Source organism: Lampetra fluviatilis, chromosome 16 (genome assembly GCF_964198595.1).
Source record: "Lampetra fluviatilis chromosome 16, kcLamFluv1.1, whole genome shotgun sequence".
Classification (NCBI taxonomy): Eukaryota; Metazoa; Chordata; class Hyperoartia; order Petromyzontiformes; family Petromyzontidae; genus Lampetra; species Lampetra fluviatilis.
This window is the reverse complement of record NC_136290.1, coordinates 4,654,485-5,807,917: the sequence shown is the minus strand read 5'-3', so window position 1 is coordinate 5,807,917 and position 1,153,433 is coordinate 4,654,485. Positions and strand designations below refer to the sequence as shown.

Sequence of the window (1,153,433 nt, the reverse complement as noted above, 5' to 3'; positions counted from 1 at the left end):
ATGTAGAAAAGTGTTAATAATGTATTGTGAATGCATATATTTATATTGCAGCCAACTGCTTGTGGACTCCTCTTTAACTTAATTCATAACTTCGCCCCACCTGTCCGTTCAACCCAGCGCTTGAATCAATCTCAACACTCAATCCCTTTAAACTAGCTCTCCTGTTTCAAGTTTCATTCATTAGGTATAGCCCTGTGAACCATGCGACTCTTCAGTCGGGTGCAACTGCAACAAACAAAATATGAATAGAGAACATCTTAAAGCGATGACGCGCATCGGAAACATCCTGGATAAACCAGCAAATCTTCCAGAAAAAAACCCACCATATTACAACGCTGTGTGCAAAAATCCCAGTGTGATGCAAATCAAACAATAACAACCATAACACAATTTAGATTAAAGTTATCAGGCCAACTCCGCACTTCCGCAAGAAACATTGCTTAACCGAATGTTTTCGAAATCACCAAAATAAAGCTATAAAAACAGTGTAACAACAGTAATCATAGGAACTGTGATTCAAATTTAACAATAAACGATATACATAACATGTACGACAAAACTTGCAGCTATAGCTGGCAGCATGACACTCCCACGCCATCACGGCCTCCTCCCCACCATCACGGCCTCCTCCCCGCCATCACGGCCTCTTCCACGCCATCACGACCTCCTCCACATCATCACGGCCTCCTCCACTCCATCACGGCCTCCTCCCCACCACCACGGCCTCCTCCACGCCATCACGGCCTCCTCCACGTCATCACGGCCTCCTCCACGCCATCACGGCCTCCTCCCCGCCATCACGGCCTCCTCCACGCTATTACAGCCTTCTCCACGCCATCACAGCCTCCTCCACACAATCACGGCCTCCTCCCCGCCATCACGGCCTCCTCCCCGCCATCACGGCCTCCTCCACGCTATTACAGCCTCCTCCACGCCATCACGGCCTCCTCCACGCCATCACGGCCTCCTCCACGCCATCACGGCCTCCTCCCCGCTATCACGACCTCCTCCACGCCATCACGGCCTCCTCCACGCCATCACGGCCTCCTCCCTGCCATCACGGCCTGTGTTAACCCCCCCTCACCCACCACCTGTCTGTCACTCTGTTACATCAAACGGATCTATGGCCGTATTTGGTAGGCCCCATAATTCTTCCAACGGGCGGCTCCCCGACCCCCTGCGATTGTGGCACGTGCCTCTTTCAAAAGCATCGCTTCGCTTTACCCCCTTTTACTCCACTCCGCCATCGCTTGTCCTGGACGCCTCTGCATTCAGTGAGCCCATGCCCCTCAGCCTATGCCTCTGCCCGACTCGCTGGCAGGTGATCCCACAAGTGGTCACCCCTCGTTTATCACAGGGGCCAGGTACGCTCCCCAACCCCCTTGCGCGTCCGACTCCAGCTGCTGCCGCTCTTTGCCCTGAGGAAAGCCTTGAGTGAGGCATCTCTCTCTAGGTTGCTGTGGGAGACATTTCGGGGCTGGAGAGGTCAGGCGCCTGGGGCTGAGTTAGGACAGTCCGGCAATTGGCACCTGTGTTCAGGTGGCAGGTATTGATTTGTCACTGAGTTGAACTTCATTCCAGTAAAATGCACAGTGTTGATAGACAAAATGTTGCATGAGAAATGTGTTCGGGCAGGGACGGTTTCTTCATTAGGGCGATTGGGCGACGCACCACCAATGTCATTCAACCACAGAGTCACGCTAGCCGTCACTGTGCCTCTGGATATAGTCCAATCAGCGTCATGCTACGTTCTGTGGAGTACCACCTCTTTTTGGGCGATTTCCCTCCGGCTGAGAATCGCCCCGAGTGGTCCCATAGACTTACATTCAAAGATGTTTTTTTTCGAATGGGGGGCACTGCAATGCATTCTCTATGGCTTCCGGGAGGGTTCGCACTAACGTGCTTATGTCATCATACGTACGCACGTTTCATCCAACAAAATTATTTGTCGCCACCTAGTGGAATCTTTAATAAAAGAAACATGAGTGGATTGTATTAATAGTGAGTATAGAAACAAACAAGATGTATTGTAAGAGTCACTTTATTTTTCATTAATATTAAAGAAGTGAAGTTGCCTTTACATGCTTAAGCTGTTAATTTATCCTTTGCATGGGTGGACCTTATCCTTATCGATCATCCAGACATTTGCCCCCCCTGAGAGATTTTGCAGGAGCCGCCACTGTGTTCGGGTATGATCTGTGGGAAAAGGTGGCAACCTTATTTCAACGCTCGGCTTGAATTTGCGGGTAATAAGTACATTTCGGAGAACACTTTTTTTTAAACCTTAATAATTGAGTTATTAGTTTCTAGGACTTTGTCAATCCACTGTTGAAAGAAGACTTCCCCCCCCAGCTGCGTCGATCCTGACCATTCTTCACCGCGCTGATCAGTGTGGGTTCGCGAAGTGCGGGCACAGTCAGGACGACTTTTGATATCACGCCGCTGATGATAGCCATGGATGAGCATTACCCTCAGGTTGCTTGTGAAGTCCAAGTGGGTTGATTACCACCCATTAAGCCACCACAATAACTTGCGATTTTACACTGTAATACTCTTATAATCACATCTGTTCAGCTTTTTTTGTCCAATTTACATGATTCTAGATCGTTAATATGAATATATAAATCATGTGGGAATGTATCCTCATCGCTGCCCTTTAACTAATGTACAATGTTCACTGCCGTTTCCAAGTCTCCCTTGTAAATCGCAAATAAAACTCCACATATAGATGGACTCTTATCTGTTTAAATCAGGAATGTCGTTTGCATACATAATACATAGTGCGACATTTTCCTTCGTGGGCGTGCAGTCTGTGACTCTTCGTAGGAAAACAAATATGAGTTGAAAGGAGGGCGTTCACTGTGTGAAAAGTCGAACAATGTATATTCTGATAAAACCCCCAGGCATGAGACAGATTTTCTGTTTGGTGATTATACTTACTTTACATAGACAGGTAAATGATACCCTAACCCAGGGGTCGGCAACCTACGGCTCCGGAGCCGCATGCGGCTCTTTACGGGCTGCTTCTTGACGATATGTACGTATGTACATAGATGCATTGCGGCTCTTGAAATACTGAATTTTGTACCGAATTGGAAAGAAATGGCTCTTCTTGTTGTTTTGGTTGCCGACCCCTGCCCTAACCCATAAGTAATGTTGCAGTGCACTGAAGTGAAAGAGTACAGTATTGCCTTTCGCATTACATACCCTCACTGCCGAACGTATTGACGACGGGTTACATTATTACCACATACATACTGCGAGGAATATGTTGTATTCTTGCTTATTCATTCGGCCCATGGGCCAGAACTCACAGGGATGACGCTTCTCTCGAAGATTGACTTCAAGCCGTGTCCTTCACAAAAGTGCCTTCAATTCCTTCCAGCTGTTTCCCCCCTTTCTCAATTTGTTTCCGTTTGAAAAAAAAAGTAGTTAATACTCCTTTTGTTTATTCTGGTGACTGAGCCACTTAAGTGAGCCGATATTTTGGCACTCCTCGTGTAGTGCACAAGTGCCACGTAATTATCACAAGTGCACAAACTCGTGCCACGCAGAGGGGGGAGTGAAGCCAAATGTATTTTTTTAAAATGCAAATGTTAATGAAACTGCACCTCTCAAAGTTGATTGGTCCCATTGTGATGTTGTTTAAGGAGAGGTATGCATGCCTTTTAGACTGGAAATGTAATGTTAGAAGTCTTAGGTGTATAGTATTACGTGAGCACTGGGATGGCATTGGCAAGAGGTTTGGTTCAAATAGGACAGTCACCTGCATTTAAATTCAGTTGTCAAGTCGAGCGATTCTATGGTCTCAACAATGATGACTGTACAGAAAAAAAACATCACCAATTTGGTTTGTTCATTTGATGAAGCATTATTCTTGCTCTGAGGATTAAGAAATGTTTGGTCTGGGATCAATGGACATCTCTATTAGCTCGGTACTCTAGATACGAGGAAATTTGAAGGAATCTCAGAATAATCTCTATGAGCGCTATCCCCTCAAATCGGTAATTTTTTGTTCTGAGGGCAATCTGGTTTCCTACTACACGCCAAAAAAACAGAATTGGCCAAACATCCCCTGCTGAAAAGGTGTCTGAAGACTCGGCGGAACTTTTCTGCATATATAATGTAAAGGCCGTTACAGTATTCACAAGTCACAGTATGCCAGGAGCGCGTCACAAAGCCTGCATCTCAGCACTCCATTCAGCCAAATGTGTGTGCGTGTGTTTTAAATGTGTGCGTGTGTTTTAAACGCGGTTTCTTAGCACAGGCCCAAAGGACCAGAACAGCAAGCATTATTTACACGTGTCTTGAATTGAGCAAGGTTAATAGTATTTGTATTATAAGGGTGCGGAAAAAGGAAATGAGAGGGAATTCCAAAGTGGAGCAGTGTGAGGGAAGAAACAGTAAGAGAAGTGTCTGACCTGCAGTGTGGTGAGTTGGTGGGTGAGTCGGTGAGTGGGCGAGTTGGTGAGTGGGCGAGTTGGTGAGGGGGCGAGTCGGTGAGTGGGCGAGTCGGTGAGTGGGCGAGTGAGTGAGTGGGCGAGTTGGTGAGTGGCCGAATTGGTGAGTGGCGAGTTGGTGAGTGGGCGAGTGAGTGAGTGGGCGAGTTGGTGAGTGAGTGAGAGGGCGAGTTGGGGAGTGTGTTGCTGTGACCTACACTGTGGTGCTAGAACACAGTCTGGATAATTCTGCTAGACTGAGTCCACAAGGTGGAAGGAAAAATGAATGAGTAAAGTTCATGGCACGGTCATATTGGGCAGGCGCAAGTCATTAAACGTACCCGATTGTGGTTAGAACCGAAGTGACATTGATAAAAAAAAAACCCAACACATTCGCCAAAAACTCTGCTTTAAAAGATAAAAAGTATAAAATAGGCGATTCTTTGGGCGTTGGCCTTTTCACACAGCACATAGAGAGGTCAGAGAGGTCGAATGACCTTGACGAGGCTGTGTTCAATACGCTGATGGAGTTTTTTGTCGGTGAACATGCCGGGTCCGTCGCATTTTGCACATCCGAGAATCTTTCCTGAGCTTGGCAACCCACAGGGTGTTTGTTCCGCTGGAATTCCATCAGGGTTGGCAAAAATGCTCTGTCACATCCATTCGGCTCCTCTAAGCCACCCAGATACAACGTTAATTTGTGTGTGTTTTGTCCTGCCAACTGGTATTGTTACTCGCCGAGCGGCCAAGGGGCCTCCGCGCGTTTGCCATTGACGGTGGCAGATTGCAACGGCTCAGAAGGTCAAATGCCACCGAGTGGGGCGAGAGCAAAGCTCGCCGCGTGCGCGGCGCCAAAGCGAGGATCGCCAAAGTGACACTTTGTGCTGTGTGGGAGCGACACAGGCAAACATCTCCCCCACCCCCCCACGTGTAGCTCACGCGGGCCGTTCGGGTAAGTGCTGTCAAGGCCGGGCACGGCACACCAGGTAGTCGTGTTGTGACCACCCACCACACCCAGTCTCCTGGACGCTGACGTTTGCGCACTGCACCGTGAACTCGTTTTAGGCCGAATTGATCTAGGAGATGCCCAGGAGCGGTTCGCATATTCGCCACTGATGTTGGCTGGGAACGGCAAATTTAATTCAGGTTGCTGATTGCGTAGCTCACAGGCTAACCACGACACTCACGGTGCGTGTGTCTGCGTGTGTCTGCGTGTGTGTTGGATGGTAGTGCGGTGGTCAGCGCACTGCGCTACGATCTTGGCTTCCCGAGTTCGACTCCTGCTCATGGCCAACTTCGGTGACAAACATAAGAACTGGTCTTGGGCCTCCTCTAGGTAGACTCAGCCTTACATGAATGTCCGACGTGGTGTGTAAACATTAGCAGTGGGAAGACAAAGGCGGCCAAGCGTGATGCTGGTCACCCACTCCCCATGTGCAATGCCAACCGTGATAGGTGTTCGCTGACAGCACTTGCCCCAACAGCTTGTTCTGGCTATACGGGGGAATCTTTGTTTTTTGGGGCACAACAGATACACACACACATCGGGTCGTGTTTTACCACCTTTCTTTTTGTGAGTGGGCGGAGAGATGAAAGATGTCCTTGCTTCTGTGTTGCAGTACATCACAGAAATGGCAACGCGGGGTGAATAGTGGCAAAAAATAGCCCGATTGTTGGAGTTGGTGAATGCCACGCGTATTGCTCCAGTCACTCGGCTCGTGTCGTTTTATTTTGGGTATTAATACAACGGAGCAATGCCACCCACGCCTCTCGATGGGACTCCCCGAAGTCCGCAACTCTGCAAGGAAACGCCTCAGGCGGGGAAAGTTGGGCAGCAATAAGGGCCGGGAAATTTTTGAGAAGTTGAAAATTTTAACCGAGTTTGTAGATTTGCCACGTTTTTCAGAATTCATATTGTTTTTTTTTCATTCCCACATGAGTGAAAGTGACCTGATTGAGAGTTTACATCGTGGGCTGGGGATACATCTTCTTCAGAATCATAATATTCATTTATACTTTAGGAGTCATCAGAATCTTGCACTAATATCACCCATCAACAGCAGTTTAATAATACTAACAAAGCCCTTTTCTTACTCGGGATACCTCACTCAGTCTCAAGGCTCTTCTTCAGGAGGGTTCTACCAATGTGTGTTTGGCATGTGAGAGGAAACTGGAGATTCCCGGATAAAACCCACGCGTACGAGATGGGAACATCAAAAGTTCAGCACCGTTTTATTAAAGGCATCCGTTACTGTGCAACCATCTTCTGGCCCATTTAAACATGCCGAACATGAAAACAAAGACTCGGACCCATTGCTGTGTTTTATTCATAGGCTCACAGCAGGTGTGAGTAATGTGGCCCCTGAAGATTAGGTGTTTGTGTGTATATATATGCAGGGTGGCCCAAAGGCCAGGACACACACGGCTATTTTATTTATTTTAACGCTGGCAGAAAAAAAAATGTTCTTGCTTATTTCCTCAAATCCATATTTTATCTATTACCATGATTAATATCAAATTTTATTTGTTCCTGTTGAGACAACAAAGCATAACTGATGCATGTTCATATATTACACCTGTAATATGAAAGTCCCCAATACATTTTCAAATATATTTTATGCATGCATTGATTTCAATGGAACTCACTTTTCACACACACACTTATTAAATAAATGAAATAACCCTGTGTGATTTGTTAAAATAAATATAATCCCACCACCTGTCCTGACTTTTGGGCCACCGTCCATACATATTAAAACGCACAGTAGTAATGTATGTGAACGTTCGATTAGCATTGCCACTCGGTGGACAATATTAGAATGCCTTCCCCGCTGACAAATATAGCCACGGTGCAGCATTTGCAGTGGCGTGTTGCGCGTGGTTGAAACCACCGATTTATACCACTCGTTGGACCGGAGGAAAATGATCTTCATTAGTGAATTCGCATTCACGTACAATTCCAAGAGTGCAATGATTCATTGTTCGTTCCAATTTTATCGATGCCGCATATTGTGCGCCGTAATTCGTCGCACAAGTTATGCGCGCCGAGTTCAAGTTTCATTTTCATCCGAGTGGGTCCTCAATACAGAGGGAGGATGCAGTCGTGGTCTCAGCAGGAGATTTGTTGTTGTGTTTTTATAATCCACAAGTTACGGAACGGTTAATTCCGGAAGGTCGATAACACGGGTGGGTGTTACCACACCCCTTAATGTATTGTTCACAGCAAACACAAGGAAGTTCACTTTCTTCAGTCTTAATTCCCAGCTCTCATTCAGTTGAGCACACCTCGGCGGAAACTACCCCTGACCAATTCTCTTTTCAAGCCGCTCCTTTAATTTAATACGCTGCTGCTCGGGGCGTTCCAAGCAACCGCAGCGTACGGCTTGCAGCACAGTGACAATACAAAGCTAAAATGGTCAGGATCCTTTGCGCGTGGGGCTAGAAGACGGACGGTTCCCTCGAAGTTGTCTCTCCGCAAGGAACCCGCTTTGTTTGCCTCCAATGCATTCATGTCCGTACGAATTGCTGAACTTCTTTCGCACCGTACGTTCGCCAAACCCGTGCTAATCGGACGTGCGCGGAAGGAATGCATTTGAGAAGGCAGCGAGCAATTGCTTCGGCAACAACAGCCCCAATTTCGCTCCCTCGCTTGTTAGTTCATTCCCCCATATCCCCACCCCACCATCCCCGCCCCTGTCCAGAATATCGATACATGTCTCCGTACGCAGGCGCGATCGTTTATACGGGAGGCTGATGTCGAGTCCCGAGAGGGAACACGACTGGAGAGCGCGCTTTCGCAGCATTACAAAAGACATTTTTCACCGGCGAGCAATTTGCCACCGCGCGTCCGTCCACTCGCCATCCAATGGTCTCGGATAAATGCCCCGTACGTACCATCCCCCACCCCCCGCCGTTATTATGGCCGGTGTTTAGCCGGCTCATTGTGTGTCCAAAGTGGCGTGGTTCTGCCCAACGAGGCTCCGCCACTCTCGTTGATGCATCGCGCTGAGATTTCCTTTTTTGTGTTTTGCTTTGCCCAATGTAAGCCCTCGGTATTTTAAGGCAAAACGTTGTTTTAACTGCAAGCCAAATGCACACCTCTCCATGCTTTCAGATACAGCTTTGTGTTGCTCTGAATGTAGACCCGGTGTAGGTTAAGGCTCAGCAACTTTATTCCAGGGTTTTTATTTTTTGTTGCAGCATCTCTCGCCATTAAGCCGGCACATATCCAGAGTCCTGTGGTTTGAATAATCACACTTTTGAAAGTGAAAATTACTTCGGACGAGGTAAGTATAGCTCAACGTTATGGTTTATTCACAGATGATGCGCAAAACACATAGAGACCATACTTATAGAGGCTTCACTCCAGAAAGCGCAAAGGGGTTTCTCTCTTTCTCGGGCCCTTTATATATCCTATTCCCCCCTTTCTAGAAGGTTCTCGTTTCCTCCAATCTCCTTTTTCAATGGTTATTAATCGTCCCTTATTTAGTTTAACACGTAGGATTTCGCGACCAATATCATCCATAATAGAAGGTGTTTTTGGTTAGATCGCGTAAATATATAAATGTGTCGTTAAAACCCGCCACCACCCGACACAGCCAATTAATAAGGGTTGTCACGTAAACAGAACATACCAATTCGTCACTAGAATTCATTAATTTCATCTTCCCGCCCCTTCCCTTTGCCCCAATCTGATTTGAATACTCCGATGCCTTTCAATCTGATTGGTGTGGTGGCGTCATCGACCAAGTCGGTTGTCAGTCGATCTGTTACGTTTAAACTTTGCCTGCCTGGGAGGTCGTTAAGACTTCTGGCAGACTACCCCACACACAGACATGGGGTTGGCCGCCAGGCGTAACCCTAACAAAAGTAACACCGTGTAGGCTCAATCTAGATCTTAAGTTTTGTGACTGCAATGATCCATACTCTTTAGTTCTTTTGGTAAAGTCACGTAGGTATAAAATAAAATAATTTAAACATTAAAAACAAAATCAAAATAAATCAAATCACGACGTTTCGGAAGCAACACAAGCTTCCGTCATCAGGTGGGACAGCCACAGCAATAAATAAATTGCTGTAGTGGGCAAAAAGAGCGGCTTGTGACAAGAAACGTCGTGATTTGATTTATTAAGATTTATTTATTTATTTATTATTTATTTTATTTTAAATTTATTTTATTTTATAGCTACGTGACTTTACCGGAAGAACTAAGGAGTACCGTGTAGGCTGTTTTTTATTTGTTTATTACCAACCTAACGATCACTAACGATTTGTTAGCACGAGCTATCGTGGTGTTGGTGTATTCGTCCAAATTCAGAGTTTGACCCCGCAATTATAAACACTACGCTTACGTTTTTACGATCTTGTGGCAGGCATGGTAATGCAAGCTTGTAATTCAGCACTTCTGAGACAATGGTCCGTGGATTGTATAGATTTTTGATACTCCAAAACGCACTGGGCTGTGATAATGTTGCAGTAAATCAAGTTGGTTCATTAATGTCTTTCCAGACCCTTTTAGTGTAATGCTCCACACATTTGTGGGCGTTTCTAGATATTCCCGTGCCTGCTTCTGCAAGCAAAATATTCTGTCAAAGGGAATGAACCAAATATTTCAAAGCGTGACCCATCTGAAAAATTGCAATTGTTCAGTTAGGCTTTGTTGAATAAACAGACATTGCATAGATCGGTAACATCAAACTCAAAGGTTGGAAAACTGAACACCACATAGTATGCATTCAACAGTGCTTGTATGTGGGGTGACTGGCCTGCAACACAGAAATGTGGAATTTCCATCACTGTTCCAAGACCATGCATTGCTCCTTTGAGAATGTGGATGGAGACTGTGCTTCCCAGAGTGCTGTCCTTGGATGATTTCACAATCAGACAAATTGTTAAAAGGCAATTGATCGGCATGACAATCACAGGATCAATCAATCAAACCCTGCACACCTCAGTACAAGTCTGCTGAGATTTTTTTTTTCCTGGGAGACCCAGAGCACTGGAATTCTCGGCACTGTTTGCCGAGGCAGAGGCAGCAAATATGCGAGCACATGAAAAACAAATTCAGCTTTTAAATTTGATTAAAATAAATAAAGCAACGTATTTGATGACAAATGACCATTGCCCAAAACGTCTCGCCGAATGTTTTTTTTTTACTTTGACAGCCGCAGTGTTATGGATGAACGTCTTGCACTTATGTTTTAAACAAATTAAGTATCACAATGGAACGCAGAGAGCAACTTGCGGAGGATTCCAAAGGGAATGCTTTGTTTTACTGATATGAGGATTATCATTATTAGCAGAGAGAAAATACATTCTAAATCTCCTGTGTACCGAGGCTTTCATGCTATTGGGAATCAAATAAAGTTGAAGTGGGTCTCACCGACAGCACATTTGTTGGGAGCTCATCGCGAGCTATTTAATTGCATGCTCTAAAAATAGTGCATGCTATTATTTGGAATAATTTTCATCATCATCATGATGATAATTTGTGTTCTCTTTATTGCAGTCAATTTTCCCATTGCAAGAAAGCGAAAGTAATTTAAAGCGCCGTTATGTCAACTGAGTTAACATACGTGCGGAGTCAGAGGTGGTCGAATTATGTGTTTTATGGGGACAGGCGGGAGGGGTGTCCACTGCAGACCGCATGGCTTCCTAGCCCAAACGTAAAATACGCAGCCAGTGACAACTAATCGACTAAAATCGATTCTTACGCACGTCATACACCCATCATCGGGTTCGTACATGGAAGAGTCAAGTTTCCGTTTGAACGCGTTGCAATATGTTCACATGACCCCTTGCAGCTGTAACATGAGCTAAATTCACCATCATCAACAGTCATTATCTATTCACTGCTGGATGAAGGCCTCCCAAAGGCGCCTAAATCCCTCACGGTCACGTGATGCAACTATCCTGCCAGCCTCTGCACACAAGCCCATCCCATGCCCTCCATCTCCACGGTGGACGTCCTCTCGCGCATATTCCCTTCTTTGGCCGCCATTCCCTCCACAGTCGTGCCCATCGGCTATCTTACCTTTTATTGATCATCGGCCATCATCTGTCCACTGCTGGATGAACCCTATCGGTTGCCATCCCACACGATTCTGTGACGATTCTTACCACCCGTCACCATTTCGCCTTCTCCAGTCAATGCCATGGCTAGACTGGGGCTGTGGTTTCAGCGTGTTGGTCATGGGGGTTGTTTGACCATACTTCACCATTTTGGTCAATGCAGGTTGGTGAAGGGCGCAGATTTGTCGTGTCTTTCATTGAAATATCTGACTGGTATGGATGCTCCTATCCAGTAAGGCTACTCAAGTCTTCAAGGATATCAAGATTCTTTGTCACGTTAAGGCACTAAGAACATTATCATCATTACGATTGAGTTTGTAATGTTTCAATTGATCTATTCACCACTTTTAACTCAAATATATCAAGTGCCAGTGCATGTAGGTTTTCCACCACACTAACTGTCCTGAACACACCAGAGTGACATCTTAGCTTGGGAATGTGGTGTTCAATTTGTGAAATATTTCAGATGATGAGCTAGGGTTTGTTAAGCGATACCGTTATAAACCGGGAACTATTTTCACAATCGGTAACCGGCTGGCAAAGTCGGTAACCTGGAAGCATTTGCAGTGGATTGTTAGTGACAGATGCACTCATTGGCATGTGCGAACGTTACATAAAGTCACCACGTGGTGCATTTGCCTGTGTTTCTCAGTTAAAACCCAAAGGTGCAGCGCTGCAATCGCTTGGTCACGCCACCTCTGGCAGAAGGGTCTCCAATAGAGGGAGCTCGATTAGAGAATATTTGTATGGTGCCTTCCCTAAGACGTCTTGGAAGAGGTAGGGGCACTCACGTATGTATGTATAGTATGTTGAACTTCTTTCGCACCGTGCGTGGCCAACCGTGTTAATCGGAGGTGCGGTGGAAGGTCAGCAATCTAAGCACAAAAACGCAGTTTCAATTTATGTATTTACCACTTTTAACCCCAATATTATCAAGTCACAGTGCATGTGGGGTTTCCACCACAGTAAGTGTAGACATGTATGCTACTGGGTGGACAGAGGAGGCGGGGTGAGATTTAAAAAGCTTTCCCCGTTGTTTAACTGCCACGCCCAGGGGATGGGAATCGAACCGATGCCCTCCGGTGATAATTTTACGACCACTGCTCAACTTTTCTAAATGTGTGGCAAACCAGTAAATCAAACATTTTTACTGGGTTTTCGTTCATGGTGTTTTCTTGAAGTTTCGTTTAAAAAAAAACGCCCACTGATTTTACAACCCCATGATGATGAACCAGGGGGAACGTCTGCCACGTCTGCATTGGGTCTGGCTTGTCCTGACGCTAGGTGGCGGCACTGCACGCTGTTTTGTGAAAGCCGTGTTCAGTTCAAACATCGTCCAATACAAATACACGTTGCGGGCTTTCAGAGCCAAACTCGGTGAAATGAAGTGCAACATTAAACTTTAATAGATGAGTTTTATTTCTTAGTGGGCCGTCATCATCGACTGGGCTGAAACCACCAACTGACTGCACGCAAGAACCTGGCGTAATGTCAGCTGACATGAGAACTTTAGATATGATCACACAACGTCATCGGATTCTGGCGGAATTATTTTAGTCTCTTGCGCCACCCAACTAAATCTCGGTATATAATAAAAATGTGTTTTTTTTTTAAAACGTATCAGTTTAACTGCGTACGGATGAACTCATCGCGCTCTGATTTTGCGTGTTCTCCTTGTGGTCGTGTGGATTTTTCCCAGGTACTCCGGGTTTCCCTCCACGTTAAGAAACATGCGTTGAGAGTTTTTCGCTGTTATACATTTTCACAGGATAAGCCACTTCGTTGAGCTATCATTTGTGGCCAGGTCGGTTCTGAAAAAGAGCTATTTATAGCTCAGTAGTGGGCCTTAACTGGTAAAAGAAAACGTAGTTTTATTAATTTAATTTCTTTATGTGGCCAACAATAGTGAATTATGTGAAAACCATTCGAAACGAGTGGGGTTATCAGATAACTCACTCGTATTAGCCATATATATACATTGATTAGTACGACTAAAGTTGTTGCTAACTTAGGGGCCGTCCATAAATCACGTCATGCGATTTTTATCGATTTTTGACCCCCCCCCTTCGTCACATGGCGTCACAAAAAGTCAGACCCCCCCTCAAATATGACGTCACAAAGTTCTGCTCCCTCCCCCCAAAAAAGAAAACATGCTTCAAATCGCTTTAAACTATTGTCATTGTAGTGCGTATTTAATGTGGCGCTGCACTCTGATGTTGTAGGAGGAAACATTTATTAAAAAGTCTATTTAATTCATTAGAACGTGTTGTCTATATTTATTTAAAGTTGCCAATTTTGATTTGGTCACATTTCTCAACCCCCCCCTCTCGTCACACATCGTCACAAATGTCTGACCCCCCCCCCCCCTAAGTGCATGACGTCATTTATGGACGGCCCTTTAGGCGGTACCGATTTCTGCCCTGGCCCACGCACTAAACGCGGTACTTTCAGTGTGAAGTTGTGAAACGGGCAGAGGTCATTGCGCGATGCTCACGTGCATGGCAGCGAGACTGATTTGGCCTGTGGCCACGTCTGCGGCGTTACACTTTTTTTTTGCCTCCGGCAACTTGTTTGATTCTTCGATTTCATTTCCTTAAATCGACAGGGAAGTCCATGGTTGGGGGTTCCTCCCCCACCGCACCCTCTTCTTTAGGCCCCACCCCTTCCTTCAAACTAAACACATTTTTTATTTTACCAGGTAAGACCTGGCCACAGATGATCGCTCAACAAAGTGGCTTATAACGTGAAAATGTATAGCAACCAAAATACTCTCAACGCGTGATATTGATTCTAAATTCAGATTGTAAATGTTGTGGCTTGGCTCTCCAACACACCGGCGTTCTGTACTAGTGACGCATTGGCATGTTCTGTTTACGTGACAACCCTTACTAGTGGGTTTTGTCGGGTGGTGGCTGGTCTAACAACACATTTATATATTTACGCGATCTAACCCCAAAAAAACCTTTATTATGGATGGTATTAGTCGCGAAAGCCTTCGTGTTAAATTGATTCTAAATGTGGAGATAAAAACAGGAGGACCCGGAGAAAAATCCTCGCGACCCCGGGGAAACAAAGAGAGAGAGAGAGAGACACGCAGACTCCAAATATGCATCAGGCATCGTCAGGGTCGGGATCGAACCCACGAAACCTCCTGTATACCAGGCGAGGTAGTGAACATCTCCTAGCCACCGTGGCGGCACGCCTGCTCCCATCTTTACGGTCGGGCCGAGCTTCATCGCGCGGTCTCCCCTCGGCCCCCACCGCCGGTAGTGCCCCACACCCACGCACGGCGACAAGGGGTTGTGAGGTGGCGGTGGGAGGCGGAAGGGATGAGTGGAGGGGGGCTGAGTGGGTGGGGGGCTGAGTCTGGGGCCGGGGGGGGGGTTACGAGCGGTGAAAATCAAATAGCGGCAGGGTGGCCCGCGAGTGAATAATAGAGAGGTGCGCAATGAAGTGGCCGCCTTTGCAGCCAAGTGGTTGAACTGTGGAGCGGCTACATGGAAAATAAAGGGCTGATTTACATGCGTGTATTTCGAATTCACATTTGTCGTTTTTTTGGTGTGTGTCGACATGTAAGTTGAACTTCTTTCGCATCGTACGTAGCCAGCCGTGCTAATCGGAGGTACTGATCCGTGCCTTCTTCCGTCTCGGGACATCGTGGTTCTTACACGGTTCTGCGCGGAGCAGTAATTCTGATGTTATCTCGCGTCTCAGCGGTGGGAAAACATCGCCGCAAATCAGAACCGCTCAGTGCACGCGTGGTGGAGAAGACCAGAGGGAGCCCGCGACAAGAACCAAAGCCCCGCACTGGTGAATGATTTTGTGGTACTGATGCATTGGCAGTGGTGCACGAGCACAGGGAACACACCAACTCAGGCTCAACATTTGTGTGATCCGCCAACTCTCACCTCCACAGTGCTGGACTACAGGCCAGGTGCATCAGTCAGAGATGTATTCCTATATTGACTCTGGCTGTCGCCTGATGATGCTGGTTTTAATTGCCGGCGAAACGTCGCACTCGAATTGTAAATGTCGTGGGTTTACTCTCCGACACACCGGTGTGCTGAATAAGTGACGATTTGGCATGTTCTGTTTACGTGACGAACCTTACTAATTGGCTGCGTCGGGTGGTGGCGGGTTTAACGACACATTTATATATTTACGCGATCTAACCCCCCGTCCCCCACCTCTATTATGGATGCTGTAATATTGGTCGCGAAAGCCTACGCGTTAAAATGACTATATTCACGTGTTCGCTTACAGATGGATTTTAAATTGCTGTGGGGTTTATTTATTTATTTGACACCCAATGCAGCGATTTGGGCGCACATGGCAGTGAGGTTTGAGTTCATCAGTGTACATCAGCCGCTTCATGACAAAAAAAAAGAATACCCTACGATGTTATCTCGACAGGAGTTATTTTTCCTTTCACGTGCCGACGCATTCCTACGATCCAGCGCTTTGGAGATGAGGGCCGGTGGATCACGCAGTTTTTGTGAACCCGCTGGCATTTGAGATGGCCAGGAGATGGCCAGTACAGCAAGTTGTGCTTTTAACCCATCAGTGCAGATATTTGAGTGCTAGTTAGCACATCATAAGTGTTCCGTTTTACTTCTGTGCGCTTTCATTTCCTTCCACGTGAAGACTCGCTCATGGAACTGGTCAAACATTCCAATGCAGGACCCTGTTTGAGAAAGTGTCTCGAGAGACTCTTTCATATGTTTTATTACTAGCTTTACTACCCCGGCTTCGCCCGAGACTTAATTCACCACGCCCGGCTGCCTTTGTCTCCCCAGTGGCGATGTTCACACACCACACGAGTTAATTGTTTGAGGCTGAGTGGACCTAGGAGAGGCCCAGGATCGGTTCAAATAATCGTCAGCGGTGGTGGCCGTGAGCGGGAATCGAACTCGGATCGCCAGGTTCGTAGCGCAGCGCGCTAACCACTACACTACAATGCGTTACGCTTCCACATGCGCGGGTCACGTGACAGATTTGACGTCACAGCTCATTTGCTGTGCAAAAAATATATGCATTATTGAGCCCCCCCCCCCTCCAAAAAAAGACAAAAGTGTCTTTTTTATAATTTTTCATGGTGTACAGTCTGGAAAGTACGCACATGGCAAATTTCCAGTTTTTTGCATGTCGGGAAGTACGCTAAACATTTCGAACAGACACACATATTCACAACTTTGCATTTTATATATTTTATTATTCGGACATTCGATTCCTTTGAGTCCGGCCGGATAGCTACGTGGTTAGAGCACATTTTTCACAATGGGTCATGCTTCTAAATCCACAAATCCAAACACACAACTTTGTGACCAGTCAAGAGTAATTTTCCTGCACAGAGACCGGGACCCTTTCATGGGAACGTGGAATGTCTGCTCCACTCGCAATGCAACGCGGATTGATTTGGCATCATCTAAATGCGATCGCATTTTAAGATGCTGCACAGAAACAGCCGGGGCATGTTTTATATTGTACAGCGAGGCAGTCAGTCATAGGCAGAGGATGCAAGGAAGGTCTTGAGCCTTGATTTGGATAACGGAGCTGACATCGCAGACGGCTGGGGGTGTCAAACTATGTATGAGTGTTGCACTGCAGAACACGTGACCTCCCACTGAGTGAAGCTGGTCCTGTAGGAAGCCTTGTGGTTGTTGGAGCGGAAAGTTGGTTTTATTATAATCGGAACGCCCTGACATTAAAATGTTTCATCTGCTCAGTCATCTAATGGAAACTGCATCTTAAATGAGTATGGACAAGTTAGCAGGCATGAAACCGTTAATCAATTCACTGATTAAGATATCTGCTTATGCGCAAGATGCCGTGCATGCATCAAGTTGCGTGCATAACAATAAATCACGTACGATTTATTAAAATTGTACGTGCAGGTTTATGGAACAAACGGGACATAAAAAAAACAAGACTGACAACACAATTGAGACAGCACAAACAAAACGAAATGATTCTCAAAATGTGACCTTGAAATCTAGCAATTTGTTGAATCACGGAGGGGTATTTTGTTTCCACTTGCGAATCCAAGCGATGAAGGGGGTGCTGGAAGGGGCATGGGGCTGATCGCTCCCCCCTATCCCCTCCTCCTTGAGACCATGAACATAATTTTAGTTTAGGTATTTACCAGTGACAAGACATCGGTGGTGTTTTTGTTGTTATATTGGGGTAGATTAAAGAGAAAGATTGCAATTTTGGAACCATTCTCCCCTGCTGTGCATTTTCTAGATGCGCCTCTAATTGCTGCACGACCGTACAGCAGAGCGCATCTGGGTTGTACATTTCTCGATCAAAAACGTGGCCCACTGTGAGAGTCTAATGATGAAGTCCTGTAAACCATGAGAACTACTCTATAACTGCAGTGTTTGCCTGGCGGGGGAGGGACAGGAGCCCCCTGTGTTCGTACGAGGGCCGTTCATGGCATATTTTAGTCAGTGGTTTTTCATTAGGAGGAAGTAAAGGAAAGGCAGTAGCAAGCCACACGCCGCAATATATGTTTCTGCCAGTCTCCCTGTAGACAGCAGAAGGGGGCTTTGAGTGGCAGGTGAAATGTGGCACGCTGGCAGTAGGATGGAAGTTGATGGGGTGTATGATGTGCAGCTTAAGACATTTTTATTTTTTTGTTATCATCCTGATGGGTAGTCCCCTGAGGATCAGCTATTGTTCTTGGGGTTTGTATCTAGTTTTAAAGACATTCCGTGTGAAAATGTTCTACGTAACAGCAGACAAAGCAGGGTATTGGCTCGATATAAGGGACAGGAATATAAACGTAAAGCAAGGGGGATTTGTGATATATGAAGCAGTGAAATTGGTGAACAATAGACCGCGATGGGAGGGAAGCCATTCAAACCCTTCGTCGTTGCTGAGTAGATGGACGGGACCTTCAAGAACAAGACACTTGTGCAGCGTAATACAAACTCTAGACGACATGAATCATAAACTGTACATTCTTTGGAGTTTTCATTCAGGGATGCAGTGTGTGTGTGGCTCAGTCGCACGGGAATCAACAAATGAGATGGAACCACGAGTTGGGAAAGTGGAGCAAAGAATCTTGCTTGGAATTATCTTTCGTCACAGGTAGAAGAGCCCACGGATCAGGGATGTACGGATTGCTAAGTGGGGTTTGGGCGTGACATGTCGCTGGCAGGGGATGATGACTGACGGACGAGGCTGCTAGCACCAACGGCAGCGGAAGGAGAACGTTGCTTGTGTAATGACGACTTGACACACTTCTCTTGAGATGGGTTCTTTATTGGAGAGACACATTCACGCGAACAGGCGGAGACCCCACTGCAACAACCCCGAGTCTCCACAAGTCCCTTCGTATTGCATGCTTACTCCCCTGTCATTACCTCCCGTGGCCACTAGTCCATTCGCACTGCAGGCTGACTCCCCTGTCATTACCGACCATGGACACTAATCCATTCGTACTGTAGGCTTACTCCAATGTCAAATTTTGACTTTAAACTTTCGTGACTGCAGGAATTCATATTCTTTGGTTCTTTCGGTAAAGTCACGTAGATAGAAAAATACTAAAACATTTTTTTAATAAAAGTAAAAATAATAAAAGAAAATACAAACAATAGAAAACAAAAAAACACTAATGTAGACTGTAGCCTGGTTCTTAATCGAAGTGAGTGTACTGGCAGTCTATACTGTAGACAGTAATCTGGTTATTAACCTCGGTGAATGTACTGGCAGCCTATAATGTAGACTGTCGCCTGGTGCTTAACCTCCGTGACTGTACTGGCAGTTTATAATGTAGACTGTAGCCTGGGTTTAAGCTGGTGAGCGTATTGGCAGTGTATGATGTAGACTGTAGCAATGGTTATTAAACTGATGTGAGCGTACTGGCAGTCTGCAATGTAGACTGTAGCCTGGTTCTTAACCTGAGTGAGCCTCTAAAGACAAACTGATTTTAAAGGTTCAGAGATGGGCGTAGCCTAAGTGTGTCAGCAGAATGGGTGGGGCAGCTAATGTTAATATAGGAAAAAGCAACGCCAACAAAGTGGGTCTACACCAATCAAAGGGCCGCCAGGCAATCATTGCACCTCGCTCCACATACCTACACTGCTGACGGTGTAGGTTGACAAGAAAACACAAATCAAGTCATGACCCAAAGTGATTGATGACTTCTTTCCAATGATTGCCGAGTTTATAACCATCCTCTCGGTTGAAATTGTGTCTGTGTCTATATATATGGATGGCTTCATGAACAAATATTTGTTCATAGCCAGTAGGTTTGCAAAGTACCATCGTCTTAGAAAAATCAATTTCATGTGAACCAGCCGCATTAAAATAATGATCAGCCACGGCAGTAGTATTGGCCCTACCGTGTTTCAAATCTGCTTATGCTCCCAAACACGGTCCGAGACATGTCGTTTGGTTTCCCCAATGTAACTGTTGCCGCAGATACAGCTTAGTTTGTAGACGCCGGGATATTGCATGTCAGGAATCTTGTCCTTCACAGATGGAATCAGATCACGAATTTTATGCACTGTGTTAAATCGGACCTGGATCTTGTGTTTGTTCATGATTTTAGAAATATTTTGGTTACCCCTGTATGTATGGCAAGGTGATGGTTTTGAATGGATCCTCAGATGGTTCTTTCCTCATGTTGGGATGATGGCTTTGCGAATTGTGTAGTCAGAATATTAATTTGCCTTGAGAGCTTGGTGTATGTGATTGAGTTCACTGGTGAGGTGTTCATGGTTGGAGATACATTGAGCTCTGTGGTGTAGCGTTTTGATGAGGGAATTCTTCTGGGATGGATGGTTTTGGGAATCAGGTTTTAGGTAGGCGTCAGTATGGGTTACTTTCCTGTAGACAGAATGGCTCATTGAGCCATCTGGTCTCTTTTTGATTAGGACATCCAAGAAAGGTAGCATGCCATCTTTTTCAACCTCCATGGTAAATTTGATGGCTGAGTGTATGGAATTGATGTGATTTAAGAATTGGTTCAGAGCCAGTTGGCCATGTGGCCAGATGACAAACGTGTCATCCACATACCTCTTCTAGAAGGACTGGCGTAGAGTGGATGCCTGGATGGCGTCCATCTCAAAATTTTCCGTAAAAATATTGGCTACAACCGGAGATAAAGGAGAACCCATTGGGGTGCATTCAGTTTGTTTGTAGAATGTTCCATTCCAGGTGAAGTATGTATTGGTGAGGCAGTGTCGAAGATTTGGTCCAACAAGGATTGAATGCTGATGTCCCGGCCCTGGTGGGTCACAAGACATCTGGACCACCCTGCATTACTGCTCCACTTGTTACCAGGCAATTGCCAATTCTCATCGATCTGCACAATATTTGGCAGATATGTTCAGACCATCAGATACCCCCCCCAAAAAAAAAAACCTGTGACGCGTGTATGATTGTTGACAATTCCTATATATCCTATACAATTCGGGTTAACCGCGTTGTCTGTAGCTGCTCCGAGGTTATGGAACAACGCGGTACCTTCTAACTTGATTTGGAGCTTTCGTGACCGCAGGAATTACTCTTTGGTTCTTTCGGTAAAGTCACGTAGAAAGAAAATGTATTATTTAATTCATTTTTCTTTCTGCGGTACCTTCTGTTGGGATCTCCTCTCTGCCAACTCTTTACCATCCTTGAACAGACCCTCTTGAGATCACAAAGAATCAAGTGTGATTGTAGATTATAGTGGAAATGTTTATGTTTAAGAGAATATCGTTAAAATTAACTCTTTAAAAGGCAACTACCGTGTTTTCTCGTTATTCACGAACTTGCTATCCGCAAATCGCATCTGGAACTCTATACGACTGCATCGAGAGAGAGAGAAAGAAAGTGATGAGATGAAGTATTGAGAGAGAAAGTGATGGGGGAGATACACGATTTTCATGGATTTAATAGCTTGTTTATGTATTCATTTATTTAAGTTAATTGATTCTCAAAGATAATATTTTTATTGGCCAATATCATCCGCTAAATTTGCTATTCACGAGCATCTCAGGAACCTATCCTTCGTAGATAGGGAGGGAACACCGTATCACGATCTGAATAAAATGTTCGGGTACGGTTAACATCAGTGACGACCGGAGCCTGAACTGGTCCTGCACAGAGCCGCTATGTATTCACCAACAGGCACAGAGCCGCGTTGTGACGTACGGTCTAACAACCCCCAGGACTGTCACGGTGTGCACGAGCAGAATTCTCATCCAGCGGTGGATCGACATCGTGCTGACATTTAATTTAGAAGTTAATATAATTGCAGCGTATCGTTTAATAAATGTCACGTGATTTTTTTTAAAAATGCTCATTTTGATAATTCCAAATGTCTGTAAATCCAAATCAACCTCTAAACATCGACATAAAAATGCGCACCATCACCACCTTCCCGTCTCAAATCGAGACGCCCGTTTGGGTCACACACCGGTCCACCGCACACCGTGACAGTACTGGGGGGGTTGTTGGACCCTACATCACCACCACTACGCTGCTCCGTGCCCACCGTATGGTGCGAGACGCGGTAGGTGAGGGAGGGACAGTGGTGCCCCAAGCAAGGAGCTGGCGGCTCAAGACCCGGCGACTGAACAGCCTCTGGTGTCTCTCTGCTGCTCCCAACGAGAATGGGAACCGCACCTCAACCGCGTCCCAACAACAACAAACAACAACAATCACGCATGTAAGAAGGTGTGAGGATCTTCTTGGTTCTTTCGGTAAAGTCACGTAGAATGGAAAAAATAAAATAAAATAAATAAAAAATATAACATAATAAAATAAAACATAATAAAATGAAATAATTCTCACGACGTTTCGGCTACAACGCAAGCAGCCGTCCTCAGGTGAAGAACAGGTCTGTCGATAAGACAGAGTCTGAATGACACGTCCTAGGCTTGGAGCGTCTATTTAAGCTGGGAGGGAGGAGGAAGAGCGCCTTGACAAAATAATTTGCATATCAAGAGGAATTTTAGCATATTTATGGGAAATGCAGATATGCGACTAGTACTACTTGTGAAATGCGTAGGAGGTTTGGCGGGGGGTTTAAAGTCATGTTTTGCCCGTGCATTATGCAGGACCAGCAGCATCAAAGGGAGGGGATAGGGGGAAGCTTTAAATCGAAATTTAAGGTGTGAGGATATTTCTTTCATAAACGGAACGATCGCGGCCTCGCCGAAACTGCAAATGCGGTGAGGTGCAAACCATCAGGTGTTTATTACTGGCGGCTGTCCAATACGACACGCGTATTGTCGTGGAACAAGCGGACTCCACTCGACTACCACCCCGGGATGACGTGGATTGGCTTACAACATTAAACAAACAATTGTAGCCATGCTGTTGCTGCTGATGATTTTTTTTTCCAAATGCCTTGTGAAAGAAGAACGACAATTCTTGTTGATTAGTTCAACACGATAAGCGCCGGACGGTTCATTGACATTAAGATGTGTTAAACACAGTGTTGCTTTATCATTGACAATGAGTGTGCAATATTTATGCCAGTGGATGTGTGGTGATTGCACAACTCGCTTCTGAAGTTCAACACACAATTACCCGTTACCCGCACTGGCCAAGCAATTTATTAACACACCATGTCAGTGAATGAGTAGTTAATGTGGGTGCGTGGCTTGTGAACAGCAAGAACTGTTGCATTATACAGTACTCATTTCGCAAGCTCGTCAGAGACGATAACCGGCACGCTAATGAACACGGACAACGGTCAAGAATCACACTGAAACGTAAGGAAGTTAAACCTGTCTGTTCTCTAGCTCACGTACATGTCACCGTGAGTCTATTTTACTCCACACATTGCTGCCCTTCAAATGCTTTGCTAAGAAGGCCATCCGGCTATATTTTTGATTTCGGATAATTAATTTTCCGCTTCGGTACTTCACAGGGCTTCCGAAGCGCTAAACACGAGTCCCTTGTGAGATTAATTATTTTGTAAAGTCTGACTGTGACTTATCTTAACACTGAAATAATGTTACTTATTCTGTGGCTCTTTCGGTAAAGTCACGTAGATAGAAAATAAAATAAAAATAAGAGTGCAATCCAAAGGACATGGGAGTCAGCAGCCTTCAAGTACCTTCAAGATTTCTTCCCTCAGCTGTCTGCGGCAACGGTAAAAGCCGATGTCTTCATTGGACCACATATAAAGAAGATTCTGGAATGCAATGAATTCTGCAAGAAGCTCACTAGTAAGCTTGGAACAGCTTTGTCGCAGTGGTTCGTGGCTTCCTGGGAAATCACAAGGTCGAAAACTACGTGGAGCTGGTTGAGACTGGTGAAGAACTACGGCACAATGGGTTGTAGGATGTCCCTCAAAGTTCATATCCTTGATGCTCATCTTGATAAATTCAAGGAGTACATAGGAGCATACTCAGAGGAGCAAGGCGAGAACTTCCACCAGGATATACTGGACTTTGAACGCCGCTACCATGGACAGTATAATGAGAACAAGATTGGAGACTACATTTGGGGGCTGATTCGTGAAAGCGATTTACAGTATAATCGTAAATCTCGAAAAACTACTCACTTTTACATCTTTTGGAGTCATTTTTTTATTATTTTAGTATAAATACATTTACATTTTTATTCATATGTTGTTGTTTTTCTGAATTTATGTTAACGAAAATACACAATTTTCCCCGTTTTCTTATTGAAAATAGGTACATTTCAAAATATCACTGTCCTGGTCACAAAAGCAAAGTTTGTAGGGAATAAAAGCATATACTATACTTTTCAGGCATAAGCAATTACTAAATAACAATTACTACGCAGGAACAAAAATTGTGTTACATAGTGTAATATATGCATTGTGTTTGAAACGGATTGGCCTACAAACATCCCCGCGATGTAGAATATTTATCTATCTACTCCTTCTGTATGGCCTTGTCTCACGAGTCTTAGGCCAGAGAACGCCAAAAGGCGAACAGTACAAAGACAATACAAGTATCAGAGCATTTCTAGCTTGGGTCGAGCAGTTTGCCAGAAAGAATAAAACCTATTTTTATTTTTCATCATTTGTGCTACAACTGCCTGCAACCTAGGTTCGATTTCTGCTTATTCATACTTGGTGCAAGTGGCATCTGAAAATGGCCTGGCCCTCACCTATAACGTATTTTACCTATTTTTATTTTACCAGGTGAGGCCCACTGAGCTAAATAGCTCTATTTCAGAAGCTACCTGGCAATAAATGATCGCTCAACCGAGTGGCTCATCACGTGGAAATTCATAGCAGCCAAATACTCTAAACGCGTGTTTCTAAATGTGGATGGAAAAGCAGGATGACACAGAGAAAAATCCACGCGACCACAGGGAGAGAGACATGCAACCTCCAAATATATGTGTCAGGGTTGGGATCGAACTCGCGACCTCCTGCATACCAGGCGAGGTAGTTGCCATCTCACCACCTTGGTGCCCCACTCAGATTATATTTATAGGACTGGCCCCAGCAACCGAGAATAATATTTGTGAATGTTTTCACTTTGTAAAAAAAAATACAAACATCCTCGCGATGTCGAGTATTTATCTATCTACTCCGTTAAATTATCCGGCATCTCACAATAAAAATCTCATTATGTTTATATTTTTGAAATGTCCTACAAGGCACCGTAGGAAACGCTCTCCCGCAGGGTTTGTTTATGGCCAGAGCGGAATGCTGAGGGCTTCACGGGCTCTAAGCGCTGATCAAGTCACATTCGTTTTGCGCACCAGCATCCGTGATCTCTGTGGAAAGTGGGCAAGCCTGGCATCCACCCATCTGCTATTTCCACCGCCGGAAAGATTCATGTGGCCGCTGCTACTGCCGTGCGACGATTGCAGTGCATAGCACTGCTGGGAAAACACGCTCATCGGTTTAGTCCGGTGAGCGAGTTAATGCACAGCCAATAGCGACTGTGGCCTAAAATAATCATACCTTGACCCAAGCTGTATATTTGACTCATGCTGTATATTTGGAGTTTGCATGTTCTCTCTCCCCGTGGTCGTGTAGATTTTTCCCTGGGACCTCCGGTGTTTTCCCTCCACATTTAAAAAACATGCGTTTAGGATATTGGCTGTGATACATTTCCACATGATAAGCCACTTCGTTGAGCTTTCATTTGTGGCCTAGTCGCTTTTGAAAAGAGCTACATAGCTCAGTGAGCCCTACCTGGTAATATAAAAATAGTTTAGTTTTAGTTTAATAATAAATACAACGCTGAACATAACATTAATATGTTTAAATCACGGTTACTGAGCACAGGCCCAAAAGTCTATAATGCCCAGTGGCGAACGTAGCACAATTGAAGTTGTAATTGATACGTAAGAGTTTACACGTTTCTTGACTGGAGCAAGGTTATTTAACAAAAACAAACTTTATGAAGAGGAACGATGAGAGGGAATTCCACAGCCGAGAAGTATGTTGATCCTATAAGTAGGGTGGCTGAGCACAGTGTTTCTTATAACAAACACAGTTGAACCTTTTTATTGAAAAGTTTGCGAAGGAAATACCCGTTTTTTCTTAATGTATACACATATCTCTTTTCTTGCCAGGCAATTATTACCAATTCCTCCTTTCCAGCTTTATCCTGTAATAATATTCCCGACCTCACTTTTCTACCCTCACTAAAAATCAATATTCAGCAAAATAGATCAATACATATATACACTCCTTTGGGGAGACTGACCCCTTTCGAGATGAGCTCTGATCCATTGCTGGTTTGGAGCATGAAGATACTCTGTCTATTAAGCGTAGTTATGACACAAAAGTCAATCGTGTTCCTGTTGAAGATGGTATTTTTTTACACCAATTTTCTTTGTTTGCCGTTGATGCTGCCATCCACCGGTAGTCGTGGATTACGAAGCTACTAAGAAACAAAACCTCATTTTTTATCACGAAGCGCCATTCGTAGCGACGACAGTAACCTTGCCAGGGATTTCAAATGTGCTAAACACATTGTTGCGATTGCTGTTATCAGCAACGTTACACAAACCTAGTAAATGCTCTTATCTCAGGGGGAATAACACTCATGTGCTGCTGTACATTGCAATACATATTCTATTTTCCGAATGTTTTTTTCAGAGTTCTGCAAATTATATATTTTATTTGCAAATTTTGATCCCTTTTTATCCCTTTTCCTATTTCCTATTTTCCTTATTAATCGTCATTATCACTTTTGTTTTCCTCCACTTTCAGTTTAGTCCATAAACAAACTTTAGTTACCTCATAATTTATCGTGGTGACGAGAACTATTATTTCTTTGCAACCATGGTTTAATCCGCAGCCGGGATAATCTGCTCATGGATAATAATTGGCAGTTAACTTTACTCACATACATGCAGTACACACATATTCACCGCTTTTTATGCAGCTGTGCGCCTAAATGTAAAGTCTGTGCAAGGGAGGCAGTGGCTCTCATTGACAATTCAGGCGACGGAAAACTTCAGTCTTATCGTGGGACCCAAAACAAGGTCATGAACCAAAGGATCTTCCTCATTAGAGAATCATGTGATAACACGAAATCTTAATTTTATATATTCTCATTTTCACAGGGAAAAACTTCACTGCCACTTCATCATCACGAACCATACACGAGATCTGACTGCTCGCGTCTGTACATCTTGCACTTTGCGCTGATCTCGCTTCAAAGGCGGGATCGAATGCAAAACTCTGGAAGCCTCGTCTTAAAGTGTGCACATACGAACACGTACGCGTTATTCTACCTCCGCAATTTCCTTTGATATGCCCACGTAGCCACCCACGGCTGGCTGCCGTGACCTCCTTTTTCGCAGCGGTGCTAGACAGCCGGGACACAGATAAGGTTATTAATTTTTCACGTCGCCGCTCGCCCAACGAAAATAGATGGTGTGCATTTGGAGGGGCTGGCGCATGCGGAGTTATGTAAGGGACGAGAGATGCCGTTTCTTCTGCCCCGAGCGCGCAGTTTGAGCTCCTCTGTGACGGCTTGCGGCGGAATTGACACGAGTTGTCTCTGGCAGCGTGCGCTGTACCGTCGGGGTTTGTGCTATGTGCTCGTATATGGAGAGATCGCCTCTTTGCTAAGCATCATTAATGTCATTAGCGTCACTGTCACCGCCGCCGCTGCTGCCGCCTCGGTGGAAATTGGGTGTCGCTATCGTGGGCTTTGCCATGAACGTCATCGTTGTAGTTATTATTATTATTGTTTATTTCATTTCTACCCGGTGCATCCGTGGCGGCTCAACAAATTTGACTTCGGGTTGGCAGATGCGAGGGTGAAATCGTGGAAAAACCCACCCGCATGTCAATGACGTGCTTGTAGGAGGCATAGTTTGACAGTTCTCTTGATTTTTATCGCCAGCATGCCAATTTCCTCGGGGAGGTCTCGGGGCGCCTGTGAAGGCGTCCGAGTGAGAGACTTCCCTTCATTCAGTGCGATTAGTAGCTTCGCATTTTCGCCACGGCGTTTGAGACCCATTCAGGGCGGTGAAAAAGGCACCCATGGCTGTAATGAGACGATGTCACAACGCGAGGTTGCAATGTGCAAATATAGCAGCTCACGGCTTTTGTCAGTGTCAAAGGGGTTGTGTCGTGTGGACTTGACGGTCATGGGGACAGCATTTGAGTGCTTTGTTGTTTTGTTTCGCTTTGTTTATCAATGTCTACCGTTGGTAGACAAGACAGTAATATCATGACTTAAAGCTTTCGTGACTGCAGGAATTCCTATTATTTGGGTCTTTCGGTAACCTATCTACGTGACTTTACCGAAAGACCCAAGAATACAGTTATATCACTTTCACGGGAAGGCCAATAACATGACGAGGGATTTTTTTATTAGAACACAATTTTTCAGAGGTCACTCACAACAGCCCCACCTCGTGGAAATGTCAAGAGCCGCCACTGGTAGCAGCGGTTTCTAATATGAACAACTTAACATGTCATCTTCATGAGGCAATTCACGTTGAAAAAATCATTATATGTATTTAAAAAATCACACGCAACAAAACAATTGATAGAAAAGTATTTTTTTGAAGAAAAATCTTTTCTCATTTCCAGCTGCTTGGTGGGGTGGCACCCCAACGCCCCTAGTGGACGAACCGCGCCTGACCACATTGAATGTTAAAGAAACAAAGTGGGCTTGCGCAGGACACGTCGATAGAAGAGTGGGGCACCCAAGGGAGGGAGCACGAGATTTCCTCGCTCCAGATGGACTGTGGCATTCCGCGACCGTGTGGGTTGGCAACGGCGCTGTCTTGGCGCACCGTGGGTAAGATGTGAATATGTAGACAAGGACACGCGTGAAGAAGTAGAACAAGGCGTATTGATCGCTGAAATTGAATAACATTTACGTGCACAAGGCTCATTGTTTAACGCAGGTAAATGTTATTTTATTTCGGCAATCAAATGGACGTTTTCCCTGTTTGTTCATTACGCGTGTGCACCACCAAGACAGTAGACAATGATTGAGTGTGAGTCATGAGTTATATTATCAGTGAAGAGTGGTAAAACATTTCCCCTGACCAAATCAGAATCAGAATATCTACTTATACTGAAGGAGTCCGATGAGCTATGAAGCTCTTTTTCACAGATGTTCAGTGGGGGCGGATCAGAGCACCAAACAATACAAAAACACGTTAGGAGTACAAAGTATAGGAAAGGTAAACAGATCACTTACATTTTTTTTGCAAATAAAACTAAACTATGTTTATCTCACCAGGTAAAGCCTACTGAACTATTCGTTTATTTTACAGAAGCGACCTGCCCACAAATGATAGCTCAACAACGTGGCTTATCGTGTGGAAATTTATAGGAGCAAAATTGTCTAAATAATCTAAATCACCCTGAATGTGCCCAATATCCCCAGATCTTAAATGCTAAGGAAAGTTCAGCCTGGTCAGTGCATGTCAGGTGTTGTGGGCATATTGTTGCAACGGTTATAATATTCCAGCACATGGCAGTAGAGCAATGGATGCAGTCCACAATAGATTTGATCCACTCACGGGGTTTGTTAATGAAAATACAGCTGTGTGGAGAATTGTGAGTGCTATCCTCATATGAGTAACTTTTCTCCAGGCACTCTGGTGTTCCTCCCACATGCCAAGTACTTCATGGAATTGGCCAAATATCTCAATGTATGACCCTTGTGAAAATATCATTGAGACTGAGTGATGCTTCCGTTTGTAAACAATTGGCATAAAAACATGTCATTGCAGAGGGCTGGTACGCCCAGTTGACTCGGGAACAGCGTCGTGTGCTTGGCGATCGTGTGATGCGATATCCCGTTTTCGATTGGTGAGAGTGAATCAAAATATTATCAAGCGATAGGTGTGCCGAACATATTAATTGCTGAAACGTACGATTGTGGACAGTGGTGGACAGGAGAGTGAATTGTGAGCCTGTGGCAGTGAAAAGTCGTGCGGTTGCATGTAACCCAAGGCAAAGAGGGGCAAGAGTTGCTGAGAATTCGCTGAGAAGTACATGCAGATGGGGAAGGGCATGTGTTTTTATTTTTAGATTTGTCAAAGTGACGTCCTGCCCCAATTAGCATCAGGGCAGTGCTCATTTCCTTTTTACAGCCTTGAGCAGGGGTGGAAATTCCTACTTCCGAAGGCACGGGAGAGTCTCTCCAAAGCACACTGTTGACTTCCCCATGACGTGGACCTCATTTTACGGATACCAGAAGGATGATGGGCTAAGTTGAACTTTTTTCGCACCGTATGTAGCCAACTGTGCATGGTAATCGTGCTATTTAGAGATGAGAGGGGAAGGACAACAAACTAAACACAACAAACAATTTTATAGAAATACGTTTCCAATCTATATTTAAAAGTGCATAGCTGCAGTGGTTTTCTAATTTTGGAAGGAAAAGTCAACCCTCATCTGGGATGTGAACTCGCAACCCTACGATTGCGAGCCGCTCGGACTATTGCTGAACCGCATGGCCATTCCACCCACGAGTAGCTATTATGTAACTCACATTTACAAATGAGAATGCCATTAAAATATTGAATAGTCTGATAATCAAGAATCTGCGATGTATGTTTTGGGGGTTGTGCCGCGTGTTGCTTGGCACGATGCCCGATGTTTGCCTACAACACTTGGGAGACCTCCCAGCAGCTCCCAGCAGCACATGTAAGTTCTTGACACATGGTAGTGAAACGTTAGACCATCGTGCAGAACGACACGCGGCACAACCGCGAAAACCTAAGCAGCAATGTTGATGTAACGGTTCTCCATTAACGGTCTCTCCAGCACCAGCATTCCCTACCCCGCTGACGTCAGTCCCTGTACCTACGTGACGGGGAGTAACCCCGCGGGGTGGCAATCTGTGATCTGAGATGAGGAGACGTGGTCCGAGGTGTGACGGTATGCGATTGGCGGCTGGGAATGAGGTGACAGGGATGAGGGGAGGGAGAGGAAATGGAAGAGGGGACCGTGGGGATATAGAGGAGCACGTCGGAGGAGGTACGAGCGGAGAGAGCTGTGGATGAAGGAGGGAGCTGTGTGTGTGACAGAGGTGGATTAAACGGACTGTCGCCCCGACCTGTCTCTGCTACATAATCACGATGTGGCTATGGCAGCGACGTCGTCTCCAGGCGAAGTTTGTTGGAGCCGCTCATCGTAAAGACTCACACAGGGAGGTGCCTCCGTCTCACGGCGTAACGACCATGAGCACAACTGGGAGTGCAATTGGGTACCTTAAATAAATAAACAAACATTTCACACAGTACTGATGACGGTACCCATGAGACGAGTTAGCGCGTGGCAGCGCTAAAAATCCTTTGCTCTTCAGCCCTCACCGAGCCCCCTGGGGGGTTTGTGCACATTTCTCAGAACAAGTTCACGGCACCGCCAAGGGGGTTAGGCGGTGGGGGGGGTTGGAGGAGGATGGGGGTGTGGGGATTGACAGAATAGTGTCGGCACTGAAAATAAACATCCAGATCCAGGCCTGGGTTCCTCCGCTTATAACGGCTGGATGAGCATCACTTAGCCAATTACAGTTATGGTTATTTTTCTCGACGTGCGTAAAAGGTAACGGCGCAGCCCTTCAATTGCTTGCTCATTCCACTGTTGGCAGAAGGGCATCTAATAGAGGGAGCTCTGGAGAGTCCCTCGATTGAGTGGATATTTTTGACCTACTCTTCCATATTGGCCAAACATCTTGCAAGAGGAGGGACTACCAATAATTTTAACCCACTAAATGTGGCAATCGACTAACTGTGGTCTACTCATTTTATACTGCGGGACGGACAGAGGTGGGGGCATCTCCATAATAGAGGTTTTTTGGGTTAGATCACGTAAATATATAAATGTGTCGTTTAAACCCGCCACCACCCGACACAGCCAACTAGTAAGGGTTGTCACGTAAACAGAATATGCCAAATTCGTCACTAGTACAGCACATCGGTGTGTTAGAGAGCCAAGCCACAACATTTACAGAAATCTGGCTGTTGCCTGATGAAGCTAGTTGTAATTACTGGCGAAACGTCGTACTCAGACTGTAAATGTTGTGGCTTGGCTCTCCAACACACCGGTGTGCTGTACTAGTGACGAATTGGCATGTTCTGTTTACGTGACAACCCTTACTAGTTGGCTGTGTCGGGTGGTGGCGGGTTTTAACGACACATTTATATATTTACGCGATCTAACCCAAAAAACACTCTATTATGGATGATATTGGTCACGAAAGCCTACGAGTTAAAGTGGAGGTATCTATTATAAAAGCCCGGCGTTCCGTTTGTCCATCAACTAATTGATGAGAGCCTTTCAGAAGGCCTGAATCAAAACGTTATATAAAGTGGACCCCCCCAGATGTGGGGGTAAAAAGTTGATCCGACAGGGTTCCAACAATTGTCGATCCCCCACAAAAATGTTTTCACTTTACTCCACCCCTCCCCCCCCATCAAATAAATGTCTTTTGTAGGTATATATGCTTACACTCCCTACATACAATGGAATCCAGATTATTTTTGTAGGCATATATGCTTACCCTACATACAATGGCTCTTGCTGTTATTATTGGTTGCCGACCCCTGGGATAGCTGGATTGTCCACTCGGATGCATCGGTTGTCTCCAATGTGCTCTGGTTTTCTCTCACATGGATCAAGACTGACTGGCTACAAGCATCTTAATATATAGAGAAATGCAGAGCAATTGCTGGCTCCGACTCACTGCCTGACAGCCTTTCAGCTTGTCGGTGGTTCCTCAGCGATCGTGCGATTAAATTTGCATGAACAACTGCCCACGCACTCTCTCCGTCTGCCCACGCACTCTCTCTGTCTGCCCACGCACTCTCTCCGTCTGCCCACGCACTCTCTCCGTCTGCCCACGCACTCTCTCCGTCTGCCCACGCACTCTCTCTGTCTGCCCACGCACTCTCTCTGTCTGCCCACGCACTCTCTCTGTCTGCCCACGCACTCTCTCCGTCTGCCCACGCACTCACTCCGTCTGCCCACGCACTCTCTCCGTCTGCCCACGCACTCTCTCGGTCTGCCCACGCACTCTCTCTGTCTGCCCACGCACTCTATCCGTCTGCCCACGCACTCTCTCTGTCTGCCCACGCACTCACTCCGTCTGCCCACGCACTCACTCCGTCTGCCCACGCACTCTCTCCGTCTGCCCACGTACTCTCTCCGTCTGCCCACGCACTCTCTCCGTCTGCCCACGCACTCTCTCCGTCTGCCCACGCACTCACTCCGTCTGCCCACGCACTCACTCCGTCTGCCCACGCACTCACTCCGTCTGCCCACGCACTCACTCCGTCTGCCCACGCACTCACTCCGTCTGCCCACGCACTCTCTCCGTCTGCCCACGCACTCTCTCCGTCTGCCCACGCACTCACTCCGTCTGCCCACGCACTCTCTCCGTCTGCCCACGCACTCTCTCCGTCTGCCCACGCACTCTCTCCGTCTGCCCACGCACTCTCTCCGTCTTTCCACGCACTCTCTCCGTCTGCCCACGCACTCTCTCCGTCTGCCCACGCACTCTCTACGTCTGCCCACGCACTCACTCCGTCTTTCCACGCACTCACTCCGTCTGCCCACGCACTCTCTCCGTCTGCCCACGCACTCTCTCCGTCTGCCCACGCACTCACTCCGTCTGTCCACGCACTATCTCCGTCTGCCCACGCACTCGCTCCTCCAATTGCGCACTTCAGGGACGTGGGCCGTTGTTGCACTCCTGGATGCACGATGTTGCTGCAATTTGTTGTTTATAACAGCCATCATCTCTTTGTAATCAATGTGTGGCCTTAAATCTGTAAACATTGTGTGAACACCAATACCGCGGACCAAATGATGCACAGCAGAGTTACCGGACAGACTTTACATTGTTTATCAAAACGGCGCAGCCAACTCAATCAATGTGAACAATGGGAAGATTTTATTTCAGGTTGAACTCAAAAGCGCCCGCCTACTCAAGCGAGCACTAACGTGAGCGCTTAAACGACATCGGTGACCATGAACCAGTCAGTAGTGGAGATTCCACACGACCATGAAGATGATGACCCCTGGAGACTTCCCACAATCTGGTTACTTTTTGTTCCTATCGTATTCCGGAGGGATAATGGGGGTGAGTGTACCCTCAACTGGTTAGTTCAATTGATCCCAGATAAGCAATTGCGCAAAGATTTTTTTTAATCTTCTGTGTAATGTTCTCAGACTAATTAGTTGTCTTGCCTTTTCTGATGCTCAGTGCTTGATGCATGCTTTTGTAACATCCACATCTTCTTGCTTCTGGATTGCACCGCTTGCCGGTATTTCTGATGACTGTGCATGTAAGGGTCCGGCCATTCAAATGCTGCTGGCTGTGCACTAACATCTCGGTGACGAGATGTTAACTACCTCGCCTGGTATACAGGAGGTCGTGGGTTTGATCCTGACCCCGACACGTGTATATATTTGGAGTTTGCATGTTCTTTCAGTGGTTGCGTGGATTTTTCTCCAGGTCCTCCCGTTATTCCCTCCACATATAAACGTGCGTTTAGAGTATTTGGCTGCTATACATTTCCACGTGACAAGCCACCTCGTTGAGCTATCATTTGTGGCCAAGTCACTTCTGAAAAAGAGTTATATAGCCCAGTGGGCCTTACTTGGTAAAATAAAATAAAAATAGTTTAGTTTAGTTTAAAATCAGCATTCACATGTTTTGAAAGCTGCCTGTTTGTTGCAAAATCAATTTCAAGGTTTCTTTATTGATTTTGAAGGCCTAAAATTGCTTGGCACCTTTTAATATTTCAGAACTGCTATTTGATAACTTTGTTTCACAGATGCCAGACTGGGGTCTGGAGGGAACAAGTGGCTGGCTGTGGTTATGAACCTCAACGATGGAACCCATGACCAAAACTGGTCATGGACATTTAGTCCATTCCATAAAAGTTTTGTTTTTAATGTGTTTTTTTGGTAAAGATTTGTTTTAAACGTAAATGTTTGATTTAAACGTACAGATGTTCCACATTTAAATGCTTTGATTAAATTTATGAACAATTTTCGTCTCAACAGTTTGTTAACCTTTTGACGTTCCAGAGTTCCTTCTCCAACCGGTTATAAAAACCGCTAAACTGTTCCAGCTCGAATGAGTATTTATAGTGATAATGATAAGACATAACGATGCATTATTTAACGTGTTAAACACGTAGAGATAACATTATATTGTAATACAGTACAAATATATGTTTTTATTTATTTAATCAAATATTCCCAGTAGATTTAAATACAAAATGTTACGAGGGTTCTGCGTTGCCTATTTGGAAGGCCTCCCCCTCTCCCCCCCCCCCGATTCTTATGGTTTTGGTCTTCTTTCCAGAATCTTATTCATGCTATTGCTGCCATGCCTTGAGAGGAAAACCATAACAAAAATCCCACTTCATGCGCCACACGTCATAGAACAATTGCGAAGGGATTTTTCCAGGAATATTTTAATAAATAAAAAACATTGAGAGTGTTTTTTTTGTATCCATTATCCAGGCGAGGCCAAGCTTTCAGCACACTCTGATATGAAATTGTGATGTGAGAGTAGAAAAAACTGATATTTGTATTTATTTTACGAGCTGGAAATTAGCTTAAATGCAAAAATTGTATTTAGTATTTCCCCCCCCCCCAATGTTATCTCAGTTGTGCTATAAGCATCGTGTCGTGAGACAAAGAATCCATTCAGAACAAAGAATGGCCCTCAGAAGTAGACATCACAGAAATGCTTCTGAAGTATCAAGGGACCTCGTATCCACATTATGGACCAGCACTTTCCCACCCGCGCTGCTAGCAAGATAAATGTTCATCGAATTAAGTCAACGCCATATTCTTCATATTCAGAGCTGCAATTGCACCAAATGATGTGCAGAACCAACTGTACTGTAATGGGGTTTTTGGTGCAGTTGGTCGTGAACCAGGCTGAGACATGTACTAACTCCACTTGCGAACCTGCTTTGTTATTCATAGGTGGCTGAGACCTACATTTGAACCCAGGTTCCGAGAGGTGCCGGCTCAGTGCTGAGCTACCCAACCATCTTGATATTTGGTTATTTTGTGGGAGGAAAATGCAGAACTCAGAGAAAAACAATACATATGAGGAGATAACACTCATAAACTCATTCATTTATCCAGCAACCTACACTCTATACTTTCATGCACCTCCGATTAGCATGGTTGATTACGCAAGGTCTGAAAGCAGTTCAACATACTGTACATACATACATTTCTTGAGTTTCCTGCCCAGGAGTTGAGGCTCCTTGTATCCGATCCCAAGAACCCCTTTTCACCTTTTAGACACCACTTTCCACGCTAGAATGTTTGAGCCCTTGACTGCTAAAGGAAAGTTGAAAGTTTTCAGCTTTACTTTGTTTAACCACATGAGAACTCAAGATACAAGAATATCCGATTTTGTAAGAGTGACCTGGGTCACTAATTTGACAAAAATTGGGTCACCTAGTTACCAACCATGAGTGGTGCTCAGAGCTTGGGGCTCAGTTCTTGTTCAGGTGACAACATGATCAGACGTAGTTCCCACGATGATGTCATCCGCTTGACCGATGTCATCGAGTGGATGACATGACATAGGTCGAGCGACTCGGCATGATCCACCACTGTCCCGGCCGCAAAGATTGCGACGTTACTCTTGCGAGGTTTCAAACACCACCAGAACGCCACCTGAAGCTTCACAATACCGAAAAAAAAAATCAACAACGGGGAATAAACAAATCATCTTCAATTTTGAGATGTTTTACAAAAAAATTACTTTTTTATTTTTTTATCTTTCATTTGCACATAATTCTGTAGCCTTCTTTGAGTGTCTCTCTCTGCCGGATCCACTCAGTGTGCTGCTGGGGGGTTGACATTTTGCAGACGGTGGCGTTGTCAGGGATATCTGTACAGAGGCACAGTGGCGGCTCCTTTCCTGAAATTACCCGCTTCGTTTGAGACGAGTTGCGGGACAGGCGGGATTTTATTTTCATTCTTATTTTTACGACCCTAATGGATTGGGGGGGGCTTTCACAGAGCATGGCGGGGGCAGAGTTTCACGGATCACTTTCGTCTTCAACGGGTGAGTAGGATTCCAGCAGCAACAACAACAACAACAAAAATCTGTTTATTTTTTTACGGGAAACCTTTATTTGAAATTCCTGACTGTGGCCATTCGCCACTGTCAGCGCAACAATGCTCATCGCAAGTGTTTTGTTGTTGTTTGCTTCACAGTCCTTGGGCCAGAGCACAAATTGGTACCACCTAAGGTGCACATATTTATATACATACGGCTGATAAGGTTGAATTACTCGCTAACCCTATTAATTAAAAATTGTTATGACGTAATTAAATTTTGCTGGTCATACAAAAACATTGAAAACACTCATATTATGCCACCTCATGTGTTACCTACAAGTGGTCTGGGCTCATGGACTACATCATCAGAAATGAGTGCTATCGTTTTCTTCCTCAGCTGCAGCCATATCAGCATTATTCGTATTATTATTCATATTCACATTATTCCTATATATTTAGCGATTCGCCCTCACCTCGTGGTGATCTCATCACTTTGATTCTGCTATCGATCATTTATCAACATTGCAGAGGCTGTACCACCTCTCAGATTTTCTCAATCCATTTGAGTCGATGGTCTTAAAGGACAAATTGGCCACAAATTCAGTTATCTTGAGCTGGTGGTCTGGATAATGCTGCTTTAGAGCGTGCTAAAAGGACAAATTGGCCACACATTCAGTTATTTTGAGCTGGTGGTCTGGATAAGGCTGCTTTTGAGCTTGAAATGCACACCTCTATGTGTTGTTAAATCTGCTTGTATCACCTCTACCGACTCCAGCGATCACATAAACACACGAATACGAGATACACGAATAAAAAATAATTGATCCTCACACGCGTGATGTTATGCATGTATCTTTAGAGTAAGAATCGATTGTTAATAATTTAATACATGCATCGGCACAAGCCTGGTCATCATCAGCAGCATCATTGCTTTCGTTAAGCACGAAGACAATTCCCAGCATAGGAGGAGCCATCTATCATATAAAACTCAACACATTCATCAATTACACGGCAGCCTGAAAAGGAAAACATATTTAAAAGGCGGTGTTTTGGAAAATGGCCCTTAATAGCACGTTAAAAAAGGTTCATTGTCCGAACATCAACTGTTATATTTGTCCTTCTTATGGTACAGTGTTATTGACGAATGTATTGGCGTTCATGTTATTTGTGCTCATGGACCACCGTCAATGAAATAGCGTTACCAAATAATTTGTTTCGTCCTTTAGTAAGGGTTACGAAGGAGGAAGGAATGTCATTCCACTGACTGACTTAGAATTTCAACTCTTAGGGATGCTAATTTTTTTTGGAAATTAGCTGAGTGAACAGAGTAATAATAGGAACTACAACAATAATACTGTAGTGCCGTAAATGGGCCGCACTTACCGGCAGTGGTAGACGAGGCCCATCTGCAGGGGGAGGGGCTGCAGTACCAGCCCAAGAGGGGAGGGGCTGCTGGAGGCTCAGGATCCCAGACAGTTCAGCCCCTCGGCGCTACCAACGGGGGGGGGGCTGCGAGGGATCTAGGATCCCACGCAACCCCACCCCTCGATGGGCAAGGAGCATATAAGGGCACCTTCCCAGCCGATCGGGACCAGTTGAAGACCGAATCCGAAGAGCAGCTAGATAGGACCCTGAGACCCTGAGCCCCACTGTCCTTATTAGGGCCGGGACTCTGTGCAGCTCAGTGGTGAGACCCTGGGAACCCCTGGCCCGACGTCCTTGTATAAGGGCCGGGTCCAGTGGGTCAGTGGTCGGAACTCGCACCCTGGCTAGGGCGAGTTAGAATAGCCTCCCCCTAGGCACCCATAGCCGGAAGACCCTGAGTGTAGTCTTGTGTCAGGGCAAGTTAGCCCGGAGGCAGTACCTCCCCAGACAGGGGAGTTAGCCCCGAGTGTTCTGGGACTGTACTGCAGAGTGTGGTGTAATAAATAGTGTTGCCTCCAAGAACTGTCTCCGGCGTCTCCTGAATCCACAACACTACAATACTGTACATATTTAAGCATACAACACAGTACACCTTAGGTTTACGTAGCATCTAAATGTTACTGCATCTGAAGATGTTGTATTCATTTGAGAGAAAGATAGAAGCAGCGAGTCATAGGTCTAGGGAAAAAAGGACGGTCTTGAACCTGGACTTTGGAGATGGAGTTGAGAGCACTGATCGATGGGGGAAAGCGAGTTCCAAACTATGGGGCAGCAGCGGGGAACTAGCGATCTGTCACCGAGTGAAAGCTGACTTTGGCAGCTTCGGTTGGTGGAGCAGGTGATGCGTGGAGGAGAGTAGTAGACAGAGATGAGAGGAGAGAGGTAGACTGGAGCAAAGTCCACGGAGGTTCATGGTGATGGTGGGTGCAATCTTGAAATCGACCTCAGAATTAATTGAGAGACACTTGCGGGGATTGGACATATTGGGGGTGGTGTGCTTAAAGTTACGGGTGCGCGTGTGACAAGTCTAAAACTTTCTGGGTGATATCGAGTTTGATGAACAAGGAGTTGCGGAGGCCAGAGTGGAGAGCGTTTATAGTGGAGTCACGGTGCGATTTGAGCACAGATAAAGGTCTCAGGGTAGAATAAATTATCCTGAGATCAGGATAGTATTTGGACTATGGTCTGAAACAATATTCTGGAAATATTTTTTTATTGTATTTTTCTTTTGTCAGCACAATCCCTGAAGTTTAATTTGAGCAAACATTAAATGGCAGCATTGGATGAGCACGAATGAGAGAAAGTCAATGAATGATAATATAAAAAAACATACTTCAAGACCTTTGAAGAATGAGTCCTGTTTAGATTCATTTCTGAAATAGATTATTAAGTGTTAATATTGTGAGACCGATGATAAACATCACAAGTGAAGGTAGCTGCATGCTAAACTAATAACTAACAAAATATTTGATCGCAGTTTATTCTCAAGCATTATAAGTCATAAGTCATTAAAACATCGATTCAAATTCAATGTGCCAAAAATATTTTCCATGCCGGCCTTGGCACCTGCCATCTTTAAATTAACATTCCGTTGACGTGATCACAATTGACGTGATCACAATGCGTATTTTAGCAGGCAAAAAGAGCCCTCATGCTCGAACGCTACCACTTTTGATGTTGCACAAGAAATAAATACGGGGGGGGGGGGGGGGGGCTTTAATCGAGATGAATAATTACACCAAATAAATAAACGAGCAATCAATGAATGCCCTATAAATAAGCAGCACAACAAATAAGCAGCACATCCGAAATCTGAGCCTCATCAACGTAAATTGTCAAAGTAAAAAGTGCAATTTGAATGGCAAGCAAGCAAACGCACGCAGGTGCCGTTTCTCGTCCTGCCGGGACGATGGGACAGGTTCCAGTAAATATTTTGTCTCCCCGACTCAAACTCAAGGCTCGCGAGAGAGGCCGGCAATTACATCGCCACACGATAGTCTGCCGGCAATTGCCCTCCAGCTGTCCGCAAGCTTATCCTTTCGCGTCTGAGCTGCGCGAGCATGCCGTTTAACCCATCGTGCTGCAGGCCATCGTGACTCTTGTAACGTTGGTCTCGTTTAAATAGCACCGCTGTCACTCCGCGTGAGGGGGAAAGACGATGCAAATGTGTATCGGGGCAGCATTATGAAATGTCAGAACGTAGGTTATTATACTGCGTCGATATATTTATCCGCAGCTTTACCGCACACTGAAGGCACGAAAAGGCATTTCATTTTGGGTAAGAAGTTTGGGGAGTTCAATTCGGTGAATGTTCCACAGTGCACGAGATGTTTTTTATCAACAGGTATTTCTCCGGTAGAATATTTTTGTGATCCCTTGCTGACCGGGCCTTCCTTGGGCCTTACTCAAGAAATAAACCTCTGATTATGATTATGACACATGTGTAATGAGCGACTTCCACGACACGTCATATAGAGGGTACTTCTTCTTTATTACTCACACTGGGCACAACACAGGCCAACGCTGGTTCTTCCTCCCACTGAATATACTCTAGGCAATAACACCTCTACCGGCTACACGTACAGCCAATCACTCGGCGTGGTCCCCTCGCCCTCACTCGTCTCGGCCGCTGGCTGGCAGCGTGACGACGACGGCGATGGAACCCACGCAGGAGATCTTCCACATGGCCGGACGACGGAGAGAGATTTCGGTGAACAGCGACACGCCAGGACCCCACACACAAGCCCCGAGCTCCGGGTCCGCTCCCTCTTATATCCCCCCAGGTGTGGCTAGGTCCCGCCTCCAGCCATGCCCTCTCGTGGAACCTTCGAGCAGGTTCCCGGAGTTTCTCGGCTAGCCCCACCTATTACCTTTGTCCTAGATACACCTCCTTCTCTGATTGGTTGTTACGTCTGTGGCTGTACCAATGAGTCCCTTTCCAGGCCAGCAGGTGTCACCCTGTCATGTCAGCAGTTGTCACCCTGTCATTACACATGTACCAGGTTATTATACCCAGCCCCCAACATTTCCTTTAAGATACGCGGAAAAGAGTGCATCATCATCTGGAGAATACGGTACATTCCAGTTGTGTGTTCTTCCACTGTTGGCAGCTGCATTTTACGGCTTATTTGCCTGACTCATTGTACCTTTGTTATTCACATTTAATGATGTGGCTTGCTTTAGAGCAACAGAGTCTGATTTTCAGTAAACGTCTTTGTGTACTTTATATATTGTTTGGGACAGACTAGATAAATTAAATGTGTGTTGTACACCCTCCTCCATTGGACACCCAATTAATAAATATTCACAACCATCATATGTGCAAGGACACAGATGGTTAGGTGAGTGGGTAGTGGTGTACATTTGTAATGCGGGCGAAAACGACCTTCCGGAAGTGACGTCATGGGGGGAGGAGTTACGTCACGTGGGGGAGAGGGTAAGGGTCTATAAGGGGGGTAACCGGAAGCAGTCGGGAGTGATCGGGGACTAGGAGAAGAGAGAGGCCACGCAGGGCGAAGGGTGAGAGAGAGGGGCGAGGTCGCCACACACCCAAGCCAGGAGGATCGGCACCGTCGGCCAACGGTGAGCGGCCCGGGGGCAGGAGGAGCAGCGAGGAGGCTGCAGAGAGCAGCGGGTCTGCAAGGGAGGAGTCGGCAGCAGGGGTCTGCACGGCGCGACCGCGGCCTGGGGCTGCAGAGTGTGGGCTACGGGAGCGACAGCAGCCTGGGGCTGCAGGGTGGAGAGTATATAGGGGAGTACCCCGAGGGAAAGAGATCGAACCCAAATAAAGGACACAGGACAGAGAGAAGCGTCCGAGTCTTTTATTACACTGGTGTCAAAGTGTAATGGTATGGCTAAACAATTGAGATAAAAGAATATTCCGTCTCCGGCATCGGCTTCATCTTCCGACGACGATGACCTTCCTCCTGCGGTGGATCCGACTCTGGCAGAGGAGGAGATCCGTGCTGGGACGAGTGCGGGTCCAGGGGTCCAAGATGTCGCCGCGTCGGCGGACCAGTCTGCACCAAAGGACGCGGATTTGAGATGGAGTCAGATGGCGGAGCAACTTGAGACTCTCAAGAACGTGCTTGCACAGTTGTGTGCGCTTGTTACGCTGAGGACGGCGTCGGAAGGCGATGTTGGTGGTCCGCAGGAGCCCCGGTTGTCTTCAATGTCGACGCCATCAGCCACGCGGCATGAAGATGCCATCTTGGGCGTGGCGCACGACGAAAGGCGGGAAGCCGCCATTTTGGGCCCTCCGCGACGGAAGGCCGCCATCTTGTCGACACCACGCTGCGACGACATGTTGAACATGCCACCGGAAGAGTCAGCGGCTGGAGGGAACGCGCCAAGGCGTCGCAGTCATCACCTAACGACTGTCAAGGAATTCTCCATCGGGGGTGATTGGAGTGCGTTCGCCTGCAGATTTTTGGCAGCGGTGCGCTCGGCGGGGTGGACTGACGCCGAGGCATTAGAGGTTCTTCCGACTCTCCTTGATGATGAGTCCGTTAGATTCTTTCGCTCTATAAAAGCCGCAAAGAAGAAAACATTGCGTGGTGTGTTCGACGAAATGGCTGACGCTTACGAGCCGCCGGATGACGCTCATCGCCGGTTTGCGCAACGACAACGCGCACCCGAGGAGTCTCCGGTGGCGTATAGGGGCGCGGTACTGGAGCTGGCAATGGCCGCATACCCGGAGATGGAGCCTGACCTGTTGGAACCTCTCATCCTGGGGAAGATGTTGGAGTTGTCCCGGGATCTCGGCATTCCCATGCCGGTGTGCGGTCACGAGAAGATCACATCCCGGGCTGCGGCTAAGTGTCTGGACGCCCAGTTCAACCTGCGCCGGTGGAAGCAGGTCACGGCGTGGACGGGTGGGCCCATCGTCGAAGGGGGAGCCGTGGGTTGGGACCCCAAGAATGCGGTTTATGTGCCGGACGACAGGAGCCCGCAGGAGCTGTCGGCTGCCGCTGCTCCGTGGCCGGAGCCGCGGGCTGCGCCGCAGACACGGCCGCGTCGGGACGGGGCGCCCGCAGCAAGGCGCAATAACATCGACTGCTTTCGCTGCGGGCATAAGGGCCATTATGCCAGGGTCTGCTGGGCCCGCGTCCCGGGTCCGCCCCAGCAGGATGCCTCGACAGCGGCCGCTCCAAGGAAGGATCCGCCAGCACAGGCAAGTCGGTGCGCACCAGACACCCGGCAAGGCTTGACACCTCACTCATCACCGTTGTCATGCGATCCGGGTGTTTTTAATAACGGGAGACCATTGACTGTGCCTTGTTGTTCGGTAACGCAGTGGCGTAAGTTGGCTCGGCGGGTCGTCGCGGCCGCTACCGGTTCGTCCACCGTACCTGGGTCGATACAAGGGGTGGACGTACGGATTTTGGTAGATTCCGGGGCGTCCACGACCATTATTTCGGATGTAATATTCCATCTCTTGAACATCCCACCAGGGGCCGTGAGTCCGGCTTACGCTTCCTGCGTCGCCGCGAACGGGGGTAGCATGGGCATTGTGGGCCAGGTGTATGCTACAATTGCTATCGGGGGAGTGTCGCCTCGGGTATTGTGTTAATTTCGAGGTCTCTTGCGGTTCCTTGTTTATTAGGGACCGATTTTCTGGCCAAAATGCCCATTTTAATTAGAATTAATGAGAACTGCATTCAATTACCGGAAGGCCGTAAAATTGCCTTTTTGCCGTCGCCCTGGGGGCGACCTGCTCCTGTCGCCCAGGTGCAGGCGTTGTCCGAAGTGTCTGTGGATATTCCACCTGGCTCACAGATTCTCATTCCTTTGCGTTATCGGAAGCCTGTACCTGGTCGTCAAGGAGCGATTGGGGTTTTGTTGTCACCGTCCGCCACCATCACGGGTGGATCGGCGCTCGTTGGGGCACAAACTATTGTTAGGCCAGACCAGCAGCCGTTTTTGCAGGTGCTTAACGCGAGTGCCGAAAGCGTGTGTGTGCCGGCGGGTACCGTGGTGGCACATGCCACTACTGCGTTTACAGCTCATGATGATCTGTCCGGCCGGGGGGTTGTTGGAGGTGTTTCGGGGCCCGGAGCTGTGGATGACCGCTGGATTGCTGAATTGTGTGGGGAGAATTCAGCTCTTTCTGGGGAACAGCGTTGTGCGATTCGTAAATTGTTATCGAGCTATTCTGATGTGTTTAGTTCCGATGATTTGGACTTAGGACGCACCTCCTTGCTTTACCATCATATTGACACAGGGAACGCTGCCCCTATTCGGTTGAACTCGCATCGGATGAGTCCGGCTGAGCGAGAGCATGTTCGAGGGGCAGTGGATGACATGTTGGCTGCGGACATAATATCTCCGTCTAACAGCCCATGGGGCGCACCTGTTGTTTTGGTCAAGAAGAAAGATGGCAAATTGCGATTTTGTGTAGACTTTCGTAAATTAAATAAGGTGTCGGTGGCGGATGCGTATCCCCTGCCGCGTATGGACGACTCTCTCGATGCCTTGTCGGGGGCGAAGTTCTTTTCAACGCTAGATCTCTCTTCGGGCTTCTGGCAGCTTCCCCTCGACGAGTCCTCGCGGGAAAAGACTGCTTTCCGTACGCCGCAGGGGTTATTTCAATTTAACTGTCTTCCGATGGGGCTGAATGCGGCCCCTGCCACTTTTCAGAGGTTGATGGAGTTGGTGTTAACGGGGTTGCAGTGGGAGACATGTCTTATATATTTGGACGATATTATCGTTTTCAGCCGCACTTTTGACGAGCATTTATCGCGGTTGGAGGCAGTGTTCACCAGGATGCGTTCTGCTAATTTGAAATTTAAGCCCAAGAAATGTCACCTGCTGCAACACTCCGTGCGTTATTTGGGCCACATCGTCAGTGCGGACGGGGTGGCCACGGATCCGGACAAAACTGCGTGCGTCCGTGACTGGCCAACCCTTGCCACGGTGGGGGATGTGCGTCGGTTTTTGGGGTTCGCCTCATACTATCGGAGGTTTGTTCCAAATTTTGCTACGATCGCGAGGCCTTTGCATCTCCTGACGGGTAAAGGACACAAGTTCGCTTGGGGACCCCCGGAGGAGGCGGCGTTTCGAGGCCTACGCGATCTATTGGCTACGGCACCGACGTTGGATTATCCGGATTTTGCGCATCCCTTCATTCTGGACACGGACGCGAGTGACACGGGTATTGGGGCGGTGTTATCTCAGTCCAAAGATGGTGTAGAACGCGTGGTCGCGTATGGTAGCCGGGTTTTGTTTCCCGCTGAAACCCGCTACTGTGTCACTCGCAGGGAACTTTTGGCTATTGTTTTTTTTCTCCGCCAATTTCGACCGTATCTGTACGGTCGTTCGTTTATTGTTCGCACGGATCATGCGGCCTTGCAGTATGCTCTTAAAATGGACCAACCATCCGGCCAGCTGGCGCGATGGTTGGACACGCTGCAAGAATTTTCCTTCCAAATTCAGCATCGGAAGGGAGTGCGTCACGCTAATGCGGACGCACTTTCCAGGCTGCCGCAGCGATCCCCTTGCGCATGTGCGTCGGGGACGCACAGGTGTGGCCCGATTCAGCACCCCCCTCCGCCTGTCGCGCTGGCAGTCGAGGTGCCGGAAGCTCCACTTGAGCCGGGGCCGGCTGATGGGGGACCGGCTGATGGCATTCTACATCTCCCGAGGTCTGTGTGGATTCGGGAACAGATGTTGGATGATTCCTTGGTAACGTTACGTAAGCGGCCTGTCAAGGGGAGTGGGCGACTCGGTGCGGGCGGCGTGCCGGAAACCGCTCTCCGTGATGGCTTGTTGATGTGGAGGGAAGGGATGCAGGAACGCTGGCACCTGGTTGTGCCGGCATCATTGCGGTACGAATTGATTAGGACTCTGCATTGTGACACGCTTTTACATCTGGGGGTGCAGAAGACGCTATTGACGCTGCAGCGAGACTACTATTGGCACAGCATGACGACGGATGTCGTCGGGCACGTTCGCGCGTGTCCCGATTGTGCCCGCCGTAAGCCGCCTAAACATCCATATGTACCGCCGATACAATCCATCCAGGTATCTCGAGTTAATGAGTTGGTGGCGTTAGATATTTTGGGACCCTTTCCGCCATCCGCTAGGGGAAATCAATATTTGCTGGTAGGGGTGGAGTACCTCTCCCGCTGGCCGGTGGCCTGGCCTTTGCCTGACCAGTCAGCGGCGTCTATCACGGACGCCTTTCTTTTTGGGTATGTTATGGACAAAGGGGCGCCGGAGAGGCTCCTTACAGACCAAGGCCGAAATTTTTCCTCCAAATTGTTGGGGGAAGTGTGTGCGGCGCTGGGTACAAAAAAAATACGGACATCTCCCTACCACCCACAAACGGATGGTATGGTGGAACGGCTTAATCGGACCCTGTCCGCCATGTTGTGCCATACGGTTAGTGAAAAACAATCGGATTGGGATTTGCATATCCCTGGGGTGCTTTCAGCGTACCGGATGACGCCGCATGTGGCTACAGGATATTCGCCGTTTTTTCTAATGTACGGTCGTGAAAACGTACCGCCGATTAATGAACAGTTGGGAACCGAGGCGAGGGGACCTGTCAAGCCTCTTCCTGATTACATTCAGGACACCGTTCGCCGAGTCACTGAAGCGCGGGTGGAGGCTCGCATGGCTACGGCCAAAGCCCAGGCTCGGAACGAGCGGTGTGCGCGACGTTCAAAAGGGGAATGCCCTTGGAAAACGGGGGACCTGGCCTGGCTCCATTGTCCACAGGTGCGGCCAGGTACCTCTCCTAAATTACATAAGCCATGGCAAGGGCCGGTTCGCCTCATCGAGGTTCCCAACCCACAGTCGGCGCGTGTTCGATTTGGTTCTCGGCGTTGGTTCGTCCATACATCTCGGTTGAAACCATACGTGGCCCCTCGACCGGATGCGTCATCTCCTGAGGTTGCCTTGCCGGGGTCTGTTGCTGCCGACTCGCCCTTGCCTGTGCCTGCTGACTTTGCTAGAGCGCCTGTCGTGCCTTTCACAGACGAGCCGGCCGTGACGCGACAGGGGAAAGCGGACCCAGCTCGGGGTGCGCCTGCCACGGCTGCGGAACCTTTGAGGCCCGCAGCCCTTCCTACCCTGCCGCGGACACGATTGCGGGACGCCTCTGGTGCTGCGCCTTCAAAAACAGGGGACCGGGACGTTGCCAGGCCTCCAATAGCGACAGGTGAACTTCAGCCTGTCGCTCTTAAAACCCTGCCACGTTCCCGCTCGGCGGGAGGGCCACCGACCGTCCGGGACGGCCCGGCGACCCGCACCCACTCGAAATCCCTCACATTTCGTTAATTATTGTGTTGTGTTCTTGTTCTTTCCGTATATTATCGTGTGTTCTGTGTTCTTTTACGTATTCGGTCGTGTTCGCTCGCATTGCGTATTGGAGTTGTGTTCAGCTGAGGTCGGCTGAATTTTCTCTACGGGGGAGGGTGGTGTAATGCGGGCGAAAACGACCTTCCGGAAGTGACGTCATGGGGGGAGGAGTTACGTCACGTGGGGGAGAGGGTAAGGGTCTATAAGGGGGGTAACCGGAAGCAGTCGGGAGTGATCGGGGACTAGGAGAAGAGAGAGGCCACGCAGGGCGAAGGGTGAGAGAGAGGGGCGAGGTCGCCACACACCCAAGCCAGGAGGATCGGCACCGTCGGCCAACGGTGAGCGGCCCGTGGGCAGGAGGAGCAGCGAGGAGGCTGCAGAGAGCAGCGGGTCTGCAAGGGAGGAGTCGGCAGCAGGGGTCTGCACGGCGCGACAGCGGCCTGGGGCTGCAGAGTGTGGGCTACGGGAGCGACAGCAGCCTGGGGCTGCAGGGTGGAGAGTATATAGGGGAGTACCGTGAGGGAAAGAGATCGAACCCAAATAAAGGACACAGGACAGAGAGAAGCGTCCGAGTCTTTTATTACACATTCACAACTCATTTGGCAGCTTGGCTTCGAGCCCACCTGTGCTGCCAATGCGATACGGAGAATGATGACATTACACACCATCTGCTCTCATTTAAAAGCAAGGCCGCTCTTCTCTAGTCGTTACACCTCGAGGCTGTGTGCACACCAGGCTGTTCTACAAGAGTTGGAAGCTTTGTTAATTAGTAAAAAAAAATGGAATTTGAAAGTACCGTTCGGGCGTTCCATCATAACACTTTAGTGACCTGGCTGCATTTACGTATTAAAAATGATTCGAGGGACGTCACGAGACATCCATGAAAGACGATCTTAAACAATAATTCAAATTGGATGGACCTTTCGTCTAAATGTAACCACATCTCGACGTGTTTGCTGTAAACTATCTTCTTTTTTTTCTGAAAAGAAGTTTCATGCGCATGTTGGGACCTACCTAGGACACACAGCCCAGCTTTGATTTACAAGTGTAGCGGAGTCAAATACGCAGTGCACACAGTTAACCGAGGGCAACTGAGGGCAAACAGGTGCACGTCTGCAACGTGAGGGTTGCACGGGCAGACCGCCAGTTGCTAAGGGGCGAAGCAGGTGCAAACAGGATCCACCGGTTGTGCACGTTGAGACCGGAGGTGTTGCCAGGGAGACGGGAGACAAGGGTTGACTGATGGGCCGACAGGCGCCGGCCTGGCGAGAGCTTAAAGAGAAACAGGAGAGGTCTCGGATAATTAGCAGAGGGATATAAGGGTGTGTGCGGGAGGGGTAGTTGTTGCGGGGAACCAAGAATTAAGACATCTTGCCGCTGCCACTCACGCTGTCGCCGGCTAAGGGCAGCGGCGGAGATGGGGAGTTACTGTGTGTGAAGCTGCTGTGTGCGGAGACGCTGTGTACGGAGTCGCTGTGTGCGGAGTCGCTGAGAGCAGAGCTGCTGAGTGCAGGATAAGCGAGGTGAAAGGTAGATAAGAGTGGGGAGAAGTTAAACACAAGTGACCATATAGATAGTTATCGGGGTGCCTACAACTGGTGCAAGAATAGGTGAATAAAGTGTAAGCAGGTGACTTGTTACAACGTGTCGGTGTGAGTAATTTTTGAAGACACTACACAAGTTAACATCCGTTTCTTTTTCAGGTCGCATCCTGTGGCATCATTCGCAGGAGTAGGTTATCGTGTGCCTAGTGTAACAACCTGAAAGTAACAATACCCTTAAATGTAGACCTCGTTGGTGGAAACAACAATGGTCTGTGCTCGTTTACCAAGGTAACGGTGCCTTACTGTTTCGATTTAAAGCTTTCGTGACTGCAGGGATTCATCTTCTTGGTTCTTTCGGTAAAGTCACGTAGAATGGAAATAATAAAATAATAAAAATAAAACATAATAAAATAATTCTCACGACGTTTCAGCCACAACGCGAGCAGCCGTCCTCAGGTGGAGAACAGGTCTGTCGAGAAGACAGAGTCTGAATGACACACCCCAGGCTTGGAGCGACTATTTAAGCTGGGATGGAGGGGGGGAGAGCGCCTTGACAAAAGCATTTGCATATCAAGAGAAATTTATCATATTTATGGGAAATGCAGATATGTGATTAGTACTACTTGTGAAATGCGTAGGAGGTTTGGCGGGGGGTTGAAAGTCATTATGCCCGTGCATTATGCAGGATTAGCAGCATCAAAGGGAGGGGATAGGGGTAACATTAATAAAGGGAAGGAATGTTAATAGTATGTAGCTGCAGTAACTAAACCACCACGTAAACAACTAAAGTATAAACTATATAGTATCATCAGTATACTAAATATACTCTCCAATAAGCTGAGCTACTAACAGTAAGTAATACATTACAATTCTATGTCGCAATAAATATAATATGCTTCCAGCTAAACTTTATTCTCTTATATCACACGAGTCTACACCATACTATATACTGCCATAGACAAACCCAACATTAAATTATATACTGTATTACTATACACCACCTTATACATTGTAATATTACACTATGTATTATTCTACCCACCCTAATGTATATCACACTGCTGTATATTCACTATACAATTACGATACTATATATTACTTTGTACATTGTATTAAACATTACAATTTTATACTATTTATTATTATACAATCTGCTATACACTGTACCATTGACCGTCGCGCGAAAGATAGTAAGAGGAAGCAACGAAATATGTCAATGGGAGAGTGGTGGTATGAGGCTTGCAGCGGAGCAAAGAATCCATTCCCTGCGGAGAATACAAGATATATAGTCAATGCCAGTGAGTGGAACGTGGTCTGAAAGTTACCGTAAACGTGAACACAATCAGTTAAGATCCGAAATGGTTTATTACGTATATAGTATGGTGTAGACTCGTGTGATATAAGAGAATAAAGTTTAGCTGGAAGCATATTATATTTTTTGCGACATAGAATTGTAATGTATTACTTACTGTTAGTAGCTCAGCTTATTGGAGAATATATTTAGTATACTGATCATACTATGTAGTTTAAACTTTAGTTGTTTACGTGGTGGTTTAGTTACTGCAGCTACATACTATTAACATTCCTTCCCTTTATTAATGTTACCCCTATCCCCTCCCTTTGATGCTGCTAATCCTGCATAATGCACGGGCATAATGACTTTAAACCCCCCGCCAAACCTCCTACGCATTTCACAAGTAGTACTAATCGCATATCTGCATTTCCCATAAATATGTTAAATTCCTCTTGATATGCAAATTCTTTTGTCAAGGCGCTCTCCCCCCCCTCCATCCCAGCTTAAATAGTCGCTCCAAGCCTGGGGTGTGTCATTCAGACTCTGTCTTCTCGACAGACCTGTTCTCCACCTGAGGACGGCTGCTTGCGTTGTGGCCGAAACGTCGTGAGAATTATTTAATTATGTTTAATTTTTATTATTTTATTATTTCCCCTCTATGTGACTTTACCGAAAGAACCAAGAAGAAGGGTGCCTTACTGTTTTAATTCAAATAGTTCTCCTTCAGACAAAACAACACAATGCACAGATAGTCAGTGCGCAGATGAATGAGTGTACACAATTAACATAGATATGGCACATAAAACATAATTTGAGATACTTCTAGTTAAAATTCATGAAGGCTTTCATGTGCTAGCTACAAAAACAAACATGAATTATTAATTGAAAAAGAAGCGTATAACCAAATAGTGGGCACACTTCCACAGACCGTTTTACCAGTGTCGTCATGGGAAGAAGCAGGGAATAAATAGTCTTCGGAAGAGATTACATAAGTGTGCCCGCTGAGCTTACAAATGTTCCGACGGTTGTGAATGGTAACAGCCTATGTCTGAATGAATGGTAACAGCCTATGTCACGGTGGCGAGATGTTAACGACCTCGCCTCGTATACAAGAGGTCGTGGGGTTGATCCCGACCCTGATGCCTGTTGCTGTATATTTGGAGTTTGCCTGTCTCTCTCCCCGTCGTCACGTGGATTTTTCTCCGGGTCCTCCGGGTTTTCCCCTCCACATTTAGAAACGTGCTTTTAGAATATGTGTCTGCTATGAATTCCCACATGATAAGCCACTTCGTTGAGGTATCATTTGTGGCCAAGTCGCTTCTGAAAAAGAGCTACATAGCTCAGTGGGCCTTACCTGCTAAAATAAGAATAGTAAAATAGTCAATATCCAAAGTGTGAGGAGGTCCTGGCAATAAAATGGGATGTCCACGACAGCCCTGGCTATGCACATTTATGAGTTAACACAGCCATCCGATTCACAACCATCGCGAAGTTAAATGTGTATTTTTTGTTATGGGAATTAAAGCCGTGATTATAACAGAGCCGATAGAGCCAAGTCAGAGTCAAAGAAGCATCTCCCCTGCTCAAAAGAGCTTTTGTGATAGGGCTTGTGCACAATGAAAACATTTGAGGCTATATTGATGTGTTGGCGTATGCTTCTTGTCTTTCCACAATCGCTGAGGCGATTTCTTTTGCCATTTTGGTCAAGATGTGACTTTGGTCCAATATTCGAAAGCAGGTTTTTAAATCCTTTATATTAAGTTCATTTGCTTGCTTGCTTGCGTGCTTGCGTGCTTGCTTGCTTGCTTACGACCGTGCAAATCTTTCGGTCGTTTTTTAACCCACTTCCCGTAATCCAATCGAGCTGACATTTTGCACACAGACTCGTTGTGCGTGACAATTAATTTTCGTGAAAAATGTTTTCCAAAATTTTACACTGTTTAGGGAATTTTTTTAAAATATTTAATTACCAATTGCTTAATGGTGGCAGACAATCATCTGACCCATAGGTGGCAGCCATCTCAAGCCAGAGGACGAGAGGACTCTAGCCGCCACGCATATAAAGGATTTATAGTGAAAAACTTTGTTTTTACGGGTTAGGGTTATTGTAAAATCTCATCTGAAAGTGGTTTCATGTTTATGATTACGAATGTTGAACTTTTTTTAAATCCTTTATATTAAGTTCGCTTGCTTGCTTGCGTGCTTGCGTGCTTGCTTGCTTGCGTGCTTGCTTGCTTGCTTACGACTGTGCAAATCTTTCGGTCGTTTTTTAACCCACTTCCCGTGATCCAATCGAGCTGACATTTTCCACACAGACTCGTTGTGCGAGACAATTAATGTTCGTGAAAAAAAATTGCCAAAATTTTACACTTTTTAGGCAAAAAAAAAATATTTTACATATATTCAAATAGAACTCATTCATGGCTTTGGCTAAACGTCACAGTATAAGAGCCCAGAGCGTAACCCCTCCACAGGCCGTGGCAGAGTAGCGCAGTTGGTAGCGCCCTTGCTTCCCATGCCAAAGGTCGCGGGATCGATCCCCGCGTCCTCAACAGGCGAATATATTTTTAAATCCTTTATATTAAGTTCGCTGCCACGCATATAAAGGATTTATAGTGAAAAACTTTGTTTATTACACCGTAAGTAGCCAACCGTGCTAATCGGAGGTACGGGGGAAGGACAACTAAACATAAAAAGCAGTTCTAAAAGAAATGAGTTTTCAATCTAGATTTAAAAGTGCATAGCTCCAGTAGCTTCCTAATATCAGACAGCTGCAGAAGCGCATCTGAAAAGCAATGCGGTGACCGTCTTTGTCCCAAGGTCGTGGTGTTGTAACCGTCGCATGAAAATTCTACGAGCGATGGAAACAAATCGCAGACACTAGGAGAATAAAACCGCGTCAAAGGTCTCGAATATAGGTCATTTGACAATGCGTGCGCCACGTTTGTGTTTTGTATAGAAAGGGCCATTAATAATGGCAAGGAGGAAAAATGAAATGTGTTGTGTGAGAGCGCCTTTGGAAAAAGGACCATTGTGGAATTTTGTCGGGATTCATTACGAGGCTCCAATGCATTCGTTGAAAGGCTCACAGAAAAATGTAACGATGACCACATGTATAAAAAAAAATGATGACCACATGGTACATCTATGCCAAGTGGAAAGCTGCTGGGATTTGTCTTATATCTCGAGGGTGTTTTTTATTGTATCATCCAGAGAATGTATCACAGATTGCTGTGTTAAGGGCATTTTAGTCATGCATGCATTTGGGTCATACCTGGGCCAGATGTCCATGCCTGAGAATATTAGATTGTATTGCAAAAAATAACCAGAGATGCATACCTCGGAAATGCTAACACAGACAAAATTACAGGTTCCTGCGACAATCGTTGGGCCGATATATGGCCCTTGAACCATTGATTGGATTTATGATCACGAAATATTCAACACGTGACGAAAGCTCTAATTTCTAAATCACACATTCTAATAACGCCAAAGCTTTAAATGAGAATTGCATACTGGTTATTTTTAGACTGATATTTTCTGAATTTAGCTAACTCTGTTATTAACCGATATGTTAAATGACAAAAAGCTAGAAAATAAATTTAACCAACGTTTTTGTATGTTTTGTTTTTATATATGCACCGCATGATAACAAGTCTACCGTTTACCATGTGGAATTGGTCACTTTCAATGGCTTTATGAAAACACTGTGCCCTTTTGGACTCTTCCTTTTGTCCAAAAATAGTCACCGTGGAGAAAATTGCTAAAACTGTTACGGAAGTTTATGAGTCCTCTGCAATAAAAAAAAGACCGCATTCCTCAACCGCTTCGCTATCTGTACATTATTTTGATTATGCAACTTTATTTACCAGTTAAGAGAACACTATTTAGATTATACCGTTGTATGACACCGAGCCGACGTTATCATTGGCACATGGATTTTTTAAAATAATTCATTAGCGAATGAATTGTTGTATTTTAATACGTTTTGCTATTTAATTTAGGGATGTAATAACTGGACCTTGTATAACCTACCCCCCTTCATTAATGGGAGTTGACTGCGGGCCAAGATATTTTGAAAATTGGGTTTTGCAATCATTATTTTGTGGCTGCATGCAACTATTATTCGATTACTTGGATTGTGTTTTCTCGGAGGGAGTTGGTATCACGCTGAGGTAATTAACGGCTATAATTGAAGAACAGGTCCTTCAAGAATGTTCTATTGACTCATCAGAGGTTTTTTGTGGGAAGAAACTGTCGAGAGAGGAAATTAATCATTCGCCCATATAACCACCCGGATAACCGTGTTTACAGGCTTAAATTGTTCTAATCATAGACTGTGTTTTAATAAAAATTGTAATTTTGACTTCATTGTGGAATTGGAATGACTTAAAACTAAATATGAAAATTAATGCGTAAACAACCCACCAAATAATTTGTAACTCCTCCTAGTGGATATAAAATGTAAAAACGCAAACCAAGTTATCTTAAAGCATTGAGGGTATGTTAAACAATAAGATACAGTGCATGCAAAGGGTGTCAAATGCCGAGAATGCACAGAACTCTGTAAAAACCCATAAGGAGACAAGTATAAAAATACATTATAGAAGATTGCAAATGTGATCGAAAGCAACAAAAAGGAAGTTGACTGGTAAATTGCGTACAACATGATGGAGATAAAATCATAAAACGAGTGCGTAAATTATATGCAGAAGTAGTGTATTACAATTCCTAGTGTTGACAAGCACGTCTACAATCCCCTACACATGATGAGCATAGACATGTACCATGGGTAAGACCACTGCGATCAGAACGCCGTATCTGCAGAACGCTGAATCCCTAACTCGAGTGGATGAATTGGTGCCCAGTGATCCGGTCAAATGGATTTCGGTAAAATTGTCTTCATTAATGTATTTTATGCCGCCTGTTTTGCTTGCCCTGCATTCTTGTTTACTTGAATCTGGCTTTAAAGGGGGTTTCATATGATCGTGTTGTATTTCTCTGTCCATTATCCTTTTCTCATACCGATACCGATTTCGCCCGACTACATCTGCCACACCGCGCACACACGCACACGCTTTTGCCGTTCATTGTGAGCACAGAAAAAAAATGTAACCTGTGATACTGCGTTGTGAAAGATAAGCAAATTGTTGTGGCGATGCTGCATTGGCAGTGGTGCACAAGGACAATGAACAAAACGACCCAACGATTTGCTGTGAAGAAGGACCATTGCCTGAAACGTTCTTCATAAATATTGTTGTTCACGCGAGTACGTTGAGTTGTTCTGCGTTCTGAAAGGGCCGTTGCTTTTGAGCATTTGTGTGAAACATAAATGGGTGTATTGCGTTTGCAGCAAATGAGACGGGATTGCCTTTTGCAAACGTGGTTTTATCTCGCAATCTTTGTTTTTTCGGGAATAAAAATGCTGTCGGCTGTTATGAAAAGTTGTACGACGATCACAAGAGTGCACGCTCGTCGCTTAAAGGTTGTATGGATATTGCGTGGGCACTTTAGCGTCGTATTGGCTGACGCGATAATAAAATAAACGCTCTGGAAGAGGCTCATTGTGCGCAAAGAACGAGGCGTTTCATCTTCCAGTGGACATTTTCCTTACACGTTACGCACGGGCGAGACGCTTTTGTAAAAGGTTACGAGATGCATTACAATAATACAGCCGCACTTTATCCCACCGTAGAATTGTTTACTACTCGATTGCGGGCTCGCGTTTTTTTTTTATTGCGGAGACCCAGAAGCAATGGTGGTTGCTTACTATTAAAAGCGCACGTTTTTGTTATATTTACGTAAAACACATTAGCGTGCGTGCCAGATGCATGACGAATGTTGTATATTGGATCGCACACACGTTCTGTCATGTGTATGGAACGCTCAAACTGCAGAGCTGTAAAACGTCTGGTAGGTGCCAGGGCAGCAAGTAAGATGTTCACGTATCTGTACAAATAGTTTAAACTACGTTATCACATCAAACACTTGAGGGTTTTCCTCCCAGGTGCTCCACTTTGTTCTTTCTTGAAAGATTGCTCTTTAAGGAATTAGCTTAACTTCGCGATGCAAGATTAATTTGGAAAGAGTCTTGAGGCTCAGGTGAGAGCCCCAGTAGGTGAGATCCGGGACAGGTGAAAGGCTGAATCAGGTGAGAAACTGAACGGGTGAGAACCTGGAGGGGTGAGAGTCTGAATGGGTGAGATCCTGGACAGGTAAGAACTTGGACCGGTCAGAGCCTGCACAGGTGAGGGCCTGCACAGGTCAGAGCTTGAATGGGTGAGAGCCTGAACGGCTAAGAACATGGACAGGTGAGAGCCTGATTGGGTGAGAACCTGGACAGGTGAGGTCTTAGATCGGTGAGAGCTGGAACGGATGAGAGCTTGAACGGGTAAGAACCTGGACAAATGAAAAGCTGGACAGGCAAGAGCCTGAATGGCTGAGAACCTGGACCGGTGAGAGCCTGGACAGGTGAGAGCCTGAACCAGGTGAGAACCTACGCCTTGAGTTTCTGCTTGAAAGTGGATTTGTGCTTGGATGCTGTATATGTGCAATTGGAGAGAGAGATACATATCACAAATTCAACTCCTATTTAGCCTATTGAAGGGGAGATGTTTGGAGTGAAAGGAAGAATGTTTTCTCAGTTCTATGACAAAGAACCTTCCAGTTTGTCAGATTTTGTCCAAATGTATGGTTGGCTACGTCTTCCTCCTTCTTCTGGGATCCCTCGTCGAGTATGATTTCCCTCCAGGTGTCACTTGTCTGTGTTGTGAGGTGGACCTAGCTGTCCAAGTGTCGTCATTATCCTTTACGCCAGCATTCTTCATTGCAAGGCCCGTGGGCCACTGGTGGCCTTTAGTGCGGCCCCTGACGTGCGCCCCCCCCCCCGACAATACACAAGAAACGTGAAAACACCCCCATCATGCTGTCAAACCCCACGGTTTCAAATGTGTGGCGGCCCTCACACTGATGTCTTATCAGTCAAAGTGCCCCAACCCCCCCTCTGAAGATTACACGGTGGGGGTGGTGGCACAGATTTCCACGCGCTCTGAAATGAGATTGTTGTATGACAGTGAAATGTTTTTTTTGCATTTAGTGCAAATCCAAATTAGCATTTTACATGTAGGCATTTACGACCAATATTATGACTCATAATTAGTTGCTATTGGGGTTAGATCATGTATATATAAAATGTTATGCTATCACCCTCGACCATCCGACAGAGCCAATCAAATCAAATTGTCAGGTCATGGACACATGTCTATTCATTTGATTTTTCAGCAAACGGGAATGTTGAAAAGCAAGCAAAACATTATTTTTCCACATGACTTGATTTGATGATTGACGGTCAGGTGGTGGAGCATTCTAGTAAAAACTATGTTATACCTACACAACACCATAACCAAAAATAAACTAATTAAGAATCGCAACCATACTTAACGATGTATTTTTGCACAGTTAAGGCTAACCATGCTAAGACCATGAACGCACTACGCTTGAGAAACCAATTTCATCACGTGTGGCTGTCCATATTGAAAAACAGGATCTCGTCAGTGCTGCTGGCTCCGTGCCCTGAACTCTTGGCCATAGGCATGTCTAACAAGCACTTGTTCTAGGGGACACCTTCACCTCGGGAGGATGATGGCTTACGTCGCGAGATGGGTGCCACGGTGAATCACAGTGACCCTGAGGGATGGTGAGGGTTTGGGGGGGGGGGAGACCTACGTTCAGCAGTGGATTGATCATGTCTGATAAAGCTGATGATAACCATCAACACTTGTAATGATTTGTACATGAGGCCCTGATGAGATCTTTTCACTTGTAATCACGCGGGTGCTCCGGTGGTGAGATGTTAACTCCCTCGCCTGGAAAACAGGATCCCGACCCCGACGCCTGTATACAGTATTCGGAGTTTGCATGTTTTCCCGTAGTCGCGTGATTTTTCTCCGGGTCCTCCGGTTTTTCCCTCCACATTTATAATCAACGTGCGTTTAGGGTATTTGGCTGCTAGACATTTCCCCGTGATAAGCCACTTCGTTGAGCTGTCATTTGTCGCCAAGTTGATTCTGCTAAAATTTAAATTGTTTAGTTTAGTTGAAGTGTTAATCATGTTATGCTTTGGGAAGAGTGTTTCACCACGTGTTAGTCCTCCGATATATGATATATTTAAAACTTTAATTAAAACATATTTTTAAAGATATTTTTTGAGTGGGAATCGGTCTGGTTTCATAGCGAGCATCTGCAGTATTAGCTCACTTGCTATGGCATTGCTTTAATAAACCCCGTGGGAAAGAGAGAAAGACTCGCAACACCAAGGCGACCTATCATGTTGTATTTAACCCCTCTGCAAAACATGACTTAGTACTTGGTGGCAAAACCCTTGTTGGCAATCACAGAGGTCAGATGTTTCTTGTAGTTGGCCACCAGGTTTGAACACATGTCAGGATGGATTTTGTCCCACTCCTCTTTGCAGATCTTCTCCAAGTCATTAAGGTTTCGAGGCTGACGTTTGGCAACTCGAACCTTTAGCTCTCTCCACAGATTTTCTATGGGATTAAGGTCTGGAGACTGGCTAGGCCACTCCAGGACCTTAATGTTCTTCTTGAGCCACTCCTTTGTTGCCTTGGCCGTGTGTTTTGGGTCATTGTCATGCTAGAATACCCATCCACGACCCATTTCCAATGCCCTGGCTAAGGGAAGGAGGTTCTCACCCAAGATTTGACGGTACATGGCCCCGTCCATCGTCCCTTTGATGCGGTGAAGTTGTCCTGTCCCCATAGCAGAAAAACACCCCCAAAGCATAATGTTTCAACCTCTATGTTAGACGGTGGGGTTGGTGTTCTTGGGGTCATAGGCAGCATTCCTCCTCCTCCAAACACGGCGAGTTGAGTTTATGCCAAAGAGCTCCATTTTGGTTTCATCTGACCACAACACTTTCACCCAGTTGTCCTCTGAATTATTCAGAAGTTCATTGGCAAGCTTCAGACGGGCATGTATATGTGCTTTTTTGAGCAGGGGGACCTTGCGGGCGCTGCAGGATTTCGGTCTTTCACGACATAGTGTGTTACCAACTGTTTTCTTGGTGACTATGGTCCCAGCTGCCTTGAGATCATTGACAATATCCTCCCGTGTAGTTCTGGGCTGATTCCTCATCGTTCTCATGATCATTGCAACTCCACGAGGTGAGATATTGCATGGAGCCCCAGGCCGAGGGAGATTGACAACTGTTGTCACCTTCTCACCAAGCTGCTTGGCGATGGTCTTGTAGCCCATTCCAGCCTTGTGTAGGTCTACAATCTTGTCCCTGACATCCTTGGAGAGCTCTTTGGTTTTGGCCATGGTGGAGAGTTTGGAATCTGATTGATTGCTTCTGTGAACAGGTGTCTTTTATACAGGTAACAAGCTGAGATTAGGAGCACTCCCTTTAAGAGTGTGCTCCTAATCTCAGCTCGTTACCTGTATAAAAGACACCTGGGAGCCAAAAATGTTTCTGATTGAGAGGGGGTCAAATACTTATTTCCCTCATTAAAATGCAAATCAATTTATAACATTTTTGACATGCGTTTTTCTGGATTTTTGTTGTTATTCTGTCTCTCACTGTTCAAATAAACCTACCATTAAAATTATAGACTGATCATTTCTTTGTCAGTGGGCAAACGTACAAAATCAGCAGAGGATCAAATATTTTTTTCCCTCTGTATATACTCTGCACGGCCGAAATAATTTACGACATTTCTGTCATCACTTAGAAAGCTTTAATGTTCAATAAAAAAACTTCGCACAAACGTTACACAATAATAAGCATTCATCCATAAGTCACACGCAATCACAGGTGACAGCACATTTGGCAAACAGCTGCCTATTAAGGCAGAAATATACATGAAAATTACATACCTTAGAATCATCACCGCTTTTCCAGTAAAGAGTATGGCTAAAGCTTGGCACATTACATTCCCAGGATGGGTTAAATTTTCCCGTGGCTTTGCTAAGCATAGAACAGGCTGTCTTTGTCTGCTTCATCATAAGAAATCCATTAGAAAGTGTGCATTCGATTATCTGAGACAATTCAGTTAAGTTGAACGGTTGAGGGTTGGCATGTATACTGGTAATAGTCTACTGAATTGACAGCTAAGAAATATATGTTTTCTGCTGCCTCCATCCATAGCTGTGGGTGGAAATAAAATGCATTTTTCTTTTTCAGTACACTTGAGAGTTTGGCTAAATACAGATTCTACACAGACATTGTGCATGGTTCTTGTCCTTCAAGTTCACAGATAGACGAGGGGGTTCATTAACTCTTTGCTAAATGATACCCGAGTAAGCTATGGTCCAAAGGGATGCAGCCCTGCAATTGCTGATGAAACGACCTCCGCTGGAGGGACCTCTAGAGAACCCCTCTAGACGATAATTTGCCCGACTCTTCCACACTGGCCAAGCATCTTGAAACAAGTGGGAGCACCCAAACTTTACCCCACACACACGGCCTGCCAATTAACTAACTGTGGTGCACCCCATTTATACTGCTGGGTGGACAGTTGTGGGCGATTTATTGAAACGTTGCTTCAACTGCCGTGCCAGGAGATAAATTCGAACCGGTGACCTCTGGATTGCAATTGCAGTGTGATAACCATTAATCCACAGCAGCTACTAGTGGTCCATCGGGACAGTGATGATTCAGACGCAGGTAACCATCAAATTTAAGTTCACCACAATGGTCTACGTTTTACGAATGCCGGTCGTAGGCTGCTTAACATCTAATCTTCGGTGAATGACACACACTTTGGTATTGCTTACAGGAATTAGTGGACTAAACTGCGTGCCAACTGGCCAATGGTGAATGCACTGATCTCTCGGGAAATTTGATACGAGGACGTGAATATTTACAAATATAAAAAAACATTCAAAACATAGGCGACGTTTTGGGCAATGGGCCTTCTTCATACCACATGAATGAAGAAGGGCCTTTGGACAAAACGTCACCCGCTATAGAGTCTTCACTTTAAGGCCACAGTGTTATTGACGAATGTGTTGTGTCAATTGTGGTTATTCACCACTGCCAACGTAGGCTCACAAAATAGTGTCATTTTTAATAAGGTGTCTGCCTGGATTGAAACCAGATAATTATATGTGTACGTTTAATAATCTCTGCTTTAAAAAAGTGGACATCCTTCACATTTATATATGTAATGCTGTGACTATTTAAATTTAAAGGTCTGATTTGTGCAGCTCAAAATAAAAAGTAGTGAATTCTTCAAAATAATATTTTATATTTCGAATCTAATAATTACTAATATTCACAAAATAACAAAATAATACTTATTATGATTTCCTTTGCACCCAAGTGATATGCCAACTCTGCTATCGGTTATGTGTCATAAATGCAGCAATTTCCATTGACAATTCTTGCAGATAGTAGTGCATCATCCCGTTTAAGAGAATGGCAATGAAATATGGCATCACAGCTACTTCTGAAGGTACATTGACAGGCCGCTGTTGTATGCTTTGTAAAGAGTGTTGATCACATGCCAATCGAACCAGCTTTAATTTTCAGAGTTTAAATAAGCGAAAGTATGTAAAAAAACAAATTTAACGTGCCTTTTTGCATTGGTTGCTGCACTTGAGATCCCGATTTATCCAGAGGTGTCTGCCTGGGTCGAAACCAGAATGTCAGCAATGCTGACTCATTGCTACAACATGGTCAAGCATAATTATAAAGTCCACTGGAACACAACAATCTCAAGATATCATTTACGCCGCATTTGCTATACCCACGGTATGTTTTTTTTTTGTTCGTAAGGACAGGTCAACTTTAGGTTTATCTTAAATAACTCATTTCCAATTTTATATATATTTAAGCCCTTCTGTTGACCGAGTGAAGTGCTTGACATTAAACGACAAGGAGCGTGTGTCATCATACGTACGAGGCCCTTTAAAAAAAGACTACGTGCTTAAGTGTGATGCCGCCGTGAAGGTGAGCTGTCGGCAGGCGGCCATTGGATGCTGAGCAGTTTGGGCACGCGCAGACAAGTTTCAGTTTCATTTATACTGGTAGGAACCACCTGGTCCCCCCAGCCCACAGGGGATTATTGTGTCCGTCTGTCCGTCGTGCATCCAAAAATGGGAGGGGTGGGGCTGGGTGGAGAGGGGAGGGTGGGGAGGGGCTGGGTGGGGAGGGTGGGGAGGGGCTGGGTGGGGAGGGGAGGGTGGGGAGGTGCTGGTCACCCCGTGGTGCCCTTATAAAACTCAACGTTTAACCTACTCACGTCGGCCATATTTAGGGAATACACCACGCCGCTGTTGACCCTGGTCATTGACAAGGCAACCCAACGTTCCTACCAGCTCCCTCCGCAGGAATGTGTTTTGGTATAGCCCTGTGAGCCGTTCGACTCTTGAATCGGGTGCAACCGCAAAAAAAACATCTTAAAGTGACTATGCGCAAACACAAGGAAGAGAGACGGCATGTGGCTGGCTACTAGAAGCCACCTGGGGCTCTAGTTTGTAAGAGTGGCAAATGCCTATAATGGGTGTTCAAAGTATATCATTCGTGAAACTTGTGCAGGAAAACTAGTCTGATGATATCTCTATAATATACGGTGAGTAGTGAATTGTTATATGTTCACTCATCGCCATGAGTCACCGCTTGCATGAGCACCAGCCATACTCTTTGGGGTATGGCTGGCATTTTGAAGTTTTTCCCGTGATGCGTCATCGCGTGTGTTAAATGTGAAAGTGCCCTTTCACAGCCACTGGCGGATAGCCCTAGTTTTCAAACAACTGGTGTAGGGAGTTTGCTTAACCTGTGCTAGACAATCCTTCTTAGCCCTCGAGCTATTAGTCCCAAATGACTTATTGGGACTCACGAGTGTTACACATTCTATCAATCCATAAAAAGTACAAAACACATTCCTGCGGAAGGAGCTGGTAGGAACGTTGGGTTGCTCGGTCGATGGCCAGGGTCAACGGCGGCGTCGTGTATTCCGCAAATATGCTCGACTGTGAGGGCGGGCACAAGCCGGCGTGAGTAGGTTAAACATTGAGTTTTATAAGGGCACCACGGGGTGACCAGCCCCTCCCCACCCAGCCCCACCTCTCCCACCCCGCACCCAGCCCCTCCCCATCCCTCCCCACCCAGCCCCTCCCCACCCTCCCCACCCAGCGCCTCCCCACCCTCCCCTCCTCACCCAGCCCCTCCCTCCCCACCCAGCCCCTCCCTGCTCGACGGACACAATAATCCCCTGTGGGCTGGTGTAACCAGGAGGTTCCTACCAGTAAAATATTTTAATCTCACAAATATGCAAGGTAGGAAGGTGATTGTGGTCCCTGCTTCCGAGAACGTTTTGTCAAATAAGAGTATTGGGCCGTGCATAAATGACGTCACGCGATTTTGGCAGATTTTTGATCCCCCCTCCCCCCCTCGTCACACGGCGTCACAAAAAGTCAGACCCCCCTCAAATATGACGTCACAAATGTCTGCCCCCCCAAACCATATTTCCGTTTTGTAAAATAAAACATGCTTCAAATCACTTTAAACTATTGTCATTGTAGTGCGCATTTAATGTGGCTCTGCACTCTGATGTTGTTGGAGAAAACATGTATTAAAAAGGCGTTGGAAAGCTGAAATTTTGCATCAAATTCACTTGAAAATATTAAACCTCTAACTAAAACTGCAAATGTTCAGAATAGTATATTTCAATTATCTTATAATTATAAAATATTAAAAAATTAAAGGTGACCTTAGTAAATTTAAATAATCAAATAGTTAATAATGAAAATTTATCACAAAAAAATACTTGAAACTTTGTAGTAGAACGAAGCAAAATGGAGAGTACAATTATAACAATCACATATTCATTCCAAATAAGGAAAAGCCCTGTTAGAATCATTAAAATCAAAATGTTTAATAACAATCATTCAAAAAATTTACAAAATGGAGAAGCAAAATGCTCCTTCATGGAATAAATAAAAGGTGACCTTAGTAAATTTAAACAATAAAATGGTTAATAATGAAAATGTATCAAAATTAGTGTTGTTATAACAATTCTATTTAATTAATATTTATTTAAAGTTGCGCATATTTACGTGACGTCATATTTTTCAACCCTCCCCCCTCGTCACACATCGTCACAAATGTCTGACCCCCCTTCCCCCAACCCTCGGTGCGTGACGTCATTTATGGACGGCCTCTATCGTACGTTTGACGGAGATCATCATTTTGGGGAAAACATTTTTTCACGTGTTATGAAAACTCTCTACGGAGTATGAAAATACGTATGAAGTGTGTCTACAAATCAGACAGCATTGACGCGAAGGTTTCTGCTGATGGTCGATAATTGTCCATTGCTGGACACTGCCCGTGGTGGATACTGGTAGCACGTGACCAATCCGCAGGTTGTTACCAAGCAACCCCTTGGCTCAAGGACTAGCGAGAGGCCCGACCTTACTGTTATACACGCGGCATGATCTGATTGTGCTCCCCATTGTCTCATAAATAAGATATGTTTACTTCTAAGATGAATGGAGTTTCATGGCTATAATAAGAATGTATTTTATTCATCAGGTAAGGCCCACTGAGCTGATTATCTATTTTTCAGAAGCGATCTGGCCACACATGATAGCTCGACGAAGTGGCTTATTTATGTCGATATTCATAGCACCACCCTGTTGGATTTCAAAACACAACCGCTACGTAAATCAAACTCATCCTTAATATCCAGACGTATATAAAATGTGCAGACAAATTAGAGTTTTAATTGCGAATAATCGATTCAGCAACCAATGTCCTATTCTGTGATGGAGAGGATTTAACTAAACTCAACAAATTTTTATTTTACCAGGTAAGGCCCACTGAGATATACAGCTCTTTTTCAGAAGCGACCTGGCGAAGTGGCTTATCGAGTGGAAATGTATAGCAGGTACATACTCTAAACGCATGTTTATAAATGTGGAGGGAAAACCGGAGGACCCGAAGAAAAATCCACGCGACCACGGGGAGAACATGCAAACTCCAAATAAACAAGCGTCGGAGTCGGGATCGAACCCACAAATTCCTTACAAAGCCAGAGAGATAACATCTCGCCAGCATGGGTCCCTATCATTACTGTGATGACATTAAACAATATAATTTAGAGGGGGAGGTGATACGTTCACGTTCACGTCGTGTAAAGTTTGTGGTGATTACGTATGTGTCGTAATAGCGCTGGATGTCAACATGCTGTGGGTGTAGTACCGGCCCTAGAGGGGCATGGGGTGCGCTGAATAATAGCACTGGATGGCACCACGCTTGAAGTGCAGTTCCGACCCTACAGGACAGGGTGTGTGGGTGCTGTCCTAAGGATAGGGTTGTGTGAGGCCATGGCACTCTGGTTGACCCGGGAGGACACGTGACCGGTTAAGTTGACAAAGGGGCCCCAAGAGGGGGTTATGGGGGGTCACGTGATTGGGACCCAGATTCTTCCCGAGGATTCTGGAAGGTGGGCGTGGCCAAGGGCGGAGCCGGCCACGCCGCAGAGAATATAAGCCGGGTCCTGAGAGAAACCCTTCGTCTACGATCTCCGTTCAAAGAGTCTCCAACACGTGGACCCGGGTCGAAGTCGTTGGTCCCGGTCCGTAGTAGCAGTTACGTAGTAACTAGTGTAGTTAGCCGGGTGGTCACCACCTTAGGTTGTTATTCTGTAAGGGGAAGTTACCCCGTGTGTTGGAACTGAATAAATGTTTTGCCTCCAAAGTCTATGTCTGCGACTCAGTTGAACCCATTATACATGGAAGGCATACCATTATCAACTTTAGTGGCAGCAGCTATTATTTGAGGTTCATGCAAGAACAATAGAAAAACATGAATTTGCCATGTAGCTGAGATCACACTAGCTGAACGGTATGCACAGTTTAAATGTGTTGCTTACCTGATGTTTTTGACAAAACACAATTTGTCATACCGATTTAAGGTATATCACCTATTAATGCAATGCATTTGTATACTCCGTTCCCCCAATGTTATTCCAATTAGATTGTCAGGATCATGCAATTAGTTGAAGAATCAATTTTGAAAATATTACAGAGCGCTGCGCTGCATCCACCCCGTGTCAGAGAATGGCCCGCGGAAACAGATGTGATAGAACTAATTCTGAAGTATGTAGTGAATTGACCTCTTATTCATACTAAGGGGCAAAAGCTTCCCAACCTCATGGAATGAATTCTCAAGAGATGGAATTCAACCAAATAAAATGCAGAACCAAATTTAACGTGATGGCTTTTTGTGTGTGTGTGACCGTGCTGAGACGGTCAACTCTCTAACATTGAGGGACGCGGCTGAGTCACGGACGGTGCCTAGATTTAAACCCAGGATCTCAGCGTTGCCAGTTTGGCGCTCTGAGCTTACTCTGAACTTACTCTGAGCTACCTGGCCACGTGGGCTGCGTCTCTCGCGGGCTGTCTGACACGAGTTTAACGGATTCGTTAATGAGACAAAAAAAATAGTTAAAGAAAAAAGACGTCAAGGGCATTATTATAGCAGTCTGGTATTGTCATCGTCACATATTTCTGATTACGCTGATACGTTGATTACAGTAAAGCAGCTCTCATATGTGTTTTCAGGTTGCACTGCGTGTGGTTCGGTGCGGTGTCTGACGTTTCACTCTGCATTCTGCGGGGCATCTTCATTCGTGAATTCATTTTGCAAGAAAGCCTCCGGCAAGCGGAGCAAAAACGCCAGACACCGTGCCAAACGACGCGCAGTTCAACCCGACAAACGCATCGGAGGGCTGTTACAGCACAACCGCGAAAAACGATAACACTGGAGCGTTATGTAGGAACACCGGATAACGATAAAAAAACCTTTTAAATCACCACGCATCAAATCAATGTCGGACATCCTGGGAAAACGCAGCCGAGGTTTGGCTGCATCTTCCTTGAACACAAAGCCTTGAAAAGGTAAAGAATTGCCACCAAAACAGGGTGAACATATATCAGCATTGGCGAGCAAGCTTTTGACTCCGTGTTATCCACGGGGAGGTCACTATCAGGGTCATAACGGGCAAACGCCCTTCTCTTATCGTGAACGCAGCTTTTGGAATTATTCTGCCGGCACTTGCTAAAAGTCTGCAGGGTGTGGTTGGCCTGACCTTCAAAGACGGAGCCTCATTTCACAATTTGTACTCGACAAACACTGGGCTAACCATCACCACCACCACGCCTCGGATGTGTGCAGAGAGGAGGCGACGGGATGATGTGTGTGTGCTCACTCCCACAAAGAGTCGAAGAGTGCTGACCGAGGAGCGGGCGAAGATGGACGGCATTTTAAACTTAGACGGTGTCGAAATTATAATCAAGCACCGCATTAAGTTCGATATAGCTTTCATAGACTTTTGCTTGAGTACTTTTTAAAATTGAGTAATGCTTTGCTTGTTTTTGCGGTTCACCCAAACTGTCCACTGGTGCGCAACACTTCTGTAATCCACTTGGTTCACAAGCAAGAGTCAGTCGGTGGACGGCATCGTTTCGTGAAACTTTAAAATGTACCACATTGTGCGGAGGCCAGCAGATGGCTGAATGCCAGGTTGGGGTTCACAAACCCGTCCGCGCAGACTTTTCAATTGTTGTCCCCTCGCATTTGTGGTGTGTTTTCTCCGGGTACACTGGCTTTCTCCCACGTGCTAAATGACTTCCTTAAAGTAGCATTGGCCTAGCGTCACAATGCGTAACCCTCCTGAATAAAATAATAAAGAATAAATACATGACGTTGCTGTTGTTATCACTTGCGTCGCTCGTGTTTCAATGTGACTTAACACAAACAAATCGTGCGTTTTTTTAAATATTTGAAACAGTCATTGAGTACGGGCTCAGAGGCCCAAATTATCAAGCAGCCAGCGAACAAAGAACACTGAAGCAGACCGTGCGTTGTATTATCACGCTCATTCGCACCCACAGTAATAATCGGTGTCGTCGCTAGATTCGAACCACGAATCTCTACAGCAGGGGCGGTTTCTTCATTAGGGCGATTGGGCGACGCACCACCAATGTCATTCAACCACAGAGTCACGCTAGCCGTCACTGTCAGCCTCTGGATATAGTCCAATCAGCGTCATGTCACGTTCTGTGGAGTACCGCCTCTTTTTGGGCGATTTCACTACGGCTGAGAATCGCCCCGAGTGGCCCCATAGACTTACATTCAAAGATGTTTTTTTTCGAACGGGGGCGCTGCAATGCATTCTCTATGGCTTCCGGGAGGGCATGCACTAACGTGCTTACGTCATCATACGTGCTAACGTCATCATACGTAAGCACGTTTCATCCAACAATATAATGTATCGCCACCTAGTGGAATCTTTAATAAAAAAAACTTGAGTGGTTTGTTTTAATAGTGAGTATATAAACAAACAAGATGTATTGTAAGAGTCACTTATTTTTCATTAATATTAAAGAAGTGAAGTTGCCTTTACATGCTTAAGCTGTTAATTTATTCATTGCATGGGTGGACCTTATCCTTATCGATCATCCAGACATTTGCCCCCCCTGAGAGATTTTGCAGGAGCCGCCACTGCTCTACAGGTAGTCTGCAAACGCGTGCTACCGCTAGGCCACGCGACTGCTGACGAGCACGGTTTGGCTACGTAGGGTGGTTAAAGATGTTCACCATACACACGCACTTATGTGTTACACGCCACCAACCCTCTGGAAAAAAAGATCGGCACTAAAAAACTCGTATCGTCGCTCGTCAAGTGCTCCGAGATGCCCTCGCGTAATGGGCGCGATATCAAAAACGAATGGGCGCTTATTATTATCGTCCAAATTAACTGCATTCTAGACTTGACTAACAACATGAGTGTGTGTGGGGGTGCAATGGAGCAGTGTTTAATCGTTTTATATTTCACATCTCGTATGTAACGGGCTCATGTGTCCCCTAGCAGCCACTAGTGGGCATCACATTTCACCGCAGTGCAAATAAATACACTTTTAGCGCTGAATCGAATTGCAACTCTGAATTGCAATAATTTCTCGAATTACGGAGAAATGTTTTTTGGTTTATTGGGGTAGACAGGGAGGGAGATTATATATGAATCGTTACACCTCTGGTATATATTACACCAACAGAGCACCCATTACAGATTTGATAAGTTCATGCATATGGTATGTGCGCAGCTATTTTGCCCATGAATCGAAGCAGGGTCTGGGGAAACGAAACGACATGTCTCGGACCGTGTTCGCGAATACAAGGCAGATTTGTAACACGGCAGAACCAATACCTCTGCCGTGGCTGATCATTGTTATAACGCAGTGGGCCCGCACGATATTGTTTTTTCCGAGACCAAGGTACTCTGCAAACTTTCGGGCTACCATAAAAGATTTGTCCATGAAGCCGTCCAGATATTTAAACACAGAGACAATTTCAACCGAGAATATGGGTATAAGCTGAGCAATCATTGGAAGGACGTTATTAACCAAGCAAAGTCGTAACTTGCTGTGGTGCTTCCATCCTTCCTGCCGTTTGGCTGTTATCTCCGACTCTCTGAGTTGCATTGCCCTGTTGGGTGCCTCTGCATTAACGGGCTGGGTCTCACTAACATGGCCACCTCTGCTTCCTTAGCCTCGATGTATCGATGGTTCTGGCTGCGTGATGGGCTGTGTGTCTCACTGGCGCGACCACCATTGCGGTGGTTCTCTTGCGTTGACGCGCTTGCCTCTCAGAGCGCAGTTGGCAGCGCCGCAGCTTGTGTTACACACATACATGACATTAACTTGCTAATCTCCCTAATCTCTCTGCCTAATCTTTCCCATCAACATAATGCTAGTCTATCATTAACACTGCTGTTGTGCGCATATGCGGGGATGATACTCTTATGCGGCGACGGAAGCTAATTTCATGCTAATCTCTCTCCCTAATCTCCCCTATTAACACAACTGACGTGCTTGCGTACGGGGATGGAATTCCTTTCCAGTGCAGACCCCGCCTGCTTGCCCTTCTCCAACATATATAACGTCTTGTTGTAACAGCTCTTTCGCTGTGTTCTTCCTGGTTCAGCAGTTCCACTGCTGGATTATTTTTTCCGCCTGAGGACGACTGCTTGCGTTGCGATCGAAACGTTGTAATATATATTTTTTCTAACTAAGTGACTTTACCTAAAGAACCAAAGAGTATGGATTTCTGCAGTCACAAAAGCTTCAAATAAAAACATGTCACTGATTAATACTACTTTTCTGGCGATTATATAATTTGAAATATTTGCCCATTACGTATGTTCCAGTGTTAACGTGTGGTCAAACAATCCCCCATGATCAGCATGGGCGTTGGGGAGGCCTTCATCCAGCAGTGGATTGACAAAAAGCTGCACATTTTCCATTGTTATTTATTAACTAGAATTACACATCATCCAAGATAGATTGGCAATCGTACCGGGCTATCAGTCACCTGGTCCTTGGCTGCTTGTCTTCCATACACGGTGCACACATGCCTGAGTGTACCGTCACTGCGGACACAGAGCGATGAAGTGAGCTTCTTGATGGATTGTGATATTGCAGGACCATGAGAGATGTCGTAAGCTCGCAGAGGCTTTTATCCAGCAGTGGATTCATTCCGGCTCATAACGATGACGACGATGATGACTCAATTCCAGCAGTGAAAATACGCATTTCCTATTGCCTGTTTAGAGCAAGGAAACTCTTTGAACTTTCCACTTAGTTTACTGAACGACCCAGTGCGTGCGTCCAGCTCGTTCCATATTCCAGATGAGCGTTTGTGCATTTGTAAGGATAGTACGTGGCCTAGTAGCCGCAAATAATGATTGCAGCGTTGAGGACAGGTATGGTCAAGTAAGGTAACTGGGTGAGGAGTCAACGTGGGGGCGGGGGGGTGGAACCCACGAGGTTTGAGTGAGGCTAGGAAAATCTCCGACAGAAGAGAGTTCGGGAAAATGGGCGTGGCGGAGCCAAAGTGAGATAAAAGGCAGCGCGGAGCGGGGCACGAGGCAGCCGTGTGAGAGTCGGGGTCCGGACCGTCGTCGCTGTCATCCGTGTGGATCGCCCTCATTGTCTTGGAAGACTAGTGAAGGGAGTTATGCACCTATGCCGTGGCTACCTACATCGACGGCTCCTATATAGTCAATCAGCTATGTAGTGGACGTTGTGTAGTGGCTACACAGAGTCACCCAGTTGTAATATAGTCAACCTGCGTCCATCTGATGGCATGTCATCGAGTGGGGTGGACTGTATTGTATAATAAATATATATAACTTAAGGAAGACAGCGTCTCTGAGTGCTACATTACACATTCATTGCGCGTTGCGAAGCACCGCCAGAAATCAATGAGGGAAAGTGGATTCTCCCCGCCAGCAGTAGTTGGCTGTGACTTTTGAGGAAGACGCATAGTGCCGCGGCTTACCGTCGTTCTCCGTGTCTCCGTAGGGAGATGCTCGCGAGCGCGGGATGTGCGGTGCGGCTGCGATGAGCCACGGGGCAAATGCTTCGTTTGCAGGGCAACGCCCGTGCCCTCTCGGCTAAGAGAATTCGAATGCAATTGAAGTGGGACTGGTTTTTTTAGAAGCAAAACAACGACCACAAAATGTCCTTGAATTCGAGCAAATTAAAGTGAACTCTTTGAAAAAGTTTCACAGGTTTTAGTTGTTGTTGTTGTTGCTTATATGTACATTGGCTGGAAGGCCAAATAAAACGAAGGGAAATTCTTTACCAAACATTGTTGACCAGGTGAGACTCATGTGTAGATGTGTCCAACTCTGCCCTCCACTGATGTGTGGAATTCTAGAGCTGAGACAAAGGCAGCTGCTAATGATGATAACGATGATAATTATGAAGATGTTCAATATAATGATGATGATGATGCTGGTGATGAAGATCTCGACGTTGGTATTATGTTATCGATGAGGACGCCAATGGCAGGTGATGACGGTGAATATTACCGTTATATTGTTAAAGGATCGCGAACGTCAATTGTTAAGGTGAAGGCTGTGATGGAGAAGACAATGACATTGCGAGTGGTGATGGACAAGGGTTACGGAAACTCTCCCCATTCTCCTGGCGATCTCATTATTTTACAGAAACATTCCGTAAAATTATAATTGTTTACGTTAAATACCATTACAATCTCTGCACGTTTTATGAGAATGATGTTGTAAAATTTGCCAGGACTAAATTCAAAGAATGATAATGATGTTTAAAATGATGAGAATAATTATGATGATCATAACAATAATGGTTGATGATGCCAACGGCAAAAGTGGTTATGAAAATGAAACATTATGCTGATGATACATTATGATAATTACGTTCATAATGACAATGCTGCTGATAATCCACCAACACACACCAACCTATTTGCTGTAGCGATCCACCAACCCTCGTCTTCAGAGCACTGGATTAGAATAATACTTGAATAGAAATTTCAACTCGTAATGGACCGTACAGTTTTCGCTCACTCCCGAAAAGAACAAACTACGAGGCAGAAAAAAATGCAGACAAGCAGGAAAGGCCGCAGCCAGACAGTCAGCTGGAACTAAGTCCGCCCCCCTTAAGCTCACGTATGCGAGGGGGCAACACTGTATCCCATGCAGATAGAAAGATGGAGACTTGTCCACATATTCTGTACCGCGTTCCCCTGGCGAGCCAAGATATGGCACCTCCTCGGCGCCCACGGGAAGGGAGTTCACAACAACGTCTGTTGGGATTCACCAACCCTCGCTGCCTCCAAAGTGCTGCTGGATTACACGCCACGTGTGTAGCCACCACCGCCCTTGGCTGTGCACCGGCGCAGATTGTGCTTCTGTGCTTGGCCGATGCGATCAACCACAATGGGTTCGCCCAATTCCGTTCACCGGTTAAATACAAGACTTCAGATTCGCCAGTGCACACATATGTAATGCGAGCAAGGACAGGGTCACGTGAGTGTGGGCGGAGTCAGGGTCACGTGAGGAGGAGGAGGAGTCAGGGTCACGTGAGGGGGAGGATATAAAGGGAGAACCGGAAGGGGATCGGGAGTGGAGACAGGATAGAGAAGGGAGAGGCCACACGGAGTGCTGGCGAGGAGTGGCGCGATTGCCACGAGGCTGGAGTCATGGCACCGTCGGCCAGCGGTGTTCGTGGGGCAGCGGGGGTGTCTGCAGAGTGTGCGGGAGCACACGGAGCAGCAGAGTGGCTGCTGGGTGTGTGGAGTCACACGGAGCAGCAGGGGGGCTGCGGAGTGTGCGGAGCACACGGGCAGCGGGGCGGCTGCAGAGAGAGAGAGCGGGAGCGGAGGACTCAGATGACGTGCAGAGGCACGAGGCGGAGAAGGTGCGGGTCCGAGCGGAGACATCACGGGGTGCGAGCAAGAACCCAATAAAGGACACGGAGAACAACATCGCCTGAGAGTCCTTTATTACACATACTTGGAGCGGCGCTGCTGGCTAACCCCACGCCCACTTTGCCCCGTGCGACCATAGCCATGACGCCATTCATCGCGCGTGCCCACTGGAGATGCCATGCGGACCCCCCAGAGGTAATGCTTTTGCCACAGGTTGGCAGCCACCGCTTTCTAGCGCGCCTTGGGCAAATTCCACACTCGCGGCATGAGCACGAGCAGTGCGTGCGCGTGTTCTTGCATGGAATCGGCCGCATGTGAATTGCTACATGCGGAATGGTTGCACGTGAAAATGGCCATGATTCTGGTAATTTTTGGCGGAATGATGGCCGGAATAGCGACATGAATGGGACCCTTGATTGGGCATATGGAACATAATGACCCGTGCGCGTTATTTATTTATTTAGTCAATGCTCATTAGTTCTGAGCAGTTTGTGCTGGCATACACTGGACAAAAACATCAGGTATCCACTGCATGCCAAACTGCACTTTATGTCATTACGCCAAACAAAGCACCCTGGTATGGAATTGGCATCCAAAACAAAACTGTCCACTCCGTTCACTGCCACGAGTAAAGCTTATCACAGAGGCAATGATTCACCCCCTTGAGATATTACGAGTTGTTATGCTTCGAGGTCATTATTTGTTTCAGAAATTGCTTTAAAAACAACGTTGTGGTTTGTTGTTACGCCTATTGTGACTGCAAGGGTCAAGAGAACGAATTACAACAAAAACAAATGGTCAACAAATTGTCACATCCCATAGTTTACCCGTATATTTAATCGTCACAGCCATGCATTTGACAAACACCCCTTGCCTCCCTTCGACTGATAATGCTGGATTATTTTTTCTTTCATATACAGGGTGGCACAAAAGTCAGGGCACACTGTTTTAATACTGGGATTAAAACATTGTAGTTGTATATGTTTTAAGTCCATATTTTATATATTATCATTACTAATATCTATATTACCCTTCATTTTCAGATGACATTTAAAATGGAAAAATAACCCTTTGTCGTCTGTAAAAATAAATATCGCCCTGTGTCCTGACTTTTGGGCTACCCTGTATATATTTTTCTGCCCCCAACATACTTTCATTGTACTATTGACATTAGCTTTCTGAGAAATGCATTTCCATGAGGGACTGTTTCGTGCGAGCAGTGTGTCATAGAACAGCCACGGAAGATGACGTAACAGAGCTACCTCACGGAGTCATTTCAGTAGGCCTTGTTATCCACACGAATGACACGCTGTTAATATGACCGGCAAGATTGTAAAAATGCAACTTCTTAAACGTTTCGAGCTTAAATTAGCCGAATTAAGTAAACAAAAATCGTTAAGTGGTCATGTGGCCCATAGGTCAAAGCGATGAACTAGGACTGCTGACATCCAGCTAAGATTAAACTGGGTTCTCGAATTTCGTGAGTTGATGGTCTGAACCTGGTCACCAAATACCAGACAAAAACGATATCTCTTTAAATTTGGTTTCGCAATTAGTTTAGAGAAAAAATCCAGCAAAGAGACTTAAACATGTATTTGTTTTACTGTCATGCCAAAAACAATCTCATTACAAAGTGTATGGGAAAGTGTGACTCATCTTGTCTAAGGAATAAGGATGGGACTTCAAAATCAAAATCAGAATATGTATTTACGCTCGAGGAATCCGATGAGCTACAAAGCCCTTTATTACAAATGTCCAGACTTGAAGGACTTCTGAGCAGAAGTCCTGTTAAATGTCTCTTCTGCAATCAATCTCTGGCACATTGGGGGCCCACAACCGTGAGAAGTTGATTCTCCATTTAATGACGTAATGCTGATACCATCACTGGAATACATTGGGAAAAGATGAATATAAAGTATTGTTTGTGCAACCACCGCTGACCTGGTTGAAGACCATCAACTCGCTACACTTGAGAATGCATTCAAATGAGGGGCCGATGAAAATAACGACGAAAGCCGCATCGCGTGCTTTCAGATATACTCCTGCGGCCGTCTGGAACGCTCTTCCTTCCGATATAAGGAAGGCACTGGAGCTGAGCACTTTTGAATCATCTAGATTGAAAACTCATTTCTTGGGAACTGCTTTTTGTGTTCAGTTTGTTCTTCTCCCTGCACCTCCGATGAGCACGGTTGGCTATGTACAGTGCTAAATAAGTTCAACATACATACATACAGTCCCCTGATGGCTTTTTTTTACGTGAATGTCGACTTCACTCGGCTTGCACGTACTAACAGAGTGGCACATTCTTTGTAATGATGAGTATCTGCTCGTAAAGTTTCCTGGACCTAGTTTTACGACGGACGTGATATCTAAACTTGGCATTGTTATTATTACTGCAGCACGGTGTTCGTTTTATGAAGAACCTGCAATTACATGAGGCAAAGGTCTGCTTTGCTCTCTATGCTCATTTCATGACAGATGGAGGACTTCTCTCCTAATCCATGTATGGGAGGGCTTTTAGCCAATTCATACACACTACTGGCCAGATGGCTTGCAATAGGCGGCAGAGACCTACTTATGACCCCATGCTCTCCAGCTTGATGGTGGCAGTTGAAACAATGGGGAAGTCTCGAAACCTCTGCCCCCTCTCCCCCTAATCTCTATTCACCCAGCAGTATAAACGGCTTACGCCACAGTTAGTCGATCGGCAGGTCACGCGTGGTGGATTAAGTGAGGATATTTCCACCTCTTCCAAGAATCCTGTCCAGCGTGGAAGAGTAGGCCAAATACCCCCTAGAGAAGATCTCCAGAGGTCTCCCTAGTGGAGGCCCTTCCACCGACCGTGGTGTCACTGCAGGGCTGTTTTTGTTCACTCTGATTTGTCCTCAAGGCAGTGCACTTCTAATGGTGGTTGGCATGCGGAATCATTTCGGTCGAGGTTGTATTTTTACTTAGGTCAAAGGTCACAGGTCATACATAGCTCATCATGAATATTCAATGTACCTGTTTTTTCCTGTATATGTACGTATGTATGTTGAACTTTTTTCGCACGTAGCCAACCGAGCTAATCGGAGATGCGGGGTAAGGGCAACAAACTAAACACAAAAACAGCTCTAAAGAAATGGGGTTTCAATCTGGATTTATTATTATAATTCGTCCTTTAATTGACTTCGTGACAACTTTTACTCGAGTGAGTGCTGTGAATTATTACTGAAGGAAAGTAGTGATTCTCGATTGCGAAAAGATCAGCACAAGGTCAAACGTCAGCATGCGGAAGTGGAGCAACTCCAATGCCACGTGACACGGGTGGCTGCGGTGAAACGGAAACCATGGAGCATCTAACAGCCCGTCAGCTCTTCCAGGAGTCATGTACCATTGGGGACCTCGCCAGGGCTCGAGATCGGGCCACATTATCATCACGGGCCTAATACTGGATAAATGTACAACAGCGGCAACACACGAGAAGAAGACTCGCCAATTCGTTTGTATAACGCTTGGAACATTTGGTATGCAGTTGCCCACTTTTGCCTCTTGAAAGTGATCATGTTCTCTCCCCAGATGTCTATCGGCTCTGTCTATCAGGTTTCGATTTACAGCGGTGGTTGACATGGACTCGCATTACGTGAGGCAGCCTGCCACAGACAGCTTATCGTCAAACGTCATCAACCAACACCGGCTAGCCCAGCCTTGGTCTGGAGATTTACCTGCTATTTGAATATTGTCGTTGCTTTGAGCCCAGGGCCATTTGGTCAGACACATAGGCAATGGAAAATATGTTTATATGTGTATACATTATGCAAAAGAAAAAATTATGACATTTCCCCCCACTCCTCGTCCTGGAATTATCCTGGATTTATCCAGGATAAATAAAGATTCTGATTCTGCAGTAACAGCGCTGGACTTTATGACAATATGTTTATTGCCTGCCCCTTTCATTCTCTTCTGTGACCTGCTATCATGCGCACAATGTGTTTGTCGTGTGCGTCTGTGTGCTGTACCTGTTTCTGCATTCATTCGAATGCTGCCTAACGTTGTCATGGCAAACAACAACAACAAAAACCCCACGAGCGACGGGAATTGTGTCTTGCATGACGCTTGCACAAAGAGGGTGCAGCTGCCTCTTGTCATCATCGAGCAGTCTTTAGTCTCCTCGTGGTTGTCGGTGGTCCGCACGGTGGCTGTGGCGTTGACTATCATGTGGTAGCAAGTGTGTGTGTTCGGCGGAGTTGCCTCAGAGATTAAAGGTGGTGCGGGCAGAGCCAGTGTCGAACCCCGGACCTTCTTCTGAATAAATATAACCACAAATGCTCGACTATGAAGACATAGCTCATCTTCTTCTTCTTTCGCACGGCTGATGGAGATGCAGAGCAACAAGAACAATTTCACATTCAGGCGGTCAAGCCAGATAACTTCGCACGGGAGGTTCCCTCAGTGCTCAGTTGGAGGAGCCTTGTCCCAGGACCTACATCTGGCGCGTTGTTCGGCCCTGAAGAGGGCCGTTGGCGTGGCTCGTGTTGCTGTGGTTGCTCTGGAGGCCGGGAGATCGATGATCGATGTTCGGTCGCCGCGTTGACGGAGTGGGCCGCGCGAAGGGCTGCCATCTTCTACTCCACCGCGGCCCTTTTAAATGCAGCATTCGTGCTCCAGCGGAGGAGAGTGGTGGGGACATTGCCCCTCACCTTGCAACCACCTCCCCCAGCTCTCCGCTTGATCGATGTGAGGCAGCAGAGGTGTCTTTCCTACCGCCCCCACGTGGCTGTGATTGCATGGACCCCGACAGAATAAATTAGGGTGCCCACCCCCCCCGGCTGACATCTGTCTTAGTTACTGTAAGCTATAGTAGGTCATCGTCATTGTCAATGTTGACTTATCATTATCAACCGGTCAATTTTCTATCACGCGATTGGAGCAGTCAATAAAATATGAAATCAAACACTCGAGCATCTGCACCGGCCTTGGCTTCGTGACATTGTCTCTGAAATGTAGTTCTGGATAAAACAAATGTGGATATTATTAGTATTATCATCTAATCATAATCCAATCATCAACATCATCAAATAATTATTCAATCATCATCCAATCAATCTTCAATCACCGTCAACATCCAATTATATTTATTCATCACCGTTAAAATAAATAATGATCGAAATCCAATCAAGTGATCATCATCATGAGTGCTGCATCAAACATCATCGTCATCATTTACTCATTGTCTATTCACTGCTAGACAACATCGTCCCCAAGCCATCACAATTCTTCATTGTTTTGCGATGCCACAATCCGACTCACCTATTAATATTTTAATCGAGATCATTGCTCCATTTCCACGGTGATCGTCCTCTTGGGTTTGTTCTCTTCTTCGGCTGCGAATTATGTCACCAGTCGTGGCCATAGGATATCATCCCTTCTCGTGATATGGCCTGCCGACCTTTCTGAAAAGTAAAAATGATGTCTCGTTTCTATTAAAAAAAAAATTGACCCCCAAACTCCTCAGTGCGATTCCAAGCATTCACCTATCCGTGCGTTTTAAACATTTGCTTACTTTTATTCGTCTGCGTCCCATGTCTGCCCACCCGTATGTTAACGTCGGTAGTTTGCTATGACTTGAAAACGACGTGCTTTGGGTACATTGAACGTCGCCTTTCATGATCAAGTTCGGTTTTCCAAAAGCACTCCGACCTGCGTTCGTGTGCCTCATTACTGGTTTTAATACGTTTGATTCAGGTCCGCCTTCAGTAGCTCCTTGTTACACATATTCTGCTGTTTCCCACCTGCGTCCCTACGACAGATTTCTCCATGGCGAGGTTAGCGTTGGGTTGTGGGGCGAATCGCTAAACCCTCAGCTAATACTGCTTTGTCAATGGCAATGTTGGGATCACGGTGCTGTGGTATTGTCGTATCTTCAGGTGTCTGGCTCCGGCAATGTGTGCACTGCAGCCACTTGAACTAACAGTCCACACCGGAAGCTTCGAGCCCCGTGTTAATTGTGCCATTGTGTGCAATAATAATGAATTAAATTACGTCTTAAACACCATGGGAAAATATTTCTGGATATGGAGGCTTAAGACAAATCCCCACGAAACAGCAGTCACTGCATTTCATCTTGATAATAGGGGTGCCAAGCACACTCTGAAAGTGACCTGTGATAACACTGTGTGACACGACCCCACTCCAACCTATCTCGGAGTGAAGCTGAACAGCGCGCCAACTTTACACGACCATCTGAAAAAGGTAACCGCCAAGACCAAAACAAGGTTCAACCTTGACTAAAGCTTTCGTGCCTGCAGGAATTCATATTCTTGGGTCTTTCGGTAAAGTCACGTAGATCGGTTAAAAAAAAATAACCAAAAATATAAAAAAAAACTACGACGTTTCGATCGCAACACAAGCGGTCGTCTTCAGGAAAGGAAGTCGACCGCTTGTGTTGCGATCGAAACGTCGTAGTTTTTTGTTATTTTTGGTTTCGATCGCAACACAAGCGGTCGTCTTCAGGAAAGGAAGACGACCGCTTGTGTTGCAATCGAAACGTCGTAGTTTTTTTGTTATTTTTGGTTATTTTCTTTGAACCGATCTACGTGACTTTACCGAAAGACCCAAGAATAAGGTTAAACCTGGCAAGAAACTAGCAAGCACAAGCTGGAGAGCATCAGCACCGTTGCTACGGATAACAACGATGGCGCTTGTGCCCTCTGTGGCCGAGTAATGTGTACAGCACTAGTATGGACCAGAATTAGTCACACTCAACTTAGTTGATATCCAACTGAACACTGCAATGCGGTTTATTACTGGAACTCTCAAGTCGACCCCAACACCTTGGGCTGCCCGTGCTGTCCCACATCTCTCCCCCATCCATCCGCTGCGATGCTGCAACCCTCCGGGAAGTCTTGCGAATCAAGGAAAACAGTCGCCTACTCATTCATCACGACCTCAATAACGTCTCTCGTCATCGCTTGAAGTCACGCAAGTCATTTTTGACCCATGAAATAATGCAAGTTCATCTCTGATGAAGCTTGGAAAGTTTAATGGAATTGAAAAGTACTCATAAAACAAACACCTTGTGAAATACACAACGCAGAAGATCCCTGGTTTTGATCTTCCACGAAAATCATGGTCCACCCCAAATTTCATCCGCACAAACCATGGCAGATGCGGATACCTGATGCACAAATGGAACATTAAACACTCTTCAATGTGCGACTGTGGTCATCCAGAACAGAACGTACAACGTATAACGACGCAATTCCCGATCCACAAATATGGAGGAGACATCACAGCGATACACTATGCTGCTCCTGACACGGTTGTCTGGCTTGAATACCTGGATGAAAAATGTATGGTGTTGCTCAGCATGTACATCAGCCATACGAAAGAAGAAGGTGATCGACGTCTTTATAGTCGAGCATTTGTGGTTATATTTATTCATCTGATTTCCAGCACCAGGAGACTTGCTGATAAATGACAGCGTGTGATTTTAGTTTTCTTATGATTATGAGAATGGTTGTAATGTAATTTTTAATGGGTTAATATGACAATGCATTCAGGTCCTTTGTGAAGTAAGCCTATTTTTTTTTATGTAATGGCAAATTGTTTTAGTAAAGAAAAAAATAAAGCTCATCACATAGCCCATTGCAAGATACTCAGAGGGAACCAATTTACAGAAAAAGAAAAACTGAGATTGGTTTATGGACAACTTTTGTTATTATCAGTACCATTGTTCACATTCATTCGTATATATGTATTTCATGATATTTTGACTTAAAGCTTTCGTGACTGCAGGAATTCATATTTTTTGGGCCTTTCGGGAAAGCCACGTAGATAGAAAATATAATAAAATCAAAATCACGACGTTTCGATCGCAACACAAGCAATCGTCTTCTGGTGAAAAAGAGGGGAAAATCTGCTGAGGCAGGCTGCTTATAAAGGTTTAGAGCTGGGCGGGGCAGCTAATGCCAATGTAGGAGCGAGTAGGAGAGATCAATTTGAGGAGCGAGTAGGAGAGATACATTTGAGGAGCGAGTATGAGAGATCAATTTGAGGAGCGAGTAGGAGAGATACATTTGAGGAGCGAGTAGGAGAGAGAAATTTGCTTGTAAATGTAAACTAGGCGAGGGCCAGGACGATGTAGTGGCAAGCCGCCATTCTTATTTATTTTTATTTTAACGCGGTGGGCACACATGAAATAGATTTTGCCAAGACGAAAGTCATCTGCAAACCCACTGGCTATCAGCAAAGATTCGTTCATTTACTAACACAGCTAACGGTGGCTGTGTTGGTGAATGTAACTCAGCGAGTCCAAAATAACTGCTAACATAGGTAGGTAGGATAGGAACATCAAAACCAGTTATGACCTAAACTGGTTAATAACGTCCTTCCAGTGATTGCTCAGTTTGTACCCATATTCTCAGTTGAAATTGTGTCTGTGTTCACATATCTGGATGGCTTCATGAACGAATCTTTCTGATAGCCAGTGGGTTTGCAGAGTACCTTCGTCTTGGCAAAATCAATTTCATGTGTTCTCACCGCGATCTTTGTTCGATGACTAGCCACAAAACCTTGCTGACGAGATCAGCAAGGTTTTGTGGTTCATTTGTGGCAAGAACTTTGTTTGAAATGAGTGCGACCTTATAATCTATACGTTTGGCAACCATAAGCCAAGCAGCTCGGCGAACACTATTTGCTTATTTAAGCAAATACGTACTTTTTACCTCCGCCATTGAAACATAAGAGATGCTTTTACTCTGAATTGTATGCCAGAACAAAGGAAATTGCAGTGCTTTGCTGTTGTTTTTTTATTTACAAGTGTAGTAAGTATTCAGGAGGCTTTGACGACGGGGTCGGAGGCACACTTATTTATTAACACCAACTTGTGCACAGTAACGGGTACACACAGTACTTAAGGGGGTATCGTCCCCTTTACTCGGCTAACAGGGAGACACAACATCTAACCCCGCTAACCTAAGCCCAAGTTCTCCACTACGGAGCTAGGGGAGGCTACCTATCCCAGCCCTGGTCAAGCTGGGATCCCGGCACCCTGAGTCTCCAGACCGGCTCTTATAAGAACGTCAGTCTGGGCTCTCGGGGCCACGCCACCGGCTTGCCCTGGTCGGCCCTGACAAGGACAGCGAGCCAGGGGAGCTCCGGGGCCTATTCTAGCTGGTCTTCAGTCTTCGCTGGTTTAAGCTGATACTCGACCTCGAGCCCTCCGGCCCACCCCCTTTTATAGTACTCGGCCCCCGGGAGGGGCCCGTGAGGGATGCAGGTGCGGACGTCGGTGTGAGCACCTCCTCTGTGTACGGCCCTAACCACGCCCCTTGTGTTTGTTAGGCATCCGCGCCCATACACAATTACACCTCTACACAAGTGTAGTAACATCGGGGATGTCACTGTATGGTGCTGGCCGGGGAGGGTCGTGGCGTGCGATGTTCCTGCAGCGCGGACAGCACTGGGTGGGTTGCTGTGTGAGGCCGGCTTTACTATAGCACGGCGTGCGATGCACCGTCATCACGTACACCCCATAGATGAGTGTAGTACCAGCCCTAGCGGGGTTTGGTGAGCACTAGGATAGCGTGTAGTGCGGGCTCCCACAAGGGGGAGCGGGAGAGTGTCAGCCCAGGGACAGGGTTGCCCCGGGCCATGGCACTCTGGTTGACCCCGTAGACACGTGATCTGGAGTGTCCACAGAGAGCACCGCAGGTGAGGAGGCGACCCTCCGGGAGGCGCATGGTTGCCTCGCGGAACTCCTCCATGCTGCAGCTTCGCTCCTCGCGGAGATCAGTCCCACGGTCTCACCGGTGAAGGAGGGAGCGGCAATGCCGCTCAGGGACGACAACTCCGCCGCCATTCCGCAGCAGGCGGGAAACTCAGTGGCGCAGCCCACGCTTGCGGCCGCCATTTTGTCGCCGGCTTGGAGCGCGCAGCCCGCCAAAATTAAAGACGCGCTGTCGACGCCAATAGACATCCCAGCTCTCCGACAACGCCTTCCCTTTATTACAGAGTTCGCGGCTACCAGTGGCGACTGGGTGGCCAACTGAACACTCGCTTATCGGATCACGGTTGTTCGTACCGTTTATAGCTGCAGCTATCACAGGTTCCGACATTGTTTGTGTCACCAAAGAGAAAATGTATGTCATCTTGCTCTCACCGGGTAGAACAAAGGGTGGGAAATCCATTATATTATAAGGGAAGGAATTTAAATGTGAAGTGTGTGTTTCACGCAGGCCGTTCAAGTCCCATGCAATTCGCATGCGTCTTCGTATAACAGTAGCAATGGGTTTAGCATATTTGAGAATATATACTTTATTTCTGTAACGAACGAAGGGATTTCAACCTCCAAAACCTCTGCAGCTCTGGCCTTAACGCTACAACAGACGACAAACACAACACACTCCTTCCTTCACCAGTTGCCTCTCTCGCACCATTGCTCGATAGTCTCACACCACATTGCCACCCTTGTAACTGGAGACCTCTGCCCTACTTGTTGCTCCGCATAGTGGGATGTCAAGATGCACTTACGACATGAATGGCTGTAACCAGCGCAATGAATGCCAAATGAGCGTACACCCGGTGCGCAATATAAATTATTATTTTTCGCTATAATTATTTCTTTTCCTGCAATTCGCAATCCCGGTCAGAAAATTTTGCGTGGCGGTGGTGCGTCAAAATCAGTTCTTGTGATGTCGAAGCAGTCGGAAGATGAATGTTATGAGCAGATTAACACAAAGCTTCACAGTCTTTTGCAGTATAGCAGCACCCAGTCTGATGACGATTGGCTGCTCCGTGTTCCAAAAGGCAGATTTGATTTGTGTCCTAGATTTAGTCGAACAGTTCCTCGTTTCATTTCAGGAATCATTTCTTGGCGGACGGTGGCATCAAAACATTATGACTCGTGGTGTCACCGCACGTTAAAGTGGGAAAGCAGCTGCTGAATCGAAGGCAACTTCTAATTGAGAGTCTGCAGCTCACTCAAGGGCAACAGCGACATCGACAAGACTGTTTTATGAGGACCGGTGGGTTATGCTGCACCGGTGTACCGCCAATACGTCCAAATGCCAGAGGGTGACTTTTATTTACCCGCTCGCCCATAGCGGGGCTAATTGGGAAAAATGCTTATTTTGAAATGGTTCCATTTGTTGGTCTGGGTGGTAGTAATGAGCCGGCCTGCATTTCGAAGAGCGCCCATGTCATGAAGCGGCCGGTGGAGCTTAATTGAACGAATGATGAGATTTAAATGCAATTCACTTTGGTTCTGTTGGGAAACTCCTGATGAGCGCTTTTTGGAAACGATGCAGCGCATATACAAACAGCGATTGATTCTGGTAGTACATCGCTGTTGGTGTCACTAGATATGACAGCAGAATTTGACACAATAAACCATTGAAAGATAATTTACAGATTGTCAGCAGAGCGGGTCAGCACTAACATGGTTAGAGTCGTATCTTCATGGCCGAACTCAGATTGTTAAAGTCGGTGAAACATCTGGCACCACCAGCATCTTTACCACTTCAGTTACTCAGGGCTTGGTGCTCTGCTGTTTGCTACATATGCCTCAACCATCAGTCACCTTTATAGCGATTCGCAGAATCTAGAACCACAAATATACTGATGATACGTTTATATGTTTAACTTCTTTTGCACCGTACGTAGCCAACTGCACTAATCGGAGGTGCGGGATAAGGACAACAAACTAAACACAAAAAAACAGTCTTAAATACAACCCTATATTTAGATATAACGCTATATTTTAAATTAGAGCCTCATACCACATTGATTGTTAACATTGACTTCAATCAATACACAGATGCATTGTGAACATGGTTTTTGCAAAATGACGTGCGGTTGAATGCAAGCAAATCAGAGGCCATCGTTGTCGGCATGCCTGTGTAAGGCAAAAGACCAAAAAACCTTCGGTTTCTGCCCCTGGCGCACTGGCGTCTTCCCCCTAGTCTGAGCGTGTAAATATAATTTGAGTAATCTGTGATAAACGTCTCAATTTCAAACCACCCTGTCACAAACATCTGCCGTGATTGCAACCACTTCCGGGCACTCCGTCATAATAGACCGGTTTTGGACAAAGCGCCTGCGAGCACGCTCGTTAGCGGTACTGTGAACACACGATCTATATTACTGCAATTCACCAATAACCTCGGCAGGCTAGGGTGCGTTCAAAACAACCCCGCTCGTGTCGTCTGCCAGGTATTACGTCGTGAGAGTTCCACCACACTTCTCGTGGGTCTTCATTGAAAACGCATCGAGTACAAGATTGCATCCATCTGACAGAACAGTCGCCCATATATTTGTTTGAACAGCTGACAGTTCGCAACGCGATCAGAGGTCTGCGATCGGCCAGCAAATCATTCCTCGTGATTTCGCCGACCAGAACTGCAATGGCTCGCAGAGCATTTCGAGTCGCCTCTCCATCGGTCTGCAACGCTCGGCCAAATGACCGTCTATGAATCCAATCTGACGAAATGTAAAAAAACATGAACAAACATAATCGTTTCGTGTACCCTTTGGGAGTAAGACTGAACATCACCGGCGCCTCAACGCTTCAGCATCGCCACAGGCCTCGGCCTCATGACATTATCGCTGAAATATGGCTCGAGACAAATCATTGTGCTCTTTATTTTTTATTAAACTGTACAGGTATAAACGTTGTCAGAGAACACCTACTGAAGGCTGCAAGGCACACGAGGAGGTGGCTTGGCCACCACCGTGCGTGTGCGGCGCCACGGTGGCGAGATATTAACTAACTTGCCTGGTATACAGGAGGTCATGGGTGCGATCCCGACCCTGACGCCTGTATATTTATATTTTACATGTTCTCCCCGTAGTCGCGTGGATTTTTCTCTGGGTCCTCCAGGTATCCCTCCACATGTAGACACATGCGTTTACAGTAATTGACACATGATAAGGCACTTTGTTGAGCTATCATTTGTGGCCAGGCCGCTTCTGATAAAGATATATATAGCTCAGTGGGCCTTACTTGGTAAACATAAAATAAATGAATACAGGTAGGAACAATGTTCCACACTGCCCACCAGGGATTTATTGTCTGTCTGTCTGTCTGACTGTCTGTCGTGCATAAAACACGTTCCTTCGGAGTGGGCAGGTAGGAACTTGGTTGGACAGCGCATTCGTGCACGACAGACAGACAAATAATCCCTAGTGGGGAGTGTGGAACCTGTTGTTCCTACCTGTATAAAAGATAACTTGACTTGAGGTAGCCAGGCAGCCAGCTAGGTAGCCAGCCCCCTTAACTATCGGCCCCTCCCCCTTGCTTAGGCACCTCCCATTACCCCCCTCCCTTAGGCCCCTCCCCTGACCAACCCCCCATATCCTTAGCCCCCCCCCCTCCCTTAGGCCCCTCCTCTGAACCCCCCCCTCAGGCCCCTTTCATGACTCCCCCCTTCCTTAGGCCCCTCCCCTGACCCTCCTCCCTTAGGCACCTCCCCTCTCCGTACCCGGCAGTAGGTCTCCACCAATCAAAGAGCTGTCTGTAAGGTCTCCACCAATCAAAGATCTGTGTGTATTATATATTTATTTATGCACGACAGACAGTCAGACAGACAGACAATAAATCCCTGGTGGGCAGTGTGGAACATTGTTCCTACCTGTATAAATATATAATACACACAGATCTTTGATTGGTGGAGACCTTACAAACAGCTCTTTGATTGGTGGAGACCTACTGCCGGGTACGGAGAGGGGAGGTGCCTAAGGGAGGAGGGTCAGGGGAGGGGCCTAAGGAAGGGGGGAGTCATGAAAGGGGCCTGAGGGGGGGGGGGGGTTCAGAGGAGGGGCCTAAGGGAGGGGGGGGAGGGGCCTAAGGATATGGGGGGTTGGTCAGGGGAGGGGCCTAAGGGAGGGGGGTAATGGGAGGTGCCTAAGCAAGGGGGAGGGGCCGATAGTTAAGGGGGCTGGCTACCTAGCTGGCTGCCTGGCTACCTCAAGTCAAGTTATCTTTTCTTTCTTATATATAAAAGTCTCCGCGCGCTCGCGCTTGTGGGGGATTTGGCTCTCGGACGGTGGCCTTCACGTAGAAAAAAAATTGCCGGGCGACACGCACTAAGCCCCATGGTGGGAATAGGCTATTCCGTTTTCCCATCCGTAAACTTTAAAGTAGTTTCATGAACACTTTTGTGCCGTTTCTATTATTATTTATTTAATTATTGCACGACATCGACCATACCAACTGACGCCACATGCGTGGGGGTGTCGGACCCTGCCAAGTGATGCGCGTTCGCTCGAGCTCACGGGGGACATTTCCTTTTACGCGTTTTACAGGCAACACATACACACATAACGCTGCGGACATTTCTTCACAGTGCAATGTCCTCTTCGCCCCCCCCCCCCCAACACGATACGTCCAGTTTATACTACAGACTCTGTAGATAATAATATTTTACTGCTTACATAGCATCATTCTTGCACGGGCAGGGGATGTTGGGGGGGGGGTAGCGGCCCAGCCCCGAGCCTGGCAACGTGCCAACTCCGCCGAGCCTCGCCAATGTAGGCCAGGACGGGGGCTACGCATGGCACAAGGCCTCAACACGCCTATGCTAAGTACAAATTTCCTTGCTTCTTACGCGTACAACTCAAGTCCATTGTTTACTATTGTTAAACACATTAGTTGACAAACATTACAATAATAATGTTTGTGTGCAGATAAAAACTCAGCTTCATTGTTTACCATTATGAAAAAGTTGACATGTTACAATAATTATGTTCGTGTACACAAAACTCTTTTTGGATTTTTGGGTTGCTCAATTTCCCCTTTTTAGCTGCGCTTTTATGACGCTGCCACGGTCTACTGCCAGTCTGTGATTTTTGCTTATTTCTTCAATGCATTTCTATTGTTTCCATCGCTCACGTCACGCTATTTACTCATACGTAGTACTGCGAAACTGATAGCTGTGCCATCATCGCGGATTGCTGTGCCCGTCGATGTGTGTGTGTGAGTCCATGTGTGTGTCTTTGAGTCCATATGTGTGTGCGTGTAGAGCCATACGTGTCTTTAACTCCATGTGGGTGTCTGTCTTTTTCGAACGGACAACGCCCCATGTGTGTGTGCACGTCAAAGTGTTTATGTGTGTGTGTTAGTCCATGTGTGTGTGTCAGTCGGTCTGTGCGCGTGTACGTCGATGTGTATGTGTGTGTCAGTCCATATGTGTGTGTGTGTTTTAGTCCACATTTGTGTGTAAGTCTATACATGTGTGTGTCACTCGATGTGTGTGTGTAAGTCAATGTGTCTGTGTGTATCTAAAGTAGATGTCTGTGTGTCACAGTCCATATGTGTTTGTGTGTAGGGCTATGTGTGTGTCAGTCTATGTATGTGTAAGTTCATGTGTGTGTGTCTTAGTCCATATGTGTGTATGTAAGTACATATGTGTGTTTACGTCAATGTGTGTTTGAGTCCACGTATTGCTGTGTGAGTCGGTGTGTGTGTGAGTCGTTGTATGTGTGTACGTCCATATATGTGTGTGCAACTCCATGTGTGTATATCTCAAGTGGATGTCTGTGTGACAGTCCACATGTGTATGTGTGTGTACGGCAATGTGTGTGTCACTCTATGTATGTGTGTGAGTCGCTGTATGTGTGTACGTCGATATGTGTGTGTAACTCCATGTGTGCGTACCTCAAGTGCATGTCTATGTGTCTGTCAGTCCATATGTGTGTGTGTGTGTCTCAGTCCATATGCGTGTGTGTTAGTCGCTGTGTGTGCAAGCCTCCATGTTAGTCAGTATAACTTCATTTTTTTGCGTGTTTGTAGGTCCATGTGTGCGTCTTAGTCCATGCGTGTGTTTTATTGACCTGCTCAAGGCCTATGATACCATCAGTAGGCCTGCCCTCTGGGTTGTTCTTCGTGCTTTCCGACTCCCTGACCCACTGCTCACCATCCTTAAGGACCTTCATGATGGTGAGCGGCACCTCGTCAAACTATGTGGCCGTGAGTCAGAGCCATTCCCTAGACACATTGGGGTGCAACAGGGATGTCCTCTGGTTCCCACATTATTTTACATATATTTCGACCACGTAGTTCGTGAAGCCTTCAATGGCTGTACCGATAGAATTCCCATCTCGTACAGACACAATGGGAGGCTGATCGATGTCCGGTTGCGGTCAAGGGATGGCTCCCTATTGCTCAACCACGATATGTATGCCGATGATCTGCTAATTGCTGCTCACTCGGAGGAAGAGTTCGAGGTGCTACTGCTGAACCTGGAGTTTGCCACCAAAAGGTGGGGCCTTACCATCAGCCCCACCAAAACTAAGCACCTGCCTGCCTATGTTGTACCATTGGAAACACCACCCCCACAACTCCCAATTGGTAATGGGGCAGTTGTGGAGACAGTGGAGAGTTTCCCATACCTTGCCAGTGTGCTAATGACCGGCTCCGGTTTAACAGCAGAGGTCTCACTCCAAATCAGTCGAGCCGCATTATCTTTTCATTGGCTGCGTAACGCTGTGTGGAAGCTACCTGGTCTATCACTCTGCACGAAGCTTCAGGTCTTCTCGGCCACGATCATTCCCTCCCTTCTCTACGCTTGCGAAACTTGGACCCCCCTAATGGAACATCTTCGCCGGTTAGAAACATTTAGGATGGCCTGCCTACGATCCATCCTGAGTTTAACCAGGCTGCATTGTGTGAGGAGCTCACAAATCCTTTAAATATGTGGTATAAAGTCCCATTGGTGACCTCCTCCGGCAGGCAAGGCTGCGTTGCCTGTGTCATGTAGCCCGCATGGACAGCCACCGCATGCCTAAACAGCTTTTGTTCGGCTGGATCGAGGGGGCTAAACGGGCGCAGCACGGGCTGGAGAAGACATGGAGTAATGTGGTACAGGAGGACTTTGAGCTGAGTCCAATTGCGGATGACTGGTACCAGCCATGTCAAGATCGGCCTCTGTGGAAAAGGCTCCTGAAGGACGTTACTGGGCAGTTGGAGGCAGTCGCCCTCCAACAACAACGGAGGGCGACGCTCACAACAACGAGCGGAGCGCCGGGTGGCTAAAGCACAGCAAGCTGGCACAGTAGGGGCCACATGTGGTGCATCAGCCAGTCGTTTCAGTCAGTCGACCTCTGCCATCTGGGTTTGCCCCGGGACCTCCTGCCAGCGGGCGTTCAACACTTCACGTGGCCTCAAGGTGCACATAACCTGGCACAAGCGTTGTTGTGACATCACCGCCACTTAGTAGCCAATGGCGGTTGTTGTTGTTCAGTCTATGTATGTATGTGCGAGTCCATGTGTGTGTAACTACATGTGTGTCTGCCTTTTTTGCCCGGGCAACGCCGGGCACTAACCGCTAGTCTTTTATACAGGTAGGAACAACAGGTTCCACACTCCCCACTAGGGATTATTTGTCTGTCTGTTGTGCACGAATGCGCTGTCCAACCAAGTTCCTACCTGCCCACTCCGAAGGAACGTGTTAGGCTACCTTTGTCTACCCAGTGTTGATGTTTACATGCTGCATTAGGTGATTTTTTAAAGGCTGAATTGACCTGGGATAGAGTCACAACAGGTTCAGATACCATTTACCATTAATGGACATGACCTGGGATCGAACCCGTGTGAGAAAACTAAGTATAGTGGCATTAAACTCGCCACAACGTTTGTGCCAGGCTAGGTACACTTCGAGGCAAAACTTTGCCTGCCGAGGACCCTGTGACAGGTATCATAGAACACCTCCACTGGTTATGGGTTAACTGGCAGATGCATTACCTGCGCTCCCCACTGCTCCGTCTTGCCTTGTTTTAGCTGCCCGGCACTCTGCTTACTGTTGTGAGCGTCACTCCTCCACTACACCACACCGTCCTTCGTGTCTGGAGGGTGGCTGTCGCCAATTGACCAGTGCAGTCTTTTACAAGCCCCCTTTCATAGAAGCCGACCTTGACATCGCTGGTATCAGTTTCTGGCAAGTCCACTCAGCCCAAAGTCACACAGTCTAGCTCTTCTCTGACCAATCTTAAGCCCAGTTTAACCCCATCTATTTATCCAAAGCAGAAGCTGCTCGGGGATGTGGTGGTTGGGGATGCAGGCGACATGACCCAGCTAATCCATCTTCGCCAAATTTTAACAGTTAAGAAAGCATGTGAGTTTAGTACTGGAATCAGACGTGCCTCAACGATGACACCTACTCCTGCGTTGTAGTCCATATCTCGGGCAGACTCAGGTGTGGGTAGCTGAGCATGTGGGTCTAATCGACTGACAGAAGTTATACCAGGAATGAATTTGGTTGGGCTTTAATTATTATGTGCACTGTCTGAGGCTGGGAACTGCTGTTTCCAGAGCCTGTATAATAGTCTATTATCATTTAACACCAGGGTCTGAACCATGGCCCCCTGCCAGTGAGCTTTCATCGCCTGAATCTGTCTCAAAGGTCTCCTCACTTGCAAAGTAAACAAACACCATGGAGATGTCACCACTACTTAGTGGTGAATAAAAGTTATCGTTGTTGTCACTACAAATTGAAAAAAGTTTAAAGGTCAAGGGACTCTTAGCAGTGGTGCATAAGCGCACATCAAAACAATGCACCACATTAGTAATTACCACTATGTAAATAGAAAGTTGGTAATTTCTCACTTCTACATCTGTGTAGCTTTTTTAATTTTTCAATTATCTTTAACTTATAGTGGTTTGAGAGCCTTAATGTTGACTGGGTACTTTTTAATCCTAATATATGTGGGGTTTTTTTCGATAAGACAAAAAATTACACTCTTTTACAATTACTGCCAGCTCTCCCTCGACGCCAGAAATAGTTGCTACAATTAAAATGTTTCAAAAGTTAGGAATAAGGGGCGAGTGTCGATATTAAATGAACGCATTACAGATTTGCCATTGCTTCCTCTCATCTATTTAATCCACCTCATTACCACCGTTAAATTTATTGTACTATTGTTAATTATGTGTAAAGCGCCTTGGATAAGGCACTATAGAAATTATTTTAAGATAAGATGAGTCCACAGTCAGCTGGCAGATGAAGGTAATGAGACAATTTAAAAAAAAGTATATCCATAAGAATTCACATTTTCTGATAGGGGTGCTTATATTTGTAACAGTAACATTTCAGAGCAACTTACGTAACAACAAAAACATGGAAATATAGAAATATTACCGGTGGGTGGGATGGGAAGGGGGGAGGTGATATAGAAAGGGGAAAAGACAAAAATATACACCTAGACCGAGTGAGCCACGTCGCACACAATTTGTGTCAAATTCACTTAATGTTAGTTGCTCCAAAGTTTTGTAACCACTACATATTGTCTCTTGGCATCCCCCTTCTCTCATCTCTGTGCTCACCTAAACTGACTCCATTAAGGTCACAAAAGTGAACGTGTGAATATAATTGTTCAACTGTGTTGCTTTTATTGTGTGTGGGGCCGTCCATAAATGACGTCACGCGATTTTAGACGATTTTGACCCCCCCCCCTCGTCACACGGCGTCACAAAAAGTCAGACCCCCCCTCAAATATGACGTCACAAAATATAAAACATGCTTCAAATCGCTTTAAACTATTGTCATTGTAGTGCGTATTTAATGTGGCACTGCACTCTGATGTTGCAGAAGAAAACATGTATTAAAAGTATATTTAATTAAGTAGAACGTGTTGTCTATATTTATTTAAAGTTGCGCATTTTGATGGGAGGTAAGGGGAGGGACAGACGAAGAAGCCCACATGAAGAAATTCAAAATTAAACCGGTTTTGATTTAAAAGGTAAACCCCAGAGACGTATCTGTCCCTTAACAAATTCTACACAGAAGCGATCACGTGCAGATGCGATGCCAGTTCGACTTCAACAGAGCCAAAGAGAGCCAAACAGATTGAATAAAAAAAACGCAATGCATATAAATAATTTAAGCCAACAGATTCAATAGACTAACTCTTAAACAAAGGGTTCGCATACCTAGATGAGCACAATATTTGAATTGACACATTTGTGGATCATAAGGGTATTTTTTTTGTAACCATACTCCACCATGCTGGTCAGTGTGATGTAGATGTGGTGAGGGCAGTGAGCATATACAATTGGAGCATAGAAGTACGCTCTAGAAATGGATTTTGCTGCACTGCCCTCTGCTGCCCACAACTTAGGCCCACAGCAGGCTGCGCCACGTGGTTTTTTTTTATGCACGGTGGTCATTCACATCAAAGCACTCCTCCAGGCAAAAAAATCCCTGCTTAGCTTCTGCTATTCGATGACATCGGGTGCATTCCAGCTGATTTGGTCATAAGCAAACAAAGCCTTACACAGACAGACTCATTGAATGTGTGTCAGATTTACGCCTACACAGCCATCACTAGAGGCAGACTTGATGAAGGGAGATGCGTTCCCTATTGATGCTGTTGGTGTTGGTTGAAGTCGCGGCTTATTTAGGTCAGTGAGCATGAAATAGGACAATGTATATGGCTCAAGCCACTCCATTTTTCCAAGGCCAGAGATCACATGTACACGCACAGCTCCTAATCTTTACAGCCCCAAGAATGCTGTCAACACAGATTGCATTTTATTTTAAGGGATAAATGAGCCGGAGGCTTGGGTTATGGGATGCACCACCATTAGCTGGCGCGCTTTTGCCACGTTTTGGCACAACCATTATTTCTGCCGGTGTGTGTGTAGTCTCAGAGGAGTTTATTAGACAGAAAATAACCTGGCAAATATAAATAATGCATGAATAACAAAATATGTAAACACGTTCAAATAGCAGAAGCCTCATTCCTCTGAGGTAAAATATGCCAGCTGTGATTACACCAGGATTCTAAAATGTGGAGACTTGGGGGGTTTTGGTCGATCATCAATACCTCCATGATAAAGATATATTTTATAATAAAAAAATTGTATCTCCCCCAGCTTCAAGATAGTTCATTCTTAAAGGCTAACCATATATAAATACTGCTTATGAACCAATTAAGTTGGTATGAAACACTTTATGAAACATGAAGAAGCCCTGGTTCGTGTTGGGCACAGAAGCCGATTAAAGTGATTCCAGAGGCAATTTTTTAAGTTAACTGTCACAGCCATTCCCTGACACCCGAGCGATTCACTTCTGACTGAGTGAGTTACTAAAAGGGCTTTTATTCACCTCATGGCTTGACTACTTCTGACTGAGTTGCAAAAAGGGCTTTTATTCACCTCATAGCTTGACTACTTCTGACCGAGTGAGTTACAAAAAGGGATTTTATTCCCCTCATGGCTTGACCACAAAAGCACACCGTGAATGTGGTTGGTCATTTGAAACAGTCAGAAATATTGAATAATCACGTACAATTTTAGAGGCAGTAACAATATAAGAAGCCATTGCAAAATGCAATACATTTTACCAAGAAACAACAATAACATTGCAGCTCTCCCATGCGTTTTTCGAGTCGCACAGCGTGTGTTTTTTGTTGTTGTCGTAATATTGGACGTTTCGGAAGCTTCTTCAGTTCTGAATTGAGTTCCTGAAGAAGCCCCTAAGCCGCAGTGAGGGTGGGGTGGGTGGTGTAACGTTGGATATTGCGGCAAACACAGCATGCGGCAACAACAACCAGAAAACTCGTTGCTAAGCTGCACAGCCCTCAGTTTGTGAAACCCTACGCAGTGGTCGTAGCTGGTGACGTGGTTAAACAAAAGCAACAACAGAAATTGCGATCAAGTTTTCCAATCAACGTCGATGAACGATAGTGCAAAGAAATTCGATAGAAATTAAGGACAGCTTTTTTTGGGGCAGTGGGTTGCATGGATCGCAAGCATTATCGCAGGATCGCTTTACCCGTAGTATCATTATTCTTATTTTACACCCATGTAATGCGTCGTTTACGTATTTTTCACACAATTAACATCGTAATAGCTTTTTATTGCTATCTATTCTGGTTGACTCGATGTGTTACAATCACCTCGGTGATGTCTACAGGCTGCCGTGTGGCGGTGCCTGTTGTTTGTCATTCATGCCCCTTGCGAAGTTAAACTACGTCTAAAAATAAACAGCCCCCATAAATGCTTTGTTTAATTGGTGGAATTGAAAGTGACATTTTCTCCCTTGGTTAACGGGACATTTGCGTACAAACGTTAACAACCCTATAACAGAGTTTTTTTTGGCGTTTGATCGAGTACATTTAATTGTGTCGTTAAACCCGCCACCACCCGACGCAGCCAATTAGTAAGGTTTGTCACGTGAACAAAAGTGCCAATTAGTAGATATTTGTTCAGCACACCGGTGTGTTGGAGAGTAAACCTGCAACATTTACAATTCGAGTGCGACGTTTCGCCGGTAATTTCAACCAGCCCTGCAGCCTTTGTACGAGACGTGGCAATCTCGGACCAGTGGTAATCGAGTCATCGCCAGCAAGCTTGTAACCAGTTTAACTAACTGCATGTCAACAATGAAAAGTTAAAGTCACTTCCAGTTCAAACAGCAGCAACAGCAACGAAAAACTCAACACGTTTATCAACAACACTGTGGTTTTTCAATGAACTGAGAGCAACAATTGACGGTTCAGGCAATGGGCCTTCTGCACAGCACATGACATAAGCAGTGTGCTGCTCTGCCAGGGGCACAACCACACCGTTGGTACCTGGGGATATCCAACTCGCAAACGCTTCCCAGTGGTTATTGGTTCCATTGAAGATAGGATCCACTGAGTTCACCCCCTCACCCCCATTCCCAACCCCCCACCTCTATTGAATGACTGGCTACTGATTCAATACTCAGCTGCTGTTCATGTGGCCCGGTATATTTAAAGATTATGTCTAACTAGAGGTACGACGTCACCTTGTTGAAGGGAGAAATTTGCACACTCAAATTACGGCTCATGATTTTTGGCACAATATGTTGTGGGGTGTGTCTTGGCCACGTCTAAACACCCACGTGGCTTCCACCTTGATATTCTGCCTATGCGAGTGAAGGAAAATTCCACATTCCTATGGCACGGGGGGAATGATCCACAGGGCAAACGACTCTGGTGTAGAAATAAAACGCTGGAGTTGTGACTTGCCACCTTTCGACTGTGAGTTGTCGGCTCTAAGCACCGCACATATGGCCAGATACAATAACAGTTGATGTATAGATATACTCCACAGCCGTATGGCTCTAATGGTAGCATTGTAAAACATATATAAATTATATGATTTGTGATATAAAATTGAATATTTACCGTGCCGTAATGTAATGCTGCCTTCACATGTATCATTCTGGCACAGGTGGTGTGCTGATATAATACATGTATTTGTGCATTTAAGAAGGGCTGGTTTCCGAAGAGAGCTGAGATGTTTCGCTTCCCCAGGGGGCGTCTTTGCCACAGTGACTTCAACAAAACATGCGACTGCAAATGTGCGCTTGCCCTGGAAATTGGCCCTGCAATGAGGGTGCAAAGAGGTAGCTCTAATTGGTGAAAACACATCCCTCGCAAGACAATTGACTCCAATTTTCAGTGTGGCCCGCAGATTCGTTAAGTGTGACACACAATAGTTCCTGGCGGCCGTGATGCACCACCTGGGCCATCTTCGATATCCTCCACGGATTCGCCCCCACCTGCCTCTCCCCTCTCATTTCCCTCATCTACTACCCTCCGCACACTCTCCGACTTCTCCCATCGCATCTCACTCTGCTTCCCTCCACGCACTCTAGTACATCTTCCCCTCTCATCTCACTCTACTCCCCTCCACGCACTCTCCTGCATCTCCCCTCTCATCTCACTCTACTTCCCTCCACGCACTCTCCTACCGCTCCCATCACATCTCACTCTGCTCCCACAAGGCTCTTTTTCGTTGAGACCTCAATCAATCTTAGCTTAGTAGGAGGTCACTGCTTCTCCTCAGCTGCCCCTGCAGTCTAGAACTCCCTTCCCCCATCCATCCGTGCTGTTGACTGCTGGCCTCTGCTCAAGCCCAGGCTCAAGACGTTTTTTTCCACTTGTTTTATTTCTGGATTAAATTAACAAACCTCCTTTTTGCAGGATAACCATTTCACACTTTTTGAACACCTTGTTGATGTTGTGCCACATTGAGACGTGGTTGCTAGGTAGGCGTTATATACTGTCATTCCAACTAGTATTGTTCTGGGGATGCAGCCATTGTGCAATGGTTAGCGCACTGGAATTGCAATCCATAGGTCACTGGTTAAATCTCTTCGGCGTGGCAGTTGAAATCATGGGCTATTTTCTTAAATCTCTCGACCTCTGTCCACCCAGCAGTAGAATGGGTTCACCAAAGTCAGTCGATTGGCAAGTCGCACGTGGTGGGGTAAGGTGTGGGTGCCTCCACTGCTTTCAATATACCTTGCTCGTGTAGAAATTTAGTCCAAATACCTTCTATAGGGGCTGTCTATAGCGGAGGCCCTTCCGCCAACATTGTGCCCGTAGACCCACTGATTCTTATATCTGTAGTGGTGATACGTGCTGGCAGGGGGGATCGCGGTCCGCAAGTGGGTGCTCACATCGCGGTCCGCATAGGCTCCGCCCCCTCGGGAGCGGAGGGCTATGTAAGGCGATGCGCGCGGGCACTCGGGGAGTTGGTAACCGGTGAAGACAGAAGACGGAGGAAGAGATAGGCCCTGGGACCCCTAGCCCCGCTGCCCTTGTAAGGGCCGGGGCTCTGTGAGGCTCAGAGGCGAGGCCTTGGGATTCACGGTCCGACGCCCTTGTAAGGGCTCGGGCTGTGTAACCCAGTGGTCGAGACCCGTGGCCTGACAAGGCGGGTCTGATAGCTCCCCGTGGGGAGAGCGTAGCCAGAGAGCCTGAGTCGAGGCAGAGATAGGCACGCGTACCCTACGGGAGAGACTGAGTGCGGCCCGAGCCGGATGCGCGTAGGGGTCTGATAGCTCCCCGTGGGGAGAGCGTAGCCGGAGAGCCTGAGTCGAGGCAGAGTTAGGTGCGCATACCCCACGGGGAAGACGGAGTGCGTGGCCGAGTCAGGCACGTGTGACACAGGTGTTATCTCGGTTGGGACTGTTACGTGTGCAACCGTTGTGAATAAACAGTGCTGCCCCGTCAACTCGTCTCCCGCCATTATTGAAGATATTACATATCCATGTGGTGAGCCCACAGGAGGACGGGGGATGTGTAAAATGTGACTTCACCGTTCAAATTTAGAAGCAGTAATGTGGAGTTCAGAAAATGCATGCAATTGTGCACTTGCATGTGACCGTGGGAATTGTGTGGGTGCTGCGGTTCTCTCATTTCACTTGCGAGGACCAGGGTTTAATTCCCTGATGTGGATAATGTCAGTGGCAAGTGGGATCTGATGTTGCCTTGGGCCTCGCACAGATCAACTCAGCCTTAAATGAGGACTCGGTGTTGCAGTGACCTTCAACAACGTGGAGACAATTGTGATCAGGGAAATTGTGCTGTGCCAACACCAATAGGTGCTCACTAGCACTTCCCTCTACAGTTTAAGAAAGCTAAATGAGCTGTATGTCTTTCATATTCATATGTGTGTGTTTGATAAATGTGCTTACAACCACAGTGACCTGGGTTAAATCCCTAACCTTGCATCACATTTGTGCCAATTGATATACGTGCATGACAAATGTCTTCTTTAGGTTAACGCAGCATAAAATAATGATTGGAGTTTCAAGTCGGGTTGTTAAATCATGATGATTAAAAAAGCGAGTAGGATTGTTGTAAACTGAGTGAAAGCTATCATGCCACGTATACATTTTTTTATTTTTTTAAACAAAGTTGTAATTACGAAATAACATATATTTTGAATATTGATCAAAACTAAAGATGCTTAGGTTTTGCTTGCAAATTATATATTGTCTACAATTGATTCTACTTAGTTACATCTCTTAAATGACAAGGAATTTAATGAAAGCATCCATTTTTTTCTTTTCTAATTTCCCATGGGCCGTGTGGTAAAACAAATGTGGGGTGAAAGAGTGCGCACTTTATGTTTCTATTATAATTGACTAGCTTTACAACCCGGCTTCGCCCGGGACTTGGATTCTTGTCTTGGATTAATACACGGCCTACGCGGAGGGTGGGGGGGGGCGTGACGTCAGCAGGCACTCTGCGTAACGCTGCCGCGTGCGGGTGACATCACAGATGTGACGAAACCCCTCACTTGCGTGCAAAATATATCCATTATTGCGCCGCTCCCCCCCCCCCAAAATACAAATATCTTTTTCTACTTTTTCCAGTGTACAGTCTGGAAACTACCCACATGCCAAATCTCAAGTGTGTTGCATGTCGGGAAGTATGCTAAACATTTCGAAAAGACACACATATTCACAAATTCCCTTTTATATCTTTTATAATTTATGAATGTCTTACCTTTCTTTTGCAAATTGGTTGCCATCAAAGATTGCGTGCTTACACTAGTTTAGTGTGCATAGAGATCAATCGCATTAACATGCAAATGGATAACGGTGGTAGCTACTTACTAGAAGTGCATCGAAGTTTGGTTGAGTTTAAAGACAGATGCGAAAACAGTTAAGGTCATTTGTTCGACGTTTTGTCTTTGGACAGGTGTAGTTTTAAAGCAAACCATAGATTGTAATTTTATCACACAGCTCCAAATCATTATTATTCTTAACAAATGCCCACGAACGTAGATAAGGTCGAATATTATTGACTGTAATTAGCTGGACAAGATGAACGGTGTAATCCTTACATTTGAACACATTTGGGGCTCACAAGCGAATACCGCAGTTCTGGCAAAAACGCCGCCGCAGAACTCGTTTTCTTTTTTCACTGAATACGAAAACAATCTACTCGTGGCAGTGCCACGGACGGAGACAGCGTTTAGAATTCACAGCCCAATATTTCTGGAAGCGAAGCGATTGCCATTGTAACTGGCAGCTTGTGCGTCTGCTCCCTTAATTGATTGCAAGTTTTGGCCGTGAGCCCTCTAACGAAGCGACACTGGGGAAGGGGGGGGTATCGACCACCGCCAACCTTAGTGCTCAGCAAAATTTGGCAGAGCCAGGCACTCCTTCAGCATTACTCCGAAAATAGTACGTGCTTTTTTTGGTGCTTGGCTCTGCTGGCAGACTTGGCGAATACATTTGTAACTGTGTATGCATGCACACGCTAATCATTCATGTCCATTGTAAAGCCAAATCCCAATACACCGCGTGTGAGGATAATAGTAATATTGACATGACTGGTTTTGTAATGTGTGTGATTTTAATTGGACACGGTTTTTTGCTGTTGTATTTTACATGTGATATTGCGTGTATGAGGACATTTTACCCAGTCATAGATTACCGCAGTAAGAGTGCTGGACTCTCAAATAGAGGTACGGTATTCCCTCGTTATTCGCGATGAGGGATGTTCCGGAGATGCTCGTGAATAGCACATTTCGCAGTTAATGATATTGGGCTACGAAAACCTATCTTTTGAATGAATTACCTAAAGTAAATATGTAAATTAGCTCTTAAACACATGCAAATTATAATTAAAAAATGTGGTTATAAGAAACTTAAAGCAAATAAAATAGAAACATTAAACTATTAAATAATAGTTCATAAATGAACTTACCTTAAATTATGATGATGCTGTATCACATCTCATCACTTTATCTCATCACTTTCTTTCTCTCTCTCTCTCTCAATGCAGTCGTGTAGACTTCCCAATGCGATTCGCAGACAACCAAAAGCGCGGATAGCAAGTTCGTGAAGAATGAGGAAATACTGTACATTAAATTCACAAGATTCCATTGGTGCACAAACATGAATGATATTTGTTTTCTTCAAAATCAGATGGATGCGAGTTTAAATCGCAGTTATGGGTCAATTCAGTGTGGCGTCTGTCTGGCAGTCTCAGCGGTTGATAAAATTATCGTTGATAATATTGGTGCAATGTTGCGGGAAGTCGAATCAGCCGCCTATGAGAACCAGCTTTCAAAGTGAGAGCAATCCGTTCTAAATCAGAGTACATGATCCCAGTGGCAGGTGTGACGGGGCAGCAATTTCGCTTTGGCAAACAATTTCGCGACTCAAACTTTTTTTGAATGAAAACGGGGCAATTCTTATTTTAAAATCGTTGATATCTGTCTCCTTCTGCATAAATGGAATCAATCCAGTGTCCCACATCATATCCTAGTTCAAAAATATCAGCTCGGTTGCAAAAACGTGTCATCCTTGTTCCCGTGATGAAATTCACATTAGACATCTTTAAAGAGAGCGGGATAATGCAACTGCGCAGCGATGGTATTCCAATGCTATTTTAGTCACAACGTTTGCACATCGCGAGCACTTAAAAATGACATTCACGTTGACTCGAGGCACACTGAGCTGTTATTTTTTTTTTCTTCCACAAAAACATTTTAAATGAACATCTCATTTTAGCATTGTGGTCACCACGCTGTGTGACGCCAACCATACATTAATCTGTTACAAACTCCCGGGCACCATTCACATTCAGTGCCAGAGTTCATTAGAGGGGAAGCTCAATTAAATTAACATAATGCATTTATATCAGTTGAGGCTCTCTTGCAGTGGAGATGAATTGTAATTGATAATTTTCCAGGTGAGGGCTCATTGGGATTCGGTATATTGTTTGCAGGCAAGATCTTGGCAATCTTACTCACAATTGAATCGTCTTTTCGATTGTCTGAACTTTAGCACATCTTTGGCATTGATTATGACACCCGTGAACAAGGCTCTCGCTGACATGTCAGGTAACAGAGCGTTTAATATCCAGTGGACAGAAGAACACAACACGTTGTTTGAATACTCCCATTGATATTTCTGCCAGTGGCTACGAACTGGGCTGCGATTCGTGTGCCAGGTTGCCCAGCTTGAACACGCTGAGCCTTAGAATTCCCAGCCGCACAGGAGGAAACAAAAAAAACCCAAACAAAAAAATAGTGTCTGTGCACTCTCCTAATGCCGGGATGCTATTATGCATTCCCAAAAACAAACACCATACTTTGTAACCAATATTTGTTTTACACTCAACCATTACAGCTTCACCGTGAGAGCACTGTTTGATTCGTACATTGAAATATTTTTAATGAGACAACTCCATCAATATATGTTGCATGGTTTTGGGTAATTTCTGCCAACCGTAGATTCGGGGCTTCTGAGAATGTGGCCCAGAGCCCACGTGGTGCCACTGTCTCCATGTCTCCCATACAACTACAAAAGAAAGTCGCTCTCTCACAATTACAAGCTCATGGAAATAAAATGTGTTGTTGTTATTGCCTGGCCCAGGTAAAACATTTACTTTAAACCATCCCTGGGCTGCATTGCAGTGCACTTGCATCGCAGGAAAAATTTGAGGGAGCAAATGAGCCTTTATTTTAAGATAGTATCAGAACACAAGGCTGCATATGCATACAGAAGCGTGTTTTCCACCAAGGCAGCATGTTCATGATTTGCTGCCCATTATCACGTGCTCAGACTCCTCTCTTTGCCAAATGCCTCTTTAGGTTTATCGATTTGCCTTGAGTAATGAGCTCTACCCTTAATAGGTTTTTTTTCTCCTGCTGTGTGTGCAAGGCAACGTTTGCTGAAATAATTTGTTTTGCATACACTTGCTTTATAAATTGGTACACCTCAGTCAATCAATTAACGGGTCGCGTATGGTGGGGTCGAAGTGTGGGTAACCACGGCCTCTTCCAAGTCGTCTGGCCAGCGTGGAAGAGTAGACCAACAAAACTCTCCAGGGGGGCCCTCCAAGGCTGTCTCTGGTGGAGGCTCTTCCACCACCAGTGCCACGAAGAAGACATTACAGGGTGATGTATTTTATGTTTTTTTGTATGATCATTTTAGCCTATATATGAAAGAAAATCATCATTGAGAAGCACAGTAAAAATCAAAGGGCCTGATTGACAGAGCATGTTTTGTTTAGATGCTTTTGCAGAATGTCCTCATCCGCTGCAATTTCCGTGAAAGGCTTTCAACTTCACTGTTACGCAACACGGCCAGCACGTCGCCAGACACAAATACACTCTACGCTGTCCCGAGACTGACTTAGGGCCCCATGGGGGCCACGTAAGTGGCTTTGCATGATGCCGACTTTCGCCGCAGTGTTTTGGGCTCTTGTCATTGTCACTCGCGTCAATGCCGCTAATGAGCCGAATCAGTCGCAGAGAAAAGCTGGGAAGGGAGGGGGGGTTAGTGACCATGGGTCTTCTCGCTCCAGCGCTCAGTGGCTCCATCTCACACGGTGGCGGTGGGCGAGACATTAATTCCTGCCCACAGAGCGTCTTTAGCCTAATTCACTTGAAATAAGCATTATTTGTTTCATGGGCTCGTTAGTTAATTATGCACTGTCTTTCTCCAGCTGGGAATTGTGTGTTTTTGTGCCGAAATGCAACTGATTGTTGAGTCAAGTGAACCTGTCTCCCATCTTAAATGATTCATTAGTGCGGTGCTCGTGTCAGTCAATGGCGCTGAGCCAGCGCTTGAAAATCCACATTCACAAATCAAGGGCCAGACTCCCCAAAGGACAACTACTGTTCACTTATTACAAAAGGCTACTTTTTACATCAAGCGAAAGATTGAAGGATGAGGTGCTCAGTGGGACCATGACCAGGAGTTGAACCTCGAGGCATTTATATTGCGAGTCAAGTGCTCTGACCACAGCGCCAACTTATCAGGTATAAGATAATAAAACACATCCTCACGCCACTGCTGGTGGTACAACATTCACTACTCTAGAGAAGCCCTTTAGAGGAAAATTTTGAGGAAATGTTGGCCTATTCATCCACGCTAAACAGACGTCTTGGGATAGGTGAGAATACCCACGCTTTACCCCACCACAGGCGATCTGCCGATCGTCTGTGGTGTACCCATTTATGTAGCTGGCTGGATAGAGGTTGGGGGGGGGGTTAAAATAAATCTGCCCCTTGTTTCAAATGCCACGTCAGGAGATAGAACCTGCGACCTCTGAATTGTAAGTCAGTGTGCTAACCATTACGCCATGACGGCATTCCCTGACCATAAGTAATGTTGTTGCTTTATAGGGGAGAACGTTTAACTAAGGGCGAGATAACCATCCACACGGGTTAGATAACCACACGATCCATAGAGCCCCTTGGCGCCACCGGTCATTACGCATCCTCAGCCGCAGATGGAATGAGTGATGCTTACCGGCCCATTGCAATTTACGAGTGCAATCAATTCCTATTCATGTCCTATAACGGGCAGCTTTATCTTCGTTCTTCCCTTAATTAAAGTGGCAATATTTGCACCGTATCTAGACACCTACTAACATGTTGCTGTGCATATGCATGCGCTGTGCACTGTGCAGTACAGATAAAGCCGCACACTCGCCGTGTCGACGTAAGGGGGAGAATCACACTGTGAGTCAATCTTTTACTTTACACGGGCGAGACTCCCATTGGGAAGACAAACTAAATACGTCTCTCTTTTAAAGGAAATCCGTTTGAAACTGTAAAAAATATATATATTTTCTATTTTACCAGGTGAGGCCCACTGAGCTACTGTACCTAGCTTTTTTTCAGAAGCGACCTGGCCACGAATGATACAAAGTCAACAACAAAGTAAAGTAGAAACGATGCAAGCAAAACCAAATTAATTTACATATGATAACAAATGAGGTGTAATTCCAAAGTACTCAGTCACATTTGCTGAGTGGTGAATCCAGTTTCCAATTAAAATGGATATGGCAGGAAGGGCCTTCGTAATGATATTAATAAAACCCTTTACTTATCCAGAAAAGCCTCAGTGAGACTCAAAACTCTTTTACAAGGGAGTAATTTTGAAGGATGTTTGGCCAATTTCATTGATTAGTATTTGGCATGTCAGGAAAAACTGGAGTACCTGGAGAAAAGCCATACATATGAGGTGATACTACTCTATGCGCTACGTGGATGTATTCAATAATACAATGTTACATTGCCACCTCCTGACAGCCCCACAGCCTAAGCCTACAACACCTGGTTTACCCTGTCTCCCATCCAAGGATTAATCCGACTCAAGTTTTGCTTTGCTTTTGAGATCTGATGAGGCCAGGCAAATATGTGATTTGATTTATGGAGATGCGGTCATATAGAGCAGATGCAATATTGTTCCACCTATGGGGACCATTAAAGGTTAAAAAAAAGTTAACATATTTCGTATGAATTTTAATAACATGATGTACAACTTTTTTTGGCCTGTCTTAAATTACAAGGGTTGGCTTGCATGTTTCGGAAACTAGGCAAGCCTGGTGGTTATTTGTACGTACGTACTTTGAACTTATTTTACACCGTACGTAAAGGTATCAAATATAAATTAGGTCAATACATATTCCTCTTCTTTGACAGTGGTTATTAACCAATACTATTATAGAGATCACAAAGTTTAGGGCAATATTTATGGTTGGCGCACTGCGCTATGATCCCAGCGACACAAGTTCGATTCCTGGCCATGATGAACACCAATGGTGGTGACGGACATCTGAACTGATCCTGGGTCCATGCCCTCTCCCCCCTCCTTTTTCATACATTGACCAGTGTGGTGAAGTATGGACAGAGAACCTCATGACTGACATGGCATAGGGAAGCTCTAATGCAGCAGTGGATTGACAAAGGGCTGTAAACAATTATTGATCAATTATTGCTATTAAATTAGAGGAAACAAGTTGGTGATGAGTAATTATAGGTATTTTTTTATATACTGTATATATAAAGTTTTCCTGTAAAATAACCCTAATTAGATAATTTGGCCAAGGTTCATACCGTTTTATATGTTGTTTGAAGTTCAAAATATAGTGTATCCAGTTGCCAAAATGCGTAGAATAAACAGGTCAGATAATTTTGATCCAACAGCTGGGGTTCTGCTTCTTTGATGATGCCCACAGTTACTCATTCCTTTCCCAAGAGCTTTTCCTTTGTTAATACGTCTTCAAATGTGACACGTGGAACAGACATTTTATCTGAAAGATGATTTGCTTCAATGGGGTATGTGATTTGTTCTATTGCTCTACATATTTGCATATAATTAATCCACTAGTTGTTTTTTCCCCGGTCATTATGGTTCGCTCCATTCTGCTCAACAATGGTTGTTATTTGCAATTTACCCATCATCCACTCTCTTTTTTTTGTTCTTTTCATGCTCCCATTGCTTGTCACAACATTTTCAATCATTTTTCGTCTGTGTGTTCATTCTTACATTCATTTCCTTATTCTATTCGTGATGGTATTGAAGAGTTCCGTATAGTCTAAGCTTTGTTTGGAATTTTCATCCCAATTATCTTTTGCCTCTCCCCCCCCTCCCCCCCCAATTTCAGTGCACTGTCCATTACAAGGTGATGATGTAGATGCTCACCCCGAGCCCTCATTACTTTGATAGTGTATTGTCTTTGAGCTGTACGCCTTTTGGCGTCCTCTGGTCGAGCACCAATTGGGTCGAGGCTCAAAAGAAAGCCGTCCCTTGTTGTGGACCAATCCGTTTCAAGGACAATGCATATATTATCATAGTGTGTTTTTTGTTTGCATTTTGACTGCAAGTATTGTGGTTAATGCAGACATGAATCCTCGTAAAAAGGTTTCAGTTTTGTTGCCAGAAAAAAGGGAAAAACCCTATTATTAATGTATGTCAATGTCAACAATAGTGATTTGATTTCATTATAATTTTCATTATAATTTAAGATGCGGGAGAGTTTACTCTGATTTTAATTAGAGTAATCTCTCCCGCATCTTGAATGAGGTTTTTGATTGTCTTCCAATTAAATTAATGATCGGGTTCATCAATAACTTTTGTTAGATCAATAAAGACAACTGAGCATATTTAGATGACCATAACCAGTGATGGGGTAAGGAGGCCAGATCCAGATGGACCATAAATGTCACACTGCACTGATGAGTCATATTAGCATTCATCATTAAATTCCTCCTTTGTATATTGAGTCAATCTAATCTAATCCAATTTATATTTGCAGAGCACCTTCACTTAGGGCGCTTGACATTGTTTATAAAACGGTGACAGAATATAATTATTTTAGATGGTAGTACGGGCGTACACGGATTGAGGAACGAGTGACCGCGATCGCACTTAGGGACTATGAAAGGGTAGGGGAGGGACGAAAAGGAGTGGAGGGGCGAAGGGAGGGAAGAGGAAGAGAATGCGGCAATAGAGAAGAAGCGAGGATTCAAGACAGGAACGGAATGAGGTTAAGGAGGGGGACTGCTCAAACCATTTGTGATTATACCAAGGAAAATATCTCCCACTTGTCCATTATAGACTGTTGGGACATGTCCTATTATTCCTCGTGTATTAAGGCTGGTGCAGGCCACGAGAGGGTGATGTGGCTAGCACATCATTTAACCACCCATTCTAATGTTTATACATCGTAATGGTTACTAATCTTAAGGCTGAGTTGATGTAGGGGAGATTCAGCACATTCTCACAATTTACCAACTATGATATCAAGGGTCAGGAACAAAACCAGGTCTCTGGTTTTATTTTTATCAGAGTATGATTATCCATATATCATGACTCTCCATTGTACATGGGGTGGAGCGGTGGCGCAGTGGCTAGCACGCTGCGCTGTGAACCCGGTGACTTGATTTCAATTCCAGGCTATGGCTGACATCAGTTGCAAGCAGAGGTCGCAAACGGGTTTTGATTCCTTACCCGTACCCGGCTGCACCAGGGTCGCAAACGGGTACCTGTACCCATACCCGATACCTGGCCGGGTACGGGTAGCCGGGTATCGGGTAGGGTACGGGTATCGGGTACCCGATTGCGACCTCTGGGATGAAGCCATGTTGCAGGCGCGGGTGGGTTGATTCTAGGAACTTGAATTGGGAAATGAGTGACAAACGGTTACTCACCAGTGACTCACGGCCTACCCGTACCCGTACCCGGCCGCACCAGGGTCGTAAACGGGTACCCGTACCCGGCCGGGTACGGGTAGCCGGGTATCGGGTAGGGTACGCGGTATCGGGTACCCGATTGTGACCTCTGGTTGCAAGTGATACTTGAATTGGTCCAGGACCTCCTCCCCACCTCTTCCACTTAAACAATCTACACTGACCGACAGGGTGAAGTATGGTCCATCAACCCCGATGATCAACGTGGCATTGGGAGACCTTTGTCCCACAGTGTATTGAAAAGGGATGTGACCTTTCATCACGTGCATATTGCTCTTTATCCAACAATATCTATGCTTAATAACAACTTCCTGTTAAACACGGTGCTAGGATTCGGTAAGAGAGATTTATTGTGCTATATCTGTTGTGCTGCAGATATCAGGTTTGTCTGTGGCACGTATTAGATTTGGGATGAATTTGTACTTGCCACGCAGAACACCTTGACAACGTGTCACCTGCTGCGAAGGTGATTTCTGGAAATGGAGATGGATCATTCACAGCGTGGGCAAGTGCAGTCCCCAGTGCGGAGTGATGACAAGGTCACGCAACTCGTGGCAAGGATCAGGGACGCGCGCCTCCAGTTGCACTGTTTGCGAACGTGTGATCCGGTGCAGACGAACGTTAATAAAGCCCAGGTTGTGCAAGTGGTGGCTGGCTTGGCTGGCTCATGAAGTTAATACTGTGTCAGAGTGCCGAGCAGGCACCGGTGAGATGCAGCGTTTGATGTCGTTTGAAGTTGTCCGTACCAAGAGCTTGAACGCACTTTACCCCAAAGACATCAGAAGAAGAGAATAAGACTTTACCCATTTGATTCGCAAAAGCACTCGTATGCGAGAGGTAGAATGTCAAGTGATATGGAGTCTGCCAATTATACCAGTAGGGTTGTTTGCTTTTGTAAAAAAAAGAAAGTGGGTTCCTGTTGAATTGGCCAGAATGCCAACTAGATATCTCTTAGTGCCGTCACAGATACATTACAAATGAAAGCATTTCTCCCGTGAGAAAGGGTGAAGAAGATGTTGTGTATGGATATGACACGTCTGGAAACAGAAAGGAACCACCTGGTAACCCTGGGTCACATTGCCACTATGATATGATGACTGTCAGACCAGTTACACATGACAGTGGTTTAAATGTGTCTGCCAGACCGTTGCAATCTTCTTCACCGAGGGGAGATGAGACCATTTATTGCCTTTTCATCTCGTAACTTCTCTACATGCCTTTTAGGACTGAGTCTTTGCACTACAGTGAACCAAATATTATGCCGATTAGATATACTAACGTTTGATATGGCTATTGTTCACAATTGCACCCAAGAAAAAAAAGACCTAAAGTGGTGAATGTCAAGAGAAAGTTTGAAGGGAAGACCCTGAAGCTTCTCGAGGAGCCGGTGATGAGAGATGGATGTGAGACTTTTTAGATGGAGGGGATGGGGGGGGTCTTATTTGCACAAAGGTTGTGCTCCAGGGCCAATGATCACGATCAGGGAAGAATTTAGAACATTTTGTAGGAAAATGTAAAAGCTCACGGCTATCAGATTATCCTTGTTGCGGATGGGAAAGAACATGCGATTAAAAGGTGCCCTTAGATGTTGCCACATCACGACCGATAGCTGTGATGTGAATTGAAGACGGTCGCCTAAACACAATCTACCTATCAAGATGTTTTTGTTACTACTCTCCTACTCTCCTCACTTGAGGGGCCATGATGAGCCCTTAATGTCCAGGCATCTTGATGGGAATCAACAATTCTACAACAGACTGGCTCAACTGAGAAGCAATGCACCTGGGTAAATGGGCCCTACGTCCATAAGTGTTTTCCCAGGTTGTTTTGAGGTTCAAACAACCATAGGTTGACTGGTTCACCTCGTAAACTACATAGGGATTGTAAGGGCATGAGTGAATGGATGCCAGAACCTGCCCTTGGGGCCATGAACTGGTACAATGTTTCCACCCTTTCCGTTGATCTCCAAGGTACTGGATAAATTATATCAGAATGGACGAAAGGCAATCATCACTCACAGATGAGCCAGGAGATCATAGTTTCCACGTCTCCTGGCCCCTTCCCCTTGGTGCAGACATTCGCCATCAGAGGGCGGTTTGTGTCAGGGAATTCAAACGCTGGGTTTGACAGCCTGAAAGGGCACAGTTCAAATGAATCGGGCTGGACCAGGTGTAGGAACTGCATTTAAAATCACAGAGGCCCTTCACGGGGTGAATTTACAGCAGCCACTACAATGGTTTCATTTGTTGGTGTGCAGTGAGGCACGTAGAGCCAGGTTTGTGCAGCGTTACAGCGCTGGCAAATTTCTTAGTAGAAGGTTTTCAATGGGGTCTGTAATTTGCTGTCTGGCAGATGAGGGCTTTGACTTGCTCAGCTATCCAGCTAAGACGATTTGCTTTCAGATCTCCATAGATACTGGGCAGGCTCTTAATGGCAGTTAAATAGGAAACACCATTGATATGACGACACTGTTGTGTGATTGCGATGATTCTCTTCAGGCAGCCTGTGTATGTTTTAATTTTAGATTTTTGCATAGGGGCACCAGATGACATTTGGCTCTTCTTGAAGAGTATGCCGATGGCCACATAAGAAAACCGGGCTTAATGGAAGTGCGAAAGACCTGTGCAGTTCAAATTCTGAGGATAATAAAACATTCTGTTTGTCATGCGATGAACATCTCCCATGTTAGAGACACTGAGAAGAGGAAGTGCGTTTCGTGTGTATACGAGTTCACTTGAAGGGATTTCAAAAACACTTCTGTGGTATAACCTTCAAGAGGCCGTTCCCTACTATGGATGTTACACCGCTCTCTGAGAGTTTCTGATTAAATGTCTTCGGCATGACAGCAATAGCACAATTGGAAAAAAAACACATTGGTAAGAGGAAAATAGCGCAAGTTAATAAAACTGGGATTACAGGGAGCCCATGTCACTATAGTTTAATTGATACAGGTTGCCATTTCGGCCTACACCTTGCTAATTCCTATTCCCCTGTTAAACTCAAGTGCTGTACATGAAAGCAACGGTAACCCACCCCCAGAGAACAGTCCACGGGAAGTGAATACCACAGAGCATGCACACGCACACAAAAATACACACATGCAAACGTAAACAAAAATCCCTGCATTGCTTACACAGGCTGTTGGGGCAATTTCTGTTCGTGAACACTTTCACACATACACACACAATCCACCTCTGCACGCACAAAAATAAACACATGCACACACACAAGTATCCCCCATATAGCCTTAACAGAATGTTGGGGCAAGTGCTCTTTACGAGCACCGATGAAGGCCGGCAGGGCACGCGAGGGGGTGAGTGGTCAGCACCACGCCCAACCACTTTTGTCTCCCCAGTGGCGATGTTTACACACCACACCAGGTACTCATTTGAGGCTGAGTCGACCTAGGGGAGGCCCAGGACCGGTTCAGATAATCGTCACTGATGATGGCCGTGAGCTGGAATCGAACTTGAGTCACTGGGTTTATAGCTTAGTGCACTAACCGCTACACTACCGCACACACACACACACAACATAACGCACTTGCGCGCACACGAGAATACTCGCAAAAAACCGTACACGTGTACACACAAAAACGTACACAGCTTTCACGTGCACACATTAAAAATCGGTGCCCCTTCGGCGTTAGGCAGTGCCCCCTTGGTGCTCACCTATTTACTGCGCCGCTGAATTTCCACGGTGTGTTGGGTGACAGTGACCTATTGAATTATCCCTCAAAAGAGAGTCTCTGTATGGTCAAACAGAGCAGTTCTATCAAAACGCGCTGCACCAGCGATGCCTGCCACGGTGGTAAATCGCATGTCAACCACTCTCAGGTGGCAAGATCTCGCGGCTGAAAATAAAAGGTGCCCCCGAATAATTGTGTGTTCGCGGCGGAGTGAGGTTAGGTCACGACACACCGGGTGGTCGTAGGCAGGAAAGCAAAGAACAAAAAATTACTCCAGCGTTCGCAATCTGCAGAAATTAATTTCAAAGTAGGTCACATCACACGGGCGCAATGACGTCAGAGCAGAAGGCGTGATGTGACGGCAGAGTCGGCAATTACACGCTGGGGGGTGGCACGAGATAGAGAGCGCGCTGGCGGGGGGGCCGGGGAGGTGGGGGTGAGGGGGGGGGGCATATTGCAGCTACGGGGGGAGGGAGAGGTGGGAGGATGCTGTTAGAGGCACAGGGGCAGCACGTTTTAATAAGGGACATCGCTCTACCCTGATCAAGAGTCCCTGCAACCAACATTGTACCGGCGACCCGGGTCTCTGGATGGTGTCATTTACGCGCCTCAGCAGCCCAAGTCGTGTAGATTTAAACCGGTTTGCTGAATGCTTTTCTGTCGTTCTTCTTTCACCCTTGTTCGTCTGTCTGATGTTGTTGATGTTGTTGGACAGCACCAACTATAATTTTACATTGAGGTGATTGAGCCAGAGCGGCAGAGTGTATCGCTCTGATGATGATTCCTTCGTATTCACGAATCGCGTATTGAGTCGTTATATGTCTCCATGGTCTGTTCTGCATGCATTGACCGCAGTCTCCGCACACTGGCCGGAGAGAGTTTTTACATTTCCATTTGTGCACCAAATATCCACGTCTGCCATGGTTTCTGCAGATGCGCTCAAGGGGCTGCTTGTGAGCTCCGTGAAAAAATTGAAGCCAGGGAAATTCTGCGTCGGGTCTTTCACGAGATGTATGTATCTGCAATTAATGGTCAAAACTGCTTTTTTTTAACTATAGAACCTTAAATTTCGATTTCAAGCTTTCGTGACTGCAGGGATTCATATTCGTGGTTCTTTCGGTAAAGTCACGTTGAAGGAAAATAATAAAAACAAAACAATAACATTTTCAAACATTTCTTGCTGTGGTTTTCACACCTGATGATGGTTGCGTGCGTTGCAATCGAAACGTCGTGAGAATGTTATCGTTTTATTTTTATTATTTTATTATTTCCCTTCTACGTGACTTTACCTATAGAACCTTGTATAAAGCATTCGTGAGATTCTGCGAATAAAATATTGTATTAATACATTTCTACCCACAATTCCTCACTGGAACTGAATAATAATAATGTCAGTTACGTCACAATTAAGTATGTGGATAAATAATGTGTGCATGCATCGCCAGCACAATTGTGCTCCTGTTCGGCATCCATCATAAATCCACTCGTGTGCCAATGCCATGCGCTCTCTCCCGTACTTTGGAGCGTGCTGTGTGTAATCATTCCCATAAGGAAAAAAATAAATAGCGGGTAGCGTTTGTGTAAGTATCATTTGTTAGACGAGTGGCGTCGTCGTTCGCGCCTTCCGAACGCGGAGGCGGCCACGAGTGGTGGAGCCGCTATCCGAGCAGAAAGCAACACACTATTAGGAAACAAAACGTACAAATATACGAGTGGATAAAAGTGTTTGCCCGAACGCATTCTACAGCCACTCCCTCTGAAGTTCCCGGTGTTTCACCCACGGCGCACTGAGCCTGCCTACGCGTGTCACCCCGGCACTGATAGTGATTTGTGGCTTTTAAGGCAAGAGAGAGTAGGTGATGCGTGGTGAGTGCGTTTGTGTGGCGTGTGGACCTGTTATGTTTGTCAGGCTGGAATGATTGTAAAGAAAGGAAACGTTTCCACTGTATGTAGTTTAAGAGAGTGCCTTGCCAGTCTGCGTATCACCTCGATGCATTGCTGTTGTCGTTGTTGTCCTCATCATTATTGTCAGTTCATCTAATTATGGTCATGATTCAGTGACCTCGTAATAATGGCTTGCCAGGTTACGGCGCTATAGACGTTGCCATTATTATTACTGTTATCAATTTCACCGTGATTTTTGCTTTAAAACATTTATCATTCTCAACAATCGTCATCACCGACATCATCTTTGCCATCCATGATGAGCGCTCATGAAGGAATTGGCGAAACATCCCAATGGAGGGCCCAGAATAACAATATCTTTACACTCGAAGAGACGATGTGGAAAAATAACATATATTTCGAATTATTACGATAACTTTTTCAGAATAAAAAAAAAACATATTTGAAATCATTAGTTGTAGCCACCATCATTATCATCATTATCATCATTATTATAAATCAGTGGTCGGCAACCAAAACAATAAAAGGCATTTTTTTCAAATTCGGTAAAAAAACGCCCCTCAATATTTCAAGAGCCACGATGCGTGTGGTGAATACGAGACGGTGGTGGTCCTTAATAAATAACGGTCACGAAGCAGTCCCTCAAGAGCCACATGCGGCTCCGGAGCTGCAGGATGCCGACCACTGTGATAAATTGTTCTCAACGTCACTTGCCACCAAGCCTGAAACTAGAACAGCCACATATCTGGCACTCCGCTGCATGATTTTCCGCGGTCACTCTTTTATAGCCGCTCGTTCTTATGGTTCATCAATGGCCTGGTTCGAAGACAAAGGGACTTTCTGTGAGATTCTGTGAGCTACCTTCCACCTCTTCCTTGTGCTCTTTCATTTGGCGTGGCAGCATCTCAAGGAGCAATTGGAGCTTTGTAGAACTTCACGCGGTCGGCTTGAGCGGTGAGTCGGTGCTGTGCCTACCCTCTCATACCCACTCAGCGCTCCACTGGAGAGGATGGCAATTACAGCGGCGATGTTGAGCTTGTGAACATGGTAATTGCGAGCAGATTGCCCCGAGTCAATTTCCGAAGTGGCAGAGGCAACTGACAGCGTTGCGCTAGACTCAGAGCAGCGTCGTTTTGTGCGGCATTTTTTCATTGTTGCTTTTGTTTCCGGAATGTTGCTGCTGGTTAGGATGTAATTCGGCACGCGACTATAATACGCAAAGGGTAACGGTGCAGCCCTGAACATGCATACTCTTAAGCTATGTCATGTGGAGGGAGCTCAAAGGGTTCATTCTCTTCCTGCTCATTGACTATGGTGTGTACTCGTTTCATACTGCTGGGTTGGACAATGGAGCAGGGGTTTAAGATAAATACCGATTGTACCGCGGTGGAGAGATGTGATCTCTCTCGCCTGGTTGGCAGGAGGTCATGGGTTTTGATCTCGACCCTGACACCTGTTTATTTGGAGTTTGCGTGTCTCTCTCCCCGTGGTTGCGTGGATTTTGCTTTGGGTCCTCCGGTTTTCCCCTCCACATTTATAATCATGCGTTTAGAGTATTTGGCTGCTCTAATTGTACACTTGATAAGCCACTTCGTTGAGGTATCGTTTGTGGCCAGGTCGCTTCTGAAAAAGAGCCATATAGCTCAGTGGGCCTGAGCTATAGTTTAAGTTTAAATAGTTTTAGATGCATAAAATCCTTTGTTTGGATTAGATCGTGTAAATATACATTTGTCGTTTAAGCCGCCACCACCCAGAGAGTAAACCCACAGCATGGCACACCTTACTCATTGTCTGTGTCGGGTGGCGGCGGGCTTAACGACACATTTATATTTACACGATCTAACCCGACAAAACATATTATGGATAATATTGGTCGCGGAAGCCTACTACGTGTTCAACGTTGGTTTTAGTGTCAACCGCTGCCCCGGGAAATCAAACAGAATTGTCGACCTCTGGATTGCCAGGTGAGTGTGTGATCACCGTCACATCACGGGAGCATCCCGACTGTGATACGCACGTACACAAAAGTCCCAACGCACTTCGCCTGCCCAATCAGTGAAACAAAAACAATCACTTCATCCCCTTTGGGGAGCACTTACATTCCCGGTGAGAATTTTTTAATTCGATAGTGCTTCAATTAACGTTGAAGAGTTAAATGTAGAACATCCTGCGATGTCGCTGACAGAGAACAAAGTGTTATAATTCGTCGCTATATATAAGAACACAAAACAAAGTGGCGCGCTTTCACTCGAATGTAGAATACTGGTGAGTCATCGCTTACCGTGAATGGAACTCGGTTTGAAAATAATAAACACGAGTAAAATAACTTAACCTCATTCGTACGAATGGGGACATTTTTGAATGCGGCTACTTGTATGTTGTGTGATATGTTTTGTCTTTAAAATAATAATATTCACGTAATTTGTGAGAACACGACGCTCAACTAGCCATTGAATTATCGTGCTGTAATGTGAACAACAAATGTCAATGGCAATTGTCTTATACACGGAGAATGTTGTTAATTTCTTGTTATAAACAAATAAAGACAAAGATCCCCCGTGTAGCCTCAACAGACTGTTAGGGCAAGTGCTGTTAGTGAGCACCTATGAAGGCCGACACGGCACACGAGGGGGTGGGTGGCCAGCACCACGCCCAGCCGCCTTTGTCTCCTCAGTGGTGATGTTTACACACCGCACCAAGTACTCATTTGAGGCTGAGTCCACCTAGGGGAGGCCCATGACCGGTTCATATAATCGTCACTGGTGTTGGTCGTGAGCGGGAATCACCGGGTTCATAGCGCAGCGTGATAACCACTACACTACATTCAACATGAATGTTTCCCTCAACATTATTCAGTATCTTGTCCTATTCACAGTCCCATATCGTTCTTTTCATCACAACGTTAGTATGGAGGTGGAAATCATTTAGATGGAGGACGTCTAGAATGTAAGCAAATGGATGCTGATAATAACAGCTATTTTAACATTTCAACCCTGATTGGTTTAGTGTGCAATCAAATGACAGGTATTTTAGTGTGCAAGGAGCTCATAGCACAACAGCCTACCCCAGTACCATCATTACGCAATCCAGCTCCAGTCAATCAATGCATGGAGATGCCACACTATGGCAGTTTAGTGACTTAGTGGCAGCGCTTGGGAAAATTATTAATAATAACCTATAATCTCTTTTTTTCCAGGACACCAAATGAAAATGCATACCTTGTAACAGTGACTCTCAACGTCTTTAGACAATGGCAATATTGAATGGCTAGTTGGCTTGCGGCAACATCTGTGGCATTCCATTTTTGCTGCCTGCTCTATTGATGTGAATCTATGCTTTCATTTCCTGAAATGAACAGGCAAGGTTGAAGCTCTATACGTGCAATTGGGTTATTTTTTTTAAGTCGCTGTCATTTTTTGAGAGTGCGGACGTGCGTTTTTTGGTGGCTTGCTGTTTTAATCTGATGTTGCTTATTAACCGGGTGGTGGTGGCCATGCACGTGGTCTTTAACCCAGCACTATGGAAGTGAGGGTTGGTGGAACAAATAAATGTTGCAAAACTCCTTTCGAGCATGCGCCGAGGAGGTGCCATGCCCTGGCTCTCCAGAAGGCAGTACAGCTAGCAGACTAATCAGCATCTGTTTTCATCTATACGGAGATAGAGTGTTGCACCCTCGTGTGTGTGGGTGTTCTCCAGGTGCTGTGGTTTCCTCTCACTCGTATAAACACGCAATAATTGGCTGAAAACACATTAACATTATAACTCAGTACAACAGGACCCTGCTGAACAAGCCCTGTGACTCACGATTGGCTATGTACGGTGTGAAAGAAGTTCAACATACATACAGCGCGGCTTTCCTGGATAAATATATATTTAAGCGTCCTATTTAGGCCCTGCACCTTCCTCTGTAGGCTCCACCCCCTTGATTAGACCCTGCCTCTTCCCCTGTACACCCCGCCCCTTTCAACTTTAAGATCCACCCCTTTCCTCTTTAGGATCCACTGCTTGCTCCAGACACAGGCTGTATATATATTTTAAAAGCAAGTGCTGCTATTTAACCCATGAGACTTGGCAACTCTGGGCTAAAGCCGAGTTGTTTTTTCAGTGAAACGCGGCGTGAGTGGGCAGTGGTGTAGGTTGTGGATGGATGGTGGGGTGCGGGGGCGGGAGTGCACAGCAGTGGTCGTGGCGGACGGTGAGAGTTGAGGGTAGGATCGCGTTGCGGCTTCACAACTGATGGTGACCAAAATTCCTCGTAGAGCAGCAATATGCGGAAACGTAGAAGTGTTGTTAAAATTATACGACTGCAATTTTCTTCAGATCATCAGCTGAAGATTGTATGTGTTTATCTTTTATTCAGATTATTTGGCTGCTATAAATGTCCAGATGACGATAAGCCACTTTGTTGAGCTATCATTTGTGGTCAGGTTGCTGCTGAAAAAGAGCTGTATAGCTCAGTTTGCTTTACCTGGTAACATCAATATAGTTATTTTAGTGATTTGCTTACCTTTCCTATACTTTGCACTCCTAGTGTTTTGTATAGTTTGTTGTTGTTACTTTCTGACCTGCCCATACTGGATATCTGTCAAAAGGAGCTTTAGAGCTCATCGGATTCCTCCAGTATAAACAACATTCTGATTCTAAGCTCCCGGTGTCATTCTGTCTCCAAGTGCACGTACGTGTGATTCAAAGCACATGGATCTACAACCACCAACAACCAATCACGGTACAAAAAAATAGACGTGCAGAATAAATGATAAACAATGAAACAAATACACATGTTGTTATTGTTTCCTAATGCAATGCATATGAGTCATTGTTCGTAGGTGTTTTATAAAATAGTTGGTCCCATAGTGGTGGATGCAAGGAGTGGGCATGTGAGGGGGGTGGGGGAACTGCCCACCATTTGAGACCAAGAAAATCGTTATTGTATATTTAAAAAAATGACCAGAGAATATAAAACAAATGTTATTCCTTGTTTGGAAAGTGTTTAGACCTGCCTCCGCTCTTGGATCTGTTTTTTTTATTGAACCGAGCTCTTCGATGGAGAAGTTCAGCAGTGTCGGGATCGAGAGGGTGCACAAAATAAGTCAAGCGCCGCGAGTTGATGCTACAATGCTCTTCGCTCACGTCGAATAAACGACAAACTGTCCCTTAAATAGTAATGACAAGTCACCCCACGCACACTCACGCATGCAACGTCCTTCAGTGACCCAATTAGCTGGAGTATCCATGGTGAATGGCGATAAAGGTTCGGCATAAATTCTCATTATCGCCACAGTGGCCAGATGTTAACCACCTCACCTGGTATACAGGAGGTCGTGGGTTCGATCACAACCCGGATGCCTGCTGTATATTTGGAGTTTGCTTGTCTCTCTTCCCGTGGTCGAGTGGATTTTTCTCTGGGTCCTACGGTTTTTCCCTCCACATTTAGAATCATGCGTTTAGAGTATTTGGTGGCTATACATTTCCACATGATAAGCCACTTCGTTGAGTTATTATTCGTAGCCATGTCTCTTCTGAAAAAAAGCTACATAGCTCAGTGGGCCTTTCCTATTAAAATATAAAAAATGGTTTAGTTTATGACTAATCAGCACACGTATCTCGTGAATTCACTTCAAATGCATCGCCATTCGCCACATTGAGACGACCCCTGCATGAAATTGGGAAAGCTAAAGATACAATGGCTAATGACTTGCCCGAAGGTAGACTGAACAAAGGCTTGCGATATTTATGAGTGAGCACTGATTGGAACTGAAAATGCATTTATATTAATTGGGCATATATTAAAACTGGAATGGTTAGCCTGTTCGTACCATGGCCGACACCCGGATGAGTAAAGGTCCTGGTTTTTCCAAAAGCGTCCTCTTTTTCAGGTAGCCTGGGAAATATTTAAGTCATCTTAAGACGTGAAATCTTTTCATTTATTTGCAAATTAATAAATACTCAACACTATGCGTTTACATATTGTCCCCTTTTCCAGTTTTGTCCGATATTTGCGATATATTCTTCTTCCCATGATATGTCTCCATTTCAGAGGTGGCCATTTATTTGCCCGGTGCCCATTGTTCTTTTTCCGCTACAAATTACGTTTAAAATTGCATCTTCTGTGAACGTCAAACAAATTGAATCGTAACATGATGTACATGCATTTTGTTTGCGACAATTATCATTGTTTCGGTTCACCAGTCACAGTCAAATTTATATACACCGACGTTTCGCTTGAAAATACTTCAAGCGTCTTCAGGACAAGATCCAGGAAGCCAAAATTAAATCCAGGAAGTCAGAATACTGTGGATGATGACTGCAACAAAGTAGGTACTCAGTTAAGGATGAGTTGATTTAGAGGAGATCCAGGATTAGTTAATTTACCATTTGCACATCAGACAGGTATTATATTCGGTAGCTGAAATTGGAGTATAGTAGTATCCTTTTCATACGACACGCAACAACAACAGCAACTGCCATTCACCACTAAGCAGCGGTAACGTCACCACGGCACTTGTACCATGCTCGGTGCACTTAGAGGCGACGTGGAGTGTCGAAGGCCCACTAGCAGGAGGTCACGGAACAGACCCAGGTACTAGGGGTTGACTGACTGAGATGACTGGCAGATGCACCAACTGTGCTCCCCATCGTGCCGACCTTTTACGTCCACCACTCTTCCTGCGACCATCACTCTTCCTGCGACCACCACTCGTCCTTGCAGGCTCAGCACGGCTCTCCGGTAAGCCTGCTTGTTCTTGGACATGGGATGTTGCAGACGATGAAAGTGGGCCTCCTCCACTAGTCAGGGTTTCTGGGGAGGGCTACATTGTCTACCCAATGCAGCCAACGCTACGCAGACACGTGATTTTTTATTCTATAACTCTATGTGCATCGAACAGTAAAGCTGTATTTTTTTCACGATTTTAATAATGTTTTACAGTGACAAGCCAGCTGTCCGTTTAATCTTCAATATTGTGAAGCAAAATGCTAATTGCTATTTTGCATGAAATGTCCGATGCAAAATCACCTTTGCAGCCACCTATGGGAATGTTCCGATGGTTTTTGGTGGGAAGTGAGATGACTCAGTGTAGATTTGAAATTTTCGTGACTGCAGGGATCCATAATCTTTGCAAACCTTCGGGCTACTATTAAAGGTTTGTTCATGAAGCCATCCAGATATAGAAACATAGACATAACTTAAACAGAGAAGATGGATACATATTGAGCAATCATTGGAAGGATGTTATTGTAATAAAGGACTCTTAAGCGATGTTGGTCTCCGTCTGCCCTTTATTGGGTTCTTGTCTCGCACCCCGCGATGTCCCCTGTCGGACCCGCACCTCTTCCGTCGCATGCCCTCCGCACGCCGTTCGAGTCCTCCGCTCTCTCTCTGCAGCCACACCGCTGCTCGTGTGCCGCGCACACTCTGCAGCCACACCGCTGCTCCGTGTGCCCCGCACACTCTGCAGCCACTCTGCTGCTCCACGTACACCGCTGGCCGACGGTGCCGTGACTCCGACCGCGTGGAAATTCGTGCCACTCCTCCGCCGGCACCCCAAGTGGCTTCTCCTATCTTCACTCTCTCTCGACTCCCGATTCCCTTCCGGTTCTCACCCTATATCCTCCTCCTCACGTGACTCTGACTCCTCCTCCTCACGTGACCCTGACTCCACCCCCACTCACCCCGACGACCAGGCTCCACCTCCCCTAATACTCCGGCCCGCGTGAGTGGTGCGGAGGCAGCGTCCACCCTGTCCTTGCTCGCATTACATTATTAACCAGGTAAAATATTATCAACCAGGTAATAACATCATATTTGCCGGGTACTGGTCTATTTTGCCGAGTTAATTGCATCCCCAGCGTTTGGCATTGCTGCTGCATTGGCATTTCTGGCTTCATTGGCATTGTTGCTGCAGCGGCGTTGTTGTTGCACCCCCCCCCCCGCGCATCCCCAGCTCTCTCAGCCTCCCACTTCCAGCCCCGCCCACTTCCCCCCTCCCCCCCTGTCCAGCTTCACGTCCCTCTCTTCGCGTCCACGCAACGCTCCCCTCCCCCTACCCCCCTCCCTTGCCCCTCCCCCCTTTCTTACCTATGTAATATCTTCAATAATGTCGGGAGACGAGTTGACGGGGCAGCACTTATTTATTCACAATGGTTGCACAATGACAGGCACAACCTAATTAACGCCTATGCTACGCGTGCCTGGCTCGGCCACGCACACAGTCTCTCCCGTAGGGTACGCGTGCCTAACTCTGCCTTGCACTCAGGCTCTCCGGCTACGCTCTCCCCACGGGAACCTATCAGACCCCTACACGTGCCCAACTCGGCCTTGCACTCACTCTCTCCCGTAGGGTACGCGTACCTAACTCTGCCTTGCACTCAGGCTCTCGGCTACGCTCTCCCCACGGGAAGCTATCAGACCCGCCCTGCCCGGCCACAGGTCTCGACCACTGAGTTACACAGCCCGACCCTTACGAGGCGTCGGGCCGTGAATCCCAAGGCCTCGCCTCTGAGCCTCACAGAGCCCCGGCCCTTACAAGGGCAGCGGGGCTAGGGGTCCCAGAGCCTATCTCTTCCTCCGTCTTCTGTCTTCGCCGGTTACCAACTCCCCGAGCGCCTCCGCGCATCGCCTTACATAGCCCTCCGCTCCAGGGGGCGGGGCCTATGCGGACCGCGATGTGAGCACCCGCCTGTGGACCGCGATGTAGCCAATCACCACGCGCTGTCTCACGATCCTCCCTGCCAGCACGTATCCCCACTTCATCACCCCTACACCTATATTACCTCTTACCACGGCATCTCTCTCCCACTTCAGCAAAAAAAAAATTATTGCTGTGGTTTTCCCACCTGATGATAATTGATTGTGTTGCAATCGAAACGTCGTGATTTAATTTATTTTATTTTGTACCTACGTGTTTTTACCGAAAGAACCAAAGAGTATGACTTAGTGTGTTTAGAATTGGGAAACTGAAGGGCGGACGTTGGTAGTTACAGCAAGACACGAACTGCGGGTAAACACTTTAGCAGTGGCGGCTCCTGCAAAATCTCTCAGGGGGGGCAAATGTCTGGATGATTGATAAGGATAAGGTCCACCCATGCAATGGATAGATTAACAGCTTAAGCATGTAAAGGCAACTTCACTTCTTTAATATTAATGAAAAATAAAGTGACTCTTACAATACATCTTGTTTGTTTCTATACTCACTATTAATACAATCCACTCAAGTTTATTTTATTAAAGATTCCACTAGGTGGCGACAAATTATATTGTTGGATGAAACGTGCTTACGTATGATGACGTCAGCACGTTAGGGCGAGCCCTCCCGGAAGCCATAGAGAATGCATTGGAGCGCCCCCTGTTCGAAAAAAAACATCTTTGAATGTAAGTCTATGGGGCCACTCGGGGCGATTCTCAGCCGGAGTGAAATCGCCCAAAAAGAGGCGGTACTCCACAGAACGTGACATGACGCTGATTGGACTATATCCAGAGGCACAGTGACGGCTAGCGTGACTCTGTGGTTGAATGACATTGGTGGTGCGTCGCCCAATCGCCCTAATGAAGAAACTGCCCCTGCACTTTAGTATTAAAAACAATTTGTTCAAGTCAATGAGACGTCGCGAAGGTGGATGTACAATGTGTGGGCATGCGGGAGCATCGCACACATTCGATTGCATCGCTGATTCGCAGAAGCTGGCATAGTGTGGCGCAATGTGGCGCCTGATGAATGGACACGTGCTGCACGTCGCCATTCGGAGTTCCCATCGTTTAAATTAATCTCCTGCTTATGCCGCGTTAAACAAGGCCCCAGGGAGCTTTGGATAAGTAACTGCATGGACGGTGTTGATGACTCCTATGTGCTATTTCAATACATGCAGATGTGATATAAAGTGATGTAGGGAGGAGAGCACGTGGCTGGGAGGGTTAATAAGGACAATGATTTTCGAGCATCAGAGCAGCGAACCAGGGTTTGATTCCAGACTCATGCCTGGTTCTCATGTGTGGTGACTTTTATGGTCTCAGCCTAGTAACGCAATAACCACGTACACAATGGATGATTCCACAAGGTATCGGAGGTTATTTTTTGTTTCTATCCTGACGTTAACCATAATCTAGGAATGTATGTCGTTGTCATATGACTGATATTACAGTTTGGGAGTAATCGGTGGTGTAAAAAAACAAACGTAGGGTTAGAATATAATCTGATCTCATAGTCTATTGTCAACATAACCATATTAATTGGTACTGCTGCTGCTGCTTTGGAAGTTTTGCACCAGTACGAAAACCAAAAAAGTTCAACACAAACGTCAGTAAGATTGCTCTAAAATGGAACAATATATAATAGGTGATGTGTGAGCTGATATGAGGGCCATTGCCGGATACATCGCATCATATATAAGATTTCCTCTTTCGGGGAGTGTTATTCACAAATGTGGCCTTGAAAATAAACAAATAATCGCTGATATTTTGGGCAATGATCCATCTTCTGTGTGCTGTGCTGTGGAGAAGGGTGATTGGCCGGAACGTCACCTTTTATATATTATTAATTTTAAGGCCACAGTGTTATTGATTAATCTATTGTTGCAATATAGGTTTATATGACTGGTGTCGCTTTGGTTATGATGCTTTGATTTCATAAGAAGAGTCAGAAGAAGTGAAATCCCGGTCAAGAGTCAACTCAGCTTTATCATCTCTCTGTGGCCAATCAAACGAGTGCCACTTGGTGGAAATTCAACAATGCTCATCGTATAGAGAGACTGGGAAATATCACCACGGCAATGTGGAATTTTCACAATGGGCTCAAGGCTTTTGTATCACACTCTCCAACCCTTCTTATAGGTTATGTTAAAGCCCAGAATGCACAACGCTGTATTGACGGTCACAGTTAAGACAATAGATAGTGCTCCGCTTTCATATCGATTTCATTAGCAAATTGCACAATGGTTATCGCTCGTTCGTATATATATTTTCTATACAACAGAAAAAATTTCGGGGTGTCCTTTAGTTGTCTCTGTGTATCTTTATATTCATGTCTCATGAGCTCTGTTTGAACGACCTTACTAATCAACAGCATCACCAAGGCACCGTCATGGATCTGTAAAAGGGCTTCTGCAAATTGATGATTACGGCCCATCTATCTCTCTGTTGACTCAATCAAAACCAAAGTACTGTAGATGTATACTTGCTTTTTATTCAAGCGACTGTCATTTAATATCTGACATTTTACATACGACAAAACTAAATCTTTAATTTACATGAAAACAAGAACAGCGCAATCAAAGTAGCAACAGTCACAATGTTGCTGTTACCATCATTGCAGTGATCTTGGCACCATCATTGCCGGTCTCATGAGTACATTTTTACCGATGAAATCACAAAATAAATTGCTGCCTTAAAATGACCACATTTTGCAGTTGCGTTCACATCAGGGGTCGCCAAAAACATCCAGGCACGGCATGGTTCCGGCCAAATCATCTCCTTGTGTGTTTTTTTAATGATTACCTCAATATATGCTCGTCGACAATCGTTGCCCCAACGTTCCACAAGGAGAAGCTTGCGTTCCTGGTCCGTGTGTGCGCGCGTTACGCCACTCCACGCGGGTACAGATTATTTACAGTTTGATGATTATTTTACTTCCCAGTGTTCCTGATTCTCATTTTCTGACAGTCTTCCTCCCATTGGCTATGCACATTCCATTTCACGCGGACAAACCCCGTGCGACCTGACACTTGGCCGAAAATAAAGCCGACGACAAAAGGACGCATCCGATGCCTGCTGCAGCTTAATGGGCTATGCAGATGATCACAAGGCTGCGATGTGAAGGGAGAGAAAGAGAAAAGAAACCAACAAAAAACCGGAACTGCTCTCAAAAAACATCATTACAAAGGCACCTTCGCATGTGCTGTGAAGAAGGACCGTTGTCTGAAACGTCGCCTGCTATATATATCCTTTTGAGGGACCAGTGCTATTTACGAATGTGTTCTTTGAGTGAACGTGTGCTTGTGTCAACGCAACTTGCAATGCCAATGGCGTCCGCCTCATTATATTTTCAGATGAAGAGGTGCTTCTGGGTAGCTGGACTGTAGTAGCGCCGGGCCAGAGGGATTTCGGGCGAGGGACAAGGTGGGTGGGTAGTTGAGGGGGGGTCTGTCGGGCGAGGGACGAGGTGAACGAGTGGTGGGGGGGAACGGAGGTGGTATGTCTACACACGAGCAGCGGGGACTGAAGGAAATGAGTGGGCGTTGATGCGAAGGAAATTAATTCAAATCGCAGAGAAATGCCCGTTGCTCCGCGGGTTCAAGCGCAATGAGTCACATTTATGAGATCAAACATTTCTAATGCATTCTAAGGTGAAATTTCGGGAAATAATGATTGTGTAGACTCAGCGCGTGCATATGTATGCATAATGATTAAATGAGAAAAGATTTTTTATTCTCATTAGTCATCAACATGACAAAAAAGACGAAGTTGATATTCATAGTAACGCATATTTAATTAGCTGGTGTTCATACAAAACATATGTTTACATTTGGTTTCATATTTATTTTAATAGACGCAAGGTGGGAACAATTAGCGCGATATATTGTTTATATCTGAACACGTGACTTATTTGGTTGTTGCACTCTTACAAACTAGCCAAAGATCCCCATTTCAGGCACATAGAATTTGTGGGTGTAAGTTCTCTTAGCGAGCTTCTATTAAGGCTGGCATGGGCACACAATTGTATGTTGTGGTATGTCCAAAATCATGCATGCACAACTGTCCTTGTTTCCGAAGTGATGTTGTTAACCATAACCCTTCAGGTGCATTATTTTAGGCTGAGTTAACCTAGAAGTTGCACGGCCCAAGTTTCATATTCTAATTGGTAATTACTGTATGTTGTTGTGCATAGCTAGGCGTTGAACACAGGTAGCCGGGAGTGTCGTGCTGGGAATAAACTGCTCTACAGTAATACAAATAAAAGACAAATATGGCCCATTTAGTCCGATAGACCATATATGCAAATACTGATAGCACCTGCCACAAAGAGAAGCAGGTTATTGGGATTTATAGCAGAGTGCAACAACAGCAACAACAACCGCCATTAAGTGGCGGTGACGTCACCACGGGGCTTGTGCCAGGCTATGCGCACGTTAAGGCCACGTGAAGTGTCGAAATGCCCACACAGGCACACACCACATTCATGTACACATACACGAAATATGTGCATGTGTTTTTTAGGACATTGGTTGATGGTTTAGTGATCTTCCAAAAATCATACCATGTGAGTTTCACTCTCTCTCCATCGTGGAAACCGATCTGACATTGCTCTTATACGTGGGTAATGGATTCAGGCTGGGACTTTATCCGGCAGATTGTATTAGCGCTCGCTGAGCCTTGCCCTGAGACTTAACTCCATGAGGCTCAGTGTCAAACGCACAACCTCCCTCCCCTAGCCCTACTTTAAAGCGGCCACCCATCACTTTAACATATTTTATAAAAAAAATCCACTGTCGAAACTAGAAATGGCGATACTAAATATATTTACAGTCTCTGTGTGTGTGTAATGGAGCGTAAGTCTCACAGTGGCAACCTTGGTTCAATTTTCGTGCACGGATAACAGCTGTTGCACACTCGAAATGAAGGACGTGGGCAGGTGCTCCAAATCGAGAGCAGACACATTTATTGTGGTTAATAGTAATCTTGTGAAGAACAGCACCGTCACTCTGTAAAATGCAACAGCACGTGTGTTACAAACAGTAATTATTCCGAGTCGCCATTAACCATGTGACTGGTTTACACGTGCGGTTATTCATTAACAGTTTTCTCTTAAACCCAATTCTACTACTGATAAACCATCTTTGACAATTACATTTGCACATCACTATTCGAATATTCCTTTAATCCTAAGCTGTATGTCTATCTATACCATTCACTTATATCGGTATCTTACACCCATTTCAAGGTTGATTTTATTCTACTGCAGCTCTGCGGCTAACTTTTCGCAGGGTCAATTTGTTTGTTTACTGGCAGAACATAAATCAAAGCTGGCACCACCACAAATTTTATTCATACGAGCATTTCTTTCACATTATTCTACACAAAAAAATTAAATTACTGCATAAAACAAGCACACGTGCGTATGAAAATTTACAAGGGTAAACCTAGTGTTTTAGTAACCCTTTATGGTCTATGGCTGTTTTAATGTGTACGGTATTGTAAAACGAATACAGCTTTATTGTGCTATAATGGATGAACGAAGAACCTTATATGTATATTGCAGAAAGCAACTGGTATATTTTTATTGTCCAATTGAAACTATACAGTGACATTCAGAACTATAATTCATCCTCTGGCGTACGGTAATATATGAATACAAATCGGAGACAGAAAATTATGAATTTAAGATGGATTCTAAATGTATTGCCAACCAAACTCATCCCTCACTGCTTACCGATCCTGGCCTCGTTCCATTACCAGTTTCGTCAATGCCTGACATCTAATCTGGAACCAGTCCCGCAGCTCTCAAGAATGCTGCTGCTGTCATTCTCACACTGGACCTCAACATCTCTGCAGATTCCCTCCCAACTCAAACTTCCTTTTGCCTGGTAAAGCCCTAGAAAGGGTTATCTTCTCTCATCTCTCCAAACAAGTCTCCCTCCATGTACGATTGTTGTTTCCTGAAAGGCCATTCTGCTGAAACTGCTCTCCTACATCTGTTAAACGGCCTTCTTAGCGGTTCCATCTTGATTTGAAGCTTTTGTAACTGCAGGAATTTATCCTCGTTGGTTCTTTTGGTAAAGTCACCTAGATAGAAAAATAAATAATAGATCACAACGTTTCGATTGCAACACAAGCAATCGTTTTCAGGTGGATAAATACAGCAGGCGGACTGCTGAGGCAGGAAGAAATGTAGCGAGAGAGCTACTGCAACCAAAGGTTATATAGGTTTGAGATGGGTACAACCCAAAGGTAAGTGGGCGGGGCTAGAGATGGAATTTACAAGTAAATGTTGAACCGCCTCTCCGGGGAGGATTTCCACACAAATCAGACATGACTTCAACCGAGAAAATGGATGCAAATTCAACCGAGAAGATGGATGCAATCTTTGGAAGAACGTTGATCAACCTGGTAAAGTGTTAACTGTTGTGTACATTTCTAAGTTTGCTAAGTTTTATATTTTTTCTTTTTCTCTCTCTCACCTTGTTCCCTCCCCCTCTCCTCCCTCCCCCCTCGGATTAGCCGAGGTATGCCTAGCTCTGCGATCTTACATTTACTTGCAAATTCCATCTCTAGCCCCGCCCACTTACCCTTAGGTTGTACCCACCTCAAATGTATGTAACCTTTGGTTGCAGTAGCTCTCTCGCTACATTTATTCCTGCCTCAACAGTCCGCCTGCTGTATTTTTCCACCTGAAGACGATTGCTTGTGTTGCGATCGAAACGTCGTAATCTATTATTTATTTTTCTATCTACGTTAATTTACCGAAATAATCAAGAGTATGAATTCCTGCAGCCACGAAAGCTTCAAATCAAGATTAAACAAAAGTTGCTTGGGCATACAGTGGCTGGGCATGTGAGCTACATGACCAATCCAGTGCAGCCTTGCCCACCAGAGGAGCTCACTGATGGGAATGTCAAGATCTTTCAAGTATTTGTGAGCTCCTCACACAATCCAGCCATTTTAAACAAGCAAAGAGAAGGGAGGGCATGACTGGCTGAGAATATATGGAGCTTCATGTGGAGCGACAGACCAAGTAGCTTCCACATAGTATTATGCAGCTGACGAAATGATAATTCCGCTTGGCTGATTCAGAGTGAGATCTCTCCTGCCAAACCGGAGTTGGGCATAAGCACACTAGGTATGGAAACTTCTCCACTCTATCCATAACTGCCCCATCACTCATGTGGAGTTGAGGGGGTGGAATATTGGATGATAAAAATACCCAGGCAGGTGCTTAGTTTTTGTGGGGCTGATGGTAAGGCCCCCGCCTCTTAGTGCCACGTTCCAGGTTCAGGGCAGAACCTCCAACTCCTTTTCAGAGTGAGCAGCAACCAGCAGATCATCAGCATACATAACATGGTTGACCTGTAGGGAGCATCAATCAGCCTCCCATTGTATCGATACCAGATAAAAATGTCACTTGTACAGCCATGGAAGGCTTCTCGAACTACGTGGTCGAAGATTATGTTCAATAATGCATACCATACAAGGACAAACGCTTACATAGAGAGTGGCATACACTGTATATACAGTATTACATACAGTATAAAACATTTAACCTCAACTGCCCCACCAAAGCCACTTGCCTAGTCCCATCACATCCATGTTTATTGCCTCACCCCTCTGCCTGGGGTTCAAAAATGAATGCCTGATATTAGATCCCAAATAAATTTAAAGGGGTCTAATGTCACTTGTTAATCCAGATCTTAGTGTTAACACCCTGCCTCTTGGGTCGCATCTGCTCAATGTGGAACAGAGGGTCAGAGAAGGTCGGATGCACCTTATGAACGATGGCATTAACAGTGAACCCTGATGATATTCCACTGCCTGCCTGCCTGTGATGCCACTCCGAAGCACATCTCTTTGACACATGCTGCATTGTCTCCCAGGGTGCGCTGAGCTTGATTGGTTGCTTTCAATCGCTTGCGAATCACCAGGCAGGGCACATCATAACGGAGCCACCCAACCTCGTTTCATTGGCTCATTTCCAGAGCCGTTAGATTTCCTCCGTGTTTATTTATCTCAGATAGTGATTGCGGCAGTGCAATTTTATAACCGCATGTGTTTTGTGGAATTACTTGAATCGGCGTGCTATACGAAGAGGGTTCACGACAAATGTTATGTCTCTGTGGTGCATTTGTGTGTGTGAAGTCATCTTGGAGGCATTCATTTGTGAAATATACCGATACATTTGTATTGCAGCATCTGCAAACAACACGGAAAACATTGCTTGTGTTTATTAATTTGGGCCATCGCCCTCGAACCTAATAAGAAATGTATCTTCATGTAGAGGGCCTTGTTGTTTATCTATTTGAATTTTTCTGCAGTTCGAGCACTCAACTCACATTCAGAAGGTTGTGAGCTCAAATCCAGGTCAAAGTTTTACTCAGTCTTTCATTCCTCCAAGTACAATACAAACGAGTATAACTTTGTGGAAAGTCAATAGTTGCTGTTCTCTGGATAATATGACCCTCACCATATCAGTGTGGAATGTTCAACGCTTTCTCAAGGTCACCAATGCAGATGAGTGCCGCTTCACACACTTGTTTGAGCGGGAACACTTTTGGTTTTGAATAAAAAGTAATAATTACGTTCGTATTTTCTCAAATTTTATTCAAATACATTAGTGCTATCGGAATGTGTTGAGAAAAAAATACATCCATTTGAAAGTATTTCAGAGGAGTATATCACCTCATGTGGCAGGGAACGGCCATGGAAGGAGATATGAGAGGACGACTCACGTGATCTTTTTGTTCATCCATTCGGGGGCGATGTCGTTTTCCGCGTCTGAGGCTACAAAGAAATGTCTGGCACATGGCAGTCAATATAATAATTTACGTCTCAGAGCTGGAATTTAGCCTAGGCTGAGAATTATCCTAGAATTTTGAAAAAGTTAGTGGATGTATCTTATATACTTTTAAGATGTATCTTGTATCCTTTTATTGATATCAGGCACACGTTTTGAGTGCGTAATACTTTCCAGGGTGTCTTATAGTGTGGCAAATATTATACTTAGAATGGAATGACATGAAATGGAGGGAAGCAAGCACACAAAGGGGTATTGGAGCAATGGAACCATTGAGGGTTATGGTCAGGGTTAGTCTGGAAGCTTGGAACCCTGGCTGTATGGATGGGCAGTGTTCACATCCAGCAGTCAGTTGAAAATGGTCAACGGTTTTGTTACGTATACTTTGGTTCTTTCGGTAAAGTCACGTAGATAGAAAAAAATGAAAGTAAATAAAATAAAACTACGATCACAACACAAGCGATCGTCTTCAGAAGGAAAAAGGGGTTTTATTACGGCTGTTTTACGGGTGACAAGCAAATCCACAATAGCCCAATCTCACTTAACATCAGGTGCTTTCATGTTAACCCAAATTAGAGGGGCACTCTGAGTGGCCGGTGAACCATAGTCATCCATGAAGAAGTGACCCGGAGCAACTGAATACCCCCGCTGCAGAAATAAGTGCAGTGGCGAAGGTTCGTTAAACCATTGGCGAGGCCGGGATTTTCCATTTGTGCTGCAATGTAATTAACGTATGGCAAGGCGCTAGCAACGCTTATTCCACGCACAGGGCACACAGAACGTGTCCTTGTCCTCCGGGTTTGGCGAGAGTGCAGCGCTTGGCTTGGCTGCCTCCGCCCTAAGTGATCTTGGTCCTTATCACAGCCACCCTTGCGGACGTTTACAATCGATTTAGCTTGGCTCTGGTGGCCCAGCGTGGTGCTCCCAGGGGTCAGCTTAGTCTGAGATTAGCACCTGGTGCTGTTTTGGAAATAAGCAACCAAACAAATAAATAAATAAAGTGGTGGCTCAAGGGGTTGCGGGGAGGGCTCATGGTGCCAAAAAGAAGTGCACTGAGCCAGCACGGATGATAATCTATGTTAGAGTGCCAAGATCAATCCAGGTTCTCACGTTTAGGCAGATTGCCATACCTTTGTGCCTGTATAGTCCTGTGATGGCTGCAGCTCGCTCACGTGACCACTGTTTGTTTAACACGTAGGCTTCCGCGACCAATATTATTCACAATAGAGGTTTTTGGGTTAGATCGCATTATTTATAAATGTGTCGTAACCTTCCACCACCCGACACGGCCAGACAGTAAAAAATGTGTCACGTTTACAAAGGACACAATAATTAACTTCTTTAGCCCACCGGTGTGTTGAAGAGCGAATCAATATCATTTAAAATTTGAGTACGACGTTTCGCTGGTAATTACATCCAGCATCATCGGGCGATTTGCCAGAATGATGAGGCTCTCCTCTTGCTCCCGGTCTTAAATAGAGCAGTAGCCGGGTGACGTCATCATTTACTTCAATTTCTTGACTGACTTTTCTCAATTGTGAAGGCAATTGTTTTAACTCACTATAATTTTACACGCTACGTTGTCTCCTTGTAGCATATTGTTGACAACATGACGAAATTAGTTCAGCGCGAGGACATAATCTGAAATGTTACGATCGAAGGTGGTATTGACTACATTTAAGGATTAAACTCTAAAAACCTTATGAGGCAGACACTCCCGTAGCTAATAAGTTCGGTGAGGGAATGCCGATGGAAATTGAGGCTGCTCGTTGGCACGCTCGCTCTTCCGACGAACCCAGGAGACCAGCTCCATTCATCCGAGGTGCAGAATGCAGAGCTACGCCAAAGGCAGCTGAGCGCGACTGAGAAACAATGACGACGACGACAATGATGGAGACGATGCCGAATGTGATAACGACAAAAAAAAGACGACAGCGATGGTGATTGGTGAACGCCTCTGCATGTCACGTCGGTCATCGGCACTGTTTTACCATTCTTTATCATGCTAGTTAGTGTAGGTTGGTGAAAGGGCAGCCAAGGCCCAGTTTAGATACCACTCGCCACTGACATTAGCTGTGGTGTGGAATCGATAACCGGGGCTCGAAGCGCATCTTCGTCCACAGCCATCATCGTGTAAAAACAATCTACAGGCCTTCCGCAGGGCTCGGTTAACCATATAAACCCCTATTGACTTTTGCACAAAGTTTTCACATTTTATTAGTTCTCGAGGGAAGACGAGCGCATTTAATTGACGCCAGAGAGATAATGAGGTGACCTCTGACTGTGATTTTGAACTCTCGATCTTTAGATGGAAAAAAATTGTGCTAGACCCACTTGACCAGACTACCAGTATCCACGCAACACATTCACCTACATGGGTTCTTACCTTTACAATCTTCCACTAGTCCTAGATCTGTTGATTAAAGGGAGATAATTCATATTTTACATTTTAAATAGTCTTGTTTGCTCATCGGGTCATTGCTAATACAGAACTGTTTATGCACCAACATTAAATTAAAAGTGTGTTAATTTTCGAGGCACCAAATTGTCAAATGTTTGCCTTCAGCTTTGTATAAGTCACACAATTATACATTCCTTCTCTATTAATAAGAAGGCTGTTGCCTGAAATATTCAATTATGTACACATTTTTCAGTTATAAGGCGACATTTATTATTGATGACGGTACAACATTGATGAAGTACATTTAACAGTGCTTCAATTAATCAATAACAATTCTTACATAGGGCGCGAGATGGGAAGGATGGTGGAGCGGTCGGGATGGGGGGAGGTGGGGGGGGACAGGTGAGGCAGTAAGCCAGGCTTCAGATTTTTGGGGGCCTCAGAAAGGGCCAAGTGAGTCTCAGAGGGGCCCCCATCTGGAATATTGCCTCAGGCCTCCAAAAGCCTTTCCTTGGCCTTTGTTATGCTCATGATATATAAAATGGTGAAACAGGTTATATATTTACATTCATGCAAATTGTATACTTATGTTGCATTTTGGCAAATGGTGAAACAGGTTATATATTTACATTCATGAAAATTGCATACTTATGTTGCATTTTGGAAAATGGTGAAAAATTGGGTGTACAAACTAGAGAAAGAAAGATACATAATTGCTAATGACATGGCAAAAACAATAAAAAAAATTGTATCAAATGATGCCCCTGTAACGTGAGAATTCATTAAATTATCCGGAATGTGAATCATTGCATGCCTAACATTGACCATGTGTGTATACAACAGAATGGAGGAGTTAGCCAAACACCCCCTGTAGGGATTCTAGAGATATCTACAGTGAATGCCCTTCTGTCAGCAGTGGCATGAACAAGATATTGCAGGGGTACACCTTTGTGTAGCCCTGCAATATCCCCCACGGTGGCAAGATGCTGACTACCTCGCCTGCTATGAAGGAGGTTGTGGGTTCGATCCCAACCCTTACCAATGATCGCTGTATATATTTGGAGTTTGCATGTTCTCCCCGTGGTCGTGTGGATTTTTCTCCCGGTCCTTCGAGTTGTCCCTTCACATCTCTAAACGTGCGTTTAGAGTATTTGATTGCTATAAAATTCCACGCGTTTAAGTCATTCCGTTGAGCTGTCATTTCTTGGCCAGTTCGCTTCTAAAAAAGAGCTGTGTATTTACGTTTTTTAGTTGACCCTTACATTTGATTTTCTGTAAAATAACACTTTACCATTTTTTAATACTGCTTGCCAGTTTGGCAAGATGCATAAGATACATCGGATCCAATTTAATAAGACTGGAAAACTTCTCCATTGTGCAACTTGCCAGGACATTAGCAGAACCATTATTTCCCCCAGCAGATGACTTAATGCACCTATTTATGACCTCTTATTAATGATTGTTTTCAACTATAATATGTCATCTCAGCTCCCTGCGACTTGCTGTTATGGGTTAAGAGCGGGCCTCATATAAGAGCAGTACACTAAAAACGACATGAATTTATAGCCCGTATTTCGGGTATAGATGAGTGTACTATACATACAGCTGTATATATTTACACATACACAAGACGTAATTCATATATAATGCTCTCACATATATCTTTCATGCTCCATGCTGTTGTAATAAATGCACGTGGGACAGCACTTTACAAGTGAAATTCATCAGCAGGTGGGAGAGAAAATAGGATTCTGACCCACTTAAGGTTGAGTTTGATTGCTCTGGGTTTTTCTCTCTCTCACAAAAAAATACAATTTTGATTTCTAAAGCGGATAAATGCGACTCGCATCTCGAGATGCTATACAAAATTGGGGCACCACACGCGTGCCTAGAGAGCTTAATAAATAGGGAGGGTTTTTTTCCAGCAGAGATATAGGAGTGGAATGATCTAGACCAGAGAGGTATAGTTGAAATAACATTTTTGTGAAAGTGCACGTGGAGACAATTAATAGTGAGACCATCATAGGAACAGGATAAAAGGGAGAGTCTCGAGCCTGGAGTTGAGCACGGGAAGCGTTTCAGCAATCCGGATGGCCAGAGGAATGGAATTCCAGACAATGTGACAGAAGCGGAGAACAGTCTCCCCATTGAGTGACTCGAGTGAGGGTTTCGATAACAGACTCAAAATAGGATTTGGCCAAACAACGCAAAGCCGGGTACCTCTTGACACAGAGACTTGAGACTCCAGCGGGTCTTTGTTGGATAATTCTGGAACCTTCACCATGAACACAGGAATGGTTATCAAACACCTAAATGTCAAATTTCGGTATTACCCCACATCATAGTTTTGCTGCGGCCCTATCTCTCTCTGATTTTGCAGCACGCCCACGGCACACTCTCTAACACGCCTGCTGTCACACACAGGAAGTCTCCAGAGGATGGCGATGAACCACGATGGTGCATGATTATTCACACGTCAGAATGCTCGTGCTGTACAATTTTGTGATCTGCCACCTGGTGACCATTTTCCTGATATTCTTCTGTGGGAGGATCAGGTGTGGTGGTCGCAGACTCCAGGATTCAGTTTTCTACCCATCGAAAGAGCCTCGGCACCATACTCGACCAGAGTTTGTCGTTTGAGCACCACGTGCAAGTTCTGAAATTTTCATATCAGGGCTCTATGACACCCTCGACTCCTATTGAGTAGTGACAGCCAACACAGTGGCGTGTAGTATAGTATCGACAAGGCTCGACTAATCCAACTCACTGCTCTTACCTGATATCTGGCACACAAAAACATTACCAAGCTGCAGCATGTACAACATTCTCTGGTACGTGTCCTGATGGGTTCGGCAAAATTATTGTTGGAAGCCCACCACCTGTACCATCATTACCCACTACTACCATCACCTATAGCAGCAACCTCCACCGTTAACAGTGTGAGTGTGTAACGCGAGGTGAAATGATTACCTGGCAGCCCTTTAATTTGTGGAAACCCACCACCAGCGCCATTGTTGCCCACTACTACCATCACTTACATTAACATTAGCGGCCCGCCCATGCTGCTACACCTGAGCTACACCCATGTTAAACCTTTACCTGGCAGTCCTTTAATTGGTGGAAACCCACGACCAGCGCCGTCCTTGCCCATTACTTACATTAACATCAGCTGCCCATGCTGCTAACACTTGGGCTACGCCCATTTTAAACCTTTATAAACAGTTTGCCTTTAGAGGCTAACCCCGTTTCCTGATGTTGACCGCTTGTGTTGCGATCGAAAAGTCGTGGTTTTTACTTTTATTTTATAATTTTTATTTTTATTTACTTCATTATTATTTTTCTATCTACGTGACTTTACCGAAAGAAGCAAAAAAATATGCACTGTACTGCTATGCTCCCGTGTCAGAGCTCTCTATATTCACCAGCCTGCCAAACCCAGCAAGTATGGGCAGCTAACCCCCTGCGACCCGCATAATGCAGGGAGAAACCTCATCCACCAGTGGATTGATGAACGGTTGTACACGTGCACGAATTCACAGCTTGCTCACTGTCTGGATTGTTGTTGTGTGGTCGCTGCGCGGTGAATGGACACCGAAGAGAAATATACTTTCTGACGTGAACCGCCAAGGCTGAAGCTTCGCTCCCAAGAGGATGAAGGAGGAGGAGGAGTAGAGAGACGCAGCCAGCTGTGATGCTGCCAGCGAGCCCCGGTGTGACCTGTGCAGCCGGGCTCAGCGCTCAGGTAATGATGTGGGCAGATGCCAACCACTCCACTTACCAGTTCCTTGTGGGTCTCATGCCAGCGATGTTGGGCTTATACTCCTTGCCAAAAATGTGAGCACTCCAGGAACAGCACCATAAATAGAATGTATGTTTTTGTATCTGTATATGTGTAGTGTCTTGAAATTACAGTACTCGCACAGACACTGAGTAACAGGTCACCCGTTTACACTTTATTAATCCTACTCTCGCACCCATTGTAGGCACTCCTATGACTGTCACCACACACTTTGCTTCTCCTACTACCTGCTGATCATCTGGGTCTGCGTCTCCAGCATCGTGATCAACAGCACGAGGGATGCTCTGACTAGATATATAGTTATCCTGGGTAGGAAGGAGAGGTGTATTTAGCCTCGTTCGAAGTGAGTTCGGCATTTTCGTCCCGTGTGTAACGGTGTAGCATTGTGTAAATAAAAGTCGTTGCCTCCAACAAGTGTGTCTGTAAATGATAACACTACACAAGTATGAGCTGCCACGGCCCATTAATCAAATAAAATGATACAATACTGTAAAAACAATATGGAAATATGGCATATTGGAAATTGCGTCATAACAACCACGGGCTCTACTTGACTGGCAGTAAAATAGCTTTGAGTGATAGCCTGTGACTCAGCCCAGCATCCCTTCCAGCTGATGGAATGGGTGCTACTTTATGCAAAGTGAGCAACAAGACTGGCTGACGAGGGAGATGAGAGAAAACACCCGCTGACTTGTTTGAGCACAGAGAGACGACATAGATGACCTCTGTTCCGCATCCAATGGAAAAGACTCAACAGGAAGAGACATACGACCTAATTTAGGAATGTGGTTATGCTAATGGCAGAGTGGCAAGCCAAGGGAGGAGACGTTCCACTCCAGAGAATACGTCCGCCGTGGAGATGGAGCAGTGAAATGAGCTCTTGTGCAAGTGTCAAGTCGAATGTTACACGTCACAAGGGATGACGATGGCTTTTGGAAGTCTTCATCCAGCAGTGGATTGATCGTGGGTGATGATGACGATGGTATATTGGATACATAACGTTATTAACTAAGATGTACCTCTTTAACGCAGTGCGAAGGGTGCGAGAAACAGTCAGCAGCATTCTCTGAATCCCCACAAAGCAACATTTGAGTAAATTCAAGATCACATGAAGATACCCAGCTACACTCGAGCACACGTCCTTAAACTCGCCGCTCCAAGGCAATCAGCTAACACATAATGAGTGCATTTGTCCAAGTCACTTATTAGCTCCAATACCGTATTTCAATTGTGCCCATACAATTAGTGCTGACGAAAGCACAGAAGACACTATGCTTTCCACAGAGAAATTAATTTCCACAGCATGTAGGCAACATCAAAAGCGATGCTGCTTATAAACTTAAAATGGAATTGATCGTATTGAATTTGCCTGGTCCATCCTGTGTGATGACTCGTGCTACTGCGTTATTTGCGAGGTACAATGCACCCTTTATCCTGTTCAGTGAACTGACACTGTTAAGATGTGGCAGTAGATTGCCCTGCTTGCAGTGGATTATTAAGATTTACCTTCGAACTGTTAGGCACCCTATAATCCGCACGGTTGCAGGTCCATATGTAAAAGACAAAAGGGCAAAGGGGCGGCCCCACAATGTCTCGCTCATGCCGCTGCTGCCAGAAGGCCTTCATTAAAGGGAGCTATGGAAGGCTCCCTTAGGGGGTATTTTTGGCCTACTCTCCCACGCTGACCACACGCCTCGGAAAAAGTGCCCCCGCGCATGCTGCTTGCCTGCCAACTGTCTTAACCGTGGTATATCCATTTATGCTGCTGCGTGGGCAGAGGTGGGGTGAGTTAAGAATCCTCACCGTTCTTTCAATTGCCTCACCATGAGATTAAAGCCACGACCCCTGGTCTACTAACCATTACACCAGGGCAGCATCCCATCCACATGTGCTGTCCTGTATGCGTTCCCCTACATGAATGATAGTGATTTCAAATTGTAATGCGCAGAGTATTCGCTCACTCTCGAAGCCAGAGATCCACCCAGAGGCGCGAGGAACCTCAGACAAGCAGGAAGGCAACCAAGTGGTCAGCCGGCACGACTAACAATTGCCCAAGCTCTGAGGTCCTCTATATATTGAGACATTTTAAACCAATTAATGTGTGCTTATACGTGTGGGAGGAAACTGGAACACCCTGGGAAAACCCACACGTGTGAGACAGCAACACTATACCATGTAGTGGTACAGCTGGAGTCCATATATTTGATGTACTGCCTTCTGGCAAGCCTGGGTATTGCACCTCGATGTCCATGGGAAAGGAGTTTCACAACATTTGTGCCATCCACCAACCGTCGCCTCCACATTGCTGGATTTATAGGCCCACGCCACCACCGCGTGGATAAGTTAATAAAGGGGCAATGCTCATCTCCATTGGTAGCCCATATATAATTATGGGAATTCCACATTCTCATGGCAAGGATAAGTTTCTAGTTTGGGGAAATATGGACTATAGGTGGAGACCGAGACAGTCACATCGAGAGACACGGAGCAACACAAACAGAAGCAGACATAGATGTGGGGATCTCCTGTGTGCATGACCATATGGCAAATGTGGAAATATGACGCTGCATTTTAAGTGAAGTGGTGCATGCCTATAATTTAGCAACTTGGAGGTAAGGTTGTGCAGTCTGAATGTGTTGTTCCTGTATGCTTTGGTTCTCTCTGGTTTTTGCCCACACACAGAAGTATAAGACGAATAAAATGGCCAAAACTCAGAGCAAAATATTACTCGTAGAATTCTGAGATTAAGTGAGAATTTCTTCGTGGGAAAGTGAATTAATATATTTCATTATCGACAATGAAAACACCGCGAATAGGCAGGCAAAAAAAACCAAGACAAATGTGCCGTGCTTGTGTATTTAGTTGCCAATATGTGTGCGTATGTGTGCGTTAGAGCGCACATGTGTATATGCGTGGAGAGCGGTAGTGTAGTGGGTTAATGTACTGCCCTACAAACCCAACCACCTGAGTTGGATTTTCAACCACGGCTAACACCGTGGTGATAATTATCACCCAGCCCCGCCTCAAATGATTAATTATAATTTGAGGCAGGGCCGGGCCTTGTCTAGATCGACGGGGCAATACATAATTACATGGTGTCATGTGTTAACATTAGCACTGGGGAGACAAAGGCGTCCGGCCACATCACCTCCTTATGTACAGCAACGGCCTTCATCGGTGCTCGCTAACAGCACTGAGTGTGGGGAGTGGTAGTGTAGCAGTTAGAGCACTGCGCTACAAATCCGGCGACCCGAGTTTGATTCCCGCTCACGGCCAACACCAGTGACAATTATCTGAACCAGTCCTGGGCCTCCTTTATGTCCACTCAGCCTCAATTGAGTATCTGGTGTGATGTGTAAACATCGCCACTGGGAAGACAAAGGCGGCCGGGCGAGGTTCTGGCTACCCACCTACCCACCTACCCACCTCCTCGTGTGCCGTGCCGGCCTTCATAGGTGCTCGCAAACAGCACTCGCCTCAACAGTCTGTTAAAGGCTATACGGGGGATATTTGTCTTTGTATGTGAGCGTGTGTACGTGTATTTCAGTGTACAAGTCCATGCATGTTGCTGCGTGTGTATTTGTCAGTGTGTGTGTGTTCCTGTGTACGTATCACAGTGTGTGTCTGTGTGTTCATTTTCAGGTGTTTTCTTGTGAAAACATTGCCGATTGAGCACTGCGCACGAAACTATCCCTTGGTCTTTCCCCAAGAGATAACATCGCTGACTTTCCTGACACCGCTTCATCATGATCGTGTGAAATCCAAACCGCACGGAGAAAAATCGGCGTATAAATTCCACAGGAGCCTATAGTGAAACATATTCCACAGCAATGCCGTAGGACTCCGATAGGGATCTTCTTTTCTTTTTGCCTCATATTGTTCCTATTGGGATTTCATGTTCCTTGTGGATCATATATTCTGCATGACGGGCCGAAGCAGGAACTATATATACACTACATGCTCTGTGTTTTTTTTTTATTGAAATGACATCTCCTCTGTGCGTGCAGTGCACTGCGAGGACGTAGGTCGCTTAGTGGAGATTGTCCTGCGTGGAAATAAACGGCGCACATGGCATGAACAGCATCGTCAGGTGACCCGCCAGAGTGTTGAGTATGTCCTGGTGGTCACCTGACGATACTGGGTGTAATTTCCAGTGACAAGTCATACCCAGTAGTACAATTTTGCATGGATTGCCTTTCAACAATACCGGTTTGCGGAAAACCATATCGCTTGGATTGTTTGGTCCAAGTGACAACTGGATTTGTTTGGCTGTCAGTGAAGGAGGGTGGAAAATACAATTTGGCTGTATAGTTAGATGATATGAAAAAAACCCAACAATTATTCACACAGTTGGATTCTAGAATACATTTCTATCTCCTGGCTGCCTTACAGGCCAAGCCTACAACACTTAGTATTCCCATTGAAATGCTATCCAGGCTCAAAAGCCTGCTGCTTAGATTTGTGAATATGGGTGCATTCAGAGTGAATTGGTCATATGTGGTTGCCTCCAATGTTGTGAACGGCCATGAATTGAACCCAGGTGACAGGAATCAAGGGGCAATGGACTCATCATGATACCACTCCATCCATTACAGGGAAGGCCAAACCAGGTTAACATACCAATCGTTGCTTCATGTACGCAAGCCAATAATAACACTGTGTAACAAAAAATAGTTTTTTTGGTCCCTGGATAGTAATTGGTGTTTCCTAATTGCTTATGCCTCAAAAGTACATTAAATGGCTATTATTCCCCACAAACTTTGCTGTTGTGAACAGGACATTGATATTTTGAAAATTACCTATTTTCAATGAGAAAATGTGTGCTTTTTGTCTTTCGTTCGCATAAAGTCCTGGTCACAAAAACAAAGTTTGTGGGGAATAATAGCCATTTTCTATACTTTGTAGGCATAAGCAATAAAAAAAATAACACTTAGTACCCAGGAATAAAAATTGTGTTACATCATGTAATAATAGCAGATGCTATTTAGCAGTACGTGGTGGTGCTGGCAGGAGATTGCAGTGCAGACCAAAGTATTATGATATAACAGACCACCTGTTTCATCCACATGGTGAACTTCTCATTGCTGTGAGAGAACGGGCGTGAAGACAAGGTCAAAGATGCCCCATGTAGGCTATGCAGATTGTTGGGGCAAGTGACCTGAGCCTTTAATAAAGCCAGCGTGGCGCACGAGGGATTAATGTGGCCAGTACCACGCCCGACCGCCTTTGTCTCCCCAGTAGCGATATTTTTACACAACGCACCAGGTAATCATTTGAGGCTGAGTCGGCCTAGGGAAGGAGGCCCAGGACCGGTTCAGATAATCGTCACCGATGTTGGTCGTGAGCGGGAATCGAACTTGAGTCACCGGGGTTCGTAACTCAGTGCGCTCACTGCTACGCTACTGCTACCCACCCCACACACGCATGCCCACTCACACATACCCACTAGGCCTAGCGCTCATTGAAATAAACGTGGATAGGAGCTCATCTCCTTAAAGGGGCCGTAGGATAGTGGAGAAAATTCCTTATTCCTGTGGTGGAGTGGGGGTTTCCAGAGGGCACGTGTCATCCACTGGTTGATGTTCAACGAGTGCTGTTATTTTCTGTCGGCGAGGGTCTATTTTAATCAGCACACTGTGGTTGACGTGGTGACTTGCAGCTGGCCTGGCGGGAGGTCCTCATCTCTGCAGTATTGGTTCCGTCAACATTTCAGCAGTGGTTCCCATGTTGTCACCTGTGACAGCTGCGGTCATGAAATCTGCACATTCTCATAACCGGATGCATACCAATGCCACTACCGCTAACAGTGCTCGTAATGCACTGCTTGTAATGTACTGCTTGTAACGCGAGTACGGGAATATTTGCATAACTGCGAATGATTGAATCATGTCTTGGTTTTTATTTCTATAAAATTATTTTATTATTATCATGTTCGGAGGTGAGACGGATTGTGGCATGCAGGGCCTTGAGAAATGGCGATGGTGTGGGGTGGCCTTCATCCAGTGATTGATAGTTTCAAGTTCAAGTTTATTTGTCTAACCAGATAAGAACCCAAGAGACCAAGATAGTCTAATTTGCAAGAGAGACCTGGGGAATTCGTCTGCCAGTAGGAGGTGATGATTGCTACGTATGATCTCAACTGAGAAATTTGCGTGTGATATAACGATTTCGTACATTTTGATGCTGACAATGGCACACAATGGCCTACTCCTGTGAATGACCTCAGCGAACTTTAAAGTTCACTGCGAACCAGACGGTGAGTTGTGTTATTATGGTTATTATATGAGCCGTAATAACCAGGGTGGCCTCTGGATTCGAAACGTGAACCTCTGCAAAAAGTGGCGAATGCGCTACCACTCGGCCATGATATACACTGAACTGTTGATGATGATGAAGATGCTATTTAAGGTATCACATAGCGTAATTCTGTCTCTTTGCCTTTGATCTCTTTCTCTGCTCTGTAGGAGCAGTGCCTGAACATTGGCCTATTACGTATGTACTGTGCATGTTGTATGCACATTGAACTTCTTTCGCACCACACGTAGCCAACCATGCTAATTGGAGGTGCCATATTTAACAGTCGCATGGCAGTGCTCTGTGTCTGTACTTCGATTGTCAGCCACAGTTATCATTAGCAGCGAGTGATATCATAACTAGTTCTGCCGACCCCTCCTTCACCAGTCTGCACACTGACCAGTGTGATGAAGTATGCCAAAAAATCCCCGTGACCGACATGGCATGGGGAGACCTTCATCCATCGGTGGATTAAGAATGGCTGGTATTTACTTGATATAAATAAGCATCCGTGCTGTAGAACAGAGGAGTGGTAGGGTATTTTAAAATATATATTTTTTGCTGGAATAAAATTCACATTTTACTATTACCTTACTAAAAAAATTAGTTCAGGTTTATGTCATTTTGAGCACGTTCACGCTAATTTTAATTTATTTCAGAAGATTCAATGCAAAATGTATTTCCTCACGTATACTTAAAAAGTCTGTGGACACTTTGAGCACTATAATGCTTAATTAAAAAAAAATTCATCCGGATGTGTCTTCTAAGACATTACACCTCACAGAGGAGCTGAGCCTCCAATAGAGTAGATCAGATGTACATTTGAAAGTTCACCGTTGAAGGTCGAATTTAAATCGGGCAATTCCTGGCACATCATGACCTACTCTTTTTAATGATGTGAAAGGATCCACACTTTCCATTTAACAGCAGACGCCGTGCTTTGGTAATGTGACGCAGCATTACTTATGAACTGCGAAATGTCTTCAAACGTACCTCCACAAGCCCGGGTGCTTCGGAATCCTTTCGCTAAACATCACAGTCGATGTAGCTTCACGTCCTTACAATTTATCGTAATTTTATGAATGACTTATTTCGCTTGTTAACGCAGGAAAACCTCGCTGAGTCTCAACTCTTTTTTCGGAGGATCCTGCCAATTTTTTGTTGTTGCAGGAGATGGCGATGTTGCTGCATGCAATCCCAAATTAGTAATTTCAGTCAACATTTGTTAGGATTGAGATGGTTAGGCCAATACCAATTACATAGTTTTTTTGCTTTTGGAGGAAACTAGAAAACCTGGAGCAACCTCCAAACAGAAAGGCTCCCTAGTCAGGAATCGAACCCAGAAGTATTTTGCTGTGATGCACAAGTGTTACCACGACACCACCCTGCCACCACAAAACGATATTCATTTGACAAGGTATTCACTTGTAAGTAACTCTATACACTACATTATATGTGAGGCATGTCCAAGTCACTTTTTAAAGAGGAAGTTTTAAGCAAAATGCGATTTTATTCATTTTGATTTCTCGTGAGGGTAATAAAAATGGAAAGAAAAGCAAAAGCAAATTAAACACCACTTTCATAGTACAGTAATATTAGACAGCTACGGAGATATTAAAATAAGGAAAGTCCACACGGACTTATCCTGATGCCCTTCTAGTAATTTGTGTCTCTGTTTTCCCTCCAAAGGGTGCCGAGTGGCGGGGCATTGATTGCGTTTGAGAAAAAAAACTACCGCGCCTCAGGAGATCATGGGGGGGGGGGGGGGGCACATTGCATTAAAATGTTTCATAAAAAGGCGCTTTGCAAAGACACTCTTTCGCATCTCTGCACTCACCCCTCCTGCCAAGCCTTTGTCCGAAGGACCTTTGAAAACTTCCACCCGGTTCATACAATTGTTTCCTATTGTTTGCTTCACACCTAAATAATCACATTGTTCAAAAGCAAAATTCTATTTAACTTCTCTTTGTTATTGGCAGAAGGTTGATTGTTTCTGAAATGTCGTCTATACGTGGGAGTTGTTCTTTGAATGACTAACATTTGCAAAAGATGTTGAGGGCGGTTTTTTTGAGAATTCACTGCAGTGGCTGGAATAAATAATCACAAAGTGAAACTTTCTCACCTAATAATTGCCCGGAGTAGCTTCAGGAATATATCGATATCCCTGTCATCAGTGCGAGCATTTACAAAGCTTGTTATAATTTCATACGCATTGATGCAACATAAACATCAGTAATAACGATGAGATTAACCATGGGGCAGTGATGTTCTCCATCAACAGCCCCTGAACCGGTGTTGCATATTCCACATACCCGATAGCAGTGAGCCCTTACATCACATACCGACTGATTAACTTCCCACAACGTGGTAGTTAATTTGTGGACCCCCAGATTTAAGTTACGAGGGGGCTTCACTTTGACGCGTGGCCACGATCTGAACTCACAATCTTCCGATTGCAAACCAAGCGCCCTTCACCCCCAGCACATTGCAAGTGATAATGAGCTTGAGGACTTTAAATTATCCTTTGTGGTTCTGTTCCATTTGTCCACTGTACAAATAGAGTCGGAATCTCATTTGAATCCATTGCCTTCCACGATAATGCGCATATTATATTGTTGTCAACCCAGCTGGTAACTTCTAACGACGAAGGTCTCTTCTGTTTCCCTTTATTTCTTACCCTAAGTTCATTCTGTAACGGCTCGCATCGTCAGCTTTTCAGACGCAAAAGTACCCCCTCCACACACGTTTCTGCGTTATGCCATTTTGTTTATAAACTACAGTATATAAAACACACGACTGACAATTACCTATCCCTGTATTTTAACGACTTAGACTGCAGTCTCTTAGCGATGATTTATTCGCGTGTAATTCGTATACGGTATTTTGTCGACATGGTTGTAGAAGATTCATCTGAATAACCCATGACATTTAAAGCTGTTAGCAGAGGCTTTAAAAAAGGCCGTGATTTAATGGATCCATTTTAATTACGAAGGAAGCGTGCTAAAAAAAAACCCGTTGCACGATTAATTCACAATTCCTCCCCGCATTATGAGCGGAATCCCCTTTGACATTTGCTGTCACTGGGTTCCGTCGATCAAACGAATGCACATCGTATGCCATCGCAAGTGATTTTTCCTTAAAGCAGAGGTTCTTAACCTTTACTAAAACCTTGTACCCCTTTGGATCTCAATCTAATTTAAAAAAATATATAATTTGAATAAACACATCGCTTTGATGAAACAAAGTAGATGTACTTATGTGCCCGTGCTTAATTTGTCTGGCATTTCTCGCACCCCCAGAGAGGGAATTTCGTACCCCCGGTTAAGAACCACTGCTTTCAAAGCATATACGTTAAATGGAGAATATATCAACCGTCTGAGGACACGCGTCATTGTAACAACCAATGCAAATGGATGGCAGGAAATGATTGAAGAATTGAATACAGATTTGGTGCAAAGTTGGGCTGCTCGAAAAAATTAATGAGCAAGCATAAAAGTCACATCGCATTTATTTTCAACAATTTTGCTAAGCAAATGATGACTCTCTTTGTTGGAGAAATTCGATTGTAAAATACAATAGTATATGTACAGTGCCGAGAGCAATTATTGAAGCCAGACTGGGGTTATAACGATGACATGAGGAGGTTATTGAGAGCTAGTTGGAGTGTTTTTTGAAGAAATGAAACTTGACAATGAAAACAAACATATCTATGCACCTGTAATAACAGCCATAGAGGGTTCACGTGGGGATTGGCTTGCCGGTCCTGCTTGTAGCCAATAAGGGTTGAGATAGGGACCATGGCCCATGCGTCATCACGACAGGTCATCAGGAGTGATTGGCCTAGCCATTCGGGGCCCCAGCCAATGGGGAGCCGGATGAGGGGCGTGGTCCCGGGATTGACAGGGAACCATCGAGAATGGTCGAAGCTGTCCATGTACGATTGGCTGGGGGAACCACGTGACGAAGGGATTAAGAGCGAGTGGAGGGGAACGATCGGGAGCAGACTGGAACTGACGAGAGCAGGGTCACGCACGGACGGGGGCTGGGGCTGCCACGTGCGCGGTGGGGACTTAGTGCGTGGTCTGTCCTCTCTCCGTTGTCTGCCAGCAACGGAGAGTGAGTGAGCAAAGTGTATTGTGGAGTGGAAATAAAAGGACCGATTCCGAAGCCGTCTCTGGAAGGATTATTACACACCCACAGAAGAAAGTTGGCCCACCTGTTATGACGTTTGGATCACAAACACGGACACTGGAAGGGAAGAATGCTGGCGGTCAAGACTGATGGTGGAGTGGCAGCCAAAGGAGGAGACACACGAGTGGACGATTGTAATGGAGATGGAGTGATGAGATCAGCCCGTGTGGGAACTGGGTGTATCGTTACATTGTGAAACCATAAGGGATGGTGGCAGCTTGTGGAGGCTTTCATCCAGGAGTAGATACATCATGGTTAATGATGATGGTTTAACCACGAGCTTGGGCGCCACGGTGGCGAGATGTTAACTACCTCACCTGGTATACAGGAGGTGGTGGGTTCGATCCCGACCCTGACGATGCCCGCTGGAAATATGGAGTTTGCATGTTCTCCCTGTTGTCGCGTGGATTTTTCTCCGGGTCCCCCGGTTTTCCCCTCCATATTTAGAAACATGCGATTTGAGTATTTGACTGCTATAAATGTCCACATGTTAAGCCACTTCGTTGAGCTATCATTTGTGGCCAGGTCCGCTCCTGATAAAGATTAATATGGATGGTTCAGTTGCACCTAACCTGGTCAAATGAAAAATGGTAAAGAGTTGTCTGCTTGGGAAATCAGCAAATACAGCGATTTACTCTCACCTTACCGAGCGTTACTGCCTATGCATTTAGCATGAACCTATTAAGGTTTTTGTAGAACACACCTGACCGTGTTTGTCTTCTCGTCACTCGATATTGAGCTCGCCACCACACCAGGCAACTCCTGCTATGGCCGTGTCATCCTGGGGGATGTTTCATCCCAGGCCATATCGTATGTGCCATACCCCAACGGTGTGTGCACGACGCTGAAATCGAATCGGGGTCGATGGAATTGTTGTGCTCCAAACCGTTATCCCGCCTTTCCACAGCATATGACACATTCACCTGCCCACGAGTAGGACATTGCTCACACTGCATTGAATAGACTGATAAAGTGGTGCGTCTGTGAATGCATACATATTTAAAACATGACCGTACAGGCTGACTTCCGTGTATGTGTGGAGTGCATGATTTACACGTGAAGGCGCTGATTATTCTCCATGAGGACATTCTGTACGCTCATATGCGAAGGTGAATAAATTTGGCTAAAATGAGACGAATGATTCTACCAAAAGTACATTAGCAACATACAAAACTGTGCACACGCTTATTCATCTTCATGGTATACTTCACCATCCGTGGGGACAACAGCTGAATAAGTGATGCAGTTGCAATGACATATTGAACAACCAAGCAAACTCAACATGTTCGTCAATAGCACTGTGTTAGTCGTCCAAAGAAAACAGACGACGTTCTGGTCAATGGCCCTTCTTCAGAGCAAGTAAATACAGAGGTCGGAGATACAGCGCCAAATAAAATGTGGAAACTTCACTTTACACAATAGGGCCTGATGAGAAGTACATCTGTATTTCGATGACCAGTTTCCCAGTTTTTAAATAATCTATTTAACAGGCAGTCAACAAATATTCCCTGTTAACCCTTATAAACTATTGGGTAAAGTACTGTTCGTCGGCACCTACTAAGTCCAGCATGAAGATGGGCCTGTAAAGAGTGCATCACCATACGTGCCCCATATTCTTTGTATCCCCAGTTCTAACACAAATATTGCCGTATCGAGCACAGTACTCATTTGAGGCTGAGTCAACCTTGGGGAGACTAGTCAGGTGCAGGTATTGAAAGTAGTATGCAAAACAAAACAAAAAATAACTCTATTACCTTCCAGATATGTACCAAAAGATGTCTACCCCAGGGCTGGCTAACACGAGTCTTAAGATTTGTAAATGAGCAAACAGCATCTGAAGTCAGAGGTACTTCAAGTGTCTACCGTTTAAATGGTGCTGAAGTGATATGAATAGCACAGAAGAAAAACTACATGTGAACACGAGATGAAACAAAGGTTGAATAGAATGCAAAAAAAGCGTGGGGAGATGTATGTGTGGAACTGCATTGCGAGAAAGGAGCACGTGGACTAGAGAACACGCACATAATAATTGATCATATTGACTTGTTTAGTTGACATTGGTAGGGCATGTCTCTTGAAAGGATGATGGCTGGTGGTCGTGACTCATTACGGAGTGGCAGCCAGAGGTGAGAAAAAAGTGCATTTAGATTTAGAGTTTAATGTGGATACGTGTATTCTAACAATAATAATTATTTTATATGGTGTTGTCCATACAAATTGACATCTCACGATCGCTGATGAACTACAGACAAGCTAGAAGGCAGCCAGATGGTGAACCGGTGCCAACAATTGCCAAATCTCTGTAGTCCTCTATATATAGTACTATCCTAGAGCCCGTCCAATGATGGGTGTAATGCAGTTAAGGGGCCATCCATTTAGTATGTACGCAAAAATCTGTCAAAACTTGACTCCTCCCCCCTCCCTGTACGCAAGTGTACTTTTAACACCCCCCCTCACCTGCGTACGTATGCTTAACGCACCCCCCCCTCCCTCCGAATCCTATAGAACGGCCGATATTTAATCCACGCAGAAACGATCAAGGATTAATAATGTTAACGTATTTAAGCAAACAGATAGTCCACCGCCGGCTGCATTATTATCGAGGCTTTACCCCCCGCCCCCGTTTCCTATGCGTACGTACATTGTCAGCAGAGCCACCATACGCAAGCGAACGCATTTGGGTTAAACCCTCCCATCCCCCCTCCATGCGTACGTACTAAATGGATGGCCCCTAATCTGAAATATTCTATTGAAAATAATGACCCACTCATGATTATTAATGAGGGGGTGGGGGCGGGGTCCACGTGAGTGACGGCATCAGCTCATGATTATTGATGACGGGGGAAGCTGAATGTGCAGTGACGTCATCCGTTTATGATTATTGATGAGGGGGGAGGTGCCTCACGTCATCCGCTCATGATTATTAATGAGGGGGTTGGTCAACGTGGTGTGACGTCACGCACTTTACACACATTGTCTTGCCTCACGGCAGATGTGGAGCGTGCGTTCACAGGAAGTTCCTGTTTTTTGATGCTAATGTTGGTCACATGACCAGGAAGTGACGATGTTAGATTTCCACTGTACCACGCGGGCGTCAGCCATTACACAGATAAGTCAAGATGGCGGCACGCATCGCATCTCAGTGAGACCACAGCCGCACTTGTCCATTGTGGGAGCTTAAGAAGCATTATCTGTAAGTTGTTTATATTCCTATAATATTGGAAATGCTGTTGTAATGTTGGAATGACCGTTATAGCAATGTAAATGCCTTTATGGTGCCGTTAAGTTGTTGTAGTAAATACGAGGCCTAGTTAGTAACGAAGCCTGTGACTTTCCTTATTGTGGATGTTACTTGTGATTTAGTAGGTCGAGTCAGACTTGTGCCTATGTTGCGATCCTGAGAGTGATGACGAAGTATCTCATCCACAGTTTAGTGTTAAGTGTAATGCTGTACATTTGGGTGGCAGTGGGATGAATACACTATGTGCCTGTATGCAACGCACCAGCTTGTGCCTTTGTCTAGTTGTTCTGGGGTAATGTGGGGGCCTGGTCCTTCCAGGATCTATTGTTATCTGAGACAATGTTCTGATGCTGTGGTGTTCATTGTGTTGGTGTTTCCGAATTATAACAGATGCTGTATCTGTGTTTTCTCACCAGTTTTACCTGTTACAATCAATAAATGACGATCGGAGTTGGACGTCATCCTGGCTCCGAGGGTTTATTGAACACATGGTTATCTACTCGACTAGCGGTGCAACGCAGCGCACGGCGAGGCCGAGATAGTAAATAGATATTCTTCCTGAAGCTCCCAACCAGTGCTGCAGCCAGCTCTCTGCAGCAAAGTAAAAATATATTCTTCCTGAAGCTCCCAACCAGTGCTGCAGCCAGCTCTCTGCAGCAAAGTAAAAAGATATTCTTCCTGAAGCTCCCAACCAGTGCTGCAGCCAGCTCTCTGCAGCAAAGTAAAAAGATAGTCTTCTTGAAGCTCCCAACCCGTGCTGCAGCCAGCTCTCTGCAGCCAAGTAAAAAGATATTCTTCCTGAAGCTCCCAACCAGTGCTGCAGCCAGCTCTCTGCAGCAAAGTAAAAAGATATTCATCTTGAAGCTCCCAACCTGCAGCAAGCAGAGGCGCTCTCAAGCAGTCAGCCTGCAGCAAGCAGAGGCACTCTCAAGCAGTCAGCCTGCAGCAAGCAGAGGCACTCTCAAGCAGTCAGCCTGCAGCAAGCAGAGGCGCTCTCAAGCAGTCAGCCTGCAGCAAGCAAAGGAGCTCTCAAGCAGTCAGCCTGCAGCAACCAAAGGTGCTCTCAAGCAGTCAGCCTGCAGCAAGCAAAGGCGCTCTCACGCAGTCAGCCTGCAGCAAGCAGAGGCGCTCTCAAGCAGTCAGCCTGCAGCAAGCAGAGGCGCTCTCAAGCAGTCAGCCTGCAGCAAGCAGAGGCGCTCTCAAGCAGTCAGCCTGCAGCAAGCAGAGGCGCTCTCAAGCAGTCAGCCTGCAGCAAGCAACCAGCTCAGCAAGAGTCTACATTAAAATCGTGTTGCAAGCATCGCAGCATGGACAGCCACAGTCCAGCAGGGAGAGATACTGAAGAAGGTGATTTAAGCAATCCAGGACCTCCCATCCTGCCTCAAGAGGACCAAGGGAGTTCAAGGCCCCAAAGAGAGGTCAGGTTGACGCAACGGGCCTTGGAAAGCTATGAGGCTGAGAAACAGGACCTGGATGCCAGGATACAACGGGCATGGAACCGGGTTGAAGCAGATTTATCTGAAGCTTCAAATGCCTCAGACACAGTGGCCTCAATTCAGCGGGCCATCCAGCGAGTGAATGTGAGCAGCTCAAGCTACAAGCTCCTGGCAAATAGATACATCTCCCTCCTGATGAAGGTGAAAACAGATGAGGGCATTGAGGGAGTGCGCAGACAAGAGCACTTCCTCGAACTGCTCAATGATAATGTGCAGGCAGTGATACAAGATGCAATGGACCGTGTGGAGGGCTTAAGAGAGACACAATCTCAGCAATCTGTCTCATCCAGGTCCACCACAAGATCTAAAGCCTCAGCACACTCAAAGACATCATCTACTAGTATGGCAGCAGCTCAGGCATGCGCAGCAGCAGAAGCAGCAAACGCCCGTATTGCCTACATGGCTGAAGAGGAAGCCATGCTAGTTGAAAAGGCTCGCATACAAGAAGAAGAGAGTACATTAGCAGCTACTGCCGCACGGAAGAAAGCAGAGCTTGAAGAGCAAGAGAGTACATTAGCAGCTACTACTGCACGGAAGAAAGCAGAGCTTGAAGAGCAAGAGCATATATTAGTGGCTACTGCCACACGGAAGAAAATTGAGCTGGATGCTAAGTTAAGAACCCTACAACTCAAAAGGGAAGCAGCTGCTGCAAGGGCCCAGGCAGAGGTGCTCGAAGCAGCAGCCAACCTGGATAAGGAAGAGAATTGGAGTGAGTTTGGCACGCAGATACCTGTCAAGGACCGTGATCAACTCACCAGAAAAAATATTTTGGACTGGTCTGAACAATGCATCAATGCTCCTCCACCAAACCATACTGAACAAATGGTGGACGTTCAGGCTTCGCCATCTCCACACCGAATGAACATGAATGCTGACTACGGGAATGGTGGAAATGCATATCCTGCCCTGAGAGTTAGTCGCCGACTCAGCGTCGCGCATATGGGGTCAGACGTGGATGCACCAAGTCAGACCCACATTCCAGACAGTCACATAAGGGGAGCCAACGAACGTGATCGAAACCCTTTGAGCCCACAGTCCAACGCCATCGCAAATGACGGCATGCAAGGCAATGCAGCAAATAATAGCACCTCACAAGCGCCAATATGGACACACTCTGGTTCAGCAGGACTAGGGGACTTTGCTAGGTACCTGGCTCACCGCGAACTAATCAACACAGGACTCGTTAAGTTTGATGACCACTCTGAGAACTATCGAGCCTGGAGATCTACCTTCAGGAATGCAATCCGAAATGCAGACATCTCTGCAAGTGAAGAACTCGACCTGTTGGTGAAATGGTTAGGAAATGAATCTGCAGAGTACGCAAAGAGGATCCGGTCAGCAAACATTGACGACCCCGCCTCAAGCCTGCATGCGGTGTGGGAGAGGCTCGAGGAGTGCTATGGAAGCCCAGACACCATTGAGAAGGCTCTCTTCAAGAAGTTGCAGAACTTTCCAAAAATCTCTGGTCGAGACAATAAAAGCTTACGGGAGCTTGGAGATCTTTTGATGGAGCTTGAATCAGCCCAGGTTGATCCCTACTTACCAGGTCTCATTTTCTTGAATATCTACCATGGCGTGAACCCCATCGTAGAGAAATTGCCATTTGACGTGCAGGAAAAATGGAGAACAGCGGGTTCAAGATACAAGTCAGAGCATCAGGTTGCATTTCCCCCATTCTCTTTTTTCTCAAAGTTTATCCGCAACCTGGCTAAGACTAGAAATTACCCGAGTTTCATGTTTGGCACCACGGGGATTTCCAGTCCAGATCTCCCAAAAATGGAAAGGACAACGGCGAAACGAGGAACAGCGAGAGTGCCAATCTCCGTACACAAGACTGAGGTCTCTCCTGCGACATTCGCAAACTCCGTCCAGGCAACCACCACAAAGAAAAAGATAGAGGATCCAGAGAAGCAATGCCCATTGCATGATAAACCTCACTCCCTTCAGAAATGCCGTGAGTTCAGGAGGAAGCCATTGGAAGAGCGGAAGAACATGCTGAAAGAATTTGGAGTGTGCTTCAAATGCTGTGCTTCTACTAACCACCTTGCAAGGAATTGCAAGGCAGATATCAAGTGCGAGGAATGTGGCAGCGACAAACACGCAACTGCTCTGCACACATTTTACTCGAAACCCAGCAGCACTAAGGCTTCCGATCACGAAGCAGAGCACGGCGGGGAGCAAGGCGAGACCGCCGCACTCACTTCGTCAATCACAACCAAATGCACAGAAGTCTGTGGAGAAGGCTTCAAAGGAAGATCTTGCTCAAAGATATGCCTCGTCCGAGTCTATCCCAAAGGACATCCTGAAAGGGCAGTAAGAATGTACGCCATAATGGACGACCAGAGCAACAGGTCTTTGGCAAGGTCAGAGTTCTTTGATCAGCTAAGTGTAGGTGGGAATTCCTTTCCATACACGCTCAGAACATGCTCAGGACTGATAGAGACAGCGGGAAGAAGAGCGAGCGGCCTCATGGTGGAAACCATAGATAGCACCATGAAGCTAGCCCTTCCTACGGTGACAGAGTGCAACGAGATACCGGACGACAGGAGTGAGATTCCCACGCCCGAAGTTGCACGTCACCACCCACACCTGAAACCCATAGCAGAGTTCATCCCGCCATTGGATCACGCGGCACAGATTTTACTTCTGCTCGGCAGGGATATGCTGAGAGTCCACAAGGTTCGTAACCAACGCAATGGACCTCACGACGCTCCCTATGCCCAGAGACTCGACCTAGGATGGGTCATCGTAGGTGACGTTTGTCTGAAGGGAATACACAAACCAGACCACATTAGCACATTCAGAACGAGTGTGCTCACGAATGGACGCACGTCGCTCTTCAAACCGTGCCCCAACCACTTCACGCTGAAAGAGGAACTCGGCGAGAGAAGTCAAGGCTGTACCGTGCAGACTTACGAAGAAACCACCATGACTTCGCTTGTGCATCCACCGTCTTCGTTGGAGTTTGTTCCTCCACGTTTCTCCAAGCCAGTCCTGACTGACGGGAAGAAGACTAAGGTGAAGCCGCTGCTCGTCGCTCTGCTGGTGGTCGTGGCGGTGGTCGCTGTGACCGTGGCCTCTCCGTTCCTCGACTCTGAGCTATCGTCCGAGTGGGAATTCTGGAAGGAGTTCCACGGCAAGGCCCCACAACCGGAACATACCATCTCAAGGCTCGAGCTGTGTGGAGCCATTCTTGCTACAGAGGTGGCGGAACTGATCTTAGACGAATTTGACGTCAAACTGGACGCGGTCAAGTTCTACACGGACAGTAAGGTCGTACTAGGCTACATAAACAACCAAACCAGAAGGTTCTACACCAACATCAGCAACCGGGTGGAGCGCATCAGGAGATCGACGCAGCCGGAGCAATGGAATTACGTTCCAACTTAATTTTAGAACTTTCGTGACTGCAGGAATTATTATTTGGTTCTTTCGGTTAAGTCACGTCTAAACATAAAATAATAAATTAAATTAAATAATAGAATACGACGTTTCGATTGCAACACAAGCAATCATCATCAGGTATAATTAAATAGCGACATAATATCTAACCAGAAAACTATAGACAGACATATTAGCAGACAGATATCACAAGATACATACATAGCGAGAGCAACACAGGTGACAGAGAGGGGTGATCGTCTCTGTGGGGTGGCCTTAAATAGACAGAGGGGGGGCGGAGGCAGAGAGACGTGACTTAACCGAAAGAACCAAATAATAATTCCTGCAGTCACGAAAGTTCTAAAATTAAGATTGAACCACTTCTACGGGGAAGTTTTAAGCTTATCTTTTTTCTCTCTCTCTGGCGACTTGTTTTCTCTGCCTGTGTCCTCTTTAGAATGTTCACACTTAAATTCTAACTTAGCAATCTTTGAAATACGTAATCAACCAGGCTATGCGTTAATTGTGTGTTGACCGACCCTCTGTGTTGTATTACATTACATTTCGATATTTTACTAGGTTATTTAATTTTAGTGTGTCTTTCTCCTGATTTTCAGGCTTGCTTGCTGTGCCATCGTACTCGCAGCACCACGTTTTCTTTTGGACCACTCATTGATATGCTAATTTTTTCTAACCCCCCTCCCTCTCTCTGCCTCCGCCCCCCCTCTGTCTATTTAAGGCCACCCCACAGAGACGATCACCCCTCTCTGTCACCTGTGTTGCTCTCGCTATGTATGTATCTTGTGATATCTGTCTGCTAATATGTCTGTCTATAGTTTTCTGGTTAGATATTATGTCGCTATTTAATTATACCTGATGATGATTGCTTGTGTTGCAATCGAAACGTCGTATTCTATTATTTAATTTAATTTATTATTTTATCTTTAGACGTGACTTAACCGAAAGAACCAAATAATACGTTCCAACTGACCAGAATCCAGCAGATCTCGCAACTGGGTCCGTCCCTGCATCTCTGCTGAATCAAACCATCTGGCTGACGGGTCCAGCGTTCCTGTTACGACGTGACGTTGGCCCATGTACTACCAAGGAGACCTTTGGACTCTTAGAGCCCGAGTCCGACAAGGAGATTCGTCCTCTAGTGACAACTTTCGTAACAAATGTGCGACCAAGAAGTCCACTGAGTCCACACCATTTTGAACATTTCTCGAAATGGACGACGCTCGTGCGAGCGATAGCACATTTAACGCATATCGCAGACTGCTTCCATCGCCCGATGAGAGGCACCACTGGTAGCTGCAATGGATGGCATCACTGCACAGTGCCACGCACTGAAGACGAGCTTTCCAGAGCAAGGAAATCAATCTTCCGCTGCGTGCAACAGGCAGCTTATGCAAGTGAGATCAAGGCCATCAACAAGGGAGAAGACCTTCCTAGGGTCAGCACCCTCAGGAAGCTAAACCCCGGGATGGACAAAGACGACTTGCTCAGGATCGGTGGTCGGCTAGGGAATGCAAAATTAGATGAGAATGAACGAAACCCCCTCATAATCCCAAGCCAGAGCCACATCGCAATCTTACTCGTGCGCCACTACCACGAGAAGGTCAAGCACCAAGGTCGGTACTTCACAGAAGGAGCAATCCGATCTGCAGGGCTGTGGATCGTTGGAGCAAAGAGGTGCATCGCCAGCACAATCCACAAGTGTATCCGGTGTTGCAGGCTATGTGGAAAACAGAAAGAACAGAAAATGGCAGACCTCCCAGCCGATCGACTCAGTGTGGAACCTCCCTTCACCTCTGTAGGGATTGACGTGTTCGGACCGTGGACAGTCATCTCCCGCCGCACCAGAGGAGGGCTCGCGAACAACAAACGTTGGGCAGTGCTGTTCACCTGTATGAGTACACGAGCAGTGCACATCGAAGTCATCGAGTCCATGGACTCTTCGAGCTTTATAAATGCACTCCGGAGGTTCTTCGCCATCAGAGGGCCAGCCAAGCAACTCCGTTCTGATTGTGGAACCAGTTTCATAGGAGCATGTAAAGAGCTTAAGATCAATACGGAGAATGTCGAAGATTATTCTGTCAGGAAATACCTTAGTGACCAAGGCTGCACATGGATCTTCAATCCTCCCCACTCTTCGCACATGGGTAGAGCCTGGGAACGCATGATCGGGATTGCTCGACGCATTCTCGACTCCATGCTATGTGATGTCGGGTCCACACGGCTCTCTCACGAGGTCTTGACCACTCTCATGGCCGAGGTCTCAGCCATAATTAACTCAAGACCCCTGATCCCCATCTCAACCGACCCGGAGTCACCATTCATCTTGACTCCTGCTACACTTCTTACCCAGAAGACAGATGTGCTCACAGCACCTACCGAGGAGGCCAGCACTGCAGACCTCTACAGACGTCAATGGAGACAAGTGCAGAGCTTCGCGAACACGTTCGGGCGTCGCTGGAAAAACGAGTACCTTACGACACTCCAAGTGCGCAACAAGTGGCAGTCTAATAGACCAGACATCCAAGAAGGCGACCTCGTCTTACTGAAGGACAACCAAGCCAAACGGAATGAGTGGCCAATGGGCCGCATCCTCAAGTCGATTCCAAGTGCCGATGGAAAAGTTCGAAAGGTCGAGGTTATGATTGCGAAGCAAGGTGTCGCAAGAACTTTCATCAGGCCCATAGTCGAGATAGTACTACTTCTCTCTCGCAAAGATATGGACAAATAAGTCGACCCGTTGAAGTTGTTATACACTTGTTTATGAGATAGGAAATAAATGGTGGTATCTCCTAGATACCAGATGGGGAGTGTCTTGCCTCACGGCAGATGTGGAGCGTGCGTTCACAGGAAGTTCCCGTTTTTTGATGCTAATGTTGGTCACGTGACCAGGAAGTGACGATGTTAGATTTCCACTGTACCACGCGGGCGTCAGCCATTACACAGATAAGTCAATATGGCGGCACGCATCGCATCTCAGTGAGACCACAGCCGCACTTGTCCATTGTGGGAGCTTAAGAAGCATTATCTGTAAGTTGTTTATATTCCTATAATATTGGAAATGCTGTTGTAATGTTGGAATGACCGTTATAGCAATGTAAATGCCTTTATGGTGCCGTTAAGTTGTTGTAGTAAATACGAGGCCTAGTTAGTAACGAAGCCTGTGACTTTCCTTATTGTGGATGTTACTTGTGATTTAGTAGGTCGAGTCAGACTTGTGCCTATGTTGCGATCCTGAGAGTGATGACGAAGTATCTCATCCACAGTTTAGTGTTAAGTGTAATGCTGTACATTTGGGGTGCAGTGGGATGAATACACTATGTGCCTGTATGCAACGCACCAGCTTGTGCCTTTGTCTAGTTGTTCAGGGGTAATGTGGGGGCCTGGTCCTTCCAGGATCTATTGTTATCTGAGACAATGTTCTGATGCTGTGGTGTTCATTGTGTGGGTGTTTCCGAATTATAACAGATGCTGTATCTGTGTTTTCTCACCAGTTTTACCTGTTACAATTAATAAATGACGATCGGAGTAGGACGGTCATCCTGGCTCCGAGGGTTTATTGAACACATGGTTATCTACTCGACTAGCGGTGTAACGCAGCGCACGGCGAGGCCGAGATACACATTCTTGGCTCATTATATAGTAAATAGCCGCCGCCCTGCCCAGCCCAACCTCATTTCACAATTTGTTTTATCCAAAAATACCAAAGGAGTGTGCATGTTATTTTTTTTATTGAAGTATTAAAAACTAATTTACTTTGTTATATTTAGCATCTTCATGCGTAAAAAGCTGTTCATTTCAGGTTCTCTCGAGTGCATAGTCAAAATATAATTGCGGTGAAGCATTTATGGGAAGAGCTGCACTGAATTACGTTCACATTTGACCACGTTCATGCCAGCGTGAGCAAACATATTGACCGTTTGGTATAATCATTCATGGATACTGGTGTCGAAGGCCGTCTTGGACCTTTAGGGGCTGTCCATAAATTACGTCACGCACCTGGGGGGGGGGGGGGGGTTAGACATTTGTGACGATGTGTGACGAAGGGGAGGGGGGGTTTGAGAAACGTGACGTCACATCAAAATGCTTAGCAACAATTGTTGTTAAATAAATATAGACAACACATATTCTTGGTTCTTTCGGTAAAGTTACATAGAAGGGAAACAATAAAATGATAAAAAATATAAAACAATAAAATTCTCACGACATTTCGATTGCAACATAAACAATCATCATCAGGTGTGAAAACTACAGCAAAAACATTTGAAAAAAGTGGCGGTTTTTCCTAACGTCAGCACCACGGACAGCGATTTGGCAGTTGTTCAGATGGACGAGTCCATCTATGTTCGGAAAAGAGGAGGGGGGAGAGGAAGAGAATGGAATGCGGTCTGAAAGTCACCGTAAGCGTGAACACAATCAATTAAGACCCGAAATGGTTTTTCAAATCCTTCCAATGATTGCTAAGCCAAAATCCATTCTCGGTTGATATCGTCTCTGTGTTTGTATATGTGGATAGCCTCATGAACGAATCTCTCATGGTAGCCAGATGGCTTGCAGAGAACCTCTGTCTTGGAGAAGTCATGTGAGCCCACTGAATTATAACAGTGATCTGCCACGGCCGAGGTGTTGGTCCTACTGTGTTTTAGGTCTGCTTTGTGTTCACGGATGCAGTCGTTTGGTTTGTCCAATGTAACTACTACTACAGAGGCAACTCAGTTTGTAGACGCCAGGGTACTTTATTTTACAGACGGGACCAGATCACAGATTTTATGTAATGTGTTGAATCGGACCTGGATCTTGTTTATTCAAGATTTTGTAGATATTTTTTGTGATCCCCGCAACGTAGGGTAAGGTGATGGTTTTGAATGGCTCCTCAAGAGGGTCCTTCTTCATGGTTGGAGTGATAGCTTTGCGGATTGTGTAGTCGGAGTAACCATTAGACTACAACATCAGAGTGCAGCGCCACATTAAATACGCACTACAATGACAATAGTTTAAAGCGAGTTGAAGCATGTTTTGGGGGGGGGCGGGGCAGAGCTTTGTGACGTCATATTTGAGAGGGGGGGGTGGTCTGACTTTTTGTGACACCGTGTGACGACGGGGGGGGGGGGGGGGTCAAAAATCGTCCAAAATCGCGTGGCGTCATTAATGGACGGCCCCTTACACAGACTGACTCGGCACAAAATAAATACCTGGTGCTGTGTGTTGTGTGAGCACGACCAAGTAGGGGGAGGCAAAAACAGCTGAGCATAGGTGGTATCGGCCACACGACTCCTTCCATTGCTATCCCTGTCTCAATGGGTGCTCGCTAACAACACGTATGCCTCTGTTAGCAAGGGTTAATGCTTTAAGAACCTTGGATATTTGATGCCCGCACAGCGTTTATAGTTGGATTCACACAGCTACTCTACTCTATAATTTCACGTCTTCTTTGATGTGATAAATTGCACGTAAACTGGTGAAAGTAAATAGATAATCTTCCTTGCAGTTACTCCCTTTGCTAAAGAGACAGTGTAGCGGTTCTTTGTCACCCGTTCTAATAGTGGAAAAAAATCCAAGGATTGATTGAAACCGATTGAGTTCACTCATTGTGGCGTTTTAATTGATGACACTAATAGTCGATCGTCCAGCTTTGATTTTAAAAACTAAACAGGCACAAGGGAAGAGTGCAGGTTACGCACATTGTGCTCAAACTGCTACGTGCAAACATTCCTAATTTGGGGGACACTTATACCGCCACCGTCGTCTGTTTGCGGCTGCGCCTGCTTCACCCTCACCCAAACATTGGCCCAGATCAACTTCGCGCAGCTTTGCTCCCATTACAGCGCCGGGTGAACAGGTGCTGGTTACCGCCAAAGTGTCTCTCAGCATCATTAAAAAAAAATTCGCCTCGATTTCTGAGGCTTCGCTCTGATCCCCGGAGTCCCGTGGGCGAGGAGCTGCTGGGAATCCTCTGATCCAGACGGCCATTATTTCCTGTGCTCATCACAGGCCTCACAGGCATTTTGTCCCTGGCCCCCTTAGAGGAGGTGTAACATTTGATCCTTATGGCGGTACCCCGGGGCACCAAATAATACAAAATGGCCGAGGCTATTAAATATTTTATTTCTGGGACACTATTTTTTCCAGGGGTGTACTTAACTCCGCGACTGGGGTACCAATCAATCCTAAATCAGTGCTACTCCACGATGTCGAAATGCCAAACATTAGCATGAAAAATCCTTTATAAAAAAATTCAACTTTGAATAGTGCATCGTGTACAGCTCGTCGAGATGAGTCGATTGCCGTATCGCCGACCATCAACAGACTAAAAATTAGTGCATCACGGACGTTATGTGAGAGCTGGGGTTCTATGATGCCCGGGGCACTGCCATAAGGTTCATTTGTGGAGGGGTAACATTCAGGGTTCATTTATCGGTGGTCATCTCTTTGGCTGCACTAGGGGAACTGCGATTTCTGTAGAGCCTTTAAACTAAAAATACACTTTTATTTTTTTTATTTTACAGGCAAGACCCACTGAGCTATATGGCTCTTTTTCAGAAGCGACCTGGCCACAAATGGTGGCTCATACTCTAAACGCATGTTGATTCTAAATGTGGAGGGAAAAAACTGGAGTACCCGGACAAAAATCCACGTGACCACGGGAAGAAAATGAAAACTCCAAATATACAGGCATCATCAGGGTCGGGATCGAACCCATGCCCTCCTGCATACCACGTGAGGGATTTAACATCTCAACACTGCGGCAGCCGTTGCGCCCGTGTGTGGGCATTCTTGCCGAGGAATAGTTGCTGAAATGTGCCACAGTGCCTCGAATAAAAAGGCAAGGGTTTCATGTAAACGTCCTTTAAAGTAAAATGAGCAGTACACGTTTAAAAAGGCACTTCACATCTTTCAATAAATGTGTAAAACGATTAATGGTGTGTATTGAATTGAAATTATTAATCTTAAGCCAGGAGAGCAATTTCTATATTCCCTTCTAGTTCTGTGTAGTTGTAGTAGTAATAATAGCAATCATTAGGGTATTACCTTTTTTTGACAAGAGGTTTTTGTTCAAATTAAACAAACACAAAGGATGTGTCAATTATTGTTGCAAACACAAATAGTGTATTGCAGTCTTTTTTTATTCCATTTGCAGTCAATTATGGTTGCAGCCTGGCCTCGCAAGAAAAGTACAACAATTATATTTTATTTTAGTCCTTAAATTAGCCTGCATAGTAACTTTAAAAAATATATATATATTTTTTTTATATCTATCTTGATTCTTGTAATGGGAACATAATCAAACATTTCAGGCATATATGTACGTCCATACTTGCCAGAAAATACATTTCAAAAGCATTCCGTTTGGAAAATTTCACATTTCTCCAATGTCCCCCTGTTGTTAAAAACGAATGTCCTCAATTATAAAAAAAAATGTTTAATTACACATTTATTCTCTTGTCATTTTCATCTGAGCGCAGAAATATATCACAACAGCCTGCAGTTAAAAGAGAGAGAAGAAAAAAAACGGCACATAATTACCTAGGTGAACAGTTTAATTGGCGACGTCCATGCATGCATGAGTTCTCTTTTGAATAGAACACCATTTTAAATGAAGCGTCTAACAAATGAAATCACAGTTATGCTGTCAACGATGCATTTGGAAATTAGCATTCCATGGCAGCTTGGTTGGGGGGTTACAGAGTGCGGGGACAACAATGGGCAATGAGAAGACGGGAGACATTTATTCGTCTATTTTAAGGCTCCTCCTGAACCCTCCACTCTCAACTGTCAACCAATTTTAAACACAGTATGCAAATTTCGGAGTATGTGATTCATTACCGTAATCTCTTTGCGCGGTTAATGGTTGTTAAAAAAATACCAGTACGGAAGCGGAGCCCAAAGATTTTAGCAAACAAATTCCATTCACTGAGTCGGTGAATTTGTGGATATACTGACCTCGAGAATCACTTCTAATCATCTGAATATCTCCAGAGACATTTATTTCAACTATTGAATCAATCTTACTGTCGGTAATTCTTTCGCTGCCTTTTCGAGAGACTGAAACAGCCAGGGACGTTTATGTTAGGTAGGAAGACTCAGATCACATTTTCAGGATAAGTAGGTTAAAGCTGAAACCTTCACCATTCCATGCTCAAATAAATTGGACACATCTCGAAGCTATTTTAAGCCCCCTTGGGGTCTTAAAAGTCACACAATCAACACAGTTCTCTGCTATGTTTAGGTAAGGTGCGTCATCATCAATTATTATAAATCATTTTCTATTCGCAGAGCAAAGGCGCTGCTGCTAATGACCTGAGTCTTATTTAACAGCTGTCACGGGCTGGTGGTGACACAGGGCACGTTGCTCTTGAGGAAACATGATAGAACTGTATAATGTCCCAAGAATCCATTACTCAGAAATAGTGTCTGCGCTGTCAGCTCTAGCAATGACATTGCCTTTGTGTTTGTTGCGGAGAAAATTGTGAATTTTAAATCAGACCTCGAGTAAACAAAAGTTGCACGCGTGATACAGTAATTTTGGGTTATGCAAATAGCTTCGTGACACCACCCGTAAAATTGCGTGAAGTGGATGCGTCTGTCATACCAGGCAGGTGTTTGTGTGTTGTTTGTCCGAGACATGGTTCGAGACAAAACAAAAACCCCCACAAAATAAAATAATAATTTGGCATGATAATCACCACAAATAATCACAATAGATGGACTAACACAGGAATAGAATGTTAACCAAAGAGGATCTACTACCACAGATGGCCAACTGTAGTATAATGGTTACCGCATAACGAAAATGCCAGCTGCGGTATATAAATGTGTTTTGCATTCATAAGAGAGTTAAGAAGCTGGGCACATTTTCATAGACGATCAATCTGGCCTGAGTTCAGATTCTGGACAGAGCTAACACCAGCGGTTGAGTGATATCAGAAGCAGTTCTGGACCCCCCCACCTCCATCTTACCAACCAACCATGACCCACGTGGTGAAGTATCGTCAAATAACCCCATGACCAAAATAACATGGGGGTGGCCTTTAATTAATGTTAGTTTAACAAAGGGCTAAATATAGTTAAATAATTCTGATTAAATCTACATAATGCCACCAGTCAGGGTATGGAAAGCAGATTGGCATGGAAAAAAACGCAAAAATGTCAGCACTGCATTCGAAAAACACTGTTATGAAGTACAAGATTTATAACTCCGTTTAGTGTTTAGTAAAATCGTGTGCCCTGTGTTCTTTGACCTGTGAACGACAATGTGCAGTGGGACATCCGAAAGCTGCTGGGGGTTCCCATTTAAATTGCGTATGGTGGTGTTACGCACACAAGTAGTGCTTGTAAATACAATTACACACAGGTACGCACGCATGACGTGCATTAGTGTAATAAAGGACTCTCTCTCAGATGTCGATCTCCGTTGTCCTTTATTGGGTTCGTAGAATCTCCGTACCACGGCGTCTCGCTCAGGCCCGCGTCCCGCTCGACGACCTCTCCACAGCCTTCGGCTGCTCCGTTGTGCAGTCTCCCTGCTGCTCCAATATGCAGTCTCACTGCTGCCCCGTCAGGCAATCCTTGCAGCCACACCACTGCCCCGCTATCTAGCGTCACTGCTGCCCCTTTCGCAGCTAGCCTGTCACTGCCCCGTTAGCTCTATTCGTCTGACACCGATGGCCATCGGTGTCGACGTCTCCCACCGCGCCACACTCTCCGTCTTGCCCAGCGTGGCCTCCTCGTCTTTCATTCCGTCTCAACCCCCTTTCCCCTTCCGGTTCTCTCCTTAAATCCTCTCCCCCCACGTGACCCTAACTCCACCCACTCCCCACGTGACCCAGACTCCACCCCCCCTCAATCCTTGCTCGCATTACATTAGTGCTGGTGAAGTATTGGAAAATGACGGCAGGAAACTCCTTGACGGGAACACACTTCTTTTATTAAATCTTGACTTGTAACAATACAACGCGTGGCCTCTCTTCTTCACAATGCGCTTCTCTTGACTCTGGATTCTGTGCTGCCGGCTCTCTGTGCCTCGTGTAGACTCCGCGCCTCGGCTACACTCCTCTCTCGCCTCGTGTAGACTCTGCGCCTCTGCTACACTCTCCACTCGCCTCGTGTAGACTTTGCATCTCTCTCTCTGGCTACACCGTATGCATACTCGGCTCGTGTAGACCTTCCTCTCTCGCTGGCTACACCGTATGCATACTCGGCTCGTGTAGACCGTTCTCTCTCGCTGGCTACACACTATACATTACTCAACTCGTGTAGACCGTTCTCTCTCGCTGGCTACACACTATACATTACTCAACTCGTGTAGACCGTTCTCTCTCTCGCTGGCTACACACTACACATTACTCAGCTCGTGTAGACCGTTCTATCTCGCTGGCTACACACTATACATTACTCAGCTCGTGTAGACCGTTCTCTCTCGCTGGCTACACACTTATACATTACTCAGCTCGTGTAGACCGTTCTCTCTCGCTGGCTACACACTTATACCTTACTCTCCTCTACTCTCCATTACTCTCCTCTCCGGGCTCTATCTCTGCACCTTCGTCTTCATTCTTAGATGGTTCCACTTCCGCCCCTGCTCCTCTGTGCATCACCTTATATACCCCTTCTTCCCGGGAGACGGAGCGGATGCGGACCTCAACGTCGGCACCGCTCCTCAGTTACCCAATCCCCACGCGCTATCCCTACGATCCGGTTCCGCTCAGCGCGTGTTTCCACTCCCCGACCAATCACACCGCGCTGCTACCCGATCACTCCCTCTGGGCGCGTCACCGGCACACAGCCAATCAGCAGCACTACCCCCACCCGCGCACTGACGCCTGCTCCTCCCCGTCAGCGCGCGTCACCACACACACACCCGTACATACGCGCTGGCACACGACATATACACCCAGCGCGTATCACCACTACATCACCCCCTCCCACATAGCTCGCAGCCGGCCCGGCTGCTAACAACAACCAACCGCGACGATAAAACGACAACCAACAAAAAAAAACCCCGTAACCCCCCGAGTGTGCCCCGTAACATAACACAACAACAACAACAACAAGAATAACTATGTACAGATTGACAATGAACCCGAAAAGTCAACAATAACACGATACGAGCAAATTCGAAACGAACGCGCCCCACGTCCCTGCGACTACACGCAGTGACGAGGCGCTCCAACTGCCCCGACTCCTCACGAGGCAGGTCATGCAAAGTAGCACGACCTGGCGCGAGTCCGTCTGGCTGGTCCATCGTATGGGGCGGGACACTGACGACCGTCCGGCGGTTCCGGCTGCTCCAGACGGCGCGGAACGGGCCTGAAAGGGCCGGCCCCGCCGCGGGGATCCGGCCGCCGGTGATCGGCAGCTGTCAGTTCCGAGACACCTGGGAGCAGATCAGGCGAAAATACGTGTGGATCAGGCAGAGACATTTCCCCCTCTGGGTCGCCGGTCACGTCACACGCCCGGCCATCACGACACAAGGGGAGGCCATATGGAGGCGAGAACGGTTTCAGTCGGGAGGGGTGAACGTACCACCGGCGCTTTCCCCACTTTATCTGAACGCACTGGGGCCGTGCAACGCGCACGACCTCCACGGGTCCCCTCCACGGTTTCAACAATTTAGGCGACGTAGCCAAGGGTGCCTGAGGGCAATGCAGCCAGGCCCTGTCACCTGGTTTCCATTCGTGCATGGACACCTTCCGTGCCCGCAACCGTTCATTAGCAATTTGGCGAGCCCGCGAATTAAGCCGCGCGGCCTCCCTCGCCTCTGTCAGCTTGTGAATATTAAACTTAATATGTTCTGCCAAATTAGAATTAGTTCGTGGAGCGGACAGGCCAAGTTGCGTTTCTATTGGCGGGTCAGCTTCCCGACCGTACATCAAATAGAATGGGGAAAACCCCGTAGCTGCATGGGGGGCCATTCTATACGCGGCAAGGACTCCCGGGACCTGCAGGTCCCAATCTACATGTGCCTCGCACACCTGCTGGCACAGCATGGAAGTCAAGGTTTTGTGGAGTCTCTCCACCATCCCGTCAGTCTGCGGGTGGTACGGGGAGGTACGCACCTTCTTGGTACCCAACAGATCGCACACCTCTTGCAACAATTTACTCGAAAAATTTTTACCCTGGTCGGTCAGCAGGCGTTCGGGAGCCCCCTTGTCCAGGACATAGCCCTGGACGAAGGCATCCGTCACAGCCGCTGCCGACTGGTTAGCGAGAGGCCACGCCATAGGCCATCGGGTAAAGTATTCGACCCCCACTAACAAATATTTATTCCCTCTCGGCGTGACTGGGAAGGGCCCCAAAATATCGAGTGCAACGAGCTCGTTGGTACGCGAGACCTGAATAGATTGCAGCGGTGGATTAGCTGCCACGGCCGGTGGTTTACGCCTGGCGCACTCAACGCACCCCTTCAGAATATGCACCACATCACTTCCCATTCCCGGCCAGTAATAGTCACGCTGAAGCAGGGCAAGCGTCTTGTTAACTCCCAAGTGCAAGAGGCGTTCGTGTGCCGCCAAGACAACCCTCCCCCTCACAGCGGAAGGCACCACGAGTGCGTTCCGCCGGGACAAACTGTCCCATTTCAATAACACGCCCCGCTCAAGTACATAGGAGCCGGTACGCTCCTGGTCCCCCTCGGGACCCCCAACCTTGCGGCGCAATGCTAGCAGCGAGCTGTCCGCCATCTGGAGGCGGCCCCATTCGCTGAGCGACAGCGAGAGCAGCGAGTCCCGACCCTGAGAGGCAGTGGAATCATCCCCGATCGGTGCGCCCGCTGTCGCAGCCAGTGCCCCCATCTCCCCCGCAAGCGTCGGTTTACAGCGCGCCGATCCCGACAAACACGCGCATTCATCACAAGGCAACAACCGCGACAAGCAATCGGCATTCGTGTGTCGCAACCCCTTACGGTACGTAGTCGTAAACTGATAGTCCTGGAGGACTTCCAACCAACGCGACAACTGGCCCGAGGGCTGGGCGACCCTCAATGAATACTGTAGCGCCGCGTGGTCCGTTCGGACTGTAAAGTGACGACCATAAAGATATGGCCTAAACTGCTGCACAAAAAAAACAATGGCAAGCAGCTCGCGACGGGTGACACAGTAGCGCTGCTCCGCCGGAGACAACACCCTACTACCGTAGGCGACAACTCTTTCGACACCCCCAACGACTTGGGATAGCACCCCCCCAATGCCCGTGTTGCTAGCATCCGTGTCCAGCAAAAAGGGACTGGCAAAATCGGGATAACACAAGGGTGGGGCACCCACCAAGGCGTCCCGGAGGGAGCGAAACGCGGCCTCCTCCTCCGGTCCCCATTTGAACTTCACTCCCTTCGCCGTTAGAGCGTGCAAGGGTTTTGCAATAGTGGCGAAGTGCTCAACGAACCGCCGATAATAAGAAGCAAACCCGATGAAACTACGCACGTCGGAAACGGACGTAGGTGTCGGCCACGAACCGACACAATCCGTCTTCGCGGGATCGGTGGAGATCCCCGAAGAATCGACAATGTGACCCAAGTATCTAACGGACCTACGAAGGAGGTGACATTTGGCCGGTTTAAATTTCAACTTAGCCGATCGCATTCGCAAGAACACCCCTCTCAATCGCCAGAGGTGTTCCTCAAACGTTTTACTGAAAACAATGACATCGTCCATATAAATCAAGCATGTATCCCACTGCAAGCCCGACAAAACCAGCTCCATAAGTCGCTGAAACGTCGCTGGAGAGGAGTGAAGTCCCATGGGTAACCGGTTAAACTGGAACAGCCCCCCTGGAGTCCGAAATGCTGTCTTAGGTTTCGACTCTTCGTCGAGCGGCAACTGCCAAAACCCCGATAACAAATCAAGAGTCGAAAAATATCGCGCACCAGACAATGCATCGAGGGACTCATCCATCCTGGGGAGCGGATACGCGTCAGCCACAGAGATCTTATTCAGGCGACGGAAATCAACGCAGAATCGCAGGGACCCGTCCTGCTTCTTAACCAGCACAATAGGCGCTCCCCACGGGCTAGAGGAGGGCGAAATAATATCGGCTTCTAGCATATCGTTAACAGCCGACTGAACATGTTCCTTCTCCACGGGACTCAGTCGGAAGGGATTTAGCCTGACCGGCGCCGCATCGCCCGTTTCAATGTGATGGTGCACCAAATCCGTGCACCCAATGTCATACTTATGTTTACTGAATACATCAGAGAATTCAATGAGCAACTCGCGCAGCGCACCCAACTGCGCCGCCGACAAATCGTCCGAGGCGGCACATAACGAATGGACCCACTCAAGGTCTTCCCTTGGCTCAACGTTCCGCGCGGGGCTCGAGCCCACCTGCGCAACCAACCCATCATCCCCAGGGACCTGCGCCGCGTGAGCCAGCACGGTGCCCTGCGGAATGACAGCTGGTCGCGACCCCGCGTTCAAAACCATCACAAACGGATCCCTGTCAGCCCGCACCAAAGTGTGAGCCACCGATAAATCAAGACCCCCGACAGCCTTGTTAGAAGGACCCAAAAGCATACTCTGTCCCGAAGCCTCCCTCACCCATGGTTTCCGCAACCGGAGGGGAATCAACATCTGTGAACCCGGGGGCACTTGCACTGTCTGCGTCGCCACCGCTTGTATCGTAGCGCACGCCGTCCGAATGTCAGTAGGGCCCGTCAAAAATGAAATCCGGCGACCCGATGGCAGTTCAATGCATCGTTGATCGATAAGAATTTTAATGGGCATTTTAGCCAAAAAGTCAGTGCCCAAAAGACACGGAACGGCCAAAGAAGATGAAACGAAAACGGGCCCCGACAATTTGATATCTCCAATGCAAATGGACGCCCTAACCTGACCGATAATGCCCAACGATCCCCCATTAGCGGCGTAAAATGGCACATCCACTGGAAGCAGCGGACGACATTGGACTGGAAGAATATTATAAATGAGGTCCGATATAATAGTCGCCGATGCCCCCGTGTCCACTAACACCCTAATCTCAACCCCATCAATAGATCCCGTAACAACGGACGAACCCGCCGAAGCAGCCACAATTCTATGCCCCAATTCCGCCCATTCAATGTCTCCCTGGTCCCGGCCGAACCCCCCTCGCCGAACCGAATCCCCGAACCTTAACCGGCCCTCCTCCGCCGCAACGCGGCGTCCCATGTGTGCCGAATAAACAGGCCGAGCGTGTGAGGTGCCGCGACTTGCCGGGGATTGTAGAGATGACTTGGGCTCTCGGTCGTCGTCCAGCCGAGCTCCCATGGCGCGCTGCCGCGGAGCGCGGCACCCGGACGCCACGTGGCCCCGGAGGCCGCAGTTATAGCACGTGACGAGGGTCGGAGTAGATCTTGGTTGCTCCGACTTTCGGCCCGATCGCAGAGGCGACCGGGCCCCCGGCCTCCAGTCCCCTGGTCGTCCCGTGGCGAACGCCTCCTCTCGTGGGCTGACGACCTGGGGTTCGGCGACCACCAAACCCGGGGCTGCGACGACAGCAGCGTTGCAACCAACGCCTTGCTTCCGTTGTAGGGCCTCGTGCGCTTGAATACTCGTGGCGACTCTCAAAGAAGAAATATCAATCTCGTCAGCTGTGTTGATAGGGACCCCCAGGTCCTGCGCCAACTTGAGCAGCTGCTCCAAAACCATCGCGTCTTGGCCCTCCTCGTCCATCCGAGGGAACGCAGCATCAGCAAGAGCCAGCAACGCCGTGCGATAGGCCAGCGCGGTCTCCGTGGCCGCTTTCCGTCTTGCGTAGAACTGATGGCGGCATGTAGAGGGAGGCCCGTAGACCCTGGCCAACAAACCCAGCGCATCCTTCAGCGTGGAGCGGTCCGACTTCCGTGCAGCCCTGAAGGCCGCGAGCGCATCGTCGTCCAGCATGGCGGGCAATGCCCGCAGCGCCGTAGCATCGGACCACGCTGACATCTCTTGATGCGCCAAAAACCTTCGCTGAAATTGGCCCCAGTCTCCGCCTTCCGCCTTGAAGGCTGACAACGTGGGCAGGCGCTGCTGAAAAATGAAGTCATCCGCCTCGTGGTTCCTCTCCGCCTGTCCGTCGGTGTCTAAGATGGCGGCTCCAGCAGCAGACGTAAGATGGCGGACCCCCTCGCGCGCTGATGACGTCGATGCGCGCGCTTGGGAACCCACCACCACGTGGCGCTCGCCGTTGCCGCCAAAAGTAGGCCCAGGCGCAATGGCGGGAATCCCCCATTCGTTTTGGCGGGAATCTGCGGGGCGACCTTGTAAAATGTCCCCCACCATCCCCGCTCCTCCCGACGAGCTGATCTCCGCCAAGATGGACGCGGCGGCGAGCAGCAGCTCCGCCAGTCGGGAGTGCGCCTCACGAAGCCCGGCGTCTGTCCCCGGTCGCTCGGCCGGCGCCGTCGACGGACCCTGCAGCGTGGGCAAGTCCTCTTCCTCACCCCCCGCCACCAGCGGCCCCGAGTCGTCCAGGTCTTCCTCGCGGTCAATCCCGTGGGTCCTACGGGTCTTCCTCGTCTCCATACTTGGAAGCCCGTTTCACTTCTGACGCCAGATGAAGTATTGGAAAATGACGGCAGGAAACTCCTTGACGGGAACACACTTCTTTTATTAAATCTTGACTTGTAACAATACAACGCGTGGCCTCTCTTCTTCACAATGCGCTTCTCTTGACTCTGGATTCTGTGCTGCCGGCTCTCTGTGCCTCGTGTAGACTCCGCGCCTCGGCTACACTCCTCTCTCGCCTCGTGTAGACTCTGCGCCTCTGCTACACTCTCCACTCGCCTCGTGTAGACTTTGCATCTCTCTCTCTGGCTACACCGTATGCATACTCGGCTCGTGTAGACCTTCCTCTCTCGCTGGCTACACCGTATGCATACTCGGCTCGTGTAGACCGTTCTCTCTCGCTGGCTACACACTATACATTACTCAACTCGTGTAGACCGTTCTCTCTCGCTGGCTACACACTATACATTACTCAACTCGTGTAGACCGTTCTCTCTCTCGCTGGCTACACACTACACATTACTCAGCTCGTGTAGACCGTTCTATCTCGCTGGCTACACACTATACATTACTCAGCTCGTGTAGACCGTTCTCTCTCGCTGGCTACACACTTATACATTACTCAGCTCGTGTAGACCGTTCTCTCTCGCTGGCTACACACTTATACCTTACTCTCCTCTACTCTCCATTACTCTCCTCTCCGGGCTCTATCTCTGCACCTTCGTCTTCATTCTTAGATGGTTCCACTTCCGCCCCTGCTCCTCTGTGCATCACCTTATATACCCCTTCTTCCCGGGAGACGGAGCGGATGCGGACCTCAACGTCGGCACCGCTCCTCAGTTACCCAATCCCCACGCGCTATCCCTACGATCCGGTTCCGCTCAGCGCGTGTTTCCACTCCCCGACCAATCACACCGCGCTGCTACCCGATCACTCCCTCTGGGCGCGTCACCGGCACACAGCCAATCAGCAGCACTACCCCCACCCGCGCACTGACGCCTGCTCCTCCCCGTCAGCGCGCGTCACCACACACACACCCGTACATACGCGCTGGCACACGACATATACACCCAGCGCGTATCACCACTACACTGGGAGACACACGCGACAATGCACCAGCGATACTGGCATCCAGTGTAAACGTGCTATCAACTCTGCCATGTCATCGCCCAATATGCGACTTGGTGGGGACCCAGTGAAGTATAATAAACTGTAAAACATTATTCAAGATGGACCAGTATTGAACGCATATACTGTACGAGGGGGTGGGTTACAGCACCACGCCCGGCCGCCTTTGTCTCCCCAGTGGCCATGTTCACACACCACATCAGTTACTCGTTTGAGGCTGAGTCGACCTAAGGGAGGCCCAGGAGCGGTTGAAATAATCGTCACCGGTGGTGGCCGTGAGCGGGAATCGAACTCGGGTGGCCGGATTCGTAGTACAGCACGCTAACCACTACACTGCAATGCGTTACACTTCCACATGCGCGGGTCACATGACAGATTTGACGTCACAGCTCATTTGCCGTGCAAAAAAATACATGCATTATCCAGCTTCCCCCTCCCCAAAAAACACAAAAGTGTATTTTTTTTAAATCATTTTTGCATAGTGTACAGTCTGGAAAGTAACCACATGGCAAATTTCAAGTTTGTTGCATGTCGGGAAGTACGCTAAACATTTTGAACAAACACACAATCACAACTTTGCCTTTTATATATATGAAGATGTACTAGTTGTGCCTGTATAGTGGTGTTATTTCACACGGACAACTTATTTTTCTCCTGTGTCACTTTATTCGTACAGAACTCCTTGTGTTCAACACCACGTATCTCTGTCGCAACTCTTTCTCTTGTACTGCTCGTCTGCTCCGCTCGCTCTCTCTCGCTCCGCTAGCCTGCTATGTTGCACTCTGCTAGCTTCTCTATTGCTAGCCTCTTACTATACACTCTGCTAGCTTCTCTACTGCTAGCCTCTTACTATACACTCCGCTAGTCTCGCTACTGCTAGCCTGTCTCACACTCACACTTAGGATTTCGCTAGCCTCTCTACTGCTAGCCTGTCTACCCTCACTCCTCAAACCTCACCCTTGCATCCAGCAGGGGATCAGCCAACACCGCTGGAGAGGACGTGGTGTGGAGAGCGGGGTCCCGGACTTCTCTTGAAATCACTCTTATCTTCATTCCAACCAACCCAGCACCCATTTGCCCGCACATCTGCTTATATCCTCTCACTCATTAATTGCCCTCAGATGGTCCTCATTTAGCCGGCGTCCTCCTCATGCCTCACGCACGTGTTCTCCCCCTTATCGCCACTATCTCTCGCCTCTGTGGCGCCTACTCCGAGTCTGCGTTTGCAGCCAGCCAATCACCGCTATGCATCTTAATTGGTCGCCCCTTCCTGGTTGCTCTCCTCTCTGCACCTTTCGCCCTGGCGTGAACTCACTGTCCGCAGCTCACAAATGCGTGCACACTGTTTGCAAACCCCCGCGTGCGTTACTCCACTACACCTGTATAGATTTGTATCTCAACGGAGCTTGAAATATACAAGTACAACTAGCACTGTACAGTGAGGGAAAAAGTATTTGATCCCCTGCTGATTTTGTACGTTTGCCCACTGACAAAGAAATGATCAGTCTATAATTTTAATGGTAGGTTTATTTGAACAGTGAGAGACAGTATAACAACAAAATCCAGAAAAACGCATGTCAATAATGTTATAAATTGATTTGAATTTTAATGAGGGAAATAAGTATTTGACCCCCTTTCAATCAGAAAGATTTCTGGCTCCCAGGTGTCTTTTATACAGGTAACGAGCTGAGATTAGGAGCACACTCTTAAAGGGAGTGCTCCTAATCTCAACTTGTTACCTGTATAAAAGACACCTGTTCACAGAAGCAATCAATCAATCAGATTCCAAACTCTCCACCATGGCCAAGACCAAAGAGCTCTCCAAGGATGTCAGGGACAAGATTGTAGACCTGCACAAGGCTGGAATGGGCTACAAGACCATCGCCAAGCAGCTTGGTGAGAAGGTGACAACAGTTGGTGCGATTATTCGCAAATGGAAGAAACACAAAAGAACTGTCAATCTCCCTCGGCCTGGGGCTCCATGCAAGATCTCACCTCGTGGAGTTGCAATGATCATGAGAACGGTGAGGAATCAGCCCAGAACTACACGGGAGGATCTTGTCAATGATCTCAAGGCAGCTGGGACCATAGTCACTATCTCGGCCTCGCTGTGCGCTGCGTTGCACCGCTAGTCGAGTAGATAACCATGTGTTCAATAAACCCTCGGAGCCAGGATGATCGTCCAACTCCGATCGTCATTTATTGATTGTAACAGGTAAAACTGGTGAGAAAACACAGATACAGCATCTGTTATAATTCGGAAACACCCACACCATGAACACCACAGCATCAGAACATTGTCTCAGATAACAATAGATCCTGGAAGGACCAGGCCCCCACATTACCCCTGAACAACTAGACAAAGGCACAAGCTGGTGCGTTGCATACAGGCACATAGTGTATTTATCCCACTGCACCCCAAATGTACAGCATTACACTTAACACTAAACTGTGGATGAGATACTTCGTCATCACTCTCAGGATCGCAACATAGGCACAAGTCTGACTCGACCTACTAAATCACAAGTAACATCCACAATAAGGAAAGTCACAGGCTTCGTTACTAACTAGGCCTCGTATTTACTACAACAACTTAACGGCACCATAAAGGCATTTACATTGCTATAACGGTCATTCCAACATTACAACAGCATTTCCAATATTATAGGAATATAAACAACTTACAGATAATGCTTCTTAAGCTCCCACAATGGACAAGTGCGGCTGTGGTCTCACTGAGATGCGATGCGTGCCGCCATCTTGACTTATCTGTGTAATGGCTGATGCCCGCGTGGTACAGTGGAAATCTAACATCGTCACTTCCTGGTCACGTGACCAACATTAGCATCAAAAAACAGGAACTTCCTGTGAACGCACGCTCCACATCTGCCGTGAGGCAATACACTCCCCGTCTGGTATCTAGGAGATACCACCATTTATTTCCTATCTCATAAACAAGTGTAAAACAACTTCAACGGGTCGACTTATTTGTCCATATCTTTGCGAGAGAGAAGTAGTACTATCTCGACTATGGACCTGATGAAAGTTCTTGCGACACCTTGCTTCGCAATCATAACCTCGACCTTTCGAACTTTTCCATCAGCACTTGGAATCGACTTGAGGATGCGGCCCATTGGCCACTCATTCCGTTTGGCTTGGTTGTCCTTCAGTAGGACGAGGTCGCCTTCTTGGATGTCTGGTCTATTAGACTGCCACTTGTTGCGCACTTGGAGTGTCGTAAGGTACTCGTTTTTCCAGCGACGCCAGAACGTGTTCGCGAAGCTCTGCACTTGTCTCCATTGACGTCTGTAGAGGTCTGCAGTGCTGGCCTCCTCGGTAGGTGCTGTCTGTCTTCTGGGTAAGAAGTGTAGCAGGAGTCAAGATGAATGGTGACTCCGGGTCGGTTGAGACGGGGATCAGGGGTCTTGAGTTAATTATGGCTGAGACCTCGGCCATGAGAGTGGTCAAGACCTCGTGAGAGAGCCGTGTGGACCCGACATCACATAGCATGGAGTCGAGAATGCGTCGAGCAATCCCGATCATGCGTTCCCAGGCTCCACCCATGTGCGAAGAGTGGGGAGGATTGAAGATCCATGTGCAGCCTTGGTCACTAAGGTATTTCCTGACAGAATAATCTTCGACATTCTCCGTATTGATCTTAAGCTCTTTACATGCTCCTATGAAATTGGTTCCACAATCAGAACGGAGTTGTTTGGCTGGCCCTCTGATGGCGAAGAACCCCCGGAGTGCATTTATAAAGCTCGAAGAGTCCATGGACTCGATGACTTCGATGTGCACTGCTCGTGTACTCATACAGGTGAACAGCACTGCCCAACGTTTGCTGTTCGCGAGCCCTCCTCTGGTGCGGCGGGAGATGACTGTCCACGGTCCGAACACGTCAATCCCTACAGAGGTGAAGGGAGGTTCCACACTGAGTCGATCGGCTGGGAGGTCTGCCATTTTCTGTTCTTCCTGTTTTCCACGTAGCTTGCGACACCGGATACACTTGTGGATTGTGCTGGCGATGCACCTCTTTGCTCCAACGATCCACAGCCCTGCAGATCGGATTGCTCCTTCTGTGAAGTGCCGAACTTGGTGCTTGACCTTCTCGTGGTAGTGGCGCACGAGTAAGATTGTGATGTGGCTCTGGCCTGGGATTATGAGGGGGTTTCGTTCCTTCTCATCTAATTTTGCATTCCCTAGCCGACCACCGGTCCTGAGCAAGTCGTCTTTGTCCATCCCGGGGTTTAGCTTCCTGAGGGTGCTGACCCTAGGAAGGTCTTCTCCCTTGTTGATGGCCTTGATCTCACTTGCATAAGCTGCCTGTTGCACACAGCGGAAGATTGATTTCCTTGCTCTGGAAAGCTCGTCTTCAGTGCGTGGCACTGTGCAGTAATGCCATCCATTGCAGCTACCAGTGGTGCCTCTCATCGGGCGATGGAAGCAGTCTGCGATATGCGTTAAATGTGCTATCGCTCGCACGAACGTCGTCCATTTCGAGAAATGTTCAAAATGGTGTGGACTCAGTGGACTTCTCGGTCGCACATTTGTTACGAAAGTTGTCACTAGAGGACGAATCTCCTTGTCGGACTCGGGCTCTAAGAGTCCAAAGGTCTCCTTGGTAGTACATGGGCCAACGTCACGTCGTAACAGGAACGCTGGACCCGTCAGCCAGATGGTTTGATTCAGCAGAGATGCAGGGACGGACCTAGTTGCGAGATCTGCTGGATTCTGGTCAGTTGGAACGTAATTCCATTGCTCCGGCTGCGTCGATCTCCTGATGCGCTCCACCCGGTTGCTGATGTAGGTGTAGAACCTTCTGGTTTGGTTGTTTATGTAGCCTAGTACGACCTTACTGTCCATGTAGAACTTGACCGCGTCCAGTTTGACGTCAAATTCGTCTAAGATCAGTTCTGCCACCTCTGTAGCAAGAATGGCTCCACACAGCTCGAGCCTTGAGATGGTATGTTCCGGTTGTGGGGCCTTGCCGTGGAACTCCTTCCAGAATTCCCACTCGGACGATAGCTCCGAGTCGAGGAACGGAGAGGCCACGGTCACAGCGACCACCGCCACGACCACCAGCAGAGCGACGAGCAGCGGCTTCACCTTAGTCTTCTTCCCGTCAGTCAGAACTGGCTTGGAGAAACGTGGAGGAACAAACTCCAACGAAGACAGTGGATGCACAAGCGAAGTCCTGGTGGTTTCTTCGTAAGTCTGCACGGTACAGCCTTGACTTCTCTCGCCGAGTTCCTCTTTCAGCGTGAAGTGGTTGGGGCACGGTTTGAAGAGCGACGTGCGTCCATTCGTGAGCACACTCGTTCTGAATGTGCTAATGTGGTCTGGTTTGTGTATTTCCTTCAGACAAACGTCACCTACGATGACCCATCCTAGGTCGAGTCTCTGGGCATAGGGAGCGTCGTGAGGTCCATTGCGTTGGTCGCGAACCTTGTGGACTCTCAGCATGTCCCTGCCGAGCAGAAGTAAAATATGTGCCGCGTGATCCAATGGCGGGATGAACTCTGCTATGGGTTTCAGGTGTGGGTGGTGACGTGCAACTTCGGGCGTGGGAATCTCACTCCTGTCGTCCGGTATCTCGTTGCACTCTGTCACCGTAGGAAGGGCTAGCTTCATGGTGCTATCTATGGTTTCCACCATGAGGCCGCTCGCTCTTCTTCCCGCTGTCTCCATCAGTCCTGAGCATGTTCTGAGCGTGTATGGAAAGGAATTCCCACCTACACTTAGCTGATCAAAGAACTCTGACCTTGCCAAAGACCTGTTGCTCTGGTCGTCCATTATGGCGTACATCCTTACCGCCCTTTCAGGATGTCCTTTGGGATAGACTCGGACGAGGCATATCTTTGAGCAAGATCTTCCTTTGAAGCCTTCTCCACAGACTTCTGTGCATTTGGTTGTGATTGACGAAGTGAGTGCGGCGGTCTCGCCTTGCTCCCCGCCGTGCTCTGCTTCGGGATCGGAAGCTTTAGTGCTACTGGGTTTCGAGTAAAATGTGTGCAGAGCAGTTGCGTGTTTGTCGCTGCCACATTCCTCGCACTTGATATCTGCCTTGCATTTCTTTGCAATGTGGTTAGTAGAAGCACAGCATTTGAAGCACACTCCAAATTCTTTCAGCATGTTCTTCCGCTCTTCCAATGGCTTCCTCCTGAACTCACGGCATTTCTGAAGGGAGTGAGGTTTATCATGCAATGGGCATTGCTTCTCTGGATCCTCTATCTTTTTCTTTGTGGTGGTTGCCTGGACGGAGTTTGCGAATGTCGCAGGAGAGACCTCAGTCTTGTGTACGGAAATTGGCACTCTCGCTGTTCCTCGTTTCGCCGTTGTCCTTTCATTTTTGGGAGATCTGGACTGGAAATCCCTGTGGTGCCAAACATGAAACTCGGGTCATTTCTAGTCTTAGCCAGGTAGCGGATAAACTTTGAGAAAAAAGAGAATGGGGGGAATGCAACCTGATGCTCTGACTTGTATCTTGAACCCGCTGTTCTCCATTTTTCCTGCACGTCAAATGGCAATTTCTCTACGATGGGGTTCACGCCATGGTAGGTATTCAAGAAAATGAGACCTGGTAAGTAGGGATCAGCCTGGGCTGATTCAAGCTCCATCAAAAGATCTCCAAGCTCCCGTAACCTTTTATTGTCTCGACCAGAGATTTTTGGAAAGTTCTGCAACTTCTTGAAGAGAGCCTTCTCAATGGTTTCTGGGCTTCCATAGCACTCCTCGAGCCTCTCCCACACCGCATGCAGGCTTGAGGCGGGGTCGTCAATGTTTGCTGACCGGATCCTCTTTGCGTCCTCTGCAGATTCATTTCCTAACCATTTCACCAACAGGTCGAGTTCTTCACTTGCAGAGATGTCTGCATTTCGGATTGCATTCCTGAAGGTAGATCTCCAGGCTCGATAGTTCTCAGAGTGGTCATCAAACTTAACGAGTCCTGTGTTGATTAGTTCGCGGTGAGCCAGGTACCTAGCAAAGTCTCCTAGTCCTGCTGATCCAGGGTGTGTCCATACTGGCGCTTGTAAGGCGGCATTATTGGCTGTATTGCCTAGCATGCCGTCATTTGCGATGGCGTTGGACTGTGGGCCCAAATGGTTTCGATCACGTTGGTTGGATCCCCTTATGTGACTGTCTGGAATGTGGGTCTGACTTGGTGCATCCACGTCTGACCCCATATGCGCGACGCTGAGTCGGCGACTAACTCTCAGGGCAGGATATGCATTTCCACCATTCCCGTAGTCAGCATTCATGTTCATTCGGTGTGGAGATGGCGAAGCCTGAACGTCCACCATTTGTTCAGTATGGTTTGGTGGAGGAGCATTGATGCATTGTTCAGACCAGTCCAAAATATTTTTTCTGGTGAGTTGATCACGGTCCTTGACAGGTATCTGCGTGCCTAACTCACTCCAATTCTCTTCCTTATCCAGGTTGGCTGCTGCTTCGAGCACCTCTGCCTGGGCCCTTGCAGCAGCTGCTTCCCTTTTGAGTTGTAGGGTGCTTAACTTAGCATCCAGCTCAATTTTCTTCCGTGTGGCAGTAGCCACTAATATACGCTCTTGCTCTTCAAGCTCTGCTTTCTTCCGTGCGGCAGCAGTTGCTAATAGACTTTCTTGCTCTGCGAGCTCTGCTTTCCTCCGTGCTGCGGCAGTTGCTATGCTTGCTTCTTCTTGTATGCGAGCCTTTTCAATTAGCATGGCTTCCTCTTCAGCCATGTAGGCAATACGGGCGTTTGCTGCTTCTGCTGCTGCGCGTGCCTGAGCTGCTACCATACTAGTAGATGATGTCTTTGAGTGTGCTGAGGCTTTAGATCTTGTGGTGGACCTGGATGAGACAGATTGCTGAGATCGTGTCTCTCTTAAGCCCTCCACACGGTCCATTGCATCTTGTATCACTGCCTGCACATTATCATCGAGCAGTTCGAGGAAGTGCTCTTGCGTGCGCACTCCCTCAATGCCCTCATCTGTTTTCATCTTCGTCAGGAGGGATATGTATTTATTTGCCAGGAGCTTGTAGCTTGAGCTGCTCACCTTCACTCGCTGGATGGCCCGCTGAATTGAGACCACTGTGTCTGAGGCGTTTGAAGCTTCAGATAAATCTGCTTTGACCCGGTCCCATGCCCGTTGTATCCTGGTATCCAGGTCCTGTTTCTCAGCCTCATAGCTTTCCAAGGCCCGTTGCGTCAACCTGACCTCCCTCTGGGGCCTTGAACTCCCTTGGTCCTCTTGAGGCAGGATGGGAGATCCTGGATTGCTTGGTTCACCTTCTTCAGCATCTCTCCCTGCTGAACTGTGGCTTTCCATGCTGCGATGTTTGCAGCACGATTTTAATGTAGACTCGTTGCAGAGCTCCTTGCTTGTTGCAGGCTGACTGCAGGGCTGGCTGCAGAGCTGACTGCAGGGCTGGCTGCAGAGCTGGCTGCAGGGCTGGCTGCAGAGCTGGCTGCAGAGCTGGCTGCAGAGCTGGCTGCAGAGCTGGCTGCAGAGCTGGCTGCAGGGCTGGCTGCAGAGCTGGCTGCAGAGCTGACTGCAGAGCTGGCTGCAGGCCTGGCTGCAGGGCTGGCTGCAGAGCTGATTGCAGAGCTGGCTGCAGAGCTGGCTGCAGGGCTGGCTGCAGAGCTGGCTGCAGAGCTGACTACAGGGCTGGCTGCAGGGCTGGCTGCAGAGCTGGCTGCAGGGCTGGCTGCAGGGCTGACTGCAGAGCTGGCTGCAGAGCTGGCTGCAGAGCTGGCTGCAGAGCTTCTTGGGAGCTTTAAGAAGAGTATCTTTTTACTATCTCGGCCTCGCTGTGATCTGCGTTGCACCGCTAGTCGAGTAGATAACCATGTGTTCAATAAACCCTCGGAGCCAGGATGACCGTCCAACTCCGATCGTCATTTATTGATTGTAACAGGTAAAACTGGTGAGAAAACACAGATACAGCATCTGTTATAATTCGGAAACACCCACACCATGAACACCACAGCATCAGAACATTGTCTCAGATAACAATAGATCCTGGAAGGACCAGGCCCCCACATTACCCCTCAACAACTAGACAAAGGCACAAGCTGGTGCGTTGCATACAGGCACATAGTGTATTCATCCCACTGCACCCCAAATGTACAGCATTACACTTAACACTAAACTGTGGATGAGATACTTCGTCATCACTCTCAGGATCGCAACATAGGCACAAGTCTGACTCGACCTAATAAATCACAAGTAACATCCACAATAAGGAAAGTCACAGGCTTCGTTACTAACTAGGCCTCGTATTTACTACAACAACTTAACGGCACCATAAAGGCATTTACATTGCTATAACGGTCATTCCAACATTACAACAGCATTTCCAATATTATAGGAATATAAACAACTTACAGATAATGCTTCTTAAGCTCCCACAATGGACAAGTGCGGCTGTGGTCTCACTGAGATGCGATGCGTGCCGCCATCTTGACTTATCTGTGTAATGGCTGACGCCCGCGTGGTACAGTGGAAATCTAACATCGTCACTTCCTGGTCACGTGACCAACATTAGCATAAAAAAACAGGAACTTCCTGTGAACGCACGCTCCACATCTGCCGTGAGGCAAGACAGTCACCAAGAAAACAGTTGGTAACACACTACGCCATCAAGGACTGAAATCCTGCAGCGCCCGGAAGGTCCCCCTGCTCAAGAAAGCACATATACATGCCCGTCTGAAGTTTGCCAATGAACATCTGAATGATTCAGAGGACAACGGGGTGAAAGTGTTGTGGTCAGATGAGACCAAAATGGAGCTCTTTGGCATCAACTCAACTCGTCGTGTTTGGAGGAGGAGGAATGCTGCCTATGACCCCAAGAACACCATCCCCACCGTCAAACATGGAGGTGGAAACATTATGCTTTGGAGGTGTTTTTCTGCTAAGGGGACAGGACAACTTCACCGCATTAAAGGGACGATGTACCGTCAAATCTTGGGTGAGAACCTCCTTCCCTCAGCCAGGGCATTGAAAATGGGTCGTGGATGGGTATTCCAGCATGACAGTGACCCAAAACACACGACCAAGGCAACAAAGGAGTGGATCAAGAAGAAGCACATTAAGGTCCTGGAGTGGCCTAGCCAGTCTCCAGACCTTAATCCCATAGAACATCTGTGAAGGGAGCTGAAGGTTCGAGTTGACAAACCTCAGCCTCGAAACCTTAATGACTTGGAGAAGATCTGCAAAGAGGAGTGGAACAAAATCACTCCTGAGATGTGTGCAAACCTGGTGGCCAACTACAAGAAACGTCTGACCTCTGTGATTGCCAACAAGGGTTTTGCCACCAAGTACTAAGTCATGTTTTGCACAGGGGTCAAATACTTATTTCCCTCATTAAAATGCAAATCAATTTATAACATTTTTGACATGCGTTTTTCTGGATTTTGTTGTTGTTATTCTGTCTCTCACTGTGCAAATAAACCTACCATTAAAATTATAGACTGATCATTTCTTTGTCAGTGGGCAAACGTACAAAATCAGCAGGGGATCAAATATTTTTTTCCCTCACTGTATGTACTAGTTGTACTGTATGTACTAGTTGTGCTTTCCAGTATTTAATTGTTCGTAAATGAAGGTTTTCAGTACGGAAGAATCTCCACCATATGGATTTTCCCATTAGTAACATCTAGGTAAAATCTATACACTTAACTGCACAGCTTAAATCATTGCGATATAGATTACGCGCAGACATGTTAGAAACAGCGATACACCACGGAGAGATAGAAGATAAAATTAATAAGCATACGCACGCAGATACAATAACGCAAGCATGTGCACGCCCATTCTCATCCGAGGAGTCCTGGTTGAGCCAAACTTCCTCTCCATGGCCAGGGGCCACACCACAAATTGTTTTGGGCAGTTGAGACACCTGCGGTGGAGTGCACTTGATTGTAAATCTGACGTATGCCATTAGCGGTAATCCTGTCTCTGAGTTGGCTCCCATACTAACATGCTGTAAAAATGTTTCATACTATTGGCAGCAACAATCACCAACTTCATTATTAATTGTGCTACCTAAACGCAAAGTATACGATAGCATATTTAACACGTAGGCTTTCCCCACCAATATAATCCATAATAGTGTTTTTTGGGTAAGATCGCGTAAATATATAAATGTGTCATTAAAACCCGCCACCACCCAACACAGCCAACTAGTAAGGGTTGTCACGTAAACAGAACATGCCAATTCGTGACTAGTACAGCACACCGTTGTGTTAGAGAGCTAAATCTGGCTGTCGCCTGATGAAGCTAGTTGTAATTACTGGCAAAACGTCGTACTCAGATTGTAAATGTTGTGGCTTGGCTCTCCAACACACCGGTTTGCTGTACTAGTGTAGTGGGTTCAAATTAGGTGCACACACACAGCTTGGAGGCAACACTATTTATTAGAACAGTATATAATATAACACTGTACATAAGGTGATGACCACCTTCCTCAACTCACTAACCCTCTGGAACACTATACAGCGTGACAGAGGCAGGCAATGGACTGCCTGGTCCCGGACGATGACCCGGGGACTTGAGGACCGATGATGGCGTCTTCACGTCGGGATTGAACAGCCCCGCTCTGCGTTCACACCCCGCTTATAACCGCTCCGGCGTGGCCGGCTCCGCCCAGGCCAAGCCTCTCTTCCAGAACCTCCCTGAAGGTCCAGATCCTCCATCACGCGACCCTCCCAGGCTCCCCCCTGGGGCCATTAAGCCTCGTACGCGCCGACACAGTAGTGACGTCCTATGTCACTACACTAGTGACGAATTGGCCAGTTCTGTTTACGTGACAACCCTTACTAGTTGGCTGTATCGGGTGGTGGTGGGTTTTAACGACACATTTATATATTTACACGATCTAACCCAAGAACCTCTATAATGATAGGATTTTTATTTGGGCAACGGGCCTTGCATAGCAGAGGGGCCATCAGATTAGCTCTAAGAACGAGCCATTGCCTGAAACGTTAGCCTGCTAATGTGCACCATAAATGTATCCGGTTGTACTGAAATGTTTAAAGGGAAACTTGGTCAGCACTTTCTAATTTGCGCTTGCACATCCACGGCCCAATGCACAGCATTATATTTCGTAAATCATGCACAGTGTATGCAGAAATGTTTAATGGCCTATTGGTGTTAATATATTGAAGTAAAAACAAATTCCATGGAGTATAACTTCTTGCTTTATAGCTTTTTTTTCCTAGGTGGTATTTTTATTTATAATAGCCCATTATACTCTACTTGTGAAATGTCGCTTCGCCTACTCCATTCACACTTCCATTCGTCCCTGCCAAAGTAATGCATTTCTATCATTATTATAACAAATGGAACATAGCGACATTGCAAGTTATTTTATTTGAAATTGTATTCGATGAGAAGATGAATGTTAATAAAAGTCATCAGTAATTATAACAACTAATGGGAATGAACTACAGAAAATATTAGGGGGGGGGGAAATGAAAATAAATAAAAAGCTGCAGCGTTTGGCTGGTGATAAATAAATGTGAACAAAAATAAAAGGTTTGCCAAACAATTGAGGATGGACTGGAGATAAAAAATGATTAAATGAAGCAGCAGGCAAGAACAGGTTGGGAAGGCTTTTCGTAGACTGAACTTTGAAAGGGGAGTGACGTACCACTGTGCCCACAGAGGCACGTTATCAATCAGTGCATATTGCCTGTTGTGATATATGGATTGGAAACATGGACACAAACAAACAAAAGGAACACATACTTGAAAGGACACAAAGCAGCATGGATAGATGCATGCCGGGAATTGCAATGATAGACAGAAAGAGTAATGAATGGACAAGCAATTCGTATTTACTATGATAAAAAAAAGTAAGTGGGCCATGAGTAGGACATGTCGCTACTAGTGACGGTGGTCTATGAACTCAACTGGTGATGGATTGGCAGCCAAAGAGGGAACACGCATGAGAGGATGACCACCACGGGGAAATGGAACAATAGGATGGGCTCATGTGCAAGGCGTGAGATGGATTGTTATCCCATCAACTTATTATTCTTCGACCAATGTTTTCCAGCAGCATTTGTCTGAGTAGGCAAATGAACACTGGTGAGTGACTTGGGCAAACGTGTTTTAGAAAATGACACATCGTGACTACATTGTTACCCTATTGAAACAAGCACACCGCTTCGCTGACAATGAACTGTATTCAGCTTTACTGACCCCCCTCGTAAATATGGATGGGCAGCAAATACAACAAATAAATACAGTCCAATAACAATAACGGGATATGCATGCCAACCATCACTACACGGTGGTGCTGTCACTGTGGCAGTATCTGTGCCAGGATCAGTTTGCCCGCAAAACGCTGGGGCACACACGCGCACACGGCCACACATCTGCAATCCATGGCTGAATATGAAGCCACCCCAACATCACAAGGTGTTGAATGCAATAACTCACGAACTGGAGTGCACAAAAAGTTACAGTGTCCCTTTCAATATGCCCCATTTTGACACAGTGGTGCACGCTTAGCGCCGCGCTTATGCAATTCTCCTATAAACGTGATCATTATGCCCGTTCGCTTAGCGTCCTAGAGCCACTGTCCGTAATTCATCAGACCCAGTGGGGTTCTACCTCCAGCCCTGAGACTTCACTTGTGATGCCTTCAGCATACGCTTGCTTTGTTGTCTCCTCTCTCATCAATAATATAACACACAGGTGCCTTTGTCTTTCCTTATGTTCACGAACACAGTCCGAGACATGTCGCTTAGTTTCCCTAATGTAACTACTGCCGCAGACACAGCTTAGTTTGTAGACGCCGGGGTATTGCATGTACATAAAATGCGTGATCTGATCCCATCTGTGCGATCGAAACGTCGTAGTTTTCTGTTATTTTTTATCCTTTTTTTTAACCTATCTACGTGATTTGAAGCTTTCATGACTGCAGTAATCCATACTCTTTGGTTCTTTCGGTAAAGTCACGTAGAAAAAAAAATATATATCACGACGTTTCGATCGCAACACAAGCAGTCGTCCTCAGGCGGAAAAAAACACTGGCGCGACCACCGTTGCGGTGGTTCCCTTGCGTGGACGCGATTGCCTCTCACAGCGTAGTTGCAGCTCCGCAGCTTGTGTTACACGTAGACATAACATTAACCTGCTAATCCTCCTAATCTCTCTGCCTAATCTCTCCCATCAACATAGTGATAATCTCCCATTAATACTGCTGTTGTGCGCATATGCGGGGGCGATACTCTTATTCGGCGACGGAAGCTCATTTCATGCTAATTTATCTCCCTAATCTCCGCCATTAACATAATTGACGTGCTTGCGTGCGGGGATGGAATTCCTTTCCAGCTCAGAGCCCGCCTGCTTGCCCTTCGCCACATATATAACGTCTTGTTGTAACAGCTCTCTCGCTGTGTTTCTTCCTGGTTCAGCAGTTCCACTGCTGGATTTTTTTTCCCGCCTGAGGACGACTGCTTGTGTTGCGATCGAAACGCCATGATATATTATTCTTTATTTTATTTTATTTTTCTACCTACGTGACTTTACCGAAAGAACCAAGAATATAGTTTTTTAAACTGCATACGTACATACATTTTTCAAGACAAAGAATGGACGATGATCACCAAAACTTTGATACATAATTTAATAAGCATTACCATTTCAATAGGCTCACACCTAGTTAAAAATAAAAGTCCCAAATAATTGGCACGTGTCATGATCATTGCAAATGTAATGATTATGAGCAAATAAGGATTTATTTAGTTGCATAGATATCAGCATAAATGAACTCCCAGCTGATATTGTGACTAAGTGCACGAAAAAGTGGTGTATTACTTGATTGTGTGCATGTTGGAGGTCAGGAGTAAATTTAGGGATCAGCTGTCAACTAAACCTATGCATCTGAGAATGCATTAAGTTTCTGAACTGGAAGGAATGAAATTGGCAACACTAATACGACTGCAATGTTCTATCACTATTCCCGGCTACACTTTGTGATGCGCTCCACACTCTCAAAATCAGCCATTCATTATATTTAAAAAAACTCGTCGTGAAAAAAACACTTTGTTGCAATGTCACGTCAACCTGGGACATGATTCCTTATACCGTATTCTCCCGATTAAAATACATATTTAAAGCAAAAATTGGAGATGCGTCTTACTTTCTGTGGGCGGTAATCATAGTTAATTCATTGCACTGTCTGCAATGCGTGACATAATTTAATCCACGACAGATTTACAAGTAATATTTTACAATAAAAAAAACTAGACACGTGAGTGTTCTGGAACAAACTAACCGTTCTAAAATTATAAGTTTCATCATCTTTCATCAACGGATCTCAAACTGCTTATATATATTAAAACATTCATGAATTCGCTGAAAACATCTTGATTTGTAGAGGACCACAGAGCTTGTGTAATTGTTGGTAGTGCTGACTCTCCGCCTATTTGCTGCCTTCAGCTTGTCTGTGTTTTCCCCGTGCCTCCGAATCGTTCTCTCTCTTCTCGAGAGTGAGTGAATACTGTGTGGCATCTTACAAAGATACATTATTACATTATTATGAAAGTACCAAATAGTATTTGAAATTGTGGTACTAAGCCACCCAAGCGAAGAATGTCATGTAAGTACGCAAGTCGTTTACTGCATAAGCAACATGCCCTGGCTGTTTAGTAGAGTTTTAGCCACACCGTGAAGTGCTATTCACAAATAGAAATCCATGAGTTCCCAGTAGCGCAAGAGCAACGTTGTCCAGTTGGAGTTAGTTCGCATGTAACGAGTCACTTCATTGGCCGTTAAAGACATACAACTTGTTTGCAACTTGTCTGCACACTAATTAACACATTAGTGCTGAGGCGTTTGAGAAACTCAAGTTTTTTTTTTGTTGCATGAATGTAAACTGAGCCAGCACCACTGAGATTCAGGGTTTGATCCCGGGGTGATAGCCAAGGTAAACCAGGCTCCCCCTAAAGGCATCTCCACTTGCAAGCGTTACCCGTTGTCAAGAACATTCCATGAATTTCACATGAAGCTGGCTCTGACGTCATTGCACTGACATTTGAAGCCCTGTGTTCAATTCCTGTGATGTAACTGGTTTTAGTTTTTACATGTAGTGAGTTGATGGTCTCAAATTACATCTGGTTTTGCACTTAATATTGATGAATTCCATCTCTGAGACTTAAACACTTTCGATTTGATTTCCACACTTACATACGTTACTGTACTCTCATTTGGCAGAGCAGGTGGAAAGGTTCTGCCCTCTACTGTGTGGATCAGGTCACCTGCAAGGATCCCAAATGTAGTTCCATGATATCTGCTTCCTCGAGCCCTTCTTTAACATGAAGGGTTGCGTTTCTCTTCGCGATATCTGGATTAATAAATCACCTCTTGATGGGACACCAATAATAGCACAATCGAGATTAAATCATGAAGGTGGGGGGGGGGTCATGTAAATGAGTAATTAGACCACACATCACGTGAAGGTCATCTCAGGCGTATTTGTGTTAATACATTCTCAAGGGTTGTAAAACTCCACAGGTGAGATGTCTTGCACCTACGCCTCAATTTGCAGTTGATGTTAAGCACCGGGCATTTCACCCGTATAATAAGCACGACTTGCGAAAGCTACCATTTTGAACGCGAATCAATTCAGCATGATCACAATCAATTTTGAGCCCATTTTAGCTGATTTTAATTACAACGCAGAAGTAAGGATTCGCACGCACATCTGCACTCATAAAGAATAGGAGCTGAATGTTTGTCAAAATCAATCATGCAAATCCATTTGGAATGGTTCAGTAGCTCTTGCAATTAATTATAATTTAAACCACAAAATGAAACGACCCTTAGTTTATTCGACTATTGAGAGTATTTTGTGCAATTTGTTAAAGCACATAGTATCTGCTGAACAAAAATACATATATTCTCTAAGCACCAAGTGATACACCCCTGCAATTCTATGAATTTTCCTTAATTTGGGATCACGATTAGACTCAAGCATTGACTTTTTTTTCGTTTGTGCTACTTCACTTCTCCTCTCCTGGTCATTCCATTTACATGTAAATGGATGCTATTCTGTAACGTAACTTTTAGTCACTCATGGAGCGTTTTGAGAGATGGCACAGAGGATGAATGCTGTTCTAAATTTGAAAATTCATTTATTTAAAACGACTTTGTTGTCCTTTCCACGCACGTCCAATTATCACTGTTCGGCTACATACGGTGTGAAAGAAGTTCAACATACATACAGATCACTGACCCCTAACATACACGATTCTTAGTTAAACACCCGTACAGCAATGCATTTATTGATGTTCACTTCTTGATGATGCTTATATAAGAAGTAAATGTGCAACAATTACTCACTCACGCCACTGCTGGCAGAAGGGTCTCCCCTAAAGGGAGTTTAAGAGGGCCCCTCTAGAGAATATTAGGCCTCCTATTTCATGCTGGCCAGACATCTTGGAAGAGGTTGGAGTACCACACTTTACCCTTCTACACGTGAGCTCCTGATGAACCAAATTATACTTCTGGGTAGACAAATGTGAGGGGCATTTGAGAAACGTACACTATTGTTTCAACTACCATCCGGGAAATCTAACCAGCAACCATTAGATTGCAAAATCAGTGTGCTAAACATTCCATCAATGTATTAATACATATTAAAGTATGTAACTGATGGTTGTGAACAATATATTAGTTGTTAATAAGTGGACACATTCGCATGGCAGCATGTATTGTAATAATGTAGCTAAACATTTCTCTCAAGGAGACAATGTTGTGGTGTTGATGTTCATTTTTCAAAGTGCATTTGGCCTCTTGAGCACACCACAAATTGGGTGTAAACATCATTCATTAGGTCACTAAAATCCTTTATAGGATATTGTTCGTAAAACAATATTTTCATTTAAACGAGAATAACATTTTCATTATGCTTTTTTCCTTTAATGTAACAGCTGTGTTTACATATCTTCACCAATTATAGTGGAACCTACACAAAAAGCGACACAATTTCCCCACACCCTCGATCTCCTTCCAGCAGAGAGGGCCACAAATCACTCTGGGAAATATTCAGACAATTAATAATACTCTGATTTAATTTATGCTGGAAACCTTCACTGATGAGCCACACGACTATTTTTTTCAGGAGATTCCTGCATTTGGAAAACTCTACGGTCAATTGCATTTTTACATTTCCCTTCCCTTGCATGTAACTTTTGAAGAATTTGTCTGTTACTAAATATCTACGAATGGGTGACTTCATATATGCTCAGTTTGAAACATTTTTACAATATATTTCTATCTGGGTCCCATGCTGTAGATGGTGAATCGTGCAGTTTCCAACTATTATTTACTTAACCTATCTGACCTCTCTATCGGTCTGCTATAAAGAAGGGCCATTGCCCGAAATATCAGCTATTATGCCCCCACCCCCTACTTCATGCTATTTTAAGCAGTGTTTAACATCTTGTGTGACCAGAGTACTTGGGAATAACTCAATAAATTGAGGAAATAACATTCAGTGGTTCCATACAGATGGGTTATGATAAAACCCTTTTTTTATTTTAATATCCTAGTCACCATCCAGCCTGGCGCATAAGGGAGTTTCACCAATCTGCTTGATCAAAATTCTGGATTAGCATGTTTGGCTATGTACGATGTGAAAGAAGTTCCACATAATGTCCTCAGCATTTATCTGTCAAACAAGTCCTCACAGTTGAACTTAAGCAGGTGTAAGTACCAAATATTTATCATGGGTTTTCATCTGAGTGTGTTCATTAAACTGCTTTATAAGACCATGCCAAATTGGTTTCATCCTGATTTGAGGCTTGAACTAGAACCCAGGAATCTAGCTGGACCAGGGCTCTGATATATGATTAGCATGTCAGTCTCTCTGCTCTTCCTCTACTCTGAAGAAAGACCATGCACTTACACGCCAGCCGCTTATATACATATATTATTTTATGTTATAAAGCGGTATTAATCACAACTATGGTCAGTTTTTTTTTATTAGATTTGTGCTTGTGCAGCCCTACAAATGCGTTTCCTTCATTTAATGATTGTTTATTATTACTAATATACATTACGCTTATAAAGCAATTTTGGTACACAAAGACTTTTACGTGCAGGGAAGTGTTGGGGTGTAGTCTTATTTTGGCTTAAATGCACCTGAGATTGCTGGACCGTACTAAGTTCCCCACGGCCGCAAAAACGCTTTTTGACTCAAAAATAGCCCTGAACCCAAGACTCGACAAGACTGCACTGACTTGGTCAAAGCCTCTGTCGTTCTTAACTCCTTTATAGAGATATCAGTTGTGGAAGTGTGATTGTTCCAGGGCTGAGTACCTCTGATTAAACGCCAATTTCAGCATGGAATTTATTCCACCCATTGCGACTATTGCTTTTCCAAAACTATATAATGTACGACTATGGCAGAATACAATTAATTGGTGGATTAGATGTTGGGCTATGTAAAAAATAAGTGGGCTATGTAAAAACGGAGCTTGCTTGGCTAATCAAGTTGGCCATTTGGAGAATTTGGCAGGCATTGCCTCTGCCTTTGTCATCTACAATCTGTTACTTTTGTGTTGTTCGTTAAATATGTATCTGGACCTCGATGTGTGAATTGCCTTCCATGTTATTTTGGCAAAAACATTTTTCTTTGAAGTACTGTATGAGGCGATAGGTTTTGTTTGATCAAATGTATTACATGGTATCAATATAACTGTGCATTAGTAGGGTAAAGGGCACAAATGGATGCACACACTTTTGATCGATGTTTTTAAATATTATTTTTATGGAATCTTGTCCCCATGTTTAAATTCACCGATCCCTTGCTTCTTCTGTATATGTGCATGGTGGGAGGCCAAGACACAGTGTGAGAACCGATATGTCACACTGACTTAATGCTGAACATATTTGAAGCTCCTCTTTCACGATTTATTACATTTGGCCAAAATGGTTCAGTGAGTCAATTGCACACCATTGAAAGTTCTTACAATATTGAAACGGCATAGCGTTTGCACATACAATTCAACTGGTATTCCGCAATTCATATTACAACAGAAGGCTAAATTGGAACGATACCTTTGCATATAAGAGTGAGCACGTAAGACGTGTATTGTTGTCATGAACTCAATCACTGAACATAAATATAAATTATCACTTATCTCGATCTCCTCTTGGGCTTGCTTGGGATATATTTAACTTGAACTTTGTTGAACTTCTTTCACACCGTACATGGCCAACTGTGCTAATCGGAGGTGCGGGTTCGTCAGAGTGAGTGTGACATTAAGTGAGTGAGTGGGTGAGTATATATTGTATTTTGAACTTTTTTCGCACCTTCCATAGCCAACTGTGTCTTATATATAAATATATATGTAAAACAACACATTGGCATGAACGAAGCACTGCTGGCTTCACATACCGCATGTACCAGGTATGATTCCTGGTCAATGCGGGGAGAGGTGGGGGGATTCAATGGTAATTTTTTCTTTTCAGATACTGCCCTCTTGTCACTCACTGTTGCAACTGGTCGACAGTATTGGGTTGATTGGCAAACTGCTTGTGGTGAGGTAAATTGAGAGGTAAATTGCGAGGTAAAGTGTGAGGTAAATTGCAAGGTAAATTGTGAGGTCAATTTCGAGGCAAATTGTGAGATAAATTTTGAGGTACATTTTGAGGTAAATTGCGAGGTAAATTGCAAGGTAAATTGTGAGGTAAATTGCAAGGTACATTGTGAGGTAGATTGTAAGGTCGATTTCAAGGTAAATAGCGAGGTAAATTGGGAGGTAAATTGTGAGATATATGTTGAAGTACATTGTGAGGTCGATTTCGAGGTGATTTGTGAGATAAATTGGGAGGTAAATTGCGAGGTAAATTGGGAGGTGAATGTTGAGGTCGATTTCGAGGTAAATTGTGAGGTAAATTGCGAGGTGAATTGGGAGGTAAATTGTGAGATATATTTTGAAGTACATTGTGAGGTAGATTGTGAGGCAAATTGCCAGGCAAATTGGGAGGTAAATTGCAAGGTAAATTACCAGGTAAACTGTAAAGTAAATTGTGAGATAAATTGTGAGGTAAATCGTGAGGTAAATTGCGATGTAAATTGTGAAGTAAAATGCGCGGTAAATTGCGAGGTAAGTTGAGGTAAATTGTGATGTAAATATCGAGGTAAATTTTGAGGTAAATTGCGAGGTAGATTCTGAGTACTGCCAGCTCTTCAGACTTGTCGTACCTTTGATTTCACGGCTGGCTACATATAAGTTCAACATAGATACATTGTCTGGCCAGTTTGGAAGAGGAGACCCGAAATGGACCTCCTTTGAGGAGGCTTTGAGTAAAACTTTGTCTCCCCAGTAATGATGCTTATACAATGGCATCCCCCTGTTTATTCTGCCTTTTTGCTGCCACCCCACATGACTGTCTCCTCCATACAGAGTGTGGAAGTCACTTGGAAAGTTTACAATTATCCCGAGGGCCAAATAATCTCAATTAACTGTTAGGGGATTTTTTATTATTATTTTATTAATTGAAGTAACTATGCGCTCTGTTTAGCAATGAGCGTTGGCTGTATATAGTTGCATTATACAATGATTGACTCACATTTTCTCACGTGATATTTTTTCCTAAAAGTAGGGAATTATCTGAATTGGGTACAAACAATTTGCTCAACATCTCACTTTATGGAGCCATGCACGAAGGCCATGTAAAAAAAATCAGCAGCTTTTAATAAAAAATACATTTTAAAAGTGTTCTCGAGAAACAATCTAGATCATATACAATTCAAAAACAAATCACTGCTGGTTTTAAAAACTCACAAAGGATAGCAATCGGGTACCACAGCTGACTCAATAAAAATGGCACGCAAGAAGGTTTGATGGCGCAGCAATTTTATTGGAAAACTGCACTTTGAGATAATGCACCACAATACAGAGCAGGAAAGAAAAGTTTACTCAAAAGATGGAAACGTTTATTTAATTTTGAAATACAATTTCAGGTGGATTTCAGTTCCTGGAATAAGGCATTCTTTTCAATTGAGCGTTTCGTCAGGATTGTGGCATTTATTTTTTAACGCTTGCAATGATTTTCTAATCTTTTCCACGGGTTCTGTGGTGCAACGCTAAGTGTGCCCTCGCACACTTCCTTGTTTGAGTTGAAATGCGGCAGCATGTGTTGTCAGTTACTTGAGTGCTTTTCTTGCGTTCATCGAGGCTGTAAATGTAGCAGCAAGCAAGCCAAGCTGGCTCTCCCTTGCTCAAAAGATCGTTCACTCGTTTCCAACTGTGCATGTAATGCAAGTGATGCGTTTCTTTACACGTAGTGAGGAGCGGTGGTCTAGTGGTTAGCACAATGTGCTATGAACCTGGCAACCCGAGTTCAATTCCTGCTCACGACCAATAACACCGGCGAATATTTTAAATAGTCATGGGGCCTCCTCTACGTCGACTCAGCCTTAAATGAGTACTTGGTGTGGTGTTTTAAGCATGGTGTTGGCCACCTCATCCCCTCGTGTGCGGTGTCAGAGGTGCTCGCGAACAGCACTTGCATCAACAGTGTAATAAATGCTATCTTTGTCTTTGTTTACATGTAGAGATGCATTAATATAATCTGTAGCATCATGGGAAGCCATGCTTTAGAATGAGTTAATGAACATGATGTATTGCAGGCATCAGTCGTTAAAATGTTTTTCAGCTCTCTATCAATCTGCTTCTGAATGAAGACTTCCCCATGTCACGTTGGTTATTGGGGTTGTTTGATATTTTACTCCACTGCTCATCAGTGCATTGTAGGTTGGTAAAAGAATGGGAGTGGTTAAGGCCCAGGTACTCATTTAGAAATAAATTGCCATTGGTGTTAACTGTGGCCAGGAATTTAACTCAGGATACAGGGTTCATGCTGTAGTAGGCTAACCATTGTGCCACCACTCTACTCAGTCGTTGGCATAGTCAATACTAACGAGTGTGATACCAGGGGATATATATCTGGGGGCTTGAGCCTTTAGTTAAAAATTTTAGGAATTAAGGAAAAACACGCCGGCCTGTGGGCCCACCATCCGCAGGACAAATGGTGAGGGGCGGGTGACATACAAGTATGGCAGGGAGAGGGATGGTCTCAGACGGCCTGGACCTTTGTGATGGACACTCGCTATTGGGATATGGAATGTCACGTCACTGGGGGGGAACGAGCCAGAGCTGGTTGAGGAGGTAGAAAGCTACCGATTCTAGTCGGTCTCACCTCCACACACAGCATTGGCACTAGAACCAAACTTCTCGATCGGGGTGGTCTCTCTCCTATTCTGGAGTAATCCCTGGTGAGAGGCCCCGGGCGGGTGTGGGGATACTTACAAGCCCCCGGCTGGGTGCTGTACAGTTAGAGTCTGTCCCAGTGGATGAGAAGGTCGGTTCCATGAGACTTCAGGTCTCAGAAAGGAAAACTCTAACTGTTGTTTGTGCTTATGCACCAAACAGCAGTTCAGAGTATTCAGCCTTCTTGGAGACAGTGGGTGCAGTGCTCGACAGTGCCACCTACTGACTCCATAGTCTTAGAGGCCGACTTTAATGCTCACGTGGAAAAAGATGGAGATACCTGGAGAGGCGTGATTGGGAGGAATGCCCCCTGATCTGAACCTGTAAGGTGATATATTATTGGAATTTTGAGATAGTCACGGAATGGCAATAACAAACACCATGTTCAAACACAAGGATGCTCATAAGCGTTCTTGGCACCAGAGCACCTTGGGCCGAAGGTCAATGATTGATTTTTTATTCGGGTCATCAGACCGAAGGCCGTATGTTCTGGACACTCGGGTGAACAGAGGGGCAGAGCTGTCAATTGATCACCACCTGGTGGTAAGTTGGATCCGACTCTTGGGTCACCAACCAGCTATAGTTGGAAGGCCCCAACGAATAGTGCAGGTTTTCTGGGAACGTCTGGTGGAAGACCCAGTGCAGAAATATTCAACTTCCATCTCCGGAAAAACTTCTCCTGCACTGGTGGACATTGAGACCGAGTGGACGATATTCAGGACCTCGATTGTGGATGCAGCTGCAAAAAGCTGTGCCCTGAAGGCAGTTGGTGCCAGTCATGGCAGCAACCCTAGGACCCGCTGTTGGACACCAGTGATGACGGAAGCTGTCAAAAGTTGAAGAAGGAGGCTTTCCGAGCTATGCTCGGAAAAGGTCTCCTGACTCAATTGAGAGATGCCGGCTTGCCAAGAGGGCGGCAGCTGTAGCAGTCGCTAAAGTGAAAGCCTGGGCATGGGAGGAATTTGGAGAGGCCATGGAGAGGGGCTACCAGGCAGCTTAAAAGGTTTTCTTGCAAACCAGCCTGGGCCATGTCGACGGGACGTGGCCCAGGCTGTTTTCAGTAAGGGTGGTGTAACATTGACCTCAACTAAGGAGATAGTCGAGAGGTGGAAGGAACACTTTGAGGAGCTCTTCAACCCGGTGGCCATGCCCTCCTCTCAGGAGGCAGCCTGAAAACAGCTGGGTAGGTCAATTTCAAGGACAGTGCATACATTATCAGAGTTGTGTTTTTTGTTTGCATTCCGACTGCAGGTATTGTGGTCAATGCAGTTTTGTTGCCAGATAAAAAGGTAAAAAACAATTATTAGTTGGATATATGTGTAGTGTTTTATTTCATGCGGACAACTTCTTCTTTTTCTCCTGTGTCACTTTTTATTGAACAAAACTCCTTGCGATAAACACCCCGTAACTCCGTCGTAACTCTCCCGCTTACACTGCTTCACTCCGCTCGCCTCGCTCGCTCCGCTCTCTCTGCCTCTCCACTGCTTGCCTGCTTTCCCTCTCACTCTCATAGCCTCTCTACTGCTAGCCTGCTCTCTCTCTCACTCTCCTAGCCCCTCTACTGCTAGCCTGCTCTCTCTCTCACTCTCCTAGCCTCTCTACTGATAGCCTGCTCTCTCTCACTCTCCTAGCCTCTCTACTGCTAGCCGCTCTACTGCGGGCCTGCTCTCTCTCACTCTCCTAGCCTTTCTACTGCTAGCCTGCCTGCCACGCTCAGCTCACTTCACTCTCTCCGCTGCTGGCCTACCACTACACACTCTACTAGCTTCTCCACTGCTAGCCTTCCACTATATACTCTGCTAGCTTCTCCACTGCTAGCCTTCCACTATATATTCTGCTAGTTTCTCCACTGCTAGCCTTCTGCGATATACTCTGCTAGCTTCTCTACTGCTATCCTTCCGCTATATACTCTGCTAGCTTCTCTACTGCTAGCCTTCCACTATATAATCTGCTAGCTTCTCCACTGCTAGCCTTCCGTGATACTATTCTTAGGTTTTGTCGGTAAAGTCACATAGGTAAAAAAATAAAAATTAATAAAAAAATAAAAATAAAATAAAAATCACGACGTTTCGGAGGCAACACAAGCCTCCGTCTTCAGGTGGAACCGTCAAAGCACGCTTGCTGTAATCAAGTAAATGAGAGATTCCAAGGGATACTACCCCGTATATATACTGGTTTAGGGGAGGGGGATGGGCCAGGACCGGCCCCCTTTTATTATTATGGTAAGGTGCGGCTTGAGACTACGGCTAGTCTACATAACAAAGGACTGAGCCTTTATTATGGTAAGGTGCGGCTTGACATTCCGCGATACTCTCTGCTAGCTTCTCTACTGCTAGCCTTCCGCTATACTCTGCTAGCTTCTCCACTGCTAGCCTTCCACTATATACTCTGCTAGCTTCTCCACTGCTAGCCTTCCACTATATATTCTACTAGCTTCTCCACTGCTAGCCTTCTACTATATACTCTGCTAGCTTATCTACTGCTAGCCTTCCGCGATACTCTGCTAGCTTCTCTACTGCTAGCCTTCGTACACTCACACTTAGGATTATGCTAGCTTCTCTACTGCTAGTCTTTGCACACTCACGCTTAGGATTCCTCTAGCTTCTCTACTGCTAGCCTTTCTACCCTCGCCTCTCCAACCTCGCCCTTGCCTCCAGTGGGGGTTAAGCCATCACCGCTGGAGAGGGCGAGGTGTGGAAAGCGGGGCCTTGGACTTCTCTCGTCTTTCCTCTTGTCTTCACTCCGACCAACTCAACTCTCTCCTCACACGCTCCCGTATTTATCCTTCTCCTCATTAACTCCTCTATAATTAAGCTGACGACCTCCCGTCGCCTCACGCCCGTGGCCGCTATCGCCTCAATCTCCCGTCAACCTGGCGCCTGTTCCATGCCTGCATTTGCAGCCAGCCAATCACTGCTATGCATCTTAATTGGCCGTCTCCTTTCCGTTGCTTTCTCTCGCGGCACCTGTTCGCCCTGATGCGACCTCACTGTCCGTAACTTAAATTTTGATTTAAAGCTTTCGTGACTGCAGGGATTCATCTTCTTGGTTCTTTCGGTATTTTTATTTTATTGTCTTATTTTTATTATTTTATTACTTCCCTTCTACGTGTCCGTAACTTGCACATGCATGCACGCCGTTTGCAAACCCCCGCGCGCGTTATTCCACGACATATGTACTGTGTATATGTGTAATGCGGGCGTAAACGGCTTCGCGGATATGACGTCATGGGGGGAGGAGTTAGGTCACGTGGGAGAGAGGGGTGAGGTCTTAAGGGAGAGATACCGGAAGAGACGGGGGAGTGTGGGAGACAGAGTTAGAGTGAGGCCACGCAGGGCGGAGGTCGAGGAGTGGCGAGATCGCCACATACACGGAGGGTAAGACTTGGCACCGTCGGCCAGCGGTGACCAAGCACGGAGGAACGACGGGCAGCGGTGGAGCTGCAGTGAGGGCAGCGATGGAGCTGCAGTGAGGGCAGCCGGAGGACTGCACAGGGGGTCTGCAGCGGAGCTGCAGAGGTGTGGAGGCTACGGGAGCGAGGGCAGCTACGGAGCTGCCAAGGGGAGAGCTCTGAGCGAGGGCCGTGCGGGAAAAGTGTAAGAACCCGAATAAAGGACGACGGAGACAGAACCAGGATCGAGTCCCTTATTACATATGTATAAACATATTGTTCTTCCCTTAAAGGATAGCGTAAGTATATATTAGTTTCAAGAGAGGAGGTGGAGTGATAAAATTAAGCTTTGAGTGGGGGTGAAAAAGATTGCAGGGTACACATAACTGCAGGTCATGGAGGAAGCTATATTCGTTTATGGACTCGATTGGATGATGAATGAATGCCTCCACCTCTGAATTGAGAAAAAAAATAACACTGCACAATCCCGTGTGGTGTAAAAATGTTACCCATGACGGAGTGAATCATGTAAAGAAAAGATAGCGATGTTTCAATAACGTGTAGGAAAGGTTTTGTCAATGGACAAATGCAAGCACTCGGTGTATAAATGTTCCTCACCGTGATCCTTATTAATTAAATGTCCATTATGTTCCATATTCCCCTGGCCTCTTGACGCATTGGTATACATGCCCCTTAATACACCATTTTCTTAATATGTTTTTTCCTTGCTCGTCAGTTGTGTTCACAGTTAAAACTATGGCTGTATGCCTCAAGGTGAACGGGATATGCCTTCAGTGAAATATTTTTATGCAAATAAAAAACAGGCAAGCATCTTGTCTTGGAGTTATTTGTTTAGTTCTGCCAGCACTTAAATTGGCATTAATCACCGATGGCGTCGGTGATACGCTTTGGAATGCTAATTGGTCGAACCTAGTTTCTTTAGAGAAAACGGAAGCTTATTAATTATGCACGCAGAATGCGAAGGATGTTTTTTCTCTCCAAATGGGTCAGCACAAAACTCTGTATATATGTAGTGGTGGTGTTGACGCGCGCCGACAGTGAGAGATCACGGGGCGGCGCGGGGTGCGTGGTTGTGCGCGCTGACACAAGGTGGGAAATAGGATTGTGGGCAGCGCGCAGTGATTGGTCAACTGGGGTGGGTGCTCTCAGCGACGTCTGCATGAGGGACTATAAAGGGGGACGCGCGGGAGCACTCGGGGAGTTGTTAACCAGTTGAAGATCGAAGACGGAGTTGAAGAGGTAGGGCCCTGAGACCCCTAGTCCCGCTGTCCTTGTAAGGGCCGGGACCCTGTGTGGCTCGGAGGCGAGACTGTGGGACCCGTGGTCTGACGTCCATGTGGGACGAGGCTGTGGGACCCAGAGTCGAGACGGACACCCCAGCCGGGTGGGTTCCGAGAAGCTACGGGGCGTAAGAGCCCGTGTGGGTGTAGCCAGGGGAACCCCGTGGGTTAGGCTGCAGTTAGCCACCCGTGTAATATGAGTTGGTGTTAATAAAGAGTGTGCTACCCGTAAGGTCGTCTCCCGTCAAGTTACTACATTACATATACATAAAACTCAACTTGCAATTTTATTTAAATCACACAGTTCAAATGCAGATGATTCGTATAGAGTGATAAATACTTTATATTTACAAACACTGGTACTTATTAAAATGCCTGTAAAATTAAATTACACGTGAAATACATTTATATAGTAACTAATAAGAATTTAAAGAAGCCAATTGCAGGCCTCTTGTATTTAAAATGCATACAAGGCCAGATGGCTCAGGATATCACAAGGCCTATTGCGTAGGCCGCTGCTGAGAGCCACGGGTTCAAGTCCTTAGTTTCCAATTGGTAGAATTTCATATTGTGAAGACAGATATACTGGAGCACATGATTGCTGTACTGCTTCCGAAAAGGCACCTCACTACACCGAGAGTTGGGCATTTCATGCACATGATCTCTGTTTAATCCATAAAGCCCAGTTCAAAGTTGCCAGGTTACAGATGTGTATAACCACACCTTGTTCACCTCTACACCTGGCTTTCTGGCAACAAAATATCGTGGACACATGTACTGTAGTAACAAGGTAGTTTCTGTTTTGTAGATAATCCTTCAAGCTTCACACTCGAAGGGTACCCACTGAAAAATGTAGCCTGCTTTGGCAATTTTATGGTTCATTGGGCACTTCAGATTTCCACTTAACCCTGCCAAACGCTCCATCGATAGCACCTTAGTGAACTCAAACACCTTTGCAATGGAGCATTGGTAACTGTAAAATGTTTCCCCCCATCTTCCATGGTTATTCAGACTCAGAGCTATTCCCATTTTTGTAAGTGCTCATGGCCGAGAAACTCTAGAACCAAGCGATGCGTGCACCATGATGAAATGTTCAATGAGACTCTTAATCATCACTGGCACTGGTTTGAAGAACTGTCGAGTAGAATCGACAGAGTATGACTCGCGTCCAATCCATTTGACTAAACTTTAACAAATGTACTGACGGAATCGACCTATGGAACGCCACAGCATATCCCACCAAATGTGCTTTATTGATTCCACCATGTTAGATTACACTGTGGTTTAGCTAGTTGGACATGTATTCTATATTAGATGTGACTGTTGAACTAAAATGACCACAAAGTGTGATTCAAAATTGAATGAATCTTGGTCGAATTGACCACGTTTGATTACATGGTGGCAATTTTTGTTCAACAATCAAATATAATACACGTTAACTGACTGGCTAAATTGATATAAATAGACCAGATTAGGATAGACTGTGGGCAAAAAATATTTAAATAACATACACACAGAAATGTTATCTTAAGGTGTTTTGTGCCACCAAGCATGGGGCATCAAAAGACTCGAAATCTTAGACTGCCTAAAGGCTAGTCAATGAGTTGAGTCAATGGTCTATGTGACTAAATGAGTGTTTATTTAATCACATAGCAGAAATATTCTACACGCTGCCATAAATGCTATTTAGACACTCACAGCTAACCAGCTTCATTTTATGTTTGGGTGGGAGAAAGGGTGTTTAACATATGGTGTTAAGGATGAGAAACACAGTAGCCTTATGTAAGAATACTTTGAGCTAAAGTTGTGAATTGGTGCTTGACTTATCAGGGATCTCAAGTTTCATACTTTCAGTGTGAAACACATGGTTCCATGGGGGCTTTGTTATGGTCTCATACTGATACAGGCAAATTGCACACATATCCAGAATGGGCAGACCACTCAAAAATAAATTGGGAATGTGCTAATTTCTCATGTGGCACGATCTAAAAATGCATAATAATGTAGCCGACGAATGCTTTGGCAACTGACAGCACGTGTTCATAAAACTACGATCACACCCAGTGGATACCCAGACCGTGCATAAAATATAGTAATATAATTTGTATTTATTTAGCGCTTCAATGCAACCGCATATTTCACTTTCCAATTGGATCTCAAATGAGCCGTGATTACACGACTGCACTCACGAGTTGTCTGGAAGGGCTATGGAAGCTCACCGGGGTGTAGTGTCAACACCTGCTTAGCCGTCGGACCAGGCCATGCCCACATCCACCTGGCAGGCCCTCGCGGAGGGCAGGTCCTGTGTCTAGGCTGGCAGGACCGTTTGGCGTTACGTTACCAATGTAAGCAAGCCGAGGGCATGGCTCTGGAAGGTCTGCTGAATGTAAGAAAATAATGTCGCGATTGATGTTGGTGCAGTTGTTGTCGGTGTGGGTGAATGGGGTTATCCAAAACTCAGGATGTTAATCCGACATCGTGGCTAAGTTTGTTTCAAATGTACATTTTTTTCGTCAATTTCGCGATGATTTAATTATCTACAGCACAGGGCAATTCAAATCTAAGCAAGATACAACAAATACAGTAAATATTACAAGATAAGAACGACAAAATAATGAACATATCAATAACATAGCAACACAATATGAAATTTAACACAGTCTCTATAATATCATGAGAAGGAAATTGGCACTATTTGGACACATATGTAGGATGGACAGCAATAGGTACATTAAACTGTGTTGTTGTTATTCTTGGTCCTTTCGGTAAAGTCACGTAGAAGGGAAATAATAAAATAATAAAAATACAAAACAATACACATTCTCACGACGTTTCGACTGCAACACAAGCAATCATCATCAGGTGTGAAATCCACAGCAATTTTTTTTTCTTCAAATTTTCTTGCTGTGGATTTCACACCTGATGATGATTGCTTGTGTTGCAGTCGAAACGTCGTGAGAATTTGGATTGTTTTAGTTTTATTATTGTATTATTTCCCTCTTACGTGACTTTACCGAAAGAACCAAGAATATGAATCCCTGTAGTCACGAAAGCTTTAAATCAAAATTTGTGTTGTTGTTTGGGGAAAATGTAAGGAACCTGAAAGAAAGGAAAACCTAACAGAGAATGGCTTCACGACAGAAGACATTGGTTCCAGAAAGATATGCACTGCTTGAGCATATTGGTACAAGACAGAGGAACGTGGAAACAAATTATTAAAATGTGCAGTGGACACCCTTACAGGCTATCTACCCATGGATCGTGATGATAACATGAGAAATGCACCTAAAAAAATGCAACGAATACCAAAAATATAAAAAAATGCAACGAATACCAAAAACAATCTATGGCAATCAATTAGAGCGCTATGGTGCCTTGCATTACTTAGCAACCTCCCAGTATAAATGATTGGCAGTGTAGACAAGACTTGTGCAGGCAGGGTGAGTCCGTTTATCGGCCTGGTTTTATCAGCTCGGACACTCGTGGGTAGTGTAAACATGGCTATGGAGAATGGCTAATGTCATACTTCCCCGTCTCACCCCACGCCTCCCCTTTGGAAATCTCACAAATTCAAAATCAGAAACATTATTCACACTCCAAGAATTCTATGAGATATAACGCTTTTTTCACATGTGTCCAGTAGGGGCTGGTCAACAAGTAGAGCATTACGGTCATCTCAAGATCCAATCATGTCCATCCGGTGCTCGCCGAGCTGCATTGGCTTCCGGTTGCTGAAACATTATAAGGTCGTGCTCATTACATACAAAATGATTGCCACAAATGAACCACAATACCTTGCTGATCTCGTCAAGGAGCATAAACCATCACGCTAACTCCGATCTTCTTCGTAGCGGCTTTTGGCTGACCATCAAACTGAGACGGTCACTGCATCGCGTGCATTCAGATGCGCTTTTGTGGCTGTCTGGAACGCTCTTCCTTCCGATATCAAAAATCCACTGGAGCTATGTATTTTAAATATAAATTGAAAACGCATTTCTTTACCACTGCTTTTTGTGTTTAGTTTGTTGCCCTTTGCCAACACATCTGATTAACAAAGTTCGCTACATATCGTGCGAAAGAAGTTCAACATACATACAGCTAAGTGATGTGGGATCTCAGAGGTGCTGGCTCAGTATTCACATTCAGGTCTTCGGTCCCCGAACTGCCGTGGCAATCTAATGAACTCTTATTTGACATAAGAGCCCACAAATGTAATTAACTTTGTGGATATAATGCGTAGTGGTGTCCCATGTGCAAGTCGATTGGTCACTGTTAGAGCATAAGATTCCTGTCCGTTCTTGAATAGTTCAGGGTTTTAACGCTGCGCCAGTGATCAAATCACTATTAACATGATTACTTTTTAACTGTTACTTGCTTTGTTTTTTCATTTCAGCCTGCGATCAGAGGTTATGATCCAAAATGCTCTTTTCAGTGAGATTATACATCGATGCTGAGTTATATTCTGGAAAATTATAATAAATAACTTCCCCCACGACTGTCCACCCAGCAGTATAAATAACTACACCAGAGTCAATTGGCAGGTCTTGTGTGGTGTGGTAAAGTGTGGGTACTCCCACCTATTCCAAGACATCTGGCCAGTGTGAAAGACTAGATCAAAGTACACTTCAGAAGGGCTCGCTCGAGCTCCCTCAAGTGTGAGGCTCTTATTATCAGCAGTGGCATGAACAAGTAATTGCAGGGCTGCACCTTTAACTTAACCACCAACAGGGTTGTCCATTTGGTATGAATAAGGAATATAAATTGTTTTTCCAGAATCAACTGTGATGGACATTTCACAGCATACAGGTGAAGTACCGGTAAGTACGCTGGACAAGCAAGTACCCAACATTCCATACACTGTTAACAATTCCAAGCAAAGCTCCATACGGTCTGTACCTTGGCAACAATGACGATCAAAGTTTCTTACAGTTACACGTGGCAATCACGAGCGAAACTCCATACAGTATACACAATAACAACGGCGATTTCGCAACAAAACGATGTAACAACACGAGTCATTAACACGGCAACATACAGGATATCAACGGAGCTCGGGACACCAACACGAATTAATCATTAACTACACCCAGAAGATACCGATCTCGACGCCGTAATTAACAGCAACACTTGTTACAAGCAGAAACCCCCATGGTCGCCGCGTCAATTTATCACGCACACAACCGGACGAACACGCTCCGCAACCCAGCGAGTTAAAAAAAAACACACGCGATCGCAACCCGGCGCACGTAAGATGGGTGAAGATTATTATTATTTTTTTCTTGGGGCCGGGTGCTTGTCATGTCACGACTCGCCTGGCAAACTGTGAATAGTGGAGGGCGGCAAGGTGGAGCACTGGGACACCCCGAAGAATCTTGCATGGTGAACACAGCCTGCTCTTGCGAACCCATCCACCTCTCGCACTCGAGCAGAAGGCTGGAACTCCCCCTCTGCAGGCGTTGATGTCGGCGGGAGCGGCATTTCGGCAGCAGGAGCGGCGTTTTGGCGGGAACCGCGCCCCGACCAGCCCTCGAGTTGGCGGGAACCGCGCCCCGACCAGCCCTCGAGTTGGCGGGAACCGCGCCCCGACCAGCCCTCGAGTTGGCGGGAACCGCGCCCCGACCAGCCCTCGAGTTGGCGGGAACCGCGCCCCGACCAGCCCTCGAGTTGGCGGGAACCGCGCCCCGACCAGCCCTCGAGTTGGCGGGAACCGCGCCCCGACCAGCCCTCGAGTTGGCGGGAGCAGCGTTTTGGCGGGAACCGTGCCCCGACCAGCCGCCGAAATGGCGGGAGCGGCGCTTTGGCGGGAACCGCGCCCCGACCAGCCGCCGAAATGGCGGGAACCCCGTGGCCCGCATGGCCGGGCCTCCCCTGCCAGCCCCCGCAGCGACGATGGTGTCCTCTCCCCGCGGCTCCGTCGCTCCATTCCCGATGGCGGCGAAGCAGCAGTGTGGTGACAGTCCCGCCGCTCCGCGTGCAGCGCCATCTCTCTCTCTCTGTCACCGGGGCTGCCATCCCCGGGGCTGTCAGAAGGATGGTCGTCACACCGTCCCCGTTGTACGAAGGCGTCCAGGTGAGTTTTATATTTGTTTTTCATGTGCCCATTTTACTTCCCTAGGATAACACCTAGCAATATTTATTTACCCCACTTCTGACACCAGATGTAGTACCGGTAAGTACGCTGGACACCCAGGTTGAGGCACACGTATCTTTATTACAAGTTGTCGGTACAGGACAGCACTAGAGGGGGTAGCGGCCCCCTCACCCGGATAACTGGGGATACACCCTAGCTAATCCTGACCTAACCCCAAGTCCTCCACTAACAGGCTAGGGGAGGCTAACTGGCCCGACACTGGTGAGTCGGGCTACGGTCTCCGGAGTCCCAGGGTACTGACCCTGGTTCACGGAACCACGCCTCTGGCTCGATCCTCCGCAGCCCTTACAAGGGCGGCGTCGAGGGGAGTCCAGGGCTTCTAACTAGCAGATCTTCCTTCTTCCTCCTTCGTTCCCAGACTCAGCCTTCGTACGGGCCGACACAGTAGTGACCTTTCTCTGTCACTACACAGGTGAACCATAGGCGTGAGACACACTGTGTGCAGTTTGGCTGCTTCGATGTTGAGACTGACTTTGACCACATCTTGTGAATGTGCTCTTCTGAGATAAATGAAGAAATACATTGAAGCACGGCAGGCATTACATGTACAGTGAACAAACTGGATGTCACTTTTCCACAGATGCTGCCCGTAATTGACATGCTTTGTTCAATTACCCAGCGGTTTGGCAATCTCATTTGTCAATGTCTGCAGGTTTCTCCGTATTGGATATAATTAATTGAGGCTCTTTTTTAAACTGTGTATGAATTATTAATCCAAAACTGCATGTCTATCATGCGCTTGGGCAGAGAAGGATCAGCAGTCATTTACTTATTTCGCGTTGGCCTTGTGTATATTATCTGGCTCATTAACATTGTGGTTTGAAGAGGGTAACTCTTGGCCCAAAGGTTCAAAGTTCAAATCCATATTAACAGAACGACTCATCTCGTCATAGTTCCAGGGTTGATACAAGATGTATCCGTGGAATGTGGATAGTACCCACCAGAGGAAAGCAGGATTTCAAATTAAAAGTTAATAAAAGTAATAACGGAAATAACATTTTATTTCCATTATTACATTTATTAACTTTTAATTTGAATAAAATAAAATTTTATTTTATTTCCATTATTACTTTTATTAACTTTTAATTGTATTTTTTACCTACGTGACTTTACCGAAAGAACTTAAGAGTATGAATCCTTGCAGTCACGAAAGCTTCAAATCTAGAAGGATTTCAGACGTTTACTCAGGGGGGCCTGCAGAGATAAGCAGTGGTGGTACCAGTTCATTAGGGGGCTCTAAATGCAGATATTATTTTATGGGTATTTTCAAGTCATAAACTCCTTGTAATATGATAAATAATTGTGGACGAGAGACATAATAAATGTAGACAACAGACATCTAGTCAAATGAGATGTGGACAAGAAATATAGATGTTGAGGTGAAAGGCATAGAAATGAAGTCAGATACGAGAGATGTGGTCAAGACAGAGATGTATAAACGAGAGAAGAGTGATGCAAACAACATAGGTGTGTTCGACAGAGATATGTTAGATGGCGATGTGATAGGAAAAGGTGCGATTAGCTGCATTATGATGTACTCAGCACATATTTTTCACATGTACCCCCCCCTAAACTCCAGGACCCTTGCACTACTTGGGGCCATATGCTTTTTTGATCTGCTTATGACTCTTGCCACCAAATCCATTGCTCATTTGAGCAATACATGGAGACATCTGGGAAACAATTCATATAGTGTTTCCACACTCTCGTGGAATTTCAGACAGCCAGATATCACGGGTCCTAGACATCATGTGAGGTGAACGGGTTTCTCCTATAATGTAAGATGGACCATGCCGGGGGCGGGGGTAATGGTTAACGATGATTGGAAAGCGGTAGCTGGACTTCCACAATGTGTTTAGCTGAAAGGCACAATTACCCCATTGACTGAGTAGAATTACCAATAAGGTTAAAGACAGGTGCATATGGTTGGACTAATTACGTGTACGCAATGGTGTGATTCTTTCTTCGAGCTCAGAGCTTACTTGCACATCTACATAACCTTTTCTGGCACCTCTTGCTCTCATATTATATTTGCACAGTGTGTTTGTGTTTTGTGTATGACTGCTAAATACCTTGTTGTTAGTTGTGCAGTATTCCTTAAGGTCCCCGCACTTGTTATCTGCTATATCGATGTTTTTGTCTTTGCTTCGTTGTTGTTGTGCTCACGCACCACGGATCGTCACTGTAAAATAGCCAGGCAACTGGCTAAAGGGGATCCTCCGTGTAACAAATAACTCTTGTATGAGTGACATTGCCAGTAAGGCTGAGAGCAGGTCCATATGGTTAGACTAGTGGTGTGTGTCCATTGGCCAGTTGATCTCATGGAGGGACTATACAAAAGGAGAGCCACACAAATGCAGAACAGAGGAGATTCAGGAGTACCACTGTACTCGGCAAAGGGACTGCTCGGGTGCCTACCTCGATTTATGAAGCCATAGCGGTAATGTGATGGTGGAAATGGCGGTCGCAGGCGACAGGCTTTGGCTAAATGCATGCTGGTGCTGGTAACGTTGCCAGGGGATGAATGAAGGTTCTGTGGAGGATGGCAGCATTCCACCTCTATTTTGCAAGCCTATGAGGAGCAATTTGGCTTGCGTCAGGATTAAGCAATGGGTGTCGAGGTGCGTGATTATGGACGGAATATCTGTTCCACACCTACCTTTCTTGGCCAATTGGTTGCACAAACGTGGTGGTAAAGCTGTGAAGTGGGCAGCACAATAAGTAAGAATATACTCTCTCCACCGCCGAAAGATGTTTATCAGTGCTTGGCTTGTTTTGTCCCACACCCCGCAGCGGCCGCCACCCCACCACTCCTCCCCAGGTGCACTGTCGTCTCGGCTGGCCGAGTTATCTTATAGTGGAGCGGGCGATAAAGTCAAAGTGCCACGCCAGATATTTCGCAAAATTAATGCGCAATGTTTCGGCCGAAAATCCTCACGCGGAATCAGCAGAACCCCATTCCAAATAAAACCATGGAGGCCAAATGAATACCCATTGAAGACTCGGAGCCATGCTTGCTGATGTCGGCACGCTGGCCCTGCCGAAGCATTGTTTGTGTTTTTATTGCCCTAGGTGTCTCCCTATTTTAGTTTTGTTCTCATTGCTTTACCTCATTGCCGTACTTTCTTTTCACCTTTTCCATATTTGTGACCCACACTCGCGAATGACTGTCTTGGTCTCTTGAGCTCTTACTTGGTGAACTAAAATAAACTTGATTTTAACTTGGACTTGGTATATATATTCAGTGAATGTTAAAACGTCTCAACATTACATTGTTTCCTAGAGGTGTTGAACAGATGTCTATTTAACTTACCGCTCAAATTAAACTATTTGCTGCTCTTTTAAAATAACTTCGGTTTGTTATATTCCTAAACAGGAGTGATATTTATTCAATGGGCTCTTGGACCATCTCAGATCAATGAATTGCACTCGCATTTGTTTAAACTTGGACAGATGTTTGCATCATCTTGTCCTTCAATTATTTCAGCTTCAACTGAGTCAGAACTATGTACTTTTGTTGGCCAATGGCCCATCCGTAGAGTTACTTCACTTCCATAACGAGGCCGAAACTCCCCCATAACTTTAAGGTAAAGATTACAGAATGTGCGTGTCTTATTCTGTTCCAAGGAAAGCAAATGAATCCTCTCATTACCCCCTTACATTGTCACAGTTTTTTTTTAAGATATCCAACTTCGCGTACATGTTCATGGTTTCAAATCATCTTCCGAGGTGGCACTAAAATTACATATCACATTTATTAGTCATCGCCAGATCTTAAGTATTGCACTCCACATTGCTCATGGAATGCTTCTGCCAGTAACCAATAACATTACTTCAGCATTGTTGATGAGACACAATGTTCAGCATTGTTGATGAGACAACCAAGTTGAACCTTGTCAATGGCTGCGTTACCAAAACAAACAATGCTCTTTGAAAATAATAGTTTGGAAATTGCATGGGCTCTTGAATTGATTACATTTTTGGCAATTAAAGACCTCAGTTTAACACGTAGGCTTTGGAAACCAATATAATCCATAATAGAGGTTTTTTGGGTTAGATCGCGTAAATATATAAATGTGTCGTTAAAACCTGCCACCACCCGACACAGCCAACTAGTAAGGGTTGTCACGTGAACAGAACGTGGCCAATTCGTCACCAGCAAAGCACACCGGTGTGTTGGACAGCCAAGCCACAACATTTGCAATCTGAGTACGACGTTTCGCCAGTAATTAGAACTAGCTTCATCAGGCGACAGCCAGATTTGTGGAGAAGTCCACCTGTTTCGTTCCTTATATAGAGGCGTAGATGTGGTGACCATGCTTCTGAGCTCTTGCGCCACGTGGGGGGGGGGGGGGGGTTACTGAGGCAACGTACATTATGCGAGCCCTTTGAACTTTTAATTCCTGTCTATTGTGGGTATTAAAACAGCCGTACCAACGGTAATCCCTCTTGAAGTATGCTGCCCTTTGTAGGCATGCATTTAAATAATGTACTATTTGATGATTCGCTTCCACGCAGCACTAAGGCGGTAGCTATCCGAACGGTTAAAGTTATTTTAATTTATTTCAATTTCAATAGATTTTCTCGTTAGTCTTGGCCAGTAGTAGCTACTACTTCTTCTTCTTCTTCAAATTATTCAATTAATTCAACATTTAATTTAAGAGCAATGCACCTCAGAGTTCTTCACAAATTAGATTTTTTTTGGTATAAAAACCACACAACCACAGTGCATACGGTTCGTGGCATTGATACGTTCACGGAAGGCACTGCCATATTCATTTCTGTGTCATCATGACTGCCTGTTCTTGCTCGTTGTCAGAACACCGCACTAACATTTACGTTTAGCTGCCACGTCCTCAAAACCATTGGCTTTTCCACAACTGTCATCTTCCCTCCCTGTTGAGAGGACTTAAGTGGTCACTTCATACCATTTTTTTCCCACAAGTGTATCTGCAGCACAATCAACATTTTTTTCTCGCGAAATCGCAGACAATTACTTTATAATTTATAAAAGTCATTTTTTTAGCTTGAGAACATTGTGTTCAGCAGGTACTCACATTGTGCATAATACTTATACTATCTGGATTATATGAAGTCTCAAACTACAGAATTAACTGAAGATGCTACCCAACATAACCGTATAAACAATGCATAGAACACATATAAACACAATACAAATTAAAACAAGTGTTGGGAGAGATTGATTTAGCAGTGTGATAACCCCACATAGAAACACAGCAATCCTAAACTAATTATGAATTTACAAACAATTGAAGTTGAACAAAAGTACATATTGATTCATCAATATTGCTGTGCAGTGAGTCGAGACAGAACGCTACGATAATTCACAGAAATACAACAGACATGAAAGTGTAAAGCACAGGTTTCGCAAATGTAAGGTTACGAGTTAAAATCCAAGCTAGGGACAATGTAGCCTCGTCAAATACAGTTGCATCACCTTTGGCGGTAAGTCCATAATGGCTGCCCTTGGGCAGGACTGCTCCCCATAACAAAAGGAATGTGGAACTTCCATCGTCGGTAACAGAAACGAGCGTGACCCAATGATGGTGTAACTACAGAATATTCGTTTTCTACCAACACGTGAATTCGGCCCTTTGACTATTTTTCCAACAGGACATGTGTAACTCAATTCACCCCTCTATCTCCCATTGAGTTGTCCCATACGAAAGATCGTATTTCCATGTCTTTTGTCTGCCGCTGCTCGTCATACACGGCGCAGGATGCGTGATTTAAATGTCATACGCGCTCGCACTTTTTATTTAACGAGCAATCGACAAATCGCACATTTTTAATTTGCACGCACGTTTATAACAACAGGCGTCTCTGCGAGTAAAGTGTGCCACGGCTGTCGCTGTCCCGTGAGACACAAAGACACGATTTGAAAGTCGCGAGATGATTGCACCATTTGTTGGTAAGACGTATATATTCACGTGTAAATCTGCCTCCTTACATTTTCTGCACGACAGTATATTGTGACCGTTTCTGGCGCTTCCGATCAATACCTTGTTGCGCTCTCAATTGCCGGCTAAAGTAAGCCATTATCACCTGGCTGTTAACGCCTGTCAACGTTTATGCGGCTTATCGAATCTTCTGCAATATAAAGGTTTAAAGCATAATGCTTCGCATATCCGGGGCACAGCGTTCGCTGGTGTCTTCTCGGGTAGCGTTGTTCGTAGTTCCCCTCGGCCGCAGGTAGGGAACCTGCCACGATTCTTTGGAACCCATTTGTGATGTTTTTGTTTATGCAATGTGCTGCGGGTTTAACGACACAAACCCTCTATTATCGACACATTTATATTTACACGATCTAATCCTCCCCCCCTCCCCAACCCCCCCCCCCCCCTGTATTAGCGAGAAAAGAACCAAGCGCCGATGTCTGGCAACACGGGACGCCCATCCAAGATGTGCACGCGCACATCCGGACGGGCGATCGCGCACGTGCAGGGGTCAACACCATTTTCTGGTTCGCCTACAAAAAGGGGGCACATTGTTTCCCTGAATGCGGCTAGCAGGTGTGACTAATTGAATAATGCCAAAGTGACGCCGATTTTGGCATTCTGTGCGTAGTACGGCACAGCGGGTTTTTTGTATATTACACGCCGGTGGCAATGGCAATTTGTGAACTTGACAAACAGCAAAATGGGGAGTCGGAGTTGGGACGCAAGAGACGCTCTTGGAAAGCCGGCAACAGCAGCTTTAGGTCTGAAAGTAAGCCAAGAAGGATACGTGTCGCAGTACACAAAGCAAAGTTAGCCATGGGTAGGGCGAGAGCTGTGATGCAGAGGTTGCTTATTTAAGGACAATAGGGGAAGAGCAGTGAAGGATGCAGGCTCGGTTGAAACACAGGAAGGCTATCTGAGTTAGGCTGGTACAGGATAGAACTGCGGTACTTATTGGCGTAAGCAAGCATTGAAGATGGAATATGCTTAGGGACCGTCCATAAATGACATCATGCACCTAGGGGGGGGGGGCAGACATTTGTGACGATGTGTGACGAGGGGGGGGGGTGAGAAATGTGACGTCACATCAACATGCGCAACTTTAAATAAATATAGACACGTTCTACTTAATTAAATATACTTTTTAATAAATGTTTTCTCCTACAACATCAGAGTGCAGCGCCACATAAAATACGCACTACAATAACAATAGTTTAAAGCGATTTGAAGCATGTTTTATTTTCAAAATGAAAATATGGTTTCGGGGGGGGGGGGGGTGGCAGGGTTTTGTGACGTCATATTTGAGAGGGGGTTTGACTTTCTGTGACGCCGTGTGACGAGGGGGGGGGGCTCAAAAATCGTCCAAAATCGCATGACGTCATTTATGGACGGCCCCTTACAGGAAGAGCGTAGGCAAGAAGTTAGTGTTGACGGTCAATGGATTGTGTGGTTAAGAAGATGTGGTAAGAATATAGGACTTGAGCTTTTTAGCTGTAGCGGTGGGGTAGCATACTCTGAGGAGGATCAACTGCTCGAGGTAAGGCAGATATGGTTAACCACATTTTTAATTATAAGAAACCTATAGATTTCGCGGAATCCCGAGGGAACATGACGCAGCAGAAATAAGTTTGAAATGCTGAAAGAAGGGAAGCGCCATCATGGCTTGGAGGGGTTGTACAAGGTTATTAAGGCAGCTTGGAAAAGGAAACATCTGGCACAGGAATTGATTAAGGCAAATCATCATACCACGGCATGAGTAGTGTAATATGAAGTGGTGCAGTAGCTCTAGAGGGTATGTCTTTTGAGCATTCCAGGTGAGAAATTTAACATAATAGTGTTATGATAAAATTAGATGGGGAAACTTGCGGGAAAAAAACAGTGTGGACTTAGATGAGTGAGGAGCTGTAGTCGTCAGATCTTCACGTTCACACAGCTGATAGAAAAGGAGTTGAGCATTTTTGTATTCACTTTGCAAAATTTAAGTGAAGCCTCTGACTGTCGGGGGAGGGGGCCCGTCGGAGCTGCAAACCTGTTTTGGCATCCCTGGTAAGATAAGTCGACCACTTAATCACTTGTATCACGGGTCTCAGGCCCATGTAAGAATTGAACGTGAGCCATTATAATTGAACGTCAGGGTTATTACTTTATCTTCCACACTGTTTAATGTTGCATTTTAATATTGACTGTATTCGCAAATCCCAAGAATGTGGTTCCAACAATTATCCAAAAATACGAAATCTGCAATAATCCATAACATATTCTTTGGGTCTTTCGGTAAAGTCATGTAGATAGGTTCAAAGAAAATAACCAAAAAAATACAAAAAACTATGAAGTTTCGATCGCAACACAAGCGTTCGTCATCAGGAAGAAAAAAAGAGGGGGAAAGCTGCTGAGGCAGGCGGTTTTAAAGGTTTCAAATGGGTGTAGACCAAGGGTCATAAACGAAGTGGGCGGGGCTAGTCATGTGGGCGGGGCTAGTGATGTTAATGAGATATTAGCATGTTAATGTAAGATTGGAGGGTGACGTCCACGACGAGGGCACGGAGGTGGCTATGTTAATGTGAGAGATTAGCATGTTAATGTAAGATCGCAGAGCAGCAACGTCGAGCTCGGTGAGTGAGGTGGCTGTGTTAGTGTGGGAAATTTAACCTGTTAATGTAAAATCAGAGATCCGAAAATAGCAACTAACATCGGAAGGTGATAGGATGGGAACATCACAGATAGTTATGACTTAAACTGGTTAATAACATCCTTCCAATTATTACACAGTTTATACCCATCTTCTCGATTGAAGCTGTGTCTGTGTCTGTATATGTGGATGGTTTCATGAACGAATCTTTGTTGATAGCCAGTGGATTTGCAAAGTACCTTCGTCTTAGAGAAATCAATTTTGTGTGAGCCCACCGCATTAAAACAATGATCAGCCACGGCCGAGGTATTGGTCCTACCGTGTTTCAGATTTGCCTTATGTTCACGAACACGATCCGAGACATGTTGCCTAGTTTCCCCAATGTAACTGCTGCCACAGACACAGCTTAGTTTGTAGACCCCGGGGTCTTGCATGTCAGGGATCCTACCCTTCACAGATGGGATCAGATCATTAATTTTATGTATTGTGTTAAATCGAACCTGGATCTTGTGTTTGCTAATGATTTTGGGGATCTTTTTGGTGACCCCTGCTATGTATGAAAAGGTGATGGTTTTGATTGGGTCCTCAGATGGTTCTTTCCCAACGGTTGGGGTGATAGCTTTACGGATTGTGTAGTCTGAATATCCATTTGTCTTGAGAGCTTGGTGTACGTGTTTCAGTTCACTGGCTAGGTGATGATGGTCGGAAATACATCGAGCTCTATGGAGTTTTGATGAGGCAATTCTTCTGGGAAGGATGGTGATGGGAGTCAGGTTTTAGATATGCATCCAAATGGGTGGATTTTCTGTAGACAGTGCCCCATTGAGCCATCTCGTCTCTTTTCGATTAAAACATCCAAGAATGGTAACTTGCCATCCTTTTCCACCTTCATGGTGAATTTGATGGCTGGGTGTATGGAATTGATGTGGTTGAGGAATTGGTTCAGAGTTGGTCGGCCAATTGTCATCTACGTACCTCTTCCACAAGGACGGACATAGAGTGGATGCCTGGATGGCATCTGTCTCAAAATTTCCCATGGAAACATTGGCTACAACTGGAGATAAGGGTACCTTCAACTTGTTTGTAGAAAGTTCCATTCCAGGTGAAGTAAGTGTTGGTGAGGCAGTGTCTCACCAGGGCCGGTACATCAGCATTCAGTCCTTGTTGGACCAAGTCTTCAATGATTGCAATGGTGTCAGGCACAGGAACTTTGGTAAACAAAGAGACTACATCGAAACTAACGAGCAAATCACCTGGAGATAGTGAGATGTCCTTAATTAATGATACCAAGTGAGCTGAGTTAAGTACAGCTGAGATGGTCTTACCAGTGAATGGTTGTAAGGTCTCAGATAGAAATCGGGCCAGTTTGTAGGTGGGTGAGTCAATACTGGAGACAATAGGACGAAGGGGTGTACCCTCTTTATGGATTTTTGGTAAGCCATACAATCTGGGTGGTCTAGCAGCAGAGGGTTTTAAGGAAAACTGCTTGGTTAGTTCGATTAAAGATGTCGAATCGGTGATGATATTGTCGGTTTTCGTAACGAGGCTGTTGGTGGGATCTCTTTTAATTTTTGTATAGCTACCATCATTAAGTAGGTCCTGAATTGTGTTATTGTATGTGGTTTTGTCCATGATGACTGTGGCATTGCCCTTGTCGGCTTAGCGGATGACGATGTCATCTCTCACGAATCTGAAACTAATCCCCCAACATATATATCGCATTTCATGATATTCTGCACGAGATGAAATTGTGGTCACGGTTCTCCACGCACGGTCGTGTAGAGCATAAGTCACCGCGGACTGCCTCAATGAATTAGAATGCACTCCATGCCGTGATTAGTCTGCCACTATTTTCTTTATGCAAGCGAAAGCGCCTCTTGTATTCTGCGCACGGTTAAACTCGCTCATAGCGGGGAGTGGGGTGAATCTCTCGATTTAAACAGCCCCGACGGCATCATGAAGGCTGAATTTGCCGCGGTCATCATCCACTCACCATGGACAGAATCTCCCCAAGGTGCTCATGACGCCGCTGGACAGTGTGAATTAGAATTACCGACGGAGCTAAAGCTAGAGCCCTTGTTCGCAACTGAATTTTTAATCACTCGCGTAAATTCAGGGCGTTAAATGTATCTGCAATCGGCGCTGTTTATAGCGCCTCCCCCTCCCACCCACCCCTTCCTTTATTAAAAAAATATATCTGAAGTGAGAACAGGGTCATTTGGGGTACAGTTAGGGAATTTTTAATTCCCCTGGGTTGATGTAAACAAAAGAACATCTGTTGATTACAGGCTTGCTGCTGTTGCAAAAACGACAAGTGTAAAAATAAACACATGTCATTATAGAATGTTCTATTGACTGTTAATTTGTAAGTGCTTAACATTTATCACCGAGGTAGCCAGGTGGTTCTGGTGGTCTCTTCATATGTCGGTACCATAAGCAAGCACCAGTGATTGTGGGTTTGAGCCTCTGATGGCCACTAAAGATGAAACCAGGTTCTCAAGTGCGGTCGATAACATTAAAACGACAGAGGGAGCATGGTTTCCCACATATGTGCGTTTGATGGTATCAATGTAGTCTCCATTAATTGCAAAAATCCAATATTGGTATGTCAATTTAATCTTGGTTCATCCCAAATTTAATACATTGGTTTGTATACACACTGCAAACCACTCCTCTAGACAATTGCCATGTGGTGGTGTTGATGATAAAAAGGGGCAATTCTGATATTATTATTCCTATGGATGGCCAAATGAAGGCGAGTAACAATTTCCATATTTATGTCCAGGTTATGTATCCGTGTGATGGTATTTCCGGTAGCAGAATGTATTTCAGTTGCTCCTCCATTAAACTATCTTACAGGGCATCGATGAAGGATGCGAGGCATGGTTTGGATCGTGCAGTGTCAGTGCTATTTTTTATTGTTCATTTATGCATGAGGTGGGCGCATCTGCCATGCGATGCGCGAATGTGATCGATCATCGACCATTGTTTCCTGATGGGGGTTGTAATTGCGGGATCTGGCACGATGTGTTCGTTGTGGATGTCGACTTCTGCCCACTCCGAACGGCAGTGGGCATGACGCGGGACCTCTCTAGTGCCTTCACGCGGCATCAAAACGGTATCCGTAACTTCAGGCGGCGGTGGCAAACAAAAAACATCATTCACGATCTGACGGTGGGAGTACCGGGATTCTCTCTTCCACGACCACTATGGACCACGCTGAACCGTGCTCGAACCCAGCACGGCAGATGCGCGTACACGTTCCATAAATGGAAGATCAAACAATCACCCAACTGTGACTGTGGAGAAGACCAAACCATCCAAGCACATTACCGATGAATGCTCCATCCATGCACATCCTGGCGGTGTCACTGAAATCCACACTGCATCAACCACATCATTGAAATGGATGAGGAACCTTTGCATTCAATTATGACGACCATTAAGAAAAACGAAAACTGTTGCTTTTCACAATGTCATAGGAAAGAAGAAGGACTTTTGATGGTATCCGCGAGTACTCTTTGAGGATCCGAACGTCCCTTCGGATATATGTGGTGATGTCACGTGTGAGAAAGGCCCGAAGCCATTGTGTAGGCGTTGATTTTAGAGTGCTTATTATTATCCCAGTAGGCTGGATTAGCTGGGTGTCCGCGAGCTCCGTGTGCAAGCTCCACACCCAGGCTGGGTGAGCACTACTCCGTTTCCGAGTCCACCAGCGGCAGTGTCGATGTGGGCAGTGTTTGAGTGTTCGCCCCCTAACTTGCGCTAGCTCGTTTTCGAATGAGGCCAACCCTGGTTTACATTTGTTTCTTTTTTCCTGCTGTCCTTCATTAAGTGGTTGTTGAAGGATCAGGCCTTGGTGCAGATTGCGATGAGATTTGGTGAATTGGGCCTAAGTCTTCACTACTGAAAGTACTATTTGAGAATCCACAAGTCACTGGAAGGGACTTTAAATTACACTCGAGGATTATATCACATCCTTAAGATGAAACACTGAATGTGTGTTTTAACAGTGGGTTGATAAAACTAAACTTTTAGCATGATTCAAATCAGCTCTCAAGCTTCTTAGGATGATGGTTCTATTTTCCATTTTATAATTTAGTATTATGGATGGAGCTTTGTTTTGTAATTTGATCTTCGCTTTAAAATATTTGTTGGCTTTCTTTGGTAGTATTTTCTTTCGTCACACTGGTGTCTTCTGAAAATAACGAAATGGAAATACAGAAAATAAGACCCATCCTAAGTACAGACATTGTTTCTTTTCATCTCCGATTTATTCTGCAAACATATTGCTTGGTGTAACGCTTGATGTAAATGTAATAAAATTAACGTTATTCTTTTCTCCCAGTGGTCTCAAACACAATACACCACAGAATAAAAAAGGCCTGCGTGAAGTTTCGTATTGTCAAACCTCTGGTGAAATACTCACATTTGTCAACAATGCTGCAGCCTTAAAAAAGAAGAAATAAATATATATATAATAAGGCGACATTTGGGTAATGGCATTTATTCATATCACTGTTAAAGCAACCATTCAGTTTTTATCCTCGGAAATATCTGGATATGGACTGAAAACAGTCCTGGAATCGCACACCCTAATGCGTTTCCTCATGCCTCATTCAATTACAGTTTATCTTATCCATGCCATAGTATTCAGTTTAGCTGTGCAGGATATTTAAAATTTCACTTGTGATGCAGCTGCATATCCTAGTCGTAATCATTGTTGCCACTGAGCCAATTTGCATGGAATCAGAGGTTCAGTTTCTGCAAATGTCTTGTAATTTGCTGGGAGGAATTGCCAACAGATGTCAAATGCTCCCAGGTGGATATAAATAGTCCAGCTTGATCTACAAGGCTCTCCACTGGGTTAGTCCCACAATATGTGCAGGAACTGATCAATCTTCTTTCTCCAACGAGGTCCCTAAGATACATATTTGGATCGCCTTCTTCTACGTACTCGGCGGTCAAGGCCTCTGTTCCTGGGGTAATCGGGCTTTTGCCAGTGCAGCTTCCACACTATGGCAATAAGACGGGGTCATTAAGAGCTGTTTAAGTCCGTCTTGAAAGCTCCCCTATCTTCAAATTGGCCTTCATGCCCGATTGCTGGCCGTTTACCCTTGTTCTGTTTATTCCCTGATTTCCATACACGGCGCATTGGGATTTACGCATGAAAAACACCTAACAAATGTAAATTATTAAATAGTTTCCATCCAAATGTACCTAATTTGGAAGTTAAAAGTGTTTGTATATCTGTGGACAATCGAGGTGTTTTTAAAAAGAGGTCTGAAATCTCACCGGTTATGTCCAGCATACATTGTTAATGGAAATCTTGCCCCTGACTTATTTTGCATGTGTATTTGAATGCAATTGCAAACAAAATGTTATATGAAGGTGTTTCAATAAAAAATATATAAACAAAAGTTATTTTCACGGAATTTGTTGGCATCAGCATGATAACAAACACATTATGGATTGATTCAGGAGTAGATCGTTGCATATTTCAAACGCTGTCACTGGGCATTGATTTCCCGGTGTGATGAGCAATGCAAACTATTCTGGAATAAAAACAGTGCAATTGAGGAATTTCTGTACGGAACTTTCTTTGCTGTACATGGTGGTCCAGACGTCTTGTGACCCCCCCCCCCCAACCAATGAATTTACCCCTAATATTTTTTCCTTTGCATATTAATTTCTGATCAAACCTTACTTTAAAAAATAAAAAACCGCGGGTGAGGGGGGGGTCACAAGACACCTGGTTAATCCTGTGCATTTGTTTTACCTTTGTTACACTCGTGACCCAGGTCGCACTTGCAAATGCCTGATCATGGTCTCTCGAGTTATTATCAGTCGATTTACGTTCGGAGATGGAGAGAAGTGGGCAGTCTGAAGTGTGGACTTGAACAGGGGGAAGAGAATCCGAAAATGCAGATGGCCAGGGGAGATTCCACATTGAAGGACTATAATGTGTGAAAATAATCTCGTGTACAAATTTGAAAGTCTACTGGAGTATGTTAGCATTAGCCTCCAGACTCCACATGCTGCATGTGGGGTGATGAATTACAGGCGTTTAACAAGCTCCAGCTCGTGTGTGGCCAGTGTAAGGAACTGAAGGGCCGTTGGTTGCTCTGTGTTAATTTACCCCTCACGACCGCACCTGCTGGCGGGGGGAACTTTTAATCAGCAATAGATCACTATGCTTATTATAATTTGCAAATTACATATCGGTGGAAGGTGCATTGTTGGGTTAGAATTGATTCGATCGAACCCGATCCAATCACACCTTGAATATGATAACAAATTGATTGTTTGAATATATCAACAAAAAAACAGAACACGAAACTTCGGGACTGGTTTGCATTGGGTGCACATGTGCAAATCAAAGTGAATATCATAACAGTCAAGTTCTTCCACTCGAGATTGTAACAATTCACCACCGCTTTCCCCTTGATGCAGTCTTATATTGATTCATATTCATAGTTTACATGGGTTTGTGCATTTATCTTTGAGGGTTTTTTTACTGCTCAAAACCTCTTGCTGAAGAATTCTCTACAATCAATAAATATATTTAATTGCTTTAAAGTGTTTAGGGCAGCTACGATGTAATTCAGTTGGAGGCCGTAAAGTGTGACAAATACGCTCCTTCTCAAAATAATTGGTTGTAAAATGTAAATATTACATTTACTGCCAAAGCTAAATGTACATTCTACATTTGGACAGTCTCTAAACTGTAATCATGAAAAAAAACTCACACTCGCCATTCAATAACACTGGCCTTAAAATAAAAAAGTATATAATAGGTGATGTTTCAGGCAATGCCCCCTCTTTATAGCACATTTAATGGATTGTGATGTATTGGTTTTATAATATTTATTTAAATTGTAACAAGCTGTACAATTTTTCATTTTGACTGCGATGGACTGTCGTGAATGTGCGCTGTCAAATTGACAGAAACATAATTGATAATGAAAGATAATGACAGTATTTACTGCAGTGCTTTGGTTGTTGTAATTGTGATCATCATTGCTATGATGAGCTGTGCAGAGCTGTAGTGGTTGATTTTTAGAGTCACTGCGGTTTTAGTTTGTTTTGCTTTTGGAGTTAGTTTTTGCATTCATAATTACAGCAATGAACTGTAGTTGTAGTCAGTGGTGGCTGTCAAATGAAGGGGCTTGGCCCTTTCATTGCCCAGATATAAAGTGGATTTTTTTCTCCAGATCCACTAGTTTTTCCCTCCGCACTGAGAAAAATGCGTTTAGAATATACATCTCCACGTGATAATCCACTTCGTTTAGCTATCATTTGTGGCGAAGTCGCTTCTGAAAAAGAGCTGCATAGCTCTTTGGGCCTTACCTGGCAAATAGAAAAAAAAAGTTAATAAAGTGCATTCGCTGATTGTCTGTAATCTGCTGTCTTAACTGATATCAGTGTAATCACTTCACAGCAGTTGGTAAGGGCTGGGCCAAAAGCAGCAACCTTGCACAATCACTCGCAAGCATTTAACAGCAAAATTTCTACTCTGGCCGATATAAAACGTTATAAAATACAGTGTCAAAGTATAATTTTCACATTAGTTGGTGATGCTGCTGAGTTAGCGGTGGTGCACAAGTAACACAAAAATAAATCCCGTGTGTGCGGCCTTAAAAATGATAGGGGACGTTTTGGGCAAAGGCCTTCTTTCACATCACATAGGCCACAAAAGTAGAGTATCAACACTATGTACTCTTTACCATTTAAGATACATTACAGCATTTGCTTCATTGGATTGAGCTGGTAATAATCAAATACTGTTTGAAGCCTTCTTTAAAGTTGATTGATTCCATACACGTGTAGTGTAATAACGCTGGATAGTGGACAGCAGCGGCAACTGTGGTGGACAGACAGTACACACCCCAGTGAGGGCGTGCACGGGGTGTGGGCAGAGGGGAGGAACTAGGGTAAGGGTCATGGAGGACCCCATCTGGAGGCCCCTGAAGGGAAGCGCGGTCAGGGCGGAGCCAGGCCGCACTGGGAGCATAAAAGGAGCCGAGAGCGGGGGCTTGAGGCTGCCGGTTCTGGGAATGGACTCGTCTCGTCATTGCTGTCGTCTCGTGGCCATTGTCGCTTAACGTCTCCGCTAGATATTGCGCTACGTAGGATAGTAGTTGGCTATCTCAGTCAGCGAGGTCAGTGTTAGACGGCTAGTGTTGTGTACAGGCTGGGCTAAGCTACTGTGGAGAGTGTGCGGACGAGACCGTGAAAGTTGTTAACAAAGAAAGTGCCTCCTAGAAACTCTGTCTCTGAATCGTTGACACTACATAGTACGAAAGTACAGGGTGGTCCGGAGGTCCTGTGAACCCACAATTAATTGACTCCAACTATGTTTTTCCTTTGCATATTGATTTATGTTGTCAATAAAATGTTTTTTTTTTATATTCAGTTTTAGAGAGTTAAATATGGGTCACAAGACATCTGGACCCCCTGTATGTTGAACTTATTGTGCACCATACGTAGCCAGCCGTGCTAATTGGAGGTGCTGGGGGGCAACAAACTAATTTTAAAAACACTTCTAAATAAATGAGATCCAAATGGTTGGATCACTTTACGCAATCCAATTGTTCACCCCGACATATAGCTATATATTTATACCCCTAATATACGTATATTTAGCCATGTATTTAGTGGTACAGGCTGATACTGAAGTATTGACAATAATATGCTAAAAACTAGTAGATGGTGGCAAAGATATGTTCTTATTATCTGTGATAGAACTATTGAACGTGTTTTGTTATGAACAGTTCATGTGAATGGCAAAGGATAAAGTATCGAACAGTAGTAGCACACTCCTACTCGGTGACCTCTGCATGAGTTATGAATCGTGAAAGTATACCGTCATTATGTTTTTCCTGCACTGCCAAAAATAATTTATTTATTTTTACATCGTGAACCTTAATCAAGTAGATATATAGCGCAAAAGCTATTTTGTTCCAGTCAATTGGCCAGTTCATACACGGATGATACAAAGCAGATGCCAACTTGCTGTAGTGGGCAGGAATCAATTTCTGAATACATTTTCAAGATGTTTTAGTTTTGAGTGGAAAACGGGCCAATGTGCTCACGGCTGTCTATCAGTGCCCTAAATGTTCAGTTTGCCTTGAGATTAAAATTTACAACTTAAAAATGTCAGCGAGGGCAGGGAGATTGCTTATCATTGCCAAAGCTGCACTTTGCCACGGATGTTTCTTTGTCGGGGCGAGTTATATTGACACATTACCATGAGCAAAGAGGTGAATACACTAAAGGAAGCCCTGGTTAAATTCCTGATGTATACAAATAATGAATGGGTGCGATAAAAATGTACCGTATCTGACAATGTGTGCATAGTGGATAGGTGAATCGTCTTTGTGTAGTAAGGCTAGCTCTTGTTGGTGGGGAGCTTTTCATGACTGGAATGTTAAAAAGTCAAGCAACCTTTTGGCATTTTTAGACATTTTTTCATTGGAGTTTACAGCCAGGGTCATTAGTTGTAAACAAATCTCATCTCTCGCTCTCTCACAGAGAAGTCAGCTTGCTTTTGAACATTCCGTTTTGCTGAAAAAACAAATCAATTGGAATATTTGCCCACGTGACAACTTGATTTGATTGATAATAGAGGTTTTTGGGTTAGATCACGTATAAATGTTTCGTTAAAACCCGCCACTAACCGACACAGCCAACGAGTAAGGTTGTCACATAAACAGAACATGCCAATTCGTCACTAGTACAGCACACCGGTGTGTTGGAGAACAAGTCACATTTACAAACGGAGTACGACGTTTCGCCAGTAATTACAAGTAGCTTTAAGCCTACGTGTTAAATTGATTGACTCTGTTGGGCAGTGGAGGGTTATCGTAAAACAAATATATGAGACCTACAAGATCTAACCCCAACTAAACTAATTGTGCAAAATATTTTAGAATAGTTACAATTCACCTGAAATGGTACATTCTACAAACAAAATGAGGGTACCCCAATGGGTTCTCCCTTATCGCCAGTGGTAGCGAATATTTTCATGGATAAATTTGAGACAGATGCCATCCAGACATCCACCCTATGTCTTTGCCTGTGGAAGAGATACATAGATGACACGTTCATCATCTGGCCACATGGCCTGCCAGCACTGAATCAATTTCTCAACCACATCAATTCTATACACCCATCTATCAAATTCACCATGGAAGTGGAAAAGAATGGCAAGCTACCATTCCTGGATGATTTGATCGAGAAGAGACCTGATGGCTCGTTGGGACACTGTCTACAGGAAAGCCACCCACACGGATGCCTATCTAAAGCCTGACTCCCACCACCATCCAGCCCAGAAGAATTCCCTCATCAAAACACTACACCATAGGGCCCGTTGCATTTCCGACCAGGACCACCTAGCCAGTGAGTTGGAGCACGTACACCAAGCCCTCAGAATAAATGGATAATCTGACCATACAAACTGCAATGCTGTCTCCCCAGCCATGGGGAGACAACCTTCTGAGGATCCATCCAAAACCATCACTTTACCATACATAGCAAGGGTTACCAAAAAGATTTCCAAAATATTAAACAAACACAAGATCCAGGTTCGTTTCAACACAGCACACACAATGAGTGATTTGATCCCATCTGTAAAGGATGCGATTCCTGACATGCAATACCCTGGTGTCTACAAACTGAGTAGTGGTTGCGGCAGCAGTTACATTGGGAAAACGAGACGACATGTCTCGGACCGCGTTCATGAACACAAGGCAGATCTGAAACACGATAGGACCAATACCTCTGCCGTTGCTGATCATTGTTTTAACGCTGTGGGGCCACACGAAAAGATTTTTCCATGACGAAGGTACTCTGCAAACCCACCGGCTACCTTCAGAGATTTGTTCATGAAGCCATCCAGATATATAAACACAGACACAACTTCAACCGAGAAGATGGGTACAAACTAAGCAATCATTGGAAGGACGTTATTAATCAGGTAAAGTCTTAACTGACTGTGATGTTTCCATACTACCTGCCTATGTCAGCTGTTATTTTTGACTCTCTGTGTGTGTGTCTCTCTCTTTGCCTCTCTCTCATCATGTGTACCTCTTGCTCTTAGGGTTTTGTTATTTGCACACCTGCGGTGGCTGGGCCTTCTCACATTGATATGCTAATTTCCACCAGTGTCTTATGCAGCTCCACAACCCCATTTTCTGCCCCGCCCCTTCTCCCCTCCACCCTTGCTCCCCCCCTACCGCCGATCTCTCAGATCTCTCCCACAGTGTCTCACGTCGAGCTACACAGCCCCACTTTTTACCCCGCCCACCCTCTCTCTCCCCCTTCTCTCTCCCCTCTACCGCCAATACCGATATAACCTCGTGTCACGACAGCTCTCTCGCCTGCTTCAGCAGCTTTCTTGCTGTAGTTGTCTCACCTAATGACGATTGCTTTGTGTTGCGATCGAAATGTCGTGATCTATTTTTTTTTCTACCTACGTGACTTTACCGAAATAACCACAGAGTATGGATTCCTTCAGTCATGAAAGCTTCAAATCAAGATTCTTACAGAAACTCTTACAGCCATGAGAGTGTCGCTTCCATTTATGGAATGGTCCTGGACTACGATTTTACACAACTACAGTATTTTTTTTAATCCCTTAAATCTGTCTCGTTCAGTCAACACCAGCCAGATATGTGTCATGCTCTATTAATAATGTTTGCACTGTGTCAATAATCCAATTTGTTACATCTTTTAAATTATTTTTTTCTTCATAGCTGCATTGGAAAAAAATTGCATTTGACCACATGACTCCCAAATGCATTTCCATCAGATTTTAGACGTTCAATGGAATTAAGCCTAGTTCGCATTTGGAGGGAAGACTACCTAGGAATGCCAGGTGTTGTAGACTTGGGTTGTGAATTGGCCAGGAAATAACAGTATAGCATTTGATTCCCTTACCGTATGTCTATTTAAGTATGCGGCTTTGAGAGTTTTACCATCTCACATGAGTGGGCGTTCGAGGTAATTAACTTTCCTCAAACATACCAGGGCAATTATTTGTAGAGGGTTCACTGAGAGACACACACTAACTCAGGAGGCAACACGTTTATTATATGTGTAATATTGTAAATTACGGCGGGAGACCACTTGACGGGTAGCACACTTTATTAACACTTTTCCTTGCCACAATAACACGTGTGGTCACTACAGCTCACGCTACACGTTCTACCCGGCTACACACACACACACGGGCTCTCCAGCCCCGTAGCTTCCAGGGGAACTTACAGACCCACCCCAGCTTGGGTATGGATCATGACCACTGGGTCCCGCAGCCCGGCCCTCACACGGACGTCCGGCCGCGGGTCCCAAGGTCCCGCCTCTGAGCCACACAGGGTCCCGGCCCTTACAAGGACAGCGGGACTAGGGGTCTCAGGGCCCTATCTCTTCCTCCTCCGTCTTCCGTCTTCACTGGTTACCAACTCTGAGCGCCCGCGCGCATCGCCTTTTATAGTCCTCCGCTCCTGAGGGGACGGAGCCTATGCGGACCGCGATGTGAGCACCCACTCTAGTTGACCAATCACCACACGCTGCCACACGATCCCTTTTTCCCAGCGCGTGTCACCACCACATAACCAATCACCCCACGCTGCCACACGATCCCTCACTGCCAGCGCGCGTCACCAATACACAGCCAATCACCACGCGCTGCCACACAATCCCTACTGCCAGCGCGTATCACCACTACATCACCTTCTCCCACATAGCTTGCAGCCGGCCCGGCTGCCAAAAAAAAAACCCCACTCCCCAAGTGTGCCCCGTAACCATAATGCAACACAACAAAACACCGAACGTTAACCAGCAACAACAACGAACTATGTACAAACCGACGAGTAACAGAATAAAAGTTATTTTGAAAACACCGACGTGTCCAGTGTCTCCTCGACTCCCGATCCCCCTCCCGCTTGCTCCTTGAACGGAACGATAGAGCGGTCAAACGGACGGGGAATGCCGTGACGAGACGAGCCGGCCGACTCGCACCGCACCTCCACCTCATTTATTGGGTCAGGAAAAGTGGCGCGATCTAGCGCGAGTCCGCCTGGCCGGTCCGTCGTACGGGACGGGACGCTGTCGACCGTCCGGTGGCTCCGGCAGCCCAGGAAGGCACGGTTCGGGCCTGGAAGGAATGTCCGTGTCGCGGGGATCCGGTCGTCGGTGGTCGGCAGCCGTCAGTTCCGAGACACGTGGGAGCGGATCAGGCGAAAACATGTGAGGATCAGGCGGAGACATTTCCCTCCCCGGGTCGTCGGTCACATCACATGCTCGGTCCTCACGACATAAAGGAAGGCCATATGGTGGCGAGAACGGTTTCAGCCGGGAGGGGTGAACGTACCAATGGCGCTTTCCCCATTTTATCTGAACACACTGGGGGCGTGCAACCCGCACGACCTCCACGGGTCCCTGCCATGGCCTCAATAGTTTAGGCGACGTAGCCAATGGTGCATGAGGGCAGTGCAGCCAGGCCCTATCGCCCGGTTCCCAATTGTGCACGGACACCTTCCGTGAACGCAAGCGCTCGTTGGCGATTTGGCGAGACCTTGAATTTAGCCGTGCGGCCTCCCGTGCCTCGGCCAGTTTTGCAATGTTAAATTTAATATGGTCGGCCAACTTGGAATTAGGCCGTGGCACGGAAAGCCCCAGCTGAGTCTCCATGGGCGGATCGGCCTCCCGACCGTACATCAGATAAAATGGGGAAAATCCCGTAGCTGCATGGGGGGGCCATCCTGTACGCGGCGAGGACCCCTGGGACCTGCAAGTCCCAGTCAACCTGTGCTTCGCACACCTGCTGGCACAACATGGAAGTTAAAGTTCTGTGGAGTCGCTCCACCATCCCGTCAGTCTGTGGGTGGTACGGGGAGGTACGCACCTTTTTTGTACCCAAAAGGTCGCACACCTCATGCAGCAATTTGCTCGAAAAATTCTTCCCCTGGTCGGTCAGCAAGCGTTCGGGAGCCCCCTTGTCCAGGACGTAGCCCTGGACAAAGGCGTCCGCCACGGCCGCCGCCGACTGGTTGGCGAGTGGCCACGCCATAGGCCACCGAGTAAAGTATTCCACACCAACCAACAGGCACTTGTTACCCCTAGGCGTGACAGGAAAAGGCTCCAAAATATCCAGCACAACGAGCTCGTTAGTGCGCGAGACCTGAATGGACTGCAACGGTGGATTTGGCGCAACGGGCGGCGGTTTCCGTTTCGCGCAATCCACACACCCCTTCAGTATATTGACCACATCGCTCTCCATCCCCGGCCAATAATAGTCACGCTGGATCAGAGCGAGTGTTTTGTTTACTCCAAGATGCAAGAGGCGTTCGTGTGCGGCCAGAACAACTTTGCCCCGCATAGCGGAAGGCACGACGAGTGCGTGCCGCCGGGACATATTGTCCCATCTCATCAGCAGGCCCTGCTTAAGCAGCCAGGAGCCAGCTCGCTTCTGACCTTCTTCGGGACCCCCCGCCCTGCGACGCAAGGCGAGCAGGGAGCTGTCAGCCATCTGGAGCTGGCCCCACTCAACGAGAGACAGTGAGAGTAGCGAGTCTCCGCGCGCAGGAGTAGCGGGAACGTCAACCAACAGTGCATTCGCAGCCACAACCAACTCACCCTCGGGTACAGCACCATGCGGCTTACAGCGCACCGACCCCTCTCGATGTCCGTCGACGTTCTCCCTCCTCCAGACGTGGTGATCTCCGCTAGGATGGACGCTGCGGCGAGTAGCAGCTCTGCCAGGCGGGAGTGCGCGTCGCGGAGTCCAACATCGGACCCCAGCTGCTCGTTGGGCGCCCATGAGGGGTCCTGTGGCGCCGGCATCTCCTCCTCTTCTCCCCCCGATGCCTGCTGGCCCGAGTCGTCGTGGTTTTCCTCCCGGTCACGCTCGTGAGTCCGATGAGTCTTCCTGGTATCCATGGCTGGAAGACTGTTTCACTTCTGACGCCAGTTGTAATATTGTAAATTACGGCGGGAGACCACTTGACGGGTAGCACACTTTATTAACACTTTTCCTTGCCACAATAACACGTGTGGTCACTACAGCTCACGCTACACGTTCCACCCGGCTACACACACACGGGCTCTCCAGCCCCGTAGCTTCCAGGGGAACTTACAGACCCACCCCAGCTTGGGAATGGACCACGACCACTGGGTCCCGCAGCCCGGCCCTCACACGGTTGTCCGGCCGCGGGTCCCAAGGTCCCGCCTCTGAGCCACACAGGGTCCCGGCCCTTACAAGGACAGCGGGACTAGGGGTCTCAGGGCCCTATCTCTTCCTCCTCCGTCTTCCGTCTTCACTGGTTACCAACTCCCCGAGCGCATCGCCTTTTATAGTCCTCCGCTCCCGGGGAGACGGAGCCTATGCGGACCGCGATGTGAGCACCCACTCTAGTTGACCAATCACCACGCGCTGCCACACGATCCCTTTTTCCCAGCGCGTGTCACCACCACATAACCAATCACCCCGCGCTGCCACACGATCCCTCACTGTCAGCGCGCGTCACCAATACACAGCCAATCACCACGCGCTGCCGCACGATCCCTACTGCCAGCGCATATCACCACTACATATGGACCACAACGGGATAACTACATAAACCGGGTCAGCACAGTCGGCACAATGCCTGACCCACTATGCCGAGCATGAAAACCGAAGACCCAGGGGAAGACATAGCACAGAGGACTCCATTCCAGCAGACAGCCCCGACTCAGCCTCGGGACCTCCCTTTTATGTCCCCCAGTGTGGCCTGGCTCCGCCCTTGGCCACACCCCCTTCTGGGCCATACCCCACGTGTCACTTCTGTTCTGTCACCTTTGGCCCACATCCTTACCCTGGCCTATCACATGCCCTTGCCATCCAACCGGGCTGCTACGTCCTCAGATGCTCCCTCTCTGCCAGCCACCAGCACTACAGACCCTAGGGACCCATTCCATGACATTGCATGTCCTACTGGCAGAGAGGGCTACTACACTCCCAGTTCCCCTCTATCAGTAACTGGTGCTAGGCACCGTAGCGACCCATTATATCTCACTATATATTCATAGAACTGGTCAAACATCTCAATGCAGGACTCAACTAAAAATGAGCTTTGAGATTCGGTAAAGTCTTCCTGGGAAAATAGTTTTTCAGTGGACAGTTTTTTTTACAGGCACCGTATCGTAATTGGTGAGCCAGGTGACGGTTGTAAAATACGGTACACTCTGAGAACTCTGTTCAATTTCTGATAGTCTAAGAGCCCAGGCCAGATATTTTCCTTGTCAGTACCACCTCAGGTGACATCACTTTAGCAGTTCCAATCGATTTAAACAAAACATTTTTTTCTTTAATCAGGTAAGGCCCACTGAGCTATGCAGCTCTTTTTCAGAAGCAACTTGGTCACAAATGATAGCTCAATGAAGTGGCTTATCATGTGGAAATGTATAGCAGCCAAATACTCTAAACACATATTTCTAAATGTGGCGGGAAAAACCGAAGGACTCGGAAAAATATATGCGACCATGGGGAAAACCTGAAGACTTCAAATATACAGGCATCAGGGTCAGGATTGAACCCACTACCTCCTGCATGCCAGGCAAGGTAGTTAACATATCGCCACTGCGGCGAGTGGAAGGTAAGAGTTTATGTCCTAACCATTTGAGATGAATGGGTTATTACGTGATTCATTCTCATTCATCATATCAATAAATCGGCACATTTAAGTTTTTTTTACCGACGGTGGCACCAATTTCTGCTCTGGCTCATGGGCTATAGAAGCCGCCTTGATTCAAACTCGAGGTCTCAATGGTTCCTTCTTATTGCTCTAACATGGCCATTATGAAGCCTTTCTGAATTACCCAACTTCAAATTTACAAAGATTTGTAGTATTAAAAGTAATATAGAATAAATGTATAATCTTCCATGTGTAATAAACGACTTCCACGATGACTCACACGGGTGCGCTCCGCCCCGTGTCGCCCAGCAGGAGCAGCGGTCCCCGCAGCCAATGCACCACGTGGCTCACTGGACTGGAAATGGCGGGCTCCGACCGCGCCTCAGCCGCACCGCCCAAGATGGTGGCGTCCTGCTGCGTGGTCTCCGCAGCGCACGTAATGGCGACGCCTCCCCAGCGCCCGCGATGGCGTCCGTTGTTTCCGCAGGGGGGCCCTCCGAGGCTCCAATCTGGAGCCTCTGCACGTCACCCCTCGGCAGTACTTCCTGCGGGCGCCCCGACGACGTGGACGAGGCGACGAGCGATACCAGCTGGAGAAGCACCGTCCGCAGCGACTCCAGCTGTTCCTCCATCCTCCTCCAGCTGTCTTTCACCTGCCGTGGCGAAGAAGCTGCAGCTGCGCCGCCTTCTTCTGGCGCGGCGACTTCACCAGCCGCGGTACCTGTAATCTGGACCATGGATCCCAGGGTCGGTAGGTCCTGGGTCACCGCCTCGTCGTCGTCAGAAGACGCAACAGGTGGGTTCTTCTTCTTGAGATGCTTGGACATTTCTATTTCCGTGTTTCTGTCTCCAGAAGAACCACTTCTGACTCCAATGTAATAAACGACTTCCACGACGACTCTGGACTGGTATCTTTTATTTAACAGAATGTCTGCACAGCTCCGCGCTCTCTCTCTCTGGGTAGTTATCTTGCTTCCTCGTCGGCTGCCGCAGTACGTCTCCCTCTCTCTCTCTCCGTCCATGCCGCTGGCTGGCGGCGGGCCCGGAGGAGAGACGGCTTTGCTGGAGGTTCGCCACATGGTCGTTGGCAAGGAGAGGTAGAGCGGCGATGCAGTCCGGACTCGAGGCTTCCCACACCGATCTCGAATTCTCTCCTGCCTCCGCTTATATGCCCCCCGGCGGAGCTGAGCTCCGCCTACGGCCACGCCACCTCCGATTTAGCACGGTTGGTTAAGTACGTTCCACATAATACGTACATGAAGTGAAGCTGATGGGGCAGAGCCAGAGAGGAGAACAGGAGAGCACAATGTGGGAGAAGCGTGAATAATGTTGGAATCCCAAAACACAAGTATGTGCGGTTTAACACGTAGGCTTTTGCGACCAATATCATACATAATAGAGTTTTTTTTTAGGAGAATTGAATGTTTCTCTGATGTTCTTTTAGTCTCGTGCTGATTATTCGTTCTGTTTGCCCAACATAACATTTACCACACATGCAGTTAATCCTGTACACACCTTCTGTTGTGTACATGATTAAGCTAGTTGTAATTATTGGCAAAACGTCGTACTCATATTGTAAATGTGGCTTGTCTCTCCAACACACCAGTGTGCTGTACTAGTGACGAATTGGCATGTTCTGTTTACGTGACAACCCTTACTAGTTGGCTGTGTCGGGTGGTGGCGGGTTTTAATGACACAATTATATATTTACGCGATCTAACCAAAAAAAATCTCTATTATGGACAAGTATGTGCCTCAAATAACTCAAGCTACACCACCACTCGTTGCAGGTACAATACATTTCTCAGGCTCGGGACTAGGTTGCCATGCACCCTTGGTTTTTGCCAAGATAGTCTTCTCGTTGAGCCATCTGCCTTCCTGGGAAATCTGTAAGTCTTCTGTGGAGATTAAAAGTCCAAGTTATTTGTCGGTTGCGTGATCTCAACATTCAGCGGGGCGAGGTGTTACATCCGATTCTGAAATGTTCCGAGCACTCCTCTTGCTTGTAGCGTATAATACACTTTTTCTGCCCCATGGCAAGTATGGGGGTGTTGATTACACAGAAATTTCCTGATATGGTGTTGAGTTTGGTCACGTGACTTAGGAAGTTACGATTAAAAATTATCTAAGCCTTGAGGCAGGGTGTCAGCCATTACACAGAGTGCAAAATATAGGCATAATTAGCGTCTCAGTGAAGACAGGTGCATCTGTTCATTGTGGGACTTTTAGAAGCATTGTCTGTAAGTTATTTTATGTTCTTATAATACTGGGAATGCTGTTATAATGTTATGATTGCCGTTATAATTCTGTGAATGCCTTTATAATGCTATTAAATTGTTATGATAAATATGAGGCCTAGTTAACAACGAAGCCTGCCACTTAGTTGTTGGATAAGTGGAGCCAGACTTGTACCCATGTAACTTTAATGCGATCTTGAGAGCAAGTATGAAGAAGTATCTCATCCACAGTTCAGTGTTATGTGCAGCGCTGTACTTTAAGGTTGCAGTATGGTGATTACACGAAGTGACCTTATTTAACACAGTAGCTTATTCTCTTGTATAGCTATTCAGTGATAATTTAGGTGTCTGGTCCATCCAGGACCTATTGTTGATTTTGAAGACAATTGTTGAAGACAATGTTACAATGCTGCAGTGTTCATTCATTGTATTGATATTGCAAGTATTAACAGATGCTGCATTTTGTGGTGTGTTTTTCCATCAGTTTTACCTCGTTCAATTAATGAAATAGGTCGGAGTCGGATGTTCACCCTGGCTCTGAAAGTTTATTGAACGCGAGGTTAACTACTCGGATAGTGGTGCAACGCAGCACACAGTGAGGCCGAGACAACTCTTGTTTGATAAAATCTTGCTTTTAATTAACTGCATGGTGTGAATCATTTATAAAGAACGCCTGAAGTAAAATGTCCCCTTAATGGGTAAGTTAAAGCAGTGCAAGTGAGAGGACGTGTTGTATGTGTGAACTTTTTCTCACAATACGTAGCCAACCGTGCTAATCGGAGGTGCGGGAGGACAACAAACTAAACACACGAGGCTGCTGGCCTTTCGACCGATAAGGCAAGTGCTGTTAGTGAGCACATACAGTGAGGGGAAAGAGTATTTGATCCCCTGCTGATTTTGTACGTTTGCCCACTGACAAAGAAATGATCAGTCTATAATTTTAATGGTAGGTATATTTGAACAATGAGAGACAGAATAACAACAACAAAATCCAGAAAACCGCATGTTAAAAATGTTATAAATTGATTTGCATTTTAATGAGGGAAATAAGTATTTGACCCCTCTGCAAAACATGACTTAGTACTTGGTGGCAAAACCCTTGTTGGCAATCACAGAGGTCAGACGTTTCTTGTAGTTGGCCACCAGGTTTGCACACATCTCAGAAGGGATTTTGTCCCACTCCTCTTTGCAGATCTTCTCCAAGTCATTAAGGTTTCGAGGCTGACGTTTGGCAACTCGAACCTTCAGCTCCTTCCACAGATTTTCTATGGGATTAAGGTCTGGAGACTGGCTAGGCCACTCCAGGACCTTCATGTACTTCTTCTTGAGCCACTCCTTTGTTGCCTTGGCCGTGTGTTTTGGGTCATTGTCATGCTGGAATACCCATCCACGACCCATTTTCAATGCCCTGGCTGAGGGAAGGAGGTTCTCACCCAAGATTTGACGGTACATGGCCCCGTCCATCGTCCCTTTGATGCGGTGAAGTTGTCCTGTTCTCTTAGCAGAAAAACACCCCTAAAGCATAATGTTTCCACCTCCATGTTTGACGGTGGGGATGGTGTTCTTGGGGTCATAGGCAGAATTCCTTCTCCTCCAAACACGGCGAGTTGAGTTGATGCCAAAGAGCTCCATTTTTGTCTCATCTGACCACAACACTTTCACCCAGTTGTCCTCTGAATCATTCAGATGTTCATTGGCGAACTTCAGACGGGCATGTATATGTGCTTTCTTGAGCAGGGGGACCTTGCAGGCGCTGCAGGATTTCAGTCCTTCACAGCGTAGTGTGTTACCAACTGTTTTCTTGGTGACTATGGTCCCAGCTGCCTTGAGATCATTGACAAGATCCTCCCGTGTATTTCTGGGCTGATTCCTCACCGTTCTCATGATCATTGCAACTCCACGAGGTGAGATCTTGCATGGAGCCCCAGGCCGAGGGAGATTGACAGTTCTTTTGTGTTTCTTCCATTTGCGAATAATCGCACCAACTGTTGTCACCTTCTCACCAAGCTGCTTGGCGATGGTCTTGTAGCCCATTCCAGCCTTGTGTAGGTCTACAATCTTGTCCCTGACATCCTTGGATAGCTCTTTGGTCTTGGCCATGGTGGAGAGTTTGGATTCTGATTGATTGATTGCTTCTGTGAACAGGTGTCTTTTATACAGGTAACAAGCTGATATTTGGAGCACTCCCTATAACAGTGTGCTCCTAATCTCAGCTCGTTACCTGTATAAAAGACACCGGGGAGCCAGAAATCTTTCTGATTGAGAGGGGGTCAAATAATTTTTTCCCTCATTAAAATGCAAATCAATTTATACAATTTTTGACATGCGTTTTTCTGGATTTGTTTGTTGTTATTCTGTCTCTCACTGTTCAAATAAACCTACCATTAAAATTATAGACTGATCATTTATTTGTCAGTTGGCAAACGTACAAAATCAGGGGGGATCAAATACTTTTTTCCCTCACTGTATATAAAAAAGGACACAGCACACAGAGCCAGTGACAATGTTCACACACAACACTAGATTCAATATTTTTAATGGAACTCTGCTAGTGGTAATTGCGCAGTTCATTAACCACTATGATAGTGCCATTCACTTGCAAAGGCGATAGAAAAAACAAGAGTAATTTCCAGCTTTAATGTGGTTGTGCGTGTCTATTTATCGCGCTAAGCCGGGTGCGGTGGTGGATATTCCACACTACTATGGCAGAAAATACGTTTTGAACAGTGGAATACATGGGTACAAAAATCGAGTATATAAATATATTTTAGGGTGGAGGTAACCCAGTGGCTCCAAAGGTCAATGCTGAGCCAGCACTGCTCACACATCCTGGGTTTAAATCCAGGCAGTCGCCTGTGATTAAACCAGGTTCTCAAGTAAAGCAAGTTAATGGTCTCAGCCTAGTCACCGATGACTGCACAGAAAATCCATTACGTCAAATGGAGTCTTACACTCGACCTGGCAAATTTCTAGCTCTGAGAATCAAGTATTGCGTTGATTGTTATACGATTTAAAATTGCTTTCATATGCAGAGCGAGTGAAAAAACGATTCCTTCTCACGGCATGGGCTATAAGTTTTCTCGGAGGTAGCTCTGTGATATCCATTTTTGTGGGTCGTTTTCTAACACGAAGGGATGTATTGCTTTGAGAGATGCAGCTGCAAACTTCGTCAAATGACTGATTGCTAATAGCACAGGGTAAATATATAGGTAGAGATGGTGATACCTGTAGGGGAATCCTCAGCAGCGCTCTAGGTGTGTCGAGTGTAAATACTCACACCACCCAGACACTTCTATCTGGGGGACGATGTGTTGTGGACAGTGCTAAATAATCAATTACACTCAGCATTGATCAGCTTGCAATTAGAGTGTCGTTAAGCGTAATGAGTGTCGACTGTTTTCCCAGTTTATGGGTACTCTCTGCATGCTTTAGCATGCATAGCGTAAGTATGATGGGATGTAGCTGGCTCATATAATGGACTAATTTAAATTTTCCGATATTTTTATTTGGATTCTAAATGTTCGCCTTTTTCTGCTCTTGTTTATTCATGGCTTAGCTAAGAAAAATCACCAGGGGTAAGTAATGTGTGTGCATTAGTGAGCGCAGATAAATATATTGTACGCTACATTTCAAACTCTAGCTTCCACTTGCTGGGATAAAAGCATCTGCACACCATCGCAGTCCTGTGATGCCCCAACCGGTCTCGCTTCTGTTCATGAAGAATTATCATTATTCGAGTTCCACTTTGGTCATCCGTTTGGACGTCTTCTCTCTTTTGGCTACCTTTTCATCGTCCGTCTTCGTCCGTCCATCTGCTACGATCTCTTTTTTGTAGAGATGTTTCCACCAACTTTTCTTCAGTCAACAGTGATACCTCCTAATTAGTAATTTGGTTCGCGTGTTTTTTTCTGTTTCCCATCGTGTACTCTCACGTACTCCCCATGCTGTGCACGTCTTTGTCACAGCAACACTTGATACGAGACTACATTTTCCTAAAGGTGCACTGGGGAAATAAAGTCCTTACAATAATTGTTGAAATAATTAACAATCTCACATTCGCATTGCAAAACTCATTAACACAAGGGAGAGCTAAACAAGGAAGACTGCACACTAGTGTTAAAGACATGGGATGAGCAGAACAAAGTCATGCACCGCAGAAACAATGGATAAAAATTACATTATTTGGGGGACACAACTATAAAACTCTCCCTTTTGGGATTGGATGATGTTTATAGTCGTGCCTGTACCTGTGCTTCCTGTTTCCAACCAGTAGATGTCACTATGTGATTACATCACCTACCCCCCCCCCCCCCCCCCTAATAAAAAAAAGTAGCCGTCCCAGCTAATATTACATTAACATGTAAGAGCATGTATGCGCAGGAAAGGAACAAAACGCAACAACTCTTAGGCACTCTGACATTCCCGAGCAATCCCATAGCAAGGATCAACGGAACCGCAAGCATTTGGACCGAGTCCGCGATGCTGGTCTGTCAACGGGGAAGGCCTCCTGCTCCCGCTCGGGCGGCGAGCCAACCACCGGATCGTCCGGAGACGGAAACACAGTAGGCACAGGAGCGGTGGGCTCGGCAGCAGCAGGGACATCCTTGATCCCGGCAAGATCCCAAGCCCTGTCCACGGTCACAGGCTCGGATGCTGTGGACGGCACGACACAGTCTTTCTGATGCACGCCCTCTGAACGCACCATCCCCGGCCCGTTGGACACATCAGACACACTGCAGGCCAATCGTTGGAGATGAAGAGGCAATCCATGGAGGGACAAATGGCTTCAACCGAGAAGGATGGACGAACCAACGGCGACGGCCCACCCGGATACGCACACATTGTGGCCGTTTAACGTTGACCACTTCCACGGGTCCTTGCCAGGGCTTGTGTAACTTAGAGGATGTACCAACCGGCGCCTGGGGGCAATGTAGCCATGCTTTGTCACTGAGGAACCACGGCAGCACGTGATCCCTGCATTACATTCATTGCACGCTTGTGCTTTGGCGGTATTAACTCTGGCCTCCTCTCAAGCCGTGGAAATGCGTTATAGGGAAATTTGCACATGCTCAGGCGATCTGGACTTCACTTTATCCATTGATGACCCCAATTGGGCATTTATAGGGGGCACATTCTCCCTCCCATACATGAAAAAAATGGCGAAAACCCCGTGGAAGTATGAGGGGCCATCCTCTATATGACGAGTACACTCAACACATGCAAATCCCAATCCGTTCGCCCGGCGTCAACCGTTTGACAAAGCATGGAGGTCAAAGTTCTAATCAGGCGCTCCACCATCCCATCCGTCTGTGGGTGGTATGACGACGTCTAATTTCCCTAGTATCCAAAGTGTCGCAAACCTGACGCACCAGTTTAGACGAGAAATTGCACCCCTGGTCAGTGAGCAACTGCTCAGGGGCTCCCTTTTCCATCCCATAACTGTACAAATACATCTCCGCAATAGAGGCCGCCGAGTGGTCAGGCAGCGGCCAAGCCATAGGCCATCAGGAAAAATATTGAACCCCCACTAAAATAAATGTATTCCCTCTTGGAATGGCTGGAAAGGGCCCAAGGATATCGAGCGCCACCAATTCATTGATACGTGAAACTGAAATGGATTGCAGCGGCAGATGGGACTTTCGCTAAGGCGGTTTCCTGCGCGCACATTGAACACATCCTTGGACACACCTGGAAACATCGGCTGCCATCTCCGGCCAATAATAATGATGCTGTAATGTCAATAAGGACTTCTGGACATCGAGGTGCAACAGCTTATCCTCGTGCAGCGCACGAACCAGGTCACCCCAGAGAGCAGTGGAGATGACAACCCGCCAGTGATCCAACATATCTTCTCTCCACATCAAAAGGCCGTCATGAAGGATCAATCGGGGCCCATCAACCGATGCGGGAGTTTCCCGTGCATTTTTTGCACGATGCCGCAAGACCCGTAAGGAATCGTCATTCAGCTGCTCGTGCACCCAAGCAGAGCGTGCAAGCTGCAACACGCTATCAACCAGCGCAACTGGACCAGCGAGTTCTGAACCAGAAACTGCAGACAGAATGGTAGCCGGTTGCAACACAGAGGGTCTACAACGGCCCGCCTCCGACGAACATGGACAACGAGTCGATTGAGGCAACTGGGACGAGGCATCTGCATTACAATGTTGAACACCCTTCCGATATATCACGCGGAACGAGAATTCCTGTAAGATTTCAAGCCATCACGAAAGTTGGCGAGAAGGTTGTTCGACCTTCAGGGAATACTGGAGGGCTGCATGATCCATACGAACAACGAACTCCCTGCCGTAGAGGTAAGGCCTGTATTGTCGGATGAAATAAATCATGGCCAATAATTCCCACCGAGTGACACAATAACGACGTTCTGCGGGGGAGAGGACACGGCTGCCGTACACGACCATCTTCTCAACCCTGTTCTTAACTTGAGACAAAATGGCGCCTATGCCCGTGTCACTAGCGTCAGTGCCCAGGATAAATGGCAGGGAGAATTTGGGATACTCGAGGGTGGGCGCGTTAGACAGCTGTTCACGAAGGGCTAGAAATGCAGCCCCTTCCTCCGGTCCCCCACCGGAACCTTTGGTTCTTATCAGTCAAGGCATGCAAGGGTTTAGCGACCATAGCAAATTGCTGCACGAACCTACGGTAGTATGACGCAAACCCGATGAAACTGCGCACATCACCCACACACTTGGGGCTCAGCCAATTGCGAACACAGGCCGTTTTCTCCGGATCCGTGGCAATTCCCTTAGCACTAACAATGTGACCCAAATAGCGTACTGAATTTTGCAACAAATGCCATTTCGCCAGCTTAAATTTCAGATTGACTGAGCACATCCTAGCAAAAACGGAACGCAGACGTCAGAGATATTCGTCAAAAGTGCGGCTGAAAACAATGACATCGTCCAAATAAATGAGACAAGAGTCCCACTGCAGGCCAGTCAAGACGAGTTCCATGAGTCACTGAAAGGTGACCGGAGCTGGATTCAAGCCCATTGGAAGGCAATTAAACTGAAAGAGTCCCTGGGGCATGAGGAACACGGTTTTAGGCTTTGACGATTTGTCAAGGGGAAGTTGCAAAAACCCCGAAGACAAATCGAGAGTGGAGAAAAACGGCGCGCCGGAAAAGGCATCCATGGAGTTGTCCATGCGTGGGAGCACAAAACCTAAGACTACCGTCCTTCTTCTTAACAAGCTCCCCAAGGACTATTAGATGGAGAAATAATATCGGCGGCCAACATGTCGTCGACCGCCCGTTGCACACGTTCTTTATCCACTGGGCTCAAATGGTACGAGTTCTGACGATTAGGGCCAGCCTCCCATGTCGATACGGTGATGCAACAAGCAGGTCTGACCGAAATAAAATTCACTCTTGCTGAAAACGTCGGAGAATTCACACAAGAGCGAACGCAAGTTGTTCCGTTGATCGGGAGACAACTGCGAATTCTCCCGACACAGTGCTTTAGCCCATATCTCATCCACGACCCCAATGCGGTCAATAGCACCCACAACACTCTGCGGCGCACCGGCATCATGTTCACAAAACGCGGTGGTGGCGTGAGCCAACACCGTACCAGCTTGAACCACAACCGCATCCGGGCCCACGTTAAGCACTTGCAAGAATGGGGCCTGGTCGGAGCGAAGGGTTATCTGTGCGCCAACTAGCGCCAGTCCACCAGTCGCCATATTAGACGGGGTTAACACTTTTAATTTCCTTTCGATAGCGTAGCGGTACAAGCATCTAAGATCCCGGAGGGGCCTCCACCGCAACGTCAACAAGGGCTTGTACCGTGACGCATGCTGCCGAACGTAGGTGCGACCACAGCAAAAAAAACAATTTGCGCCCCGACGGCATTTCCAAACAACCCAGATCAATGAGGATTTTAATAGGCATCCTTATAAGAGAATCGGTACCCAAAAGGCAGGGAACAGCTGGCGACTTCAGGATCAGGACAGGCCTAAGCACAGCTACTTCGCCAATTTCGATGCAGAAATCCACTTGACCAATGATGCCCATGCTCCCATCATTTGCCGCAACATAGGCATTAATAACAGGTCATATTTGACGAGCAGGGATCGACAACAATTGAAAAATAACATCCGAAACAATGGTAGCCGAGTATCCCGTGTCCACCAAGAAACACACCTCCACACCTTGCACTGAACCAGATACCCCCGAGGAACTTGCAGCCACCGTGACCACGCGACGCGCCAATTTTCTCCACTTTGTGCTCGAGCTAGGCCACCCATGCACAACCGAATCCTGTTGCCTGGTGTCAACATGTGTGTTATGCTGAAAGCGAGTGAACCCTGAGTCATCCGACGTCTGCGATTACAAAATGGGCCGGGTGGGATTGAGGTTGAGCCGTCGGAGGGGCAGCGGGCGCTGGAGCAGCCGTTGGTATCCGAGCGTGATTCTGGCATCCCCTCGCGAAGTGCCCCAGCTAGCCGCAGCAGAAACAGGCCCAAGCTGGCCTCTGCGCCACCCAATCCTCGCGTTGACGCGGTCTCCAGCTCCATCGATGGTGCGCAGCGTCTCCCCGTCTCCGATTCCATGGTGGAACCACAGCATGGACGTCCCCTTCCGAAGACTCATCACTGGCCGGAATCCCCACAACTTTTCTCGGCGACCATCCCTTTGGTTCCCCGTCATGACTGGGGTTCCCCGTCATGACTGGGGTTCCCCGTTTATGCCACCATCTGAGACCAACGCTGTAGATTTTCGTGGACCTGAAGAGACCTGGCGGCCCATCGGGACGTTTGAATGTCTTCATCACACACAGGTAAGACCACCCCCATTTTTCTAGCCAGTCCCAACATTCGTTCCATGACGAGCAAGTCGAGGGTCTCCGGATTCACGCCAGGGTAAGCTGCTCCTGCTAACACCAACAGCGTGCTGCGATAGGCGAGAGGCTTTTCGGCTTACCCTCATCTACGTTGAAGAAATTTATGTCGCGTGTCTGAAGGTAGTTCGTACACGTCCGCCATCTCAGCATAAGCACTTTGAAGTGCGGACTTGTTCTCAGCAGGAATAGCTCTGAAGACCGCAATTGTGTCGTCGTCCAAAACAGTTGGCAGCGCGACCAGCGCCTCCTCCTCCATCCAATGTATTGAACGGAAAGCCGCCTCGAATCGCCAAGTGAAGGCGCTCCAGTTGCCGCCTGCCACGATGAATTCTTTAACTTGAGGAAGTCTGCGAGTACGATCAGTCCCACTCCGCATGTCCTTAGCGGCGGCCGCCGCACCTTGCGCACCATGCGGACTCGGTCTGCGCCTCTCCCGCGCCACCTGAAATGGCAGCGTCCAACTGCGCGTTCCCCTCAGCACGCGTAATGCCGGCCGTTGCACCTGCAGACGAACCCGCCGAAACTTCAACCCCGGACTCCTGGTCGCTACCTCCCGCCGATGTTTGCGTTGAGCGCCCCGCCACCATAGATGCCGTGACCAGCGACACCAGCTGCACAACCACCGCTCGCAACAAGTCCAGCTGCTCCGACACCTTCCTCCAGCCGTAAACGGGCTGCTGGTGCGGAGATGTTGCGTCCGCGCCGACCGTCTCCGGCGCAGCGACCTCTCCCACCATGGTTTCCATAACCGAGACCACGGCTCCTGGGGTCAGGAGGTCTTGGGTTCCATTTTCATCATCATCGGAAGACGCCACCGGTGGGTTACGCTTCTTCTGATGTTTGGACATCTTCTGTTAACTTGTATTTCTTGTTAAACCACTTCTGACTCCAATGTAATGAGCCACTTCCGCGACACGTCCTACAGAGGGTACTCTCTTCTTTATTCACATTCAGGCACACCAGAGGCCAATCTTATCCTCCTCCTTCTCCGAGTATACATGTAGATATTAGTATCCCTCCAGGCTACATGTGGTCGATCCCACAGGGTGGTTCCGTCCGCGTGTTGGCGAGGGTGGTGGAACTTCGCAGGAGATCTGCCACGTGGCCGAACGACGGAGAGAGATGACGGCGAGCAGTGACGCAGTCCGGACCCAAGGCTCCCCATACCGACCACGAGCCCTCCTCTGCCTCTGCTTATATTGCCACAGGTGCAGCTAGGCTCCGCCTCCAGCCATGCCCACTCGTGGAACCTTCTAGCCGATTCCCGGAGGAACTCGGCCAGCCCCGCCCCTTTACCTTTGGCCCAGATACCTCTCCGTTTTGGGATTGGATGATGTTTATAGTGGCGCCTGTACCCGTGCTTCCCTTTTCCAACCCTTAGATGTCACTATGTCATTACATAAGTATGATCCAGAAGCCGCTTACAAGTTGCTTATGAGACAAGAACTACAACCTAATTGTGCTATGATCAGCCTAAATGTATGACCTGTATGTATGTTGAACTTCTTACGCACTCGAGGTTGCTACATTGAGGTGCTGGGGAAGGACAACAAACTAAGTACACAAAGCGATTCTAAACCAATTAGTTTTCAATTGCCAATAAAATATCTGTCCGAGCCAGCTTACGTTACTCAAAATGCATTACAGGATTTAACGTTGATGTATGTTTGTACAAAATTAAAACATATTAATGTAACATGGTTGTTTTTGTTTGTTCTGTTTTGCTTCATTCGCTGTACTGTACTTGATTTTTAATAATCAGTTTTTTGTGGCCCAGATCACTTTTGTGAATAAAACTCATCCTGGTCTTTCGAGTGATAATATCACCTGGTCAAAAAGATAAACTTGACTTACCTCGATCATCACATATTTTGTTTTTCTTAAGCAATTTTAATGTTCAGTCTTCACTTCCAATACCTTACTTGTAATTGAAATACCGCCCATTACTGTTACTTCTACTAGGCATCAGACTCGGGTAAAAACAAATGTATTCGTCTAAAAACCAGAATTATATCCAGGTCTCTGGATGTTCATCCATCTAATTAAACCCGAGCGTTTAGTAAATTGCACAGGTTGCAGACGATGAAAAGCACTTATCTGAATTCCCAATGCTAAATACTTTCACTTTAAGTGCCGAGGCCTTTGTAGGTTATAGACAACGGAGCCTATTTATGAAATGAGATGTGAAAGGTGAGATGCCAAATATCAGAAAGAGTGGAGGAATCATGACAACCACGTACTACCCTGTATTGTGTGTATATAAAATGTCAGTGTGGGTTTTTTTTTTATTAACTAGAGGGTGCTAACTCGGTTCATCTCTCTTAAAGGCCACACGAATACAGTTTAAAAAACCCCATATCACTTCAATCATCAATACTACCCTGCCACGTAAACGCACATACTGTAGCTGGCTAACTTTTTTCTTAAATATTCAGATTTCTGCTCTCGGGAAGGCTTATTGCCTGAAACGTTAGCCTATTGAATGTTTCACTCGTGTGTAGTGATTGTCCCAAACGACCCCTGGGACAGAGTGATCAAAAAGGCGGGAGAAAACACTCCACACTCTAATTGGTTAGGGCACGGGGAGCAAGAGGATTGGCCGGAACGTTCAAAAGGGAAAAGAGCTGGAGGGGTTGGAGTGAGCATCAGGTGGGACGGTTCGGCCAGGTGAGGGTAAGAGAGGATGACGAGTGATGGAGACTGAGTGCGACGAGGGGCGGAGCCAGGAAGAGGTTAAAAGAGGGAGCGGGAGGCGGAGTTCGGGGGTTGCGGGAGAGAGCGAGGATGAATGTGTGGACCCGTGCCGTGAAATAAAGACCTTACCTTGTGGATAAAGATAAGGGCCCAGAGTCTTCTTTGATGTGTATTTTGAACTTATTTTGCACTGTACGTAGCCAACCGTGCTAATCGGAAGTAGGTGCAGGGGGAGGACAACAAACTAAAACACAACAAGAACTTGCTGATCACGCAGTGCGTGTTCAGTATTGTGCTGCCAATGCAACGAGGCGCTTATACACCGATGCATGTTGTTACGTGCAAGAAATATGCAATTAAAATAAGTGACGTGGCTTAGCAGTAGGGCGTCCGCCACTCGCTTGCGGAGGTTTACAGCTCCAGTCCAGCAGCCGCCCTGGTTATTGCTGTGGGTGCATTAACCGTAAAGATACTCTGCGCCGTCTGCTTCACAGTTGGGTGTTAAAGATCCACTGATGTCATTCACAAGAGTAGATCAAATTACGTGCCGGTGTCATGATGCTGGTTTGGAAAATGACCCGTGAAATTGTTAAATTGGAATATACATAGCAATCATCACTCCTGCCCACCCACATCCACTGCAAAAAACTTGACAAGACCCTCCGAACAAGAATCGTGATACTCGGTGAGGCTTTCCTGGGTAAGCAAGCATGTGTAATAAAATGAGGGTGGAAGACAAGGTTTGAACCTACGTTCCCAACAAGAGTGTTAAATTATTATTACAGTCTCCATTATAGAGTGGATGGATGGAATCGTTTTCGCCACACGATTGTAGTTACTACAGCATTACAGCCCCATGTATTCATACTTAATATGCAGTGGAGGTATCAAGTAGATGAATCAGTAAAAAAAACTGTTATGTTTGAGCAGCGTTAATCATTATGATGGGTGGAATGTATCGTAGTTTGTCCTTTATATTCAGCCTTGAAGCCACGTGTCCTAGTCATGTACCCCGAATATGGCGATGACTGCAGTGACGACGGGATATTTGATTGGCAGGCTAATTTCTAAATGAATTTACTACTTGAGGCTCTTACCACTTCGTCTTGCCGCTAATTGGAATTCTTCCCATGCTAAAAGTTTTAGTGTGTTTATTTAAATGCTTTATTTAGTGTGGTACGCCTATTTGAGGGACATTAACATCCGGTTTACACGAAGTTTATTGGTACTTTTGTAGTGGTTTCACTGGAGGCACACACTTGACTTGGAGGCAACACGTTTATTTCTCGACCCCAACAGGGCACTTACATAAACCACAACGGGGCAACTAGACTACAACGGGGTAACTACATAACCGGGTCAGTCAGTATCATACTGCCTGACCCACGAGGCTGAACGTGACGATCGAAGACCGAAGAGCAAAGCAGTGTAGCACGGCGGGTCCCATTCCTGCAGACGGCCGCGATTGCCCTCCTTGACCCCTTTTTATCCCCTGAGCAGGGCGTCCCTCCGCCCTCGGCCCCGCTCCCTTCGAGATCTTTCTAGAAGGTTCTGGGGCCCTCACACCACCTGTCCTTCTCGTCACCTGTCGGTTCCCCTCAATATCCTCTCCTCATCACGTGCCCACCCAGGTTCCTCTCCACGGTTACGTCCTAGGCTGTCTTCTCCCTGACAGCCACCCGCGACCCTGCCCCCTAGAGTCCCCTTCCATGCCATAGCATACACTGAGAGAAACTCTCACACACACAATTCCACTCTTCTGTCTCGCGCTAGACGCCGTAGTGACCCAATATACGTTTCTCCACTTTGATAAAATAAATAGGTACCGTATGTAACGTAAACGGCGAATGGAAAGTACTGTAGTTTACTTTTAGACACATTGCTTAATTTGTTTTCAGTGGCTAAGTTGTCAGGGAATCTGAATGGGAGAAAATGCTCCGATTAGCACAGTTGGCTACATACGGTTCAAAAGAAGTTCAACATGCATCGTAGAACTACACCAACAAGGTTAGTTCAGTTGAGTTGAGTTCATTGATTCTGTCTTGCACTGGGACCATTGGCAGGTGGCATACAACAACAATGTATACAGGACAGATGTGTCACACGTTATCGCAGGTCGGACTTATTCTAAATAGCTTCGTTTTTAAATATGCTGACGTCGGTTGGAAATGTATCGAAAGAGGACGCACGAATTGACAGACACGTGCAAATCAATGGCATCAGAATGGATGTCGAGTGAGTGCAGGGCTTGGGCCAGGACACATCACTCACCAGAAAGGGGTGAGGCCCAACGAACGAGGCTAGTGATGGAATGAGAGTCAAAGGAGAGAAGGAGACCTGAGAATGATTGAGATCCACTCGTGTGCGAGAAGTGAGATGGATCGTGGCGTCGAAGCCTCACGGGTATCGCAGGATCATGAGGGATGCTGATCGCATAGAGAGGTCTTCATCCAGCAGTGGATAGACAATGGCTTATTGTTCATTGTTTAAAAACACGCACGCATTTCGAAAGGTTTGTGCTATATTACCAGCTGAAAATCATTTCTTGAGTACACAAAATCCAGATGTATGTCAGTGTGCGTTTCATATTCGTATCGGACAACACAAATTGACAATATACTGCAGAATTGTATGCCCTTCTGTATGAATCAAACTGTCAACTCCATGCAACCTGACTGAAAGGAAACGTGTTTACGGTCAGGTTATCCCATCATGTATATCTATGGGGAGCGGTAGTGTAGTTGTATAGAGTACTGCGCTACGAATCTGGCGACCCTAGTTCCCGCTCGTGACGATTATCTGAACCAGGCAATGCCCCTCCCCTAGGTCTGCTCAGCCTCAAATTACTACCTGGTGTGTGTAAACATCGCCATTTGGGAGACAAAGGTGGTCGGGCGTCGTGTTGACCACCCACCACCTCGTGTACCGCTAACAGCACTTGCCCCAACAGTCTGTTATAAGCTATACGGGGGACCTTTGCCTTATATATACACAAACACACACACAGTATATAGTGAGTAGGTGCACGTGCATGGCCGTATATACGTGTGTAAAGGTCATCCTTGTTATTCTACGTTCAGCGCATCAGACTCGTGTCTCTATCAAAACAACAAGCACGGGAGACGCGAGCTCACCCTCTCGCACGCTTCTCCATTATTGATGTGGCATTTCTCTGCTCGCACCCGGCAGCGTCCCCACAATGATTCTCCCCGCGGCTCAACCCACAACTCCCCAGCGCTCGGGGGTGTCTGTCGGTGCGCTAATGCTCACAAATGGGAGACAATCAAGGGGGTGGGGAATGATGGTTTTCCTCGCGTGCGTGGCCCTAGTGCGAGATGTTTGCGCTTCACTCTTTTGGCCAGATGGTGCCTCCTGACGTAATTATTATACGCTCGGTTGAAGCTGAGCAACTTCAAGACGTGATTACCTTTTGTTAGTGGGATCAGACACGGGAGGCAAATTGAGGCTATTCCTTGTTTTGTCTGCTTCGCTGAGTATCGATGGTCTCCTGCATGCATTTATACAGGTTAGTTGTATTCCCATTGTATTTGATTATCGTATGAGATCGGTGCTGAAATGTCGGTGAAAAAAATGTACGGTGTAGTGAAAGGGATTTAGCTCTTAATCACCAAGCACAGTGAAAATGATAATAATAATAATAATCGGGTTTAGACAGCAAAGGCAAGACATACGGCGTGAAACAATATAAATGCTTTACAATAATTCGTTCAGTATCTGCGATCCAAGTGATATTACATACAATGCACACAAAGGCATATTAATAGATCCACTATGGTATAACGCGCACACACACACATACTACGCACAATACAAGTACAAAAATAGCAATGCATAACAGGATCTGTATCGTGGAAAAATTACCACCTCTTGTGACACAATGAGCAAAGCGTGTTTTGCAACATAGAGCAATACAGGAATACTGGAACATCTAAATGATATTCATTTTCCGAAACTGCAGAATTTTCACGAGTCACATTTTTGTTTTAACCATGTAATGGATGCAGTCTTTACAATTACTTTAGATCACTAAATTAAACCTTTAATGATAATGACAATACTTTCTCTGTTTTCTCTCCTGGATGAAAAAAACACCTCTCTGTGGATCCTGCATTGCCACAAGGCACAAGGCAATGCAGATGAACAATTCATAAGTGGGATAGAATAACAACTCTTATGTTAATTATGATCATTATGCGCTTCGATCAAATAGATTAAAATCAAACGAACGGGTTAAGTCGAACCTTTCCCAATTAGTTGAACGATGGCAAATGTAAAAAGCCTGGCATGGGCTCCATTACGCAGCACAGCGTGCCCATCGGGTGATAAACATCAATGCCACCTGGTATCCCTTGTGTGTGTCATCTGCCAGTGCCGATGGTGAAAACGCTGGCCTGCAGGAGTTCCTTCCCAGACAGAGGTTGGAGGGGTGAGTCACTGATTAAGCCACGAGTGGGAGCCTGCCAGCCACACGGCTACAGGTGCGTGTCTGCCTGTGGGGAGTGGTGGTGTAGCGGCTAGCGCGCTGCACTACGAACCCGGAGACCCGAGTTCGATTCCCGCTCACAGCCAACACCAGTGACGATTATCTGAACCGGTCCTGGGGCTCTCCTATGTCGATTCAACCTCAAATTAGTACCTGGTGCGGTGTGTAAACATCGCCACTGGGGAAACAAAGGCGGTCTGGCGTGGTGTTGGCCACCCACCCAATCGTGTGCCTTGCCTGCTGTTGTAGATGCTCACTAACATCACTTGCTCCAACAGGAGTAAATGCTTAAATGAGTATGTAAACATTCGCATAGGGGAGGGAGACAAAGGTGGCTGGGGGTGGTGCTGACCACAACGCCCACTCATGTACCATGCTGACTTTAATAGATGGTCGTTAACAGCACAACCCAAGGAGTCTGTTTGGACAATGCATAGGACATTTTTCTTTATATGTGTGGAATGTACTATTACTTTATTCTTGTTATACAGTGTTATGGAGGTTTGAGATGTGTTTGCCAATGTCTGTTATGAAAGCCACCAAAGTGAAAATTCCATGCAGAAAATAATCTCGTATTTATAGTTAAATAATAAATTGGACTGACAGAACAATTCACCATTCATAACGGAGTACATTTGTTGAGTAGTTCCGACGGACGTACTCGGAGACGGAGGTGATTTAGGGGCTTCCGCTAGGGTTTATTAACACGTATCACTATCCCTGGTTCCCTCTTCACCCCTTCTACTATCCCCGTTCCTCCAGTGACCCCGCTTACGTCACGGGGTCTCCCTTAAATACCCTAGGAGGGGTGACGTCACGTGCACTGCTCAGCGCGTGCGACCCCACGTCCCGTGATGTCACCGCACCGGACAGCGCACACGACGCCACCACTCTCCTCTACTCCTCTACACATTGATTCATTGTACATTTTGCAGAGAATTCGATGACCTGCCTGACTGAGGTTTGAATTATTCTATTTTTCAACTTGCTACTCTGGTTGTTATTGCATGACTGTCCATGCAGCATTAGCTGGAATTGTTGGTCAACATGTTGGCTAAAAACAATAATCTTATTGAATTATTCATACCGTCATTTTATGCAAGAAAATGCTTGATTGGGTTTTTAGAAAATTCGATCACAATTGGTGGGAATTGCTGGAATGCACATTATAACAGTGGTGGCGCATTGCTCAGTGCATGGATCTATGTAACCAGTGATCTGAGGTTGATTCCTGGCCATGGCTAACATCAATGCTGAATGACATCTGAACCAATCCTGGGTCCCCCCCCCCCGTTCCCACTCCCTTCACTTGATCTTTAATTCCCATGACTCACATGGCATCCACTGCCTTAATCCAGCAGTGGATGTAGAAGGCTTGTAAATTATACATTATTTTTTTCAAAACACCATACTGAGTCTTAAGTCGTCTTCTGTTTTCAGGAGAGAACTACGTCGGCATGCCCAGCGTATTCAATCGATGAAATAGTATTGCTCATAGGTTTGACTTGTAAACACGCGTGGCCTTGTGATGGTAACGATGTTTTGTAATGTTTCCCATTGCTCGTTGAATCTCGAGACCGAACCGTAATGGACGTCGGCTCGTATGGAAGGGCAGAGCCGTCCCCTCGGGTGCACGGCGAATCGGGGCGACCGCCCTGGGCCCCGCGCTTCGACGACACGGTGTCAGATGTAATACCTCCAGTTTGGTTTGAAGGCGTTGGGGGGGGGGTGCGTGGTGTGGGGCGTGACCCGGTCCCTGCACCCCCCTATGTTACGGCCTTGACAAGGGGACATAACCCGTCAACACAGATTCCATTTACCTGTTCGTTATTATTCTAAAACCGTGCAGAGAAATGCATAATAGCAGTCTATCCTTCAGATAAATTTGCTCCCCGTTCATATTTGAATATTTTTTAAACGCATCCCTCTGAATCGCAATGAGATATGGTGCTATTTAATTAGATGCAAGCGCTCCAAATATGCAGTTATTTGCTATTCTTATTGGAGAATTTCACATGGAAGTAATTAGCTATGATTATATTCCCATTGTGAACATGTCCGTTAATGACATAGCAATGCGCGTATAAAGTTAGCGAACGAGATAGGATGCACTATGCCCTGAAGCTTCCTCGGTGTCAATACAGAAACCAGATCCACAACGCTCACCTCCAGTGACAGCTACCCTGAAACGAATATAAAAGTGTGCAACGTACACTCAAGCCACATACAAGCCACACATTCACCCGACAATAACACACCCAGAGCCGTCTGAAGTACACTACATTTTCCTTCAACCGTCATAGTTATGTCCACTTTGCGTTTTCAACAATTCTTGGTGGCAAAGCTTTATGCAATATCCGGATTTACGACTGAATGCGTGTGTATGTGGTGAGGATCGATGGAGTGATGTCTCCTCGAGGAGAGTTATAAAAAATAAACGGAGATGATAATCAAAATAAAGGTTCACGTTTATTAATTTGATGAATACACCTTAACATATATAGAAGACTGCAGAGCTTGTTGGTAGTGCGGGCTCACAGCCTGGCTGCCATACAACTTTTCTAAGATTTCTCGGCGACTGAATGAGAGATGTAATTTGCATGAACGATAATAAAAAATGTAAAGAAAAACAAAATATACAATTAACAGGTAGAAAATGCAGAACGTTGTACAATAACGAGGAGACGAATGAGAGATTACATCACAGAATATAACACAACACATTTATTAAAGACTAGCGGGAAGTACCCGGCGTTGCCCGGGCGAAAAATATATTTAAAAACTTATCTTTAAAACATTACATATACATACACAGATACTAAGCTATTGTGAAAGCCCGGTGGGCTTTTGGCCATTTCTCCACCAACAAATTTATAAGAGGCTTGTAGAAGTCCTAAAAGTTATAGAAAGTGGGGAGTAAATAGTTTATATAAAAGGTTTCTGAAAATTTTCGACCCCCCCCCCCCCCCCTGAAAATTTGTTTTTGTCCCCGCGTAGGTATATATATACCTACATACCCTAAATACAACAGAGTAAGTAGTATCTATTGACTCTGTAGTTGTATCTACTGACTGTACAGTAGTATCTACTGAGCCAGTAGTAGCTACTGACTGTATAGTAGTATTTACTGACTGTAGTAACTTATGACCGTAGTAGTATCTACTGGCCCTACAGTAGGCCTCGGCAAGGTAAGGTAAAAGTTAAAATGTAAGAAAAACAAGCCTACCTTTACCTTACATTTTACCTTACCACAATACAATCACTCTACCCTACCTTTTACCCTTTAGCAGGTAAGGTAAAAAGCAACGAGCCTACCTTCACCCTACCTTTTACCCTTATCCCATAAAAAATTACCCGATTACAGGGTAATTACTGGGGTACTACACATGAAAAAGGTTTATAACGGTATATGCTAGGTAGTGCGCTTAATTCGTATAGAATACTCTCGATGATTCCAATTTTACACGCTTTCTTTGAACTCACTCTGTCTGTTGTTGTTGTCGTTGTCCTATCCTCAAATCTTGTAACTCAATTTTAACCCACTTCCCAATGTGGTATCGACTGCAAACTTGGTATACTATTGTCATACTGATGACAATACTATATTCTATCATAAAAAATAGATGTTTTTAAACATTCTCTTTATATGTTATGTTTCAGCTTGGGTCTAATTGTCCACGCTCAACTGACGTTGGCTGTAATTGGCCACGGCCCCTTACGTTATGGCAAGCTTCGGGGCCACTTCCTGGAGTTGTGGAGTTCTGCCATTACTCGTACATTTGATAAAAGCGTGTTTAAAAAAAGTTTTTTTTAAATATTACTTATTAAATGGAGGCCACGGACTGCGCCGCGGAGCTTTTAGCGGTAAACAAGATACCGTATTTACCGCGGTACCTTTACCCTACTTTTTACCTTACCCCTTGGCATGTTGACACCTTTACCCTTTACCTTAACCTTTTTATCTGGTAAAAAGGGTAAATTACCTTACCTTGCCGAGGCCCACCCTACAGTAGTATCTACCAACTTTATAGTAGTGTAGTGACATCGCGGGATGTCACTGTGCAGTGCCGGCCCGAGAGAGGCACGGCGTGCAGTGTAATGACATTGCGGATACCACAAGTGTGTGGGTGTAGTACCGGCCCTAGAGGGGCTTGCTGAGCGCTGATCGATAGCGCTGGATGGCACCACACTTGGCGTGCAGTGCCAACCCTACAGGACAGGGTGTGGGAGTGCCAGCCATGGAAATAGGGTTACTAAAGGCTGTGGCAGTCTGGTTAACCCCAGAGGACACGTGACCGGTTAAGTCTACACAGGGGCCCCAAGTGGGGGCTAGAGGGGTCACGTGGTTGGGATCCAGATCCATCCCGAGGATTCTGGAAGGTGGTCGTGGCCAAGGGCGGAGCCAGCCACGCTGAAGAAAATATAAGCCGGGTCCTGAGAGAAACCCTGTGACTCCACAACATGTAAAAAAGTTTTAGTACGACGTTTCGCTGGTAATTACATCCAGCATAATCGGGCAATTTACCAGAATACAACACATTTATTAAAGACTAGTGGGAAGTACCCGGCATTGCCCGGGCGAAAAATATATTCTGGCAAATTGCCCAATGATGCTGGATGTAATTACCAGAGAAACGTCATACTCAAAAATTGTAAATGTTGTGGATTCACTCTTCAACACACCAGTGGGCTAAAGTAGTGAACTATTTGTCTTTTCTCAACGTGACACATTTTTTACTGATTGGCCATGTCGGGTGGTGGAGGGTTGCGACACATTTATAAATAACGCAAACTAACCCAAAAACCTTTATTATGAATAATATTGGTTGCGAAAGCCTACGTGGTAAACTCACTACAGTAGTAACTACTAACTCTATAATAGTGTTAAGTAGTTGTTGCTGTTGTAGACGGAGGTACTCGGAGACGGAGGTGAGTTAGGGGCTTCCGCCAGGGTTTATTAACAAGTATCACTATAAGGGTTCCCTCTTCACCCCTTCCACTATCCCCGTTCCTCCAGTGACCCCGCTTACGTCACGGGGTCTCCCTTAAATACCCTCTGAGGCGAGACGTCACGTGCACTGCCCGGCGCGTGCGACCCCACGTCCCGTGATGTCACCGCACCGGACAGCGCACGCGACGCCACCACTCTCCTCTACTCCTCTACATCACCCCCCCCCGTGAAAAAAAACAGCCGACCCGGCTGCAAGCACCCCGCAAGCGGGGCCCCACACCGGACCGAAGACCGAATATTCACGAGTTCGTGTGCCTGAAGGTATAACCGGCTGCTAGAAACTAAACCTTAGGGCAGCACGGTCCCTCAAGCAGAACAGCAACAACAAAAAACAAAACAAATAGACCCCGAAGGCCTCATCCGCCGGATAGCGCCGAACGGGCGCCAGGGGCTGGGCCCGCTGAACGGCCATCAGGGCCGTCACCGGAGCCGCATCCCCCTCGAGCGGGTATGCGCTGCTGGCCCGCTCCCCCGTATGATGTCCGCCTCCCGTGCAGGTGGCCCGTCAGCGGGCAACAGGCCCACCGCCGTGGCCTCCGGTGACCGGGGGGTCTCTGTCGGCCTCACTCGGGAGGGGCCTGGGGGCACAGACACAGGTCGGACGTCACCTCCATCAACGAGACCCGGCCGGTCAGGCACGCCGGACACATCATCAGCCGGCCGCTCCGGAATTGGGGGTGGATCCCCCAGGGTAGATGGAACATAACGTTTGAGCCGGGACGGGTGCACTATCCACTGCCGGCGACCGAACCGAATCCGGACGCATTGCGGCCGGCGGACCTCCACAACCTCCACGGGGCCCTGCCAAGGGCGATGCAATTTGGCCGATGTGCCAACGGGGACCTGGGGACAATGCAGCCACGCTTTTTGACCCGCTATCCACGGGAGGCCAGCTGCCTGGTGTTTGGGCAGCCGCTCATTAGCCGCCTGCCGGCTTGCGGAATTCTCGGCAGCGGCCTGTCGCGCCTCGCGCAGCCGGTCAAGCGCGACCTTCAAAGGGGTCGGCACCGCCGACCCCTTCTTGGAGGAGCCAACGTCCATCTGGAGGTGCACCGGGGGCTCCGGTTCCCTACCGTACATCAAATAAAAAGGCGAAAATCCCGTGGAGGCATGAGGGGCCAACCGATACGCCGCCAAGACCCCCGGGACGAACAGGTCCCAGTCTGACTGGGACGTGTTCACCTGGTGGCACAGCATGGACGTAAGGGTGCGGTTCAAGCGCTCTACCATCCCGTCTGACTGGGGGTGGTAGGGCGAGGTGCGGATTTTCTTGGTGCCAAGGAGGTCACACACCTCCTTGAGCAACCTAGACAAGAAATTCCGCCCCTGGTCAGTCAACAATTGTTCCGGCGCGCCCTTGTCAAACACGTACCCCTGGACGAAGGCCTCGGTGATAGAAGAGGCCAACTGATCGACCAAAGGCCATGCCATGGACCAACGTGTGAGGTACTCAACGCCCACCAAGAGGTATTTGTGGCCCCGTTGGGATGCAGGGAATGGCCCCAAAATGTCGAGCGCCACGAGCTCATTAACGCGAGAAACCCGGATGGACTGCAGCGGGGCCCGGTCCCGGACAACTGGGGCCTTCCTCCGCGCGCAGTCATGGCAACCCTTTAAAATCAGTGCCACGTCACCCTCAACACCCGGCCAGTAATAGTCCCGCTTAAGGGTCAATAAGGTCTTGTGGTAGCCAAGGTGCATAAGCTTCTCGTGAATGGCTCGGGTTAATTTACCACGCAGGCTAGTGGGCACAACCACACAATAGCGTTCCAATTGGGCATCCCAACGCATGAGTAGTCCGTCATGCACGGCGATCTCTGGGGCAGCCGACGAAGCTGAGCTCCGGGCCTTATATCCGACACGGCGCCGTAGCTTCAGCAGAGAGGAATCCTCCATCTGCAAGCCGGACCATACCTCCCGGGGAAGTCCAAGGCCGAAATCCGCGGGCGACGCCGCACCTGGAGGGGTGTCCGCCTCGGCCGACGCGACCAACTGGGCCGCGGCGTCCCCTGGGGCCTTGCAACGGCTAGAGCCCAGGGCGCAAGCACACCCACCGCCTGCCGGCAATCGGGATAAACCGTCCGCATTTCCATGCTGTGTCCCCTTCCTGTGGATTACATCAAAGGGGTAATCCTGGAGCACTTCGAGCCAGCGAGACAGCTGACTCGAGGGCTGACTAATCTTCAGCGAATATTGCAGGGCCGCGTGGTTGGTTCGGACCGTAAACAGCCTACCGTACAAATATGGTCTATACAACTGAACAAAATAAACTATGGCCAAAAGTTCCCTCCGGGTCACACAATATCGCTGTTCCGTCGAGGACAGAACGCGACTGCCATAGGCTACCACCCTCTCAACCCCGTCGACCACCTGGGCCAGGACAGCCCCAATTCCCGTGTCGCTGGCATCGGTATCGAGCAGGAAGGGTTTCGTAAAATCCGGGTACCCCAAGGGCGGCGCATCCGCCAAGGCCGTGCGAAGCGCCGCAAAAGCCGCCTCCTCCTCCACACCCCAGTGAAACCTTTGGCCTTTGGCGGAAAGGGCGTGCAGTGGCTTTGCAATGGTCGCAAAATCGCGGACAAACCGGCGATAGTACAATGCGAAGCCAACGAAGCTACGCACCTCCGCGACAGATGTGGGAGTCGGCCACGTCCGGACACAAGCCGTTTTATCCGGGTCCGTGGCGACACCTGACGTGCTAACAATGTGTCCCAAATACCTCACCGATGGTTGTAGCAAGTGGCATTTCTGGGGTTTGAATTTCAAGCCAGCAGCACGCACTTTGACGAACACCGCCTCAAGGCGTTGCAAGTGCTCGCCAAACGTACGGCCAAAAACAATAACGTCATCCAAGTAGATTAGACAAGACTCCCACTGCAGCCCCGCCAAGACCATCTCCATGAGACGCTGGAAGGTGGCCGGGGCCGAATGGAGACCCATAGGAAGCCGATTGAACTCGAACAACCCCTGGGGTGTGCAGAACGCTGTTTTTGGTCTAGAAGCCTCATCCAGTGGCAATTGCCAGAAGCCGGAGAGCAAATCTAAAGTCGAAAAGAACCGCGCGCCCGAGAGGACGTCCAGGGAATCATCCATGCGAGGCAATGGATATGCATCAGCCACCGAGATCTTGTTCAATCTACGAAAATCGACGCAGAACTGGAGACTCCCATCCCGTTTCTTGACTAGCACAATGGGGGCACTCCAAGGGCTAGTAGATGGGGAGATGATGTCCGCCGCCAACATTTCCTCGACAGCCGAGCGGACATGATCTTTTTCCGCTGGGCTAAAGCGGTGGGAATTAAGTCGAATAGGGGTCGCGTCGCCCGTGTCTATGTGGTGGTCCAAAAGAGTAGTGCGACCCAGATCAAACTTACTTTGGCTGAATACATCGGTGAACCGCTCGATGAGGTCGCGGAGTTGCCGACGTTCCCCAGAGGACAACGAGGCATTCTCGTCGCACAACGTGGCGATCCATGATGCGTCGGGGTCCCCCGTGCGCATCACGCCCGCCACGACCCCTCCATCCGGGGCAGCGCTCTCGGGTGGAGGAGCCGGGGTCGCGTGTGCCAGGACGGCGCCGGCCAGGACTACGACCGGCAAGGGTCCCGAATTGAGGACCTGCAAAAAAAGGTCCTGGCCCCCCGACACGGCTGTCAAGGCGCCCACCAACCCCTTCGTCCTTGAAAAGTAGCTTGATGGGGACAGGAGGATACCCGTCTCCGTGGAGCCCATTTTGAGCGGTTTGCGCAACCTAAGGGGTATCAGGATTTGTGACGCCGGTGGTACGGTCACCGGCACTTTATTCAAGGCCCGTACACCGGCGACCAAGGGAGACAGGACGGTAGGCGATTGTAGGAATTTCAGCCGCCTCCCTGACGGCATTTCCACACAGCCCTGGTCAACGAGAATTCGGATGGGCATCCTAGACAAAAAGTCGGTCCCCAAGAGGCATGGCACTGCCAAGGTCCTGGAGACCAAAATCGGCCCGGCCAACTCAATCTCGTCAACCCGAACCGACGCTACAACGTGGCCCAAGATGCCCAAACTGCCGCCGTTCGCGGCGACACAAGCCCCGCGAACCGGCCTTAACGGACCCACGCTGCGGGGTAGCAGCCCAAAAATGGCCTCAGAAATAATGGTGGCCGATGCCCCCGTATCCACCAGGAGGCGAACGTGCACCCCTTGCACATATCCTGCCACCGCTGAGGAGCCAGCAGCTGCCGCCACCATCCTATGCGCAAGCGCATCCCAGTGGCGGGTCTGTCTGGGCCATTGAGGGGGTGATGACGATGGTGCACCCGACCCTTCGAGGACAACCCCATGACGATGGGCCCTAGCCCCGCTAGATGCATGAGGTGAAGGGAGCGGCCGCGCAGATGATGCGTCGCGACTCGCCTGGGGCCCCGGACCCGATGTCAAGGAGGGTCTGGGAGAAGGTGGAGTCCCTTTTCCAAAGGCCCCCGGGGCATTCCGGCAGCCCCGCTCAATGTGGCCCCGCTGACCACAGCGGAAGCAGGCCACCGTGTCCGCCTCCTGTGGACGGGAAGGTCCCGGCCGCCCCCGCTGCTCCGGACGGCAACCACCCGCCCCCCTTCCTCGACGATCGGGCATCGCCAGGGCCGCGAGGGTGTCCACCCCCTGAGAGGTGACCCCCCCGTCCGGCGCCGGGACCCCCACACACGCCGCCATCTGAGGCCGTTGGCGGAGGGAGAGGTGCGCCTGAATGTTTTCGGCGACCGCCAAGGATGTGATCTGCCGATCATTGTTGATTGACAGAGCAATTCCTAGCTCCCTTGCCAGGTCAAGCAGCTTCCCCAAGGCCATAGAATCAAGTGCCCTGCCGTACAGGTCAGGGTATGCAGCCTGTGCCAGGGCCAGGAGCGAGCAGCGGAAGGCCAGCGGCAGTTCCCCCTCCTCCCGCCGCCGCAATGAAAACTTTAGCTGCGCGGTGGACGGCGGCTCAAAAACGTTGGCCATTTGGATATAGGCCGCCGGGAGTGTAGCCCGATTGGCCGGATGGATGGACTTGAAGGCCTGCAGAGCCCTTTCGTCCAAGCAGCTCGGAAGCGCCGGCAAGGCCTCCTCCATGGACCAGCCGACCGACATGTATGCCGCGTCGAACCGGTCCTGGAAGGCCGACCAGTCGCCCCCTTGCGCGACAAACGGCGCAACTTCGGGTAACCGGCGCTGCCATTGGCCGCGCGGCGCCGCGAGGTGTGGAAGCCAAGCGGCACCTGCGGGCCACCCGGCGGACGCGACGTGGTGCGGCGGTGGCAGCATTGCGGCTCCCGCGGGCCATGCCGAAGACGCGGAAAGGTGCGGTGGTGCTGCGGCCCCCATGAGCCACGCTGTAGGCGCAGCGAAGTGTGGCTGAGTTGCGGCCCCCATGGGCCACGCCGTAGACGCAGCTAAGTGCGGCTGAGTTGCGGCCCCCATGGGCCACGCCGTAGACGCAGCGAAGTGCGGCTGAGTTGCGGCCCCCATGGGCCACGCCGTAGATGCAGCGAGGTGTGAAGGCACCTGCGCTTTCGCGACCCACCTGTCAGCGGCGGCGTACGAAGCCACGGCATCGTCCCGCGACGCGGCGAGGGACCACGGCGTTGCCGAAGACGCGGCGGTATAAATCGGGCCTGCAGCGGCCCCCGCGGCCCACCCCGCCGGCGCAGCGAGGTGCGGGACAGCGGCCGTAGCCGCGGCAACCTCTCGCGACGCAGCGAGGCACCACGGAGTTGCGGCCTCCCCGGGCCACGCCGAAGACGCGGCGGTATAACACGGAGCTGCGGCGGCCCCCGCGGCCCACCCCGCCGGCGCAGCGAGGTGCGGGACAGCGGCCACAGCCGCCGCAACCTCTCGCGACGCGGCGAGGCACCACGGCGTTGCAGCCTCCATGGGCCACGCCGAAGATGCGGCGGTATAACACGGAGCCGCGGCGTCATCCATGACAAGGGACGCATCGCCGGTGGCCGGCCCCGTGAGCGCGGCGACAGGTGGAGCCGCGGCAGCACCCGCGGCCCATTCCGGCGGCACGGCGATGTACGGGGCAGCGGCAGTCGCCGCTGCCCACCCCGGCGGCCCGGCGAGGACGGCACGCGCGTACTTACCCGGGGCCCCCCCAGCGGGCGCAGCTTGATGTATAGCCGCGTCGTCGCCGGCGGCTGGTCCCGCAGGAGCGGCGTGCCGAGAAACCCCGGCCGCGTCGGTGGAGAGACGCGGCGTCGCGGTCGCCATGGCAGCCATGTCCGCCGGCCGCTGCGTCGCAGCCGTAGTAGCGGCCGCATACGGCTCCCGAGCCAACATGGCCACCGCGGATTGCGTCGCAGCCAACATGACGGCCATTTCCAGTGGAGTGGTCGCTGGGAAAACGGCGGCGCTTTCAACGTTGGCAGTTGACAGTTGCTCCCGTCTCGAGTGCGGGGCGGTTTGCTGCGTCCGTGCGTCTACCTCGGCCAACCTGACGGTCAGCTGCCCCACCGCCTGCAGGAGCTGGTGCAGCAGAGCTGCGGGGACGCTCTCCGTCTCTGGCGGCGGCGGTGAGCTGGCACTCCCCGCAGCCGAATCCTCCCGCTCCGGCCCGCTCGTCTCCATGGGGACCGTCACCGGGGTCCCGGGCTCCGGGGTCACTGCTGGAGCCTCCTCTCCGCCTTCGGCACCCTCCAAGTCATGTGCCGGTGGGTTCTTACGCCGTGCGCCCGCTTTTGACATGTTGGCGACGGTGTAAACTTTTGACACCAGTTGTTAAGTAGTTGTTGCTGTTGTAGACGGAGGTACTCGGAGACGGAGGTGAGTTAGGGGCTTCCGCCAGGGTTTATTAACAAGTATCACTATAAGGGTTCCCTCTTCACCCCTTCACACTATCCCCGGTCCTCCAGTGACCCCGCTTACGTCACGGGGTCTCCCTTGTTGGATCTATGCCCTGTTTTCCATTATTAATATTAAGAATAATTAAAAAAAAAAACGATTTCTCTTTTTATTATATCTATATATACCTTTTAATTAAATATTGAAAACAACCCACTACAAACACACCAGAAATCTGTGAAACGGCCATTAAACTGGTAAGAAGTCGGTGACAGAGAGGTCATAGACATCCAGATGGACAAAGATGTATGGACTAACCTCCCAAAGACATCTGGAGATGTACAGATAAGGTGCAGAGCAAACAACGGTTGAAACTCGCGTTTTCTTAACGTTTTCCTTACCGAAAAGTAGAAACTTAACATAGATAATTAACCAACAAACAATAATTTTTTATTAGTAATCCCCTTATATTCACCGCATACATATTATTTAGAAGTATATGTTTCCTATCTACACGACCTTCCGAAAAACTAAAGAGTACGAATTCCAGAAAGCTTAAGTGCATAGTACATTTAACCTCAGAACATAAAAAAAAAAATAATAACTCAGAATAAAAACACCAATCTCTGCAGAACTAAACTTGGCGAAGCCCAAAATAATAATGTGACGAGGATCATGACGAATATTCATTAAGCATAGACGAATGATAACCCCGATACCAAGACCGAAGGAACTCATAAAATATAATTCAAGAATAAATGTAACACACAGCACCACATAAATGTATTGCAAACATCTCCTCAGCCACCTTTGTCTTCCAGCAGGGCCTGACAAGCAAAGAGTAAAAAGGTCACAAGGGGCGGGGGGGGGGGGGTTTGTGCTGACATGGTTTGTTTTCTCTCGCAAGGGTCGCGGGGGTGTCTGCTTTTTCTCGCTCTGTTTGTGTTTTGTTGCCCGCTCGCAAGGAATGCACAGAAGGGAGTCACGTTTTGAGTTAGGCACGGGCGCACACAGCGAACAGGCAGTCTGGGTTGAGTCGTGCTCAGTCTCGCAACTCGGCGTGCGACGCGGTGTTGCGACGGGGCTCGCAAGAGAGCGGAGGCGCGTCGTGCCTCGAGGAGAGATGGAACGACGAGACATCGTTAAAGTGACAGTCTGAGAGCAGTCTGTCCGAGTCGCGCTCAGTCTCACAACTCGGCTTGCGACGCGGTGTTGCGACGGGGCTCGCAAGAGAGCTGGGGCGGTTGTGCCTCGAGAAGTGATGGAACGAGGAGGGGTCGTTCGAGTCGCAGAAGTCTGAGTTCAACCTGGGTCAGGGCTGGGTTTCAGCCGTGCTCCAGCTGGCGGAGCGTCGTGAGGACATGAAACACCGATGCCGATAGCAGGTGTCGCTTCTCGCAGAACGAAGTTAAGTGCGAGTGAAGCTGGCAGCTGCCCGAACAAGGGAAGCACGGAGCAGAGAGAGTGACGAGCGACGACAAGCAATCAACCTGTAAAAGGGCGGAGATCGCCAAGCGTCGACCAAGCGAGCAAAGCAGAGAGCGCGAAGCAGTGGAGAAAGCCTGGTCAAACGGCTGTGAGGAGGAGGACAGCGCTATTGAATGCGCCGTGTGTCTAATACACACCCAGATCAACCAGCATCAACCAAAACCGACTCGTCATCCCGCAGTGGAGAAAGAGAGTCAAAGTCTTCCGAGCGCCACCGAGCGCCACCGAGCGCCACCGTATGTCACCGGGCGTCACCGAGCGTCGTGCCAACTCATCATCTAGCAGTAGAGGGAGAGAGAGCGCAAGAGCAGCACGACTCGGACGCCACCGGGCGTCACCGAGCGTCGTGCCAACTCGTCATCCAGCAGTGGAGGGAGAGAGAGCGCACAAGCAGAGACACGCAGGGGCTCGCGGCGGCCACGCCCAACCCAGAGAAAACTTCTGGCCGCTGTTTGTATCCTCCTACACCACACAAGCTAACGACACAATTAATATTACGAGGGGACAACGCACACACAGCACGCACACGAATAAGAAAAAAAAAATTATCTTTGCGTTTCAAAAAGGGTTGCCATTTCGAGGTGGTGCGTTCAATATCAACTGATCGTGCAAAGCAGTTGCTGTCGTCGAGTTACATGAAAAAGAAATGTTTTAGTCATTCATTTTCGTTAACTACATAATCACGCCAATGAAGAAGTATTTTTAGTCATTCATTTTCGTTACTGCATAATCTTGTCCATGAATTTATTGACGTATACTTGCTTTCGCATACTAGAGTGTCATGTGCTTGTTTAGAATTAAAATTGCTTAACACCAACTGTTCGAGTGCTTCTTTCCAAGTCCATGCAAAACTATCTTATTCTTGATAACTGTATCCTGTGATGAGATCTGAAACTGGAGACCTAAAATAATATAAACACACTAAGATAATCAGTAAATGTTTAATCGACGATAATCGTGTTATCCTGATTGATATAACTCTGGATAAACGAAGCTAAGCCTAATTATCACAACTGCACACATTAACATAACCGCAAGCATCCGCATAAATTACTACGCTTATCTCCGCGATTATCATAATTTATGCATATAATTACACACATTATCATAATTTATGCATGTTAATACACACATTAACATAATTAACGCGATTTGCGCATTTTTCGGAAAATTATTAATTTTTATAATTTTTATCAAAATTTCATAACCCGACACATACAACATAATGGGGGCTCGTCCGGGATCTCTCACAGACAGTGTTTTGCATGGATGATGGAATGAACCACTACGTGTTAACCAGAATATCGGGATCAAACATTGCATTGTGATTGTAAACGGGCGGAAAACAAAAAAAAAAACGCCCTCTGAGGTTAAAACCCAGAATAGCAGGTTAAAAAAAAAAAAGACAGTGGAATTAAGATAATACCGTATCAAACCGATTGCATCCTGTGATAAATGGTGTTAGAGGTACGCACTCTGAATCGGAAAAGTACAGAATAGCTCGATTCAAACTGACTACCCTCTGTGAGATAATTGTTTTATATGCACTCTAAAAAGGAAATGTCAAAGTAACTCTTGCCATACCTAAGATGCTAGGATTAAGAATAATTTTTGAATGGGTTACGGGATACTGCGAGCTCGTATTAAAACGTACCGACCAATCTGTTATAAAGCAGTACAGTCAGAGAGACATATGGGAAGGGAGCTGTATCGATAACACGAACACACCTCGAGGGAAACTAAGTGACTGGATAAAATGTAACAAAGGCGAACACGATGCAAAAACTGCAGAGAAGGCAGGACAGGACTCATGCCTTCTCACACAGGCATACAGACAGGGATTGTGGAATGAGGAAAAATTTGGAAAGGAAACGGGAGAGAAATCGTCTCTAATAAACGAGGAAAAATGTCCTCACACCATCGTAAGGGAGGAGAAATCAGGGCTCGCGACACCAGCGAAACTCACAGACGTTGATCCACAGAATAAATATGGAAGTAACATTAAATCACACTCTTGGGTACGTGGACAGAGTCCAGGAACTGATCGCACAAAAGTTAAAGTAAAATCGCCAGGACATGGTACACTAAGGTCAGAGGCAAAAACTGAAGAGAAATGGCAACACGAGCGACACAGCACTGGGCGCGCACACAGAAAATGCACACCGCCCGACACAGTACAGATCAAAGTGACAGATTGCCTGATGATAACTTGTTTGATGATGACGCTGTCGGCGATCAACTTTCGGAATACTTATTCAACAGTAAAACCCTTAAATTGATGGACAAGGCTCTAGTCAGAATTCCCGATTTTGACCCCCACAATAAGACTATGGATATCCACACACATATCGCAACAGTAGAAGAGGAGGCAATGATTAGAGGGCTGAGGAGACGGGATGAAAAAGCGAGTTTGTTGAAACGAAGCTTACATAAAGATTCTATCCCATGGGTAAAGTCACTACCACACAAGGTTAGAAATGATTTTAAACAATTGAGCCTGGCAGTGATTCGGAAGTTTGGAGAATATTCGACACTCACTGAAGGGTTTTATGCTGTAAAATCGATGACCCAGGGCATGGACCAAGACCCACGTGACTACCTCGTACAATTTAAAAGAGCGTATTACGCAGGCGATGTGAATCAATACCACGAAGGAGATAAAATGTTCAAAATTATGTTTTTTGAATCCTTGAGCCCAGAGATTACAGAAAGGGTGAGAATGGTTTTGAATCCAGAAACCGCATCCTTACGCCGCATAGAGAGCAAGGCGTACATGGCATGGTTATACAGAGCTAAGAATCATAATTCGGATCCAGAACACAGGGAGAGGGATAAGGAACCCAGCCTCTCAGAGAGGAATAAAAATCACCGAGCAGTCCCACAATGCAGGACGGAGCAAACACGCACGCACACATGGCAAAATAACCCAGAGAGAGGTTGGCACGAGAATGAGAGCGGCACAAAGCCGAACATTCAGAGGAATCGCAGGAGGGGGAGGTTCAGAACAGAACCATATCAACACCCCATGCCACGACACACGCAATGTCAAAATTACCCACAAAAATGGCAGAGTAACAATCCAGGAAAAATTTGGCACCCAAATGGGAGAAACACTGGGCCAAAAATGTACGAGAATCGCAGGAGGGAGAGGTTCAGAGCAGAATCATATCAACACACCATCCCACGACACACGCAAGGTTCAAATTACGCACAGAGATGGCAAGATAACCACCTAGCGGGAAGGTGTTACACAGACCGCGGAGGTATGGATGCGAACATTCAGGAGAATCGCAGGATGGGAGGTCAAACACAATCGATCCAATTCCGACCAATTCCTCCACCGGCTGTACCAGGAGGGAATAGAGGAATAACACAGAATGCGGTCCAAATACATGATGAACTACCCACAGTGAGCGCGAGCGAGCGGCCAACACGCGCCCCACCCGCCGAGGTGTTAAACCCTGAGCTCAATGGGAAATACAAACAGGCTGCAAGTGACAGGGCGGGCAAAAACGCGGACAGTGCTCCCGTAAATGACGCGCGGATCGAATACAAGGACAGGGTTGCATTGAAGCGTGATCGAACAGTAGATAACAGACAGCAGAGACAGAGAGAGCACACAGGGAAAACAGTGCCACGCGTCGCAAAAGAGAGCGATAATAGTGCAGGGAGAGGGAGCACAGAGACCCACCCTGGGAAATACAGGCGTGAGCCTCTGAATGTAAAATATCCAAATGAAACAAAAATTAATGTGGATCGGAGTGCTGAAATGGAGACGAATGTTCATGACATATCGGGAATGGTGTTGGAATCTAACACACTCATAAAAACAAAGAGGGCAACATTACGAGACACAGAATTAAATCGACACACTGACTCGGCAAATGTGCATGTAATCGCAGAGAGAGCGAATGCCACAAACCAAGTGTCAAAGTGGGTCGTGTGCGCGAATTCTGGTTATGTGCAGCACAATTTTTCACCACACACTCCCACGACGCGAGAGAGTGAGAAAGGAAACTACAAAAACGAACCCGAAAGCCGTGATCGAATTATCAAAGTGATAAGTGGAAAACCAGGCAACATGAGGAAGGTAACGCATAAATGCGTTCGAAACCGCTACCTAGCGTTTCCCAGGATTTAACAAAAACAAAAATGAATATTCGTCGGAGTTATGATGTATGAGAACCATGTAACTGGTGATATCGATGTTGAACGTGTTGTTATTTTCTTTGCTTAATTCAAATGTAATCATGTTAAGCAAAGACAAAAATGAATATTCGTCAAAGTTATGATGTATGAGAACCGATGTAACGCGATATCGATGTTTAACGTGTTGTTATTTTCTTTGCTTATTTCAAATGTAACTATGTTAAGCAAAAACAAAAATGAATATTCGTCGGAGTTATGATGTATGAGAACCGATGTAACGCAATATCGATGTTTAACGTTTGTTTAATTTTCTTTGCTCAATTCAAATGTAACCATGTTAAGCAAAAACAAAAATGAATATTCGTCGGAGTTATGATGTATGAGAACCGATGTAACGCAATATCGATGTTTAACGTTTGTTTAATTTTCTTTGCTCAATTCAAATGTAACCATATCAAGACTGTAATACGTGCACGCGCGTCGTAAGAAATAACCGCCGAGAGTGAGGGCGGCTGATGGATTTATAACGAAAAAACAGGGCATTTACTTTGTTTAAAAATTCGCCAGTGGCCGAATCGACCACTGAAAATTTTTAAAAGGGCGGATTGTTGGATCTATGCCCTGTTTTCCGTTATTAATATTAAGAATAAAAAAAACGATTTCTCTTTTTATTATATCTATATATACCTTTTAATTAAATAATGAAAACAACCCACTACAAACACACCAGGAATCTGTGAAACGGCCATTAAACTGGTAAGAAGTCGGTGACGGAGAGGTCATAGACATCCAGATGGACAAAGATGTATGGACTAACCTCCCAAAGACATCTGGAGATGTACAGATAAGGTGCAGAGCAAACAACGGTTGAAACTCGCGTTTTCTTAACGTTTTCCTTACCGAAAAGTAGAAACTTAACATAGATAATTAACCAACAAACAATAATTTTTTATTAGTAATCCCCTTATATTCACCGCATACATATTATTTAGAAGTATATGTTTCCTATCTACACGACCTTCCGAAAAACTAAAGAGTACGAATTCCAGAAAGCTTAAGTGCATAGTACATTTAACCTCAGGACATTAAAAAAAAATAATAACTCTGAATAAAAACACCAATCTCTGCAGAACTAAACTTGGCGAAGCCCAAAATAATAATGTGACGAGGATCATGACGAATATTCATTAAACATAAACGAATGATAACCCCGATACCAAGACCGAAGGAACTCATAAAATATAATTCAAGAATAAATGTAACACACAGCACCACATAAATGTATTGCAAACATCTTCTCAGCCACCTTTGTCTTCCAGCAGGGCCTGACAAGCAAAGAGGGAGTAAAAAGGTCACAAGGGGCGGGGGGGGGGGTTTGTGCTGACATGGTTTGTTTTCTCTCGCAAGGGTCGCGGGGGTGTCTGCTTTTTCTCGCTCTGTTTGTGTTTTGTTGCCCGCTCGCAAGGAATGCACAGAAGGGAGTCACGTTTTGAGTTAGGCACGGGCGCACACAGCGAACAGGCAGTCTGGGTTGAGTCGTGCTCAGTCTCGCAACTCGGCGTGCGACGCGGTGTTGCGACGGGGCTCGCAAGAGAGCGGAGGCGCGTCGTGCCTCGAGGAGAGATGGAACGACGAGACATCGTTAAAGTGACAGTCTGAGAGCAGTCTCTCCGAGTCGCGCTCAGTCTCACAACTCGGTTTGCGACGCGGTGTTGCGACGGGGCTCGCAAGAGAGCTGGGGCGGTTGTGCCTCGAGAAGTGATGGAACGAGGAGGGGTCGTTCGAGTCGCAGAAGTCTGAGTTCAACCTGGGTCAGGGCTGGGTTTCAGCCGTGCTCCAGCTGGCGGAGCGTCGTGAGGACACGAAACACCGATGCCGATAGCAGGTGTCGCTTCTCGCAGAACGAAGTTAAGTGCGAGTGAAGCTGGCAGCTGCCCGAACAAGGGAAGCACGGAGCAGAGAGAGTGACGAGCGACGACAAGCAATCAACCTGTAAAAGGGCGGAGATCGCCAAGCGTCGACCAAGCGAGCAAAGCAGAGAGCGCGAAGCAGTGGAGAAAGCCTGGTCAAACGGCTGTGAGGAGGAGGACAGCGCTATTGAATGCGCCGTGTGTCTAATACACACCCAGATCAACCAGCATCAACCAAAACCGACTCGTCATCCCGCAGTGGAGAAAGAGAGTCAAAGTCTTCCGAGCGCCACCGAGCGCCACCGTACGTCACCGGGCGTCACCGAGCGTCGTGCCAACTCGTCATCTAGCAGTAGAGGGAGAGAGAGCGCAAGAGCAGCACGACTCGGACGTCACCGGGCGTCACCGAGCGTCGTGCCAACTCGTCATCCAGCAGTGGAGGGAGAGAGAGCGCACAAGCAGAGACACGCAGGGGCTCGCGGCGGCCACGCCCAACCCAGAGAAAACTTCTGGCCGCTGTTTGTATCCTCCTACACCACACAAGCTAACGACACAATTAATATTACGAGGGGACAACGCACACACAGCACGCACACGAATAAGAAAAAAAAAAATATCTTTGCGTTTCAAAAAGGGTTGCCATTTCGAGGTGGTGCGTTCAATATCAACTGATCGTGCAAAGCAGTTGCTGTCGTCGAGTTACATGAAAAAGAAATGTTTTAGTCATTCATTTTCGTTAACTACATAATCACGCCAATGAAGAAGTATTTTTAGTCATTCATTTTCGTTACTGCATAATCTTGTCCATGAATTTATTGATGTATACTTGCTTTCGCATACTAGAGTGTCATGTGCTTGTTTAGAATTAAAATTGCTTAACACCAACTGTTCGAGTGCTTCTTTCCAAGTCCATGCAAAACTATCTTATTCTTGATAACTGTATCCTGTGATGAGATCTGAAACTGTAGACCTAAAATAATATAAACACACTAAGATAATCAGTAAATGTTTAATCGACGATAATCGTGTTATCCTGATTGATATAACTCTGGATAAACGAAGCTAAGCCTAATTATCACAACTGCACACATTAACATAACCGCAAGCATCCGCATAAATTACTACGCTTATCTCCGCGATTATCATAATTTATGCATATAATTACACACATTATCATAATTTATGCATGTTAATACACACATTAACATAATTAATGCGATTTGCGCATTTTTCGGAAAATTATTAATTTTTATAATTTTTATCAAAATTTCATAACCCGACACATACAACACCCTTAAATACCCTCTGAGGCGAGACGTCACGTGCACTGCCCGGCGCGTGCGACCCCACGTCCCGTGATGTCACCGCACCGGACAGCGCACGCGACGCCACCACTCTCCTCTACTCCTCTACAATAGTATCTGCTGACTCTTTAGTAGTATCCACTGACCATAGTAGTAACTACTAACACTATAGCAGTATCTACTAAGTCTATAGTAGTATCTACTGACTCTATAGCAGTAGCTACTGACCGTAGTAGTGTCTACTGACTGTTTAAGTATCTACTAACTCTATAGTAGTATCTACCAACTCGATAGCAGTATCTCCTATCACTACAGCAGTTTATACTGACTGTGGTGGTACGTGCTATGACTACAGCAGTGCATACCGACTGTGGTGGTACCTGCTTTCACTACAGCAGTGCATACGGACTGTGGTGGTATCCTGCTATGACTACATCAGTGCATACTGACTGTGGTGGTACCTGCGATGACTACAGCAGAGCATCCTGACTTTGGTGGTACCTGCTTTAACTACAGCAGTGCATAATGACTGTGGTTGTACCTGCTGTGATTACAGCAGTGCATATTGACTGTGGTGGTACCTGCTATCACCACAGTAGTACATTCTGACTCTATATACGTATATATCGACTCTATAGCACAAACTACTAACTTGGCAGAGTGCCGTCGTGAGGCCTACTCCTGTGCAGAGCCCCCGGCCTCGCCTAGATTGCCTAGCCAGCCGAGGTGGCACCTTGGCAGGCTGGGGGCTGTGCTGCTACCCCCTACCTCACCATCCCCCCGCCATAATATTAGTATCTAGCGACCCTATAGTAGTAAGTGCACACATTGGGGTGGGGGCGGAGAAGACACGTGAAGAATTTACCTCAGCGTTGTGTTTATTATTTTTGCATTTTTAACGTGAAAGATAATTCCCCCCCCCCTCCCAACGAACGCGTGTGCGTTGCTAGGGGCAACCCCGGTCAGCTTTGTCGCGCATGTGCAAATGCGTGCTTTGGCGCTCACTGTGCGGCGTAAAGAAATAAATAATAATAAATAGTACTAAATTGTTAATTTAACTGCTTTAAAGTTGACGGATGCGAAAATAGAATAGCGCTGGCTCACCACTGGGCTCATGGCGTGGTACCTAGGTACTTTTTAAAAACTTAAACCCCACAGTTTGCGAGCCAAATCCTTTGCAAGTTTCGTACGCAGACAGACACATAGAGACATACAGACACAAAGAGACAAAAATATGTTTATAGGTAAAAAGATAAGATATCGGTGAACAATGGGAGCATGAAGGCAGCAGATCACTACAAGAATATAATAAGTATTTTCTAGGAATCTAACCATTTTTGAGATGAAAAGGAGGAAGTTACAGATGTTACACTTGCCAGAATTAATTTACTGCCCTTCGTAGCATGAACAAATGAGAGGGCCTGAATTGGATGAGAAATTGCACGGTAAGACTGTGGGAAAAAAGGGGTGACTTAGGGAGGCCTTCAATCAGCAGTGGATAGTTCATGATGATGGCTGATGATGATAACTCCAGCGTGTCGGCGCCAGCATTTAGGGAGACAATGGAAGCTGATTACATTACACCACACTTAATAGGCACTCGCTAACAGCACTTGCCCAGAAAATATATAATATTTTAAGAAGGAATCTTTGTTTCATTTCCATCATTGCGATAACATTCTGCGACTGATGCTACCTGTCCCTTTCATAGTTTAATAAAAACATATTGCAAAGATCTTAACGTTGCACTCATCATCAATACGGTATTATCAAAGTAAGTGTCAGCAGCGGTGACATTTACAGATAAAGCAGACCGTCAATATTACTAATCCATATACCAACTTTCACCTCCACAAGCGTGTTTCGCACTGAAGCCCTGTTTGCTAAAGCAGACACGGTGCATTGCCCCGCTCAATATTACGGTCACGATTTCGACATCACTTAAAAATCACACCCGCATCCTGAACGGCATCAGCATGATACCTGTCATCGGCTCAGAATTTGGGAAACGTGTGTTTTGCCAGAGCATCGCATTACCGAAATATCATGATCAACATCGTCGTCATAAATCCGGCGATATTATTAAGGCGTACGCCGCAAAATTATTTTTAACAGCTGGAGCTTCGTCCCCCTTTATCTCGCAAACCGTGCGGGTGTCTGTTTTGATAATAACCCAAAGCAACGATGAGATTCAATCAGACAAGTTCGGTGTGACTTTGTGAACACATTCTCTCGCGTGGTTTCACACGTTTTTGCCACGGCAGTTTCATAAAATGGCGTGAGAGAGCGTGGCACAAGGTGAATGAATATCGTTAGCGTCGGCCGACCACCTGCTCGACGTAAAATAATTAAAGAGTCCGCAACAACAGAAAACACGATTTGTATATTCTACGCCGTTGGCGAGGTTTGGGTGTGACCGGCAAACCACATCTATTTTGTGCCTCATCAGCTATTCATTTAAACATCTTAGCAGTGTTGTCCACTGTACAGAAATAATACTTTGTTTCTTTTTCTGATTTTGTTTTTAAATGAGGCAGTGTGATTTTTTGATTTTACAAACATAAAATGTACCCGTGTTAGGGTACGGTATATTTGTGTTTTGATATCATCTAGGGTGTTCTTTTTACATCATCCAAAACTGCCAATAAAGACTAATTTCCTTCGAACTGCTTTTTGTTTTTAGTTTGTTATCCTTACCGCACACCTCCGTTTTAGCATGGCACGTACGGTGCAAAATAAGTTCAACATACACACACAAGGGGATGATTGCACGACGGTCAGGAATAATAACGGAATGACAGTCAAAATTACGTGTACCCGAGGAGCTGGAGTGGTGAAATCCGTTCATGTGCGGGAGTTAGGATGTGTCAGCTGCTTGATGAAGGTCTCAATCCAGCAGTGGATTGATCATGAATTGTAAAAACAACTGCACTAACGCTTGTCGTAATAGCAACACCGCCTGGATGAGTGTTTAGAGTAATTTGGCTGCTATAAATTTCCACGTTATAAGCCACTTCATTGAGCTATGATTTGTGGCCAGGTCGCTTCTGAAAAAGAGCTATACTGCTCCGTGGGCCTTACCTGGTAAAATTAAAAATAGTATATAGTTTTATAGTTTGGTGTTTATTTTAAAACGCATTGGCTTTCACAGCTTTCACGACTGAGACCGTGACTCAAACATCTTAAAATGCCTCGTCGTTAATATTACAGTCTTCAAGATAATAAGTTGCATAACTTTAGAGCTTAAATGCAATTTCATATCAAAGCGCTTTACATATTGTACAAAAATAACAGCAACAATATCAACAGGTCAATGGTGAGATGAGAGTTGGGGGTTCGGGGGGACATGGAATAAACGACACAAGGGCACCCCCCCTGGCAGTAAATAAAATACAATGTAGACGGTGTTTTCCACACGCAAAAAAAACATCTGGGCACAAGAATCACAGAGTCTCAAGTTCCGATTGGGCCTCATTCACGTAGCCCATTTGGCTGCGATTCCACCGCTTTCTGGCAGAATTATGTGAGTTTAACACGTAGGCTTGAATGATGATGTAGTCTGTTGTTTTGCATAAAAACGGCCCCATTCTGCAACGTGCAATTCACACACCTATTCCGCCATTACTCATGCCACAATTGTGGAATGGTCAAAATTAGGACAGGGTTAGGACAGCGGTAAGAGAAATTCTACAAATGTGCAGAAACTCTCAGTCATTCTTGATTTGAAGCTTTCGTGACTGCAGGAATCCATACTTTCGGGTTCTTTCGGTAAAGTCACGTACATAGAAAAAATAACAAAAGAAAACACGACGTTTCGGACGCAACACAAGCGTCCGTCTTCAGGTGAGAAAAATGATCTGCTGTTGTGGCTTTATATAAGCACGGGAGCGGGGGAAAGGGGGGGGAGGAGTTTGTCGAGATGTGGCTACAGGAGTTCACAGTGGAGAGGGGGAGGGTTTGTGGCGTGCAGGGACGAGTGGGGCTGGAGAAATTAGCATGTCAATGAACTTGAATTAGTAACCGGAAACCAAGACGGACGGGTGGGTGAGTGAAAATCATAGCAGTTAAAACTTGACGTGGTTAATCACGTCCTTCCAATGATTGCTTAATCTGAATCCATCTTCCCGATTATTGTTGCAGAATTGTGCCAATCCACGTTTTGCCTTGTGCTGGAAGTTCCGAGATAGTGGCCCATTGCCAGGAAATTGATGGCCCATTGAAGTGCCGCTGCCAGAAAATCCATGTACGTGTTTGGTGCCTTCATTCCACATTTATTTATTTCGCATTTATATGTACAATATTAGAGCAGGGTTGTCATGCCCGTGTGATGGATGGAATTCTGAGAAAGCTTGAAAACTCTGCATTCTCATTGTGCCTCAGGTCCCCAGGAAAAGTCTAGTACACAAATGGAAATAAAGGCAGTCCCATTGCAACGTTCAAAGTGGGCCAATAGCCGTGTACATTACAACATCTCTCTAGATAAGAAAAAAACAAGTTGCTACTTTTGAATTGTATTCTTGCAATGTCGAGGGGACCTGCACAGGCTCGCGTCAGCAAACTCATCGCTGTCGCAGCGTGTGCGGCGTCAAGGGTTCGAGTCTGGGGACAGCCCTTTGGAAATTTATTTTGGCAAATGACAACGCATGGTGCCTACTGTGAACTCGTCGTGTGGTCGCCATTCCCTCTTGTTCTCCCACGAAACTCCACATTGCTGCGTGGCCCTGCTTCTCGATGTGCCACTCCCGTCCCAGGTTTGGTGTTTTAAGACTTTGGATTCTTGAAGCCCCAAGGCCATTAGGGGGACTTCGCAGACTTCTCAATTCTCACATTTAAAATATTTTACCCCCACTTCCTGATACATACTTCACAATCCTGGACCTCTCCGAAGGTAACTAAGGTGCAACCAATAACGGCTGATATTGCATATGTGCCACAGGGTGTCATGTAGGGGTCTTAAACAAGTCATCCACCCCATCATTCGCATCCAGGACGTCATTAATTATTTCCCAAGTCTTAATTTTGGAGCTTTCGTGACTGCAGGAATTATTCTTTGGTTCTTTCGGTTAATATTTCCCAAGTCTATATGGTTGGTCAGGACTAAGTACATACGGTAAGTACAGGGTGGTCGAGATGTTTTGTGACACTCCATAAATTGACCCCCCCCCCAAACATATTTTTCCTTTGCATATTAATTTCTGTTTTAAATAAACCTAACTTAAATAAAACATATTTATTACATTTTAGAGAATTAAACGGGGGGGGGGGGGGGTCACAAGACCACCTGGACCACCCTGTACACAAGCAGTGTCACCACAGAGGCTTCGCACACCCGTCACGCGTGCACGTCATAGGGTGTCCCCACCTGAGTTAGCTGGAACCAGTCAGTGCCAGTTGAGAGTCGCGAAGGACAGAGACGCAGGCTTCTTGCACAAGGTGGACTTGCGAGGCCTCTTTGTGTGATGCTTCTTGGGGGCCGTCCATAAATGACGTCACGCGATTTTGGACGATTTTTGACCCCCCCCCCCTTCGTCACACGACGTCACAAAAATTCAGACCCCCCCTCAAATATGACGTCACAAAGCTCTGCCCCCCTCCCCCCCCCAATTTTTTTTTTAAACATGCTTCCAATCTTACTAATAGGGTTTTTTCCCTTTTTTGTACGGTCAAAGGAGGTCCCATGATGCTTCCAATCGCTTTAAACTATTGTCATTGTAGTGCGTATCTAATGTGGCGCTGCACTGTAATGTTGTAGGAGAAAACATTTATTAAAAGTACATTTAATTAAGTAGAACGTGTTGTCTATATTTATACTGGTAGGAACCTCCTGGTTACACCAGCCCACAAGGGATTATTGTGTCCGTCCGTCCGTCGTGCATCCAAAAATGGGAGGGGTGGGGCTGGGTGGAGAGGGAAGGGTGGGGAGGGGCTGGGTGGGGAGGGGCTGGGTAGGGAGGGTGGGGCTGGATGGGGAGGTGCTGGTCACCCCATGGTGCCCTTATAAAACTCAACGCTTAACCTACTCACGCCGGCTTGTGCCCGCCCTCACAGTGGGTCATATTTGTGGAATACACCACGCCGCCGTTGACCTTGGCCATTGACCGAGCAACCCAACGTTCATACCAGCTCCCTCCGCAGGAATGTGTTTTAAAGTTGCGCATTTTGATGCGACGTCACATTTCTCAACCCCTCCCCCCTCGTCACACATCGTCACAAATGTCTGACCCCCCCCCCCCCCCGGTGCGTGACGTCATTTATGGACGGCCCCTTGTGCACAGTTACGTGACATTAAGTCACCGGTAGTGTGTATTAGGTATCACTTAGGGGGCGGTAGTGTAGCGGGTTATCACTACGATGAGATTCAACCGAGTTGGATTCCCCCCCGCTCACAGCCAACACCAGTGGCGATTATCTGAACCGGTCTTGGGCGTCCCCTAGGTCGACTCAGCCTCAAGTGAGTAACTGGTGCGGTGTGCAAACATCGTCACTAGGGAGACAAAGCTGGTCGACGTTTTGTTGGCCACCCACCCCCTTCGTGTGCCGTTTCGGCCTTCATATGTGTTCGCTTACAGCACTTGCCCCAACAGTCTGTTCAGGCTACACGGAGGGGTCTTTGTAGGGATCAGTGGAATGCAATTTTAACGTGTCTTAGCAATATGGTGGCTGTAGTGTTTTTGTGATCTAAAACACATATGGTCGTTAATAATGGTTTAATAAACGTAAATATATTACATGTAATGTGCTGTTAATGCTGCAAACCATTACTGTAAGTTATAGTGGTTACACAGTTACACAGTAACAGTATAAAATAATATTAGAAATCAGACCTACCAATTTGTTTTTAAATTTGTATTTTGTTGCATATAATATTACTAATGCCCTAATGTACCTGGCTATTTATGAATAATAAATGCAATTATATTTATTTGTAAGTAATGACCCATTAAGGCTGGAAACTATAATTAAGCAGTACAATGATTCAACAATTACCGTATACAGTGACAATATAGAGTATACCATTATGATGAAGAAATTAGACCACACATGAAAGTGTGTTGAATATGTTTATTCTGTTAAATATGACTCTTATTAATTTGTAAAATGAATGGGCCAAGAACAGCAATACTACAGCATGTTTGCTAAATATAATGGGCCATGCTACTGCATTTGTTTCATATCGTTTAGCTGATGGGTACATCAATAGTTAATGGTAAAGAGTTTATTTAATCCATTATGGTGGTTACGATTGTGAGCTTTTGTTATGAGAGGCAATATGTTAAATCCATGAATACTGTCTAATGTTGTATCTATTTTTATTAACCAGTCGGCACCAGTTGGGATCAGGGCCGGATCATGGTCCCGTGAGCCCCCTGGGCACAGGTCTTTTGGAGCCCCCCCCCCCCCCCGCTTTCCTATATTGATGTTTTTCTTGCCTTCCTCCTCGCAAAATCATCCACTATTTTTTTCTGCCTAAAAGGGAAAATGTCCTCTCACCCTGGCAATTTGTCACTGGCAAAGTTAGAAAAATCCGAAGTACCACGAAAACATTGGGGAACACTGACTGCAGACAAAGTGCCTGCAACATCTCAAGCAATTTAGATGGGCACTTCTCACCCTCAGAGTCAGACATGAAAGACTTGAATTGGATGAGTTCGTTGGCAAAGTTCATGTCCAGGTCTGATGGATATGCAGCGGAGAGTGCATTTTCCTTTTCCACTATGACATAACTGTTAGACACCTGATCTGACATAAACAGAACTCCAAAGAGACTGGTCAAATGCTTGTACGCGTCCAAGCGATGTTCAAGGCATGCCACTAGCTTATCAATGACCACATAAAATGTTTCTATCTTGAACTTCTCCCTCCCCTCAAGTGTCACACCTGGCTCTGAGCTCTCATCTGCAAATGTTTTGCGTTTCCTCGTTCGCTGAAGATCGTGCTTATATGACTGAGAAACACCTGCCACATTTAAGGCTGGCCTTTAAAAAGCCTCAAACTTGTCTCACTGTCCCACCACAAATGCCCTCAACGAAGACAAAAGCTGTGCTGCTACAGAGATGTCAATATCACTTTTCTGTAGGTGCATGCAATTATGACGTCCCAGAAATGGGCCATGAACACCATCTCTAAGGTGTCCAAATTAGCACATAGTCCAGCTGCCTCAATTCGAGTATCTCTTTTCTCATTATCATCATTGCACATACCACCGAAGGCCTCTCTAATGTGAGTGCCTTGGTTGACTCTGCAAAAGCACTCCACCGAGTACTGGACAACGATTTTAATGTCAGTCTGACATCTGTCTTCCGAAAGACTTTCCCCCATCTGTGTTGTGGATGAAGAGCAAAATGTGTACAGTGACTGCAACATATTAAAACACTTGTCAGCCTCTGGGCTACCGCCGTCTAAGGTGTTAACACCAACTAAGTTAAGTGAATGCGCTGCGCAAGGCACATATTCTATCAGATTTTTTTTTGTTTCAGGTGGATTTTCCTGACATGTTGCTTGCATTGTCATATGACTGACCTCTACAGTTTGAGAGGTCCAACCCAAGGCCCTCCACCATCAAAGTCACACAGTCTGCTCAACTTTTACCAGTGTGGCTCTCAATTGGCTCAAAGCCCAGGAATCGCTCCACCACATTCCTGCTGCTAACAAACCGAAATATGAACGTCAATTGGTCCACATGTGACAGGTTTGGGGTGGCATTTCGAATCTCATCTGCTATTGTTTGGCGAGTTTTCTGACCCATTAGCTCAATGACTTCTTCACATATTGTCGATGACAAATAGGACACTGTGCCTCTACCTTTTCCACCAAACTTTTTAATATGTTCAGCTAAGAATGGGTGAAATTGTGATAGCAATTCTAGGATGCCAATGAAATTACCGTTATGGGTTGACCCAAACCATTGATCATCTCCCCTAAACGCAAGTCCTCTTTCACCCAAGAACTTGATCACTGCTACAACTCTTTTCAAAATGTCCCTCCAGTATTTACGTTCCCCATCAATTTGCTGTATGAGATCTGCATCTATAGCACTGTCCTTTGTCCGCTGGTGCAAGGCAAGCATGCATGATCTGTGTTCTGCACTCTTTTCGTGTCCATTTGGAAGACGTCACCTCTTCATGATTAGTAATGAGGGGGGCTGTTTGATGTGGAGTGATGTCACCTGCTCATGATTATTAATGAGGGGGGGAGGTGCTACATGCGGAGTGACGTCAACCGTACTTGATTATTAATGAGGGGGGCCGGTCGACGTGCAGAGATGTCACGCACGTTACACACAAACATTCTTGGCTCATTATAGTAGTTAATATTGGATTGAGTCTCTTATATGTGCGTTAGTGTATAAAAAAATTGAGCTTTTGGCATGTTTTTTAATGTTTCATAAAACCGCAGTGTATTTTTTATAATTATTTTTTTAACGTCTAACCAAGCTCTCAACAAACGATGCGCCCTCGGTCTCACTAGCTAGCTTTTTAGTGCAGCTAATTTGCTTGTCAGGACAGCTAGCTGGCAAAAATGGCAGCTAGCTAACTAATTTCTGTTAACAAGCTGAATCATATGGGCAGCTAGCGAGGGAAAATGGGCAGCTAGCTAAAATAAAGGGATAGCTAGTTACGGGAAGTCAAATAACGAACGGCTTGCCATAATATGACGCCCTTCAAACTGTCCTGTTATGCAGAATAAACTGACTTGTTGGTGAATATTGTATAATGTCACAGCATATTGTAGCGTGCCAAACAAGTGCCTCAGTTGTACAGAAGCACTGTACTCTCCGAAAGGCTCTCGTTTTAAGCATGCACTGTATGTACCAAGGGGCCCAGGTGTTACGCTCGATGTATGTGTAGTGAGTTCAACTGAGTCGCAAACGTACTCTTTGGAGGCAACATATTTATTAACACCAACACACGGGGTAACTGCCCCTTAAGAGATTAACAACCTATGGTGGTGACCACCAGGATAACTACACTAATTACACCGTAACTAGCTACTACGGATTGGACCCCAGCCTGGGGACCAGTCCACGTGTTGGAGACTCTTGTAGGACGTAAAACGTAGAATTATTCAGGATGAACAACAGCGCCGGTTCCTCTGGGGGACCCGGCTTATATCCTCTGCGGCGTGGCTGGCTCCGCCCTTGGCCATGATCACCTTTGAGAATTCTCGAGCAGGATCTCGACCTGACACATATGACCACCCCTAGCCCCCACTTGGGGGCCCCTGTGTCGACTTAACTGGTCACGTGTCCTCTGGGGTTAACCAGAGTGCCATGGCCTTTAGTAACCCTATTTCCATGGCCGGCACTCCCACACCCTGTCCTGTAGGGTTGGTACTGCACGCCGAGTGTGGTGCCATCCAGCGCTATCGATCAGCGCTCACCGAGCCCCTCTAGGGCCGGTACTGCATCCACATGTAAATGGTGTCCGCGATGATAATACATCGCACGCCGTGCCTCTCTAGGGCCGGCATTACACAGTGATATCCTGCAATATCACTACATATGCACCGAGGGGCCTGGGGGCCCTAGTGGTCTCACACTTTATGCACCCAGGGCCCCTTGGCCCTAGTGGTCAGCTCATGCTTTAAGCACCGAGGGGCCTCACATTGTAAGCGCTGCGGGGCCCGGGGTCCCTAGTGGTCAGCTCATGCTTTAAGCACGGAGGGGGCCAGGGACCATCACACTGTAGGTGCCGAGGGGCCCAGGGGCCCTCGTGGTCAGATCACGCTTCAAGCCCCAGGGGCCTAGGGGCCCTAGTGGTCAGCTCACGTTCTAAACACCAAGGGGTCTGGGGAGCCCTCACATTGTAAGCACTGAGGGGGTCTGGGGGGCCCTAGTGGTGAGCTCACATTTTAAACACCAAGGGGCCCAGGCACTCTCATATTGTAAGTGATGTCGGGACTGGGGGGCCCTAGTGGTTAGTTCACGCTATAAGCACCCAGGGGCCTCGTGGTCAGCTTGCGCTGTACGCACTGAGGGCCCTGGCATTTAACTTCCTTCGGAAGACGTGGGCCACGCACTGCGTGCGGCCTAAGGCTTGGAGGCCCCCTGGCAGTCCGAGGCCCTGGGGCACTGGACCCATTGGCCCGGTCCATAGTCCAGCCTTGGTTGGGATCCATAAAGATGCATGCATCTGCACCACGTAGATGTAAGTGAGCTAGTGTGACGCTTTTTGTGTACAGGGACTCCTCTACTTGCGAACATTCGACTTACGAACTTTCATAGATACGAACAAACATGTCCATCTGTCCACTTGCCTGTTCGGACCGAGAGTCATAAGTTCAACCGCCATGCAATACATGGCGGTGGTAGCATCTACATCTGCAGAACATGAAGAACTGGTGACATCTACATCTACAGGCGATTATACAACTTTACCCGTATTTAGTGTACATACCGTGCAACACGTTTGGAATCGACAGGAGTAAAGTTGGACTTACGAACAAATCGACTTACAAACAGACCTCTGGAACCTAACTCGTCCATAAGTCGAGGAGACCATGTAGAGGCTTCGCTTTGGATTTTGATAATAAAGTGCAACCTGCCTTGGAAGAAGTCTCCACGTCCATTGTCGTGTGAATGCCCAACTTTTGGCCCCACCCGGCAAACTATCTTTTAAAACAATTCCGTGTGCAAGCAATCGCACTGGACGTTAAGCTCTGCAGTTCAGTAGCGCTACAGACATAGACCATCACTTCACCCGTTTGTGTTTTACGAGGATCGACTAGTTCTTGACCGCTATCGTGTCCACCGTTTGACCACCGAATCTTGTCCGCGTGAGAAGTGCCTGCAACTGACGCTTCACAATCGAAAATCGCATCTGTCACTGCCCCCCTTTCTTCGGTATGGATGGAAAAAGTCGGACTTTACCCCTCTTTTCAGATGTCTCTAAAAAGAAGATGTTACGGAGTGTTGGGTCATGTGCACACCACTGCGATGCAGTGGCAATTAAATTCTGTATTACCTTTTGGATTCATATCCTCCCGAGTGTTGGGGCTGTGAAAATATTCTGTCGCACTGGTATAGTGTGCGTCTCCCAATGTGCAGGCCTTGACATTTCTTTCCGTATGCCTGCGTGCATGCAAATGTATTTCGCAGTGTTACACGAGTAACCTCCGACTATGCTCAAAAAGGGGTCGTCTTCGATTTGCAGACGAGGGCCTCCCCGTGGCATTAAATAAATAGGGGAGGTTTTCCTGTACAGAGTAATGGTTTATACAGTGTAATGTTTTTATTTTATTTTTTTATTAGGAAGCCACTGGAGGCATGCACTTTTAAATCTAAATTGAAAACGAATTTCTTTAGAACTAATTTTTGTGCTGAGTTTGTTGTCCTTTCCCCGCACCTCCGATTAGTACGGTTAGCTACGTGCGGTGAAAAATAAGTTCAACGGACATACACACTGCATTGTCGTTTGTAGATGCACAAGCAATGCCAATCTTGGGTTTTGACGCGTATCATTATATACGAGGCTTCATTTCAGCTGGTTCTGTCTGGATCGAAAGACCAGATAATATTTTGTCACCAAGTACACCATATTAATTATACATCTCGCTATGGCTGCGACTACTAGTCGCGTGCCTACTCCAGTCTACCAACAGTCCCAGAAACGAATTAGAAATCAAGCTCTGATTATAGAGGAAATGTGGCACAGATTGCCACGAAAGGAGCACAGTACATTGTGGCCACAACCTGTTTCATCGTATATCTAATATCTTATTATTTCAGATCTGTCTTGCTATTTAGACCAACGGAACAATGAAGACGTTACAACTCATTCAATCTGCTTCTAAATCCGCAGCCCTTGATTGATCATCAAACTCCCGTCTCACTCTTCACTTCAGAATACACTGCTTCCTTATGCACTCCCTTTTCCGTTAATTTCTGACTGATCGGTGGGCATCCCGTGCTCCTCTTGCTCTCTCAATGCCGAGCCACAGATTATATTTCCTTCTATTTGGCTGCTACTCTGTTATCTAAAAAGTCAAAGTGATTTCCGGCTCAAATGAGCAACGAGGGACGGTGCTTGTCTCCGATTTACAGCCCTGAGCCAGTGGTGCACATTTACATTTTCTACGGCAGGGATGAGTCTATCCATAGAACGACCACTGCTGATATCCCCACCACAAAATGGTATCTATTGTATCGATCCCAGACGGATGGATGGGCTGAGTCAACCCCCGGCTAGGGTTTGAACTCGCAACCATGCAGGTGCGCGCCGTTCACTCTACTGCTGAGCCACCTGGCCTGTGAAGCAGAAGATTAGTGCAAATGTGATTTGTAACTGTGATCATTACCCCTGCGTCGATAGTTCAGTGTTAACGTGACATTATATTGAGGGACTACTGCTGTGTGGTGTTATCTTGGTGTGGTCTGGGACTGTTTTGTTATTTTTGCTGCCTTGCCCAATCTTGATACATCGGACATATGCAATGAATGTGTATATTATTGATTTATATTTAGTGACTTGCTTACCATGTTTTCTATTTTGCACTCCGATCGTTGTTTTTTATTGTTTGTTGTTGTAACTCGTTGACTCACCCATACCGGACCTCTGTGAAAAGAGCTTCATAGCTCATCGGATTCCTCCTGCAGTCCAAATATTCGGATGATTCTGATTACCTGGATGCTGTTTAAGTCTGCTTGGGCGGACCATGCAATCGTCGTGTCTAGTCGACTCCGAGCTGCAGGGGGAGTAAAGCACATGGAGGAAGGAGTGCAGAAAGTAGATGCTGTTATCTTGGGCGTCACGGTGGTGAGATGGTAACAACCTCGCCTGGTATACAGGAGGTCGTGGGGTTGATCCCGACCCTGACGCCTGCTGTGTATTTGGAGTTTGCGTGTCTCTCTCCCCGTGGTCGCGTGAATTTTTCTCAGGGTGCTCCAGTTTTTCTCTCCACATTTAGAAACATGCGTTCAGAGTATTTGGCTGCTGTAACATTCCACGTGACGATAAGCTACTTTTGTTGAGCTATCATTTGTAAACAGGTCGCTTCTGAAAAAGAGCTATACAGCTCAGTGAGCCTTACCTGGTAAAATAAAAAATATATATAGTTTAGTTTTGAAATTATTTGTTAGGATTATTGCCTCATGCGTCACTTTTCTCGAGGTACTCAAGTTTCATTGCATATACAAAATGTTACAAATGTTAAGGATGAGTGAATGTAATTGTTAAGGTTGTGCACTGAGCATGATTCACTCATCCTCCGGTCTTCGAAGCCCACCGTGGTATGCCTTTTCATGTTTACCAGTTTTCTTTCAATATTAATCGACGAAGTCATTTACACACTGCACGAGCCTGATAATTGATAAACATTCTACATGACGTCGAGGAAGCTGATTCGAGTTAAGATTTGAGATCCTTACTCATCCTCGTTGGTTCTTTCGGTAAAGTCACGTAGGTATAAAATAAAATAAATCACTGTTTTAAACAGTCTGCCTCAGCAGCAGACCATGCTTTCCCACCTGATGACGGACTCTCGTGTTTCGCCTGAAACGTCGTGACTTATTTTATTTTATACCTACGTGACTTTACCGAAAGAACCAAAGAGTACGGATTCCTGCAGTCACGAAAGCTTCAAATCAACATTTGAGATCCTGTGTGGTATGAGCGATATGTTTACCAATCATCAGGCATATGCAGCATATAAACGTTTTACATTTGAAATGAGATTTATGAATGTGAAAATGTGTACCGTGGTGGATGGCATTGACTGGAGTCTAGAAGGCTTTGACATTAATGTCATTAACAGTTTATTTCGTATACTCTACTCAGTTTATTTAAACCTGATCTCACCTCTCCTGGTTTTTGCTATCAATGTTATTAATTTACAGACAGCACTCCATTTGGGTGTATGTGTACATTTCTGTTAATTCCTAAACTTACTGCCATTGCATGCACCTTGTCCCGAATGTAGAGTGTAGCCATGTGTAACAGACGAGGGATTTTTCCATGCGCGAACTCAGTCTATTAATCGGCTCCACATAAACCAAAAACTAAACTTTTTTTTTATTTTACCAGGTAAGGCCCACTGAGCTCTATAGCTCTTTATTCAGAAGCGACCTGGCCACAAATGATCGCTCAATAAAGTGGCTTATCACGTGGAATGCTATAGCAGCCAAATACTCTAAACGCATGTTTCTAAATGTGGAGAGAAAACTCGGAGTACCCGGAGAAACATCCACGCGACCAAGGGGAGAGTGAACATGCAAACTCCAAATATACAGGCGTCAGGGGTCTGGATCGGAATCGGGATCGAACCCACGTCCTTCTGTATACCAGGCGAGCGAGTTAACATCTCGCCACCGTGGCGCCTAATATAAACACAGCTGGAATGCGCTGACTTGGCTCTTTAAGGCAGGTGTCTCCAGGATACAGAGGGACCTTTTGGATTTTAAAAGCAACCAGCCTAATACATTATAAAATCTTTGTAAGCCGTGGCTTGCCTATGACCAAATCACCCGGAATGCACTCGAATTCATGAGACCTCGGAAGCTAAGCAGGCTTTTAAGCGACCGCTATTAGTAAGACAGACGAGTGTCGCTGGCTGCTCTGAGGCTACGTGGTGAGCAACAGAGGGCATTGCAGCAAAGTTCGTTGTTGTTACTGTGACTGTGATCGACTGTGTAAAACTCTCCGTCTTCAGCAAGCAGCAATAATTAGCGTGGTGAAATACGGTAAAATCAAACCCACCAGTTGCATGGTGAGGATAGGGCCCTCATCCAGCAGTGGATGTACAAAGGTGCTGCACACGTACACGCGTTGGCTTTGCGCCCCGTGTCGTGTAAGTGTTATGTCAGCATTTCGGACTTTAATGCAGTGCTATAATTCAGAGGTGCAAAGTGCTCTAAAGAAAGTAAACACAGCCCCTTTCTTGAATACGTCCTTTCCACGACCTCGTTTCGGAGTAGATCTCAGATCAAACTGGTAAAACCTGAAACTGGACTAGAGTTGGGAAGTCAGATTCGTATCGGTCACGAGCTCTTATCAGTTGCCTGGCAAGCATTTTGTTAGTGGAAAGCTTTACTTCGTTGGAAATAACACATGTAGATGAATACACAGGGCGGTCTTATCCTTCCCTCCACTTATTATTTACCAATTAAAACCTGACTGAGTCTCATGACTTATTTTTAGGAGGATCCTGCCAAGTTTCCACAGTCTGGGGCGGCAATTGCTATGTTATCATCCCAATGAGTCTATTTTTGCGTATTGATTTTTATTTGGCAAATTTGGACCATGACGCCACCACACAATGGCCCAACGTGACCTCACGATCAAAGGAAATGAGTAAAATCTTAGGTGTGCAAAACTGATTGCATATAATGATGATCATGTTCTTAAAATATATAATTTAATAATGATAATAATACAATACGTTAAGTCATTTGTCGATACGCTACTGGATGGAGGCCTACCCAAGCCGTGTCGAACATAGTAGTTATTGACCATACTTCACCATCTTTGGCTAGTAGGTGTTATTGTGGCTGGTAATCCGATGTTAAATCATCGGGTTCATCGTACAGTTTGCTAACCGCTGCACCACCGCTCCACTCCATTCTTTGAAATATGACGTTGGATGATGCATAGGCTTCATATAGAGTTTGGTCCGAAATATTATCGTCTGCCTTACATGCGTGTGTGTGTGAAGCAGTTTGGCAGTGGTTTGTGAACTGCTCCACAATCCTAGCAAACTGAATTCGATTAATGACCAAGCACGTCAGCAGCAACACGCGGTGTCCAACGCTGTCACTGGCTTCCCCCTGGGTCAATTAACTCAAATTAGTAGTTGGTGTGTTCTGTGAACATCAGCATGGGAGATACAGCGGCGGCAGTGTATGGTGCAACGGACACCGGATACTTTTGTGTCGTGCTAGTCTTAATAGTTCCCTGCTGACTGCACTATCCCCTATAGTCTATAAGGCTAAATGGAGGACTTTTGCTTGCACTGTTTGCCAACATTGACATATTGATTAACGGTCAAACTGCTTGCGTCCTGTTTGGATTCCAATGTTTGTGTACAGGTACTAAAATCACATATCCATGCGTTTAAAGAGGGAACGAATACCCATGAGAATTTAATACAACAAATATAGTGGATGCATACATTGAATGTAAACATAACAATACGATCCTATGCTATTCCCTATTAATTCCCGCATCATGTGGTTTCAATTCATCTCAACATCGTATGGATTTTGTTTTCTTTCAAAAAAGGAAATGAGAATCGCGTAAATCATTCTGTCACATGGATCACTCACGCCTCGATCAAATTCTCACTGTGGGGGCTCTACATCAATGACATTTGAATAGGATCTCCCAGAGGATGCAGAATTGTCCAATTGCTATGACATAGGCTTAACATGTAGGCTTTCGGAGCAAATATGATTTATAATCAGTGCCGGATTATCCTCGTAGCAAAAGTAGCATATGCTACGGGCCCCGCACTTTCAAGAGCCCCGCGCTAAATGCTTTCAAGCTATCAAGTAATTCTGTACTTGCTATCTATATATATAAAATCGCAAATCTGTCTGTCTGTGTGTGTGTCTGTGTGTCGCCGGACCATACGCAGTTTCATTGGACGGCGGTTGCCCCTGGCAACGGGTAGCGACGCATTCCCTGCCGGGTGGACGCCATTTTTAATTCCCGTAAAAAATATGCGCACGCATTTGTGGTATAAACTCGATATACCCAGCGTTGCCCGGGGGGAAAATACATTTAAAATCTTATGAAAACTTTCAAACATTACATACCAATGAAAAAACAACTGTGTAATTACTTTTAAACTCGACGCGCCAAGAATCGATTCTCTGAATCGCGCAAAGGAATCGAAGGTTGTAGATTCCTTTAGATTCGGACGATCCCAGTTTACTATACGTTGCTTAAAGTCGATATAAACTGCTACGAACGGGAAATATCCGGCGTTGACCGGGGCAAAAATGTAATTAAAAACTCCTTAAAAAATAAAAAAATAAAATAACAATGAAAATGAAACTCTATCATTCAAAATGTAAACCCCCAACATGCCAGGAATCGATTCTTTGAATCGCACAAAGGACTAATCGAAGGTTGTAAATTACTTTAGGATCTTAATATAAGTTGCTTATAGAGTTGATATAAACTGCTACGAATGGGAAATATCCGGCGTTGACTGGGGCAAAAATATAATGGTGAGGGCGGTTGTGAGTGGCGATTGTGAGTGGTGATTAGTGAGTGGTGAGGGGAGGTTGAGTGGTGAGGGTGAGTGGTGAGGGTGAGTGGTGAGGGTGAGTGTTGAGGGTGAGTGGTGAGTGTTGAGGGTGAGTGGTGAGTGGTGATTGGTGAGGGTGTGATTGGTGAGGATGAGTGGTGAGGGAGAGTGGTGAGGGAGAGTGGTGAGGGTGAATGGTGAGGGTGAGTGGTGAGTGGTGATGGTGTGTATATATGTAAGGTTATTAAGAAATATATTTTTCACCCGGGCAACGCTGGGTACTTATGCTAGTATTACTATAGTACTATACCGCCTTCAACTTTTATGAACGACTGGGTGTTTAAGGTTAGCGATTTGTCGTATTATCTGGCTGGATAGCAAATGAAAAAAATACAATGACTTTACTATGCAAGTAAAAAAATTAGTGTTTTAATATTTGTGTTTTATTTATAGGACCCCTTTATAACATATGCTACAGGCCCCGGACTAGCTTAATCCAGCACTGTTTATAATACATTTTTGGGTTAGGTCAACTTAACGATCTCACCAAATTATGTGTCGTGAAACCCTCCACCAATCTGACACAGCCAAACAAATAACACTGTCATGTGTACAAGTGTTTCGCTGGTAATTACCAGCGAAACGTCGTACTCAAATTGTTTTAATGTTGTGGATTCACTCTTCAACACACTGGTGGGCTAAAGTAGTAAACTATTTGTCTTTTGTCAACGTGACACTTTTTACTGATTGGCCGTGTCGGGTGGTGGAGGGTTACGACACATTTATTAATAACGAGATCTAACCCAAAAACGTTATTACGAATAATATTGGTCGCGAAAGCCTACGTGTTAAACTGTTTTAACGTGCCGATCTTTTTTTGGCTCGCAGGCAAGTCGATGGGAATTTCTCACAATTGCTCAATTTTGTTGTTAGAATTTCTCTACTTCCCAGTGAGCTGAAACAATAACATGTGACGCGTTAAAACGGTTGCACACGTGACAATTAAATTTGTTTGGTTGTGTCAGGTTTTACGTTTTGAACATACCACAGATTTGTTCAGATCATTCCGTGGTCTAAACCAAATACACTTTTTAGCATTTAAAATCAGATGCTCAGCATAGACAGTCGGACTACAATCTGGTGAGATAAACATGGATTTCCACTTCACCATTCAAATTGCATGAGAGTGACAGCTTAGGTAAAGGTGCAGCACTACAATTACTTGTTTATGTCCCTGCTGCCAACAAAAGCCATCCACTAGAGGGAGCTCTACTCTTTCATACTGTGCAGACGTCTTGGATGAGGTGAAAGCACCCACAGTTTACCCCACCACACACCTTATCGATAAACTTCAGTGTGGCACAGTGGTTTGCACACTGCACGATGAACCCGGGAAACTTATACCACAGATTACATCATTTGCGAGCCATTATCTGATACAGTTTTGGCGCTGCAATCCACGAACCCCACAGTGACCTGCGTTGGGAAGTATGTTTAAACAACCCCCAAAAATAAACATTTTGTGTGGAAAGCCTTCATAATTCAGCAGTGAGGTTGACCCCAGGGCAGTAAAAGTATATGACGGATTCAAGACCCATCAATTGTTGCGAAATCCAATGAGCCCCCCACCCTCCTCCCCCTTCGCTATCCATCGCTGATCAAGTGAAATCTCACATCTACTTCAGCACACCATGCAAGAGGGGCGTGGGGGGGGGGCACGGGCCAATCGTGGGAGTGGCGTTCAGCAAGCAACCCGGGCAGCGGGCGGGGGGGGGGAGAGGTGGGCGGTGACTTTTGGGCAGTGTGGGTGGCTGAATCGGTGGGTGGATGATCTGTAAGAGAGGGTTGGGCCAGGGCGTGGAAGGGGGGGGGGCGTGGAAGGGGGGCGTGCGGGCGGGGGGGGGAGAGGGGGGGGGCTTTTCGGAGTCGGCATTCCACGCTGGGGTTGCCACGGTGACGACGACCCAAGCTCTTGGGGTCCCTCTGTCCAATCGTGTTGGAGCGGCAAAGCGCGATCCACTCCAGCCCGAAAGGGAAGAAAACGGCGGTGAATAGCGCTTCGCGGACAGACAGACATCGCAGCCGCCGCTCATCTCGTGAGTCTTCTCCCCGGCGTTTGTGGCTACGGTGGGAGCTGAGCTCCGCTGGTTGGCACTGCCAACTCTTTCTCTCCCGACCAGCGGCGCGCAAACAAATTTCACTCCGGCGGATTGCGGAGCCTCGGATAAAAAACCCTCCTTCGTTCCTTCCTCCTCCTCCGCAACAAAAAAAATTGCCGATTCGTCCGATCGGAGCAGCCACCAAGCTCACCGGCAGCGCAGTGAAAGGTGAGTTTAAAAACAACGTGATTTGCCCCCCTCCCTCCCACCCTAGCAACCTCCCTGCCTTGCGGAGTTTCCAGAGAAGCACGGGTGTTTGTCTGTGATATGCCCCGAGTGGTTCTATGAGCCGAGCGCTGAGCATGATGATGATGAGAATGCAGCGCGGTGTGGTTGGGAAGCTGCGCGCGTCCGTGCGCGTTTGGAGCGCCGAGCGCGGTTTGCGGACTTAAAAGTCGCGGTGTAAAATGTGGCGTCTGTATGGTACACGCCTTGCACTGAATGGGGCATTGCTGGTGTTTTGACATACGCAAGTGTATATAACAGCATTATTATTATTACTTGCATATCAAGTTCAACATGTCGGGAATTTTCCTGGACTGTAGCATTTAGCTGAAATGCAAAGGATCTGGAATGAAAGGTGGTCAAAAGCTTAACGAATTCTTGAAATCATATTGGCTCGAAGTTTATCGTGGCAATCTGTGGTTGTTTAAAAAAGGGACACATGTTTTTTTCTAGAAGCTGCCCTACTGTGTTACAACCAGTTGCTGCAGTATTCACCGTCGTTAAGGAACGATCACTTCCAATGGCGCCCTCTGGAATGCGTCGCAGCTAAATTCATTTGCGTTTCGACAACGCGCAAGACGCGCACAACCCACGCAATCTGGAATAAGAAACTTAATTTTGTTAAAAGGGCCCAAGAATTCATCACTCGCGGTCCTGTTGGTCTTCGGTGAAAGCTAAAATGCAGCCACGCTGACGGCAAAACTGAGTTGCTAACCTTAAACTGTTGTTTATTTGGCTGATGGTCTGTTTCAGTGCGCTCGTCTGAAGGGGTCATTACCTGCCAATATGAGTGGCAGGGAATAATGCCTTCGTTCAAGTGGACCCACTCCTAGGCATGCCAGAGCAGTCTTTGTGGTACCACCTCCTGGTAGCATACTGTTCATTTTGTTGCGATTTTGTGCACAGAACGACTCAAAAGCTGTTCGTCAGTGATGTGGTGTCGCGTGGACGTTTCGAATTTGCTTAACGTGTTTTATTTTTATTTTCAATCATTGTTAGAATTTCTTTAAAAGTTACTCTGACACAACATTAAATGCCGTCTAACAGTTTGCAAAATCCATAATACAGTTTTTTTTTGGGTTAGATCGCGTGAATATAAATGTGTCGTTAAACCCGCCACCACCCGACGCAGCCAATTAGTAAGGTTTGATACGTAAACAAAACATGGCAATGCGTTACTAGTACAGTACACCGGTATGTTGCAGAATAAAGCAAAAACATTTACAATCGGGCAACAGCCTGATGAGGCTAGTTGTAATTACTGGCGAAAAGTCGTACTCAGATTGTAAATGTTGTGGCTTTGCTCTCCAACACACCGGTTAGTGCTGTACTAGTAACGAATTGGCACGTTCTGTTTACGTGGCAAACCCCTTACTAATTGGCTGTGTCGGGTGGTGGCGGGTTTAACGACACATTTATATATTTATGCGATCTAACCCACAAAAACACCAGTATTATGGATGATATTGGTCGCGAAAGCCGACGTGTTAAACCAGTTTGCAGAATGCTTGGAAGAACTCAACTGACCTCAAGCCTTTAAATTTAGAGGCTGATCCATTTATAGACACCCCACTAAATAATAGGGGATAGGGGTGAGTTCCGATATAAACATTTGGGGTTATGGATTTTTAAGGAATATTTATTTAGATTTTTTGATTTTCAGATTATTTCCACGATGCATGAATGTAAAATATATTGGTGCTTGCACTAGCGACGTCACCCGATGCCACGTCCCACCACTATTGCCAGGAAAAGCACATCCATTCCATCATACTCGTGAGATCACTTCCAGTTTTCGGATCGGACTAAAACAAACAAAAACATCATCGGATTGTACAAATGTTCTCACGTAGTATGTCGGAATTTTAGATATATTTGCTGAATCATAAAATTTGGAGCACATCTATTCATAGGGAGACGGAGAAAACAGTTTTGTTTTGAAGCACCTCCATAATCTCCCACCAATCTCAAATCACTTTTAATTTTTTCTAAAAACTCTCCCCCCGAGGACATTCAAACATCGCTTTCCCAATATGGAAGTGATGGTTTTCAATATTGGACCCAGTAAGAGGTTCATTAGGAATCGGTGGGGGTGTTTATAAATGAATCGCCCAGCATTGTTCCACCATTGATGTGGATTTGCATGGCTTTAAACAGAGGGCTCTGTAGGGCTTTTCGCGTGAGTGCCACCCACTGGTGAACAGTGGGTCACTCATGTTTGCTGTCGGATGTTTTAGTCGGCAGCTAGCACCTGCACAGAATTAATTCGACAAATCACAATTAGCATTGGCTGTGTGAGAAATGCGTGCTAATGGACTAGGTGACATCCTCACTTAATTTTCTTTTACAGCAGAAGACGATCACAGCACGAATGTAGAGAACATACATATATGCCCTGGTCTGTTTGCTCAGAATCCCCAACCTTTATTGTTGCGTGTGAAAAAAATGTGGTGCACATGCATTGCTGCCACTCGCTGATAAATATACTTCAAATGAGAAGAAAATTTTAAATGCAATTGTTGTCTAGTAGCATCCTTTACAGATTGCATTGGCAATTTCAGTGATTTTTTTCTCGTGTGCATGGCGTGATAGGGTTTTGCATTATGTATTTATCCAACCGCTGAATTTATTTCAGTTTCTTTATGCACCGGGGTGCCTTGAATTGAATTATGAGCAATGTCTGCCGTGTTTAGCTGCACAAATTTATGCAGTCATAGTTTCCAAATGTATTTTACGTACGCTATATTAATTAGCAGCCCTTTATCAATACGCCACTGGATGAAAGCCGAATGGCGTGTAGGTTAAGGTAGAGAGAGCCCTGTAATTTCTTACCAGCAGTGGCATGAGCAAAAGGGCTTCCACGGATTAGCACGGTTGGCTACATGCAGTGCTAAAGAAGTTCAACATACATAAACCAGAGGGTACTCTAGAGAGCCCTTGTGGAGGGTGTTTTGGCCTACTTTCCCATGCTGATGTATGTATGTTGAACTTCTTTCGCACCGTATGTAGCCAACCTTGCTAATCAGAGGTGCGGTGGAAAGGACAATAAACTAAACACAGTGTGCTGACCATTACATCATGGCAGCATTGTCGTATATACTTTGGTATAATGTTTATATTTTAATTCCCGAGGCGGATTTACTTTATTCATGAATCAAATCAAAGTGTCTTCTTGCTCAAACCGCATTTGGGGTAGATCGCGGTATAAATTCCGCATTTACTCTGGCGAAGGCCGATCTCTCCAAAGGACAGCCACTGCCTGGGTTTCAATTCCTAATACACGTGTTCTTTATATGCGTTGTTACCTTGGTGCAATGTGGACGTTTTCAGTCGATGGGTGTACAACATCGCCATCGTAGTCCGCAGAACGTGCGGTTCTGTGAATCGTACTCGGTCAGGTGACTTGAGTCCACAAGCGTCGTCATCGATGATGCTGGTGGACTCAGTGTCCACATGTCAACGTGCTGTACAGTCCTCCTGCAATGTCCGGCCAGTGTTACGGCATCTGTCGATCATACGAGTCCCTTGGACGGCAGACTGGGCTATTTATGAATGTGATTTTGCCACAGTCAAAATGCAATGATATGGCGCCTTACTTGTCAGCGGCACTATACGTATTCATACTTTTAGACGTAAAATCTAAGGGCCTTTGCTTCAGTCTGGCACGTAGCCCTTGGCTCTTTTGCATCTGACGAGAAAACCCCATCTTGATCGATTAAAAGTGTGGGCCAGAAAATCATACGTTTCAAACAACACCGCAGCGAAGACGCATGTACAGAGCACACACAGGCTCTGTGCATTACGCAAAAATATGTCATCCTTTTGTCGTAGGTTACCATCACATATGTGGTTTTCAATGGCAGACTTTGCAGCAGTCTTCATCTTCATATGGCTGATGTATATTGAGAGCAACAACTACAATTCCACAATCAGGTGGTCAAGCCAGATAAATGCGTCACGAACAGCGGAGTGTATCATCGCTGTGATGTCTCCTTCGTATTTGTGGATCGGACATTGCGTCATTATATGTTGTACGGTCTGTTCGGGATGACTACAGTCGCACACTGGAGAGTTTTTATGTTCCTATTTGTGCATCAAGTATATGCATCTGCCATGGTTTGTGCAGTGGATGTGGTTTATGGTGGACCTTGAGCTTCATGGCAGATAAAACCCAGGGATCTTCTACGTTGGGTCAATGCTCACTGCATCGCTCCCTTTTTACTGCAGCAGTGAGCATTGACTGTATTGCACTGGTGAGTTCTAATAAGAATTAAACCGGTGTGCAGTTGTCTCTGTATCACTGCTCCCTGTCAGCCCCTGATTGCAGAACCACCGCTAGCCGGCTCTGTGAGCTGGCTGGGGGAGCGATGCCCATTCCCGCCGGCGATGCACGCCTCGAATATAATGCTGCGCTACAATTGCTGGAGTTTGCAGAATGTTGCAAAGATCCTCATGCGTACGACACGCTCACCGGCAATGGAGCAAGAGAGCCTGTAGGGTGGTAGTAAGCGAGTAGGTATGCTGAGCTGTTATAGAATTCGAGCGTTATCATCAGTCTTGATCAATTCACTGCCAGATGAAGGTCTGCCCAAGCTGCCACCATCGCTCACAGCTCTGCGGTGTAACGATCCACGTAGCACCTTTTTCATTGCTCAATCTCCTTGGTAGACGTCCTCTCGGGCACGTTCCTCATACCCATGGGCTATTTCTGATTTACTGCGGTGTTCTCTAGCATTCAAAACTTTCTCTGTTTCGGTAACTAGCCAAACACCTCAATGCAGGACCCTCCTCATAGGGAGTCTTGTCCCTCGGTAAATACTGTACCTGCACTAGATAAATACATCCACGTGTCTGGAGAATTCCTGCACTACTGCTGTGCAAATTTAAATAAATTAGGTTTAATTTGAATGCCTATGGTATGATGGTTTATGTGGACAAGGTTGAAGTAATGAAATAATTTGACCTTTGCTCAAAAATTTGGCTTAGCAGTCCTGGTGCTAATAATCTGCTTTACAATTAAAATAGCCCAGTGTGTGATGCAGACTCAATTTAAATTATGGTACCATGAAGTCTCCATGGGCTTCCCACGGTATTGTACAAACTGGTGAGTGGTGGGGATCAGGTGATGCTATGACTGGTGAATGGTGAGTGTCCGGTTGTCATCTCGCGTCAGGTGTCGTGTGACCGTCATATCACCTCGCCCGTCCGCAGGATGGGCTGCCTTCGAGTGTGATGGCCGATGGTCAACAACAGTGACAGAGTGACCGACCAAGGAACTTGAATGCTTCCGAGGAGATGGAGAGATTGAATCATTTCGTTGCGGAGGTGCTATTGGTGGATTACTACATCACAGAAGTCGTGAGAGATGCCAACGGCTTGGTGGGGGTGGGGATTGATCATGGCTGTTGACGATGATGACGATGACTGCGAAAACGGTATCGCCTAATGCGTGGGAAGTTTAAGCTGTGGTGGGAGAGTTTGGGGCTCTGCCAATCCCCGCTCGTGCCAACGACTGCGCCCGCCCGCTCGCCAATGGTACGCTTGCTCCCTCACTTGCTTTATTAACTATTTTACTAAACAGTTTTTTTAAAATCTATTTTATCAGGCAAGGCCCACTGAGCTGTTTAGCTATTTTTCAAACGTGACCTTGCCACAAATGATGATAGCTCAACGAAGTGGCTGATCACGTTTAAATTTATAGCAGCTTAATCATCTAAATACATGTTTCACCTTGTGGGGAAATGGTTGAAATTTCAGAGGTGACTATTTTTACATTGATTTCAATGTATTGTGATGCTAAGACCAATAGAAAGCAAGGAAATTCCACTACCAATTACTCATATATTGAGCATATCCCCATTTATGGTTATAAAATTGTGGGAAATCAAATGTCAGATGAACTGAACCCTGCCATGGAAATGTGGAATTGCAATTCAGATTTGTGAAAAAATGCGATCTTTGTGGTAAAAACTAAAAAAACATTCGTATAAACATTATATGGAACAAACTGGAGATTGTATATTCAATAATGGCCAAATTCATCATCAACCATTATCAATCCATTGTAGATGAAGCTGATATGGAATTCTTTAATTTATTTAGCTTTTTTCTTCTTCTTTATACCACTTCCTTCATGTGACTTTGTTCTTTTAATTTGGGAAAAAACCGCCGAAATTTCAGACTTGACGCTATTTTGACATTGCAAGACTGGTGACTGAGCGGCAGCCACGGAATGGATCGTGTCCTCCAGGGGACGTCCACCTGGCAGGCGGGGCAATTAAATCGGCTCGTTTGCAAACGTGGTAGTCGGATTTTTATATCGCGGAACCGTAAGGGATGGCGAGGGCTTCAGAAAATCTTTGATGGTTAATACCTTCACCATTTATCTTCATTATTTTTTTGTCTCCTCTACATTGGTATCATTTTACGTGGTCATTGGTAGAAACGATTTAAAATCTAGCTTTGCTTTTGTGGTTGATTGGCCTCGAAATTGGCAATTTCTTGATCTTCATGAATAGGTTATACACGTGTGTTAAGAGACCTGTGGTTATGAAATTCAAATCAGCTTTGCCTCCCCTTTTGAACACACTAATGATTGAGGCGTCGTGTAAACATTCAGTTAGTGTTCCGACCATCCAACAGGTTGTCCCAGTTATTTAATGATGCTCAAGGTTATTTTCTACGGTTATAGGAAGCTTTTCATTGTTCATATTGGGACACGGAAAATCATTCTCTTCGTCTGCAAAGTTTTTTTTGCCATATATGATGATTTTTTGCTGGAAATATCCACGTGTAATTGCTCCATAAGCTTTATGATTTCTTCTCTATCATTCTTTCTTCAGGCCCTAGACGAGCTCCTTGTTTTTGTTTTAAATTCTAATCGACGTGCACTACTGCAAACGTATATAATAAAGACAGGTAATTTCTATTCTCATAAGGAAGCAAAGTATGAATTATTAAATAATATAACATGGGCAAAAGGCGCATTAGGAATATTTGTTCTTTGACTGGAGCGAGAGTGCAGTATTTGAAAAATTATGCAAAATAAACAGACTGCTACAGCCGACGGCAGCTGTTTGTTAATGGCTTCCTGCGCAAGCCATCATTTAACTGTTATGAATGTATATAAAGCTCATGGTGGAGGAAAATACACGACATAATTATTATATGTCCAAGCATGAAAATTGCTCTGGAATTATAATAATTACATTTATAAATGTTTTTTTTTAAATATAACACAACATTTTAATGACCATAATTGATAACGGGTGAACAAAAATGAAATTTGATCTATTGATATTTCTCCCGCCACCTGCTATTGAGATGGAGTAAGTTGGTTAATGATTGCCACACAATGATCTGTTTGTTCAATTTAACTTCAAAACGGCGGAGCCGCGCCACATTTATATGCCGGGAAAACCGTGCCATGTGACAGAGCCCCGCAATGTCGCTCTGTCACAAGCCCGCGGCCCCCCTGCTGTTACCGACTCTATTTCTGCGACGGTAGATACAATAAGGAGAAGAAGAAAAAAGACACGCTCAGAACATTTTTAAATTGTGTGCGACGTTCGCACGGGGAAGCTGAAGCTTCCAGAGCTTCTGCGAGAGTGATATCTCTGACGCCTGCTTTATTTTTTTTATTTGAGACAGCAGGATTGGTGTTTGCTGCTGTTGGTATCGTTGGGAATAACAACATTGCGAGTAGAGCCTGCGGGGCCGCACATGTGTTGTTCAAACTCGTGGACTCGCGAAAAAATGAAGAGGTCATCACGGCCACAGTTATTCATGCTCTCTCTTCGCACCGGTCTCTTAGAAATAAAAACCTCGGTAAATATCTGCCATCTGCGGCAATGTGAAAAGTTTTTCCTCTCATTTTATTTTCGCGACCCAAAAAAACGTTTTCCTCCATACAGAGCGCTACTTATTTTGTTTACCTCTGGGGGACGAATGGCTGAGTAGACATCTGACGAAGGGGTAATCACGTGAATGCAGGGGTAATCACGTTAATATTTAAAAGCGGAAGAAAAAAAATGAAGTAACGATTGAAAATTTTCGAGCGAAATTCGCCGCATCCGTACGTTTCCGCTCACCCTTTTGCGATGTGCCAATACGGGCATTCCGTGTGAAGGTATTGTTATTTTTTTTTTAAAGTGGCTTGAAACCCTGTTCTGGCATACTTCCATAACACGGGAAGAGACATCACAGCGGGCAACAAATGCATTTTTTACATCTTTTGTATAGAAATGCACAAACTGCGTAGGCAAACCACGTCACGTGGCAAATGTAAAACAAGTGGATGGAAGATGATGTACCTGATAAATAAATGTGTTCATTTGAATGCCTAAAGAAAACCTTACATATATTATAAATGTCTGTTTTTCACGTGACACATTTTTCAATTTCATGAAAATAATCATTGGGATGCTACAACATTCTAGAATAAAAAACTGAAGCTTTTGTTTGTTTAACACAATGTAAATCTTTTATTGCTGGCACTGCTATCATTTGGTCTTTTCAACAACTGACAGACTAAAAAAATATAATTGTCGCCCTTACCAAAGGAAATGCACATTCTCTCATTTGGTTATTTTAATCGTGGCATTTGCTAATGCCTTTTAAAAAATTGCCAGACGATTATACTTACAGAGTACAGTAGTCAGAATCATACTGTCAGTGCAGACTTTGCTGCGATGTGCACATACCCAAACAAACACCCCTGGCAGGTGTTAAATAACGCTTCAAGAACTGCCACCAGTGTGGGTGTATTGTCACAATTTGAAAGTTTAAGATGTAAGAATTTTGTTGTTTTGCTTTCAGAAGCTTATGCTTCATGACCAACACGTGCTGAAGATCTTCTTAGTTCTTTCGGTAAAGTCACGTAGAAGGGAAGTAATAAAATAAAAAAAGACAAAACATAATAAAATTAATCTCACGACGTTTCGGCTACAACGCAAGCAGCCATCTTCAGGTGAAGAATGAGACACTGCCAAGCTTGGAGCTTATATATAAGCTGGGTTGGAGGTGGAAGAAGAGCGCCTTAACAAAAGAATGTGCATATCAAGAGGAATTTAGCATATTCATGGGAAATGCGTAGGAGGTGGGCGGGGGGGGGGTTTCAAAGTCATATTATGCCCATGCATTATGCAGGATCAGCAGCACCAAAGGGAGGGGGCAGGGGGTAGCATTAACAAAGGGAGGGAATGTTAATAGTATGTACAAGCAATGAAACATGTCAATGGGAGAGCGGTGGAAGGAGACCCGCAGCGGAGCAAATAATGCATTCCCTGTGGAGAACACAAGATACACAGTTAATGCCAGTGAGTGGACTGCGGTCTGAAAGTCACCGTAAACGTGAACAACAATCAGTTAAGATCCAAAATGGTTTATTACGTCCTTCCAATGATTGCTGAGCCAGAATCCATCTTCTCGGTTGAAATAGTCTGTGTGTTTGTATATGTGGATCGCCTCATGAACAATTGACAACTAGACAGATGGTACAGTAGTTTGTGTAACTCTTACAGTATGTCAAAGGGCACCATGGTGGCGAGATGTTAACACTCTCACCTGGTTTGCAAGAGTTCGTGGGTTAGATCCAGACACCTGTATATTTGGAGTTTGCATGTTCTTCCCGTGGTCGCATGGATTTTTCTCCGGGTCCTCCGGTTTAAACCTCCACATTTATAAACATGCATTCAGAGTATTTGGCTGCTATAAATTTTCACGTGATGAGCCACTTCGTTGAGGTATAATTTGTGGCCAGGTCATTTCTGAAAACGAGCTATATAGCTCAGTGGGTCTTACCTGGTTAAATAAAAATAGTTTAATGGTTTCGTTTTAAAAGGACAAGCACAAAGTGTCTCCAGGCGCAAAGGAATGTGAGCGGGGCTCGCCTTTAGCAGCTCTGATTCAGTGTGGAAAATTCCACGTTTCTATGACAGGGGCCAGATTATCCCGATATGCCAGTCAAACGATGCAGAGATATAATGTAGCGTGGCCCGTTGAGATGTTTTGCTCAATGGACCCTATCCTGTGGACATAAATAAATAAAAACTACACCACCAGAGATGTCCATCTATTTTGCTCATTAAGTTGCTTTTTCAATTGAGGATGCATAAGCAGATTAACTTCCACAGTTTTTCAAAAGAGCGGTTCATGAGCAATTTCAAACATTTAAATATGCAAAATTGGATGAAGGATCAATAAATTGGTGAGCGATGTTTCGTATGAACAAAATTGCATTGCAGTAATTTCCTCAGCTATAATTTAATTACAACCTTAAAAAAACGTCACATTATTTTCTAAAATCAATCTTAGCGCAATATGTTGCATTTGATTAATTGTAATCGCTATTTCCTCATGACTAATAATTTAGCCTGTTCGCTATTACCTCAATTTATCGAGTCTCCGCAGACATTTTCGTTTCAACAATTCAAGCTGAGTTGGTTGAGAGCTTCCATTTGGCCGGAATTCTAAATTAGAATACAATCTCTTGGAATCGTCCGCAGTGTTTATAATGCGAGCGTTCCATTTTGCAGGATTTGCGATGCAAAGCTGTTGTAACTTGTGGAACACTCAAGCATTTTCATTGGGTTCACCGGTTGAGCCAGTGGGACGTATGAGGTCTGACTTCACAACTCATTCATGCAAGTGCTGTATTTACAGACAACAAATCCTAATCCGTGACACACTCATCCATTATCCATCGTATTCGTTACACCTCCAAAAGGTGTGTTTGTTGCTCGCGTTTGGGGCCTTTAGGCCTGTGATGCAGCAAGCATAATAAAAAAAAACATAAATCCAAACACCTCTGCCCCCATTTAAATGTCAATGGATTTGTTTGTATTCTTCGTTGCCACGATTAAGGTTCATTCAATTGAGATAACGAAATGTATCGTGTTATTTTCCATCTCGTTTGTATTGCTTCTCAAATGTTTCCCTCGTCTAAATCCTTAACAATAACAGTGGATTATAATTTGTAAGTCATCTGCATAATTTTAAAATAATCAATTTGCGTGCAAATTACGGTGAGCATAAAGATCGATTTTAGTTGATGAAAAGGGTACATTGTTACGCGTGGCTTTCTGGATTCGTGTCCATTTCTGTGTCTATGTCTAAACCGGTATAATCAGATTTGTTTTCACATTAAACAAACATGGATTTTTAACGTATATGTTTTTGTGCAGTCAAAGTGTCTATACTACTCATATGCTGGTTTTGCTAAGTTAATGGGAAAACATCCACATTCATATGACTGGAACCAGTCATTTGAATGTTGTTAAGTAAAAATATGTTTTATATCGTATAAAGAATTGAAAAAAAATACTGTGTTCTTTTACAAAAAGTTTTTTGTAACATTACTCAACAGTCTTTTAAATGTCAATGCTTTCTATGTGTGCGATGTGTTGTGGAGATAAGCTGTCAGAGAATTGAGTTAAATTTGAATCCAGACAGCCAAAGTGTGATTAAACCACAATCTCAAGCGTAGTTACATAACGGTCTCTGCCCAGTCACCAATAATTGTACCTAAAAACAATGCTTCTGAAATTTGCTTAATCACTTATTGTTCCTTTTCTAAAATCTGCAAATGTAACACTTTAGGTTTTTATCGACATTTGAGTCAAAAACAGTGTGTGCTTGGAATAGATATGTTGTGCTCATTGAAGTGACTTCAGAAGTAGTTCTGTGACCATCATTTTCCTGGGCCATTCTCTGACACAAGGGTAGTGGCACTGCTCGTTGAGAGAGTTCTGTTGTGAAATTGTCTTTGTCTAGGGGTACAACACGACAAAGCACGATTGGGGTATAATTGGGGGGCATAAGAATATTTTTAAAATAAGAAAAAGAAAAAGGAAAAAAGCTACCTAACCGTCTGTGAGACAATTTGAAAATCCATGCTTATCTTTTCAGAATATTATATTTACTCTGACAAATAGACACATGTAAATTGACTAGATTCATATCATAAGTACCCATACTTCCCTTTGTTGACTCTCAGTGCGATACAATTATTGAATGTGTTAAGCTCATGTAATTTTAAGGATTTTTTATTTTTTTCTAGAAAAAAAAAACCCATGACGTATGAGGCATTTCGTCACGTGTGAAATGTGATAGCACGCTTTTTATTATTACCTTACCGATTTAATGGCTGTTAGTTCAAATCTCAGTATCAATTCGGTGAAATGAGCACCACGACCTGATGCGTGATGTGTGTGCTGGGTCTTCGGAGACACTGAGCTCCCAGCTTTGGTAACTTTGAGGTTTCACAATGAGTTCAGGATCGCGATCCTGCCGTGGTGTAACGTATTTGAGTATTTGACTGTGAAACATGTCCACATGATAAGCCGCTACATTGAGCTAACATTTGTGGCCAGGTCACTTCTGAAAAAGAGCTACACAGCTGGAGGTTACCTGGTAAAATAAAAATAAAATACGGTTAGCACACCGGGTTTACGATCCAGAGGTTGCTTCTTCAGTTAATTCTCATGGTGATGCAGTTGAAACGATGGTGCAGGTTACCGAAACCTCCCCACCTCTGACCTACCAGCAATATCAATGTGTACAGCACAGTTGATCGGTAGGTCACATGTGGTGAGGTAAGGTTTGGATACTCTGCAGACATTTAGCCAATGTGGTAGAGAAAGCAATATACCCGCTTGGAGGGGCTCTCTGGAACGCCCTCTTATGCTCGCTGAGCTCCATTGGCTTCCGGTTGCCGAACGGATACATTATAAGGTTGCACTCATTACACACAAAATGCTCGCCACAAATGAACCACAATACCTTACTAATCTCGTCAAGGAGCATAAACCATCGCGTGAACTCCGGTCATCCTCGCAGAGGCTTTTGGCTGGCCATCAAACAAAGACGGTCACCGCATCGCGCGCTTTCAGATGTGCTTCTGCAGCCACCTGGAACGCTCTCCCTTCTAATATTAGGAAGCCACTGGAGCTATGCACTTTTGAATATAGATACAAAGCTCATTTCTCAAGAACTGCTTTTTTATGTTTAGTTTGTGCGTCCTTCACTCCCAACCTCCGATCAGCACGGTTGGCTATGTACGCTGAAAAAGAAGTTCAACATACACACAGACATAATGGAGACCTCTGCCAGCATTGGCGTGTGCAAGCGATTGCAGGGCTGCACCATCACCACGTGTTTATCACAGGATCACCAAAAGAAATGAGCACTGTCCAGCGTTGATGAGAATATACGCATCTTGACTGTGTACAGAGAGCCTTGATCTGCATCAAACAAGCTTGTCCGCAAATACTGTTTGGGGCTGTTGATCTTTGCCGTGGCTTTCACTGTGATTTACCAGCACAGGTACTTCATTGTGCGGCCCTCTTCGGACCACTTGGCTCAAAAGGGACACGGGCGCTGACTTGGCAAGCGCTTAAGATGCCCTAGAGTGGTGCGTGCGTGTCTGTTACATCCGCCACTGTTGACAGATGGCACCGAGTATTGATCTCAGCACTCCCGTGTTACAAGCCCTTCTCGTGCATGTCTTTACAGCATTAACTTACTGTGAAGCAAAGTTAATATCGGCATCCATTGCCTACTTAACCAGCTGTGACAAAACTGAAGGGATTCTGAGTGTGCAGGCCACTACGAGCGTGTCGGCTATAATTAAGCGCACTGAGGCAAGAGAGGTATTTTGTTACTTGATTGAAACTGAAAGTCGTGGCGTTGGTCCATTTATTTTTTTCTTGAATGATTTTAATGTGCAGCGTCTTTGAGGATGCCGCATGTATAACATTGCCATGCACGGGAGCGATCAACAGATGGGGGGGTGGGGGGGGATGCGCGGTGCGTTCACGTTTGAATGCTCGTTTTTGCGTGTAAATACTAGGCTTCCTGAAATATCGTGTAATTACGCCCACGCCTCTGCTATTTTAATGCCTGGAATGACATTGAGTGGTTTTGCAATTATTAACTTTCACACTTGTTTGAACATTGAATGAACGCTTGCAAAATGTATATTGGTGTATGGTTGCAAACGTGTATCAGGAAATATTTATATATATATATTCCCCTTTGAAAAGCTAAGTTGTTGAAGATTATGGTCGATGACTTTATTATGTTATGCGACACATCCAAAAATTAGTGTGGGGATGATTTGGGTTGGGGTTATGGAAATTATGTTAATCTCGAATTCATTATAATCACATAATCTCTCATTTAATGTATTTGTCATCATCACGATCCATTGGCAAATAGCCCCATAGGTGTCCACTGCGCATTTCGTCATTTGTTTCCACTTTCCTCTGTCTTGTGCCAATATACTGAAGTAGTGCCACATCTCTCTGGCACCAATCTCTTATGATGTCGTTGTCAAGCCATTCTCTGTTAGGTCTTCCTCTCTTTCTGGTTCCTTCCACTTTGAATGTTTCTGTTGTTGTCCATTCTACAAATGTGTCTAAACAGTGCCAGTTTCCTTCTCATCACTGCCTGCATCATCAGGTTGTCTTCTTCTGTGCACAACCTTTATATTACTTCTACGTTGGCCACTCTTTTGGTCCAGCTTAGATGCAGTATCCTTCTTCAGCAATACATTTCGAGTGCCAATATCTTATATTTGCCAGTGATGAGAGACAAAGTCATGAGAGATACAGCTATTTTAGATAATGTGATGCAAGATAGTGATGAGATAAAGTGATGAGAGAAAGTGGTGAGATAAAGAGGTGTGTTATTATATTTTTCACGTTGTTAATACCTTATTTATGTATTTATTTCAGGTAAATTCGTAGGTCGATGTCATAAACCGCAAAATTTTCTATTCTCAAGCGTCTCCGGAAAGTATCCCTCGCGCATAACGAGGGAATGGGTTTATCGCAGTTAGTCAATCGGCAGGTGGTCGCGTGTGGCGGTGGAGGGTTTGGGTACTCATGCCTCTTCTAAGATGTCCGGACCAGTGTGGAAGAGGAGGCCATATCACCCTCTCAAGAAGGGGGCACTCTCCAGGGCTCTCTCTCTCTCTCGTGCAGGCCCTTGCAGAAGCAGTGGGATGAACAAGACATTTCACGGCTGCACCTTTGCCTTTGCTGATTCGTATAATTGTGCCAGGTGGCACCAGGAAGGACACTGGACTCACGGTGAGAAGGTTGTGAGTTCAAAGCTTGGTTGGGGGGAGGGGGGGGTGGTCAACACAGCCGGTCATATCTTTAGTGTTGATAAAATGAGGCCCGCTCTGTGGGAAGTGGTCACCCTGTGGAGGGACTGGTCCGTGCCAGAGGCACGCGATTTACGGCCACGGGTGGAAGAAGATCACCGAGCCATACGCATTTGAGGATGGGAACCACGTTCACATGAATTTTGCCCTTATTTATTATAAACACATCACAATATGTTCTCTCTGTGTATGAAAAAAAATATCCAAAGAGTTTAACACCAACATAATGTTTTTTTTTATGATAGCATTTAAATAAAATAACATAACCATGCACGTTGCTGATAGGGAGGCTGTTTGAAAAAAATAGCTGGAGTGAATGCGAGCCATTTGAACTATTCCTGTCTTATCTCTTCTTAATGGATACCACTATCCCTGCAACGTGTGTAACATTTCAATTGCAATCTTGCGGGCTGCCTGCGTTGCCATCAGTTGTAGACGCAAAGCCTCCGAAACATTATTTGACAACTTGTCATGAGCAAATGGTGACTTTTTTGAAAACTGAAAATAAAGCTAACATTTGCTTGGGCAATGGCCATTAGAAAAATGGGCCACTAAAGAGAAATGCAAACACGGAGAGTATTTGTTTTCTGATTTAAGAATTTTTTTGTTTACATGAATGTTTTTGCTGTTGTTGATAAAGTATGATTGTGCCAATGAAGCCTCTCTGTAGGAATTGTTCTCTTGGGATTCGTATTAGGTGTCGTACATGGCGGATTCACTGCCACAGTCAGTGGTTTCCGTTATATTCGCCGCAGTTTAACAAGAGTAATCGTATTCGATCAAATCGCGACCGTGCATCGCAAAATGTATCGATTCATCAGGGCAATGAATCGTTACATCTCGAGTAAAGGGTAAAGGTGCGACCCCGTAATTGCTTACTCAACGACACCGCTGGTGCAATGGCCTCTGCTATAGAGTGAACTATTGAATACATTTTGGTCTACTCTTCCATGTTGACCAGACGTGTTGGAAGAGCTGAACCCCCTTAGTATACGGTGTTTATATATGATACGTAAGTAATTTGAACAATTGCATGCAAATAGCAGTATCTAATGCAACGTTTAATGAGTAATGTCTTGGACCAGGGGTTGGCAACCAAAATAACAACGGCCATTTTTGTTCGAATTCGGTGCAAGCTGCAATGCACGTGCTGAATACGAGACCCTGTTCCTTACTAAATGACGTCCTTGAAGAGCCGCACGCGCAGTTCTGGAGCCACAGGTTGCCAACCCCTGTCTTGGATGGAGCTAAATGGAAGGCCATGATCGATTTGAGAAAGGACATGGCACACACAGAGAGAGAGAAATATGAACGTGTAAATGTAGCGATCGAATACACTAATGTATAAGATGCATCTTCACGATCCATGCTCTATCCACTTCTGGATGAAGGCGACCCCCAAGCTGCCGCCATCGCCCACGCCCACGCCATGGAACGTTCCACCTAAGCTTCTGCACATGAGCTGATGTTATTGCTCCATATCCGCTGTGGACGTCCCATCGGGGATGTTCTCTGCGTAGGCTGCCATGCCAGCGTTTGTCTTGATCCTCCGACGCATCATCCATTCCAGCGGCGTCTCCTGCCCAATCCCACTTGACCTTTTTTTAAAACACTGTCTCCGAATTGGGTAGGGTACTATAAAATGCGTGCATTCCTCTTTAGAAACGTGGACATTTGACAAAGAAAATGGAACAAAAGCAGTAAAGTGCACAAAGAAACCCAGAGAGGTGCACGCGTGGAATAACTCCGAGAGCTTGGTGGTAGAATACACGAGATACGTTACGTTTATTCCTGCTATTTATTTGGCTAAGCAAGCAAACGTGTATCGTGAAGGTGATGTGGCTTTATTGGTCCGCGATGCGTCTACGGGCTACTTTGAGTTGTTCGGCAACATGTCGGACGTTTCGCTCTCCCACATGCCGGCAGCTTCTTCTGGGAATTGGACAAGCTGGCAGCGCACGGTACAACCGGAAAACGAACGTCAGAGAGCTGTGCGGCATGTCCGTGAAACACTCTGTCGTGCGGTATAGCCTTGTGATTACTTCAACAAAGGCGTTGGACCATACCCATGAGAGAGAAAATAAAACTAAGACACCCGTCAACAACTCTGCCTGAAAATAAAACAAATATATGTCATTGGTGACATTTCGGACTTTAGGTATTATTTATGTTAATTGTGCTTCTGCGCTGCTGCCAATGCAACAGCATCATCAAATAATGTATCCACGATAGGATTGTTGTGTTACTGTTCTCTTCTTGCGTATGGCAATATGTTCAAGAGTTAGATGCCACTGTCGAGGTCGGCTAGCCATGGCTAGAGAGGGCTTCGGGAGAGAATTGGTGTAGTTTTTGCCTTTCCTACAATGAAGGAGCGCAGGCTGTGGAGATTTACGGTCGATAGGTTGAATTGCATGACCACAGTCGCACGACCCTGGCTTGTCTACTAAGTATCTCTGTGTATATGGGCCTCTTCCGGTTTACTATATGGCCCCCTAGTTTGGGTTGTTGCATGGCCACAGTGTTACTGTGGGAAGGGCACAGCAAGTGCATTCACTGGCTCCTTGCCCCCTCCTCCTCCCCCTCACACCCCACCCCTCACGGCTGTTGTTGGTTCACTCCTGACCCCCCCCCCCCTGCTGTATTAGCAGCTAAATTAGACCACAGACGTGGCCGGGAACAGATGGCTAATTTGCCAGCGTACCCCTTTTGTCATTGATGCCATTGCAGGCAGGGCTCTGCTGTCGCGTTCATTAATGTGGGGACTTTATTTCATTATTGTGCTTTGGGGTGTATGTGTGCTTAATAAGCAACAAACATACGTGTTATAATACATTTTAAATATATAATGTCTATTTTTTAAAGTTTCGTTGTTTGCGATTTGTCTTCGAGGGGTGTGTCATGCAATGGGTTCATCATCAATGTGTTTTTTTAATGCAGATCGCCGTTTGAGTAAAATTTGTGTCATATACCCTCCTCCACCCGACGCAGCCAATAGATAACGTTGTCACGTGATGAACACACGTGCCAATTTATGACTGCTTCAGCAGCAACACCGCTGTGTTGGAAAGCGATCCACGCAACATTTAAGAATTTGGGTACGATGTAATCTGCCCCCCCCCCAAAGAAAAATCTGCGATTAACCATAATATTTGTCGCGCAAGCCTACGTGTTAAAATTTAAGGCTGGGTTCATCCAAGGTCTCAACATTAGTGCGGTGACATTCGACAACGAATTACATCTGGGGCTATCAAAAATAACCAAAGCTGTTTCACAAAAATAACGGAGTAAAAGTGCAAACGTGAGGGGGGGGGGGCGGAAGATGTTCATCCCAGCTCAGGATCATCATTTGGCAGAACCACAGTGTCTTAGGGCAGTCACCAGAGATGTGTTGAGTGATGGGTCTAATATAGTGTGTGTGTGGTGGTGGGAGGATGTCCTTGGAGGCCACGACAGTGCGTCTGTCTTTCAGCCGCATTATCTCTAATCACTCAGGGGGGCCAGGGCTGGCCCCAGACCTTGCAGTGTTCACCTTATCAAGGCCATGGCTACCCAGCATCACAAAAACGTCGAGCTTATGCCCCCCCAACCTCCAGATCATTCGGCTCGTTTGAAATCTAGTGACACGCCAACATTTAAAATGGCCGCATTGGTTTTTATTTTAATTGTGCTTTTATCTATGCACTATATTTGCTTAATAATGGTTGAGGCTTGCAAGGGATTGTGGTCATTTCCCGTGGGTGCCGTTACGCCTGTGAACGTCGTTCACATTCGCGTGAGTTGTTTGAGGAAAACAGGCAACAAAAATGAAAGGATAGCTGTAAATCTGCATGTGTGTCACGCATAGATAATGTTTCGGGGGTGTTGGCATTAATGCAGAGCTGTAGATGAAAAGTTACACTGGTCGTGGATTTCATGCAAGGCTAACACGCCGGCTGCTGCTGCTGTCGCATTGACACGTGCATATTTAACAGGTACACACTGCAAATTGACACACATTGTACGCAATGCATTGACACACGTGCATATTTAACAAGTACACAATGCAAATTGACACACATTGTACGCAATGCATTGACACACGCGCATATTTAACAGGTATACAATGCAAATTGACACGTTGTGCAATGAATAAACCTTTTCCTTTGTGAAGGACATGCTGAAATGGCAAGATATATATCGGCAGTTAGGCTATGCAAATTTACTCAAACCTACCTCATGCATTTTTTTAAATAAAATCAAATGAAATGCATGTACTTATGCCTTTTTAAAGGTCTCGTTGTCTTTAATTTTTGAAATCTGTGCAGTTCACATACAAGACCACCCCGTTTGCCCGTTCACTGTGCAAACACCATTCACACAGGTGGTACATTTTTCTAAACAATGTTGTCGTAAAGTGGCTGGGAAGGGTCTTATACCTCCCCGCGGTAGCATTGCCATGGCGTTTCACAACTGGTAAAAAAGAAAACCCAAAAACCAGCCCAGCGGCTCTACAGCGGAGGGTGAGTACCGTAGTTCATAATCATATGGTGCGAGGTTCAATTCCTGGTTCGGGAGGGGGGGGTCAACTGGGCCTGTTTATCCATCTGGGCTCAAGAAGACGAGCTACTGTGCCGCTTTGTGGAGAAATCAAAAGCAGTTGGGTCCTATGGAGAAAGGCTTGTCATGGGAATGAGGACATTCCCACGACTGGTTCAGGGCTGTAAGCGAGAGATAAGCGTTGCCCCGGTGCTCATTTAAGTGATGTCCTATCCCTTGTAAATGTGGTCCGTCTCATTAATTCCTCCACCCACCCATGTTGATGACTCACCGTCTACTAGGCTGGTTGTTTTGCCTCAACCGTACCGCGTTCAAGCACCGCACTGCCTGTCTAAACACTTCTTAATCCTGCTTCTCTCCTCACACAGTTCCACTTATCCGAGCTCCTATACCACTTTACAATTCAAGGTATTATTTGTTTATCTGTTACAGCTTCAACCGTGCTGTTTATTTCTGGCCACTTCGCATTTCCTTTGCTTCTGTGCTCGGAAAGGGTCTCTTTTTTTTGCTGAAAGCTACTTCAGTTAAATTTTCCATGCAATACTATTCATCAATTAATTCACCAAACAACTCCCATGAAAAGTCATTGCACTCAATGAAGCTTCCTAGGATTAATGAAGGGCCCCTGTTATAAATAATACATGAACACATAATTTATAGTCATTTGTAAAGCCACTACTGGATGGGAACTTCCTCATGCCATGTTGCTCAAGGGAGTTGTTTGAACATATTTCACCACCACGGCCAACATTGGTAATGTTGGCCATTGCTGGGAATCGAACCCAGGCCACCGGGTAGTACACTAACCAATATGCTATTTGGGTGTTGATTGACCATGCTTCACCACACTGGTCAGTGTGGATTTGGTTGAAAGGGTTGGTCCAGAACTGGCTCAGATATCACTCACCACGGGTGTTAGCTACGGACAGGTAATCAAACCCAGATAATCAGACTTATTGAGCAGTGCGCTGACAACTTAATAGTAGTACGGTATGAAGGGTCAGGTGCAGCCCTGCAATCACTTGCTCACACCACTGCTGGCAGAAGGGCCTCCACGAAAGGGAGCCCTCAAAAGCCTCTCCAAAGTGCACATTTATGAGGTGTCATAGTGGCCTTGGCCAGGATATTAACCCAGCACCTCTGAAATCCTGGGATCAAACCTGATGATGGTTTATTGGATGAAAGGTTTTCATGCACAGTGACATTCTAATCATAGTCACGGAGGATGTCACAACATCACAGTTTTGATTTAAAGCTTTCATGCATGTGTAGTGGTGTTATTGACGTGCGCCGACTGTGACAGTGATGGATCACGGGGCGGCGCGGGGTGCGGGGTTGGGCACGCGTTGTGGGCGTGGTGTGGACGCGCGCGCCGAGAGTGAGAGATGACGGGGCGGCGCGGCGTGAGTGGTGAGGCACGATGAGATGTGGGAAAAGAGGATCGTAGCCAGCGCCCGGCGATTGGTCGAATAAGTGGGTGCTCGCAGCGACGTCCGCAGGTGGGGTATAAAGGGGGACGCGCGAGAGCACTCGGGGAGAGTTACCCAGTTGAAGACCCGAAGACGGAGCTGAAGACCTAGTGCTCCGAGTAGCTAAGTGGATGTTGGTCATCCGAGTAGCTCAGTGGCGTTAGTCGCCGAGTAGCTAAGTGGATGTTGGTCATCCGAGTAGCTCAGTGGCGTTAGTCGCCGAGTAGCTAAGTGGATGTTGGTCATCCGAGTAGCTCAGTGGGCGTTAGTCGCCAAGTAGCTAAGTGGGTGGTTGTCACCCGAGTACTAAGTGGATGTTGGTCATCCGAGTAGCCCAGTGGCGTTAGTCGCCGAGTAGCTAAGTGGATGTTGGTCATCCGAGTAGCTCAGTGGGCGTTAGTCGCCAAGTAGCTAAGTGGGTGTTTGTCACCCGAGTACTAAGTGGATGTTGGTCATCCGAGTAGCTCAGTGGCGTTAGTCGCCGAGTAGCTAAGTGGATGTTGGTCATCCGAGTAGCTCAGTGGGCGTTAGTCGCCAAGTAGCTAAGTGGGTGTTCGTCACCCGAGATACAAAGTAGGTGTTAGTCACCTGTAACCAAGTTTGATAAAATAAAGAGTGTGTTACCCGTGAAGTCGTCTCCCGTGGAGTTACTACATTACAACTGGCGTCAGAAGTAAACCTGTCTTCAAGAAGTATGGACACAAGGAAGACTACCCATACCCACGAGCGAGGTCGGGATGACGACGGCGTACCGGGGACACCAACCTCGGGAGGAGAGGACGAGGAGTGGCCGCCGATGCAGCACCTCGCGGTGATGGCCGACGCTCTGCTTGCCTCCGACACCAGCCTCCAAGACGCACACTCCCGGTTGGCGGAGTTGCTGCTCGCCGCCGCTGCAATCTTGGCCGAGATCTCCGTTCCAGCGGGCGGGAAAACGGCTGCGGGGTTGGAGGAAGGAGCGAGGCTGGCGGGATCCCGCCAAAAGTCTGGAAGTTCCCGCCGTTTTTGAGGGGCCGCCATTGATTGGCGGGAAAGACGGACGCCACGTGGCCGGACACCTCCGCGCAGCGCAGCCCACGTCATCAGCGCGCGCCGGAGCCCTCCATTTTGCGCCTGACAACCGAGCCGACATTTTACACAACTCCAGCGGAGCGCGGGAAAATCTCTCCGACGTCGACGACGATCGGGTCCTCCAGCAAAGATTGCCCGCGCTGTCGGCGTTCAAGGCGGATGGGGGCGACTGGGGAGCCTTCCAACGAAGGTTGCTCGCTCATCAGGAGATGTCGGGGTTGTCCGACACCACTGCCCTGCGTGCGTTGCCAGCGATGCTTGACGACGACGCGCTTGCAGCCTTCACATCTGCTGCAAGGTCGTCCCGCTCTACGCTCCAGGCCGCACTACACCTGATGGCGAAGGTGTTCGGGCCGCCCTCCACGTGTCGCCACCAGTTCTACGATCGGCGGAAGGTGGCTGGGGAAACGACGCTAGCCTACCGCACGGCACTACTCGCCTTGGCGGACGCAGCTTTTCCCCGCATGGATAAGGAGGGGAAGGACGCCATGGTGACGGAGCAGCTGCTGGGGTTGGCCCACGAGTTGGGGGTCCCCATCAACGTGGCAGACGAGATGGAGATCTGCTCCCTGGCGATCGCCACGAGCATTCACGCGTACGAGGTCCTCAAACGCAAGCCGGGGGTCGTCTGCAAATGGCCGGGGAACGCGGCACTGGCCGCCACGATCGCCGAACCTCAGCCAGCTGCGGTGCAGGAGCAGGCCTTCGCTGCATCGCGTCCGGGGGAGTGGAGAACGGGAGGTCGTTCGCCCACACGTTCGCCCCGCAAGCTGGAGCAACCGAAACCTACGACGTCCGTCGTCTGCTACAACTGCGGCCTTCGGGGTCACGTCGCAGCCGGGTGCCGGGCCCCGCGTCAGCGCGCCGCAGGACCACGTCGGGACGACGACCAGGGCCACAAGTCATCCCAACAAAACCCGGCAAGTCGCGGCACCTCACACGTTCGGTCCACAAACACGGCACATTCGGGTCGCCGCTTCGCGGTGGGGGGTTCGCGGCTGGGTGCCGGGGGTTCAATTCGGCGAGGGGGGTCCGTACGCGGCCCGCAAGCAGTCGAGTGGTCCGAATTGGCCCACAGGATCGTGGCTGCGTCGGCCGGGTCGTCCGTGGTAACGGGGTTCATTGACGGGGTTGAGGTCCGGGTGCTTGTTGACACGGGTGCGTCGGCCACCATCATCTCGGACCTTATTTATAACATTCTTCCCGTCCAAAGTAGACCCCTTCTGCCGGTAGACGTGCCATTTTATGCGGCGAATGGGGGATCCCTGGGGATCATCGGCCAGATTCGGGCGACTATTTGCATTGGTGACATTAAATTAGCGGGCCCTATTTTTGTATCATCATCGCTGGCCGTTCCCTGTTTGCTAGGTACGGACTTTTTGTCAAAAATGCCCATCAAAATTCTTATAGATCAGGCCTGCATAGAGCTTCCGTCAGGTCGGCGGGTTGCCTTCTTGTCGAGCCCTACCAAAGTGCGCACGGTTTGTGCGACGGTGCAGGCGCTGGCGACTCACACTGTACGGGTGCCCCCGGGATCGCAAATGTTAGTACCCCTTCGGTTCAGGAAGCCACTCGAGGTGGGTGCGGAGGCACAGGGGGTGCTGTTGGGGCCGTCAAACAGAGCCAGTAAGGGCCTCGACTTAGCGGTTGCTCAAACCATGGTGAGAGGGGACAGTGAGCCGTTCGTAATGGTCCTGAATACGGGGTCGCGGCCGGCCGTAATTGCGCAGGGAACGGTGCTGGCTCACGCCGCGCCGCTACCCGTTGAGGAACGGCACGTGGCTCAAGCAGATTTCACTGTCGAGTCGCATCCTCGAAGTGATGAGGGGACTGAGTGGTTGGACTCGCTGTGTGCGGGTTCAGATAACTTGTCCGGGGTGCAATTGGGAGCATTGAGGGGTTTGCTCATCGAGTTTGCTGACGTGTTCAGCAAACATAAGTACGATATCGGCTGCACTGACCTGTTGCGCCACCACATAGCTACAGGGGACGCGGCCCCTATTCGTCAGAATCCCTTCCGGCTCAGCCCGGCCGAGAAGGAACATGTGCAATCGGCGGTTAATGATATGTTGGCGGCAGATATCATTTCGCCCTCTTCTAGTCCGTGGGGTGCTCCTATTGTCCTAGTAAAGAAACAGGACGGGTCCTTGCGGTTTTGTGTCGATTTCCGCCGCTTAAACAAAATCTCGATGGCGGATGCGTATCCGCTCCCCAGGATGGATGAGTCGCTGGATGCCTTGGCGGGAGCGCAGTTTTTTTCCACACTCGATCTGCTTTCTGGATTTTGGCAATTGCCACTCGATAACGAGTCTAAACCTAAAACTGCTTTCCGAACACCTGGGGGCCTATTTGAATTCAACCGTTTGCCCATGGGCTTACATTCCGCTCCCGCCACGTTCCAGAGACTCATGGAATTGGTTTTGTCGGGGCTCCAATGGGATACCTGTTTGATTTATCTTGACGATATTATCGTCTTTAGTCGGACTTTCGAGGAGCACCTCCAGCGACTGAGAGCGGTGTTCCTCAGGATGCGTTCCGCTAAGCTTAAATTTAAACCGGCTAAATGTTTTCTGCTTCGGGAATCGGTCAGGTATTTGGGCCATATCGTGAGTCGTTCAGGGATCTCGACGGACCCTGCTAAGACGCATTGCGTCAGCTCATGGCCAACGCCAACCTCGGTCACGGAGGTTCGTAGTTTCATTGGTTTTGCCTCCTATTACCGTCGTTTTGTCAAGCAATTTGCCACCATAGCCAAGCCCCTGCACGCTTTGACGGCTAAGGGTGTGAGGTTTCACTGGGGGGCGGAAGAGGAGGCTGCGTTCTGCTCCCTCCGTGACGCTTTGGTGCAGGCTCCCCCCTTGTGTTACCCCGATTTCACACAACCGTTTTTGCTTGACACGGACGCCAGCAATACGGGTATCGGGGGGGTGCTCTCACAGGTGGTCGGGGGGGTTGAACGGGTGGTCGCCTACGGTAGTAGGGTTCTTTCCCCCGCAGAACAACGCTATTGCGTAACTCGTCGTGAATTGTTAGCCATTGTGTTTTTTACACAGCAATTCAGGCCGTATCTTTACGGCCGTCATTTTACGGTCCGGACGGACCATGCGGCTCTACAATACGCTATGCGCGTGGCACAGCCATCGGGCCAATTGTCCCGATGGTTGGAGGTCCTTCAAGACTACCAATTCACGACGATTTACCGCAAGGGGTTGCGGCACTCAAACGCGGACGCCTTGTCGCGATTGCCGCCGTGCACGGACTGCACATGTTTGTTGGGATCAGCGCGGTGCAAACCCCCGGTCGCCGGCACCCCGGGAGTTGCGCTCGCCGCCACTGACACCCCGGGAGAGGACGCCCACACGGGGAGGGATTCGCTGTTGTCGTTGCCCCTCATTGAGTGGGGCCGCCTCCAGATGTCCGACAGCTCCCTACTTACGCTGCGTCGGAAAGTTGGCGCTCCCGAAGAAGGGGAGGCGCGGGTCGGTTCCTGGGTGTGCAGACAGGGCCTTTTGATGAGGTGGGACGACATGTCCCGGCGTCACGTGCTCGTTGTGCCTGTTGCTATGCGGGGTAGGGTTGTTCTGGCAGCTCATGAACGGCTCATGCATCTGGGTTTTCACAAAACGCTCGCCCTAATCCAGCGAGACTATTATTGGCCGGGGATGGGTAACGACGTGGCGAATATTCTTAAGGGATGCGTAGGGTGCGCCAGAAGGAAACCGCCACCATTGGCAGCTAATCCACCGCTGCAATCCATTCAGGTTTCGCGTATAAACGAATTGGTAGCGTTGGACATCTTGGGGCCCTTTCCGGTTACACCAAGGGGAAATAGGTTCCTGCTGGTTGGCGTGGAATACTTCACCCGATGGCCTATGGCATGGCCGCTCGCCAACCAGTCGGCTGCGGCGGTGGCGGACGCCTTTGTCCAGGGTTATGTGTTGGACAAGGGCGCCCCCGAACGCTTGCTGACGGATCAAGGGAAGAATTTTTCGAGCGTTTTGTTGCGCGAGGTGTGCGACCTGTTGGGTACAAAGAAAGTGCGTACTTCCCCCTACCACCCGCAGACTGACGGGATGGTTGAGCGTCTGAACAGGACGATTACGTCTATGTTGTGCCAACAGGTCTGCGACGATCAGGTTGATTGGGACTTACAGGTGCCGGGGGTACTCGCGGCCTATCGAATGGCCCCTCATGCGGCGACGGGGTTTTCCCCATTTTTTCTTATGTATGGACGGGAGGCCGATCCGGCCATGGACGTCCAACTGGGGATTTCCCAGCCACGTGCAAAATCTAAATTGGCAGACCACATCAAATTTAATATCGCCAAATTGACTGAAGCGCGCGAGGCGGCAAGGTTGAATTCGCGGTCGCGGCAAATTGCAAACGAGAAATTGCATGAGCGGAGGGTGCATACGCATGATTGGAAACCAGGCGATAAGGCCTGGCTGCATTGTCCACATGCACCGTTGGCTACGTCCCCCAAGTTGTTGAGACCTTGGAGGGGACCGGTGGAAATTGTGCGGGTTGCACGACCCCAGAGTATACAGATTAAATGGGGGAAACGCCGTTGGTATGTGCACCCCTCCCGACTGAAGCCCTATACGGCACCGTGTGACCCCGTTCTGTGCCGTAACGACCGGGCGTTTGATGTGACCGTCGACTCGGGGAGGGAGGTGTCGCAGGCTGCTCCTCACGTGTTTCCACCTGACCCACCCCCAGGTGCCTCGGGCTTGACGGCTGCTGACCGTCGAGAGCCTGAACCCCGGGGCACGCACGGGTCCTCGATGCCTGGCCGATGTCTTCCTGAGCCGCCGGCACCACCGGACGTTCAACCGCGTCTGCTGCCGTACGACGGACCGGCAAGGCGGACTCGGGCTAGGGCTCAACAATTTTCATGAAGACGTTTTTTTCTCTACACCGAGCTCGCCCGGTGTTCCCCTCTGCCGGGGTAATGTCCCGTTGTAGGGACGCTCGGAAGAAAAAGGGGACACTGCACGAGTCGAAAGAAGAAAAAACATTTTTCCATTTATTTTCCTTTTTGCAAACACATTGCTATTGTCACTCGCCGGTTTGTATATATTGTTCTATTGTCGCGGTGGCATTGGTTGAGGGTTGCGGATGGTAGTGTTCGCGTCGTGTTGTGTTGTTAGGTTAGTTGTTGTTCTTGTTGTTGTGTTGTGTTACGGGGCACACAGGGGGGTTTGTATATTTTTATAGCAGCCGGGGCGGCTGCGAGCTATGTGGTAGGGGGTGATGTAGTGGTGTTATTGACGTGCGCCGACTGTGACAGTGATGGATCACGGGGCGGCGCGGGGTGCGGGGTTGGGCACGCGTTGTGGGCGTGGTGTGGACGCGCGCGCCGAGAGTGAGAGATGACGGGGCGGCGCGGCGTGAGTGGTGAGGCACGATGAGATGTGGGAAAAGAGGATCGTAGCCAGCGCCCGGCGATTGGTCGAATAAGTGGGTGCTCGCAGCGACGTCCGCAGGTGGGGTATAAAGGGGGACGCGCGAGAGCACTCGGGGAGAGTTACCCAGTTGAAGACCCGAAGACGGAGCTGAAGACCTAGTGCTCCGAGTAGCTAAGTGGATGTTGGTCATCCGAGTAGCTCAGTAGCGTTAGTCGCCGAGTAGCTAAGTGGATGTTGGTCATCCGAGTAGCTCAGTGGCGTTAGTCGCCGAGTAGCTAAGTGGATGTTGGTCATCCGAGTAGCTCAGTGGGCGTTAGTCGCCAAGTAGCTAAGTGGGTGGTTGTCACCCGAGTACTAAGTGGATGTTGGTCATCCGAGTAGCCCAGTGGCGTTAGTCGCCGAGTAGCTAAGTGGATGTTGGTCATCCGAGTAGCTCAGTGGGCGTTAGTCGCCAAGTAGCTAAGTGGGTGTTTGTCACCCGAGTACTAAGTGGATGTTGGTCATCCGAGTAGCTCAGTGGGCGTTAGTCGCCAAGTAGCTAAGTGGGTGTTCGTCACCCGAGATACAAAGTAGGTGTTAGTCACCTGTAACCAAGTTTGATAAAATAAAGAGTGTGTTACCCGTGAAGTCGTCTCCCGTGGAGTTACTACATTACACATGCAGGGATACATATTGTTGGTTCTTTCGGTAAAGTCACGTGATTTTACTGAAATAACCAAGAATATAACATCCCAGTTATTAAAACTGTTTCCCCTTGCCCCCCCTCCCAACCTGCTTGAAGTATACAAACGAGCATCACGCAATTATCAATCATGCCCTTGCCTTCACACATAGGTAGCACCATCTAGAGCACGGGTTTATTTCATAAAACGACATGAGTGAAATTTACCTCAGTTTGCACCGTAAATCAATACAAACTGAGGTAATATTCTCACCTTGCATAGTTGATGCCACTGCCCACAGGTATGAGAAGTCTCACGAGTGAGACTTTGGAGTTTTTTTTTTCCCTTTGACCAAATTACCCCGAATGCACTCAATTACATCGGATCCCAGATGCTGAGCAGCGATGAACCTGGTTAATACTTTGGATTGGTGACCAGGAGGGCTTTCCCGATGTTGTCTGCAGGAGGTTCCAAGGTGGCTGGGAGATGACATTCGTCAGTGTTACCGCTCTCATTTGATGTATGGGGGTTTATTTTGGTGCTTGAGTTTGCTCCTCCATGCCCATCGCTCACTTGATAGCCAAGCAAAGCAACCAAAGAACCTCCTGTAAAAGAGTCTTGAGGCTCGGTGAAACTTTCCTAAATAAATGTGGCGTTGTTTTTCATTATTTTGATCGAGTAATGTTTCCGTTAGCAAGAGGTACGCACTGACTATCGTTGTGTTAACCAATGCCCATAATGCGGTCAGCAAAAAAAGTAAAGAGACAAAAACTTCGTAATGGTATGAAAATAATAAATATCTGCAAATTACAAATAAACACTTCACACTTTTCATTTTATACCTGAGACAAATTCAAGTGTTTATCAGGGCCTTCAGAATAATGCGAGTCATTCTGTACGTACAATCAACAGGAATGCAGTCTTCTTGTTGCAATATTGGCTGGTATAGACGGAGCATTATTTTTAGCGAGATTTTAAAATGAAAAATGTAAAGGGACAATTATCATTTGAGGACTTTACGTTGTTATTTTTTTTCTCGACGTGAAAAATTAACCCCACGGTCCTGGTGCGATGGAAATTAATGCAAAGACGTGACACTAATTGCACATTGATGAATGCGACCCCGTGGCTCTGCAATAATAGCCGTCCCTTTTGTAACGCGCTGCACAATAGGGAGGGTGCCTTCATTGTGCTCCACTCGGAAATCAACATCCGCTATAAATAATAACGCCCTGCAATTGGTTAGGGCATTAGCGAAAGCGCTGCACTGTCAGGGCTGTCCTCGTCAAGTGTGAGCGAGCAATGCGGCGTGGAGGGAAATGCTACCACCACGCTCGGCTTTGCTTTAATAGCCCTGAATGGAGAATCCAGAGATTGAGCGAGTGACTATTGGCCTCCATTTGCGCGTGCATTCTGCTTTAACACAGGATTCTCTGACTCGGTGTGGAATTTGTAATTTAAAAAAATGATGATGCGGTGGACGTAAATGCATATCTGCGAGGAACATGTCAAGACAAACACAAATAACGGACTTTTGGGGCAAGTGCTGTTAGCGAGCACCTGTGAAGGCTGGAACAGTACACGAGGGGTGGGTGGCCAGCAGCACGACCGGCCGCCTTTGTCTCCCCAGTGCCAATTTTTACAAATCGCACCAGGTACTAATTTTGAGACGGAGTCGACCTCGGGGCCAGGACCGTTCAGATAATCACCTTCACTGGTGTTGGCCGTGAGCAGGAATCGAACCCGGGTAGACAGGTTCGAAGTGCAGTGCGCTAACCACTACACTACCGCTCCCCACATGCCAGCACACACACTCGCATTGGTGTTGTTGTTGTCGGCCTGTAAATTCCACTGCTAGGCTAAATATAGTGGCCACACAAACATACAGACGTCAACAAATACTATTCCTGTCTCGTCACGTAGGCTGTCACGTGCTGCTAGCGGGCACTAGGCTGGAACAGCACCGCGTGCGGCGGTGGTGCCAACACCACGCACACCTGGTCGCTTTTGTTTGACTCGCAATAAGGCCAGGAACTTAATTTCAGGCGAGTCAAACTAATGGTGGCACAGACAATGACCAGGAATCGATGCACAACTGCTATTGTGTGTAGCCAAGCATCACATCTGTTGGGTTACGAGGATTATAGGGTGTTACGCTGACTCACACTAGAACTTCTAAAAGGGCACCTGCATGAAGGGATTCCCCTGTTGGGGAAGGCGCTGTTAGCGATCAGCTATTATGGGCCCCAATGGGGTGCGTGATTAGGATGATGTGGGCAGTACCGCACCTGGCCACCTTTGTCTCCCCAGTGTTCCTGCTTAGGTACACTCGGTACTCATTTAAGGCCTGAACTTTGGGGCCGTCCAAAAATGACGTCACGCACCTAGGGGGGGGGGGGGTCAGACATGTGTGACAATGTGTGACGAGGGGTGGGGGGTTGTGAAATGTGACGTCACATCAAAATGCGCAACTTTAAATAAATATAGACACCACGTTCTACTTAATTAAATATACTTTTTAATACATGTTTTCTCCTACAACATCAGAGTGCAGCGCCACGTTAAATACGCACTACAGTGATAATAGTATAAAGCGATTTGAAGCATGTTTTATATTTTTTTTTGGGGGGGGGGCAGAGCTTTGTGACGTCATATTTGAGGGGGGGGGGTCTGACTTTTTGTGACGCCGTGTGATGATGGGGGGGGGGGTCAAAAATCGTCCAAAATCGTGTGACGTAATTTATGGACGGCTCCTTATCCTGGGCAAGCCCCAGCACCGATTCACTGTAAAGAGTGCTAACCACTGCACACGCACCCCACAAACAACACATATGTACTGTACATATAAATATATAATAATACTAACAACAACACCCGTCATTCGCCACGAAGTGGCGGTGACGTCACAACGGCGCCTGTGCCAGGCCAGGTGCACTTTGAGGCCACATTTAAAAGCAAACACTGTCTCAATGATATGCCAGTCAATGTATGCATATGCGAATTGTATGATCGTCATCGCATTTTTAAAAAATGGCAATTTAACCAGAGGCTCTGCTTTAGAATAAGCCCAAACCAGGGACTTAGTGACTCCAGCACAGATTTGAGCCTCGCTCAGAAGACTTTTGGTAATTGTGCTAATTTGGTATGTCGATGCCAAGCACACAATGGGCCTGTTCCTTTGAAGAATGCTCCGAGGTGGTCTTTGCTCTCGCACCAATTGGCGTACATGCCATGCCCCGTGTTTAATAATGTACCCGTGGTGCGTCATGAATTAAATTTCGATTTATCCCGTGGCAAAAAAATAAACCACAACAAGGAAACTGCGGTTGCTCATGACAGGAAAATGTGCAACAGGGGCTAAGCAAGCGGCGAGAATTCTGTATGTATTTATACAGAAGCAGGCAAGTGGAATACAGAGTAGTCTGTTACAACCAATTATGCACAATAGAAAAGTGGAGATTTCATCAGCGGGCGGGCGAGGAGAACGAGGTTCCCTATCTGTCAGAGCGGCTCACCCTCACCCGCCCCACCTATGCACATCTTGCACTTCACCAGCATTTTGTTCAAGCAAACTTGCCCCTGCCGATGAGAGACTGAATGTTGAAACCGGTGCAAGAGGTTCGTCGTGTTCGCTGATACTCTATTGAACCGGTGCGACTGAAATTACACACTCCCAGAAGGGTGAATGGGCTGATGGGCCAAGTGATACGTAATTATATATATATACACACAGTATATGTTTTATCCATGAGAAGTTTTTGGGTTAGATCGCGTAAATATATAAATGTGTCGTTTAAACCCGCCACCACCCGACACAGCCAACTAGTAAGGGTTGTCGCGTAAACAGAACGTGCCAATTCGTCACTAGTACAGCACACCGGTGTGTTGGAGAGCCAAGCCACAACATTTACAAACTGAGTACGACGTTTCGCCAGTAATTACAACTAGCTTCATCAGGCGACAGCCAGATTTGCGGAGAAGTCCACCTGTTTCGTTCATTATATAGAGGCGTAGATGTGGTGACCACACTTCTACGCTCTTGCAATGTGGGGGGTGGGGGGATTACTGAGGCAACGTACATGCATGTGCATTATGCGAGCCCTTTGAACTTGTCCTTGCTGTCTATTGTGTTTATTAAAACAACCCTGATCCCTATTGAAGTACGCTGCCCTTTGTAGGCATGTATTTAAAAAATGTATTATTTGATTATTCGCTTCCACGCAGCACTAATACGGTAGCTGTCTGAACGGTTAAAGTTATTTTAATTTCTTTCAATTTCGATAGATTCTCTAATTAGTCTTGACCAGTAGTAGCTAGTTTTGCACAAAACTTCAACATTATCAAAATAATTTGAGTGTCCTTGTTGGCACGCGTGTTCTGCTACTGCTGACAGTTGGATTTGGGAGAATTTAATATTTATCTGATGTTCTTTTAGTCTCGTGCTGATCATTCGTCATGTTTGCCCAACATAACATTTACCACACGTGCAGTTAATCCTGTACACACCTTCTGTTGATAGCTTCGGTAGTACATCTTTTTTACCAGATATAAAATTCTGTATTTTATGTACCGTGTCAAATCTGACTCAGATGTTTTGTTTTTCCAAACATCTGGCTAGTTTATCAGTTCCTCCCGCAATGTACAGTATTTTGATCGTTTTAATTACTTTGGAAGTTTCAATGCTCTTGTTATTTGATTTGGTTTTGGTATTCAATGCCCTGTTGATTTGTGCATCATTGTAACCGTTCATTTGCAGCGCTTCTTTAACATGTTGAATTTCAATTCTCAGACTGTCACTATCTGACACTTTCTTAGCTCGATGAATGAGCGTCTTGATAAGAGCAGATTTCTGTGCGGGGTGATGGTGTGACTGCATTCAGATAGGTGTCAGTATGCGTTTTCTTCCGGTAAACACTGTGTGTTATTTTACCATTTCGACCCCGTCCGAGCAGAATATCCAGAAATAGTAGAGTTCTGTCAGCTTCCACTTCCATGGTGAACTGGATGGATGGGGTTTGCGAGTTGAGATTATTTAGAAATGCGTTCAGTGTATCTTTGCCGTGTGGCCAGACCGCCAATGTGTCATCCACATATCTAAACCGAGCAGATGGTTTTAGTGTGCTTGAAGCTATTGCTTTTGTTTCAAAATCTTCCATGTACAAATTCGCTATCACAGGAGACAAAGGAGAGCCCATTGCTGCTCCTTCCTTTTGTTTATAGAAGTCACCTTGCCACAAGTTGTAAGTGTTCTTTAGACAGTGTTCAGCTCGTCTTGGAATATCTTTGGCTAAACCTTTGTTCGTTACCAGAGTGTCGAGTAATTTAATGCTTTATGTACAGGGACAGATATTGGTAGGAGACTTATCATTTATTTTCAGTGTACGCTTCTAAATTTTTGTAAACAGCATTAGAGCAGGGGGTGCCCTCTGATCAATGCATTCTTTACAGGGATTCATGAGGAGTTGGTTGGGAAGGCTTTGTTATAGAAGAGGGTGCAAGAAGTTGCTTCATTGCAAATTGAATCAGAGATATTGATCTCAGCGTAAGACCATGAAGGCATTTATTGGAGATATCGGGCCCGCTTCGTATACAAGAATTTGCTTTCACGCTTCTTTGGTGAATTCTGCCATTATCTGAAAACTCCAGAAGGGCAATTGTTCCAAATCTATGGAACGGGGTTTATGACCCAGTTTGCTTGGCAACATTTGTAGAACCTCATTCTGCAACAACGACAGCAACAACAACAAAAACCTCGAAGCCAATCAATATCCCTGGGAGTGTCGGTCGGGAGCCGTACGTGCTAACATCACATATCGTCGTGCTCAGCTGAAGATTGCTCAGTGCTACCGTAAAAAGACTGTGAAGATGGTGTTTAAGAGCTTGACAATAATCGCCATGATTTTAGTGCAAAGATGATGCTACAGCTGATGATAATCCACAAATCCTCAATCTGCCAGAGAGAAGGGTTACAGATGTGTACCAATGATGTCACCATAAGGGGGTCTTACAACAGGTGCCACTGATATTTGCCCTGACCAGGAATAAAGTTAAGGTCGCCCGGTTCATAATGCAATGCTCCATCTTCTTGGTTCTTTCGGTAAAGTCACGTAGAAGGGAAGTAATAAAATAATAAAAATAAAACATAATAAAACAATTCTCACGACGTTTCGGCCACAACGCAAGCAGCCGTCCTCAGGGGAATGTGAAAGCTCATGAGGCTATACGATCCTTGCCTTGCATTGTGGGTATGTGTGTGTGTGAATGTGCTTGTGTTTATGTACGTGTGTGGGGAGCAGTAGCGAAGTAGTTAGTGCACTGCGCTACGAACCCAGCGACGCACGTTCGAATTTCGCTCACGGCTAACATCAGTGTGACAAATATCTGAACTTGTCCTGGGCCTCCCATAGGTCAACTCAGCATTTAATGAGTACCTGGTGTAGTATGTCAACATCAGCAATGGGGAGACAAAGGCTGTGGTATTGGCCACACCACACCCTCGAGCGCAGTGGTCGCCTTCATGGTTGCTTGCTTACGAAATTGCCCCAACAGCCCATTGAGGCTTTTACGGGAGATATCTCTCTACGTATGTGTGTCTATATGTCTCAAATGAGTACCTGGTGTGTAAATATCGCCACTCGGCAGATAAAGGTGGCCGGGGTCTGGTGCTGGCCACACACCCCCTCGTGGGCCATGCTGGCTATCAAAGGTGCTCACTAACAGCACCTGCCCCAAAAATCTGTTCAGACTATACAGGGGGATGTTTATGTAACGTCCTGGGAGTGATAGTGTCTTGGTTCGCGCAGTGACTTGAGTTCAATTCTGGCTCAGGGCCAAAAGTGGTGGAAAATATCCAAAGTTGATATCGGTGGCGGCGTTCATAACTGGTAGAACATTACTGTGTTATTTTTCAATTATTTCACTTCAAGGCCAATGTACGTGTTGTCTCCCTGAAATGTGGTAGCACTACTCTCTGTTATCAGCAGCTCAGAAGCAGTGGTAGAAAAAATGTCACATTCCCAATTGGCAGGAACATATGTCTGAAAACAACTGGTGTATTCCAAAAAAAACAGTACTCGGTTCATAATCCCAGAAGGATATTCGACTGAATTGACTCCAAACGGATTTGAACTCACAACCCTGAAATTGTTCGTCAGGCTCTCAAATCCAAATACCTCCTGGTCACATGAAATTAACAGGAGCCATTTATTCAGTGGAAACTGTTTAACATGTTAATTTTATCATGCAAAACTTATTAGCACTAATTCCATTGGATTGGGGTTATGGATAGGCGATAGGGTTAAGTCAGATTAGCCCTAGTGCTACGGGGTTTTTCTGCGTGTTAATTGCACATTTGCTATTGCAAAAAAAGAAGCCTCAAGCATTTCCGTTTGATTACTCACCCTTCTATTCAATGGCATAAACCATGACGAGAGGGAATTAATCACAATTGAACAGATCCATAAATTTACCAAATTCATTAGCAGACTAATTTAAGAGTTAATTAAGGACAAATTCGTTGGTGGGACAAAAAATTGTCATGCTATTAATGTACAATGTTAGTGTTTAACACAGTTAATTACAGGTAGTTAAACATAGAACGAATAAAATGTGGCATTTTAAAGTGCTAGTTATCGTAGTCTAATCCTTGAACTGTAATCCTGTTCCATTTTCTCATTACTGCATAATGTGGGTAATATACATACCGTGTTACATAGTTTGCAACCATCATTGGTCTAATGCCGATCCCAACCCAGCCAATCTCCTGTGAATGAAAATCAGAAGCTTGATTAAACACAACTAGCTTTGTCATAACAGCTGTTGTGTGTATTTTGTGCGATAAATCAGCGATCTGGCTGCTTTCTAATGCTCTGCACGTGTGTGTTCGTGAATCTTGATGGCCATCAATCCTCACCTTCTACAGCTTCCTGTTATTCAACACGCGATTTAGGCTTCAGAGTCGCTGTGTGCCATTATCATGATTCTTACGTTGCGAGTGCACGCGTGGCACAGTTGCGTTGTGCCCATGTGCCCGTGTCGGACACACACACACGGCTAAATCGAGACACTGGGCTAACAGGCTCAATAATGAAAGAGATTTTGACTTAAAGCTTTAGTGACTGCAAGAATTCATATTCTTTGGGTCTTTCGGTAAAGTCACGTAGATAGATTCACATGAATAAAAATAAGATAAAACTACGACGTTTCGATCACAACACTAGCGATCGTAATTTTTTGTTTATTTAAATTTTGTATGAATTTGAACCTATCTTCGCGACTTTACCGAAAGACTCAAAGAAAATGAAAGAGATTGACGCCGCCCTTTTCCGAACCAACAAGGGGCCGAAACATTACGAAGTTGGGGGGGCGGGGGGCGCGGCTGCTGTCAGTGAGCCACAGGTGGTGACGGGATGCCCTGCGCCATTCATGAGGCGTGCGGTAACGGGATCGGCTCTCTCTCCAAACCCGAAACCAAACGCGCGCGTCTCGAGTATCCACCGCGCTCCCCATTGTTTAAAAGCTCGACTCTATAGGCTGGAATTTCACCGGGGGAGTGGGGCGGTTTGGGATGGATTCAGGGGGGATGGCTTCCCGAGCGAAGGAAGCCGATCGGAAAAGCGAGCCGGCATTGAAGGCACCGTGTGTGTGTCGCACTGCGTCACCTGTCACCTCGACCGACGGCATCGTGTGGGTCGCGGCGTCTAAGAAGCCCCCGCTCGTATTGCCGGTCACTCTGCCGTGACTCGTGGCCGGCGGCATTTCATTAAATTATAAGTGACCTTCATAATTGATTCTGGGTCGGATCGCGTGAGTAAAAATGCGTGTCGTACATCCACCCCCCCCCCTGCAGCCAACGCAGCCAATTAATAAAGGTGTCGCATGAACGCACGTGCCGATGTTTTTTCTACTTAAGCAGCACCACCGGTGTGTTGGAGAGAAATCCGCGCAACATCTAAGAATCGGGTACGGACGTTTCGCTGTTGATTACAACCACCACCATCATCATCGACGGGTAAGTTGCGAGAATTGTTCAGGTGACAACTATCATGAATTGGCTGTGTCGAGGTGGAGGAGGGTGCACGACATGCATTTTGCTTACACGGGGATCTGACTGAAAAATCAATAATTGATTGTAATATTGATCGCGAAAGCCTACACGTGTCGCCTATTGCAGTTGCCATAGCTTTGTTACCCACAATGCACATTATTGATATTATTCCCCTTTAAATAAAAGTCCCGCACACTGTTGATGAACTCTGTATTAGTGATATATAATTAAAGTGAGGTGGAAGCAGTAAAGGTTTGCATTCGATTGCTTGCGACCGTGGCGAGCAGCTGGCACACTTCTACCCTGAAAAGACAGAGAGAGAAAAAAATAATCATAAAAAAATAAACTCCCCAATTGCCTTAACAGCATCATTCAAATATCCGCAATCACTTCAGGCGAATACGGTCGTACGGACCGAGTCCAAGTGGAGGTTACGTGCACGCGCACGGGTTTCAATCATCGCAGGGTGCACGCACGTGCGCGTGCGACGTTTGGAAAACGCGGACGCGACGACTTGCTGCTGTCATTGTGCGCCGCCGCCGCTCTGCCCGTGTCATTTCTTATTTACAAATTGGGCCCTGCTGCGTCTGCGTATCCCAGGCGACCGTAGCCCCCTAGCTTCGCTCTGCAGACTTGCGATGCCCATGCCGTGTCACTAAGGAGACGAGGGGGGTGTGCGGCGGTGACGAACGAAATGCTCCGTGTTTCCCGGTGTCTCCAGACTCCACAGCTTTCGCTCCAAATCCGATAACGCCGGATCGCCTGACTCTGAGCACGCGGGTTACTCCCTGTCGGCGTTGATGATGGTAGGATCGGCGGTTGCTGGCGATCGGGGAGATTTGTGTTGCTCTCCCCGGCTAGTGGTCACCCGGAGATGACCCCTTTGTAAGGTCGCCACGCGCAAGTGTGGCACATGCTGTGTGTTGTGATGGTTAAGACCCCTGTAGGATGTAGGGAGTTGTGTGTTGTGAAGTGTTAAAGCTCTGTGTGAGTGGGGATGGTGGTGTATGTCTGTAGGGGAGTGGTAGTGCAGCGGTTAGCACGCTGCGCTACAAACCCGGCGACCCGAGTTCGATTCCCGCTCACGACCAAGACCAGTGATGATTATCTGAACCGATCATGGGCCTTCCCTAGGTCGACTAGGCCTCAAATGAGTACCTGGTGTGGTGTGTAAATATTACCACTGGGGAGACAAAGGTGGCCAGGCGTGGTTGTTGGCCACCTGACCCCTCGTGTGCCATGCCGGTCTTTTTCGGTGCTAATCGCCTACAGCACTTGCCCCAACAGTCTGTTCAGGATATGCGTTTTGGTGGATTACGCAGATTTCATCGTTTGTGATATTCCCTACCTACAGGGTGGTACGATTGCTGGTATATGGCAGGATAGTAAGTAGGCTACTTATCTAAGTGTATTTAGTTTTTTTAAAAACATATTTACCCCTTGTATATGTGAGCTGTTTATATGCACTCCCATTTTCTCACAGTCTTAAATGCTTGTGAATAAATTGTTGAAACGTCTCAAGCAGGACCCTCCTCAAAAATGTAATGAAGCTTTGTGAATAGTTACTGAATACTATTCCAGCACTAGATTAAGTGAGTTTTTGCAGGCTGCGTTCCTCGACAAAATGATAGCCGGTGGTCGAGGATAGCAATAGAGTGGTTGCCAAAGGAGTGAATACACCCGGGAGACTACTGCCGATATGCAGCACTGATATAAGATTATATGGCAGAGCTAAATTGATTGTTGCATTGTGGGAATATGAGGGACGGTGATGTATGTATATGTACGTATGTTGCACTTCTTTTGCACCGTACGTAGCCAACTGTGCAACTCGGAGGCGTGGGAGAAGGACAACAAACTAAACACAACAAGGAGTTCTAAAGAAATTAGTTTTCAATTTTGATTTGTAAAGTACATAGGCTCTGGCGGCTTCCTAATATCGGAAGGAAGACCGTTCCGGACGGCTGCAGAAGCCCATCTGAAAGCGCGCTATGCAGTGACCGTCTTTGTTCGATGGTTCAGCGATGGATCGGGGGGAGGCATTCATCATGCGTTGCATTGCCCGTGGCGAATGACTAACATTGGTAGCGCTCGCCTCCCTGTCAAGCACTCTGCACCAGCCAGCATCCTTGTCCATTACTTTCACCTGCTTCCATAGGATTACGTACCCCAAGCCCTTGATGGCATCTTGAATGCAGTCACATTTAACCGCCTTGTGAATACTGATTGCATTCCGCTTCTTTTTTGCACACAATATGCAGTGGGTACCTTCTGTGTCTCTGGAAGAATATGATAGAGGCTGTCTTTGCGAGAGGCTGTATTTGCGAATATAAGCCGTTGTTTTTCTTGTTTGAATTGCTCAGATTATAACGTTTCATAACAACTGTCCTGCCGGGACTAACGTAGGTAGTCTAATAGTAAAAAAGCCAGATGCATTGCAGCAATTTGTTTATTTTTCAAGCATTAATTGGTTTAAGGAAATGTTTTATTTTCTGCGCAGCCAGGCAAAGCAGGTGACAATGAAAACATTGTACTGTATACAGTATTTATTATTTTCACATATTTCTTTTTTTTGCCATAAGTAAGAATTGTCAACTCTGTGTAATTCCACTGCTGGATTAAGGCCTCACCCACACCATGACGGCCATCGGCGTTGATTGTTCAAGGTTTAGTTGCATGATGTCCTAAATTCCTTGCTCTGATAGTTTTTGTTACCCCTCTCCAAATCGTTCCTCCTCATATCCTCAGTGTTATGTATTCAATTATTGTATCGTACATTGTTCTGAGATACAGTTTCAGAATTTAAGTACACAATAATGATTGTATATTGTTGTAATGCACACAAGCTTGGCTGAGATTAATCTTTCTCAAGTTAATAGCTGTTTTTATTTATTTTACGCAGTGTATTTTTTAAAGCAAATTCTATCGATGGTGCATTTCCCATGTCCGCATTGACAACTGGTTCCGAGGGTAGGCGCAAGTAGATCCCGCAAACCTGGAGCTATCACGGTAACATAGAGAATATCTAACAACAGTCTAAGAGGGGAGCCCCGCATGCTATTGCATTGTATTTAGTGGCACATAGTTATGCAATCAACAAAAACCAGAAGTTTTAATGTCTCGGGAAGACTTACACATATCCCAGGACAGCTAATTCCTCAAAGAGTGGACAATCCTGGGATAACTACGACGGGTGGCAGCTTAAGGCACAAATGAAAGCATGCGGCCAACTTACAAGAAACCCTTTGGTGCCAGGTCAGCCTAGAAAGACTGCTGGGGCCCCCCCAGGTTGAACAGACCGCACCTCCAATTAGTACGGTTGGCTACGTATGATACGAAAGAAATTCAATATATGTATAATATACATACATACACCTGTTCACAGAAACAATCAATCAATCAGATTCCAAACTCTCCACCATGGCCAAGACCAAAGAGCTCTCCAAGGATGTCAGGGACAAGATTGCAGACCTACACAAGGCTGGAATTGGATACAAGACCATCGCCAAGCAGCTTGGTGAGAAGGTGACAACAGTTGGTGCGATTATTCGCAAATGGAAGAAACACAAAAGAACTGTCAATCTCCCTCGGCCTGGGGCTCCATGCAAGATCTCACCTCGTGGAGTTGCAATGATCATGAGAACGGTGAGGAATCAGCCCAAAACTACACGCGAGGATCTTGTCAATGATCTCAAGGCAGCAGGGACCATAGTCACCAAGAAAACAGTTGGTAACACACTACGCCATGAAGGACTGAAATCCTGCAGCTCCGCAAGGTCCCCCTGCTCAAGAAAGCACATATACATGCCCGTCTGAAGTTTGCCAATGAACATCTGAATGATTCAGAGGACAACTGGGTGAAAGTGTTGTGGTCAGATGAGACCAAAATGTAGCTCTTTGGCATCAACTCAACTCGCCGTGTTTGGAGGAGGAGGAATGCTGCCTATGACCCCAAGAACACCATCCCTACCGTCAAACATGGAGGTGGAAACATTATGCTTTGGGGGTGTTTTTCTGCTAAGGGGACAGGACAACTTCACCGCATCAAAGGGACGATGGACGGGGCCATGTACCGTCAAATCTTGGGTGAGAACCTTCTTCCCTCAGCCAGGGCACTGAAAATGGGTCATGGATGGGTATTCCAGCATGACGATGACCCAAAACACACAGCCAAGGCAACAAACGAGTGGCTCAAGAAGAAGCACATTAAGGTCCTGGAGTGGCCTAACCAGTCTCCAGACCTTAATCCCATAGAAAATCTGTGGAGGGAGCTGAAGGTTCGAGTTGCCAAACGTCAGCCTCGATACCTTAATGACTTGGAGAAGATATGCAAAGAGGTGTGGGACAAAATCCCTCCTGAGATGTGTGCTAACCTGGTGGCCAACTACAAGAAACGTCTGACCTCTGTGGTTGCCAACAAGGGTTTTGCCACCAAGTACTAAGTCATGTTTTACAGAGGGGTCAAATACTTATTTCCCTCATTAAAATGCAAATCAATTTATAACATTTTTGACATACGTTTTTCTGGATTTTGTTGTTGTTATTCTGTCTCTCACTGTTCAAATAAACCTACCATTCAAATTATAAACTGATCAATTATTTGTCAGTGGGCAAACGTACAAAATCGACAGGGGATCAAATACTTTTTTCCGTCACTGTACACGACCCCAGTTTGTCAAGCAGGCCGGCTTGCTTCCCACGTGGTCATGAAAATGCAGCATGATGCTACTCCCCACAGTCACCCATCCACCTGCCAAATGTATCCTTGATCGAATGGCCATTGAAAGGAAAAGGCAGTGAATGGTCATGAAATGATCACATGCTCCGGAGTGTGATGCGAATGTGTTTGAAAGCCAGAAAAGTGCACAGTTTTGTCGTCTCGTTAATTATATTATTGACCTCAAACCAACCGCGTTTGATTGACAGCCCGGCTGTGGTTTTTTTCACGCATGCACCGCGATGGATCCGTTGGGGTTCCCTTTGCACTGCGGTGCGAGATTTTTTGTCTCTTGAGTGGTGTTGATGAACTCCACCGTGACACCTCACTCCAGCAGGTATCGCTTTCGTTTTTTGACGTCCGTCCCTTTCTGCTTACGTGTTAGTAAAATAGTTGCCGTATTTTCTGTTTGTTTTCTTGTAATTGTGATTGTACTAGATCGGTTGAAAAAAATCTACACGGAATGTATTATTCAACATTGATTTATGTTCGTGCGATATTTTCAATTTCCCATGTGATGCAGTTGTTTTTTTTTCACTGATTTATTTTTGTATCATTGCTCTGCTCTATTTTCTGCTGATTTTTTGTAGTTTTGGAGACCCAGGCCACTCTTACTCGATTACCCCGGGTCTCTGCAGTTCTCACGTGGTGAAACAAACTCAGCGGATGATTTTGTAAAACACCAAAAAGCGACCTTTTTTCTTCACTTAATGATATAATCGTAAATCTCAGAGCACTTTCACAACAAACCATCCCAAGGTGCTTTAAAAAATGAAGAATTACAAGAGCTGTAAGACTACAACTGTTAATTAAGATAATTACAGTTTAAAAAGATTAAACATGAAGTCAAAACTACGTTCTTTTTGATAAAATTACACCACTTTACAAAATGTGAGGTTACACAAATCTGTAACCTTGATTAGTAACCAGCCTTTACGACTACATGTTTCGTAGATTGTTTTGTGTGATCCACAATACAGGTATTTTTTGTTATGATTATTCTCATTAAATCAATTGGTAGGAAAATATACAAGGAGACGGTTATCATCTAAAAATATTTATATTGCTGTTTATACATTTGCTGATTACTTATGTTCCTGCATTGGCACGAAAAAATAATACCACTGTAAATTCAATTAATTAACTTTAGATTATGTTTTTGTGTCAGTGCCTCTCTCGCCTGCAGTATTTGATTATCTGTAGATGATGCATTGTTAATTTTACACAGGTCTGGGTAGGATGGTAAGATGGATCCAGATACGTATGATGGATAGCATCATCAGCATGGACAGACATTCATTCATCAGTGGATTTTGAACAGCTCACTCTGTGTTTTATCGGCGTCATGTCCTAAGACAATGAATCCGTTCAGAGCCAGTGTATCACCCCGTGTAAGAAAACGACCTGAAATCTCTTAAACGGCCACTTAATCATACTGTAAGGAAGAAGTGTTCCCACACACACAGTACGAAACAGAAGCATGACCTGTGTAAAATTCACCTCTGTAAAATGTATATCCACGACATTCAACGCAACTTTGTTAATTTAGCCAAAGTGAGTCATTAATGGCCCGGCTGAGGCCATCACAGGTAGCTAGCTGCCCCAGATTCAAACGCAGGGCATCAGCAGAGCCAAATCAGCACTTATGACCACTGAGCCACCCGGTCACTTCTTAACCATGTGTAGTTCACACAGGTGTGCAATGGGAATTCATCTGTGTTGTTGAAAAAACTGCGCAGACTGCTCCGCATTGTATTTATCACCCTACATGTACTCCTCTACTTACGAACATTCGACTTACAAACTTTCGGATATACGAACAAACCTGTCCGTATGTCCATTTGTCTGTTCGTACCGAGAGTCGCGAGTTTCACCGCCGTGGAAGAGATGGCGGTGGTGGCATCTACATCTGCAGACCATAAAGAACGAGGGGAATCTACATCTACAGGAGATTATACAACTTTTAAAGCCAGTCTCCGTGTTTAGTGTACATGCCGTACAACGTGTTTGGAATCGACGGGAGTAAAGTTGGACTTACAAACAAATCGACTTGCGAACAGACCTTTGGAACCTAACTCCTTCGCAAACAATGAATGGGTACGATTTTGAATGAAGGTGTCCAATAGTTTAATGCTGCTGTATTTACAGGTTAATGCTCGTTTAACTGTTTACGTCAATATTGCATTTCTTATTCAATATCTCATAATGGCAAAATTAAGTTGGTAATAGGCCAGCGTTAAAATGTTGCTCATTTATTAAATTACGTCTGACACATAGTCAAAGCGCACTGGGTTATTTCAATAGTTTCTGCGTGGGCATAATATTTTTGGGGTGAGCTATGTCATTAATGGGAACCCTCACCACTTGGCATTCAATCAATTCCAGAGTTTTTACAGCATGACAATCATGGAAATTGGCCAACAAACTCAGTCTGCATCAAAGCTCCCTTTTCAGTGCGCAGTATTGAGATTAAACAGAATATGACATAATGTTTATTATAAAGTGTAATGTTTCTAACGCTCCGTCTGCCAATCTGCCGTTTGTTTCTGTAAGTCACCCTTATGTGTATTTACTTATATACAGTAATTTATAATAAGACAAGATCAGGGTTTTGATCAAAACGTGGATCTTGGCAATGGAAATCTATGGACATTTGCAGAGTACGTGGTTATGCTGTCAAAACCATTTTTAGTAGAGAGAAAATGTTGTTTGTTTATGAATTGCAATTGTTACTTTCAGACAAGCTAAACGTCAAATCAGGTTTGCCAGGTTCATTGCACAGTCCGCTAATCCCAGTGCAACCCCATCTAACTCAGATATCTGAGTTTGTAGAATGTTGTGCAAAAACCACTGCATCACTGCTTCACACGCACATTTCGCAGCATCGAGTGAGGCTTTACACACGCACAACAGACAAGGACAAAGATCCCCCATATATCCTTTAATAGGCTGTTGGGGCAAGTGCAGTTAGCAAGCACCTATAAAGGCCGTGGCGATGTCGACACATCATAGCATGTACTCATTTCGACCTGGGGGAGGCCCAGGACAGATTTAGATAATTGTCACTTCTGGTGTTGGCCATGAGCGGAAATCGAACTTGGGCCACCGGGTAGTGTAGTGATGCTAAGCACTACACTTCTGCTCTCCACGAGAAGTACAAACCAACAACCACCGTTTGCCACGAAGTGGCGGTGACGTCACCACAGCGCTTGTGCCATGTTAGATGTACTTTTAGGCCACGTGAAGCGTCGAAGGCCCGCTGGCAAGAGGTCATGGAACAGACCCAGGTGCCATGGATTGGCTGACCGAGATGACTGGCAGTTGCACCAACTGTGCTCCCCACTCTGCCAACTTTCTACGTTTCAGTCGCCTAGCGCTCTGCTCGTTGTTGTGAGCATCGCTTCTCTGCCCTCCGTTGTTGCTGGAGGATGACAGCCCACATACATACGCATATACCCACTAATAGCGTGCTTTTCAATAAACAAACTACGTGCTGCATTTTGCTTTTAACATCAATCAGGATTAAGTAAAACTCTCATGTAATCTATTTCGAGGTCTTTTGCAATTTTATGTCATCTTTGGCCCAGAATAAATGAAAAGTATATTGGTATATTTTCATCAAATTCCCCCTGGTCATACATTTATTTTGTGGGCTGCTTATTCACACCAAGACCTTCCATTTCCTGTCGAAAGTAGCAGCATGGTCAGCATTATAATCCATAATTGAGGTTTTTAGGTATTGAGATGCATTATAATTATTATAATGTAATATAATTATAATGACATCAGGGTTTCATATTAGCTGGAGTTGTCTGGGGCTGAGCTCCAGCATATCTATTCCTGGCCCACCTCCCACCACCCCCAATTCACTGCTCAGGCAGGTTCAGGTGGTTGGTAGCTGAGGGAGTCCTAGAAAATATTCCATGACAAATTAAGCTCTGAATAATGCTAAATAAAGTTGGCCACTTTTAGTTGCTGGTGCAGTAGTTACTGTATTGCAGGTGTCTGCCATATTGCAAATATCACAAAATACAGGCATAGTTGCGGTATTACAGAACAGTAACATCAGGTAATTTGCATGTTTATTTACATGTGAATTGCCTTTTAATCTATCAATCTATCATGTTTCTTATTGTACGCTGGTGCATGTAGTATCCATCAAAATACATCACCGCGAAGTAATAACCAGGTGTGCTTGTATAGCCCTAAGTGTAACCATTAGTGCTTTCACATTTTATTTATTTTGTGACATTACACCATTGTAATGTAGCACATTATTGACCAATTTGTGAGGCCACGTTTCTTGGAATTTTATTGAGGTGCCTGGCCTGTCTATTGCGCGCCACTGGAAGCAGTTCTCCTGGAGTGTGTGGTGAGTACGCCGAGACTGTGATCAGCTGATAACACCATCGCGTCGGCCGATGCCGCACAGACGATTGCGCGGGGTGGCACATAGATTGGGTTAGTGTGCTGTTTTTGACCGCCGACATTCCGTCAAAGGTGGTCAATCGCTGGGCGGAGAAGCGAGTCGCGCGATCGCCCTCATTTTGTAAGCGCTTCCGATTGAGCTGTTGCGCCTGGTGACTTGAGAACTCCGTGCCTTTGGATCGATGACATTGAGGGAAAACAAAAGCACTCCTCCCCCCACCCCCCCTTGTTTGAATGACAAATCAACATCAATTGTCCGCGGCGTGCCAAAGGTTCTGGATGCTCGATCTAGCTTCCATCGCCTGTGTTGTTTTAACCCTGGGAGGCCAACCTAAAACCTATCCATCGCCCGTTAAGCCCACAGCCTAATTCGATCGCATCTCTTAAAAGCAGCCTTGCGGTGTGTAATATGGACATTGCTTGCATGGGTGTGGCAACATTACGGGCTTAGCGGAGGGCAGCATAGGGCACTGTTCGTTGGGCTTTTAAGTCGAGTACGCTTACTTCCAGGGGAGCTGTTAAACTGAAGATTATGTCCACGGTGTATGGACATTAAAGAGAACTGACGCTCTTTGATTGTAACATGCTGTTCATGCTGGTACCTGCTAAAATCCACCACGTGATAATCAGATATTTTTTTTGTAAAGTGTCCCGACACGACCATGTCCTGAAATAAATCACTTTTCTGGTGGTGGCTGAGGATGACTATGAGTGAGATGGTCACGTCACACCTAAAAGTGCTTCACTTCATCGAGTGAATGGCATGAGACGTGCGTTTTGAGGAAAAAGTGATGTCTGCGCTCTATGAGTCAGAAAGCTGAACTTATAAATTTTTTTCTAAAATAATCCTCTAGACTTTGATTTGAGATGTTTATGGAAAATGTTAGCGATTTCATGCCAGCACAATCTGAGCAATGTATAAAGATAAAGGCACAGCCCTGCACATTTCTGCTCATGTCACTGCTGGCATGAAGGCCTCTTAGAGGGCGCTCTACAGAGCACCTCCAGAAGACATTTGGCCAACTCTTCCACGCTTAGCAGATGTCTTGGAGGAGGTGGGAGTATCCACACTTTACCCTACCACACGATCGACTAACTGGAAAGCATTCTATAAGCGTTGAATGGAACCCAAGGGATCGAGCGGTGACAGTGAACACAGCACGAAGCTCTGCACTATGAACCTCGCCTCTCGGGTTTGATTCCCTATAATGGCTAGTGTCAGTGGTGATATTTGAACTGGTCTTGGAAAACCCTTCACTAACCCATCCTAACCAGTGTGGTGAACTATGGTCAAGCAACCCCTACAACACACCTTGGGGAGGCCTTTATCTAGTGGGTATACAAGCGGACTCTAAATGATAATAGTCGATGTTGTTACTGTGCACACCAGGTAAGTATTGTATATGTATTCAGCAAGATCAGGTTTCTAAGGGTTGAGGCTCAGGTGCAGGAAGGAGGAGGGCAGGTTACTGAGACCGGCGTTGGGGTGGCACCAAGAGGCCAGTGATCGGAGAGAAAAACCCATAGCCGATGGCGGCGATGATGATGAGACTGTAAGAGTGGACTTCGCAGGATCTATCAGAAGGCGTACAGTAATAAAGCAATAGTGAGGTGTGGTGATATCAACTGCTTTGACTATGATGACCTTTTGGTGTTTGAAACGAGGAGGGAAATGAATGAATGATTCCCAGCAGTGTCAGCGGCGTTTCTTCTTCTTGTGGCTGGTGTTCAAGTAGAGCAGCAACTCTAGTTTTATGAACAATTTTATGATTTTATAAATGAATGATTCCCAGCAGTGTCAGCTGCTCTGCTTCTTCGTTTGGCTGATGTTGAAGTAGAGCAGCAAGAATAATTTTAGATTTGGCCAGTTGAACCAGATTATTGTGTCAGAGGGCAGCGGAGTGGTGAATCGTCGTGATGATACCTCCTTCGGATTTGTGTTTCGGGCATGGAGTCGGGTGCCACGGTGGCGAGATGTTATCTACCTCACCTGGTTTACAGGACGTCGTGGGTTCGATTCCGATCCCTGACGCCTCCTGTATATTTGGAGTTTACATGTTCTCCTCGTCATCACGTGGATTTTTCTCCAGGTCCTCCGGTTTTTGCCTCCACATTTAGAAACATGCGTTTAGAGAATTTGGATGCTTTACATTTCCACATGATAAGCCACTTCATTGGGCTATCATTGGTGAGCAGATCGCTTGTGAAAATAGCTATAGACCGAAGTGACCCTTACCTGGAGAAATAAAAAGTTTCGATTAGTTTCGTCGTCACATGTTCCACGGTTTGCTCTGGGTGACCACAGTCACTGCACACTGGCGAAGCGTTTTCATTTTCCATTTGTGCACCATCAAGTATCCACATCAGTCAGCTGCTGTCCCAGTACCGTGGCAGGATTCACACAACCGTGGTGTCTCAGTGGTCAAGCGGGCACGGGTAATGTGGCAGTGGACAGGGTGGCGAGGCGTGCATCGCGGCGGCGAATGTGGAATTCCGCCCTCAGCAGGTTTTCTGGCCACTATGCCAGCAGCAAGGGATTTTAATGCACGCCGCCGCGCGCTCCAATGTGCACGAGTGAAGTCATCGGCTGTGCAAGCACATATGTGGATTTAGGGCATTCCTTGCTAGCTCGTGCATGAGCTTGTCTTTTCCCTGCCGTTCAAAAAAAAACAGGTCACCTTGCTACCGTGAAGTTCCCAATTTGTCAGCATTACAGATTTAAAAAATTGTAATTATTTTTAAGTGAGCCTTGGGCTATTTACGTACTTTTTTGTGAAAATTTTGTTTCATTGTATTATTTTAATTCGTTTTTGTTTACGTTTTTTCCTCCTGTTTTTCTGATTGCAATAATAGTAATTTCATTATATACAGGCTTTAAACATGGGTCGATGTTTGTATCATGACTTACGGTGCTAATTGCCGAATGTTTTTTTTTTATAAATTGCCATTCATATTGGGCCACATTTTCTCTTTGACATATTTTTGGATACAGTTAGCACAAACAGATAAATATTTGTATTCGCGTGCAGAAAATTAATGGAACATGCAAAAGAAATACTATTATTATTCCGTAACCTGTTTTAAATGAATAATTTTTACAATTTTAAGGCAGCTTCAACAATATTTCATATAAAATTACATTTTAAGTGAGCTATGTAATTTCAAAAAGGTATACCAGACCATAATGAGTACAGTGTATGCCTGGTTATGCGACATTGCTGGTTTATGAAAGGCCTTGGTTGCTCTGGTAGCTATAAAGTATATTCTTTTACCAGGTAGGCCCACTGACCTATGTAGCTTTTTCATAAACGATCTGGCCACAAATGATAGCTAAAAAAAGTGGCCCATCATTTGGACATTTATAGCATCAAAATAATCTAAAGAATCTCAATGCATGTTCCTAAATGTGGAGGGAAAGCCGGAGGACCCAGAGAAAAAATTCTCGTGACCACGGGGAGAACATGCAAGCTCCAAATATACAGGCATCAGGGTTGGGATCAAATCCACGACCTGCAAACCAGGCGAGGGAGTCACAATCTGGCCACAGCGGCGCCCTTAACAAAGGCCTTATCCCAAAGCCCTAAGCAACTTGCACTCAGTGGGAGGCCATTCTTTTTCCTTTGCAGCCCTTAGGGGCTGGAATTCCGACCCGCCGTCCATGCTCTCAACCACCTGCCCCTGTCCAAGTCCAAGCTCAATCTCTTTCGCTTCATCTCTGCCTATAATTTTTTATATACAGTATATATATGATACAGTGTATATATGTTGCCTCCATGTGATGCACAATGTCCCACTATTGTGTGTATCACCTTGGGATGTGGTTTGCAGTTAGATGCCCTATAAATCAATATTTTATGATAAATACTCCAACAGAGATACAAAGCTTCCAGCTCAAGATGATTCCCCAGCTAATATAATCGAGTTGCAGCAGCTATTTTTCGACAGGGACTTACTTTTGGACGTTTGACCGGTTCTTTATTGATTGTTTCGTACGTGGAAGGAAACCGGCGTAATCAAAGATAACCCATGCAAGCGGGTAGCGAGCAAAAAAAAGTTTACACAGCAGGCAGAATTTATCGCACTTGAGATCGGCGAGATCCACCAACCCCTTGCCCACAAAGCGCTGAATTACAGCACGTGCCAGCAACATCAGATTACAGGCAAGCGCTATCGTGGAGAGAGGCAGCCTCCTTCCCGGTGGGAGATTGCTCGTTTTCACTCGGGGCAAACACAGCTGTTTCCCTGTCTCTCCCGACGCGTTTTGGGCTTCTCTGGCGTATTGTTTCGGCACGACGTCTGACCTTTCGCTCCACATACTGGGAGCTCCTCCGAGCCCCTGTATGATATTTTGACGAGGTCCCAGCATGCAGCGTGAATGCGTCGAACATCGTGCTGAGCAACACGCAGTGTACGACCTGTAAAAAGCATCAGAGGGCCATGCGGCGCAACCACGAAAAAACGTTTTCTCTTGCATGTGACCCACGTGGTGGGCCTAAAAGTGGTGGATCTCAATGAGCGGTGACGTCGTGGCTAGCGCGCTGCACTACGAATATGATTCCTGCTCACGGCCAACACCAGTGACAATTATTTGAACCGTTCCTGGGCCTCCCGGAGGTCGACTCGGCCTCAAGTCACTACCTGGTGCAATGTGCGAACATCACCACTGGGGAGACAAAGGCGGTCGGGCGTGGTACTGGCCACCCACCCCCTCGTGTACCGTTCCGGCCTTCATAGGTGCTCGCTAACAGCTCTTCTCCTAACAGTCTGCTCAGGCTATACGGGGGATCTTTGTTTTGGGTCTCAACCCCCAGGCGTCCCGGAGCCAGGTGTGACCAGCATACATCATGAAAGCATCTCTTGCCTTGCAGTGCCTGGACCCTGCCTGTTTTCTGGCTACCTATGTGGTTTCATGGTATATGTGTGTAGAGGGATGGCCGTCCTACTGCTGCGTAGTTGTTTTTTATTGCTGTGTTGTATAAGCTCTTTGTGTTTTCAGGGTTGTACCGCGCATTGTTCCGCATGGTATCTAGTGTTTCTCTCCATGTGCTGGAAATACATCGCTCCCAACACGTGGTGTGAAATGCCACACGCCATGCTGAACAGAGCCACAGCACAATCCGAAAACAAATGGAGGTGCTATCCATAAACACGGTTCTGCAATTAATTTTAAACGTATGTATGTATGTATGTTGACCTATTCGCATGGTACTAGATACGTGAGCTTTCACAGGACACGTTCCTAGACGGCATGATGGCTAATGGTAGAGGATAGCAATGGAATGGTTGCCAAAGGAGGGAATACACCCGAAAGGCTATCTACTTCCGATAAAGAGCTCTGATATAAGTTTAGCTGCCAGAGCAAAATTGATCATTACATTGTGGGAATGTGAGGGATGGTAATGGATATGTGTGTTGAACTTTTTTTGCACTGTACGAAGTCAACCGTGCTAATCAGAGGTGTGGGGGAAGGACAACACACTAAACACAAAAAGCTGTTCGAAAGAAATTAGTTTAAAATCTAAATTTAAAAGTGCATAGCTCCAGTGGCTTCCTTATATCGGAAGGAAGAGAGTTCCCGACGGCCGCAGAAGCGCACCTGAAAATCGCGCGAAGCGGTAACCATCTTTGTTTAATCGATCGCCAAAAGCCGATGCGTATAATGAGCGGAGTTCGCGTAATGAAACAGCTGTGGGGCACGTGGGAATAGAGAGTCCCTGTTCCTGTGTGATGTGTGACCTCACTGCTATGTTGAGATCAGAATATTCAACCGGAAATGACTTTTGCTCCCAGGTAGCATCGGCCAATGTAACTTCGACGATGCTTTACTCATTCCTGGATCCATTGGTGGCGGTGTAGATGATTGAGTCCCTCTCCGTGAAACCCACTAAATTTTGTATGTTTTTCATATTTACCAGACACAATTCAATGAGTGTTATTTTATTGTTATAGGGCCCCTTTTTAAAATCTTAGCATTTTGTAACTGTGCCCTCTCGCTGGAAATATTATACGTTCACCTCTGGCAATGCTCCTGGACTTGAGGTGGTGGATAATTTTCCCAGACACAGAGAACCAAAAGACAAAGATCCCACCCTATAACCTTAACAGACTGTTGGTGTAAGTGCTGTTAGCGAGCACCTATAAAGGCCGGCGATGGCACACGAGTGGGTGGTGACCAACACCATGCCCGGCCACCTTTGCCTCTCCAATGGTGATATTTACACACCGCACCAGGTGCTCATTGCAGGTTGAGTGGACCTAGGCGAATGCTCACGATGATATGGATACTCTCACACGCACACAATACGTGTGGTATATCCAAACACTCACAACCGAGACAATGGGAGTTGTTATTGAACACTTTTTAAAGTCAGCGTGGGCATACAAGGTGGTTGCGAAAGCAAACACCGCGCATGTCTGACTGTTTACCTTTCCCCGTTCTGTTGACACACCACTCTTGGAACTCATTTACGATTTGAGTACGCATTGAGCGTCATTCATTGCCGCGAGTTGAGTATAATATGCAAGTAAATACACCACAGACTCCCCTTCATAAGAACCCCTCATATCAGCCATCATCCATTCACTGATGGATAAAGGCTTCCTCAAGCTGTCACCATCTCCCATCATCTTATGATCCAACAATTCCTCTAGCTCCTTGCACACAACTTGATTTCATTCGTCTTGACCATCGCACACCCTCATTATTGTTCGACTTGTTTACCTCGGAAAGGCACTCGAGGGTCCCGTGACTCTTTCGGAGGAGGACCTTGCCAGCTTTTCACGGTAAGGGCTGATGATTGCTTAATGAGAAATTTGCAGCGTAATCTTCAAAATTTGGACACGACCACTCTCGTGAATGAAGTCATGGGATCTTTAACGTTCACTGTGAAGCAGACGGCGCGCGTATATATACGTTTTTATCGGTTAACACACCCTTACGGTAATACATTAACGAGGGCAGCCGCTTGGTTCGTATCCGCGAAGCTCTGTGACAAGCGCGGAATGCGCCACAGCTCGACCGCGCCACCACATCCAGTCGAAGAAGAAGAAGTCGGGCACGTGCTGAGCTGTGGTGGAGGTGGAGGAGGTTGACAGGCCATGGCTGCAGAAATTTTACGAGGGGAATTTAAAGCATTGTGATGCACAATTAATGATTCCACCGTGTTGCTCATTTTCATTTTTCTCGTTCGCCCTTTTTTTCTGACAAATTGCTCAACACTAGTTGCTTGTTTTGAACTTTTACAACATTCACCTCCTCAGGGACACAAAGTGCCACCACTTTTTGTAGCTGTTCCGTGTAATTACGGCAATGCAAATATCCAAAGCAAAAATGTGTAAATGCTGCATTATGCAAGTCGTTTTTTTTTTGGTATCGGGCACATTCTTGCGTGGACACAATTAGCTAATGTTTGGAATTCCTACCTTTAAAATGTGCCATTAATAAATTGCACGCCAAGAGTGGTGTTGCCGTGCACGGTAGGCATGTGGCTTCTGGAAGTGGCCTGGCACAGTGTGTTTCACGTGCACGATGGCATTGTAACTGTCAGATATTCCTGTCTAAGAAAATGTCCTTTAGCTCCTTGTGCCCTTATTAAATTCTACTGTGGTACCCAGCATAATTTATTCACGATTTTTGCAAAAATACTTTCCAATTCCGTACAGAATGCTAATGAATTTTTAATCACGTTGCTATTTTCGTAAGAGTAAACTTGCCAGTGTGTGCATTTGTGTGTGTAGCGGTTAGCACGCTGCACTACTAACCTGGCGACCTGAGTTTGATTCCCGCCCACGGCCAACATCAATGACAATAATCTTAACCGGTCCTGGGCCTTCCCGAGGTCGACTCAGCTTCAAATTAGTACCAGGTATGGTGTGTGAACATCGCCACTATGGAGACAAAGGCTCGTTGGCATGATTTTGGCCACCAACCCCCTCATGTACTATGCCGGCCTTCATAGGTGCTCGCTAACAGCACTTGCCCCAACAGTCTGTTAAAGGCTATCCAGGGGGGGGGTCTTTGTCTTTGTGGCATGAGCACCCAGTGCAGGGCTAAGCATTATTGCAATTCTGTGATGGTCAGGGTACAGCACAGGATGTAGAACAGCACCACTCCCAGCTGGTAAACTCCTAGGTTGAAATCCTAGGTGAGGATAGACTTGAGCCCACGATAATTATAACATGTAATAATTATAATATATAATTATCGTGGGCACGTGATGCAAGCCAACTGTTGTTGTCTTGTTGATCGGACTGGTTCTTAGAATAAAAATGTATCATTTGCACCATTGTTAGCGATCTTTCAATATAGATTACCACTGAACAAAGCTCACTTAAGCGTGACGATACACCGGGGTTTTGACTGTATGACGTAGTTTTTTTTGTGTTTGGTACATCTGCAACTTCAGCTACCACACTTGCATGCATGTATGCACGCATATATATACATCGCAGACAAGAGGCAGTCTGAGTCGGAAAGAGTTATTTAATGAAGAATCTGGCATTGTTGTATTCTGTCATTGCATGCAGAGACACGTGCAGAGGCATTAATAATATTTCAATACACACCGCGAGCTCCCATTGGACGCAAGCAGTGATGCATCCATGGATTATTAAACAGCGGACTCCTACGATGGGAGCCCACTGCTTTGTTTGATGGGGTTGGGAGGCAGAGCTGCCAAATTGATTGACCTGTTTTATTAAACGGCTGCGAACATGAGGGGGCACTGCTTCAATTCAAGGAGGCCCGCTAGTGGTGTAATCAGCATCATCATCATCTACTCAATTTCAGGTGGTGGAACACCTTTTCGTTTTTAGCACTTTTGACGCATGGTTGGTGGGTCTTGCAAAGCTCATCATGGAGTAGAAAGCGCAGGCCTTGCAGTTTGCTTTCCCACATCACTGCTGGCAGAAGAGCATCCACTGGAGGGAGCTGTTTGGGGCGTATTTTGCCACTGCAGTACTCCCATGCTTGCCAGACATCTTTGAAGAGGTGGGATTACCCATACTTTACCCCACCACACACACGGCATGCTGGTCGACTATTTTGGCAACCTCATGCCAAGTCATCTCAGCTGGATTATGTGGGAGATGTCTAACTGATGATTTCGCTACAGCAATGATCTCATCGACAGGGATTGTACGTGGGGTATTTGAACTTCTTTTGCACCGTACGTAGCCAACCGTGTGAATCGGTTCGCAATTGTGAGTTGCATTTTGCATGAACGACAAATGCTGCGTATTATTCCTATCATATCATCATCAAATATCCACTTGACTGTAGTGATGCCACCCTTCTCATTGAATTCCCAGACAAGTTGGTTAAAGCCAGGGGTGAGCTCCTTTATATGATCTCACCTCTGTTTATACATCAGTGAGAGAACCAGGCGTGTGCCTTCTTAGTATGGCAGCCTAGGGAGCATCTGCAGTGGGCCAACGTGAAGGGAACTTTTACCTCTTGTATCCCCTCTGGGCAGAGTAAGATAATGGCTTCTTTGTATCGAGAGGAACGCTCCTCCTGCGTGCAGTGATTAAAACTGCGTGGCTCCTTCCCCGTGTGTGTGGTACTTAGTTGCTCTACCACTGCCGCACAGCTCATGAGCTAAGGGTCAGTCCAGTACTACCTGGGTTGACAAACGCTACTGGTATCCACCAGGGGCACTATCCATCGTGAGCAGAACGCGAAAACGACTGTTTGTTTTATATGCACACTTCATGTTTATTTTCATATGGTGTGCAAATAAATCTTGACACTTTCATTTGGTTCATGCCACGTGAGTTATTTAACTATTTTGCTTAATCCAAGAACAGTATTCTATCAATGGTGTTCTTCTTGAATGAAAATGTTTTTATAATAACTTCCACAACTAACTTGTTATCGTGTATATATATATTTGTGGTCGATACATTGCTTTGAAGAAAATCATTGCCAGCATTTGTCAGCCTGTGTGGCACCAACAAGGCGATCTTGGGCCAATAGCTGAAGGCCAATAGCGCAATATAATTGTATCTTTGCTCGTATTCTGAGACAAAATTCAGTTTCTTCCCTCAGCTGGGAGAAACCTCAGCAGGAATAGTCAAACATTAGTGGCTCAATCAATCTCAATTGTAAAGTTGATGAAAGCTTCTCTGGTTTCTCATCAGGAGACCTCTGAACTTGCCATATTGCCATTGTCAGATGCACGTGTTTTAATGGATTTCCACATTAGTGGGTTTTTAAAGAGTCTTGAACTAATCACACCGGCCAATTTTGAGCACGGCTTCATGAAAAACCTGGAAGGCATGAATGGATTGATTGGAAAAGTGAATCATTCTTTCGTACTGGTTTATGTGCTATGAAGAAGAGCCATTGCCTGAAACGTCATCTTTCCACAGTGGAAAAATATTAATTACCTCGCCAGGTATACAGGAGGGTGTAGGGTCGATCTCGACCCTGATGCCTGCTGTATATTTGTAGTTTGCATGTTCTCCCCGTGATCGCGTGGATTTTTCTCTGGGTCCTCCGGTTTTTCCCTCCACATCTTAAAACGTGCTATAAATTTCCACACGATAAGCCACTTCGTTAAGCTATGATATGTAATAGCCAGGTAGCTTCTGAAAAATAGCTCTATAGCTCAGTGGGCCTTATGTAGTAAAATAAAAAATATAGTTTAGTAGTTTTCTTTTTTTCTTTTCAAAGCCACAGTGTTATTGCAAAACGTGTTGAGTTTTGTTTCGATACATTTGAGCCACAGTTTGATTTATTTAAACATTCTCCGGGTTCTGAGGGACAGTAACTTTGCTTCGCTAAATTAGTAGCTTGTAAATCGGCGGTCATTCTTACCCCTCTTAGGTTAACGAATTGACCAGTGCAGAAAACAATGTGCAACCATTTCGTTTACTCACGCTGACCAGTATCGCCACATTCAACATGACACGTTTATAAACAAAGAAATATTTACAATGTGTTATAGAACCGTTTTTATGTTGTTGCGTTGCCAGTCATTGTACTATTCCATTACGGAATCGGGGCATGCAATGGCACAATCGAAGAAACGCCTCCAGAAACATGTAGCCGTAAAGGTTACTCATATACAGACCATTTAAAAAGTAATTTTGTCTAATTGAAAACCTATACCAGACAATAGTGGTTTAGTGCTATCTGAACACAATGTTTAATTCTAACTAACCATAGATTCGCTGAGTAAAGGCAGAAGTGAAACTGTTTTAATCTGCACCCATAAGGGGGGCCATTCTTGGCTGAACCCATTATCGATGTTTATCAACACACAATTGTCAGCTAGTTCTGCAAGGAGACTCAAGATGGAAATGTTCTGTGGCGCTTACGAAGCATAACCAGAGGGCCTCCATGATAGCCTTTTGTGCTATGATAGCATTTAAAGGGCAGCTGTATAAATAAAGATTCTGATTCTATACAAATGGTGAAAATACCGAATTCACTTTTCTTGGTTTTGAGCAGATAACAATAATTTAGATTTATAAGGTGTCAGTAAACAATGGATCCTAGAGCACCATGCACATGAATGAAGAATATGTCAGAAGTAACCAAGGAGAGAGAGAAAGAGACTCAAGAGACAGAGAGAGAAAAGGGAGAGAGAGAGAAACAGCTGGTGGTGGGGGTCTTCAGATGGGATCCAGAAGCCTCCATCGATTTTGAGTCGTTGACCTCCAAGGGCAGGGAATTCCAGAGTCGGGTGGGGGGCGGGTGCCGTACAGACAAGAAAATGAAATGTAGATGCGCAAATAACAGGAAGCTTCATAAATCCATTAGAGGAGGGGATAGGCACTGATAATAAAAACATAGCAGGTTGTTGGATAAGAGGAGTTTCATGGGGAATTCATACTCCACTCTAATGCTTTGTGTGGCTGAAGCGTTTGTTGACAGCGTTGGAGGGCATTGTCATATTTCTGGGAAAAAAAATCGACGTAAGACACATGATGCAAAATCCAGAGGCGCCCACAAAACAAAATTCCTGCACGTTACAGGTCTACATATTTGCAGTACACACATTACGTGCAATATAATCGAGACTTCGGATTTCAGGGACTGCTGCAGCAAAGACCACGTATGGCTCTCCCGACACGTTTTTGGGTTTGCGTTGCACGTTGCGTGTGGCACGATGTCCGACGTTTCACTCCACGTTCCCGTAGAAGCTCCCGGTACACGGAGAGAAACGTCGGCACGTTGTTCCAAAACAACTACGGGGCGGCATGACCGCGGTAAAACCCTGCGCGGCAGTAAGCGTCATTTCAAAATCCCCGGTGTAATTAAAAACCATCTTGCATGCGTAGCTGTTGCATGGTTCCCTTGGTGCCATGCACATGTACTCTTTTTTTCCAATTAAATAAGACACAAGGATAATAACCGAGGACAAATTTTATATTTCCTTTTCAGATAAGTGACTTTCCCGCCCCCCCCCCCAAAGGCAAAACGCGTTACACCCCCATTCTACTCCTCCGGTACAGAGTCGAGACCGTGGCACTCTGAGACAGTATGACAAAATAGATAATTAAATTTCGCCAATTTATTCTATCGCAAATTAACCAAGGGGGGGCCCGTAAAATGAATGTTTCATTCGCATTAACGGAACGCGCTTATCTTTGTGGAGAGGGGCACTGCCTCGGCTGTCACGTGCCGTAACACGCCTCTTACGTTGTTGAGCCTCGGCGCCTTTGTTTGCAACGTGTCTCCAAGTTAACATAATTTTTAATGGTAAATTATGGGGTGCCAGGGTTTTTGCACAGTTGGAGCTTATCAATGTCCTGCTGGAAGACACCAGTTTGTACATGATAACCTGTAATTGAAATCTTCTGGAATTGGGAATGACACATTTAAACATTGTACGGATGTGGAGCAATCTAAATGCTGATTTTTTTTGTGGGTACATTCTCGTATGATGTCGCACATGCGGTGATTTAGCGAGGGTGATAAATTGCTTCCAGCAATTAGTTTGGTTCGTCTGCCATTGTGTGCACAAAGTTAAATATCTACAGGCTAAGGGACATTTTAGACATTTGCGAATGTCTCTGTTCATTCTCATTAAAAATAACATTTGCCTGCTTGTTCGATGTAGCAATACTTTCCATAGCCGCCAGTAAATGTGCACACAAACTCAATAATTAATTAATGTTAGTACCGTATAAACAAAAGTGGAATCTTCTGGTTATAATCCAAGTTGAAGACACAAGAAAATTGTTATCGTAACTTACAGATGATCGATCACAATTAGTTGTTGACGTCAATCGATTTTGTATATACACATGATCTAACCCAAACGAAATGCATTATGAATCGTCATATTGTCCGTAAAAGAACTGCATATGAAAGTAAATTACACTGGTCAACAAAAAAAAAAACGTTTTTTTCTGGCCTGGACTTTTGCAGCTATTTTAGACTAATTTCAGGGTGCTGATTCCAAATCTGATCTCAGATTTGCTTTATCACATCATTTTTATGCTATCGGCATACCCCATTTTCATTAATTTTACCCGAAATTAACTCTTGTCACTTATGATTGCAAGTTGTTGCGAGTCAGTGACTGCTTTAGTGTTAAAATATGGTGCTGTATTTTTAGGATAGTGTGTTTATAATAGAATTTTATGTAGATATCCACATTTATTTAATATTTTTCTTCTGCAGTTTTGATTGAAAATGCAATATTTGATATCTCAAAAACCTGATGTGATAGACAAAAACTGATGCCAGATTTGGAATCGGCATCCCAAAATTACCTTAAACCCGTTGGAATACCTTATGCCAGAAAAAGTGTGTTGACCAGTGTTATAAATCACGGTCAGACCCTTTTTTCCAAAGTAATTTCTTTTTTTTCCATTCACACAAAAGGCACCCCATAACGGGGCCCTGGCTCAACAGGTCCCGGAGCTGACCAAGGCCCTCCCTCCCTGCGCGCGGCACAAATCTCGCTCAGGCGGGGCCTACACTCATCAACCTCAACCTGTAGCAGCGAGGCAGACCATGACGCACGCTTCATTTCAGGGACTGCGTCCGCTAACCTGAGCTTCGGCGGCGCGTCCGAAGACATCGCATTCTGCGTGCGGCGGAAGCTGTCGTCAGACTCGGGGTGGGGGGGGGGCGCGCGAAAGGCAACGGTTTCAATAAATAAGTGGTCACACTTATTTATTTGAATATGAATAAGTGCTCACACATTTGGTGAGTGGGGGGGGTCGCTAATTAAATAAAATGGGAGGTGTTTTTCTCTTTCTTCAATAAAAAAAGTGGTGGAAACGTCATGTTTGTGCCATTGTACACTTGGCAGGCTGGTGCCAAACTCAGTGTAACAGCGATTAGCACGTGCGTGTCGGCGTCCCCACTGCTATGAAGGGTGTAAGACGCTGCAATGTGTGTGTTAACACGGGGGATTAGTGCGATTGGTCTGTCGGTTGTTCTGTCATGGCGCTTATGTTTGTTAAAGAGAGGAGGGAACAATCCACTGCTGGATGAGGGCCTCCGCAAGCTGTGCAGGTCGTGAGGGTTATTTGACCGTACTTCACCATGCTGGTCAGTGCAGGTTAGTGAAGCTGGGGGAAGTATTGAACACCAATGGAATTTGCTGCACTGCTCCCTACTGCCCACAACTCCAATAACACTTGTTTTTTGTGCATGGTGGTCACCTATCCAAGAGTTATCCAGGATCAACGCTGAATAGCTTCCAAGTGCTGATGGAATCCGGTGCATTCTGGGTGATTTGGTCATAGGTTTGGATTATCTGGGCTGATTAAGCACCACACAAATCAGTTGAAAGTGAAGATCTAATGATTAACAGTTTGCGGTGTGCTGACATTAATGTAAGTGTACGTGGGCATCTATGTGAGTTTGTGGTTTTAATGACTGTATTAATGACAGCGCCGGGGAAGCAATTCTGGCCAGGCATATTTGGTGCTGACGAATACTTCCTCTCACCAGTCATGCCATAAACTATTTAAAACTATTTCTTTTTATTTCACCAGGTAAGGCCCACTTAGATGTATAGCTCTTTTTTCTTTTTCATAAGCGACCTGGCAACAAATGATAGTTCAGTATTTGGCTGGAATGGTATAGCAGCCAAATACTGTAAGCGCAGGATTCTAAATGTGGAGGGAAAAACCGGAGGACCCGCAGAAAAATCCACACGATCACGGGGAGAACACGGAAACTTCAAATATACAGGCGTCAGGGTTAGGACCGAACCCACAACCTCCTGCATACCAGGCGAGGGAGTCAACATCTCGCCACCGCGACGCCCCACTCTAACGCCCCATGCTTAATGTGTGCTTGCTGACAGCGATTAGATAATGTTTGAGCATTGAATATTTTCACATAATAAATGTATAGTTGCGTGTAATGCTTGTATGTGGCAATATCTGTGTGGTGGTAATATGCAACGTGTGTAATACATGTGGCAGATTTCAGTTGACGAAAGCGTATAACATTCTCACAACAGCCATAAGTTAATCTAGACAGGACTGCCGCAGAATATCTGCCTTTTTTACACGAGCTAATTGCAATATTTGCGTGGGAGCTTGTGGTGCGATGGCCAGAGTGAGAAATACAAATCTAATATCATTGACCCATCATCACCTGAGCATTAATGAGTAAATGAAACAAAAAAAACCCACATATTACCGTCATTCATTATTCATGTTTCTTCAAGCAAAGAAAAAAGAACTAGCACAGCTGCATGAAACCAATTATCAAGCAAAAAAAAAGCAATCAGGGGAAATATCTTTTCGTGATTTTCTTTTTCTCCTGCATCAAATGAGTGAAACCTTTCTGCTTTGATCTCGTACGGCGGCGTGGCGATGCACGGCCACGTCTCCTGGCACGCTAGCACTGTCATCGCTGCCACCCAAAGGAATTTCCCCTCTGCGTTCGTTGCGTGAACTTGCGATGCTTGCATTGCGTGTGACCTCGCCACCGCCGCTGCTGATGCTAACTGGGTATTCGGAGTAAATGAGACGTTGCATTCTGAGTAGCTGGTCTTATTTTTACTCGTTGTTTCTCCCCTCCCTTCCGGAGTAAATAAAGAAGTAGACTGACGGCGGACGGTCAACATGGTTTTGGCAAGGACGTCTAGGCAAGAAGATAACCCTTGCCACCTGCAGGACCGCACACATGCCAGTCTGTGAGAATTCTGGGAATGGTTTACTTGCCCGCTCGATGCATACAAAACTGAGCAAAGTTCAAAGAGTGTAAACGTACGAGTAAGGGGACCCAATGCGTTTTGTTTCTGAAAGTAAATAACATGAATTTGTCAGCTTCTCGATTAATGATACGTTTCTATTTTAACATTCGCTTTTGACAGGGCATACATTTGGGGGTTCTTCACTTCGGCACACCCTCTAACATGCGAGTGAATGGTGAAACGTTCTTTACTCTTAAGAAACGCTACTTGCGTAACAGTTAATTCCAAAGGCCGATGGATTGAATTCAATTTCACCAATTTAACAAATCCTTTGCTTATTTATTGCTGTTACGTGTATTTCACATTGCACTATGGACCCAGCAACAACGTGAATGTGAGTCCCTGGTCAAAGTTCACAGCAGTGAATGTGATCTGTACACCGCGTCACGCTCATCCCCTTCTCCAACTCACACGGGTGAAGTATGGTCAAACAACCCCCACAACTGACAAGAGTGTGGAGAGGCTTTCATTCAGCAGTGGATTGGGCAGCAGGTGGATGGGCTGAACATGTGAAGGAGAGTCAATGGGATTGTATGCTGGTGTAAAATAAAATAAACCACGGTTGATTGTTAGATAATGGAATACAACAATATGAATAACAAAGGGTTCACATTCGGGGCAGTGACCTCCTGTGACAAAGACAAATATCCCCCGTGTAGCCTTTAACAGACTGCTGGGGCAAGTGCTTTTAACGAACACCTATGAAGGCCGCCACGGCACACGAAGGGGGTGGGTGGCCAGCACCACGCCCGGCGCCTTTGTCTCTCTAGTTGCGATGTTTACACACCGCACCAGTATTCATTTGAGGCCGAGTCGACCTAAGGGAGACCCAGGACCGGTTCAGATAATCTTCACTGGTGTTGGCCGTGAGCGGGAATCGAATTCGGGTCGCCGGGTTTGTACACACACACAGGAGGGCAAACCGGGAAAGCTGAATGCACGTGTGGAATCCATGGTGTATCTATTTCACATTGTTGAGCTTTTAAATCACAGATCGGTTTGACGGAGAGCAGCTCACTGGCTGAGCATCGGCTCTGGTGGATGGAGAAACTTAAGTTCGAATCCCACCACAGGGAGCATCCGTGTATTATCTTGATATTGCCAATTATTCGTTAGTCCGTCCGCTAATTCGTTCGCCCGTACGTGTGATCAAGCAACGACGAAACGACATTGATGTTTAAAATTAGGTGCGTACATGTGTGTTGGCCGGGTGCCTGGGTTTCAGCCCCAACTGCCGCCTTTCTAAGCTGAGTTTCTTCTCCCCCTGTTGTGTATGGGTTTCTCTCACGGGTTCTCCAGTTTCCTCCCATAGCTAAAAAAGAACTCTGTAAAATGCAGCTGGTTTTGGCCAAATAGCCCAATGGTGAAACATTTGGGATTACAGATAGTAACACCCATTCCCCCACCTGCAAAAAAAATTGTCCGGACCTTCCTGAAAAATACTTGACACTGAATGAGGCTTACATGGGTAAACAGGCGTAACACTAATAATAATAACTTACACAATTACCAATGCGATATAAGTTTGTGGAGCGGTTCTGATAGAGATGTTTGGCCATCGCCTGTTTGAAGTTTGTTTTTACAAGTGGGAGTTAACCAGATTTCCTGGGGAAAAGCCATGCATTGTAGGATGAAGATAATCCTCATACTCATATTGGTACATCAGTAATCCACTTGTTGTCAAACCCAGCACATTCCACGGGTAGTTTCAGTTGAACTGAAGCAACGTGTTTGAAATGTACAACTAAGAGAATTTATGTTTTCTCACTTCAAATTCACGTTTACGTAAAAAATGACGATTATCAGGCAAAGGGGGGGGGGAATAGCAAAACAGTTACGTCTAAAACACAGCGAGCCCTTACGTGTTGTGATCTCTCAGTGGCGAGAAACACAATGACTGTTGTAGGATATCTGAATTAATTAATCTAATGTGAAATGGACTGGTAATTGCAGGGGATTATGTGCAGCAGTGCATGTTGATGCCTCATGGGGCTCATTGGCCCGATGAGGTTTTTTTAGGGCTCCCTTTATTCCGAAATCTCTCCTCCGCGAGATGTTACACAAATCCAACCAGTTTCCCCTTAAAAAAATGGGGAGGGGGGAGCCTAAGCCTCATGTGCCCACGTTTTTAGCCATTTTACTTACATTTTAAATTATACATTTCCGGATCGAGGAACAGCACTGTTAGTAGGATGGTGGAGACGGGAAAACCGCGCGTATGACAATCTACGTGTTGTGTTATTGTTATGTGAGTGAGTACGCTTTTTTCCCATTCTACTTGCATCAATCAAAACGAATTACATTTATTTTTCAAATCCGTTGTTGGAATACAACCTTTCGTGTAACAAAAATAATAATTATATCTTTATATATATTTACCATGCCACTCAAAATTCAGGTTTGTTATTTTCAGTGTCACATCGCCTGGTTTTTATTTGTTTGCTGTTAAACTGCACCCATCGTGAGTTTAGAGACAAATCGCTCAATATTTACTGAGTGCTGAAAGGAGTTGAAAAATGCATTAACAGTCAATATGCATGGAGTCAGAGTTTGCATGCATAGATGTGGCAGAGAAGAATATGAGGAGTGGATCCTGAGTGAGTGGCTGGTGAGTAGGTGAGTAGTAGGGTGCCACTCATTGCACATAGAGTCATGTTATAGGCATAGATGCAGAGAGGGAGAAGAGGGGATCGTCAGCAACTTGTAAATATCCACAGGTTAGAATGGGATTCTCAGCTGTTGACTTTTACACCAAATGTAAATTGAGAGGAGGGTGTGATCCAATAAAACTGAAACTTCACTTCTCTGTATGCATACTGAGTGGCACCATAATATATATACCGTAGGTAATTTATTATGGATAATAAGAACAAAGATAGGCAATTACACTAACCTTGTTCACGTTAATATGGTTATTGTATCATTGCTACTGTTGAGTATTTGTGTAATAATTCGTGGATTTTTAGCATCGGGCTGTTCTTTCAAGTAAAACTTTAAGCCACGATTCTATTCATTAACACCAAACAAATTGCTTTTTGTAATTATTTAGTTTGTCTATTAACTCGAGCAGGGATGTGTCTGACACCTCCAGCAAGACCCTCCTGATGGAGTGAGTCTTGAAGCTTCTATGGGCAAATTAAGGATTAGAGTTTAACGTTGGAATTTATCAGGGTTAAATAGCGTGCAGTGGTGTAGTATACTCCGCTACGAACCCCAGCGAGTTTAATTCCTGATGACGGATACCATTGGGAGCGAGTGATACCTGAACCAGTCCTAAGCCCCCATCACTTCACCGCTTGTGTGGTGAAGTATGGTGAAACACCCCCCGCACCCCCCGTTGCTGGCATGTTGTTGGTTGGGAGTCCTTCATCCAGCTGTGGATTGACAAAGGGCTGTCAATTATTAATTAGTAAGTCATACAAGTCCATTTTACAATTTAGGTAAGGTACAGAATTAATTTAACTTGCCATTTCCAAACTCACAGCCCGGTGCTGCATGTGTCTGTCAAACTTTTTGTCCGTTTTCAATGTTGAGATGTCATCAAATGTGAAGGGTTAACCCTTCCATGAGCAGTGTGCATCTCCGTTCAATACTCCAATATAAATTGACCGACAATACCCCCCCCCCCCCCCGAAACGAATCTCACTGCCGTGCACAACACAATTGAGTGCATAATAGAGGTTTTTGGGTCAGATCGTGTAAATATAAATGTGTCGTTAAACCCGTGACCACCCGACACAGCCAATGTTTGTCACGGAAACAAAACATTCTAATTTGTTACTAGCTCAGCACACCGATGTGTTGGAGAGTAAACCCACAACATTTACAATCTGAGTACGACGTTTTGCTAGCGATTACAACTAGCATCATCAGGCAGACTGCCGGAGTTGTGGAGAAATCCTCCTGTGTCGGTCTTAAATACATTTCCCCACAACTCTGGCTATCTGCCTGATGATGCTAGTAGTAATTACTGGCGACATGTCGTGCTCTATTTGTAAATATTTTTCTGAACTAGTAACGAATTGGCATGTTTTATTTACGTGACAAACCTCACTAATTGGCTGTCGCGGTTGGTGGTGGGTTTAACGACACATTTATATTTACCAGATCTAACCTAAAAACCTCTTATGGATAATATTAGTCGCGAAAGCCTACTACGTGTAAAACGGACAATTGAGGCCGTGCATTTTATTCTACATTTTTCTCCTTCAGCAATGAAGTCCTCCTCTGCCCCAGTTTGAAAACCACCACCGCCATGTTTTAATGTGCTCAGGAAAATCAAATAAACACTCTGTGATCTGAAGTTTCTGCATTATTGGAGGGGTGTATATGTGCACACATTCACATGATAAGCCACTTCCTTGAGCTCTCATTTGTGGCCAGGTCGCTTCTGAAGAAGAGCTATACAGCTCAGTGGGCCTTACCTTGTAAAATAAAAATAGTTTCATAGTTTAGTTTTGGTTTATGGTTTAATAAGGTCAAGCACAAAGTGTCTCCACAATTCCACGTTCCAATGACAGGGCCCAGTTATCTCAATGTTTAGAGACTAACTTCGCGTGTAACATAACATCAACGCTGCCCACTTCTAAACGTTATCGTTATGCTTCTGACAAAAAAGCTATATAGCTCAGGGGGCCTTTCCTGATCAAATACAAATGAGTTTAGGCTAAGTAATTCAATATTTTAAACATTAATGTGATACTTCTATCTTCATCTCTATTAGATAATCGATCTTACAAGATTAGGAACTGTGCAGGCAGTCAGGTATTGATATCATGAATAAAAAAATATTCGCATTGAAACATGCATAATCAGATGATATTCAGAGCAATCGGTTTGGAGCGGAGAGGGAGAGAAGGCAGAATAATAGTATAATTTGAGATATCTCCAAACAGGATTCATCATCTGTGTTGAGGAGGATACATTTCCTGACATGTTAGCATATTACATCATGCAGGATGCCCATTTTTGAGGCAGTGTGCACTACGAAAGCGGTAACATTTAAAACGTATCTATTGACATTTTCCCACAGTTTGCCAACACGGCGCCTCATTATATCGCATGGTTTTGCCGCACTATGCCTAATTTCATTTTAGACCCCACAGTATTTGGCCATGACCAGTTATATACAATTAACAGGCCTCCCTCAACCTGCGGATTTGCTTCAGTGAAGCATAAACCCGTTCAGGTTTTTACCTTGTTTCGACAAATATTACTGACCTACAATGATTTGCTTTGCCAGTTGGTTGCTAGCTTGAAATATATTTTCAGCAATTAAACCAATGCATTGCTTTAGAATCATTTAGAAAAGCTAATATTTTTAAAAATTCAAGTTCTTATCTTTATTTTAAGTAGAAAAAAAGCAAGATAAATTAATATTAATAATTTGTACCTATTCATTCATTGGCAAGTGTTTAAATGTTTAAATGTCACGTGAGAAAGTATATATTCCTGACACAGTATGCGTGCCTCTAATATAGCAGGGATACATTCATAGATAAATAACGTTTGATACAATTAATCCGTCCAAGCAAAGTGGTGTGTCCCATGTGGCTTAGTAACATGGGCCCTTGAAGACAATGATGTATAACTTTACCCGAAGTGTAACTATGATTATCATGGAAATCTCCACATTGCGCTGTCCCAAAGCTCTATATTTATATAAAAACAATGCCCTCTTCATTTAATTTTTCCAGAAACAGTATGTGTGAACACACAATGATAAACAGCTGTTAGTTATAATATGAGAACGGCAACGCTATGACGAGCACACCATGCCATGAATATTGGAACCTGTTCTGCTGGCGAGATGCTGCTATGGATACTGCTGTAGTCTTATGGTCAGCACGTTGTATGCCGGCCGACTCATCCTTCAAATAGAGCTTCATATTCATAATAAAGGTATTTTTGGGTTAGAGCGCGTGGACATAAATACGTCGTTAAACCCACCACCACCCGACACAGCCAATTTGCAAGGTTGGTTACAGTCACAAAACGTGCCAATTAGTTACTACTTGAGCACATCGGTGTGTTGGAGAGTAAACCCACAACCTTAACATTTTGAGTTCGACGTTTTTGTAGTAATTACAACCAGCTTCATCAGGCAATTAGCCAGATTTGTAAAGAAGCACTCCTTACTGATTGGCTGTGTCGGATGGTGGTGGATATAATGACACATTTACACACGGATTTAATGGCATTCTGTATACCAGGCGAGGTAGTTAATATCTCACCATGGCACCCATCATGGGCCTAGAGCTTGCACTCTGACCTCTGCCAAGAAGTCTGGCCAGCATGGAAGAGTATGTTAATAACCCTCGAGAGCAGGGGTGGGCAACCTAGAACAGATCAAAAGCCAAAACGTACCCGTGAGTTCTGCAAAGAGTCAAGTATACAGTAATCCCTCGCCACTTCGCGGTTCAAGTTTCACGGCCTCGAACTGATTTAAAGGCCTCATTATACCTGTGCAGTAACACCATCATCATCATCATTCATCATCACATTCATAGAACTGCACAGGTCTGTCATCGTCGTCATTGTCATCGTCATTGTCATCGTCGTCGTCGTCATTACTGGAGTCAAGTCTCAAGATACTACTGTCATTGGTGAGTGTAGAACACCATAATACGTATCGTATGAGAGAGAGAGAGAGAGAGTGAATGTATAATGTTAAGGTTTTATAATTAAATAGATTTAAGTAAAATATATATGTAAAGTATAAATATACATATTTTAAACATTCTGGTACGCACACACACATATACGGAAATTCCTAGGGGACCAATCCTACTTCGCAGATTTTCACCTATCGCGAGGGGTTCCGGTCCCCATTAACCGTGATAAACGAGGGATCACTGTATATATACATGACGGTTTTCGGCACAGCACGGGCGACATTATTTTTTGCTACCATGATAGTACGTTCCACGTTATGCCCCTTGGATAGAGCAGCGTATGGTGGCTCGGGAGACGACGGTTGGCCACTGCCGCTCCAGAGGGCCTCTGCAGAGCTCCCTATCGTGGCGGCCCTTCTGCCAGCACTGGCGTGAAGCAAGACATTTCAGGGATGCACCTTTACCTTTAACGTACTATGCGGGAGTGTGTTCAGCACGTTTCATAGAAACACAGCAGCCATTCTGTGAGATTTGTCCAATTTGGAATGCTGGCATGAGCAGCAAAAAACTTGGGTAAACACTCTTTTATTCTATCGCCGCAGGAATTATGTGAAGATTTTCCCACTTTTACTTGGTTGTCCGCTCTAATTGCACGTGTGTGTATCCCGGGGCGTCGCCGTGGCATACCTCTGCTGAGCGTGTAAAGTATACATTGAGGCATAACGGCTGCAATGCCAAATTTGATGCAGTGATGTTTCCTTAAAAGTCACGTTAATTATATATTCATAATGCATACACTCATGTGCGTATCCTTTATTGCAACCTGAGAGCATCCGGAGACGAGATTTTTTTTTTAAAGGGATTGAGAATAATCAATAGTCATACATTTAGCCTATGAATATAACATAATATACCACAACACTGTGAAACATACTCTAACTATCAAAATTATGAAGCCAAGGCCTGACGTACAGTGCTGTGTGCGTACAGTACACATGTCCTGTGAATTAAAGTCGTAGTTTTCACGATATAGCAATGAACACCATAATATCCTCACGCATAATTCTGATTTCATTGGATGTATTGTGTGGAATTAGCTGGAACATCAAGCGTCATAAATTATTAAACCTAATAACCCAATTTCACCCAATTGGCTCGTTTCATTTTATTAGCATTTTCTTCCATTTTGCCATATCTACAAAAATCAGTCTGACATTGAAGGGTGTTGATTACATTTTTTTTTGCCAGGGGCGTTGCAGTCGAGGTTGTGCAAGTACTGCTGTGTTTTCTCTAAGTAGGACAGCCTTATAAATTAGACATTTCCTCAATAATAACATCTCGTTCTTTTGTCTTGTTAATCGAATTCCAAAATTTCTTAACTTGTCCTTCTACAATGCATTTGGTCATCTACTTTCTGGCAGCAGTTAATTAATATTCCCATGATACATTATAATCTGTGCATATCACCTGTATCTGATGTTGATCAGCAACATGGACCTCGACAAAGAACACACAACAATGGCTGAAAAATGCACAAAGAGCATGGGAGAGGTGCATGTTGGGAATTACACTAACAGACAGAAAGAAGAAACACATGGATTAAAGAACACATGCAGGTCAAAGGCATCACATTGACTGTTGGCTTGGGCAGGATATGCCAATGGAAGAGATGACATGGCTGGTGGTCAAGATTAATGACAGTGGCAGCCAAAGGAGAGATCAACATCTGAGAAGACATCTGCCGTGGAGGTGACACGATGAAAACTAGACTGTGTGTAAGTGTAGCGGTTCGTGCGCTGCGCTACGAACCCGGCGACGCAAGTTCGATTTCCGCTCACGGCCAACACCAGCGACGATTATCTGAGACGGTCCTAGGCCTGCCCGAGGTTGACTCAGCATCAAATGATTACCTGTTGCGATGTGTAAACGTTGCCGTGGTGCTGGCCACCCACCCCCTCGTGTGTCGCGCTGGCCTTCATAAGTGCCCGCTCATAGCACTTGCCCCAACAGTCTATGAAGGCTACTTGGGGATCTTTGTCTTTGATGGATTATTTCATCGCCAGACTTTGAGGGATGGCAACAGCTCAGAGATGGCATTCGTCCAAACGTAGATTGAACATCACTGTGAATGATGTTGCATTGTTTCTACTTAAATTTCAATCTTTTTATGTTGCCACAATACATTGGTGCCCCGATTGTATGCCATGCCGAAAATTCCACTTTGGCTCCATCACGGCTCGGTGTGTTCCAACCCGAACTGCACATGGTCACATTTGAACTTCACGTCTCTACGAATTGAGTTGCAAGCGACTCGTGATCTCTGGACACTGCAGTCTTTCAAATAATCACACCGGCTATGACATTCAATGAAAGACCCCCCTTTTTCAAGCAGTCTGCTCAAACATCAAGAGAGATACACTCTGCATGCACCCAGACGATACAGTCGCATGGTTGCTCAGCACTGTCATACAAGTACTGAGCTCGTCCGTCACATTGCAATCACCAATTATATTTCATGATGGATGAAGGCGTAAGTAATTGTGCCGTAGAATCAAGGGAAATTCCTTCATTTAGAGCTTTTGGGGATTTTTTTGCATTTTATTTGGCTGTGAAGGTGAACGTTTTGGAGATAAAAGTTGTGACTGGTAACGAAAAACCATCAAAAGGGCTGCTTCTTAGTGCAGTCACTCGCGCCATGTGAAAGAGACCATTTAATTTCACATCCCAAGAATATAGGAACTCTCCTGGACCTCGAGTAATCAGGACGTGCATGATATGACGGGAAACACTTGACACATTTCACGTTCTCGAACTATCACGCTAAGTCTTCAAAGGTGCATTCCCTAAACAGTGGAGCGAGAATGGCTCGCAGCGCTGCTGACGTTGATGTTGATCACGAGGGCGATAACTATTCTCGCAATTTGCACCCTTGTTTGTGTTGTAGAAAGTTAATTTGTGATGTGAATATGCAATTCAAGCTCATGAAACATTCAGAAAATTCCGTTAACGTTAACCTCCATACATTATTTAAAGTAGCATTAAAAAGCATTTTAAAACGTAATTTTAGGAGTCAGAGGGACCCCCGTGCCCCTCGCCCCCACACCCCCAGATGCGTGGTCAAGAAACTTTCAAGTAATTCCATAGCAGTCTTATACATCATAGCAGCCGAGCACAGTTAACACAGAACACGTCTCTGCTTTTGTGTTCAAGGTTTTGCAACCAGCTTTTGCCACAGTGGCTTTCAATGTAGTGTACTAATACATTTCTAAAATCCATCGTATAAAACACAGGAACCCGATACATTAAATGCAGTCTATAATTCCATGTGAAGGTGGTAGCTGTGCACGCCTGTAAATTAGGGATTTCGATCGGATCATGGGGGGGGGGGGGGGCACGTGCCACCCCACCCCCCACTGGCTCCACCAGTGGCTGTACTGTGTTTGGCAAACATTTGCGGCACACGCTACCGTGTTTTTTTTCGAAGCCGCGCGTGCGTGTGTCTTTCTTCATAGGGCAATCACTGACGCACTCCGACTTCATACGCATAGCATGGTTGGCTACGTACGGTACAAGAGAAGTTAAATATGTGTACAGTACATACAGGACGCGAGCCAGGTGGGTGATGCAAACCCACCTGCAGTGTGTCGGCGACTGCCTATGAAACCTGGGCTTAACACGAGTACAAAGCCCTGTTTACCTTGCAATGCCGGTGAACTATACAAGCACAGATACACACACCGCACACCTTACAAAGCAGAACCAGTGTGGCAGCGCAATTTGATGGTCAACAGCAGCCAAAAGTAGTGGTACCTCTTTGTGCATTCGTACCATCGTCTATGACTCTTTGGCTATTTGTTTCATGTTGGACGTGTTAAACTTTAGCCTATGGTAATGTCTGTTGAGGATGAACATGACATATGGAGGCTTGCCACCGATTGTCCTCAAATAAACATGGACCATACTATGTGTGCATATGCTCTTTGTGTATGGTGGAGCAGTTGGGATATTTAGAATGGAATATTGTATTGGTATATGAATTAGCCATAAGTTCAAATGTCTAACCATATACATTTTTTGTTTGTTTTGAGTTATTCATTTTCTTACGATTACAACTTCGTTTCCCTTTGGCAGTAAACTGAAATACAGACACCTCACAATAATGAGGGGCCAACAATAAATAATTCTGCGCGGAAGTGTTCATACACCGACATGCTCAACTGGCCGCTTCAGTGGCCCACGATGGGAAATTTCACGAACCCGTTCGATTCGCCGGGCCCTCTCCACCAAAGCTCTAGATCGCAGGTGCGCCGCCGCGCTCCACACCTGGCTGAGAGCTGCCCCCCACGCGAAAGTGCGAATGTGACTCTGCGTTGCTTTCGTTGAGATTAAAAGTCCCTGCCCCCTGCCGCCTCCACCCTGCACCCCTTCCACGCCGCTTTCCTGAGTGCATGTTTGCCGATGCATTCGCAGCAGTGAGAGCGCATTCCACATGCAGACCGCGGTGCACTCCGGCACAGAACGTAAGACATTTTTTTAATAGATGTACGAAACAACTAAAAGCGTTGGAGTGTTGAGAAAAATGCAATGAAGAACAGGGATACAGCATTGTTCCTTTGCCGCATTTGTTGACCGTCGATTGGAATTAAATTACGTTTAGAGACCTTGCCGATGCTTGACCTTTAGGAGGAAATGGGTGCCTCACGCATTTAGTGGCACCTGGCTTGCAGATTTATGGCCAGAAAATGACAGTACAGCAAGCCGGTCGCTGATACAACTGTAGATTTTTTAAACACCATCCCTGCATATCCTTGTAGTTTGTCGTTCGCTTATTTCCATTTGCACGTGCGCAATATGCTCAGACAATGAATTGGCCAAACATCTGAAAAGCAAGATCCTCCTGACAGAGTGAACGTGTATTTAGTCTTTACCAGTTAAATAAAGGGTTATGTCTGTATTCACATGACAGAAGTTTGAGGGCGTGTAAAACTTCACCTTGTGATTTATAATTGCATCTGGCAAATGTTTGTCAATGAATGGATAATCACAATGCAGAGTCAGTGTTTGACACTAGTAAGAGTACAGCGATGCAGGGCACGCACCTCCGATTAGCATGGTTGGCTAATAACAATACATCCGTACTGCCCATAGACTCAACACTGCATCTCTGATTAGCAAGGTTTACTACGTACAGTGTGAAAGGAATTCAACGTACGTGCATACGTACATCACCAGGACAGTTTTTTCCGGGACGACTTTATGTATTTCATTGTTCCCCATATGTGCTCATTAAACCGGCTGTGTGCGCCATGTGAAGCTGTTACAACTTGCAATGGGATTTTGTATCTCTCCCCAAACTAATGACCCACCAGTGGCCTGCAGTTTACATGCACTCTTGCTTAATACGCAATCCGAATGGCACGATTAGGGTTACATTCTGGAAGCGGAGGTCACAGTGGGGTCACAGAAATCTGAGTAAAGTCTGTGAAACTCGGAAATGCGCTGTAAGTTGGGAAAGGCGTGGGGCAGGACGACACCCAATCACCTTACTTGCCCGCCTTTCCGTGAACGACATTTGTTTTTGTCTCTTGATCATACATTTAGTGGAAAAAAAACTATGCATCGATGCACGGTTTTAAATAACTTTTGCCACTTACTGCATGCATCAAATTGTGCGCTCGAGATTAAATTATGAACGATTCAGCAAATCCAATGCTAATGTTAAGCTGTGTGCAAATGGAGCAAACACAACTCTTGTAACGAGACAGAAATAATGAGAAACAATTCAATATAGTAAAAAAAAATGGCCAAAAAAGTATTGATTTATTATAATTTGTGACACTTTATTGATGCACTAGAGTGGTGAATTTTTCCCTGCCCAAATCACTCGGGGTGCTCCTAGGGTTGCCACCTTCAAGCTACAAAAATACGGGACCTATCATGGGAACAAGATAAAGAATATCTCACAATACCGGAAGAGAGAAGGATGTGTAAATACATCGTTTTTAATGGTGCGTTATTTCGCAACTGAAAAAAAACAGGACTTATTCTTGCTTCTTTTGGTAAAGTCACGTAAAAGGGTAATAATAAAATAATACAAATAAAACAATAAAATTCTCACGACGTTTCGATTGTAACACAAGCAATCATCATCAGGTGTGATTTTCACACCTGATGATGATTTTATTGTTTTCTTTTTATTATTTTATTATTTCCCTTCTACGTGACTTTACCGAAAGAACCAAGAATATGAATCCCTGCAGTCACAAAAGTGCCAGATCGCTTCTGAAAAATAATTGAATACCTCAGTGGGTTTTTCCTCGTAGGATGGGGATGGTTTAGTTTTAGTTGTATGTGATTGGATGATTTGTTTACCTTTCTTGTACTTCGCGTACCGTACAGAGAACACTCTCAGCTGGCGCAGAATGACAGATACCTCAAAGAGAGGACGAACCAGATAGAAACCCCTAAATGTACTCCTCGCTTGCGACACGGCGATGCTCGCTATGGGGAGGATGGCCCTCCTGTGCGTAGGCGAGCGTTCCATCGCAGCAGCAGCAGACTCTCAGTGGCCACTGCCATTTGGTATGCGCGCAGTGGCGGCGTGCATGCGTCATACGAAGCCGTGGGTGTGTTGGATCACGACGGCCGCTTATTTCACAAAGGGCTGGAGAGCAAGTGTGCGCGGTGTCGCACAAGTGGCCGTGCACGTGAGGGGACGGATGCAACATTTTTTTTACGTAATCCACCGCATAATATACGAGTCTCCCATGAAGCACTTGAGCGGGATTGCTTGTCCCCAGGGTGATGAATATAATCGTAAATTTTAAAAAGTACTTAACCTAGTGACACGTTAAACAAAACTATGGGTACGTGGCACAGGTGTGCCGTAGCTATTTGAGAATGTCCGGCATGGATCGGCTACCGATGAATACGCATGGACACTTGATATGACAAATCAAGGAAGTTATATCGATAGGCGGTTGATGCACAGCTAGGGACATGAATTAATAGGTGGATGGGGAGGGAAGTAGATGTGTAGATGGATGGGTAGATAAGAGTTTGGAGGGTAGGTCTATAAATAAGGATTTTTTTTTGCAACGAATACAATATAGTAAAAAATCATTTTAATAGAAGGAAAATATACATCTTTTAATGCGCTCATATTTGAGTGTGCGTTACAATACACATCTTGGTTCAATTAAACATTTGAATAATTGTGTGCCGTCTAGAACGTTCCCATCTGTTCCTTATTGTAAAGCGACCTCTGAGTGGTAATACACAAAGTAGCAGTCCCGAGATAGTTTGGGAGCAGAAGTGAACACTGTTCCAAAGGACAGACTTCATCAACGTAGACGAGCAAGAGTACGGTACATTTCGTGTCTAAAACTTGTGCACTGGTCTTTTATGTTTCTCCGCTGCGTCGCTGTTTCCTCCTTCGTGTTGCGTGCCATGTGTCATGTTTCGTGTCGCGTGGTGCGTTTCACTGCCTCCCGACCTCGGTTAAAACTCACAAGGGACTTGTTTCCACCTCGCTCTTGTCAACGAATAAATGAGCGTGGGAAAGCAAGATCCCCCCCCCCTGATCCGGAATGCGTTTGTGATCGAAGCCGTGATGTGGCTCCCGTCTGCTGCATGTTAATTCTCGTTCCTGAGTCCTGCGTGAAAACGACCGATAGAAAAGAGCTGCGTTGTGTTACGCTCTTGTACACACACACACAGTACGAAGAGAAAGGTAAATATATTTGTTTCAGCCGTGTACATTGTTGTGACAGGGTCAGTTAGAGAGCACCCGTTAAGACCAGTATGGTACACACGGGGTGATGGGGTGAGTACCATTGCTGATATTTACCACTCCATTGCAACATTGACTAATTTTGGGTCGATTTAAACGATTTAAACGATAACAGATACAAGCATTTCTGGGTTTGGGACAAGATGGTGAGACAGCATTAGTTGCATGTATGCGTTTGTACGTTGAACTCCTTTCGCACCATACGTAGCCAACCGTGCTAATCGGAGGTGTGGTTCAGCGTGGTTGGCAATGTGATCTGTGGCCACCTTGCAGCACCAACCCTGAGAGTCGCTCCTATCAAAGCCTCTCCCTTCTTCTCCCAAAGTTTCGACACTAATGCTAATGCTCACCTACCCATGACATTCGCGCAGACAGCCTGGTGGGCAAGATCAGCCAAGGGAAAGAGAGGAGCCAAATACTCAAAAGTGCAGTGAGTTGGTGTTCTCGTCTCGTGTAAGGTATCAAGCATTATCTTAGTTTCCTACAGTAGCCTTATGGTTAGACACAAGGTGATTTCCTTGACTAGGCATAGCCGGCCACTGGGTCCACTCTTCCAGGTACAACCTCTGAGGGTCAGAGGCAACATGATGCTTTAGAAGACAGGACCACTTACCTCCCTGTGCAGGTTCATGAGAAGAATAACCACTACCCAGGCAAGGTTAAGATACAAATTACCACTGGTTTTGTGTATCCTGGCCAGGAAATAAGCAAATGCCACTGGGACCATGAACGCTATTGTCACTCATTCGTGCGTGCGCATACACACAAAGACACACTCACACAAAAGACATATACATTGAGCTTCTCGCAGTCCAAATATCTATTCTTGCATGTAACTTTGTTTTCCAAATAGACAGCCTCTCCAACCAAGATCATCAGAATTTCAAAAGACAGGCGCACGCGTGAATGCGTTGCATGCCCTCACGAAAGGCATATTAACTGCTTTCCATTATCGACGTTCGTTTTGTCAGTTGGAATTTCTGGGAGCAAACAATGTGTTTTGTTGTCGCTCCCGATGGGACACGAACCCTGCACGGTGGTGGTCGTTTGACAGCACCGGGAGCCGTCTCTGTGTTACCCCCCCCCCCCCCCCGGCTGTGCGCCTGCCATAAATGAAGGGTCGCATTAATTGGAGGGTCAGAGGTGGCAAAGTGGCAATTACATTTTCTTTATCGACCTCCAAATGCTGGGTTAATTTGTCACCGAATTTACACTTACCGGCATGTTCTGCACTGGCATTATTTAAACTTACACTCAAAATCACTTGAAAAAAGACAAAGATCCCCCGTGTAGTCTTAACAGACTGTTCGGGCAAGTGCTGTTTGCGAGCACCTATGAAGGCACACGAACTGGGTGAGTGGACAGCACCACGTCTGGCCACATTTGTCTCCCAAGTGGTGATGTTCACATATTGCAACAGGTACTCATTTGAGGCCGAGTCGTCCTAGGGGAGGCCCAAGCCCAGATTCAGATAATTGTCACCGGTATTGGCCGTGAGCAGGAATCAAAGTCATGTCGCCGGTTTCGTAGCGCAGCATGCTTACCATTACACTTTTGTCAGGCGCATTTCATCAAATGCATGGAAAGCAAGAAATAACCAGAGCTGGTGTGAACGGCCAGAACTCGCGGGTAAAGGCACATACAAAGAGGTGAGTTTTCAAGACAGACTTAAATATATCTAACGACTCTGATTGACGTATTAGCAAAGGGAACACATTCCAAAGCCTGGAGGCTGCACTGGCAAAAGCCCGACCACCCTAGGAGCAGAGCCTTTACCTCGGAGTCTTTAGAATAATTCATAATCAACGTTTTTGGGTTTAGATCGCGTTATTTATAAATGTGTCGTAACCCTACACCACCCGACACGGCCAATCAGTAAAAAAGTGTCACGTTGACAAAAGACAAATTAGTTCACTGCTTTAGCCCACCGGTGTGTTGAAGCGCGAAACCACAACATTTACAATTTGAGTACGACGTTTCGCTGGTAATTACATCCAGCATCATCGGGCAATTCGCCAGAATGGTGAGGCTCTGCTGTGTCTCCCGTTCTTATATAGAGCAGCAGCAGGGTGACGTCATCATTAACTCATCAGAATAAGGCGATCCGAATTTCTCAGGGACTTCATTGGAGTGTGAAATGGATCAGTTCCTGAAAATGTTGTGGGGCTAACCTATTGAGTGCCTTGTAGGTCAGCAGCAGCATCTTATAGTCCACTCGATACTTGACTGGCAGCCAATGCAAAGACGAGATAGTTGGTGCGTGATGTGCTCGCGAAACGGTGTGTGCGCGTAAGGACTCGATCAGAAGCATTCTGAACAAGTTGGAGTCTACCCAGCACCTTATTCATGGTGGCCTTCTATATAAGCACGGTCCAGGCTTAAACATGCTAAGCTTCTGAGATGTGATGAGATTTGATGCATTGAAATTGATTTTGGCAGGATGCGTCGTTAGCAGGGGGCAGTGCAGCAAATTATATTGTACTGTACTGTGCTCCAACGTCTACGCTCCTCACCTACACCAACCCGCACTGAATAGCATGGTAACGTGTAAATAAATAATCTCCACGACCTGCATGGTATTGGGAGGCCTTCTTCTGCCATTAGACTGGCTAAAAACTAAACAATTTTCTATTTTACCAGGTAGGGCCCACTGAGCTATATAGCTCTTTTTCAGAATCGACCTGGCCATAAATGATAGTTGAACGAAGTGGATTATCACGTGGACATTTCTCGCAGGAAAATACTCTAAACGCACGTTTCTAAATGTGGAGGGAAAAATCGGAGGACCCGGAGAAAAATCAACGCAACCACGAGGAGAACATGCAAACTCCAAATGTACAGGCATCGTCAGGGTCAGGATTTAACCTATGACCATCTGTATACCAGGCGAGGTAGTTAACATCTCGCCATCGCACAGAATAAGAAGGGAATCGCATATCTGCACACGCTGAATCAGCACCATCTCGTGCTTGTCCTCGGAGAGGGCAGCTGAAAAGGATTTAGGAGCCACCGATCTCCGCCGTGTCTTTGTGAGTGGCTCATCAACATGACACGAGGCACCCTGCTGTCTTGAGGGCAAAAGGGACCCCTGTCATCTGATTTATTTTCTCTGTAACTTATTCTGTCACTCAAGTAGGGTCTCCACCGGTCCTGTTTTTTCACCGGAGCATCCTCTTTTTTTGAGGAAGATAGCTCTCCTGGGAAATCTGTAAGCCTTTTTGGGACTTTAAATGTCCCAAATTTTGTCAGTTGCATAATTAAATGCGGTTATATGTCGTTCTGTCTTCATCCAGTATCTTGAGATATTCTCCTACCCATGATATGGCCCAGATTCTTTTTTTATAGCTCAGAGGTGGCAACACTAAACACAAGTGGAATGTCATTGTTGAAGACAATTAAAACTGTATATGAATGAAAACCAATACATTTACAGACGAATATCTGAAGATTCACTGCCCCATATACTGTGTACGTTAGCATAGGATCGTGCCGGCTTTAAATCATATGCTCAGGATTGCCTGATTGAGTGAGTGATGTTTGATTTATTGTGCCTCGAGCCTTGAAGGGAATTCGAGAGAGGTGATGGTTACGTTGTGGTCTTTGAATGTCTGTGAAGTACACTTACCTGTGCCCGACGTAACACAATATATCTTGTATTTAGAGGACACAGGCAATCTCATCCGTGTGGTTGATGCTCTGTAACTGTGCTCATTCACTGTAGGTGGGGGTACGGTAAGAACTTTTGAGAGCACTTTGACGATTGCAATTGTATGGTGCCAAGTACTGAACGGTATGTGATGACAATTTATATCGCACAATATCTGCATTGTAAAAGCAAAATAGCCTGACTGACGTGTCAGTCATTTGGCATGTACGATTGTAAACGCACCGTGAAATGAAACTTACCACCGTATTCTCAAGACTATAATACGCTCCAGAAAGCAAGACGGACACTGAACTTGTGACCGGGGTCAAGGCAGTTGTGCAAATCTTAAAATATAGCAAGTCAAAGTGAAATAACATTCGCCACAATATCCACCAAAGTGAATGACCCAAATCCAATGTGAATGAACCAAATCAAATTCACCCTGTGGAACAGGTGGAGTGGAGCCCTCTCTCACACGGAACATCGCAGCCAATCAGTGGCTGGGGGAGTGGTTGAGGCGAATTGGGGCCATGCGTGCTGATGATGTGAGCACGCTTGCCCTGCTGACGGACCGAGCCGACCAATCAGGCTCTTTGTTCATCAGAAACGCACACATGCGCTAATCTGTCACTTGCTTCGCCCGCTGCCGACGTGCAGAATTGTAGAAAGAAGCAAGATGGCTTAGCACTCGTTAAAATCAATGATGATGATGATGGTAGCGCTGTTGGGCATTATGATGGTGATGTTGATGATGCTGATGAGAGAAATTAAAACGATGACAGCAAGGATTACAATGATGAGGATGATTAAAAAATATGACAAGGCTGATAGCGATAGAAATGGTGATGATGATGGCAACGATAATGGTGATTAGGACCCTGTCCATTTTGGAAAATTCCACGATTGTGGCAAGAGGATGCATTTTTGTATCGAATTGCCTCCATATTCATTCAAACATGCAGCATGGATTACATTTTATGCAAAACACCAAGTGGTAGAATTATTGCCAAATAGCTCTGCGATTTAGGGCACATAGTGTTTCCCTCCTCAATTGAGTATGAGTGGCGCTCATATTTGTTCGTGCCACTCAACCTCTTCTAGAAATTCCCAGTTTCTCCGGAGGATGACAACTGTTCAGATGGAGCCAATTGCTGACTGCGATTTGAGCTCAGAACTTTCAAATTGTTGCTGTGATACATGCCACACACCTACGCATTGCATCAACACGTGCACTCACCTCAGCAGTGTGTAGATGTACATAACTCGCGGCCTCCTTCTTGCCTTTGGAGCTAATTACGTGGATAAGTGACATGCATTCTCCACATTGCCGCCTCTGTGAAACTCAACGTGAGTGTGCTGTGCAAACTTGAAATTTGCTTGCTCACGCCACTGCCAGCGGAATATAGCCTCCACTAGAGAGTCCCGAGTCTACCTGCACTTTATCCCACCACGTTCGATCGGCCAGTAAACTTACTGCGGTGGACAGGCCGGGCGTGTGGATTTAAGAAACTCCCACCACTGGTTCAACTTCCGCGCAGGGAGGTCGGACTGAACCGGTGACCTCCGGGTTGTATGCCGAGCGCGCGTCAAACTGTTGCGCCGCGGCAGGCAGCATTCTGAATTTTAATTCAATGTCCACATTCGTTTGCATTGAATGAATGCCAGGCCCCCACACAGAGGCTCCCTTAAAGAGGAAGCCGTCTCTACGAATGCGGTTAATTTGTAGAGCGGGTTTAGCGAAAATCCCGCGATATCTGTGGATAGAATAGTCACACTGGAAGATAGCTCTCCTGGGAAGAAGAATTTCAGGACATTTTCCATGGAGAAAGATAATTGAGTGTTGAGTGTCATAAAGCCGAGTCGTAATGTTCACAACAGTGCCAGCCCTGTTGTCTCCAGTTGAAAGCTTTTGTCAGTAGTTGAATACAGGTGAGGTTGAAAATACTCTGTCAGAGCGCTGAGCCTATACTGCTGAGATATTGAGCTCAAATATGTTCAGCTGTTGGTGAGTAAACTAGGTTCTCAAGTGTCGTGAGATGATATTTGCATAAAAATACAGGAAATTCGTTTTTTTACTTCATTCGGTATATTTTCATATCTGTGGACTGACAGGTTATTAGTTTTAATTCGATGCAAGAAATACCTCCAGAGTAGGGCATGTGAGGGGGTGCACAAGCAAGTGTGCAGAAGAGGAAGTTGAACGGAGCTCGGTAGATCTGTGATGTCAACTTTTGCAGGCCATTCTCAGAATCTCAATATTTATACTGGAGTAATCCGATGAGCTATGAAGCTATTTTTCACAAATGTCTAGTGGGTAAGAACGTTACAACATCTTCTTGGTTCTTTCGGTAAAGTCACGCTGTCTTTCCGACAGCCCTGTTCTTCACCTGAAGACGGCTGCCTGCTTTGTGGCCGAAACGTCGTGAGAATTGTATTTTATTGTTTTATTTTTATTATTAAATTATTTCCCTTCTACGTGACTTTACCGAATGAACCAAGAAGATGAATCCCTGCTGTCACGAAAGCTTTAAATCTAAACGTTACAACAACAAAGAGTACAAAAACATGATAATAGTGCAAAGTTCAATGAAAGGTAAACAAATCATCCAAATACATACAACTAAAACTAAACCATCCCCATCCTACCAGGTAAAGCTCACTGAGGTATTAAATAATTTTTCAGAAGCGATCTGGCAACAAATGATAGCTCTGACTTAAAACTTTCGTGACTGCAGGAATTAATATTCTATGGTTCTTTCGGTAAAGTCACGGAGATAGAAAAATAATAACAATAAAATAATAAAAAATGAAAATAAAGTGAATAAAAAAAATATCACGACGTTTCGATCGCAACACAAGTGGTCGTCATGAGGAACAGAGAGGTTAGCCTCTGAGGGGAAGCTGTTCATAAAGGTCTAGAGATGGGCGGGGCAGCTAATGTTAATTTAGGAGAGGGCCCTAACACCGGCAGTAGGTCTTCACCAATCAAAGCATTGCACCTCGCTCCACACACCCACACTGCTGACGGTGGAGGTGGACAAGAAAACACAAATCAAGTCATGACCCAAAGTGGTTGATAACATCTTTCCAATGATTGCTGAGTTTAAAACCGTCGTCTTCGTTGATATTGTCCCTGTGTCTATATATATGGATGGCTTCGTGAACAAATTTTTGTTGATAGCCAGTCGGCTTGCAAAGTACCATCGTCTTAGAGAAATCAATTTCATGTGAGCCAGCCGCATTAAAGTAATGATCAGCCATGGCAGAAGTATTGGTCCTGCCGTGTTTCAGATCTGCCTTATGTTCACGAACACGGTCTGAGACATGTCGTTTGGTTTCCCCAATGTAACTGCTGCCACAGATACAGCTTAGTTTGTACCGAAAGAACCATAGAAAAATGATAGCTCAACAAAGCGGCTTGTCATTTGGTCATATATAGCACCAAAATCATCTAAATAATCTCAATTAATGTTTGTAAATGTAGAGGGAAAAGCCGGAGGAACTGGAGAAAAAATCCACGCGACCACGGGGAGACATGCAAACTCCAAATATGCAGTAATCAGTCAGGATCAAACGAACCCCCGACCTCCTGCATACTAGGCGAGGAAGACAACATCTCGCCACCGCTTAATATAGCGTCATTCACTCAAGGCCTCACAGCACTTTACAACACAATCCAAGTAAAATGCCTTAACATTAAAACTAAGATGGGAAAACAACCCTACACAGACGGATAAGCAAGAGAACATGAACGCGTTTTCCAGACGAGCCCTAAAATCTTCAACTCATGCAGCGTCCCTAACGGACTGGGGAAAAGGCATTCCACAAAGCAGGTGCCTGACTAAGATGGGAATGTGCATTGCTTTTACACGGGCGTTAACGAGTGGAGATGTTTTTTTTTATTTCAGTCTCGCGACATGACGCCGACAGCGGAATTGGAATGTAATTGGGAAAAAAAAGGATAACAAATTGCAACAGGAGAAATAGTTTAGAAGAGGGGGTGGGCATAGTGGAGGCAAGAGTACAATCCGTAAGCCTGCAGTCTAATTAACCCGCTTCACTCGGATCCATTCGCTATGTGCAGTATGACTCTTGTCACGCTCTCTCCACATCTGCGAATCGTGATCACGGATGGTAGTAGGTAAAATCGCTTCACTTGATAGAGTAATTTTGCTGTGACGGTTCCACCTGAAGACGGAAGCTTGTGTTGCCTCCGAAACGTCGTGATTTAATTTATTTTAATTTTTTACCAACGTGACTTTACCGAAAAAACCAAAGAGTAGGTAAATTCGCGTTTGCGTAAATTAGTCTTTAAAATCATTGTTCTGTCAAACGTGCGAGCGACGTTTGTTGAGTCCGTCACGAGTTGGCGTCTGGGGAACGCAGTGCGATTTATAAGCGAGGGGCGAGCGTTGTTTGACGTCAGCCGTGACCGGCAGCGAGTGTGAATGTCAAATGCATGTCATGCACTTCTAGTCCAATGTTACAGTTGCAACGATACGGTGAGATTATTATTTTTTAAACACATATTCTTTACAGCATTGAAGCATACTTTTGTGGAAGTATACATAAGGTCAAAGGTTCAACGCCACATCCCACATCTACCAGATAATCTGTAAGGTGTTAAGAGGCCTGTAACGTAGTTGGAAACAGGAGACCAATGCGTGTTTTTTTTTTGGTACAAGTTTGTCAAAATGTAAAATTTACCATCGCAACTAATTTTGATTGTTAAAATATTTTTTTTTTATTTTCTTTTAGGCCAAACAAATTAAATACGCAAGCTCAGTTATAAATATATGTGTGTGATTTGAATGTGAGGGTATTTCAATAGGAAAAACATGTGTTTAATAATTCTAGCACGACTCAGGATAACTGTGTCAACGATTCGTTCAATATTTCTATTACAAAGTCGAGTTTATGAAGTGTGTGCCCATCCAGTGCCAACGCAATGGAAACAACATACCATGAAGCAATCGATATTCACGTTTATTGTACATTTTTGGCCATTCCCCTCTGTGAAGGCGATGTGTTTTTTTTGTCTCATCATTAATATCGATGAATGCGAAGGGGTTTTGTTTGTTTGTAATCATTGTGTTTTAAGCACAGGCCCAAAGGTCCAACATGATTAGGGGTGAGTGTCAAAGAGTTAACACGTTTCCTGAGTTAAGCGAGGTTGTAAGACCTTGGGAACAGAGACGATATGAGGAAATTCTGAAGGTCGAGCAGAAACAAACAGAAGGGGAGTCGTCATGACCTGCAGTGTTGGTGATTGAATCCAGTCTGGATGAGATGAAACAGCCAGTCTGGTAGATCAGTTCCTCGACATGCGTGTAGCAATCAATGAGCGAAGTGGATGGTAACGGTCACCATGGTAGTAGCTATAGAAGTGTGAATAGGAGGCGACTGACCATACGTGAGTGAGTGGCTGGAGTGAATCAGAGAGGAGTGCTAGATTATCAATCAACCTTGCCACTGTAGAGTAAACAATGAATGGCTTGGTGTGACAGTCAAAACACGTAACCTTTCTGATTCATCCAATTCTTTGTTACGCCGACATTAGCAAATGTTCTTTTTTTACAAAAGCAAAAACTTAAAATAAACGCCATTTGCCAATAACTGAATTGTATCCCACATGCGTGTCGTGTAATATTAAAACAAAGAAACGTGTGATTTGCAAACTTTTCTTTTGTCTAAACGTGTCGATTGTGTGGGAAAAGTATCAACTAAGACTACAGCTGTGGCAGTATAAATTAGTTGGTGATGATGCTGTGTTGGCAGTGTTGCAAACACACAATTAACTTTTTTTTGTTTGTTTAAAATATGCCACTGCCAAAAATATCACCGACTATATATTTTCCGATTGAGGGCCACAATGTTATTAACTGTTAAATGTGCTAATATAAGGTCATGTGATGACAATAATTAAATGGGGTGGAGCATTGGCAAAGTGAGTGAGTCTCTCTCTGCTTGTGTGTCTGTCTGTGTGTCTCCGTGTCTATGTTTTGTCTCTCTCTCAAATTTAGCAATCTTTGGAAGAACGTAATCAACCAGGTGGGGTGTTGACTGTTTTGTTGGCCGACTCTCTGTTTTGTATTACATTATATTTCCAAGTTTACTATGTTTGTTATCTAATTCATTTGTACTTGATGATGGTTGCTTATGTTGAAGTCGAAACATCGTGTTCTGTTATTATTTAATTACATTTATTTCTGCGTGACTTTACCCAAAGAACCAAAGAGTAAAGTGATAAGTGTTGCAGCGCTCCGAACCCAGTGACTCAAGTCTCATTCCTGGCCCACGGCTAACATCAGTGACGAGTGATATAAGTACAGGTCCTGGCCTTCACTAACCACATTGACCAGTGTGGCGAAGTAGGGTAAAATACAAAACATAATGGACATGGCCTTGACCCATTGGTGGATTGAGAATGGCTGGAATTTAGACAACAAATCAAATATACGGTATACATGTGGCACGTGCTGCTTGCTGGCTTTGAAGAATAACAAGAGTGGGATTTGTGCAAGGCTGCTGAACTTATTTGTTCAAGCAATGCAACGCAGTCTTGTCTTCCATGCAAACTTCATATGTTATTCATTAGAGCTAAGAGATCACTGTTTTGAGAGAGTTTGTGTTACGATTTGATCTGCAGGATTTTCATCTGAAAATATAAAAAAGCCTTTACTCAAAGCACACATTGTTCCAAAGAAATACCATCCTGCACAAGTGTAAATTTGTCCTTTCTTTCCAGGAGTCCCTCTCTTCTGGGCTTTCCCATTCATGTCCAGGTAATGCCTGGACGATGGAAGCAATTTTCTTTAATGTTTAACAGCGAGGGCCATCTTTAAAAAAAAAATCCCCATCAGAATTCTATCATCCGTCTCAACCCTAAAAAAACGTGTGATCCAGCAATGCCTGGAATTATCATTTTGAGCAGCAGCATAACCTGCTTTCCATGGGCATTTGATTCTGTCATACCCTGCACTGCATAACCTAAAAAGTGAGCCGGAACATTCAAATGTTGACCTCTTAAATGCGTGCTTGCGCCAAATCCATTCCCAACACGTAAAATCACACTCCATACGCGGGCTATTATGAATGGATAATGTTACTGGCAAGCCATGTGGACAAACTGCGGTCGCATCTGTTGCACCAACTGTCTCGTTCCTGCATTCAAATTAAACTCTCCGCATAGAAGCAGTTGTATTCAGAGTCTATGGGTCCAAACTATGCTATATTACAATAGGATTTTATGTAAAGAGTGACCTGGCTTCGAGATAGGATGGGTGACACAGGGGGCTGATACTGCTGAGATTCTGGGTTTCCCATCCAGGCAGCCAGTCGTTAATAAGCGGCCCCTTTGAAGTGCAGAGAGTTAGCAGTGTATATGTGTAGAGGTGTAATTGTGTATGGGCGCGGATGGCTAACAAACACAAGGGGCGTGGTTAGGGCCGTACACAGAGGAGGTGCTCACACCGACGTCCGCACCTGCATCCCCCACGGGCCCCTCCCGGGGGCCGAGTACTATAAAAGCTGGTGAGCCGGAGTGCTCGAGGTCGGAGTATCAGCTTTAACCAGCGAAGACCGAAGACCAGCTAGCATAGGCCCCGGAGCTCCCCTGGCTCGCTGTCCTTGTCAGGGCCGACCAGGGCAAGCCGGTGGCGTGGCCCCGAGAGCCCAGACTCAGGGTGCCGGGATCCCAGCTTGACCAGGGCTGGGATAGGTAGCCTCCCTTAGCTCCGTAGTGGAGGACTTGGGCTTAGGTTAGCGGGGTTAGATGTTGTGTCTCCCTGTTAGTTGAGTAAAGGGGACGTTAACCCCTTAAGTACTGTGTGTACCCGCTACTGTACACAAGTTGGTGTCAATAAATAAGTGTGCCTCCGATCCCGTCGTCAAGCCTCCTGAATACTACTACATCTGGTGTCAGAAGTAAAACGTTCAACGATGGACACACGAGGGACGACACGTACCAGGGAGTCGGAGATGGAGGACACCACGGCCGAATCGGCACCAGAGATGGCCGAGGTCGGATCGGAGCAGCCGGGGCCGAGTACACCCGCGCTGCTACGACAGGAAGGGGGGGATGCGTCGGCCGAGGGACTTCGGCTGGCTCACTCCCGCCTGGCGGAGCTGCTCTATGCTGCGGCCGCCGCGTTGGAAGAGATCACGCGGCTGGGGGCTGGAGGGGCTGCACGGGACAACGACAGCAGCCGACGCGCGGCGACATTTCCCGCCACCCCGACGCGGCTCGTGGTTAAATTTCCCGCCATCACTACAGTGCGAGCAGAGGGCGGGGCCGGCCCGCGTCAGGTGACTGCTGAGGGCCAAGCACGAGCCGTGACATCATCAACACCGGCCAGCGCGTCAACAACAGAGCGACTGGCGATGCCATGTGCGCAGCCCGCCCACACTGTAACGTCTGCTGGGAACGAAGGAGCGCGATCCGCAGCCACGGACGTCGCGTTACAGCAGCGACTGCCGCCTCTCAAAGAATTCGTGGGCGCGGACGGAGACTGGGGCGGCTTCAAAAGGCGGTTCATCGCTCATCAAGAGATGGCGAACTGGACGGACGCCGAAGCACTACGCGCGCTGCCGGCGATGCTGGACAACGACGCCCTGGCTACTCTCACCTCGGCGCCTAAGGAAAAGCGCGCCACGCTGCACTTGGCGCTGCAGCTGCTGTCAGCTGTCTATGGCCCGCCTTCGGACTGCAGGCAGCTGTTCCACGATCGGCATCGGGGCGCCAACGAATCGCCCCTGGCCTTCCGGACGGCTCTCCTGGCCCTGGCGAAGGCAGCTTTCCCGCGGATGGACGAGGAGGGAGTGGACGCTATGGTGGCTGAAAAGCTGCTGCTACTCGCGGATGAGCTGGACGTCGCCGTCTTGGCTCAAGACGACGCAGAGATGTCGTCCTTGCTGGTCGCGCGCCACATCCACGGGGGCTTGCGGTCCCTGCGTCGCAAGGCCGCCAAGGGGGTGGCCGGCCATGCCATGGCGGCCACCACCCTCCCATCGGAGGAGGTCTGCGGGGTGGAGCGGCGGGGGGAATGGAGATCGGCGGCACCACAGGCTCGGAATGGACCGAGCCGCCAGGAGCAGCCCAGGCCATCTCGGGCGCTCACACGCTGCTACAACTGTGGCCTTCAAGGCCACGTTGCTTCAGGGTGCCGGGCTCCCCGCCAGCGCGGGGCGACACCTCGTCAGGACGCCGCGCCGTCTCCACCCAAGCTCCAGCAGAGAAATACGGCGAGTCGTGGCACCTCACACGTTTGGCCCATGCACACATCCGACACACACTCACGCGCTCAACCGAACAGGGCTCGCAAATCGACGGCCGTTGCGCCCGATTGTTCTGAAATGCGGCGAGCACTCCAACCGGGTCAGTGGTCAGAGCTCGCCCATCGTGTCGTTGCAGCGTCGGCGGGATCGTCGGTTGTGGTCGGTCATATTGATGGGGTAGAGGTGCGGATTTTAATTGACACAGGAGCGTCGGCTACCATTATATCTGATTTGATCTATAACATTCTTCCCGTTCAAAGTCGTCCCTTGCTCCCCGTTGACGTGCCATGCTATGCTGCTAACGGGGGCTCGCTAGGCATCATTGGCCAAATCCGCGCCAAAATTTGCATTGGAGACATTAAATTATCCGGCCCTGTTTTGGTTTCCTCCTCACTGGCGGTTCCGTGCCTGTTGGGGACGGATTTCTTGGCCAAAATGCCCATTCGTATCTTGATTGACCAGGGGTGCATCGAGCTCCCGTCGGGTCGGCGCGTATCGTTTTTGTCTTCCCCCGCCACGGGGCGTCGGGCGTTTGCAACCATGCAGGCGCTCGTGGCAAAAACTGTGCGCGTACCCCCGGGGGCTCAGATGCTCGTCCCTCTTAGGTTGCGTCGGCCGTTTGCTGAGGGGGTTGCAGATCGGGGGGTCTTGTTGGGACCATCTCGGGCCGGGGTCAATGGCCCCGATTTGCTAGCGGCTCAGACCATGGTGAAAGGGGATGGGGACCCCTTCATTGCAGTCCTTAATGTAGGATCGCGAACGGCCGTGGTTCCTCAAGGGACCGTGCTTGCACACGCAACGCCGGCACCCTATGAGGAACCACTCGTGGGTCAGGTAACCGCCGATCCTCCGTCGCGACCGCATTCGGACTGTGATGACGGATGGCTGGATGCACTTTGCGCGGGATCAGTGGACCTGTCCGACTCGCAGCGTGCGCAGCTGCGAGTTCTCCTGAAAGAATTTGCCGACGTTTTTAGTCAACACAAATTTGATATTGGTTGTACTAAATTGCTGCGACACCATATTGACACGGGTGACAGCGCGCCAATCCGCCAAAATCCCTTTCGGCTGAGTCCCGCCGAAAAGGATCATGTCAAATCGGCCGTTGATGACATGCTAGCCGCCGATATCATTTCCCCTTCCAACAGCCCGTGGGGCGCGCCGATCGTTTTGGTGAAAAAACACGACGGCTCACTGCGGTTTTGTGTCGACTTTCGGCGATTGAACAAAATTTCTGTGGCAGATGCGTACCCGCTTCCTCGAATGGATGAGTCGCTCGATGCCTTGGCGGGGGCGCGATTCTTTTCCACCCTCGATTTACTTTCTGGATTCTGGCAGCTTCCTCTGGATGACGAATCAAAACCTAAGACTGCTTTTCGTACACCGCAAGGTCTCTTCCAATTTAACCGCTTGCCGATGGGCTTACATTCTGCGCCGGCAACTTTTCAGTGGTTAATGGAACTGGTCTTGGCAGGCTTGCAATGGGATTCGTGTTTAATTTACTTGGACGATGTCATCGTCTTTAGCAAATCCTTCGAGGAACACCTCCAGAGGTTGCGTGCTGTTTTTCTCAAAATGCGGGCTGCCAATTTAAAATTTAAACCGCAGAAGTGCCATTTGCTCCGCGAATCGGTGCGGTATTTGGGTCACATTGTTGGGCGCTCGGGGATATCCACTGATCCCGCCAAAACGGAATGCGTCAGCTCCTGGCCGACTCCCACCTCGGTGGGAGAGGTCAGGAGTTTCATTGGGTTTGCGTCGTACTACCGACGGTTTGTGGCTGACTTCGCTACGATCGCGAAACCATTGCATGCCTTGACGTCCAAGGGAGTCAGGTTTCATTGGGGGCCGGAGGAGGAGGCTGCTTTTCGCGCCCTCCGGAATGCCCTGGTGGGGGCTCCGCCGTTGAATTACCCCGATTTCTCACAACCCTTCTTGCTCGATACAGACGCAAGTAACACGGACATTGGGGGCGTGCTGTCCCAGCTCATTGGAGGCGTAGAGCATGTGGTGGCTTATGGTAGTCGGGTACTGTCTCCAGCGGAACAACGGTACTGCGTTACCCGTCGGGAATTATTGGCAATTGTTTATTTCATTCAGCAGTACCGCCCGTATCTGTACGGTCGGCGTTTCACCGTCCGTACAGATCATGCGGCTCTATAGTACGCCCTGCGGGTTCAACAACCATCGGGCCAGTTGTCTCGATGGTTGGAGATTCTCCAGGACTACGACTTTGTCACCACATATCGTAAGGGCGTCCGCCACACGAACGCTGACGCCCTGTCGTGGTTGCCACCCACTTCGGAGTGCGCTTGCCTCTTGGGTTTGGGGCGTTGTAGGCCCTCGAACGTCACCACCGATTCGGTCCTCGTGGCCACCGCCGATGCGCCTTCGGCTTCGGGTCCTATCGAGCAAGAAGGGAGGGATTCGTTGCTGGGGTTGTCGGTCGCGGAGTGGGGACGCCTCCAAATGGAGGACACCTCCCTCCTCGCTCTGCGCCGTCGCACCGGGGGGTTGGTCAGGGGGTGGCGAACGTTGACTCGTGGGGGTTGTTCCAGGGTCTTTTAATGCACTGGGACGGAAAATCCCGCCGCCAACGGCTCGTGGTGCCTGCAGCATTAAGGGGTAAGGTAGTATGGGCTGCTCATGAGCGGCTCCTGCACTTGGGGGTTCACAAGACCTTTGCCACGCTCCAGCTCGATTTCTTCTGACCGGGCATGGCAAAGGACGTGGGGGATCTCCTGGGGTCGTGCACGCAATGCGCGCAGCGGAAGCCACCAGCAAGGGGGTCAAACCCTCCGCTGCAGTCCATAAAGGTTTCCCGGGTTAACGAGCTCGTTGCTCTAGATATTCTCGGGCCATTTCCCGCTACACCCAGGGGAAATAGGTATTTGTTGACAGGGGTCGAATACTTCACGAGATGGCCTATGGCCTGGCCCCTGGCCAACCAGTCGGCAGCAGCCATCGCGGAGGCCTTTGTCCAGGGTTATGTCCTCGACAAAGGTGCTCCGGAACGGCTGCTGACTGACCAGGGTAAGAATTTTTCGGGGAAACTCCTCCGCGAGGTGTGCGACCTCTTGGGTACGGAGAAAATTCGGACCTCCCCGTATCACCCACAAACTGACGGGATGGTGGAACGGCTGCATCGGACCATCACGTCCATGCTGTCCCAGCAGGTATCGGAATCCCAGACAGATTGGGACCTTCGCATTGCCGGTGTGTTGCAAGCCTACAGGATGGCTCCCCATGCGGCCACCGGATTTTCCCCTTTCTTTTTAATGTATGGCCGCGAGGCTAACCCCCCTGTGACGACCCAGCTGAAGCTCTCGGCGCCTCAGGCGAAGTCTACATTGTCCGAACACGTTAAATTTAACATCGGCAAATTATCTGAGGCGCGGGAAGCGGCCGTGCAAAATTCTGAACTCCGCCAGAAGGCGAACGAGAGGCTTCGGCTGGGGTGGGTACATGTGTTCAAATGGAAACCAGGGGACAGGGCATGGTTGCACTGTCCCCAGGTGCCGCTGGCGACCTCGTCAAAGTTGGTACGGCCGTGGCGGGGGCCCGTGGAGGTCGTACAGGTCTTGCGGCCGCAATGTGTACGCGTCAAATGGGGGAGGCGTCGGTGGTACGTGCACCCCTCAAGGTTGAAACCGTTCATTGCGCCGCACCGTGGTTCGCACACACACACACGCATGGCCAAACGTGTGAGGGGTCCGCCGACTCCCCGACGTCGCTGCTCTCGCCTAACCTGACATCAACTGTTCCATCTCCAGGTGCAACTGGAGTGACGGGTCCACGACCGCCAACCCCCCCCGGGGGGGTCGGGGGTCACTCGGCAGCGAAACCAGACTCTCTCGCACCCGGACCGTCAACAACCGCCACTGAGCATGCCGGGACGGGCCCTTGTGACGGGCCCGCCGCGAGAACGCGCGCCAAAACGCGCAGACTATTGTGAGGTCGGCCGTTGGGGGGCCTTTGCAGACGAGGGGGGGAGGCGTCCGGAGAGCGTGTATATATGTTGGTTTTGCGGAATGGGGTATTTATTCTGGGGGGTGCGCCGGGTTATTTTTTTTTCTTTCGCTTTCTTCTTCTACCTGTTTCCTGTTGTTGTTGTTATGGTTGTCATTGTTCTTGTTAAAATTACGCGAGGCACACACGGTTTTGGGGAGGGATGCACCTTTATTCTGATTTTGTTGCAGCCGGGGACGGCTGCGAGCTGTACAGGGGGGGGTGATGTAGAGGTGTAATTGTGTATGGGCGCGGATGGCTAACAAACACAAGGGGCGTGGTTAGGGCCGTACACAGAGGAGGTGCTCACACCGACGTCCGCACCTGCATCCCCCACGGGCCCCTCCCGGGGGCCGAGTACTATAAAAGGTGGTGAGCCGGAGTGCTCGAGGTCGGAGTATCAGCTTTAACCAGCGAAGACCGAAGACCAGCTAGCATAGGCCCCGGAGCTCCCCTGGCTCGCTGTCCTTGTCAGGGCCGACCAGGGCAAGCCGGTGGCGTGGCCCCGAGAGCCCAGACTCAGGGTGCCGGGATCCCAGCTTGACCAGGGCTGGGATAGGTAGCCTCCCTTAGCTCCGTAGTGGAGGACTTGGGCTTTGGTTAGCGGGGTTAGATGTTGTGTCTCCCTGTTAGTTGAGTAAAGGGGACGTTAACCCCTTAAGTACTGTGTGTACCCGCTACTGTACACAAGTTGGTGTCAATAAATAAGTGTGCCTCCGATCCCGTCGTCAAGCCTCCTGAATACTACTACATATGTACAGCACAGCTGGAGGCTGGGATTTCAATGCGGAAATGCTCCAATCGGTAAATTGGGCCCTTTGCTGCTGCTGCGTTACCCAATCGAAGCCTCGCCTGAATGGGTGCCTGGGCTGGCAAACGCTGACCACACAATCCAGCAAAGGTTTGGCACGTGAAAACGTGTCTGTGGGCAAATATTTGGGGCAGGTTTAGCGCCTCCGCAAATTAGGCCTTGTTTGAGAGTGGGATATGTCAAGGCGGTGGAGCTGTGGGGGTTATGTTGCTTGCACACCTAGGTTGTAATTGTTCCAGTACTGCCTGTGGAGCAATATTGCATGCTAATTGCTGTGGCTGACTCGTGGTTCCATCAATCCCTGATCATGCATGGACCTGCAAATGTAGCTGTTCTCAACCTAAAAACCTCACTGGCATGTTAAAAATGATAACATGCAAAGAATGTTTTACGTGAAGCCTCATTGTCAAACCATTGTTCTGTATACAGTGTGGTTTATTATATCTCAACTGTGAAGATTATTGTTATTTTTTAATATATTGTTTGTCATTATTTTAATTCATTGGGATTACTGCAGAGCAAGGTTGCCCTATACTCCAAAAAAACCTGGCAGGACCTTCCTTGTAAAAGAGTCTTGATACTCGGTGATGTTTCCTGGGTATGTAAGCGTAATAATTCCTTACAGTGTGCTGCACGAGTTTGCTAAAAATAATCAGCATAATTTTTGAAAGATCACTACTGGAAAAGCAACGCACCGCTGTGTTTAAGAAGAGATATTTCAATCAGTGGATATTATCTACGATGACATATGGATTGGAAACATTGTAAAGGTAAAATAGAACGACAGCTGACAAGTAGACAAAGAAGCATGTACACATGCTTGTTGGTAATTACGCTGAAGAGGCAGAAAGAGATACGTGAATCGGTCAACAAACAAATGTACGCAACCATGTTGACTGCTAAGGAATATAATTGTGCTTGGGCAGGGCATGTCGCGACAAGGTAAGATGGCCGATAGACGGGACTGGTGATGGAGTTGCAGCCAAATCAGAGAACGCCGACGAGGATAACCGCTGCCGAGAAGGAGCTATGAGACCAGCTCATGCGCCGGATTGCGAAAGATTACGGCATCACAGAACCTTGAGCGAAATTTTGTCAATGTAGAAGGCCTTCATCCAGCATGGATACTGCTGCTGCTTATGTATTTTGAACTTCTTTCCCACTATACATAGCCAGCCGTGCTCATTTGAGGTGCGGGAAAATAATTCAACTTCACGAAGCCAACCTCAATCCACATCTTGTGAAAAAAAAATGCAAAACTAGGCAGTGTAGAATTATTAACTGCCTAGCAACACATGTTGCCAACGGCATTTATCAAGCAGCATCGCCCTCTACAAAGCAAGAATGTAATTTATGTGTGATTATGATAGCTGCCAAATGTGTAGCGTAGGTCCACTTAAGGCCTTAGAAAAGGTAACGACTTAAGGCATAATTCAATGGGGAGTTCATCATAGTCTCTTCATCAGTAAAGATTCAGTTTGCAGAAAAACACATCTACTGGAGTATCAAAACAAAACTATCATTCACATCATATCAGAAAAATACATTTTAAGTTGAACGGTTCGGGATTTGCCCTCTTTTTTTAATACAAAGCCCTTTGCCTGGTATACAGAAGGTCTTGGGTTCGATGCCGATCCTGACGCCTGCTGTATATTTGGAGTTTGCATGTTCTCCCCGTAGTCACGTGGATTTTTCTCTGGGTCCTCCGGTTTTTCCGTCCACATTTGTAAACGTGTATTTCGAGTATTTGTGCACATGAGAAGCCATTTCGTTGAGCTATCATTTGTGGCCAGGTCACTTCTGAAAAAGAGATACACAGCTCAGTGGGCCTTACCTGGTTTAAATAAAAAAAATAGTTTTGTTTAGGCATCAGAATGATCATTGCACTCATTTAAACATCGACATACTTACGCCTGAGATCAGTGTTGTCCTCTCTGGCTATGTTGGCGTGCAACCTGCATCACACAAGTAGTATTTGATCACTTCCTGCGTTGAATTTACAAGTGACATCTCTGGCAATCTTGGGTCGTCAGAGATGGGTTTGATCATCGTTAAGAATGATGACGACACATTGGCTTTAGTGAGTGCATTAAACACACACTGCACAAGTTATTTGTAGGTCAACAAAAGATGTTATCTTGCAGTGGGGTGTGCTTGTAAATGCCACAACAGTTAAAGGCAGGTTTGGTGGACTTTGCAGGAGTAATTTAAATGAGACACCCACCTGTATTGTAAGGTCCCTAGAGAGGATAGTGCAATAAAGAAAGTTTAAAGCGATGAGCGCAGAATTTTAGCATTATCCTCCGACTTTATTGGGAATGCTGTGGCCAAAGTAGAATCCAACCGAAAACTAGCATTGGCACTGAGTGGGATTTTGCTGTGTTCACAAACAAAATTAAAACTCTAATTAGCCTCTTAATGAGCCTCATTATGTACATGTGTTTGTTAACCTTCTTTTGCACCATACATAGCCAACAGGTGTGGGGAAGGACAACAAACTAAACACAAAAAGCAGTCAATTTACCAGAAATTACCAGTTATCCCAATAATCCACGTTCTAACCATTGTGACCATCAACAGTTTGCAAGCAAAGTGTTCTTCCTGCAACAATAAAAGGATCGGAATGGTGTGTAGTAAGTTGGACTGTCAAAAATGAAATCTTGATGAATGACTTATTTCCTACTGCTGGAATTTGGGAAGACTCACAGACATATTTTTTGCCGACTGCTTACCAAATGCTTTACATTTTGCAGTGCATTCAGCTTCCAGCACCGCAGACATATGTTGGGTCATATTTTAACTTATTCATTTTACCAAGTAAGGCCCACTGAGCCACAGAGCTCTTTATGCAAAAGCGACCTGGCCACAAAGGATAGCTCAACGAAGTGGCCCATCATGTGGAAAATGTATAGCAGCCAAATACCCTAAACGCATGTTGATTCGAAATGTGGGGGTAAAATCTGGAGGACCCGAGGAAAAATCCACGTAAACACGGGGAGAATGTGCACGACTACCTGCAAAAAAGGCGAGGTAGTTAACATCTCGCCAATGCGGCACCTTAAAATAGAAAAGAAGATTAAACATCTCAATTAAAATCTACTCGTCACATTTCCTTTCATCTTTTGCTGCACGCCGCAAGGATTCATTGTTATTTTTTTTCATGAATTCATCCGAGGAAGTGTACTGGCAGAGGGAGAAAAAAAAACCACCCCCTGTCAAAGTGCCTCCTCCTTTCTGGGGGATTTAAATTATCTCAGATATCCTTCTGTTACACACACGGCAGGGTGGGGAAGGGAGAGGTGTAAGGGTGGGTGGTGTAAGCCAGTCGGCGGCCGTCATCAAACATTCCTGAGTGTGTGTGCCTTGTTGATAGGGTTCCAGGCACTCCTCCCACGAGACCTGACAAACAAAACCCGAGACCAGCCATCACATACACCGTGCACGCGTGTACAGATGCGCAGCGCGTGAAGTCGAACGCCTCCATGTTTAATGTTTTTTTGCTCGTGTATTTATTTGTTCGTTCCATTGAAGTGCACTGCAACCATCCATAATGACCGCACGCTGAAGCGGTGGTGGTGGCAGTGAGTGCGCTGTGAAGCTGCTGACAGGAGTTCTATTCCCGGACAACGGATATCTCAGTGGCGAGTTACGCTGTGAACAGGTCCAGGGCATCACCTTCACCAGCCGACACTGATCAAAGTTGGGCCCACTGTAGTCAGAATCAGAATCTTTATTTGGACTAGAGGAGGAATCCGATGAGCTATAAAGCTCGTTTTTCACAGATGTTCAGAATGGACGGGTCAGCGAGTTACAACAGCAAATAATACAAAACACGCTCGGAGTGCAAAATATGGGGAATGGTAAGCAAGTCACTGAATATAATAAATAAATTAATACATAAGTCAGATTTATCAAGCTTGGGCAAGGCAGCAAAAACAACAACAAACTCGTCCCAGATTTCCAAAATCTTGAGCAAACACAAGATCCAGGTTCGATTTAACACAGTACATAAAATTCGTGATCTGATCCCATCTGTGAAGGATGTGATCTCTGACATGCAATACCACGGCGTCTACAAACTAAACTGTTTCTGTGGCAGCAGTTACATTAGGGAAACTTAGCGACATGTCTTGGACCGTGTTCGTGAGCCACGGTAGGACCAATACCTCGGCCGTGGCTGATCATAGTTTTAATGCGGTGGGCTCACGTGAAATTGATTTCTCTAAGACGAAGCTACTTTGCAAACCCAATGGCTATCATCAAAGATTCGTTCATGAAGCCATCCATATATACAGACACAGACACAATTTCAACCGAGAAGATGGGTACAAACTGAGCAATCATTGGAAGGACGTTATCAACCAGTTTAAGTCGTAACTGGCTGTGATGTTGCTATCCTACCACCTTCCGATGTTAGTTTGTCATTAACAGGATCACACTAACGTAGCCACTTCGCGCCGACCTAGAGGTTGCTGCTCTGTGATCTGCCATTAACTTGCTAATCTCTGACATTAACATAGCCACCTCAGCGCGCTCGCCGTGGAGGCCACTCACTGATCTTACATTAATATGCTAATTTTCACCTGGCAGCCCTTTGATTGGTGGAAAACCAACCACCGTCGTTGCTGCCCACCACCTACATTAACATTAGCTGCTGACATTTGGGCTACGCCCATTTCAAACCTTTATAAACAGTTTACCTTTAGAAGCTAACCCCCTTTTCCTGATGACGACCGCTTGTGTTGCGATCGAAACGTCGTAGTTTTTGTTATTTTCTTTGAACCTATCTATGTGACTTTACCGAAAGACCCAAAGAATATAGTCCCATATTCTTGGTTCTTTCGGTATTCTTGGTTATTTCGGTAATGTTACGTAGAAGGGAAATAATAAAATAATAAAATTATAACAATTAAATTCTCACGAAGTTTCGATTGCAACACAAGCCATCATCATCAGGTGTGAAAACCACAGCAATAACATTTGAAAAAAATGGCGGGTTTTTCTTAACGTCAGCACCACGGACAGCAACTGGCGGTCGTTCAGACGGACGAGTCCATCTATGGTCGGAACGGAGGAGGGGGGAGAGAAGGAGAATGGAATGCGGTCTGAAAGTCACCGTAAGCGTGAACACAATCAATTAAGACCCGAAATGGTTAATCACATCCTTCCAATGATTGATAAGCCAGAATCCATCTTCTCGATTGAAATTGTCTCTGTGTTTGTATATGTGGATAGCCTCATGAACGAATATCTCATAGTCCCAGACAACACAAAAACAAATCTTGACTTAAAGCCTTTGTAACTGCTGGAATTAATATCATTTGGGTCTTTCGGTAAAGTCACGTAGAACAAAAAATATCATAATTATTTTTGACACCACCACGACCACCACCACGCCTGCCTATAGACTCGGAGAGGAAGCCATTTTCACTGTTGATGGACGTGGCAACCATTACCATTCGGATAATGTCATCACTGTGCGTGAGGTCTCGCCGCCATGTAATAATGTGCTTCGTTAGTGTCTTGTTTAGAACGCAGGTGCGTGCAGCTTGTTTCCAGGCAGAGCGGCGATCGTGTACCGCACACGTCTGTGGAGGTGCAACAGCGGGGCTTGTGTGTGTGTTTGTGCGGCACAGCCGTGAAATTCCTGCCACATTGCCCGCGGGAGCCTGCCGTGTCATATTGACATCAGACGCACATATCCTGTTGGTACCCTTGGGGAGTGAGGAGATATATTTTTGTTCCCTTAATGAATTCACATCGGTAACTGAAAAAGCCATCATTAATAGGCGTAGGGTATTTTTTCCCAGCGCCCCCCTCCCGCCAATCAATCAACTTAAATTCTTCGCTCTGGTGTCGCGAGTGAACAGTCAGCCAGGGGAACGCGGAGATTGTGGCTTGGGATCAGGTTTCAAGCTGCGACAGAGGTGCAACAGCGGGGCTTGTGTGTATTCATCTCTGCCTATCGTAAACATCAGAATTGTATGTCTGCACATGTTGCTACGCCTCGTAGGAAATATAATGAAGCAACGCCACTTTTTGATCTTTCGACGTCGGCTCTTCCTATCATTATGAAGCGGAATTCGCCAAGCGTTGGATTGTTCACCCACTAATATGAAACATGAGCTGGGTTTAGATCGTTGCGAGACAGGTGAGCTTCACCCCACTGATCATGTGTCCATCTATAAGTGTCCATCTAATTGGCGACTCTACATTCTCGTCTCGATCTATCACAAACAAAATGCTAATGTTTACCTACATAAGGTGGCTTATGATTACGGATGTCAATGATTCACCCCATCCCTGCTCCTGGAACATCCCATGAATGGTCACGATTGAGGGTTGTGATTCAATTCAAGGATCAATAAAGCATGCTTATTTTAAACAATACAGCGAATGTGGAAGCCACTACTAACGGGGTTACGCAAACCATTCAATGGCGGGTACAAATAAAAAACCATCAGTTCCTTCCCACGCGATTTGATTGTGTATATTGTGAGCTTAAGAATACGAATAAATATTATTATTACACGACGGCTCAATGTTTTCGGTGCGACCACGACTTAATTTCTGGAGTTGTCAACAGTTAAGCTCCTAATTTGTGAAGTGATCTGATAAGCTACGTATTGCTATGCCTGGGCAATATTACATCTGTCCATCCGTCTGTGAGTCCGCCTGTCCGAGGAGGCTGCACGTTTTCTTGAAAACTTTAAAATCCCCAACGGATCACGATTATAACCAGCACAGCTTATCAGTGTCATTGGCCGGATACATCTATATTTATTGGGCTAGGTTGGTGTAAAAATGCTTATTGAAAAGGGTATTAACAAGAAAAATTGTGAAGCTGCACACAAGCACAATTGGGGTGGGTTGTGTGCGCGTGCTATAGAATGTGAGCATGTGGGTGTAAAATCGTCCCTGTCTAATGCGCACTTTTGTCTATGCGTGCGTGCGTTCGCGCGTTTCATTCCGTCCGCAATATTTCTTTGCAGAGTCGAGTTTTTTGACAAGACAGCTTGTTGTCAATCTGACTGGTTTGTTTTAGTTAAGCCATGGTCACTCTACAACTGAACAATCGTATTGACACCACCCGATGCCATATTGACACCAAACGGAAATAAAAATAAAAATTTGGATCGTCCGAAAAGGATCATCAGATATTTTGTATTGAACCAAAAATCACGAGAACATGGTGCGAGCTGAACCCTGCTGGGAAATTCCCAGAAGTTGCAAATCGTTCTGCTGTTATTGCTCAACATACAGTTCTGTACGTTTTAAAGATACTGTATGTATGTGTGTGTACGTTGAACTTCTTTCGCACCATACGTAGCCAACCGTGCTAATCGAAGAGATGTATTCAGGGGCTCCAGATCGATGGCGACACATTTATTTTGAAAATCTGCAAAAGGTAACAACGTGTTTATATATCACACTGAGCAGGTCTGCACGAAGGCCCCCCGTTATCCACGTGGCTGGTGTGAAAACAAGCTTACTCCTCTAGAGCCCTGCCAGCCACCTACTGGCCGGGATCTATATAGACCCCCCCCCGCCAACCGTGCATACACGTGTTGTTGAGACCTATAGCAAATCGGCACCTTGCAATCATTTATAAGGCGTATTTCATCCATAGATCCTGCGCCTCCGATTAGCACGATTGGCTATGTACGGTGCAAAAGAAGTTCAATGTACATACATCCCAATACGGCCAATCAACAAACGCAACTCACACTATTGCCACAAAGAGGATTGGCAGGTGCCTTTCAAAATTGTGCCACGTGTATTTATAAGAACATATTCTGTACTGAGATAAGCCATAATGTAATCTTTAAAAAAAATATCCTGCTGGATTATACTTGTAATTTTATGTTCTTCTAAATACTTTAATTGACTGAAATTGCACTGAGTCAACCTAGTAAGAGGAACACTTTGGCTTTTTCGTGATATTTCATGAGTTAATATGACCGCCTCCCTGCGTGACGCATCCAACAAAATTGTAAACACACCGTTTGTGGATTTAGAAGCTTGTTTTTTTCACCTACCGGAGTGGAAATTTATAGATGAAGAAAAAACGTCCTGTGTAACGTCCATAGCATGAGATGAAATGTATTAAGTTTACATATTATATAGATGGAGTATTGTAGGCCTCACGGTGTATTGGGATGTTGGTGGTCATCACATTCAACACTGAGCTCGTTTGCATGGGGGAGATGGCTCGTTTCCCACTGCAAAGACACATTTGTAATCATAATAAGTATAACCCGTAAAAACAACGTTTTTCACTATAAATCCTTTATATGCGTGGCAGCGAATTTATATAAAGGATTTAAAAATATATTCGCCTGTGGAGGACGCAGGGATCGATCCCGCGACCTTTGGCATGGGAAGCGAGGGCACTACCAACTGCGCTACTCCGCCACTGCCTGTGGAGGGGTTACGCTCTGGGCTCTTATACTGTGACGTTCAGCCAAAGCCAAGAATGAGTTCTATTTGAATATATGTAAAATCATTTTTTTTTGCCTAAAAAGTGTAAAATTTTGGGAATTTTTTTTCACGAACATTAATTGTCTGTCACAACGAGTCTGTGTGGAAAATGTCAGCTCGATTGGATCACGGGAAGTGGGTTAAAAAACGACCGAAAGATTTGCACGGTCGTAAGCAAGCAAGCACGCAAGCAAGCACGCAAGCAAGCAAGCGAACTTATTATAAAGGATTTAAAAATAAACGTATTTATGATTCAGTGAGCCTTGACATTTTTCAGAAGGTTCTTGCTAGGAAACCCGATTGCCTGGCGATATCCATTTGCATGAGGAGATGCCACTCAAAGATCCACACGGATGGTTTCAACACAATTCAAGGTGGATTTGTGAATAGTCTCCAAGTGCTTTACGACAGTGAGGGGTAAATGTATATGCCGAGGATTCGGGAGGTAGAATGCTGTGATTATGGCAAGGGGGAGTGTTCTTTGTTTCACAAATTCAGAAAGTGGCCAAACAGATGCAGTCTCTCGATTTGAGGCTATATGTGCGAGTGCATTAAAAAAAAAATTGCTGAGCATTCGCCCAGAGGCCCAACATGCCAGGTGGCCAAAAACAAGCAGCACTTTTACAGATGTCATAGATAAGAGTTACCCTGCTTGTCGAAGCTAGCAAGGTTGGTTATAAGAGCTTTGGGAAACAAGCAACACTGCTTCAGATGTCATAAATAAGAGTTACCCTCCTTGTCGAAGCTGGCAAGGTTGGTTATGAGAGCTTGGGAAATGAAACAATGGGAGGGAATATCAAGGTCGAACTGTGAGAGGGAACAAGCAGACATAAAAGTGCTGTAACTTGTAGTGTGGTGGTTGAGTGTATGAGCGTGTGAGTGAGTGGGGAGCGGTAGTGCATTTGTTAGTTCGCTGCGCTATGATCCCGGCGACCAAAATTCGATTCCAGCTCACGGTCAACACCAGTGACGGTTAACTGAACCGATCCTGGGTCTCTCCTAGGTCGACTTAGCCTCAAATGAGTACTTGATGCGGTGTGTAAACATTGCCATTGGGGGGAATAAAAGTGTTTGGGTGTGGTGCAGGCCACCCACCTCCTAGTGTGCTGTGCTGGCCTTCATAGGTGTTCACTAACAGCACTTGCCCCAACAGTCTGTTCAGGCTATACAGGGGGATCTTTGTAATTTTCTTTGGGTTTGTGGATGAGTGAAGGATTGTCTGAGTGGGTGGGTGAGAGTGAGTGTGTTGTTGTGACCTCCTGTGTGGTAGTTGAACACAGTCTGGATGAGGTGAAACAGCCAGTCTGGGAGACCGGGTCCTCCTCGGGGGCCGATCAATCGGTGAGTGAAGTTCACGGGAACATTACCATGGCAGTCGTGATAGAAGAGTGATAAGGAGGTGAATTATCACAAGTGAGTGAGTGACTGGAGTTAATCAATGATTGCTGGATCATTAAAATCATCTTTCACTACTTGACATTGTATCGTATTGCATCGTATAAACGCATAGAAAGCATTTCAATGAAGATGTTTGCGCAGTGCACCCTCTCATACCGAGTGCGTGAGATGACAAATGCGTGGGGATTGAGGGATGTGAGTCACCCGGTCGATTTTAGTTTATTTAATATTATAAAACTATCGATGTTTGTGATTATAATTTCCTGCACAGGGAATTCCCTAAAATATGCTCTATTCCTTCTGGATAGTTCTCAGCACTGGACAATTTGGGCTTGTTTGACGACAGACTGATTATAATTTAAAGATCGATGATTATTTTGCACCTGCAGCATAGGTAATTTGTTGGGAGGGGGGGGGGGGTTGGCAATAATTAAATTTCATGCCCTTTTTGGAAGTCCGCTGCTGGATAAAAAAAAACATATGGCGGCAATAGGAACGACCACCTGTTGACTTCCCCAAGGTGATACCTACTTTATTTACCCTGGAGCGATGATAGGATGAGTTTCCCCCCCCCCCCCCCTGCAACCGCGACCATAAAATGAACTCGCAACTCTCTTCATTCTGAGTTCCGCGCTCTGATTACCACTGCAACCCGGCTGGATAGCGCAAATCGACGTGTAAAAAAAATGCCGCATGCAGCTTGCAAAGGTGCGTCGTTATTTTTTTTCCCTCTGCACGCTAATGAATATCATTGACTCATCGCTGCAAGCCTGTGTAATGACCATGAGATGTAGCACTTATTGATCGCTCCGATAAGCTTGACTGCATTGCAAGACTCCAATGAGATTACGTAAACTGGATTTGCACACCGGTGCCTCCCCATGGGCTGCAGTCGACCTTTCGCTTTCCCCGTGACCCTGCTGTTGTATTTGCTAAAGCTATTACAAGGTACAGGCTTTTTTTTTACACGTTTGTATTTAGCCTAATATGATAGATATATATACACACACACACACGGAGATAAAAACAAAGTTAACAAAAGACAATGAGGTATATATTACGCCTTGTCATGAAAACAGACAAATACACAAACACGACTCTGAAATACAAAAAAGTGGAAATCAAAGAGAAGAGGTAACGCATAATGATCTGACCAAGTTTATGTCGTCATGACCCTCCATAACCTGGCACAGCCAAACAAATTAAATAGTCACGTGCACATGCATTTTATGCAAAGATTATTATTATTATTATTCTTTCAGCTCACCTGTGGGTTGAGGAACAATTATCACAACGTATGAAACGGAGATCAATTTGGTCACGAGAATTGTATCTTCAACTTACCAGTGAAACAAAACAATAACATTTGCCACTTTAAACACCTGTAAGTGTGACACGGGACTCCACACGAGTCCTGCTGAGGGAACTTTATTACTTTATTGTTCAAAGAAACTCCACGGATGCGGATCCAGCGAGACCTCTTCTCCCGGAGCTCCTCCTGCTTTGTCTCCCCCTTCCTCATTATCTTCCTTCTCCTCGTTCCCACCACCTCCTCTTTCCCAACACTTTCACCCAAATTCCCTATCCCCCTTTTTCCCGCATTTATTGCCCCCCCCCCCCGCCATTATCTCTTTGAGCCGTGGTCTCTTGTCCTCTACGTGACCCTCACCACACTCAACCCCAACTACATGCCCCCACGAACTCGACACTCATAACAGTTCCATTTGTTTGGCCATGTCGGGTGGTGCAGGGGCCTTCACGAGACAAATACGGTCAGATCGTTGACGTGGCCTCACCCAAAAGTGAATCACGAATCGTATGGTGTTGCTGCCTGCCGTGCATCTGGGGGGAAGGAATTGTAGAAATGGGCTCCAGGTGCATTCGTAGATATTCATTCCCACTCCGATAAGAGTATCCAGTTGATCTTAAGCTGCAGTTTTAAGCAATGTTTTTGAAGCCAGTACAACCAGCTGTGATATACCATGTCCCTTCTATACTGAGGTTATGCCAGGTCTGACCGTGATGCATCACATTAGACCGTATACTTCACTTTCACTCTGAGAATATTTACTGTGATCGTGAGGGCACACGAAGGGAGACCTGTGGTAACTGCTTGGTAATGTAATCGTAAGAATTTAGCTTTCATGGATAGTGTTAACAATACATCACGGTCCTTTGTCAGTCCTCTGCTGGAGGAATGCCGCCCAATGACGCGCATGTCACGGGAGAATTTGTTTGACCATACTTCACCGTGCTGGTGAATGCAGGTTGATGAAGGTTGGAGGCGGTGGGGTGGAGGGAGAAGGGATGTGGGTAGAAAGATCCATTCACGTACAAATCGCAGCTAAGTTAGCCGTGGCCTGGAATTAAACTCAGGTCCACTGTGCGTGAAGAACAGAGCCATACCATGCATTGACATGTCACGTGACATATAACGTGTGAATTTCTATTTTAGAAGCAGTTTACTGCCATAAGGCGTAGTGTCATTTATCTAGGGTCCAATGTGTTTTTTTTCTATACATAAACCACACCTATCACACACCCCATTGACTGTGCATTGAGCAACTCCTGTCATCTATTTGAATTGTAGGCATATAAGAGTATTATATTACAAGTGAAAATTTAGCTTAATTAACATAATATGAATACATTTCATTTAAGAACATTCTTTTATATTCTTTGGGTCTTTCGGTGAGTTCACGTAGATAGGTTAAAAGAAATCTATCTACGTGACCTTACCAAAAGTCCCAAATAATATGATTTCCTGCAGTCACGAAAGCTTTAAGTCAACATTATTTTATTGCATCGCAGATTCATGCGAGATGGTGGCGGTTTTCGGGAGGTCTTCTTCCGACAGTGGGTTGACCATAGCTGATGATGATGATGATGATAATGAGTTGATATTCTACTTGATTTATACCATCAAGTAGAATATCAACCTTCCCACAACAGCTGTATTCTTTTACGGCTGCATCTTAATCATTCCAAAGTCAAAATGTCCCCTTGATAATAATAAAAACAAGTACATGCTTGATGATGCTGCCACTGTGGTTGTGATAGTTCACCCACTTGACTTGCAATCCACTGGACTTGCAATCCAGAGCTCACCGACTCAATCTCCCGGCATGGCACTTGAAACAATGCGTACGTTTCTTAAATCCTCGCACCTCTGCTCCACCCGGCATTATACGTATTGTGTGTTAAACTTATTTCGCATTGTACGAAGCCAACCATGCAAATGGGATTTGTACATGAGTAGAGTCGAACGGCGGTCACGTATAGTGGGGTAAAAGTGTGAGTGCTCGTGCATCTTCCAAGACGCCTGTCCAGTGTGGAAGAGTAGGCCAAATTGCCCTCCAGAGGGGCTCTCTCGTGCTCCCTCCTGACAAGTGTATGTATGTTGAACTAATTTTTCATTGTACGTAGCTAATCTAAGGGGGAAGGACAACAAACTAAGGACAAAAATCAGTTTTAAAGAAATTCGTTTTCAATCTGGATAATTTAAAAGTGCATAGGTGGCTTCCTAATATCGGAAGGAAGAGCGTTCCAGACGGCCGCAGAAGCCCATCCAAAGGCGCGCGATGCAGTGGACCATCTTTGTTTGCCAAAAGCCGCTGTTTACAGAATGACCGGAGTTCGCGTGATGGTTTATGTTCCTTGATAAGATAAGCAAGGTGTTGTGGTTCATTTGTTGGGAAGCACTTTGTGTGTAATGAGTGTAATAGTGGAGGCCCTTCCACCCACAGTGGTCTGAGCAAGCAATTGCGGGCCTGCACCTTTACCCCTGTCTATACACTTTAAATTAAAGTGCAAGATTAAGTTTGCTCACGCATTGCTTATATACGTGTGTGAAGTTACATTTGCTCGCATTCCAGAGATGTAACTTTTTTTTTATCAGCCCCCCACGCTGTGGCAGCCCCAAGAGACACGTGTGATTAAATTCTATAAATTTAAGCCCTGACATTAACTCTCAGTGGCTTTACGCTTATGAACTCTGTCAGTGGGCAATTCATCTTCATGTTACAGCAGACAGGGCACTTTGATAATCGCGGCCCTACTGTTTTTTGCCGTGTAAATCCTTTGCAGTCCGTCTTCTCAGCGGGGAGAAAAAAAATCTGATCACACAATGATTAATGATCTTAATATTGCACGTCTGTGTTTAAACACGTATATATTCCGTGTAAAGTGTTTGTAGCCTTGTCTGTTTTCTATTGTTTATTTGTGTATATCTTTCATCTGCTTGCATTTTTTTCTGTAATCACTTTCGGTCTCCCTAAAAAAAAGGTCTAAATCCACAATACATTATCTGGTTCAATAAATGTACAGTATTTCTTAGTATCTCTATTTCTGGATAATAGTTTATCATCATGTCATTTTGCTGCCATGCAGACGTTTATTGTACTCGTAACTACTCACCTTACTCCTTTCAGGAGCTCATCGTGATCGTGGATAGCGGCCCATTAGCGTAATGGTCAGAAGAGTGGCAGTACTATTGTCACGGCCTTTGCCATATCTGGCCAACTCTGTGCATGTAATGTCTGCACACAAAGATTAGTAATCATAATTTCAACGCTTCACAGTATTCACTCACTTTCAAAGAGAGCGAACGACTCGGAGGCAAGAGAAGGAACCACAGACAAGCAGGAAGGGTGGCAGCCACAGTGCCAACCAAAATCATCCCAAGCTCTGCGATCCTCTGTATGTTAAGGTGTTATCAGCCAATTAACGAGAGTATTTACATGTGGGAGGAAACTGGGTCACCCAGGGGAGTCCACATTTGGTGCATCGCCTTCTGGTGAGCCACGGTCATGGCGCCATGACGCCCGCAGGGGGAAGAGTTTCATGACATCTGTGTGCGACCCACCAACCCTCGCTCTCCTCCACAGGCGCTTGCTTCAGAGGCCGCGTGCGCCGGCGGTACCGCGCTGTGCACGCCCAGCATGGGCACAGCTGACACAGCTCTGCCTGCGGGGCGGCAATGTCCACGCATACGCCGCAGAGCCATCCTCTGTAATTGATCCAGCTCAGAGCGTGACGTGATCCAACGCGGTCATTTGTTTCTAGCTCTCTCTATCTGGGTTACGTCCACTATGATTGTTCGTTGAATAACGCCCTGTTGCATCGGACAAACGTAAAACAGTTTGGGTTGCTGTTTTTCTATCGCTGCACGCATTGTGCGTGATGATACATTTTCATGTGAGTGGCGGTTGGAGCGGTGGTGCAGTGGTTAGCTCTTCCTTCTGATATTAGGAAGCCACTGGAGCGATGGACTTTTAAATCTAGATTGAAGATTCATTTCTTTAGAACTGCTTGTTGTGTTTAGTTTGTTGTCCTTCCCCCTACCTCCTATTCGCACGATTGACTACTTATGGTGTGAAAGAAGTTCAACATACAAACATACATAGCGAGCTACCATCATTGGCAAGTGAAATCAGAACCGGTCTGACTCTCTTCCACCTTCCCTAAACTTGCATTGACCAGCTTGTTGATGTATGATAAGTAAAACCCGCATCCGACAAGATGTAGGGAGGCATTCGTTGTTGGATTTAGAATGGCTGGGTTTGTTTATATATAACTAGCAGAAGTACCCGGCGTTGCCCGGGTGAAAAAAATATTTCTTAATAACCTTACATATATACACAGATGGGCTGCTACCCCTGCCCCCCCCCCCCCCCCCAGCCACGATCTCCTCGGCCGCTGTGCAGTAATATGTACGGCCTATAGTGTGGTGGGGTGTCGAGGCCTAGTACCGTGCAGAGCCTCCGGCCTCGCCTAAATTGCCCACCCGGCTGAGGCTGGGTACTGGGGCCGTTAACCACCCCCCCCGCGCTACAATAATACTGTCTAATCGCTATAATTTTATTATCTACCGACCCTATAATAGTAATTGCACACATTGGGGTGGGGGGGGGGGAGTGAAGAGGACGTGAAACTTTGATGAATTTACCTCAGAGTCGCGTGTTAACGCGTGCGCATATTTTTAACGGGAATTAAAAATGGCGTCCACCCTGCAGCGAATGCGTCGCTACCCGTTGCCAGGGGCAACCGCCGTGGAAAACCAAACGGACCAATCGTGTCTCGCAAATCCCTCACATTTCGTCCAATGAAACTGCGTATGGTCCGGCGACACACAGACAGACAGACACACACACAGACAGACAGACAGACAGATTTGCGATTTTATATATATAGACTAGCAGAAGTACCCGGCGTTGCCCGGGTGAAAAATATATTTCTTAATAACCTTACATATATACACAGATGAAATAAATAAATAAAGTTGAATAACACTAAATCGATCATTAAACCACTTTAAAGGTGACGGATAAAAAAACTGACATGCCATCGCATGACACGGGTGGGGTGTCGAGGCCTAGTACCGTGCAGAGCCTCCGGCCTCGCCTAGATTGCCCACCTGGCTGAGGCTGGGTACTGGGGCCGTTACCCCCCCCCCCCCCCGCGCTACAATAATACTGTCTAATCGCTATAATTTTATTATCTACCGACCCTATAATAGTAATTGCACACATTGGGGTGGGGGGGGAGTGAAGAGGACGTGAAACTTTGATGAATTTACCTCAGAGTCGCGTATTAATGCGTGCGCATATTTTTAACGGGAATTAAAAATGGCGTCCACCCCGCAGCGAATGCGTCGCTACCCGTTGCCAGGGGCAACCGCCGTGGAAAACCAAATGGACCAATCGTGTCTCGCAAATCCCTCACATTTCGTCCAATGAAACTGCGTATGGTCCGGCGACACACAGACAGACAGACACACAGACAGACAGATTTGCGATTTTATATATATAGACTAGCAGAAGTACCCGGCGTTGCCCGGGTGAAAAATACATTTCTTAATAACCTTACATATATACACAGATGAAATAAATAAATAAAGTTGAATAACACTAAATCAATCATTAAACCACTTTAAAGGTGACGGATAAAAAAACTGACATGCCGTCGCTTGACACGGGTGGGGTGTCGAGGCCTAGTACCGTGCAGAGCCTCCAGCCTCGCCTAGATTGCCCATCCGGCTGAGGCTGGGTACTGGGGCCGTTACCCCCCCCCCCGCGCTACAATAATACTGTCTAATCGCTATAATTTTATTATATACCGACCCTATAATAGTAATTGCACACATTGGGGTGGGGGGGAGTGAAGAGGACGTGAAACTTTGATGAATTTACCTCAGAGTCGCGTATTAATGCGTGCGCATATTTTTAACGGGAATTAAAAATGGCGTCCACCCCGCAGCGAATGCGTCGCTACCCGTTGTCAGGAGCAACCACCGTGTTCCGCGCCGGTCGTCCAATGAAACTGCGTATGGTCCGGCGACACACAGACACACACACAGACAGACAGATTTGCGATTATATATATAGATTATTAAAACAGATCCAGGTCTGTTTCACTGCCAAAAACACGAAATCATGACAATTAGGCCAATCGTGCAGTGGGCTTCATGGAACAATATCAGCAAGCAGTATTGTTTTTTAAAGGTCCTGCTGATGAGCCTCGGAAAGTGGGACACCTGTCCAGAATTTGCCTGATTAAACTAAACACATTAGTCCAGAATGCGTATTTGCTGATAGACCAAAACGTTATTGAATTACATTTTTTGGTGGTCAAACAGTTTTGCATCGTGTTTATGCATTTATAATTATTTGCAATCTTTATCAAATGAAAATGAGAAGGCAACAGTGCTTGTCGTATGGATAAACGGGTCCCTGCCATGGGAATGTGGAATTTCCAAAGGACCACAGACATGATGTGAGCATTGCCCCCATGCTTGCTTGAGCATGGGGTGAACAACTCTGACTTACCAATAACCCAAGAGTCCTGTCAATCTAGAGGGGAATTTGGCCTCCTCTTCCACATTGGCCCAAGTAAACGTCCTTATGTTAACTGCTTCAGGCATCAGAGCATGACACCAGGCCATGGAATGACCCTTGACGATGACTTCTTGAGTAATATCAATAGGAATGTATTATCCAACGCTAGAGGGCACTTGGTTTTACATCCTGTAAGGGTCAAAGAGTGATTTCCTGCGGCTTAAATAAGCAATAAGGTGTTGCGTATCTCCCGTTTACAGCCCTGTGCCGGGTCGAGAAATTCCACATTTGCACGGTGGGCAGGGGGAGGGTGCACACATTCGAAAGGACTGTTTTACATCCCCATGAAGTGGTACTGTGCTTATTTTATCGACCCAGGAGATCGGATGGGCTGAGTCAAGGACCTTCCGATTGAAAGCCGCTCACTCTACCGCTGAGCCGCCTGGCTGACCTGTGATGACTAGGCCACGGTATGTCAGTCATGTAATATATGTGAATGCTTTTACATATATTTGGCTCAGGTGAAATTAGCAGAGATTTTCAAACAGAAATGTAAGGCTAATGCAATAGTGATGTGATGAATCTTTATCAATGTATTTTGTTAATCTTTTGCTCGGCAATTTTCTTTTTTATAACGTCATCATCATCATCAGGACACTTCAATTATATTGCATGCCAATGCTATGTTATGATGCATCACCCAGGATGTCTATCTCTCAGTACTAGTGACACAGTCATATCTGCAGTATGGGGATATATAAAACCACTGTCAGAACCCAGCTTAGCAGGTAGAAGAAATCTCGTAAAATATTTTACATTGCTTCTCATCCTGAAAGTATAATGACGTTAATTTTAGATTTGAAGCTTTCCTGACTGCGAGGATTCATACTCTTTGGTTATTTCGGTAAAGTCGTGATTTCATTTAGTTGTTTTCATTTATTTTATTTTATTTTTTACCTACGTGACTTCATCGAAAAACCAAAGAGTATAATGACGTTCCCCTTAACGTAATATTTATTTCGCAACTTGTAGCTCCACCACGATCATTGTGTTGTGCGGAGACCTGAATACGTCAATTGAATGCCTCTGTTTCAGATTTCCTCGGGCTGAGCTAGGGTTACCACCTATGAGGCAAATCATCGCCCACGGTCATCCCCGCACGCTCCCCACAGCTTCTAATGACACATGCCGCCACTGCGCATACCAAAATGAAGGAGCCACATGGAGGCTGCCGCTGCTGCTGCTGCTGTTGCTCCTGCACAGCGGCGGTGGCGGCAGCGGCAATGGTACGCTCGATTACGCATCGGGATCATCCTGCAGCATCGCACGCACTGTAAGCGAGGAGCGCCTAAGGGTCGCCACTCCTGTGGTTCGAAAAAAACTGGGACATATCGTGGGAAGAAGAATATCTCACGATTCCAGAAGAGGGGAGAGCTACAGATCAATGCATTCTTCTCGAGTGGGTGTATTAGCAAGCAAATGATGGAAACGAAGATGACACTATGTAACACAATTTTTGTTCGTGGGTAGTAAGTGTTATTTCGTATTTGCTTATGCCTAAAAAGTATAGAAAATGGCTATTATTCCCCACAAACTTTGCTTATGTGTCCAGGACAGTGATATTTAGAAATGTACCTATTTTCAATGAGAAAACGGGCGAATGTGTGTCTTTTCGTTCACATAAAGTCAGAAAACAACAACATATGAATCAAAATTAATTTATTTAGAAGTGAGTAGTTTTTCGAGATGTACGATTATACTGTAAATCACTTTCACGAATCAGCCCCCAAATGTAGTCTCCCATCATGTTCTCTTTGTACTGTCTTTGGTAGCAGTGTTCAAAGTCTAGTATATCCTGGTGGAAGCACTTGCTTTACTCCTCCGAGTACGCTCCCATGTTCTCCATACATTTATCAAGATGAGCATCAAGGATATGGACTTTGAGGGACATCCTACAGCCCATTGTGCCATAGTTATTCACCAGTCTCAACCAGCTCCACATAGTTTTAGACCTTGTGATTGCCCAGGAAGCCACGAACCACTGCGACAAAGCTGTTCCAAGCCGCTTTCTCCTTACTAGTGCACTTCTTGGGGAATTCATTGCACTCCAGGATCTTCTTCATCTGTGGTCCGACGAAGACACCGGCTTTGACATTTGCCTCAGACAGCTTAGGGAAGAAGTCTTGAAGGTACTTGAAGGCTGCATCAGCACCTTCCGGGGGTCCACCAGTGGCTCCCACTTGACGTTGTTCCTCCCCAAAGAGAACTCGTCCGCTGTGGCCAGTCCCGCCTGTGGTAGTGCGCCTTGGTGTCCCTGCTGTCCCAAAGGCAAAGATAGCAGGGAAACTTGGTAAAACCGCATTTGAGACCCATCAGGAATGCCACCATTTTGAAGTCTCCAATGACTTCCCAGCCGTACTCATCATACTTCAAGGCATCCAGCAAGGTCTTGATGCTGTTGTAATCCTCTTTGAGGTGCACCGAGTGAGCCAGGGGAAGAGACGGGTACTTGTTACCATTTTGGAGCAGCACAGCTTTGAGGCTCCTGGATGAGCTGTCAATGAAGAGGTGCCACTCATTCTGGTTACAGGCGATTCTAATTGCCTCAAACAGACTGGTCACATTGTGACAGAAGCAGAGCCCATCTTGACAGGCAAAGAAGCTGCAAAAAGGTTGGTGACGCTTCCTCTGATCTGCGATTTGCACACTTTAATCCAACAAGTTCCACTGCTTGAGCCCAGACGTCAAAAGCTCGGCATTGGACTTGATGAGACCAAGATCTCTGATCAAGTCATTGAGGTATTTTTGGTTGGATAGTATGGGTTTCTCTCCTCAGTTCCACTTCTGAAATTGTCATCTGGATCTACGTCGTTCTCGCTCTCTGACTTGCTGCTCTCTTCTAAAGACGGCTGCTTTCTCTCCAGCGGAGTGGGTACGGGGAGCTCATGGCAGTGTGGAACCGGGGCGATGGATGAAGGAAGGTCTGGATACGTGATAGCAGGTTCATTCTTGCCAGTCAGACGTTTGGAAGGGTCCACCATACAGAAGTAACAGTTGCTTGAGTGGTCAGTGGGTTCCCACCACATTTTTGGGATAGCAAACTTTATGGCTCTCTTTTCCCCTCTGTACCATCCTACAAAAATACATTTATTTCACCCATGACTAATGTGTAAGAGATTCTCACAACATTTTTCATGTACTGTATATATTTTCAATAATATTGAAAATTGTAAACCATTTTAAAAATCAAAAGCTTTTACAATTTAAAAAAATTTAACAAATTTTATAACATAAAATTCCGAGCAACAATTATACATCTTATCATCCGGAGTTTTTTTGCATTGCTCACAGGTCAAATGAGGTGCCCAGGGTTTGTCTTGATCCCCGACAGGCATGCTGAAATATGCCTTGTAGGCCTCACACATCTTAGCAAATGTTTCCACAGAGTACTTCTTCACTCTTGTCTTGCTAAATTGGCCGGAGACATAGCAAAATGCGTTTGCTGGATGCTTGCAGCCTCTTGATGCCATCTCAGAAAAATGCAGATATGTATCCACTTAGGCAGCTGAAACTAAACTGAACTGGTGGGCTTAAGGCCCCTGTATTTAGACTATTATTTATTTTGCTGGGAAGTTCTAGAATGTTCTAGAAGCTACTCTAAGCTTACTCAGCACTGAATCTATCTGGAATGTTCTGGGTAATAGGTACATTTCAAAATATTACTGTCCTGGTCACAAAAACAAAGTTTGTGGGGAATGATAGCCATTTTTTGAACGTTTGAGGCATAAACAATTAAAAAAAATAACACTTACTACCTAGGAACAAAAAATAATTTTAAACTTGTTACACAGTATTATTAATGTGAGGCTTAGAGATGTCCCCAAAGACAGGTACCTTCAAAAGAGGATGATCCTAGAATAATGAGGATAAGTGGCAACGCTAGGGTAAGCCACAATTATTCTCCTCGTGACCCCCTACATGCCCTGGCCTGAAACCTGATCTCCTCTGACTAGATCTGAAGTCACATAATGGCTCCATGACCAGCCAATTTTCGCCACCGCCTCTCAATCGTGCAATGTAAAAATTCCATCTGGCACCTGCGTACGAGTTCATTTTACTGCTTCATATCCTCGGTGGACGTTCTCTCGGGTGCATCCCATCCCTTGGATGCCACTCTGTGTTTATCCTTGACCATTGTCCATCATACCATCGAGTGACCGTGTTTGTCTGGTGCTCGCCGAGCTGCTTATGCTTCCGGTTGCCGAACAAATACATAAGGGTCACACTCATTACACACAAAGTGCTTGCCACTAATGAACCACAATACTTTGCTGATCTCGTCAAGGAGCATAAACTATCACGCAAACTCCAGTCATTCTCGCAGCAGCAGCTTTTTGGTAATCATCGAAGAAAGACAGTCCACCGCATCGTGCACTTTCAGATGCGCTTGTGCGGTCATCTAGAACGCTTTTCCTTCAGATATTAGGGAGCTGCTGGAACTATGCACCTTCAAATCTACATTGAAAATGTATTTCTTTAGAACAAATGTTTGTGTTTAGTTTGTTGTACTTACCCCACACCTCCGATTAGCACGCTTGGCTATGTACAGTGCGAAAGAAGTTCAACATACATATATACATAGGGACATGTCCTGCCAAAGCCCACTTACTTTTGCTAATAGTTTAAAAAATGTTATTTAACCTGCGCATGGTATCGACTCCACTCGGTTTTTTTTGTCTCTCCATCTGTGTCTCCATCAGGAAACAATTCCTTTTTCTGTCCTAATCGAATACAGTACATTTGTTGACAATGGTTTTCTCATTTCTATATATATATTTTAAAAAAATCCGCTTTAACAGGGCTATCTTTAAAAGATACCAAAAGAAAATAACCACGAATCCTACTTATTTCTTTGTTTGATGAGAATTTAAGTATTACAGGATTGAGTAGGGGCCATATCTCCTGCCGTATAAATCTGCACCCAACACCTATAACTGTAAATGGGAATAACTGCATGCGGCAAGGTTGTAATTGAACAGGATGCAAAACTGACGTTATCCTCGTTTCTCGCTCCCCATCTCCACCGAGCGTCCATCCCATGTATTCGTCCACTTTTCTCCTGCCAACAGTTTCCTTTGGTCTTTTGTGTTAAAATTTTTATTCTGTTATCGTATCGAGCACGTCCTTACAGTTTACCGGTAGTGGGGCTGGGCTGATTTCCATTGGCGGCCCTTGGCCAGTTGTGGAAATTCCACGTTCTCATGGCGGAACTCACCTATCTCTTAGAAAATAAATCAACGATTTCCATTAGACTTGGAGGGATGAGCATAATCTGGTTGACCCCTGAGTAGGATTTGAGCATATGAGTCAAGGGGCTTGAACCGCAGCGCCACACAGCAGGATTCAGCCTCTCCGTGTAGCTCATCGGGGAGCTGTGATGCCGTAGATTTCAAGTGGCGTTTCAGGGTTGAGTGTCTCCGCTGAATCGTGCGTGGCTTTCATTGTTTAAAAGGTCAAGTCAATACCCATTGGCAGCTCAGCGTGCCTCCCGCTCTCTCTGTTACAGCCGCCCAGTTGGAGACCAGGTCACGGGGTTAGAGACTTCACAGAGTTACGTATGTTTTTTTATATATATTTAATGTTATAATATCTATGGATTGCAATGCTAATGAGCACCCATTGAAAATACGTTGACGCTGTCCTGTTACCAAAGCACCTGGATTTACCCTGGATCCTGTCAGACGTCGTAAGCTACGCAGGTTTGAGCCTGGATAGTCCTTGCATGGGTGACCACCATGCACAAAGAACATGTGTAGCAAGTATTGTGGGCAGCAGAGGGGAGTGCAGCTAGGTCCATTGTTGTTATGTATTACCCCAAACAGTGGCCTCCTGTGACAAAGACAAAGATTCCCCGTATAGCCTGAACAGACTGTAGGGGCAAGCGCTGATCACGAGCACCTGTAAAGCCGGCGCGGCACACGAGGGGGTGGGTGGGTGGCCAGCACCACACCCGGCCACATTTGTCTCCCCAGTGGCGATGCTCACACACCGCAACAGGTACTCATTCGAGGCTGAGTCGTCCTCGGGAAGGCCCAGGACCGGTTCAGGTAATCGTCACTGGTGTTGGCCATGAGTGGGAATCGAACTTGCGTTATCGGGTTCATAGCGTAGCGTGCTAACCGTTGCACCACCGCTCCCCACGCCTTAACCAATCCACATTCACGAGTGTGTTGAAGTATGGTCAAATAACGCTCACTGCGCAGCACGGTGTGGGGAGACCCTCATCCAGCAGTACATTAAGAAACGCGCTGTTAAATGTATAGTAGGCGTATCAGCAGTGCTACATGTATGTACGTACTCTAACACTGTCATCATGTATGTACGTACCCTAACACAGCCATCACTGCCATAGAACTACATCATAAGTGAAGTGTTTTTCATCCACCCTCCTGTTACTCATTCTTCCTGTTACCCACTCGTCCTATTACCCATGCTTATCTTTCAATCCTTCCTATCATCCTCACTTATTTGCAGTTAAGAGGAGAGGTATCGTTAACACAGACATTTGGTGACGAGCATTTTTCAGTTTCATTTATTTGGTATAGCCCTGTGAGCCATTCGGCTCTTGAATCTGGTGCAACCGCAACAAACAAAAAAACAAAACATGAACAAGAAAACATCTTAAAGTGACTATGTGACTATGTGCAAACAGAAAATCCAAGAAAAGACAGCTAAATATTTCAGAAAAAGCACCGTACACCAACGCTGTGTGCAAAAATCCCAGTGGGGTGCAAGTCAAACAACAACAACCACAAGACAACTTAGATTAAGGCCATCAGTCTAACTCCGTACTACAACGAACAAACATGGCCAAACCAAAAAACTTTCCTATCACCCGCGCATATTCACTGATGAAGTAGTCACCCCAAAAGTAGTCTTCTGGAAATGATGAATGAATCCTGTCGCCCAAGAAGTGGTGGCGAACGATTCCTGTTATCCGCACTTATCTGCAGGTTGAGGAATCTCTAGAAGTGGTCTCGTGGAAGCACCTGATGCGCCCTATTACCTTTTCGTTTTTCACGGATAAGAGGAGTGACACAGAAGCGGCGGAAAAAAACCCATTCCTGCTTGTACATTTTACCAATGGATAGTCGCATGGATAATATCCCAAGATAATTGTGGATAATACTCCTACATCACCAGAAAACCAATTTTAAACTCTTTTTTTTAACTAAACTATATTTTATTTTTTTATTTTACTATGTAAGGCCCACTGAGCTATACAGTTATTTTTTCAGAAGCGACCTGGCCATAAATAATAGCTCATAGAAGTGGCTTTTCACGTGCAAATTTATAGCAGCCAAATACTCTAAAGCATGCTTCTAAATGTGGAGAGAAAAACTCGGAGGACCCAGAGAAAAATCCAAGCGACCACGGGGAGAGAGACACGCAAACTCCAAACATACAGGCATCAGGGTCGGGTTCGAATCGACGACTTCCTGTACACCAGGCGAGTTAGTTAACATCTCGCCAACCGTGGCACCCACGTGTTAACTGAATTCGAAGTGTTAGATATTGTTGATGGTGATAAAGAACTGTCACGCTGCGTTTCTCACACCGGTGCCAGCGTGGTTCTCCCTTACGTGTAAAATTCACAAATAAAAATGTTGATTAGAGAGCTATTGTGATATGTCTTTGTCGTTGAAATCATTGTTATAATTTCAGTTTCAATATTCGGCGTAGCTTTGTTTTAAATGGCAACGTTTGTTAGCTACTTTCTTAATAGCTGTAGTTTATTTACGTTTTGCACAATTAAAATGAGTTAATGTTTTTAAGTCTGAGATTGGAGCTGCCGTGCCTGCGTATCTAACCTATAAACGTCACTTTTTGTCTGTCCGTCTGTCCGTCTGTCCGTCTGTCCCTCTGCGTACGCTCGCTTTGGAGGGATTTGGCGCTCGGGCCGTGGGGTTTAGGAAGAAAAAATTTTGCAGGTGGGCACGCCCCCGGCTCCGCGGTGAACGTAGGCATTTCCGATTTTTCGTCCGTCGCCTTTAAATCGGTCCGATTATCGATTTTGTGCGATTTCTCTTTATTTATTTACGTTTTATTTATTTATTTGCTATTTATTTATTTATATTTATTTACTATTACTATTACCGACCGGCACTGACCACGGCGGTTGCCCCTGGCAACGGGTTGCTACGCCTTCGCTGCGGGGTGGACGCCATTTTTAATTCCCGTTAAAAATATGCACACGCATTAACACGCGACGCTGAGGTAAATACATCAAAGTTTCACTTCCTCCCCACTCCAATGTGTGCACTTACTATTATAGGGTCGGTAGATAATAAAATTATAGCGATTATACAGTATTTTTGTAGCGCGGGGGGGGGGGGGGTGGGGGTAGCGGCCCAGCCCCTAGCCTCAGCCGGGTGGGCCATCTAGGCGAGGCCGGAGGCTCTGCACGGTACTAGGCCTCGACACCCTACACGTGTCAGGAGAAGACTTTTTGTGCTATAAACTCGATATACACAGCGTTGCCCGGGGGGGAAATACATTTAAAATCTTCTGAAAACTTTAAAACATTACATACCAATGAAAATACAACTGTGTAATTACTTTTAAACCCGACGCGCCAAGAATCGATTTTCTGAATCGCGCAGAGGAATCGATGGTTGTAGATTCATTTAGAATCGCCCAGTTCCCCTTTAAAATAAGTTGATTATAGAGTCGATATAAACTGCTACGAATGGGAAATATCAGGCGTTGACCGGTGAGTGGCAGTTGTGAGTGGTGATGGGTGAGTGGTGAGTGGTGAGCGTGAGTGGTGAGGGTGAGTGGTGAGGGTGAGTGCTGAGTGGTGAGGGTGAGTGGTGAGAGAGTCGTTAGTTTTGAGGGTGAGTGGTGATGTTGAGTGGTGAGGGTTAGTGGAGACTGGTGAGTCGTGATTGGTCAGTGGTGATTGGTCAGGATGAATGGTCAGTAGTGAGGTTGAGTGGTGAGGTTGAGTGGAGAGGGTGAGTGGTGAGGGTCAGTGGTGAGGCTGAATGGTGAGGGTGAATGGTGAGAGTGAGTGGTGAGGGAGAGTGGTGAGGGTGAGTGGTGATGGTGAGGGGTGAGTGGTGAGGGTGAGTGCTGAGGGTGAGTGGTGAGGGGTGAGTGATGACGAAGAGTGGTGAGGTTGAGTGGTGAGTAGTAAGGGTGAGTGGTGATGGTGAGGGTTAGTGGTGAGGGTTAGTGGTGAGTCGTCAGTGGTGAGGGGTCAGGGTTAGTGGTGAGGGTGAGTGGTGATGGTGAGGGGTGAGTGGTGAGGGTGAGTGGTGACGGTGAGTGGTGAGGGAGAGTGGTGAGGGAGATGGGTGAGGGTGAGTGTTGAGGGTGAATGGTGAGGGTGAGTGGTGAGGGTGAGTGGTGAGGTTGAGTAGTGAGGTTAAGTGAAGAGGGTGAGTGAGGAGGGTGAGTGCTGAGGGTGTGGTGAGAGTGAGTGGTGAGGGTGAGTGGTGAGAGTGAGTGGTTAGGATTTGTGATGATGGTGAGTGGTGAGGGTGAGTGATGTTGAGGGTCAGTGGTGAGGGTGTGTGGTGAATAGTAAGGGTGAGTGGTGAGAGTGAGTGGTGAGGGTAAGGGTGAGTGGTCAGTGGTGAGGTTGAGTGGTGAGTAGGAAGGGTGAGTGGTGAGGGTGAGTGGTGGGTGGTGAGGGTGAGTGGTGAGGTTGAGTGGTGAGGGTTAGTGGAGAGTGGTGAGTGGTGATTGGTCAGTGGTGATTGGTCAGGATGAATGGTGAGTAGTGAGGGTGAGGTTGAGTGGTGAGGGTGAGTGGTGAGGGTGAGTGCTGGTTGTGACGGTGAGTGCTGAGTGGTGAGGGTGAGTGGTGAGGGTGAGTGGTGAGGCTGAATGGTGAGGGTGAATGGTGAGAGTGAGTGGTGAGTGGTGAGGGAGAGTGGTGAGGGTGAGTGGTGATGGTGAGGGGTGAGTGGTGAGGGTGAGTGGTGAGGGTGAGGGGTGAGTGGTGAGGGGTGAGTGGTGAGGGTGAGTGATGACGAAGAGTTGGTGACGTTGAGTGGTGAGTAGTAAGGGTGAGTGGTGATGGTGAGGGTTAGTGGTGAGGGTGAGTGGTGAGTGGTCAGTGGTGAGCGGTCAGGGTTAGTGGTGAGGGTGAGTGGTGATGGGTGAGTGGTGAGTGGTGAGGATGAGTGCTGAGTGGTGACGGTGAGTGGTGTAGGAGAGTGTTGAGGGTGAGTGTTGAGGGTGAATGGTGAGGGTGAGTGGTGAGGGTGAGTGGTGAGGTTGAGTGGTGAGGTTGAGTGGTGAGGGTGAGTGGGGAGGGTGAGTGCTGAGGGTGTGGTTAGAGCGAGTGGTGAGGGTGAGTGGTGAGGGTGAGTGGTTAGGATTTGTGATGATGGTGAGTGGTGAGGGCGAGTGTTGATGTTGAGGGTGAGTGGTGAGGGTGTGTGGTGAATAGTAAGGGTGAGTGGTGAGAGTGAGTGGTGAGGGTAAGGGTGAGTGGTGAGTGGTCAGTGGTGATGTTGAGTGGTGAGTAGGAAGGGTGAGTGGTGAGGGTGAGTGGTGGGTGGTGAGGGTGAGTGGTGAGGTTGAGTGGTGAGGGTTAGTGGAGAGTGGTGAGTGGTGATTGGTCAGTGGTGATTGGTCAGGATGAATGGTGAGTAGTGAGGGTGAGGTTGAGTGGTGAGGTTGAGTGGTGAGGGTGAGTGGTGGTTGTGACGGTGAGTGGTGAGTGGTGAGGGTGAGTGGTGAGGGTGAGTGGTGAGGCTGAATGGTGAGGGTGAATAGTGAGAGTGAGTGGTGAGTGGTGAGGGAGAGTGGTGAGGGTGAGTGGTGATGGTGAGGGGTGAGTGGTGAAGGTGAGTGGTGAGGGTGAGGGGTGAGGGGTGAGTGGTGAGGGTGAGTGATGACGAAGAGTGGTGAGGTTGAGTGGTGAGTAGTAAGGGTGAGTGGTGATGGTGAGGGTGAGTGGTGAGTGGTCAGTGGTGAGGGGTCAGGGTTAGTGCTGAGGGTGAGTGGTGATGGTGAGGGGTGAGTGGTGAGTGGTGACGGTGAGTGGTGAGTGGTGACGGTGAGTGGTGAGGGAGAGTGGTGAGGGAGAGGGGTGAGGGAGAGGGGTAAAGGTGAGTGTTGAGGGTGAATGGTGAGGGTGAGTGGTGAGGGTGAGTGGTGAGGTTGAGTGGTGAGGTTAAGTGGTTACGGTGAGTGGTGAGTGGTCAGTGGTGAGGGGTCAGGGTTAGTGGTGAGGGGTGAGTGATGAGTGGTGAGGGTGAGTGGTGAGTGGTGACGGTGAGTGGTGAGGGAGAGTGGTGAGGGAGAGGGGTGAGGGAGAGGGGTGAGGGTGAGTGTTGAGGGTGAATGGTGAGGGTGAGTGGTGAGGGTGAGTGGTGAGGTTGAGTGGTGAGGTTAAGTGGTGAGGGTGAGTGGTGAAGGGTGAGTGGTGAGGGTGAGTGATGACGAAGAGTGGTGAGAATGAGTGGTGAGTTGTAAGGGTGAGTGGTGATGGTGAGGGTTAGTGGTGAGGGTGAGTGGTGAGTGGTCAGTGGTAAGGGGTCAGGGTTAGTGCTGAGGGTGAGTGGTGATGGTGAGTGGTGAGTGGTGAGGGTGAGTGGTGAGTGGTGACGGTGAGTGGTGACGGTGAGTGGTGAGGGAGAGTGGTGAGGGAGAGGGGTGAGGGAGAGGGGTGAGGGTGAGTTTTGAGGGTGAATGGTGAGAGTGAGTGGTGAGGGTGAGTGATTAGGATTTGTGATGATGGTGAGTGGTGAGGGCGAGTGTTGATGTTGAGAGTGAGTGGTGAGGGTGAGTGGTGCGTGGTGAGGGTGAGTGGTGAGGTTGAGTGGTGAGTAGGAAGGGTGAGTGGTGAGTGGGGAGGGTGAGTGGTCAGGGGTGAGGGTTAGTGGTGAGGTTGAGTGGTGAGTAGGAAGGGTGAGTGGGGAGGGTGAGTGGTCAGTAGTGAGGGGTCAGGGTTAGTGGTGAGGGTGAGGGTGAGTGGTGAGGGTTAGTGGTGAGCGGTGATTGGTGGTGGTGAGGGTGAGTGGTGAGGGTGAGTGGTGATGGTGAGTAGTGAGGGTGAGTAGTGAGGGTGAGTGGTGATGGTGAGTGGTGAGGGTGAGTGGTGATGGTGAGGGGTGAGTGGTGACGAATTGTGGTGACGTTGAGTGGTGAGTAGTAAGGGTGAGTCGTGAGGGTGAGTGGTGAGGGTTAGTGGTGAGGGTGAGTGGTTAGGCTTTATGGTGATGGTGAGTGGTGAGGATGAGTGGTGACGGTGAGTGGTGAGGGTGAGTGGTGAATGGTGAGTGGTGAGGGTAAGTGGTTAGGGGTGAATGGTGGGGATGAGTGGTGAGGGTGAGTGGTGAAGGGCAGTGGTGAAGGTGAGTGGTGAAGGTGAGTAGTAAGTAGTGAGGATGAGTGGTGAGTGGTGAGGGTGATTAGTGAGTAGTGAGGGTGATTAGTGTGTAGTGAGGGTGAGTGGAGAGGGAGAGAGTGAGTGGTGAGCGTGAGGGGTGAGGGTGAGTGGTGGTGGTGAGGGTGAGTGGTAAGCGTGAGTGGTGAGGCAGAGGGTGAGTGCTGAGGGTGAGTGGTGAGGCTGAATGGTCAGGGTGAATGGTGAGAGTGAGTGGTGAGGCTGAATGGTCAGGGTGAATGGTGAGAGTGAGTGGTGAGGGTTAGTGCTGAAGGTGTTTGGTGACGGTGAGTGGTGAGGGTGAGTGGTGAGGGAGATTGGTGAGGGAGATTGGTGAGTTGTGAGGGTGAATGGTGAGGGTGAGTAGTGAGTGGGAGTGGTGAGTGGTGAGGATGAGTGGTGAGGGTGAGTTGTGAGTGGTGAGTGGTGAAAGGTATTGTCAAAGCCCACCGGGCTTTGACAATACCTTAGTATCTGTGCATATATGTAAGGTTATTAAGAAATATATTTTTCACCCGGGCAACGCCGGGTACTTCTGCTAGTATTTTAATATAATGGGCTGTACAGTAAACCATTGCAGTCTGAGCTCCTTCAGCGGAGGAACAGCAAAAACTACGCGAGCTCTCACCTCTCTTTCTCTCGTGGCTAGCAGACCTTGACATTGGCATGCAGTTCCTGAACATATTGCTATACGCAAGAAGAAAATGTAATTTGTGCTAAATGCATTGGAATAGACAGGGTTGATGGATCACACGAAGATCACGTGCATCAGAAATTCCACTTGTGGGGCAATGAGGTGCCTTTCTTGATGACGAAGTGCCTTTCTTTGGAACTGCTTTTTTGCTTTAGTTCGTTGTCCTTAACCCGCACTTCTTTTTTCATCACGGTTTGCTATGTACGGCGCGAGAGAAGTTCAACGTACGTACATGTGTGTGACATACGGAGTGGAATTTCAGTAGTCTCCCGTCATGTGCTCGGTTTTCTTCCAGGTATCTCTGGTTCCTCGTCTTTAAGTCCACTTCCCAGTGACAGTATCCTTGGCTCAAACTCTCTCCATCCTACCCAATCTTGACCTTTATTCTTATTTACTCCCCTCACACCTCCTTCTCTTCCTGGCGGGTCATTTAAGTAGAATTATATTTTTTTACCTCTTGGCCTCTTTCCTGACATCCTAATAGAACTTCCTTTATCATGCCTAATCCACAAGGTTTGCGTTTTCTGGATTGTTCTGTGCTAGCCACCCTGCCCCATGAGACCAATTTCAATGCTCATAATGGTATTTGGCAAATATTGCACGCAAGACCCTCTTTAAAGATAGCCTCGGAATTCGGTTACACGTTTATGGAAATACTAATCCACATGTAGAAAGATGATATGAGTTGTACGTATGCATTGCGTGTGTGCATGTGGCACGTGCATTCGTAGGTATGTGCGTTTGTGAATTTGTAATATCTCAGACTTCCAACTTTTAGGTGAAAACATAACCCCTGTAGCGCTTTTTACATATTACCTGCGGATGAAACACTGAGCAGTTCTGCATGGAAATTGAAAAATGTATAAATATCATCTCTGTCTGAATGGTGTCAAGCCCTACCGCACGACATAATTAAATATAACAAAGCACAATTTCTCTGAATGGGGCACGTATATATGCTGAGAGCCGCAATGAGAGAGATGCCAACTAAAGATGAGTTGACATTTTTGTTGTTGGGTATTTACTGCAGAAATGTATTTATTTAATACATGCTAACCCCTCGATGTATATTGATGCACCTCTACAACACATTTATTAGGGGTGAAATGCCGGACAAGGTTGTCAGCCCACCGGTGCTATCGTACTGATGATCTGCGTTCAATACCCACACATGGCGGACATCAGCGGTGCGTGATCTGCTCTTAGCCCCCAACACTTCACCAATCCACACGCTGACCAGCGTGGTGAAGTAGAGTTAAACAACCCTCCAGCACCAACATGATGTTGGAGAGGCCTTTATCTGGCAGTGGATGAACAAAGAGCTGTACATTATTGTTGTTTTTTTAGACATATATTGTATTCGGAGTGGGCAGGTAGGAACTTGGTTGGACAGGGCATTCGTGCACGACAGACACATATGCACTACAGACAGACAAATAATCCCTGGTGGGCAGTGTGGAACCTGTTGTTCCTACCTGTAAAAAAATGTATACCTACGTGACGTTACCGAAAGAACCAAAGAGTAATTACTTTATAGTTATGCAAGGTTAAAGTGTTGAAAACATTAATGATTCAGACTTATAGTTTTGTTTTTCAATATCCATCCCTCGAACATCAGTACGTTTGTCATTATGAAACAAATGTATACATTTCGTCATACTGTACAGCAAATACTCTCATCCAAGTGCCAAAATTTATTCGTGGAAATAATAAAATTGATTGTGGTTATCCACTCGCATATATTCATAAGTAGCATGGTCCGTTGAGATGCAGCATCTATAAAAGTACTTCAAGGGAGTTTATTCAGTCTCCTGTCGATGTAATTAATTCACTTTTTGAAATTTGATTCATTATAATTGCACACTTAAACGATTAATAATTGACGTTTGGGTCGGATCGCGGGGGTATAAATGGGCACATTTATTCACGTGGCAACTTTTTTAATCGTTGGATGGAAGAGAGTTTACGACACATTTTATTTACAATATCTGGCTCAAAAATAAACTGTGAATCATATTATCGGTGACAAAAGCCTGCTGCGTGTTAACTTGGCACAATTATAGTAAATAATTTCCCAATAATTAAAAAAACAGTCTCTCCTTCTGCGTAAACTAAAGAAATCCATGTGTGTGGAAAGTGAACAGCGGTGACTTTATTGGGAGACCAGCCCCGGCCATACGAGTGTGGAATTTCCATCATTGGTTCATGGAGACCATTGTAGATAAGCATTACTCCTTTGCTCACTGAAGCAAGGAGATCATTATCACCAGCCAGGATCGATCCACTGCTGTATGATCGCCTCCCCACCATCTCTCACGGTCCTACGAAGCAACAACCCTCCTGGCGCCTGCACACATGCCGATTTCATCACTCCATCTCCTTGGGGGATGACACTCTGGAGGACTCATTCAATTTGTGTTTGCTGCTACTGTTACTCTTCCATCTTTGCTTTCGGCAAAGTGTGCTGTCCGAGCCCACTTGCTCGCCACGGTGGCGAGATGTTATCTACCTCGCCTGGTATGCAGGAGGCCGTGGGTTTGATCCTGACCCTGACTGTATATTTTGAATTTGCATGTTCTCCCCATGGTCGGGTTGATTTTGCTTTGAGTCCTCCGGTTTTTCCTCCACATTTAGAAACGTGCTTTTAGAGTATTTGGCTGTTTTAAATTTGCACGTGATAAGCCACTACTTTGAGCTATCATTTGTGGCCAGGTCGCTTTTGAAAAAGAGCTATAAAGCTCAGTGGGCCATACCTGGTAAAATAACAGTTAGGATTACGCCCTTAACCTGCGCTCTCTGATCCACGCGTTTCTTTTTCTGTCTCTTAGCTATGACTTATAATACGTTAATACCTCAGTAGGCTTTGCCTGGTAGGATTGGGGATGGTATAGTTTTTTGTTTGTTTTTGGGTGATTGTTTTACCTCTCTTGTACTTTGCACTACTGTCGTGTTTTGTTTTAACAACGTTCTCGGATTCCTCCAGCATGAATGCATATTTTGATTCTGATAATACGAAGCACACAACTCTCCATGCGTCTTTGGGCACTTTTCGACTTTTCTTTCATTTTATTTGTTATTGACATTTTTGAAACCATATTTCAGAGCAAGGTAGTACGCACTCATTAAAAAAGTTGTTTCTGTAAAACTCATAGTGCCTTCCTGCTATGCAATATGCAGGAGATAATATGACTATTTATTTACAGCAACACTGGTTTCTCAAGTTAGAAGCAATCCTTTGCACAACTTCCCGGATCTTGCCCTGAGGATGTTTGACTTAGTTTGAAATGCAACACCGTATCCAAGAGTGAGGATGGGATGTGAGAGTTGTTCTTGAACTGGTGCATTCTTTAAACGCTTGTGCAGAGAATTCTAATTTGTTTGGCCGTGTCAGGAAGTGAAGGATCTTAACACAAATTTGGCCAGATCATTAGAGGGCCCGAGCCAAAATCAAGTGTGAATCATAAAATAGGTTACCAGAAGCTGGGGGGGGGGGGGGGGGTTGAGGCTAATCCTTTGTATAAGTCGATTTATAACATCCAAGGACAGAGAAGGTGTCCCTGCTATGCTGAGACAAATAAGTGCATCCCCCACACACGTCGGTGCCCTGATTCGAAAAAAAAATAGGATTGGGGAAGAGTGAGGATGGGCTTAAGGGGAATTCCCGCTGAAAAGAGGCAAGTTTGCTCGATCGTATTCTTTGGGTCTTTCGGTAAAGTCGCGTAGATAAGTTCAAAGAAAATAACAAAAAAATATAACACTTTCCGCGAATGAAAGAGTTTGCACGCTCGTAGAAAATTCATTGTTGCAATTAGACCGCGACTGCGTAGGAGGCCGGGGGTCCATGATGTAACTGCGGATACTCCTTGCCAAAGGGGGGGGAGGTGCTTTTGTTTCACGCTCGACGGACAGATGAATACTGCATGGGGTGTCCTAAAGCGGGTGGTGGGAGGTGGGAGGAGGAGGAGGCGGAGGGGGGTTCTTTGTGTAGCCAGGTTAGGGCTGGCTCGAGACTCCCGTCAGGGTGTCTAATCATTGCGAGGCGGAACTTTGCTTTTCTCAACGATCCGCTGCGAGTGCGGGAAGAGCGAGGTAACGACGTTGCTTCGCTCGGCCAGGGAAACCCCATCCAGACATCTCAATCCTCGTTTGAGGAACAGTCCTACCATTCGGGAATGCTTGGGTATTTTCCTGAGGGAGTGCTTTGCATGTGGAAGGAAAATATTGGTGCTGCAAATGAGACCCATTAATCGTTGACGTCGCTTGGCCACCTACAGCAGCCCAACAGGGTGGGGTTATTTGCTTCCTCCAGTCGATTATTCGTGAAAAGTTGGTTGTCGTCAACCATGGAGTGCCTACATAAATATTGTACTTAAAATCCATATCTCATACCTCTTTTCAAAATGTGTGATCTGAAAACGCATTTTTTTAGAACTGCGTTTGTGTTTAGTTTGTTGTCCTTCCCCCGCACCACCTCCGATTAGCACGGTTGGCTACGTGGGGTGCGAAAGAAATTCAACATACATAAGTGCTATTTTAGCCAGATTTTGTCGAATTGTAAACCTTCTTAATTCAAGTTTCTTGTTATTTGAAAATGTTCCTATTTAGTTGAACGTTTGGAAAAAATGTTAACGTCACTACATTTTTTTCCCTTTTACAATTATATTTTCTTTGTAACCCAGGCTAAGGTGGGATCACGAGCCACCAATCTCAGTCATGATCAGCGATCGAGTGCAGGCCGCCAGGATGATAGTGTGGTGTGCTAACCACTGCCGCCACCCAACCGCTCCACCCCGACATGTGTCCTGTGTGAGCGCACCTAGTTATCTTTAACTTAATAATGACTTCACCTCTTTGTCCCTGCATTAATAAAATAGAATCATTTTTTACACAAATGCCGGACTGCCTTTTGGGAGTGCACATCGTTAGCAGCAATGGTCAATTGGCTTGACTTATTTTGTTATTGGCATTTCTCCACAGCATTGCTTCATGCTTATTTCTTGTTATCTCTCTCAAGGATTAGCATATTTACAAATACTTTACAAATGTTTCTTGTCACGACATATTTCTTCTTTGGAAGCTAGGTCTCCATTTCAAAAGAAACACTCCGGGTCCAATTCATATAAAATTGGGTTTAAAGCGTTTTTTTCCGGAGTTCTGCTGAGACATATACAATCCACAAAAGCGATTTCTCCAAATTCATGTGCAGGCCTTTTTGCCCAGTTTGCCAGGTGGAACGGGTGGGGCCCCAATTTACTGTGAGTGCTGATGTATGAATGCTGAACTTCTTTCGCACCGTACGTATCCAACTGCACTAATCGGAGGTGCCGGGGAAGGCCAAACAAACTAAACACAAAAAGCAGTTCTAAAGGACTGAGTTTTAAATCTCAATTTGAAAGTGCATATTTCCAATGGCTTCCTCATATCGGAAGTAAGAGCGTTTCAGATGGCCACAGAAGCGCATCTGCAAGCTCGCACCACCGGACGGACCAAGCCAACCAATCAGGCTCCTTCCATCTCACACATGCACGCTAATATGTGCAGTTATTGTTACACCCATTGCTGAGGTATCTAATGGTGTAATTATCCGAAGACGGCTAATTAATAATAATGATCATGATGATGATATAATAATGCAGATTATGATGATGATGGGCCATTGCACAATTGCATAATGTGTATCAAGACAATGCGGTGTTGCTGAATTTCTGCTTGATGAATTACAAATTACTCTTTGGTTCTTTCGGTAAAGTCACGTAGGTAGTGGAACTGCTGGATTATATATTTTTTTCAGCCTGAGGACGACCGCTTGTGTTGCGATTGAAACGTCGTGATTTATTTTATTTTATACCTAGTGATTTTACCGAAAGAACCAAAGAGTAGGGATTCCTGCTGTCACGAAAGCTTCAAATCAAGATTGAATTACAAATTGCAGAATGTGGCCAATTTTTTTTTTTTTACAAAAAAAACAAGCGGTAGAATGACCACAAAAAAAAACTTTACATCATGGAGCCCTTAGTCTCAACCTTCGTCTCAATGGGCCCTCCCTCGGTTTTAAATAAAGTTGGTGAATGAACACACGATGGAATCTGTGATTCACCAACCTCACATCCGAATTCACGGACTTCCGGTATGTGTCACCACCCGCAGCTGAATTGAGCTAAAGGGATTTAGTATTCTTCTTATGACTACTATGCTTGTTTTGACCCAGGAAAGTCTGACTTAGTTTCGTGACTCTCCAGCAGGAGAGTTCTGGCAAGTGTTTCATAGTAGGGGGGTGATGATTGCTATGTATATTCTAATTGAGTAATTTGCAGTGTATACTTTTCATTTGGACCATTAATTTTAATGCAGAACTCACAGCCTGAAAATAAGGTCCGAGAACTCAGCGCCTTCATTGTGAAATAGTTGTGGTACCCCAACATCGGCCATCATTGACTGTGTGTTGAGCTTTAAAGTGGGCACAAAATAATATTTTGAGCACTTCACTCACAATCAGAAATATTCCGGTTCAACTCAGTCTATTGTCCATAATATAGGTTTCATGGGTTTGATCGCGTAAATATAAATGTGTCGTTAAACCTGCTACCAATAGACACAGCCAAATTGGCATGTTGTTTACATGGCAAACCTTACTAATTGGCTGTGTCGGGTGGTGGTGGGTTTAACGACACATTTATATTTACGCGATCTAACCCAAAAAGCCTATATTGTGAATGATATTGGTCACGAAAACCTACGTTTTAAACTCAGTCTATCGTACCTTCATAGTCATGAAAATGAGTGCAACTAAATGATACTCAAACAGTCATCTTTGCCAACAGAGATGGGCACTGCCCAACTGCTCAGTTGAGCAGCGGGACACTTTATTAAATGTGCACCACTTTTGGCTTCGCACGAAAATGTTAATTCATAACATCGCCATCTTCATGATAATCGCACCAACATTCCATCGGGTTTTTGTAAAGATCTGGTAAAATAAAGCACATGTAACGGGTAGCCGCAGTGGAATTAGAGAGCTCGCGATCGCGCATGAAGCGTAGACCGGGTGGAGCCGAGACAGCCCAACTAGCTCAGCGATGAACCCTGCGATTCCAGTGATAAATTATCTCCTTGCGTCTTTTTAGGTCTCCCACAAATGTCACACCTGAGTTGAGCCCGTGGCAAACGGGTGACATTGCCGATGGAAAATCCGTGGCATTCTCTCATTTCATGAGCTGTGCTTTATTTCACGGCAGTTGGATGAATGTCAGTATCAGAATATTTAAACTGGAGAAATCCGATGAGCTATGAAGCTCTTTTTCACAGATGTCCAGCAATGTATGTATGTTGAACTTCTTTCGCACCATACGTAGACAATTGTGCTCATAGGAGGTGAGGGGGAAAGACAACAAACTAATCTTTATTTAAAAGTGCATAGCTCCAGTGGCTTCCTAATATCGGATGGAAGAGCATTCCAGATGGCCGCAGGAGTGCATCTGAAAGCATGCGATGCAGCTACTTCTATAGTTATTGTGTTCACCATTGAGTCAGTTTGCTTGGGGTTAAGATTCCATTTACATAAAAAAACTAACTTGACATGCAGGGCCCATGACACAGCTCGATGTCATGGTACACACATGTAATACAGTGCATTAGAAGTGTTACCCAGGATAGTGAGCGAGTCAATCTTAGATTTAAAGATCAGGAGTTCAACAAAACTGTAACACAACGTGGGATTTGTAGAGCATGTAGAGATGTCTTCCGAATGGAACACACCGTAAACTGGCTCCTACCCAGGCACACTCAGTGCCCACACCATCTCAAGCACACGTGGTGCTTTCACTCGCCACTTCTAATTACACGGTTTTGGCTCTGGTCATGTAAGCCAGAATCTTCTCACACTCGGTTGCACACAGCAACGTGTTTGCTCACTAGCTTGCACAGCTCGTCACAGAGCCACGTGGGTTTATTCTGCTCTCCCGGTGTCTTCTCGGCTTGTGTCACTCCCCACGATTGTCCTCTACATACCCTTATATACTCTAGTGAGCTCTGTTGTTTACTGGAGCAAGCCTCTCCAGCCACAACTGTGCAGACTGGCCTCTCAACCAATGAGAGGCAAATTTTTACTTAAAACTTTAGTGACTTCAGGAATTCATATGCTTTGGTTCTTTCGGTAAAGTCACGTAGATGGAAAAATAGTAATAAAAATGAAGTGATTAAAAATATCACGACGTTTCGATCGCAACACAAGCGGTCGTCATCAGGAAAAGAATAATGAGAGGCAAATTTTTACTTAAAACTTTAGTGACTTCAGGAATTCATATTCTTTGGGTCTCTCGGTAAAGTCACGTAGATGGAAAAATAATAATAAAAATGAAGTTATAAAAAATATCACGACGTTTCGATCGCAACACAAGCGGTCGTCATCAGGAAAAGAATAATGAGAGGCATTTCCCATTTAAACACTGGTGCAAGATGCGGGTATGCACCCAATCAGAGCTCAGCAGCAGATTCGGCAAAACGTTTGTTGGGATGATCTGATTGGTGGGCTCTATAGTGGGCCTTCACTAGGGTGCCACGGTGGCGAGATGTTAACTTACTCACCTGATATATGAGAGGTCGCGGGTTCAATCCTGACCCTGACACCTGTATGTTTGCATTGTCTCTCCCTGTGCTCGCATGGATTTTTCTCCGACTCCTCTGATGTTTCCTTAGAAACAACATGCGTTTAGAGTATATGACTGCTATACATTTCCACGTGATAAGCCACTTCATTGGGCTATCATTTGTGGCCAGGTTGTTTCTGAAAAAGAGTGTTATAACTCAGTGGGGCTTACCTGGTAAAATAAAAAAATGTTTAATTTTAGTTTAGGATGTTGGCTGTCTCTGATCAGATTCTCGAATCCTGGAGAAAATTCCTCGGTGACCTGGCACCTAGTGGCTTATTCTCTACTGCCTCTACCAGCAGCCTGGCACTTACACATTGCGGCGCCCTAACATTAAGCGGGGTATTACAGAAGCAGCATCGATGATGGGTCATGCAGCTTTTATCATGTGTTCTGGCAGGTTGGCCATGGGAGGTCAGTAGAATAAATGGGTTCGTAAACTCACTTGTGTGTTAACTGTTGAGCATTGTTCCCACACATGCAATGGTGATGGGGCTTTTTAAGACACTAACATTTTTAATCCCACGTATCATGGAAATGTTAAAAGAGGAAATTGTCAAATATCCCAATGGCAGATGATCCCGTGAACGAGCCTGGAGACTTGGTGAAGACGAGACTGAGACTCTGTTCGAGTTTCCTTAAGAAATACAATTGCTTTCATTTTTTGTGCATTTTCTTTATAGGCGCGTGTTAGACATGAAAGACACGTTAGAAAATGTAACGTTGGAATAAATTATAAAATTTTATATATAAACTAGAAATGCAATTACTGTCACTTTGGTTTCCTTTGTGAAAGAGAAATGTGTCTCCATGGGTTCTCCCATGATAAACTAAAGGGCATATAATGGATCAAGCCCTTGTCTCATCCCCACAGTCAATGAAAGTTGAAAGAATGTCATCAGATTGGTCCTCCAGAGAAACCGTTTCACTCTCCTCATCACACACAGTCCCATAACACAATTTACTAACAGTCCACTGCATGGCTGTGTCACGATTTAATTAATTAAAGTGTTTATTTTGTCATTTCTGTTTGCCAATTGCAATTGGATGGATGGGTCTCGTAAACAAGTGACGTGCCATTTAGTTATATAATCATGCCTAAAGACGTGAAAATACTGATTTTTAAGCTTGTAATTAAATAGACTTCTGCAACATACACAAGTGCACATGGATGGAATTAGGGTGAATGCATTTTTTTGTATAATTATTTAATTGAATTCTAGATTTGAAGCTTTCGTGACTGCAAGGATTCATACTCTTAGTTCTTTCGGTAAAGTCACGTAGGTAAAAAAATGAAATAAAAATTAATAAAAAATAAAATAAAAATCGCGACGTTTCGGAGGCAACACAAGTCTCCGTCATCAGGTGGGACCGTCACAGCCAGATTTGCTGCATCAAGTGAGTCCGAAACGTCGTGATTTTTATTTTATTGTTATTAATTTTCATTTAATTTTTTTTACCTACGTGACTTTACCGAAAGAACTAAGAGTATTTAATTGAAGACGACACTTTACTGGTCAGAAAATAAAAACAGCGGCAACCGATGTCATGAAAGCAATATGTAATTCGGTGTGTTTGATCATCTCAAGTCAGACAACCCCACGTGACATCAGGCAGAGCCAATCTCTGACTTGGTTCTAAATTACCTGTGGCCATCAAAGGCAAACCAACATTGCCCACGTGCGTGTGCACCACGCGCAGGCGGTTAACTAATTTTGGCGAGGCGACTGGTAAGATGATTCACATGGTAAACTCATTGATTGTGAGTGGGGAGCCTGAACATAAAAAGTAGGCGGTTTAACACGTCGGCTTTCGTGACAAATATTATCCATAATAGAGAGTTTTTTGGGGGGTTAGATCACGTAAATATAAATGTGTCGTTAAACCTGCCACCACCCGACACAGCCATTTACAATTGTGCATGGTGTGCGTATGGAGAGTAAATCCACGAGTTGGCACGTTTTGTTTACGTCACAAACCTCACTAATTGGCTGTGTCGGGTGGTGGAGGTGGGTTTAACGATACATTTATATTTATGCGATCTAACCCAAAAAAAAAACTTTTATGGAAAAAAGTAGGCGATGGGAGTGCATTCTTGCAGGGCTCCCTGTGCAGTGTTTGCATGAGATTTCATTGCTCAGGGGGCACAGATTAAGTATGCATGCGGCTGCGTGGGATTGCGAGATCCCTGTCAACCCCAGCCCTGAGCCGGTTCTTCTATTTTTTTCATTTTACCAGCTAAGGCCCACTGAGCTTTATACTCTAGCTCTTTTTTCAGAAGCTAACCTGGCCACAATTGATAGCTCAACGAAGTGGCTCATCACGTGTACATGTGTGGCAGACAAATACTCCAAACGCACGTTTCTAAATGTGGATTGGAAAACCAGAGGACTCGGAGCAAAAATCCACGTGGCCACGGGGAGAAAATGCAAGCTCCAAATGTACAGCAGGGTGGGGATCGACCCCACGACCTCCTACATACCAGGCGAGGTAGTTAACATCTCGCCACCGTGACGCCCTACAGAGGGGTTCACGGTGTTCAGTGCTTTCAGGGGGTGATTGAGATATGGGAGGGAGGAATGGGGGTGGAGGTGGCGGGGGTGGCGTGGGAGGGATGTGCCACCAAGGATGCTAACGAGCCGGGACACAGCAATTTACTACTATAATGAGCCAAGAATGTCTGTGTGTCCCGCACGTGACGTCACTCCACATCGGCCAGCCCCCCTTATTAATAATCATGAACAGGTGACGTCCTCCACATGGACCCCCCCTCATTAATAATCATGAGCGGGTGACGTCACTCCACATGGGGGGGGGGGGCGAGGCGCCTCCTCCCCCCTCCTCGGCGTCAACTTACAACCTCACTACAAAGGCAGAACCCTCACGTCACGTGACTGTAACGCTATTGAGACATAGAAGTAAAAAGGACGTTGTGATGAACAAGGGATTATAACCTTAAAATGAAATGTCTGTGACACCGCGGCCTTACAAATTGCACACGAATGGATGCAATGAATATCACGTCGCAGTCTGCTTTTCGGTTGCAAATTTCAGATTCACTGCAATACACCCGCCCTTGGGCGGGCGAAAGGCTCGTGTACAAGCAGAATTAGCCACGACAATGGGGCATAGCCACGTTCCGATTGCATTGCCTCTTGCGTGGTGGCATGAGCCTTGTCATTGCGAATGTTGCGCGTGCGTGGATGGGAGAGTGTAAATAGATCATCTCTGTCGGGTTTGACTTTTTTTATCTCTGGGGGGGGGGGGCTCAATTTGGGCGTCAAGCATGCCATGCCGATCGGCGTTGCGTGAATTATCAAAGGTGTTCGGGATAAGAGTTAGAAAATAGTGTGCAGTGTAGACGGAGCTTTGGCAAGGCGGACATAGATTTCGTGTATTTATAAACAGGTGTGGGCCCATTGAAACGACAAGGGACTCAATTATGTATTGACAGAAGCTATTTCCCCAGCAATTATTGGTGGAAGAGTTGTCAAACCAGCGGAGTGTGCTAGTGATTTGACCTTGGTTATGTTTTTTAATATACTAAATAACAGGTAAAAAAAGTGAGAAGCTGTATTATTTTTTTCTAAACTGGGTAAGGGCTGACAGGGGGGCAGAATTAATTGGAGTAGATACTGTGCAGTGGAAAAGAGCACGCTAAATAATACAAGTGAAATAATGCAACGCGCTGATGTACTCCACCGCAGCATGCGGGTAGCAGAGTGCAGAGGTAATCCCTCGCAAAAGAACTCAGCATTAATTTCGCCTACCTGGGAGTTCACCATTTAGCCGGGTGCTGGTGGCCATGCACGTGGCCTTGGTGGATCGCGCAAATGTTTGTGACCCTCCCTTCCCGCGAGCGTCGAGTAGGATCCACCATAACCCTCGCTCGCCAGGAGAAGGCAGGCGGTACAGCAAGTGGACCAATCGTCATCCGTTTCCATCTGTACGGGAATAGGGTGTTGCCTCCTCATGCGCGTGGTTTTTCTGCCGGTGCTCACGTTTCCTCCCACACGTATAATCAACACAACTCATCATTAATTGTCTGAACACATCTTAGAATACAAAGCCAGATGCAGGACTCTTCTGAAAAAGAGTCCTATGACTCCTATCCTGTATAAGTAGCTCAATTATTATATTACGGTTATGTATTATTATTTGGCTTACCCACTGCATTGTCAAGGTGTCCACAGCCAGACTGCACTATTTACACAATGCCGTCAAGGCTGTTTCATTGTTATTGGTCTGGTGTCTCCGCCTACATTTCAAGCCTTTTGCCCTTAACGCATATTCCGCATGCGAGGAGCAGTGCAAATCTCTGGACCTTTTGCTTGTGCTGCACTGGTGATTCTCAGCCTCTTTCATTTCTCGGCACACGCTTTCGAACTTGCTCGATCTTCACGGGACACCGGATCAAAAATTCAGGGTGCGCCTGGGTGGGTGTGTGGGAAGGTTTTGTAGTTGCCAAAGAATTTGCCCTCCTGCGTGAGCGTATTTGTGTCTCTTTCCGTGTCTGCAGCTCTCCGTGTCTGTGTCTCCGCGTGTGTGTGCGGGCGCTAGGAACCTGGCGATCCGAGTTTAATTCCTACTCACGATCAATTAGAGTGGCGGGTATTTGAACCACTTGTGCACCTCTCCTACATCGACTTAGACTCCAATGAGTACCTGGTGCGGTGTAATAACATCAGCACTAGGGAGACAAAGGTGGCTGGGCGTGGTCCTGGCCACCCTTCCCTTCGTGTTTCGTGCCGGCCTTCATAGGTGCTCGCACACAGCAAAATGGGGAAATATTTAGTCCTTTGTCTCCGTGTCCGCGTGCGTCCGCGTGTGTCTCCGCGTCTGTTGTTACCAATTGCGCATGGGTGATCGGGGGGAGTTGAGAGGGGGTGGGGGTGGAGGCTGACGGCTTGCCTGCTGCCGCACTCTGCATGCGCGACCAGCGGGCAGTGGGAGGTGGCGGGGACTTTACTCTCGTGCAATTCCGAAAATACTGCAACACACCTGGGGGACTTTGGGTGCGGCGCACCGGTTGCGATATCATGCTCTAAGCCACCGGTGGCGCTTTAGGGTCTTAGGCTTTTTTTTCCTGGGGGTGGCAGGATATTGGTGGGATGGTGGGGAGGGGGGATCCCTGTAGGAGGGTGGGGAGTAATGTGTTTGTAATGACAGTCGACACTACATGCTGTGTGAGTGGACTAACGGCCACGGGAGGTAATGACAGGGGTGTCAGCTGTGAGTGGGAAGGGACTGGTGGCTTAGGTGACGGAAGAGAACGGTAGAATCTGTTGGTGGAGCGTGCGTCCAGTGTCAGCGAGAAGGTTCGGGAAGGGGTGCGTGGCCTCGTGTCGTTATATGAAGGGGAGATGCGCGGGAGACTCGGGGCTTTTGCAGTGGGGGGTCTCCGCCTGTGTCAAGTGAACGTGTCTTCAGTAAAGTGCCATCTCAAGTGAAGTGTGTCATGTCGTCATTACATGTGCATGCAGGCTGCCTTTAAATAACTCGGTCCAACGGTGGTAAAGGTACAGCCCTGCAATTTCTTGCAAACGCCACTGTTGGGTGAAAGGCCTCCACTAGAGGGAGCTCTAGAGGGTATTTGACCTACTCTTCCACGATAGTCAGACATCTTGGAGGAGGGGACGAGTTCCCACACTTAATCCCATCGATTTTTATTTATTCACGGTTACATCTGCTACTTTCCTACTCACGTGGGCTGAATGATAGTAGGTATGTGTGTGTTCCCACATGTCTTTTACAAACTTGTAGTGCAAGACTCACACCGCCTCACCTTCACGCCAACCGTGCACATTGGAGGTGCGTGGGAAGGACAACAAACTAAACACAAAAAGCATTTCTAAAGAAATTCGTTTTGAATCTGCTACTCGCTTTTCAGTACCGGTTCTCAAAAAAAAATTGTCCCCGCCTCTTTAATAGCCTCCGTGAAAATGTCAAAGAAAGCTATTGTGAACTTTTCTCACTCAAGTTCAGCGAAGCTAAATAAATCAGAAACCTTGTGAGAATGAACAAATTGTAGGAAATTGCCACTGAGTTGTGGACTAATGCATGTTACAATGTGGGCCACAGGTGCCTAATGCAGACACCACTTTGTTTCACACTTCTGTTTCGTTGCATATGTTATTCGTTCCATAAAAAAAGACATTTCAGAATACAGTAAAATCTTGGATTGCGAGTAACTTGGTCTGTGAGTGTTTTGCAAGACGAGCAATTTGTTTAAATAAATATTAATTTGATAAACGAGCGAGGTCTTGCAATACGAGTAGTACAGTATACGCTTTGTCTGCCGAGCGTCACGTGATCACAACTGATATACGAGTGCTTTGATATACGAGTGCTTTGGATTACAAACACGTTTCCGGAACGAATTATGCTCGCAATCCAAGGTTTTCACTGTATTAGTTTTGTTGACTACTGTATATGTTCGTCATAAAATGAAAGTACAAATGGTTTTATTTAAATGTATTTGTCATGTAAGAGAGAGTTTTAACGTGGAGGTTTTCACGACCAATATTAAGATTCGTAAATTTACTTTAGATCATTGATTCTACTCGCGCGAGTATAATCAATGATGTATCATGAGAACTGTTTGCAATTGTCCTTGCATTGACAAAAAATAAATTCACATGCAGGCATGTGTTACCATAAAGAACTCACAAACCAGGGATTTTACAGTCTGTTCCCTATCTTCACAATGTTCTCCATCAACGTGTTTTAGATCCAAAAATAACAGGGCAACCACGGTAGTGAGATGTTATCTCCTTCGCCTGGTATGCAGGAGTTCGTGGATTCGATCCCGACCCTGACGATGCCTGTATATTTCGAGTTTGCGTGTTTCTATCTCCGTGGCGGCGTGGATTTTTCTCCGCATCCTGCAGCTTTTCCCTCCACGTTTAGAATGAAAATGCGTTTCGAGTATTTGGCTGCTATAAATTTGCACTTGTTGAGGTATCATTTGTGGCCAAGCCGCTTCCGAAAAAGGGCTATATAGGTCAGCAGGACTTAAAATAAAAATAGTTTATCTGAGTTGAACAGTGATGCAACGTGAAGCAGAGTAAACTTGGGGGGGGGGGGTGTGGGAGCTAAGGGGGCATTTGGGGATTCTGGGCTCATCCCAGCTTCACTGGTCCTGCTTTCAGACCTTCCTGTTCTCCTCCGCCATTCACTTGTATGTATGTTGAACTGTTTTCGCACTGTATGTAGCCAACCTTGCTAATCAGAGGTGCTAATCGACTTGATACTTGTTAACAGAGGTGTGGACTCGAGTCATGCGACTTGGACTCGAGTCAGACTCGAGTCATGATTTTGATGACTTCAGACTCGACTTGGACTTGCCTCATCTTTGACTCGACTTGACTCGGGACTCGAGAGCAAAGACTTGAGACTTACTTGTGACTTGCACAACAATGACTTTGTCCCACCTCAGAGGTGTGGACTCGAGTCATGCGACTTGGACTCGAGTCAGACTCGAGTCATGATTTTGATGACTTCAGACTCGACTTGGACTTGCCTCATCTTTGACTCGACTTGACTCGGGACTCGAGAGCAAAGACTTGAGACTTACTTGTGACTTGCATAACAATGACTTTGTCCCACCTCTGCTTGTTAATGACACTTTCACAAATGTTGCCATCTTCATCCTAAATAGTCATCATCCCAATCTTCCGAGCTCGCATTAAATGGTAGACGTTGTTGCCTCAAACGTTGTGCTTCACGGTTTAATTCGCGATCTGTGTTTGTTTTAGCGAGGTTTGAGTCGCCTGTTTGGGGTGTCACAGCCCTTGCTCAATCCACCCAATGCATATTTGAGTTATTTTTGGGTCCTACGTATTCAGCATTGATTTTGTCCGAATGTGCCGTTTATATTTAGAAGCTTGTCTTTTGCAGCACCTTGAGATGATTAGTGTACTTCATCATCATCGCCGTCGTCATCATCAGCAGCCAAGATCGATTCACTTTGGGAATGAATGCCTCCCCAAGTCATTCTATGTATGTATGTCGAACTTCTTTTGCAGTGTACGTAGCCAACCGTGTTAATCGGAGGTGTGGAGACAATTGGAGATCTCATGATCCTGTGATGTAACAATCCACATAGCGTCTCGACACGAGCGGATTTCATCGCTTCATCTCCTAGGTTGGACATTGTCGGACCCCTTCTGTTCATTGCCTTGAACCATCAGCCATCAAGCCGTCTAGCAACGTGTCTTGCTCAAGGCAGCTTAGCTTTCTAAGTTGTTTAAACGGTGCATTGTGTTTAGACAAATGCATCGTTATTATTATATTGATTGGTAAACATGGAAGGATGACAACTGCCAACAGGGGGCAAAGACATGGGTACTGCTGAAGACCAAATAAATCTTGACTTATTTCTCAATGCTAAGTTTTTCACAAGGTAACTCTACCTGGTTGAAAAAAAATCTCACATTGTGTATTGACCGATTTAGCACTTTAAATACAGTCTGTCCTTGTGCTTCATCATCAAGGGATTGTTGGAGTGGATGAGTGATGCATTTTCATTTTTAAAAAGTTCAACATTCATATATTCAATATTTTCTGACTGCAAGAGAACATCTTTCCATAATTTAAGTCTTTATTGTGGAATTCATTTCAAACCATAAAATCTCCACAAATGGGGTGGTGACTTGGCCCAGCCGTAGCGCATTCGCCGCTATTGCAGAGGTTTGTGGTTCAGTCTTGGTGGCCACCCTGGTTAATAGTGCTGTGTGCATATCAACCGTATAATACATGCCATCTGCTTCACAGTGAACGTTAAAGTTACCCTGATGTCATTCAACACGAGTGGGCAATTGTGTGCGGTGGCGTCCGGTTCCATATTTTCCAAATCTGAAATATTATCCGCAACATTACACAGACCAGAAATCATCGCCCCCAACTGGCAGAATAATGCCTGCTTGCAGGCAGGTACCAAGCCACCTTGTGCTGCTGCTTAGGGTCAGCTGCCACTGGGGGTGCCCTTTCGTGATGTGGTGAGATGAGCTGTGATGTAAGTCACTTATGCATGCACAGTGCTCTGCCGCTGGCGTAAGAGGAGGGCTTCATCAAACACAAATCATCATCATCATAAATTTAAAATTCTTAATTACTTTTCTTTAAATTATTATTTGAGAATTTATATACTTCTCATTGAACCAACGTGTACAAGTGATAATAGGAGAGCTTCATTATGAAAAAAAATGGGACACTTAGCTTTGAGCTGAACATTGAATCTTGGTGTACACACTGTAACTGCAAATGGCTGGAAACAATAGAACGCAGTTAATAATTTACATAACTTGAAAGTGTGTGTGTGTGTGTGAAAAAGGTTGTTAGGAGTGTGCCTGGATCATCTCAGTCAGCCAACCCATGGCACCTGGGTCTGACCCGAGACCTATCAGTGAGCCTTCGACACTTCACGTGGCCTAAAATTGCACCTGGCCTGGTACAGGCGCGTGGTGACGTCACCGTTACTTACTGGTGAATGGCGGATATTGGTATTGGTAGGAGTCTGTGCTGCAGCGTTTTAACGAGTGAGGTTTGGTAAGGCACCAGCAATAGGAGTCAGTTAGACTGTGGCAGTGGTGAGGTTCTACAACACCGCTAAACTGAGGGTGCATAAAAATGTAACCCCAACGCGTGTTTAATATGAACCATGTGAAAGCTGTCGTGCAATTGTTTCGTTTTGAATCAGAGCATTGAATTCCATTCAGTTGGCGTTTCAGTCTCATCGTGAAATGTTTGCAACTTGCTTCCTGCCATTTACTGAAAGTCCACCTTGGAAAACCAAGCACCGCTGTGCAACTTCGCTGCTGACCCCTCTAGCATCGGCGAGGTTAACAATCGTGGCTGCAACACCTTCGTCGCAGTGTGCGTGGCAGTGCGGAAAAAGACGTGGAACTCGCGAGCAAAAATGTGCCTCTGTAAATTAATACATTTCACTGCTTTTGATAAGCAAGATGTCTGTGTTGAAAGCCATAATTTAGTGGCATTGTACGTGTGGGTGCTCTTTTTTTCGTTTCAGGGAAAATCCGAGAGATTTTAATGCATTCTGATAAAAGACGATGGCTTTAGAATGCAACAAAGGCAAAATATAAAGCGCAAAAAGAAATACAAATGCAAAGAGACCACCAAGCTCCTTTGAAGATATGACCACCTGAACACACGGGAGAACATTGGAAGAAGCGATGAATCTGCAATCATAAAAGAGAAAAAGAACACCAAGATTGTTACGGTATTTAGCTGCAAGGGAGACGCCCCAAGGAAGAAGAAAAAGCGGCTAAAATAGCTCCAAAAAGAGTGTCCCCCGTTCTGCACAACAAATAGAAATAAACACTGACACGGATGCACGGCGGAGAAAATATCAGCTAGCGTGTGCAACAGATACGTGGAAGAAGAGCGAGTGCTCGAGCGTGTGCATTAGCCATCCATCTAGCGAGCGAGCGACAAAGTGAGCGAGTGTAGAGAGAGAGAGAAGACAGTCGTCGTCAGCGGGAGGCCTCTGGCTGCCAGGACGCGTCATGGATCTCCAGCAGAATGCCGAGTCGGAATACAGCGAGGCGTCCGAGACGGACAGCTCGCGGGGCGAGGACCCAGAGGGCGGCTACGAAAGCGGGGCCAGCACGCGGCCGGCCGGCAGACCCAGCGGCCACCTGGAGGACGTGCAGCAGAACACCATGGTGGTGCGCGTGGGCATCCCGGACCTGCAGCAGACGGTGAGCTCGCGTGTTTGATTTATACGAGAATTAAAGAGACTGTTGGGGCAAGTGCTGTTCGCGAGCACCTATGAAGGCTGGTTTGGCACACGAAGGGGTGGGTGGCCAGCACCATGCCCGGCCGCCTTTGTCTCTCTCGTGGTGATGTTTACATACCGCACCAGGTACTTATTTGAGGCTGAGTCGACCTAAGCGAGGCTCAGGACCACTTCATATAACCGTCACTGGTGTTGGTCGTGAGCGGGAATCGAACTCGGGGTCGCCAGGTTCGTAGCGCAGCGCGCTAACCGCTACACTACCGCTCCCCATGCGCACACATAGACAGGCAGACATGCAAGCACGTAAACACATTCACAGACATACGTGGGTGACTGCGGGCAGCAGATGGCAGTACGGTAAAATCTATTGTTGTGCTACATGTCTATGATCCCACACCAATGCTCCCACAGTGACCAGCACAGTGCACACGTGCACGTACATGGACGGCGCTTTGGTCAATCCACCGCTGGATGAGGGCCTCCCCAGGTCACGCAGGCCTTGGGGGTTTATTCGACCACACTTTTCCGTGGTGGGGTTAATGTGTCTTCTTGGTTCTTTCGGTAAAGTCACGTAGAATTGAAATAATAAAATTATAAAAATAAAACATAATAAAATAATTCTCACGACGTTTTGGCCACAACGCAAGTAGCCGTCCTCAGGTGGAGAACAGGTCTGTCGAGGAGACAGAGTCATTCAGACTCATTCAGACTCTGTCTCCTCGACAGACCTGTTCTCCACCTGAGGACTTGCGTTGTGGCGGAAACGTCGTGAGAATTATTTTATGATGTTTTATTTTTATTATTTTATTATTTCAATTCTACGTGACTTTACCAAAAGAACCAAGAAGATGAATCCCTGCAGTCACGAAAGCTTTAAATCGGGGTTAATGTGGTTTGCGGAAGTGCAGGGAGCACAGAAGTCTGTTTGGTTGGCTTTATTTATATATTGGCAGGTGAGGGTACTGATGTTAGCACGCATGGCCCAGATTCCCCCGAGGCATTCAGCGACTTAATTGGCTGCGGTATTTTTTTTCTCAGAATGATATTCCACCCATTGCACCTGCTGAGCAGGGCAATAAACTGTCACGTGCATTCGGTGCAATCGATGTTGTAGAATTTTCAGATAAATGCTGCAATCGTGACAACGTGTGAAACTAAATTCTACATGCAATGAGCAATTCTCTCTAAAGTCATCTGATGTGGGTTTAAATGCAATCAACTAACCGGCTACATTCATGTTATGAGATTAACAAATCGGGTTAAGAGGTTTTTTTCGGCAAAGGTTATCTCGGAATGAAGGGTTGGTTCAGAAAAGCGAGTAAAATTGGACGAATTAAAATGACTCGTGGCAAATTGGCAGGTGCACTGAACCTTCCACAAAGACAAAGGTCCCCTATAGCCTTAACAGACTAGCGGGGCAAGTGCTCTTAGCAAGCACCTATGAAGGCCGGAACAGCATATGAAGGGGTGGGTGAGTCGACGTAGGGGAGGGGCAGCACCGGTTTAGGTAATCGTCACTGTTGGTGGCCGTTGAGCAGGAATCAAACTCGGGACAGAGACTTCATAGTGCAGCGTGCTAACTGCTACATTACCGCTCCCTACTCTTGCACACAAAGACAAAGATCCTCCGTATAGCCTGAACTGACTGTTGGGGCAAGTGCTGTTAGAGAGCACCTACGAAGGCCGGCACGGCACACGAGGGGGTGGGTGGCCAGCACCACGCCCGGCCGCCTTTGTCTCCCTAGTGGCGATGTTTACACACCTCAGCAGATACTTATTTGAGGCTGAGTCGACCAATGGGAGGCCCAGGACCGGTTCAGATAATCGTCACTGGTGTTGGCCGTGAACGGGAATCGAACTCGGGTTGCCAGGTCTGTAGTGCAGCGCGCTAACCGCGACACTAGCGCTCCCCACTCTTGCACACGCACGCACGCGTTTCTCACACCACCAAATACAAATCACATTTGACATGCGGTGATGAGCGCTGGCGAGAGTAAACATCGAACAGAATGAGGTGGCCAGTTGGCCCAGCTCAGCTGACGCCTTTGTCGAGCGAGAGTGGCGTCAGTGCCGCTTCCAACGACGGCGATCTCGAGTCTGTGGTGGGTGAATCCTTTGACCACGCAGCGCGTTTGACGCCCGCCTGCAGGGCAAAAATCACCAGAGAGCCAGAGTTACGTGCCCGCATCTTTAAGGTGCGAAACTTTGCTTCTGAAACAGCAGGACGATCACTTAGCTCAGCAGATCGAGATCTCCAGGGCAGGTGAGATATACTAATTTAATGTGACACTCGGACTCTATCAGTCTGGACCATTTCTTACATTGACTTGTTGTTGTTGTTTGTGTTGTTGATAGGGATTTCCAATAATCAATAAACCTTCACACTTTTACCAATGCCAGTAAGTCAGTAAATATTGAAAGCAACACTTAAAAAAGATTAATTAAGCAACAGACCAGGCCGACAGCACTGTGGCGAGGGCATTTGACTCTCATTTGTGCGGTCGGAAGCATTAATCTTGATGCAAGTTCAGCTCAATAGAATGGGTTTTAAATTTGTTTACTATATTGCTACATTGAGATTCCACAAAGAAAATAACAAAATACAAATCAATTGAGGAGTCCGGGTCATGAAGCTTAACTCCTGCCAAGGCATTTCAGAGCAACATTCTGGAGATATTTCCCAAACATTTGATTGGAGAAATAAAATGGATCAACACAAACGGAGTAAGAAGTAACCACCTGCTGATGGAATAGTACGTGCAACAGCCAATGGAAATGAACTACAGGGGCACTCATATTCTTGGTTCTTTCGGTAAAGTCACGTAGAAGGGAAATAAAGTTTATTATTTTATTATTTCCCTTCTACGTGACTTTACCGAAAGAACCAATAAAATGAATCCCTGCAGTCATGAAAGCTTTAAATCGAAATTTATAGGGGCACTGTTGAGAAAATAAATAACAGAGAAGGCCACATACTTGGGCTACACATAAATACACGAACATAACCGAGGTCGCACACAACAAATTAACTAAACAAAGTAACGTTTCATGTTAAAGGGAGGCAACTAGAGTACATTGTACTTGGAAGCAATTATGCAAGGTGGACCCGAAGTCTACGTTGTGAAATAAAGTGCCGAGTGAGAGCAGGGCAGAGCAGAGTGCTTTTGGAAAACTGAACTTTACGACGAAAAGCAGCACACCAATGTGCCTAAAAGAGAAACGTTGTCTATCATTGTTTACTACCTGCTCGGCAGTGGAGTGCGGGTGGCCCAGCCCTTATAGAGCCAGTGGCTTGAAATCGGAGGGTTGTAAATGACATCCACATTTGATTCTCTATTCCTTCCTCTCCTCTCACCTCGCCTCATGCCGTGTTTGGTTTCCATCCAATCTTGGATGTCACGTCACTTTTATGTCCATCAACCCTTACAAAACCCACATGTTTCCCTGCCTCCCGTTCTCCTCATCCCTGTCCCACCATCTCTTTCAATCCTTTTTCTATTTCCCCCATTTCCTCAGCACGCAAGCTTGGTGTTCTTTTTGACTCTACCCTCTCCCTTCCCCATCAGATTTTGCGCCGCTAACCGCGCTTGCCGGTTGCACTTGTTTAAAATTCGCAAAATTCCGACCGGTTGTTTCAACCTCTGCTGCAAAACTCCTCATCCATTTCCTTTAAACATACTTCACTGGATTACTCTAACTCTCTTATTTACCATTTACTCCTTTGCCCCCTTTCAATAAAACCAAAAGACGTCTGCACATACTCTTTGGTTCTTTCGGTAAAGTCACGTAGGTAGAAAATAATAGATCACGACGTTTCGATCGCAACACGAGCGACTGTCATCAGATGAGACGATCACAGCAGGGAAACTGCTACCCATGTGACCTCTGGACAGATTACAATCAACCTTCCCGACAATTCTCATCCCTCGACTCTCCTCGCCCAACTGCACTTGGCTCCCTGTGTACTCCCATTGCCTGTTAAAATTCCTCACGCTGGTCTACAGATCTCTTCATGGTCTTGCCCCACCATATATTGCCACTCTTGTATCCTTCCATGTCTCTTCCTGCCCTCTACGTTCTCAGTCTTTGTTGTCTCTGCTCTGTCACTCCTCCTCCTTGTGCTCAATCCACGCTGTCGCTCTTTCTCTCTTCTCGCCTCCCTTCACTGGAACAAACTTCCCCTCCACGTTAAGCAGTCACCTTCACTCACTCGTTTTCCGCTTCCTCCCCCAAATATAACTTTTTTCCATAGCTCACCTCACGACCCATTAATTTCCGTAATATAACCGCTACAGTGCCTGCAACTTCTTCGCAATCTCATTACATGGATACCACTCATTCCCCATCCATGCACTCCATTCATCATTATTTGCTTTCATGAAATTTGCTTTCACCTAATGCACGTATCACAGAGTCGCCCCCATTACTTCCTCTCATCTATTACATTCACCTCATTTCCGCTGTTACATTCACACACGCGCGTTGTACCGTTCCTACTTTTCTGTAAAGCGCCTTGGTCAAGGTGATATATCGATGACGTTAAAATAAGATGAGTTGAAATCCTGGTCGGGGGGCAGGGGGAGAATCAACCTTTCATCTCCTCTGTGGCCAATACAACGAGCACCTTGTTGGGAAATCACCTGCGTATATGTAACCATTACAGAGAGTCGATCAGCTGTTTGTCGCGTAAGGTGAGGTAAAGTGTGGCTACTCCCACAACTTCCAAGACGTTCTGGCCCACGTGAAAAAGTTGGCAAAAATACCCTCGAAGGGGACTGTCCAAAGCTGCTTCTAATTGAGGCCCATCTGGCAGCAGTGGCATGAGTAAATAATTGCAGGGCTGTAACCTTTACCTTACATATGTGTATTTGGTACACAAGCACAGATTTTAAAAACCTCAATGCATTTGTCAAAAACCTGTCTGAAAGAGAAAGTGTATACAGTAGGTGCCATTTCATGAAATGGCCCTTCCACACAGCCATTGTGCGAAACGTAGCGAGGCCTCTCTATGAGCTGTGAGGAAGGGACATTGCCCGAAACTTCGGCTATTATGTGCACTTTGAGGTCACGTGAAGTGTCGATGGCTCACTGGCAGAAGGTCACGGAACAGACTGAGGTGTCATGCGTTAACTGATTGAGATGACTGGCAGATGCAGGGAGCATGTTGGCACATGCGTGTGCGGGGAGCGGTGTGCTATGAACCCATTGCTGCTCACGGCCAACACCAGTGGTGATTATATGAACCGGTCCTATGCCTCCCGTAGGTCGACTCAGCCTCAGATGAGTACCTAGTGCGATGTGTAAACGTTGCCACTGGGGAGACAAAGTTGTTCCATCCACCCACCCCCTCGTGTTTCATGCCCGCCTTCATAGTTGTTCGCTGACAGCACTTGCCCCAAAAGTCTGTTAAGGCTATACGGGGGATCTTTGCAATCGACTCTGTGCGTGAATGAATATACAGCAAGCAGAGCTGAGGTCAGTGGTAAAATATTATTCATCTTCCCACCTCTCAACGAGCACCAAGTATCAGCAGCCTCCAGGGTATAAGCGCCCAGTTTCTACCCCTTCATTAGGCTCAGCAGAACAGGCCCCGTGCTTTGGCCATTGCAGCCTCTGCAACCTGTGTTTGCACCGGCTTACAATGAGCGCTCAGTTTTTTTTATTGTCCTGTCAGCTTCTGCTTGAGCTATATCTATATATGGCCCAATTTTTATTTCTACTTGCACAAAGGTATTGTGCAGTAATGCTGGCCAGGGCTGTGCTGCTGTAACTAAATTATTCGGCATTGTGGATGGTGCATCTCTGCGATAAATACCACGTGTGGACGTTTATTCACGTTGTATTTAAGATAAACAAGCTGTTTAAAATTTAGCATGGTTAGGTAAGGCTACGTTGTCAGCTGGCGGTTGCTCTCCTCACTTATTTGGACTCACGTCTACCTTGAAAAATTTATATTTTCAGTCTCAATTGTATCCTGTTATAATTGAAGGTATTATACGATGTATGGTTTAACAATATATATCATTAGTGAATTCGGTATGATAATTTATATAGTGCAAGGCTATAACGAAGGTGCAATATTTCACAGGCATAGCTTGCAGTCGTTTTAATTGTAGGATTTGACAATTGTTATGTGTATCTTGTAATTTGCAGGTAATTTTCTTTCAAAATTGGACCATGATACCAGCACACATGGCCTGCTCTTTTATATCTGCTGTGAAGCAGTCGGCATGCATTTAATGAGTAATAAACCCGCGGAATTTACCGGGGCTGACGTGACGTTCAAACCGCGAAATTTTGCAATAAGCAACAAATGTTCAACCTCTTGGCCAGTTTCCGGCCACACACACACCAGATGTATTCTCATAAAATATCAAGTGCCATGCATCTCGACCTGTGACTGCGATTCGCTATAAACACACCACTAATTAGTCAGTCGGGACAAAAACACGGACTTTGCGAGTACAGTACGCAATACCCAGAAAATTATAAAATGGAACATAGTAATAAATAACAAAAATAATTTAAACTTGTAACGCATCGCTCCACAGTGTTCGCTCCTCGCTCTCAAAGAGAGAGAACGACGAGCGAGGAGGAATGACAGACGAGCGGGGAAGGCAGCAGCAGCCAGGCGGTGAGCCAGCACCAAGTTTCGCCCATGCTCTGTGGTCCTCTATATATGAAGGTGCTTTATCGGCCAATTGGCAAGTGTCACGTGTGGGGAGGAAACCGGAGCACCCAGAGAAAATCCACGTGTGCGAGGGGGGGAACACTATCCCATACAGATGGAACCTAGCCGTGCCATCTTCTCTGGGCAAGCCAAGGTACGGCATCATGGAAACCACGGGTAAGGGAGTTTGACAATATTTGTGTGTTCCATCAACCTTTGCTTCCACAGTGCTGGATTACAGGTGCGCATAGCCACAACCGCCCGTAAAAACACAAAAGTGGCAGCAGCCAGCCTTTGCAATCTCTGTGGCGAGTGTGAAAACCACCTGGCCATAGATACGGCACCTGGTGCCTCTGTCTGCACAGTGTGCAGCAGAGTATGTGATCACCAACATAGGTTTGTAATTTACTGAGGGTAGTCTCCTTCAGTCCATTTCTAACAGGTCCTGCTTTGAATATCAGACCAATTCCTTTCAAGTATATACCATCGTGGGAGGGGACCCCATGTGCCCTGAGAAAACCCCCCGGGTGTGTAAAGAGTGAACATCCAAACTCCATACGTATGGCTTGTAGAAACAAACCTACTTGCTGTGCTTTCCCGTGCAAGTACCTCATTGCCGTGCAGGTGTATATAGAACATACACACATGTCATCATCATTATGGCTCTAGGTAAAACCCATGATCCAGAACTCAATCTCTGCGCGATCCACCAACCTGACCCCCGGGTCACTGTATTACCGGAAAGGCATTGCATCACCACCACAAACAAAAGCGTCAGCACAAGATCTGTGCATATTTCATAGCTCGGCACGCATCCCTTGCATGCATGCAAGGGGTGCTCCGTGAGTTTGGCAGATACCCTCTGCCAGTGAAATTAAGACCAACCAGTTCCATAGGCGAAGGATCAAAGAGCGCAGTGCTCGTTAGGTGTAGATTTCCAAGCAGGTATTTAATTATGCATTGAACTCCATTTAATTATGAATAAACAGGCTGGCTTGTTTTAACTTCTTGTGCACATTGAACTGCGATGTCTTGACACTAGGAACATGAACTCCAACCAATATTTTCAAACTATATGAGATAAACTTCTGATTTAATATACATATATTTTAAAATCTCAGCGTAAAAAGAGCTTTCATTTCTATTAACTTGTACGTAAATTTGAAATAAAGGTACTTTAAACTACACCACTGTATGCAAAATATGCAATTTGCCCGATGTGAATGGCCACAGGGGATATTGGTGTGAATTGGATGCATTACTCCAAGAGGAGATAATTTCAGTGTCAGGATGCTGAGTCATTGAGATGCTGTGGGAGGGTTCAAGCCTTTGGGGGGCCCCAGGTTAAATCTCTCACAAGTCTGAGCGTCTCAGTAGAGTCACGATTTAACTGCAATGTGCATAATAATTGCAATTTTTTTTCATAAATCAATTCACACCATGGGTCTATTCCTGGAGCTCTTCTGCCCATCGTTCCACCACTTTATTTTTACGTGTGGAATTAGAACAGCACGCACAATGCTCAACACTCGCTCAGAGTAATGCCCCGTTGTAGAATTTACATTAAGATTAATTAGATTTGATTATCTTGGTGCTATAATTGTCCAAATGATGGGCCACTTCGTTGAGCAATTATTTGCGACCAGGCCGCTTCTGAAAAAGAGCTATATAGCTCAGTGGACCTTACCTGGTAAAATTGTTCAGTTTTATAGTTTTTAAAATGTTGCGAGACTCCCTTCCTATGGGCATTGAGGTGCCAGACCCTGGCTTGCCATCATAATGCAGTACAGCAAAGTGTGGACTCAGATCAACTGTCCCTTCTCGATGGGATATTGCTGTCTCCTCACATGCGTGGGTTTTCTCCGGGTGCTCCGATTTCTTCCCGCGTGTATAAACACTCACTCGTTGTCTGAAAACATCTTGATATATAGGGAATTGCGGAGAAATTATTGGCACCGACTCACCAACCGGCAGCCTTCCAGCTTAGTCCATCGTTTCTCAGCGATTGTGAGATGCAATTTAAATGAACGACGCTATACAAAACGAAAAATTTTAGTGTTCGTTATTTTTTATACTGGCAAAAAGGTCCCGTGGTAATAATAATTGGATTGTATATTTTTTAGAATATGTTAAATGTGTTGATGTGATGCGGATTGCGTACCCTTTAATTTGGTGCAAAAAGATGAAGGTCTATATTCCACTCCCATTTGCCAATTGCGGCAGCAATATTAATAGCAGTAACACGTCATGGTCTGGCTGGGTGGTGCATTGCTTAGTGAGCAACTTGCAATCAAAAGGTTTTGGAATTAAAATCCAATTGGGGGCAGGTTGGGAGGGGGGCTCAACGAAATTCTTTAACATCCCTCTGCGATCAAACAGTACTACTTTGTGTGAAAGGAAATAATATAACAGTTATTCTGTGGGCAGACCCATCCTGCAATCGGAATATGGATTTTCTCCGCCAATGGACATCGGCCGTAGAAATTCAATAAGCACTATCCGATATTTCTTGAGGCGGATAACTACTCTGACTTGTGTTGGAGATTAACAGGATAGGCAGGTGAAAGGTACCCACTATTGCCATGAATTGGCTGGGCAGGAGTACACAAAATATGAAATCCCAATCACTCTGTTGAAGCAAATAACGTCACTTGAAACCAGGTCTCCTTGAAACAATTATCAAAAGGCTCGTAAAAGTCTCACTATTTTCCAGCACAATGATGGTCTGGTGCCTTCGCTTGCCAACTGTCTTGGTTTTCCCAGGACCATCCTCTCTTCGAGGGGAAATATGTAAGTGTTTGTGGGACAAAGTCACGGCTTTTAAAATAATAAGTTTCACAATAACACACTGCTCAAGGCAATCGTGAAATATTCTTCTTCCCATGATATGTTATGTGTCACCCCCAAAGGGTTCGAATCACAAACCTGTCAACCCCTTATCAGTGCCTTACCTTATTACAGACCAATTCAGACCTTATTGGTCACCCCGTGCCCTTAAACATCTCAACGTTACGTTCACCCTACAAAATCCCATCGCCAGGGGAGATACATAAACAAGTAGACTAAAACAATACAAATTGTACCCGTATTGAAACGGCTATACGCCGTATGGACCTGAAAACTCAATTTCCGTGTACAAGAATACGGCTAAACCTTAGGGGTTGACAGGTATTGCCTCAGTGAGACCCCGACTGAAACAACTTGGGGAAAACCCAAGAAACCGAGGCACAGAAACATGTTAAGGTCATTCTAGATTTGAAGTTTTCGTGACTGCAAGAATCCATGCTCTTGGGTTCTTTCGGTAAAGTCACGTAGGTGAAAGGAAAAAAATATAAAAATAAAAAATCATTTATTTTAATATTTTTCTTTTTCACCCACGTGACTTTACCGAAAGAACAAAAGAGTATGTTAAGGTCACGCAGGGAAGTGCGAGTCTACTTTTGGATAAAAGAGGGGGGGGGGGGGGACTTAATGAGTTTGTACAGCTGCAACAGGCCAATGTATACACTACTTAGTCAACACTTCCCCCCCCCCCCCTGGTAAATTATATAATAATGACCATGCATAGTTATGTATTTCCCGCTTGTTTGTGATAGAAAGGATAAAGACGCAGCTTTTGGAGGTGACCCTTAACAATAAGACCTGCATCAATAGTAGCTGCTGCCGGTGAGACACTTCAAGGAGTTTGTTATTTGTAACCGATAAATAACACACACAAAAAATACATGTCAGAATCCATTGCACGGCCACGAGACACTGAAATTTGTTTTGAACCAAAAAAAGAACCCCAATGAATCTCAAACAGCTGAATCCGTGAGACTTGACGCGTACGACATGCCTCGGTTTTCTTTGTACGTAAGATGTGGCAGCCCTACACCGGTCTTGCTGCCATGTCACGGGCAATTAGGGAAGCGCGTTTGCATCCCGCGATAAGGAGTACAACGCGCTGGTGCCCACCTGGGGGCATGCAGGATTGTTGTTGTCTTGTGCAGCAGTGGACAGATGGCCACAGCCCAGGGAACAGGAGTCGCAGCAGCAGCAGCAGCACTGTTCACCAGCGAGAGAGAGCCAGATGCCTCGTTCGCAATCAGCTGGCTCCCGCACGCTGCGCCTGATTCATGGGGCATATCGCGGACACTTATTACAGTTATTGAATGTTGTGAATAATTTAGTGCGGTGAATTAATTCATTGACGTGGCGGTGATTGTTGTTGTCATGTCTAGTTCCTTTTAGGGTGCGGTAGAAATTTTGATGTACATGAAATATTCACACCTAGAGTAGGCAGACTAAAGGTAATACGATGAGAGGATGTAATGCGACTCGATTGCCGTAGTTTGCTCAAGAATGCACACAGCTGTGTCCGTACATATCACAACACGAAGAGCTGCACTCAGATGTGTTGTCAAATAATTGTAACAATTTGTCTGGAAATGTTGGCTCTGTTGCCAGAGCAGCAAGGCCCTTAAGTGTGACAAAATAAGTTTACATTTTGACCGCATCGTCTCCCATCATCTGAGATCAGTAAAATGAGCCGCCACATTGTGAGAGGCTGTGGTCGTCCTATATAAACACTGGTCCCATCATCATCCTTGTGATCGTGTTCTGTTCACTATTGGATGAAAGTCTCTCGACGATAAACTCCATTTAATCTGCAGTTGTCTCTGGCACAATCTCTTCCCTGGTCTCCACTGAAGTTATCTCTGTTGTCGATTTTGCAATGCCGATGTAGAACTTGCATCTCAACAGCGTGTGAGCACCTGTATTTTATTTGTTCAGGACAAGCATATCGCTGTCCAAAAATTCGATATTTGCGTTAAGGATTAATCAAACTAACATCTCATGTTTTCTAAATTTAGCCTCCTACATGTCCATTTCCCTAGACTCCTTTTTTGAAAAGCCATTCAATATTTTTTATGCCCCTGTTGACGGCTAACTCGAACAGACATTATTATCTTTTGTCCTTGCCTTCAATGCCAAATATACCAAACACTTTCTCATCTATGTTCCCATTACGACGCTTTAGTGCATTTTTTCCTCATCTAGAAGTTGGGGAATTTCTTCACACATTCGATCTACTTCTTAATTTGCCATACACTTGGTCTCACCATAAGAATATGGAATTTCTTCCACTGATGGTTGTATAATTCACAGTCCTATGTGAATCTACTGCTGGATAAGGACCTCTCCACACCATTTCAGTCACGGTGGTTGTTTGACCATAGTTCACTCTGCCGGTCGATGCATGGTGGTGAAGGCAGCAGTTCAGATATCACTCGCCAATGATGTCACCCGTGATCGGCAATTGAACCTTCCAGATTAATTGTGCAGTGTGCCAACTACTGCACCATCGTTCTGCACTTCTTTAACCATAGGAATATGGAATTCCTAGCAATGGCTCTAGACTGCCAATGTAGGTTAGCACTGTCGAACACTTGATGGTTAGTGAATTCACACTGATAGGTATAATTATCTTGGAAAAGTGGGGAACTTGTGAGCTGACAATACGTGACCCACACTTCACAAGATAACACCTTTCACCACCACACTAAGCACGAAATGACATGTTCCATGGTCCACAAAAGGCAGTGGTCAACAACGCCTTCCATTTCCCGATTGCCGTTAAGGCTTTGGCAGCACCGATTTTTGTAGAGAAGAAATGATGATGTGAAAATCATCGATCTTTCAAGAAATCACAGTGCATTGTGCAAATTGAAGCATCCGTGCAGCGAGCCCCTTTTGCGGCAATTGCAATTTCTGAGGCTGAATGTCACAGCCTGCGGCTTGAACGATCCCCACACCATGGCAAGTCGCTGCATCTTATCTGATGCACCCGCAGTGTATACGGCTTCCTTCCTCACACTGACATTAAACTTAAACGACAAGAACTTGCACCGGCCAAGGTGCAGAGGTATGGAGTGAGAGTGTGAATGAAACCTCCAGCGTTAAATCCATCAATCAGCTTGCTCTCTTTCTGCCCTGTGGGCCCATTGGCCAAAATGTTATATCCTCATATATATTCTGTTTTAGTCGTTCTCATGCTCTGCATAATGATACAAGGTGCAAGACCCATCATGTACAGAGGTGATTTTGTTGGGCCACTTTTCATTATCTTTAGTTTGCTGTCCTTCCTCCGCACCTCCGATTAGCATGGTTGGCTATGTCCTGTGCGATTTAAGTTCAAGATACATATATATGCGTGATAATTGTATTAGTGCTACATGTGTATATTATAACATGAGAGGTTGTTCGGGGGCGCCTATGGCACACCAACGACACATTCACGCAAGCACCCGATGCTCCATTTTGAAGTTGAAACTTTTCTTTGAATTGTATTATGTTTTGAATTAGATAATTGTATTTCTTCATTAAAAGCTTATATAATTTTACATCTGGAAGACGACATTTTGTGTGAATTTTCTCTCGTCGTTAAGTAGATGGCCTTGCTGGGGGTTCGGTTCGATGCGGATTTTCACCTGTTTGGGATTGCGGGATCGACATAAGGTGACATAGAGCTGCTGGCCGTGCGAGAAGAGCGCCGTCTGCGGATAGATTCCAACGTAATCGAACGTCTGTCCCTGCGCCTCCGTCGTTCATGCAGGGGACGCGTAGGTTTGCAGCGCCCCCTCCATGAAAACGACGGAAAGTGCAGCGTTCATCACAGATTGATAAAGTTGTGCGCTTATATAAGAGTATGCCTGGTTATGCCTTGCCTCCGTTTCTTATGTATTTAATCTAAACTATGAAGCAACTTTTATATTGCCAGGGCAGGCCCACTGAGCTATGTAGCTCTTTTTCAGAAGCGACATGGCCACAAATGATAGCTCAATGAAGTGGCTCATCACGTGGATATATATATATATATCAGCCAAATACTCTAAATGCATTTTCATTGTAAATGTGGAGTGAAAAACTGCTGAACACGGAGAAAATTCCACGCGGCCACGGGGAAAGAGACATACAAACTCCAAATATACAGGCATCGTCAGGGTCGGGATCGAATCCACAACCTCCTGCATACCAGGTAAGGGAGCTCACGTTAGGGTCGGGATCAGGTGAGGGAGCTAAAATCTTGCCAAACTCATCTGGAAGTAAAGGTGCAGCCCTGCGATTTGCTTGTTCACGCCACTGCTGGCAGAAGGGCCTCCACTAGATTGGAGCTCTAGGGAGTCCCCTCCTAGGGAGTACAGCATCTTGGCCTTCTCTTCCATGCTGGTCGGAAGTTTTGAGAGAGGTGGGAGAACCCACAACAGTGGTGAACCGATTTGTGCTGTTGGGTGGACAGAGGTGGGAAGGATTTCATAAACGTGCCCCATTGTTTTAGCTGCCATACCGGGAGATTGACCCGGTGACGTCTGGATTGCAAGACCAGTGCGCTGGAAACGATGCCTTGGCGGCACCCCTCCATTGGATTTTGGTATTTTCTAAACCCCATCCACAGAAGTATTGACGAAGACACAGGCCCTGACTCTGTGTGAGAAGGGGAGCAAGTTAGCTGCTGTGCTGATGTGATGACCTAAATTATACATTGCCAAATGAGCTCAATGACCTCATTGCATATTTATTCGGTGCTTTTTCACAGTCGACAGTCTTAGCTGCCTGACTCCATGTCAATTGACTGATGTGTGCCTTGAGACATTTTCATTGTAAAAAAAACACAACCTCATTCTGGATGGTAATGCTAGTCCTGGTAATGATGAGTCTGATGTCGATAGCTGTGGTAGTGGTTTTGATTACAATCATGATGATACTGAAGATGATGACGGTGTTTGTAGTAATGATGATACGCTGGTGGTGGTGATAATTACAAATGTGGCAGTGTTTGTGATGATCATGATGATTAATTATCATTTGCTATTGTACCTCTGAAGCCATGATACTCTTTTATTGAAAGGTCTTGAATTACACTCTGCTCTGACATTTCGTGACTAATCACATTCACTGGTCTGTTCCCATATCCAATGAACAGCTGTACATGCAGTTAGGGTCCCTGAAACTTGAAATAACATTGGAACGTGAAGAAAAGTGGGATGATTTGTGGTGACCCGGTGATAAATGAAATCCCCTCCAGCTGGGGACTTATAGCACATATTGTTCCATACCCTGTCAACGTGTATTTAATCCAAAGGACGTTTTGTTACTTTAACATGCCACTGAATTAATTTGGTATTGAATCCAAGTACAATGCAATCTATGCACAACGTTTCATCAAACGATGATTATGGGTGTGAATGGTTGGAAGTTAATACACAAGAATGATACTTCCCGGCTTGACCAAATCACACATTGTCCGTCAATTAAATCCATGCTGCATTTTCACTCGGAAAAAATTTGCGGCAAATTTAACCACTGAAACTAATCAACCCATTACCGTTTACATTTAGTTAGGCAACCTAATTTACGTTCAATTCATCATCAAATTGTAAACGTTCGCTTGCAATTAATTGTGCCATGCAGGCGAGATGTTAACTACCTCGCCTGATGTACAGGAGGTCGCAGGGTTCAATCCCGACCCTGATGCCTGTATATTTGGAGTTTGCATGTTCTCCCTGTGGTCGCGTAGATTTTCACGTGATAAGCCACTACGTTGAGCTATCATTTGTGGTCAGGTCGCGTCTGAAAAAAAACCTATATAGCTCAGTGGGCCTTACCTGGTAACATGAACAAAAATAGTTTAGTTTTTTATCGTTTAGGTTAGCAGATTTTTAGGAAGTACACTGAATCTTGCATTGTACTATGACACATTATACAACGCAAACTTAAATACAATCTAAAATTATTCTCTGAAGGCTGCCATGGTAACCATATTCGGGTTTTCTTTCTTTCTTCATATGTTCGCTTTCTGTTCACTCATCTGAATGCCTGCATTTTGCATACCCATGCAGCCTTGAGTGTCAGACTCAACAAAAGGGCATTCGTACCCTGGACTATCATCACATGCAAAGTGAAAAGTCAAAGTGGTTTACTGGGTAAACAAGCATGAGGAGCTCATTTTCTCCCACCTACAACCCTGAGACAGTCATGGACATTCCACATTTATATGGTGGGTGCAAGTCTATCCTATGAGACAAGCATTGAATGGTATGTGCTTTTTTTAGTGACTGCCATGTTTTCTTTTCATGAACTTCACACCTTGGGACCTCCAACAATTTAGATAACCCATTTTATTCCCAGTATAGTGATTCTTTCCTCTCAGCCGTACGACATTCAAACCCCATGTTTTACAACATCATATGTGGAAATTCCTTTCAATCTAGGCGTGCCACCTCTGCCCGGCTTTGTACTGGGTTTGAACCCAAACAGTCCCGAAAATGTCATCCATGTTCGAGTGGCAGGACTTGATTTGTGTCGACATTTGGTGCCGATATTTAATTGAACTTTATTGCAGAATATTGCCTGAGAAATATTTCTGGTTTTAATCTGTGTGGAAAGGTGGCAACTGTATTCTCATCGTCTCTTACACCAAGTTCTTGTAACCTTACTCAATTCAAGAGCCCAATCAGCTCTTATATATTTACACTCTTATTAATACTCTTAGTTCTCCATTTTGCATAAAGGGTTCAGGATTTATGATAAATAAATAGCTAATGTAGGGCAGTATTTTGACCTTTTTTCACTAACACACAGACCAAAGAAAGATCTTGACACGAGAAACAACGTTTATTATTCAAGGAATGTGTATGGATCAGAGGTGTAGACATTAGCCAAAAAATGGAGCTAAAATGAAAAGTACACAAGCGTGGAAAAATAATATATATGCATGGAATTACATTGAGAAACGGAAAAGAAGAAATACATTACTTCGACCGTTAATATCATCACAGACAACAAAATAAGGTTTAGTGGGCTTGGACAGGACATTTTGATTGAATGGACAATGATTGGTGTGCCCCCCCAGCACACGCCCCCCATCCTTCACCAACCTACACTGACCAGCATGGTGAAGTATAGTCCAATCAGCCTACAGGACGCATGCCGAATGGGGGCACCTTCGTCTCGAAGTGGATTGACAGAGGGCTGTAACATATGTATAAAATTATATAATGAATAATATGCATGAACACATGGTTTGTAGATATTCTTCCTGCGTTGCTTGACTAAACACATACTTTGAGATGGTGATACTTACGGTCAACTCTTGTGTAAGAACTCGAATGATCCGCTTTAAAACGTTTGATTTGTGTTTGTTTGTTCGTCGAGTCCCGTGGCTATTTCAAGAGGGAAGGTGGTATTCAGCCTGTCAAACCCCTGCAATGTGCCATCACAGTGTCGGGTTTATTGTTATGAAGCACAGAGCTACCCAGTGGATTGTCCTCCTCATCAATTCAGTGTACACAATAATAACAATTCTGGCCATGGGCAAGAGCACGCGATTGCTGCGGTGATATTTTTGGGTCTTTCATGGACATTAAGAAAAACCGACATTTAATCAACAATTATCCAGAAAGGCCATTACTCTAAAAAAGCATGTATCCTACAGTAAGCAAGTAATGATGCTATCTCTGGTCACTTATTAGTAAAGCACAGGACATAGCAATTGATTTCCAATGCATGCGAGAGCAGTGAAGATTTAAAGTAAAAGGTACACATATTGCACGTTCAAAGCATTACTCCTGAAATAGACCACGTAACTTTTTTTTTTAACGGTATAATCAAACGCTCCCTTATCTAATGCCACGTTTCCATAACTACTGGGAAGTGTTCTCTGGCCCAATAATAGTCCTGGGCCATCTGGGCCTTCACCAGCACAGCTCAGATCTTGTACCAGCACTCTGAGATCTTTGATAATGGTGTCAACAAACGTTCCTTTATCTAATGCTCAGTTTCCACGACTGCTGGGAATTTGGCTCTCAGTGGCCCAGGAATAGACCTGGGCCATCTGGCCCGTTCTGGTACGGCTCAGATATTTTACAAACACCCTGTGAGCTTCCGTGGCTCCGTGGGTTCAACCGCTCTCCCCCCGCACCCTCAAAGGCCAAAGGGAAGTGATGTTCATCAATCATTTCAAAATCTTTCAATGCAGGTTTTGGTTAGTTTGTGCCCTTCCAAGCAAAAGAAAAGATGGTCACTACGTCGCTTGCTTTCAGATGCGCTTCTGCGGCCGTCTGGAACGCTCTTCCTTACGATATTAGGAAGCCACTGGAGCTACGCACATTTAAATATAAATTGAAAACGAATTTCTTTAGAACTGCTTTTTGTATTTAGTTTGTTGTCCTTCCCCCCTTCCCAACACCTGTGGTCAGCACGATTGGCTACATGCGGTGTTAAAGAAGCTCAGCATGCATACATGCAAAATATTTCATGTTTATAATATTCCACCTTATTTAAAACAGCATGTAAGTTTAACGAATTAAAGGATGCCACTGACCAGCTGTCTCGCTTCCACATTGACGCTGTGTTGTTGTCATGGTAACCCTGTGAAAGGTGTTGGCCGTGGGCAGGAATCGCCGGATTTGTAGCGCAGCTCGCTTACCGCTGCACTACCGCTCCTCCTACTATGTGCGTGCGTGCATGCAAGACAAAGACAAAGATCCCCCGTATAGCCTCAACAGACTGTAGGGGCAAGCACTGTTAGGGAACACCTATGAAGGTCGGCATGGCTCACGAGAGGGTGGGTGGCCAGCACCACGCCCAGCCGCTTTTGTCTCCCCAGTGACGATATTTGCACATCGCACCTGGTATTCATTTGAGGCTGAGTCGACCTAGCGGAGGTGGCCCAGGCCCGGTTCAGATTATTTGTCACTGATGTTGGCCGTGAGCAGGAATCGAACTCAAGTCGCCGGGTTCCTAGCGCAGCGCGCTGACCACTCCCCACATGCACAGAAGCACGCGCATAATTGCCACGACACCACACACACACAATGATCCCCAATATAACCTTATAGTATGATGATAGAGTGCTGTTAGCAAGTAGTCATTACGGTTGGCATGCCACACAAATACGCCCGATTAAGCCGAGCAGTTGCCCCTTTGTGCTGGGATCACTGGCGGAGCCAGTGGGGGGGTGGGGGGGGGTGGCTCGTGCCCCTCCCAATGATCCGATCGAAATCCCTAATTTCGATCGGATCATTGGAGTTTATTAGTAATAAATCGGCATTTTGCGACCCCCACTGCCACTGTGTAGCATATTATTATGTGCCAGGGACTCTATGAGATGATAGGACAATAGTCTGAGTCCATAATTGGCAACAAGTAACGGCAAAGCAGTTATAAGTGACTCACAGAATTGTGCGCAGTTGCGTATACAGTTCACGACTTCACTTCAGCGAGCGCGATGCCGATCACACAACACGGTTAAAATTCGACAATCGATCGATGGCTGCGCCATCACCGCACACACATCGAATAAAAAGCAAGGGACAAGTCCTTCCTTACTAACAACTCCTCTATCATTTTTTATTGTTGGAGGGGTTGCCTCTAGCTGAAAATCCTGGCTCCGCCATTGGCTGTGGGATCAAATTGCTCACTCTCGCACTCACCTGCAAAATTGTCACATTCAGTCACTTTGATGCGACCCATAAAGCATTATTCATCCCACCTGCTTGCAAGAGCTATTGTGAGCGACAGAGAGCTCTACATTTGGTTTTGGCAACAACAACTAAAAAGACTGCTGCTGGGTCAGGTCACAGCATCACACACAAACATAACTGTCATACTTTTCTAAAACAAGCATCTCAACTCTGCTTTTGTTTCTGGTTGGTGCTTGCCTGGACACACACACACACCAAACTCACACAATTGCTCCTAAAACACGAAGCAAGCACTGTAATTGCTCACACTATTAAGTGGCAATTGACGTGATGTTTTTTTTAATATGTTCACATTCCGTGTTCCGTGTGTGTTTTGTTTTTAACGTGAAGCGTTTTGACATGCGAGTGAGCAGCCATTGGTCGAAATTGTACAATGGCAGCTTGCATGCAGGGCTCAAGAGTTTGAACTGAATTACATTGTCCTCCATTTGAAGCTTTCGTGACTGCAGGAATCCATACTCTTTGGTTCTTTCGGTAAAGTCACGTAGGTATAAAATAAAGAAAATAAAACAAATCACGACGTTTCGATCGCAACACAGGCAATCTTCATCAGGCGGAACAACCGCATCAGCATTTTCTAGCGGTTGTTCCACCTGATGAAGATTGCTTGTGTTGCGATCGAAACGTCGTGATTTGTTTTATTTTATTTCTACCGACGTGACTTTACCGAAAGAACCAAAGGGTATACAATGTACTCCTCATCTCTCTGGGGTAAAGTAAACCAAGCCACGTGTCGGGGGACGATGTTATTCACCTTTCGGAACTCATCATCACTGCCTGTCCTATGACAAGAATGGTCCCACCCCCACTGAAAATAGAAACGATGAATTTCCATTATTTCCTCTTGAGCGTCAGTGGAGAACACCACCGCAACCATTTGCGAATGGGAAACAGCGACCTATTTCGTTGGTCTATCGTAAGCAAAATTTTCGCGATTTAGAACTCGCCTAAAGCGGGTTGAAAGTGAGAATTTTGCGTTTGCTGATGCCAAACGGAGGAGCGGTGAATATTGTTTTATCTGCAACAGTCAGTTGTACAATGGCAAGGTAATATACCCCAGGTTTCTCACCGCAGTAATTAAATGAATTTCCCGAACACCAGAGGATGAATAATGTTTATTTTAAAATGTAATAATAATAAAACGCCCCTCTCCCTTAATTAAACTTGTAAGTATTTCGGAATTAATATGCATCCAAATTATCAAACCGTTGATCCTGATGACGCTCTTGAGGAAGGCATCAAATTGACCCGCTTCATTATGAAATGAATATGGTGCATCTCAGGCTCGCTTTGGGCCCGACGTTGCACAATCAGGATGAATGGTTATCAGACAGCGAGCTGGTCTTGTAGAAATGTCAACCTTAATAATGTACCATCCAAATACAGCACCGTAAAGTATTACGTTACGTTTTATCACCGTGACACATGCCAAAAACCTGCACGAACACCAGCGCAGCACTGTGTGTCAAATGCTAATTGTCACGCAAACTAGCGATCTGTCAAATTGTAGTGTGGGAGCAGGTCCGTTTTGTGTGTATTGAGCTCGGGCCGCTACAAACCCAGTGAGACAAGTTATATTCCCGATCACGGCCAACACCAGTGACAATTATCTGAACCGGTCCTGGGCCTCCCCTAAGTTGACTCAGCCTCAAATGAGTACCTAGTGGGGTGTGTAAACATCACCACCAGAGAGACAACGGCGGCCAGTCGTGGTGCTGACCACCCACCCCTTCTTGTACCGTGCCGGCCTTCAGAAGAGCTCGCTAACAGCACTTGCCCCAAAAATGTGTGAAGGCTATAAGGGGATTCTTGGTCTTGTGTGTGTATTGTAGGTGATGGGGAGCGGTAGTGTAGCGGTTAGCGCGCTGCGCTATAAACCCGGCGACCTGGGTTCGATTACCACTCACGCCAACACCAGTGACGATTATCTGAACCGGTCCCGGGCCCCCCTAGGTCGACTCAGCCTCAAATGAGTACCTGGTGCAGTGTGTAAACATCGCCACTGGGCAGACAAAGGCGGTCGGGCGTGGTGCTGGCCACCCACCCCCTCGTGTACCGTTCTGACCTTCATAGTTGCTTGCTAACCGCACTTGCTCCTACAGTCTGTTAAGGCTATACGGGGGATCTTTATATTTTTCTTTGTCTTCTGAGCTATAAAGTGGTGGTTACCAGCGCAGCATCCCGAATTCAATTCGCGCACACTGCCAACATCAGCGCGCGAATATCTGAACAGGCCACCCGTAGGTCAATTTGGCCTTAAATGAGTACTTGGTGGAATGCATTCACATCAGCACTGGGGGGACAAAGGCGGTCGAGCATGGTGCTGACCACACCCCAACCCCCACCCTCTTGTCCGCGTGCTGGTCATCGTAGGTGCTCACTAACAGCACTTTCCCCAACAGCCTATGCGGCTATGTGGGGAATCTTTATCTTTGTTTGATGTAGCGCTGAGCACGCATTGCCGTGAACCCTGAGACCTGGATTTTATTTCCAACCGTGGACAACATCAGTGGCAAGTGGTATCTGAGCCTCTTCTGGGCATCTGCTAGCTTGAAGATGCATTTAAATGAGTGCCTGGTACGGTGTGTTAACATCAGCAGCCAAAGGTGGCGGGCACGATGCTGGCTACAACTTCCTCTTTGTGATATGTGTTCACAAACAGCACTTGCCCAAAAGAACGGCGTCTGCCTTTTTGTATGTGTAAAGGTGTGTGTATTAGAATGCGTGTGTGGGAGTGGACTTGAGTACGCGGGGAGCTGTAGTGGAGAGGTTTGCGCGCTGTGCTACGAACCCGGCAACCCGGGTCCGATTGCTGCTCACGGCGAACACCCAGTGACGAATTATTTAAACCGGTCCTGAGCCTCCCCCATGTCGACTCAGCCTCAAATGACTACCTGGTGCAGTGTTTAAACATCGCCACTAGGGAGACAAAGGCGGTCGGGCGGGGTCCTGGATACCCACCCCCTCCCGTGCTTTGCCGACTTTCATAGGTGCTACTCGCTGACGACACTTATCCCAACAGCCTACGAAGCATATACGGGGGATCTTTGTCTCTTTCGTGTATGAATGGGTAAACATACATGCGTTAGTGTATCCGCCTGTGTGCGCGCGTTGGCGTGGATGTTACAATGTTTCCATCAGCGCTTGCTTTTTTTTATTTATTCATTTAGCTACGAGGGGAACATTTCAGATGCGTCTTGACATTTATTTTTAATCATGTTGGTATTGCTCTGATTGAAGTCCTTTGTGACTTACTTGTGCACAGCCTGCAAATCACAAGAAAGTCGCTGACTGCTTCCAGCAGAGACAGCACTGCAGCGAGTGCTTTGGGCTTTAAATAACAGCGACGTCTTTCATACTAATGCGGGTCACTTGCAGACTCCGTTGTTTAACTTAACTGCAATAAACGTTAGTGTTCTTGGTGATAGCCACTATTAATACTTCCATGCAGGGCTCTGGCCTAATAGTATAAAAAGCAGAGGAAATTAAAAATCAAACCACGCATACAGGGACCATACCCTGTCAGCCCAGCAGGGCTCAGAAGGTGCCAGGTTGTTGTTTTCCACTGAAGAAGCCGAGCCATGCTGGTGTACTGACCGACTGACGTCTGTATCAAATAAACACAGCATTAGCCCCACCCATGATCGTTTGGGCCACCTACTGGCTCGGTTCAGATGTGCCAGTGGAAAAGCACTATCAGCTACCAATATTATTCATCAGATACCACACTAGGAGGTGCTCATTGTAGTTCAATTTGATATATGTAAAAGCTCAGTGCAGAGTTAAATTCTGTAACTAAACTCATCAATTCAAAAGCACATTCCTTTATTTACATATGGAAGGAAATTGCAGTGTTTGTAGAAAACACGCATACGAGGAGGTTACGTCCAACAACCCACACAGAACGGTTAGCAACTCACTTGCACTTCTGATATCTGTCTGTCGGCACAACGCCCTGCACGTGGGTGATTCCAGCGATGATCTCTGCAGGGACGACACCAACGTTCTGCGTTTTCGGCAGGCAACAGCACACATCTGAACCAGCATTCAAACTTGGCTCTTCAGAATTGTAACACAGTCCACGAAGACTGTGCCAATACTCCATACCCCTTTATCCTATCACACACAATGCAGAGCTCACCATATGTTCTTATAGACCAGCGGTGGCCAACTGGCATCTCCTGAGCCGCGTGCGGCTTTTTAATCCACCCACACGTGGCTCTGTTGAAGGGGCATGACAGAGAACATACCGCCACGGTAGCAAAGAATAATGAATGTCTCCCGTGCTGTGCCGAAAACTGTCTATATATACACTTTTATTTTTATATATATACATCGGCTCTTTGCAGAACTCACTTTGTGGCACTTGGTTTGTTACAGGTTGGCCACGCTCGTTATAAACCACAAAGGCAGGTGCTGTGAGCGAGCACCTATTGAGGCTGATACCGCACGCAAAGGGGTGGTGTGAGCAATGGAGAATGCAGCTGTTTCCATCTCCCTGATCTTTAAAACCACACCAGATTCCTATTTCAGGTTGGAATACCCTAAATAGGTTCCAGTATCACATACGACTCAAGTTAATCCTTGGCCAGGATGTAAACTTAGGTCACTGGGTTTCAGAGGAGAGTGTGAGACGCATTATATTCCACTACTTCCCCACACTCCAGCATACAAACTCAACACATATATATCAGCTTATCTCAGAAGGGCGCTTCAATCTCTGGTGACACAGATAGCTAACATCAGGGAAACGAGCAGATAAGAGGTTATCACACACGACTGACACTCCCACTAGCATTCATTCACGTCTGCTTGCAATCTTTGAAAGTCACCAACTTGTCGGGGCTTGGCTATGATGGTTGTGCTGGGGCTCAAGAAGCAGTGTTTGATGTGAGGTCGGTGTTAGATTTTCAAGAAATAACGAATCGGCAAAAACGCGCCGCATGGTCTGAAAAATGGCCTGAACGGTGTTTTTTTAATTATTTTTTATGTCGGCCACCTCTAAAAACTCCGTGCGAATATTCGTGATTAGAGGACAACCTAGTGTCATGAAACAAGTCGAGGAAGCCTGTAGAAGAGATAATTGTTGACCTTGCTGGAGTTTTGAATGTTTCCCTCTTGCGTTCGTGAGTTGTCTCGGTGTATTCCATTTTGTTTTTGTTTCCCCGCAGGAAAAAAACAATTGTTAAGGCATTTACTGAAATTCAGCAAGCAGGAACATCCTGAAAATGTTTCATTTTTTATTCGGCGAGGCTTCCCTGAGTACACAAGGGACAACTGTTACATTACACTATGTTACACAATTTTTGTTCCTGGGTAGTAAGTGTTATTTCGTAATTGCTTATGCCTAAAAAGGTATAGAAAATGGCTATTATTCCCCCAAAACTTTGCTTTTGTGACCAGGACAGTGATATTTTAAAATGTACCTATTTTCAATGAGAAAACAGGCGAATTTGTGTCTTTTCGTTCACAAAGTCAGAAAAGAACAACATATGAATCAAAATTAACATGTATTTTTCTACAAGTAATACAAAAATTACTATAAAAGATTTAGAAGTCAGTAGTTTTTCGAGATTTACGATTATACTGGAAATCACTTTCACGAATAAGCCCCCAAATATAGTCGCCCATCATGTTCGTGTTATACTGTCCTTGGTAGTGGTGTTCAAAGTCCAGTATATCCTGGTGGAAGCGCTCGCCTTGCTCCTCCGAGTACGCTCCCATGTTCTCCTTGAATTTATCAAGATGAGCATCAAGGATATGGACTTTGAGGGACATCCTACAGCCCATTGTGCCATAGTTCTTCACCAGTTTCAACCAGCTCCACATAGTTTTCGACCTTGTGATTGCCCAGGAAGCCACGAACCACTGCGACAAAGCTGTTTCAAGCCGATTTCTCCTTACTAGTGAGCTTCTTGGGGAATTCACTGCACTCCAGGATCTTCAACCGAGAAGATGGATACAAATTGAGCAATCATTGGAAGGATGTTATTAACCAGGTAAAATCTTAACTGCTTTATGGTGTTGCCTTCATATCCGCATCTCCAGTTTCGTCAGCCTCCCTCTCACCAGCCCTACTAACCCCTCCCGCCGTCCGGCATTTTGCCGTGCTCCCCCTTTTCCTAATCCCTCTAGCAACGCTCCACTCCTACCCCACACCCCCCTCTCTATCTCTCCTCCCTGGCTCCTCCCCCCTCTCTTACCTATATAGCCTCTTGTTACAGCAGCCCTTTTGCCCACTTCAGCAATTGTTTCTGGCTGTGGTTGTCCCACCTGATGACGGACGCTTGTGTTGCGCCCGAAACGTCGTGATTAAATTTTATTTTATGCCTACGTAACTTTACCCAAAGAACCAAAGAGTATGGATCCCTGCAGTCACAAAAACTTCAAATCTAGATTGATATGTATCCACCTAGGCAGCTGGAACTAAACTGAACTGGTGGGCTTAAGGCCCCTGTATTTATACTACAATTTATATTACTGGAAATAGGTAAATTTCTAAATATCAATGTCCTGGTCACAAAAGCAAAGTTTGTGGGGAATAATAGCCATTTTCTGTACTTTTGAGGCTGAGGCAATTAGGAAATAACACTTATTACCCAGGATCAAAAACAAATGTTACATGGTGTTATCATTCATATTGTAGTGGTGATACGCGCTGGGTGTATACGTCGTGTGCCAGCGCGTATGTACGGGTGTGTGTGTGGTGACGCGCGCTGACGGGGAGGAGCAGGCGTCAGTGCGCGGGTGGGGGTAGTGCTGCTGATTGGCTGTGTGCCGGTGACGCGCAGAGAGGGAGTGATCGGGTGGCAGCGCGGTGTGATTGGTCGGGGAGTGGAAACACGCGCTGGGCGGAACCGGATCGTAGAGATAGCGCGTGGTGATTGGGTAACTGAGGAGCGGTGCCGACGTTGAGGTCCGCATCCGCTCCGTCTCCCGGGAAGAAGAGATATATAAGGTGATGCACAGAGGAGTAGGGGGGCAGAAGTGGAACCATCTAAGAATGAAGACGAAGGTGCAGAGATAGAGCCCGGAGAGGAGAGTAATGGAGAGTAGAGGAGAGTAAGGTATAAGTGTGTAGCCAGAGAGAGAGAACGGTCTACACGAGCTGAGTACTGTATAGTGTGTAGCCAGAGAGAGAGAACGGTCTACACGAGCTGAGTAATGTATAGTGTGTAGCCAGAGAGAGAGAACGGTCTACACGAGCTGAGTAATGTATAGTGTGTAGCCAGGGAGAGAGAACGGTCTACACGAGCTGAGTGATGTATAGTGTGTAGCCAGAGAGAGAGAAAGGTCTACACGAGCCGAGTATGCATACGGTGTAGCCAGAGAGAGAGAAGGGTCTACACGAGCCGAGTATGCATACGGTGTAGCCAGAGAGAGAGATGCAAAGTCTACACGAGGCGAGTGGAGAGTGTAGCAGAGGCGCAGAGTCTACACGAGACGAGAGAAGAGTGTAGCCGAGGCGCGGAGTCTACACGAGGCACAGAGAGCCAGCAGCACAGAATCTAAGAGAGTCAAGAGAGGCTTAGGGTGGAGAGAAGAGGTCACGAGTTGTACCGTTGTATGGTGACCGCATTGTGAAGAAGAGAGGCCACGCGTTGTATCGTTACAAGTCAAGATTTAATAAAAGAAGTGTGTTCCCGTCAAGGAGTTTCCTGCCGTCATTTTCCAATACTTCAATATTATTAGGTAGTTATCTGTACTCTTTGGTTCTTTCGGTAAAGTCACGTAGGTATAAAGAACTAAAGAGTATGGATCCCTGCAGTCACGAAAGCCTCAAATCAAGATAGGTAGTTATCTGCTTTGATCATGTTAGTAAATGTCAGGTTTTGAGTAGAAATTCCAGACAAGGATCAAGTCAGTCCATCATCTGTGCAGAGTTGCAAATGAATATCACGTTGTGGGGGGGGGGGGGGGTCAACAGTGAGCATTCATCTGAGAGACTTGTGCCTGCCATGGTAATGAGGAATTTCCACCACTGGCCCTAGAACTGTCAACAGAGAGGAGCATCACTTCATTGCTCATTGGAGCAGGACGACACTTGGACTCCCACACTATTTGGGAGTGGTGGTACAGTGGTTAGCACACTGTGCAACCCACATTAATCAGCTTGGTGAATAATGGATTTTAGCTATATAGTGGATTGGTTGATGGCTGGAAATGATAGTTTCTTATTTTATTTCAAATTTTATCATATATATTAAAAAACTCCTCTTAGAGTTTATATTTCTGTAATGGATTTGAGCCTCCCAATGATATTACCGTTTAGTTATAATGGGTTGTGGACCATATACAATAGAGTTTGTTTAGTCGTGATATATAGTGGATGCTGTGCATGTTTCACTCAGTTTATCATACAGGCGTATACTTGGAGCCAACACATTTTTAAACACCAACAGACGAGGTAACTTCCCCTTAACAGAATAACAACTTATGGTGGTGACCACCAGGCTAACTACACTAATTACAACGTAACTGCTACTATGGACCGAGACCACAGCTCGGGTCCAGGTCCACGTGTTGGAGACTCATTGAGCGGAGAACATAGACGAAGGTTTCTTCAGGATGAACAACAACGCCGGTCCCTCTGTGGACCCGGCTTATATTCTCTGCGGCGTGGCTGGCTCCGTCCTTGGCCACGACCACCTTCCGGAATCCTCGGGATAGATCTGGATCCCAACCACGTGACCCCCCCTAGCCCCCACTTGGGGCCCCTTTGTAGATTTAACTGGTCACGTGTCCTCTCGGGTCAACCAGAGTGCCATGGCCTTTGGTAACCTCATTCCTACGGCCTGCACTCCCACGGCCTGCACTCCCACGCCCTGTCCTGTAGGGTTGGCACTGCACGCCAAGCATGCTGCCATCCAGCGCGATCAATCAGCGCTCACCGGGCCCCTCTATGGCCGGTACTACACCCACACCTTAGTGGTGTCCGCGATGTCGTTACTTCGCGCGCCGTGCCTCTCCAGGGCCGGCAATGCACAGTGACATCCCACGATTTCACTACAATTGCTTTGAACTTCATGCGCTGTCTGTAAGGAGAGATTGGTTTTGTCAGTGTGCAGTGTTTTTCACTTGTGTGGGTTCCATTATTCCACACCGTTGTATGGAGGGAATTTTTGGAAAACGTATTAACACTTTTGGTTTTATAACATTTGTAAGTACGTGCAGTAAACACGACAAATCACATTTATTGTATTCTCACGTCATGTTGCTGTTGATTGTTATTCTATTTAGAAGGTGGCACCAGATGGAAAGGCAAGGCACCCCCGGTGTGTACTTAATAATTTAGGATTGAGTCGGGAAGGATTTTCAAAAATAATCAACATCTGAGAAAATCAGTGATATAAATGGAGGTAAATCAAATAATGGAAAAAAAAATGTGTGTGTGCACATATGTGCTATCTATAATCCTGGCAATCCGAGTTCGATTCCCAGTCATGACAAATAACAGTGGCGATTATTTAAACCGGTACAGGGCCTCCCTGAGCTTAACTCAGCCTTAAATTATTACCTGGTGCAAAAATCAGCATTGGGGAGACAAAGGTGGCCGGGCGTGGTTTTGGCCACATACCCCCTCATATGCAGTGCTGGCCTTCATAGGCACATGTTAACAGCACTTGCCAAAAAGTCTGTCTGTGACTACATGGGGGAGATTTGTATTTGTATTTTATTTCAGTGTGAGGCTGTGGCACAGTGATAGGCACACTATGTTACAAACCTATTAATCTGGGTGTGGTGCCCGGTCACAGATATTGTTAGTTTAAAGTGGTATCTCAAGCTGGTCAGCTCAACCTCAAATGAGTACCTGCTACAATGTATAAATATCAGCAATGGGGAGACATGTGCCATGTCAGAATGAATAGGCGCTCACTAACAGCATTTGCCCCATCAGTCTGTGTGGGACGCGGGGGATGTTTGTCATTTTCAGAAGTGGCTTAATACATGTGGGGAGGAGCAGTGGCTCAGTGTTCGCGCACTACACTATTAACCCATCAAGAGTTAGATTCCCAGCCATGGCTAACATCGATGGCGAGATATACATGAACTGGTGCGGGATCTTACCTACCCTTCACCAACCTCTACTGGCCATCCTGGTGAAGTATGGTCAAACAGTGCCGAGGACAAACACGGCATGGGGAGTCTATCAGGGGATTTACAAAGGTCAGTGAGTTCAATATTTGAGTGGCACAGTGGTGCAATACGTATAAAATATACAAAGTAAGGATCCATATATTAAAGATGGAAAAAAACAGTTCGCAGCGTGATAATTTTCAGCCAATGTGTCAAGAACCGTGTGTTCCCATTTTGGTAGCTTGCAAATATATAAACAAAAAAAAAACCTTCAGCTCAACCAATTTGCGAAGACCTTGCCAGTGTGTGCAACTTGTCTGTGACATCGGGCTCATTTTATATGGATCGAAAAGCCATTTATATATCCTCCGCCATTGCTTTGTCCAACAACCAATGAGGAGTGAAATCATGTGTCCAGGACAGTGCCAGTGAAAGCAAATTGAGATCCAATACAGATCCCCCCCCCCGCCATGCACACTTCTCAATTGTATGGTTTTTTAATTATAAAACTTCATCATTTGTCACGCTCTTCTGAATGGTAAAGTGGATATGTAGGACAAATAAGCCTCGTTATTGGGTAGCATATTTTAAACCAAAATCGTACTTTTTTTCTTATTTACATAAACCATGTATCATAATCTTTAAAGCGATGTGCCAGCTATTGAAGTTGGAGGAAATTGGTGCAGTGGTGTAGGGGAGGTGTATGGAAAGGCATACAGATTAGCTGCTTGCATGAGAGACGCAGTATTTTGTCGTTATTGAGAGATCTTCCAGACTGTGAATCCGATTATGGCAATTCTCTTATGGAACACCAGTAGTGCTGGAAACAAAACAACTCGCTTTAATCCTAATCTGTATCTGCTTAAAGTCGTTCAGTTTGGTTGAAGTCAAGTAATTTTAGTTTTATTTTAATGTAAGGTGTTTGGTTTTGGCTGTTGTGTTTTTATTAAGTCACGTGATAACTTGTCAGGGCATTAAATAAATGTTTGTCTGAAGGGGATGTCCCTGAGAGATGGAATGCTTGTGACTCATGAATAATTAAATATATTAAACATACAGGCACACACAAACAAATACAATGTTTCCCCCCCTATAGTCCTTGCAGACTGTTTTGGAAAGTTCCTACTGGAAGTGATCACCTTCCAAGAACAGTGTAATGCATAATGAGGTGGTGTGGCCCATTCCGCTGCATTTCTGTTGCTGATAAACTATAAAACGCAACTGTTGTTTATTTTGTACCAGGAAGGTCCACTGAGTTAGATAGCTCTTTTGTAGAAGCGACCTGGCCACAAATTATAGCTCAACGAAGTGGCTTATTGCGTTGAAATTTATAGTGGCCAAATTTTCTAAATACATGTTTCTAAACGTGGAGGGGAAAAAAACGGAGGACCCGGAGAAAAACACACATATCCAGGGGGAGAACATACAAACTCCAAATATACAAGCGTCATCCTGTATACCAGGCGAGGTAGTTAACATCTCGCCACCATTGAGTCATTTCACGGATAATGGGATCTGCTAAGTTCACCCGCCACTTTGCTGTTGATAACACAAGAACAACTACTGTACTCATTGAAGGGGAGGCCCATTGTAGGTTTTTAGATATAATTTTCCCACTAGTGTTATCCGTTGCTGGGAACCGAACCCCTGCGTCCCAGGCTCTAAGCACCTTCGGTTAGCACGGTTGGCTACGTAAGGTGCGAAAGAAGTTCAAGAAGTTCATACATTTATTGTATGATAACTACCGCCTTGCTACTGCACTAAATATCCGCTGCACACGTGCAAAAGCGCACAAAAAACGGAGACCAACAGCTGCTGAATGAAATTATGTTTTTTTCCACCTCCGCCTCCATATATATGAGCATCCGAAAGAACACACCCACACAAATGAGTGTCAATGATCACAATTGAGGAACCGCCAGCCTTCATTATTGCCCATTTTACAAACACCGCAGCATTGATTTCGGCTATTCTTGCTGTCAACTCTGTGCGTTGTTACAGCGACATAAGAATGAAAACTGCTAATTATTGCAACATAGTGTACAGCAAAAGGGATAAAGCAAATTGCAAGGATAGCAGCCAGCTTTGGATGAATACTCCTCGAATAATGTAAAAATAGCATAACAAATGAGTCATGTAATTTGCCCAGAATACACACCTCCCACGTGACCCACTTATAATAAAAGCACACACTGCAGAGATGCAGCAAAACGGTAGCAATGTGACCCTGACTTTGGCAATCTTCACAATTTAAAAGTTAATCATCTTTTTTCGTTTAAGGTCAACATTACGCTGTGAATGACTTGAATTTTGATCTGTACATACTGAAGCATTGCATAAACAATTGACGACGTGATGGGTCAAACCATTCTCCGAGTGCTTTTTTTTGTGAAACGATTCAACGATGTCATTTGACGCGAGTTGTAAGCCACGTGAAACACAAAAAGCTTGTATATTTTATTCATGTGATAAATAGACAATGACAAGTGAAGACATTAATTACGATGACTCATGCCTCAACTGGAAGTGGACGGAAAGATGTGGCATGTTAATGAATAATGTATCGTCCAAATATGCAGAGTTATTTTGGTTATAAGCAAAGTGTGCACATTTTTTTCTTATAGATATAACGTGTCAACCTTTTTATTATTTATAATTTTTAACAATTTATTTTACAAATTAAGGCCCACTGAGCTATTATATGGCTGTGTTTCAGAAGCAACCTGGCCACAAATGATAGCTCAACGACGTGGCTTTTCACGTGGACATGTACAGCAGCCAAATACTCGAAACGCACGTTTAGAAATGTGGAGGGAAAAACCGGAGGACTACGAGAAAAATCTACACGACCACGGGGAAAACATGCAAACTCCAAATATATAGGTGTCAGGGTCGGGATCGAACCCACGACGTCCTGTATACCAGGCGAGGTCGTTAAAATCTAGCCACCGCGGCGCCCTCTGTAGACTGTAAAGGTGGCAAAGGTGGTAAAGGTACGGCCCTGCAATTTCTTGCTTACAACACTGTTGGTGGAAGGGCTTCCGCTAAAGGGAGCTCTAGAGAGGCCCTCTAGAGGGTCTTTGGCCTACTCATCCATGCTAGCCAGACATCTTGGAAGAGGTAGGAGTACCCACACTTTACCCCACCACACATCGATCGACTGTTGTGGAACCATGTACACTGCCAGGTGGACAGAGGTAGGGAGATTTATGAAATATGCCCCAATGTTTCAACTGCCGCACTGGGAGATCGAATTGAAGACCTATGAATTACAATGCCAGAGTGATTACCATTATACCACAGCAGAATGCTCTTTTTTTACAAATTATCCTGCATAGACTTTTGTAGATGGGGTATCCCTTTAATACAGTGACTTGGAGACGAGGCTGCAGCTTATATGCAAGATAGCAAAGTGCCTGTAGGAGGCAGTAGAGAAAGTAGGTTAATGATGTATCTATGCAGAATTTTTTAGTAATCTTCACCCATATTATTTGGTTTCCTTACACGTGTATTGGCCATAGAGCCCAGGCATTGCAAAGGAGTTCTGAGGCTGAGCAAAATAAAGGGTGAATCGGGTTATTGAAACAGGCATATCAATTTATTTAGCCAAAAACAAGTACCAGGTTATCATGGGTAAATTAGTAAATATCAATGTTACATTTCCTTATAAGGCTTATTTTCTTGCATAAACCCATGATTGATGTTGATCTAATGTACAATATGCGGCGTTTTGATAGCTCACCGCTTGGATGAAGGCCTTACTATGCCGTGCCAATCACCGGGGCATTGTTTGACCATATTCCGCTGCACTGGTCTGTATGGGTCGGTGAAGTTGGAGAGCAGGAGGTTCCAGGACCAGTTCAGATATTACTCACCACTGGTGTTAGCCGCGATCTGGAATCGATCTCAAGCTGTCCGGTTCATAGTGCGAATATATGCAACCCAGGTCGCTCCTGTTGAAGAGGCAATGCCGTTTCATGCCTCTCACCTGGGTTTATTTAATCTCCTGGCGAAATAAATGATACAACATCTGTGCCTGCCGTTCCACATCCTTGAACGTAGCGTTTATAAATTGTCTTCTGTGTAGAATTCATAATTCCCATACTTAAAGATCACATAGGCGAGAGGCAGTCCAGTGCCAGAGAATTGTGTGAATATTGGCCTTCTCATGAATTACTCTCATGAGGGCACTCACACGAACACAACGTCGCCGCCAGCTGGCAGGGCCTGTCACATCGGAGAAGGCCTAATGATCTTCTCCCACCACATAACAAGAGGCCCAACATAAGCACCACAAATGAAGCCAGGAGTCTTGCCAAGGAGCCCGTGTGGAAGTGGAGCAGCGTGGCCGGCGGTGGGAGTAAGAAAGCCACAAACGCACTCCCTTGATTAGAAGACATCGATTCATAATTCGTTTCTCTAGGGTTAGGTTGTGTAGGTATAATGCCATTGTGTTTTTATACTATAACCCTACACCACCCAACAGAGCCAATCAAATGAAGTTGGCACACCGTGGCAAAATGTGCGATTGATTTGTTATTGTCAGCCAAATCGGAATATTGAAAAGCAAGCAAAAGCTCCAGCATTTTAAAGCCGACGTTTAAAAGAAACAGAGACAATCTTGACAACGAGGACTACCATCGGAATATAAAATTGTATTTAGTTTGGAAATGTGGCCTATATGAGTAAAGCATAACTGAATATCAAGATGCATTATCAGGAGGGTCCTGCATTGAATCGTAATGTGTGGGGCTAGTTGCTTAAAAAGTATTTTAAAAATGGGAAGAAACTGGAGCGCAATAAGGGATAAACCCCACCACATATATGATGGAGATAATATTACAAGTCTATTAAGACTGGTTACAAAAACTCACCTCTCTCCTGCCTTCTCTTGGCCATCTCACAGTCCCAACGGAATGAGTCTCAAAGCACATGATAAACATCTGCGTGATCCACCGATTCTGCTGTCAAGGTCACACTCATTAAGCACAAAGTGCTTGCCACATATAAACCACAATACTTTGTTGATCTCGTCAAGGAGCATAAACCATCACGGAAACTCTGGTTATCCTCGCTACGGCTCTTGACCATCGAACAAAGACGGTCACTGCATCGCCCGCTTTCAAATAAGCTTCTGCGGCCCTCTGGAATGCTCTTCCTTCCGATATTGAGAAGCCACTAGACCTATGCACTTTTAAATCTATCTTCAACACTCATTTATTTAGAACTGCTTTTTGTGATTAGTTCGTTGTCCTGCCCCCGCACCTCCGATGAGCGCAGTTGGCTACGCACAGTGCACGAAAGAAGTTCAACATACGTACATACACAGGGCCGGATCACAGGCATCACTCCACCACCCTAAACTCACCCTTGTAAGAGCTGTAAACTAACGGCACCGCACTGTGAGCACTCGCACGAAAACCCATCCATCTCATTACACCTGTCATTGTAAGGACTTGAGAAGTGTAATGATCTATTACAGTGGAACATTGCGTCCCAGTTTTGCAGTACACATTGAAAATGAGAAAATTGTTATGACAAGAAATATTAGAAATATGAAGGGTGTTCAGTATACTCTATGCGACCGTACAGGTCTCCATTGAAAAATAAATTCCACTATGGTAAATGGGCTCACGAGGTGAACTTGTTCTGTGCCATGTGTTGTTTGATTGTATTATTGCAATGTATTTACCAATTGCAATCATTATAATACTAATGATGATTATCAAGATTATTCATTCGGGCACCTTTTTCAATCTCCCAAGGCAGTCGGTATCCAGTCATTTTACAGCTTAACCTCAAAATGATGTCACAGGCTGAAAGCTGTCAACTTTCTCTTTCCAATTTATGACAGTTCAGGCTGTTTTCAGTCACAGCAAGCAGCAGCAAGCAGCAAACTGAAAACAATTTTACCACCAGATGTGATGATGATGTCTGGATGATTTTTTTTTTATCAGATGCACAAGTGCGGCTTTTGATGTCCAAAAATACTCCCCTCGTTTAATAAAAAAAATTTGATGGGAAAAAAACGTCAAGGCATTCATGGAGAAATGCACGTGGGCGTTTTTGAGAATCAAGGTTTTTAATTTATTTCTCTGCCTAATTGTCCTAATTGCGGCTCACACCGGCACAGAGACGTTTTAATTGCAGTGAAAGCCGTCTCTCCGGTGCTCTCTGCTGTGCTCTCATTCACTATAATTGCCTGCGTTGAGGATTTTATTTTTATACGGCCATCGCCACGGTTCACTCTTGCGTTCATATATACTCGTCGCCAGCCCTGTGTGAAGCCACTGCTGGTTGACTGCCTGCCCTCACGCTGTTTTGGTCATGGCAGGGGAGGGGGCTGTTTGACCATACCTCACCACGCTGGTTAGTGCGGGTTGGGTTGGTGAAGTGGGAGCCCCAGAACCGGTTCGGATATCGCTCAGTGCTCATGTTTACCGGGAATCGAACTCGGCTTGCCAGGTTCACAACGCAGAGCGCTGAGCACTGATTACGACACACGAGGTCAATGTAATGGTGCCACCCTGCAATCGCTCGCTCGCACGGCTTTTTGACGAAAGGGCCTCCGCGAAAGGAGGGTATTTTGGGCTACTCTTCCACACTTGGCAAATGCCTCAGAAGAGGTCATTGTAATCGTACTTTGCTCTGCCACAAGCAAGCTACCGTCTGATTGTGCAATTTAACCCATCTAGACTCCTGGGTGAACGTAGCAGTTCGCCGGTCGTGCTGCGAGATCGAACCAGCGACCCCTGGACTGCAAATCCGGTGTGCTGACCACTTCACCACCGCAGAGTATCACCATTGTATATATATATAAAACACAAACGTATATCAGTGTGAATAGATGGAGCTATGGCTCTGGCCAGATCTGAACCCAACCCTAACGCAATGGCGGGCCGGATTTGATTCCACGCAGCACGCGGTCATATCTCATCTGCACAATTGGGACCTTGAATCTTATTGAAAAGGGACAAAGGTGGGTCGCAGAATCAAATCTGCCCGGCCGACTCCCCTAACGTGGCCGTGTCACCTCCTCGTCTCCGCCTTCCCAAAATCCCACGCGGCGTTGACCGAGATTGATGGCGGCAATATGAGCGTGGTCTACTTTTTGCTGTGCGGTCATTCCCCTCGGTGGGCCGGGAGCGAGCGAGCGAGGGCGTTAATTTGATGTAATTGGGCCTCCTCACGCAAGCACGCGCGTGTGTGCGTGTTGTGCTCGCTAAAGGCACTTGCTCCTAAAGTCTGTCAAGGCTACACGGGGGATCTTTGCACTGCAAACGCGGCGACCAGGGTTCGATTCCCGCTCACGGTCAAGACCAGTGACGATTATTTTTGAACCGGTCTTAGGCCTGCCTGAGGTCGACTCAGCCTCAAATGAGTACCTGGTGCGGTGTGTAAACATCGCCACTGGGGAGAAAAAAAGCAGCCAGGCGTGGTGTTGTCCACCCACCGCCCTCGCGTGTCGTGGCCGGCCTTCATAGGTGCTCGCTAACAGCACATAGGCCCAACAGTCTATTGAGGCGTTACGGGGGATCTTTGTCTTTATTTGTGTGTGTCTACGAGCTAGTGCGTTGAGCTGCGAGACCACAGGGATCCTAAACAAAAGCTACAAAGGCAGATTTGAGGGCCCGCACGTGGGCCACCTCTTGAGAGATAAATTAACGATTTTCATTGGGTCTGGATGATTGCAGTCAGTGGCCATAAACAAAGTGTTATGAATACCGCTCATGAATAGCCATATAATTCTGCCGAATTAATGGGGGCAATTTTGCTATGGGATGCAATCCCATTGCTGCTACGTCTTTGTTGACAGGTCCCATGCACAAGTTAAATGGTCTTCACACTCTTTTCATACTTTCGCTCTATTTTACTCTCGGGTCATCATACTTCCTTCAACTCATCCACCAACATCGTCTCTCGAGGTCAAGTGTTGACCTCTCACAACATGGCCAATCTGTGTATGTTTTTTTTAAATGATTTTCCTCAGGCAGAGCTCGTGCCACTTGCATTAGCCTCGATACCTATTTATTTGTATTTCTGTCCGGCTGAAATTTTCTATTCCTCTCCTTGAAAACTTTCCAAATTGTTTGTCATTTCAATTCTTGTTGTCTTCTATGCATATGTCGACACCGACTGTACCACGATAAGCCACTTTCTTGAGCTATCATTTGTGGCCAGGTCGCTTTTGAAAAAGAGCTATATAGCTCAGTGAGCCTTACCTGGTAAAAAATACATAGTTTATTTTAATTTTCATACATTTTTTAGTTATTTGTTTATCTTTCCTACACTTTGCACTCCTTTCCTGCTTTTGTAGTGTTTGTTGTTGTAACGTTCTGACCTGCCCCTACTGGACATCTGTGAAAAGGAGCTTTATAGTTCATCGGATTCCTCCAGTATAACATATTTAAATTCTGATTCTGAACAATTTTCTTTCTCAGTTTTCTGTCAAAACTTTTCATGAGGAGATTATATTTTTTAATCCATCCCCTGTCAGCACCACTATGATCATTATTAATTTTGCTTTAGGATAGGCCATGGGAATTCTCCTGATGCACATTGCTATGTGGGGGGGGGGGGGGCAGAGGGAGGGAACGGCAGTTTGTGAGTCACGTGTTAGCAATGGCATCCTATGCTCCCTGGATGCAGCCATTGGGTTTGCCTTTGTTCTGCTGTGAACATAATTTGATCACCCACTTCCATTGTTGTGGTGCGTTGTGTGTGGGTGTGTGCATTGGGGGATAATGTTGAATAGAACACTATGCTTCCCACAACTTCCATGCAATTCCTGGTGATGCACTGCTGCAGTGGTAATTGGATATAAACCTGGACTAGGCCGCTCCCATAAGTTAATTCAGCCGGAAACAAACGCTCGATGGATTGTCAAGGGAGATGCAAACCGTGAAATATGTTCGCATTTTAACACATCTCAGCTCACAACTGGAAGCTCATGCACATACCCAGCCCGTTTGTAAATCCACTGCTGGATTAGGGGCTCCCTACGCCGCTGGTCAGTGTTGGAGTTTGCGAATGTGCAGGAAGTACAGAGCACCAATGGATATAGCTTCACTCCTCTCTGCTGCCCACGTCGCCTACAGCACCTGATGTTTGTACATTGTGAGCACTATTAAGGCTCAACCCTGCTTAGCTTCCAAGGTCTGACGTGACCAGATGCATTCCAGGTGATTTGGTCATGGGCCAACTGCAAGATGAAGGAGCTAAGATCCCAGCTGATGGTTAGTTGATGGTTATCCCAGTCCATCGTACCCCTGTGGTCGATATCTCTGATTCCACACTGGGAAGTCAGCAGTGGTGGAGAGACTGACAACCAACCTTATGAATGTGGAATTTCTACTACCGGCTTAGGTTTAGGGGTCCACCCGAAACCGCATCCGCACACATCATGGTAGACGCGGATACCTGATCCACAAATGGAAAACTAGAAACCCTCCAGTGTACAACTGTGGTCATCCAGAAGAGACCATACAACGTATAACGACGCAATGCCCGATCCACAAATACGAAGGAGCGGTTCACTCCGCTGGCTGCTGACGCGGTTGTCTGACTTGTACCGCCTGAATATTAAATAGTTGTCGTTGCTCTGGATCTACATCAGCAGTCATACGACAAGAACAGGACCACGGGCTCATGGCGGCCAACAGGGGTGAACATCACCCGGCACTTGTTGACGCATAGAGCCATTTGGAATATTTGTGATGCCATCCTTGTGTGCAACGCAGCCCCTGGCAGACGTTTACTGACGGCGCTTGCTGCAGAAGTGTCATTGTCTCCCTTTGTCTCTGATGTCTCGTTTTGCATGCGCGGCGCAATCGTGCGTGTCTGTGTGTGGATATGCGTGCACGTCTGTGTGTGGAGTGCAGTAGCTTCGTGGTTTGCGCATTGTGCTATGAACCCAGCCATTCGAGTTCAATATCCGTGCGTGACCAATAACAATGGTGAACATCTGAACCATTTCCATGGCCTCCCCTAGGTCAACACAGCCTTACATGAGTACCTGGTTTGGTGTGGAAATGTGGTGTGCATTGTTAACAGCACGGCGGCTGGGCTTGGTGCTGCCCACCCGCTGTCTCGTGTGCCGTGCTGGCCTTCATAGGTGCTCGCTAACAGCACTTGCCCCAATAGTCTGTAAAGGCTATACGGGGGATTTTAGTCTTTTTGTGTGTGCTTGCTTTCATGCATATTTGTGGTAGTTTACCTCTCTGCATGTTAAGGAGAACCAGTGAGTCATCATGCAATTTCAACCTTTGTTACTTATTTAAATCTTACATGGGGTGTGTACCTTCAAAATAGCAATGTTTATACCATTGGAACCTCCTTTGCCAGTAGCAAAATATGATAATTGGTTTTTTACCCTTTTATCTGGCAACAAAACTGACACCTTTTTTTGGCGTCATCTGGTCCAACACCATGTGAGACTAGGCTCTAAAAAAACTGTCTGGGGTGTGGACCAATCAATTTCAAGGACAGTGCATACATTATCAGAGTTGTGTGTTTTTGTTTGCATTCCGTCCGCAGGTATTGTGGTCAATGCAAACATGACTCCTTGTAAAAAAGGTGTCAGTTTTGTTGTCAGATAAAAGGGTACATTTTTTTTATCATAATTAACAATGTTTATGTCTAGAGCAATTTCAGTCCTTCAACATTTGTTTAGACCTTTACACTTTCCTTACAAAGATAAGAACAAGGCATTGGCGATTGCCAATGCCTTGTTCTTGCATCAGTTAAAACCTGTCTGATTTATTACAATTTGTGTAGTGTTTTAATTTCGGTGTGTGGTCATTTAGTATATTGTAAGAAGAAAGTAAAGGTATTTGTAAAACATACAAAAAATTACGTATATTTTTTTAAACAATGACGATATTTAATACTTTATTTGGTGAATGTGTCCAGATATATAAATGGTAAAGTCTCCGCCATTAAGACAACAATAGCCCACACACGAGCATAAGAGCCCTGGAGGCTCATCCATTGTACATCTCAGATCTGGGCACCCTTGGCCTGTGTACTGAGCAATTCTTAAACGATGCTGCTGTATAGGATGCTGACTTCAAACGTGGGTATTTCATAGCCAATAAGGATTATCCACATTTGTTTTTATGGTTAGGCCACATGGTCGTAGTTTAATGCCACAATTATTGCGGAAAGGTTTACGATGAGAATTTTGGCATACAAATACTACGTGAACGAACCCAAAAACAAATGTGTTGCATGATGCTGCTCACAAATTGTTCCACAATGCTGATAAATATTTTTCTGTGATGGAATACTGGCAGCCCTGGTTCCTTCATCGGCGCAAGCGCGTTGAGGTACGTGGAGGCTGATTTGAAAAATCGGAGAGTGTTTATGAAATTCCCACAAATGAATGCCATTTGTTTGAGTTCAATAAAATGTTATTGATTTTAAAAATATATATTGGAGGCTTTACTCTTGGGGCATCAATCAGAGCATAGCTACGAGGCAAACACACACACACAACAGCAGCACTTGTTGAGGAGGTTTGTGGTGCTCACTTAGTGGCCACCCTGGGCAATAATGCGGGGTTTATTAACCGTAGATTCGTTCCGTTTGCTTCACGGCTGGTGTTCAGACGTGGCTTGAAGTAGGTTAGGCCACGTGCGCCGTCGTCATGGTCAAAATTAGACACTTGCTGGCAAATTATTTAATTGGGAACAAAACGCATCTCAATGTTGCCCCCTACTGACAGACTAATGCCGATTTGCAGGCAGATGCTGCTGTGTACGCCTTGTTGCGGCACAGGGACAGCTGCGATGGAGTGATCCCCTTGGCTTGACTGCCGCAGGGCATTGCACCGGTTGAGATGGGATTTGATGTAAGGCGCTTTTGAGTTGCTGAGGCATTTGAGCGCCATAGAGATTCAAAACCCGTTAGCTCTGGCAACCAAGAGTTCCTGCTACAGCAGTCAGTCCACTTGTCAGTTTGTTTGCTTTTCCTCGACCACCAAAGAAATGACCAAAGTGCACCACCATCTGTTTCAATGTGAATGTTAAAGAACCAATGATGTCATACTTTATAATGTTGGGGCATAACGTGTTGGTGTCAAAGCTACAAAGGCCCACATTCGAAAATGTAGTCGCAAAATTAGAAAAAAACATGTTTCAGCTCTTTCTAAGTAAAGGCCATAACCATGTCCTTCCTTGATATAGCAAGAATGAATGTCAATGGCCTCCAGCCCAGCTAAACAAAGGTCAACAGTCAATCCATATATTTGTACCCGTGGGAATCCCACTGAGATTCACCGTCTCCTCCCGTCCCCCCACATTCACACCTATACCCAATGGCACATACATGTCTGGTATATGATTTTGAAGTAGTGCTCTCACCGCACACACACTAGGCTATTGGAAATCGTAGAGCGGACAATTAGCGTTGGGGCTAAGAAGGCAAATGAGCTTAACATTTTTTGGGGAAATTTTTGGCTTGTTCTTTCAACTATATGAAGTAAGCTTGCATATGATATCTCATTCATGAAATTAGTGGAGAATCCTTGAGGATCAGATCTCCGTATCATCTTACAGATTATCCATCCCTGTAAAGAGCCATTCAGTTCCGCTTAAGTGACTGAGCTAAATAAAACAATCTCCGTGGTAAATTTGCACATTCTAATCGGAGTCTTTTGGCAGATATAATAAAAAATGAAGAGTAAGATTCCAAACTTATTAGCAAACTGAAAGTGCGAAAAAATGTGCGCGTGACGGAGCAATGCAACACGCAATGGTTGGGGCCGAAATCTCCACCGGTGCAATGTATCTCTTACTTCAAAGTCAAAATCGCACCCCTTCCCAACCTCCACCCCGTTATGGACCCATGAGGGTCAAGCCGTCACTGATTCCATCGTATTTCTAAAGTTAAGGGGGGGGGAGGTATACGGCAGTGAACGTTGGCCGTGGCTGGTCTCGAATGCTAAACGAGGGGGGGGGGGTCTCTGTTTCCGTGGCCTCCCTTGCAAATTGGCTTTACCGCGATGCTTGGGGCTTGGCCGTTGCGTCCCGGGGGACGTTCTCGCGGCGTTGCCGCCGGTTCGTGACAGGCTCCGTCGGGATACAACATTGGCAATCCCTCCTCTCCCCACCCAAATATACTGGACTTGTGTAAAAAAATAGCTTTACAGTTCATCGGATTCCTCCGGTGTAAATAAATATTCTCATTATTATGATTACACCACGTGCGCTCTCGCTGCCGTGTGTCGGGGTGTGGTGCGCTGTTATTAAAAATATATTATCATAAAAATTTATTAAAACATAAATCATGTGACTAAACCCAGAGCTTTGGTTGTTTGTGGATTCATAATAAACAACAAGTTAATACATTTGGTATTCGCATCGTCCTTATAGGCTATCATGAGGGTGCTGCTGTGTTGCATAGACGCAGGCTGCAGTAGTTTTTTTTTTTATAGACGGGGCCAATGCTATTCAGTGAAATCCCAATTGGGTGTTTTTTTTGTTCGCAAGATTTGTACCATGAATGGAACAGAATAGCCCACTTATTTTGAATAACATCAGGGAATGTTCAATGGCCGCAGAGAAAGCAGATTGCGCGTCATTTCATGGTCAATACGCCCGCAGTAATAACGAGGGTGGCCTGCTTGATTCGAACCTCTTGTACGAGCAGCGGTTGCTCCCCCTCCCCCGTGAGGTGACATCATTGTTTATGAAACACCACCCAGGAAAGGCAGCAAGTAGGCTGCTGGCCTATCTGAATGGATTTGGGAATGCCAATTACCTCTATGGGGTGTTTTGGGAGGGCTGTTAATCGAATGGTTGAACAACTGAGCCCAGCCGCTACTGGCTGGCTTAAATGTATTTAGTGATACTAAGATATAAGCACAATTCTGGTACAGTACCAGAAACACATGCTGACATTGCACAGGTGGGGAGTGGTGAAGGGCAGCTTGCGATGTAGAGCACACTGCTTCTAATATAAGCACGCGGACCTTGTTCCCCAAGGGATGTTCTTAAATCCAGCTTCCGCTGTATTGTGTGGGAAAAAGAAAAAATCCCATTTGACTGCAATCCAAATGTTGGGTGGCTCCGTTGTATAGGAATATTGGATGATTCACACGTGAGGAACCACTCTTGACAGAGCAGTCGAGCCTGGTATCACAGGCCCATTGAGGGACGATTCTGCCCAGTGGCACTGTGATGTTCATCTTCCCGTGGTGAGGATTACGCAATGATGCTGCATCGCACCTTGACGGCGCAATGATGCCGCATCGCACCTTGACGGTGCAATGATGCGTATAACTTAGCGACCCTCGAATGCCTTTGTTTCTCACGCAAAAGTTTCAAATAATGGTCGTGACTTTTTTTAGGGCGTGCACTTCGTTCATACTCGTTTCCCGCGCAAGCCTGGAGTGCAATATTGTGCTTTAAGGCGAGTGGGGGGACACTCGAAACAGATGTTAACTCCTCGACAGAATGAGCAACGATGGCGTTTGCTGTAGTCCACTTGTGTATTCTGCTGCAGCTCTTTACCGCCCGTGCATTGAGGGAAAGGGCTGCTGCACATGCCCCCCCCGCTGAAATTGTACGAACGTTTCCGCCAACATTCTTTGACTCGATAATAGAGCAAATCCACAATCGCTCTCCAACACACCGGTGTGCTGTACAAGGAACGAATTGGCATGTTCTGTTTGCATGACAAACCTTACTAATTGGCTGTGTCGGATGGTGGCGGGTTTAACGACGCATTTATATTTACTCGATCTAACCCAAAAACACGATATTATGGATGATATTGCTCGCGAAAGCCTATGTGTTAAACATTCTTTGGGGGTTAGGGAGGATTCAGCCCCCTCCAGCCCCTCTCGCACCCCCCCCCCTCCCGTAGACGCGCTACGGGGTCTGTGTTGCGCTTTCGTGGCTGCGTTGATTCTGTTCGCTCGCTCGCGCAAAAGCCGACAAAGTCGCGGCGCCTGACAGTCACCTCGAATCGCCTTGCGACGCCTTATTGAAGTTACGTGCCCAATCCGAGGTAAAAAGGGGGGCCATAATGGGGGGGGGGAGGTAAAAAGGGGGTCCATAATGGGGGGGGGGGAGGTAAAAAGGGGGTCCATAATGGGGGGGGAGGTCAAAGGGGGCCCCTAATGGGAGGGGGAGGTAAAAAGGGGGCCCCTAACGGTGGGTGGGAGGTGGTAAAAGGGGGCCTCTAATGGGGGTGGAGGTAAAAGGGGGCCTTTGGCGCGCGCCGCTCCGGGAAGCGAGGCGAGCGCCGCGCGATGTAAGAGGCGGCATCGTGAAGAAGCGTGGCGGGATCCTAATGGTTTGAGGATTGGACCTGGAATACAAAACCCCGGTCATTTGCAAATTAAACACGTCGGCAGCAAATGAGACCATTTGTGGCCTCACTGCTCACCCTTGCTTGAAGTGATGCATGTCAGCGGGGGAAGGTAGTTTTGCATACGCGCGCGTGTGTGTGTGTGTTCGTGTGCGTCTTCGTGGGGAGCGGTAGTGGTGGCGCTTATCGCGCTGCGCTACGAACCCGGTGACCCGAGTTCGGTTCCCGTTCAAGGCCAACACCGGTGACGATTATCTGAACCCAGTCCTGAGCATCCTCTAGGCCGACTCAGCCTCAAATGAGTACCCTGTGCGGTGTGTAGTAAACATTGCCATTGGTGAGACAAATGTGGCCGGGCGTGGTGCTGGCCAGCCATTCTCTCGTGTGCCGTGCCGGCCTTCATCGGCGCTCGCTAACAGCACTTGCCCCAACAGTCTGTGTCGACTACACGGGGGATCTGTTGTCTTTGTGTCAAAATACAGCCAATCGGAGGCGCCGTACTTTCCTGCAAATCCTCGGTTCGTGGACGCAACGCACGCTCAATGGCTAAGCGTGTGCGTGAGAATCATCCTAAACGCACCGTTCAATGAGAGATGATACCAACCTCGTAGCGCCACAGCAGAGCGCTGTGCCTAGTCGCGCCATGGGGTATGCGTGGTGATGGCCATCCCCTTGTTTTGTCCGCCCCTTGCAGACTGCTAATTTGCCCCAACATCTATATCGGACAAATTGAGACTTTTGAATCCCCCGTGTCAGGTAATATAAATGTTAATTATTTTAATAAATAAAAACTAACCTGAAGAGGAATTGAGTTTTATGGTCACGTTCTCAACTTGTGCCCAAATCTCTATTACCAATAATGGGTAATCCATCCAATACTGTGTCTTCAAAGTGGCTCTTGAAGTATATTCAGGAAAAGTTTTTATATGTGCATGGGTGCGAAATGTATCTACTTACAATGCATATTTGGACGAGTAGCATTTTCACTTCGTGTGTTTTGCTCACAACAACTAGAAGGTTGTGAGTACAATTCCTGGTGAGGAGATTTACTCGGCTAATAAAATGTGTACTACTTTTCTGTTGTCAAAATCTCACTGAGATATTGGCTGCCTCAATAAGAATGTGGAATATCCACCAACTGGCTTAGGGCCATCAATGGAGATACGCACCATTTCAGGAATGAGCTGGGAAACACTTCACTTTAATTCGTATTTTGTGTATGTACGTATGCGTACATTCACATGACACCGATAGTACACAAACACATTGTTTTAATGGAGGTGTAAATAAATGCCAACATGAACACATGCATCATCATCAAGGACCATTAACGTTTACCTGCTGGATGAATGCCTCCTCACATCGTCACCATCATTGAAGGTCCTGCGATGCCACAATCCATATTTTTGCAAAGCTGATCTCATGGCTCAATCCCCATGGTGGCCATCTTCTCAGGGGTGTTTCCCCTTTTGGCTGCCATCAGTAATCTTGTCGATCGGCTATCATCCCTTCTCTCGATATTGCTTGCCCGAAGTCACTTACTTTTCTTAGCAGTTCATGAGGTGGTTTCCATGTTGGCATTTGTCCCGATCCTTGTTATCCTGGTTCTGCCTCTTAGTCTAATTCCCAGCATGCATCAAACAACATACACATGTACCTGACCTTACCATGAACATGCTTTTTGTGTATTCTTGGTTCTTTCGGTAAAGTCACGTAGAAGGGAAATAATAAAATAATACAAGTATAAAACAAACAAACAAAAATTCTCACGACGTTTCGACTCCAACACAAACAATCGTTATCAGGTGTGAAATCCACAGCAAGAAAATTTGAAAAATTTAAAAATTTGAAAAATTTGAAAATGTTCTTGCTGTGGATTTCACACCTGATGATGATTGCTTGTGTTGCAGTCGAAACGTCGTGAGAATTTGTATTGTTTTATATTTGTATTATTTCCCTTCTACGTGACTTTACCGAAAGAACCAAGAATATGAATCCCTGCAGTCACGAAAGCTTTAAATAAAAAAAATGCTTTTTGTGGTTGAAGAAAATCCATAAATGTTTTTACGCTGCTCCCCACTTTCTTTGGCATGTCCCTTCTTCAAGGATGAGTTATCCCATTGTTTATGGTGGAGAGATTGGTTTAATCACCTTTGTTCTCTAGGAATTTTAATATGTTGCTTAGAACCTGTACTGTTGCTGTTTACTTTCTTGTTCTTGCCTGTAATTATTTTTGGCCTCTCTTTGTCAGTTTTCACATTTAACTCACATCACTGCTGCCTGTGGTCTGATGGAAAAATCCCTCGCTGTGTATATTTTTATTGTGCTTTTGAGTGCCAAATTTATCATGCCTGAAAAAAAAGTACTCCATCTCTATTGCCATAATTTTGTTTCCAATCCACCATCTATAATTGCCCTGGGTTTGTATTTTCTGCTGTGTGCTTCAAATTGTGTTCTTCCAATAAATACTGTATTTGTTTTGGTAAACAATAGGCTATTTTTTTCCCCAGACACATTTATCAACCAATATGTGTCTGGCAAAACAAAAGCCAAAGTGATAAATGCCTACCCAAAGCACTTTTATGAGATATGCTGACGCAGTGGAGAGTGCACTGTGCTTTGAATCCGGTGACTTGAGTTCAATTCCTGGCCACGGCCAACGTGAGGAATGAGTGAGATTTGAACCGGTCCCGGATGACCCCCTCACCAACCTGCACTGCCTTTATCTATGTTGAACTTCTTTTGCACCGTACATAGCCAACCGTGCTAATTGTAGGTGCGGGGGAAGGACAACAAACGAAACTCAAAAGAACAGTTCTAAAGAAATTAGTTCTCAAGCTAGATTTAAAAGTGGATATCAGAAGGAAGAGCGTTCCAGACGACCACATAAGCGCATCTGAAAGCAATCGATGCATTGACCGTCTTTGTTCGATGGTGAGCCAAAAGCCGCTGCTGTAAGGGTGACCGGTATCGTGGTTATTTTGTCGCAAGCACTTTGTTTGTAATGAGTGCGACCTTATAATGTATTCGTTCGGCAACTGGAAGCCAATGCAGCTCGGCATGCACTGGAATTGGCATGGTCGGATCTTGCAGTACCTGTACAGCACATTCCAGCAAATGTTGTACACGCTGAAGCTTGGTACTGACTAGTGTCGTGGTCAAGCAACCTCCACGGGAAACCCTGCATGGCAGGCCTTCATCCAACAAAGAGGTACAAATCATTGCTGTCAAATTGTTATTTACATGTGTAGCGCCATGAACAGACTGTGGTAACTTACCTGCAGTAGCAGACATACGTCAGCAGGGGGTGGTATGTGGGCCGCTAGGATTCCCCAGATCCTTAAAGGGGGGCTGGGGGAATATTTCAGGATCCCCTAGAACATTCTGGAAGGGAGGCGTGGCCAGGGATGGAGAGACCCTAGAGGGTATATAAAAGCCGGACCCTTGAACGGGTTCGGCAGTTGCCCCGAAGCCGAAGACTGAAGACCGGGCTTAGAGTAGGACCCTGGGACTCCCAGACCTAAGGGCCGGGACTGAGTGGGCCAGTGGCCGGGACTAGAGGACCTTGGCTGGGTCGGGTCAGAATAGCCTCCCCTAGGGCCCCTAGACGGAGGGCTGAGTGTAGAGTGGGCCCCAGTGTTAGGCGGCACGATAGCCTGGAGACCATACCTCCCCAGGTAGCGGGTGTAAGGGGCCGTTACCCCTTTGTGTTAGGGACCTTGTATTGAGTTATTTGTTAAATAAAAGTGTTGCCTCAAGTGCCGGCTCTCCCTCGACTTTGGGCTCACTACACATGCCACGAAAACAATGGAATGCCTCCAGAGAGAACGCGCAACTAAGAGATGGAGCGATGAAATCAATTCATGCACACGTGCTAAGTGGAATGTTACATTGCAGGATAATGAGAGGTGTGGCAGTGGTGGCTTTCGGAGGGCTTCAGGCAGCAGTGGATTGGCCATGGCTGATGATGATTGCTTATACTTTACTCCAAATCCAACATGGGTCGTTCACAAGTTTTGGCGTGGGGATTTTTGCAACAGTTATGGAATCTGACTCTGGCTGGAGATCAGTGAACATATTGTTATGAGAACCAGCATCGTTATGACTCTACACTTTGGACACAGAGAGTTTCTCAGCGATGGCTATTTTACCAGGGAAGCTGACGTGCCACTCAACAACAGCCCTCTGCAGCCTGGGCTTGTGTTTGCAGGGAAGTTCATGGCTTGTGGCTTCACTCTAACGCCAAAGATATCCCACGTGACTGGTCTTCAGTTTTCAAAGCTTGACTTAAACTTGTATTGACATTTGTACTCAAAATTCCTTTTTTAGGAAGAATACCTCAAGTTTTATGGCAGGCGGTTTGCAGTGATGTGGTGGACATGCCATCATATAGTGTTTACTGCCTTTGTGGATATTGTGTATACATGTAAGCCAGCATATTGAACGTTTTACCCTGTGTTTTATTAGTTCTATCCAGATCGGTTTTGCTGCTGTTAGAGCCTTCAACTCACAATCAGAAGGTTGACAAGTTCAGGACCCGGATAGGGATTAACTCAGCCCGTCATCCATCATGTGTTTGTAAAATGAGTTCTGCGTCTGTGGCGTGTCAACAGTGATCATGCTGAAATCACGGTTTGGCTCTCGCCATGGGAATGTCTAATTTAGAACGCTGGCTCAGAACCATGAACCCAGATTAGTGCCGCCCCATTGCCTGCAAGAATATGGAAATATTCTGACTGAGCTATCTTGATACACTTTGACTGAGCTATCAATTGGCAGATGGCATTATATTGCAGATTTTACATATCATTCTTAAGTCGTTGGTGGTGTACTGGCACAGTGGTCAGAGCACTGCACTATGAAGCTGGTAAACTTTCTATTAAATTGCAGTTCATATAGGTAGGCTAAGAATTGATTCCTGGCCATGGCTGACATCAACGGAGAGGGATATCTGAACCCCATCACTCAACGCACAGACCAGCATGGTGAAGGATGATCAAAGACACTATGACCAACACAGCAGTGGATTGATATACAGTTAGTCCTCTACTTACGATGGAGATGCGTTACGACGACCCCATCGTAAGTCGAAAATATCGTAAGTCGAAGATGGCCTATAGCCTACCCAGGAGTCTTAAAGAATGGTGATAATTTAGCAAAACAGAGCAACTTACAGTACCGTACTGTATAAACTATATACTGTATGTATTTATTAATTACAATATTGTATTGCACAGTGAAATGTAAAGTAAAAAAAACAAGGTAAATTCTTAGCCTACCTATATGAACTGCAATTTAATAGAAAGTTTTTTCAGGAAATAATCCTATCTGTTATAAAAACGTTTAACATTCATTGAACGTATCGTATCGTGGTAACCTTAAAATGAAATCGCTAAAGCTACGTATCATACATGCATTGAAGGTATTGTAACGTATCATATTGTGCTGTACTCACCAAGATTCTGTCCGTCGTCTGCATACTTGAACGATGTTAGGTTGCTGATGCCAATTTTGTCGTATCGCTATCGCCATCGTAAGATCGAAATATCGTAAGTCGGACCATCGTAACTCGGGGACTACCTATATATTCAATCATTGAATTTCATAATTTTTTTAGTTATTCCTGGTTATCAAAGTACAATTGACCAAGTTTGAGGTCCATAATGTGGGGAAGGGAGTGCATTGCATCATGTATTGTAATATAAGAATTAGTAATCTACTCAGGGATGCCACACTGAGTCGCAGGACTATTTTTCAAGAGGGTTCTACGTTAGTGTTTTATTTTTATTTTAAGACATTTTCAACCAATTGTGCGTATTATACGAGTGGGAGGAAACCACAGCACCCAGAGAAAACCCGCGCAAGCAAGCGAAGCAACGCTCTATCTCCCTCTTTGGTTCTTTCAGTACAGTCACGTAGAAAGAAAACAAATTAAATAATAGAATACGACGTTTCGATTGCAACACAACATAGACACACTATTTCGATTTAAAGCTTTCGTGACTGCAGGGATTCATCTTCTTGGTTCTTTCGGTAAAGTCACGTAGTAGGGAAATAATACAATAATAAAAATAAAACATAATATTATAATAATAACATATAGTAATATAATATAATAAAATAATTTAATATCATAAAATATTATACAATGATTATTTTATTATGTTTTATTTGTATTATTTCCCTTCTACGTGACTTTACTGAAAGAACCAAGAAGATATACACACTATGTTGTGTGTCTCTCTCTCTCTGTGTCTCTGTGTTGTCTCTCTCTGCTTGTGTGGTTGTGTGTCTCCGTGTCTGTGTTTTGTCTCTCTCTCAAATTTAGTTCGACCTGATGACGGTTGCTTGTGTTGCAATCAAACGTCGTATTCTATTATTGAATTTTATTGTCTTTCTACGTGACTTTACCGAAAGAACCAAAGAGTAATTCCTGCAGTCACGAAAGCTTCAAATCAAAATCCATCTCCCTTACAGATGGAAACAGATAACGACGAGTCCACTCGTTGTACTACTTTCTCCTGGCGAGCCAGGATACGGCACCTCCTCGACGTCCATGGGACGAGATATTCACAACATGTTTTACAATCCATCGACCCTCTCTGCCTCCATACACGTGTTGGATTACGCGACAGTTGCGCTACCACCACTCAGTCACGATGGCGCATGCCCGTCAAGACCACTCCTCAGTGAAGCTGCTTACAACTGGAGTTTGATGGCTTTATAGTGTGAGAAAGCTTTTAATAAAATGCTAAACTACGTGATTCACTTAACGTGTTAGCAGTGTCTGATTACAATGATTGATGCACATTGAATGTCTTCACGTTTTACGTGGGGCTCCTGAAATTGTGCAAATATTACGTTTCCTCCTTATGAAGGGAGTATTGAATATTATCGATATAGACATTTTATTTCCTCTATATCAACTTGCATTGGGCGCACAGTTCTTCAGTATTCTCTGTCCCCCCCTCTGTGTCCATCTCAGTGTCACAGTGAAACCGCAACACAAGAAATGCAAGCTCAAATTGGCCTCATTATTTCATGATGTTTCCAGAACAACAGTGTACGTGCATGACGTGAATATTGCATTTCATTATAAAAACAGTGCAAGGTTTTAAAAATAGCCTCGAGGATCATCGACGCACATTGCCAGAAGTCTGACACTCCATAATGTTTAGCGCTTTGGAAACACGTGTTTGTGGACCACGCAGATTCGGAAACATTCTCAAGCCAGCTGGGCAGTACGGTGGGACCGGTATATAGTCGTCCAGCAAATGGGTTTTGTTTACCCGTCTGTTTGGAGCATTGAATTGTGGGTGCTTCCGGTTACTGCCCACTCATTAACGCTTATTCGGATAAATAAATTACATTTCTATTACTTATTTTATTTGCACTCATACATGCAAAATTGCACTTTGATCGAAAGTCCAAAAAGTCAAAGTGATTTCCTGCCCAAATGAGCATTGAGATGGTGCTCATCTGGTGTTGACAGTCCTGAACCAGTGGGGGAAATTATTCATTCCTATGGAGGGGGGAATCTCTGTTGAGGACTGTTGACTTTTATTGACCCTGGAGTTTGGAGTTTATTTGATTTCTTACACGGACAATCCTGTTTAGCCAGTTGCCAGGTTATTTTCACGGCGAGATCCCGTTGTTGTACGGGAGCACAGCAGCAGCAACAAAAACACACGGACAAAAAACATCGTCGAGATTGCAGATAACGAGTACAGGGTCCTTAAAGGAATATTGCACAAGTAATACACGATGCATTTAATGGCCGTGAACGACAAACGCACGCGAATCGGGAACAAACCAAAAAAATCCAGTGTAAATATAATATGAGCGCAAGAGGCACCGAAAATTGTTCGGTACAGGGGCAAGAAAGTTATATTTTAGTCTAACAGAGACACAGGCGCAAATCGAAAAAAAAGACTGCACATATGTGGGCGCAAGAGGTGCCAAGAAAAAAAGGTATGTACAGATGGGAGTAAGCTCTGTGTTCTGGTCTAATCTATATATATAAAATCGCAAATCTGTCTGTCTGTCTGTGTGTCTGTGTGTCGCCGGACCATACGCAGTTTCATTGGACGGCGGTTGCCCCTGGCAACGGGTAGCGACGCATTCCCTGCCGGGTGGACGCCATTTTTAATTCCCGTTAAAAATATGCGCACGCATTAACACGCGACTCTGAGGTAAATTCATCAAAGTTTCACGTCCTCTTCACTCCCCCCCCACCACAATGTGTGCATTTACTATTATAGGGTCGGTCAACTGTGTAATTACTTTTAAACCCGACGCGCCAAGAATCGATTCTCTAAATCGCGCAAATGAATCGAAAGTTGTAGATTCCTTTAGATTCGGACGATTCCCGTTTACTATAAGTTGCTTAAAGTCGATATAAACTGCTACGAACGGGAAATATCCGGCGTTGACCGGGGCAAAAATGTAATTAAAAACTGCTGAAAAAATTAAAAAATAAAATTACAATGAAAATGAAACTCTATCATTCAAAATGTAAACCCCCAACATGCCAGGAATCGATTCTTTGAATCGCACAAAGGATTAATCGAAGGTTGTAAATTACTTTAGGATCGCGCTTCCTGTTTAATATAAGTTGTTTATAGAGTTGATATAAACTGCAACGAATGGGAAATATCCGGCGTTGACTGGGGCAAAAATATAATGGTGAGGGCGGTTGTGAGTGGCGATTGTGAGTGGTGATTAGTGAGTGGTGAGGGGAGGTTGAGTGGTGAGGGTGAGTGGTGAGGGTGAGTGTTGAGGGTGAGTGGTGAGGGTGTGATTGGTGAGGATGAGTGGTGAGGGAGAGTGGTGAGGGACAGTGGTGAGGGTGAATGGTGAGGGTGAGTGGTGAGGGTGAGTGTTGAGGGTGAGTGGTGAGTGGTGATTGGTGAGGGTGTGATTGGTGAGGATGAGTGGTGAGGGAGAGTGGTGAGGGACAGTGGTGAGGGTGAATGGTGAGGGTGAGTGGTGAGGGTGAGTGTTGAGGGTGAGTGGTGAGTGGTGATTGGTGAGGGTGTGATTGGTGAGGATGAGTGGTGAGGGAGAGTGGTGAGGGAGAGTGGTGAGGGTCAATGGTGAGTGTGAGTGGTGAGGGTGTGTATATATGTAAGGTTATTAAGAAATATATTTTTCACCCGGGCAACGCCGGGTACTTCTGCTAGTAGGGCCATAAAGAGGGACAGTGAAGGTAGGGAACCGAGCTGTAGATGAGCGGCAAGGGTATTCCAGAAACGTGGAGCAGCAACGCGGATAGACTTGTTACCAAACAATGTTTGAACAATTTTTTTTATCGGTATCAGGATTCACTTCTGAGGCTACTGGGGAGAGTTAGCGTAACAAAGTGGTCCTTTAAGCAATCTGAGGATTTGTTTAAGATGACTTTGAGGATGACGGCAGCCCAGTGACGGTTTCTCCAGCTATCTGGGGGGGGAGGGGCAGATTTGAGTTAATGTAAAGGTTGCAATGATGAGTTCCATAGGGGATGACGACGAGGGATGATGGGCTGAGTGCCACCCCCTCCCCCCATCTGTATTTGAACTTGCAACATTCCAATTGTGAGCTGCTCACTCGACCACTGAGCGACCAGGTCAGTTCATGCAACAACAAGCGATGTTCCGGGCCAATGGCCATTTTTCATAGCAGAGAGATCAGCAGGGCAATGCTGCTATTGGAAGAAGGTCCATTGCTCAAAACATCGCCTATTTTATTAATACTTGCTTTTTTTAGGCCGCGGTGTTATTGATGCACGTGTTTAATCTGTATTATTTCTGCCATGCACCACCACCGCCAGAAAACGAACTTTGTTTTGCTTTGGCGGTAGTCACTTGGTGGGTCTTTTTTTTTGGGGGGGGGGGGGGGGAAGCTAAAACCAGGCACCAGGAGAGCCCTTCGCATCCAGTGCACACCCCGAGCGTAGCATTTCACTTTGTTAAAGGCCACCTGTCAAAGGAAACAAAATGACTTTTTTTTTCTGTTCAGTGAAAAATTCAATACATGGCCATCGTATGGGCTGCTTGCACTGCCTGTTAAAAACTGACGGCCAGGCCAAAGGGCACGCAGGCACAACTAATAGTTAAATGTCACTTTGGCTCCATTCCATTATTCATAAAAAGTGAACGCAGGCGCACACGCAAGCACACACACACACCTATACACATCACCTGTTCACACGAAGACAAAGATTCCCCAATTAACCTTACAGAGAGACTGTTGGGACACGTGCTCTGAGCGAGCACCTTTTTAGGCCGTTGCAATGCACGATGGGTTGTTGTCGCCAGTCACACCTTTAATCTTCCCAATGCTGATGTTTTTTTTAATGGCGCAAGTAAAGAATAATAAATACTTCGATGAATTGATTCGAATCGATAGTGATGCTAATGATACATGTGTACAATTGTGAGAATCCGTTTGGTATTATTGACGAAAATTATATGCAACATACAGGCACTCTTTAAGATACACGATTGATGTGTTCCTGGAAAAGCGTGCGTATCTCAAAATCACGTACAGTGAGGGAAAAAAGTATTTGATCCCCTGCTGATTTTGTACGTTTGCCCACTGACAAAGAAATTATCAGTCTATAATTTTAATGGTAGGTTTATTTGAACAGTGAGAGACAGAATAACAACAACAAAATCCAGAAAAACGCATGTCAAAAATGTTATAAATTGATTTGCATTTTAATGAGGGAAATAAGTATTTGACCCCCTCTCAATCAGAAAGATTTCTGGCTCCCAGGTGTCTTTTATACAGGTAACAAGCTGAGATTAGGAGCACTCCCTTTAAGAGTGTGCTCCTAATCACAAGCAATCAATCAATCAGATTTCAAACTCTCCACCATGGCCAAGACCAAAGAGCTCTCCAAGGATGTCAGGGACAATATTGCAGACCTACACAAGGCTGGAATGGGCTGCAAGACCATCGCCAAGCAGCTTGGTGAGAAGGTGACAACAGTTGGTGCGATTATTCGCAAATGGAAGGAACACAAAAGAACTGTCAATCTCCCTCGACCTGGGGCTCTATACAAGATCTCACCTCGTGGAGTTGCAGTGATCATGAGAACGGTGAGGAATCAGCCCAAGACTACACGGGAGGATCTTGTCAATGATATCAAGGCAGCTGGGACCATAGTCACCAAGAAAACAGTTGGTAACACACTACACCGCGAAGGACTGAAATCCTGCAGCGCCCGCAAGGTCCCCCTGCTCAAGAAAGAACATATACATGCCCGTCTGAAGTTTGCCAATGAACATGTGAATGATTCAGAGGACAACTGGGTGAAAGTGTTGTGGTCAGATGAGACCAAAATGGAGCTCTTTGGCATCAACTCAACTCGCCGTGTTTGGAGGAGGAGGGATGCTGCCTATGACCCCAAGAACACCATCCCCACCGTTAAACATGGAGGTGGAATCATTATGCTTTGGGGGTGTTTTTCTGCTAAGGGGACAGGACAACTTCACCGCATCAAAGGGACGATGGACGGGGCCATGTACCGTCAAATCTTGGGTGGGAACCTCCTTCCCTCAGCCAGGGCATTGAAAATGGGTCGTGGATGGGTATTCCAGCATGACAATGACCCAAAACACACGGCCAAGGCAACAAAGGAGTGGCTCAAGAAGAAGCACATTAAGGTCCTGGAGTGGCCTAGCCAGTCTCGAGACCTTAATCCCATAGAAAATCTGTGGAGGGAGCTGAAGGTTCGAGTTGCCAAACGTCAGCCTCGAAACCTTAATGACTTGGAGAAGATCTGCAAAGAGGAGTGGGACAAAATACCTCCTGAGATGTGTGCAAACCTGGTGGCCAACTACAAGAAACATCTGACCTCTGTGATTGCCAACAAGGGTTTTGCCACCAAGTACTAAGTCATGTTTTGCAGAGGGGTCAAATACTTATTTCCCTCATTAAAATGCAAATCAATTTATAACATTTTTGACCGGCGTTTTTCTGGATTTTGTTGTTGTTATTCTGTCTCTCACTGTTCAAATAAACCTACCATTAAATTCTAGACTGATAATTTCTTTGTCAGTGGGCAAACGTACAAAATCAGCAGGGGATCAAATACTTTTTTCCCTCACTGTATGTCAAAAGCTATTTCCCCATAAGAAATAATGGTAAAGGAGGGGGTTAGGGGATTTCACTCACACTCGCAGACATAATCGCCTATATTATCTTAGCCTATATCAATACAAGATATGTACCCACAATATAATACTTTAAATTAAAAAGAAAATAATGTAAACTCGAATATACTTCTAATAAAATAAAAATGAAAATAAAGAAATACAGTATTTCTTACTTGTAACTACGCCGGAATTGCATTGTGGAGAGGATGGATGGAGATGACGAGGGAGATGGACTTATAGTTGGTGGATACTATAGAGTATTCCAAAATTAGTCATCATAGCGCACTGGCTGCTGGCAACGCCATTGGGTCGCGGTGCCAGGCGTTGCGGGTGACGTTATTCCGAAAATTGCCTCGCGTATGTCAATTTTCTTCTTCCACGCGTTTGTCACATTCATGTGCGGTCCGCTGTCCTTGCCAACCTTCTCCACGCTGCCCTGCGCCATCTCTCTTTCCACTCCTCGGGCCACCACGGTCCGATTGCACCACATCACCCAACCTCTTCTTCTGCCTTCCTCTTGATTTCTTTCCTTCCACTTGCATCACTTGTAACTTCTGACCCACATAATTTGCCTGCTGTCTCTCCACATGACCGAACCACACCAGCCTTTATTCTCTCATCTTCTCTGTGATTTCTACCACCTTGAGCCTTCCTTTCACTTCTTTATTTCTCACCCTGTCCTTCCTTGGTAAACCCAACATCCACCGCAACATCCTCATCTCTGTGACTGACGTAACTTGGTCCCTCCCTCTTTCTTGTGCCCCAGCACTCGGCCCCATACAACAGCAGCGGCCTCACCACCCTCGTGTACTATACACTACACTATACACTACACACTTTTCCCTTCAACCAAACTGGGACCCGCTTATCGCACACCACACCGGCCATCTCCCGCCATTTCAGCCATCCAGCCCTTGTTCTTGTTCTCATCTCTCCTTCTCGTGATCCATCAGCACAGATCATTGTACCCAGGTACTTAAACTCGTTCGTCTTCATTAACTGGTCACTTCCAATTTGCAATCCTCCTTCTGCTTTATTTCCACTGGAATTTGCCACCATATACTCAGTCTTTGTCCGACTGATCCTCAACCCATTCCCTTCAAACTTTTACACCCAGAACTTCAAATCATCTTCCACTACCCCTTTGCTTTCACCACATAGTACAATGTCATCAGCAAACAGCCTACATCAGGGAGGCTCCCTCTGAATATCTCTCATAAGTCTGTCCAGCACCAGGATGAACAGGAAGGGGCTCAGGGTGGAACCTTGCTTGACTTGAAAGCTCTCCGACACTCCACAAGCTGCTTTGCACATGCATTTTCCCTCCTTCATACATATCCCGGATCAGCCGGACATATACCTCAGGAATACCTCTTCTTCTCATACACCACCAGGTGAGCTCTCCATTCACCCTGTCGTACGCTTTCTCTAGATCAATAAACACCATATACAGGTCCCGTCTCTTATCTCTGAACTTATCCATCAATACTCTTCTCAGTGCAAAGATTGCATCCATTGTTGACCTTCCCTATCTGAATCCAAATTTATTGCACAAAAATATAATGCAAAGTAGTGTGGCCATATTAACTTGTGCCATTTAAAATGCAATACGGTTTTAATTTTGGGGCCAGAGACAGACTCTGAAAAGATCAACACAACGCACAGTTATGGAAGCTTGGGGAGAGTTGTAGAGGGTGAATGATGTGACGATCATTCTCATTCTTTCTTTGAAAATTGGAAAACTTTAAAGAAATCTACTTTTACGATTGATTTCTTTTTCAGCTTCTGACACCAGATATATATTGTTTTACTTTTCACAATTTAAACTGCGGAAAAACATCTCACATATGACCACACTTTAATATATAGAATGAGTGTTAACGACTCAGTTATGTGGGATTTCTCCAGGCACAATGGCTTCCTTCTGTGCTCAAAATTGAATTGGGTCAATCATCGTGTGCAAGATTCAGCTTGAAATTATTCTTGATGCTCAGTGAGTCTTTTCTGGGTAAACTTAAAACAAAAATGCATATAAACCTTCATTTTCAGGAATTGTCATTGTTTTGAGGACATCGTAAGTAATTTCCTGTTATTGAATCTTAATAATAAATTTGTTTTTGGTTAGGAAGGTCTAAATTATTACATTTAGTATAAACCTATAAATTTAGTCTCAGCATTTTGTAATGGACACTTTTTTATGGGATTCAATGTGATGAAGACGAAGATAATCTGGTGAACCTTGTTGACTGTCCAAGCAAGTCCTATCGGTGAAAACCGTATGGGCCATTGCCAACTGATGTGATGTTTCCACCGCTGATATTGAAAATACCGCACAAGAGCATTTATTTTATGCTCAGCGAACCTTGAGGAGGCACACACCAGGTCCACATACCATGTGATGTGGGTGACGTGCATGGCCAGGAATTGTATCATCAGTGCTGATGAATGCACACCATGTCGTGTGCATTCAAGGCTGAGTTGACATAAGGTTAGCCGAGGACAGGTCCAAATACTGTGAGGGAAAGATTTGGTTCATGGACAGATATTAGTACAGTGCACATTGCATATCTACACTACTGCAATTCACTACAAACACTAAATTTAGTGCCAGCCGCATCACTCAATTTCAAGAATACACTGCAGTTGTAAATTGTCCACTTTGCTAACCACTTCATTTTAATCGTCAAAATAATCAATGCCTCGAGTTTCCTCGCTGGCTGCTGGCTGGGCTCCGCTCCTCCCCGACAATAACGACTTTGTTGCTAGTGTAATAACGTTCAGGAGGACTTGGACGCCGGTGTTGGAGGCACACTTATTTATTCCGTACAAAGCACGATACAGACCGGGACATACAACACTGGAAGAGGTGTCGGCCCCTTCACCCGTCTAACTGGGGAGACACACTCTAGGCTACCCCTAGCCTACCTCTGGGTCCTCCACTATCGGGCTAGGGGAGGCTAGCTAGCCCAGCACTGGCCCACTGGGCTTACGGCGCCCGGAGTCCCCAGACCAGCTCTGACAAGAGCACCGGCTCTGGCTCTCGGGGCCACGCCACTGGCTCGGTCTTGGTCGGCCCTGACAAGGGCGGCGATCCAGGGGAGTCCAGGGCTCTATCTGGCAGATCTTCCTTCTTCACTGGTTAAACTTCATACATTCTGCCTCGAGCCCTCCGGCTCACCCCCTTATATACCAACTCCCCCCTGAGGGGTGGGGCCCCGGGGGATCCCAGCTCCGAGTCAGCCCCCCAGGCTGCCCGGTGCGGACGTCGCTGTGAGCACCCCCCTGTGCACCGACATAGCCACGCCCACTGTGTTTGTTTACCGTCTGATACCATTGTATAACAGCCCCTCCGTAACACCCCTCCACTAGTGGCTGCTGCAGGTCGTTGCCACCGAAAGTAGCTGGATAACCGGCTAAAGGTGCTTTTTCTGGAAGATGTTTAATGAAGAGATGGGAATAAAGAATACATAAGATTGACCACGGTTCATTTAAAATTGTTCTAACTTTTTCCTTTAGTCTAGATTTGAAGCTTTCGTGACTGCAAGGATTCATATTCTTAGGTGTTTTCATTTATCCTTCTATTAATGGCATTCTTTCGTCAGAGTATTATTTCAATCCTAAATAAAATAAAAACACCTTATAATATGTATTATCTTTTCATTTTATTGGGTAAAAAATTTGATTACTTTGAGTGCTCTGAGTACAGCATTATAAAAAGAGCATGAAAATGAAAGCCATCGCATATTTTCCATTGCAGGGCAATGGGTTCTCTACACGTTAAACTATTATTATTATTTTTACAAAAGAACATTGCTGAATACATTACCCAACTAAAACTTTAAAACACTGCCATAGCGTAATTTACATTGCATGTGGCGTTAATGTGAGTTTTAAATTGCGTGTGCGTGTAGGCTAAATTCAAGCCAGTTACTTATTCCGTGGAACCTACTACCTGGAATGATTCCAGATATTCTGAATGTGTGAGCAGATCATGAAGCCTGTGACCCGCTGTCCAAAATGGGAAATGACTTTCATTTAGAACTCCACGGTTCACACCGGGTTTATGATGCTTTAATTGAATGTGTCATGCAGTTCTAGCCACAACAATTGTAACTTTATTGTCAAATGCAAAAGTGCAAATTATTGTTTGGATTTCATAAGCGCAACATATTTACGGGATTGCATGTCGAGTTTCCCATCTGTAGCGTGTTCCATTTTCACCGAAATCCTCCTGCTGAGAAGCAGGATATTCTTCCTTGAAGCAGCAGATGTAGCTTATCTATTTATTTGCTTAAGCATTCACTTAATCTTGCGAATCCCAAAAGAATTGCAGACATGCACACCCACAAAGAAACATATAATACTGTAACACACGCCAAGGCGAATATGAATTATGATTCATGGAGGAAATCCATTGGTGAGGTTACATTGGCTTTGCTCTCACCACTGCCTTAGAGGCTATAAACATGTGACTTTACATATCCAGTCGATTGGAACTTTGTGGTCTGAGGTCGCAAGTACAAATCATCATCATTCGGGGATTGAGTCAGCCTATCATCCCTCTGGGATAGATAAAACGAATGCCACTTTGCATGCCATAAACAGTGGTTATTCCACGTTTTTTATGGCAACTGCCATATAAATATGGAATTGGCACCACCACTGGTTTACCTATGCTGATGAACACCAGTCCTGTGCTTATCTGAACAGGGATCAAAACAAATTTATTGGAATTACCAGAAGAGCGTAAGCTGACATAGTCTTTCCATTGACGTCAGGATCTTCTATTTCCACTTTGTAACAGACAGTACTCTCAGTGTCCTTAAAATGATAAACTCGATGGTGGTGGAGTACAAACCATCAAATCCATGAAAACTTCCTTCGCAGCAAGCCATCCAATGCATATCTACATACGCAGAATGCCGCTTTTACTTTACAATAAAATATATCATCAACAGTCATCATCTAAATGTGTTTATTTTTTTACCAGGTAAGGCCCACTGAGCTATATGGCTCTTTTTCAGAAGCGACCTGGCTATCACGAATTATAACTCAACGAAGTAGCTCATCATGTGGACATTTATAGCAGCCACCTTTCTAAATATGGGGGGGGGGGGGGCCGGAAGACCTGGAGAAAAATCCACGTGACCACGGGGAGAGAGGAAGACACATAAAACTCCAAATCAATAGGTGTCAGGGTCGTGTTTGAACCCACGACCTCCTGGATACCAGGAGAGGTAGTTAACATCTCGCCACCGTGGCATCATCTATCATCCTCCTCAAGCCGTCACCTTTCTCATAGTCCTACGATGCAACGATTGAACCTGCTCATGAGCTGGTTTCATCGCCCCCTGCTTCACATTTGACGTCGTCTCGGGCGAGTTCCCTTCTTTGGCTGCCACTCAGTCGTTAGTCTCGACCGCCCGCAATCGTTTCTTCTCGCGACGTGTCCTGCCCAAGCCAATTTACTTTTCTCAACGGTCACAATCGTGTATTGTGAGTGTTGAGATGAACACGGTTGGCTATGTACAGTGCCAAAGAAGTCCATACATACATTTAACCTGCAAATGTTCTGTCGTCCATGTTGTTCCTCTTTTCTCCTACTAAATGTAATTTCAAACGTGCATGTAGCCACACTCCACTGCACATGCTTGAGCTTTCACGCAAATTTATCCACCGCCATCCTTGTTTGGATGATGAAGATATTTGATCAATTTTACTCGTAACCAGTGTATTGTGTTAATTAAATGCCCCACAAAAAATACATACAGTTCAGTGCCAAGGTTATAGTGCTTTAACCTGATAACATTGAGTGGCAATTGTTCAACGCAATGGCATTATTTTCCCAGAAACATGTTTTTTTCTTCTTCTTGGTTCTTTCGGTAAAGTCACGTAGAAGGGAAGTAATAAAATAATAAAAATAAAACATAATAAAACAATTCTCACGACGTTTCGGCCACAACGCAAGCAGCCGTCCTCAGGCGAAGAATGAGAACATTATCAAGCTAGGAGCTTATATAGGTGTTGCTAGGAGGAGCGCCTTAACAAAAGAATGTGCATATGAAGAGGAATTTAGCATACCAATGGACAATGCGTAGGAGGTGGGCGGAGGGGTTTCAAAGTCCCATTATGCCCATGCATTATGCAGGATCAACAGCACCACGGGGGGGCGCAAGGAACAGCGTTAATAAAGGAAAGGAATGTTAGTGATATGTAGCTGCATTTACCAAACAACCACGTAGAAAACCAAAGTAAAAACTACATAAAAAACTAAAATATAAACTGAAACTTACTATACTCTACAATAAGCTGAGTTACTAACAACAAATAATAAATTACAATTCTACGTCGTAAGAAGTATATAATATACTTCCATCTAAACTTTATTCTCTTAGCATATACAGTACTATATACTGCCATAGATAAACCCAACATTAAATTAGATACAGTGTTGCTGTAAACCACCCTATACTTTATACATTTTAATATAACACTATGTATTATTCAACTCACCCTAATGTGTATCGAAATGGTTTATTACGTCCTTCCAATGATTGCTAAGCCTGAATCCATCTTCTCGGTTAAAATTGTCTCTGTGTTTGTATATGTGAATCGCCTCATGAACGAATCTCTCATGATAGCCAGATGGCTTGCAGAGAACCTCCGTCTTGGAAAAGTCAATGTCATGTGAGCCCACTGAGTTGTAACAGTGGTCTGCCACGGCTGAGGTGTTTGTCCTACCGTGTTTTAGATCAGCTTTATGTTCACGAATGCGGTCTGAGACGTGTCGTTTGGTTTCCCCAATGTAACTGCTACCACAGAGGCAACTTAGTTTGTAGACGCCAGGGTACTGTATGTCTGGAATCACATCTTTTACAGATGGTACCAGATCACGGATTTTATGTACTGTGTTGAATCGGACCTGGATCTTGTGTTTAATCAGGATTTTGGAGATCTTTTTTGTGACCCCAGCAATGTAGGGTAAGGAGATGGTCTTGAAAGGCTCCTCAACAGGATCTTTCTTGATGGTTGGAGTGATGGCTTTGCGGATTGTGTAGTCGGAGTAACCATTAGCCTTAAGAGCTTGGCGTACGTGTTTGAGTTCACTGGAAATGTGTTCATGGTCGGAGATGCATTGGGCTCTATGATATAGAGTCTTGATGAGGGAATTCTTCTGGGATGGATGGTGGTGGGAATCCGGTTTTAGATAAGCATCCGTGTGGGTGGCTTTCCTGTAGACAGAGTGGCTCATTGAACCATCAGGTCTCCTTTTGATTAGGACATCCAAAAAGGGTAGCTTGCCATCATTTTCGACTTCCATGGTGAATCTGATGGCTGGGTGTATGGAATTGATGTGGTCGAGAAATTGGTCTAGAGCAGGCCGGCCATGTGGCCAGATGACAAAAGTGTCGTCTACGTACCTCTTCCATAAGGTCGGGCGTAGAGTGGCAGTCTGGATGGCGTCCGTCTCAAATTTCTCCATGAAGATGTTGGCTACAACCGGAGATAGGGGGGAGCCCATTGGGGTGCCCTCAATTTGCTTGTAGAAGGTTCCATTCCAGGTGAAGTATGTATTGGTTAAGCAGTGTCTCACCAGGGGGGGTACCCCAGCATTTAGTCCTTGATGAACCAAGTCTTCAATGATTGCGATGGTGTCAGGCACAGGCACCTTGGTGAACAAGGAAACCACATCAAAACTGACAAGCAGGTCGTCTGGGGACAGGGCAATCCCCTTGATTGTCGATACCAGGTCAGTAGAGTTTAGTACTGCAGAGGTGGTTTTTCCAGTGAAAGGCCGTAGGATTTCGGACAAAAAACGAGCCAGTTTGTAAGTGGGGGAGTTGATAGTAGAGACAATGGGACGAAGAGGTGTATCTTCTTTATGTATCTTTGGCAAGCCGTACAATCTTGGTGGCCTGGCTGCAGAAGGTTTCAACGAGAACTGTTTGGTCTGATCAATTAATGCGGTTGAAGCAGAAATGATGTTGTTGGTTTTGGAGACGAGGCTGTTGGTGGGGTCTCTTTTTATTTTTGTATAGCTGCCATCGTTGAGTAGTTCTTGAATTTTGTTGTTGTATTCTATTTTGTCCATGATGACAGTGGCATTGCCTTTGTCGGCTGAGAGGATGACAATGTCATCCCTCTTTATTATTTGAGCTAATTCAAAACGCTCATCTTTGCTGATGTTGCTAGCTGGCATCTTAGCGTTTTTGAGGGTTACAGAGATTTCAGATCTTGCTACGTCTGCAGCGATGTGACTCAAGCCCTTGAGAGCTACATCTACTCGAGCAATTATATCATTAACTGGTATGTGTCTAGGTGTGACTGCAAAGTTTAGTCCTTTAGCTAAAACGGATTTCAAACCTTCAGAAATAGGACTGTTACTGCGATTAATTACGACTTTGTTAACATCTAGCTTTTCAATGTGTGGGTCCGGTTTCTTGTTTGAGAGGCGGTTGAATTTGGAAATCAAGTTGTCCTTACATTTAGTCGACATAGCGGCAGCTGAAGAGGCAGTCATTTTTTTCCACGTGTTCCCAATCCGATGTGGACATTGTTGCACTCAAAGATAAGTGTGATTTGTAGAGTGTCTTGTCTAACTGATCTAGTTCGGTGCGTGTAAGTCTGATTTTCTCTGAGATAAGAGCTAAGCTAGTTCTAGACAGAATTCGTTTCGCATTAGAAGAAGTTACAGCAGCAGATGTTAGTGTAAATGCGTTTGGTATTACCTTAGAGTCGCGGCATCTCTTCAGAAAGGTGAGAGACTCGATTAGCTGAGCCTTCTTATCCCGGAGCTTGTTGAAGGATCTCAAAGTTATGTGGAAACCCTCCCCGTAGAGGCGGTTAAATTTCGATTTAAAGCTTTCGTGACTGCAGGGATTCATCTTCTTGGTTCTTTCGGTAAAGTCACGTAGAAGGGAAGTAATAAAATAATAAAAATAAAACATAATAAAACAATTCTCACGACGTTTCGGCCACAACGCAAGCAGCCGTCCTCAGGCGAAGAATGAGAACATTATCAAGCTAGGAGCTTATATAGGTGTTGCTAGGAGGAGCGCCTTAACAAAAGAATGTGCATATGAAGAGGAATTTAGCATACCAATGGACAATGCATAGGAGGTGGGCGGAGGGGTTTCAAAGTCCCATTATGCCCATGCATTATGCAGGATCAACAGCACCACGGGGGGGCGCAAGGACTAAATGCTGGGGTACCCCCCCTGGTGAGACACTGCTTAACCAATACATACTTCACCTGGAATGGAACCTTCTACAAGCAAATTGAGGGCACCCCAATGGGCTCCCCCCTATCTCCGGTTGTAGCCAACATCTTCATGGAGAAATTTGAGACGGACGCCATCCAGACTGCCACTCTACGCCCGACCTTATGGAAGAGGTACGTAGACGACACTTTTGTCATCTGGCCACATGGCCGGCCTGCTCTAGACCAATTTCTCGACCACATCAATTCCATACACCCAGCCATCAGATTCACCATGGAAGTCGAAAATGATGGCAAGCTACCCTTTTTGGATGTCCTAATCAAAAGGAGACCTGATGGTTCAATGAGCCACTCTGTCTACAGGAAAGCCACCCAGACGGATGCTTATCTAAAACCGGATTCCCACCACCATCCATCCCAGAAGAATTCCCTCATCAAGACTCTATATCATAGAGCCCAATGCATCTCCGACCATGAACACATTTCCAGTGAACTCAAACACGTACGCCAAGCTCTTAAGGCTAATGGTTACTCCGACTACACAATCCGCAAAGCCATCACTCCAACCATCAAGAAAGATCCTGTTGAGGAGCCTTTCAAGACCATCTCCTTACCCTACATTGCTGGGGTCACAAAAAAGATCTCCAAAATCCTGATTAAACACAAGATCCAGGTCCGATTCAACACAGTACATAAAATCCGTGATCTGGTACCATCTGTAAAAGATGTGATTCCAGTCTACAAACTAAGTTGCCTCTGTGGTAGCAGTTACATTGGGGAAACCAAACGACACGTCTCAGACCGCATTCGTGAACATAAAGCTGATCTAAAACACGGTAGGACAAACACCTCAGCCGTGGCAGACCACTGTTACAACTCAGTGGGCTCACATGACATTGACTTTTCCAAGACGGAGGTTCTCTGCAAGCCATCTGGCTATCATGAGAGATTCGTTCATGAGGCGATTCACATATACAAACACAGAGACAATTTTAACCGAGAAGATGGATTCAGGCTTAGCAATCATTGGAAGGACGTAATAAACCATTTCGATACACATTAGGGTGACTTGAATAATACATAGTGTTATATTAAAATGTATAAAGTATAGGGTGGTTTACAGCAATACAGTATCTAATTTAATGTTGGGTTTATCTATGGCAGTATATAGTACTGTATATGCTAAGAGAATAAAGTTTAGATGGAAGTATATTATATACTTCTTACGACGTAGAATTGTAATTTATTATTTGTTGTTAGTAACTCAGCTTATTGTAGAGTATAGTAAGTTTCAGTTTATATTTTAGTTTTTTATGTAGTTTTTACTTTGGTTTTCTACGTGGTTGTTTGGTAAATGCAGCTACATATCACTAACATTCCTTTCCTTTATTAACGCTGTTCCTTGCGCCCCCCCCGTGGTGCTGTTGATCCTGCATAATGCATGGGCATAATGGGACTTTGAAACCCCTCCGCCCACCTCCTACGCATTGTCCATTGGTATGCTAAATTCCTCTTCATATGCACATTCTTTTGTTAAGGCGCTCCTCCTAGCAACACCTATATAAGCTCCTAGCTTGATAATGTTCTCATTCTTCGCCTGAGGACGGCTGCTTGCGTTGTGGCCGAAACGTCGTGAGAATTGTTTTATTATGTTTTATTTTTATTATTTTATTACTTCCCTTCTACGTGACTTTACCGAAAGAACCAAGAAGATGAATCCCTGCAGTCACGAAAGCTTTAAATCGAAACATGTTTTTTGGCCAGTTAAATGGAACAGGGTACGTTAAATATGTGTGTAAATATAGCGCTGTGTGTCATTCTATGCAATTGCAAACTTTTTGCAAACCACCTTTGCAGCAACTAAGCTTCGAGCCACAAATTCTGCACGGAATATCCAGACCCTTGAAAATATATATTTTCTGGCTTTGCTTGCCTGGGGCTTGAACCCAGGACCTCATAAGTCCTGCCTCATTATCCTGACATAAGCATTAGCCTCCTTTTCCCTCCACGGTCCCTCAGAACGGTCCGTCAAAAAAAAGTTTACGGTATCTATTTTTTTACCTTGAACTAGATTTCATGCCGACAGAGTTGATGCAGATATTTCACTGTTCCAGGCATATAACCACAGTGCAGGGCAGCTATTTTATGTCAACGATTTCCTTTTAAAATATTAACTCATTTTATAATGGGGACCTTTAAAATTACACTTTATTTTTAAATGTTACAAAACTATCATTACCCTAAATATCACTTCACTTTCTAACATACCGTGCATTTATATATTTTTTTACCCAACATGGCCCCATTTTTTTTTACTACTGATACATGTTGTACAATATTGTCCGATGATATGTGGCAGCTGTCATGAGGAACAAACACACGCAATGTACAATAAAGTAAAGTGTTTGCACTATGACTAAGACAGGGTATTCTAGATTTGAAGCTTTCGTGACTGCAAGGATACATGCGCTTTGTTTTTTTTGAGAAAGTCACGTAGGTTAAAAAGAAAACAAATAAATTAAATAACGACGTTTCGGAGGCAACACAAGCCTCCGTCTTCAGGTGGAACCGTCACAGCAAAATTACTGTTGAGAAAAGTTAATTAGCCAATGTTGCTGTGGCATAGCATCTGTCCTACAATCAGAAGATTCTGAGTTAAAAACCAAGACCAGGGTTCAACTCATCGCATCATCCCATCGCGATCAATTCAAATGATTTCCGCTGTAAGAATTCAAGATTGATTGTCCTGTGGAAAAATCTGAGCAATGATGGCTCAGATTATGTGATTATCTACACCCTCTAATATTAAATTGCTGCCGATGCAATCACAGATTTTTACTTGCAATGTTATTGACAATGTACGGTACTTATACAACTGTGACCATTGCTTGCGTTCCAATGTCATCCGTTCCCAGGTTAAATGCGACCCATCCGTGTCGCTTGAGCTCCCACGCGGTTGAACAAAATAAACTCGATCGAAATCACACGGGACTCGATGAGAAGGTTGTTGGTTTTAACCGTTGAGGGGAACACCCTCAGCCGGACGAATATGACATGTTCCCCACCGTGGCTATTGCCATCATTGGTGACGAGCGTGACAAGCACTCACTTGAGCGGGGAGACCGCTCTGTGCGACAGTACCACCTCGACAAGCCGGTGGAAACGTGTCGCGCTCGCCGTTGTCGTCGTTCCGTCGGTGCGCTCACTTTCAGTCGTGGAGACATTGACGCCGCTTCAAGGAGAAAAAAAGGAAATCCGATGAAAACGAAGCGTTCACAAACGTGACAATCTGCCCCTCTGACCTCCCCAAATAAATATTCGTCCGCTACCCAGCATCCCTCGCAAAAGATGTAAGGGGAATTTTAATAGACTCTAACGTGGTTAATCAAAGGATGTTGATTGACATTGACGTTATCGCCCCCATCTCCCCCCCGCAAATGCCCTACAGAAATGCCTGCGTTTCAACCCCAACGCGACCGTGTGGGTGGCCAAGCAGCGCATCCTGTGCACCCTCAACCAGAGCCTGAAGGATGTTCTCAACTACGGGCTCTTCCAGCCGGCGTACAACGGGCGCGAGGGCAAGTTCCTGGACGAGGAGCGGCTGCTGCGTGACTACCCGCAGCCCATCCACTCCGGGGTGCCTTACATCGAGGTGGGAACACCGCGCGTGAACGCCTCCCAATATTATAGCGTATGTGTCACAGTGACGGGTATGTATCACTGCGGTACGTATGTAAAATCTGATGAGATACATATGCGTCACAGTGTATGTATCACGATGATACGGACAGAGTGGTGCGTGTATAATACATACGTATGTATAATGCATACGTGTGTATGATACATATGCATCACTGTGATACATACACAGTGATACATATGTATACAAACATTGATATGATATATATGTATTACAGTAATAATACACAAAATGTACGTGTCGCAAGTGAGACATTAATTCTCACCGTACAATTCGAGACAAAATGTCAAAGGTACAACGTTATTAGTTTCTTCCCTTAACTTTGTTGGTTGTGATTCGCAATCGAATTTTGGGGTTGCGCCAAATTTGTGTCACGCGCCGCCAGTTACACGGCCGAGCAAATTAAATTGTCATGTGTGCAAACAATTAACGTGTCAATTGCTATTGTTTCAGTGAGCTGATGGACAATTCTCAGAACCAAAAGTGATCAATTAGATTCGACGGTTCGCTTCAAACCTCGTATCGTAATCACTTTTTTTAAGTTGCATTATTTTTTGCGCTGCCGTTCACTCAACAAAAGTTGGCCACAAGTCCATTGTAACTTTAAAATTTATCAAAATTATTATATCGCACGTGCTGCTCATTGTGAAATAAGTAATTAAGGGAAATGCAATAATTTATTATGTATTATAATCACTAAGCCAACAATTACTCTGGAAACATTTTCGCAAAAGAATGATGTAATGGAATAATAACTGCATTCACAAGTTTATAAAAATATATATATATACGTTGTCAGGAAATAAAATATTAAATAAACTAGCATGATAAAAATAAAACGATCAGCAATAATCATACTCTAACGATATTTTTTGAAAGTATCGATACAATTATTGTGCATCTTATAAAGCGTATAATATATTGCAGCGTCGCTACAGCGTGACAACCTTAATGGCAATCTGGACGGCTGATGTTATGATCAAAGCATTCAACTGACATCAGAAAGTTGTGAGTTCAAATGCCCGTGCGGGGTTGGCTCAGTCCACAATTCCTCCCGAGCTGATAACGTGAGCACCGCTTTGTGACAAATCAAGCAGTTCCCATATGAAGAAAATGATCAATCAATGCCACTACAATATATATTTTCCATGGCTGACTCAGGGTCACGAATGGAGATGAATCCCGTCCCATTGCTCGTTTGAAAAGGGAGATGGTTTGATTTCTGTGGCTTCACTGAAATGGTGAGCGATAGCGAGTGCATACTGATTACAATTCTAACCGCACTCTTGATAGACTGCAGTCGTGAAAACTTCTACTTGGGCTTTATGCATGTCACTTGAGTGAAGCGGAGTCGCACGTTTGACATTCAGTCTCATCTCAGCCACATATTTGGGGACAAATACAATGACTAAAATCTAGTCCAAGATACCAGATACTCATTTAAGTCCGAATCATCCAAGGGGAGCCCCAAGAATCAACTCATGTCATCAGGTTCATAGCGCAGTTAACTAACTGCTGCACACGCATGCTCATACAGAGACAAAGATCCATTGTGTAGCCTACACGGGCTGTTGGGGCAAGTGCTGTTAACAAGCACCTATTAAGGCCGACACGGCATGCTTGGGGGTGGATGTGGCCGGCACCATGCCCAATACGCCTTTGTCCCGCCCAGTGCTGATATTCACTTACTGCACCAGGTACACATTTAAGGCTAAGTTGATCTAGGGGAGGGCCAGGACCACTGTAGATAATGTTAACCGTGACGGTGGGTCTACCTGTCCCCCTGCGAGCACATGCAAGCGTGCGTGCGTGCCAACCACGGGCACTCGTAACACGACGCCACAGCGGCAGGAGCCTTCGTTCAAAGTGCGGCTTTAAACGCCTCTCGTCGCCCGACGCAGAGGCTGGCGGAGCCGCAGCGTATTCGACCGTCGAACTGACGAGCCGCCCTCTGTTGTGCGACGTCGAGGCTCGGAGCTGTGCGCTCGTTCTCTCTCTCTCTATCCCGAGGCATTAGTTCGCCTTCCACTGGGAACATCACGGTGTGCCGCTCCGATGAAAAGTATGCGGTTTTTTTATAGGGAAGAGGGAGGGGGGAAGAAAGAAGAAAAAACATTATTTTAGCGCCAACGATGATTGCTGCAAGGGTGGGAATTATACACGGCTGAAAGCGTTATAAGTCGGCGAGACCAGCGAGTTTGACAGCAGCCCCATTTGCGAAGATGTAAAGGAAGATCAAATCGTGAACCGCATCAAATGAAGGAGAGGAAGCCAGTTTAATATAATCTAAGGATGCAATGACGACGGCGTGCACAGTTAATGATTCGCACCTGGGCCATGTGTTACATTGATGTGACCGCTGTAATAGCCTGCACAGTGTTCATTATTTACGTTCGGTGAGCTCGTCAAACACAATAACATGGTGTGGGTAGGGTCCTTGAGGCCAGCCCTTGGCATTGCGACCGGCTCAGTTTGAGGATTTTGCTTAGAAAATCGCAGCCTTCGCACTGGGCTCCAACGAATTATTTATTTATTTAAGGCTTCGATACAATTAGGCAGACGGGGGGGGGGGGACAGCCAGAACATTGACACGTGAGGGTCACTGTAAACAAGAACATCGTGCAATCAGTAACTCGTGAAGCCAGAGGGCAAACAGTGGAGAACGGCATTGTCAATGTTTGGGAATACCTCAAGCGTACAACACTACAAAGGTTAATGAATGTACAGGACATGCATGTGCATGCTTAATCACAGAAACGAGAGCTGATATTCGCAGAGGAAACAACGCGAAACACAATCGGCAACTATTTTCCCAAACTATCGCAAGAATGCAAAGCTGCATAATCCAATAAAGGAGACAGGGCATCAATGCATACCGCAATCAGAGTATGACCCAGACTTCTATAGGAGGTAATATCCTTCCTGTGTTGACTTTTGGACCCAAGAAACACGTTTGTAATAATAAACCCGAGCACTCGCCCTCGAGGAGCGACACAACAATTCCCTAAGCACGTGTGTGGGGCTCCTGAAAACTAAACTAGTTTTATTTTCCATAATAGAGTTTTTTTGGGGTTAGATCACGTAAATATATAAATGAGTTTAACACGTAGGTTTTCGCGACTAATATTATTCATAAGAAACGTTTTTGGGTTAGATCGCGTTATTTATAAATACACGACGTTTCGCCGGTAATTACAACGAGCCTCATCAGGCGAGAGTCAGATTTGTGGAGAAGTCTTACTGTTTCGTTCCTTATATAGAGGCGTACATGTGGTGACCACGTACTCAGTTTGTAAATGTTGTGGCTTGGCTCTCCAAGACATGTTCTGTTTACGTGACAACCCTTACTAGTTGGCTGTGTCGCGTGATGGCGGGTTTTAACGATACATTCAGCAATATTTTCGCGATCTAACCCAAAAAAACCTCTATTTGTCGCGTAGGCCTACTCCGTGTTAGTTTTATTTTACCAGGTAAGGCCCACTGAGCTGTGTAGCTCTTTTTTTCAGAAGCGACCTGGCCACAAATGATAGCTCAACGAAGTTGCTTATCACGTGGAAATTTGTGGCAGTCAAATACCCTAAACGCCTGTTGATTATAAATGTGGAACCGGAGAAAAATTCACGCGACCATGGGGAGAACACGTAAACTCCAAACATACAGCAGGCGTCAGGGTCGGGATCGAACCCACGACCTCCTGTATACCAGGCAAGGTAGTTAACGGCTCGCCACCGTGGCACCACTATGTCTAAATGTCAAGTCTCTCCCCTACCCAGAAATCCCCTGGGCCCCCTTATCCTATTACAATGGTAATCCCATCACACCGCCTCTATAGAGAACAAAAACCCCTACGTCTATCCGGGAGCCCAAAAGAGGGATCAGGGTCAATCACCGGATCCCATTGGGGATGGTTGGCAATTAGCATGCTCCTGTCTTGGACCCGATAAAATAAGAAAGTGTGTCAGAACTTGCCCAGGGGCTATGTATATATACGTGTGACGAATTGGAATATCAAATGAGTAATTTGGAAGGACAGTTACCCAAGAACTTGCTGGATGATTTTGAGCGAGGCCATCGGCCGTCACAGGGTGACGAGGTCCCAGCTGTTTGTCCTTGGAGCTTTGCGTGCGGGCTGTGGGCGTTGCGAGCGAGTCTCTTCTTTCAGGACGGTTCTGTGCAGCTCAACGCTCAGGTGAACCCAGGAAGAGAGGGCAGCTCGACGAGCCACTGGGGTGCCGTTTGGAGCCAGGGACAGCCGTTGTCTCGTTATAAACCAGGCGCTGACCCTTGAATCCCTCTGCCTTGGTGGAGTAGACTCATTGCATCAAGGGCAGAGCTGCTTACTGTGCATAAGTAAAGTTAAGTTTATTTGTTTAACCAGGTGAGAACACAAAAGACCAGGAAAAGTCTAATTTGCAAGTGACCCGAGTTACCGGAAAATTGACAAACGCAAAACAAATGAAATACAGTACAGCAATGAAGCAAACTCAAACCAGAGCCATGGCCATGGGCTAGACCAGGAATCGACATCGAAGATAACAAGAAGAGCCATTTTCTTCGAATTTGATATACAAAAAACTCGAGAGCCACAATGCACGTGAAAGACGTCACGAAGCAGTCCTTGAAGAGCCGCACGCGGCGGCGGAACCGCATTTTGCCGACCCCCTGGAACTATCCAATGGATTTCGGGTCGATGCTTGCTGATACAGAGTCGGGGGGGGGGGGGTCCACTCTGCAAACACGTGGAGGAGGCAGAGTCAGCTGTGGAAAGCTGGAATTCCATTCCCGAAGCAGAATAACCCCCATGGCTGGAACAGTGGAGGCGAATGAATGAGAGCACTGCTTTTGAAGAGCCCATTCAAAAGCAGTGCACAGGGCCGACGTTGGTCAGCACAGGCCCGGCTCTCCGACCCTGTTGATTGTCTCCCCTCTGCACACACGCACACACAAAGATAAAAGATCCCCCGTATAGCCTTAACAGACTGTAGGGGCAAGTGCTGTTAGCGAGCACCTATGAAGGCCGCAACGGTACACGAGGGGGTGGGTGGCCAGCACCACGCCCGACCGCCTTTGTTTCCCTAGTGGTGATGTTTACACACCGCACCAGGTACTCATTTGAGGCTGAGTCGACCTAGGGGAGGCCCGGGACCGGTTCAGATAATCGTCACTGGTGTTGGCTGTGAACAGGAATCGAACCCGGGTCGCCAGGTTCATAGCGCAGCGCGCTATCGCTCCCCACACACGCACACGTGCACACGCAGAGACGTCGTTGCAGACATTGTTACAGACGCTCACATTGCTGGTAAGAAGAAGAAGAAGAGGAAGAAGAGGAGAACATTTAAGACGTTTCGCTTTATTTTTGTTACCCTAATTATTCTAAGTGAAGTTTAATTTCACAATGCGGTAACGTGATGTGTAGCTATAAATAAATCCACAAATGTTTCCTGGGATTTTGACTTCATGAGTGCAGACTATTAGCACGGAGTTTTGTGTATCGAAATCGAGGTATAGCCACACTCTGTTTTATCCAAAGGGTGTTATTTAGCTAAATTGACTCTGCATGATGCCGAGCTGCAAGCACTGCGTGCATCGAAACTGTGGTTTTGACTGGGTGAGGCACAGGAAGAAAGCAAGAGAGGGAAGAACGTCTTTGCATTGTGACAGCCCGGTTTCGAGACTGCAAATCAAGCTGGGATGCTGATCTGCAATTTGAGTGAGCTTTGAAAAAGCACACGGGACACATTTCAAAAAAATGTGTCAGCCCTTCAAAGTGGCTTCCTATTACCGCATCATAATCACCAGCCAGTTGCCTGATGGATTCTTGGGATGGATGCTTTGAAATACAAAGCGATCCATCTGCCACCTATCACGCATGAGAAGACAGGCTTGCCACATCCGCCCGTTTTCAAAGAGAGCAAGACTTTGGCTCAGTTCTATTCCAGAGACTCATCCGTTCCAGGCTTAGTGTTAGGTCACTGCCAGCCAAGTGACACTGTGTGTGGTCAGATTGCTCAACAAACAGTCAACAGGTTGCGAGTTTAAGTCCCAGACAGGGTTCAGTTCAGCCCATCATTCCTGTGGATTCATTAAAAGAACATGAATTTGTGGCAAGTCAACAATGAACATCTCATCGATAGACTGTGCACTACCAGAGGGATATGGAATGTACACCCAGAGGAGCATCGGCAGTTTTGCTCGATGAATGGGGAAGCATCGTTACTGTGACCTTTGCCTGTGTACTGATGTCATGGTCAGGCCCAGGTGCACTCAGCAGCCACTTCATCTCAAATGCCGTCAGTTTGTGCCCTTTTGTTGGCTCATGACATTAAATCACAGAGGCTGATGATCTTATGAGACGCGTACATTTCGCTGTAGCTTTATGAACTATGCAATGGAAGCCAGCCCTTAAGTGTTGTTATGATTGGCAGCAATGTTAAGCGTGGCTGGCACTCACAAAGTCACTTTGCACAACTGTGAAATGATTGATATTTTACCATCTAATGTCCTCGGACAAAACCCTCAATTTGTGCAACGCCTGCAATTCACACTTTGTCGTCACAGTGCTGAAAACACGATTAAATCACAAAAGCCATCTGCCCATTCGGTCCAAAAAAGACAGGAAATTACCAATTGACATTATTATTATTATTGAAGCACATAAACTCACACTCTTTTTGTTGTAAGTCAAAATTGTAGCCTTTCTTTCTTACAAAACAACTTATGATTGCTGCATGCAACACAATTGGTAAGCCCTCTATGTTCAAATGCTGCAGAGATTTGTGAAGCTAAATTGTCAAACCCAATTTTTGCCAATCATCATATTACAAGTCTATCCTTGCTCGATGGGTTGCATTCATTTTACATCATCTCCATGTCTCACTTTAAACGTTCACTCCTGTCTCAATCGGCTATGCAGTTCTACAACCAAAGGGGATACATTGGATGCTTCATTGCTCCTCACGTTACACAGTGAGCAGTGAATTTGCTCAAGAAAAAAAAATACGAGAAATTTTCTTGGCGAGATTCATGAAGTAGTTTGGTCCAGAACCGTTGCCTCACTGTATCCATAGTGATCAGCCAATGGCTGAATGTAAGTTAATTATTCAAAACAGTCACCGAACGTGAGTGATGCGCAAAATTCAGATCCAGCGTACCCGGACGAATTCCTGGTTGCATGGTGACCCAGTCTAACCCTGCCTCTTGATTGTACGCTGGGAATTTGGGCTCTGCAATTGTGTTGCTGTGTAACAGATGCACATATACACACACACACACACGTCCGTACCCCATAGTGTGTGCCACGCAGGTGAATATTAATTGCATTTGCGAAGTGTTTGCTGACTGTGTGAATGTATGTGTGCTGACTGCGATGATTGTGAATGTGTGTGTGCTGTGGGGAGCGGTAGTGTCGGGGTAACCGCACAGCACTACGAACCCAGGGATCCGAGTTCGATTCCTGCTCACGGCCAACATGGCTGAGGAATATCTGAACCTATCCTGGGCGTCCCCTAGGTCGACGCAACCTCAAATGAGTACCTGGTGCGGTGTGTACACATTAACATTGGAGGACAAAGGCAGCGGGCGTGGTGCTGGCCACCCACCCCCTCGTGTGCTGTTCTGGCCTTCATAGGTGCTCGCTAACAGCACTTGCCCCGGAAGTATTTTAAGGCTATATGGGGGATATTTGTCTTTGTGTTCTGACGGTATGAATGTCGGGAGAAGTAGTCTAGAGGTGAGTGCACTGAGCTATGAACCCGGTGACTCGATTTCCATTCCCACTCAAGACCGACCGATAACAGTGGTGAATATTTAAACTGGTCGTGGACATCCCCTAGGTTGATGGAACCTTAAAGCAGTACCTGGTGAAGTGTGTAAACATCATCTTTGGGCAGATGAAAGCAGCCGGGATAGTCCTGGTCACCCACCACATTTAGAAGCATTTATTTGGAGTATTTTGGCTGCAATAAATGTCTACATGATAAGCCACTTCGTTGAGCTATTATTTGTGGCCAGGTCACTTCTTAAAAATAGATATATAGCTCAGTGGGCCTTACCTAGTAAAATAAAAAAAAATTGTAATAAAAGAGGTTAGTTTAGTCTAACCGATCTTCATCTTGACTGTGAATGTACTGCCATGGGTAGGCGCCTTTAAGTGCACATACAGTAGTCTGACACAAGCACCGTGGTGACGTTACCACCACTTAGTGGTGAATGGCGCTTGTTGTAGTTTTTATGGGTACGGGGTAATACATTGATTGATAGGGGGTTTTAATTGCATTAATACGGTCAAATAATGTATTTTATTTACATTTTTAAAGGTTGCAAATATAAAAAAATAAATCCCTCTTTCCTTCTGTGCTTGTGTAAACGATCCACGTGTTCTTGTTAGCGTGGATCAGTTCAACAATTTGAAGCCATCGCTTCTTTGTATGTACGTATGCTGAACTTCTTTTACACCGTACATAGCCAGCCGAACTCATTGGAGGTGTGGAGGAAGGACACCAAACGAAACACAAAAAACAGTTCTCAAGTGATGCGCTTTCAATCTAGATTTTAAAAGTGCATAGGTCCAGTTGCTTCCGAATATCAAAAGGAAGAGCATTCCAGATGGCCGCAGAAGCGCATTTGAAAGCGCGCGTTGCGGTGACCGTCCCTGCTCGATGGCCAAAAGCCTCTGCGAAGACGATCGATTCGCACGTAAAGGCGAACAATTTTCTATGAGAACGGCAGTAACTTTAGAATTAAATCTCTGCGTCGAGTCCACCGTGATAGCGCTCGATACAAAACCAATGAAAACCCCAACTGTGGTAATATTGTTTTCAAAATACACACGGATAATACACATTGCCATCATAAAACACATTGTAATCGCATAGTTACCATTCCACAGTCCAATAACAAATCTATACCGCATTCATACATGTTTGGAATATTTGCGGACATCCATTATAAAAATGTATTTTTTTCCTGCATCTATAATAATCCAATTACTTGGACGGCATTTTCTTTCTTCTAGCATTGCCCCATTGATTTTTGTGCTCATCACTTAAATGCAATTTCAAGCAATTGTTGAAAGAGTGAATTGGCACCATTACAAAAGGTATCTTTCTAAACAATCTCATTATTCCCCCTGAGAGTGTGTGTGTTTATTATACTACATGGGCTATATGGGGGATCTTTGCCTGTTTTATATCTATATGTAGTGTAACCAATCTCCTTGCACAGGGGATTCATATAGAAAGTTACGAACCGGTCAATGGTGGCTATGCACGTGACCTGTACTCCAGCACTGTGGAGGTAGTGAGGGTTGGTCGATCGGACAAATGTGGAACTTCCTTCCAGTGAGCGTTGAGGTGCCATACTCTGGCTCGCCAGAAGAGGGCAGCACAGCAAATTAACTAATCACCATCTGTTTACATCTGTACGGGGATATAGTGTTGCTCCCTCGCGTTCGTGAGTCTTCCCCAGGTGCTCGGGTTTCCCCCCAGACGTATAAACACTCAGCACTAATTGGCTGAAAAAAAATCTTAAAATAAAAACCCAATGCAAGATCCTCCTGATAAAGAGTCCTACAGCTCAGTGTGGCTTCCCTGGATAAATACGTTCACAAAAAGGAGGGCCTTCATACTCTTGAGCTCAACACGACAACTCTCTTGTGACGGTACAGTTCCTATGAAAGCCACGAGCGTTACTTTTTGTTTTTTTCGGTAAAGTCACGTAGGTAAAAAAATAAATTAATTAAAGTTAAAATAACTAAATTAAATCACGACGTTTCGGGCGCAACACAAGCGTCCATCTTCGAGCCTGCTCACAATCCCTTCCCATGCTGTACCTCACTTCGTGTTGCTTTGTTCAAGATAAATATCCCCTTTTTGTGCAATAGTAAAGGCGCACTGATGATCCGATGCATTGTCACTCGAAGATACCTCTAGAGGACTCAATTAAATTTTTTGTTATATCAGGAATTGACATCTGGCTGGTTGCCGGTGTGGTCAGGTACCTCAACTTACAATCAGAAGGGTGCAACTCAAACTATCATGTCCTTCATGGATAATAAACATGAGTAGCGCTTTGTGTTAGAACTGGTCATCCTGTGGAGGGTTGTGACTACATTGTCATAAGAATGTGGAGTCCTACGCCAGTAGCTGAGAGCCACCAATTAAAATCGGTGCTGTGCCATTGTGTGTTTGATCAGGGATTTACTGTGACTTTTAGTTTTTGCTTTGAACAGTTGCCTTAATTATGAAAGTACCTCCTTTAGCGACTCTGTAATCCTTTAATTACAAACTTAATTTGGTCCAGAATCTGCTGTGCTCCTTTACTAAACCCATACAGCAATAAAGGCCACGTGACTTCAATCCTCGGCCGATGGCAGCCATGGGGAGGGGGGGTGCAGCACATGCCTGTAGTTGAGCAGCTTGTGGGGGCTGAGATTGCTGGATTATGCATCCGTGTGGCCATCGTGTATGTGTTCGAGATACCCACCTAAGAATAACAATTTTATTCTTCTTTTCATGCCGCAAGATTCAAGACCACCAAACACAAGTTAGGATAAAACCGAACATTTACGAAGACAGCTGTTATAAAAAATATACGAGCAGAGGGAAAAATTAACAAAGCAATAAGATAATCATAAGAAGCCAGAATAAAATCAGAAGGCTAAATTATAAACAGAGGCCTGAAGCCTTCATATAAAAGTAGTCCCTGTGGGCATAGAACCTCTGCCATGATTGGCCAGAGAGTTCCACAGTCGCAGAGCCCGAACACAACGCCAACAGCTTTCCTTTCCTGCTGAGCTTGAGCCTCGGAATACAGAGCAGGGCCAATGCTATCAGCTGACCTCAAGAAGGTGCATGTGGGAGGTGCTACAGCAAGGAGATTTCTGACAGGCTACTTGCAGTCACTTTAAATATCCACCTCAAGCATGCCTGTCCTTTAAAAATATCATTTGAGGCTTTCCTGGGTAAACAAAGAATTACAACTGCCATCGTCAGACACCTCACGCCTACGGATGCTTCTAATGCTCCTCTCTATACTCCCACACGCTCCATCCATTTTATCCTATACAGCATTGCATTATCTGCACAACATCCCATATATTTATTCTTTGCTTCTCCTGAGAAAAAACATTGCTGTTACCATGCCATGTCGATTCAATTGTCTTTCTAAAATACGAATTCTCTCTTAATTTTCGGTTGATGTTTATTCGGTAAATGCACTTGAAGATTCTCTTGCGGTACGCACGCGAGGCGTTGGTATTTGTTGAGCCTTCAAATCAATGTAAAATTGGCGTCAGCGTTTCGTGAGGGGTTATAGAAACATGCCGGGATTCGCACGAACCAAAATCCGAGTGAAATTTATAACAATTGCGGTTTAGCGTCTCCGCTCGGATTATTTTTCTCAAGGCAAGTCTCTTTTTTTTACTTCAAATTAAGGCCAGCCTGCATATTAAGTTATCATTTTGCCCACGATGGTTTAAATTATTTTATTACAAGAGCTTCTTACACATTCAAGACTCTGTTGGCTGCCTAAACTCCTGTGTGAATGTTTTCTTGATTTGAATGCACTCCAACTGACATTTTCATTGTGTACAGTGGGATTAACATTCATTCAGTGCATTGTTATATAATGTGGCTTTTTTTCTGTATGGATGTTGAACTTCTTTTGCACCGTATGTAGCCAACCGTGCTAATCTGAGGTTGGACTGTATAATAATATTACATTCTCATAGATGTGCGTGCGTGTGCATGATGCATATTGAATTAATCCATTTTAATTATTAAGCCCATGTTATAGCACCCCATTTATTGTTTTAAGTTTGAAACGAATGCTCGTGCGTGCGATTTATTTTTTTCAAAGGATTAAAGCCATCCCGCAGAAACATGAACCTTTTCATTTTACTCCAGATCCCGGCAGTGGGATTTGTGCAGACTTTCGGCTCTGCTCATTCTGCATTGTGAATTGGGCCAACAACAACAACAAACAACAACAACAACAACAAACTGTTGCGGAACGTCCGAGCTGGCACCAGGACATTTATGCAAAAGCACTGGGGAGCGCTTTTCGTAATCCAGACTTCGGTCTGGGCCACCCCTAAGTTGGTTTCACACTCAGAGGGGCACCTGGGTCAGTGCGATCAGCAGAACTGCATCGACACCGGGAGGACAAAGGCAGCTTGGGTGTAGTGTAGCACACCCCACGTCTAGATTTCATAGGCACTCACAGAACTTGTCCAAACACACCATGAGGCTTAAAGGGGGATTTTGTCTATATATATACAGTATATAGATATAAAACAGTCATTGTAAACATATGTAGCTGCAGCATGCTTCTTTGGAATTGCTAAACTCCTCTCCCTGTCTGGTCAATGTTTCTCTGCGCTGAGATGTTCTGCCTGCTTACCATATAACGCGTGTTGTGCTTATGTTGTGCCCGATCTAATTTGGTGGAAATTAAATGTGTTTATCCATAATTGTTTTCTCTCCTGCAGTTTCGCTATAAAAAGAAAATCTACAAGACCCTCGTGAATGAAAAACAGCTGGCCAAGCTTCATGCTAAGGTAGGACATTGCAGTTTCCGTGTGCATGTGTATTGCTACGGGTATGAGGGTATGCATCTTTGTTTCCTACAAATCTGTGTGTATGTGTCCTGTTGTGTACATTCGCTGAGCACAGACCCAAAACGCTAATCGGCAAAGGAACAAACGAATTGCGCTGCGAAAACCCGGCTACCCGAGTTGGATTCCCAACCACGGCTAACATCGGTGGCAAATAACTGAACTTATCCTGGGCTTTCTTTCCCCTTGGTCAACTTGGGCTTAAACGAGCACCCGGTGCAGTGCGTGAACATCAGCACCTGGGAGACAAAGGCAGCCGAGCACTGTCCTGGCCACGACCACTGCCTCGTGTGCCATTACAGCATTAACAGGTGCTCACTAACAATGTTTGCTCCGAGAACCTATGTTGTGGGCAATACCAGGGAGCTTTGTATTGTAGTTTATACACATCATTATAACTTTAGCAACCCGGGTTCTTTTCCCGCAGCAGTGGCATCTGGTATTGGAACTCGACCTCAAATTGTCGTTGATCTACTCAGGCATACATGAGTAGTTACATGGTTGGAGTGTGTAGACATGAACACTGGGGCAGACAAGGGTGGCCGCTTGCAATCGGCATCGACCACACCATCCCCTCGTGTGTTATACCGGCCCCAAGAGGTGCTCGCTATCAGCAATTGCTAGGACAATCTAAGGCTAAACCGTGGAGCAATATTATTTGCACAATCGTGAGTTCGCGATCGTCACGTCATGCTGCAATCTACACGGACCAGGCTCAAGCACTGCTCATATATATATAAAAGGGTATCTGTATGAGTAAAGCTAATATTAATATTTGTAAAATTTTTATTTTTACAAATAACAAGTGCAGAGTGAATGGGGCATGAATCAGGTACAGCCCCATGACCCAGTGTCTCGTGATCATACGGTAGTAAACACCTGCGCATGTGAATAGCGGTGACCTGTCATGAGTTGTGTCCTCTGAGACCTTTAAGGGCGAGTTAAATTGATAAAAAAATTAAGCTGCAATATAGTGGCCAACTGCATGAACAATGTAAAAAGGCTTGCAAACACGTAGTCCGCCACAATCAGAACGTGAGCGATTTTGTGATGATGATGATGATATAATTGTCGCTCCAATCGGTGCGTCAACGCGATCAAAGATCTGATGCCACTCGTGTGGAGATGTACATTTCTGGGTGAAAGTCAAGTGAAAATTGAGCATGTATTGGCAGTCAAAGGGATCAGTGTGGAAGATTTTCGTTCAATAATCCACAAGTTGACTTTATGAAAAATGTGTGCCTGTTGGGTGCCAAACATTTTCAATTAAGTAAATAGATTCACGTTTATCGTTCGTTTTCAGACAAATTCCTGTATGAAGGTAATGCATTCTTGTCTCACATCATTGCTGCTAATGAAACGTTCATCCGTCATTGTGAGCCAAAGAATAATTGATAGATTACTGAATTAAAGCAAACAAGTTCTTCCACTATGAAAATAAATCAATCAAATCTCAGCCTTTTGCTCGACAATAATGAAGACAGATTTGTTTTTACCTCGTCAAAATTAAGTAACGAGCATTGTACATTGCGACTTGCAAAAAAACTAACATGAAGCCTGACTATTCTTGGTTCTTTCGGTAAAGTCACGTAGAAGGGAAATAATAAAATAATATAGAAAGGAACTTTACTGAAAGAACCAAGAATATGAATCCCTGCAGTCACGAAAGCTTAAATCGAAATTGAAGCCTGTCTCTTTATCGGGAACGCTGTGGGCTGTTGATGAAATAAGTTGTCCGTACCACCCATGCACGCACTCTGCACATGCAGCAACTAAATTGTTGGGAAAGCTCGGACTTGAGGTGCTGGAACTATCCAGCATACAGGCCGGATCTAGTCCCTGCAGAATACCATGTTTTCGGAACTCTGGTAGAAGGTCTATGTGGACGCGAGTCCAACAGTGGTGAGTGAGGCTGTGGTAGAGTGTGGCAGTTGTGTCTTCAGACCCCACCAGAAGATGTCTCTGGTGCCGGCACGGGGAAGTTTATGGACCACTAGAACACGTGTGTTGAAGTAGTCAGAACCTTTGTTGAGACTGGAGGAATCTGATGAGCTCTGAAGCTCGTTTTCACAGATGTTGAGTATTTTAGGAATGTCACTGCTTGAAGAAATAGTCTGTTGTGTGGATGTTACTAAGTTCTCTGTGATAAATGAATGTTGTCTCTTTTTGAAAAATGCTCATACATCAATGACAGACCCAGATTAATGTAAATTGAACTCTGAATAAAACAAATTATTTAGTGCCTTGAAATCTAACCGTCTGGCTGCAACCTTGTTATTAGTTGTCACTCTGTGTCTGTAACGTGACTCATGGGTGCAATTGTTATCCATTATAATGCACGCGTTATGACACCTCTATAAAATTGAGTAGAAACTATAAAGCACTCTGTATTCATGCATTTTCCATGGAGCTACTCGGAGATTTGCGCCCTGAGCCATAGCTCTGATTTGCCCACCCCTCATACCCGGCCTCAACAATATTTTTGTGTGTCAAGCGGGTCATGGGGGATGTGATGACGTGGCCACTCTGTAGGTGGAGAATGGCTTTTCTGGTTTAGAATTTAGGAAATCCACGGCAGCACACCGGGGAGTAGCGCCGGATGGTCTGGGCAGGCGTGCCCTGGCTCAGTCCCGCTCCTGCAGATTGTGTTGTTGTTCTTCAACAAAAAAGTTGATTGCGAACGTCAATGACATGATTCACCGTTGGATTTTAGGTTTAGGGCCAAATTGTGTAAACCTTAAAATAAAATAATGAATCATAACCCTGGCTGCAAAAAAAACGTGCGTGTTAAGTTGATCAAGAACGCGCTCCTATCGTTACCCAGTGCTCCTGTGCAGGCAGCGAGGGTTGTGGGATCGCAACTGAATGTTGCGAAGCTCTCTTGCTGTGGGGGGTCGAGGAGGCGCCATACCCATGGCTCGCCAGGAGAAAGCAGTTCGGCAAAAATGTGGACTCCACCTGTTCCGTCTGCATGGGATAGAGCATTACCCCCTCGCACTCGTGGGTTTTCTCCGGGTGCTTCGGTTTCCTCCCACATGTAAACAATCATTGATTGGCCGGTAACACCTTCATATGCAGAGGACTGCAGAGCTTGGGCAATCGTTGGCACCTGCTCATTAACTGGCTATCTTCCTGCTTGAGTTGTTCTCTCTCTTCGAGAGTGAGTGAATACCGTGCGTGTTACAAGTGGAAGTTATATATATTATGTATAATGATTATATAATAAGCATATTGCACACGATGCCATCTGTTGTTCAGGATAACAACGAGTAGTTGCTCCCTACAGAAGATCACATTTCATTTGTAATCCTGCGTCGATCGAATACAGGCTGACATGAGCAAAAACACAGCACACCGTGAAGTGTGGCGATGCCAATTCTTGAGAGCTAAAGGCAGTTTGCTGTGGGCCTGGCTCTATATTGTGCGGTGCTCGTCAATAACGCTTGCTCCAGCAGCCAAACCACACTAAAATGACGGGGATTATTTTCAGACTGTATCTATTAGAACAATAATAACACCGCAATGGTTTTGTTTATATCTGGATGTTTGTTTGCGTGTATACCACCCCAAACCATTTGACAAAACTTGCTGACCCGCCCATACTGGACAACTGTGACAAAGAGCTTCTTAGCTCATCGGATTCCTCCTGCAATCTAAATAAAGATTCTGATTCTGAGATGGTCAGGGGTCAGCAACCAAGTTTTTTCGAATTCAGTAGAAAACTCAGTATTTTAAGAGCCACAATGCCATGTGAATACGAGACGGTGGTGGTCCTTAATAAATAACGGTCACGGAGCAGTCCCTAAAGAGCCGCATGCGGCTCTGGAGTTGCAGGTTTCTGACCCCTGGACATGATTACACAGACACTAAGATTTTGGGAGAAATACCGTCACTTGTAGAACCCCATACATTTTCCAAATCATGGGGATGTTGATTTGATAACAAGGATTACTGTAGTGAGAACCTGCAATTTTATTGTTTTGTTGTAGGATGCTGTGGTACTTAGATAAGAATGTATGTCATAAGAATAATTGTGCATACAGACACTGTACCATATAAAAAGCACATATACAAATTAATGTGCGTGTCCATGTATGCCAACATTATATTAAAGAGACGTGCAACATCTCACACGTACATACACTACACAAGGTATCCACAAAGTATTTTGTGTGGGCTTCTACTTACTGCATTTGTCATTGTGTTAGACACGATCCAACCAAACGGTTGTATAAAAAAACACGTTTTACGGCCAGGGATGGTATCAGACATCAGAGCAACTAACGAAAAAAACCATGATGAATGATTGCTGTTGTTCATAAAACACGTCGCGGTTTTCTTGCAATCAATGTTCATCAAACATGTATGATGTAAGCTCTCCGTACATTCTAGATTTGAAGCTGTCGTGACTGCAAGGAATCATATTCTTAGGTTTTTTCGGTCAAGTCACGTAGGTAAAACATCTAAATTAATGAAAATAAAATAAAACAAAAATCACGACGTTTCGGAGGCAACACAATTCGGCTGTGACGGTCCCACCTGATGACGGAGACTTGTGTTGCCTCCGAAACGTCGTGATTTTTGTTTTATTTTATTTTATTTTCATTAATTTTGATGTTTTACCTACGTGACTTTACCGAAAAAACCTAAGAATAACTCTCCGTACATCTCTCTCTCCGTGAGCCGTGTCCTTTATCAAAGGTGTCGCAGGTGGTGGTCTTCCTTACATTTAGCCCTGTCCATGATATTACTGAAGAACTTTGCCTCAGATATCCCAAGTTGCATCCAGTTATTCAAATTGCTTCGGTACTTATTTTTTTACCTGTTCCATAGGTTCTGGTCCCTCTCATGCTCCCAGTCAAAACACATTCCTATAATCGCTCATTTGTTTTCACATTACATGTCCAAGAAATCCAACTTGCCTTTCTCTAATCATTCTCATACACTTTGTTGTTGTTGTATCCTGTTGCTATCTCTAATACATTTACTCATCTTGTCTGTCCATATCATGTTTCACGTTCTACTATTTAAACAACACATTTTTGTTGCTTCGGGTTTGCTTTGTGGGGGGGGGGGGTCTGTGTAATCTGTCCAGCATTCACGTCCACAGATGAGAACATATCACACTTAACGCCGCTGAATTATAATTCTCGTTGCCATACGGAGAAGGTTTCTTCCTCTCAGAGTTATGAACTCCAATACTATCGACGGCTCATGACCAGCACTCGAAATTATACGTTCCTATTGCAGGGTTCAGTGACGCCATAGCAAAACGTACAGTGGGTATACCATGCTTATTATTCGCTATGCAGTGTATGTGCTGTTGCTGCCTTAGCCCAAGCTTGAATTTAGTGCTGAAAAATCATCAGGAACGTATATACTTACGTAATTTGTACTCATATAATGTATTCATGTTTATTTATTTGAGGTGACTTATAGTTTCTATACTTTGCACTCCGTATCGTGTTTCTAGTATTATTTGTCATTGTAACTTTGCTGACCCGCCCCGACTGGACACCTGTGAACAAAAGAGCTTCATAGCCCATCGGATTCCCTCCAAGGATAAATAGAGATTCTGAGTCCGATGTAAATGCCGTTGCCAAAAAGCTTTTAAGAATGAGATTATTTTAACAAGGTTCACTGAACAGATTGTAGGACTAATTTGAAGACCAATTTTAATTAGATGTTCATGTAAAATGTCATAATCTTACTTCATTATGCTTTATTATTTGCCAGTGAAAAAACGTATCCACATTTTTTTATTACCCTGTTCTTATGTTGCTAATATATATGTGCAATTTTTGTTTTATTATAAAATATTCATACTGTTTATACTCTTTGGTTCTTTCGGTAAAGTCACGTAGGTAGAAATAAAGCTAAATAAATCACGACGTTTCTATCGTCTTCAGGTGAAAATCGCGATAGCCGCGATGTCTGCAGCAGACATCGTGCTGCTCGCAGCAGACATTTCTACCTACGTGACTTTACCGAAAGAACCAAAGAGTATGGATTCCTGCAGTCACGAAAGCTTCAAATCAAAATTCATACTGTTTAGTTTGAGCAATATTCAGGGAAAATTTTGTTGGACAATAATTCCTATTCTGGCTGGCAGAACACACAAGGAAGTGGTGTGGATAGCATTACACCATGCACCCAGTTACCGTTGTCTAACCAGTGATGATAATAACGATGAACATATTTTACCGGTTACTCAGTTTTAGTCTGAGTCTACCAGGAGATAATCCACTGACAGTATATTCAGATTATTATTTGGTTCTTTCGGTTAAGTCACGTCTATATTCAGATACAAATTTATTTTGGTCTTTTGCATAATGAACATAAACCAGTCTCTGAGTGGCAGAGATTGTAAAGACATTGTCCCGCACTCTGCACCACAGCTACAGACTTACACAGGAAATCGTGGGTTCAATCCCGACTCTGATACCTGTATATTTGGAGTTTGCATGTTCTCCTCGTGGCCACGCTAATTTTTCTCTGGATCCTCCGGTTCCCCCTCCACATTTAGAAAACATGCGTTTAGAGTATTTGGCTGCTATAGATGATAAGCTGTCATTGGTGGCCAGGTTGCTTCTGAAAAATAGCTATAGAGCTCGAATCAGAATATGCGTTTATACTGGAGGAATCCGATGAGCTGTGAAGCTCTTCTTTACAAATGTGCAGTCGGGGCAGGTCAGAACGTTACAACAACAAACAATACAAAAACAAATTATAGGGAGGGTAAGCACATCACAAAGACATACAACTAATCTATTTTCATTTTACCAGGTAAAGCCCGCTGAGCTATTAGCTTCTTTTTCAAAAGTAACCTGGCCACAAATGATAGCTCAACGAAGTGGCTTGTCACGTGACTAGAAAAATAAAATAAAAACTAAGCCTGTGATACACATATTGCATTTTCCTATATTGCTTGCAGCATTAAGTCAGTACCTTCTTGTATAGCCAGCCCACCACAAGATAAATACCCTTGTGATTTACACAGGGCCAATTTTAAGGAAAGCAAATAAGCAGCTAACTGATACAAAGACAAATTGTTCAGGGACAAATGGAAAAATATCCCGCGCAAAATAAATCCGCTGACCTTTGCTCTTCCTCCAATGAATGCCCTATGAATATAAATGGACACGGGGCTTAAAGCAGAAATTGAATGTCATTGGAATCAATTGTGTGGGCTGCAACATTGCCCAGGTAACTTCTTCCCCCCACCAAATTCCACGTGTGGATTTCTGCAGTAACCCCCTCCCCTCCCCCCTTGGGTGTATTGAAAATTGGTCAACCCCATTGGATCGCATTGTCGCAGTGGCACTCGTTCAAATTGGCCCGGTTCACAGAAGCTACGCGAGTGAGTACCACTGGCCGTTGGTCAAGATTGCAGAGGGCAGATGTCTGTGTGCAGAAAGCCATGCTTATAAGAGCCGGGGGAGGTTGTCAGTTAGGTGATGGTTTGTATTGTACGTGTGCACGTAATGGTAAAACTCATTTCGCACCGTAGACTACCGAGCTAATCGGAGGTGCGGTGGGGGAGGGGAGAGCAAATTCTCTCCCGTGTGAAAGTCGCCCGCTGCAAAGTCACTCGGAACAACGCACATCGTTTGTGGTTAAAAAAAAAAGAAAATAGAAAACCAAGATTCCCAACAATATCGCTGGCTTAATTCGTTGTTTTAAAGAACTGCATTTATTTCTTTCCATGGCTAAAACCAAAACATCTAATTTATGATAGAGATATCAATAAAATTACAGCAATTCTCAATCCACCAAAGTATGATAGCTTGCTTCCCTATGCCATGTCGTTCATGGTTTTTATTTTATTTAGCATACTTCACCACACCGGTCAGTACAGCTTGATGAAGGGCCGGGTAGGGGAAAGCAAGGCCGGTCCTGGTAATCACTTGCTACTGACGTTAGCGGTGGCCGGGAATCAAACTCAGGATGCCAAGCCCATTGCACGGTGTACTCACCAATGTGCCCACTGCTCCACCACGTATTACATAGCATATACACTCGATACTCCTCTGGTAATGATGGATATAAAATATGATTGCTATGTGCCCAATGCACGGAGCGCACACACAGTGCATTATGTCTACCACGTTTTATAGCAGCCACATAGATATAGAGCAATGATAGGACCTGGAGTTTTGCTCGCCCCTCTTTGTGACTCTGAGCCGTTGAATATTCCACGTTTCTCTGCTGGGTGCCATTTCTTTCACCAGATGACCTCCGTTGATTTCCCACAAAGTTGTACTTATTTTAACTATCCTCAGCCAATTATCCAAGCTAGGAATCATGACATTTTCCCAGATGAGAATCATCATCATCATCATCATCAAGAAATGTACGGACAAGTCTGCTGAGAAGGAAGGTGGCAGCATGCTGGACATATCCTCAGAGAGTCAGCTGAAGATATGACGAGGATTATTCTGCAAGGGAACAAGAACAGGGGGAAGAGGGGAAGAGGAAGGAGATCAATCGCTTTGTGGGACAATGTGAGCAGATGGACTCCATGAGTGATGCTGGAGGTTGCAAAACATATGTATGTGCATATGTTGAATTTCTTTCCCACCGTACGTAGCCAACCGTGCTAATCAGAGGTGCGGAAAATATGTTATTAGGACGACACTTGACAGACACAGTTATCATTGTCAGCATAATCTATCTTCAGTCCAATGAATGACCTCACTTTTCATGAAGTTGTGCAGACGTCAGTTGAACATATAGGCTTTCGCAACCAATATTATCCATAATAGAGGTTTTTGGGTTATATCGTAGAAATATACATTTTTGCATTTTCGCATTTTCGCACCTGATTTGCTCACAAGGGGCCAAATCACATTTATCCCTCTATTTAAGACCGAAACGGGAGGATTTCTCCACAACTCTGGCTGTTGCCTGATGAGGCTGGTTGTAATTACTGGCGAAACGTGGTACCCGAATTGTAAATGTTCTAGTGGGTTTACTCTCCAACCCATCTGTGTGCTGAACTAGAAACCAATTGGCACCTTTTGTTTACGTGACAAACCTTACTAACTGGCTGTGTCGGGTGGTGGCGTGTTTAACGACGCATTTCTATTTCTAAATCCTTTATATTAAGTTCACTTGCTTGCTTGCGCGCTTACGACCGTGCAAAATTCTTCGGTCGTTTTTTAACCCACTTCCCGTGATCCAATCGAGCTGACATTTTGCACACAGATTCGTTGTGCATGACAATGTATTTTCGTGAAAATTTTTTTCCAAAATTTTACACTTTTTAGGAATTTTTTTTTTATATTTAATTACCAATTGCTTAATGGTGGCAGGCAATCATCTGACCCATAGGTGGCAGTCATATCAAGCCAGAGGACGAGAGGACTCTAGCCGCCATGCACATAAAGGATTTATAGTGAAAAACTTTGTTTTTACGGGTTAATTTTTACGTGATCAAACCCCAAAAAAACCCATCTATCATGTGCAGACGCCGTTCACCTTGACCCCGATTCGTCGCTCCTCATGTTTAGCCCTTTGTCTTGCTCGTCGCTATTCTCAGCCGCCATCGACCGCAGGCTGTGCCAGCGAGGGATTTAATCCCGCCCGAATCTGCTTGCTTTTCCCTCATCGTGAATTCCTCTCCTCGCATATTACTCTCCGTTCTGCAATGTTACGTTTGTTTTCTTGTCACCGTAAGCACTTGAGTGTTTGTAACAATTTCCATTGAGAGTTTGGCTGAAATGTTGCTCCATAGTACCATTGCTGGCAAAGTGTGCACTGGTCAAATTCAACTTTTCGGACGTAATGTGTTTCTCACAGTCCATTGGAAAGTTTGCTTTTTTATCATTCATGTGGTTACGATCATTCTCAAATCACTTCTGGGAAACAGCTTCTGGTTGATGTTAATTTGATACAAGTTTGTGAGTCTTTGTGTGTTTATATTTCCCTCTTCTCAAATTTCTCGCCCACTGCCTCACATCCAGCCAAGGAACATTTGAAATCATATCCGTGTCAACTCATTAAATTCGTTCGTAAATGAAGTCAGGCTCGAGGACGAACCAAACAAATAACGGAGGAAGTATTGCTTTTTTTTCAGAGTAGGCTTTCGTTACATTTCTAAAACATTGACTCATTCTCCGTTGTGTGTCGGTGTGCATTGATTGTTTTGCGCTGTTTTTTCCCCCCCAACTACTAAGGGCTACTGACGATAGTACTGGAAATGCAGCTGTTAACTAGCTTCCTTGTTGGTGCGTCAACTTGTTTAACTCCGTTCTCATCGCCGCGCATCGATTTAAAATTTTCCGCATGTTTGCCTACGCTTCTGAAGAGTGGCGTGCTTCTATAGCAACTGCACGTGCTTTTCGCCAGGGTTGGTTCATGCTGGTTTTTTGGTTTGGCCATGTTTGTTTGTTGTAGTACAGAGTTAGACTGATGGCCTTAATCTAAGTTGTCTTGTGGTTGTTGTTGTTGTTGTTTGACTTGCATCCCACTGGGATTTTTGCACACAGCGTTGGTGTATGGTGCTTTTCTGTAATATTTTGCTGTCTTTTCTTGGATTTTCTGTTTGCACATAGTCACATAGTCACTTTAAGATGTATTCTTGTTCATGTTTTTGTTTGTTGCGGTTGCACCCAATTAGAGAGCCGAATGGCTCACAGGGCTACACCAAATAAATGAACTTGAACTTGGTCCAAAAAAACGCATCAATGTTCAACATAATTGCCGCCATGTAGTGTGGCGTTAATGTGCCGCTATATTGACTATGTAAGTAAACGTGAAGTGAACAGGGAGCCGCCAAGTGTGGTTATTGTAAAAAAAAAAGTAGTGGATTCGTAATTAGTTTCTTTTGGGTAAGATCGTGTCAGTATATTGTCATTTTTTTACTATAACCCTCCACCACCCGACTGAGCCAATCAAGTTGTCGCGTGGGCAAATATGCAAATCAAATGTTGGTTTATCAGCAACACTGGAATGTAGGAAAGCAAGTGAAATCTCTGACAATGTCTCTTCGAATAACCTCACAGCAACAAGCGGCAAACATCCATCTTTAATATTTCATGCAATGTACGGCACAAGCTCATTCTTTTGACGTGAATGAAAAAAAAAGATCCAGGGTGATTCTACCCTCAGGGCTAGGCTTCCGAACAATCGATTCACAATGGGACTAAAAACACTGCTTTCAGCCTCTTTTGTAAGCAGTAGGTTGTTGTGCTTCGAAATAAACATCACTGTAGCGCGAACCCGCAATTTAAAACATTTTGCCTTTTGTAGGATGCCCTGGCACTTATTCTAGGGCTCAGACCGTTTCTGTAACATATCAGAGGATCTTTCACAGAACCTCTCCCGAAAAATACACTCTGCCAAGAGAGTATTTATTGAATGACAGTCAAACCCATATATATATTTAAATTCTCGGAGCTGGGTTTTCGTCGAAATCAAGTGCAGAAGCAAACTGATGTGATGATCTTTAAGTGGAGTCATTGGTGACCGGGCCTAGTTACTGGGGCGTCACGGTGGCGAGGAGATGCTATCTCTCTCGCCTGGTACGCAGGAGGTCGTGGCAGGAGGTCGTGGGTTCGACCCCGGACCCTGACGATACCTGTTGTAGTGGTGGTCACGTGAATTTTTTTTCTCGGTCCTTCGGTTTTTTGTCCTCTTCCACATTTATAAACATGCGTTTAGATTAAATTATTTGAGTATCATCTTGATTTGAAGCTTTCGTGACTGCAGGAATCCATACTCTTTGGTTCTTTCGGTAAAGTCATGTAGGTAGAAATAAAATAAAACATATCACGACGTTTCGATCGCAACACAAGCGGTCGTCATCAGGCAAAGGAGTCAGCCTCTAAAGGCAAACTGTTTATAAAGGTCTGGGGATGGGCGTAGCCCAAGTGTATCAACAGCACCAGAAGCATGGGCAGTGCACGAGTGCCAATGCAGCAACAATGCCAATGAAGCAACAATGCCAATGCAGCAACAATGCCAATGAAGCAACAATGCCAATGAAGCAACAATGCCAATGCAGCAACAATACCAATGAAGCAACAATGCCAATGCAGCAACAATGCCAATGAAGCAACATGTCTCGGACCGTGTTCGCGAACACAAGGCAGATCTGAAACACGGCAGAACCAATACCTCTGTCGTGGCTGACCATTGTTATAACGCTGTGGGCTCGCATGATAATGTTATTTCCGAGACCAAGGTACTCTGCAAACCTTCGGGCTACTATCAAAGGTTTGTTCATGAAGCCATCCAGATATATAAACATAGTCATAACTTGAACCGAGAAGATGGATATAAATTGAGCAATCATTGGAAGGATGTTATTAACCAGGTAAAAACTTAACTGTTTATGGTTGTTCCATCATATCTGCCAGGTACTAGTCTATTTTTCCGAGTTAATTTCCCCCGCATCCCCAGCGTTTGGCATTGTTGCTGCATTGGCATTGTTGCTGCATTGTCACTCGTGCACCGCCCGTGCTTCTGGTGATGTTGATACACTTGGGCTACACCCATCCCCAAACCTTTCTAAACAGTTCGCTTTTAGAGACTGACTCCTTTGCCTGATGACGACCGCTTGTGTTGCGATCGAAACGTCGTGATTTGTTTTATTTTATTTTTAACTACGTGTCTTTACCAAAAGAACCAAAGAGTATTTGAGTATACCTGGTAAAAAAAACAATGTAAGTAATCGGAGCTTGTTTGACCATACTTCATCAAGCTGGTCAGCTGTAGGTTTTAAAGAGGAAGGGTTGGGGAGGGGAGAGGGATCGTTTAATATATCAAAGTGCAGTGCCCTAACCACTGCACCACTACACCACTGCTACCCCCAATCCACAGGTGTAGCAGCTGTACACCATTAAAATAGCATACATTTGATCTAATTATGCGTTTTACAGCACTGCATTTAGATGCAAGAAGATACAGCTATTAACACACGCAGCTGCATAGAGCTGATGATGGGTATTTACATATGCCGACTCAAGTAACTGCTTCCATGAGAAAACCAACAGGAGGCTACTCATTATTAAATACAGCATCAATAGATTACCTACACGAGTAAAGATAGAAGCAAAGTTCTGCAATTGCTCTCCTGTGGAAGGGCCTCCATCCACTGTAGAGCGAACGCCTGAGGGTATTTGGTCTACTCTTCCACATTGATCAGACGTGTTGAAAGAGATTCTAGATTTGAAGCTTTCGTGACTGCAAGGATTCATACTCTTAGGTCTTTTCGGTAAAGTCATGTAGGTAAAAAATAATAATGAAATAAAATAATAAATGAAAATAACTAAGTTAAATCACGACGTTTCGGAGGCAACACAAGTCTCCGTCTTCAGGTGGGACCGTCACAGCCAAATTTACTGTATCAAGTGTAAAAAAAAAAACCTAAGAGTATGTGTGTTGAAAGAGGTCGGAGTTATAGCTACGCTTTAGCTCACCACGTGCACACGATCTGCCAGTCATCTCACCTGATTTTGCATATTCTCTCCGCGGTGGTAGCGTGGATTTTTTTCTCAAAGTTCTCCGGTTTTGCCCTCGACAACTGAAATCGTGCGTTTATATTATTTGGCCGCTACTATGAATTCTCACAGGTGATGATATGTGCCATTTTGATGATTAGCTATCATGTGTGGCCAGGTCGCCTTTGAAGAAGAGCTAATAACTCAATGGGCCTTATCTGGTAAACCAAAAACGTTGTGCACCATGCTGGTGTACCGTGCCGGCCTTCATAGGTGCTTGCTAACAGGTGTTCGTTTTCATGCACATGATATGTGTGTGTGCTGTATACAGCTATGTACGCAGGGTAGTTGAAAGCCTTTTTGAAAAACAAGACGTGCTCTCAGCTTGAATATTACTCCGAAGTCCACGCACGAGTCATATCAAATAATACGTGCCATGACACTGAGTGTCACTAGAAGTGTGAGCATCGATGCATTTCAATATTCCATTGCAAAACCATTTAGTTACCACTTTATGTCGATATACTACACTTATTTACTGCCCTGAATATGCAGGGGGGGTAGCAATAAAAATAGCTTTTGTTTATAAGCTGGCCTGTGTAGATCTATGGGCACAGTGAAAGCATTTGTACAATAAGACGCGGAACATCGGTTGATAAGTATTGGATTCTGATGGAAAGATCGAGAGTTAGGAATGCCCCATGAGGTATTCATACACGTGTAGTGTAATAGCGCCGGTTGGTTGGACAACAACAGCAACTGTGGTGGACAGACAGTCCACACACCCGTGATGGTGTGCACGGTGTGTGGGCAGAGGGGAGGCACTAGGGTAAGGGTCACGGAGGACCCCGTATGGATGCCCCTGGAACCTGCTGGCGGGTTCGAGAAGGGAGGCCCGGTCAGGGCGGAGCCAGGCCGCGCTGGGAGCATAAAAGGAGCCGAGAGTGGGGGGCTCAAGGCGGCCGGTTTTGGGAATGGACTCGTCTCGTCGTCGCTGTCGTCTCGTCGCCATCGTCGCTAAACGTCTCCGCTAGATATTGCGCTACGTAGGAGCGTAATTGGCTATCTCAGTCAGCGTTAGACGGCTCGTGTTGTTCACAGGCTAGGCTGAGCTACTGTGGAAAGTGTGCGGACGAGACTGTGAAAGTTAATAAAGAAACTCTGTCTCTGAATTGTTGACACTGCCCATACATATATACATACAAACAAAGACAAAGATTCCCCCTGTAGCCTTAACATACTGTTGGGGCAAGTGCTGTTAGCGAGCACCAAAGAAGGCCCGCACGGCGCGCGAGGGGGTAGGTGGCCAATACCACGCCCGGTCCCCTTTGTCTCCCCAGTGGGTTCGTAGGGCAGCGCGCTAACCACTATAATACAACTTCCCACTACACTACACACACACACGTGCGCACACCCTACAACCCGACAAGCTGGCTCTTTCAATTACCAGAAATGTATTAAGCCATCGATTTGGCTTGGCGGTGTACCCACCTGAAGGTGCTTTAACTTGAGCCATCTCCAGGTGGGCCGCTCCAGTTTGTACGGACAACTCGCCACGTGGGGCACAGTGCCACGCGGCCGACTTGGGGAGGTTGCGAGTGTGAGTGCGTGGGCCGCTCAATCTAAAAAAATATGTTAATCAATTTTTCTTTAACCGGGTGAGGCTCACTGAGCTATATAGGTCTTTTTGAGATGCGACCTGGCCACAAATGATAGGTCAACCAAGTGGCTTATCATGTAGAAAGTGATAGCAGCCAAATACTCTAAATGCGTGATTTTAAATGTGGTGAGAAAAACCAGAGGAACCGGAGAAAAATGCATGTGACCACAGGGAGCAAATGCAAACTCCAAATATACAGACTTCGGGGTTGGGATAGATCCCACGATCTCCTGTATAGCAGACGAGGCACTTAACATCTCGTCCCATCTCACGCTGGGCGTGGTAGCCGCCACGAATGTCACGCAGGGGCTCGTGAAGACAGGGGTTGGTGGATCATGCTGAGATTGTGCTTGCCAGATACTCACGTGTTGCAGTATCGGAGGGGTAACGCGTGAGGGGCAGTACAACGGGCAGGTTTTGCTCACGTGATTACAGGACGTTTCATTGCTCCCCCACTTCAAATGTGTGGTAAACCCTCAGCACGACCAATTCCATCAACATAAAACAACATGACCTGATAAGGAACGAGTCGATATCACTGAGCAGGAACCTCCTGAAAGCATGGCATTTTGGACTGACTCACTGGCAAGTAGTTCGGTCCATTGATGTATGCTCTAATGAGGTTAACGGTGGAGCAGTTTTGACTTCACTGAACCTCAGCATGGTCTGGCCTGTCTTTGAGTTGTGGGCCTTTCGGCGTCATCTGGTCCAACACCATGTGAGACTAGGCTCTAAGGAAAGCTGTCTCGGGTGTGGACCAATCAACTTCAAGGACAGTGCATGCATTATCAGAGTTATGTTTTTTGTTTGCATTACGACTGCAGGTATTGTGGTCTATGCAAACATGACTCCTTGTAAAAAAAAGGTGTCAGTTTTGTTGCCAGATAGAAGGGTAAAAAAACAATTATCATGGTCTGGCCTGTCAATGTAATATCACTCGTTAATGCAGTGCAAAGCAATAGATAAGTGGCTGCCCCAAACACTATGGGCCCCCCGACATTTGGTGGGAGCGAGGTGTAGCAAAGCACTCAAAATGCAGAGCATATCTTTCACATTGGCCAAATATCTGGAGCAGCGTATCTGTTAATCTATATAGGCATATGGCCAAACACTGCACCCGGGTCCTGCAAAAACAGTATTGAGATGAATGAGGTGTTCATGACTACACAAGGGGCTGTCATTCATAATTAAAGCACGTGGTAAAGTGCAGCATTGTGTCGCGCCATTGACAGGCTGTATGAAGGAACTTACCTGTAGTAGCGGACATGTGTCAGCATGGGGTGGTATGCAGGCCAGTCGGGATGAACAGGGCCGTTGGGCCACTAGGGTTCCCAGGCCCCAAGAGAGGGGCTGGGGGATATTCCAGAGCCCCCCTAGAACGTTCCAGAAGGGAGGCATGGCTAGGAGTGGAGAGACCCTGGGGTGGGTATAAAAGCCGGACCCTTGAACGGGTTCGGCAGTCGTCGTCAAGCCGAAGACCCGAAGAGCCAGCTTTGAATAGGACCCTGGGAACCCCCAGGACCCGCCGTCCTTCTAAGGGCCGGGACTGAGTGGGCCAGTGGCCGGGACCCGAGGACCTTGGCTGGGATGGGTCAGAATAGCCTCCCCCTAGGTCCCCTTAGCTGGAGGGCTGAGATATAAAGTAGTCTCAGTGATGGAGGGCACGATAGCCGGGAGGCTGTACCTCCGCAGGCATCGGGTGGAAGGGGCCGTGACCCCTTTGTGTTAGGCGGCATAAGCTGTATTGTTGTTGAGTAATAAACGTGTTGCTTCTAGTGAACCGTCTCTTCTGGTCGTGGACCCACTACATATGTAAGATATGCGTTGAATATAATTTGGGTTTTTTTTTCACGTGGAAAGACAGATATGTGAAGGAGACAATGTCCACTTGTCTATGATTTATTTTGCGTTGTGCATTAATTCACGAGGCAGATGTTGCCTTTTCTTTTTCCTTGTAGAAGGGGGCGAAATTCCCACGACCAATCAGTAGCTTGGTATGTGCTGATGTCAGCAAGCTCATGATTTCTCCCGAACAAGTGAAAAAGACGTAGGCTTTCGCGACCAATATTATTCATGATAAAGGTTTTTTGGGTTAGATCACATAAATAGAAATGTGTCATTAACCCACCACCACCGGACACAGCCAATTAGTAAGGTTTGTCATGTGAACAAAATGTGCCAATGAGTTACTAGTACAGCACACCGGTGTGTTGATTTGTAAAGCCACAACATTTACAATTGTACAATAACCCTAAAACCTTTATTATGAAAAGACAAATATCTCCTGTATAGCCTTAACAGACTGTTGAGGTAAGTGCTGTTAGTGAGCACCTATGACGGCTGGCAAGGTACACGACGAGGTTTGGTTGACCAACACCATGCCTGGCCACCTTGTTTTCCCCAGTGGTGATGTTTACACAGGTTACCTACGTGACTTTACCGAAAAAACCTAAGAATACGTTTACACACCCCACCAGCTACTCATTTAGGGCTGAGTCTACCGACAGAGACACGGCTCAAATATTCGCCGCTATTATTGGTTGTGAGCAGGCATTGAACTCGGGTCGTTGGGTTGGTAGTGGAGCGCGCTAACCACTACACTATTGCTCCTCATATGTGCCAGCAAGCTCACAGTGTCTTTGGAACACACACACACATAGAGATTCGTGCTAGTGTGTGTGTGAGACTTACTCTGCTTTCTGACAAAATGCTGAGCACTACTTAAAAACAATGATGAAGGTGGATGATCATGATTATGGTGAGATAATAGTGATGTTGTTGATGTATTAAATAAATAATATAAAATTCGGCATTTTGCAGTGTGTGCATGATGCATGCAATTCATCATTTTGGGAGGAAAGGGATGGCTGATCATTTGTGAGACTCCAGAACCGGCTGGGGCACAAGATGTCCGAGAAGAAGAAGATGTCGAATCAAAGTGTGCTCGTGAATCTGTGTTGGACGTTTGAGCGTCATAGTCACTCACGTGGTGATTGGGCAAGCTGACCAGCGACTACGACTTTAACCTTATAACCTTCCAACTGTGAGTCGGGGTGGTCTGACACAGTCCCCATTCAGGCCGTCGTAAATGGTTGCTAAACCTTACCTATCCTGGGAAGTCTATTCAACATCAAAGTAATTGTATTTCAATTGACATTTATCCTTATTTATATCCCCCGTACTGTATTGTTCTTTTTGCTAACTTGCTGAGAATGCATTCATATTGTGTCTTCAATTGGAGAGTTTGCACACAATGAGATTCCTATTCCTGATAGCTTTGGGTTATTGTTAAATTCGAGATACAGTACAGGTCAGGTCATTGTTAAGCAATGGCCTACACTCACTGCCAATGTCACCCTGTTTTTAGCTGTGCCTTCCACGGCGGATGGTGCCGTTTTAAACATTCTCACAGAGATTGCTTGGTAGGTATCGAACTGTCGCGTTAGTGTGAATTCGCCCAGTGGAAACATGTTCCAACCGCAGTCTGCTGGAATTTTGAAATCAAAACACGTCCATTGGTGGCCCTGAGTCGGTAGATGAAAATGTGTCACATTCACAAAGGCAGGGGTCATTCTCGCCGTGTCATGACGTCTGCAGATCTTCCACAGAGTGATGCGAATTGTATCAAACCCCCCAGAGGTCGATGCGGATGAGTCAATCCCTGACCGGCATTAGAACTCACAACCTTCAAACTGTGAGTGAATGCCACTCTGCTGCAGTATCACCTGGCTGGATGAATGCCAAGTAATAAAAATTATAATAACAATAAGTCACTGCCCTTTGTCGAGCCACTATTGGAAGAAGGCCTCCGTATGTCATGCCAGTCCTGGGGGTTGTTTGATTGTATATCACCATGCTGGTCGCTGCGGGTTGACAAAAGGGATTGGGGGGTCCAGTACCAGTCCTGACATCACTCATCAATTGATGTGGTGCGCGGGGTAGTTAGCGCGCCCTGTGCCGCCAATTGAGTGCATGAGCCGCTGCACCAAGTATGTGCCCTATGAAATCCGGTTATCAGTGGTGCCAATGATTATATACTTTATGGGGGCTTTACCTGGTAAGTAAAAAAACATATAGTTTAGTTTTGTTTGTATATCTTTCCTATACTTTGCACTCATATCTTGTTTTTGTATATATTTTTTTGACATGTGTAAATAAAGTGATTGATAGCTCATCGGATTCCTCCAGTATAAATACATATTTAGATTCAGTTTTTTTTATTTACGGGACCGCAAAGCTGCAGACAGGCAAGCACGTGACACTACAACATCTATGCAGATGGTATTTTTGGGAAAATATGCAGATGCAAAGATAAAAACTTCCCCTGTTCAGAATACAGTCATGCTGTTAGCGAGCACCTATCAATACAGGCATGCCCCATGGCAGGGTTGTGTTAGCAGCATCACACCCGCTCACCTTTGTATCGCTAGTGCTGTCGTTTGCACACACACGCGTCGATTAAGCAGAGGCTCAGGCAATGTTACGACAGTACTGACCGCTGCTGATAATCCGTGGTCGGGAATGGAACCAAGCCGGCCAGTTTCACTTGCACGCTCCACGGTTCGTGTTAGTGCAAACAGTGGCAACTCGCTTGCGGGTATGTCAAAGGGAACATAGCAATGAAATAAGGGCATGGCTGTGACTGAGATGAATTACAGTTGCACACGATCACAGTGGTGGGGTCAAACTATGGCGAGGTCTTTATCAGTTAATAGAAAGTGGCTTCTGCTGCTATTGATGCTGCTGCTGTTGATGATAATTACGATCGTCATCACGATCGTGATGATCTCTTATCTAGCGTTTCAATACATAGTTTAGCTGTAACACCTTTAAAATCCATAAATAGCTACCATCTTTTTGTATGCACTTGCTCGGATTGTGTGTCAATGCATGTGCAAGTGGTGATTTAAGCACAATATTGTAGATAGCAGTAGCTGTAGGTAGCAGAGAACTTAGCAAAGTCCATGTGCTACACAATATAATAGATATATTTGTGTGTTGCCCAAGACTCCAGCCTCCTTTACCTCTCCTAAACTAAATTATACGATGTGTATTCTACAAGGTAAAGCCCACTGAGCTTTATAGCTATTATTCATAAGCGATCTGGCAACAAATTATAGTTAAACGAAGTGTATGTATGCATGTTGAACTTTCGCACCATATGTAGCAAACCGTGATAATCGGAGGGAAGGACAGGGAAGGACAACAAACTGAGCACGTAAATAAGTTCTGAAGAAATTACTTTTCAACCTAGGTTTACTAGTGCATAGCTCCAGTGGCTTCCTAGTATCGGAAGGGAGAGCGTTCCAGACGGCCGCAGAAGCGCATCTGAAAGCGAGTGCTGCGGTGATCGTCTTTGTTCGATGGTTAGCCAAAAAGTGGCTTATCATGTGGAAATTCATAGGAACCAAATACTCTGCACGCATGTTTCTAAATGTGGAGGGGAAAACCAGAGGACTCGGAGAAAAAAAACACACGGGCAGAACATACAAACTCCAAATATACAGGCATTCGGATCCGGACGGAACCCGCGACCTCCTGTATACCAGGCCACATAATTAGCATCTTGCCACCGCAGCACCCTTCCAGTACTGCATTAGCCCCTGCCATGCACGCACACACAATCATTGTCACTATTTTATCATCATCAATAACCTGCCATATTCTTCCCTGAGAGATATCTCATGACCAACTTCGATCAGCCCTGAACGCTACTTTATTTATCTTCGTTTTTTGCTTGTGTGTTCATCAAAGGTGATCCGGCCAAGGAGATAAAGCGTATAACTCACAGCTGAATAATTTCGAGGTCAAATCCCAGTTTAGGTTGCGAGTTTATATCATAATTCAAACTCGGCCCATTGCTCCTCCAGGACCATTTAAATTATTACCACTCTGTCGGTCTTCAGAAGTGGCTGTCCGATAGAATGACCATCCCCTGCTAAATGAATGTGGAGTTTCCACTGTTTGCTGTCTGCTGTAAATGGAGGTGAGCACTGCCGCAAATGCATTTTTGATGAAGGAAACAATTTTACGTGTTCATTGAAAGCATCAATGTAGACACGCCGTATATCACAGCCAGACCAGGTGAAACCACAGTTGGTCAATCGACAGGTCGCGTGTGGTGGATAAAGTGTGTTGGCTACTCCCACTCCTTCCAAGACGTGTGACCATCATGAAAGAGTAGGCCAAGACACCCTTGAGACGAGCTCTCTAGAGCGCCTCCCCAGTGACGTGACCAATCCATTGCAGGGCTGCATCTTTGCCTTTTTTCTTCTTCTTAATCAAATTTCTAACTCATTTTCGATTTTTTTTTGGCTCATTTTATTTCTAGAAGTATTTACCATTTACATGCATTTGAAATTAAAACGACAGGGCAGTGGGGTGTCTATTACAGAAAATGCCCAAGTAAAACAAATGCAATACTCTTAGGTATTTAGTTTTTTAAGACACCCCCCCCCCTGTATAAAATGAAGACCCTCATTTATCCCAGACTGCACACCCTTATCTGCTCATTGGGCAGCCAGTAAGTTTATGTGACATACCTAGAGGGCATTTTAACTTGCCCAGGGACCAGGGAAAGCACTGGTTTATTTTTCTTAAAGTCATGATCGTAAAGATGAAACCAACTTTATGAGCTGAGTGTGTGAGAGAGAAAAAAAAATGTCAATTTTAAGGGTAATATATTTTTTTACTGGCCACAGGGGCTGGAGATTAACGCATGAGTAGATCTATTAGGGTACCGTACTACTCCTTGCAGCACAGAGCAATCACAACTTCTTAAACATGCAGTGACTTCTTTCTACTCTAAATAATGGCATGCGGTGTAATTTCCCTGCAGTTTAAAAGAATTGAGTCAGGAATCAATGTGATATTTATTCAGAAAGTTTTGCTCACTATCATACTCCTGACATTTACTTTAACCAATATTATTTCTTGTAATGCCAATGCCATATTGTGATATTGAATCTGGCCAGTTGGATGAATTGGTAGATTGTCCAGATCACTGTAAAAAGGGTGAAAGTCCAATTCTCAATTGGGGGTAGACTCAGCCCCTTTCAGGGTTCGATGAAATTAGTACAATTAACTTTTTTTTACAATTTTACTATTACAAGTTAAGGTCCACTGAGCTATATAGCTATTTTTCAGAAGCTTATCACGTGGAAATGTATTGCAGCAAAATACTTTAAACGCATGTTTTTGAATGTTGGGGAGAAAAACCGGAGGAACCAGAGAAAAATCCATGTGTAGCGGTCGGAAACGCGTATGCACACACCGCCTGTATCCACTTACCTGCAGTTGCAGCCAGAGGATTGTAGGGTGTGCTAGCCTGTACAAGGGGATAGAGAGATAGCCGGACCCGAGTGAGGCTGGGTTCCCCTCCCCTGGGGGGGGGGGGGCTTCCAGGATCCTCTGGAAGCCCCCCCCCCCCCCCTAGGGACACACCAACGTTAGTGGGGTATTTCCCTCCCTAATCACTAACGTTGGGCACACCAACGTTATTGATTAGGGAGGTCACGTCTGTTGGAGTGGTGGAGTAAAGTGTGAGTACTCCCACCTCTCCCAAGTGTTTGCCTAGTGTGGAATCTTAGGTAAAATTTCCTCTCGAGGGAGCGTTCTTCAGTGCCCTCTTGTGGAGGCCAGCCCGCCAGCAGTGGCATAAGCAAGTAATTGCAGAGCTGCACACATTTAACCCGTTGTTTTGTTTCTGGCCTTAGCGGCGAGATGTTAACTACTTCGCCTGGTATACAGGAGGTCGTGGATTTGATCTCAACCCTGACGCCTGCTGTGTATTTGGAGTGTGCGTGTGGTCCTCCGTTTTTACACGCTTTTATTTAACTCACTCTGTCCGTTGTTGTTGTATCCTCAAATCTTGTAACTCAATTTTACCCACTTCCCAATGTGGTATCGACTGCAAAGTTGGTATACTTATATCTTACTGATGACAATACTATATTCTATCATAAAAAAACATATATTTTAAAACATTCTTTTTTGTATGTTATGTTTCGGCTTGGCTCTAATTGTCCACGGTAAACTGATGTTGGCTGTAAGTCACCACGGTCCCTTACGTTATGGTAAGCTTCGGGGCCACTTTCTGGAGTCGTGGAGTTCTTCCAATACAAGTTCGGTACATTTCATTAAAGCGTGTTTAAAAAAAAGTTTTTTTTAATGTTACTTATTTCCCTTCACATTTAGAACACACGATCACATCATTTGGCTGCTATAAATTTCCACGTGATGAGCCACTTTATTGAGATATAATATGTGGCCAGGTCGCTTCTGAAAAAGAGCTCTGTAGCTCAGTGGGCCTCCCCTGGTAAAATAAAAACAAAATTAAAAAATAACTATAGCGTGTTGAACTTCTTTTATGCCATACGTGGCCAACCATGCTAATCGGAGATTCTTACCTACATCGTATGTTAACCCAAATAGCTCAGTGCAGAGTGTACCTCTTAACTGCACTAGATGCTTTGTGTATCTGCAGACTCAAGCATTGGCCTCCCATTTATTGACTCAACTCCAATGTTCTTCGAAATTATGGTAATTGGCTTGAACTGAATGTTTGTATGTTATCTGCGTCATTCTACACCATCATTATCGTCATCATCATCATTGTGTACCTTACACGTTGTAAGATGTGGCACTCATCAGCATCATTATCTTAAAAAAAGCTTCACGCAATTCTTATAAGCAATGTCAAACACTTCACGCAAGAAATAAATTAATTCTTTTTTCTACACTTTATGCTATTTACCAGTGTATGAATTCCACATTACTATGGCAGGGTCAATTGCTTTTTAATGAAGACTCAAGCAAGTGGTGCTCAATTAAACAAACCCCACAATGATTGATGGTGTTGATGACAATGAGAATGGGAACTGTGAATACTAATCTATTGAGTGTATTATTTCGACGAAAATGTTTCAATCAACCACCTTTTCTGGTTAATTACCTAAGGCTTCTTTAGATATTGCTGCCTTCTGAAGGAGGTGAAGCCCCTGTAATCAGAGGCCAGCGTGATCCAAATAATGTCACAAAAGCCCACTCACATGGCGAACAGGGCTGAGATTCCCCCCCCCCCGACTATTTTCACATTATCTAATTAGTCGAGTAATCATTAGAATAACCGATTAAATAATGCGATAGCTCAGTTCTCATGATGATGGCAATGATGATGACGATTGCCATAATTTATCATGATTCTTCCCCAGTCGGGATTTGGACTTACGATCTCACAACTAGAATCATAACGAGCTACTTTCGCAAACCATCTTCTTGCACATTTCCAACAACGACCCCTTTTACTCATTAAGTGGCTGCGACGTTGCCACGGCGCTTGTGCCACGTGTACACATACATTGCAAAGACAAAGATCCCCCGCATAGCCTTAACAAACCGTTGGGGCAAGTGCTGTTAGCGAGCATCACCTATGAAGGCCGGCACGGCACACGAGGGGGTGGGTGGTCAGCACCACGCCCAGCCGCCTTTATCTCCCCCAGTGGCGATGTTTACACACGGCACCAGTTACTGGTTTGATGCTGAGTCGACCTAGAGGAGGCCCAGGACCGACTCAGATAATCGTCACCAGTGTTTGGCCGTGAGCAGGAATCGAACTCGGGTCGCCGGGTTCATAACGCCACACCACCGCTCCCATTGCGTGCACACACACACACGCATCATCCCCGGCGCTGTGCATCGCTTGCGAGCGCCTTGGTTTGACACTGCCCATCTATCTGGCCGTGTGAATTCTTTAAGGTTCCCCGTGCCAGTCTGCTCACCCTTAAGGCTGCGTGCGCCCTTGAGATAGGCACACAAAGGCAGCGGAGACTTATCCCGCAAGAAGGCCATGCACCACGGCAGCCAAACAGCCATCGTGCATCCCGTCGCACATTTGGCGAGGGCAGCAGGGTGACCTACTTTTCTCTGCTCTGCTCGATCTTTTTTGCTCCCGAGTTTGGCGCAGTTTACGATGTCATTACATTTCCCCGTGGCCCTCCGGTGCTAAGCATTAGATATTGGATTTCCTTGGCAAAAGTTAAAATTAATCGTTGTAAATAATTTAAGAACGTTCCTGCAATCTGAGTGCCATAAGTGATAGCGGCAATTTTAAGGCATGCTGCAGGACTAGTTTGTTTCCTATATATTAAAAACATATTTAATTGATAAATCTGTCATTCACAGATTGCGTATTTTTCGTTTTACTTTATCGCTTGCCGATTGGCAGTTCGTGTGTACGTGGTGGGCTAAAGCGTCGGTGTAACTCCCACCTTTTCCAATATGTCTGGTCAATGTGGAAGAGTAGACCAAACACCCTCTAGCATTCATTCATAGAGTGCTCTTCCACCAGCAGTGGCGCCAGGTGTGCAATTGCAGGACCTTGCCTCTTTTCCCGTATAGGTAATCTTTTTGATGATGTAATTCATCATTATCCTCCCATTATTCGTTTCTTACCGAAACAGATGCTGCTCTTGAATTCACATGCAAATACCCATTATCAGCTCTATGCAGCTGTGTGTTGTAGTAAATAGTTGTATCTTCATGCAATGCTGTAATAATGATTATTACATACTCTTTGGTTCTTTCGGTAAAGTCACGTAGGTAGAAATAAAATAAATCACGAGGTTTCGATCGCAACACAAGCGACCGTCATCAGGCGGAACCGATACAGCAGGACAACTGCTGATTTAGGAGAAATATCTGCTAACAAGAGCTTAAAAAGGGTTTTGGTGGGGTCAACCCCAGGGGTAAGTGGGGGGAGCTAGAGAAGGAAGAAAGGGGGGAGGCAAGGAGGGAGGCAAGGAGGGAGGCAAGGAGGGAGGGGGGAAGTTGGGCACAGGTCATAGATGGAAGGTAGAGAGAAGCTGGGTTAGTGATGCTAATGTCAGAAAATTAGCACGTCAATTGTACAGGATGCTGCAGCGTTGGCTGCCGCGCTGTGAGAAAAGGGGGAGGCAAGGAGGGAGGGGGGGGAGTTAGGCTCAATGATTATTAGCTGTATGCTATTTTAATTATTTACAACTGCAAACACTTGTGTATTGATGCAGTGGTTAGGCCTCCCCCTCCCCCAGTCTTCCTCTTCACCAACCTACAACTGACCAGTATGGTGAAATATGGCCAAACAAGCCAGCCCCCATTTCTGATATGGCATGAGGATATCATCATACAGCAGTGTATGAACAAAGAACTGCAAATTATAATACGGTACGTATATGCATTGAGTCCACCAGGCGAAGATTGAGAAGATACACACTTCTTAATATTTTCCGCACGAGCTCACGCCACGTGCCACCACTGCACTCGAAACCCCACCACGAAGCCGCCCCCCATCGCCCCGCCTCATCCGGTGACGTCACAACATTCTCTCCTCCTGGGCGTTCCCTTTCTCTCTCACGCCCCGCCTTCTCTTTCCTTTCCTTCGTGACGTCATCTTTAACAGAAACCTGGGTATTTCTATCCCCGGATCGCGTAAGTATGAACACTATATATAAACTTTGCCCGTGTTACTGTACTTGGCATGCAACAATTCGATTACAATGGGTCGTTTTTGATGTATGCATCAAATTACGTGCATAAGAATCCAATGCTTACACCTGATGTTGATTTTATGCAATCTCCACCTGTATACTCATTGGAATAATACATTGGCAAAAGGAACAAGGCAGAACAAATGAGACAGAACACACAAAACACGATGAGACAAAATAAAGCAATAAAATTACAAACACAAAAATCTATTTTTGTATTTTAATCGTGACCACGTTCCATGGCAATTCATCAAACCCCGAGGTTGAGTGGACTCAGCCTTTGCCTCCCCTCTTTGCTCACTCTCCCACTCTACGAACTTTCCAAGCTGTGTACTCCACTCCATGCCACTCTACTCCATCTCCACCTTGTATTTCATTGGCTGCCCATTTCAACCAGAATTACCGGCAAGATCACTTGCCTCTGCTACAGCGCCCTAAAATCCGGTGACCCACCGTACCTAAGTTCTCTTCTGATGGCCTTACATTTCAATTAATCATATAAACCTTCGCAGTCTGTCACATAACCTCCTGGAAACTCCCAGGACAAGGACAGTAATTGCTTCTCGTCGTGTCTTCGTTCAAAACCCATCTAAAGGTGCATCTCTTCAGCTCGAAATGTAACCGAATCTCCCTGGAACCGAACCGCACAATGCGATCTTACACTGGGCCCAGCTCCGGGCCTCAGAATTGCGTCTTCGGTCCGGAACATTGCACGCGTTATAAATGTTATTGTTATTTTGTAAAAAAAAAACTAAACTAATAAATATTTGTATTTTAGCAGGTCAGGTCCACTGAGCTACAAAGCTCTTTTTCATAAGGGACCTGGCCACAAATGATAGCTTAACGAAGTGGCTTATCTTCTTGGTTCTTTCGGTAAAGTCACGTAGAATGGAAATAATAAAATAATACAAATAAAACATAATAAAATAATTCTCACGACGTTTCGGCCACAACGCCAGCAGCCGTCCTCAGGTGGAGAGCAGGTCTGTCGAGTAGACATTTACGAAAGCTTTAAATCGAAAAGAAGTGGCTTATCACGTGGAAATGTATGGCGGACAAATACTCTAAATCCACGTCTCTAAATGTGGAGGAAAAACCCGGAGAACCCAGAGAAAAATGTACGTGACCACGGCGAGAACACACAAACTCCAATTATACAGGCGTCAGGATCGGGATCAAACCCACAACCTCCTGTATACCAGACGAGGGAGTTAATATGTTGCCACCGCATCTCACTCCCCTCAATCCGCTTCATGCCTCAGAAACCAAAGGTTCCTTTCTAAGCCACCAGTCAACCATCACTCACTGGGAGAAAGCTCATTCTGCCGAGTCTGTAACATGGAACTCCCCAGCCATCCCTGCTGTCCACTCCCTGCCTCGACCGACTGCCTCTTTCTATAAAATAAATTAGACCATTGTGTCTGTGCAGCACCTTGAGATGTATGCAATGTGAAATGCTTTTCAAGTTGTACGATTGTGTTTCATCATTACATGCCTAATAATTTAATCACTCTGCCAGCCTTAATAATGTGCTCACTTATAGCTATTTTCCTCAGCGGACTGTACTTCCTGGAGAGTTAAATGTGTAAATGTGTATTAAGCTCATTTTTATTATATCTAACTGTGTGCAGATATACTGTAAGTATGTACCCTTGGAAATGCGTTAATGATACGAGCACCCTTTCTGTACGCAGTTTGTACTACATAAATACTGGAGGAGCATTGTCTTTTAATTAAGTAACGGGTCATTAATTAACACTGCCACATTAAAATAAAATCATAATTTCATCTGGGTTCGTGAAATCACGTATTACTATGCACATCTCCCCAGGGCGGCGTTCACATTTGTGCCATTCAGATGCAGAGCAACATTTTTGCATGGGAAAAGATTGTGTGACAGCCGGGCGAGAATGTGCGTCATCTGTGTGAAACCACACACACAACAAGGATCCTGTGCCAGCACTCTAGCCCTGTGGTTCCTTTAGATCCCCACATCATCGCCGTGAAAATCACATGCCCACAGTGCTACAAAATAAGCGCACGTTGATTCAAGGTGGCATATGACTCATTTTGATAATGGGTTCCGTGATTTTACTTGATGTTATGTAATTTTGCAGAATGTGTGTTATTTGTATTCCCTATTCAAAGACATCAAATGCATTTGCATGGTTGACTTTTTTCACATATTCTCTGCCGCGTTTTTGTATTCTGGAAGCGAGATCCTGTGTTTCTCACTGCATGTGCTCTCGGTCTCCCTCGTAAAGGAAACGTCTTCTCTCAACGGACTCGCGTCTGATTTTATTCATTTATATATGGGGTCTCAACCTATCGTACACATGCTTTGAAAACACCGCTCAACGATAGACAATGCAAACATTAGCTTATTGGTTATTTCATATATTTATTCGCGTACATAAAGCCTTGTGTATGATTTGGTATAACCATAAACTTAACGTGAGGAATTTGAATACACCTGTTAACACTATCTCCATCACTGACGTTAAATTACCTTTGGATGTGCTCATCCCTTTGTAAATGAACTGCGGGATGAAGGTCTTCCCCACACCTTGTCGGCATTGGGTGTTGCTTGACTCATTCTTTACCACAATGGAGAGTGGCAACCCCTGACACCACTTTTCAGATATTCCAACCCTTTTTTTTTGGCCAGGAATTGAACTCAGGTCAACTGGCTAAAATGTGGTAATGCAATGCGCTAAACAACAGTGCCTTTACACCACTCTTTAACCAATACTTGACTGATAGCTTAGCCTTGTACCTACAGTTATTTCTCCTACACCTGCTTTGAGCCCCAATTCCAACCACTTAACTCTCGCGGAAGGAACGCAAAGGAATGGACAGGAGTGGGGAGCGAGTGAAAGGGTGTGAAACAGAGAGGAAAGAGAGAAAAGGGGGGAGGGGGGCTAAACGGAAAGAATATAGCGAGAGAAAGCGACAAACGGTGGGAGGAAGGATTGGGGAGAGGCAAGAGAGATTGAGACAGTCAAGGTAGAGGTGGGAATAAGGAGAGCTAGGGTGAGAGGTGAGAGAGTGAAACAAAGAGAGATTGTTGGAGGGTGGAGTGAGATGCATTGGAAGGAGGAGAGGAATATAGAGGGAGAAAGAGGTCGAAGTGGGGACAGATAAACCGATAGAAACAGAGGTAAAGCGAGAAATCGAGATACCTTAGAATATACAGCGGAGAGAGACAGGGCTCTAAATACGTTTCAAGTTTTGCTGTCTGGCTCGGAGGGACGGTCATGTCCAAAGGACGTGCACGTTGCTAGGACATGTACAATTGGGGAAGGTATTCAAGATTGCACTTTAATATGTATATCATTGCTTAAGTTTGACAGGCGTTAAACATTGTTGTGTTACTGATGAGCTGTACCTTGTGCAATTCTATAAACACTCTAGAATTGTTTTCAACACTTAAAAAAAGAGTTTACATTAAGGCAAAAGCAACAGCAAACACATTTTACAAGAGGAATTGTTTATAGCACATTACGTACGTTACAGTGTATACTGCTTAAATATTACAGCTATGCGCAATGCATTTAATTTTGAAAAGCTGCATCTTCAGTGTGAAATTAAGATTTTGAGTGAACAATTTAAGATAGCTCATGTGATAGGTTGTAGAATTCACAAAATGTAGGTTGAAAGTATTTATGATATACATCATAAAAAATATATTGGTGTGGAGTGAGGCAACGTGGAACATCTGGGCAGCTGCCCTGATTTCACAATCGGATGTTTGGTGAGTTCTCATCCAGTTCAGCAGCCCTCTAACCTCACAATTCCTTCCAAGAGAATAAAACAGGTACCACTTCATGGTAAGTTAAATTGTGGAGATCCTATTGATGCACCAGTCCCCACAATGGCAATGTGGCATATTCAATAGAATAGTCTCTCGGTTAACAGTGACCGGTTCACAGTTTTTCGGTTAACGTTTCGCCTCCCATAGGAGCCCATGGTTTCGACTAACGTTAAAATGTTGATTAATGGCACGTTTACGTTATGCATGTGGGGCGACAATTTCGACCAATCCGAGTGCTCGTAAGTGGGGCTGAGCCATGCCCTCAATGAATCAGGGACGCCCATTTATGAGCGTTTAGACCTGGACTGGCTTCGTTAACATTATGTTTTCTGTTTTGGCAGTGGAAACAGCTCTCTTGCAGACTCATGTAATTCCTATATTCGATGAACAGTTATTTCGGTTAACAGTAGTTTTCGTAGAACGGATTAAAAACGTTATCCAAAGGACCACTCTACTGGCAAAGGGCAGCCAACAGAGATGAGCACCCCCATATTAATAATTGCCACGGAATTCTGTCCTCGATCGTGGAGGTCAGATTGAACTAAACTTGAGTTGGGAACTGGTGAAGTATTGCCCCCCACGCAGTCAAAACACGTACACGGGCAAACTGTTGCCCGAAGTTTGATCAAAGAATGCCAAAATCAGCGAGGTGGTTTAATTGAAATAAGTTTTTGCCTGCATTTGGCAAAGCTTGGCCAAGCCTGCTTTGAATATTTTGTATGGGTGGAGAAAAAAAATCTCGCACGTACTGGAGGAGAAGGTTTAGATTCTGCACAGATAGCTCAGAAACATACTTTCTGTGCTGCCTTCTTCAGGCACCTAAGTTCCATGTAGGTGGGTATTTCGCAGCATCGTCACGGCTCTTGTTTGCACGATGGATTTGGGACTATCATCGCTGTGTGATGCATCAACCCAACCTCTCACATTAATTGCCTACCATAAGCAACGCTCTCCAACCTTTGCGTAGGAGGACATCTAATTCACACATGAGCCATCGGTATTGCAAATCTGCACTGGGGCATGGTGGCCCGACCTTCAAAATAAGTCACAGGACGTTACAGCGAAGGCTTTCGCGGTTGTGCTGCAAAGCTCTCCCAGTTGTACCCCTGTGCTGTTCAGCACGTGGGGCGAAATTCTGGACGTCACGCCCAACAACGTACGGTACAACCTGAAAGCATATAAAATATAGTCAACTATAAACGAAACTTTTTATGTTACCAGGTAAGGCCCACTGAGCTATATTGCTCGTTTTTAGAAACGACCTGGCCACAAATTATAGCCCAACAAAGTGAACTATCATTGGCACCACTGCGAACCGGATTTCATATGGCACATACAGTCGTTCTTTGTGCAGTGGCTCATGCACTTAATTGCACGAACTACTTAAACCACATCAATCGATGAGCGATGCCAGGACTGGTACTGGATCCCCCCCTACCCCCCTTTGTCAACCCGCAGCGACCAGCATGGTGATATACAATCAAACAACCTCACGACTGGCCTTCCAATAGTGGCATGATAAAGGGCAGTGAAATATTGTTGTTATAATTTTCATGACATGGTACTCATCCAGCCAGATGATACTGCAGCAGAGTGGTATTCAATCGTTTTGAGAAGCGACCTGGCGACAAACGATAGCTCGACGAAGTGGCTTATCACGTGGGAATGTATGGCGGACAAATACTCTAAATTCACGTTGATTCTAAATGTGGAGGGAAAAATCGGAGGACCCAGAGAAAAATCCACGTGACCAAACTCCAAATATACAGGCGTCATGGTTGGGATCGAACCCCCGACTTCCTGTATACCAGGCTAGGTAGTAAACATCTCGCAACCGTGGGGCTTTTAGTACCTAGTAAACCTGTAACATTGGTCCAGCATTGGGCTAACATTGGTCCAACGGTTCCAACCACATGCCAACGTTGGCGCAACGTTGGCATGTTAATTGGATGTCGCATGATATTTAACATCAGCCTCACACCAGACAGCAACTTTTATATTTCCCTGACAGTGATAACAGATGTGCGATTAATCCAAGTTAAACCCATGCAGACTGGCTTCGTGCCTACGATTCTGACCAATCAGCTGTTCAGCTGCCCAAAGGCAAGACAACAGTAATGCACATACCACAGAGTCCTCAATTTAGGACAGTTGCAAAGCAATAACCTTTGCAATTTTTTTTCTCCCTTCACATAAGCGTCACTGTTCTGTCGGTCGCTGTAATTATTGTAATGTCCAAGTAATTGTGCTGTGTGGTCACTTACATTTACAAGTGGTGACAGGGGCTTCGTGCCAAGGTTTATACGTGCACAAGTAAGATCGATGAACAGGCAACTGCAAGGGCACATTATTATGAGCTGCGTATTACCATTTTTCTTTCCCTAATTAGGTCTCTCTTGAATGATATCACGATCCGTGTTCACTTGTAGGCCGTCTGCAGCTCGTGCGGGTGTGCAGAATTGCACACACACGTCTGGTAAAGGGAGGCTATCAGGCACCGAAACTGACGCAGCGCGAGAGACGTTTTGGGTGTTAATGGAAATGAATGCCCCCAACCTTGATTCGTAATTATCGGTAGCAACTATATTTGATATGCTCAAGGTGAGCATCGTAAAATGTGTTTCTGCTTGCTTTATTTTCTCCGTTTCCCACAGTCTATTTTCTATCAGATCTCAGCGTATGAATATCACGGTTTTTTTTGTTCCCAGTGGGATTTCAACCAAGTTACACGAAGCAATTTGTATTTTACGTTCTTGTAATGTTCTATTCCGAACATCCAAGTTGCTTGCCCCATCATGCTGTGAAATGTCTAAATCCTCTCATGCACTTATCTTCAAGGGACTAAACAAATGTTTCCAGTTGCATCGTTAAATAAGTTTATAATTCGTGCACAAATGTCAAGGTATTTGTTGCATTAGTGTCCAATTAAATTTCTTAATATATCTGTAGCACTCTGTATGCATATGTATTGAGGGGTCAGAAACTTTATTAAATAAGTTGTTTAAATTGTGTACAAATGTCAAGGTATGTGTATTAATGTCTGATTATATTTCTTCATACATTATTAACGATCCTCATATATCTACATTAAAGGGGCAGAAACTGTCCTAGTTGCTTTGCTAAGTGTCATCAATTTACATTTCAAGGTGTTTGAATACATGTTTTTATTTGTTTACCGTTACATTTTTTCTGAGGTGGTAAACTCATTGAACTCCTATTGTGATAATTGGTTCTTTACCCTTCTATCTGGCAACAAAACTGACACCTTTTTTTTGTTGCCAGATAGAAGGGTAAAGAACCAATTATCATATTTGTACTGGCAAATGAGGTTCCCATAGTGTAACTCCTATTGTGTTTGTTGTATTGTTTGTTGTTGTAACTTTCCGTCCCCGTGCCCCGACTGGATATTCTGTTAAAAAGAGCTTCACAGCTCATCGGATTTCTCAACGATACATACAGACTCTGGTTCTGAAATGCATCATTAATGCACGTAAAACCATGGCCTGGTAACTTATGGTTCCACTTTATCTCCCAATGAAGAATCTTGCTTAGAGGCAATTCATATAGGATGCCATGCAAAGTCTATATATTTTATTCTGAAATATGTAATACATAATGAGACACAACAAACTAATTAATACAGTAAGTTTAGGAATTGCGTTCTACCATCTGGTGAAATATTAATTATATTGTTAATAGAATATAATGAATGTCTATGTGTCTCCAGTTCTGTGTTTTATCTCTCTCTTAAATGTAGCAATCCTTGTAAGAATGTAATCAACCAAGTAGGGTGTTGACTGTTATGTTAGCCGACTCTCTGTGTTGTATTGCATTATATTTCTAAGTTTACTAGGTTTGTTTTCTCTTTCATTTGTATCTGATGATGATTGCTTGTGTTGCAATCGAAACGTCATATGCTATTATTTATTTTTGTTATTTTTTATTTCTACGTGACTTTACCGAAAGAACCAAAGAGTAATTATATTCTTGTTCATGGAAATATGCCGGTGAGCGAAATGCCAATGTCACAGTCCACTATCAATAAAAGGGAAGACACCTCTCTACGACTCTACACACTGCTTTACCGAGCAGGTAACAACTAACTGCAACAACTCAACTAAATGCAAATCACTGTGCTGCACTTGAGAACTCAATTTAAATGCGTCTGCCTTCATAGTCCAGTAGTCCAAATGCTAAGCCGGAATCTCAGCCATGTTGACACAATTCTCTGACATGGGCATTACGAGTCCCCAAAAGAATCCGGCCATCCCTCCCAATTCTCAAAAAATGTTGACCTTACATCATTCCTACAAGCGTTTAACCGCTGAAATCTATGCTCACAACATGTCGTGTTATTTCTTGATGATTGCTTTATACAACGGTGACCTCTGGGTCATTATCCATTACTCAAATGCCTTTGCTTACCGGCGTTACATTATCCGTCTCCGTTTGGATTAACCTACAAATGAGTTACGCTAGGTCTTGTCCGAGCACTCTTGCCTCTTCCCCCCTTGAGCCTGTAATTATGAGAATGGCACCTTCATTACATCTGACTGCTGGCGATTGTGTTGATTTGGTTTGTACTTTGTGCGTGTGAGTGTGTTTTTGGGGAGCGGTAGTGTAGTGGTTAGCGCGCTGTGCTATGATCCCGGCGACCCGAGTTCGATTCCTACTCACGACCAACACCAGTGACTATTATCTGAACCGGTCCTGGGCCTCCCTAGGTCGGCTCAGCCTCAAATTAATACTTGGTGTGGTGTGTAAACATGGCCACCGATCTCCTCGGGTGCCATTCCGGCCTTCATAGTTGCTCGCGAACAGCACTTGCCCCAAAAGTTTGTTCAGGCTATACGGGAGATCTTTGTCTTTTTACCTCAAACACATGCATCGCCTGTCCTATTTAACTAAGAGACATGTTTTTAATCATCACATAAAACATTAGCAAACATGAATTAGAAAAGCGTTTGAAACTCGCTTGTTTGATATCAGTACACAGTAGTCGCTTGCAAGGAATAAATGGTTTATAGCCAAAATGCTTCCGAAATAAATGTAGTCCAACTTTACAAATTCTGGGTCACTGAGAATGAAAATTACGATAAAAAAATGGTTGATTGGATCTAGTTTTCAAGATATGCTACTGGGTCAGTATTTTCGACTCTTGACTGGGGATGGCGGAAGATAAGTGATTCATAAAGGGAAGGGATCTCAATTTAAACCAGAAATTACTCAAATACATTTTTGACTGGATCTATGAATAAATCTATGACTGGGTTTGGACAGTACTTTCTCTTTAAGCAAAACAATGAATGATGCAATCTAAACCTGGTATAGCATCATACATGATATGGATTGCATCATGTTATCCCTAGAAGTCATGGATGATGCAATCATAACTAAACTTACATCCCTCTGCTGAACAAATTGCCCTAGATCAGCTCTATAAATCATATAGTGTCGTGCTCTCTTATTTGTCAGTGTTTGGTTTTGCAAAGGGACACATTTCTGTTTAGCAAAAGTGAGCAGAGATGCCTCGTATTTGTGTGAACAAAGCAGATAACTTTTGTAATGCAAAAGTGACTTTTGCATTACAAAAGCACAGTATAACCACTATGGTTAAGAAAGTCTATTACCTTTATTTTGTGCAAAATTGGAGATCAGGACAAGATGTGGTGCCCACACATATGCTGCAACACTTGTGCAACAAATCTTCACCCGTGGCTGAACAGGAAAAGGAAATATATGCCTTTTGCAGTGCCAATGATTTGGAGAGAGCCAACAGATAATATCAGAAATTGTTACTTCTGCATGGCGCCTCCAGTTGGGAAAAGTGTGTCAACAAATAAAAAGTGGACTGTGCATTATCCAAACATTCCATCAGCTATACGCCCAGTACCCCACAGAGGACTACTGGTTCCTGATGCACCAGAATCATTCTCACTTTAGTCAGACGAGGAAGAGGAAGAGGATGAAACTTCTGGTCCTGAACCATCAAGGTCACATGACCCAGATTTTATCCCATCCTCCTCCTTTGAACCACACCTCATACAGTACGTAAAATTCGTGATCTGATCCCATCTGTGAAGGATGTCATCCCTGACATGCAATACCCCGGTGTCTACAAACTAAGTTGTTTCTGCGGCAGTAGTTACATTGGGGAAACTAAACGACATGTCTCGGATCTGAAACACGGCAGGACCAATACCTCGGCCATGGCTGATCATTGTTTTAACGCTGTGGGCTCACAATATTTACTTTTTCCAAGACCAAGGTAATCTGCAAACCCAAGGCAGGGCCCCACAACCAAAGCTGTGTCCATATGAATCGGCAACACTCTAACGTGACATCCATCATTACACTCACCCACATCTCCAGGGGTCTAGATTACAGGCCTTTTTTGGCAATCCTGGCCTGGATTTCCATGCATGGAACCCGATATGTGTTGAACAGCAGAGCTTGTTTCCTGATTTTTCAGGCAAAAACAGTGGCGGAAAATACCAGCATCTGCCTGGTGGTGTCAACAGCAAAGCACTTTGCTCACAATCGTAAGATAGCAAGTTCAATATTGGCCAAACAACTTGGTGGAACGCCCACTGTCTGTGCTCTGGAGAGACTGGTTTCCACCATATTTATTATTTAGATTATGTTGCTGCTATAAATTTCCACATTAATTTGCCACTTTGTTTAGCTATCATTTGTGGCCGGGTCACTTCTAAAACAAAAGTGGATAGCTCAGTGGGCTTTACCTGGTAAAATAAAAAAAAATAGTTTATTTTTATTTGTATATTTTTTAAGTGATTTGTTTACCTTTCCTATACTTTGCACTCCTATAGTGTTTTTGTACTGTTTGTTCTTGCAAGGTACTGACCCGCCCCTTTTGGACATCTGTGAAAAAGAGCTTTATAGCTCATCGTATTCCTCCAGTCTAAATACATATTCATATTCTGATTCATTTAAATTTTGAATTCCACCCACGAGCTCAAGGCATTTAACTTAAATGACGACCATCCCTTTGGCCGTTTGGTAAAATTAATTGTGGATCAAACCCATCATCATGATGATCCCCACACGCCGCCCGCCCCCCATCTTTGTTGGTAATTGACACATCACGACATTTTCCAAAAAATGTGGATGAAAATAAATGTGTTCAACACATCAGTTACGCCTTTAGACGGGACTTCCACCTACGATAAAATTAACTAGGCTTGCCATATTTCCTCACAAGTGCAATGCAAGTCCTGCAACTCTATCAACTTTAATATTCCATCTTTATTCTGCCTTCTTTATTCGGTGTATGGATCCGAGTCAATTCCATGAGACGTACTTCTTAGTTACAGACAAAATGCCATAATGACTCCTTTAATAATGCACACTGCTTCGTAATTCATTATTGCCAAGTGCTGATGAATCACCGTTCTGTGTATTTAATCCTGCAGTAAAAGTATATTGCATTCAGCGTTTGATTTACCATTATTTATATAAATTCTAGATTTGAAGCTTTCGTGACTGCAAGGATTCATATTCTTAGGTTTTTTCGTTAAAGTCACGTAGGTAAAACATCAAAATTAATAAAAATAAAATGAAATAAAAATCACGACGTTTCAGAGGCAACACAAGTCTCGGTCCCACCTGATGACAGAGACTTGTGTTGCCTCCGAAACGTCGTGATTTTTATTTTATTTTATTTTTTATTAATTTTGATGTTTTACCTACGTGACTTTACCGAAAAAACCTAAGAATATATATATAAAATCTACTTTTGTGCTACATCTGGATAAAGCCAAGCAAAGGATGAATTTTGAACATGCCAGTCATTGCGGTCACATGTGATATAAAAAATATTGTGAAACTCAATATGAAGGCGTGCTTCCAAGCCAATGGCCTGCGAGGTCAAATTGATGTATTACGAGAATACAATTTAATTGAGATATGCCTTTCATTTACAGTGAAGTCACATTCAATTTTGTGTGTTCACAGCTAGGAATCGGCGTGTATTGTGAAAACCAATCTAAAACACTGCATTCTTTATTGTTTGCATAGGCCACACCATTGTTCACCGTTTTACTGTCTAACGTTCATCATGAGTAACTTCGTTGGTATGCTGTATGTGTTCATTTCCCTTGTACGTTTTTCCATCCAATTGTCTTTGAAACTTGTCGACTTTTTTATAGTAGTAACAACTGACTCTATAGTAGTATCCATTGACTATAGTAGTAACTACTAACGCTACAGTAGTAGCTACTGACTCTATAGTAGCATCTACTGACTGTAGTAGTATTTACTGACCGTGGTAGTATCTACTAACTCTACAGTAGTATCTACTGACAGTAGTGTAGTGGTTGCACACGAGGGAGGCAGAGACTTCTTGTAGGCAACACGTTTATTAAACATTAAGCCCTAGCACACGAAGGGGTATGTCTGTCCCTTCACCAGCTACCCTAGGGAGGTGTTTCCTCCGAGCTAACTATCCCTAGCTTACACGGGGTAGCTATCTTGGACCGGACCCTGGCTCAGGACCGGGTCTCGTAGTTGGGTAGGTCTTCTCTGGGTGACGACTTCTGGCTTTGGTCTTGCAACAGCTGCTGGACCCGTTGGGGTGTCATGCTTTATAGTATAGTAGTAAATACTGACTCTACAGTAGTATATAATTACTATAGTAGTATTTACTGAATCTATAGTCGTATCTATTGACTCTAAAGTAGTATCAACTGAATACAGTGATACCTCGGTTCACGAACTTAATTCGTGAACTGACTCTGGTCGCGAACCGAATTGGTCGTGAACCGAGGCACATTTTCCCATAGGGTTCAATGTAAATCCGGTTAATCCGTTCTGACCTTTTTTTTTAGTTTTTGAAGCACAAAAATATGAAACAAATTACAATACACATTAGTACTGTACAGTATAGTAATGTATAAAGAGAGAACACTAACCTTGCTTGAGATGACTTCAGTAAGCACTCAAACGGGTGAACTGTACAATACAGTAAGTACAGTATTGTACAGTACAGTAGTACAGTACAGTACTGTATGTGCTAAAAAGCACACCAAAAAGCAAAAAGTCACTGAAAGTGTCTTCACAGTACTCACAGTACTTCTTTCTGTGTCTCTTCTTCTCTCCACGATCTTCCTACAGGAAGTCACGACCATGTGACAGCCTGGAAATAGCATTAAAATGGCCGCGGCTCCTGTTCGTGAACCGAAGCGGAGTTCGTGAACCGGAGCATATTTTTATGAACTTTTCTGTTCGTGAACCGAGTTGTTCGTGAACAGAAGCGTTTGTGAACCGAGGTATCACTGTATAGTAGTAACTATCAACTGTATATTAGTATCTGCAGACTCTATAGTGTTATCTGCAGACTCTATAACAGTATCTGCTGATTATAGCCGTATCTACTGACTCTATAGTTGTATCTACTGAATCTGCAGCAGTATATACTGACTATAGTGGTATCTACTGACTGTAGTATTATATACCGAATCTATAGTATCTACCGACAATAGTAGTAACTACTGACTCTATAGTAGTATCTCCCGACTTTAGAGCAGTATCTACCGACTCTACAGTAGTATCTATTGTCTCTACAGTAGTATGTGCTGACTCTATAGTCGTAACCACTGACTCTATAGTAGTGTCTAGTGACTCTACAGTAGTTTCTACTGACCACAGTAGTATTTACCAACTCTATAATAATATATATCGATATTCTTTGGGTCTTTCGGTCAAGCCACGAAGATAGAAAACTAATAAAAAAGTATCACGACGTTTCGATCGCAACACAAGCAATCGTCATCAGGTGAAACATATATTTTTGTATTTACTGAAAGACCCAAAGAATATGAATTCCTGCAGTCACGAAAGCTTGAAGTCAGTATATATCGACGCTATAGCAGTGTCTACTAACTCTACAGTAGTTTATACTGACTCTAGTAGTATCTACTAAGTCTATAATAATATCTACCGATTCGATAGCAGTATCTACTATCACTACAGAAGTATATACTGACTATAGTAGTATATACTATCACTACAGTAGTATATACTGATTCCAGATCCCTATGCATTACCAATACATTTTCTTACGTACAGCATCTAAATAAAATATGTAAAAAATGGATGGACTCATGATGCAGTCGTTAGCACATTGTCCTAAGAGCCTGATGAGCTGAGTTTGAATCCCAGCCATGGCTAACATAAGTGGTGAGTGATGGTCCTAACCCACCTCACCCCCAGCCTTTAAACTAGCCTGTACAGATAAGCATGTTGAAGTATGGTCAAACAATTGTCATGATCGATATGGCACGGGGAAGCCTCCATCCAGCAGTGGATTCACAAAAGGCTTTGAATTATTGGTATTCATTCAAATGGTAGTCCATCTAAAAAATACAAGTGCAGATGCATTCATCATCATGCGTTTCCTCTAAATCAGTGTCTGTGCTGTCCTGAGCCTTGGGCAGCACTCATCTATATCGGTGCCACCAAGACAGCGATGGAAAAGCCACACTACTACGCGTAGAGTGGGGTACTCATTTCATTATCCAGAATCCCCCATAGAAATTACATTCTCAAGCTTCAATGTGGCGTCATCATCAGCTGTGGTCATTCCACTACTGGTTGAATACCTCGATTCTTCACGATCCTGCAATATAATAATCTACCTTAGCACCCACACACACGCTGATCTCATCGCTCTGTCTCCTTGATGATCATCCTCTCAGATGCGTTCCATTCCTTGCATAGCTTTAGGAAACTTTTACTTTGACATCACAGCTGTGTACGCACGTATTAAGACCATCAGTCATTTGAGCGGATATATAATTTCAATATTTAATTCTCAATTATTAAACAAATGTCACTTAATTATCTGACAAAAAGGTGTCAGTTTTGTTGCCAGATAGAAGGGTAAAAAAACAATTATCATATTTTTACTGGCAAATGAGGTTCCCATAGTGTAGATGCTTGCCCCGAGCTCTCATACTCTGATGGTGCATTGTCTTTGAGTTGTGTGCCTTTTGGCGTCATCTGGTCCAACCCATGTGAGACTAGGCTCTAAGGAAAGCTGTCTCGGGTGTGGACCAATCAACTTCAAGGACAGTGCACATTATCAGAGTTATGTTCTTTTGTTTGTATTATGACTGCAGGTATTGCGGTCTATGCAAACATGACTCCTTGTAAAAAGGTGTCAGTTTTGTTGCCAGATAGAAGGGTAAAAAACCAATTATCAGAATATATTTAATTAATAATTAATCCCTGGATATGACCCATCTCTTTATATCTAGCAACCTGTCCATAAGCCAACTGTTGTGCATTGATATTGATTTCTACGAGTGACTTAGAGAGTGAGGTTGGTGATCATATATGGACGATGGTATCTAGTTGCATAAGGCACACTCATGCGGGACTGATAAAGTACCCCGCCGCCTCGATGACATGACGTCATCACATCACGTCATCCCAGTCCTCTACAGATGACATGACGTCATCCCACTACTCCTCTTCACTTGTAAAAGGTTTCAGTTTGGTGTTTTAATATCTTAACACCTGTTTTGTTGCCAGAAAAAAAGGGGAAAACTTATTATCATATTTTGGTACTGGCAAAGGAGGTCCCATGATGCAGATGCTCACCCCGAGCTCTCATTACTCTGATAGTGCATTGTCTTTGGGCTGTACGCCTTTTGGCGTCCTCTGGTCTAACACAGTTTGATAAGAGGCGCAAAAGAAAGCTGTCTCTGGTGTGGACCAATCAATTTCAAGGACAATGCATATATTATCAGAGTATGTTTTTTGTTTGCATTTTGACCACAAAGGAGGTCCCATGATGACTAATACAGTTTTCATACCTTAGGTGTAACCGATATCTGCTCTCTGGTCCATGGGCTATACTATTGAGAGCGCCCCTGTGTGTAAGGATAGAATAGGAAGTTACGCATTTTTTCCCACGATCATATCAATAATCCAACGTGGATAATGCTGTCATTGTCACCACACATCGCGATACCTCTCTTCCACTACATCCTGTAGTCGGTGTAACATCGACAACCTGATTTCATGGTCTGCTCTTGTTTATTTTCAAATTATATTTCACTGATGTTATTACGCTTGTTTACCCAGGAAAGTCTTACTGAGTCTCATGGCTCTTTTTTCAGGAGGGTCCTACCACGTTTTCGCAGTCAGTTGTAGGTTTCAATTTAGTAATTTTGCTACTTAATTTTTTTCAATTGTCACAAATTTGAGACCATGCGACTGGCACACGATGCCCCAACTCTTGCGAATGATGTCACAGAATCTATAACGTCCACTGTGAAGCAGACGGCGCGATTAGCATGGTTGTCTACGTACGGTGCGAAATAAGTTCAACATACATACACACATTGTTACGTTCATAAACACTGCAGTAATAACACAGGCGACCGCTGCATTCCAACTGCGAACTTCTGCAACGAGCGGCGACTGCGCTACCGCTGGGCCGCTTCACCGCTCTGAGCGTCCCACCTAATGGCTTGTGGTCTTCCCCTTGTTCGTGACCTCTGGGTGCCACACCAACGCTTTGCCTTGCTCATTCTGCGAGCATGCTGTGCCCCACGCATCGTGACCTCCTTTGCCTGATTATATCGCCAAACACTTTCTTGCCACATTCTGTTCTGAACTCTGTAGCTTTTATTGTGCAACGTTGCAGAAAAGCGTCCGGGTGCATGTAGGCAAACGGACTTGTTAAGGCTGACGCTGTGATCACAGAGCTTTCCAGAACACTGACAGTGTGTGCATTGTTACATGCTTGAATATATAACGTCTCACCTGCCGTTGTGCAGCTCGTCGTGTCTCCCCACGTGTGTTTATTCCTGTGTGTCTCCGCATGTCCTGTTACGTCTCCCTCTGTCTCTAGGACATTGCTGTGGTACACCATTTTCTTGAATCTCGATTGAAAACTTATTTCTTTAGAACTGCTTTTTTGTGTTTAGTTTGTTGTCCTTCCACGCATCTCCGAGTAGCCACAGTTGGCCAAGTACGGTGCGAAAGAACTTCAAAAAATGTACATTAACACACCAGGGTCTGTAGGTCAGCAACCAGAGTGCAGTGAGGGTAAAGTACGGGGATTACCACCTCTCCCGAGGCATCGGATCGGTGTGGAAGAGTAGTCCAAACACTCTCTGGAGGGAGCTCTCGAGAACACTCTCTCATGGGAGCCCTTCTGCCAATCGTGGTGTGAGAAAGCTACTGCAAGGGCTGAACCTTTTAACATGGAATTGAACGTGCAATTTAACATGCAATATAATGTGCAATTTACCGTGCAATTTAAAATGCCATTTTGCGTATTTCATTTCATTTTGTATTCATGCACGTACAAAATAGATGATTGAGCGATGACAACGTGCAAATGGGTTTGCGCATAGCTTTATGTGTAAATACACAAGGGTTGCATGTAAACAGTCCAAGTCTAATGAGCGACTTCCGCAACACGTCGTGTAGAGGGTATGTCTTCCTTTATTTCTCACACTGGGCACAACACAGGCCAACCTTATTCTTATTACTCTGAGTACAACACTTAGATATTAACGTCTCTACTGGCTACACACAGCCGATCACTCGGCGCCGTCCCACCGCCCTCACTCGGCTATGCCACTGGCTGGCAGCGTGACGAGGATGGCGATGGAAATCACGCAGGAGATCTCCCACGTGGCCGCACGACGGAGAGAGATCTCGGCGAGCAGTGACGCAGCCAGGACACAAGAATCCACACGCGAACCCCGAGCCCTGGGTCCGCTCCCCCTTATATTCCCCCAGGCGTGGCTAGGCCCCGCCTCCGGCCACGCCCTCTCGTGGAACCTTCGAGCAGGTTCCTGGAGCATCTCGGCCAACCTCACCTGTTACCTTTGCCCCAGATACCTCTCCCTTTCAGATTGGATGTTCCCTTAACCGTGCCCATGGCCGTGCTTCCCTTTCCCAGCCAGCAGGTGTCATCATGTCATTACACAAGTATCTTCCTATTAAACGAGAAATTAGGTGGTACACGCCTGAGCTGCTGGTCTTGAGTAAGGGCCAGACGCCATGAATTGCTCTGAAAAGGGCCACACGAATGTAGAACAACCACCGTTTATGGCCAACAACAATATAGTACCCGTTTTACCAACCCCTGAAGGGTGATGAAAAATATTGGCCTTACCGTTTCCGGCAAAAATACAGGAGGTGTTCAGATGCTCAAATACCACGTAGATGCCTATCACAAGACATCAACTCTGCATTAACCACACGTGCTTATTTAAAAATATGCAAACATGCTCTGATGGAGTGGCGTGCGGTGAGGTCAATGGCAGGGGAGGTACTGGCTAGTTTCAGAGCGAGATTTACACACTGAGGGGGGCGTGGCCTCACGAGGGGGCGTGGCCTCACTGAGGGGGCGTGGCCTCACTGAGGGGGGTGTGGCCTCACTGTCTGACACGCCCCCCTCAGTGAGGCAGATGTGATAGCTGCCTCCCCTGGTGCTTTTTCAATGCAGTTTTATGACGAGACCAACGAGCCTAAATATATTTATACACATACGTGAAATAAGTTACCTGGACTATGGAAGGCGAGGACATGTAATGAAGGGGTCTACAAACATTACATTGGTGACATATTGAGATAGTAACAGGCACGCGCTTATTGCCCACGCTCCATCCAGTGTCTGAGGGGTTGCGCAATCAGAGGGGAGGCTGAGCCCGTCGCTACCTCCTCGCCTCTCGTCTCTCCCTATATTTGCAGCGAGGCTCCGCAAATTTGGTGATTTTGACTTTTAAAACGATGGGAATCATACAGAAATGACATTTATAACACAGATCAGTGGAAAAATCGTAATATTTTTTTTTCTTTTAGTAAAATATATTTTCATTGGAGTATGACAAGTAAGGCTCTGCCTCCCCTGTCTCTCCTGCCTCCCCTGACCGCACGTGACTGCTTTGATAATAATGTATGCATTGTCTTTGAAACTGATGTGGCCTACGCCGGAGACAGCCTCCTTTATAGCCTTGTCTCCCCAGTGTTAGATCAGCGAAAAACGCCAAAAGGTGAACAGCACAAGGACAATGCAAATATCAAAGCATTTAACAGCACGGGTTGAGCAGTTATATCCCTGAAGGGTGTTCGGTCGAGTCCCATGATCAACCACGATTCGAAACTCCTTCCCACTTATGAGTGCCACCCTGCAGATATAATTTACACTGATAAAATACACTTACGGTGCACAAATGCCCGCGTGTGTACGCGCTTGCGTAATCCCGCATTAACCGCCGTTTCTTAAAGGAGTATTGTATATTTTAATTAGCTTCCTCCCGACACGCTCTACCTGCTGAGCAGAGGGAAAAAAGTCCAGCGCAAAGCCATCAAGGATAATTCGAAGCGCACCAGATGAGCCACTTGGCCGCCTTCATTACTTGGAATATTGCCTCTGGGTCGACAAGGGAAACTGGCCAATAATAGTTGAGGATAAATATTGCTCTGGCAAATGAAGGCAGTTACCAATTTATATTCACCTACTTCTTGGTTATTATATATTTCCTGGACGCAGAAGCCAATTGTGCCAAATTCCTGCCAGCTGTGCAAAATCCATAATGATCATCCTATGAATGTGTTTCATTTAGTGCTAACTGCACGTTTGGCTCCTTAGCATGCAAATTTGTGGGTGTGTGTGTGTTTTTGTTAATGGGGCCTGTGGTGGATTTGCGTTTATCGGTTTGTACTTTCACTAAGCGTTTTTTTTAGCATGTTGCCCCACACAGCCTATCCAACATATATCCTTTAGCACAGCTGCGGTATGGAGAGGAGCATTTAATTAGCCATCACGCCAATCTGCTGTGTATTTTGTTAAGAATATACGCACTCTAACAAATCAATAGCTGGACATTGATTTGGATAGTTTTTTTGTATTAAAGATGACTGGCGCAGACATGCTTCATCTTCACAAAAACGTGCGCAGGGTGTGCAGAGTACTTTTTAAGCATTTTACACAAGCACTAGCTCCTCAGGAACTGAAAGAATGTGATAACTTCGTCTTAAGTCGTCATCAATAAATTGAGCAAATATGACACACCTACAGGCAGCAGTGAGACAGTGAGATAACTGTAGGCCGTGTTTCATCCAAGATTCGTTCTTACTCGGACTTATCAGTACAATAGTTACTAATTACACTCTTTTTCTGACCCACATGAATGTGTCTGTTGTGATGATTTTTCTCTCGTAATTTTACGTCAGGAGCTGCTCCACATCTCGTTACATCAGTGCATCCAAATGTCAGGTTCACTGCGATTGGTTTGGATTGCATTATGAGACCTCCTTTGCCAGTAGCAAGATATAGTAATAGGTTTTTACCCTTTTAACTGGCAACAAAACTGACACCTTTATACAAGGGATCATGTTTGCATTAACCACAACACTTGCGGTCAAAATGCAAACAAAAGGACAACTCTGATAATGCACTGTCAGTTTAACACGTAGGCTTTCGCGACCAATGTTATTCATAATCAACGTTTTTGGGTTTAGATCGCGTTATTTATAAATGTGTCGTAACCCTCCACCACCCGACACGGCCAATCAGTAAAAATGTGTCACGTTGACAAAAGACAAATACGTTCACTGCTTTAGCCCACCGGTGTGTTGAAGCCACACCATTTACAATTTGAGTACGACGTTTCGCTGGTAATTGCATCCAGCATCATCGGGCAATTCGCCAGAATGGTGAGGCTCTGCTGTGTCTCCCGTTCTTATATAGAGCAGCAGCAGAGTGACGTATGACGTCTCCCGTTCTTATATAGAGCAGCAGCAGGGTGACGTATGACGTCACGTATGACGTCACCCTGCTGCTGCTCTATATAAGAACGGGAGACACAGCAGAGCCTCACCATTCTGGCGAATTGCCCGATGATGCTGGATGCAATTACCAGCGAAACGTCGTACTCAAATTGTAAATGGTGTGGCTTCAACACACCGGTGGGCTAAAGCAGTGAACTTATTTGTCTTTTGTCAACGTGACACATTTTTACTGATTGGCCGTGTCGGGTGGTGGAGGGTTACGACACATTTATAAATAACGCGATCTAAACCCAAAAACGTTGATTATGAATAATGCACTGTCCTTGAAATTGATTGGGCCACATCCGAGACAGCTGTCCCTTGTATAAAGGTGTCAGTTTTGCTGCCAGTTAAAAGGGTAAAATGCTATTACTATATGGTTTGAATTGGACAATGCACAAAGGTGTGGCTCACAAACAGCAGGGAGGCATGGCTCCCAACATGCGTTGCATGCATGTCACGTGATCGCCACATCACCTCTACAATGCCCTCAGACTTGTCGTGTGACACGGTTTTGTCGTCATTTACAGGAAAAGGTTGGATTTGAATTGCCGTATATTTACTCACAAATTCCCACAGACCGATGATATAAGCTTAGCATCATTGTGTAATGCGAGCAAGGATTGAGGGGGGCGGAGTCTGGGTCACGTGAGGAGAGGGAGGAGTTAGGGTCACGTGGGGGAGAGGATTTAGGGAGAGAACCGGAAGGGGATCGGGGAGTTGAGACGGAGTGAAACGGGAGGAGGCCACGCTGGGCAGTACGGGGAGAGTGGCGCGGTAGCCACGCGTTGGGAGACGTCGGCACCGTCAGCCATCGGTGTCAGGACGCAGAGGGCTAGTGGGCTGTGGGAGGCTAGCTGCAGAGCGGAGCAGCAGTGAGGTTGCAGAGTGGAGCAGCAGTGAGGCTGCAGGGCGGAGCAGCAGGGTGGCTGCAGAGCGGAGCAGCAGTGAGGCTGCAGAACAGAGCAGCAGAGTGGCTGTGGAGTGATCGTCGGAGGAGACGCGGGCCTGAGCGAGGACGCCGTGTGAGCGAGATTCTACGAACCCAAATAAAGGACAACGGAGATCGACACTGAGAAAGAGTCCTTTATTACAATTGAAACACATTTGTATGCATCAGATGCTAAGCTGTGGTGCTTGAGCGATGTGAATTATAAATCTAACAGTGTATTGGTATACTTCCCTGCCTACTGGTTTATATTTATCTATTTATATATGCAGCCTCTTTGCGTAATTGGAAAATATCAAACAACTCAATGCAGGACTCTCCTGAAACAAAGACTTGAAATTCAGGGTGGCTTTCCAAGAATTAGTAAAGTGCCATTGAAAGAATAGCATTCGGGATGGCTGTCATTGTGCCAAAGTGCCTGTCTCACAGTTGGAAGGCCACGAGTCAAGGGTCCAATGAAAGCCCATCATTTTACCAGTGATGATTTCTGACATGGGACGCTAACTGCGCTTGTGCTCTGTAGATACCACTCACTGCCATTATAACGAGGAATTTCCACCTCTGGGTCAGCAGTGTCGAAGGTGACGAGCATCTTTGAATGCTACTTTTAGTATGGGGCCTATTTGATATTTTTTTCCTCGCTCTTCCATTTATTCCTGGAATACAATCAACTTGGGCAATTGCATGGCGGTCTTCAGTTTTGTCCATCAAAAGAGTTGTTTTAAGTTATTGCAGGATGAGTTTGATTTTCTGCACACATACTGCAAGACAGACAGACTCGCGTCAAAGTGAATCCCTGGTGTACAGCTCCCCACTGAATATGAAAGCCATTATTTTTTTTAATATACCAGGCCAAGTTCACATTTGAATACAAAGCATTCTTCTTTTGTGGACCATCGTTGCAATGAACCGATACCTCTGAGCTTATTGGATTAAATCTTGATTTGAAGCTTTCGTGACTGCAGGAATCCATACTCTGGTTCTTTCGGTAAAAGTCACGTCGGTAGAAACAATCATAGATCACGACGTTTCGATCGCAACACAAGCAATCGTCTTCAGGTCGGAGAGAGAAACAGGCTGCTGAAACAAGCCCCTATATATTAGAGAGCCGGGGGGGGGGGGTGGCCGCATCGGGCAATAAGGTGGGGGCTAGAGATTGTGCCTAAGCAAGTGGGAAATCCAAAGATGGGAACCGAGATGGGGGGGGGGGAAGGGGGGTTGTGGTTGATGCACCTCCACGATGACGAAGAGCTGAGGAGGTGGCCATTGTATTGTGAGAGATTAGCATGTCAATATAAACGAACCAACGCAACGGTGACTGTGCGAGTGAGACATCCAGCTCGTTAGAAAACGAGGGAAACAAACGAGGGACAACACCACATCGAGGGAAGGAGAGAGAGACACACACCGAGAGGAACACCCACACACAGAGAGAGACACAGATAGAGATACACAAATAGAGAGACACACATCACAGACAGAGAGACACACACAGAGAGACAGAGACAAACACACAGAGACACATAGAGAGAGAGACACCTAGAGAGACACAGAGAGAGAGACACACACACAGAGACACACACAGAGGGGCACACCCAGATAGAGAGACACACACAGAAAGACACACCCACACACAGAGAGAGACATGCACACAAAGTGACACCCAGAAAGAGACACACATACACACAAAGAGACACAAGGGAGAGAGAGACATACAGGGAGACAAACACAGAGAGACACACACACACAGAGATACACACACAACAACATCACTACCAGTTATACAGTACTCTGCTAAAAAACGAGAGCCACCACCACATCGAGGGAAAGGGGCAACGTTGGCTTTGTTAGTGAGAAATTTAGCCCGTCAATTTAAAGACATTTAACTTGGTAATGTAAATTGGTAATGTAACTCAGAGAGTCGTAAATAACTGCTGACAATGTCAGGTAGGATGGAGACATCAACAACCAGTTAAGGCTTTACCTGGTTAATGGATTAAGTCCAATTAGTGTTGGAACATTCTCTCATATGTAGTGAGTTTGATGGTCTCACTTCAGTTTCAAAAGACTTTAATAAATCACCTGTCATATAATTGTATTGGTAGGTTTATCTCCCCCTCCCAATGATATTCAAATAGTGCTGCTATGATATGACATTTCCATCCAAGAAGTGTGACAGTAAAAAGAGCACCACCTTGTGTCAGAGGAAGGCCCCCAGAAGATAACACATCACATAACCTACTCTTAGTTCTTTCGGTAAAGTCACGTAGGTAAAAAATGAAATTCGAATTAATAAAAATAAAATAAAAAATAAAAATCACAACGTTTCGGAGGCAACACAAGTCTCCGTCATCAGGTGGGACCGTCACAGCCAGAATTGCTGCATCAAGTGATGCAGCAAGTGATGCAGCAAATCTGGCTGATGACGGAGACTTGTGTTGCCTCCGAAACGTTGTGATTTTTATTTTTTATTTTTATTAATTTTAATTTAATTTTTTACCTATGTGACTTTACCGAAAGAACTAAGAGTATGAATCCTTGCAGTCACGAAAGCTTCAAATCTAGAACATCACGTAACCTCTTGTGAAGTAACGTAAATGGCCCGCTATCTAGACTAGGTAACACAACCTTGTGTGTGTGTGTGACTATGTTTCATCCCAGTTTCAAAAGAACGAAACTGGGATGAAAGACGGCCTACAGTTATCTCACTGTCTCACTGCTGCCTGTAGGTTTTGCCACATTTGCTCAATTCATGAATTGACTTAAGACAAAATGACCATATTTTTCAGTTCTTGATAAACTAGTGGCTTTGTAAAATGCTTAAAAAAGTATTTTGCCCACACAGTGCACGTTTTTTTGTGCGCATGTGATATTTAATAAAAATGAAAAATCCAAAGCAACGTGCAGCTATTTATTTGTTAGCGTGCGTATATCCTTAACAAAATGCACAGCAGGTTGGTGTGATGGCTCATTGAATTCTCCTCTCTATACCGCAGCTGTGCTAAAGGATATATGTTGGATAGGCTGTGTGGGGCAACATGCTAAAGAGAACGCTTAGTGAAAGTACAAACCGATAAACGCAACGCACCACAGACCCCATTAAACACACACACAAATTCATATGCTAAGAAGCCAGACGTGCAGTTAGCACTAAATTAAACATATTCATTGGATGATCACTATGGATAGCCTGCTATCTGCACTAGGTAACACACCTTTCTACTTGCCTTGAAAATTGTGTTAGGCACGTGGGTGTCAAGCGTCGAAGTTTAATCCTTAGAGTTTTAACGTACCATATAATATTACTTTCAACTTGGAATGCGATGAGCCGTCGCCAACAATTGCCCAAGCTCTGCTATCCTCCATCTATTAAGATGTTATCAGCCAATCAACGATTGTTAACATGTGGGAAGAAGCTGGAGCATCTGGACAAAACCCGCGCGTGTGAGGGGGAATCACTCTATCCCCATACAGATGGAACAGGTGGGGTGGTGTACGGCTTTGCTGGACTGCCTTCTGGCGAGCCCGGGCTATTCGACGTTGACACTCATGAGCCGTTCACCAACCCTCACTGCCTCCCTAGTACATGCGTGTTTAATGTGATGGGTTTTTTTGTGCAGTTGTTGGTGACCAGGCCCAAATCGTCAACTCCTTTATGCTTCTGAGGCAGATGTACCCACATATATGAACCCAGTATTTTCAGCAGTTACCACTCAATGTTCTGACATAGTAGATTTAAAGTTTTTGTGACTGCAGGGATCCATACTCTTTGGTTCTTTCAGTAAAGTAATAATAGCATAATTTTTTTATTATTATTTTTTATTATAAAAAAAAATTATACCTACGTGACTTTACTGAAAGAACCAAAGAGTATTCTGACGTAGTATTAGCCCATGAGCCACTTGACCACGTCATAAAATTAATGATATTTTACATGCAGCTTGATGAAGCCCATCTGTCAGGGTGTACAGAATAGCATCTGGGACAGGGCAGACATTTACCCAGCTGGAGAATACCTGTTAGGAGCATAATATATAACATAAACAAGTTAAATATGATTACACATCCCATTGGGCAACACGTCCGATTGGTCGTGCATCATTTCAACAGCATTGATTCAGGACAAGCTAAACTCTGGACCAGGTTTTAACTCTTGACCGGTTTCGAACTATTAAGAGCAGGTTAGAGAAACTCATTGTATAAGGAACATTTTTACGTCCCATTTTAGGGCTGTTTCCAATGTGAAACTAACACTCAGCTGAGGCATTCGAGCTCTGCTAAAGTTCAGTCCGCCACATTCTCTCTAAATAAAGATTTTCAAGTGAGATGGGGGGGGAAAGAATAGCTAACATTTTTTCGGCAGATATGCATTCTTATTCTCCCGCTTACGCAGGCACGCGGCAACATGCGGGCTGTAAATGGCAGATGTGGCAGCGCAGGCTGAAAGGCAGCGGCGATGCATTTTGGGACCCGCTGCATTTTTGGAGCGCACTCGCTGTGGTATTGTGACCTAGGTTATCGCAGACGTTGCCAGCAATTTTTGTCACAATTTGAGCGTGCGCTTTGTGACAATAGACCACTGCACATAGTGGATATTTCGCTGCTCGACTGCATTTTTGTGGATGACACGACGGGGGCTTTCCAGGGTTTTTAGGCTCCACTGTAACATGCCTGCCGGTTCTGGGAATCGGATTCTTGAACGGTTGTACGCACGCGTGTGCTCGGGTCCTTAATGCATTGTGCGCGTATGTGCGCGTACGTGCGAATGGACTCGCAATTCGAATGAATGAATGCACTAAATGCTGTCGAATGATTGCTGTGCACTTTGCATCATAATGCACGCTTTTTTTACACGTTGATACGGCACGATTGTGCTTAATGGTGAAAATGGAACACTTTGTCAGGAACTGACCCAATGTAGCTGCACAAAATTACCACCATTGACTGTAATTGACATAACGGTTCAAATTTCATTTTTTTGCTATTCATAGTTATTGAATATAATCATTAATGTTCCCATCTCCCAACAAAAAGTAGATATGCTGGTTCAATGGTCTCTCACCTGCTGATAAACACTTGATAGTAATGAATTTAACCACGCCATATAAGTGTAAATTATCCATCCGTGCAATGCTATGCTTTGAGTATTTGACTGCTAATCAGGTTTATAGTTTATATCCCTTTAAGCTCAGCCTATCACCCTTGCATGGACCAATACAATTGGTACCGCTTTGTGGGAGAGCAGTGATAATTGTCTTATGATGGAGAGACTCCGCCCCACCTCCCCCCTGCCAAAGGAATTGAGAATTTCCACGGCTGGCTCAGAGCCACTGAAAAAGAAGGTCCCCATACCATACACTTTGAATAGTTTTTTCAATATCAATTGGCTCATGATATAACACATTTGCTGTCCCTCTCTCTCTCTCATCCACACCCTCCTCCTGAAAGGTGAACTTGCGGAGGTTCATGGATTACATCCGGCAGCTGAGCGTCGAGAAGGTGTTCAAGATGCTCGATCGGGGCTTGGACCCCAATTTCCAAGACTCGGACACTGGAGGTATTGTGCCGCGAACGACGGGGCAGAGCACACGCCGTGCGTCAGCACTGTATTGACGCCGACCAATTTACACCTTCCCGCTCGCCCATGGCGCCCGGTGTTACCGACGACGCTGGGTTCGTGATCGCAGCACACCGTCGCACGTTCGCCGCTGCGGCGCAAACACTCGGCAGGCATCGTGCCGCCTATTGCTTTTCTGTGTCCGTCAATAAAAATGAACAACAAATAATTCCAACACGGTGAATTATATATTTATGGCCGATTGAGTGCAGCCCCGCAATTGTTTGCTCGCCTCCACTAGTAGGAGCTCGAGGATCCCCCCCCCCCGCCCCCCCGTCTGTGCGGAGATAACGTTATGAATGCAAATCGTTGATTTGTGTGAACTGCCTGAGTTAATATGCATTGCAAAGCATTTGGTTGCTTGGTAAAAGTCAAACAATGGGCGATGTCGGGGTAATGATGCTAATAATGTGTGCAGTTTAAGTGCTTTTTTTAGCGTGAGCATTCCTCTTGAATAACTCAGTTTCTTTGTTGAAGTCTAACGTTACGTCATTGCAGAAACAAGTATTCACTTGTTTAACTTAAATAACAAACGAAAAGACAGGGAGACGAAAATAAGGCTTCATCCATTTGCCCGGTCAGTGAGTGCTATTTCATGGCCGTGCGAGACGCTAAGTCGTGGGCGTCCCTTCCAACCGTCCTGAAAGTTTCATGACGTGTCAAATGTGATTACGCAGAGGGCTTGAGTGGCATGCACGGCGATCTCTCGTTGCCGTTGCGCGCCTAGGAGCCGGATTGATATGCGTGTCTCTGCTCAGTGTTATATTGGCAGTCGAGGGTCTCATCATTTTAAATTGTCACAGGTGGGATTTGATCCCCTTTAAGAATGCAGGGCACACATCTCGTTGCCGTTGAACCCTGCCTAACTTTGCAATGTTGATAAGCAGCGGGAGAGAGGGAGAGACACACGGATGAACACGAATAAGATGAAATTCTCCAACGTGGCCTTTTCGCTGAGTTAATATCATACTAATGCATCGTGCCAGCGTTGGCATCCCTATTATATACAATTTCGTTCGCAGTGCATTTTGCCAGACAACATACATCGAGAGTTTGCAACAACAACAAAAATGGTGGGATTCTTTTTTTCTTCTTGTTTGCGAATCTCGATTTATTATCATCACGGCCGTACGAAACCTCGGATGTACGTGAAATGTTTTGCGGACACATCCTTCACGACTGCCGGAAGGCGAAACCACGACAATGCCTTTCATCTTTAAATGGGAACGGTAAATTGAAATGTTCCCTCTATATATGAAAAGTGATCTCTGAACACCGCTCTGCATATTTATTACGGCTGGTCGAATATAGAAGTACTGTACTGTTATTGTTGTCCGTGGCTGTTTTATTAATACAAGCCCAAGGCAATGTTTTGCATTTCTAGCATTCAGCAATTTTTGCCTGAGGCTGCCACGGAGAAAAAAATAATAATCTCCGGCATACTCATAATAGGAAGAATAACAATAGCGTTGCGTAAAGCGCCGAGAATCAGTCGCATGGAAACATTCAGACGCAGCGCGGTTATCTGCTCAATGAGTTTATTAGTTAACATAATTTTGGTATGCTCGTTTCACCGAGCCAGGCGACAGCCACTTCATCAGCAGTGCGGAGAGAGAACTCTTGAGTCCACCGTTAAGTCCAGTCAGGGGCCACTCGTTGTCATTGTATGACAACACGGTCCGTCGCTGACCACATCCACAATAAGTTATTCAGTGGAGTGGCTTAGCAGTCTCCACATTCACCAAATGTATTCCCACTACAGCTGCAGCAGGTAATTTTGCGGTCACAAAACACAGAATGGATGCCAGAGACTCTGGGCCCCATTCATGCAGAGTTTGCTTTTGCAGTTTATTTTTGCGGAATTCCACAGTGCCGGCGGTAACTGTAGGTGCCGACGTCGGCACTTTTTACTCCCTGGCAGACCGGGCCTATTAGACAGACTTTGACAGCCTCATGCACGAACACAAAAGACGTAGACAAATATTCCCCGTATAGTCTTAACAGACTGTTGGGGTAAGTGCTGTTAGCGAGCACCTATGAAGGCTGGCACAGCACACCAGGGGGTGGGTGGCCAACACCACTCCTGGCCGCTTTTGTCTCCCGAGTGGCGATGTTTTTGCACACCGCACCAGGTATTCGTTTGAAGCTGAGTCGACCTAGGGGAGGCCCAGAACCGGTTCAGATAATCGTCACTGGTGTTGACCATGAACGAGAATCGAACTCGGGTCGCCGGATTTCTCGCCCAGCGCGCTAACCGCTGCACTACCGCTCCTCACCATCGTCACCATCATTGTCATCATTGTCATCGTTAATTTGCTTGGCGGCAGACTGGCCCAGTGGAAACGGCAAAAAAGGACCTGAGTTTGATTTCTGGTTATGTTCTACCTCTATTCTGCATATGTTCCCTCCGAGTATTCCAGTTTTGTATCACAGCAAAAAGAAGAGTACAATGTAACTGGTACTGGCCAAACATCCCAATGCTGATTACATTGGCCCCTACTGCAGACACGTGGCAGGAACCTCCTGAAATAAATATTAAGACTCATTGAGGATTTCCTGGGGAAACAAGAATAAATAAATAAAGACAATTATTTATAGGCATCAGCCTTGCTCCGGCCTCAACCGAGGTGTAGAATCGATGAAGATGATAATGAGGATCATGAAGAAGATGATTGCGACGATAATGTTGATGATTGTGGTCCTTGCAGTGATGAAAACAAATTTATGATGATGATAAATGAAGATGATGATGACAATCAAGTTATGCTGCTGAATCGACTAGTGATGACCCACCAACCTCAATCCACCAACTCACACCCATCCCATGGTGATGCACAAACCCTCATCTCCAAAGTGCACACTCTACCATGCACCCATTCCAGGCTGAGTTGGTCAAGGAGAGGCTCAGAACAGGCGACAGAGACGTTTGCCATGGCTGGGACTCGAACCTAGGTCACCAGATTTATCGGAGGCCACCGCCCCATTGTTTCCCATGTATGCAACGAAAGTAGCTCGAAAAGATTGGTAAATTAATTGCATTACGACAGTATGTGTATAAAAGGAAAAGGCAAAAGACAGTGATCGAGGCGACAGTGGCAGGCCACCTGCTTACGAGTAACACCTGGATCACAAATACAGGCCCTGACAAGTCAAAAGGCACTTTAACCTTTTGGTAATAATACAACTACAGTGATCGTGATAGTTTACAGCACATTGGATGAAGGCCACTCTATGCTGTCAGCCAAAGGGGGGCTGTTTGACCATACTTTACTGCTCTGGCCAGTGCAGGTTGGTGAAGAGGAGCTGCATTGTCGGTTCAAATATCACTCACCACTGACCAATGTTAGCCATGACCGGGAATCAAACTTAGGTCTCCACCTTCATCCACCTGCCTCCAGCACCATTGTGACGCGTGTCTGGAGCCACCAAGGCTGCACACGGGTAAACTTCGCCTTCCCGACTGTGTACGTGTGAATGTATATTTGTGTGTGTACACATGCGTACAAAGCTGCCTCCCTGTACATACTTTTGGGGGCAAAGTGCTGTCGAGCAATCACCTATTAAGGCCAGTATGGCGCTCCTTGGGGAGTGATGGTGTAGCGGCGAGGACACATCACTAGAGTTGTTCTTCATAAACTCGGCCTTATAGCTGAAAGCAATTTAACAGACACTAATATATTGGGTGGCGTGCCTTTCATGGCAGAAGGAAAAAAAGACTGTGACAGCTGGAGAAGTCATTTTGCAAGTCTCTTTTTTTTAAGCCATTTTTATCAACTCGGGCCCAAGTAGACAAATGAGCTATGAGCGTGGGGGGTGTTGCATATCTCTATCGGTAGCCCTAATGCATTGCTGGAAATTCCACGTTCATATGGAAGGAGTCCGTCTATCCGAAGCAAAGGGATTATGACGTTGAGTTACAACCCCGAACAACCCGGGATCTAAATCTACGACCTTCCCTTTGTGAGACTAAGACTTTGACCACAGCGATCCGCAGGAGCTTATATCTGCCCTACAAACCCTTCACGTTCGTTCAATTAGCACGCGTACGAGATCATCCAACCGCACGTCCACAGATTAACACGTGCAGCCAGCTCTGTGAGGGCATCTAAAGTGGATGTGGGGAGGTTTGGGGAGGGCAGCTGCTCGAGCTCTTCCGTGGAACTCTGTGGCAGATGGAGCAACACCCCAGTCGCCTCATCTCCCCCCCCCCCGCACGCGGTAATCGGCATGCGGCTCTTGGCAGATGCGACCAGATCTGATGGCGAAATTAATTAACATTGCTCGCACACCTCCGGAGCCGAGCGATCGCGGTGGCGGGGAGTGGTGCGATGCTCACTTCGAAACGTGAATTGGACGCGCCCTCACAAAAGCCGTGGTCTTCGTCCCGCATACGGTGCAGTGCACGTTTCAAATTGGCAGTGACACGTTATTGTTTTATTTACTTGCAACACATTTCTGAGCAGAATTCCCAGGGAAATATGTAATGTATTTGCCTGAACACATGGTTCGTTCTTGTCAAGATAACATCGTGCTTACATTTATCATTTTTTGAATTAGGATCACATCACCTGCCAGTAATGTGTAACACCAATATATATATATTTTTAATATGTGACTCGTATCCCCATCATCAGGCATGATCAATCCACTGTTGGATGAAGGCCTCTCGAAGTCGTCATTATCCCTCATAACAGTCTCATGATACAATCATCCATTTAGCTCCTGCAATTGACGAGAGGGGCGGCCCAGTGGCTAGGAGATGTTAACTACCTCGCCCGGTATACAGGAGGTCGTGGGTTCGATTCCGACCCTGACGCCTGTATATTTGGTCACATGAATTTTTCTCCGAGTCCTCTGGTTTTTCCCTCCACATTTAGAATCAACACGCGTTCCTAATATTTGGCTGCTATAAATGTCCACGTGATGAGCCACTTCGTTGAACTATCATTTGTGGCCAGGTCACGTCTGAGAAAAAGAGCTTTATAGCTCAGTGAGCCTTGCCTGGTGAATACAAAGTGTTAAATAGTTAGTTACCCGAGCTGAAGCTGGCCCTCCATTGGTGCAGTGGTTGTCCTCTTGGGCATGTCCCCTCCTCTCTACTGCTACTCTGTTGCCAGCCTTGGTCATCAGCCACCATCGCTTCTGACGATGTTTTGTCAACAGTCAATGCATTACTCCAAGGTTGGAGGAAATCAACATGTGTATGCTCTCATTGTGTGATATCAAAGTGTCTCCTTGCTCGCCTCATTTCCATTTACAGCCTTGAATCAGTGTTGAAAAACACACGAGAATCACTTTACGCAGGGAATACAGCCACTGCTGACTTCCCACAAGGCAGTGCTAATTGATCGTCCTCAGGACAATTAAGGGGTTAAGTCTAACCCGAACCACCGTTTTATCTTGCGACCTTCTCATTTTGATAACCTGGGCAAACGTTTGCACACTGCCTGATGCAGTGGCCCTTACCAACATCCTGTACACTTGTGGAACTGTCCGAGCTCAACACCTGGCCTTGGCTGCGCTTTTCATACTCACAAGCCGCGACGGCGACGACGATTCTGCCAACTCTAACCGCACCTACATTCCATGGTTGCCCCACACCGATCCTAACCGACCGATCTCACTGCCGGCGCTCACCCTTCCTGCACCGCAGAGTCGCCGCTCACCATGTCGGCGCAGCTCACGAGCGGCTCCGACATGATCGTCACCCTCCGGAACGGCGGCGCGCACCTCGACTACCGGGCACGGGACGGCATGACGGCCCTGCACAAGGCCGCGCGCGTCTGGAACTACATCACGCTGCGGGTGAGCCCTCAATCCCGGACATGGGTGCGGTAGTAGTTTTTTGTGAATAAAAGGCTACAGAGTTTACTTTGGTTAAAACAATTTTGTTTGGCGGTGGCGGTTTCACACAGTCATCTTGCATAGGTATAATGTGCCAATGTCTAGTTATTACGAGACGAGAGTTCGCAGCTGAAGATGGCGCAATATTTAGGAGGGAAGAGGCTTTTGGGCCCAGCCTTCACTTTTTTTGTTGAACCGATGCCTACATGAGAACTCGGGAGACCAGGATAGTCTCATTTTAAAGAGTCACCTGAGGCAATAGTCTGATAGTCGGGTGCGATGATTGCTATGTGTAATGCCACAAGTTACTTGCAAATCTGCCGGCATCGACCTAGATGCCGGCACACAATGGCATACTCTTGCGAATTACATCAGGGGAACTTTAACCGTTTCACATTCCGATGACGTGCGCGTATGTCATCAGTTTTTCTTCCGATTCCATTCCGATTACGTACATTTACGTCCGTTTACGTCATCGGAATGGAATCGATTCTGAACGGAATTGTAAGTACAAGGACATGCGGGAGGGCATGTGGCACATTTTGGTGCCAGCTATCATAGAGTGCAGTCTGCGCTAAGTACAGTACAATGTCTTTAAAAACTGCGGCGCTACGCCTCTCTAAATAAAATTAACGGCGACAGCTTGCGCGTTCCGAGATTCAGCGGTGAACGGGACCCCACCTTGCAACCTGCAGACGAATGGGACAGGCTTAACACCCCCTCTGAAGCAGACGGCGCACAGTACTACTATGGCTATTACACCTGTCGTAATAATCAGGGCGGCCGCTGTATTTGAACCGTGAACCTCTGCGATGAGCGGCGAGCACACAAGTGCTGTGCATTGTCACCAAACATCAAATCTGCAAGTACAACCAAAGTCGGAGAGCTTACACGAAAGCACGGATGTGGGCTGCACGAGCACGTCACTTCTGCGGTAGGATTGCGACGTCAACTCATTGGGGACATTGACGATGCGAGGACAAAAAGCGCTGCTCCGTTGACGATTCTCAACGGAAATGTCTTAATCTCAAAACAACTTCATCTCACAAGAGCACAACATCAATATTATCGGCCTTGATCAGTGCGTGTAGTTATGTACGTTGAACTTCTTTTGCACCGTACGCAGCCAACTGCGCCAATTGGAGGTGCGGGGAAGGGCAACAAACTAAACACCAAGAGCATTTCCAAAGTTACTTTAAACATCGTAAAAGAAACATCGCGGTCACTCGTGTCCTGGAGATGTACGTATGTACGTTGTCTGGCATTGTCTTTGCACTGTTCGTATTTTGGCGTTCTCTGCTCTGACACTGGTGAGTTAAGCCCTAAAGAAAGCTGTCTGGTGTAGGCCAATCAATTTCAAAGACAATGCATATGTTATCAGAGCACGTGTGTTTGCATGTTTTTTTCACCACAAGTGCCTGTGTGGATAATGCAGACTTGATGTCTTGCAAAAAAGGTATCTATTTGGTGTTTGAAGATCTTAACACTTGTTTATATTGCCATTTTGCATACTGGCAAAAAAAGAAGCCCCCCATCGATAAGTATGTATGCGCGCTGAATTTCTTTCACACCGCACGCAGCCAACCGTGCTAATCGGAGGTGCGGGAAAAGACCAAGTGATAAGATAGAGGGGGGGGTCATTAAACGCTCGTTTTGGGACCCCCCTCCCCAGGAGCTCTTCGCTGGAGCAGCCCCTCCATTAAGCAATATATCAACGCGCCCTCCCCCCACACCCCAGACTCACACAATAGGAGGTTAACGTGCATGAAAAGCTTCATTTTCAATCCCCCAGAGTCGTGGGAATTAATTTTCCGTTGCTTCCACCTATGTTTTCGTTTCTCGTCGCTGCAGTTTACTGTTGTTGTTGTTGTGGAGAGAATGAGATTAGTTCGCAGCAAATGTGTAAGCAGCGGGATGTTAGGGATGCGCCAAAACCACGACTTTGCGCAGGTTTTATGACTTGCTAAACGTTAAGAAACTAATAAATAGGTGGCTGCGTGGCTCGAGGGGGGTGGGTGTGGGATCGTAATTGCCATGTCGCAGCACTGAGCCCTCAACACTGGGAGTCTCGGTTAGATTCCCGGCAGCCTCACGTGTGTTGTGACATTGATAGCTCTTAGCCAGATCACCAGTGTCTACACAAAACACTTCTGTTAATAATATGATGTTTTTTATATATAGTAACTAGCGGTAAGTACTCGGCGTTGCCCGGGCGAAAAAGGCAGACACACACATGGACTTACACACAGACATCGACCCACACAAATAGAAACACATCGACTTACACACACACACATATGGACTCACACACAGACATCGACTTTAGAAACACACACATGTAGTTACAAACACAAATCGACTCACACACACACATAGACTTACACACACATATATCGACTCACACTAATTTAATATGGCCTCAGCATAGCATTGAAGGATATGATTTGTTAAAATATATATTGTTGGTTCATGTGTTGTCAACCACTCTTTACAGAGCATATTCAGGTGAGGTACTACGTGTTTTACCATCAGCAACTGGCAGTGACCAGCTTGGTGAAGTATGGTCAAACTATCCCCAACCACCCCCCCACCCCATGGCCAACACATTTAACTACTATAATGTATGATATGAGGTAGTCGTACCATTTTTTTTTTAAACATCTAAATATTATTGTGGCGGGGTAGCATCGGGTAGAGTACGGGTGGCTGCAGTGACTCCAGGAGTTGTGCTCTGGGGTCATCGTCTTCTGGGGTCATCTTCTTCTGGGTCATCTACTTCTGGGTCATCTTATTCTGGGGTCATCTACTTCTGGGGTCATCTTCTTCTGGGGTCATCTTCTGGGGTCATTTTCTTCTGGATCATCTTCTGATATTATCTCCTTCTGGGGTCATCTCCTTCTGGGGTCATCTCCTTCTGGGGTCATCTCCTTCTGGGGTCATCATCTTCTGGGGCCATCATCTTCTGGGGCCATCATCTTCTGGGGTCATCTTCTTCTGGGGTCATCTTCTACTGGGGTCATCTTCTGGGTCATCTTCTTCTGGGGTTATTGTCTTCTGGGGCCATCATCTTCTGGGGTCATCTACTTCTGGGTCATTGTCTTCTCAGGTCATCTACTTCTGGGGTCATCTTGTTCTGGGGTCATCTACTTCTGGGATCATTGTCTTCTGGGGTCATCGTCTTCTGGGATCACCACCATGGACTGGTTCCCGACATAACGTGACGCTCATCTCACTGAATTATGTTTGACGACGTGACTCAGTGAGGACAATTCGAATGTATAGTCGTCGTTTTTAATCCATTGCACGGAAACTACTTTTCATCGCAATAACTGTTAATCGAAGAGAGCTGTTTCCACTGTAAAAAACATAAACCGTAATGTAAACAAAGCCAGTCAAGGTCGAAAAGCTCATAAATGGGCGTCGCTGATTGGCTGAGGGCATGGCTCAGCCCCACCTATGAGCGCTCGGATTGGCCGAAATTGGCACCCCACGTGGATAATGTAAACGTGCTATTAATCAAAATGTTAACTTTAGTCTAAAGAAGTGTTCTTTGGAAGGCATAAGGTTAGCCGAAATCCATTCACCGATGTCACTGTTAACTGAGGGACGACTGCAATTGGTGCCGATTGCACATTATGTTCTGGTGTCCACAGAGGTAATGCTACAGTGATGGCTCTCCTCCTGCATATGGTCGTGACCTTCCACCTGTGATTGTGGATCCATCTCACTATGGATTATCCTAGACCTCACTCCTGCTCTTGACACCATTTGCCACTCATCCTTGAATATCTCAATAACAATCGAGGCATCTTGAACATAGCTCCCTTGGTTCCGCTTTTACCTCTTAAAGAGCCTCTTCTGTGTTTGAACACAAGGATTATCTTCCTCTCAGTAACATGCGTTTGTAAGTGTGATGCTTAACCCCTTCCCTTTCCGAGGCGATAGCAAGTTGCAGGGTGGGGTCCCGTCCACCGCTGAATCTCGGAATGCACAAGCGGTTATTGTTAACTTTATTTAGAGAGGCATAGCGCCGTTGTTTTTAAAGACATTGTTCTCACCGCAGAGAACTGTAGCGACACAACCGCACTCTACGATAGCTGGTGCCAAACTGTGCCACACGCCCTCCCGCATGGCCTTGTGGGAGCCTTGTTGCCGATAAAGTTATTTTAGTTTAAGTACACGTACGTCATCAGAATGGGAAAGGGTTGATTGAAGGATGGAGTGGTGTGATGTGGCGATTCGGTAACATTAGAGACCTACCAGCAATTCTCCTCCTCTGTCGATGTGAAAACACCTCATCGGGTAATTGTGGCCCAGCGTTAGGACCACAATCACCTGATGAGTCTGTATTTAGCTCATCTAGCCCCGCCTCCGCTGATGGATAACTGACACTCATTTATGCAGCCCACAGAGCCTCTCGGTGTTGTTCCTGGTGTCATGCCCTAACATGTATTTGCCACTTTCGGTTAAACATCATGCACCCTTCACAGTAACATGCCGAGATCACCTTAAACTGAAAGAAAATAACCTCGTGTGAAGCGTACAGAGGTGCGTTGCACGTTAATTTGTTTGTGCTGCAATTCACCACGACTCCACGAGCATGTCTACTCTTGAATAGGCTCGCAAGCATTGACTTTACGTGTTTCGGGTGGAAGCTCGAAACTGAGCACCACTGTGGCAAGATGCTAGCTACCTCGCCTGGTATACGGGAGTTCATGGGTTTGATCCAGACCCTAAAACCTGTATATTTGGAGTTTGCATGTTCTCCCCGTGGTGGTTGCGTGGACATTTCTCCAGGTCCTCCGATTTTCCCCTCCACATTTAGAATCAACGTGCATTTATTTGGCTGCAGTACATTTACACGTGATAAGCCACTTCGTTTAGCTATCCTTTGTAATAGACACGTCACTTCTGAAAAGGGAGCTATATAGCTCAGTGAGCCTTAACTGATAAAATACAATTTTTATTTTTATTTTAGTGTATGATTAAATGGGCAAGGCTCTAGGCCCGAGTATTGTAGACAATCCTGCAAGCTTAATGTCGGGAGTGTTCAGGCCAAAGCATGCACAATGAGTCGTATAAACTTGCACTGCATCAAGCAAAGTTTACGTATGAGCAGCCCTGCTCGGGAGCTATGCCTTCTGCAATAGTTCGACAAAGCCTGATTTTCTGAGCTGGAACACCATGGCCTACTCTTGCAAATACCATCATGGAATCTTTACCATCCACTGTGAAGCACATGGCACGTGTGTGTTTTGCAGTTAAATATACCCGCAGTATTTATTGGTATTTGATAATATATTTGTAATGTGAGTAACTCGGTAATGTTCCTGGTCCAAGTCGCTCTCTCTGTCCAATCCCTAACAAACAGCATCCCCTCACTCTGCATTGCGTGATCACTCAATGTAAACTACACCACAAGGCTCTAGATTAATTGGCATCAATGGTGCTTCAGTGGGTTGTGAACAAGAGGGCTAACATCTGAATGCATCAGCAGCCTGCAACTTCCTTGGACTTTATTCGTGGATTTTTAAAAAAAGTTACTCCTTCTGAGGACCATACAATCAACCTTTATTTCACACGTGTAGTGTGCTAATTCACAGACGCTAGTAGGAGGTACTCTAGCTCTTTTATTTTTCGATTTAAAGCTTTCGTGACTGCAGGGATTCATCTTATTGGTTCTTTCGGTAAAGTCACGTAGAATGGAATTATAAAATAATAAAAGTAAAACATAATAATATTATTCTCACGACGTGTCGGCCACAACGCAAGCAGCCGTCCTCATGTGAAGAACAGACTATAGTCTCTCCAAGCCTGGGGCGTGTCATTCAGACACTGTCTTCTCGACAGACCTGTTCTCCACCTGAGGACGGCTGCTTGCATTGTTGCTTGACGAGGGCGAAGATCACAACGACGGCGCAACGAGTTCCACTCCAGATCGCAGCAGCCCCAGACTGTGAGTCGGAGCTCAACTTATACCCTGCCCAACGTGGCCAGGCTCCGCCCTCGGCCCCGCACCCCTCTGGATCCCCCAGATGGCTCCGTGCCTTGCCCACAGGTGCAAATGGTAGAACGGGCTGCTACCCCTAATTCTATTGTCTACCAATCTCCCAGCGGCACACGCTCCAGTGACTCATCAATGTCACTACACATGCATAGAATTGTCAGGAAAATTAATCTATATATATAAAATCGCAAATCTGTCTGTCTGTGTGTGTGTCTGTGTGTCGCCGGACCATACGCAGTTTCATTGGACGAAATGTGAGGGATTTGCGAGACACGATTGGTCCGTTTGGTTTTCCTAGCGCTGCGATTGGCCCGTTGGCCGACCGGCGCGGCCCACGGCGGTTGCCCCTGGCAACGGCAAGCGACGCCTTCGCTGCGGGGTGGACGCCATTTTGAATTCCCGTAAAAAATATGCGCACGCATTAACACGTGACTCTGAGGTAAATTCATCAAAGTTTCACGTCCTCTTCACTCCCCCCCCACCCCAATGTGTGCAATTACTATTATAGGGTCGGTAGATAAAAAAATTATAGCGATTAGACAGTATTATTGTAGCGCGGGGGGGGGGGGGGGGGGGTAACGGCCCCAGTACCCAGCCTCAGCTGGGTAGGCAATCTAGGCGAGACCGGAGGCTCTGCACGGTACTAGGCCTCGACACCCCACCCGTGTCAAGCGACGACTTTGTGGTATAAACTCGATATACCCGGCGTTGCCCGGGGGGAAAATACATTTAAAATCTTCTGAAAACTTTAAAACATTACATACCAATGAAAATACAACTGTGTAATTACTTTTAAACCCGACGCGCCAAGAATCGATTCTCTGAATAGCACAAAGGAATCGAAGGTTGTAGATTCCTTTAGATTCGGACGATTCCCGTTTACTATAAGTTGTTTAAAGTCGATATAAACTGCTACGAACGGGAAATATCAGGCGTTGACCGGGGCAAAAATGTAATTAAAAACTCCTGAAAACATTAAAACATAACATACCAATGAAAATGAAACTCTATCATTCAAAATGTAAACCCCCAACATGCCAGGAATCGATTCTTTGAATCGCACAAAGGACTAATCGAAGGTTGTAAATTACTTTAGGATCGCGCTTCCTGTTTAATATAAGTTGGTTATAGAGTTTATATAAACTGCTACGAATGGGAAATATCCGGCGTTGACTGGGGCAAAAATATAATGGTGAGGGCGGTTGTGAGTGGCGATTGTGAGTGGTGATTAGTGAGTGGTGAAGGGAGGTTGAGTGGTGAGGGTGAGTGGTGAGGGTGAGTGTTGAGGGTGAGTGGTGAGTGGTGATTGGTGAGGGTGTGATTGGTGAGGATGAGTGGTGAGGGAGAGTGGTGAGGGAGAGTGGTGAGGGTGAATGGTGAGTGGTGAGGGTGAGTGTTGAGGGTGAGTGGTGAGTGGTGATTGGTGAGGGTGTGATTGGTGAGGATGAGTGGTGAGGGAGAGTGGTGAGGGAGAGTGGTGAGGGTGAATGGTGAGGGTGAGTGGTGAGGGTGAGTGTTGAGGGTGAGTGGTGATTGGTGAGGGTGTGATTGGTGAGGATGAGTGGTGAGGGAGAGTGGTGAGGGAGACTGGTGAGGGTGTGATTGGTGAGGATGAGCGGTGAGGGAGAGTGGTGAGGGTGAATGGTGAGGGTGAGTGGTGAGTGGTGAGGGTGAGTGTTGAGGGTGAGTGGTGATTGGTGAGGGTGTGATTGGTGAGGATGAGTGGTGAGGGAGAGTGGTGAGGGAGAGTGGTGAGGGTGAATGGTGAGGGTGAGTGGTGAGTGGTGAGGGTGTGTATATATGTAAGGTTATTAAGAAATATATTTTTCACCCGGGCAACGCCGGGTACTTCTGCTAGTTCTTAATATAAGCAGAGAGGACAACATAATCATTTGGACGTGTTGGCGGTACACCGGTCCTCATAAGACGGTTCTAAAAGAAAGTTTTGAACTGACATTCGTCTTCCGACTGCTTCGACATCACGAGAACTGCTTTTGAGATACCACCCCATAAGATTTTCTGACCGGCGTTTGCAAATTGTGGGAAAATAAACAATGATTATGAAAAGATTGATTTTATTATACCACGCACCGGCGTACCGTCAGTACGTTCATTTACAGATGTTCAATGCCAGAAACAAAAGGTTTTGTACGGACCGTCTTGCACAAGGCACAGTTATAGCATGTGGGAAGAGGAAGCTATTTTTGACACAAGTGTATTGTCAACATAATGACGTCACACATTACAACGTTCAGATGTAAAGCAATGCGCAAATGCTTTACTTCTCTAATGTTACCACTGCCCAGCGTTTACAAACGTGGTAAACTGTGCTTGGAGACCTGCCCTAGTTAAGTTTCCCCCCATCCCCCATCCAGATTTAGTAAATATTCCTTCCACTGGGACCCCCCCCATCTGCCATTTTATGGTCGGGGCCAAGCGAGAAACGTGGCCTACCTGAATGCCTACGCAGTGGAATGTTGTGCCCTAAAAACTGAGCTCATCACATGCCTTGCTGGCAGTAAACCGTGAACATTGGGGATGGCTTTCACATCTATTGTTTGTTCTTGTAACTGGCAGACCCGCACATACTGGACATCTGTCAAAAAGAGCTTCATAGCTCTTCAGATTCCTCCTGCAGTCGAAATAAAGACTGATTCTGATTATCAATTGAAAGCCCTGAGACACTATGCGATCTCTTTTACCAGTGGCAAAATATAATGGTAGGTTTTTACCCTTTTAACTGGTACAAAACTGACACCTTTATTCAAGGCATCATGTTTGCAATGACCACAACACAAGTAGTCAATAAAGCAAACAAAAAGAAGCAACTCTGATAAGGATAATAATATGCACTGTCCTTGAAGTTGATTGGCCCACACCCGAGACGGCTTTCTTTAGAGCCTAGTCCCCATTGGTGTAGGGCCAGATGACACCAGAAGGCGTACAACTCAAAAACAGTGCAATATCAGAGTATTGAGAGTTCGGGGTAAACATTTACACTATGCGATCTCTTTTACCAGTGGCAAAATATAATGGTAGGTTTTTACCCTTTTAACTGGTACAAAACTGACACCTTTATTCAAGGCATCATGTTTGCAATGACCACAACACAAGTAGTCAATAAAGCAAACAAAAAGAAGCAACTCTGTTAAGGATAATAATATGCACTGTCCTTGAAGTTGATTGGCCCACACCCGAGACGGCTTTCTTTAGAGCCTAGTCCCCATTGGTGTAGGGCCAGATGACACCAGAAGGCGTACAACTCAAAAACAGTGCAATATCAGAGTATTGAGAGTTCGGGGTAAACATTTACACTATGCGATCTCTTTTACCAGTGGCAAAATATAATGGTAGGTTTTTACCCTTTTAACTGGTACAAAACTGACACCTTTATTCAAGGCATCATGTTTGCAATGACCACAACACAAGTAGTCAATAAAGCAAACAAAAAGAAGCAACTCTGATAAGGATAATAATATGCACTGTCCTTGAAGTTGATTGGCCCACACCCGAGACGGCTTTCTTTAGAGCCTAGTCCCCATTGGTGTAGGGCCAGATGACACCAGAAGGCGTACAACTCAAAAACAGTGCAATATCAGAGTATTGAGAGTTCGGGGTAAACATTTACACTATGCGATCTCTTTTACCAGTGGCAAAATATAATGGTAGGTTTTTACCCTTTTAACTGGTACAAAACTGACACCTTTATTCAAGGCATCATGTTTGCAATGACCACAACACAAGTAGTCAATAAAGCAAACAAAAAGAAGCAACTCTGATAAGGATAATAATATGCACTGTCAACTTCAAGGACAGTGCATATTATTATCCTTATCAGAGTTGCTTCTTTTTGTTTGCTTTATTGACTACTTGTGTTGTGGTCATTGCAAACATGATGCCTTGAATAAAGGTGTCAGTTTTGTACCAGTTAAAAGGGTAAAAACCTACCATTATATTTTGCCACTGGTAAAAGAGATCGCATAGTGTAAATGTTTACCCCGAACTCTCAATACTCTGATATTGCACTGTTTTTGAGTTGTACGCCTTCTGGTGTCATCTGGCCCTACACCAATGGGGACTAGGCTCTAAAGAAAGCCGTCTCGGGTGTGGGCCAATCAACTTCAAGGACAGTGCATATTATTATCCTTATCAGAGTTGCTTCTTTTTGTTTGCTTTATTGACTACTTGTGTTGTGGTCATTGCAAACATGATGCCTTGAATAAAGGTGTCAGTTTTGTACCAGTTAAAAGGGTAAAAACCTACCATTAGCCCTGAGACAGTCGTGGAAATGTATCAATCCCATGGACAACCATGATTGACTTTACCGCAGAAACACATTTCTGCGGAGGGAGCTGGTAGGAACGTTGGGTTGCTCGGTCAATGGCCAGGGTCAACGGCGGAGTGGTGTATTCCGCAAATATGCCCGACTGTGAGGGCGGGCACAAGCCGGCGTGAGTAGGTTAATCGTTGAGTTTTATAAGGGCACCACGGGGTGACCAGCCCCTCCCCACCCAGCCCCACCCAGCCCCACCCTCTCCACCTAGCCCCTCCCCACCCTCCCCACCCAGCCCCTCCCCAACCAGCCCCTCCCCACCCTCCCCTCTCCACCCAGCCCCACCCCTCCCATGTTTGGATGCACGACGGACGGACGGATACAATAATCCCCTGTGGGCTGGTGTAACCAGAAGGTTCCTACCAGTATTATACTCATCTGTGTTGACGCGGGTGGGATGATATGCACAATCTGCACAGCAATGAGATTGGAACTTAACACTTTACCATCGTGAGTAAAATGCTGTGAATGAAAACCCATCACCATCTGGTAAGTTACTTACCTCATTTAAACTGATAATAATATACAGCCTTGTCTAAATACACCGTCGAATGCCTCCCTATGCTGTGTCAGTCTTGGGGTTAAAATTGATATCCAGACTTTTCCACAAGATTATTTCTGAGAGATGTTTTGGCCAACCCACTGAATATTTATTTTAAGTCAAGGAACATTTTAATTGGGACCAAAAAAAAATGTATCCACACAAAATAAAAGTGATTTTTTTTTAATTGGCCTGTGGCCTTCCGAGACTAATATTTCCCTGTAAACATAGTAAAGCATGCAAACTCTGGAGCCGTTTTGATCTCATGGGTCTTATCACCAAACAACTGTTGCTGGGTTGTCAGAGGTTACAGCAAGGGAGCATACCGCGAGATTTCTGGGTCCCTCTCGGCAGAAAAATAAACGTGTTAGCGAAGGTAACTCATTGTGCACAGAGGTGGAGAGTAATGGTCCATGAATATACAGCGAGGTTTACATGAAATGACAGCATATGTATTAAACATAAATACCTCTAAGTATTTTTTTAATGAGAATCTTACGAGCATCATGGAAGAGACTTCGCATCCATAGGAATGTGAAAAGCCCCTGTCTTGGCGTCTACAGGTGTCTCTTGGCATGTCACAAATCCACTCCCTCCTCCATGCTCCCCCCACCACCGCACCCTTGACTCCCGACAACAGATTCAACTGATTTTCAGGACTAGGGGATCACAATTCTATATCGAGAATTGATTCTTGTAACTTTTGTGTACGTATTGTTTCAAACATTAGTGTGATGCGACATTGGCATAATATTTCCATATAATGTGCACGAGAGGTAAACAACTGATGTTAATTGCAGACTTTGAAGTGTGTAGTGTGAGAGTGAGGATAGATTTGAATCCACGAACAGATGCATGGTTCCCTGCCTACTCTCTTTAACCGGCAGACAGGAGGTGTTTGTCTATCAAAAAGAGCTGGGGTGATACCTTATAAAATCGATCAACCGGCTAAAAATTATAATCGACACACTTTTTTGTGGACGATTGCTCGGGTCGCTTTAAAAAATGTTGGCCTCCCCCACGTTCCAGTCGCCCTGAAGGCAGGAAACTATCTGTAAGCCACACCAAGTGTGATATGGATGATGATGATGCCGATGATGTCATCAAGCTGTGTCCCACACTTTTTTTCGAGCAGCACACTTGGGAACAGAGGTGAGACTTTTCTTCCCGACTCTTTAAATGCTCTTTGGTTCTTTTGGTAAAGTCATGTAGGAAGAAAATGTATTAATAGAATACGACGTTTCGATTGCAACACAAGCAGTCGTCATCAGGTAGAACTAAATTTGAGAGAGAGACAACCCACAGACACGGAGACACACAGACAGACACACAAGCAGAGAGAGACAACACAGAGACACACAGAGAGAGACGCGCAACATAGTGGCTGTGGTTTGTCTCTCTCTCAAATTTGGTTCTTCCTGATGACGGTTGCTTGTGTTGCAATCGAAACGTCGTATTCTATTATTTAATTTATTTTCTTTCTACATGACTTTACCGAAAGAACCAAAGAGTAATTCCTGCAGTCACGAAAGCTTCAAATCTTTTAATGCTGTCCAATAAAGTGGAGTAATTGAACCGATAATCGGTAGAGTAATCAGATACTCAAATAATCACATATCTCAGAACCAGTCGCATGCAACGTTTACATATCCTCGTGATCCACCGAACGTGCCTCATGGCACCGCAGTCTTGTGCCGCCACGCCGTTGGTTAAATGCCCGTTTTTGCTCAGACACTGCTGGACCTGGGAGCGTCGGCCGACTACAAGGACAACCGCGGGCTGACGCCGCTGTACCACACGGCCGTGGTGGGGGGCGACCCACGCTGCTGCGAGCTGCTGCTGCAGGACCACGCCACGATCGGCTGCGAGGATGAGAATGGCTGGCACGAGATCCACCAGGTACCGCCAGGCCACTGGTTACAGCTGCCGAGCAAGGGCCCGCACTGTTCCCTATCTCTCTTTCTCTTTGTGCCATATCCTTTCTGGCCTTCCATTTGCCTTTGTCCATTATATTACTCACGAACCTTGGATTTGATACTGTCGGTTGCATCTAAATGTTCAAATTGCTTCCGTAACTTAATTCGCTGTCTTACCTGGCTTCTTGTACCGAGCATTTTCCCAGGCAAAACATTACATTGTCTTTTGTTGTTTTCAATCTAGCTTGCCTTTCTCTATTACTCTATATTTTCTTTTGGTACCTGTTATCCGTAATACATCTATGTCACTTATCTTGTCTGTTCATTATATTTTTTAAAGTCCTTTAAAAAAAAAAAGCACATTTCTTTTAAGGTTTTAAAAAGATGAGAGTTCACACATTTCTTCAATTCTTACGAGAAATTGGGAAAAGAGACAAATTGGGAGGAGGGAATTCCAAAGAGGAGTGGTGCGAGGAATGAAGCGGAAAAATAAGTGTTTAATGTCCGGGCTGTAGAAGTTGCGACCTTTGATTTGAAGTGGCCTGCAAGATATATATTATATATATGTGTATACAGTAGCACTATGAAAAAGGAACTATACGTGACTTATGGCTGCCATCCCACTTCACTGTGATTTCCTGTGACTCCGCGTGAAAAGAGTGTGCATAACATAGTCTACGGCGTTTTGAGATGCAATGTGCATGAACGACACTACAGAAAAATTCGTATTAATGTTAACTTGATCGTAAAAGCCATAGCATCACAATATATGTGTTGCTACCAGCCGTGTGTTTGAAATGAAAATAGTTCAGTTTGTTTTAACTTTGATTTTAGCGTTACAATTCGTATAATTTTCACATTTTAAACCTACAACTGAAATGATTGATAACAACGGGGAGTTTGGCATCAGGCAAGGGTAGCGATGTAAGAGTTTGCACTTATCGTCGCACGTTCGACTTGCCGAGCCAGGAAACTGCCACTGCGTCAGCGACATGGGAGGCAGGGCCCTGGGTCTCCCATCGAGTGTGGTCAGGAGCCACTTGCCGACAGTGTGCGGCACAGCCTGTGACTGATCCACAACCACAGAGTGGATTGTGATCACGTTGTATGTACGCATGTATGTTGAACTTATTCTGCACCGTACGTAGCCAACCGTGCTAATCCGAGGTGCGGGGCAAGGACAACAAACTAAAGACAAAAAGCAGTTCTAAAGATATTAGTTTTCAATCTATGATGAGTTTTCAATCATGTTGGCCCCAGGTGTGGGGAGGGAGATTGCAGCCGGTCCGGCCAACCTCCCTCCCTCCCCACACCGGAATCTGTTCAGCAGAACACATGACCGGTGCGGCAGCAAAGGGAAGAAATGGCTACTACAGTGACCTGGGTATGGAGCAGCAATAGCTCGCACATGCACTCACACTCACGCACTGTTTAATCACAGCGGGATTCCTGTAATATAATTACTTTGTGAACACTCATCAACCGGGCCGATAACATCTTAATATATAGAGGATTGCAGAGCTTGGGCAATTGTTGGTGCCTACTCATTACGGTGGCTGCCTTCCCACTTGTCTACGAGAGTGAGCGAACACTGTGTTCGGTACAAATTGCATTTTTTACTTTTAATTATGCTTTTGAGACAAGGGTTGGTAAGTCACGTAGATTTGTGAGACTCCATAACCCACCGAGCTCCCCAGGTGGCAGGAGATGGCAGTAGAAAAAGTGGATTCATAACAACCATCAGTCTGGATGTGTGCATCCGATCTCTGTTCGCATGGTGTGAATTTCTCAATAACTTCCCCGGTTATTACCCCCACTTGCAAAACAATAATTGACAAAGATAAATTGGCCATAAATGCAAATAATACAGGACACCTTTGCAACATGTATACGACTCCCTGATTTATCTGGTTAAGTAAATTACATTATTTTTGTTTAATCAAATTACTTAGTTCAAATATCTATTGCAATCATCGCCGCCTACCGCAAAACACTTGGCACGGTACTCCAAAAAAAACACAGTCAAGGGAGTTCCAGACCATGAGGGCAACTACACAAATTCTCCTCCAGTATTGATGTCGTGCAAACTCCGTACAGAAAGGATGTTCTTATCATGAACGCTTTTTGAAAGGTACATACAGTACTTACAGTATATCTGCACACAGATATAATAACAATGAGCTTAATGCTTAAAGACAATACGTATTTACACATTTAGCTCTACAGGCCACTGGGGAAAATAGCTACTAGTGAGCACGTTATTAAGGCTCGCACAGTGATGTAATTATTAGGCATGTAATGGTAATAATCACCCAGAAATATCTGTCCGTCCCGCGCGTGACGTCACTCCAAATGATGCCCACCCCCCCCCCCGCAAAACGTCACACCACATGAAGCCCACCCCCCTCATTAATATTCATGAGTGAGTGGATTTTTACACTAACGCCGAGGAAGTCGAGCTGAATTAAATAATTTATTAAGCAAAGTTGCTTCAAAGATGACGTTTCTTTACAGAAAGTGACAGTAAAAAATAAATCTACACAGCACAGTGCTACATCCGTGCGTGACGTCACTGCAAAAGAGCCCCCCCCCCTTCATTAATATTCATACTCGCGTGGAAATTTACACTAACGCACAAGAAGGTCGCGCACTCCACATGCCGCACCCCTCCTCCCATTAATAATCATGAGCGGGTGACGTCACTCCACATGCCGCACCCCTCCCCAATAACCATTAGCGGGTGACGTCACTCCACATGAGCTGAACAATTTTGCTATTGAATATTTCAGATTTACTGCAATATACACCCGTCCTTGGACGGGCAAAAAAGCTAGCGTAATGATAAAACACAATAGTACAAATTAAATAGCATTTCACAATGCATGCATCTCAAGCTGCTGTACGCACACACAATGGTCTAATTTATTTTAAAGAAAGAAGCAGTCGGTCATGGCAAAGAGTCGACAGCTCGGATTGCTGGGGAGTTCAAGGTTGCAGACTCCGGAGAATGAGCGACCTTCCACTAATCGAGGGGTTGAATGGGGGGCGGCTTTTGCCGTGTTGCGCCCTGTCTGTGGAGCGCCTTTGCCAGGCGCTGTTCACGATTCGGCGGGCCGATGGCGGCGGTGTGGGGTTCAACCCTGCCTCGAGAAGCTTCGATTCTCTATGGTTTTTTTTTTACGTGCATTTATTCATTTTGAAACAAGAGCCCCGGTACTACAGAGCGCGAGCGATGGAAAAGGGAAAGGGGGGTACAGAAATTCTGCAGACAAATATAGCCCCGAGGCCCTGTGCTCACGGCGCAGGTGAAAGTGAGAGAGAGGTGTGCTGGATACCCCACGGACATAGAGACAATGACGGACTGGGAGCATGGATTCTTTTGGTTTAATGGGAAGGCAAGGCAAAGGGAGATTCTCTCTTCCTTTGAGTTCTCCCAATTAGCTCCGATTACTTGTTTAGCTATTCCTCCCATTGGGCTACGATTTATTTGGGTTATTCTTTTTTTTTAGATGCACGCCACTTTTGAGTTACCTTGCAGAAGGCGCTTTATAAATATCATGTATTTTATTATCGTTGTCAACGCGAGGTCTCGGTTTGCCGAAGCAGATTTTGTGTTGTGCGGTGGGGAGGGGGTGGTGTTCGAAATCGATTGAAGTGAGAGATAGCCAGGGGGAGCGTCCACGTAGGATCGTGAAGAGGGGTGAGTGTGATGTCGAATTTGATCTGGGTCTGGATTGGGAGCCAGCGGAGGAATTGGAGTCTTGGGTGAATGGGTCAGGATGAGGCATGTGGGTGAAAAGTCTGGCAAGCAGCATCGTTGGTCGCCTAAAGCTTCTGGTGAGGTCACATGCCAGTTGGGTTGTGGACTCAATAAACACAAATATTCCCTTGTGAGAAGTCAAGATGGGTTCACTTTAGATTAACTCAACCTGACCGTAGAAATGGTGAATCATCATCTGGTACCACCTCGGGACTGTAAAGAGAAGATGAGCCTGGTTGGGAAAAGCCACTTTAGACTTTTCTTTTAACTCAGATGCAAGGTGCATAACGAGACGTAATGTGCACCTCAATGGATTTGCAGTGGGATAAATAAAGGACGTTGATACCCTTGTATGTAAATGTAACCAATACTGCATAAGGGCAGCAGGGATTGTAAGATAAACGGTGAAGATTTCCCAATAGATAACAGAGGGGGGGGGCAGATATATGCGCATAGGACATTCCATGGAAATTTTGACATTATCAGGATCGTCTGCAGCTCACGGCAGACCGCCCACTCAGCCCACCTACTCGCCAATTAAGGCATTTTCGACACGCTCAGCAAAGGCTCGTTCAGCTTTTAATGCCGGTACATTGAAGCAAAAAAATATATACAAAGGGGGCAATTTATAAAAATATAATGGAATGTGATGATAGCAGGAAGATACTCCCGTGTGTGTGTGTGGGGGGGGGGGGGAATTTGATGTTTCGGTAAATGATTTAGGACAGCTACGCGTGGTTTCGTGGAGCACCATACAACGTTAACATCCATATCTAATGTACCTAATGTAGTGGTGGAGAAATGGTGAGGGCAGGGCAACATGAACCCGGGGAGTTTGATTCCCAGCTATGGCTGACGTCAGTGACGAGTGATATCTGTACCGGTTATGAGTAACCCCCTTCAACGACCTTTGCTGACCATCATGGTGAGGTATAGTCATACAACCCCATTGGCTTACATGGCATGGGGGAGGCTTCTTCCAATAGTAGATTGAGAAAGGACTGTTATATTAAATACTCACACATATATAGACAATTGCGACTAGAAGGGCTGCAATTATAAAAAAAATGTTTTACCACAAATGAATTCAAGTCTATGCTTATGATGAGAAAAGTCTGAAAACCAAAGTGATCCAATTAAGGCCCCCAAAATTATAGCCCAGTGGTTGATTGCTTTTACTCAAAGGGTAGGGTCAGCCGAGAGTCGGGAATCGCTTAAAATGCTCTGATAAACACTTACAAATATTAATTCCAAATCATTGGTGAGCCGAGTGATTTGTCTCCCATAGATCTCTGTAGCTACGATTATACACAATCGTTTTGTATTGATGTGGAATTCAAAATAAGTTGTACGGCTCTCAGGAATATTTATTTTTTACTCAATCAGCATCATGCTAACTTTTTTTTGTGTGCCTCAGTAAAAAAATGCAAATCGAACAAATAAGAATCAGACTTTAAACACCGGGGGCAAATTTTATTCGTCTGTCTGGTGGAATTTTTTTTAATCTTCCCATAAAGCAATGTGGCAGCAGCATCCTATTATTTTACTGTTAATTGAAACGACTTTATATTGAACTACTTCTTGATTCCTGAAGGATTTGTAACTCAATAGCTACTAATAGGTAACTAGCATTCATATATCAATAAAAAAACGTCATCGGAATGTTTTGAAAAGTTTTGAAATGTGATTCTTATCAGGCCCCGTAGTGTAAAGTGCAGTTGCCCCAACTCTTATCCACCAAGAAGGACCATTGACCAAAACGTCGTCCTTTGTTGAATTTTCCTTTTAAGGCCACGTTTTTGTAGACGAATATGTTGAGTATTTTTTTTTTACAAGGGCAGATCAAGTTTTAATATCCAGTCAGGAGCATCAGTGGATGTGGAATCTTTTTTTAAATCTTTCGTCATCTGCCGCGGAAGAGAAAATAAATAAAAGTGGAAGTAAATAACGGTAACTGCGAGTGATAAGTATATTCTTCCCTCTTATTACTTTCATTCTCTGGACGAAGTGCAAATGTTAATGTTTGTCCTGAGGATCCCAAGCGACATTGGATGAGTTAATGAACCCCCCCCCCACCTGCCTGGCTCGGGCTCTCCGTATTCACCGCAGGGACGAGATCTGGCCAACGTGAATCTCGCCCACGCAGCTCCCCATCCTCGAATGCAAATTGCAAGCAGCTCCCCAGTCTGGTGTCATCATCACACTCTTAACCCCTTTAATTTAAATAGTAATAAAATAAAACACTTTGGCTGCCGCTGTAACAGGCGAGGATTTCCGAGGGCTGGATGATGAGGAGAAGGAGGAGAATGCTTGCGCATTGGACCTGAAATGTCACCTTAACATTTGCGCGCAATCAGCCCCTTGATGGGCCTAAGTAGTCATTAAAGGGCTATCAAGCCCACATTCAGGCTTCAGCAAAACTTCAGCACGTTCACCATGCAAGCCTTTGTTACGCTCGTACGTGTGGGTTATTCAGCAGTGAATGTGTTTTCATTAACGACGTGTTTTAATTTTGAAAAGTGCAATTGGCAGGATTTCAAGAGGGACACCTTATTACTGACGACACTGCATCTATTAATGCTTACTGCACCTGCTACTGCAATACTATTTTGACTAATGAAGCATGAAGAGATGCCACCGAATAATCTAACTTTAAACTACAGAAAGCCTATCATTGAAAACAACAGTCAAAGTGTCGCTCTACTCGATCAAGTGGGCATGGGAAGTGCGGACACACGTTAGTCACCCTAAGACAATGGTGGGAATTCCACCTTTGTATTCCATGGCCCACTCACAGCACAGCCACTATTGACTGCCCACAAAATAGTACTCTTTTTTTTATTGACCACGGAAGAATGATAATAGTCTAAGCTGACCTCCAACTAGGAATTTAACTCATGACCTTAAGATTGCAATTACAACTTTGTGCCATGGTGCCAACCAGCCAGATACACATTTGCATGCAGCGTCTGTGTTTACGTTGAGAGAGAGAAAAATATGAACGCGTGGATTAGAGGTCAAGTAGACAATTCAAACTGTTAACGAACGTGAGTGGGCGTGGGCAGGACATGTGATGATGGCCGATGGTCAAGAATAGTGATGAAGTTGTAAGGAACATTGCGGAGAGGTTGTCTACGTAAAAGATGGATCAATGAATCAGCTGGATTGTTACGTCGTAGAACCATGAGAGGTTGCAGCGGCTTGAAGAGGCCTTTATCCAAGCAGTTGATTAATCGTGGCTGATGACAATCTAAGTTTACATGTGGCAATGTTCATTAATGTATGCCATCCGGGTGGATAATATGTGAGCTGCAAGGGGACATCTGCTTCGGTCAAGGAGGGATGATATCCCATCACCAAGGCACGCGCAGAGAGAAATGGTATTATTTTAGAGCCGCAGGTCCCAGAATGAGAGCAGGGAGAACGTCAGATTTGAGAAGTTGGAGAGTGCTACAGTCTGAAAATTATGGTAGTGAATTTGTGGTCGATGCAGGGTTGAGAGCGAAGCCAGTGGAGGCGACAAGAATCTTGGTGTGATGTGATCCCTTCTGCATGATGTGTATACGGTATGGAACTATGCAGAGGACATCAGTTAGAGATTGAGCAACGTCTTCAGTTCAAATTGTGGCATCACAATATCACGTGGGAAGATGGCAGTGTGGGGAAGCCTTCATCCAGCAGTAGACAGACAGCTGCTCCTGATGATTTATATATGAAGACAAATCTCCCCCACATAATCTTATCTGACTGTTGGGATAAGTGCTATACTTTTTGGTTCTTTCGGTAAAGTCAAAGAGTATGGATCCCTGTAGTCGCGAAAACTTAAAATCTAGAGGGATAAGTGCTGTTAGCGAGTACCTATATATCTAGACATGCGCGTATATGGACAGGCTGTATAAAATCTGTTTTAGAGATTGTAATACAGCTAGACATTATTTCCAAGTTAATTTACCTGAGGATATATTTTAATGAACGCTGGTGCAGCAATATTAAAAATTGACACTCGTGAATTAAAATCTTGAGTGAAATGCAAAGCGCATTCAAAGTGCATTCCGATACTTTACAATGATATTCAAATTTGAGAGCCATATTAATGTTGAAAAAATAAAACACTGAGATGATCAAAACTTATCCGCACAGTTTCTGTGTATGTATGCGTGAATTTAATTTTGGTCTAACATGGCACCAAAAGACACAGGTAATTGCTCTATTATTGCCCGTTCGACGATGTTACTCTTATTCTTGGTTCTTTCGGTAAAGTCACGTAAATATCTACGTGACTTTACCGAAAGAACCAAGAATATGAATCCCTGCAGTCACGAAAGCTTTAAATCAAAATTTAAATCTTGTCAACGCTGCCTCTCGTACCCCCAGTGGTCAATAACAACGGTGCCACTTTAATGCGTAGGCATTCGCGACCGATACTACGGTTCGTAATTGACTATTGGGTCGGATCGAGTGAGCGAAATATCTGTCGTACACAATGGCGGAGCCAGGATTTTCAGGTAGGGGGGGCAACCCCTCCAGCAACGAAAAATTATAGCAGTTGTTAGTAAGTAATGACTTGTCCCTTGCTTTTTATTCGACACGTGTGTGGCAATGGCGCAGCCATCGATCGAGGGTCGAATTCGAATCGTGTGTGATCGGCATCGCGCTCGCTGAAGGTGAATGCCTTCAGGGAACTCGTGTACTGTACAAGCAACTTCACACAATTCTGAGTCACTTATAACTGCTTTGCCGTTACTTATTGCCAATTATGGACGCAGACTATTGTCCTATCATCTCATAGAGTCCCTGGCATGTAATAATATGCTACACAGTGACAGTGGGTGTTGCAAAATGCCGATTTATTACTAATAAACCCCAATGATCCGATCGAAATGAAGGATTTCGATCAGATCATTGGGGGGGCACGTGCCTCGCCTTGTATGAAGGAGGACGTGAGTTCAATCTCGACCCTGACACCTGCATATTTGGAGTTTGCATGTTCTCCCCGTGGTTGTGTGGATTTTTTTCTGGATCCAGTTTTTCCCTCCACATTTCTAAACATGCGTTTCACGTGATAAGCCACTCCGTTGAGCTCATTTGTGGCCAGGCTGCTTCTGAAAATAAGCTCTTTCGGTTAGTGGGCCTTACCTGCTAAAAAAATAACTTTTTAATTACCAGCGGAACATCCGTGCACATGTTTGTTCACGTGGAAACGTTTTAAAATGGCTTTCGCTGGATGACGGAGACTGTACATCATGAATTTTACTTGCGCATTCTGACCCAAAAGTGTATTATGAATCAAGTGCCACTTTGTGCGAGGTTAGAAATTATTATCTCATGGAGAAACTGGGTCCCTGCCGTTGTGATATAGAATATTGATCACTCAAAGTTCAGGGTCAACAGTAGACTTGAGCACATCACCATTTGCATGGGAAGGCACTTTAACTTGAACATTAACCGAGGCAACAGCGTTGCAATGAGACGCGTGAGAGTTTTTGCAAAACTACATTTTTTCGAACAGTCTGTGCACATTCCTCGCGCGCGTTCAAAACAGTGTCTTGATCAAGCCTCCCCCCGTAATTAATCACGAGGAATCGGCGGCTTCTGGATGTCGTGTTGTACATTCGTGTGTGTGTGTGCGCGGGGGGTGGGGGTTGGGGGATTTTCCAGCTGCGCTTCGTCTCCCGTCTCTGCAGGCCTGCCTTCACCATTAACCTTCCTGCCGGCGCACCTATTGCGACGAGCAACGCTGATTAACGGTTGTCAGTAATGGTAGCCCCCACATTGCCTTGTCAGGTGACGCTTTGCCAGTGTCACTGTGCTCTCTCGCCACTCATCCACCGAAGCTGACTGCTGGAGTGTTCAACTGCTCCCTTTTTACCGGGTGGCCCAAATGTCAGGACACATCGGGTTATTATATTTATTTTAACAAATCACGTATATTTATTTACTTAATTTAAAATCGATGTTGCAACTGACTGCCATTACCATGCATGCATGAATTCTCTTTCGAAATGCATATAGGACTTTTTTTAAGATTGCATGTGTAATTTTTGAAGATTCATCAATTATTGTTCGTCTCAATTCAGTCAAGTATCCTTCCATTTTGAAATGTCATCTGAAAATTAAAAAAACATAGATATTAATAATGAAAATAGATAATATATTAACTTCAAGAATAAACGAATTAAGCATGTTTTAATGCCAGTGTGACAGTAAATGTAATAACCCTACGTGTCCTGACTTTTGGGCAACCCCGTAGAGAGGGAGTCAGTGGACTCAATTTGGCTCACGCCTCTCGTGGGCCTGCCATGTAGCAAGTACCTGCACACCAGAGGGATTTCATTGCTCCATCTCCACGGTAGGCATACTCCTGGATGCACCGCATTCCTTCGCTGCCAGTCCATCGTTATTCTTCACCATCGGCCATCATCTCTTCTGGCGACATGTCATGCCCACTCCCCGCTTACTCTTAGCATGTATGTTGAACTTCTTTCGCACCGTACGTAGCCAACCGTGCTAATCGGAGTTGCAGGGAAAGGACAACAAACTCAAGACAAAAAGCAGTTCGAAAGAAAAGAGTTTTCTATTTAGGTTTAAAAGTGCTCAACTCCAGTGGCTTCCTGATAGCGGAAGGAAGAGTGTTCCAAAAAGTTGCAGACACGCAACTGAAAGCGCGCAATTTGGTGACCGTCTTTGTTCGATGGTTAGCCAAAAGCTTCTGCGAGGATGACCGTGATGGTTTGCGTGATGGCTTATGCTCCTTGACGAGATCAGCAACGTGTTGTCGTTCATTTGTGGTAAGCACTTTGTGTGTAATGAGTGCGACCATGTAATGTATTCGCTCAGCAACCAAAAATCAATGCAACTCAGCGAGCACCGTACGGACATAAGTCAACACGTTGTCCTTTACGTTCCTAGTGTTCTATGACAACACAATGAAACACACAGTCGAAAATAGTTACATAATCCATATATACTAAAGTTTTTCCTTTCTTTATTGCAGCATATTATTATACATTGACCTCCTTTATTAATCACTTGTAGTCAAATCCTACTCAACGTGCATAGATTAATGTAATCTGTACCGCATTTTGTATTGTGTATCTTCTTAGAGATGCACAGCCAATTGAAATGCATCTACCAATTGTTGAGACTGCAAAACTATACCGCGTGAGAACCGGAGCCAAATTCGTTTCCTCTTAGGGGTGGCTCCGGTTCTCACGCGGTATATCTCTAATAGTGTCGGCTGAGTGCTGAGACAAAGGCTTCATCCTCACGAGCCAACCTGACACTGGATGGGCTTTTTTTTAAATATGTATGATTGCTGCACAAGTGCTATTGTAGAACATCTGAATCATTGATTCGTATTAACAATTAATTCTGACCCAGTAATATTTTAACGAGCCCCTAGGCTTTTTTATTTTTTCGATTTGGGTTGTCTGTGAGATATTTGGCAAATTGCTCTTTGATTTGAATTTTACTTTTTTGAAATAAATTTGAGCATCCGGACAAAACTCACACACACATGAGAGAGAGAGAGAGGTTAACACTCACCATGCAAAACAGCTGAGTAGCAATCTACTTAATTACTTGATTACTAAATTTTCCTCAATTGGGATCCCAAAGGCAGTCATCATCGCCCTCTACTACTGGGAGGCTAATGCCCATATGCAGGCAAGGTTTTGAGTCACCTTGTGCCCGCATATGGAACATCTGCCACTGGGACCGTGCCGTTTTAAATGTGCGGCGATGTAATGTCGTTCATCGCGTATAAAGTGGCCTGTTAAGAAGGAGGGCACTGCATCAACACTCTTGACTACTTTCAAGAAACATCTAAAGGCCTCTCTATCTGTGTCTGGGTCAGGCTTTCGAGCAGTCCTGAGCTTGGCTCCGCGCCTCCGAGTTGTTGGCTTGTCCGCAAAATCTGGCGCGTTATCAATGTCGTTACTATTATTAACAACAAATCATCGCCATCGTCATGATCATTATCACTGCCTCTTACATGCATCTCGTTGGCCTGCAGAAAAAAGTGCGTCACGTGCATCGTGACTTCCATCTCTGTGTGGTCCACCAAACCCGGCTTCCAAATCACTGCATTGCAAGTAATGGCCACGCCACCCCCCCCCCCCCCCACGTTTGATTTGGTGCACACCTTCCCCTCTCCCAGAGCGAGCGAATAGATCGTGCGTCTGGAACGACGTGGGCACCCCCCCCCCCCACTGTCCCGCATATTTGTCATCCGCGCTCGTTGCGCGAGTGAACATTCAGGGACGTCCGTCATATAGGTTTTTTTGGGTTAGATCGTGTAAATATATTAATGTGTCGTTAAACCCGCCACCATCCGACACAGCCAATTAGTAAAGGGTTTGTCACGTGAACAAAACACCAATTCGTGACTAGTACAGCACACCGGTGTGTTGGAGAGCAAAGCCACAACATTTACAATCTGAGTAAGACGTTTCGCCAGTAATTCCAACTATCTTCATCAGGCGACAGGCAGATTTGTGGAGAAATCCTCCTGTTTCGTTCCTTAAATAGAGGGGTAGATGTGATGACGTCACTTGTGAGCCCTTCACGTGCGAAGGGGGGGGGGGGATTAATGAATGAATATAAATTTCAAAGGGTATCCATTGCCGGTTGACTTTTTCATATTGTAATCAACGTACATTATGCATGCACAGTATGCATGCATATTGTTATTGTACCTCCTGTACTTTGTGTGCACTAAAATACCAATACATGTTTTCGTCTGCTCATAGGTAATCCCCATTGACGTGCGGTGACGTGTATAGGCATTCATTTAATGTATTATTTGATTAATCGCTCCCAAACAGCACTCAGTGTGTCGATATCCGAACGGTTATAATTATTTTGACTTCTTTCAATTTCGATAGAAACCTGTATTATGGATGATATTGGTCGCGAAAAGCCGACGTGTTCCATTAAGAGACGTCCTAGTCGCGGTGCAGAGCAGCAAGCACGCTGATTGTACGAAGTGATGCGACATCACGCTTGTGTTGTTGGTGATTCGTGAATAATTTGAGGGCACGATACTGAGCAGATGGCTTCATCAGGGTCGAATTGTGTGCGCCCATTGAGCCTCGAGGAACCCGTGTTTTATAACATTGCACAAATTAGGCAACGCTTCTAACCTTTGTAGTGTATAGTGTATGTATGTGTGGATGTATGAAAGGGGGGGGGGAGTGAAAGTGTAGCAGTGAGTGCGCACTGCTCTACGAACCCGGCAAAGCCCAGTTCGATTGCAGCTAACAGCCAACACCGGTTATGATTATCTCAACCAGTCTTGTGCCTTCTCTAGGTCGACTCGGCCTCAAATTAATTCCTTGGTGCAAAGTGTAAACATCACCACCTGGGAGACAAAGGCGGCCGGGCATGGTGCTGCCCAGCCACCCCTTCGTGAGTTGTGCCGGGCTTCACAGGTGCTCGCTAACAGCACTTGCACCGACAGTCTATACGGGGGATCTTTGTGAGTGTGTGGTGTATTAGTGCACTTGCACGCGATAGCCCCAATTAACCTCCTTTACATTTTCGGTTATGATGCACAACTTCAAAGGCAAGCAGTATCAGAACCTAGCCTGGATCTCCTCTACGTCAACTCAGCACAAAATGAATGTCTGGTGCCAGTGTGTCAACATCAGTCGTGGGGAGAGAACGGTTGCCTTGAATGTTTCATGAGCCGAGCTGGCCTTTATAGTTACTCGCTGACAGCACGAGCTTTGACAGTCAACAACGTCTACATTGAGCCATCCTTTCTTCTTCTATTTGAATTAACTCCACAAACGAACTTTGCGTGTGTATGTGAAACTGTTCGCATCAGGTGAAACGGTGTAAAAGAAGCAGCAACATATTAAAAAAGAGAGCGAGAGAGAGAAAGAGGCGTGGGTCTCAGCAGCCTGGTAACGAGACCACGAATCATAATCTCCTTCTCAATCTGCTGCTGACATGAATGTCTCTCGAAGATGAGGCGCGGAGGCTGTGCACACCCCCGGCTGTTTGACAGAAAGTTTGCAGCTTTGCCCATGAGGCGGTTATCTCGTCCGCCCCTTGTTGTTGCGGTGGGTTCTCGGTTTGACACCAGCGGCCACCCTGGTTAATGCTACGGTGTGCTATACTACGCACACTCTGCTTCACAGTGGACATTAAAGATTCCCCCCTGGCATCATTTGAAATGAGTGAGCCATTTTGTGCCGGCGTCTTGGCCCAAGTTTGCGAAGTTAACATTGTTTTTAACACGCAAATGACTAAAATGGCATTTACACATAGCAACATTGCCCCCTGCTGTGGAGCAACTGAAAAATCTGTGGATCATAGCACCTCCGTGACAGCCGTGCACGATAAGAACGGCGCCAATACCAAAACGCGAAATTATAATTGTTAATGTTGTTGTCATTATACCGTGTCTGCCGTGGAGGTTGCTGACCATAGTTCACCATGCTGATCCGTGAAATGTGATCGAAGGTTTGAGTGATAACCCAACCAACGGATCCTGGGCACACTGATCATTGACATTAGCCTTGGCTGGAAATCAAACTCGGGTAACTGATGAGCTCTTAATGCATTGCACTGCTCACCCTCCAAACTCCCTTTGTATATATATATTTTAAATTTTATATTTCGCAACTTCTGCTTTAAAAAAAATTAGCATTTTTCAGTCAAAGACACGTTTCTGAGGATCACGTTTAACGTATGTATTTCTCTCTCGCCCAATTACTGGACAATTTCAACTGATGACTCATCCACCATACTCCAATCTCTAACCTGACCCCCTACCCACATCTCCTCTTTGTACTGGATTCTGTTATCCTCTTGTTAGAAAGATACAAATCTGCAAATCACTTCGACCTTGGCCATTTCATTATCGCCCCATGACCGAAAAATCTTATGAGGATGACGGACCAAAAATGTTAACGTCTAACCCTTACCCACATCCTGTATTGGACTCTGCCGCTGATCTATTAATAGGCCAATGGTAGGCTGCGCTTTCTTCCACAAGGCTTCATTTTTCACGACAGCTGCCGTGTGTTGCTGTGCAGCTGGGATACTCGGGCTGGTGTCATCACAGTTTGCCGGCAGCGAGCAACAATAACCAATCTGCTCGCGTTTCAGCTGCGGTTAGAGAAGAAGGGCTGAATCGGATGCAGATATGCACGTTCTTTCATTGAAGGTTTTCTCGTGCACGGTCAACGCTCCTGGATCACTCTTCACCACGCCGCAACGATAACTGATGTTGGCAACGCTTATTGAATGAATGGATGGATGTCTGGGATGTTTGTGATGACTCCATCAAATACACGGTCATATTTGTGAAAACTCGTGTACCACACTTTTTAAAGAAGACGCAAAAATTCTGCACAAACCTCCTTGCTGCACTCGCCTCCTTCAAGTCATTGATGTCTGTATGTATGTTGATCTTCTTTCACACCGTGCGTAGCCAACCGTGCTAATTGGAGGTGCACGCTTGTTGACCTGAAGGTGGCTTGCCTTACCCACGCAATGGCTCCATCTCCGTACGGTCCGTCAAACCCCCGCCACTGTTTAAGTTGCTGTATTTCAGGGAATGCGTCCCCCAACAGCCCCGGTGTGACACGGCATACACCTGTGCTGCATCGCAGTTTAAAAGCCAATAGAACCAAATGAGACTTCACACAGACCCATGGCACTGACATGACCCTCACTTAAACCTTCATAATCCATCGGGGCTCTCATCTGGCTGAGAAAACAAACGTCAGAGTGTGGCAATGAAAGCCCTGGGGTTTTATGGGGCATTGGCGCGTCACCACGGCGCATACACGACCGGTGCCTTAATGGCCACGGGAGCTGTGAATTCCTAAATCCGTGGCTCTTGGTCATTGCTGTATGAGGCTGGCCCTGCTTGCTTACGTGGGTGGAGACGATGAGAGGGATTTACGGTCTCCGTCACTCTCCACGTCACCCATGCTCCTCTTCAAAGCCCTGTAACTCAGCAGGGAACGTGCAGAGGTAATTCATTGCAAGCCGTTGCAATGTTGTCAGAAGGTAGCCCGCGATTATTTGTTACACGTCTTGTTTTCCACGTGATGGGTTTCATAAACTGTGTGTACTGTATGGGAACCTCATTTGCCAGTAAAAATATGATAATTGGTTTTTTACCCTTCTATCTGGCAACAAAACTGACACCTTTTTACAAGGAGTCATGTTTGCATAGACCGCAATACCTGCAGTCATAATACAAACAAAAGAACATAACTCTGATAATGTGCACTGTCCTTGAAGTTGATTGGTCCACACCCGAGACAGCTTTCCTTAGAGCCTAGTCTCACATGGGTTGGACCAGATGACGCCAAAAGGCGCACAACTCAAAGACAATGCACCATCAGAGTATGAGAGCTCGGGGCAAGCATCTACACTATGGGAACCTCATTTGCCAGTAAATATATGATAATTGTTTTTTTACCCTTCTATCTGGCAACAAAACTGACACCTTTTTACAAGGAGTCATGTTTGCATAGACCGCAATACCTGCAGTCATAATACAAACAAAAGAACATAACTCTGATAATGTGCACTGTCCTTAGTGTAGATGCTTGCCCCGAGCTCTCATACTCTGATGGTGCATTGTCTTTGAGTTGTGCGCCTTTTGGCGTCATCTGGTCCAGCCCATGTGAGACTAGGCTCTAAGGAAAGCTGTCTCGGGTGTGGACCAATCAACTTCAAGGACAGTGCACATTATCAGAGTTATGTTCTTTTGTTTGTATTATGACTGCAGGTATTGCGGTCTATGCAAACATGACTCCTTGTAAAAAGGTGTCAGTTTTGTTGCCAGATAGAAGGGTAAAAAACCAATTATCATGTGTGTACTGTGTATATTTTTGACAAATTATATGGTGTTGCGGTCGGCCGATGGCCAAACCACCACAAACACGCCCCATATCATCGGATCTCATAATCTTAAGTCGGGTTAAGTCTGGTTAGTGTTTGGATATGAGACTACCTGCGAATTATCAGCTGTCGTAGGCTTGGGCTGTGAGATGGCCAGGAAATGGCAGTGGATTGAATATAGCTGTAGAGGACCTGCATTTGAGTGGTATCTCACCATTGCATAGATTTTCTCCAGGTATCCCTAGTTGTCTTTCCATGTAACAAACACTCTCTTATAGAAATCCCATTGTGGGACCAACAATCCCATTACAGGACTCCTCCTGCATACGTCTTGAGGCTCAGTGAAGCTTTTCTCGGTAGTCAGAATCAGAATATGTATTTATGCTGGAGGAATCGCACGAGCTATAAAGCTCTTTGCATTTGTCCAGTCGGGCCGGGTTAGAAAGTTACAACAACAAACAATATAACACACAAAGGAGTGCAAAGTATTGGAAAGGTAAGCCTAATCACTAACAATAAATACATGCAAAATAAGAATGGCCCATTGAGCTATTAGCTTCTTGTTCAGAAGTGACCTGACCACAAATGATAGCTCAATGAAGTGCCTTATCATAATGGGGAATGTATAGCAGGTAAATCATCTAAATAATATATGGCATTGGAGCATTCTAAAGTACTCAACATTACAATGTTGTGAGGTTTAATCCTGGTCAGAAGTTGACTCAGTTTATAATGTTGAGGGTCTATGAAATAAGAAGCACTTTTGTAAGATGGTCAATAGTGGTTTGATTATTTAGACACTGGTTCAAGGCACATGGAATGCTGAATTTCCATCACTGGCTCACGAATGCCAACGTAGATAATTTCTACCCCTTTGTTTGTTTGAGAGTCGATACACTTTCACTCGAAGAGCCCCAATGAAATACACATCTATATTTGCAAGAGAGGGGTGGAGGGGTTATTGAGTAAATTCAAGTGGAAGATAAAAGAGCTACACAAACCAGTGTCAAATCGGTGGTGTAATACTTTTGCACACTTTGCTTGAATTGATCGTTCAAACAGTGACTTTGTTCATATAATATGAAAAAGAACCAACGGTAAAAGTGTTCTCATCTCCAAACATAAAAGAGGCATTGTGCATCCCTATTGGGCAGCCGTGAGCCAGTGGTTGGAAATACCATTTTCCCCTGGCAAGTCAGTGCCATAAGTTAGCCACCATTGAATGCCACTGATGTGATACCGCTTATCCCAGCGTGACGATGGACTGAGCCAACCGCCTTCTAGGAGGCGAACTCCCAACCCTCCGATTTCGAGTCGAGCCGTTTAACCACGGAACCACACGGAAATGTTATACACTGCATGCGAGGAGCTGTTGAGTGTTCCAACAAGGTGTGGTCAAGATTGCATATACGTGGGGTCGAGTAGTGAGTGAACATGCCAATATGCATGTTGAACTTCGAGATTGAAGGAGCATTTCTTTAGAACTGCATTTTGTGTTTAGTTTGTTGTCCTTCCCTCACACCTCCAATTAGGATGGTTGGCTAAGTACGGTGCGAAAGAAGTTCAACAAACATACGTACACACGAACTTCTTTCATGCCGTACGTAGCCAACAGTGCGATAGAAGTTCAACATACATACATACCACGCGAACTCACTGCTCGAATCCCGCGTACATGCAATGCAGGATGCGGTAGCATCAGCAGCCTTGTGCAATTGAGACTTGGATCACCTCGCCGTGTGCGTGCGTGTGCGCTTGCAGGCGTGCCGCTATGGGAACGTGCAGCACTTGGAGCATCTGCTGTTCTACGGGGCCGACACGAGGGTGCAGAACGCGTCGGGAAACACGGCCCTCCACGTCTGCGCCCTCTACAACCAGGTTGGCCTCGTCGCGTTTCGTACCCCCCCCCCCCCCCCGCTGGAGCTGCTCCCCCACATTGACTTCCCCCCCCCCCAGCACCCACGTCGTGATGTCTGCACAGATTCAGTGCTCGAGAGAGAGCGAGCGTGCGAGCACAGCAGGCGGTTTGATTAAAGGAAGATGACACAAACGATATTGAAATATCTCTCGTAGATGTGCGGGGAGGCTGTGCACACCCTGGGCTGTTTGACAAAAGTTTGCAGGATTGTTTGTGAGAAAAGAAAAATGCTTTTATATAACAGTTGTACCCTCCATCACAGAGTGAGCGAAAACATTGTTGCATTGACATTATATGAAAAAACATACAAGTTGAGATCTGGGATGTATATTCACACCAAAGGCATGCGTGAGTGATTAAAGCGTCAATATGCTAAATTCCTCTGCTGATATGTAAACTCAGCTTATTGGAGAGTATATTGAGTATATTGCTTATATAGTTTCTATTTTAGTTTATTTATCGGTTCACTATGTGGTAGTCATTATATAGTGTAGTGTATACTCAGTTACTTAATGTGAATAGCTCAGCTTATTGGAAAGTATATTGAGTACATTGATTACATTTATGTAGTTTATATTTAGTTTTTTCACATCGGTTTGTTGTATGGTAGTAGTGGTAATTGCAGTTCTTTAGTGTCAATATGCTAAATTCCTCTGTTGATATGTAAACTCCTTTATCAAGGCGCTCTGCTACTCCCACCCAGCTTAATAATGCGCTGCCAAGCTTAGCAGTGTTCATTGGGACGCTGTCTTTCCAACAGCTCTGTTTCTTCACCTGAGGACGGCTGCTTGTGTTGTGGCCGAAACGTCGTGAGAATTTTATTATGTTTTATTTTTATTATTTTGTTATTTACCTTCTACGTGACTTTACTGAAAGAACCAAGAATATGAATCCCTCCAGTCACGAAAGCTTTAAATCGAAAGTATGAAAGTTGCTGCCTCCTGCTGTGCAAACCAGAGGTGACTTGAAGCGATCTCTGGAAGTGGTTCCGTGATATTTGTTTCCGTGGGATATTCTCTCACACAAAGCGTTGAGGAAACATGAAGGAGTTGCACTGCTGTGTGTGATATCAGAATGTTCATTTTTCCCTTCGTGGCATGACACCAATAGGACAATTGGGATACAATTTTTTGGGTACAAAGATGAAACAAGCACCAAAGTTACGTCACTCGAGTACTATAACCATAACTTAAAAAACAAATTATCATCACGAGATAATTTTACATATACAGTTCGCCGATCAAAATAAAATTTGCGTTGGAGGGACACAACGGTTTTTAAATACATGGTTACAAACCTTAAAAGACTGTTGAGGGAAATGCTGTTAGGGGGCACCTATGAAGGCTAGAACGGTACATATGGGGGTGGGTGGCCAGCAATACGCCCGACCGACATTGTCTCCCCAGTGGCGATGTTTACACATCACACCAGGTACTCCTTTGAGGCTGAGATGACCTAGTTGAGGCCCAGGACCGGTTCAGATAATCGTCACTGGTATTGGCCATGAGTGGGAATCGAACTTGGGTCGCCAGGTCCGTAGCGCAGTGCGCTAACCGCTCCACTATATGCACACACATGCACATACATGCACAGAACGACCACAATTACCTGTTTTTGCCTGGTCATACTGTTGGAGAAAGCAGTCAAGCCAACAGTAAAGTGTGAGTGATCGGGGCCAAGGCAACCTTCGACGCACGGCTGCAATTATCTTCTCCGTCCGTTTTGTGAGTGTCCGAGGCCATGTTGTGGTTCAAAAATCAGGACCCTCTGGTGAAATTCACGTGGCCTTACTGGCAGCTTGTTTGTCCCCCCTCCCCCCAGTGACTGTTTCGTGGCCAATTGTAGGACAGTCCCACGAGTCGCTGCTATTCATTAGCGGTCATTGCCACCGCTGGGGGGAGTGACATCCCAGCTCCTCTTGGGCGGTGGGTGGAGAGGTCACAACCAGGGCAATGCTGAGGTTGTGACACCTGACCGTGCTGGGGAATTGTGTGTGTGTGTGCCTCCTGAGGCAGTGCAATTCGGCACGATCCACGTGCGCCTAGCGCCACGTCCGTCCTACCACGTGGTTGATGGTTAAAAAAAATTGCCACAAAGTCCGACCAGCCTTACCCTTGCAGGAATGGGTACCCGAGATAGGCTTAACCTGACCCTGGAGTGTTTGTCCCATACAGCCCTTATGTATACCCACATGTACATGGGGTAGAGTGTTACGCGGGCTGTGTTGTGAACCGGCGACCCGAGTTATATTCCCAGCCATGGCTAACATTAGCAGCAACGTATATGTGAATCGGTATTGGGGCCCCTTTATAAACCAGTACTGATTTGCACGGTGAAGTAAAAAAACCTCCTGTGATTAACATGGCATTGGAAGGCCATCATCTGTTGGTGGATTGATACATACATCCCCTTGTACAAATATAAATATCTCCCTTATAGCCTTTAATACACTGCTGTGGCAAGTGCTGTTAGCCAGCCCCTATAAAGGTCGGCACAGCACACAAGAGGGTAGGTGGTCAGCAACGTGCCTGGCCACCTTTGTTTCCCAAGTGCTGATGTTTTAAATACACCACATCAGGTACTAAATTAAGGCTGAGTTGACCTCGGGAAGATTAAAATATTTGCCACTGTTATATTCTATGAGCTGGAAGCAATCTCGAGTCACCGGGTGCTTAGCATATTGCGCTAACCACTGTGCCACCACTCCCCACCAGCAGGAATATACAGCCAAAACAAAGATCCCATTCTAGCCTTAACAAACTGCTGGGGCAAGTGCTGTTAGCGAGCACATATGAAGGCCGACACGGCACACGAGGGGGTGGGTGGCCAGCACCACACCTGACCGCCCTTGTCTCTCTAGTGGCGATGTTTACACACCGCACCAGGTACTCATTGAGTCGACCTTGGGAAGGCCCAGGACCTGCTCAGATAATCGTCACTGGTGTTGGCCATGAGCAGGAATTAAACTCGGTTCACTGAGTTTGTCGCGCAAAATACTAACCTCTACACAACCGCTAGCCACACACATATGTACTCACATGTTACAGAAATTGAATTTAGGGCGAAACAAAATCATCGCAAAAATCTGGATCCTGTCTGCAATAAATAATACTTAAAAATAAAACTGGGGAAAATGATTAAAGCATGACTGTCACCGGCTGCCTCAGAAAATTCAATTTATGAACCTCATTTTGACTGTGTTTTGCGTTTTGGATTCATTCACTTTGAAAGCCGAATGCCCTCAAAGTTGATTTACATCTCAGCACAGCCCTCGGGAAAACGTAACGGAAGGATAGTCCCTCGCGGTCGTCACTTTTCTCTGCAGAACCGGTTCTCCGGGGTCATTTCTCTGATCGAACTGATAGATAAGCAGGGGCTGACCATACGGATACATATAAATACATGATAGAGGGCCCTGATAAACAATTAATGCCTCCATGGGAATTGTCAATTATTTGCCTTTTCGGGTCAACTAATTCGTAAGATTCCTGGAAACCCAAAGTGTGCACAAGGTACTGGCTCGCGGCTTATGCACCGGCATGGCATTCGCTCAAGAACCACCGCACCACCTCCACGTCGCCGTGTTCATTAATAACGGAAGTGGCCCCAAGCCCACTCGACATCTCGTAATTGGGGTTGTTGCAGGTGGGAACTCGGCGTGTCGGTGTCTTCGTTGCCAGACTGCCGAAGAGGCACCGTCCAGCTCAAGGATAATGACTGAGAGGATGTAGCGCGTGCTGCTTTTAGGCGACCGTTTAGCCAACCGGTCACTACAAAAGCGCGGGCCGCCCCTGCTGTGTGCGCAGATTGCGCGCGTCTGCCCCGCGTTCCCGGGGAATAATTACCGCGGGCGCGCCTCAGATCGCTGTCAGCAGCGCAACGGCCGGGGATTTAACAAGAGCCTGGCGACAATGCCCTCTGTCCCGCAATGCCAGTTATCCTGGGCGCTCCGCTGGCGAGATGTTAACTCCCTCACCTGGTATTCCAGGTGGTCGAAGGTTCGATCCCGACCCTGATGAATGTATTTTTGGAGTTTGTATGTTCTCCCCGCGGTCGCATGGATTTTCCCCGGGTCCTCCCATAATCTAAACACGCGTTTAGATTATTTGCCTGCTATACATTTCCATGTGATAAGCCACTTCGTTGGGCTATCATTTGTGGCCAGGTCGCTTGCAGAAGAAGAGCTATACCAGATGAATGTTCAGTTTCTTTAGTTTAATCCACCTCTGGCTGCAGCACATGGCAAGTACTGAATGCCGCTCAGGCACGAGGTTCAAAATAGTGCTGGTTAAGGTTAACGTAAAGGTGCAGCCCTGCAATTACTTATTCACGCTGCTGCTGGTAGCCGGGCGGCGGTGCCCATGCACGTCGCCTGTAATCCACCACTGTGAAGGCGAGGGTTGGTTGATCACTGCACAGATTTTGTGCAACTCCCTTCCCGTGGGCGTCGAGGAGGAGCCATTTCCTGAAAGTATAGCAAGTGGACTAATCTCCATCTGCTTCCATCTGTACGGGAATAGAGTGTTGCCCCCTTACGCACGTGTGGTTTTTTATAAAAAGCTGCGGTTTTTGTCCCACTTGTATAATAAACACTCATCGTGAATTGGCGTAAAAGTCTCAAAATAAAAACCCTAATGTAATGGCCTTTATTTCTTTGTTGTGATAATTTTTTTGTTGCCTGTGCTTTTCTGTTTTGGTGCCGTTTCTTAATTTGTTTGTTAATGTTCTTTTCTTGGTAGCAGTAGGGTTTTTATTTGCTTGGTAGTGGCTGCATATGGGAGTTGATTCTTATATATAATTAATGTTCAACGTTTTTGGATGCTATTCGCATGAATGACGCTATGCGGCAGGAGCCTTCCAAACGAGAGTCCTATGGCTCAGTGTGGCTCTCCTGGATAAATAAGTAAAAATAAAGACCTCTGCTAGTGAGAGCTATATAAAGGCTTTCTAGAAGGTATTTGGTCTACACTTCCAAACTGGCCAGAGGACTTTGAAGAGGGTCGCAATACCCACACTTTACCCCACCACAAGTGGACTCCCTTTCGACTAAATGTGGTTTACACATTTATAACGCTGGGTGAACAGAAATTTTCACCATTGTTTCAGCTGCCAAGCTGAGAGATTAAACCCATGCCCTCTCGATTACAAGTTCAGTGTGCTCACCATTAGAACACCACAGTAGTATCCACTTGTTATTGAATTTCTACAAATGAATACAAGCAAACCAACCGTGTAAATAGAGTTTGTCTGTTTATGTACACCATAATAGGAGCTTATGAACAACACATTCCCATAAATGAAGGATCTTTTTTTTTTATTAAATACCAATTTGTGTATCTTTCACTCTGAAGTAGAGACAATTAATAGTACCATCGTGTAGGACGTCAACAGTGATTGACCCTCTGGAAAGACTGGGCCACCCCATAGGAATGAGGAATTTCCAACACTAGCTCTGGGTAACAAAGAGATATGAGCAGGACCACCCCCTCCTCATTTGAGCGGGGAGACAACGTGACTTCACGATGACCTGCAAGCAAATCCTCATCCCCACAATATACACAAGTACACCAAGCTATGCATCACAATTTATTCTCATGGATATTCAGTATTATGATGTCTTATTCCAATTGTGCCTCGTCGTGCGGGCCGTGTGGATGATGTTATCTTTAGCCAACGTGCGTCACCCGCAAATTGGAGTCTCGGCCCACGCAGCAATTACTGTAACATCGATTGCACTTCAGCGGAGAGGGCCTTTTCATCTGGGAAAGAAAATCTTAAGTTTCAAATGGCTCAGATCAACAAAAACAAGAAGATGAAGAAGACTGGGGTGTATTGCTATTTTTTTTAACGAATGCAAAAGGGAGCAGAAATGCAGTTACACAAAGTATGTACCAAAGCAACCCTACTAATTACGAGTTTTGAAAATGCTACCCGTTCGGGATTGTGAAGGAGACTTACAGCCAACTAGAATCGTCGCCTTTACACATTTTTCAAGGAGGAAACAATTGTACGAGAGATGCTTTGGTGCTTGGGCTCATGATATCTCTCACAGGGTTCACGCTCGGGAAATGGCCTGGATGTTGATGCCCTCTGCAAAGGCAACACCAAAGTGTTCAGTTTACTCAACATGTGTTGTTGTGATGCAACGAGTATCTCCCTCCCCCCTTAATTGGTACTTAAGAGCTTACATCTTGAATCCCTCCCTCACTTGATGCAGCAAATCTGGCTGTGACGGTCCCACCTGATGACGGAGACTTGTGTTGCCTCCGAAACGTCGTGATTTTTATCGTTTTATTTTTATTAATTTTTATTTAATTTTTTACCTACGTGACTTTACCGAAAGAACTAAGAGTATGAATCCTTGCAGTCACGAAAGCTTCAAATCTAGAATTATCTTCACTGTGTTCATTTTCTATACGTATTTTATTTTTGGTTTTGCTGCCGGCGTTTAATAGGATATAGCATGGACGCAAATGTGTTGTCCCATTCTGATAATGGCCCCCGGCCATGGGAATGTTTGAATTTCTACTCCTGGCTCAAGATCGAAAACAGAAGTGAGCACTCTTAAACATTTATATTATTACTGAGAAACTTTATATATTGTTATAGTTCATGCAAAATAATGTATAATTAATCTTACTGGCTCAAGACTGAAATGATATGCTTGCCACAATGTATTTCTCTTCTGTACGCTGTATTACTGATCTAGCATATATCGAAATAGTACATAAATTGATCCATCTTCAAATGATTTGTGATAATGATAAAGAATGAGCCAAAATACATAATTTAATGTTCATAATTGCGAAGGACAATTCTTTGTGCCAAGACCTATACTATTTGCACCATACATTAATGAGTGAGCATATCTTCTGTTGAAGCAATCTTAATATATCAAATTCACCTTCAACATTATACTCAGCCATTATCCATCCCGTGATGTGTAGCGCTGAACAGAAGTTACACCCCTAGGGTTTATGAAAGCAATCTTCTTCTTCCGTATGGCCTATGAAGAGGGACTAATATAGATTCAATACTAAGTGATTTAGCCATTCAATTGCTCTGTCTGAGAGTTGGTAAAATTGTAGATATGCCGCCTTCAAATGTATATACAGGGCATGGTGAAGTTGCATGTCCCATGGTGTACAGCTCATAGCCATAGTCGCATGCAGCAGGGAGTCTTTGATTTTCCACTTATGGTTTAGCTTTACACATATTCCGTGGTTTGTGTGGATCCGGTTAAGCACTGCTCATCATTTCCCTGCAAGGTGGAAGCTGGGCTGTGTCGTGGTGGTGAGGTCATTGATAATCCAGGTGTGTGTGGAGGAAGATGGAAGCCTGGCTGTGTGGTGGTGGGGTTACTGATGATCAGGTGTTTGTTGGGCACTTTGCTTGAAGCCCACAACTTGGGCCATTCCGTTTCAACCCTGAAATTTGCGTCAAGGAAAGTTTGTGTGCGGTTTCAAAACAGCTTTCTGGATTTCGGTCATGGATGCGGAATGCCTATTCGGCTCATCGTTAAATTTTGGTCGACTTTTCATCAGTGCAGTTCATACCAGAACAAATAGAAACTACATTGCGATGTTTTTTTCCGTCAACATTCTACGTCACTTAATGTGACACAGTGTGCCTGAGGTTTCCCATGTATATATTCACAAATGTTATGTTTGTTGTTGCTACAGAGAGCAGTATTTAAGTAATTTTCAGCTGAAAGAAACTCACACAAAAGTGGAGTTTGGTCACGTTGCTACTCTCCTTTTCGTGTGCTGAAATCATCCAAGTACTGTTTACAGTTTACAAATCTGCGAGTGCTGGAGCGTGCTTCTAAATGCAATGCAGGGGTTGGTGGATCACGCTGAACTGTGAAACTCACTCACCCCACTGCACATGAGATGTCAAGGAATTAGCAGTCGAGGAAGAGGGTTCGTGAAACTTCGCCGTGGACCTTTGACATGGGAAGAAGATAGTAGGGATCTTTCAGCTTTCAAATGCTTGGATTTTTTTTCTTCCGAACATCTCAATGCAGGCCCTAAAATCAGTGAGGCATGTCTGGGCGCTTTGCAATATTTACCATTATTTATAGTCGCTGAGAAACACATCTCATTTGAAAATCCTGTTCGTTTCCCTCAATTGAAATAAAAATCATGAATCATCCATATGAGAGGAATCTGTCAAAACAAATGGTTGAGTTGTAATGGAATTTTAGCCAGGACAACCATGACTAACACAGATATGTGTGCTGTGTTTGTTCTCTAAGCATGCCACTGGATCAGTCATGTCTATTAAGCGAGAAACAAGATGTTACATACATAGTCACCATGACAGTCAAGATTTTGGTCAAGATTTAATTGAAGAATCAATCGAGGATTAATTTTAGAGGAATAATTCCAGAATCTCAAAAGACAATTTTCATTTCGTTTTGTTAATTTACTTTTTACGTTGTTTGGCGTTCTGCTCCATTTGCCTAACGTTAGCAAGAGATGTGTTTCTCAGCGACTATAAATAATCGAATTTGCATATACAGTAACAGGGGTACGTTATACACCTATCGTTATACGCAGATAGTTTTACGCATATCGTAATGTGCGCATCGTAATGCGCACATATTATACACACATCGTTATATGCACACCGTAATGCACACATCGTCATGCGTACATTATTATACGCAGACCGTAATGCGCACATGGTAATGCGTACATCGTTATACGCACATGGTAAAGCACATGTCGCTCTTTACATGCACGACTTCTTGCAGTGAACTATGAGCGTAACAATCGATTTTTAACCAATGAATTCATCTATCTTCACATGCCTAATGTCCACACAGGGGACAGGATCATAGCTTAACAGCTTATCACAATCACCTTCCTGGAATTGCTACTTTCATCAGTATATTTCTTTTGGCTCAAGTTGGAAAATACCGATGTATGGCAGCGAGAGCAGTTTATGCGAATGCTGTCGCAATAGGTTACACGTTTGGTGCAACGTTCGCTGACTGTGGGTGATGAATGAATGGAAAATATCTCTCGTTGGGTGCTTGTGATTTATTATTGCCCAACTGAGAACCAGCCCGCTTCTCCAAATACTGGCCTTGCCCAACCACACCTAGTTCTGGAGGTCTTAAGACGACATATCACGTGATGGTGTAACGGTGAGTTGTTGCACTGCGGTAGTCCAGACCCAATTCCTTTTTTCGTGCGGCAATCATTAGTGCATGGCAATGCTGATAGATGCGATGTTCGTGATGCAGGTCAGGTACTTAAGCATCGTTATGGGGACGTGAATAACCCGGCCACGTTATTTCCACCGCTACCACCTTTAATCACCATCTTTTGCCCAGAGCACATTCATCAGAACGAGCGGCGCAGTTTCATGAAAATTATCACACGTAACAAATTACATGAACGAATGTGGATGGACCATTGCACATTTTAAATTAAATTCTGAATTATAAACTAATGCCTAAGCGGTACAAGGTACCGAAGAAAGGTTATTTGAAAAGATAATGAAGACAAATGGACATTCATGACGAAAAATATAAATTGATTTTTTTTGCGTGTGATTATTATGCATTCTGACCATGCATCTGATGCTAACGCGTCAGTGCCCAGGGATGTCTTTTAATATGCGCTCACTTCACGAAATGACGGGGGGGGGGGGGGGGGGAAACATCGTTGCTTCCTGACACCGCTTCTCCGTTATCGATCCTCTGGAGCCCATGAGAACTATATGCGACTGTGATATGAGGCAGGGCTAATGTGGCCTGAGCGACGCGACCCGAGCTTTCGCCTGCTTAGTACAAACACACCGAGACCTCTGAACACTGGGCAGCATGCTCATCGGGTAGCGCGTTTCTCTGCAGCGCCCGCAAGGAAGCATCTGCATTGACCCGCAGAGAGAAAAAACCCGCAAACGCGTTGGTTGCGGCAAGCTGGCTCGGCGGCATTGGATTCCTGATGCGTTTCGTGGAACATTTATGGGTTAAAAACAAACATATACGGCAGATGTAAAAGCAATATATAACGAAAGAGCAGGATTTGTATATTGCTTAGCAATAACATAGACCCACCAGTGGTGCTAGTATGTAGTCTGCAGTAGGCAGTACAGCAAATAGGTTTGCTGATTTGTCTTCTGGGAATTTATAGTTTTTTTGTTACTGATATTCTTCACGGTGATTATGATTATTTCGCGTTATGTATTATACAATTCAGCTTCGAACTAGGACCCCTGTCCTCAAGGTAGAGTTGTTGACTGTATCTTCAGCCAGTTCCCTAGCATTGGTTGCAAGCAAGCCTGACACTGCTGATGAAACACTGTTCGTCAAAATCTTGGTGCTTGTGTTGAACCAATGCTGCGCAACTTGAGCACTCCCAAAAGGCCTCGTGGTTGATCAGAAGTTAAAAATATGCTTTTATATATGTATTTGAAGGGACAGGTGCATGAATGAGATATGTTGTTTTATTATATATCCGATGAGACATTTGTTCTTTTCCTCGTGCGTGCATTTGTATCTGGACATGCGTGGTTCATCTGAGATGCTGATTAGAATTTTCACAGCATTCCGGGCAGGATTCTTGATAAAAGTGATGTTTTACTGGGTCAAAAAAATCAATAATCACTCTATTGTTATTAGACAACTGGGATGCTGCCATGGTGTGATGTTCAACACACTGAAACTTATACTGGTAGGAACCACCGGCTTCTACCAGCCCACAGGGGATTATTGTGTCCGTCCATCGTGCATCAAAAAATGGGAGGGGTGGGGCTGGGTGGAGAGGGGCGGGTGGGGAGGGTGGGGAGGGCTGGGTGGGGAGGGGAGGGTGGGGAGGGGCTGGGTGGAGAGGGTGGGGCTGGGTGGGGGGTGGGAGGGGTGGGGCTGGGTGGGGAGGGGCTGGTCACCCCGTGGTGCCCTTATAAACTCAACGTTTAACCTACTCACGCCGGCTTGTACCCGCCCTCACAGTCGGCCATATTTGCGGAATACACCACGCCGCCGTTGACCCTGGCCATTGACCGAGCAACCCAACGTTCCTAACAGCTCCCTCCGCAGGAATGTGTTAAACCCAGAGGTCAGCTGTTCTGTAATCTATCATTACTTATATCCACCCAGCAGTATAAATAGTCACACCACTAATAGTCAAACGTAAGGTCGGCTGTGGTGGGGTAAATTGTGGGCATTCTCACTTTTTCCAAGTCATCTGGACAGTGTAGAGGAGTAGGTCAAATATCCTCTTCGAGGGGGGGTTCTCTCCAGTTTTCCCTCTAGTGGAGGTCCCTTGTGCATTTGCATGGTGGCATCTTTACCTTTTTGCCTGATACATAAGCAAGTGTTGCTCCAGTCAGAGTTGATTAAAAAAGAAAACAATGCATCTCCCGTGGACAATGTAGGCTCGTGCGCATAATAAAATAAGCTGAAAGTATTTCCCTCTACAGCTTTCGCGACCAATAGTATCCATAATAGAGGTTTCGTTTAAGTGACAAACCCCTTACTAACTGGCTGTGTCGAGAGGTGGTGGGGTTAACGACACATTTTTATTTACGCGATCCAACCCAAAAGCCTCTGTTATGGATTTGCCTTGACAGTCGTGGGAATTTCGTGATTATTGTAGGATATTTTACACGAATACAGCACAGTGCAAGTGACACGCCGTGCCCTGTCAATACGCTTCAGTCACCGTGATCCATGGGACGTTCGCTTGTAAGTAACGCCTTGCCGATTGGCTGAGATCACGCCGTACATCTCCCTGCTTCTCTTCCTCAAACACTGACCTAAATCCCCCCGTTTCCTGGAACCAGGTTTGAAACTGCACAGTGGCTCATCTTCTCACGCATTGTGTGCTTACGGTACATTCCTATTGACTCAAACATTTTTGGAAGGTTTATATAAGTCTGCCGGCACATATGTCGCGAAAACTCACTGGGATAATCCCAACGATTGTCTCTTCATCATCTCAGAATAACTTGTAATGCCGCCGTTGGATGCGACTGCCTTTGTTTTTAACTGCTTTTCTACGTCTTACACGTATATACTTTTAATAAAGGTCACTTTGCCCTTCAAATGAGCTGTACTACTTTTTCCTTTCGTTTGAAATAACCTTTTCAAGCACCAATGCAAGTGGAAGTAATTCACGACTAGAAAAAAATTTGTTCTGGAAAGCCAATAGGTTGATGACTTAAAATTACCTGTTTTTCTATGCAGAGACACACAACGGAGGACTGTTTATATTTGCCATGGCCCATGATGCACCACAACAACTAATAATTAGCATACATACAATATTTATTTCATTGACAATGGCCCCATGGTTTAGATGGAGTGATATAGCTGATAATAACTGGCAAACCAGCAGCAAATATTTGATAATCCTACTTCGGCTAATTTCACACAGAACGTTGAAAACCTCTCCAGAGTGTCCTTGCTTTAACAAATGCAGCTGGATAACATCGGTCTGAAGAACTAATAGGCTAATGGACAAAACATACACTATATTGATATGGGAAGACACAACATGGGAGTTCTGTTATGAAATGACAAGAAACCTGAATTTCACCTACAATTTTAACAGGTTTTTTGGTGATTGAGATGACTTCATGGCCTCTGCTCAGTCACTCATGACTGGTTTGGTCACCTCGTGTTTGACATGGTGCACACACTTTGCCGGGTATATGACAAGATCGCTTCTAGGGTGGACAAAGAGACGTGTTAAAATCACGCCACACCGTAGGTAGAACCCTGTGATTTCATCTTTCGGGGCTGTGGTGCATTGCTCACTATGAAAGTAATTTTTTGTAATGTTCTTTGTCTTATGACACCCATAGGACAATTAGAACATAAGTGGGTGAAAAAAAAATAACACACTTTTTCTGGTTCAGCAACAATTGTCGACTCATTCATACACTGGTGTGTAGTCCATCTAACTTGTTGGCCTTGGTTTTATTTAAGTCCCTTTTGATAACTTAATGGACTGCACAATTGCCAAATTTTGAGTGACACATTGGCACAGCTTTGTTGATTAGATATGTTAATCATATGGGACATGCATCAAAGCATCTCCCTTGTAAATAGCCAGGCAACTGACTTAACGGGATCATCTGTGTGACAAATCAAACAAAGTAGAATAAACTCAAACACGGGCTCAATTAATGTTTTATGGATAATGTTGGCCCTGCCATGGAAATGTGGAATTTTCAGCAGTGGCTCAGAGTCACTAACAGTGGTTTCCGATGCCTCAGAGGTAATTTGAGTTTAGAGACATTTCGACTTTGGCTTGTTGTGTATGTACAAAACATGAAGTGCATTTTTTTTATTCATCGTTATAGAGATACGTACAAAATATGATATCACAAAAAAAACATGCTGCGAACAATTATTGAAGATCTTTGTGAAGGACTAATTGCTCACGAAGGCCAGTTTAGTCAAGGCATAGTGTCTATTGAAGGTAGACACAATGCAAAAATCGAATGGCTGTCACAGACAAATTTAAAGCTTTGAATTATTGAGAAAAAAAGGCTTTAAAACCAGTCTGAATCACTCCAGTGATGGAACTGCTATAACGGTATATTAAAATACCAAAAGTTAATCTGCAGTGATGCTAATAGATTATTCATGACTAAATTTTTAGTTTCACTCACAAAGCTTAGCGCTCAGTGTCCGAAGTTCCAAATCACACAGATTGACCTGTTCTTCACCTGAGGACGGCTGCTTGCGTTGTGGCCGAAACGTCGTGATAATTTTATCTTATTATGTTTTATTTTTATTATTTTATTATTTCCCTTCTACGTGACTTTACCGAAAGAACCAATAATATGAATCCATGCAGTCACGAAAGCTTTAAATCGAAAAATAAGAAGACTGCTTTGTGTTTTTAGGTTGCACATTGTATATAAGTGCTGAATTAGTGCAAATCCAATTCCTTATCTCCCTCTTGTACTTTACAGCCCAATGTGGCTGCTTGCAAGCCACCGTGTCCACAGTCGACTGCTTTCATTTGATTGCGTGTTACCTCACGTCGTCAAAGGTATAAAAAAAGGCCCAGCCCTGCAAATTGCTTGCTCACGCCACTGCTGGCAGAAGGGCTTCCAAAAGAGGGCCCCACTAGAGGGTCAAATTGGCTGATGCTCCCACGATGGATAGACGACTTGGAAGCGAACGAGAGTACCCACACTTTACCCCACCGCATAAACAACCTATCGATCGACGGCCTGCGGTTGCACCCATTTGTACTGCTGGGTGGACAGAGGCCCCAGGAGATGTGTGGATTTCTTAAAAACTTGGGCCATTGTTTCTGCGTGTGTATGTTTGTACATATGCTGAACTTATCTCGCACCCTACGTAGTCAACCGTGCTAATCGGAGGTGCTGGGGAAGGACAACAAATCCAAACACAAAAAGCAGTTCTAAAGAAATGAGTTTTCGATTTAGATTTAAAAGTGCATAGCTCCAGTGGCTTCCTAATATCAGAAGGAAGAGCGTTCCAGACGACCACAGAAGAGCATCTGAAATCGCTCGTTGCAGTGACAGCCTTTGTTCGATAGTTATCCAAAAGCCGCTGCTGCGAGGATGAGTGGAGTTCGTGCGACGGCTCATGCCCCTTGACGAGATCAGTTTCAACATGCCAGCTGCCGGGGAAACGAAAATCGAACCGACGACCTCGCAGGCAGTTTTCAGGTTCCACCGTGCGAACCGTCACCTTGACCGTGTACACAGAGCCCAAGCTGTTGCTCTGCCCGCCAAGGTGTTTGTTGGGCTGATCGTTGGGGTGGGGGGACTGACGCTGTTGGTGTGCTCCTGCAGGAGAGCTGCGCTCGAGTGCTCCTGTTCCGCGGGGCCAAGAAGGACGTGCGCAACTACAACAGTCAGACGCCCTTCCAGGTAAGCCCATGGGAAAGCGACACGAGGCTAAGCAGTGCCGGATTAAGCTAGTGCAGGGCCTGTGTTATAAAGGGACCCTAAAAAAACGTACGTATTAAAACATACATTTTTAACTTGCATAGTAAAGTTATTGTATTTTTTCATTTGCTATACAGTCAGATAATACTAACCTTAAACACCCAGTCATTCAGAAAAGTTTAAGGCAGTATAGTACTCTAGTGATAGAGCAAGTGCAGAATCACTGAACCGGAATTGATTGCTTGAAAGCATTTAGCGCGGGGCCCTTGAAAGTGCGGGGCCCGTAGCATATGCTACTTTTGCTACTAGGATAATCCGGCACTGAGACTAAGGTGCTTAGAATGGGACCGGCGTATTCTCTCAGTTTGCATTGCTGAGGCCGGGGGGGTGGTGGGATAGGGTCACAAGCCCTCACTGAAGTTCGTCTGATGCACGGGTCGATGACGGTGATTGGTTCCTTCACTTCAAAGTCCGTGCTCAGAGTGGAAGTTATCGTCGCAGTGACATCGCAGTAGCCACGACGTTGCGAACATTTTAGTTAATGATGCTCTAACTTTGCCTCCTTTTGGGTCAGATTTAGCAGAGGAGAGGAAAATGTCACTCTTCTTGTAATCGATTTTGGGAGGATTCTACTTGCGGTGACATTTGTGCAGGATCGTCATCGTTTTTGAGACGCAAATTGACTTTTGATCAGCCAAGTAGTAATCTGTGTAAGGACTGACTTGGAGATGTAACTCTTGGAGGCAATTCTTTATTTTAACGCCGAGCACACTTTGTACACTATATACAATACACACCCTCACTGTGACACAATGCTCTGTCTCTCGCTTAAACACAACTCTACTCTGGTTGCTAGCCTACAACACAACGCTAGCCGTTTGACACTGACGGCGCTGAGCTAAGACAGCCAACTACTGTTAGCAGCGCAATTATCAAGTGGATGACGATAGCGACGAAGGCGACAGCAGCGACGACGAGGGGATCCCACTCCAACGACGGCCCCGATCCCCTGCCCGGGGTCCTCTTTTATCCTGTTAGCGTGGCCTCGCTCCACCCCGGCCACGCCCCCCTTCTGGAACCTAGGAGCGGGCTCTCGACGCGTCCCCTCCGTAACCTTTACCCTAGATCCCTCGCGGGTCTGTCACGCGGCCTGCTGTCAGTCAGGGCTGCTTCACTCTGCAGATCCCCTTCCCTGCCAGCAGCCAGCGCTATGCCACGTAGTGACCAATTCTCAGAGGTGGGACAAAGTCATTGTTATGCAAGTCCAAGTCGAGTCGCAAGTCATCAAATTCATGACTCGAGTCTGACTCGAGTCCAAGTCACATGACTCGAGTCCACATCTCATAGGTGGGACAAAGTCATTGTTATGCAAGTCCAAGTCGAGTCGCAAGTCATCAAATTCATGACTCGAGTCTGACTCGAGTCCAAGTCACATGACTCGAGTCCACACCTCTGCCAATTCTATGTCACTACATCTGTATTGAAACCTCTGCAGTAGCACTGCCTTTTAACATAAATATCACCAAACCCTTCACAGCCATTCCATTTGCAGAGAATGCCTTTTTTTAGCAGAAACATAAAATATCTGGCAGTCATTATTGTTTCGTAAGCATAGTGTGTGCCGGTGCCTCATGTTTTTTTTTTATAAATGCATTCAGTCCCTCACTGTTGCAAATAAATAACTGTTTGGAAGCTGTTTCCCTTCCCGAGATACACATTGATTTATTTGCGCACAACAGAGAGAGGAGAGAGCCCTTTGGCTGTTTCTTTACACTCAACTCTCGCATTATCAGGTCTTATTTTTTTCCATCTCCCCTCCCCCACACGCCCCCATCTTCTTCTTCACTTCTTCACAACCTCTGCTGCGAGCCTCTGGGGGGGTGAAAAGTCGCAGTGATATCTGGCGGCCAAAGTAAATAAATAAATAAATTCTGCCGGGTCATTAATCTTCGTCCGGCAAACAAGAGCCAAATGATTTGTCATGACCTGGAACACTGAGGCTTCGCGCTCGTTCCACTCGACCCAGCCCTGTCAGTGGGTGCAGCTCAACATTTAGGAGGTATGGCCATTTCTTAAAATAGTGCCCGCTATAAATTTAGACACTCCACCTGACAGCACTTATGTATAGCCTTTGGTGCCTTAACCTTTTCACCCAAGGCGTAAAACATTTTTTTTTGCGATGTCTTTGCCACCTGTGCACGTAGCCTCATAAATAATTCAAGTAAAACACGCCGTAAATACGCCCGGACGATTAAAATGACTGAATAAGAGAATTAAACTGAAAGAACTAGTCAGCGTGTCAGTTTCAGAACGCTAATGATCCCACCGCAGAATGATTCATGTCTTCAGTGCAACCACATGATGACACAATAGATGCTATGTGTTTTTTGACGAGTCCACAGTGGAATCTTCAATACAATTAGCACAGTCTTGTAATTGAACCAGAACTAGCTAGCATAACGATTATCATATTGGGATAACGTGGTCTCGTTTACGGGTGTCGGTGAGAAATTCTTCCAGCGACCACGAAGCATATTTAATATTCTATAGATTTTTAGAGAGCCTTGTTCAAAGGTGCTTTGCAAGAATGGTTAAATTGTACTTAAGATGACCGTGTTGAAATATAGAGTGGGGTTATTATTAAAAGTGGTGGTGTAGTTCTGGTGACAGGAGAATAGGTGGGAGAGGTTAATGGAGAGTTGGGGTGGGGTATGGGCAGTGATAGAGGTTGGGGTAGTGATAGGGGTAGTGATAGGGGTTGGGGTAGCGATAGGGGTAGTGATACAGGTAGTTATAGGGGTTGGGGTAGTGATAGGGGTAGTGATAGGGGTTTGGGTAGTAATAGGGGTAGTGATAGGGGTAGGGGCAGTGATAAGGGTTGGGGTAGTGATAGGGGTTGGGGTAGTGATAGCGGTTGGGGTAGTGATAGCGGTAGTGATAGGGGTTGGGGTAATGATACGGGTTGGGGTAGTGATAGGGGTAGTGATAGGGGTAGTGATAGGGGTTGGGGTAATGATACGGGTTGGGGTAGTGATAGGGGTTGGGGTAGTGATAGGTGTTGGGGTAGTAATAGGGGTTGGGGTAGTGATAGGGGTTGGGGTAGTGATAGGGATAGTGATAGGGGTTGGGGTTGTGATAGTGGTAGTGATAGGGGTAGTGATAGGGGTTGGGGTAGTGATAGGGGCTGGGGTAGTGGTAGGGGTTGGGGTAGTGATGGTGGTTGGGGTAGTGATGGTGGTTGGGGTAGTGATAGGGGTTGGGGTAGTGATGGTGGTTGGGGTAGTGATAGGGGTTTGGGTAGTGATAGGGGTTGGGGTAGTGATAAGGTAGGGGTAGTGATAGGTGTTGGGGTAGCGATAAGGTAGGGGTAGTGATAGGTGTTGGGGTAGTGATAAGGTAGGGGTAGCGATAGGGGTAGTGATGGGGGTTGGGGTAGTGATAGGTGTTGGGGTAGTAATAGGGGTTGGGTAGTGATAGAGGTTGTGATAGTGATAGGGGTAGTGATAGGGGTAGTGATAGGAGTATGCATTGGTGTAGGGTTTGGGGTAGTGGTAGTGATATGGGTAGTGATAGGGGTTGGGTAAGTGATAGGGGTAGTCATAGGGTTTTCGATTGGGGTAGTGATAGGGTTAGGCCTGGTAGTATCTGTGGGGCGGGGGCAGGGAGTAGCAATGGCAGGATGACGAAGGGCTAGGGATGAAGAGATGGGCGCTGTTTTCAGGGAGGAATGGAAGCAGGTTGTTTTGGTGAAGGTGACTGTTTTATGTGCAGTGAGAGTTGGTTCCAGTGGAGGGGAGCAAGAGGGGAGAAGGAACGCAAACGTGACTGGGCGCAGAGTGAGGGAGGCACAGCGAGTCATGGTGTGTGTGGGGTTTTTCTTCTCCCTGGTATGCGCGTGTGGTTTCTCCAGGCATTACCAAGTCCTTTCCAGATGCAAGGATGCATTCTTAAAATCCAAATGCAGCAGCCTAACCCTTCCTTTTCAGAGTCTCGAGACTTAGTGAGGCTTTCCTGGGTAAATAAATAAATACATATTTCTTTGAATTTGGTTTAAGACGTAGGCTTTCGCGATCAATATTATTAATAATAAAGGTTTTTGGGTTAGATCACGTAAAGTATAAATGTGTCGTAACCCTCCACCACCCGACACACCCATTAAGGTTTGTCTACGTAAACAACGCGCCAATTAGTTACCAATGTTATAGATTTTAGTGTTTTTTGTAGTTTTAAACCCGCCACCACCCAACACAGCCAATTGGTAATGTTTGTCACGTAAACAAAACATGCCAATTCGTTACTAGTCGTAGTACAGCACACCGGTGTGATGGAGAGTAAACCCACAACTTTTACAATTCGAGTATGACGTTTCGCCGGTAATTACAACTAGCATGATCACAATGATGACGTAATTACAACTAGCATCAGCACTATGATGACGCAATTACAACTATCATCATCACAATGATGACGTAATTACAACTAGCATCATCACAATGATGACGTAATTACAACCAGCATCATCGCAATGATGACGTAATTACAACCAGCATCATCACAATGATGACGTGATTACAACCAGCATCATCACAATGATGACGTAATTACAACCAGCATCATCACTATGATGACGTAATTACAACCAGCATCATCACTATGATGATGTAATTGCTGGTGAAACGTCGTACTCAAATGGTTAATGTTGTGGGTTTACTCTCCAAAACATCGGTGTGCTGTGCTGGTCATTGGCCCGTTTTTTTTACGTGACAAACCCTACTAATTGTACTGTGTGAAGTGGTGGGGGGTTTAACGACACATTTACATTGACGCGATCTAATCCTAAAACCTATATTATGGATGTATGACACATTTAAAAATCGATTCGCACATTAAATCGGGACCCCCCCCCCCCCCCTGAATGAGGACAATTAATGACATTCCGTGGAGGGTGAATCATTGCATTCCAATAAAAAAGCACATCATCATGAAAACGAAATGTTGAGGGTTTCCATCATGAGCTCTTGCAGACACGAGTGCTGGATTTACAATCTTCAGGTTGGGAATGCAAATCCTGGTTTGGAATCCTCTCATTCTATCATCTTTCTATGAAGCCAACACTGGTCATCATGTTTTTTTGAGAGAATGGCTGCTGCCATATAAAATGTATAATTTCCACACCTGGTTCAGGCCAACCAATGGAGATGAGTAAATATGCCATTATACATTCGGGCAAAGGGGGGCACTCTTGATGTGACGTGACTTTGAACATTTCTTCGTGGAAAATTGGTCTTAATGTTTGGTTAGATTTTTCACAGGTCTATTTGATGATAATTTCTCATATACCTCTGTAAAATTTTTAGCAATAATAAAAATGTATTTCCCAGAAAGTAACATTTTACAAGAGTAGTTTCATTTTAATGGCTAATGATGCATGATTACTCAGATTTTTTTCCTTACTCTGTGATAAAAAAGCATGGAAATTCACGTGGAAAATTGATGCTTTTGATCAAGGGAAGCGCCAAGGCAGACATAATTAATGAACGTCTTGAAGGCTGACAGATCTAAAATTACAGTCTTTGAATGCATTGACATCCCACACTTTTTAATGAAATTGCCGGAAAATTATCACTTGCTTCATGATAAAAATAGCAAGGATACCTAACGGGTCCCTGAGGATGTTGGCTCTTACGCTCGAAAAAATTCTGTAAGCATGCACCGTGCCACAAAGTGTTTAAATAATACATGAAATATCTATATATTATTATCGTTATTTACCCACAAAAGCCTCAATTGACTCTTGAAGACTCTTTTTCATGAAGGTTCTGATGGGGATTTTCAGGCTAATTTCTGGCAATTTTTTGTTTTTGTTGAATGTATTACAAACCTGAGACTGAAGATAACCCTTGCATAAGAGTAGAAAATTAAGGAATTTTGCCCAGAAATAGTCACAATCTTAACACCTTTTGCACGTACGTGTCTTTAGAAACGTGCATTTAGAGTATTTGGTTGCTATAAATGTCCACGTGATAAGCCACTTTGTTGAGCTATAATCTGTGGCCAGGTCGCTTCCGAAAAATAGCGATGTAGCTCAGTGGGCCTTACCTGGTAAAATGAAAAAAACTTGTTTAGTTTTAGTTTTATCTTACAGGTTTTATTAATTATTTAACAACACATGCTGCCACAGTGTGTGTGGCAAACCAAGGATAATCTTCATTTTGTAATATATTTTTAGATTAACATATCTGCATATAGTATATATGATCATATTTGAGAGAGGAGAAGTGGAAAGACAAACGCGCCTGTGGAAGGAACGTTTGGACGAAAACGGGATGAGGTTCAACATCAAAAAGACGGAGTATATGGAGTGTGGCCCCCAAACCGACGGCACCATCAGTATTGACGGAGAAGATCTGAAGAAAGTGACGGACTTTAAGTACCTGGGCTCCACCATCAGCTCAGATGGTAGCATCACGACTGATGTGAGGTCACGAGTCTATGCGTCGTGGATGAAATGGAGGCAAGTCACCGGAGTCCTCTGTGATCGGAAAATTCCGGATAGGCTGAAGGGAAAAATATACAAGACCATCGTCCGACCGGTGGCACTCTATGGATCCGAGTGCTGGCCAGCCACAACTGTACACGAACAAGCTCTCCACACCATGGAGATGAGGATGCTCAGATGGAGCCTCGGGCTCACTCGATGGGATCGTGTCAGGAACGAAGACGTTCGGAAGCGACTTGGTGTGGCCCCCATTGCGGACAAGATGCTTGAGGCAAGGCTTCGGTGGTACGGCCACGTGATGCGAAGTGAAGAGTCATCAGTGGCCAAGACTGCCTTGCGTATTGAGCCAGAGGGCCGCCGTCCACGCGGGCGTCCGAAGAAGCGATGGATGGACCGAATAAAGGAAGACATGAAGACGGTCAACGCATCCCCTGAAGATGCCCTGGACCGAGCCAAATGGAGAAGACAATGCCGAAAAGCGGACCCTGTGCCACAGCGGGAACAACGCTAGGAAGAAGAAGAAGAAAAGAAGAAGATCATGGGTTGATGTATGTAGATATTATTAAGTGTTATAAATATTAATTCAAATTGCCAGCTATCAAATACTGATTCGAAGCATGGGCACTTGCACAGAAAACAAGCAATATATGAAGTGTGCATAACGCAGAGTGATGTGTGGTTCAGGGAATAATGCAAACCAAAGACATCACGTCGATTGTTGAGAAAAGTAAGTGGGCTTGGGCAGGACCCATTGGAACAAGGCATGATGTACGATGGATGACACTAGTAATGGAATGGCAGTCAAAGTAGAGAATAACACATTCCTGCGGAGGGAGATGGTAGGAACGTTGGGTTGCTCGGTCAATGGCCAGGGTCAACGGCGGCGTGGTGTATTCCGCAAATATGGCCGACTGTGAGGGCGGGCACAAGCCGGCGTGAGTAGGTTAAACGTTTAAGGGCACCACGGGGTGACCAGCCCCTCCCCACCCAGCCCCACCCCTCCCACCCCCCACCCAGCCCCACCCTCCCCACCCAGCCCCTCCCCACCCTCCCCTCCCCACCCAGCCCCTCCCCACCCTCCCCACCCAGCCCCTCCCCACCCTCCCCTCTCCACCCAGACCCACCCCTCACATTTTTGGATGCACGACAGACGGACGGACAGATACAATAATCTCTTGTGGGCTGGTGTAACCAGGAGGTTCCTAACAGTATAACCACCGCAGCTAGGAGTGAGATTGATTATCACTACCCCAAACCCTATTACTACCCCAACCCCAACTCCTCATTAACATCTCCCACATATTCTTCTGTCACCATCACAACACCAACACTTTTAATAGCAAGAGCCACTGTTTTGGGAATTTGGTAAAAAAAATCTCAATCTTTAAATAGCCGCAATGTGAATACGTCACGAAGCAATCACCGAAGAGCCGGACACAGCTCTGGAGCCAGAGGTAGCCGACCCCTGGATTAAGGCATCTATAGTCCATGAGGAATGGCGAGAGAGTGCAGGGAGGCCTTCATACAGCAGTGATTAGACAATGGCTGATTATGATATATTGGAGAATGAGAGTGTCTTCAATCACGCTGCATTTCATTCAAAGATGAACTTGTCTGATTTCTGGCCATTCCTAACATCATTTTGGTGATTTAAGTGGTGTCAACTCAGCGCAACCACTGGGGGGACAAAGGTGGCCATGAAAAATGTTATCTACCCCACTCAAATCGTGTTGTGCAGCATTAAGTCCTAGGAGGTTCTTGCTAAAAGCAATGGTGCCCCCGGCTTGCCGTCTATAAGGCTACGCGGAGGAATTTTGGCGTGGGTACGCATCCATTGTTTTGTCATTTTTTACGATCTATCTTCATTAATATATGCATTTTAAAAAATGTACTGCAAACTACAGTCTGCAAAATCACCGTCACAATGCACAGACAGCCAGATGTGAACATTTCTAATCTGAAGGGCCTGCTATCATGTATTGTTTACAAGCCACATTGCTTCACGAATCGATTGTTCTGGCTGCTTTAGAGTTGTGTGTGCATGTGTGTGTGTTGGGGAGGCGTGAAAGTAAATTCATTAATATTATTGCTATGTTGGACCTCTCCTGAACATTTCCCTCCCGCGCTACATTTCCTTTTCGTCACCTCGGCTTTTTTAAAATACATTTCCTTCGCTCTGCAGGAATGGGTTATTCCCAGTTGTAGGCGGACACATTTAGAATTCCCACGGACTGCAGGAGACACAAAACAAGAGCGATGTTTGAGAGTTTGGTTCTTGACACAGATATGCATCACCTACTGTTCATCCAATTGCCATTGTCTCTCAGAATCCTGTTTTTTTTTACAACTCTTGTTGATTCGTAATTGGGGTTTTGGGTTAGGTCATGCAAAGAAAATGTGTTGGAATACCCTCCTCTGCCCAACAGCCAATTAATCTAGAAACATGATTTTCGATTATTTGGCTGCGATACATTTCCACGTGATAAGCCACTTCGTTGAGCTACCATTTGTGGTCAGGTCGCTTCTGAAAAATAAGCTAATAGCTCAGTTGGCCTAACCTGGTAAAATAAAAATAGTTTAGTTTTATTTGTATGTTTTTTGTGATTTTCTTACCTTTCCTATACTTTTCACTCCCATCGTGTGTTTTTGTATTGTTTGCTGTTGTAACGTTCTGACCTGCCCCTACAGGACATCTGTGAAAAAAGAGCTTTATACCTCATCGGATTCCTCCAGTGTAAATACAAATTCTTATTCTGATGATAAAAGTGTCACGTGAATTAATAAACGTGGCCTAATCTATTCTAGCTTCAGCCGCGTAGACCGGTGTTGTTGGTGAAGAGCGAAATCTGACAACATTTACATGGGCGTGGAGTTTACATCTAGCATCGTCGGCTTAACAGCTCAGATCTTGAGTGCATTGTGTTGGGTGGATGAGGGTTTACAATGCATTTTTTTACACGACCTCAGCCAACAAACTAATTATGACTCATAATATTGGTCGTGAAAGCCTCCGTAGGAAAATGTTACTCTTTTGCTGTACTCATTTCAGTCATTGCTATTTTTATCATCCGTGCAGGCACTATTTGCATTCTCACAGCTGCTTGGCAACAGTCCACAGTGACGTTGCATTGAATGTGGAACACAATTATACATTTTGTTCAGGGGGTAAGCTTAGCTCCTGACTGTTAGATTATCCATCCGCAAATGGTTGCATTTGTGTATTTTGTCTCCCTCGTCACAATTGCGTGTAAAAACCTAACAATTGTCCCCCACCGAGAATACCACGTGCGGGAGTCAAGGGTGATCATCCCCCGGGAGAGACTGGCCTCCCCGGTCATAGACTGGCACAGGTAGTCCACTGCCTTATGCTTATATGAGCAGGGAGATAATTAAGTTCTGGTTTTATTTTATCATTGGTTTGAATTTCAAAATGTCTGACAATTTGAATGTTAAAAATTAGGCCAGTCTCAGCACAGTGTCGTCAACACAGCCACAGCCCATCATGAGTGCCCCTCTTTCGCATGCTCTCGCTTTTTTCTTCACCGTCTGCAGAGGCGATCACACTCGGACCCTTTATAAACCCAATCCCGTTGTGCTCTATGGTGAGCGACGACAAAAACCTCGCGCGAGACGATTAATGGACGATTGAAAAATGCACGAATGGCCGCTTTCAATCGTGCAATTTTCTTGTTTACTTCTCCTGTCGCTGGTGAGTTTTTCGACGGCAGGGCACCGCCGCTTCGTCCGTCATGAACGTCAGCACGAGCGCATGACTCTTTCTCTCCGAGTAGCGACGGTGACAGGCCCACCTTGAGGCCCATTTCCTGACAACCAGATGACACTCACGGCCACGGCCCCGATAGCGCGACCGGCTCTGCCACGGCGCTAAGTGAGATGTTGGACCACGCGCGGCCGAGCGCTGACATCTTCCCGTTGTCATCGCCAGGTGGCAATCGTGGCCGGGAACTTCGAGCTTGCCGAGCTCATCAAAAACCACAAGGAGACGGACACGGGTGAGCGTCGCACTCGAACCGCGGGGGGGATTGGAGGTGTGCGGAAAATGTGGGCGTGAAAGTAAACCTGTAAATCGTTGGGTGGGCAAATGTTGCACGGCGATTGTCTCGATTGGCTACATGTGGTGCAAAAGAAGTTCAACATACACACATACATTGTGAGTGCGATCGACAAGGTTGGTGGTACATGTCTGTAATCCAGCACTGCGGAGGCAGTGAGGGTTGGTCGATCGCACAAATGCTGCGAACCTCACTTCCTGTGGGCGTCGAGGTGGTGGGAGAAGTACAGCAAGTACACGTGACTATTATATGTCCCTTCTGAATGGGTTTTCTCCGATTGCTCTGGTTTTCTCCCACTTGTATACGCTCATTAATTGGCTGATAACACCTTAATAGATGACCGCAGAGCTTGGGCAATCGTGCGTCAGCCTCTTCCTGCTCGTCTGTGGTTCCTTGTGCTTTTGAGTCATTCTCTGTGTCTTCAGGAGTGAGCGAATGCCGTGTGGCACTTTACAATTTGACATGATTATGGTGTGCTTGATATCGTTGCGCAATTGTTCGGGAAGCATTTCTTTTTATGGGAGCCATTTCATATGCGAAGGTAATGAGCCAGCACTGCTGAGACCCTGGGTTCAAATCTAGGGCAAGTAGCCTGAGATTTAAGCAGGGTGTCATGGAAATCCATGCGATTGTCTGTAGTCAAGGAGCACAAACCATCATGCAAACTCGCAGCGGCTTTTAGCTATCCATCGAACAGATGCACTTTTGCAGCCATATTCGGAAACCGTTCGAGCTATGCACTTTTAAATTTAGTTTGAAAACTAATTTCTTTACAGCTGTCTTTTCTGATTATTTTGTTGTCCCTCCGCGACACCTCCGATTAGCACAATTGGCTACGTACGGTGCGAAAGAAGTTCAACATACATACAGCTTCATCATCGATGACTGCACAACACCCCTCATCCCCGCCATCTTCAATCCTCTTTGTTTTTTGCCTAACCCCTGTGTGAGGCATATAATTTTGCAGATGTGTCGAATGATTGACGCGTGATACACTAGTCTCTGCACACCATGAGCGATGGGTGGTGTTTATTGTTATGGGAGAAGGAGCCGATTGAAGATGCACGGGAAGCTGTAATGTGTCACCTCTCTGTCGATTTTCCCTACAGCCAACGTCTCTGCTGACGTAAGGAGTTGTTAAAAATAAATGTAATAGATAAGCATAGCTGAGTTGGAAAACACTTGTTTTTGCTTACAGGAGGGCCCTATATTCTATTTGTATGTGATGACTGCCTCCCCGAGGTCAAATGAACCCAACATATACGGAGGGGTTCCTTTAAATGTCCATTTAGATGGGTGGTCGTGTTCCCACTCACTCTACTGCCATCCTGGCACCTTCAGAGCACAGCGGATTTTGGAGTCGCAAAGCATCCAATAATCTCCTTGCGATCTACCAATGCTGCCACCTCCACAGCCCTTAATTGCTGGTGCGCACCGCCAGCACTATCACGCCTAAATCACGTTTCTTCTCTTTGTGTTCCCGTCACGCACATGGTAATCCTAAAAAAACATATACCATTTCTTTCGTCCAATTTTGCTTTAGTTGGTGTAATTTTGCTTCATTTAGGATTGATAGGAATGGACCAATCACATGATCTAGCTTTGCTTATTGGAATTTGGCGCATTTTGGAGTAAAATTACTTCTGGATAATACGGCTGATTGTGAGGGACTGAGAAATATGCTCCCAATGGGATAGAATAAGCAATTCTACATGTGGGATTTCAGCGTAGCTGAATTGACGCTCAGATTAAAGGTAATCCCATATTCAGGATCATATAATGGAGCGAAGGCAAACTGGTAGGCACGCACAAAACACAGCATATTTGTCAATAACACTACACCCTTAAAAAGTTAAAGTAATTGACGACATTCCGGACAATGACCCTTCTTCATAGCGAGGCCAGAGAAGCACAGTGGGTAAGAGTTGGAGACTGCACTTTAGACCATAGGGGACGGTAAGTGCACTTCTATCTGAACGCAGGAGTTTCATTCCTGGTCATGGCTAACATCAGTGGCGAGTGATGTAGTTATCCCGCCTTCAGCAACTCAAACTGATCGTATGTTCCAACAATCACTCATCGACCAGTGAATCTTTTCATTATGACATACTGGAAGTAATAGTTGTAATTTGCAGCCATTCTCAATCCACTACTTGATTAATACCTCTCAATGCATTGTCAGCCATTGAGATTGACCATACACGCTGGTTAGTGTGTGTGTTAGTGTGTGTGTCAAGGTGCACATAGCCTGGCACAAGTGTCGTGGTGACGTCACCGCCACTTAGTGGCGAATGGCGGTTGTTGTTGTCGTGGGTAGCGGTAGTGTCGCAGTTAGCGCTACGCTGCACTATGAACCCGACGACCAGAGTTCAATTCCCGCTCACGGTCAACACCAGTGATGATTATTTTAACCGGTCCTGGGCATCCCCGAGGTCGACTCAGCCTCAAATGTGTACCTAGTGTGGTGCGTAAACATCGCCACGAGGCAGACAAAGACGGTCGGGCGTGGTGCTGCCCACCCATCCCCTCGTGTGCCGTTCTGGCCTGAATAGGTGCTCGCTAATAGCACTTGCCTCAACAATCTGTTAAGGCTATACAGGGGAGCTTTGTGTGTTGGTAAAGGGGGAAGCCCTTAGGATTGGTTCTGATACCACTCATCGCTGATGTTAGCCGTGGTCGGGAATCAAAGTTAGGTCACCAATTCGCGAACCACTGCACTAACTCGTCCCCTTCGCTATCAGTACGTAATTAAATTGGTACACTCCTACATTTCTGTATAGATCTCAAGTGCAAGATGAGTTTGTTTAACCAGGTGAGAATTCGTACAACATTATACCGAGGGGGTGGGAGGGGTTTGTAGTCACACAGTTAAAAAGAATACTACTATACTCTTAGTTCTTTCGGTAAAGTCACGTAGGTAAAAAATGAAATTAAAATTAATAAAAATAAAACAATAAAAATCACGACGTTTCGGAGGCAACACAAGTCTCCGTCATCAGGTGGGACCGTCACAGCCAGATTTGCTGCATCAAGTGAAGGAGGGATTCAGGATGTAAGCTCTTAAGTACCAGTTAAGGGGGGAGGGAGGGGAGGGGCTTATCAGAATGTGTTAGCCAATGAATGGAACGAATCGGGAGGGGGGGGCGAGGCTAACAGAGGGACGAGGTACTCGTGGTCGTGGTCAACGACGTGTTTATGCGCAAGTCACTGTGGATGTACATAATAGAAAAGGAAAACAAAAATGCCTATGTTTATACCAGTGTTGGCTGACAATAAAGAGAGTACTGTTAAACGTTAGGGATGTAAATACTCGGTAAAGTAAAATAGTGCCTGTCAGATAAGATGGTCCAAAAAATTAAATCTTTTTGTATGGTTGATAACATCTTTACAATGATTACTAAGTTTGTACCCATCATCACGGTTGAAATTATGTCTGTGTTTGTATATCTGAATGGCTTCGTGTACAAACCTTTGATGGTAGCCAGAGGGTTTGCAGAGCACCTTAGTCTCGGAGAAAACAATCTCATGAGAGCCCACCGCGTTGTAGCAATGATCGGCAACGGCGGAAGACTCAATTTTGCCGTGTTTCAAATCTGATTTGTGCTCGCGGACACGATCAGAGACATGACGTTTCGTTCCCCCAATGTAACAGTCACCACAGCTGCAACTCAGTTTATAGACTCCAGGGTATTGCAAGTCAGGGATGACATCCTTCACAGATGGAATTAGATCACGGATTTTATGTACTGTACTGAATCGGACTTGGATCTTATGTTTGTTTAGAATTTTGTAGATCTTTTTGGTCACGCCTGCTATGTATGGTAACGTGACAGTTTTGATCGGAGTTTCAAGTGGCTGTTTCTGTATGGTGGGAGAAACAGCTTGGCGGATGGTGCGTTCAGAGTATCCGTTCATCCTGAGGACCCGATGTACATGTCTCAATTCACTGGCCAGGTGGTGTTGGTCAGAAATGCCATGAGCGCTGTGGTATAGCGTTTTGATGAGTGAATTCTTTTGAGATGGGTGGTGGTGGGAATCCGGTTTCAAGTAGGAATCTGTGTGGGTGGCTTTCCTGTAGACAGAATGTCCCAAGGATCCGTCAGGTCTCCTCTCAAACAGAATATCTAAGAATGGTAGTTTGCCATCTTTCTCCACTTCCATGGTGAATCTGATGGATGGATGTCTGGAATTGATGTGGTCCAAGAAGTGGTTCAATGCTGGGAGGCCATGTGGCCAAATGACGAAAGTGTCATCCACATACCTCTTCCACAGGGAAGGACGCAGGGTGGATGTCTGGATAGCGTCTGATTCAAACTTTTCCATGAACATGTTGGCTATCACTGGTGACAAGGGGGAGCCCATAGGTGTATCCTCATTCTGTTTGTAGAAGGTGCCATTCCAGGTAAAATAAGTGTTGGTGAGGCAATGCTTAACCAGCGCAGGTACATCAGAATTCAATCCATGTTGGACCAAGTCCTCAATTATTGTTAGGGTGTCAGGCACTGGAACTTTGGTAAACAGAGATACTACATCAAAACTGACGAGGATATCATCAGGAGATAGTACCATGTCCTTGACCAAAGAGACTAGTTGGGTTGAGTTGAGTACTGCCGACGAGGTCTTGCCTGTGAAGGGAAGTAGAGTATCTGACAGAAAACGGGCTAGTTTGTAGGTAGGGGAGTTAATCGTTGACACGATGGGTCGTAGCAGGGTGCCTTCTTTATAGATCTTGGGAAGACCAGAGAGTCTGGGAGGTCTAGCAGCCGAGGGTTTTAGAGAGGGGCGTTTAGTTGGTTCGATTAGGGAAGTCGAACTAGTGAACATACTGTTGGTTTTTGTCGTTAGGCTGTTAGTAGGATCGCTTTTCATTTTGGAGTAACTACTATCATTAAGTAGGTCCAGGATTTTGTTGTTGTATGATTCTTTATCCATGATGACCGTGGCATTGCCTTTGTCTGCCGAGAGGATGACTATATCATCTCTCTTTTTTAAGTTCGCGAGTTCAGAGCGTTCGTTTTTGCTAATGTTACTAGTGGGTTTCTTAGCATTCTTAAGAATCGTGGCTATTTCAGCTCTTGCTACATCCGCATGGATGTGTCCTATGCCTCTGAGGGCAACATCAACCTGAGAAATGACATCCTCTACTGGTATATATTTAGGGGTGACAGCGAAATTTAGTCCTTTGGCCAGTACCGTTTTCAGATTGTCAGAAATTGGTATGTTACTCTGATTAATAACAGTCTTGTTGATATCCAGCTTTGTGATTTATGGCTTTGATTTCTTCTTAGAAAGCATTTGGTTGACAGTGAGTCAGCAGAAGCAGAAGTCAACCTGATTGTCAACCGAGCGAGATAAGAGGGTACACCAGTTAGTCATCAGCAGTCGCTTGTGGTGGGGCAGAGTGTGAGTACTCCCAATTAAAGGAAACTAAAACTTTTTTCCAAATTTGACCAGGTAAGGCCCAATGAGCTATATTGCTCTTTTTCAGAAGCGACCTGTCCACAAAATGATGGCTCAACGAAGTAACTTATCAAGTGTATATTTATAGCAGAAAAGTACTCTAAACGCATGTTGATTTTAAATGTGAAAGGAAAAATCGGAGGAACTGGAGAATATTTCACAGGACCACGGGGAGAGCAACATGCAAACTCCAAACATACAGGCATCAGGGTCGGAATCGAACCCACGACCTCCTGCATGCCAGACAAGGTAGTTGACACCTCGCCACCGTGGCACCCTGTTCATGCAAGACATCTGGCTAGTGTGGAACAAGAGGCCACACAGTCTCTAGACCTCCCTCTAGCAGAGAAGCCCTTCTGACAGCAGTGGCATGAGCCAGTAATTGCGGGGCTGCGCCTTTACCTTACCTTGAGTAAGCCAGAACAAATTGTAAGCCAGAAGAAAATGAAGTGCAAAACACAAATATGCAACAACGGCCGCTCTATTTGTGCGACGTTGTCCGTCGGCCTAAGACCATCGTCCTTGCTCTGCTTGATGACCAGGTGGTATCATGGGTGGCTGAATGTTATTAAAACCCAGGACCTCGGTGTTGCTAGCTCAGTTTTATTGACCCTTTATTCACCCAGCCACTTCCCCGGTTCAGCTTTTTTTTCCCAGTCAATTCCCTTTCAGTTAAATAACACACTGGTTTCTATGGATTGAATTTTAAAATATGTCAGCCTTTTGCTCTTTGATTACGATTGACTGGATTTGTGCCGGTTCATGGTCTCTGTGGGGTAGGCAACGCGCCTTCTCGTCTTGCTGCAGATGCACAAAAGGCGTTCGTGCCTTTGTTGTTAGCTACGGGGTCAGACGGTGGTTTATATGCAAGTAGCATGCACACGGCAAAAGTGAGCCATATACTGTGAACAATGCAGCAAGTTTGAATTTCATGAACAGCCTATGAATCATTCAATTAACATACTTTCATAGTAGAGGCCGGCCTGCTTCATAGTAAAGGCTGGCTTGCTTCATAGTAAAAGCTGGCTTGCTTCAAAGTCAAGGCTGGCTTGCTTCAGAGTAAAAGCTGGCTTGCTTCATAGTAAAGGCTGGCTTGCTTCAGAGTGTAGTGAGTCACTTCTGAGACACTATTTTAGAAGGCACACTGTTCACACACGGGATAACTAATTGCGGGTCAGAGCAGCCAACATGCTGTCTGACCCACGACGCCGGAGACGTAGCACCTCGGGTTCCATTCCACCTGTAGACAGCCCTGATTCCTGCCTCGGGGCTTCCCTTTTATGCCCCTCAGCATGGCCTGCCTCCGCCCTCAGCCACGCCCCCTTCTAGAACCTTCCAGGAGGTCTTGGGCTGACCTCCACGTGCCACCTGCCCGGCTCCGCCCTTAACCACGCCCCTTCCTGGAACCCTCCAGAAGGTCCTGGGCCATGCTCCCTGTGTCCCCTCGGTCACCTTTGCCCTACATCCTTCACCCCGGCCAGTGTGACGTGTCCCCACATGCCCCTTTTGGTGCGGGCATTCCACACATCCTTTAAGAACATTGTGGATGTCTTCAGAAATCACGGTCCAAAAGAAGTCTCGCTTCAAAGAAGACAATGTTTTCTGCACCCCAAGATGCATTAACAGCACATGGGTAGCTCTCGCAACTTTACTCCGCGAAGCCACTCCACGCACAAAGCGGCGGTAATATGAGGTGAACCCCACAAAACTGCGAACTTCACCCACCGACATGGGGGTTGGCCACGAACGCACACAAGCAGTTTTGTCGGGGTCCGTGGCTATCTCAGCCTCGCTAACAATGTGACCCAGGTAGTGAACCGACTTTTGTAACAGATGACATTTCTGCGGCTTAAATACTTTTACTGCCGGCATTTTAACAAACACTGAGCGCAATCGCTGTAAATGCTCTTGGAATGTGCGCCAAAAGACGATCATGTCATACAAATAAATCAAGCATGAATCCCACTGGAGTCCCAATAGCACCAACTCCATTAGTCGCTGAAACGTGGCCGGAGCCGAGTGGAATCCCATCGGAAAACAGTTGAACTAAAAGAGCCCTTTCGGGGTGCAAAATGCTGTTTTTGGTTTGGAACTTTCATCTAAAGGCAACTGCCAAAACCCCGACAGCAAATCCAAGGTGGAGAAGAATCGTGCACCCGACAAGGCATCCAACGAATCGTCCATCCATGGAAGCGGGTACGCATCAGCCACGGACACCTTGTTCAACTTCTGAAAATCCACAGACTCCCATCCTTTTTAACGAGAACAATGGGCGCTCTCCACGGACTGGTGGACGGGGAAATTATGTCGGTGGTCAACATCTCATTGACCACATGACGCACATGGTCCTTCTCCTTAGGCCTTAGGACTAAACCGAAGTGAATTCTGATGAATGGAAGCAGCGTTATCTGTATCAATATGATGATGCATCAAGGACGTGCGGCCAATATAACATTTGCTTCCGGAGCAACGCTCGCAACTTGTCCCTCTGCTTTCTCATTAAATCCGGATTCTCCAAGCACAGCGCATCCATCCACAAATCGTCTGACACCGCTCCTCCCTCCACTCAAGCCACAACCTGAGCGGCCACTTCACTGGTCTCTCCAAAACACGCGGCCGTCGCGTGAGCCAAAACCGTTTCCGCTTGGATAACCATGGTACTCAACCCTGCATTTAACACCTGGAGGAAGGGCTCCTGATTCCCCCTCACTATCGTCTGGACCCCCACCAAAGTGAGACCCTTTATGGCTCTCTTCGAGGGGGTTAAAAGAACCCCCCCCTTCTTCAGTAACTTCCTGATTGAGCTGCTTCCGCAGTCGCACCCGGGGAACGCGAACAGTTTCGATCACCAGGGCTTGAAATGTAGCATTAGCCATACTCAACCGAGTCGGGGAAGACAGAAACGCCATTCGATGCCCCAATGGCAGTTCAACTCAACCCTGGTCAATCAAAATCTTTAGGGGCATCTTCTTCAAGAAAAATAGTCCCCAACAGACAAGGCACAGCCAGTGACTTTGAAATCAGCACTGACCCCATCATTTCAATATCTCCAATCTGGATCATCGCCTATATTTGGCCGATGATGCCTAAACTCCCGCCATTAATGGCGACAAAAGAACTACTCACTGGTCCCAAACAAGCCAATTTTGGTGGCAACAATCTAGAAATAAAGTCTGAAATTAAGGTGGTGGATGCTCCCGTATCAATTAGCACCCACACTCCAACACCCTGCATAGTCCCTACAACCGCGGAAGATCCCAATGCCGCCACTACGACTCGATGCGCCAACGCTGACCACTGTCCCAGATGCCGCGGCCATCCAGCACCCTCAAAATCCCGCATCTCACGTGCCGCGACATGGCAAGGAACAGCGATGCGCGAACCCGACATGGTCTGTGATGGAGATGCCTGAGGTAACTGTGTAGGCTGGGTGCATGACGCGCCTTTGGGCTCGGAGGAGCTGAGGTCGGTGGAGGCGCAACGAACTGTCCCTGCTCGGCGCGGCATTCCATGGAAACGTGGCCTCGCAGGCCACACTTAAAACAGGTGACGGTGAAGCGATGACTTTCCCCTGCTGTTCCCGCTCTTGTCGCCGTCCAATGTCTGTCTTCACCCGCGGACTCCCCACCCGAGATGCACAGGCTCCTTCTCCTCTAGTTCTTCAACCACCCCCGACTGTCCAGCACAAGCGGCCACCCAAACTCGTCGTCGCAAGTTACAATGTGCCTGGATGCATCGCGCCACTCTAATCGACGTCAGGTCGTCATCCTCCATGGCGGGTAAAAAAAAACATCCCAACACTAGGGAGTCCAACCCCGCTTGGTCCATCTTGGGTTATGCGGCTTGGCTCAGCGACATCAGCGCACTGCAGAAAGCGAGGGACGTCTCGGTCTCCCCCCGTCTCCGCGTAGCAAACTTCTGTGGCACGTTGGACGGCGGATCGAAGATAGCCGCCATCTGCGTGCACGCCGATGACAACGTCGTGTCCGTCGGGGGAATTGCATAAAAGGCCGCTAAGGCGTCGTCATCTAAAGTCATAGGCAGCGCTCACAGCGCCTCAACGTCAGTCCATCCAGCAAGCTCACACATAGCAGCAAACCACCTTTGAAAGGCCGCCCAATCACCCCCCGCGGCTGCAAACTCCCTCACGAAGGGCTTCTGCTTCCCAAGGGTGGGCATCTCTGAGCGCGAAGTTGGCAGGGTCTCAAATTTGGCGGGAGCAGTCTCCCGCCCATCCGACAAAATGGCGGCCGCCCGCGCGGGCTGCGGCTCCACCACTTCCCGTGCTTGCAAAATGGCGGCGGCAGGGCTGTCCACGTGCCCCTCTCACACAGCCGCATCTGCAACTCGATCTCAGAAACCAGCGCCGCCGCCGCAGACAACAGGTCCACGAGGTGCGCGCTCCTGATCTGGCATCCTCCTCCTGACGGCCGCAGCGCAGAGTCGCAGACCTCCTTACGCTGCTCTGCTGGGAACGCCTTCTTGGAATTCATCTCCAGGCTCCTGGGTTCCAGGGCTGTCTGGGGAATCACCTCCCCGCCATCTTCTTCGTTCGAAGACACCACAGTAAGTGTATTCCTCTGCGTTAACATGGACTATCCTGACTATTTATTTAAAATGTATTGTTAACACTTCCAACACCAAATGTAGTTAGTCACCTCTGAGAAACTATTTTAGGAGGCAACAACGTTTATTCTACACTCTATATCTTACACACTGTTCTACCTGTAGACAGCCCTGATTCAGCAAAGGGACTTCCCTTTTATGCCCCTCAGCATGGCCTGGCTTCGTCCTCGGCCACGCCCCCTTCTAGAACCTTCCAGGAGGATTCTGGGCCGACCTCCACTTGCCACCTGCCCGGCTGCACCCTTAACCACGCCCCTTCCTGGAATCCTCCAGAAGGTCTTGGGCCATGCTACCCATGTCCCCTCGGTCACCTTTGCCCTACATCCTTCACCCTGGCCCATCACGTGCTTTGCTGCCGGCCGGGCTGACGTGTCCCTACATGCCTCTCTCCGCCAGCAGCCAGTACCACGCCCCCTAGTGACCCACTACGTGGCATTACCTGCTGTGCTGGTGGGATAGCTGCTATACCATGCTCTGTCTGTAGGACTCATATGCTCCTCTCTGCCAGCAGCCAGCACAACGCACCTTTGCGACCCACTGCATGGTATTACATGCTGTGCTGGCTGCTACACCCATATTTCCTTATTCTATTGTACCCAGCGCTACGCGCCGCAGTGATCCATTCCATGACACTACTATAGTAAAAGCTTGCTTGCTCCATAGTAATAGCTGGCTTGCTTCATAGTAAAGGCTGGCTTGCTTCATAGTAAAGGCTGGCTTGCTTCATAGTAAAGGCTGGCTTGCTTCATAGTAAAGGCTGGCTTGCTTTCAGGCACGTGGTTGTTTTGCGGGGCATTTTTTATGCATCTCGGCTGCTTTAAAACAATGAGGCTGTGACACCATTCGTTGAAGTGAGCAGTTGTGTGCCGACATTATGGGCCCAAATTAGAAAAATGTGTAAATTAGTAGATGTGAATTTTAGACGTTTTGTTCGAGTTTGGGTATGAATGTTTAATTGTTTAATTCACCTACCTGTCTGTCACCTCCTCTGTAAATTTCCCGCCCATTGTCGAACCCAGCTTGAGCTAGACACCTGTCAGAAGGAGCTTCATGTCTCATCAGGCTCTTCCAGCCGAAATAAAATAGTCTCTGTCTTATAATACATATTGTGATATAGCCAGCCAAGTGACACTCATCACTGACGATGAAAATGCATTTGATTGAGTGTAAACTGTAGGTCATCATCTAGATAGATTTTTTTTTCATTAGAACTTCTCTGTGTTAATTTGTTTGCCCTTCCCCGCACCTCCCATGAGCACGGTTGGCTACGTACAGTGTGAAAGAAGTCTCACATCATCAGTCGTTTGCCCCTGGCCGGAGCATAGCGGTCCACTCGAGACACCGCCAGGCGACCCTATCCTGAGCACGCCGCCACGCTGAGCACTGTCCAGGACCATGGTGCTCGACGTCAGCCTCCATAGCGGCTGCGCGTCCACGTCGACCGTGGTTTGCCCTGAGGCCGGCTCCCGTCCCCCGTGATAGCGCCGCCACCGTCGATGATGATGGTGGTGCGCGGGGCTTTGGTGCGATCAGCCGAGGCGTCCGCCTGGGCGACGCGAGTCCGAAAAGGTGGAGTCTCCTGACTCCGACCGTTTGAGTCACCGGCCGAGGGTGCCGTTCGACGGCGGAACATCGGCATGTGGAGTGACCGTCGCAAATGCCGCCAGTCGAATGCGTCCAGCGTCACGTGCGGTGGAAGAAACGCTGCCATTGGTCGAATATCTAGAGCCGTATGGCAGCAGCATGGGGAGAATGCGGGCGCTGTGGAGGTGGATCTCAGTTGCCGTTGTATTGCTGGAGCACGAGACGTACCTATCGAGCTGTTTCATGTAGGCCATCCAAGCTCTCTAAATCAATTTACAAAAATGAGACACCGTACAGAGAGAGTCGAAATACAAATCGGAAGTCAGACCAGGAATAGCCTTCTCACGAAGGCTATTCACTTTTCACATCAACCGAGTTCCTCCCATCCCGGTCCCCCCTGCTGCTGAAGGTTCAGTCGTCCTTCACTCCGGCACAACATTTAACATCAGTGGCGGTTCTTCTTGCGTACAGAATGCACAATAGACAAGAGCAGAGCGTGTCATTATTTATTCTGTTAAGTGCTCATCATTCGCCCGGAGATTGTTAAACGTCGACCGTGTCGTGCCCTCCTTCTGAGTTAGTAGCATAGCAGCATGCGAGTGTTTATTTGGTGTGTGTGTGCCCGTTCCATTACCTTCCCTGTGGAGGAAATTAAAACAAAATTGGCCCAAAATCCCAAACAGGAGTGGCCTGAAATTGGTCTTGAGTTTTAGCATTTGAAAGTTAAGAGTACATTCTCGCAAAACCTGCCATTAAGAAATCATTTGAACGTTCTGTCAACCAGCAAAATAATATAATTTTCTAAATCGTCGGCTGAATCAACGAAGAAAAACGAATTCAGTATGCAAAGTGGCCGGATAACGAATACAACATTTAATTCTGGCTTCGCCGCAACGTTTATACCTAGCGGTGAGTGTGCATCACAGTTAAGAACATCATTGTAATGCATTTGGATCATGGCATGCTCTCGGGGGTTTATAATTATCACCGATGTAAATGTGTGGTTGTTTTGCGGTGGCATATAATCAATTTAGTATTTTTTTTTTTCAAAGCGATTCAGAGAATCAAGATGAATGCCGTAAATCGAGATGTCGCTGGGTCATTGGTGGTCGTTTTCTCCCTCTGTTTGACATCGAACCCCGTTTCAATGGGCAAGCCGAAAGACATGTTTTTTGTGATCGCTGGACACTTAAAATATTTCCATTCTCGTAACAATCTGCACGTGCCTCATGGGAATAATTCAGTTTAAAGTGTACACAATTAAGGGAATTGACAGATTATGTTTAACAGCCAGCTTGTAGGTTTGCTTTCCTGTCATCAATTTCTGCAACACATTTGATTGACATAGCGTAACGTCGTTTTCGTGTTTATTTAATCGTGGTAAATGTTGGTATCGAAAGCATCAGTGACGTAATTAGTACCCTGCACTACAAATTTGATGACGGAGGTTTGATCCGTGGCCATGGGCGTACAGATTCAACAGCCAACGAACAAATTCATCAAATGTTTAAGGCCACTTTGGCGGATGTAATTGGGCCTTTGTATTGCATTTACATCGAATTACTGGCCTAATTGCCAAAGACCCCCCCATAGGAGGTCGCCTCCTGTCTTCTGCTGCGTCTGTGTTCTGAAACTCCCTTTCCCCCAGCCATCCATGCTGTCGAATTCCGAGCCCTGTTGAAGTCCAGGCTCAAGATCTTACTTCGTTTTCCTCTGGTTGTGACTTTAACTGCCTCTCTCTGCAAAATAAATACGCCCACTGTTTCTGCAGAGCAGAAACGTGTCGCATTTAGATGCCGTATACATCCAAAGTGTTTTGTTTCGTACATTATCATGTATCTATGTAATTTAAAATTCTTTAGCACTGTGCGTGGCAGACCATGCTAATCAGAGGTGCGGGGGACGGACAACAAACTAAACACACACATAAATAATGTCTAGTATCACTTGGCGTTTTCACAACAATGGCTATGGCAGTTTTATAATTGTGTTTCGTCCTACAAAGGTGATTGCTCACACTTATAAGTCCACTCTTGCTTAGCAATGTCACATTTAATAGCGTGCAAATTGGCAGACAAGTGTTGTGTTTAGTACAGCCAGTTATCGTAGGAACAAAGTTACATTTGGACCGGTTTAACCTCGAACCGAAAAAGTGAGCATTCTATTCAACCTGGCTTTCCCCCCCCCCCCCCCCATAATCCATGAATTCTCAGCGTCATTATTCCAGCCACGTAAAGGTTATGGATCTCTGTTTGCACTCGACAACCCACGGAGATGGCTCCTAGCCAGGGCGGGAGATGGATAACGTCAAATTGTAACAACTCGGTATCCTTCTGCGGGCGTGCGCATTGGCGAATCGCAGGTCAATTTCTTTCTTTGTTACTCCCAGATACCGCGGGCTGCATTCATTTCAGATGACGCCCTCTGTTGCCCAATCTGGTGGTGGCTGCGCATAATTCAGATGTATGTATGTGTGCGTTGAACTTCTCTCGCACCGTACGTAGCCAACCGTGCTAATCGGGAGAAGAAACTAAACGCGAAAAAAGCAGTCCTAAAGAAATTTTGTTTTCAATATACATTTAAAATTGCGTAGCTCTAGTGGTAAAAGCAACAGACTCTATCCTCATCGCCAATAATAAATCATTCATCCAAGCAGTTCTCTCGGTGAGAATCTGTCAGAGTCGGCTATTTGTTCGGAGCCCATTCATATGCAAAACAGTTTGTTGCTCGTATGACCACAGGGCTTTTTTGTCCGGGAAGCTACACCCGAGACTGAAACGTTGACATGATCATAATCGAGGTTTTTCAGAAATGTCTATATTAATGAATGCACCGAACAACGTTCGGTGCATTCATTTCATGGATTGATTTATGCTATAACAATACGTTGATGGCATTCATACTCGATGTACAATATCGATGCCCTTCCTAATAAGAATGTATTGCTCTAATTACATTTCATTTGCCAGAACCCATTGTAATTCATGATCTATTTCGCAAGGAAGACCTTGAGTAGCTAAATATTCATGTCGACGTTCATTCTTTACTTTAATTTTTTTTTCATTCAGGGTATGACTGACCTACATTGACCTGCCATTGATGTCAGGGTTAAATATCTACATCACAATATGCACATTCGCATTCTCCCTTCCCCCCTCCAAAAAAATACGTCGTGTTGAAAATTAAACATTTGCTCTTTTCAGTTTGGCACAGAAAATATCTTGTAATAAATGTTTTTTTATATTCAAATCATATATATATATATTCCATAGGTAAGGGACGCTGACAAATGATTAGCACACTCAACTTTGTATCCAAAATCCATTGGTTCAGTCTCCTGGCCGCAGCATTTGAAACAATGGTGCAAGTTTATTTAATACATTCTCATCCTCTGGCCTACTATAAACTAAACTATTTTAATATTTTCATTTTACCAGGTAAGGCCCACTGAGCTATACAGCTCTTTTTCAGAAGCGATCTGGCCACAATTGATAGCGCATGTGCAAATTTATAGCAGCCAAATACTCTAAATGTGGAGGGAAAAACCGGCGGGCGAAAAATCCACGTAATCACGGGGTGACCATGCAAACTTCCACCGCGGTGCCCCACCGTGAATAGGAAACGCCACGATCAGTCGCTCAGAAGGTCGCGTGTGGCGGGTATGGAAAAGTATCCCAGATACCCTCTAGAGGGCCGCTCCAGGTTCTCCTTTGGAGGACCTTCAAACTGCAAACTTCTGCAGAGCGATGAATGTGCCATGCTACGGCCATGTCACCTGATTCAACCCCCACGCGTGATTTTTTTTCCGTTTTCATATTTTCAAGATCGGAGCGTTCACCGGCTGTGGTATAGGGAGCGGGACAAAAATTGCAACGAGGAAAAGAGGGAGAATGAGAGGAGACGATAGCAAGAGGTAGAGAGATAGAAAGGGGGGGAATGGTGGGATGATCTCACGTAATATAGTAAAAAGTAAGATCAGAAAACGAACCAAGGGGGTGGTGACGAGCTGCTCTTGTACACCAATTGGTGGATTCCTGAGACAGGGTGGATAACCTCTGGCAAAGTTATTCAGTGTTCCAACGTGGGTCTCCCTCATCGGTCTTCTCTGTCACCTCAACAGGCGAAGTCTAAGAGCACTGTAGGTGACGTCTCACTCGGGGCCACCGTGCAGGGCCAAGGCCGATGGAGGATGAATTCCTTAAGCGGCCATTTTATGGACGGCAGGAAATCAGAGAAGTCGTTAAGAATGCCTCTGTTGTCCTGGATTACAATGTTTGGATCCTTGGACACGGCCAGAAGGCATGGATGGTTTGGTGCAAGCAGTCGGAGCGACATGGGCGCCCCGTGGGCATGAGCACGATGGTACGAGCGGGCGAACCGAGAAAGCCACCAAGACGTAGACCTCGTGCCCTTCACATTTCTGAGAGCGTTATCCTCGATTCCGTGATTAGCATCGTGTCACAATCACTTCCTCATTAAATAATTTATTTTTTTCTTCATAATTTGATAATAAGAGACGCCGTACACATATGCTTACCATTGTAAACATATTCTTTGGGTCTTTCGGTAAAGTCACCTGATGACGGAGACTTGTGTTGCCTCCGAAACGTCGTGATTTTTGTTTTTATTTTATTTTTATTTTATTTTCATAAATTTTGATGTTTTACCTACGTGACTTTACCGAAAAAACCTAAGAATATGATTCCTTGCAGTCACGAAAGCTTCAAATCTAGAATCACGCAGATAGGTTCAATTTGATTAAAAAAATTAAACACGACGTTTAGATCACAATACAAGCGATCATCACCAAGAGGAAAAGAGATGGGGAAAGCTGCTGAGGTGACTGTTTTAAAGGTTTAAAATGGGTGTAGCCCAAGGGTCATAAACGAAGTGGGCGGGGCTAGTGATGTTAATGTAAGATCTCAGAGCCGCCGCCACATCGAGGTCGGCGCGCGGAGGTGGGCCACGTTGTTGTGAAAAATTTTTTTAACCTGTTAATGTAAAATCGGAGAGCCGAAGCGACGGGGAAAATAAAAACTAACATCGGAAGGTGGCAGGATAGGAACATCACAGCCAGTTATGACTTAAACTGGTTGATGACATCGTTCCAATGATTGCTGAGTTTGTACACATCCTCTCGGTTGAAATTGTGTCTGTGTCTGTATATGTGGATGGCTTCATGAACGAATCTTTGTTGATAGCCAGTGGGCTTGCAGAGTACCTTCGTATTAGAGAAATCATTTTCGTGTGAGCCAACCGCATTAAACACAATGATCAGCCACGGCCGACGTATTGGTCCTACCGTGATTAAAATCTGCCTTATGCTTACGAACACGGACCGAGACACGTCGCTTAGTTTCCCCAATGTAACTGCTGCCACAGACACAGCTTAGTTTGTAGATGCCAGGGTATTGCATATCAGGGATCTTATCCTTCACAGATGGGATCAGATCACAAATTGTATGTACTCTGTCAAATCGAGCATGGATCTTGTAATAAAGAGCATGCATCTTGTGTTTGCTCAAGATTTTGGAAATCTTTTTGGTGACCCCTGCTCTCCATAATAGAAGTTTTTGGGTTAGATCGCGTAAATATATGTGTCGTTAAAACCCACCACCACCCGACACAGCCAACTAGTAAGGGTTGTCACGTAAACAGAACGTGGCCAATTCGTCACTAGTACAGCACACTGGTGTGTTGGAGAGCCAAGCCACAACATTTACAATCTGAGTACGACGTTTCACCAGTAATTACAACTAGCTTCATCAGGCGACAGCCAGATTTGTGAAGTCTAACTGTTTCGTTCCTTATATAGAGGCGTAGATGTGGTGACCACGCAGGTGCTCTCTTGCACAATGTGAGGGGGGGATTACTGAGGCAACGTACATTATGCATGTGCATTATGCGAGCCCTTTGAACTTGTCTTTTCTGTCTATTGTGTTTATTAAAACAGCCCTGATCCCTATTGAAGTACGCTGCCCTTTGTCGGCATACATTTAAATAATGTATTATGTAATGATTCGCTTCCACAGCAGCACTAAGGCGGTAGCTATCCGAACGGTTAAAGTTATTTTCATTTCTTTAAATTTCGATAGATTATCTAATTCGTCTTGGCCAGTAGTAGCTAGTTTTGTACAAAACTTCAACATTATCAAAATAAATTGAGTGTCCTTGTTGGAACGCGTGTTCTGCTACTGCTGACAGTTGTATTTTGGAGAATTTAATATTTATCTGATGTTCTTTTAGTCTCGTGCTGATCATTCGTCCTGTTTGCCCAACATAACATTTACCACACGTGCAGTTAATCCTGTACACACCTTCTGTTGATAGCTTCGGTAATACATCTTTTGTACTCGATATTAATTTATGTATTTTATGTACCATGCCAAATCTGACTCGGATGTTTTGTTTTCCCACACATCTGGCTAGTTTATCAGGTACTCCCGTATTTTGATTGTTTTAATTACTTGGGCAGTTTCAATGCTGTTGTTATTTGATTTGATTTTGGTATTTAATGCCTTGTTGGTTTGTGCATCATTGTAACCGTTCATTTGCAGCCCTTCTTTAATATGTTGAATTTCACTTCTCAGACTGTGTCGGGTGGTGGCGGGTTTTAACGACACATTTATATATTTACGCGATCTAACCCAAAAACCTCTATTATGGATGATATTGGTCGCGAAAGCCTACGTGTTAAACTGACTCCTGCTATGTATTGCAAGGTGATGGTTTTGATTGGGTCCTCATATGGTTCTTTCCCAATGGTTGGAGTGATAGCTTTACATATTGTGTGGTCCGCATATCCATTCATCTTGAGAGCTTGGTGCACGTATTCCAGTTCACTGGCTAGGTGATGATGGTCGGAAATACATCGAGCTCTATGGTGTAGAGTTTTGATGAGGGGATTCTTCTGGGATGCATGGTGGGAGTCGGGTTTAGGTAGGCATCTGTATGAGTTGCTTTCCTGTAGACAGAGTGTCCCATTGAGCCATCTGGTCTCTTTTTGATTAGAACACCCAAGAATGGTAGCTTGCCATCCTTTTCCACCTCCATGGTGAATTTGATGGCTGGGTGTATGGAATTAATGTGGTTGAGGAATTGGTTCAGAGCTGGTCGGCCATGTGGCCAGATAACGAACGGGTCATCTACGTACCTCTTCCACAAGGACGAACAAAGAGTGGATGCCTCGATGACATCTGTCTCAAATTTGTCCATGAAAACATTGGCTACAACTGGAGAAAAAGGAGATTCCATTGAGGTACCTTCAACTTGTTTGTAGAATGTTACATTCCAGATGAAGTAAGTGTTGGTGAGGCAGTGTCTCACCAGGGCCAGTACATCAGCATTCAGTCCTTGTTGGACCAAATCTTCAATGATTGCAATGGTGTCAAGCACAGGAACTTTGGTGAACAAAGAAACTACATGTAAACTAACGAGCAAATCACCTAGAGATAGTGAGATATCCTTAATTAAGGATTCCAAGTGAGCCGAGTTACGTACAACTGAGGTGGTCTTACCAGTGAATGGTTACAAGGTCTCAAACAGAAATTGGGCCAGTTTGTAGGTGGCGGAGTCAATGATGTAGACGATGGGACGAAGGGGTGTACCTTCTTTCTGTTTTTTTGGTAAGCCATACATTCTGGGAGGTCTATCAAAAGAGGGTTTTAAGGAAACCATTTGGTTTGTTCAATTAAGAGGCTGTTGGTGGGATCTCTTTAAATTTTTGTTTAGCTACCATCATTAAGTAGGTCCTGAATTTTGTTATTGTATGTGGTTTTGTTCATAATGATCGTGGCATTGCCCTTGTCGGCTGAGAGGATGACGATGTCATCAAAACTGATGTGTCTTGGCATTTTTGAGGATTGCATCGATTTCCGATTTTGCTACATCTGCAGATTTGAAACACGGTAGGACCAACACGTCGGCCGTGGCTGATCATTGTTTTAATGCGGTTGGCTCACACGAAATTGATTTCTGTAAGACAAAGGTACTTTGTAAGCCCACTGGCTATTAACAAAGATTCGTTCATGAAGCCATCCACATATATAGACACAGACAATTTCAACCGAGAGGATGGGTACAAACTCAGCAATCACTGGAACGACGGCATCAACCAGTTTAAGTCATAACTGGCTGTGATGTTCCCATCCTGCCACCTTCCGATGTTAGTTTTTATTTTCCCCGTGGCTTCGGCTCTTCGAGTTTACATTAACAGGTTAAACATAATTTTCACACCAACATAGCCACCTCCGTGCGCCGACCTCGATGTGGCGGCTCTGCGATTTCACATTAACATGCTAATCTCTCACATTAACATTACTAGCCCCACCCACTTCGTTTATGACCCTTGGGCTACACCCATTTTACACCTTTAAAACAGTCTGCCTCAGCAGCTTTCCCCCTCTTTTTTCGTCCTGATGACGTTCGCATGTGTTGTCATCGAAACGTTTTTATTTTTATTCGTTTGAACCTATCTACGTGACTTTACCGAAAGACCAAAGAATATTAATTCCTGCAGTCACGAAAGCTTTAAGACAACATTGTAATCGTGTTTAATTTCGTTGGGTTTTTTTTCTTCGTATGGTCTCATTTGGAAGTGGGGCATGGTATCGCAACTGCACTTACCATCTGGTTTTAAATTAAGGTTTTTGATTGAGTGATTAGATTTAGGGGCTTGGAATAGAGTGCTCATTATGATTGTAGGGCAAATTGCGTAGGCAATTTCACACACGATTTCTTCCCGGCAGTGTGCATGGGCTGTCCAGCAATGCCCCCAGCAGACCAAATGGCATATTTCCAATTCACAGTCAATGGAGTGAGAAGGGTCGTGGGTGCGAGGCATAACCAAAACCAAGCAAAGACATAACACCCCTAGGGGCTCAAGGGGTGCTCTGATTAATTAAAACAATATATGGGTACATCAAATAGCTCAAGTTCAAATGGTAATAAACATAACAGACTCATTAACATAAAATATAATTAATTATATCATTTCCATCGTGTCTGTATCTCTCTTCTATCACCTCGTTGCGTCACTACAGTAGAACTCCAGTTATCCGGGGTAATGTGGGAGACACCTACCCCAGATGCAGTTATCTGTGGTGAGTTATCTTGTGTTTCACTCGGGTATCCAAGATTTGGACCCCAGATAAACCCCGGATAAATGGAGTTCTCTCTCGTATATCTCGGGTTTACACCGAGGCATTTACCCTGGATAATTGGACAAACGCCCGCGCAGGTTTGACATTCAGAAATGGTTATGGCTTTATTGGCGACCTATCGTGGGTGGAGCATGACAGCCGTGTCCAAATTGGAAATGACCATCAACGAATACAAGCCAAACTGTCCCCGTGTCACTATTGTTTACAATTTCCTGCCTTGCGAAAGAGACGATGGATATTCGTGAACCCTGATCATGTTAACTTCAAGATATTGGCTGCTTAAAATCAAATGCTAATTTTCCGGTTGAACCCACATATCTCCGTTTTCGCATCACCAAGAGCAGGCCAAACGTCCTGACGTTGTAATAGCCGCATACCTTTCAGCCACTATCATATCTCGTAATGCCCTCATTCGATTTCAAATCGTGTCCAGGGGTGATTCGGTACATTGTAATCTCTACATTGTCTGTGAGACGAGCACCACCTGCCGAGGCTGCAAGCTAAGTGCAGAGAAGCAAACTGGCTGTGTAACGGAGAGATTGGGACCCGGTCGTTATGTCCTTGGTATTTTAGGGGCCGTCCATAAATGACGTCACGCACCTAGGGAGGGGGGGTTAGACATTTGTGACGATGTGTGACAAGGGGGGGGGGGGGTTGAGATATGTGACGTCACATAAAAATGTGCAACTTTAAATAAATATAGACAACACGTTCTACTTAATTAAATAGACTTTAGTAAATATTTTATCCTACAACATCAGAGTGCAGCGCCACATTAAATACACACTACAATGACAATAGTTTAAAGCGATTTGAAACATGTTGTAGTTTTTTTTTTGGGGGGGGGGGCAGAGCTTTTTGACATCATATTTGAGGGGGGTCTGACTTTTTGTGACGCCGTGTGACGATGGGGAGGGGGGGGTTCGAAATCGCGTGACGTCATTTATGGACGGCCCCTTACTACAAGTAAAGGGCACCGGTGCAAACGAGCAAGCCCCATGCACACTTGATTTGGAGTCACGTTGACACCACAGTGATCCCAATTGTATCCCTATCGCTGCATTAGGAGTTGTATTTCGAGATGAAAACTGTCAGCGAAGTTCTCAGAGTTGCTTTGGGAATGGCATGGGAGGTGATGTCACTATGACTCGTGACGTCACACAAAATGTCGCCCTCGCCCGACACTCGACCGCGCACTTTCATGCTCTTTCGAAGGACGTTTACTCTGTATCGCTGGTCATCCCGCGTTCAGGCTAAAGGGTGCAGCCCAGCAATCGCTTGCTGTTACTACTCATGGTGGAAGGGCTTCCATTTGTAGGGAACTCTAGAGAGCCTCCGTAGAGGGTATTTTGGCCTTCTCTTCCAGGCTGGACAGACATTTTGTATGCCGAAGTATCCCTCACTCAACCACACCACAAGCAACCTGCCTATCGACTGTTGTGTCCCCAGTTGTACTCCTGGGTGGACAGAGGTGGAGGGGGGGGATTCAAGCCCATTGTTCCAACTTTTGACCTTTGGTTTTCTAACCTCTACACCACGACAACAATCTGCATACCACGCATATGCACATAAACAAAAGTATAAAGTTATTTAAAATGCATTTAATCTATTCAAACTCTTTTTTATTTTACCAGGTAAAGCCCACTGAGCTATTTCGTTCTTTTTCAGAAGCGACCTGGCCACAAATGATAGCTCAACGAAGTGGCTTATCACGTGGACATTTATAGCAGCCAAGTACTCTAAAGGCACGTTTCTAAAAGGGGAAGGAAAAAATGGAAGACGCGGAGAAAAATCCGCACGACCACGGGGAGAACATGCATACTCCAAATATACAGCAAGTGTCAGGGTCAGGATCCAACCCACGACCTCCTGCATACCAGGCGAGGGAGTTAACATCTTGCCACCGCGCCGCCTTCTAGTCATTTCGTCAGCGACTCTAAACTAACGACGGCTCCTTCCCTCCCCGTGGCAGTGCCATTCCAGGAGACGCCGGCGTACACGAACCGGCGGCGCCAATTCTCAACCACCTCCGCCGCCGCCGCCGCCGCGGCGCCCGGCTCCGCCGCTCACTGCCGCAGCTTGGCTCGCGCCGAGAGCGAGAACAACCTCCTGTCCTCGTCCATCCGCCGCGGCACCGCCGGGCTCTGCGTCATGACCATCGCGGCCGGGCGCGCCGGCAACGGCGCGGGCGGCACCCGCGGCTCGGCGGGCGCCAACTGCGGAGCCGGGGCCCAGCGGGCGGATCAGTGGAGCGGCCCTGCACGCTCACCCGCGCTCGCCGTACGCGGCCTGCCGCCGCAGTTCCTTGGCCAGCTGGGCGGCAGCTCGGAGGGCAGCGCCCGCTCGGCCGGCAGCTCGCCGCGCTCGCGCAGCCGCTCGCCGTCGCTGCACCGCGTGGCCGAGGAGGAGGAGGCGGCGCTCGGGGCGGACAAGACGGAGCCCCCGTGCAGTGCACCTCCCGTCGGGATGGCCGCCGGTCGGACGGGGGGAGTGGCGGCGGCATCTGTGGCAGTCCCGAATCATCAGCAGCAGAGGCTGACCTCTGTGAGCACACAGCCGAAACCGGCGCAGAAGCCAGCGCCGAAGCATCGGAAAGTACATCGCAGGTCAGCGTTAAGAGTGTCACCAAGCTGATACGAATGCCAAGTGCTGTTTTCTGGGTTGGCTTCCCAAATCGTTTTCCAACTCCTAAAACTTAATTTGGATTGCAAGTGGATGCCACATACGTTTTAAAATAGTTACACGAGGAGCGCGCAAGGGCTTGTTATCTTCACACTAGGAGCCCGGAGGCAATTTTGGAAATGCTGCTTTCATTCATCTTTATCTCCAAATGAGAACGTTTGTTTACTTTTCATGAACATTTACTCCCTCGCCATAGAGAGATGATGATGAAAATGAGGCTGAATTGATACTAATTGGCTTTTTTCCGAATTAATTTACAAGGTCAAATTTATTTAACCCACCACCAACTCTGATCAAGGATGATCCTGAATTTACTTTTAATGAAAATCCCATTTGAAAGTGTTTTCACATATGTGAGGTGTCACATAGTTGTAAGACGCCCTTCGGAGGTGTGAATTTGTATTCCAAATATAGAGCTCAGAGCACGTGTGACATTGAACTAGGGAACAATCCAGAAAAATAGGTTTAAAAAGTGCATATTGGGCACATTCTGAGAAGTGAAGGTTAAAGAGGGAAGTTTTGGAATTGGTGTTGGGAAAGACACCAAGGCGGTGGCATAACATTCGGACACTGCTTTACAACTTGAAGGAAGGTGGAGGGGTGTGGGGTGCTTGCAGTGATATGAAGAGGAGAGCTCAAGGTTGGGCGGGTTGCAGGGAGCTTTGAGGCAAAGGCCCAGCCATTGCGCAAGAGGACTAAATAGAGAGAGAGGCATATTCCATTGCCACGGCAGTGTTGAGACTGCGCAGCAAATGATCCAAGTGAGAAGTAGTTCCACCCCGAGTAAGTCGTGAACTCAGACTTCATTACGTCTACAGCTCAGCGCGTCGCACATCAGGGAATCACTCCTGCCAGACGCCACCCCGAATCACCTTTCTATCCCCTCCTTTTATCCGCTCGTCTGGAACTCTTCGTGTCTCCTAACAGGTCCCCCAACTTTCGATTTAAAGCTTTCGTGACTGCAGGGATTCATCTTCTTGGACTTTCGGTAAAGTCACGTAGAAGGGAAATAATAAAATAATAAAAATATAACATCATAAAACACAATTCTCACGACGTGTCGGCCACAACGCTAGCAGCCGTCCTCAGGTGAAGAACAGGGCTGTCGGAAAGACAGCGTCTGAATGAACACCACCATGCTTGGCAGCGTATATTTAAGCTGGATTAGAGGAGGAGGGTGCCTTGACAAAGAAATTTGCATATCAACAGAGGGACCTAGCACACCCATGGAAAATGCAGATATGGGACCAGTCACCACTTGTGGAATGTGCAGGCGACGGGGGGGGGGCATCAAAGTCATACCACGCTCGTGCACCATGCAGGACCAGCAGCAATAAAGGGAGGAAGTAGGACCAGCAGGAAGTAGGACCCCAACCTTCCAATCAGATTGTGCGCCCTCGCCATGTGACAGCTCCTCGCCAATGAGAGTCGAGCGCTTGCCGTGTGTGAACTCACGAGCCGTTAGAGCCGGTGACTAATGTTTTATTTCTTAATTTTAGGGTTCCCCTATCGGCGTCCCCTCACAAAAGCACATCCGAGCCTCGTGGCAGTTCAAGTCTAGGAACCAGCAGGTGGCAGCATTGAATGCTTTAACGTAGTGTGCCTCACTCATTTTCCACTTTTCAGGGCCATAACTTAAAGCTTTTGTGACTGCAGGAATTCATATTCTTGGGTCTTTCAGTAAAGTCATGTAGATAGGTTCAAATTAAATTTCAATTTTTGTTATTTTATTTGAACCTATCTACCGAAAGACCCAATAATATGAATTTTCAGGGCAAATTCAAAGTGGCCACTTTCAGGGTCACTTTTCACCGATAAGACATCATCGGTGTGAGGGCTGCCGTACATTTGAAACCATTGGGGTTTGACAGCACAACGATGGGGTACTACAGGGGCCGCACGAAAGTCCACCAGGAGCCACGCTAAAGGCTGCCAGTGGCCCGCGAAGAACACTGCGTTAACAGCATCTGAGCTAACGCGAGGTGCTGATGATGAATAATGGTTAAGGTTTTGTCAAAGAGGGGCATGATGTTAAGGGGGACATTTTTTGAACAGAAATTACATTTAGATTTTGAGAAGAGGGCATATTTTAATTATTTTTCGTCAGTTTGGATAATTCCTGAAACATACAACAAAAAATACTTACATTAATCACTAAATGTTTTTTTATGAAGATATTTTATATATAATGTTATATATATCATTATGAAAATAAAACCACATTTTCAGAGTGACCGCTCGTGGGACAAACTGCACCATACCTTCACACAAAGGCTAAGGTAATCCAGATAGCCGTACAAATCTGTTGGGGCAAGTGCTGATAGTGAAATCACATTTACTTTTGTCTATATAGTAATTTCCCTATTATTTTTGTGTATTATATATAAATGGATCACCCTTTATATCACAAACACCGCCAAAGTGGATGGTGCAGTTATCCAGCTCAATAAGAACACACCACAAAGCACATCTATCCATGAAAACATGTATTTAAAAAAATACCCACAATGCTCCACACTACTGACTCGACTACTGCAACGCCTTACTGGTTGAGATACCGAGCAAAGTACTGAGCAGACACCAGCTTGCAACTGCTAGAGCGCTTACACGTGGAATATTTTTCTGTCTTTTCCTGGATTTCTGTTTGCACATAGTCACTTTAAGATGTTTTCTTGTTCATGTTTTTGTTTCATGTTTTTGTTTTTTGTTTGTTGCGGTTGCACCAGATTCAAGAGCCGAATGGCTCACAGGGCTATACCAAATAAATGAAACTGAAACTGAAACGTACACCATTCTGTGAGCACATTACACCAGTCCTCTTATCTCTTCATTGGCTACCGGTCAAATTCCGAGTGGAACTTAAGATACCGCTATTAACCTATAAGCCTATAAAAGGGCTCACCCCACATTACTTGCAGCAACTCATACATATATATAATCCACCAGAGTTCTCAAGATGTTCTGACCTCCAACTGCTCAGCTCTCCCAGTTATAGGTGATCGGGCTTTTGTTAGCGTGACACCCAAGCTATGGAACGTCTTGCCACTTGAAATCAGGCAATCAGAGTAGGTAGATATATTTAAGTCTGCTTGAAACTCCATCTATTTAAACTGGACTTCCCTCTTTAGTTCAGTCGGTTGCCCTGGTTTGTTTTTGTTTACTGATTTTCATGCATTGCGTATTGGGATCCTAGGATGGAATACGCATTATAAATTAGAAGTATTATTACTGCGTTGAATCTCTGTTAACAAAAAAACAATGTAATGATGCAATCGTATTTATGCCGTTGTGCATAATTCAAGGTCTCTCACAACTTCTAATTACCAATTGTGTAACACCATCCCTCTGCTGGTGGCCCTGAGCCAGTCAGAGATTTCACATTGTCACTGTGGAGGTCAGATTTTCCATAGGCCAGCAGCCACTGTTGACTTCCCATCGTTGTAGTACAGTTGAGCTGCTGTCCACGATCCTATTACCCATGTCTTTTCCTATCCATGGGAGCTATAGGGCCAATGAAAACTCCTATTTTCCGTGGCCGTATTCTTCCTACTATTTACAATTTAGCGGTGAATGTTTTTTTAATCCATGAAAAAGTGGAATATATTTTCGGATAGCATCGCGGATAAGAGGATCTACGATTTCAGTCGCCCTAAATCGCCCACATTGCTGGTACTTACTAATCAACAAGAGAGCTCAAACAAGACAGATAGTACAGAGGAGGAAACCCCGCATGAACCAGATGGTACAAACGAGAAAAAAAAACGTCAGCTATTCCTCAATCACATTGTGACCGTGACAGTTGATGACCTGGTTGTACAGTCGGGAGGGGTGGGGTGTGAATCATTTGACATCGACTGCTTTCTGCGTTTAGTTTGTTGTCCTTCCCCTCGCAATCCCCCGATTAGCACGGTTGGCTACGTACGGTGCAAATGAGGTTCGACATATGTACACGCGTACTGATGGCCATCGTATTCTCCTTGCAGCGCCAGCCTGGCTGGAAAGGACCACCTCCCCATCGTGAGCCAGGCCATGAGCCAGGCCCAACCGTTCACGCTGATGGCCCCTCCGCCGGGCAGAGGGGGCCCCAAGCACCGCCTCTACAGCGCCGTGCCCGGGCGCACCTTCGTGGTGGTGCGGTCCCACCAGCCGCAGGGCGAAGGGGAGATCTCACTGAGCCGCGGGGAGAGAGTCAAAGGTGAGGATGGGGGCGCCGCGGGCGGCTTGGCTCATCGTGGCCGCATCTTGAGCCTCTGAGCCGGTGACCTGAAGCAGTTGCTGTCGAGCGACGATCCAGCACAGCGCTCGCTAGTTCAGTCCAGTCCCATACTCATCGGCGGGCAGTCATCTGTTATCACTCTTCTGTCGGTACTGCCGGTAGTTGATTGACCTCTGAACCTTGCTCAGTGATTCCTTCACCTGTTTGAGGACTCAGTCCATCAGACTGACGGTTTAGTCCCATCGTCCACGCCCTGTTTAACCACCCCCCTGCGGGCCACAACACTTTCTCGTTCTGCTTCTTTGCTCGCACTGCTCGACTTTGGGGGTTCCTCTGAGAATTTTATTTTCCGAAACTTTGTAACCCTGCTCAATTCAAGACGCGTGTTACCCATCATCTGTGTAACACTTAGACTTTCGCGACCAATATCATCCATGAAATAGTTTTTTTTAGGTTAGATCGCCTGATGATGCTAGTTGTAATTACTGGCGAAACGTCGTACTCAGATGGTAAATGTTGTGTATTTTCTCTCCAACACACCGGTGTGCTGTACGAGTAACGAATTGGCATGTTCTATTTATGTGACAAACCATACAAATTGGCTGTGTCGGGTGGTGGGGGGGGTTTAACAACACATTTATATTTACGCGATCTACCCAGAAACACTTGTAATTTACCCATCATCCATTACATCCCGAAGAGCACTGTTTGTAAGTGGCTGCTTCCCCTTTGGACATTTGGGCCTGTGTTCAATGACCGTGATATAAAAGAAAGCACTGCTGAGATTATAGTTTCAAGTCCTTCGGTGCTGGGTGTCTCTTTTGGTCTCTAAGGGGGTCACATTTTGTGAGGCAGTCACTGAGCCAGCGCTGCTGTTGCAGGTGATGAGATAGCTCTGTTTGAGATACTGGGTTCAAGCCTTGAAAGTGTTTATTCTTCACCAGTACCTCGCAATGGCTGTGCCAGAGCCACTGAGCCGGTACTGTGTAGATGCTGCTTTTAAGCCATGGACTTTGTGCTTAAGTTTGTTTAGGTGTTTATAATGGCCATGTCAGAACTCTTGAGCAAGCTCTGCTGAGCTCAAAAATTGGACTTGTCAAGAATCCAATATTGACCTGTTCTCCCTTACCTGGCCTACACGTGGTCACTTTTAAAGAAAAAAAATAACGGATAGGGTATTTGCATAAATTAATGTTTTTTTGTGTCCTTTATTTTTACAGATGCTCTGGTTTCCTCCCACATGTAAACACCCTATAATTGGCTGATAACACCTTCATATATAGATTACCGCAGAGTTTGGGCAATTGTTGGCATCGGCTCCTCGTGTGGCCACCTTCATGGGGTGTCTGTGGTTCCTCATGCATCCGAATCATTTTACTTCTGCGAGAGCGAGCGAATTCTGTGAATGTTAATAGTTGAAATAATGATGGTTATTGATCCAGGTGAGAGACCATTGGGTTTCACAGACCTCGGAAACTTTAGCCAAACCAACAGAGGTTTGTGCTTTGGGACTGATGATGTTCACACTCGCAAAGCTTAATGGCTAAACAGGGGCACGCTTCATATGCTCCAAACAGCCACAAGGCGGCACTTGAACGACACTGTGAATCTTTTCTGCACTCAACGTGCAGTTAGGGATGCCGGTGAGATGTAAATGGATAACAATTTCGATTTAAAGCTTTCGTGACTGCAGGGATTCATCTTCTTGGTTCTTTCGGTAAAGTCACGTAGAAGGGAAATTTTATGATGTATTTGATTGTTTTATTTTTATTATTTTATTATTTCCCTTCTACGTGACTTTACCGAAAGAACCAAGAAGATGGATAACAATTGTTGGAGGCAATCGAATTACAAGTTCCAGTTTATGTATTTATTATCATATTACCTCTTATTTTACGTAACTTTAAAAAAAATCATGATGAATGTACATTTTTGAAGAACGTGTATGTGTATTTTAACATAATGTCACGTGGACATCGTCTGCAAATGCTATTTGTCCAGGTTGCGAAGCAGTAGCATGCCCCTAGTTACAATCAGCTGTGAGTTCAAATCCCAGTCGAGGGTCCACTCAACCCATTTCTGATAAATCAACAGTGCTTGTCTCATGGATAGACTGTTCCCAGCCATTAATAAAACGTGTAATTTCCACCACCGGTTTTGGCTCAGCGGCAAAAGGAAAAAAAACACTGCCTCATTGCTCACTTGAGGAAAGGAAACACCTTGTCTTGATTCATCTAGAAATGTTAAATAAATAATTTGAAACACCTAAAGCTACAACAAAACCCTTGCTTCCGATTGTGGGGTTCCAAGCAGCCACGAGGTTACGAGATTACTCGCTACGCTCAATCCTTGTCAAGGCCTTGTTTCCATGGCAACCAAGTGTCGGCTGACTGCCACGTTCGGGCCAAGGAAATGTGCATGTCCTTTCCCCCCACCGCTCTAAGGGGTCGTCCATAAATGACGTCACGCAATTTTGGACGATTTTTGCCCCCCCCCCCCCTCGTCACACGGCGTCACAAAGTCAGACCCCCCCCCCTCAAATATGACGTCACAAAGCTCTGCCCCCCCCCCCCCCAAAAAAAAATCAAACATGCATCAAATCGCTTTAAACTATTGTCTTTGTAGTGCGTATTTAATGTGGCGCTGCACTCTGATGTTGCAGGAGAAAACATTTATTAAAAAGTCTATTTAATTAAGTAGAACGTGTTGTCTATATTTATTTAAAGTTGCGCATTTTTATGTGACGTCACATTTCTCAAACCCCCCCCCCTCGTCACACATCGTCACAAATGTCTGACCCCCCTCCCCCCTAGGTGAGTGACGTCATTTATGGACGGCTACTAAGTCAACTTAGTGATTTGCCCGTGAAGAGCTCTCTCCAAAGTTAAAACTGAATTAAATAAGGGGGGCAATGTTGACTCTGCCGTCGATGGCCGCATGCCGGCAGTCAACATCTCACATAGCCGATGTCATTTTGAATATTTTTTGCCACTGGAAACATGACAGGCGTCATTGCGATGTTACAATTCGACACCTGGGAGTCGTTGGATGTGGCTAAGACATGTGAGGCTCGTAAAGCCAACCTAACACATCCTGGCACAGCATCCATAATAAGAAGATGCTGTTGTGTGCATGTGTGTGTGTGGGAGGTTATAGGCTATAGAAATGTTTTCTCTCAGCAAGTACATTCAGACCCTCGTTCAGAAATCTGCAGCATAAAAAATATTTCAAGACTGGTGGCTGCGTCCATATGTACGTTGAACTTCTTTCGTCTCCGTACGTAGCCAACCGTGCAAATCGGAGGTGCAGGGGAAGGACAACAAACTAAACACAAAAAGCAGTTCTAAGGAAATGAGTTTTCAATCTAGATGATTTAAAAGTGCATAGCTCCAGTGGCTTCCTTATATCGGAAGGAAGAGCGTTCCAGACGTCCGCAGAAGTGCATCTGAAAGTGCGAGATGCAGCGACCTTCTTTGTAAACAAATGTACCAGTGAGCACATATAAATAAATGTACAAGTGGGTACATTTGTTTATTCATAACATATCAGTGGGTACATTAATTGATGGGACACTACCGCCCATGGGGGGTGGTAGGTGGGAGGGAGCATGCTTATGCCCATTGCCACCACACCTCACGACTGCTTCGCACAGCAATGCGCCTCACCATCAAGGCCGGCCACAACAGGGTCCCAGCACCGTCTCGCTTTAGCTCTTACCTCTGGTCACCGGCCTCTGGGTGCCACTCCTATGGGCATCTTGATAACCTGCCCACTTCCACGCGGTAAATGTAAATGCCAACTATAAAAATAGTGTTTTTTTTTGTATTTTGCCAGGTAACGCCCACTGAGCTTTATAGCTATTTCTTCAGAATAGACCTGGCCACAAATAAAGTGCCTCATCACGTGTAATTTAATAGCAGCCAAATTACTCTAACCGCGTGTTTCTAAATGTGGAAGGATAAACCAGAGGACCTGGGGAAAAAGCCACACGACCACAGGGAGAACATGCAAACTCCAAATATTCTGCAGGTGTCAGCCTCGGGATCAAACCCACGACCTCCTGTATACAAGGCGAGAGTAGTTAAAATCTCACCACCCTCGGAACACCTCCCTGATTACATCTGCAGTGCTCTTGTGCTGTGTTCCATTTAAAATGTCCAAGTTGCTCATCCTACCCTGTTATGAAATTCATTGCTTTCCTCCACATGCAGTTTTAACTCATAGGCAGAAGTTGCTTTTCTATCCGTTTTGTTATGGTACAGCAATCTGATCCACATAGTAACACAGATATTGAAATTGCTTGAAAAATCCATCTTTCAACACTACATTTAACCTCTCTCCCCTTCCAAATTGAATAGATCTACAGAAATATGGCCATCAAGTGATACAAATATCACATTATCATCATCACTATGATCAGCCATGTTCAGTCCACTGCTGGATGAAGCCCTCCCCATGCCACCACCACCATCAGCCACAGTCAGTCCACTGCTGCATGAAGGCCTCTCCAAGCCACCACCACCATCAGCCACAGTCAGTCCACTGCTGCATGAAGGCCTCTCCAAGCCACCACCACCATCAGCCACAGTCAGTCCACTGCTGCATGAAGGCCTCTCCAAGCCACCACCATCATCAGCCACAGTCAGTCCACTGCTGCATGAAGGCCTCTCCAAGCCACCACCATCATCAGCCACAGTCAGTCCACTGCTGCATGAAGGCCTCTACAAGCCACCACCATCATCAGCCACAGTCAGTCCACTGCTGCATGAAGGCCTCTCCAAGCCACCACCATCATCAGCCACAGTCAGTCCACTGCTGCATGAAGGCCTCTTCAAGCCACCACCATCATCAGCGATGGTCAGTCCACTGCTGGATGAAGGCCTCCCCACCACATTTTTCAATCCTGCGATGCAACAATCCATGCAGCATGTGCGCAGGACCCGATTGCATAGCACTTACAATGTGACGAAATTTTTTGGAAAATGTTAAGTTAAATATTGCAAAGTGGACCTGACATCCATATTGTAATTTTACGGTACATTTGCCCTGAATTGAATAATTAAAGTTTAGACTTTTTCAGAACCCTAATGGAGCAGAAAATGGAAAGGTTTTTCTCGAAATTATCTTGCAATGAGTGGCACGTATCATTGTGGGCGCGATGGTGGCAAGATCTTAACTACCTCGCCTGGTATATAGGTGGTCGTGGGTTCGATCCTGACCCTGACGCCTGCTGCTGTATATTTGGAATCACAGTGTCCTCCCCGTTGTCGCGTGGATTTTTATCTGGGTCCTCCGGTTTTTCCCTCCACATATATAATCAGCATGCGCTTAGAGTATTTTTTTATATAGCTCAGTGGGCCTTATCTGATGAAACATTTTTTTTCACGAAATTGTATTCTGCTGATGGACGGAGTCTCCCTGCACACGACAGTACATTGTGGGACTCGGCATCTGATCAGAACGAACTAGCAGAGCGTCTCAATCTCGCCGCGTGCTAACAACGGCCCCGGCATCAGCAGCAGTCTCCGTCGAGTCATCCCCATCTGATGACGCTGCGCAGGAGCCATCGAGGAGAATTGCGTCAAGCTGGCAAATGACCCACGGACCGGAAATAACCTCGTCGTCGCCACCCCGGGGAGGGATGGTAGGGCGAAATAATTAAGTATCTACATAAATATATAAATTTGAACAGAGAGCAACAACAACAACAAAAACGTGTTGCAATATCGCGGCGTTCGTTTCCCATACTCTAGTCCTCACGGACCACTACGCTGCGTCTTCCCGCATTTGCCAACGTACTCCTCCCTATTCAAATGAACTCATTCCGCGTGCCACCTGCCCAATGATTGTGCTCTCGGAAACTGACGCTGTCTGCGTTCATAGAGCCGATTCAAATGATTCTCGAGATCACAGCGTGTGTGTCTGTGTGTCTGTGTGTGCGTGTGTGGTGTGTGTATATGTGTGTGCGTGTGTGTGTATGTATGTGTGTGTGTGTATGTGTGTGCGTGTGTGTGTGTGCGTGCGTGTGTGTGTCTGTTTGTGTGTGTGTGTGCGTGTCTGTGTGTGTGTGTGTGTGCTGCGCCACGAGCCCGGCGTCCCGAGTTCGATTCCTGCTCACGGCCAACACCAGTGACGATTATCTGAACCGGTCCTGGGCCTCCTCTAGGTCGACTCAGCCTCACATGAGTACCTGGTGCGGTGTGTAAACATTGCTACTAGGGAGACAAAGGCGGTCGAGCGCGGTGCTGGCCACCCACCCCCTCGTGTGCTGTGCTGGCATCCATAGGTGCTCGCTAACAGCACTTGCTCCAACAGTATGTTAATGCTATACGGGTGATCTTTGTCTTTGTACACATGTTACACGTGTGTGTGTACACACTTTCCTTTTCACGCAGATAGCGTTAATAGCTTAGCGTGCCATGTGGTGCGTGTTTAGCAATCATCTGGCACGTGCAGCATGGAACTAGCTCATTTGTATTGCAATGGAGAGTAAATTGGTGATCTCGGAAAGATGTAGCGTGGTGGATTGCGAGGAACTGCAGCTTGTGAAACCCTGCAATATCTCTTTCATGTGTAGCACTGGCTGGGGTGAAAGAGGTCTTGCTTACATAAGAGGTGTGACATCCCTGTGTACTACAGCGCGATGTTGGCTATAGATGCTGTATTATTCATGAGTGCGAACTTCGTAGCATCGCCTTCTCGAGCTTCTACAACGAGAGAGAGAGAGCGAGCCGTTGAAAGCATTGGGAAACCATCGTCAGATAAACCTCCGCACCACCCGGCTAAAGAATGGATATGTAAAAGTGAATTAGGACAGGTTGCAAGAAGGGACGGTGAAGGAGAATAGTGAGGGGAGTTGCGGCCAAGGTGGAACGCGTCCGAGAGGACATCTACCGAGAGAGAGCGATATAATTCAGCTCGTTAAGCAGGTGCCTAGGTAGATCGTTATGTCGCAGCACCAAGAGCGACAGTGGCACCTTGGGGAGGCCTTCAGCAGTGGATTGACCATGGCTGATGATGGTGGTGGCTTGGGGTGGCCTTCAGCAGTGGATTGACCATGGCTGATGATGGTGGTGGCTTGGGGTGGCCTTCAGCAGTGGATTGACCATGGCTGATGATGGTGGTGGCTTGGGGTGGCCTTCAGCAGTGGATTGACCATGGCTGATGATGGTGGTGGCTTGGGGTGGCCTTCAGCAGTGGATTGACCATGGCTGATGATGATGGTGGTGGGGAAATAACTAAATGCATGTGGCCTTGTGGGGCTGTGCATAGGAGTGCATAATCTGAAGGTTTGTAAGTTGAGCCATTACATTGAGTACCGTGTTGAGAGACATTTACAATGGTTGTCCTGTGGAGAATCTGACTCATGTCATGTAAATGTGTCAATTCCACAACTGGATTTAGTTGCTCAATGGAGAAGGGAGACAGAATTTTACTGGGTTTTTTTGTTAATGTAAAAAAAAGTATATTTGAAAAAAAAAAGAATTATTTGGCATTATATTTATGGCCTGTTTGGTTTGACATGTGTTTGATTTTCAACAATATAGGTATGTCTTGGCACATATGTTTTAAAATCAAAACAGTGTATATAGTCTTAACAAGTACTGTGATGCCAAAAACTAAGTTATAAACAAATTATAGCATTAAAATTAATATATTTCAACAATAAAAAAACAATTATAAATAAGATTAATACATCCGTGAAATAACTCCCACTTATTTGTTATTCAACTAAAGAGTTTGACAAACCAGATCGAGGACATACAAAAATGTAAAAACATGAATAAAAAAAATTGGCCTTTCCCAATCTACCAATGGATGAAGGCCTCCCCACACCATTTTAGTTATGGTGATCTCTTGACTATTTTACTAAACTAAAAACTATTTTTTATTTTACCAGGTAAGGCCCACTGAGCTATATAGCTCTTTTTTAAATCCTTTACATTAAGTTCACTTGCTTGCTTACGACCGTGCAAATCTTTCGGTAGTTTTTTAACCCACTTCCCGTGATCCAATCGAGCTGACATTTTGCACACAGACTCGTTGTGCGTGACAATTTATTTTCGTGAAAATTTTTTTCCAAAATGTTCCACTTTTTAGGAAAAAATTTTTTCCTTATTTTTGCAATCGCAAACAAAATGGTTTGCGTTTTGACCGGTCGGTAACACGATTGTGTTATGTTGTTAGTTATATGAGGTATGGTTAGCTCTTGTTGTAGTGTGTGGGGGATTAGCTCAGATGGTAGAGCGCTCGCTTAGCATGCGAGAGGTAACGGGATCGATGCCCTTATCCTCCAAAGGCCAATATTTTTAAATCCTTTATATTAAGTCCGCTTGCTTGCTTGCGCGCTTACGACCGTGCAAATCTTTCGGTCGTTTTTTAACCAACTTCCCGTGATCCAATCGAGCTGACATTTTGCACACAGACTCGTTGTGCGTGACAATTTATTTTCGTGAAAAATTTTTCCCAAAATTTTACACTTTTTAGGAAAAAATAAATTATATTTAATTACCAATTGCTTAATGGTGGCAGGCAATCATCTGACCCATAGGTGGCAGCCATCTCAAGCCAGAGGACGAGAGGACTCTAGCCGCCACGCATATAAAGGATTTATACTGAAAACTTTGTTTTTACGGGTTAAGTTTTTTAGAAAGCGACTTGGCCACAATGGACAGCTCAACGAAGTGGATTATTATCACGTGGACATTTATAGCAGCCATGTGGATGGAAAAACCAGGGGACCCAGATCAAAATCCACGTGACTACAGGTCGAACTTGCAAACTCCAAATATACAGCAGGCATCAGGGTCGGAATTGAACCCACGACCTCCTGTATACCAGGCGAGGTAGTTAACATTTCGGTGAGGTAGTTAACATCTATCAGTCACCACTAAGCACAGTGTGTGTGTAAATTGAAGAAATAAAAATGCATAAACTCACGTGTCTTTTTCAATGGCATTATCCGTACGCGTTTGCACGGCCTACATTTTAAACCCAGCAACAACAAATACTGTGCCACCATTGTCAAGATTGACTGTGAGGAATTGGGTTCATATCAAATTAAAAAAAAATCTGATTCTTGCCCATATGCTGACGAAGCCCTGGCTGTTGTCAGTGAAGCACAAATGGCTGCATTTAGAGGCAAATGAGCTTTTAATGTTTTCATCTTGACAGTATTAATTCATTTCTCCATTGGTTTCCGCAAAAAAGGGCATTTCATTTCACATACTCATTTCCGAGGAGGCCATAAGGCAGCGGGAATTGGATTTTCAGATGCGGGGATTTGTCACTGCTCACAGTGTGGCGAGCGGTAGCAAGTAAAACGTTTTGTTATTTTTCGCGTTTTATCTCGTTAGCATTTCCACGCAGCCCGCGTTTTAAGCGCCTCTACTGATTACTCTGTTTGCTTGATTGCGATATTATCATTAGATCTTCAAATTTTGCCGCATTTGCGACTGATGTCTCGAAGCATGGCTGTGATATGCACTGTGCACTCATGTTTATACTCTTAGGTTTTTTCGGTAAAGTCACGTAGGTAAAAAAAATGAAAATAACTCAATTAAATCACGACGTTTCAGAGGCAACACAAGTCTTTGTCTTCAGGTGGGACTATCACAGCTAAATTTACTGTATCAAGACGGAGACTTGTGTTGCCTCCGAAACGTCGTGATTTAATTGAGTTATTTTCATTTATTATTCTTTTATTTTATTATTATTTTTACTTACGTGACTTTACCGAAAAAACCTAAGAGTATGAATCCTTGCAGTCACGAAAGCTTCAAATCTAGCACTCATGTTTAGTTTCCCAAAGCCCACCATGCTTTAGACCCTGTGCTTTTATTATCGAAACTCTACGCTCACGACTTACCCAAAGTTAAAAGACTAAATAAAAACTTGTGGCACAGTGTTAATTACACATCCTTCATTGTTCCTGCACTTTGAACTCGGTGACCTAAGTAAAATTTCCAGCCACATCTAATAGCATGAAAATTTACATCTGAACCAATCCCGGTGTGGGGAATTATGGTAAAACAACCACCATGAATCGACATAGCTACACATGAAATTATTATTCATTATTACGTATAGCTCGTCACGTGTGTTTTCCTTGCAGTAAGTGATCGAACACTGAAAGCACTATCACCCGGTCAATTCAACAGCAACCTTCATCGACTGTGGGAATCAACAACATAGAGACTGCTGTCTGCCATGAGAATGTGGAATTGTTAACCACTGGCTCGGGACAAGCGACAGGGAGGAGCACTGCCCCATTGCTTGGCTGGAGCAGGGAAACAGTGTCCTGGCACTTATGTACGTGTGAAAAAAGAATCAAAACAATCTCAAGCTGTGTTAATGTTGAATAATTATATTGGTTTTATTTTGTTTACTATGGAAGCTGAACTGGCAGGCCTCTTTTAATAAGGAGTGTTCTGCACTGTGATGTTTAACCATTTTTTTTTATTAATTAGCGTTTTACTTGTTTTTTATTAATACTTTACTTAACCCATTATAATTGCACTACGCCGACTCAACGTGTTGATTTCTTTGCCACGTGTACTTTTGCATGGATAGATGTCTGACAATTATTGTTGTAGATAAGTACTTATAAGTTTTCTTAAACGTCTTATTTGAACACTATACATTTCCAGAGACTCTAATTTGGAAGGAAACATTTCCATACTTGACTTCCAACACTCTTCTGAAACATAACTTTAATTGTTCACTCAAATGTCCTTCACATTATGTTTCTCTCTCGTTTTTGCGTTCATTTCCACCCACTCATAACAGTGCTAAGCATTGGCCAAGGAGGATTCTGGGAAGGCAGTGTGAAAGGTCGAGTTGGCTGGTTTCCTGCAGACTGCGTGGAAGAAATCAAACTGAGGAACGACTCTGTACAAGGTAAGTGGCTCGCACGCAGAGACGTTCCCTAATAATACCAGGTCGGCTGACTGAGCTGGCACCACTGATATTGTGGGTGAGAATCTGAGCAACACCTGTTACAAAACCAGGTTCTCAGGTCGAAAGAGTGTCATGACCTCTGGTCATCATTTAATTAACAAAAATTCCATCATAGTAAATAAAAAAAATCGCTTAATTCAGCTTTTTACATTCGGATGAGAATATTCGTTTTGGTTTTGACACGTGACAAATACTCTTTACAGGGTGTGAAACACGTTTGCCTCTTGTGTGTACGACGTGTAATCAAGAGGCTTTGGTCGTAGTTTGTGATGTCGTCTTCTGGGTTCGTTGTCCAACACCAAAAGGTGGAGTGGCTCGGCTGTGAGAATTCTCACGACGTAATGCCGAAAGGTGATTGGATTTTTTTTTTAAATGATTTAGTACTCTTGGGATTCGAAACCGTTGTTATCGTGCACGGCTATCATGGAGACACTATGTTTCACAGACGTAGTCTGCGGTAAAGTCAAAATGACGAATATGTGGTTACATTTTTAGATTTGCCAAAAATAAACCATGTCGCTGGCACACAATAGCCTCCTCTTTTTTTCGTATGGCATCATGGGATCTTTAACGTCCGCTGTGAAGCGGATGGTGGGTAGTATTTTACGGCTAATGCACCTGCAGTTATAACCGATGATTTAAATACTATTATTTGGTTCTTTCGGTTAAGTCACGTCTAAAGATAAAATAATAAATTAAATTAAATAATAGAATACGACGTTTCGATTGCAACACAAGCAATCATCATCAGGTATAATGAAATAGCGACATAAAATCTAACCAGAAAACTATAGACAGACATATTAGCAGACAGATATTACCAAGATACATAGCGAGAGCAACACAGGTAACAGAGAGGGGTGATCGTGGCCTTAAATGTCTGTCTATTTAAGGCCACCCCACAGAGACGATCACCCCTCTCTGTTACCTGTGTTGCTCTCGCTATGTATCTTGGTAATATCTGTCTGCTAATATGTCTGTCTATAGTTTTCTGGTTAGATTTTATGTCGCTATTTCATTATACCTGATGATGATTGCTTGTGTTGCAATCGAAACGTCGTATTCTATTATTTAATTTAATTTATTATTTTATCTTTAGACGTGACTTAACCGAAAGAACCAAATAATAATTCCTGCAGTCACGAAAGTTCTAAAATTAAGATTGATTTAAATACTGCGTTGTAAAGTGTCCAAACAAATGTAATCTGTTAAGTGCTTAACACGTAGGCATGAAAAAATGTCACGTCTGTTCACGTGACAACGTTATTTATTTGACTGTATCATCAGGTAGAGGAGGGTGCACGACACACATTGGCATTTTATTCGCGCGCAGGTTCTGACCCAACAAATCAATTATGAACGAATCAGTGTCATCGGTACAAAGCCACGATTGTCAATACCATTTACCACCTTGCCAATGAGATCCAATAGCTCGTTTTTGGCCACCCTGCTCTTCCATGCCGTTTGTAATGCAACATGCCTGATAATGCACTCGCTTCGATTGAATACAATGAAAACGCGCGTGTGCGGTTCATCACCGCGATGCTGAGACGATCTGCCCCCAAGTCACTTGTCTCCGTGGTGCCTTCCTCCTGGAAGATGTGAAAGCACCCCGACAATAACTTGGACTGCTGATTTACCCAGTCTCGCGATGTTTTATGTTGGATGTGTTTCAGCTGCCATTGTAGTGTAAGTGAACGCGCAAGAGTACACCATCACGCACTCTTTAATGAGCTCTATATTATCAGCAAAAGAAAAATAGTATGTGGTGAATAAAAATGGTAAAAAGAGATCACGGTTCAGCCATGCATTTGCAAACGTTTATTAAGTTAAAACAGCATATGGTGGGGTTGTAAAGCAGTCACATTCTGGCCTCGTTAGTCATAATATTGACCACAGCACAGATCCCAGTACTTTTTTAAGCTGCGTATATTAAGGAGATCCAGGGCAGGCTCAGATATAGTTGCCGTTGGTGTTGTGAAGAATCAACCCTGGGTCTCTGCGACGTAACAATACATTAAAGGAACTGTGTTGGCAGCATTATACAAGTGCACATAATCGTAAGAAATAAATCACCACATTGATCGTTAACACTGTCTAATAATCGGAAAAATGTGTAGAAGACCGGTGGTTTAGATGTATCTTGCTCTGAAGCAGGGCTATTGTTGATATTTCACGGAATGGCACATTCAGAGCAGAGGCCAATTGCCAGAGAAGCTGTCCACTTTGAAGAAGAGCCGTTGCTTTACATTTTGGTTTATTATAAATGTTGTGTCATACAGCAATGTGTGTGATGAATGCAGTGAATACAATTCATGTGTCAGTGGGATTACAGCTCAGTGAAGAAGCCACCTTGACCATTATTCACACAACCAAAGACAAAGACCCCCATCTCGAGTTCATCAGGCTGTTGGGGCAAGTGCGGTTAGCGAGCACCTATTAAGGTTGGCACGGTGCACAAGTGGGGTAGGTGGCGATCACCATGCCTGGCCCCCTTTGTCTCCCCATTGCCGATGTTTACCCACCTCACCAGGTACTTATAACTGAATCGACGTAGATGATGAGGCCGAAGACCGGTTTAGCTATTTGCCGCTGTTATTGGTCGTGAGCGGGAATCGAACTCGGGTCGTCAGGTTAGTAGCGCAGTGCGCTAATCACTAGACGACTGCTCCCCATATTATTATTATTATTCTCAGGCACACACACTGATTTATACATGAAAACGTAACCCGCTTTCATATTTTCCAAACACCGCTCGTGTCGTGTGCTCCGTGGTGAGCACAATTTCAAGCAGACAATGCATTGCCCTTCGCACTCCACAATGTACGCTCCATTTCACCTCAAACAAGCCGACGTGACATCGGATTGCCTCGTTACGTTGAAAGCCGACCTGAAATTTGGTTGCGAAAAAAATACAAAAAACTCGACGGGGTCGTCACCAACGCCATGCGGCCTTCAAAGGACACACGTGCACAAGGGGGGGTTGGGGGGGGGCGCTGTGGGCGATGGCCTTTCGTCAGTGGTAGAGAATGTACGCATTCGAGTGGTGGTGAGCAGTCTGTAGGACAGCTGCCATCCTACTAAGTGGTACAATTCTTTAGCTACCCTATGAGGATGATGGGCTGAGCAGGGCAATGGTATAGTAGAGGGAGAATCAAGTGCTCTAACACGCCATGGTTAGAGCCTCCAGTGGATCCCAGTTCTCTTATTCAGTACTGTCCTGCTTTGGTATGTTTTGCCGATTCCTGTTGCTTAAGTTTTGTATGTACTGAATGTCTGTTGGACTTCTTACGCACCCTACGTTGCCAACCGTGCTAATCGGAGGTGTGGGGGAAGGATGGTATTAGCGGGTTGATGGGGTGATTGTATGAGATAGTTGATGATGGTTAATGATGGCGTGATGTTCCGAGCTGGTTGACGTATGTATGTTGAACTTCTTTCGCACCGTACGTAGCCAACCGTGCTAATCGGAGGTGTTGGAGAAGGACAACAAACTCGAGAAGCCAACAATCGTACTTAATGTCAGACTCCTACTTGCTGTGCTGTATCCTACATGTACTGTGTTGCCTTGCAATGGCCTTTCTTCTACATAGCACGTGAAAATGAGTTGGTACGAGTGTTTTCCACGCCGTTATTTCAGAATATTAAGGACAGCAACGGCAAGCGTTGAGTCAAACTGGAAATCTGTCTCGTGAATATAAATACTCGTCGGCAGTCCAAATAAAATCACTGCAATATTTGTTTTCACACGCGCACACACACACACTCCCGGCAAAAAAATTCTTCATTTCATCGTCAAAAGTGGGGACACACATTGCAGACGGTCTCTAGATTCCTGAGCGAGTTTCTCTCAACACTGACCATCTGTTCAGTGTTGCCGGCACGATTCAACGAGCTTGGTTCTGTCGTTTGAAAGTACGCAGTCAACGCAGGCCCCTGCCGACATAATCCGGAACAACAAGCATTTTCGAAGGAATTTTTCTCACATTGAGGAGAAGAAGAAGAAGAAACAAACAACAACGTGGCGAGAGTTGTGGGCCGTCACCCAAGCGTATTTTTGCGCTCAGGGGATTTTGGAGAAACAGCAACAGCGGCGTCGCGCTAAGTGCCCCAAAATGCCAGACGTCGATGCATCGCAACGCTGGAACAAGCATTTAGGCCACGCTCGTCTCGATGAGCGGTCGAAAATCAGTGGTGATAAACAATATATGCATTTGAGTGGTGGTGAGCAGTCTGTAGGACAGCTGCTATTGATTTCCTACTAAGTGGTACAATTTTAGCGATCCAGTGGGGATGATGGGTTGAGCAGTGAAGTGGTATAGTGGTAGCAGTAGAATCAAGTGTTCTAACATGCCAGTTATGTTCTTTAGTGCGGCCCTGCTTTGGTATGCTTTGACGATTCCTGCTGCTTCAGTTTTGTACGTATGTCTGCTGGACTTCCTTTGCACCGTACATCGTCAACCGTGCTAATCGGAGGTGCGGGTGGAAGGCAACAAGCTCGAGGAGCCCACAATCATTCTTCCTGTCAGACACCTACTTGCTGTACTGCCTCCTGCATGCACTGTGTTGCCTCGCGAGATGGGTGCCCTAATAAGGCTATATTTCTGCATAATTCACCCGATCTGGATTAAAAGACATGCACCCAAAACACTCGTAACTGGGCTCAATAGAGGGAACATCGGTATTATCTGACTTAGAACTGTTAAACGCACAGTGCTCTGAGACAACTTTTGGAATCACTCATGGGAATGGCTCATTTGCGAGCAAAATGCACTTTTCTTGCATTTTTAAAAATCTGTGTTATTACAGCGCTTCCTTAAGTACATATTCATCATCGCAGCGTATAAATATTAATGGTGAAACATTAACCATCCCAGATTTGCTGACGTCGTAGTCATTATAACGTCCAATGGGAATGAACTGCAGGAAATAATATGTACATATTTAACAAACACTTTAAAGTCATTTGTTAATCCACTACTGACCGAAGCCTTTTCCTACACCATACTGGACAAAGCGGGCTTTGGCGTATGTACCTCGCTACGCCGGTCAGTGCAGGTAGGTCAAGCGAGAGGAGGGTGCCCAGGACCAGCTCAGACTTCACCCACAACTGATGCTAGCCGTCGCTGGGGAATTCAACGCAGGTTGCCGGGTTCCTGGCGCAGTGCACGAACCACGATGCGACTGCTCTCTCACCCATGTGCATACACACAGAGTAGAGCGTTGCTCCTCCCTTACACTACCTCTCTGCCCCTCCACGGACAGAAGAGCCACGTGTCACATTGTGGAATGATCCGAATGTGACGACGCACCTGTGAAGGTCTCTGAGTTTACTAGCGACTCAACAATTTTTGTTATTGCACTTATTATACGTATCATGATTGTTTACCGCTCATGGCACATTTTCAGAAGGGTTCCTGCCACGTCTTTAGCAGTAGGGGGCGTTAACTGCTACACGTAGAGAGTATTTCCATTGAATAATTTGCAGGTAAATACTAAAACTTGGAACATTTGGACCAAATTTGGCAAATAGTACTTGTAGCACGTTTAAAAAAAAATTCGCCATGGCATTGCGTGAATTCCGCCAGTTAGCAACTTGTCTTGATGAATTGTGCGACGCACATTTCTTGTTGAAGTGTTTTCGTGTAAACCGCTTTGTCATCCGAGACCCCGGGATTCAAATCCCCAGGCGGGAGACATTGTGTTACTGAATCGAGCATTTTTTTCCCCTTCCATTTTTCCCTTCCATTGCTCTCTCTCTCTTGCTGTCGGAAAAATGTCCACGTAGACCAAAAAGCACTTCCCAGAATCTTGATGAATGCGCTGCTCTCTTACGCAGGAAGGTGGCAGGGCCTTCCTTCGGGATTCGTTGGAAAATGGAAAAATAAACAAGTCTGCTCTCTCATACGTGCTGCACATGGTTATATATTTAACTTCATAAACTATTATTATTACGAGCCATGTAGGAATACACATGTAGAGTGCATGTGGGGCAGTCAAACGTTTTGAGAATTTGATCAATTAGTTCATAGATTATATTTTCGTTGCTGCAGTCGATAAAAAAAGTCAAAGTCTCCAAACTCAAACGAGCATTGGGTAGAGCTTATCACCTCTAGCAGTCAAGAGCCAGTTGTGAAATTCCACATTCCGATATTAGTGACCAGTTTTTCTACAGAACGACCACTGTAAGAATGTATGTATGTTGAACTTCGTTGGCACCATGCGTAGACAATCCTGTTTTATTGAATTATCCAGCACGGGATTAAGAAATGGTGTAAATTATACATTAAATGTGCATTTTCCACGTGGCAGATTGTGTTGGGTTCCTTTCACTAATGCATGTTGATGCAACGACGAGTATCGGCCGGAGTATTTGAGCCACAAGTCAGACATGTGTCCGGCTAGCGGAGTGACATCTGCCAGCGTGGGGTCGTACTTGTGGTTGCGGGGTGTGCGCTGAGTGACGCCTTCTCTCCCGTGAATAACGGGCTTTATTCATGCCCCAGTTCTTTCTGCTGGTATAATGGTCTGATAATTAGAGTTGTTTGGCTTTTAACAACCAAATGCTCTTACCGTATCACATTGGCCACATTAAGCATTTTGCTCCAAAACCGGAGAACCCATTCAATGTGTACACACTGGCACTAATTGGCTCGTCTTTGTTCCAGTACGGTTCAAGGTCGGGGTTCAGATTGTCGTGAGTGTTTGCGTCGAGGGTTAAGGAATGTGTTGATGCAGCACATATTTAATTGATGTATTTTTCTGTTTGTCTGATGTTCGTAGAATTATAGCGTTGATGTTTTCAACGTCACATTTTTAAATACGGGCAACGACAAGGCTGTAACGCTCATTCTTCCAGTTTAGCTTTCGGGCCGTGAGGGCGTGGAGATTCCTTCACCGTTATCTCCTTACAGCGGTCTGTCCATTTATCTCTGTCCATCGCTCCATCTTTCATCACGAGCTTCCCATTGCCAGCGTTTGATATTCAACATCCAGTGAGATTGTGCTTTTATTTTTTCCCGAGAACCTTCGAGTTTTCCCTCCATCGCCATCCTGCTCAGCTGGTCACCATTCAGCCTGGTAACATGTTCACTTGGGGGCAGTTTCATGAACTTGACTTGACTTAGTAGCACGCCTTGCTGCCTTGTACGTGTCTGTTCTGTCCAGAGCTTCCTCATTCATTTGTTGCATTGCCCTTTTTTAAGAAATGCTTCATAATTATTTGGAAGGCTTTTCATTGCGAACGTAGTAGACCACTGTAACACTGTATTTCTTCATTTTAATCTGCTGGAATCCACCTTGAAAATAAGAAAATCCCTGCCGCTGGCTGGAGGCCACCGATGCAGATTAGCTCTACCCGGAGCGCTCGTTTTGAACAGCGAGCTACTTTGACTTGGAAAGCATCGAAACTCATTCTCAGGAGGGGCTCTTCCACGGCATTTTAACACGTATGCTTTCGCGACCAATTTTGAAAAAAAAAAACCGATAATGAAAAACCATTATTATGGATTGCATGGCATGTTGGCCGTTTTGGGAATTATAAGCATGATCGGTGATAGAGAAACCTTTCTTAGGTCAAAGGCAATTCATAAACACTGATGAAGACCGCTTGTGTTGCGATCGAAACGTCGTGGGATTTTTGCTTTTATTATTTTTATTATTTGCAATTTCCTATTTGTATTTGTAACTTTTATTTAATTTTCTTATTTTTATTTTATTTTCTATCTACGTGACTTTACCGAAAGAACCAAGAATATGAATACTGTGTAGAGAGTCTCTATTTACTGGCCAAAGCCCTACCAGCCACCAGCAACTGCACTAATACGTACGTGCTTGTAACATCAACAACCCCTATCTATCCACCGCTGGATTAAGGCAGAGGACAGTGGAGTAAAGTCCATTGTTGTTGCGGTGATTGTTTGATTCTACTTCTTATATTCCTTACCTTTACCGACCTGCATTTAGCAGCTTGGTGAAGTATGGTCGGATAACCCCCCACCCCCACAACCTGCATGGTATTGGGAGGCCCCCATCTACACCTTTCCAGGGTGCTTTAAAATGCAAGCCGACGGCGTTCAGTGAGGGACGTGATGGAATGGATGGAGGGACAGGAGCTGGCAATGGAGCTGGTGTTGCTGGGGTAGGTAAGGCAGAATAAGGTGGTGGAGTGTGATGGCGAGTGAGGGTGTCTGATGGGTGCAACGTGGATGAGAGTTGGTGGTGTATTGGGGCACGTGCGTCAAGTGGTGAAATGGGCATGGGTGAGGATAGGTGAAGGGTGGTAGGGGCAGAGGTCTGGTGGCCTGGATAGTTGAGCTGATGGAGGAGCACAGTGTAGGGCTGGGGGAGAGATGGGGTTAGGTCAGGGGTCGGCAACCTGCGGCTCCGGAGCCGCATGCGGCTCTTTTGAACCTTGACCGCGGCTCCGGGGCGGATGCTAGCGAGGGGAGGAGGCGCACTGTGACACCTGCTCTGGCGTTGCCGCTGCTGACAGGTCGCCGCTCCGCTCCACACTGCCCGCCCGGTGACAGGCAATAACGTTGCCGTTGCTTTGTCACATGTTTGGAAGAAGTAAAAACCTTCCTGGGCAGCAAAGAGCTCACCTTTGCTGAGCTGGAACAGCCAGAGTGGCTGGAAAAATTACATTTTATGGTAGACATGACAGCACATCTAAACACGCTAAATACAACCCTTCAGGGGAAAGGAGGCACAGCCCTGCACATGCTGGAGGAGGTTTTGGCATTCGAGCGCAAGTTGACAGTGTTTGTCAAAGATTTACAGAGAGGTACACTGTCTCACTTTCCCTCTTTGAGAGAGTTCAAACAAAGTCATGATACGATAAATTTGGAATATTTCAAGTCTGCAATCACCACAATGCAAAGTTCGTTTGGGAAACGATTCTGTGAGTTCAGAGAGGAAAAAACGACATTATCCTTCCCTGTCACTCCCCTGGCGATCGATCCATCCCTATTGAATATGACTGCATTTGCAGGTGTAAGTCAACCTGATCTTGAGATGGAACTGGCCGATATAGCCGACAAAGATATATGGGTGTCCAAGTTCAAATGCTTGACCGCTACTCTTGAGGATGTTGCCCGTCAGAAGGCCATTCTGGCTCAGAATCATAAATGGAGTGATATTGAAAACCTTCCCAAACAGGACAAACTTGTATTCGAAACATGGAATGCCATCCCCAACACTTATATAAACATGAAAAAGTATGCATTTGGAGTCCTGTCGATCTTCGGCTCCACACATGTATGTGAGCAGGTCTTCTCCAACATGAACTATATTAAAAACAAACATCGATCACGTCTCACAGATGACAGCTTGCAAGCCTGTGTGAAAATGAAGGTGACGTCTTACAGCCCTGATGTGCAGACACTGTGCACTGAGGTTCAGGAGCAAAAATCCCATTAACCAGGTAATTTAGCTATTAATTTGCAAAAATATATTTTACATTGTTAAGTGAAAAAGTCCTTTTTTTATTCAGATTGACAGCTGACTGCACGATCCTGTATATAGCAATAAGGTAAGAAACAATATATGCAGTGTTATATTTGTTTTAATAGTTGCAATGGTTTTGCGGCTCCCAGTTTATTTTTTCCTTCGGAAACGGGTCCAAGTGGCTCTTTATGTCTTAAAGGTTGCAGACCCCTGGGTTAGGTGCACATATTGTTGCGTATGGGAAATGTGTTCAGGCGCTAGATGCCAATGTCGAGGTCTACTGGCTACGACTAAGCGGGCTTCAGGAGACAGTCGGTGTAGTTGAGCTTTACGATACGGACCATAGCTTGGGTTGCATGGCTACAATCGCACCACTGTGGCTTGTTTTTTATTTACCATTCATGAAAAAGATGTGCTCATCGGCCTGTTGATGTTCTGATGCAGTTGATGGTTACACCCGTCTTATCATCTATCACTGTGGCCACCCAAAATATCACCACACTTACCGATTATGTTTAGTTTCTCCGGTGCGGCGAGCTACTTATGTAATAATACCTACTATAATCACCAACGAATGTCTGTCCTTAACGCTCGTGACGTCACTCCACATCGAGCAGCCACCCTCATTAATATTCATGAGCAGGTGACGTCCTCCAAATGGACACGCCTTAGGAATTACACACACATGAATGCAATGAATATCACGTCGCGTCTGCTTTTCGCTTGCAAGTTTCAAATTTACTGCAATACACCCGTCCTTGGACGGGCAAAAGGCTCGGTATATATAATTTTGGTCATATCACATATGCGTTGTTCTAGTCTTCTTCATCCACGCACAATCTACAAACACAATGTTTATATCACGCAGCAGCCATTGGGCTCTACTTACGACATGTAAAAACTAACAATCACTGACACGTGTAGTTTTTTTAAATATATATATAATTTCACGATAAAAAAATCAGGTTCACGATCGCGCAAAATATGTGATATTTTTACATGGGAGTTGATCAGTTCAAAAGATGTGTCAAGAAAAAAGTCTGCACATGAATACCACTTCTCCTACTATAATAATAACGATTACTTTATGAACACCGAGAGAGCAATACCTTCACTGGTAGTATATTTAGGAACTGTGGGTTGCTGAAAGTTGCTTAAAATCACACCAGATCACGTTCAGGATTCTCGTAAATTTGGTGCAAAAATTCCCCAAGTCGTCAAACTCAAGCAACTTCATCACCAATGCCCCTACAAATGTACGACCAATAATTCCACACCCTCGGAATTTCGCAGTTTTTTTCGACTCTCTGAGTTACATTCACTAACACGGCCACCGTTGTTCGCTTTCCTCGACGTGGCGGTGGCTCTTTCCGAGCTCTCTTCGATCTTACATTTACAAGCAAATTTCTTACATTGACATGCTAATATCTCACAATACAATGGCCACCCCCAACAGCTTCGTTTGTCAAGATTTCTCCAATCTTACATGCACATTTTATCTCTAGCCCCGTCCACTGACCCTTGGGCTACACCCATCTCAAACCTTTATAACACCCTGCCTCAGCAACTCTCCCGCTATATTTTTTCACCTGATGACGATTGCTTGTGTTGCGATCGAAACGTCGTAATATTGTTATTATGTTATTAATTTTATTTACATTTTTTATCTACGTGGCTTTACCAGAAGACCCAAAGAATATGAATTCCTGCAGTCACGAAAGCTTTAAGTCAAGTTTAAACATAGGCTGAACTTATCAGGATTAGGCTGATATTCAGTAAAGTTTTATTGCAATAAATAATACGAAGTTTTTGGGTTTTTTCTTGGAACTGTGTATGCTGTTAATAGAGTAAAGAGTAGTGACTTCTCATGTTGTTCATTGTGCCCATCTTAAATGTGTTTCATTTACACATTGGTCTGCGATCCAAAATAACGATAATGTGTATTCTCAAGCACGTAACTACACCTTGGGTTATTTGAGTGTAAATAATGATAATAAGAATAGAAAAAAAATCGCCAAAGCTGCATTGAACACAATGTACTGCAGATGTCATACGTTTTACCAGTCTCGCAGAAGGCCGTTCAGAATCAAGTGCCCTGCTGTGCAAAAGAGCAACGCTGTGACACACATCTCCACTAGCCATTTACACATCTCCATTCGGGGCCAGTGATGGAAATTCCACATTACCACGGTGGGTGTCTGTCTAGGGGGTGCCGCGGTGGCGAGATGTCATCTCCCTCGCCCTGGTTATGCAGGAGGTCGTGGGTTCGATCTTGACCCTGACTTCTGTATGTTTTGAGTTTGCATGTTCTGCCCATGGTCACGTGGATTTTTCTCTACACGTTTAGAATCAACATGCATTGAGAGTATTTGGCTGCTATACATTTCCACATGATCAGCCACTTCGTTGAGCTTTCATTTGTGGCTAGGCACTTCTGAAAAAGAGCTATTTAGCTCAGTTGGCTTTACCTGGTCAATAGAATTGTTTAGTTCTACTTGTTTTACATGTAGAAGACATTATTTGGTGATGCTGCGTTGGGAATTAATGTGTTGAGTTCCGTGCAGAAAAAGCGCCGTTGACTTCCTGCAAACCAGTAATCATCATGCGATTAAACCGGGTTCAGTCGAGTGAGTTGATGGTCTCAACCCATTCGTCAATAATTGCGGCAAAACCAAGTGACTAAATTTGGTTTCCACTTGTCAGCAAAGAATATGCATGTGTTGGCTTGACTGACACGTGACACACATCTCTGTGCTTTGATGTAAGAAACGCGACACTCCTAGTGAGGATTAGAGGCATATGAGATTGAAATAGGTCTGTGATATCACACGGTTCACTGCTCGCTCTGCGAGACTTCTGAATAGAAATTACTTTATCGCTTGACACGAAGCCGATAGCAGAGTTTGGACATAATGGGGGTAAAGGAAAAAAATACTAACAGGTAGTTATTTTATTGACCTTAGAATGCGAATAAACTGAGGTCAACCCCCAGCTGTGATTTGAACTTGGAACCTTTCAATTGCGAGTCATGCCTTTTAGCCGCAGATTGAATACGCGATCAAATATTGAACGCTATTGTGCTGAGCCATGCAAGGCTCTTGGCGATGCTATTGAAAATCAAACCTGAAAACTGATTCACAAAATCGGGGGGAGCCTGAAATCAGGCCTCCTGGAATCATGTCTCGGGCCACTGATTCTTAAAAAAGAAAGGTGGCCTCGTGTTTCTGCAGCTTTTGAATGAGGGGTTGGGTTTTGGCGATGACTTATCGGTGCCTTCTTCTCTCCTGAGTCCCAAAGAGGCATTGTCAAGCGGAGTGCACTAAGGCACCTGCCCCTTTTAATTTCCGCGCTCACTTTTCCGCATGAATCGCCCTCAGTTAGAGTTGCAATGCCGGTGCCAATTTATTCAATTACTGCGCTGAAAGATCCTGTGAGTCAGCACAAATGTTTTTTTCTTACACTGCTGTACACAGAGGATACTTGTAATCCCTCCACGCACAAGGATACAGATCCCCCATATAGCCATAACAGACTTCTGGGGCAAGTGCTGTTAGTGAGCAACTGTGAAGGCCAGCACGGCACACCAGTAATTGGGTGACAACCTTTATCTCCCCAGTGCTGATGTTTTCATACAGTATCAGGTACTCATTTAAGGATGAGTCTACCTAAGCGTGGCTCAGGACCGGTTGAGAAATGCATCACTGTGATTGCTCGTGAGCAGGAATTGAACTCGGATCATCGAGTTAGTAGCGCCATGCACGAACCACTATGCTACCACTCCCCACCACAAACAAAGAGACAGACAAAGATCCATTGTATAGTCTTAACAGACTGTTGTGGCAAGTGCTATTAATGAGCACTTATGAAGGCTGGCACGGCACACGAGGGGGTGGGTGACCGACACCACGCCCGGCTATCCTTTGTCTCCCTAGTGGCGATGTTTACACACCTCACTAGGTACTAATTTGAGGCTGAGTCGACCTACATGAGGCTCAGGACCGGTTCAGATAATCCTCACCGGTGTTGGCTGTGAGCGGGAATCGAACACGGGTTGCCAGGTTCGTAGCGCAGCTAACTGCTACACATGTGCCCACTCCCATGTATATTGCCCAGACCTTCACAGCATACAGCATGCAGCAGAGAGACAGAAAGCCCCTCATTTCGCGTGGCAGGCTCTCGGAGCAAGTGCTGCTAGCGAGACAACTTAATCAGCTGGTATAGCCAGGACCAAATCATGTCACCTTTCCTCCCCATTGCTAATGTTGACACGCCACACAAGATACTCAAGTGTATGCCAAGGCAAATTGGAGGGCCAGGCCAACTTTAAGGTCCACTTTTCATTGGTAATTAGTACAGCCAGGAATAGATCCAAGGTTTCTGGGATCATATCACCCTTCATCGACCACAACACCACCGCTCCATACACACAGAAAACTATCACCGGTTCGCCTTATGGACTGTTGGGGCAGGTGCTGTCAGCGAGCACCTATTAAGTTTGGATTGGCACACGAGGTATTGGTGTGGTTAGCACCACGCCTGGCCACCACCTTTGTGTCTCTCTGTGCTGATGTTCACAGACGCACACAAGGCGCTCATTTAAGACCGGTTTAGCCACGGAGAGGCCTCGGTCATATATATTGGACCCTTTTTGACCGGTAACAAAATTGCAAAAAAAACAATAGGCTTTACCCTTTCTGGCAAATAATACCAGTGTTAAGATGTCAAACACCAAATAGACACCTATTGCAAGGCATCACGTCTGACTTGATGCCTTGTCTTTTTTTCATCAGGCCTAGATCAGGTTCCAAAAAACCACATGACCAACGTAGGACTTCATCCAGCAGTGGATTCATCAACGGCTTGAATATTCATCAAGTGTACTGGGACGACTGTAGTCATCCCGAACAGGCCACGAAATGTATAATCATTCGGTTTCCGATTCGCAAATACGAAGGCATCACAGCGATACCCTCCGCTAACTTCTGACAAAATAATTGGCTCAACCACCTCAATGTAAAATTATAGTTGTTGCTCAACAGCTGCATTTGCCACACGAATAAGAATATTGAGATGAATGATAAACGTATGTAACCTTCATGATGCACTCACTGCAAATGGACTGTATGCTGAAAATACAAATGTAAGCATAGCTATCATCACACTGCGATTTGTCTCCGTAGGGCATTCGTCTTTACATGATTCTCACCGTCAATTTTGTTTCATTATAACACAAGCAGAAGTGAGGGATAGTAGCTTCACAGTAATTAACAAGGAATGCATACATCAATGGGAGCTCACATGCATGCACATGACAATTTGTTTACAATTTGTTTACAATTTGCAGCCTTTCCCATGCCCTTTCAGTCATGCAGGTTGTTTGACCATACTTCACCACGCTGGTCATTGAGGGTCGGCGGAGACGAGGGAGCTCAGAACCAGTTTGGACGTCACTCTTAATCGCTGTGGATAGCCATGACTGGAAATGGAACTCGGGTCACTGGATTCCTAGCACAGTGCGCTAACGACGGCGCCACCACTCCTCCCCCATTTGTGCATGTAATGGCAGAGTAGAACAGCGATACAAAAAAAAGTGTTTGACTCTCATTGATAAGGTTGTTCAATTCAAGCCCATCATCTCCCTGTGCTGGATGAACTGAACACCATTTACTGGTTAAACCAAACAGTGGGTATTATATGGAGACACTTGGCACCACCATAAGAATGCTAGATTTCCACTGCTGGATCAGGATCAGTGGACCCAATTTGTATCACATATATAAAAATAAATCCACCAGTTGGCTCTGTGGACTATCGGTGCAAGTTTTGTTTGTGAGCACCTCTTAAGGCAGGCAGGCAGGTGACAGAGGGGAATTGTGGAGCCAACACAGCACCCAGCTGCCTTTGCCAATCCAATGCAAGGTGCTGACAGGTGCACGATTATTTTACAAATCAATGAACGAGGTTAGAAGTCCAGTGTATTAGCTGCTGTTGTGCATCATGGCCTGGGATCAAACTTTGGTGGCTAATGTTGCAACGCGGTCCGTATAAGTGGCGGAGACACGTGAGGTATGGAAGGCTCGCTGGCACGTTGTCACGGTAGAGACTCAGGTGCCATGGTGTGACGGAGATAACTGGACGATGTACCACCTGCGCTCCGCAACGTGCCAACTCAATGCGTTTTAACCGCCCGGCGCTCTGTGCATTGTTGGGAGCGTCGTTGGAGGGCGACAACCTCCGGCTGCCCAGCAGCGTCCTTCACGAGCTTCCTCAACAGAGGCTGAACTACTGCGATACTGCTCCCCATAAACATACACATACCTACACTGTGCATGGAGGTATAATTTTATGGATGAACTTTGGATTGAACAACATTAGACATTTCGGAATTGATAGAGAATTTTTTAATTCTTTAAAAAAAAATAGAATATATTTTAATATCGTTTATCGGCATACACACTAAACCGAATATTTTCTTAGAAATGTTCTACGTTAATTATTCTATTTGTTTATTAGAGAGTTGCATCAGTACAAAAATAATTTGAACGTAAAATATTTGTATGTGTCAATAATTTCAGCAAAAGTGATGTCACGTGAACGAACGACTTTGAGAAGTGAAGCCCAGGAAGTGACTAAACTTCCTGTGATCACTGAGAAACAATTTTTTTCTTTCTAATAATTAAAAATTTAATTTCTAGTCCTGATTCTTGGATTTATTTATCTGCACCAGGTATATAATTTCATGCTTGAGAGCAAACATATGGATGTACACATATTCGTGCTTGGGTGTGATGCATGACCAAAAATTATTTTTTACAGTTTACACAGTTTATCGACTACTATAAATTAGCACATCAGTTACGAATTGTAAAAGTTCTCAAAAGTAAATCTCCACGCACACAAATTATATTCTTTGCACTGTGCAAACCCTCAAAGGTATTGCATAAACAGCAACGAAACAAATACGCTTTCTCCAAGAAGCGTTTGTCACTTGCAAGTCAACCTGTTGGAAGAGGTGCCTAAATAAAGCTGCTACCAATTAAGTGGCAATCCGGATGTATCAACTCGTTCTATTTGCCGTGCCATTGAGGTGCTGAAAGGCTGGAAATGTGTTATTTCCAAAATGGCTCAGAACAGCACCAGCACTGAGAATAATTAATCTCCCCCCTGATCATGTTGCCTGGATCTGGCTGGATCCTGACCCGTATCATCCGATTGACTGGATTCAAACAATGCAAAGTTCCAAACTGGATGCCTTCATCTCCACCACCCTGGAAGCAGTCCAGATGAAGCCCATCGCACATGGCATGTACATCTGGTCGGAGATTCCGAGGCAGGCCGAGAAGCCGGTGGACGGATTGACGTCACGGAGAGTCCAGCGGATAGCAGAGATATGTACGTTGAGGAAAGGCGCTTCAACACCTGTGATCCTCAGGAAGATGTGATGACCTTCCCATGATCACTTTCAAGTTCAGGTGTTTCCACGAACAATGAAATACGGGACAGTAACTCATCTGAGCCAGTAGTGAAAATTGTATTCCAATCGATCCTTCGACATCATGCGATGAGACGAAGCACCATTGTGGAATGTTCGCAGAGCTGTGCATCAGGCAGTCATGGCACAGCAACTTCTAAGATGCCTTCAACCATCTTTCATAGCCAACCACTAGCGGGTGATGTTTACTACACACCCTGCTACTAAGAAGCGCGTCTCACGTATTGCCCAAGCTGGAATGCAGTTGTATGTATGTATGTTGAACTTCTTTCGCACCGTACGTAGCCAACCGTGCAAATTGGAGGTGCGGAAATCGGAGTTATTGGTGACTGGGCTGAGACCATGAAATCACTACACTTGAGAACACAGTTGCAACATAAGTGGCTTCCTGAGCTTGAAAGTAAGATCTCATTGGTGCCGCTGAATGCTGTGACCAATGAGCCATCTGGCGACCTCAGAAATCCTAAATGCTTTCAGTTGGCTCTTGGAAACCCAAGTCTGTTTACCGAGGGCTAACAGCCTTCATTGTTGCATCAATCGTCTGCAATACCATCACAATTCTCAGCCATAGCCTATCCACTGCGGAAGGAAAGTCCTTTCCACGCTGTTACCATCCCTCTGGTTCTGGATTTGCTATATTGTTAATATAAGCAAATAAATACAAAAGCTGCACATTTATTTATAATAATGGCACCATGCACGCACGTGATCATAAATACAAATTGCAAACTCTATACATGGAAAGCGACTTCAAATTCACGATGCTGTATGTACAACATCGTGAATATTAATCAGTCCATGGGGCACTGCTTAATAATTGGTTTCCCGTGATGTCTTCCTTTTGAGCCACTGTCGGGTTTTGCGCATGGAAGTGAATGTGTTGGCACGCTCGTGAATAGTTCGTGAACGTGTGGCTTCATTCTTACTGGACATCCGTGATAAAAGAGCTTTACAGCTCATCGGATTCCTCCGGTATAAATAAAGATTCAGATTGTTTACGGTTAGGGTCATGATGTGTGTCATTTTCTTGCATCTCTACCCCACGGATAGCGGACAGAGAGCAGTGCAGTCATACCCACTTGTCCTGTACTTTCTATGCTCCCCAACCCGTCCTGGCCGGTGTGGTGAAGTATAGTTGAATTACCCACACAGCTCTGCGCGGTGTGGGGAGGGTTCCATCCACCAGCGGATGGACAGAAAGAGCTGTACATGCGCATTGTAAATCTATATGTAAATATATATACACATATAAAATCCATAAATATGATTGTATTGGAAAAATGGAGATCAAACTTTAGCTTATAAATACATGAATTTAATTCGTGACTTTTTAGGAGGGGCCTGCATTGAGCTAGATTCAGCAGTTCAGCAGATTACTCATGGAAAGTGTTTTGGAAGTGGAAGGTAGCCAGAGTTAACCCGTGAGCATAACATAACCCCCCCCCCCCCCCGGGGCCTCCCCCCAACGCATTAAAACCGAGAACATCACAAAAATAGCTCGGGAACCCGGTTTCAGTACTCCCATCTCCAGGCACCTCACAGCCCAGAATGTTGAGAGCTTCACAGCGGACGACGATCCTTTTCTTGAACCCACAACCGCAACTGCGTTACAGCTCGAAGCCACTCGCCACACCCAGTACCCTGCCGCAGGACATGGAATTTGCATGCCAGCGACGGTAGCAGTAGCAGCGGCGGCGGCACAAGCTGCCATTGAAATAATTAGCACTTCCTTCATCTGTGGCCCTCGCCAATTTGCGGTGCATTTCTAATTTCTTGACGGCCGCCCCCGATTGCGGGGACGGGAGGAGGTGGGGGGACACGGAACGTTGTCTGCAGCTCGCGAACGTCACCCAGGCTATGCCTCTAATTGCGTTGATCGAGTGCGGGACGCGCCGCGCAAGCTCGAGAAATGGCATTTTGCACTGCCGTTGCCCCCTTGATGTGGCAGCCCAGCCCCCTGGCCTCGGGGTCATTAAAACGCCAAGTACAACCGGACGAAGCATTCTCAGGAAGTTCTTGCAACAATCACCGAGAAAATGTGTAAGAAAATGGCAATGGTGGTGATCATTCGAAGCACGCAGGCGCGTGAAGCTTTGAACACGAGAAAATAATTGTGCCAATTGTAACCGAGGAACTGCTGCTGTAATATTATACGCACGGTGCATATTGTTGAATGCAGAGTTCAGTTCTGAGGATTGATAACGGCCCATGAAAAAAATACATCCATGCGGTGCTATCATGAAAGTGGGCAACTTACGATCGGAAATGTTGCGAGCCAGAAAATCGACGCAGACTTTAAACTATCCAGGATCACTCGAATGAGAATCGTTGAGTGGGAAGCAAGTCCCATGGGGGGGGGGGGGGACTGAGCCCCCCTGCTGCAGACTCTCAGCCCCTCTTTAAAAACTGTCGGCATCACCAAAACATTGTTGGCAGAGAATTTAAAAGCAGTGGCGGTTTTTGTATTGCAACCTTTCCTCATATACACAGGGGCCGGGGGGGTTGGCAGTCAGAGCAGAACCCATGACAGACGAAGGCAGATCGTATCGCTACTCATTCGATATCGCGTTTAGACATTTGCTCAAAGCCAGTTTGACGCTGGCTGCGTCATTGCCCCCCTCCCTAAGATCGTGAATGCACTGGGTGGTCGCCTTCATGAGACGTCTCCTGTTCGTGCCGGCAGCGTGACATCCTACCTACGAGTTGGCCGAACCTAACGATACTATTCACAAGTGAACTGTGTACATACAGCTCATTGTCTGTACCAAGCTCATGTTCCGGATCCATCCCTGAGTCTGAGCCAGTTCCGCAACAGTCTAAAAAGCGGCCTTCTTGTTTCAGAGAGCCCACTTCAATGTGTGAACGATGCGCATTCATGATGGATTGGACACATTAGTGTTGCACAGTAACACATGTTCTTACTTACTTAATTGCAATTAACATATGACAGAGTTGCTGTCGCTGTAATTTTGTGGTGCTGTGGTCGTGGTTCGCAGCATAAGTTAACAGTTTTATTCATTCTTATTGTGTATATCATAGCGCTTGTAACTACAGCTAATTGTTAACTATATAATACGTACAATACATAATAGATAGATTAATTTAAACGTGTTCAAACTTCTTAATTACTTGAACAGTGATATGTTTATTTCAATAGCGTGACCTAGATACATTTACTGAAAAAGAATGAATTAGTAGTGGGCCATTACATTCGTTTGTGTAGCTGCGGTATACATCAGCAGCAGACATTCTACAGCAGCGAAGTATTCCAGTTTAAGTCATAATAGTAGATTTTAAATTAATCATAATTACAGTCTATCCTCTTATAATGCGGTAGTTGCATTCCTAAAGAACACCGCGTGATGGAAATATCGCGTTATAATAAATAATATCTAATATAGGGTAAAGCACAGTCCGCGATAACGCGTGAGATGTGTACGCAGGCTGAACAAAGACCGAGGCGCGTGGGCAGCATTTAGAAGCATCCAGCAGCATCCCGCCTCGTGCGATGCTACGCCGAGGCAGCCGTACAACCGCTTGTCCCTACACGCGCGACGTAGTTCTGTTCGCTCGATCGCGTTATATCCAATTCGCATCCGCGTTGTAAAAAAATGCGTTCCATAATACATTCATCGCGTTATATCAAATTCGCGTTATGAAAACAACACGCAGCATTATAGGAGAACAGACCGTATGTTACATTATTATCATTATGGGGGTTTTTTCGGGTGCTTTGGTTTTCCTCCCACACCTATAAACATCTTAGTATATTATAGGACTGCAGAGCTTGGGCAATTGTCGAGAACGCCAGCTGACACTTACAAGGCCAATGCCTTCTACCTTGGTTCATCGGCGAGTGTGATATTGCACGAACGACGACACTTAACATTATTATTACATTGTTAAATAATGTCATGTATAATAGGAGTTGGTATAACCTTGAACCGTGTGCTTGGCAAACTCCAAGGTGGTTGGGAATGCACTCCCCGCATCAGCTGAGTATCCGCGCTAACCCGCACGGGCCAGCGTGAATTAGGGTCACATTTGACCGATAATTTAAAACTGATTTCTTTAGAAGTGCTATTTGTCTTTAGTTGGTTGTCCTTCAACCGCACTTCAGATTAGCACGGTTGGCTACGCACGATGCGAAAGGAGTTCAAATACCTCCATACATTTGTTTCTCCCAGTGGTAAAGTAATAAGAGAACCCTGGAGTTCAAAAGTGGGATAGTGTCTAAAATGAACAACGGTTGAAATCCAGCGGCATCCCTGGTTAATATCGTGGGTGTATTAAGCGTAAATATGCTACATGCTCAGTTTAACACGTAGGCTTTGGCGATGCTGCATGTGGAGTGACGTCACCCGCTCATGATTATTAATGAGGGGGGGGGGGTCCATGTGGAGGACGTCACCTGTTCATGAGTATTAATGAGGGGGCTGGCCGACGTGGAGTAACGTCACGCGCGGGACACACATACATTCTTGGCTCATTATAGTAATACATGTGATAACCATATGGCACGAGTGGTGTTATATAATAATTAACTCTTATTAGCTACGCAAATAAATAAATTCGTACGATTCAAGTTATTCTGCCTTGGGTAGCACCAATTTCTCTCTCTGGCCCATGGCATTGGCCGTGATGATCTGCTGACCGCCGGGAGTGGTGGTGCACACTCGCGTGATGCAGTGACTTTGAGACGGGATTGGTGGCTCTTGCAGAGATGGAGAATGCGTGAAGACACCCACCGTGAGATGATTCCTTCACTTGGTCAAAGTTTCACATCAAAGCAGTCAGGCTGATTAATGATCCAGCACTCACTGCACTCACCTTAGTCACTCACTGGCTCATCGGCGGCCTTCTTATCACTACGTCTTATCACTACTTCTACTCTCGTCACTGTTTCCACAGACTTCATTCGTTCATTGCTCGGACCGTGTTCTGGACCAGGTCTGACAGCTTGACTGTTTCGTATCATCCACACTGCGTCCAACCACCACGCTGCCAGTAACACAGCACTTCTCTCTCTGCTTCTTCCCTTGCGTTGCTCTACTTTGGAATTCTTCCCTCTTACCTATTTTCATAAACGTTTTAAAAATTCTCCGCGGGTGCGCGGAGTTGTGCCGATGTCACGCGAGTATTGGGTGAATAAAGGTTCAACACCTCCCCGGAGCCTGCCGTGAGTAATGAAACGCGAGATTCAGTTTGCGCTATTCGAGAGCGCTAATTTGCTGCGTTAAAAGTTCATCATGACGCGGTCGCGGGTTTCATTTTTTTTTGCACATGCAAACACGATACCCCAGGGCAAGAGAAATCCAGGAGAATTGTTATCAAGGGATTTTTTTTCCGTTCCTTCTAACAGCCCTTATCTTCCCTTGCGGTGTATTTTTGTTTGGAAGGGATGAGCCAATGAACGGCGATTGAAAATAAAGAAGGCACGCACACAAAAAAGACCCTCGTGTAGCCTTAACAGACTGTAGGGGCAAGTGCTGTTAGCGAGCACCTATAAAGGCCGGCACGGCACACGAGTGGGTGGGTGGCCAACACCACGCCCGGCCGCCTTTGTCTTCCTAGTGGCGATGTTTACACATCGCACCAGGTACTCATTTGAGGCTGAGTCGACCTAGGGGAGGCCCAGGACCGGTTCAGAAAATTGTCACTGGTGTTGGCCGTGAGCGGGAATCGAACCCGGGTCACCATGTTCTAACCGCTACACCACCGCTCCCCACACACAACAACAACCGCCATTCGCCACCAAGTGGCGGTGACGTCACCACGATGCTTGTGCCAGGCTATGTGCACATTGAGGCCACGTGAAATGTCGAACGCCCGCTGGCAGGAGGTCACGGGGCAGACCAGCAGGTAGCCACGGGTCGACTGACTGAGACGACTGGCTGATGCACCACCTGTGCCCCCTACTGTGCCAACTTGCTGTGCTTTAGTCACCCGTCGCTCCGCTCGTTGTTGTGAGCGTCGCTCCTCCACTCTCAGTTGTTGTTGGAGGGCGACTGCCTCCAACTGCCCAGTAGCGTCCTTCACGAGCCTCCTCCACACACACGCACACACACGTGCGCACTACTGCAGCAAACGCCACAGCATCCGTGCAATGAGAGGACGATCGTGGGCCGTGCTCTGTTGTTCATGTGGGGGAGTATAAAAACATTGTGCTTCTTCACAACAGCCCCTGTTCAGTCCTCTGTAATCAGGCGAACTGATAGGTAAAAGTGCAACCCTGTAATGACCGGTTTATGGCACTGCTGGCGGAATAGCCGCCACGTGAGAGAGCTCAAGATTGTTCCTTCTAGAGGGAACTTGGCCTACTTTTCTACGCTGGATAGACATTTTTAAACAGGTGGAAGTATCCCACACAATGACCCCACCACACGCGACCTAATTGTGGTGCACCCAATTATACTGCTGGGTGGACAGAGGCGGAGAGGTGGGATTTAAGAAACTCGTGCCGTCCGTCTCGACTGTCACGCCAGGAGATCCTAAACCGAACCGACGACCTCTGGATTGCATGCCCAGTGTGTGTCATTACATCCTCAGAAACGTAGCTAAGTCGGTGGCCTGGTGGCTCAGTGGATGTACACCTGCTTAGCCACGCACGATTTCCGAGGTTCGAATGTCGGCAGCGTACCCAGTCTTGATGATCCCAGCTCAGTCGCCAGCAACACCGTCAAATACCGACCGGCAAATACGTACGTACGTACGTTGATCTTCTTCCGCACCATACGTATTAGACTGATGGCCGTAATTTAAGTTGTCTTGTGGTTGTTGTTGGTTGTTTGATTTGCATCCCATTGGGATTTTTGCACACAGTGTTGGTGTACGGTGTTTTTTTCTGCAATATTTTGCTGTCTTTTCTTGGATTTTCTGTTTGCACTCAGTCACATATTCACTTTAAGAAGTTTTTTTTGTTCATGTTTTTGTTTTTTGTTTGTTGCGGTTGCACCCGATTCAAGAGCCGAATGGCTCACAGGGCTATACCTAATAAATGAACTTGAACTTGAACGTAGCCAATCGTGCTAGCCGCAGGTGCGGGGAAAGGACAACAAACTAAACACGAACAGCAGTTCACGAAGGCTGCGTTCTCCGATGGCCGGGGTGCCCCGCGCGTTCCCCGGACGCGTCTCCTCCGCACAGCGGGCGACCGCGCGCTCTGCTGTGCCGCTCCGTGGCTGCGTGTGAACGAACTCCTTTCCCCGGCGCTGTCCGCCATGCGGAGACGGCGGCGGCGTCGACTGAACCCTGCCTCAAGACGCATCGCTTCTGCTATCGCTTTCGATTCTCTCAGTGGGCACCGGCACCTCTTAGCCATTCTTCCCCTCGGCAAACGCGCTATTTATTTATGTATTGTGATGTACTGCGCACCGCTTTGAGGAGCTCGTAGAAAGGCGCTTTGTTAAATGTAATTTTTTATTATTATGTGGGTGGCAACTTAGTTTGCGGCGTTTTCCCAACTCTGGGGGTTGAAGTTGATAAATGTGTTTGGAGATTGGCACGTAGGAACTCCATCTTAATGGGACATGAAGAAGCTCGGTGTAGTGTAAGGGTGAGGGAGGCTTGCTGAAGTAACGTCGCCTTGATGACATGGCCTAGCAGCCACGCATTCGCCACTTGTTGGAGGGGTTCAAGGTTCTAATCCAGTGGCTGCCCTGGTTAGTGCTGCGGGATTCATGAGCCATAAATACACACACCGTCTGCATCACAGGGAACGTCATTCGCAAGAGTTAGGCCATTGTATGCTGGTGTCAGGGTCCAAATAATAATTATTCACAAATTACTGAATTGGGATTATGCATAGCAATCATCGCCTCCTACTTCTCTGAAAACCTGGCAAGACCCTCCTGAAAAAACACTCGTAAAAATCAATGAGCCTTCCCTAAGTAAATCTAGCATGATACTAAATACTACTAAATATGTTGCTTCAGAAGTAGATCGATAGTGTCTTTTCCCAGGGCCATTCCATGACACGATTCTGATGCTGTGCTGAATGGAAGAGTTCCATGAGGACATTTCTTCGCCTCATAATTTGACTTTAAACAGCACATCTGGGGCCAGTCCATGCTTGGAACACATTTAAAATATAACATCAGCACCGTTTCCGACGTACGCTGGTTACGCATTAATTGATCCCGCCGGGTTCACGCTTGGATGTTCTATCGTGCCACAGATCACGGGGCTGGTTCCCATTAAGCTGCTGCATTTCTTTCCGGACGAACGAGGGGGACCGAGTGGTTTGGACGGTGGTACAGTAGTGAAACAGAATTATGCAATGGCGAGCACGAGCTTCGAATTGGCACGCGTGAGCGCGGCGCATCGCGTTTTCTCGCTTGAGCACCAACGCCTTGTCCAGGGGTTGGACAAGTGATTTTTTTTGTTTCCCGCCAAGAATCAGCATCGAGGCGATGGCCATCGCCTGTTTACAGCCCCCAACTTATGGACATCAAATCCGCACGCCCACTACCCGCCCGTGTGATAACGTCAATTCGGGTCACACGCCTCCTGTCGGCCGTAAAAGACCCCAGTGGCCACCCAATGGGTCGAGACGTGGAGGGGAAAACAGTGGTGCCCTAAGCAAGGGGCTGGCTGAAGACCCGATGATGGAACATCCCTGGTGTGTCTCTGCTGCTCAGGCAGATGAGAGTGGGAACTAAACTCAAAACTCAACTCAACTATTGCCTATTTTGCCACGTAAGGCCCATTGAGCTATGTAGCGCTTTTTCAGAAGCGACCTGGCTATAAAAAAAATTATAGCTCAACAACGTGGCTTATCACGTGGAAATCTGTCGTGGCCAAATACTCTAAGCGCATGTTGATTAAAAATTTTTGAGGGAAAAACTGGAGGACCCGGAGAAAAATGCACGCGACGACAGGGAGAGCATGTGAACTCCAAATATATGGGCATCAAATTCAGGATCAAACCCACAACCTCCTGAATACCAGGCAATGGAGTTAACATCTTGCCACTGTGGCTGCTGTCAACCGTGTTCAAGCAAACAACCATGCGTGGAAGATGTGCGAATATTTCCTCCATAAATGGAACGTTCGCTGACTCGCTAAACTGTGAATGCGGTGAGGTGCAAACTATCAGGAGTATATTTCCAATGACTGTCCAATACAACACGTGCATTCTGGTGGAACAAGCGGACTTCACTAAGCTATCCCATACTCTGTGGAATGGCTTAAAAAAAAAGAGTAATCGTAGTCTATGGCTTTTTACAAATCCCATACAAAAGAAAAAGCCAGTGGTGGAAATTCCATATTCCTATGCCGGAAGGTGCCATAGGACAACCACCAAGCAGTGGAAAGTATCGTTTAGAATCAGTCTGTCATACCTAGGTGGTGGCTAAGATAGCGTCACCTGCTGCCATTGCAGCAGGTAACGCTAGCTTATCTCATACATCATTAGAAATGGCAAGCGGTTTCACAAGATAATCAGCGATCTGAATAAATACTTTGCAGGAAAAAAGCCCCCATAAAACTTTTAACGGAATATTAATGTTTAAATGCGTCACATGATTAAACCTATTAATAATTCAAAGTAAGATGAATTCCCCGAGTTGTTAGTGCAAATTATCTTTTAATAGAAGTGCAGATGGTTTTTGAATCGCGGGAGTGTACTGCCCACGTTCTGGCGATGGAATCCAGTTGCTGACATCTACCACTGTGCTTTGAACATATTGACAGGATAAATGGCCATGGAAAGCGCCGTCCCCGTCCGCGTGATATTCGGAAACCGACAGACAAGCAGGAAAACAAGCCTCTCCACAATGCATTTGCTAGCCTGGCAACGTGATACTTGTCCCCTCACTTGGTGTCACTAGACTTCAGAGGGTGGTTAAACGCCAAACTTATGACACGTTTTAAAGCAATGCCCTTTTTGGTGCAGCAGTGTTCTTTGTAAAACATTTTGGAAGTAATAATAAATACATTAAAATGACGGTGCCTGCTTTCTACATTCTTAGCAGGCGCTTCTAAAAGTGACTCGGGGCCTCATAGGAGCCATGGATGGCTCTGGCCTTTTAACACTGAGCAGCCCAACAACTAATGCCCGATTAAGCTAGTGCGGGGCCTGTAACATATGTTATAAAGGGGCCCTAAAAATATATGTTAAAACACAAATGTTTTACTTGCATAGTAAAGTAATTGTATTTTTGCATTTGCTATACAGCCAGATAATACGACAAATCGCTAACCTTAAACACCCAGTCGTTCATAAAAGTTGAAGGCAGTATAGTACTATAGTAATAGAGCAAGTGCATACTTACTTAGCGCGGGGCCCTTGAAAATGCGGGCCTGTAGCATATGTAGCTACTTTTGCTACGAGGATAATCCGGCACTGCAAACAACATTCATTTAACTGGCCACGTCCTGCCGATGACACACAGAAAATATGGACACCTGCTCAGAATTTTCCCTGCTCAAACAGATGCTACTGAAATGCATTGATTTATGAGCTCAAACTTTTATTTTCATCGCAGCCATCAGTTGTCCATTCATTTATTGTCCATTTAATTATGTACCTGGTTATTTACATGTTAATTTACGACCCACAATCACTCAAGATGTGACGTCGCCGTTTTTAACGATGTTACCAGAAAGATGAGCTTCCCAAAGAGCCCAATGAGCGAGCATTGTTTGCATGTAAAGTGATGGCACCTACGTGAGCGTGCCCCTGGTAACTTTATGGGCATCTTACACTGAAGTCTTCTTCTTCCGTTGGGCATAGCGACCACCACCACTGAACCAACCGCCGCTAAACTTCCCCGAAATCAACGGAGCACCGAACTCAATCGATTCCACACGACCCGTGGTGCCAGATCCAGTCACCACCTTCGTGAGTGGGAAATCAAGGGAAGCATGGGATACGACTGCGGAGACCCTGACCATCCCATCGGTGTGCATTGTGAACCACTGCCAACTTCGCAAATCGCACTGAAGTAAGTGAGCCAGTTGTCCGTGAAATAGCTGATCTAGTGCTGGGCCGATAACACATCCATCAGCCGCACTCCGGTCATCCTCGGAGCAGCAGCTTTTGGCTAGACATAGAACAAAGACGGTCACTGCATCTCGCACTACGCGCTTCTGCGACCGTCTGGAACGATCTTCCTTCTGATATTAGGAGTCCACTGGAGCTATGCACTTTTAAATCTCGAATGAAAGTCATTTCTTTAGAACTGCTTTTTGTGTTTAGTTTGTTTCACTTCCCTCGCTACTTCGATTAGCACGGTTGGCTACGTATGGAATTTTTTTAACACACATACAACACCATGAGCGGGGCACAACATCCTAAGTAATGTCATACCTCAGTTGGGTATATGTTGTGACGAATTGTTTATGACGCTCTAAAGCCGGAGAAGTTGTTGTGTTTGTCCGGTTTGCCAAAGGGAGTGCATATTTTAATACCAGGATTAGGGCTAATAGCTGTGTGGTTCCGTGCTCTGTACGTACCATGGCACATGATAAGAGGTTTGAACACTCGGTGTTCTTTATATCGTGTTTCTTTATTGGGACCGCGGATTTTAAGCGTGTAAAGATATACGCTTCGAGTAACAGAAAAAAATATACATTAGAATCACTTTTAATGATATGCAGACATCTATAATCTAGCGACTTTAACGGGTGAGTTGCGGGAGGGGAGGGATTGGTGAATGACGCAAAACCATGCTGATCCGCCTGAGATGCCCATCAGCGGGATAATGAATTACCTGCAGGAGGGAGCACAGCGAAGTCTGTCACTGACCTTTGTGTGGCGTTTCGAGTTTGCTTTCTTCCGTGAATGTTAGTTTTCGGAGAATGCCTCGATTTTTCGATTCCGCGACTTGAAAACGAAAAGAATGGAGTTCACACAAATGCTCAATTCCTGAGATGCAGTGTTTCCTCACTAAACAAATACAAATGTTCAGTGTCCATCCGTGGCATCACCATCGTTATCATGAGTACGAGTCAAACTTATTCGCGAGAATGGCGGTTGCCCTCTCAAGTAGGGAATGTGGAATTTCCATCCCTGGCTTAGAACTGCGCTGGGTGATGTGACACTCACATTGAGCGTGAGGACACTGACACCATTTTAATCATCGTCATCATCATCATCACCGCTGCTGCTTAAAATTGATCTCTTGGCACGACAGTTTAAACAATGGGTAAGGTCCCTACAACCCCCGATCCACCACCTCTGTTCACCCAGCAGCAGACATGGCATGGGCGCGCCACGGTTAGACGATCGGCAGGGCGCTTGCGGTGGGTTAAGAGTGGCTATTGCCACCTCTTCCAAAGCGTCGGACTAGCGTGGAAGAGTAGGCAAAAATACCCCCCAGAGGGGCTCTCTCTCGAGTTACCTCCAGTGCAGTCCCTTTTACGAGCAGTGGTGTGACCAAGAGATCTGCAGGGCAAATTTACAACAACTAAATAAATATCACAGTACAAAGTGAAACCTTTTTTTTTAGTTCATTTCACAGGTCTCACGACTACTTGGTTAGTAGAAGTCGCGATATTTTGCACGACGTCTTGGGACGCATCGTTCGCCGAGAGCATGAGAATGCATTGCTCCGTGTTCTCACTGCAATCCACCGGTTGGGGAGTGGGGGACAGAGCGTTGCGCAACACGCGATGGCTTAAGCCTCGTTCCCACGCTATTTAATACGCGCGACCCCAACGGGCCGGAGCTCAGAGGTGAGTGGTGCAACACTAAACCTGGCCGGGGAAGTATTTTTGTTTTCTTTTGTGCCACCCCTTTTAAACACTTTTGTTTCCCTTAAACTATGCCTGCTTGGCTCCTTGAAGAATAACTCACATTATCTGGACTCACTGGCCTTTGGTAAGTTTATCCCACTAAGTTTTCGAGTTGCTTGAGCTGAATGTAAATTTTAGTTTTTTTGTACTCTGTGTGTGTGTCTATTCACTCCTAAATTACTTGGTTTTATATAGCGTCGTTCTAACGTCAGAGCCCTTGACTCGAAATCGCAAAATTTCCAGTTCAATTGCCCCGGCAGGTTGGTGTTGTAGTCGTGGTCATGTAAAAACGGTTGCAATGGGTGGGACCAGTGCCGGATAAAGTTAGTGCGGGGCCTGTAGCGTATGTTATAAAGGTGCCCTAAATAAAAATAAAAAACCTAAATATTAAAACACAATTTTTTTACTTGCATAGTAAAGTAATTGTATTTTTTTACTTGCTATACAGCCAGATAATACAACAAATCGCTAACCTTCAACACTCAGTCGTTCATAAAAGTTGAAGGCAGTATAGTACTATAGTAATAGAGTAAGTGCAGAATCACTGAACCGGAATTGATAGCTTGAAACCATTTAGCATGGGGGCCTTGAAAGTGTGGGGTCCGTAGCATATGCGACTTTTGCTACTAGTGTAGGGGTGTTACGGAGGGGCTGTATACAATGGGATCAGATGGGAAAGAAACACAGTGGGCGTGGCTATGTCGGTGCACGGGCAGGTGCTCCCAGCGACGTCCGCATCGGGCAGCCTGGGGGGCTGACTCGGAGCTGGGATCCCCCGGGGCCCCACCCCTCAGCGGGGGGTTTGGTATAAAAGGGGATGAGCCGGAGGGCTCGGGGAGATATGTTAAGCTAAACCAGTGAAGACCGAAGATCGTCCAGATAGGGCCCTGGACTCCCCTGGATCGCCGCCCTTATCAGGGCCGCACAGGACCGAGCCAGCGGCGTGGTCCCGAGAGCCAGAGCCGGTGCTCTTATCAGAGCTGGTCTGGGACTCCGGGTACCGTAAGCCCGACTTACCAGTGTCGGGCCAGATAGCCTCCCCTAGCCCGTTAGTGGAGGACTAGGAGGTAGGTTAGGCATAGCTAGCAAGTGTATCCCCAGCTAGCCGGGTGAGGGGGCCGATACCCCCTCCAGTGTTGTATGTCCGTGATTGTGCCAACTGACGCGGAATAAATACGTGTGCCTCCAACCCCGGCGTCCAAGAGTCCTCAACGATATTACACTAGGATCATATTTAACCCTAGTAGCAAAACTTTTTGCTGCACTGGGTGGGACACGTGTGCAGGATGGAGGAGGGCTCGATGCCAAGACAGGCGTTGTTGGAGTCTTCTCCACGCTTCCCGTGACCAAGGGAGAAAGATAAGAGCAGATGGTGGGAGAGCGTCAGGGCGGATCGTGGAGGTTGTGTGTCTACTGTACAGCAGCTGTGAGCATTGGCGAGGTGTGGTGGTGGTGGTGGTGTCATGAATTGTCTTTGGCCATGATGGCGTCTTGATCTGGAATTCCCAGTCAGAAGGGGCCGACTCGGCCCATCGGTCGTCAGAGGTCAATACAACGAGCGCTCATTTGTGTGGGACATCAGCAGAAGTTTCCCTATGGGGCTGACTGACCCCATGGAATTTTCACCGTTAGGCCAGGGATGACAACAGAGATGACCATCGCCAAAATTGCTCGTTTGAAGGGGGAGACACTGCAATTTAAACTTGTACCTCTTTCTTCTGTAAAGCATTGAGACAGGAGCATTGAGACAGTTTTATATACTGGTACAGGGTGGAGAGGGGAGGCAGGGGACCGGTACGGGATGGAGAGGGGAGGCATTGCTCACCACAGCTGAGTCAGTAGGAGAGGCAATTGGGAAAATTACATCAGCGATGTGATCTGTTTACCCTTTTGATCAAAGCCGTTCACTTTTCACTGATGCCATCTCACACAGCAATGAGAGGGAGTTAAAATATGTAAGTGTTTCACAATCTGTCTGCATGGCTGTGTGGTTGTGTCGATTATATATAATCTGCACAATGTTACGCACCTAATGCATTGCTTCTGATCTCTGTAGCAGTCAGTTAAATTACGTGTAGGTCTTGGGAACATTCCAGTGACTATGATAGTTTTTCTGCTATGCTACAGTTGTGTGAATTCGACGTGTTGCATGTCAATGTTGATCTATAAAACCGTGAAAAATACATTTGGTTCAGTTTAGAATTCGATTTATCCCATTTTAGCAGAATTTTTTTTATTCTTTTATGCGACTCAGACTGACCGAGGTTAAATCCGAACGTGACCGATAAACATCACGTCACGTGCTGATCGGCTCACCAGATTCGTGTTGTATTTGATAATTTATAATTAAAATGGCTGCTCGAGCAATACGGTTCGTAAAGTTGATTATTTTACCATGTAACATTATAAAGCTGTGGTCCATTTTTCTAGTCCACCCTTTGGAGAATACAACGGTTGGTGGATCACGTGGAGATTTCACTCCCAAACCCGTTCGGCTGTGCGGTGGCCAGGAGATGTCAGGAGAAAGGTCGTGATCCCATCTGTGAGGACCTTTGAGTTATCCCTTCTTATGCCTAGAGGGTTTTCTCCAGGTGCTCTGGGTTGCATTTTTGATCCAAAATTCAAAACACTCTTTGATAGAATCCATCAAACATCGCAACGCGGGACCCTCCTGAATAAGCGTGGAGACTAAGTGAGACTTTTTTTCGCACCTCCTTAAAAAATTGCCTTAACACACCTTCCTGTTATTTAAGTCTAAACGTATTTTGTTGCTTGAAAAAAGGGGAAAACCTATTCTCATAATTTGTTACTGGAAAAGGAGGTCCCATAATGTAGCTTGATCACCCCGAGCTCTCATTACTCTGATAGTGCATTGTCTTTGAGCTGTATGCCTTTTGGCGTCATCTGGTCTAACACTGGTTTGAGACTAAGCTCAAAAGAAAGCTGTTTCTGGTGTGGACCAATCAGATTAAAAGACAATGCATATATTAGTTATTTAGGTAAAGTCACATAGAAGGGAAATAATAAAATAATATAAATATATTATTTTTCCCTTCTACGTGACTTTACCGAAAGAACCAAGAATATGAATCCCTGCAGTCACGAAAGCTTTAAATCAAAATTTAATGCATATATTATCAGAGTATGTTTTTTGTTTGCATTCTGACCACAAGCATTGTGGTTAATGCAGACATGATTCCTTGTAAAAGGTTTTAGTTTTGTGTTTTGACATCTCAACACCTGTTTTGTTGCCAGAAAAAAGGGGAAAACGTATTCTCATATTGCATAATTAAAAACATTATTACGCAACGGGAAAAATACGATTCTGATCGATTAGAGTTCGATTAGTTACCGGTGACAACATGAAAACGTGGATCAGATTGCCCTGTTCTGGATCAGATTATGGTTCTGATCCAGATCACGTGATTGTGCTCAATTGGGACTGAACCTTGTACCCCCAATAGATTAATTAGCAATGAATAATGAGATAGCATGTATGTACGTCAGCTTGTTACTGTTAACATTTCTGCAACGTGTCCTTAACCTTTCTAATACTACGTCAAAGAAAGCTACAATGTGGCTTATCGGCAGTCCAATTTTCAAATAAGGAAACCGATGATTACAATTTTTTTTATAAAAACCCATTGAGAATCCACCTGGACACAGGGCCCTCTTTCTGAAGTGGCACTTGCATGTACAGTACATGAGAGCCGTGCTGGTTGTCATGTGGGGGGATGCATAAGGAACGGCAAAGCAGCGCACGTCACCGCTAACGCGCGTAGGATGACTGACTGACCCCCCGGGGAGCATTGTCATAAAATGTTAGGATCACGGTCCCAATCGCGTCAGAATTGCCACGCGTTTTTACGAGGAGAAAATGGAATGCGCAAAAAGTGTTCGCGGCAGCCGAGTTGAAAAAAAAAAGGGACCTGTGCTGGCTCTTGCGACTGAGACACATTGCCTACATTTACGTAGGCAGATGAGAACTTCTGTGCTTATCGCTTCCACATGGCTGTGAACCATCGGAATGCTTCTTGTAAAACACACCGATTTCACCAACAAGGGCTCTGCAATGCAGAGGGCTGGCTCGTAGCAAAAATCGCAATCTTGATGGTAAAGGGGAAAGGCGCAGCCCTGCAATTGCTTTCGCTTGCAGTTGCTGCCTGTAGGGCCTTCATTCGAAGGAGCACGAGGAAGCTTCTCTGGAGAGTATTTGGACTACTCTTCCTCTCTGGCCAGATGTCTTGGAGGAGGCTTTGCCCCAGTGCTTCAACTTCTATGCCAAAAGCACCGTTTTAACTTTGCCCTTTTTTGTAGCGACCCATAAAGTATTCGTGTCTCTGTGGTGCTGCACAGACGTGACAAGGTTGTACATCAAAAAGATGTTGTAACACTCCTGCCGTGTATTATATATATTTTTCAGAAATGTGTCCATCCACCACTGGATGAAAGCCTCCCCATGCCACTCACTAGGGTGGTTTGATCATTCTTCACCAAACTGGTCAGTGCCAGGTGGTTTAAGGAAAAAGGGCACCCACAGCCGATTAGGGTTCAGATGTCGCTAACGGTCAATATTAGATAGTCCTGTGAATCAAACTCAGGTTGGCAGGCCCAGAGACAATAATGGTTAGATTTTCATAATAATGTTGATTTTTATATTCGGCATCATCGTTAATGCTGTTGCCAATCTCACAATCGCAGAGGAACCACGGACGAGCAGGATGGCAGCCAGCCAGCAAGCCAGCACCAACAATTGCCCAAATTTTGCAGTCCTCTATCCATCAAGGTGTTTTCTGCGAATTAATAAGTGTTTATAAACTACTCCCCAATATATACTACTCCACCATATATTATACTGTATATACTCAGTGTATACAAGATGTTGATATAGTTCAGTGAGTAAAACAGCAGGACCCCCAATCACTACATTGTGAATTAAAGTCTAGAACAGGGTTAATTCAAATCGCCATCATCATCATCATCATCATTTTCCTTGGCAGATAAAGTTAGTACCATCTGGTCGGACTGCACCAATTGATAGGAAGACAGTGGGGCCCCTGGCATAGGAATGTGAAATTTTCATCTGTAGCTCAGGACAAGGGGACATTTGGACTAAAAGTATGTGAATCATGAACTAAGTGTTTAAGATTGATGTACCAATGTTCTCAGTTATCTAATCAGATAAATAATGTCGCAAATGGCATACCCTACCATGTTTAACCAGTGGGAGAGATTCATGAACACAGATGGAAAGTCATCCAAAGTTGTAGGAGTACCAGAATAGAAAGAGCAACTTCATTAAGTGCAGAGATTGATTATTTAGTTACATAGTTTGTTTTATATCCTGCACCTCATCAATATTTGCTACACAAAGGGCAGTGCCATATTGAGCTTTCAATGTATTGGGTTGAAACCTGGCCTTGTCGTCAGTATTCTCGGGTTTGAATTCAAGTCGGGGCAATGGAATTATTCAGAAAGCCATGTTGTCAATCCGAACTTACGTCCATGTACCCAGCAGTCAAAGGATTGGTGTGCTGCCCTGTTGCATTGAGCAGACGCAATGCGTCTGGGCACGGAGTGTGGGTAAGTTAGGTAACTACCCCTCTAGAGATAAAGACGAAGATTGCCTGTATAGCCTTAACCCTTTTTCCCATTCCGATGACGTATGCGTACAGCATCAGTTTTTCTTCCGGTTCCGTTCCAATGACGTCATCTTACACGTACATCATTGTAACGGAATCGGAAAGAAAACTAAAATAAAATAACTTTATCGGTACCGAGGCTTCCAAAAGGCCATGCAGGAGGGTGTGTGTTACAGTTTGGCGCCAGCTATTGTAGAGTGCGGCCGTGTCGCTACAGTTCTCTGCGGTGAGTACAATGCCTTTAAAAACAACGGCGCTATGCCTCTCTAAATCAGATTAACACTGAACCCCTTGCACGATCCCAGATTCAGCGGTGAACGGGACCCACCCTGCAACTTTCAGTCGTCTCGGAATGGGAAAGCGTTAATAGACTGTTGGGGCAAGTGCTCTTAGCGAGCATCTATTAAGGCCGATATGGCACACGAGGGGGTGGGTGGCTAGCACCACGCCCAGCCGTCTTTGTCTCCCTAGTGGCGATGTTTTACACACCGCACCAGGTACTCATTTGAGGCTGAGTCGTCCCAGGGGAGGTCCAGGACTGGTTCCAAGATCCGTCATTGATGTTGGCCGTGAGCAGGAATTGAACTCAGGCTGCTGGGTTCGTAGCGCAGTGTGCTAACCAACTACACGACTGCTTCTTTAAATAAATAAACTCCTACACATGCAGTATCACGAGCAGCATGAAGGTTAGTCAAACATTCCTTGGAAAACAATACACCATTTACACAAGGTTGCAGTGACCTAATTTAAATTTAATTCAGAGTTCCTTCTCTTTCCCAACAATATTATGCAATCAGTGTATTATTGTTAAGAGTGACCATTATGTATTTTGAAAGGTGCAAGTGACTGTACACTTGTGAAATCCTAGCCCTGACTGCAGCGTGGCTTTATTGCATCTTAGAGAACAGCTCCAGAAAAAGACAGACACAGTCCGTTCTCCTATAACACGTCGGTAGTTGCGTTCCTGAAGAACACCGCGTGAAGGAAAAATCGCGTTATAATAAATGATACAGGGTAAATCACAGTCCGCGATAACACGTGAGATGCGTTCGCAGGCTGAACAAAGACCGAGGCGCGTGGGTAGCATCTGGAAGCATCCAGCAGCATCCCGCCGTGTGCGATGATGCTACGCCGATGCAGCCGCACGGCCGCTTATTCCTACTCGCGCGATGTAGTTCTGTTCACTCAATCGCGTTATATCCAATTCGCTTCCGCGTTATAAAAAATGTATTCCCTCACACATCGATCGCGTTATATCCAAATCGCGTGATTAAAACACGCGTCAAAGGAGAACAGACTTTGAACTAATTCTGGACAATAATATTATGCCTCAGGCATCTTATATGTATAGTTACACACATGTAATAAAAGACTCGGACGCTTCTCTCTGTCCTGTGTCCTTTATTTGGGTTCGATCTCTTTTCCCTCACGGTACTCCCCTATATACTCTCCACTCTGCAGCCCCAGGCTGCTGTCGCTCACGTAGCCCAAACTCACTCTGCAGCCCCAGGCTGCTGTCGCTCACGTAGCCCAAACTCCCTCCTAGCAGCCCCGCCGCTGTCACGTCGTGCAGACCCCTGCTGTCGACTCCTCCCTTGCAGACCCGCTGCTCTCTGCAGCCTCCTCGCTGCTCCTCCTGCCCCGGGGTCGGTCACCGTTGGCCGACGGTGCCGATCCTCGTGGCTCGGGTGTGTGGCGACCTCGCCACTCTCTCTCACCCTTCGCCGTGCGTGGCCTCTCACTTTTCCCAGTCCCCGATCACTCCCGACTGCTTCCGGTTACCCCCCTTATAGACCCTTACCCTCTCCCCCACATGACGTAACTCCTCCCCCCATGACGTCACTTCCGGGAGGTCGTTTACGCCCGCATTACACCACCCTCCCCCGTAGAGAAAATCCAGCCGACCTCGGCTGAACACAACTCTAATAAGCAATGCGAGCGAACACGACCGAATACGAAAAAGGACACAGAACACACGATAATATACGGAAAGAACAAGAACACAACACAATAATTAACGAAATGTGAGGGATTTCGAGCGGGTGCGGGTCGCCGGGCCGTCCCGGACGGTCGGTGGCCCTCCCGCCGAGCGGGAACGTGGCAGGGTTTTAAGAGCGACAGGCTGAAGTTCGTCTGTCGCTATTGGAGGCCTGGCAACGTCCCGGTCCCCTATTTTCGAAGGGGCAGCATCAGAGGCGTCCCGCGATCGTGTCCGCGGCGGGGTAGGAAGGGCTGCGGGCCTCAAAGGTTCCGCAGCCGTGGTAGGTGCACCCCGAGCTGGGTCTGCTTTCCCCTGCCGCGTCACGGCCGGCTCGTCTGTGAAAGGCACGACAGGCGCTCTAGCAAAGTCAGCAGGCACAGGCAAGGGCGAGTCGGCAGCAACAGACCCCGGCAAGGCAACCTCAGGAGATGACGCATCCGGTCGAGGGGCCACGTATGGTTTCAACCGAGATGTATGGACGAACCAACGCCGAGAACCAAACCGAACACGCGCCGACTGTGGGTTGGGAACCTCGATGAGGCGAACCGGCCCTTGCCATGGCTTATGTAATTTAGGAGAGGTACCTGGCCGCACCTGTGGACAATGGAGCCAGGCCAGGTCCCCCGTTTTCCAAGGGCATTCCCCTTTTGAACGTCGCGCACACCGCTCGTTCCGAGCCTGGGCTTTGGCCGTAGCCATGCGAGCCTCCACCCGCGCTTCAGTGACTCGGCGAACGGTGTCCTGAATGTAATCAGGAAGAGGCTTGACAGGTCCCCTCGCCTCGGTTCCCAACTGTTCTTAATCGGCGGTACGTTTTCACGACCGTACATTAGAAAAAACGGCGAATATCCTGTAGCCGCATGCGGCGTCATCCGGTACGCTGAAAGCACCCCAGGGATATGCAAATCCCAATCCGATTGTTTTTCACTAACCATATGGCACAACATGGCGGACAGGGTCCGATTAAGCCGTTCCACCATACCATCCGTTTGTGGGTGGTAGGGAGATGTCCGTATTTTTTTTGTACCCAGCGCCGCACACACCTCCCCCAACAATTTGGAGGAAAAATTCCGGCCTTGGTCTGTAAGGAGCCTCTCCGGCGCCCCTTTGTCCATAACATACCCAAAAAGAAAGGCGTCCGTGATAGACGCCGCTGACTGGTCAGGCAAAGGCCAGGCCACCGGCCAGTGGGAGAGGTACTCCACCCCTACCAGCAAGTATTTATTTCCCCTAGCGGATGGCGGAAAGGGTCCCAAAATATCTAACGCCACCAACTCATTAACTCGAGACACCTGGATGGATTGTATCGGCGGTACATATGGATGTTTAGGCGGCTTACGGCGGGCACAATCGGGACACGCGCGAACGTGCCCGACGACATCCGTCGTCATGCCGTGCCAATAGTAGTCTCGCTGCAGCGTCAATAGCGACTTCTGCACCCCCAGATGTAAAAGCGTGTCACAATGCAGAGTCCTAATCAATTTGTACCGCAATGATGCCGGTACAACCAGACGCCAGCGTTCCTGCATCCCTTCCCTCCACATCAGCAAGCCATCACGGAGAGCGGTTTCCGGCACGCCGCCCGCACAGAGTCGCCCACTCCCTTTGACAGGCCGCTTACGTAACGTTACCAAGGAATCATCCAACATCTGTTCCCGAATCCACACAGACCTCGGGAGATGTAGAATGCCATCAGCCGGTCCCCCATCAGCCGACCCCTCATCAGCCGGCCCCGGCTCAAGTGGAGCTTCCGGCACTTCGACTGCCAGCGCGACAGGCGGAGGGGGGTGCTGAATCGGGCCAAACCTATGCGTCCCCGACGCACATGCGCAAGGGGATCGCTGCGGCAGCCTGGAAAGTGCGTCGCATTAGCGTGACGCACTCCCTTCCGATGGTGAATTAGGAAGGAAAATTCTTGCAGCGTGTCCAACCATCGCGCCAGCTGGCCGGATGGTTGGTCCATTTTAAGAGCATACTGCAAGGCCGCATGATCCGTGCGAACAATAAACGAACGACCGTACAGATACGGTCGAAATTGGCGGAGAAAAAAAACAATAGCCAAAAGTTCCCTGCGAGTGACACAGTAGCGGGTTTCAGCGGGAGACAAAACCCGGCTACCATACGCGACCACGCGTTCTACACCATCTTTGGACTGAGATAACACCGCCCCAATACCCGTGTCACTCGTGTCCGTATCCAGAATGAAGGGATGCGCAAAATCCGGATAATCCAACGTCGGTGCCGTAGCCAATAGATCGCGTAGGCCTCGAAACGCCGCCTCCTCTGGGGGTCCCCAAGCAAACTTGTGTCCTTTACCCGTCAGGAGATGCAAAGGCCTCGCGATCGTAGCAAAATTTGGAACAAACCTCCGATAATATGAGGGGAACCCCAAAAACCGACGCACATCCCCCACCGTGGCAGGGGTTGGCCAGTCACGGACGCACGCAGTTTTGTCCGGATCCGTGGCCACCCCGTCCGCACTGACGATGTGCCCCAAATAACGCACGGAGTGTTGCAGCAGGTGACATTTCTTGGGCTTAAATTTCAAATTAGCAGAACGCATCCTGGTGAACATGGCCTCCAACCGCGATAAATGCTCGTCAAATGTGCGGCTGAAAACGATAATATCGTCCAAATAAGACATGTCTCCCACTGCAACCCCGTTAATACCAACGCCATCAACCTCTGAAAAGTGGCAGGGGCCGCATTCAGCCCCATCGGAAGACAGTTAAATTGAAATAACCCCTGCGGCGTATGGAAAGCAGTCTTTTCTCGCGAGGACTCGTCGAGGGGAAGCTGCCAGAAGCCCGAAGAGAGATCTAGCGTTGAAAAGAACTTCGCCCCCGACAAGGCATCGAGAGAGTCGTCCATACGCGGCAGGGGATACGCATCTGCCACCGACACCTTATTTAATTTACGAAAGTCTACACAAAATCGCAATTTGCCATCTTTTTTCTTGACCAAAACAACAGGTGCGCCCCATGGGCTGTTAGACGGAGATATTATGTCCGCAGCCAACATGTCATCCACTGCCCCTCGAACATGCTCTCGCTCAGCCGGACTCATCCGATGCGAGTTCAACCGAATAGGGGCAGCGTCCCTTGTGTCAATATGATGGTAAAGCAACGAGGTGCGTCCTAAGTCCAAATCATCGGAACTAAACACATCAGAATAGCTCGATAACAATTTACGAATCGCACAACGCTGTTCCCCAGAAAGAGCTGAATTCTCCCCACACAATTCAGCAATCCAGCGGTCATCCACAGCTCCGGGCCCCGAAACACCTCCAACAACCCCCCGGCCGGACAGATCATCATGAGCTGTAAACGCAGTAGTGGCATGTGCCACAACGGTACCCGCCGGCACACACACGCTTTCGGCACTCGCGTTAAGCACCTGCAAAAACGGCTGCTGATCTGGCCTAACAATAGTTTGTGCCCCAACGAGCGCCGATCCACGCGTGATGGTGGCGGACGGTGACAACAAAACCCCAATCGCTCCTTGACGACCAGGTACAGGCTTCCGATAACGCAAAGGAATGATAATCTGTGAGCCAGGTGGAATATCAACAGACACTTCGGACAACGCCTGCACCTGGGCGACAGGAGCAGGTCGCCCCCAGGGCGACGGCAAAAAGGCAATTTTACGGCCTTCCGGTAATTGAATGCAGTTCTCATTAATTCTAATTAAAATGGGCATTTTGGCCAGAAAATCGGTCCCTAATAAACAAGGAACCGCAAGAGACCTCGAAATTAACACAATTCCCGAGGCCGACACTCCCCCGATAGCAATTGTAGCGTACACCTGGCCCACAATGCCCATGCTACCCCCGTTCGCGGCGACGCAGGAAGCGTAAGCCGGACTCACGGCCTCTGGTGGGATGTTCAAGAGATGGAATATTACATCCGAAATAATGGTCGCGGGCGCTCCGGAATCTACCAAAATCCGTACGTCCACCCCTTGTATCGACCCAGGTACGGTGGACGACCCGGTAGCGGCCGTGACGACCCGCCAAGCCAACTTACGCCACTGCGTTACCGAACGACAAGGCACAGTCAATGGTCTCCCGTTATTAAAAACACCCGGATCGCATGACAACGGTGATGAGTGAGGTGTCAAGCCTTGCCGGGTGTCTGGTGCGCACCGACTTGCCTGTGCTGGCGAATCCTTCCTTGGAGCGGCCGCTGTCGAGGCCTCCTGCTGGGGCGGACCCGGGACGCGGGCCCAGCAGTCCCTGGCATAATGGCCCTTACGCCCGCAGCGGAAGCAGTCGATGTTGTTGCGCCTTGCTGCGGGCGCCCCGTCCCGACGCGGCCGTGTCGGCGGCGCAGCCCGCGGCTCCGGCCACGGAGCAGCGGCAGCCGACAGCTCCTGCGGGCTCCTGTCGTCCGGCACATAAACAGCTTTCTTGGGGTCCCAACCCACGGCTCCCCCTTCGACGATGGGCCCACCCGTCCACGCCGTAACCTGCTTCCACCGGCGCAGGTTGAACTGGGCGTCCAGACACTTAGCCGCAGCCCGGGATGTGAGCTTCTCGTGACCGCACACCGGCATGGGAATGCGGAGATCCCGGGACAACTCCAACATCTTCCCCAGGATGAGAGGTTCCAACAGGTCAGGCTCCATCTCCGGGTATGCGGCCATTGCCAGCTCCAGTACCGCGCCCCTATACGCCACCGGAGACTCCTCGGGTGCGCGTTGTCGTTGCACAAACCGGCGATGAGCGTCATCCGGCGGCTCGTAAGCGTCAGCCATTTCGTCGAACACACCACGCAATGTTTTCTTCTTCGCGGCTTTTATAGAGCGAAAGAATCTAACGGACTCATCATCAAGGAGAGTCGGAAGAACTTCTAATGCCTCGGCATCAGTCCACCTCGCCGAGCGCACGGCTGCCAAAAATCTGCAGGCGAACGCACTCCAATCGCCCCCGATGGAGAATTCCTTGACAGTCGTTAGGTGACGACTGCGATGCCTTGGCGCGTTCCCTCCAGCCGCTGACTCTTCCGGTGGCATGTTCAACATGGCGTCGCAGCGTGGTGTCGACAAGATGGCGGCCTTCCGTCGCGGAGGGCCCAAAATGGCGGCTTCCCGCCTTTCGTCGTGCGCCACGCCCAAGATGGCGTCTTCATGCCGCGTGGCTGATGGCATCGACATTGAAGGCAACCCGGGCTCCTGCGGACCACCAACATCGCCTTCCGACGCCGTCCTCGGCGTAACAAGCGCACACAACTGTGCAAGCACGTTCTTGAGAGTTTCAAGTTGCTCCGCCATCTGACTCCATCTCAAATCCGTCTCCTTTGGTGCAGACTAGTCCGCCGACGCGGCGACATCTTGGACCCCTGGACCCGCACTCGTCCCAGCACGGATCTCCTCCTCTGCCAGAGTCGGATCCACCGCAGGAGGAAGGTCATCGTCGTCGGAAGATGAAGCCGATGCCGGAGACGGAATATTCTTTTTTCTCAGTTGTTTAGCCATACCGTTACACTTTGACACCAGTGTAGTAAAAGACTCGGACGCTTCTCTCTGTCCTGTGTTCTTTATTTGGGTTCGATCTCTTTTCCCTCACGGTACTCCCCTATATACTCTCCACTCTGCAGCCCCATGCTGCTGTCGCTCACGTAGCCCAAACTCACTCCGCAGCCCCAGGCTGCTGTCGCTCACGTAGCCCAAACTCCCTCCTAGCAGCCCCGCCGCTGTCACGTCGTGCAGACCCCTGCTGCCGACTCCTCCCTTGCAGACCCGCTGCTCTGTGCAGCCTCCTCGCTGCTCCTCCTGCCCCGGGGTCGGTCACCGTTGGCCGACGGTGCCGATCCTCGTGGCTCGGGTGTGTGGCGACCTCGCCACTCTCTCTCACCCTTCGCCCTGCGTGGCCTCTCACTTTTCCCAGTCCCCGATCACTCCCGACTGCTTCCGGTTACCCCCCTTATAGACCCTTACCCTCTCCCCCACGTGACGTAACTCCTCTCCCCATGACGTCACTTCCGGGAGGTCGTTTACGCCCGCATTACACACACATAGATATAGAAGTGTTGAGCGGAAGGTCGGGAGGTGTGCCATGGAACTCGCATTAAGCTGCTCTTTCTGAAATACCAAGGTTCGAATCGGAGCCTCCACCCACGATTAAAAACTGTTTATTTTTATTTTACCAGGTAAGCCCCACTGAGCAATACAGTATAGCTCTTTTTCAGAAGTTACGTGGCCACAAATGATAAGCTCAACGAAGTGGCTCATCACATGGAAATGTATAGCAGCCACACACTCTAATCGCACATTGATTCTAAATTTGGAGGCGAAAACCGGAGGACCTGGGGAAAACTGCATGCAACCACGGGGAGAGAGAACATGCAAACTCGTAATATACAGGCGTCAGTGTCGAGATTCAACCCACAACCTCCTGTATACCAGGCGTGGTTAACTTCTCCTAGCCTGTTTTCGTGACCAATATCATCCATAAGAGGTTTTTGTGTCAGATCGCGGTCAACGAGTCAATCAACTTACTCGACACTCTGGGAACGAACAAAGGTTTAGCCAAAGATATTCCAAGACGAGCTGAACACTGTCTAAAGAACGCTTACAACTTGTGGCAAGGTGGCTTCTATAAACAAAAGGAAGGAGCAGCAATGGGCTCTCCTTTGTCTCCTGTGATAGCGAATTTGTACATGGAAGATTTTGAAACAAAAGCAATAGCTTCAAGCGCACTAAAACCATCTGCTTGGTTTAGATATGTGAATGACACATTGGGGGCCTGGCCACACGGCAAAAATGCACTGAACGCATTTCTAAATAATTTCAACTCGCAAACCCCATCCATCCAGTTCACCATGGAAGTGGAAGCTGACAGAACTCTACCATTTCTGGATATTCTGCTCGAACGGGGTCGAAATGGTAAAATAACACGCAGTGTTTACCGAAAAAAAACGCATACTGACGTCTATCTGAATGCAGTCACACCATCACCCCGCACAGGAATCTGCTCTTATCAAGACGCTCATTCATCGAGCTAAGAAAGTGTCAGATGGTGACAGTCTGAGAAGTGAAATTCAACATATTAAAGAAGCGCTGCAAATGAACGGTTACAATGATGCACAAATCAACAGCGCATTGAATACCAAACCCAAATCAAATAACAAGAGCATTGAAACTGCCCAAGTAATTAAAACGATCAAAATACCGTACATTGCAGGAGTAATTGATAAACTCGCCAGATGTTTGGAAAAACAAAACATCTGAGTCAAAATAATTTACAGAATTCAATACCTGGTACAAAAGATGTATTATCGAATCTATCAACAGAATGTGTGTACAGGATTAACTGCACGTGTGGTAAATGTTATGTTGGGCAAACAGGACGAATGATCAGCACGAGACTAAAAGAACATCAGAGGAATATTAAATTCTCAAAAATACAACTGTCAGCAGTAGCAGAACACGCGTGCCAACAAGGACACTCAATTGATTTTGATAATGTTGAAGTTCTATGCAAAACTAGCTACTACTGGCCAAGACAAATTAGATAATCTATCGAAATTGAAAGAAATAAAAATAACTTTAACCGTTCAGATAGCTACCATCTTAGTGCTGCGTGGAAGCGAATATTCAAATAATACATTATTTAAATGCATGCCTACAAAGGGCAGCGTACTTCAATAGGGATTACCGTTGGTAGGGCTATTTTAATAAACACGATAGACAGGAAGGACAAGTTCAAAGGGCTCGCATAATGCACATGCATAATGTACGTTGCCTCAGTAATCCCTCCCCCCCCCACATCGTGCAAGAGCGCAGAAGGGTGGTCAACACATCTACGCCTCTATTTAAGGAACGAAACAGTAAGACTTCTCCACAAATCTGGCTGTTGCCTGATGAAGCTAGTTGTAATTACTTGCGAAACGTCGTACTCAGATTGTAAATGTTGTGGCTTGGCTCTCCAACACACCGGTGTGCTGTACTAGTGACGAATTGGCCACGTTCTGTTTACGTGGCAACCCTTACTAGTTGGCTGTGTCAGGTGGTGGCGGGTTTTAACGACACATTTATATATTTACGCGATCTCCTAGCCTCCGTGGCAATTAAACCGGGTTCTCAGACGAAGCAAGTTACTTGTCTCAGCTTGGTTGCGAGTGCTGCACACAAAAGCCATCGCCTTGATTTAGTTTTTCATTCAATCTGGTTTATTCCAGCTCTAAGAAAAAAAAGGTAGTTTGATTGACATTTGAGACACTACTCTTTTCAGGGTGTATAAATGGTCTGCCGCTGATGTGGATAAGGGCCCCCGTGAAGGGACTTCACCCACCAGAGTTGTTCTCTAACGCTCTGTGCTGCAGTAATTCCAAATGTGGGCTCATGGCGTCACACCAATTGCACGTTTGAAAGTGATTAAAACAAAAAAATTGCATTTATCCTCCACAAGTAATTCGTGTGAACAACAGGGCAGTATTTGTAAATGTATCCCTCAGATAATATGGCCCGGTGAAGTAAGTCATAGTTTATGTATAGTCATTTGTAAAAAAAAAAATAAGCTTACACAATCACTTTGCAACTGTTAACAATCCAGATGAACCACAGGTGGTCTGGATTTGAATCTGGAATCTCAGCAGTGCTGGTGCCACGTTCAGACGCGGGCATCAAAAGGTCTCCGACCCACGTGGCCACCTCTCAAAAACAACCGTGCACGGCTATTACAGGTTCCCGACTCCTGGCGTAGAGGCTTGGGATGCATCTTGGCGTGTGCAGGACCATTTGGGCTGTGAGAATCTCTTGAGAAGGCTAGTTTGAGTGTGTGTGAGAGAGTGACCTGTACATATGGGGGGGTAGTGTAGCGGTTTAGCGTGCTGCGCTAAGAACCCGGCAACATAAGTTCGATTCCCGCTTACGGCCACCGCCAGTAACAATTGTCTAAACTTGTCCTGTGCCTCCCCTAGGTCGACTCAGTCTCAAATGAGTACCTGGTGCGGTGTGTAAAACATCGCCACTAGAGAGGCAAAGGCGGCCGGGCGTGGTGCTGGCCACCCACCCCCTCGTGTACTATCCCGGCCTTCATAGGTGCTCGCTAACAGCACTTGCCCCAACAGTCTGTTAAGGCTACACGGGTGATCTTTGTTTTGTGCATATGTGGAGAGCAGTGCTGCATGCAGTGATTATTGGAATGATTTGTGCTTTTTCACGAGCCCAAAATAATGCACGTTAATAACAAGTGGGATCTAAATTTGTTCTGGAGCCTAAGCTAGGTCAATGCAACGTTAAAAGTGAAGCAATGCCTAAACATTACTGATAATAACCTCGATTTTATAAAAGCTCCTTTCATATTGAAGTTATCTCAAAGCGCTGTATGTAAAAATAAAACTACACTCACAAGTACAGATACAGTCAAACGAAATATAAAGCTGATACTAACAATATCAATAACTACGCTCGAAACTCCAATGAAATGAAGAGCTATTATAAAAGCAAATAATAATTACTTCAGCACTGGGTAGACGTGGTACTGGCCCAGCCTCGCTTTGTGTGTCATTCCTGAATTAATAGGTGCTCGCCAACAGCACTTGACCCTAACATATGTTGGGATGAATGTGGGATCTTTGCGTCTGAGTTGAGTTAAACTTGAGAGGGGAGCAAAGGTGGTTCGAATGGTATATTCTATTCCTGTGTCCAGGAGCCAAACGCCAATGTCGAGGTCTGCTCGCCACGTGACGAGAGGGCTTTAGGGGAGAGGTTGTGAAGGAGTACAGACTACAGCGGTTTACTATACAGTTTGGGTTGCTTGGCCACGAATAGAAATCATGTTATTTGTTTATTCATGAAAAAAAATTGCCTCTGCAAGGTTTGACGTAGCGTTGGCTTGTGCAGTGCTGGCAGGATTGTGAATCGCGTGCGGTGATCTGCGGGTGGGCCCGCTGCGAGGCGTGTCACGGTGTTACGGGGAAACCACGGGCCCTCTGCGCAAACCGACACTCGGTAAAGTTGTGGTGCTGCGGCCCAACCTGCACCTATGACCCAAATGTCCCGCACGCGTTGCTCCCATCCGAGGCGATCCCCCTGGCAAAGCTTCGTGTGGAGTCGATAATTCCCCCCCCCTCCACCCCCGGATTTCGCAATGTGCTGGCCACATTGCAATATAGGTATGCCGGCCCGAACACGCGTACCTACAGGATGGCATGCACTGTACATTCGTGCAAACTTTCTCTCGTGATAAAACAACCGCTGTGTTACATATGTAGTAATTACTCAGGAGGCTTGACGACGGGATCGGAGGCACACTTATTTATTAACACAACTTGTATACAGTTAGCGAGTATACACAGGACCTAAGGGGTAACGTCCCCTTACTCGGCTAACAGGGAGACACAACATCTAAGCCCCGCTAACCTAAGCCCAAGTCCTCCACTAGGGAGCTAGGGGAGGCTACCTGTCCCAGCCCTGGTCAAGCTGGGATCCGACCCCCTGAGTTCCCAGACCTGCTCGTCAGTCTGGGCTCTCGGGGCCACGCCACCGGCTTGCCCTGGTCGGCCCTTATAAGGACAGCGAGCCAGGGGAGCTCCGGGGCCTATTCTAGCTGGTCTTCCGTCTTCGCTGGTTAAAGCTGATACCTCGACCTCGAGCCCTCCGGCTCACCCCCTCTTATAGTCCGCGGCCCCCCCGGGAGGGGCCCGTGGGGGATGCAGGTGCGGACGTCGGTGTGGCCACCTCCTATGTGTACGGCCCTAACCACGCCCCTTGTGTTTGTTTGCCATCCGCTCCCATACACAATTACACCTCTACATCACCCCCCCCTGTACAGCTCGCAGCCGTCCCCGGCTGCAACAAAACCAGAATAAAGGTGCATGCCTCCCCAAAACCGTGTGTGCCTCGCGTAAATTTAACAAGAACGATAACAGTCATAACAACAACAACAACAGGAACAGGTAGAAGAAGAAAGAGAAAAAAAAATAACCCGGCGCACCCTCCCGAATAAATACCCCATTCCGCAAACCCAACATATATACACGCGCTCCGGATGCCCCTCCCCCACTGTCCGCAAGGGCCCCCCAACGGCCGACCTCACAATAGTCTGCGCGTTTTGGCGCGCGTTCTCGCGGCGGGCCCGTCACAAGGGCTCGACCCGGCACGCTCAGTGGTGGTTGGTGACGGTCCGGGTGCAAGAGAGTCTGGCGTCGCTGCCGAGTGACCCCCGACCCCTCCGGGAGGGGTTGGCGGGCGTGGACCCGTCACTCCTGTTGCCTCTGGAGATGGAACAGTTGATGTCATGTTAGGCGAGAGCAGCGACATCGGGGAGTCGGCGGACCCCTCACACGTTTGGCCATGCGTGTGTGTGTGTGAACCACGGGCCGGCGCAATGAACGGTTTCAACCTTGAGGGGTGCACGTACCACCGACGCCTCCCCCATTTGACGCGAACACATTGCGGCCGTAAGACCTGTACGACCTCCACTGGCCCCCGCCACGGCCGTACCAACTTTGACGAGGTTGCCAGTGGCACCTGGGGACAGTGCAACCATGCCCTGTCCCCTGGTTTCCATTTGAACACATGTACCCGCCCCAGCCGAAGCCTCTCGTTCGCCTTCTGGCGGAGTTCAGAATTTTGCACGGCCGCTTCCCGCGCCTCAGACAATTTGCTGATGTTAAATTTAACGTGTTCGGACAAGGTAGACTTCGCCTGAGGCGCCGCGAGCTTCAGCTGGGTCATCACAGGGGGGTTAGCCTCGCGGCCATACATTAAAAAGAAAGGGGAAAATCCGGTGGCCGCATGGGGAGCCATCCTGTAGGCCTGCAACACACCGGCTATGCGAAGGTCCCAATCTGTCTGGGATTCGGACACCTGTTGGGACAGCATAGACGTGATGGTCCGATGTAGCCGTTCCACCATCCCGTCAGTTTGAGGGTGATACGGGGAGGTCCGAATTTTCTCCGTACCCAAGAGGTCGCACACCTCGCGGAGGAGTTTTCCCGAAAAATTCTTACCCTGGTCAGTAAGCAGCCGTTCCGGAGCACCTTTGTCGAGGACATAGCCCTGGACAAAGGCCTCCGCGATGGCTGCTGCCGACTGGTTGGCCAGGGGCCAGGCCATAGGCCATCTCGTGAAGTATTCGACCCCTGTCAATAAATACCTATTCCCCCTGGGTGTAGCGGGAAATGGCCCGAGTATGTCTAGCGCAACGAGCTCGTTAACCCGGGAAACCTTTATGGACTGCAGCGGAGGGTTGGACCCCCTAGCTGGTGGCTTTCGCTGCGCGCATTGCGTGCACGACCCCAGGAGATCCCCCACGTCCTTTGCCATGCCCGGCCAGAAGAAATCGAGCTGGAGCGTGGCAAAGGTCTTGTGAACCCCCAAGTGCAGAAGCCGCTCATGAACAGCCCATACCACCTTACCCCTCAATGCTGCAGGCACCACGAGCTGCTGGCGGCGGGTTTTTCCGTCCCAGTGCATCAAAAGACCCTGGAACAACCCCCACGAGTCAATGTTCGCCACCCCCTGCCCAACCCCCCCTGCGCGACGGCGCAGAGCGAGGAGGGAGGTGTCCTCCATTTGGAGGCGTCCCCATTCCGCGACCGACAACCCCAGCAACGAATCCCTCCCTTCTTGCTCGATAGGACCCGAAGCCAAAGGCGCATCGGCGGCGGCCACGAGGACCGAATCGGTGGTGACGTTCGGGGGCCTACAACGCCCCGAACCCAGGAGGCAAGCGCACTCCGAAGTGGGTGGCAACCGTGACAGGGCGTCAGCGTTCGTGTGGCGGACGCCCTTACGATATGTGGTGACAAAGTCGTAGTCCTGGAGAATCTCCAACCATCGAGACAACTGGCCCGATGGTTGTTGAACCCGCAGAGCGTACTGTAGGGCCGCATGATCTGTACGGACGGTGAAACGCCGACCGTACAGATATGGGCGGTACTGCTGAATGAAATAAACAATTGCCAATAATTCCCGACGGGTAACGCAGTACCGTTGTTCCGCTGGAGACAGTACCCGACTACCGTAAGCCACCACATGCTCTACGCCCCCAATGAGTTGGGACAGCACGCCCCCGATGCCCGTGTTACTTGCATCTGTATCGAGCAAGAAGGGTTGTGAGAAGTCGGGGTAATTCAACGGCGGAGCCCCCACCAGGGCATTCCGGAGGGCGTGAAAAGCAGCCTCCTCCTCCAGCCCCCAATGAAACCTGACTCCCTTGGACGTCAAGGCATGCAATGGTTTCGCGATCGTAGCGAAGTCAGCCACAAACCGTCGATAGTACGACGCGAACCCAATGAAACTCCTGACCTCTCCCACCGAGGTGGGAGTCGGCCAGGAGCTGACGCATTCCGTTTTGGCGGGATCAGTGGATATCCCCGAGCGCCCAACAATGTGACCCAAATACCGCACCGATTCGCGGAGCAAATGGCACTTCTGCGGTTTAAATTTTAAATTGGCAGCCCGCATTTTGAGAAAAACAGCACGCAGCCTCTGGAGGTGTTCCTCGAAGGATTTGCTAAAGACGATGACATCGTCCAAGTAAATTAAACACGAATCCCATTGTAAGCCTGCCAAGACCAGTTCCATTAACCGCTGAAAAGTTGCCGGCGCAGAATGTAAGCCCATCGGCAAGCGGTTAAATTGGAAGAGACCTTGCGGTGTCCGAAAAGCAGTTTTAGGTTTTGATTCGTCATCCAGAGGAAGCTGCCAGAATCCAGATAGTAAATCTAGGGTGGAAAAGAATCGCGCCCCCGCCAAGGCATCGAGCGACTCATCCATTCGAGGAAGCGGGTACGCATCTGCCACAGAAATTTTGTTCAATCGCCGAAAGTCGACACAAAACCGCAGTGAGCCGTCGTGTTTTTTCACCAAAACGATCGGTGCGCCCCACGGGCTGTTGGAAGGGGAAATGATATCGGCGGCTAGCATGTCATCAACAGCCGATTTGACATGATCCTTTTCGGCGGGACTGAGCCGAAAGGGATTTTGGCGGATTGGCGCGCTGTCACCCGTGTCAATATGGTGTCGCAGCAATTTAGTACAACCAATATCAAATTTGTGTTTACTAAAAACGTCGGCAAATTCTTTCAGGAGAACTCGCAGCTGCGCACGCTGCGTGTCGGACAGATCCACAGATCCCGCGCAAAGTGCATCCAGCCATCCGTCATCACAGTCCGAATGCGGTCGCGACGGAGGATCGGTGGTTACCTGACCCACGAGTGGTTCCTCATAGGGCGCCGGCGTTGCGTGTGCAAGCACGGTCCCTTGAGGAACCACGGCCGTTCGCGATCCTACATTAAGGACTGCAATGAAGGGGTCCCCATCCCCTTTCACCATGGTCTGAGCCGCTAGCAAATCGGGTCCATTGACCCCGGCCCGAGATGGTCCCAACAAGACCCCCCGATCCGCAACCCCTTTAGCAAACGGCCGACGCAACCTAAGAGGGACGAGCATCTGAGCCCCCGGGGGTACGCGCACAGTTTTTGTCACGAGCGCCTGCACGGTGGCAAACGCCCGACGCTCCGTGGTGGGGGAAGACAAAAATGTAACACGTCGGCCCGATGGGAGCTCGATGCACCCCTGGTCAATCAAGATACGGATGGGCATTTTGGCCAAGAAATCCGTCCCCAACAGGCACGGAACGGCGAGTGAGGAGGAAACCAAAACAGGCCCGGATAATTTAATGTCTCCAATGCAAATTTTGGCGCGGATTTGCCCAATAATGCCCAGCGAGCCCCCGTTAGCAGCATAGCATGGCACGTCAACAGGGAGCAAGGGACGACTTTGAACGGGAAGGATGTTATAAATCAAATCAGATATAATGGTCGCCGATGCCCCTGTGTCAATTAAAATCCGCACCTCTACCCCATCAATATGACCGACCACAACCGATGATCCCGCCGACGCAGCAACGACACGATGGGCGAGCTCCGACCACTGACCCGGTTGGAGCGCTCGCCGCATTTCAGAACAATCGCGCGCGATGGGCGGCGATTTTCGAACCCTGTTCAGTTGAGCGCGTGAGTGTGTGTCGGATGTGTGCATGGGCCAAACGTGTGAGGTGCCACGACTCGCCGTATTTCTCTGCTGGAGCTTGGGTGGAGACGGCGTGGCGTCCTGACGAGGTGTCGCTCCGCGCTGACGGGGAGCCCGGCATCCTGACGCAACGTGGCCTTGCAGGCCACAGTTGTAGCAGCGTGTGAGCGCCCCAGATGGCCTGGGCTGCTCCTGGCGGCTCGGTCCATTCCGAACCTGCGGTGCCGCCGATCTCCATTCCCCCCGCCGCTCCACCCCGCAGACCTCCTCTGATGGGAGGGCGGTGGCCGCCATGGCATGGCCGGCCACCCCCTTGGCAGCCTTGCGACGCAGGGACCGCAAGCCCCCGTGGATGTGGCGCGCGACCAGCAGGGACGACATCTCTCCGTCGTCTTGAGCCAAGACGGCGATGTCCAGCTCATCGGCGAGTAGCAGCAGCTTTTCAGCCACCATGGCGTCCACTCCCTCCTCGTCCATCCGCGGGAAAGCTGCCTTTGCCAGGGCCAGGAGAGCCGTTCGGAAGGCCAGGGGCGATTCGTTGGCGCCCCGATGCCGATCGTGGAACAGCTGCCTGCAGTCCGAAGGCGGCCCATAGACGGCTGACAGCAGCTGCAGCACCAGGTGCAGCGTGGCGCGCTTTTCCTTAGGCGCCGAGGTGAGGGTAGCCAGGGCGTCGTCGTCCAGCATCGCCGGCAGCGCGCATAGTGCCTCGGCGTCCGTCCAGTTCGCCATCTCTTGATGAGCGATGAACCGCCTTTTGAAGCCGCCCCAATCTCCAGCCGCTCCCACGAACTCCTTGAGAGGCGGCAGTCGCTGTTGTAAGGCGACGTCCGTGGCTGCGGATCTCGCTCCCTCGTTCCCAGCCGACGTTACAGTGTGGGCGGGCTGTGAGCATGGCATCGCTGGTCGCTCCGTTGTTGACGCGCTGGCCGGCGTTGATGATGTCACGGCTCGTGCTTGGCCCTCAGCAGTCACCTGACGCAGGCCGGCCCCGCCCTCTGCTCGCACTGTAGTGATGGCGGGAAATTTAACCGCGAGCCGCGTCGGGGTGGCGGGAAATGCCGGCGTGCGTCGGCTGCTGCCGTCTTCCCGCGCAGCCCCTCCAGCTCCCAGCCGCGTGATCTCCTCCAACACGGCGGCCGCGGCGTAGAGCAGCTCCGCCAGGCGGGAGTGAGCCAGCCGAAGTCCCTCGGCCGACGCATCCCCCCCCTCCTGTCGTAGCGGCGCGGGTGTACTCGGCCCCGGCTGCTCCGATCCGACCTCGGCCATCTCTGGTGGTGATTCGGCCGCGGTGTCCTCCTTCTCCGACTCCCTGGTACGTGTCGTCCCTCGTGTGTCCATCTTTGGACGTTTTACTTCTGACACCAGATGTAGTAATTACTCAGGAGGCTTGACGACGGGATCGGAGGCACACTTATTTATTAACACAACTTGTATACAGTTAGCGAGTATACACAGGACCTAAGGGGTAACGTCCCCTTACTCGGCTAACAGGGAGACACAACATCTAAGCCCCGCTAACCTAAGCCCAAGTCCTCCACTAGGGAGCTAGGGGAGGCTACCTGTCCCAGCCCTGGTCAAGCTGGGATCCGACCCCCTGAGTTCCCAGACCTGCTCGTCAGTCTGGGCTCTCGGGGCCACGCCACCGGCTTGCCCTGGTCGGCCCTTATAAGGACAGCGAGCCAGGGGAGCTCCGGGGCCTATTCTAGCTGGTCTTCCGTCTTCGCTGGTTAAAGCTGATACCTCGACCTCGAGCCCTCCGGCTCACCCCCTCTTATAGTCCGCGGCCCCCCCGGGAGGGGCCCGTGGGGGATGCAGGTGCGGACGTCGGTGTGGCCACCTCCTATGTGTACGGCCCTAACCACGCCCCTTGTGTTTGTTTGCCATCCGCTCCCATACACAATTACACCTCTACACATACAAAGACAACAGGGACCGCCGTTCGTCACTCAGTGGTGGTGTCGTCGCCACGGCAGCCTGTGCCAGGCTTAGGTGCACCTTGAGGCCACGTGCAGTGTCGAATATTCGCTGCTGACAGGAAGTCACGGAACAGCCTCAGGTGCCATTGGTTGACTGAGATGACTGGCAGATGCACCACCTATGCTCCCTACTGTGGCCACCGTCGCTGCTTTTTATCGGCCAGAAAGCTCCACTCGTTGTTGTGAGCATCGCTCCTCCGCCCTCCACTGTTGCTGGAGGGCATTACATCTACAGACAGGCAGGCAGATAAGCGGGTAGACATTTCGGTCGGTCGGCTTAGTGGTCAATTAATTTGAGCATATGTTCAAAACAACTCAAAGCACCCTCATGTTCAATTTATGGAGAACCATTGAGTACCCACTGAACATTGATTTTAGGGGTTACTGTACGTAAGTGCGTGAGTTGTTACAATATTGCGTGGTAGACAATTAATCGAATATTTACGTCTTAAAACACATGACGATGTGTTCTTACCCTCACACTGATTCGTACGTACGTTGATAGGGTAATGAGAAGCGCTTGCAACGGAAAAGCACTGCTTTTAAATCCAGTGCTTACAAGTTCTGCGTCAAAGCGCGTGTGCGTGGGGAGCGGTGGTGCAGCGCTTAGCGCGCTGCGCTACGAACTTGGCGACCCAAGTTCGATTCCCGCTCACGGCCACCAACACCAGTGACGTTTATCTGAACCGGTCCTAGGTCTCCTCTAGGTCGACTCAGCCTCAAATGAGTACCTGATGCAGTGTGTAAAACATTGCCACTAGTGAGAAAAAGACGGTAGGGGTTGGTGCTGGCCATTCACCCCCTCGTGTACCGTTCCAGCCTTAATAGGTGCTCGCTAATAGCACTTGCCCCCAACAGTCTGCTAAGGCTACACGGGGGGATCGTTGTCTTTTTCTTTGTGCACGTGAGTGGTCAAAGTTTTCTTTTGGTATGTCTCGTTTTTTGGAAAACGACGTGAGCTTTATATTGAGAGATGGCTTAATACTCGCTGGTGCAAGTGTTCATTTTTCACGCGTGAATGCGTCTCCATGGAAAACATTAGCCGCTTGCGGAGTTTTGCAGTCGCACCACCGTCAATGTACAAAAGTGCGCGGGTGTTATAGATTGCCTCTCCACTTCATGCAAAGGTCTGGAGGGACAAGACACTGCAAAAGTTTCACTGCTTCATTTCCATGCCACTTAGGAGACACGTGCATTAGCTGATGCGGAGTTTATGAAAAAAAATTCGCTGTACGCCGACTTCACATTCAAATGACTCTAACCAGGCAAGAACTCAGAGTTATACAATGTCTCCGCTGTACCTGGATACTTGGGGTGCCGCGATGGCCAGATGTTAACTGCCTCGCCTAGTGTGCAGGAGGTCGTGGGTTCGATCCTGACCCTGGCACCTGTATATTGGGAGTTTTCATGTCTCTCTCCCCGTGGTCACGTAGATTTTTCTCCGGATTTTCCAGTTTTTCAATCCACATTTAGAAACATGCATTTAGAGTATTTGGCTGCTGTATTTTTCAACATGATAAGCCACTTCGTTGAGCTATCATTTATGGCCAGGTTGCTTTTGAAAAGAGCTATATAGCTCAGTGGGTCTTACCTGGTAAAATTAAACATTTACGTTTTAGTTTAGTTGTACGTATACAGGAGAACTCCTCTTATACACGACCCTATGACCCAAACTCCGAGGCTCAATGAATAAGTCCCGTTGTCCGCGGCCATATTCTTCATGTTACCCGTGATTATCCACACTGTTTTCTGTACTGACGCACAAAACGGCTTCCTTTCCTATTTATTACATAAGTTATGCGGCAAATCTATCCCACGGGTTATCTTCAGGTGTAGACCAGCCTTTTTCCCCCAGCATGCATTTTGGTAAATGATTTCAACAACTTCTATTACCTGCACATTTTTCATGGATAAGAGGAGTTCGTCGGAAACTTTATATAATCGTCCACGATTGTCCACGTGTTTTTCTTTTTCCCACGGATAATTGGAGTAAATTCGTGAATAAAATCGCAGATAATATGATTCTGGACGTTCAAGCTTAAATTAACATTGAGGTGCTTGGGCTTATCTCTGTTGGTGGCCCAGAGCCTTCTAGTGGGAATTCATCATTTCACTGGTGGAGGCCAACCTCTCCATTGGACAACCACTTTTGACTTCCCCCTTAAGTGATAGTCTTTTTTTATTGACTCCAAAGGGATTATGGGCTGAGATGACCCCCAACTGGACTTCAGGCTTGCACGCACAATCTTTTCAGATCAACTTTCAAAAATAACGTGCACGCTCACAAGACTAAACGTGTGAAACGTCTCTTTGGCATCGAACTTTGGGTGTCAAGCAATTGTTGTAAGGACAGTTTGCACGTTGATATCCCCCCCCAGCATTACTTGGGCATATTACAATGGAGGTCACCAATGTTATTGGTTATTTATTTACTTTACATACATTCAATAGGTTCTGGCTGATAATTATGATCTGATGTTTAAGTTTTAAGCAATTTCACCGAATATCCCAGTGGGCTACTCTTGTGAACGGTTTAACACCACATTAGGTTTTCACGGTTGTGCAGCGTGATTCTCCGATGCTTTTGGGTTGTTACCGTGTGCTGTTCGACATGCTGTCCGACATTTCAGCTCAGTTCTCAAAGAAGCTTCCAGCCGTGTGGGAGCGAAAATGTCGGGCATCGTGCCAAAGAACATGCTGCTGTAGATGCTGTAGTTCTAGAAGCTGGAGCTGTTGCCATCGATGCTGCTGCTGACGCCACAGTGGCAGGATGTTAACTACCTCGCCTGGTATGCAGGAGGTCATGGGTTCGATCCTGACCCTTGTGACACCTGCTGTATTTTTGGAGTTTGCATGTCTCTCTCTTCCCGTGGTCGCGTGGATATTTCTCCGAGGCCTCCGGTCTCCCCCCCCCTACACATTTAGAATCAACGTGCGCCACGTCACAGGCCAGCCAAGGTCCAACTTGCTCCAAACACTGCTGGTCGATTATGGTTCCGTTGGCGCATCCGCAGGGCTCTCAATTTTGGCATCCACGGCCATGGAACATGGGGTGGGTCAAATCAGCCCACACAGTTGTCGTCATCCGTTGGATTCGGTAAAATCGACACCACCTGCACCGCTTTGCTGGGAAGTCAACGGCGCTCGTGATTCCTGCCAATGCTCATACTTGCAAAGGGGGGAGGGGGGGGGTGAACTTGCCATTTTATGACAGGCCGTGCCGTACCGTAATGTCCTACAGCCGTGAGAGGTATCAACGTGTGCCCCCCACCCCCCCATGACGGACCGGCTCAGCGTCACATGTGCTGACCGCCAATCGATCAAGATTGGGGAGGATGCACTTTGTTTGTCCCCACAAAAAGACAAAGGTCCCCCGTATAGCCTTGAACAGACTGTTGGGACAAGTACTGTTAGCGAGCACCTATGAAGGCCAGAATGGTACACGAGGGGGTGGTGGCCAGCAACCACGCCCGACCACCTTTGTCTCCCCAGTAGCGATGTCTACACACCGCAGTGCGTTCACCCCTACACTACCGCTCCTTCCCCACAATGTAACCGTGCCAACGACATTGTATAACGTAGAGCTTTGAATATGAATGAGTGTGTTTAGTAGTGCTTTTGGAATCGTTGAAGGATTTGTCTGGCGTTGTTTGTGGGTGTGGCACTTTCGACGGCGCCGTGTATTGTGAGCTCTCACCCTTGTCTCGTCGTCGGCTCGTATTGACCCCATAACACCACCTTCTGTTAGAAGTATTAGAAACATAAATAAATTGTAGTGCACGTGTCAATGGAGGTTTATTTTTATATTTAAAAAATAAAGAGTGGGCTGCACCACCACGTACGGCCGGAGTAACGTGGGTGAAATAAAATATTAGTTTACATACATACGTCATGGACCCAAGGAGTCTGCGGGTCATAGGGTCACGGATAAGAGGAGGTCTCCTGTATAAGTCAAACTAAACTTTTTTTAATTTTACCAGATAAGTCCCACTAAGCTATACTTTATAGCGCTTTTTCAGAAGTGACATGGCTATCACGAATGATAGCTCAACGAAGTGGCTTATCATCGTCATCACGTGGAGATGTATAGCAGTAGCCAAACAACTTTAAATGCGTGATCTTGATTCTAAATGTGGAGGGGGAAACTGGAGGATCCGGAGAACAATGCACACGATCAAGTGGAAAATATACAGGCGTTAGGGTTGGGTTTGAACCCACGACCTCCAGGTACGGCAGTTAACATCCCGCTACCGTGGTGTCAGCAGCAGCAACTATGGCAACAGCTACAGATTCTATAACGACAGCATCACCAGCAGCAGTTAGCACTACAGCCACGACACCCACAGCAACTCAACAAGGACAACAGTAGCAACTATAACCACAGTCACAACATCTACCATGGCAGCAACTACAAAACATCAACGACATTTACAACAGCAGCTGCAACTACAGCAACGACAGCATGACTCCAACATAAACAGCAGCAACAACTGCTCCATCAACAGCTACAATCAGTGATGTTCATAAACCTACAATTCACACTTTCACTCATATTACTTAACCTGAAATTTAGTTTTTTTATATACAAATACATACATTTATTAGACATTCGTTCATCACAATTCATACACCATATAGACACCGATTCACTACAATACACGCACCACATAGACGCAGCTGCATCACAAAACAGTGCATACACCCCATAGACATAGACACTACAATACATACACTACCCTGGCATAGACTTTACGATACACACATCACATAGCCGTCGATACGTTTAATGCAAACATCACATAAGCATGCGGACATCACAAAACATGCATTATATAGACACGACACAATACATATATAGTGACTCGGAGTACGGTTCCCAGTCAGGACAGCTGCTAGACTGCCTCTGACTGGCGACGCCGAGATGGTGAAGACGGAGATGACGGCGAAGACTGCAGCAGCACTACGGGGACCCCACTCCACACGACAGCCCCGAGCTCCCCTCCCGGGGCCCCTCTTTTACTGTCAGCGTGGTCTGGCACCGCCCCCGGCCACGCCCCCTTCTGGAACCTACTAGCGGGTTCTCGATGTGCCCCTTCCCTAACCTTTCCCCGACATCCCTATCTGGTCTATCACGTGACCTGCTGTCAGTCAGGGCTGCTGTAAGCTGCAGATCCCCTTCACTGTCAACAGCCAGCGCGATGCTGCTAAGTGACAAATTCTATGTCACTACAGATATATCACACCGGCAGAAACAACCAGCATTTGTGACCTTGAGCTATGAGCGTAATGCACTCATGGCTCTCTGCTCTTTAGCTGTGAAACCACCTCGCCCGTAATGGAGGGTTTTTTTTGGGATGGATCTCGTAAATATATAAATGTGTCGTTAAAACCTGCCATCACCCGACACAGCCAACTAGTAAGGGTTGTCACTCGAAAAGAACGTGCCATTTCGTCACCAGTACCGCACACCGGTGTGTTGGAGAGCCAAGTCACAACATTTACAATCTGAGTACGACGTTTCGCCAGTAATTACAACTAGCTTCATCAGGCGATGAAGTAGTGAGTGTCGGTACACTTCATTGTCAATCGTCGCCATTTTTTTTCGGCATTCTTGGTCAGTGATACATCGTCCTGGAACCCACCTACCCACTCACACACCTACTCACTCACCCACCCACTCACCTACTCAGCAGTCCACCAGCTTGAAACTCACCTACCCACTCACACACCTACTCACCCACTCACACACCTACTCATCCACCCACTCACCTACTCACTCACCCACCCACTCACCTACTCAGCAGTCCACCAGCTTGAAACTCACCTACCCACTCACACACCTACTCACCTACTCACACACCTACTCACCCACCCACTCACCTACTCACTCACTCACCCACCCACTCCCCTACTCAGCAGTCCACCAGCTTGAAACTCACCTACCCACTCACACTCCTACTCACCCACTCACTCACCTAATCAGCGGTCCACCAGCCTGGAACTCACCTACTCACTCACACTCCTACTCACCTACTCACACACCTACTCACCCACCCACTCACTTACTCACTCACTCACCCACCCACTCACATACTCAGCAGTCCAATAGCTTGAAACTCACCTACCCACTCACACACCTACTCACCCACTCACACACCTACTCACCCACCCACTCACCTACTCACTCACCCACCCACCCACCCACTCAGCGGTCCACCAGCCTGGAACTCACCTACCCACTCACACTCCTACCCACTCACACATTCGTCTACTCAGCAGTGAATCGGCTGGGAACTTACTGCTGCTGCTGCTGCGTGATGTTCGAGACTCTTAATAGACATTTTACCAGTCCGGCATAAAATGCAAGACAGAAATGTTTCATAGAGCTTCCAATGTACTAATATTGCGCACTCGTGATAATCTAGGTTAATAGAGCTGCGCTTTTATACATGTACTTACTATTAAGTAACTATTCATATGCCCATTTAAAATGTATCAGAAAAAATGAAAAATTGTAATTCTCATGAGGCTCAATGGTGTTAAGTGCAGTCTCCAATCCTCATGAACTCTGTCTCTCTGGCCTCCTTTTATGTGTTATCAAGAAGGGGCTACTGCCTAAAATATCACCGATTTTCTTTTTCTTTTGAGGCCCAGAGTGTTGTTGACGAGGGTTGTTGAGGTTTTTTTTTATGGAGACATGAGTCAGCCGGAGTGCGGGGAGTGTTTGGAAGATGCCGCAAGCAATACGTGGATACCACGCGCAGAAACGTATGCGTGCATGCCTGAAGCGTCCCATTTACGTCTGTCAAAGGACTTTTCAAGCAGGACCACGTGTGTTGGCTGGTAGGTGGCTGCTGTCAAATATCTTGAGTGCATCCATGCTGGATGAAAGGTGTTCATGAGATAAAAACGCCTTTTTTTCAAGTCCCCACTCATCCACTTTTTTGTAACACTTCAAGACAAATTGAGTTTTTGTTTGGTGTCTCTCCTGCCATTGACTGCACCATCTGAAGCCACTCTACTCGGGCAAGGGGAGGCATGCGGCGATGATTGACGCCGAGGGAGAGGGTGAGGGGTGGTGTTGTGGTGTGGTGGAGCGAGGCGTGGCGTCACAGGCAGGGAAGAAGAGGAAGGTGGCGAGCCAGGAACAGTTGGAGGGAGTTTGCAGTGCAGATGGCCCGCGGCAGGGAGCAATCGGGAAGGAGCAACCTTCCCATTGGGTGTCGGGTGACACGAGGGATTTCATTCTCTTTGGTTCTTTCGGTAAAGTCACGCAGGTATAAAATAAATTAAATCACGACGTTTCGATTGCAACACAAGCAATTATCATCAGGTGGGAAAACCATAGCGATATTATTTTTTGCTGTAGTGGGAGAGAGATGCCGTGGTAAGAGGTGATATAGATAAGAAAGGGGGGGGGGACACAAGGGGGGGAGAGAGGGGGGGGCGCTGCGTGGACGCTAGGAGAGGGACGTGAGGCTGGGGGGGGGGGGATTGGGCAGGGCTGGAAGTGGGATGCCGAGAGAGCTGGGGATGCGGGGGGGATCTCAGAGAGAGAGAGGGGGGGGGGAACGGAGAGCACAAGCTCCAGCTGTGCCGTGGTAGTTTCAGAATGACAGGAAGAGTAAGAACCCCAAACCCCCGACAACCACCTCCCGGCCCTCCCCTTCACCATTGGCCGCCCTGGCCCAGTAGAACAGCAGGCAGCCGTCAGCCCCCAGCCACCCACTCACTGGGGCCCACCTGGGCCCACCCGGGTCCACCAGAGCACACCCAGGCCCACCCAGGCCCACCCGGGCCCAGAGGGAGTTGTTGGTTTCGGTGTGCCGTGAAGATCGAGCCAGCTCGAGAGTGAGAAAGGTTGCGAAGCACTGCCCTTCGTGGACGCCCTTCCACCAAATGGCGTGACCGAGACATGGTGCGGCTGCGCCTTTACATTTTGTTCAGGGTTCAAGATTGTAATGCAGCTCTCTGGCGAGGGGCTGGGTATTCAATTTATTGGAGTGTGTTTTTTTGTTTCGCATATAGGCATAGCAGGTTGCACACAAAATTTGAAACGTACAAGCAGCGCATGTGGATGACGTCCACAGTTTTGACGTCACAAAGGAATTTCACACATATATACATACATATGTACGTACGTATTATTTCTAATTGTCAAAAAAATGTGACCCATGCGTATGAAAAATAATTTTAGTCTCATCAACATATTGGCATATCCAATTTAAGATATTGGCATATCCAATTTGACTTCTGAAAGCATGTAAGGGGGTGGGTGGCGGGGAAATGATTGAGTATTTTCTTAGAAAATTAATGTACGTACATTATTCACATGCACGTTCATGGGCTTCAGGAAGAACGCATTGCAACCGTTAGCATTTGCTTACGGAACATTTCAAACATCGCGCTTGCACATGTTGTCATGTTTCACCCTGACCCACAGCACACGCTTTTGAATTTCAATTCCAAAACAAAATCTAAAAACCCGGACTTCAAATATTTGTAATCATGATGCATCTCTCGTGTAAGTTTCAAGCTTATTTTGATTAACCATGTGAGAACTCAAGAGGCCAGGAAGAGTCTCATTTCTAAGTATGACCTGAGATATTAGTCTGCCAGTAGGGGGCGATGATTTCCTATGTGTAATCCAAATGGAGTAATTTGTGGGCATTTTGCAAATTTGACAGTTTTTGACCCTAACGCTGGCACACGATGGCCGACTCTTGCGAATGAAGTCCACTGTGAAGCAGACAGCGTGAAGTATTACTGTGGTTAATGCACCCGCGGCAATAATCGAGGCAGTCGCTTTAATTCGAACCGTGAACCTCCGCAACTCGCTACCGCTAGGCCATGACACCGCCGCTAAAATGTTCTCATGTTTGATTTGGAAAAATCTGTACGGTAGTTTTTTTTAATGCTCACTTGTAAGCAGGAAAGCATAATTTTGTCACTGGTGTAAAACAGAATACAGTAAGACCCTGCTGAGCGCGTTTTCACACTATTAATGCATTTTCGCTATCACCCGGTTCTTCCATTCGGGGACAATTTTCGCACAATGCAGAATATGCCCATTATAACGCAGAACGCGCCCGTTATAACGCGGTTTCTGAGTGGTCGAAATACTCTCTTGAGCTGCGTGGCTTCGAGGTGCAGTGATACGGCACACGGAATGATACAGGAACGTGGCACACCCCGAGTCATTTGTCCCACCATCTCACTGTGTGGTGTGCGTAGTAGTACATCGTATCTCACCAAACTTTTTGTTTGCATTATTAATGGTGCTATTGTTTATCACTTAACGCGACACTTTTCAGGAACGCATCTACCGCGTTAAACGAGGACTGACTGCAGTGTTTCATATGGAGGGCATCTCGAGTTTCACAACATTTTTGGGGTTCCGTTTCTATCGAGTTTTCACAAACAAGTATTTCTCCGCATCGCGGGGAGTTGGCCGGCAGTGTGTAGACGTTTGTGTCGAGGTTCATGGGTGAGCCAATGGACAGCTTCAGGAGCAGCCTGGTGACAATCGGAAACTCTGCTGGCAAATGATGGTTCACAGATCGTTGTTGAACAGATCTGTGTTTTGTGGGGCTAGTTTAAACCGGCCGGTGTTTTTTTCATGCCAGAGAAAGGCGCAGCTCATGATAACAATATTGATCTGGCCATATGTAGCTGTAGTTAAGAGTTCTTCAAAGGTTGATAGTTCAGCCTTCGACTTAATTTCAGCTGGTAAGGGCCATTGAGCTAAGCAGCATCTTAACAAGGATGGCCACAGCCCAAGACCTTCGGCAGTGGAGACAGTTACCGGACATTGCTGGGTGGTTCATAATCAACGATTTTTGGGTTTAGATCGCGTTATTTATAAATGTGTCGTAACCCTCCACCACCCGACACGGCCAATCAGTAAAAAAAGTGTCACGTTGACAAAAGACAAATAGTTCACTGCTTTAGCCCACCGGTGTGTTGAAGCGTGAAACCACAACATTTACAATTTGAGTACGACGTTTCGCTGGTAATTGCATCCAGCATCATCGGGCAATTCGCCAGAATGGTGAGGCTCTGCTGTGTCTCCCGTTCTTATACACAGCAGAGCCTCACCATTCTGGCGAATTGCCCGATGATGCTGGATGCAATTACCAGCGAAACGTCGTACTCAAATTGTAAATGTTGTGGTTTCACGCTTCAACACACCGGTGGGCTAAAGCAGTGAACTATTTGTCTTTTGTCAACGTGACACTTTTTTTACTGATTGGCCGTGTCGGGTGGTGGAGGGTTACGACACATTTATAAATAACGCGATCTAAACCCAAAAATCGTTGATTATGAACAATATTGGTCGCGAAAGCCTACGTGTTAAACTGATTGCTGGGTGGAAATGTGCAAAGCAGCAAAAAAACACTTTTTACACAACACATGCCAGAACGTACCGCAAACAGCGCAAACAACAAAAATAGCTTAAAAACAAACAAAAAAAGCAATGTCAAAAATCCCGTCACAGACACACGCAAACAAACCGTGTCTACATCTGTCAGACACAACGGAGCTTGCATCTGAGACGTAACGGAGCTTACGTCTGAGGCTGTAGAGTGTAAATCTCGGTCAAGTGTTCACTCAGTCTATCGTTCATTCATAGCTGCTAAAAGTGAAGTCCTGCGTTCCAGACAATGTAACGGTCGTCATCCTATGGAGAGACTGGTCCCCATCATGGCAATGTGGAATTTCTACCCAGCGACTAATGGCCTGCATTGACGACAAGTGCTGCCGCACGCAGAGGCGCTCCGACCCTCCATCGTTTAATTGATAGGTTCAGTGTTGATTGCTTTTATTAGATAGTTGGCACTTGCCTTGGTGGCTGTAATTATTGTTACTTTCAAATTAATCCTCCGTTCTTGTGAGCCTGAGGTTTGAGGGGGGGTGCCATGGGGGGTTACAATTTTTCTTGTTTTTGTTATTATATTTGCAGAACAGCCAAAGGGAATGCAAACACACACAAACTTACACACACGTACGTTGCTCGCTTCAGACATACGTAGTCACACCGATGTGTGGCAATCAGATGAGTCAGTCGAATGGCTTGTGGACACTTTGTGAAACCCTGAGTCGACGTGCGGTATTTACAAGGGCAAAGACAATAAACAGCAGCTGATTTTGAAAACTGGCATCAATACAACCTGACCCCATGCCAAATGTGTAATTATTCACGTGGGTTCAAGAGCACTGGCAGTGGATCAACTGTTGGTTCTTAACCTGGGGTGTATGCACCGCCTGGGGGTGCGAGACGTGGCCAGATTTTTTTTGAAGTTAAATTCATCGAAAACAACACGAATTACGCACGGGCACAACTACTTTGTTTCATCAAACCCTATGTACTTATCAACATACATTTTTTTTTTACGATTGAAAACCAAAGGGGTGCAGGCAACAGTAAAGGTTAAGAGCCGCTGACTTCGCCACCTCGGCCCGATTCCAGCGTGGCGGTGTTCACCTAAGGCGAACATGCCTCCCGAGGCATCGATGGCCTCGAGCAAATTCCAATAAAATGTGGCTAATGAACGATGTAATAGGTTTCGATGGTGATTCTGGTCGATGCTGATTGGCTGAAATCGGGTCTCCCATGGGGACCACGACCAGGGTGAGCAGAGCCACCACAAGGGCTATCGCTGGGACTAACGGAATTATTAGGTCAACTCATAATTAGCTCAGCTCCTAAGTAAATCTACCTTTTTAAAACCTATTCTGAAAGAGAATGTGTTTATGCGGAATGGAATTCATTAACGTTTTTACCCATCCCATCAATCTTATGAACGACCGTCATTGAAATAAATGGCACTTACGTTTATAAAACAGCGAACGAGCAAATCCAATAATTTCCGCGTGTGTAATTGCACGCACAGAATAAGCACGCAGTAGACATTTCCCCAGTTAATTTTCATGTTACTCTGGGAGTAACTGCTGTTCGTGAGCACCTATTATACTACGAAAAAAACGGCACGCGATCGGGAAGTGTAGCAAACACGACCGTGCTGCTGCTGCTGCTGTCTGTGTCTCTGCAGTTCTGATAGTCCACCCACAGCATGGGACACTCATTTGAGCCGCCGTGTTTACCTCTGGGACTCCCAATAAAGTTCCGGTGGCACTTGACACCGCTGTGCCTGGTTGGGGGGGGGGGGATTAAAATCATTTTACAAGGATCAAATCTTAGGGAGCGAGCCACTGCACCAATTGCCCTCTGTACAGCTGAATAATCCAACTCCCCCCCCCAATTAGGAGGAATCCGATGAGCAATTAAGCTCTTTTTTTAAAATCCTTTATATTAAGTTCGCTTGCTTGCTTGCGTGCTTGCTTGCTTGCGTGCTTGCTTGCTTGCGTGCTTGCTTGCTTGCGTGCTTGCTTGCTTGCGTGCTTGCTTGCTTGCGTGCTTGCTTGCTTGCTTACGACCATGCAAATCTTTTGGTCGTTTTTTAACCCACTTCCCGTGATCCAATCGAGCTGACATTTTCCACACAGACTCGTTGTGCGAGACAATTAATGTTCGTGAAAAAAATTCCCAAAATTTTACACTGTTTAGGGAAAACAAATAAAATATTTAATTACCAATTGCTTAATACTGGCGGACAATCATCTGACCCATAGGTGGCAGCCATCTCAAGCCAGAGGACGAGAAGACTCTAGCCGCCACGCATATAAAGGATTTATAGTGAAAAACTTTGTTTATACGGGTTTACTTGTTTAACAGATGTCCAGTATGGGCACGGGGTCAGCAAGTTACGACAGCAAACAAAACAAAAAGCAACGATAGGAGTGCAAAATAGAGCAAATGGTAAGCAAGTCACAAAATACAACTAAATAAAAATAATACTTATGCAAGTCCCATTTATCAAGATTGGGCAAGGCAGCAAAAAAACCAACAAAACAGTCTCTGACAACGCCAAGATAACGCCACACAGCAGTAGTCCCTCAATAAAATGTCACAATAACATTAAACTCTCGATACACGGGTAATGATCAAAGTTACAAATCACTTTTGCTTAAGTGGAAAGTGCTGTAAGCAAGCGCCTTTTCAAACTGGCATAGCGCAGGAGGAGAGGGGAGTGTGGCCAGCAGCAACCTTGGCCACCTTTGTCTCCCTAATGCTGATAGTTCACACAGGAGAACAAGGTTGCTCATCCTAGGATAGGTTAACCTCGAGGGAGACCAATACAGCTCCCTATACTCTACGTCTCTTAATCCTTTCAAATGGCCTGGAATCAAACTCCGGTATCTGGGAGTTGTACCTCAGTATGTGAGCCACTGCGTGATCGTTTTCCCATGCTGTTGAAAGTGCACACACACATACATACGTAGATACAGACACACATTCTTACGCACACGGTGTTATACACACACACAAATGAACGTACGCACATGTACGTATGCACTGTTATCTGTGTACACACACACACTCCCATTGTCTCACGATAAAATAGAATGCGCCCCCCAAGGACCCCAACTGGACATTTCACTTGCCGACTTTGCGTGGCTACGTCTAGTTTCACTTCAGCTCTGTCTTGGCAGTTTCAATGAGGAATCGGGAGGCATCCGTCAGTTCGCTGGGGGACCACAGCGTTGTGGGGGTGCCACTGTGGAGGGCCGGGTGGGCGTGTGTGCTCGGGTGAGAGGGAGGTTGGGCTCGCGCGGGCAAAAAACCGGGGAGAGCGGCACCAAAGCTCCCCCACTTGCTCAGCACTTGGCGGGCGGCTACAGCAGTAACCCAGCGCTTCGGGCTCGAAAGGGGCTCCTGTCGGTAGAAACTACATTCAAAGAAGACAAACGCAACCCCCCCACCCCGCAGCAGCTTGAAATCTACATTAATAATCTGCATTTTTTTCTACGTTAGATACCTACGTGATAAATCTACATTGCATATCTGCATCTTATATATAAAGAAGACGAGTTCGCGACGCGAGAATTAGCAATGCTCTTCCGCAAGACTGACGACCACAGGAGGAGCAGCAGCAGGGATGGCCAAGAGAACCCTAAAAAGCGTGTGCAGTTCAAAGGTACCCAGGCGTTCGTTCGCGCCCTCTCCCCGAGCGTCGTTCTCAACGCGCCTCTCTCCGCATTCGTGAACGTTGAGTCGCGGTGCGGGGCCAGATCCACGGGGAGAAGGGGGCTAGGGTTTGGGGTGGAATTCGCGTGCCCGGTCGGTTACGCGTCGATTCAGCCGCCCGTGGCGGCACTCACAAATGTGCAGCCGGCGATGTCACAACGGGGACATCTCTCCCGTGAGCGAATTCGTCTGGTGACAATTGGACATTTACTTTCGCTGAAGCTATGCACACTTTTGTACGAGTCGTGCCAAAGAAGCAATGCGCGACCAAGTAAGTCAATAAAAACGCTACGTAAAAAAAACAAATCAAGTCGTCTGTAAATATTTAGCTACTCTGCAAATACATATATTAGCGTACCACGGTTGTGATCCTGCGTTACTACAAATCCTGGCGACTTAAGTTATATTCCTGGCGATTTGCAACATGATTGGAATGTATTTTTAACTTCTTTCGGACCGTACGTAGCCAACCGTGCTAATCGGAGGTGCGGGTCTCGGTGTGGGTCTCGGCGTGGGTCTCTACGAGGTTGACTCACATTAAGATGAGTGCAGTATTTAGTTTGGTGTGTCTATAGGTTCGTCATGTGTGGTGCCTGGCAGCGTTAAGTAGTCACTCAGAGCAGCTGCTCCAATTCTTTGCCGTGCAGTACTTTGCATGTGTGTGTGAGTGGTAATGAATGGTGCTTTTGACGAGTGTGCACCTTGCGTGGCTTGGTGGCTCGGGGATTGGAGCGCTGTGCCGGGCACCACCTTGACCCCGGGTTTGAATCTGTGTATCGGCACGCTGTGAGTAAAAACAGTTCTCACGTTCAGCAAGCTGGCGGTCTCAGCCCAATCACCAACAACTCCAAAAAAAAATACCCAAACACGTGAACATGTTTTTTCTCGCTCCATGTACCTTTTTTCCATATCCGAGATGTCAACGCTTTTGCAGTGCTTCAAACAAAAAAAAATGCGTCAACCGAGTGAAAGATAACGGCGTTGAGAGAAGTAGGTCTCTGATCTCATCTTTTCGGGGCGATCCTCTGACACACGCGTCTGACGCAGTGCCAGCCACAGAGTTTTTTGGGGGATCTTGTTTCAGAAGTCGTTTCGTGACGCCTCGGAAGCCAAGCGGTGCCACCCGCCTGCGTGCGTGCATTGCGACTTGGGGAGCAGACACCTGAATGGCGCGGTTGAGTCGACCATCACGCGCCAGCCCCCCCCACCCCCAATTTTTTGAGCATTGGACTCGCACTCTCATGAGCAGACCCTCCCCCCCGCCACAAGACGAGTAGCCAGAGCGGTGTGCGCCGTTACCAACGGGGGCAAACCCAGGTGGTCGGTTACTCACGGCGCTCACAGCCCGTCGCGACCTGTTGCTGCGTGCCACGTTGGCCTTAATAGGTGCTCGCCAACAGCACAAAACCTCGACAGTTCACCAGGAGAAAATGGGGGTGGGGGCGTGGACGACGACGACGCTCGGCCTTGTGTGTATACATTTGAGATTCGTTTTATTCGCGTGATAGGAAAGAATGCATTGTTTCAGTAGAGTGTGTGACCTTGATGGATACACTGTACCCAGTTAACTTTGCCATTACATCCGTTTACTATAAACAAGACTGTGTTTACGGCTAAACACATTTTTTTGTACAATGTGACTTTTGTGCGAACGCAATTAGCAGGAATTATTCCACAGTGGAATTTCACTTAACGCGTGTCACGTGCGTGGTTGTGGTGGTGATTTGCCTTCGAGCGAACGGGACGAAACTTGTTCGTTCGTTTGTTTTTTCGCAACAAAACGGCGATTATAGTAGTAGGTTTTTACCCTTTAAACTGGTACAAAACTGACACCTTTATACAAGGCATCATGTTTGCAATAACCACAACACAAGTAGTCAAAATGCAAACAAAAAGAAACACCTCTGATGATGATAATGATATGCACTGTCCTTGAAGTTGATTGGTCCACACCCGAGACACCAATCAACTTCAAGGAGAGTGCATATCATTATCATCATCAGAGTTGTTTCTTTTTGTTTGCATTTTGACTACTTGTGTTGTGGTTATTGCAAACATGATGCCTTGTATAAAGGTGTCAGTTTTGTACCAGTTTAAAGGGTAAAAACCTACTACTATATTTTGCCACTGGTAAAGGAGGTCTCATAGTGAAAACGGCGATTGTTGAAGCAGCAACAATTCAATTGAGCACCCGCATACAGGAGAATGGGAAACATCACGGAACAACCCGAGACCTGCGATGCTCAAACGGGCATTGGAGCGGTTTGCTTTTCTATCCGTAAGACCCTGAGTCAAAGTTTATTCATACTCTTCTAAGGAGGATGTGTATGCATTGCACACACACAAATGCATGCACATTTATATGTTATAATATAGATATACTTTGTGAAAGGTCAACGCAGGTTGTCCTATGGAAAGACTGGTCCGCAACCAATGCACGTGGAGTTTCTTGTCTCTCGTTTGGGAGGACCACGAGTGACCGACGGAAATCCACGTGTCAAAGGTGGCAACAGCTCTGTTCCACACAGATGGAACAGAGTTGGAATCCACTTTTTTTTGCTGCACCGCCATCTCCTGGCAAGCCGTGGTATATGGCGCACATGGATACCCACAGGAAGTGAGTTTGATCCATCAACCCTCGCCTCCACGACGCTGGATTACAGCCGTGCTTGGCCAGTGCCGCCCTCCTAACACATTGATGAATTGTGCCGCGCCGTTTGCTCGGAAATGCGTTTGATGTTTAGTCTGTACGGCTGTTGGTAACATTGTTCTGAAGCGCATTGTGTCACCAGTCGCATGTATGCACGCGGCAAACATTCTGTAAACAACATGAGTCACGTGATGGCTATGTTTGAAAATTTGATTATTGCTTAATAAACGTCACGCTGTGCGGCATCCCTTCTCAACTTTACACCACTTGGACCAACATTGTTTGGGCCGTTGACACAGTGCGTGCTACTGCTGCCAGAGTTGGCTTCACTTAATTTAATTTGATCATATTTGACTTAGCATCGTCATCATCGTCACCGTCGTCATCTTTAGCACATTTGATATCTCACCACATTCATCCATCATAAGTTAAAACGGTCAAAGTGTTTTTTACTCGAAAAAGCATTGGACTGTGCTGTTCTCTGTTTAGATATGGATGGAAATTCCGCATTCATATGTTGTGAGCCAAGTGTGTCACTACAGAGTAAAAGGTAAAGGTGCAGCCCTGCAATTGCTCGCTCACGCCACTGCTGGCAAGAGTGCAGCCTCTAGAGCAGGGGTCCTCAAACTACGGCCCGCGGGCCACATGCGGCCCACCGAGGGCATTTATCCGGCCCATGGTCACTAATTGGGCTGCGCTTGTGAGCACTAATTGGGCTGCGCTGGTGAGCACTAATTGGGCTGCGCTGGTGAGCACTCATTGGGCTGCGATCTGTGAACAAAACTGCAGGTGTAATTAACTTTTTAATGGCACCCGCACCAGTGTGAGCCTGGGGTAAAAGCGGAGTTCCCCCAATCAGACTGCATTGATGGGCAGTGCAGTCTGTATGTCTCTGTGTGGGCAAAGTTATTGCTGGTATATTGTTTTTGTAGCGCTGTATATATATTGGTATTTTACTAATATCAATTTTGACTCCCTAGGAAACAATGATGTCAAGAAAGAGAAACATTTACTCGGAGTGTAGGATATTAAAAAAACAGTGGACTTATGATTACTTTTTCATGCAGTACAAGGAAAGAGCTGTGTGTCTGATATGCCAGAATATAGTGTATGTGTTCAAAGAATACAATTTACGTCGACACTATGAAACTCAACATAAAGATAAATATGATTGTTTGGTCGGAGAAGTGAGAAAAGATAAAATATAAAAACTGAAAAATACATTAACAACTCAGCAAAATACTTTTGTGAAGCAGAAGCAGCTAAATATTTCATCACTGCGAGCAAGTTTTCAAGTTGCCAAGCTAATAGTGTGCACTGGCAGACCATTCGTTGAGGGAGAATTTGTTAAAGAATGCCTTCTTTCTGTTGGCCTTCTCTGTGTCCAGAGAAGGCCGATTTATTTAGTACAGTGAGTCTTTCAGGACCTACAATTACACGGAGGATTGAAGAAATGGGAGACAATTTCCATCAGTATTTGCAAAACTCCACAAAAAAACTTTCCTATTTTTCCTTGGCACTCGACAAAAGCAATGATGTTCGTGATTCTGCACAACTTCTAATTTTTATTCGTGGGACGAATGACTATTTCAAAGTCACAGAAGAGCTTGCTGCACTGCAAAGCATCAAAGGAACAGCTACAGGAGAGGATATCTATGAAAAGGTTTGCCAAACTGTGAATGGTTTGGAGCTGAACTGGGCTAAACTAGCCAGTGTGACAACTGATGGTGCTCCTAGCATGGTGGGGTCTAAGAAAGGAGTAATTGCTCGCATTAACCAAGAGATGGACAAACATAACCATTCTCATCCAATAGCCATACACTGCCTCATCCACCAACAAGCGCTGTGTAGTAAATCACTGAAGTGGGACTCTGTTAACTTCATTAGAGCTCATGCACTAAACCACAGACAATTTCAGGAATTTCTGTCTGACCTTGACTATGGAGATGTTCTGTACCACACAGAAGTCCGTTGGCTGAGTCGAGGGAGAGTTTTGAAACGTTTCTATGACTTACTTCCACAGATTACAGCTTTTCTGTTTTCAAAAAACAAAGAAGTACCAGAGCTCAATGAAGCAGAATGGAAATGGCACCTTGCCTTTCTGACAAATGTAACAGAGCTACTCAACAGTTTCAATGTGCAACTTCAAGGAAAGGGGAAGCTCATCTGTGATATGCAATCACATGTCAAAGCATGTGAAGTAAAATTAGGCCTCATCAAACAAGTGAAGGAGGAAAACTTCTGCCATCTCCCCACAACTCAAAATCTGTTAGCGGAAAAACCATTGGTTGCATTCCCAAACAAAACATGTGTGGATTCACTGGAAAAATTGCAAAAGGAGTTCCAATTTAGTTTTAAAGAGCTTCATCTCCATGAACAGGACATACAGCTTTTCCGTAACCCATTTTCTATTGACATTGAAAATGTGGATACAATTTACCAAATGGAACTGGCTGAACTGCAGAATTGTGACTCTCTGAAAGACGCATTCAAGTCAAGCAGCCTTCATAATTTCTATGCATTTCTCCCCTCTGAGACATATCCTCATCTCAGGAACCATGCACTCAAAATGGCAACCATCTTTGGCAGCGCTTATGTCTGTGAACAAACTTTTTCCAGAATGAAACATTTGAAATCTCCAACCAGATCTAGACTAACGGATGCACACTTGCATCACTTGTTACGACTAGCAGTGACAAATATGGAACCGGACATTGACCATCTCATTAGCCAAAAGCAGACCCATAGTTCCCATTGAAATACTGGCAAGTTTGTTGATTTAACTTTACTTGTTCTTCATTTTAAATATTGTATTTGTTCCCGTTTTGTTTCTTCACTTCAAAATAAGATATATGCAGTGTGCATAGGAATTTGTTCATAGTTTTTTTTAACTATAGTCCGGCCCTCCAACGGTCTGAGGGACAGTGAACTGGCCCCCTGTTTAAAAAGTTTGAGGACCCCTGCTCTAGAGGCTATTTGGCCTACTCTTCCATGCTGGACAGATATCTTATAAAAGGTGGGCATACCCACACATATGTGACCGACCGATTTACAAACTTCTGGGTGAACAGAGATGGGGAGGAGGGGTGGATAACAAAAAAAAGTTTTAATTGCATCTCTTTTAATGGCACATGCAGTAACACTTACATTTAATCTCGGTATTTTACATATTGAACCAAAATTAGTTGCAAACCTTAATCAGGGCACTGAATTGTACCTACACAATCATGATAATAGTTTTTTTACCCTTTTATCTGGCAACAAAACTGACACCTTTTTTTACAAGGAGTCATGTTTGCATTGACCACAATACCTGCGGTAGGAATGCAAACAAAAAACACAACTCTGATAATGTATGTGAAGTATTCGGAATGACGGCAGGAAACCACTTGACGGGTAGCACACTTTTTATTAAACCTTGACTTGTCACGATACAACGTGTGGTCACTATTCCTCTGACTACACACACTTCACTTGACACGTGTGGTCACTACCTCTCCCACGACACACTCCACCTGACACGTGTAGTTACTATGGCTCACGCTGCAGGCTCACACTGCATGCTCACACTGCATGCTCACACTGCACTCCAGCCCGTAACGTCCGTGGAGCCTACAGGCCCACCCCAGCTTGGGCGTGGGCCACAACCTCTGAGTCCCAAGGGCCGGCCCTCACACGGACGTTCGGCCCCGGGTCCCAGGGTTCCGCCTCTGGGTCACACAGAGCCCCGGCCCCTACAAGGACAGCGGGACTAGGTGCCGCAGGGCCCTATCTCTTCCTCCTCCGTCTTCAGTCTTCGCTGGTCACTCGCTCCCCGTGCGCCTGTGCGCACCACCTTATATAGCCCCCGCTCACGGGAGACGGAGCGTATGCGGACCTCGACGTGAGCATCCCCCTTAGTTGACCAATCCCCGCGCGCTTGCCCCAGGATCCCATCGCTGTCAGCGCGCGTCACCGATACCCAGCCAATCACTGCCTCATAACCCCCGACCCCGCGCTGACCCCTGATCCTTCACCGTCAGCGCGCGTCACCAACACACACAGCCAATCACTACGCGCTGGCACACGATCCCTACCCCAGCGCGTATCACCACTACATCACCCCCTCCCACATAGCTCGCAGCCGGCCCGGCTGCTAACAACACAACACAACATCAACACAACAAAAAAAACCCCACCCCCCAGTGTGCCCCGTAACGCAACAACAACAACACAACGACACAACACCCGACAACAACCTATGTACAAACCGACAAACAACACAATAAAAGTCAACAACAACACACAACACCTAGACAACAAGCTATGTACAACCCGACGAACAACACAATAAAAGCAAATCCAAGAAAAAGAACGTGTCCAGTGTCTCTGTGACTATTGATCCCCCCCCCTCCGCTCGCTCCTCCATCGGGGTGATAGAGCGGTCGAGCGGATGAGGAACGCAGTGACGAGGCACTCCGGCCGCATCGGCCCCTCATTCGGTTGGTCATGAAAAGTAGCGCGACTTAGCGCGAGTCCGCCTGGCCGGTCCATCGTATGGGACGGGACGCTGACGACCGTCTGGTGGCTCCGGCAGCCCTGGAAGCCGCGGATCGGGCCTGGAAGGACCGGCCGCGCCGAGGGGATCCGGCCGCCGGTGGTCGGCAGCTGTCAGTTCCGAGACACCTGGGAGCGGATCAGGCGGAGACATGTGAGGATCAGGCGGAGACATTTCCCCCCTTGGGTCGTCGGTCACGTCACATGCTCGGCCCTCACGACACAAAGGGAGGCCATATGGAGGCGAGAACGGTTTCAGTCGGGAGGGGTGGATGTACCAACGGCGTTTTCCCCATTTTATCTGAACACACTGGGGGCGTGCAACCCGCACGACCTCCACGGGTCCCCGCCATGGCTTCAACAATTTAGGCGACGTAGCCAAAGGTGCCTGAGGGCAGTGCAGCCAGGCCCTATCGCCTGGTTTCCAGTCGTGCACGGACACCTTCCGTGCACGCAAACGCTCGTTGGCTATTTGGCGAGCCCGCGAATTAAGCCGTGCGGCCTCCCGTGCCTCGGTCAGCTTATGAATGTTAAATTTAATATGTTCAGCCAATTTCGAATTCGTTCGTGGTGCGGACAGTCCCAGCTGCGTTTCCATGGGCGGGTCGGCTTACCGACCATACATCAGATAGAATGGGGAAAATCCCGTTGCTGCATGGGGGGCCATTATATACGCGGCGAGGACCCCCGGGACCTGCAGGTCCCAGTCGACATGTGCCTCACACACCTGCTGGCACAGCATAGAAGTCAAAGTCCTGTGGAGTCGCTCCACCATCCCGTCTGTCTGTGGGTGGTACGGGGAGGTACGCACCTTCTTAGTACCCAATAGGTCGCACACCTCTTGCAGCAATTTACTTGAAAAAATTTTCCCTTGGTCGGTCAGCAAGCGTTCGGGAGCCCCCTTGTCCAGGACGTAGCCCTGGACAAAGGCGTCCGTCACAGCCACCGCCGACTGGTTGGCGAGTGGCCACGCCATAGGCCACCGGGTAAAGTATTCGACACCAACCAACAGGTACTTATTTCCCCTAGGCGTGACTGGAAAAGGCCCCAAAATATCGAGCGCAACGAGCTCGTTAGTGCGCGAGACCTGAATAGATTGCAGCGGTGGATTTGACGCCACGGGCGGCGGTTTCCGTCTGGCGCAATCAACACACCCCTTTAGAATATTCACCACATCACTCCCCATCCCCGGCCAATAATAGTCACGCTGAAGCAGAGCAAGCGTTTTGTTTACTCCCAAATGCAAGAGGCGTTCATGTGCGGCCAGGACAACTTTCCCCCGCACAGCGGAAGGCACCACGAGTGCGTGCCGCCGGGACAAATTGTCCCATCTCATTAACAGGCCCTGCTTGAGTACCCAGGAGCCAGTTCGCTCCCGGCCCTCCTCGGGACCCCCCGCCCTGCGGCGCAACGCTAGCAGGGAGCTGTCAGCCATTTGGAGACGGCCCCACTCAATCAGCGACAGTGAGAGCAGCGAGTCCTCTCCCTCAGGGGTAGCGGGAACATCACCGATTGGTGCATCCGCGGTCGCGGCCAACGCCCCCATACTTTCCGCAGCTGGCGGTTTACAGCGCGCCGATCCCATTAAGCACGCACATTTGTGACAAGGCGACAATCGCGACAGGGCATCGGCGTTAGTGTGACGCAACCCCTTACGGTATGTTGTCGTGAACTGATAGTCCTGGAGGACTTCCAACCACCGTGACAATTGGCCCGAGGGTTGGGCGACCCTCAATGAATACTGAAGCGCCGCCTGGTCCGTCCGGACCGTAAAGTGACGGCCATAGAGATACGGTCTAAATTGCTGTACAAAAAAAACAATAGCCAGCAACTCGCGACGGGTGACGCAGTAGCGCTGCTCCGCCGGCGACAAAACCCTGCTACCATAGGCGACCACCCTTTCGACTCCCCAAACGACCTGTGAGAGCACCCCCCCAATGCCCGTGTTGCTAGCATCCGTGTCTAGCAAGAAGGGACTTGTAAAGTCAGGATAACGCAAGGGCGGGGCACCCACCAAGGCGTCCCGGAGGGAGCAGAACCCGGCCTCCTCCTCCGGTCCCCATCGGAACTTGACTCCTTTTGCCATTAGAGCGTGCAAGGGTTTTGCAATGGTGGCGAAATGCTCAACGAATCGGCGGTAGTAAGAAGCAAAACCGATGAAACTGCGCACGTCCGAAACCGACGTGGGTGTTGGCCATGAACTGACACAGTCCGTCTTCTCGGGATCGGTAGAGATCCCCGAAGAATCGACAATGTGGCCCAAGTATCTCACAGACTTACGAAGAAGGTGGCATTTGGCCGGTTTAAACTTTAATTTAGCCGATGGCATCCGCAAGTATCCCATTGCAAGCCCGACAAAACCAACTCCATAAGGCGCTGAAACGTCGCGGGAGCAGAGTGAAGTCCCATGGGTAACCGGTTAAACTGGAACAGGCCCCCTGGAGTCCGAAATGCTGTCTTAGGTTTAGACTCGTCGTCGAGTGGCAGCTGCCAGAATCCCGATAATAAATCAAGAGTAGAAAAATATCGCGCACCAGACAATGCATCGAGGGACTCGTCCATTCTGGGGAGTGGATACGCGTCAGCCACGGAGATTTTATTCAGGCGACGGAAATCTACGCAAAATCGCAAGGACCCGTCTTGCTTTTTAACCAGCACAATAGGTGCTCCCCAAGGACTGGAAGAAGGCGAAATAATGTCGGCCGCCAGCATATCGTTGACGGCCGACTGAACGTGTTCCTTCTCAGCAGGACTCAGCCGGAAGGGATTTAGCCTGACCGGTGCCGCATCGCCTGTTTCAATATGGTGGCGCAACAGGTCCGTGCACCCAATATCATATTTATGCTTACTGAACACATCAGAAAATTCTATCAGCAACGCACGCAGCGCACCCAACTGTACCGTTGACAAATCGTTCGAGTCCGCGCACAGCGAATCGACCCATTCAAGGTCCTCCCTCAATGGATTGTTCTGCGTTGGGCTTGGATCAACATGCGCAACCAGGCGCTCTTCCGCAGGGACCCGTGCCGCGTGAGCTAGCACAGTGCCCTGCTGAATAACGGCCGGCCGCGAACCAGCGTTTAAAACCATCACGACCGGGTCCTTGTCAGCCCGAACCAAAGTGTGAGCCACCGACAAATCGAGACCTCCGACAGCCCTATTTGAAGGACCCAAAAGCATGCCCTGTTCCGAGGTCTCCCCCACCCATGGTTTCCTCAACCGGAGGGGAATTAACATCTGTGAACCCGGGGGCACGTGCACGGTCTGTGTCGCCAGCGCTTGTATCGTAGCGCACGCCGTCCGAATTTCGGTAGGGTTCGTCAAAAATGAAATACGGCGACCCGATGGTAGCTCAATGCAACGCTGATCGATGAGAATTTTAATGGGCATTTTAGCCAAAAAATCTGTGCCCAACAGACAAGGAACCGCCAAGGAAGAAGAAACGAAAACGGGTCCCGACAATTTAATATCTCCAATGCAAATGGACGCCCTAATCTGACCGACAATGCCCAACGCGCCCCCATTTGCCGCGTAAAATGGCACGTCCACCGGGAGCAGAGGTCGACATTGGACGGGGAGAATGTTGTAAATGAGGTCTGATATAATAGTCGCCGACGCCCCCGTGTCCACTAACACCCTGACCTCGACCCCGTCAATGAATCCCGTAATGACCGATGATCCCGCCGACGCAGCCACTATCCTGTCCCGCACGAACCCCCCTCGCCGAACCGAATCCCCGATCCCTAACCGGCCTTCCTCCGCCGCAACGCGACGGCCCATGTGTGTCGTGCATGTAAGCCGAGCATGTGAAGTGCCGCGACTTGCCGGGGGTAGTAGGGATGACTTGGGGCCTTGGTCGTCGTCCAGCCGAGGTCCCATGGCGCGCTGACGTGGAGCGCGGCAACCGGACGCCACGTGGCCCCGGAGACCGCAGTTGTAACATGTGATGAGGGTCGCCGGAGGTCTTGGTTGCTCCAGCTTGCGGGCCGATCGCAGAGGCGAACGACCCCCCGACCTCCAGTCCCCCGGTCGTCCCGCGGTGAACGCCTCCTCTCGTGGGCTGACGACTTGGGGCTCGGTGACCACCGGGCCCGGAGCTGAGGCCACGGCAGCATTGCAGACGACCCCCTGTTTACGCTGGAGGACCTCGTACGCCTGTATACTTGTTGCGACCCGCAAAGAAGAAATATCGACCTCTTCGGCCGTGTTGATGGGGACCCCCAGGTCCTGCGCCAACTTGAGCAGTTGCTCCAAGACCATCGCGCCCTGGCCCTCCTCGTCCATACGAGGGAACGCGGCGTCGGCGAGAGCCAACAACGCCGTGCGGTAGGCGAGCGCGGTCTCCGTGTCCGCCTTCCGTCGGGCGTAAAAGTGATGGCGACACGCCGAGGGAGGTCTGTAGACCTTGGCCATGAGAGCCAGCGCAGCCTTAAGCGTGGAGCGGTCCGACCTCTGTGCGGACCTGAAGGCCGCGAGCGCGTCGTCGTCCAACATGGCAGACAGTGCCCGCAGCGCCGTAGCGTCGGACCAGGCGGACATTTCCTGATGCGCCAGAAACCTGCGCTGGAATGCGCCCCAGTCCCCGCCTTCTGCCTTGAAGGCTGCCAATGTGGGAAGGCGCTGCTGGAAGATGAAGTCGTCCTCTGCCACGTGGTTCCTCTCCGCCGCACCGTCGGTCTGCGAGATGGCGGCCCCAATGGCGGGTGGCTGATGGCGGTCCGCAGCGCGCGTTGATGACGTAAGCGGGCGCGCTTGGAGAACCGCCGCCACGTGTTGCTCACCGTTCCCGCCAAAAGATGTCCGCGCAGTTGAAATGGCGGGAATCGCCAAGTCATTTTGGCGGGAATCTGCGGGGCGACCCTGTTGAATGTGCGCCGACGTCCCCGCTCCTCCCGACGTGTTGATTTCCGCCAGGATGGACACGGCGGCGAGCAGCAGCTCTGCCAGACGGGAGTGCGCCTCGCGGAGTACGGCATCGGTCCCCAGTCGCTCGTCCGGCGCCCTCGGCGGGTCCTGCGGCGTCGGCATTTCCCCGTCCTCTCCCCCCGATGCCAGCTGGCCCGAGTCGTCAAGGTTATCCTCGCGGTCAATCCCGTGAGTCCGACGGGTCTTCCTTGTATCCATGCTTGGAAGACTGTTTCACTTCTGACGCCAGTTGAAGTATTCGGAATGACGGCAGGAAACCACTTGACGGGTAGCACACTTTTTATTAAACCTTGACTTGTCACGATACAACGTGTGGTCACTATTCCTCTGACTACACACACTTCACTTGACACGTGTGGTCACTACCTCTCCCACTACACACTCCACCTGACACGTGTAGTTACTATGGCTCACGCTGCAGGCTCACACTGCATGCTCACACTGCATGCTCACACTGCACTCCAGCCCGTAACGTCCGTGGAGCCTACAGGCCCACCCCAGCTTGGGCGTGGGCCACAACCTCTGAGTCCCAAGGGCCGGCCCTCACACGGACGTTCGGCCCCGGGTCCCAGGGTTCCGCCTCTGGGTCACACAGAGCCCTGGCCCCTACAAGGACAGCGGGACTAGGTGCCGCAGGGCCCTATCTCTTCCTCCTCCGTCTTCAGTCTTCGCTGGTCACTCGCTCCCCGTGCGCCTGTGCGCACCACCTTATATAGCCCCCGCTCACGGGAGACGGAGCGTATGCGGACCTCGACGTGAGCATCCCCCTTAGTTGACCAATCCCCGCGCGCTTGCCCCAGGATCCCATCGCTGTCAGTGCGCGTCACCGATACCCAGCCAATCACTACCTCATAACCCCCGACCCCGCGCTGACCCCTGATCCTTCACCGTCAGCGCGCGTCACCAACACACACAGCCAATCACTACGCGCTGGCACACGATCCCTACCCCAGCGCGTATCACCACTACATATGCACTGTCCTTTTGACGTCATCTGGTCCAACACTATGTGAGACTAGGCTCTAAGAAAAGCTGTCTCGGGTGTGGACCAATCAATTTCAAGGACAGTGTATACATTATCAGAGTTGTGTTTTTTGTTTGCATTCCTACCGCAGGTATTGTGGTCAATGCAAACATGACTCCTTGTAAAAAAAGGTGTCAGTTTTGTTGCCAGATAAAAGGGTAAAAAAACAATGATCATATTTTGCTACTGGCAAAGGAGGTTCCAAGGGTGTAAATGCCTACACAATCATCTGAACCTCCATCTTGTATTTCATGCTCATCTGTTGATTATTTTTGTTTTCGGCGGGGAGGGGGGGAATGCATTCAAAGTAAAACCATGAAAAGTACTGTCTGCTTTGGAAAATGTTGTATTATCTTTACAGTGCATTTCCAACTGTGCAGGAATGTTAACTATATTAGCATCGACATGCTTTGTAAAGTTCGCTAAGCGCAAAGCACTTCGACATGGCACTATCAATCATGTCATCGTGTTACCGTGTCAAGGCAACATTCAGAGCACAACGATGGTACGTCATGTCATCATTCACGCCACGAGACGCAGCAATCATGTTTAAAGTTGTAAAATTTGAAGAGCATCAGTTAGATAGATAGCTTTGTGTATATATGATTTCACATTATTTGGTGATGCTGCTGGTTCGTTGGCAGTGGTGCACAAGCACAATAACAAAACACTCAACTCATCCGTCTTGATTTTGAGTGCTCTGAAGAAGGGCCATTACCCAAAGCGTTGCCTATTATATGTTTCCTTTCAAGGCCACACTGTTTTTAATGACAAAGTGTTGAGTTTCTACATTCTACAGTTGAAGTCACGACGATATCTTATTTTTTAAACCTGGACACTCCTTAAACAAGTATTGAGACTCATTTAGAACTTGTTGCATGAATAATGTACATTTATTCTTTAACCTGGCTGGATATAGCTGCGGGCAGAATGCTCGATTCACAGTTGAATGGCTGCAAGGTCAAGTCCTGGTTCGGGGTCGATTGAGCCCATCGTCCATGGAGGGTTGACAAAATGAGCGTCACCTTGTCGGAAGGTCCAACGTGGGTCATCCTCTCTGATGACCCATTCTATAGGAAATTGTAAATTCCATTGTTGGCTCAGTGTCACCAACAGAGATATGCAGCACCCGTTGATTGAACATGCAGAGATGCGATGTGCCCGATTCACGTACCTAGTTTGCCCATCACTTTTTTTTTGTACACCAATGATTGGCCGTTTCGCAAACAATTATCACCCAGTCCCCGATTTGCAATTCACGTGGGGGGCGATTCCACGTAACATCATGCCCATTTCCCTATGCGGGTCCTTCTGCACAGCCCAGAATGAGCCGTAGTGGGTGGACGCGAAGGGGAGACAAAGGTGGCAAACAATTGATGCCTATTTGGGGAAACTGTATCTCCGCAGTGCAGAGTGGCGTCCCTCATGCTTGGGGCCGTAGTTTTTGTGCAGGGGACGCGGCGACATATTCTGCGTCAATAATCCGCGTGCGCACTCGTTTGAATGTCCGCACAACATTCAACATTCAGAGCAAAGGTTTTAAATAAAACAGAATTTTAAAAAAAAATTAAACCAGGTAAGCTCACTGAGCTTTGTAGTTCTTTTTCAGAAGTGACCTGGCCACAAATGATAGCTCAACGAAGTGGCTTGTCACGTTGAAATGTTGATTTGAAGCTTTCGTGACTGCAGGAATCCATACTCTTTGGTTCTTTCAGTAAAGTCACGTAGGTAGAAATAAAATAAATCAGTGATTTATAAATTAATAAATCACTGATTTATTTTATAAGTCAGTGATTTATTTTATTTTATAAATAAAATACATTTTTATTTTATTATCTTCTGACAATCTCGTGGCCCCAGCGTGTCCGGAAGTTTCACAAATCCCGTCATGATCCGCCACGTAGCTCTGTCGGGCTGAATTAGGAGCACCAGGAGAAATCCCAGTGCATATCTTTCTCTGGCTACATGCGGTGCAAAAGAAGTTAAACATACGTACATCATCAGCCGTAGCTAATCTACTGGTTGGATGAAGGCCTCCCAAGCCGCCGCTATCGATCATGAGCCTGCGATGTAATAATCCACAGCACCTGCACGTGAGCTGGTTTCAGAGCTCCATCTCCGAGGGATGCGTTCCATTCTTTGGCTGCCACTCCATCACTACGCTTGGCCATCACGATCGTCGCCTGTCCACGCGTACATACTTTTCAAAAGGAGTTTCAATGACTAATATAGTGTTACTACTAATATAGTGTTAATACTAATATAGTGTTAATACTAATATAGTGTTAATGCTAATATAGTGTTAATACTAATATAGTGTTAATACTAATATAGTGTCAACGATAATATAGTGTTCGACCTGACCTGGATGCTACCGATGATTCGTGAATCATTTACTGTACAGTACTGCACTTTATTAAACATCTATGTACGTTTGTAAACATTTTATATCCACTCTTACATTGTACACATTACACTCGTATAGGCGAACCCCAGCTTACGTGAATTTGCTCTTACACGGAACCTAACCCTTGCGTACTCTGAGACCTCACTGTAATTCCCAGCGTGCACCTCTCCAGGCATTTTTGCCCAATGTTCAGTGTTCGTTCCATCAAGTCTGTTCTACGTTATTGAGACAAATGTCCGTGCTGCTGCTGCCACTAGAAGCTACCAAACTCAGTGCAGATGTCTCACTCGTTGCCCCCACACTGCTAGCACAACTGTAATATAATTGGCAAAGAAGAGAAAAATATCAAGGCGTGGGCATCGTTTTTAAGTGGGACTCACTGCTGCCAAACTCCCATACAGAAGACGCACTATAAATAACAATCTCTGGGGCCCCATTATCACATTTTGGTCTCACCCACCATCACACTCGCCTGCGCACTCTTATGGGTTTTTACATCTCTTGTTCAAAACTGAACGGCACTCTTAAAATGCCTACGATGGACCGATCTGACCTTTCTGCAAGAACCATGTCTCGATGTATTTATGTTGAACTTCTTTCGCACCGTACGTAGCCAACTGTGCATCACAGCCGGGCATCGGTGGTTATGCATGTGGCCTGTAATCTGGCACTTTGGAGGCAGTGAATTGTTGGTGGGTCACACACACACAGGCTGTGAAACTCCCTTCCCGTGGGCATTCATGAGCTGCCATACCCTGGCTCACCAGGAGAAGGTGGCACAAAAAAGTGTGGACAAACATCATGTCCTTTCTGTATAGGATAGAGTGTTGTTGCCTCCCTCACACGTTGGAGTTTTTTTACATGTGCTCCGGTTTCCTCTCACACGTATAAACACTCACTGATTGGCTAAACAGCTTTATATATAGAGAGGACTGCAGAGCTTGGGCAATTGATGGTGCCGGCTCACCGCCTGGCTGCCTTCGAGCTCGTCTTTGATTCCTCGGCGATTGTGAGATGCAGTTTACATGAGCGATGTTATATTACCAGTGTATTTCAGTGGATTCGAGCTGTCAACTATACCTGCGAACGCTTGTAATTCACCTTTCTCATTAATATTTGGTTGCTCGCTGAAAGGTTCTTTTGAGAATTTTGTTGGTGCGCATTCATCATTGGTCAGGGGTCGGCAAGCTAAATAACAAGAAGAGACAACAACAAAAAAACCCCTCAATATTTCAAGAGCCACAATGCACTGCGTGGTGAATTACGAGACACGGTGTTCCTTAATAAATAACGCCACGAAGCACAGTCCTTAAAGAGCCGCGGGTGGCTCCGGAGAGCCGCGGGTTGCCGACCCCTGAGATTGGCTGTCCCAGGCCAGCTGTGGAAATTCCACTTTCCTCTGGCAGGAGCGGTGGGGAAGGGCAGTCTTCCCTTCACACTACAGCCAATGTTCACTTCACACGGCAGCGGCTGTATCCTCGGCGGGTGGTCCTCCTCACTGACCCTGAGGGATGATGATGACGATGATGACCGGGATGTGAACTTTGGAGCTTGTGATTTTAAACTCAGCGCTCTGTTGGCTGATTAACATGCGGCAACGGCGAAGACCGAACGTTCACTCAACTTGACACTGACTCCAGGCACATCCATTCCTATGGGTAAACGTTATGAGAATTGTGCACTCTTGTGCCGCGTGCAAGTGAGTAGAATGCCAACTTTATAGCGGAATCAAATTTCAGGATTTCATTCTAAAACCAGGCCCTTATTTGGAGGGAATTGATAGTCGTATCACAGCCAACAACGACTGCACAACGATACAATATATTAATTTACAAAATGTTTGTTTTTATTTCATTCATGGAACATGGAGTGAAGGGCTCCACTGAGCGATTGCTGGAGCACAGTCGAGTGCAGCGTTGATCAACCTGTTGTGGGTGGCTCGGGTTGGTGGGGGATGGCTGGGGTGGGTGGGTGGCTGGGGTGGAGGGGGTGGGGAGGAGCACAGTCCAGTGTAGCCTTGCTCAACCTGTTGTGGGTGGGGTGGGTGGCAGGGACGGGGGTGCAGGCCGTGGCATGGATACCGTGCAGGAAACATTTCTAATGTGCGTGCTGGGGACGTCAGTGCCACGCTGCGGCAACAACACGCACCAACACGTTGTGGACATGTGATCCCTCTAGTATTGTGGCCTCGGTAACCTTGGGGGTGGGGGGCGCGGAGCGGGGGTGGGAGACCAGTTGTCGTGGTTGGGAGGGGGGGGCTGCCATACCAAAAAGGTTGAGACAACCATTGGCCTCGTGGAAGCTTTGAGAAGCCTAGCAGTGGCTTTAAGGGAGTAGGGGAGTGTCTCTCCCCGAATGTGACATGAGGCGTTGTTGCTCTTTGTTGTGGTATTTACATCGTTGCCAACCAAGTAATGTCGTTGCTAGATCTACAGTCTTCTTGGTTCTTTCGGTAAAGTCACGTAGAAGGGAAGTAATAAAATAATAAAAATAAAACATAATAAAACAATTCTCACGACGTTTCGGCTACAACGCAAGCAGCCGTCTTCAGGTGAAGAATGAGACACTGCCAAGCTAGGAGCTTATATATAAGCTGAGTTGGAGGTGGAAGAAGAAGAGAGCCTTAACAAAAGAATGTGCATATCAAGAGGAATTTAGCATATTCATGGTAAATGCGTAGGAGGTGGGCGGGGGGGTTTCAAAGTCATATTATGCCCATGCATTATGCAGGATCAGCAGCACCAAAGGGAGGGGGGCGGGTAGCATTAACAAAGGGAGGGCATGTTAATAGTATTTAGAAGCAATGAAACATGTGACTGGGAAAACGGTGGCAGGAGATCCGCAGCGGAGCAAATAATGCATTCCCTGTGGAGAACAAAAGATACACAGTTAATGCCAGTGAGTGGACTGCGGTCTGAAAGTCACCATAAACGTGAACAACAATCAGTTAAGATCCGAAGTGGTTTATTACGTCCTTCCAATGATTGCTGAGCCAGAATCCATCTTCTCGGTTGAAATTGTCTCTGTGTTTGTATATGTGGATCGCCTCATGAACGAATCTCTCATGGTAGCCAGATGGCTTGCAGAGAACCTCTGTCTTGGAGAAGTCAATGTCATGTGAACCCACTGAATTGTAACAGTGATCTGCCACGGCTGAGGTGTTTGTCCTACCGTGTTTCAGGTCAGCTTTATGTTCACGGATGCGGTCCGAGACACGTCGTTTGGTTTCTCCAATGTAACTGCTACCACAGAGGCAACTTAGTTTGTAGACGCCAGGGTACTGTATGTCTGGAACCACGTCTTTTACAGACGGAACCAGATCACGGATTTTATGTACTGTGTTGAATCGTACCTGAATCTTGTGTTTAATCAGGATTTTGGAGATCTTTTTTGTGACCCCAGCAATGTAGGGTAAGGTGATGGTTTTGAAAGGCTCCTCAGCAGGATCCTTCTTGACGGTTGGAGTGATGGCCTTGCGGATTGTGTAGTCGGAGTAACCATTAGCCTTAAGAGCTTGGCGTACGTGTTTGAGTTCACTGGCAATGTGTTCCTGGTCGGAGATGCATTGGGCTCTATGGTATAGAGTATTGATGAGGGAGTTCTTCTGGGATGGATGGTGGTGGGAATCCGGTTTTAGGTAGGCATCCGTATGGGTGGCTTTCCTGTAGACAGAATGGCTCATTGAACCATCAGGTCTCCTTTTAATTAGGACATCCAAAAAGGGTAGCTTGCCATCTTTTTCGACTTCCATGGTGAATTTGATGGCTGGGTGTATGGAATTGATGTGGTCGAGAAATTGGTCTAGAGCAGGCCGGCCATGTGGCCAGATGACAAAAGTGTCATCTACGTACCTCTTCCATAAGGTCGGGTGTAGAGTGGCAGTCTGGATGGCGTCAGTCTGAAATTTCTCCATGAAAATGTTGGCTACAACCAGAGATAGGGGGGAGCCCATTGGGGTGCCCTCAGTTTGCTTGTAGAAGGTTCCATTCCAGGTGAAGTATGTATTGGTTAAGCAGTGTCTCACCAGGGGGGGAACCCCAGCATTCAGTCCTTGATGAACCAAGTCTTCAATGATTGCGATGGTGTCAGGCACAGGAACCTTGGTGAACAAGGAAACCACATCAAAACTGACAAGCAGGTCGTCTGGGGACAGGGAAATCCCCTTGATTGTCGATAGCAGGTCAGTAGAGTTTTGTACCGCAGAGGTGGTTTTTCCAGTGAAAGGCCGTAGGATTTCAGACAAAAAACGAGCCAGTTTGTAAGTGGGGGAGTTGATAGTAGAGACAATGGGACGAAGAGGTGTATCTTCTTTATGTATCTTTGGCAAGCCGTACAATCTTGGTGGCCTGGCTGCAGAAGGTTTCAACGAGAACTGTTTGGTCTGATCAATTAATGCGGTTGAAGCACGAAAGCTTTAAATCGAAATTTAACCGCCTCTACGGGGAGGGTTTCCACATAACTTTGAGATCCTTCAACAAGCTCCGTGAATAGAAGGCTCAGCTAATCGAGTCTCTCACCTTTCTGAAGAGATGCCGCGACTCTAAGGTAATACCAAACGCATTTACACTAACATCTGCTGCTGTAACTTCTTCTAATGCGAAACGAATTCTGTCTAGAACTAGCTTAGCTCTTATCTCAGAGAAAATCAGACTTACGCGCACCGAACTAGATCAGTTAGACAAGACACTCTACAAATCACACTTATCTTTGAGTGCAACAATGTCCACATCGGATTGGTAACATGTAGAAAAAATGACTGCCTCTTCAGCTGCCGCTATGTCGACTAAATGTAAGGACAACTTGATTTCCAAATTCAACCGCCTCTCAAACAAGAAACCGGACCCACACATTGAAAAGCTAGATGTTAACAAAGTCGTAATTAATCGCAGTAACAGTCCTATTTCTGAAGGTCTGAAATCCGTTTTAGCTAAAGGACTAAACTTTGCAGTCACACCTAGACACATACCAGTTAATGATATAATTGCTCGAGTAGATGTAGCTCTCAAGGGCTTGAGTCACATCGCTGCAGACGTAGCAAGATCTGAAATCTCTGCAACCCTCAAAAACGCTAAGATGCCAGCTAGCAACATCAGCAAAGATGAGCGTTTTGAATTAGCTCAATTAAAAAAGAGGGATGACATTGTCATCCTCTCAGCCGACAAAGGCAATGCCACTGTCATCATGGACAAAATAGAATACAACAACAAAATTCAAGAACTACTCAACGATGGCAGCTATACAAAAATAAAAAGAGACCCCACCAACAGCCTCGTCACCAAAACCAACAAAATCATTTCTGCTTCAACCGCATTAATTGATCAGACCAAACAGTTCTCGTTTAAACCTTCTGCAGCCAGACCACCAAGATTGTACGGCTTGCCAAAGATACATACAGAAGATACACCTCTTCGTCCCATTGTCTCTACTATCAACTCCCCCACTTACAAACTGGCTCGTTTTTTGTGTGAAATCCTACGGCCTTTCACTGGAAAAACCACCTCTGCGGTACAAAACTCTACTGACCTGCTATCGACAATCAAGGGGATTTCCCTGTCCCCAGACGACCTGCTTGTCAGTTTTGATGTGGTTTCCTTGTTCACCAAGGTTCCTGTGCCTGACACCATCGCAATCATTGAAGACTTGGTTCATCAAGGACTGAATGCTGGGGTTCCCCCCCTGGTGAGACACTGCTTAACCAATACATACTTCACCTGGAATGGAACCTTCTACAAGCAAACTGAGGGCACCCCAATGGGCTCCCCCCTATCTCCGGTTGTAGCCAACATTTTCATGGAGAAATTTCAGACTGACGCCATCCAGACTGCCACTCTACACCCGACCTTATGGAAGAGGTACGTAGATGACACTTTTGTCATCTGGCCACATGGCCGGCCTGCTCTAGACCAATTTCTCGACCACATCAATTCCATACACCCAGCCATCAGATTCACCATGGAAGTCGAAAAAGATGGCAAGCTACCCTTTTTGGATGTCCTAATTAAAAGGAGACCTGATGGTTCAATGAGCCATTCTGTCTACAGGAAAGCCACCCATACGGATGCCTACCTATAACCGGATTCCCACCACCATCCATCCCAGAAGAACTCCCTCATCAAGACTCTATACCATAGAGCCCAATGCATCTCCGACCAGGAACACATTGCCAGTGAACTCAAACACGTACGCCAAGCTTTAAGGCTAATGGTTACTCCGACTACACAATCCGCAAGGCCATCACTCCAACCATCAAGAAGGATCCTGCTGAGGAGCCTTTCAAAACCATCACCTTACCCTACATTGCTGGGGTCACAAAAAAGATCTCCAAAATCCTGATTAAACACAAGATTCAGGTACGATTCAACACAGTACATAAAATCCGTGATCTGGTTCCGTCTGTAAAAGACGTGGTTCCAGACATACAGTACCCTGGCGTCTACAAACTAAGTTGCCTCTGTGGTAGCAGTTACATTGGAGAAACCAAACGACGTGTCTCGGACCGCATCCGTGAACATAAAGCTGACCTGAAACACGGTAGGACAAACACCTCAGCCGTGGCAGATCACTGTTACAATTCAGTGGGTTCACATGACATTGACTTCTCCAAGACAGAGGTTCTCTGCAAGCCATCTGGCTACCATGAGAGATTCGTTCATGAGGCGATCCACATATACAAACACAGAGACAATTTCAACCGAGAAGATGGATTCTGGCTCAGCAATCATTGGAAGGACGTAATAAACCACTTCGGATCTTAACTGATTGTTGTTCACGTTTATGGTGACTTTCAGACCGCAGTCCACTCACTGGCATTAACTGTGTATCTTTTGTTCTCCACAGGGAATGCATTATTTGCTCCGCTGCGAATCTCCTGCCACCGTTTTCCCAGTCACATGTTTCATTGCTTCTACATACTATTAACATGCCCTCCCTTTGTTAATGCTACCCGCCCCCCTCCCTTTGGTGCTGCTGATCCTGCATAATGCATGGGCATAATATGACTTTGAAACCCCCCCGCCCACCTCCTACGCATTTACCATGAATATGCTAAATTCCTCTTGATATGCACATTCTTTTGTTAAGGCTCTCTTCTTCTTCCACCTCCAACTCAGCTTATATATAAGCTCCTAGCTTGGCAGTGTCTCATTCTTCACCTGAAGACGGCTGCTTGCGTTGTAGCCGAAACGTCGTGAGAATTGTTTTATTATGTTTTATTTTTATTATTTTATTACTTCCCTTCTACGTGACTTTACCGAAAGAACCAAGAAGATGAATCCCTGCAGTCACGAAAGCTTTAAATCGAAAATTTGATCTACAGTCGTGTTGTCAAATTGACTGGCGAAAAATCGAGCGACTTTCGCTGTAAATAAAAATGATGCAGCATTGAGGATCCTGTATCAGTCACGATGTGTAGTATTACTTGGTCAATAGTTGTGCGAATTCATTCCGGGTGTGAATTAAGAAACCTGTCTAAGTTCACTCTGATACTTATCTGGTGATATTTTTGACAACTTTAGGAGGCATTGAGTGACCTTTGAGGTTTGCTTGGCCTCATTCCTCTTGAAGAAGCTGGAAATCTTGGATATTCACAGTGATAGATGTGAATGTGATGTTGAATATTATTATAAAAGCTATACTAGTGGTAGTGAGTACACATGTTTCATTTTAATAATATGTTTTTATACATTTAAAGCAATAGATGATTGTGATTTTTTCTTATAAAACTATTTCAAATCTATGAAAACATACTGGGAATTATAGTTGTTGAGTATTTGAAGAAGACTTAGCTACATGCACCTGTTAAATACATGTTCTTTACGGCCAAAATACTCCGTTACAATACTGTACATATATATTATAGTCCAACAAGGCTCCTCAAATTATTCAGTATCCTCGTTTTTCAATGCAATTAATGCAAACACTGATCTTCACAACCAAGAACATTCGGACTATATACTTTCAAATTGAATACCCGTATAAATACTGCATTACGTTAGAATTTTCATTTCTTACCAGAGTAAATAAATAAACATGCTTTCATAGCTCCCCTAAAGACATGCCAAGAATGTTGTTTTTGCTCATTAATATCTAACGTGACTTTCCTAGCTTGTTAAATAAGCTTGTAGCCTTCCCGTGCTGTCAATTTCGCTCTCGTTGCGGTGTGTCTACGTGTTTGCAATCACCGCTATGCATGTACCATGCAGCAGCAATGGTCATTAAATCTGCAAAAGTATCACACTGTTTTCTATCTATCTCTGCCATGTATCACTGATTAGCATCGCTTCATTCCAGCGTTTGATGTATCCATCTATTCCATCCTTGGCCATCCTTTAACTATTTTGCTTTTAACTTAACCCATCGAAACACCCTGCTGTCTTGCCACATGCCTTTATCTTTGCGTTCCTTTCGTCAATGTCCAAATCAAATGAGTGAGCTGGCATTCGTCGCCACGGGCAGCCCGTGAGCTCAAGCGGTAGAAATTTCACGTTGACATGTCAGGGCCAGACTCTCCAAAGGACAGCCACTTTTGACCACCCACGAAGTGGCACTTATTTTATGGACTCGGGAGGGATGGGGCAGGCTGTGTCAACTCCTGACACAAACTCGCAGCTTCGCCATTGCCAGTTCAGCGCTCCAAAACGCAGGGCCACTTTGCTGAGTTTTCTATATGGTGGTCAATTTTAAGGTGTTACATTTTCTCTAACGGCTGGAATAGGGGCCCCCACGTTTTGCTAAGCAGGCGCCACAGATTCTAATTCTGAAGCCACAACGTGGCCTTGCGTATATACGTCAAGGGCTTGTCTGATTCTAGTCCGGCCTTGCCCTGAACAGAAGCGGCCGTATTATTGGGTATTTCGGTAAAGTCACGTAGATAGGTTCAAAGAAAATAATAAAAAATGACAGAAAACTACGACGTTTCGATTGCAACACAAGCGGTCGTCTTTTTTTTTCCTGAAGACTACTGCTTGCATTGCGATCGAAACGTCGTAGTTTTCTATTATTTTTATGAGTTTATTTTAGCCTATCTACGTGACTTTACCGAAAGACCCAAGAATATGAATTCCTGCAGTCACGAAACCTTTAAGTCAAGATTAAGAAGCGGCCGTATTTTTCAAACGCATCACTAAAACCCACTCAATGGCCCACATTTGGTTTCAATTATCAACATTGAGTTTAAGTGAATTGACTTATGTGGGACAATTAAACTTGCATACGGGCTGAAAGTTAAGATTATACATAACATATACGAGTATAGTGTATTCAAGAAGGCAGACATATGTGCTAACCTGTATTGGCATATAATGTTAAACTAGGACTGGGTTTCGTTGCTAGATATACCAGAGCCACAATTATCATACATGCTTAGAGATACTACCTCTTGTGTCTCACACATACAGGATTAGACGTATGCACTGAGCACGTATTTCACACAAGCAGTGCCTAGCCACGCGTATATCACAAGCTTTAATATTTATCCTTTTTCAATATCGCAACATTTGCGTATCTTCCCCTCCACCCAACTTAATTCTGGTCTCCCGCCATCACTAGTCAATCTCATGCCACCTGCTGTCCGTTTTATCTCATTAACTTGAGCGTTCCATGATATATTCGTAGTTAAACATCTTTATAACATTGATATAGGAGAGCACTTATACTCTTAGGTTTTTTCAGTAAAGTCACGTAGGAAAAAAATAAGTATTAAAAATGAATAATAATAAAATAATAGATGGAATAATATAAATAAAATAATAAATCACGTTTCGGAGGCAACATAAGCTTCCGTCTTCAGATGGAACTGTCACAGCACAATTGCTGTATCAAGTAAAGAGAAATCCCAAAAGACCCGAACTTATATATACTGGTTGAGGGGGGAGGAACCAGGATGGGCCACGGAAGAGGAGTTGTTGTGAGATGGTTAGTACAACAACTCCTTTTCCGCGGCCCATCCTGGCTCCTCCCCCCTCAAACAGTATATATAAGGTCGGGTCTCTTGGGATTTCTCTTTACTTGATACAGCAATTGTGCTGTGACGGTTCCACCTGAAGACGGAAGCTTGTGTTGCCTCCGAAACGTCGTGATTTATTATTTTATTTCTATTATTTCTTCTATTATTTGTTATTTTTATTATTATTTTTACCTACGTGACTTTACCGAAAAAACCTAAGAGTATGAATCCTTGCAGTCACGAAAGCTTCAAATCTAGAGAGCACTTATCTTCAGTCTAACCCCACTGTGGAACTTCCACATTGTTGTGTCACTAAACAATGTATCCACCGAACATCCACTCAAGACTCCCCACAAAGGGTAGGTGAATCTAGATTTGAGTTTTCGTGACTGCAGGGATCCATACTCTTTGGTTCTTCAGCAATTGTTTATTACTGTGGTTGTTTCCATCTGATGACGGGCACTTGTGTTGCGCCTGAAACGTCGTGATTTAATTTATTTTATTTTATACCTACGTGACTTTACCGAAAGAACCAAAAAGAATGGGTAGGTGCTTAAATTAATATTGGTCAGAGAAGCCTGAAGATTGTCAACATGTAGGTTTACACAACCATCACAGATAGACTCCAGTCAGCGAAACATAATTGTGCAAGACGGTGATTTTTTTTCCTTTGAATAACTCACATGTTATAATCTTGTTTAAATAGATGTAATACATTTACATTAATGTCTGATTCACGGGAGATAAAAGCGTACAGCATTTGTATTTAATCAAAGTGTGCTCTTTGCAGTAAAATGGCTATTAAAGACTCGTTTTCAAAAGCAGACTTCTGTGTGGCCTGCATGCTAAATAACACCCCAATGTTGAACAATAACTACTTGTCAATTGTGAAAAAATAACAATGGTTATTTGTACACTAACCGTGTCACCCTTGCCATGGAGACGCTGTAATCTGTTTTTAAATGAAGAGTTTAGATTTACTGATTTACATCAGCGCAGCCTACTTTACTAAAAAGTCATTGGAGAATATTTATCAGTTTTGGTTGTCTAAATTATCCTTGAGAAAGGAAAAAAAACACGTCGCGTAGGATTTAAACTGCGCTTGCAGGCGACGAGCAGTACGTAGCTTAAAAAAACGCAACGTGGCGATCAGTGTATGGTACGGCTCGCTGAAACCCATTCAAGCATTATGAATTATAATTCAGTTGATTGTCCAGACATGCACACGGACCACATCCTGAATACAAAGGTGGTTCTGTGTCCCCTTGCTTGAGTTATCAGAGCGCCGCTGTGAAAGGTGCTGTTCTTTCTGCACCTTCAATTAAGGCTGTTACAATTCGTGCCCGCATGACGGCATGGCGTACCTGTGAAGGTCCATTCTAAGGTAAGGGCAAACCCGGTTCCGACCGCATACCAGCAATTGGCCCAGTGTTGCGTGTTTACTGGGAAACAGTTTTATTATTCTTCTTTGGGTCTTTCGGTAACCTATCTACGTAAGTCAAGTTTTATGATTGTTTTCAAGTGTGACTGCATTTAGCAATTTTACATTTCCTTAACTCGGCTGCAGAGAGAAGGAGGTTTGTTTTGTTCCGCTCATCTCTCTTCAGCGTAGAAAATATTAATACCACGGTGAAAGTTGGGGATGGACTGTGAGGTATAAACAAGTGTATATCCGTGGGAAATCTGACCTGGGTGAATATTCAGCAGCCAAGGCAGAGCAACAAAAAACAACGGACTTCTTTTCGCAGCCGAACTAGACGTAGAAAACAGTTCGGATAAATCTGGTGCAGGTATCGTGCACGTGGAGCGTAACCACTGCGGCGTTGCATGGAGCGTTCTAGAATCGCCTGGTGATTTTCAGTGGCTTTAGTGGTGTTTCTTTTTTAACAGTTATTTGACACTGTGTTGTTTCATTTGTATCATGTTTGCAGCGTGCACGTCCTTTTGATGTCCGCCCCTCCCTTTCGCTGTGATGTCCTCCTACCAGCCAGCCAGTTTTTAATCATATAGGGTGATAATTAACCGCATAATAAAGCTGTAAACGCACTGCATGAGATAGATACCCTCCGATTATGCTCTGTGACGTGTATTGTCACGTGCTGTTAGCAAGCGCTCATGGCAGCAAACAAAGCGCTAGCATGGCCAACTTCATGCCCGGCCGTTATTATCTCCTTATTGCCGGTGTGCACACACTTGCTGGGATAGTGGATACTCGCTTTAGGCTGAGTTGACCTTAAAGAGGCTCAAGCCATGTCGAGACCTCACCTGCTGCCACTGATGTTGCGTATCATAACCAGGAATCGAACACGGGTCAGAGAGTGGTCATATTCCAGGGCACTAACCACTGCACCACCACTCCCCCCCCCCACTGGTATATGGATATATATACAAAAAATCCAAAGATCCCCTGTATAGCCTGAACAGAATGTTGAGGCAAGTGCTGTTAGCGAGCACCTATGAAGGCCAACACGGCGCACAAGGGGGTGGGTGGCCAGCACCACGCCCGGGTGCCTTTGTCTCGCCAGTGCTGATGTTTACACACCACACCAGGTACTCATTTGAGGCTCAGTCGACCTAGGGGATGTCCAGAACCGCTTTAGGTAATCCTCACTGGTGTTAGCGGTGAGCAGGAATCAAACTCGGGTCAGTACCGCTAACCGTTGCACTACCGCTCCCCACAATGCTGTATTTATATACAAAAACACACAGCACGTGCACACAATTATACACACGCAAACACCCAAATATATGAGCCCCAAGTCACTCAACACGTCGAGCAATGTTGTGATATTTGTGTCCACAATGACCTCCGTCTGCCAAAAGCACAAATCAATAACACGCACATTCCTCACCATCGTGGGGAGAGTGCCCTAGCCTAATAAACATCTGGCAGTTCACGAGCATTGGTCGAAACAAGCCTGACTCTGCAGATGCTTGTTATTGAACCATTGCTGCTGGAATAATGCGCTTCCAGGAGGCCGTGGGGCCGACACAGCATTGTCCCTTAGATTACTTTGGAACCATCATTGAAGGTTTTGCTCGTGGCTCGTGGCAATATTTTCCCACTGGCCTCTTCGCGAAGGCACGCCACGCGGTGTTGTGGACACCGGGTAGGTTTTTTCTTTTCGCAGCTGTGCTGTGCGGCTCTCTGCCGACGTGTGTCCGTGTCGAACCGCGCATAATCCGGCACGATATCCAACGTCTCCGCTAGAAGTCCTTGCAGCTCCTCTATTTATGTTTCAGTTCCTGAAAGAGGCTTGCCGGCACGTGGAGCAAAACGTCGGACATCAAGCTAAATTGAGTACCACTTTTGGGAATTCCTGTATTTTGGATATCAACGGTCCCTGCCATAGGAATGTGGAGTGATTACTCCTGAAGTAGGGCGAAGATAAATGCTGCCCACGCCCATTCCTGGAAAAAGGTTTTGCCATGTTTTGACAGTCTTTTCCACATCGCGGACGTACATAAATATATGCACTTGCCTTCCCCCAGATTGCCAACCTGTCAAGAGACTGCATACAAAGGCTCACTTTGACGTTGTATAAAAATAAATTTTGCTGCAGTATGCTAGAAAGGGCTCATCTGATATAAGTCAAACGTCGGCTGCACGGCAAAGATTCTTTCAAGGACGTGTGACCTTAGAGAGTGGCATGGGAATAAAATGTAGGCATTCAGCACAAAAATCCCACGCTTAATAATTAGTTTTTGAATACATTCCGAGCGATATTGTGTTACAAATGTGCTTCATGGGCACTGGCTGCGGTGTTGTGCTGGCGGCGCCGAGAGTGAGTGTGCAGAAAGGGGGGACAAAATACATCTCTTATTGCCTTTTCGTACTTTTTAAAATGTATTTTACAGTGATGCACATTCATGGTGTTTCATACTCCACAGCGGTGTGTGTTAATTGACCAAACAAATGATCTTGCTGGGTGGTGCTATGTTAGGGGCGCTCAACTCTCACAAAGAGAAACTGGCGGCTTTAAATCCTGGTCAGGATTCGACTTTGCCCAGCAACCTTCTGGGGCTGTTAAAACGAGTACCACTTTGTCCTAAAGTCGATGTTCTTTGGATAAATTAGTCCCTGCGCCAAAGGAATGTGGAATTTCTCCCACTGGCTCAGGGCTGCTGATGATGTTGAGTACCACCCAGCACTCGTTACTCAGTGGATACACTTTGACTACGTGAATCAATAGATAACATCATGTGACAAAAACCAGACCATTATGTCTTAAGTAGGTTGGTCAAAGACCTGCAGTGCTACATATGCTCATCTTTCAACGATGGTCTTGCTGTCTAAATACTAAATAATGCTTGGAGAGAGAGTACTGAGCCAAAAATGTAGAGATTCTGCATTTTAATCCAGCCAGGCTAAACCACCCAAGACTGAACTTAGTTATTCAATGAATCCAGTGGATGGTCTCAGCCTGGTCATCAATGATTGCACAATTACGAAAACGGTACATCACAGGTGATAGGGCTGAGACCATCCAACTGTCTCTGAGGACAATCTGCTTTACAAGGAGACTGAAGCTGGAAACCCTTGTCTTCAGTAGTGCTGGCTCAGGACCATAGTGTCAGCATCAGCTCCTAAACCACCTGGCCATCTGTATCTAACCTATATAATTCATTTTTTGTCTGTCTGTCTATCTGTCTGTCCGTCCATCTGCGTACGCTCCCTTGCGGGGGATGTAGCTCTCGGACCGTGGGGTTCGCCGAGATTAAATTTTGCAGGTGGGCACGCCCCCGGCCCGCGGTAAACTTAGGCATTTCCGATTTTTCGTCTCTAAACTTTAAATCGGCCCGATTATCGATTTAGTGCGATTTCTATTTATTTATTTAATTCGTTATTTATTTATTTAATATCGCCGACCGGCGCGGACCACGGCGGTTGCCCCTGGCAACGGGTAGCAACAACTTCGCTGCGGGGTGGACGCCATTTTTAATTCCCATTAAAAATATGCGCATGCATTAACACGCGACTCTGAGGTAAATTCATCAAAGTTTCACGTCCTCTTCACTCCCCCCCCCCACCCCAATGTGTGCAATTACTATTATAGGGTCGGTAGATAATAAAATTATAGCGATTAGACAGTATTATTGTAGCGCGGGGGGGGTGGTTAACGGCCCCAGCACCCAGCCTCAGCCGGTTGGGCAATCTAGGCGAGGCCGGAGGCTCTGCACGGTACTAGGCCTCGACACGCAACTCTGTCAGACGACGACTTTGTAGTATAAACTCGATATACCCAGCGTTGCCCGGGGGAAAAATACATTTAAAATCTTCTGAAAACTTTAAAACATAACATCCCAATGAAAATACAACTGTGTAATTAAAACTCTAAACCCGACCGCGCCAAGAATCGATTCTCTGAATCGCGAAAAGGAATCGACGGTTGTAGATTCATTTAGAATCGCCTTATATAAGTTGGTTATAGAGTTGATATAAACTGCTACGAATGGGAAATATCCGGCGTTGACCGGGGCAAAAATATAATTAAAAACTCCTGAAAACTTTAAAACATAACATAACAATGAAAATAAAACTCTGTAATTAAAAATAGAAACCTCCTATGCGCCAGGAATCGATTCTTTGAATCGCGCAAAGGAATCATCGAAGGTTGTAGATTCCTTTAGGATCGCCCTTAACATGTGGTGAGGGGGAGAGTGGTGAGGGTGAGGTTGAGTGGTGAGGGTGAGGTTGAGTGGTGAGGGTGAGGTTGAGTGGTGAGGGTGAGGTTGAGTGGTGAGGGTGAGGTTGAGTGGTGAGGGTGAGGTTGAGTGGTGAGGGTGAGGTTGAGTGGTGAGGGTGAGGTTGAGTGGTGAGGGTGAGGTTGAGTGGTGAGGGTGAGGTTGAGTGGTGAGGGTGAGGTTGAGTGGTGAGGGTGAGGTTGAGTGGTGAGGGTGAGGTTGAGTGGTGAGGGTGAGGTTGAGTGGTGAGGGTGAGGTTGAGTGGTGAGGGTGAGGTTGAGTGGTGATTGGTGAGGGTGAGGGTGAGTGGGGAGGGTGAGTGGCGGTTGTTAGTGGTGATTAGTGAGGGGTTAGTGGTGAGCATGAGTGGTGAGGGTGAGTGTTGAGCGTGAGTGGTGAGGGTGAGTGGTGATTGTTGAGGGTGTGATTGGTGAGGATGAGTGGTGAGTAGTGAGGGTGAGTGGTGAGGGTGAGTGGTGAGTGGTGAGGGTGAGTGGCGGTTGTGAGTGGTGATTAGTGAGGGGTGAGTGGTGAGGGTGAGCGTGAGTGGTTAGGGTGAGTGGTGAGGGTGAGCAGTGAGGGTGAGCAGTGAGGGTGAGTGGTGATTGGTGAGGGTGTGATTGGTGAGGATGAGTGGTGAGTGGTCAGGGTGAGTGGTGAGGGTGAGTGGTGAGCGGTGAGGGTGAGTGTTGAGGGTGAGTGGTGAGTGGTTAGGGTGAGTAGTGAGGGTGAGTGGTGAGCGTGAGTGGTGAGTGGTGAGGGAGAGTGGTGAGGGAGAGTGGTGAGGGAGAGTGGTGAGGGAGAGTGGTGAGGGAGAGTGGTGAGGGTGAGTAGTGAGTGGTGAGGGTGATTGGGGAGGGTGAGTGGCGGTTGTTAGTGGTGATTAGTGAGGGGTGAGTGGTGAGGGTGAGCGTGAGTGGTGAGGTTGAGTGGTGAGCAGTGAGGGTGAGTGGTGATTGGTGAGGGTGTGATTGGTGAGGATGAGTGGTGAGGGTGAGTAGTGAGGGTGAGTGGTTGTTCTGAGGGTGAGTGGTTGTTGTGAGGGTGCGTGGTGAGGGTGAGTGGTAAGAGTGAGTGGTGAGGGTGAGTGACGGTTGTGAGAGGTGATTAGTGAGTGGTGAGGGTGAGGGTTAGTTGTGAGGGTGAGTGGCGGTTGTGAGTGGTGATTAGTGAGGGGTGAGTGGTGAGGGTGAGCGTGAGTGGTGAGGGTGAGTGGTGAGGGTGAGCGGTGAGGGTGAGCAGTGAGGGTGAGTGGTGATTGGTGAGGATGTGATTGGTGAGGATGAGTGTTGAGTGGTCAGGGTGAGTGGTGAGCGGTGAGGGTGAGTGTTGAGGGTGAGTGGTGAGCGGTGAGGGTGAGTGTTGAGGGTGAGTGGTGAGTAGTGAGGGTGAGTGGTGAGCGTGACTGGTGAGTGGTGAGGGTGAGTGGTGAGGGAGAGTGGTGAGGGAAAGTGGTGAGGGTGAATGGTGAGGGTGAGTGGTGAGGGTGAATGGTGAGGGTGAGTGGTGAGGGTGATTGGTGAGGGTGAGTGGTGAGGGTGAGTGGGGAGGGTGAGTGGCAGTTGTGAGTGGTGATTAGTGAGAGGTGAGTGGTGAGGGTGTGCGTGAGTGGTGAGGGTGAGGTTGAGTGGTGAGCGGTGAGGGTGAGCAGTGAGGGTGAGTGGTGATTGGTGAGGGTGCGATTGGTGAGGATGAGTAGTGAGGGTGAGTGGTTGTTGTGAGGGTGAGTGGTGAGGGTGAGTGATGAGGGTGAGTGGTAAGAGTGAGTGGTGAGGGTGAGTGACGGTTGTGAGAGGTGATTAGTGAGTGGTGAGGGTGAGTGGTGAGGGTTAGTGGTGAGCATGAGTGGTGAGGGTGAGTGTTGAGCGTGAGTGGTGAGGGTGAGTGGTGATTGTTGAGGGTGTGATTGGTGAGGATGAGTGGTGAGTGGTCAGGGTGAGTGGTGAGGGTGAGTGGTGAGGGTGAGTGGTGAGAGGTGAGGGTGAGTGTTGAGGGTGAGTGGTGAGTAGTGAGGGTGAGTGGTGAGCCTGACTGGTGAGTGGTGAGGGAGAGTGGTGAGGGAGAGTGGTGAGGGAGAGTGGTGAGGGAGAGTGGTGAGGGTGAATGGTGAGGGTGAGTGGTGAGTGGTGAGGGTGAGTGGCAAGTGGTGAGGGTGAGTGGTGATTGGTGAGGGCGTGATTGGTGAGGATTAGTGGTGAGTGGTGAGGGTGAGTAGTGAGGGTGAGTGCTGAGCGGTGAGGGTGAGTGGTTGTTGTGAGGGTGAGTGGTGAGTGGTGAGAGTGAGTGGTGAGGGTGAGTTGTGAGGGTGAGTGGTGATTGTTGAGGGTGTGATTGGTGAGGATGAGTGGTGAGTAGTGAGGGTGAGTGGTGACGGTGAGTGGTGAGGGTGAGTGTTGAGGGTGATTGGTGAGTGGTGAGGGTGAGTGGCGGTTATGAGTGGTGATTAGTGAGGGGTGAGTGGTGAGGGTGAGCGTGAGTGGTGAGGGTGAACAGTGCGGGTGAGTGGTGATTGGTGAGGGTGTGATTGGTGAGGATGAGTGGCGTGTGGTCAGGGTGAGTGGTGAGGGTGAGTGGTTGTTGTGAGGGTGAGTGGTGAGGATGAGTGGTGAGGGTGAGTAGCGGTTGTGAGTGGTGATGGGTGAGTGGTGAGCGGTGAGGGGTGAGTGGTGAGGGTGAGTGGTGAGGGTGAGTGGTGAGGGTGAGTGCTGAGTGGTGAGGGTGAGTGGTGGAAGAGTGGTTAGTTTTGAGGGTGAGTGGTGAGGTTGAGTGGTGAGGGTTAGTGGAGAGTGGTGAGTGGTGATTGGTCAGTGGTGATTGGTGAGGATGAATGGTGAGTAGTGAGGGTGAAGTTGAGTGGTGAGGGTGAGTGGTGGTTGTGACGGTGAGTGGTGAGGGTGAGTGGTGAGGGTGAGTGGTGAGGCTGAATGGTGAGGGTGAATGGTGAGAGTGAGTGGTGAGGGAGAGTGGTGAGTGAGAGTGGTGAGGGTTAGTGGTGAGGGTTAGTGGTGAGAGTGAGTGGTGAGGGTGAGTGGTGATTGGTGAGTGGTGAGGGTGAGTGGTGAGGGTGAGTGGTGAGGGAGATTGGTGAGGGAGGTTGGTGAGTGGTGAGTTGTGAGGGAGAATGGTGAATAGTGAGTGGGAGTGGTGAGTGGTGAGGATGAGTGGTAAGGGTGAGTTGTGAGTGGTGAATGGTGAGGGTGAATGATGAGTACAGTCAATATGCACTGCTGTTATCATACCAGGTACCACCACCACAATATGTACTCCTCTCATCATAGCAGATACCACCACAGCAGTATGCACTGCTGTAATCATAGCAGGTTCCACCACAATATGCACTGCTGTCATCATAACAGGTACCAACACAGCAGTATGCACTGCTGTAGTGATAGCAGGTACGACCTCAGTCGGTATACACTGCTGTAGCGATAGTAGATACTGCTATCGAGTTGGTAGATACCGCTATAGTAAATACTAAAACAGTCAGTATATACCGCTACAGTCAGTCAATACTGCTACAGTCAGTATATACTACTATACAGTCAGTACATACTACCACGGTGAGTAGCTACTAGAGTCAGTAGATAGTATTATAGAGTGAGTAGATACTGCTATAGATTTTGTAGTTACTACTATAGTCAGTGGATACAACTATAGAGTCAGCAGATACTATACAGTTAGTCGTTACGAGTATATAGTCGGTAGATACTACTGTAGGCCCAGTAAATACTACTATGGTCAGTAGTTATTACAGTCACTAAATACTACTACACAGTCAGTAGCTACTACTGGCTCAGTAGATACTACGGTACAGTCAGTAGATACTACTACAGAGTCAATAGATACCACTTCCTCAGTTGTATGTAAGGTGTTGTTAGTATATATACCTACGAGGGGTAAAGATATTTTTTGAGGGGGGGGGAGACCGCAATTTTCGGAAACCTTTTGACATCAACTATTTACCCCACACTTTCTACAACTTTTTGGACTTGTGAAAGCCTCTTATATATTTGTTGGTGGATAAATGTACAAACAGCCCACCGGGCTTTGACAATACCTTAGTATCTGTATATATATGTAAGGTTTTTAAGAAATATATTTTTCACCCGGGCAAAGCCGGGTACTTCCGCTAGTTTATTATAATGCTTGTTGGGCATCAATCGCCTTTTTGCTGAGCATTAGGATAACCGTAGATTTTATATATTATATATATATTTACTTACGCTGCTTGGCAAACTGCATTGCATATGTTAAAACTAAAGGTGACCACTTCAGATTGCCTTTTTTGAAAAAAAAATATCTACAAAAATGCGAAAGGGTGCATTCCATTAATCAACTATTGAACCAACGTTGGAAATTTCATATTCTTCTGGCAGTGACAGCCCATGCCTAGGACGACTACTGGTTGGCTTTCCACAAATTGGTATGAAAAATAAAATAATCTGCAACAGATGATTGGTCGATTTGACCCCTGACTTGGATTTAAAATGTATGACCTTATGATTGTACATTCTGCCACCCAGCCCGACTGCGAGGCATATTTAGTTTTTTTTTATCTGTAGTGATATAATTTTGAAACATTGAAACAAGTTAATGAGAAAAAAACACCACAGTACCGAGTTTGCTTACGCGATATTGTATACAGATGAGGTGGGTGAGTCAGAGGTCAGATAAGTGAGCTGCAATCACTGAGTGCCTGGGTTCAAGTCCAGAGAACCATTTGTGATTAAACCCACATTCGAAAGTCTAGTGAGTTGGTGGACTCAGTTTTCAGTTTCATTTATTTGGTATAGCCCTGTGAGCCATTCGGCTCTTGAATCGGGTGCAACCGCAACAAACAAAAAACATAACATGAACAAGAAAACATCTTAAAATGACTATGTGCAAACAGAAAACTCCAGGAAAAACTGCAAAGTCTTGCAGAAAAAAGCACCGTACACCAACGCTGTGCAAAAATCCCAGTGGGATGCAAGTCAAACAACAACAACAACCACAAGACATCTCAGCTGGTCATAAATAATTGCACACACACAAATATCACATGGAATTTATATTATGTATTTAATTTGACTATTCCTGCTGTGAGAATTTAGAATATTGATAAACATTACTTTTGGTGCCAGAGCGGGTGGGAAATTGCTGCCCCCTGCTGTGTGGACCAGAGGTCATTTGAAGGAACCTCGGAGGTAGCTCTGCGATATCCCCTTCTGTGAGACAATCTTCGACAAGAAGTGCTGCACTGTTCCGAGAGAAATCCGAATGAATGCTTCATCATGGATGCTTCGCACCTCCGATTAGAGGACGATTGGCTCCGTACGGTACGAAATAAGTTGAACGTGCATGCATGAATCTCGTGGCCTGACACCCGAAATGACAATTGGGATAAAATCAGGGGGAATGGAGGGGCAAGGGTGGGAACACATAGCAATTGAAATATAGCTGTTTACAGATCAGATGCACCTTTAGCTGACACATCATCCATTCCTATTGTAATGCGAGCAAGGATTGAGGGGGGCGGAGTCTGGGTCACGTGAGGAGAGGGATGAGTTAGGGTCACGTGGGGGAGAGGATTTAGGGAGAGAACCGGAAGGGGATCGGGGAGTGGAGACGGAGTGAAACGGGAGGAGGCCACGCTGGGCAGTACGGGGAGAGTGGCGCGATCGCCACGCGTTGGGAGACGTCGGCACCGTCAGCCATCGGTGTCAGGACGCAGAGAGCTAGCGGGCTGTGGAAGGCTAGCTGCAGAGCGGAGCAGCAGTGAGGCTGCAGAGCGGAGCAGCAGAGTGGCTGCAGAGCGGAGCAGCAGTGTGGCTGCAGAACAGAGCAGCAGTGTGGCTGTGGAGTGATCGTCGGAGGAGACGCGGGCCTGAGCGAGGACGCCGTGTGAGCGAGATTCTACGAACCCAAATAAAGGACAACGGAGATCGACACTGAGAAAGAGTCCTTTATTACACTATTGCTATCTCAAAGTCAGTCGCACGTCTGCTTTGGTAGCTGCAGGCCTATCCTAATGTGGAAACACGGTACCGCGTTATACTGAGCGCCATTCTGTCGCGGTACTTGTAGGGGGGGGGGTGAGTCTCGTGACTACGCTGCCCGTGCGACTTGTTTATGGTGGTGCCTCCACCATAGCCGCAAAGGCCGCAGCATGCGTGCAGTGCGCATTCGGAATATTCAAACAATGGAGCGACGGTGATGAAGGCGGCGATGTTCAACGCCGCTGGTGTAGCGTGCTCAGCCCACCTCCTGCTCCACGTCTGGGCAACTACGGAGGGCCGATAGGGAGCTCGCTCAGCTTTACCCTGGACAAAACAGGACTTCGCCAAACCTACCAACTGAAGCAGCAGGCTGCTTTCATTTTTGAAGGCATAAAAACGATAAACGTATCGAAAACGTCACAAAGCACTTGGTGTGATTAGCTGTATCAATATGCGGGCGCCACGGTGGCGGGATGTTAACTACCTCACCTGGTATACAGGAGGTCGTGGGTTTGATCCCGACCCTGACGACGCCTGCATATTTCGAGTTTCCATGTTCTCCCCCTGGTCACGTGTATTTTTCTCCAGGTCCTCCGGTTTTGTTTAGAGTACTGGGCTGCCATAAATGTCAACATGATAAGCCACTTCATTGATCTATCATTTGAGGCCAGGTCACTTCTGAAAAAGAGCTCGTTATCTCAGTGATCCTTACCTGGTACAATAAAAAATAGTTTAGTATAGGGTTTGCAAGTATGCTCTTATCCTCATGGGACCTCCTTTGCCACTATGAGAATAGGTTTCCCCCTTTTTTCTGGCAACAAAACAGGTGTTAAGAAAGCTGTCTCTGGTGTCGACCAATCAGTTTCAAGGACAATGCATATATTATCTGAGTATGTTTTTTGTTTGCATTCTGACCACAAGTATTGTGGTTAATGCAGACATGATTCTTTGTAAAAGGTTTCAGTTTGGTGTTGTAACATCTTAACACAGCTGTTTTGTTGCCATAAAATAGGGGAAAACCTGTTCTCATGCTCTTATCCTTTTGTCTGTTTCCATCCATGTTATTGATATTCTCGATGCTGCACATCCTACCTCAAAACTTCGTGATATCAATGCAATCCTTCCTCTTAACAGAACGTTTTACAGCCCACCGCGCTCTGTATCTCCAGATCCTCATTGGAGTAGGATCAGCTCGGGGCCATGAATTTCCGACACCACGTTCGAAATGCGTGAAGTAATGACACCAGATTCGAGTCTCAGTTAAAGTGCCATGTTCACAGCCAATGACGTAACCAATGGCGTAATTGATGTCAACGCGACTTTACAATTGACACGAGATAGATACATAGATGCTGTGACGTGTGTAGGGAGTCGTGGAATATTGGTAAGTGCACTGTGCTACAAATTCAGCAACCAAAATGAGTTTAATTCCCAGCCATGATCAGTAGTGAGTGTTATCAAAATTGGTCCTAGGCCTCTCCTATATAGATGCAGCCGTTTGCGGTTTGTTAAAAAATGAGCACTGCAGAGGCAAAGTTGTTGGGCATAGTGCTGGCCACAGCACTCCCATACATGTGTCACCTCGTTCCAGTTTACAGGCTAAGTCAACACCAAAATTGCATTCAAATTCAGAAACTTCTTGATTATGCAAGAAGAAATAACAAATGCCTCTTCTGGCCAGATAATAAAACATTCCACAAAATGCTCGTGACAGAGTCTCATGACTTTCTTCTGAGGGTGTACGGAACACTGCAGTGAGATTTCGCCAATTTTTTTTAGAGGTACATTTTTAAACGTATGAACACATTGTCAACTGCAAATGAATCCGTTGGGAAAACTGTACTAATGAAACCGAAGGCACTGTTTGTGTGTATTTCGCGGCCAATCAGGGTCTGCCCAAGACTCGCTTGCCAGCAACTGGCACCCGATGCGAACCATGCAATCGGCTCCCCCACCCCCAATCCCCCAAGGCAGATCTAGGCTGAGTTTTTTTGTAAACTTGAAAACATTTTGCGCTTATTTTCCGTTTCATGTTTTTAAGCGTATTTTTTTAAACAGAGGCATAATGATTCGGTTCGTCCGTCCATCTGTCCAAGCAGTGTATCGGAGATCAGATAAAATAGAGAAGCGACATTTTCAGAATAGATTTGTACACGACAGTGAGACGATAATTCAGTCCGATTTACGGCATTTATTTAGCAGTAAATACAATATTTTACATTAATACATTTTTTAATCCATATTCCCTCTGAAATAATGACATCTTCGTTATTTTTTTATTTGCATATTTTTCCTCGAATTTGGCGCCCCACTTAACTTGGCGCCCGAGGCGACCGCCTAGCAACCAATGCTGTTCTGCATTCCCAAGTTCAATTACCCAGAAAGCACCCGGTGCAGCACAATGCCCCCTGGTGCCCTCCAGTGGCATTGGTTGAGGTCCCAACGCAGAGAAAAGACCGACCGACCACCCCCTTGCCTCTGTGGCCAATCACCAAATACCACTTCGCAGCTACCACCACCTTTATTTTGACCTTTGTGTTTGGTCATCAAAGTGTTAAAGGTCGTGACCTCGGACTTCATTGAGTCTACAGCGCAGCGCGTCACACATCAGGGAATCACTTCTGTCAGGCCCCCCCCCTGAACCCCTTTCTGTCCGCTCCTTTTATCCGCTCCACCGTCCTTTCCGTGAACTTTCTACCAAACCCCTTCGTTTCCCCTAACAGGTCTCCCAACCTTCACCTCATTTTCCATCACGTTTATTTCCTCCCCCCCCCCACCCCCGGGCTCTTTAAAAATGACCCCGATGACCGATCTGATGATTTGAATAGGTCCCCCAGCCTTCCAACCACATTGTGTGCCCTACTTCGGCTTCACGGCCTGCGTGACAGCTCCTGGCCAATGAGAGTCAAGCGGACGCCGCGTGTGAACTCACGATCCGTTAGACCCGCTGAGTGTACACACACACATATACATTAAAGTAATGCTCGCTCCCAAACGAGAAGCCAGCTGTTTGCTCCCGAGAGCTGCCCCTGATCAGCCCGCCCGTGCATACACACACTGCCAAATTTGGAATAATTTCAGGAATAATCACCGCCTCAAAAATCGCTGCCTTAAAAGGGGAGGGATCGGCGAGCCAGGAATGTGCTTGTAAGTAGCGCATTAGATACAGCTCAATAAAGGCGAATATTTTTCGTTGGCCGGGGATGGGTTTAAATGGACCTCGATACTGCGTCCTTTCATTGTTAAGCCACCGCGGGGCCCATGGACGCAGCACTTGTGCTATTGCCACTGTGCGTAACGTAATGATCGGCACACTGGGTTTGCAATGCGGAGGTTGCCGGCTAGATTTGATCTCCCAACAGTTGGAACGGTGGCACAAGTTTCTTAAATTCCCCACCGCCTCTCTCCAACCAGCAGCACGAATGGATTTGAACCTCAGTGAGGCGATCTGTATACCATGCTTTGGTGGGGTAAATTGTGGGAACTCCCACACGTTTCAAGCAAGATATGGAAGTGTAGACCATAGTATCGTCTGGGGGGGGGGTACTGTTTAGAGCTCCCCTTAGCCAGCAGTGGCTTGAGCAGGCAGTTGCGGGGCAGTCCAGTTAAGACAAGAGTTTATCCCTGCACAAATTAAACTAACTTAACTATATGTGATTTTACCAGGTAAGACCCACTGAGCTACATAGCTATTTTTCAGAAACAGACGAGGCCACAAATCAAAGCTCAACAAAGTGGCTTATCATGTGGAAATATTTATATATCTCAGCCAAATAAACTAAGCGCGTGATGAACATTAGTGTGGCACCCATCTCTGTCGGTAGCCATGAGCCAGTGATGGGAATTGCACATTCCCATGGCAGGGGTATCATTCTCTATTCAGAAAAACTCAATTTGACTTTCTACTAAGTTGTAAATATATTTTTGACCGCAGAGGGGTTATGGGTTTTCAGTTTTTTCAGTTGCATTTATCTGGTATAGCCCTGTGAGCCATTCGGCTCTTGAATTGGGTGCAACCGCAACAAACAAAAAACAAAAACATGAACAAGAAAACATCTTAAAGTGACTATGCACAAACAGAAAAATACATGCAAAGTCTTCCAGAAAAAAGCAACGTACACCAACGCTGTGTGCAAAAATCCCAGTTGGATGCAAGTCAAACAACACCAACAACCACAAGACAACTTCGATTAAAGCCATCATTCTGACACCGTACTACAACAAACAAACATGGCCAAACCAAAAAATCCTGATTGGGAGTAGAACTCCCAGTGAATGATTGCTCTAAGCCACAGCACCACCTAGCACTCCTGTGCAACATTGCAGCGTGTTTGTGCGTGAGGGGTTGTGGTGGTAGGACAGTGTTATTTGGCACTGCACTGACTGGGTTTAAATTCCTCATGACGGATGCGCACTGGTGGCAGTTGTTATTTTAGACGTGGACCCCCCTCCTCGGCCTAAACAATCCGCTGCGGTGTTTAGAGATGAACGGCAAATATACAAAAGTGGCCATGTCGGCGCTGATTGACAATACCGTACTCTTCGCGACAATTTAAGGGTAAAGGCGCAGCCCTGAAATGTCCTTCTCACGCTACTGCTGGCAGAAAGGCCTCCACCAGAGGGAGCTCAAGAGAAGGCCGCGAGAGGGTGTTTTTGGCCTACTCTTCCACGCTGACCAGTGAACCTTGGAAGTGGTTGGCGTACCAACACTTTACCACACCAAACGCGACCTGCCCATCGACTAACCGTGGTTGCACCCATGTACATATACTTCTGCGTGAACAGAGATATTTTAGCAAATGTCTTTCAGTTTCATTTTGCTATTTGATGCGGGTCATCCGAGTAGAGTACTGAAGGGACTTTGTGTTGATTCAAAGTGAATTACTTTACTGTATTGTCAAGCAAATAATGTATTTCTTTGTGTAATGTCTGCTTCATGTGAGTATTTAATTTCTCTTAAAATACTGCAAGAATTGTGTTTGGTTGAAACAAAACATTATACACGTGTAAAAACGCATTAATTAACTTACAAATAGCAACTGTTAAGACTTAATGTGTACAGAAAATCACTTGTGCGAGAATTGCTGTTTGTCAATGTATGCAAATTGTGTGAAAGTGATTACGCGAGCGAAAACTACCCTGACTTGGCAGCAGAACAAATGGGAAACAAAAAGAAAACGCTGACGATAAAAAATATCATTCTGATCACAGTCCCGAAACGCAACAATTAATGGATTCACTGAGGGAGGGAATGATTACACCCCTAATAAATCCTTTATGGTTTAAGTTATTGGTAGGATGATGCTCAGTTAGCATTATTATACTCTTTGGTTCTTTGGGTAAAGTCACGTAGGTATAAAATAAAATAAATCACGACGTTTCGGGTGCAACACAAGCGTCCATCAAAGAGTATGGATTCCTGCAGTCACGAAAGCTTCAAATCAAGATAGCATTATTATATTATATCTTCGAGTATAAAATCCAAGTCAGAGTTCACTCAGCCCATCATCATTATGATTACAATCATGTCTCTGTAATGGGTAAAATAGCACCACCTGGTGAGAAGTCTACAGTGTTTATCCTCTCAATAAACTGGTCCCTACCATAGGAATATGGAATTTCCACAATCGGCTCCGGGGTCGTGTGGTGATACCTGCAGTTCAGGTAGGCAGTGAGTTCCACCTTGGGTATACTCATTGCAAGAGACACGAGCAGGTGATTAATTAAACTAATAGGAAACTTCTACCGGTAAGAACCTCCTGGTTACACCAGCCCACAGGGGATTATTGTGTCCGTCCGTCGTGCATCAAAAAATGGGAGCAGTGGGGCTGGGTGGAGAGAGGAGGGTGGGGAGGGGCTGGGTGGGGAGGGTGGGGAGGGGCTGGGTGGGGAGGGTGGGGCTGGGTGGGGGGGTGGGAGGGGTGGGGCTGGGTGGGAGGGGTGGGGCTGGGTGGGGAGGGGCTGGTCACCCCGTGAGTGCAAAACTCAACGTTTAACCTACTCACGCCGGCTTGTGCCCGCCCTCACAGTCGGGCATATTTGCGGAATACACCACGCCGCCGTTGACCCTGGCCATTGACCGAGCAACCCAACGTTCCTACCAGCTCCCTCTGCAGGAATGTGTTTTATGCACCAGTGGGTGCTGAGTTGTTGTCAGACCTGCAGCTTCCCAAGAGGACGCGTTAATTATTTGGCTGGTCAACGCGATGTGGACCTCGCTGCTCAAGCTGACTTGGAGCCACTGCATGTCCCTGACTGGCTCAGGATCGATGTCTACTCCTGAGAACATCTCGGAGATACTGATTTTTCTCTCTAAGTATCGTAATGTCGTAATCGTTGTCGTCCTTTTTCGCTCGCCTTTTTTCTTTCAGAAACCCGAGAGGAGAAAGCCAGGAGGTTGTTTCGACACTACACCGTGGGTTCCTATGACAGCATCGACACAAGGTAAGAATAGGCTGCAGCTTTCGATGATTTGCTGTGAATTCTCCATCGGCAGCATGATGTTGTTACACAAACAATCTCCGGCTTTTGCTCGGCAGCGAATTTGCATGTATACAGTGCCGTTCCTGGCAGTTGGGATTTAATTGAGTCCGCACCTTTTTTCAAACGGGTGAGTTGGCCCATTAGAAGCTAATTAATTTTCTGCAATTAGCGTTTGGACGAGCGGATAATTTGTGCGAGCAGAGTAGGTTTTTTTTTTTTAGCAAACGCATTACAAGGTGTTCAACTTGGCACCATGCAATTTATTTTGTGTCTTTAAATGCGACCGAGTCAGCATGTCCCAAGTTACGCCAACTACGATATTTGAAAGGTTGAAATAGTTATCACCATCATCAACCTAGCGTATGAATCTCAGCTTCCAACTAGCGATCTCGCAGGATGGGGGCGGTCTAGCTGAAGGTAAAGATAAAGGTGCAGCCCTGCAATGTCTTCCTGGTGAGATGGACCTCCACTATTGTAAAAGGGGGAAGTGGGAGTTACCCACACTTTACCTCACCCCACTGTTGGGGTGGACAGAGGCTGGGGGTTGGGGCTGGGTGGGTGGGGATTTGTTTAAGAAGCTTGTTCCATCGTTCAGCTTCCTTGCCGGGAGATCGGACTGTGACCTCTCGACCGCGTGTGCAGTGTGCCGACCACGACACCAGGGCAGCACGTGTAATGATGCGCGTTATTAATCCACTGCTTGCGGCTTTGGCAGTCGCCACGTGACCGCGAGTATTTTTTTATTGCCTGGAATGATCGCTGACCTTCATTGATTTAACACATCCAATCAGAAATGAAGCACTTCGCCTGTTAATGTCCCCGGCGGCTCCTTACCAAGTTAAGCGCGGCACAGATCGCATTGTTTTTCTGAGGCACTCGTAAAACGTGCACACTTTAGCGCTACTTGGGCTTAATGATGAAACGAAATGAACGTCGTTCCCATCGAGCAAATTGCATTGTCTTAGCGTTTTACAAAGCCGTACGACGCTGCGTTGCCCACGTTTTATTCCGCGAGTATGTGTGTGTGTCCGGGTGTGGATTCATTTGGTATCCCAACCCTGACAGGGCAGGCACATTGTTAAATCATGACATGTCATTGGCCAAGCGAAGCATTTCCCTTGATGACGTCACCGAGAAAACAAAAGCGGCCTCTTGGGCTCTCCGAGAATTGAGATTCAAGCCACCGATCCGATAACTTAACATTTGTTGCATTAAGACGCTAAATGCTATTTGGCTGGCTGACCCAGAGGGCCTATATTGTTCCTGACAGAGCGCTGATAAAATCCTGGGTTGGATTCTGAGATACCACTCGCGATTAAAATCGACTATATCTGAAGTGTAACGTGACCTCAGCCCAAGTCACCAATGACTGTACAAATATCATATACGTTTAATGTTTTAACTTGAATCAGCGTAATCAATGTGAAGATTTAAATGTATAGTATCCAACATCTTTTAAACGGCATGGATTTCTGATAGATTGTGTGAGTAAAATTCCAATGTGTGTCATACGCCCTCCTCTACCCAGCACAGCCAAATAAATAAAGTTGTCACGCGAACACGCGTGTCAATTCATTATTGCTTCAGCACCATAGGTGTGTTGGACAGCAATCGGCGATGTCTTAACAATCGGTACGACGTTTTCACTGGCGGTTACAACCAGCATCATCAGACGATTGCCAACATTTGTGAAAATCTCCCTCCAGTCATGGGCGTTAAATAGGCGGTGTGATGTCATCAGATTGCCTCCACTCGCAAGCGAGCAGGGAGTATCAGGAGTTATGTCTAGAGGGGCATGTATTAGCATAAATTATGATATGTAACGTTTGATTTAAATATAATTTGTTCCAAATTTATATCAGGAAAGAAAAGCACGTTGAATTTACTCAAAATGTAGTTCTTTCACATAGTCTGGCACCATTCCCTGACAATATGTGAACATAGAATGCTCAATCTCGTAACATCATTCCAAATTCACAATCAGCGTAGCGTCAGCGATAAATCCCAAAATAATAATTGTAAATATAAAAAGAGGGGCAGCAGGGGGAGGGGGGGGTGAAATTCACAAATATATTTCACGCTTGAATATAGCCAGGCCAAATGTGTGACAACTGGACATTGCTTATAATACGGAGTGCCAGGCCTATTTATCAGCGATGTGAAATTACGTAAAAGCCAAGCTGCTTTGCGGAGGGTGGGGGGTGGCTGATGCTGGGAAATAATTATGGGAAAAAATATAGAAAGCCCAAGCTTGCAATGAACCAGTGGGGAACACCTGCAGAGGCTGTCAGAACGGTCGTGTTGATGATGATTAATCGGCTGAAATTTAATTTGTTTTTTTTGGGGGGGAGGGGGGTATGGGTGAAACTCCATGCTCACCGCGCCAGACACTGGGCACGTGATGAATAGCAGATTGCTCCTCCCCCCACCCGCTGTTATCTTCGCGTGACACATTTACATTGCGGCATTGTGGGTTCAAATCCTCGCGTCGCAAAAATGAGCAAAACCAATAACAAAAGCACACACGTCGATCATAGGAACATCTTAAGGCAACGTATAAGGGGCTCAATTTCTATTCTGCTCTCTCTCTCTTTTGTGCGTCTATGAATACGTGGGTGAATGTGGGTGATTTGTTGAGTGCTGCTGATGAGTTTCAAAGAGCACGAAGCTAATCCGCACGCATCTTACGCAATTGATTGAAAAGGAATTTAGTTAGAACTCCTTCATGTGTTTAGTTGTCCTTCCTGCGCACCACCGATTAGCACGGTTGGCTACGTACAGTGCGAAAGAAGTTCAACATACATCGAATTGCTCTTCAAAATGTGTACTTTGACGACCTTTTTAAATTCTTTATATTAAGTTCACTTGCTTGCTTGCTTGCGCGCTTACGACCGTGCAAATCTTTCGGTCGTTTTTTAACCCACTTCCCGTGATCCAATCGAGCTGACATTTTGCACACAGACTCGTTGTGCGTGACAATTTATTTTCGTGAAATTTTTTTCCCAAAATTTTCAACATTTTAGGAATTTTTTTTATATTTAATTACCAATTGCTTAATGGTGGCAGGCAATCATCTGACCCATAGGTGGCAGCCATCTCAAGCCAGAGGACGAGAGGACTCTAGCCGCCCGTTTCAAAGACCAATGTGGGCTGGGTTGTGGCCCATTGAACACGTACTGTAATTTATTTGCCATGCATATAAAGGATTTATATTGAAAAACTTTGTTTTTACGGGTTAATTTTTATAGGTTATGTGTTCAACATTATGACGTCCAGGCGTTGGCATAAGCAAGGCACTCAGTGCACAATTAGAAGGTTTTGAGTTCAAGTCCCAGTTGCGGGCGTCAGTTCAGCCAATCATATATATGGGGTCAATAAAAAAAAACATTCTCTCGAGAGCTCCCTCCTCTAGTGGAGGGCCCTTAGCCACCAGTGGCTTGAGCAAACAATTTCAGGGCAGCACCTTTAACTTTACTTCGACATGTCAAGTCAAGACAGAGAATTCTTCTTGCTCAAATCAACATTGGGTGGTACCCAGCTCTGCGGGATGGTCACAAGCCAGTGGCTGAAATTCCACATTCCTATGGCTGGTACTTTCCATAAAGTGTTATGGCGAATGTGCCTGCCCTGTCAGTTTGGGATACCAACATAACTCACACGCACACACAGTTTATTCAGTTTTTGTGTGTGTATGAATATGCGAGTACATGTGGGTGATTTGCTGTAGTGCAAGCTAGTCCGCATGCATCTCACTCAATTGCTCATAGAACATTGTACACTAATGACCTTTTTATAACTTCATGGGATTTACCAACCGCTGGCTCGTAGCATTTGCTTATTTTAGCCTGATGAATGAACATATAGTCTTGCTTACACAGAACATGTCAACTTCAATACTGTATATAAAAAAAAAACAATTCAGACGATGCAGTGTACAGCCAGGCGTGTGTGAAATGCGGATGGGTGATGTATAAGCCGTGGGCCATTTGTGCTGAATAAGCAGGGTCAGGCCTCGTGGGAGCTGGGAAGAGTGTGAGAGTGAGGTGGGGTGGGGGATACTCTTGGGGCTGTATATGGGGGGGGGGGGTGGTGCTCGTGGGGGCCTCGGGATTGTGCAGAGGTCTCACAGCGGTGGCTGCTGTGCGCGCGCTCGCTGCTGTTGCCATGACGGTGGTTGGCTGCAATCAAAAATGCACGGATTCTGTCACTGTGGACAGGCTGTTTGACTTTATTGCATGCTCGTCTGCCAGCCAAATCATTGCTTTGTGAACGCAGCCATCTGTACAATCCAGCGGGCACGTAAAAGGTGCAGCCCTGGAACTGCGTTGCGCACGCCAATGTTGGTGGAAGGGCATCCACTGGAAGCCTGCTCTAGGGAGGCCCCTCTAAGTGGGTTCTGTAGTTGTGGACAACTCTTCCACGCTGACCAGACATCTTGAAAGAAACCCGAAGTACTTTGTACTCCCATCGTGTTGTTGTAATGTTCTTACCCGCTCCTACTGGACATCTGTGACAAAGAGCTTCATAGCTCGTCAGATTTCTCCAGTGTAAATGAATATTCTGATTCTGACCGACGTGCCGCGGGGAGGCCTTCATCCAGAAGTGGATTGGAAAAAGGGCTGTGAGTTACCTTACAGGGACGCTGTTTACATGGGAAAGTGGCCGTATGGTCGTTGTGCTACGATCCTATCCTGACAGGTTTGATTGCCTAATGTGGATACCGGCAGTGGAAAGTGAGGTCTCAGCCTGTCCTGAGTCTCTCCTCGCTCGACGCAGCCCAAAAATGAGAAGCAAGTTGGGTTGTATTAACATAAACATTGAGAAGTCAAAAGGCATGCGTGTTGGTCACACAACTTCCTCGTCTGCCTTTCCTAACCAACATTATTTAGACGATCTTTGCTCTTGTGTATGAATGTATGTGTGTGTGTGCAATGTGCAGGGACTCTTCTCACGAACGAGTTAGGTTCCAGAGGTCTATTCATTAGTCGATTTGGTCGTAAGTCCAACTTTACTCCTGTCGATTTCGAACGTTGTACGGCATGTACACTAAACACGGGGAATGACTTTAAAAGTTGTATAATCTCCTGTAGACGTAGATGCCATCGATTCTTCATGTTCTACAGATGTAGATGCCACCACCGCCATCTATTGCGCGGCGGTCAAACTCACGATTCTCGGTCCGAACCGGCAACTGGACATACGGGACAGGTTTTTTTGTATCTTTTTTCAGAAGCGACCTGGCCACAAACGATAGCTCAACGAAGTGGCTTATCGTGCGGAAATGTATAGCGGCCAAGTACTCTCAACGCCCGTTGACTCTAAATGTGACTAACCCAGGGCTGTAGCCGCACAGGGCAGTTCACATCAATGAACAAAACAGAGAGCCGACACGCAGCAGACAGGTTCTGTACAGCTTCGCAATATCCGACCGTCACATATCCGCCTTGACCAATTAACCGCCCACACGCCTAGTTCATAATCGGGACGCACAGTGTCATTTGAACATCTCATAGATGTATGAAGATTCCACGTATCCACCAGTCCCCAGTGAGTTGGATACGCAACGTTGCACTGTAACACTTGTCGGCAAGGTCGTCAATAACAATATTCATAATAGTGTAGGGGTGTTAGAGAGAGAGCCGTTATGCATGGCAGCTTATGGGAAACAAACACAGTGGGCGGGGCTACGTGAGTGCACGGGGGGGGGGTGCTCTCAACGACGTCCGCACCAGGCAGCCCGGGGCCCCACCCCTTAGCGGGGGTTGAGTATAAAGGGGGATGTGTCAGAGGGCTCGGGGCAGAATGTTAAAGCTAACCCAGTGAAGACCGAAGATCGTCTAGCTAGAGCCCTGGACTCCCCTGGGACGCCGCTCTTGTCAGGGCCGCGCAGGACCGAGCCAGCGGCGTGGTCCCGAGAACCAGAGCTAGTGCTCTGGGACTCCGGGTACCGTAGCACGACTTACCAGTGTCGGGCCAGACAGCCTCCCCTAGCCCGTTAGTGGAGGACTAGGAGGTAGGTCAGAGATAGCTAGCAGTGTATTCCCAGCTAGCCGGGTGAGGGGGCCGATAACCCCTCCAGTATTGTATGTCCGCGGTTGTGACAACTGTTGCGGAATAAATACGTGTGCCTCAACCCCGGGTGTCCAAGAGTCCTCAACGGTATTACATCTGGTGTCAGAAGTAAAAATCTACGAACATGGACACGCGCGGAGGACACCGCTGCAGTCGGAGAGCCCGGGACGGGTGAAGAGAGCACGGAGCAGTCGGGGCCAGATACGGCTACGCCGCAGCAACAGGAGGGTGGAGAGGTGTCGGCAGAGGGGCTGAGGCAGGCGCACGCCAAGCTGATGGAGCTGCTGCACGCCGCTGCCAGCATGCTGGACCACATCACTCAGCTGGGGGCTGCTGGACCGCCACGGGGCGACGAAAGCCGACGACCACAGCGCCTTCCCGCCATTTTGGCGGAACACCAATTTGAAAATCCCGCCATCACTGCAGCTGCAGTTGAGGGCGTGGCCGGCCTGAGCATCGCGTCCAACGGCGGGCATACAGTACCTGCCGCGTCATCGCCAACGGACGGGACGTCACCACGGGTGCGACCGGCGATGCCATCGGTCGTGTGCGCCGAAGCAGAGCCGGGTGAGGGGGACGAGGAAGGGCGACCTTCTGCGGCAGCCGCTGCGCTACATCAGCGACTGCCTCCACTCAAAGAATTTGTGGGCGAGGAAGGCGACTGGGGCGGCTTCCAGCGGCGCTTCCTCGCTCACCAGGAGATGGCGAAGTGGACGGACGCCGAGGCTCTCCGCGCGCTGCCAGCACTCCTCGACAGCGACGCCCTCGCCACTTTAACATCGGCACCGAAGGAGAGGCGCTCTATGCTGCAGACGGCGATGCAGGTGCTGGCTGCAGTTTACGGTCCGCCGTCAGACTGTCGCCAACTCTTCTACGATCGCCAGCAGGGGGCAAAGGAGTCGCCTCTGGCGTATCGCACAAGCCTCCTGGCACTGGCAAAGGCGGCCTTTCCACGGATGGACAACGAAGGTGTCGACGCCATGGTTACAGAGAAGATACTCCTGCTGGCGGACGACTTGGAGATCGTTATCATCGCACAAGACGACGCGGAGATGTGCTCCCTCCAAGCAGCACGACTCCTCCACGCAAACCTGCTCGCGCAACGACGCAAGGCCAGCAAGGCGGCGAGCGGGCGTACCGTGGCCGCAGCCACCCTCCCGGCGGAGGAGATCTGCGCCATCGACCATCAACGGCGGCAGGGAGCGGGAGTACGGGCGGACCGGGGCGGCTCGAGCCATCCCGATCATCCGTCGTCGTCACCAGCGCTCCCGCGCTGCTACAACTGCGGCATCCGGGGCCATGTCGCCTCGGGGTGCCGCTCTCCTCGGCAGCGCGGGACAACACCTCGACGGGACGCCGGCCCTCTTCCCAAGCTCCATCATCATAACCCGGCGAGTCGCGGCACCTCACATGTTTGGCCCACGCACACACCCGCCACACACTCATACACCGCACCGATTGGGGGGCCAATATCGCGCACCATCGCACCAACACGCACCGCTCTGGGTACTCAGATTGAACCCAGCCAGTGGTCCGTGTTGGCCCATCGTGTTGTAGCCGCGTCGTCGGGGTCGTCGGCCGTTGTGGGGCACATCGACGGGGTCGAGGTGCGCATCCTGGTCGATACGGGAGCATCGGCGACCATTATTTCGGAGTTAATTTACAATATTCTCCCTGCCCAGAGCCGTCCTTTGATGCCTGTTAACGTGCCATTCTTTGCTGCTAACGGGGGCTCACTTGGCATCATCGGACAGATTCGAGCCCTAATTTGTATCGGGGATATTAAATTGTCTGGGCCGATTTTTGTTTCCTCCTCGCTGGCGGTTCCGTGCCTGCTGGGGACGGACTTCCTGGCCAAAATGCCGATTAGGATATTAATCGACCAGGGATGCATTGAGCTCCCGTCGGGCCGACGCATGGCGTTTCTGCCATCCCCCGGTACGAGTCGGACGGCTTTCGGAACGGTGCCGGCGTTTGTAGATAGAACGGTGCGCGTTCCTCCGGGGGCACAAATGTTGCTTCCTTTGAAACTTCGGCGGCCCTTCGCTAAGGGCATTGGGCCCAAGGGGTTCTGCTGGGGCCATCTAGGGCCGGGGTTAGTGGACCTCATTTACTTCCGGCCCAGACCATAGTAAGAGGGGACAGAGACCCCTTCATCGCGGTCCTCAATGTGGGCTCGCAGACGGTGGTGGTCCCGCAGGGGACCGTGCTTGCTCACGCGACGCCGGTGCCCTGTGAGGAACCCGTCGCGAATCACGTGAGTGCTGTCCCTGCGCCGCGACCACATTCGGACAGCGATGAAGGGTGGCTCGAGGCGCTTTGTGCGGGATCGACGGACCTGTCAAATTCAGAGCGTCAACAGCTTAAAACGCTACTGCGGGAATTTTCCGACGTTTTGAGTCGGGACAAATACGATTTGGGTTGCACTCATCTGCTGCGTCACCATATTGATACGGGTGACAGCGCGCCAATACGCCAGAATCCGTTTCGGTTAAGTCCCGCCGAAAAGGACCATGTCAAATCGGCTATTGATGACATGTTAGCTGCCGACATCATTTCTCCTTCCACCAGCCCTTGGGGAGCGCCGATCGTCCTGGTTAAAAAGCAGGACGGCTCGTTGCGGTTTTGCGTTGATTTTCGGCGCCTTAACAAAATTTAGGTTGCCGACGCATACCCGCTCCCACGGATGGACGAATCGCTGGACGCCTTGGCGGGAGCGCGATTCTTCTCCACATTGGATTTACTTTCGGGATTCCGTCCTCTGGACGATGATTCAAAGCCTAAAACTGCTTTCCGTACACCGCACGGCCTGTTCCAATTCAACCGGTTGCCGATGGGACCTCCGTCAGAAAGCGAATGAGCGGCTCAGACTGGGTCGGGCGCACATGCTGCAGTGGAAGCCGGGGGACAAGGCATGGCTGCACTGTCCCCAGGTGCCACTCGCAACCTCCTCTAAGCTGGTGCGGCCGTGGCGGGGCCCTGTGGAGGTGGTCGAGGTTTTGTGACCGCAGTGCGTGCGCATCAAATGGGGGAAGCGGCTGTGGTTCGTCCACCCCTCTAGATTAAAACCCTTCGTTGCGGTACACATCCCCACTTCACACACGCGTGGCCAAACATGTGGGGGGTTGACCGACTCACTGGATCCGTCTCCGTCGCGCTCACCTAATGCCTTGCCGGCTGTGCCACCTCCAGGTGCATCAGGAATGACGGGCTCACGCCCGATCACCCCTCCTGGGGATGCCAAGGGTCACGCGGCGTCGGATGAGGACTCACTCCGAGACGGACAGTTGCCACCTGACGGTCCACCACCCGGGGTTACCCCGTGTGAGGGGCCCGCTGCACGGACACGCGCTAAAATGCGCAGACTGTTGTGAGGCTGGAAGATGTGTACATAGGTTGTGTTCATTGCGTGTTGTGTGTGTGGTGGGTTCCCTGCAAATTGTGTATAGACTGTTTTTACGGAATTCGTATTTAATCGGGGGGGTGCGTCGGGTTGTTTTCTCTTCTTGCTGTTGCGTTCTTGTTGTGTTGTTCTTGTTATTGTTGAAAAATAGTGAGGCACACGCGCGGTCAGGGGGTAAATGCGCTTTTATTGTCGTTTTTTTTGTATGTTGGCAGCCGGGACGGCTGCAAGCTATGCGGGGGGGGGGTGATGTAGGGATGTTAGAGAGAGAGCCGTTATGCATGGCAGCTTATGGGAAACAAACACAGTGGGCGGGGCTACGTGAGTGCACGGGGGGGGGTGCTCTCAACGACGTCCGCACCAGGCAGCCCGGGGCCCCACCCCTCAGCGGGGGTTGAGTATAAAGGGGGATGTGTCAGAGGGCTCGGGGCAGAATGTTAAAGCTAAACCAGTGAAGACCTAAGATCGTCTAGCTAGAGCCCTGGACTCCTCTGGGACGCCGCCCTTGTCAGGGCCGCGCAGGACCGAGCCAGCGGCGTGGTCCCGAGAACCAGAGCTAGTGCTCTGGGACTCCGGGTACCGTAGCCCAACTTACCAGTGTCGGGCCAGACAGCCTCCCCTAGCCCGTTAGTGGAGGACTAGGAGGTAGGTCAGAGATAGCTAGCAGTGTATTCCCAGCTAGCCGGGTGAGGGGGCCGATACCCCCTCCAGTATTGTATGTCCGCGGTTGTGACAACTGTTGCGGAATAAATACGTGTGCCTCAACCCCGGGTGTCCAAGAGTCCTCAACGGTATTACAATAGTGAAGGGCTTTATGCAGGAAAAGCCTCACCGAGTCTCGTGACTATATTTAGGAGCCTCCTGCATTCGGACGTTTGGCCAGTGCCATGAAATACGGCGTGCTTTGCAGGGAGTCGGAAACGGTGGTACCGATGCAATACCAGGCATTTCACGAATGGATTCAAGAATCCACTTGCTAATCGGAGGCACGACTCTTTCCTTGGGGGTGCCGCGATGGCGAGATATGAACTCTCTCGCCTAGTATGCAGGAGGTCGTGGGTTGAACCCTGACGCCTCTATATTTGAGATTTGTTTTCCCAATGGTGGTTGTGTGGATTTTTTTCTGGGTCCTCCGTTTTTCCCTCCAAATTTACAATCAACGTGCCTTTAGAGTATTCGGCTGCTATACATTTCCACGTGATGAACCACTTCATTGAGCATTCATTTGTGGCCAGGTTGCTTCTGGAAAAGAGCTATATCGCTCAGTAGTGGGCATTACCAGGTAAAATAATTTTTCGTAATAAAGGTTTTTGGGTTAGATCGCGTTATTTATAAATGTGTTGGAACCCTCCACCACCCGACACGGCCAGTCAGTAAAAAAAGTGTCACGTTGACAAAAGACAAATAGTTCACTACTTTAGCCCACCGGTGTGTTGAAGAGTGAATCCACAACATTTACAATGTTTGAGTCAGACGTTTCGCTGGTAATTACATCCAGCAACATCGGGCAATTTGCCAGAAGAGATATTCGCATTTTTTTGGGAGTTTCTCAAATCGCTGGATCACAGACATGGGTCACCATCACCTCACCTCGCTCCTACAGTAAGAACGATAAACTTGCTTTATCTAATTTGGGTATATGGACGACATTGGCTCAGTTTCTATTTTCTGACATGGGCGTTATGTCAGTTCACGTTTACCCCCTTGAGTCACCCGGGCTGATTCGCTGCCTCGCAGAGGGTGCCTTCTTCTTAAGCTAGGCTCTCCCCGAAGAGAGTTACGGGGCCGGGCTGCAAGGGCTGCTCTAATATTCATCTGTTCCAGCAGGGGCCCATCTGCAATCATGGACCCATGTGAAAAAAAAATTTTGAAATGAAATTAACTGCCACCCTCTCTCAATAATGGTGCGCAGCAACAGTCCGTTTTGTCCTTTGATTTTATTACTTGACGCTCAGAACTGCCAAAGTGGCATTCAATTGGCAAAAATGTTCCTTTTGTACGTGCGGCTTTGAAATGGCTGTGGGACGGCGACTTGAAGGTGAGCCTGATTAAACATGATGGGATCGTGTGTGCTGGACACCCACATAAACGAACAGTGACATGACAATAGGAGGCAGAACAGCAGCTAGGTTGCTGGTCTGCACGCACTCATGGCTTAGAGGGGGGGGGGGGGGCGCATTCGCCGTTTGTCGCAGAGGTTCGCAGTTCGAATCCAGTGTGCGCGCTGATCGTTAATCATCCTGCAGGTATAACAGCCGTGGTCACGCTACGCACCGTCTGCTTAACAGTGGACGTTAAAGATCCCCTGATGTTATTCGCAAGAGTAGGCCATTGTGTGCCGATGTCAGGGTAAATATTTGCCAAAGAATATCCGCGAATTACTCAATTTAGATTATACATTGCAGCCGTTGTTTCTGACTGGCATACTAATGCACGTTTGCAGGGCAGGCAGAGTGCTGATGTGAAGCACTTCGTAATGCCCCAGCGTATCGGGCTCTATATTAACAATTCATTATCGTAATTATTAGTATCATTGATGCACAAATGGAAAATTGAAAACTCTCCAGTGCGCGACTGTGGTCATCCAGAACAGATCGTACAGCGTACAAAGACGCAATGCCCCGCTCCACACATACGAAGGAGACATCGCAGTGATGATACACTACTCTGCTGGCTCCTGATGTGGCTGTTTGGCTTGACCGCCTGAATGTGAAAACGTGGTTGTTGTTCTGCATCCACATCAGCAGCCGTACGAAGAAAAAGAAGATTGTTCTGAGCATTCTTTTCCTGCATTTGTTTTCTTCTCTTTGTGGTATCATCTCGTGTCCCAGTACTGCAAACAGGGGTTTATCATCTGTGAATGAGGGTCCTGAGGTTCAGTGATGATTTGCCGTATGAAATATGTTTTTATAATGAGGAACATGGCTCACTTGCTCACCACCCAGTTCCAACCTCACTGCACGAGTATATAATGCAATTTGAAACAGTCGGGTTGATTGATGGTTCAGCATTCACTGATTCACTCCAGTCGCTTTGCTCATCGTCCGTCGGTCACTTCCTTATCGCTCTCCTATCACTGCTACCGTGGGTTTCGGTTCCTACGAACCTCACTCGTGGATTCCTCCACCCACGTTGAGGACTCGGTCGACCAGACACTGACTATTCCACACCTAGGCTTTCGCGACCAATATTATTCATAATATAGGTTTTTGGGTCAGATCGCGTTATTTATAAATGTGTCGTAACGCTCCACTACCCGACACGGCCAAACAGTAAAAAATGTGTCACGTTTTTCAAAGGAAAAAATTATTCACTTCTTTAGCCCACCGGTGTGCTGAAGAGAGAATCAACAGCATTTTGAAATTTTAGTACGACGTTTCGCTGATAATTACAATCAGCTTCATTGCCCGATGAAGCTGATTGTAATTATCGTGTCGGGTGGTGGAGGGTTACGACACATTTATAAATAATGCGATCCTGACCCAAAAACCTATATTATGGACTGACTGTTCCGTCTCATCATCCGTGCCGTGTTCAACCACCACTCTGCAGGTCACAACGCACCTCTCTCTCTGCTTTGCATGTGTAATATCGTTGAGGACTCTTGGACGCCGGGGTTGAGGCACACGTATTTATTCCGCAACAGTTGTCACAACCGCGGACATACAACACTGGAGGGGGTATCGGCCCCCTCACCCGGCTAGCTGGGAATACACTGCTAGCTATCTCTGACCTACCTCCTAGTCCTCCACTAACGGGCTAGGGGAGGCTGTCTGGCCCGACACTGGTAAGTCGGGCTACGGTCCCAGAGCACTAGCTCTGGTTCTCGGGACCACGCCGCTGGCTCGGTTCTGCGCGGCCCTGACAAGGGCGGCGACCCAGGGGTGTCCAGGGCTCTAGCTAGACGATCTTCGGTCTTCACTGGTTTAGCTTTAACATTCTACCCCGAGCTCTCCGGCTCATCCCCTTTTATACCAAAACCCCCCGCTGAGGGGTGGGGCCAGCCCCCCCCAGGCTGCCCTGTGCGGACTTCGTTGAGAGCACCTCCCCGTGCACTCACGAAGCCCCGCCCACTGTGTTTGTTTCCCGTGTGATCCTATGTATACAGCCCCTCCGTAACACCCCTACACATGGATGTACGTATGTATGGTGAACTTCTTTCGCACCATACATCGCCAGCCGTGCTAATTGGAGGTGCGCGGGAAGGATGACAAACCAAACACACACCGCACGACTCTGTAATTAACTCTCCATTGTCCACTCTCTCGAGTCCGTCTAACGTTGCCCCATTAAATTATGATCGTTAACTCTGATCTAATATCGCTTTCAATAGTGCTGTTTGTTGCTGGCTGATCCACGTGTTGGTCCTTTGGAGTTTGTGCTCAGAAAACGTGATCTACAAAAAAAATTGTGCTTTCCCATGCCCCGGACACTGAGACAGGAACCCTGACAACCTTAGTTCAATCCCCCTTTTTGGGAGTGAATTCCCCGTTTGAATTTAAGTCTAGAACATGTGATCTTCTCTATTCATTCACGTCGTGTGTCGTATTTTTGTCCCACAGGATAAGATTACAATGCGCGGAATCGTCGAGTGTGCGTGTTTATACGTGTGTGTGTGGTCCATTCATCTGCGCCGGTTAGAAATATTCAGGCTGGCTTGTCTACAATCCATCCTGGGTTTAGCCAGGCTAGATTATGCGAGGAGCTCAGAAATCCTTGAAAGATCTGGGACACATTCCAATCAGAGAGCTTCTCTGACGGGCAAAGCTGCGTTGGTTAGGGCACTGCACGACGAACCGGTCGGTCCGAGTTCGATTTCTGTTCACGACTAATAACAGTGGCGATTATTTGTACCGGTCCTGGGCCTCCCATATCTGGACTCGGCCTTAGATGAGTACCTGGTGTGGTTTGTAAACATCGCCATTAGGGAGACAAAGGCGGCCGGACGTGGTGTTGGCCACCCACTCCCCCGTGTGCCGTAGGCGCTCGCTAAGAGCACTTTACCCAACCAGTCTGTTAGACGCTGTACGGGGCGGGGGAGTTGTTTGTCTTTGGTCCATTCATCAAACGACAAATCATGGGTGTGCAGCAAGAAACCCAATTATTATTCAGCACAAATTAAACGCCACCACCGCCACCGCGACAGCGAGCAGCACTTCGCGCTGCCATTCAAAGTCACCCGGAGCCATTGCTGAGCACAAAGCCCTTGTGTGGTCGTGCCGCTGCTCTAACAGCGAGCAGGAGGGTCTGGCGTGAATATACAAAGAGCTGCAAGTCTCTTGTGCGGAGCGATAGTCCAAGTCTGATGCGATTTTTGCATGTCATCAAAAATGCGATTTAGATTGAGCCTCCCCCCGCCGCCCCTTTTTTTTTTATTGCGTTGGTATTATTTTTTTTCCAGTTTGAAGCCTCCGGTCAGTCGATCGGTGGATCAATAAATCGATCGAATTATTTGTTAAATCATCATGAGAGCCCATTGAGACGGTGTGGCTTTTGCAATGGAGAACTGCGAAAACAACAGAGCCGCGTTGTGTGTGGCAGCGTTTCGAACGTTGGTCAATTGAAACCTTTCGGAGGTGACATCGAATTTGTGGAATTCTCAGAATCAAATGAGCATTTTAAAGGCGTTATGGCACGGTGCAACAGCAGCTCTTCGATTGTGATCAGAGGCACACACAACAGCGGCTTGCTTTTGCAAATATCGGTACAACCTTTGAAGCGTGTCAGCAGGAAGTGACATTCAGAATGGTTATATTTTAAAATGGGCTCCTACTAATTATGTGTGAGCTTAGCTAATCTACTGTGCGCCCTCGTTCATTTTACAACACTGCGATGTAGCTGATTGATGTGGTCGTATTACATTTTTCATTACGTGCCATGCATTCGTGTGTCTGCCTGTGTGTGTGTGTACGTGGGTCGGGCGTGGTGCTGGCCACCCACCCCCTCGTGTGCCGTTCCATCCTTTATAGGTGCTCGCTAACAGCACTTGCCCCTGCAGTCTGTTAAGGCGATACGGGGGATCTTTGTCTTTGTGTGGACGTGGGTTTGTGTACTGTTTGTAAAGTAGCAGTTAGTACGCTGCGCTACTAACGAGTTCAATTCCCGCCCACGGCCAACACCAGTGACGATTATCTGAACCGGTGCTGGGCCTCCCCTAGGTCGACTCAGGATCAAATTAGTACCTGGTGCGGTGTGTAAATCATCGGCACTCGGGAGACAAAGGCGGTCGGGCATGGTGCTGGCCATCCATCCCGTCGTCTGCTGTGCCGCCTTTCATAGGTTATGCTTGCTAACAGCACTTGCCCCAAAATGCTGTGAAAGCTATACGAGTGGATATTTGTCTTTGTCTGTATACGTGCCATCATGCGTGCCTGTGTGTTCCTATATTACTCTGCACATATTCCACACGTAGACTGTTCCTATTAAAGACACGCTGTATATAAATTACATAACATTCTGACTTAACGCACTTGGGTAAGTGACCTCATTCAGACAAAGGACCTTTCAGGCCACGATGGAAAATCGTTACACATTTGAACGGGCACGTTTTTGTAATTAAGTGATTTTAAGTGTGGCTGTTAACATGGCTTGGTTAGCAAACGTAATCTGAAAATCGTATGAATATTTAGGAATAGGATCGTTATGCAAATTGATCTCTTCAAGAGCTATTTACCAGTATGGAAAAGCAATTACAGTTCCCATTTTATGAATTAGTGCGTTCGTGTAAATTAGCTCGTTCGCATACATTGATTGAATTTTGATTTCCACGTAAATGGGGGATTCGCGTTTCTCGGCTTCATTGGCTCGGTTGGACTGGCAGTTGTCGTCCTAGCCTCTGAGACAATTTACAAGGACCCAACAATGTGAATCTGCCGACTGTTTGTGCCTGCCCTACCCATTGCCTGATTTGGATATAACATTCTGGTGGGGCAAAGGGTGCAGCCCTACAATCTCTTGCTCACGCCCACTGCTGGCGGAAGCGTCTCGTCTAGAGAGCCCCCTCTAGAAGATATTTGGTCTACTCTTCCACACTGGCCACGCGTCTCTGAAAAGGTGGAAGGATTTATACTGCTGGATGGGCAGAGGCGGTGGGGTGAGGATTTAAGAGACTTACCTATTGTTTCAACTGCTGCGACGGGATATCAAGTTGAACTGCCGATGATGATGATGATGATAATGGTGTCAGTGTCTTCGTACTCAAACGAGTGTTGGATGACCCGAAGCCAGAGATGGAAATGTCACATTCCAATGACAGCCCGAATCTTGTGGGGCAACCACTGTCGTCACGAAGTTCGACTCCTTATGCTCATAATGACCATCTGTGGCGTACCCACGAATACTGCTGGGTGGATAGAGGTGGCGGAGGGTGGATAGGATTTGGGGTGCCACGGTGGCGAGATGTTAACTGCCTCGCCTGGTATGCGGGAGGTCGTGGGTTTGATCCCGACCGTGACGCCTGATATTTGGAGTTTGCATGTTCTCCCTGTGGTCACGTGGCCAGACGTCTCTGAAGAGCTGGGAGTAGCCACACTTTACCTGCGCCACACGACACCTGCTGATCGACTGCCCGTTTATACCGCTGCGCGAACAGAGACAGCCGCGCGGATTAAGAAACTTCCACAATTTGTTTCAACTGCTCTGCTGGGAGATTGAACCAGCGACCTCTGGATTTCCATACCGGCGTGCTGACCGTCACACCAGCGGCAACATCTGTAATATTTATCGTGATGTGAACCTGAGAAAAATGTGCAAAATTGTCAATCGCTTCAACAAAGCAAGTGTTTCCTCTCTCAAACGAAACGGGCAAAGGGGCACCACTCACCTCCATTGGCAGCTCTGAGCCAATGGTGGAAATTCCACGTTCCCATGGCAGGGGCTTGTCTCCATTGATCACCATTCACTTAACACGAGTGGTAACTAGTTTGGTTTGTACCCAAATTAATGATTGTGCCAACAACCCTGGTCGGTATTTGAACATGCAACCTTCAATTTGAAGTAACAAAAACATTACAATGCTGCAAGTCTATGTTATGTACATATTGTATATTTTAAAACATTTAATTGTTTATTGTAGGTGTCAAATGTTACTGCATAATTGTCGCTGGATTTCAGCACACCCATTTGGAGTACCGTAAGTCCAAGTGTGCTTATATCCGGAGGAATGTGCTTGTAACATAAGCGTCCCATTGCCATTCCCCCATCGCTGTCATGTAAGCACGTGTTATCAGAATTGTGCTTGTACAAGGTGCGTTTGTATCCAGCACCGACTGTATTGTGTACAGATGCTGACTGGCAAGGCTGTAGCCGTGCATCAGATAGCACTCGAGCAATGGCTTGCCTCTTGCCGATCGTTTGTGCTTTGCGTGCGTGAATGTAGATTAGAGACACGTGTAGGCATCTCGTTTGAACCGAAGGGGTATATTAACAACCATATTCATCTTTATTTGCTCACATTTGGCACCAGTGCAAACACCACGGTTGCATGAATTCTATGCAACATGTTAATTCATGATCTATATCTTCACTGTAGGATTATGTCGTCTAAGACGGCGGTTCTTAACCTTTACTGCAGCCTTGCACCCCTTTGGTTATCAATCGTTAAAAAAAAAATGTGTAATGTTAATAAATACATCGGTTTGATGAAACAAAGTAGTTGTACTTATGTGCCCGTACTCAATTTGTCTTTCGTTGATTTACGTGTCGCACCGCCGGAAAGGGCATCTTGCACCTCGATGGGGTGCGTGCACCCCAGGTTAAGAACCACTGCTCGACGATAATCTCATTTCCATACCGACATAGGCATTTTGACAAAATACCACCGTCTGCAACTGCAGCAAACAACAAAAAATAATTGCCATGATATCGTCACTATCATCATGAGCTCTGTCGACATCATTTTCATTGCCACCCTCCTCTTCATCTTTTATTCATTTGTGCTCGTGCCTTTAATATGCCGCTTTCTTCACCATTTCGAGAAACAAACAGGTGCTGTCAGCGGCGGGTCTACAGACGTCCCAGCAGGGGGAGGCTCAGTCCTGAAATTTAAAGATTTTCAAAGAGGGCTCCTCATTAATAATAATACAATAAAAATATGTGTATTTTTGTTCTGTTAAATATCAATCGTCGTAGGGGGGCCATAGCCCCCGTCGTACCCCCCCACCCACCAACCTCCCACCCCACCCTTCCCCACTGGATTCACCACAAGTTGCTGTGAATTTAGCGCCACGGTTCTGTACAAATGCTGCGGCAATGAGGCGGTAGTGAACCGCGCACGTGAATTGGAGTGGATGGTGCCACAGCGTGCCCACTCGTCGCTCTCTACCACACAAGCCATGCCGCCGCAAAACCGCGCGATGGACGTCCGCGCGGAAACTTTCTACCATCGGGCTTCCCGCCTGCTCGGGCTATTCCGTAGCGGCGGAAAGACACGTCTTCTTTTTTCGCGTGAAATCGGTCCCTCGTGAGTTTCAAAAATGTGGATTGAGGGGGGGGGGCGGGGGGGAGCGGAGGGGAGGGGGGCGCTGCTTCTCTTCGACAGCCGGCCGCCCTTCCGCCACGTAGTAGTGGCGGAACGACGACCAAAAATAAAACGTCGCAAACTAGTCGGGGCGCGCGGCGCGTTTGAGTTGCTCGTCGGACACACGACAGCTGCCGGTCTCGTGGTGCGCTGCCAACGCCGTCTCGCCTCCTCCGACGTCTTGTCGCTTCGTGCCCCTCGCGATCCGCCTCCTGCACTGCGATGCGTCGGCTCGCCTCGCAGCCGGACGAGTGCGTAACCACCCCATCGCACCTCATCCTCCTCCCCCCCTCCCACGCACCCTGAATCTCTCTCGCCACCGCCACCACTACCACCCTGCTGCCCTAAATTTTATGAGGTGCCACGCGAAAAACGGGCGCCTTTGGTGCGTGCGTGCTTACCGCACTGTACCGCATCAATTCTCTCTTTTCGATGTTGTCCTGGTTGTGCGATAGAGTGCGTCTGTCTTTTTTTGCCAGTTGGTCTGTGCGTGCGGCGTCCGTTATTCACACTTCGTTATCGCCACGACTCGGCTGCTTACGTTGAATATTTGAACGGCTTATTGCAACGATGATCGCACGCCTAGGTTGTGCGTCTCTCGACAGATGTAAAGGCACACGTGTATACTCCACATGGCAACCAAATCTCTCTATGTCTTCCCATCCCCCCTCCCTACCACGCTCTACACAAAGCAGAATACCCAATCAGTCTAGAATTTAATGGTGATGGTTTGAAATGAAATATGAAACGTGGATGCAATTTACATTCGAATGCCCATTCTATATATGTTTTCTGTCGTATCCATAATAGAGGGTTTTTCGGGTTACATCGCGTAAATATATAAATGTGTCGTTAAAACCCGCCACCACCCGACACAGCCAACTAATAAGTGTTGTCACGTAAACAGATCGTGCCAATTCGTCACGAGTACAGCACACCGGTGTGTTGGACGTTACGCAAACACAATCGGCGTCATATGTTGCCGACGTTGCGCAGAGGTGACGCTTCCTCCGTACGCAAGTGAAGACAATTACATCTGTTGCGCTTCCCAATTAAAACTAAACGTGGCACACGCTGAAACGATGCCATTTTTTTATTGCATTTCCATTTCGATTGGCATCAACGTTGCTGGGAGATCGCCGTCGTTGTTGAGTTGAGCACAGTCACGTACGTGCTGTTATGTCAGCCGCCTCTCGGTGAAATATCCGTATAATTGGTGTTTCCTGCAAGGTCGAGAGGAGGGTGAGACACCACCCTTTTGTTGAGCTGCGTGAGAATTCACGTGGGCCCCAGGCTGGTGTCAGACATTGCCTCGCACGCCCGTCCGTGATGGTGGTGGAGACAATAGGTGATGATGTGATGATGATTGTGACGGTGATTAATGCAATTGCACTATTTATGCTATTGCTCTGCTGCTACTGCCACTGATGAAGCCGCTGCTGCTGCTGTTGTTGATGAAGCTTCCGCTACTAATGGTGATGCTGATTATGCAGCCGATGCTGCTGTTGCTGCTGCTACAACTCCTGCTGCTGCTGATGATGATGCCGACGAACGAACATGTAGCAACGTCGTGATCTCGCAGGCGGTGCCACGAGGTGAACGTGGCACGTGTGCGCTCGCGGGCGAAGCGCGGTTCGCGCTCTCTACCAGTGCGTGCGGGCAGGCGACCCTCTGCACGCACGTGCGCATGCACACGCGTCTCAGCTTGTGGAGAGTCGCAGCCGGCAAATTTGCACGAGGGCAGCACCCCCTTTTGTTGTTGTTGCTCGCAGCCAGCTTGTACCCGAGGTGATCGTCATGGTCGTCTTCGTCGTTGTTGTTTATTTTTTTCCTCCTTTCGCCGTCGTTGCAGTCACTTTTTTCTTCTTTTAAAACAAAAAGCAGCGGGGGGGGGGGGGGTTCCATCGCAGGGTGAGCGCCGCTAATGAAATCAGCAGTAAACATTGATTTCTTTTTACCCAAATTGTTTTTTCTTTCTTTCTTTCTCCTGGGAACATTATTATGAAGGCGAATGTCCCTCTGTGAAAATTACACACTTTGAAGGCATCATTTCCTCACTAAACATGCACGAGAATAGAAATATGCGTTTTAAACTCGTGCGAACGTGCCAGCAGTGGCATGCGTTCGCAATGCCGGTGACCCCCGCGTTCCATTCCAGACGATGCAGACTGCCGGCCACTTGCATCGACACCTATCGGGCCGCCTCCCCGTAGTTCAACTGCATCTGGTGCAGTTGCGTGAAAATCGCCAGCCACGTGCTGTGCTGTGTTGGCTGCGCTGGCCTAAACAGTTGCTCGCTAATCGAACTTGGGCATAAATAGGTGCTCGCAAAACAGCGTATGCTGCATCAGTCATCACACCTGAAGACGATTGCTTGTGTGTTGCGATCGAAACGTCGTGATATTGTATTATTTTTTCTATCTACGTGGCTTTACCGAAAGACAAAGAATATAAATGTTGCAAGTTGTTTTCTTTTGTGTGCAGAACACATTACTTTGTGTAGATGTGCATTGGTGCGTGCGCGTGTATACGTGTGTTGCTTTGTGTATATACTGTGTACAAATGTCATCAATTATGCTGAGATCAACATCGGCCGTCTATTATTTAGAGTTGCTATTAAGGGAGTCCTGCGCCATACCTAATGTGTTTAGCATTCAGCACGGGATACAGTTGCTTTTACATAACCCCCTGCCTCTTAGCGGACCAGATCTGTTGGTGGCTCCGACTCTGTGTGCGTGCGTGTCTCAGTGTGTCGCGCACGTGGCCGCCTCTCTCCTTTCCTGCATTACGAGGCAGCGTTTCCAGGACATTGGTTCCCGTGCCTCCAGGAACGACTGCTTGAGGAGTGGCACTTGCCGTTTATTGCCCTTTGTGTGGCCCGGCTTGGTGCCTCTGACGTACGCCGTGGCTGATAGAAGCCCTGAGAGGGAGGGAGGGAGGAAGGAGAGAAGCACGCATGATGCGCACAGCGGCAGCAGCATCGCTGCTGTGTTCATCGTCGGCACTGCCTCTTGGCCTCTTTCGCCACTCTCGCGCTGTTTCACGTCGGATTCGTTTTTGTTTGTTTGTTGGCACATTGGTCCTCGTGACAAAGACACAGTTGACTCATTGTGCGCGCGTTCCTTGATTTCTAATTCGGTGATAAAATAGAGAAAAACGAATACGAGTTGTTATTTTTTTTTAACGGGCTGGAATTTCATTTCCCACCGTATCGCCGTTCTCTGGTGGGGGGAGGAGAGAGCCTCGGATAATAATTAAATAACATTTAAAATAAATTAAACATATTTCTTTGGGGGAGTGGGTGGGTAGCTGGAGGGGGGGGGGGTGGGTTATTTGGTGGGGGGGGGGGGCAGGCTTACGCTGTGGAATGGAAATGAGGCTGGGTGATTTTTTCTTCCCCCCCCTTCTCATTCGCGCGACGGCACCAGTGATGTGACTCGGATTTGATGGGCTCCAGCCAGCAGCTCCGACCGTAGTGGAATTGACGGGCAGAACCAGCCCCGGCCTTCCGTGCAGCGTGGACCGGGTTGGGGGTGGGTGGGTGGACGCGTGGGGAAGTCCAGGGCGGAATCAAATTTTTTGTTTTGTTCCACCGTTGATGGGGGGCCTGAGAGCGTGGCTCGGCTGCGACATTCGCGACGACTTGGGCTGCCTCTGCCACGCTCCCCGACGTCCGTTCCGCGCCTGCGAGCGACAGTCGGCTGCTTTGCATTCACGAGCGGTCAGCGATCGCGTCGGCGGAGTCTCTTCCACCTTGCTCCGCTCGGCTCGGGAAACGCAATCGGCGCTTCAATGAATTTGGATGGACGCTTGCTGCCCGCGTTGTTAAAGAATCAGAAAAGGTTCTGCGTTTTTGGGTCTGGCACCTTTCTTAACCCTCGATGTGTGTGTATGTGTGCTGTGCAGCTTCATTTTTCGACGTGTTCATTGATGAACGAGCGCGTGTTTCCGTGTCTCCGTGCGTGAGTGTCCGTGTGTGTATGTGTCTGTGTCTGTGTGTGTGTGTATATGTGTGTGTGTGTCTCTCTGTGTGTGTGTATATGTGGGGAGCGGTGGTGCAGCGGTTAGCACGGGGACCCGGGTTCGATGCCCGCTCACGGCCAAACCGGTCCTGGGCCACCCCCTAGGTCGACTCAGCCTCAAATGAGTACCTGGTGCCGCGTGTAAACATCGCCACGATGGAGACAAAGGCAGTCAGACGTGGTGTTGGCCACCCGCCCCCTCGTGTGCTGTCAGCTTTCATAGGTGCTCGGTAACAGCGCTTGCTCCAACAGTCTGTTAAAGGCTGCACACGGGAGGCCTTTGTGTTTACGTGGATGAATCAAGTGGTTCCGGCCTTTTGTGCGTTGAACTTTTGACGTTCCTTTTTTTCTCATTAATTGATACGTGCAACAGTAAAGTAAACCCATCCTCAGCATCATCATCATCATCATCCATATGTCAGTACAATGAGAGCCAACGGGTAAGACTGCACAACTTGGTGTTTGTTGTGTTTAGAAGAGGAATGTTCTCGTCAATTGAAGGTGGAATTACCACCACATTTTTCACCTCAATTGAAACGGTGCATTTGAATCTTGATGAGAAATCTATTATGCTGCAGCTTACATATACGTGCACGTATGTACACACACGTGTGAGTTTGTGTATGCTATCATGGTATACGTGTGATTTCGTTCTAAAAAAAAAAATCTTCACATTTTGTCAACGTTACATTGTCTGCTATTGTCATTTGTTATGTTGCGTTATTGATTGGTTATATATTGATTATAGCTTCTGTACAGCAACGAACATACACGGTGCCTGGATTTGGTCACATAAGCTGCGGTATTTTTATGCATTTTTAAATTAAATGCCTTTTGGTTGGCTGACAGTCGCCGTGAAAATGTGATTTAATGTTTTTATTTCGCATCGATATTTACTGCAATCCCATGAATAGGGTCCACGATTTGATGTTTGCGACAATATAAATCACTAAATATCGTGTGCACTAAGTATATACGTGTACAGTGTATATTCATGTACAGTTATATGACTTCTTGAAAAAAAAAATGTGACCAGAGGTAAATATTTGCAATTAATTCCACTGAATTGGACATGGACATTGGACGCTTGTGAACATACGCTGTTATCAAACGAGCATTGCATTCCAAATACTGTAAGCTTCAAATGCTTTGTTCTGATGTCTTTTTTTGGGGTTTCTCTGTTCTAAAATGTTTGGAACGCCGCTCACACACATATTTATATCACCTCGTGCGTTGGGCATGCTGCGTAAACAAAGAGTGAAACATCATTTGGCTAAAAAAAAAATCTGCTATTTGTGCAGCTGCTGGAATTGTGGCGAAAATTGCTCATAAAAAAATTGTGATCGCATGTATATTGTTGGTGGCTATTTTTATCACATTAGTTTTTTGCAATATGCTTCCAGAATATATATTATTTTTCTTTCAAAAGCATATCGCATAAAATGTCCTAGCCCTTAAGATAATTGCACTCTTACCCATTAAACCACGAATGATTCTAATTTGGAGGTGTTGGGATGTTAATGGTAGGTTCTCAGTTCAGCCTGCGGTCTATTCAGTGATCCAGACATGATGGTTGGCGATGCACAGCAGACTGCATCAGCTAATACTGAATGTGACTCATCGCTGATAAATATATAACTGTGACATTCCTGTGTAAATAAGATTTTTCGGGCCCGATTATTTCCCGCGCTGGCAGAATCCACGTTTCCCCACCGAATTTCTGTTCAAAGATGGCCAGATCATTACTGCAAGTAGAAGATGGCTATAAGGAGGCCTAAGCACACTTCTAATATACGTAACAGATGCTAACTCTACACTGAGAACAACTTTGGATACCTCGAGTATAAACGCTTGGTCTTCTTCCCACAGTGTGTACTTGTATGGATATTCTCCTGTAGTAAACGTGTGCATGTATGTGGGGCTTCTTTCGTACCGTACGTAGCCAACCGTGTTAATTGGCGGTGCGGAGGAAGGAAAACAAACCAAACTACAAAAAGCAGCGAAATTAGTTTTCAATCCGGAGTTTAAAGCGTATCGCTCCAGTGGCTTCCTAATATCGTAAGGAGAAAGTGTGTGATGCAGTGACCGTCTTTGTTCGATGTTTAGCCCAAAGACGATGTCACTTTTCGACAAACACGAAACTACGTCGGTTCGTGCTACAGATATAAAATAAAATGCTTTATGTGAAGAATCATCCCCCCCCAAAAAACCCAAAATATCCTTTATCTTGAAATCATTGTAGAGATAATACCCCAGGCTGCGAGTAACGTGTCATTTGACGCGAGTTTGAAGTCTCGTTAATGGGAAAACCGAATAAAATCATCGTCGGGAGTGCACTGTCAACACATCACTGCGGTAAACGTATCAACATTACCAGCATTATGCCACATTGACACCACTGGAGCGATCTTGACTGTCATACGTACATAAGATAAATAAATAAATAAAATCTCATTATCAAAACTTCAAACTGCTGTCAGACAGCTTGGGGGTGGATTTGCGAAATAAGAGCGACTTCTCTCGTGAGTTACAGCTTCCTTTAATGTCGCACGGTGACCTGAAACGGGGCACTCAGCGAGTTGCATTTAAAGGTGACCATGGTGAGCGCTTCCCAGTGGGGAACTGTGGATCCATTCAATGCAAACCGAAATGAGATGTGTTATGCATTGCCTAATGTCCCCGCAGTTTATAAGCGAGCGTGTTTGGAAGTCCTTATCTAAAACGCATTCTCTTTTACTCAGCATTTGATCAGTAGTGAAATACAGTACAATTGCTACTCCTTGTGCTTCCAAAAGCTGCCGAATGGAGTTATTTCATTTATTCCATCAACGATGTGGGAAGCTTCATTGTCTGCGTTGCACTGCATAGTCCTACCAGTCCTAACGGACATGTGATTAATCCACACAGAGCCACTGGGCTGTAACCCAACATTTCTTCCAGTGACAGAGATACAATTGTTATAACCTGCTTTCATCCTTAAACGTAGCCTGAAACCTGGTCTCAGTCTCCCAGCACTGAGTTTTAAGCCGCTGAATAGTACATGTCGGGATTCTAGGGAGCCACGATGCAGAGATGTTAACTACCTCGCCTGCTATGCAGGAGTCATACGTTCGATCCCAACCCTGACGCCTGTATATTTGAGGTTTGCATGTTCTCCCCGTGGTCACGTGAATTTTTATCCAGGTCCTCCGGGTTTTCCCTCCACATTTAGAATCAACGTCACCACACGTTTAGAGTATTTGGCCGCTATAAATTTCCACGTGGTGATCATCCGCCACTTCGTCGAGCGATCATTTTGTGACAACCAGGCCCCTGCTGATAAAGAGCTACGTGCCTGGTAAAAAAAAAACCATAGTTAAAACAGTTCTTGTCTCCGAGTGAGTTATAGACGTGTTTCTAAGTCCCTGTGTCGATGTTCCACATGGCAGCGACTACCTGGTGGAAGAGAAGAGCGTGGTGCTACAGAAGAAGGAGAGCGAGGGCTTCGGTTTCATCTTGAGGGGGGCGAAAGGTAGGGCACCTCTTCTTTCATTCCGGCCACGTAAAAAGAAAACAATGATAATTGCAGGGCACGCGCCACGCCTGTATCACCCAGCGTGCCACTTTGGAAGGGGCTTCATATTTCACGTGTTAAATATGAAGGGAATTTATTTTTGAAAAGATGTTCCTTTTTCATAAGAGGTTTTTTGGGTTAGATCGCGTGAATATAAAAGTGTCGTTAAACCCGCCACCACCCGACACAGCCAATTAGTAAGGTTTGTCACGTAAAAAAAAACATGCTAATTAGTTGCTAATTCAGCACACCGGTGTGTTGGAGAGTAAACACACATTTCCAATTCGAGTGCCACGTTTCACCGGTAATTACAACCAGCCTCATCAGGCGACATCCAGAATTGTTCCTCTTGGTACGCATTAATTTGACGAGCTCTTCTTTACGATGACTTTGAGTAACGTGGAGCTGGATACCTGCCATTAGAATGTCGAATTTCCACCGCTGGCTGATGACTGCTAACAGAGGTGACCTTTACTCAACACGCGATTGAGCAGGGATGCGGTGGCTTTTTTATTTGTATTTTTAACAATGCCAAATACAGATAAGCACAAGACCAGGACACTTTGAATCTTTACTTTTGTATGTTTTTTTAAACGTTCCGACTAAGGTTGAATATTTGTACATATTCACACATTAGCTGTCTCTGTTGTGTAACAAGAGGCATAATTACTTTGTTAAAGATCATCCTATATGAACAAATCTTTAGTAACTACAGTGACGGGTTGAACAACTTGTTAAAAGAAGGCAAAAAAGTTGGGCTCATGATGAATATGATGAAAACCAAAGTCGTGTACAACACGTGTACTGAATAAAATACCTTAAATGTTCAAGGGATATAACTGTAAAAACGAAACAGTGTGTGTTTATATGTAAATTGTTTCAAGGCAGACCAACGTCACAATTATTAAATGTAGTCAAGTGTGAACGGCCTGGAGCACTTGTGGAAAAATTACATTTTGATAATGAAAATCAATACATGAATGTGGGTTAAAGAGTAAAGTTTATAAATACGTGCCGTGACATGGATTTGATACATGAGCACAAGACAAAGAAGATGAAACCAAAGAAACGTAGATAAATGCATGCTGGCAATTAGCCTTTGAGACAGAGAGAGGAGCACATGGCTCAGGGAACAAACACGCATTCAAGACACAGTACTGGCTCTTAAGAACAGTAAGTGTGGCCTTGGGCAGGACACTTAGAAGGGATGATAGCCGATGGCTAAGAATGGTGACAGAATTCCACCCAAAGACGGAGCTCAGCTGTAGACGACGCTCGCTCTGGAGATGTTTTCTCATTTAAATATTCATTTGAGCGCCTTCTTTCAAGGCGCTCGACATAGTAAAAAAAAAACGCGACGACCGAATGGATTGATTTAAATGGCACGGGCGTACAAGGATTAAGGAATGCGTGACAGCGATAGAGGGGTACTTGGGGAGCACGAAAGAGTAGGTGAGGGATGGGAAGGAGTGGAGGGGCGAGGGGAGGGAAGAGAATTGGCAATGGAGATGAGGTAGAGCGAAGGAATTTGCTCATGCAGTTCCCGCACCGCCGGTTGTCATGGCTGGCTATGTACGGTGCGAAAGAAGTCCAACGTGCATATCCATACCTCCATGTGCAGCAGGTACACAGATTGTGTGTAAACACACATCGATTCGCTGAAAACATCTTCGTACGTGTGGCACCACCAGAGCTTGGGTAGTTGTTGGTAGTGCCGGCTCAACGCCCGGCGACCACCTTCGAGCTTGTCCGTGGTTCCTCAGCGATTGTGAGACGCATCTTGCATGAACGATGGCACTGTCGAAGAACCAAACGTTTCAGCATTGTAGGACCGTGAAGGACAATTATAGCGTGGCCAGGCCTGCGTCTAGCAATGGATAGGCCGTGGCTGTTGATGACGATGGATTATGCAGTTTTATTGTGATTATAATGCTTGAAATGTCAGACACCTGTCTTTTTGCATGAAATAATTTCCCTTTGCAAAAGTACAAAATGCTTAATAACAACATGTTCATAATAAGGTTTTTGGGTTAAATCGCGTAAGTATAAATGTGTCGTAAACACTCCACCACCCGACACAGCCAGTAAGGTTTGTGACGTAAACAACGCGCCACTTGGTTACTACTTCAGACCACCAATGTGTTGGAGAGTAAATACTTACGCGATCTAATCCAAAAAAATCTTTATTATGAATAATATTGGTCGTGAAAGCCTACATGTTAAACATCACGTTGTAATTCTGATGAAAGCACCACTTACATGGCAATTGTTTATGTCTGTGATATGATGAGACTATCTAGCAAACTAAAACAACCTTCGACGGTTGTTGTTACCAGAGCTGTTGTGAAATAGACGAGAAATATCAAGTGACATAATTCGTGTAGGAAGGGCCTATCGTGTGCTCGAGTAATAACCCAAACGTGACAATAATCCACAATCACATCAAAATCACATCACAATGAGAGTTTATCTTACCAAGTCGCCCTGCTTGGTGAAGACACGGTCACGTGATGCATGTCAAAGCTGCACCTGACCGTGTTAAGTGAAAACGATCAATTGAGACGTGCATGCAAAGCATTGCATTTCAAAGAGACACACACTGCGCTAGTTATTACAGGACGACTTGATATTAGTTCCATCAATGGCAGGGGAAGTCAACAGTGGATAGGCTAGACTGCTCCCCTGCCCCCCCCGACATAGGATTGTGAATTTCCACCACTGCTCAGGGATTTAGGCAGGAGATGAGCGACAATGCTCCGATGCTCATTTCATGCAACAAATCACACTTGCTCTACTTTGACTTGAAATGTGTTTTGCGAAAGTTTTCTTGATTTACACATTTCCCGCACTGTTCAGGTGACTTGTGTGTCACTCTCCGCACGTGATTTCGTGAGAGGTTACCCACCGATCATACAGTCGAATTTCTCCCCGGATAAATAAAGATGATCTGATTCTCAATAAAGGTGAGGATTCAGATAATTGAGCACACTGACGTTTCAAACTTTCCGTAAAAGTTCATCCCCACGCTCAAATAGGCATTGTTGAGTGGTAGCCATCTCCTGCGGCTGTCGTGGGCCAGTGGTTTAAATTCCATATCCCCATGCCAGAGACTGCCTATGGCAAGATGACGCGACTGATCCCATCAGACCTCAGAAGCTAAGCAGGCGTTGAGGCCGGATAGTCGCTGCCATGGGCGACTGCCATGCACGAAAGAACAGGTGCCGTTGGTGTGATGGGAGCAGTTGTGAGCATGGCAGGCAAACCATTTATTATTCCGTATTCCCCCACTTGCACACTGAACAATGTGGTGAAGTACGGTCAAATAGCCCTCACGGCTTGCATGGCATCGTGATGCATGCCTCCAGCGGTGGATTGACAAATGGGTCGTAGAGTAAGTGCACAGTCTTTACATAGGCAACCGCAGCTGACCTTTTATGTCGTATTGCAGCCTCATGACGATGACTGGGGATGATAGAGGGTGATAGAGTGTGATAGAGGATGATCGTGGATGATCGATCGAAGATGATCGAGGATGATAGAGGGTGATCGAGGATGATTGAGGATGACCGAGTGTGATAGAGGATGATCGAGGATGATTGATCGAGGATGACGGAGGGTGATTGATCGAGTATAATCGACCGAAGATGATTGAAGATGATAGAGAATGATGGAGGATGATGGCAATGACAATATTGATGACGGCCCAGTCCTGGCTGCGATTTTACACTCACGTCATTTCTATGACGAGCCCTTCGACTTCATTGATACATTAAGTCATATCGATACTTTTACATCAGGTGTACACGGGCAACGGTGTGTAAATGTTCCCTCGAAGCCGGGTACAATAGAACCAAGTGACATGACCGCACCTCTTCCTTCACTCATCAGTGACTGGTCTCAGAACATTGCACGGACTCCACACGAGCCACCCAGCCGCGTCAAAGACAAAGATCCCCGTGTTGCCTGAACAGACTTTTGGGGCAAGCGCTGTTAGTGAGCACCTATGAAGGCTGGCGCAGCACACACGAGGGTGGGTGGCCAGCACAACGCCCGGCCGCCTTTGTCTCCCTAATGGTGATGTTTACACACCGCACCAGGCACTCATTTGAGGTTGAGTCGACCTAGAGGAGGCCCAGGACCGGTTCACACACACGCGCACACCGCACGGTAATGTCCGAGTATTTTAATCGTAGGGCCATTGCGTGACGATCGAGGATGATTGAGCATGTCCTAACCCAATTGGCAACATTTCACAATTACCAACGACTCAACTAAGTGTAAATTATAACGATTGCATTCGTATGCCAATGTATGAATTTTGGTGGAGCAGTGGAACAGGAGTTGACTCACTGCGCGATGAACCCTGAGTTTGACTTTCTGGCCATGGCTAACATGAGTGACGAGCGATATCGAAACCAGTCCTCGACCCCCTCTTTACAAATATTCACTGACCAGCGTGGTGAAGTATGGTCAAACAACCCCCCCCCCACGACGAAAAGACGTGATGAGGCCTTCATATGTCAGTGGATTGCTACAGCTCTGTACATAATGCATTTTAAATTAAAACAAATGTCTTTCCACTTAAATGACCATCAGAAGACACCCGTCCTCCTGTTACAGCCCTGATCCAGTGGTGAGAAAGGTTCTATTCAAAGGGCAAACACTGTTGACTTCCCACAATGCATTACTCAGTGCACCAACCACAGGATTGAGTCCATCCCCAACTGGGATTTGAACTCGCAACCTTCGGGTTGTTATTCACACCGTACTAACCGTGCCACTCAGCCAGATTTATGGTTTTATTTACTCTTATTTATACCGATATACCTAATGCCTGTTCATATGAAACCGTGTGTTTACTAACTCCTTTTTAGCAGTGTCTCTATAGCGTTGGGGGCCATCCATAAATGACTTCACGCACCTAGGGGAGGGGAGGGGGTCAGACATTTGTGACGATGTGTGACGAGGGGGGGGGGGGTTGAGAAATGTGACGTCACATCAAAATGCGCAACTTTAAATAAATATAGACAACACGTTCTACTTAATTAAATAGACTTTTTAATAAATGTTTTCTCCTACAACATCAGAGTGCAGCGCCACATTAAATACGCACTACAATGACAATAATTTAAAGCGATTTGAAGCATGTTTCACACCCGCTGCTGGCAACCATGATGTCACGTTGCACCTGAAGAAGGGTCATTCGCCCGCAATATCGCCTTCATTATTTACCCTTCTGCTGCAACACAGCGTTCGCTAATGACAACGGTGGCATCGTATTGTCAGCGCAACCTAAATGCAGCCTCAAATGAGCGAGATGATGTCAACTCACGCAGCTTAAATAAAGTGTACAGCACTTGAAAATGTACAAGCGTAAAAATTCCGACACGTGCACTCGCTGTCACGTGTGGCTGACACTATGGCTGGCTCCTTGGCCTTCCTCCTCTCTGCTCCCCCCCTCCACCCTCCCCTCCCCGATGCCTCCCCCCGCCACACATCCTCCCCCCCCGATCACCAATCACAGCCGATGTTCCCATCGAGGAGTTCACCCCCACGCCCGCGTTCCCGGCCCTGCAGTACCTGGAGGCCGTGGATGATGGAGGGGTGGCGGCACAGGCCGGCCTTAAGACCGGGGACTTCCTCATTGAGGTAAGATTTTGAAATACGGCAACACATGCACCTCGGCGCCGCAAGAAGAGCCCTGGGTTCTATTCCCCGCTGCGTGCGCCTTCCAGTGTGGAGTTTGCATGTTCTCCCGATTGTTCTGCGTGGGTTTCCTCCCGACTTTTTCCCAGTTTCCTCCCATAGCTGAAAAAAATGTTGCAAGATTGCCTGAAAACTACTCAGCGTCACACGTTGCAGCAACATCGCCCCCCTACTACTGCGAAAACTTGGCAGGACCCTTCGTGAGAAAGAGTCCTGGGTAAACAAATGTAATGATGATAATATGCATTTGGTTGTGTTCATGGTAATGGGAATTACACCATGGAACACTGAACCTGACATACTCGGTACATTTAACATCAGCATCACATGTGCTTTTGAAGCAGGTTAGAGCGTGGCATAACCGAGCTCATTTAGTCACTGTGTCTCATACAGCTGCATTGTTCTTCTAACTCCGACATCATAGAATTACTCAATCCTCCGGTATGCAGTATCCCAACAGTGTAACCACTGCCATTGCCTTACAATGCAACTGTTTGTATTGGCAGATCCCCTTCAATCTTGATTTGAAGCTTTCGTGACTGCAGGAATCCATACTCTTTGGTTCTTTCGGTGAAGTCACGTAGGTAGAAAAATAAAATAATATTTGTTTGTTTTATTTTTCTACCTACGTGTTTTATTTTTCTACCTACATGTTTTATTTTTCTACCTACGTGACTTTACCAAAACAACCAAGAGTATGGATCCCCTTCAATCAGCGGAGAGTTGCATCTTAGCGTCATGGAACGACTTAAATGGGCCTCTGTTAACAATGCTCCTTCGCAATCTACCAAATGCGGTTCGCCAAGTGTTGGCCATCAGATATATTTGTACATTTCAGCTCTCACAACTGGGCTGCGCCGAATAAGTGAAAGTGGAATGTATGAGGTGAGCAGGAAGGACCATTACTGACCCATCGGAGTTTCTTTATGCATGTATTTTGAACTTCTTTTGCACCATACGTAGCCAACCGTACTAATCGGAGGTGCGGGAAACCAGGAGGGGTGCCTTCACTTTCTTGCCCACCCTGTGTATTCATCGGAGGCTGAGCCGAGATCACAGACTCACCGCACCTTAGAGCCACGGATGGCTGTTGAGGGTCCTGAGCCAGTGGTGGAAATTCACAATTCCCACATATTGGACCATTCTCTCTGACAGATGGCCACAGTTTATCTACCAGGAATTGGTAGCCAATTTATTAATGCCAGATTGATGATTGGCTCGACAGACCTTCGAGCAATATCTGTAATCACAACCTTTGGAAATGTGAGACAAGTCTTTTTTGACCGTATCACCACCTGGGCAGATTTTTTTTTTATGGAGCGAAAACCCCCCGAACAACATCCTGTTCATAAACATCGAGAGAACTGCATAGACCGTGAAATCCCAATGAACACTGTGAAACATTGACAAAGTTTTGACTGGTGGGAACTCCGTTTAAATTATTCAGATCTGAAATTGAAACACTTGAGGTTTTTTTTCTTCCGCGAAATTATTATAACAGTGCCAGGCAGTGCCGCGGATAAATCTGCATTGCTGTGGCTGATTACGTCCTTGTGAATTATGACTCCCGAAAATCCACAATTTTATTTGGTCCAATACCAGCATCCGCTGTCGTGCGAAAATAAATGTGCCAGACCCGACGTTGATGTACAACACTATCAATAACCTACCCCCGAAAACTTATTTTGCAAATGTTAATATTTCAGGATTGTGTAAATGCCAAGCACAAACTTTGTAAAAAAAATAATTACATCAGCCAGGTAGGCTGAGTTTTTCCTCACAACTTTCTACAGCGCTAACTAACTTTCTTCGTCTGGTCACATGGTGGCTTCTGAGATTTGTGCGCCAACTTTCCTGTGGGAGCAGGAAATTTACACTTAACATTTCAGCGTACTCATCCTTACCGAAAAGGTCAGTGTCTTTTTTTGATTAAAAATGTTAAATATTAGACGCTGAGGGAGTTGTTTAAACTTTACTAAACGATTTTGTGAGTGTAGATGTCCGCACAAGGGGAAATTAAATTACCTGCATGGATAATATCGATGCAGTACCTGACACGTTTCCATGTTAAATATTGAATAACGTTTAACATAAATAAGAGTTGTGTGGAAAGAAAAGTTACCCAGCTGAAATAGCCTTTTTCTGAAACCAAAAACAAGGTCAGCGTTTGACCAACTGTGGCTTTAAATCGTTACAAATACCTTTCAGAAAATAAGATGACAATATTGCAAATGTGCAAATATAATAGAGGAAATTTAGCAGACTAAAAGACAGCCCAGCAAAGAGTTGTAAATTAGATGCAACAGAGGGCATAACACCTCACTGCCACTGTCATTAGTCCCATATTAAATCTTAGGGGTTGTCAGGGGGCGCCATAAGCGTCATCAGGTGGGAAAGCATGGCCTACTGCTGATGCAGACTGTTTTAACCTTTTAAACCTTTAAAACAGTCTGCATCAGCAGTAAGCCATGCTGATGACGGGCGCTTGTGTTGCGCCCGAAACGTCGTGATTTAATTTAGTTGTTTTCATTTATATTATTTTATTGTTTTACCTACGTGACTTTACCGAAAAAACCAAAGAGTATGAATCCTTGCAGTCACGAAAGCTTAAAATATAGAATTGGTGTGAGGATTGTTGTTTGTTTACTTGCATTTCTCTCCATCCAGCAGTATAAATGGGTTACACCGCAGTTAGTCGATGGGCAGGTCACATGCGGTGGGGTAAAGTGTGGGTACTGCCACCTCTTCCGAAACGTTTATCCAATGTAGAAGAGTAGGCCAAATACCCTCTAGACATCCTCTCTAGGGGTCCCCCTCCCACGGAGGCAATAGCAGGGCTGCACCTTTATACTACCCGGCTTCGCCCGAGACTTGGATTCTTGTCTTGGATTAATACACAGCCTATGCGGAGGGTGGGGGGGGAGAATGCGCAATGTCAGCAGGCACTCTGCGTGACGCTTCCGCATGCGGGTGACATCAAAGATGTGACGTCACCGCTCACTTGTCGTGCAAAATATATCCATTATTGCGCCCCCCCCCCCCCCCCAAAATACAAAAGTACATTTTTATACTTTCTGCATTGTGAACCGTCTGAAAGCTACCCACATGCCACATTTCAATTTTGTTGCATGTTGAGAAGTATGCTAAACATTTCGAACAGACACACATATTCACAAATGTCCCTTTTATTATACTTCATTAACGCATGGGAGCAGGTTTCCATCTGGTGCATAACAGGTAAATGAGCCATATGCAGAGCAGTTGGAGGTGGCAAGTATCATTCTAACTTCTTGTTGGATAAAAAATGATATATAGTATTGCCTGGGAATGGCTTTTAGATAGAGTCGGCTGGTGTATAAAACAGTTTCCTGCCAGTAGATATTGGATAGCGAGCAAAACCCTTCTAAAAAAGTATTAAAAATGAATGCGTCAACATAGCAGAATTTAAACGTGCAAAACTGAACCACAAGAGTCACACTTCCTGTGTGGGTTCAGCTGGACTTCTGTTACGTGTTGAAATGTATCAATGTGGCCATTCAGAGATTTGGCTGAGTGGTACTGGTTAAGAACATTGACTTTACATGAACCCTTTCCCATTCAGATGACGTACGTGTACGAAAAACTAAAATAAAATAGCTTCATCGGTACCGAGTTTCCCACAATGCCATGCTGGATGGCGTGTGGCACAGTCTGGCGTCAGCTATCATAGAGTGTGGTCGTGTCGCTACGGTTCTCTGCAGTGACTGCAGTGGCTTTCAAAACAACGGGGCTACTCCTCTCTAAGTAAAATTAACGCAAACCCACCCTGCGCGTTCGGGACGGGAAAGGCTTAAGAGTGTCGCGAATACTAAACCACTACGGTGCTAGGCTCTCGTGGCTGTTGCTGTACGGCTCTTCGATTATAGTTTCAGGGTTGTGCCCCCTGTTGCTCTCGGCGCGAGGTCCGACGTTTTGCTCCACGTGCTGGGAGCTTCTGCAGGATACCGAAATCTGAAGAAGCCCCCAGCATGTGGAGAAGAGTGCTGCAACCTTGCATGCAGTATACAGTGGCCATCCTAGTGGCCCAACGGAATGTGGAATATTCACCAATGACTCAGGGCCACCAATCAGGGATGAGTATCTCGACGACTTTCATTTATCAACGGAATCATTTGCAACGTTGCTGGAGAAGTCGATTTTAACAGATGCGAGACGGTCAGAAATACAGGGGAGTGAAATATCTTACCATGTCCACAGCAGAGGCGAAGTGTCCATCCATTGCACAAGCATTGATTGCCATAGCACTATTGTATGTGTACGATTATTGCTTGAGCGTTTATAAAGGGCATCGATTGTGTGAGCATTGATGAATGAACGTTGAGAGAAGAGACGGCATTATTTATGAGGCCCCCCCCCATCCCGCGCGAGATGAAATCGGAGTGGTAATTAGGAGCGCGCCCGCGTGCAGGATTTCAAAGAATCGGATGTCAAGATTCGTTGTCTTTGTACCGGAGAACGTAACGTCGAGCGGAGGACGTTGAGGACTGCGTGTTGCGCGGTTCCATTTTGAGCACTGCCCGACTTCTTAAAATGAGCGTTGCAAGTTCTTTGGTGCGGCTTAAAAGAAGCCGGCAGGACAGCGGCTTGTTTCCCCGGGGAGTGAGTGGGAGGGGGGGTGTGATTCACTCACCAACCGCACCGCACCGCACGCACCTTTCCACGATCCCACCGGTGGGGGGCTCTTGGGCCGACCGCACTGAACCCCCCGAGCATTGTTTTCACCCCCCTCCCCCCATATTTATAAACGCCGCCCACCTCTCCGGCGCCAGAGGCACCCGAGTGCGAAAGCCATTACGCGCGTGACACGTGCACATTACAAGCGCGTCGCGGAGCAGACTGGCGCAATTTGATGGAACAAAATTGAACCGGCTTGACGGAAAAATGTGCACGCCCGGACGTCAAAATGACATTGGCGGTGGTGGGGAGGGGTGGAGTTTGCATTTTTTTTAGGTGCCAAACATTACTCTTTCCGTCAGATTGTCAAATGAAAATTGCTTTGATAGTTTTAAATGAAACGGTACATATTTTGTTCCATTCCCACCGATGGGTAACTTTTTTTTTACACACTTTGTAAAAATGTTTTTTTATAAGCTCCATAAAAAAAAGTATTTGAACAGACGTGTAAAAGCCCCTTGTGTGTCCGAAGTTTTTTTTTTCTTCTACAATTTGCTCTCAGTTATACCACCGATGTTAGCCGCAGAACAAAGCCAGATTGTGTTTTTTTTTTTATCGCGGCTGAAGAGAGACACGGAAGGACATCTATTCCTAGTAGCCGTGGGTGTAGTTTCAATTGAGTTGTTATTTGCCTTCCTCCGGAGCATATTATTTGACAATTGCCAACGTGGCTGTCGTCAAGTCTCGATGCCTTGAAGAGCAACGCGATGAGCACTCACCTCCGTTGGTGTGGCTCTTGAGCCAGTGGTGGCTCTTGATCCAGTTGTGGAAATGACACATTTCCGTGGCCGTAGCTGTTCTTTTTTTTGACGCGTGTCGCAACGGGTACTGCGAGATCCGACCGTGTCTGTCCAGTGCTCGCCGAGCTGCATTGGTTTCCGGTTGCCGAACGAATACATTGTAAGGTCTCACTCATTACACACAAAGTGCTTGCCACAAATGAACCACAATACCTTGCAGATCTTGGCAAGGAGCATAAACCATCACGTGGCTGCCGCATCAAGCGCTTTTAGATGCGCTTATGCCGCCATCTGGAATGCTCTTCATTTGGATATTAGGAAGCCACTGGAGCTTATGCACTTTTAAACATAGATTAAAAACGAATTTCTTTAGAACTGATTTCTGTTGAGGTTGTTGTACGTTCCCCGCACCTCCGATTGGCACGGATGCCTAAATACGGTGCCAAATAAGTTCAACATACTTACATGCTTCTACCCCAACAAGGTTGATTTGACCCAGGACCACGGTTTGGAATTGCAGCCTTACGATTGTGAGTGAAGATCTTTAACCACAGCGACACAGTTATGAATGACCCTGCATAGATCTAGAATAGAAGAATGTGGACGTACAGTGCGAAAGAAGTTCAATATACATACATGCATAGCCGTTTGTCCATCCTCTGCTGGATGAGGGTCACTCTATGCCTTGTAGGCCTTGATAGATAGTTGACCGTACTTCAAGCTGGTCAAGGCAGGATGTGTGTGTGCATGGATCTCACCCTTTATGCGTCCAGGTCAATGCTGTACTCACAGACACGAGCGTTTGTAACTTACGTACATTTTAACAATGAACTTCCTGCTTGCGTGACCTCAAATTATCCTTGATATTGATGAGCTCACAACAAGGAGAAAACTGTATCTTCCCCATACCGTGGAAGTTTTTCTCATTGGTAAGAGTAATATTTTTGGCTATTTTTGGATAAAAAACAAACGCAGGAAACCTGACGAAGTATACGATCTAAACTTGAATAAAAATCGCTAATTTAAAATCATTGAAAAGTAATAGTGCAACATTAACCAAATAGTCACAAAACTGACATTTCATTCAATGATACATATATATTTCTCCTACCTCCGATTAGCTCGGTTGGCTTCATATAGTCCGAAAGAAATACAATATACATACAGACGTATTTAAAAAAAAAACATTAATTTAACCTCATGGTGGGACCCCGGGGTCCCGAATAAACGGAAGTCAAAATCGTAATTAATTTATTTTTGGCCACTCCGTCCCACCGCATACATAAATGCCGCGACCCACCTGGCGCGGATCATTCTGTTGTCATGTCGTCCAAGCGCAGCGGTGAGGATGAATGCGCAGAAGAAACAAAACTTAGAAACTTTGATTAGCGCATTGTGTAGAGCTCGTCGAGAGGAATAGATTGCTGCTTCGTTCGCCTTAAACAGGCATAAAATGACGTCGCAGCTAAGTTTATGCGAGAGCCGGGGGCTTATGGGACCCCGGGGTCGCGCCATAAGGTTCAATTATAATTCATAAAAACGAGCCCTAAGAAGGCCGACTTTGATGCAGCACATACCATGCATGTTGACACCACCCACACGGCAGGCAGTGAGGTACCTTTGAGCGGCAGTACAGCAAATAGTTTGTTGCAGGCTTGTGTTTAGTTTGCATAAGCCCCCGTCGGTATTTGTGGATTCTCTTTCAACACTCTATGTACGTAAAAAAAACTTCAAGAATAAATATGCAAAATATCCCAGACAGGACTTTGTTGAAAAGATGCTTAGTCCTCAGGGAGACTTTCTGGGAAAGTAAAAATACGATTGAAATCAACCAAACCATCGATGTAGCTTTAGAATAACAGAGTTGACTAAAACACATACAAATGTTACGCATTTTGCTATTTTAGTGTAAAATATTACTTTCTTTTTTAAATGGACACGCACATAATTGTGAAAAATATTGCACTGAAATGTGTAGTACTGTCAAATTGAGCATGAGGAAGATTAAAGGTTTGAACGTTGACTACTTTGCATCAAATCTTCAGCTCACCATGATCAATCCACTACGGTGGATCGTGAATATATGCATAGCTACATATAGTCAGGCATTTAAACAATTATTAAAAGTGCGTACAAATTGTGATAATTGGTTTTTTACCCTTTTATCTGTCAACACAACTGACACCTTTTTTTACAAGGAGTCATGTTTGCATTGACCACAATACCTGCGGTCGGAATGCAAACAAAAAACACAACTCTGATAACACTTGGCAACACACTTATTCTGGCATAAGGTATTCCAACGGTTTCAAGGTAATTTTGGGGTGCTGATTCCAAATCTGGCATCAGTTTTTGTATCACATCATGTTTTTGAGATATCAAATATTGCATTTTCAATAAAAACTGCAGAAGAAAAATATTAAATAAATGTGGATATCTACATAACATTATATTATAAACACACTATCCTAAAAATACAGCACCATATTTTAACACTAAAGCAGTCACTGACTCGCAACAACTTGCAATCATAAGTGACGGAGTTAATTTCGGTTAAAATCAATGAAAATGGGGTATGCCTATAGCATAAAAATGAGATGTGATAGAGCAAATCTGAGATCAGATTTGGAATCAGCACCCTGAAATTAGTCTAAAACAGCTGCAAAAGTCCAGGCCAGTGTAATGTATGCACTGTACTTGAAATTGATTGGTCTACACCCGAGACAGCTTTTCTTAGAGCCTCGTCTCACATGGCGTTGGATCAGATGACGCCTGACGCCTTTTGGCGTCATCTGGTAAAAGGGTAAAAAAACAATTATCATATTTTGCTACTGGAAAAGGAGGTTCCAATGGTGCGTACAAATTGTTTGCCATCGCAGCAACAGCAGTTGACTGGCACGTACAGAGATTTCCTCATTACGTTTACCCTGCATTTGCTTTATTTACCGTGAACCACACAAAACAAAGACACACACTTGGGTCATTGTAACTATCACGGTTGTAAAGTATCACTGCAGAATAAAAAACACTTCACTGTTCTATTCAACTTATTGAGACCTCGACAGCCATGCAACCACAGACTGACTTCAGTCATAACTGGGACTTGACACTTAACACAATGCCATCTTACATTTTGTATTCTGGCTTAGCCATCAATCTGTCTCCTTAACTCAAATTGTCATGGGTGCTGCTCATCGTTATTGGTAGCCCTGAAGCCAGCGGGCAGAAATTTCACACCCCTGTGGTGGGAGGGCCCAGTCTCTCCATTGGACGACCACTGCTGACTGCCAAAGAAATGGCACTAATTCTCTTGACCCCCAGAGGGATGGTGAGCTCAGTTAATCTAACTATATGCTTTTATACCGTAAACCCCATGTGTGTGCATGGACTGATCATCTCCTGGAGCTGATAGAAGCTAAATCCTTGGCCGCCCTGAAAACCATGTTTATTTATGAAGGTGCTTGGCCAATCCTTTAGGCGTTAGCTATTTTTGATTTGTGTCTTAAATCCAACAGTATTGCTTTAATATATGTCGCCTCCGTTTGACATTTTTGTTACATCTTAATATTACGGTTGCATTAATTAAATATACAGTACGGTCAACCCTCGGTCATCCAGGATAATAGGGGAAGGGAGGGCTCGGATTAAGTAAATCAGATGCAAAGCAGGCTTCAAAAATGTATGTGTTCTTCACTTACATGGAAGAATGGGGGTATAGACATGCAATGTGTCGTGTTTTGTTGTTACGTATGTGTGTATGTTGATCTTCTTTCGCACCGCACGTAGCCAACCATGCTAATCGGAGGTGCAGGAAAATTAAACATAAATTATATATCAGGTATATAAATTAATCAGTCCTGGAGTCACGAGTGTAGGCGTAGCTAATACGATAATATAACCGGCAGACATAAAAGGAACGAACAAGTTCCTGGATCAAACAACATGTTTTTTTTCTTCACTTGTGTAAATTTTTCCACGAGCATAGCTAATCTGTACCCCGGATAATCCACACGTGGATAATGGAGAGTTTTATTATAGAGGCATTATAATCAATGCATTTTTTTTCATCGCTGGCTTATGCATTGTGTAAATTACAAACATGATGATGAATAGAGTTGCAGAAAATATGGTTATTCATGAAACATTCACATGGGGTAAGCTCTTTTTGAAAATGCATCTCAGATTGGTAGCCGTCTATCTTTTTAAACACAGAGATTCCAGTTTTTTGTAAAGTAATACCATGGAGCAGACACTGGCAGCTGAGTGTCAACTTTGCACTAGCTATGGGATCTAGCAGAGGAATCAAAGTACTCTAAATGCCCATAATAGAAGTTTTTAGGTTAGATCACGTGCATATAATTGCGCGGTTAAACCCGCCACTACAACGACACAGCCAATTAGTAAGGTTTGTCACGTAAACAAAACGTGCCAATTCTTTACTAGTAGAGCACATCGGTGTGTTGCAGAGTAAACCCACAACATGTACAAATCGAGTACGACGTTTTGCAAGTAATTACAATTGGCATCATCAGGCAACATCTAGAGTTGTCGTCAGAGGTCGCAATCGGGTACCCGATACCCGTACCCTACCCGATACCTGGCTACCCGTACCCGGCCGGGTATGGGTACGGGTACCCGTTTGCGACCATGGTGCGGCCGGGTACGGGTACGGGTAGGCCGTGAGTCACTGGTGAGTAACCGTTTGTCACTCATTTCCCAACGTCTTGTCTCTTCTCACAATTCAAGTTCCTAGAATCAACAAACCCGCGCCTGCAACATGGCTTCATCCCAGAGGTCGCAATCAGGTACCCGTCCCGGTACCCTATCCGATACCCTGCCGGGTACGGGTAGCCGGGCATCGGGTAGGGTACGGGTACCCGTTTGCGACCCTGGTGCGGCCGGGTACGGGTACGGAATCAAAACCCGTTTGCGACCTCTGGTTGTCGTCTGATGATGCTAGTTGTAATTACTGTAAATTATTGTCTTTGACCTGCCTTAGTCGATTGTCCTTCCCACGCACCTCTGATTAGCACGGTTGGCAACGTACTGTGCGAAAGAAGTTCAACACACATACACGTACATACATACAAAGTGTACTGGCCTCAATAGCATTGGCTCTGATGACCCCACGATGATAACCACCACAAGTTACAACACTGGACCGAAGAGTAAACCGATAACTGTGCACTCTTTAGTGGACTGTGCACATCGCGAGACATGGAAACACCCTTGAGAAAGAGTCGGGGTGGTCTAACCAATCTCAAAAATATTGTTTGAAAAAGCAGATATCTTTGCATTAATAATGCAATGCAAATGAATGGCATTTGATATTGCAATGTCAGTGGCTGCTGCACTTTTGTTTGCCGACTCGAGTTTCAGACCACGACCTTGCCCGCAGTGTTGCTCTAAGCGGCGTACGCCAGCATCGCCGTTGCCAGCAAAGCGCACCTGCGGCATCACGTTACCGGAACAGAAAGTGAGAGAGAGAGAGAGCGAGACGTACATATTTAAAACATGTATTAATGCCCTTTGAAAGCTCAGCATGGACCATCTATGCCATCGACACAAAGTGGTAGTCGCTTGCAACATCTGAAGGGCAGTGTCTGCACACATATGTATGTTGAACTTCTTCCGCACCGTGCGTAGCCAACCATGCTCATCAAAGGTGCGGGGGAAGGACAACAAACGAAACACACAAAGCAGTTCTAGAGAAATTAGTTTTCAATCTCGATGTAAAAGTGCATAGCTCCGGTGGCTTCCTCTTATCGGAAGGAAGAGCGTTCCAGGTGTCTGCAGAAGCGCATCTGAAAGCGATCGATACGGTGGCCGTCTTTGTTCGATGACCAGCCAAAAGCCGCTGCGAGGGTGACCGGAGTTCGTGTCATAGTTTTATGGTCCTTGCCTGTAATACAAAAATTCGGAGACAGGGTTTGCGGATCATGTAGTGATCACCATGTGCTGTTAGACTCCTGCGATCACTGAGCTGTGAGGTAGGCCAGGAGAATCAGTACAGCAAGCGGGTTATGCCAATAGTTGGGTTGTCTTCAGTTACTCTACATTCTTTCACACTCATTGAATAATTGGCTTAAAATAAAAATGCAGGACCCTTCTGAAAAAAGAGAATTGACGCTCCGATGTGCCTAACCAGAAATAAACATGTGAAATAATTGTATGATTAATTGCTGTATGAATATCCCATGCGTGTATTCCTTCATTCATGGCTACGACATCGCACTGTATAAATGCCAGCATGAAGCTCACACCCTTTACTGGACATCTGTGAAAAAGAGCTTCATCGCCCATCAGATTCATCCAGTATAAATAACGATTCTGACATCCAAATTAAGTTCAAATATGAATTGTAATCAAAGCTGCAGACACCTTAAATATACGTCCTGAGAGGTGCTCATGCTTCTCTGTAAGCAAAGCAAATATTATTATTATACACCTATGTAATACCCACAATTCATCATTATATAAATGTCCCTTTTAATGAGAGCCTATGGAGGCTAAACGTATACGTTCAAGGAAATGTATTGCAATTCAATTATTGTTCCATTCAGCGGAGTAGTGGCACGGTGGTTATCGCACTGCGCTAAGAACCCACATGCCTGCGTTTTATTCCCAGCCATGGTTAATATCAGTGGCCAGTAATATCTGATACCCCCCCCGCCCTTCATTTCACCCACCTGCACTGAGTGGTGAAGTATGGTTGAAACCCCCAATGACCAACGTGGTATGGGGGGCCTTCAACCAGCAATGGTCTGACAGAGGACCCTACATTCATCGTATTACTTAAATCAATTGTTACTTCCCTTTATTACAACGGTGAGTAACGTTCAAGCTTACGCATTTGGAGAGAGCATTGGCACGCATTGTCCTACGTATATGACTGAATCACGGGGTCTCTCATTTCAAATGATGTGCTTTGGTAATTCGCCTAAGATATAATTGTGTGAATGCAGGAATTTACATTGTGGAATCTATAACGGCTTTAATGCTTAGACTTTGCAATGCTCATCGCAGTAATCCTGTGATTGTGAGAGCAAAATAACGCGAAGGTTAAGTGGTCGCTATCAAAATGAATGACAAGAATCAGCATGCCCTTAAGGTTGCACTGGTCACAGCCACGTATCGATTTTAATAGCTGTTGCAGCATCTGCACTAATTCCACGCGCGCTGTCTCAGTTCCGTGATTGTATTTGTCGCATCGTGTGGACGTTTCATATGACAGACGAGACAATTAAAACCGGAGGAGTCTTTTTTTTCACTTCGCGGCCCAAAATCCCAAGGGGATGTTCGGCTAAGATTACAACATCCCACCCACCACTCACCCTGTCGACAGATCAAGTGCCCAAAGAACCTTAGAACAAGCACCTCTTCTGACCTTCGGAGAGTCCTGTGGCTTCTCGGAGGTCGTTTTTAAGAGACTGCCTATTCCCGTCGCGGAGGCTCGGAAACTCAGTTGCAATCGTCGACGTAATCGGCAACTCCAGCAAGTCAGAAGGTCGTGAGTTATCTCAGCATGGTAAAAAAGCTAGGCACCACCCTGTGGCATAATAGCAGGAGTGAGTTGTCTTCGGGGAAAGGCTCTCCCACCACCATAGAAACGCTGAGGTTTGTTGTACCACGTGCCTCGGGACATACTGAAGTGAATTCATCTAAAATATAAATGACAGCATGTATATTTGTGTTGGCATTGTAAAATGTGTTTTGGATCTGCCACCTCTTCCAAGATGGCTCGACAGCGTGATAGAGTAGGCCAAATACCCTGCAAAGGGGCTCTCTGGGTCCTTCCACCAGCAAGGGTGTGAGCTGGGAATTGCAGAGATACACCTTTAACCCGTATCCAAGTAGAATTGTTTTTCAACTTCTGTTTGTTACCTTAAAAAAAGCAAATAACCATGGAGTTGGTGATCTTCTCCTTTGGTGGCCAAAGGAATGTGGTGGAAATTCCCCATTCCCATGGTGGGAGTTAGCCTCAACTACTGCTGGACCATTCCCAAAGTGGTAATAATTTGTATCGACCGTATGAGAACGATGAGATCAGTGGACGTTCAACCACGATACGAACTCGCAGTGGTTTGAACTCACAGTTGCCAAGTTTAGCACTCTTGCCTTAGCAACGCTCGGCTGAATATATTTTCTATTTTAATTTAATTCATGTTGCATCTTGTTTTAATTTTGTTTTGCACAAGTTATACATAATGCATCTTTTAAACCCTCATCAATATATTACTGGTTAAAAGTTGATGTATATTTAAGTATTATTATTTGTTAGAATGCACATTGCGACATCTGCTGTGAAATGAAGAATTCTAAACAATATTGACGATCGTCGGCTGCTTACAGCGAGCAATGCAGCCACCCGAAGATAGGATCACTACAGGGAGAAGCGGTGGAGCCCGCTGTTTACCTGCCACAACGAGTGGGAGCTGAAGCGCAAAGAGGCAGGGTGTTGCATGGACAAGGCGCGAGCGAGCCTTTTAGCACAGGACACAAGCAGTCGTAGCCTCAAGGCCTATTCATATTCTTGGATCTTTCGGTAAAGTCATGTAGATAGGTTCAAAGAAAATAACAAAAATAAATAACAAAAAATTACTACGTTTCGATCGCAACACAAGCAATGGTCATCAGGAGAAAAAAATAGCGGGAAAGCTGCTGAGGCAGGCTGTTTTAAAGGTTTGAAATGGGTGTAGCCGAAGGGTCATAAGCGAAGTGGGCAGGGCTAGTGATGTTAAAGTGAGAAATTTGCATGTAAATGAAAGATCGGAGAGCTGCCTCCACGACAACGAAGCTGCGGAGGTGGCCATTGTATTGTGAAAGATTAGCATGTCAATGTAAGATCGCAGAGCCACCGCCACATCAAGGACAATGAGCAACGGTGGCTGTGTCAGTGAGACATTTAACCTGTTAATGTAAAACCAGAGAGTCGAAAATAACTACTAACATCGGAAGACAGGATGGAAACATCACAGCCAGTTATGATTTAAACTGATTAATAATGTCCTTCCAATGATTGCACAGTTTGTACCCATCTTCTCGGTTGAAATTGTGTCTGTCTATATATATGGATGGCTTCATGAACGAATCTTTGTTGATAGCCAGTGGGCTTGCAAAGTACCTTCGTCTTAGAGAAATCAATTTCGTGTGAGCCCACCGCATTAAAACAATGATCAACCACGGCCGAGGTATTGGTCCTACCGTGTTTCAGATCTGCCTTATGTTCACGAACATGGTCCGAGACATGTCGCTTAGTTTCCCCAATGTAACTACTGCCGCAGACACAGATTCGTTTGTAGACGCCGGGGTATTGCATGTCAGGGATCACATCCTTCATAGATGGGATCAGATCACGAATTTTATGTACTATGTTAAATTGAACCTGGATTTTGTGTTTGCTCATGATTTAGGATTTTTTTTTAGTGACCCCTGCTATGTATGGCAAGGTGATAATTTTGATTGGGTCCTCAGATGGTTCTTTCCCAACGGTTGGGGTGATAGCTTTACGGATTGTGTGGTCTGAACATCCATTCATCTTGAGAGCTTGGTGTTAGTGTTCCAGTTCACTGGCTAGGTGATGACGGTCGGAAATACATCGAGCTCTATGGTGTGGAGTTTTGATGAGGGAATTCTTCTGGGATGGATGGTGGTGGGAGTCAGGTTTTAGGTAGGCATCTGTATGGGTGGCTTTCCTGTAGACAGAGTGTCCCATTGAGCCATCTGGTTTCTTTTCAATTAAAACATCCACGAATGTTAACTTGCCAACCTTTTCCACCTCCATGGTGAATTTGATGGCTGGTGTATGGAATTGATGTGGTTGAGGAATTGGTTCAGAGCTGGTCGGCCATGTGGCCAGATGACGAACGTGTCATCTACGTACCTCTTTCCACAAAGACGGACGTAGAGCCTGAATGGCATCTGTCTCAAAATTGTCTATGAAAACATTGGCTACAACTGGAGATAAAGAATATTCCATTCGGGTACCTTCAACTTGTTTGTAGAATGTTACATTCCAGGTGAAGTAAGTGTTGGTGAGGCAGTGTCTCACCAGGGCCGGTACATCAGCAATCAGTCCTTGTTGGACCAAATCTTAAATGATTGCAATGGTGTCAATCACAGGAACTTTGGTAAACAAAGAGACCACATCGAAACTAACGAGAAAATCACCTGGAGATAGTGAGATGTCCTTAATTAACGATACCAAGTGAGCTGAGTTGAGTACAGCTGAGGTGGTCTTATCAGTGAATGGTTGTAAGGTCTATGACAGAAATCGGGTCAGTTTGTAGGTGGGTGAGTCAATGGAGATGATAGGAAGAAAGGGTTGTCCTTTCTTTATGGATTTTTGGTAAGCCATAAAATCTGGGTGGTCTAGCAGCAGAAGGTTTTACGGAAAAGCGCTTGGTTGGTTCGATCAAAGATGTCGAAACAGTGATGATATTGTTGGTTTTCGTAACGAGGCGGTTGGTGGGATATTTTTTTGATTTTGGTATAGCTACCATCATTGAATTTTGTTATTGTATGTGGGTTTGTCCATGATGACTGTGACATTGCCCTTGTCGGCTGAGAGAATCACGATGTCATCTCTCTTTTTTAATTGAGAAAGCTCAAAGCGTTCATCTTTACTGATGTTGTGGATTGCAGCGATTTCCGATCTTGCCACGTCTGCTGTAATGTGTCTCAAACCATAAAGGGCTACGTCGACCTGGGCAATGATATCAACTGGGATGTGTTTAGGGGTGACGGACTCTTTCTTCCAGTGGCTTCTTGTAGCACAGAGCACAGGACGCAGACAGTCTCAGCCTGAAGGCATTTTGCTTCCAGTGGTTTCTGCTACGACAGACTGATACTAACTGGACACATAAGGTTTTGGCGACCGAATATTACGATTAATAAATAGATGTATCTGTGAGGCCACGTAAACTGTTTGTTTTGTATTTTAGAACTGCTTTTTGTATTTAGTTTGTCCCCCCTCATACCACCGATTAGCACGGTTGGCTACGTATGGTGCGAAAAAAGTTCAATATACATACTTGCATGTGTAAAGATCTGGCTAAAATTGTGTCGTGAAGACCTGACACAGGTCGAATGAATTAATATGTCAAATGACCTCACAGGAACATAACATCTATTTAAGAAGCCAGGTCAAGTTGACATGATTATTCTGACAATCTGGATTTTGTATTTTGACATCCAGGATGTTGCCCCAATGATGTTTGGAATAGGTTCAAATTAATGGTGTATTTAATTTATAATTTTCGCAATTCTCACGATTGCTAAATTTGGTTGTGAGAGTGATACCGTTTGTCTCATGAAAAGTGTAACGTTAATGTTATTAATGTTACATATCACAGTTAAAGTCACATATCAAAGTGTCTATTTGCTCAAACGAGCAATGGGCTAGCACCTTTGTCTCCCCAATGCTATTGCTAATGTTCACACATCAAGGTTGAGCTGACCCAGTTGAGGTTCAAGTCACATTCTGATTCCGATATTAGCTGCAACTGGAATCAAACTCGGGTAGTTGGGTTTGCATCATACGAATGTTAACCTCTGTGGCTCCCCTCCACACAACAACCACCGTTCGCCACCGAGTGGCGAAGACGTTACTACGGAGCTCGTGCCAGGCTAGGTACACCTGAGGCAATGTAAACTGCCAAAGGTCTAGCAGGTCACGGGACAAACATACATTTCCTGCAAATACGTGCCACTTTGGAACTGAAGAATACATAATAATGGAATAGTTTGTTCAATGGCCATTTTTTTGTTAATTCAATAGCTTATAATCTGTCTTCATAAACTGTTAGCCCATTGCAGTGCATACGTATAGTCAATTGCAAGGTGCAATAAATGTGAAAGTGTCTTCCGCCTTTATTCCTTAATGTTCACGCACGGCGTGTTTTTGTCAACCCACTGTTGAACGAGGGGGCTCTTCGGGGCCGTGAGGGATATTTTGACCATACTTCACCACGCTGGTCAGTGCAGAACAAAAAATAGTTTTTTGCTGCACTGCCACCTACCGCACGCAACGCCTATTAAACCCGTTTTTTTGCGCACCGTGGTTACCCGCGCAAGCGCTATGCAGGCTGAAAACCCCCCGCTTAGCTTGGGAGATGTGACAAGAATCAGCAGCGCGTTCCGTGCGATCTGGTCACGGAAGCGTCACGTCCACACAAGCAAGTACGACCGCAGCGTTCCGAAACGTCTCGGGTGTACGCAACGCACGAAACGAAGCGTTTACACTCGGCTCGCCGACTGCACGCGGGTAATCGCAGCCGAGCTGACCCGCGCAGCGGACGGAGACGCAATTATTATGATTAACGCAGTTGCTCACTTAGTTCGTGTCCTGAAACAGCGGGGGGCATGGGCACGTGCCAACCCCCCCCACCCCCCGCGGGCACAAAAGAAAAAAAACCTCTCGTTCCACGCAAGAGGCCTCTCCCGTCTCCCGCGATGAAGCACGCGGGAAGGGGTTAACGCAGCGAGTTGCCGTCACACTGCAGAGAACTGGTCACGTGATGTCACGTCACACCGCCCTCGCTCCGCCCCCCATGTGTCTCGACGCCTCGCGCCGCCATCCGCGAGCCTCAAGGTCACGCGCGTCATCGGCAGCAGCAGTCGGCGCGGGGGCTGCCGTTGCTGTGGGGGGGGGAGGGGTTTAAACCAACGGTCGTTCAACATCGAACAGAGGCAGAAACCAAATTTGATGCGAATGTGTTAATAACACGGCGGATGATGCTGGCACCGCGCGCTATCCTAATTTAATTTTGTTCAGTGTAAGGTCAGAGCCTAAGCCTTTATTGATTGCAGAGGTGTTTTTCTCCCCCCCCCCTTTCCTTTCCTGGAATGCCTGGAATGTTTCAAGTGACCTTTTATAATTAATGGGAATTATCCACGACTGCATTTAAATACTTATTAAGAAGCGACGGGGGGGGGGGGGTGTTGCCCGTGTTGCGCAGCCCCGCATGTCCTGAGATTAAACCCAGCGCTGAAATTGGATACATTTGACATTAGCTAGGATTCCCGTTAGAACGTTAATTGACGAAATTTTGCAAGATGCGCAGAATGACCACGGTTTTAAATAAGGATGACAAACGCTCATTTGAAGCAGGGAGACACTTTTGACTTGAAGCAATGCGATTGCTAGATTGCCAGAAAATGAGTAGCGTGAGCATTCACCGCATTGTGAAGCCAAGGAAACAATGGGACGCACTATTGTCAAGGTGCCCTATTGTTTCAAAGCGTGCTATTGTTGTAGGATGGATACAAATGTCAGAGGACATTCATATGATACCAGGGTGGAGCAGTGGCGCCATGGTTAGTGCACTCCCCTACGAATCCGGTGACCTGGGTTCGATTCCCGGCCATGGCTTACATGGTACAGTGGTAACACTTATGCCTCACGGAAAAAAGGTTCTTGGGTACGATTCCCTATACAGGCGCCTTCCTGTGTGGAGTCTATTTCTTGCTTCCCCCATTCTTTATCTGTTTCCTCCGGGTTGTGTCCTTTCTTCCCATATTTTAAAACTAAAAATACAACATGACTGGTATTGGCTGAACAGACACGACCTGCCCAGTCTCTCTGTAGAATAACCACTGTTGTAACCTCTTACTAAATCCTGCTTAGTTCATTGACCCCAGATGGAGTGGATTGTGAGCTGAGTAAGCCCCTGAGTGGGATTTGAACTTGCAGCCTTCTGATTGAGTCGATATTTCCACCTCTCAGCACCATCAGCCAATATATGATACTTATTATTATGGCAATGTCCTGGATTTACCCAGGAAAACCTTGATGAGCCTCTAGACTCTTTTTTTCTGGAAGGTTCTGCAATGGGATGCGTTACCAATTCCAATGTTGAGCATTTGTTGGAATCTGTGTGTAGCGTAGAAGCGGAGTGTTGCATTAAAGTACTTAATTTGAGGTAGCTGGGTGGAACAGTGATCAAATAATTGAGTCGGCATTGTCAATGTATGTTGAACTTATTTTGCACCGTACGTAGTGAACCGTGATAATCGGAGGTGCCTAGCATCATGGGTTCTCATCTATAATTGTTTTTTTGCTGTGGCTTAACAATTTCAGCTGGAAAGGGCAACAAATCTTACTGTTGTTGAGGATTAAAAAAAAGGCAAATTTAAGGATTTTTTTGGGAGAAGTTTCTCTTGAAAGAATCTCTTCCCACTGACGTTCTCGGACATGCGCTGGGGGGTCACACTGTGGTCTGCAAAGACTTACGAATTGATTCTTCATCTCATGACATGGTGCCAATATCACAATTGGAATAAATGGAGAGGGGGCAGGAGGGCGGGAGGGGGGAGAAAGAGACCGCTGCCCCGGAAAAAAATGTTGTTCTTAAATCACCGGCTTATGCCTGTACAAGAAAATCCAAAGATGGCCATCCGATCAATCAAGGAAACCTCTTTTCCGATTCCATAATTAGTCTCTTTTGGGTTAGGTCGTGGAGGTATTTAGTAATAAAAAGCAAAAAAAAAAGCCCTTGCTTTTCAAAATTCCGGCGAATCAATGTTCACGTGCTAACTTGATTTGATTGGCTCTGTTGGGTGGGGAAGGGTTATAGGTAAAATAAATTGACATACCTACACAATGATCGAAACCAAAAATATACCAATTATGAATCATAATATTGGTTGTAAGAGCCCATGCATATAAAATTAAGGCTCTATTCCATTAGGCTCACACGCTTATGCCCACATCCATGCATTAAGAAGCACATGTGTAGTAAGTTCGAGGAGACGAGGTCGGAGTTGAGGCACACTCTGTTTATTAACTCAGTGACAGGCACAATCGTTGAAGGGGTAACGGCCCCTTCACCCGTACTATGGTGAACCCACCCTAGTACTAAGCCCTCTGTCCTGTTCCCCAGTCCTCCTCTAGTGGGCTACGGGAGGCTGACTGATCTGGCCCTGGCAAGCACAGATCTCGGCACCAGCTAAGCCGGCCTTGCCCTGACAAGGGCACAGGTCCGGGAGCTCTTGGTCCGCGCCGCTGGCTTACCCAGCTCGGCCCTGACAAGGGCAGCGAGACAGGGGAGTCCCAGGGCCTAATCTCCGAGTCTTTGATCTTCACTGGTCAGCTTCGTGTCGAACTGGCCTCGAGCTCTCTGGCTCCCCGCCTTTTATAGGGATCCCCTCAGAGGGCTGGGGGCGTGGGGGATAACGGATGCGGACGTCGGTGTGACCACCCGTGTGTGTGAGTGCAGACACCCCTGTGTTTCTCGTCCGCCGTTTCTCCCGTAATAACCCCTACATCACCTCCCCCTGTACAGCTCGCAGCCGTCCCGGCTGCAACAATCCCTCAACCCCCAAGAATAAAGATTAACCCCAGTCAACACGCGTGTGCCTCGTAACCGTAACAATAACAAGAACAAGTGTAACAACAACAACAACCGACGGTCCCCTATACGTACCCACTTCCCCAAAATGCAACATATATACAGAACGTGGTTCCCCATCCCCATGCAGACAACAGGAAAAAAAACAGGTGAGTGAGCCCACCAGCAGCGGAACGCGCGCGGAAAGCACTTTACAATAACCGGCGCGTCCTGGCGCGTGTCCGTGCAGCGGGCCCGTCACAAAGGCCCGACCCGGTAGGGTCGGCGGCAGGTGGTGAATGTACAGGTGCGCAGCGCACCGGCATCCTGGACGAGCCAGCGTCGACCTCCTCAGAGGAGGCTGGCGGCAGAGAGGGCATCAGTCCTCGGACCCCTGAAGATGGTACAGTTAGCAGCGGATCAGAGGCAGACGGCGACCCCGCCCTCCCGGAGTCAGTGGACCCCCCACATGTTCGGCCATAGTCATGAGAGGAAGCATGTGGAGCAAAGAACGGCTTCAACCGTGAAGGGTGGACAAACCACCGACGTTTCCCCCATTTAATGCGAACACATTGCGGCCGCATAACCTGCACAATTTCCACGGGGCCCCTCCACGGCCTCAACAACTTAGACGAGGTGGCCAATGGCACCTGGGGGCAGTGCAGCCACGCTCTGTCACCCGGGTGCCATTCGTGCGTGTGTGACCGGCGCGATCGCAACTTTTCATTTTGCTTCTGGCGCGAGGCAGAGTTTTGCATGGCCGCCTCCCGTGCCTCAGCCAACCGGAGGACGTTAAACTTAACATGGTCCGCCAACTTAGATTTAGCGTGTGGCGCGGTACACGTCAGCTGAGTCGCGACAGGCGGGTCAACTTCGCGGCCATACATTAAAAAAAACGGCGAGAATCCGGTCGCCGCGTGAGGAGCCATTCTGTATGCTGCTAGGACTCCAGGGATCTGAAAGTCCCAGTCGGTTTGGGACTCAGATACCTGGTGGGATAGCATGGACATAAGAGTCCTATGCAGGCGTTCTACCATCCCATCCGTTTGTGGGTGGTAAGGCGAAGTACGAATTTTCTTCGTACCCAGAAGCTCACACACCTCGTGTAAAAGGGCACTAGTGAAATTCTTCCCCTGATCGGTTAACAACCGTTCCGGAGCGCCCTTGTCAAGGACATAGCCGTGAACAAAAGCCTCCGCAACGGCCGCTGCTGACTGGTTGGCGAGGGGCCAAACCATAGGCCATCGCGTGAAATACTCGACGCCAACCAGCAGGTACTTATTACCCCTCGGCGTGGAGGGAAACGGCCCCAAAATATCGAGGGCGACAAGCTCATTAACCCGGGTGACCGAAATAGACTGGAGCGGTAGGCAGGCTCCCCTCGCCGGCGGTTTCCGTTGAGCACTCTGGGTACAAGATTGCAAGAGATCGTCCACATCCCTTGCCATGCCCGGCCAAAAGAAATTAAGCTGGAGCATGGCAAGGGTTTTGAGGGTGCCCAGGTGCAGGAGCCGCTCGTGAGCGGTCCATACAGCCCTACCCCTCAACGCGGAAGGCACCACCAGCCTGTGGCGGCGGATCGTACCGTCCCAATGCATGAGGAGGCCCTGGCACAACCCCCATGAGTCAACGCCCGACTTTCCCTGAGCGGATCCTTCCGCGCAATGCTGTAGCGCCAGGAGGGAAGCATCCTCCATTTGGAGGCGCCCCCACTCCGCACATGACAAGCCCAATAGGGAATCCTTCCCTCCCACCGCAATAGGGTCAACGTCCGAAGGGGCCTCAACGGCGGCCGCTAGGACCGGATTGTGGCCGTCGTTTGCCGATTTGCAACGCCCCGAGCCCAAGAAACAGGTGCAATCAGAAGCGACCGGCAGGCGTGACAGGGCATCGGCATTGGTGTGGCGAATCCCCTTACGGTAAGTTGTTTCGAAATCGAAATCCTGAATGATCTCCAGCCATCGGGAAAACTGCCCCGATGGCTGGTGAATACGCAGGGCATACTGCAACGCCGCATGATCTGTACGGATGGTGAAACGCCGGCCGTACAGATATGGCCGGTACTGTTGGATAAAGAAAACAATAGCCAACAGTTCGCGGCGGGTGACGCAGTATCGCTGCTCAGCCGGAGACAATACTCTACTACCATAAGCCACAACGTGCTCCACGCCACCCACAATTTGTGACAGCATGCCTCCAATCCCGGTGTTGCTCGCGTCCGTGTCGAGCACGAAGGGTATAGAAAAACCGGGGTAGCTTAACGGCGGGGCCCCCACCAGGGCGTCCCGAAGAGAGTTAAAAGCGGCCTCCTCCTCCGGTCCCCAATGAAATTTGACCCCTTTGGCCGTTAAGGCATGTAATGGCTTAGCGATGGAAGCGAACTCCGTGACAAACCGGCGGTAATATGAAGCAAATCCGATGAAGTTTCTAACCTCCCCCACCGAGGTGGGAGTTGGCCAGGAGCTGACACAACGCGTTTTGGCGGGATCGGTTGAGACGCCTGACCGGCCGACGATGTGACCCAAATATTTTACAGATTCGCGCAGCAAATGGCACTTTTGTGGCTTGAATTTCAAATTAGCTGCGCGCATTTTGAGAAAGACGGCCCGAAGCCTATCAAGATGTTCCTCGAACGTCTTACTGAATACGATAACATCGTCCAGGTAAATCAAACACACCTCCCATTGCAAGCCAGCGAGAACCAATTCCATCAGGCGCTGGAACATCGTGGGAGCGGAGTGGAGCCCCATGGGTAACCAATTGAATTGGAAGAGGCCGTGCGGCGTTCTGAAAGCTGTTTTTGGCTTAGATTCATCGTCCAAGGGAAGTTGCCAAAATCCTGAGAGTAAATCCAAAGTGGAGAAGAATCGCGATCCCGCGAGGGCATCCAGCGATTCGTCCATTCGAGGAAGCGGGTAAGCATCGGCCACCGAGATCTTTTTTAACCGCCGGAAATCAACGCAGAACCTTAGGGACCCGTCGTGCTTTTTAACCAACACTATGGGTGCACCCCAAGGGCTGGTCAAGGGAGAAATGATGTCAGAAGTCAACATGTCATCTACAGCCAATTTGACATGATCCTTTTCGGCGGGACTTAACCGAAAAGATTTTGTCGGATAGGAGCGTTGTCACCGGTGTCAATATGGTGGCGCAGCAAATTGGTACATCCGATATCGTATTTATGTTTACTAAAGACGTCGGAAAATTCCCGCAAAAGGGTGCGCAATTTAGCACGTTGTGAGTCGGACAGGTCAGGTGACTCAGCACACAGCGCCTCGAGCCAACCCTCGTCAATGTCTGAGGGCAGCCGCGACTGAGAATCGGTGGCCACCTGGCCAATGATCGGCATCTCCGCAGGTACCGGAAATGCATGTGCGAACACGGTTCCCTGCGAAACCACCGCCGTCCGTGTTCCGACATTTAGGACCGCGATAAACGGGTCCGCATCCCCTTTAACAATAGTCTGGGCCATCACCAAATCTGGGCCATTCACCCCGGCCCTAGACGGGCCCAGCATAATGCCCTGGTCTGAGACCCCTTTAGCGAATGGTCGACGCAACCGCAGGGGCACCAGCATCTGTGCCCCCGGGGGTACGCGCACCGTTCGAGCAACGAGCGCCTGTACCGTTGCACAGGCAGTATGCAAGGCAGGGGTGGAAGGCAGGAACGTTATACGTCAGCCCGATGGAAGCTCGATGCATCGCTGGGCAATCAAAATTTTGATGGGCAATTTGGCCAAAAAGTCTGTCCCCAACAGGCACGGAATTGCCAGCGAGGAGGAGACGACCACTGGGCCAGATAGTTTAATGTCCCCAATAGAAATTTGCGCTCGAATTTGGCCGATAATACCTAACGAGCCCCGTTCGCAGCGTAAAACGGTATGTCGACAGGGAGCAATGGGCGACTCTGAACGGGCAGGATATTATAAATCAAATCCGAAATGATAGTCGCCGAAGCTCCCGTATCGACCAGTACCCGTACCTCCACCCCGTCAATATGTCCCGTGACAACGGACGACCCCGCCGATGCAGCTACAACCCGGTGAGCCAACTTGGACCATTGGCCCGGTTGGAGCGCCCTCCCCGACAAGCCGCGACCCGACGCACCAGCACCCAAACCCCGAGACTCGTGTGTCGGACCATGTGAGAGGGAAGTGGGTGTGCGTGCAGGCCGAACATGTGGGGTGCCACGACTTGCCCGAGGATGTTGCGAAGGCTTGTGAAGAGGACCGTCCGCCCCAGGTCTCGCTCCGCGCTGTCGAGGAGCCCGGCATCCCGACGCCACGTGGCCCCGGAGGCCACAATTGTAGCACGCGACGAGCGCTCCCGAAGACTTGGGCTGCTCTCGGTGGCTCGGTACGTCCCGAGCCGGTCGCTCGCCAGACCGCCATCCCGCAGAACGGTCGGCAGCGAAGGCCCCCTCAGATTCGGAAGTGGTCGCCGCCACGGTGTGTCTCGCAGCTGCCTTGTTAGCCTTCCTCCGCTGGGAAATGAGATTGGCATGAATGTGCCTTGCAGCCCGCAATGACGACATGTCCGCATCATCCTGTGCTAGGATGACGAAGTCCAAGTCATCGGCCAGCAGCAAAATTTTCTCGGCCACCATCGCATCGATCCCCTCTTCGTCCATACGCGGGAAGGCCTCCTTCGCCAATGACAGCAGGGCCGTGCGATACGCAAGTGGTGACTCCTTGTCGCCCTTCTTTCGCTCGTAGAAGAGCTGGCGACAATCGGAAGGCGGCCCATAAACCGTGGCCAGCAGCTGCAGCGCCGACTGAAGCGTGGAGCGTGCCGACTTGGGTGCAGCGGTGAGGGTGCCCAGGGCGTCGCCATCCAGCATCGCCGGGAGAGCACACAGCGCCTCGTTGTCTGTCCACCCAGCCATTTCTTGGTGGGCGAGGAACCGGCGCTGGAACCCACCCCAATCGCCACCGCTTGCTACGAACACCTGCAGGGCTGGCAGGCGTTGTTGAAATGTCGGCTCCGTCCCCGATCCTCTCGCAGCACTCGTACCGTGTCCATGGACAGTATGAGCAATGGCGGCCCCTACTGGAGGTCGCGCCGTCAGTGACGCGCTGGTTTCAGCTTGGTCGGTGCTGGCGTCCACTGGTGGTGACGTGGCAACCCCTGATAGGCAGCCACTGCGACCCGCCCCCGCCAATGACGTGGCGCCCGCTGGTTGGGCCCCGCTACCCGTGTGACGAGCTGGGGCCCCTCCCTCGGCCCCTACTGTCCCCGTGGCGGGAATTTCAAGCCTCCTGCCCATCGCAAAGGCGGGAGTTTCTGGCGGGCGTTGTGCATCTTCCTGCCGCGTCGCTCCTCCCGGCCCCAGGCGAGTTATCTGCTCCAGCATGGCGGCCGCTGCATATAGGAGCTCCGCCAGCCGCGAGTGGGCTAACGCCAACTCGTCAGCCGACGTCCCGAGCCTCTCCGACGATCCCGCAAGTGTTGGAGCCGGCAGCGGTTGTGCAGGTACGTCGGCGGTGACGTCTTGCACCGCCTCTCCCTCGTCGTCATCCTCTCTTGGGTCTTGGGCACGAGCCGTCCGTCTCGTATCCATGCTTGGACCACTTCTGACGCCAGATGTAGTAAGTTCGAGGAGACGAGGTCGGAGTTGAGGCACACTCTGTTTATTAACTCAGTGACAGGCACAATCGTTGAAGGGGTAACGGCCCCTTCACCCGTACTATGGGGAACCCACCCTAGTACTAAGCCCTCTGTCCTGTTCCCCAGTCCTCCTCTAGTGGGCTACGGGAGGCTGACTGATCTGGCCCTGGCAAGCACAGATCTCGGCACCAGCTAAACCGGCCTTGCCCTGACAAGGGCACAGGTCCGGGAGCTCTTGGTCCGCGCCGCTGGCTTACCCAGCTCGGCCCTGACAAGGGCAGCGAGACAGGGGAGTCCCAGGGCCTAATCTCCGAGTCTTCGATCTTCACTGGTCAGCTTCGTGTCGAACTGGCCTCGAGCTCTCTGGCTCCCCGCCTTTTATAGGGATCCCCTCAGAGGGCTGGGGGCGTGGGGGATAACGGATGCGGACGTCGGTGTGACCACCCGTGTGTGTGAGTGCAGACACCCCTGTGTTTCTCGTCCGCCGTTTCTCCCGTAATAACCCCTACACATGCACCAATAATAACATTAATGTGCAACGGTTTTTAATTATAAATATGGTAAATTGGCATTTAGCGCGGCAAATTATATAAACCATCGGTTGACGGTGTGTCGTATTGTTTGTAAAAAAGTAAAATGTCCTCGAATGGCTAGAAAGATGTACACCCACACTGCTTACCAGGCATAGCAAGAAGTCGTGCCCTAAATGTATGTTAACAGTTTTGTATCTGTATTGCCCATTATTTCGATGGTGTAATCAATAAATGCATGGAAAACCCGATTTACAATTAAAGGCAATACAGTACTGTACCTGGATTTAGCAATAACAAAATATTGTACATATTCAGCAGCCAATAAGAGCACAGGTCGTGATAATATTGTACATATTCAGCAACCAATAGAAACACGGGTAGTGCTCTTTGTAAATATTCAATAGCCAATAGGAACACATGGTAGTGCTCATATTGTACATATCCAGCAGCCAATAGGACCACGAGTAGTGTTAATCTATGTTGATATCCCTGAGCCACAGAAGCAATTTACACTTTCACATGGTTATGACCAGTCTATACAACTATTTTGACTAACACTCTGAAAAAGGTATTCTGTAAAATCTTGTGTTAAAAAATGCAAAGCATTATATATCTCAGAATCACTTGCCACTTCTGAGGCACTGGGACAGCTATTGTAAATACACAGCAACACTAGCACAATTCAATGCTGCTGTTGCTTAGGCATGGATGTAATATATCGTGGGTTTTGATATAACGCCTGCAGCTGTGACCCAGCACTACCAATTGTCTTGGGTGGTAATGATCATGTCAGTCATAAATACGTAGCAGGCCATTGTGTTTCTTATTATAGTGTGAAAGTATGTTTGAATTAAACAAAATTGATTCTTAAATACAGCATGTGCCTTTGCAAAATAGACACTATAAAATCTGTTCACATTTGCTGTTGATCAAATGTTAATTTAATTAAGCAAAGAAAGAGGTCACACATTATCAACCTCACGAAAAAATATTATTTTATCAATCAAAAAAGGTAATATGTTTAATTGAATAAACTGAGCACTTTTTATTGACTTAAAATCAAGACCCTCATTTTATTGGGGCAGTTATTATTTGTCTTCTCATTTATTTCATAACCTGGTCCCTGTCATGCGAATGCGAAATTTGTGTCACTAGCCCAGGGTTTCCCAAAGGAGATGAGCAACCGCTCCAATGCGTTTTTAAGCATCAACGCTTTAACTTTTCCCAATTTGCAATTTTAGCAATTTTCACTTTGACATCAGCCTTATGGTGCAAATAACGGGTTTTGAGGGTATTCAGCATCTGCTTCACAGCAGATGGAATATATTCTTGGGCAGCTTGTTGTCGGGAATGAATCGCTGGCCTCATGCAAGCTGGCTAAGTGGTTCGCCGGTTAATGTTGACTTATGATATATCAAACAACACTAAACAGTTAAATTTGTATTTAAAGCTTTCGTGACTGCAGGGATTCATCTTCTTGGTTCTTTCGGTAAAGTCACGTAGAAGGGAAGTAATAAAAGAATAAAAATAAAACATAACCACAACGCAAGCAGCCCTCTTCAGGTAAAGAACAGGTCTGTCGGAAAGACAGCGTCTGAATGAAACACCACCAGACTTGGAGCGTATATTTAAGCTGGGTTGGAGGGGGAAGAGCGCCTTGAGAAAAGAATTTGCATATCAAGAGGAATTTAGCATATTTATGGGAAATGCAGATATGGGATTAGTCATTACTTGTAGAATGCGTAGGAGGTGGGCGGGGGGTTTCAGACCTGTTCTTCACCTGAGGACGGCTGCTTGCGTTGTTGCCGAAACGTCGTGAGAATTATTTGATTATATTTAAATTTTATTATTTTATGATTTCCCTTCTACGTGACTTTACCAAAAGAACCAAGAAGATGAACACTAAACAGTACCATCATTAATAACATCAACGGAAACATCCACAGTGACATCAACACTTTTAGCAGAATAGTGCCACCTTGGGCGGTGCTGGCTGTGCATGTGGCCTGTCATCCAGCACCGTGGAGGCAGTGGGGGTTGGTGGATCACCCGGCAAATGACAACGTTTCGCGAGACTCCGCTTCCCGTGGGAATCGAGATGCAATACCCTGGCTTGCCAGCAGAATGCAGTACAGCAACGTGTGGACTGACTTAATGTGTCCCTTTTGTATGGGATCGAGAGATGATCGTTTTGAAGCTTTCGTGACTGCAGGAATCCATACTCTTTGGTTCTTTCGGTGAAGTCACGTAGGTAGAAAAAATAAAATCACGACGTTTCTATCGCAACACAAGTGGTCGTCCTCAGGCGGAAAAAAATAATAATCCAGCAGTGGAACTGCTGAACCAGCGAGAGAGCTGTTACAACAAGGTTATATACGTGGCGATGGGCAAGCAAGCGGGGTCTGAGTTGGAAAGGAATTCCATCCCCGGACGCAAGCTGTGTTAATGGGGGAGATTAGGGAGAGAGATTAGCATGAAATGAGCTTCCGTAGCCGCATAAGAGTTAATGTCATGTCTATGTGTAACACAAGCTGCGGCGCTACCAACTCCGCTGTGAGGCAAGCACATCCACGCAAGAGAACCACCGCAACGGTGGTCGCGCCAGTGAGACACACAGCCCATCACACAGCCAAAACCATCGATACATCGAGGCTAAGGGAGCAGAGGTGGCCATGTTAGTGAGACCCCAGCCCGTTAATGCAGAGGCACCCAACAGGGCAATGCAACTCAGTGAGTCGGAGATAACAGCCAAATGGCAGGGAAGAATGGAAGCTACGACTTGGAAGCTACGACTTTGATGGTAGAAACGATAGGACGGAGTGGAGTACCTTCTTTATGGATTTTTGGAAGACCATAAAATCTGGGTGGTCTAGCAGCCGAAGGTTTTAGAGAGAGCTGCTTGGTCGGTTCGATTAGATAAGTGGAATTAGTGATGATATCGTTTCTACCATCAACTCACCTACTTACAAACTGGCCTGATTTCTGTCTGAGACCCTGCTTCCATTCACGGACAAGACCACCTCAGCAGTACTTAACTCAGCTCACTTGGTTTCTCTAATCATGGACATTTCACTGTCTCCAGATGATTTGCTTGTCAGCTTCGATGTAGTCTTTCTGTTCAACAAGGTACCTGTACCTGACATCATAGCAATCATTGAAGACTTGGTCCAACAGGGACTGAATCCTGATGTACCAACTTTGGTGAGGCACTGCCTTACCAGCACTTACTTCATCTGGAATGGTACATTCTACAAACAAAATGAAGGTACTCCTATGGGTTCTCCTTTATCACCAGTGACAGCGAATGTTTTCATGGAGAAATTTGAAACAGATGCCATCCTGACATCCACCCTACGTCCTTCCCTGTGGAAGAGATGCGTAGATGACACTTTCGTCATCTGGCCACATGGCCAGCCAGCACTGAACCAGTTTTTCAACCACATCAATTCCATACACCCATCCATCAAATTCACCATGGAAGTGGAAAATGATGGCAAGCTACCATTCCTGGATGTTTTGATCGAGAAGAGGCCTGATGGCTCGTTGGGACATTCCGTCTACAGGAAAGCCACCCACACGGATTCCTATCTAAAGCCTGACTCCCGCCACCATCCGGACCAGAAGAACTCCCTCATCAAAACACTACACCATAGGGGCCCGGTGCATCTCCGACCAGCGCCACCTAGCCAGTGAACTGGAGCACGTACACCAATCCCTCAAGATGAATGGATACTCAGACCACACAATCCGCAAAGCTGTATCCCCAACCATGGGGAGACAACCATCTGAGGACCCAATCAAAACCATCACCTTGCCATACATAGCAGGTGTTACCAAAAATATTTCCAAAATCTTAAACAAACACAAGATCCAGGTCCGATGCAATACAGTACACAAAATCCGTGATTTGATCCCATCTGTAAAGGATGTCATTCCTGACATGCAATACCCTGGTGTCTACAAACTAAGTTGTGTCTGCGGCAGCAGTTACATGGGGAAACGAAACGACATGTCTCGGACCGTGTTGGCAAACACAAGACAGATTTGAAACACGGCAGAACCAATACCTCTGCAGTGGATGATCATTGTTATAACTTAGTGGGCTCGCACGGTATTGTTTTTTCCGAGACCAAGGTACTCTGCAAATCTTCGGGCTACCATCAAAGATTTGTCCATGAAGCCATCCAGATATATCAACTCAGAGACAATTTTTATCTCAAGAAACGATCATTGCATGCCGTTTCCACAGCGCGCCTTGGTTGTAAAAGTTCAACGTCTCAAATTGAGATTTGGCTGCTTGGTATCCCTTGAGGAGATGTGCTACGACAGAGCGCACTTCGTGAAATGCTGTGCTCTCGAGAATAAAGGCTTGAAGAATATAGAGAGTGACTCCAGGTTTAGAATGTGCATAGATTATGGGATGAGCAAGTAGGGACTGCATGGAATAAGTGGCTTTGATTGCTCAGGGTTTAAATCTGTCGTAAGGTATTTTTTACTGCTTGTACATTATTCGTTTTAAGTGCGTGCATAGCAAACAGTGGGTTTTCCTTTGGAGAGACTGACATTTTGCCATGATAATGTGGAATTTCCTCCACTGCATCAGGGGTGCCACCCTGTTGCTCGTTTGATCGAGGCGACACTGTGACTTGACTTAATGCAGCTTTATGTCGCTGTAAATATTCGGATGCACAGTATCACGTGTGTTTTGTGTGATATATTTATAGCTGTGTTTAAATTCAGCAAAAAAAAAAACGTGAGAGCCATTCAAAATGTAATAGACATAATCACGAATATAGAACATGGAATCCGAAGCAGCTTGCGTCAGCCACATAAATTAGCAGCTGAAATGCCTTTTTTCACCAGAAGCTAGATTTATCAAACTGGATTCGAAGCTTTCGTGACTGCAGGAGATTACTCTTTGGTTCTTTCGGTAAAATCACGTAGAAATTAAATACATTAAATAATAATATTATTATTTACCATTTATTTTATTTAACATTTCTTTCATCGATCAAATCTGAACATCAGATATCTGAAAAAATGAAATCCAAAATGAACCAATAATGTAAACATGTGCAGGCATACCCACAATACATGCATGTTCATCAACACTTAAGTAGTACGTGAACATGTATACTCATACGGACGAACGCGTGCACGTAACTTCGCCCAAACACCTTCGGAATTTTTGCTAGAACGGCAGATGACTTTAAATCGGGGACCTAATGCATGCTGTACGCTGGGGTGGTGGTGACGTTGCGATAATCGCGTCATCTTGTGACCGCTGGCATTCGAGGACAAACAACGCAATTGGTGCGTCGACTGCTTGGTGGCTGGTCATCGGCTGGTCGGTGGCTGCCTCCGCGTCAATGAGGCAGCTGTGCCCGAGGAGCGCCCTGTCTTTTGCCACCTGTATGGGTGAGCCTCGTCGGGGACACTGAAGCCACGGGCTTCTTTGCTGCAACAGAGGCGGTGACGTTTGGCTCGGGAAGCTTCTATAATTGCCGTGAGCCAAAGAACATTTCTCCCCCATCTCCCCGGTTACACGTCCCACGATCCCAGGAGTTGTCGCAATTCAAAATAGTATTTTTTTCTCATTGTCGTCTGTTTATGTTTCTACTGTTTCCTATTTATTGTCTTTTTCATGCACTTCAATTTACTCCATTAGCCTGAATATATATCGCAAGCCTTTATTTTGTTTGAATCGCATTACGTAAATAATTTTAATTAAAATAATCCGTTTTAGTTTGGTCAAGCATTGAATTGGCACCTCCGATTCGCTCGGTTGGCTATGTACGCACGGCTTGCGCTGATACAATTCCTTCATTGCCATGCAAATTGTGACACTGAAGAAGTAGTCATTAATAGCACAGCAGTGCCAAAATAAATCATCATCATCAGCCAAGATCAATCTACTTCTGGACGAAGGCCCCCTAATTCCACCGCCATCTGTCATGTTCCTGCGATGAAGCAATCCTCCTACACTTGCACACGAGCTGAGTTAAAGGAGAAACGCAGAGAACTCGTTGCAACAAAATGAATTCATTCGAATTTTAAAGTCAGTCCTTACACACTGGCAGATTAAGAGTGACCCCCAAAATAGCCCCGCATATGTCACACGCTGACACTGAATTCAGAATAGCTTTTACAAAGACTTGTATTGATCCAAAGGTCAGCCAATCAGGACGTTCTGACGTCAGTGAGTCCAGTTGCTGTGTCAGGAGATATTAATGATTGCACTGTGTAGCTTGCAAAACGAGAAAAGGAAGGGATATTTAAACAAATGTCCCTGAAAAGGAAATATATACATTTGGCAGAGAGATTCATATATTTATATATTTCGATATTATTTATTATTTTACTTACCCAGGAGAAAGAAACCTCACGGAATTAAAATATTCATTTTACAGATGGTTCTGCTTTGGAATGTTTGACCAGTTCCTTTTTGGGTAATGTTTGTTCCGTGGAAAAAAAAGAGTGCTCAGAGAAATCACTCAAGTTCGAGGATAGCGTATATTACAAATCTACTTGCTCTACTTCTCCATTGTAATCACATCTTGGCAGAGGTGGGACAAAGTCATTGTTATGCAAGTCCAAGTCGAGTCGCAAGTCATCAAATTCATGACTCGAGTCTGACTCGAGTCCAAGTCACATGACTCGAGTCCACATCTCATAGGTGGGACAAAGTCATTGTTATGCAAGTCCAAGTCGAGTCGCAAGTCATCAAATTCATGACTCGAGTCTGACTCGAGTCCAAGTCACATGACTCGAGTCCACACCTCTGCATCTTGGCCTGGCAAGTTGGTATCACACTAGGTGCTGCCATCTTTATATTATCCCTGGGTTTTGCGTGCATGACTACCAAAGTGACGTAAGTTGCTATAGCATACATTTTTTGGTGATAACTGCATTGGCATTGGTACACAAGAGCATAACAAATCATACAAAAAATATCAACGCATTCATCAGTAACACTGTGGCATTCAAAGTCAAAGCATATAGCAAGTGACGTTTCAGACAAGGGCCCTTCTTCATAGCAACTTTAACTTTGTGCAGAAGCAATCGGTTGTAATTCTGTTGTATGTCGAATGATTATCATTGCTTATTTGTTCAAATGAAACATTGTGGCGGTCATAATCTCTTTTGGCAGCGTTGAGCCAGTGGTATGAGAAGTTATCATGGCCTTGATAGATACCAGTCTCTCACCAGAGCCACAGCCGATATGGGCTTGCCACAAATAGTTACTTTTTTCCATCAGTCCCAGAAGAACGATGGGTCGAGTCGTCAGGTGACGACTCCAGGCCTCTGATAACAGCCAACGAAAAGCATCGGCTCAAATTTGAAATCCTGTTAAAAGTTAATCGGGCACAATCGCCAAATAAAGCGAAAAGTCACGGTACCCAAAATTGTAAATGTTGTGGGTCTATTCTCTAACACACCGGTGTGTGTGCTGAAGTCCAGCAGTAACTAATTGACACGTTTTGCTGACATGACGAACCTTACTAATTGGCTGTGTCCGGTGGTGGTTGGTTAACGACACATTTATATTTACACGATTTAACTCAAAATAACTTTTATTATGCATAATATTGGTCGCGAAAGCCTACGTGTTCAGTTTAACACTTAGGCTTTTGTGACCAATATTATCCATAATAGAGGTAAATATATTTATGCAATCTAACCCAAAACAACCTCTATTATGCCTACATGTTCAATTTAAATTCTGTGTTGTGATTCTGGCGCCCGACGGCTCACTCTTGCGATTGAACTCGCACGCTTGTGGGACATTACCGGGCTGTTCTGGGATTCGAACCGCCAACTCTGGGTGCACATTAACTCAGCGGCGAGCATGTTGACCACTCTGCTGCTACTCAGCAGTGAAAAAGCAGCATTTTGGTAATGTCCCGCAGCTTGAGCCATCGGAAAAAATATTTATTTTTTTATTTAAAAAATACTCAACAACAATGTTATCGCTCCGTTCCAGCGTCGGGGAGGGAGCAGAGCTTAATGGTTCTATTAGCAAAGTGTCTGATATCTGCAGAAAATGTTCCAAAATGTTGAGTTTGCTCTGTGCGCTCTGGGATGCGGCCTCTCCGAGGGAACACATTTGTGACAGCTTGGGGAGCGGAAAATGTGCTCAGGGAGCGGGTGGCAAGGGGCATCACGGCAGGGCTTAATTGAGGTGAATCGACGGGAAAATTGTGTCGGAGAGATGAGGATGCTGGCTGTGCTTTACCAGTTGTGAGCAAAACTTGGCACTTAAAGTGGCAATTGCAACGTTTTATATATATGTATTCTTAAGTTTGGTCTAGGTATGCAGCGGTGTACCGTGGAAAGTTACGTGTATGCAATGGGTCTCATTTGCTCTTGTTATTGAAGGTGCATTTAAATTGCGTTCGCATTCTGCCACAGATTGGACCTACATAGGGGGATGTTGAACCCACACTTTACCCCGTCACGAATAAAATAATGCAGTATTTAATTACTGCAGTGTGTCCATGTTCGATGCCGTGAAAACACGCAGAGCACATACAGCGCACGCAATCTGTGTGCGCACGTTATAGCGTGTCCTCGTTTGTGGGGTGGGTGGCGGATTACATCTTGAACAGCATGGCTTTGAACCTTGACTGTCTGTGCACAACAGGAGTGACGGTTCCTGTCTGAATCTGGTCCGTGCTTTCTCTAGGGCCTACTCATCCTAAAACGAGTGCACAGTTGGGCGTTGTCAACACCAGAATTGGGTTGACACAGTGGACCGAGTGTTGCGGGGTGCTTTCTCATCACCATGTGTGAACCCAGTCGACCTCAAGAGGTGCTTTCGAACACAAATGGGCCTCAACAGTCTATGCAGGCTAATTGTTTATGTGATAAAACCTTGCTAATTGGCTGTGTCGGGTGGTGGCGGGTTTAACGACACATTTATATTTACGGCATTTAACCAAAAAAAAAAGCTTTATGATGGATATTGGTCGCAAAAGCTGACGTTTTAAACTAAATAAAGGGACTTTGCATATGAGGAATGTATGTATGTATGCTGATCTTCTTTTGCACCGTACGTAGCCATCCGTGCTAATCGCAGGTGCGGGATTTTACCTGTACAATTTGTACCTCGAGACTTTATCAATATTATTTTATTTATTTGATTTTGGCGACCTGCTTACCTTTTTTTTACCTTTATATAACTTGCCCCAACTCGACGTCTTCACAAGTAATCGCATTCCTCATGCATTCTAAATACTGATTCTGTTGTAGGCATATGAATAAGCAGATTTGTGCCTCTCTCTCTCTCCACAATGAAAATATATGTTTAGTCCATCATCCTGCTGACCATCTTCACACGACATTCTATCCGGCAGTATTTCTCCACGCGAACAAACTCGGCACCGGTTTTCACGTCTTTGGGTCTCGTCAGCGGGCTCATGACATGAATACTCACGTGACAAGTGGGGCTCCACCACCAACACCGTGGGGCCCATTCAGCACAAAGCAGCAATATTCTGTACAAAAAGAAAAAAAACTCGGGTACTGTTGTGGAGCAATAGAGGAAATTGCGCGGACAAATGTCTTTCTCTATGAAAGGCTGTGATTTCAAATCCTGTTTGGGGATTGACTCAGCCCATCATCCCTCTGGGCTTCATTTAAATAGGTACCATTTTGAGGGGGGTAACTTTCCTGTGGATGGACTCGTCCCCGTCTAGGATTGTGGAATTTCCACCGTGAGCTCAGGGGAAGGGGGGGGGGGCTGGAAACATAAAATTAGCACCAATGCCTCAATGCTCATTTGAGCGGCAATCACTCCGCCTTGTTGTATAAGGGGCGCAGTCAAAACGTTGTAATCATAGTATGTGCAGCAACTAAAGACTGCTCCCTGTTTCGAAACCCAATTATTTTCCTCTCGAAGAGTGCACTGCCATGCAAATGGAGTACATAGTTTCAAATCTCGACGTGCACGCTCGAGTTAAAACGCCAGTTTTGAATAATGAGCAAGCAGCGGCAGAACGTAATTCTCCTCATTTGTCACCAGGGGTGGCTGTGATTGCAGCCGAGGGGTCACTTTGGCACCGACGGATCTTAGAGGCTTCTCTCTACGTTCTCAACATTTCCACTGAGTTCGCAACACGTCGTGTTTCCACCTCGGCCCCCATCCGAACGACTCCATCTAACGGCCCTTCTCAGAAGAAGGGGTTTTATCCACCCGGTGGATACGCGAACGTTTTCAGTGCCGCCTGAGAGTGCTGCATGAGCGTTCACCCTCCACGCACCCCAACGCACAGTTTTCTGCGCTCGTGAAATCGGTGACGCTTTCCGATGGTTCCCCGCTCGAGTACAATGTGAAGCGCGTGTCAGAATCGGAATGTTTATTGAAACTGGAGGAATCCGATGAGCTATTAAGCTTTTCACAGATGTCCAGTATATATGAGCCATATACGAATATGAGTTCCATGTTTACATTTTAGCACTGTGGTGTACGTGCAGGAAGCAATATGCACCTCATGGTCTTGGGATGCAAGTGATATAAACGACGCTATAAAGGATACAATTATTAGTATTATTTCTGTTACAGGTTTTCTTGTCTTTGAGTGGATATTTCTTAAACGTGACTGATACTGCTCAATCCAAACCGTTGGGCAATTATTAAATAGTATGAAAACAATGGGCACACCACGTCCCGTCGGCAGGTTTCGTGTGGCGAGGTAAAGTGTGGGTCCTCTCTCATCTTCCAAGTTGTCAGGCCGCCATGGCAGAGTGGGCCAAACAATAACTTCTGGAACTCCCTCTAGTGGAGCCCCTTCTGGCAGCAGTGGCCTGAGCCAGACATTGCAAGGCTCCACCTTTAACTTTATACATCTTGATGACTACTGTATATACAAACAAACATGACTCGATGTTATATTTCGATGTAAAGCTTTCGTGACTGCAGGGATTCATCTTCTTGGTTCTTTCGGTAAAGTCACGTAGAAGGGAAATAATAAAATAATAAAAATAAAACATAATAAAATAATTCTCACGACGTTTCGGCCACACCTGAGGACGGCTGCTTACGTTGTGGCCGAAACGTAGTGAGAATTATTTTATTATGTTTTATTTTTATTATTTTATTATTTCCCTTCTACGTGACTTTACCGAAAGAACCAAGAAGATGACTCGATGTTGTTGTTCCGTCCTATTTCTTTCTCTTCCCTCAATGACATTTGAACTTCACTGGAAATTACACGTCAACGTTTATTTGGAATGATCACAGCAAGCGGTGCACCACCCTGTGTCATACAATGGCTCACGTCAAGTGTCAATCTTTAGCCACAATAGGTGCCTCTGTGTAGCACAACTTTTGTATGACCTTCAAAGAGAATCCATCACATGCATGTGAATTTTATATTTATTATTATTATTAGTTTCTCCAGAGCTGGAATAATTCACGTTCATTGATGAGACCACCAACTCGCTAAACTCAATGGCCCAGTTTGATTAAACATTGGTAAAGGTTACGCGTGTACGTTGCACTTCCTTCGCGCCGTACGTAGCCAACCGTGCTAATCCGGAGGTGTTGCTTTTATTTAAAGTCTGTATCTGGGCAGCGCCTGGTCAGCACTCTTGCCGTGTTCACGAAGCAACCCGAACAGCCTGACTGCCTTCACTGCCGTTCGTGTCGATCAGAATACGCCGATAAAGCCAACGGTGTTAGCATTTTCCACTGTCGTTCGTTTAACTCATTACGACGAGGCAAAATCTCATTAGGGCCACTTTCATTACGCTGTGGTTCTGCAATGATTCGCTAAATTAAGTCTTACATTGACAATCATGGGTGTTCATTTTAGTCGTTTAATTTCATAATAACAGTCCTTTGTCGTGAGTTTTAGCAAAGCATGGCTATCAATGAAGATATGTAGCACAGTATGGGATCACTTGATGCGTTTTGCACAATATACAAACCTCACGGCAAGCTGCGTTCAAATTCCTGCCAATGCAAACGTCGCAGTGATCAGTATGACAGCCTGTCACAGACCTCCCCGATGTAAACTCTGCCTAAAATACAAGCCTAATGTGGTATCACCAACATTAGCACCATGCACCGTGCAAGGTTGTGGTCACTCTGTTCTGTTGTTTGCCATTCTAGCCATGATAAGTGCTTGGTAATAGCATATCTAGACTGTGAGTGTATACATCTTGACTTAAAGCTTTCGTGACTGCAGGGATTCATATCTTGGGTCTTTCGGTAAAGTCACGTAGATAGGTTCAAAGAAAATAAGAAAAAACTACGACGTTTTGACCGCAACACAAGCAATCGTCATCAGGAGACGACCGCTTGTGTTGCGATGGAAACGTCGTAGTTTTTTGTTATTTTTTTGTTATTTTCTTTGAACCTATCTACGTGACTTCACTGAAAGACACAAGAGTCTGCTGTGGGTGAATGTGTGTGTGTGGGGAGCAGTAGTGTAGTGGTTGGCATGCTGCGCTACGAACCTAGTCACCCAGGTTTGATTCCAATTCATGCCCAACACCAGTGACAATTATCTGAACCGGTCCTGGGCTTCTTCTAGGTCGAGTCAGCCTCAAATGAGTACCTAGTGTGGTGGGTAAACATCGCGACTGGGGAGACAAAGGCGGCTGGCCACCCACCCCCTCGTGTGCCGTGCCGGCCTTCAAAGGTGCTCGCTAATGGCACTTGCTCCTATAGTCTGTTAAGGCTATACGGAGGATCAATGTCTTTGTTTGTACATTATAAGTGAATGCAAATGCTATGCACCTTACTTGGGGTATTGGGCAACATGTACAGGATGTGTGTGCATTTCCATCCACGTATAGTGAACCCAGTAGGCTGCCCTAGTTGATACTGCGCGTGTATCAACCGTAAAAGACACGTGCCGTCTGCTTCACAGTGGACGTGAAAGATCCCGTGGTGTAATTTCACAAGAGTTGGCTATCGTCTGCTGGCGTCATTCAAATTCACCGCAGTTTACTCAATCGGGATTACGCACAGCAGCGATCATCGCCTCCCCCCCTTACTGGCAGACTGATGTCCACTTACAGGCCAGGTGCCATGTAACTTTTGCCACCCAGGGACAGCTGCCACTGGCTGCTTGTATCGTGGCCGAAACGACGTGAGAATTTTATTATGTTTTATGTTAATTTTATTATTTCCCTTCTACGTGACTTTACCGAAAGATCCAAGAATATGAATCCCTGCAGTCACCAAAGCTTTAAATCGAAATTTAAGTTCCAATGGTTAAGGTGAGATGTGGTCTAAGAAATGTTGAGTTGTTGAGGCAATAAAGTGCATCCTAAATGTCAAATATGATGTTCCTGTGAACCTTCTTTCACTTGTCAATGTTTCACCGGTTGCTTTATTTGTCTGGACCTTCAACGATGTAACTTGGCAATGTTTTCTAAATGTAAATGTTTCGGGGCGAATGTACGACATTTTTCGCGTGATAACGTGCAAGAGGATTCATGCGCACCTACAGTTGTAGTTTCGTCGTTGTGCAATATCTCAAAAGAGAAGCAGATTGGACCCTGTTTGGTATCGTGCTGTAAAGTTCTCGGATTAGAGGCCACCTGAGAATGCCAGTCATACTTGGTGTTGGCATTTGAAGGTCAGGTTTTGGTGAGTCACTTCTGAACCACTGGTTCGGCACATTTTATATATTTATAATTTTACTTTGTTACCCAGGAGAAAGCCTCACTGAATTTCAAAACATTTTCACGAGGATCAGCGTGTGAATCTTTGGCCCCATACCAGTTACATTCTATGTTTTTTTTAAGCTACTGAAGGAACCTGGAAGACATCCCATGTAGAATAGAGGAGAAGACCTCTGATTATCACGTTTGGTGCGATAGAAGTTCAACACCCATACATACAAACTCCACACAGAATGGGACATGAGTCAGGAATTGAACTTCGGGCCTTCCTGCCACGATGCACGAGAGTTACCGCTCACCACCCTGCCTCAAAAACTACTGCAATTTGCATAAAACACTCATCTGCTGGGAATTGCAGTAGAGAGTGGGTTTATGACCTAGATTGAGCCTCCTTGTTTCCTAGACATGGGTTTTTTCATTTTCCTGGGCAGCCTATTTTCTCCCAGGCACAACATATCCTAAAAGACCTATGCAACTAAACTAACACTAAACTATGTTTTACTTCTTCTTGGTTCTTTCGGTAAAGTCACGTATAAGGGAAATAATAAAATACTAAAAATAAAACATAATAAAATAATTATCACGACGTTTCGGCCACAACGCAAGCAGCCGTCCTCAGGTGAAGAACAGGTTTGTCGGAAAGACAGCATTTGAATGAGCACCACCAAGCTTGGCAGCGTATATTTAAGCTGGGTGGGAGGGGGAAGGGCGCCTTGACAAAGGAATTTGCATTTCAAGAGGAATTTAGCATATTTATATTTATTTATTTTTAAATCGAAATTTATGTTTTAATTTAGCAGGCAAAGCCCACTGACCTTCATACCTTTTTTACAGAAGCAACCTGGCCACAAATGAAAGCTAAATGAAGTGGCTTATCACGTGGAATGTTCTCACAGCCAAATACTCTTCAACGCGTGATGTTTCTAAATGTGGAGGGAAAAACCGGAAGACCCGGAGAAAAATCCACGTGACCACGGGGAGAGACATGCAAGCTGCACACATACAGGCGTCAAGGTCAGGATGGAACCCACGACCTCCTGTGTTGTATACCAGGCGTCAAGATAGTTAACATCTTGCCAACGTGGCGCAAACATCCCAGAGATAACTATTATGAAAAACGACGTTGCAGGTTCCAGCGTTGAAGGTTCCATGAAGCATTTTTGGGTAAAGCTTTTCAATATTAATGAATGACCCAGCTGTGCCGGCTCAGGCATGAGTGAGTGTCTGTTGTCCTTAATTGGGATGATTTGTCTGGCACTTATGTTTTATGTGTTTTTAAGTCTCCTGAATGGCAAATTGCTACACGCGTAAAACAGTTGACAGCTGTTGATAAAGTGTCTGCTTGTCTGCCCTGAACGCCTTTTGAATGCAAGGAAGATATCGCTGTGAACTATAAACACGTGATTAATGATGTAGTAGGAGTCATCTTATTCAAGTAATGCAGAACACAATTTAGGTCATGTTAACGGAAACAAATTGGATTGAAACCTCCCCGTGAACCTATACGGTGTATAGATTGCTTGTGCAAGTATTCTCTTTTTTGCTGGACATTATAACGTCATTGTAAATCCATTAGGTTCAACCTGAGAAATTGGACTATAAGTTGACAAGACAAGAAATAAGAACAGATGTGTATGTAACACATTGGTAAAAATGGAATGTGTGTACGTGTGCACGAGCTAGCACCACATATTGTGTCATTGTGCCTGTATAGTTGGGGTTGTGTGTGTGCATACATGAGGGGAGTGCTAGTGGCGAGCTGTTAATTACCTCGCCTGGTATGCAGGAGGTCGTGGGTTCGATCCCAACCCTGACACCTGTATATTTGGAGTTCACATGTTCTCCCCATGGTCACGTAGATTTTTATCCACGTCCTCCGGTTTTCCCTCCACATTTAGAATCAACATCACGCGCTTAGAGTATTTGGCTGCGATACCTTTCCATGTAATAGGCCGCTTCGTTGAGCGATCATTTGTGTCCAGGTCGCTTTTGAAAAAAAGAGCTGCATAGCTCAGTGGGCCTTACTTGGTACAATAAAAAAAGAGTTTAGTTGTTAGTACACTGCACTTCAGAGCCGGCACCTCGAGTTCGATTCCTGCTCACGGTCAATAATAGTGACGAGTATTTGAACTGGTCCTGGGCCTTCCCTAGGAGGACTGGGCCTTAAACGAGTACCTGGTATGGTGTGTATAACATCAGCGGTGGGGAAACAAAGACGGTGAGGCATGGTGTTGGCCACGCCCTCGTGTGTCGTGCCGGCCTTCATAGGTGCTCGCTAACAGCACTTGCCCCAATAGTCTGTTTAAGGCGACATGGGAGATCTTTGTTTTTGTACGTGCGTGCATGTAATCTAACCTTTGACACCTGAGTCTGTCGCCTGACCAGTCAGTGAGCATTCGACACTTCACTTGGCCACAAGGTGCACTGAACCTGGCACAAGTACTATGGTGATATTACCATGACCATGGCACAGCTGCCATTTTCAACGTGTAAGGAGCTCCGGGTCTTCTCAGTCACAATCATGCCCCCTCATCTGTACGCTCGCAAATTGTGGATCCATTTACAGGAACACCTGCAATGGCTTGAAATGTTACGGCTGGCCTGGCTACAAATCCAATCTTGGGTTTAACCAGACTCCATAGTGTTAGGAATTCGCATGTCGTTTAAAGATCTGACCAAAGTCCCATCGGTGAGCTCCATCAGCAAGCGGAAATGCTTCAGCTGAGTCATGTAGCCCACACGTTCAGCCACCGCTTGCCCAAGCAGCTTCTGTTTGGTTACTTAGAGGAGGTGAAATGGGCATGGCATGGACTAGAGTAGAGGTCAGAAACCCGCGGCTCCTGAGCCGCACGAGGGTGGCTCTTGTTATTCCGTTTGCTGACCCCTGACCATGGGAGTCCATTTTACCATCGGCAGGGGTCAGCAACCTGCGGCTCCGGAGCGGCGTGCGGCTCTTTAAGGACTGCTTTGTGACAGTTATGTTATGAAGGACCCACCGTCTCGTATGCACCGTAGTGCATTGCGGCTCTTGAAATGTGAAGGTTTCCTTTTTTTTACAGAATTCGAACAAAAAATGTCGCTTCTTGTTTTTTGGTTTGCCGACCCCTGGACTAGAAAATAAGTTGAAATGGTGCAGGAGAACTTGGAGCTGGGTGAATTTGCCTGTGACTGGCACTAGCAGTTGTTAAGATCAGCCTCTGCGGAGGAGGCTCGTGAAGGACGCTACTGGGCAGTTAGAGCCACTCGCCCCTCCAGCAACAATGCTAGGTAGGAGAGAGGCGCTAACGAGCAGTGAATTGGTTTGCATAAACCAGGGCGAGGTGGCGCAGTGGGGAATCCAGCTGATGTGTCTGCCGGTGATCGTCTCAGTCATTTAACCCACAACACCTCGATGTGTGTGTCCTGCGACCTCTTGCTGCCAATCCATCGATACTTTAGGTGGTCTTAAAGTAAACCTAAGCTGGCACAAACACCGTGGTGATGTCGGTGGTACATAACAGGGAATGCCGGTTGTTGACCTTGCTGTTGTTGCTCGTGTGTGTGTTTGTGCCTTTGTTGGGAGCGTGTGGCGTAGTGGTTAGCGCGCTGCGCTACGAACTCGGCCAGCCGGGTTCAATTCCCACTCATGGTCAACATCAGTGACGATTATCTGAACTGGTCCTGGGCCTCCCCTATGTCGACTCAGCCTCCAATGAGTACCAGGTGCGATGTGTAAACATCGTTACTTGGGAGACAAAGGCAGCCGGGCATGGTGCTGGCCACCCATCCCCTCGTGTGCCCATGCCGGCCTTCATAGATGCTGGCTAACAGCACTTTCCCCAACAGTCTGTTAAGGGTACAGGAGGATCTTTGTCTATGTGCACGCTACAGGATCGCTAACTTCCTGAGCATTAGATAGCACTCTAATGAGATCATGTATGATGTGTACATTCAAGTAATTCAGTAAAATACCAATTATAGCTCGTGGAAAAATGTGGCCCAAGAAGGTGCTTTTAGCTCTGTGTAACGATTAAGGCGTCGCTATGGATATACAATACAGGTTTGGATATTATTATTTTTGTTGTTGTTGTTGTTGCAATTATAGATTAATTCCAGGAAATTAAACATTGTACATTTGAACTCGTGACACTCTATAGAGTAACTCACTCTGGCGTATAATGGGACAGGGTTTTAAATATCCATTTTAGCATTGGACTCACAATTAAGAGCGTGGAAGTTAGAATCCCACTCGCAGCCCATTGACTGTATGCATAGTTAATTGAACGTTGTAATAAGTTTGGTTATTTAGCCCCATCATTATTCAGCATCCAAGTTGTTTTGTTGACTTATAATTGGCCCTTTGGTAAAAACGTCCTCATTATACATTCATAATCAAGGCTTTTGGGTTAGATCGCGTCATTATAAATGTGTCGCAACCCTCCATCATATTAACCGCTCTGATAGCCACAGACTTAGTGCAGCCTGGAAGCTTATTATTAAGTAATATACAATAAATGTTACAATTCCTTAAAGAGGAATCACATACTAATTAACTGATTACTAATCTTTCGATTTAAAGCTTTCGTGAATGCAGGGATTCATCTTCTTGGTTCTTTCGGTAAAGTCACGTAGAAGGGAAGTAATAAAATAATAACAATAAAGCATAATAAAATAATTCTCACGACGTTTCGGCCACAACGCAAGCACTCTGTCTTGTCGACAGACATGTTCTTCACCTGAGGACGGCTGCTTGCGTTGTGGCCGAAATGTCGTGATAATAATTTTATTATTTTTTATTTTTATTATTTTATTACTTCCCTTCTACGTGACTTTACCGAAAGAACCAAGAAGATGATTACTAATCTATTATATAATTGCAATACCCCCCCACCTCCGCCTCTGATCTCGAAACCTGATCGGGTTCAACAATGATGACGCCATCCTGCACTATTTAAGACCGGAAGCAGGTGGATGGCTTCACGATTCCGACAAATCGCCCGAAGATGCTGGATGCAATTACCAGCGAAACGTCGTACTCAAATTCGGAATGTTGTGGATTCACTCTTCAAACACACCGGTGGGCTGAAGAAGTAACTAATTGGCGTTTTGTCAATGTGACACATTTTTTACTGATTGGCCGTGTCGGGTGGTGGAGGGTTGCGACACATTTATGAATAATACTGGTCGCGAAAGCCTACGTGTTAAACAAACGTACTCATTATAATTGATGTATTTTCTATCATGACGATCATCAGCCACGGTCGCTCCCCAATCTGCCACCATCTCTCACGATCCTGCAGCGCAATGAGCCACCGTGCGCTTGCACGCGAGTTCGTTTCGTCGCTCCGTCTCAGCGGCAGGCGTCCTCTCCGGGATGCGTTCTGTGCGCTCCGTCGTTATTCTTGATCACGGCTCATCTCCTTCTACTGACGTGTCTCGCCCGAGCCCACTTACTTCCCTTGGCAGTTTGAACGATGCCATTGACCCCTGCTCTCTAATTCCTCGTGTTCCTCCTTCTGTCTCTCGGTGTAAATGATAAGCTTGCGTCTCCGCTCGCTTGTTTGCGCGCTTCGCAGTTGCGTTTTGTTAAGGAACCATATCTCTGAAGCGCCGTCATAGCGCAGGTAGTGTGCGTGCTGGTTAATGGCATTGTTCTTTAGGCACAGTACGTTTACGTTTCATTATCAAGGTCAGTTTTCCAAAAGCACTCGAATGATCCGTATTCCAGACTGTCTTAGATTGCACACATTCTGTTGTGTTTTCCAGCCGTGTTCTTCACCGCATCGCGCACTTTCAGATGCACTTCTGCGGCCGTCTGGAACGATCTTCTCTCTGATCTTAGGAAGAAACTGGAAGCTATGCACTTTTAGATCGAGATTGAAAACTCACTTCGTAAGAACTGCTTTTTGTGTTTAGTTTACTGTCCTTCCCCGCACCTCCGATTTGCACAGTTGGCTGCATACGGTACAAACGAAGTTCAACATATATGCATACATACGTGCATATCTCCTAATGTTTATATATATAATGGCATGGGCAATGTGTAGTCGGCAATGCAACTGACAAAGGGCTTTTGTTCATGTTCCAACAAAAAGCCAAGATTATTGTTTCAGCCGACATCATTCGGGCCTCCGTCCATCCCAAACAAACAGGCGCAAGCCTTCTCAAGCGACGTTCAGCGTGCCATTCGAAACAAAATAGAACAAAGAACCGTCTCCTAGGAGAAACGATTTGGCGTTAAGCTGCGGAGCTGGCGACACCAACATCACGGTTCATCGTTGGGTTTGGGATCAGAGAGCAGTGTGAGTGAAATGTGTTTGTCGTACGCCCTCCTCCACCCGACACAGCCCACTGACAATATATTACCGCCTCTGACCACTGCCTGATGATGCTGGTGGTAGCTACCAGTGAAACAATTTTTTTTTTTACTTTACCAGGTAAGGCCCACTGAGCTATATAGCTCTTTTTCCGAAGCGCCTGACCACAAATGATAGCTCAACGAAGTGACTTATCAGCCCAAGACTCTAAACGCATGTTTCTAAATTTGGAGAGAAACACCGGAGGACCCAGAGAAATCCACGCGACCACGGGGAGAACGTGCAAACTCCTCACGTCGGTACCCAATTGTTGAATGTGTTGTGGATTGCTCCCCTGCTTATGCAGTAACAAAATGGCCTCGTTTGTTGGCGTGACAATTTTATTCATCGGCTGTGTCCGGTGGAGGAGGGTGTACTACACACATTGTGACCCAAAGGTCAATGATGATATTGGTCACGATAGCCTACGCGTTAAACTAACATCATGGGTTAAATTAACGCTGGTGTGGTGGCTCAAGAGACAAGCTTGGTGGAGCATGTTTGACGTCATGTGCATGTGTAATCCACATGCATGTTCAACAGGATGCCTGCAGGGGGCAGTAGAGCAAGTAGGTTAATTATGAAGTTTGAGTATTCTTTGCCCATTTCTCTCAGTGTTCTCCTGGTATTCAGGTTTTCTTCCCATAGCTTTGTCAGCCACTACACAAAAGCAGGGGCAATTTTAAATCCACATCTCACTAGATCTCTACCTAAAATGAGTATCTGATGTTGGGCGTGAACTTTAACATTTGGTAGATAATGTTGGCCATACAAGCAGAATTCTAGCCACACCACTTTATCGTGTATAAATGTTGTCTTTAATAGATGCTCGGCCCCAATAATCCACACATTAGGCTGAACTGGTCATCTTTGTCACACATATACACTCTATTTTGAATCGATGTGTGTGTACGTATACGTACATGTGAATTGAGTGTGTAGGTATGCATGCATACTTATTGCCCTAACTATCCTATTCCTGTAAAGCGTCTAGCTAAGCCTCTGTATTTTACTCTTTATACGCCTATCGATCATCATGGCGGCTGACGCACTGCTCTCTAAACCCTGGACTCGATTCGCAGCTACGGCTGCCACCAGTGGCGAGTGATTTCTGAATCAGTCCAGAAGCCCCTTTCACCAACCTGCACTGACCAGCGTGATGAAGTACGGGCCACCAACCTCCACGACTGATGCGGGATTGAGGAAGCCTTCGACCAGCAGAGAACTGCCAAAGGGCTGAACATCAATGCAAGAGTTACAGAGCGAGCGGCTAATATGCCACATGCTCGCATTGCCACTAGACACCCAGAGGCAGCTTGACTAATACCCGCCGGCATAATGAGGGCCATGTGGTTGGTGTGCGAGCCACTAGATTAAACTCCGTTTTTCTGCCAACATCCGATGCAGATTTAACGAGAAGAGAAAAAAGAAGTGGCTCAAGTGGTCCTGCGCTGTAATGCACGATGGTCTAATCTCCCGCCGCATTAAAACATCCGTCTCGAGTGGATGGGGGTTTGCAAGCTTGGGCTTCCTGCTCGCGACAAATCGCTTACATCGAGTGCAAACGAATTTCAAGGCCCCCTCCAGCGTGCGCGGAGCTGTTAAGAAAATAAATAAATAAACGGGAATTACCCTTTGGCGCGCAAGCGTGCATTGGGTTTTGGATATGTTGGCGCGTGGACATGATTCACAGGCTCAAAAAAAAAAACCTTTCCACCATTGTCGTAACTGAGAAGTTTATAATAGCATTAGCGTGTACCGGAAAGTCACGTTCAGCATAAATACAGCACAAAGTGGAACAAAATCATTTATGCATGCTGGCTTGTCGGATTATTTGTAATAAATGAGTGAAACAGAGTAGGGGTGATAAAGAGATTGAACAGCACGTGGCATCTGCTTTCGTATTTTTTCTGCACGATGCTGAATGTGTCTCGGAGGCCCCCACAGTATTCTGGATTGGGCTTTCATGTCCCACGTCTTATTGTTCACGTCTTATATTCCTTACAGTGTGAAACGGAAAGCAAAATAAAGCGAAACCAGTGAGTGTCAGCAAATGGCATTAATATATGCCCCCTTGCCTATCGTACCCAGTGGCCAAGGCATCATTCATGTAACAGGACACTTTAAAAAGTCGAAAGCCAGCCCGGGATGTTTCGTTCTGAAACAAATGTTGCGGGAAATTATTAGTCCGGAAGCCTCAAAGCGGTCCGAGGACTGAAATGTTATTTTATTTTGATGCAGAACCAGATGCCTCACTCATACATCCACCGAAACAGCATGTAATGATTTTGCACATGCCTGCCTTATTTAAACCATATACCAGTTTTATATATATAAGAAACGCTTTGCGAGTTGTGATATATAGCGGTAGTGTCTGTAGAGGAGGTACATTGCCTTGGGCAGAACACTTACTCCAGAGAGATGGGGGGGTCGGTGCTCTCGCTGTCATCAAACCGAGGGGGCCTTGTGTGCCTATGTCTCGGCGAATGTAATCAAATTGGGTGAAGTGTAACAGAGTTCCGCCGGTGGTGACCTCTATAAAAATGGAAATGGCCCTGCGTTTGTCCACCCTGGCATCATCAGCGCCATGTTCCCGCATGGTCGCTGATGCAAGGCCCGACCTCACTTTCTCACCTTGAATGGACTGTTGGGGAGGGATCGCTTAATCGTCGCGTGCGAGTGCCCGTTCAAGCCAGAGCTGCTGTATACCCAGCAGAGGTAGGGGGAGGGAAGGGGGTGTTTACCGTGCGTGCCCAGCCACCTTTGTCTCCCCAGTGCTGTTATCGACGATATTGCACCAAGTATACATTTTAAGCCAAGTCTACCTGGACGTGGTTGAATAAAAATTCAGTCATAATTGCCTCCGATTAGCGCGGTCGGCTACGTACGGTGCGAAAGAAGTTCAATATAGATACAGTAGAACCCCTCTTAATGACGATAATTGGTTCCACAAACCGATCGTGAAGTGATTTGGTCGTTAAGCGAGTATAGGAAATACATGTTAAAGGCTTAAAGAGTTCCAATAGCATTCAACGTTACCATTTTTCACCAAAGAAACGTACTTTATAATATTTAAACAATGGATATTAATACATAAAGATACGAACAACATAAACACATCCAATTAAAATAAACACGGTTAATCAATGCATTAATTAATATTTACTATACAGTACCTACAACAGCCCGTCGTTAACAGGAGAATGGTTGGTAAGCGAACACATTGGGCTCTATGGAGGCACTACACTATCTATACACTACACTATACACTACACCACTATACACTACACTATACACTACACTACTATACACGACACTACTATACACTACTGTACACTACACTACTATACACTACACTATACACTACACTACTGTACACTACCCTACTATACACTACACTATACACTACACTATACACTACTATACACTACACTATACACTACTATCCACTACACATTGGGCTCTATGGAGGCACATCGTTAAGCGATTAGTCGTTAACAAGGGTGGTCGTTAAGAGGGGTTCGACTCTACATACGTAGTCGGAAATGGGATCGTTGCAAAATATGATTTAAGTGTCAGGCACCCATTGCTGTACACACAACAAATAAGTATCCCCCGTATTGCCTCTAGCAGACTGTTGGGTCAAGTGCTGTTAGCGAACACTTGTGAAGGCCGGCACAGCACGCGAGGGGTGGTGTGGACAGCACCCAGCTGGGCAGCCTTTGTCTCCCCAATGGTGACTATTTACAGGCCAACACGAGGCCCTCGTTTAAGGCTGAGTCGACCAAGGGGAGGCCCATAGTTTGATCAGATGTTCGCTACTGATGTTGGCCACGGCAGGAAATCACACTCGGGTAACTGGGGTTCATCACGTCCTGCAATAACCACTGCGATACCACGCCGCCAAGGGGCCGTCCATAAATGACGTCACGCACCTGGAGGGGGGGGGGATCATATATTTGTGACGATCAATATGCGCAACTTTAAATAAATATAGACAACACATTCTACTTAATTAAATAGACTTTTTTTATAAATGTTTTCTCCTACAACATCAGAGTGCAGCGCCACATTAAATACGCACTACAATGACAATAGTTTAGGGGGCAGAGCTTTGTGACATCATATTTGAGGGGGGGGGGTCTGACTTTTTGTGACGCCGTGTGACAAGTGGGGGGGGGGATCAAAAATCGTCCAAAATCGCGTGACGTCATTTATGGACGGCCCCCAAGCACAACGTACACTTGCTCCGGCAGGACGTGCACGATCATACAAGCACACAATGACGCGCGCACACAAGCTGCACGCACGCCCGCCCTACTTGTTGTGGGAACAGCCAGAGCAAGGCACGGTGAGATTCGGCGGAGTTTGCAGCGCAGCCACTGCGCATTATCCAGGGGGGCTCGGCAGTGGCTTAACTCAAGAGGAAACTGTCTGACCGCAGTGACAGGAGGATTAAGACTCGCAATGAATGACAGGACGATGTGGCACCGCCACCACCACCACCACCCTGCATATGTGCGTGCGTGCCCGTGCGCGTGCCAGGCATGTCTTGCCGTGGCACCAGGCGGAGAGAACTTTTAAGAATTACGCCAATGTGGCAGCGTCGCGTGCCTGCGTTTGTAAGACCGTGCGAGGTTTAACGCGCGTGTCCAGAGCTCGTCAAGGTTTTTTTTTGGGTTTAATCGTAACTTGACCCCGAGGCTGGACGTGCCCAGCATTTGTGCCACTTCGCCACCAGTGGGGATAAGCAGGTGGCAGACGACCCTTGCCTCGATCAGGGGACAGCTTTTCTCATGACTCCTCCGTGTGGCAATGTCTTGTCCAAAATGAGCACGTGACCTGCGTTATGTTTCTGCCCCCCCCCCGCACCTCATCCCCCTACCCCACCCCCCAACTAATATGGATGATGCGCTATGAAGAATGGCCATTGCACAAAATGTCACCGATTATATTTTTAGTTTTTAAGACCACAGTGTTCAAGACGAATGCGTTGAGGTGTTTTTTTTACTATAATTGTTTGTGCTTATGCACCACTGCCAACGCAACAACATCACTAGATAATCTGCTTAATGTGGATGATGTTTTTATTATTACCAGGTAAGGCCCACTAAGCTGGATAGCTCTTTTTTCAGAAACGACCTGGCCACTAATGACAGCTCAACGAAGTGGATTATCACGTGGCAATGATATAGCAGCCAAATACTCTAAACGCCCGTTTCTAAATGTGGAGGGGAAATCCGGAGGACCCGGAGAAAAAGCCACACAGTCACGCGAAGAAAGAGACACGCAAACTCCAAATACACAGCAGGCTTCAGGGTTCAGGATCGTACCCACGGCCTGCTTTGACAGGTCTTATGTGGGAACTTTAAAACGATACGCTTGTGTAACGTTGTTCTCTGAAGCAAAATGTGTGTGCTCTATGATAAGGGGGGAGAGGCCTTCACCCAGCAGTGGATTTACAAAGGGGCAATAAATTATTGCGTGTACATAATTACACACCCTTACATGTAACACTGTATATAGGAAGAATAAAGCACTTGGACCCGCCGGCGTTGTGCTATATATAGAATTAAAAACCCTATTAAATCTGAGAACATTCCACGTCCCATTTACACAGCAGATACACATTAACGGTCAGGGGGGAAAAAAGTCACCCAGACAATTGTACACAGCCTTATATAGTAAGCCTCAGTCCTCACAACAAATACCTCACCCCTAACAAAGCATCGCATGCCACATGATCTCATTCCAACGTCGTTCCGAATCATTCTCAACGGTACGCGCCGTACGGAATGGCAGACACACGTCAGCGTAGAGGTTTTTTTCTCTTCCGTTTATGCCATTGCATCGACTTTTTGGGGTCGCGCTGTTAGCTCGCCGATGTGTTTTCGGCTTCGGGGATTCCCGAAGAAGCTCCCAGCACGCGGGCCGAAACGTCGGGCATCATGTGGGCGAAATCCGTGAAACATCAGCCTACAAAAGAGGCTTCATGTCTGCGCAGTAAGATTACGGGCGTTGTTCGCAAAGGTTGCCGTGGAAAGCAGCCGTGCACTGAAAGTGTCACCGGTAAAAGCACGGTGGGTTCATACCTTTGCTGTGCCCTCCCGTGAGCCTATAAGGGGAGGGGGGGGTCCTTTTGTTGCCTCTGCTGTGTGCACAGAGTGAGCCTTGTTTGCTCGTGCGCAAGGCACATCGGCACCATTCAAGTGGCTTTCTAACGAGTGATATTAGCCCCTTAGTATGAGACTTGTTGTGTCATGCTTATATTTAACTAAGTCATGAATGGGGAGTTGGAGCAGTGGTGCAGTGGCGCAGTGGTTATCCTAAGTTCCATTCCCGGTCAGGTAGGATCGGGATGGTTTAGTTTTATCTGTATATGTTTGGGTGATTTTTTTTACTTTTCCTGTACTTTGCATGACTATCATGTTTTTGTAATGTTTGTCGCTGTAACGTTCTTACCCGCACCTACTGGACATTTGTGAAATATATCTTTATAGCTCATTGGATTCCTCCAGTTTTAATACATATTCAGATTCTGAATCATTATGAAATTAGCTTGCTATAAGTGTGTTCAAGAAATACTTAAGGGCTTCTGTCATTGGCCGAAGCAGCCCATACCATGGCTGGTGCTGAGCTTATTTGGCCTTCGAGGAGCCGCATTGCAAGACACAACACCTTCTCAAAGCAGTCGGCCAGAGGAAACACAGACTCCACGTTATCACCCCTGCAGGGAATTAAAACATGAATTAATGATGCCACGTGTGCAGTCAGGTTTATCTTTAATGTCGCCCGGCGGAGGGTCGCGCGATCAGAACAAACAGCGGACGATGAGAACAAACAGCGGACGATGAGAACAAACAGCAGACGGTCTAGCTTTGCACAGGATCCGCGTCACGGTAATTTGCAGACCTGTAATGTGACACATTGAGAGACTCTGATTGATTTTCTCTCCCCCCCTCCCCCATCTCATTTTGTACCATTGTCTGGCACTAAGGGGCACAGTAGGTGCAGATTGTACAATGTTGTTCGCAAGAAAATAAAATAAAATCCACTTCATCTCTCGCAAATTGAAAGAGCTTGATGAGTGTAATTTAGTTCGAGTCCTTCTTCAAAATTATGACTTTGTGCGTTTGTTATTCTGCATTCATTTGCGTGCTGTGGGGAGCAGTAGGTTAGCGGTTAGCGCCCTGCGCTACGAACCCGGCCACCCCAGTTCGATTCCCGCTCACGGCTAACACCGGTGATGGTCATCTGAACCGGGTATGGGCCTCCCCTAGCTTGCCTCAAAATGAGTACTTGGTGTGGTGTGTAAACATCGCCACTGGGGAGACAAAGGTGGTCGGGCGTGGTGTTGGCCACCAACCCCCCTCATGTGCCATGCCGGCCTTCATATGTGCTACTCGCGAACAGCACTTGCCCCAAAAGTTCTGTTCAGGCTATACGGGGGAATCGTTCTATTTTGTCATTTGCGTATCAAGTTCAAATGTTGGTGGCAGTGCTCATCTCAAATGGCGATTCTGGGCCAGCTGTGGACATTCCACATTCCTATAGTGGGTGCCATCCTCTGAACCCTATTGACCTTGCACGCCACGGGTTTGTCCATCGCAGAGGAATGTCGGGCAAGGTTAAATCGGGGGATTTTTAATTCACAGAATGGCAACTGTAAATCAAACGCTGCCAACACCACCACTCGGTAGGACACATACAGTATGCATGCTTGTAATCCAGCTTGGTTTCGATGTGATGCTTGGTTGCTCATGCATAGACGAATGCATGGATGAAGCCTGTACGACGAACGTGGTCCGACAGCTTATTCGACTTGAGCATCGTCGTGAAGAATAACTGCGCGGCCCGTGGGCGTTCAAACCTCCCCTCGGCGAAGGTGGCAGCAGAAGAATCGTAATGGCAGCAGAAACTGCTGCCGCCGCCGTGACTCAGTGCCGAACGTTCGTCTGAATCCGCGTGCCGTGACGCGTGCCGTGACGCGCCGTGACGTGGCGTGCCGTGGGCGTTGCGTGCGTGCAGGTGAACGGCGAGAACGTGGTGAAATGTGGACACCGGCAGGTTGTGGGGCTCATCCGGCACGGGGGCAACCAGCTGGGCATGAAGGTGGTGTCCGTGAGCCGCCGGCTGGAGCCCGAAGATGGCGTTCGCAAGAAAGGTACGACCCCTCCCCGCCCTCCCCACTCCCCTCCCCCCCGTTGTTCCACACGGATATCTTCCTCCTCCTGCTGCTGCTGCCAATCGCCGCCTCCCACAGCTACTAATCATTCTCGGTTTGATTATCGTCGGACGATCACAGCCGTATGTGTTAATGCATGGCACGCATGCGTAGCGAATGGGTGAATGAAGAAGCAGGTTGGTTGAAAGCTGATTGATCACTCGACCGATCTGGCTGGGTGGCACTGTTGTTAGAGCAGTCAGCTCACCGTCAGAAGGGCATGAGTTACAATCCCAGTGTGGGGTTGAACTCAGCCCATCATACTGCCAGAGTAACTAAAATGAGTACCACATGTTAAGCATTCAACATTGGCCATTATGTGGGGAAACTGGCCTCTGCCGCACGAATGTGGAAAATCCACCCATGATTCCTGGCTACGAATGGACAATAGCACTTCCCCGAGCTGGTTTGATTTTGGAAACACTTTGGTTTGACTTTAACAGCTTAACGTTGTGCCTTCCACGTCAATTTATCTTGGCAGTAATGTTTTAAGCAAGGCGCTGGTTTCTGGACGAGTTTCCCCTGTACTGAATCTCATCAGCAGGGAACGGCAAGTAAACAACAACAAACGTCGCCGGATTACCCCTTCGCATATATGTAATTGTGAGCCGTATCTTTAACGAAGCAGCACTTGCTTGTTTGGAGTAGCTGTGCTCTCATCGCACTGCAAGTCAACGTTGTGCTCTCTACGCCGCTCTCAACGGCTCCCGCCCAGAACATCCGGACCGCCTAGCGGCACGGTCCTCCGAGGCTTCGCGTGATTACAATTACGCATTTGATCAGCATTTATCTGAGCAGGTCGACGTACCCACGGACGTTATTCCCCACAAAATGCATGGCCATCGCCAGTGTTAACGTCAAAGCACAGCTGCGGCATAGTTCACCATGCAAACGGCCCTCACTCTCAGATTAACGGTTGGTCCACACCTACCTCGTTTTGGCTGCCAGATCTTCGGCAGGGCAATTATGACGACGATGTCACTTTGACTGAAGACCTTAGTGTGAGCGGCCAGAGATGGGCAGTATCTAAATGATAATCAATGTCTAAATTGCACGCTAATTCGTGTCTTAAGCCACGTGAGATGCGATGAATCGGTCATTCGTGTCTGCATTGCGCGACTCCAATAATTTGTCATTTCTAAGTACGTTGGCCATCTCTGTCAGACAGAGCAACTGTAGAGCGCATCACGAACCACTGTCCCCGTTGGAAAGGGGAACCTGGGAGAAGTTTTAGTTTTTCATTCAATTCGGGGCAAATTTTTATCTTCGGTTCGTTGGCTGAGCCTGGCACACGATGATCCCCTCGTGAAAATGAGATATATATGAGCTGTGATCAGAAGACGGGTCGCCTACGCTAATGCATGCCGCACACTAATCGCTTTTACTCGACGCGTGAAAACCAGCGGTCGTGGCAAAGCCGTGGAAAAGCAGTGCACGGACACCTTTGCCCTCCATTGTGTGATTAACCCTTAACCCTCACCAGCTCGAGCCCGCCCCCCGTGGGCCCACGGCGCGTTGTTTGCTTTGCCTGCGTGCACGCATTCGTTGTCAGAGCTGCTTGCATGCGTTTCAAGCCCGCATGCCTCACGACGCTGTCATGCCATTAGTCTTTTGTTGTGAGATACGTAATTAAAATAATTCCAGCATACCTGCACGAGTGTGCGTGCGCGTGCGTGTGTAGCCAGGTGGGGAGCGGTTGTGTAGTGGTTAGCACGCTGTGCGACAGATTCAGCGACCCGAGTTCGATGCCCGCTCACGGTCAACACCAGTGACGGTTATTTAAACCAGTCCTGGGCCTCCTCCTAGATCGACTCAGCCTTAAATGAGTACCTGGCGTGGTTATGTAAACATCAGCATTGGGAAGGCAAAGATGGCTGGGCGTGGTGTTAACCACCCACTCCCTCGTGGGCCATGCTGGTCATCATAGGTGCTCGCAAACAGCACTTGCCCCAACAGGCTGTGTCGGCTATATGGGGCTATCTTTTTGCGTGGAGATCTGTGCTACGAGCCTGATGACCTGACCTTGATTCCCGGTCATGGCTAACATAAGTGGTTCTGGATTTCTGAACATATCTTGGGCCCCCACTAGGCAAACCCAGCCTTAAAATAATTATAACTTGGTGTGTAAATATCAACACTGGGGAGACAATGATGGTTGGCCGTGGTTCTGGCCACACCACTCCCTTGTGCGCCATGTTGGCCTGAAGATGTTCTTGCTAACGGCATCTGCATACGGTGCGAAAGAAGTTCAACATACATACGTCGTATGCTCTGGGTGGTCCCAGCACATGCCTATAATCTAGCGATCTGGGGATTGGTGGATTGGCAGATCACCCATCAATGAGAGTCACATGTGCGCCTGTAGGAAAATCAGTACAGCAACTAAAGTGGAATTTGACCAATTCCCCTCATGTGTGTGGGTTTTCTCTAGGCACTCTAGTGTCCCTCCCACATATAAATAAAAACACGTGAAAAGTATTTGGCCAAATATTCCGAATATGTAATTTTAGAAAGAGTCTTAAAATCCAATGGGGCTTCCTGGTTACAGATTATTGCTGACGTATGCCGTGTGTGTCTTTGCATATGCAGACACCTGCCACAATCCCACCGTTTTGGTCAACTAGATTACACGTATCCATCATACTATATATTTTTTATCATGCTTACATTTGCAGTGCATCGATATGCCACGTGTTCTTTATATGTTCGCTCGCCTATCTGCATGCATGCATGTGTGCGTAACATTAATTTAACGCTTTGTTTAATCAGAAGGAAGCCCATCTTGTCTACTTGTCTATCTTGGCAAATGACCTCACTTCCTGCGTCGATGCTCATTGTCTCGTTGCGTTCGTTGATCTGCGATTCGTTTGGCACGCGGTGCTGCTCGTCGATATTGCATGCGCGCTCGACGGCTCCCCGTCCTCACCTTATACGCGACTCGAACTAATCATGAGTGTTTCTGTGTGGAATACAAGTATCAAAATATCGTCTGCTTATCCATTTCACTATTAATCACGCAGCACACAATTCATTCCAGCTTGCTCGGCCTTATTTGTGATTTCTAAGCATCCGTGTGAATTGATTGGTTGCCGAGAATGATTGTGGCTTACGGTGATGATGTCATTCCTGCACTCGCGTATGATCAAACTCGCATTAAGGTGTTTAACGCTTTTAAACGTTGCGATTTTGTAGATCGTCACATTAAGTTATGAATCAGCGAGATGAGGCTTTGTGGAATTACAACGTATTACATGCGCACTTGCGTAGGTTGCGCAGAGATTATAAAACTGGCACTTGCAATTTCGTCGTGACAACGCTCATGAAGCCAGCCGAATGTAATTTGCGGTTTGATAATGCACGTGCTGTATGTGCCGCGTGTGTAATTTTTTGCTATGATGTGAATGGTAGGGCTTTTCTCATTTTGTTTTAAACACATCGTAACACAATACGCTTGAATCACGATTTCAACACTGTTATGAATAAGCCAGCCTGCGATGCATATATATTTACTACAAAGGAAGCCAACGATTGTCATTGGAGTCTGTCAATACTGCGATGAATTCTGCAAGAAGACCTTGTGATATCCATCACCTCAACAGCGTGCCGGAGTCATTGTGCGAATGTTATTCTCCCGCAATGGAAGGTTCTCCCTGGGGCTATCATCGCTCCAGCAAATCTAAAGTTTCTCACGTCAATCTAAACAAGATCTCCTCTCCGCCAAACCAGCCTGAGGGCTTGAACAGTGCAACTGCAGCGGCCGCTATCTCTGGATGTTTTGCCGCTAAGTGCCCGGACCTGCGATCGGCCATGGAGCTAATCATGCAGAGCCGTGGTCTCGCGGGCACAGAAGCCGAATATGAGAGAGAGTGGGGGAAAAAAAACATCCAACCACTTACGACGAGAGACAGCGATGTCCTACATTAGCCCTGAAGCTTTAAAAAGGCAGTTTGGTTTCGTGGCGATATCATGGTGGGTGCATGGAGCGTCTCAACTTCAAAATAGCTCCAGTGTTCTGTACCATCGAGGGGTTGGTGTTAAGAGTTTTCAAGTGGATTTGTGGGAGCCCGATGAAAGTGATACTAATTACGGGGGAGTTGAGCAATCATTTTTTACAATTGGGCAAGCAAAGGGTCGACCACGCAAATAGATATTAAGTACAGTTGCATGTAGCTGCGAGCCACTGATGTAACTAATGTCGCAGGCAGTGTCGTGTGCATTATACTTGCAGTATGGTGGTGTCACGTGACATGCAAGACATGATAGTGGAGTGACTAACTTGGAGACGTAACTCTTGGAGGCAATTATTTAATGAACACTGAGCACACTTTTACACACTCTGCACTGTTACACAATGTTCTGTCTCTCGCTTAAACGAAACTCTGCTCTGGTTGCTAGCCTACAACACAACGCTAGCCGTCTGACACTGACGGCGCTGAGCTAAGACAGCCAACTACTGCTAGCAGCGCAATTATCAAGTGGATGACGATAGCGACGAAGGCGACAGCAGCGACGACGACGAGGGGATCCCACTCCAACGACGGCCCCGATCCCCTGCCCGGGGTCCTCTTTTATCCTGTTAGCGTGGCCTCGCTCCGCCCCGGCCACGCCCCCCTTCTGGAACCTAGGAGCGGGCTCTCGACGCGTCCCCTCCGTAACCTTTACCCTAGATCCCTCTCGGGTCTGTCACATGGCCTGCTGTCAGTCAGGGCTGCTTCACTATGCAGATCCCCTTCCCTGCCAGCAGCCAGCGCTATTCCACGTAGTGACCAATTCTATGTCACTACAATAGGACTAACATTGTGGTCACAATCATACATTTTGCCGTCTTAAAATCACAATATGCGTGTATTATTACGCTTGGCCAACACTGCTGATATTTGTTCATGTAAGAATGTTTGTTGAACTTTTTTCGCACCGTACGTAGCCAACCGTGCTAATCGGAGGTGCGGCGGAAGGACAACAAACTGAACACACAAAAAAACTGTTCTAAAGAAATGAGTTTTAAATTTAGAAACGAGTTTTCAATTTAGTTCAACCAGTAATTGCCACTCAGCACAAACGCTGGGGGGTATTCTTGCACAGCGATGGTAGATTCAGCCACGTCGCTTGAACAAATGCCCAATGAAAACCGTGTGGGGATACCTTTGCACATAACTCACCTAATTGTTCATAGCCTAGTTCTAAGCATAGCCATATGTATGGAGCCTGTCTTGTAAGTGGGGAGAGAGTCTCCCTTGAACAGGCAGTAAAAAGGTTGTGTTGTGTCTTTTAGGGCCATTGCAATAAGATGAGATTGCATTTTGTTTGTTTTTTGATGCCAGTTACGTCGTCTCAATGGGTTGTTGAGAAAAAAATCACAATATGCATTTAATGGTAGGCCCATCTGTGCATGTATTTCACAGATATACCAGACATTTGGATAGTACTATTGTTTTTTTGCCGTGGAGATGCTTTAAATTATTTGCAGGATAGGGTAAAGTAACATCAGAATCTTGACTTAAAGCTTTCGTGACTGCAGGAATTCATATTCTTTGGGTCTTTCGGTAAAGCCACGTAGATCAAACAAATAATAATAACGTCATGATAAAAATATCATGACGTTTTGATCGCAACACAAGCAATCGTCATCAGGTGAAAAAGTATAGCGGGAGAGCTGCCTCAGCTGATGACGATTGCTTGTGTTGCGATCAAAACGTCGTGATATTGTTATTATTGTTATTATCTGTTCGATCTACGTGGCTTTACCGAAAGACCAAAAGAATATGAATAACATCAGAATATTAAATCTGGCAGATTAGATCAGGAAGAGGAGGTTGTGATATGCTGGGGCACGTGCGTAGGGTGGTGGAGGGCAGGTTGCCGAGATAGTCATTGAGTGGCAGTCAGAGGTGGGCAACCCAGGGACAGGCCTGGTGATGAGTGGCACTCAGAGGTGGGCAACCCAGGGACAGGCCTCGTGATGAGTGGCAGTCAGAGGTGGGCAACCCAGGGACAGGCCTGGTGATGAGTGGCACTCAGAGGTGGGCAACCCAGGGACAGGCCTGGTGATGAGTGGCGCTCAGAGGTGGACAACTCAAAGACAGGCCTGGTGATGAGTGGCAGTCAGAGGTGGGCAACCCAGGGGCAGGCCTGGTGATGAGTGACACTCAGAGGTGGGCAACTCAGGGACAGGCCTGGTGATGAGTGGCAGTCAGAGGTGGGCAACCCAGGGACAGGCCTCGTGATGAGTGGCAGTCAGAGGTGGGCAACCCAGGGACAGGCCTCGTGATGAGTGACACTCAGAGGTGGGCAACCCAGGGACAGGCCTGGTGATGAGTGGCACTCAGAGGTGGGCAACCCAGGGACAGGCCTGGTGATGACTGGCACTCAGAGGTGGGCAACCCAGGGACAGGCCTCGTGATGAGTGACACTCAGAGGTGGGCAACTCAGGGACAGGCCTGGTGATGAGACAGTAGACGTGGTCCTTGGAGGTTGGGTACTGACTACGCGCTGGTTGGAAAATCTGGAACAGAGGGAGGAAAGGGTGATGAAGTGTGGTAACATAAACAACAATGAGTTGTGGTGACCTCTTGAGTGGAGAACACAGCTGGGTTAGAAGTGATGGTGGCCCTCACAACAATGCCTCCCTCGTTCATCTGAGAGGCACATGAGCGGTGCCTGGGTAGCATCAGTGGCGTTAGCCTTGATGTCCACTTTCACTTGTGGGTGAGTAAGTACATTTACGAACTCGCTTCTCTCATAACCTTGGTTATCACGAGTGCCTTGCCGGCCACTCCAAGAGGCTGCCTCTGTAGTAGTAGTAGTAATGATAATAGGGATGTTCTTTATAGCACCATAACATGGCAAGCCATTAGAAGTCACTGGAATAGTGGAGGGGAGCGCATTGTGGTGTCACGGCCACATGTGCAATACATGCAGGATCAGGTTCAGCACGGAGAGGAGAGAGAGCGACATCTGGGTGTCAGCAGAGGAGAAGGGGTGACCCCCCCGTCTCCACCCCCCCGTGTAGAGTGTCGTGTGACTGGGAGGTTGACTCAAGATTAGACCTTGGTTGATGGAGGAGAGGTTCATTGGAGAAGCGTGAAGGGACATGAGTGAGAAAAGGTGGGACCGTGGTATGTTGGAAGTTTATCAAAGTTTTAAATGGTTTTGGGTAACAGGAGACCAACGTATCTGTAGTTTCAATAAAACATATATAATCGTGAAAAATAATATCGACCTTGAATGAAGATGGCCCTGGGCCTGGCAGACCTAACCACGCGGGGTGGAATTCATGACATATGTCCTCCAGGTGAGTCAGTGAATTGTTGAGATTCAGAATCAAACTGAACTTGGTTCGATAGCTCATTCGTTTTTAACATCACGTTGAATGGCAGGGCCTCCAGTGGCTGGGGGGATGACTTAAACCTAAACGTATACATTTATAAAAAGACAGGATTTGTATGCGTATGATTGCATACATTTATTTTTAGCCTAATAGATCACCAAGTAAGCACACTCATTCCTAAATCACACACATACACACGAGCATTGCCGATAGTTAAAGTCGCTTTAACAAAGAGTGAAACATCATTATGGCATGCAGGAGATATTATTCTATTTAATAATTCTCTGAATAGAAGCTGCAAATTACTTTAAATTGCTCGAACCACAAGCCAAAAGGCGGACCCCATTTTACACTGCCAGACTGCAAATGAGTGAGGCTAAACCACTCTTGAAAAATAAATATACACTCGTCGACAGTTGTCTCCTGCCATAGATGGAAACGACATTCGAAATTAAAGACCGCACGGTTTGTCTTTATTGTAAGCTTACGCGTGCTTTTCTTCTGCGACATGTGGGAACCTTTCGACCTCTTGTGTTCTCATGGCAGCACCCTGCTTGTTGAACATTTATTGTCATGATGTTAGTCCCCAAACTTCGCCCCCCCCCCAACTCACGTCGAATCTCCTGCGCCCTGCAATACGATCGGAACGTTCAAATTTGCCTTCCATAAAGAGCTTCACGCAAGGTCAGCGCGGCTTGTCTTGACTAGAATCTCAAACACGCAGAACTTCTGCCCCCCCCCCACATATCGTTAATCTGATTAATAATTCGCTGTATTTATTCTTTCCAACAGCTGTTGGTACGGTGCACAAATGAGATAAATATCTTTTGGCTGCATGATACAAATCTGTGTTTTTTATTATTGAGTGCAATTGTGAACAACAGCCATATCAGACATTAGCCCATCTAAATCGGCATAATCATTGGGTTCACTGCAGCTCAAAGACTCGGTCCCTACAAGGCGCGTGGTGAAGTTAGGAGACGTCCACGTGCTCGGCATTTAAAGGCCTGAAGACCAGAATCGGTGATCTCGCCAACAATGTGTTCGGGGAGGCGGTTCCATATCCGTGAAGGGAGTTTCTTCTGTCCAGGGAGCAATGTTCTGGCAACTGGTGGAGGGCGGGGGGGGGGCAAGGGCACGTGGCTTGGCAGAGTTGTGCACAATCGGGTGGCACGGCGTCTTTCACATGGGGGTGGAAGCATGGCCTGTTGTTGCCAGTGCTTGTGTGTTTATTTATATTGTTTTGCATCCGCGCTAATTGTCTGGTTATTGTGCAGCACAGCAAGGGTGCAATGGGACAATTTAATCTCGATCCTTGGGGGTGTTTATAAATGTCCGTCGCAACGGGCGTTTGTACGTATGCACGTTGGGCTTATTTCGCCACCGTAGCCAACTGTTCTAATCGGAGGTGCGGGGGGAGGACAACAGCCTAAACGCAAAAGAGCAGTTCTAAAGAAATTACTTTTCAATCTTGATGGTTTAAAAGTTGCACAGCTCCAGTGGCTTCCAAATATCGGAAGGAAGAGCGTCCATATGGCCACAGAAGCGCATCCGCAAGTGCGCGATGCAGTGATCGTCTTTGATCGATGACTAGCCAAAAACTGCTGCGACGAAGACTGGAGTTCGCGTGATGGTTTATGTTCCTTGACGAGATAAACACGAAACAGTCTGGGCTAAAGTCGAGACAGCAATCGCTCAACGCAGCTATTCCAATTGTTTCTTGTGCTCAAAGTAGTGCGAGTGATGAATCGTGTGCAAAGTAATTTATATTTGTCCATGATTAATGTCGAAAATATGCAAATTGTACACACACACTACCATTAAGCGAATCCAGCGAATGAGATGTGAGAGCGAAATAATTGATTGTATGAGCGAACGGAACACAAAGACGGAATATTCTAGGCGGGCGATACAAACAGGGGGGTGTATAAGAGATAAGAAATCCAATTTATCCTACTTGATCCAAATCCTGAGCCTGAACTCTGAAAAAAATTACACACATTTTAAAATACCACCCCAGGTCAAATAATGTTTGGTTTCCCCCCGCAAAAAATGTCTTCTCAATAACGAAACGGAGCATTTAATTCCTCTGGCACTGTGTTCTTAATGCATGTGACTTTAAATGTTTTTTTGGTGTGGGCCCCCATCCCCATTGTGTCATGGTGGATACAGAATGTCCGCCAGCAGCGTCTCATGACCAGCCGCGATGACAAGGGCCAGCTCTTAAGAGCTGCGCTCGAGCAAAGAGAGAGAGAGAGGAGGAGGAGGAGGGGGAAGCACGATCGATTACAAGTGAACGCCGGTTCACGGGCGTGCCTGAACAAGTCGTGTTTGTGTTCAGGTGTTGTGCGCGCGATCCGATCGGCTTGCGCATGGGGCGCGGATCGTGCGGCTGCGTGAGATTTGCAACTCGCTGTGGTTTGGGAAGCCCATTGAGTTGAAAGGGGAGACGTCGGGGTCTATATACGCAGGGGGAAATGCGAGGAATTGAGAAGATGGTTTTGTTCTGGCAAAAAAAGGAAAAACATTACAAAGCTGTATAATGCTTCGTCTTTAGCAGAAGATTTTCAGTCTTGGAGCATCAATCTCATACAGTCTGGGCACAGTCAAAACTCCAACTTATAAATAACGTATAATAAGATGAACGTATATCTAATGCTGTATTGTAATACAGTGGCACAGTGGCGCGTTCTCACTGCTCGTTGCAGAGGTCCACGGTTGGAATTCAGTGGCCACCCTGGTGAATGCTGCAGTGTGTATTTACCTTGATATATGTACGCGATCTAACCCGATAAAATCTGTATTATGGATGTATTTACCTTGATGCTACTGTGCACCGTTTATTCACAGTGGATGTTAAAGAACCCATTATGTCATTCGTTAAAGTAGGCCATCATGGCCCGATCCCATGGTCCAAATTTACCACGATGTGAAACATCTCTTGCCAGGTACTTTACTGGAATATACGTAGAAATCATCGCCTCCTACTGCAAACAAACCCGGCAGGACCCTCCTGAAAGAGAGCCATGAGAGCTCAGTGAGGCTTTCCTAGGTGAACAAATGATGAACTCCACAACCCGAGGTCAATCCCGGTCACGGCTAACATTGGTGGTGAGTGACGTCTCGACCGGTACTCGCCAACATAGCATGGAAGGCCTTCATGCAGCAGTAGGTTGACAGATGCCTGGTTGTTATTATGATTACACCAAGTGTATTAATCCACACAGCATTATGGGAAAACCAACAAAACCTTGCAAGCCCTGCAAAGGATGTGTTGTTGTGTATAACAGTCTGATTTTTCAACGTTCTTATGATGATGAAAGTATAGCTTTTCCATTTTATATCACTTAGAGTATCTTGGTATCTGTCAAGGTTTTCCTTAATTAGTTATCTTCACAACTTCCACCACAGTGGCGACTCGGGCACACGACTCTGCAGGTCTCAATCCACTGGTGGATGAATGAGATGGAGGCATTTGCGCACACACATGCTTCCGTAATAATGGACTGCGCACGTGGACATTTCCACCGCTCGGTGAGAGGCCTCCCCACGCCCTGTGGGCCACGAGCGATGCAGTATTTTGACCATACTTCACCACACTGGTGAAGGTGGAATGAGTGCAGCACAATAACGGATTTGCCTGCACTGTTCTGCGCTGTTCTGCGCTGTTCTGCGCGGTGCCCGGCGCCTGTTACGACAAATTGTGGTCACCCATCCAAGCAATTTCCAGTCTCAAACCTGCTTAGCTTTAATGCTCTGGCACAATTAAAGTTAATCAGGTAAAATGCACCTGTGTTACCCGCAGTAGATTCAAATTTGCCATGCTGGGTAATGATGATGAGTTTAGTTTTTGTTTTGTTTTCTGGAAAATAAATAATGAGACAGTTACAGGGTTTGTCAGCGCAAATAACTTCCCATCATGCAGATCACGGGGTACGCGGGCTCAGTTGACAGCACAGATGCAAAACCTTGATCCCCTCCCCCCCCTTCGGAGGCTGGGAGCTAGGGCGGTGGTTAAGACTTGGGCGTGGCACAAACGGGGCGCGCAGTTCAACATTCCTACATTTTGACATGTTTTGAGGACTCTCTTTTTTTGTGTACAAAGGGACGTATTCGCTTGCAAAGGTCTATTCAGTGGTACCGCTTGTTGGATTTCTCACGACCGAGTGAGCGGTGGTGAACGCACGATCACAGCGGGCTCTACGCGTCCGTCAATAACGCTGCGGCCTTAAAATGAAAATTGTTACAGGTGATTTTTCGAGCAATGGCCCTTCTTCGTAGTTCAAGAAAGTTTAAGGGTTAGGTCTTATTTTGGCACATGTCAACCCCTATTGGGCAATACATACTCCTTTTCGATGGGGACCTGGTTACTACAGCAATAAACAAATAAAAAAACCCCACGAACAAAATCATCCAAACACAACTGTACACGGTCAAGACGGGCTGGCTACGTACGCACGGTGCGAAATAAATTCAACGTAGGGGTGGGGTGGCACGGCTGGGACTTGAATCCAGGTTGCTGGGATCATAGGGAGTAACGTGCGAACACTGCATCATTGCTCGCCATGCTCGTGTTTACGTTCATGACAACAGCCGCCGTTTGCCACTAAGTGGCGGTGAAGTCACCAAGGCGGCACTTGTGCCAGGCGAGATGACCTCTGAGGCCACGTGGAGTGTCGAAAGTTCGTCGGCAGGAGGTCACGGGACAAACCCAGGTGTTATGGGTTAACTGACCGAGATGGCTCACAATAACAAATGTAGAACCCACACCCGCGTAAAATACGGTGTATCGGTGAGTACAATCACAATGACGCATGTTTATACATCTTGCATCATGCGTGTTATGGCTGTGCACGGTGCTTATTTTGGAAGTCATCCCGACCGGGGCATCCCCTAGGTTGAACCAGCGAGAATGGAGTATTCTCTACGATGTGTGAATGTCACTTCACCGTTTTGTTTTTGTCCACCAAAGTCAAACGTCCTTCCAATGGCGATCTCGTCGCAACGCTCGTAGGTCGCCTGTGCGAAGTCGCCTGCTGCGAGGTCTCACGCAGTGGGCAGACCAAGAGTTGTCACATGCACGGTCTGCCTCTCGCTGCATGGATGTCACTCGACAGACAAAAGTGGCTGCGTCCGCGTTGCTCCGCTACGTAGGGGAAGCGGTAATGCAGCGGTTAGCACGCTGCGCGACAGACCCGAGTTCGATTCCCGCTCACGGTCAACACTGCTGACGTTTATCTGAACTGGTCCTGGGCCTCCCCTAGGTCCACTCAGCCTCAAATCAAGAAATAGAACATCACAAACCGCTAATGTTAGGTATAGCAGGGAATTCAATTCAAGTCTCCGGGCTCATATAGCATGCTGCGCTTACCACTGCGCTGTGAGTGTTATGTTATACTAAAAGAGATGCCTTGATACTAAATGAGGATTGTTGTGCTTATAACTTAAACTATATGTCTAAATATACAATATGTTTCGTGTGTGTACGTATTAATAATGTAAACAACACTTTTGTCTAATTGAGATGGGACAGTGGTAGTGTAGTTTGCGTGCTGCATGATGACCCTAGCAATACGAGTTTTCTACACCAGGCCATGTGGTATCTGAACTGGGCCTGCCATCCCCATGTATCTAACTTGGCAAGACATCATTGAGATCCACAATCTCGACAGAAATAATAGGCAGGCCTGTGTTACCATAGTTACTTTGTTCAGAGCCATTTATTAATTATATAAGGTGGAGCAGTGGCAGCAGTGGTTAGTTAAACCGGGCCATATCTTCGAAATAGGAATGTCTCACACTACTGGGAGAGGTGAGAGAACTACAGCACGTGTACATTCTTTGTGGAGTGGTTTTATTATTACAGAACAAAGAATGGGAGTTTTTTTTACATCCTGGGAAGACTTGCAAATTATTTCCCAGCACAGCCGTCCTCAACAACAGTGCGATCCTGGGAAAACCGGGACAGGTGGGAACTGTAAGAGGGCTTGCTCCCTTTCCTCAGGGAGGTTGTGCACTCTTAACCCAGGCCACTCTCGCCCAGGCCTGGCTCGGACCCAGTCATCGCGGAAGAGAAATATCATTTGTGTCTCGCTTATTTTATTAACTTTTAGGGCTGCGTCTCTTTTGGTAAACAATAATATAGCATGAAGTGAAACGAGAAAAAAAAAACATTTTTTTTTGCTTTGGAAAGAAAAACTCAAGAATGCATGAATCTTGTTAAAACTAAGACAAATTCTACAATTGCTTCCCTCAGGCCACTGAGAGACGGAGGGGGCAAGGGGTGTAAAGTGGGATGGGCTGAGCCTCGGGAGCATTAGTCACTATTGGAATGGCCCAGCACGGCACGGCTTTCCCAATGGTCATGGAAACGTAGCATGAGTGCGCGCGTGTGTGTGCGTGGCTCAGGATTGGGTACCTGGAATGTCCCAGCGCGGTGCTAGCATGGAGCCACAATGGTTCTTACTGGACGTGGAAATTCAACATTAAGTCTCCTTCTTGCAGAGGGAGGAAAAAACCCAGTAAACAAATAAAGAAATGCATGCAGTACACAGTAGCTATGAGTGTTTGCACAAGACAGACCTAATCCCTCGCGTAACTCTGCTGACAACACTCCCGGCCGAGCTGCTCGTGCCTGCTGCTGGCGTCTGGTGTCGTCGTGAAGCGAGCCGGGCATGGAAGAGACAGCACAACGTGCGCCCATCAAGCCTGGGAATGTCACGGTGGGGGGGGGGGGTAGCAGAGGTGTGTGGAGTGTGGCTTTCGCTCCACCTAAACAGGCCTTCTCCCACTTCCCCCCACCAATTCCAACACCCGCCATTCGCCACTTAAGTGACGGCGACGTCACCACGGCGCCTGTGCCAAGCCAGGTGCACTTCGAGGCCACGCGAAGTGTCGAAGGCTCGCTGACACGAGGTCACGGGACAGACCCAGCAGGTGCCCATGGGTTGGCTTGACTGAGACGACCGGCAGGCGTACCAAGCTGTACTGCCCTACACTGTGCCCCCACCACCCACAAACACACAACCCCCCCCCCCCCCCGTGACACACGCCACAGCATACCGTCGTCCGGCACGGTGTGACTCCCCCAACACGGCTTGGGTGTGGCACGCGCGGCATCAGCGAGCGGTCGGGGGCGTTTGGGGGTTGCCGAGCCACGTACGTGGCATGCCGGCACAAACGCACCGACGGTTATGAGGGTCAGGACGAACCCACCAAACCCCACCACCACCACCACTGCTGGACAGGGTGCAGTCAGAGTGACTGTCTACTCAATGGAGCAGCATTGCAGCTTGTTGAGCTGTTTTTTTCTTGTCAATTAACAAAACCGCGAACCCCATTCCAGTGCGGTTGCGTAGCTCGTTCGATCCGACGGTATCGTTCGCGTGATTACAATCCCAACCGCAGGTGAACCGTGTATGTCGGGGTGGGAGAACACGATCGGGAAAGGGGGGCCCTGGTCCCCGTACACCGGGGACTTCACGACAGGGAAGAGGGTCTATTGTTTAAATGGCGGTGGTGGTGGGGGGGGGTGATAACAGCTCTTGAGATGTGTAATATTAGTCTGACCGTCAAGCGAAGAATGTTACTCTCACGTGCAGAGTGGGGTGCAAATTGCCGCACCTGTGATGTGTGGACGAGAGGTCGCTTCAGAGGGGATCCTCAGAGGCAGCTCTGTGATATCCGCTTCCGTGGGATTGTTCTTTAAGGTGAGGGGCTGCACTGCTCTGCGATCTATGAATAGCTGTGCGGGATTAAAATCAGGAAGAAATTTAACACAAAATATAGATTATTAAGGAATGGCGCAGTTTTAGCACATAATCTCTCAAAATACGTTTTGCAACTCATGGGAACATCCGCTTGTACAGCTGTTCTCTTGCTTTATTAATTATATTGTGTGTTATCACAAACTAGTTGTACAGGGACTCCTCTACTTACGAACATTCGACTTAAGAACTTTCATAAGTACGAACGAACTTGTCCCGGATGTCCAGTTGTTTGTTCGCACCGAGAGTCGTTCGTTCAACCGCCGCGGAAGAGATGGCGGTGGTGGCATCTACATCGGCAGAACATGAAGATTCAGTGGCATCTACATTTACAGGAGATTATACAACTTTTAAAACCATTCTCCGTGTTTAGTGTGCACGCCGTACAACTTGTTTGGAATCGACAGGAGTAAAGTTGGACTTACGAAACAAATCGGCACAGACCTCTGGAACCTAACTCGTTCATAAATAGAGGACTCCCTGTATATAATTATCATCAGCCATGGGTGAAGGCCTTCCCTAGCTGCCACCGTCTCTCTCCATCAGGCCGTGTAAGAATGCACCGAGATGCTGCACACCACGAGCCCATTCCATTGCTCCAACTTGCATCCAATCAGTCACAACTCCACTCTGCTCACGCAAACAAACATTTGGCGAGCACTCATCACCAACTGTGGCTGGCCAGACGTGAACTTCCCACATTCCTCTGGCAGCAACCATCTGGCCAACCACTGTTGAAATTACAAATACAAATGATGGACTGCATCAACCAATGACGGTCATGCACGTTACTGTTTTATTGAAATGTTTTAGAATTTTCCAGTGTTTTGGTCAGATATATAAAAAAAATCATGACAGCCCTTTGTCAATCCACTGTTGGATGAAAGCCTCCTCCACACACTGTGGTCAGTCATGGGTCTGGTTTGACCATGCTTCGGCACGGTCAGTGCAGGTTGGCGGAGGAGAGTTCCAGGTCTGTTTGGGGCACCGCGGTGGCGAGGAGATGTTATCTCCCTCACCTGGTACGCAGGAGGTCGTGGGCTCGATCGTGACCCTGACGATGCCTTGTTACAAATCTGGAGTTTGTGTGTTCTCTCACATGTTTTTTTTTTTCCCGGGTCCTTCGGTTTTACGCTCCACATTTAGAAACATGTGTTAATATTATTTGGCTACTGCTATAAATTCCCACGCGCGATGATATAAGCCACTTCTGCAAGCTGTCAGATTGGCTCTGAAAATAGAGCTAATACCTCAGTGGGCCATACCTCTTAAATAAATACAATTAGATACAACTCGCACATCGATGTTAGGTGGCCGGGAAATGAACTCAAGTCGCTGGGTTCTAAGCGCAGATACTCTCTTCACTTGTAGCTGTATTCTGTATGTGCGGTATATTCTGCACTCTGCGTTTGTTTTCATTGTGCCCAAAATAATACGCGGCCCCAGGTGCTCAGGATAAGGCATGGATGATGCTATATTTCCAATAACACCTCGTCTCTCAGCCTGGCATCTCTTATTTTTTTTTGCGTGGGCGGATGAGAGATGACAAACCACATCAAGATACTTTCCAAAACAAACCCGATATGCTAAGCCAACATCATCCCTAGCTGCATCCACTGAGGGTCACTGGTCAGATGGTCTCTGCGGTTAGCATACCACAGTGCCGCTAAGCACCACAAGCTGCATAGTTCAACTCCCACTTCATGATTTTTGTGAGGCATTGAAAATGTTTCTGTTTGGCTGGGTGTGTGTCTGTGGTTATAGCAGTTAACTTGCTATCAGAATGCTGTGAGTTCAAATGCCAGTTAAGGGTCAACACAGCATCATGTGTGTTGAGATATATAAACAACCAGAGATAGTATGTGTGTTGAACTTCGGAGGAAGGACAACAAACTAAACATAAAAAGCAGTTATAAAGAAGTGAGTTTTCAATCCAGATGTAAAAGTGCACAGCACCAGCGGCGTCCTAATATCGGAAGGAAGAGCGTTCCAGACGGCCGTGGAAGTGCATCTGAAAGTACACGATGCAGTAACCATCTTTGTTCGATGGCGAGCCGTGAGCTGCTGCGAGGGTGACCGGAGTTTTCGTGATGGTTTAGTGCTGAATTGCTAACTGTGACCCCTAAATTGTTCTCGTGGAGGAATCTGAAGAGCTATGAAGCTCTTTTCCACAAGTGTGTTGCAGGGACGGGTCAGCAAGTTACATCAACAAACAATACAACAACAAAACTGATAGGAGTGCAAAATAGAGAAAAGGTGAGCAGGTCATAAAATGTAAATATATAGATACAAATATATAAAGTGTATGAGTCCCAATTGCGCAAGTACATCAAATCCTGGCGATTTTTGAACACTAAATGCAAGCTTGGGCAAAACAACAACAAAAGCAATCTCAGACCACACCAAGACAACACAGAGCCCCTCAATAAAAGTGCACACATGACAATTGAACTACGGATACACGGTGGTATTTCGGCACTTTTTTATCCACTTAGTTTCGTGTATTATTTCCCTTCTACGTGACTTTACCGAAAGAACCAACAACATGAATCCCTGCAGTCACGAAAGCTTTAAATCGAAATTTAAAGAATAGTCATTTCTAAAATATTCATTCATGCTGTGCGGCATGGCAATGTTAAATTTACGACTACAAAAAAAACTCAACAATTGTGTTTGTTAATAGTAAAGCAGGCCTGCAGTGTATTTGGCTGTACATGCAAGAAAACTGCTGAAGAAAACTGCTGGAAAACTGCTGAAGTAGTTCAGCAGTTTTCTTGCCGTAGTTGCCTCACCTGATGACGATTGCTTGTGTTGCGATTGAACGTCGTGATCTATTATTTTTTCTACCTACGTGACTTTACCAAAAGAACCAAAGAGATAGGAAATCTGCCAAGTAAAATTTTTCAAGAAATCGGAAGCTGAACCAAATTGCTCGTGAGACATTAAACCAGAGTTGTTTTCGGTAAGGTCGCTTTTATTATTAGAGAAATAACGCAAGCACTGTATACATAGTTTGTGGGCACGCATGCAGAAGAGTGTTGAAGCGTCTCGGTTAGTGCACTGAGCTATGATTTTGGTTACAATGGTTCAAGTTGGTTTTGCCGCCTGAATAGGAGTTCGCTAACTGCACTGCAGGCTGCTGCAGTCCGTTTAGCAGTCTACTTTATTAAGCCAGGAGATGAAATATAGCACCGTTGAGACGCAAGGACCAACTGGGTTTAGAAGACAACAGAATATAAAAATATATCCATTTAACACATCTGGACCATATTGTAATGTAATACAAAAAAATTCAAATATTGGTAAATGAAACAAGGTGAATTGCACTTTAAAATAATAAAATAATAAAACATTCTTAGAGCTCTTCAGAAGCTCCCAGCACGTGGAGCTCATCGTCAAACTTCATGCTGGACACGCGCACGAGCAGAGTACACGCCGGAGAGTGGCATCAACATCACGTGCTATGCCTCGATTTCAATTGAGCAAAATGCGTGCCAGAATACATGAACGTACATGTGCACGTGTGTGTGTGGGGAGCGGTAGGCTGGCGGTTAGCGCTACGCTGCGCGACAAACCTGGCAACCATTCCCACTTACGGCTAACACCAGTGACGATTATCTGAACCAGTCCTGAGCCTCCCCTAGGTCGACGCTGCCTCAAATTACTACCTGGTGCGATGTATAAACATTGTCACTAGGGAGACAAAGGCGGCCAGGTGTGGTGCTGGCCACACACCCCCTCGTGTGCCGTGCCGGTCTTTATAAGTGCTACAGTACTCGCTCATAGCACATGCCCCAACAGGCGATGTGGTGAACCTATGTCTTTGTGTGTTTGCGCAATGCTTACACGTACGCACATGTGTGCGTGCTTATACAGATTGTGTTCTTCACTTTGCCCATAGAAATGCCAAAAAATAAAAGAAAGACATTAATGTTTTTTTATAAATTCACTCAGTATCCCCTCTTAAGGCAATCATTTATTTCCAATGTCCCTTTTCATTTAATATCGTTAGCCCCGCAGCCAAAGGGCACACTACATTTTACTCTATAAATATAATTTCTTGGCTTTTTCTTTTGCGGTATTAACTCTCGTACTTTTTTTTACGTTTTTACAATACATCATAATACATAGTTTGAGCATGATGTGCTGTCTGCAATCTGTAATCACTTAAAATAAGCGTTTTGTGCAAAAGTGGCCAAAGACAGCGCTGGCAGATAGAAGCCATACTCACTTTCCGGAGCTTAAAAGGAAATTAAATTCACTGTGGGGCCATGTTTATTGCTGAAATCTATTACTCGGACGTTTAAAATTTGTTATTTATAACCCCTTTCCTCTTTAACAGTGGTTCATTCATTTGTTTACCCTTTTAATTTGTTTCAACATTATTTTTTGTTTGTGTTCGCAACATTAATGTCTTCGCGTTTCGCGTTTCTCGCACACGATGGTTGCTCACGGAAAAAAATTGCGGATGTGTTTACATTATTGTTGCCGTCAGCTACGGAATGCAAACGCACAAAGATGCCAGGGGCACTTTTTGTTGTTGTTGTTGTTGTCGTCGTTGTTGTCTGGGTCATGCGATTAGCTAAGATCGTCAGCACGTCGCTCCGCTTGTCCGCCCATCTTGAGTTTTCCGTGCAATGATGTGGACCGCCAACGCAGCGCTCGCAAGCTTGTACTCCCACAGAAATTACAAAACTTTGACAAATGTGGCATCCTATTAAAGAGAATGTGTGCAGTAGATGAACCTCATCGTTTACAGTTATTGTTGACTTTTTTTGGTCACGTATGGTTTAAAGTCAATCGGCATCTTGAGATAGAGTTGGGTGTAGATGCTACATACATAAAATATTAACATTTTAGCTCTATTACAGTGGTTGGATATCATTACATCTGTCTTCCCATCATGGGTCAAGCTTTTTCCTAGTATGATATATATTTAAGTTAATTAGTCAGAATAGAAAAACAGGAATTACTTTTGCTGGTGATACAGACTGCGTTTCTCCGAAATGATCCAGCTGGCTGAAATGTTAAATATTTTTTTTCCCAGTCAACTAAGCAATTTGGGTTGTTTTTGTAATTACAACCTACACCACGAATACATCGACGTGTGTGTCGTCGTTAAGTCACAACACCTTTATATATACACACACACAGTGCTGTATAGTCACCATCCGATACTGTTGACTTCTTTTTGCAAGTTTTTGTCACAGCTCAATGCGGGCCCCAATACAAAACGCCGATCACCGAACGGAGGTGGGGGGGGGGGAGAAATTCCCCCAAGTCGGAAGGCGACAGGGCCCAGTGAATGGGGGGAGAACTGGGGTCTCACTGTTCCATGCCCAGGTGGGGACCGCTCGCGGGGGACATGAAGGTTTCATGGGGAGGAGGGGAAAAAGGTAAAGGGGGGTGGAAGGGGGGATAACCCTTTACTTGGCAAACAAAACACATACTCTGATAGTATATGATGGTTTGAGTCGAGGCTCTAAAGAAAGCTGTCTCTGGTGTGGAACAATTAGTTTCAAAGACAATGCATATATTATCAGGGTATGTTTTTTGTTTGCATTCTGATCACAAGCATATGTGGTTAATGCAGACATGATTCCTTGTCAAAGGTTTCAGTTTGGGTGTTTTAACATCTCAACACCTGTTTTGTTGCCAGAAAAAAATGGGAAAACTTATTCTCAGAATAGATGTTGCCACCATGGTGGGAGTAGTGAGCGCATTGGATTGGCCATTGAGAATTCGCCGGTTCCATCTCCCGCGTGGCAGTTGCAACACTGGTGCAAGTTTCATTTTCCCGTCAATATCCTCCACCGCCCTCTGTCCACCCAGCAGCATAGATGGGCACTGCAGAGTTCGTCCGCCAGCAGGCCACGTGTAGTGTGCGGTGCTCCCATGTCTTCCAAGACGTCTGGCCGGTTGTGGGATAGTAGACCAAATAGCACACTAGATTGGCTGTCTAGAGCTCCGTCAGGTGGAGGTCCTTCTTCTAGCAGTGAAGTGAGCAAGAAATGGACCATTACCGTGTAATTTGCACAAGAGGGCTTGATTAGCGAACCCCCACACTCGTGGGGATTGAACCAATGACCGACCGGAGTAATCTGGCTCCGTGACGAACATGCCGACCACTATGATGTTATTTCGCTGCAGGGATACACGCGAATATATTTGCATACATATAGATGAGCAGACGCAAACCTGTAGTCCAGCCATTTGCCTGTGGGGTTGGTTGATTACGCAAACATGGAGCCAGTGTGTGTGTGTGTGTTCGCACCTGTGGCGAGAAGTGGGGAGCGGTAGTGTAGCTGTTAGTGCGCCGCGCTGCTGAACCCGGTGACCCGAGTTCCATTCCCGGTGACGATTGTCTCAACCGGTCCAGGGCCTCCCGTCGGTTGACTCAGCCTCAAATGAGTAGCTGGTACGATGTGAAAACATCGCCACTGGGGAGACAAAGACGGCCAGGTGTGGTTGTGGTCACCCACCCCCTCGTGTGCCATGCCGGCCTTTATAGGTGCTCACTAAGAGCACTTGCCACTACAGTCTGATACGTCTAGGAGGGGGGATTGTTGTCTTTGTGGTGAGAGGTGTTGTAGTTGTTAGCGCACTGCTCTATGAACCCGGCAACCCGCGTTCTATTCGCTCGTTATGGGCCTCTCCTAGGTCGACTAAGCCTTGAATGAGCACAGTACCTGGTGTAGTGTGTAAGCATCAGGACTGGGGAGCCAAAGGCGACCGGGCGTAATGTTGGTCACCCACCCCTTCGTGTGTTTTGCCGGTCTTCATCGGTGCTCGCAAACAGCAGTTGCCCCAACATTCTGTTAAGGCTATACGGAGGACATTGTCTTCGTTTGTGCAAGAAGGTGTATAAGTGGTGCCTCTACAAGGTAGCGTAGCGAGTAGGTTTGTGAAAATCTTTTGGTGCGTGGTTTAAAGAAACTCTTCTCTTATGTGCGAGTTATTTTGGGGCACATCCACGTATCAACTTGTGAAAGTGCAAACATGCATTGAGCCTTGACACACATTGAGGCTTTTCTGAGGTAGATGAAGAAGAATGACATTTCAGACAAAACACAACGGACGTAGTGTTTCTAAATGCCACGTTGTGTTCACATCAAGTGCCAAATGTCTGGACATTTCATTGCTTTTAAACACACGTGATATCCATTTCATCGTCATCTTCGTCAGTGGATTCTAACTCTAAATATTTAGCTCATCCACTGGCGAACAATTGTCAACACTTGGCAAATACACTTTGCAAAACCTAATTACTACTGGCAATATCATTTTCCATAATACATTTAGCAAAAAGTAATTACTCGCAATCCCATTGTCTGTAACGACCGAAGCCTAATCGACGTGTTTCCTTGACCGCACGACTCACAATGCTGCACCATTCAGGCTCACCACACCAGCAAGCTTGCCGTGCATACTTGGTCGAGAACATGCATATTCCGAAATCCAACCCTCGTTTCGAACACAAGAGTCACATGCTCGTGAAACCAGTTACGCACAGCGCCACGCGTTCCATGGGGCTACGTGGCAGAAATTCCGCCGGTCTCAACTGGCCCCGACTCGATCATCGCAGTGAATTGTCATTTTTAACTCGTCTCCTCTGAGACACGCTGTGGCTTCGAGATAAAAACAAAAGAGACCGGCCTGGAGAGTCAATGGAGCCAGCTTCTGACACTCGGTGAACTGCACTGATCACCAGACCGAGTGCCCTTAAAATAGTGACGAACTCACTGAACTGTGTGTTGAAGGCTCCGCGACTTTGACTTGTTTCCTCTTGAATATTCTTTGAGCTATTTTTGCTTTAAGTAGTACTGCGCTGCACAAACAATTTGAATCCGTCGCTTTCTGTGCCTGCGTAGGTGTGGGTAACTGTCTTGAATATTAAGTTAATTTTATTCAAGCTTCCGTGTAAACTAGTAAGTAGACTGCATTATGAAACTTCATTTGAGCCGGGCAGGGTGGTGCATGCTTGGGGAGTCAGCACTTTCGAGGCACGGGTTGGCGGATCACACAGACCTCTAATACTCCTAAACCCACCGGGATTCAGAGTTGCCTGGAAATGGCAGTTACAGCAAGCGGGTTCATGACCCCATCTGTAAGGACGTTTGAGTATAATCTCCTTATTTGTTGGGTTTCGTGAAGTATCATGGTTTCCTTCGATTTGAAACACTTTCTTTTTTAATGAATATCGTTAAACGTTCTCTCTGAAAAATAGTTGTAAGACTTAACTTTGAGACTCTTTCGCCGGTATTAAAATACTGAACGTTTACAAAATAATAATGATCAACGGTAAAGGCTTTCTTTTATCAGTTGTAAGAATTAATGTTTTCTGGAAGAAAATAAATGAATATAAGTGATACAAATATATATTACAGCGAATTACAATATGGTTTTTCTGCGTTTACGCTATCCCGTGTCTCCCTTTATCCAGCTGCGTTGTGCCATTGCCAAAATGCTCAGCTCACAATGGGAAAGGCTGCACGTGTCCACATTCTACTCGGGCCACCATCTCACTGGGGCAGATCAAATGAACTGCGACTACTTCATGGGAAGTCAACGGCGGTTTTCCCACGGAGAGACTGACCCCTGCCATAGGAACTAGGAATTGCCATCACTTTTTCAGAGGGTGTAAAATAATACGACCTCACAACTTCACCGATTTGGCCACTTCTACATAAAAGCGCAGGGTAGCAAGACTTGTCGTTGTATGAAACAGTCAGGTATTATATGGAGTTAAGGATCCATTTAAAATAATGGGTACATGATAATTTGTCTCTTACAGATTGTAATTAATGGCCTAATTGGAAACAATTATTATCTCCGTAGTACTTGGGTTACGGGATAAATTCAACGTTTCAATTCGCAACACTCGGTTGCTCAATTTGCCTTCTGAAATGTAATCCGACAGTGACAGAATATTCGAGGGGCAGTCAAAATGCGTGAGCAACGTGGTCAGGGTGTCTCGGGTGACAAATACTGGACTCGTGTAAGAGGACAGAATCGTAGGATCCTGGGTTCAAATCCCGGGGCCCGCCTGTGACTAATCCAGGCTATCGAGCAGGCCAGATGGAAGCCAGCAAAAGTGTCTCCACATAAAAAACACTTCACATTGCACGCAGTTTTGCCCCCTTTTTCAATGAATTCCACGGAGCTTATCTTGACAAGCTTCATTGGGTGTATAACGAAGTATGTAATGCCATATATTGACTGGAGGCACAGGCCACATGGAACGGCTAGAAAGCTAATTGTTTCGTATTAGACAACAAAATAGTTGTTCAATGAAATACGTCGTAAAGATTATTCTGCGGTTAACTATTTTGTGTGCAAGTTATAAAACAGTATGGCCAAGTGCTGCTGATTTTTTTCGGGGAAAAACTCACAAGTAAAATTCCGGTAAAATGTCAGTTTTGCTCATCCTCTGTCTGAGAAAGATAATATAGGTACTACGTTGTTTGAAGTTTTTCCTACAGAGAGATTTAGTCCGCACCATGGAATTGTTGAAGTCCTATCAGTGGTTTACGATTGTCAGTGGATATGAATGCCGAATAAGATACAAAGGTGTTTAAAAAGCACACAGCCTTCGTGCGTATGTAAAAGAACCCCATCAGACTTTCTTAAAAGAAGTGCATTGTGGACCATTTTCTTCCTACATTAGGATGAAATCGGTCTGCTGTTGTTTATCACTGCATCACTGATGCCTATCAGTCGGTCACATTTACTAAAATGTATTTCTATTGTGATCTAAGACAAGAGGACCACAGTGCACTTCTTTAGGAACTTGCTGACGATTTTTTGTTATTGCATAATGCACTCTGGATGTGTGCACGACTTAACGTGTGTGCCACACTAGTTCAAGTTCAAGTTAATTTATTTGGTATAGCTCTGTGAGCCATTCGGCTCTTGAATCGGGTGCCACCGCAATAAACAAAAAACAAAAACATGAACAAAATAGAGCAGGGAGACACTTTCCTTTTGACTCGTGAAATATAGTATTGTAGTTTCAGAGACGCTGCTGACGTGTAAAGGTTAGCACACAGGACGTACATACCAGAGGCCGTTAGTTCGATCTCCCGGCTGGGACAGTTGAAATTATTGGCAAGTTTAATAAATCCCACCACCCCTGTCCACCGGGCAGTATACGTGGTTGCACCACAGTTCGTCGATGGCCAGTTCGCGTGTGGTTGGATAAAGTGTGAGTGACTCCCATCTTTTCCAACACGTCTAGCAAGCGTGGAGGAGGAGGCCAAAACACCCGCCAGCGGGCCTCTCAGAGCTCCCTCTGGTGGAGGCCCTTCTGCCAGCAGAGGCATGAGCAGCCGTTGTAGGGTTGCACTTTTACCTTTTAATACTGTCGGTTGAGTGTATTGATGATGTGAGTTATTCAATAAGCATCAGTCTTTGTATTTCATACAACAGCAATTACATTAGTAAGATTTGATCCCATTTGAGGCTTTTCTTATTAATTATTTGCAAGGTAGACGTGGCAAAAGAAGGAAAATATATGAGTCAGGATACAATATTGGCAGTGGTTAGTTTATAACAGAAAACCTCATATATATATGAGGTTGATCAAACTCAAGGCACCAGCCTAGGCAATCAGAAAGTGAGCCATTACAGGACAAGAGTCAATTACAGATGCAACAACTGTGGCAGGCTCCTTCGTTCCAGGATCCGCCTTTTCAGTCATTGCAGGAAACGTTCATATAATTTAAATCTCCTCTCAAAACAAAGTGGAAGCTGCAAAGCCATTGTATTCCGCTCACCAAAAGACTACAATGGTGGCGTTTTGGGCAACGTCCCTTTCATCAGTGCAGGACAAGGGAAAATAAAAGACAAGACTGACTTTGATTGCAATTAACCTAACACTGGCTATTTCATAAGCTAAAGCTGTCAAACAACCTGTTGAATAAGCGTCTACCGTTGTTTTTTTTTACCCAAGCGGAGTTCAGAATGCTTCCCGCATGACGCAGCCTGCCTCCTTGTAAAGGTGCCATCGGTCCCGGGGCGAGTGAGCGTGTGCTTATTATTAGCGTTGCCCGCGTAGGTAGTTTATTTGCAGATGGTGCTCACACGAGAGCAACGGCGATGAAGCCGAGGAAGGGAAATGCGAGCCACAAGGAGCGTTTGTCCTCCGTGAAACGCCGGCGCCATCCAAGTCAATTTCAAAACAAGTCGCACGCTCTTGTTCGTGTTCAACACGTCCACCCTGGCTTCCCAGTGCCCCTGTGGGCGAGGGTGCTCGGTGTAATGGAGCAAAAGTTGCAACAGAACCCACGGCTGTCTCACAGCCGTAGGTTCTTGTCAATGTCTGGCTGGTCAATCTTACTCTGGCAGAGGCGATGGCATGGGCCCCCGCTCCTTGCCGCCGTGTCTGCCTTAGTGTCCTATTTTAAAATCGTTTATCCTCTGGTGTCAACGCTGGTTGTGTCCCTGATCTTGGCTGAGCTTGAGGCAGCTGAATAGTCCGTGGGTTTAGTATTCTTGCTGGTGAGTTAGTTTGCAACGGGGTCATACGTAGAAACCGGTGGAGCTATGCACTTTAAAATCTAGATTGCAAATAATTTCTTTAGAACTGCTTTTTGTATTTAGTTTGTTGTCCTTCCCCCTGACCTCCGATTGGCATGGTTGGCTACATACAGTGCGAAAGAAGTTTAACATACATGATTTCCTAGGGATGACAATGATAGCCCCTGTTATTCATGGGTTTCTTTCGAATACTCCAGTTTCCTCCCACATGCCAGACACTCGTTGATGGAAATTTTACCCAACGTTCCAATGTAAGGACCCCCCAAATAAATCTTGAGACTCAGTGGGACTTATAATGATGCCCTTCAGTAACACGGAAACAGTGCAGTGTTATTTTCCATAGTGCTGTTAAGTGAATATCAAAGAAAGTAGTTCATGGCATTGTTAATTAGCCAATGGCACAGTGATCTGCAGTATAAATGGCTAAAACATTATCCCACATGTAGATAGAGTATATTGTCATTGTTGTTGTTTTTATAAAAAAAAAAACATTTGTCCTGAATGGGCTCGCCTGGAGATATAAAAGAGGAAAGTGAGATGAGAAGGAATAACGGAAGATACTGTGACACTTCGCCAGGGGCATGACTGAGGTCAAGTCTTGTGAAAGCACTGCGTGCTCATGAAAAAATAAGAGTAGGTTTTACCCTCTCTGGAAATAAAACAGGCGTTAGGATGTTCAAACAACAAATAGAAACCTTTTGCAAGGAATCATGTCTGCATTAACCACACGTACTTGTGGTAAACATGCACAAAAACACATGCTCTGATAATTATCATATTATATATTATAATATATGCATTGTCTTTGAAACTGATTGGTCTACATCAGAGACAGCAGCCTTCTTTAGGACCTATTCCCATGTTGTTACTGCGGGTTCATGTTGTAAACTGGCCCAGTGCACATTATTTTTAGTCCTGTTACTAATTGCATGTGCATCACAATTTACTTTTACTGTAAGCATTTGGCATACTTGAAAGAGTGGTGGCTCGAAAGATTGCTGGGTGCCGTGGTGACGAGATGTTTACTCCCTCGCCTGGTGTGCAGGCGGTCGTGGGTTCGATCCCAACCCTGACGCCTGCTGCTGTATATTTGGAGTTTGTGTGTCTCTCTCCCCGTGGCCGTGTGGATTTTTCTCCGCGTCCTTCGGTATTTGCCTCCACGTTTAGAATCAACATCACGCGTTTAAGAGTATTTGGCTGCTTTAAATTCCCACGTGATAAGCCGCTTTGTTGAGCTATCATTTGTGGCCAGGTCGTTTCTGAAAAAGAGCTACATAGCTCAGTGGACCTTACCTGGTAAAATACAAAAAAGTTTAGTTTCGTCATATCTTCATGTTAAGTGTGCTCTCTTTTCTATCCATAAATGTTTGTGTGTTGTAGGCAGTGGTGGTGGGCTCATGGTTAGCAATCCTGGCGACTTGGTTTTGATTTGTTTTTGCGCTTGAGCATCGGTTGCAAGTGCTGTCTGAACATGCTTCCCTAGGTAGGCTTAGCCGGAAATTTCACAACTCGTACGGTGGCGACCTTACCATGGAGGAAGGACAGGAGGAATGTTGTCCACAACACCCCTGTGTTTGCTGTGCTGGCCACAATAGGTGCTCGCAAACAACACTTGCTTAAGCCGCCCCCCCCCCACCTTGAGGCGAGCAGGGGTTCTTTGTTTCGGCGTGTTTGTGTGCATGTGTCTACATGTCTCTGCATGTCAGAGCTTTGTGCTCCCAATCAAGGTTTTTTGTTACCCTGGATAATTTACATTCCTGTGTAATTCTGCCAAGGTGCAGGCGATATTTGTTTGGACTTAAAAACCCTGAAGCGAAAGCAAAATCTTAGCTGACTTGGCCATTCTCTTATCCAAAGTGTCTCTTGGAAAGCCTTTCCAATGCCACATGTGCTGACCTCTTCGTTACCTTTACGCCCACTTAGGAAAACAACAAGTGAACGAAAGCAAACATGCGGTCACCAGCACAGAAGTGTCTGCCCACCTTACTCGAAAGACACCCTCACCTGCAATAGTGGCCATCCCCGCAAACAGATACCAAGAAGGCTTACGTTCACTCCGTTGTAGCACCAGCTTCACAAAAAGGTTGTGTTTAACTTGGGCGAGATAGGCGTGTGTACACAGTTTGTTTGAAAGGAGTGAAAAATGGGCCAGCTAGGGCACAATGAACACTCTTGTCTTGGGAAATATCTGTGGAAATGTGATTAAGGCAGGGGTGCATGTTTAATAAGTCATCGGTTGCCATGGTATAACCGCAGCATTATGAAGATAAAAAAACACCACTGCCTATGAGTCTGCTCCGGATAAAGTAACTTATAAACTTGTGACCAGCCAGGCACAGAGAGGGCATCCACTATGGGTTATTTTCCAATGTTTTCCGGGGCCATGTGGGCGAGTAACAACTTCCTGGTTTTATTTTTAAAAGCACACAAGGAACATGCATGTCAGCTGTGGAGACCACGATTTCGAGTTAGGAAAGAAAAAAATACATCCTCATGAAAAGACTTTAATTAGAAGCGTGCGTTTAAACCAATTTGGCCGCTCTAAATGTCCACGCGATAAGCCACCGCGTTAAGCTCTCATTTATGGCCACGTGCCTTCTGAAAGAGAGCCATGTAGCTCAGTGGGCCTCACTTGGTAAAATACAACAATCATTTGGTTTAATTTATCATTCATATTGTTGAAAGGGAACTCTTGAAAGGGTGGAGAGCGCACGATCAATTGCTACTACAGCATTTACTAGCGATATCCCAAGCAGATTTATCACAGTGGAACTGAAACAAAGTGTAGCTTGACTGTACAGTATAGTACAGGGTTGTCCAGATGTCATGTGACCCCCATTTCATTCTCTGAAACTTTTAATTTTTTTTAAAGTAAGGTTTATTTAATACAGAAATGAATATTGTATGCAAAGGAAAAAAAATGTTAGGGGTCAATTGGGGGGGTCACAAGACATCTGGATCACCCACCCCTCATTTTACCCCACTATTTGCTACCCCTGCCTATAATCCAAGTCCCATATTAAATTATCTCAAAGTCCCATTATCTGCGTGACATATCCTTCATGATCTCTGCTGATGAGTAAACCAGAAGTTATGGAATATTCTTGTTTATCCTTGATCATCCGCCGGTTAGTGGCGTGAAAGCAGTCTTCCGGAAACACAATATTCGTCGTACTACACACGCTCATCCACGAATAAGCAGAGTCGCCCAAAGTGGTGGACAATCTTTCGATGTAAAGCTTTCGTGACTGCAGGGATTCATATTCTTGGTTCTTTTGGTAAAGTCATAATAAAATAATAAAAATTAAATATAATAAAGTTCTCACGACGTTTCGACCACAACGCAAGCAGCCGTCCTCAGGTGAAGAAAGAAAAAAAAACGCCGTGAGAACTTTATTATATTTAATTTTTATTATTTTATTATTTCCCTTCTACGTGACTTTACCGAAAGAACCAAGAATATTGTGGACAATCCTCGCTGTTATTTGCCACTTATCCACTCTCTCTTTATTTTGCTGCAATGTGCACTAATGCCTACTTTATTGAGGGCAATAGTGGCACGTAAAAATAATGGTTGATTGATTGATCCTTCACATGAAGGCGGATAAGTGGAAATATTCTAGGTTTTATTTTGTGTTTACATCCATAAAAGAGTGGAGGTGATTTATATGATAAATGTGAGTGCCGCTTTGCAGGCAATAAAGTAGTAATTCTATGGGAAGGCTGGCTGGCTCTTGTCATATGAATGTGGAATTAAATATACCGCATGCTTGTATATTTAGTTATATAATCAACCGAGAGGTAATAGAAGCAGATTTTGGACATGCAGAGACTTACTCTTCACTATTACCATTATATCATTTTCAGAAAAGTAAACCACATCAATGTGTTCTGTAAGTCGCTTTTGACAGCTGTCGGTTTATATAATGTACGTCCATACAGTATGTATTTCCTGTGTTTGTGTGGTAATATACATATACACAGTGCATTGTTTGTTCTTATACGCCCTATAATTAGCAAATGCAGTTCTAAATGAGGCAGGATATGTTCTGTGTACGTTTGTGTGCGTGTGTGTGCATGTGTCGTGGTCGACTGAGCCTAAAATGAGCACCTTGTGCAGTTTGTAAACATTGCTACGAGGGAGACAAAGGCGGCCGGGCGTAGTGCTGGCCACCCACCCCCGCGTGTGCCGTGTCGGCCTTCATCAATGCTACTGGCTTATGTACGGGGAATGTTTGTTTTTGTACAGTTATAGTGAATGTATAACTGTTGTATAGTACAACACCTGATGATCATGTACATCGTAGACAAACGAATTGAGTGCCATTGGAACTTTAAAAGTAGCCTCCCGCTCCGAGATGCACAAACGCAGACAAAATATCAGGCACATTTGCAGTGCAATATGTTTCACGTCACCATCAAAGAAAGTCATTTTCCATAGCAGTCAACAAAAGCAATTGGAATGACCGTAAGCGCGAGGAAAGACAAGTGAAGAAACTGGAAACACTTCGAAATTACATCGAAGTATAAAACTCCTATGCAGAGGAGGGGCAGAAAGTACTCGTGTGTAGCCAATAAGACATGCCAGCGCATGCCAGGGTGTGGCTCTATCCTCCGAGTTATACAAGCTTAATAAATCATAGAGTGAATATATTACAAAAGTCACTCTTGCGTATAAGATAGGCGGTTGGTAAACATTTTAGCCCCTAAACCAAGCTGTCTCTTGCGTGGGAAATCTGGAGATCGTGTACTATAATGCATAAGATATTCATACATTTGAATATACGTGTTATCCAGTGGGAGGAAACTGTTGGTTCAAAAGCTTGACTCACAGTTAAGAGGTTTGCCAATGGAAATCCTGGTTAGGGGGCAATCCGAAAATCGTCAATGAGGTTCGTAAAAAATAAGTTATCACGTTTTTTTTATGGAGACTGGCGCTCCGTGAAGGGAATGTGGAATTGCCATCGCTGCCTCAGGGCCATCAATAGAGGTGAATATTGTACCCTTGCCAATTTTAAGCAGGTAGATGTGTTGATATTTGAGAAAGTATTATAATGCATACTTAAAGTTAATAACAAGGCTCGAGAAATAGTTCACATTATAGAGATGGGCATCCTTCATGCTTTTATACCCATAAAAAATTTGAAGATATTAATATATTTAGTTGACATTTTGTATTCTATAGCATACACATTTCTACATGCATTATCATTTACTGTACTTGTAAATGCAATACATGACTATAATATAAGTTTGGTTTAAACGTATAGACAGTTGCAGTATATGTTTAGGTAACACCACACACTCCAACTCGAGAAGGGAATAACTTATCGACAAATACACTCTGCCCGTGGACTTACTTATAGGCAAGCTATGAATATAACGCGTCTATTGGGAAACCTCAAAATGATGCTAACTCCAAACGGGGGCTTGTGTTTAGGACCGCGTTACCAAGGCGACGACACAGGAGTGTTAGGAATGTGGCGTTTTTTTTCTCTCTCTCTCTCTTTCAAAAGAAGTTCCCAGCCGCGAACTGCATCATGACAAAGCACGGAGCGGGTGGGGTGGCTCGGGCAGGGCAGGAGGCAGGGCGGGAGGCAGGGCGGGCTGGCTGGGAGGGCTTGGGTTGGGGGCCATCCATTCAGTGCGTACGCATGGAGGTGGTTAACCCAAATGCGCACGCTTGCGTATGGGGGGGGGGGGTCTACTGACAATGTCCGCATAGGAAACGGGGGGAGTGAAGCCTCGATAATAATTTGTCTACATTGGCCTTTAAATTAGTTAGATAGTCCGGCGGTGGACTATCTGTTTGCTTGAACATGTTAATATTATTAATCCTTGGTCGTTTCTGCGTGGATTCAATATCGACCGTTCTATAGGATTCGGGTAGGGGGGGGGGCGTCAATCGTACGTACGCAGGTGGGGGGGGGGGGTGTAATAAGTACGCGTGCGTACAGGGAGAGGGTTTTGACAGACTTGTGCGTTCCTACTCAATGGATGGGCCCTCGGTGGGTGCGCGGTAGGGGTGAGCGAACCTGCCCACCGGAGTTCAATTCCCGCTCACGGCCAACACCGGCGACGATTATTTGAACCGGCCCTGGGCCTCCCCTGGGTCGATTCCGCCTCAAATGAGTACCTGGTGCGGATGCGTGCAGTAATACACATCGCCACTGGGGAGACAAAGGCGGCCGGGCGTGGTTGCTGACCCCTCCGCCTTCACCACAGGTGCTCCTCGCGAACAGCAACCTGCCCCCCCCCCCACACAGCTCTTGCTCAGGGCTGTACGGGGGAAGGAGGGAGGGGCGATGGTTGCGGTGCCCTGTGGTTGGGTGTCGACCGCACACAGGCACGGGGTGGGGAGGGCGCGGGGTGTCCTGGCGTGGGCGAGCGTGCCGGGCGGGTTTGCCGATAGGGGAGAGAGAGGTGGGTGGGTGGGGTGGAAGCTGCGTTACAGCAACCATCGTCACCGGTGAGGTCCCCGGCGTCACTTGACGGCGAGCCGCCGTCGGGGTTTGGCGCTCGTTCGGTGCCTGCTACCTCCTGCCCTCGCCCTGCCACCGCTTTTGAAGTTTGAGCCCCGTAGCGGTGGTCGTGATAGTGGTGTTGGTGGTTGGTTGGGAGGGTTTTCTTCAAAGCGTTGCGATATTCTCAAGAGGCAGGCGAAATCAAATAGAGCCTGCTTTTAGAGTCGTCTTTTTTTGGTCCTCGCTTGAGATCCCGCGCTACTCGACGACGCTTCAAGACGGCGAGACAACAGCAGCAGCAGCGGTCACGCACAGAAAACGAAGGGATGAAATCCACCGACTTGCAAGCTTGGTTGAAGGACGGGAGAGCTGTGGAGGAGGAGGAGGAATGACACTCGCCTCTGCTGACATCATTGCCGCAGTTGCCTCCAAGGCTTGAGAGAGGAGAGAGAAAAACCAGAACTTCTTGTTTGGTGTTGAAATGAAGTTCTATTTTGGGTGGTGGAGAGACCCGAGCTGAAGGCATCTCTCCTGCGAGACGGCGCTCTTGCCCCCCTCATTCCCTCCGTATCTCTGCTATCCCTCCACCTGTGAGCATTTTTGTTTTTCGAATTAAAGCAAAGTATTTAAAAAAAAAATATTTTGCAACAACAACAACGACAACAAAGGGAGATGTTTTGAGGCGTTGCTGCGGAACTTGCCATCACTTTGACCTCTTCGAAGACAATCTTCGTGCTGTCTCGTACAAGGAGGGGCTTACTCCGTGGCGGCACCTTGCGCTTCAACAGTCGGCACGGCTCTGTTTGGGACTTCAGTGCTCGGCTGCAACTAGTCCGGTCATTCGATTACTTTTAATCTCCGAGAGAAAACCGACGGCGACGCGTCTCCTGCCAGGGAGACAGAGAGGCTCTCTCGATAAGTAACCACCTCTCACGGGTGGCAACATCAAGAAGCGACATCTCAACAAAACCACAGAGGTCGCCTTCACCTCGCGAACGAGTGGTCCCCAAACTCTCACCTCCCCCCCCCTGAATCTCAGTGGCGGGGCAAACATGAAGAAAGTTTCCAGCATGATCACCCTGAACAACAGCAGGCACTCGGACGGGATGCCCTCCACGCCGGCCAGCCTCTCGCGGGGCACCGGTGGTGTGCCGGGCGTCCACTCTCCATCGGCGGATTTCGACGACATTAAGTTCTACCACAGCAAGGATCAGCGCACGACGCGGGGCCTCACCATCTCGTCGGCGCTGCGGAAACTGCGCGGCCGCAAGACGTCCGACGCTAACTCTCTCTTCTCCGCAGCGCCGCCGCCGCCGCCGAAAAGGGCCCCGGCCACAGCCCTCTCGCAGCGCTCCAAGTCCATGACGGCCGAGATGGAGGAGCTCGGTAAGGACGTGGCTTCCGTGGCGGCGGTGGCGGCGGTGGTGGCCAGGCTCGCCGTGTCTGGCTATCACCGCTGCCGCCGCTGGCGCTGACAGCCCGGCCGGCCGGTGGCACGGCGTCTGTGTTGCTTGTTCGCGACGTGACCTGGTGCCTGCTGAGTCCTGCATGGCTTTCCCGACTTATGAACAACCCTCGGTGATCTTCAAGCTAAGTGTCGTCGTTGTTGTTGTTGTGGTGCGCGCACGTGTGTGTGTGTGGTGCCTGTCTGCTAGGGTTGCCACCTCTGAGATGTTAACGTACAAACAAGCCGGGATGTATAATGGGAATGGAAATCTGTCGCAGTACCAGAAATGCGTTGTCTTGAGTGCTGTATAATCTCGTACAGCCGACAAAACAAAAAATCCACGAGGATTTTTTTTTATGTCCGGGAAAGACCAACAACGCAGGTTTCCCAGGACCTCAAGAAGAGGACGATCACGGGGAAAACCAGGACACAGGTGGCAATCCCAGCGTCTCTGCATGTTTGTTCAGAATGCTTTATTGATAACAAAAAACCATCGATGGGAATTGCGCCGCCTAAAATGAAATGTTTAACGTTTATTACGGCAACAACAATTTCGTGCGGCGATCAAGCTCGTATAAAATAAACAACGGCAATTAAGCTTGAATATTTAAACGGTAATTTGTTCGTACGATAAGGATAATCAAAATGAGCATTCTGTGCGCCCTCGTGTCGGTGTTGTCACTGTGCCCGTGCTGCTCGCTTGGCTGGTTCCGCCCGTGCCTCTTGGCTCTGCCAGCCCTAACCAATATTGATAACCCTGAAGAAGCCCCCCCCGTGTCTCCGTCGTTGGATGGTGTGTGGTGTACGCGTGCCCATGCATGAATGTCAAACGTGCGTGGTTGACGTGAACGGGGGCAGTGAACCGGGTAAAACAAATATGTTTGTGTTGTTAACGATGGGGACTCATAATACAGGAACACGGTGGAGCCCAAAGTTAACCATTCCATTACCCAACCCATCTAGCGCGCAGCCCTGTCGTTTGTGTATCGAAAGGACCGTTTGAGTTTACACACAACGTAAGCAGAGCAGACATTCTGTGCGAGTTGATGGACACGCATGTGAGCTGATTAAACGTGTGCCTACGGTTTGTTAATATGCAAACGTTAAATATGAGTTTTTTTAAGCTATGCATTATCATGCACTTGCAAGGCATTGTGCGTATGGACATCATCGCATCCCCTTGTGAATACATTTCCAGCGATTGCAATATTGTTGTAGTCACATAATTCAATAATTAGCGATCATTAATTAGACGTAGAATTCCCAAATGTCATTATCCTAATGTGGGGTGAATCTACGCATGTTTCCTTACACGCGCTGCATCTAAATGAGTGGGTACATCTAATCTGTGCACCCCTCTTTAGCAACGCGGCCTCGTTTACAAATCGTGATGGTCTTTAAGCTGCCAGGGCACCAGAGCACTCTTTCTTCAGCCCATGACTGCACGCATCAGGTGCACCACGGAGCACTTTAGGCAAACTTTTAAAAGATTACTCAGCTGTGGCAAAAATAATAACAATAATAATTAAATGTGTGTGTTTGCCTGTGAACGATTATGGGAGAGATTGGGTATGTCGGCCTCCATAGGTGCTCTTGAACGGCACTTGCCCCAACATGATATTAAGTATATACAGGGGATCTTTGTCTTTTTGATGTCTTGGTATGTGCACTGCGTGATGACCTCAGCAGTCACAGGTTCAATCCTTAGGAATGCACAAAACACCTGGTTCAGTTGGTATCTAAACCTAGCCAGGGCCTTCCTTATCGTGACTCGGTCTCATGATGAGGGGGGGGGGGCGATGCCATTGTATAAGCATCAGCAACGAGGGATACACAGTGGATGTGGTTTTAGCCACATTGGCCCTCTCTCATGTACCCAGCTGGCCCTGATACACACTGGCTAACATCTGCTATATTTTGCCAGAGGATATGCGAACCTCCGATTATCACGGTTGGCTATATACGTAACAAATCTCCCCTCTAGCAGCCACTGAGTTGTTGCGATTCAGGGTCACGAGGGATTATTTATTTACATTATGGCGAATGAAGCGGCCACTTGTTGCTTGCACCAGCGGCATCAAACACCGATGGCATGCAACATATACAAATCGTAAAGAAAGAAAAAACACATCGATTCTTACGCTGGGAATGTGATGCATGTACCGCATAGCTTGAGAATCCACATTAAATTGATGAATCGTCAATCAATCGGTGCATCATTGCATCGTTGCATCCGCACCTCCGGTTAGCACGGCTGGCTACGTACGGTGCGGTAGAAGTTCAACGTTAATCCCTGAACGCAAACTATTCTGCAATTTTGGAATTCGAAAAAAATGCCATGCGCCGGGCATGTGAGCAACGAGGATTGGTGGCTGTTAGTTTAACTTAGCCTGGGAGTGAATGGCGCTGAATGCTCAATAATGGGGTGCAACCTGGATACTATACCGGAAAATGAAACGTAAAACCCGGCATGAAGTTTCCTTGCAAGTCTGTTGTTGGACACTGTCAGTCCAACTGCGACGCTGTGTGATCGTTCATTCCCCACTCGGGTTTCATTGCTTGAATGGCAGCCGTCAGTTAATGGATTGTGGAATTTTGCATTATGTCGCTTTCTCCACACCCATAATGTTGTGTATACCGTCAGCCATGATCTATCCACTGCTAGGTGAAGGCGTAACATACCCCCAAAAACCATTCCCATCCCTCGCATCATCGTGATGAACTTGTCCCATCGAGCTCCTTCGCACGAGATTATCGATACGCAGTATTTCATTAACACACACTCGTGGTTATTTAAGTGTAAACCGCAGACATATATGTAACAGATGCAATATGTGCCCTATATGCATACGTGTGAATGCATAACCTGTATGGGCATCACACAGTAAGCTCGAAATATACTGTGTTTATATTAGAACTACAAGTAACAATATTTAATGTAATTTTCTGACGACAGCGCAGTTAATCGCTTACACAACAATTGTTAATTGAATCATGTGTGTGCGTGGAATGGAATGCTTTTCTTTCTAGAGGATATGTGAACATATTCTTTATGCCAATACTCTAAAGGCACTCTTTTTGGATGTTTCCATCATTCTAAGACATCCGAACGAGCCAGTGTTTCTATAGTATATGTGGAATTACTGCTGCTGATGCTAATCGTCTAGTACATGCAGTATATTTTACTATAGCGGTTTTAATCCAAATTCTGCAAGCAGGTATGATCTAAAAAAACGCGCGTCTGCCTGCTTATATTATACACTGCATGTGTTGTAGTGTAGTGCACGTTATGAAAATACACTCATTTTAAATTACTTGAATGGCTTTTTTATAGCCACGGCGGCACTGGATGTGCTTCCGTACTGTAAAGTGTGGCAGCGTCTCGCACAACCCCACGAGTAGTAGTAAGCCGTGGCGTCCGGGCATACGTCCAAGTCACCGCATGAATAATACACATTCAATAGGACTCGTTGCCCGACACCTGTGCCACTACTGAACTTGTCCTAAGCGTTGCTCCTGTGCCCCCCCCCTCCCCCAGAGTGCGATGCGCGTTAAAGGGAAAACAATTTCCATTGGATGTATTGCGCCACCAAAGGACTCATTTCCCACTGCACTTTGTATCAAGAGCTGTAAAAGCGGCATGTGCGGTGTGTTTATTTATCTGCGTTTCCAAGCAACGTCTGTAGAACTAGCCATCGCTCCGCCCTCCACCCTCCACAACCGCCCTGATGTTGATACCATTAATCATCGTATCCGGTTCACAGGTTCACCTTTTTACGAGTGAGCAATCACCGCCCGATGGTTAAGGAAATGCACGTTTCGACTGCACGCGGTCTGCTTATCGAGTCCGGACAGAGAGAGCGTCGCAGTCTGCTTATCGAGTCAATGCAGAGTCCCCGCTCAGATGAGCGAATGGGGGAGGTCATTTAATCTCCCAATTGGTGGCCTTCAGACCGGTGGTGAAATCCTCCCGTGACCACTTGTTGAGAGGCTCAGTCCTCCCACACAGGGTTTCCACTGTGGCTTCCCACATAGTTGTACTCATTCGATGTCACCCGCACCCCCCCCCCCCCCCAAATAATGATGGGCTAAGTAGAATCCCGACTGGGATTTTAACTTTTTAGATATGTTGTCTGTGAGTCATAACCACAAGCACCATTCCAGCCAGATTGTGATCTCATGTTTGTACCTACTTTGCAAGAGAGCTGTGATTCACTATTTTCCTGCTGAGAGATTTACATTTGTACATGATCAGTCACCATGGTATCCAGTGTTTTATGACCTCGCGAAGCAATTTTCTGCAACACAAGTGGAAATCTTACAAAGTTACGCAAATTATTGAGTTTTAATTATGAATGTAAAATTGCGCTTGGAATGCCATTGCCCATTGCTGGATAACTGACTAAATGGGACTTTCCGTGCAACAAATATACATTGATTGATCTAATTACGGTAAAACATAAGAGTCACATTGCAATCAGCTGCTACGGCATTAAAGTCATTGTAATAGGACTTGTGCAGGGGTGAAAGTGATGTTCAGCTTTCATTAAACGTATTCACCTTATTCCACTACTCTAACCTGCCACGCAACCAACTCTCATCCAACCAGTTCACTTGCACGACTGTCCCTGTGATGTCATGGCACCTACCTTAAGGACCCGGATCAGGAAGCTATTTCATGGAAGGACTGAGCTGTGGTTCACGCCTGATGACGCTCGATGTAATCAATGTGCAGCGAAATGTATAAAATTGTAGAACATTTTTGCTTGCTTTTCAAAATAACCCCTCCTATTCTTGGTTCTTTCGGTAAAGTCAACATAACCACTCCTATTCTTGGTTCTTTCGGTAAAGTCACGTAAAAAAATGAAATAAAAAAAATCTATTTCAAAACACAATATTTTTAAATAATAAAAGCAAAAAACACACAATAAAAATTTAATAGTAACATTTAATACAAATAAATTGGGTTTTTAGCTTTAATTATTTTCAATGTATTTGGAATTTTATTTAACAATTTCTATTGTGGGGTTTTTTGATTTTATTATTTTTATTATACTTTTATTATTGAAATTTGAAATTATATTTAATTATTTATATTTTTTATATCATGTTATTTTTTTCTTCTATTTACGTGACTTTACCGAAAGAACCAATAATATTAACTCCTGCAGTCACGAAAGTTTTAAGTCAAAATATAACCCCTCCTGTTTGCCCATGATGTGACAACGTGATATGATTGGGTCTGCCTTCAGGTGGTGGAGGGTTATAGTAAAAACAAACTTAGCATACAACGATAACACATTTCAAAACTATTGTTTTTCGCTCCTGCCTTACGAAATAAGGAAATAGTTAAAAATATACATGACACACATCACAACCATCTTGCCCCAAATAAAACCAAATATTTATTATTTGTAGCGAATGTCACACATCAACTTCCATACTGTAAATATATCCAACCTGGAATTTATTATACCGTAGTCTGAATGAGACGCTGTCTTTCCGACAGACCTGTTCTTCACCTGAGGATGGCTGCTTGCGTTGTGGCCGAAACGTCGTGAGAATTGTATTTTATTGTTTTATTTTTATTATTTTATTATTTCCATTCTACGTGACTTTACCGAAAGAATCAAGAAGATGAATCCCTGCAGTCACGAAAGCTTTAAATCGAAACTACACATTTGTTTTTGCAAATGAAACCTGTACCTAGACATTTACATTACATCTACAGCATGTATCTATGCTCCGTTCTCACAGGCATGCCGTCTTACAAAAACATTCTGTCCGTGCATTCCTGCCCACATTTTTATTTTGGCTGTCACCGTGTGAGATCTAACATGTGATGTGTGCACCAACCAGTCAAATCATTTGTATGAGGGCACGTGCGTTCAAGAAAGTCAACATTCCAACACATTTTTGTTATTTTTAGTCTGGTCCTCAACATCAATGGTTACGGGTTATTTTCAAATTGTCCGTACAGGTAAGTATTCGCTTAACACGTGTTCACACGATGCTTTTTCGCTATAACGATGGTTTTTTTTCGTGAGGGAACACTTTTCGCACAATGAGGAACGCGCCAGTCATAATGTGGAATGCGCACCGTTATAACGCGGTTTCTCAGAAGACGGCAATTAACTACACAGCTGAGCAGTGTGATACAGTACGTGGAATAATACCATACGTATCCCTTCATCTGAGCTTTTTTTAATCTCTGCAGTGAAAATCTGCAGGCTGATTTATAGTGCAAATGTGATTCAAATTTGCATTGTTTTTTTTATATTTTAATGCCCTGTAATGTATATACGTTCAGTCATTCATTTTTTTACGCGGCACTTTTCAGGAACGCATCTACCGCGTGAAACGAGGAATTGGCCCACTATAAAATGCTGATCTCTTTTTACATGCCGAACCAAGGTATTTTCATAGGGAGGTGGAATACACACAAATGTGGCTACAAATACACAGATCTGTCCCAGTGTAGTCATGTAGACTGCTGACGGCAAATGGTTTTAGTTAGCGCCGATGAAATGCCAGCACGGCACACGAGTGGGTGGCGTGGCCAGCACACGCGCACGGTCGTGCTGTTAGTGAGCACCCATTGAGGTACCGTAAAAAGCAGTGGCATAGCAATCGATCTTCATGTTTTAAGTTCAAATATTTAACTCGACGCACAAACCCGATGCTACGTTGTTTCCGATCCTTTGTACGAGCATCTCCAAGGTTGGCTCGGCCTAAGCCGTGTGCTGACGACGCTGTGGTCAGCACAGGGAAGACGAAGGGAGCTGGGTTGTGCTACATCAGCCGTAAATAGATGCTTGCCAACAGCACTTGCCGCGATGGTCTAATGTAGCTAACCGGGCTCTCTCTGTCACTGGGCCCACACCTAGCACATGCGGACAGGAACCGTGGAGCGAATTTGTTTCATGACTCCCGTGTAGCACGAGAGAAACATCTTCTTTGATGGGCTTTTAACTGAAGGTCCCACTGAATAGCTGAGGCTAAGAGCCAAAAGTAAGTACACAACACCAACTCTACTTTTTAAGGTTTTACATACTACTGTATGTAATGATAATGGCTTCTGGCCAGTGCCTTTTGTAAGTGCTGTTATGTAATGATGCTAGAACGGAGCCAATTTAAGCAGGATTAACGGTCCAGCTGTCTAAACCAGGCTTCTCTGCAAGCATGCTCGTATGAATAAGTTGAACGTTGCATTGAGAAACAGAGGGAGGCAGAGAGACACAAATACACACTGAGGATTCACCCGTTTAGTTTAATAAATGAGACCATAGTGTAGAAGATAGCAAGCACCCACCAAAGCTGGCATTTATAAATACACGGCAGGGCAGTGTGGCCAGCACCAGGCCCAGATGCCTTTTAAAAATGTTTTAATACTGTACTAGATTCACATTTCAAGATATGTCAACCCTAACCTTTAGTCAGGTTCCATTGCTATGTTCCACTGATGTACATGGCCCGGAATCGAGTCCATGTTGCCAAGATTGACAGTATTGCACTCCTGTTCCCTACGTTTATACCGCGTGTATACACGCATTGCAGATTGCATCAGCAAGTGCTGTTAGGGAGCACCTACAAGACAAAGGTTACCCTCATAGCCTTCGACTTTTGGGGCTAGCAGTGCTAGCAAGCACCTGTGAAGGCCAGCACGGCACACAACTTATTGGGGTGGCTAGCACTACGCACGACTGCTTTTTCTCCCAAGTGGCAACATTTACACACAACACCAGCTACTCATTTGAGGCTGAGTCAACCTAGGGGTGGGCGCAGGACCGGTTCAGATCATTGCCACCAGTGTTGGCCATGAGCGGGAATGGAATTCGAGTCGCCGGTTTTCGAAGTGCAGCACCTACCTGGAACCACGTGCAGTCGTGCAAGCCTCCACAACAAACATCTCTTAATGACTCGCTATCACTCTCGGTGTCAATTGGGATGTGCATCGGCTTGTTGAGATACCTTGAAGGTGCCGCGTGCAATGCGTGTGTGCTCGGTGTGCTCTTCGCGAGTGCGGGTCCTCCACCGTAATGCAGCGTGAGCCTCATTGCTCTTTGGACGACGGTCCGCTGCCTACGGCGACCGCCAAATCCTGGAATGATGCTCTTTCCCCTCGTGTTTAAACTGTCTCTCTCCCCCTTTGTGCCCGCCACCTGTTTGCGAAGAGGCACTCGAGGCAGGAGGTTTTGAAGTTTTATCATAAACGAGTTTCGCTGTCTGCTTCTAGCTCTCGTGTCATATAAGTCATGCATTTTTTCTGACTGCTGCTGCTTCTCCTCCTCTTCCTCCTCCTCTTCTCCCTCTCGCATTTCCTACACGTCCTTGTATATCTCTCCTTTTCCCTCCCTACCTACCCCCACCTCCCCCAATCTCTTCTCCACCTTTTCCCATTTTCACTGCTCTTGTCTGGGATGTGCCTCTGATCATAATAGTGGACCAAGGTAAGCCCCCTCTTGGCAAAACAAACACGCGCATGTCAACACACCCCAAGTGCCGAAGCAGTCACTGGGCGTCGTCAGTGCCGCTTCCAATGTTTTATTCCTCCTCCGTCCCCCCCTAAGACCACGGTCGGGTGCCACCGTTTATTGTGGGGCTTGAATCGAGGCAACTTCCGTGAATTCAGAGACACCTCGGCACCGGCTCGCGGCACGCAGGTCCAGATCGCTCCCGAAACAAAAGGGCAGGGGGGCGGGCGTCTTACGAGAACAGAGGTGATCGCTTTACAACGATGGCACATGGGGGCCCCTCGTGGTGCACGGCAGACAGCTGATGGTAGAGATTGTATATTTTTAGATGTGTTTTTCACTGCTGACTGTTACCGCCCCACGTGAACCAGCATAATGGCGTAGGAATGATGTTGACTTGAGCGGCATAGAATTTCAGTTGTCTGTGTCTGTGTGTTTTTTTACGGAGGTGGCTGTTGTGGATTAGGGTCAGTTAAGACTGCATCGGGGTACTGGACTGAAAACCCATACATTCCTAGGTTCAAGCCCTGGGTCACCACGTCTGTTGGAAGGGTGTTCCTAGGTGATGCATGAGCCTCTGATCAGAGTGCTGAGCCAGCATTGCTGAGATCATAGGTTGGAATTTTGGGGCTCTCACCTCAACCAAATTTTTATGTGTAGCGAGTTTAGTGATCTCGGACAAGCCATTGTGCATTTCACTTCAGCCCAGCTCTCAGGGCTATAGAGCAAACAAGCACACAAGGCTAAAAAGTAGACCAGCTGGGGGATAGTGAGATGAATCTTTGACGCATGTTCATAAACAAACCCTCTCTCTCTGATGTAAAATCGGGGGTCATTCGTCAAACACGGCATACGCCCTGCATTCATAGGGGGTATTGTGTTGTCAATAGAACAATAGCAAAATCAAGTAAAGTTAAAGTGTGTCGCTCCTTAAATAGGCATTTGGGTGGAAACTTATTTCCCTTGGTGGTTGATTTCGCCTTATAAGCATTGAATATTCTATTTTTGGTATATTAGTGCCGAGTAGAGCGGGGACATTTTTCTGATTCTTAAACTGAAATCGCAATACTTACAATAAAGCATAGGATTGTGGAATTAACAGAATTCTACCATTGTCGGTGGGGAAGGCAGTATGGAGTATGTTTTCCTCACATACAGCCAACATACTCGAGTTACAGAATTAGCCAGACATCCCTGAGCAACACCCTAATAAAAAAAAAGTCTACAGTCTGTGTGAGGCTGACCAGGGTAAAGTCAGAAGAGTCAACAGCCAACGTGTCTCCCTGCTTGACTGTGTAATGAAAGTGACATCTGTCTCTCTCAGTGAGCCAGTTGAGGGGTGGGGGTGGGGGTGGTGAAGATTCTACATTCCCATGACCTGGAACAGTTTTTCCATAAGATGAGTATTGATGAAAGACAGAGCTTTGTGACTGGGCATTTCTCTGGTATCTACCGTGTGGCAAATCTGGAGCAAGGATCTGTGGCTGCATTGTGTCTATGCATTGTTCATGGAGGAGAATTTAGCCTTCCACGTGAAAACAAATATTTGTTTGGGTTTTGGTTGACAGATGTTTTTCGTTGTTCAAAATTGTGCTGACATAACAAATCCAATACAAGGTTATCTGCATACATTGTGTGTGTTGAGAATCCATCGCGAACATGGTCTTGGCAAAGTAAAGTGAGTTTTATCGTGAAGCCTCTTTTCTTTATTCCATAACAATGCAGCGGGTTAGGATACATGCACAGATTATTTTAGCGGTATGATTGACTCTACTGGACTGCTGGAATGTGTAGTGGCCACTCTGCACCTGATGAGCCTGTTTGCACCAGATACACGGTTAGATTGCTGCAGCCGAGCTGGTAAGCTTGACAGAAAATTGCTAAAACGTTATAATCATCATCATGCACAATCAAGGCCACTGCAGGATGAAGGCCTCTGCAATAATCCGCTGTCATTTCATCGCGATCCAACAACCTAACATCAACAACAACAACAAAACACTTCAGCTTTTCTAAAAATGCATCTGAAGGACCAGTGGTTAATTTGTCATTATGCATCGACATCACAGACAAAATTCCCATAACTAAACCTAAAACAACATTTTTAAAGCAGTATGAAAGGGGTAGCTAAGTGCCTCAGGAGTCAGGGGTCAGGACACTCAACCGTCACCACTGAGAATCTGGGGTCAAATCCAGCCACCCGTGATTCAAAGATTCTCAAGTGAGTTGATGGTGTCAGCCCTCTTAGAATCAGAATCTTTATTCAGCTTCGAGGAATCCGATGAGGTATAAAGCTTTTTTTACAACAAATGTCCAGTCGGTGAGGGTCAGCAAGTTATTGCACAAAAAAACGCCCGCAAATTATGTTTGGTTTTGAAACTAAAGTTAGTGTCCTGCTCTGACAATAAAAAATACCCTATTGTCTACCATGCAATGAGCGTTTCTCAGAAAGAGGGTGTGTTAAAAAGTGCTCCCTGGAGTATGTTATGGAATTAAAAGAGTTCAGAAACAGATTCATGAAACCTTCCTCGAGCCATTCTCGAGCCCTGGTTCTCCACTGCACAGGAGAGTTCCAAACGGACACTCATAGCGTCTCGCAACGCGCGCTTGTCGCACATCTCATAATAAATTCGATGTCTCTCCCATCGGACAAGTTGTAGTTCCACACTCGTATCTATCGGCTGCTCTGAATTATTATTATCCACATTCCTGTAGCAGGAGCCAGATGATCCGTAGGATTACCATTCCTGTCTTCCCACAAAATAATAGTAATTGTATCAACTCAACAAAGGAATTAAAGGAAATACAGCAATTCTGCTAATGGCTTTCGATTATGTACTTTAAACTGGCCTTTTGGCACTGTGGTTATGTTGACTCCCGGTCAGAAGGTTGGAAGTGTTAATCCTGGTCTGGGATTGACACAAAACCGTGATATCTCCTCGCTGAATAAAATCAATACCACCTTTGTGGGGAAAATCAAGAGCTGGGCAATTCAAGAGCTGGGTGAGGATTTTCTCTGGAGAGACTGGCTCCTGCCGTCGGGATGTGGATTGCCCGTCACTGGCTCAAGGCAGCCGATTGACATCGGCACCACTGCTGTTTAAATTGAGTGAGGATTTGTACAACACTGGCTGTTGTAGTCTCGCTGTTGGAAAGCCTCGACCTGCATCCAGGCTTTTCCTTCGTGTGCAACATAAGAGCAAAGTTAATTTATATTTATCACTGCTATTACACAAGGACATTCATTCAAAATCGATTTGCCCGTTTCCAAAGTAAATGGATTATTTTGAACACAATTAACTTGTATACACTGCATTTGAAACTGTTTAATTTCCGTCACGCAGAAGTTTGGATTGCTTATTCATTACGGCATTCATGCTGGTTTCCATAACTGATCTACTTTACAAAACGATGTAAACATCGCACAATTTGTCAACAATTAAGCTGTGTTGGATTAACGCTCACTATGACAACTGTATTGAAATTCCAAATTTATTTTTCACATGTTTATTACAATTTTTTTGAAATAACCGTAAATATCGTCATGACCTTTAAATATTTGCTGGAGAAATGTTCTCGCTTATGATGCAGTAATTTTAACACGTAGGCTTCCGCAAACTATATCATCCATAATACAGTTTTTTTTTAGGTTAGATCGCGTAAATATATAAAATTGTCGTTAAACCCGCCACCACCCGACGCAGCCAATTAGTCAGATTTGCATCGTAAACAGAACATGGCAATTCGTTACTGGTACAGCACACCGGTGTGTTGGAGAGCAAAGCCACAACATTTACAATCAGAGTACGTTTCACCAGTAATTACAACCAGCATCATCAGGCGACAGCCAGATTTGTGGAGAAATCCTCCTGTTTCGTTCCTTAAATAGAGGGGTAGATGTGATGACGTCACTTGTAAGCTCTTCTTGACGAAGTGCGGGAGGTTTAATGAATCAGTGACGAATTGGCATGTTCTGTTTACATGACCAACCTTACTAATTGGCTGTGTCGGCTTGGGGGCAGGTTTAATGACACATATTTACGCGATCTAACCCAAAAAAAACTGTATTATGGATGCAGTAATTGTCACCGTCTGATTTTTGTAAATATCGGTCTACCTATACTCAACCATACTTTGGGCAGTGCTTATCTGTCGGTTGGTGCTAAGGGGATGGTGTAAATTCCACATTCCTATGGTGGAGGATGGGATTGCCAATGGACAATCATCGTTTACTTCCCGCTACGTGATGAAGGATCACAAGGCGGTACTCATTTAGCCAACCCTGAATAAATGATGATGATGATGATGATGCTACGTTGACCCTGACTGAGATGTGAACGCACAAATGTGTGGTTGTGAGCCACGCTGCTCACCATCTGGGATAAATCGCAGATCCACGTGAGCAGTTGTTAGAATCGTGAAGAATGCGCTATTGTGTGAGTACAAACATTTCTATTCCATGACCAGTATGGCTTGTACATGGCCCAGCAAAAATGCATTGTTACTCAGGCAGAATGGGCTGGAGATCAAAGTCAACATTCATCAGATGTTAAAAGTACACCGTATGCACTCTCTTCAAATATGCTTTAAATAAAGCTCGTTTTATTTATTGAGAGAGACACATAAGTCAAATAGAAAAGAACACGGTCAACATGCTGTCTCCTCTGTTATACGTACATACGTATCGCGTTGATAAATGTGGCTGGGTCCAGATGAACTCGGCTCACTGGATTCATAATGCAGTGTGTTAACCAGCACGCTTTTAAAAAAAAAAATTAAATACTGGGCCACAAAATAAGTGTAATGGGTTGGTGGATGGTTGAATTTAGAGAGTGTGTGTGTACCTGTGTTTGAACATGGTCCTGGTCACACCACCGCCTTGTTGCCTGCGCATGCCCCTCAACATGTAATCCGCAAGCGGAACTTGCCCTTGCAATCTATAAACACAGTATGGAGGATGTTTATCTTTGTGCGTGCTTATGTGTGGAGTGGCAATGAGCGCATTGTACCAGGATTCCAAATGACAAGGATTTGATTCTTTACCGTGAGCAAAAATACCCATTCGCAATTGGTGCTTGAACATCGCCTGAACCCCTCCTATGTCAGCTCAGCCTTTAATTGAATACCTAGTTCAGTGCGAGCACAGCTTTCGGGGATAAATTAAGCCGCTGAGCATAATTCTGACCGTGCCACCTCGTTGTTTTCTCCCAAATTGTCCAAATTCCAAAATGACCCACGAATTACCCAATTGGGATTATGCATGGCAAGCGTTGCCCCCTTAGTGGCAGACCCATGCCGGTTTTGCAGGGCCAAATGTGCGGGTCACCTTGTGCCCATAAGGGACCGCCTTACCACTGTGGTGGGTGCCCTTTCCAATGTGTTGAGATGTCGTGTTATGTAAAGATGCTCCGGCGTAAAGGGAACTATATGGCAAAAATAATTATTATTATTATTTGCCTGCCATTGCTGCCCTAAGAGAGGCACTCACTAAGATCATCTACATCTGAAGTTTGCGTTTGATTGGGTTTGTTTTGTCGTTTGCGTTACACGACGTACTGAGACACCGGTCATATTTGTCACCGCGGTACAGTGCGGGGGGCCTTAACAATGAGGGTGTGCCCAACATTCCCACCTCAGTGTCGTTAATATTCACGGATACAGTCTGTTCTCATTCTGGTTCAGTTGTGACACGATGACTTTTGCATGTCTGTACAGGGCCGGGTGGTGAACTCATTATTTAGTTATGCACATTTGGTGAAAGCTCACTCACGGATAAGTTCTAAGGGGCCTCCTCCTACACATTTTAGTTTTGACTTGTCGTAATGCCATGCCTAATCATTCATGTCGTGGGCAGTTTTTTTTTTAAACCAGCACGTGGAAAATTGAGTGGTCCTTCGCGGATGCCCCTTGAGTCACTTCCGCAAATGTAGTTTTCGCAAGTTAGGTCTCTGATAAAAAAAAACCTCGCGAAAGAACGCCGAACTGAGTTAACCTGTCAGGACTGGGCTGGTCGTGGATTAAATACACGACACTGCCCAGACACGGGCACACCGGTGATTGTTACTCTCGGCAATGGAAACACGAGCTGAAATGCAATTTTGTCAAAACTGGAACGGCCTGGGATTCTGAATTAACCTTTCTGATGCTACCGGACAGATATGTATTCATAAATCAATCAATGCTGTGTTGGCTTTGGTGTTACCACCACACGTGCAAAAGAAAACATCGTCAACATTGTCAATAACACCATCTTGCAACAGAAGACTGTGTAATGTAGCAGAGCTAATGTTTCGGTATTTTGCCCCTATTCAAATGTGGCCCTATTCCTGCCCTGAAGAAGGTGCTATAGCTTAAGACCTTAATCTATTATCAATGTGTTTTTGCTCTGTTAAATGTATTGTGTTAATGACAAATACGATGAGGCGTTTTTAATGTATTAATAATGTAAATCGTTCCTCTGTTCACGCTAAGCATCGTTGAGCTACTGATGCTCCTCTTTACTTTCCGCAGTAGTGAACAGTCTTATTGCTTTATATTCATCGTGGTTTAGTGAAGATGTTTTTGAGTTGATCAGTGACCCGTTCATTTTTGTATTGCATATGGCTTACGTACAGTGCTGTCGTTGAGCTATCATTTATGGCCATGTCGCATTTTAGAAAGAGCTATATAGCTCAGTGGGCCTTACCTGGTGAGAAATGTTGTTTTTAAATAGTATATGGTTAAAATGAAATATAATGTGTGCATATTTTACACAACTGAATTATGCGGTGGTGATGTACCCATATGTTTCTGTTTGCCCATAACTATAGCTTTGCTTTCAATTGGAAGCTGGATTTTAATATGAACTGATGCTATAGATCAGCATCCAATGTAAAATGAACTGTGAGATGCATGCAATCTCATCAGTGGAAATGGCATGTGCTTATTTGTATCTCAATTACCTATTTTTTTTAAGATCCAAGCTCTCAATAGGTGCACAAACGTTGGCAGAGAACTAGCGGTGAAAATTCCACATTCATATGGCAGGGGTCATGTTCATATGATGAGCAATAAAATTACTGATGATTATCAGTCCTGCCATAACATGATAACCTGGGAGTGGTAATCAGAGCACGTGGGAGTGGAGGGAGCAATGATACGTTTGCACTGGGTGTGTCATTCCCAGACATCCTCCTGTAATATCTGCCCTGGATCTGACTGTGCCTTGAACTGCCTCTTAATGTTTACCTAAAGGGACTTGCTTTTCAAACAATTACCCATCCCAGTGCAATCACTTACAATGTTTATCACTGAAGATCCTGTGCATACTTGTCCATTGCCACAAGTTTTCCGATTGACACTGGAGATGCTACAGTGCTCGCGAGCCCATAATAAACAGAGACCTACTCCAGAATAAGACGCTCTCTTGGGCTTCCCCCCAGTGTCTTATTCAATACACCCTCTCCACCTGCTGTCAGTCGACAATATTTGTGTAACCAGCCATACGGTTCTCTGAATCTTAAATGCATTATTTTTCTACCTAATGTTACGTGGGACTTTTTTTTTGCAATTGCGTGGTGGCTTGGAATGAGACCAGCACACTTGGAGGACATTACAATAATTTTAATTGCTTAAAACTATTTAATTTCTAACACTGTATATGGATGGCACAGATCAGCATCCAATGGGGAAAACAAAACCATCCGGATGGTGGGTGGAATATTCTAAGAGGAGATCTTGGATGTCTGGAATCAGCAATGAAACAGCTGGGAGAAGATGGGTGTGATGTGGAGTGTGGAATGGAGAGCGGTAGTCTAGCGGTTAGCGCGGTGCGCTATGAACCTGGTGACCTGAGTTTGAATCCCGCTCATGGCCAATACCAGTGACGATTATCTGAACCGGTCCTGGGTTCCCCTGGCTTCGTTTTTACACGTAGTCACTAGGGAGACAAAGGTGGCCGGGCATGATGCTGGCCACACATTCCTTCAAGTGCCGTTCCAGCTTTCATAGCTGCTCACGAACAGCACTTGCCCCAAAAATATGTCACGGCTATGCGGGGGTACTTTGTCGTGGCATTATTGGTATAACCTCTGATTAGCATAGTTGGCTACGTACGGTGCAAAATTCGTTCAACATACATAGGCAGTGGTGACCTCTTGGCCTGGGATTCCATGTTACAGCATATCCTTGGAAGACAACTTGCATGTACAAGGTATTTCAAACGTGTGCATGTCAGAACCTTTAGCCTACACAAACACTGCATTTTGTTTTCACCCAGCTGCTTGTGCATTCGATCCTTTGTCTCAGGGAACCGTGCACTCTAAAGTGACGAGGCTTGTGTATGCCATAAATAATAATGAAAAATTATAAATAATAATCTAATTGGCTCCCTTCTCAAATAGACAATGGGGCAGTGTTCGTCTCCGTTAATAATGGAAATCCCCGTATCAAGTGCAGGTTTTACCTGTAGCATGACCACAGTTGACTTGGCCACAAAGTTGTACCTGTTTTATTAACCCAGTAAAATGATAGGCAGACGTGGGATTTGAGCTCGCAGCATTCCAATTGTCAAGTGCTGTCATCACAGCACCAGCTGGCAAATCTTTTAAGTAACACTGGAAATGAATTAGCTCCATCAATTACATGAATTTGTGTAAGATCCCAAATAAATATGTGCTATTGTTATCGTGAACGTTTACGAATTCCATTTGTGTGCATACGTAAACTTACACGCACTAAGAATGTATTTTTTTGCGCAAGTAAAGCTGCCCTGGGCTCTCCTATTTGAACCGCTGAGCAATGAGAACCAGATGACCCTTCCGAAGCGGTTTATCATCCCTTTGATCTTCTCCCCAAATGTTCGTATGCCCTGCCAATTCGTAATGCTCTTCAGCTGAAATCAAGTCCATCCACGATAATTTTCCTCCTACCTTCAACTGCAGTACCTGCCAGGAGACCGTGGACAAAGTGATGAATGCCAGTCCTGATTCAACACAGATGAAGTGCTCAGCGTTGCTGGCGCTCCGCAAAGCCTGCGTGTCAGGGCATCTGGGTGCCTCGACTTCTTTGCGAATATAACTTAACAAGACACGTTCCAATGCCATCTCTCTCTTTCTTTTTTTTGCCGAGATTTTTACGGGGATACAATCTAAACGGGCACGTCAGCCCTCATCGGGTGGTCAAATTTCTTAAATCCCCCTCCCCGCCTCTGTGCACCCACCAGTATAAACGGGTCCACCCCAGTCAGTCGGCCGGCATGTCGTGCACAGTGGGGTAAAGCGTGGGTTCGTGCCATCTCTTCCAAGACGTCTAGCCAGTGGGGAAGAGTAGGCCAACATTCCCTGTAGAGGGGCTCTCCACTTCCGCCAGCAGTGTTGTGAGATAGCAATTGGAGGGCCGCACCTTTGGCCATTCTTTGTTTTCTTTATTTATGAGAGATTTGGTCCTGCCATTGTATGTACACACATACACATATGTCCGTGATAACTTTATTCACATTGGACTTTGGGATGTACATCGCTGGCTGAAGATGACAGCTAACCCATGCAAGGATCCTGATAGGTATCTTTTGTCAATTCCTTACTCGCCTATTTATTTTCTTGACGGAGGAAACCGGAGCTCCTCGAGAAAACCGACTTGTACGAGGGGATAACGCAAAATAAAAATCCGTGCAGACAGGTCGACGGCCGACTTGCTATGCTGTCATTTTCCTTCCCCTTTGCAACTCAGAATGTTGTGTAATTTTCACGCGAGTAATTTTAACCTGATCTACAAAAACCTGCCTCCAAAGTAGTGAATTGCCACCATATTCTCCAGGTTACAAGGCACACCATACTTTAAAGCCAAGGTTTGGGTGTGTCCTATAATGGTGGTAGTCGTGTGTGTCTAAATTACGTGATTAACATGGGGCGCAGGTTTGAGGTGCTGTGTGTCTTACTTTCTCGGGCATCTTATAATCCAGAAAATGTAATCGATGTTCGTACCACCACACCCGGCTGTATAACCTCCATTGTAAGGAACACCTGGGTGTCTTTAGTCATACAGTAATCATTATTATGATAATTATAAAAATATATATATAACTATTTCCTTTCAATCCATAATTACTCAAAGAAATGTGCTTCAATATCCCGTGTATACCTCCATTTTCGCTTCCTTCTCTCTTTTGAAACAAAGTTCGCTTAAAAAAATGTCCACTCGATGTGAGAGCTCTGAGAAGTGCGCATCGCAGCAGCATTTCACACGCGGACTTAAATCGCCGCCACAGTTAAAAAAAAACCCTGCCCAGCGAGTGCTTCTCAAATATTTTCCCAGTAAGCCCACGGTGCTGTGGAGTACCATCCTGCGGCATTCCACAGCCCGACCCCCGAAAGTTTCAGGACAGAGTGTTTCGGTCGATATTTAAGTAACCAATTCCACTTTGTCGTCTCTTCAGTGTTTTGCCGGGAGGGATGCCAGCACCCCTCGCGTTCGTCGGCCCGATAAGGAGGGGAGGGGGAATAAACAGCAGAAATGCACGTGTGTTAACATGAATGTGGTTCACACTTTAAGTTCACGAGCCGCAAGCAGGTAAGAGACCTGTCTTGTAATTTGCCATGCAGGCCTGGGTCGTTGCAAATAGTTCAGTCATGCGTTGCGGTTACGATCGTCCTGCTGTGCTGCACGCACAGTGCCTTGGTAAAATGTTTTAAAAGTTTAACCTCAACACAAAAAGACAGATGTGGGCCTTAGGACATTATGCATACTGATTTCCCTCTGATGTGCATAAATACAAAACACAATCACTACAATAGTAACAGAAGAGGTTTAATTTATGCTTTACCAAGTTCAAAGTGTTTCCTCCTTCCAACAACACATTACACATTGGATTTATATATCATCTACGTAACAATGCATCTCAAGATTATCTCCACTTTAGTGTGAGATGCACATATATACATTATATATACTGTATACACTCTTGAGAATCATTAGTCACAGCCAGAACAGAAGAGGAAGGACTCGTGCATGGAATTGAACAGAGACGGGGTCAGGAGCAATAGCAATCCTGAGCTAGTGATGGGAATTCCAGTCCCTTGGCTGGTGCTGCACTATCCCGAAGACTCTTGACTTTCCCACAAATTGGTGCACATTTTGTACAACGCAAAGGGTTGACGGACGGAGTCGACCGTAATTCTAATGCTCTCTGAATAGCACGGTTGGCTACGTACGGTGTGAAAGAAGTTCAACACATATACATAGTATAGTATGTATATGTGTGTGCACAGTCTATTTAATTGTCCAGTGGTAACTTGTATAATAATGTGGCCTGGGTCATCCATTGGCTCACTTCGCTTAACTACGCATCTACTGTATTGATGTGGTCGTATATGGAGTGGTGGTGCAGTGGTTAGTGTACTGGGCTATGAACCCGACACCCTGAGTTTGGCTCCTAGCCATGGCTGACATCAGAGAAGAGCGATATCCGAAGCAGTCTTGGGCCTCCCCTTCACTAATGCACACCTACCGGCGTGGTGAAGTCCGGTAAAACAGTGCCCATGGCCAACACCGTTTTGGGGAGGTCCTTTATCCGGCAGAGAATAAACAATAATTATCATTATGGTGAGGTCACCATTGGCATAAGCCATGCATCCGTGGTGGTGGCCACGCCACTCCCTTGTGTGCTGTGTCAGTTTTAATAAGTGCTAGCGAATGGCAATTGCGACAACAGTCCATAATTGAAATATTTAATTTGGCCTTTGGGTGTTTTGATAGTTCTTGTATTGTATATTTCTTGCCCATATATATTTGTGTGCAAGCGTTAATATATTCATGTGTTTACGCTAATGGAGGTAATGAGTGTAAAGATACCTTTGGGTTTACAATGTTGAATGTCATTAAATATTATTCCTGCTCCCCTGAGATCAATTTTACATGAGGAAACAAATACTTTACTCTGATCGAACTAAGCTTTAAGGCTTAACATAGTCTTTGGATAATTATTAGATGCACTTTATCCTTTGTATTGCGAATTTGGAGTTGCATCTTATAATCTGTAAGGCATGCATCTGTGTGTGACCAGATCTGTAGAACTGTGTTCACATGAGGCACATCGTTGGAGTGCAACTTATTGTTACAAGAGAGTCTCATCAGAATTTGGTACCAGCTGAGTTTGTTCCTGCAATATATTTGAAGTTAAATAATAGACTCCAAAATCATAATAGGAACACATGGTCACGTCAGACGTGTTATTGAAAAGTTTTACTTATTAACAGTGAAGCATTTAAATTACAGTGGCATGTGTTGATGTAATGTTGTAGTTTTAAACGCCATAACATATCTGGATGATAACACAGTATAACGAGTGTCCTTGTGGAGAACATAAATACTGTAACGCAATACTTATATTCTCCACAATGTTTCTCGTGATTATTTTATGTTATGCATTAAATAGCTTCGTGTCAAACTAGGACCCGTATATAACAAGATTATCCCTGCCTCCAAACATCTGGCAGTTCACTAGCATTGGTCCAAGCAAGCCTGACTGATGATAAGAGATGCTGATGAGTGCTGAAACTAGTCCAGAGTTTGCTTGTATTGAACCAATGCTGCTGAAATTATGCACTCTCAGACAACAACGGTGGCCCATGTTTTTTTTTTAAGTAGTGGAGGGACAGATGTGTGAAGGAGGCAAATTTGTCTGCTCATATATTTTGAATGCAGAAAAAAACCCAGCACGGAGCTCTTTCGTCGCGTGCCTATACCACGCTCGTTTCACAGTACCAGCGCTCGCATGCACGTACTGCACCTTGTAGAGCATGGGCCAATTTCACGCTTAGCTCCGCTTGCAAGTGGTCATTACACCTGTCCGTCGCTGAGCACACGGTGGTGTTTAAATGGTTGAGAAAAAAAAATCACTATGCACACTCGCATCGAGTGACCTTTCAACGCATTATCGTGCCATCAGAGCGGTCCTGTAAGTTATGAAGCGGGCTAGGGCCCTGTTGTTTCCTTTACAACCTTCTCTTTCTCGCGAACGTTTTTTTTCATTCCTGTGCCTTTGAACGACAAAAAAAATTCTTGTAAAACATAAAAGATCTTTGAAAATGTTCTGCCGTCTGTAATGCCATTGTGCAGTTTTTGTAATATCTGTCATGAACACTCCACGATGTATTACTAGATTTGCATCAAAGGTATTTTGCGCAAGGTAGTTTTTGACATTCCGATGGAGATTTCATCATAAGCAACGATTGTAATGAACCATATTTTTACTCATGAGCACTCTAGATTAAAACACAGTTGCGTTGTTTATTTTTTTTACAAAATTAAAACCCCTCTCATATATACCTCCTAATCTTCCACTTCTGCTTTTTGTCTTTATAAGCTGCAACACGGATCAAGCAACCAGGTAATGTTGTTCAACCTTTCCTCTCTGCCTTCCTGTGAAATTGTGTCGCTTTAATTTGTTTACAGCAATTACCATTGCGATTTGTCATGGTGACTGAAAGGGGATTGTTGCACGGGCATCACACGCAAATTAAGTCACGGGGCATTTGATGTCCGTCTTAGCGGCAGATGATACGGTTTGATAATCCACCAGGTGGCTGAAGCGCCAGGTGGCTGCGCCAGGAATTGAATCAGTGGGCAATGACCTTAGTGGCGAGCATGCTGAGCACTAAGCTACTGGACCGCTTTCACGCTTCTGGCATCGGTGATTAGATTTTTGTTTGCCGTTATCTAAACTAATGGGTCCCGTAGCGTGGAAGTGGAGACTCCACATACAATATTTGATTTTCAGAAGCAGACTCTGCAAGCAATGGGCATTGGTGATTATTCTTTGCCGATGAGTCCTAATGAGCACAACACTGGTCCACATTTGTCCTATCATTGTATCACTGCTTTTGTCGTGTTTTCTCAAATTAATTATAACATTGACCTAAGACAGAGGACCACTACACTTTTTCAGGGAATGCTGAAGGTTTGTGTGCATGGTGCACAGAGGCTTTGTACATATGTCTGCGTTGTTTAAAACGTACCGGTTTTCTTAGGCCTGCCCTACTATTCTGTTCTGATGGGGTTTTTCGCATAATTTACAGATTTCCATGGTTGATCGGTGATCACTCGTGCAGTCAGCAGTGACCAGGTTTAAATCATCAACCCTTATTCACGAGTGTTTGTGCTTTGGATTACGGCGCTGTTAGTTCAATCGTCTAATGGACGCATTAGCCCCAGTGAGTCAGCTGGCCACATCCTTCCCCGATTTTTTTTATATTTACATCAGATATTTTCTATGATATCTCTTAAACCGTTCCACCAACATAAGCGCAGTTCACCAGAATGGGGCTCGGCACGACCGTACGTGCGTTGGGACGATTAAAATCGTGGTGATCGCATTCACTGCCTGGTAGTGTCCCAGTGCTTCCCTTCTCAAATGAGTGTGCTGATGTCGCCATTGCTGGCCCTGAGTCAGTGCTGAAATGTGGGTAAAACACTCCACAGTTTGGTAAAGTGTAAGTACTCCCATCACTTTCAAGACATAAGGCCAGAATTGAATAGGCCAAAAATACATTGTAGAGGGGCTCTCTAGAATCCCCTCGAGTGGAGGTGCTTTTGCCAGCAGTGGTGTAAGAAAAGTAATTTGTGGGCCAGACCTTTAACCCTCCCACATTGTACTATGAAAGTGATTTGACCTTGCTCTTGTAATGTTTACGCGATGGCGGCTTCAGATACAGTCCGCTAATTCTCCCCCTCGCCGAGATTCAGTGTGGCAGTACAATATGATCGACATCGTAGATCAGGTTTCACGTTATAAAATCATAGTGAGCAAACAATAAATATACCTGTGCTTTGTGTACCTTGCCCAGTTGCCGCGATGCCTGTTGGGACACAGTGTGCGGTGATGGAAATGCCATGTAGCCCGCTGTATGTATGGATACAATCTGGTGGCTTAACAGAGGGCTTTTGGTGTCGGGTACAAAGTTTGCCGTCGTTAAAACTCCCCACTAACCACCCCTTCCCTCCTTACGCTGCGTGGTGAACGGTCAGAGGAGCGTGTCGTCTTCGTTACGAAAGAAAGCCTTGGATGGCGGCCCTGCTTGCCGCAACATGCGCTACAGGTTTCGCTGCAGTTGTCGGCAATAGTTGGCCTTCATCTTTGTCCAAAAACAATTGCCAAAATACCTCGCCTGTGACTGTTGCAGCGTAGACAACCCAACGCTGGCTTTGCTGCACATTTAAAACGAGCTCGTTAAGTCGATTGAAGTGTGTATTTACAACGTAATCATGCTGCTGCTGAATCGATTTTTCTCCCGTATAATGACAATGATTCGTAAGGTAAATTAGTGGCTGAGCTTGGGTTATTAAAATATTTGGTGCACGTGCTTTTGAAGGCTGCTAAGTAATATGACATCATGTGTATTATTTGGTCGATGTGAACACAGCCACCATGTACGCGTACTCTCTCATTGCCATGCCTCTGCTTGGGTGGGTTTGACCTCTGATATAATTTCTCCTCAGCTATTGGCCCAGTTGAGAGTAACATTAGCCCCATGTATACATGTTTTGTTTATAATCAGGTTCTGCTGTAAAAATGTATTAACACTTGAACCTTTTGAACTATCTTTGACCTGTGAAACATTATCTATTGCCTTTGATCTTGCAACACCCTAAACAGTACCATTGACCTTGTGAACTTTGTGTATCCACTATTGCACTCTTACTATCTTTAAATACAGCCGTGCTTTCATAATTTTGGGCACAAGTGATATATTTCAGTGGGGGGTCAGCAGCGGTGCCGTGGTTATAGCGCACTGCGCTATGGACACTCGGTGACCTGAGTTCGATTCCCAGCCATGTCCCCAGCCATGTCTAACATCAAGCGGTGAGTAATGTCTGGACAGGCGTTGCTTCCACCCTGAGCCCCAACTCCCCGCCATGGTGAAATATGGTCAAGTAAACCCCCCCACGCCCCCATTGCCCAGGAGTGGCGTGACAAAGGGCTGCACAGGAAACAATTACATTTACTATTTTCTTTAAAAGCCCCAACAAATTAGCTGTAAAAACAACACCACCACAACACGCCACGTTGCGTAATGCAGAGGGGGAGAGGTGTCAAACGACTGTGGCATGCCGCTCAAATGAAGCGCCACCGTCAATGCTTTACGTGTGTCGAGTGGCAGAACGAGGCGTTCTCTTCTACGAACGCCCTGATATTCGTTGTTAGCCAAACGCATTTGGCAACGCTCGAGTTGAAACTGCTACACGTAAACCTCATTTGATCGGCAGCATTTCCAAAAACGTTTAGCATTCTGGTTAAATACCAATACCTCCCATTCGCCGCTAAGTGACGGTGATGTCATCACGGCGCCTGTGCCAGACCAGGTGCACTTTGAGGCCACATTTGGTTGCATAACCGCCCAACTTAGATTACGCGCGTTTCCTCGTGAACTTTATGCCACTTCAAATCTACAAGAGTCAAAAAAGCAGGGAATGTTTATTTCATTTAATTAATTATTGAACTGCCAACTACCATAGGATTACAATGCTCTGGTGGCTATCCCTACTGGACACCATTATGTAAACAAACCAAACCCGACGGCAAATGTTTAAACACACGCGTGCATATGTGAGGTTTAAATGGCACACGACACATTGTACAGTGCAACGTGGGGGGGGAGTGGGGCAATTAAACAAATATTTAATTTAACCTTCCAATGATACGTCTTCGGTGACATGTTTCACGGCACAAAGAGAGAGACCCTCTGTTTTCGAAACACAAACGTCAAGGTTATTTGAGGGATGGAGGAGAGGTGTATTATTTAAAGGTATCAAATTTATGTTTCGGGCCTCTCTTTTGTCACCAGCGGATCGCGTGTCCCAGGCAGGGAGAAAGCGCCTATTTCTCTCTTTGAACGGAGGAACGCTCTCATCCAGCCCAGACAAGGCCACCCTCTGTGTGTTCCCCGCTCTGCACGCAGATAATACCACGAGGTGCATTGTGCCCAGGCCCTGTGTGCCTGGCCACGCCACAAAGAAGCAACAAAAAAAGCCAGACCCGGCGTGTCACGCGCGCTTCTGGCTATGAAACCCGCTGCAGGAATGCGGCTCCACCTGAAAAACAGAATAATGCAATTTTCCGTCATGTTTTAGTGCTCACAGCCGCTGCGCAGGTTTGACTTGATGCCTCTGAAACCTTTGTGGGCGCTTTTGCTAGTGGTACGTGTGTATTTGCGTGTGTGTTAGGTGTATTTGTCTCCCCTAGGATGACACGGCCTCAAATGAGTACCTGGTGCGGTGTGTAAAACATCGCCACTGGGGAGACGAAGGCATCCGGGCGTGATGTTGGCCACCCACCCCCTCGTGTGCCTTGCCAGTCTTCATAGGTGCTGGCGAATACCACTTGCCCCAACAGTCCGTAAAGGCTGTATGGAGGATCTTTGTCTTTAGTGTCAGTTTGTAGATCCGTCGTTTAGTTGGTTAGTGAACTACCTTGAACCCAGAAACCTGTGTTCAATTCCCAGCTATGGCTAATATCAGTGGCGTGTCATATTAGAACCGATCCTGAATCGGCCGTATTGGTGTGGGTGTGCACACGTACGAACTGGGGAGACAAAGGTGGCCTGGCATGATGCTGGCCATACCCCAGTTCCTTGTTGCTTAATACCAGCTTTAATAGGCACCTTATTGACGGTACTTGCCGCAACAGCGTATGTGGGCTACACGGGGGATCTTTGCCTTTGGCGTCGCCGTGTGACTTTGCTTGGTAGGGGAGGCTTGGTCAAGTGGTTCACACAATGTGCTATTATCCCAGTAACCAAAGTTAAATTCCTCTTCCTGGCCAGGAACCAGTCTCGGATCACCAGGCTAACAGTGCAGTAGACAAACCACTGTGCCGCTACTGCTTTGCCATTGGTGGATAGACTGGTACCAATGCGGCGAATACGTTTGGTAACCATCATGCCTAAAATATTTAAATGTGTATATCTGTAAAAGATTTGCCCATTTTTACTCATTGACTTAAAATTCAAATGCAACTGTCGGCACGATAAAAAAAAGCACTTTGTAAAATTAACATCTTTAAAGAAAAAGTTGCGTAATGTCATTCATTGATGCCACATATGTAACCGAGATTTATAATCATCAATCACCCAGAGCAGTCGTGTTAACGCATTTTAAAATCGCACGATGATAAAATCATCACTCCATTCAATAACCGTATGGGTCTGGTTTAGAATTTCAGCAGCCATCAGTGATCAAACCTAAATTTCCACACTCACATTAAACAGTCTTGCTTTACATTCTGATATCCATTCAGCCGTTATCTCGGCACAGCGGCTACAAACCCCGAGGCATGTAGCCAAATGGCTAGACAACAGAAGTTTAATGGGAAAATGTCACTCATTCTGGCACACAAGTGAGATGAGTCGGGCAAGCGTTCAACAAAAAATCAAACTATCAATTAACGAATGTCAAAAGTGTCGCCTGGCTCAAACGAATGAGGCGTTTTTCATTGCCACTGGCCAGTGGTGCAAATTTTACCGCTGCCTGGGTCTTTAATGTCATCTTTACAATAGCTGCAGCTACTTGGTAAATCCTACAAAATTTGCCTGGCACCCAAAGGGGTGGGTGGCCAGCACCACGCCCGGCTGCCTTTGTCTCCCAAGAGTCGACCTAGAGGAGGCTCAGGATTATTTGAGATCATCGTCACTGGTGTTGGTGGCCGTGAGCGGGAATTGAACTTTGGTGGCCGGGTTCGTAGCACAGCGCGCGCTCTCCGCTTCACTAACGCACCCCACACAAAATTATACACAGTCGCATGCACAGACACGCACAGTGGAGGCAATGTAAATGATGTGCCTGTCAGCAGCACAAAATTCGCACGGTGGTGGAGGTAACTTAAAGCACAAATGTGCCACCTGCGTCCTGCCCTGCAAAGGAACGTGTGTAAGCGCACAGGTGCGCGAGATTGCATTCTACGTTGAACTTATTTCGCAGTTTACGTAGCCAACCGTGGTAATCGGAGGTACGGGGGAAAGACAACAAACTAAACGGAAAAAAATCTGTTCAAAACAAATGTGTTTCCAATATAGATTTAACAGCGCACAGCTCCAGTGGCTTCCTAATATCGGACGGAAGAGCGTTCCAGACGGCCGCAGAAGCATATCTGAACGCGCGCATATGCAGCAACCATCTTTATCCGATAGCCAGCGAAAGGCTGCTGTGAGGACGACCGGAGTTTGCGTGTAAATGCGCCAGATTGAATGCGCAACGTTAACACATCGTTCGTTACGCATCCCCCCGGCGTCGAGTTACGACAGGCTGGTGGCAGATCTCACCGCTGATCTTTATTCGGGCGTTGCAGGTAACATCGCTCCGCAAAGTGCAGGTGTACGGCAAAGCAGGTGCGCCATCAGCCTCTTCCAGTTTAGTCTGGTGCGCATATTTACGACCGCATGAAGTTTTAAATATCTCTAAAAGAACACACCGGTCGCTTCAGTTGTAGATTTAATGCCCCCACGCTGCAACTGTCCGAGCGAGGAAGTTTGCCGAATTTGCATCTGTTGCGCCAGCAGTTGACTTACATTTCCCGTGGAGATCTGGGTGCTCAAGTTTGGGCCCAGAGTGGAGCTTAATGTGCACAATAGCTCTTCCCGTACATCCTTTCTTTTATAATAGAAGCCACAAAGCGTTGTTTAATTCGCGTGTTTGTACAGTGCCAAGGTAATGTAATGTAACGCTCTCCGTGTATAGCCAGGCCCCACTTGCACACACAGACACCACACCCAAACATATAGATCAGTGACAAGTGCCATTAGTGAGCACCTATTTAAGGCAGACATGACCAGCACCACACCCAACTTCCTTTCTTCTCTCTACCTTTCCCTGATATTCACACACTTTCAAGTAATAATTTAGGGCTGAGTTGACCTAGTGAAGGACCGGAACAGTTTCGTGAATGGTGTGCGATGTCAATCCCAGTTCATCACAGTGCCATTGACCCCGACTCTTGCACACAAGTGAACGCTCATTAATCGGCCAATAACACCTTAATATAAAGAGGACTGCAGAGCTTGGGCATTTGTTGGGGTCGGCCCATTGTGTGGCTGCCTTTCTGTTTGTCTGCGGCTCCTCCTCGTGCTTCCGAGGAATTTATGATTATCATTAACTCAAGATTGTAGAAGTTTTCACGGTTGTGCTGCCGTACAGCTTTTTCTAGGTCGTGAACCGCGTGTTGTTCGGCACAATGTCCGACGTTTCGCTCCACGCGCTTGGAGCTTCCTCGGCGACTTGCAGAGGCTCCCGGCACGTGGCGGGGCGGTGGGGGAAACGTCGGACATGGTGTCGAACAACGCGCGGCAGATACGCGATCCCGGGATTCTGTGACAGTGTTGTGGGGTTGCTGACATCTGCAACGATTGCAGCGACATCGCGTTGCCGTCGCGACGCATTTTCCGTTCATCGGCAACAGAACACCGTGGTAACCTAAGACGCGTGCAAGGTTTTTATCAGTACAGTAAGGGGCCATCCATTTAGTACGTACGCATGGAGGGGGGGTTAACCCAAATGCGTACGCTTGCGTATGGGGGTCTACTGACAATGTACGCATAGGAAACGGGGGGGGGGGGGGGATGAAGCCTCGATAATAATTTGTCTACATTGGCCTTCAAATGAGTTAGATAGTCCGGTGGTGGACTATCTGTTTTCTTAAACACATTAATATTATTAATCCTTGATCATTTCTGCGTGGATTAAATATCGGCCGTTCTATAGAATTTGGGGGGGGTGAAAAAAGTACGCGTGCGAACAGGGACGGGGGGAGGGGTAAAGTTTCGACAGATATTTTATGCGTACCTACTAAATGGATGGCCCCTAATCACAATAATATTTAATAATTATTTAACTGCAGATCTTCGCTCACGTTTCACAGGATACGTTGGGGTTCTGTTTACTGTAGACTCAGCCTGACTTACATAAGTACCTGGTGCGGTGTGTCAACGTCAGCACTGAGTAGGCGAAGCTGGCTGGACGTGGTGCTGGCCGCTCCTCACCCCCTCGTGTGTTGTGCCAGCCCTCATAGGTGCTCACTAACAGCACTTTCCCCAACAAGTCTGCTGAAGGATATACAGGGGATTGTTGTCCTTTTGCCATTGTTTTGTGTGTACGTACGTTGAACTTCTTTCGCACCACACGTAGCCAACCGTGTTAATCGGGGGTACGGCGTGTTTGTAATCGGCAAGCGCCAATGTGTGTTCCTTCTCAAACTTGCGTGGTACTCGGAGCAAGTTGTGGAAATGTCAAATCCCGTGGTCGATGTTAACTTTCCCAAAAGACAGCAGCCACTATTGACTTCCCACACAGTTGTACCCATTTAACCCACAACCCCAGGGGGATGATGAGTAGCTCAGACGACACCGAACTGGGATTTGAACCCTTGACCTTCCGATTGCAAAATTTCAGAGCTCTACCCATGGTGTCATCCAGAGAGGTTTGCTATTTGTAGTGTTGCAATAATGTCAGTACATACTTCAGATGGTATGGTATATTTTGAATACACAGTAATTGCACACCTGCATGTGCACATTAATATACTGCGTGTGTGTGGACCTGGCTTGGCACAAGCGCCGTGGTGATGTCACCACCACTTAGTTGTTGTTGTGTTGGCATAATAGGTGGTGCATCTGCCAGTCGTCTCAGTCAAGCCATGGCACCTGGGTCTGTCCCGTGACCTGTCAACATGCTTTCGATACTTCACATGGCTTCAAAGCGCACCCAGCCTGGCACAAGGGTCATGGTGACATCACTGCAACTTATTGGCAAAACAGTGGCTGTTCTTAAAAATGTATTTACTTCCCTGTCGCTAAATTGTTTTGTACAATTTTTTATCTGCATGAGTATAACAGTAGTTGGTTAAATGTCCTATGCCCCATGTCGAAATAACTGGAAACAGGGTCCAATCTTTTCAGGTCTCGGAAGGGAAGCAGGGTTTAGCTATATTATTTTGGTTTTTCGGTAAAGTCACGTAGATAGGTTCAAAGAGAATATCAAAAAATTACGACGTTTCGATTTCAACATAAGGATGACGAGGGCCTTTATCCTAGAGTGCATTGTACGAATGGCCCTGTACAAACGCACGTTCTCTAAATGTATATGAACATATTGACGATGCACGGGTGCGCGGTATAAAAAAAGCAAATTTTTCCTAATAAATATTTATTTTCCCACAATTCGCAACCCTTGGTCAGAAAATCTTGCGGGGTGCCTCAAAATCGGTTATTTTGATGTCAAAGCAGTCTGTAGACAAATGTTATGAGCGGCCGAACACGAAACTTCACCGTCTGTTGCCGTATAGCACCCGGCCTGATGACGATTGGCTTTATTGCATAAGGGACGCGCAAGAAAGCTGCTGCTGCTACTGCTGCTGCTATTACTCGAGGTGCTCGCCCTCCTGGTCCGCCCGAAAAAAAATGGCGTGCCCCGGACGGTCAATGTTGACCTTTTTTTAACAGGTCACAGTAAGCTGAATAAAACTTTAGAATGGTGTCAAAACGTGTCCTACAGGGTTAATTAAAGACCGATAAACAGATTTGCTTGTTATTATTTTTACTGTTGTATAAGGACTGGTGTGTTATGTTGCACCAGCGTACTGCCAGTACGTCCAAATATATGTATATGTTAGTACCTGTAGAGCATTGTGTGTTTGTTTACAAGTTCACTTATCGTGGGCCCCACCAAGCAGCTATTCCTTTACATGAATTTCACCGATGGCTAAATTTGCATCTATTGGCAGTGTCGGTTCAAAAGTCACACCGCCACTCTTAACGCTTCACCGTCCATGCGGAGACATTTTCCAAACAACAACAACAAAAAACGAACACGGCTTTCTTCTACGATAACCCTAATAGCTTCGGCAATGCGTGTGTTAATTACATCCACCGCAATTATATCCAAATCCACGCATACGCACTCTATAATTTATATATATATAGTTAGTGGATGCTGCGTGTATGCACATTGAACTTGTTTCGCTTGGTACGTAGCCAACCATGCTAATCGGGCACTACGTGAATACATCACGGTGCATTGCTGAAATCTCTCTACCGAGAGCAGAGCAATACCACTTGAAAGAAATTGACTTTGGAACCAAAGAAACGATTATGCGCCCTATAATTGACTCCCCCAACGTTTTGTTTTTTTACCATTTAATTTCGACTCCATTAGGTGTGTGGGAAGTTATGGACCACTTAGCGTTCTAAACATGTAAAGTAACGTTCTCAGGGGACAAATTAAATGCAAACTACTAATTTTAGGTCGGCTTCTCTGTGTAATCAACAGCATCTGGCAAGCTGAAACAGAAACAGTCTTTGGTGGGAAGTGTACACTCGTGGGTGGGCATCACACACCAGGACATGAGATGAGGCCAGAGGGGTAAGAGGGCCTTTGAGCTCCAGGATTGCAGGATCTGGCAGAAGGAAGTGACCTCAAGATGTGGTTCCATCAGCTGTGGCGGCTGTGATGACATCTTGATCACGACCTTTAAAAAAATGGTTCAGGCTCGGTGTTTTGATTTTGTCAAGTCACTCAGCCTCTCCCCGAACAGCAGTCGCTTTCATAATGGTCTGCCCCTACTTTGCATGTTGCCAGAAGCTGCTTATTCACAATTTTTTCAATCGGACAACTGGCCACACGGCAGAATATTAGTTATCAAGCCCTTTTTACTTTAACATTTTACAGAAACTGCCCTTCTTCGTCACTTGAAATTCTGCCCCCTCTTTTAAAATGTGTTTACATCTTGACTCAAAGCTTTCGTGACTGCAGGAATTCATATTCTTGGGTCTTTCGGTAAAGTCACGTAGATAGGTTTAAAGAAAATAACAAAGAATAACAAAAAACTATGACGTTTCGATCGCAACACAAGCAGTCGCTTGTGTTGCGATCTATCTACGTGACTTTACCGAAAGACCCAAGAATGTGTTTACATCCTCGCCGCAAAACACGTGTGGACTGTAAAACTACGTGTCATAAATGTGTCAAGATCCAGCAGGTTTATTTTTCTTTTTTACGATCTCCGTTAAAGCGTGGGAAAGACATGTTGAAAACCAGCGATTATATGTGTTTTTGCTGATATTTTCCAAAGATTTGCAAACTGTGGTTACCACTTGGGGGCTCAGAGCTAAATGATTTTTCGATGGAATTAATGTTTACTGTGGGTAAGTTTAGCCTAATTACCTTATGTGGGTTGATATGTGTGTGTCTCTTTAAAAGTGGGGAGCGGTAGTGTAGCGGTTAGCGCGCTGCGCTATGAACCTGGCGACCCGGGTTCGATTCCCGCTCACGACTAACACCAGTGACGATTATCTGAACCGGTCCTGGGCCTCCCCTAGGTCGACTCAGCCTTAAATGAGTACCTGGTGCGGTGTGTAAACATCGTCACTGGGGAGACAAAGGCGGTCGGGCGTGGTGCTGGCCACCCACCCCCTCGTGTACCGTTCCGGCCTTCATAGGTGCTCGCTAACAGCACTTTCCCCTACAGTCTGTTAAGGCTATACGGGGGATCTTTATCTTTGTCTCTTTAAAAACTAAAAGGGACTTAAATAAGCAATGTAGCTTCACAGGATGCCAGTCGAGCAATCGTTGGATCGTGGATGTATGTAAACGCTCCAGCTTCCAAAAAAATCCTTGAAAGCTGCGGTTCTGGAAATTGGCAGAGTGTAGGAAACGCAAATTGCTCACATCAAATTAGCCTCATCGTTATTGTAATTGTTTATGATTAATGCTGGCTAAAGAGTGTTCCAGTAAATTAATACATTTTTACATATTCATCATTATTAAATCATTGATACCATATATCATCATTGTTTTTTTAGTAAAATATAATTATAAATAATTTGTGCCAGACATTCTTTACGGCTGTTGTCATGGTCACATAACTATTATGTTAATATGTAAAATATGTAAAATTTCCATATTTCACCTGTTTTCTGATATATTGAGATCCTATGGTATGCATGATGGTGCCACTCTATGCGTATTGAAAAGTGAAGATTAAGTTTCCTTGGCTAACCATCCCCTCAATTTGTTACCACATTAGGTGACTGTAGCAGGGATTTTCGGTTCAAACCCCGGCGGCCACCCTGGTCAATACTCTATCGGTATTAACCATAAAATAAAAAAACATGCCGTTTGCATTGCAGTGCAAGTTAAAGGTCATGTGACCATAAATTACTCGCATATTACTTAAGTGGGAAGCCACAGGGCAAAACATCCATCATCGCCCCCCCCCCGAACCGGCAGACGAATGCCAACTTGCCGGTTGGTGCTGCGTTCACCTTGTGCCTCACAGGGACAGCTGCCACCGGGGGGAGGGGGTGGGCGGGGTGCCTCGGGTGCGGTTTATACATCAAGCGACGATGATGTTGATGGATTCTAATCGTTCCCCTGGCCCCCGCCAATTGCCGCATGCAGAGAAGCTGGACGAGATTCTGGCCAACGCGGACAAGCCCCTGGGGGACGCTGCGGCGCAGGCCGACTCGCGCGCTGCCACCGTCAAGCAGAGGCCCACGAGCCGCCACTTCATAAACGAGGAGCTCAAGGTGTGGCGGCGCACTCGCTCACACGCACGCAAGCACACGCACACACACTCCAACAATAACCGCCATTCGCCACTAAGTGGCGGTGACATCACCACGACGCTTGTGCCAGGCTATGTGCACGTTGAGGCCACGTGTAGTGTCGAACGGCCGCTGGCAGGAGGTCACGGCGCAGACCCAGGTGCCACGGATCGACTGACTGAGATGACTGGCTGATGGACCACCTGTGCCCCCTACTGTGCCAACTTGCTGTGCTTTAGCCACCCGGCACTCCGCTCGTTGTTGCGAGCATCGCTCCTCTGCCTCGATATCAGGAGGAGTGGGGGACGATGCCAACCCCAGCCGCAAGCGATGATGCTATTCTTGCTTGCAACTTTCATCAGCTAGCTGAGACAATGCCACTATGGGTTTGACTGGGGTCCTGGGTGTACACCCACTACTGGAGTGGAAGAATGGCAGGCGCATCTTACAGATGACAAGTCGATGATCAGTGGGCAGATCAGTTCCACGGTAGGTCCTGGTGTCAAGGACATGGGCCCGCTTCCGTTGTTCCGTCACTATGTAGTCCAGCAGATGTTCTTGCTTGGACCCGGCATGCATTCATGATGTTGTGTGGATGCGCCGATGCTGGAACAGCATGTTGGTAATTACAAGCCCATGGGCTGAAAATCTAGCAGCCTCCGGCCGTTGTTATTGAGCTGATCTGGCCCATGCCTTCCAATCACTCCAGACCAGGTGCCAGCATCATGACCAACTCGGGAATTGAAGTCACCCAACAAGATGACTCTATCCCGAGGGGCCACTTTAGCTAGCACCTGTGACAGGAGGTCATAGAAGGCATCTAACTCATCAGCCTTGCCTGCATCCCTCCATGGATGTTCGTCTTCAGTGGGGGCATAAGTAATGACGACCACCACTCCTCGCCTCTGGGGCTTACAGCTTCCCACACTTCTCCACCACGCTCCCACACCCCCTTCATTCTTTTGTTCAGAAGAAGAGCCACTCTCTGTTGTTTGGCAGTCTCCTGCCCCGAGTAGAGGAGTGTCCACCCCTCTTGGTGGCAGGAGCCATAGGTGGTCCACCGGACCTCCTGAATACCACAGAAATCCAAGCGGTAACGGTCCAGCTCCCGACAGAGGAGTGGCAGCCTCTCTTCCGCAGTGAACGTTTGAACATTCCATGTTGCCACCCGTAGTAGTTTTTTGTTGTTTCGGGACATGGCGGTGACATCACCACGCCGCTTGTGCCAGGCTATATGCACTTTGAAGCCACGTGAAGTGTCGAAAATCTAAAGCACTCACACACAAGCACATGCGAACGAACACAAGTGGCACACACGCTGTTCACGATCTTCTATGAAGTCCAGCATAATCGCACGAGGGGGGTGGTGTGGCCAGCACCACGCACGGACGCTTTTGTCTCCCTACCGCTGATGTCAACGTATCGGGTTGCCGTGTGGGTTCGTAGCGCAGTGCGCCAACCGCTGCATGACCGCTCGTGAGCTCACGCGCCCACATAAGCACACCAAACTCACCTGCACAACCCACTGCGCCATTAATCATCGCTCTCAGTCTGTTTCAAGGCCACAGATACATTTCCATGTTAATGAGAACAAAATAAAAATCGTAAGTCAACCCAATCAATCAGGAATTAAACCGGGCAAGAGCCATGGGAGAAAACACGTCTATTAATAAAGTGTAGGTTTCAAAAAATGTCAAGGTGTAGGACAGCGGAGCATAAACGTTGTTGTCCAGGAGGTAGTGGACTGTGTAGCGCCGTGTATCACGGCCCTGTCAGTGACGTCAGTGCCCCCCAGAGTTCTCCTTTGGACAGCTGCGTGCAAGGCGCAGCCCTGAAACTGCCCGCTCATCCCACTGCTGGGTAAGGGGCCTCCACGACGAGAGGGAGCACTAGGCCTACTCTTCCTTGGTGGCCAGGTGTCTTGAGAAGCACACGGGGTGACGCACACTTTACCCCGCCAAACGTGGCCTGCCGATCAACTATCCGGCCATTTATACCGTGGAATGGACAGAGGTGGGGAGGGTGTTGGTTGGGGTGGGTAGGGGGACCAAATAAAAAACTTGGCCATTGTTTAATCCGCCATTCTGGGTGGTGAGCATCTAACCACATCCTCACCTTGATGAGCATGTCAGTAATAAACATATAAATAAATAAAGCTACCTGTTTGCTTAAAGCTGGTGTTCTTGTTCATCCAGCTCTCCCCCCCACCGCCCCCTCCCTACCCTTCCCCCCACCACTTCCCCCTACTCCACTACCGTTCACCCCCCTCGCCCCACCACTCCCCCGACTGCTCCCCCCGCCGCTCCCCCCGCCGCTGCTATAATGTTTTTTGTATTGTTTGCCGTTGTAAGGTTCTTGCCCGCCCCGACTGGGCATCTGCGAAAAAGAGCTTTATAGCTCATCGGATTCCTCCAGTGTAAATAAATATTCTTATTCTGCTCCCCCACTGTCTCCCCCACTGTGCAGTCGCTGTTTGAACGCCAGGCCATTCCCGTGGCAACTCCGTCCGTGCCTGGGACCCCCAAGAAACCCCCGGTCTCTCACCCCACGGGGATGTACAAGGCACCCGGTTAGTGCCGCCCCCTCTCGCCGCCTCTCTTGAATATGCCTAATACAACAATGTATTATTTTTCCGTGAACGGTCAATCGTTGTTGACTTCGGGTAAAGTTATGCTAAGTTTATAGACCCAGTAGGGATGATGGGCTGAGTAGCACCTTGACCCTATTTAGAATTTACAAACCTTCACAAGGTGAAGTCGAATGCTCTGTCCACAATACCGTCCAGCAGGTTAACGCTGTCGTAATTGTCGATATTGTGACAATAGCATAATCCACTGCTAGATGAAGGCCTCCCCCGTGCCGTGTTTGTCACGTGGATTATTTGACTCTCCTTTGTTAGCACTGGTCACTGGCTGTTTGTGTAGGGGTCACCCAGGACCAGTTTGGATATCCCTCACCTCTTGGTGACAGCGCTAGAAATGAGCTCGCCAGGCTCGCTGCACGGTGCGTGAACCTCGCCGCCGCCACCCCGCCTAAAAGATCTCTCGTTGTCTCACCAACCCCGTCAACTTCGCTCGTTTCCCCAGCAGACACGCAGGAGAACGGCAAGTACGCAGAGCCGCCGATGAAGTTCGCCTACTCCATCCAGGAGCTGAACGACTACCACGAGAACGACCTCGGGGACGTCGTCGACATGGCCGAAATCCCCCCGCCCCCCAGCATGGCCCCTCCGCCCCTCCCCCCGGCCGACTACGGCGACGCCAGCGACGCCAGCGGCGACGACGACCAGCCGCCGCCGCCGCCGCCGTCGTACGCGCCGCCCGCCCCGCCGAGCCCCGTCCTCCCGGCGTTCGGCGCGGCCCACTCCACCTTCAGGCCCAACGGGGAGACGGCGGCGGCGGGCGGCCACCTCGCGCCGTCCAACGGCACCGCCAGGGGTGCCGTCCCGCGGGACCGTGAGCCGGCGAGCCCCGGGGACGGCGAGAAGCCCGACGTCGCGCACGCCAGGGCCCCCAAGAAGCCGCTGCGGCGCAAGGGGACGCTCATCAAGCAGGGCAACGTGGAGAGCAGCCCCGAGAAGGCGGCGGCGCTCGCCTCCGCGGGCCCCGGCGCCTCGGCCCCCGGCGCCATCCCGTCCATCGTCATCAAGGAGCCATCGACGAGCAGCAGCGGCGACGCGAGCCTCACGAGCAGCGTGGAGTACGAGGGGATGTCCGCGGAAGCGGGCGACGCCGGCGGAGGCGGGAAGGGCGGCGGCGGCGACGCGAAGGGGCCCTTCGCCGCCGCCATCGCCGGCGCGGTGCGCGATCGCGAGCGGCGGCTGGAGGAGAAGCGCAAGTCGATGGCGGCGCCGGCGCCCACGGGACAGGGAGGCGAGGCGGCGGGCGGGGCGGAGGAGCCGCCGTCGCCGCTGCTCACAGTGCCGCCGCCCGCCGGCCCGACGGCCCTGAGCGAGTCCCCCCGCGCCGACATGGCCCCGGGCCGCGAGGCGGCGGGCAGCGTGCACCCTCTGTCCGGCGAGGCGCTGCAGCCGACGTCGCCCATGGCGTTGATTCTGGCGGCGCGGCAGCGGGCGATGAACCGCCAGTCGTCGCGCCGCCCCGGCGATCGCGCGTCCAGGAGCGAGGTCGACGGGAGCATGACCGGCGACGGCCCTTCCTCCGCCGCCGCGGTCCGCGTCGCCAACGGCGAGAGGGAGTCGGGGGACGAGGCCTCGAACCTCAAGCCCCCGAGCGCCATTCCGCCGCTGCCGCCGAATCCGCCGCCGGACGGCGCGTTGGCGGCCGCCGCTGCGGGGGCGGGGGCGGCGACCCCGGGGCACGTGATCCAGAAGGCACAGAGCGTGGAGGGCGAGGACGACTTCGTGTTCTCGGACCCCCTGCCGCCGCCCCTACAGTTCTGCAACAGCTTCGAGAGCTCCGACGAGCAGATGGGCGACCAGGTGCTGGAGAAGATCAAGCTGCGGTCGACCAAACCCAACGACCCCGAGCGTAGGAACACGAGGACGGTGAAGCCCGCGGCCTCCATGAGCCCCTACGAGCGGATCCTGGCGAGCATGATGCAGATGCCCATGAGGGGCACGGCCGCGGCAGCCAGCGCCGCGAGCCACTCGGACTCGGTGGACGCGAGCGCGGACTCGGGCCTCGAGGAGATGGACAGCAGGAGCAGCAGCGAGACGACGAGCATCGTCTCGACGGCGTCCAACGTCTCCACCGTCTCCTCCGAGGGCGGGGAGGCTGCTGATGGGCACAAGGAGCACCACCGGCAACAGCAGCACGCGCGCTCACAGATCACCAACAAGCCGGCGAGGTTCACCATGAACAACGTCTCGTCGCCGCCCCCCTTCTCGGGGCCGCCGCAGAGGCAAAACTCGAAGGGGCCGTCGACACCCAGCACGCCCGTGTCGCCAGGCGCGCCGCCGCTCCCCGGCGCCAACGGCGCCACGCCAAAGGCCTCGGGCTTCCCGAGGAGGTCCAAGCTGTGGGGGGAGCAGCCGTCGGAAATGGGCAGGAACGGCGGCGTCGTCGGCGGGAGCCTGGACACAGGCAACGCCAAGTCGAACGTCATGAACGAGCTGAACTCCAAGCTGCAGCAGATGAGCGTGCCCACGCGCACCGGCAGCCTCCTGGGGACCAGGTCGTCCGGGCCGGCATCGAGGTAAGGGTTTCACGCAGCTGCTGCTCGAGTGGCACGGGCCCAGGGACTCCCGAAAAGACCGAGCGGACAGCAGCAAACAGCGCTGTTAACGCTGTAATGCATACCGGGCAATACGTTTCTTGAATTGAGCAAGGTTATAGCAAGTTGGCGGATAGGGGGCCGAAGACACCATCTTAATGGAGTTCTAAAGTTTTGACCGGTGTGGTGGTTGAACACTGTGGGGATGAGACGGAACACGGAGTCTGGTAGATCGAGTCCGCAACATTAGTGGGGGGGAATCGATAAGCGAAGTGACGACCCAGAGTAAAATCCACGCCGAGTCCCTGACCGTTCCATTTATGGAGAAGACACACCTTCTCCCGCATGATGTTCGGGCACGGCGGTGGAGCGGTCCCCACTGTCGTTGTGGAAAAGAGTAACCGGGGGCCATTCCTTTTGTGGATTGTTGCTCTGCGCTCGTTGAAGTGGACTGCCAGCTTGTGGGAAGTCGGCAATGGGTTCCGATTGTACGGTGCGGTGTTATGCGCGAGATCGAGTTGTTTCGGCCGTATTCCCGAAGAAAGCTTCCGGCGCGCAAAGCTGAAACGTCGGCCCGGTGTGCCGAGCACCGTACAGTACACGTACGATCTGAAACACATCGGAGAGCCAGGCAGCACAACCGCGAAAAAGTTGTATTCGTCATTCTTTGGCGAATAATGCATAATTTACACCACTAGTTCAGAATAACTCGTAAAGATAATTTGAGTGGGGAGTTACTTTCAATTTTGTGCTGGATAAACGAACTTACTACATATCACCAGTAGAATATATACATTTATACTGTGGATGAACTCGTCCCTTCCACAGGAATGTGGAATTTACACCACTACCTTCGCATTAGCCAGTGCTCATTTGCGTATCGTGATGCTTCTCGAGCAGTAGGTTTTACGACATGCATGCGCCACTGTTTTCTCATTCGTCTCGGAAGTCGTCTCTCTCACGGCAAGCTGCCTTCCGAATCTCCGCCGCGTGTAGATAACGTTGCCAAAGCGGCGGTGAAATCGTTGCCATTTTTTGCTCCACCGCAAAAAAAAGTAACGGTGCGATTCCCACCACCGTCGCTTAGTGAATTGGCGAAGAGGGCCGACTGACGAAGTTGACATTTTTGCGCTACCGCAAAAGATGGCAACGCGTGCGTCATCTCACTTGTTACGTGCGCAGCCCTTGCCGATAATATTCGATGGGACCGGCAATCTTTGAGTTGACCGCAAGCAACGGCGGAACGACGCGAGGCATCACACACAACTGTAACGGCGTGGCCCGCACAATCTCAACTAACTGGACCCTTCCCACATATTTAAAGCGACAACGCTTATACCTTTCGCTGGACCCGTGGCTTTTTCCTGTGACAATACAACGTTCTGTTTTAAAAAAAAACATTAAAATAATATATTCACATGGCACGTGATCTAATCGGGATGCGATTTAAACTCATCTAATGGTACAAGCAAACGATTGCAGGGCTGCAGCTTTAGCTCATTTGACTCTTATTAAACTAAAACTTACACAAGATTTATTTGACCAGATAAGGCCCAGTGGTCAGTTGCCTCACCACTGGGCCAATTGCAAGCGGTAAGACTCCGTTTGCAATGGACTCGGTGGTGAGGGAACTCACTGCTGGACTGATCCGGCCACTCACAGGTGAGATGGTGCCGTAACCTCTCCGTGCAGCTCGGATGCGCGTTAGACGTTTCGGTCACTTTTCAATGAGGCAGTCGTGAAAACAGACACACACACAATAGGCAGTAGATATGCTCATTTATCCTCTGACAGCTTCCTACTGTCAGAACGTGATGCTTTCCCTCGGGCATTGTAACAGTCGTGGGAGGTCGGCGGGTTGCTCGTAGTGGGTCGGTTTGCGCAGGGGTAACGGTGCAAGTCCCACCACCGTCGCTTCGTGAATTGGCGAAGAGGGCGACTGGCGAAGTTGACATTAATGATGAGGACGTGACACCGTTGTCAAGCGTGCTGCCTGTAAAAGAATTACCCACAGCACATTTATATAAACGTGAATATATATATTTTAGATAATTCACATCCCACTGTGATTATCTCTTTTATAGATGACTATTATTTATTTTATGAATGACTTAAAAAAGAGAGGTAATATTGTCATCCTGTCAGCCGACAAGGGAAATGCCACTTTCATCATGGATAAAACCACATACAACAACAAAATCCAGGACCTTCTCAATGATGGCTGCTAAACCAAAATTAACAGAGACCCTACCAATAGCGTGACTACTAAAATCCACATGCATACACACACACGCAGGCACACACTCAATTCATAGCCACGATAGCTGCAATAAGGTAAAAAATTCACTTAACGGTATGCCTTGTACATGCAGCCAAACAATTGGCTGTTGCATTAGAAGCAATGGTGCTGGGGTGTATTGTTGGGCATATTTTAAATAAATAAATTAAGCCTTTTGGTAGCTATAAACAACAATGCACTGGACCGGTTTTAACAACCAGTTGAGACCACATTAAAACGCTTGCTTCTTTTGCAAACGAAACGTGTGGGTTTAAACAATGTGGAGAGAGAAAAACCCGCTGCCAAACACCGGAGAGGACCCTCTTGGTGACGTCCTTGCTCATAGGTGTGCAGCGTAGAGAAGCGCAGGTGCTGTGGTGGCACGCAGAGGTCAGGCCCAAGGGTAAGTGCTGAAGCCTGATGATGAGATGTTGTGAAAGCCAGCCTTGGAGGTCCGGTGTTACCTAACAACAGTTGCGGGATCTGGCATGAGGAAGGAAGCGATGGACAGGTGTGATGACGTCAACGGTAGCAATGCACACATTCGTGAAAAGGCTTTGACGGTCGCGACTCGGGGGCTCTGCGGAGTCCAGGCTCCGACGTTCCTCGTAGGCCCAACGAAATGGATGAGAGCAGCCTTCAGCCGCCTCTGAAAACATGCTGGTGGATTTGATGATGATGCTGCTCCTGCTGTAGCTGACGCTGCGTATGTTGTAGCGGGATGCAATTGACATTGAATGCGATGACCTCTTCGCTGTCAGTTATGCCAGCTGCTAAAATCTTACTTAGCCAAGAGAGAGGGCATTATGGTATTCCTCTCTCAATAGTTATGTAACATTTCGCGAGGGACTTGCTGACTTGCAGCTTCAACTCGAGCATTAAATACCACCGATGGGGCCATTTGCGGTAACTGGTTTTGGATGTGAATCCTGCTGGGACGTGTTTTTATTTGCACTGTGGCTTAGCTGTAAAACTGAAAACCACGCAGCAAGGGCAGCTGCTGGATGCTTTACAAACAACACGTGAGCCCAAGACGCGCGTTGTTAGGCCATTGTTGACCCGATGGCACCTCGGTGAAAAACACAAATCTCATACAGAATGCTTCTTTTTTACATTTAATAACACTGAGTTAAACAAGATACGCAGTTGCCTTCAAACGGGGGTTTATTGCAGGGTAAAGGCATTCAAAGCCCTGCGTCATTCCCCAGCACAAGCATGAAAGTATTGAGAGGTCACAGAGAAATGTGCGGCAGTAGGTAACGTGTCGGCACATCACTTGCAGCGGTGGGGTGCAGTGTGGGTATTTACTCTCTTTTACTCCATCCACATCCCATCTAACCAAATGGGTGAAACCCTAACAAACCATAACCATTCACTTTACTGGAAAAAAGTGTGGAATCTTGGTGGTGGTGGTCGTGGAAATTCACCCTCTCCTGACTGTGTTACAGTACTTCATTAAGATAGCAGATTGTAAACTAACACTGACAATGGCTCACGCCTTTTGGGTTGTTGCCAGGAGCTGTGTCTTTGTTGTGTCAAACGTTTCCCCACTTTTCAAGAGCGTTTGTACTGGTGTCATGCAGATGCTATGTGCAATAATTACATGTTCATATTCATTTCCAACCAGCTGGCTTGACTCGATGAAAATTCGAACAGTGTTTGATAATAATATTCCACATTGATGTATCATGCATTTAATATTCTGAGCTTGTGAGAAATTTGGCCGGGTGTCTCACTGGTTAGGGTTGCCACGGTGGCGAGATGTTATCTCCCTCACCTGGTGTGCAGGAGTCTGTGGGTTCGATCCTGACCCTGACGGTGCCTGTGTAGTGACGTGGAATTGGGTCACTGGCGCATAGCGCTGGTTGCCTGCACAGAAGGGGATCGGAGGTGTAGTAGCCCTGTCTGCCAGCAGGACGTTATGAGCCGGAGAGAGGGATGTGAGGCAAGGGGGACAGAGGGGATACGTGTGGTAAAGCCCCGGAACCTTCTGGTGGGTTCTAGAGGGGGGGCGTGTGTCGAAGGCGGAGCGAGGCCACGCTGGGTGTATCAAGGAAAGACCCCGAGCGAGGGTTCGGGACTGTTGCTTGGAGTGGAACCGTCGTGCTGCTGGAGGCCTCGTCACCATCTTTACCTCGTCGGCGTCGTTGGTCAGGCAGCCTGTTAGCTGTCCTGACCCTAGCATAGTTACCTCTTGTCCCTGTGAAGGCCATAATAAATATAGTGCCTCCTACTGTTAGTGTCTCCGAGTTATACACTACACCTGTGCATTTGGAGATTGCATGATTTTGCCGTGATCATTTGGATTTCTTTCCTGGTCCTTCAGTTTTTCTCTCCACATTTTTCCCTCCACATTTTTCTCTCCACATTTTTCTCCAACATGTGTTTAGAGTATTTGGCTGCTATAAATTTTCACATAATGAGCCACTTAGTTGAGCTATCATTTGTGGCCAGGTCGCTTCTTAAAAATAGCGATATAGCTCAGTGGGCTTTACCTGGAAAAATAACAAAGCGTTTGGTTTTAGATTCATAAGAATACTTGATTCAAATATTTGTCTGAAGTCGAACCAACCCATTATTCTTTTGAAGTTAATAAAATAGGTACCACTCTGGCAAGTCAACACTCGATGTCCTAGATGTGGTTAGGTAAGCAAACATTGCGTCAGAACACTGGGCCAAGCATGGCTGTGTTCCTGGGTTCAAATCTGGGCATCCACCCATTAAAAGTAGATGTCCTCAAGAGAAACTGTCTCCGACCTTGGAAACATGTTGGGAGCCACGTTGGTGAGATGTTAACTACCTTGCCTGGTATACAGGAGGTCGTGGGTTCGATCCCGACTCTCACGCCTGTATACTTGGAGTTTTCATGTTCTCCCCGTGATCGCGTGGATTTTTCACTGGTCTTCTGGTTATTCCTTCCACATTTCAAAATGTGCGTTTCGAGTATTTGGCTGCTATAAATTTCCACATGATGATAAGCCACTTCGTTGAGCTATCATTTGTGGCCAGGTCGCTTCTTAAAAATAGCTACATAGCTCAGTGGGCCTTACCTGGTAAAAAGAAAAAGACTCGTGAAGTTCATGAAACTGAACCCATGGAGATCAATGGAGGTGATGAGACTGCTCCACGCTCTGTGAGCAGGGAGATGCTCTGACTTCGCAGCTTGTGGGCATTAACACATTCCTGCGGATGGAGCTGGTTGGAATGTTGGGTTGCTTGGTCGATGGCCAGGGTCAACGGCGGCGTGGTGTATTCCGCAAATATGGCCGACTGTGAGGGCGGGCACAAGCCGGCGTGAGTAGGTTAAACGTTGAGTTTTATAAGGGCACCCACGGGGTGACCAGCCCCTCCCCACTCAGCCCCACCCCACTCAGCCCCACCCCACTCAACCCCACCCCACTCAGCCCCACCCCACTCAGCCCCACCCCACTCAGCCCCACCCCACTCAGCCCCACCCCACTCAGCCCCACTCCACTCAGCCCCACCCCACCCAGCCCCACCCCTCCCACCCCCCACCCAGCCCCTCCCCACCCTCCCCACCCTCCCCACCCAGCCCCACCCCTGTCATTTTTGGATGCAGGACAGACAGACAGAATAATCCCCTGTAGGCCGGTGTAACCAGGAGGTTCCTACCAGTATTATTGTTTGTACAGTATAATTTACATTTCCATCACAGACACGAACGTCAATTATATTGCCTCCGCCTCCCCCCACATTGTCATGCTTTTGTTGCGTAATCAGAAGCGTGCAGTCCAATGGGTGGTGACTGGAGGCGGACGGCGCATGAAATTGTTTAGCGTCACTTTTGCCACACAACCTGCTCCCAAACAAGTTTTGTCTCTCTGTTGAACCACCGTTCCTAATCCGTCCGCACAAATGTTCTGACCCCCCCCTCCCCAAAATCAATCGTCTGAAACCAAAGCCATAGAAACAACAAAACCGAATTCCGCACTCCACGCACACGGGCACCACGCGCGGCAAGGCGGCACTACTAGCCACGTTTACTTGGGCCACCTCAATAATGTGGAAGTCTTCATCTCAGTTGCACGGAGAGATCTCTTGGCCAACTCTGGTCACTAAAGAACTTGCGGCTTTAAAAGCCAGCTTCTAACCTCTCTCTGCTCAGGAGCCACGGACAACTGCCAGTCACTGGCTGGCCTGCTGGACGCTGTCTCAGTCTCTCTTTCTTTTGTGTGGCATGGTGGGGGGGGGGGGGCAACTATATGTGTCGGAGTTGAATGTTAAGGTAATTCAACAAATCCAAGGAGGCGATAGACGCTGTGCGGATTGAAAATATATTTTTTTTTCTCATATTAAAGCTTATTTTTGGGTTAGATGACATAAACATCAGCCGATTTGCCAGAATTCTGGCAAATTTGCCTGATGAAGCTGGTTGTAATGACCAGCGAAAATGTGCCTGAAGAAGCTGGTTGTAATGACGAGTGTAACGTCGTACTCAAAATGTAAATGTTGTGGGTTTACTCTCCAAAACAAACGGTGTGCTGAAGTAGTAACCAATTGGCACGTTTTGTTAAGGTGACCAGGGCCGGCCCGAGGCATAAGCGAACTAAGCGGCTGCTTGGGGCCCCCTGGCCACCTTCTAGCACAGATGAGTCTGCGTGGTGGGAGGGGGGCCCCCAAATCAAATTCTGCTTAGGGCCCCCAAGAGGCTCGGGCCGGCACTGAAGGTGACAAACCTTCCGGAATTTACTGTGTCGGATGCTGGTGGTAGGGTTAACGACACATTTATATTTACACGATCTAACCCCCCAAAAAAACGTTATTATGGATAATATAGGTTCGCGAAAGCCGCCGACGTGTTAAGATGTGTGGATTGCAAGCAATGCCGCCAGCGTGTGCGTGGATTCGCGCACTCGTCGGCGATGTGGAGGACACTACGACCCCCTATTGCCGGCAAAGTGCAATAGCAGCAGCGGTTGTTCAAGCCTGAGATCTGACGGATTATTTTGGTCTTGCAGCGTTAGGTTCAATGTGATTCATCATTGTTTTTTTGGGGGGGTGGAGGGGTTAGACTACATAATGATCTGGCCAAAGCTGCGTCGCTAAGAACCCTGCAGCACCTGACACAGCCAAACAAATTTAATTGTCACATGGTGTACGAGCGTTTGATGCGCCAATAATTATCGCTTCAGCTCGCCGATAAGTAAACCTAGAGTTATACATTTTTTTTTTATTAAATAGCTTTTATTCCAGGCTCTGAACCGCCCCCTACTTTCACCCCCTTCCATATGCATAATATTCATGCGCACAAAAGCAAATATGGTGATGTTCACCTATAATCCAGAAACATTTAGGTGGGGTTAGTGGATCATGTGAACATCATGTGCTGGAGACACCCCACCTGCAAGGCAACTGGGTGCCTCCGAGAGGCAGTACAGCAACATAGGTCAACATCCCCTTGGATCTGTGGGATTTCTTCCAGGCACCTCGGTGCCCCTCTGTGGTGAGATGTTAACTACCTCACCCGGTATACAGGAGGTCATGGGTTCAATCCAGACCCTGGCACCTGTATATTTGGAGTTTGCGTGTCTCTCTCTCTCCCCGTTGTTGTGTGGATTTTTCTCCAGGTCCTCCTGTTTTTCCCTCCACATTTAAAATCAACGTGCGTTCAGAGTATTTGACCTGCTATACATTTCCATGTAATGAGTTACTTCGTTGATATATCGTTTGTGGCCAGGTTGCATCTGAAAAAGAGCTATATAGCTCAGTGGGCCTTACCTGGTAAAATAAAAGTAGTTTAGTTTAAAAGTACTCCGGAAATTAATCGGACGAACAACTGCCGCTTAGCGAAAGAGTTGTGAGACTGAGTGAGGATTTGTTTTCTGGCTAGATAAAGGGACTCACAATTACCATAAATAGTTTTGTGTCATCCAACAGGGTCGCTTCTCAGCGTGACGTGACATTCGTCTGTTTGCGGGGAGGGGGGGGGGCTTTATAGAGAAATTACGAGTGCAGTAACCCGAGCGTGATGCATTTGGTCACGATAACATCTACGAAGTAATACCTGTGTGTATAATAATAACAAGAGCAACCTATCAATATTAGTCTATTCACAGCAGTTACGTTTTTAATGTAAAAAAAAAATCTGCCTTGCTTGGCTTGCGCTGCGGAAAGTGTGACGGCGGCAGTTGGCTGCCCAGCGGCGATGCTCGTGCCCTGGGTTGGGCCGTGCGTTCGTTATGTTCTCTTTTGAAAGTCTGATGTCATTTTTAAACAGCAGCAGCAGCAGTAGCAGCGGAAGAGGCAATACATAAATGAATAAAAACCGACGCAGCCAAGCCGGGGCAGCAGCAAAGCGCAGTCTGCATTTTTGCCCCCTTTCCTGGCCCCCTTGCCCACCACCGGCACCTCCTGCGGGCACCGCCGCCGACGCCGCTGCCAGTGGGACGGGGTGGAAGCGCCGCGTCCTGTCGATTGCGAGGGAGAACGCCATTGTTAGAGTGGCCGAAGACGAAACAATTCAAACCTAAACTGTTTTATTTTACCAGGTAAGGCCCACTGAGCTATGTAGTTATTTTTCAGAAGCGACCTGGTTATCACAAATGATATCTCAATGAAGTGGCTTATCGAGTGAAAATGTATATCAGCAGCCAAATGCTCTGAACGCATGTTGATTTTAAATGTGGAGGGAAAAACCGGAGGACCCAGAGAAAAATCCACACGACCGCGGGGAGAGAGGCACGCACACTCCAATATACATGCGTCAGGGTTGGGATCGAACCCACGACCTCCTGTATACCAGGCGAGGTAGTTAACATCTCACCCCTGTGAATTGTGAGCGGCTGTGATTTGCGGCCTCGTGGGTGCGTTGTGGTTCGGCTATGCGAAGACGCGAGTGTCCACATACGCACGCGTTCACTTGTAAAACAGGTCACATTCTTGTCGAATTCTTACTCCCACCGCTGCTGATGGAAGGGCGTCCGCTGTAATGGTTTCTACAGAGCCCTTGTAGATGGTGTGTGACCTCCTGTAGATGGTGTTTGACCTACTCCTGTAGATGGTGTTTGACCTACTCCTGTAGATGGTGAGTGACCTACTACTGTAGATGGTGTGTGACCTACTCCTGTAGATGGTGAGTGATCTACTCCTGTAGATGGTGTTTGACCTACTCCTGTAGATGGTGTTTGACCTACTCCTGTAGATGGTGTTTGACCTACTCCTGTAGATGGTGTTTGACCTACTCCTGTAGATAGTGTGTGACCTACTCCTTTAGATAGTGTTTGACCTACTCTTGTAGATGGTGTTTGACCTACTCCTGTAGATGGTGTTTGACCTACTCCTGTAGATGGTGTTTGACCTACTCCTGTAGATGGTGTTTGACCTACTCCTGTAGATGGTGTTTGACCTACTCCTGTAGATGGTGAGTGACCTACTCCTGTAGATGGTGTTTGACCTACTCCTGTAGATGGTGTGCGACCTACTCCTGTAGATGGTGTTTGACCTACTCCTGTAGATAGTGTGTGACCTACTCCTTTAGATAGTGTTTGACCTACTCTTGTAGATGGTGTTTGACCTACTCCTGTAGATGGTGTTTGACCTACTCCTGTAGATGGTGTTTGACCTACTCCTGTAGATGGTGTTTGACCTACTCCTGTAGATGGTGTTTGACCTACTCCTGTAGATGGTGAGTGACCTACTCCTGTAGATGGTGTTTGACCTACTCCTGTAGATGGTGTGCGACCTACTCCTGTAGATGGTGTTTGACCTACTCCTGTAGATGGTGTGCGACCTACTCCTGTAGATGGTGAGTGACCTACTCCTGTAGATGGTGTTTGACCTACTCCTGTAGATGGTGTTTGACCTACTCCTGTAGATGGTGTTTGACCTACTCCTGTAGATGGTGAGTGACCTACTCCTGTAGATGGTATGTGATCTACTCCTGTAGATGGTGTGTGATCTACTCCTGTAGATGGTGTTTGACCTACTTCTATAGATGGTGTGTGACCTACTCCTGTAGATGGTGTTTGACCTACTCCTGTAGATGGTGTTTGACCTACTCCTGTAGATGGTGTTTGACCTACTCCAGTAGATGGTGTTTGACCTATTCCTGTAGATGGTGTTTGACCTACTCCTGTAGATGGTGTTTGACCTACTCCTGTAGATGGTGTGTGACCTACTCCTGTAGATGGTGTTTGACCTACTCCTGTAGATGGTGTGTGACCTACTCCTGTAGATGGTGTTTGACCTACTCCTGTAGATGGTGTTTGACCTACTCCTGTAGATGGTGTTTGACCTACTCCTGTAGATGGTGAGTGACCTACTCCTGTAGATGGTGTTTGACCTACTCCTGTAGATGGTGTGTGACCTACTCCTGTAGATGGTGAGTGACCTACTCCTGTAGATGGTGTTTGACCTACTCCTGTAGATGGTGTGTGACCTACTCCTGTAGATGGTGTTTGACCTTCTCCTGTAGATGGTGTTTGACCTACTCCTGTGGGTGGTGTTTGACCTACTCCTGTAGATGGTGTTTGACCTACTCCTGTAGATGGTGTGTGACCTACTCCTGTAGATGGTGTTTGACCTACTCCTGTAGATGGTGTGTGACCTACTCCTGTAGATGGTGTTTGACCTTCTCCTGTAGATGGTGTTTGACCTACTCCTGTGGGTGGTGTTTGACCTACTCCTGTAGATGGTGAGTGACCTACTCCTGTAGATGGTGTTTGACCTACTCCTGTAGATGGTGTGTGACCTACTCCTGTGGGTGGTGTTTGACCTACTCCTGTAGATGGTGTTTGACCTACTCCTGTAGATGGTGTTTGACCTACTCCTGTGGGTGGTGTTTGACCTACTCCTGTAGATGGTGAGTGACCTACTCCTGTAGATGGTGTTTGACCTACTCCTGTAGATGGTGAGTGACCTACTCCTGTGGGTGGTGTTTGACCTACTCCTATAGATGGTGTGTGACCTACTCCTGTAGATGGTGTTTGACCTACTCCTGTAGATGGTGTGTGACCTACTCCTGTAGATGGTGTTTGACCTTCTCCTGTAGATGGTGTTTGACCTACTCCTGTAGATGGTGTTTGACCTACTCCTGTAGATGGTGTGTGACCTACTCCTGTAGATGGTGTTTGACCTTCTCCTGTAGATGGTGTTTGACCTACTCCTGTAGATGGTGTTTGACCTACTCCTGTAGATGGTGTTTGACCTACTCCTGTAGATGGTGTTTGACCTACTCCTGTAGATGGTGTTTGACCTACTCCTGTAGATGGTGTGTGACCTACTCCTGTAGATGGTGTTTGACCTTCTCCTGTAGATGGTGTTTGACCTACTCCTGTGGGTGGTGTTTGACCTACTCCTGTAGATGGTGTGTGACCTACTCCTGTAGATGGTGTTGACCTACTCCTGTAGATGGTGTTTGACCTACTCCTGTAGATGGTGTTTGACCTACTCCTGCAGATGGTGTTTGACCTACTCCTGTAGATGGTGAGTGACCTACTCCTGTAGATGGTGTTTGACCTACTCCTGTAGATGGTGTTTCACTTACTCCTGTAGATGGTGTGTGAACTACTCCTGTAGATGGTGTTTGACCTACTCCTGTAGATGGTGTTTGACCTACTCCTGTAGATGGTGTTTGACCTACTCCTGTAGATGGTGAGTGACCTACTCCTGTAGATGGTGTTTGACCTAATCCTGTAGATGCTGTTTCACTTACTCCTGTAGATAGTGTGTGAACTACTGTAGATGGTGTTGGACCTACTCCTGTAGATGGTGTTTGACCTACTCTTCCATGCTGGGGGGGGGGGGGGGGGGGTGAGATTTAAGATAATTTCACCATAGTTTAAACTGCCGCGCCGAGAGATCAGACCGAACCGGTGACCTCTGGATGGCAAGTTTAGTGTGCTGACTATTGCACCAAGGCAGCATGTATATATATAACATTTGTTTACTTACGATGTATGGTTACATAAGTGCGTGTATGTGTGTGTGTAAAAAGTAAAACGAAAATGTGACCCTGCGCTGGGACATTGGTTGGGCACAACTCATCTCAACTGGCAGTGTGCAGCGAGCAGTGGAAATTCCACATTACGTTGACAGGCAGCAGTCTCTCCACAGTAACGGACACTTTTGACTCATTTTGTCTCATCCAAGATGGACGACGGGCTGAGTTGAGCTCCAATTCGAATTTGAACTCCCAGCCTCGCAGTGGTGCGAGGCGGGTGCCCTGATTAGAGTACCAGGCCAGATAGAGCCACAGGGCCACCTTGCCTCAGCAACATTTAAATGAGAATGTTTTCCCCTTTTGTCTGGCAACAAAACAGCTGTGTTAAGTTGTTAAAACACCAAACTGAAACCGTTTACAAGGAATCATGTCTGCATTAACCACAATACTTGTGGTCAAAATGCAAACAAAAAACACACTCTGATAATATATGCATTGTCTTTGAAACTGATTGGTTTCCACCAGAGACAGCTTTCTTTTGAGCCTCGTCTTAAACGGTGTTAGACCAGAGGACGCCAAAAGAGTAATGCGAGCTCGGGGTGAGCATCCGGTTCTATCTCCCGGCATGGGAGTTGAAGCAATGGTGCAAATTTCTGATATCCCTCACTACCTCTCCCCCTTGCCCCCACTCCTCTGTCCACCCAAGCAGTAGGAATGGGTACACCACATTTAGTTGACTAGCAGGTTGTGTTGCAGTGGGATAGAGTCCACATTTTCCCAGACGCAGGGCTATGCATGGAAGAGCAGCCCAGATACCCTCCAGTGTGGTTCTCCTGCACTCCCTCTCGTGGAAGCTTTTTTTTTCGTCAGCAGTGGCATGTGCGAGTATTTGCAGGGCTGCACCTTTACCCATACAAATGAAGTCGTTCAATACTAGAACCTATACAGGGCGGTGCTTAGTTCAGTTGGCCTAGAGTCCCTGTTGAAGATTTCATAGGCCGATGCTGAGGGCAATTCCACCACAGGACAATGTAAAAAGTGAATTTCTGCCGCCATATAACCTCTACTGCACTTATCTTCATCGTTGCTATTGGGAGGCAGCGTCGCACGCTCTAGAATGTGATTATTAATACAAGCAATCGCTTTGTCGCTTTGTCTCCAAAGGCCGACTGGTCCCTTCGGAGCGACGTTCACCGTGCGCCCGAAAACGAGCCAGCCCATCATGAAGCTACCGGGCGCCGCGGGCACAACAACACCGACAGCAGACGACCCCGAGGCCTCGTCCACCGTCGCGAGGACCCCGAATTCGCCGTCGCCAAACTCCCCGTCACGGCCGGACGTCGCCACTCCAACAACGCCGCCGGGTGCTGTCGCCAACTCGAACCTCAGTCTGGCTCCCAGCCAAAAACCGGGACCCAGCCCCCCGCAAACGCTGGCCCTGAACGCAAAGGCTGCGCCACACCCTAACCCGAACCACGGCGGCCACGTGGTCAACTCCAACGAGGTCCCGGCGGCGGTGGCGGCGGCGAATTCGAGCCTCAACTCGAATCCAGTGGCGAGCAAGGCCCAGGGCGCGGGCGCCGCCGACGGCGGCAAGCCATTTTCACAGAAGCCGATCGGCCTGTGGAGCAAATACGACGTGGCGGACTGGCTCGACAGCCTGAACCTCAGCGAGCACAAGGAGCGCTTTCTGGACAACGAGATCGAGGGCACGCACCTCCCCAACCTGGAGAAGGAGGACTTTGTGGAGCTGGGCGTGACGCGCGTTGGCCACCGCATGAACATCGAGCGAGCCCTGAGGCAGCTGCTGAGCAGATAATGACTTCCAGACGTCACATTTTTTTCCGTGTTTCTCTCGCTCACTTTCTCTCTCTCTCCTCCTCTCTCTCTCTCTTGTCTCCCACTCGCACAGAAAATGTGGGCACTACCAATATCACCGCATACAGAAATACAAGAAAAATGTGTCGGAAAAAAAATACAATACCAGGACGCAAAATATATATATATTTACAGCTGCAGCAACGGCAATGCAAAAAAAGTGTTTCTCTTGCTTTTTATTTGAATTTGTTTATAAAAAAAACGGTACTCGGTTACACGTTACGAACAAGACCTACTTTTCTGCGTATAGAAATTTTGGAGGGAATGGAATGAAAGGCCTTAGCGAGGATGCCAGGTTATTTTTTAACATCCCGTATTCGGCCCTCGTCGCGTACCGAGTAACGGAACCCCCCCCCCCCCCTGGGGGGGTCTCGTTCAAATGGACCTTTTTAGCACTACTTTGTATTGCATCAGAAGAAATGACCGTGTGGGGGGGGGGGAGTTTTATCGGTTTGTTCGCAGAGGTCGTCGAGCGTCGATGTGAAAAGGTTCATGGTATCCACTGCGCGACACGTCACACAGCCCCTTGCCCCCCCCCCTACTCCCGATGAGAAAGACTACTCCACGAGTTCACTTTACCGTGCTTTCCTCTTCGATCTAAATTCTGGAAAGGTCAACGCATGGGCACAAAATGCAATACACGGTTGGAGGCTCGTCGAAGCGCCCCTTTGGATAATCTTTTTTGACCATTAAAATGAAAGTGTTGATGCTTACACTGGACAAAGCAATGTAAAGATCGTAATGTGTAAATGTTTTTGAAAAGAATATGGTAGTTTCCTTTTAATCACTGGATCTTTGCTTCATGCTTGACAGCTGCAATGTTTTTTTTGTTCGTTTTGGCAGTGGATTTGGGGGGGGAGGGTGGATTATTTAGCCAGTGGTAAGACGGGACCCCCTTAGGAAATAATGGAACGTCCCACATTTCCATGCTTGCGCATGTGTTTGCTCCTTAAATATGTAGAGTTTAAGTAACAACTACTACCCTATGTTAAGGTGTAATAGGTTTTTTTGGAGTGATCCACATTGTAATGAGTCAGTGTATCTCTTAAATTTTTGGTGAATCGGTATAAATCTCAACTGAGTTGATCGATTCAGTTTTTGTTCTGATTCAGTTTTTGTTCTGTATTAATTTACAGATGTCAATTTGTAAATGGTGTAAACGCACTGTTTCATAATCCGATGGGGGTCTCCTATTATCCCCCTTTTTGTTTAGCAAATATATATTTAAATAAAACAAATATTCGTACATTTTTTTTTTGCTTGCTGAGAAGAATTAAAATATTCTATGAAAGAAAGAACTAGTTTATGTAATTTGCGTGATGGCGCTGCAAAGTATAAATTAAGTGGGTGGTTTTTTTTTTGTTTTGTGGAATGATCGAGGTATATTGAGCTGTTCTCTTGAATGTGGGATCGCTTAGGAGGAGTAAAGGGGTTATGAGTTCACGGACTTTTAAATCCATAACCCAGGGGTGTCATTAGGGTTTCTGATGCATATAAAGTTGCCAAATATTGTACAGTTTGCAAATACACTACGACACGTGACAGTGTTGTTTTTCATATGAACTTTGTATATTTACAGGGTTATTATACTTGGGTAGTCTATATCTTAAAACAAATAAAAGTACATTTAGAAAGGTGAAGAATGTACCGAGATCATATATTATTCCGCATAGAGTTAATAATCTCAACATCATAAGTGTATTGATTAGCCCAACACCATGAGCGTGAACATTAGTGGAGTGAAGCTTGCTACATCTTATTCAACAGCAAATACATTCATGATAATCAAACTTTTAAAACAAAATAACAAAATAACAAAAAAACCTTACCCTTGATAAAAACCGAGTTTTTTTGTGGGGGGGGGGGACGTTTTTGCCATCGTAACCAAAATAAATTTTAGCGCTTCTTGAAATCTTAACGAGAGCACGATTTGCAAAATGCTTTGCCATTGTTAAACGCGACGTATTAACGGACGGTCGAATCACTCCGCCCGCTGCGCGTATAATCCTCTTCGCCCGCTCGGTCACGAACATTAACAGAGTCGCGTGGAGCCCTCACGACTTGCTGTCACACGGAAGAGGTTTTTGCGTTCCTTTGCGCGCCATGGAAATCCCGTCGCTTTTGTTTCTTGGGCGCGAAATATAATTGCGTCCAAATGACGACATGACATATATAAATAAATATATCGTTTAAACATAGTTTATGTTGAAACTACTTTTCGGTGTTTAAAGAAAGCAAGGGTGTATTTTGAGACTCATTTTAGATTTCTTTGTCTTTATGTTTCACGACGCGCAAACAATGTCACGTGTATTTTGGTCTTCCTGCTTGACGCGTAGCAATGTTTGTGTTGCGGATATTACTTTGCCTTCCATTCGTCACCTCGTTTGCTTTCTCTGCCAAGGGGCAACTTGCATTCGACAGCTGGATTCGTCAAGTGTGTAAGTAAACACTTGTACAGCATTAGCATTCTCCGTTCAAAGTTTCTCCCGCGCTCGAGCAAACAAGCATCGAGAGTGGTGCTCGCCTCCCACCGATGGCCCTGAGCCGGTGATGAACATTCCACGTCCCTGTGGAGTGAGCCAGTCTCATCACCACGATTATACATTTAATTTAACGTTCTTATAAAGCCCAGCTCCTGGCGTCAACTGCAGAGTGAAGCGTGATTTCATGAAGATCGCTGCTGACAGCAGACATCCTGTAACCTGCCTGGTGTTCACCCAAGACTCGCACACCACAGGGCCTCTACCTAATATCGACCTGAGGCCATGTTCAATTGGCTTTTTTGCTTTGTCAGTGTTTCCCTGCTCGCGTGAGCAAATGAGTGGTGCTCATCTGCCTCGGTTGCCCTGGGGCCAATGGCGACATTTCTATATTACCGTGATCGGGTCCAGTCTACCCACAGAATAATTGTTATCGTTTATCGGCCCCCATAGAGATGATAGCCTGAACTTACTTCCAAATCAGCAGTTGCGTTTGGCAACCCCTCCGATTGTGGATCAAGGTACCCTAACCACGGTGCGACCCAGCCATATTGTGAGTAGAGGCCACCCTAACCACGATGCCACCCAGACGGATTGTGAGTAGAGACCACCCCAACCACGATGCCACCCAGCCGGATTGTGAGTAGACACCACCCTAACCACGGTGCCACCCAGCCATATTGTGAGTAGAGACCACCCTAACCACGGTGCCACCCAGCCGGATTCTGAGTAGAGGCCACCCTAACCACGGTGCCACCCAGCCAGATTAAGTAGAGGCCACCCTAACCACGATGCCACCCAGCCAGATTGTGAGTAGAGACCACCCTAACCACGGTGCCACCCAGCCAGATTAAGTAGAGGCCCCCCCAACCACGGTGCGACCCAGACGGATTGTGAGTAGAGGCCACCCCAACCACGGTGCCACCCAGCCATATTGTGAGTAGAGACCACCCTAACCACGGTGCCACCCAGCCGGATTGTGAGTAGAGGCCACCCTAACCACGGTGCCACCCAGCCAGATTAAGTAGAGGCCACCCTAACCACGATGCCACCCAGCCAGATTGTGAGTAGAGACCACCCTAACCACGGTGCCACCCAGCCAGATTAAGTAGAGGCCCCCCCAACCACGGTGCGACCCAGACGGATTGTGAGTAGAGGCCACCCCAACCACGGTGCCACCCAGCCATATTGTGAGTAGAGACCACCTTAACCACGGTGCCACCCAGCCGGATTGTGAGTAGAGGCCACCCTAACCACGGTGCCACCCAGCCAGATTAAGTAGAGGCCACCCTAACCACGATGCCACCCAGCCAGATTGTGAGTAGAGACCACCCTAACCACGGTGCCACCCAGCCAGATTAAGTAGAGGCCCCCCCAACCACGGTGCGACCCAGACGGATTGTGAGTAGAGGCCACCCCAACCACGGTGCCACCCAGACGGTTTGTGAGTAGAGACCACCCTAACCACAATGCCACCCAGCCGGATCGCTAGCCCATTGAAGGCGCTTTGCAGCTATGCAGAGAACTGCCGACACTCCAACGATAACGAAGTGAAATGTTCAATATCAGCATGGAATTCATGTTTGTGTAGTCATTGGTAGCTAGGTGGTTTGACATAGCACTTGCTGCAGCGTTTTGTAGCAGAGTTTTGCACCTTGTGCACATGCAGGACTGGCTTTTTTGTGGTCTACCAGGTAAAGACCACTGAGCTTTTCGCTCTTTGTCAGAGGCGACCCCGCCACACACGATGATAGCTCCATCGAAGCGGATTATATCATCACAAGTGGGAATTAAAAGCGGCAACCCAGAACAAAAATCTAATTATTTAAACAGAGGTTCTCTGTTCCCGGCTCGATGCCCACATTTCTGAACTGAAAACTAATTTCTTTAGAACTGCTTTTTCCTGTTTGGTTTGTTGTACTTCCCCCGAATATCCGATTTAGCACGGTGGGCTACGTACGGTGCGAAAGAAGTTCAATATACATGCGCACCCATACATTAATGAGCCCACTGAGCCATCCAGCCTCACTCCACCTTAGTATGTATAGCAACCACAAGGTATTGTTTTTTTACATATATATAACTATTACAAAATAATCGTCAAACTTGAAATGCGAGTGTCTCAATGCTCAAATTAGCGGTCGGAGAAGTACTCGCCTCCATGCATCGCCCAGAGCCATTGTAGGACATTCTACCTTGTTACCGTGGGGTCTTGTTTTACTCTGTCGGAATACCGCCGTTGCCTTCACGCAAAGTTATACTCATTTTAGGTCCCCGGTTGAAATGCCGCATGCCTCTCACCACAGTGCTGCCTGGTCAGACCCACTGCAATCACACAATGCAGTACAATTTGGCTGCATATGGCGTTTAAATGCGACTGCATGTCAAGACGTATAAAACAGTGGGGCTTTCGTACATAGAGAAAGAGTCGAGCATAGGCAGTGATGATGATCGCATTCATAGTTTTGTCTGGAAGCACGAGATTCATGCCAACTCCTATAGGTGGACGTTAACGATCTCCGTTTCGCAAAGATAATGATATTAGTTGTGGTAAAGGTAACATGAGAACATTGTAGCAGATGGGCCACCGTGAGATTTACCATCACAAACCCACAAACTCTCCTGAAGCCCTCGCGTCGTCACCCGCTGACGTCGACATTGGTATCTCGCTCCTGAACGCATTGCAAGAATGGCATGGTGGACATTACAAATGCTCCGACGTTCTATTTTTATTTACCAGGTAAGGCCCACTGAGCTATCCATATAGTTATTTTTCAGAAGTGACCCGGTCACACATGATAGCTCAATGAAGTGGCTTCTCGTGTTGAAATTGAGAGCGGCCAAATTCTCTGAACCAAAATAGATTCACACGAGAAGCCCTTTGTGTTCTGGTGTCGTAAGATTCACAACTCAAAACAAAAGTTCCAGATTCAAATAAATGTATCTGCAACTAAATTTGTGGGGTCTATTAATCAAATCCAGATTGTTGTTTCGTAACTTTGGTTACCAACGAGTCTTAATAGATGCAATGGGCTATCACCTGTGAGGGTTATTTTCACCCTCGATGCGATAAAAATAACAGTGCAGAACAAAGCACACCCGAAAGAACATGCGAACAAGACATGCCATGTGATTGGACGTGCTGTGATTTGCTCGCATACAAAGGTGGTTCACTTTATACATAGGCAGTGTAGGGTTAACGTAATTTTGTTTTACGATACCCCTCCACCACCCATCAGAGCCAACCAAATGAGGTTGTCACGTCTTGGGCAAATGGCAATTGATTTTGTTTATCAGCAAACCGGATGAATGTTGAAAATCCCGAGCAAAATGTTTACAATTTTACATCCGACGTTTCACTGGAGAGTACAACCAGCATTATCAGGCGTTAACTACAGATCAGCTCTTGCGTGCACACGTTGTTAGGTTTGATCCCTATTCAGGCCCATCTTTATTCCAATGTCTTATGCGATACACCACTTTGTTGACTTCAAAAGGCGCGGATTTTATAAGAGCATGAGCAATGTGCTACCAGTGTTCATCTCCCTTGGAGGCCATGAGTCGATGGTGGAAATTCGATATCCCTATGACAGGGCCCAGTCTGCACAGCACATCCACTGTAGGTTCCCCATGAAGTGCTACTCAATTTTTCAGTCCGAGAGAGATACTGACCTGAGGCGACCCCCAAAACGAAATTTGTGCTCGCAACTTTCCAGTTGTGTGTCGAGCTCTGCTACAGAGCTAACCATTTAGATGTCCTTATAGTTGACAGGCGAATGTCTTAACTAGTTCGCATTACACAAAATAAAGCATGACTTTATTACTTACATTTGTGGTAATAATGTATGCCAGTGTCCATGTGGTCCGCGCCTGTCCCAGAACGTTTAGCTCCCAATAATGAGACATCTACCCGAAGTGCGGTCAGTTCTCGGGTGAAGCAGGATTCATGGTCTCAGGCCGGTCACCATTGACTACACAAATACAGATTGGCTTGGTTGATCGTCGACATTACTTTTACAGTTCAGTGAAGTGCGTAATTAATGATAATAGTCAATCATGTACAGCCCATTGCCAATCCACCGCTGGATGGTGGTTATGGAGGTTGTTTGACAACACTCTGCCACATGAGCTTGGTGCATGTCGATGAAAGGGGCCTCCATCACCCTCCTTCAGCTGTCATGCGCCGGCGATGTTGGCTGTGGCCGGGGGTGAAACTTGGCTCGCCTGGTTCCTAAGGCAGTGCGGAAACCCCTGCGCCATCACGATCATCCAAGCAATGGACAGATACAAAACTATAAACTATTTTTTTTTATTTTACCAGGTAATGCCCACTGAGCTATATAGCTATTTTTTAGAATTGACCTGGCCACAAATTATAGCACAACCAAGGGGCTTATCAAGTGGTTATTTTATAGCAGCCAAATACTCTTAGACGCATATTTCTGACTGTGGATGGGATAACCCGGAGGACACGGAGAAAAATCCATGCGACCACGGGGAGAACATGCAAGCTTCACATATACAGGCGTCAGAGTCGGGATCGAACCCACGAACTCTCGTGTACCCTGCGAGGTAGTTAACATCTCGCCTCCGTGGCACCCCCCTATTGATCTCGACATCTAAAAGTGTTATCAGTCTGGTAGAGCAAATACTCAACATGAGTGGAGGAATCAATGAGTGGAGCTCGTGCATGGGGCCTGTAGCATTGCAAGGCTCCAGAAGAATGTATGTGTCGTCTCTTTTCCGGGACAGTTCCTGGCTGAAGCGATCGGATTATCGGCCATCTCTAGAGTTGTCATCATGGTCGATGTCTTCACTGTGCATTGAAGCAGGCTGCAGCTTAACTGGGATTTCATTTAGAAGAAAGTATCAACACTTTGTTTGAGAACAATATGATTCCAACAGCCAATGTGCTTTTGAATGAATATAAATTCGAGGCTCAGTTTTGATTTCACGTTTCAATTTCGCGTGCATAATTTTTGATTGAACGAATCAACTTTTACGCGGCTTGGAATGTTGAGACTCGTCGAGGAGGGAAATGATGTTGGCTACATTTCCAGCCAACTGAATAGCCTCGAGTCTGATCGGGATCGCAGCAGTGAGCAAGAGTGGCTGAGACAATGCTGCATCATAACATGAACACAGCCGTCTCAGCTGGAGTGCCTTAGACTGTTGCCACTTTGGTGATGATTATCGTAGTAGTATTAGTAATACAAGTATAGCTAGGGTGGGATAGAGCATTGTTGAAATACAATGGATGTTAACAGGTAAAAACATATTTTCATTAACCAGATGCCGTCTTGCTCTCCGCGGCAAACCAGCTGTTTCCGACGGGCAATTTGTCAACCAATGTCACACCGCGTGCCCCTGTTAATTGATCAAATTATACTGCAGCCTGGCGTTAGCCAGGCGTCTCGGTTCATGTCCGCCTGCGATGCGGCGACGTGTGGGCAGAGCGGGTGGCTTAGCAGAGTTACGATGTTGCGTGCGGGATGCCCGATATGCGGGCAACAAAGGTGGTTGCCCTTGGGAGGCAGTACAGCAAGTAGGTTTCCAGAGTTATAAATGTGGCAACCGCCCTTACGCGTTAGTTAGTTTTTTTTCCATCTCATTTTCTCCAGACACGCTACTTTTACACTCCACGGACATGCGCGCGACGCACGGTACCGCGACGTGAATTTGGTTTTCGGGTCACGCATCCTTCAAATGGAGCAAGGGAACACACCCCCTCCGTGAAAGTTACTCTTGAGGTTCAGCCGAGGCTTCACGTGGCAACTGCCGTGACGTTACTATCGAGCGCGACGACGAGTGCGATCTGCAATGCCGCACACCTTGATGGTGAATGTGGACGGGGTGATTGCAGCAGTGTACAAAGTGACAGCCCCTTGTGACACTCCAACGGGAACGACGCAGCCACTTTGAGAATACAGCGGCCGAATGCAGGTGATGCCCTCTCGACCCCCACCATCTCCTGATTCTCCATCGCTCGAGCGGCGGTGTTAACTGTGGGTACGTTGCATTTCGATTTTGGCAACCACCCCCCCCCCCCCACTTCGCTCAAAGAACGTGATGATTTCCATTGCATTGCTGTTGGAACTGAACATTTATTACTATTAATGATGATGATTACGATGATAATAAAACATTTATATTATTACTCTGTTGTTCATTTATATACTGTACACAAGACCTTGCTGATCTCGTCAAGAAGCATGAACCATCACGTGAACTCCGGTCATCCTCGCAGCGGCGGCTTTTGGCTGCTGGCCATCGAACAAAGACGGTCACTGCATCGCGCGCTTTCAGATGCGCTTCTGCGGCCGTCTGGAACGCTCTTCCAAAATTAGGAGGCCACTGGAGCTGTGCACTTTCAAATCATCGAGATTAACAAACTCATTTCTTTAGAACTGCGTTTTGTATTTAGTGTTGTCCACCCCCCGCCCGCCCGCACCTCTGATTAGCACGGTTGGCTGTGTACGGTGTGAAAGAAGTTCAACATGCGTACTCAGACGATGGTGCATGCCGCCTGCCTCAAGTGTCCCGCTCCTGCTCGTCAAGCCCTGGGTCGCCTGTGGCACCAGGTACGGTGAACGATGCTTCTCTGTCGCGGCTTCTCTCGTCCCGAATTCGCTCTCCCTCCTCCTCCTCTCTCACCACGCACACGCCGCTCAGCGGCATCGGTGTGAACCTTCAGGTGAGGATATTAAAGACTTTCTATCTCTCTCTCTATTTCTCTTTCTCTCGTTTATTCTCCGAATGCTCATTTTCAACATCGATTTGTGCGCGTTACAAATCGTGTCAATGAACGAATGACCATGCTGATCCATAATAGAGGTTTTTGGGTTCGATAGCGTAAATATAATACACTCTCCAACACACCGGTGTGCTGAACTAGTAACGAATTGGTATGTTATGTGAACGTGACAAACCTTTCTAATTGGCTATGTCGGGTGGTGGCGAGTTTAACGACGCATTTATATTTACGCCACCGAACCCACAAAAACTCTATTATGGATAATATTGTGTTAAACCGACCGTGCTGATCTTTCGTGACACAGTGTTTGTTGAAAATGACAGTTGCACCAGCACAGGGCCCAAAAGCCCCGAATTGCCAATGGCTCAAGCGACAAAGCAGCACCATTGAAGGCAAACGAGATAACAGTGAATAGCATTTATTGAGTTCAGCAAGCTCGTAAGAACGTGGAGCGAGGCGGGGGGTGTGTCGATGATGGGAGGCGATTCCAAAGTTGAACTTGTGCAAGGTAAACAACAAACGGAAGCAGAGAGGAGTGGGTTTTTTTTATTTTTGGAGCCGCAACACGGAGCGTTGGATGAGACGAAACCATTCTGGAGTCTGGCAGACCCACACGGGTGGAGGAATCAACGACCGAAATTCTTGCAATGATTATAATTGTGCCGCGGTAAGCATACGCAAGGTAAGTGACATTTTATATTTTCGCTCATGGGTATCACTGTGGTTGGGAGACTTTGCCTCGTAGCTCGAAGAGCACAAATTCAAATCCCAGTGACAGATCAACAATTACCCGAGCCGCCCCCCCCCAAAAAAAAACGAACATGCTAAGTTCAAGAATATTCAAGGTGAACAGAATTATGGATAAAAAAAACTCCACAATACCTTTTCCAGCACATCATAGCGTGAACCAGCCCATCATGCTATCCATGGCTAATAAAATGAGAACTACTCGGGGATAATTCATCAGTTGTCCTCTCAAGAGACTGGCCCTGTCACTGTGGAATTTACACTTGGGGCCTGCTCGGGGAGATGAGTGGCCCTCCACGCTCTCTTGAGTAGAGACACTGACCCAAATTACGAATACTCCGTACACATGTGCAAGACATTACAAGAAAAATAACCACATCACCACTGGTGATTCGTTTCTGATGTACAGCACAGCAAGTGTGCAAAAACGATGACAAAATAAGAATGGGCTTCCCCCTTTCTGGCAATAAAACAGTTGTGTTAAGATGTTTTCAAACACCAAATGTATACCTATTGTAAGGTATCAAGTCTGCGTTAGCCACACATACCTGTGGAAAGCATGCACACAAACATGCGTCGTCTGTGAAAGTTTCCTTCTTCATGGCCTCGTCTCACCACCAGTGTTAGTAAGTGTTATTTCCTAATTGCTTATGTCTCAAAAGTACAGAAAATGGCTATTAGTCCCCACAAACTTTGCTTTTGTGACCAGGACAGTGATATTTTGAAATGTACCTATTTTCAATGAGAAAACGTGGTGTGCATTTGTGTCTTTCCTTCACGTAAAGTCCTGGTCACAAAAGCAAAGTTTGTGGGGAATAATAGCCATTTAATCTACTTTTTAGGTATAAGCAATTAAAAAATAACACTTAGCAGAGGTGGGACAAAGTCATTGTTATGCAAGTCCAAGTCGAGTCGCAAGTCATCAAATTCATGACTCGAGTCTGACTCGAGTCCAAGTCACATGACTCGAGTCCACACCTCTGACACTTAGTACCCAGGAATAAAAATTGTGTTACGTAGTGTAATTAATTACACAAGTGATCCTTATGGCGGTACCCCGGGGCACCAAATAATACAAAACGGCCGAGGCATTTAAATGTTATTTCTGGGACACTATTTTTTCCAGGGGTGTACTTAACTCAGCGACTGGGGTACCAATCAATCCGAAATCCGTGCTACTCCACGATGTCGAAACGCCAAACATCAGCATTATAAACCCGTTATCGAAAAATTCAACTTTGAATAGTGCATCGTGTACAGCTCGTCGAGATGAGTCGATTGCTACATCGCCGACCATCAACAGAGACTAAACGTAACTGCATCACGGACATTATGGGGTACCGCCATGTGTACAAATCAGATCATGCGAGTGTGGGCGGGCCACGCTGAGGATATTTTCAGTTGAGAAGTCGCGGCCGAGCAATTGTAAACTTTTACTGGTAGGAACGAAGTGGACCAGCCTACAACAGATTATATCGTCCGTCCGTCCGCCCGTCCGTGTAGCAACATCGCCCCCTACTGCAAACACTTGGCATGACCCTCCAAAAACCTTTAGACTCAGTGACGATTTCCTGGCTAAACAAGTGTAACATTCCCTTATAATTCACTGAGATAGCTTTTAATTAAAACTTTTGAATTAAAATTTTACACACAGCGCCCTAAAGCCTACAGCTAGGCCTAAAGCCTCGAACAACGCCTCAAACTCTCCCTTCGTATCGTTCCCCCGCGTGTGTGCAAGGGAGTTAATGTTTAACAATGTTACATTCCCTAATGCTTTTAAATAGAAACATTTAAATTTAAAGCTTTTACATACATAATAAAAAGATTTAAATTAAAAATTAACTCACGGCGGCCTAAACCCTACAGCTAGGCCTAAAGCCTAGAACTAGGCCTCAAAATCTCCCTTCGTATAGTACCCCCGCGTGTGTGAAAGGGAGTTAATGTTTAACAATGTTACATTCCCTGATGTTTTTAAATAGAAACATTTTCATTTAAAGCTTTTACATAAATAATTGAAACATTTACATTAAAAATTAACTCACAGCGGCCTAACGCCTACAGCTAGGCCTAAAGCCTAGAACTAGGCCTCAAAGTCTTCCTTCGTATCGTACCCCCGCGTGTGTGAAAGGGAGTTAATGTTTAACAATGTTACATTCCCTGATGTTTTAAAATAGAAACATTTACATTTAAAGCTTTTACATTGATAATTATAACATTTAAATTATTCATTAATAATTAAAACATTTAAATTAAAAATTAACTCACAGCACCCTAAAGCCTACAGCTAGGCCTAAAGCCTAGAACTAGGCCTCAAAATCTCCCTTCGGATCGTCCGATTAGGTGTAGCAACATCGCCCCCTACTGCAAACACTTGGCAGGACCCTACAAAAACATTTAGACTCAGTGGGGCTTTCCTGGCTAAACAAGTGTAATAATACATTATGTTTATATTCTTTGGTTATTCGTTCCTACCAGCCCACCCCGCAGGGTCCTGTTTATTTTGAATGCCAGGCATTGGGCGTGCCACAGATGCCGTAGACAATATCTTTCTTGAGAAAGAAAGAAAGAATCGTCTGGCGCGCGGAACGGTCACATTCCTGCCATTGTGTTTTTGTTGCGGGCCATGGTGAGGTTTTAACGTTGCGGCAATTTGCGTTGAGTACGAATGTTTAGTGGATTTTGGAGAATGCGGTTGCCAAGATTACCTTGGGGAACATCGGAGCGCCCCCCCCCCCCCCTTGATCTCCGTTGCCTGCGACTCGCGGCCGAGAGCGAGCCAAGCCTTTGCACAGGCACGCCACGACAATGATGATGTGAACGTCGCTGTTATTATTGTTGTTGCCGCCTGTGGAATGTACAGCCGCGTTCAGATGGCGTGACTCAATGGAAGGTCCATGACTTCCATTCACGTTTCCCGGTTCCGGTCACCATCACTCTTGGGCGAGTAAAGTGGGTACTACTTTGTGCGAAGTAAACAGTGCCAATGGATGGGACTCACGCCGAGAATAGGAAAGTGTTTTTCTTGACGACTGTTCTGGCACCGGGCTGTCAATGGGGGAAACAGTGTCACCCCAATTACTCCTCAGGGCAGAGATCCACTTTGCCCATTGTGCAATTATTAAAATTATAAATTAAAACTTCGAAAGATCACTTAATTAAGACTGGAAAATCTTGATTTGAAGCTTTCGTGACTGCAGGAATCCATCCTCGTTGGTTCTTTCGGTAAAGTCACGTGGGTATAAAATAAAATAAATCACGACGTTTCTGGCTTTCCCACCTGATGACGGACGCTTGTGTTGCGCCCGAAACGTCGTGATTCATTTTAATTTTATACCTACGTGACTTTACCGAAAGAATCAAAGAGTAAGACTGAAAAGTCTACATTGGCCGCGTCTGCAAGGCCACGCAAGAGCTTTTGTTTGGCCAATCGGTGGTGGCCACAATCCACGAGCTCAGCATTTGTCGGCTAAAGCTTAGCCCCCCTACCTGGCCACCTCCATAAAGCGAATCCTTGGTGCGGCGTGGAGTTGTGTTGTATGGGATGGGGGGGGGCACTGCCAATTGTTTGCTACAGCGCCGTGTTATCCAACAGGTCCACAATATGCATTGTGCCTAGGGCCTACAAAACGTTGATCCTACGGAAAAAAAAATTACATTTGTTCTTGTATGATAAAATTTTTTTAACCAAGATATCTTCTTGAATATATATAGAGGGTGCTTCAAAAAATTGTTAACACTGTAACATGATGGCAAATGTAAGTTCGCCATCATTGTCAACGCGTGTCTGGAATTTTCTCCAGGTGGTCTCCAGAGCCCGGAAGCGCATTTCTTGTGGTTTTGTTGCAAATTCTCACAAGTGTTAACATTTTTTTTAAGCACCCTGCATTTCGATTTTGGCAACCACCCCCCCCCCCCACTTCGCTCAAAGAACGTGATGATTTCCATTGCATTGCTGTTGGAACTGAACATTTATTACTATTAATGATGATGATTACGATGATAATAAAACATTTATATTATTACTCTGTTGTTCATTTATATACTGTACACAAGACCTTGCTGATCTCGTCAAGAAGCATGAACCATCACGTGAACTCCGGTCATCCTCGCAGCGGCGGCTTTTGGCTGCTGGCCATCGAACAAAGACGGTCACTGCATCGCGCGCTTTCAGATGCGCTTCTGCGGCCGTCTGGAACGCTCTTCCAAAATTAGGAGGCCACTGGAGCTGTGCACTTTCAAATCATCGAGATTAACAAACTCATTTCTTTAGAACTGCGTTTTGTATTTAGTGTTGTCCACCCCCCGCCCGCCCGCACCTCTGATTAGCACGGTTGGCTGTGTACGGTGTGAAAGAAGTTCAACATGCGTACTCAGACGATGGTGCATGCCGCCTGCCTCAAGTGTCCCGCTCCTGCTCGTCAAGCCCTGGGTCGCCTGTGGCACCAGGTACGGTGAACGATGCTTCTCTGTCGCGGCTTCTCTCGTCCCGAATTCGCTCTCCCTCCTCCTCCTCTCTCACCACGCACACGCCGCTCAGCGGCATCGGTGTGAACCTTCAGGTGAGGATATTAAAGACTTTCTATCTCTCTCTCTATTTCTCTTTCTCTCGTTTATTCTCCGAATGCTCATTTTCAACATCGATTTGTGCGCGTTACAAATCGTGTCAATGAACGAATGACCATGCTGATCCATAATAGAGGTTTTTGGGTTCGATAGCGTAAATATAATACACTCTCCAACACACCGGTGTGCTGAACTAGTAACGAATTGGTATGTTATGTGAACGTGACAAACCTTTCTAATTGGCTATGTCGGGTGGTGGCGAGTTTAACGACGCATTTATATTTACGCCACCGAACCCACAAAAACTCTATTATGGATAATATTGTGTTAAACCGACCGTGCTGATCTTTCGTGACACAGTGTTTGTTGAAAATGACAGTTGCACCAGCACAGGGCCCAAAAGCCCCGAATTGCCAATGGCTCAAGCGACAAAGCAGCACCATTGAAGGCAAACGAGATAACAGTGAATAGCATTTATTGAGTTCAGCAAGCTCGTAAGAACGTGGAGCGAGGCGGGGGGTGTGTCGATGATGGGAGGCGATTCCAAAGTTGAACTTGTGCAAGGTAAACAACAAACGGAAGCAGAGAGGAGTGGGTTTTTTTTTTATTTTTGGAGCCGCAACACGGAGCGTTGGATGAGACGAAACCATTCTGGAGTCTGGCAGACCCACACGGGTGGAGGAATCAACGACCGAAATTCTTGCAATGATTATAATTGTGCCGCGGTAAGCATACGCAAGGTAAGTGACATTTTATATTTTCGCTCATGGGTATCACTGTGGTTGGGAGACTTTGCCTCGTAGCTCGAAGAGCACAAATTCAAATCCCAGTGACAGATCAACAATTACCCGAGCCGCCCCCCCCCCAAAAAAAACGAACATGCTAAGTTCAAGAATATTCAAGGTGAACAGAATTATGGATAAAAAAAACTCCACAATACCTTTTCCAGCACATCATAGCGTGAACCAGCCCATCATGCTATCCATGGCTAATAAAATGAGAACTACTCGGGGATAATTCATCAGTTGTCCTCTCAAGAGACTGGCCCTGTCACTGTGGAATTTACACTTGGGGCCTGCTCGGGGAGATGAGTGGCCCTCCACGCTCTCTTGAGTAGAGACACTGACCCAAATTACGAATACTCCGTACACATGTGCAAGACATTACAAGAAAAATAACCACATCACCACTGGTGATTCGTTTCTGATGTACAGCACAGCAAGTGTGCAAAAACGATGACAAAATAAGAATGGGCTTCCCCCTTTCTGGCAATAAAACAGTTGTGTTAAGATGTTTTCAAACACCAAATGTATACCTATTGTAAGGTATCAAGTCTGCGTTAGCCACACATACCTGTGGAAAGCATGCACACAAACATGCGTCGTCTGTGAAAGTTTCCTTCTTCATGGCCTCGTCTCACCACCAGTGTTAGTAAGTGTTATTTCCTAATTGCTTATGTCTCAAAAGTACAGAAAATGGCTATTAGTCCCCACAAACTTTGCTTTTGTGACCAGGACAGTGATATTTTGAAATGTACCTATTTTCAATGAGAAAACGTGGTGTGCATTTGTGTCTTTCCTTCACGTAAAGTCCTGGTCACAAAAGCAAAGTTTGTGGGGAATAATAGCCATTTAATCTACTTTTTAGGTATAAGCAATTAAAAAATAACACTTAGCAGAGGTGGGACAAAGTCATTGTTATGCAAGTCCAAGTCGAGTCGCAAGTCATCAAATTCATGACTCGAGTCTGACTCGAGTCCAAGTCACATGACTCGAGTCCACACCTCTGACACTTAGTACCCAGGAATAAAAATTGTGTTACGTAGTGTAATTAATTACACAAGTGATCCTTATGGCGGTACCCCGGGGCACCAAATAATACAAAACGGCCGAGGCATTTAAATGTTATTTCTGGGACACTATTTTTTCCAGGGGTGTACTTAACTCAGCGACTGGGGTACCAATCAATCCGAAATCCGTGCTACTCCACGATGTCGAAACGCCAAACATCAGCATTATAAACCCGTTATCGAAAAATTCAACTTTGAATAGTGCATCGTGTACAGCTCGTCGAGATGAGTCGATTGCTACATCGCCGACCATCAACAGAGACTAAACGTAACTGCATCACGGACATTATGGGGTACCGCCATGTGTACAAATCAGATCATGCGAGTGTGGGCGGGCCACGCTGAGGATATTTTCAGTTGAGAAGTCGCGGCCGAGCAATTGTAAACTTTTACTGGTAGGAACGAAGTGGACCAGCCTACAACAGATTATATCGTCCGTCCGTCCGCCCGTCCGTGTAGCAACATCGCCCCCTACTGCAAACACTTGGCATGACCCTCCAAAAACCTTTAGACTCAGTGACGATTTCCTGGCTAAACAAGTGTAACATTCCCTTATAATTCACTGAGATAGCTTTTAATTAAAACTTTTGAATTAAAATTTTACACACAGCGCCCTAAAGCCTACAGCTAGGCCTAAAGCCTCGAACAACGCCTCAAACTCTCCCTTCGTATCGTTCCCCCGCGTGTGTGCAAGGGAGTTAATGTTTAACAATGTTACATTCCCTAATGCTTTTAAATAGAAACATTTAAATTTAAAGCTTTTACATACATAATAAAAAGATTTAAATTAAAAATTAACTCACGGCGGCCTAAACCCTACAGCTAGGCCTAAAGCCTAGAACTAGGCCTCAAAATCTCCCTTCGTATAGTACCCCCGCGTGTGTGAAAGGGAGTTAATGTTTAACAATGTTACATTCCCTGATGTTTTTAAATAGAAACATTTTCATTTAAAGCTTTTACATAAATAATTGAAACATTTACATTAAAAATTAACTCACAGCGGCCTAACGCCTACAGCTAGGCCTAAAGCCTAGAACTAGGCCTCAAAGTCTTCCTTCGTATCGTACCCCCGCGTGTGTGAAAGGGAGTTAATGTTTAACAATGTTACATTCCCTGATGTTTTAAAATAGAAACATTTACATTTAAAGCTTTTACATTGATAATTATAACATTTAAATTATTCATTAATAATTAAAACATTTAAATTAAAAATTAACTCACAGCACCCTAAAGCCTACAGCTAGGCCTAAAGCCTAGAACTAGGCCTCAAAATCTCCCTTCGGATCGTCCGATTAGGTGTAGCAACATCGCCCCCTACTGCAAACACTTGGCAGGACCCTACAAAAACATTTAGACTCAGTGGGGCTTTCCTGGCTAAACAAGTGTAATAATACATTATGTTTATATTCTTTGGTTATTCGTTCCTACCAGCCCACCCCGCAGGGTCCTGTTTATTTTGAATGCCAGGCATTGGGCGTGCCACAGATGCCGTAGACAATATCTTTCTTGAGAAAGAAAGAAAGAATCGTCTGGCGCGCGGAACGGTCACATTCCTGCCATTGTGTTTTTGTTGCGGGCCATGGTGAGGTTTTAACGTTGCGGCAATTTGCGTTGAGTACGAATGTTTAGTGGATTTTGGAGAATGCGGTTGCCAAGATTACCTTGGGGAACATCGGAGCGCCCCCCCCCCCCCTTGATCTCCGTTGCCTGCGACTCGCGGCCGAGAGCGAGCCAAGCCTTTGCACAGGCACGCCACGACAATGATGATGTGAACGTCGCTGTTATTATTGTTGTTGCCGCCTGTGGAATGTACAGCCGCGTTCAGATGGCGTGACTCAATGGAAGGTCCATGACTTCCATTCACGTTTCCCGGTTCCGGTCACCATCACTCTTGGGCGAGTAAAGTGGGTACTACTTTGTGCGAAGTAAACAGTGCCAATGGATGGGACTCACGCCGAGAATAGGAAAGTGTTTTTCTTGACGACTGTTCTGGCACCGGGCTGTCAATGGGGGAAACAGTGTCACCCCAATTACTCCTCAGGGCAGAGATCCACTTTGCCCATTGTGCAATTATTAAAATTATAAATTAAAACTTCGAAAGATCACTTAATTAAGACTGGAAAATCTTGATTTGAAGCTTTCGTGACTGCAGGAATCCATCCTCGTTGGTTCTTTCGGTAAAGTCACGTGGGTATAAAATAAAATAAATCACGACGTTTCTGGCTTTCCCACCTGATGACGGACGCTTGTGTTGCGCCCGAAACGTCGTGATTCATTTTAATTTTATACCTACGTGACTTTACCGAAAGAATCAAAGAGTAAGACTGAAAAGTCTACATTGGCCGCGTCTGCAAGGCCACGCAAGAGCTTTTGTTTGGCCAATCGGTGGTGGCCACAATCCACGAGCTCAGCATTTGTCGGCTAAAGCTTAGCCCCCCTACCTGGCCACCTCCATAAAGCGAATCCTTGGTGCGGCGTGGAGTTGTGTTGTATGGGATGGGGGGGGGCACTGCCAATTGTTTGCTACAGCGCCGTGTTATCCAACAGGTCCACAATATGCATTGTGCCTAGGGCCTACAAAACGTTGATCCTACGGAAAAAAAAATTACATTTGTTCTTGTATGATAAAATTTTTTTAACCAAGATATCTTCTTGAATATATATAGAGGGTGCTTCAAAAAATTGTTAACACTGTAACATGATGGCAAATGTAAGTTCGCCATCATTGTCAACGCGTGTCTGGAATTTTCTCCAGGTGGTCTCCAGAGCCCGGAAGCGCATTTCTTGTGGTTTTGTTGCAAATTCTCACAAGTGTTAACATTTTTTTTAAGCACCCTGTATTTATATAGCACGGATAGTGCACAGTTTATATACAAAGAGGCAGAGTCATGTCAGTCGTTTTTTTTGCATAAGGTGAGAGAAATTAACACCGGAGATGAACTTTTCGAGAATGTTTTCATTGCAAAATTTTGCAATAAAATCTTTAAACTTTTTCGCACATTCACATTCTCAATAGAGAACATCAGTGCAAGGGAAGACAAGGTGGCGTTGTTGTCCTATGAATCCGAGACAGTTCTTGATCAGCTTTCGCTGAGCAGTACCAATCATAGAAAGTAATAGCTGAAGGCCGACGAAACAGCAGTGCCTAGGGCCTACAAGAACTTTAATGCGGCCCTGCTTGGCTGAGATGAGTCTCAACTCCTCGTCTCTCGTTGCCTCGCGTTGTCAACGGTGCGATCTCATTGCGATGCAGACCCATGGGGACACTGGAAATGGCTTGTCATGTGGTAATTGCTCTGGGAGAATGCGTCACACGAACAGGTGTCGTCATTATCTGGAAGGAGAGTGGGGGGAGGCTTCGTGCAAACGTGTTTGTGTGTGTATCTGTGTGTGTCTCTGTGTGTGTGCGTCTCTGTGTGTATCTCTGTGTGTGTGTGTCTCTGTGTGTGTGCGTCTCTGTGTGTGTATCTCTGTGTGTGTCTCTCTGTAGGGAGCGGTGGTGTGGCGGTGAGCGCGCTGTGCTACGAACCTGGCGACCCGGGTTCGATTCCACGCTCACGGCCAACACCAGTAACGATTATCTGAACCGGTCCTGGGCCTCCTCTAGGTCGACTCAGCCTCAAATGAATATCTGGTGCGATGTGTAAACATCGCCACTAGGGAGACAAAGGCGGCCGGGCGTAGTGTTGGCCACCCACCCCCTCGTGTGCCGTGCCGGCCTTTATAGGTGCTACTCGCTCACAGCACTTGCCCCAGCAGTCTGTTAAGGCTATACGGGGGATCTTTGTGTGTAAGTGTGCATGCAACTCTCATTGTCTTTTGTGTCTGCCCTCCGATTTCTATGCTTGGTAAACATAGACCCTTCTGACGGGACATTGCCACTGGTTTGATACATTCAGGCTGGGCTGCTTACGATCCATCCCCGAAGTTTAACCAGGCTGGATTGTGTCTGGAGTTCACAGATTTGTTGTTTAATGATCGAGGCACAGTCCCATAAGTAAGCTCCTCCAGCAGGCGAGGTTCCATTCGCTGAGTTATGTAGCCCGCATGTCCAGCCACCGCATGCCCAAGCAGCCTCTGTCTTGGCGGGATGTGGGGGGTCTGAACGGGCGCGGCATGGGCTAGAGAAGAGATGGAGTGATCCGGTACAGGGGGACGTGGAAGCTAACTGGCCTTGCCAATGGCTGGTAACAGCAATGTTAAGATTGGCCTCTATGGAGGCTCGTGAAGGACTCTTCAAGAACGAGTGGAGTGCCGGGCAGCTGAAACGCATCCATCACAACTGTGCCACGTTGGCACGGTTGGGAGCACAGTTGGTGCATCCGTCAGTCATCTCAGTAAAGCCATGGGAACCTGGGGCCTGTCCCGTGACCCCCTGCCAGCGAGCCTTCCACACTTCACATGGCATCAGGGAGCACCTAGCCGGGCACACGCCCGGCTAGGTGCCATCACCGCCACTTCGTGGAGAACGGCGGTTAGTGTGGTTGGGTCCGTGTCTATACATGCGTGTGTTGCAGACGTATCTGGTGAGAGGGGAGTAGCGCTTAGCGCGCTGCGCTATGAACCCAGCTCTGTTCGATTCCCGCTCACGGACACCAACACCGGTGACGATTATCTGAACTGACTCGGCCTCAAATGAGTACCTGGTGCGGTGTGTAAACATCGTCACTATGGAGACAAAGCCGGTACTGGCAACCCACCCCCTTCGTGTGCTGTTTCAGCCTTCATAGGTGACGCTCGCTAGCAGCACTTGCCCCAACAGTCTGTTATGGCTGTAGGGGTGTTATTGTCTTTGTGTTGCAGATGTAACTGGTGAATAGACATTGACCAGCAACTGCTGGGAAGATCCACGATCTCTGTTGGACATCAAAGGTGGGTCGCGTGTTTTCTGCTTGTTGCAGAAGTTCACGATTCCAATCTGACAGGCAGCCCTGGTAAATTCTGAGGGTATATTATGCAAAAGTTGGTAGACCATGTGGACGTGCAGGCGTCATGGTCAAACATTTCCAAACATGGAAAAACTCACAGAAACGTAATGTTCAGGTTGGCGCTTTCTTCACCTGCTCCACATAGGGACAGCTGCCACCGGGGGTTCCCCTAAGCTAGACTGAAGAAGCACATTAAGTAGTTAAGACGAGGCATTTCGGCACCCTGTAAATGCAATTCCTTATCGTTATTATTTTCAAAATGATTTCGATCCTCATTTTTAGTTTTACATTGGCAAGAAATGTAACTGTTAACATGCAGACGTGTTTATTTAGCTGATGGAAATCTAATAATCCGTAGAGTAGTTATGCTTGCTTTAGTAATTCAGAGACAATAGTTAAAAGCCATCATCAGAAAAATCTAAATATAACCTAACAGTAAAACAAGAGTTGACACTAAATAAAGTCATGCAAAAATAAATAACATGCAGATTATTTAGCGGGGATCAATTTCAGTGGTCTTGTCTTACAAGAACACAACATCAATCAGGGCAGGTCAATAGCTATCTGTGTTCTTGAAACACAAAGGTTGATGGATGCACTTGGGCTCTGTGAACAAATAAATGCCAATTGGATGTGCTTCTTTATACGTGGCGTGGTTTGCGCATGGGGAGCGGTAGCGTAGTGGTGAGCGCACTGCTGTACGAACCTGGCATTCCCGAGTTGAATTCCCGCTCGTGGCCAATAACAGAGGCAAATATTTGAACCGATCCTGGGACTCGCCTAGGTCGACTTACCTGGCGTGGTGTGCAAACACGAGTACTGGGGAGATAAAGGCGGCCAGGCGTGCCTCCCCCTCCCCCCTCCAAAAAGTCTGTTAAGGCTCTACAGGGAGATACTTGTCTTTATCTTGTGCTTAATTGCAGCTAGCAATCAAAATGACCCCTGAAATATATTTGCACGGCACAATTATGAGAAAGGAAGGTGCGTTTGCTCAGTAAAGTTAGCCGAATGCGGTCGTGGAATGCTAATTTCGCTCCTCCCATTACATCTCCCCCATTTCCTACGCTGAGAATCTCATTGGATTAAAATGCCCCACGGATTTTAAAAGCCCTGCCACCTGCTGCTTCCTTCAACGGTATAATGCTGCCCATTAAATCGTAAATTGTTTTCACTTCAACAAATGTTGCCCCCCCCCTTCATTTAACCAGTGTTGTGTTATATTTTGTATGCAAGACATGGTTTTAATGGTATGGTATCCCCTCTTTATTCACGAACTTGATATCCGCGAATCACATCGGGAACTGCACACGACTGCATCGAGAGAGGGGAGAGAGAAAAAAATAAAGTGATCAGATAAAGCGATGGATAGATGAGAGAGATAGAGAGAGAACTTGATGTATATACTATTATTTAATATTTTAATGTGTACTAGTATTTACTTTATGTTCATGATAACCAATTTCAAAAAAATTGTGTTATGATAATCTTCTTGAATTTAATCGATTATTTGCGTATTTACTGAAGGTAATTCATTCAAGAGGTAGGTTTTCGTAGGCCGATGTCATTGTCTGCGAAATGTGCTATTCACGACCTTCTCGGGAACGTATCCCTCGTCGCGAATAACGAGGGAACGCCGTAGTCGTGTGGCTACGTTTTTTGTTGTTGTTAATTTTTCGAGAACAGTCCCTGTGCCTCCAATAGGGCTGAACGATTTGTGGAAAAAAGCTAATTGCGATTTTTCTAACAGATATTGCGATGTGATTTGCGATTAATTTGTTTAAGTCAAGCTTCAGTTCAATATTCACTGTGTAATAGATTTGAAATAGAAGAGGCCAACATAGAAAAATTGTTAAGTTAAATAAATAAAGTTATAATAATAAAACATCAAAGATTCCAATAAGTAATAGGACTTTTCAATTCTAGATTTGAAGTTTTCGTGACTGCAAGAATCCATACTCTTTGGTTCTTTCGGTAAAGTCACACAGGTGAAAAATTAAAATAATTAAAATAAAATATAAAATAAACTCACGACTGCAGTTTTCTTGCCCATTTCAGCAGCTGTTTCTAACTGTTGTGTCCCACCTGATGACGGGCGCTTGTGTTGCGTCCGAAACGTCGTGAGTTTATTTATTATTATTATTTTTATCACCTCCGTGACTTTACCGAAAGAACCAAAGAGTTAGGAATTTTAAAATCGCAAAAAAATCGCAGCCTTTGCGATTTGCTGATCGCATTGTTTAAAATTGCGATTTCGATTTGAAATCGATTAGTCGTTCAGCCCGAGCCTCCACGCCGCCACGACGACGTCTCGCACACGACTCCCATCTCATCACTCTATCTCCACGGTGGTTGACCCACGCGAGCATTTTTCTCTCTCCTGGCTGCGGCCTCTCCAAGCTTCTAGAGTTTGACTTGCCGGCTTGTGTTCCAGCGTGCGCGCATCTTGGCCACGTGTTATAGCTTGGCAGTTTGCACCCATTGTCACATTTCGTGCGCCAGGCACACTGGTACGTTGCTTTTTTTATCATCTTCTCTTGTAGATATTTACATAGCGCCGTATTCCAAGGCGCTTTACAGCGATTATAACAACAATCGTACGTAAGATTATAGTGGTTGCGATGGAGAGTGGGGTTATTTCATGTGGTGGTGTCGTGATGTTGACAGTATGAAAGGCGAAAGAGGTTAAGGATGAATTGGGGTGGTGGTTGGGGGAGTGATAGGGGTTGGAGTAGTAATAGGGGTCGGGTAGGCCTGGTCGGAGCTGAGGGCGGGGTTTCGGAGTAGTTGGACCAGGATGAAAGCTGTTTTTGTGACCTTTTTTTACCTTTTTGCCAGTATCAACATGATGAAGAAATAACAATGTGGCCTTCAGCCTTTCTGGCAATAAAACAGGAGGTGGTAAGATGTTCAAACACCAATATATTCCTATTGCCAGGCATCAAGTCTGCATTAAACACACATACTTGTGTAAAAACACGCAAACATGCTCTGATGTAGTACATGCAATTGTCTTTGGGACTGATTGTCCTCCACCAGCGACAACCTTCTTTATGGCCTCGTCTCACCAATGTTAGACCAGGAACTCCAAAAGGCGAACAGTGCACAGACATACTCTTAGGTTTTTTCGGTAAAGTCACATAGGTAAAAATAAAAAAATTAAAATAATAGAAATAATAATTATTTATATATTTTTATTTTTTTCATTTTTTTAGGAAAAAATAAAAAATAAATATAATAGAAATAATAGAAATAATAATTCTTTCTATTACTTCTATTATTATTTTTACCTACGTGACTTCACCGAAAAAACCTAAGAGTATGAATCCTTGCAGTCACGAAAGCTTCAAATCTAGAATTAGTGCACAGGCAATTCAAGTATCCGAGTATGAATCACTTAGAACTGCTCAACCCGAGCGATATATGCACGTGACATGAGGCAAATGGGTCCATAATCCTTTCAAATTACGTTCAGCTCTGCTCCGTAACAGATCAATGAGAGTATTGTTCTACAATTGCGGTATTTGAAAATTCGCGTGAACATTTAGTATAAAGGTCTGCTCAATTTTGCTTAAACCACCGGTTCCACTCTTTGAAAATTTCCACAGTTATTCCATTTGTGTGTCGGAGCTGTCCCTGTTTATATGCAGCACCAAGAGGGAAAGTGAGTTTACCTTGCATTGTAATGGACCGTGCAGAAATGTACGATGAAGAAAAACAGATGCACAAAAGGACACAGAGTTCTGGAAAACAATGATTGCCGTATTTGACTGTTTGACATTAGAAAACACAATACAATTAGCAGCGATGGTTTGTGTGAGCTGGGCGGTGCTCGCTATGCACGCCTGTTATCCAGCACTGTGGAGGCGAGGGTTGGTGGATCACGCACACGTCCCGTGGTCGTCGAGGCTAGTGCCACATCTTGGATTACCAGGAAAAGGTGGTACGGCAAAAATGTGGGGACTCCACCTGTACAGTCTGGATGGGATCGAGTGTTGCCCCCTCGTACGCGTGGGCTTTCTCCAGGTGCTCCGGTTTCCTCCCACAATTAAACACTCAATAATTGGCCGATAATACCTTCATATAAAGAGGACTACAGAACTTGGGCAATTGGCGGGGCCAGCTCATTGCATGGAAACCTTCCCGCTTTCCTGTGGTTCCTCACTAGAGCGAGCAAATTCACGCGTGGCATGTTACAAGTTTTAAAATATTTTTTTAATAATGCAGAAAAATGCAGTACGGTATACAACCGGTAAGTTACATACGTTTACAGTGAGAGGAAGTTGGAACCATAGCTTACGATAGAAACACACGAGAAATCGTATGCAGATCTCTATAGCAACAACAAATATCACACCCTGGGAAACAAAGTGGAGGTGGTTCTGGATATCACGTGGAGCAAGGAAATGTAATTTCTGGATAAAACCCACGCATACGAAGGGCGAATACTCAAAGTAATTTTACAGATGTGTAAACAACCTTCTTACCGTGCTACCTTCTAACCACTGCCACTCGCAATACTGTGAATCGTAGGTATGCAGCACCACACCCAGCATTGCAGAAAAGCACATTTTATGTTTATTGCAATGACATTACGCAACAAATTCCTCACACGAGTGCCATTCGTAATGATATGCATCTTGATGAGCGCTTGACTGACAATCACAAAGTCACAAGGTCACATCTTAGTCAGAAGTCAACTCAGAATGTTATCCTTGTGGAGTCCATGAAATGAGTATCGCTCTGTGGGAAGTTCATAATAAAGGTTTTTGGGTTAGATCACGTAAGTATAAATGTGTCATACCCTTCCACCACCCGACACAGCCAGTAAGGTTTGTCTATGTAAACAACGCGCCAATTAGTTTACTACTTCAGCCCACCGGTGTGTTGGAGAGTAAATAGTAAATGTTGTGGATTTACTCTCCAACACACCGGTGGGCTGCACTTTAAAACCATCTGCTTGGTTTAGATATGTGGATGACACATTGGAGGCCTGGCCACACGGCAAAGATGCACTGAACGCATTTCTAAATAATTTCAACTCGCAAAACACATCCATCCAGTTCACCATCGAAGTGGAAGCTGACAGAACTCTACCATTTCTGGATATTCTGCTCGGACGGGGTCGAAATGGCAAAATAACACACAGCGTTTACCAACAGAAAACGCATACTGACGCCTATCTGAATGCAGAGTCATACCATCGCCCTGCACAGAAGTCTGCTCTTATCAAGACGCACATTCATCGCGCTAAGAAAGTGTCAGATGGTGACAGTCTGAGAAGTGAAATTCAACATGTAAAAGAAGCGCTGCAAATGAACTGTTACAATGATGCACAAGTCTACAGGGCATTGAATGCCAAACCCAAATAAAATAACACGATCATTGAAACTGCCCAAGTAATTAAAACGATGAAAATACCGTACATTGCGGGAGTAACTGATAAACTAGCCAGATGTTTGGAAAATCAAAACATCCGAGTCAAATTTGACACGGTACATAAAATACAGAATTTAGTATCTGGGATAAAAGATGTATTACCGAAGCTATCAACAGAAGGTGTGTACAGGATTAACTACACGTGTGGTAAATGTTATGTTGGGCAAACAGGACGAATGATCAGCACGAGACTAAAAGAACATCAGAGGAATATTAAATTCTCAAACATACAACTGTCAGCAGTAGCAGAACACGCGTGCCAACAAGGACACTCAATTGATTTTGATAATGTTTAAGTTTTGTGCAAAACTAGCTACTACTGGCCAAGACTAATTAGATAATCTACCGAAATTGAAAGAAATTTAAATAACTTTAACCGTTCGGATAGCTACCGCCTTAGTGCTGCGTGGAAGCGAATAATCAAATAATACATTATTTAAATGCATGCCTACAAAGGGCAGCGTACTTCAATAGGGATTACCGTTGGTCGGGCTATTTTAATAAGCACAATAGACAGGAAGGACAAGTTCAAAGGGCTCGCATAATGCACATGCATAATGTACGTTGCCTCAGTATCCCCCCCCCCCACGTGGCACAAGAGCGCAGAAGTGTGGTCACCACATCTACGCCTCTATATAATGAACGAAGCAGGTGGACTTCTCCACAAATCTGGCTGTCGCCTGATGAAGCTAGTTTTAATTACTGGTGAAACGTCGTACTCGGTTTGTAAATGTTGTGGCTTGGCTCTCCAACACACCGGTGTGCTGTAACGGTGACGAATTGGCACGTTCTGTTTACATAACAACCCTTACTGTGTCGGGTGGTGGCGGGTTTTAACGACACATTTATATATTTATGTGATCTATCCCAAAATACCCTGTATTATAGATGATATTGGTCGCGAAAGCCTACGTATTAAATGGAATTCCCACCGCTGATGTAGTAGTGCTGTCGTCAGATGTGTGTGCCATCGCGTTGCTCATGGACCAGGGAGACATCTTGATCTGCATAGTCAGGCTGTCCTGTACACCTCCGATTAGCACGGTTGGCTATGTACGGAGCGAAAGAAGTTCCGAATACATGTGTAGTGTCAGTGCGCCGACTGGCGGCCGCAGGGGCTAATTACGGGTGGGAGAACAGCACGCAACCTACAGGACAGAGTATGTATGCGAGAGGGAGAAAACTAGGCCACGGGTCAAAGAGGAGATCTATCCGGAAGGTCCCAGAACCCGCGGGAGAGTTCGAGAAAAGAGGCGTGGCCAGGGGTGGGGCGTGGCCAGGGGCGGGGCGTGCCACGCTAGGGGATAAAAGGAGGAGTGGAACGCAGTTCTGGGCGCCGTGTAGTTCGGGGTCCTCACCGTCATCGCTGTTATCACCGTCGCTGTCGTCTCTTCGTCGTTGTCGTCGCTATGTAGTCATCTCGCTATATCGTTAGACATCGCAAGTGACTGTGTCATTAAAGTCGTAGCTGTACGCCAACAAACAATACGTAAGAAGCCCTCTACAGTTCGTGTCTCTGAAGTTGTTATGTTACACACGCATACACATCGTATTGCAAATGGAATGTATATATGTTTTCTTGGTTTTTCTTACGAAAAAATAGTTGAGGCAAATAAGTAAACAAACAAATAGATAAATAGGTATATAAACACATGTATGCATAGGGCAATAATGTGTCACAGTATCTCAAAAGTTGTTGACATCACATCTCATCAAATCACGTGACATGATCGAGGCTGTTTAGCGACGACTCAAAACTCAGGTCGGCATCCTCGAAAAGTCGCCGAGGCCACGCGAAAACTTTCACGCGAACCGCGCCTGATAATTATTCAGGCAAGAGTCACTCAGCCCGCCCCTGAACATTTGATACCGTCCTGCCCGAACTTGCGGTGCGGGCCCTCAACTCCCTGACACGCGCATTTTTAGAGTTCCACAACTTGACAGTCCCTGTAATTAAATGCTGGTCGCGCATTGACTCAACAGGTCGTCTCCGAGCGACAACACAACAGGTAGTTTTTTTTATTCCGAGTCTCGCGAAACAATTTGAGGGCCGTTTGTTCTGAAAAAGAAAATGGCGCTGTGATGGTCGGCACGCTGGACTTGCAATCCATAGGTCCGCTGGTTAGATCTCCGGCCGCGGCTGTTGAAACAACGGTGCGAGTTTATTAAATCCCGCCGGCCTCTGTACACCCAGCAGTCCATAAATGACGTCACGCTATTTTGGACGATTTTTGACCCCCCCCCTCGTCACACGGCGTCACAAAAAGTCAGACACCCCCCTCAAATATGACGTCACAAAGCTCTGCCCCCCCCCCCAAAACCATATTTCCATTTTGAAAATAAAACATGCTTCAAATCGCTTTGAACTATCGTCATTGTAGTGCGTATTTAATGTGGCACTGCACTCTGATGTTGTAGGAGTGTTGTTATAACAATAAGTGTTGTAATAACAATTCTATATTTATTTAAAGTTGCGCATTTTAAAGTGACGTCACATTTCTAACCCCCCCCCCCCCCTCGTCACACATCGTCACAAATGTCTGATCTCCCCCCTAGGTGCGTGACGTCATTTATTGACGGCTCCACCGTGTGGTGGGGTGCAGTGTGGGTTACGCGCACCTCTTCCAAGATGTCTGACCAACGCAAGATGCGTAGGCCAAACTGCCCGTACAAAGGAGGCCTCTTGAGAGCTCCCTCTAAGTGGAGGCCTTTCCACCAGCGAGGACGTGAGCAAGTGATTGCGGGGCTGCACCCTTACCTTTCGGGCCTGAAAGAGTGGTCTTATTTCCCAAAATTGCTATGAAGTGGACTCCATCGTCAGATTTAATTGCAGCCAGGGGCGGTGGTGGCTTCGCACGAGGCCTGTAACCCAGCACCGTGGACGCAGCGTGGGGTCGGTGGATCGCTGCACAAACGTTGTGAGACTCCCTTCCCGTGGGCGTCGAGGAGGTGTCATACCCCGACTCGCCAGGAGAAGGCGGAACAGAAATTAAACTAATCGCCATCTGTTTATATCTGTACAGGGACAGAGCGTTGCCCCCTTCGCGTGCATAGGTTTTTCTTCTGGGTGCCCCGGTTTTCTCTCACTCGTATAATAAACGCTCATTAATTGGCCGTTAACATCTTAATACAAAACCCAATATTAGCAGGACCCTCCTGGAAAAAAATAGTCCTACGGCTCAGTGTGGCTTCCCTGGATACATAAGTAATTATTTTATTATTATTATTATTATCATAGCCATACCTTTTGGCTTGGCTGTGAGATGTGATTACAGGTGTGTCTGAGTTGAGATGATGTCACCCCAGAATCACGGTGTCACTTGGTGACATGACAGCCCTGCGGGGCTTTCCAACATCAAACCCGCCACACGGCCTGAACAATCACTTCTTTGTGCTCTTATTATTTTATTTAAATTTTACACAACGTGTACTATATCGGTCGTACATCTCACTGTGAGTGACTGAGCGAGCCGGTGACAATAGCCGTACCCATGTCCTAGGTAAGCTGGGGCAACAACAACAAAAATCAAATGTTCTGCTTATTCTAGTGTGTTGTTACCGTTCTTATTATGAACGAAAATTATTCAGGTTCTTGAGATCTGAATATGACCTCATCGTTGGAGTAAAATATAAAGAGAGTTGACGGGGCACATTCAAAATGTTGGCATGGGGCAGTGCTTATGGTTGCTGGCAGTCCAGTCTTTAGCCAGCGATGGAAATGTCACGTTTCCGTGAGAAGGAGATCAAGAGGCGCATTGCCTTTGAAGGCCGCCGAGATTTTGACGGGCTATGGAAACCACTTTGGAAGAGAAGAGAGATAAGTGTTAGTTTAAAGAATAGTGGATTTGAGGCAAGGTGATTTCTGTATTGCTGTGTATGTATTGTATGTATGGGCACCACAGTGGGGAGATGTTAGCTACTTGTCATGGTACACAGGAGGTCATGGTTTCGATCACAACTCTGACGCCTGTGGATTTTTCTCCAGGTCCTCCGGTTTTTCCATCCACGTTTAGAGAGTATTTGGCTGCTGTAAATTTCAACGTGATAAGTCAATTCGTCGAGATATCATTTGTGGCCAGGTCGCTTCTGAAAAAGAGCTATGCATAGCTCAGTGGGCATTACCTGGTATAATAAAAATAGTTTAAATAGGTTAGTATGTATTGTATTACTGTGTGGGTCACGACACTACGTTTTGCTGGCATTTGAGCACAGGTGTCTGAGACGGACGATGGGAACTTCTAGGCAATGCAGGTGAAGTGATGCATGAGTCCGGAAGGGAGCGTAGCAGATGAATGCTGGAGAAATTAAGAGGCGTAAAAAATAGTCACGCTTGGATAGCAACGTGTGACTTGTGTCATCAGGTGAGAAATCAAGCGATCGGAATGAGTCTCATTTGCAGGAGTGGCCCGTGTCACCAACGTATACACAAACAAAAACAAATAAAATAAAATGCAGCCACGAAGCAAATAGATCGTGGCACAATTACAATGAAGTTGCAGACACGTTAAACGGACACAAGGTGACTATTGCACTAAACTTAAAACTAAACTAACGATTTATTTTATTTTACCGGGAAAGCCCCACTGAGCTCAGTTCGGCTGAGTTTATTTTGAAGTACCCTTTTTAACACGTAGGCTTTCGCGACCAATATTATTCATAATAAACGTTTTTGGGTTAGATCGCGTTATTTATAAATGTGTCGTAACCCTCCACCACCCGACACGGCCCACCTGTGTGTTGAAGAGTGAAACCACAACATTTACATCTGAAGTACCCTGTGAGCTAAGAAGCTCTGCAGTCGGGTTTCATCAATACAAGCACGCAGTTTCCGTGACAGCCGTAACACATCAGATAAACAAATGCAGAATACAGCTCTTTTTCAGAAGCGACATGGCCACAAATGACAGCCCATCGACGTGGCTTATTACGTGGCCATTCATAGCAGCCAAATACTCTAAAACGAATATGTCAACAGGATGGGGGAGGACTGCATGAGGCCGACGATCAAGGGGAAGATCCCAAGAGGAGATGTGGGAGACTGTGAAGGGAGATCGTGGAGGTCGTCCGTATACTGCACAACAGCTGCGGCAGTTGGTGGAGGTTGGAAAGCATTCGGCGGGGTGTGGTCGTCATGATGACTTATTGATCTTGATATCATGTTGCGTATATATGTGTGTGTGTGAGGAATCCTGTTGAGATTGTTCGCAGAACGTTCCTCGCACATCAAAGGCAAGTGGTTTCAAGTGGTATCTGAAGTTATCCTGGGTCTCCGTTGGCTCAAATCGACCTTGAATGAGTACCTGGTGCTGTGTGTACACATCAGACCTGGGGGGGGGGGGGGCGATGAGAGTGGGATGACGTGCTCTCTCTACGCAAGTACCTCGATTACCATTTAAGTCCCTAACAGGAGCTCACTAATAAAACATTTCCCCTGCAGCCTTTTAAGGCAAAACATGAGAGATTTGTCTCTGTTCGTGTGTGCGTGCGCGCGCATTGTCCGGCGCTGCCCAATGGCACCTTTCTCGTGCTGGTGATATCCGCGTGATTCATGGCTCCATCTGTCAGAAATGTGGTTGATTTCAAAAGCGACTCGAAACCTGGAAAGCCACCAGCTGGCATCGACCCAAAAGTGAGCGGAGCCCCTTCATTCTAAATCAGTACGGTAATTAACGAATAGATGCCCATCGCGAGACAGAACAAGTTGGCTATCATCGAAGGCACGTAGTGAATGAAGACGAAATGTGAGTAGACTAATTTAGTTAAATTGAGACGATATATGGTACGTGGATGGCTTTGTTGTTTCCGTAAAAGTTGATTATTCTAACAATTTCAACTTGTAACTCGCCACCGCACAGTGTTCGCTCGCTCTGGATGAGAGAGATCAGCTCAGAGGCACGAGGGACCACAGACGAGTGGGAAAGGCATTCGCAGGGTGACCTGGTGTCAAATTCCCCTGCCCTCTGCAGTCCTCTATATCGTAAGGTGTTTTGGGCCAATTAATAAGTGTTTACATGTGGGAGGAAAGTGAAGCATCACGAGAAAACCCACGAGTGTGAGGGAGAAACACTATATCCCATACAGACGGAACAATTGGGAGTCTATATTTTACAAACCTAAACTATGTTTTTATTTTAACCAGGTAAGGCCCACTAAGCTATTTAGCTTTTTCAGAAGCGACGTGGCCACAAATGATAGCTCGACGAAGTGGCTTATCACGTGGGAATTTAGCAGCAAAATACTCTAAATGCAGATGGAAAAAACCGGAGGACCTGGAGAAAAATCCACAGGCGTCAGGGTTGGGATCGAACCCATGTCCTCCTGCATACCAGGCTTCCTGGCGAGGTGGGGAATGGCACTTCGACACCCACGGGAAAGGCAACATTTGTGTGATATACCAACCCTTGCCTCCACAGGCCTCGATTACAGAAATGCACCATCACCGCTCGCCTTATAACGAAAATGCATTTATGAAGCACCTTAATACGACTTTATATCAAAGCACGAGCACCATGCATTCTCACGAACATGTTGATGCATCCGAGGTCTCACGTCAACCGGGCCAAACATATTTGATCGTCTTACAACCTGATCGTCGTAATCTTGTTTTCAAATGAAACCACGTTTTTCGATGCTGCGACTGCTAAACTTTATTGCAGCGGACGCTTGCGTGCAAGCGCGCATTTCTATAAATTTAAACTTTAATTTGTCAGTCATAGCATTTGCCTTTAGAATTGTCCAATGTACCGAGTCAATCGGAGCTATGTAACACACGTGACCTTTGACATCGGTGAACAAAAAAACACGTGACCTGACGAAAACAGATGATGCAATATTGCAGCTGAAGGCCAGCGTTGCGTTCTTGCTACTCAATAACCAAACGCGAGCCAATGCCAGGGCCCGTCCTGTGGATGGGATGGCAATGTGGACATTTCCACCGCTGGCCTCTGTGCCGCAATTCGGCGATGACCAACCAGGCACGCCCTTGCTGGGTTTTGTGTGTGCCAGGCGACGCTTTTGCTTCGTGTGTAACGATGAGCAGACATCGGTAGCTGTGTTTATGGGACATTTTTTTGTTGTTGCCGCAATATCGAAATAATGATGAAAAATATGAATAAGTTATACCCTTCCTGGCAATGAAGCAGGTGTTAAAATGTCCAAACATACGAGCTATAAGTGTTCTATTTCGATTTAAAGCTTTCGTGACTGCAGGGATTCATCTTCTTGGTTCATTCGGTAAAGTCACGTAGAAGGGAAAACAAATTAAACAATAAAAGTGAGAATTGTATTTTATAATGTTTCTTTTTATTATTTTATTATTTCCATTCTACGTGACTTTACCGAAAAAACCAAGAAGATATAAGTGTTCTGATACTTATCTTTGTACTGGTTGTATGTTGGCGTTCTCTGGTCTAACACTGATGAGACAAGGCCACATATAGGAGGCTGTCTCTGGTGTAGGCCAATAAGTCAAATGCATATATTATAATCAGAGCATGTTTGTTTGCATGTTTTGCCATCAGTACGTGTGGCTAACGCAGGCGTGATGCCTTGCAATAGGTATCTATTTCGCGTTTGAGCATCTCAACACTTCCTGTTGTATGTCCAGAATGGGTAAAGCCGATCGTTATTTCTTCATACTTTAAAAAACAGTGACTCCCTACCCCCGCCCCCAGCTCCGACCAGACCTGCCCCAACTCCGACCCACATTGCCGTCTGGGCCCACTGCCCAAGGTGACGGGCGTGTCGTCACCGTGCCCACCAGAGTTTGCCGTGATATGTGCGTGACCGCAGTGGTTTACATTTTAGTTTTTTTTTCAACTCCATCCGCGTCGGGCTGGGCGGGGGGGGGACTGTCCACAATCCAGTGGATATCCGAGCCAGTTGCCAAGCCTGGATAAAAAAAACAAATGAGGAGGGTTTGGGACTAAAGGGTTGCTGCTACTTTTGGCCGTGAAGAAAGAAATAAAAAGAAGAAATTAAATCCGATGTACGTGAAGACTGCAGCAGAAGAATAAGAAGGATACCCAGCTCGGCCGTCAACAAGGTCGGCGTCCCCGATCGAGTAACCAGGGGATTGGGTCGACAAAAATTAGCTACTGGAAAGCAGCAGCAGCAGCAGCAGCTACGACACCATCAAGAAGCAAAGCAGCCAAATTACACACGTGTAGGAAGGGCAACAGCAGGAACATGTAAGTATGTTGTTGTTGTTGTTCAGGAAAAATGGAAGGAACCGGAAAGAGAGGAATGCCTGAGAGAGAATGGCTTGACGACGACATCACGAGAGATCGGTGATAGAAGGACGTGTCCGCTACCTGAGCGTATTGGCGCAAGACAGAGAGGAGAGTGGAAACAAATGACGAAATGTACGGTGGACATGGATCGTGACGATGACGACGGTGTTTTATTTTCCTTGATGGCACAATTGGCGGCGTTTAACTGTCACTGGGTGGAGAGCGCAAACAAAAATCATTTCTCTTTCAGCTCATAGCCTCATTGATGAATCACTACGGGCATCACCCAGCGTGATTCACACAGCCCAGGTGCGCACCAGCTTGTGCAATACTGCCCCTTGCTGGGCGATTTGAGCTGCATGCACCCGAGTGAGTAATTTGTATAGACTCTGTACAAACAATTTACTTCATAATGCAGGTTTTTTTTTAGGTTAGATCGCATGAATATAAATGTGTCGTTAAACCCGCCACCACCCAAATCCACAACATTTACAGATGTACAGATTGTAAATGTTGTGGCTTCGCTCTCCAACACACCGGTGTGCTGGACGAGTAACGAATTGTCACGCTCTGTTTACGTGGCAAACCCCTTACTAGTTGGCTGTGTCGGGTGGTGGCGGGTTTAACGACCCATTTATATTTACGCGATCTAACCCAAAAAAAACCCTGTGTTATGGATGATATTGGTGGCAAAAGCCGACGTGTTAAACAAACAATAGATTTGATTTGATGCTTTCGTTACTGCAGGAATTAATACGGTAAAGTCACGTAACTTTACCAAAAGAACCCAAGGGTATAAACAATAGACTGTTGGCTATGGTGTAATGGTACGCGCCACTGGACTTGCGATTTAGAATTCAGGCCTGAGATGACGAAATTTACCTGACGCGGTGTTGGCCGCACCACCCCCTAGTTGTGCTTTGCCAGTCTTAGAAGGGTTACCACTAGCAGCACTTAATGATGTTGTGATGTTTTAGCTTTTAGTTTTGTATGTGCGTTGTCGTTTTTGCTCATCGCATCTGAAAATCGCCAAGGAACCGCAGCCCGAGCTGTAGGCAGCCAGGTGGTGAGCCGGTGCTGCCAAAAATTGCCTAAGCTCTTAAATCCTTTACATATTACGATGGTAAATGAACGTTTATACGTAAGAGGAAACTGGAGCACCTGGAGGAAATCCACGCGTACGAGGGGGCAACACTCGATCCCATCCAGACTGAACAGGTGGAGTCCACATTTGTGTCGTACCACCTTCTCCTGGTAAGACAGCATGTGGCACTACCCTCGACGACCACGGGAAGGGAGGTTCGCAACGTTTGCGTGATCCACCAACCCTCGCCTCCACAGTGCTGGATAACAGGCGTGCATAGCGAGCACCGCCCAGCTCACACAAACCATTGCTGGTAATTGTTTTGTGTTCTCTGATGTCAAACAGTCAAATACCGCATTCATTGTTTTCCAGAACTCTGTGTCTTTTTGTGCATTTTCATCTTTTTTTTCCATAAATAAAATTCTATTGGCTGCTATTAATTTCCACATGATGATGAGCCACTTCGTTGAGCTATTAGTTCTGGCCAGGTTTGCTTCTGAAAAAGAGCCACATTGTTTGCCTGGTAACAAAACAAAAATTGTGTTTAGTTTTTTTTATATATATAGTCGATCCCACTTTGCCTTCACAGTGCTGGATTTAGAGGCGTGCACCACCACTTCTCCCCTATGAAAACAACCCTGGTGACGTTTAACTATATATATAAAACCTCAGTAAATATAAAGGTAGCGTTAAACCCGCCACCACTCGACCACAGCCAGTTTATAAGGTTTGACTTGCTCTCCAACACACCGGTGTGCTGTACTAGTCACGAATTGGCCACGTTCTGTTTACGTGACAACAAACCTTACTAGTTGGCTGTGTCGGGTGGTGGTGGGTTTAACGCCGCAATGATATATTTACGCGATCTAACCCAACAAACCTGTGTTATGGATGATGTTGGTCCAGAAAGCCTACGACGTGTTAAACGAACATCAAGTAAAACAGGCATTTCCACAATTTCTCCCATCATATTTAATCGTGACGTTCGCATCCATAACAACATTATTAATCTGCTCTTCTGAGCTGTCATGGAATGGCCGTATTTCTACTTGTTTCCTCCACTCGCACCTCCGATTGGCACGGTTGGCTTCGTACGGTGCGAAAGAAGTTCAATGTACATATGAAAATCACAGTGCCTCTGATTAGCATGGTTGGCTACGTACGGCGCGAAATAAGTTCAGCATACATAAGTACAGGACTCGGGCTAACCAGACTAAATCTCCCCTCGCACCGCTCGACTTTATTGCATCCCATCGTCGCTTTTCCCGAGTCACGATGACCTTCGCTCAATTTAGGCAACGACTTAACTCGGATCTCTTACGGCTGCAATAGTAGTGCTGGTTGTTGCTGGGCATTTGACGTTTTTGGGCCTTTGGGTCCTGTGCTCAGAACCTGTAAATGAAAATACAATTTGGATGTATATGCAATGATGGTAAAGGGGAGGATATCTGTATTTCGGTATGCACGTGTAAGCTTCAACTCCGACAGATGTGAGCAAACATTGACAAATGTAAGCCAACATACTGGGTAAGTGTATGCATCGACAGGTCCACATATTGTCTGCCTATAGAAGTACCCTTAGTATGTAAACGCGGAAACACGCGCTAACACTCGCTAACATGCGCTAACATGCACACATATAGACACAAAGACAAAGTCCCCTCCCCCATGTAGCCTTTCACAGACATATAGGCACACACATGGACGCCCACACATTGATCACATTATTTAAGTTGCTCTGGCAAGATATACCATATACAAATCGCGTGATTATTGCCAGGCGTTACCCTTGCTAAAAAGTAGACTGCAGTATGGAAACTTTGACCAACTTTTCAGACAATTGCCGTTCAGTTGATTTCTTACGTACAAGCCATACACAATGTCATCCAATAGACTAACACAAACGCCCAGTTTTGACTGATAATATTTTTTGGATCACTGCATTTACGATGTGTGCTATGAACCTCCGGCAAACCGAGTTCGATGGCCAGTGACGGAGGTGCACTGATTGTCATTTACAGAGACTGGCACAAAACCGTTCTAATGTCAGTGCCGATGTCACATACCACACCTAGTACTCATTTGAGGCCGAATCAACTTAGGGGAGGCCCAGGACCTGGTTCAGCTATTCGCCGCTGATGTCACACACGAGTGGGACTTGAACTCTGGTTGCCGGGACCGGTAGCGCTGACCCCTGACCTCTGTGCTTCCCCTCTCCAATAGTAATAGACAAATATCCCCCGTGTAGCCTTTAACAGACTCTTGGGGCAAGTGCTGTAGGCGATCACCTATGAAGGCCGGCACAGCACACGAGGGGGTGGGTGGCCAGCACCACGCCTGAGTGGTGATGTTACAATCCGCTCCAGGTACTCATTTGAGGCTGAGCCGACCTAGGGGAAACCCGTGACCAGGGGCTCGTAGGGCAGCTACACGCACGCACACATTGATATATTCGGAGCCACGCAATAATCTGTCTCCCCATTGTCAAATTTTCCATCGGTGGCGTCCTGTGAAAGCAGACTTGGCAGCCCGAGGCAGACAGACCCCTCTCCAGCTGAAATGCTGATCCTAGTACGAAAAAAAGTGTTGCAGCCAGATGTGGCGAGTGAATCAATTTCACATCCTTTTATTTAACGTCGTCTGTTCGTCAGCAGAGCGTGTAATGTACCGCCCAATGTAGGTGCGATTGACGTGCCTCTAATCCACTCAGTTAGACACTGACCTGCAGTGGAAAAAAAATGTCTTGTAGGAGTCATTACAAACCCGGCTTCATTACGTTTCGTTGCGAAGTTTGTGCGCGTTTCCCCGCACGTGTGTGTGTTTTCTCCCGGTACAGTTCTGGGTTTCTCCCACACGCGTTTCATCCAAACAGGAAATGGCCAAACATCCGGAGAAAGAGTTTTAGACTGAGTGATGTTTCCTGGGTAAACAAACATTATTTCTCACCACTGCTGCCAAACGCACATTGAAAGACGTATGCAGTAATGTATGCAGAACCCCAGTCATCCTCCCAGCGGCTTTTGAATGACCATTGAACAAAAACCATCGCCGCATCGCGCGCTTTCAGATGCGCTTCTGTGGCCATCTCTGACGCTTTTCATTCCGATATTAGGAAGCTACTGGAACTATGCACTTTTAAATCATCTAGATTGAAAACGAATTTCTGTAGAACTTGATTTTTGTGTTTAGTTTGTTGTCCTTCCGCGGCACCTCCGATGAGCACGGTTGGCTACGTATGGTGCGAAGAAAGTTCAACATGCATACGTGTTATGTACCACGTAACCGCATGGCCTCACTGGCCGATGAGTTTATTCGACACGTGGTGTTTCGACTCAGCACATTGTTCCTAAAGGGTCGATAAAATGCGGATCACTTTGTGTGAAGTCCATGTTGGTTGTTCTATGGACAGACTGAATGCCCAACATAGCCATAGAGCATTTCTAGATTAGTTTACAGGGTCATTAGCCGACAGGCGCACAACAACACACTCAACTGAACAGGAAGACACATTGACTTCATTATCAATAGCTGTTGATAAGACAATGAAAATCCATCGCCTCTTCATTATTCACGCAAAACAACTGCGACACAAACTTTATGGAACAAATATATTTTATTTGATGTGTGTCCGGGTTTGTAACTAACACGCGTTGTCCGTCGCGATGTCCAACGTTTTGCTGCCAGAAGCTAAAATTGTTCCCGTTAGAATTCAGCTTCTGAAGAAGCTCCTGGGAACGCGGAGCGAAACGTCGGACATCTCGGCGAACAACATGCGGTGTATAAAAAAACGCAGGAGTTTAACAGCTTTCATTTATATTCTTTGCCAATCTTTAAAAGCCAATTTTATTTTCCGAAATAGCACCGCAGTGCAGTGTGTGCTCATTTAATGAGTGCAATCGGTGCATTACAATGCAAGTGAATATGAAACGCTCCAGAACACATTCCCACAAGCCATTAACCAATAGGGGCTACTTCACAACACGGCAGCTGTGTAATTCAAAGCAGCTTAAAAAAATAAATAAGTTAAATGGCATACTTTTGAGGCCGAGACAGTCCTATGCATGTCTTTCCAAGACGTCATGTGCGTGGTATGTGGAGTTCAACCTCTCTTTACCCCAGTTCTGCAAACGACAACACTGCCACAACCCCTCCAGCGCACGGAGTCCACACCACCCACTCACATCACCACCGCTCTCCTCTCACTCTGCAACTCATCCACTCGCACTCTGCACTCATTCACTCGCACTCTGCGTGGATCCACTTGCACTCTGCACGTAAACACTCTGATTCTATCCCTTCTGCTGTCACATAGACCCACACACAGATGTGACTGTGTTCACACTCGCCATTACGCACTCCTGATATCGTCAATATTGCTGTGTTTGCTGGTCGTCGGTGTTAAGCTGAAGACATGAGGTAAGTGGTCTAACAAAGTTCTTTGTGTTTTCATTGAAGAAACTGGTCCTCTTCCATAGGAATGTGGAATTTCCAACAGGTCTAGGTTGGCCAGTGGAGGTGACGGCCACCACAATGCTTGTTTTAAAAAATTTGACTTTAGAGATGCATGACAACACTGCGCCATCATTAAAATCACATTAGAGACACATTGATAACACATGTCCGATGTATGTAAATAATGATAATTTACAGTGTTTTTGTCAATCCGCTTTGTAAATCCACTGCTGGATGATGGCTTCCCAATGCTTTGTGAGTAGCGGTGAGTTGTTTGCCATACTACGGTGAACGTGGGGAGGCACGGGCAGGATTTGTGCCATGTACATTCACCCATCTGGGGTCAATAAAACACGTAACATACTGTGTGGAGTTAACAGTTGTTGACCCATGGAGAGACTGGCACCAACCATAGCAATGTGGAATTTACATTAACTGACTGGGGACCACCAACAGACACGAGTGCAGCACATTTCGGACTTCGAGACAGAGTTTTGCTTCGGCAGATGACTTTAGTGCGGAAGAAATCAAACAACCGCCGATGGAAAATATTTGAAGCAGTAAATGTGATCAGTTGATAGCTTTCATGAATGTGTCACATACGTTGCACAGATGTATAACTTCGAATACAATTTCAGCGACTGCATTGGCAGCGGCTATAAAGCGCCGGGTGAAAATACTTAACGTCTGTTCTAAATAACAACGTAGATTACAATGTATTAGCACGCAGTTATTCCTTTATTAACATGCGGACCTTGTAACTACGTATGCGTTCGTGTCTGTTAATATATAAATGTTCCTTTGTCAATTGAAAACGTTTCATGTTTGAATATCATTTAATTGCACGACCACTTGGTCAACGTTGAGCATCTCATGGGTAGCAAAAACAAAGCTGATCCACAGAGGCTGTTGTGAGGAAGGGCGATGCTCAAGCCGTGTTCATCTTACACGGGAGGTGATCGATGGCTGACGAGAGCACGATGACCCCATTGCAACATCACCCATAATTGGAATATTCATTCATACTGGATGAATCCGATGAGCTATACAGCTCTTTTTGCGCAGATGTCCTGTAGGGGTGAGTCAAAACGTTACAGCAACAAACAACAGCAGTGCAAAGTACAGGAAAGGTAAGCAAACCACTTTAAAAACAATATACAAATAAAATTAAACTGTTTTCTAATCTCACCAGGTAAAGCCCACTGATCTTTTTCAGATGGGATCTGACCACAAATGGTGACTCAACGAGGTGGCTCATCACGTGGAAATGTCATAGCGGTTAAATCATCTAAAGAACAATAATCTAAAACACCAGGCGCCGCCTGCCTGCCCGGACCTCGATAACATTCTCAACCCAACTAATAAAAAAAATCAACCACCGTGTCTGAGTCTCTGACCTGAGTGCCAAGCACCGCGAAGAGGTGCGGGGCAGCCGGCAAGCGACGACGCAGCGGGACAGCTGCCGGCCTGGTCGCCAAAACCCGCCAAGCGTTCCTGTAAAGTGTGGCCATCAAACCGGTCGGCATCGACCCTTCTCCATCGTCCGCTCACCCTCGGCACCGGACCTCTCGGCGAGTCCGGGACTGACTGGAGAGATGCCGTGATTGTCTCTCTTTGCCCTGCGCGGGGAGGGGGGGGTGAAAAGGTTCACTAGCCGACTGGAGTAGCTACCATCATATACCCTTCCGTCTGTCCCGGGAAATTAAAGTATTTGCCAACGCGCTACTGGCTCGCTTGTCCTGACTTTAGCACCAGAACCGGTGTCCCCACCAATCGGGCTTCAACGCGGATCTTGTTCTTGCACTCCGCCTGCTTTATGAACTACAACCCAGAGGTCAAGCGACAACCTCCCGCCCGTAGGTCGCCTACATTGACTTCAAGGTGGCGTGGACTCGGTGGACAGGACAGCTGTCTGGGAGGCTCTCTGAGGAGGTGGCATTCCGGAACCACCAACGCGCCTGACAGCCGACCTGGTAGCCGATACAGCCACCAGGGGTGAGGTTCAGGCATGAGTTGTCCATGCCGTTTCACACCGGGTCCGGGAGTTTGACAGCGATGCGTGTTAGCGCCATCGTTATTCTGCCTGGCTATCGACCGGTCGATGGCTGGAGTTGTAGTGCACCGTGGATTGTCTTTTGGCGGCGTGTACGATTTACCGACTGTGATCAAGCAGCCGATGTCCGCACCGCTCATCGGCCCCCTGGTAGTACACCTCCATCCTGCCAAGTTGCGCTCAGTCTGTCGCCCAGAGACCTGGGCACAAAAGCCTCGCTCCGTCGCTCAGAGACGCCGCTCGCGTCCTGCATCGCACATGCTTCGAGGTGCAATCTTTGGCCTCTGACTTCATCGCAAACGTCATCGTGGCCTCAAGGAGCACAAACCATCGCGTGAACTCCGGTCATCCTCGCAGCAGCAGCGGCGTATGGCTACTGGTCATCGAATAAAGGCGGTGGTCACCGCATCGCGCGCTTTCAAAAGCGCTTCTGCGGCCTTCTGGAACGCTCTTACTTCCTATATTAGTAAACCACTGGAACTATGCACTTTAAAATCATCTAGATTGACAACTCACTTCTTTAGAACTACTTTTTGTGTTTAGTGTGTTGTCTCCCCCCCCCCGCACTTCCGATTAGCACGGTTGGCTACGTACGGTGTGAAAGAAGTTCAACATACACAGGCATACATACGTGACATCCAGCCCTGTCCTCCCCAATGTAGAGGACCTCACCCTATTGGGGCACGCAGCTCAGCCTCAACCTGAAGTTCCGGCTTACCTTGCCCTGCAGTTGAGTGTTGAAAATAGATCTCACTGATCGCTCAGCGACCACTTTTCAAAGCAACAAATGTGATCTTAATTTTTTGTGTTTGTATCTCAAGCCCCTACTACCATCTCTCTGCTCTTAAGGAGGGCCATTTCCCGACGGGTTCGCACACAATATCTGATTTGTTTAGAGAGAGAGTAAATGGTGGTGTCTCTTTTCTAAGTGTTGTAATGAGGTGAAGGTGTAGCCTTGCAGTTCCTGCTCATGCCACCATTGACAGTGGGCCCCCCAGCATGGGGAGCTGTCGAGAACCCCCGTCTCGGGAAATGATGGACTCCCAGAAGGCCGTGCGGTTGACGGGTTGTGTGACAACTACTTTTATGTTATACGTGGAGAGGCATATATGTGAAGGACACATTTTCCGTTATTTAATTCTACCACGATGACGCTGATTACTCATGTTTATACAGGCGTTTCACCCGTAATACTGCACAGCAACAAGTAACGAGCGTGTCAATCACGTGGAGAGAACGGTCCCCCCCCCCGTCGTAGAAATGTGACATTTCCACTGATGGATCAGGGCCCCAAAGCTCATTTGAGCAGATAGACTCTTTGACTTGGACGTCACTGACAATACAAACTAAACCCATGCCACGTGCTGCCGCTGTGACGCCGTTGTCTTGCAGGAGACGTCCGTGCGCTTGGGTGTGGTGCCTCCTGGCTCTGCTGCTCGCTCTCAGGCTCAGCCTGGAAGGTGAGTGTCGAGAAGAGAGGTCACGGTATTGAGCTGGCATATATATATCTCGGTTCGACTGTCATCCACAATCACTTGTCTCCGTGTGTATGTTAAACATCTTTCGCGCCGTACGTAACCAACCATGCTAAACGGAGGTAGCAGGGAGATAGCAGGGGATCGTGAGGAAGTTCTGCATCCGAGTGTGGATAAAAAGGTCACTTTGGTGATAATCTCCTTCTGTGGACCGTTCTCTCACGTCGAGTAATGCACTGCTCTGAAAGAATATTGAATGGATTATTTTTTCTCATGATACGACAGTGGCAGCACAATTGGGACAGCATTGGGAGGAAAGAGAGACGAAAGGAAACCGAATAAGGAGATACTGAAGGGTATCATACTTTTCACGGTAGTGTATTCAAATTACATCACTTTGGAAAATAATGAATAAAAAACCCCAAGTAAATATGAACTCATATATATTGCTGTGCATTATCACCAGTTTGAACCTTTGTTAAATTGAAAAAAACATCAAAGGATACAGTCAGGCATATTATTATAGCCCCATGATGTGATGTCACCGTGGCATCATTGCACTAAGTGGATGCATGAGGTGAATATTCTAAATCCCGCTCTCTGGCTAAATGTGGACCTTTACATGACATGCATCATACATACCTCAGGCCTGAATACATGACACGTGGCACGCATCATACCTCAGCAGGGCCGTAATTATAATATATATTGGGGGTGACACATCCCCCTCAATATTCAAATATGCTCAAAATGTCGCCCCCAATATATTGCTATAAAATAGATTTCTGTTTATATGATTGTGGTTATGGTTGTACTTTATTAATCCATAATCTCTGCCATTACATACAATGAAATAAGAAAAGGAAAAAACTAAAAAACAGAGCAATGTAATACAATACACTATTAGACATTATTGTAAAAAATAAATAAAAAGTCCATCCTATGTGTTAGTGAATTTTTAAATATTTTAGGCAGGAAATGACAGGAAATTAGTTTTCAAATTTAGATTTATTTTCTGGGTTGGGGGGACCTCCAGACCCCCTGGAAGATTTGGTCCCCCCCAATGTTGACTCCATGGCTACGGCCTTGTACCTCAGGCCTGAATACATGGCGCATGGCATCCATCATACCCCAGGCCTGAATACATGGCGCATGGTATGCATCCATCATACCTCAGGCCTGAATACAAGGCCAATTCCTGCAGGAACACCACATACCAGACATAACATCTCAACAACAGGGCATGGGATTGTCTGGACATTGTATGTATGGCAGTGTTTTCAGATTTTAAACTACTGTACTGCACTGTACATATTTCAGTAATCACAAAGTACAATTTCTCTTATTTCAAATTAATTGTAATTAGTCCATCAATTCATTACAATTTTAAAGGTTCAATATTCACTTCATACGTGAATGTTACACCAATGATTGGGTTAATTTCCTAAGACTCCAGCCCCCAGTCTTTGGAATTTCACAATGCAAGGAGGTGGTGGAGTGGTTTTGGAGTCGTTCGCGTCGTGTCCTATGAACACCGCAACCTGAGTTCAATTCCCGGCCATGGCTAAAATCAGCAGAGAACAATATTTGAGCGAGTCCTGGGTGCTCTTCTTTCACCTACCATCGACCATTGTGGGTGAAGTATGGTCAACCCCCAGCCCCCCCTCGGCCAACATGGAATGGGAAGACTCTCATCCAGCAGTGGATTGACACAGTCGAGCTTTACATTGTATATACAATAGCACAAGTTAAATGGCGCAATACAAAACAAACAATAGCTTGCAAAGTGTGTCAGTATGGGTGGAGTTTGTGTGTTTTTTTTATCCCAAAGACCACTGCACGACAAGAGTGACACACTGGCAAAGTAACGCGATCCAAGCTCGCGAGCTTCCGTAAATAAACACACACAGTGTGTTTACACGATCCAAGCACCATCTGGGGAAATACCATCAACTCCAACTCCGTCATCCTGTGAGAGTCATCTAGTCGACAGCTTAAAGCTCAGAAGTTTGCTCATTTTTTCCCCCCTCTGGAGTTTACGGCTGCTTTTCAGTACTGGGGGTCCAGAGACCGCGGTGAAATTGTTAAATGTGTAATGAGACGAAAGTCTAGCCGTAGTATCTGGACTGCACGGTCACAATTGGGAACATCCTGGTATAGGACGAATGGGTTAAATCTAAGCATGCTTACTTAACAGCCCGTTGCTAATCCACTCCCGGATGAAGACTTCCCCAGGTCTGTGTCTGTCATGGGGATCGCGTGACCGTACCTTGCAATGCTGGTCATTGCAAGTTGGTGCAGGGGAAAGACCCAGGACCGGTTCAGATGGCATTCATCGCTGATGTTATCCACGACCAGGAATCAACATCGGGTCATGGGGCTCGCCATGACCCGTGTGGTCGGAGTTATATCTGGCCACGTGACGCCGTGCTCGGAGTGCACGCTTCTCAGTCAGAAGGTTGGGAGTTCCAATCCCGTTTGAGGACAGACGCAACTCATTGTACCATTTTGTGGGTATTTGACACGTGGTTGTCCTACATTGTGCTACTGGCTGCCACCATGGGAATGTGGAATTTCAGCTAGTGTTCAGGGCTATCCTACAACTATTAATATGTTTAGTATTTTAAGAGGTAAGACCCACTGAGCTACATGCAGGATATCTTTTTCTAGAAACGACCTGGCCACAAATGATAGCTCAACGAAGTGGCTTATCGTGTGGAAATGTATAGCAGCCAAATGCTCTAAATGCCCGTTTCTAAATGTGGAGGGAAAATCAGTGGACCCAGGGAAAAATCCACGCAACCATGGGGAGAACATGCAAACTGCAAATATACGACAGGCGTCAGGGTTGGGATCGAACCGACATCTCGCCACCGTGGTGGCCACTATACAGAGATAAACATCACCTCGTCCTCATTTGAATCGAAGAACATATTTAAGCTCTTTTGTATTCCTGCACAAGCGTGGATTTTATCTGAGTGCTCCAGTTTTCCTCCTCCTCCACCCACGCACACACAAAGTATTTCCAGTAAGGAATTGGCCAAACATCATAAAGTAGGAACCTCCTAAAAAGAAGAGCATTCTTGACTCGCTGAGGCTTTTCCTGGTTTTACAAAGAATTACATTTTAACTTTTCCTCATTTATCATGCGCTACTAGCTCGTTCTGGCTGTGCCCCTGTCTTAAAAGCATTGGACTGGACCCGGTCACCTGGCTACACTCAAGTAAACAGCACCATGTGCTGTGCATTAATACTCTTAACTTGTTTTCAGAGCTTCAGAATACTGTGCCTAGCCCTCCCTGTGCGCGTGTCTTTCTTTACCTTTGAAATGCATTGTTTCCATGGGGAGCATTGGGAGTGGTGGCATAGTAAGTTAGTGCACACACTGCGCTATGAACCCGGTGACCTGAATTAAATTTCCGACCATGGCCAACATCAGTGATACATATTAGAACCAGTCCAGGACCGTCATGAGTTCATCTCAGCCTCAAGTGAGTAGCCTGGCTTGGCGTGTAAACTTCGGCATAGGGGATACTCAGACAACCGGACGTGGATCTGTCTACACCACCGCCTCCTGTGTAATTTCAGGCGAATAGTTTTCTCTGTATCTAGCCTGGATATAGCCTATCTCTTGTATGTGCTTGTGTCCGTGTGTGTGGGAGTGTATAGAGTTGTGTATGTGTTTATTGGCATCTGTGTGTTTGTGTGTACCTGTGTGTGCATATCAATGTGCATGTTTATGTTGAGCTGGCCTTAATAGGCGCTCTTCCAGGGGATCCTTTGTTTTTATGTGCCCATTGTGTTTTTGTGTATGCGTGTGCTTGTGTGTTATGGCCCCTCGGGATAGAGTCATCTTGTTGGGTGACTTCAATGCCCGAGTTGGTCATGATGCTGGTACCTGGTCTGGAGTGATTGGAAGGCATGGGCCAGATCAGCTCAATAACAACGGCAGGAGGCTGCTAGATTTTTGTGCAGCCCATGGGCTTGTAATTACCAACACGCTGTTCTGGCATTGGCGCATCCACACAACATCATGGATGCATGCCAGTGTAACAGGCCGTAGTATACCCACAGGCCGTAGAATACCCGGGGTTTAAACGGCCTAGGCTAGATTATACCTGTGTATATTATGGCCTAGGCCAATTTATACTCTGGGGTATATTATGGCCAAGGCCAAATTATGTTCCTCTAGGCCAAATCATACCCCATGATAGTAATAGTGTTGAGCGATATACACATGAATTCGCTGTGGCCATGATCTCGGCATCTGTTGCCCAGACTCTATCACGAGAGATGCCAGAGGTGTTTACATATTCATTGACATCTTGGTCCAAGTAGTCCTGTAGTTCTTAGTTCCTAACCCTATTCCGTGACTTCCGACAACACTTCAGTGGAATTGCACGCGTATTCGACTTCATTGGCTTCGACTGCTTCTAAAATGCTTCAATTGATCAAATTGAGATTCTTACTTCCATTTATACGCTTTTTAGATATCGATTGAAGTTCGTTGTCTGTCGGCTGTTCTCCGTATGGATAATTGCCTTTGAACTTTCACATGGGGCATATTCCGGCCTGGAGGGGTATGGTCTGGCCCAGTCTATAGTTTAAACCCCCGTGGGGTATAGTTTAGCCAGGACACTTTATCCCCCCGGGTATACTCTGTTCTGGGCCAAACTATACCAGGGTTTAATCGGGGCAGGGGTTATTTTAGCTTGTTACACCAGGTTTAAGCAAGAACATCTGCTGGACTACATAGTGACGGAACAGCGGATGCAGGCCCATGTCCTTAACACCAAGACCTACCGTGGAGCTGATCTGCTCACTGACCATCGACTTGTCATCTGTAAGATGCGCCTGCCATTTTTCCACTCCGGTGGTGGGTGTACACCCAGGACCCTATTCAAACCCATAGTGGCATGGTCTCAGCTAGCTGATGAAAGTTGCAAGCGAGAATTTAATCATCGCTTGCGGCTGTTAGAAACATTTAGGCTGGCCTGCCTGCGATCCATCCTGGGTTTAACCAGGCTGGATTGTGTGAGGAGCTCACAAATCCTTGAAAGATCTGGACAAAGTCCCATCGGTGAGCTCCTACGGCAGGCAAGGCTACGTTGGCTGGGTCATGTAGCCTGCATGCCCAGCCACGGCATGCCTACACAGCTTTTGTTTGGCCGGATCGAGGGGGCTAAACGGGCACGGCACGGGCTATAGAAGAGATGGAGTGATGTGGTACAGGAGGATGTAGAGCTGAGTGGACTTGCCGATGAGTGGTACCAGCGGTGGCAAGATTGGCCTCTGTGGAGGAGGCTCGTGAAGGACGCTGCTACTGGGCAGTTGGAGGCAGTCGCCCTCCAACAACAACGGAGGGCGGAGGAGCGAGGCTCACAACAATGAGCAGAGCGCCGGGTGGCTAAAGCACAGCAAGTTGGCACAGTAGGGGGCACAGGTGGTGCATCAGCCACTCATCTCAGTCAGTCGACCCGTGGCACCTGGGTCTGTCCCGTGACATTGTGCCAGCGGGCGTTCGACACTTCACGTGGCCTCAACGTGCACATAGCCTGGCACAAGCGTCGTGGTGACGTCCCCGACACTTAGTGGCGAATGGTGATTGTTGTTGTGTGTTAGGGGGGAGATGGGGAACGGTAGTGCAGTGGTTAGCACGCTGTGCTTTGAACCTGGTGACCCGAGTTCGATTCCCGCTCACGGCCAACACCAGTGACGATTATCTGAACCATTCCTGGGCCTTCCCTAGGTCGACTCAGCCTCAAATGAGCACCTGGTACAGTGTGTAAAACCATTGCCACTGGGGAAACAAAGGCGGCCGGGAGTGGTGCTGGCTGCCAACCCCCATGGTGGGGGTGGATAGCCAAACTGGCGCCTGTGTGCCCCAAAATCTGCTGCATGTCGGTGAGTGACATCTTCTCAAATCTACTTTTATGGTGACCGAAGCCAAGAGTACAACATTAGCAGTTCCTGAGGAACTGCTCCTCAGGAACTGCTGATGTTGTTGTTTTTGCATTCTTTACAAAGGATGAGGGCTTTTTATATATATATACACACATTTCTGTTTGTTATTTTAAACTTGCAACCACTAACCTTCAACGTATTAATAATAATAATGGGGCATGCGCCAGTGTCAACGTGTGAGCAATAGAGAGTCCAAGAGATCGTGTAGATAAAAGTATGGGGCAGGTCTTGCTCGACTACGATGGAGATGTACACACCGTGAGAAAAGACAAAAAAACACAGCTGATTATCCCTGCTAAGTTAAATATCACTGCTGAATAATTTACGGCCCCTTTTTGAGTCGACTGCTGGATGAAGACCGCCCCGTATGGCAGCCATGAGGGTTGTTGTTTTAGTATCATATTTCACCCGTGATGGCCAGTCTCGGTTGATCGGTCAGCCTTGACCGAGAATTGAACTCGGATCATTCATAGTGCAGTGCGCTAACCGATGTGCCCTTGAGTATATGTATGTATATATACTCAAGGGCACATCGCACTGGACGTAGCCGACCTGACTCATCGGAAGTGCGGGAGAAATGCAATAAACTAAACACATAAGCGGGTTCTAAAGAAATGAGTTTTCAATCTGGGGCATGAGTTTTCAATCTACGTTCCTTTATTGTGTATAATACGACCAGGTTTATAGACGAGAAAGCCCATTTTACAATGCTAAGTTTCAAGGTTTAAATCGTGCGATCAGTGCTCATCATCCTTCTGTGGTCGATAAAATAGGCATCACTTTGTGAGAAGTCAATAGCAGTTGTGATGAGGAGACACTGGGTCCTTCCAACGCGAATACAAGATTTCCACCACAGACTCACCAATAGCGACGAGTTCCACCTTTATTCAAGTAAGGAGACACTTTATATTTTAGGGTATATAATACTTATAATACATTTCCACGTACATCGGGAATCGTTGCTGATTCAAAACACAGTTTTCAGGAAGATTCTACATGGGATATTCGGTCAGTTTTTGTTGTTGTTGTTGTTGTTGTTGTATTCTCGCATACACCTGGAAAGATAAAGACCCAATGCATACAGCAGAGAACACCACGTGCTGCGATAAACGTGGCAGAAAAAGGTGCAGCCCTGGGATTTCCTACTCACGCCATCACTGGCAGAAGGGGGCTCTTAGAGATCCATTTTGAAAGGTATTTTGGCCCACTCATCGACGCTGGCCAGGCGCCTTGGAAGAGATGGGGGTGGTTACCCAAACTTTACCCACCACACACACGACCTGCCGAACGAGCAGCTGTGAAGATTCAAACCATTTGTGCTGCTGCGTGGACAGAAGTGATGGGACGGTTTAAGAAAGTTGCCGCATTGTTTCAGCCGCCGTGCAGGGACATTGAACCAGTGACCTCTGGATTACAAGTCCAGTGTGTTGACTGTTACGCCATGGCCATCATCTCTCATAGCCTGCTAGAATTGTTTTAGCCTACAGGCGCCTAGTTAGCCTGTAGGCGGTTGTCTCATGCATGCTCCATCTCTACATGATCCACCAATCCCACCTCCTGCACCACCACCACTACACTTAGCTCTGTAGTCAAATCCAGTGTTAAAGTGAGACGTAACATTTTTATATCTTCACTGGTCGAAGACGTTTTTAAAAGGTGAATAATAAAATAAACATTTCAGGAGGAAGATCTGTTAGTAATTCGTGCACGACATCATTTGAGCTCGAATTTCCCACATATGGAGATCAGTTTGTCCAAAATACAATCTAAATCTGGACCGAATCCCATAACTCGAGCCTCAGATTTTACAGATGTTGTTATATATCCAACTGGCAGCAGTTACACATGAATAAAACAAAATTTATCTCTCCAGTAAAGTGTCTGCATGCTCAGACAAGGAGATGAGCTGTGCTTATCTTCACTGGAGATCCTGGATCAGTGATGGTAATCCCACATCAGAATATTTCAGAATATGTATTTATCCTGGATAAATCCAATGAGCTATGGAACGCTTTTAGGACACATTTCCTTAGCAGAGGGCAGTCTTCCAGAAAGGGCAACCAATATTTACTGCTACACAAAAGTGATACTTTATGATTTTATCAACCCCAGACGGACGACGAGCAGAGTTGACCCCCACTCAGGATTCAGAATCCCAACCTTCCGATTGTCCATGTGGGCACTACTCTACGACTGTTGCCCACCTGGTCAGATTACATTTCAGGGCCAATGAAAGTGAAACCAAGTGTACGCTGACCCCGACAGTCTTCCATAAGTTACTGGGGCATTAACAAATATTGGCAGTTTTTAACATGGTAAATTCCAACACTTTCCAAATTACAATCCATACATTACTCTAAAGACGTATTAATTTAATGTTTTTTTTTACTTTTGACTTAAAACTTTCGTGAATGCAGGAATTCATATTCGTTGTTCTTTCGGTAAAGTCACATAGATAGAAAATAATAAATAAATAAACCACGACGTTCCAATCGCAACACAAGCAGTCTTCATCAGGCGGAGAGATCGAAACGTTGTGGTTCTTTTTAATTTTCTAATTTATTTATTTTTCTTTTTATTTTTATTTTCTATCTACGTGACTTTACCGAAAAAACCAAGAATATGTTTTTTTACCTTTGGCCCAGTTTGGAGAGTCCATTCTTGTCTTTAAATCTTTTAAATTGTACTGTTTATATCTTAAAGGTGTGCCTTATTTGTGTATTTCTGTGTTAAAATGTTATTGTACAAGGAAACAAAAGCAGCCTGTTTATCCATACTCTTTGGGTTTTTTTGGTAAAGTCACGTAGGTAAAAAATAAAATGAAATAAAATAAATGAAAACAACTACATTAAATCACGACGTTTCGGGCACAACACAAGCGTCCTTCTTCAGGTGGGGACAACGTAGCGAAAGCACAACCGCTTAAGTGTGTCTAAGAGATGGCTGTGACGAGGAATAATATAGTCGCGGGGGATGGAGGGAGGGGGGGGCATGGTGAGTGTGTGGGCGGGCTGTGGACTGGGAGGCAACGATGTGAGGAACGGGGAAGGCATTGGGAGGCAACACATGGAGCTCAAACTGAAGCTTTGTGATGCAGGGGGCGGAAGTAGATAAGAAAGCTAAGATTAAGCAGCCTTTTGTTACGCTGCCGGGGGGCAAATTAGAAATGCGCAAGATGAACACTGACGTGTGGTAATGGTGATGGTAGTGTGTGAAGCTGGGGGTAACAGGCTGGGAATAAGGATATGATTATGAAAATAAATCTAAACTGGCTGTCTAGCAGTAAACTGCACGGCAGCTAAAGTTTAACTTGGTTAATTACACCCTTCCAATGATTGCTCAATTTGAATCTCTCACCTCGGTTGAAGTTACGTCTATGTTTGTATATCTGGAAAATTAGAAAGGCGCAAGCGAGACTTGCGCGCTCGAAATAACGTGTGGCAATGGTGATGGTAGTGTGTAAAGCTTGGAGTAGAAGACTGTGAATATGGATATGAATATGAAAATAAATATAAACTGGCTGTCTAGCAGTAAACTGCACGGTAGCTTATTCTTAGGTTTTTTCGGTAAAGTCACGTAGGTAAAACATAAAAATTAATGAAAATAAAATAAAATAAAAACAAAAATCACGACGTTTCGGAGGCAACACAAGTCTCCGTCATCAGGTGGGACCGTCACAGCCGAAATAGCTGCATCAAGTGAGGCAATGATTCAAGAAGTAATCCCTTATAAGCAAGTTGAAGGGGGGAAGAGAGGGGGGGGGAGCTCATCAGAATGTGGTAGCCAATGAAAGGAACGTATCGGGAGGGAGGGGGGCGGGGCTCAAAGACAGCACGGAGTGCTAAGTACAACGCATCGGGAGGGGGAGGGAGCGGGGCCAAAACAATGGACGACGGCTTGGACGCGGTTGCTGCTGCACACGCCAACACAATGGACAGAGAGGGGGGAGGGGAGGTCTGATACACATGATAGACAAAAGAACGAAAATGCCCATGTTTATACCAATGCTGGCTGAACAATGAAGAGAGCACTGCCAAAAAATAACTGGGGATGTTAACACTCGGTAAAGTAAAGTAAAATAGTGCCTGTCAGATAAGATGGTCCAAAAAAGTGTAATTAAGTCTTTTTTGCGTGGTTGATAACATCTTTCCAATGATTACTAAGTTTGTACCCATCATCACGGTTGAAATTATGTCTGTGTTTGTATATTTGTATGGCTTCGTGTACAAACCTTTGATGGTAGCCGGGAGGTTTGCAGAGAACCTTGGTCTCGGAAAAGACAAATTCATGAGAGCCCACCGAGTTGTAGCAATGATCGGCAACGGCAGAAGAATCAGTTCTGCCGTGTTTCAGATCTGAGTTTCAGATCAAGTCAGATCTGAAACACGGCAGAACTGATTCTTCTGCCGTTGCCGATCATTGCTACAACTCGGTGGGCTCTCATGAAATTGTCTTTTCCGAGACCAAGGTTCTCTGCAAACCTCCCGGCTACCATCAAAGGTTTGTACACGAAGCCATACAAATATACAAACACAGACATAATTTCAACCGTGATGATGGGTACAAACTTAGTAATCATTGGAAAGATGTTATCAACCACGCAAAAAAGACTTAATTACACTTTTTTGGACCATCTTATCTGACAGGCACTATTTTACTTTACTTTACCGAGTGTTAACATCCCCAGTTATTTTTTGGCAGTGCTCTCTTCATTGTTCAGCCAGCATTGGTATAAACATGGGCATTTTCGTTCTTTTGTCTATCATGTGTATCAGACCTCCCCTCCCCCCTCTCTGTCCATTGTGTTGGCGTGTGCAGCAGCAACCGCGTTCAAGCCGTCGTCCATTGTTTTGGCCCCGCTCCCTCCCCCTCCCGATGCGTTGTACTTAGTACTCCGTGCTGTCTTTGAGCCCCGCCCCCCTCCCTCCCGATACGTTCCATTCATTGGCTAGCACACTCTGATGAGCTCCCCCCCCTCTCCTCCCCCCTTCAACTTGCTTATAAGGGATTACTTCTTGAATCATTGCCTCACTTGATGCAGCTATTTCGGCTGTGACGGTCCCACCTGATGACGGAGACTTGTGTTGCCTCCGAAACGTCGTGATTTTTGTTTTTATTTTATTTTCATTAATTTTGATGTTTTACCTACGTGACTTTACCGAAAAAACCTAAGAATATGATTCCTTGCAGTCACGAAAGCTTCAAATCTAGAATAAATGCACGGTAGCTAAAGTCGCCTACTGTGAAAAACTTGGCGGGATCCTCCTGAAAGAAAGTCATGAGGCTCAGTGAGACTTTTTTCTTGGGTAAACAAGGAGAAACAAACTATGATTATCATCATATACAAACACAATCGTCAATAACACGACCTTAAAAACAAACCGTATAAAAGAGGTGACTTTTCAGGTAATGGCCTGACTTTCCAGCACAAAGAGAGGCCGGAGAGCAATATTGGGGAATAAAGTTCATTGGTGACTCAGACCAACTCTCCATACGTGAAACATCTAATTTAGTCACATGTCGTGGCATAGATTCAAACTCAGAACCTTGTCATTGTTAACCCAGTTGATCGACATATCCACGATGAGCCCAATAAGCCATGCAGCGAATTCACCAGATGTGTTTCTGACACAAATTCTGTTTCTGACATCCAAAAAGATACATCGCCGTATCAATAAACGGCTCGGCATGACTTGCATTGTCTTTACATTAATAAATACAATACCGTACAGATGGTAAATATTTTTTACCACAGGAGCTGATGGCTTCAAGTTGTTTCCTGCACTTTGAAAAAAAAAAGAGAGATGGGTGGGGGGGGGGCAGGAAAAAGGGGCCATGTATTTTCAGACTTGGCCAAAGTAGTCGAGCTGTTCTTCTTTTCGGCAAACGTTTAATCACCGAGGGCACCGTGGCAGACGCTGCCCGCGTCCACGCTGCACATTGTCAGTTGAGGGCCAACGAGCCCTGAGTCAGCGCAGTCGCACAACCCCCTTGTTGCCTCGCATCGAGAAAGGGCCCCGAGTTTGAACCTCAACCCGGCCGCATTTTCTCCGTGGAGTTTGAACGTTCTCCCCCACAAAAAGCCCCACCGTATGTAATCTGGTATCCGGCCAAAATATCCAAACTATCTTAATGCTGAATAATTACCTGCCAATTACGCACTTGGGATTATACAAAGCAGCATTACCGCCTTCCCCCCCCACCCCCCACCGGCTGCGAAAACTTGGCAGGACCCTCCTCAAAAAGAGTCTTCAGACTCAGTGAGGCTTTCCTGGGTAAACAAACAGAGTAATAGAAATAATTATGTGGAAAAATCTTTGATGCTTGTCATATCCATGGAAGGTTTGGTGGCCTTTTTTAGAGCTATTTTTTCAAAAAAAAAGTTTTTACCATGTAACATCCCACCGATAAACAAAAACAAAGACACCCAAATGTCATCCAACAGACTATAGAGGCAAGTTTAACACGTAGGCTTTCGCGAATTGCCCGATGATGCTGGATGCAATAACCAGCGAAACGTTGTACTCAAATTGTAAATGTTGTGGTTTCACGCTTCAACACACCGGTGGGCTAAAGCAGTGAACTATTTGTCTTTTGTCAACGTGACACTTTTTTACTGATTGGCCGTGTCGGGTGGTGGAGGGTTACGACACATTTATAAATAACGCGATCTAAACCCAAAAACGTTGATTATAGAGGCAAGTGCCATCAGTACAGATGTAGGGGTGTTAGAGAGAGAGCCCGTTATGCATGGCAGCCTATGGTAAACAAACACAGTAGGCGGGGCTACATGTGTGCACAAGCAGGTGCCCTCTGCGACGTCCGCGCCAGACACCCTGGGGGGTCGATTCGGTCGTTATGATCCCCCGGGGCCCCACCCCTCAGGGAGGGGTTGGGTATAAAAGGGGATTGTATCGAAGGGCTCGGGAGTGATGTTTAGCTAAAGAAGAGGAGGCGGAAGACGTCTGAGATAGAGCCCTGGACTCCCCCTGGTACGCCGTCCTTATCAGGACCGCGCAGGCTCGAGCCAGTGGCGTGGTACCAGAGCCAGAGCCAGTGCTGGTCTGGACTCTGGGTACCGGGCCCGACTGACCAGTGTCGGGCCAAGATAGCCTCCCCTAGCCCATTAGTGGAGGACTCAGAGGCAGGCTAGGGTTAGCTAGAGAGGTGTGTCCTCAGATAGACGGGTGAGGGGGCCGATACCCCCTCAAATGTGTATGTCACAACGTTGGTGTTAAATAAACAAGTGTGCCTCCAACTCTGGTGTGAACGAGTCGTGAGCGTTACTACATCTGGCGTCAGAAGTGAAACAAAGTACGAACATGGATACACGCCGGACGACTCGAGTCGGAGTACCAGGGGCGGAGGACACCGCTGCAGTCGGAGGGCCCGAGATGGCTGAAGATGCCATCGAGCAGCCGGGGCTGGGTGCATCCACGCCACAGCAGCTGGAGGAAGGGGAGCCGTCGACGGAGGGGCTGAGGCAGGCGCACGCGAAGCTGGCCGAGCTGCTGTACGCCGCAGCCGCCATGCTCGACAACATCACGCGGCTGGGGGCTGCGGGACCGCCACGAGGCGACAGCAGCCAACGACCACAGCGCCTTCCCGCCATTTCAACGGAGCAACATTTTGAAACTCCCGCCATCGCCGCAGCTGCTGTTGAGGGCGTGGCCGCTCTAAGCATCGCGTCCAACGGCGGGAGTACAGTGCCTGCCGCGTCACCACGGGTGCGACCGGCGATGCCATCGCTGGTTCGTGCCGACGCTGAGTTGAGTGAGGCGGACGAGGGAGTGCGTTCTTCCTCTGCAGCCGCTGCCTTACATCAGCGGCTACCTCCACTCAAGGAATTTGTGGGCGAGGATGGCGACTGGGGCGGCTTCCAGCGGCGCTTCCTCGCTCACCAGGAGATGGCACAGTGGACAGACGCCGAGGCTCTCCGCGCGCTGCCAGCACTTCTCGACAGCGACGCCCTCGCCACTCTAACATCGGCTTCGAAGGAGAGGCGCTCCACGCTGCGGAAGGCGATGCAGGTGCTGTCGGCGGTATATGGTCCACCATCGGACTGTCGCCAACTCTTTTACGATCGCCAGCGGGGGACGAAGGAGTCGCCCCTGGCGTACCGCACAAGCCTCCTGGCACTGGCGAAGGAGGCCTTTCCACGAATGGATGACGAGGGTGTCGACGCCATGGTGACAGAGAAGATACTTTTGCTGGCGGACGACTTAGACATCGTCATTGTCGCACAGGACGATGCAGAGATGTGCTCCCTCCAAGCGGCCCGTCTCCTCCACGCAAACCTGTCCTCTCAACGACGGAAGGCCAGCAAGGCGGCGAGCGGGCGCGCCGTCGCTGCGGCCACCCTCCCGGCGGAAGAGGTTTGCGCCATCAACCATCGACGGCAGCACGGAGCGGGAGCGCGGGAGGACCGGGCCGGTTCAAGCCGTCTACAACGTCCATCGTCGCCACCAGCGCTTCCACGCTGTTATAACTGCGGCATCCGGGGCCACGTCGCCTCGGGGTGCCGCTCTCCTCGGCAGCGCGGAACGACACCTCAACGGGACGCCGGCCCTCGTCACAAGCTCCACCATCATAATCCGGCGAGTCGCGGCACCCCTCATGTTTGGCCCACGCACACGCCCGTCACACACTCGAACACCGCAGCGAAGGGGGGGCAAATATCGCGTACCATGGCACCAACACGCACCGCTCTGGGTACTCACATTGAACCCAGCCAGTGGTCCGTGTTGGCCCATCGGGTTGTAGCCGCGTCATCGGGGTCGTCGGCCGTTGTGGGTCACATCGATGGGGTCGAGGTGCGCATCCTGGTCGATACAGGAGCATCGGCGACCATTATTTCGGAGTTGATTTATAACATTCTCCCTGCCCAGAGCCGTCCTTTGATGCCTGTTAATGTGCCATTCTTTGCTGCTAACGGGGGTTCACTTGGCATCATCGGACAAATTCGAGCCCAAATTTGTGTCGGGGATATTAAATTATCTGGGCCGATTTTTGTTTCCTCCTCGCTGGCGGTTTTGTGCCTGCTGGGGACGGATTTCCTGGCCAAAATGCCGATTAGGATATTAATCGACCAGGGATGCATTGAGCTCCCATCGGGCCGACGCATGGCGTTTTTGCCATCCCCCGCTACGAGCCGGACGGCGTTCGCGACGGTGCCGGCGTTCGTAGATAGAACGGTGCGCGTTCCTCCGGGGGCGCAAATGTTAATTCCTTTGAGACTTCGGCGGCCCTTCGCTAAGGGCATTGGGGCTCAAGGGGTTTTGCTGGGACCGTCTAGGGCCGGGGTCAGTGGACCTAATTTACTCCCGGCCCAGACCATAGTGAGAGGGGATGGAGAACCCTTCATCGCGGTCCTCAATGTGGGCTCGCAGACGGTGGTGGTCCCACAGGGGACCGTGCTTGCTCACGCAACGCCGGTGCCCTGTGAGGAACCCGTCGCGAGTCATGTCGGCGCTGCCCCTGCACCGCGACCACATTCAGACAGCGATGAAGGGTGGCTCGAGGCGCTTTGCGCGGGATCGACGGACCTGTCAAATTTAGAGCGCCAACGTCTTAAGACACTACTGAGGGAATTTTCCGACGTTTTCAGTCGGGATAAATACGATTTGGGCTGCACTCATCTGCTGCGTCACCATATTGATACGGGTGACAGCGCGCCAATACGCCAAAATCCTTTTCGGTTGAGTCCCGCCGAAAAGGACCATGTCAAATCGGCTGTTGATGACATGCTAGCCGCCGACATAATTTCTCCCTCCAACAGCCCTTGGGGAGCGCCGATCGTCCTGGTTAAGAAGCAGGACGGTTCGTTGCGGTTTTGCGTTGACTTTCGGCGCCTTAATAAAATTACGGTTGCCGACGCATACCCGCTCCCACGGATGGACGAATCGCTTGACGCCTTGGCGGGAGCGCGATTCTTCTCCACATTGGACTTACTTTCGGGATTCTGGCAGCTTCCTCTGGACGATGATTCAAAGCCTAAAACTGCTTTCCGTACTCCGCACGGCCTGTTTCAATTCAACCGGTTGCCGATGGGCTTACACTCAGCGCCGGCAACTTTCCAGCGGTTGATGGAATTGGTTTTGGCTGGATTGCAATGGGAGTCGTGCCTGATTTATTTGGATGACGTCATTGTCTTTGGCAAAACTTTTGAGGAACATCTCCAGAGGTTGCGGGCGGTTTTCCTAAAGATGCGGGCTGCTAATTTGAAATTTAAGCCCCAAAAATGCCATTTGTTACGCGAGTCGGTGCGTTATTTGGGGCACATCGTGGGGCGCTCAGGTATTTCTACCGATCCCGCCAAAACGCAGTGTGTAAGCTCCTGGCCGACTCCCACCTCAGTGGGAGAGGTTAGGAGTTTTATTGGGTTTGCGTCGTATTATAGACGCTTCGTCGCTAATTTTGCGACTATCGCCAAACCCCTACATGCTTTAACATCTAAAGGGGTTCGGTTTTGCTGGGGTCAGGAGGAGGAGGCTGCTTTTTGCTCCCTTCGGGATGCTTTGGTAAACGCTCCTCCCCTGATTTACCCTGATTTTTCAAAACCGTTCTTGCTCGACACCGATGCGAGCAACACGGGTATTGGGGGCGTGCTCTCCCAGGTGGTTGACGGCGTGGAACATGTGGTTGCGTACGGCAGTCGGGTGTTGTCTCCAGCGGAGCAACGGTATTGTGTCACCCGTAGGGAACTGTTGGCAATTGTCCATTTCGTCCAACAGTATCGCCCATATCTGTACGGTCGGCATTTCACCGTCCGCACAGATCATGCGGCACTGCAGTACGCCCTGAGGGTTCAACAGCCATCGGGACAATTGTCCCGATGGTTGGAGGTCCTCCAGGATTACGATTTCCAAACCACATACCGTAAGGGCGTTCGCCACACCAACGCGGACGCTCTGTCACGCTTGCCAACCACCTCCGAGTGTGCATGCCTCCTGGGGTCTGGACGTTGCAGGCCTCCAGGGGACACATCGGTACCTGTCTTGGCGGCCGCCAACGACGACGATGCAATGGTTCCTAATTCGATCGAACAGCAGGGCAAAGATTCCCTGTTGGGGTTGCCCGTCATTGAATGGGGGCGCCTCCAGATGGAGGATGTCTCCCTCCTCGGGTGGCGACGTCGCGTTGGCGGTGCGGCGGGGGGAAAAAGTGGTGGTTCCGACGCATGGGAAATGTGCCAAGGTCTGCTAATGCATTGGGACGGGAAGTCACGTCGACATCGGCTGGTTGTCCCTACTGGGTTGCGGGGTAGGGTGGTATGGGCCGCTCATGAGCGCCTCCTACACCTGGGGACCCAAAAGACTCTCGCCTTGCTGCAACTTGATTTTTACTGGCCTGGCATGACGAGGGATGTGGGGGATTTGTTGGGATCGTGCCCTCAATGTGCACAACGCAAACCGCCGGCACGGGAGTCTAACCCGCCCTTGCAATCGATCAAAGTGTCCAGGATAAACGAGCTGGTCGCTCTGGACATTTTGGGACCATTCCCCGCCACCCCCAGAGGGAATAGATATTTGTTGACGGGTGTCGAGTATTTTACACGCTGGCCTATGGCCTGGCCTTTGGCCAACCAGTCGGCAGCAGCCATCGTGGAGGCCTTTGTTCAGGGTTATGTCCTGGACAAAGGTGCTCCGGAGAGGCTGCTGACCGACCAGGGCAGAAATTTTTCCGGTAAACTACTCAGACAAGTCTGCGATCTCCTGGGCACAAAGAAAATTCGGACCTCCCCATATCACCCACAAACTGACGGGATGGTCGAACGTTTGCATCGCACCATCTCGTCCATGTTATCACAACAAGTTTCGGACTCGCAAACGGATTGGGACCTACAAATTCAGGGGGTCTTGGCGGCGTACCGGATGGCACCCCATGCGGCTACGGGGTTTTCTCCCTTTTACCTTATGTACGGCCGAGAACCAGACCCGCCTGTTCGTGCCCAGTTGCGGATCCCCGTGCCGCAGGGAAAAACTAATCTGGCTGACCACGTTAAATTTAATCTGGACAAATTGACCGAGGCACGGGATGCTGCAATGCAAAACTCTGACCTCCGTCAGAAGGCAAATGAGCGCCTCAGATTGAGTCGAGCGCACATGCTGCAGTGGAAGCCGGGGGACAAGGCATGGTTGCACTGCCCCCAGGTGCCACTGGCAACCTCCTCTAAACTTGTGCGGCCGTGGCGGGGCCCTGTGGAAGTGGTGGAGGTGTTACGTCCGCAGTGCGTGCGCATCAAGTGGGGGAAGCGGCGATGGTTCGTGCACCCCTCCAGATTAAAACCCTTCGCTGCGGTTCACAACCCCACTTCACACGCGCGTGGCCAAACATGTGGGGGGTCGGCCGACTTGCTGGGTCCGTCTCCGTCGCTCTCACCTAATGCCTTGCCGGCTGTGCCACCTTCAGGAGCATCAGGAGTGACGGGCTCACGCCCGATCACCCCTCCTGCGGATGCCGAGGGTCACGCGGAGTCAGAGCAATGCTCACCTCAAGACGGACAGTCGCCACCTGATTGTCCGCCACGCGGGGTTACCCCGTGTGAGGGGCCCGCTGCAAGGACGCGCGCTAAAATGCGCAAACTGTTGTGAGGCCGGAAAATGTGTACATAGCTGTTGTGTTTATTGGGTGTTGTGTGGATGGTGTGTTTCCCGCTCCTCGGATGTACATATGCTGGGTTCACCGTTTGTTGTGTGTGCGGGGTGGGTTCCCTGCTGGTTGTATATAAGCTGTTTTTTTACGGAATTCGTATTTATTCGGGGGGGTGCGTCGGGTTGTTTCTCATCTTGTTGTTGCGTTCTTGTTCTGGTTCCTGTTATTGTTCAAAAATAGTGAGGCACACGCGCGGTCAGGGGGTGAAGGCACCTTTATTGTCAAATTTTTGTATGTTGGCAGCCGGGACGGCTGCATGCTATGCGGGGGGGAGTGATGTAGGGGTGTTAGAGAGAGAGCCCGTTATGCATGGCAGCCTATGGTAAACAAACACAGTAGGCGGGGCTACATGTGTGCACAAGCAGGTGCCCTCTGCGACGTCCGCGCCAGACACCCTGGGGGGTCGATTCGGTCGTTATGATCCCCCGGGGCCCCACCCCTCAGGGAGGGGTTGGGTATAAAAGGGGATTGTATCGAAGGGCTCGGGAGTGATGTTTAGCTAAAGAAGAGGAGGCGGAAGACGTCTGAGATAGAGCCCTGGACTCCCCCTGGTACGCCGTCCTTATCAGGACCGCGCAGGCTCGAGCCAGTGGCGTGGTACCAGAGCCAGAGCCAGTGCTGGTCTGGACTCTGGGTACCGGGCCCGACTGACCAGTGTCGGGCCAAGATAGCCTCCCCTAGCCCATTAGTGGAGGACTCAGAGGCAGGCTAGGGTTAGCTAGAGAGGTGTGTCCTCAGATAGACGGGTGAGGGGGCCGATACCCCCTCAAATGTGTATGTCACAACGTTGGTGTTAAATAAACAAGTGTGCCTCCAACTCCGGTGTGAACGAGTCGTGAGCGTTACTACACAGATTTCAGGAAGGGATGGCACATGGGATGACACATCCCATCCTGAACCCGCACGTCCGTTTTGCCCGGTTGGCTATGTATGGGACGAAAGCAATTCAATATGCATTCATGAAAGGGTGGTGTGGACGGCACCAGGCCTGCCCACCAGTTGTCCAGTGCTATAGCTCACGTAGCACGGTGGGTACTCTGTTAGAATGGAGTCAACATTGAGGAGGCCCAGGACATGTTCACCACTTGCCACTATTGTTGCACATGGGCCGGGAATTAAACTTAGCTTGCTAGGATCACCGCACAGTCTGCTCATCACTGTGCAAGGGCTGATTGTGTTGTCAGTTGGTTGAAGTTTAGAAATCGTTTTATTTTGACTTTTGAATGGGTATACATAGAGTTTATAAAATAAAAAGTGTATTTCTTAATTTCAGGCGAACAAAAAATTTGTGATTTTTTTGTATTATTTATGAAATTTTCCCTTCGCCTCGGCCATGAATTTTACAGCAGTAAAAAATCCCATGCCAAAACCGTAGCCCTATTTACGATCTGTGGAAATTGTAAGCATAATTCTTCTTTGTTATTGGAGCACATTTGTCACTGTACTACAATTCGAGCAAACATGGGTTCGAATCCCGGCTTTGTGCAGCATCGATGGCGAGCAGCATCCAAACTTGTCCTGGGCTTTCCCTAGCCCAGCTGCAGTGACTTGGTCCAGCGGTAGTGAATTCACCGCTTGTTGCAGAGGTTCACGGTTCGAATCCAGCGGCCGCCCTGTTTATTGCTGCGGTGTGGTTAGTACAGTCCGTTCTCCTCTAGCGTGGTAGTTGCGTTCCTGAAGAAAACCGCGTTATGGAAAAATAGCGTTATAATTAATAATACACAACATAGTGTAAATCACAATTGTGATAACTCGTGAGGTGCATACGAAGGCTGAACAAAAACTGAGGCGCATGGGCAGCATCCAGCAGCATCCCGCCTTGTGTGACGCTACGCCGAAGCAGCCGCACGACCGCTTGTTGCTACTCGCGTGACGTAGTTCTGTTCGCTCGATCGCGTTATATCCAATTTGCATGCGTGTTATAAAGAAAATGTGTTCCCTCGTACATTGATCGCGTTATATATCATTCACGCGATGAAAACACACGTTATAGGAGAACGGACTGTAATAGAATTGGCTGTAACCCGCCGTTCGATTCACAACGGACGTTAGAGATCCCCTCAAGTTATTCATTCGAGTAGGCCACTGTGCGTTGACGTCAGGGTCCGGATTTGCCAAATTCGAAAATTACACCGCAAATCACTCCACTGGGAATCTGAATAGCAATCATCACCCCCTCGTGGCAGACAAATGCCCCCCGGTCACTCTTGCACATGATAATCCTGGTCTCTTTGAGTTTCCACCTGGTTAAACAAAATAACTTGAAACGTACAACTTGAACTACTTAGGTACAGAATGAACATCCGCACTGGTTAGACAAATGCTGCCAGCCATGGTTCTGTATACACCATCAACTGACGTGGTGTGGGTAGCTCTCAATAGGTGCTCACTAACACCACTTGCCTCAACAGCATATGAGTAAAATCAGGGGATGTTCACCATTATGTGTGTGTGTGGTTGTACGTGTGTGTCTGTGTCTTTGTATGTTTTAATTCAACAAAGTTGTGTCTATCCACACCATCTCAGCCCTCGTGTTCAGTTTCCACCCTTTTGCTGAACACTGTATTGTAACGTTGGGCAAGCTCATACCTGGAAATATTTAGCTTTTTCCAACCCACCCAGTCTACTAGGATACAAACAGAATTCCTCTGCGTCTAAACCTGCAGTGGGTCCCTGCTGTCTGCGTGTGTATGTCTTTGTGCTTGTGGATATCTACAATAATATGAAAATGTGCAAACTGCTGTTCAATTTACTTGTCAAAAATACATGTTCTCTCTCTCTCAATGATTTGTCCCCCAGGGGAGCCAATAATCTAGGATACAGGAATGTTGGTTCCCCTTCCGACGAATTGTACCGGCTTTATTTTTAGTTACAAAGTAAACCTCTCTCTTTGCGTGCAAGTCTATATCCATGCATTTTTCAACTAAAATCTACATTTTTGTACATAACACTTTACACATTTATTTGTGAAACAGTTGCTTGCTCAGTCTGCTTTCAGTTTAGTTTTACATTTTTATATAATCTGCTTGGTCCTAACTTCATCCTGCTCACCAAACCCCTAAACTTTAAACCTTAACCTTTAACCCAATAGGGGAACCTATACCCAGTGGGTTGGATAAGTGGCAAACGGGGCAAAGGGTCTCCATAGAGACTCAGAAATAAATATTGTATTGCTATTCACCAGAGAAAGTACTTTAGTTTAAAGTTATGTTGATTAATGTAGGGCCCTATTTAAAAGCTTGAATTTCAGGACCGTCACTCCCCTGGGAATTGTATATCTGCTTCTACCTAACACTAACTCCTAACCCCTAACCCCTGACCCAGGGATATGCATAAGTAGATCTGTTGGAGGGAACAAAGATTAATTTCCCTGTGGGAATACACGTTCGAAAACCAGTCATCATTTACTCCTGCCACCTCAATTCAATACCTGACAATAATTGACATCAACCACTGCAGTCTGCACTCCTTCAATGGAGGAATCCCAAAACTACACAAACTCTCTCCTTAAACCCTCCTGTCCTTTGCTCGCAGAGCTCGACATTGGCATTTAGCCCCTGAACATGTTGCCGTATGAAAGAATATAATAGAATTGAATGACCAGTGGCGGCTGGTATCTGAATTTGGCTAGGGCATCCCCGAGGTCAACCCGGCGTAAAATAAGTGCTTTGGCCACGTGTTGTGTTGGCCCCTGTCACCACCACCCCTTGTGTGCTGCCGCACTGGCGAGCTCTCGCTAAGTCATGAGGCCAAACGCGGATCTTTGTCTTTTGTAAACCGCAAACTGTATCATTGTATTTCGATTTAAAGCTTTCGTGACTGCAGGGATTCATCTTCTTGGTTCTTTCGGTAAAGTCACATAGAATGGAAATAATAAAATAAAATAAATAGTCTAAAATAATAAAAATAGTCTAAATGACTCTGTCTCCTCGACAGACCTGTTCTCCACCTGAGGACGGCTGCTTGCGTTGTGGCCGAAACGTCGTGAGAATTATTTGATGTTTTATTTTTATTATTTTATTATTTACATTCTACTTGACTTTACCGAAAGAACCAATAAGATGTATCATTGTAGTCGTACGAGACTGCACATCATATATTTATTGCACTAAAACCCGCGTGAAACGTTTCGCAAATGCGTTTCCTCTGTCCACGTGTGCATGCCAATTTGGAATCAACATACGTTAGAAAAGGAAAGTAATGCGCATTGTTCAATGGAATCGTGTTTCACCGGGTTGTTGGGCATTCATTCTGCGGCAGCGATGATCCTGTCGTGAAGATTCCACATTCCTACAGCAGGGGCCAGTCTTTTGGAAAAGAAACACTGTTAATGAACCACAAAGAGGTATTTATTGTATTGGTCATCCGTCCAACTGGAATTTTATCCCAGACAGAACATTTTGCACAGTAAAACATCTAATAATAGCGCATTAGAAACTGATTATACTTTTGTTTCCTAGAAAGGGATAGACAGTCAAAAAATGTGCACATTATATAAAATAATTCTATGGTGCCGATATTTGGGGTTGTGAAGCCCCAAAGTTCTCACGTTTAGTGGAGACAATGGTCTCGACACGATCAACAACGACTGTGGAGTTCAATTTGTCAACGTATTGGATGACTAAACATGTGCTGAGCTGAATCATTACGGGGCAGGAAAGCGGCATCCTGTAATCGTAAGATAAGAAAACGCCTCTTGGAATGAGCCCAAACGTATTTCCGCCGTATCATCTTCTGGGACTAATTCCCTGCAACGATATAAATCTTCGAATGATAATGGGATTCCAAGAGCATATTAATGGCCATATCCACGAATGAACATAATTAGTGATAAAAACGAATTCCCACGTGAACATTAAACAAAGAAAAAAAAAACCTAAAAGCCAATTCGTGAAATGAGACGGGCAAACAGCTTGGCGTGCGCAGATGCTGTGTGCTTGGCTTGCACAGGTACGCACCGAAATTAATGAGTGTCTGTCCCGTGTTGGTAACCAGTGGGTGTGTGCGTGCGGTGTTTTATTTCAGGAAAAACACGTGTGCAGTCTGGGGGCCCCGCTTAGAGGAGAGCCTTCAAGTGCGATTGACTCTCTCTCTTTTTCTTGTTTGCAATGGGAGAAAACACATGGTTGCGATTGTTGCTCCGGCCAAAAAATAAATTCCATAAGAAGTTTTTTGTGTGTATGTACGTTGGCGTGTGTGTGTGCGCGCTTGTGTTTGTGTGTCAGAGCATGTGTGCAGTATCATATACCGACAATGGAATCACACTTTTCAGTCATTTTGCTTAATGTCTCGTGAAAGAAGTTTAGTAATTGTTTAAAACTTGACACATGCAATGATTTGCCTAATCGAGTGAATATCGGCAGTGCAATTGACCGTATGCCTGTCAATCGTGACCCCCGACTCTAATTTGACACATTACCCTCACACCCGTAGCCAGACACAATTATCAGTCATATCAGCAATGTCTGATTTGTCTTCTCCCACTTGTTGACATGCAGGCGTCTCTGTACGCGGCACGCCATATGCACCATACATATCTTAGCAGTTGAAATGTGACGACCGCTTTCGGCTTAAGTGACATGTCCCCATCAACTCCCGTAGCGCCTCCATGCGACTTCAATCGACGGCACGCAGCACTGCAATATGACATTAGCCGGTCGAGCAGAACGTTACCCAACAACGCACCGTGTTCCAGTGCCGAATGATCCCAGTAGCAAAAGTAGCTACACATGTAGTAGCTACGGGCCCCGCACTTTCAAGGGCCCCGCACTAAACGCTTTCAAGCTATGAATTCCGGTTCTGTGATTCTGCACTTGCTCTATTACTATAGTACTATAACCGCCTTCAACTTTTATGAACGACTGGGTGTTTAAGGTTAGCGATTTGTCGTATTATCTGGCTGCATAGCAAATGAAAAAAATACAATTACTTTACTATGCAAGTAAAAAAAAATTGTGATTTAATATTTACGTGTTTTTATTTTATTTAGGGCCCCTTCATAACATACGCTACAGGCCCCGCACTAGCTTAGTCCGGCACTGCTGTGTGCGCGTTTGCCTCTGCGTCATGTGCTTTTATCAAACCTTTCGTTGCAAGCCTCTGACATTTGCGCATTTGAAAAGCAAACTTTTGCATATGCGGCTGTTTTTTATTCCATTTCTGGACGCGGGCCTCTCCACGTAGTGCGAGTCACGTTGTGTTATTTGACCATACTTCACCACGCTGGTCGTGACGGGTTGGTGAAGGCGGTGAACACGGATGCAGGAGCATAGAAATGTCGTACCGTACTGTACAATAACGCATTCTGTTGCACTACATTTTGCTACCCACTATATAGTCCTGCAAAATGTATAAACACGTGTTGGAGCGACAGTATTTGTGCAAGTAATAGGTGTGCTGCCTGTCTGGGTTTTTACCAGGACAATCAGGACATTGGCATCTGTATTTGGGTGACAGCAATAGATTTGTACCGAGATCATGGTGTTGATGTTGCACTTCAATGCAGGATAATGCACGGTTTTAATAACAGGCATAGCGCTCATCATCACCATCATCGCGATCCATGGCCAGATAGCCCATCGGTGGTGTCCACTGCACATTTCGTCATTTGTTAACCACTTTCCTTTGTCTTGTGCCAATACGCTCACAAGCAGTGGCCACATCTTTCTCGCACCGATCTCTCACGTCGTCGTCAAGCCATCCTCTTTCCCGTCTTCCTCTCTTTCCGGTTGCTTCCATTCCCACGAATAACAGCGACACACATCAAATCGTTTCCCTGTTGTCCGTCCATCCTGCATGTTGTGTCCAAAGCAGTGCCCAGTTTCCTTCTCACCATCACCCAGCTAGCGCTCATCGTGAAACATTGTCCGGTGTGTTTTTTTTGCTCCGCGTTCCGCGCACGCAGTGACGCTCAACACCTGCCCGGGTGCCGAGTGGAGCATATTGTGCCGCGGCTGCTGCGAGGAAGGCAGGATCGAGTGCCTGTGTCCCGGCACCGGAGATCCCACCGGCTACTCCGTGCCCTGCTGCCGCAACGACGAGGACGTGTGCGACCCCTGCATCATTCACCCAGGTGCGGTCGACGCGGCGGGCGGGGGGAGGGGGTCATCGGAAATGTCCGTGGTCCGACGTTAGGAAATCCACGACTGTGTCCTCGAGGTGACGGAGGTGTCCGCTCAGAGCTCTCACAGGGGCCCTCGGCTCCGCCCGGTGCCCCTGTGTAGTGAAAACCCGACACGGCAGCCTTCAACAGCATGAGTCTTTATTTCTTCCAGCAATGAAACACGGTCTTGAAGGACCCCCTTCAGTCCAACAATCCCAAAACTCCTTCATACATCCCTCAAGCCCCTTTCCCAAAGGTTCCTTGACCTGCTTTCCTTCCAGCCAATCACCTTCCACCTTTCCCAACGGATTCCGACCTTTCACCCTGTCAATCATCCTCAGTTATCCACTATTTTCATTATCTACGTCTCCTCCAATCGCTTCAGTTCCCTGACCCCAACCAATCTCCTTTCAGGCCCGTTGAGCACCACCCAGAAGGTGTGCTTGACCTCCTGACTGTCCGTGTGACGCACACAGTGTGCTTGACCTCCTGACTGTCCGTCTCACACACACAGTGTGCTTGACCTCCTGACTGTCCCTGTCACACACACAGTGTGCTTGACCTCCTGACTCTCCGTGTCACACACACAGTGTGCTTGACCCCAGACTGCCCCTGTCACACACGCAGTGTGCTTGACCTCCTGACTGTCCGTGTCACACACACAGTGTGCTTGACCTCCTGACTATCCGTGTCACACACGCAGTGTGCTTGACCTCCTGACTGTCCCTGTCACACACACAGTGTGCTTGACCTCCTGACTATCCGTGTCACACACACAGTGTGCTTGACCTCCTGACTGTCCCTGTCACACACACAGTGTGCTTGACCTCCTGACTGCCCGTGTCACACACACAGTGTGCTTGACCTCCTGACTCTCCGTGTCACACACACAGTGTGCTTGACCTCCTGACTGTCCGTGTCACACACACAGTGTGCTTGACCTCCTGACTGTCCCTGTCACACACACAGTGTGCTTGACCTCCTGACTGTCCCTGTCACACACACAGTGTGCTTGACCTCCTGACTGTCCCTGTCACACACACAGTGCGCTTGACCTCCTGACTGTCCCTGTCACACACACAGTGTGCTTGACCTCCTGACTGTCCGTGTCACACACACAGTGTGCTTGACCTCCTGACTGTCCCTGTCACACACACAGTGTGCTTGACCTCCTGACTGTCCCTGTCACACACACAGTGTGCTTGACCTCCTGACTCTCCATGTCACACACGCAGTGTGCTTGACCTCCTGACTGTCCCTGTCACACACACAGTGTGCTTGACCTTCTGACTCTCCGTGTCACACACACAGTGTGCTTGACCTCCTGACTGCCCGTGTCACACACACAGTGTGCTTGACCCCTGACTGCCCCTGTCACACACGCAGTGTGCTTGACCTCCTGACTGTCCGTGTGACACACACAGTGTGCTTGACCTTCTGACTGTCCGTGTCACACACACAGTGTGCTTGACCTTCTGACTCTCCGTGTCACACACACAGTGTGCTTGACCTTCTGACTCTCCGTGTCACACACACAGTGTGCTTGACCTTCTTACTGTCCGTGTCACACGCACAGTGTGCTTGACCTCCTGACTGCCCGTGTCACACACACAGTGTGCTTCACCTCCTGACTGTCCCTGTCACACACACAGTGTGCTTGACCTCCTGACTGTCCCTGTCACACACACAGTGTGCTTGACCTTCTGACTGTCAGTGTCACACACAGTGCGCTTGACCTTCTGACTGTCCGTGTCACACACACACTGTGCTTGACTTTCTGACTGTCCGTGTCACACACACAGTGTGCTTGACCTTCTGACTGTCCCTGTCACACACACAGTGCGCTTGACCTTCTGACTGTTCGTGTCACACACACAGTGCACTTGACCTCCTGACTGCCCGTGTCACACACACAGTGTTCATACCGTCGGGTGAATATTTTCGATTGTGACAGAATCACTACACATACATTCGTTTATATAGCTGCTGTGTATACGTATATGTGGACATAGTTATTTTATACTCCAGTACAGGGGTGTGTTGGAGAGTAAACCCACAACATTTACTATTCGAGTTTGATGTTTCGCTGCCGCCCTGTGAGAGCTCCGAGGAACTACCTCCGAGGTCCCTCTGGGTGACCTCGGATCCACGCGGGAAGTGCTGGGCCATGCACACGTCTCTTGCCGAGAGAGATGTTCAGTCACACGGCTGTCAAATAAGTAAATACGAACAAAATTCCCAGAGCTTAAATGTGAAATTAATTGAAAACGCTTTCTTTAAATAAGATTGTGTGTGTGCAGTCATTGGTGACTGGGCTGGCTGACCGCTTAACCATCTGTCTGATATCCTTTAAGTTTCCAGATTGCATAACAACTGGACTGAGTTTTTAGCTTTCACAAATAATTAACGTATGCTGCAGAGAAATAGCATTCAGAAACTAGAATGACACATTAAGTTTGAAACTAAACTGTCACGTTTTTTTTTTACTGAAATGTAATGCAGTCATGCCTATTGGTTCAAATTGGAACGTAAATTCCCGAGATTTAACCTTGGTTAATTAAGAGCCGATGAGTGGATTGAACAAAAAAAATCTGCCCCAGTTATGGTGGGAAAAAAAAACTTTCCGTGTGTCCTCCTGGCATTTAGCGAAAGAGAAGAAAATGAATTTATATTCCAGAATCTATTTTAAAAGAGGTGCAAAATCATTACTCCATATGTAATGCTTCACTGCGTCTGCAAGGGTCCTGCTTAGGGTATTTTGCATCCATCCTCACGACATCTCGCTTCCTTGTCTTGAGACGAATGAGTGATGGAGCCCTCGGCAGCAGGCTGCCTCCTCCTCAGTGGCGAGATGTTAACTCCCTTGCCTGGTATACAGGAGGTCGTGGGTTCGATCCCGACCCGAACGACTGTATATTTGGAGTTTGTGGTAGCGTATATTTTTCTCCAGATCCTCCGGGTTTTTTCCGCTCCACATTTACAATCAATATGCGTTTAGTGAATTTTCGCTGTTAGAGATTTCCACGTGATAAGCCACTTCGTCGAGCTATCATTTGTGATAGCCAGGTCAATACTGAAAAATAGCTACGTAGCTCATCGGGGCCTTACCTGGTAAAAAAATATATTCATTTTAGTTTTCTCCCCGTCTGGGGACCCAATGCTCTTCTACAGAACCTTCGGGACTCTCAGAGTCTGTTTTCACTCGCGTACCCTCCATCTTGTGTAGGTTTTGTGCTTTTTATCCTTCTCAGTTCTATTCATTTTTATTTGTTGAGGGTTTTATTCGGTTTTTAGTCATTAGGGATTTGTTAGCGGTGCTTGTGAGACCTCATGTGAATGGCACGGCATGATATCAAGTTTTAGTTCATTGTTTATCCTGATCTCACACGGGTCTTTAGCTCAACCAGTGGTAAATTAGAACTGTAGTTTTCCACGATTTCTTTGCTTTTGTGTTTAAGACTGTAGGAGCCAGAGGACATCCCTGCCACAAGCCAATGTGAATAAAGAATGGATCTGCCTCCTGGCCACTTCTTCTTTCGTGCGATGGGAAAGGCTGACAATGGGACATTTAGTTTGGCGATTCACTCAGCGGCTTGCCGAGACTCTGAGCGGAGATCATGAAGCGCCTCTCGCAACAGATCTGAGCGCTGGGCAGGTCGATGCGATACGTTCCACGCCCGGCGGTTCGGGGACTCGTGGCCACAGTCGCACCCTTGGGGTCCACATCCCTCATCTTCCACTCGTGAAGCGGGTGGCCGCATCATGGTCCGTGTCCCGTTGAGTGGATTCGGTTGAGTGCTGTCCACTGTCTAAGATGGTGGTCGAAGCCAGGGACTCCGCTGTTGGGTCAGCGCGGAGGTTGTTGGTTAGTTATGTTGCATGCGTCTCACAATGCCGTCCATCTGATGCGGCTTTGTGTGATCCTGATAATGGCTGTAGTGTGGCGGTTAGCGCTACACTGCGCTAGGAACCCGGCGACCCGAGTTCGAGTTCCGCTCACGGCCAACACCGGTGATGATTATCTGAACCGGCTCTGGGCCTCCTATAGGTCAACTCAGCCTCAAATGAGTGTGTAAACATCGCCACTAAGGAGTCAAAGGCGGCCAGTTGTGGTGCTAACCACCCACCCCGTCGTGTGCCGTGCCAGCCTTCATAGGTGCTCGCTAACAGCACTTGCCCCACAAGTCTGTTAAGGCTGCAAGTGGGATATTTGTCTTTTGATAGTGGCTGTGAGGGATCATCACTTGTGATCCACAATGGGAAAGTTTCTTAAATCCCTCAGTAGTATAATACGTCGATACACGTCAGTGTAGTCGATGGACAGATCACGTGTGGTGAGGCAAATGTTGGTACTCCCAACTCTTCCAAGACGTCTGCACAGTTTGAAATTGGCCAAAATTCCCTATAAAGGGGCTCTGTCGGGATTGCAAGTTTTTTCACCATTAGCTTTATTACATGTTTATGAGAGGCTACGTATACTCAAGTCCTGTTTGCTTAAGTCCAATGTTTTCGGCCAGGTAAAATGAAACCATGCATCTCTGAAAATCTTCATTCTACAGAGGTCAGCAAAGACGGGGGCAAATGGTAAAACAAAAAACGCACGCTGGTAAAATAAACACACAGTGGCTTAGATTTTGCCGATTAAACATCTGGGCATGTAAAATAAAATAAAAAAATCACGAGAGCAGAATTTATTTGATCTGAATCTCAAATTGCATCTGCCACCGACGCCGTTTAACACGCGACTTTGCGCCGAGGTGCAATCACGATGCACATTCTGTGCTTGAAGGAACTCATTTGTAGGCCAGCGGGCACGGCCGTTTGACCCCGTTACCACGTGTGATTAATAGGTGCCATTAAGTGCGAGATGTTATCCGCGCGCACGGGGCTGGGAGGTTGGGTCAGTGACTCTCCTTTTTTCGTGCTGTTTGTATGTGCGTGTGCGTGTGTACGTACCGCGACAGTGGTTCATTTACAAGGTGAACTGTGGAATGTGACTGGCCACGAGGCGCTGTGGTTAGGGCGGCACAGCTCGCAATTAAGAGGTTGCGGGTTCACATCCGGGTCAGGGGGTCAAGTCGGGCCCTTTGTGCAGCAGGAAAAAATGCTTTTATCCGTGGTGATGTGGTGCAAAACCAATATCACGGATCCCATAATCCGCAGGGTCCGTCTGCGAATTTACTCCACAATCGGAAAAACAATTGCGGATAACAGAGAAGAATAGCGTGGATAACATGAAGGGGTTTTGTGGTCAGCGCCATGCCCGGCCACATTTGTCTCCCCAATACTGGTGTCGTATACACACTGGACCACTAAGGCTGGGTCGACCTTGCGGAAGGGGTCCAGGACCGGCTCAGATATTCGCCACTATTATTGGCCATGAGCGGGAATCGAACTCGAGTGAGTCAGGTTTTGTAGCACAGTGCACTAACCACTGCGACCCCGCTCACCACCACAGTTGCACCGTGCACAAATAATGCGCTGGGTGTGGGCAGTTAATTGATCAGTTAATTGGTAGCCAAACGATTAGCGCAGTTGGCTACGTACGGTGCGAAAGAAGTTCAACATACATATTGTACACGTAACGTCGTATTGTCGCGTGCAAGGGAAAGCTCACGTGCAGGGTGTGAGCTACAACGGCGTGAATTACACGCATGTTCTGGGCATGGTCGTGAAACGCCAAAGCGTGCTCACTTCCCCATAAACCGCGCAACGCTGCCGTGCGGTCAGAACCATTGGCCCACCGTTGGTCGCAACGCTCCGTGTTTACCGGGTTACCGCCGCGGCGACCGCTGTGTTCGCAGGCTGCAGCATTTATGAGAACTGCAGGACGTGCCTCAACGGATCCTGGGGGACCTTCGACACGTTCTACGTGAAGGGCGACTACTGTGGCGTGTGCGGGGATGGATGGTCGGGTGGAAACTGCATGCGTAAGTAAGCGAGGCGGCGGAGGAGGATCCGGTAGACGTCGATTGAACGGCAAGACGTTGCCTCGTTGTGCAACACGCGCTTGGCATTTTTCATGCGCCCGTGACAAAAGATTGCACCTGCAGTGCACCCGATCGCGTCACATCACAGGAGCTAAGCACTGCTTTGGCCGGGATAATACATGAGATGGAAACATGGCGATTAGTGCCCTTGATGTGAGTGTTACCGCCTTTCACCGGCAAGAATGGGCAGAGATTTGGGGGTGGGGTGGGGGGGGGGGGTAGTGGCAGTGCCACCCTTGAACTGGACACCTTTATTAATTTATTGTCGGCCGTTTACAATTAAGATAAAAGATAAATTAATTATATGCACCCGCGATTCCTAATGTGAGGGACAAAGCAAAACCTATGCCCCCCACCAAATATAGAAGTCAAACTTCGCCTATGCTTATTATACCTAAAGAGCTCAATGGGGTCTTACCTGGTAAAATAAAAATTGTTTAGTTTAATGTATTGATCAAATTCTGACTTCATTCCTGGATGTAACATCATACGTGCACGCTACGTCAGCACATTATTTGAATGAGTGTCGTGGTTGTTGGATGCGGTGTCGTTTCAATAGAATGCGGAGGTGTTATTAACGGCACCAAGGGCACCATAAGCCTCCAGGGCTACCCGACCAATGCCCACTGCGAGTGGGTCATCAACGTGCGGCCGGGACACGTGGTCGAGTTACGGTGAGAGTGACTGGCGACAGCCCGGAGTAAACAAGGGTTGGTAACGCATTCAGTAACCGATAAAAACCGATAAACATTTCCACAGAATCGATTACCGGTTCTGAAAGGACAGGGACCAGTCAAGAATTTCAGTGGAAGTTTATCAGAAAGAGGCATACGTATGTATGTTGAACTTCTTTTGCACCGTACATAGCCAACCGTGCTAATCAGAGGTGCGTGGTGCAGGACAACAAACTATATGCGAAAAGCGGTTTGAAAGAATTCGTTTTCAATCTATCCACACTTTACCCCACCAAAAGTGGCCTGTAGATCGACTCACTGTTGTGTACCCATTTGTACTGCTGGGTAGACTGGCAAAGTGGGGCTGGAAGTCAACTACCGAACCAGGTGATGTAACTTAAACAGTTACCTGCGTTGATTCCGGCCACCTAATGACTTAGAGAACCCGGGCCATGCTCTCTTGCTGACCCACCTTAATGACTGCAACACATCATTACTAAATGTTGACTTAAAGCTTTCGTGACTGCAGGAATTCATATTCTTGGGTCTTTCGGTAAAGTCACGTAGATAGATTTTCTTGTTATTTTCTTTGAACCTATCTACGTGACTTTACCGAAAGACCCAGGAATACACGTTATTACTGTTCGGGATTCCGACTAAGGTGCCGGGTAGACTCCACCTTGCTAAGAATGCAGCTGCGAGAGTCATTACACGCACGCCGTTTCGCGAGCACATCACACGCCAGCTCCCTCGTCTTTGCATTGGCTACCAGTCAAGTATCGTGTGCACTATTAAGATCTCGCTGCTGACCGACAAGGCACCCAATGGATCAGACCCGCAACATTTGCAGGAACTGATCCATTTTTAGACTTCAGCCAGGTCCCTGAGATCCTTCGGACCGCCTTCTTCTAACCACTCCAAGGTCACAGCTCCGTTCCCGCAGGGGTGGTCGGCTGCAGCTCCCAGGCTATGCAACAACGCTTTGCCTTTGGAACAACGCTTTGCCTTTGGAACAACGCTTTGCCTTTAGCAGTAAAGACAATCGGGCTGCTCGGCCGCACGAGGGGTCCTGACAGTTGGTGGCGGTCGCCGGCAGGTTCGCCATGCTGAGCCTGGAGCACGACTACTCGTGCCAGTACGACGTGCTGGAGGTTCGCGACGGCGACAACGTCGACTCGCCCGTCATCGGCCGCTTCTGCGGGAACAATCGCCCGGCGCCGACCCGCTCCTCGGGCTCCTCGCTGCACCTCCTCTTCCAGGCGGACGGCTTCAAGAGCTTCGACGGCTTCTCGGCCGTCTTCTCCGAGGCTGCCAAGAGTCGAGGTTTGAGGCTACGTCGGTATTTACGTCCTAGATAGTCACTTTATTGACTAGAGACCCACCCCCCATCAGAGGCCGGTCTGTCAATCTATTGTCAACAGACCCCATCAGAGAATGGTCTTTCAGGCTATTGTCTAGAGATACGATGTATTTTTTTATCTACTTTCTGAAGACCTGATCCATGTTAAGTGTGACACCGACATATATTTGTGATAACATAGCAGCTATACTGTGTTTCGATCATCCTTAACAAGGCTGATACCAGCGTGAAAAAAGGCAACGACGTAGGACGCCTTACGACATTCCTCCCACTTCTCCGAGAGTCTTCCATGAACTAAGCTAAAACCTCTTTTACTTACCGAGTAAAGCCCACTAAGCTATTAGCTCCTTTTCAGAGGCGACCTGGCCACACATGATGGCGCATCGAAGTCGCTGATATCATCAGTTGTGGGAATTTATAGTAGTAGCAGCCCAATAATCTACGCGAGAGAACACGCAAACCCCTGATATGCAACAGGCTCGAACCCGCGCCTTCTTTCGTACCAGGCGAGGGAGGTACCATCTCGCTACCGTGGCACCCCATAGTTTGGCTTTTGGAGCCTTTGGCAATTACACTGAATCGTAGGAATCCTCAACATGAGCTGCTGTGTGACTTTCAGCGACCCACAGTTGTCACACACGCTGCTTCCAAAAATATATTTTTTATTTGCGTTCTTAAACTAATTACGAGTAATAGTTGGAGTAGCATTTCATGCCCACGTCTTGGCACCTGCCCTTGCTGCTCAGGAAAAATCAATTTTGCCAACTGTAGAGCTAACTCATTACATAACAAAGTCAATTTAAATTTGATTCGTAATCGAGGCTTTAATTTTTGGGCACAGTAAGTTTGAGAAGAATTCACGGTCGAGGTGCCGGAGGAAAAAAAGAACCCACAATAATCCACGGAAAGGTCACGGAATGCTGTGGGGTGGTGCCGCCTCTCACCCATTGGATGGCATTTCCCCCCCTCCTCCCCTAACTCCTACCTCCCCCCACCATTTCTGTAACCACCAAAATCTTAGCCTCACACATGATTAGTCACGTACGTTTTGGATGCGTGCCTGTGTGCATTTGCGTGTGCATGCAGGGAACATACCGTATGTTACTTGAACTATAAAACTTTTTTTTTACTTTACCAGGTTACGCTCACTGCGTTAAATTGCTCTTTTTCAGAAGTGACCTGGCCACAAATGATAGCTCAACGAAGTGGCTTAGTGCGTGGAAATGTATAGCAACCGAATGCTCTAAATGCGTGTTTCTAAATGTGGAGGGAAAAACCAGAGGACCTGGAGGAAAATCCATGCGACCACGGCAAGAGAGAACACGCGAACTCCAAATATACAGGAGTCGGGATCGAACCCACAAACTCCTGTATACTAGGCGAGGCAGTTAACTTCTCGCCACCGAAGTCATCGATTGCTCCACGCCTTCAACTCCCCATGAGTGATGGGACACTGGTGGTGAGAGTGGAGGAGTTCCCACACCTGGACAATGTGCTTATGACTAGTTACGGTTCGTAAATAGAAGTCTCACTCCGAATAAGTCAAACGGCATTATATTTTTATCTGCTGGGTAACGCTGTGTAGAAACTACCTGGTCTGTCACTCCATACGATGCTCAGTGAGCCTTGGACACTTGACGTGGCCTCAAAGTGCACCTAGCCTGGCACAAGCGCTGTGGTGATGTCACCACGACTTAGTGGCAAACGGCAGCTGTTTTTGTTATTGTACACTGCATGCAGTAAGAGATGGGTGCTCGTTTATATACTTTACGAAAGAAGTTCAACATACATACATTACCCTCGCTTGCTTTCAGATGCGCTCCTGCGACCGTCTGGAACGCTCTTCCTTCCGATATTAGGAAGCCACCGGAGCTACGCACTTTTAAATAATCTAGATTGAAAACTCGTTTTGTTAGAACTGCTTTTTGCGTTTAGTGTTGTTGTCCTTCCCCCACACCTCCGATTAGCACGGCTGGCTATGGTGCGAAAGAGGATCACCGTACATATATAGTGACATAGAATGGGTCACTACGGCGCGTAGCGCTGGTTACTGACAGAGAGAGAAAATGTGTGCATAACGGCCGACCTGCCGGCAGAGCAGCGTGTGGCAGCCGTTCTGCCAGCAAAGCATCGCAATGCCACGGAGTGGGTCACTAGGGTGCGCGGCGCTGGCTGCTGGCATAGGCCTCGGCAAGGTAAGGTAATTTACCCTTTTTACTGGGTAAAAGGGTAAAGGTGTCGACATGTTAAGGGGCAAGGTAAAGAGTAGGGTAAAGGTAGGCTCGTTGTTTTTACCCTTTACCTTACCTTGCCGAGGCCTATGCTGGCAGAAGGGGGCATATGAGGACGTGGCACCCTGGCCAGCTGGTGGAGCACGTGATAAGCCGGGGTAAAGGATGTGGGGTAAAGGTGACCGAGGGGACACGTGGGGTATAGCCCAGACCCTTCTGGGAGGTTCCAGAAGGGGGCGTGGCCGAGGGCGGAGCCAGGCCACGCCGGGGGGCATAAAAGGGAAGTCCCGAGGCTGGATAAGGGCTGTCTGTCGGTGGAGTGGAACCCAACGTGCTACGTCTCCGGCGTCGTGGGTCAGACAGCGTGGCGGCTGCTCTGACCCGTTTATAGTTATCCTGTGTGTGAACAGTGTTAAGAGTGTAGAATAAACGTGTGTTGCCTCCTCCTAGTAGTCTCAGAAGTGACTCACTCCACATATATACATGCATACGATGTTCCATAACAACGCACAATGAGTTTGTTGTATTGCAAGTTGCTCGAAACAGCTCTTTGACACGGTTGTTTGCGGTCGCCCCTTTTCCCAGCGTGTTTGTCCTCGCCCTGCCAGAACGATGGGACGTGTGTTCTGGACAACTCGACGCTCTTCAAATGCTTCTGTCTGGCGGGATACACGGGCTCGTTCTGTGAGAGAGGTAGGCTCCTCTTAGACCATTTCAATAAATAGCCAGGACATTAACGCATTAACACAACCGGCAGGATGATAGGGGAAAGAAAAGTCATGTTGCTGTGAGTGCTTAGTGGTATTAAAGCTTGCCATAAAAGAAAAAAATGCCGTATATATGAGGCCACTGGCAGGCTTCAATTTCCTACAGAAACAATGGGTAGCACTTAACTACATCTGCACTGACCACGGAAGATGCGGTGAATTCTTGATGAATAAGTGGAAAATTGCCTCCCTATGCTGTATGCGGCTACAAATACCAAAACCATGGACCTTCGTACTTACCCAAATATATACATTTTTTAATTCACCACCTCTCCGGCAAGGCAATTGAACGGTTAAATCACTTAGAACTGAATCTGTAACAGTTGCTGTTCATTGGCCATCCGAATTCATCATCACGGCCTGCGCAGTCGGAAGAGGTAGTCAAGTGGTCTGTGGGTTCCAATCAGGGGCAGACACCCATTGCTTCGTGAGTTTATGGTCTATCTACATGTATGTGGAACTTCTTTCGCACTGTACGTAGCCAACTGTACTAATTGAAGGACAACAAAATAAAAACAAAAAACTGCTCTAAAGAAATTAGTTTTAAATCTAGATTTAATAGTGCATGGCTCCAGTTGCTTCCTAATATCGGAAGGAAGAGAATTCCAAACGGCCGCAGAAGCGCTTCTGAAAGCACGCGATGTGGCGACTGTCTTTGTTCCATGGCGAGCCAAAAGCCGCTCACTTCGTCTTGGCCACCTGTGAGAGTTAGCGAGTGTTGACGTATCATACGCTTCACATGCGGTGAAATCAGTCCTGCTGAGCGTGAGGGAGCATCATGCAGTGGGTGGGTGAGAGAGTTACGTTGAAGTGATTCCAAGAGTAGTTGTGTGATGTAATTTTCTCGGGGCATTCTCAGATGCGATGCTGTTTTTGACCGAAGGGAGATTGCATGTAGCATTGTCACCTTTTGAAATTAAATCTTTAAAGCACAGTTTTAAATGATCAACGATGTGACTCAAGCCCACTTTCCTCTGGGGGTCCGCAGAGTGAGTACCACTTTGTGGAAGTTCAATGTGTTGGTTGGCCAATTGATATACCGGCACTGACCATAGGAATGTGGAAGCTTTCCATCACTGGCTTAGCGTCACCGACAGAGATGAGCTCAGATTAAAAATTATCGTTTGAGTAGGGAGACATTTTGGCTTGACTTGATGAGATGCAATCCTTCGGCTCTCCTCCACAACTAGCGTCTTCCATGCTGAGAGTCCGACTCAGTGAAAATCAAGGACAGGGTGAAGAGGTCATCAGGGCCCCAAGCCATCGATGCCACCACACCTCATCGTCGCTTCCTTCTGCTAGACCCCTCAGCCCATTGCACAGGTGACACTGCACCTCCGGGGTGGCTTGCTTTGCGTGAAGTTGATGGCCGCGGTGCAACGCCGCGTCTCTCCTCCCCCCACGTGGCAGTGGTGATGTGCGGACGACCCAAGCTTCCGCGAAATCTGAAGATCGAAGGGGAGGACTTTGGCCTTGGGGACCAGGTGTTCTTCAGCTGTGACGGAGGCTTCGTTCTCCAGGGCAACATCTCAGCCATGTGTCAGCTCGATGGGACCTGGGACATCCCCATTCCGTCTTGCGGTAAAAAAGAAAAATGTTTTGCAAATCAGCGCCAGTCACAATGAGATTGACTGCTTTGCCAGCTATGGTTATTTGGCGTTTGAAATCAGCAGGAGACCCTGCATTACAGCCATGCATCATCGCAACAAAACCCACCACGTACAAATATATTCATGTGTATGTATGTTGAACTTCTTTCACACCGTACGTAGCCAACCGTGCTAATCGGCTCAAATTCAGTGAACCACCAGTCAGCTGTCATGTCAACCATCGAACTTACGTCACTCGGTGGATAGCGTCGCACGCTAACCGCTGTGCCGCCACTCCACCCCCGCCACCCCACCCGCCGCCGCCAACGTGTTCACAGTCGCTCGCGTTTTCGTTTGCGCCTCTCGCAGTGGAGGAGGAGAAGTTTTGCCCAGAGCCGCGGCTTCCCCGCAACGGGCAGGTCGACCGCAACACGAGCGCGCCGGCCGAGGAGCGCGCCACCGGCGGCACCGGTGGCGCCGGCGGCTACCGGGCGGGCAGCACCGTGCACGTGGTGTGCCGGCCCCCTTACGTGCGGCAGGGCCGAGGCGGGGAGCTGACCTGCGGGGCCAACGGGGCGTGGACGGGGCGCCCGGCCGCCTGCGTCAAAGGTGAGAGAGCTCCGGAGCTTCGGCAACCGTCGCCTCTTGTTTTTTTTTTCCGCCGTGCCGCCGAGCCGCGCCGGGGGGCCCCAGGTTGCGTATTTGAACCGCGGAAAGCCGGGCAGCCGTGGGGCCAGCGCCGATGTCTGAACGGGGCAAGTCGAAATGCGTGTCGGTGACGCGGAGACCGCGATAATTGTGTCGTGAGCGCCACCCATGATTCTTAAAAACTATTTTTATTTTGCCAGGTAAGGCCCACTGAGCTGTATAGCTCTTTTTTCAGAAGCAACCTGTCACACAAATGATAGCTCCACGAAGTGGCTTATCACGTGGAAGTTTATAGCAGCCAAATACTCTAAACGCACGTTTCAGAGCTCCCTCAGTCAGCAGAGCATCAACATCGGGTCAGGGAAGCCACTCCAGAAGGTGACGACACACGAGTCGATGGCTCGCGTTCGCAACTCACTGCACTGACTTCTGCGTGCGTCATAATTCGGACTTCATCGTGAAGCCTCTCTGGCCCAGCGAAATATGTCCCACATCCTCCCAAGAGAGTGATCCTGCACCTATCAGTCATCCATTGCAGAGATTAATATTGTTGTTGCGCTCAGAGCTGACATTAAGCCAAATTAAGCTAAAATAATAATTGGCAACGGCACAGTTTTGAGTGTGTAGCTCACAAGCAGGAAGGTTGCAGGTTCACATCCCGTCCGTGAATCAGCCCTTTGGGAAGATTACAGCAGTTGTCCTTTGGACTTATGGAAAATAATTGCCCCCGGCCATATGAACGTGGAATTCCCACGAATTACTCAGGGCTTTAACCAACAAGAACACCTCCGATTAGCACGGTTGGCTACGTACGGCACGAAATAAATTCAACATACAAACGTACGAAATAAACTCTCCCCCCAGGGTGGTTTTTGTGTGCAGCTATTGGTCGGAACCATAGCATCCACAACACAGTTGTATGTATGTTGAACTTCTTTCGCACTGTACGTAGCCAACCGTACTCATCACAGGTGTTGACAGATGCACGCAAGCAACTGGGTTGGTGGCCGTCGTGGGAATGGAACCAATAACTCCGTGCAGATGGATTGCTTCAGCGGCGAGAGTGCCGACGTCGAGGCCACCACGTTGTGTGTTGGGAGCGATTGACTCGCATCATTGTTTTTCGCCGGGTGTTCTGTCATGCGTGTGTGTGCGTGAGTTTGCGCGTGAGTTGGGGAGCAGTGGCACAGCAGTTAGCGCACTGTGCTACGAACCCGGCGGCCCGAGTTCGATTCCCGCTCACAGTCAACACCAGCGGCGATTATCTGAACTGGTACTGGGTCTCCCCTAGGTAAACTCAGCCTCCAATGAGTACCTGGGGAGATAAAGGCGGCCGGGCGTGGTGCTGGCCACCCACCACCTCGTGTGCCATACCGGCCTTCATAGGTGCTCACAAACAGCACTTGCCCCAACAGCCTGTTAAGGCTATACGGAGGATCTTTGTCCTTGATAGGTACTGGCAAAGAGCACTACCCCAACATTTGTTTTAAGGCGACAGGGGGCTCTTTGTGTTTGTCTGTGCTGTGTGTGTGAGTCAGCTTGCAGGCTCCCACACGTCCCACCTCCCATGACGTTTGTTCTGATGAAGCCGAGACCGACCAAACAGAGGTAGATTTTAACAAAACATTCATAATACATTTTTTGGGGGGGGTCAGATCGCAAAAATAAAATGTGTGTCGCAAATTCTCCCTTCCAACCGTAGCAGCCAACAAGTTCAATTTATCACATGATACAAAGGTGCCAATGTATTGCTGTTGGAGAGTGATCTACAGTATTTAACAATGGTGTTAAAGTCATATTTTAAAAAATATATATTTTTTTGCAACATAATATTTTTCCTTTATTTCTAAATGGCACTTTTTTGTATCACAGCAATTAAAAGACACGGTGTTTTGCAAAATATATTGTAATTGCTCTATCGTGACTTAAAGCGTTCGGTGACTGCAGTAATACATATTCTATGGGTCTTTCGGTAACGCCACGTAGATAGAAAAATAATAAAAATATCGCGACATTTTGATCGCAACACAAGCACTCGTCTTCAGGTGAGAGAGTCATTTTTACTTACGTGGCTTTACCGAAAGACCCACCGAATATCTAATTGCTATGTTCATTTTATTATTTAACGTGGTTATAAATGAATGTGCATCAGTCACGAAATATCGTTTTGAACAGGTTAATGTAGCAAGTGCTTGCGCCTAAACAACATGATGATGATGAATGGAAAGGATCTCAACGATTGATGAAAACAACACATGGTCACGGAAGTGTTGATTCATGACGACGACAATGGTGATATCTGATGACTCGCGATGAAAAATATTCATCCGTGCACCCCCTCAAGCTCCTTGAGATCTCCAGATTCTGCCCTTCTGTGCGAACCTCGATCCCGGCTGCGTTCCTGGCGTGGGGTGGGCGGGATTTGTTGTGTCTGTGCCACGGTTGTGTTATTCCCTCGCGTTGTGAAATTCGTTTCTCCGATAATATGGATAATCTTAAGTCTCGTCTTAAAACCACGTCTTGTTAAGTCAGTTTATTCTATTTAGTTTCTCCTTCCCTCTTGACCTTTCCTTATCTTTATTCTTACAAGGTGCCTTTGAGACATTAGTGGAAGGCTCCTTACAAATACATGTAAAGTATTATTAACACAATTGTTGGCCACGCATGATGATGGTGGCGACGATTGACAATTATATTATCGATCAACAATTGAGATCAGGACAGTGATGGTTATATTCTGATTATTGATGACAATTGAGAGATTCAATGATTGAGGATTAATAGCTGATGATTGATGACATCCTTAAAGTTGACTGACGTCACGCACGATGAGCATGTCATTGGCACAGTCTGTAATCGATTTTTATTACGATTTTGTTTTTGTCGGACGTTTAAACGCCTCAAGCATCTCAAAGGGACTTACAGTAAAACATTGGATTGCGAGTAACTTCATCTGCGAGTGTTTAGCAAGACGAGCAAATAAAACAAATATATTAATTTGATAAACGAGCGAGGTCTTGCAATACGAGTAGTACGTGTTTACGCTTTGTCTGCCGAGCGTCACGTGATCACAACTGATATACGAGTGCTTTGATATACGAGTGCTTTGAATTACAAACACGTTTCCGGAACGAATTATGCTCGCAATCCAAGGTTTTACTGTATATGTCACATCTCATCTAAACAGTTTAATTGCCCTGCAGCGATATAGCCTCGGGGATGCCCAGCAGAATCCGTGCCTTTGCGATGCAAGGAATACGCAGCACCGTCTTGCACATTTATATAGTCTACTGCCAGTAGGGGCCATGTCACTGTATTTTTTTCTCTCCAAATTTAAGAAATTGGTCTCATTTGGACCATTACACCAGCACACAAGGCCCTAACATCACGGGAGCTCTAACATCGACCGTGGAGCGCGTGACGTGAGCGGTTAATACACCCGCAGTGTTGACCGGGGCAGCCGCACGGTTCGAACCGTGAACCTCTGCAACAAGCAGCAGACACTCTGCATCTCGGCCCATCCGTTCGCGTTATGATAATGGCTAGATCAGCGTTCTTCATGGCAAGGCCCGCGAGCCACCGGCATCCTCTGGTGGCCTCTCGCGCGGCGCACCCCCGGAAAATTAGTAAAGAACACTGCGCTACAGTGACGACGACGATGATGACGATGATGCTTCCCCATCAGGACCACACCGGTGCAGAGAGTTCTCTTTCCGAAGAAGGGGGCTAAGAAGGTGGCGCTGGAGCCAGAGGCGGCGGCGGGGGCGCCGGCGGCGGCGGCGTCTGCGGGCGCCAACGAGAGCGCGCTGGCCCCTGGCTTCTACCCGGTGCACGCGCGGCTCGAGTTCCGCTGCCCCGCCGCTTGGTACCAGCAGACGGGCAGCGCGCGGCGCACGTGCCTCCGCACGGGCCGCTGGAGCGGGCAGGCGGCTCGCTGTGTCCCCGGTACGATGCACAACCACCCCCTCTACCGCCATGACCACCAACACGATGGTCCCCCTGAACCCTCCCCACCGTGGGGCCTTTTAAACTTAACTGAACGATTTTTATCCGTAATAGAGTTTTTTTGCTTGTTTTTGGGTTAGATCGCGGACTCGAATTGTAAATGTTGTGGGTTTACTCTCCAACACACCCGTGTGCTGAACTAGTAACTAATTGACACGTTTTTTTACGTGACAAACCTTACAAATTGTCTGTGTCGGGCGGTATAACGACACATTTATATTTACGCGATCTAACCCAAAAAAACCTCTATTATGGAAAATATTGGTCGCTAAGCCTACGCGTAAAATGATAGCTCAACAAAGTGGCTTATCACGTGGAGGGAAAAACTGCAGGACCGGGAGAAAAATCTATGCAACCACTGGGAGAGAGACATGCAAACTCCAAAAATAGAGGTGTCAGGGTTGGGATCTAACCCAAGACCTCCTGTATACCAGGCGAGGTAGTCAACATCTCGCCACTGTGTTGGGAGAAAGTGCTGTTAGGGTGTAGCAGCACTGATGAAGGCCGGCACCGGCACTCGAGGGGGTGGGTGGTTGGCCAGCACCACGCCCGCCCGCTTCTCCCCCATTGCTAATGTTTTACCTACATCGCAACATGTCGTCATTTAAGGCCGAGTCGACCTAGGGTGAGGCCTAGGACGGGTTCAGATATTTTCCACGGATGTTGACTGTGGGCAGGAATCGAACGCGGGTGACGCGGTGCGTTAAGCACGACACTGCCGCTCCTCACTAATACCGCTTGATTCACATAACACTCATGCATGTATGTATGTTGAACTTCTCTCGTACCGTATGTAGCCAACCTTGCTAATCGCTTTGCGGATGCGCTAAACGCCACCCTGGCCAACGGCACGCGTGCGGCGCACACTCCCCACTCGAGCACTTTGGAGACGGGGGTTGGTGGATCACGCAAGTCACCTTGAATCTCTCGACCCATGGATGATTACGGTCGCCATCTCCTGGTTTGCCTAGGCATAGCAGTATAGCAAGTTGGTAAATTTCTGTTTTCACACCTAGTTGGCTTTCACGACCAATATTATCTATAGGAAAGGTTTTTGGGTTAGATCACGTAAATATTAAACATGTGGCCTTACTCTCCAACACACCGGTGTGCTGTACTTGTAACGAATTGGCATGTTTTGTTTACGTGACAAACCTTATTCTTGGCTGCGGCAGGTGGTGGCGGGTTTAACGACACATTTATATTTACGCAATCTTACCCAAAAATATATTATCGTGATTAATTTCTATCTTCGCGGGGATTTAGTGTTACTGCCCTCCTCGCAGGAATTTTTTTTGTTTGTTTTGTTTCCCGGATACTCCAGTTTTCCTCCCACCTGTGCAAACACCCATTAATGGAGCTGGAAACATTCCAACATAGGCCCACAGAGCTTTGGCAATTGTCACCGGTTCTGGCCACCTTTCCACGTGGTTTTCTGTGATGTCTGAGCACGTTACAGGTTTTCCAGATTTAATTTGCATGGCTCACGCTCTGTGAAATGAAATAAGAATGATTAATGTCTGCGATATAGCCAAACACCACCATGAAGCATTCACTGGTAGGCTACCACCCAACTTCAAAGGTTTTGTCTGTGTCTCTGACCATACTTCACCGTGCTGGTCAGTACGGACTGGTGAAGGGAACCATAGAAGTAACAGTTCGACGATGGACTTTGCTGTCTTCTCTCTGTTGCCCACACCGTAGCTCCATTATCATTCGTTAATAATTGTAATATCCAAAAATCAGTTGTAATCGTTCTCGCAGTAATTTATTGATAATAATTGCTATACATAACCATTGTCAGAAAAAGCAGCGCGTTGTATTTATCAATCACAATTATCATCATAATTTATTGTCTAAATTGCTATATTCATCATGAATAAATGTCTTCATTATGTCAACTTTATTTGAATCAACATCATTAGTCGAAGTCAATCCACTGACGGATGAAGGTATCCTATTGGAATCATCACTAGATAGGAAATCGCAATTATACAACTCTTATATGGGACTATCGTTTTTAATGGAAAAAATCACGGATAATACGCCTGTAATATGATAACAAATGTATGGTAATAGTTTAAAAAAGTCAAAGAGTCTGCACTTGTTCACCATCATTGTGAACACGTGCCTGGAATCTTCACCAGGTGGTCTCCAGAGCCCGGAGGAACATTTCTTGTGATATTGTTGCAAATTCTCATAAGTGTTAACATTTTTTTAAAGAACCCTGTATATATATATCAATCATTAGGCAATCACTATCATAATTGCATCAGCATACATCGATTACAATTGTTTTTCATCAGCCACCGAAGTCATCATCATCACCATCATAATCTTGACTAATATTTGCGGTTATCATGATCACTCTGATCATCATCATCACCATCGCCATCTGTCACAATATTTGGAGTCGCTATCGTCGCAGTCACCGTCGTCACCATCAAGGAGTGACGGACTGACCCATCGTCGTCTCAGTCTGCGGCAGGGCAGACGGCTGGAACATCTCGGGGACCCCGTGGCCCTGGAAAGCCGCCGTCTACCGGCAGGTGCGGCCGCCTACAGGCGGCGGCCAAAACACCAACAGCAGCAGCGGCGTCGGCGGCAACAACGGTGGCAGCGGAGGAAGAGGCAGCGCCGGCGGGGGAGTCGGAGCGGGCGCGGGGGCGCGGGCCGACGGCGCCTGGCTGCTGGTTTGCGCCGCGGCGCTAGTGAGCGAGCGATCGCTCGTGTCGACGGCGCACTGCGTCACGCACTTTGGCACGTCCACGCCGCTCAAGCGCACTGACGTGCGCGTCGTGCTGGGCGGCGGCCACGGCGGCGATGGGAAGGCCGAGCAGATTGCCAAGGTACCGGCGGTCGAGAGGGGACGCGGTTCCTGCTCCTCCACCACACTCTGGTTTCCTTCTTTCTTCACCGGTCGAGCCTCACGTATGTATGTACGGGTGTTGAACTTCTTTCGCGCCGTACGTATCCAACCGCGGTAATCGGAGGTGCGGCGCAATGGCAATGAACTAAACACAAAAAGCAGTTCTTAAGAAATTAGTTTCCAAATTAGATTTAAAAGTGCACACTTCCAGTTACACTATGAGATCTCTTTTACCAGTGGCAAAATATAATGGTAGGTTTTTACCCTTTTAACTGGTACAAAACTGACACCTTTATTCAAGGCATCATGTTTGCAATGACCACAACACAAGTAGTCAATAAAGCAAACAAAAAGAAGCAACTCTGATAAGGATAATAATATGCACTGTCCTTGAAGTTGATTGGCCCACACCCGAGACGGCTTTCTTTAGAGCCTAGTCCCCATTGGTGTAGGGCCAGATGACACCAGAAGGCGTACAACTCAAAAACAGTGCAATATCAGAGTATTGAGAGTTCGGGGTAAACATTTACACTATGAGATCTCTTTTACCAGTGGCAAAATATAATGGTAGGTTTTTACCCTTTTAACTGGTACAAAACTGACACCTTTATTTTTTGAGTTGTACGCCTTCTGGTGTCATCTGGCCCTACACCAATGGGGACTAGGCTCTAAAGAAAGCCGTCTCGGGTGTGGGCCAATCAACTTCAAGGACAGTGCATATTATTATCCTTATCAGAGTTGCTTCTTTTTGTTTGCTTTATTGACTACTTGTGTTGTGGTCATTGCAAACATGATGCCTTGAATAAAGGTGTCAGTTTTGTACCAGTTAAAAGGGTAAAAACCTACCATTATATTTTGCCACTGGTAAAAGAGATCTCATAGTGTAAATGTTTACCCCGAACTCTCAATACTCTGATATTGCACTGTTTTTGAGTTGTACGCCTTTTGGTGTCATCTGGCCCTACACCAATGGGGACTAGGCTCTAAAGAAAGCCGTCTCGGGTGTGGGCCAATCAACTTCAAGGACAGTGCATATTATTATCCTTATCAGAGTTGCTTCTTTTTGTTTGCTTTATTGACTACTTGTGTTGTGGTCATTGCAAACATGATGCCTTGAATAAAGGTGTCAGTTTTGTACCAGTTAAAAGGGTAAAAACCTACCATTACACCTCCAGTTGTCACTGATCTCTGGGTGCTCCTCCAACACCTGTCCCCATCCATCATGCCTTCCGCATCGCAATTACAAAAACCATACTCTCCTCTTACATTATACACAGGCATTCATTATCTTCAGAACATGAGGTATCAGTATCCTCTACAATAACTTTTGCTGTTTACTCATATACATATATCTGTTTCCATTCAGCTATATATTTACTTTTTCTGTTTCTGTCTGCCTGTGTCCGCCTCTCTGTTTGTTTATCTCACCCTTTGTGTAAATAGAAATCACTCATCTTCATCTCGCACCTCCGGTTAGCACGGTTGGCTACGCACGGTGTGAAAGAAGTTCAACAAACATACGTACACTATTTTAATTTTTCATTCACAACGCACGTTTCACTGCAGATGTACCATGAGCCAGTGACATGCCGTGCAAGTGGAAATAAGTTCCTTCAGTATAAATCACTAAACTCGCAATTAAAAGTAAAAGATTGATCATAACATTAACAGAGAATATAGGCAAGGCCCTAGAAACACAGTCTAATATTTTAGAGAAAATGCATCCATAAAAGTAATTATTTCCCATTTCATCATACTACGTATGTCCATGGGTTGGAGCGGTGGTATAGTGGTTATCACGCTTCGCTATGAACCGACCCGTCCCGGTTCGATTTCCAGCAACGGCTAACATCAGTGGTGAGTGATATCCCAACCAGTCCTGCCCTCCCTTCATCAGCCCAGACTGACCTGCGTGGTGAAGCACAGTCAAATAAATCCCATCACCATCATGCCATGGGCACACCTTTACCCATTGTTGGATTGCAATTGGCTGGCGTACAGCTGATGATATTTGTCCACCTGACCCCATCGGCCCTTCCCATGCCCAGGTCTCCAACATCCTCGTGCACCGCGCCTACGACCCCGTGCTGCTGGACGGCGACCTGGCCGTGATCCGCCTGTCGGGCAGCGCTGACCTGTCGGATCGTGTGCAGCCCGTGTGCCTCCCTCCTGACCGCTTGTCCACCGCCGCAACTCCGGCGGCGCCATCATCCTTCCCCTCCTCCGGCGCCGCCTTCGTCTCCGGGTGGCGCCTCTCCTCCAACGGCTCGGGACCGGCCAGGGACGCGGGCCGCCCGCTCTCTGCGCAGATCTCCATCATGGGCACGGCGCAGTGTGAGCGCGAGCTGGAGGCGCGCGGCGCCGCCGTGCCCGTCACCGCCAGGATGTTCTGCGCGCCGGCGCTGCCCGTCGGCTCGGGCGAAGCGTCGTGGTGCCCGGCCGAGACCGGAGGGATCGCGGCGACTGCGACGCGAGGCGCGGGAGGGCGGCCTGGCGGCCTCTGGCACCTGCTGGGGCTTGTGAGCTGGGGCCACTCTGGCGGGTGCCAGGGCAGCGCCGGCTTGCCCACAGGGTACACCAACGTGTCGGCCTTCACGGACTGGCTGCGGAAGGTTATTAAGTGAGAGGGCGGGCTTGCCCGGCGTAGCTGGGGGCCTCGCAGCGCCCGTCGCGGACTCACGGCGATGCTGCAGGTGGCGCCGCTGTTACGGCGATTGACTCGGGGGAGTTGTAGGCCGAAATCCTGGTCAGGGGTCGACTTCAGCTCAATCGTCACTTTGGAGGAAATCAAATATAAGTACAGCTTCCTGGGAGAGGTTGGTGGTGTTCGTCGCATGGAGAGACTGGCCCCTGCCATGGGAGCGTGCCGTTTCCACTGCTCAAGCAAGGCCGCCAATTGAGATGAGCACCGCTCCATTGTTCAAATGAAGACAGAGACAACCTGGTTTGGCGCTGTTATCAAGGAATTGGCCAATTTCAGGGATGCTTCTGAAAATGAATGGAGACTTTGTGTGGCTTTCCGAGATAAATAAACGCTTTATTAAATAGGACATGTTGCCAATGTTGCTCATGCTTTGTGTTTGAATCTAGGCTCCAGCCACCATGCTCTCATGGATAGTGCTTTGATGATTTCATACCGGTTGGGTTTTCAGTCAATTGAGGATGCAATGAGCATGAGACCTCTACAGTTTGGCTGCTTAACGTGTGCCGAACCACTCTTTGCACAACCACATCTCGGGTTGGGTGAGAGGGCCTTTCCACAGTAACTCGACCTCTGTAATGATAGTTTTCTCATAAATATCTCCTGACTTCACGTAATGTCTGCTCCCCACAGGAGTTCTGGAACAGAGTTTTTGTTTTTCACCTCGTAAAATGATGCCTACGCACCAGAGCGATCGATCGATTCCGTCCTTCTGGCAGATTCGAAAGCCGTCGCGCAGTTGATGCCTGAAATTCTGCCAACGTGGTATCCCAACGACCTTGGCTCAGGGTCCTCTTCCCCTTGGTCACCGAACTCTGGCTCTCACTCCCGAACTCCCGCCTCGGGTCATCTGCCCTCCTCCAATCCTGCACACTTGCCTTAACTCACACTCACCAGCTTGTGCTGGATAAATATACCAACACTTTCTTCACCACATTTTTATTCTGAAGTTGCAAGGTGTTAACACAATCTCCGCCATGAATTGAATAGCATACTGCCAACTGGATCCCGATTCAAAATGGCAGAAGCTTCTTCTCCAGTTGTTTCATAGTTGATGTCTAGCCCTCCAGAGTCAGCCTTTGAGCGATATGCAATCCCCGTGACACCGGCACATACGTTGCGAACGCGTCTTGTAAATATCTGCTGTAAATACCATTGTATAAAATGTTCACATTCAAGTGTACAGTCATATTTTCACGCTACCTGAATTAAATACCAGTTGCTCCAATGTGTTTGTCAAATGAAATGAATGCCTAATAATCTTAAGAGTGAAATACAGTCATCCCTTGTTAAACGGAAACTCAGTACATGAAATTTCTCGACAACGTAAATTACAAATTAGGGAACTAATTTGATAGGCCTTGCGTTAAATTTGCATTCACGGAATTTTTAATCTCTAAATTGTAATCTCTTGGAGGTAATATTTGAACAATACACATTTCATCACAGTTCTGGTAAGTACAGTAGAGAATTTGTATTTCTCGACTTATTTTGAGTCCTGTTAACAATATTTTATCGTAACATTATCGATTTTCCATTAAATATTTGCTCAAAGTGTTGCTGCATTCTGAGCTGTCATTTTATTGCGTCTTGGGTTGAATGATTATTTTTGCCATCGGAACGCACCTCCAATTCTCTTATACATACACGCGATTAGCTTTACGGACAGTTTTTCCGGAACATACCTGTTCTATATATCGAGGGATACCTGTAACCTGTGACAGCTTTCTTGGCACGACGTGAGTGAAGTGCATGCCTGTAATCCGATACACCCAACTGCAGGGTAATCAGGTGTATGTGGTAGTAAAAGCAAGGAGGCATATTACCTAGACATACGAAAAGATTTCCCTTCATATGTGTGAGTTTCATCTGGTCACTCTGGTTTCCAACCACACAGTTTAGTCAAAATATTCCAGGGATCTGAACTTGCGAGCCAAGCACTCTATCCGCAGCGCCATCCTGGCCAGATGCAATACAATCGCTGGAAGAATAAAAAAACAAACAGTGGGAGAATGTGCATTTGCTATGGGAATGCCATAGGACTATGTGTGTGCGTGTGCGTGCTCGCAGCTACATACCGTGACGGAGTGAGCAGGCTTGTTTTGAATTCAGTTGGGAAATCCCTTCTTGTTAGACACAGGTCAAACATCTGCGGACAATATTATCCATGGGGATTAACATTCTTTCTCACTTCACGCCTTGCCTTTGACCCCTAACCCCCCCCCCCCCCACTGTTGAACTCTCGCCGACTACAGAGCAACAACAAAAAAACAGACCGTGAAATTCTCTCCGACAGTTCAACGTCGTGTTGGCTGGCGGAGAATAACACGTGGAAATATTACCACGTGGGGGCAAGCCAGAAAGAGCCACGCGGTTAGAGCAGGCTTGTCAGCAAGCCAGGGTTGAGCGTTTGAATTAAGGGCCTGAACGATTAGTGCATTAAGTCGATTGTCCGACAAAAAATTGTACTCGAATTGTAAATGTCGTGGGTTTACTCTCCAACGCACTATCGGCGTGCCGTGCTAGTAACGAATTGGCACGTTTTGTTTACGTGACAAACCTTACTAATTGGCTGTGTCGGGTGGTGGCGGTGGGTTTAACTGCACATTTATAATCACGCGATCTAACCCAAAAACCTATATTATAAAAATGTATTTTATTGGCAACTTTTGTTGTTGTCGATTCCACGAGCCCCTTTAAAAATAGCAGCCTATACCCCCACCTCCTGCCGTCCTAAGGACGCCGATGGCGTCACCAAGCACCACCCATCACCTCCCGTCCAGTGGCACGTGAAGAAACACAGCCGATTCCCACTACGACAGTCACCCAGCAATCCAGCGTTAGCTCTGCGGTGGATGTTAAGACCACGTGGCATCGTTCAGAATAGTAAGTCATCGTGTCACAGTGGAAGAACGCGGCGGGTCTAAGGGGTCAAAGTTTAGTGTCCCCTGTGTCAAAACGAACACCGGGAAGGTGCTCTTCTCTGTTGGTGGCCCTGAAGCAACGGTGACAGATTTAACATTCCCATGTGGAGGTCCATTATCTGAACAGGAGAACAACCGTCAACTTTACACAGAGTTCGTAATAATATTGGTAGGAACCTCCTGGTTACACCAGCCCACAGGGGATTATTGTGTCCGTCGTGCAGGGAGGGGCTGGATGGGGAGGGGCTGGGTGGGGAGGGGAGGGTGGGGAGGGGTGGGGAGGGGCTGGGTGGGGAGGGTGGGGCTGGGTAGGGAGGGTGGGGAGGGGCTGTGTGGGGAGGGTGGGGCTGGGTGGGGGGTGGGAGGGGTGGTGCTGGGTGGGGAGGGGCTGGTCACCCCGTGGTGCCCTTATAAAACTCAACATTTAACCTACTCACGCCGGCTTGTGCCCGCCCTCACAGTCAGGCATATTTGCGGAATACACCACGCCGCCGTTGACCCTGGCCATTGACCGAGCAACCCAACGTTCCTACCAGCTCCCTCCGCAGGAATGTGTTTTATTTAACTCCCCCCACGAAGGATGATTGGCTCAATTGATCACAACATGGATATGGACTTCTGATTGTCAGCCGAGAGCTTTCTGCCACACTGCCTGCCATCCATGAAACAAGAAGTGGCATGTTACATACAGCCCGTTATCAATCCACAGCTGTATGAAGGCCTCTCCATGTCGTGCGAGCGACGCACGTTACTGTAAGATGGAATGTTTTGAAATCGGAGTCGCAGCGCCTCGCTCATCTCACAAACATTGGGGTTGCTTCCTCCTTTGACCGCTGTGAAATCACCGTCGAAAAATTTGCAACAACAAAAGAAAAGTTGCAATTCACTCGTCTCCCTTGCAAAAGAGATGACCTCAGTGGCTAGGCCCTCAGCTGGTTAAATAAAGGACCCAGATGTCCGGCACCTATTATGAGAACCAAATCGGAGTCCACGTGGGTCAGTGGCTCTTAACCTGGGAAGCAAGCAGCCCCTGGGGGTGCGAGACGTGGCCAGATTGTTTTTAGAAGGTAAATCATCGAAACACAAATTGAGCACGGGCACCGTAAGTACAACTACTTTGTTTCATCAAACCCTATGTATTTATTAGCATAATTTGTTTTACGATTGAGAACCAAAGGGGTGCAAGGCTGCAGTAGAGGTTAAGAGCCACTGGCCTAGGTCAACTCGGCCTAAAACATACATTTACGATCCAGTTTCTCAACAAACAAAAAAACACTAAGAAGACAGAGGTCGCTGGGCATACGTGGCTTTGCATTGCTCCAGTTTCATATTTATGATCTGCTATCATCATCATCAGCTATGATATATCCACTGCTAGATTAAGCCCTTCCCAAAGCCATTGCCATCTCTCACAGTGTCGCTCCTCGTCCGAATTTTTATTTCATGATTGTGTTCAAAGTCCAAGGCATACAGATATTCTGCTTTGATTTCCAGTTGTGCCTCTCCAACATATATCTTTCATTATTCAGAAAACTTGATGTACAGTACGTGATTCCCATTTTGCTCGTATTCATCTTCAGCCCAACCTTTATTACGTGTGTTGTATGTACGTTGAACTTCTTTCGCATCGTATGGCTACATACGGTGCGATCTAGATTTAAAAGTCCAGCTAGTCCCCGACTTACGATGGAGATGCGTTACGACGACCCCATCGTAAGTCGAAAATATCGTAAGTCGAAAATGGCCTAGCCTACCCAGGAGTCTTAAAGAATGGTGATAATTTAGCAAGACAGAGCAATTTACAGTACCGTACTGTATAAACTATAAGCGCACAGTACATCCCGGCAGCATCCCAGCGTACAGTAGTGTACCTCATATGCTGCTGTGTTTGCCTGCCGCGCGAAATGTAAAATATTTTACAATTTTGTCATATCGCCATCGTAAGATCGAAATATCGTAAGTTGGACCATCGTAAGTCGGGGACTACCTGTACATGGTTCTAGTGGCTAACCTAATATCGGAAGGAAGAGTGTTCCAGACGGCCGCAGAAGCGCATCTGAAAGTGTGCGATGTGGTGACCACCGTTTTTGTTCGATGGCAAGCAGCCAAAATCCGCTGCTGCGAGGATGACCGGAGTTCACGTGATAGCATGCTCCTTGACGAGATCAACGAGGAATTGTGGTTCATTTCTGGCAAGCACTCCGTGTGTTCATGAGTGCGACCTCGAACGTACCAGTCATGACACGTGCCCAGATAATTTCGTACACGCTACAAAGCCCTTCAATTTGTCAAGCCCCTCAATAATTTCCTGAAGTCAATTTCCGGAGATGGTTCATATTTTATCCGTGCACATGTACGCCTTTCTTTATCCAATCCCAATTTTGGGAAAATATATTCTCATGTCGCTTTGAATCACTTGGCAAAATTGATTCACGTACACAGAGAAACCCAATACACATAGAAACCCACATACACATAGAACCCAAATACACATAGAAACCTATACACACATAGAACCCCATATACAGATAGAAACCCATATACACATAGAGACCCAATACACATAGAAACATATACACACATATAAACCCAAATACACATAGAGACCCCAAATACACATAGACACCCATTAACAATATAAAATATAGTTGTATATCTGCGTTAATTTACGTGACATAATATAGCTTTTTAATAATCTGCAAAATCTAGCCTTAACGTTTTTTTTAAAATCATAAATCATTGGGTAATTTTTTTCCAGGATCCTATTGAGTTCATTAAAGTTTGTCATCATGATTCCGCTCGTATGCACACAAACACAAACTTACTCGTTCCACCCTGCACACGCCCGATTATTGTTAAACACGTCCCACGTCACGTGCTGAGCGAGTAGCGTTTTTTATTCTTCTGATTTTCTGCACGAGCGTTCATAGGTGCACTCTAACTGCATTTGCTCCAGCAGCCGGATGCGATTCGGCACGGTTGCAGTTCAACGATTACGCCACAATGTGGCAGGAAAGCCACATGCTAAACAAGTATTGTAAGTTTGTTTCGGGGCCATTCAATGTCTTATTTACTAACCTTAAATTAATGGTTAAACCATATCTGTTTTAAATGATAATAGTGGCCACCAAATGATAATCATTGCCACCAAATGATAATCGTTGCCACCAAATGATAATAGTTGCCACCAAATGATAATTGTTGCCACCAAATTATAAAAGTTTCCACCGTAAATGTTAACTCCTCTGCTATCATAACAAGTTGTCATAGAATGCTAATTGAAATGTGAAATTACAAAAATGTTCGAAGCAACTTAATCTGCAGTGGTTTAACACGGGATTATAAACCAACAGAAGTCACCACCTTCATCATTACCACTGCCTCCTTTCAGAAAAAGCGTGAGCTAAGGTTTTCTAGCAATGCCCCTTCTGCAGGACACTGTGTCTGGTGACGATACTGAGGTTTATTGCCAAACATGTTAGTCTAATATGTACACGTTTCTGTTTTGGGTTAAGGTGCAGTCCTGCATTTTCTCACTCACACTTAAAAAAAAAAGATCCCCCGTATTGTCTTCATCAAACGGTTGCGCCAAGGACTCATTTCGTAGCACAGTGCGCTCACCACCGCTCACACCACTGCTGTCGGGACAGCCTCTGCTAGAGGGAGCTCTAGAGGGCCTCTCTAGTAGAGGGCCTTGGGCCTACACTTCCACACTCTGGTCATCCTCGCAGCGGCTTTTGTCTTACCATCGAACCGCATCGCGCACTTTCAGATGCACTTGAGCTATGCACTTTTAAATCATCTAGATTGAAAACTAATTTTATTAGAACTGCTTTTTGTGCTTCGATTGGTGATCTTCCCTCGCACCTCCGATGAGCACGGTTGGCTAGGTACGGTGCGAAAGAAGTTCAACATATAGACTGTGGTGAATCCAATTATGTAACTTAGGTGGACAGAGGAGGAGGAGGGGGGAGGGTTTAATAAACTTGCTCCATTAACTTATTTTATAAGGCTGTGTTACTGACAAAAGTGACACGTTTATGTGCGTTGTTGGCTTAGATGCCATTGCTTTGATTGACAGCAATGGTACAGAACTGCAACAGTTTCATGCCAGTGTCTTCCTGCTCTAACCCACTGTGCGGTGGTTGCTCCCCTCTGTGAAACTGAGCCAGTCGTGGACATTCAACATCCCGAGATTTGTAAGGAGAAAGCAAGTAAGCACCTCAATATCAGCAGCACTGTTTAATAATATCATAGCTTATATTTTGATGTGGCCAGGTTGCTCGGCGGTGGAGCAAGCGGCTTGCGATTGGAAGGTTGCTCGAGTTTGAATCCTGCTTGGGGTGGATTGACTCAGCCCATCATCTATCTGGAGTCGATAAAATAAGTACCACTTCGTGGAGTGGATTGACTGAGACCATCATGTATCTGGGATCGATAAAAACACATTCCTGCGGAGGGAGCTGGTAGGAACGTTGGGTTGCTCGGTCAATGGCCAGGGTCAACGGCGGCGTGGTGTATTCCGCAAATATGGCCGACTGTGAGGGCGGGTACAAGCCGGCGTGAGCAGGTTAAACGTTGAGTTTTATAAGGGCACCACGGGGTGACCAGCCCCTCCCCACCCAGCCCCACCCTCCCCACCCAGCCCCTCCCCTCCCCACCCAGCCCTTCCCCACCCTCCCCTCTCCACCCAGCCACAACTCTCCCATTTTTGGATGCACGACGGACGGACGGACACAATAATCCCCTGTGGGCTGGTGGAACCAGGTGATTCCTGCCAGTATGAGTACCACTTTGTGGGGAAGTCAACACTGCAGGTTGTTCTATGGGTAGACTCGCCCTCGCCAAAGCAATGTGGAATTTCCACCACTGGCTCAGGGATGCCACCTCAATCAAATTGTGTCACCATACTTCACCACGTTGGTTAGTGCGGTTTGGTGGAAGATGCACCCAAGACCAGGTGAGACATCACTCGCCGCAGATGTTCGCAATGGCTGGGAATCGAACTCTCGTTGCCAGGTTCGTGGTGCAACCACCGCCCCCTCCAGCGTTACTCGACACCGTTCATTTCGTACAATCTGATTTTCATTTTAACAACCATAGAGGAATGCTGGGCTGAGTTGAACAAGCTTTCATATTGTTGTTTTTACATTTACCAACATGCACTTTCTCATAAGACTATATCGATGCATTTAGGCAGTATAAAATAGCCATAGATGTATATTTGAAATGATAAGATTCGATGAGCAGCTTCTGATTCGTCTATATTTAAATCTACTTGTGAAATGCGTGATTGCACAAGAATCCACTGCATATGATAAGGAGCCACAAATGAAACCGCAACTGGTTGCGAACAGACTTTAAAAAAGAGACCGTTTAAGAAAAATGTTGCAAAACACGGGGAAGGCACACTTATTGGATTGGTTTCTAATGCGACGGTGCAAGCGGATACTTATTCAATAAACATCCACCTGCAATGCATTAACCCACACAAAGAACAGGGGAAGTCTAGCGCACTTGTTATGCATTCAGGAGGACTTAATACACACATTCTCTCTGTCCATGTTAACAGTGTGTGTGTGAGTCGTATCAGCAATGAATGATAACAAACCCTGCTTGCATCATATTTGTAGAATGTCATTACGGGCACTGAAACGTCCACGGGAAAACGCAATCTGCAGGGCCGTGACCTTAAGCAGACGTGGCCTTTGAAAGCTGGCGACGTTACCACCACGGCGGTACAGCGATGGCGTGTGAGTGGGAAACACGTGGCGAGGCAAATGATAGAACGAAAGCTGAAGAATGCTTCAAGACGCCGGTGAGGTGCACCCTGGGAAACGCGTTGTGCGATAGGGAAGAAAACAAATACGAGACGTCAAATGTACCGCTAAGAAACAGATTATATGACGATGATGGCGGTGATGTTGCTGCTGCTACTGCGTTGATACCAGAGGTGTACAAACACAACCAATAAAAAAACGCTCAACGCATTCGTCATTTACGCTGTGGCCTTTAAAGGAAAACATATTTACTCGGCGATGTTTCGGGAAATAGTCCTTCTTCGTGGCAAAATGTTAACAAGAGTGAGTGAACTTGGGCAGGACAAATTGCTATCGATGATGATGAGGCCCTATGGATGTGACTGATGATGGAAAGGCAGGCACAGAGGATGACCATCACAGGGAAGGATGACCATCACAGAGGATGACCATCACGAGAAAGGATGCACTCTTGATGAGATCAGCTCATGTGCAGGAACTGGACTGTGCCATCGCAGCACTGATGGTGATGATCGGCATCCAATCGTGGATAGACCGTGTGTGTCAACGAATTATGATAATGATGATAATGTAAATCAGTGGTGCTTCACCTTTACTGCAGCCTTGCACCCCTTTGGTTCTGCATCGTAAATGTTTTTTTGTTTATTTTAATAAACACATAGGTTTATGAAACAAAGTAGTTGTGCTTACGTGCCCGTGCTCAAATTGTGTTTTGATTATTTACCTTTAAGAAGACAAATCTGGCCATGTCTCACACCCCCACAAAGGGCATCTCGCACCCCCAGGGGGTGAGTGCACCCCAGGTTAAGAACCGCTGGTGTAAATGCACTTTTAACTTACAATGAAAAATTGCAAGTTGAAATGCTGGTCGGTAGTCAACTCGGTCTATCAATTCCAAGGTCAATTCAATCAGTACCAGTATGTTGAAAAGTAACAACGTTAATCCTATGAATGCATTTGTCCCCACCATAGGAATATGGAATTTCTACTACAACCACAGGACCGCCGATCGATGTGTGAGGATCACACCATGCTCATTTCAGTATGAAAATACTTTCACTTTTGACTTGACACCCTACTTTATTTGTTCGAATGTTTAATATTTAGTAAGTTATTCCCTGACTTGTCATTCTTAACCAAAACAATTCTACTTTCAACTAAATTATATTTGTGTTGCTGTTATGTCTACAGTGTAAAGCGCAAACGAGTGATGAAATTGTGAAAATTATAATCATGCTCCTAACGCGCTATGGCGATGGCACTTTTATATGAGGGTTTTTTAGGCCCGCTGAGTCAAACATTATCATGACCTTTGAAGTGTTACCGATGTGTCCGAGGTCAAATACGGGGTAATCGTGTTTTTGGTTGCGCAAAAGCTGTGGGTGCTGCCGCAATGTGACGGAGTTTTTTTTCCCTCCACATTTAGAAACATGCGTTGAGATTATTTAGATGACTTCGGTGCTATACATGGCAAAATGATATGCCACTTTGAGCGATCATTGGTGGCCAGGTCGCTTCTGAAAAATAAGTGAATACCTCAGTGGGCTTTGCCTGTTAGGATGGGGATGGTTTAGTGTCAGTTTTCAGTTTCATTTATTAGGTATAGCCCTGTGAGCCATTCGGCTCTTGAATCGGGTGCAACCGCAACAAACAAAAAACATGAACAAGAAAACATCTTAAAGTGACTAAGTGCAAACAGAAAATCCAAGAAAAGACAGCAACATATTGCAGAAAAAGCACCGTACACCAACGCTGTTTGACTTGTATGCGTTTGGGTGATTTGTTTACCTTTCTTGTACTTTGCACTCATATCGTGTTGTTGTATTGTATGTTGTTGTAACGTTCTTACCTGGCCCTACTGGACATCTGTGAAAAAGAGCTTGATACCTCATCAGATTCCTCCAGTATAAATACATATTCTGATTCTGAAAAAAAAACCATTCTGATTCTGGTTGCCAAACTGATTTTGCTGCTTCTTCAATCTGTCGCTCCTGTCGCTAAAATAACGGCGCCACCTTCATATATCGCTCCACTTCTGTCAACCACAGCAGAATTAATGGGTTCCACCACATCTCGTCAATCGGCAGGTCGCGTGCGGTGGAAAAAAAAGTGTTGGCACTCCCGCCCTCTTCCAACACGTGTGGACAGCGTGGAAGTGTAGGCCAGCATTTCTTCTTTGAGGGGCCTCTCCGGAGTTCCCTGGAATTGGAAGCCCTTCTGTGAGCAGCGACGTGAGCAAGACATTGCGTGGACTGCAGCTGTATCTTTCTACAAGAGTAAGTCTGCAATCCTGCGCTTTGGAGGCTTGATAGATCATGGATCTGCCTGTCCACAACACAATCCCAATCCACTGCAGTGAGAGGTGGCTAAGAGATGGACGTACAGCAAGCTGGTTGCTGATACATCTATAGATGTTTATTTCAGTGATAACCCACCCCCCTGTCCCACGAGAGTGTGTGTGCGCGCTTTCTCGAGGTATTCTGCTTATTTTACCAGTTTTCTCCCACATGTAAAACAAGAACCGTCGTGTATTGAAATGTAATTTTAATGTTGGAAAATTCCAGAACTTTTTAATCGAAAGTAATATTAAACGTCCCCTTTGCGACATGCACGCACTTGTCCCGGTTTTGGTGCTTTAATTCCATGAGAAAATTATTTAGGATGTTGCACATCAGCCATTTCAAAACATCTCCTATGATAACATCATCATCATCATCATCCTCACCAGATGTCGCCACTACCAATCCACAAACTTTCAGTGATCCATCGCTTCTTTTCAGATTATCCAGAAGAACAACAAACACGCATGTTCGAGCCTCGAATAACGCCTCGTGGTGAGTCGATCCCACAATATCTTGCTCACTTTCAACGGTCCCTCGTTTTTTGAAACCCCTCGTAACATTATAAATGAACGCGAATCGTTTCGCAGCAGCATTTTAAGAAGTAAAAAAACAAGTTTGTTGCTCAAGTTGCACAGAGGCTGCTCCCCCTTCATCAAAGCGAATTGTAAACGGTGTGAAGGAAAGTCCATAGAAACAGGAGGCATTGGCAATGGCTGCAGTCGACAAAGGCCCTCTTTGTCGCGTCGACCTTGTCAAATTGCATTATGCTCTCCCCCTCCTTTGTGCCTCAAGTTGCTTTGGTTCACAACTTCAGACTGCGAGCGGTCAGTTCACATAAAAGCACCGGAGTGAAAAGATCTCGAATAAATTCATGCCCTTTTATTTCAAGCACGTGAGCGCCCCCCCCGCCGCCCCATTGAGATTGATTATCTCTTTTGCAAGCGAGACCTGCATGACAGGTCACACAAGGACAGTGCCGTTGTTATGGCACCTCCGATTAGCACGGTTGGCTACGTACGGTGCGAAAGAAGTTCAACATACGTACATGCATGCGTATATATGGACGCTTTTTTGGCAGGATCAAAAATAATTATTAAAAAAAATAAGAATAAGTTGTGCCCTTTCTGGCAATACAACAGGTGTTAAGATGTTCGAACACCAAATGGATGCCTTCCGCAAGGCATCAAGTCTGCATTAACCACACTTACTCGTGGGAAAACATGCACACGAACATGCTCGGATAATGTATGCATTGTTTTTTAAACTGATTGGCGTACACCAGAGACAGCTTTTTTTGTGGCCTTGCCTCACCAGTGTTAGACAAGAGGAATTATAGCTGTGGGACCCTTTTTAACTGTATCAAAAATTATGAAAAAATTTGAATAAGTTTCACCATTTCTGGCAATAAAACAGGTGTTAAGATGTTCAAACACCAAATAGATATATTGTCAGAGCACGTTTGTTTGCATGTTTTGCCACAAGTACGTGTGGCTAATGCAGACTTGATGCCTTGACAATAAAACCTCCTTTCTTACGATAAAACCTCCTGTTTTATTGTCAGAAAGGGTAAAACCTATTCTTATTTTGTTTCATCATACATACATCTTGCCACGTGCCCCTAACCTATGTTGAGCCTTGTGGAGGCCCCAAAGGTCAGGGCGCCGAACCTGACACGACTGATATCCTGGGTTCGAATCCAGTCAGCTGCCTGCGATTAAATTAAATCCCGAAATATATGTATTTGTTGTACTTCTTTCGCACCGTACGTAGCCAATCGTGCTAATCGGAGGTGCGATGTGGAATGAGTTGATGGTATCTGCCCAGTCACCACTGACTGTACACACAAATCATCACGTACGTTATGCCATTCTATTATTTATTCACGTCCAAGCAACGTTCATTATGTGCTGGGTTTTGCTCTATCGGGTTGGCGCCCACGTATCGCGTAGACCTTGCCGCGGGATTTAAACCACTGGGCACGCAAGAGCTGTCGTCCAGTGGCAAGTAATTTCACAGCTAAGTCACCCCAGCCAAGTCAGGAGTAATTAAAATGCTTGTAACAATTTACTCCCCCCCACTAACCCGCCCCCTGCCCCGAGCCCCCCACACCTTGAGACGTGATTAATTATCACAATTCGGTGTTGCAATTAAATTGTTAAAGAATTTTTTTTATAGAGTCTCTGGGTAGCTGCGGGGTGTGCGGGAACAAATTGCGCGCGGCATGTAGGAATTTAAACGGAGTCAATTGCTGCGTGTGCCGTTTGATTTGCGCGCGTGGTAGTGAGAAGACTCAGTTGAATCGACGGGGAATGGATAAATCAATCGCATCATCGCACGGGGAAGTGATTGCATGAATTATTCGGTGCCACCGCTGCCGCTGTGTTAGCAGTGGCGCGTAAGCAACATTAACTAACAAAAAATAACAAATTCGTCAATAAAACTGTGGCTTTAAAAGGAAAATTTTATATAGTAGGCGACGTTTCGGACAATGGTCCTTCTTCAGAGAAAATGTAAAGAAAGGTAAACAGGCTTGAGCTGGATACTTGCACATTGCTATCAGGGATGATGAGTGAGGATCGATGGAGCAACACTGCGCCCCAAAAGAAAGACCGTGCGAGAGGCGAGAGGCGACGTTTCGGGAAATGGCCCAGAAACATCAATTCGCGGGCATTAAGCATCGTCCTGTGCTCAACAACGTCCATACGACTGTGGAATTGCACGACCGACTCTGGGCTTACAACGACAGAGACCATTGCCCCCCCCCCACCACCCCACCGACACGCGCGTTGGGTGAGCAGGGCGACAGATTTGCATTTGGTGAAGATAAAGTATTTACATACAAGCAGGATTTAAGAGGTATGCGTCTGTAGACACATTTTGTGTCGAGTGTTACTCACGTTGGCAGTGGTGCACGAGCACAAATGACAAAGCACGTTCTCAGATTAACATGGCCCATTGTAACTGATGCAAAATAAGAATGGGGTTTTACCCATTCTTATTTACCCATTCTTGCAATAAAACAGGAGGTGTTAAGATGTTCAAACACCAAATAGATACCATTGGCAAGCAATCAAGTCTGCATTAAGCACACACACTTGTGATAACACATGCAAACAAACATGCTCTGATAATATATGTATTGTCTTTGAAACGAATTGGCCTGCACCAGAGTTAGCCTTCCTTATGCCCTCGTCTCACCAGTGTCAGACCATGATAACACATTCCTGCGGAGGGAGCTGGTAGGAACGTTGAGTTGCTCGGTCAATGGCCAGGGTCAACAGCGGCGTGGTGTATTCTGCAAATATGCCCGACTGTGAGGGTGGGCACAAGCCGGCGTGAGTAGGTTAAACGTTGAGTTTTATAAGGGCACCACGGGGTGACCAGCCCCTCCCCACCCAGCCCCTCCCCACCCAGCCCCTCCCCACCCTCCCCTCCCCACCCTCCCCTCCCCACCCAGCCCCTCCCCACCCTCCCCTCCCCATCCAGCCCCTCCCTCCCCACCCACCCCCTCCCTGCACGACGGATGGACACAATAATCCCCTGTGGGCTGGTGTAACCAGGAGGTTCTAACCAGTATCATTGTAACCTATATGACTACTTCAACCCGCCTCTGGCATTCGCATCTGCTCGGCCCACAGTGATGACATCACCTTTTACTCTCCGATTTAAGTCCGCAATTCTGGCTATTGCATGATGAAGTCGGTTGTTGTTGTTGTTATTGCCGGAGAAACGTCGCAGTACTCGAATGGTAAATGTTGCAGTGGGTTTACTCTCCAGCACACACCGGTGTGCTGAAGTAGTAACCAATTGGCACGTTCTGTTTACGTGACAAACCTTACTGATTGGCTGTGTCGGGTGGTGGCAGGTTTTACGACACATTTATATGTATGCAATATAACCCAAAATGTTTTATTATTATATAAAATATCACCGCATTATGAATGCACTGCATTAACTAACAATGTCGTGGCAGCCGAATAATGGTGTGTCCATGCGTTCCACTCAAGAAACAAAACTGTCGGAGCTTTATTACTTAAAAAAAAAGTTAAAAATGCGGGTTGTCCTATGGAGAAATATTTGACCCAGCACAGGAATGTGGAATGTCCACTGCTGGCTGACGACAACCAACGGTATTTGTTGCAGAGTATTTTGGCAGGTCAAAGCCCACCGTCTTCCACAAGCAGGAGGCATCCTACACAACCAATCAATCATATACCACGTCCCTTCAACGTTACGCGAACAGGGCTCGTGCCATTGCTACACGCTGTAGAACGTATCCTGGAAATGCCTGCGATTTGAATTTAACAATAAAGTCTCTATTTTGTATATACGTCGACGCTGAGGTCAGGAGCCTCTTGAACAAGAACTTGATTTGTTCAAACTTTCTATGGCCAAAAACCACCAAAAGCAGTCATTTCAGTGATGTTGTCGATGACGATGAAACAGTGTTAGTGTTGGCACCCGAACACAAGTGTCGCTGCTGCGTCCAGACAAAGTGCAACCCGAGCGTCGTTTGCTCGCAGGGAGGAATGTTCTCAATTTTATCACATTCCAAATCCGACCCAAACCAATATTCTTCCGATCGCATTTCGGCAATAGCCACGGCCATCCGCTATCGACGGTTCAATGCCTGCGACGTGTTGTCAACCCGTGCTCACACGCAGGAGACACGCGGCTTTGCGTTTTTTTCCCCATACGCGTCTCGTGCTTCCCCGTCCGTGGCTGTGTTTTGATTTCTTTGGAAACACGCTACCTGGCGCAAACGCCCGCTGTGTGTGCGTGTGTGCATCCCAATGTTCTGAGACCTTTAAGGGTCCAATGGCAAAGACTCGGGCTAAAAATAGATAAGATGGTGGAGGGTTGTGAGAGAGAGGGGGGCTTGTTCCAAAGGAGTTCAGGGCTGAGACGGATTTACGCAGATGACATTACGCGCGGATGACAACACTGAAAACCCGATGGGGACCCACATGCATATAGATATAGCCTTACAGGCATTGTATACATTAATTGCATGTCAGACACAAAACACATTGGAAGCACGCTACAATTATTGTACGGCAGTGAGTGCATCGCACATACATACATACAACCATTGCATTCTACTTACGTACTGAAGACATGTACAATGGTACGTGAATTCCATCAGTCCATATATTGCACTCATTACATATTCGAGTAATCTCATACATATACAGCATTTATCATATGATTTACCGCAGTCATTAACAAACGTCCTGAATAAATTGCACATATGACCACAATCAATGCATGCATATACATTATGCAATTACAACATGGCACATGTGGTCAGGTGACTCCGACCATTACTTACACAATCTCCACTCAATGTGTGCATATTTCAAACATGATTTTCTGCGGTCGCGGGATATGTCTTGGTCTACCATAAATATTGAGTATAATGAACTCAATACATTATGGATTTCATTATGTGCATACTATAATCATCACACACAGTACATACCAAAAAAAATCTTACTGTGGTTTTCCCACCTGATGATGATTGCTTGTGTTGCAATCGAAACGTCGTGATTTGTTTTCAATTTATTTTATTTCTAACTACGTGACTTTACCGAAATAACCAAAGGGTATGGATTCCTGCAGTCACGAAAGCTTCAAATCAAGACACACAGTACAGTTGTTCAGATATAACCGCTGTACACCTATAGCGATCACAGTACACGCTGCATTAATTCACATACAAGTACAGCAGTGGATTAATAGTACAATATTGTACACATTACATCGTTTGCATGCTTCAATAGTACTGTTACATGGACATAATGAAGAGTAATTTCGTGTCATTTAGGAGGGGGAGGGTTGTTTGACCATACTTCACCACGTTTGGTCAGTGCGGATTGGGTGAAGGAAGTGGCCCAGCACCGGTTCCAGAGGTATCCCTCGCCACTGATGTTAGTCGTGAGCCGGACATCAAATGTAGGTGGCTCATTTCGTAGCGTGGCGAGCGAACCACTACGCAACTCACAGTGTGTGATCAAACATGAAAATCAGAGAATACATTTTGCGTATATGTATGAGGGTATAACGCCAATATGAAACACGCATCATCAGTCATTGCAGCACGTATGTGATGTCACATTGTGTTTGGTGGGCTCAACCCAAGTTCTTCATTCACACAGCTCCGATCAAACAGCGGCAAATCAGAATTGGCCATCCTATGAAGTGCGTAAATAAATGACAGTAAGCACTCGAATCTACAAGTGGCTGAATAACGCACACCCATTGATTGAATGAGATATGAGACATGGATTACCCGCGTGTCATGCATTGGTATGTTACGGGCTGCGCTTGACAGATGGTCCTTTGTTGACCACCTATAAAAAAAATCATCCGTACTGTCCTGGCCAAAAGCTTTGCTTAGTCAAGCTTCGTAACAGCCTTGTCATGCAACAGCTACGCACAGCAGCAATGCGAAATCTTACGTTTACAATTTCCAGATTTTTTTTTATTGAAGTCACACTCACTTGCATTTAAGGTAGCATTTGTTATGAACAGGTTGGATTATCCACGTGGTGCATTGGTATGTCTTTACATTAATATTATTTTTCTTACAAAGTTACACATCCTTGCCGATTCCGCTGACATCTCCAGCAGAGCGAGTTGTATTTGCAGCAGTTCCAGACGCTGCATAGTCGCAGCTCATTGATTCAAGTCGGAATGTGGATCCGACGCAATAAGCATTGGCCAGGGCAGGGTTGGCACTTCGCCAGTTGCCTCCCCTCTAGAGGGAAATCTGCGTACACTGAGTGTGGTCGAACGTCAGACAGAGATGTTTGTGTTGGGGCCAGCGAGCAAGGTGCAGGAGTGTTCAATATACAGCAGTCATCCTCTTCTGCGCACTCCTCCTCCGAGACGTCTGGCCAGTGGGAGGAGTGGCCGGCCAAAACATTATCCGATAGGGAGCCCTCCAGAGCTCCACATCAGCCAGCAGTGGCGCGAGCAATATCTTGCAGGGCTGCGCCTTTAGCTAGCGACACTATTGCTAGGTAGTAGGATAGAGCCGCGGCCTTCATTGCAAGGCCACGCGGGCCACTGGCAGGGCCCTGGTGGCCTTTCGTGCGGCCCCTCGACAACACGAGTGACCCCCCCACCCCCGTCATCATCCTGCTGCTGTCAAACCCCCAATGGTTTACAATGCGTGGCGGCCCTCACACATTGACGATCATCGGCGCAAGTAACCCCCCCCCCTCTGAAAATGAGTGAAGACCACCGGGGTAGATCTTCTTGGTTCTTTCGGTAAAGTCATGTAGAAGGGAAATAATAAAATAATAAAAATAAAACATAATAAAATACATTGTATTTTATTATGTTTTATTTTTATTATTATGTTTTATTTTTATGATTTATTTTCCTTCTACGTGACTTTACCGAAATAACCAAGAAGATGAATCCCTGCAGTCACGAAAGCTTTAAATCGAAATTTCACCGGGGTAGAGTTTTATCATTCGTTCCTTCTAATCGCGAGCAGGCAGACAACAAGGGGATCCACTGCTCGCTGCCCTGTTCAGATGTGCTCGTGAACAGTGGAGTGGTGGCGCAGCGGTTAAGAGCACTGCGCTACGAACCTGGCTTCCCAAGTTCAAATCCCACTCACTGCTAGCGTCAGTGACGAGTGACGTCTGAACCCGCCGTGCACCCCTCCTCTCTTCACCAAGCCGCATTGACCGGAGTGGTCAAGTATTTATAATATAAAGGTTTTTGGGTTAGATCGCGTTATTTATAAATGTGTCGCAACCCTCCACCACCCGACACGGCCAATCAGTGGTGAAGTATGGTCAAAATATATCTTCCCGCGGCCGACGCGACGTGGGGAAGGAAGCCTTCGCCCAACAGCAGATTTATTCATGTAAAAAAATGATGTGGAGACTAATTTCAGGGAATAGGATGAAGTTAGCAAGCTTCCGCTCTTATCCGCGGATATCTTATTATTTTCTGCCCCAAACTTGACTTTCTGCACCCCCACCAGCACCACCCCGCCCCGTAATCATCCTGTAATCCGCGAATTCCGCAACATATTCGCGGATAACACCGCATACCGCGGGGCGTGAGGGCTTCAGCCGTGGACTCGCGTGCGTGGCTGATTGGTGGTCCTCCCTTCCTCCCTCGCGAGCCTCACCCACGATTACTACAATAACCACGTTCTGTCGCTGCTGCTGCCAACACAAATAATGCCCCCCCCGCCCCCCGTGGCTTATCTCACCTTCCCAACCAGCCTCGCTCCTCCTGTACTGCCTAATTGCGCGCACACGCCACGGTTAACAATCGGACGTGCTTTCCACCGGGAGGGAGACACTGCGGGGCGCGCGTGTGTGTGTCCGTGTGTGTGTCTGTGTGTGTCCATGTGTTGTTGTATGGGGAGCGGTGGTGTAGCGGTTAGCGCTGCGCCGCACTACCAACCCGGCGACCCGGGTTCGATTCCCGCTCACGGCAATAACACCAGTGACGAATATATCTGAAACGGTTCGGGGTCTCAGTTAGGTCGACTCAGATTCAAACGAGTACCTGGTTCAGTTTGTGTAAACATCGTATTTAGGGAGACAAAGGCGGCCGGGCGTGGCGCTGGCCACCCACACCCACGTTCGTGTGCCGTGCCGGCCTTCATAGGTGCTACTCGCTCACAGTATTTGTCAAGGCTACACGTGGGGGCGGGGGGGAGTCTTTGTGTTATTCATAAGCGGCAGAATCTACGTAAGAGACCCTTTTGTGGATTAGGATCGTCTCACCCTGCTCACTCCCCCACCTCCCTCTCCCCCTGCCTCTCCCGCCCTCTCCCCTCTCCTGCACACCACCACCACCACCCCCATCTCGCCTCGCTCTCCCTCGGCCACACACCCCCGGGAGCTGTGTTTCCCACTGCCGCCTACACCGACCACAGACTGCCAGCGACCAGTGAAGAACCCGCATAGGATTACAGGCGCCTCTGCTGCGACTGAGAGGGCTTTGGGTGTGGATTATTATCACTCTCATAACCGAACCGATAGTTAATACTAATCGTTATTAATTATAGTTGGAGGTTGTGTGTGTGGGGGGGTGGTGTGCGAGGCTGCCTGATTTTGGAAGTCGACAGCACTTGGGCATTTTCACCCGGCGCGTCAACAACCCTCTCAAGGGGAGAAGGATTCGTCGAGGGAATCCGAACCGAGCACAGGTGAGAGTGAGAGAGAGAGACGGCGGTGGGAGAGTGCGATCTCTAACACGTTTCACCCGTTCATTCCGCCGCTACGCTCCGGACCCATTATCATCATCACCGCGCGCTCGCGCCTCTTGGCTACGTTACACGACTCCGTGATGCTGTTTGGCTCTTGATACGTCGCGCGGTCCTTCTTAAGACGTTCATCTCGAATGCACTGCGTAGCCTTTGGATTAATTCTACTCCCTTTCGTTGCGCGCGGTGTCAACGTGAATGTATTACGACGCGCTCGCACGCATGCACACTGCATACCCGTACTCACTCCGACGTACGCTTTACAAGGGAGTCCATATGGTGGGCTGATTAGGATGTAATTGCTCCGTGAGGAATGCTAGGAGGATGAAACAGGAGACGCACACGTTAGCGGCGGTGGGAGCCGAAAGTTGTCGTGCAATTTGACGTCTTCTGTGATGCGTGCAGCGCTTTCGACCTCCGTAAATGTATCCAATTGCAGCGCGGTAACCTCAATATGCACTGCGATGAACTCGACAGCCGAATGTTTATTGCACGTGTAATTGGACTACACATGCCGTATGCATATATATTAACATGTCGTGTTTGTTTGGGGAGCGGTGGCGCAGTGGTTAGCGAACCGCGTACGCTGCGAATCCCGGCCACCTGATATCAATCTCCGCTCACGACCAATAAACAAGTGGCGAATATTTGAACCGGTCCGGGGGACTACCTCTCCCTAGGTCGAATCAGCCTTAAATTAGTACCTTGCGCGGTGTGTCAACATTCAGCACTGTGGGGAGACAAAGGCGGTCGGACGTGATGCTTGACCAACCCAAGCATCCCCTCGTGTGTTGTAACCGACCTTCTTCACAGCGCTACTCGATCACGAGCACTTGCCCCGACAGTCCGTTGAAGGCTATACGTGGGATCTTTGTCTTTGTGTTGCATGAATATACATGTTCGCTAAGCAGAACTTGCCCGGATTGTCTGAATGCCTACATGGGGGGGGGGGGGGTGGGAATGAATCGCCGTCGTTGTTGTTGTATCGACTTTCCTGCCTACGGTACCTTCTCATATCGGCTGCAGTGTATGGCCGAAGGTGCTGATCTTTGTAGGAATGTGTTGTAGGTATGAGTCAATGTGCCGACGTACATCGCCATTAGGGAGACAAAGGCGGCCGGCCGTGGTGCTGGCCACTCCACCCCCTCGTGTGCCGTGCCGGCATTCATAGGTGCCGCTCGCTAACAGCGCTTGTCCCGACGGTCTGTCAAGGCTATACGGCGGGGATCTTTGTCTTTGTGTGTACACGTGTGTAGACACAAGGATCGCTATGTTGGTCCGCGTGAAATTGTCGTTAACATCGGTGCTAGCATAACCGTTCATACCAGTCTAAGCTCAACATACTACATGTTTTGTTATAAATGCGTGTGTGCGGCGTGTATGCCATGTCTGTGTCTGCACATGTAACGCGACTTTGCGTGTGTGTGTGTTGAAAGAGCGGTGGCGCAGTGATTAGTGCGCCGCGTAACGAAAGCAGCAACCCAAGTTCGAATCCCGCTCACGGCACAACGCCGGTAACGATTATTTGAATCGGTTCTGGGGCTCCTTTAGGTCGACTCAGATTGAAACGAGTACCTGGTTCCGTTGTGTAAACATAACCATTAGGGAGACAAAGGCGGCCGAGAGTGGTTGCCGGCCACGCAACCCCTTCGTAGGCGCTCGCTGAAAGCAATTGTGCTTAAGGTCTGTTAAGGCTACACGGGGGAATCTTTGTCTTGAAAGATACCACCCCTCCGAACGTGTGATCGCTTGCATCGTAAATATAAATTCAATGTAGAGCCAACGTTTCAAACGAGACGAGGACTTTATTCTTTAAAAAAAAAAGTACATTCTAACGATGGTTAGTATAGTAGCAGTCGTGCAATTGACACATTCAAGGAAAATAGCGCAACAAATTCGTCAAAAAAATAATAATGTGGCCTTAAAATAAAAAAAAAATACCCTTGTTAATATTACATAAATAGAAGGGACATTAGCCGAAACGTCGTTTATTATATTTTTAAGGCCACAGTGTTATTGACGAATGCGCGTTCTTATTGCACGTACTACGTTCAACTGCTTTCGCCCCGTACGTAGCAAACCGTGCTTGTGCACCACTGCCAAGGCAATATTGCCAAAGTGGATTGTTTAATGGCATGAACGTGTTTAAATCATGTTCGCTTGAAAATATTTTCATAAAATGCAAATGTTATCCCTGCGCAAACACACGTGTGCGAGTGCAGGGGTGGGGGCGTTCGCGAAAATTCCACATGCCTCTGGGCGTTTGTTGGGAATCGAGGGCATCGTTTACTCGCCACGAAGCGGCGATTATTTGATTGTCCCCAGTAGAGGCGGTGTGGTGAGTCGATCCCTCGAACAGGATTTGAACTCTTCGTCTGCCACTTGTGAGGGTCGCACGCTTGACTGTGGTGCCAGTGAAGTGAAAATGAACTTCTTTGGTTCAAAAGGGACCTTGCCCAAAATAAACTGACCGCGGTCAGAGATGTCAAGAAAATGAATGCGCGCTCTTTGTGTGTTTTTTTTCTCTCGGCTATTGTACATTTCAAAAGGTGAAAAAAGCCACGGACCAAAATGCGGTTTTTCACACGTCGACCACAGCCTATGGAGTTGACCCCCCCCCCCATTACTTCACTCCGTCCGCACAAAAGCGCATCAAATCAAGGAATTCGTTGGGAAAAGATTTTTGTCATATTTCTTTGCTCGAAATGTCTTTTTCGTAAACGTATCATCCCCACCATCCCTCGTCCATTCCTCAACGTGGGCCTCAAATCAAATTCAGGCACCGCCGAGGTGGCGGCCGTTGGTCGCAGTTCTAAGACAAAAGGCGAGCGCTTTGCCACGGCTAATGCCGTCCACATGGCTACACCTCTCCGTCACCCGCTGAACATGAGCTTTGTCAGCGGGACTCATTCTATAAGGAGAATGTTGCCTAAGAGGGACAGCATCCCCAATGTTATTGTGATGCTCGCATGACTGTAGAGCACCCCACAGCCTCTGAGCATGCCTTGTCTGACAGGTTCAGGTTTGACGTAGAAATAGCAGACGGACCGACAGCGGCTACTAACTCAGAATCGGCTTAGCCCGATTCCGAACGCACATGGCCGGAGCCAGAATCATGCCAGGCTGTACTGCGGTGGGCGAATCGGATGCATTCAAGAGCTGCGCGAACGACATCTGATTGCTACGCTCGGCTGTCTCTGCTCCCCACAAACGCGTGACACTCCGCCACTGCCCCCACAGGAGAAACTGGGATAGGGGGTTTTCAGGGGAGTGCGATAACCGCAAGGGCACCAATATCTGAATGGTTACAGACTCGCAAATGATAGCTTCCATTGGAGGCGCTCCTTTTCATTTCGCTCGCGATGCGTAACAAGCGCAAAGCAGTTTAGTGGCATCTTTCGGCCATATTACGTTTCAATGGATTCCGATTTAAAAAATCCATCCCCAGCAGTCAAAGCACAGTGAGCGTGTTGGAAACCAGAAATGCAACTGATGTGGACAACTCACCAACGCGTATGGCTACCCTGTCTGTACCGGGTACAGCTGCTGCTAAAACTCTGCAGGTAGGTGGCACGTCGAATGCATGTGTCGACATCACGGACGTTCCCTGCATTCTCGCTGTCACCCGTCTAGCCAACTTGTGCCAACGGGTGACTGAGACGGGCCACTGAATTGGCCCTTGCTCGGAATTCCGAGGTGGTGGTGGTGGATGGCGAGTTCGACGGATGTACAATGCGATGGTGAAGAGCCCATTGATTCAGCACGGCTTTCCGAGGTGGTGGAGGACGTCAGACGGTTGACCCCAAGTGGGCCGATCCCGTCTTAAGAGGATCTCTGCGACATCCTCGCCCAACGTGACCCTCGCGGCCACAGCGATGACGGGCGACGCACGCTCGAGGACGCGACGTCGCTGTTGAGTCGCTTCGGCGTCCGACGGCGGGGTCATCGTATCGCTGCCCGGTGTCTCAAAGACAGCTCCCGTTTTTTTTTCGCCACCATCTCCTCCAGCCTTGACTCCACAGCAGCCACGCGCCGCCCCTCCGGTGTTCTGAAGTCACGGCCGTTGCTCCCTGCAGAACCTCCCCCGCCCGTGGTTGGCCACCGCTCCTGGGCCACCACGTGGGTTGGCCCCCGCGTCAATTCCTCGTATGCGCGCATGTTCTTGGCGACCCGGAGGGAGTTGTGTGCACCTCTCACGTCAACGCAGTATGTGTTTCGGCTACCACGACGTCCAGCGCGAGGTCGTCCAGACGTGGGAACGGCACGCTGCTGTACGCCAGCGGGGTCTCGGAGGTGCCTCGCTGATGGTCCTGGAAGCGATGTGTGGCGATCTGATGGGGGAGGTCGAGTGTCTCCGTCACCACTCTGTAAGCAAGCCCGCAGCATCGTCTTCCTGTTCCCGAGAATCGTGGAGAATATGGCCAGGACCTCAGCATTCACCAGCGTAGGGAGCGCTTTTAATGCCTCCTCTTCACTGCCAATCTAAGGCTTTACATTTTCTGCCTGCGACAATAAAGTTATCCACAGCTGATGCGTTTGTTTTGGACCCACTCCCTGCCACTCCTGAGCCACTGTGGGCCACTCCTGTTCGGATCGTGCTTCCTGCAGCTGCTGAGATGGCGGCTGTTGCTGTTGCTGTATTACCGCGACCTCCGGGTGAAGTGGCTTTCGGCGTGGAGGTTCCAACGGTAGCAAAGCCTCCCTCTGAGAAGGCAACGGCAGCTGCTGCTGTTACCACCACATCTTCCAGTTGAGGCGAAAGGTGGCTATGGCGTCACGACCTCCTGAGCCCGTTGGTGGCATGCCTCCCTCGGATATTGCTTGCAACAGCAAGGTGACCCCCACTACTAGCCAGCCAACCTTGTCTCCCAGACGGAAATGGCCTCCTCGCAGGCCTGTGGTTGTCGTCTTGGCGCTGAGTGTAGGGAGTCCCCGGGGGCTTGGGTCCGCCTTGGGCTGGGGCGTAGGCCCCATGAGAACGCCCTGCCAACAGGAGGTCTGTCCGGAGCGCCAAGAGCGATCATTTCACTCGACACTTCTTCCGTCGCTCCTGCTGGATCGCCTTGCTGATTTTTCTTGTGGCTTGAAACGAGATGCGTTTGAAGAACCCACCGCTGCCACCAGATGTAAAGGAGTCCACATGAGTAAGGTAAGGTGAGGGCTTCTTTATTTAGCCAGTGAAACACAAACAAACCCGATGGAGCTTTACCTCGAAAGGTGGCCCGATGTCCCGTTCCGGGACTCCTTTCTAAAAGTATATCTTGGATCCTTCTCGAACTTTCCCATGCCATCACGCCCGTCCAACCAATTACCTTTCCACTTCCCCAGTGGGTCTCAGACCAATCCTCGGTCACTGCAAGATTGTCCTCGCCGTTTCCAAGTTCCACCACACCTCTGATTAGCACGGTTGGCTACGTACGGTGGAAAAGACGTTCAACATACACACACTGGGTAGGGGGGGACTGATGGGTGTAGCCCCCCCCCCCCGTCTCCCCGACTAAATATGCATCTTGGCATGGTAGCATGAGCCATAAAGCATATAACATACGTTTTTTTTTTTTCGCATACATATTACACACATACATCGAGAGAGAGATAAATGTACAAGGAATATCCACAACACATGGCAATAGGAGCCAAAAACCGCGTCGTTGAGTGTAGAGAAGCTGTGGCCAAGGGTTTGTAAAAAAGAAACCATGCAAACCCGAGGCAGCGATTCCAAGCGCACCATTTGCCTGTGAAATGAATCCACCTCGTGCCTAACCCCCTCGGCTATAGCTCCTCGACTGCTTCTTTTTAACGTAACATCTGCGCTTTCACTTTATCCCCCCACCACTAGCTCCCCCCCGCAACACTCATTCACCCCTACTACCCCCCTATATCACCTCGTCTAGGGTCGGCTGACCCCCACCCCACCCCCCGCCAACTTGTAAAATGGTGGCACCGGCGCATGCGCCGACACTTTGCTCCTTGCTTCCTCTCCAAACCTCACCTTCCCTTACTCACCACCCACGCTCACCGCCCCACAACCTCCCCCGAGTCCTCCCCCACTCGCTGCGTTACCCTAAGCCTTTGTGCCTGCACGCGGTCTGCGTGCCGTTGCTCCGCAGGCGGGCAAACGCCGACCTCGCGGCTTGAGGTGTTGCGATTTCACGCGTCCTCTGGCAAGCGCCCCCCCCCCCCCCAAGGAGATTCAAACGTGTGGCCGAATCTGTCTTCAGTGCCTCGGTGGCAGAAAGCGACTTTTTACGCACCGCCTGCATTTAAAATTCACGATCTCTCCCTCCACCATTGCACGTTTCACTAATTGCCATATCGTGGAATGCAACCGACGCGTGGGGAGGGGCAGCTGTGGGTCATCCTTTGGGACAGACTTGTCCCTGCCGTAAGGTAGGTGGACTTTCTAACACCGGCACATCACCCAGAGATGAGCATAACCAGATGCTCATGGCCCAGAGATGACCATAACCAGATGCTCATGACCTAGAGATGACCATAACCAGATGCTCATGGCCCAGAGATGAGCATAACCACGTGCTCATGACCCAGAGATGAGCATAACCACGTGCTCATTTCAAATATAATTGGCGATGGCCCTCATACATAGCCTCAACTATTTACTATATTTATTTGACCTCTCTGTGTGCTCTGAACAAATGCCATTGCCAGGGACGCCACATATTAGATATTATTTCTTCCAGGGCCACAGTGTTACTATTTGACGAGAGTGTTATACATATTTTTGTTTCTGTAAATTGTGATTGTGCGCCACGGCCAATGCAGCATCGCCAAATCATATTTTGTCACTGAGAATGCGGACTAACTTGTCCAGCAAAGAGAGTGGTGGGTGTGTGCGCGCATGCACATGGTGTTTGTTTTGTATGTAGATTGTGTTCTGCGCACTTAGTCTAAGTCACGCTTTCTGTCGGCCTTTTGTGTCACACTGCACAGGAGTATTATTTCTCTGTTCTCCGAAGATGGGGGGATCATATTTTGTATTCAGTAATTTGAATTTCGTTACTGCGGCAAGCCGCGGTAATTAAAACAGACGCTTGCAAAGCACATCTGAATATGTTTGCAAAGAATTGTGTTGCTATTCATGTTTGATGGCATAATGGGAGCATCTGCATCGTACTTCATACATAACATATGCATTACACACACATCTGAATGATATGGCCGATGCATGATGTATAACAGTGGCCTTAAAAGGAAAATATATAATAGGTGATGTTGTCACCAAACAATAGAGGCCAGAGCCATGGAGTGGACACGAGTTGGTGCTATGAAGAAGGGCCATTACCCAAAAAGTCACCAGTTATAGATGTTTCATTTTAAGGCTACAATGTTCATGTCAAATGTATTGTGAGGTTGTTGTTGTTGTTTTTGTGCTTGTGCACCAATGCCAAAGCAGCAGCAGTGTCACCAGATAATTCGTTATAACGTGGTACAATTACAGTCAGCGTTGCAAAGGCGCTTGTAAATAATAATCCATAGCGTTGCTCCAGCGGACTTCCTCCAAGATTAATTTGCTATTTCTGATGCTCACTGTCCGTTCTCCGCCCGTGCTTACCCTGGGACAGTATTATGGGATGAGCTTTCTGTAAGAGGGAGCTCGTATCGAACTCGGTGTGATGTGGCCGCGCGCGCGAGTGAGGGGGGCAGCCTGCAGAGATGCGACACGGTCGCAATCCCGGCACAGCGACGTCGTAACGTGCAGGGCGCAGCGGTTGCGTTTGAGAGGGTGCCGTCGGCTGATAAAACGCTTGCGGATGGGAGGGGGGGTCAGAGCTGGGTTGGCGTTGATGCCGAAAGCGAAGAGAAACCGACGAGAGAAAAGCATAAAGTGCTGTGATTCGTGAAAGAGTTAGGGGTATAGCTCGTGCTCGGATGTGATTGGCTCGTGTACTGCCCTCCCACCCTCAACAGTTTTCGCCCTACCTCCATTGCCAGGGGACGCCGTTCTTGTCCGAAGCGTCCACATGTCGACCCAGCGTCAGATGTGGAATTTCTAATTCCTTGTGCATGTGACCAGGGTCTCAAAAAGACATTGACCACTCAATTTTCACCGACTTGTAGGCATTATTTGTATATGTACATTAATGTGTGTATTTCTTAATCAACTCCTGAAATCGAACGAAAACAATCTCAGTACTGGGATGTAAACATCTGAACTTCTGATTGCAAGTTGCATGCTGTGCTGCAGCACCACCCAGCGAGATTACCATACATGAGACCGCGGACAACAAACGCTGTCACGTGGAGCAGAGTGACCTGTTGTTGAATTGTATCGTCATAGATTGTAACGTTGGTCCGTTATGCATGGACAATTATTGCATGACCCTCCTGAAATAGTCATAAGACTCAGTGTGGCTTGCCTGGATAACTAAGTCGATTATTATAATAAAAAACCACTCCCCATATAATGATACATCACAATGTAATGCAGTGCACCTTTTCTCTGTTGTCAATAAGTCCAGTGACCCAAGCTGTCCGGGCTGGCCCTCAGTCTGCAGGGGATTGACGCAGGGACCTATTTGCTGTACTCCATTTGTATGTGGGAGGAAACGGGAGTGACCAGAGAAAATCCATTACAGGAGAACTCCACTTGTGCGTGACCCCATACCCGTGACTCCTATTACCCTCTATCCCTACCCCCTATTTCCCCATCATCCGCAATTATAATCTATCATTTAATTTATCACATATCACTGTGGAACGGGTCCCTGTTTTCCACGAAACAATTTGCGGATAATAGGAGTTCAGCAGCATATTCATCCTATTGTCCGATGTTATCCATGGCCGTTTCTCACTGTGGAAAAAAATGAATAGAATGCACGGATAATAGGATCTGCGAAGTTCATCTCCCCACGTCGGCGCATATAAGCGGAGTTCTCCCTGTACGTCTCTCGAACTCGAGACATAGACGCGTCACGAACCTATTTTGCCGCAACTGTCTCTCGCACACAAGATATCTCCGCCAAACCCCACTTCCAAAAATCCTGGGTTGCAGCCGTTGCAGCACCGTGTAGTGATTACTTTTTTGTTTTTCACAAAACGACGTAAAAACCCGTGAGTGGCCCTTTCACTAATCGCCGTGCGCTATTCACATTTACATCACCGCGCAGAATTTAAGTTTGACGCCCATTAACTCCAGTTACAAAACACTGCACGGCTCAGCTTGTCAGCAGCATGAACGCGAACAAACTAACCACCATTCATACTCCGGCCAGAATGCTTCCTTTCAAAAGTGCGACTGCAATACTACAATTCCTAGAACCACGCCTCAAGCAGCGGATGTGGGAATATACTTTCTAAAGAGGCAGCGCTGAAGTTGTGGATTTGGCCCGCAATTTATAAAAACATATATTAGAAAACGTCGTGTTCAATATGCATTGATGTGCACACTGCTCCATGAACCCAGGCACGATCCTGTGAACCCATACACGACCCGAGTTCGATTCTCGGCCACGGCTGGCATCAGTGGCGAATGACATTTGAACTTTAAAATCAAGGCTTAAGACCGATTTCTGGCATCTTCTGACTATTTTCCTGTTTAATTCATGTTTCCTTCTCTTTGTGTATTTGTATTATCACGTTACGATGAGTGTTGTTTTTCTGTGTTTGTTACACAACAGTTGCCTTCGTAAATGTTCGTTTTTTATCTTAACTTGTGTTCGGCGGCATGAAAGGCGCTCGAGAACTAGAGACTAATATTATCATCTCGCTGGGTGGGACAGCTGGTGGATGGCTTCCTTAACAGCTCCATGGGATTTTTTCCCCCGTACAATTCCTGGTCAGGGGTCAATTCAACTGAAGCCCTTTGAAGTTTTATTGAAATACTTTTACCACCCGAGTAAACGCTCAACTGCTGGTTGTTCTATGTGAAACTGAGCAGGCGCCCTTCACGTGACCACTTTGTGAAAGTTCCAATAGAAAGATCTCCCGTATAGCCTTAACAGACTGTTGGGGCAAGTGCTGTTCGAGTTTCTCACACTACAGCACACACGCACACGCACGCACGCACGCGCACACGCGCGCGTGCTCGCAGGAAGCCTTCTCGTCTTTAGCGCGGGGCACACCACACACACACACCCATTGTATACCCCCTGCCCCCAGATCTTTCCAGAAAGTTCCTCTTATGCCTCCTTCCCTCTTTCCTGCCAAACACCTCCCTCCTTCGGCAGTCCTCAGCCAATACCCCTGCCTCCTTCTTCCCGGCTATGTTCCGGCACATGTTTTAATTGAATTGTTTTGGGGTGTCCCCTGTGTCCTAACCTAACCCCAACACGAACCTGACGCACGTATCGACTGACCCTGCGATGAGAATGTGGAATTCCCCACCCACTGGCTCAAGTGAGATGTGCACCGCCCTGGACCCCTGCCAGCAGGAAGACACGTTACGTTTGATTGCTATGAAGTGGTTACGGTGCGCGACGTTGCCTTTGATGATGATGATCATGATGATGATAGTGTAGAAACAATCCTTAGAATAATCATAATTTCAACTTTTAACGCGCAGCGTCACAGTGTTCTCTCCTCGCTCTCGATGAGAGCGAACAACTCGGAGGTGTGAGGAGGAACTACAGACGAGCGGGGAAGAGAGCAGCAGCCAGGCAGTGAGCCGGCACCGAGTTTCTCTCCAAGCTCTGTGGCCCTCTACATATCGAGGTGTTTTATTGGGCAATTAATGAGTGCTTACATGTGGGAGGAAGCCGAAGCGCCCAGAGAAAACACCACAGGTGTGAGGGGAAACACTCAGTGCCATACATATGGGACAGTTTGAGACCACATTTTCTGCACCGCTGTAAAACCTTCAAGGTATCTGTCGTTTACTTGGATGTTTAATTTGTCTCGGGGTATGATTGAGTCATTCATTACCCATAATGACAGACGCCAACCTTAGTATCCATATTCTTAGATATCTCATTTTCTTAGATATTCTTAGATATCTCACATTTAGAGGATGGAGGGAAACTGCTGTTCAACCACACACACATATATTTTTTTATACAAAGTTGTATTTTATTAAAAATGCAACTGACACTCGGTCCAAAAACTACTGGGTACTGTTACACAAATGATAACAAAAGGACATTAATCAATGACTTTACTCGCAATTAAAGTTAATAGGACGCCACGCAGTGCACGATGTGATGATTACCGTCAGGCAAACAAAGCAACAAAGATAGTTTGTTGTCCTTTCCCCGGTTCGCAACATACGGTGCAAAAGAAGTTCAACATACGTACATACAATCAGCTTTCAATCTATGCAGCACAGTTAAAAGTGTGTGCATACACTACATTCAGAATACCATGGGCAGGCGCCATAGATTCTGAGAACTGTTGTTTTACAGAATCAGAATCGTAATATGTATGTCTACTCAGCTATACAACCCTTTTTCAAATGTCCTTTAATATCAGGGTATATCCACGGCACCGCCTTCTCCTTGTAAGTCAGGGCATGGCACCTCGACGCTCACGGGAAGGGAGTTTCTCAAACAATGTGTGTGTGTGATCCACCAAGCCTCGCTGCTGCCCCCATAGTGCAGGCCTGCGTGCACTGTGGTCACAATAAAAGCGGACTCTGATGACGAAATCACCGATCTTGTTGATATTAGCCAATCAAATGAAGAGGGGGGGGGGGGTAAAAACAAGACTCGATCCATGGGTTGGCAATTTAATGGACACAGCGATTAATGATGATTCACCCGTAATGTTTGTTGTTTGTTCATTATGGTATCGACTGAGCGGAATTCATACAATTAATATCGATGGAGGATCCACAATGACCATACACGGGGGTGGGGGGGCAATCTCTGATCGGTGATTTTGACGGGTGTACGATTTTATCGCTCCATTACAGCGCCACCACCGCCCGGCTATGATTGACTGTTGTTGCAAGTGGCGCGAATGTATTTGCAATTGTCTCTCGCTCTGATGTGTGGTTTAAAAGAAAACAACTTTTGGCAGATACCTTCTGACATTTGTGAGCTCTCAGTACCTTGGTCGGATTCCAGACGTTTCTTAGTCGGTGCAGTAGCACTCTGTGGTTGTGTGTGCATGTGCAGACTTGCGTATGTAGGCGCAGCCGTGCCATTGGTTGCTTCACTGTGCCATGAACCGATATTCCAGGCATGTGCAAAATCAGGGGGCATGTGGTGTCTGATCCCTTCATGGGCCTCCTCTATGTCGACTCAGCCATAAATCATTACCTGGCACACTGTGAACATCGGCACACGGGAGGCAATGGCACCTTGATGTGGTGCTGACCATTCCAGCCCCTCCCCACATCCTCTCACTTGTGCAATGTCGACCATAATAGGTCCTCACTAAGTTGAATTATGTCCTGTCAATGTCAGACATTTGTCCAGGGCAGGTGAAATATTCGATTTTGTGCGAAATCTGACATCAGTAGAAAGTGGTATCCAAGGCTGCCCTAGGCCTCCCTTAGGTTGACTCAGCCGTAAAATTAGTTGTATTTTTATTGCATTTCCCAAGGTGCCCCTTTAAAAACAGAGATGTGCGTCTTATTGGGCTCTTTCCTTATTCGAATTATAGATGTTTATCCAGATCGTTTTATATAGCAAAGTAGTTGTCGGAGAGACACAACAAGAACACGACTGATTAACGGCAGAATATTAAACTAAATTGAAACGATTTTTTTTTTATTTTACCAGGTAAGGCTCACTGAGCTACATAGATCAGCGTGAATACCCGAGGCCCTGTTAGACCGTCTAAATGCGCCATTGTTCATTAAAGCTGGGCACGAAAGGCACATCAATAAGGTGGACCTGCTCGTTTGTTTGGCTATACCATCCTTGTGGGAGCTTTCCCCTGGCCTCTGAGACCAAGTGTATAATGGCCTGCTTCATCACATGGCGACCCGCCACGTCGAACGCAACAATGCCTTACCCACCCCTACCCCCACCACCGCGATGTGATAATGGCAGCCGTAATCCCACGGCAGCCCCGGGGGGTACGCCTTGCAGACATCACCAAACTCTCACCACCTGCAGGACGCGTGAAATAGCCGCAGCAGCTGCAGCAGCAGCGTGGGACGACCGCAATCGGCCACGCGACGACGGGGGCCCACGGGAACACTGCGGAGCACGACGCCGTCTGACACTTTGAAGTCGGAAGCATCTTTCCCCCTGTTACGTATTTACCTGTCCTGGTTAAGAATTTGCAGGCACTCCCCCCCCCACCATCCTGAAAGCCGGTTATGATATACAGCAGAAACAGCACACACACATATAAATATTGTACCATTGGGATTTAAATATTTTCATTTTATTACAAGATTCATGAGCAAACATAGAGGTCTCACGATCGGTTGCTTTTCATAACATTGCAGTACCGTGAAGAGGCAACACAGGGGATTCTAATATAGGATCAGAAGCACTCATTAATTGGCCGAAAATAGCTTCATATATTGAGGACCGCAGAGCTTGGGGGCTTGTTGATGAGGGCTCACCATGCGACTGCTGCCTTCCCTCCCGCTCGTCTGTGGTTCCTCCTCGCACCTCGCAGTTGGCCTATCTCTGCGCGCGTGAGCGGTCGCGAGATGTTAACTACCTCGCCTGGTGTGCAGGTGGATGTGGGTTCGATCTCGACCCCCGACGTCTGGATAATTGGCGTTTGTGTGTTCTCTTTCCCCGTGGTCACGTGTATTTTTCTCTGGGTCCTCCAGTTTTTCCTTCCACATTTCGAAACATGCTTTTAAAGTACTTGGTTGCTATACATTTCCACGTGATAAGCCACTTCGTTGAGCTATCATTTGTGGCCAGGTCGCTTCTGAAAAATAGCTATGTAGCTCCGTGGGCCTTACCTGGTAAAATACAAAGTTTAGTTTAAAATACTGTGTGGCGAGTTATTGAAATGAGTGTTCTGCATAGAGTTGTATTGCTGTGTAATGTTATTGGTATCACGAATATTGCTCAGGGACAAATCGCACAGCATGTGCCAGATTTTGTCAGATTCTTGGAAGCAAAATAGGAATTGAGTCTGGATATCGCTTGGATGGGTAACCACCAGCACGCAATGGGCAGTTTGCTGTAGGCGTTGCGGGCAGCAGAGGGCAGTACAGCAGTAGCCATTGTTGTACTGTACTCTCCTTCCCTCCCCCCTCCCTCCCTACCTTTACCAACCAGCACTGACTGGCATGGTGAATTATGGTAAAATATCCATCATGGCCCTATTGACCAAATGGTCTGTATCTGGATTATGGATTATTATGAAAGTGTACATGACAAAATATCAACCAATACTGAGCGTCGATCCATAAATACGAAGGAGGCATCATAGCGTTACACTCCGCTGCTCCTGATGCGGTTATCTGGCTTGACCACCTGAATGTTCATCTACACCAGCCGTACGAAAGAAGAAGTGAGTGTTGTACTCTACGGTGACGCACGCCTGGAATCCAGCACTGTGGAGGCAGCGAGAGTTGGTGGATCACACAAACGTTGTGAATTCCCTTCCCGTGGGCATCGAGGTGCCATACACTGGCTCGCCAGAGGAGGGTGGTTGCACCAAGTGATCCGATCGCCGTCCGTTTCCATCTGTACGGAGTTAGAGTTTTGCCCCTTCGTGTGTGTGGGTTTTCTGCGGGTGCTTCGCTTTCCTCCTACTTGTGTAATAAACACAACTCATCGTTAATTGGCGAAACACATCTTGAAATAAAAACCCAACGCAGGACCTGCCTAAAAAACGAGTCATATGACTCAGTATATGCTCTCCTGGATAAACGTCAAATAAGTAGTTTGTAAATACTGCCCTGGTGCAATGGTCAGCACACTGGACTTGCAATCCAGAGGTCATCGGTTCGATCTTCCTGGTGCGGCAGTTGACACAATGGTGCAATAATAATATAATATAATAATACAATGGTGCAAGTTTATAAAATCCTCCTGGCTCTGCCCACCTGGCAGATGCGCCACGGGTTAGTGGGTTGGTTTGTTGTGTCTGGTTGGGATACATTTACGGGTGTGGAAGAGGAGGCTGCCATAGAGCTCCTTCAATGGAGGTCCTTCCGCCAGCAGGACCTCCAGGGCTGCACTTTCACCGTTACAATCATCGACACCCGCGAGACGTGTTGCAGTGCTCTGCTGCAGCTTAATTTCTGTGGAGCGTTATTAAAGTCATTGCGACGGTTGTCTCTTTCGAGTTGCTTCACCTCGTAGCCTCTTGCAATTTTGTGCAGCACTCGCGTGCAAAAGGCACACTTACAATTGGCTCTCGGCTGGATAGATAAAGGGATTAATACAGTAAATCAATAACAGGATACACTAAAGGGCCGTTGTGATGTTGTCTTTTCTTGTAATTTAACTGTTGCTGAGTAATTGTAAGCATTGAGCTATGACACAGCACACACAGTAGCTAACTTATGCAACAGCTATGATGAATAGCTGTTGAAGTTTACCTAAAAGAACGCGATGCGCTATTGGCAATTCCCCCACATGGGCATTCGTACGGCTTGAGCAGAATACCGGATAACATCCTACCCAAAATTCCACTACGTTGTCTTAAGCATACTATCTCCCAATTATTATTATTATTGTTATTATTCGACACACTTGTTTAGTTGGTTTACCATTTATACTGTGGAGGTGGTAGAGACATTTTGTGTTTATTTATTGAGCGCTGTGCATAATAGATACGTTTGTGAGAAATAGGTAAAGAGACATGCTGGTATAGTGACGGAATGTTTTTTTTTTATAAAAACGACATGTGCCTCTTTGGAAACAACTTTAAAATTTTCTAGGTAAAGCCCACTGAGCTATTAGCTCTTTTTCAGAAGCGACCTGGCCATCGTACGTGGGAATTTACATCAGCAGCCAAATTATCTGAACGAGTGTCTGTCTCTAAATGTAGAGGAGGGCAAAACCGGAGGACCCCGAGAAAAATCCACGCGACCACCACCAGCGAGAACACGCAAACTAGACAACCTCCTGCATACCATGCGAGGGAGATAGCATCTCGCCACCACGGCGCCCTCGAAGATTAGAAAGTGAGGCAAGAGTGATGTTCACGTTACTTTAGGGAAGAATTGAGCAATCGTCTACAAAACGGAGCCTCTGGCCGTTAAATGCGGGGTGTGCGTGCAGCGGACACTGGGAAGTTCAAAGAAGGACAGCCACAGGGGGTAAGAAGATCATGTTGAGTTTTAGAATGTGAACGTTGACGAGAAAGCATTGTAGATGTAATCAGGGAGAGGACTTTGCAATGAGTGGCGGACCTTGCAGGAGGGGGGGGGGCAGGTTCCTGAGACAGAGATTGGAGTGCCACTCGGAGGTGAGCGACCGAGCGGAAGACCTAAAGCCAGATTACGGGATTCTTTTAGGGCAAATATTGGGTGTCTAGTCTGGTGTGCTCGTGTGCAATAGTTGTGGGATTTGGCAGAAGGAAGGAAGTGGGATCAGCTGCATTGGCCATGAGAACGTGATCTTGATATTGTACGACTGTGTATGCGCGTAAACATGACACGTGCTGCATTGTATCACGCCTTCTGTACATTGACTTCCCCTTGTATATAAGGTGTATTAGTATATGTAACATAACTTGTGTGCGTGTGTAATGGGAATGCATTATGGACTGCTTACGGATAAATAATGATTGTGTGCCGTCTATATTTATGTGAGGATTAGAGGAGCGGTGGCACCGTGGTTCAGCACACGGTGCTAGACAATTCCATGTTCAATTCCTGGCCATGGATAAAAAAAATCAACATCAGTGACGAGCGGTGCTTGACCCTGTGCCCCGGGCCTTCCCCTTTGTCAGCTCAGCCCGAAACGGATGAGTACCTGGTGCGGTGTGCACACGTCAGCGGTGGGCAGTCAAAGGAGGCCAAATTGTGGTGTTGGCCACATTGGGCCAGCTGATGTGCTGGCTAGAGGAGCCGCTGGCTAGAGGAGGTAGTTGACAATCCATAATACAGGTTTTTTTGGGTAAGATCGTGTAAATATATAAATGTGTCGTTAAACCCGCCACCACCCGACACAGCCAATTAGTAAGGTTTGTCACGTAAACAGAACGTGCCAATTCGTCACTAGTACAGCACACCGGTGTGTTGGAGAGCAAAGCCACAACATTTACAATCTGAGTGGCGGGTTTAACGACACATTTATATGTTTATGCGATCTAACCCAAAAAACCTCTGTTATGGATGATATTGGTCGCGAAAGCCTACGTGGTAATCTCTGACCATCGTCACATTTCATACGCGGTTCGTTTGTGAGCGTGTCCTCTGCATGCGATACGTGTTTGCGTATAGCGCGTATGAATTACGTGTAAGCACGTGCAGATGGGGGCAATGTCATACCGGGGAATCTGCGCTCTGAAACTAAGTCATAATAACAACAACAGCAGCAGCAGCCGCCGTTCGCCACTAAGTGGCGGTGGTGATCTCACCACAGCGCTTGTGCCAGGCTAGGTGCACTTTGAGGCCACATGACGTGGAAGGCTCACTGCTGGCAAGGCACGGGTCTGACCCTGGTGTTCTGGGTTAACTGCCTGAGATGACTGGCAGTCACGCAAAGACAAATATCCCCCATATAGCCTTAACAGACTTTTGAGGCAAGTGTTATTCACGAGCACGTATGAAGGCCGACACGGCCGCCTTTGTCTCCCTAGTGGGAGTGTTTACACACCGCACCAGGTACTCATTTGAGGCTGAGCCGACCTAAGGAAGCCGAGGACTGGTTCAGGTAATCATCACTGGTGTTGGCCATGAGCGGGAATCCAACTCAGGTCTCCGGGTTCGTAGCGCAGTGTGCGAACCGCTGCACTACTACTCCCCCAACAAGGTCACACAAAAAATACAAAGATCCCCTATATAGCCTTAATAGACTTTTGGGGCAAGTGCTGTTAGCGAGCACCTATGAAGTCCGGACCGGCACACGAGGGAGTGGGTGACAAGCATCACGCCCGACCGCATTTGTCTCCCTCGTGACAATGTTTACGCAACGTACCAGGTACAGTACTCATTTGAGGCTGAGTCGATCTAGGGGAGGCCCAGGACCGGTTCAGATAATCGTCACTGGTGTTGTTAGCCGTGAGCGGGAATCCCAGTCACATGCAGTACAAACACACACACACACATTAGGTTTCCCTTGGCAAAGCGACATTTCATCTCAATGTGTGCTGCTCACACAGCAACCGAGCGCCTGTTTGATGGTCGGAACCGGTCACGTTGCGTTTCTCGCCCGTGACGTCACCGTGTGGTTACGGCGTGCGGTCGTTGGCGGCACGAATCCACAACATTTAGAAGCATTTGGCACGATGCATGGAGATGCCAACTGGGTGAATTTGTGAATGTTGATACAAGTATCAGGGCAAAGAGCCGGTGCCCTCAACCCCCTCCCTGAGTTCCTGGGTACATCGGAGTGTCCTGTTCTGTAGCATGCCCTTTGTAGCCCGCTGGTTCAGTGCGCTTGCCACTGTGAAAACCAGTTAGCATCCGAGTTGAAAGTTTGAGACCCGCTGTCTGCCCACTTTGTACGCGGGAATCCGGTGTAAGAGTTCACGGACCAATCGATTTAATATCGGTTCTGGCGCTAAAGGTGCATGCATTGAAGTGCGTGTGGAAATCAATTCCTGCGCAGTATTTATTTTTCGTTGAACATTTTATGTACGCCGAAATGTTAGCTTTAGGCTACCGGTACAAAACGATGTAGAACACGACAGAACATAGAAGGCAGCCGAATACAAGGATGGTAAAATCGATATGAATGGAAAGAATCGATTCTTGGAAAAATATGGTTCAATTTTGATCTCAAATCCACGACAAGTCATCAAATCATGGCAGTAGGGGTGAATCCATTGCATGTGGCATCGTTTGCAAGAGCCGGCTCTTGTGTGCCTTTTTCAGTCGTCATAATCCTCGTCAGAATAAAACACAGAGTTGTACTGGACATGTGTGGAAAAGAGCTTCATAGCTCATCAGATATCTCCAGAATGAATAAAGATTCTGATTCCGTACGTAGCAACAAACTAGCCCCGCCGTAGATGTATTGATTCTCAAGTGATCCCTCACCTGGTTCGACGCAGGGGAAGTTGTGGCGTGCCATGGAAACCTCATTCAGTTTTGCTTGTTCAAGTTTTGTGAATGATCGGGTTATTTCATGTAAAGCGCAGTGAGGCCTTTTGTGAATGCCGCTGCATAACATGAAGTTTTAATCCCTGAGCTGAATGTATTTCTTCCGGAGCAGGAGGAAACCGCAGTCGACAGTCCGTGAATGCAGAACTCACAACCGCTCACAACCACAGATCGGTGTCCCGCTTCCTGCAGGCAGCTCCTCTTCTTGCGAGTTGTGTGTCTCGTATATATGCCGATCGCTGCATGATCTATCCAAATATGAATGATTATTTTAACGTGTGTCGATATGTCGCCGTCGTTTCATTGTGAGCGCGACGGAGTTGCAATCCTCAGAGGTCACCTGTTCCACCTCGCGGCGTGGCGTTTTAAAACTAAGTTGTTGTTTTTTAAAATCCCTCATCCCACCTCTGTTCACCGAGCAGTAGAAATGGGTTCGCCACAGTTATACTCTTTGGTTTTTCGGTAAAGTCACGTAGGTAAAATTTTTAATACAATGAATGAAAACAACTAAATTAAATCACGACGTTTCGGGCGCAACACAAGCGTCCTTCTTCAGGTGGGGACAATGTAGCGAAAGCACAACCGCTTAAGTGTGTCAAATCTAGAATCGCCACAGTTAGTCGTTCGGCAGGTCGCGTACGGTGGGGTAAATAGTGGCTACTCCCACCTCCTTTCAACATGTCTTGCCGAAGTGGAAGAGTTCTAACAAATGCTCTCCAGAGGAGCTTAATGGAGTGGAGGTGCTCACGCCAGCAGTGGTACGAGCAAGGCATCACAGGGCTGTGCCTTTTACCTTTTGCCACCCTCTGTGTGTTTTACTACTAATGCGTAATATCTGACCAGGTGCCACTACGCTTGGAGTGCCTGCCAACCCAGCTACACAAAGCTCTCTGCCTCTGCTTCGTGTCGTTGTGTGCGGCTGAACTCTGGAACCCGTTAACCTGGTCGTCTTTTAAATCTTCTGTCAGTCGCTCGCCACCTCCCTCAGATCTGTCCTTCTGGCTGTGATTAAATCCGTGATAGGTTGTCACCTTTCCTCTAGAGCCTTCCATTTAAATATATATATAAATCCAGAAAGCCAAGCCTATGGTGGTTAAACTGGAATGTTGTACTTACTCGTGGTGCACAGAGAAGTAATTCTCATCACATGTGCAAACATGCACCAACACCGATTATTCCCGTGCAATATAGAGTTACAGACATTTCAGGTTAGGTGGCGTGTGGGAAAACATTCGAACCCCAAGTGTGGGAAGGTTGCAACGTTTAAAATCCTGCTCGGGAGTCAACCTATTCCCATCGGCCCTTCAGGGTCAATAAAGTGAGGGCCATCTTTGTCGAAAGTCAGCAGTGATTGCCCTGCGGAGAAACTGACCCCCGTTATGTTAACTTACAATAACTTCAAACCGTTCGTTAATCCGCTGTTGGATGAAGCCCTCCCTCATGGCGCGTCAGTCAAGGGGGGTTGCGTGAAGCAACTTCAAACTGGTCGGTGAGAGTCGCTGAAGAGGGGGGAACCTGGGACCAAATCTAAACTAAAACTAAACTATTTTTATTTTAACCAGGTCAGGCCCAATGAGCTATATAGCTACTTTTTCAGCGGCGATTTGGCCATAAATGATAGCCCAACGAAGTTGTTTATAATTTGTACATTTATAGCAGTAAAATACTCTAAATGCATGTTCCTAGACTTTTAGAGAAAAACCAGAGGAGAGGACCCGGAGAAAAATCCACTCGACCACTGGGATAGCACGAAAATTCCAAATATCAGGTGACTTAGTTACATCTTTCCACCGTGGCACCCAATTCAGTTATCACTGGCCCCATAGGATTTATAGGAAGCTGCGGTGTTGCAATGGTCAGCACACCGGACAGCCCAGAGGTCGCTGGTTCGATTCGATATCCCAGCGTGGCAGTTGAAACAATGGAGCAAGTTTCTTAAATCCCCCGCTCCCCGGCCTCTGTCCACCCAGCAGCGGTATAAATGGGTTCACCACAATTAGGCGAACGGTGCGACCCATGTTTGGTGAGGTATATTGTGGATACACCAACCACTTCCACGACGTCTTGGCCCGCGTGGAAGAGTAGACCAAGTGCCTTCAAGAGCAGGTTGTCTCAAGCTCTCACTCGTGGAAGGGCCTTCTGACAGCAGTGTTGAGAGCAAGCCATTGCAGGAGCCTGCACATTTCCCGAGTTTTTTTACCACCGTTTTTTTTTTATAGGAACGTACAATTTCCACTTCTACTTCAGGATCTCTTGAACTTGAGTGAGATTCATACACTATGACTAGCATAGCGATTCGAATGTCTGAATTCCCCTAGTGGTCTGCACATTTGAAATGGCCACATTTCCCCCCTGCGTTCACGTTACCGCCCCAGCGCACGCGGTGAACGTGACTGATAATCGTGGACAGCGGCTCGTGAACGGTTTTAGGCTGAGGAATGCGTTGTCCTTTCACCTCTGGTCGACAGAATTAGGGTTGTGCACCCCCCCCCCGCTTACTTCCTGCCTCCCCCCTTTGAGGGATGGTATCCTCGATACGTTACGCTCTGCACCTGTGCACATAACAGCATTCCTAAGTGACTGCGTTCACCCTGGGTCTCGCAACTGGAAGCTTCGAACTCGCCGACCATTTCGGCGGTGAGCAGGGCTGCCAATCGAATTACCCGCAGATGCAAAACTGAGCGGGAGGTAAACCCCAATTTATATTTGTCGCTAATCATCCCAAGTAGATGGGGGTTCGAAGGTCAAGCGAGTCAGCCTACCGTGTTCAAACGAGCACCAAGGTGGCGCTCGTTCTCGTATAAGTGGCCCTCAGCCAGCAGTGGAAATTCCACATTCCTTCACGGGTACCAGTATCTTTGCCCAATGACCACTTGTGCTGATTTCACATTCACCACTCGCCACCCCCGAGGGACGATATGCTCAGTTGAACCACGTGTTGGTTTTGAACGAGCAACGTCGAGCTGGGGAGTTGAGCATCCGGACACACTTTGTCACATTGAGGTTTACAATTTCTTTTGACGCGGAACCCTCAGTTTAATCAAACTAAGCTCTCTTTCGCAATGGCATTTTCAAGATTCTGAATATGTATTTAGACTGGAGGAATCCCGTGAGCTATGCAGCTCTTTTTTCACAAATGTCCAGTAGACTTTGGAAAATGTAGATTTAAAACTTTCGTGACTGCAGGAATTTATATTCTTGGTTCTTTCGGTAAAGTCACGTAGATAGAAGAAGACTACTTGTGTTGCGATCGAAAGGTCGTGGGTTTTTTGCTTTTAATTTCGACTTTGGAAATGCTGGCCTCCGCGGTAGTAATTTCGAGTTTTTTCTATCATTCTCTCAGAGCTGCGAATGCAAATAAAGCACTTGCCCATGCTCATCTTACCATCGGCAGTTTCACTCGAGTGCAACACGAGAATGCCTGCAATTGCCAGCGAGCTTATCCCCTTTTTGCTATTGCACTGCAGGTTAATCTGTGTTGTGGCTGTGATGCAGTTTAATGGTCGATCAGCATGATTTAACGGCCCTTTATAAATAATTTATGTGCACACAGGTACCTTTGGGAAAAGCCGCTGCTGCGATCCGCATACCATTCATTACATCAAATGCGATTAATCTGTCACTGCATTTGAATTAGTACCGAGGCAAATAAACATTCCTATTGACCGGCCCTTCGTGAACGCCTAACTCATTCACCGAGCAAAGGGTTTTGAAAACCAACCACGGAAGGAATGGACGGCTACGTTCACAGTCGAAGTCTTAAGCATCTCTATGTTCAGACGAGATTTTGGGGGCGGTGCTGATTCTGAGACTGTGGTTAAAATGACACACGGTGATTGGGCGAAGCTGTGTCACGGTGGTCCAGCACGCTCCGCTTCAATTGCGTCGCCTCGTCACGCCCCGCCGTACAGCATCCGCTCACTCTCGTCGGGAGAGAACGACTGGCTCGGAGGCACGAGGAACCACGAAGTGGCAGGAAGGCAGGCACACGATGAGCCGACGCCAACAATTTTCCCAAGCTCTGCGGTCCTCTATATACTTAGGGGTCATCAGCCAATTAAGGAGCGTTTACATGTGGAGTCCACCTTTTTTGCTGTACTGCCCCCTGGCAATCCAGGGTTGTGGCACCTCGACACCCACTGGAACGGAGATTCGCAACAGCCTGTGCGATCCACCAACCCTCGCTACTTTCAAAGTGCTAGATTATAGGCCACGTGCATAGCCGCCACCCGCTTTAAATAAACTCGAGCCTAATATGTACTTTATCATTTACTTCATCGCCAGCTATGGTCGCTCCACTGCTGCCTTTGCCAGGCCACCTTTGTCTCACACGATTTTTTCCAATGTAGTAATCTACAGAGGCGATTTTCTTGCTCTATCTCCGGAAACGTGTTCCGTACCTTTGCTGCCGCTCTGTCACTTCTCTTGACCATCGGCCTTCGTTCCTTCTGGCGATTCATCCTGCCCAAGCCCGCTCACATTTATTAACAGTTCCAGTTACGTTGTTTTTAATGTTCTGTGTATGAGCTACAATTGACGTGGCGTATCCTCCTTGCTGTCTCTCAGTGAAATCCCAAGTATGCATACCAATGCCATTAAAACCAAAATGGATAATTATCAGCAATGAAACGCAGCATATTTGAATCGAGGATACCTTTGGTGCCACCCTCGGCATCGGGGCACTGCACACTCACTCTGATTTATTATTTGGCATGGGGGGATGCTGCGTTGGCAGCACGAATAACATAAAAAAAACAACGAAAGCATTTGCCAATAACACTGTGGCCTTGAAAGGAGAAAATGTATATCTTGACTTAAAGTGTTAGTGACTGCAGGAATTCATATTCACGTGGATAGGTTCAAAGAAAAATAACAAAAACTACGACGTTTCGATCGCAACACAAGCGGTCGTCATCACCAGTTTCCTGATGACGACCGCTTGTGTTGCGATCGAAGCGTCGTAGTTTTTTTTTTCTTTGAACCTATCTACGTGACTTTACCGAAAGACCCACAGAATGAGAGAGCATATCATTGGAGACGTTTTGGGCAATGGCCCTTCTTATCCGCACATGTGGTGAGTTTCCTTTGGAGTCTGTTAGAGCAAACTCATTGCATCTGAAAGCCGGCCTCAATGCTGGCTTAGGCGTTCCGACGCAGGAACAACGGCTTCAGTGATGGAGCATTCTCCAACTCACTCCAGTCGCTCCGCTCACCAGCGGACAGTCGACCCTCCTTATCACTCTCCTATCACTGTTTCCATGGTTACTGTTTCCCACTCATTGAATCCTCCACTCAATTTGAGGACCGGGTCTGGTATACTGTTCCGTCTCATCATCCGTACCGTGTTCAATCACCACACTCCAGGTATGTACGTAGGTAATTTGAACTTCTTTCTCACCATACGTAGCCAACCGGATGTATGTTTGTTGAACTTCTTTCGCACCGTAGGTAGCCAGCAATGGTAATCGAAGGTGCGGAGTGAATGACAACACACTAAACACACAGAGCAGTTCTAAAGAAATGAGTTTTCAATCTCAAAATGAGTTTTAAATCGAGACCACGGCGCCTCTCTGTCTGCTTCTTTCTTCCAACTTCTCAACGTTGGAATTCTCTCTCAGTTTCCCTTCTCACAATCGAGAAACCGATTAACTATTCTCTAATGCACCTTCAACGGTGACGTTTATTTCTGACCGCTTTGCCATTTTTGGTCCATTTTGGGCCTCTGGTCGGCAATCCGTGATTACAATGAAAAAAAAACATCCCATGAGCCACCCACGTATATCTGTGCTGACCCTTGATGTCCTCATTTACATCGGCATTGATTTGCATGCTTGAGTCATTGGCCTCAGCAGTTGGAGAGCACATGTAAATTCTACCGCACACCGGTGTATCACATGGCATTGATCTAAATAGCATAATCAGTGTGCTCCGTTGTCGTGCGATTATATTCATGGGACAGATTTTAAAAGCTAGCCTTCATATGCACGTGCAATATTTTGATTCCCAACTTCTTCAACCCAACCATCGTGACCTCTATTCTGAATCTGGTTATCACTCGTTCTCATCCAAGAGGGGGATACATTAGGGTAGAGTTCTCCACACGGTTGTCTCGAGGGTGTTTGCATTGTAGTCTATATTGTTTGCTTCTCCCAGATTCCAATCCTTGCAACTATAGACTTTGAGTCTATTGGTATCTCTATGGGTCCTTAGCTAAATCTGTGGGTCTCTCACTTAGTCTATTGGTCTCTAGCGAAGTCTATGGGTCTCTTTTACTGCAATGCTACAGGCCCTAGGTTTAGCAACCAAATTGGGAGATACTCAAATCTTTTCTTAAATACCCCACATTCTTGGAATGTTATTTCTTGGAAAGTGTTCCCCGTCTTCAGATTATTATTTGGTGAAAGCTACGTGTGATTGATGTTGTTGTGGTTGATTTTTTGTTACATTTGGTTCTGATCTAAATTGTGTTTATATCATCATTGATCAAATGTCCCCCTTTCTTTCATGTTGTATAGTTTTTGTTGTTGTTCCCGGTTTGTTGGCTGTTCTACCAGTTTTAGTTTAGCCTAATTGATGTTGTGATCTTTGATCTTGCAATGTGACTATGGTTTGTATTAACAGGGGGGTTGTTTCCAATCACTTGGAGATTGAGAGATGAGATTGTATTTGGAACGTTGCTTCAGTGAGCTTTAGAAACAAAACAAAAACACATATTCAATATTATACTAGGTACAAAACGCGATTTAATAAGAACAATAATGAGAGAACGGCAAGTGCGATTTCGTGGACATCGAATGAGAAAACAAGAGAGTGAATACAATGTTTTAACTGGGTAAATTGTAGGTGCAAGAAGCCGGGGACGACAGCGAATTAAGTTGCATGAGTGATTTGAACGATTGTATTGTCACCTGGAGGAGTATCTCATGCAAAGATGTTGGGCAAATATCACGGACAGAGCTAACTGGGGGAAATGTCGTGGTCGCCGATGTATTTTAGAAAAGGACGTGACACATTAGAGAGAGCCTTTCAATGTCAAAATCAAAAGACGAAGTGTCTCCCCGCTCGGGATAGTGTGGGCAGTGCTCGTCTCCAATGGCAGCTGTGAGCCAATGGTGGAAATTCCTCATTACCACGTTGGGGGGGGAGGGCAGTTTCTCCATTGGAAGACCACGATTTGACCTCCGAACAAAGTGGGGCTCAGTAAAGCACCTCGTTATTGTGACCTGGTGCTCGAAACGGAAATGTTAGAAGTCACCGATATGAAACCGATTTGCTCTGCACAATTATGGCTGTCGCCTGATGGAGGCTGGTTGTAATTGCAGGCGAAACGTCGTACTAGAATTGTAAATGTTGTGGGTTTACTCCCCAACACACCGGTGTGCTGAAATTGTAACGAATTGGCATGTTCTGTTTGCGTGACAAACCTTACTAGTTGGCTGTGTCGGCTGGTGGCGGGTTTAACGCGATCTAACGCAGAAAACCTCTTATGGATGCTCACTGCCGTTTCCCCTAAAAAATACTCTCGGTTAAGACGTTCCGAAAACTGCCGGTGCACACACATGCTTGGTGTTGCGAGAAGTGGCGGCATGGCGTAGCACTGTATATCGACACATTTAGACCGTTGCTTGCAATAGAGAAGCATACATCAGCATGAAGATTAGGCAGTGATCCCTCTTCATACCATGTGACCTTGTACGACACTAGCTCCAGATGCATGTTGGTAATTTCACGAATTACTTGTGCAACGGTATTACCATGGCATTACAAATGTAGATATACAGAATAAGCTCTTCGTTCGTTTAAGCTTCGAGGAAGGGCCATAATGCCTCAAACGTCACCCGCCTATAATCATTTTTGTTACAAGGCAACATTCATGATGATTGTTGGGAAGAAAGCGTGTTTGTCCCGTCGCTTGTGTAATTTCACCAGGGCAGTTCCGTGAGATGTTATTATTACCATTAGAAAATCCCATTTTAAATTCGTTTTCTTCTCGAGCGAATGCTACAAATTTAGTTTTCTGACAAGCTTTGACTAAAGACATTGTGCAGATATGCTTTGCTGTCATGAGGCTGTAAAGCTTAACTCGTTTATTATAATAAAATTAGAACATCACATCAAACGTTGTATTCACTCGATACATCTTTAAGCAGGGGAAATAATTCACCAGCCTCAGGTGGCTTGCTCGATAAGTGGGCTCGTGTTGGCTGTGTTATTGTCAACTCCAGGTTTGGTTTTGAGCCAGCCAATAATTAAATGAGGTTGGCATGCAAAGCCAAGTTGGTGGTCACGGCCACATCGGCGATGACTGCGTAAGGATAGGCCAGGGGTCTGCAACCTTTAAGACATAAAGAGCCACTTGGACCCGTTTCCGAAGGAAAAAACAAACTGGGAGCCGCAAAACCATTGCAACTATTAAAACAAATATAACACTGCATATATTGTTTCTTACCTTATTGCTATATACAGGATCGTGCAGTCAGCTGTCAATCTGAATAAAAAAAGGACTTTTTCACTTAACAATGTAAAATATATTTTTGCAAATTAATAGCTAAATTACCTGGTTAATGGGATTTTTGCTCCTGAACCTCAGTGCACAGTGTCTGCACATCAGGGCTGTAAGACGTCACCTTCATTTTCACACAGGCTTGCAGGCTGTCATCTGTGAGGCGTGATCGATGTTTGTTTTTAATATAGTTCATGTTGGAGAAGACCTGCTCACATACATATGTGGAGCCGAAGATCGACAGGACTCCAAATGCATACTTTTTCATGTTTATATAAGTGTTGGGGATGGCATTCCATGTTTCGAATACAAGTTTGTCCTGTTTGGGAAGGTTTTCAATATCACTCCATTTATGATTCTGAGCCAGAATGGCCTTCTGACGGGCAACATCCTCAAGAGTAGCGGTCAAGCATTTGAACTTGGACACCCATATATCTTTGTCGGCTATATCAGCCAGTTCCATCTCAAGATCAGGTTGACTTACACCTGCAAATGCAGTCATATTCAATAGGGATGGATCGATCGCCAGGGGAGTGACAGGGAAGGATAATGTCGTTTTTTCCTCTCTGAACTCACAGAATCGTTTCCCAAACGAACTTTGCATTGTGGTGATTGCAGACTTGAAATATTCCAAATGTATCGTATCATGACTTTGTTTGAACTCTCTCAAAGAGGGAAAGTGAGACAGTGTACCTCTCTGTAAATCTTTGACAAACACTGTCAACTTGCGCTCGAATGCCAAAACCTCCTCCAGCATGTGCAGGGCTGTGCCTCCTTTCCCCTGAAGGGTTGTATTTAGCGTGTTTAGATGTGCTGTCATGTCTACCATAAAATGTAATTTTTCCAGCCACTCTGGCTGTTCCAGCTCAGCAAAGGTGAGCTCTTTGCTGCCCAGGAAGGTTTTTACTTCTTCCAAACATGTGACAAAGCAACGGCAACGTTATTGCCTGTCACCGGGCGGGCAGTGTGGAGCTGAGCGGCGACCTGTCAGCAGCGGCAACGCCAGAGCAGGTGTCACAGTGCGCCTCCTCCCCTCGCTAGCATCCGCCCCGGAGCCGCGGTCAAGGTTCAAAAGAGCCGCATGCGGCTCCGGAGCCGCAGGTTGCCGACCCCTGGGATAGGCGTTAAGATTTTTGTTTTCTCTCTCACCTGCTTCAATGCATTTTGGGACGGAGTCGCATTAAACCTGCGGCGATGTGGACCAACGTTGCCATTGCCACCGATGGGGCAAACTGGCAAGGCAAATGTGTTGCGGCTCTTTCGTCAAGATATGAACCTGGTCCCACTGCTCCTGAGAGCTGTCGTTAGTCAATAGAACAGATAACTGGTACGAGGTGAACCACCAATTGGAAAGCACGAGGGAACTCCATCTACTGTTGAGGCAACTGCATTGACCACCTGCATGTACCAAAGAAGAAGAAGTGAGTGTTGCACTCTATGGTGACATACATGTACGCCTGTAATCGAGCACTGTGGAAGCAGCGAGGGTTGATGGATCACACCACTGTTCTGAATTCCCTTCCCGTGTGTCTCGAGGTGCCATAGAATAATATTACGCCTAATTAAGCGGCTCCGGTAGAAGAGTGGAAGTGCAGCGGTGGTAAAATCCACGCATGTAAAATAAGGCAGCTCAAATGCGCAGATTATTTAATAACCACACGCATTCTACAAAACGCCACGATGCGATGCAGTGTACGTAAATTATTAAATAATCGCGCGGCACCAGGCTGTTGTACGTGAAATATTTATCTCGGTCGCCACGTTGCAGATATGATTTATTGGCTCTTTTCATCTTTACGGGGGCTCACGAAGCTGACTGAGCCCATCTTAAGCACGCGCGTATCGACGTTACAACCCAATTACGGTGGCCTCTTCTTTCCAATCGAGGTGCTTCGCGGTGAACCTCGATCTGACCTCGCCGGCCCACTCTCTACCCCCCCCACCCCCAGCACCGCCGCCGTGCTACGCGAAAAAAAAATCAACGTCGACACATCACGCGGTTGAATCGTCGAGATCGCAAAATTGATTCCCATTGCGGTGTGTGCGAAATGAAGTGATCTGTTTTTAGTGGCGATCAAATGCGCTCGCGATGAGCTCATCTCAGAGGATGGGGAAAAAGTCATCTGTAATGAAATCCCAAGTGCTTTACTGGGGGAGGGGGGGAACGTTAATCTGCGGGGCGACCAAAAATTGTAATCATAAGGAGTCACAGAGGGCTGTGTTATGACCTTTTTGAAGTTGGTTAATGCCATGCATTCCCATTTTTATCCCTCAAAGGTCGAAGGCCAACCAATCATTTTCACTTTAAGCCTGTGACCTTTTGACGGTCGGGCTGGAGTGGGACTGTGTGTGTCAAGGATTTTTTTTCTATCAGTTCTGTTGATGTCAGAAGGAAGGACTTGGACACATTTTTGCATCTGAGCTCTGACTTGTACTTATTCAAGAAATTAACTAGATCATTGACTGTATGATGATGTACTGTGAGTAGGCTGCAGACCTTTCGTTGTGGAGTTTGAGCATCATACCCGTGTATGCTTAGGTGTTCTCCAAAATATACAAAAACAGTCAAAGAATTGGTCAATTTCCCTAGTCAGGAACCCTCCTGAAACAAAATCTTGAGACTCGGTAAGACTTCCCAGGGTGACTAGACAACATGCGTGTACGTGGAATGACATATAACGCGCTGTAATGAAGTCTGTAACTGTAATTCAGTCAGGCAAAGGTCTCATATTAAGCCCCTTAAAATCTCTTCGAATCCTCCCTCACCAATCACCATCACCTTACCATGGTGCCTCAACCATACATTATGGTTATGAGAGCTTAAACGATATTAGATTATTTATGATGATAAATAACTACCACTTTGTGCAAATCAACAGTGGTTAGTTTACAGTGTTACCACTCAATATCTGCTTCTCATTAGTAGCAATCGGCAATCCCCTTTGCTAGTCCAGAACGACTGTCTGTCGCCATTGTCTCAGCTGTGGGCCCAAAGGTGGCTGCCGAGGCCGGATCCACAGACTCTGCGGTCGCAGCTCATGTGGCCCCCGGTTGTTGATTCCCCGGTTGTTGATTTTCTGGTTGTTGTTTTTCCGATTGTTGAATTTCTAGTTGTTGATTCTGGTTGTTTTTCTGGTTGTTTATTTTCTGGTTGTTGATTTTCTAGTTGTTGATTTTCTAGTTGTTGATTCCGGTTGTTTTTCCGGTTGTTAATTTTCTGGTTGTTGATTTTCTAGTTGTTGATTTCTAGTTGTTGATTGTGGTTGTTTTTCCGGTTGTTGTTTTTCAAGTTGTTGATTTTCTGGTTGTTACTTCCAGTTGTTGATACCGGTTGTTCATTCGCTCTGCGACCACGCTGTCGTTTTTTTCCTCCTCCCTCCCTCCCGCCTGTTGTCTTCGTATGATTTCGAAGCGCAGAGCTCCTTGCAGCGGCCTAAGGAGCCATGCGTCGCACTTCTTTATCTTGGCCTCGAGGGAGATGGATCTGGAAAGATTGGGCAACTCGCAATCAAAGTGTTGCCACTTCAAATCCCAGTTGTGGGTCGGCTCAGTGCATCATCGTCATCATTCCTTCAATGAGTCAATGAAATTGTGACCACTGTTTGGGAATGTTACCATTGTTGCATTTTGGGGCCCCAACATAGAAATTGCGGAGTTTCCACAATTGATCGAGAGCTGCAAATAGAGATGAGCTAAATGCAATGCTCACTTGAGCAGGGATACACTTTGACGGAGACATTTTGGTGTAATTATGATTTTAAAACCAAATGCTTTACAGACAAAATGCATGTTTTCAGTTGTTTAGTATACAGATAATGACCAAAAGTAAATTTTTGAAGACTTTTGTTTTTAAAAGTGATTTCTATGAAGTAACTTTAATTCACGTGCATCAATTAGCTTTGACCAAATTTCCTCTTTTCAGAACAGATTTTTGTCAGAACTGGCCTATGTTGAAAGGTCGTGAGTCCAAATCTCGCTTTGTAGTCGACTCAGCTCATCATCCTTCCAGGGTCGATACAATGACAGTACTGTACCACTTTTTTTTTAAAGAGCCAGCCTTGGTCACCTTGTGATACGCCGTCCCTGCCATGGCAATGTGGAAATTTCCACCACGTGCTCAGGGGCCTCCAATGGAGATGAGTGCCACCCCGTTGCTCATTTGGCCACAGTCATTAAAGTTGACTTCCCACGTGACATGCTAAACACCAGTTACTTGTACACGTGCAGCCGCACCAGTAAACATGCAACTTTGGGCCAACGTGCACACGTGGTTGGAAACCTTTTGACCAACGTTGGCCCAATGTTGGCCCAACGTTCCGTATTTTCTGGGCCTTTCGTCAATCCCTTGCTGGATGAGGGCATCGCCACGCTGTGCATGTCATGAGGGTTATTTGACGGTGGTCAACGCGGGTTGGTGAACATATGATGCATAGATGTAGGTACGTAGATGTACTCTACAACAATGTGCTTTTCTGCACTGCCCTCTGCTGTCCACAATAATAAGGTATTGACACACTAAGGAAAACAGAGTATGGGAATTCTTCCTCCCTTCGGGTGGCGGGGAGGTTATCAGCAATGTTTCTATGTTGGTGTCCAGGTTGGCGAGTGAGCCAGTGGGTGACTTCAGGAGGAGCCTGGTGAATATATAGGGGCGCCGTGGTGGCAAGATGCGTACTACCTCACCTGGTATCCAGGAGGTCGTTGGTTAGATCCCAACCCTGATGCCTGTATATTTGGAGTTTGCATGTTCTCCGTGTGGTCGCATGGATTTTTCTCTGGGTCCTCCGGTTTTTCCCTTCACATTTAGAAACATGCGATGAGAGCATTTGGCTGCTATACATTTCCACGTGATAAGCCACTTAATTAGGCTACCAATAGTGGCCAGGTCGCTCCTGAAAAAGACCTACACAGTTTATAGTTTTTATAACGCGTAACCAAGTAACGGTGCCGGATTACCGGCCCCTGTAACTGTCCGATGACGTTAACGCGTTACTCTGTCCTCGTCTTTGCCACGGTATGCAGGTGCGGACAGACCGGATCACACCCCCATCACCGTCGCTGCCAACGCCAACAACGCCACCATGCCGAAGCAGGTGGAGGTCCGCATGCACGAGAGCCACCTGGACGTGCCTCCGTCGCAGGGCCGGCGCGGCTGCTGGCAGTACCTGAAGGGAACCTGCCTGTGCAAGAACCCGCTGCTCACGCTCACCGTCGTCGGTACGTCCGCACCGCGGGCTTTCACTCCCGGCCGGGTTCTGCTCGGTCGCTGTCGGGCAGATGAGCGAGAGACGACGTCGAACGGGCTGGCCGGGACAGTATGGCACGGGTCCAGGGGCGCGAGGTTATTTTTTTGCCATTGAAGGACCAGAACCGTGCTGCCGACTTCACGCGTGATGACCCATGTTAGCCATGCCCAGGAATCACCACTCTGGTCACCGGGTTCACAGTGTAGTGCATTAACAAATTATGGGTGCCACGGTGGCGATATGTTAACTACCTTGCCGATTCCGACCCTGACGCCTGTATATTTTGAATTTGCATGTTCTCTCTCCCCGTGGTCGTGTGAATTTTTCTCCGTGTCCTCTGGTTTTTCCCTCCATTTTTAAAAACATATATTAAGAGTATTTGGCTGCTATAAATTTCCACGTGATAAGACACTTTGTTACGCTATCATTTGTGACCAGGTCGCTTCTGAAAAAGATCAAAATAGTGAATAGTAAATAATAGAATAGGAATTATTTGTTAAATACACAAACTAATTTAACTTGGGCACGTGGGTATTATTGTACCCATACACACTCGCACGTGCCCTATTCCCCTATAAGCTGCAAGGATTTTCTTTACAGACTGTTGGGGACAGTCCTGTTAGTGGGCCACTTTTATGGCCAAAGAGTAATGGACAGCATTACTGTTGTCACATCCATGAGCTATGTCAGCTAGGTCTGCTTTGGTGGGCCACCCTGACATTATTTCTGCACACGGCACACCCCATCCAGTATACATTGTCCATGTTGATGTGGCTACTGGTCACATGTCTACTCCAGTCTAACAGTGACCTTGAATGTATTCGTTGAGAAATTAAGCTCTGGGCACACACACTGTACGCATAATACCTGAAGCCGTAGCTGAAGCAGCCCTGTGTATTTGATACGCATGCTTAAGGAGGTGTATTCATCTCTAATTGAGCAATCTTACTCTGCATAGGGGCTATTCATAGACGTCAACGCGTGTACACATTGCAGCACACATGCTCTGACCCGCTGGCCACCTGCGCGGACAAGTTTAGCTCATTGTGCAACACATCCTTGTTAATCAAAAAATCCCCCTGACCTACCTCTGCAGAAGTCATCGCAGTCTGCAAGCTATGCGCCAAGTACGTCACTCGCGGCCCGGGCTTAGCACATGCTTTACAGCTTTAAACATGGGCACAACGCGACTCGTTTGCGCGTATGTTGCGAGCGTTTGTGTCGCAGTGTTGGAGTGGTTATCGCACTGCGCTGCTCACCCAGAGGCCCCAAGTTGAATTTCCGCTAGTGACAATTATCTGAACCGGTCCTGGGCCTCCTCTAGGTTGGCTCAGCCTCAAACCAGGACCTGGTGCGGTGTGCAAACATCAGTACTGGGGAGAGAAAGGTGGCAGTGAGTAGTACCATGCATTTCAAACCAAAATCAAATTGCCTCCATTTACCTGAAGAGCATTGGTTTGGGGCCTTATCCCCAGTGGTGACTGTGAACGAGGGGTGGAAATTCGACATTCGTATGGCAGTGGCAAGTCTGTTCAAAGGACAACCACTGTTGACTTCCCACAAAGTGGTAGTGATTATATTGATTCTGGAGGAAACGTGATGATGTGCTTAAGTTGATGCCCAGCCGAGATGGAGACTTGCAATGTTCTTTCTTGTGAGTTTGTCACTCTGACTAGAGCACCACCATTCCCTATAGGTATTTAACCCGTATATTGCACAGGAAGTTTGCTGTGGTGGTTGTTTAGCCATAGAGTGAGAATTCCTTCTGATGTAGAATATTTGACCCCGTAAGACGTATTGCTATACAAAAACAAATGTAAAGTACTTTCCCCCGGGTTTATTCCAATCGTTCTATTGTCGCCGTGTCACGGAATCGGGAATCGTATCAGTGTGGCAGAGAACAACAACATCTTAAGCCATTTTTAACGTGACCTGTCTATGCGTTACGCAGGAGAGAGATGTTAAATCCCTCGCCTGGTATGCAGGAGGTCGTGGGTTCGATCCCGCTCCTGACGCCTCTATATTTGGAGTTTGAGTGTTCTCCCCGTGGTCGCAATACATTTTTCTGCGGGTTCTCTATTTTTCTCTCAAAGGTTAGAATTAACGTGCGTTTAGAGAATGTGGCTGCTATAAATGTACAAGTGATAAGCCACTTCGGTGGGCTATCATTTGTGGCAAGGTCGCCTCTGAAAAAGAGCTATAGAGCTCAGTGGGCCTTATCTGGTTAAATTAAAAAAAAAGTTTATGGTTTTTAGTTTTATTAATTGGATGACAGTAAAACCAATGTTATGGGGTTTTTTTTATTCTCAGAGCTATAATTTAAGTTAATGAAGTGCAAAACTAAATTCAATGTGGTATCTCGTTCTGTGCAATCGTTGGTGACCGGGGCAGAGGCCATTAAATTGCTGCACTTGAAGGAACCGGCTATAAATGTAGGTAGCTGCTCATATTTGAACCCAGAACTTCAGTGGTGACGTCCCAGTGCTCCCATCTCTATGGCACATGACTACCTCCAGCCTACTGCAAATGTAATCATCGCCGGCTAACACAGGGTCGGAAGGTGGCGAGCGATCAACGGTAGATTAGTAAGACTGCAGATGGTAATGAGTTCCAAAGTTCAACCGCAAGGGCTATGAAGGAGGAAGCAAAGGTTTCTGTGCGTCAGGGTTGGCAGTGGGATGCAATTCGCGTGGCGAGATCAAGAGAGCTGAGCAACACGAGCAGATTAACAGACAGGTCGAATAATGCGAGAGAGTGATCCATTCTTAACCATTCGTAACCCGGCATTAACCATCGGACAAAGACGGTCGCTGCATTGGGCGCCTTCAGATGCAATTCTGCGGGCCGTCTGGAACGCTCTTCCTTCTGATATTAGGAAGCCACTGGAGCCATGCACTTTTGTATCACGAATGAAAATGTATTTCTTTAGAGATTCTTTTTGTGTTTAGTTTGTTGTCCTTCCCCCGCACCTCCGATCAACACAGTGCCAAAGAATTTGAACATACATACAGCCTCATCAGATGTTACCCATTGTACCAATCCAAGAGGAATGATTATGACGACTATTATGATGATGATGGGCCTGAGTCGCTCAATCTGGGAATTGTTCTCGCAATTGTACAACTGATTGTGATCCCTGGTACTGTTCTCAACAGAGCTGTCCCCCACAGCGGCAAAACCACGTGTTCTTATAACTACCAGATTGTTTCCTCTTTTTACTAAAGCACTCTCTCATACACATACATATATATTCACTCGCTATTTGTTTGTAGCGATTTGTGCAAAGTCATTCAATTGCTTGCGGCAACGTGGACGGTTATTATTATTGATGTGGAAAAAACATACGGGAAATCAAGGTGTGTCGCCGCTCTGATGGCTTTGTGTGGAGCATGCCCAGGGCCGCTTCCCACCAGAGGACAACAGTTGCTGACGTCCGACCACAGAGTGCCAACCAATTCATGAATCCCAGTGGGAGTGATGATGCACTGAGATGTCTCCCGAGTGGGGTTTGAGAAAACAGCTTTCCAATTGGGGGGAGTCGGTCACTTTTTAATACGGCGCAAGTCCCTGGACGCGTTACCTTGTCATTCGGTACCACGCTCGTAGCAGTCGGCTTCATTGTTGAGGAGCCTATGTAGCTAATGTACAACGTTCGTAAACTCCGCCAATGGTAAACTACCAAGTAGAAAAACACAAAAGCTACGTAATTACTGAAAGTCAACGTGTTTATAAGAACGCGTTTTATTTCTGTGCGTAGGCATCCGCAGGAATTGTTACATGGTGGTGACGTGGCCCAGTGGTAAGCGTAGTCGCCACTCTTTGCAGGGCTTCGCGGTTCGAATCCAGCGGCCGGCCTGGTTATTACTTCGGCATGTGTTAACCGTATGAGCACGCAGTGGATGTTAAAGATCCCGTGATGTCGTTAGCAAGAGCAGGCCTTCGTCATGTGCCGGCGACACGGTCCAAAGTGGCCAAATTTGTAAAATTACTCGCATAATCACTCAATTGGGATTATACATAGCGACCATCGCCCCCTATGGTGAAAACTTGGCAGAGCCACTGACACTAGCTGTGGGTGGTAATAATCGAACCCAGATCGCTGGGCTCATAGCGCAGTGTGTTAACCGCTGCGCTACCGCTCCACTGTTGCTACTGTTGCTAATATCCCTAATTGGGGTGGTTCAGCTTATGAAAGGTCCCCTGTTAAAATAGCAGGACACGCACTGCGTGTTGTTTCACAGTCTAAGCCTCGCTACACCTAATGAGACCGCCGCGTCGGAGAGTTTCTCGTGTGCCGGACAGATTCTGTTGTCTCGTAGCTCATCCGTAAGAGCACTGGCCTCACAGTCACAAAGTTGCGAGTTCAAATTCTGGTGAGTCAACTCTGCATCCTCCTCCTCACTATCATAATCGTCTTCCTTTTGGGGTCAATCAAATAAATACCACCAAGTAAAGCCGCATAGCTTGGTACAGAGAAATGACAGTCATTCTTGTTCCACCATAGGAATGTAGAATTTCCACCACTTATTGAGAAATTATCAATGGATTGTACAATACATTGCTCTGCCATAGGAACGTGGAATGTCATCACTGAGTGAGGACCATATTTTCCTTGTGCTAATTCACTGACAGGCTGGGCCCTGACATAGGCAGCCCTCTTCATGTGTGTACGTTGAACTTATTTGGCACCGTACGTAGCGATGTCAGGGCCACACCCGGTGGGGAGGAGTTTGGTGGGGAGGAGATTGGTGGGGAGAAGATTGGTGGGGAGGAGATTGGTGGGGGGAAGATTGGTGGGGAGGAGATTGGTGGGGAGAGGATTGGTGGGGAGAGGATTGGTGGGGAGAGGATTGGTGGGGAGGAGATTGGTGGGGAGGAGATTGGTGGGGAGGAGATTGGTGGGGAGGAGATTGGTGGGGGAAGATTGGTGGGGAGAGGATTGGTGGGGAGAGTATTGGTGGGGAGAGGATTGGTGGGGAGGAGATTGGTGGGGAGAGGATTGGTGGGGGGAAGCTTGGTGGGGGGAAGCTTGGTGGGGAGACGATTGGTGGGGAGAGGATTGGTGGGGAGAGGAATGGTGGGGGGAAGATTGGTGGGGAGGAGATTGATGGGGAGAAGATTGCCGCCACCATTGAACGAGATCCACTACATGGTGGGACGTGAGCAGAGCCTGCTCTGTGGAGGGTCTGTCTCCTCGTCACGATGATATGTAATTTACGCGACTTTGTCGACGGCAGACTGAATCTTTTCATCAGAAGACGGAAATGCCTTCACTTGATGAACGAACAAAAACACGGCGATTGTTTTAACGTTACACGGAGGCTTTATTAACAAGTAACTAACTCCTGCAATAGGAATGTGGATTGTTGTACCCACTACCTCACGACCTCCAATGCACCGATCAGCACTTCTCAGCGCTGATCGGCACACCGGGGAACTCTTTAGAATCACTCTGAATGGCAAACAGGAATGCATCCAGTCAAGTTGGGGTTTGTGGAACTGCCAAGAAGTGGTTTCACCCACTTCCCTTAGGACCTCCAACGTAGAAAGGGATTGCCCATTGCTGATTGCTTCATTGGCTTAGAATTCCGTTAAATTGCTTTGAATGCCAATATAGGAATGCTCCGAGTAAACGGGGATTCCACGGCATTGCTGGTGAGGTTGAACCGCAGAACCGTACGCTAAGTGTTTGCTTTCGTTTAGGATCAGTGTGGAGTCATGGCTCCATGCCAGCGCAACATCATGCAGATTGCTTTTCGCCACACCCCCTCCCACCACCCACTGCGTGGATTCTGCCACGCCGTGTAAATCCGCACAAAATTACTCACGGGAACAAATCCTTCAATCTTCCCGTCGGCCGGGCACGTAAGCCCCTCTGAGCATGTGACCCGTGAGGCTGCCGGAGACTGCAGAGGCGCACAGTGCAGTTGGCATTTCGCTGACAGCCCGAGTCGTGGCACGCTGGTGTGCGGCCGCCGGCGAAAATTGAGAGATTAACGTCAATTTACTTACGCGACGGTGGTGGGTGGCATGCAAACGTTGCACCCACCACGGCCGCATTACGCGTTGTCGGTCACGGAGCGTACGTCCCCACCGCAACCGATGTTTACCCATGTGCAAGAAAAATTGCTCGCGATATTACAACTACTTCATTTTTTTCTACAGCGAGCACGAAAGAGATGTTGGCTGATGAAGTGAATATTGTGGCACACTTTTTAGGATTAGTGGCTGGAAATCATTATTTTTAGAGATGGGCAGGAATGAGTTTCAGGAAATGTCAATTTTAATGGAATTATTTTCCAACTCTTTTTGAAAACATGTGCTGGTAAAGGTCTCCTGTGAGATTGTCACAGATCCAATGGGAAAATGAGATTTGTGGAGGAAGTATAGGCCTTTTGTTCGATAGTAATTAAAAAATAGATTAGGTTGTATGAAATGGGTCAAGAGATGTATTATATTAGCAGCACAGCATTAGATGGACGACATAAATCTTTTCACAGTCCTAGAGGAGTCAACTACGATGCTAATATGAGGGTTGTTTGAAGCAGGAATAGCGATAGATATTGTTCTCACAAGGCAAATGGAAAACACACCTTTGAATACAGGTGCAATGTGGAGGATGCGAAAGTCAACCACAACAGAATAGGGTGTGTCATTTGGAAAGTTTGGAATAGGACACAGCATGAAAACATTGTGGAAGGAATCAGGTAGAAACCACTGCATTGTTCACATGAAACCAGATAAATTGGCATAATTAACCTTATGGCGGGACCCCGGGGTCCCATAAGCCCCCGGCTCTCGTATAAACTACGTTGCGACGTCATTTCATGCCTGTTGAAGGCGGACGATACGGCAATCTATTCCTCTCAACGAGCTCTACGCGATGTGCTAATCAAAGTTTCAAAGTTTTGTTTATGACTACGGCAATTTTGGCAACGACGGGTGCTTGGTGAAGAACGAGAGGATTTATTTCTGGTGGGTTGCGGCGTTTATGTGCGAGGTGGGACGGAGTTGCCAAAAATAAATAAATTATTTTCGAATATTATTATTATTTCGTTCGTTAATTTATATTCTTTAGGACAACGCCTACCTCCAGTGCGATGTGACGTGGACTTTCTTATTGTCGTGATGGCAGTGTTTCGTGGTATTTAGCACAGATGAATTAGCTGGAGCTCGTGGAGTTGGGATTGTGGAAATACTTGACGTGATCCTGTTCACATCAAACGAATATAAACCCAGTTTAACACGTAGGCCTTCGCAACCAATATCATCCATAATATACGTTTTTTGTTTGTTAGATCGCGTAAATATGTGTCGTTAAACCCGCCACCACCTGACTCAGATTGTAAATGTTGTGGATTTGCTCTCCAACCCACCGGTGTACTGTACTAGTAACGAATTGGCATGTTCTGTTTACGTGACAAATCTTACTAATTGGCTGTATCGGATGGTGGCGGGTTGGACGACACATTTATATTTACCCAATCTAACCCCAAAAAAACCGATATTATGGAGAATATAAACCCTAAGGGGGGGTTCAATGTGCCTCAATGTCAATGTCTAAGTGGATGGTCAATTCGAATTTTTTGAGAAGTCCCCTGCATTCTCAGCATATGTAGCCATTTGAAATTAACAGAGGTGGCTGTGTCGCAGGGAGCACGGACAGTGCAAATCATTTTCCCTTTTGTAGATGTATTATAAAATAGAACGTGTGTCGATCACCACTGATGACGGGAAGATGAAAATACACACGCGTGTGCTCTTTGGGTGAAAACAAGGGCGTCTCGAGGAAAGGCACCTCCGAATTAGCACGGTTGGGTACGTATGGTGAAAAGAAGTTCTTCATAAAACTATAAACTAAACAACTTCTATTTTACTAGGTAAGGCCCACTGTGCTATATAGCGATTTTTCAGAAGCGACCTGGCCACAAATGATAACTCAACGAAGTGGCTTATCACGTGGAAATATATAGCAGCCAAATACTCAAAATGCATGTTTCTAAATATGGAGGGAAAGACCAGAGGACCCGGAGAAAAATCCACATGACCATGGGGACCGAGAAGATGCAAACTCCAATATACAGGCGGTCAGGGTCGGGATTGAACCCCTGAGCTCCTGTATATCGGGCGAGGTAGTTAACATCTCGCCTCAGACATACACAACCCCTGCATGTGAGTGGATTACACTCACAGGTCCACACAGATGAGTTTTAATGAACCCTCTTTCAGCGCTCGGCAGCAGCTGGATGCTTTTGCCACACTCGTTAGTGATCTCTGAGTAATCCACCAATCCCACCTCAAACGGTTACCTGAGTAGTTTCCCAGTGTTCTGTCAGTGTCTTGTGAATCCGTGGAGGCTGCCGTGGTGTCACGGTTGCACACTGGGCTTGCAATCCAGATGTTGCCGGCGGTTGCATTGGGGACATTTATAAAATCCCCCCCCCGCCGCCGTCTCTGTCCACCCAGCAGTACCATGTGACGCGACAGAGTTAGCCAATTGGCAGGCACGTGCGCGTGTGGTTGGGCAAAGTGTGGGGACTCCCACCTCTTCCCAGATACCTGGCCAGTATAGCAGAGTAGGTCACAAAATCCTCTAGTGCAGCAGTGACCAACACACCAAGCACTGCGATCCATTTTCGGTGGACCTCAGCGGGCTTCCATGATCCACCAGAAAGCTATCACACAGTAATTGCCTGGATTTAACCCTGTAATATACTATTGACATATTGGTTGAAGTTAATTCTTCATCAGGAATTTTTACTTTGCCATCAGCTGCAATGCCAATTGTTGTACGCCCTTGTTCCCGTGTTTGTTCTGATTTTTCCAGAGATCTACGAAATAAAACAAATGCCATCCAACCCTTGGCCAATGCCTGCTGCATTGGAAATGGAGAGGGCGCTCTTAGAGAAACGTAGGGGGCTCTCATTTTGCGGGGCTGCATCGTGACACTGCCGTGACATTTACGAAGCTAAGTTTGCAATAAGGTCCGGCGATGACCGACGAGGAGGTTTATCACTTCTCTCTCTCCCCACCCTCTGCGGCGCCAGGCGTGATCATGGGGGCCCTCAGCGGCATGGCGCTGCGCTCGGTCGCCCCGCTGCACCCCGACATCGTGATGGTCATCTCCTTCCCCGGAGACATCCTCATGCGGATGCTCAAGATGCTCATCCTGCCGCTCATCATCTCCAGTCTCATCACAGGTAACGGTGTCGCGTGACCGATCGGCGGGCAGAGCGCCGCGACTGAGTTAATCTTGAAGGGTTTTCCTTTTTAAAAAAATCTATCCTAGCTCATGCTGAGTCAGCATTGGCATTTTTTTGTTACGTCTTACCACACTCATCTTCAGCATCATATTATTGTAATAATCATATCACCACCATCATTATCATCATGTCATCATAATTAGAATGACAAATCCACAACTGCCCGTTGTACTTTTAAATACAGCCAGACCTGACATCAATGGCTTAGGCCATCTGTTTTTTTTTTTTTTACAAGAACCCAGTACAGAGTTTGAATGATACAAAAGGGAGTGGGGGCACAGATATTCCACGGATGAAAGCCCCGAGGCCCAGTGCTCACGGGGCAGGAGAAAGGGAGAAAGTTGGGTTCACTACCATACTAACGTCGGGACAACAATCGGAAGCATGGCATTTTTAGGGCAAGGGAAGGGGTGGGGGGAGAGGCGGGGGTGGGAGACATCTCCATCTTGACTTGTGCGCCAAAAACCGAGTAAGAGTGGGCGGGACCTCCATGCAGGTTTGTCCGGCCTTGACGCCAAGTCGAGCGGGCGCATGGGCACGCGCGCCATGGCCTACTACATGTCGACCACGGTGATTGCGGCCGTGCTGGGAGTCATCCTCGTGCTGGCCATCCACCCGGGCAACCCCAAGCTCAAGAAGCAGCTGGGAAGGGGGCAACTCAACGAGGATGTGTCCAGCCTGGACGCCTTCCTCGACCTCATCCGGAACCTCTTTCCCGAGAACCTGGTGCAGGCCTGCTTTCAGCAGGTATGGAGAATCAGTTTCATTCGAATATGTATTTATACTGGAGGAATTTGAGGAGCTATAAAGCTCTTTTTTGTTTATAGATGTGCAGTTATAAATAAGGGACGGGGGCTGCTGGTCACTGGCTCGCTTGTAAAATAACTACCTTGCCTGGTACACAGGAGGTTGAGGGTTCGAACCCTGATGCCTGTATATTTGGAGTTTGTGGTTGCGTGTAAATTTGTCCGGGTTCTCTGGATTTTACTCCGCATTAAGAAACGTGCATTTATAGTGTCTGGCTGCGATAAATTTGCACGCGATAAGCCACTTCATTGCGCTATAATTTGTGATAGCCAGGTGGCTTCCGAAAAATATCTACACAGCTCAGTGGGGCCTTACCTGGTAAAATAAAAACTGTTCCTAGTTTTTTTTAAATGTGTGCCTGTTGCTGAGTCATTCGGTCAGTGCCATTCTATCTTTGTGCAGGACAATGTGCTCAGGCGTCTGCTTGCCAATGTCGAAGTCTGTTAGCCATGGGAAGGATTCAGTGGGGAGAGAAGTGTGTGTTTAGGTTTGCTGCTATTCCTCCGCCGTTTGAAGGAGCGCTATTGTGGTCCTATGTGTGGTCCAGAGTTTTTGGGTTGTGTGGCCATGGTTGCGCTCCTGTGGCTTTTCTTAAAATTTTCCATTCGTGATGTTAATACTTTTAATGTTACTTTCAGTTCTATTGGAGTTCTGTTACAGTTTTTGTTTTTAATTTTAGATTTTATGTATTTATCATATCTGGCTTACTCTGACCAATATTCCATAAGTTTTCCTGGAAGCACTTTGTGGAAAGACAACGGTGCCTATCCCATGGAGGGACTGGTCCCCACATCAGGAGTGTGGAATTTCCTCACCGACATTGCCAGTTGTCTCTCCACTTCTCTCTCAGTCCGTCACCACATCCTTCAACTACGATAGCTTCCATCCCTCGCCAGTGTTTGATGCTTGACTTGCAGTCAGATTGTGGTTGTCATGGTCTTCCCCTAGCACCCCCAGTGTCCTGTCCACCACCGTCCTCGTCTTCCCCCTAGCACCCTCCAACGTTCTGTCCATCACCGTCCTTGAAGTTGGTCACCATTAATCCTGGCCAACATGCCGTAGTTCCCTCTACTTGGTCCAATCTAGGAGCCTCCAATATTTTACTATATCTATCATTTCTAGTTGTTACCCTTTACCAAATGGTCTTTACTCCCCTCCCATATCTATTAACTTCAGATCATCTGAGTTAACCGACCGGTAACCTCTAACATTCACCGGCTGCGCTTGCACTTTTTTTTGTTCAAGATTCAAACGGTGACCAAGAAAGTGGCGGTGACTCCAGATGAGCCGGACGAGGAAGAGGGCCTCAACGTGACGGGAGCTGCTACAACCATCGCCAGCGACCTCTTTGAGTCGGTCACGCTGGCCCTCAACGGCAGCAACTCGAGCGAGCCAAGCGAGCCCCCGTTCGAAATCAAGAAGGGCCTCATCTTCAAGGACGGCATGAACGTCCTGGGTGAGTCCTCCGCACACCTTCGCAGCAAGTTCTGTGCGCGCGCACGCACCACGACCGCTGTGGCTAATTGATGTCAAAACTCCTCCTCTGTCTCTAAATAGGCACCAATGCTCTCTCATTCTGGTTCTGGCCACCCAAGAGACAGACCCCCCCCCCCCCTTCCCCATCCCTTTATCGCCGCTGGCTGTGCTCACGTCAGCTCGCAAGCCGCTAGCTAAATGATGCCGAGCACAATTCAGGAAAATTTTAGTCAATTATGCGCCCACGTGCCGTGGCAGGGGGTAATGATGTCAGCGCTGACCTGCCGGCCGCTCACAGGGAGACGCGCGACTGTGATGGCAAACACTCATCGAAGTGACTGGGCGACACGTAAGCTCGTTGAATAGTGAGCGACGTGCAAAAAACGATTGCATTAAACACCCTGAAGAAACGTCAGTTGCTGTATGTACACGTGTATGTGTAACCGTGTATGCACGTACAGCTCTTTTGTCAAACCACTGCTAAATTCTGCTCAATGTAATTAGAGATTAAAATGAAATATTACAATGAGAACAAAGTGGAAAAAAGTCCATTGAGACTAAAGAGCATTGCTTTATAACTTATGTAAAACTAAACCACATTTGTAAAATGTCAATTTGTACTTCATTGCGAAAACGATTTATTCCCGCGTTACAATGCATCGTGATAATATTAGCTTGCATGCAATTTTAATGTACCTCGTTTTAAAATAGCACTGAGGTTCAGAGAACCTTCGAATGGCCATCTGATGTAACCGTAAATGTTCATGCGATGTGGATGGAGTGGTATAGGTGGAGCTGGGGGTCAACTGAGCCCATCATCTTTCCAGTCTTTTTGGGAGCCAGACAAGAGCCCACCCCATCAATGTTGAATTTCCCCTATTGGATGATGCCTACTGCTCACTTGAGCAAGGATAGCCCTTTACTTTGGTCGTGCTCACCCCCGCACCTCCGATTAACACGGTTGGTGATGTACGGCGTGAAAGAAGTTCAATATACAGACATATATATATACTTGACCTTATATATAAAGACGCAAGGTAAGCATCCACGTCCTACACTCTACGTGACATGCAGGTCTCATTGGCTTCTTCATTGCGTTTGGCATCATCATGGGGAAGATGGGAGATCAGGCGAAACTCATGGTCGAGTTCTTCAGCATCCTCAACGAAATCATCATGCGCCTCGTCATCATGATCATGTGGTGAGTGAACACTTTAACCATCGAACATGGCCAACGTTGGCCCAACATGGACCACAATACCTCGCTGATCTCGTCAAGGAAAGTAAACCATCACGCAAACTCCGGTCATCCTCTCAGCGGCGGCTTTTTTTCTTACCATCGGTGCGAAAGAAGTTCAGCGTGCAACCCCGCCTCAAGATGCATCGATTCTCTCTTGCTTTTGGTTTTCTCAGTGAGCTCCGATACTTCTTAGCTATTCCTTTCCCTTAGCCAACATTCTATTTGGCAATGTATTGTGATGGGCAGCGCGTTGAGTATCTTGTAAAAAGACGTTTTGTAAATATAATTCATTATATCTATGGGAACCTTTTTGCCAGTGAGCGTGCACGCTATGTGCGCACACACCCAAGTGTGCGCACATACATGCACGCACAAAATGATGAAAAAAAGAATTATCCTTTAAAAATATATATACTATAACCTAGATACAACCGCTCAATCTGAGCTATTGATGCTTTCATATTGGATTGCCTTTGTGCTGTTCACTTTTTGGTGTTGTCTGGTCTCACACTGGTACAGAGGCAAGGCCATAAATAAGGCTGCTGTCTCTGGTGTAGGCCAATCAGTTTCAAAGACAATGCGTACATTATCATCAAAGCGTGTTTTTTTTGGATGTTTTACCACAAGCATGCGTGGTTAATGCAGACTTGATGCCTTGCGATAGGCATCTATTTAGCATTTTAACATCTTAACACCGCCTGTATTATTGCCAGAAAAGGTAAAGCCTATTAATTTTTCATCGTATTGTATGATTATTCGAGTACCAAATGTACTAAGTTATTATTATGTGCCGCCACCACCATCGTTTTGCGGCCTCGCCGGATCGCAGGTACTCTCCCTTTGGCATCGCGTCGCTCATCTGCGGAAAGATCTCGGACATCAAGGACCTGGAGGTGGTGGCGCGGCAGCTGGGCATGTACATGATCACGGTTATCGTGGGCCTCATCATCCACGGAGCCATGATCCTGCCGCTCATCTACTTCAGCATCACGCGCAAGAACCCCTACAAGTTCTTCGTCGGGATCTTCCAGGCCTGGATCACGGCTCTGGGCACGGCCTCCAGGTCTCTCGAGCAGCGGCGTCTGCAGCGACGATGACGATCGTGCTCGTGGTGGTGATGATTGATGGTGGTGATGGTGATAGTGGTGGTGGGGAGCAGTAGTGGTAGCGGTTAGCGCACTGCGCCATAAACTGGTGGCCCGAGTTAGAGTCCCGGTCATGGCCAACACCAGCGACGATCATCTGACCCATACCTGGGCCTCCTCTAGGTCGACTCAGCCTCAAATGAGTACTTGGTGCAGTGTGTAAAAATCACCACTGGGGAGACAAAGGCAGTCGGGTGTGGTGCTGACCACCCTTATGTACCGTGCCGGCCTTCACAGATACTCGCTAACAGCACTTGCCCTAAGAGTCTGTTCAGGCTATATGGGGGATCTTTGTTCGTTTGATAGTCCTGGTGATCGTGGTGGATGTGATTGTGAAGTGATGATTGTCAAGCTGAGTTGTGGGGATAGTGTTGCTTGTGATATGATTGTCATGCGGAGCTGTGTAGTGGTTTGTTTAGTGCACTACAATCACGATGACCTGGGTTTTTATCTCCAAACATCCACATCAGTGGCAAGTAGTGTATGAACATGCACTGCGCCTCCTCTAGGTTAACTCAGTCTTTAAAGAATACCCGGTGGGGTGTGTGAACACAGGCTTGGTGCTGGAGACACCAATCTACTTGTGTGACATGCTGGCCTGAATAGGTACTCACTCATAATATTTGTCCCAGGATATTCTTTGTACAGTTGATAACCTTGTCAATCATCCTCATAAATGGTGATTAATGTTTACAAAGATGGTGATGATGATAATGCTGATGTCAGGATGATAATGTTATTGGACAAGGGCAAATTGGTAGTTTGAGGTGATTGTGATGTAATTGACAAACATGATGCTATGATGGCAATGGTGACAACATGTTAAAGGTTACAATGACAATGAAATGTTGGACAAAGATGATGATCATCATAATTGATAATCGTGGTGATGACGATGATGATGCAATTCACAACATATAGCAAATATTCTACCAATTGTAGCAATAAGATGATGATTTCACAATATTTATGGAGGCCTTGACAATATGGCCGGCGTGACGCTACACTAATTATGGCTGTGGCGGTATAGAGGGTTGACGCCTCTGAGGTACAAAAACCCACCACATATCATTAAAAGAAGAATATGTCACGCTCCTTTATTGACTTGAGCGATCTACTATTACACAGCCAACAAAAACTGCGACTCTTAATGTCCAGGATGACTTACAGATTTCCCACGACACCAGATACCTCAAAATGCAGGTAATGTGAGCAAACCCATTAAAGGTGTTATCCCTATTCATAAAAACAAAATGGGTTTTTTTTGCGCGATACTGCATCTTCCAGAGTGCATGAGCACAAATAACAATAGCTCATGAAGACGAGGCATTGTGAAAGCAAAAACGTCACCTATTGTTACGCGCGTTTTCCCTTAAGGGCAGTGTGATTGACGAATGCATTGAGTTGTTGCCGTGACGACGGCGACGGGCGGTGGCGTGTAACCGTGGCGCCGTTGTTGTCGTCGGTGGCATCCCCGCCGCCGCCGCGTGCAGTGCCGGCACGCTGCCCGTCACGTTCCGCTGCCTCGAGGAGAACCTGGGAATCGACAAGCGGATCACTCGCTTCGTGCTGCCCGTGGGAGCCACCATCAACATGGACGGCACCGCCCTCTACGAGGCCGTGGCGGCCATCTTTATCGCGCAGATGAATGGCGTGGTGCTCGACGGTGGGCAAATCGTCACCGTGAGGTGAGGCGGTTCGCACGATTGCTTCACCTTTCCCGCTGCATAACCGAAACACTCCGGGCCAGCCGGGAACGGAGGTGCCACGGTGGAGAGATGTTAACTACCTCGCCTGGTATGCAGGAGGTTGTGAGCTCAACCCCGACCCTGGCGATGCCTGTGTATTTTGAGTTTGCGTGTACGCTCTCCATTTGGTCACGTGGATTTTTCTCCGGGTCTTCCGGTTTTTCCCTCTACATTTAAAAACAATGTGCGTTTAGACTGTTTGGCTGCTATAAATGTCTACGACGTGATAAGCCACCTCGTTGGGCTATAATTTGTGCTTAGGTCCTTCTGAAAAATAGCTATAGAGCTCAGTGGGTCTTAACTGGTAAAATACAGTTAAATTTAAATATCTTTTTTCCACTGCAGGAGTCGAGCCGTGCCGCTAATGTCGTACGTAATAAAGGAGCGGAGACGCACGTGGATGACGCGCCTCGGTGACGCTGAGTCCTCACAGTGTATTTTGGGGAGCGGTAGTGTAGCGATTAGCGCGCTGCGCTACAAACCCGGCGTCGCGAGTTTGATTGCCATTCATGGCCAACACCAGTGACGAGTTTGTGAACTGGTCCAGGGCCTCCCCTAGGTCGACTCAGCCTCAAATGAGGTCCATGTGCGGTGTATAAACATCGCCAATAAGGAGACAAAGGCAGCCGTAATAGGTGCTACTCACTAACAGTCTTTTAAGACTATACAGGGAACATTTGTCTTGTCACAGTGTATGGACTTCACATGACCTTGCAGTGCATGTAGATGACGCGGTGACGCTGCGCTCGCGGTATACCGACTGACGTCACATGCGATGAATGCATCATTAGCCTCGCCCTCGGCCCTGCTTGGCCCCCGAGCCAGATTCAGTTGTCTTTCTGTGAGGCCAGCGTGTTACCGTTTTGGTTCCAGTTCAGCATGTTTAAATAGCCAGTGGGAAAACTCGCCCATTACCACGAGCGCCTCGCACACTGGCTTGGCTCAGATATGCCAATGGAAAATAGGTATTTGCAGGGCTGCTACTTGTCCCCGATAGCCTTCGGGCTGCAGGAAAGAAGCAACGTTACAAATCTTCATATTCAGCTTCGGACAATTGTATCGCCTGGGGCTCTGGTCCTGTTTGACGTGAAACCACACCTTTGCCTGCCTCATTTCCTGTGCTGCCAAGCTATTGGCCACCAACGTGTCCTCTGGCGTCAGGCCTCCCAGTCGTGGCGGCTGTTTTTGTGTTGCATGCTTTTTTCCCGTTGAATGGGGGAGATTCTTAATTGCTGCGGAGGAATTCGGAAAATATTTGTGCCCTTTAACTTCTAACCTTTGATCTCTGACATAGATGCTCCAAAGCTTTGTGTAATATCGGCTAAACATTTTGGCAAAGGACATGTTTATTGGTAAACATTTCTAAGTGTAAACTCAAATCACTTAATTTCAAAATTCACTTCATTTGTTCCTTTTGTTAATGTATTTCTACTGACGGTGCAATTATATCCTATCAGTGGCTCATTTCCAGCAACTGTGAGCATGTGAGGCTCTTTGCTTTTTTGATTCCCTTTGCTTCATCGTGCTTGGAATGGGAGCGAAGTACATTCTTTTCCCTGTCCTCCACAACAGTCTGACTGCCACGCTCGCAAGTGTGGGAGCCGCCAGCATCCCCAGCGCGGGTCTGGTCACGATGCTGCTCATCCTGACCGCCGTGGGCCTCCCCACCTCCGACATCAGCCTGCTGGTGGCTGTGGACTGGCTGCTGTGAGTTCCTCTCCCCCACACTGCAACATCACAGCGATGCATCCCAACGCAGACGATCCATGGGTTTGATTTTCCACGAAGCTGCTCATGGCCCACCCTAAACGGCATCCACTGCACAAACCATGGCAGATGCGGATACCTGATGCGAAAAATGGAAAATGAAAAACTCTCCAGTCGTCTGCGACTGTGGTCATCAAGTACAGACCGTACAACGTATAACGACGCAATGCCTGATCCACAAATACGAAGGAGACATCACAGCGATCCACTTCGCTGCCCCTGACGCGGTTATATGGCTTGACCATCTAAATGTGAAATTGTAGTTGTTGCTCTGCAGCTACATTAGCCGTACGAAAGAAGAAGAAGTTTGCAAGGACTCGGAACATTTGCAACAAGCCGTTGTGAACTCCCTTCCCCCTCAGCCGGTTGTGCTGTTGACCCATGGTTAGATATAGATGGGGGTAGGCGGTCAAACGGAAAGAAAAGCTATTTTGTCAAGTATAGATGTTTATTCAGATTATTGTTTTAATATGAACAATATAAATGTATACCATTATTAATGACTGGTTTGAAAAGGTTTTAATCTCACCTTCCAAACGTTTCCCATCTGACATCGATCAACGCTCCCGTATCGTACAGCTGCCGAACTCACTCGTGTGGGATCATACGGGAGCGCTGCATCTAGAATCTAGCCATCGCCGGTCAGAGCATCATTTTGGATTGTTTAATACGCAGAGTTTTGCATTCGAGTGTGGTGCCGACAATTATTGATGTGGACTTTTTGTGTCCCCATGTGTCTGTGTGTGTGTGGTCTGTGCGTCCGTGTGTGTGTGGTGGTGGGGAGCGGTAGTGTAGCGGTTAGTGCGCTGTGCTACGAACCCAGCGACCCGAGTTTGATTTCCGCTCCCGGCCAACACCAGCGACGATTATTTGAATCGGTCCTTGGCCTCCTCTAGGTCGTCAGCCTCAAATGAGTACCTGGTGCAGTGTATAAACATCGCCACTCGGAACACAAAGGCGGTCCGGCGTGGTGCTGGCCACCCACCCTCTCGTGTACCGTTCCGGCCTTCATAGGTGCTCGCTAACAGCACTTGCCCCAACAGTCAGTTAAGGCTATACGGGGGGATATGTGTCTTTGTCAGTGGCGGATTATCCTAGTAGCAAAAGTAGCTACACATGCTACGGGCCGTGCACTTTCAAGGGCCCCGCGCTAAATGCTTTCAAGCTATCAATTCCGGTTCAGTGATTCTGCACTTGCTCTATGACTATAGGTACTATACCGCCTTAAACTTTTATGAACGGCTGGGTGTTAAAGGTTAGTGATTTGTCGTATTTTCCGGCCGTATAGCAAATGAAAAAACACAATTACTTTGCTATGCAAGTGAAAAATGTGTGTTTTAATATTTACGTGGTTTAAAATATATATATATTTAGGGCCCCTTTATAATGTATACTATAGGCCCCGCACTAGCTTAATCCGGCACTGGTCTCTGTATGTGTGTGTATTTGGTCTCTTCTGTTCTATTGTACCATGGGCAAAGACACTTACATCTAGTCACGTGTTCACCCGCCCGCTACCCCAGGTTCAAAACCTTCCATTTTACCGCTGCCTCCGCTCGATTGGCTCCTGATATAAACACGCCCGCTCGTTCTGTACGGCGTCGTGAGATGGCGGCGGGGCTTTGACGCCATAGAAATCCAAACTTGTGCTGGTGACATGAATTCGGCCTCTCTTTATTTTTTTACAACGTTTGGAACAGCTGCAGGATGGCTTTTCTGGATTAGAAAATTTTTCACTCTCTGATGCATTGTTGTCTGTTTATTCTGGATACGCATGACCCTCCACAATTGTGCAGAATATTTTTTTTAGGCAAATATCGTACCACGTATTATTGTGAATGTTAATTTTTCTGCGCCCTGCATTGTAACTAACAGATCTATAGAACTCACTGCTTGTCCCCCTCTTTATTAATATGTGTGTGACTATCTGCCTAGTGGTGATGCAGTGGTTAAAGAACCATGCTATTAACCCGGTTACCTGAGTTCGATTGCCACTCGGTCAACATGAGTGTCAAATATTTGGTGTTGGCCACCCACCCCCTCGTGTACCTTGCCGACCTTCGTAGATGCTCACTAATAGCATTGCCCAACAGCCATTATAGGCTATTCAGAGGATATTTGTCTTTGTACCTACCTAGTGGGTAGTGAGCAGTAGTGTGGTGGTTATCTCACTGCGCTACGAATCCGATTACCAGAGTTAATTTCTGGTTCTCGGCCAAAATAAGTGAAAAATATCTGTGCTGGTGCTGGGCATCTCCTAAGTCAACTTCAGCCTTACATCATTACCTATTTGGGTGTGTAAACATCAGCACTGGGGAGACAAAGGCGGCCAGGCGTGGTGTTGTCACATACCACTCACTCCATGCTCTGCACGTGCAGGTCTTCACAGGTTCTCGCCAGCGGCACTTGCCCCAGCGCACCCGCGTAGGCTACCTGCGTGCGGGAATCTTTAACTCTACCTTTGGTGCCCACCTCCCCAGGGATCGCATGCGGACGTCGGTGAACGTGGTGGGCGACTCGTTCGGCGCGGGCATCGTGTACCACCTGTCGCGTGCCGAGCTGGACGCCCTCGACGCGCGCGCTCACGAGGACTCTGAACTGACCCACCGCGCCTCGCTCTATGAGGACGGCCGCAACCACCAGCCCGGCGCCAGCGAGGTCATCGCCCTCAACTCCGTCGTCGCCGAGGACTCCAAGGTAACGGCTCAGCCTGTGCCAAGGCCGACCGCTCAAACACAATAACAACAACAACAAGGGCAGTGGCGGCAACAGCAAAAACAGCAGCTACCATTCACCACTTTGGTGGCGGTGGCATCACCTCAGGGCTCGTGCCAGGATAGGTGCACTTTGATGCCGTGAGAGGTGTCGAAAGTTCTCCAGCAGGATGTCACTGGACAGGCCCCAATGTTTTGAATTATCTGGCTTAGACAATGCCGTTTAAGGCATCCAGCGCACAATCACCACCCTCCCTCAGCAATGTGTTTGGGAGATCATCTTCATTCAATACTTCTTCTCGTTTCGGATTTTCGTATCGCCCTTTGCACATCCTCGGCAGATGGCACATCAGCCGACCACTCACAGGGGTTGGCCACTTCCACCAACCTTTGTGGCTCCACAACCATTGCAGCTTGCCCCATTATGTTGTCGGGCTGTGGGATCAGACATCATATCACCATTATTCTCCTTCGGAATAGTAAGGCTATTTTCTGATGGTACTAAGGGATTGATTTATGATCGTGGGCTACTGAGATAGCTTCAGTCTCCTCGGTAACCTGCACCCATCACTCATTCTGCATGGCTCTCAAGCCCTCCGAGCAAAGGCCCTGATTTATTCTCGACCACGAAATGTTCCAAAATGGTGAGAATGGGCTTGCCACTTTATCTCAGTCAGCTGAAATACCTCTTCTGTCAGCGTGGGTTTCCGGGTGAGGTTTGGCCCTTGTACCCCTCACAGCCATGGCAGCTGCACGAGCCACACTCCTCAACCTCACCCACGTTTGCTTCGGCTTCAGCAGCAGAGGGGCAAAGGTGTCATTTGTAGAAGCAACTTCCAACAGCGAGCTGAGATCAGGCTCGTGTCGGTTTGTTTGGAATCCAAGGTGGACACCCGCTCCAAAAGTGGAAGAATAGGAGGTAGATTTTATAGATGACAAGCCGGTGGTCAATGGACAGATCAGCCCCACAGTATGTAGGTCCAAACGCCAAGGACATGGGCTCACAATCCGCCACTCGTGGAGGGAATACTCCGGCTTGGACTCGGCATGACACCTGAGATAGTTTTGTGAATGCGCCGATGGTGGACCAGTGTTAACAATCAAAAGCTAATAGGCTGCAGAGACATTTAGCAGCCTCCTACTGTTACGGAAGAACTGATATGATCCCTGCATTTTAATCACTGGTTCCCAAGTGGTACCCGGGATTTAAAGATGCCCCTTTAGGTTATCCTACCTCAAATGGCCATTTTAGCCAACAGCTGGGAAAGTAGGGTCATAGAAGGCATCCGACTCATTATTCTTGCCTGCATCCATCCCTCCACGATTGTTCCTCCTCAGCTGAGATATATGCAACCACCTCCATCATTCCTCACTTCCAGATGATAGGGAGGTGAGACTGCAATTTTTAGAAGTCACGACTTTCCGCACTTCCCATGCCCCCCTTGATTCTTTAATGCAGAAGATGAGCCACTCCGAGTTGGTTCATGCTTTCCTGCTCTGAGTCGAGGACTGTCCATGCCCGCATTGTGACAGGAGCCAGAACTAGTCCACTGGACCTCCAAAAGTCATCCAGGCAGTACCGGTTCAGTTCCTGACAGAGGAATGGCAGCAGCCAGCGATCACAATTTCCTGTTGTTTCTGGAGGCTTCTCGAGGGCAGAGATTCACCCCCCCCCCTGCAATTCGCCAAGTTGCAGTTTGGCAAGGGTATGTCACGGTCCTTGATTAAGCACTTGAGATGGAAGCGCTCCCAGCGTCAAGGGGCAAAGCCGTTTGTCTCCGTGGTGGTTGTGAGTGCGCCACGAAGCCTTGTTCACAACACCCCCAAGGTGTTACCGTCCGACTCTACGAGGAGGTTGGGGCTTTTCCAGATGTACACCCACACAAATGGTGTATTTTGTGGGTGATTTGCCCAGAAAGGGTAAAAACCCCATTTTTTCATCATTTAAAAAAAATGTATACTGCCAAAAAGGTCCCATATATATAACTGCTCGGCCCGAGCTATACGATTCTCATACTTGCATTGTCTTTGTACTGTTCGCCTTTTGGCGTTCTCTGGTTTAACACTGGTGAGACAAGTCCATAAAGAAGGGTGTCTCTGGTATAGGCCAATCAGTTTCAAGGACAATGTTAATATTATCAGAGCATGTTTGTTTGCATGTTTTGCCACAAATATGTGTGGTGAATGCGGACTTGATGCCTTGCAAAATGTATCTATTTGGTGTTTTAACATCTTAACACCTCCTGTGTTATTATTTTTTCATCATTTTTGATACTGGCAAAAAGGTCACCATAGACACAAACTGTCTCCTGCTCAATTGAGCCTGGGGTGGCATCCCTCTACTGTGGTGACCCTGAGCCCACCAGTGGTGGAAACCCCACATTCCCATCCATGGCAGATGCCATCCCATCCATATAACAGCCACGACTGACTTCCCACAAAGTGGCATCCGTTTCAACGACACTGGATGGATTAATTTTTACCCCCGACGTGGATTTTTTACTCAAATCTTTCTCCCCCCCTGTAAGCCAAAACAGTCCTCCTTACAGGACTGCTTGGGCTGCACCTATCAGTAACCAAATGTAGAGACATTTTCTCCTTCATTCCCAACCACCGTCTTTCTCACCCGTGCTATACAAGGACCAGAAGGGAGTGGCAGAGGTCAACGTGTACCCAAGCAAAAGCATTTCTGCTTGCCGAGGGCTGATTTATGGCTCCCACACCTCATGCCAAACTTTCAAATTGGCAGCAATACCTCTGACTTCTAAGGGGGGAGCATACATTTCCATCTAATTGCACAATACGTGAACAGTAATAATGTCATGCGTGTCATAATACACTCAAAATCCCCTCGTGGTCACGCAAGCACTGGGCCATGCTCATTTAAGTGATTAGACTGAGACAATGGTGGACATTTTCACATTCCTATGATGGGGACCAGTCTATCTGTGAGCACATCCACCGTTGACGAACAAACAAACAGGGCATCACAAAGGTCGTGTCCACCTTGCAAAAAAATATATTTTGGTGGTCAAAATGTATTTCAGAATGTCACACGAACAGTAGCAGTCACACATCTCTCGCACGGACCCATAATGCCGATGATCGTAACGTTGTATCAACAGCCTCAGAATGTTCAGCCCTTTGCCAACAATAATTGCTGCCAGGTCTGATCTTGTTTACATGTGTAATATAATCAGCCTGATCTCTAATGCACCTGCTTTGATTCATTTATCATGACATATCCAATTTATTTCGAGACTCATAAAGAAACCCTTTCATTTGGTCTGTACACATGCCTCTGCATTGTCCCGTTCTGAAACCTATCTGAGCAACCCTTCCCACCCTCTTCAATGCCAACAATATTATGGTGTGAATTCTACATGGCGTGCAATGGCAATAAGGGGAAAGCTTTACAAAGCAAGCACGCAGTGTTAATTCTATTGAAGCCCCTGCGCCCAGGGGCAGGGAGTGGTCTCAAACGCATGCCACGAGGGGAGAGTACGGGGGCAGACATCATTGTTCTATGGACTGTGCTTGAGCCGATCAACCGTGAACCCTGGTGCCGGTTGAACATTCCCCCCTCGTTAAACGCAGCGTCAACACAGACTGGGACTTCCAAGCACAGCTATTGAATATTATATTGCAACACCCTCGAGTGGCACCCAGAGGACCGCAATCAACGTAGAGCCACGTGGTACAAGACCGCAAGGGGAGCGTAGCGCGGCGGCTGGGTGCGAACTATGCAGCAGCTCTGAGGTCTAACAGAAAGCAATGGTGGGCTTGAGTGGCATTCACAATATTGGCCACGATCAACTCTCGATCTTCATTTACCTTTTATGTGTCTATGTATGACATATAATAATGCACACAGACAAAGGTACCCCGTATAGCCTCAACGGGCCAAGTGCTGTTCGTGATCATCAATGAAGGCTGACACGGTACACGAGGGAGTGGGTGGCCAGCACCACACCGAGCCACCTTTGTCTCCCTAGTGGCGATGTTTACACTACATCAGGTAATAATTTATGGCTGAGTCAACCTAGGGGAGGCCCAGGAGCGGTAAAAATATTCACCACTATTATTAGCCGTGAGCAGGAATCAAACTCGGGTCCTCAGGGATATCTTAACCAGTGGCAGGGCCCCCACCTTCACCAGTCTGCACTGACGACCAGGGTCGTTCGTAAAGTATGTTCAAACAACCCCCATAACCAAGATGGCATGGGGCAGCTTCCATCCAGCAGTGTAATGATAATGCGCTGGCATTATTGTTGTTATTATTATTTATATTCTGACATCAATTTCCAAATCACACTAAAACACATCGAAAAAGCATATAATTAAAATGTCTTCCTTCAATGCCAAATATCTATTTACTTAGAATAATCATGGATAATGAATACAATCTGTTGTGAAGGCTCCAGCACAATGGACTCTTATCAATGTCCGTTGATGGATAAGCAGGGGGGGCGTCAATTTGAAAAGCTGTTCTTGGAAGCACAAATCTTTTAACTTGCCCAGTGACATTTCTTCCCGTGAGTGGCGGACTCGTAATCATGACACTTGATTGAGGTGTTCGCTCAATTCCACGTTGCACGCTGGCAGTACGAGAACCAAGTTGAATATCACTCCTCCGTATGACCAGTGCCCCATGGCAGAGATAAGTGCGCAGGTAAGTGGTCTGTACGCTCCTGTGCCGCACGTGCCCAATTTAAAGCCAAGCGTGCAAGGAGCCTATCCGTGTGCGACCTCTGACACCAGTTCCAGGAGACGGGATGTCAGAAAGATCGTTGGCTGTGCAACACAAAGAAGTGAAATGCCACAGGGAAAGGAACTGACCTGCATTCTAACATCAACACCGATGCTTAACCTAACCCCAAACACTAAGCTTGGAAGTTTACCTAAATCCTTATTCATACGACCCTATCCTTTATCCTACCTCAAACACTTAACCTAACCTTTCTCTTAACTGCCGTATAAGCATTCCCCCTAAATAGATCATAATGCTGTTTAACCTTTTTTTTCCCCGCAAAATCCATGCCTAACTCCAAACACTACACCCAGTCACTGCCCTGACCCGAATCGGCTAATCCTAATGACAAACATAAACCATAACCCCGGTGATTAACCCCTATTAGCCAGTTATAAAAGTGGCTGGGTGGTACAGTGGACAAAAACCTGGCTCAAAGTCGGGAGAATGGCGGTTCAATCCCAGCCACGGGTTGATGCGACCCATTGTCCCGTCGTTGGCAATACAAATTAATGTCATTTTGTGAAACACGTGATGTCATCCTATGGAGTTACTGGCCTCTTCCATAGAAATATGGAATTTACACCACTGACTCAGAGCCATCAATTATTGCCTGTGCGAGGAGACACTTTCAGTTTTTTCTATTTTATCATCGCAATTCCAGAGATGGCATTTATATAATGCCACGTGTTGGAGTGAGTATCTGGCCCATCACGTGAAATGAATTATAGCAATAGCTCACGGCAGTTTAAGCCTTGCGACTTAAATGTGTCACATTGACACGTATTTACTCTATGGTTAAACATCATTAATCCTCACAAGTGCCAGCTGAAATTACATCCGTATTTTAGAAATTCTACAAAAATGTATTGCGCTCTTTTAAATCAGCCAAAACAGCTCATAAACAAAGCCAAAAGTCAAAGTGTCCGGCTCTAGTTTAAATTAGCATGGGTGGCACTCATTTCCATCAACAGCCCTGAGTCTCTGTGCAGGACAGTCCACATCGCTGTGGCAGGAGCCAGTACACTTCATAGGACAATCACCGTTGACTTTGCCCACACGTAGCGGTGCACAATTTTTTTACCAGCCATGGCGGAGTAACAACCCTGTCGACTGACAACCTGGAGTTTGAAACTCGTGGCCCTCTGACTGTGAAACGAGCGAGGCATCCACGCAAGTCGAAACCCCCTTAAACCCCATGCACGCTTCTCGGTGACATCACCTCATAATAATGATGATATGAAAAGACAAACCTGCATTGCATTTTAAATGCAGCACAAAGCCTTCCCCCCTGCCCCACCGTCTGATCTATCCGTCTCCTGGAACAGTGTCCCAAAAGCCAGCTGTTAGTGAAGAAAAACTGTCTCGCGTTCCCCTGGCTTCAGCAAACATTAAATCTGGGTAAAGTCCCGTGGCGGGTCCATGTGTACGCTCTGAAATCGCAGAAAAACGATTCCACGTGACATTTCAGTTGTAATTGAGCCATTAGTTTTAAAAAAGATAACATTTAACTAACACAAAACCTTCTCACGTACACCGTTGATACTAAACGATGAATGCGAGATTACATTTTATTTACACATAAATTATGAATTAGATATTAAAATTAATTAATTTCTTAACCGAGCATGAAGCAGTGTGTATTATATAGTACTTGATCAATCAACACGTGCTCATTTGATCAGTCTTAAACTTTGGAGTATGCAGTGGAATTTCATTAGTCATCAAAGTTATATTTTACAGTGGCGTTCATTGACAAGTGTAGACCCATCTTGCCCTCAATTAAATACATTCTTGAAACGGTCAGCAAATGTGAAGTTACCCAAACAGGTTTCATCAGTTATGTTCACATCTTTAGAATGAGGGACATACAGTGCAGCGTTACCCGCTGGAGGGCATACATGTTATTTGTAATGACACATGATGGCTTAAAACTTACCATTTGTGGACCTTAATGCATTGTAGATTTCAATCCAGTTTTACCGACACTTAAATCTTATGATGCCTTCATTTGTTCCACCTACAGCTTAACGTACCTTGTCTCTATGAATGGCAGTCCTCGGCCAAGAGCCTCTGCATGTTTCCCTGTAAATGTGTTGACCTAGAGTTTGGCTTCACCTTGTGGAGGTGGCCAGGTGGGTTAATGCCCACGTCGGGACTCCGCGTCAACGATGCTGAGCACCCCGGGGGTTTGAATTAATCGAGGGTGCCACGGTGGTGAGATGTTAACTACCTTGCCAGGTATGCAGGAGGTCGTGGGTCCGATCCCGACCCTGACGCCTGTATATTTAGAGTTTGCATGTTCTACCCGTGGTCGTGAGCATTTTTTTCCGGGTCTTCCTGTTTTTTTCCCTCCTTTATTTAAAAACGTGCGTCTAGATTATTTGGCTACTATAAATGTCCACGTGATAAGCCACTTCGTTAAGCTATCATTTGATGCCTGTTCACTTCTCAAAAATAGCTATATAGCTGAGTGGACCTTATCTTGTAAAATAAAAATTAGTTTAGTTTTAGAATACCCGGGTGTGATCCCAGCTGCAGTTCAAATGAATTTCTCAAGCGACACGATTTTTTACTTTTTTGGCACAAAACCGAAACGGAATGAAATTGTAACTTCTCACTGACTGATGACCACAATCTAGTAGCCGTTGTAAGACCGATCCTTAAAGGATATCGGAATAAATTATGCGACGTAACTTGCGTGCCTCTGCCGCAGCGTATCGCGTGGCTCTTTCACGTGGCAGGTTTAGAGCAGCACAATCCTCACACTTGTGCGTAGATGTTGATATAAGTTACAGCACGAATTTGAAAATAAAAATACGTGAAGTACAATGATGATTTTTTTTTTAAAAGGCATCGTTGAATTTCACACATTTTATTTAAAAATGAAGAACAGACTGATTAGCTCCCTATCACATGGATATAAGTACGTGTGATATATATATATATAATGTTCAAATCATTCACAAAAAGCACAGAGAACTGAATTATGGACAATTTAGAAGCCGGCCGATAAACCACTCACATGATTGGGTTTCACAGCGGGGTTTTTGTTGTTGTTGCTACCATGGAACACATGCATTCTATCAATCAGAACCTACAGCAAGAAAACAATGGATAGCAAGCACCAATTTCCCAGGCTTTTGTAGACTTTGAAAAGGCATTTGATTCATTGCAAAATGTCATAGTCATAAAAAAATTCATAAAAAAGTACTTCGAAGTGATTAAAAAACTAAAAGTATTTCGAAATTATTCAAAACATCTGCAAAATCGCCACTTAACGTTACACAAAGTGAGCAACAAAATACTAAAATCAGAGGAGTCAAGTCAAGTCTTATATGTTGATACTGGCAAGGGAGGTCCCACAAGTCAATTTTATTTTTGCTTACACACGCGGTGCCTGTTTGGCACAAATCTGCCGCAGAGAAGCGAAGATCACCTGAGCAAGGCAATACTCTCCCTCGTCAAAAGGTGATTCTCAGCAACGTGAAACTATTTTTTTCAAACGGTTGGTTCGGAGGCAATAACATAAATTGCCAAAATATAACCCGCCTCAGATTTTCTGATGAGAGTCATTGCAGCAAACCAATGGGGCAGTAAGAATAGTCACGCACAAGAGATTGCTGCCGATTGTTGGACGAACATTCCTGGGAAACACAACAGAATTTGTCTGGGATATCTATTTGAAGGCGGATCATGATCGTAATTATTAAATAGAGAGGCAAATGAGAGCAGTTTTTGAAAATTTCTGCAAAAGTTGAATGTAAATCATAAAGAGCAACGTACTGATGTAATTAGTTTCGTGGTTTTGATCAGTGCATATTTCTTGCTATAACATACTGATCATAAATGCAGGCACTTCACAAGGAACGTGGATCTCAGGGCTGAAAACTACACACAGTAACATGGCGAGAAAAGATAAACCTGTGAGAACAAATGCAAATGATAGGCCTCAACTTTATTGTTAATTGTGAGTAAGCAGACTTGTGCCCAGACAGGACACATCGCTATAAGGGTTGATGGTCAATGGGCAAGGATTGGTGATGGCATTGCAGCCAAAGGAGAGACACATTCAGGATACCATGACCAGCCACGGAGATGCAGTGGTGAAATCTGCTCACGTACAGGAGCGGTAGATGCTGGCATCACGTGACCATGATGGATAGCATCAGCGTGGAAGAGGCCTTCATCCATCAGTGGATAGATCATAAGTGATGATGCCTCTTAGGGCTCTGAAGAGATGCAGCGAGTTCCGAATTTTTTTTTTTTTATAATCTGGCCCAAAGCAACCATGAGGAGGGAGAGGTGGCTTTATTTCTTTCGAGACACAACAATGAAAGATAACCTTCTCAAACTGAAGATATTCTGCGCAGGAAACAGCCCTGTGAATTATTAATTAATTTGTGCAGCATCATTATTTTATTCCAAAGTGGCTCCCTGCCAAAGAGAGTTATTCTGCTCTCATTAAGAGCCCGGGCTTGGAGTACATTATTCCCTCAAATAAAACTGACACGTCTTGACAGTTGCTACTTGATAAGAAACAGCGCTGAACTTTAAATAATGGAAGCACCGTGAGCGGACCCGCAAAAATGTCATTGCTATTTTTTGACTTGTATATGTTTTTTAAGTTAGTGGTAGTCTGCCAAGCTAAACCACAGTGTTAATAAAATGCTGCATACATATAACAGACTATCTTTTCAAGCACTGCCCGTTTTTAAAATCAATGGTTCTTCTTCTTCAGAGCTCTGAGGGAAAAGCCATTGCCTAAAACTTCATGTTGTATTCTGTTGTATTTGTTTACACAGTGCTCATGGACATGGTGACAGTGGTGATGTTATATTCGGAGTGCTAATAATACCATACCTACAGTATTTGAACTTCGATGCATTGAATGGTTTTAAAAAAACACACATGACATGCACGCTCTTGGCGGAGTGTTCTGCCCTTCTCTTTGCAAAGTGAAATTAATATTTGTTTACGATTTAAAGGTGGAACAGAGGTGTAAGGTACGCTTTCAAAGGCATCTTTTTGTGAAGAGTGACAGTATCGGTAACCGCACTGATGACGTTCAGAGTCGTACTGAGACGGACTCCGTCTTGGCCACATCTGCATTTTTCTTAAAATCGGTTGCAGGCCGGTGCGGCGGGCAAAAATGGTGCCACGGCAGAGTTCACACTCTTTGAGGAGGACCCATGGAAGCGTGAAAGCTGAACGGACAGCGGAAACGGATGAATGAGGGCGCAGATGCAGGACTCCTTCCCACTGACCCTCTCACACTCCCAGCCCGAACCCAACTTCTCTCTCCTTCTCCTCCGTGCCGTCCCTTTTTTTTTTCACCCCAAACCTCCCCACACTCGCACGCGCCGGGCTGTGCACCACTTGGGGCTGCGCCGTTCGCTGGGTTTTGTAGCCTTGACATCGCTGGTGGCAGAGCGACCCGTGGCATTTTGTTCTGTAAAAGTAAAGAAATCACCATAGTCTCCGGGTTATAAGATGGTCCGGAAAGTGAGATGCTTTCTAATACATTTGTTTTATCTGGTCGCACACGCACGCACGCATAACACATTAATAGATGCATCCCATAACGGTTTTAAAATCGCATGGGAAAAAACGCGGGTGATAATCTGGACAATGCGCTCATATAGATTGTATTTGAATACAGGTGTAAGAGTCCACTAAAACCATAATACAATGGCACAAGACCATTATCTATGTCAAGGTGCATGGTTCGTCGATTTAAATATACATGAACGTTTATTAAGTAAATTTGTCAATGCAATCGTAACCCAAAATGGCAGGCTGAACATGTAAAAGTGTCTTCCTGTCTAAATAAGCTTAGAGAAGTGTTCTATCTCTGCAACCATGAGCCAATGATGGAAATTCCACAATCTTATGGCAGGGACCAGTCGACTGCGTTGAACTGAGCAGATGGCTCTTTTACTAGAATACACACCCAGGACCTTCGCATGTGAGCTGAGTGACAATTATACATGGCCAGATCTCATGAGAGCAAAACTGTAACATTGCAAATTAAAAATTGATGTCGCCAATTAGCTCAGATGATAATTCCATGTTTTGGAGATTCTCGGTTCAAATCCCAGGCACTGGTCTCCTGAAATGTTTATACACATTCCCAAGTGTGGTGGTTTTAATGGACTCAGCTCTGTGGTGTTACCCCACTGCCAAGGCAGTGCCAAAAAAGTAGCTTAAATAATAATGAAAGCCTACTTCATTAGTGAATTTGGCACTTTTTCCCAATTAAGATTTTAGATTTTGCTTTTTAAGTATGTCGCTTCCTTTCTAGGCAATGACAACTTATATATTTAAACACAAGTAGGCTTTCGCGACCAATATTACAATTCATAATTGATCTTTTTTTGGGTCAGAACGCATAAATAATAAAAAATATCATAAATCCTCCTGCACCCAATACAGCCAATTAATAAACTTGTCACGTGATGAACAAACGTGGCTAATTAATTACTGCCACAGCAGCAGCACCGCCTGTGCATTGGAGAGCGACTTCGCAAAAATTTAACAGCCATTGTGATGAAAACCTGCGGTAAAATAACCCAGGGCACTTTCCTGACCATCGGAGAAGTCCCGATCACGCAATTTCTTCACTCAGTCTGCCATCAACGTTGTGGCTGCCCCCGCACCCCGCGAGCGGCTCGTGTGAAGCGCAGGGCAGCGCCCGGGCGCGTCAACCCACGCCGCTCTGTGCCCCGTGCGACGTCAAGGCTCCATGCGGTGCTCGCGTGCCCCCAATGTGTTAACCCCTGACCGCACCGGTGCCCCTCTCCTATGTCGGGATTTCCCACTGCCGAGATGCAACGGACCTTCTCCGAAGCGTTTATTCGATTTTCGCGTGCCCCCAATGTGTTAACCCCTGACCGCACCGGTGCCCCTCTCCTATGTCGGGATTTCCCACTGCCGAGATGCAACGGACCTTCTCCGAAGCGTTTATTCGATTTTCGTTTAATTCCTCCTTTTTTTCGGTTTGTTCTTTCAACAACAACAACAAAATATCAAAACATATCAGCGAGATCCGTTGGTATTTTGACGTGTGCTTTTTAAGGAAACTTTTCTTAAATAAAAAGTTGCATTAATAAATACGCTTTTCAATGTGGGCAGGGTTCCACAGTGAACGAATGAGCAGCAGTAGCAGCCATTTTTAATCGATGTTGAGGTTAAACGAGGAAACCTTCAGCAGGATCCAATCTGTATCGAGATGTGCCCGGGCAGGGCGATGTTAAAGCACACACAGCAATAACCGAAACTACATCATAGCGGTGCTCACTTCATAAGGCATTCCTTATTAAACCTCAGGCTGCACATTTTATAGGCTGGCGTTGAGAGCCAGTGAGCTGAGTGGTCTGCACGCTTGCAACTCGGCTGCTAAAAACAAGGGTTAACAGTTTAATTCCGCTACCGGGATCTTGGCAATTTCTGCTGCGGAGTTACCAAAGCACACAGCCTGCCGGACAATGGATATTAAAGACCCCCTTGGAAACATGTGCAAGAATAAGCCATTTGTATACCAGTGGCCTAACCTCAATTTCAATCGTTTTAAACGATAACACCTGGTTGTAAAGGGTGTCAGTCGTCCCAAGAGAGGTTTAAATGAAGGGACGTTGAATTTACATTGCATTATTGAATTACTTAAAATGGGAGTCACTGGTAAATACAATGGTGCAGTAATATATAGATATATGCATATCTTGTTTTTGCTGTATTAATTTAACTTTGGTTACTTTAGTGGAATGTTTAATTTACACAGCAGATTGCACTTCCTTTAATTTAATGGACTAGTTTTATATATATATATAAACACAACATTTACTTAAAAGCAAACGTGTGAATGTTACTAAGGCAATTCAGGTCAGTGTATTCCATCGCAGAATTTTTTTTCATTACAATTTACTCAGGACATGAAATAGGCGTTTATTTTTTTCCCCGGTACATTGCATAAACCACACACGTGTACGATTTTTGTTATTTCCGTTTTTAACATTTTTTCTGGCAACCTTTGCTTCTTTAAAAACTAAATCGTTGCATTTTAAAAACGCAACTAATGCAACGCAAAAAAAAAAAACACATCACGGTGACGCTCCAGCGACTGAATTGACCGCAGTGCCAAAAAAAAAAGCACCGGCAAACACCCAAAAAACATCGTTGGACGTGACAGCACAACGGCGCTCGACCAGCTTAGCTCGCCCGCTCCACCCCACCGGTGCCCGTTCCGTCGTCGGCGTCGCTGCGCGACTTTGCACGCCCGTTATTGAGCGACGCCTCGCCCCAGATTGCATCCCCCTCGTGTGTGTGTGTGGGGGGACCAGTTGGCAATGCCGGGCCACATTCACAAGAGAGGAAGGGAGCGGTGGGGGGGGGGCGGTGTGTGAGTGGAGACGTGCCCGCTTCCGAGCATCCTCGTCCTATGTTCCGTCTTTCTCCCGCGCATGGCTTGCGACAACGACGCGCACGACTGCATGCAGTGCGTGGACATTTTGCTTGCATAGGGCATGGTGAAGCAACTGTGTTGGGTATTGTTGGATGTGGGAGGATGGGGGAGCACAGGAAGAGGTACGGGTCTCCGCTATTTACGAGAGGCAAGCGAGCGGCAGTAATGAGCGGGGGGGGGGGGTCTTTCAGCGCTCGAGTGACGTCCCCTTTTAGTCAAAAAGCCGTGGAGTCTCTGAGTGGGGGGGGGGGTGTAGGGAAAGAGTTTCGTGTTTGTCATTGGCACGCATGCCTGCATGTATTAAGCCATCGGACGCATCCGCACAATCTAATGAGTTGTTGTCGTCGCCGCTGCTTTATTTTAACTTGCGCTGCGGCAACCGCAAGCTCCGTGCAATGGATGACACAAAAAAAATCGGTCCTGGGAAAGCGAATCGTGGCGTTGTGCTCATGTGCATCGCGCGTGCCGTGCTGCACGCGTCCCGTGCGCATTTCTGGCAGCGTACGGCACAATCGGAGTGGTGGCGCAGTGGTTACACTGTGCTGCGGTTCGCATTGACCCGGTTCCAATTTGGAATCTGAACGTGGTCTGGGCATCGCATGGGTCAACTCATAGGCCCTATAATCAGTACCTGCTGATTTGCGGTTGTTAACGTGGGCACTGGAGAGATGAAGATGGCTGAGGCATCCCCACTGCACTGAAGCAGCATCCAGTTTTGGCCTTGCTGCCCTTAACGGGCGCTCGCTAACAGTAACAGCCCTGACAGCCTCAGCCAAGATAAATGGGGATAAGTGAACGCATACTGCATCCTCATACATGCAGTGCGCACACATATGGGTGTGTGCGCACTGCATGTTGCATATATGCTGGGCAGTTTATGCAAGGGATGGTCAAAAAGTTTAGTAATGAGATATTGAAAAAATATGAACCAACCGAATGTGAATTTGGATGCAAACACTTTATACCTTGGCAACAATATAAGAATAATGCATACATGCGTGGACTTGTGTGGAAGCACAACATGCACATCAAATTTAAAACAATACATGCACAAGCTAACGGAATGGCGATCAACAATAGCCATGTAAACCTCAGTGTGGTAGTTAGCACGCTGCGTGATTAACTCCACGAACCCGAGTTAAATTCCAGGCCACGGCTAACATCAGTGGCGAGTGATATCTGAACTGGTGCTGGCCCCCGAAACAGCCTTCACCATCTCCCATTAACTAGCGTGGTGAAGTATGGTCAAACACCCCTCGTGGTGAAGTATGGTCAAACACCCCCTCGTGGTGAAGTATGGTCAAACACTTCCCCATGACCGACGTGGCACGTGGAGGCCCGCTTCCAATTGTGGACTGAGAGAGGGCTGTCAATTATGATTTTAATCGAATGCAGGTAAATTAAATGCTGTAGGTGTTAAGACTGCATACATTTAAGATCTGTTTTCAAATTTGCAGACCTTTCATTGCCTCCGTATGCTGTGCATTCGGTTGGTCATAATTCAGCACCAATATTTTCCAGAGTGAAATCGCTGTAGGCTTCCCACAAAGTGGTACTCATTTAATCGAGCCTACAGAGATGATGCGCCGAACTCGCAGCTTTCAAAATGCAAGTCAAGTACCCTAACTGCAGCACCACCCGACTGGAGTGTACGCACGCACGCATGCCTGCCCGTACACCGATTAATGCACAGCAAATACATACGGCACGCCCGTATGCATTTATACGTGTATTTTTCACAAGGCTTTCTTGCCGTGAGAAAATGTCATCCATTGCCGTGCCCCCGTTTGCGTAAAGCGCTACAGAACGCTTGGGAGAAATTCCACCACAAACCCTGGCACGGAGAGAGCCGTGTTTGTGCACACAGTGGCTCAATAGAGTTGCCCATGCATGCACAGTCCTGAGCCTTGTGCCATGCAGAACGTTTCCACGCTTACACAGGCTGCGGCCTAACACTTTTTCCTGTGAGCTTGAGGACATTGTTTTGCAAGCTCTCGAAGCCAATGTTGCGTCGCACCTCTCTGATAAAAAAAAAATTCGTGACAGAACATTTCAAATCGCTGAAACATTTTAATTCCTTTACACAGCCCAAGTTAATGATGGACAAATTGTTGACATGGGTACATGTACAGGCCTTTTTGCCAGTCTACTGCTGGATGGATGAGGACCCCGCCACACCGCGCTGGTCGTGGGTTGGTTTTTTTGCTGCATCTGTCTGTCACCACGCGTGGTGTGGGTGCGGATTAGCGAAGGTCGATAGCGTTGTTGTGGGAGCAGATAAAGTACAGGACAACAATGTGTCTTGCTGCACTGCCCCTCCACATGTGGTTGAAATGTAAAGACTAAATCTATTTACAAGACAGTTATTATCAAGTCAAGTGAAAGTGTCTCTCTGCTCTGATGCTGAGCCATTTGGGGGTGTGCTCATCTACGTTGGCAAACCCAGAGCCAGTGGGTGGAATTTCCACATTCTTATGCTAGGTGAGAGGTTCTCAAAAAAGCTAGTCCACTGTCGACTGAATGCAAAGTTGTACTCATTCTTTTAGTTCGGCTCTGGCCAAGACTAAAACTAAATATTTGAGTTTATGGAAAATAAGTTGGGTCAGTTCGGTCTTTGGCTGCATTTAGCAAATTTATATTTTTATTATACGCATCGGACATATGGTTATCATTTCAAAATACTTTTTAAAAACTTTAGACTAAACTCTAACACTTTGACTCGAACTTTGAACCACCGTAATAATAATCTAACTTAACGAGCCAGTGGCCGTGTTATTATTAAGCCCCACAGCTTCTGAGTTTAATATCCACAACAATTTTAACAGAGAACTGCAGGTAAGAATATCGTCTAATGTTTTGTCATAACTGATTGCTATAACCATTAGTTTTATTCTCAAGGAATTGAGGAAAGGAAAAACAATGTGAGAGAAGTAGTACTGTGAACAAGGTCTGTTTTCGTTTTTTTTCTTCTAAAAAAAATGTTTGAAGCGATTTGAAATGAGATTCCTCAACCACGGGACACCCTCCTTAACAGAGGAATATCAATTTGGAACTAATTATTCCATTGCTATTATTATTATAAACGCAAGCACAATGTATTTCTTATCATCAATTCACGTGCGTTATTTTTTTGACAATTTTCTAATTTCGCACACCTGCCTACAAACTTTTTTTTTTTACTGAATTACACTTTTCACTTCAACGGCAGGGGAAATTATAAACCCCATTTTACTTCAAGAATAATAAATTCTATGTTGATTTGCCCATTTGGCGATACTCAATGAAGAAGTATTAATATTATTCAGTGCTATTTTAGGAAAACTGTATTGTGGATCGCCACATAATAAACACACATCGTGTATTTTTTAGTGTTCAATATTGAAGAAAAAAAAATTGAGTAGATGAAAAAAGTATAACAAAAAACACAAAAAAATATGTCGTGTAGTTCAATTGCGTTATTTAGCCATAGACACTGTTGTAATATAGATTCGTTACGTAGTCACGCGTGGAAGTTACAAAGTTGATTTTGAGGTTCGTGCAATAGTCATGTATTAGATACACACACACACATGGGAGGGAGTAAAATAGTTTGGAGAACGGCAGTGGCACCAATCTAGTTGAACGTTGAGTCACAGAGCTCCTCAGACAAACGATCAGTGGTGAATGTCCATTGACGACCCTGGGCCTGTGGTGGAAATTCCACGGGTTTTTTTGTGTGCTCTGGGGAATAGTTGTCCATAAATTGACCAAATTGGTGACTTCTGACACATTCCTAATCATTTGTATCGACCCCAGAAGAAGAGATGAGTCGACCCTGACCGGGATTTGAACTCGCAATCTTCTGAATGTGAACGCTCGGCCGGATATTAATGAGGGTGCATTTGTAAATGACATTACGAGCCTCAGGCACCCTTTCAAAGTGTCATTTGGCAAAATGCATTGACTGCCCCGCGTATACGATTATACACACACACCCAATACAATTCAATGGTTAACGGTAGTGTTATAGAAGGCATTAGATACATAATTTACATATCAGTGCTATGTTAATTGAATAAACGTATTGTGAAGTATCGTTGCATGGAGAGCTACATTAAAAAAGTCCAATATTGTATACAATGTGAACATAATGTAGGTGGAATGTATAGTGTTTACGTTACCTAATTCACTGCCAAGCGAATTACCTTTTCACCCAAAATGGTTTTCAGTCCCTTTCCCGCGTGGATAAATTGCAGCAGCTCTGCCCATTGTGCCCATTGAATACAGGAAACCGCATTGAGTGAGTGGCATTAATGTGTGGCTTTCTCCCGAGCATTCCGCTCTCCTCTCACATGCAAATTAAACGCTTAAAAGGGAGTTGGCAAACATCCAAGAAGCCCCCTGAAAAAGAGTCTTACAGACTCGGGCTTTCATGGGCAAGGATATTTAAACAATGAGGTGAAACTGATATTGCATCTTATCCTTCGCCTTGCATATTTCATTCCTACGCATTAGTACAACTAAACATTACCTTACTTTTTTACGATCGAGTATAGTTCTCATGATGCAGTGCATAACTTAACGGCCATCAGATTTGATGTTCATCATCGGTCTTGATCAATCCACTGCTGGATGAAGACCTCCCATAGTCACTGTCATCTCACGGTTCTGCGATGTAACAATCCGCCTAGCATCTGCACACGAGCCGATTTCTTCGCTCCATCTCCTTGGGTGGCATGCTTTCCGATGATGCCATTCATATTCGTAAAGTGAATTTGCCCTTTCTGCAAGAATTGCTAAATTATCAAATCGCAGTAAGTAATTCAACAAAGATCATTTCCATGGGCGGCCCTAAGGCAGTAGTGACAATTCCACATTCCCATTGCGGGGGACCATTCAACCCACAAGAAAGCCACAAAGTAGGACTACATTTCATCTTCTCTGGAAAGACGATGGGTTGAGTTTAACTCCCTTCGACCAGTATGTGAATTCGCCATCTTCTGATTATAGATTACACACTCAGTTGGTAAATATGAAAACATTGCATCAAACCTAATTGAGAGGGATAAATCTACTCCTGTCCCGAGTGTCAAAGAATGCAAAACTATGCTCATAAAAATTATTCTGACAAAATAATTCCATGCCACAGGCCATGCATGAGATGTGCCAATGAATGAGACATCCGTTCAAGTCCTGCACTGCCATGCTTCCACGCTGGCAAGAATTGGGTGTTGTTAATGAATAGCGAGGCTGGGTAGTCAACTGGTCACTTCGCATCACCACTAGGCTAGTTTCCACTACGTTTACATTTTGATCACTATCAATGCGCAGTAATATTTGTGGGACACTGCCAACATGCAGTCTGCCATGTAAAGTGCACATAAAGCCTTTTTATTGCAGTCATATCGCGAGTTTCAAATGGTAATATTACTGTAATTTTTTTTAACCATGCAGTTATGTTGACGGAAAATGAATAAAAATATAATTAATTAATACGCATCTCCTTTTTTTATTGATTGACCAGCTATTCAATAATTAAACAGCGATTTAATCATTAAACCAAGTAACACCCCATTATCAATTATAAAGATTTTTCCTTTGCATAGGGGACTTGGTAAAAAAAATTGATGGCAATAAAATAACACAGATATCTGTCCAAAAAAAGGTATACAAATTCGCCGTTTAGGAATCTTAAAGTAAACAGTGATCTCAATTTGTTTCTTGCCTGGTTGATTGAAAGACATAAAAAATTGTGAAATGTACTCAAATCAATTATTCTTTGCAATCAACACGAGTGCGTTTTTAACATCAACGTTCGTGATTTTCGTCCAATCCAACGGTATAATTCCTGCATACCCACAGCCATTACTGCTGAGGTCAAAGTGCAAGGCATAATTTATCTGGAGCTTCAGAGGCTAAGGGTGGGTCTCGTATTGGGCGCGATGAGAATTGTTGACAGAGTATAATTGTGCAGTGAGGAAACATTGCCTCTGGCTTAAAATTCCCCCAAACAGCCAGAAAATTGGCTGCCGCTTGATTGAGAAACTGAAATTGCAACAAAAACCTATTAAAAATAAATTACAATCTAGAGGTCACCGTGACCAGCGTTGGTGGTGTCACCAAAGCTTGCCAATCACTCCATTGTCGTAGTGCGACAATGCGTGAACAAAGCACAATGGACAAACGCAGATGTATGTTGAACTTATTTCGCACCGTACGTAGCCAACCACGCTAATCGGAGGTATGGGGGAAGGACAACAAACTAAATAATATCAGAAGGAAGAGCATTCCAAATGGCCACAGAAGCGCACATGAAAGCGTGTGATGCAGTGACCGCCTTTCTTCGATGGTGAGCCAAAATCTGCTGCGACAAACCACGGATGACCCCTCAGTGGCCAATGTCACCCACAAACCATGTTAGGAGATGGAATACCGCTCATTGTCGTTCCTAATCAGCTGCCAACGACAACACCAAGACATGAGGTCCATTGCTTTACACATATTGTAGACGGAATGTTTGGTTTTAAGTCAATGCCACTCGGTTTCCTGTATTCAATTGGCATAAAATATTATAACGCGTAAAAAGAAAAACTCTACCTGCTTCTGCTTTTGTGAATTCCTGAAAAGTGCTTTCTCTTGCAGCTGAACTAAAGCAAATTCATCGTTCGTGCATGCCAATAACAATTTTTATGACTCCATAGTTCCTACTGATGCCATTGTGGTAAACAGCACCTTTTAGCAAAAAGGCTGGGAAAAAGCAATTCTCTCAATAATGGTGGCTAATCATAAGACGCTGGGTTAAATGTAATTCCAAAGTATATGATTTAAATTGATGGGAACTCTTTTCATGATGAAACTTCACGTTATAAATGAGGAGGAAATGTTAAAGCCCTATTACCTTCAACAAAATTGAATTATTACCTCAATACATCAAAATCATTCAATTGGCAAGCCTCAAATTAAATGCTAAACATGTGTGGTTCATTGAAACCCCAGCCTATTACAGGTGCTGTGAATGTTAAAACTAGTCAAGGCATCTCGACCAATAGAGGCACAGTGCTCAGAAAAAGGTCACATTCCCTGCAGTACATCTTCATGTTGAAATTCCCTATCAAGTGATAACTTTAAAGTGCTTGTATTATGATGAATTGCAAATACTCGCTCGTTGCCTGTCCATTCTGATGATAAGAGTAGACATCGCTTTTCAGTTGATTTCAGGGAACTGGTGGATGAGTGATGCAGAGAAAACAGAAAAATATCTATCGTGGAATTTGAAGTCTACTTTGGCGGTTGCTGCAAACACAAATAAAAAATATGTGAATTTGGACACCCGTTGAGATATATATACACCTAGCCACGAATCCACTCCTTAAAATCAACTCGGTGATTTTGCTTGCGAGTGTGTAACTGCGTCGGTTGATCGCGATGCTTGGCTTTTTTTGTATCAGTTCTCGCTGTTTGTGTCCCCCGCGCCGATGTGTGACGTGATGCTGTTGTGTAAATTGTAGGTTTAACGGAGAGAAAACACAAAAACACAAACCGAGACGGAGAGAGAAACCGCCTGCACGTACAAAAAAAAAGCAACTGCGACACAGGAAGCCAACGCTCTGAACGCTGGGAGCACGGAGACGCAGCGGCACACGGGCAGGAGTGGTGGGGGGGGAGCAGGGGGGGCCGCGTAGTTTTTTAGCGAAACATGAGCACACGGGGGAGGGGGGGGTGAGGGGGGGGCCCATTCGTGAATCGTTTTTTCCATTTGTATTTGACGTTTTGTAAAGTGGTGTTCGTGGCGGTGCGGGGTAGTTTTGGTTTTCAAAAACTGTGAGGGGGGGGAAACACCAGCAACAACCGCAGACGAGTGGGGAAACCAGCTTGGGGTTGCGTGACGAATATATACGAATGACCTCTCATTACGTTTAACAGTTCAAAGTGCCTCTTGCACGTCTTTAAGGATACGGTGATAACGAGCACGATACAATAAAAAAAACACAACAGTTACTGTTCGAGTCAAGTTTAGGAGAGGGTTTTGCTATGGGTGAAAACGTAAATAGAGAAAGTTCCATTCTCGACCGAAATTGTAGATTTAATTGATCGTTTAATAAATACAAATAAAAGGCCGGCTTCACCAAAATAAGTCACGAGTTAAAAAAAAAAACTTCTCACGCAGTGCTGCACGGTATTTTAAGTGGCGAGAGTAGATTTTTATGGGCTTTTTAAACACATTTTACGGGCATTGGTGTGTTCACGGTACTTTTAATAAGACTTTTCCCAGAGTGCTTTTCACACTGAAGTGTTGCAAGTACTGTGCTGTGCAGTTTAAATGTGTACACCCACAAGTGTTAGCATTTTATGACATGTCCACATGCATTGTGATGCACGCGTATGCATGTACCGTATATGTGTGTGAAAAGGGTCTCGCGTTTGCTTTCTTAAAAGCCAGTTGGTAAGCGTTCATCTCAGTTGATGGTAATGAGTCACTGGTAAACAAATCAAAAATCGACATTCCTATGACGGGGACCAGTCTCTCCAAAGAAACAACCGCTGCCAACCATCTCTCCAACTTGCTCAGTCCTCCCCCACAGGAGGTGCTCTTTTTACCACCCCAGATCCACGGCAATGATGATGATGATCGGTCATAGTTGACCCTGGTCGTGATATTAACTCACTCGATGATGATGATGGTTGAACGCCCAGATATTTTGAAAACTGAGCTCAAATCCACACATATATACAGTACAGTATATGTGAAATGCATTTTAAAGGTTACTTGTGTTTTTGTTTCTCGCTGGAAAATATCAAAGTTGTTAAACCGACTTATTTTGTATAAGCTGGCGATGTTTTATTTGTATAATGATTAGATTTAAAAAAATATCTCTTTTTCATATTACTTTGCAATCATTAACCCTACTCACATTCTCAAGTTTCAACAAGTTTGTAAATATGATGTTAAAAATCCTAATTGTTGTTTTTTGTCTCGCTCGAATAATTCCACTAGATGGAATTATTTTGCACATGGTTTATCAGACAAACACGCAAAGTCGATGTCGTTTTTAATATAATAATAATGATTAATAATCCGTGTGTTTTAGGTGACTTGTGCAGATCTGTTAAGAGCACACGTTTAGTGGCATAGGACATTGGCGTAGCGTTTGAATAGCATTGTTTAGGTACTGAATGTAACGAACTGCTGGGGTGATCGCTTTTCTCTGGCTCGTTTGTAAAGTTCGTGGACACTCATTTGTATTGTCCGCACGGCGATGCTCCCGCAGAAACGTATCAATTTCACAGAGAAGCACAAGTGTTCAGATTATTAATACGAAAATTAAATAAATAAACATTAATTTCTGGCGGATTATAGTTATTTATACAATATTGTAGCGGTAGTGTGTAAGGATTCACATTGTCGAGTAGGGATTCCGTAGGGTTTTTTTCTTAATAACAATTAAAATGTACAAACTATTGTCGATCCTACGTATCACTCCACAAAGCAATGACGGCGGGTGTTATTTAAGTCGTCTGAAAATTATTCACGGAAAGCTATTTTAATTGAAAAACGATTACTTCATTGGGTGAAATTGATCATTGGATAAATTACATATTTAGGTCCAAACTGAAATGGTTGGTGGTGCGGTACAAGCCTGTTCTTATGCTGCTCAACGCAAGCACTTGTCACGCTTACTTGGCGCGGTATGATCTCGACGTATGACCGGTTCTGTGTCTTGAAGCCAGCACTGCAACTTAATGGTACCGGGGAAGGGGGGGGGGTGAGATATAGGTGACACACTTGAACAATTCAAGGGCAGCAAATGAAACGACGAAAAAAATATGAAAAAAAAGTCTTGATCTGATTGAAAACAAAAACACTAGAGAAAAACTTGCATACCGAAATTAATAGCGAACGATACTGTAATTCCTTTCAATGCGGGTAACAATGTCACGACAAGAAGCACACGAGCATGGGCTCTGCTCAGAAAGAGGCCCCGTTTGAGAAACGCCTCAAGTACAAAGGTTACGGTGCACAACTTTCGAATGGCATTCCAGAAAATCCACGTTGCAACCGTTTTCTACGTTCAATGAAACAAGCCTTTGTAAAAGCTCCTCTCTATGCTGTGGCTTTTTTCGGAATGAACACAGGTGTTTGTTATTTGTTTTTATTTTGTAAAACTCTGGCAAATGGACTTCATTACAAGTGATTTAGTTGTACAGGTAAAAGGATAGCGTCAAAAACCACAGTGTTTGATGTGAATAACAAACAAAAAAACGGCATATGTTCGTGTTGCAAACCTTAGGTAGGTACAAGCGTATATTGATGTGAAGTTAAATGTAATTTATCTTTATGGGACATTACAAATTGGATTGTGGTTAATGCAGTTCATGTTTTTTATTGTGGATGTTTGAACAGTGCATACAAGGGATATTTGTACTGCATATTTTCATTTTGAAATGTACCGTATATGCTGAAATGAATTAACCGTTCTTAATAAATGTCTAGATATGGATGTAAACTTCCAAATGGTATAATTGCTCTTTCGTCGACTCAGTCTGCTTTCACAATCAAATTCTGTTCCTCATCAATGACATTAAATTCTGGCTTCTTGCGCAAGATGGTACAGATCAAGATGAAGCCCTGCCATATCATGCCCACGCCACTGCTAACAATAATAATTTCAATTTGTTACGCCATGCAGTGTATTCGCTCACTCGTGAAGAGAGAGAACGACTCAGAGGTGCGAGCAACCGCAGACGAGCGGGAAGGCAGCAACCAGACTGCGAGCAGGGCACCAACAATTGCCCAAGTTCTGTGAGCCTCTATATATTAAAATTGTTTTCGGCCAATTAATGAGTTCGCACGCATGGGGAGAAAACTGGATCACCCAGAGAAAACCCACTTGCGCGAGGGGGGCAACACTCTGCCATACAGATGGAACAGATGGAGGTTAGTCCACATTTTCAGGACCACATTCTCCCCGGTGAGCCAGGGTTTGGCACCTCGACGCCCACGTGGAAAGGAGTTTCACAACGTTTGTGTGATCCACCGACCCTCGCTGCCTCCACAGCGCTGGAGCAACATGCCACGTGGTGTAGCCACCGCTGCCCGGCACGGGCGATGAAGCCTTCCATGAGAGGGAGCTCGAGAGAGCCTCCATTCTAAAAGGGGATTTTTGGCCTACTCTTTCATGCCGACCAGCCATCTTGGAATAGGTGGGAGTAACTTAGACTTGATCTGAGCACACGCGACAGTGCCGATCGACTGTGCTGCACCCGTTTCCATTGCTAGGTGGACAGCAATAGAGAGCTCCAATTAGCACGGTTGGCAACGTACGATGCAAAAGAAGTCCAACATATCATGGGAACTCCTTTGCCTGTTACCAAAATTATAGAATAGGTTTTCCCCTTTTTTTCTGGCAACAAACAGGTGTTACGATGTTAAAACACCAAACTGAAACCTTTAACACGGAATCATGTCTGCATTACCCATAATACTTGTGAACGTGCATAAATACCACATGCTCTGATAGTATATGCATTTCTTTGAAACTGATTGGTCCACACCAGAGACGGTGCATTGTCTTTGTGCTGTACGCCTTTGGCATCCTCTGGTCTAACACCGTTTGAAACTAGGCTTAAAAGAAAGCTGTCTCTGGTGTGGACCAATCAGTTTCAAAGACAATGCATATTCTATCTGAGCATG

General features: G+C 46.4%; 3 protein-coding genes across 5 annotated transcripts; all 3 read left to right on the top strand.

Annotated features, from left to right (window-relative positions):
• Positions 1 to 292,544: 292,544 nt before the first annotated feature.
• LOC144936478 (SH3 and multiple ankyrin repeat domains protein 2-like) lies at positions 292,545 to 965,455 on the top strand. 2 transcript variants are annotated; one of them, XM_078863558.1, is made up of 23 exons: positions 292,545 to 292,918; positions 437,296 to 437,986; positions 507,425 to 507,628; positions 520,164 to 520,232; positions 573,949 to 574,057; positions 579,771 to 579,922; positions 592,574 to 592,741; positions 611,150 to 611,266; positions 626,103 to 626,180; positions 636,644 to 636,710; positions 659,574 to 660,207; positions 664,267 to 664,478; positions 675,288 to 675,398; positions 787,332 to 787,404; positions 813,886 to 813,968; positions 819,535 to 819,659; positions 874,639 to 874,774; positions 909,232 to 909,315; positions 931,193 to 931,216; positions 943,270 to 943,397; positions 945,882 to 945,984; positions 946,502 to 948,572; positions 961,934 to 965,455. In XM_078863558.1, exons 2-23 carry the CDS (start codon positions 437,792 to 437,794, stop codon positions 962,586 to 962,588), a joined length of 5,598 nt encoding a protein of 1,865 aa, XP_078719684.1. In that variant the 5' UTR covers positions 292,545 to 292,918; positions 437,296 to 437,791; the 3' UTR covers positions 962,589 to 965,455. The 2 variants fall into 2 exon arrangements, with proteins under 2 accessions (XP_078719684.1, XP_078719683.1); XM_078863557.1 differs by lacking the exons at positions 292,545 to 292,918; positions 437,296 to 437,986; positions 507,425 to 507,628; positions 520,164 to 520,232; positions 931,193 to 931,216 and having other exon boundaries at positions 573,973 to 574,057; positions 961,934 to 965,454.
• Positions 965,456 to 1,002,938: 37,483 nt separating this feature from the next.
• PAMR1 (peptidase domain containing associated with muscle regeneration 1) lies at positions 1,002,939 to 1,056,531 on the top strand. The gene is made up of 14 exons (XM_078863488.1): positions 1,002,939 to 1,003,135; positions 1,006,617 to 1,006,684; positions 1,032,222 to 1,032,389; positions 1,038,224 to 1,038,349; positions 1,038,969 to 1,039,083; positions 1,040,180 to 1,040,406; positions 1,043,260 to 1,043,367; positions 1,044,852 to 1,045,022; positions 1,045,400 to 1,045,639; positions 1,047,217 to 1,047,286; positions 1,049,364 to 1,049,623; positions 1,052,162 to 1,052,228; positions 1,052,319 to 1,052,532; positions 1,054,601 to 1,056,531. The coding sequence occupies exons 1-14, from the start codon at positions 1,003,131 to 1,003,133 to the stop codon at positions 1,055,174 to 1,055,176; spliced, it is 2,415 nt and encodes an 804-aa protein (XP_078719614.1). The 5' UTR covers positions 1,002,939 to 1,003,130; the 3' UTR covers positions 1,055,177 to 1,056,531.
• An 18,575-nt stretch (positions 1,056,532 to 1,075,106) lies between these two features.
• Positions 1,075,107 to 1,152,246, top strand: LOC144936476 (excitatory amino acid transporter 2-like). Of its 2 annotated transcripts, none has more exons than XM_078863555.1 (11): positions 1,075,107 to 1,075,486; positions 1,108,168 to 1,108,362; positions 1,117,439 to 1,117,591; positions 1,118,151 to 1,118,401; positions 1,119,707 to 1,119,917; positions 1,121,012 to 1,121,138; positions 1,122,007 to 1,122,240; positions 1,123,816 to 1,124,010; positions 1,125,643 to 1,125,777; positions 1,128,318 to 1,128,534; positions 1,138,435 to 1,152,246. In XM_078863555.1, the coding sequence occupies exons 2-11, from the start codon at positions 1,108,227 to 1,108,229 to the stop codon at positions 1,138,510 to 1,138,512; spliced, it is 1,737 nt and encodes a 578-aa protein (XP_078719681.1). In that variant the 5' UTR covers positions 1,075,107 to 1,075,486; positions 1,108,168 to 1,108,226; the 3' UTR covers positions 1,138,513 to 1,152,246. The 2 variants fall into 2 exon arrangements, with proteins under 2 accessions (XP_078719681.1, XP_078719682.1); XM_078863556.1 differs by having other exon boundaries at positions 1,075,110 to 1,075,486; positions 1,149,250 to 1,152,246.
• Positions 1,152,247 to 1,153,433: the final 1,187 nt, after the last annotated feature.

Coding starts and splice junctions, on each gene's coding strand:
- LOC144936478 (XM_078863558.1), top strand. CDS start 437,792: ATGGATCTCCAGCAGAATGCCGAGTCGGAATACAGCGAGGCGTCCGAG. Junction 943,398..945,881: donor TCATAAACGAGGAGCTCAAG/GTGTGGCGGCGC, acceptor CCCACTGTGCAG/TCGCTGTTTGAACGCCAGGC. Junction 945,985..946,501: donor GGGGATGTACAAGGCACCCG/GTTAGTGCCGCC, acceptor TCGTTTCCCCAG/CAGACACGCAGGAGAACGGC.
- PAMR1 (XM_078863488.1), top strand. Junction 1,045,640..1,047,216: donor CCCGGCCGCCTGCGTCAAAG/GTGAGAGAGCTC, acceptor TGTGTGAGTCAG/CTTGCAGGCTCCCACACGTC. Junction 1,052,533..1,054,600: donor AGGCCGAGCAGATTGCCAAG/GTACCGGCGGTC, acceptor TCCCATGCCCAG/GTCTCCAACATCCTCGTGCA.
- LOC144936476 (XM_078863555.1), top strand. CDS start 1,108,227: ATGCCGAAGCAGGTGGAGGTCCGCATGCACGAGAGCCACCTGGACGTG. Junction 1,118,402..1,119,706: donor TGCAGGCCTGCTTTCAGCAG/GTATGGAGAATC, acceptor TTTTTGTTCAAG/ATTCAAACGGTGACCAAGAA. Junction 1,125,778..1,128,317: donor GTGGCTGTGGACTGGCTGCT/GTGAGTTCCTCT, acceptor CCACCTCCCCAG/GGATCGCATGCGGACGTCGG.